This window comes from Paroedura picta, chromosome 4 (genome assembly GCF_049243985.1).
Source record: "Paroedura picta isolate Pp20150507F chromosome 4, Ppicta_v3.0, whole genome shotgun sequence".
NCBI classification, from domain to species: Eukaryota; Metazoa; Chordata; class Lepidosauria; order Squamata; family Gekkonidae; genus Paroedura; species Paroedura picta.
Genome location: NC_135372.1, coordinates 49,410,135 through 50,552,396, shown reverse-complemented (window position 1 = coordinate 50,552,396; position 1,142,262 = coordinate 49,410,135). Strand labels below are relative to the sequence as shown.

At 42.7% G+C, this 1,142,262-nt stretch overlaps 6 protein-coding genes, 2 long non-coding RNA genes and 2 pseudogenes across 25 annotated transcripts; 4 read left to right on the top strand and 6 right to left on the bottom strand.

The window, feature by feature from the left end:
* The first annotated feature begins 21,275 nt into the window (after positions 1-21,275).
* DDX59 (DEAD-box helicase 59) lies at positions 21,276-34,957 on the top strand. Of its 3 annotated transcripts, none has more exons than XM_077332778.1 (8): positions 21,276-21,378; positions 23,134-23,951; positions 25,107-25,274; positions 25,442-25,531; positions 30,104-30,355; positions 31,883-32,035; positions 33,082-33,210; positions 34,594-34,957. In XM_077332778.1, exons 2-8 carry the CDS (start codon positions 23,145-23,147, stop codon positions 34,855-34,857), a joined length of 1,863 nt encoding a protein of 620 aa, XP_077188893.1. In that variant the 5' UTR covers positions 21,276-21,378; positions 23,134-23,144; the 3' UTR covers positions 34,858-34,957. The 3 variants fall into 3 exon arrangements, with proteins under 3 accessions (XP_077188893.1, XP_077188894.1, XP_077188895.1); XM_077332779.1 differs by lacking the exon at positions 21,276-21,378 and adding an exon at positions 21,387-21,716; XM_077332780.1 differs by lacking the exon at positions 21,276-21,378 and adding an exon at positions 21,723-22,284.
* A 3,359-nt stretch (positions 34,958-38,316) lies between these two features.
* Positions 38,317-73,445, top strand: KIF14 (kinesin family member 14). Of its 4 annotated transcripts, none has more exons than XM_077332776.1 (30): positions 38,317-38,432; positions 40,153-41,363; positions 42,950-43,204; positions 44,104-44,194; positions 44,819-44,914; positions 46,348-46,400; positions 46,954-46,984; positions 47,787-47,894; positions 48,401-48,517; positions 48,756-48,874; positions 51,188-51,360; positions 52,260-52,407; positions 52,504-52,567; positions 52,977-53,161; positions 53,857-53,959; positions 54,300-54,460; positions 55,247-55,394; positions 56,963-57,115; positions 58,021-58,138; positions 58,968-59,058; positions 59,627-59,765; positions 61,404-61,504; positions 62,852-62,934; positions 63,446-63,667; positions 64,203-64,387; positions 65,250-65,408; positions 67,668-67,790; positions 69,123-69,197; positions 69,610-69,745; positions 72,662-73,445. In XM_077332776.1, exons 2-30 carry the CDS (start codon positions 40,261-40,263, stop codon positions 73,048-73,050), a joined length of 4,929 nt encoding a protein of 1,642 aa, XP_077188891.1. In that variant the 5' UTR covers positions 38,317-38,432; positions 40,153-40,260; the 3' UTR covers positions 73,051-73,445. The 4 variants fall into 4 exon arrangements, with proteins under 4 accessions (XP_077188891.1, XP_077188889.1, XP_077188890.1 ...); XM_077332774.1 differs by having other exon boundaries at positions 58,965-59,058; XM_077332775.1 differs by lacking the exon at positions 38,317-38,432 and adding an exon at positions 38,475-38,620 and having other exon boundaries at positions 58,965-59,058.
* Positions 73,446-138,939: 65,494 nt separating this feature from the next.
* Positions 138,940-144,440, top strand: ZNF281 (zinc finger protein 281). The gene has a single exon (XM_077332773.1). It carries the CDS (start codon positions 139,381-139,383, stop codon positions 142,105-142,107), a length of 2,727 nt encoding a protein of 908 aa, XP_077188888.1. The 5' UTR covers positions 138,940-139,380; the 3' UTR covers positions 142,108-144,440.
* A 94,935-nt stretch (positions 144,441-239,375) lies between these two features.
* On the bottom strand, positions 239,376-423,990 carry NR5A2 (nuclear receptor subfamily 5 group A member 2). 8 transcript variants are annotated; one of them, XM_077332763.1, is made up of 9 exons: positions 423,856-423,990; positions 419,752-419,905; positions 389,507-389,631; positions 364,133-364,251; positions 362,316-362,457; positions 357,049-357,698; positions 294,443-294,562; positions 285,021-285,168; positions 239,376-244,436 (listed from the first exon to the last, which is right to left on the bottom strand). In XM_077332763.1, the coding sequence occupies exons 4-9, from the start codon at positions 364,235-364,237 to the stop codon at positions 244,189-244,191; spliced, it is 1,413 nt and encodes a 470-aa protein (XP_077188878.1). In that variant the 5' UTR covers positions 364,238-364,251; positions 389,507-389,631; positions 419,752-419,905; positions 423,856-423,990; the 3' UTR covers positions 239,376-244,188. The 8 variants fall into 8 exon arrangements, with proteins under 8 accessions (XP_077188878.1, XP_077188879.1, XP_077188877.1 ...); XM_077332764.1 differs by having other exon boundaries at positions 419,752-419,974; positions 423,856-423,896; XM_077332762.1 differs by lacking the exons at positions 389,507-389,631; positions 419,752-419,905; positions 423,856-423,990 and adding an exon at positions 380,160-380,445.
* A 367-nt stretch (positions 423,991-424,357) lies between these two features.
* On the bottom strand, positions 424,358-450,872 carry LOC143835333 (uncharacterized). The gene is made up of 3 exons (XR_013230100.1): positions 449,337-450,872; positions 443,962-444,107; positions 424,358-427,702 (listed from the first exon to the last, which is right to left on the bottom strand). It is a non-coding gene; the product is annotated as an uncharacterized LOC143835333 (long non-coding RNA).
* A 7-nt stretch (positions 450,873-450,879) lies between these two features.
* LOC143835330 (uncharacterized) lies at positions 450,880-787,966 on the bottom strand. Of its 6 annotated transcripts, none has more exons than XM_077332770.1 (6): positions 787,814-787,966; positions 582,812-582,884; positions 557,760-557,905; positions 479,500-479,582; positions 455,298-455,369; positions 450,880-453,404 (listed from the first exon to the last, which is right to left on the bottom strand). In XM_077332770.1, exons 1-6 carry the CDS (start codon positions 787,847-787,849, stop codon positions 453,365-453,367), a joined length of 450 nt encoding a protein of 149 aa, XP_077188885.1. In that variant the 5' UTR covers positions 787,850-787,966; the 3' UTR covers positions 450,880-453,364. The 6 variants fall into 6 exon arrangements, 3 of the variants coding, with proteins under 3 accessions (XP_077188885.1, XP_077188886.1, XP_077188887.1); XR_013230097.1 differs by lacking the exons at positions 450,880-453,404; positions 787,814-787,966 and adding exons at positions 669,705-669,771; positions 679,935-680,115 and having other exon boundaries at positions 453,442-455,369; positions 582,807-582,884; XR_013230098.1 differs by lacking the exons at positions 450,880-453,404; positions 787,814-787,966 and adding exons at positions 669,705-669,771; positions 679,935-680,115 and having other exon boundaries at positions 453,442-455,369.
* Positions 662,331-662,430, bottom strand: LOC143836941 (U6 spliceosomal RNA; annotated as a pseudogene).
* A 45,715-nt stretch (positions 787,967-833,681) lies between the features above and the next one.
* Positions 833,682-925,538, top strand: LOC143835327 (uncharacterized). Its single transcript, XR_013230095.1, has 3 exons — positions 833,682-834,104; positions 884,379-884,489; positions 913,925-925,538. It is a non-coding gene; the product is annotated as an uncharacterized LOC143835327 (long non-coding RNA).
* Positions 925,539-998,594: 73,056 nt separating this feature from the next.
* On the bottom strand, positions 998,595-1,116,882 carry PTPRC (protein tyrosine phosphatase receptor type C). Its single transcript, XM_077332738.1, has 31 exons — positions 1,116,623-1,116,882; positions 1,058,689-1,058,727; positions 1,057,011-1,057,202; positions 1,053,247-1,053,378; positions 1,050,709-1,050,798; positions 1,048,412-1,048,438; positions 1,046,611-1,046,826; positions 1,045,101-1,045,205; positions 1,044,415-1,044,579; positions 1,041,703-1,041,831; positions 1,040,541-1,040,702; positions 1,038,625-1,038,818; positions 1,029,301-1,029,361; positions 1,028,478-1,028,586; positions 1,028,041-1,028,075; positions 1,025,534-1,025,643; positions 1,022,435-1,022,525; positions 1,020,424-1,020,500; positions 1,020,251-1,020,287; positions 1,017,884-1,017,981; positions 1,015,809-1,015,934; positions 1,014,276-1,014,433; positions 1,013,830-1,013,965; positions 1,011,958-1,012,107; positions 1,010,744-1,010,831; positions 1,009,300-1,009,433; positions 1,007,946-1,008,080; positions 1,004,876-1,004,998; positions 1,004,489-1,004,670; positions 1,002,741-1,002,876; positions 998,595-1,000,476 (listed from the first exon to the last, which is right to left on the bottom strand). Exons 1-31 carry the CDS (start codon positions 1,116,687-1,116,689, stop codon positions 1,000,222-1,000,224), a joined length of 3,759 nt encoding a protein of 1,252 aa, XP_077188853.1. The 5' UTR covers positions 1,116,690-1,116,882; the 3' UTR covers positions 998,595-1,000,221.
* LOC143836780 (large ribosomal subunit protein eL34 pseudogene) lies at positions 1,073,385-1,073,789 on the bottom strand (annotated as a pseudogene).
* Positions 1,116,883-1,142,262: the final 25,380 nt, after the last annotated feature.

Below are 1,142,262 nucleotides of genomic sequence, written 5' to 3'. Positions count from 1 at the left end.
AAGAGAGCCAGAGCCCGGAGGGAGGCGGCTGGGATTTTCCTGCAGCGGCAGAGCGGACGGGGAGATGCCCGAGCAAGCTGGCGCGGCTGGGTGCGGCGCTCGTGGCGAGCCTAGTCCGCCTTGTGCTGCTCCGCGGGCTTTGCCGGCCTCGGCTGCGCCTCTGCCCTCATCGCTGCGCCGCCTTCTGCCCAGCTCGCCTTCCTCCGCCTCCTCCTGCCGCCGCCGCCGCACTAGACGAGAAAACGAAGGGGAAAGCCGCCGCCGCCGCGCGCAAAAACGCATGCGCGCTCCCCTGGTCGCCACAACCCCCTCCTCATTGTGAGCAGGCTCCGGCTTGGGCGGAGCCGCCGAGGGGAAAAACCAAGGGGAGGCGGAGGAGAGGGGAGTCGTCCTTCCCCACCGCCGGGCTCGGAGCGCCGGGGGTCACGTGGCCGCCTGGCTGTACAATGGGCCATTCTTGACGCCGGGCCCAGGCTCCTCATCATCGGCGGCGCGCTCAGCGCCCGGCGCATCCTCCGCTGCCGAGGCCCGGAGGGACCGGCGACGCCCGGGATGGGAAGCCCTGGAAGAGACCGGAGCCCGGCCGCTTGGAAGGCCTGCAGCCGATGCGCGCGCAGGCTGGACAGAGCCTGGTCTGGAAGGGCTTGGAAGCAGCTGGACGTGGAGGAACTTTTAAGGCGGTGGGGGGAGAATCTCTCCGACACAAGGCAGATTTCACGTGTAGTGATAGCTTTGTTTATTCCTACCTATCAACGCATTGGGGACCCAAAGCACCCACCACATTCTCTTCATTTAATTCCCACAACAGCCCTGTGAGGTAGGTTTGGTCTTCCAAATCCTGGCCTGACACTTGAACTGCTACACCACAGTGTCTCTCCCTAAACGGTGTGTGCTTCTGAATCTGTGTGTAGGCCTCTGCTGCTAATTTCAATAGATTTTTAAAATTTGTCCCTCACAGTGTCAGCTGCCGTATATGGTATTAGATTATGTTTATTTCTTTATTTAGGAGATGTTTATCTCATGCTTACTCCTTGGAGCCAGGGTGGCATACATTGTTGCATGCCCCTTCATTATATCTTCACAACATCCCTTTGAGGTAGGTTAGGTTGCTTGAGAATGACTGGCTCCAGGTCATCCAGTAAGCTTCATGGCAGAGCGGAAAATTAAACTTGGAGCTCCCAGATCCTAACCTAATTAGGAAGCTATTGTTTACTCGCAACTGGCACTGGCTGTCCAGGGACTTGGGAAGGAAAAATAATATTTCCCAGCATTTGTTGTCCAAGACTGCGTATCTGGAGGTGTCTGAATCTGGAATATTGTGCAGGTGCTGTTCAACAAGGTGCTGTATAAATGTGAATAAATAAATAAAATAAAACTGGGCATTGACCCGTTCCTCACATTTGTATCCAGTGATCCTAGAGGGGCAGTCCTGAGCATTGTTGCATTTGATCTTATAAAGTTATTCATTTCATTTATTTATTTTTTGGATTTGTAGCCCGCTGCGCTCGAAGCCACGGTGGCTCACAACAATAATCCAACAATAAAACCCAATAGAATACCCATTAAAACCCCAATCAAGAACATTACAACCCCAACAGATAGTGAAACCTCATATGGGAAAAACCCTTACGAGGACGGCATAGGGGGAGACCAACTTGCTCCAAGATGCCAAGGGGGACCCATACCACCTGTTCTAGCACTGACTCCGACCATATACCTGTGTAGGTTAGCAGTGAGAAGTGGCTGGTCCATAGTCATCCAGTGAGTATTATGGTTTGAGTGAAGATTCAAACCCAGGTCTCTGGTCCAACTCTAGCCATTTAACCACTACACAACGCTATAGTTTGAGAACCAGTGTGATGTCGTGGTTAGGGTGCTGGATTGGAATCTGGGAGTCCCGTGTTCAAATCCCTGCTTAGCCTAGCTGGTGTTGCTTCCACGTGGAGCTCTTTGTTTGCACCCCCTCCAGAGTAGGAGTTTTTTAAAAATAGACTTCCACACAACATCACTGTGTGGTCTGCTCTGCACTTTCCTAAACCTGTTTTGGTAGGTTTTTCCTTAAAGCAGCATTGGAAAGAATGTGAATGGGAAGATGTCCCCAAATACAGGGTCTGCACCCCACACCTTCCTGCTTACATCCTCTATTCTTGCTATTTCCCCTCTCCCATCACTGCCAGGCTTTTTACATGGTTTTTTTTTTTCTTTGTTTATATTGTGATGGTGTTAGGACACTGTAATGATGTACCTAGCACCTTTCTTTAAAAGGCAGGATGCAAAGGAGAAGATCCCTGTTGAAAGAAAATCCCCATGTGAAAGCTCCAGTAGTACCTTCGCATTATATATACCTTTGTGACAGCAATCTCTCGACCTGCCCTGGGGATTGTTATAAGAGTAAAATGGAGAAGGGGAATCATGTACACCATCATGAATTCCTTAGAGGGAGTCCAGGATTTTAAAAAATGTACTAAATAAGAATGTGGAGCAGATTCTACTTCAATTCCTAAGGAGTTGACGCATGAGGCAGATCCTCATAAAGTGAAGCCTGGACTGACTGCTCTTTTCAGCTTTTCAAGGTGCCACAAGATCCCTGTTTGTTTTCTTGCAAAGAACTGTTAAAGCGAATTAATAAGTGCATTGTAGTTGAGAGGTATTTTGTTTTTTCCTTTTGGAATGCTTCCATGCCAAATGGAATGTCTCTTCATTAGAGACAATAGATATATCCAGGTTTCATAGACAGTGCCCAAGTCTATGGAAATTGTCCTTGGTGTGGTGGTGAAGATCATCTTGACTGGGAGGAAGACTGTCATCCTCTATCTCATGCAAAATGTCTTTGCTGTAAGGCTGCAGTGCTAATCCTATACACTTGTAAGAAAGTTCTGCTGAAGTTGGTGGGATTAATTTCTGGGCACATATGCTCAAAACCAGTCTGAGGGGGTATTGTGAGAGTGAGGCATGTCACAAGCTAGTGTTTTTGTGCTGCCTTTACTGAGGAAACAAAATTATCCTATCCACACTTGGAAGGGACCTCCAGGCCCATCTAGCTCCCTATACAATACAGGAAACTCACAACTACCTGCCCACCCACAATGACCCCAGTTTCATGCCCAGATGGTGCTCCCCCTAAAAACAAATGGCCTGTCTGCAGGTGACAAGGGGGGAAAAGTTCAGTATTGGAGCATATACTTTACATCCAGAAGAGCCCAAGTTCAGTCCTCAGTATCTCCAGCTAAAAGACATTATAGATAGCACAGCTGGAAAAGCAAAAGTACAGCTGCCTGGAGCAATGGTCTGGTTCAGAATAAGGCAGGTTCCTATGTTAAAGGAAAATTTTATGGACATAAAAAGATGCAGTTTTCTTTATTCTCTGTTAGGGGCAAAGCCCATTGCATTCAGGAATATAGTGGGCACTAGATTGGGAGGGGGGGTAGAAGAACTCTGTAGATGGGTGCTCCCTCCCCCCAGGGCCAGGAAAAGCTGCAGGCTACAGGGAACTCAACAGCAGGGATCTGCAGCCTCTGATCCTCGGAGGGAAGTGGAAGGAGGAGGGGGTGGTCAAGGATGGGGGATGGAAGGTGATTGGCTGGCCGCTGGACAGACAGGCAAGCCGGTTGGAGGAGGAGGCACTCAGGGGTGGGACAGCTGCCGTGAATGGGTGTTAAGCACTGAGTGGCACTTAAGCCATGAGACCAGCTCCTCCAACTCCTTACCAGAAATATTAAGTGGATCAAATAAATTTGAACATATTGAACATATGTGTTTTTGAAGCTTTTAACTAGTAATACAATCCATTTTGGGGGGGAAATGTGTGGCTCTAGAAATTGGGAGGGGGGGAGCGGGTGCAATTGGCTGTAGTATAGAAGAGGAGTGTGCCCACTGGCTTGCTTTTCCTGAGCAGCCTCCAGCCCCTCCCCTACTGCTCCGCCAGATCACTCGCCCGCCTGATAGACTTCCAACCTATCCCCCTCTACTCAGGCAGCCTCAAGACCCTGCCAAACAGCTGATCCAGAGGCTTAGTTACTTGACAGAGTCTTTGTTTTTCCTGCACATGCTTCCCCTGCACATACACCCCTGAGTCCGTGAAGAGGGCTCTCTCCACAGCCCCAAGGAGAGTGCAGAGAAGAAAGACACCTCCAAAGAGCTGATCCTCAGGATCAATTGTTTGACAGGCTCTCACCCCACAGTCCTTCCCCAGGCTGCTAGCCGTGATTGGCCCGGAGTGGGGGGATATTGCATTAATAGGAAATCCCCTACTGAGAGCCAATCACCTCCTCCTCTAAGAAGTGAGTCATTGTCAGCATGGCTTGCGTTTTATATCTATGGAATGATGACGATGATATAAGGAAGCTTTTACTTCTTAACAAGTTTTCATTGTAAGGTCCAAACATCCACAATATAACAGCCCCTGATAAAGCTAAGTAGGTCAGGGTTAGGTTGGCAGAACACCTGGCTGGCAGACCTCCTGGGAGCATCATATCAGCCAGCATGTGTAATCTCTAGAGCAGGGGTAGTCAAACTGCAGCCCTCCAGATGTCCGCTGGCAGGGGCTCATGGGAATTGTAGTCCATGGAGGGCTGCAGTTTGACTACCCCTAGTCTAGAGTGCCAGACTGGGAAGCTTACTACATAGCCTTGAGCCCATTACTCTCTCATAGCCTTAACCTTCCTTAGAAGGTTGTTATGAGGATGACATAAAGGAAGAACCATGTATATTTGCTGTCAGCTTCCTAGAGCCAGCTTAGTGTACTGGGGTTGATTCCTCGCGCCACATGCAGCCAGCTGAGTGACCTTGGGCTTGCCACAGCACTGATAGAGCTGTTCTGACCAAGCAGTAATATCAGGGCCCTATTAGCCTCATCTACCTCACAGGGTGTTTGCTGTTGGGAGAGGAAAGGGAAGGCAATTGTAAACCGCTTTGAGACTCCTGGTAGAGAAAGCAGCATATAAAAACTAACTTCCTTTTCCTCTTCTAGAGGAAATGCAGGGTGAATGTACTAAAGTTACGCTACCTTGAACTCTATGAAGGAAAAAACCTGGGATATAAATTAATGAAATAAACAGAATTCAGTGGAATTTTGTGTATATTTGTTAATGTTGTCATGTCTCTTCTAACTTACAGCGACCTTATGAATTCATGTTCCCCAAAATGTGCTTTCATTAACAGCCTTGCTCATGTCTTGGGCTATGGCATCCTTTATAGAGGCAATCGTCTCATTCTGAGTCTTCCTTTTTCTTTTTCCTGCTGCCTTCAGCTTTTCCTAGCATTAGTATTTTCTGTGGACTCTCAGCGTCTCATAATGTGACCAAAATAATTTCATATTTTCTCATAAATATGTCTAACATGTTGTTGCATATATATGTAAGGCCAAGGCTCTAGTCATTAATTCAATTTGGTTAACTTTTTAAAATTGTATTGTTTTTGAGCTCTCCCTCTCTCAATTTAGAATGATGGCCTTAAAACAGTGGTCCCCAACCTGCGGGCCGCGGCCTGGCGCCGGGCCGCAAAGGCCATGGCGCCGGGCCGCGGCTCCCTCTCCCCGCCCCCCCCTCCCGCAGTAAAAAAACTTCCCAGGCCGCAAGCTTGCGGCCCTGGAAGCTTCTTACTGCGGGAGGGCGGGGAGAGGGAATCAGGGCTGGGCTGGGCTGCGCCCATGCAGTCCGCGCCTGCGCGGCCCGCGGGTGCGGCCCGATCCGCGGTTGTGGCTCGCGGGCGCGGCCCGATCCGCGGGCACGGCTCGCGGGCGCGGGCGGGCGTGGCTCGATGCGCGGGCGCGGCCCGATGCCCGAAGCGTGGGCATGGCCCGCGCGGGCGCGGTCCCTGCGGGCGCGGCCCGATGCCCTGCCGGTCCCCAGCCTAATAAAGGTTGGGGACCACTGCCTTAAAAAATAAATGTTTGCTGTGATATAATGGCAGCATTATTAGACTTACATTCCCCTTATTTTTTCCTGAGATACTTTTCTGCGCATTTGCAGTACACTGTAGCATATTGTGTAAACCCCATATTTTGTTGCATTGGCTAATGCTGAACCCTACTGATGCCTGTGGAACTTTTTAACAAGTGCATTAAGATTAACACTACATCCTTTTAACCAAGATCTTTGGTATGACATATCACATAGAGGATGCCAGTTAGATGGTGAAAGATGCTTTCTGTGTGCATCATCTGAGGTATCCAGGCTGGTAATAATAGATGTATTTATAGCATGCACCTGACTATTAACAATAGCAAATCTTACCAACAGTAATTACACATTAGACAACTGCACATAAGCAGTTGACTCATTGGCTTAGTTCAGACATAACACCAAACCGTGGTTTGGCTCTTAATGAATTAACTTAGAGAAACTTGGGTTGCTGTCACACAATTTTTCTCACTTTTGTTTCCATATAATGTTGTCCTCTATGTATCCACTTCCCAGCTTTTCCCTGTCCTCAGCATGCTGTTTCTCAAACCTCGCTTATGACTTTTTTTTCTGAAGGAACACGGTCGAAACATATCAACACCTTGTTCGAATGGGAAGAGCTGCATTGAAGAAGTCCCTGCCTGTATCAGTCCTGGTTTACAGGGAGAAAACAAGTCATAGTTTTCCAGACTGGATGTAATGTCAAGTCAAAAATGAGAAAGCAAATAATTAGCTCCCAGCATGCGAGATAAAGGAGAGAGAGGACGCAAGCCTGATGTTCCTCCAGGGTTGTTCAGATTTATGTGTTTACTTCATCTGTCCATCATTATTCTCTTTAGCGGGGATCCTAAGTAGCTAACATAATTGTCGTCCATTTTATTCTCATAACGACATGCAAGACAGTTTGGCTGGGAGAGTATGATTGGCTAAAAGTCACCCAGCAAGCTTCCGTGGCAGAGTGGGGATTCAAATTTGGTTCTCTCAAATCTAATCTATCAGAGAACCAAATCTGAATCACCCTAGAGCCAGCTTGGTGTTGTGGTTAGGAGTGCGGACTTCTAATGTGGCAAGCCGGGTTTGATTCTGTGCTCCCCCACGTGCAACCAGCTGGATGACCTTGGGCTCGCCACAGCACTGATAAAGCTGTTCTGACTGAGCAGTAATATCAGGGCTCTCTCAGCCTCACTTACCTCAGAGGGTGTCTGTTGTGGGGAGAGGAATGGGAAGGCGACTGTAAGCTGCTTTGAGACTCCTTCGGGTAGAAAAAAGCGGCATATAAGAACCAACTCTTCTTCTGAACTGCACTGGTAGAACATATTCTACATTTAATGTTTTAGAGTTATATGTGAACTAAGCTTTTATGTTGCAAATGTGAATTGTTTCAGGTTTGCATATACTTTGTTAACAGTACCAGAAGATTTTGGTTGCTACGTCATAATCACTTGGAGAGCCAGCTTAGTGTAGTGGTTAGGAGCGCTGACTTCTATTCTGATGAGCCAGGTTTGATGCCCCCACATGCAGCCAACTGATAAAGCTTTTCTGACTGAGCAGTACTATCAGGGCTCTCTCAGACTCTTCTTCTTCCTCCTCCAATAAATATGAGGATTCATTTGCAGAAATCATTGCCTGTGTGTTCAGTGCCCATAATTAAGGATTAAATGCAACTCTATATATTTACCTGGTTGTAAGTGCCATGATACTTACAAGATTGTTATCCTAATGGGCTTACTAAGACGTAATTAACTGCTGAACTCATTAGAACTTATTTCTGAATAAGCAGGTTTAGGGTCCGTCTGTGTTCAGAACAAGGCACTTATATTTCAATGCGTTCTATATGATTTAATTATTTCCTGAGTTACGTTTCATGTGTATCATATTTTGAGCAGTGGGTGGTTCATGAAACTTTCAGAGCTTTCCCTTATTTTTTAACACTGTACACCTTGTATTTCCATATTTCTTGGGTCAGGTTACCCTGTTCTGGCTCTGTTGTCATGGAGAAGTACAGTTCAGGCATTTCTAAAGCCTTATGGATTGTCAGGGTTGGAAACAAATGTACATCTGTAGCCAGCCTCTGGGCCTCATCCTTCTAATCATATAAATCATTTGATGAAAGCTTCAACCACAAAGGCATTGTATTTCAATGTTATTAACCATCTCTGCTAGGAAAGATATTCCCTCCCCCCCCCCCTTCCACAGCTTCTATGCAGGACACCTATATGGAAATTAAGTTTTCCTTTTTTTACTTAGGCAAGGACACAGTGCCTTACAAGAACAAAGTCATTCACTATTCTGTGCATATAAATTATTTTAGTTGACTGGGTCAAACGTGGACAGCTATTCTTATGGCTGCCATCTAAAAGATTTTGAGAAAATTAGGGTCTCACAATAGATTAATATTGCTACTGCTACTTACAAGTTTTTTATGAAGTTCCTTGAAGTTTGGGCCTCTGAAAAGAGATGGAAGGATCACTATTCCCTTTATCACAAGGTCAGGGGGACAATATAAATAACTGCCCTCAGAGACCAGAGCAGAAATCATAATTATTTCACTGTTGCCATTGAGGGGAGAATGCAGGTAACAAAGCCCAACTTAAAAAGAACCTAAATGCTGCTTTGGGATGCTGCAGTTTCAAGCAGAGGAATGGTGGGAGAGAGAAAACACACTGTCCTTTACCATCAGCCATTTTTCTACTTAAATCCCTCTTTTAGGGGGCGGGGGGGGGGAGAAAGGATGCAGCTTGCAAAGAAATGTCCCTCCTTTCTCAGTCAGAAAAAAGAAAGCACATTTAACCCCAAATAAACTGTCACACTTTTTAAATGTATGTCTGTCCTCCCATTAACTCTTATTCTCTGTAGCAACTGTTTTCATTCTGAATTTTGGGAAGCCCTGTGGTTTCTTGGAAAGTGATTAGGGTTTCTGAGCAGATGTCATTGGCAGCCATGGGAGAATTTCCATCTGTCTTGTAACACATTCTGAGGGCCAGTTTACACATGAGGCAGTAGAAATTTGAGGCGATAAAATGGACTGTTCCATTTCACTTTTTAATGTCGACATGTAAAAATCTCCTCCAAATAAAACCAGCATGTTAGGAAGAAAGGACTTTATACCCTGCATTAGTCTTCTCCTTAGTGTGGAATATTAAGAGAGCTTTAAAGAAATCCAGTTTCACAGCTGCAGAAAGAAGTGGTAAAATCCACTCCACAACTTCAGTTTAAATTAACTGAGTACTTGAACACACCCAGACAATCTGTTAAAATATGCAGGATTATGTGGTGCAGGAGCCCTTGTGGGTAATATTTTCCTAAAGTTATAAACTTAAAATTGCTATTCTATAAAAAAAATAACCAATCACTTCCATGTGGACAAATTGTCCCTGCGTCTGAGAGTTAACTATGTTGGCTATGAAGCGCAAAGGTCCTTTCTTAATACTTTTTAAATATTAGCTGTGCAAGAGTGGCCCATCATTCCTCTGTTAGGTTCAGTGGCCAGTAAGTGTATGCCATGGTAACCATTAAAAGGCAGGAAGACAAGGAAAATAAGGTCACAGTCCACTGTTTCCAATATCAGCCAGTGAAAATGACCTTGGGTAAATTTGAAGGAGTTAAGAACAGGGCAAGATGGTAGTAAACTTCTAGATACTGTTCTTAATACCATATTTAGAACTGGAAAGGAACAGTAATCACTAGAGGTTCAGCATTTCTGGCTTTTGCCTTTTGCAGCCCTAAGAACACTTTCCTGGGAGTAAGACATTAATAAAATGGGGATTACTCCTGAGCGGGCGTGTTTAAGATAGCTTCCTAAGTTGCCATCATTTCAGTGATCGGCAAAAGCAGAAAGCAGGAAAAATGACATGGGCGGGAGGGGACATGGAAACCTATTTGCATTTGCCAAAATAGATCCTTCCTAATGCACACAGTAACTTGACACCTGGAAATTACTCAGAAAAAAATTCATTAGATAATGTCAAGATCCAACTTTCTAATAAAAACTGTGCATTCAAAATACCAAGCTGCAAAAAAACAGCATAACCAAAGAGGCCCCAAGGAAGTACATCTGGCCTCAACCAGGGTCAGGATATTTTCTGGCTTGGTCCTTAGTTGTGGAATGGACTCCCAGAGGAGATTCGAGCCCTGTTGGAGCTGGCACTGTTCCACAGGGCCTATAAGTTCAATAAATAATAATACATCATTATCATAATTGATAGGCAGTCATTTGATCAGCAGATGAGGACCTAAGCCAGATAAAACAGATGAGCATCTTGCAATTGTCATTCATGGTTTAGTCTGGTAGCAAAGTTAGACAGGAGATGACACTTAGTACGGGAAGTTACTCCCAGCTGGGCCTGTCTTTGCAGAAGGACAAGCTAAGCACAATCGCAGCAACAGGTCTCATCATGCCTGTGTTTGAGCAAATTGGCACCCCTGTTTGCTTTGTAAATTTCTTGGTTGACTTTATCTTTGCAACTGCCCAAGACAGCAAAGAAGAACAGCATATTGTGAAGAACATCAGTTACCAAAAATCTCAAGGTCATTTTGGACTTGACCTTTTTTACTATATGGTAAAAATGTTATTCAGAGTAATAATAATAATAATAATAATAATAATATAAGGTTTATTACAGTGGGCATGGGATGAGGATGGACGCCAGTGGTGCCATTGAGACAGAACCCCAGAGCCTTGCCTTATGGGCTCAGGATAGCCCTCCCAAGAAGAACATGCTTTCCATTAGAGGCATACTGTACCACTGGGGGTGGGGGAGGGAAGTAAGGTCATTAATACCAGAATCTACAATGACCAGATAACAACTTTTGGTTAAACAATACCAGGCAGTGGAACTAGGGCGGACTCTGGCAGGTTCTTGGTAACCTCCAGAAGTGTATTTGGCAAAGTCTGGCGTTCACCAGAAATATCTGGTTCATTATGTGCAGAATTTGGCAGAATCTGCCATTTGAGACCTCAGTAGTGATGATCTGACAGAATGCAGCAAAAACGTCAAATTGGTGGCTAGTTGGCATCCAAAAGTAGGCAAAAGGAAAAGTGGGGAAAGCTCTGGCTTTCTTGTCTCCTGCTACATCTAAAGATTTTAAGGTTTGTTGTAAAGTCTTCCTGGTTGTAATCTGACTAGCCCAAACAGAAGAGCATTGGTTCCTTGCATATTGCTCCTTGGGAACAGAACAGCACAACTGCTGAGTAAAGGAATAAAGGAACAGAAGAAGATGGCTGTTTAAACTGATATCTAGAGTGAAGGTCAGGAAGTCATGATATGAAGACACAGGACAAAGTAATTGTCCTAAAGAAGGTTGTATAGTTATTTTAAGAGAAACTATTGTAAGGGCAAAAAACGTAACGCTTCGTGTCCCAAGGATGAAATTGGTGCTGTTTGAAGCCAGTGAGCTGGATCCTTAGGTGTGGTTTGTGGTCACATAGAAAAGTTCCAAGATTTCTGACCGGAGAACCTTAAAGCATACAACTGAACACGACTGAATTAATTATTCTGACAATTGACCAGACAGGCTGACTGGCAAATTATTTGAAAAGACACAGTTCAAGGGGTGCCCACTATGCTTGAAAGCAGTGTGCTCGTCAGGTCTTGCACTGTTTCTAACACTACACATAAATCTATGTGCTGAACAAGATCAGCTACAAGTACATGTAAGATACCCCTCACTCCCTACAACAGAGTTTCTTACCCCAAATATTTGATATATGATATAAGAATGTTAGGGTTCAGAGAATTCATCACCCTTTCACTACCTTTTGCTTCTGCAGTACAAATTGCTCTTTAGCTCTCCCGGAGGTCAAAAAGGTGCTTGGGGGAGCCAAGGAGTGGGAAAGAAAAGAGTTAAGCACTTCTGTTACTTTGCCTCCTTCAGGGGCAGTCCACCCCCCTTTGGTCTGTTTGTGATTTACTAAAGGCGTTTGGAATGTTCTGTTTAGTTCAAAACTGAGGGTGTGCTTCATCAGCAATACCTGCAGTGTTGGAGGCGGCTCTTAGGTTTACTTTTATCCCTACCACAACAGATTGTGCAGATACCCACTCTCTGTGCACAGTGGCTCTTCAGACTGTAGGTATGGAAGGGGCCATACAGGCCATCTAGTCCAACCCCCTGCTCAACGCAGGATCAGCCCAAAGCATCCTAAAGCATCCAAGAAAAGTGCATCCAACCTTTGCTTGAAGACTGCCAGTGAGGGGGAGCTCACCACCTCCTTAGGCAACCTATTCCACTGCTGAACTACTCTGACTGTGAAATTTTCCCCCCTGATATCTAGCCTATATCGTTTAACTTGTAGTTTAAACCCATTACTGCGCATCTGTACCAAAAATTATCTGCTGAGCAGAAAGTAGCATTTAAGGAAGCAGAAAAGGTTGGTGCTTTTTTCCTTGACATGACCCACTCTTATTTTGAAAAATAACACCTGCTTTTTAAATGTTTGTTTTATGTCTGGAGGAGCATATAGCCCTGCAAATTCCCACCACCTTCTGAAGTTGTAGAGTCCAGAAATAAGATGAGTATATTTTCATGCTGTGTGAGAGGAAAAGGCTGTCATTCAAGTTAAACATATTGCTTGTTGTGCTCCAAGCCAAATTTGAGTTGGCTCATCCCCCCCCCCCCCCCCGCAATCCTTTCTTGAGTTTTTGAGGCATGTTTACTCTCACCATGTCTCCTTTCCTCCCTCCTAGGATTCTACCAAACAAAACAAAAACTCTGAGTTGATCTCAACTAGCATAGTGTTGTTCCAATTATCACTGGAACACTGCCAAGGCTGAGGGACAGCAGTAGATGGTATATAGGGAGTCACAGCACTGGTAGGGTTGCCCAATATGCTAGACACCACTACCACTCCTGGAACAGTTCCGTGGGTTGGCCAACCCTACTGATAACAAAGTGACTGGTTGGGAGGACAAAGCCAGGGTTCTGTGATTGTGTCTGTTCTGAAAGTGAACAGAATTCAGCTTCCTGAGATTTTCAGCATTCATTTTCAAAATAGCGTATCTGTTCCTTATGGCTGTGAAGATATGCTTGAAAAACAGCCCTGTAATAACAATCAAGCAAAATAAGCATGTGCTTAGGTACCAAGGATTTGGGAGGGGGGCATACTGCAGAGAGGGTGTTTTTTTCCTCTTATATTGCTTACTGCTCTAGCATTAAATATATGTAGTATAATGCAGGAAAGCGAAGCACAAGCTGCTTAAGAATAAAATTGGTTATTAAAGAATAGAAGAAACTTTAAAGGAAACAGCAGTCAGATATAGAAGGCTGTCTGTCTAACTGGGAGAGCGGAAGAGAGCCAACAGTTTACAAGCCCACTAATGTCAGTGGAGTTAGAAGGGTATCCCTCTGTTTAGGATTACAGTTAAAGAGTGAGAATTCAGTCTATCTTCCTCTCCAGTCAAATCATGATGAAATGCAATGATATTTTATGCTCTGAAGGTTTTCCTGCCTCTTATTTGTCATTACGACAAGAAAATTATCTTTAGCCATCCTTATAAAGAGCTGAATAATGTAAAATCCCTTATTTTGTGCTGCCATGCTAATAAATCATTCCCGTTTCTTTTAAAGCCAGTTTCTAGCTAATGGTGCTGAGATGTGCTAGACATCTTTCCTGATTAATTTAAGTGGTTGCATCAAGCATATGCAGGACTGACCAACTACAGGGCATCTTAAAAACGTACAGGGATTCCTGCCATGGTAGTAACAAGGTGCATATCTGACCTCTTGCATTACTTTTCTATGGCTTGTGCTCTGTGGCATCATAAAGGCCACTGTTGATGTCCCTGTGGGATATTCTTGCCTTGCTCAATTAAGACCATAAAAATCCTGGAGCTGGGAGTATGAAATAGAGCAAAACATTACAACTCAAGTCTCATTGAGTTCAATGGGGCTTGCTTCCAAATTATTTACTTTTGAGCAAGATCAGAGTGCACAGATCCCCCTGCAGCTCTGATTTAAATAAAAATGGGTGCTTTTAATTAATAAAAATGGGTGTTTTTAATTAATTTAAATCAAGATAGAATCCAAAGATCTAAAGTTCACCATCCTACATATACTCACTGAGTAAATCTCAGCAAACTGAGTTTTTATGAGAAAATTATTATAGTGACTGCCTCTCAAAAGGAAGATCTGGAACGCAGGTTGGTTTCATTTATACCCCCAAGCCAGTTTATCAGCTGCTTGAATGGGAATCTAAATGCCATGTTAGCCTGAAGCTCTTAAACTCAGTAAGCTTCTGTATATATTGAGTGAGGAAATGTTTTCAAAATACACATTACTTTCCAAGGTAAAATATTCTACGATGACGTTTTCCCCATTGGTGTCCGTTATTTATGCAGAAGAAACCTCCACGGATCCAGCTATTAAAGGCTCATAAAGTCCTGCCAAAAGGGATGGGCGATGGAAAGGCAATCCTTTGGGGGAGTATGTATATGAAATAAGACTACGGCTATGGCCCTATACACGCAGGATTAAGCTCCATGGAATGACATGGGACTTCTGAGAAAATGCACAGAGGATCAAGTTGCACAGCTGCAATCTTGTGTGTGCATTCTTGCTCCCAAGTGATAGGCTTTTTACCATCTTAGAAGTAGATAGAGTTCAGCTTGTATAATGACTCTGCAAAATTTCAGCCAAATGTACAACTATGATGAAGCCCCTCATGTGCCAAGTTCTGTGGTTTTGGCATGGAAATTGCAGTTGTTTGCACCGCAAATACTGTCACTGTCATATGCATTTCATATACAGGGTTGAGGAACCATCTTATGAAGTCTTTTCAGTTCATTTGCTGCTGTATTGCAGGGACATATCCCCCCCCCCCATTAAACTATATGTAATAGAAAAGGACATCAGTGTAATTTAAACATGTTTTTAATGGTTTTTATTTGCACCTACCACCCAACTGGTTTTAAAAACAATCCACAACTTATATAAATATTGGCAAACTTGACATTAATTTGAGCTGTTGAATGGTTGCTGTATAACTATTTATACCAGAGTTATAGTTGATTTGTGACCCGCCCCCTATCCCAGCATGTGTGTTATGTGGGTCTGGCAAAATGTGGATTCACATTCTTGGAACAAAGATAAGGTCCTGGTTCTTAGCTTTATTGCAGCTTAAGGGGATACATTTTCTCCCATTATGGCAGCTAGTGTGGGCAGACTAAATATCCCTTAACCATGGAAATGGGTAGGTTTGTGCACAAGTATATAATATGTGCTGTTTTTAACTTCCACACCCTGCAATGCATTTGCCCATTCCCATACTTGCCTTAACCTGCTTTTCTATTATCTGCTCTTCCTGACTTCAAAAGCCCTCCCATTTGTTCAGAATGTTGAAATGCCCATACTTGCTGAGATGTGTTAATAGAAAGCTAGGATATTGTTAGAAGATTGACTTATCTCTCCTTCTTAACAGCTGGTTGACAAACAGATAACACAATTTGGACAATGCCCATAGGATGTTAATGTGTCCAGACTTTAAATGGAGTTTCAGTAAGGAGTAGACCAGATGTGATACAACAAAGGAGATACTTGGAGTATCTGATTTTTAAAACAAAACAAAACACCCATCCTGTAATGAAGTGGTAAGGAGTGCGTGGGGGTAGAATGTCTCTGAATTTGATTGGAGCAGTAGCCTGGTGGAGGGGAGACATGCTTTCTTACTTGCATGAGAAAAAACTGCAGGATGTGTGTGTGTACTTTGACAGATAAATGCAGCTAGGGGTATGTGTGTGATTTTAAAAATATAACTGGCTTATGGAGAAAGAATGACACAGTCATCTGTATTACTGTGAACCTGGAGTGCATTAAGGTGTTGTATTTTTTTTTAAGATTGTGGGACCACAGCAGATTTTCTTTGGCCCCTGGGTGCACCAGTCCTGAGACATGCCTTCTGATATTGCATTGTATGTTGTGGTTTTATAATGCAACTGCTTTGGTGTATGGGAGAGTTAATCATCATCAGGGTTTATGTAGTAGTGACCTCATGCAATATAGGATTCTTGACCAAATGTTGTGGATATTAAGCTGTTTACAATTCCCCAGAATGGATTTGCAGAACATAACTTTCCTACCTCACCCTGTTTTCCACAGCTCCTTCCAGTAGCCCCAGCAGCTGCTCCTGTGGAGTGGCGGGGGCTCAAACCCAAACTGCATTGTAGGACTACTGGCTGCAGCTTAAATGGGAAATCTACAGAACTTGCTGCTGGTGGTGGTGGTGATGGGCTTGAATAAGTAGACGGGCATTCTGCACTTGGGTCCAAACTATATAATGTTTTTTTAAAAGATGGACCTGGGTCCCCTGCAGTCCTATAGTAAATGAAGGAAGGAAGGAAGGAAGGAAGGAAATTAAAAAGGGGAGCCCAAATAGGCTTGACCAATGGTGTCAGGGGATAAAGGGTGCCTGTTCCTTCCCCACTCATTTTCCCAGGTGGAACCATCGCTGGGGGGAAATTCCCAGTTTTCCTGCTCCACATAGAGCAGCCTGTGCACGTGGAACAGGATTCATGGGGAAATAACTCTCCTTTTTCAATAATGTTTCCCTATGGGAAAATGATGGGAGCAGCAAGGTACGGAGCCCTTCCTACCCTGGCAGAAGTGGTCTGCTCTCCTTTTTTAAAAAAAGACACCATTCCCTGCAATTGCTATGGGGCTAATGGGAACCTGGCTCCAAGTCTTTAAAATTGCACTAACGTCTGGTTTGGCCCTTGAGGACGAATCCTACTTTAAAACAAACATTTGTATTTTTCAGTTCACGGGCTTCATCCCATAACAGTATGAAAAGATGACAGGTTTCCTACTATATTAATCTCTAAAGAACATTGTTTATTCTGAATAAGTAAACAAGTCAAGAACTTGCAGAGCATTATAGTATCAAATACAGAGATGGCCAAATAGAGATGCCAGTTCCCTGGTGGGATCTTGGGACCCCCTGGAGTTGTAGTACATTTCCAGGCAACAGAGATCAGTTCCCTTGGAGAAAAAGGCTGTTTTGGAGGGTGGGCTTCATAGCATTATACTCCACTTCTTCCCCACTCCAAATCCCGCCCACTCCCAGCCCCACCTCCAAAGGCTCCAGATATTTCCAAACCCAGAGCTGGCACCCTATGGCTGAGGGTCTAGTCTTAGGAATTCAGAATGCCATGCCCCACCCATCAGACCAAAGTCAATAGATACATTTCCTTAAGTAAGATGAGAACACACAGCATGCTTGTAAAATCATGCATGAAGGCAACTATCATGTGTTGTCAAAGAATTTTTGTACAATTAGCTTCAACATATTGGCCGAAGTCCAAAAAGTCTTTTTGCAACCATGCACTTCCACACCAGCATGAATTGCCTTACCGTCAAGAAAGCACATCTTCATTTTGATTATTTTTTTCCTCTCTACATATCCAGCCTCCAAATCATTAACATCTCGCAAATTTCAAAACCCTGTCCATGGTGAGATTAATTTTGAGATAAAACTGTACAGCATGTGCCAGCTTGATAGGTATTTGACAGGTTACATTTAGCTGTAGGCTAAATTCCATGAACAGTGGCATTTGGGTGAGAAAACAGAACTATGCCAATGAAACCAAAACTGCTGGAGGGTGTAAAATTTGAGTCATGACATTTGAACACACCACTGTTCCTTGCCTACTTCTGTTGCATTATGATCGATTCCTTATGTAGTTTACATTCTGCTCTATCTATGAAGCTCTAAACAGTTTACACACTTATTTACATAACAACAACAACAACATTCTTTGCTGCCCTCTCAAACCAGTCTTGGGGCAGTACATACAATGCAATTAATAATAGCACTAGTTGAAATTGACATCAAAATTAACATTAGCCAACATAATATTAAACAATATAAATCATTAACAAATTGGCAGCTTTTAGAACATAGCATATCAGTTTATTGGTTACCACCTGTACATCTTTCCAGGCTGGATGTCTCTTTGGGTGTTTTGTCGGGGAGGGCCTGTTCATAAAAAATATAAAATCTAGAATTTTCTTTTTACTGGGAAGGGAGAGAGTCTACATCCTGTGACCGTAGATGTTTAGTTCTAGAAATCCCTATTCAGAGTTCTCAAGTTCTACACATCTATCCTGCCACACTTCTCCCTATTCAAAGTACTGCAGGATAGATGTGTACCAAAAGGATTGGATCCTGCACGATTGCTCTTTTGGCTGGAGAAATGCCATCAAGGGTGTAATGGCACAGAATGGGATCCATCCAGCAAAGGCTGAATATATGACCTAAAAGTAACATATACAGATAAGACAAAATCAAATCAGCACAAAAAGATTTTAAGCAGGGGCAGGCAGCACCACAGGGTTGCTTGCTTTACTCTACGTTTTACCATCCTAAGGAGTCTCAAAGCAGCTTAAAGGTAAAAGGTAAAGGTATCCCCTGTGCAAGCACCAGAGTCATGTCTGACCCTTGGGGTGACGCCCTCTAGCATTTTCATGGCAGACTCAATACGGGGTGGTTTGCCAGTGCCTTCCCCAGTCATTACCGTTTACCCCCCAGCAAGCTGGGTACTCATTTTACCCACCTCAGAAGGATGGAAGGCTGAGTCAACCCTGAGCCGGCTGCTGGGATCGAACTCCCAGCCTCATGGGCAGAGCTTTCAGACTGCATGACTGCTGCCTTACCACTCTGCGCCACAAGAGGCTCTGTAACATATACAGATAAGACAAAATCAAATCAGCACAAAAAGATTTAAAACAGGGGCAGGCAGCACCACAGGCTTGCTTGCTTGCTTTACTCCACTTTTTATCATCCTAAGGAGTCTCAAAGCAGCTTACAGTCACCTATCCTTCCTCTCCCCATAACAGACACCCTGTGAGGTAGGTGAGACTGATAGAGCTCTGAGAGAACTGTGACTGGTCCAAAGTCCTTCAGCTGGCTGCATGTGGAATCAAACCTGATTCTCCAGATTAGAGGGTACCACTCTTAACAACTACTTCAAGGCTTGAGTGTATATGAATCACCTATATCCGCATTCAGACCTTCCTCTCTGCGTGTTGACTGTACTTGTGGCAAGAAGGCAAAGGGGCACGTGTGCAAATTCTGTGAGAAGTACTGTACCCGTTTCCGCCCTTCAGAAAGAGGTAATGCCCCTTAGAGCTGAAAGGTGGGAGCTAGGTGAGCAGAGAAACACTTAGGTACCTTAACAGTTAAGATATGAAACAGTAAAGTGTATAGAAAGTGCACCAGCACCTTTAATGAACTAAATGCAGGAAGTACATGTTTCCTAGGCAACAACCAGCCTACTTTAGGAGAAGCATGAACTGGGTAGGGTCACGCCTTCAGTTGTACACCCTGCTTTCTATAGGTATAAGAATGAGGCCACCTACACAGATCTTTACAGTAGATAGAATTTTGTGTAGGTGGAATGCTTATATATCACAGTATATATCAAATCCACACAAGGCCAGTTAAGTGGTTCTACTGTTTCAGGGTTCATTGCTTCTAAATAGCAAAGCAGTAAAAAGGAGAATTGGTGTACAGCCTCACTCTGGGGATGGAAAGCTGGTGTCCCAGATAAAAAAAGCAGGTAACTAAAAGCAAAAGGCACATCCTAGACAGACTGGAGCTTGAGGTACAGCGGTATACCTCGGCTGAAAATAGTTTTCTCTTTGGATTGTTTGGGGTTTCCTATATTATAATGCCATTGCCCACACACACACACAAAAGTGGCAGCATAGGAGATAGTGAAAAAATCCAGAATGTCATAAAAATGTGATTGGGCAGTAATCCTTACGTTTTATGTACGGAGTGCCGGAGTGCCGTACATGCGCGTTTGTGGCTGTGCATGCGCATTGCGCATGCGTGGCCCTGCTTCCCTCTCCCCCCCACAAAAAGAAGCTTGCTGGGCTGCAAGCTAATCGGCTGCTTTTGCGGCCGATTTGCTTGCAGCCTGGGACGTTTCTTACTGGGGGGGGGGCGGGGAGAGGGAGCCACAGCCCGGTGCCAGGGGACCACCGCTCTAATGCAGTGGTCCCAAAGCTTTTTATCACCAGGGACTGGTCAACGCTTGATCATTTTAATGAGACCCGGGGGGGGGTAGTCTTTTGCTGAGGGACATTGCTGCGGTCTGAGCCCCTGCTCCACTTGCTTTCTTTCTGGCACTCCTGATTTCCCACTGCCTGCTGGGGGTACCTGCCAGCAGCAGCTGCACAGTGCCACACTGAGCGGGAGCCCCAGCCATGGCGGCCGCCGGTGAACACCAAAGGTGAGCAGGCGGCAGAGTGGCAGGGCAGCCCCCGAGGCAGCAGCCAGGGAGGACGGAGAGGATCTGCAGCCCGGAACCAAATAATCTATGGACCGGTACCGGTCTCCGGACTGGGGGTTGGGGACCACTGCTCTAATGGAATATCAAGATCCAAATTCCTGGTGGTGGAATTCTCCAAAGATGAGGCAAGAGTAGTGGAAGAAATTGTCATCCAATGGAAGAGCTCAGACCAAACATGATTACAAGCTCCTTTTCATTGCAACAGAAAAACTACAGCTGGGGAATTTCTGCTTGTCACCTTTTAAAGGCACAGTAATGCATAATCTATAGTCTTTTTGTTGAACTTTGAATGCATCATTATTTCCTACACCAACGTAGAAAAGAAGTATCAAAATGTATCATGCTCCCCCTCTACCTTTCAAGGTTGTATGCAATTCCAACAGGTTCAGCCCCATCAGGGAGATATAGTTAGTGGCGCTGAAATTTGTCCTGTTAAATAGCATTCTCCTCATTTCAAGCCCGTAAAGTCTTAGCTAGTTGCTTCAGTCCTGATACAGGCACTAAACGTGCACCAATACCTTCTCCTTCCCCATCTTACTGCGAAGTAAACGCTTCTGCTATCCTTTCATTCGCCTTCAGTTGTCTTTGGCTAGGCGGAAAACCGTCCGACGTTCAACAGCATTCCTTGCACTGCAGAGACCAGGGGCGGACCAGGAGAGCGCAGAAACACGACTGCGACTCCTACTAAACAAACCAAATGTACAGTTTCTTTAAAAATAGAATCCAGTTGCCTCTTTAACACCAACAAAGATTTATTCAATATTTAAAGTCTTAACGTTGCTATCGGACTCTATTTTTGTTGTGCTACTTCAGACCAACAAGGCTACCCTCTTGAATCAGTTTCTTAGTTACCTTCTATAGTTGTCTTCCTAACTGGAAGCACCCTTTTGCTTTTCAAGCAAACTCCTCGGTTTTACCCGAGCGGACAATAAGAAGCGAGATCCTATCTCGTTTGTGGTAAGGGTACTGCCAAGAAAGCAGCCTGCAACTTTTCTGCCCGCCTATGAGCGCCATTCTCGCGACCCGTGCCCGCACATGGCGGAGCCTAACAGGAGCCGGAAGTACGGGCTGCGTGACTTTCCTCCGGCTGCTTGGAGCGCTGCGAGGAGGGCAGAGTCATCAGCGGTGCGCGGAGGGCTCAGGGCGGGCGCCGTCCGTGGCCAAGGCTGAGTCAGGGGCCGGCCAAGGTCTGGGTAAGGCGGCGCGCAGAAAGAGATGCGGCGGTTACGTGCCTGGGGTTGCTTTGGCTTAGGACCCCGCTGCAGCTGAGGGAGGGGTGCAGTCGCGACAGAGGCAACGTCATGTTGGGTTTTTAAAGACGTTTTATTTATCATTCTGGCTCCAGAAGGGGCTCGAACTTCGCCTGCCTCTGTTCCTCGTGAAAACTTACTTACTTAGTAATTATTAGTCAAGCCCCTAAGTAAGATTCTAGTTAATCAAAAGCGAGTCTGTACATAGAGGAAACCGATATATATGGTCGTGATCTTAATTGGGACTTCCTGTGTTCTCCCTTGCGAAAACAGCCGGGCAGGTAAGTATAACGCGGACGTTCCTCCACTCTTTTCAGAGTAGGTTCTCCAGAGTGTAAACTTTCGCGACTCAGAGGTCACTTTGTGTCATACCACATTTGGGACTCCCCAAGGATCATATCCTGGGAAACTTGCTGGTTTTAAAGGTGTTGCCGGATTGGAATTTTGTTGTGCTACTGAAGCTTAAGTTTATTTACGAAAGATCTCTTGGTGGTGTGTTTGGATAGGTTGGTTATACACACAAGTAAGAATAAGAACCCTTTAAAGTAATTACCTTGTATGTGTAGTGGTGCCAATGCACCACTCCTTTATAATTTCTTAGTAGAGAAGGAATGCTCATGGTTGTATTGCTTTTTTAAAAAGATGGGGTGGGCGGGCGATGCAGCAGTCTTGTCAAAGCAGGTTACTTCACAAGGGAGGGCAATTACCCCCACATATACACACTTCCTGCTTTGTGGTAATTGCAGACCATGAATGCCACCATATTTTAAGTGACCTCGTTCTTTCTGAAGCAGAATTGTGTGCATTACCTGCATGGTTCCTACTGAGTCAGGTCATCTTGTACAGAAGGTTTGTACAGAATTTTTGGCTTTATATTTATGTGTTTGTGTCTTTTTATTGCTTTAGGTTTAATATCCATTTACTGTGCTGCCTAAGGATGTCATCAGAACTGGGTTTAAGTTTGAGTTCACTAGCAGTGCAGTCCTAAACAGATTTTAGCCCTTCTAAGCCCATTGATTTCCATGAACTCAGAAGGGTGTAACACTGTTGGATTGCAGTGTAAGTGGCCATAGGCTATCCACACTCTCCCAGCTGAAGCCCCTCCCCTTCTACAATATAAATTACTAACACTGATCTACCTTATATTACATTCAGTGGTCTTTAGGCAGGAGCTGGACAGATACTTATCATGGATGTTTTAGGCTGATCCTACATTGAGTAGAGGGTTGAACTAGATTACCTCTTCCAACTCTATGATCTAACAACTGATCTAGGAATTATCAAAGTGTGGGATGGTCTCAGTGCTCTGCTTGTAAAACATCTTGGTGCATTGGAGTAACTGCTGTGAGAAATAGAGTACTTTGACCCAGTGTGATCTGAAGAGCCCTTTGAACTGCAGCAGTAGCCAGACAGAAAGTCCATGAATCCAAAAGTGCTCAAATGAGCTGGTGCTGCATTCAAGAAAGCAGCACTGACCATTCTAAATAATTAACTGTGCACTTTAAAAAAGTTTTATGGGGCTTTAGATTTAAATATCTTTTACTTGTCAGAATTAGAGTTGGGCTTGATCAGCAACTACTAAATATCCCATTAATGTAAGTGGGACCACGTCAGTAAAAATGGTGTACACACTTTTCATGGTTTCCTGATATTATGAGACATGATCAGCTTTTGACTTCTTACACATTTTAACTCCAGGCTATTGAAGAATGTTTGTTCCAAGAGCTGTTAAAGTCAGGAGGGCTGATGATGATGACGGGACCTGTGTGACTAAGAAAAACAAGACTTCTAGCGAATCATCATTTGAAGAGGCCTCAAAATTTAGAGAGGCTGAACTGAATATGAAGGAAACATCTGCCTCAAACATTGAATCCCCTTCAGTAGAAGGATGTACAGAGCCACAGACGTCTCTAGATTCACCTGCAGCAGTTATGGAAGGACCTTTGGCAAACGGAAAAAATGAGAACTTTTCTCCTGCAGAAGAACCCATAAAATCATTCAGTAGAACTCAACGTTGGCCTGAATCTGGTGAGCCGGTCTGTGTGGTCTGTGGTCGTTATGGGGAATACATCTGTGACCAGACTGATGAAGACGTCTGTAGCTTGGAGTGTAAAGCCAAACACCTTTTGCGTGTTCAAGAGCAGAAGAAAGGGTCAAAGCCTGCTGATAGTGACCCTCAGACCAGGTTTGCCTGTTTCAACCGTACTTACACCTATGAAGAAAACGATTTTGTAGGAAACCTGCATGATGGACAGGTGGACAATTTAAGGCTGCAGCTGGGCATCACTGTTGAAGGTCAAGGAGTTGCAAGACCCATCGTGGAATTTGAGCACTGTGGCTTTCCTGACATTTTAAATTGCAATTTAAAAAAATCTGGGTATGAAGTCCCGACTCCTGTCCAGATGCAAATGATTCCAGTCGGATTGCAGGGCAGGGATATCGTGGCCACTGCTGACACAGGCTCAGGCAAAACTGCAGCTTTCCTGCTTCCAGTTATAATTAAAGCTTTGAACGAGGTAAACGTCATACTCATGCATTCAGAAATAGTGCTGAAATTGTACCATTGGATTCTCGGAATATTTACTTGTAAGCAAAGCCCATTGTAGTCACAGGGTTTTGTCCTGGGTAAGTGCACATAAGATTGCAGTCTTAATTTTGCCAGGTTTCTCAATACAATTATTTACTTGTTTTGATTAATTGAAGTTTTTCAGTTGTATTTTACAAACTGTAAGTAATAGGTGCTCAGGGTTGCAGATTTCTCTTGTGTTCTACTTCTACCAATAATCTCTTGGACCCTCCTCCAAAAGTTGAACATGCGGGTTAAGGAAACCTTATGGAGAAAAAGGCATGGGATGTTGAGGAGGGGAAGTTGGGTAAAATTGCCCCTTCCTTCTTATAGCAGAACCTAGAAGGTCTTGGAAGGCCTCTGTCATATGCCATGTCAATCTTTCCCATGGTTCCCTGGGTTTCCTGTGCTGGAGTTGAGTTCCTTCAATCCACCCCTCCCCTCTTGTTTCCATGGTGTTCTCCCTGCCTGGGCTTTGTTCCCTTGAGTCCTGTGAAATGTAGCTCTCTCTCTTTGTCCTTGCTTTGAGGTTTAAGCATCTGAGCTAGCTGCTAGAGGCAGCTGGGGCAATCTGGCCTCACTAGTCCGACTGTTTGTCTCCCAAGTTTCACATGTTTGTTGATCAAACAGTTCTGTCCTGGGAACTGATCTTTCCTGCTAGGAGTTGGAGGCAGGAGCCCAAGTCTATATAAGTTGCAGTTGTCCCTGTGCACCCCGCCCCCAATCTTTGACAAAACCTTGGTTCTGTGAGTGATTACTGATGATATTTGTTCTTGTACAATGCCTTCAATAAAGACTGACTTTAGCCATGTTCCTCCTGCCTGGGACTCTGCTCTGTTGGTTCTCAGGGTGAGCTTCTGGACTGCATTCTGTGGGTTGTGGCAGTTTGCATAATAGTTGCCCCGTCACTTTTATTTCTGTATTCAGAGGTGTATAATGTAAGAGGAGATATCTTTGGTATTCAGTGTGTGATTCTCTGCTATCTTTCTCATTGTCATCTGGATGAAAGGTTGCTACAGTGATCTGCTCCAAAATTACTGTCCTGTTTCACCTGTTTTTAAAACTGAGAATGCCCACTGATTAATATTATTTATATTCTTCGTAGACAGAAGCCCCATCTGCTCTCATTTTGTCGCCAACAAGAGAGCTAGCAATACAGATTGAGAAGCAAGCTAAGGAGCTTATGATTGGTCTGCCAAACATGAGAACCGTTCTTCTCGTTGGAGGATTGCCGTTGCCACCTCAGCTCCATCGCCTAAAACAAAACGTTAAGGTAAGCCACAATGTGGTGATTGTCTTCTGAAGATCTTTGTTTTGGACATAAAGAAGATAAATTGATGTGCAGTGGCATCTAAAATCAGTTTCTTTTGAATGTTTATAGATTCTGTTTTTTTCACTGTTAATAATTTTGAAAACTTACATTTATTTTTCCCCGTTTAGGTTATAATAGCAACACCTGGAAGGCTTCTAGAAATTCTAAAGCAAAGCTCCGTACAACTCCATCATATCACGGTTGTTGTAGTGGATGAAGTAAGTATGACTTGCAGGCCAAAAGAGTATTTGTGTGTTTGTGCATGTGTAGCAGCCTCTTGTGGCACAGAGTGGTAAGTGGCAGAAATGCTGTCTGAAGCTGTCTGTCCATGAGGTTGGGAGTTCGATCCCAGCAGCCAGCTCAAGGTTGACTTGCTTTTACAAGCATTGTGGCGCAGAGTGGTAAGGCAGCCGACATGCTGTCTGAAAGCTCTGCCCATGGGGCTGGGAGTTCAATCCCAGCAGCCGACTTAAGGTTGACTCAGCCTTCCATCCTTCCGAGGTCGGTAAAATGAGTACCCAGCTTGTTGGGGGTAAGCGGTAATGACTGGGGAAGGCACTGGCAAACCACCCCGTATTGAGTCTACCATGAAAATGCTAGAGGGCGTCACCCCAAGGGTCAGACATGACTTGGTGTTTCCACAGGGGATACCTTTACCTTTACCTTTTTAGATTGGAGTTACAGTCTTTCTTTCTTGCTGAAACTCAAGGTATATTATTTATCTCCCACTTTAGACAGCATAAGAATATGTAATCAAATAGTGACGAGTGTAATAGGGCCATCCTTGCAAAAATTAGAAACAGTGGAAAACAAGATTCAGGCAAGTTATGTCATAAATGATGAAAAATGGAACTACAACAGTCGACAGCAATGAAGTAAGAGCAAGGTCATGTAGATACAGTAAACAGCAAAGAAGACTACAGTTCTGTTCCCTTTGTGAAGGTGCCCATTCCATTATACTACAGCCCTTATGCAAAGATGCTTTCCTTGGATTTTACATCATTTCTGCCCAGTGGCCACTTTCACACCGTAGAAACCAAATTCTTGATATTCTGATGTGCCACGGACTTCAAACACATGAAGAGCAATGCTCAGAACTCTAGATTTGTTGGGTTCCTGAAAACTAGTTTATATACTCTGCTTGTTATCAACTCTCCTTTCTTCATCCCCCCCCCCAAAAAAAAAGGCAGAATTAGGAGTACTTGGCATGCACACTCCCTTTTTCTATGCCTGTGCTTCTAGGAAAGGAGGAGTGGCTGCTTTCACACACAGTCCCAGAGGCTAGCAGCTGCAAAGAGGCAGCAGCAAGAAGTCCTGGGAGCATATGGGTGCAGGCAGCTACTCCCTCTTGGCAAGGAGCCTCTGTGTAGCCTTTTCCATCTCTTGTTGTTGTTGTTATGTGCGAAGTCGTGTCCGACCCATCGCGACCCCATGGACAATGATCCTCCAGGCCTTCCTGTCCTCTACCATTCCCCGGAGTCCATTTAAGTTTGCACCGACTGCTTCAGTGACTCCATCCATCCACCTCATTCTCTGTCGTCCCCTTCTTCTTTTGCCCTCGATCTCTCCCAGCATTAGGCTCTTCTCCAGGGAGTCCTTCCTTCTCATGAGGTGGCCAAAATATTTGAGTTTCATCTTCAGGATCTGGCCTTCTAAAGAGCAGTCAGGGGTGATCTCCTCGAGGACTGACCGGTTTGTTCGCCTTGCAGTCCAAGGGACTCGCAAGAGTCTTCTCCAGCACCAGAGTTCAAAAGCCTCAATTCTTTGACGCTCGGCCTTCCTTATGGTCCAACTTTCGCAGCCATACATTGCAACTGGGAAGACCATAGCCTTGACTAAACGCACTTTTGTTGGCAGGGTAATGTCTCTGCTTTTTAGGATGCTGTCTAGATTTGCCATAGCTTTCCTCCCCAGGAGCAAGCGTCTTTTAATTTCTTTGCTGCAGTCCCCATCTGCAGTGATCTTGGAGCCCAGGAAAATAAAATCTGTCACTATCTCCATTTCTTCCCCTTCTATTTTCCAGGAATTGAGAGGGCCGGATGCCATGATCTTTGTTTTCTTGATGTTGAGTTTCAAGCCAACTTTTGCACTCTCCTCCTTCACCCGCATCAACAGGCTCTTTAGTTCCTCTTCACTTTCTGCCATTAGAGTGGTATCATCTGCATATCTGAGGTTGTTGATATTTCTCCCTGCAATCTTGATCCCAATTTGTGACTCCTCTAATCCCGCATTTCTCATGATGTGCTCTGCATACAAGTTAAATAGGCAAGGCGACAGTATACAGCCTTGCCGAACTCCTTTCTCAATTTTGAACCAGTCAGTGATTCCATGTTCAGTTCTCACTGTTGCTTCTTGACCTGCATATAAATTTCTCAAGAGACAAATAAGATGCTCTGGTATTCCCATCTCTTTAAGAACTTGCCACAATTTGTTGTGCTCCACACAATCAAAGGCTTTAGCATAGTCAATGAAGCAGAAGTAGACGTTCTTCTGGTACTCCCTAGCTTTCTCCATGATCCAGCGTATGTTGGCAATTTGATCTCTAGTTCCTCTGCCTCTTCGAAATCCTGCCTGTACTTCTGGAAGTTCTCGGTCCACATATTGCTGGAGCCTAGCTTGTAGGATTTTGAGCATAACTTTGCTAGCATGAGAAATTAGTGCAATGGTGCGGTAGTTTGAACATTCTTTGGCATTGCCCTTCTTTGGGATTGGAATGTAAACTGACCTTTTCCAATCCTGTGGCCATTGTTGAGTTTTCCAAATTTGCTGGCATATTGAGTGTAGCACTTTTACTGCATCGTCCTTTAAGATTTTGAATAGTTCAACTGGAATGTTGTCACTACCACTAGCTTTATTGTTGCTCAGACTTCCTAAGGCCCATTTGACTTCACATTCCAGGATGTCTGGCTCCAGGTCAGTAACTACCCCATTGTGGTCATCAGGGATGTTAAGCTCGCTCTTGTATAGTTCTTCTGTATAATTTTGCCACCTTTGTTTGATCTCTTCTGCTTCTGTGAGGTCCCTACCATTTTGGTCCCTTATCATACCCATCTTTGCATGAAACGTTCTCTTCATATCTCCAATTTTCTTGAAAAGATCTCTGGTCCTCCCCATTCTATTGTTTTCTTCTATTTGCTTGCACTGTTCATTTAAGAAGGCATTCTTATCTCTTCTAGCTTTTCTCTGGAATTCTGCATTCAATTGGGTGTATCTTTCTCTTTCTCCCTTGCCTTTCACTTCCCTTCTCTCCTTAGCTATTTGTAAAGCTTCCTCAGACAGCCATTTTGATTTCTTGCATTTCTTTTTCTTTGGGATGGTTTTAGTTGCTACCTCTTGTACAATGTTGCGAACCTCCGTCCATAGTTCTTCAGGCACTCTGTCTATCAGATCTAATTCCTTAAATCTATTTGTCACCTCCACTGTGTATTCGTCGGGGATATGATTTAGTTCATACCTGAGTGGCCTAGTGCTTTCCCCTACTTTCTTCAATTTAAGCCTAAATTTTGCAACAAGAAGCTCATGATCTGAACCACAATCAGCTCCTGGTCTTGTTTTTATTGACTGGATAGAACTTTTCCATCTTTGGCTGCAGAGCACATAGTCAATCTGATTTCTGTGTTGACCGTCTGGTGATGTCCATGTGTAGAGTCGTCTCTTGGGTTGCTGGAAAAGAGTGTTTGCTATGACCATTGTATTCTCTTGACAAAATTCTACCAGCCTGTGCCCTGCTTCATTTTGTACTCCAAGGCCAAACTTGCCTGTTATCCCGGTTATCTTTTGGCTTCCTACTTTAGCATTCCAATCCCCCATGATGATAAGCACATCATTTTTGGGCGTTGCTTCTAGAAGGTGTTGTAGGGCTTCATAGAACTGATCAACTTCATCCTCTTCAGCAGCAGTGGTTGGGGCGTAGACCTGGATCACTGTGATGTTGAATGGTTTGCCTTGGATTCGAACTGAGATCATTCTGTCATTTTGGGGATTGTATCCCAAGACTGCTTTTCCTACTCTCTTATTGATTATGAAGGCTACTCCATTTCTTCTGCGAGATTCTTGTCCACAGTAGTATACCTGATGGTCATCTGAATTAAATTCACCCATTCCTGTCCATTTTAGTTCACTGATTCCTAAAATGTCGATGTTCAGTCTTCTCATTTCTTGTTTAACCACGTCCAGCTTGCCTTGATTCATGGATCTGACGTTCCAGGTTCCTATGGAATAAAAATCTTTACAGCATCGGACTGTCTTTTCGCCACCAGTTACTTCCACAACTGAGCGTCCTTTCGGCTTTGGCCCAGCCGCTTCATTCATTCTGGCGCTACTCGTACTAGCCGTCTGCTCATCCCCAGTAGCATATTGGACACCTTCCGACCTGAGGGGCTCATCTTCCAGCGTCATATCGTTATGCCTATTGGAACTGTCCATAGAGTTTTCATGGCAAAGATACTGGAGTGGTTTGCCATTTCCTTCTCCAGTGGATCACCTTTTGTCAGAGCTCTCAGCTATGACCTGTCCGTCTTGGGTGGCCCTGCACGGCATAGCTCATAGCTTCACTGAACTACGCAAGCCCCCTTGCCACAACAAGGCAGCGATCCTTGAAGGGGGTTTCCATCTCTTACAGGCCTCTTAATAGTACTGACCTGGTTCTTCAAAGAGGGAGGTCATTCTCTTTATCTCTTTGTTTATATTACTTGAGTAATCAAATATGTTGTCAATGAGTACAACAAGGCAAAAGGCTGCTTCTTAAAAAGACAATCGAGTTCCAGTTTGCTTCCCCCCCCCCCTTACAGGCTGACACTATGCTAAAGATGGGCTTCCAGCAGCAAGTGCTGGACATTTTGGAGAATATCCCAAGGGATCGGCAGACTCTTCTAACATCAGCCACAATGCCTTTTGGCACTGAGCAGCTGGCAGATCGGCTTCTGCAAAATCCAGTAAAGATCACCATTGGAGAAAAGAATTTGCCGTGCTCCAACGTTCGCCAGATCATCTTGTGGGTAGAAGAACCCTCCAAAAAGAAGAAACTTTTTGAAATATTAAATGTTAGTATCAATTTAAAGAGACCCCTTTTTGTTTTGTGAGTTTGGGATATCTGGGGAGAAAGGAAATGGGGAAAGGTTATAGATCAGTTGTTCATTTAGAATGATGCAATGTTGCCCCTGTAAATGTCTCCAAAGTTGGTAGGTCCCCATTAGAGAAGCTTGTATATGGGGATGCAGGTCAGCAGAGTAGCTCACCAGGTGTTTTTCCACCTATGCCAGGCAAAGCTAGTGCCCTACCTGACTGTAGAATGCCTAGCATCAGTGATCCAGTGGTCACCTCCAGGTTAGATTACTGTTGGAAATTACAATTGGTACAAAGGACAGTTGTCTGGGTCCTTAGAAGGATCCCATGGAGAACTCGTATCCGACCTGTTTTTCAGCAGCTGTACTGGTACCCTTACCATCTATATGAGCTCCCTGCCAGACCCACAGGTTGTTGTCCCCATCTGAGCTGGGCCAGATATCTGAATTCCATCAATGGTGCACATGGCTTGCTAGGGAAAATTTGGGATGGAACAAATATGCCAGCTTGGTGTAGTGGTTAGGAGCGCTGACTTCTAATCTGGCAAGCTGGGTTTGATTCCCTGCTCCCCCACATGCAGCCAGCTGGGTGACCTTGGGCTCGCCACAGCACTGATAAAGCTGCTCTGACTGAGCAGTAGTTCCAGGGCTCTCTCAGTGTCTCACCTACCTCACAGGGGGGCTGTTGTGGGGAGAGGAAAAGGAAGGTGAATATAAGCCACTTTGAGACTTCTTTGGGTAGAGAAAAGCAGTATATAAGAACCAACTCTTCTTCTTCAGTAATCTCAGGGCTCTCTCAGCCTCACCTACCTCAGAGGGTGTCTGTTGTGGGGAGAGGAAAAGGAAGGTGAATGTAAGCTGCTTTGAGACTCCTTCGGGTAAAGCAGCATATACAAATCAACTCCTCTTCTAACAGCTAAATGTTTAGGTTTTAAATGTACTTCGTATTTGGATGTATTTTATGAAGCCATTGTAAGCCACCCTTAGACCTTTTTGTAGAGGCGCAGCTTAAGGGATGAATTAATAAAACAAACGGATCACAGTAGAACTACACTTACAGAAGAGTTAGAGAAAGCAGTTTCACTTCTTTCCCCCTCCTCTGTGTAGGTTCTGAAACCACATGACTATTAGTCCACAAGGGCCCAGAAACCCAAGGCTGGAAAGGGCTGCTGGCAGTGAGGAATATGGGGGGAGAAAAGGGCAGCCATTCACACTTTCTGCTGATGAGTCACTGAAATCCTGCTAGTGTTTCCATCTTTGTGTGCCTATTTGATGGTTGGATTGGCTTCAGCAGACATTAAGTAAATATCAGTATTTTATTGCCTGGAAGTTGCCTGACTTAGGTCAGGGATGATTTAAGTTTGCAATTATGAGATCTGTTTGTTAGAATTTTTTTCAAAGATATGACTTTCCAGAGGATGTACGGGAATAAGAAAAAATTAGTAACGATAATTATTTACTGGCAGTCACAAAAGCTTCTTAACCACCTTGTTTTTTCATATTCAGGATAAGAAGCTGTTCAGACCTCCCGTCCTGGTGTTTGTAGAATGCAAACTGGGCACAGATCTTCTGAGTGAGGCTGTTCACAAAATCACAGGCTTACAAACAGTGTCGATGCATGCGGATAAATTGCAGACAGAAAGAACTACCATATTACAGGTAGGTAGACATTTGCGGTGCCCTGATCTGGATAGCTGGATCTTGTCAGACCTCTGAAACGAAGCAGGTTTGGCTCTGGCTGGTATTTGGAAGGGAGACCTCCAAGGAATACCTGGGCTGTGATGCAGAGAGGCAGGCAAGGTCAAAGCACCTCTGAAGGTCTCTTGCCTTGGAAACTCTATGGGGCTGCCATAATTCAGCTGTGCCTTGATGGGGAAAAGATGTCTGTGATGCACTCACTTTTTAAAAAATCTCTTTAAAAGGAATTTCTCACACTAAGAGCTGCAGGGCTGCAATCCTGTCACTGAGATGACCACTGCTCTGTTCTGTAGCCGAAGGGGTTTGAAATAGTCATCAATCAGGAAAGAGTTCTGGAACAATATTGTGGGTTGACAATTTAGTATAGATTATTGGGGTTGGGGGCGTGCGATGCAGTTTGCTCATATTTTTAAACAGATTAGAGCTGAAGGCTAGAAGAGAAATTTGGGGAGTTCAAGTTCAGAGTGCACACCTAAAAGAAAAAGCTTTGGATTTTTCTTGTTTCATCTAGTTTGTTATGTTTTCCTGGAGATGTGAGCAAAACTACTGGTAGCCCTTCTGTGGTCACTTCCATTTTCTTTGCAGAAAATCCTAATGTATAGTCTGAAGGATACATTTTGTAACACAAAGTTCCTCTTACCAGTTTGGTGTAGTGGTTAGAAGTGTGGTTAGAAGTCGGGTTCGATTCTGCACTCCTCCTCTTGTAGCCAGCTGGGTGACTTTGGGCTCGCCATGGCACTGATAAAGCTGTTCTGACCAAGCAGTGATATCAGGGCTCTCTCACCCTCACCCACCTCACAGGGTGTATGTTGTGGGGAGAGGAAAGGGAAGGTGACTGTAAGCCGCTATGAGCCTCCTTTGGGTAGAGAAAAGCGGCATATAAGAGCCAACTCTTCTCCTTCTTATCCCAGGACCTCCAGGAACGAAAGAAATATGAAAATAGTAATGAACTTAGTACTTCTTCTTTGAGCTCTCCCTTGAAATGAATGTTGATATATTTTAACTAGGGATTATTGCAAGAGAAGTATGAAGTGGTTGTAAGCACTGGAGTCCTTGGACGAGGACTTGATCTGGTCAATGTCAAACTAGTTGTCAACTTTGACATGCCGTCTAGTATGGATGAATACGTACATCAGGTAAGTCGGCTTGTTTACGTTGGCTTTTATGCAAGTAAGATCATACTGTTGGGTGAATGAAAGCGCTTGCAAGAGGACTTCCTCGCCTTACAGAGGGGCTGTGGCTCAATGGTAGAACATTGGCTTAAGAGGCAGAAGGTCCCATGTTCAATCCCCAACATCTCCAGATCAAAAGTATCAAGTTGTAGATGGTGTGAAAGATTTCTGCCTAAGACCCTGGAAGGCTGCTGCTGGAATAGACAAATACTGACCTTATTGAACTAACGGTCTAATTCAGTATTAGGTAGCTTTGTAAGCATAATGCACCACTATGTTGACTGGCTATGATGAAAAGGTTGAATTGGTGAAAATCACCTCTGCTGTTAGTACAGCAAGCACAACTCTGAGGCTTACTCTGAGGTATGTCCTCCTCCTCAATTCCCCCATTCTCATGGTAGCTCATCTATGTGACAGCATGTTTTCTTCACTTATTTTATTGTGCCATATAGAATACCTTCCTGGCCTTCTTAAAGAATAAAATTAATCTAACAAATCCTGTAGCTTGTTTGGTTTGATGGTTTCCTGACCGTCAGCAAAGAATTTCCTAGACATGGGAGAAGGAGGAGGTGAGGAAGATCCTCTCCAGGAATCTCCTTCCACTTGGAAAACCATAGGATTTGCTCCCAGGGGTCACTGGAGCAATTTTACAAATTCAGCCTGCCATTTAGACATGTGGCGATGCTGTTTTATGCTCCTAGTTAAGCTAGTTAGGATAGTTCCTGTGTGTGTTGGTGGCATTTTCATTCCTATCAGTCTAGTTGAGTTGGCTTTATAAGGGGCCCCATTACTGGAACAGTGGAGGGCTTCACATTCTAATTGGTTGAGCAGTTTAGTTTATGGGTCCATAGAGGACTTCACATAAGCTGGATTTAGGATAAAATGAAAAATAATATTGAGGGTTACTAAATGCCGAGCTTCTCACAGTAGCTGAAAGGAAACAAAGAATGGAACGTGGATTTCACTGCTACTCTCGAAAGGGCTATGTTATATTCTTATGTGGCCCTTTATAAAAGAATATATTATTTATAAATGAAATATCAGTTTAAAATATTAAAATACACAATAAGCATTTTAAAACATAATGTTTATAGCTTAACAAGTTATAGCTAACTATTTCTATAATGGTGAGCAATCCAGGGTGCTCAATGGCCAGACTTGCATGAGTGGGCTTTGACTGTTCCTTTATAACCTGGGCCAGTGGAATAAAACATAGCATGAGACTTCTTTGCTTTACAAGACACATAATTGAGCCTCCGGGGAGGGCGGTATATAAGTATGATAAATAAATAAATAAAATAAAAATAATTTGGTCAGGCTTTAAATGCTGTTTTGCTTTGCTTTCAGGTTGGAAGAGCTGGACGGTTGGGTCAAAGTGGAACTGCAATTACTTTTATTAATAACAACAGTAAGAAACTTTTCTGGGACGTTGTAAAGCGAGTTAAACCCACCGGCACTATTCTTCCTCCCCAGTTATTAAATTCCCCATATCTCCATGACCAGAAGAGAAAGGAACAGCAAAGAAGCAAGCAGTCACAGGACGGGCTTGTAACGGCCGATAACCTTGTGGACATTATTAGAAAACATGACAGACGCGCTTCACAGAAGTAATGAACTAAGCTTTATTTGTAAATATAATGCATTTGTACATCATGTTAATAAGTGCTGAATTTTAATTTAAATTAAAATCCCTGAAGGCGTTTCCTCTGAAGTGAGTTTCTTTCATTGAGTTTCAGTGAGTTTCTTTCATTGGCTATTGTGACTTCAGAATAACTATAAAGTTTGAGTAGTTAATGTGTTTGTCTATTCTTACCTCTGGGGATTTGACTGAAACCTGTTGGTTCTCCCAGTTATGGTCTTATTCCAAATCCTGATGATTTTTAAAACCCTTTTTTGCTTACACTTAAATGCACTTCTTACTTGACTCAAGTATTCCTTTTGAAGTCTGTATATGCCCAGATGACAGGCAGCTATCAGAAGTGCAAGGAGGCTGCTATCCAGGATCTTCCTGGAGAAGACTGCTAGGTTCTTGGCTGGATCAAAAAAAATGCCCCCCTTTCCTGACTGGTGGCAACTTAAGACTCATTGACCTCTATGGCAGAGGGAATCCTAGTTCCTTTCACCCTTTGCTCCTGATCCGAGGACACAGCCCCTTTTTTTAGCCCACCCACAGAGATGTGATATAGCTGAATAGGTAGATAATCATTAAGTGTGGATGCCAGCAAATAATCTTGGTGTTTCAAAAGAGTTGGGCCCTGCACTGGGGAAGCCTGCGTGTGTATACACTATTCCTCGGCCACTTGTTGATCCATATTGGACCTTCTGTCTTCTAATATAAAAGGGGAAAGAACACCATTTAGTTTCTGTTGTGTAAGGTCAAGGTTCATCTGGATAGAGCCTGGTGAGAAGTAGAAGTGTACTTACTTAACTTAGCTCTGAAGAATGCTAAGAGAGATGCAGACCTGGGTAAGGTGGTCTGAGATCTGGACTTGCATACCTTGAAATGTGCCATAATCTGAAGTTTGTGCTGCAAATTATTAATTCTTAAAATGCCCAAGGTTGCCTTTTCAGTTTTAGGGACTTGGATGTAAAGATTCTAGAAATTTTATTTAGCTATTTAGATTACACCAACTGTTCTTTCCCCTTCCACTTAGCCTTCACAACAACCTTCAGTGTGTGATTAGTGTAAAGTTATCCAGCAAGCTTTGATGGCAGACTAAGGATTTGAACTTGGAGCTCCTAGACCCTGGTCTGACAGTTTTAAGCACTGTACCATGCTAAGTCATGCTGAAGGCATGGCGAATTTTTTCTCCACTTTTGTGGTAGGTGGAAATGCTTGTAAAAACTGATATGTCATACAGGGAAGCTGAATTTTCTTTTTCTGCTTCAAATTTATGGTGCAAAATAGTTTTTTGTATTTTTGTGCAATTTATAACTTTTATTTAAACAACAATTACAAATTGCCCAATCCATATAAACCCTGAGATACCTAAAAATATCTCACTTTTTGAGAGCTGGGAAAACAGGAAAGAAACAGAAGTTTAAAATAGAAGCCATCAGTAGTACAGTAAGAGGAAGTCCTTAATCTGGAGTTTTAAAGTATCTTCTCCATATAGTCAGTGCTACCAGGAAAGAGAACAGCTATTAATAGAATCTTGCAATGGTGGTAGTGAAGTAATTTTATTTTTATAGCCCCCCCTCCCCCCAGTTGGCTTAGGGCAAGTAGCAACAAGGCATATACATGTAATTTACATTGATAAGCAATTATTAAGTGCTTTAAATTAAACTGTTAAATTATATTATTATACCCCCTCCTTAAAAACCTTATAAAGAGGAACCAATTTCTGTTGGGCAAGTTGATATTTTGTAGAAGGTGCGTTGCTGTTTTGTGAGCAGGGAGACCAGTGTTTCCTCAGCATTAATTTCCTGGCCTCAGTCATAGGCCGGGCAGAACAGCTATCTTGCAGGCCCTCTGGAACTGTTGAATGTCCATGAGGGCCCTGATCTCATCAGGGGCAGCATTCTACCAGGATGGGGCCAGGCCCAAAAAAGCCCTGGCTCTGGTCGAGGCCAGTTTTACTTCTTTCAGGACAGAGATCTTGAGCAAGTTCTGATCTTAGTGTTCTTTGTGGGTATAGCAGAAAGGAAAAATCCCTCTCTTTTAAAAGTATAGTTCTGACAATGCAGAAAAATTAATGCTGCCTTAAAAATCAGACAACTGAAGTTCATGCTGATAAAAATGAAAGTTCATAACTGTGATGGTCATGATCCTTGTAATGTAATCCTAAACAACACTAACCTCTTCTAACGCCTTTGAAGTCAGTGGTGTTAGATGAGTATAACTGCGTATAGGATTACATGGTTAAACTGGAAGCAGACATTAGACTAAGTAAAATGTGGGTTAGAATTTTGGTGAGAGAGCCCACACATAAACATCACAAAGGGCTTGAGTATTTAGTTGCCAAGTGAATTGTTTTGTATGAAAAACTGAACACTTGATTTGTGGAAAGACTCAACTTAAATTTGAAGAAAGATGCTTCAGTAAACTCTGGGTGCTGGGTGATGTTATTAGATAGTTTGGCCAGATGAGATGCTGGAAATGCTCTGAAGGGCACATTCCAGTGTATTTTAATATTAAAAAAATTAGCTGCCTGTGCCTGAGAGTTAAACAGAGTTCTTGCCTTGAAATTCCTCATGTTCATTTAAGTGGAAAGTCACTAGGTGGTATAATCTAGTAGCCCCTGAGGGCCAGTTTTGGAATGTTCCAAATATTTAGAAGAAGAGTTGGTAGTTTCTATACTACCTCTTCTCAAAAGGGCTTGGGGAGGTTATGAAACAAAACAGAAAACATCTGCTATATTCTGTGAATACTGTAGTGACACCAGAAACAATTGCCCTACTTTTTAAAAGGAAGTCTGGCTGATTTGACAGGAGAACCCTGTTCTTTTGTGCCCTTTGTCAAAGGACTAATATTTGAGCAGTGCACACTTCCACTCCCATTTTTTATCATCTGAGTTTGGCTGAAGATACTTTATGTGTTCTGCTTTTAAAAAAAAATGAAGAAAAATGTCGGACTGTTATTTGCAGCTGCTTTCTTTTGTACAGAGGTTCCAGAAGCTACAAACTGGGAAAAGAGATTCCAAACACTTCTATCTTTCCTTCTCAGCACTATTATATTAACAACATGAACAAGAACAAGAACATGAATAACAGGCTCAGAACAGTCTCGGTGTGTGTGTGTGTTAGTCTTCAACTGCAACAATAAAGCTGAATTTGCAGGACTCTTACCCTTCCCCGGCAAGATACCAAAATTGTGCATACCTTTATCTCTCCCACCTCTTTTCATTGTCAAGAAGAACAAATGGGGCTACCCTAATGAAGGTAGCAAAAAAAGAAAATATACAAAGACAAGCGCGACACAGAGTTCCTTTGCGAAAAAGGAGTAGCCACGCTACGTGTCCTGTATTATTTTCCAGTCTGGTCGCCCGCATGTATCTGCGTTTGATCAGGAACCGGAAGTGTCAAAATTGCGGCCGCTTCTTGCCTACTGTTTTCTTTTCCTTCTGGGGACGGTGTGTGATGTCATCGGTCCGCTCCAGCCAATGGCAGGCGCCGGCGGAGCATTCGAACAGGGCATTCGAGGCGCCGCTGAAGCGAGCGGCTGTTAGGGGCTTGCTTGAGAGCAGGTAGGTTGGCATGTGGGCGAAGCGCCTCTTCTGGGCAGGTCTCCTTCTTCTGCTTTGTTTTGTTGGAAACTTCAACGTCCTTTTCCTGTGAAATGGATTATTCGGGGTGGGAGAGAATTTTTTAAATCTCCTACCGTGAGGCTTTCCCTCTGTATTCACTGGCACGGGAGCTTCCTGGAGAGGGGGAGGTTAGTGTTGCATGTCTGAAAGGAAACACGGCTAGCTTCGCGTGGATGCTTTTATTGTGTGTGTCCCCGCCCGTAAAGACGCTAATATGTCTCAGCCCCAGGGCTTCCAATGCCTTTATTTCCCCCTCCCTCTTACTCTGTCGCTAAATGCCTAATATGGACATATTATCTAAATGTCATTTCTTGTAATCATTTATCCAAGGCATTTGAGGTGGTTTACAGACAAAAAACATAAAGACAATTTTAAAGGGACAGCATATCTTTAAAAGCATTCTTAAATATCAGATGCTGGAGAGGTTTGTGAGATAGTTGGGTGATTTTTATTGAGCAAAGTATGCTTGGATTTCTGTCTGATCTAGCAACTCCTTTATGTTCTATTTCTAAGCCCTCTGTTAATGTTCTCCCCGGAATAGCTGTTAGCCTTCATCTCTGCTCAGCATCTCTAAGGGATTCATGCCATTGCCTTTAAGTATGTGTTGAAATGGGAAGGAATAAAAATCCCCCTTTTTGCTTTCCCTGTACAAGCCAAAAATTATGTTTAAAGGAGTAAATAATGCACTTAACATCACTGTTAAGTGATGGCGAGTTGGCATGACTCCTAAGAAACTGGAGGAGTGAAAAATAGAAGAGAAAGAGAAGAGAAAAAAAAAGCTTTTAAATAATTGATGTGAATCAGATGTTCTTACTTCTTGTCAGTATATCCCAGAATTTCTGGTGGTTATTATTATGCAGAATTATTATACAGAATTATATATTATTATAATTCTGTATATTATTATACAGAATTATACAGAATTTCTGATGGTTATTATTATACTATACAGCCTGCAAACTTTTTGCCATGCAGTTATTTGTTTACAGGAAGGGAGGGCAACTGTGAAATTAGGGGAGTGCTGATTGATTCAGAACTTGTGGAAATATGTTAATAAGCTCACTTGACAACCATGCAGCCAGCTGGGTGGCCTTGGGTTCACAATATAGCACTGATAAAGCTGTTCCAACCGAGCAGTAGTATCAGGGCTCACTCAGCCCCACCTACCTCACAGGGTGTCAGTTGTGGGGAGAGGAAAGGGAAGGTGAATGTAAGCCGCTTTGGGATGCCTTCAGGTAGAGAAAAGTGGCATATAAGAACCAACTCTTCTTCTTCTACAACGAGGATCATCTTTTAGTACACATTTAGTCATTCCTGGGACGGGCGCGTGCCCTCCTTACCGGAGGGGCCGCAATCCACGTGCTGCCTGGGTGGTGGGGCCGTCCCAATCCGGAAGCACCCAGTTTTGCTGGGCGCGGCCAGATTGGGCCGCACACTCAGCTCCTGGAGGCAGGCGCTCCATGGGCCACGCACTTGGCTCCTGGAGGCGAGCGCTCCAGGGGGCCGGCCCAATCCTGATGTGCCCAGCGGACATTACTCTGACAGGGTGAGTGTCCGGGGCCAGACACTCAGGGTGAGTGTCCGGGGCCTACATGGTCCTTTCCACTTTATTTAAGGGACCAATGGTTAAGATAATGATGAAAATTTATATTTTTTACAGATCCTATGGTGATATATTACAAAGAAAATAAGATTAACAGTCAAGGACGTTCCCCTGGAAGAAGCTTACAGAAGATAGTTTTAATCCTACAATTGCAGCTTGTTGGAAATGCCTATCTATATTGTTCCAAAAAGATGCCATACTGATACTCTTGGTGTTTCCTCACAAAAATATCCCCCAGAGAATGCCACTGTGAAAAGCAACAGGTTTGGGCCACAGGTTACACCACAAAGAACGGAAAAGGAGAGAGAGACTCCATTGCCACAGTTTCTGAGCAAAACAGAAGGGATAAATAGGACATATGTGATTTCTGCTTGCAAGAAACTGGGTGATTCTTCAGTGGCATCTACAAGTGAAGGCAAGAAGCTGAGCCTCCAAAGAAGGACAGTGACAAGCAAAGGATGCTTGGATCAGAATACCACACAAGACAGCGAAACTACACAAACGCAAAGGCACCCAACACTACAAAGGCGCCTGAGGACTGGATCAAATGAGCAGTGTAATATAGACAGCACACCGGCAGATAGGACAGAAAATGAAGGGTCTATTGCACAGAAGAGCAATGATATTTTATTTCCACCAAAATGTAACAGTAAGGATGCTCCACTTGTTAAAAATGGTCTTCAGTGTCTCAAAGGTCACACAGATATAAAGAGAAGTTTGGAAAGGAAAAACAATGGTCCGAATGGTGCTGGAAGCTATACTCCTTTGAAACAAAGGACAATTGGCAGTAATTCACAAAATGAGGTTCTTAGTTCAGTGCTCTCAACAGCTGTGAAACCTGAAAACAGGACCTTAAAAGTGACCGGAAAAGTTAATTTCAGTAAGCAAAACGAGGCTGGCAGTGAGCAAAGCAGATCTATGAAAAATGAAAGTTTGGAAAGACAGAAGACACCGAGGAAAGCTATAACAGCAGGAATTAAATTTACAGCAAAATGTGAACCTCTTCAGGATACCAGAAGTCCTAGTATCTCCACCATGAGGAGCAAGACGGCATGTCTTCATGTAGTCTCGCAGAAGAAATCCAGTATTTCTAACCCTCTCACTTTAAGTAATACAAATGGAAGGGGACAAGAGAACAACATGGGCACTCAAGCCTCTTTGCCAAAAGAAAACGTTCTGATTCAAGATGCATGCAGCAAAGATGACCCTTTCAGAATTGAAAACAGTAAAGTGATTGTGGCAGTAAGAGTACGTCCATTCAGCATGAGGTCTGTCATTTTGTTACCATGTTTTGTCAGTGAAAGATTTCAGACTGCCTCTCTGAAATTACATAGATTTTTATGTCTTTCTGCTAAGAGGTTCTGTGGCATAATATCATTTTCCAGTGGTATTATCTCATGGTTAGCATCTGTAGCAAATTTTTATGAGCCATCTTTTAATATTTCATAGGCATCAGTACTGGGGGAAAATGATAGAGGAAAAGCTTTTTTAATTGATACCCATGGGGAATGAGGCTTTCTGGTTAACCAACTATGGTTTTACTGAGTGGAGACAGCAGCAATGGCAAACAGGCAACCCTGGTACTTTGCCCCCTTGGCACTGCTGCCCTTTCACTACTGCTGGGTTGGATCAGCAATGGGTGTGTGACAGACTTAACCAGATCAAGTGGCCTCTTCTGCCCAAAGGACAATTCATGCTTGGGCAGAGGGTGTGTGTGTGCCCCGGAGAGGCACCTTAGTGCCAGGCAATAAACTTAATTCAGTCCTATAATCTATTGAGTGGCATCTAACAAAGCTTTTACAGCACTACACATTTCCAGGACTGCTGTAAGATTCAAGATTTTAAATTTGTAGTTTGTTCAACCAGGATGCTATAATCCTAGAGCAAGCTTACTCAATCAGGGTTCCGTGAAACCCTGGGATTTCTTGACAGCCCTTGGAAGGGTTTCCTGAATGGGTGATAATTTAAATATATTTCAAAATGTGTTAAACATTTATTGGGTGATATGACCTTTTGTGGTCATGTGGACCTGCCCCCCTCTCCTCCCCATGGCCAATGATGAGCCTGCTTCCTAATGATATTCTGGAAAATCGTGCCACTGCTTGGGTTTCTTGAAGCCTCAAGAATGTTTCAGGGGGTTTCTCGATGGTAAAGTTGAGAAAAGCCATTCTAGACCTAGAGGGTATATCAAGTTCCACTGTTTTGCAGTTATTTATAGCAGCGGTCCGCAAGCTTTCGCCTGCTGCGGACCGCTGCGGCGTAGTGGGGGGAGAGGGCGGCCCGGGGGCCTGCGCACGCGCGGCAGCCCCAGCGCAAACGCGCATGTGCGGACTGCTGCGCACGTGCGTGGCAGTCCGCGCATGCGCATTTGCGCCACCGCCATGCTGGCGGCCGTGGCTCCCCCTCCCGGCCCCTCTGGGTCGCCAGCAAATCGGCTGCTAAAGAGGCAGATTAGCTTGTGGCTTGGCAAGCTTCTCTTCCCTCCCGAAATAAGAAGCTTGCCGGGCCACGAGCTTCTCGCTTCAGGGGGGAGGGAAGAAGGAGCCGCGGCCCGGTGCCAAGGCCTTCGCGGCCCGGCACTGGGCCGCAGCCCGCGGGTTGGGAACCACTGATTTATAGCGTAGCCTAAACTGTTTTGTTGTTGTATACTATCAAATATTTATTAACAATGAATTGTCTATTCAGTAGCTTAAATTTCAGTGTTGTTGGTTACCATGTCTTGATGCTTAATTTTCCATATTGTAATTTTATGTACACTTTTGAAGCTGTTATTTAGGTCTATTTCCGGACTGGACACCATTGTCAGGGAATGTTCAGTTTTTTGATAAATCATTTTATTTTGTGTCTTATTCAGAGACAAAAACGAAGAACAGTTGCAAGTGGTCTCTATGGCTGGGCAAGAGACTGTTGTTCACCATCCAGACACCAAACAAGTATATAGTTTCGTGTTTGACTTTTCATTCTGGTCTTTTGATAAGCATAATCATAACTTTGTGAGCCAGGAGATGGTCTATCGGTCAGTGGCTGTGCCTCTCCTGGAAACAGCCTTTGAAGGATACAACACCTGCCTCTTTGCATATGGACAGACTGGCTCTGGAAAGTCCTATACGTAAGTTGGATGGGCAATGCGGCATGCTTTTTGTGCGTCTCCTTCTGAAGCTCTTACTGAAATGCTGCACTTGAAATGACAGCATGGAGAAAATTCTCAGATTTGTATCTGGACAATACTGCACTCACCGAATGGAAATGCTTTGAGGACTCTGTGGGAACCAATGTAGCCTTAAGGCTACACAATTGAATTCTGAGCTCATATCTAACCCATGCCACACACTCACTCAGTAGCTTTTGGCAGGTTCATATCTCTCTGCCTTAAACTGCCATACAGGAATAATAATCTTGAGCATCCTTTGAAATAATTCCTTACAGGGTTGCAGTATGGATTGTTGAGTATACATGTGAAGTACTTTTGAATGCTGTATGGCTGCCAAGCCTTATTATTTATCACTCAACCTGCCTTATTATTATTAATCTGTCAGCCTGCTTAACAGCACAGGGGGGATTTAGATGAATGGGTCAGAACTTTACCTCTGGCAATCTGCAGCTTCCAGCCTCCTCTCTACCAGTGGCTTCAGTGGATTTAGCCATGAGGGTGGAGCCAACTGATGGCTTCATGGTTTAGAAAGTTATTGTGGTTGCACATTTAAGGAATAACATACTCCATGTATGTCTTGGACATATACTCAAATTTGATGTTTGATGTCTTTAGAGGTTTCCATCAGAGATGCAGACAAATAGTTAATTTTTCCTAATGGATCTATCGGATCAGTCTATTCAATTTTTAATTCACTATTCTGTTAAATGTTATAGCATTCTATGGGGAAGTGCTGCAGAGATAGCTAAAGGTTGTTCAGAGCCTGCTACGCTGTAATGCTAGGTTAGAGAACTGTGAAAGGTTGTTCTACCAATACAGTACGGTGTGTATTTCTGTTTGTGTGCATGTAATTACAGCATGATGGGGTTTGATGATGATGAGCGAGGAATAATTCCAAGATTTTGTGAAGATCTCTTTACTCGGATAGCAGATATGGAATCGCAGCAGGTATTTATTCTGTATGTTCATTTGAACTACTTCTGCTTTCTACCGCTAGCTCAACAAAGATTCTGGAAATAGATTTGGTATTGTTGAATAGAAGCCCTAATCTTGGCATCATGTGCATCTCCTGCTGTGAGCAAAATGTAACACAATTTGAGTACATCCATGAAGCATTCGGTTTTTACAGTTCTTTCACTTTCAAAAAGTTAATGAGGAAAAGTGGAAAGTGGATGAGGTATGTCATTGTGTATACATTCATGGTACATTACTGTACCCTGGCTGTGGTATATGGAGACCTGGGACCACATGTAGACTGCCCTTGAATGTGAACTAGCATCTAGATTTGATTACATCAACATGAATGTTCACATGTTTATTTGATCAGGTAGTTGGCACAATAATCTATTCTATTAGTTCAGATCTTGCTTTTCATATGTTTATGATACTATTGCCTTTTTCTTTCTTCCTACAAAGTGTTTGTGTGCCGGGGAAATCACACTCCACCCACTCAATGAAATACTAGAAAAGGATCCAAGCTATCATAATCTTTCATGAATAAAGGATCAAAATAGTAATGACTTTTAGAAATGTGGCTCCTAACTATCTGTCCAATTGTTTGCGTCTTGTTAGGCTTACCACCTTGAGATGAGCTATTTTGAAGTCTACAATGAAAAAATCCATGATTTACTTGTCTTCAGAACTGAAAATGGACAGAAGAAACAGCCTGTAAGTTACTGTTCTAGAACTGTACGTGTAAGTGTGGAATTAGGTATGTTGCAAGAGATCCATGTTTGGTTTTGTTGGTTTTAACCAATTTGCAACTGCTTTGAAGGCTGGAGAAATGGCATTGGAGAGAGTGTCTGGAAACTGCTCTATTAGCCTGTCTTCTCCTTACTGCAGACCTGGTGTGGGTGTGGGTTTTTTTTAAGTAAGGGGAAATGGAAGAAGGAAAGGATTAAAATGTTGGACATTGTTCTCCACATCCCCTGATATTCAACATGGTCATTTTTTTTTAAGTGGTGGATTCTAATTGCAAAATTCCCACTTAACCCCTAGTTATTAGTGTAGAGCAGCATAGCTCTACCCTATAATTGGTCTAAAAACCCTAAGTTGCTAGATTGTTGCCCTAAGGTGCGAAAAAATCATCATTGCTTTTACAAGCATTGTGGTGCAGAGTGGTATGGCAGCCGACATGCTGTCTGAAAGCTCTGCCCATGAGGCTGGGAGTTCAATCCCAGCAGCCGGCTCAAGGTTGACTCAGCCTTCCATCCTTCCGAGGTCGGTAAAATGAGTACCCAGCTTGCTGGGGGGGGGGGGGTAAACGGTAATGACTGGGGAAGGCACTGGCAAACCACCCCGTATTGAGTCTGCCATGAAAACGCTGGAGGGCGTCACCCCAAGGGTCAGACATGACTCGGTGCTTGCGCAGGGGATACCTTTACCTTTTTACATCTGTAGAGTCATGTGTTTTGCCAATTACCTAGAGAAAAATGTCTTGTCCTTTTCATAGAGGCTTAAGGAGATGTTTATTTATTTTACTTAGTTTATACCCTTCCTTTCTCTCCACTGGGGATCCAAAGCAGCTTACAGCATTCTCTCCTTCATTTTACCTTCACAACAAACCTGTGAGGTAGGTTAGGCTGAGATTGTAACTGGCTAAAGATCGGCCTGCAAGCTTTGGTGGCAGAGTGGGGATTTGAATCTGGCTCTGGCAGATCCTAGTCCTTAACACTCTATCCATGACACTATACTGTTATTGACCTCCATGCCATGAAAAGCTTCAGCTGCCCATTCCCACACATCAAGACTTTATTAAAGGGACAGGACATTTTTTTCAAGGTCTATTAACAACCCCATGGATTAATAGCTTTGATGTGGCTAGAAGACCCTCTGAAACTGTTCTCATTTAATAAGATTTTGGGGAGGGGGTGTTTTTCTCTGCTCAATTATGTGCCAGTATCATGTTCTTGTTACTTATTGTTGCTTTTAAAATTTCTCCTAAAGCTTTCAGTCTTCATTTTGCTTGGCCTGGTATGATTCAACTAATGTTTGATAGACTTCATCTGTTAAAATGAAAGGAAGTCTTATAGTGCAGAAGTGGATTATTTTGAGTATTTTCATATCAGGTCTTTAATATGAACTTTTTGTCTCTCAATTAGCTTCGTGTGAGAGAACATCCAATCTTTGGACCCTATGTGGAAGATCTGACTGTGTAAGTCTTTACGTTCTAGATGTTCATAAATGTTTAGGTACTGATTTCTAGTATGGTTTGCAAATTATAAACACAACAAGAAGCTAACTGCCAGGGAGTGGCCAGTTATTTTCAGTCAATCTGTGGAACCTGGGCATCATCCAAACAAATTATCTCTTGGTTATACAGGTTCTCTTCACAGCATTCTTTCTCAATAAGTTCTTGCCTTCCATATATCCACTTTATTCACAAATTTGTTTTATATATAGTCTTGGACTCCTGTTTCTCAGTTCATTGCCAGCTCTCCTCTATTCCTTCCTTCAGCCTCTCTATCTTCAATTTCTGTGACCATAATCTTCTGTGCCTTTTCGGTCTTATTTTATACATTCCATTAAGCCTGTGAAGAGGAGATGTTGCTTTATGTTTTGGGGATCTGGGCTGTTATACAGACAGAACTATGTGCTTAAGCAAGCTGGGTTCTTATCCACTGACTTCATAGAACATTCTGTAGTATCAGTTCTTTTGCTTGTCTATGTTAACTCCTTCTCAATGAATAACTTTTTATTTATTTTAGGAATGTGGTCAGTTCTTATTCAGACATCCAGGTAAGATGATCCCCCCCCAAATTATGAAACTTCCAAAAGACATATGTAATAATATTCTATTTTCCAAGATAATTTCCAGGTTGGCTGAACTGAACATTATAGAACACCATTATAGAACATCCACCTAACGTTTCACCTCTTTCCGTAGATGTAATATCTAAACATTAGTTTTGTGAAGGAGAACCTCGCTCTGGTAGAAAATTACTTGCAGGATCAAAACCTCTGGTTCTATTGCTTCTCAAGTCTCTATGAGAAATTGTTTGTCTTTGTTCTTATTTATTTGCTTGCTCATGTGATTAATTACTGCTACTAATTATGCTGAAGTTGACAGAATACAAATAAAGTATGAAATCAACTGAAAACCACCCAACACTGTAAGGGGGAATATCCAGTAGGTAAACCTGTAAATTATTTAGGGGCTCTCCTTTCTGCTCTGTACCTCAGGGCCCCAGTAAAGGATGAGATGCAGAGTGCTCTCTGGAGAAGCATGAAGGGTAGGGGGCTAGCCACCATGCTGCCTCGGGTGCGGTGTCAGTCTTGTACAGTAGGGATGTTTGTAGTTGATTTTCTGGCATGACTCAGAAGACTGGTCTATTTGTTCAGCGTTGGAAGGGAGTACATTGCCCTATGAGCTGCTTCAAATGGGACATGCCTTTCTTGTCAAAATTTAGATAAGTAACAGTTACATTTTATTAGCCCGTGCTGTGAAGGTTTTTTTAAAAAATAGATACTTGAAGGCTGCATGGCGTTTAGCTTGCTCTCAAAATCTTTCTATATTATATCTTCTTATTTGCATTATCAGAGTTGGCTCCAGCTAGGAAATAAACAGAGAGCTACTGCCGCCACAGGCATGAATGACAAGAGTTCTCGGTCGCATTCTGTTTTTACCCTTGTAATGACGCAAACAAAGGTACTGTGTGGCTGACTAACTGGTTTTTTAATGGCTGAATAACGCTATAGGAGTTGAGTGGAAATGTAGTTACTTTCGTACAGTCTAGGGAAGAATGTATATTTTAAATAATGTATTGCCTTCCCCCTCCCGTTTTTTTAAGGGGAGGGGAGGGTGTGTGTGGGGTATGTTCTTGGTCTTCAAACATGGAAGTTATCACATCACTGATTCTGAGTGCTGTATCTCACTGTTTGAAATGATCAGATTCTTTTACTTTTGAGACACTAACAATGGCCAGAGAAGAGTTAATCCTTAAAGTTTGTGCATTTTTTCACTTGCTGAAGTTTGTCCTGCTCAGTGTTTATGGGGACACTGAAAAGACTGAAGAGGTCTGCTTTAATTATTGTTTCACCTGCAGTTATTTATTCATATATTATGTTAGATAATTTATGCACTGATTTCTTGTTATGAGCACAGAACTACAAATTCGGTATAGATGTCTAACTATGGCTGTCTCCTTGCTTTAGACCAGTGTCGTGGGGAAGGAGGAATGCGAACAACGAATTATCAGTCGTGTGAATCTAATAGATCTGGCAGGCAGTGAACGCTGCTCAGCATCTCAAACCAGTGGAGAAAGACTGAAGGTAAAATGAGGCACTCGGAAATCCACAGGATCACGTGAAGCTGCCTGATATTTCTAAATTAATATGTGTGTATACAGTATGATGTGCCAAAGTTCTAATCAGCTTGAGGTTCCAGTGGTAATGTGCATATAGAATTATTAGGCTAACAGGCTTTTATTCTGAAGAATGGTCAACGCTACTTGTAAAGAACCTGGATGGCCAATGTCATCAATGCATTTCTGTTTCTTATTTGTTATAGGAAGGTGTGAGTATTAACAAATCCCTGTTGACTTTGGGAAAAGTTATTTCTGCACTGTCTGAGCAATGTCAAAGCCGGAAGAAAGTGTTCATTCCTTACCGTGAATCTGTCCTTACATGGTAGGTGCATATCTTTTGTGCCAGAAGACATTTCTAAAAGTGCTGGATTGTATACCTGTTCTTTCCTTCTCAGCTGGATGTACCGAACTATTTCCAAGACATCCTGGGCACGTTGTCATTGAAATGCTGAGATCCAGCTTTGACTCATTATTGCCAAATTACATTTCCCCCGTCCCTTTCCTCTCTTTTTTACCTTGACTTGATCTTGGCAATGAAGAGGGACGGAGACAAACTGGAGCGTGTCCAGAGGAGGGCAACAAAGATGGTGAGGGGTTTGGAGACCAAGACGTATGAGGAAAGGTTAGGGGAGCTTGGTCTGTTTAGCCTGGAGGAGATGATGAAGAGGGGATCTGATAACCATCTTGTATTTAAAAGGCTGCCATGTAGAGGATGGAGCAGAGTTGTTCTCTCTTGCCCCAGTGGGATGGACCAGAACCAATGGGATGAAATTAATTCAAAAGAAATTCCGTCTAAACATCATGAAGAAGTTCCTGACCGTTAGAGCAGTTTCTCAGTGGAACAGGCTTCCTTGGGAGGTGGTGGGTTCTCCATCTTTGGAAATTTTTAAACTGCATAGCCATCTGACAGAGGCTGCATAGCCATCTGACAGAGAGGCTGATTCTGTGAAGGTTCAAGGGGGTGGCAGGTTAGAGTGGATGAGCAATAGGGTTGTGAGTGTCCTGCCTAGTGCAGGGGGTTGGACTAGATGACCCAGGAAGACTCTTCCAACTCTATTCTATGATTTTAATGGAATTGGGCACACAAAAGTAAGTAAAACCTTAACAGTGACCATGATTCTTCCAAACTTTTAAAGATACAGTGCAATCAAGTGTATTATGCCAGTATAAACCCATTGGACTTAGACTAGAATAAATGCATAGAATAGCCTGTAAGTTTCTTCTATTGAAAGAAATGAGACATACAAATTGGTTGTTACTGACTTCATAATGTACAACTTTACAAGGAGGAAAGGGGTAACACATGTTCATTTCTGTGGGTACTGCAAACTATACAAAAATAAACCTTTACTAAATATGGCTTAGTATAGACCACAATTTCTTCAGCGCTTAGTGCTGAAGGTAATAAGTTTTAGGTATCAAACATACAAACCTAATTTTTTGAGTGATATAAATGAGACCACAAGGTGTGAAACTCCAGGTGGCAAATACACAATTAACGGGTAGCTTTTCTATATTGAAAAGCTCCCATAAAACATTAAGCATGAAACCTAGAAATCAGTGGTTCCACATCAAGTTCAGTGTGACTCCTTCCCCCCATAACTTGAGCCAACCCTTTAATGCAAGGTATTACTTCTAAACTAAAGGAGCAAACTACAAAATACAGAAAAGTACAACATTGCAGATCATATGAAACTCCCAGTGTCCCAGATGGTAGTATTTAAAGTTATGGGACAATGGTGTTAATTGCTAATGATGTAGCAGGGCATCAAAATTCCATGCACAGCAGAAGTAACAATATAATGTCCCAAATACAAGGTTGATATGTATTTTATTTATTTATTTATTATTCAATTTATAGACCGCCACTCCCCGAATGGGCTTGCGGTGGTTTACATCATAAAACATTGAATTTGGGAAGTGGCCATTAATAGTCTTTTAATAGTTTGCTAGCAGAATACTATGTTGGAGTCTATAATGTTCAAACATTCTCTTTCAAATTCCAAAGCTCCAAATCCGGAGTTCTTACTCATCTTCAAGGTTGCATCTGTTGGTCCTGTGGTATAATGACCCTTCCCCCCTCCCCCCCCCCAAGGCACTTTTCAGTGCTGGGATGGTGGGGAAAGGGGCAGTGCACTGTTTCCATTGGGTGTTTTGTTTTCACCTTGAACTGTGTGATTTTCCGAGCAAGTCCATGGGAAGTAGTACCACTTGAACTGAGCATCTGTTTCCCAATCAGTGTTGGAATGAATTTGAAGAGTGGCATGGACCTGTTCTTTTTAAGGAGGAAGAAGCAGCACCCCCCAGTATCTTTGTTATCACACAAGCCTTTGCTTGATCCACTTTTTTGATACCAAGAGGATTCTTCAGTCCAGGATACGGAGCTGTGGTGGAGGAACATATTATCATGGTTGGGAATTTCCACCCCCTGATCTGTTTAGGAAAAAGCTAGACTCTGTGACTAAAGAAACCAGGCAACCCTGTACTAATCCCAGTAAAACATGAATTCTATTTTTTTAAAAAACATTCAGATCAAATATCATCTTAAGAGTTAAAATGAACAAACCAGACTAAATACAGGCTGAATTCAGACTGGGGGAAAGCCACTGTGCCTTTATTTTCTTCCCAAATTAAGGTTGTTAAAGGAGAGCCTTGGTGGAAATTCTAAGACAGCTATGATTGCCACCGTGAGCCCCGCTGCCAGCAACGTGGAGGAAACTCTGAGCACCCTTCGATATGCTAAGCAAGCTTGTTTCATAATCAACACTGCCAAAGTAAACGAGGACATGAATGCGAAGTTAATCCAAGGTGAGCCTGACACACTATGTTTACTATGTAACATTTGGGCTTTTTCACACATTCTGCCAAGAGAAACTTGGGTTTGCCACAGTTTGTGCATTCAAGGGAAGAGGTCAGAAAGAGGAACGCAGCTCATGAACAAACCTGTGCTGTTGAACTCATCAGTGTGATAAAACTGACCTAATGTATTGACATCTTCAAGGGAAAGATTCCAGTGAGGTCATCGCCAGCCTCTACTAGCAAAAGTACCAAAAGTTTGCCAACAGCTTTGAAGCTGACTTGCAGTTCGTAGCAACTGCCTGATAAAAGTGTCTTTGTTACACATCCACATGTGCAACCACATGTTTTTGTATTAATGTTTCTTAATTTTAGCCTACCCTATGAACATCCTAGGTATATGTTCCCAAAAATGTAGTGTAATTCATTATTGTTTTTCTACCTTTCCAAGAACTTGGATTAGCCAATTATCAGGATGGAAATCTTATACTGCAAAGGTTTCTATCCTGCAGACAGGGTTTAAATACATGTTTTGAAGTCAGTGAGATTTAAGTATACATTACTGTGTTCTGGGACTGTGGGCTGGTATGATCCTGTTCTGTAACTTTGCACCCCATTTCTCTATTTTTTTAAACTTGCAAGTAAGTTCCAATGAATTCAAATGGATGTCTACTCTTGCGCTTGCAGCCCTGCAGTAAGAGGGAGATATAAAATAAATATTATTTTATCTCTCAGTTTAGTAATATTGTTCTATGGAAGAAAAATAATAGTTTTTAATTTAATGGGTTTTGTTAATGAGATGAATCTTCAAATGCTTCTTGCAGCTGTTCTTGTTTGTGTGTGTGTGTTTTAAATAAGCCAAAATTGTGGGTATGTTTTGATTAATTGCTGAGCTCTCTTGGTCAATGTAGAATTGAAAGCGGAAATCGAGAAGCTGAAATTGGCTCAGAAGAATGTGCAGAATATTGATCCTCAGAAACACAGACATTATGTGCAAGAAATAACCTCTCTGAGGATGAAGCTACACCAGCAAGAGAGGGAGATGGCCGAGATGCAGAGGTAAGAGTATTTCCCTGCTCTTCTGGACATAACATCCTGCTTGAGTTTAACGTATTTTCATTCCATGAATAACATTTTACTTTCTGATCTCTGAAGGGCCTGGAAAGAAAAACTTGAACAAGCGGAAAAAAAGAAATTTGAAGAAACGATGGAGTTACAGGTGGAGTTACTTCAAGTGGATTAAAATGTTGATGCAAAATAATGGGTTGGATCCAATGAGCTGTCAGTGGAAGGTACCAATAACTGTGGGCATTCCTATATTTTCTTCCTAGTGGTCCTTCCGGACCCTGGTGTTGCTGCAACAGGGATGCAGTCACCCTTTCTGGTGCTTCCGTCAGGGCAGCTCCACTGAAGGAAAAGGGAGGAGGTGATTTTTGCAGGTCCTGACATTAGAAAAGACTGCTGGGTGGAGGGGAACACAGTTAAGATCCTTGGATCCAACTCAAAGAGCCTTGGTTAAACTCTATTCCTTGCATTATGTTCCAACAAACAGGCCATTCAGTTTTCACTGTGAGATTCTCTTTGTAGAATAAAGCAAAGATCCTGATTTTCTGAATCCTTGATTTTAGAAAGCTGGCATTACTTTCAAGGTGGACAACAGTCTACCTAACTTGGTCAATCTGAACGAAGACCCGCAGCTCTCGGAGATGTTGTTATACATGATAAAGGAAGGGCAAACTACAGTTGGGAAATGCAGGCCAAACTCAGGTCATGACATCCCACTCTCGGGAGTCTTGATAGCCGATGACCACTGGTAGGTCTTTAGATGTACTTTACCTTTATGTACTTAAAGATGTACTTTACTTCCACTTTACCTAGATGATAAGTTATTGCTGTAATGCAGTTGTTCTGAAATGCAGTTCCAATGAAAAATGCATGGCAACCTGTGTAGATTTACAACTGAGTCGATTGCGCAGTTGTTTCCATGTCAGTGGAGCAGAGTTCCACACCAGTGCTTTGTCTCTTTGTTGTGTGATGATTTTTAAACTGCCCTAGTCACATTGGTTGCTATGCTGAACTATGTATCCAAAAAACTGTGACAGGCGCCAGGGCATCTATATAGACTTCCTGAATAGTAGCTGCACCTCCACACGGAGTCAAGTTGCCATAGCTGGTTGTTGTGATGTGGAATAGGAGTGAGCTGTCAAACAAACAAACAAGAGACTGCTCAGCTCTGGGTTCTGGTGTCTTCAAAAGAGATCAATGCACATTTCTTATTTGCTTGTAGCTTTGTTCTAACACTTGAAGTTGCCTTCTACAGAATGCGCTGATTAGTCCATCTGGATCATTACGATCTGCTCACACCAGCAGTGGTTCTCTAGGTTCTCAGGCAGGACATCATGTTTTCGGACTCACGTTGTCTGAGATTCTTTAACTGCAGATACTTTCTGCAAACAAAGCATGCACCGTGTCCCTGAGCCCCTCCCAAGAAACGTTTCTTCTTTGCAGTGTTATCAAGCATGCGGAAGGGGCTGTGAGCATTACCCCACTGGGAGAAGCAAAGACGTATGTTAATGGAAAATGCATCTCAGGCTCTACATTTCTGCATCACGTAAGTGGACTAGAATAAGCATAGGTGTTAGAACAGATGGTAGATTTGTGTGTGGGTTTTAAAACATTGACTTTAAACTTTTGTTTTATTTATTTATTGAAGCCATTTCTAATGCTGGCTTTGTACCCAGCACAGGGTCCCCAAGGTGGTAAACATTTCATACATAATTATTATTAATACCTATATAAAACTTGCAATACCTGAAACTTTAAAAACACATGGGCACACAAACTTGTGTGCCATATGCTGGCTTAACATTGTTAGTCATGAGATTGTTGCATTTCAAAGAGTTCTTAAGTTAATTATGGCTAGCTAATGAATAAATGTCTGGTTTTTACAGGGTGATCGCATCATTCTTGGGGGGAACCACTATTTTCGCTTCAATCATCCAGTAGAAGTTCAGAAAATCAAATGCATTTCTCGTGGTGCTTCCCTGCCTGAGGAGGGTCCAAAAGGCTTTGAATTTGCAAAAAATGAACTGCTGGCTGCACAGAGGGCGCAGTGAGTATTTCATTTATTTTGGATTTTTATACTGCCCTTCTGTACAGCTCTGGGGAGGTGTTCTGGCTTCCGTGGAAACTGTCTTGCTTGGGACACCCATATTGCCTTTTGATCTCTGGAACTCTGAGATTAGGGGCATGGAAGCCCAATTCTGTCATCTTTTGACAGCACCATTCTAAATATGTAAAACATGGTCCTGTATCCTAGTGTCAGCTGACACTAGAAGGCTGACTCTAGGAAATTTTATGTTAGGCAGTGATCCTGGGGGGAGGCAGGATATAAATTAAATAATAATAATAATAATAATAATAATAATAATAATAATAATAAAAAGGATTTAGCTCCGATGATTATATACCTAACTAATCTGCAGTTTATTTCTGAAGCACAAAGCAAAAGTAGGTGTTAAATGTCACTGTGGTCCTAATACCAAATGGCCACAAAAGAAGCTTGCTGAAAGAACGGCAGCATCGTTGGATCTGTCGCCTCCTCCTTGGGTGCCTGTCTGCCAGAAAGCAATCTTGTCTAAATTTGAAGAAACTGATTCTGCCCCTGTTAGAAAACTAGTGAGATTTGGAATGAAGGTTCAACTGGCAAGAGGTAAAGATCCTTATCAACGTTTAAAAAGAAGTGTTACGGTTTTGGTGAGCATTTGGGAGTGGGTAAGATCATTTAGTGACTGGACATCACCATATAGGCAGGCTTGGTTCATGTCTGTGTATGTTTTGTAAAAACTGCGGTTAAATCGTGCAGACGGTGAGGTATTTATTTTGCTTGTGAAAACAGGTTGGAATCAGAAATAGAAGAAGCCCGGCTGAGAGCAAAGGAAGAAATGATGCAAGGAATCCAAATTGCCAAAGAAATGGCTCAAGAAGAACTTACTTCTCAGCAAAGAGTTTATGAAAGCCAGATAAAATCACTGGAAGTACAGCTGGTAAGTCACCGCAGCACATTTGAAACAAGTGGCCTTGATCCCAGCCTTCTTGCACTGTCATTACAAGGGAGTCCAAATCTGTCTCCCACATCTCATATAACCATCTGCATATTCATGCAGACTTTAATGTATAACTTGCAGTGTAGATGAAGCAACATATTTAGATGGATCTGCACTGGCTGAGCATGACAAGATATTCCTTGTCTGGGCAAAACCAATATGTCCTCTGCAATCTTTCATGAATTTTTCTTACCTGTCTACCATGTAGTTGGAGTTGAATGGAGGAGAATATGTGTACACTCAAGGACTTTAGTGGAACTGAGCTATGAACTGGGCTGGTAGCAAATACCAATTGTTGTTCTCTTTCTCTTTCTTTCTTTTAAACAAACCATGCTAGGTTCAGAACAAACAAAAACAAACCTGTTATAATGTGCTGTCTTAAAAAACTTTCATTTCCCATTATGTCAGCCAGTCATCCTGTAGACTGCAAGTCTTTTGACTACCAACTATTTTACACTGTGCCTGTTGTACTACTGATCTAAAGCAAATTAAAGACAACAATATACAGTTAATTCTCACAGATAAGTAGAGTTCAGAACCCTACTTGTGTCTGCCATTGTGTTGTATGCCTCTGACTCTGTGTTGCTGCACAATTTGTTATGGCAGAATTGAGGTGGTAGGTATTTCCTTGCTTTTTAATCTATGTTATCTTCAATGCGGAGCCCTAACTTGGCTTCAAAATATATGTATCCGTCACTGAACAATTGCAGTTGGAAACTCTTTAGGAGGAGGAAAACTATCCAAAATGCTGGATTTCTGTTGGGATGGCATAACAATTTGGGGGGAGCCTGTTTGAAGGGCCTCATAGTATCTTGGCCAGGTAATAAGCAGTGTGTGGTGTCATTGGCTGCTCTTGAGGAATATTCATAAAAGGTTCATAATATATTTTGTGACTATCCTCATTTTCTTCACACACACACACACACATACACACACACAGACAAGGAAGCAAAATTTCTACCTGTTCTCCTGTGTTGGTGAAAGCCCTGGGACTGTAATGTTGAGAATAATGGCTTCTGCATCCTCAGCCCATAACAAGAGGCAGCTTCCAATAGGGCTTCTGGTAGTAAAGAAAACAAGGCCTTCTGGCTTTCACAGTTTCAATCATTTGTTGCTCAGTTCCCAAATTCAGTTTCCTCTTTTATTCTGTACCTCTCTACCTCCCAAGCCCTTTCTTATTTTAATAATTCATAGTTCTTTGAAAAGTAGTTGCTGGGAATTAAAATACCTTATGAAGAGCAGAAAAATCTCTTAACATATTTACTTTGTAGAGTTTATTTTGCCTGTTTTGAGCAGAAAATATATGTAGCCTAAACCTTACAACACTTTTTTTAACAATGTGGGGAGAATGAAGAAAACACAGCAAGATCTGATTCTAGTGATGCTTGTGATACATGCTTATGTATTGATAGAGCACAGAATCTAACACACTCTGGGCAATGGCTTGGATGGCTTTTCAAAATAAAAACGGCTGCGTACCAGTCACTGTTGGCTTCTGCTTTTCTTAGGAAAAAGAATCACACAGGAAACAACTGCAGGAGATGAATAATCAGATGGCCGCAAACAAAATCCAAGAGTTGGAGAAGGCTAAGCGAGGCCTTGAGCTGGAGGTACGCTTCAACAAGAAGCGTTTGGAAATGGAGACGTTGGCTGCCAGAGAGGTACATTCTTTTCTTTTTTGTTTACTGTTCTGTTTGATTAATCAGACTATTTTGATACACTATTGCTGTGTTGGGATTAATCAGACAAACTATTCTGATACACTATGGCTATGTTGGATCTATCCATTCTGTCCAAGATGACTTCAATAGCTGCCTTTAGGTTTTTCTTTCCTAAAACCAGCTGCTATATGGGAGAGGGGAGTTTATGTTAACAGGAGTGCTCTGGTGTGCCGCTCAGAACTAGGCCACTGAAAGCCGTATCTTGAGGCTGCATTTGCGCAATGCAGGATACTCAGGAAGGTACCAGAGGGAGATGAGACATCGCTTTAAGCATACTTTAAGAAATGGGAACACTAGAGAAAATAATTCACCTTTCTCCATGTGAATTCAGTTCTGGAATAATAATTGAAAATTTGACCTAAGTTGCGTGTCTGTCTTTGGTAAGAATAGTACAGTTCATCTTAAAAACAGACTCTCTACCTTTCTCCGTCAGACCAAGGTCCATCTAGCTGCTGGTGGTATCAGTGTTCTGTTACTGAAAGCAGCCAATCAGATGGATACCTTTGGGAAGTCATGAGCAGGGCATGAAATTGAGAGCCGTCCCTTGTTTTCAGCATGTGCTAGTCGGAGGTCAGTACTTCTGGCTAATGAAAGTAATAATAATTCTGAGGCTTCCCCCTGTAGCCTAGATTACTGAAGGAGCAGATCATTTCAGGCTTCGCTTAACTACTGAATCTTCCAGCACGTATGGCTTTTAAGGTTCATGAGCCAAGCAAGGGAATTAACGGAATTGATCTCATTTACATAGGACCGTTAGTATAGCAGAAAAATGGACTTAAATGTATGATAGCAGCAGTTTTTCCCCAGCCTTTAATGCAAAGGTTGTAATAACTGTTTTGATCCAGGCACTAGAAGATCATACGATTCGTCATGCCAAGATTCTTGAAGCTCTGGAGGCTGAGAAGCAGAAAATTGCTCAGGAAGTACAAACGCTCCAGCAGAGACGTGGAAACAGAAATAAAGGTGTGGTTATAATATATATTTATATTATGGAGTTACCTGTATGGTGGTTGCATTCAAATATATGTTAAGGGCTTTACAGCAGGGGTAGTCAACCTGTGGTCCTCCAGATGTCCATGGACTACAATTCCCATGAGCCCCTGTCAGCATTTGCTGGCAGGGGGCTCATGGGAATTGTAGTCCATGAACAACTGGAGGACCACAGGTTGACTACCCCTGCTTTACAGAACTAGCCTTAGTTCTTCTTTGCTGGGGAGGAGGCCGGTCTCTTCACCTTCTGCTGATCTGTCTTCCAGCAGATAGAAAGCATGTATGTAATAAGTATGTAATAACTTTTCTTTCCATGTATACTTTATTAGTGTTGCTTGGAGCGCAGCACTTTTGTGTGTGTTTTATTTATTTAAATAATTTAAATCCCTCTGTATTAGTCAGGATAGCCCATGTGGCAAGAATTGCACCATATGCCAAAAGAAAATATTCCGCCTCTTTCACTTCTACAGTTTTTATTAAGAACCCATTTAGCTTGCAAAGGGATGGCACAGGGAGTGCCTTTGTATACACTGAGACTTTTAAGGCAACCGAGAGAAAATTAGCTCCCCAAATGACTTCTTATTCAGTGTCAGGGGAGCTTTAGGGCGCTAAGGGAGACATAGATCTCATTTTGTTTGTCTAACTTTTTGTCTAATTTCTGAACTCTGCTGTACAAATACAATTGACATTTCCCATGGTTCATAATTTCAAGGTTTGTTGGGTCACTGAATTGAATACCTAGTTATCAGCTGGCAATTTAACAAAAGCCTAACCCAAATCTTATTTATTTTATGTTTAGCAGAGCCAAACTGGAGTTGTTTGAAATTATCCATGATGATCAAGGAGGCCAACACTATTAGTAGTAAATTAGATAAACACACTGTTTTTTCTAGGTGAGTTCTTGATTAAAATGTCAGGGGCTATGTTATCACTTATTGTATGTTGTTGCAGTGTCCTTTACATACAGGAATCGTTTAAAACATTTCAGAGAAGAATATGTTGCTAGTCCCACTTTTAAAGTGATTTAAAAAGAAGCAGAGTTTGATGAGAATCAGTCCCGGCGCTCTGAATATTTCTTTTTTTTAAATGACAAGCTGCTATCAAGTTCTTGGCTAGTGAAAACCTCTTTTTTCCAGCAACTAGAGGAGCATCACACACAGAGTAACATAAGAATATCCCTGCTCAGATTGGTCCATCTGAGTATAGTATCCTCTCTCACACAATGACTGAGAAGTTACAATGGAGGACCAACAGAGAGAGTGTAATAGTCAAGGTCTTCACTTACTGTTTCTTCCTAGCACTGGTATTCACGTATTTATTAGGAGGTCTACCTTATTTACCTGTATGCAAAATGTTTGATTCTCCCCCCCCCCCCCCAATATTTTCAGTAGACACGGAACCAGTCTGATAATTATTCACACAAACAGTTAATACTTGTCATTCCCATGTTTCTTTTACTAGGCATGATGAAACAAATGAACGTGATGGCAAGAGTTCTTCTCTTCAAGTGCAGGTCCGTAACATCAGACTGGGAGTTGCAACTTTCTGGAGTCTGGAGAAGTTTGAGTACAAGTTGGCTGCAATGAAGGAACTCTATGAGGTTAGTTTAGGAATGTTTAAAGATCCCTGCCTCCTAACATTGCTTTTATAGAAACTCAACATTTTGCATGTTTGAACTTAAAACTTGGGGGGGGGGGGGACAGGGACGGGATGATCTGTTTAAATTGTATTTTCATTATATATTTTTATTATATATTCAGTATATTTTCAGCCCACCTACTTTGTGTACCTCTACTTGCGTGTGTCAAAAGCTCATTCGCTCATAATAATTCAATGTGTTTAAACCAGGCTTTCTCAACCAGAGTTTTGTGAAAAGATGGGATTTCTTCACTGCCCTGGAGAGGTTTCCCGAATGGGTGAAAGTTAATTCATTTTTAATATATTTTAAAAATTTGTTGAACAATGGGTGCGTAAACAGCTATGCTTCCCAACCATATTCTGCATGATCGTTACACTTCTGGGGTTTCTCGAAGCCAGAAGAATGTTTCAGGGGTTTCTGTATGGTAAAAAATGTTGAGAGAAGCTGGTTTAATCTGTCAAAATTTGATTCTGAGCAGTTAATGCATGATGTGAAAAAGGGCACAGGGGACATCCAAGTGATTCACACTGTTTGCTCTCCATATTTCTGTGGCTGCTTCAAAGAGAGACTGCGTGTGTGTTTACACATTTACAATGTACATTCTATAGTGGGTGATGGATTTATTTATAACATGGGTTATGTCCATAGCCTGAAATTGTTTTAGGGGGGCAAATTTTTTGGTACGCGGGAAGTTTAGCACAGTGGATAGCAGGCTGTTATGGGCCTGTGCAGAACTGCCATGTCTATACTTCTGCTCTCCTGCTGTTCTGCACTCAGCATAAGAGTCTGAGGCATTTAAAGGGATTGAGAGCCCTTTAAATGCCATAGAGTTCACTCTAAGCTGAGAGTTCATGACTTGGAGTGACATCTGAGTTTGAGGCATTTAAAGGTTCTCAATCCCTTTAAATGCCTTATCTTCATTTCTAGTGGTCCTGAAAAATCCAAAATATTTTCTGGTTTGGCTATTTTGGAAGCCAGAAAAATGCCCCCCCCCCCCCCAAATTCCAGCTGAATTAATACTCCCTCAAGTACCGATACGGTATTTTCCAATTTTTTTCCAGCTCGGATTTGCTGAATGCACACCTCTTGTTCCAACCTATCTTGTAAACCCCTCTAGATCCCTTTTATCTCTTTATGTTTCCCACCTACCTATCTATGGCTGTTGTGATTCATCTTTTCCATCTGGTGATTCCAGGCAGACACAGGCAGCTAAGGCACAAGTATGAAGTCTTGTTTCACTCTTCATTCCTGCAAGTCAAATTTTGAAAACAAGTTGCATTTATTGTGGCGTTCAGTGTGCCACCTGCTGATTGTCTGGTATAATAGCAGCTACATTCCAAATGTTGGAGTACAAGGCATTTTTCAGCAGCAAGAGTCTTGCTGTGTATTGTGCAGGCTTTGACAAAATGTTCAATGATATCATGCAACAAAAGTGCCCGAAAAGGTCTTAAACTTAACACTAAATCATTCTGAGAAATTAATCTGAATGTCGCAAGGGTCCTTCTTTTAATATGTAAGGATTAATCTGCAAACAGTGTTAATGGCTGCATTTTTTAAAATTAGGTAACTGTAAGGAAACCAGGTTTTCTTTCTTTACAGACCAATAATAATAACAACACTGATGAAGTTTTTAATGATCCCACGGATGAATGGGAACCTGATCTTTTGAATGCATCCACGACTTCCTTTTCTAGAAGGAGGTAAATTATTTCCTAAATTAATTTTAAAGATGATGTGTGGCTTGGAGCAAAATGTTGTAGATGAATGGAAAATATAAATGTGGCATTTAGGAGACAGCCAGTGTGGTATGGAGTCAATGTGATGTAGCAGAGTCCTAGGCTTGTAAACTCAGGTTCAAATCTCTACTCTGTCAGAGATATTTACTGGATGATCTTGGGCCAGTGACATATTCTCAGCTCAGCCTATCTCATAGGGTTGTTGTGAAGATAAAATGGAGGAGAGGGAAGTGACATAAGCTACTTTGGGTGCTGATTGGGAAGAAAGGCAGGGTATATATGAAGTAAATAAATTTAAATACATAAATACTTGCAGGTTGTTCAGGTAGATAATCTTTGATAGCTAGCAATATTTACATTTTTCCCGATTGGGACAGATAGGTGTGGCAAGTACTGCTTTGTGAAAAAAATCAGGGAATATCAGTGGAGAATGTTTCACTGTGTATCCTATGTACAGGGACAGCCATGTTGGTTACTGGTTGTGGCCCAGATCAGGTTCAAGGTTTTGGTGTTAACTTTTAAGACCCACATATCCGAGGGGCCACCTATCACCTTATGCCCCCTGCAGGGCTTTGAGCTCTGCAGGCAAAAATTTGTTGGTTCCTGGCCCACGGGAAATTTGCCTGTCCTCAACCTGGTCCAGGGCCTTCTTGGTCCTGGCCCTGAGCTGGTGGAATGAGCTCCCAGAAGGTCTGAGAGCCCTGAAGGAGTTTTTGTGGTTCTGCTGGGCCTGTAAGATGGAGCTCTTCTACCTGGTTGAGGCCAGGGCACAGAAGACTTAGGCACTTCTCTATCCCTGAGAATATATTTCAGAACAACTTCATTTGTGATAATTGGCACCCTGGAAGTCTGTCCCTGAGGTGCTGACTGGGGGGAAGGAAGGAGGCTGGATTTTTACTTGTTATTCTCACTGTCTAAATGTTTTATTTTGTGGGGACTTATTTTATGCTGTAACCCACCGCAAGACAACTTCTTTGAAAGCAGCAGGCAATAAATCAAACAAATAAATAAATAAAATAAAATAAAACCTTTTTTTTTGAGCCAATAATTATAATAAGCTTGAAACTACCAGCTTTTCCTTTGACATAAGAGAGAGAAAGGGCCCTTTTTCACCTCCAAAAAGACCATCATGAGGCTCATGGGACTTGAAAGGACAAAGAACTTCATGGGAAAAGCTGGCAGGATCTAGCCCGATATAAATTAATAAATCCTCCTACATAGAAAGATAAATGTAACAAAGTTTGTTGATGAGTTTCAAAAAATGACTAGAAGTCTGTCATGTTTTCTTGTCTGTTCTCACCCAAATTTCAGAAGTAGGAGTTTAAGGAAGAGCAAACGAATTTCTGAATGTTTGTCTGAGGTAAAGCTCAGTCTACACCATCCATATTTACCAGGTATGTGTGGCATATTGCGACATTCTAAACCTTTCTTTAATATTGTGGAATTCTTTGAAATTATCTCTCTCAAATCTGATTACTAACAGCTAGCACTTGATTAAAAGTAAGCATTTGCTTATATTTCATTTTTTAAATTATTAGGCACAGGATCCATTACCACATTGGCTTAATTATTTGTGTGTGTAATTTAACAAAATGTACACTCCACTTTTCTGCCATTGTAAGGGCCAACAAGTAGGCTTGTGAATTAAAATACACATAATAAAATCACATTTTAAAACTATTAAAAACAACAAGAACAATTATAAAAAGAACGCAAGAGCTAAAATATATACAGAACGCTAAAAAAATTGGGGAGGAAGGTGGGATCACTGAAAGAATTTTAAATGAAACAGAATTCTTCACTGCTGACAGGTGATAATGGAAGCGGACAGATGTGCCTGCCTGGGGAAAAAGTTCCACACTTTTGGTGTCACAAGAAGGCCCTCTTTTTATTGTGTTTTCATAGGCACAAGAAATAAATTGGGCAGACCAAGTTTGGAAGCACCAGAATCATTTGTACCTGGTATTTGTAAGGAGCTGATAAGTTCAGCACTGGATGTTTTGGAACAGATCCATGAAGAAGAAGACAGTGTGGCACAAAGCCTTTTAGCAGGACTGTTCACCATTTATGCTGGAGTCACTGCCATGACTCATGCATATGAACAAGCTGAAGAAACTCAAGAGAACTGTAAGCTCCACTTTATTAACAAAGCCTGTTTTGCGCTGCTTGCATTGTTCTATGGGAAATCGCCTGACACAGACCAGTGGCCATATAGGACTATTTAGTCAAACCGGCAACAGCTCTCTGTTGTCTCAGAGCTTCCAGACGCTGCCAAAGAGTGACTGGACAAATGATCATATGTAAGACGTTTGGTTAGAATTCATATGCTGCTAATGCTGTCTTCTGTGGCACCTTCCCTGGTTCTCCCAGGTGACCTCAGGCCTAGAATTTGTGCCTATAGCATTCATCCTCCCCTTCCTGGCTACCCTGTGTCTTCTGTTCCCTGCTTCTTGAGATCTTTTAACTAGAGATGCTGAAGACTGACCTAGAGACATATTCTACTCACCAAAAATGTACTGCGACACTGAGTTATGGCCCTCTTGCATTCCAGTTTTCAGTCTTCTCACTATTATTGACAAATGACTGGAAACATTTATTTCTTCTCCCCAGCCCTTTGACAAGATAACTTGCGTTCTAATTGATTCGTTTTCTCCGTGTTTAGTTTTCGCTGTGGACCAGGCTGCTCAGTCCTGCAGCATCAGAATCGCTTCTTCCTTTGAACAGCTTGTGGTTCTAAGCAAGCAGTGGCTGAGCAGTTTCCAAAAAAGCGAGGAATCTATGCATGCTTACGGTGGACTAAGGGAAGGCCTAAGACATTTGGGAGGATATTTGCAATTGCTTTTGCAGGTGAGGGATTTCATTGCAAATTTATTTATTTATTGTTGTTATTGTTATCATCATTATTTATTGAATTTATAGTCCGCCATCCTCCATTAACTCAAGGCGGATTACAATAATAGTCTAAACCCTATAAAAAAACCAATTCCTTAAAACAAAGTTAAAAGTCTCACAATTATAAATACCAGATGGCTATGAGAACCATCCTACCTCCACACAGTAATTCACCAGGGGGTTTGCTCGTTGATATAGCCCAGCCTGGGGGGGGGGGGGTGATCTTAAGAAGCTGGCCTCAACCAAAGACCTGGAGCTCCATTTTACAGGCCCTGCAAACGTGGGGAGATGCACTTACTGTCCTGCCCTTTTCTGCCTCAGCCACAGGACCTCCATCTAGGACGGGATGAGTTAGTGTTCGGCTCTTGTGGCCCTTTCTTACATGCCCAGGGTAATACTGATTGGCAGTTTAGGGTCCAGAAGAAATTTTCCTCCAGTCATATTGGCCCATGAATCCTGGAGTTATTTTGCCTTCCTCTGGACATAGAGCAGGGAGTAGTAAGGGGGAGTTGAGATTTCCTGTATTGGCATAGGATTGGACTAGATGTCCGTGGATATCCCTTCCAGTTTTATGTTTCTAAGGTCAGTATTATCTGCTCTGACTGGCAATGGATGTCCAGGGTCTCAAGTGGAGACCTTTCACAATCCGTAATCCCTCTCTCCAAATCTTTTCAGTGCTGGAGTTTGAACCGGGGATTTTCTAGGTACAAGGGAGGTGTCCTACCACTGAATCATAGCCACTGGAACCAGCATCTGAAAGTGCACTGGAGCAAAACGTTTTTCTAACCGTTATTAATTCTGTATTTCTATGTCTCAGGGTGGGTGTTCAGATTTGTCTTCGATAGTAACAGAGGCACAGAAGAAAATACTACATGCACTGAAAGAAACAGTAAAATGCATAGGACGCCTGGTAGTACTTACAGGGTCAAACCTACATTTCCTAGAAGGACATAAAGGCGATGCAAGCAATCCAAAGGTAAGATAAATGTGTATTTGAAACATAATATTTGAGATGTTTTTAGTAAATACATCCAAGAAGGAAAATTAGTAAGATGTTAAGCAATAATCACTAGTTTGAGGACAAGATTCCCTCAGCTGTAAGTGGAATCTGCTCAGAACGTATAAGCTTTCTCTGAAAACTCCCAGGGCAGAAAGTTCATTGGTTGTTGATGTTGGCTGCCCCATATCATTTTGCGTTGTCAAGATTAACTCTTCCAGAACTTCATTTGTCTGTTGTACTGTGGGTTTGCCCAAGAAAGCCTTCTAGGAGGAGGGAGTGGCACAATTCTGGAGCTTTTCCCCATCCCAGAATAGCAGCTGCCACTTTAATCTCCTGACAGAGTAAGAAATGTAGCAAGATTGTTCTGTATTCACATTGTCAGGACAGCGTTATATGGCTGCGATGTTGTTGTTGTTGTTGTTATTTAATTTATTACTCCCCACTCCCAAGTAGCTTTGTGGCAGGTTACAGATGTCCAGTTAAAACCCCCATTAAAACCCTATTAAAATGGATAAAAAATACAAATATAGTTGACCAACAATCCAACAACATGGTGGAATCCCCCCCTCTATCCCCAATCCCTACCTGTAGAGGGTGGAGGCAGGAGAGACAAAGTAATCAAGTTGCAGCTTAACACCAGGGGGGGCCCATTGATCTTCCCCCACTGCCCCAGCCTCAACCGTAGACCTGGTGGAAGAGCTCTGTTTTGCAGGCCCTGCGGAACACTGGAAGGTTCCACAGGGCTCGTAGATATAATGCATTAATCAATGGAGAATAGTTTTAACTGGTGATGCTGCAACTTTATTTTGATTTCAGTGTGTGCCCATGATAGGGTACTATCTGGAAAAAAACATTGAGCTATCCTGACTTTTCAACAATAAGAGAGCATTTCAAATTTGAGAAACAACAGCTTCCTTCAAAATCTCAGAAATCTTATGGTAACAATTACTTATACAAAAACGAGAGTCGCCAGGGCTTTCTCCCGCCCTGACTCCCACTTGATGGAATGAGCTCCCAGCGGAGATCAGGGCCCTGCCAGAGCTAAAGCCATTCTGCAGGACCTGCAAAATGGAACTCTCCTACCAGGCTTTCGTGCAAGGCTAATGAAAAACCCCACCACCAACTAGAGCCTCCAGAAGCCCCTCCTACCACTACCAAATTGCGCCCTATCAGAACACAACATATGGTGACTCCTGACCTTGGCAGCCCACTCTCAGAAAAGTCATATTACACTTATACAGTTAATAGTTATATACAATTCAATTCAAGTTATAAGGTTGAAATGCTAGAAATGTTACAAGTTCATAATAATGCATTCTTTGTATTGTCCTATGAAGTCATTGTAAACAGCCCTGAGCTGCAAGGGAGGGCGGTATAAAAATGTAACAAAATAAATAAATGAATAAATAAAATTTAAGCCAGTTAATTAGCAAGGGATTCACTCAGATATCTATGTTTCAGGTAAGTCAACAGACTTGTTCGTCTACAGTAGGAAAGCAAAATTTGAGTCCAGTAGCACCTTAGGGGTCAACAAGATTTTGAAGGTATAAGCTTTTAAAAGTCAATCTCTGATGAAGGATGCTACTGGGATTCAATCTTGCACATTTAAGAGAATAATCCTAAACATGTCCACTTAGATTTAAGTCCAATTACATTCAATGGGGCTTACTCCCTGGAAAATGTTCTTAGTATTGAAGCTTTCCTCCCATAAATAAATCACTGTACAAAATCGAGACTTAATCTAGGTTAGTGCTTATAAAAGAATGTTGCTGCTACATGTTTTGATAGAGCAATTAGCTTTTTCAGATCTACAGCTGTCTTTTAACACAGTGGTCCCCAACCTTTTTATTACCGGGGACCGGTCAACGCTTGACAATTTCTGCTCTCCCTGGGGGGGGGGGTAGTCTTCTGCCGAGGGACATCACCGCTGCTGCCTGAGCCCCTGCTCCACTTGCTTTCCCGCCGGCTTCCCTGTCTTCCTGCTGCCTGCTGGGGGGGCGCTGCCGGCAGCAGCTGCGCAGTGCCACGCCAAGGGGGATCCCGAGCCATGGTGGCCGCTGGAGAGCACCAAAGTTGAGCCGGCAGCAGAGTGGCAGGGCAGCCCCTGAGGCAACAGCCAGGGAGGACGAGGAGCAGCCGCAGCCCGTTACCGACTGATCCACGGATTGGTCCCGGTCTGTGAACCGGTGGTTGGGGACCACTGTTTTAACAGGTTTTTTTCCTTCTGTGGATCAGGAAGAACTGATACCTGACCTCTATGATGGTCTGAGCGCAGGAATGGATCATCTTTTAGACTGCATACAGAAGACACTGAGGGATACACAGGATGAGCTCTTAAAATGGTATCCACAAAATGAGGTGAGAGAGAGAGCTTTTTAATTCATGCAATCTGTTTGGCATGAGGAAGGAATAATAGTTTTAAGCAAACACCAATTTTATCCTTGATTTTATTTGTGAAACATTGCTATATGTTAGTGGTTTTCCTATGTATATTCATACCAAAAACATAGCTGTATAAAGAAGAGAAAGAGAAACCTGTCACTTAATTTGTATACTTTTAATGCCAGAAATAATTTGAATTAATAAAAGTAATTAAGGATTCAATACAAAACAAATTTAGAACATTTTCTCTGATATTGAACAGCTATATTACTTTATTTTTAGAAGTATTTTTAAAGCTTCTGATTGGCCCACTACCACCTTTCCAGGCACACTGGAGCATTAATTGCTCAAAACTCTTCTCTTCATTGCTACCTCACAGCAAGTTAATAACCATTTTTATTGTGACAGCTGTTGAATTTAATTATAGTTTAAAGGTCTTTGCTTTTAAGTACATACTGTATTTCAAAATATATAGGCCAGGATTGGAGAGGAATAAGTCTGGAGTTGAGTAGAACTTGTAATTTCCCCCTTTGAACAGCAGACTCCTCCCTGTCTTGCCATGGCATATGGGATCGTAAACAGCCTGAGAATGTCCTGCTGGTTTTCAGAGCAGCATGCTGTGTGGCACAGGCTACTGGTATGCTTTAAAATGGTGCCAAAAGCACAATTCCAAAATTATTTGAATTAATTATTTGGTTATCAAAAGAAATGGGTTGTGTTTAAAAATGTTAGCTTTAGCATTATCTCTCCCCTTTCTTTGTCTGAATCTAATAAACTGTGTCGGACACAGTGAAGTGGATCCTAAGTACCATCAGCACAGCACTGAACAGAGGCTCAGCCCCAAATGCAGTCCATGAGGACCAATGGACCCTCAGGGCGGGTATGGAGTGCAAGATGGGGATCTGCAATGGGAGAGGGGAATTGACCGAAAATTCCCTCCCTGCTGTCATGCATCACATGTGAAGGGAAAACAAGTTAGGATCCCACCCAATGGAGACTAAAAGATATTTATCATGATCAAGCGCTGTCTGTGATAGTTTTGTCCCCACCAAAGCTATATGGCTTGGTTCATAACACTGGGTAATGTAAATATGCTCTGAATGGAGGTAGAGCAGATCATGTGACAATCTAATGTCTGTGACTGTGACATAATTAGATGTTGTAAGGAGACAGAGAAGTATGGTTTCTCTCCCTGAAATCCAAAGATTAAGTCATCTGGGACATATGAAACGGGAAGATTCAAGCCATTAATTGTGGTGTGTACAGTTGAATATACTTAAAGGCACTCTAAAAATTATTTCTTTTCAGGTTCAGAATCAGCTAAAGAATAAAACTATGGCCTTGGCTAACCTCCTTGAAAAGATCATATCTGATTGTAAAGAGGTAAATGGGAATCTTTTGTAATAACATTTTTCACCGGAGCTTCCCCAGAGCAACATGAGATTTTCATTGGAATGGAATTCCATTAACTGTTACAGGAGCAAATCTAACATTTCCCTTAGTTTCCTTGAGCTGTAGAGCTGCAGTGAACAACAGCCAATCCCTCCTTTCAGGATATATTTTTTTCTAACATTCACATTTATGCTTTGTGTTCTGCATTTACAGTCTTAGGTGTATGCCTGAAAATGTAAATGGGATGAAGATGTTGTTGTAAGCATACTACATTTCTGTAACTCAAGGTATCAGTGCAGCCCCAGAGTATCTGAGGAAAAGCAATTTAGCACTATGATGCCTTAATTTGATGGAAGCAGTGTGCTCTCTCTCATTTTCTGAAAATTTGTATGACTTAATACAGAAAGAAATAGCTTTCTTATGGAGTGACGGATCTGTTGATCAGGAGGTAAATGAAGCGACTGGTAAAGCTGCCAAATTGTTGGAGTTTCATCATTGTGTAGATCAAGTCTCCCAGATGGTCATTTCTTCATTACAAGGTATTGTGCTTTGTTGTCTTACAAAATCGCTTCAAGGCTGTGATTAAAGAGAGGATTGTGATGGGGTCCTGCAGAGTTATGCTTTATGATGATCTTTTCTCAGTGTATTGATGCCTTGATTGACAAGAGGCTCAATTTATGCATTCCTTCTGAGCTGGTTTTGGCTGCCACTGAACATCTTATCCAGAGTCCCCTTGTGGGGATTATATTGGTAACTTGGATAAGTGCCAAATGCTTGGATAACCCAGGATATGTAGATACTTTCTGCACAGTGGCCCAACTGGAGTAATGATGCTGGCATGAGTGGAAGGGCACACTTGAGCAAGGCTTTTACATGTTATGAAGGCACTGTGGAAACCAGCCCCCGGAAAACCGGCCTTCTCTCGGCCCCGGGAGCCGCCTCGCCATGCGAGGCGGCTCCCGGGGCCGAGAGAACGGCGTTGCTGGCTTGGGAGAGGGTGGGGGGCGGGAGCCGGCCTTCTCTTGGCCCCGGGAGCCGCCTCGCTGCGCGAGGTGGCTCCCAGGGCCGAGAAAACGCCGTTGCTGTCTTCAGGGAGGGGGGCGGGTGCCGGTGTTGCTGTCTTCGGGGAGGGTGGGGGGGCGGGAGCCGGTGTTTGTCTCTTCGGGAGGGTGGGGGGCGGGAGCCGGCCTTCTCTCGGCCCTGGGAGCCGCCTCGCCGTGCAAGGCAGCTCCCAGGGCCGAGAGAACGGCGTTTGTGTCTTTGGGGAGGGTGGGGGGGGGCGGGAGCCGCCCTTCTCTCGACCGAGAGAAGACCGGCTCCTAGCGCCCATTTTATTACATAATAAAATGGGCTTTATTTCTAGTTGAGTGTATAATCCCTTAGCTCCTGGAACAGTGCATTCTAGAATACCCGTGGGGAACACATGGTCATTAAATTTTGCCAGGCAGCTCTAAAAATGGGGGTTTGCACACTATTTTAGATCCAACTTTCTAAAGCAGTGGTTGATTTTCATGGTCAGAAGCTTAACTTACCGCTTATCTTCTGTCACTCAGGTCAGTAATACTGGAAACTTTTCTTCAGCCTACAGTGATCTTCCTCCAGCTAAAGTGGCCCTTCTTTAAGTGGGAGGAGAGGTCCTAAAGCATCAGAGTTTGCTCCCAGAGTAGTGTAGGGCAGTGGTCCCCAACCTTTTTATCACTGTGGACCGGTAAATGCTTGACAATTTTACTGAGGCCGGGGGGGGGAGTCTTTTGCCAAGGGATGTCGCTGCTGCCACCTGAGCCCCTGCTCCACTTGCTTTCCTGCCGGCACCCGTGACTTCCCACTTCCTGCTGGGGGGCGCTGCCAGCAGCAGCTGCGCAGTGCCACACCAATGGGGAGCCCCAGCCATGGCAGCCACTGGAGAGCACCAAAGGTGAGCTGGCGGCAGAGTGGCAGGGCAGCCCCCTAGGCAGCAGCTGGGGAGGATGAGAAGGTGCTGCGGCCTGGTACCGACTGGTCCCCGGACCGGGGGTTAGAGACCACTGGTGTAGGGTACTATTGACCTAGTCATGAATTCATCTCAAGAACAAGTACAAGAAGTTTTTAGATCCTTCTTCCTTACCATCACAGAGCCCTTCAGTATTCACAGCCATTTCAGTGCAGAACTACACGTCAATCTGGTGCTTTAAAGCAGGGGTCTTCAACCCCTGGTCCGCGGCCCGGTACCGGGCCGCCAGCGGCCGCACCTACTTCCCTCCCCGCAGCGAGAGGGGGGAAGAGGCAGGCGCGGCCGCTGGCATGCCAGCGACGCAAACGCGCACGCGCTGATCCGCCGTGCATGCGTGTTTGCGCCCCCTGCTGGCGAAAACGCGCACGTGTGGCTGTTCTGCACATGCGCGTTAGCGCCACCTAGTGGCGAAAACGTGCGTGCACTGCAGCTGCATGTGCGCGTTTACGTGCAGCTGCTGTGGCTGGGCCGCCGGCTCTCTCCCACCCTTAGAAGGCGGTCCCCGACTACAAGAAGGTTGGGGACCGCTACTTTAAAGAAATGTGCAGTTTTTGGAGCCAAGCACTATATTTAACACAGCATTAGTATCGATCATTGGCTAAAAGGACCATAAAGTGAAATCTCTTATGCTGCAGTAGAGATAGTATACTCCAGGGGAATGTGTCGTTGAGGTTAAGATTGCCATTCTGTGGAACCGCTGGATCAGGGGTAGTCAAACTGCAGCCCTCCAGATGTCCATGGACTACAATTCCCATGAGCCCCTGCCAGTGAATATGGCAGGGGCTCATGGGAATTGTAGTCCATGGACATCTGGAGGTTCGCAGTTTGACTACTCCTGCGATCATCTGTTCATTAAAAAAGTTGAATTATTTTGAATGGAGGAATACTATAACCCAGGTCAAGAATCACATGTTTTAATTGGCATACACATAGTTTAGCTTTTCTAGCTAGGATTGTATGAATATGTAGGTGTGGACTAAGGACGAATCAAACCTGTTTAGACAGATAGATGTCTTATTTGGTTAATTTAAAATGCAAGCTTGCTCTCTCAAACATATCTAGAAAAAACAGGAAATGATCATATCCTAAATTCTATGTATATAGTGGGCAACAGCCCTCTCCACTTAAACATGTGCATGTCATTCATGTGTGATGTGTGCCCAAATGTGTTATAAACTCTTATACCGTACCATGAAGACAAAAGCAAGCCTTTTAATTTTTGATGGCTTCAGACTTATTGATTCAAGTGATTAGGTAAAGAGTGTTAAAATTTATCTCTCATAGTGGCATTTTTGGGGCCTCTATACTTGCTCCCACACCCCTAGAGATATGCATGTAGCCTTCTCTGCCTCTCCTCATTGTGTGTTTTTGGTAGGGCATCATAGCCCGATAGTAGCTATGGAAGCTGAGGGAACTACAGCACTGCTTTCTTAGACTTTGTTCTTTCTGTCTTTGTTTCCTGCAGGATCATACAGAAACAAAAACCCACTGAGATACTGTATTGAAAAGATTTGCATCTTAGCTGGGGATTTTAATGCTCTCTGCCATGCACCGACTTTACCTGTTGTTTCAGCAGGTGCTCTTTTTTCCAAAATGCCAGATTCTCTTGTGAACAACAGTGAATTGGAATCTGTAGCCAAGTCACTCATTATAAGTTTTGAAGTTGAGCATGGGTGGGAGTCGCTGAAACTTCAAGATGATCGTGTGAGAAATACTGAAGAAACACAACTTGGTAAAGGCGAAGCTACTACAAGAGAAAGGGAGCATAAAAGAATTCCAAAACAAGAGTATAAACTTTGGTCTGTGCCACAGAGATCAGGAGAAGCTTCACCTAGTAGAATTCACTGGGTATGAATGAAATGTTGCTTGATTAGTGAAATAGTTCAGAGTGTAAAAAACAGTGTATTTTATAAATACGTTGCCTGTTACTGCTGCATCCATCCTTGTTTTTATCACAAGGATCTCAGAAGAATATGAGTGTGAAGGCCAAATTCTTGGGATCACCTGATGAAGGGAGTGGGCACTTGTTCTTCTCCCTGCTATGTGTGTAAGGCACTGTGTGAACAAGTCACACCTGAGGTCTATATAAATAGAAGGGTTGCCTTACATAACTTTTCCTCATCTCAGTCAATTGAGAGGAGGGACGGATTGCCCAAACCATCCCATGTGGCACATGATCAGATTAGGGTTGTATGCGGTGGTGTCCGAATCGGCTGTTCCAGGCCAACACAGTCAGTGCACAACGCGGGGGGGGGGGGAAGGCATGGGCACTGGTGCGTAACTCGGTGTAAACACGCAGGCACAGAGCCCCGTGCCTGGGCGTGTGTGCAGAGTTACGCACCAGCGCCCACACCTCCCCTCCCCCCTCCCATGGCATGGCGCTGGCTGCGTCGGCCTGGAACAGCCGATTCGGACACCCCCACACACAACCCTCGTCAGCTCTTACACTGCCTTAGATGTCCAGCTGTGAGGAACGTCTGTACTTGCTCCTTCCACGATGGAAAGACAGCTCTTAGCTAGCTAGATTTATAAACCAACTAAAGTTTCATCGCAACGGTCGGTTCCGGCCACAATAAAATCTAGCCTAAAATGCACATTTTAAGATGGAATCCAAGGAAGAACATTCAACATTCATTCTGCATTAACAGAATATTCTTATTTTAAAGCTTTGGTGCCCCATCTTGGAAGGAATATTTACTAGGAGTATGTCTTGGCTGTTAGCTCTGAATATTCTACTAGGTGGAGCATTTATATCATTTAACAGTACACTGAATAATACAGCAGGATTAATTCATCATGTAAATCCTAAAATTATCTTTACATACTATTTCAGTTGATGGGAATTGTTTTGTGGATTTTTGGAAAAATCTTTAAACAAAATTACAGCATTGCCCTTCATCCTTTGTCAGATTTAACTGCAACGTGAAAACATAACTTTTGTAATCATGGATTATGTATGCACATGTTTGTTCCTGTATACATTGAAGTATGTACAAAAAGTCTGTAAATATTATAATACAATTGTAAAATATGCACAACTTGCCGATGTAAGCACAATACAAATCTGACTTTTTAAAGCTTCAAATTTATATATAAATGTATTTAAATATTTAAAGTTGTTTTTATTTATGTACTTGTATTTTGAAATTCATATGTGCTGATTTTCTTTTAGAATTTCCCCCCTTAGAGTGTTTCAGGGATGTGGGTTTTGTTCTTAACTGGGAGCTGAAGAAGTGTGTATAAAATCTTTTGTACACCATGGGGGCAAGGGGGCTTCCATTTCTCTCTTTGGAGCAGCCCCTCATAGCTCATGGGAGGTTGCTCCAAACAGCTTTTGGGGATGGACACTACATGCCCCCCCACCCAAGGGAAGGCTGAAAGCTGTTGTATGCTGTGCTGCCTGCGTCCCTCGGATCCCCACCATCAACTACTATTACAAGAGAGGAATTTTATTCATACATGCATTCACACATAGAGTTAAATTACCATTATTTTGTTTCAGTTTCAGGTTTTAACTTTTTTCCCCACCTCCTGGACATCTAGTGCTAATAGTACGTCCGTTATTCCTGGAGGTATTTCATACAGTTGTGTTGTCAGAAGATGGGTTACACCCATCAGACATCAATTAATCTTGCGCACTGGTGTCTACTTGGGCAATGGCTCTCCTCAGTATTAAGCAAAGGTCATACTCAGTCCTGTTACCTCTTCCAGGGCCATCAAGAAGCCCCAAGGTTTCATGAAAGCCTGCCTTATGGAATACACCCACCTGGGCCTGTCCATGTTGCAAAAGGAACAAAGGCAGAGTACCAACAGTGAGAAATCCAAGATACCAAGAGTGAGAAAGCTATCAGTAGAATTAAAACAATTTTAAATGTAAAAAGAAAGAACCAACCAATCATGATCTGTGTTCTCAAAATGTGTTTGGGAGTCACGCGTCTGATGGCCAAGAATCTGTCATGTGGCTGAAATAGTCCATCTGAATCAATGTTAAAATTTAACCAATTAAATTGATCAAGATGTGTAGCCATGTTAGTCCGTCTGTTACAACAGAAAAGAGCAAGAGTCTGGTAGCACTTTAAAGACTAACAAAATTTATCGCAGGGGATCAACTTTCATGAATCACAGCAGTGACTCACGGAAGCTCATACTGCCACGCATTTTGTTAGCCTTTAAGGTGCTATTGGACTCTTGTTCTTTTTAACAATTAAATTGACAATTTTTAATATCTGTTCTTCAAAATACTCTGGAGATAGCCTTTTCCACATTGGAAAATTTGCAAAGAATGGGTTATATTTAACCTGTCTTAATTTTGAGGAGTCAACTTGCACAGACCCATCCTGTTCACTTTCTGTTAGCTGGGACAAATATGGTCCTCAGAATCATTCCAAGATCTGGATATGAGTTCACGTCACCCTAAGTGAAGGCCAGTGATAAATTATACTAGAGAAGTTGATCAGCAGTCTTGGTTCTACACTTCTTGCTATTTTGTAGATTCATGCATATTCTTGAATTTATATACAATTTGGATTGTATTTATTTGCATGGTCACTTATAGTCATATCAATCATTGATGCATAAATATTTTTAAAAGCTTACCCAGTAAGGGAAAGTCAACATGAAGCAAAAGAAGGTGGCAAAATTATTACATGTTTAATCTGCATAAGAGAGCCAGTTTGGTGTAGTGGTTAGGAGTGCGGACTTCTAATCTGGCATGCCAGGTTCGATTCCCACATGCAACCAGCTGGGTGACCTTGGGCTCGCCACGGCACTGATAAAATTGTTCTGACCGAGCAGTGATATCAGCGCTCTCTCAGCCTCACCCACCCCACAGGGTGTTTGTTGTGGGGAGAGGAATGGGAAGGCGACTGTAAGCCGCTTTGAGCCTCCTTCGGGTAGGGAAAAGCGGCATATAAGAACCAACTCTTCTTCTTCTTCTTCATAAGAAATTGCACCACACTGGATTTCAGGATATTGGGTTTGATGATATTGTTAATCTGTTCTTTGGATGTGATTTTTGAATTATCTAACTATTTCATTTTTTAGCCTTTGTGTTTTTCAACTGAGAACTGCATTTGATATGTTTGATTATTCATTTTCTATCCAGCCCATGATTTTAGCAGCTAGATGTTAAAAGTTAAAAGGATGAGAACCGGAATGAAAATGTATATGTAATACACAAGTTCCTCTATTTCAAATGCATTTAAACACATCAGCTTGGTGCATTAAAATAAGCCTGTTCTCAAAGCAGCCAGAGTCTTTGCTCCGTTTTGAAAAGAGAAGTGAGCCATACATTGTCCTCTTCAGTTTTCACTTGGTTCCGTAACGTCACCTACAGGTAAGAAGGAGAACTGCAGTCTCTTCATTATTCAGGGCTAGACGTTTTGTTTATAAGCCTACAGCCCCGAGGCTTTACTTTCTAATCATTTCTGACTATAATGCCTATCTATGTATACTTTTCTGTCAGTGAAACTTTATTTTTGTTAAGATGTTCATTTTTATTTATTGTGTAAAACAAGAACCCTACATAAACAGCGGGAAACCACAAGCTTTCATTTGGAAGTAATCTTTTGAATGACAGGTCTGCTGCATGCACACTGCTCTGAACTGGAAAGTTTCAGAGCACCTCTTTCTGTTTAAGCATGTATTTGGGACACCTGAAGTAGGAACAAATGGATCTGCGGAAGTACACAGCCCCGGGAAGGCAATCTGATCACAAAAGAAGGATTCTGTACAGAATGTTTACAAATCACACACAATGGAAGGATTTCTAGACAATGTTAATCAGATAGACGAGTCAGACATTTCTGACTGAAAAATGACCATCCCTTACTGTGTTCATAGTTCACAAAAGAAGCTTGGCTAATTCCAGTTTAGATTACTTTTTGGGCCCTTGTTTGAGAAGTAATTTAGAGACAGGATAAAATGCAGGAGACATTAGCACCAGTAATGTGCAAGGTAAACTAGAGCCACTGCCACCACAAACTGGTGGCTTTTGCAAAAAACAGAACAAGTGCTATAGTGGGATAATTAACTTTCAGTCATTCTACATGCTTTCCTTGTTTCATTATTAGGGTGATCTATATTATAATCTGTAAATTTCTTGCAGCAACAGGGTGTGAACTTTGGCAGGTAAGAGCCATGGCTAGCCTGCTCTGCCCCCCAACCGTGGGGCCTCGGGGAGGCTAGGGGGTAGTGTAATTTTCTAGCTAGCTTGAACTCATCAGATCTCGGGAGCTAGGCAGGGCCGGCCCTGGCCAGTATTTGGAGGGGAGACCTCGAAGGACTATCAAAGTTGTGATGCAGACACAGGCAAGGGCAAAGTACCTCGATGTTTCTTTCCATGTAAACCCCAGTGGACCAGCATAAATCAGCTGTGACTTGACAGCATAAATAAAAAAGGCATTCTAGTCTGTCCATGCCAAGGAGAACCCACCTTCCCCTGCTCGCCCTGTGTTGGCTGCCTAGCCAACATTGTCTCTATTGCTTGGTTCTTTAAATTGGGACAGAAAAGGGGTCTTTTTAAAAACACTTGACCCCAAACTGAGCTGTTGACAGTATAAAAGTAAAGGTACCCCCTGTGCAAGCACCGAGTTGTGTCTGACCCCTGGGGTGACGCCCTCTAGCGTTTTCTTGGCAGACTCAATACAGGGTGGTTTGTCATTCCCTTTCCCAGTCATTACTGTTTTACCCCCCAGCAAGCTGGGTACTCATTTTACCAAACTTGGAAGGATGGAAGGCTGAGTCAACCTCGAGCCGGCTGCTGGGATCGAACTCCCAGTCTCATGGTCAGAGCTTCAGACAACATGTCGGCTGCCTTACCACCCTGCACCACAAGAGGCTCATAATTAACAGTATAGTCCTAAGCAATATAATACCAATTCCATTGAAGTCAATGAGCCTAGAAGGGTGTAATTCTGTTTAGAATTGCACATTGAATCCATTTACTTGATCTGAGGTTTGTTTATTTCTTAAGTGGAAAACCTGCACTTAGGTTTTGGTTGGTTTTGACATTCACTTATACCCAGAAAAGAAGTGTTTTCTCCCCACCCTTCCCTGATGGCAAATTCTTGATATTAGCCACAATAGAGATTTGGTAAAACCAGTCCTTCTCATTACATCAGCAGAAGTATTTGGTGCTCAGGATCCCGAGGGTATCTTTTAAAAAGAAATCCCCAAAATTGAAGTGCAGCTGGTATTCCTTAAAAAATTAAGTTTGCAGCCACAAAAGTTCAATGCTGGAAAAAATTACTGGGAAATGCAAGGAAGATGATGTAATGTATTTGTTTTAATGCTTATATACATTCAAGGGAAAAGCATTCATCTGCTTTTATTTCAAGTCATTTTGAAGTAAAATCCACTTCCTTTTTGGCAAGCCAAGCACGACCATTTTTAAACTTAAAAACTGGTACTTCTAATTAATGTAGAACCACTTTGACGGTTATGTTTCTTTAGCAGTAATTGCCTGGTCTCAACTAGAGCTTACAAGCAGAGCCACCAAATCGAGCATCCTCTACTGAAGCCAGGAAGAGCCTCAAATCCTGGAAAGGGTGGACAATGTTGTGGTTTCAGGAGAGAGCGCCTAGGTGGGAGCTGGGCTTTTGTAAGGCATTTCAATTTGTCTGGCATCAGAGTGTGAAGCACAGTTACATCGGTGTTAGAAGGTCAAATCCTGTCCATGATCCCTTTTTGTAATGGCTGAGGAAACTGTAGAACAGCAAACTGTAGGCAGAGATTATTTTAATCTGTTGTTCAAAATAATAATAATAAAAAACCCTGCATGGTTGAATGTAAAGTTCATCCATTTGTTTGCTTCTACGAGGTGGAAAGAGGCTCTGAACATGAAATCGGCAGCCTTAGTTGATTGGCATAAAATCCTACACAGTGGACTAAGAAAAAAGTATTCTAGGGACAAGGGAGGAATAATTTGCCTGGTTTAAAATGTTTCTTTGCTTTTCATCATTTACGGTTGGACGTAACAACAAGTGCATGGAAATTTTGGAAGAGTTTTCTTTAGGGGTTAAACAACAGGAATTTCCTTTGGCTTGTTAGGCCCTGATACTCCATTTATTATGTAACTTATTTCTGTCTCACTTAGGGTTGCCAGGTCCCACCCTGGCCACTGGCAGGGGATGGGGGGGGGGGGGTAAGGTTGCCAGATCCAGGACAGGAAGTACCTGGAGATTTTGGGACAGAGTCTAGGGAGGGCAGGGACCTCACTGGGGTACAATGCCAAAGAGTCCACCTTCCAAAGCATTTTCTCCAGGCAGATTGATCTCTGTAGTCTGGAAATAAACTGTAATTCTGGGGGACCCCCACGTCCCACCTAGAGGCTGGCATCCCTAGGCTCACTCTATGTACCAAAGTTGGTCAAGACAGCTTGCAAACTATTAAAAAGCAATGTAAATAAATGAAAAATACCTGCACAAATCACATGTTAAAACTGCATCAAAAGCAATCAGGAGGATAATGAACATACCTTTCACATCTGGCATGAGAACCTCAGCATCAGCCAAATAGTTGTGGGCAAGGTGCTCTGTAACAGATACCACTGCATAAAAAGCCCTGTCTTGAGCATGGACCCACCTTATCTAAGATAACAGTGGTATGCATTGCAATGACTGCAACACTCATGTGGGAACAGGTGGTCAAGCAAATGCCTCAATACCAGACTGTGTAGGGCTCTACAGGCCTTTCTTATTTTAAATGAATGAATGTAGTGCTAGGTTGAACAGTAATGAATATTTGATAAGTCTTGCTTGTCAATAATTTCATGTCACCTCAACCAAAGTACCCACTGTTTGACAAGAAAGTATTGGAAAATTAAAACAGGCAAACAGTTAAATTCCAAAGAAGACTTACTCATGAGCTATATACTTATGGCTGTATTGGGATGTTGTGACACAGTTTACTAATTTAACAGGATTAATTTTTGCTTATATATTCCCACTGTCATGATGGTGAGTTCATAGTCTGAGGAAGAGTGCTTGCACTCGAAAGCTCACACCTTGAATAAATCTTTGTTGGTCTTAAAGGTGCTACTGGACTCTGATTTTGTTTTGTTTTTTATGAGCCAAACAGTTTCTGAAAATGCTTATCAAGTCAAAGCAGTTCCCTACCTAAGGTGAGAGAGAGAGAGAGAGAGAGAGAGAGAGAGAGAGAGAGAGAGAGAGAGAGAGAGAGAGAGAGAGAGAGAGGATAAGTGGTCTAAATTCACCGAGACAACAGAAGTCTGAAGAAAAAATGCCTAGTTTTGGGGTGAGTTTTGCAAAACTATAAATAGAATTGTCCAGGTTTGCGTTACTTCATAGTTTGCACTTCCCGTTTCCTCCACTAGATGGAGGTGTTTCATAGAAAAAGTAACCTGCGCTCAGTGAAAACAACCTGAAAAAAAGTTTCTGAGCACAAATAAACCGTATTAAACAGAAATAAAGTCCTATATACCCTATATCCAACAGCAGATACAACCTTTTTGTGTGTATTAAAAATTACATGGAAACTTATATTAGGACAAAATGCTCCAGAAAAAAACATTTAATTGGGAAGCTGGCCTGGTGATAAGTCATGAAGGCTGATTCTTCAAAAATACAAATAAGTTTCAGAGATTTTTATTTCTTTAAAACATTAATCTTTCAAAAAGTGACGGTGAGCATGATTCTGAGGTTGTTTCACTACAAATGGCAGCTAAAGCTGATGTTTGCATTAAAGCTACAATATAAAGATCTTCAATCATTTTTGTTACTTTACTGTTCATGAGGTAAATGGAAACAGACAAATCCAGAAAGGTATTTACTCTCGTTTCAGGTACAGTCCAGTGGGACACTCTCCTGGGTAAAGCCGTTGATAGGAATGGGATCTGTGAGCCAGGTGAATAGTATTGCTCTCTGTCTTCTTGATAAGGTCCATGTAGAAGAACTGGAAAGATGTCCTTGTGTCATTTGCAAAGGGTTCTTGTGGGGATCGCCCATAGTAAGGACAGAAGAATGAGGAGTCTTAAGTATTTCACAGACTGCAGATTCTTTAAATAGTCCCATAACTTAAAGCTGAAGTTGTGTTACATCCAGTCCAGAAAAGCTTATCTGGTAGCTACTTTCATAGTACCATGTTAAAAATTGGTAATTTCTGAGGAGTTGCTGCTGTGTGTGTATTTGGCATTTTTATGTAACCTTTTCCTGGCTATTTTAGGGAAGCAGAGTAGACAACAGGGTTGCTGAGCTCCAGGTTGGGAAACTCCTGGGTATTTTGTGGGTAAGTCCTGGAGAGGGCAGGATTTGGATAAGGGAGAGAGCTCAGCATGGTATAATGCCAGAGAGTCCCTTTAAGAGTCCTTTGGATAGAGAAAGGGGGGGGTATAAAACCCAGATCTTTTTTTCCTTCTTATCTATTCTCACTCTTTTAAAAATAAATATGAGATAATTTATCTCCGTGATTATTCCTTCAAAAATTGGATTTAATTTCCGATCACTCGACTATATATGATACTCATGTAGGGTCATCCTAACCCCTCCTTGCTCTAAGGAAAATCAGTTGATGGTTTATGGCTTTGTGGACTACAGGGAGAAAAACATGAACGTCTTTTTAAAAGAGTGGTTTTAAATTTCTTTATATAATCTCATAATGTAATGGCAATTAGATTTACAATCATCATAAATATTGGAAGCCTTTTTACCTCTTTTCTTTCTTTCATTTCTCTTTCTATTTGGTAATTTATGTTGTATTTTAAAAACTTTATATACAAGTTTTAAATGATAAAAAAGGAACTGCCAATTGGGAATGAAGAAATCTTGAGAAGGGAAGGCAGAGAGGGGTCTAAACTCTTTCCCTGGCACCTGCTTTTCCCCTGCAATTCTGTGCTCACCTTCACCAATGTGGATCTGGAACCCCATCAGAGGGGAGCGGGTCTGGGAAAAAAGAAATTGCCTCAGGAAGAAAAGGTCAAATATCATTTGCCTGTTCATAAATATTCCTGAATAAAGCTGCCTTTCTTTAGAAGATGTGGATGTCAGGGCATCATTGCACGTTTCTATTTTTGCTTAATATGAAAACAAGGTTAGCGCTATTTTTCAGTCTTCTCTAGGACTGCTTGGGAAAAAAGGGTTGTTTTTCAGTGTGTTTTTTTTTAAGAGGACAAATCAGTCATCAAAAGGAAAAGGGGATTCCAGCTGGTTCACAGTGGCTTGCATCATTCTTCTTACCTCCAGTTTGGTGTAGCAGTTAAGAGTGTGGACTTCTAATCTGGTGAGCCAGGTTCGATTCCCTGAACCCTCACATGTAGCCAGCTGGGTAACCTTGGGCTCTTCACAGCGCTGATAAAGCTGTTCTGACCGAGCAGTAACATTAGGGCTCTCTCTGTTGTGTGGAGGGGAAAGTGAAAGTGATTGTAAGCCACTTTGAGACTCCTTCGGGTAGAGAAAAGCGGCATATAAGAAACATTTCTTCTTCTTCTTCTTCTTCTTCTTCTTCTTCTTCTTCTTCTTCTTCTTCTTCTTCTTCTTCTTCTTCTTCTTCTTCTTCTTCTTCTTCTTCTTCTTCTTCTTCTTCTTCTTCTTCTTCTTCTTCTTCTTCTTCTTCTTCTTCTTCTTCTTCTTCTTCTTCTTCTTCTTCTTCTTCTTCTTCTTCTTCTTCTTCTTCTTCTTCATTTTATCTGAACAACAGCCCTGTGAGGTAAATTAGGCTGAGAGGACATGTGGCTAGTCCAAGGTTACCCAGCAACCTTCCATGGCAGCCTCCAGTTCCTAGCACAACCCTCGGACCTCCGCTCTTCAGTGGCTCTCAGGAAAGGAGCTACTGATACAGCATGCTGTAGAGTAACGTGGCAGACAAATAGGAAATTATTTTTCTTGTAACACGTGAAATGGAGTTGTAGTTGAAAGATGGTGGTTTGCCAACCACCAGAAAGTAAATCCTAGGATTGGGGGCAGCAGAATCCAAGGTTCTTAGAACAGTCCCTCTTTTCTGTAATAGGCAGATTGTTTCTATTATATTTTACACATGAGCTTTTATAGGAGAGAATGCACATGTGTAGATCACATATGATTTTCTTCTACATGTGTGACAGGTTTTGGGTGAGCTAAAAGTCATCCCCATGCCCCACTCCATGTTAATTCCGGGGCACTCTCTAATCTGCTAAAACCTCTGTGACCCCTTAATTTCTTATTGTGGCATGAGCTTCTATAGGCAGATCTACTACCATTATGGATGATTTTTTATCTGAGTCAACGATGCTGCTGGTTCCTTTTATTCCTCACACAAGTTTGGGTTTTAGCAGCTCAATGATTTGTACAGAATTTATGGCCACAGCACTGAGGGTGTTTTTCTGCACATTTCAGATTAATCTTTCCAAATTGCAAACTGACTCATGTCCTAGAAAATGTCCTTCTGAGCACTAATGTTTATTGGGATATTTGGTTATATAGTAGAGTTTTTTGCTAGCCATAGAAGCGTGATACTGACTGCAGTAAATAAATCTCCCAAGAAGCATATTGCAAAAAGAGAAAGAGAGAGAGAGAGAGAAGGAAAGAAAAAAAGAAAAGAAAAGAAAAAAAGGAAAGGTAAACACACGTTTCCTTAAATAGATTCAGTTGCAGCTGAGACAAAGAAACCTAATTTAAAGAGTACTTTACCTATCACAAATGGTCAGCTTGTATGGAAGTGTGAGGCCATTGAACCTACAGCAAAGACCTGTAGAGATATGTTTCTCCATAGAAAAGCAAGTGAGATATGAGAGAGAGAGAGAGGGTGGGGTGGGGAGAACTCAGAGGACAGCTCCCAGGACAAGACAAAGGCATCCCATTCAAGGAGATAACTATGCCCACTTAGAGTGATGTAGCACCCTCCAATGTCCGGGCATGCTCAGTCGCTCACTCCAACCCTGTCAGCGCCAAGGCACCAGGTCCTCTTTGCGAGTGAGCCATGAGCCCATCTGTCAGCTGTCTTGCCAAAACATTCCCTGAAGTTTACATTGCTGCAACCAGACTAAGTGACTGGTAGTAAGGAGGCCCATGAAGCCCCATATTGTTGAGGGATGTGTGTGACACACCCTCCTTTCTTTCATTATGCATCTTAAAGCAGCGCACATGGGAGTCTTGGCCAGGTATTCCTTCCAGGAGGCTCAGCACACTTGCTGTTATCATGTGACCTCTACCACAGTACTCTAATAATTTCGTAAGATTTGTTCAAGGGACATCTACTTGCATTAAACTACATTATACCCATTTGGCTGTAGTTACAGACAACTAGTCATCAAGGGTAATAAAACTTTTACTTTGGATCTTGATATGCACCTTCCTTTGCATAAAATGATATATACGAGCTCAACAAGGTCTACATGAATACCATATTAGGAGATGACTGCCACAGCTGGAACATGTATCTGAGCACACAGTTGCAAAATGCCAGGATCTTTCTTGCTGGTTGGAGGCAAATTGCACTTGTGACACACTAAAAAGCAGACCCATAAACAATAGTTCCCACTTGAGGTATCTTGTGAAAATGTTCGACTCATAAAGGAAAACTTAAAAGTTATATTAGATTCATCTGGGATTTATTTACAGACTAGAATGTCAATTATTGGGTCAACCCCTGCCAATTATGAACATACGATGGGGAAGGATCTGTCACTACACAATCTGCTTTTGCAAGTCCCTCCATTTTCAAAAGGCATTTGAGTGAGGCAGTATGCTTTGAGCAAACCTCAAGCTTACTTGGGTACCACAAAAGTGATAATTTGGTCTTGGTCCTAGTGCGATTTCTGTGAACAATACTTTACTGAGAAACCTAATGGGGAAATACAGGACTTTGTCCAAGGAACCTAAATGTGAACTGCACAAGGTGGCAGTTAATCTAAGACCGTTTATGCACTGGGAACTTCCTTGCCCCAGTTCCCGTGCAGGAGCACAAATTGGGGGCAGATGAGGTGCACCAGGCCAAATGCCCCCCTGTGTGGATGCAGGAAGAGGTGGGGCAACCTGCCACGACTAAAACTCCAGCTTGCAGCCTGGCATGAAACCTCCAGTGCGTAAACAGTCTAAGATAGAATCCAGCAAGATACAGATTATGTAGAATGCAAAGCTAATAGATGTGATACAGGTTCTGCTGACCCACAAGTGAGTAGAATGTTGGGACAATTATTCACCCATCTGAGCTGAGTTGGTAGTGTATGAAAAAGAATATAGCGTATAAATTACCAGTAAAGCATGTTACCAAGCACTAAAAACAGCATGAATTTGCAATACTATCTTTACCAAGTGCCTGAACAATTCTAAGGAATGAGTAATGGCCCATAATTACCACTACATGAATCCACCTCTTGAGAGAAGATTGTACTATCCAAACAGATCTGTTTTCCCAATTTAAGAACCTGCAGATATAAGTGCGCAAATATGGAACAGTGTTTGGGCCAATAAACTGGCAGCTAACTGAACATATATCCCAAAATTTATGTTTTTATTCTAGACTAGATGTTTAAATGTAGATGTAAAAACTTTATGAATTTTGAAAGTAAACAATTATATACATACAGTTTATGGTTCTCAGTATTCTATTGGTTATATGGTAGTGTTTTTTTTTTCCAAAGATGGCAGCTGGCTGTTAGAAGCTCTCTATATTTTAATTTGTTATATTTAAGCCTTAAGCCTTTTATCTTGAACAATTTATCACAGAAATCCATAGTAATTGACATCTTCCCTTAAAAAGTATTAGAAAGGACTATTCTCTCTGTTCCAAAATTCACAGCATGTAGTTGATGTCCACCCTAACTCTTGTTAGTGCTATTCAAAGTCAGAACTAGCATGCTTAGTTTCAACAGCATTTAATTGCTCTTGTGTAACTTTAATTGCCTCCTTACAGTCTGCACTTGAGGTGGCTTTGTTTGTTTGTTTGTTTGCTGATATAATCTACCTTCCCCCATTACACCTAAGTGAAATTTTGGGGTAAATTGCTTAGCAAAATAATAATAATCAGTAAAGGCTTCTACTAAGCATCACAGCCCCACAAGTGTTTTGGAGCACCAAACAGCATCATTAGCATAGAGGATATCAGATATTGGGAGATTTGACAGCAAAGGAGTATGTGAATCAACTTTATTCAAAGAGGTCATACCATCAGATGCATATAAATTAAACCACTTAAGTGCCAACAAGCAGCCTTGTCTAACCTCTTTGCTATTTGGGAAAGCTCTTGAAAGGAGATCTTCCTGGGTCTACCTTACCTGAGCTGGAGTAGACCCATATACCTGGTAAATCAGCCAAGGTAATTTAGGGTCCATAGCAAGCTTTCCCCATTTTCCTCACACTTGTCTATGTAGGATTGAATCAAGTACTGCTTGATTATCCATAAAAGTGACATACAAATGACCACTTGGAAGAGATTATTTCTTTGTTAGATTAGACGACAGAGAACTACACAATGATCTATTGTTGATCTCCTGGCTATAAAATCCACATGCTCTGGACCAGGTAATCCTTTATAAAAAAACATTCTTTAAATTTTTGTTGATGCCATGAGGCATATACTTGCCCAGTTTCAGATAGAAGACTAATTGGTCTACTGTTAAATGAGTCCTATTTCCCTTTCTAAAATTGAGATAATTACAGTCTTTCTCCAGCTATCAGGGATTTTACCTGTCTGGTTAACTACGGTGAAAACTTGGACTAATAAACTGCTTCAAAAATTTACCTCAGAATGGAAAAGTTCAGCAGGAACTGTATCAGGGCTTTCCCCACCTTCATTTTCCTAATCAGAGGCCTCATTTCTTCACTGATAACTGGAGGTCAAGGTTATTTTCAATAACAGGAGATACCTTGATTGACATAGGGACATGTCCCTAAAATGGCATACCAATAGCAGGATGGAGGGTACACTACACCCGGGTGCAGCTTGAGGGAAGGCCTTTGAAAGGGGCCATTGAAGCCAGCATAATGTTGCATCCAGCCTAACATCTTTCCTTTTATTTTTAAAATTCAGTTGTGGCTGCAGCCACAAGGGGTGCACAGAAGTCAAAGCGTAGCAAAAAGCACTGTAGGAAATTGATTGGCGAAAATGATGCAAGAGAGCATATATTGTCCCACTGCCCTGCTTATGTAGACATTAGTAGCAACTTGATTGAACCACTCCTTAAAAAGTTGCCAGAACATCATGATATAGATTGAGCAAAGAGGCTGCTAAGTGATGAGTCCCCCCAGGTGACAACTCAGCTGGCTAAGTTTTGTGCCGCCACCATAAAAATATGATGCTCTAAAGTAGCATAATTTTAAGTTCTATTTTATTATCTGTTTTAAATTGTGTTATATTAAATGACCATATTCTTTTGGTCTTTTAAGTATTAACTTCATATAACTTGGTCTGAACGACTGTAATAAAGTTTGAATCACTGTAGGCTCAGCTAGACTTCCCTTTCTCCAAAACAAGCAAACCTGTTGATAGCTGCCACAGTAATTGCCAGCAGCAGCCTGAAGATCATTTTCTCCAACAGTCTAGCCTTTCTCTCTTTCTTTCCTTGCACTCAGCTCAGTTAGATCTTGCAAAGCACTATTTTGCAGCAAGATAAAATAACTTTTCCCTCTCGGATTCTCTCCCTCTTTTCTGTATGTTTCCCATACATTTCTGTTTCCCTTCAGCTAATTTTTCTGTGTCCCCTCCCTCTTTATTTTCACTTTTTGGTCTCAAGGCCTTCTTATCCAACTCTTGCTTGCTGACAGAATGTATTTAATAGTAATATAGTAGCAAACCTTTGTTAGTATTATGAATGGACAATCTGCATAATCGCACAACTTCTGGGTTTTCTTGAAGCCTGAAGAATGTTTCAGGGGTTTATCAGCAATAAAAAAGTTGAGAAAGGCTTCCCTATAAGACTGCTGTAATAACTTATCCAAATTCTTACATTCCTTATTAAACCACCAATTCCTCATCCCAGAATAATTTGTTCCTTGGATTGCATAACAAATGCCAACTTCAACAAACCCAATAATTGAACCAATATCTCTGGCAATTCCCTAAAGTGAAGGAAGTTATCCTGAGCTTCAGAGGAAATGAAAGTTTGCCATAACTTCTCTTCCACAAAGGGAGACCATCATACTATTTTCCAAGGTTCTCCTTCTTGGAAGTTTGACTCTTCTTCACAAGGGAGGAGTCAGCCATAATAGCAACTAACTAAGGAGCTCCAATATGTTGGGGAGCAGATCTGGAGAGACTAGAAAATAATCAGACCAGCCCCTCTCAATTTCTTTTATATTATTGTCATAATCTTGTCCATATTTTGTAGTTTCAGAACACCACAAAACCTTTTTTTCTTGAAGTGGTAACAGAAGGGGATAAGAGGCTGTTCCTGAAAATTACTACCTCCAACACATTGAATACAAATGGATTGTCCTAGGCTGTTATTCTGTACATTCAAGTACGACTGGGCTGACAGTACTTGGCATATAATCACGGGTGCATTTTTGTGATATTATTTTCATAGTTTGATCCCAGAATCGTAATTAATTCCCTTACATGCCACTCGGATGTATTTTTAATGACACACTTCATTCTGGCTAGGGTAAAGGTTAGCTTGCAACGGGGTTACAGTAAACAGATGGGATTTAGGCTGCCTATGTTGAAAAGTCTGTAGTAACACAAACAAGAAAGTCAGACAAGAGCCAGTTGTGTGAAAAATCCAGCAACATGTTGGAGAAAGAAACACTGAGTGGGGTTAAAACTTCTTGCAAGGTAAGAGACCTATAAATATGTCCTTCTTCTTCCAGATCCAAGTATTACTCTAATACTTCTGTTAATAGCGGGTAACAGTTCCTCTGCCATTTCCTCAGATGAACAGTTTTTCAAGTGGATTACAAGGCTGAGCAGACAGATTTTAGAGAACTTGGAGTGTGGTTGACTTGGTGGGCCTGCTGAGATTGGAATTGATTAATGGGTGTTGTGATAAGCAGGGAAACAGATCAGTGGCAGCTTATCCTGTTTTCAGCTGTCACAGCTGTGCCACTTCACTCTTCTTCTAACCCCATCACACACCCCGGCAGCCTTTAAAGTACCTCTTCCCCTCTGGAATATTTTTTTGTGTAAATCATTTAATCAGATGCCATGATACCCCAGAAACAGCTGGTTCTTTGGAAATTTGCTTCAGGCGTACATATTTGGTGTGGGTAAGAATATTGCTTGTGGCAGTTCCTTCCTGGGGAAACACAGAACAGAGGGCTCTAGGGCCCCGAGAAGCAGATTTTGCAAGTGGTTTAGCGCAAAGCAGAGGTCCCAAAGGCAGGTGTGGATCCAATAGACTAGGTGTTATGGGAGAAGTCAAGGTATAGAAATCAAAGTAAGCCCCCTGCAATAATATTATAGACATGTTGCTGATGCTACCACTCAGGAAGACATCATTTGGTGACATGTAGCTGCATGAGTTGGTATGGTATAGTCATTCTTAACCAGGGTTGCTAGTAACCCCACGGTTACTCCAGAACTCCAGTGAGGTTATTCCATTTGGGGTGATTTAATTTTTCAATATCTATCTACCTACCTTTTAAACTAACCTGGGGAGGAGTCAGGAAGACAGAGTGGCTTTCTGCTCATCGGTCTGGTCTGTAGTGGTCTTGTTGAATTCACACACAATAGAAAAGAAGTAGGAGGGAGATCTCCCAAAGTTACAAGTGATCTCTAAATCATACAGATAATTTATGTTGAGGAGAACTGCTGCTTTACATGGTGGTACTTTAGGAGATGAATGCTTCTTTGTTTTGCTCAGGCAAAGGACTACACACACAAAAGTGAAACTAACTTCTTATTTAACAAGCATTTTATTTTATTAATGATGCTATGCACACTGCAAACATGTGACTTCTGGAAGTGTGGCAGGGATTACCAAGTTTACTCGAAGCCTGAATATTTCTGGTGTTGTCAAAAGGTTGAGAAAAGCTGGTACAACAGTTCAGCAATGACTAAACTGTGATTGCTGTTTCACATGTAAAAGCCAATTCTGCAAGAATCCTTGAAGTTACAATGTGAAATGATAATGGCTTAATTCATCTGGTTGCTTAATTGTATTCATAAAAATATTGGGATTATGTCAGTGGATAGGATGCTTTGTTTAGGTGTGGTTGCTGATTTAGACCCATTCTAAAACTCCTGTACATTGGCTGCTGATTGAAATGGTATTACATACATTTAAGATTCAAGGAAGTGGGGGAAGGCAGAAATGTTTTTTACAGAACTGAATATTGGTATCCCAGAGCTTCAATCCACAGTACATGGGCAGTGGATAGGCTCTAAACCAAGGTCATTGAGTGAAATGGCATAGTAGAAATTCAAAGCTGAGTCTTCCAGATCCTAGTCTAAAATTAACTACTGTGCCACACTGGCTTTTTTGCAGTGGCTGATGTTGAACAGTAGCAAGCAGCTAGACCTAGGTGCATCACAGAAGCTGTATAGATGCAGGTTCTGTGGTGGTTGTTGCTTGACCTGGCCATGATGAGTCCTCCTGCAAAGGCCAAAACTGCCCTGTAAAAGGCCCACCCTTCCCCTGCCTTTTAATGACAGAAACCCAGGCTTCAACTGACAGTACTGTTGTAGTTGCTTACCAACAGTTCCTGAGGGAATTTGTTTCTTAAAGCTACAGACACCATTCCTGAAAAGGGTGTGTGTGTGTGTTAACAGCCCTGGGAAACCACTGTTTGCCTCAGATACAGATTCAGATTTATTGATATATGGCTCCAAGCCAAGTACAAAAACACCTAAATACTATTTACCTCAGTGGGCCAAATATATACAGACACTTGTATTTTTTGCTCATCTGTTTCTCAAGTGAAGCAAATAATGACTCCCTTGTCTACTTTAGATAAGAAAAATGGTGGATCTGATAACTGAGTGTGTTTCTCTGTGTGTAGGGGGAACACTGATAGCTCTGAATGTGCAAGTTTCACTGTCTTATCTGGATTTGTCCCAACAAGCTAAAAATTAAAGATATGAGCCAGCTAGTACACTCTTAACTTCCATTGGTCAAAATAGGAAAGTTAAGCACATACTTGAATGTTTCCCAATTAAATCAGTGAAATTTAAAAGTTGGTCATTTTACCTGGAATATATGGTAAGCTCTGACTAAATGACAGTGTCTCAGTTCTGATTATGTAAAGCTTGATGCCTGCTCTGTTGCTAAGGATTTATGTTGCTGTGTAAGGAGCAGTGTGTGTATGTGTATATATACACATGTATTTTGTGTGTGTGATTTCCCCCAAGACAGATTTTGGGTTAGTTATTCCTTAGCGTATGCTAGCACTTATAGATGACAAACCTTACTTTAGTTATTTGTAGCTGAGCAAGACACGTTTGACAGGAAACTATTTCTGCATCAAACATGCGAATATATCTTGGGCTTTAAAAATATAAAAAGGAAAATTACTTTACAAAACATATCTAAGAACCTTTGTGTTTCAAAATCAAGCTATTTATTTATTCAACTGTAATACCATGTGTCAGCCATGTCTTGTAATGTCTTCTGTCATATAAAAGCAAACAAAGTCATGTTACATTAATGACTTGTCTGAGATCATATGACTGACTGGCTATAATTCCATGCCCCTTTGCTATTAAAAACATGACCCTGAATCTTAAACAGCATTTGAATAAAAGCACCTACACGTTGGACATGGTTAAGAAAGTTCATGATATTATTTATGATTTTGCTGTTTCAGTGTCTTTCATTTAGAGGGTCTGCTGTGAATGTTTATTTGAATATTATCTCATGTATCTTGTGAAATTTATAGACGTTGGATGGAATTACATTTGTTCGTTTTACAGATATACAGCACAGTCCTATCTATGTTTACTATGAAATAAGCCCCACTTTCCCCCACATTTATGGCCTTGGGGTTATGGACTCTGGAAGCAATATACCTTTAAGAGAGGTGAAACTATTATGAGTGTACACCCCAGGAACAATGATCCCACTTTTGGACCACCTTCAATGTTCTGGAAAAAAACCCTATTGGTTATTGCCAACCTCAAGGTCAAATTAGGCATTCAGTACGGTTCCCTATAAATTTCCCTTGAAGTAAGAAAAGCAGCTTCTGTGGGGAAATGGCTAATGGGCAAAAGGTTACATAATCCCTTACCACTTACCTTTGTTGACTCCTGCAGTGCTTCCATCCAGATATGATTCTCCATGTAGCTCTTATTGCAAATGCAATGTCTCTGCATTTACAGTGGCAGTAGAATGGTGACATAGATGATTTCCCAGCATATGTCTTGCCTTTCATGGCTACCATTTTCTCCCATGCTACTGAAGGGCTTTTTCAAGCTTTCTTTCTTTCTTTTAAAGAAAGTTGGTAACAGCTGGATCTCTATAGAGTTATAATGCTATACTGACCTATTACAACAATGTTCATGTTCCTAGCTTGGTTTTAAAGAAAAAGTGAATTATTTTTTTGTTGCACAGGTATAAAGGAAAACACAGAGACTTATAACTTCACAATGAAAACAGCTAAAACCTGTGTTTTTAAAAAATAAATGCAAGTTGGGAATAAGTATATTGTAACAACATATTGTTATAATGCTATAGCATTATAGTGATATCTCAATTACCTTTTTAAAGAGTCCTCTGCTCTTTGTGGGATTAGTAGCAGCAGGGACTGAGGCTGCAAATGATGCTATTCTGGGTAGGACTTGCAAGATTTTGAACATTCCCACAAGTAGGGCATCCAGAGATTCTTTGACTATGATAGTCCCCCAAATATCATACAAAACCAGATTTGGGAAAGATCACAGCAAAATGGAAGAAATTGTAGGTGCAGGATGAAAAGATAGTGTCACATTGATTCTACCCAAAACAGCTCTGAAGCAAGGAAACCAAAATGGAATAAAACATCCCCGTGAAACCAAGCCTGTTCGCATTCTCCAGTGGCTGCTGATTTCTAAAATAAAAAGTGGGAAAGTTACACAGGACCCCATGAAACATTTAGTATAAGGCTTTTCTTATGACTATCCTTACTGTCTTTCAAAAGTATATATAAACAATAGCATAACATGTTTCAGAAAAGACAAAATCAGTGTCTTAGATCAGTTAAGATTTCAGAAGTTGAAGTGTCATGAACTAGTATAGAGGAACTTAATATTGTTCATATGTTGGCTGTTGGCTTTTCAGTTTTAAGTTTCCATATTAGGAGAAATATTCTTTTAAGTTTTCTTTTCTGCCCTTCCTCTGATTTCTTCCTTGCTTGATAGAAAAAAATATCCACTTTGGGGATCACTTCCTTCACTGCTAACGGCTTTTATTCCCTTCAACAAGTGTTTATAGAGAAGTGTTGATGCTTATTAATCTGTTTCTTGTCTTACAAGTGTGCTTGTGCATGATTTGTGGCAAAACTGGCATATCTGATAGCTCTCAATGTATTCTGCATGGAGCTACAAGACGGATACATTGAACAGATGTGGTTTGGGATTGTTGTTCTTTGTAATTACCCTCATTAAGTGAAAGCTTGTGTCAATCAACTTCGTACTTTATACAAACCAATCACTTGCAAGAGATTTACATTTATATTTTCATAAATACACACATTTTATTGAACATAGTAATTTTGCAAACATCAAAATACTCCTAAAGAATGATAGAATATTATTATAATTCAGATAATGTTGTGATCTGTTAATAAGTAGCAATATGTGTTCATACGTTCTCCTGCTGAAGTTAAAAATTGGTGCTTATATTTATCATGGCCTGCAATTCCTCCTCATCTGTGCATGAAGAATACAGCATGACTTCTGAGTAGGACAATGATATAAAACATTATGCTTATGCTGTGGATACAACTTCCACAGACATTCCTACAAAGTGAGCAGAACAAAACAGTAAACCTGTGAGACCCATTTTCAAGCAAACCGGTAGGATGTGCCACGTGGAATGGATACAGTCCTAGGTGATGCACAAGGTCCACAATTTGCCATATATTGGTATAAAGTTGATTGCTTAACACTGCCATAGGAAGGAGAGAGATCACAAAATATGTTCACCCACAATCAAAGAGGAAGTAGGGCCTCATGAAGAAAGACTTCCACTCATTACAATGACAACAATTAATACTCTCCGGCCTTTTCAGTTCATAAACTAGGGTTAGGTGCTTCGGCCGCTGAATGGTTGTTCCAGCCCGAAGCAGCCAGCGCCACAGTGGAGGGGGGAGGGGCGGCACCAGTGCCGGAGTGCCAGTCAGTGCACGGATGTAGGCAAAGAGCTCTGTGCCTGTGTGCATGCACTGATTGGCGTGCCGGCATAGGTGCCGTACCTCCCCTCCCCCCCTGCGCCGCATGCTGGCTGCTTCAGGCTGGAATGGCTGTTTCGGCGGCCAAAGCACCCAACCCTATCATAAACCCTACCTCCACAAAATTGAAGCTTCCTAAGGACAGTTCTCCAGCAATATATATGTACTAGGGGCCAAGCCCGTAGCATTCAGGAATATGATGAGTGCTAGATTGGGGACCTAGAAAGGCTGAAGGCTGGAGGCCCCTGGGGCAGGGAACACACCGGCAGGGGCAGCTCTCACGCAGCAGGGATCTGCAGCCTCGGAGACTCAGAGGGAAGTGGAAGGAGGAGGGGGTGGCCAGCAGTGGGCGGTGGAAGGCGATTGGCTGGCCGCTGGACAGACAGGCAAGCCAGTTAAAGGAGGAGGCACTCAGGAGCAGGATAGCTGCCCTGAGTGGGTGTTAAGCAATTAGACACGCTCCTTGTCCAAGGCCTTACCATAAATATTAAGTGGAACAGATTTAACTCAACCACAATGTCTTGAATTTAATCTTGATTTCATTTGTAAGCATTGTAGTCTAACTAAACAGCTAAACAAGAACTGTAAGCATTTGTGGTCTAACTACACATTATATTTGCCCAACAGTCATAATTGGACAGGGACTGTGGCACACAGGGAGGGAGCTAAGACTTTCCTCACGTCATCTTCCATGCCTGAAACAGCTCTGGGAGCTGCTATTTGCCCTGCTGAGGGCTCCACTGATGGGACAAACAGTGGCTCACTGAGGCCATTTTAGGACAGGAAAATGGTGTTTGTGGGTGTGGCCTAAATAATCTCTTCCGTGCACCATGTTTCCAATAAAAACCAGACCTATATGCATGGAACTCCTGGACATATCTCTCAACTCGATCCAGGGACATTCCTGGGGAAAAATATAATGTATAGCTAGGTTTTATTAAGATGTCTTCTAGGTACCAGCATTGTTCAACATTTAATTCAGGGGTCCCCACTATAGTATCCTTCAAGTATCCATCCATCAGAAAGTGGGTGGGGACAGGTGAGGCTTTTGCATAGTATGGCTTTTTATTGGCCCTTGAATATTTGGTGGACTGTGCAGATTTTTTTTTAAATGTTGCTATGGCAGCAGTTGCCACCACAGCACAAGGATCTTCACTGCGTGACTAAAGCTGTGGTTAGCTCCACATACTGCAAAACCCATTTTGTGACAGCCATTTTGTGACTGTGCCTACCACCTTATGTCAGAATTCCAAAGGGGCCCACACAGCCAAAAAGGTTGAGGATCCCTGATTTAGCTTATTGTGGGTCTGACTACAAGCTTATCTTAATTCACAGATTCTTTTTTAATGTCTAGTTCTTTTTATTGGACTTATACTCTTCCCACTTATGTCTCCATGAGAAAAGAAGCTGGAGACTTTTAAATAAACTAATGCTGGGAATTCAGAGGACCTAATAGACAAATTGTTGTAATAGTTTAATGCTATAGTGATATGTAAATTGCCATTGGGGCCTGAAGTGAGGAAAACAGTGCTGTTTCCCATTAACATGGCATACAAAATACACTTTTGAATATAATCTTTCCCAAAATATTATACCAAACCAGTATTACAAAAAAAAAAAAATAGCAGCAAATGATGCAACCCCATAAAATGGACAATTAGGGGATGATATTAATGGATGCTCCTCCCCCCAAAATCCAAACATGGAGCGAAACCTCCATATGGAAATAGCTCTATAGTTGTCAGCTGAGCAGTAGAATTGACTAGGTTCAGCACTACAGCAGGCTTTCCCAGGCCTTAGTTTGTGTCAAAATCCCAGAGCTAACTCTTCCAAACATTCCCCACTGGTCCTTCACCAACTAACTTGTTCCTAGATTGCATGCCTTTCTTTTTTTTTCCCCAGCCTCTCTTCTCTTCAAGGACCAGCAAATTTCTAAGAATAATACAATTATTAGAAATTGGCTCCATTCTATGCTGGAGAAGGAGCGATCTAAGTTTAGCTGTACATGGCCTTGGGTCTATGGTATATCTACATAATCCTAATAATCTGTTCCAGTCTGGCTTCCATCCTGGTCATGGGGTGGAGACAACATTGGCTGCTCTGGTAGCCTATCTCCGAAGGCAGCTAGACTGAGGCGGGTTGGCACTGCTCGTTTTATTCGATCTCATGGCATGGTTTGACTTAGTATACCATGAGCTATTGGCTCACTGCCTTGCCAATGCATGGATATGGGGCCAGCTTTGCAGTGGTTGGCCTTCTTTTTCCAAGGGGGGGGGCAGAGGGCACTTCCGCACATTGAAAAAATAGCATTATGCCAGCGAAATGGCATAATGCTCAAAAATAACATGCCTCTGGCCATTCTTCACCTTCTGGTTCTCTGCTAACTTTTCACGCTTCTTAGCACTCTGCATGCTTGCTTGAAATGGTGGAAGAGAGCAACGTGCTTTACACATGACTTTCCTTCACCTGTCAGTCAAGCCAGGCAGCCAATCACCTTTCTCCTTGTTTTAAAGGGCCTTCAATGTCAGCTAATTATTTTTCAAGTAAAACTTCTTAGTTGAAACATCTATGCATCTCATCATAGATGCATAGTGCTTTTTTAATGCCACCCCTTTTGGAATCATGAGCCCTGAATCTTTTAAAAATTAATCTAATTTCAATTTTTTGGGGGTGCATTTAGAGAGGCATTCTTTGTGTTTTAACTGGGGGGGGTTTGCTTTGCCTAAAGGATTGAATGCCTATTCATTGCTCCAGGCAGTTTGATTTAAAAAAACCAAATCTGTCCCCGGGAGAAGGGAGAGGGAGGCAGAGATAGCACTACTTTTTGCTCCACACATTTACTTAGCATGTGGTTGCTCTCCTCTAGCTCACGCTTTTTAGCTGGGAGAATCCACTTTATGCGATTCCCCAGTTAGTGCTTTAAAATGGAGGATGTACCTACCGGTTTGCTGCTTGGATGCTGGATATTGGCGACATCATGCAAAATGCCAAAAATATGGCATCTGCATAAGGTGAGTATTTCACTATATTTATCCGGTGCAGAATCAGTGAGAGTGTTGCTATTGGAGATGAGCAGCTGTACTGCTGCTAATTCCAATGCAGGTTTCTGCAGGCAATTCTCTCCCCAATATTATTCAACAGCTTTATGTGCCTTCTAGCTCGGCTTGTTTGGGGACTCATGCTAAGTTGTCATCAATATGTGGATGACACCCAGCTCTCCCTGTTAATGAGCGGCCAGCCAAATATTCCACCCGAATCCTTGGCAAGATGTCTGGGAGCCAAAAGGGAGTGGCTCTCACAAAGCCGCCTGAAGCTTAGCCCCTTGAAAATGGAGGTCCTCCGGCTGGGAAGGAAGAGTCTAGAAGAAAAAGTGCATCTCCTCTGCCTGGATGCAAATTCCAATTTGCTGGTTGTCCCCACCCCCAAAGGATCCAGCCTGGTAGAATGAACTGCCAGTTGAGATCTGGGCCCAATCAGAGCTGTCAAAGTTCCAAAAGGCCTAAAATATGTAACTCATCTACCAGGCATAAAGTTGAGGCCAAAATAAGCACAGAATGACATCACAGAAAGGCCCCCCTCTCCCCTCTGAATCTGGATATAAAATCAAATCCAGAACTATACTGACCCATGTGAGCAGTGCTGGACCACTCAATAGATTTTAGTTTTAAAATTTTAACAGTTATCTATAAATGGTTTTATATTTACTTTGTATGTGCTTTACTGATGTTAGCTACCCCAAGTCTACTGCCAGAGAGGGGTGACCAATAAATCAAATTAATAAATAATAAATCAATAATAATAGCTCCCAGGAAGACTTGATGTGGTAATTGAGTTTGTCTGTAGTAGCCACGAAAACAAAGAGGCTGGTGGCACCTTACAGTCTAACACAGGGGTAATCAAACTGCGGCCCTCCAAATGTCCATGGGCTACAATTCCCAGGAGCCCCTGCCAGCAAATGCTGGCAGGGGCTTCTGGGAATTGTAGTCCATGGACATCTGGAGGGCCGCAGTTTGACCACCCCTGGTCTAACACATTTACTATAGCCAGAATCTGCCTAAAGATGTATCTATGGGACTCTCCTTCCATTGGAGGAAGGCTGTTCAATGGATTGTAGTGCAGAAATAGTAGTAGCTGAATAAGAGGTTTTGGGAGAAGACTTTTGTCACAATTGTCCCCACTTACTGCTGCTGGATGGGAGACAAGAAGAGGGCCAGTCTATAGCAGCTATTTTTCAAATATAATATTATTATTGATTTCCATTCTAAGCTCCTTTGTGAGCATATACAGTAAAATAATAAAAAGAATAGAATAATCTGAAATGGGCTGATATTGAAGACTGGTTCACACTGAGGGGGGGAAATCATTAGTGCAGAGAACACAGGTTTGTACATTTCCATAAAGCATGTAAATGAAAATTGGAGCAGTGCATGGTAGTCTTTACTGGCCACTGAAACAGGAAGAAGGGGGGGGGGGGGAGAGAACAGAGATATGTATAGCCTACCTTGTGAAACACTCATTAACTGAATTAAGGTTACAAGTGGTGAAATAAAAATTACTTCCTGCAATTCTGTACCCACCATCACCCAGTGAGCCGAGGGATTTGGACCTTAGACCAAATTATGCAACCCTCTACTTACAACATTATAATGGCTCTCTAATAATAATATCCTGCATTAACACAGCACATTTCATGTGTATAAATCTTTTGATACTTGTATTTACAGCCTATGATACTGGATAGCATTTTAAAATTATCTGTTTATACTTCCACTGATGAGCTGCTTTAGGCAATTGTTTAATTATTGCTCTAGGACCTTTTTAAGGTGGTATTTTAGACAGATGTATTTTAGACTTTATTGAGTTTTTATTGAATTGATATTTGTTTTTAGTCTGTAAACTGTCCTGTTATACATGTGACAAAATAACCGCTATTCCAGTAAACTTGATTAAATTTAACTTTTAAAAACAACATATAGTTGCAGGAATGGAAAAGAAAGTGTACCAATTTCTCCCCCCCCCCCATAAGTCATATGTCAATTTAGAAACAACCACCATGCAATATTGATGTTAGCTATCCCAGATCCTTCTAGGATAACTGACATATTAACTGGTTACAATACTCCCAGTAATTAGACCCTGAACCTTCCCCTACTCATTCTATTTCTTTACTGCAGAGAAACAGATGAATTCATTTGGACTGCTGCATTCAGTTGAATGGAATCAGCTCTAAATGTGTTCCGGATATATTGTGTTGAGAATAGCAAACGTGTTGTAAAAATCAACACAGTGGGACCATTCTCCCCTCCTGGGGTGTATATATAACTCCCATTAATGTTAATGAGAATTATGGAAATATTGCCAAAGGAGGATACAGCCCCGTATATGTTTAACGCACTAGGTTTTAACATGTTCGCCAGACATATGTGCACTCTCGGACACAGTGTAGAATATAAAGATGCACAAAGCACTAACCCAGGGCACCGGCATTTCTTTTGTTGCATCTGACATTATTCTTCCTGGAATATAATTAGTTCCTTTAGACAATCCTTTGTCTCCCTTTTTTCTGTAGCACTTAGATGTGTATCAGCATATAATCAACAGTAATTGCTATAAAATAACAAGAGATCCAAAATAAAACAACAACATTTTACCTACTCTCTGTTAAGTATGTATATTTAAAAGAATGTTTGCTCTAGCCTGGAAATCCATTTAATCTTTTCCCCTAAACTAGAATGTAACCACTTCTTTAACATTTATGTGCAGAATGCTGCAATTATAGCTAGGGATCAATCAAGAACATGTTAGGGTTTGATTTTGTTGCTGTTGTTGAAATTTTGGTTTGGCAAAGGTGATTACTTAGGCAACTTGTTAGTTTAAGATGTGTTTTAAAATTAGAAGGATGCCTTCCCCCCTCCCAATACCTGTCCCTCTCTCCTAAGGATAACAGTACTTGACAATAACAGGACCACAGGAAGAGATAAAATCCTACATTTAGAAAAAAAAAAAAGATTTAGGAAAAAAAACACATTCTGCTTAAATGTGTGCACATCTTGGTGGCTAGAACATCTGTTTCTAACTCGTTGTTCCTCTTGGCTGCTTTTCAATTGGATTTCCTCGAGCAGGTCCAAAGCTTGTCACCTTAGCCAGGGTCTGTTAGCTATCACCACTGGTCCCACATTAAGTAGGAGGTTCAGGGCTAAGCTAATAACTCTTCTGCTTTCTGACTGATCACAGCATTTCTGGCTGTGGCTACTTATCATGCTAGGCTCCTCAGGGAGGTTATCTTCTTTGTCTCTACCTCTGAGTAGAATTGGTTTCCCCTCATCATTCCTAAGGCTGCATGTACAAATATTGAGAGCCCTGCTGCTTGTATGAAGCCGCTGTTTGATCCTTGTCTGCTGCTCTCAGAACGCCACTAGAGTTTAAATAACGCAACCTTTTACATCTAAATTGCTTTGGGTACCTTCTTCCCCCCTTTCCCTCCATGGTCACAGAGATGGTAGCTTATTTTCCGAGGACAGGATATATCCAAAGAAAACGGAGCGGTCTTGCAGTGTAATTTCACACCTTGACATCAGTGTAAACCCAATCGTATCTTAAAATTGATTTTGTTTTACTAAGTTGCATTTGAAAAGCTTTCTCTGCTCCCAACCCCAGTTTTGTTACTTTTCCTAATTAGAAACCACACCGACAAGAGAAATCACAGGACCTTTTCATACTAATATTAGGTTTAACTTGAAACTCCCTTCCAGTCAAAGGCTGGCAATTCCAGTGAAAGAAGTAAAAGGAAATCAATGCTCGGATATATTTAATAGATAGATGTGAGGAAGAGGGAATTTTGTAATTTGTCACACAGAAGCAGGGCAAGTTATACCTGCTGAAATTCACCTGCATAATTATTAGAGGCACAAAAACTGCTTCCAGAGACTTTCCACTTTCTCACACTACTGCCCCTTCCACTCCACAACCTCCTTCAAATTTCCTTCACTCAACAACATTCCCTTATTCTCTCTCAGCGCTGGTTCATACATTGTAGCACTGATTGTTTTGAAGACTGATCTATGTAAGCAGCAGGAAAAAATGGTAGAATCCTGAGGTGGTACATCAGACTATGCCTAGGGTATGGTCTGTCAGTATGGCAGCCTTGCTGAAGAAGGTGATGGTCTGGTCAGTGTCATGAGGGAAGAAAGATGTTTACATAAATTCAGGTAGTGTAGGTTGACCAGCTAGGGGCCATGAATTTGCAATTTTTTTTGATTGCAACAAAAATGACCTGGGTTTGTTACTAGAAAGTAGCATCTATTCCAGCCAGTAACCATAAGTCCTGGAAACTGTAGAAATTGGTAGGATGACCAATGACATTTATCTGCAGAAATGGTTTGTTCTTCCATGGAAAAATGGGCCCCCTGTCATTGTGTTGTAGAATTCTGTATGTGCAATGTTAGCTTGTGTTTTCTTGCTGAGGGCCCTGACGGAGCTATCAAAGTTCTGCAGGGCCTGTAAAGTGGAGCTCTTCCACCAGGTCTTTGGTTGAGGCCGAATATTTTAGGATCACTGGACCCCACTCAGGCTACACTATATCATTGGATGAACCCCTTTGTGGATGACTGTGGGGAGGACTGGAGAATTTGTTTTGTGCCATCTTGAGGTTCTTGGTTTTTAAAGATTGGAGGATTATGTGGTTTTATTAAGTATTATTTTGTAATTCTCCTTGAGTCCAAGAGGAAGGTGGACTAGAAATTTAATAAATAAATAAATAAATAAAGTGACCTCTCAAGTACTCATTTGTTTCCCACTCTAGGCTTTTATAGGAGAGAATTCACTTGAGTCTTGTGTGTTGATGTTAAGGTGTTCAGGTCTTGAGTATGTGTTATTAATGTTTATATGGGTTCTTCCCCAATAAAGCAATTAAGAGACATGTTGAAGCAACCAGAATTTACCATATGTTGCTACTAAGCAGTACTGAAGAATGAACTAGAAGCAGGACAAGTAGCTCACTTCTACCCAAAACACCTCAGAGGATTCCATCCTCTAAATTTTTACTTAATTTTTTAAGTTTTAAAAAGTAGCATATCCTAAGCCAGGCAGCTGATTGGTATAAATACAGCTATTGACACAATCTTCTTTGGTGGCAGTATCTGTGTAATTTTGCTTACTGGAAAATGTCCCTCGGTTATGTGTTTGCTACTAAGTCACTTTCTTCTCACTCTCCCATCTCTTTGTAAACTTCTTGAACTCCAAACCAAAGAGCCAGGTTTAGCAATAACAAGAATATTCAACTATTTCTAAATATTAGTGTTGAGAAATTTCTGGACACTTGACAGTGGAGCCTTGGGAGGGACCCCAGCAGAATACAATGCCAGAGAGTCCACTCTCCAAAGCAGCCATATCCTCCAAGGGAACTGATCTATTTAGTCTCCGTATCCTCCAAGAGAACTGACCTCCTGTAATTCCAGGAGATTTCCAGGCCCCAATTAGAGCTTGACAACCTTATACTCTACCAAGGCTGACCAAAGTGACAAAAAAAGAAAAGGAAAATAAAACACTGCTGTAATTTGTTAGTCTCTTTCCTCAACCTGTTCCAGATTTGAACATTAAGAGTGGTTCTGGATATCAAACACTTATCCCCCCTTCCCTATTCAGATGAAAACTAGATTATTGCTCCTACTCTTACTGTAAGAAGGAGGCTTTACCAATTTTTTTTGGAGGGGCCAAATACATGAGTCATCACAAGAAGTGGTGCAATGCATTCTACCATCTCAGAATGTTTTGGTGTTTTTTGTTTGTTTGTTTGTTTGTTTGCTTTTTTGCCTCATACACCTCAGTTGTTTCATGTGGTAAACTGGCTAATTTGTTTATATTCAGCGACTCAAAACACTGATCAGGAAACTTTCACAGTGGTATCTTTCACACCTTTTTCTGTGGTCACTTTCATGGCATTGTCAAACCACAATCTTGTGTTTTCCTGTGTGGTAATAGATCATGTGGGAGTAACTTGAAAGGAGCCTCTATATAACAAATCAGCCTTCACATATGCTTACCCAAGTTCTCCATTCTATTTTCCCTCCAAAAACCTTTCTAGACTGGTACCAAAATACCACATCATAGTGAAGTAAAGTGTGTTCTGTGGCAAGAAAAATCCCCTACCTCAACTCCTGAAAAAATAATGAAAATACATTAAAAAAAACACCCTAATCTTCCTTTCATTGGATACCATGGGAAGGGTGGAAGCAATCCTAACTGGCAACAAGATCTGTGGAGAAAGCATTATGCCATCACTACTTCAGTCTTTAAAACTGCAGTCTCCTGAAAATGATTTTTTTTGTATGACAAAGAAAAGGAGAACTGTATCATATCACCTAGCAACATTTGAAGGCTTCCTCCAGCCTAAAGACGCTTCCTCCAACTGCAGCAGCTTTTCTGCCAGAAGTAGGTTTCTCAGTTTGATTCCCATACATATCTGAAGAAGTGAGAGGCGAGTCATGAAAGCTCATGTTGAAATAAACATTTGTAGTCTTTAAGGGGCCACTGGATTTTGCTTTATTTTGTTATTGCTGCCTGCACACGTGCAAGTTTTCTCCATAGCTAAAAGAGCTAGAAACGTCCATTTTAAAAGATGAGGACTTCTGGTTATCAAAACTTTGAGTTAAACTTTGGATACCAAAAATTTGAGTTATTGTGTGTATTGCAAACCTACCCATTGCAAACCTACCAAATACTAAGTCTTTTCCTTGTCTGACAGAAATTGTAAATGCATAGAACATACATGTAGACTTATTCTGGCTAATAACCTTGGTGTTCACAGTCCATTTGGAAAGCAAAGAGAGCAGTCTCTGAGTCTACTTTTACCTACATGTGGGCCAGGCGACATCAAGGTGGCCTGAACTGTTGAACAAACATGTTGCCATAGCAATGGCTGAGCCAGAAGTGTTCCAGGTGAGTCAGAACTGAATTATAGAACTGAGTGACCTAATAATGATAATAAATACTAGGCTAAAGCACTTTCAAACAAAGCACTGTGCACAATAAATAAGAGAAGGGACTTGCCCACAGATTCAAAACCTAAAAACTTCTAAGCATATAGTGTTTTTATGTTACTTCCTTGACCCTGGTCACCCTAAACATCATGTATAGATTTATTTACTGCATTTAGGTACCTCTTTTGGACACAAGTTCTCAATAACGATTTGCATAAAAATCCTCCAGTTAAAGCAGGCTTTCTCAAGGTTTTTTGAAACCTTGGGGTTTCTTGACAGCCCTGAAAAGGTTTCCCAAATGGCTGGGAGTTAATTGTTTGCATATTTTTAATTGTTAAACATATTTCATGATATGACTATATATAGTCATGTTGACCTGCCCGTCCTCCAAATGGCCAATGATGGCTCTGGAGGGGGTGGGAAGGGGAGTGCCTTCCAGTGGGTGTGTACACAGCTAAGCTTTCCAACCATATTTTACACAGTTGTGTGGGGTTTCTTGGAGCCTAAAGAATGTTTCAGGGGTTTCTCAACAGTAAAAAAGTTGAGAAAGGCTGAGTTAAAGCATCACAAAACATAAAGAACGTTATTCAGGAATGGCTAGCTCCTGGTGTCTTTCCCTGCCCCCCTCCCAATGACCTCAGCAATGGGACTGAGAAGCAGGATCACATCCCTGTTTGGATGGCACATAGGAGTGCCAGCCTAAGGGGATCCCCTGGTATTACTGCCCATCTGCAGGGTACAGAGATCAGTTCCCCTGGAGAAAATGGAACTTTGGAGGGTGGGCTCTATAGCAGTGTAGCCCACTGAGGTCCCTGTCCTCCCTAGGCTTTTCCCAAATCTCCTGGAGTTTCCTGATCAGGATCTAACAACCCTGTCTGCCCCTTCCCCCCTTTGGCCAGGGAGGGCCTGGCAACCCTAATGGAACTTCCTTTGATTCCATAAATCCTAGTGTGGTCATTTATATTGACTGGATTTACACATGCTTATACTGTTACCAGGCAACTATAGTTTGATCCAGTAAGTGCTGCATTTGAACTAGTATGATGAATGCTGCTGGCTGGGGAATTATACAGTCAATTCATTTTTAAGAAGGTCACAGTACCCTTGGTTGGAAACTGAAGGAGGAGGGTCCCTCTTGGGAGCTGGGTCTGTACACGGATAAAAATATGGAAACATCTTTGAGGTCTACAGGAGATTTTGGTTGTTGGAGCCAGTCCATATAACAGTCTATAGTATTTAAATATGTAAGGGCATTTCTAGATCCACTTATCCTCTGAAAACTGAGCCAGAGCACCGATTATGATTGTCATGGGGACAGTGCTGAAAGTGATGTGAGCTGATAACACCTCCCTGCCGTATCCCCAGGAGTGACATGTCACTGGAAGTGACATCACCTAGACACTCCACTGGATATGACCAGTCACTCTCACTGTAGCTCCACCTGCCACTGGGACCGAAATCCAGGCCACCCATTGCTGGGAACTAAGCTCCTGTTGCCACCCTTCATTCCTAATTCCTGAAGCTGCCCAGCAGCTTCTCCCACCTACTACTAGAACCAAAATCCAGGCCACTGGCATGGGTGGGAGCTAGGTGCCTGTTCCCACCCCTTCCCCTGAATTTGCCCAACAGCTTTCTCTGCTCAGCTGAGCCTGAGGCTGGTGTAGGCCACCTACCTTTCCAGAGTTAAACAAACAACAACAAAAATTCCCTACCCAACCAACCCAAGAGGACTCACCTTGTTGGACTCCAGCCATTACCAACATGTCAATCACATAAGAAGAGCCTCCGTCCCCTTCTCACCCCTTCCAGGCCCATCATTGGCCATTTGGGGAGAGGGGGGGGTCAACCTTCCCAAATAAAGAGAAAACTACCCAAGGTAAAATTAATTTTAAAAATATTAAATCTCCTCCAACTGGCATAACCCCTCTGGGGCTCTGGTGCAACCCTAGATTTACACATAACCCGGGTTGATGTAGAGCAGTGGTCCCCAACCTTTTTATCACCGGGGACCACTCAACGCCTTTTACTGAGGCCTGGTGGGCGGGGGGTAGTTTACTCCTCTACTCTCAACCACTGCCCTAACATTCTCTGATCACTATGGTAATGTTTAAACATCCCTTCAAAATAAGATACAGACACGCCACAACAATGAACATAAGGAACATTTTATTTTCATGGAAATTTTAACTCATGACATTGACAAATCAGTGGGAACCCTGAGCTTGTTTCTCTGCAACTCTGGGAGTGATGGGAGACAATGACACCCGAAGTGTGTTGTAAAGGGCTGGGGGGGGGATGAGGTAAAGGGTCGGGGGGGGGAGAAGGCGTTCTTCAGGGCCCACCTCCAATTAGTCGAAGGCCCACAGGTTGGGGATCGCTAATGTAGAGGATAATTGGGACCAGGGCAGCTTGTTTTTATCAGCTTCTCAATGCTAATCATAATAAATCCAATGACCTGAACTCCAGATTCTTTCTTCCCACTGTCCCTTAACAGTCCAAGACTGATATACATTACTATTATTTTACATGCTGAAGACTTTTAAAATGGATTCAGGCATTAGCATTGTTATTTATCTGAGCATATGTCCAGATACTAACTCATCACATCTTATTACAAATCACATTGTGCTTAATTCATTTAAGTCTAGCTGTATGATAACGGTATATGTGTGCATGGAAAGGATGGATAGAAGGAGAAAAGACAGAAGGGAAAGGTATTAATAGGCCAATAATGATATGAAGTTTATTTGAGGGGCGAAGTAAAACTTAATGGTTCATAAATAGCGAATCCATTATGTTTTTAATACTCAGGTTATATTAACACCATATAACAACTTTATAGTACCATTAGTACCACTTAATCCTGGGCTCATCTTAGAAATACACATTCTAGATCTTTTTTCTAGAATTAAATAGTCAAATATATTTGTTAAGAAGAATAAATATTGCCTATTATTGCATGGCTTCTTAAGACAGAGAAGACCGTTTATCTGTTTCTGAAAGAATCCTTAAATGTTAATAAATTCATTCATTCATTTTAGAGGCCACATGAAGGTGAAAACATCAGTTGTTCAGGCAGTGGGATGGTCCATCATGAAACCATTTCTCACTCAGCCCCACTAATGGTACAAGATATGGTAAGCCATCAAATAGGGCATGGTTTGTTAAATGATCAAGTATAATTTGCATTCATTAACGAATCGTGAATTTTGATTTTTGAAAAATCATAATAGAATTGCCAACTTATGAATTAAAAAATACAATTTCGGGATAGAGTTACAGTAGAGCCAAAAGAGTATAAGGCAGATTTAGGCCTTCAGCTGGTTGGTCATGAAGGGATCCTGGAAGAATCCAGCGAGTTAGATCAAAATCGGGATGGCAGTTTAGAACGGACCTAGTGGGTTTCAATGGAGGCTTGTAGAATATGACATTTAATAGGGCATTACTGTCTTGCATCCTAGCACTCTGTTTGGTCAAAGGAATCTTTTTCTCTGGGACTCTTGTTGGGAGAACATTTCAAACTCTGCTAAATGAATGAGGAGGTTTATGTTGGTAGAGTTTAAATATGCAAAGAGGAACAAAGCACCAGCTGCTTAAAAGAATGAAATACTTTTTATAAGAAGAGAAACAAAGAGACAAGAGAGACCTAACTGTCTAACTTGTCTTTAATCATTCAGTCTGTTATTGTGGCAAGCTGGAAGGAAGTGTGTTCAAAGGAGCAGGAAGTCTCTTGTTGGGCAAATCAAGACTGTGGAGGAGATTCTTTGGAAAACATTGGGAAGTTCCTGTTCTAACTATGCTAAATATACCCTCTGATGCCCCCTGTAGGATATTGTCCATATGGCTTTGAATCATGCACATTGTAGATCTTGCATATTCCAATAGATTGAAGCCACTGATATGTCTGGTAAAATACTGGCAGGCTTAATGCATAAATGAGTACTTCAGCTTAGTTGAAATACACATATGTTCAAGATGACAATAAATATTTGATATGTATTGCTTTGGAAAATGAACTCAGAAGTGCCAAAATGCTTGCCATTAATGCACTTTAATTATTCTAAAGGGTACTGCATTGATATTTGTTTCAATAATTCATTTCTGCCTTCAGGTCATTCTGAAAGAATACGTGCTCAGGGACATAATGTTTTCTGTGATTATTAATGATCACTTAGCTGCCCAACAGGCTGTGATAATTGTCACTTTGTGTCTTAAGCCTTCTCAGAAGTATAACATGCTACCTTTGTGCTATTAATTAACAATGCATCTTGCCTTTCTGAAACCTGACTTTGCAGGGCTTGGGGACAGAGAATCTTTGTTTTAGTATGCGGGCCTTTTGACCAGGGATGGCCAACAATTTCAGCTTGTGTTCTGGACACATAACACACCAACTTGTTTAGTTTGAAATGGTTGGGATTTGTTCATTGTTTCCCCCCAGGCAATGTAGACTATAGCCATTTGGTTTGTTTTCTTATTAAGTTGAATATTTATATCCTGCTTTTTCTTGACTCAAAGCTGCATGCCGGTATTTTTGTGTGAGTTTTATTTTCCCACTATTTTCCAAACATGATTTACAACAAGTTTTCAAACTTAAAATGCAATTGGAGTAGGAGGCTACCCTATAGGGATGCCAGTCCCCAGGTTGGACCTGGAGATCCTCTGGAATTATAGCTCATCTACAGACTAAAGAGATCAATTCCCTTGGAGAAAATGGCTGCTTTGGAGGGTGGACTCGATAGCATTATATTCCACTGAGGCCCCCCTTGCCCTAAATCCTGCCCACTCCTGGCTCCACCCCCAAAGTCTCCAGGTATTTTCCAGCCCAGAGATGGCTACACTTCTATCCTTTGTAGACCATCAAAATTCTCTTTGAGTGGGGTTTTAAGCAGAGTTATATCTTTATAAGGGCCAAACTATTATTATTATTATTATTATTATTATTATTATTATTATTATTATTATTATTATTATTATTATTATTATTATTATTTTTAATATATCGCATTTCCATGCAGCTCCAGGGGTATACAACCTACATTTACATCAATAAAACATGAGTATTAAAACCTTAAAACAATAATTAAATCAAAATATTAAAATCTTATTGCAGCGTATGCAACTCCCCAACAGGGGCACCTAGCCTTAGTGCACATAAACTTATTGGGAATATGGCATGGGGGAGGAGCTCTTTCCTTCCCCTCCCCCATGCTATTTCCTGAACTGAGAGTGCTGGCTGAGGTGGGTGTTATTTGTTCTGCGGGGGGGGGGGGGGGCTGCACATGCAAGCATTCAGTGGTTCCTGTAAATAGAACTCACAGCTGTAAAATAGCTGTGAGTCCCCATGTTGGACTCGCATACATTGTAATGCGAAGATTGGCCTTAAATCAGTGGGTTTAGAAGTGGATGCCCCAGTATCTGTTTAAGATTGTGCTGAAAATCTCTTCCAGGTTAATTAATTACTTCCTGGCCTTTCCAATTCCTAAGCAGTTCCCTCTCTCGGAAGGTATTCTTGAATCAATGGTAAATGATCAGCTTTTGTTTCCTTGGATATTTGTATATATGTATGCATGAACGCATGTGCACATGAGTTAGGTACCTTATGCCTTTCTGTAAGCAAAGCCATTGATCATTTTAGAGAATCAATGTATGATAGTTCATGATTGTGCTAGTACAATAAAAAATGGAAATTATAAATTGTGATTGTGACTTCTACAAATTATAAAACAATATTTGCACAGCCCAATTTATATTTTTTTCATGAATTTGACTTGATAAAGTAATTGATTAGGTTGAAAACAAAGGAATTAATGAAGAAGTGCTAGAAGAAAGACTTTTGCAGAAGGGGGCTTACTTCTGAGGAAACATAACATAGAATTAACCTGAGGGATTGGATATTTTAAAGGAATATTGTGCTATACTATATGCTACATGTAAAGATGGGAAGGCCTGAAAACGCAAACACAAACACACCCGCACACACACACTGACACTCACCCACCCAGAAAAATAAGGAGGGAGGGGAACTTGTGTTTTACAAGGATTAAAAAAAATATTTTTCAGACAAAAAATCTGGAAATTTTGCAGACTACTGAAAAAGAACTTATAAAAGATTTTCTTTTGGAATGTGTGAAATGCTTGATAAACCAAGGTTTTAGTCACTAAGAATAGTATGAGGACTGTAATGGAAGACAGTCTACAGCAATACTTAATGATAATTCCAGCATGTACTATAGTATGTGGCATCTTTTTGAGCATTTATTATGTAAATGTGACCAATTTGTCCACAATTAATATGCTACAGGTTTTAAGATAATAATATTTAAAGTTCCATGTTTCAACATCATAACTGCTTCAATACAGAAAATACACTTTTTCACCACAAAGTCTATGTTTTCTATTTTTAATTTTTCCTGCCTCTGGGATGTCAAAAAATATGTTCTATGAGCTAAAGCAGTTTGTAGCTGTCTCTTTGGTATTGGGTATACCCACACTATTTTCTTGCAGCAAACTAAGGAATTCATACTTATAAATTTCACTAATATGCCAAACAGTACAACTTCACATGCTAACAAGTCTATGAATTATGCATAGTATATTGTTAAAGCACTAAATATGTTCAATAAGGAAGTTCAGAAGTTCAATAAAATTTGATAAGAATTAACCAGGAGTTCAGTGGCAATTTTGAAACGAACAACACTTATTCCAGCACTGCTTTTGTGAATTAGAGTTTACTACATCAGAGGCATGAAGTATATATATATATATGAAAAACTGTAAACAATAGAAAAGTGATGGTGGGGAATGGTGACACAGAAAGGCCAGGGCTGGTTCCACACAGGGATATGAAGCAGCACCCTCACATAGGGGCAAGATCTGCATCCCTCATCCATGCAATGTTGCTGCTGGCAACACCTCTCCAAACTCCCTTTCCTGTTGGAACTCAAGTGTGCTGAACCAATGAGAATACAATAGCCATTGCCCCTGGCTTGGCAATTCCCTCTCCCCTCAACAGCCAATTAAAAAAATAAACAAACCACTGTTAAAGGGACAAAGGAGAAAGAACTGCCTGTAGTCACCACTATACACCTCAGTGAGGATTACGTTAAGTGGACCCCCCCTTCCCATATAAGAATCTTATTAAAAGCAACAGTAGCTGTGTAATTTTAAAATGTGTTAACGTATTGTTTGTGTTTATGTTGTTTTTTGTTCAGTAATGATGTTATTGGTAGATGAATATAAGCATAATAAAATGTTTTTTTAAAAATGCCATTGCCTGAAAGAGATGTAGCTAGAGCACAGGCAGATGGTGTTCCGGGAAGATGGTGTAAATCTTTTTTGACTTGTTCATTGACTGTTATGGGATTAAGGTAAAAGATAAAGGTATCCCGTGTGCAAGCACCGGGTCATGTCTGACCCTTGGGGTGATGCCCTCTAGCGTTTCCATGGCAGACTCAATACGGGGTGGTTTGCCAGTGCCTTCCCCAGTCATTACCATTTACCCCCCAGCAAGCTGGGTACTCATTTTACCGACCTCGGAAGGACGGAAGGCTGAGTCAACCTTGAGCCAGCTGCTGGGATCAAACTCCCAGCCTCATGGGCAAAGCTTTCAGACTGCATGACTGCTGCCTTACCACTCTGCGTCACAAGAGGCCCTTGTCATGGGATGATTTTCCGTTAAATTTGGACCTTCTGGCCAATGGCTTCTTAAAGGAATCCAAGGAGGGAGACATTCAGGTACAACCTACATGGAGAGGTGATTGTGTGATTAATAAGGTTTGAATTTTTAAAAGGAAGGAATTATTTTGTCTTCTGTGTTCTTCCCCCCTCCCCCCATGGATGTGTGTATGTTTATGCGTAGAGGGATGTGCTACACTGGGATCTTCTGAAATGACAGCTCCTCTCCAGACTGCAAAGATCACTTCCCTTGAGGGAAAGAGCTGTTTGGGACAGGGACAAGAGGCTGTGTAGCACATCCCTCTACGCATAAACATGGAGTCCCACCTGGAGGCTGGCATCCCTGATCCTCTCTAGAGCACCATGCCACAGAGACCTCCCCACTCAAACAGCCATTTCCTCCAGGGGATCTGATCTCTGCAGTCTGGAGAGGAGCTTTCATTCTGGGGGTTTTCAAGATCCCACCTGGAGGCTGGCATCTTTGAACAGTGGCAGGAATGCTAGCCTCCAGCTGTGACCTGGAGATCCCACCGCTGGGGATTCTCGAAGCCTGAAGAATATTTCAGGGGTTTCTCAATGGTAAAAAAAAGTTGAGAAAAGCTGATATACAGTCAATAATTAAGAAACCCTCTGTCTTTGCCAACCAGTGTTTTCATGTTTGATTGTAACATACAACTGTTTTTAATTTACTTTGATGTTGAACTGAACTGGAGAATGTACAGACTGAAAGATTTTCAGTTCTTCAAGCAAATTTTGCTATCAATTAAATATTTTAATTGAAGGAAGAAACCATGACAAGTTTATGAATTACTTGATTTGATGTTTATTGTTATTAGCAACTATTGCCACACAGCATTTCTCTTAGTTTCGCACAGGGAGCCTGGAATTCCTGCACCTCCATGGGATCCAAGACCAGAGAGTTCCCCCTCTCAAGTAGCCCATTTCTCAAGGGAGCCTGAACTCTGTTGCCTGGAAATGACCTGCAATTCCAGCAAATCCCCAGGTCCCAATTGGAGATTGACATCCTGCAGCCTCTGTGGGGCAAAGTGCCACAGTTCCCCCCCCCCTTCCCAAGCAGGCCCTTTCATCTCCATGAGCCTGGAGGTGAATTGTCATTGTAGAGTCCCCCTTCCAAAACAGCCATTGTTCCCTGGGGAGCTGATCACTATACTCTGCAGATTCCAGATTTCTCCAATTCCAGATTTCCAGGCCACACCTGGAGACTGGTGACCGCTGGGTCAAGAATGTTCCTTGAGGTTTGGAGGCAGGGCTTCAAGAGTTCACTGTTGGGCAGGAGCTTTTGCCATATAGCCAGCCCCCAGGAAGGCCACAGTGCAGGTGTGCATCCTAGCACCTTGAGGTTGCTTGAAGAGTGTGTCTGATTACTCAGTTTGGAACAGGGCTGGTGAGGAGGAAAAAACGGGGTGGGGTGGGGGAACCATTGAAATGCAGAACGATCCGTGTATGTCGACCATCCCTGCACAAATGATTTGCGACGTGCAGCTGAGGAAAGGTTTGACTGCCCTCCTCCCTAACTTTGGCAGTTGCTGACTTCCATTTGTGCTGCTTGTTCAATTAGCATTTTGTAAACTGAAAAGTAAGCACCCTATGAGAGGACTGAGTGTGACAGAGGAGTGATTTGTATTATAGGAGACTGGGAGCTTTCCAATGAACCGTGTAAAAACAGTTCATTAAAATGTTTATGTGCTTGGCTGGTTAATGCAAAGAAAGCTTTATGAATGCCTTATAAAACCGTGGCAACTTTCAGGCTGAAGTCGGATTTGTGCATAGGTAATATTTATATATTTGTTTAAATCACGTTGTTCTTATTCATTTTTCTAGACACATCTTCACATTTGTCTTCTTTATTATTGCATATCAGGATGCAACTAAACATGGTCACCTGACAGTTAGGAGATGACTGGGGCTGGCAACTGGGGTGTTTGAAACTACAGTTTGAAATCCAGGTGTTTGAAACGGCAAATCTGGTTAAGAGACCTGGCTCTCTTGTTGAAGGAATGTGCTACTCATAAACCTAGATTTGACATTGGAAGATTTCGTGAAGTTTTTTTTTTTTTAAACATGAGACGTATTTTAACATAAGACGTATGAAAAAAGTTTGGGGGAGCTTGGTCTATTTAGCCTGAAAAGGAGACGACTGAGAGGGGATTTGATAACCATCTTCAAATATTTAAAAGGCTGCCATATAGAGGATGGAGCAGAGTTGTTCTCTCTTGCCCCAGAGGGATGGACCAGAACCAATGGGATGAAATTAATTCAAAAGAAATTCCGTCTAAACACCAGGAAGATGTTCCTGACAGTTAGAGCAGTTTCTCGGGAGGTGGTGGGTTCTCCATCTTTAGAAATTTTTAAACAGAGGCTGAATAGCCATCTGACAGAGAGGCTGATTAAGGCCCATTATGCACGGGGGGAATAACGCAATTCGGGGTGGAATGGCGGCGACTAAAATCACTGATAACGCATGGTGCCGGCTGCAACCAGCCGCAGATTTGGTGCATGCCGCCGAAAAAGCCGTGTTTGCGAAATGCGGAAGAAAGAGCAGCTTCCGGGTGACCGGGGCGCAACCAGAAGTGGCGCCAGGATCGCCGTGTGCATAATCGGTTATTCTGGGTTTCGCCGCCGTTGCGCCCCGCCCCGTGCATAACCGGTGTGCGTCGCGTCTTCCACCTCTGCGTTTTCCATGTGACCCGAAATCGCCGTTTCGGCGGCCATGCATAATGGGCCTATGTGAAGGCTCAAGGGGGTGGCAGGTTACAGTGGATGAGCAATAGGTTTGTGAATGTCCTGCATAGTCCAAGGGGTTAGACGAGATGATCCATGACGTCCCTTCCAACTCTGTGATTCTATGATTCTATGTGTGGCATGTCCTCATTTGGATCAAAGCTGGATGATACGCTGCATTTCCACAACTAATTATCCTGGAGTTGCCATTTGTGCAGTGAGGGGAAATCTACAGGCATTTGTATGATATCCTCCTCCCCACAAAGTGACTGTGGGGCAAAAGAGGAAGGGTAAAAGTTCACTACCTTCAGGGCTGCTGCTGCTGCTCATAGATACCCCCCATACCAGGGGATAGGTGAGGACAATGTACCCAACATACTGCTACCTAAAGAAAGCCAATGGTCCATTCATTTCTGTGAGCTCTGACACTGCACTCTTGGGAGTGTTTTTGTGTGTGGGCTAGCTGCTTCTCTACTGGGTAAGCATACAAAGAGCACATAAAGAACATGCTGGAGGGGGTGTTGTATAAAATGATTTGAACCCCTTACTCTGGGGAAGGGATTCCCAACCAGGGATCCGGAGGGGGTCTGCGGCCTTTCCCTTCCTACCTTAATGGACTTGGCCACAAGCTAAGGAACTGGCTGCCTCCACTCAGAGGACTCAATGGAGAGGCTGTAGGTGTAAAATCAAGGGGGGGGGGAGTTGGTTATGGAGTGATCTGGGGGTCCAGGCTGTCTTCTCAGCTCCTGCTTTTATTTCCAGCCTACATGAGGCAGAGCCACTGTAGTAGTAGTAAAGGCATGTGGGGGGGGGGGTAATGTCCAACTTCCATGGCCAGCTGACACCCTGAAAATTAATTGCTAGGGCTCCTGCAATCAAAAGGTTGAAAAGGGGTGCTCTAGGGCTACCTGGCATGATTTAGCTATACTTCTTTTTAGTCTGAAGTTTTGCGTGTATGGTGGGCCATTGCTTTCATCTCTGCTGTTAATGCAGGGATATGCACACTGATGACAGTGCTCCCTCATGTAGAAGTTGTCTGTTTACTTTCCTTTGTCTTTTTGTCCATTACTCTCATGCTCCACAGTGACTCAACATTGGCTCCCTGTGGCACAGTTATTACAACTGCTATGACAATTTGCCAGCTCTCATTTGTTCTTTCTTTCATGCATTCATTATAGCAGTGTAAGTTATATTAAAATCAGAAACAGATAAGTGGCAATAGATTTATAGTGCTGTCTTATAATATTGACATACAAATAATATCCCTACTATCTTCTAGCTTCTCTTTTTCATTCCTTTCCAGGATATTGAGACAAAAATGATCTACAGCTTTCTCTTCTATCCACAATGAAAACATCTGGAGGCTTTAAAACCTAGAGAGAGGACAATTAGAGCACATTGTTGCATGAATGCTCCAGACAGAGCCAAACTCATGGGCTGTGAAAAAACTTGACTTGTTTTACTGAAACAAATTCTACAGTTCTGAAAAATGCCCACTTTTGCTACCTTTGTTTAACAATAACACCTAAAGAGTTTGCTAACTATTTTGTCACTAAAAAGTTACCATCCTCTCAATGTCCTGATTTTTTAAAAAATCCTGATTGTCCAACTTGGATGCAAACATTAGGCCCATTAACTTTAAAGTGTTAGTTTTCTGGCTTTTCTCAGAGGGAAATCATGAAATTCGCCCAAGTAAATTTATTTTGCAAGTTCAGACTTCCTTTCCTCCTCTCAGTTGCCAGACCCTCGTCCCTTCTTCTCCTCACTTTCCCCCAACCCCACTGGTCCACCCACATCTGCTCAGCCATTCTCTTCCACCATCGCCTAGGAATCCTGCCCTCCCTCTCCCTCCCTGAGCACTTCTTAAGCGGGGTGTTGCCTCCATGCTTCTGGCTCCTGTCGCAGCCTACTTGCATCAACCGGGCAGGCATTGAACAGAATGGGAGCATACCCACCCAGGCAAGGTGGGGGTGGGGGCTTTACTCTTCAGTAAAGGAGTATTCCTGAGATTCCTCCACTGACTGCCCCTGAGGTTCCTGCGCCTTTCCAAAGCAAAAGGTGGTGGGCAGGATCCACTGGGAGCTTGGCCTGTGTTGGCTTTCCCCCTGCATGAATGGGAAGTACAACTGCCAGCCCTTCCTCCAAGGAAGCATGTGCAGGATCCCCTTCCCTGTGTTGGCCTCGGGAGATTCAGAGCCTCATTTCCTTCCAATTCCTGAATGGACAGTGGCATGGGCAGCACGGAGGCAGCACAGGTGGCATGGGTAGCATGGAGGCAGCGCCCCACTTAAGAAGTGCACGGGGAGGGAGAGGGAAAGCAGGAGTTCTAGGCCACTGTGAAAGAGAATGGTTGAGTGGCAGGTGGGCGGACCAGTGGGGTGGGGGCGGGAAAGAGAGGAGAAGAAGGGACGGGAGTCTGACAACCAAGAGAAGGAAGGGAAGGAGGCACTTAGTAAAAAAACACAACACAGAGGCTTAATGGAGGTTGAACTGACAGGTGGGGATGTTTCCCTCCCCAGGCAGGAAATGGAGGGTAGGAGAGTGGGAGCGAGGGTGGGATAAAACTGCTGAGTCTATTGTGCCTTTTCCCCTCCATATGTGCTTTGCCCTGGTTGCTCACCAGTGGCTTGCACATTACATGGCAGTAAATCCACTTTTCTGGATTTGCCGCATTGTGAGTTAAAAATGGTAAAATCATGAGCCGGCTGCTGGGCAGCCTCTGGATGTAGGCAATGTCATGTGGAGGGGCCTGAATATGTCATCAACATTCAGAGGCTGTCCAGCTTCATTTTGCATGTACAGAAATTCCCTTGGGCTTGTAGATCTTGATACGCTAGACCAAGTCAAACAGAGAAAACAAATCTTGCGGTCTCCCAGGCACCCTATCATAGTCCTAGGTTAACTGCAGAAGAAGTCTCTCTCTGTTCTAGAGGAGGAAGGATGGACATTTCAGAACATTTTCTGGGATTGCTGCTCTAATACCGCTTCTGATGGTCTCCAGCAAATCTCACAAGAGATCTGGATGACTATAGATACAAGGAAATAAGTTTTTATAAATAGCCTCAGACATGATTTACAGTTTTTCCTCAGGTTTTTAATCTCAAGGTAATGGGGACTACAGGTGCTGAGCTCCAGTAAAATGTACCCTTCCTCAACATACTTCTCAGCAATGGATGGCATGTGTCATTTTTGTGACACATGTTCTGAGGAAGCATGTTTAGGCACTAACTTTTTTTGTAGAGCTTGAACTAACAAGCAAAAATGATCAGACTTCAGCAGCAAAAGTCAAAATACCTTTAGTGGCATCATAAAAACAAAATTAAGAAAGATGGTTCAACACAAATCAGATGCATATAGTTAATTCATACCATAAGGATAAAAAGCTTTACATAAAAAGCAAGCTACAGCTGCTGAAATTTGGGGAGATCTTATCAGCCTGACAGGCACCTGGACTGATATTCTCTGCACTTGGTATATAGTCACAAATGGTATTTATGGGAAAAATAGTGAACTGTGCATAAGGAACAGGATACTTTTGTAGCAGGCTAGTACCACAGTGGGTCATGTGGAAATTGTCTTCATTTTAAAACTCTGTGGTATTTGGAACAATAAAAAGTTCCTAATGCAGGGGAAGATGCTGATATTCAGATGGTGGAGAGTTCACTTCCTCTATCCTGAGGTGGCAGCTAAATCTTACAGTAGTTTCAAAAGGTTGTGAAATAGGGAGCTTTTAAAAGTGCCTGTTGCCAGACCAAGCATCAAGTTTCTAAATGACCACTCTCTTCCCATCCTCCTTGAATGAACATGGGCCATCAATTTCCTCATAAGGTGAAGGGAATGTAAAGCAGTGGTTTAGCATCCTATACATTATCTTGCTTTTATGGTTACAAATAGAGCACTTAAGTGCATTGACCCATGTCTCATACCAGTTATCGGTAGCCAGGTTCAGGACATCGTTCCAATGGTTGTATTAGGGCCTTAAAATGAAATCTGGTCTCAAATCTATCTAATGCAATCAAATGTTTGGGCAACCTTGTTTGCTAGTTATGGACGTTGAAAGACAAGAACTGTGTGCAAGAAATCCAAATGTTGTTTCTGCGAAACACTAAAGAATAAGGTTTTTCATTTTGGAGGTTAATACTGGAAATTTTAGAACTTTTTTTTTAAAAAGGGAAGAAACTCTGTGTCTACCTGTTCTGTGCCTCCTCCAACTCTTGTTGCTCTAATAACAAACTTAAACTGCCCTTGGTCCTGCAGCATATCAACTTGATGTCCGTAATTGACAGGCAAACATTTTTTACAGCCTGCTAAATGGTGAGACTAAAATATAATATATATAAAATGTTGATTAAAGTACTTTAGAACAAAGGAGGTCAGAGACATTAGGAAGTTAAAAGAGAGTACAAGCTCAAGCTCTGCACTTTTAACCTGGGTACTTGCTGTTCCCCTATAATTGATCCCACATGCTGGCTTTTCAGGCACTTCTTGTCAAATTGCAAACTGCAAAAAATCAAATTTATTTAGAAAGCAATGCACTCCTGGATTGCGACACTACACAGAGTGCCCAGCAATGTAGATTGCTAGTATTATAACAGCAGTGATTGTGAAGAGAGCAATTTAAAAGGGCCACGGTAGCTTATAATTGCCTGACCTGATATCAGATCTTTAGGTGTAAAAAGAGAAAAAAAAGGTCCCAGGTTAACAGTAAATCTGAAATGGATTAAAATGGACCCCCAAATGATAATTGCTACATAATTTTGTTTAGGTTGTAATTTGTGGTGTTATTTTTATGGCTGACATAAGACATAATATGTTTTCAGGGTTTTGCAATAGCCAGCCAACAAATGGAATCTGTCACAAAGTATTTGCAGCTTCCCCCTTTTGAAGGTTGTAATGGTCCTGGAGTCTGAGTCCATGCTGCAAATTATTTAGCATACAGATCATTGAAATATTTCCCTAACAAGGTAATAACTAGGGTCACAGGCAGCATAGTGAGTCTCATTCCTGCTTATTTTCAATACCCCAAAGCAGCAGATAACATTCTGCAGGATTTCTTATGGCACTTTATCTATTCTGAAACACTTTATGCCTGATAAATATTAGAGCTGATGTGACTCCTGGACAATAAAAACTCCAAACCAGAGCAGTGAAATCAGTAGGCATTTGAGTCAGTATCAGAGAACTGTGGGTGGCCCACAAGACTGGGGGATATTTGGGCTTGTGTTAACTTAAAAACCATCCCTCTGCAGTGGAAGGCCTACTGGCACTGAGAACTTTACATGTGCTCAGAAGCATAGTTTTCTAGCCTAAACGATGTCTGCATTGGAAATTGCCAATTTAGTCAGAATCCAACAGAATCAAAACATGAAGACTAACTTAAAATTGATTCCATATCAGAAGATTAATTAACAGTGATTGCAAATAAGCATTTAATGTAATTCTTTCAGGCAATGACTGGATCAAACCAAGCATGGTAGGGCGTAACTTGGGTGTACAGTTGTTAGATTAGACCAGCCTTTCTAAACTTTTTGAGAAACCCTTGAAACATTCTTCAGGCTTTGAGAAATCTCAGAAGTAGCACAATCGTGCAAAATACGCTTGAGAAGCATAGCTATGTACATGACCACTAAGGGCCCCTCCCCTTCCAACCCCCTGCAAGCCTATTATTGGCCATTTTGGGAGGGTGGGTCAACATGATCATATATGGTGATATCACCAGATAAATGTTTAACACTTTAAAAATATATTTAAAAATAATTAATTCCCACCCCAGAGTTGATGCTTCTGAGTTCCCTTTCTCCCCTCCATTTTTTAGCCTCTTGTCTATGGGTTTCTTGTTCCTTTCTAGGATCTCTGTTCCCCTGCCAAACTGACTATTTTCTCTTTCTTCACAAGAACTGCTCTGCAAACTATTTTAGTTCTTTGAACAATTTACTGAATCAGCTTAGTTTAGGGTTTATTTTCAGAAGCATACTGCAGTATAGCAGGAGCTGCTGTTTGGTGGCACTTTATTATGATTCCTTTGCATTTGCATTATTCCTTTGCATTTCCTTACATTATTCTTTTAGATCTGTAAAAATGATGTTGGGGGTACATGTACAGGTGTTGCATTGCCAGATGTATTAATGAAATATGACAGGAACTCTGACCAGGAATTTAAAATATAGGACAGCAGCGACTTGAAGTTGCACAAGAAGTGCACAACTAGTAATGGGACCTTCTTCCAATCCAGCAGGTGGATCTTCTGGTTTCACCAACTGTTTTGGACAATTAGTTTTATTATTCAGTGGAGGAAAGTCTTAAATATATTTGTTTTGCTTCATGTGGATTTTGTTGCAGACTGTCTTGAGGGTCTACTATGACCCGGAAGAAGTGAAAATGATATCATCAATATAAAAATATAATAAACACACAACGCTTATAATCTGATAAATATATACTGATTTGTATTAAAACTGGTTTGTTTTAATAGCACTGACAAGATGGGTTGAGGAAATGTGATCAACTAGAAATATAAATAAAAAGGAAGTGTCAACTATGAATATGAAAAACCCCAAATACTGATATTAAAATATTCTTTAATAAAAATATAACTATGACATGTCAAATGCATAAAGCAAGTTCACAGATAGTATAAAGCCTCATAGAACTTATTTTAAGGATGAGGTAACTGTTCTCTATTTATCGACATTGCTTTGTCATATATATTTATTGAAAATTAGTTAGGATTCCAACTGAATAATTTCCAGATCAGAAGTTCATTAATTCAGGCGCAATGGGTTCTGGCAGAAGTTTCATTTAAGGGACAAGAGTGCTGAAGTTAGAAACATGTTTGTGTCTTTTTTTTTTCATGAATAGCCCATGTCTATTCTCTATGAAATTGATGTCAAAAAAGTATTATATATTTTCAGTGGGAAATAGAAGGCTGCCCTCTACTATCCTTGTCAGGTCGTCGTATCCTTTTAATCATACTTTTCATTTCAGTACATTGAAATTTCCGTTGCCAAGGACAACATCATAAATAAAAGTGTTTGTGAAATTTTTACCTGCAGCTTCCTAACTTTGTGCATTAAGCATGAGACTAGCAGAGAGGTGGTCAAATGTGAAAATTTATAATCATTTATTACGTACGGCTGAAGCGAGAAGGGAATAAAAGCGTGAAGGCATACATCTATAAACTGGAGCAGAAAGGCTTAAATGAAAAGTAAAGTGAATTTCTGTGTCTTGTCATAAAGTAATGAGAAGCTAGAGCTTTTATTCATAGCAACCCAAGATGCATTCACTCTCAATCTAGCTTTCGCAGTAAATGCTCCTCTGATGTATTGCTTCGGACTTACAAAGAAATATTTGTGCTCTACATAATCGTATAGTTAGGAGAATTACTGCACGGTTGAGAAGATTCTATAAAGGTTTATAGCTGGTGATGTTACTGTAATTTAATCGCGATGTAGCTAATGTAGTACTTTAATATCACAGGTTACTTTTTTTATTTACCATTTATTAGTAACTGACAGAGTCAATCATTGCTACATCATAAACAAATCACAGAGAATCCTGCTGGAACTCTGCAATCCAGGAATAGATGTACTGTAGCATTTTTACACAAGATGTTCCATAATGAGTTAACCATCAAATTATTATTTAACTGAGTAACCATATAAGTCAGGGTTCTTGTTCTCAGTCCATTAGCCAAAGACAACCCTGGTGCATTTTTTAATGCCATGAATACAATTAGTACAGTCTGTGGCACGAGCACACCAAAACGTGTTGTCAATCCATTATCGGTAATGCCGGGAGATGTCATTTTTGGAATATTAAGTGTACGCTGATAAAAAGGACTTCATAGATTCTTCCCCCTTAGCATGGTCATGTTGATGGGTTTTACTATCATGGCTGATGTTTCTTTTCAGTAAGGATAAGAAAGTGCAGCTTTGATGACAGTGCAATTCTATTTTAGGGCGTTTCCTGTGCCCCAAATCCTGAACGCAGCACATTCTGTTGGGAGCATGACAGTCTAAAAATACAGATGTTGAAAGGCTGGGTGCCCACTGTGATTCTGGCTCATTTTTGAGAATATTTTTCCTCTGCTGGGCACATGTTTGAGGTGGAGAAAGTAATAAAATGTACAGTGCAACCATAAGCAAAGCTATACCCTTCTAGGTTCATTTACTTCAATGGATTTAGAAGGGTGTATGTTTAGGACTGCACTGTTAATTGGCCATCTATGGTGTAAGGCACTACTCAGAAGAGGTGGTCTTGTGGAAGGCTGGGGGACTGGATAAGAAAGGGGAAATGTGTGCAGAGTAGCATGGCTACGTGGGGAACTGAAGAATGTTGGAGGATGTTTGGCTAGAAGTGTTTTCATTTCTCAAAGTTCTATCCAGGAAGAGTAGGAAAGGTGCAAAACGGTATATATTTAAAATAAAGACGTAGTGGAGCCTTTTCTATCACCCCTTCTTTCTCAAAAGCCTTCCTGGGGTGAGATAAAGTAATAATTCTTAAATTTTGAAGTGGGTCATCCTCCTCAGCAGAGGCTGCTCCAACGGCAAGGATTCTCTTTGCAGTTGCAAATGCAGAGATATGCATGTTAGTGATGGGTCTTCTGCACATGGGTGTTTTCTGTACCTTTTGTCTTTTTTCTGACTTTCCCTTTCCATTTGTGATCCTCGGTGACTTCACACTGGCTCTCAGGAATATAATTGTCACATCTGCCATGGTGACTCATTGCTCCTTTTTTGCTTCTGCATGCATGGGCTATAATGCTAGAACAGCTCTATTAAAATTTGAAATGGCAATAAGTGTTGGTGGGTCACTATTAGAGCCTCTGCTACTCCTCACTTCTTCTGGTCTTGTAATATATTTGCATGAATAATGAGCAAATCTGGGACTCAACCCATAGCTGGAGAACCATTGAAGTCAAAGGTATGCTTATTACCTCACAACTGAGTGTATAAGAGTACAGTTTAAATATACTCATGAATCTATACGCATATATTATTTGATACTGTTTTGACTTCACAAGGTCCAGGTTTTGGAATTAAATTTCTGAGCATTTAAGATAAAATTCAATCCTACTTCAGTGAAAAGTATGGAATATTGCAAGCCAATGGAAAGGAAGCTTAAAAATGTAAGGTTCCCTGGGCCTGCAGCATAGAATGGAGTAGAAATTCAAATTAACATATAAAAATGTTTGCAAATATAATTAAGGTAAGTTCTTGAAAAATGTGAAGTATTTAGGGAATTACTAAGATATGATAGGGAGTAAACAAAGAGAGTAGTAAAATTTTACTATATTCTTTACATTAGTACACTCATATTCTCTGAGTTAAGCATATAAAACATGAAGGGGATATGATGACATTTACATGAATGCATATTCCTGGTATGTTCCAAGTGCGGATTAGAAAATTGTGTTTCATGCAGCAAATACTGATCTTAGATGTACATCAAAATATCATCCTAACATTCTTTATAGAGAAGCCTACCTTCATAACAGTGCTATTAATTATCTAATTCTTTTCTAAGTGCTATTAATTACTCATCTAATTAATTACTCATCTAATTCATCAATAGTTCTTGAAGTTATAGAAATACCTTAAAATCCCATTAAAAAAATTAATAAAGAAGTCACATCATGTTTGTACCAGACAGGTTTGATGGGGTTAAGATTGTTGTTTAACTATATAAACTTGCCAACAGATTTTAAATTTTTGATTAAAAATACTGTCCCGCCTTTGAACAGAATGCCCCCTCTGCCATTTTTCCTTGCAGACTGAATACTGTCTAACAGCTTGTAGACCTAGTGAATTTCAACACACTATAGGGTAATGACCCAGGGCTTAAAAAGGCAAATAGTAAGTGAGAGGTCTACAGTTTGCTTCTCTCCTCAACTACAAACCTATGACAGAAAGCGGAAATAAAAATATCTACTGTATTTCTAAGGCATTTGATTTCAGTACAGAATATGTATACTCAGATGAATGCCCTTTAGAAATTCAGACTAAGGACATGGAATGTACATGAGCACAGCCATGTCATCCTGACCTAGTACATTTAGCTTATTCGGTGCCCTTAGATCTCATGTCAGAAAAGGGCTGTCTTACCCTAGGTGGCCTCAGCTCACCATCTGCAACATGGGGATAATGAGGGCTATTATTTATTGAATGTATTACATTTGCAATGAATTAGGCTTTTTACTTATACTTTTCAAAGGACAACTCTCTCTGCCCCGAAGCTCATAATCTAAATAAATATGTAACGCTAATGGAAAGGAAGGAAGAGAGGGAGAATAGAAAATGGGGAGGGGGACCAATATATACTTTCTGTAGTACAGAACCTTGATAATAGCGGGCGATGAAAGTGGGCAATTATAAGCAGTGGATGAAATTTCTCTCTCCCTCCCTGTTCTTAAGAGAAAATAGTATTCTCTCAGGCTGGCTGTTGGAAGAGATGTCAGCCTTCTTCAGCTGATTTGCGGTCTCCTCTGGCTCTGGAAGCTAATGATGATGTCAGGGCCCAAAATGCTACAAGGTATGCAACTTCCATGGTTTCTTTTTTATGTTTTTAAAAAGCTAATAAGCAATCTCAGACAGCTGCTTTGAGGATCAAATAGAAGTCATTGGGAATAGTAGAGTTGGCAACCTTCTGGTAGGACCTGGTGATCTCTTGGAATTACAAGTAATTTCCATACTACAGAGATCAATTCTCCTGGAGGAAATGGTAGCTTTGGAAGGAGGACTGTATGGCATACCATAGAGTCTAGGAGAAGTGGATGTCTTAGAGCAGGGGTAGTCAAACTGCGGCCCTCCAGATGTCCATGGACTACAATTCCCAGAAGCCCCTGCCAGCATTTGCTGGCAGGGGCTTCTGGGAATTGTAGTCCATGGACATCTGGAGGGCCGCAGTTTGACTACCCCTGTCTTAGAGTGTGTCAGGAACACATGTAATTCCCACAGGGTTGTTGTTCTTGGCTCCCACTCCTGGAACCCCTGAACAACTTCCTAAACCAATTTTACTTGTGAGTTCTTGAGGTGGGTTTACATAAAATAAACCAGACCTTGAAAAATGAATTAAATGTCAGGTCTAGATAACAAGAAAATAACAAATCTAACTTTCTAATACACTTCATATCTTTGTTGCGGATGAGAAGTCTTTTCTTGCATAAAAGTCCAAATAGCATAGTAGCATTCTATCCATTACGTTCAGCCATAATGAAACATATTGTAGCATAGAATTGCCTATGCACAGCATAGTATAGTGTATATCTTAATAGCCTATAGCTCCAATTATAGTCCTTTGCTCAACAGAGTCTCTCTCATCCAATCAAAGATCTTCTTCTAAGGAATCTCCAAAAAGCTCTCTGGTCTTTGCTTCTCCCAAAAGATGTTGGCTTCTACTCCGAACTCCTGTCCCCCTTTCCACCAAACTGTCCAGGTAACCACAGGTTCTCATAGAGTTGCCAGCTTCATCCATGCTCCCATGGGGGAGGGTGCTTTCCAGGAGCTTTCCAGTGTGCTGACATCACTTGGAAGTGATGTTGGCACATTGGAGACATCGCGGGGTGTGGTAGGGAGAGTGTTCTGGCTTTTGGCAAAACTCTATGGTACAGTTTGCTTCAAACCATTGAGATTTGCTCCAAAACCAGAGCATTGCCTCCCCACAACCCCAAAGTGCTGACATTGCTTCTGGGTGACGTCAGCATTCTTCTGGGTTGGGGTGAATTCAGGAGGCTGAGGTACATCTGGAAAGCAGGGGAGTCCCGCCCAGATCAGTAGACCTGGCAACCTAGGTTCTCATGATGTATCCAATTACCATATTCCAGTATCTGGCCTTGAATGAGATATGCTGGTGGTAGCAAGAGCTCTGACATCACAGACATCTGTAAATTCAGACCAAGCCTTACAAATATTAACGTTAACCCTTTAGATAAAATGAGGTTGATTAAGCATCCCAGACTCTGGGACCCCGAGTGACGCCACATTCCTTTTGAGCCCCCTTGTCAAATGCCACCCTCCCCAGGCTCCACCCCAAATCCCAGGAATTTGACCTTTCCACCTATTTCTGCACCCATTTTGATGCTGCTTCAGAGGAGATAGTTAAACTGAGGCAGCAGAGAAATAGGAAGAAAGGTTTACATAATTCCAGGTCCCTGATCCTTAATCAACATGGAGATGCTAATTAGCATTAAAAAGGCAACTAGAAAGTATTCTAAGTGCATAGTCTGGTTCCAGGTTGGGGTTTCAGGTACTATTAAATGATGTGTGGGCAGATTGTGTGCAAGTTGTCTTGTGGAAGCAAGTTTACATAGGATTGCAACCTTCCATTTTAAATGCTGAGCATTATTATTACTGAGTTTGGAAGTAAAAAAAAAGTTACACGATTATTCTAAAGATTTAGTGCTGTTTTCTAATGGGATCAATTAATTACTCTCTAGAAAAAATACATTTAAAAGACCAGTCAGGAATAGGTTGATAGAGACTCTGGGCTGGTTGCATTCAAGCTTTATATATCATTAGAAAAGAAAGAAAATTTTGTTGAAGGCCATCAAGAAGATGAAAGTGCATTCTGCATCACTAGTGGAGGTGAAATCCTCCCTGTTTATCACCAAATATAACATTAAAAAAATCAAACACTGATTTAACTTTATTATTTCACAAATGTTAAGAGACAACTTTGTATACACCCCCCACCCCCCAAAAAAAGCAAAGTATTTCTAGAAATCTCTACAATTAAAAAAGCAGTTCCAGCCTTCTGGTATAAAGTCAGCCTGTGGCCCCTGTAATAGACCAGAGGGTGGAGGAAAGGGGTGGAAGAAGTTCTCCTGGAAGGTGCCCTGGGAACCTTATGAATTGAATTCCATGGGCAAGGGTGGGATATAAATGTAGAGAGCCAGCTTGGTGTAGTGGTTAGGAGTGCGGACTTCTAATCTGGCATGCCGGGTTCAATTCTGCACTCCACCACATGCAGCCAGCTGGGTGACTTTGGGCTCGCCACGGCACTGCTAAAACTGTTCTGACCGAGCAGTGATATCAGGGCTCTCTCAGCCTCACCCACCCCACAGGGTGTCTGTTGTGGGGAGAGGAAAGGGAAGGCGACTGTAAGCTGCTTTGAGCCTCCTTCAGGTAGAGAAAAGCGACATATAAGAACCAACTCTTCTTCTTCTAGTGAATAATGTAGTGTCCTTGCCATTCCATTAGAGCAGCCTTTCTCAACTATTTGACCATTGAGAAACCGCTGAAACATTCTTCAGGCTTCAAGAAACCCCAGAAGTGACACAATCCTGTAAAATATGGTTGAGAAGCATAGCTGAGTATTTGCCCACTGGGGGCCCTGCTCCTTCCCACCCACGCACCCCCAAGCCATTTTGGGTGTGGGGTGCAGGTTGACATGACTATATTTACTCATTTATTGTATTCATTTAATTCATATACCACTCACTATGATGTTTGTTCATATAATCTGATAAATGTTTAACAAATTTAAAAACTAAAAATCACTTAACTCCCACCCATTTAGGAAACCCTTCCAGGGTCATCAAGAAACCCCAGGGTTTCCTGAAACCCTGGTTGTGAAAGCCTGCATTAGAGACTGAAGATATTTGAGAGCCAGTGTAGTGTACCAGTTAAGAGTGTTGGAGTACCCAAGTTTGAATCCCCATTCATGGTATGGAAGCTCACTGGGTAACACTGGGCCAGGCATACTCTCTCAGCCTAATCTACCCCACAAGGTTGTTTTGAGATTAAAATGGAAGAGAAGATGATGTTGTAAGTCACTTGGGATCCCAATTGGGGAGAAATTAATTAAGTAAGTAATAAATATTGCAGTTGTGTTGGCGACAACCAGGGGTTAGGATCAGACTTCCTTCTCTTGGCTTGGCGGAGTATGGTGAGTGAGTGCATTGTGTAGAAGCAAAGTAGGGTTGGAGAAAAGACTGTAATATTTTATTCCTCTTCAGAGCTGGAGAAGTGTGTCTAGTTCCCAACTCTGATTGCAGGACAAATCTGTCCAGCCCTCAGCTTTCTTCATAATGTATGTAATGGATCCAGAATACAGTACAATAATGTGGATAAACAGACATAATATATGAGTTACATAAATATATTTAGCATGGATGATGAGTTTGCATGGCCATGGGTTCCATGCACTAATGTTTGGTTGTGTGACTTTTGTTTATGTGACATTGGATTCTAAATAAATCAGCTTCCTGAAAATCCCCATTTATAGCCAACAATGTTGAGTCTGGGGCACTTGTCTGGCAGTTTATTTATTCATATAGCTATTTATACCCTGCTTTCTTCTACATTTTATCCATACTCCAAAATCTCCCCTCCTCAGACCCTACCCCCTGCTCTGCAGGAATTTCCCAACCTTCAGCTGGCAACACTTGGCCTGGCCCCATCTTCTCTCCCTGCCTTTTTACTTTTAGGAACCCAGCCTGGAAGGCTGTGGTTGCCTAGCAATAGCCACTGAGGCCTTCATTTCTTAAAGGTGCAGGTGTACCTGTCATCATTCATTATTTCAGGTAGTTTTTTTGCAAACCTGGGACCCTGTTCAGATTTCTAGAGATATCTGTCTCAAATCACTGGATTTAAATGTCCTTAGCTTTGACCAACTTCACTGTTAGTATATAGATATTTTCATTTCTCAGTTAGTGGACTCGAGGCAGAGTATAGTGATAATATACATAGAGATTAACCTGTGATTCAGAGCTGCTTGTCTGAATTGCATACACTGTGACCAAAGCAGATGAGGAGATGACAACAGCACATCATATGTAACGGTTTTTAAAATCCATTTAAGATATCTGTGACATGTAAGTGGCTTGTCAATACGGAAGCCGCAACCAGGTATGTATGCCGAATTTTGTGTACTGTGCTGTTTGAGATTGAATCTGAAAGAATTGGGGAGGGAGTTCTAATCAGTTTATGGCCATACAATAAGGATCCCAGTATTCAGGTGGGACCTGTGGATCCCCTAGAATCACATCTCATTACCAGCCTAAAGAGATCAGTCCCCTGGTGAAAATGGCTGCTTTGGAGGGTAGACTCCATAGCATTATATTGCACGGAGGTTCCTTGCTGCCCCAAATCCCCCCCACTCCTGGCTCTACCTCCAAAGTCTCCAGGTATTTCCCAACTCATAGCTGGCAATGCTATCATACAATTCTAATAGTTTTGTGAACTGGATCATAGGTTACTATCCCGCATGGCACACTCAATCTCAGCAGATTTCAGCAAAAAGTGTAAAAAGTAACATTAGGATCTAACCTGGAAGATCAATGTGATTTTTTTTTCTAGTAGGAAATGTTTATGGTCAATGTTAATAAATGTTAGAGATAGCCAAAGAAAATTATCCTTTAGCTTGAACAGTAGAAGCTTATATATTAGGAGAGACATTTTATGCCTGCTGCTGCAAAGACAAAGATAGAGAGACGTATAGAACTTGGCCCGGAAATGATAAAATGTTTTATACCTTCATCAAGTACAAGATTTGATATAATTCCAGATGATCTTGGTTGTATTGTTTATATAAATAATGTGGCAAATATTTTCCTAATCTAAGTAGGGTTTTCGTTTTTTTTTTTTTTTAAGATGCCATTTGACAAATGCTGAGGCAAAACATGCTCCCTTTCTTGTTCATGGAATAAATGAGCATAATTAATTCAGTGTGTCTTCATGTAAAGTATGGTCTTTCTTTGTCTATCGCCCCATGTTGTATGTATATAACTGTAAGTATCTTTCAGCGTAGGAACTTATTTCTCTAATAAACAGTTTTATTAGGTTGTTAATATTAGATGCATATGTTAAAGTGGTATTTATATGTTCATATCAATAGTTTATTTACTAAGGGTGAGATCCCGATTTTGTGCATTTCCTTCCTGTTTTATTTTTAGTAATTGAAAAATGCAAGCATTAAGGTTTGAATTGTCAACTACTAAAAGGTTTTCATGTGTCGTAACTGTCTTAATTTTAACTGATTGGTCGTTTAGTTCACCAATTAAAATAAATATTACAGCATCTCTGCCCGATTTAATATTTTGAGGATATCTAATGAAATTCACAATTTCTTCAGACAACCAAATAATTCCTGCTTTGCAATGCCATTTTTAAACATGTCACATCAGTGAAAAGAAGCATGGCAGATGGTTTAGAATCAAGGGCACCATCCAACAGTCAACTTCTTTTGCACAAATTTCCTTGAAATTAATGGCAAAATATCTTGATGATTACTTAAATGAAGCCTCTACAGCAAGGGTGCCTTTTTGAACTCTGTAGCAAGGGTGCTTTTTTCTCACTGTACTTATTTATTTACTTAATTTATAGTCTGTAGAAACTCTTGTGCACCCTCAAGATAAACTTAAGAAAGTTTTGGGGGACACTCTCCTAAACATCCATGAATGCAACTCAAGTAAAAATATGAAATTTGGAGAGACCAGAGATAAGTGCAGAAGAGGCTGAACATACCTTGGGAGTCGCTGATGATTTTCACATTAACATTCCATACTAAATGTTTTTTTGTTGTTGGTCTAATTTCAGGTAAAGTAATTCAGGAATGGGGTTTCATATAGTAAATATCCTTCCATTAATGAGCTGCCTCTGAAGCACTATGGCCATTTCAAAGAGTGCTGCTTTCCCCGGGCAATCTTCCTTAAAGTTTTTTTTAATGTTCTACATTGAGTGCTATAGCAGTAAACCAATATAGTACTTCAGTGCTATAGTGACAGCATTGAGATGCCTTGACTTGAGGGTTAGCACTCAATTTGGAACGTTAAAAAAGAAATCTGTGGAACATTGCATGGCAAAAAGGGCAGGGAAAAAAGAGGCATTGTAGGTAGTGATACATACATCTTGAACAGCACACCATAGCAATTCAGAAATGTAACTGAGGGGTAGAAAACAGAAGAAAGCAGGTTCCCTCAAACGTAGCTCAACCACACTTTGCTAATCCTATGCAACTGGGTTTGTATGAACAGGCAAATAAATTCCACTAGCAGTCAGTTACTAAAATGGATCTATCTGAAATGGCAGGAAAAAAATCCATTAGCAGCCAATTACTAGAAGAAGAAGAAGAAGAAGAAGAAGAAGAAGAAGAAGAAGAAGAAGAAGAAGAAGAAGAAGAAGAAGAAGTAGTAGTGTTGGTTCTTATATGCCGCTTTTCTCTACCCAAAGGAGTCTCAAAGTGGCTTACAGTCTCCTTCCCTTTCCTCTCCCCACAACAGACACCCTGTGAGGTGAGTGAGGCTGAGAGAGCCCTGATATCACTGCTCGGTCAGAACAGCTTTATCAGCGCTGTGGCAAGCCCAAGGTCACCCAGCTGGCTGCATGTGGGGGAGTGCAGAATCAAACCCGGCATGTCAGATTAGAAGTCCAGGCTCCTAACCACTACACCAAACTAAAATGGAATACAATGGCAGTTTGAAAATGGCCAAGATTCTCAGATACTGTAATCTTTGACAAGTGGTAGCCCTAATTAAAATTAAGATTTTATCTGAAGGCAGCCCCGCGCTGAAGGCAGCCTCGCCCCCCACCCCCCACCCCCTCTTCGTCAGTTCTGGGGCCAGTGGCCAATCACCAGCTGCACTATGCGCGGGTGGCGATTGGTCGCTTGTCGCTGGACTGACATGCGGAGGGCCCAATCGGCAGGTGCTTTGCGCCTGCTGATTGGGCACCCCGCTTTTCACCCCAATAGGCATCCTTCCCCATCCCGGACAGGGCCTTCCTCGAGGGCCCTTACTGTTTTATATATACCACTCCCGCAGAGCGGTTACAGATGATATTACAGAGAACATTGACAAGCTCTGGTAAGAAAGCCACATTTACAAAGCCATGGACTTCACATCCTGTGTGCATGCTAAGTGCTTTCAAGTAATTTATGGCAACCCTATGAGTTAATGACCCCTCCCCCCAACCTATCATCAACAACCTTGCTCAGGTCTTGCAAGTTAAGGGGTATGTCTTCCTTGATCAAGTCACTGTTTCTCATGTGGGGTCTTCCTTTTTTTGCAGCTGTCTTTAGCTTTTCATAGGATTATTGTTTTTCCTCAGTAATTCTTGTCATATATGTGACCTAAGTACAATAGCCTTAGTTTGGCCATTTTAGCTTCTAAGGAAAGTCCTAACACCCACTTATCTTTCTTTTTGGAGGTCCACCATGTCCATAAAGCTCTTCTTCAACTGTACATTTTAAAGGAATCAGCTTTCTTGGTAGAGATCAGGGGTCACTGGGGGTGGTGGTGGAATGGTAGTTGTGAATATCCTGTGCAAGGGGTTGGACTACATGACCACTGATATCCCTTCTAGCTTTATTTTCCATGTTTCTTTAGTAATGTGGGTTCTTTAGTATGGGTTGACTTATCTTAGTTGCCAGTAACACATCCTTTCCCTTAAGAATCTTTTCAAGCTCCTTCATGGCTGCTCTTTCCAGCTCAATCTCCTTATTTCTTGGTTGTCCTCTCCCTTTTGGTTGATGATGGCTCCAAGGAATAGAACATCTTGAACAATTTCAATTTATTCATCGTGCTTCATTTATTTCTTTATACTTTGGTTTCTTGACTGCGCCCTCCCCAAAAGTGGGCTCAGCATGGTTCACATCATGTGCTATCAGTTGCTTAAAAGAAATAACTTTTAGTGACGTGAGAAATCCTCTCTTCTGTGCAATCATAGAATTGGAAGAAGCCATACAGGCCATCTAGCCCAACCCCCTGCTCAATGTAGAAGTGTCCAGAGTAAGTATCTGTCCAGCCACTGCTTGAAGACTGCCAGTGAGGGGGAGCTCCCTACCTCCTTAGGCAGCTGATTCCACTGCTGAACTCTGCTGAACACTGCTGAATTTTTGAAGGCACAAGAGTCCATGACACAGATGCAAACCAATCCAGCTCATCTCCAGACTACGGTGACCAGTTCCCCTTGAAGAAATGGCAGCTTTGGAGGGCATCACTGGGCAGAATCTATGATTTCCTCTCCCCAAACTCTACCATCCCCAAACACCTCCCCAAATCTCCAGGAATTTCCCATGGATGTTTGTTCAGAAGCAAGTACTTCTGTTTTTTCCCTCATGGCAGTACATCAAGCTGCATAATGGTGTTTGTCTGTGGCAGTAGAAAGAAGCAAGATTCCAGTAGCACCTTAAAGACTTACAGCATTCGTGGCAGGGTATGAGTTTTGTGAATCACAGCACACTTCTTCAATATCTGAAGAACTGTGACTCATGAAAGCTCACCCCGTCATAAAATGTATTAGGCTTTAAGGTGCTATCGGACATTTGCTCTTTCCCACTAGCTCTGGGGGTTTAATAGTGAATTTTCTTTTCTGTATAAGTATGTATAGGTTTTATTCCATTGATCCACAGATCTGGTCTTATGTCATTAATTTAGTTTTATGAAATGGATGTCCTGATCCTATGCATGCGTATTTGAAAGTTTGTCCCTCTGAATTCTATCAGATATAATATCTTGCAACCATGCAGCCTAAACAATATAGCCAGGCTGACTGATTCACTGAATGAAGCCATTCCATGATTACAGCCTGACTTCCCTGGAAACGCTCATGGATTGCAACAGAATTAGGTCTGCATTGTTATTAAGCTGTAGCAACTTGTTGATTCAGGGTCTAAAATACTGATTGCATTACTGCTTAACCAGAGAAGTTGTAAACCATGTGCAAAGCAAAACCTGGGTATAAAATTTTAGTGTGTAGTATAAGGTATCCTCTCAAAAGTTCAAAGCAGCAATAGCTATTTGAGATGCTGATTGAGTTTTAAAATGCTAAAGAATTTTCCTTTGAAGTCTGACATCATTGCTTAAGTATTGCAGAGCAACTGTAATTTTGTCACCAAAATACTGACAATAGGCATGATTCACTGGGAATTTGGCCTGTGCAATTGTCATTGAAACTTGTGGGTACTGTGAAATAATGTCATCTTCAGCACAGGAGTTAAGTCTTCCTCATATTGATATCAAACACAGTACTAAGACATACTGGGTCCTAGTGAAAGTGATAAAAAAATATTTTTTCAAGTAAGTCTGACTCATATTGGGTGACAGTTTGAAATTCAGTTAACAAGGATTTCCAGGGTGGAACATCTGGCGACAGCTTAAACCAACATTTACCCACTGAAGTGACGTTTTTGTGCTCTGTGTCTATGTGTGGCCATTGTTTTTAAATACTCGCATGCAAGACATCATTTAGAACTTTCTATAATAATGTACACATACATGTAAAGCTTGCAGTTTTTCAGAATCTTCATGTTGATTAAGTAATAGTAAAATTCTGACAACTGCAAAAATGCTGCAATATTTTAAAAAAGACATGCAGATGTGTGAATTCATTTTGTTGGCCGTTTCTTGCATTGTGGTAGAACTATCCCTCTGAAATGAAAAAGGCAGTATAAATGGGAATCTCCCATTTTGGAACAGGACTTTGTTAGTCTACCAAATTGTAATATTTTGCATCTATGATGTATAACAAAATCTATCATCTGTGATTTCTAACAGTGAGGTCTGCTTCATGAAAAACTGAATTGCTCACTTTTAGCTTTTGAAATACTTTCTGTGTGTTATAAAACAGCACACATTTTTCAAGCATCCTTTAATATGTGTTTACATAGTATGTGTTCATGTATCTTACTTTAGAACACATCACTATGGCTTAAGAACCAAACCTTTATGACTGATTTAAAAAATTAAAACGTGTTTTTCCCCCCAAGTCAAAACATTTCTTATACATTTACAATATTTACACTAATGATTATTTAGAATTGACACGCATTTTTTCTAATTAAGGTTTTGGTTTTGGAAGTCTTCATGCCAAATTGTTCCACTGCACAAATATGGTAGGCAATGCACTCCCACGTTATCAAATAAATGTTCAAGGTACAGCTTATAATGTTGAAAAATAGAAAAATAAATTGACCTTGATGAAGTGTGTCTTCTTTTGTCTGTTCCCAGGAAAGTTTATTTCAGGTATTTCTACTGCTGAAATGATTAGAGTTAACAGCTTTTTCCCTCCATTTTATTTTACAGGGTCTCTTCATCTTCCTGATATATGGGGTGTACAACACAGAGGTAAGTCTGCTTAGAGTATCTCAAGGCTGACAGACTGAATGAGAGAAATGACAGGTTTCTTATCTTGATAACTGAGGGACAAAGTTGGCTTTCCATATGAGTGTCCTACTGCCCTTCATGCTTGGACTAGCTTATATGCATCCCAGCTTACCATTAAACACATACACCCTGAATAAAGGGACAGACTCATTTCTCACAGACATTGACTAATATTTTACTGCTGCTTTAAGTTTTTGAATTCCCAGTCTTTCTTTTTAACACTTGGCTACACTTGACAGACTGAAAACTTCCCCAAATCAGGCGGCAGCATATACAGAGAAGATGAACTTTCTCACACTGTTTAAAAGGAGTGAGGTTGCATTTATATTTCATGGCTGCTAAAAAGTAACCATTTGATCTGCATGCAGAGTCTGCAGAACACATTACCTTCCAGTTATACTCCTGTGGCATATGCTAGAGATTTGGATTAAAAAAAAATATTCAGCGCATTCTGAATGTTGCCATACAGCCTGCACAAGTTAATTCAGTCATCTCTGTTTGCTTGTGAGATTGTGATAGATAGAATGTTAAACCTTTCCTTGCTAATCAGCTCAAGAATTTACTTTTTGCATGCTCAAGAGATGCCTATCAGACTTACATGATACAAGATACTAGTTTATCTAGTTTTCTAGGTGCCTTCTGAAGTCAGAACTAGTCCTAATTTTATTAAAATAAACCAGATAGCTTATTCAGCAAGTACTACAAAGCAGAACAGAGGGAAATACCTCTTTTGCAGCCCTATTCTATGCATATTTGTTCAGAAATAAAGTCCCACTAAATTCTGTGTAGATTACAGAACATATAGTATTGCCACCCAATGTAGTCATTTTTGTTATCCAGATTTGATTAAGGAGTTTGTTTTGAGTGTCAGACAGAAATATCAGCTAGATTTGAGTCCAGGAGAACCTTAGAGACCAACAATATTTTTGGGGTGGGGGGTATGAGCTTTTGAGAGTCATAGCTCCCTTCGTCAGATACCAGACTGAAATATGTTAGCATGAATTAAATGTATTTGCGCTCCAAATTTGGGCTCCTCTCATTCAAGAGAAAAAAAGTGTAGACTATAGCATTTCTGGCAACATTAAATACACATTCTCAAATGGACAACTGCAAATTTATTAACCAATGGTTTATCAATGGTTATTTGAGTTTATTTACTGAAGATGGCATACGCATGCATGTCTCAGAGCCAGTGTGAGTATCAGAGTAGGATCTGAGAGATCAAGGAACGAATTCCAACTTTTCTGTGAAACTCTTTTGATAATCTTGGTCTATGCATACTGTTTTATCCTACCACACAGGGTTGCTGTGAGGAGAAAATGGGGAAGGGAGAACTATGTATGTTGCCATGAATTCCTCAAAAGAAAGGCTGGATAAAAATGTACTAGGCTTTGACTTCAGCTTATATGACTGTAGTCAACACACAGAACTCCTCCTATGTAAGACATTAAATATAGATTTCAGGTCTATAGCCAGAAATACGGTGAAAGCAACTACAGTTACTTGAACCAATGCAGAGCAGCAAGGACCAAATACAAATGGCCCTATGATAACAAATTTGATATTTATAAAATTAAATTGAATTTTATACATTAAAAAAAAATCCAGTACCTTAACATTCATTGGCCAGAACACTGGAAGGAAAAATCAGATTTATTGCTCAGTGAGCAGTTGGGAAGTATACTACCCAATTGTTGTTTAAAATACGTCTTCATAATTTGAAGCGGAAGAGGCCTCTGTCTACAATCTTCCTACAGGAACCTGTCCCCCACAGTTTCCCTGCGGTTATGGCACTGAGAGATCCATTTAAACAAATAAAAGTATTTTGTAAGCATAATAAATGGCGAGGTTTAAATAACCACTTTTTTACACATGATGTAATGTGCATATATGCCCCATTATTAATGGGATGGGATGGAGAAGAAAACACAGCTGAAGAGAATGATGTGGAAGAATGGACTGCTTATTTATTTAAAATGTTTGTATCTCACCCCCCCCCCATGGCCCTTCCAGTTGGGTTACAAGAAATAAAAAAACCTCCCCCCCCCCCAATCACAGCATCTCTCAACGATCCTTGATAGATGCGTATCCAGTCTCCCCTGAATAACTGTTTGGGAAGAGATTGTGCAACGTTCATAGTAATTTGTTGTATTACTCAATACCGGCCATTCAGTCAGGAAGTATTTCCTGGCCTCCAGCTGCTTTAATCTGTCTCTGGCAGCCTTTTAGATATTTAAATCACTGTTTGGCAATATACACGCTTGCTCAGTCATGTACCGCAGTGGTTGGCTACAATGCCGGTGAGGTAGCGTCTTTGCAGCTAAAATAAAGAGAAGTCGTAGCGGCATCTCGAAGGCAAAGAAGTTGTTATATTCGCCTTCTCTCTCTCGACCACGCCAAAGTCAAGCTGTGAGACAGGGATGCACCACGACAACTTGCTGTGAGCCCTTGACGAAGACGGAAAAGAAAGCGTAATAGCTCTGAAAGGGAGAACTTAAGTCGCGAAGGTATCACAAGGCATTTGTCGCTTCTCCCAATGGCGTTCTTTAACCAAAAGCCTTCTTCTGAAGCTTATGGCTCTTCCCCCAGTATGCATACATTAACAGGCATCTTAGGGCTGTAACCGTCTTGAGTCGGGAGTCCGTCCCTCTGAAATAAGTAAGACTCCAAAGTCCTTTTTGGCCACAGGAGGGGAACGATTTCTTCTGACTGGAAAACTGCAACTGTGATTTCCCTCCCCGCAAATGCATATTAAACCTTGTGTGAGCCTGAACCCTTTTTGCACCCGGGGGCGGCGGGGTGGGGCGGAATAACTGTATTTATTCTCGTGCGCCACCCAGGGCGATCGAGCGCCAGGAGCGAAAAGGGCCAGACTATGAGGCAACTAGCGAACCAAAAAGGCGAAATACAGAGGAAAGGGGCGGGCAAGGGAAAGGGGAAAAAAAAAAAGGGAACCCGCCAAGGGGGTCCATCCGCGCCTGCGCCCTTTCACTTAACCCCCCCCCCCATGCTGTTGCCCTCCTGCCTGGGCAATCCTCCCCAGCATGCCGTGCGGTGGCGCATGTGCAGTGTGGGCCTCAGGAGAGCGGCGGCGAGCGGGGGGGGCTCTGCTAATTCCATTGTGGAGCGGAGTCGGCGATATTTTTAACTGGAGGCGGCCGTCGAAGAGAACAGCGGCGGAGGCGAAGGCTGGGCCGGGTGGGGCCGAGCGACGACGAAGGATGCGCCCGGCTGGCGGCTGCCGGGCGAGCGGGCGCTGAAGGAGGCGAGAGAGCGAGCGGGCCGGCCAGACAGGCAGCCAGCCAGCCAGCCGGCGGGTGAGTGAAACGCGAGCGGCTGCGGTGTCCGGCAGCCGAGCAGCCACCGCGGAGGGCCGCGCCTCCTCCGCCGCCTCAGCCCTCCCGGCTGCGCCTCCTCTGCTGCCGCCGCCGCTGCTTTCCCCATCCCCCGAGGGAAGAGTATGAAACTGGGCAGCGGCTTCCTGGGCGGCGGCGGCTCCTCCAAGAGGGCGGCGATGGAGCCCACCTTCCCCCCCAGCATGGTCATGTTCAACCACCGCCTGCCGCCCGTCACCAGCTTCACCCGCCCGGCCGCGCCCCCCCAGCATTGCGGGCTGACGCCTGCCTCCTCCTCCTCCTCCTCGTCGTCGTCTTCCTCCTCGGCCGCCGCCGCCTCCTCCTCCTCCGCCTCGTCTTCCTCCTCTTCCTCCACCGTGACCACTGCCACGGCCGCCGCCCCGCCCCCCCACCCTCAGGGCATGACGTTCAAGAAAGAGCCGGCGGGGGGCTTCCCTCTCAGCGCTGCCTCGGCCACCTCCTCCTCGCAGAGGGGTCCTTGGGGCTTCTTCCAGTCCCTGGTGAACATCAAGCAAGAGAAGGCCAGCGACCAGGAGGAAGAGGAGCACCACCACCATCACCACCACCACCACTACGGGGGCCTGTTTGGAATAGCCGGGGAGGAGCGCCACCCGACTCTTGGCGGCACTGCTGTCGGCGGAGGAGTGGAAGGGGCCGGCCAGAGCGTCATCCAGGACCTCAGCCTTTTCCACCACTTGCACCACCATCCCCACAGAGGAGACTTGCTGCTGGGCATCAGGACCGGTGGTGAGGTGGGGCCTGCTGGTTTGGATGAGCCCAAGCACGATGCCCAGGCCAGGAAGATGAAGAGGCCAAAGTCGGAATCTCAGGGAATCAAAGCCAAGCGGAAGCCGAGTGCTTCGTCCAAACCCCTTGTGGCAGGAGATGGAGAAGCTGCCATGCTGTCCCCTAGCCAGAAACCTCATGTCTGTGAACACTGCAATGCTGCTTTTAGGAGCTCTTATCATCTGCGCAGGCATGTGCTCATCCATACCGGCGAGAGGCCTTTCCAGTGTAGTCAGTGCAGCATGGGTTTCATTCAAAAGTATTTGCTACAGAGACACGAAAAGATCCACAGCAGGGAGAAGCCGTTTGGGTGTGACCAGTGCAGTATGAAGTTTATCCAGAAGTATCACATGGAGAGACACAAGAGGACGCACAGCGGAGAAAAGCCATACAAATGTGAAACCTGTCAGCAGTATTTTTCAAGGACTGATAGACTGTTGAAGCACAGACGTACGTGCGGAGAAGCCATAGGGAAAGCAGGTGCTGGATTGGATCCTGGGCCATCAAACCATAGCATGGGCAACTTGTCTGTGTTGTCTCAGGGAAATACAGGTTCATCGAGGAGAAAAAGCAAAGCAAAAAGTATATCTACAGAAAACAAAGAACACAAACCCTGTCATAAAATATCTGAGTCTCAGATAGCATCTAATATGACCTTGCAGAATTATGCCGTGGAGATTCCTATAGTGTCTTCCAGTAGTGGTTTAATTGGCACTGGGATAGAAGAGCTGCAGAAAAAGGTGCCAAAATTAGTGTTTAAAAAAGGAAACAGGAAAGGTGCAGACAAGAGTTATCTTAATTTTGTGTCACCATTACCAGACCTTCTTGGTCAAAAACAGTTGTCTGGAAAACCAGGTGGCTCTCTTGGCCTAGTTGCAAATACCAGTATAGATGCTATTGGTCTTCTCCAAGCTGCAGGTAGTAAACAAGGTCAAATAAGTAGCAATTATGATGATGCCATGCAATTTTCAAAGAAAAGAAGATATTTGCAAACTGCCAGCAGTAACAGTGCCTTTTCTATAAATGTTGGGCATATGGCCTCCCAACCGTCTGTTATTCAGTCTGCAGGTGTCAGTGTTATGGATGGTGAAACCCCATTATCTCTTATTGACTCATCATCTCTAAATGCTGACATTAAATCTTGTCATGACAAATCCGGTATTCCTGATGAAGTCTTGCAAAGTCTTCTAGAGCAGTATGCTCACAAGTCAGAAGGCCAGAAGGAAGACCCCTTCAGCATTACTGAACAGCGAGTGGACTTGCATGCCTCTGGAGAACATTCAGAGATGGTTCAAGAAGAGAATCTGAGTCCTGGCTCTCAGACTTCAAATGACAAGGCAAGCATGTTGCAAGAATACTCAAAATACCTCCAACAGGCTTTTGAAAGAACAACCAATAGCACTGGTTTTGCTTTTGGACCCAGCTTCCAATTTGTAAGTTTGTCTTCAAGCCTTCATAACCATACTTTGTTTCAAGACAAACAGATATACACTACATCTCCACTTGAGTGTGGTTTCAGCCAATCTGTTACCTCAGTGTTACCATCTGCATTGCCAAAGCCTCCTTTCGGGATGTTGCTTGGCTCTCAGCCTGGTTTTTATTTATCTGCTTTGGAGGCAACCCATCAGCAGTTGACTCCCTCGCAAGAACTGGATGATCTGATAGACTCTCAGAAAAACATAGATACTTCATCCGGCTATCAGTCTACACCTCAAAAGTTGAATAGCCAGAAGGAACAAAAAACCTTGGAATCTTCAACAAGCTTTCCAATACCATCTCAGGAGCTAGCTAACCAGATAGATCCTCAGAAAGACCTAGAGCATAGAGCAACATACCAGATAGAGACCTTTGCACAAGCATTTGGTTCTCAGTTTAAGACGGGCAGCAGGGTGCCAATGACTTTTATTGCTAACTCTAATGGAGAAGTGGACCATAGAGTAAGGACTTCAGTATCAGATTTCTCAGGGTATACAAATATAATGTCTGATGTAAGTGAGCCATGTAGTACAAGAGTAAAGACCCCAACTAGCCAAAGTTATCGGTAAGGTTCCAAGGGTGACTAGGCTTTGGGGTAGTCTTAATGTATTTCTTTTGTTTTGATAACACTGCCATTGGAATGTTTCTACGTGATCCTAATACAAAATAATGTAACACGCCCTTTCAATGCAACTTTACATATTTGGTTGGTGTTAATGTAATTTTAGATCAGTTTGTATTATGGTTTTTAATCAGATCACTAGACTTAATAGTTTCCATTTTTTTTGGTGTTCATGTGACAGTGTTTAGCAATCAAACTTACATATTTAGATTGTCAGGGAGTAGCCCAAAAGTTGAAAATGCAAAAACAAAAAACAACAAAAAAACTTTGTTCCTAGGATTAAGGTTTATTTTAACTGCTTTACTCTCAGGAAAATGTAATGAAGAAAGGAGATTCTATGTATGATTAGTGTATTGGAATTTCCAATTTACAAATAAGTGGCAAATCTATTTCACCATTTAAAAAAGGGATCTCTGACATTATAAATTGCTGTCTCATATCTAGGTGATATAAAACTCTGAGAAAATTGCTACCTACAGATTGTTGTTGGTGTACTTTTTTTCTTCCAGATGATGATAACTCATTCCAGACTGGCGGGTAGATATTCTCAGATCCTTGGTATAAGCCTGGAATGATAGCTTTAATTCAGCCAATAATGTCCACCCACATTTTTTTTTCAAATACTGTAATTCTATGGAGAGATTTTAGTAGCAGAATCTACAGAAGGTATTTTAAAGTTGCAATTTAATGTCATTGGACCGCCAACCAAAATTAGTCATAATTTATGTACTTTTTTGATGAATTATTTATTATACATGGTTGATAATAGCCTTCCCTAATTGGTCTCTTGTCCTTTTCTTCCCCGTATCTAAATATTCCGTAGAATTTTAGGAATTTTACCTTTTTATCAGTTGTTATTTTCCCCCCACCAAACTCATCCTTCATACTTTGCAGTCCTTTCCTCTTACCTTTAGCTTAACAGCTGGAATTTTAAAAGATATACATTCCAGAAGGTTATGTAATTTACATGTTTTTTTAATGTCTTGTGGCATCAAAATTGAACAATTAAAAATGGAATGTCTCTTTAGAAGGCCATAAAGGTTTCCATATAATAGATCTTAAAACTGCTATACTCATTTGTACATACAGTCCCTAATCTGCATCAGGATCTACTAACATAGTTGTCTGTGTCCACATTGAGCTTTTTTTTTTTAATGGGTTAAGATTATGTGTGGTTATAAGGATGTGCAGAAAAACACTTTGCAGTCCTGGGCCTAAGCTTCAGTTCCATTCAGAGACTGGATGTGTGAACCATTTGATCTGTACTGTGCGGTTTATTGTCACCAGAACCTTTCCAAGGAATTGTTGCTCAAATTCATGTATATTTTGTGGTACATTATTTATGGTATGTGAATCTGGATTAGAGCCTGTGGAGCAATGGAAATCTACTAGGGAAAAAAATGATGGTTACTTTAAAACTGCTAAAAAGCAGTTGCACTGCCCTGAACCACTTTTTTTTGCAGATATATTTTTCTTAGGTTTTTTTAATGTAATTTTGGTGATGTTTATGCAGATTTTTCTTATTTTTTAATGTACTTTTGGTGATGTTTCCGTCTTGTGTACTTTCTGAAGGCAGACAAGTACCAGTGGTTATTTGCAGTCTTATTGTATAATTGGCCTACTGCAGGCTTCCATGTATAATAAAATAATTAACATTGTATGAGCGTAAAACACTTCTGTTGGAAGATGGTTTTGCAAGAACTATGAAAGTTTTAAAATTGTTACAAATGGTCAACATGCCCATTCTTTTTCTCTTTCTGCTCACTGAATGAACTGTCACCTTTTTTCTAATGCAGGCTTAATTAAATTCAATATCAATTTATCCACTTGATTATGTATTTCCTGTCCAAATTCGTGCTGTGAATTTCCCCTGCCGTTTAGGCATAGAGCACAATTTGTCACCAAGGGATGGAGTGTACCTTAACCACTGTGTAATTCTGGGTTTTTTGTTTGTTTGGGTGAGGGGTGAGTGTGTGTTCCACAGCAGTTATAATTTACTTTCTTTATATTGTGTGTACTGGATAGTGTGTATGTTCTGGGATTGTTTGCTTTAGACTGTGACCAATTTAAAGTTTTTATTCAAAAAAATCTTAAGAGACGATGATGCTGTTGTATTACACTTCTAAAGGTTTTGTCAAAAAGAAAAAATCCCTAAAATGTTTTGAACTACATTGCTGGAACAATAGAACAACAGTAGAGTAACTTGCTTGCTTTTAAAGGTATTTTTATTGTAAAACTTCTTTAGGTGAACAATAAAAATGATTTTTTTCGTTGCTTTGAGATTGAAATACTTTCTCTTACTCTGTGGTATTTTGAAATGACATCTGCTATTTTAATACTGTTTCTGTTATTGAAACTTCCATTCCACTATTAGCATAAAAGAAATAAAGCTGACATATATATATATATATATGACTTTTCAGGATTTAGAATTTTCGATTTAATGGGCGTTCTCCATTTTGATACAATTTAGTGCAGTATTGCCTGCACTGAACTAGGGATCGTACACCCACTGAAGCAAGCCAGTATCCTTGTCTGAATTGGGAACTCTGTCTGCTACTAAGTTGTACCTGTATACCCCCCATCCTGTTCCATTTGTCAATGATCATATTTGAGAGGTGGAGCACAGCACTAGTTTCAGACCCACTGGCTTTCCCTGCCTTATCTAACAGCTGCTCTGTACGTGCTCCGTACTTATTCCACATATCAAAGGCCTGTTCTCAAAAGGTACAACTGGTTGTTTATTTTAAAATTTATTTTCCCATTTGTCTGCTGCTGTTCCCTAGGGGGCTTCAAGTAGCTCACAACAGTTTATCACAAAACAGTAACATATAAAATCCTAAAATTATTGGCATTAAAATTCAATCGCACAATTTTAGACATGCTGCCTGGAGCATAAAGTACATCCATAAATTGTTCATACTAGTAGGTGTTTAAAAATGGGGGTACTGGTATAGCTTTTCCTCTTTCAGGATGGATTTCAAACCTGCCCCTGTACATGTGGGAGGCGGTTTTACTTGTGAAGGGGGGATGGCAATTTCTACCAAATTTCTACTCTTGTTAAATTTTAATGTCACATATGTTGTTTCACAGGAAAAAGAATGTGGGAAAGAAAGAAGCAGTTTATGACTTTTTGGGCAGACTTGCCTTTTCACTTATAAGATGATCATGAATAGCTGTTCCTCCTCCCGCCCCTTCAGAATTTAGAGCTATATACAGCTGTTCCCCTGTTGATGTGGGTGAAGGAGGAGAGTGCAAAAGTTGGCTTGAAACTCAACATCAAGAAAACAAAGATCATGGCATCTGGCCCTCTCAATTCCTGGCAAATAGATGGGGAAGAAATGGAGATAGTGACAGATTTTATTTTCCTGGGCTCCAAGATCACTGCAGATGGGGACTGCAGCAAAGAAATTAAAAGACGCTTGCTCCTGGGGAGGAAAGCTATGGCAAATCTAGACAGCATCCTAAAAAGCAGAGACATCACCCTGCCAACAAAAGTGCGTTTAGTCAAGGCTATGGTCTTCCCAGTTGCAGTGTATGGCTGCGAAAGTTGGACCATAAGGAAGGCCGAGTGTCAAAGAACTGAGGCTTTTGAACTCTGGTGCTGGAGAAGACTCTTGCGAGTCCCTTGGACTGCAAGGCGAACAAACCGGTCAGTCCTAGAGGAGATCAACCCTGACTGCTCTTTAGAAGGCCAGATCCTGAAGATGAAACTCAAATACTTTGGCCACCTCATGAGAAGGAAGGACTCCCTGGAGAAGAGCCTAATGCTGGGAGCGATCGAGGGCAAAAGAAGAAGGGGACGACAGAGAATGAGGTGGCTGGATGGAGTCACTGAAGCAGTAGGTGCAAACTTAAATGGACTCCAGGGAATGGTAGAGGACAGGAAGGCCTGGAGGATCATTGTCCATGGGGTCGCGATGGGTCGGACACGACTTCGCACATAACAACAACAACAACAACAGCTGTTCCTTGCACTTGTAGATGGAACAAATTATTTCTCCAGCCTCACAGCAGTATCAGAATCAAGGGCAAAATTATTTGGATAAATTTTGAGGATGTTATAATGAGAATGGGCTATAGTGTAATGGGCAGCAGGCTACATGGACTAAACATTAAAGGTTAACTGTCTCCATTGTTGCTGATTAATATCCATCAAGAGATCAGGTGACTTAAAAGAGCCAAGTCAAATCTTACATTCTGGAAAATTTAGTATGTAATCCTAGATTCTTTAATCCCAAACATGCCAAGAACAAAATTACAGGTTTGGATTATTAGGAAAAGATCCAGATGACCATTATTGGCATGCATGTTAGAAAAAGTTGCCTTGTGTTGCTATCAGTGTCACTGATTTGTGTTTGAACTAACTGATGCTATACAGGAAGGACCTTGTAATACTGCTTATCAGTACCAGGTGCGGTCAGCCTGTGTTGAACACCACCAGTGGTTTATGATATATCTACAGAAGGGGGGGATGGGCCTGGTTACAGTATAGAGACCAGGCTGTGCTGCTTCATGTCACTTGACTTCTGCCAGAGGCCCTGTGTACAGGCACTTGGGTATGAGAGCGATGCTTGGTCATCCTTTGGATTTGTACACTTGCCAAAATGAGTGGGCACCATTTAAAATAACTAAATTTCACACAGAACAAAATTTGAGTCCAGTGGCACCTTTAAGACCAATAAAGTTCTCAGACCAATGCAGTTATCCACCTGAATCTAAATTTCATACAATAGATTTTTGAAGGGAATGAAGATAAGATGAATATGAATCATAAAGAAGCTTTCCCCTACGAGGGTACTGATGACTCATAGCATCTATCTATAACATAAATAAAGCCAGACTGGGGTTGTGGGAGAAGTTGGGACTCATTGCCTACCTGACTGGCTGTCCATCCAACGAACAACCAGTCAGGTAGGCTGTCCTGCCCCTAGACACATCCCCCCAACTTCTGTGGGGAAGAAGTAGAGTGATCAGCTCATCACTCTACTGGACTGATGGTGACAGGTAAGCCAGCCAGCTAGTGTCAGTTGGGAAGGAGGGAGGGTGAGGTTGGGGACCATAGTCAAGGGGAGGGCAGTGACAGGGGCCTGGGTGGGAGGTAAAGGGGCCAGCCCTGGCCTCACCATGTGGGGGGCCGGGAGCACTACAACCCGAGGTGTCTCCTGCCATGAGGGTGGCCAGCTTGGCAGGCAGGAGTGGGAGGGAGCAACCACAGAACCACTGGGGGTGTGTGCACTATGGGGAGGCAGGGAGGAGGGCCTGGGAGGGAGGGGGACCCTGCAACATGAGGCCATACCTCTTGTCCACCTGCCTATGCATGGCCCAGGGAGCGGTACTGGCACCATGCTGTGGACGTTGCCACCTCCCAGGCTGACATAGTCTGGGCGGCCTCCCCATTTCTTGTGCTTGATGCATTCCTGGGTACATCGGGCTTTGCTGCTAGTTTTAAATAAAACCGGTCTGTTTGACTTAATTTATGCCCTACATTTCTCTCCACTAGAAACACAAGGAGACTTCATGTCATTCTTCTATTCTCCATTTTATTCTTCTAGCAACCCTGTGAGGTAGGTTACGTTCTGTGTGCATGAGTGTCTGAAGTCACATAAGTAAACTGCCATGGTGGAGTGGGGATTTGAACATGTATCCCCCAGGTCCTAATTGGACACTGACTAGTATGCCACAGTGGCTCTGGAAAATGTGACTCCCAACATTTTGTCACAGTCTCTGCTGTGATGCAGAACTGAGTTATGATGATGAAGTGCAAGTGGGACTATAGAAACAGCTCAACGCTTGCTTGTCAGTGATAGGGATTGCCTAGCCTTGTCATAGTTGTGCTTTTTCCTGTGTAAATGAATGGTTGCCACACATTGTTCCTTGGGAAAGGGTGGTAGTGATACAATAACAGGGAGCTTTAGCAGATTAACATTTGGATCTATGAGAAATGAATGATTCTCCCTAGAAAATCCTTGACATTTTTTTGATGTAATAACTTCCCATGGATTTCTTTCGTCCTAATTTAATTAACATGCATTAAGACCAGCCTTTGAATGCATACTTCCTTTTGTTTTACTTCAACATGGACCCAATATTATTCTTGTTCTCCATGTTAGCATTTGTGAAATATTTCCTAATAAATGTAAACTTTGCAAGAGACCAACAATTCCCAAGTGTGCTGTGTAGGGGGTATTGAGTATTCTTTTGGCAAATCAGTGTTCATTGCCTTGGTAGGAATGTTTTGGCTGCGTTTGTGTTCTGTGTGGATTAACTAATACATGTCAAGTCTAAGTCTTGCTTTGTTTTTTTGGTGTTTTGCTGTATCTTCAGACTGTCTAGTTCTTTGTCAGACTCTACCAGATTCCTTTGGCTTAGTGAGTTAATAAATGAATATCAAATTGAATATTTATGAGGCATGAAATAATTGGAGAAATATAACTTGTTAATTGGTTTTCCAAGATAATCTTGTTAAAAGCAATTAGTGAGCAAATGACTCAATCCCCCTCAAGCATATTCTTAGAAAGGGAACTCAGAAATAATCTTAATAAATCCTAAAATCTGGCATCCAACTGCCTGTGTGCCTAAAATGGAAGCAGGTAGGTATTACTAATGGCACATTGCTAAAACACTTATCATGAATGCTACCATATGCTATCTGAAACTACTGGTTCATCTAGGTCAGTCCTGTCTACTCCGATTGAAGGAAGCTCTCCAGGTTATCATACAGAGAAAGGTCTTTCTCAATACCTGTTCCCTGAGGTCCTGCAAATGGAGATGCTAGGGAATCACATTGGGACCTTTCATGTGCAATGCAAGTACTCTGCAATTGAGTGAAGATCTGTCCCCATATTCTTGTCTCTTGCCTGTCATATAATGTGAAAGTTGATACTAGAAGTTTTATATAAAGTGAATGAGGATGTAGAGCTGTGTAGTGGTAGAATGGACTCTCACTTCAGACAGAGAATAATATTTAAAAAAGAACTTTCAAGAAGAAATTGATGGCAAGTAGAAGATTGGGACTAGTTAAATTGTTTTCCCTTGGGGGGCTACATTAACAAAACAATTAGTGCCTTTTGGTTAGTGCCTTCAAAAATACTGTCCCCACCTACCACCTGAAATGGCTTGATCCCATTGTTCCATCTGATTTTGATTCAGGTATAGATCAAGTTTGCTTGCTGGGGGGTAAACGGTAATGACTGGGGAAGGCACTGGCAAACCACCCCGTACTGAGTCTGCCATGAAATCGCTAGAGGGCGTCACCCCAAGGGTCAGACATGACCCGGTGCTTGCACAGGGGAATACCTTTACCTTTTTTATAGATCAAGTTAGAATCACTGGGGTTGGAGCCAGTCACATTCAGCATCACAAAGCGCTTTGAGACTTCAGAACAATTGAGATTGGTGTGATTCAGGCCTATATCAGCCTGTGTCTATCAAAGAGGGATGGATGAGGTTTTCCCACCGTACTTTTTTTCATTTTAAAGTTTACAACATTTACATGCTGTGGAAAGAGGTTACAAGAAGAATTGCTGTGCGGGGTCAAACCAGTGGGTTGACACTGAATCTGTTGAGAATGGTCAGGCAAGTATGTTTGTGAGTTTTTTGAGCACAACCTGATAGCAATATCTATTTCCTATTGTTAAGGTCCAGCATAATTTGGTAGTATATTGTTTCAGAAAATTGTATTGGGTTGGATTTTGGTTGAGCTTTGCCTTTTACCAGCTCTCCTTTTTTGTAAGTGCTTTCTGGTAGTTGGTTTTCCAACATCTGGTAACAGTGAGTTCTTTAGGCTGATTATGCCTATCAGCTTCAGTCAATGGCAATACATTTTCTGCATTTTTGAAAATGTATGAACACTTTCTCCCAATTTACTGTTTCGCCCTCTACTGAATATTCATCCGTTTCTATTAATTTCTAAAAGTTGTTAAAAACATAACAAACTATAACTTTCTTCACAAGGCAGATGTTTAACCACCAGATTTGTATTACTACCACCTGCAAAATATTGAAATGTGGCTGTAATTTAACTGATACAATCCCTTGCGCATCACTTCCTCATTTGTTCTGTACTTTTTACTTGTGAATTTACTGCTCTAAATTAGGAGGCATCAGAAACAATCAAAAGAGAGGAAGTTGAAGATGGTTCTACCTATTGTAGAAAGATATGTCCCAGCGCTGGAGATTAAACTCACAATGCCAGTAGGTCCAATGGGCAGGTCTAATAAGATTTCTTTTTGTTTTCCTTTTTGTATCTCTCTCTCTCTCTTGCTTTCTCTCTCTTTCCCCCAGCCCCATGTTCCAAGTCTCTTGTTATATCGCTGTATAAAAATGCTTCACCAGAGAATTCTTAATTAAACATTTGGCTTTAATATCAGCTCTACATGATATTAGTCTAGGGGGATTTTAACCCAGTTACTCATTTTCTGAAAGGTTAGAACCTCTCATTTTTTATGAGATTGCAATCAATTTCAGAGTTAGAAGAGTTGGAATCTGACTTTTGGAGAGGCTGGGGGAATACCTTCACTTGCTAGCAAGCATATACATATTTCATTCCTGTCTGGAACTACTATTTAAATCAATTTCTTTTTTCTTCTTAAGAAGAAAAACAATAGGTTTTGATTCTCTGTTTTTCCATAAAGTGTCTCAAAGCAGCTTACAAACATCTTCCCTTCCTCTCCCCACAACATACACCTTGTGAGCTAGGTGGGGCTGAGAGAGTTCTGAGAGGCCTGTGACTAGCCCAAGCATTCATGTGGAGAAGGCATGAGGAATCAAACCCGGTTCTCCAGGTTACACTCTGCCACTCTTAACACAATACAATGCTGGCTCTTTAAGATTTTTACAGCATTGTACTAATAGTAGGTAAGACTTTAGGTTGGGAATGGAAAAGGTGCCTCCAAGATGTTCTGACTCATGGCACAGAAATCTTTAGTGGAGAGTATACAGGGTTGGAGAGTACTGACTCCCAGTTGTCAGCCCCCCCCTTTTTTTTACAGGGACCATAATTTGAATTGAACTATGGGCTCTGGTGACTGTCTTATTGACCCTTGAGCCCTAATACAGGCACTTTAACCACTTTCAGCCAAAACCGAAGAATCATAGGGCTGAAAGGGTCCATACAGACCACCTAGTCCAACTCCTTGCTCAATGCAGGATCAGCCTAAAGCATCTATGATAAGTATTTGTCCAGCCACTGCTTGCCAGTGAAGAGGAGCTCACCACTTCCTTAGGCCCCCGATTTCACTGGAAAACTACTCTGACTGTGAAATTTCCCTCCTGATATCTAACCAGTGCTGTTCTAGATGTAATTTAAACCCACTTGGGGGGGGGGTCTGTCCTCTGCTGCCAATAGGAACTGTTCCCTGCTTGGCATGGGAGGAAGTGACTGAGGTGCATTATAAGGTGATTATGGACAAACCCTTGAGCCTCCTGGGGATTACTGGCCACTGAAGAATTTTCTGGTAGGAAGATGGTTAGCCAGTCTTGGACTAGAGGTATTGCACTTGGCCAGAAGAAGCTGGCTCCCCACCCCACCAAGCTACACTCAGTCAAGGGAAGGCAGTGCCTGACCAGGTCAGGCATAGAGGTGGAAAGTGCCCAACCAAGCTGTCCAGGTTGCAGGTCTGACTGCAGGTCTCTCTCTCTCCTTTCCACCTGAGAGTAGTAGGGCCCTTGTCCAAGGCTTTTTCCTGTCCCAGTCTGCCCTTGCCTCGGACTCAGGCAAGGCCAGTGTGGTGGAGTGGTTCAAATGTTGGAGTGATCTGGGTTGAAATCTCCACGTTGCCATGAAACCTGCTGGGTAACCTTGGGCTAGTCACTCGCACTCAGCTGAACCTACCCCGCAGGGTTATGGTCGGGATATATGGGGAAAGGAGTAATGTGTTCTATCCTAAGCTCCTTGGAGTTGGGGCTGTGACATGCTTAGCCATGCCTGTCTGCATGAGCCAAGCAGCTTTCTGGCCATCTTTCTTGAACAGGCTAGACCAGGGGTGGATGGCCATCTTTCTTGAACAGGCTAGACCAGGGGTGGGCAAACTGTGGCCCTCCAGATGTCCATGGACTACAATTCCCATTAGCCACAGTTTGCCTATCCCTGGGCTAGGTGCTTCTTTTGAGGTAGACAAATTGTGATCTGTCTCTAGTGACCCATGCCTGCAGCTAGATCAATGCCACAGCTTATAATGAAATAAAAATCCTATCTCTCTCCTTTTAGTTTTATACATCTGTGTATTTTCCCTATCCAAAAAACATACAAGGGGCAGGAATACATTCCAGTGTAACTTTTATATTTTTAAATATAGAAACGTTAATTTTTATTTTTATGTACCTGACTGTTTTGGTCATTAGTATTCTTTCCTTTGAATCTAAACATAATGGTCCTATGAATGATTGTGCAGTCATGACACAGCTAAGGTGAAGATTTAGCTTCAAATAAATCATTTTTCACATTCTTGCTTAAGAGGCTATTTTGGAGTATAGAAGCACAATTTCTGTTGAGATGTAATACTGCGATCTCCTTGACCTAAGATTTGAACCATGCTTGAGCAATGTAGGTTTTGTAGTTGGTTTGCAACAATCTCCCTCCCTTAAATAAAAATGCCAGAAATTAAATTGGGGAAATTTCAAAGGAAATCAAATTTTCTTTTGACTAGATCTGGATGTTTCACACACAAACATCTTGACCTCTGAATTTTGATAACAACGGGACAATATCCGTTGATCTAAGTGTCACTTCAAGCATTAATAGGGCTTTTTAAATGTCAATATGTAGATTTTGAATCTAACATGTAATAGCCCGAGAATAATAACTGGCTGCAGCTTTCTGTTGAATGCAGACAGCAATGCTGTGACAGGTCAGATTCAACCTAGCCCTTCATTCTGCTGCAAACATGGCCGGCTAGATGTCTCAATGAAGCTCACAATCAGACTCTTCATTTGTCCTCAGCATGTGGAATTCAGGAATGTACTTTCTGAACTTCTCTGAATGAGGAGTATCCATTTAGTTGCCGTGCCCAATAGCCATGATAAAACCAGGTTTTCTTCTTCTGCAGAACATGGGATGTGCCTTATAACATGTGAAGGGGAAGAAAACCTAGCTATGAAGCTGGCATGCAACCTCCTAAGGCTTGTCATATGCTAGTTCATTTGGGAACTGAATGCCAATTCACAGTGTACCTCAAGTTCCCATAGCTGCTGGACTGCTTTATATTTCCTGTGTCTCTCTGCTCTTTGTCTATGGCTAGAAGATTTGAGGGTAGCCCTTTCCACCACCCTCAGGAAGAATCTTTTGCTTGCTGATGCATAGTTAAACTTTTGTTCTTTTACGGTAACACCAAAAATAATGTGGTGTTTGGTTGTGCCTATACAGCACTGGTTGGCCACATGCAGAGATCTCAAGCTGCTGCTGTGAGCCTGCTGGTTATATGAATTGTCTTATCCTTCCTGTGAAAATTGGGGGGGGGGGACATCAGTAGGAGATACTATAGTCTATAATGCCGGTTACATGCATACATGCATACACATGCAAATAAGTAATGCCTTTGCTATGTGTACCCCAGTTTTTCCTGTATGGAGGGGAGGCATGCATTTCAGACTCTTGAGCATGAGCTGGGGAGCTGCAAGTGGTGCAGAAGTTCCCTGTTGTGTGTGCACCATGTGCTCCCAGCTGTTGGAAATGTGCTCAACACCCTCCACACTTCACTATGTTTAATGCTACAACCAGGGGAGTGGAAAGGAAATGCCCTCTTTTCATCTTGCTTAATAGAAAGGAGTAGATGGCGATTAACTGGGATGTAGCCAGCAGAGGAAGCCTATGTTGTTCTGTTTTAAATAAAGGATAACTCTGGTTGCTTGGCTGCTCCCCTGTTCAGCTTGCAGGTTTCTAAACAGATATTCCAAAAACAAACATATTTCTTCACAATGAAATTATTATTCTTGTTGTTGCTGTTGCTGCTACCCATTTATATGCTACCCTTCCCTGACGGCTCAGGGTGGCTCACAGGATTAAAACACACACAGTATGATATAAATAATAATTTTTTTAAAAAAAATACCATTACAATAATTTAAAATAAATAAGACACATACTCTTGAAAATTTCTGGTAAATTGCGAAAAAACCTATGTCAAAATCTCATGGTTGGAGGGCAAAAACAATGTAATTTTTTCCTTTGGCAAATGCTTAACAACGCTTATAATTGTTTAGCAATTCTGTTCATTTGTTCTCATTCACTGGGAAGTCTTTCAAGAGACCTATTCATTCTAAATGCAAAACTTCCAAAATACCTTGACCTTGATGTGCGCTGAGAGAGATGGGAATGGATATATAATCAGAAGGTGGGTTTAAAATGTTTCTACATGTGATATTTTTTTTGCCATTCAAATACAGCATAACAGCCAATTTTTATCAACTAATTAAGATACAATATTGCTCTGTGCAGTCTATTTCCTTTCAGATCATAAAAGCTGTTTTTTTGTGATGGCTAGAGAATGCTGGGCAAAAATGTAAACGTTAAGATACATTTTCCAATTGATTTTGCTGGTGAGGAACAATGTGTTATTGTATGTTTACAATTATATTTTTTATGGCTTTTCTGGATCTGAAATAGTTTTGTTTAAGAAGCGCAACTGGAAGAAATTTCGAAGATCTCTTTATTTCTGTTGTCATTCTTTCTGGTGAAATCTTCATGAAATTACTGCCTGATTCCAGGTATGTTTATGCTGAGTTCAGTGAGTCTTAGTCCCAGCTCAGGCTGGAAGGGCTGTTGCCTTAGTATCACTGTGGCAGTGGAAAACGCTGTCAAGTCACAACTAGCTACTCCAAAGAGCTTTCAAGGCAAGAGACATTTTCCATTGCATAGCAGCCCTAGACATCCTTGGTGGTTTCCTGTCCAAATACTGATCAGGGGTGACTCTGCTTGTCTTCCAAGATCTACAAGACTGGGTGGCCTGGAATATCCAGGTCCAGGCACTATCACTGTTCCTCTGTTATGATTTATCTGCAGTCTGAAAATCTCAAGCCTCGCCCATCCTCTAATGATGCATTTGAATTTTCCTACTTAAATGCAGAACTTTACATTTATCACTATTTATCACTATTGAAATTCATTTTAGCCCAGTTTTCTAGCCTGTCAGGATCATCCTGTATTCTGATTCTGTCTTCTGGTGTGTTCGCTACCCCTCCTAGTTTTGTGCCAAATGCAAATTTAATAAGCACCCCCTCTGTTCCTTCATCCAAATCATTTATAAATATGTTGAACAACACAGGGCTCAGCACAGATCCCTGAGGCACGCCACTCATCACTCCTCTTCAAGAAGATGACCAACCATTTACATTTGGGTGCAATCTGTCGTTAATCCACCTAACAGTGATAGGATCCATACTGCATTTTACAACTTGTCAATAAGAATATCACGTGTTACCTTCAGTGTCTTTGTTGTATAAGATGCCATCTTCATCTTTAATTTATTTTGTAAAATACTGTGGTTCTTTACTGGAGTCTTGCTTTTTGCCAGGATACCATTTTGGGTGTTTGCACACTTATGTTTTGCTCTACTTTCCTAGCTCTCAAAGGGAAGGGTTTTTTTGTTGAGCATCCACACAAAGTCATCAGCGCAGTATAAGTGGTTATAAGAGCAGTGGCCTCTAATCTGGAGAGTCTAGTTTGATTCTCCACTCTTCCTTCACATGCAGCCAGCTGGGTGTCCTTGGGCTAGTCATAGTCCTCAGAGCTCTCTCAGCCTGACTTAAGTTGCCTGTAGTAGGAGAGAAAGGGAAGGTGATTGTTAGCCGCTTTGTGACTTCTTTGGGTAGTAAAAAGTGGAGTATAAAAAACAATTCTTTTTTTCTTAATTCTTCTTTCCTCATATTCCATGGTTTCCCTCAGTTTGCTGTGATATTTTTTTTGAAACCTTTTCTCCATTTTTTGCGGGAGTATCAGAATCAAATGGGGTTGCATCCTGTTTGGGTGGGATGTGCAAAAGGTGGGTACCACCCATATCAGTGCCTTTTCCCTTTCCTAAGTCTTTATACCTACTGTTACCCTCCACTATCACCAACATGCTCCTTCCCAGCTTTCTTGTAAGATCTGTGATTGCAATTACACTACAGTTTTGAAGCTATGGCAGTAAACCTACTACTGATTTCTTTAAAAGCTCCCTTACCGTTTATGCACTGGAGGCTTCATGCCGGGCTGCAGGCTGGAGTTTCAGCCGTGGCAGGTTGCTCCACCTCTTCCTGCACCCACATGGGGGAGCATTTGGCCTGGTGCACCTCATCCACCCCCGATTTGTGCTCCTGCATGGGAGCTGGGGCAGTGAAGTTCCCAGGTCTCTCCCCTGCCAAACCCTAAAAGCCCTCCAGAGGCGGGGGGGGGGGGTGATGGCTGTGGGTGCAACAGTTATGGAGGAAAAACTGAGAATCACTATCTGGATGCTTGATTGCTGCTGTGTTAACGTGGCTGCTTTCCCAGCATCAGTAAGTCCACAACAGAAAATTGTTGTTGTATGGAAGAACCTTTGGTTAGTCTGGAATACAGCTGATATTCTTGATAGTTGTTCCTGGGAATAAATCCTGTTGAAATCAGTGGAATCCCCCCCCCTAAGAACAGGACCAGACTGTACAAATTACTTTGGACTCAAGACACAAGTTTGTAATTATCAGCCTGTGGTGGATTAGAGGTGGAAAAACAGAGAGAGTCACGGTATGGCTCACCTCCTTCTCTATTCACTGCATGAATATTGCATCATTTGCATTGCTGCCAGATTAAGTGTACTTTTAACTGGAAGGGGGGGGGAATTGCAAAAGTGACTGTCTGCTACCAGATATGACTATTTTTGGAGAGAAATTATTAGGATGAATTGTTTTATTTCACATAACAGTTTCCATGGCAAAATGTCTTTTATGCTAGCAGGGGGTGTTGAAAACAGTGTATTGCTGCCATCCCTCTCTCTTTTTGGTATGACAGTCAAATTAGGTCTAACCCTTCCAACAAGAAGAGAAAAAATGTAGGGATCTGAGACCTTCAAGAACAATTTCTTATTTATTGAATCACTTACTTCATTTATACTCTGCCTTTTCTCCTGCCAAGGACCCCAAGAAACATACATTGTTCTCCTCTCTTCCATTCTATCTTTACCACAAAAGTGAGTTGGCTGAGTGGGTGTGCCCTACCTAAGGTCACTCAGAGAACTTGCATAGCAATGTGGGAATTGAAACCTGGATCTCCCATATCCTCGTCTGATACTCTCTAGCTACTACACCAATGGCTTTCTGTGTGGGGTGCAGTATGGAGGTGGAGCAAGAAGAAGTGCCATTCAGTAGAAATTTCCCCCTTGTGCATTCTACTTGCTCTGCTGTTGCAAGAGTGTACTGTGTTGTTTAAAGGTAAAGGTATCCCCTGTGCAAGCACCGGGTCATGCCTGACCCTTGGGGTGATGCCCTCTAGCGTTTTCATGGCAGACTCAAAAAGGGTGGTTTGCCAGAGCCTTCCCCAGTCATTACCGTTTACCCCCCAGCAAGCTGGGTACTCAGTTTACCGACCTGGGAAGGATGGAAGGCTGAGTCAACCTTGAGCCGGCTGCTGGGATTGTTTATCCCCACACAATACGTTGCTGCTCCCTAGAATGCCTTCTTGAGAGTTCACAACTAGCAGGAGCAGCTTTTGGGTGGGAGGGCTGGGACCTGCAGTGGAAAGCAAAAGCAAAATGGCAACTATTGCTTTCTCAGACTCATTCAGTTAGCAAAGAGACTGGATCAAACCCATTTTGTTTGAACATTTATACATATTGGTAATTTTGTGAGGTCTATAGTTCTCAAAAAAGCCAGATATGAGAAGTATGAAGAGAGATGTGACTTTTCCAATTATGTATTTGCTTAGTTTTAATTTCCCTCTTGCCTTTATTAACTTACAAATTGGGAGCTGACACTAGGAGCATCATGTTGGATATTGGGACTGAGACAGAAACGTGTATATATGTGTGTGTATGGAATCCTGAAAAAGATTTAAACCTTTGCTCCTGGATGAATTAACAGTTAAATAATAAGAGCAAGGCATTTTAATGGCAATTACTATGGTTTGGTTTTTGGCCACAAGTTCCCATAATATTTAGAGCAATTATGTCATCACAGATCTAACAGGTAATCCCTGGTTCATAGTTGGGTTGACAACTGCTGAGTGGCCTCATGAAAACTTTTTTTTTTAAAGCAGGTCCCCACCCACCAATATGTGGTGCAACCAAGACCGAGAGCATGGGTCCCAGCGCTAGCATGGGGATGCGTGAATACCATTGCTTGGCTCACAGGGTCTAGCCTGCTAGTGGTGGTTGCAGCTACCCATGCAGGGGGCCCCACTTCTTCTTATTATTGTTTGTTTGTTTGTTTATTTGATTTGTATGACCGTTGCTCTCGGAAACCGGCTCGCACAATATTTCAATACAAATACAGTACATTAAAAACCATTAAAATTCCCCATTAAAACCATGACTCAGTCACAATGATGGTGATTAAGAAAAAACTAAGAAAAAACATCCAGGCCTACTGGATGAGCAGAAGGAACCTTTGGCAGGAACCTCTGAACTGTATATAAGTTGTATTCTCCAGAAGATGTACATAGAAGAATGTTAACATGATATATAAATCAATAGAAGTAGGGTTCTGTGTTTAAAAAGTGTTTCGATCTCAAAATGCAGTTGCACAGAAGTCAGTATGGATTGGGGCCACAGTGCTAGGGCTAGCAGGGCATCACCCTCCCCTCACACATGACATTCATATGATGAAAAGAATATTTCCTGCTGCTCTAAACTCTGCTAGCGAAACAAGAAAGCTATAACATGGAAACCTATCATTTTCCTTGCTGCTGTTTAAAGCAAGCTGAAGAGACAGTTTTAACTGGGAAAGCAGCGCAGCATGGAATTAATCCCCCCACCAGCACTATGACATCACTCCAGATTGAGTTCCACAGCAATTGTTTTTAGGGCAAAATAACACATCTGGAATTCTAATTCTGGAACTCCTATGTCACATTTGGCCCTTATATGGAAATAAGTTCCACAGAACTCATGGTGCTTACTTATGAGTAAAAATGTATGGTATTGTGCTGTTAATAGTCTGCTACGAACCCACAGAAATGATGACTCTTAGAGGAAAAAAGTTAAGTGAAGGACGGAATACAGTCCCTCTATCTGTGGAAAATCCCTCCCCCCCCCCCCCACCTCTCTTCCAGATTCCTGTCTTGTTGGATAACTAAGGGAGCAGTACTAAGCAGGTCTACTCAGAACTAAGTCCCATTTATTCAGTGTGTCTTACTTCCTGGAAAATGTCCTTAGAACTGCAGCCAGCTTGTGAGGGATCCTTTGTAAAGAGATCCGGTCTGATGACATCTACACACTGGTAGCTTTACTGTCTAGTGTCATGAAATATTTCTCAATTAACTTTTTTTTTTTAAGGTTGGATGACGGCAGGGCTTAAAAATGATTCATGCAGTATTCCTGGAAATGCCTCTGGTGGAACTTGCACAATTGTTGTTCCTTTTGTTTGTTTGTTCATGTTTTTTTTTTAAAGAATTGTCTTCTCCCAGTCTGTGTGCTTTATAGCTGAAGTAATTCTTCTGCTATCAGCCTAATTTATCAGCTGAGGAATCCTCCCATTTTTTGTCTCCTGATTGCTTTCGTGAATTCTACCATAAAGGTGATGCCATCGTGACATTGGAGGGCTCACCTCATCACCGGAGTCCAAGTAAAACTGTAGTTTGTTTTTCCAGGCAGCTGCCATGTTAAGAATACTAATTGTGTTACTGAAGGTAGAAAGAGTGGACTGACATTGAAAGTGTGTGTGTGTGTGTGGGGGGGAGGGAACTGAGTTAAAAATGGTTCCGATTCTTTTAAAACATTACTTCTTTTGCAAAACTGCGAAGCAGTTGAAGCCGGTTTGATTCCCTGCTCCTCCACATGCAGCCAGCTGGGTGACCTTGGGCTCATCACAGCCCTGATAGTGCTGTTCTCACAGAGCAGTACTATCTGGGTTCTCTCAGCCCCACCTCTCTCACAGGGTGCCTGCTGGGTTGTAGAAGGAATGGCCGCTTTGAAACTGCTTTGCCCAGTGAAAACTGGGGTATAAAAACCAACTTCTCTCCCTCTTCTTCTTGTCAACCTGCTGTTAAAGAGCCAAGATCAGGATTTGTAAAAGCAAAAGTTGGCAAAATTGGTTAGGATTTTGCCAAGTATGAAATTATATTGTGGATTTATGAAATTATATTGTGGATTTGCTAAGATGCTAGGAATGTAGAGATGTCTCTTCCCAGGAGTGACCTGGGGATCCTCTGGAGTTATAGCTCATCTCCAGGCAATAGAGACCAGTTCCCTTGGAGAAAACAGCTGCTTTGGGGGGGGGAGGACTCCATAGCATTATACTCCACTAAGGTTCCCCCCCCCCGAAGTCTCCAGGGGCCATTCCGCACGGGGATCCATGTAGCAAATTGTTTGCTGAACGAAAAATCGCCATTTTAAATAGTGGAATTCGTCGTTATGCATACCTGCCTTTGTAGTGGAATCCAGTTGTGTTTCTATCGTTTCCCACAGGCTTCCGGTCTCGGCAAAAATCGCTAGAAAGGAAGCGCTATTGCCGAGCTCGTCCCACCCCTGGCCGTCAAGCAGCCAATGGGCAGCCATTAGCATGCTCCCAAACAGCCCCTTTCCCTTTAAGAAAGGTTTAAAAAAAAAACACCCGTTGCAACGAATCTGCGTTGATTCGTTGCAACGGAGAGACCCATCCAGCTGGCAGGTGGTGTTTGAGCTGCCGTTTCATCGTTGCCACGCTCCGCCCGAGTGAAAAAAAAATCCCCCTCCCCTCACGGGTGCGATTTTCGGTCGAAAACAGTGTGAAAAATAAAGGGAAAATAAACCAGCAAACGGGCTTCTGTGTTGCTTGTGCTTAGTGACTTTAAACAGAGGGACTGCAGCCGGGGAAACCTCCCTGGGTAAACGAAGGCTCGCCGGTGCATTGATCTCCGCTCGCTCGGAGAAAAAAAATGGTGATCGCTTCACCGGAAGATCAGAGGAGAGAGCCAGGGGGAGGGACTTTGCAGAAACCACAACAATGGTAACGCACAGAACTTTCCCGCTAGTGTTGCAGATTGGTTGCAGTAGTGTAGCGCTTTCTGGAGGGTGAATCCACTTTTGGGGATTTCCCTGAAAGTGCTACAACGAAGCACTTTTTGCAGATCGGTTTCAGGAGTGTTGCAGATTATCAACGACGTTGTGCATAACGGCAAATCAGTAGCGATTTCAATTGGCAACCATTGTGCAATTTTGAAGGAGCGCGGAAAGCCCCCAGGTATTTCCCAAACCAGAGCCGGAAAAACCCTGTAGGAATGCTTTCCTCCATTTATATTCTACCTTTGGACTCAATGGTTGATGACACAAGTAAAAACAACACAAAGGACTGGTGCTGTTACACACAACCAACAAAGAACACAGTAAAGACAGATAACAAAATTAGTGATCAGTGCTCTAAAATCAGCATGATACACACAGTAAAACAGTACAACACATAGAAGAAATTGCAACAAAACTGGATTACAAACATTAGAGGACGGTCCAAGAGGAACAATACATACAATGAACAAAGCAATGAAAGCTCTCATAAATGTCACAGACATTAACTGCAACCCTCTTCCCTTTATAAAAATGCCCTCCTGGGCACCAAATGATAAAAAGCAAGGGAGGTGCCAGGTATCAGCTCTTCAAAGTGGGGCCTAATCACAGTCATTTTGACTTGCATAATATGAGCAATTGTGCCTCTTTGCCAAGCCCGAAACTCTAAAACTTTTCTCTGTTGAAGACCAGATCTCTAGTGATACTCCAGGCAGGGTAGAGACTACCAGTGGATGAACATCCCACCTACTCAGGCAGTGTCTTTGTTTCCCAAGTACTTAGATGAGCCATCGTTATGACTCATCCACACTTAAGACAAATAACCTGGAGTAGCCAGCATTGATTACAGTCTCTGAGCTTCCAGGGAGACCTGGCTAGCTAGCAGCCCAGGCAAGGCTGTTAGAACAACAAGTTAAAACGAGCTGAGCTTAATTTTCATAGAGAAAGCAAGACATCCACGGAATTGATTGCCTGCAACCTCTAGACACCCATACACAATGCAAACCTATGCAGAGTTACCTTTGCCTAGGACTGCACAGTGAAAGACAGCACAGTTATCTGAACTGTAGGGGGTTTTTTTAAAAAAGAAGAAGAAGAAGAAGAAGCCTCCCCCACTGTAGTCATTGCATGAGCCTCTTGTGGTGCAGAGTGGTAAGGCAGCTGTCTGAAAGCTCTGCCCATGAGGCTGGGAGTTCGATCCCAGCAGCCGGCTCAAGGTTGACTCAGCCTTCCATCCTTCCGAGGCGGGTAAAATGAGTACCCAGCTTGCTGGGGGATAAACAGTAATGACTGGGGAAGGCACTGGCAAACCACCCTGTATTGAGTCTGCCATGAAAACCCTAGAGGGCGTCATCCCAAGGGTAAGACATGACCCGGTGCTTGCACAGGGGATACCTTTACCTTTTTTACTGTAGTCATTAGGCTTATGCACTACTAGTAGGAAGATCTCCCAATTTGCTTTGCAGAAATGCAAAAAGAAACAGGGTTGCTATCTGTTTCTGAGAGTGTCCCTGTGTTTCTAACAAAACACAGCAGGCAGACATTCAAAGGTGAAGTTTGCATCTACCTGCATCACCATCCCTTGCATTTCCAGCTGTCAGGAAGGCCTCCAGGGGGTGGCTGGAGATCTCCTGGGATCCGTTCTGGAGAAAATTGCTGCTTTGGAAGGGGAGACTGTGGGTGCATAATTTTAATGGACTGCTTGTATGCCTTTAACAGCAAGCTGCATACATTCCAAAATCAAACCTATAAAGCTTTTCCTGATGGGTAAAATAATAATAATTATGTACTGGCAAGTCATAGCTGGCTCATGGTGATATCTTGAAGACCATATCTTTAGTGATAATCTGGGCAGGGTAGAGAATACCAATGAATGAACATCCCACCGACTCAGGCAGTATCTTTGTTTGCCATTGCCTTTCTCTGCATGGCAACCTTGGCCTTCCTCAATGGTCTCCCATCCAAGTACTAACCTTGGCTGACCCCCACTTAACTCACAAGTTCTGATAATCTCAGAAGACTACTCTGGGCTATTCAGGTGACTTCAATAATACAGTGATAAGGGAAAACTCCTGCTGCTTAATCTCTTTGCTGTAGAATATATAAGGGCAAGGTCAGTAAATAATGTGGCGATAGTAAAGAACTGAGCTTTTTTACATTCTTGTGTCCTTGTAGTGAAGCATATTTGAATGTTAATCAGCGCTTAAGAGTTTGGATTTGCCTTGGATTTGCCTTTCTTCGTTGGTGATTACAAACAGGTTGCCTCTTAGAACTGGTTCTGCTCTTGTGTGTTTTAACAGCAAGTTAATATGTAGAAAATAATCTCATGCGATCCAAGACCTGAAAAGGGAGCAGCTACTATCCATGACACCCGTCTCTAATTCGAATTACAAATTTGGTTGTGGTTTTTGTAAGAAGTAGGGTTGCTAGGAGGCCTGGATAAAAATGTCCCATTCCTTTAACAGAGGTTTAGTATGTGGAGATGGGCATATGCAGCTTGGCAAGAAGGTAAATAATATCACCTAGTAAATAACAACCTATTAAGGCTCTATTAAAGAGACAGGACATTTTCCCCTCTAGGCAATTGGTAACCCTAGAGAAGCAGCATTTATTGGAGCTGCTGTAGGATGAATCGATGTGTAAGATGAACTCTGAGGTGCAATTTATGTTTGTTATACTTGCGGCTGCTCTTCTTAGAAAGAGTTCAGGTTGGGTTATATAAGGGTCCCTCATCCAGGCATGACCCAGCACTCAGGCTTATATTGTGTTCCTTCAGGCTATTCTCTGGATACTTAAGTAATGTGGGTGAGGCCATGCTGAAAGTCTTTTCAGGTCTGACTTGGAGGAGTGTGGTAAGACTGTGGGAGGTCACAGGACACTGTGATTGCTGATCACAAGTGAGTGTTGAGGCGTTTGGTTGCACCAGCATTGTGTCAGTGCAGTGGGGCTGGTTCACAGTGGGGCTGGTTCACAGTGCAGTGAGGCTGGTCTCTCTTACTTAGGGCGTTTTCACACACACTAAATAATGCACTTTCGATCCACGTTCAGTGCACTTTGCAACTGAATTTTACTGTGTAAAATGGCAAAATCCACTAGCAAACAGTTGCCAGAGTGGATTGAAATGTCATTATTTAGCATGTGTAAAAGACTTAGTGATTGAAGCTTTAAGGCATTACTTAGATGCAATGGAGTCAGCTCACACTTTCAGTTGCCCAACTTACACCGATTATGCACAGGGCAGACTGCCCAAGATGTCAGTGACAGGACTTCAGGGCAAATCCCCAATCATGCCCAATGTCACTGCCATCCCAGGCCCCGCCGAGCACGACCCAGACCCCCCCGAAGGCCTGGATTAAGGGAACACGGAGTCTTCCGTGTTCCTGGGGTTGCTGTGGGTATTGGGGAGGGCTAAGTCAGGCTAGCCTTGTGTGTAATTTGCCTATAATATCCCTGCAAGGATGCCTCTCCCCCCTGCCAGCTCTGCAGCTCCTTGGAGCTGACAGGGGCATCCAGCCACCCCCACCATGGTGGGAGGGAGGCATGCTGCTCCCCGCCTTCATGAAGTGGGGGCCCCATGCCCCACTCCCTCCCCCCCGCTGCCTGCGTGGTCCAGGTCAGCCTCATCAGATCTCAGAAGCTAAGCACGGTCAGCCTTGGTTAGCACTTGGATAGGTGACCCTTCTGTGCCGGACAGCCAGCACAAAAAGATTCTGCTTGTGAAAAGGGTGTGTCCTTGTGGATCAGGGGAAATGGAGTCCACAGTGCATCTCTTACTCCACTGCCCTTTCTATGAAGTGGTTCATTCTGGGACTATTTAATCTATTATTAACAATTTCCCAGTCAGTCCAGATTTGGGATGTGTCAGATTGCTACTTTCCTATAAAGTACCTTGGCATACACTTTTAATGGTGAGATTCTATGCTGTCGCTGGTAGAATATGCCAGAATTCGGTGACTTAACACTTTATTTTAATAATTCTGCTTTTAATGTATGGCACATTCCTTTTATAACTGCTGACTGCCCATGTATATATTTTGTTTTTTACATTTTTTACTTTGCTGGTCTGAGACCATATTAATAAATACGGATGGAGACCAACAAGGAAGTCCAGGGTTGCTGCATGGAGGCAGGCAATGGCAAACCACTTCTGAAAACCCCACCAGGGGTCACCATAAGGCAGCTGTGGCTGGATGGCCCTTTCCACCAGGGCCTTGGATCTGTTCTGGCACTCTGGAGGTATTGGTCAGAAATAGAACCAAACTACCCCCCCCCATCAAACTACATTTTTAAAATGTAAGGGCTGCAAGATTTCCCCCACCCACTCATCAGATGCTATTAATGTTACAGTCAAACTTTTTTTCTTTTTTCTTTGACTGCTCAGGCAAGAGTTGCACTCTTCTGGCTTCCAGATTAATATAGTTGTAAGAGAGTCAAATTTAGTATTCACAAAGAGGTCTTCAGAGATGGTTAGTGAATATAATATTTATAATTATTAATATTTCTGTAGATCAGCATTTGCTTTCTCAGCTTGTAGGAAGCCACTTCCCCCCCCCCCTTTTGCATCTTAATCATGTTTGCCGTATTAGCATCCTGCCTTCCATCATGCTTCTGAACTCGCTAGCTCTCCCTAGTGATCAACCTTGATCATTATTAAAATGGCAACTTTCATGTAACCTTCTTAAACAGAGATTCTTCCTCTGCAGGGCCTGAGGAATTGTGGATGTCCTAAGGCACCCCTTTCACTTTCCATGTTAGCTCATTGTATAACTAGATTAATGCAAAGAAATGGTTCCCTTAGAAACTTCTCAACTGCTCTGAAGATCTCTGCGGATGTTACTCTGGGGCCAGAGGTCTGATTATTATTAGTGCAGAATGCCTTTCTGACTTCAGTTGTTTCACTCAAGAAATCCTTTGCACGTATGTTTTTGCCGAAATGTTCTTTCCAGAGACATGACCCACCAGGCTTTGTCTGTATATAAAACAATGGCAGGTGCATTTGAAACAAAAGTAATGCCTATGTACATTGAAACTTAATGCAGAAGTCGTTAAAAATGCTTTCCAGAATGGAGTGTGTGTGTGTGTGTGTGTAAGCGGCTGTGATTTATCAGAACAAACTTGCTGCTTATATTCCACATGGGAATGGATCACCAGTACCACATAACTCCTAGTAATCAGTTCATCCTTGATTAATAGGCATTAATATCGAGCATCTCCCATGTTCGATTGGCATCTGTGTACTCTGCTATGCCATACTATGAAAAATTAGTTAGAAAATCGTCAGTGATTATAGAATTACTGCTTGTTACCCAAGGCAGAATTCAGATGCCTGTGATCACTTGGTAGCAACTTAAGACCTTAATAGGTGGCACCTGGACTGCATAGGGAAGCATTTTGGCCCGCCTGCAGAGACTTATGGATCCAGGTGGTTTCCTGAATGCTCTGCACTGCAGGACCCAATGCCTCCTAGTGACTTGTTAGATGATTTGGTCAATGACTGGCATAGCTGAATGCTGACCGCCATCAACAAGATCGCTCCATGGTGCCCTCTGTAGCCCTGACTCAAATGGACTCCCTGGTATATCAGGGACCTATGTGAGAGGAAATGGGAACTGAGATGGCTAGAGCGAGTGTGGATGCAAATTCACAACAAAGTTTTGAAAACATCTTGTAGAACAAATATGAAACCTTATGAGATGGTGGTGAAGGTTGCTAAATGTGAGTTTTATGCAACCTCCATCGCATCCACAAGCTCATACCTGGCATGATAATGTAGGGTGGTTCAATCTCTTACTGCTCTCATAGAAGGATACCCAAATAATAGTGAATTGGAAATTAACTGTGAGGCCTTTGTGAGCTAATTTGCAGATAGTATCAATGCTTCACCACGATCTTTCCCCCACCCTTGATATATAGTAAGTGAATTGGAGACCCCTTGGCTGCCTTTGGGGGAGAGTGTTCGGTTCAGATGACTCTTGCTGACCAAAGTGAATAGGTTGCTGAATTCAGTAAGGCCCTATTCTTCTTGGCTGCTCAAATCAAGGGACAGAAGGTTAGGAGGCCCACTCCAGGAGATAAACTTTCCAACATCTAGTCCAGCTGGTTTGGGAGGGTTGGGCTTGGGTGTTACTAGTATGGTGATGATACCCAGCTCTACTTCCTGATGGACATTTGGCCAGACTCTTCCCCAGAAACATCTGGCAGATGTTTGAAAGCATGGATGGTTTAGCCCAAGCAGAGTTGCCTGAAACCCAAACCCTCCAAGAAGGAGGTTCTGTGGATAGAAAGGAAATGACAGGGCAAGGAAGCATGACTGTAAATTGCATGCTGGAATATGTTGGAAACTGCCCCAAGCCATCTATGGGGGGGGGGGGTTGTTAGAATCATAGTGTCATAGAGTTGGAAATTACCTCCAGGGTCATCTAGCCTAACCCCCTGCAAAATACAGGAAATTCAGAACTACCTGCCCACCCACAGTGACCTCAATTCCATGCCCAGATTATGCCCCCCCCCCAAAAAAAACCCAGGGCCATTTCCCACGGCGATCTTTGTTGCAAATTGTTTGCGGAATGAAAAATCGCCATTTAAAATAGTGGAATTCGTCGTTTTGCACACCTGGCTTTGTAGTGGAATCAGTTGCGTTTTTTAGCGTTTCCCACAGGCTTCCGGTCTCGGCAGAAATCGCTAGAAAGGAAGCGCTATTGCCAAGCTTGTCCCGCCCCTGGCCGTCAAGCAGCCAATGGGCAGCCGTTAGCATGCTCCCAAACAGCCCCTTTCCCTTTAAGAAAGCTTTTTTAAAAAAAAAAACAGACCCATAGCAACGAATCTACGTAGATTCCTTGCACTGGAGAGACCCATCCAGCTGCCTAATGTGATCTATCGTTTGATTGTATGATCGTTGGCACGCTGGCTCGAGTGATAAAAAAAAATTCCCCCCCCCCTTCTCACGGGCTCGATTTTCGGCTGAATTTATGTGTAAAAAATAAAGGGACTTTATTTCAGCAAACGGGCTTTTATGTGGTTTGTGCTTAGTGACTAAAGGTGAAGGACTGAAGCCAGGGAAGCCTCTAAACAGAAAGAGGCTCGCCGGTGCGTTTATCCCCGCTCGCTCCGAGAAAAAAAAATGGCGATCGCTTCGCCGGAAGTTTGGAGGAGAGATCCAGGGGGAGGGACTTTGAAGAACCAGCTACAATGGTAACGCACAGGTCTTTAGCGCTACTGTTGCAGATTGGTTGCAGGAGTGTATCGCTATCCGGAGGGTGAATCCAGTTTTCTGGGGCATTTCCCACGGCTTAAAAATAGCACAATGGTTGCCGATTGAAAACGCTACTAATTTGCCATAACGCACGACGTCGTCAACAATCTGCAACAATCCTGAAACCGATCAGCAATAAGCGCTTCGTTGTGGCGCTTTCAGGGGAATCCAGAAAACTGGATTCACCCTCCGGATAGCGATACACTCCTGCAACCAATCTGCAACAGTAGCGCTAAAGACCTGTGCGTTACCATTGTAGCTGGTTCTTCAAAGTCCCTCCCCCTGGATCTCTCCTCCAAACTTCCGGCGAAGCGATCGCCATTTTTTTTTCTCGGAGCGAGCGGGGATAAACGCACCGGCGAGCCTCTTTCTGTTTAGAGGCTTCCCTGGCTTCAGTCCTTCACCTTTAGTCACTAAGCACAAACCACATAAAAGCCCGTTTGCTGAAATAAAGTCCCTTTATTTTTTACACATAAATTCAGCCGAAAATCGAGCCCGTGAGAAGGGGGGGGGGAATTTTTTTTTATCACTCGAGCCAGCGTGCCAACGATCATACAATCAAACGATAGATCACATTAGGCAGCTGGATGGGTCTCTCCAGTGCAAGGAATCTACGTAGATTCGTTGCTATGGGTCTGTTTTTTTTTTTAAAAAAGCTTTCTTAAAGGGAAAGGGGCTGTTTGGGAGCATGCTAACGGCTGCCCATTGGCTGCTTGACGGCCAGGGGCGGGACAAGCTTGGCAATAGCGCTTCCTTTCTAGCGATTTCTGCCGAGACCGGAAGCCTGTGGGAAACGCTAAAAAACGCAACTGATTCCACTACAAAGCCAGGTGTGCAAAACGACGAATTCCACTATTTTAAATGGCGATTTTTCATTCCGCAAACAATTTGCAACAAAGATCGCCGTGGGAAATGGCCCTCTGGATTCCCCTGAAAGCGCCACAACGAAGCGCTTATTGCTGATCGGTTTCAGGATTGTTGCAGATTGTTGACGACGTCGTGCGTTATGGCAAATTAGTAGCGTTTTCAATCGGCAACCATTGTGCTATTTTTAAGCCGTGGGAAATGCCCCCCAGTCTGGCCTGGAGGAAATTCACCTCCCAGCTTTAAAGTGGCTATCAGCATTTCCCTGGTCATACAAGAAAGGGCCACAAGAGCCAAGCATTGAAACAATCCCTTCTGTCTACCCACTTACAATCTGCCTAAATTCACAGAAAAAAAGACTCATGATAAATAAATAATAAAATTTAGCCTGACCTGCGGTTAAGTGCAGAGGCTCATAAGTGTCCTTTTAGTGCTCCTAATGTAAATGATATGGGAATTTCTATAGTGTGGCTCCTTCTTACACCACTTTTATAATGTCCAGAATTCCACATTTGCCCTGATGTTGAAGGCTGTCTTTGCCATGGAAAGACCGCCAAAATTGTAATCATTCACTCTAAACAGAAATATAACATTAAAATTTTCCAAATATGATTTTTATTTTATTTATTATTAGACTTTTATCTTGCAGCTTCTGGCACAGCCAGCTTGCAGTGATTCACAACCATAAAAACCATCAAAATCAATAAAAATAATTCAAATAAAGCATTGATTACAATAAACAAAATAGCATCAGTTGATTATACTAATAAATATATGACATAGTCTCTAGTGGCATATAAGATTCTTTTGTAACAGAGGAGGGCCATTATTTGATAACCACATCTTGGCCTCAACTGAACACCTGGTGGAAGAGCTGCACCCTGCAGGTCCTGGAGAACTGAGATTGTTCTGTCAAGGCTCTTAGCTCTTCCGGGAACTCATTCCACCAGGTAGAGGCCAAGACTGATAAGGCCTCAGCCCTGGTCAAGTCCAGGTGAGCTTCCCTCAGGCTGGGGACCACTAACCTGTTGGTATTTGACGATCAAAGAACTCTCTGGGAGTCATAGGCAGACAGATATGCCTTAAAATTCAAAACCAAAGCCTTGAATTGGATCCAGAATTCAACCAGAATTCATTCAATTATATGGCAGCAACTTCCATTTTGACACGTGGGTGTTGCCGCTCAAATATAGGAAACGAAAAAATATAAAGCTGCCTTACACTGAGTCATGTCATTGGCACACCAACCTATTTTTGTATACTTGGGGTATCCACAGCTTTCCAAGGTCTTTTGGTCCTAATAAATTTCTCTGCTGATTAAAATAGTTATATTCTGCCTTTCCCTAGTGGGAGGGTGTCTATCAATTCAAAGGAATAAAATAATAAACAAAAATATTAAAGGCATTCAAAATACAGAAAAGCTTCAGTTCCTTCCCCCCAAATGCCTTGTACTTAAACCCCCATTCAAAGCGTTCACAAATAAATGGCCTTTCGGAACCTCCTACATTTTTACGAGATTGCATGCCCCTCCTCAGAGAGCCCATTCCACAAGGTAGAAGCCACCATATAAAATGAATGGACTCTAGGAGATACCAATGTCATTTTGACTGGAGATGCCTGGGACTGAACCCAGGACCATGGTCAGGGCCACAGCCTCTGATAGTTTGTTGAAAGATGGTTCATCTAACACAACAAAAGGGTGGTTCTTTTAATCAGTGGCTTGAATGAGAGGGGGGAGGGCAGAATCTCAGAGTAAAACTACTGATCCTTAACTGAATGTCAACAAACAGTTCCATTCACATAAATCAAAGAAATTGGTTTAAGTGAATATGTTGCGATTCATTCAAGGAAAGGTTAGATTTGCCCACAAAGCAAGACTATCTAGAAAAGATCCTCCATATTTGTAGAAGGTCATAGAAAAGCTATCTAGAATAGGGGATGTAACTAGATCAGGGGATTTGGGAGAAGTGAAGGCTTGCTGTAGCCAAGGGTGTACATCATATTGTTACATCCTAATACGAACAAAATTTTAAGCATCTCACAAACTGTACTGTTGCTGCTGGTCTTGACATTGTACAGATGTTGAAAAAATTCTGCTTCTGTTAATGAAGATGCATCATGCTGCCAGCATTGCTTGGTATATTAAACAAAGTTGATATAAATTTCAAACTATTTCTTCTGGGGGGGGACCCCTGTTAACTTTGCTTAGTTATAGGCTCAGCTTGGGCTACATTAATACATTTCCTATTTTTTTTACTAAAAATGCAGACTTTGATTTTAGTGGGCTGGCATATTTAGATGCATTAACTTAACATAAATGAGTGCAATTGTATGAGCACTTATTTTGGGGCATGAGAGCCACTTAACTTTCTGGGGCTTACTTCTGAATAAACATTCTTATGATTGGTTTGTACAGAAGAAAGGTTAGCATGCACCATTAGATTCTTTAACATGATTCTTGCCCCTTGAGCTCTAAAGAAACCTTCATGTGTATGTATGAATGATTTCTTCGTAAGCTATCTGATTTCTGCTTTCCTAAACAATTTTTTGCTGTCATGTATAAATTTAGCATAACCTCTACCTGAAGAGCAGGTATATTTTGATTATATGAATATGTAAGGTCCACAAAAGCTTTTAACTATTTGGAACAATTAATTGCTTCACATATTTGTGAATGTATTTCCTGCTTTCTTGAAGCCTCAAGCTTTTTTCAGACAAACACATTTAAAAAATCAGTCTAAGCACAGTCTTTAAAATCTCCAGATGTGCAAATAAATAAATAAATAAATAAATAAATAAATAAATAAATAAATAAATAATCGACAGCCAGGCGAATGTTCCTCACGGTAATTGTAAAGCTCTCTCTAGACTATACCATGTCAGACTGAAGGCAGGGAATCACTTGACTGAATATTTCTCACAAAAAACAAACCCTGCTAGATGTAGAAAACCAGGATGTAAGGAGAATGAACCTAGCTTGGTGTTCTTCCTGACTGTATATTAGTAATTTTAGGATTGTGTGAGTTCGGTCATGCAGTTCTTACCAATCCCCTGCTGACTGGGGTGTGGCCAATCAACAGTTGTATTATTCACCTCCTGTTTGTTTTAGAGCAGGGGTAGTCAAACTGCGTCCCTCCAGATGTCCATGGACTACAATTCCCATAAGCCCTGGCCAGAGAACGCTGGCAGGGGCTTATGGGAATTGTAGTCCATGAACATCTGGAGGGCCACAGTTTGTTTTAGAGGGTAACAATGTTGGTCTGCAGTAAAACAGTAAAATTCAAGTCCAGGTGCCCCTTAGAGATTTTTGGGTATAAGCTTACAAGAATCAACAATCTCTTTGTCTTAGTATCTGATGAAGACAACTTTGACTTTTGAAAGATTATACCCTGAAGATATTGTTGGTCTCTAATGTGCTACTATGAGCCTCTTGTAGCACAGGGTGGTAAAGCAGCCGGCATGCTGTAGGCCGCTAATACTACAGAGATAGCAAGAGACAGTCTGAACAGCAAGAGAAAACATTCAATAAACTTTAACTACTACGGAATGCACCACAGATCTCACTAGGGTACAAGTGGACTAAACCACTCTTTTATAATACCTAGACTCTTAGAGGGCTGTCACTTAGATAGGTAGCTGCTAGATAGTGAGCTAATGTATCGTTTTTCAATTTTAACTTTAATTCTTAAATATATTGAATTGTTTTATGTGTTTTAAACTAGAGGTCCCCAACCTTCTTCTGGTCGGGGACCGCCTCCGGGGGTGGGGGAGAGCCAGAGGCCCGGCTGCCGCAGTTGCTCATAAACGTGCATGCCCAATTGCTGCGCATGCGTGTTTTGGCCACCAGGGGCGCAAACGTGCATGCACAGCAGTCCCACGCGTGCGCGTTTGCGTAGCTGGTGCGCCGGCTGCCGCGCTGATTGCCGCGCCGGCCTCTTTCCCCCCCTCTCGCTGCAGGGGGGGAGGCAGGCGCGGCCGCTGGCGGCCCGGTATGATGGCCTTTGCGGCCTGGTACCGGGCCGCGGACCGGGGGTTGGGGACCCCTGTTTTAAACCTTCTGACCCCAATATGGGAGGATGGTGATATAAAAATCAAATCAACAACAATAATAATACTAAAGTGAAGACTATACATTTAACAGTGCCTCTATGAGCAGAGTTATACCATTCTAAGCCACTAACTTTAATTGTCTTAGAAAGGTACAACTCTGCTTAGGATTTAAAAAGGTAGAATCCTATAAATCTTATACTAAAGCCCTTGATAAGTGATTTTACTGACTCAGTTTTACATTTGGAATAATTTGTTTGACACAGACCTTGTTATTGTTGTTAGGTGCAAAACTGTGTCTGACCCGTCGCGACCCCATGGACAATGATCCCCCAGGCCTTCCTGTCCTCTACCATTCCCCGGAGTCCATTTAAGTTGGCACCGGCTGCTTCAGTGACTCCATCCAGCCACCTCATTCTTTATCGTCCCCTTCTTCTTTTGCCCTCAGTCGCTCCCAGCATTAGGCTCTTCTCCAGGGAGTCCTTCCCACAGACCTACAACCACATTAAACACAAAACTTGTTTGGAAAGGTTCTATATTGCTACGTCTGACTTTCTTTTAATAGGTGGGATGATTAGGACAAATACCACCCCGCATGTAAATGCAATGATAAGCCATTGCTAGCTCTAATTTATATGTGTGAACGTTTAAAAGTACATCGCCTGAGGATGTTTCCTTGCAGAATAAGAGTTCAAACAAAAGGAGGCTGGAGTTATATTTTATAATGTTGGAGAGTGTCGTGAAGTTTATGGGATTGCATCCTGCTTTTGACATCTGGATACTATGCAAAGCACATGCAAAGACTGGGACTCCAAGAAGCAACCCCAAACTTCCTTAATCCTTCCATCGACAACTGTACTATCGGGTTACACAGTTTTAATCCCAAAGGAGTTGTCTCTTGACATTAAACTGTCCAAATAGTATTTATATCTGCTGCTGCCTTGCAAGATCACTTAACCCTGCACAGCAGTTTAAAAGTAGTTAATGACAGCCCAGCTTGACTTGCCCCTTATGAATGATCACATAAGTTCGACCTGTGCTGTCATGGTTTATGGAGGAAAGCAGTTTGTCCGTTGCCTGCTGCTTCGGCCCCAGCAGGTAATTTGAAATGAAATGAGACAGTTTCTACAAGCAGATTGATTTGGGAATCTTGCCTGTTCTTCCCTTTGACCCTTGACAAGTTGACACTACAAAGATTGTGACTTTAAAAAATGATTGGGTGCAAATACATTTAGGTAGATGATTTACCGCGTGTTAAAGCAAGGACAGTGCGTTCAGAGTGAAGCTGCGAGGGAAGGTAATTGTGAACTTTAACAACTCACGTTTTATGTTTCTGTATTTCATTAATTATCTGACTGATAAAAAGTGTGTGGTTTGCAGTCTCCAGCAGGGTCTACTCGCATGACCTCAAATGCCAAAATCAGGCCATTGGCTAAAACAGGACATCTGTAAACGCCACTTCACAAATATATGCCATGGCTGCAGTCCTAATTCTGTTGAAGGCCATTGCATTTAGTCATATGGAATAGAGAGCAAACATGAAGGCAAAGCATCACAAGTTGTTGTTTGAATATATAACTTAGGCATCCCATGTATGACTCATTTTTATCCTCCTTCTGTAAATATAGTTATGAAGACACTAATATTGAAATTGAGAGATGTAAAATAACTGCATGCAGTGTGCAAAAGAACAATGCATGCAGAGGAGGAAAATGAAATCTCAGTTATGCAGGGATAAAGATTGTCCTCTGTGCGAAGAAAGCTATCTCTTGAAAGAAATCTGTGTAATTCAGCCCCCTGCACTTATATAGCAATAAAGTTACGAGACGAACAGAAGCTTTATTCTCCCACTGAAATCAACAGGACCTTGGTTGGACTGTGCCGTAGTTATTTCAAAATCTTGCGCTTTTCTCAAATTGTTCTGTGATTTTGACTATTATTCTAAAATTAAAAATGACAAATACTTTCCCATTTTAAACCACCATAAAATGATCCAGTTGAGTAACTAAGAATAAAGAATGAAGAAATGTCAAACCTTTTGTCATAATCTGAAATGCAGGATTCCAAAGGGAACATACCTGTAAGTGGAACCTGCCTTCAAGTTCAGGTTTGGCTGATCTAATTAGGAACACAGATTAGTAACTTCTTGTGTGCAGAGGCCTGGGTGCTTCATTCATTCCCTGTGCAGAGTTGCTGACTCCACCCTCTGCACAGGCTTAGGTTTTATGAAGCAGATAGGTTTTATGAAGCAAATGTTTAAAGACAAGGATGAACAAACCAATTTGGGAAGTTTTGGATTGGGAAAAAGAGGCAGAAGGTGTCACTGCAGCACAAAGCTGTGTCTCTTGGTTGTAGAAGACGGGTCTGTATGTCCCCCCCCCCCATGTGAACATTTTAAGGGAAGTTTGTGGTAACTCTTCAGTTCATGAATGTCACTTTATGAACCATGAAATGGCCAACATTCATGACAAATTTTAGTTTATGAGTCAGTTTGTGTTCATCCCTACTCAACATGCCTGGACACTGGGGGGCAGCTTTGATTGACAATCTGTTTTGCAAGTAGAAGAGTTGGTTCTTATATGCTGCTTTTCTTTACCCAAAGAAGTCTCAAACTGGCTTACATTCACCTTCCCTTTCCTCTCCCCACAACAGACACCCTGTGAGGTAGGTGAGGCTGGGAGAGCTCTGATATTACTGCTTGGTCAGAACAGCTTTATCAGTACTGTGGCAAGCCCAAGGTCACCTAGCTGGCTGGGTGTGGGGGAGCGCAAAATCAAACCCGGCTTGCCATATTAGAAGTCTGCACTCCTAACCGCTACACCAAGCTAAATTGCAGTAAACTGCCATCATTGCAGCTTCTCCTGACTGCCTGTAGGGAAGGCTTGAGTCAATTGGCATGCATCTGACCATGTCCCTTATACAGTAATTCTTGTACTTAGCAAGACCATTCTGTTCTGATGTGTGTTGTTACCACATGAATCAATATCATGAGCTGAATTACATACAGTGCATGCGTGAACCAGAAGCAAGCAAGTGGAGTAAAGCAGTACAACAAGAGATGGAAGAACAGCAGAAGAACAAGACATGGATTCTCACTGAATTACCTAAGAGTAAGAATGCCATTGCATCTAAGCCTTAAGACTAAGCAGGATGCAAATGGTGACATTGGGAAATACAAAACCAGACTAATGATTTTCTCAGGCCTATGGATCAGATTATGACCAAACTTTTGCACCAGTTTTAAAATAGTCTACAATTAGAATGCTCTTAAGTATCACAGCTTCAGGAGCCATGCAAAAATAATATTTAGACATTAAGACTACCTTTAGCATGGTAAAACAGAGGAACAATTATACATGGAGCAGCCACCAGGATTTACAGATTAAAAGAATAAACATATATTCTGTAAACTTCAAAAGGGATTGCATGGGTTTAAAGAAGCTGCAAAAGCATGGTTGGGCAAGCTGACCAAGATGTTAGTCAGGGCTTCAGGAAATGCAAAGCTGACCCCTGTCTATAGTAGACAGAAAGAGGGAAGATTGACATTTATTCTGACCTATATTGATGATCTGATTATTTTCCATGAAAGTCAAAATTACTGTGCTGAAATTATATCCCAACTAAACAAGGAAGCAGAAGTCAAACACCTAGACAATGCTAATTTTTTACTTAGGAATTCAGATTGAATGGGAACCAGATGGGCATTATCTTCTTAGTAAAAAAAACTGAAGATACTGGAGCTGTTGCAAAGCGTGGGCCTGGAAAGTATTAATCCAATGCCCAGACCCATGGAATCAGGCTTCTACAAAGAAAACGTACCTGATGAACCACTGTCAGGCAATAATACCGACAGAACTATCAGAGGGAAGCTTCCATACTTAGTGATGGCAGCAAGACATGACATTGCAATAGCTGTTAAGTATATTATCCGGAAAGGTTAGCACATCCACCACACAGGATGGGACTGCAGTTAAATGGGTAGTGATTTACTTAAAGGGTAATGCACACTTTAAACTGAAACTTCTAGAAATTAGTAATCCCACACTTTTGCGATATGATGATTCAGAGTGGGCTGGAGAATAATTTGACCTAAAGTCCGCTAGCGCTTATGTACTTTTCTATGGGGTTTTGCTATATGTTGGTCAAGTCTTAAACAAGAAATTGTTGCTCACTCATCTACTGAAACAGAATTTGTATCCGCTTCTGAAGCATGCAAAGACACAGAGTGGCTTATAATGAAACCCTAGGGTTTCTTGATGGCCCCGGAAAGGTTTCCTGCATGGGTGGGAGTTAATTATTTTTTTGATATTTAAAAAAATGTTAAAAATTTATTGGGTGATATGACCATATATAGTCATGTCGGCCCCCCCAAAATAGCCAATGATGGGCCTGGAGGGGGTGGGAAGGGGAGGGGCCTGGGTGGGCGTGTACACAGCTATGCTACCCAACCACATTCTGCACAATCACACCTAGAATTTCTCAAAGCTTGAAGAATGTTTCTCATCAGTAAAAAGGTTGAGAAAGACTGCTATACACAGTTGAGAGGGGATATTGGAGAATACCTGGGCACTGGGGAGGGGGTGCACTACATCACTCTAAGTGTGTATGGGAGTTATCTCTGTGAGTGGGATGCTCATCTTTGTCTTAACCTGGGAGCTGCCCTCTGATCTCTTCTCTTTCTCTCTGTCTATCCGTTCACTGCATGTGGCTTTCCATGGAGATATGTCCCTGCAGGTTTCTCCTGTAAATACAATGCCCTCCTACTCACGAACACATGAAGCCAGACAAGCTGGCTATTTGGGATTGGGATTCTTCAGACTGGGCTTCGTTCTCTTCTTTACACTGCAACTTGAATGTGAATGGGATCTACTTGAATAAGTATAAGTTTTCCTTTCTCTCTCTCTTGCAATATACCTTGAGAGATTTATTTACTACAATCACATTGCTAGGACTGGGCAAATTGCTATATTAACCAAATATCCTAATAATACAGCTATTTACTACCTACAATTTCCTGCCAACTCTCCCCCCCCCCCCCGCAAAAACAAAACAAAACTGGGACTCAAAACAACCCCAAACCTCTGTATTTTGTATTAGGGGTTTATTAAAAAAAAAAAACATTTCACATATTGGGTTAAATAAGAACTCCATGAGCTTATTAAGAAAACACTTATCCAGGAACCATTTTAATTGACTCTTTCTGATAACTTGGAGAATGTGTACTTCACCAGAGAGAGAGAGAGAGATTCCTGAGGTAGAACAATATTCCAGGATCCACAATTTTGAAATTATTAGTTTTCATGGTTTTCTTTAAAATTAATGAATATTTATGTTAGTTGTCTAATATCTTAGGTTTGAAACACAGTTTTTGTTATTTCAAACAAAACAGTACAGCTTTGTAAAGGAATCATACTTTATGTTATATAAGGTGAATCTATACGAAGAAACAGTCAAGCTCTGGATCTTGGAGTACTGGGAAATACAATGATATTTGCTACAATAATATTTTTTGTAACTAACTCCTTAAAACAGCTTGGTTGCCAGATTTTGGACCAGACCCTTTTTCAAAGGCAGCCCCACATAGAGTGCATCATAGTAATCTAACCTGGATGTAATCAGAGCATTAGACTCTGTGGCCAGATCATGCTTTTCAAAGGAATGGTGATGCTGCAAACAGATGCAACACACAAGTAAATATCTGTATGGACTAAGTTCATCTGTCTGACAGATTCTTTTTTATTCTACATATTTTACTTACAGAATTATTTTTGAAGGTTCTTCAAAAAAATATGCGCCTACGCATAAACATGAAACCTAAGTTTTATATCGGCATCTGTTTAAATTATTTACTACCCTTTCCACTCATATTTTCATTGAACTATGTTAAAAATATTTTGCTGAAATGTTTCTTTATGTTGTCCATTGGGTTTAATAGACGTGCCGTTTAATAAGCTCTCTACCTGTAAGGATAGACTATTTGACCTTTGTGACCTGCCACTGGTAGACATAGTATAAGATTGCTTTGTGAAATAAAGCTGTCGGTAACATCAACAAAATAAAAAATGATCGTATTCCAATACTCTCTGCTGAGTACTATGACAGCACTGAAATATGGAATAAAATTGAAAGTAGATTAGTTTTGGGCCCTAAGTCATGTTTTGACAAGATATAAGAGAGGAGAACATATCTTTGAACTTTTAGTTTTAAAGTTTTTTAATGAAAATATTTATCATTTTGTAAGGTTCCTTCTTTCTTTATCACAGCTGGACTGTATAACCTTAAAACAATCCATTCTGTTATTGTGAAGGATATAAATACTGGGCTATCTTTTATATTAAACATCATAAAGGATACATGCACAGGATGGAATTGTGTGACACTCATATCAGTAAAGGACTGCCATGTTAATAAAAAAAAGCTTATTGGGGAGGCTGGAAAAAAATCAGTCATTAATAAGCCACATATTTTTAAAGTATGTAGAGCATGTAAAATATTCCAGACAAGAGGGCTGTTTTTGCCATATTTTCTGCTCGTAGTCGTCAATGATCTAAAGCAATGGAGGGAAATGTGCTTGACTGGATTCAGTATTTCAGCCGATGTCTTTTTGCCAGCTTTTAAAATGTTTGCAAATACACATGTTGTAATGAATATAATTTTAGACTCTTATGGCTCATATAAAACTCCAGCCATGACTACTCCATAGTGCCCATTCATAATCAATGTGTCAGACCTTGGTGGTGTAACACAGGCTAAGATAACTTACATATGATTCCACATTAAAATTACAATTTGCCAACAAGGTTTTCCTTGAATATGGTAACATATTTACATGGTAAAGGGGAAAAAAACCCAAGCTAGTTGAATAATGTCTTTCTTGACTTCTAGGAAACATACCACTTATAAAAAGTGTTTGGCCTTTATTCACTGACATTTGTGACAATACAATCACCTCTGTAAGTAGTGTTAACATGATATACTTAAGTATTTTGTTTATGTGAATGCTCATGGGGCAAATGTAACAGTGTGTCTATGGCATGGTTAAACAAGTAGGGGGTTCATCCTCATACAATGTGAGTGCAGAACATATGCATGAAGGGTCTCCCCATGGTTTAACAGAACCTCATTTTCCATGAATCTCTTATTATGTACGCAGAGAGCACGACAGGCTGATGTTTGGGAATGAGAAGCTGTGTATCCCTTTTAGATCATTCTCTAGACCAGTGGTCCGCAGCCCAGTGCCAGGCCGTGAGAGCCTCAGCAGTGGGCTGCAGCTCCCTCTCCCCACCCCCTTGCAGCGAGAAGCTTGCCAGGCTGCAAGCAAATTGGCTGCCAAGGCGGCCGATTAGCTCAAAGCCCAGCAAGCTTCTTGCTGCAGGAGGGGGGGAGAGGGAAGCGGCTGCTGGCATGCCGGTGGCGCAAACGTGTATGCGCAGCAGGTCTGCACATGCACGAAACTGCCGCACATGTGTGTTTGCAGCCCTGCCGGGCGCAAATGCGCATGCGCGGCAGGTCCGTGCATGCTCATTTGCATGGGCCCCAGGTCGTTCTCTTCCCCCACCCCTTGGCAGCGGTCCGCAACCGGGAAAAAGTTGTGGACAGCTGCTCTAGACCACTTCTGCTCAGTCAAGGAATGGAAACTCATAAGTTGCATTCTTTGACTGAAGAGCAGGAGAAAGTTATAGACAAGAGAGCTGTATAGGAGCATAGGTTTCCATCCAGGCACGCAGGGTTCATCAAATCTGATGTTATGTATGCATGCATGCATTTACATACACATTTTTTTTTTGTGATGCCAAGTTACATCCAACTTATAGAGAAGCATATGGTTTTCGAGGCAAAAACTGTTCAGAACTGGCTTGCCATTGCCTGCCTCTGGGTATTCCTGGATGGTCCCACTCAAATACTAGCCCTGCTTAACTTCTGAGATAGGACAAGATCGGGCTAACCTGGAATGTCTGGGTCATAATTTAGCAACAGGCAAATCACTATTATAGTGGTAGAAGCGTGCGACATTTTAAATTATCATTGTCTCTCCCAAATACACCCAAAATATAGTTTGATGAAGGTCTTGAGAATTCTTTGGTGGAGATATTTAGTCTATTCACTGAACTGCAAATTCGCAGGGTTCCTTAGCTGACCATCTTGACAATTTGGCAGCAGTGAAACTGGTGTCAATCTTTCATGCGGAACCATGCTTGAAACTTCCAGGAGTTTCAAAATTAATTTTATATGGCATGCTAGATCATGCTGTGAAGGATACAAACACACACAAACCCTTTACAAATGCTGTGAAATGCTATACCATATAAATCACTAAAGTTCCTTCTTCAGGCACGAGGACTAGAAAATTGTTCTTATCAAATTCAAATGGGATATCCCTTTGAAATCCTACCCCCCCCCCAAGTATGGTATGAATGTGCATGGTGGGAGAAGCTCCAAGATGAGTACAATATCACAGTGTGTAGCAACATTTCTATTTTAAAAGTCTTGATTTTAAAAGTCTTGATATTTAAAATATACACCAAACATTTTCCAGGAGGTTTATGAAATTTATTTTTGAGAAAATAATTGTACACTGTAGCATTAGCCACTGTGAATAGAAAAGGGTGAAAGAAATGACCAACAGTCTTCAAGACACTGCAATGATATTACTGAACACAGTCTATTAAACTGCGTTAACTTCTGTAAAATTGGCAGTAAATAATTGCGGTCTTTAATGCTGTTTGTCATCATTTGTGCTCTCTTGGCCAATAATTACAGGGGCCACATCACGAAGTGCCATTCTCATTATCTGCAGACAAGAGGGGATGAAAACCTGCCTGTTCCAGAGATGGGAAGAAGTTGCTTCCCCCCCCCCCCCCGCGTTTTAGCTCTCGGCCTCATTCCTTTCTCCTGCAAGGCATATGTCCTTTCCAAAGGGGAGAAAAAAAGACAATACACTAAAATTCTCACTGGCTTTTCTTGAATACCCATTAGCAAGTGACAATGTGTGTGTTCAAAAATCTTACTTCTGTGGGTGCAGTCTGAAGGGAGTCACCTTGAAATCAACGAGATAGATTCATTTACCAATTGGTTGGTTCCTGTGGTGACAGCACAACTGAGGTGGGGGATAATTTCTGTCATCTGTCATCCCTGGGGTTGGGAAAATGTGATTCCTCCTAGATTTTGGATGTATCATAAAGTTCTCCGCATGCCCTGGGCAGATAAAACACACTGGTTCTTCACCTGGCTGTATGGCCACTTAGTTCAGTCCAGGAGCTAGGAGGAGAAGGCAGCTACCAGTGTGGAGGGCAGAAAGCAATAGATGGACAAGCAGAAATGTTGGTGTCTTGATAGCTCCAAATCAGAATTGTGAGGTGAATAGCTTGCCTCAGTTTAAGATACTGTTTCTTTTTAAACCACATGTGCCAGTTGAGAAAATTTAATTCTCAGCTGCGCTTGGGTTATTAAGTAGCCCTTTACTTCTAAGACATGAGATAATACAAGAACAAAAATACTGTTAATGACAGAATGCAGGTAAGTCAAAGGACAAAGAATGAAACTGGAAGGTAATTGGAAATATCCTCCATTTCAGGCAGGAAGTGAGAAAAGAAAAGAGATTTTCACAAACCAGTCCTGTAAACAACTATAGAATAATCTTTAAATTGTACAAACATTAAAATGTATTCATGGATGAAATATAATGAATTTCTTTAAAGGTATCCCCATGAAAAAAAATTCTTGGATTTTAGGTGAGGTAAGAGTCAGGATTCAAGTACATGGTCATCATTGTTAGTTGCTTCAAGCAGTGTCTTACTTCCCTGTGTGAATGAGATATCAGTACTGACAGAACTTGTACGTTGCTTGCTGTTATTTCAAATGCAAGACTTCCCAGGGGGTCTGGTTTGTACAGTAGCTTGATAAACATTAGGTCTTATCAACTGGTGAGGTCAGCTGGTGTGCAGACACTTGTGAACTGGCCCTGAGCGTGCTTTCCTTTTCTCTCCCAGTTGTCCATTATAAATTTTATGGATGCCTACCTGTCTCTTATGATATCAGTAACCACTGAAAGCCATTTATCTTTGCAACATGGGGTGAACATTGTGTGGATTTCATGACTGAATGGAATTGTTGTTCACTTTGAATATTTTATACCAGTGCAAGAAAATATTACTTGCATTATGCCATTTTCCTTGGTAATACTATTAATGTAGATGACCAAAAGATGGCAGCACTATCTGCATTGTCAATGTCCTGTCTCATTTCATCTGCCTTTCTGAGTGTTTTTCAAACCCTACCTGAATGGTCTCTAGGAAGAGAAGGACAAAACCTGAGTCTTCTGCACTGCAGGTAAACAGACAGTTTAGGACCACGTGGTTTGCTGGATAATTTGTTAAAAACTTAATTAAAAATCACATCTGTTACATTTTAAAGAACATAGAAGCAGTTTGGCTTAATTCTGAAAATAAATAAACTTTATATAAACCAAAGCCATATTTCTGTAAAACAAGCCAGGGAAAAACGTCTAACATTTTTGTTGGCTCTCTTGAATTGTTAACCCTTTTATATTCTTAAGCAATCATTTGGTCAGTGAATAGTTTTTAAAAGTTTTTTTTTAAGCTAGATGTTTCGGGCAACACAACTTACTCTAGAAAATGGGATGGATACAGATGGATAAATGGGACTGATCTGCGATTGTGGAATCATGGATTTGCTGTGAGATCTAATAAAGAAGTAGAATCTTCTAGCTCCTTTTGACATTTTTTAAAAATGCTGCTTTGCCAGCTAGAGTGTAGAACATGGGTACTTTTAGTAGCTATATAAAAGAGGACATGTCAGCAGATGTTCTCACCTTGGCCTGGCAAGCCTCACCGCTATTAAAGATTCTTTCTATCAGGTGTTTATAACTATGGGCCAGTTCTACATATTTCTACACACAATTGTGCATGAATTACCAGGAGTACTTTAAGGATTTGCGTGACCTTTAGTGCTAGAGTCAATTTAAGGATTTGTGGGGCCCTAGCAGAGTACAATTCTGGTGGGAGCAGTCAGACTGGGGCAGGGGGCCCCACAGTGGAAAGGAGTATCACAATGGAAAGGGGAAAGGAGTGTCCTTAAAGAGGAGAAAGGTGGGAGGAGAGAGACTACGGCCATGATCCGAGGGGATAATGTACCATATGGGGCCCCTGGAAGTGAGAGGCCCGTAGTCTGTCCTACATGTGCAACATGGATTATCCGACACTGTGTATTACGTATTAATATACACAGTAATGACTTTATTATCATTATGTTTTTGAACTCAGCATTGGATGTGTACAACTTCCCAACATTATATAATTTGCTTTTTGAAAGGAATGTTGGAAACACTGGGAGAAATGTTGAGCAAGACAGGAAATAGTTCTTATTTCTTTTGTGAAAAAAGAACAAAGCCCTTCTAGCCTACTGAATCAACTTTAAAAGAAAAGAAAGAAAGAGGGAGAGGGGGATGGATGGATAATAAAGCATACTAAACTTGTTGAAAATCCGAGGACACTCTTGAGCAATGTTAAATGTACTGTCCCAGTGGGACTGAATTGTTTCCTTTGTAGCTTCAACCCTACTTGACCTGGGAGCAAAAGCCATGATGATGAATGAATGCTGGTTTCCTAAATAGCAAAGCAACACTCACACCGGAGCTGAACTGCCAGGTTGTTTTGCCATTGGGGTGACACCATGCTAACGGCATCAGAGCTAACCTACATAGGGAGTATCAAAGAACATTTCCAGAAGCTGCTCTCATAGCTTCTTCTGCATTGTCCTCATTGTCCTCATCATTGTCTCCTTTTTTAAAAAGCCAGTTGAAGATTCTGTCTCGAGGTGATGACATCGCTGGATATGTTTTCAGTGCTTCAGCTATTCTCCTGTAATGCGCAAAGCAGCAATGGTGTGTCAGCTCCAAAACCAAGTTTACTATGTTTTTAAAGATTCCAATAGCTTCCGTCAAAGTTAACTTAGACAATGGTAAACTGTGGAGATTTCAGTTTATAGTGCCGTTGTCGTTTGGCAGGATGGCTATGACCCATAACTGGCGAAAAGTGGGGGTGAAGATGGTTTTAAAAGTGGAAAGTGTATGTTTTTTTTTAAGTTTGAAGAGTTGCTGTATTAAGGGTTTTTTTTTTTACTATTAAACTGATTGCACTAATGTCTAAGAAAATAAATGTCAATATACTGAACAATACTAGCTGCCAGAAGTTAAATAAAACATAGTAATAATGTGATTTGGCATTTAGGCCTCTTAATGTTTGTTTAACCACAATACAACTAATGTGCGATCTGTAAAGTTGGCATTTTAAAGACATGTCCAGGCAATATTATAAGACTATAGGTCAGTCTTTCTCAACTATTTTACCATTGAGAAAATGTTGGAAACATTCTTCAGGCTTTAAGAAACCCCAGAAATGGCACGATTGTGCAGAACGTGGGTGGGAAGAAAAGCTGTGTACATGCTCACCTGGGGCCCCTCCCCTCCAGGCCCTTCATTGGCCATTTTTTTGTGGGGTAGGTGGATATGACCATATATGGACATATCCAATAAATGTTTAACCAATTTCTGTTGTTGTTGTTAGGTGTGAAGTCGTGTCCAACCCATCGCGACCCCATGGACAATGATCCTCCAGGCCTTCCTGTCCTCTACTATTCAACCAATTTTTAAAACTATATTAATAATAATTAATTCTCATTAATTTGGGAAACCCTTCCAGTGCCATCAAGACCCACTTGAGGGTCTCGACCTGTGGGCTTGAAGATCAATGCTGTAAATGTTCTGAGGTAGCACAGAATGACAAACACATACAGCCAGCTGGGTGACCTTGGGCCAGTCACAATTCTCTCAGAGCTCTCTGAGCCTCCCGTACTTCACAGGGTGTCTGCTGTGGGGAGAAGAAGAGTAAGCTGTTCTAAGACTCCTTCAAATAGTGAAAAATTAGATACAAAAACCCAGCTCTTCTTCATTTTCTTCTAAATACTATATGAGTAAACAGGACTGCTTAAAGTTCAGGATGTTGTCTGAGGAACATATGCAGTATATCTGTGGTTTGGAAAGGGTTTGCATTGTTTTCTACTGTTGCTACCAAGATTGGGAAAGAACAGTAGTGTGTGTATGCGTTTGTGTGTGAGGGGGCTTTACAGTAGCTGCTATCAGGATCTTGTCATGACAGGTAAAGAGACTGGTTTTATACTGCAGAGAGTATTCCCAAAGGGATCCAAATCTGAAGAGTTCCAGACAAATGAGCATGGCCCATTTGGTTCACTTGGCCAGAATTACTCTACACCGGTAACTGCAATCTACTGTAATGGAAAAAGCTTTAGAACAGATTTCGTGGCTACTGAAACAAAGGGAACTGTACAGAATAGAAAATGGAGCTGACAAAATCTAAAGCAGGTTTTTAAAAGATGGAATTTCTCTCCCTCTCCAAAATTAATTGTTGATTTTCTGTTCTATTGTATTTCTGTTGAAAAAGTAACTTTAGGGTATTTAAAATCATAGCAAAATTTACAAATACAAAAATGGATTTTAGAGGCACATGTAGAAGTCTGAATAGGAAAGGCAACTTTAAAGTTTGTATCATCACTGTGTCCATCAGAATGCATTGCAGAGAGAGCCAAATGCTATGGGGTGTTTAAGAGAATGAGCGATATGACAGGAAGTTCCCCATCAAAAGTCTGCTTCAGCCAGAAAATTGCTGGGTGACCATAGGCAAGCCATTGTCTTTCAGACGCACATGTTGGTTAATGCACCTTCAATGCACTTTAGAAGTAGATTTTCCTGTTTTGCACAGGAAAATTCAGCTGAAAAAGCACATTGAACATGGTTTATCCAACATCTTCCTGCTGTAATGTGGCTGTAATAGTCCTGACATCTTATACCCCAGCTTTGGAAACTCCTCAGTGGTGGTGCCTAGGTAGGGTGGAGTTTGGGGAGGGGAGAGAGTGCAGTGTTGTCATTCTTGGACTTCCATTTCTTCCTAGGTTTGATGGTACACCCTTTCCTGTGTGCTGTTTCTTGGATGTCAGTAGCCCCCTATGAAACAGGTGATACTGAGAATGACTGGTCCAAACTCATCCTGCAAAGCTTCCTGGCAAAGTGAGAATTTGAACTCACCAAGTAATGTTAGTCATTTTTCCATGTCTATATTTGCATCTATATTAAATATCTTAAACACAAATAGCTAAAATGGAAACTGGAAAGATCAAACTGGCTCATTCTATAGGAAAATAATATTGTTCAATAGAAAATTAGGGACAATCCAAATTAGGGATTTCATTCTTCTGCCCCAAGTTCAATACTTTTGGGTAGTGTTCCCCTCACCCCATACTTCCCCATGGTATTGTGGTGCGTTCTTGTTTCTCCAGGGATTTCCCAGGTTTTTATTCAAACAATTGCAGTATAGCTTGGATGACTGCTGGCTGGGTGTTAATATTCAACTTTTCTGGCCCATCTGACAGCCTATTCCCCTGACCCTGTTTCCACATCAGCCATTTACTCCTCCTGTACTAGGGTATTTTTATTATTTTAACCATCAGTACTAGAATATAAATACTATTGTTATGCTGTTGGAGCTGTGAAGTCCTCTCCACATGTTACAGTCTCATTTACTGGGAGCCTACACACCACATATAATGAGAACATTCACTACTCACTGTCCTCCTGACATGCGTAGTTACCATGTTGTTGTTCCATCTTTTCACCAATAAACTAGGAATCTGCAATGCCTTCGTTTTGAAAATCCATTGTTCTAGCACTGAGCAGCTAAAAGTTACAGGAAAACCATCGCCTGTTCAGGTTCTGGCTGGTCTTGTTTGCTTTGTTATTTCTTTTCTATAACCAACATTTAGTCTGTCCAAAGATTCTGGATGGTGTTATGTTGCTATGTTTTAGTTACAGTTCTTCTGGTTATAGTTGTTCTATATCAGATGTTTTATAGATAAAAGTCACAAGTGTAAAACGGCAACAACCAAACCCCACTCAAGTCTTAATCAATGCAATCCTGAATGTAATATGTGCATGCATCTTGTGTTCATGTCTTGTCACGACTTTTGTTGTCTGAGACCATATTCCCTAAATACTCCCTGCACCTGCATAGGCACATAAGTTTTAACTGTTTCAAGCCTAAAAACGTGTGTTGCTGGTTTGATGGAAAAGATTGCCTTTCAGATTTACGGTGGCTCTTTCTGTACAAACACAACGGCAGCTTTGGATTGCATTCTGATTTTCTGCAGCCATCCCAACTGGAATGGCCATCTCTTTCCTCCAAGGGCATCCAAAGTCCATCAGATGCAAATGGCATTCCGTTACAGCCGAGGCAAAGCTGGCCGTGTACCAGCAATCCAGAGGCAAAAAGAAAAAAAAGCGTTTGTAGCCCATCACCAATCTCCCTGAGCCATGCGGCTCCCCCCCCCCACACACAGTTCACTCATCTCTCTGCTCTCATAAGTTAATCTTTCTACCCCTATGTTTAATGTGATAATTTTTCTTCTACTACATATCTGCCTTTGACTTTCCTGACAATAAGGCTGACAAACACCCTCAGCAGTTTTTCCCCTTTTGTTGTATGGAAGTATTAGTCAGGCCTACGGTGTGAAGCAAAGTTGATATATAAAAATAAAAAAAGACAGCAGCTGGGAAACTCCTCTGTGTTAACCTTTTGCACCAGCAAATAGTTCTCCAAGTGTTTTTAAAACACTCGTTCTGATAATGAGAAGGTTTCTGCCAGGGAGGCGGTATGACAAATATTGTAGCCATGGTACAGGGACCAGGAGAAGAAGGTTTTTTAATATTGGATAAATGAGACAGAAATAGGCTGAATTCTGCCTGTGGGACTGCTACTAATAGTAAGTAATGTTTTTTCCATGGAGCCACAATAACCCTGCTGAATCTGCTCATTCATTTTGTTGGTGCATGTGTTTTTGTGGGGGTCCTTTTTGGTCAATTTTCCAGTTTTCTGAAAGCTTAGGCATGCAGTTATTTCTAGTTTAAAAATCAAAGGCAGAGCGTTCTCATATAGGTGGGGTTATTATTATTATTATTATTATTATTATTATTATTATTATTATTATTATTATTATTTGATTTCTAGCCCACCACTCCCAAGAAGCTCATGGCGGGTTACAACATATATGACACCCCCAGAAACATTAAAGGATGCTACCAATATTTATTAGTATTAAAATAATTTTGTATATCATGTTCATTCAGAAAAATTCAGGCAAGCCCACTGCAGAAACTCTTAGAGAGGTATTACAGGCCACCTGTGTTGTGGGCAAGTATTTCTTTTGCAACTCTACAGCAATGCACGGTTTGCAAATCTCTGGTTAGAATATAAAATAAGATAAAGAGCCATATTATGGTGTTTGTTTTATAATAAAATATAGAATACCCACACCATGTCCACACCATAAGAACCACACAACAACTCTTTCTGTCTCAGGGTCTGCAATCAACCTCCAAATCCCATTCCCAGGGCATGGGCTACATAGGGTGATTTACATAGGCTGCCCAGCCTTCCTTGGTTCACCCTTCCAGTCATGTGGGAGATAGTTTCACAACAATCTTTCCTGGGCAGACTGACTGCCTCATAATCACTCCACCACAATGTGCCCCACCAAACTGAGAACCACACAAAAGTCCTCAAATGAGGGGGATGACTTGCACCAGTCTGCCTGTGTGGGCACAAAGCACGTTGATGGTGTCCTGGAAAGGCTTTAGGACATGCTACATTTGGGAGAGGGTCAGCTAATCATTGGAGCTGATGCTGATCTTCTTTCCCTGTGCTGGATGGCCATGGATGAGATAACATTTTTATCAGCCTTTGCCCCAACTAAGCAAACAAACAAAAACCAAATTACAATACAGGAACCCAGGGGAAAGCCAAGCCCCTGGTCCCTGACTGAGTAAGCTAGCTAAGCAATCTTTCCACTATACCCAACAGCAAAGCTATTTCATGAATGCACCCTATTAAATCTGTGGGTTCAGTAAGACAAGACACTCAGCTCCAACAACCAACAGCTTTACTGAAACCAGAAATAATGAACAATAATAACCAGAGCTGGGATACCTTATATACACATCCACAGCTCCCACCAAGATGTGTAATTGGCTCTGAAGAGAGGCCCATAATTGGTCCTTAAGTCCATTTGGCTGGGAACTGGGACAGTTGAATCCCTAACAATGGTTTTTGAGCCCAGTCTCTGTTCCTGAGCTCCCTGTCTCAGAATTTCCACAAACATACCCTCTTCATCCAAAATCACAATGCCAACAAAGGGAATGTGTACTCATCCTTCACTTAGGTAAAGTGGGAACTCTTATTGGCAGGCAGCAGTGCCTGTCAAGCTTTGGAGGGTCCCTATTTGTGTTTCCAAGGCTGGAACCACCCCCCTACCCCATTGTCTAGCATTTTTGTACTAGAATTCTCTTTGGGTGGTTTTTTACCCTCAAGCTGCACCCCAAAACTCAGATGCTGAACATTGTCTCCCGAGCCAGATTTCAGCATGAGTTTTGGCTCACCACGCAGTTTGTGCTCATCCTTAGAATTGAGTTGCATGTTTTACTACATATCAGGCCTATCTTTCTGGACCATCTGGAAATACCATGCTCATTCTGCAGCATTCTTCATCTCCTTCAGTTTGAGGCTAAGGTGGACAAGGTGTCCTCTTGTCTATTATTCCTGTTAATCAAGTCGTCTTGGATTAGGTATGTACCGTATTTTGTACTTCATGTTCATCAACCCTGTTCAAGGCTCTGATGAGTGACTGAATCAATTTTCCGATTATAGTTTTTGGGAAAAGGAATGCAAGGAAGGAGAGAATGTGAATATGCCAGCCATGCCAAACTAGGGATGTTGCATATTCAGTGTGATAGGGCAGTGCCCCCCAACCCCTGGTCCAGGGACCGGTACCGGGCCGTAGATACCAGGCAGCAGTTCCTCCTCATCCTCCTCCCTGGCTGCTACCTCAGGGGCTGCCCTGCCACTCTGCCCTGCCACTTTGGTGCTCTCTGGTGGCCACCATGGCTGGGGCTCCCCCTCGGCATGGCACTGCGCAGCTGCTGCTGGCAGCACCCCCCAGCGGGCGGCGGGAAGACAGGGGTGCCGGTGGGAAAGCAAGTGGAGCAGGGGCTCAGGTGGCAGTGGTGACGTCCCTTGGCAAAGGACTACCCACCCCCCGGACCTCAGTAAAATTGTCAAGTGTTGACCGATCCCCGGTGGGACCACTGTTATAGGGAACACAGAAAGGCGGGGTTCCTGACTGCACAGAGAGTGTTCCAGTGTCTATGGTTACACTTGTGCAGATCTAATAATGAATGCATGGGGGTTGCTCCTGGCCTTCCCCATAAGTGTTGGCCCCATAAGGCTCCTGGCCTTCCCCATAAGATTACAAATATCATCTATAAAGCATCCATAAACAAGAGTGTTGGTGTCAGGCATATTTATACATTTAAACTATAATGTGTCTACCATTCTACGTAATTAGCTAATGCAAGTTGGATACTTCGTTTCTTCCCTTCTCGGCTGTATTAGATGATTTATGTTTTCAGGAACAGTTAGTACTTATCTTTACAGGTTTTTAAAATACTGCCCTGGAGAATAAACATTTTATTTCTGCAAACAATCCCCAGAAATAGATTTTTTCCCCTTGTTGTTACTGAAAGCAGTTTGTTTTTAATAATGCACACTGACTTTTAGAGCCTGATTCCTCGTGGAACCATAAAATGCAAGCCAGTCCCAGCATCTGACTTCCTCTCTTTGTCAACTTTTTCACAGATGTGCTGGATTGTCTATATGTAACTGATCAGCTTCTGAAAACAAAATACAGCTTTCAGAAGGTTAAAAAAAACTGCCGTGCTCAAGCAAACCAATAATCTAACTAGGATAGCCTTTCTCAACATTTTTACCATTGAGAACCCCCTGAAATATTCTTCAGGCTTTGAGAAATCCCAGAAGTGGCTCAGTCCTGCAGAATATGGTTGGGAAGCATAGCTGTGCACCTGCCAACCTGGGCCCCCTTCCCTCCAGGCCCATCATTGGCCACTTTGGGAGGGGGGGGGTAAGTTGACTGCATATGTTTACATAACCTGATAATGTTTAACAAATTAAAATATATATATTGAAAATTAATTAATTCCCACCCATTCCGGAAACCTTTTTGGGTCCATCAAGAAACCTCACCGAGAAACTCTGGTTGAGAAAGCCGGATCTAGGCTGAACACCTTATTTCTTATAATGGATAGGAACATGCCCCAAAAGTTGGATGGAGATAGCCAAAAATGGAAACAGCAGTTGACCTGATTTTCCAAATGTCCAGAATAAGTGTCAAAGTGACCCTTTGAAATGCTATAAACTAACTGTGATCAATAAAGAAATGTATAAGGAGTTGGTTTAACATTTCTGCTGGATGAAGAGGGATTATTTAGTTAATACCACCTCTCCAGTGCACTGCTAGATTTTCCCTCCTCCTGGAGAACTTCAATTCCCTGTTCATGGTGTTCTCAGAGGCAGGAGGGTCTTACCTCTCCCAGTAGAAGCATTTTGGTGCTGCAGCTAGGGGTAGGGGGAGGCAAGAAGGTTGAGTAATTCTGAATAATCCATACCTTTTCATGGGCCACACAGTCAAAAGTTTTGCTATAATCAATGGAACACCACCTGTTTTTCTTCTGAAATTCTCTTGTATGTTTCAGTAACCAACATAAATTTTAATATGATCTCTAGTGTCTGTTGCTCTTATGAATACAGAAAGAATATCTAGCTTTCCTCATTACATATATGGTAACAGTCTTTGTTCTAAGATTTTGAACATCACTTTAATTGTGTTAGAAATTAATGTAATGGTCTTAGTTACTGTAGTCTTTGATGTTTCCTTTTTTGGGGAACCGAAATATAGATTGAGCATTTCCAGTCTGTGGACTATTGTTTTTGTTTTCATATGGTTGGCATAATCTTGTTAAGTTTTTCATTGGCCCTGTTTCCTTCACTTAAAAGAGCGCTGTTGATATTCCATATACTCCTGATGATTTGTTTCTCTTAATTGCCTTGATTACACTTTCTAGAAATACAGGCTCTTCTTCAAAGGATTCTTATTTGAAGGAATCTGTTATCCTTTCACCTTTTTTTCAATAGTTCTTCAGTGCATTTTTCCCATCTTTGTTTTGTCATGTTCAATGAATGTGTTTCCTTATAAACCACAGCATAGAGTAATAGTGGCATAGGTTTTAAAGTAAAGAAGTTTAGCACAAAGCAGCCAATAATCTCATTTTGTATGTAAATTAATTAGTAGAACTTCCCAGTAAATCACAAAGGTCCTTACAGCTGAATGGGTTATAAAATAATCTTTTTAAATATATGCATAGATAACATTATTACAGCTGGAAAGGGATACCAAGTATAAGGAGTGAGAAACACAAATAAATGCTCTTAATTCCAAGAGATGTGCACAAGGCCCACTAAACCTTGGAAATGAAACTCAAATGCATTCCATATCCAAGGTCCCAGCAGTAAACACCTCTAGCAAGGTCATTACATATTCTAAGTGGTACCAATTGATCTTTTTATATAAATCTAGAATAATAATAGTTAGTTGGAATTTATAATACTCTGAACTGAAGAATTGTTATTCATTTACATGCCTCTGCGGCACATCCTTCACTTCTCAACTACTGTATGTGGCTGCAAATCTCAAACATGCATTCATTTGAGTGCTGTATTATCAAGTCTATCTGCAATCAGAACGTATCTGTTGTTGGTTTATTAAGACATCTATATTAGAACAAGACTTTTCATCTAGCCTCCCACAAGGCAGGCAGAAAAGTTGGAATGGAAGAAGACTCAAGGACACACCTATACACAAAGCATTAAGTGAAATGAAGAAGGTGGAAACAAAGAGTACATAACAGAAAACTGACAGCGGCATGATTAGGAATTAGATAAGTGCGTAGGGAGCAAACAACTCAACAAGGAAAGTGGTTTGTAAAATGAGCATAGAGTATAAAGGAGCCTGGGGGGCATAGTGAATTTTTTTGTTACAAGAGGTGGGGGAATGGTTGATCCAGCCATCAAACTATTTGCTAGCAAGGTGATATCTAGTACGGAATTGAAATTTGGGTTCGGGGAGATCAAGTCCTAGACAAACTGGAAAGAAACCAAAGAGGGCTCCTGTAGTCCTGATGAGGGCAGAATTGGGTATTCCTTCCCTGGGAACCTGGGCCAACATACCTGTTTTTAAATACTGACTGAAAAATGTTTTCGGTAGCCAGGGCTCCCTTAGCTGGCTGAGCTTCCTGTCTTTTCTTGGAGATGGGAAACATCTAGAGCAGGGGTAGTCAACCTGTGGTCCTCTAGATGTCCATGGACTACAATTCCCATGAGCCCCTGCAAGTGTTTGCTGACAGAGGCTCATGGGAATTGTAGTCCATGAACATCTGGAGGACCACAGGTTGACTACCCCTGATCTAGAGGACAATCTTAGGTACATTCACTCCGGTATACCTATTCTGTCACTGGCACCAGTGGTTGTTTACATGGTAGTACAATTCTAAGTTTTATCTAGGTCAACATGCATAAGTAGCCAATCTATGCATAATTGATTTTTTATGTTATACCACTGCATGAATGCCTATTGCTTTTGGACATAGAGCAGCCAAACCATGTAGGTATATTGCTAAACCACACTCTTCCTGATCGTTTCCACCCCCTATCATGTGTCATTTCAACAAGCCCAAGATGGTAAAATTGTTAAAGTTTGCTTTGGGAAACCAGGACTCAAAGTCTACTCGAAAGAGTCAGTTTGGTGTGGCAGCCTCTAATCTGGAGAAGCAAGTTTGATTCCCCACTCCTCCACATGCAGCCAGTGGGCCAGTCACAATTTCTCTTAGAGCTATCTCAGCCCTACCCACCTTGCAGGGTATCTGTTGTGGGGAGAGGAAGGGTAGGCTATTGTAAGCCACCTTGAGATTCCTTCTGGAAATAAAAATCAGGGTACAAAAAACCCCAGCTCTTATCTTCTAAAGCTATCTGAGGCAGCATGCTGGGCTGCTGCCTAGCTTCTGGCCTGGGGCAGGTTGCCATACTCAGGTGCAGGTGAAGAAAAACTGGGCCAAGACAGCCCTAGCCTGGCACTGAGGTTGTGCAGAAACAGGAATGAGGTGGCTTGTTGATTTTTGTTGTCTTGACTGGCTCTGCTGGCAGAGTGATCAAGGGAGGGGGTAAGTGGAGGCAGCAGCCTCAGGGAGAACAATGGATGTGTGGCTGGGGAGAAAGAAAATCCTAAAAGGCAAATATCTGCACAAGGATGAATGGGCTTTTGGAGTGCTTTTCTTCAATTAAGCAGATAATATCCACTCTTAAATATCCCAGAAAAATAGTAATGTCACTGTAGAGTGGAGCTGAGAAATAGCAGATGGAATAATAAACCAAATTGAGATCAAACTGGAAATCAGATAAGGTGCAAATTGCTCTTTTCAATAGAGCAGTGGTTCTCAACCTTGGGGTCCTGACCCCAATTGGGGTTGCCTGGACCCTTCCCTGGGATCACCAGATTCGTGGCCGCCACCGTGATGGCAGCAGCAATCGGCGGCAGTGGGTGGAGGCAGCAGTAGCAGGTGGCAGGTGGCAGCAGCCAGCAGCGGGAGGCGGCGGGGAGTGGTGCTGCTGGCTCAGCATGGTGCAGATGTAGCCGCCTTCAGAGACATCCAGCATCACTGCCATGGCCATCCCCTGACCCTTGCCCTGCCGTGAGGCTGCCTGCTTCTGGTATGTCCTGTCTGCCCATGCTGCACCGCTGCCCTACCTTGCCCTTGGGCCGGCCTCTGGGCACCGCAGCCCCTCCCTTGCCCGCCCCACCCTCACTGCCCACCTGCCGGCCACCCCCCACAGTGGCTCCGACTGGTGCACTGTAGCTCTGAAGCGGCGGTGGGTGGCGGCGGCCACAAGTGGCGGTGGCAGGCGGGCAGTGGTGGCAGGCAGTGGCGGCGGGAGGTGACATGGCAATGGCTGCCTCCACCGGGCTGTTGTGTGCCTGCACGCGCACACTCGCACGCACATGCTGCCCGTGTGTGTGTGCATGTTGCCCCCGCCGCCGCTGTAGTTAGGGTTGCCGAGACAGAGCAGTTGAGACCCGCTGTGATAAAGGAAAAGAAGCCCAGTGCAGATAAGATCCAACAACGTTTAATTCTGGATATAAGCTTTGTGTTCTTGCACACTTAACCATCAAACTAACTTCAAACTAACATGGCTGCCCACCCAATATCTTAACTGTAAGTCCTTTTAAAAGCATTCTGGCTGCTTCATTTACTTATTGACTCCTCACTCTTTACTTGAACTGATTTTCACATTAATTTTACTTGGCTTCTTAAAAAGCATTATGCAGGAGAGAAAAGAGGGAAATTAAAAGGGTGGTGGCAGTGGGGGTGTTTTATTTGGCAGGCAGCTTGTAAAGTCTAACCAGAAATGCCCCAATTAATATACATATTTCTTAAAATTCTAAAATGAAGCCATACCAATTATAAGGAAACAAGCAAACAACAACTAGTATAAAAACATTAATCTGGTTGCCTAGAACTTGGAAATCAAACCAATGGTCATTGATCTTATCAGACTGTTAGGGGCTTAAAAACATTTTCAGGAGTCTGAGTTTCCTGCCAATGTTTTCAAACAGACAACTCACAGATGCAGAATGTAGCTATTCAAGTGTGCTTTTTAAAACAACCACCACAATACAACAAAACAAAGTCCAGTGGCATCTTTAAGACCAACAAAGGTTTGTTCAAGGCGTGAGATTTCGAGTGCAAGCACTCTTAGTTGGTCTTAAAGGTGCCACTGGACTCTGATTTTGTTTTCTTGTGCTGCTTCAGACCAACACGGCTACCCACTTGAATCCACCACAACAATAGTTATGATGAAGGCTGAAATTCTTGGGCTGCTGAATTCTGTGTTTTGTAGTTTGTACAATTAAAGAACAAAATTTGCCACAATTCTTCATTCCTTGTGCACCCACTGGAAATAGAACTACAGAAGAAAACCGTTGCAATACAGCACTGCACACCTCAAAAACTTTCAGTAAAATGAGTTAATTCTTCTGTCTCTCATTGGTTGCAATATTTGCTTGAGGAATGCAAATTAATTTATTCACAAAACATGTGTAGATTTTGCCCACAGCACTAAAGCTGATTTTAGCATGATAGTGAATCTGTCCATCTGTCTTTCTTTTGCTAGAACCGGCCATCATATTAATTTATGTGGCCTGATTAGCCAAAAGTAAACAATTCTGGAAACAATGTACAAAATTATGTTTATAAATGTAGGGTAACATTGCACACAGCAGAACATTTTAAACAAAAAGAGGTGTTGTCCATATTTGTTCTTCCGTTGTGAAACACCCTTCCCTTAGAGGTCCAGTAAAGTCCAAGCCTCTATGCCTTACAGAATGCTGAATGACTTCCTAGTTTCAAATAGATTCCAATAGCCAAAGTAAAAGTTATAAAGAAATATTAATGCACACACAGTGAATGTTCACATATGCATGAAGACAATTCTATTTTAGAAGAAGAAGAGTTGGTTCTTATATGCCGCTTTTCCCTACCCGAAGGAGACTCAAAGCGGCCTTCCCTTTCCTCTCCCCACAACAGACACCCTGTTGGGTGGGTGAGGCTGAGAGAGCCCTGATATCACTGCTCGGTCAGAACAATTTTATCAGTGCCGTGGCGGGCCCAAGGTCACCCAGCTGATTGCATGTGGGGGAACGCAGAATCGAACCTGGCATGCCAGATTAGAAGTCCGTACTCCTAACCACTACACCAAACTGGCTTTTAATTGATACTGAAAACAATTTTAAGTACCCTGACAGCATTCCCTTGTATATATTCCCTAAAGTGGACAAATATATATTTCTTTCTGGATGCTCACAAAATTCACCAAGCCTGTCACATTTTCTTGTGAATATAGACATTCAACAAAACTTGGACATTAACTGTAATGTTTTAATTTTTGTCATAGAGTTTCCTTAAAACTGATGTTAATTGCCTTGAACTCTGGAAAGACGTATTGCAAAAAATGCAAATGAATGAATGAGAGAAAAATAGATTTCAAACCACTTTCTAAATAAAATCCTCTCCTAGCTGGCCAGGAATTAATTTGCACAGTATTTGATGTGCAGGTTATTGTCGTCTTTGTTGAATTTACAAGTCTAGCCACTGACGATTCACTTGCTAAGGAATGTTTGGTGGAGTTTTGTTTCTGAAATCCCTTGGCCTGACTCTGGAGTGTCATTCTAGCTCCAGTAAGTAATGCCAGTAGCACAGGTAGATGGATCTGACAGGACTGAGAACTAACAGCGTGTCAGACGCTTTTCTTCAATGAAGGCTATAGATCAGAGCTAGGAATCTGCTGGAGCCGAAGAGGGTGACAAGGGAATAACATCCCTTTCTCTTCCATCGACAGGGGTAATAACTCCTGGCTCTCTAGGGACAGATTGTAAAAGCCAATAGCTAGGAGCTATGAAGCAGGGAGGGCAGAAGAATTGAAAATTAAAGAGGGAGTGAAAATTTGGTGTAAGGCTTTAGCAAGAGGTTGGAATAAAACATCAAATGTCACTCATTTAATTGCCTTATTGTTGATGTAGAAGGGGTTTGAAATTTTAATTTTTATGGCTTTAAACAACCTAGTTAAAATGATTAAATAACATGCTGTATTTGAAGTAGGTTAAAAATATTTTTCCCCTGTGTGTTTTACATGTGTGGCTATCTTACTCAAATTGTAAGATGATGGATCACCAACTGTTTTTTTTTAATGCAATCACAAATGGCATGCAAAGTTCATAAAAGTATTTTTCACCTTATGGACACAGTTGAGTATTCATGCATAGCATACCCGGTACGCGCACCAAACAGTGTGCTAAACGTATGTCATTTATATTATCAAACGTTAATAATATTGGTCAAAGCACATCTATTAGTTTGATTTCAAAAAAGTTGCCAAACTAATTAGAGTTCATTTTGTTTTAAATAGTTAATATTCTTCTTCATGTACTAATTTTTAATATATAGCCTACAATCCTTAAGAGGGTCATTTAATTGATTCAGAATTTTCTGTTTATTTTATAAGTACACCAGACATAAAGTTGAGCTGAGATCTCTCTCAAATCATGTACTTCTGGAACAGTTTCATTGATTCAAATGGGGGCTTCTCTAAAGAAGGCAGGTCAAGATTTACAGCGCCATTCTCTCTAGGGTCCTATCTATATGCTGCAACTCTGAGGACATTAACTGAGGCACATACTAACTGCACTCAATTTGAAGAACACTGGATTCATTTTCAGAATTAGTTTTTCATCCTCAGAGTCAGCATATTTTCAATTGGGTTCCCAGCAAATAAAATACTATAAACAAACATGAAAGCTCACGCCTTGGATAAATCTTTGTTGGTCTTAAAGGTGCTATTGGACTCAATTTTTATTATAAACAAACCCTGTTAGATGATCCTCACTATAGCCACTGAATTCTAGAAAAGGTCTTTTACAGTGTTTTGCTGATCCTGCACAATGAGCAAATTCTGTTTTGGTCTGCAATCCAGAACCTGCAGTCCCCTTTTCTTTCACACCATTATTATTCTAAATAATTGCTGCAGAGTGTTTCTTTGCGTGTCTAAAAAGGCGAAATGAAGCAGTGATGACTTTGGCCACACCCCTAGGCATAAAGTTGCTTTCAAAGAACTGATGCGCTCAGAAGGTTATCTTTGTGATACGAGATGGACTTACTTAGTTTTTTCAAAGCGTGACTGGTGTTTAGTTAAATCTTTTACAGGCTCAGTTCACTGAAGGTGACAGAAGTACTCACTTGAGCTCAATGAGAAGTAGACATGACAGTAAATTTTTCAGTCCCAGACAGGGGATCTTGTTATAGGAGTCAGTATGGGGGTCAGGGAAGAGCCTGTTGATGATTGAGGAAAAGAGAAGTAAATTCATTCTGCTCCAGGCACTTTGTCAAGTGCCAGTAGCTTACCATTGAGAACTAGTCACCCGTTCGAGTCTTACAGCCCTAGAGGTCACTCATTTGATATAAATCATAGCACTGCATAGGCTCAGCAACCCATTGCCATTCGGGATGAAAATAAAAAAGAGGAATGCAGCCTTCTGAATGGAAATGACTGCAAACATCCCACCACATGTTGCTGTTTAATGCAATATGCGGCTCAATATTGATCTCCAGAATCAAGTCATTAAAATGTGCCTTTTGTTTATAGGAATGAAGCAATTAAATGGTTCAGTTATGCCAGACCTTACCTTTTCTGCTGAAAACTATTGATTTCTTGCCACAGCTTTATAAGCGACAATGTTTTTGATTACTCTTGACAAACCTCCTTGGAGTGTTAATTAAAATTGTACCAGATGAGCAGGTGTGGGAGATCATTAGATTGCCCGGATCACACACCACACTTCATATTCTGCAGCCTTGCATAATGAATAGGGCACAAGAGGGGGGAAAACAATATCTTAATCAGCAGAATTAGCATCTTCACTTAAAAAAAAAAAACCCAACTAGGTGGTATTCAGTTTTTACAGTACCAACATCTATCAGCTGGTGGAGAACTTCGGTGCTGCTGAAGACACTTCCTCGGCTATAATAGTAATTTGTTCCAAAGTCACTTTTAGTTTTAATATGTATCACACTATAACATACTGGAAAGACAATAGAACGTGGATAAATTCAAATATTTATACCAAATTTCTCTGTTTCCGGGTGGATATTTTTCAATATGCATTGTATGTATTTCTTCTATCCTCCAGCTGCCTAACAGAATAATTTTTGATAACTTTCTCATGAAAGATATGGATGTTGAGCCATTTTTTTTAGGGGAGAAGAGATCTGCATAATTATTGTATGTTTTATTTACATATTGCCTTGCCACTTTAAGAGCTGCTGAACTTGGTGGGACAGACGAACGTGCACAAGCTCAAGCTTTATCAGGCTATTCATTTCAGCTAAGCATGGGTTGTTGAAATAACATTTGACATTAAAAATCGAGGAGAATATTGTGATTGACATTAAGGAACAGATGACAATGGAAACGTGTGATGACAGGCAGTTTTGTATTCACAATCATACACCGAAAATGAAGTCAGAAGGGGCTTGGAGGAAAAGAGATAAAAAAGAATGAGCTGGGTACCAAGCAGAGGGTTAGAAGCACTGCAGAGAAATCTGTAGAACATCTGCTCACAAAATACCTGCCTTGTAAGTAAATGGAAAGCATCAGTTTCCATTAATTTGATTGGTGCACTCTAGTCAACAGTAACTGAAATCCTGCGTGCTGTGCCTGCAGTGGTCTATACAGCATCTGAACAGACAAACTGGGAAGGTGGGGCTTTATATATATATATATATATATATATATATATATATATATATATATATATATATATATATATATATATATATATATATATTTAAATCCTTACATTTATACAATGAGGAATAGCACTGTGAAAAAACAAAGCAAGAGATTTTTGCAGCTGAATGTCTGTTTGAACCTGTTCAGCACTGAGTTTTAAAATGTTCTCACAATAAGCACATGGAGGCAGGTAACAATTGAAAACATACATGATAAAAATCGTGTTTCAAAAACATTAAGACCATTGGCTGCCAAAGCACACGCACCATTAAAACAAGTAAAAACAGAATTAAAAGAGGTACAAAGATATTTTAAAAAGCAACAATTAAAACATTGGTTAGGAAGGACAGTTCACGGAGGGAAAGTTAAATGAAACAAAAATGCCTTCACTCACTGGCGAAAGATGGCAACAGACGGGGATAGACACATCTCCCTGAGAAGAGAGTTCTAGAGTTTTGGTGCCATGACTGAGAAGGCCCTCTCCTGGGTTGCCACCCACATAATTACAGAAGGTAGAGGCACCTGAATCAGGGCCCCCAAAGACGAATGTAGTGTTTGGTCACAAACCGTATAGGGCTTTGAAACTCAAGACCAACATCTTGAATTGTGCTTGGAAACAAATTGGGAACCAGTGTAGATGGGCCAAGAGTGGAATGATATGCCCCTATGACCAACTCTAGTCAACATCCTGACTGCAGCATTTTACACTAATTAAAGTTTCTACACACTTCTTAAAGGCAACCCCATTTAGAGTGCATTGCAGTTATCTAATATAGATGTTACCAGGGCAGACACCACAGAGAACAGATCTTTTCTGCCCAGGAAAGGCTACAGCTGGCCAAGTGGTCAATGGTGGTAAAAGGCACTCTTGTTCACATCTGCCACCTGCTTATCAAGTAGAAGACCTGGGTCCAAAAGCACCTACAGACTATGGACCTGTTCCTTCAGGGAGAGTATAATCCCATTCAGAATGGGTGATTCCTTAAATTCCAGGGCAGACCTTCCACCCACCAGTAGCACTTCTATCTTCTTGGGACTGAACTTCGGTTTATTAGCCCAGATCCACCCCGATATTCCAACATGCATGGTCCAGATAAATAAAAACACTCACCTTTGGTTAGATGGGTAATTTGAATATCCCTACTTTTCATTGGTAATGTTTTCTGTTTTTTACAGTTTCACTATTATATTGATTTGTTGTACTTCTACTACAAATGCTCTATGTTTATTACATTATTAATCTGCCGTCATTTTCCTAGTAACAAACCAACACCAACTTCTTTCCCACATCAACATAATGTAGGTAAGAAAAGAAAGAAAGGAAAGAAAAGCCACAGATTTAAGAGGGTTTGTGAAACTGACATTGATAATTTTGTGTAAGCATGAAATATCATTATCACAGTCTGTCTGTCTGTCTGTCTGTCTGTCTGTCTCTCTGTCTATCTGTTATGAGATTTATACCCCGCCACTCCTGAAGCTGGCTCATGGCGGGGTTACAATGGTCCTTCATAAAAACCCAATAAAACTCCATTAAAACAGGATATCACAAAAATACATATAACATAATGAACATGGTGGGAATAGCACACAGCACCCATCCCCCACTATACAGCCACGATTCATAAACAGCCACTGTGATATAGAGCTTAAAATACTGGACTGAGACCTGGGAGAGGAAGGTTTGGCTATGAAGCAGAACTTGGACCAGTCATTTCATCAAATGGAGGACTGAAGATTCAGGCAATTCACCATGGGGGGACAAATGAGACAGATAGATGGTTAACCAATAATCCACATATGCAGAGAGGCAACATGGTATAATGGTTAGAGCAGCCTTTCTCAACTTTCTTACAACTGAGAACCCCTGAAGTGATGTGATTGCACAGAGTATTGTTGAGAAGCTGTGTACATGTCCATCAGAGGCCCCTTTCCTTTTCACCCTCTTCAGGTCCTCATTGGCTATTTTTTTGGGGGGGGGGTTGACATGACTATATATGTCACCCAATAAATGTGTCACAAATTTTAAAAATCTATAAAGAATGAATTAACTCCCACCCATTTGGGAAACCCTTCCAAGGCCATCAAGAAACCCCAGGATTTCACAAAACCCTGGTTGAGAAAGCATTAGTTAGAGTGTCAGAGATCTAGCCATAAATTCTCACTCTGTTCTGGAACTTCTCTGGTGACCTTGGGCCAGGCACTTCATCATAGGCTAACCTATCTCACAGGTTTCTTGAGATGAGAATAAAATGGACTAGGGGAGAATTGCACTTCAGGTTCCCATTAGTGAGAAAACCAGGTTTTAAACAAATATGGTATTGCTAAGGCATGATTCAACCCTTGCTTGAGTAATGAAGCTCACCAATGTGGCTTCAGGCATGTCAAGTAACTATTGCAGTCTAAATTAACTCATAAGATTGCTGTGAGGGGGAAAAATGGGACAACTCCCTGTATATCACTCAGAGTCCGTAGAGAAAAGACTGGACACCATTGGATAAACAAAGAGCAAGAGAGATTTAAGAATGAGGAAAGTTTAAAAGGAAGCTTGATTAATTGCTTTAGCTTGAGCTTATTAAAAGGCATCTCTTTATAGAGAATATTTTTTAGTTCAGAGGGCAATTACAGGGTCATCTCTTAGTTATTCACCTTTCACCAATTGTCCCAGTGGCATGTAATGAATTACTGTGATGAATAAAGTAAGCTAAGTGCTGCTTCTTCATTTATTACCATGCTTCTTACTGCATACTGAACCTCAAATACGTTGCATAAAAGACTGTTATCACATTGATAAGGATGCTGACATGTTGCCCAATGTTATTGCTGGTTCTCCCACCTGCCTGAGACACAATGGCAGTTTGGGGGGTTTCCTTAGCACTTGGTGAGCCTGCATATTAGGCCTTGGAAACAGAAATGTAGAACAAAACTAGGGTGATTCTGTGAACTAATTACGTTTCCGTTGAAGTAGGAATGAATGAGTAACTGAATAGCCAGGCCTAGTTCACATTTTATGACTATACATTTGACCTACCTGTATAGTTTTGTCTTGTCTTGTCCTTCTGTTTCTAGGATTTTTTCCAAGACTCTATGGCAGATATTCCCAACCAGGGGCCTATGCCCCCCCCCAGTGTCTGCAGGAGCTCCGGAGGGAGTCTGCAGTCTTTCCCCTCCTGCCTTAACAGACTTGGCCACCAGGTAGGGAACCAACTGCTCCCATTGCTCCCCTCCTCCTGAGCATGAGTGAGTTCTCCCATACTTTCTATGCCCAGGAAGAGGTGGAGGCTGCATGCCTACTCCCACTTAAAATGCCTTCTTTCTCCTGTCCTCAGTCCTCCCTGAGCCTTCCTGTTAATTATTATTATATTTATTTCTCACCTCTCCCTATAAGGCTCAAGGCGAGTAACAATAGTATTAACAAAAATCTTAATGCAAGTGGTGATGCTGCTTCTGGTGACATGTCACTTCCACGTGTGTGTGTGTGGCAGGGAGGCATGGCCAGCTGACCCCACTTTCTGGGCTCCTTGAAACCTGAAAAATTGTTTCTCAGGATCCTTCACATGCCTCCTCCAATCAAGGCTCCAAAACAGTGTATGGCTATTGACAGCGTAATGTACCATGACAATGTCACAAAATATAGTACAGCACATTGTTTTCTGTAGGTGGAACCGTCTATAGGTTTTTAAATGTTAATTTCTTCCTATGGGTAATACTTTATTACTAAATAGTTCCTCTGTTGCTTTCTAACCTATCCAATGAGCAAAAGTCTATTGGAAAGAGGGTCTCTCTTCTTTTATAATTGGAACCCATTCCTATCAGCTAACAGACTTTGTGTTGCTCGGGAGAACTTCTGGCATAGTTTGCCTAACCTTAAATGCTAAAATATCCTTTGATTAAAGAAAAATAAAATAAAGCCAGAGGACATTGGCACAGAGCCATTAAAGATTCAGGCAGTGCTGTAGCAGCCTGACAGAATATTTCACAACACAGTAAAAGGTTCTCCTGAGGGTATCTTGAGTGGGCTGCAGCACTTTCCTTGTACTTAACATACATCAACTGTCACCCAATGGCAGTCAGTGCTGAACTGAGCACAATGGAACATCCAGATGGGCTAAACAAAGTGAACAAATGTTCATTGCTATTAAAAGCTGTTTACATCAACTTCCAGTATTTCATGTGGTGAAGTTTATATTATGTCACCTCTGAGCTGCTTAGCTCCATCCTCTGCCTCCATAACGTTTTTGTAAACTATTGTTGCCTATGTGTTAAAATAGCAGTATGAAAATGCTCTTACAGTACGAGCTGTGGACCATTAAAACAGCAGGAAATGGATTATTGTATGCTAATTGCTTACTCTCTAATATTTTTTACAATTCCTCCCTCTGGTTTCCATATACAAGCCCTCTGGCACAAATGTCCCCCACAGCCCCACCAGTCTTCTACCTCACAACCAGAAGTGGGGATATTGTTGAACTGTTTTATCTTATGGCAAAGTAGTGTTTACGCATGGAACAGAATGCAAATGGGAAAAAATGGGGAACAAAAGGCACTGGGTTTTAATTAAAGGCAGCTAGTAAAGCTAAGACGATAACTGTTTAGAAGAAGAGTTGGTTCTTATTTGTCACTTTCCTCTACCAGAACGAGTGTCAAAGTGACTTATGATCGCCTTCCCTTTCCTCTCCCCACAACAGACAGCCTGTGTGGTAGGTAAGGCTGAGAGAGCCTTGATACTACTGCTTAGTCAGAACAGCTTTATCAGTGCTGTGGCGAGCCCAAGGTCACCCAGTTGGTGGCATGTGGAGCAGGAGGAGAGGGAATCAAACCCAGCTCGCCAGATTAGAAGTCAGTGCTCCTAACCACTACACCAAACTTAGCATTTTTTTGTTTTCTTTTTTAAATTAATGTGTCCACAGCTAAAATGGTAGAACTAGGAATTTGCTAAACAATTCAATGCTGTCTCAGATTATTGAGATTATACTGACAGAAACTTTCCTTGTTTGTTCTTAGGTTTGCATGGGACTGAGTATGCCCAGGAAATATTCTGGTTATCTCTGACCAGGAAGCACTATAAAGATTTTCAAGTCAAGCTGTGAATTTTCCTCTGGGATTGCCTAAAACCCTGCACTGACATTATGAAAGCAAGTATCTCAAACTTCCATACAACTGATCTTTACCCTCATCATCTTTTTTCTTTTTCATTGTAAGAATTATGTTCTTATCTGTGAAGATTAGTAGAGGCAAAACTAAAATGAGGACAAAAGTGTTTCTCATCATGTACTGTATAACAGCCCTCGAGCCTCATCTGTTAACACAATAGATCCACCGTGGATAAAGGAGGCTGTGGATTGTGATCTTTTCCAAACAACTGCTTTCACTTAACTAATTCCAGTTTCCTACTGACCTCTTTTTATATAAGAAGAACTTTTACCTTCCAGGTGTTAGGATGTTCCAAAGCTTTGGTATTCATGTTTGACATGAATCTCATGCTTTTAGATGAGTCCTTTGGAGCCAGGTTGTCAATCCAAACACAAGCTGTTCCACTTCCTGTTTATGCCTGTGCTGAGATACATATCCGGACTCACTTGCCTTCAGCTGCAGGTTTTTCCGTACTCCCCAGGAGATCCCTTCCTTAAAATGGTTCCTTATTATTTAAGCAAGCTATTGGAATTCTGCTAATTCCTGTTTTACTTAACACATGCTAAATATGCTATCATTAGCTAAAAACATGTAAGGTAGTAATACCTGCTGAAAGGGCTAATTAAATAGTGAGTAGCATCAAAGAGGGCCTTAGATGTAGGTTTTGACATTCTTTTTACTAGCTAGCAGAGATACTAATTATAAATGGATCTAGAGTTTTGGGCAGTTAAAACGTGCTGTTCTGGTTTCTTTTGGTTTGAGATCCTTTTCACTGTGAGCAAAATAACTTGAGATTTTAGTGGTATGATTCCCCAATCAGGAAGCCTCAAATTTAGTGAAGCTCAAATACGTGATAGATTTTTGTGAAGGTGTCAAAATAGTTCTTAACATTCAACAGAAACCCTTTGATCTATTTAATACAAATGAACAAATATTTGAATCTATACAAACTTTCTCCCTGGCTTGGAAGGACTTTTGTCAACATGACATGATTTTTCAGGACAAATCCAAAATAGAACCTGCAATTTTTGAGAGCTGCCTATACCTGGAGTGGTGTTTATGGCCAACAGAAATGGAGACTTAGTTGGTACAGAAATGTTTACAAAACCTTTAAAAATTATTAACTCTACAACATCGCTAGATACAGATTCAAATGAGCAGCCATGTTTGTACATTGCTAGGTACAATATGCTTCATTGCATTTATTCATTCACAATCTTCTGTCTGGGAAGCTGGTTAATAGTTCCTGTTACTTTATAGGCACTGTTATGTCACAAGTTAAAAAGCTTAAAAAATCCTAGGGGGGATTGTGCATCCATCAGCCCATTCCTGGTTACAACCTAGTTAAGTTACATGAGCACTTGAAGTTGTCTTTTTCACAGTCAGCATTGTCTGTTCGTTTCACTGGAGATGCCCTGCATTGAGCCTTGGACATTGTGCATGCACAGCAGATGCTCTATTGCCAATTGCTCCTCCTAGTGGCTTCTTCCTTTTGTGAAAAGTTACAGTATATCACCATTAGTGGGCCAGCCAATGCCAAGTTCATGGGCCACTGGAAAATGGAATTAAATAATTTAAAACTGGACTTCTGTTTCTGAATGATGTCCCTTGCCTTGAAAAAACTTTGGGCTCACCATAAGTGAATTGTGAGTTGACAAAACTTTACATAGACGTGCACATTTCCTATATCATGCCCTGAGCCCCCTGGTAGAAGGGGAGGGTATTATTATTATTATTATTATTATTATTATTATTATTATTATTATTATTATTGACAACAAGGTTGACCACTTTTTAAATTATTTTAATTGATCAAAATTATTCCAACAATTTGCCCAATCAACAATTTAAATAACTTCATGTCTTAACCAGCTTTATAAAATAGTTGCCTTTTACAGTTATTGATGGAAATGTGTTCTAACTTACAACTTAATTACAAAACATCATTTAAAAATATTTTACTTTGCATTTTCCAGTTGCCTTAAAAATAAACAGATGAGCTCTTAATGTTCAGCCCCACCAATAAATATTTGCCCTCCTTAGTTAAACAGAATAAATTCTGAAGTTCTATTAAATATGAGATTTCTTCACTGGCATTTCTTATGATATAAAAAGAACTTGTGATGCCGCAATTAAGGGTGAAATCTTTCCAGAACGGCACTTTGATTTATAAAAAGAGAAGAAGATTAAAGTTTGAAGGATTTTATTAGTCCAATGGCAGTATTCCACATAATGTAATTGACACATGGCATCTGCCCAGTAACTGGGTCATAAAATAGCCCAGGTAGCTCGGAGAGTCAGAGATTGAAAAAGTTCTTTAAAAACACACAAACTACAAACTTCATCCTAACATTTGTACATACAAGTGTTATCCCCCCCTTTAAAAACTGGGAATTATTATTATGTTTAAATTGCGATCTTAAATGGACTCCGGGGAATGGTAGAGGACAGGAAGGCCTGGAGGATCATTGTCCATAGAGTCGCGATGGGTCGGATACGATTTTGCAGCTAACAACAACAACAATAACGTTTAAATCATCATTAATAATATTATCAGACTGGGGTTGTCCTGTCTACAGGAGGAACCCAAATGACTGCTGGGGTGGAAGTATGCTGTGGTGGAAGTATTTTCAGGGGTGTGGCTAAAGGGGTGCCAGAGCTGAAAATCATGCTTCCAAATCCCTTCCAATGGTGCTGGACTGTGTGCAGCTCTCTTAGTGCCATCCTAAATTGAGTAACCTTTTAAAGCCCATAGATTTCAATGGACTTTGAAGGGTATCATTCTGTTTCGGATGGCAGTTCTAGTCTGCTCAGGTTGTCCACATCTCCTAGCCCAGGCTAAATCTAATATGACAACATATTACAACGTAATTTTTCCATGTTTACTCTTTGGTAGTATTTATGATATGCAGTGATATTTGACATTTTATTGACAGCTTATGAGATTTTATATTTGAGTTCCCCATTTATTTTTAAAAAGATGGCAAAGAGTTTACAGGATGTCAGGCAAAAAAGAAACTGAAACCCAAATAGGAATTCCAGAATTCAAAAGTATATTCCTATAGGAAAATTTGTGTAAAATTGTAATAAATCTCAGGGCATATCTGCATGTGCAAAATGTAGCTGGGCAGCCTCCGAATGCTGGCAGCATATTCAGGCCCCTCCACCTGACATCGCCAACATCCTGAGGCTGTCCAGTAGGCGGCTCGCAATTTCACCATTTTAAAATCGTTATGCGGTAAATCCAGAAAACTGGATTTTCAGAAAACTGGAAATCCAGAAAACTGGATTTACCACTCTAAACTGTGCAAGCCACCAGTGAGCAACCAGGGAAAAGACTGTATGGAGGGTGATAATGTGTGACAGTGTCAGCAGCTTTGTCCTGCCCTCGCTCCCACCCTCCCCTCTCCATTTCCTGCTTTGAGTAATTTTCCTATTTAAAAATGGCCCAGTCTGTGTTGCAGCAGGACTGCAAACATGCATTTTCCAAGGTGAAATAAAATCTTTAAAGTGTCCACGGTCTTCTTGGGATAAAAAATAAAAAAATAAAAAATAAAATAAAATACAGACCCGTTTCTGTTTTCTGGAGGTGAGAAATGAGCTGGAAGGGGGGGGGGGCGGCGGGTGATCTAGCAGCTTTCTCCTGATCATTCAGACATGTGTGCACTAAAAGGTTTTTTGGGCTTCAGTTATCTTTTCAGCGTTCTCACAACTGGAGCAAGCAAAAAAGTCCTGTTTGCAATTTCTGGAGGTGGGAAATGAGCTTGAAATAAGGGGGGTCCAGGTAATCTCCCAATTCTACAAGAGCAGCTTGTTTTTAAGCCTACCATTAGCTTAAAATGTATTTTTGGCCTTCACCTACCTGTCCAGCCTTATTACAACTGTGGCAGGCAAAAAGAGTCCAGTTACCATCTTCTGGAAGTGGGAAATGAGCTGGAAAAGGGGGGGGGGTGATCTGGTTGCCTTCGGCCGATCCAACAGTGGTCTGAGCAGCTTGTTTTAAAGTTTACAACCAGCACATAATGTCTTTTTTGGGCTCCAGGAACAATGTGCAGCATCTCAGAAATCCACCCAAAAAGAAATAAAGTGTGAAAAAAATACAAATACAAGGGGGTGTGTGTGTGAAAAAGTGTGAAAAAAATACAAATACAAGGGGGGGGGATGCTATATAGTTCTGGTTCTGGTGTTTCTCCACCAGAGGGGAGTGTGGATTCTATTACAAAGGGGCAGTGTGGAGTTCATTAAAAATGCATCTGTATTATGGTACCACCACATAGCAATGCAGAAGTGCCTTTAAAAAAAAAATTTGGGTCGTGGGGGGAGAAAATTTCAGTGCATCAGAAAACTGCTGTCTTGTAGTTGGTGGCTTGCTGTGATTGACAAGCCATGGAGCAGAGGGGGGGAGAAGTTATTCATTCATTCATTCATTCATTCATCCATCCATCCATCCATCCATCCATCCATCCATCCATCCATCCATCCATCCATCCATCCATCCATCCATCCATCCATTCATTCATTCATTCATTATTATATTTATATACTGCCCTCCCCGGAGGCTCAGGGCTGTTTACATTGAAGTTATGAACCATACATGAAGCAATCTGCATTAATAATCATACAAGTTCACCTTGTTTTCCCTTGCAGCCTCGTCAGGAGGCAAAAAGCCTCAACGGAGCAGAGGGAAAACACGGGAGGGGTCTCACCATGAGGAGGGCTGCAAACATGAAATTTACTATCCCGCATTTGCCAGCAAGAAGAGACTTGTGTTTTACCCCTCCATGCGGAAATGACCTCTGTTGCCAAAAGCATTGTGAGCTATTACAGGGTGACTGGAGGGGGCGGGGAGTGAAGTAATCATTTGTGTGAATGCTGTAACCTGCACATAGACAGGGGGTGAGAACAAGATTTTGTGCAACAAAGCATTTGCATGAATAATCATTTTTTTAAAGTCAAAATACCATCCTTACCCCAGTCCCTGCTCTAGTGGTTTGCTTGGATTCACCTTGCATGTTCTTTTATCTGCTTGTATTCTGAAGTACTGCGTGTGTTTTGTAGAATGAATATTAAAAATATACTTTCTGATTTTCAAAAACAGTTAAGGATTCTATATATGATCTTAAAAATTGGTGCTGATGTCACGCATATGTGCCCCCCCCATTTGTCTTATATGCCTCCAATAATGAGGATATATGATTCCTTTCTAAAAGCAGCTGGAATGAAAACAAACACATCTACCAAGTATGGCAAGCAAAGGAGCATAGACAGATTAATTTGCTAGGAGTTTCAAAGGGTTCCCCCGAAAAGCTCTTCTGCACACCATGCCTGTAGCATGAAAAGTCTGAACTGTCTTCTTAACTTAATACAAAGAGGGGAAGTTGATGAACCCTCATGACAATGTTAGTTTTACTTCTGATTTAAAGGTTTTTTTAAAAAAGAAGATGACCCCAGTCATTAATTTGCAATCATTCAGGGGTTTTTTTTAAACGGAATAGTTTTGGATTCAGGGAGGAACAATTCTCAACTACTGTGCTATGTCCCAGCAGACTATTTGGATAAGAAATGGTATGCAATTTACACAGTTGAATATTTCTAGGGAGAAGTTTGATTCCCAGAAGTGCAAGGGAGACTGCTTAGCCAACAGAAAAGCTTTTTTAAATACAGTCAAACCTATTGAGTTTGGTAATTATCCAAACAGACGGGCAATAATCCACAATGATTCTAGCAGTCTTAGGAAAAGAATTTTAGGAAGCTACTTTGCTTTCTGCTGCACCCGTTAATTATTTTTATGTCCATTTTTTGCTAAGAACCAGATATTAAGTTCCTGGACATCACAAAACATGTAGCCACAAGCAGAGCCCTTCATCAGTTCTAACATCTTGCCTTCAGACTTTAGGATAAATAGACTTCTCCGTTTACCACTGACACGTGTGTGAGGAAGAGCCCATAACATGATTGAACTCCATTGATTTTTCATAAAAGTTTAATAAGACGATACAGGTCAAAAGCTTTGCAAAATTTGCAATAAATTTTGGCAGTCATCTGTACTAGACTTGGCTGGGAAGCTGACTTAAGGGGAGTGAAAATACGGGCTGAGATACATGCCAGGCAGTGTACTCTGTGGAACTTTTGGTTAGTCCTTTTAGGTCATCTACAATGACAGCTTTCCCTCACCAAACAACATTCTGTGTTCCTTCATAATTCTTGAATTGTGTGGATAACAGAATCATTTCCTTAGCAGTGAATGAGGCAGAAAATGCAAATGGCACCTTGAGGGGATGAAAATATAACAATATTTGGTTGTTTTTCAGTGGTACCTTCAACATCTGCTACATGAGGAGGTTTGCTTTACTCGTCTTAATGGTAAAATGGGTCCCACCCCTATAACATAGTTACTATTGGCTTCAGTTAGTTTCAACCTATGTTACACCTGAGGTAAAGCATCATTGATTGATTTATGCATGCACTGCCCCATGGGGAGATTCACAAAACTGTTGTCACTGTATTGTGTCACATGTATCAATTTAAAAACATTCTGAATTATCCACTCCGCAGCAGACTCTGTATCTCAAATGTAACGCTAGAAGGCGTCACCCCAAGGGTCAGACATGACTCTTGCACAGGGGATACCTTAACCTTTACCTTATCTCAAATGTATTGAGTGCTACAGTTGATATGTTTATTTTCATCTCATTTTAATATCTGTAGGATATTTTTGATTCAAAGGTAAAGGTGCATGAGACAGAATCAGGAGTCTGTTATAAAATTCCTGTATATTTGTATCCCTGTAGGAGAAAAAATATTCCTTAATACAATTAAATACCTTTAACATTACATTGGAACTATTGACAAACTTGGACTATAATTGGGAGGTTCAAATGGGTAGCCGTGTTGGTCTGAAGTAGCACAATAAAATCGGAGTCCAGATGTGAGCTTTTGAGCGCAAGCACTTTTCCTCAGACTAAGAACTCCCTACATGACTGTGGGAATATATAGCAAGAATGAATTCTGTTAAATTAGTAAACTGTGTCACACATCCAAATACAGCCATATGACAATTCTTTGCCAAAACAGCCAATCAATCCCCTGGAATTCAGTTGTAGTTCACAAAAACATAGGAGAAATAAAACTCTGTCAGTGATCAAAGGCTCCCACCCCACCATTTGCCATTTGCCCCATCTGTCCCCATACATTGGGAGGTCTTTGTCACCCTGAATATCTGATCACCGAAGTGCTTTTTCTTTCTTTTTTGTTGTAAGCCTGGAAGGATCATGCAGATCTCTAGGATGAAGTCACAACTGTGATCTCTAAGGGGACATGCAAATAATATACTTTAAGTCTGAAACTGCTTTAAACAGGCTGCAATGCAAGAACCCTAGGAATAGCAGTTTAGTAAAGATACTGTGGTACTGTGAATTCTTTGCCAGAGAATTTCTCTTTAACAGGTAAGCTTCAGTTAGGAAGACATGAAAGTAGGCTCAGTTTAGATTTGTAGAGTACACGCACTTGTCAGAAGCACCGTTTTTAGATTTCAATGGTTATAATTGGCTGTGTGGTTTTCATTGTGATACCTTAGATATGAATGCTATCTGTCACCCTCTCTTTTCTTTCCAAACTGATCATTTAGCTTCTAAAAATAACAGCAATCTCCACAGTGGATGCTGTTAGCAATAACCAATAACTGGTTTTAAAGTGTGCAGCAGCATCTGTAGCGGTTCCCTCGTCTTTCTAGCCTGCATATTACTCTACTTTTCAGCTTCCTGTGCTGTCTGCCAAACATGCACAGATGGAGATGGTAGGAACTTTTGGCTTACTGATAACAGCGTGCTGGAGTGATGTCCCCTTCCGACATCTACCCAGAAAGCATGTCAGTCATTGTAGAAATCAATGTGCGGCAGAAAACAACCCATAAACAAGAGGAGGATACGGCACCAGCAGGAAGGAAGGCCAAGAACATACAAAAGGGAAACAATTTTTGCTGGTTGGTGTTGATCGTGTTTTTGAGAGTCTGCAAATGTTCTGCAAAAAAATGCAGAAAAATTTGGCCTTGGAAACATCATGCCATTGCACACTAGCTTTGAGGTGTCCATAGAGCGAATGGGTTTGCCTCTCTGGCTTTACCTTGAAGTGGATCTGTGAACCCGAAAGCTGACTAAAGTCGCATGCTCTCTAGATGGCCTCTGCAGCACAGTACAGTCCCTCTTGTGCTAACGCTATTTGCACAAGACCGTGGTTTTCAATGAGCCACAAGGGCTGGCACAAGAAGAAGCATGATCTGTGGGAAAAGGCTATCTAGCACACAAGACACTAGTTCACAGGGTCCAAGCCAATGTTGCTTACTGCCAGTAGATGGCTCACTGGCTGGGCAAGTTGTCAGCAAGATTAGGATCTGAGTCTAAGACAATCAATTAGTCATCAACCAGTCAGTCTTTATTACAGTGCACACTTCCTGGTTCAAAGCAGGAAGTATTTTTAAAGAAGTCTTTCCTACAATGCTCCAGAGGTTTGCCAGCTGTGGGGTGGCATCGCTAGTGTGCATCCTCTCTCCTCACAGAGTTGGCAATCTCCAGGTGGGGACTGGAAATCTCCCATTATTATAATTGATCTTTAGATGATCTAGATCAGTTCCCCTGGATAAAATGTCTGCTTTGGACCGTGGACTCTGTAGTATTGTGCCCTACTGAGGTCCCTTCCCTCCTCAAACTCTGTTCTCATCATGCTATATCCCCAAATCTCCAGGTATTTCTCCACCTAAAACTGGCAATCCTACCTCCTAGCTTTCCTTGTCCCATGACCTCCTGGATTCTGTCTAAGGTGGCCAACTCTGGTTTGGGGAAATTCCTAGGGATTTGATAGTGGTGTGTGATGGCCAGACTTCTGGTGTGGTCTGGAGATCTCCCATATTCACAACTGATCTTCATTGATCAGTTCCTCTTGAGAAAATGGCTACTTTGGAAGGTGTACTCTATGACAATATTCTGCCAAGTTCTCTCTGTATCCAGACTCACCTTCCTCAGACTCCACACCAAATATCCAGGAATTTTCCAACCCAGAGTTAGCATCTCCTAGGGTGGCAGAACTTGGGGGGAAGCCTATGATACCGAACAGGCTGCCCTCCAGAGCTGTCATTTCCCTGTATTGTAATTCTGGGAGAACTCCAAGCTCTGCCTTGAGATTGGGAACTCTAGTTCCATCCTGGGATCCTGTCTTTGAAGGACTGAACACCTTAGTTAAATCATTTAGATCCCTACAGCTGGCATATCTCAAAGGCAGGCCTCCCAGAGTGGGAGAAGTCCAAACTTTTTTTTAGTTAAGAAAGCAAAATAAATCCTTATAATCTGTCCTGTCTGCTTCACTCTGGGATCATTCCTGATTTAAGTGATTTGGATGATGGACAGACAGGTACTTACTGGCAGCAAGACAGAATGAAGTTCAGCAGTGGAATAGGCTGCCTAAGGAGGTGGTGAGCTCCCTCTCACTGGCAGTCTTCAAGCAAAGGTTGGATACACACTTTTCTTGGAAGCTTTAGGATGCTTTGGGCTGATCCTGCGTTGAGCAGGGGGTTGGACTAGATGGCCCCTTCCAACTCTATGATTCTATGATTCTATGAATCAGCCTTTCTGGCCTAGCAGAATATACTATCATATACCTCAGTGGTCCCCAACCTTTTTGAGGCTGGGGACCGGCAGGGCAACTGCTCGCCCGCGCATGCCGTGCATGCGCAATGCGCGGCCGAAATCTCACATGCGCAAAAGTGCTGCGCATGCGTGATTTTGGCCATGCATGCGCGATGCGCAGCGCGGCCCTGATTCCCTCTCCCCCCCTCCTGCAGTAAGAAGCTTTCCGGGCCGCAAGCTTGCAGCCTGGGAAGTTTTTTACTGCAGGGGGGTGGGGAGAGGGAGCCGCGGCCCGGCGCCAAGGCCTTCGCGGTCCGGCAACGGGCCGCACCCCGCGGGTTGGGGACCACTGATATACCTGAAGCAGCTGCAGATATGCCATTTGGACCAAGATAAGATTAACCAGGCAACTCATATGGGTGAAGAAAGGAAGAAAAGAGAGTCCCAACCCGGCACAGAATGATGTTTAGATTTGAACTCTCATTTGATTTTCAAGGAAATGTGGCTGGAGATCCAATGGCAAGTAATCATGAACAGTATAGACAAACAGAAGTACCACTTATCAATGGCAATTTGTATTTTTGTTGTTCAGATGAAATGTTTTAATCACTTTTTTGAAAACGGGGTACAGATATTTGGGGATATTAAAAGTAAGCAGTTGAACACATGGATTTTATCTCATAAATAGGGACGTGCATTCAGAATGAAACTAATAAAAATATAATCCGAACATGCTGTCTTTGTTAACCTTAGACAGTAGACAAATCTGAATTAAATTTTCTCCAGCTCTTAGATCTGTAGCAGCTATAGGCCAAGACTGGTCATTTTCCTGCCCAGATTGAGAAGATCTTTACAAGACTAGGAATTTATCATTTTATTTATTTATTTTATTTATTTATCATACTTCTATACAGCCCTCCCCGGAGGCTCAGGGCGGTTTACATTATAACAGAGAAATTTTTGTTACTGACAGCAGGTCTGTCAGTACAGTTTCCCCTAAAAGTGATGCCTGATTAGGTATGGGATTTTGAATAGAAAGGTGTCTGCTAATTTTCTAGCTGGGAGGGACATAAATGGCTTCAGTCAGTTAGACATTTTCCATGTGCTTGACTTGCTCCTGATTGTCTTAGCAGTTGATCCACAAGCATTGGAATTGGTTTGGTTTGGACACAGTTGTTCTGCATATTCTTGTGCATTTCCACAGCTGCGGAGTCAGTTTACTTTCTTCTGCAGATGCCTTCACTAATGCAAATTTTCAAGGGAGGGTCCTGTCATTATCAATGTTATTACATCACACCAACCCACTCTTTTAAAAATGGCTCTGAAATTACCACCTTTCTTCTTTTTTAAAAGAACTTTTAAAAGTTCAGTGGTTGTCAACCTTCCTAATGCTGCGACCCTTTAATACAGTTCCCCAAGTTGAGGTGACCCCCATCCATAAAATTATGCAAGTGTTCTTTCACAGAAATTAAACCGAAACTGACTAATGGGGTGAAGATCCATTGTCTAGGATTGTATATAAATCGGTTTTTTCCAGGGGGTTCTCAGTCCATTTCTGCCTCTTGTCTCACCATGCTGATCTCACTCTTTTCTATTGCTCTAGACAGATGAACACTCTCTCAATCTACCCCGCAAGGCTGAGGTCCCTTGTCTTCTCCATGCTACACCCTCAAAAATCTCCACGTATTTTCCCATCCAACAACAAGAACAAAACCCAAAGTAAAAACTACAGACAGACAAACGCATGTGGAAACTGAAAGAGAAACGGAAGCTGTGTAAGGTCAGAATCAATTGGAAAAAACCTATGCAGAAAAGCCCTTAGTATAAATGATGTATTTCTGACATTCCCCTCCTCCTCTGTAGAATGTTTTTCTGTTGGGCATGTTTAAAAAATAAAAAATGAAATTCCATGTTACTGATAGACTCGCATCAGCCAATTCTCTGGAGATCTTGTAACCATCCATCAGGTTGTAGATTGGTTTGCTACTGAAAGCAATACAAGGAATCCTCTTGAGGAGGCCTGTGCAGTCTATATGGATTGTGTTTATTTAATAAAATAAACTGTTCGGCAATGTACTTCCAGAAACATTTAACCTCGTAACTCAGTGAACACTGATTATGGGTCCAAATGCCATGCTCCAGAAGGGTTTGATTGAATCTCAGATATACTGTAATTGAAATAAGTTAAGCAGGAATGATCCAGTACGGAGTACAGTAAGCTGCGCATCAGTTTTGGTTTACGTTATTGCTCACGGTATGAATGGCATAATGTTCAAGTGATTATCTCCACAACTGCATGTAATTGGTCAGCTTGACTAAAACCTATTGTCACAGATCCAACCTCTGAGGTACTAGTCATTTCCCAATAATCTGAGGTGAAGGACACGATCACATGAGATGACTGTGTTGTCATAACATGCTCGTCTTGTGTTGAAAAGGCTTATCACATCTCCAAAGCCACTTCCTCTAAAGCACCTTTAGGAAACAGCAAAGCAGTTTGGGGAGCGGAAGAGACTACTGCAAGGATGGTCAGAGAATGGATAAGTACTGCAACTCTCTTGCTGAGGCTAAGCCATCTGGCTTTGTAAGACTGCCTGGGAATTCCATGTGTGCCGCAGGGAACCTTTTGGAGGAAGAGAGTGGTACAATAATAATACATGGAGAAAGAATGTGCTTGTAAGTGCATGATTAGGACCCAGACACAGGGAATGACCCTGACTCTAGAACAGCAACAATGAAATTCTTATAATTCTGATTTTATAACCTCTTGGCATTGCTGAGCAAGCAGATTTACATGAATAGGCTGGGATTGGCTGTGTGGCTTTGTCAAAATCATTAGCTGCTATTTTGCTTTTAAAGAATAACCTTAGAGGATGGACTTGGTTATATGTTTTAGCTAAAAATGTTTTTACTGGTAGCATTAATTTATTGGTTTCACAGGCTTTTCACAAATACTACTAAGAATTTAACAACTCTACTGCTGTTGTTTGCTTTGCTAGTACATTATTTATTAACAAGTATACCATAAAAAGAAGGGGTTGTCCTATATTTGCATACAAGTTCCAGTTATGTCCAATAATAAATTGTGTGTGTGAATGCCATTTTTAAGGGAGTTGTCTTACTTTGAAGGTCATCATCCTTTCATGTAAATATGGGCATATTGGAGCCTCTAGATCAGGTATGTATCCGGTTACTTTGGCACCTAGAGTAAGAGGTGAGGCTTGATGATGCTGCGATCAGGTTTGGTGATGCGGGAGCACCAACCCTATAGCCTGCCCAGGAAACCCACCTGCACCCTGGATCATCCTGTCCCTCAATGGGCAGCAGCAGAGGGCTGTGAGTCCCTTGCCCCGGCCTTGTGATCATGGTGTCTGGGGAGAAGTCCAGTGAGCCCAGCCTGGCCACAGGATGTCCTCAGGTGGGAGCTGGTTGGAGCCAGTGGCATCGAGCACACCACAGTGTATATGTTGGCCCCAATGAGCACTTCCTCGCAGGAGGTTCTAAAGGCCAAGGGAGCTTGGGAGGCCCAGGTGCAGCTCTGGTGGGCCTGGTGCTACATGTGGAGAGAGCCCCCAATAGACGGGCATGATTTGGGAAGAGAGAGCTGTGGTGGCTGGTCTTGTGATGACGTACTCCACCCACATAGGTGGAAGTTGCCATCCATGGCCTGCAGGAGCAGGTATAGGGGATGCTGGTGGCGGGCAGGGCATGGGCCCAACTATTCCTGATCCCACTCACTAATGACCACCCCATATGTAAATAGATGGGAAAAACAAAATCCAATTGAATAATTGCTTGTTAAACATTCCTTAAATTATTTTAAAGGCACACTCTAACAGCTTGCTAGAATGTGGCTGACTGCAAAAGAAGGGGTATTATCCTGTATATGCCATTTTGCGAGTGGCCAACACTGACTTCACTAACTTTGTCGACAAAGGTAAATTAAAATTTTCCCAGTCTTGTTCCAAACCATAGAGTTATTTCTCATACAAATGAAAACCCTATTTGTTAGTTTTCCAAAAATGCACCCCTTTTGCCAACAATTTTGTGCCTTAAAATAAAAAAAGCTCACAACCCAAACATTTATTTAAATTTATTTAACTGAAAGCATACAAAACTTATCTTGATCTTTCTAGGTGTTGCTATGTGTTTGAGTAATATGTTGTCAAACCTACGGCATGCCTAAGATGTATTAAACTAATATTTCATAAGAATGCCAGAGCCCTGATGATGTATTAATGTAATGCATCGTTAAGGCGCCATTGCTCTTGTGACATATAGCTGAGAATATTCCTGTATTGGTTGGAGCACTACACAAGGCATCTAGATATTCTAGACCTAGGAAGGCAGAAGTAGTTTTTTAAAGAGTTCTGGTGTATTTTACAACAATTTTCATAGACAAGTAAACTAGATTTGGTCAGAACCATGAGCATGCAAGTCTTTAATGAAATTAATATAACAAGGAATTTAGCTGTGTTGGATGAGTGTAAAATATCTGCTGCAGAAATACAAACCAAAGATTTAAAGCCTGATCCTACACCTTCCATAAAATGTATTTGGATTTGAACTTGTACAATGTGAAGGGAAAATGCTGAATACTTTATGCAGGAGAATGCTAACCATTTGCTCATATAGCTATCTTCTTCTGTTCTCAGAAAAGGGCTCCAGATAAAATGGAAATCTCAATGATGCAGGATGCAGCTGCTTGGAGTCATAAACAGGCAGTGAAACTGGTTTCCCAATTTGCTCATGAGAAGGAGCTAGTTTGCAAGAGTGGTAAATACCATTAATATTGAATCAAGGATTTTGCTCTATACAGACAAGCAACTTTGTGTAATGGTTAAGAGCAGTGGCCTCTAATTTGGGGAACCGGGTTTGATTCCCCACTCTTCCACATGCATCCAGCTGGGTGACCTTTGGCCAGTCACAGTTCTGTCAGAGCTCTCTCAGCCTCACCCACCTCACAGGGTGTCTGTTGTGGAGAGAGGAAGGGAAGGTGACTATAAACTGCTTTGTGTGATCCCTTCAGGTAGTGAAAAGCAGGATACTAAAAAGCCAGCTCTTCAGTCTATATTATCCTGGCTTTTGGAATTGCCCTTGCATTCATATCAAGGTGCTAGTCTCAATTTATAAAACCCTTCACAGCCTTGGATCCCTGAACCACACAAGCCATCTTTCCCCAGATGAGCCCAAGGGGTCAAATAAAGCAGAACAACAAACCTTGTATCCTCCTGTTCCATTCCTTCCAGTTTAAGGAGCTTCCTCCTGTTGGCAGAGTTTAAATATACAATGAGGGCAAAGTACCAAGCTGCTTAATAGAATAACATTGTTTTATTAAAAGGAGAAATAGAGTCCTGTCCAGCTGTTCTGTTTTATTGTTCTGTTTTCATTCAGTCTAATCTGGAAGCTAGCAGAAAGGAAGTGGACTCACAGGAACAGGAAATCTCCAAACAGCGAATCAGGATACTGGAGGAGATTATTTGAAAAACCAGGAAATTCCTTAGACAACTATGCTAAATCTGCATCTCCTCCAGTGCCACCTGTAGGAATTCTTCTTATATTGTTCATTCATGCACACAACAGATCTTGCACAACACCTTTCTCCAGTTCTAACTTTCTGTTGGCAAAAAAAAAAAAAACCCTTGTGGAAAGGGTTTCTTTGTGGCTGTCCTTGACCAAGTGCCAACTATGAGATTTCTCCTGTAGTTTTGCAAGGGATTTAAAATGTTCTTATAGACATATGGTTAACTGGCAATAGGGTTGGGCGATTCGCCCGTCAAAGCAGCCGTTCTTGCTTGGAGCAGCCAGCGCCGTGGTGCAGGCGGGGGGGCAGCAGGGGGGGCAGTGTGGCAGCGGGTGCACACACACAGGCATGGAGCTCTGTGCCTGCACGTGTGCGTCGATCAGCGCACTGGCGCCTGTACCTCCCCCCCTGCCCTGCCAGCTGGACGTGATGTAGAGACATCAGTGACTGGGGTGAGGAGTGTGATTCTCTGCTTTGTGGGTAAAACTCTATGGTAAGATGAAGAGCTGGTGTTTTGTACCCCTCAAAGCGGCTCACAGCCACCTACCCTTCCTCTCCCCACAAAAGACACCCTCTGAGGTAGGTGAGGTTGAGAGAGCTCTGAGAGAACTGACTGGCCCAAGGTCACCCAGCTTGCTGCATGTGTAGGAGTGGGGATTCAAGCCCAGTTCTCCAGATTAGAGACCACTGCTCTTGACCACTACACCAAGCTGGCTACTTTAACCACTACACTAAGCAGCTAATTCTACCATAGAGCTTTGCCCCAAATCAGAGTGTTGTCCTGACACATCTACATCAGTTTCCCCAGGCTTCTTCCCTCCCTGCCCCTGGTAAGTTCCCTTCCTTCCCCCCCCCCCCCCATCCCTGTTGGCTGGTCTGACACACCTGGCAATCCTGTCTTTGGGTGTGATGCATTTTTGGTCTATAATGTATTCAAAGATTCGAGTATTTGGAGAATTTTTCATTGTTGCCGCGATTTAAGCTTAGGAAACTTTTTTGAAATTGAAATCCATGAAATTTACATCCAGGGCAAAAGTTGCTAGTAGCACTATATATAGTACTGATATAAATAATATATAATCATATCGATATATCTCTGTATGTAGACCCTACTGATAAATATTTACGGCTGTATGTGAATTAAGTGCGAATCTGCAGGGCTGCTATGGATCAGACAGGTGAGCATTTGTGACCCATGCTGAACCATAGGCTGTTTGTACGTTCAGTGTTTGCAGATAAATTGCTCCTGTGACCTACACTGCGTGTGAATGCCATCGTGAGGGCTACAATGGATCTCTCAGTCTCTGCCTTGAGTTGGAAGCCAGCACAGAATCCTGCTATTCATGTGTCGCCTCCATCCAAGCTGGGCCTCTGGGAGCCGAAACTGCAAACATGGCACTCCTTCTCTTCGAAGATGCACCGTTAGTGGAACTTTGCACTGTGAGCAAAATTAAGCTTCTAAATAAGCTTTATAAATTGATGTCTGTAGTCGCCTGTCAGTGATACATGAGATGCTTCCCTCTGGACTATTTAGAAATAAGGGGGGGGGGAACGTTTAATTGGCTTTCTGTTCTCTGGAAATATGGTAGACGGCCCTGCCCTGAATATGCATTATTGCCCCACTTACAGTGTTTGGCTGGTTTGGGTTTGTTCATTCATGACTTGAGGGACAGGAACTGTTCTCTAGTGACTTTCATTAAGGGAGAAGAAGAAGAAGAAGAAAAGAGACATGCCTCCTTTTTAGTTTCCTAAGTTTTGTTTTTTCTCCACAGTACACCTTTGCAGACAACAGAGCAGTTAAAAAAAATCTTTCTGCCAATAACTCTGTGTGTGTGTGTGTGCATATGTGTGTGTGAGAGAGAGACAGTTCCTGAGAGCCTTGTTTGGTTTTGACAGCAATTCGAGTAGGGTGGCGGTGTTACAAGTAGCTGTGAGAGGTCACAGACAGCTTTGACAGCTTGGCATGTTTAGTGACGAGAAGCAGTTCTCCAGCCTAACAGATGCTACTCCACTATTCTCTTTGATCACTACATGGCTGCTTAAGAGGGGCGGGTACTGCGAGCGTGTGCCATTTTTTCCTACAGAGCTGGACTACTTCTGATAGGCAGTGATTGCTGCTGGGACCAAAACATTACATAGGAACGAGGTGTCTCCTTAGGGCATACACTAGACATAATAAAAATCCCCCTCTTCCAAATGATCCAGTTTCTTTTGGATTGTGTATGTTAAAGGAAAATTAAGAGCATTAAGGTTGAGTGGCCAGAACCTGCTTAGACATAAAGAAATAAAATGGGCCTCAACCTGGTGGAATGCTCTGCCCAGCGAAGAAGAGAAGAAACTGAAAGTGGAATGCAGGTGAAAAATAAATGTATTCCTGATACTTCTCAGTTTAGTCCCATTATCAGTTTCAGTTCAATTAACAATGCCCCTATTGTTAATCGAATACACAGATCCTCCAGAATTTTGAGAGCTGGTTGGCTGATTTATATTATGAGGTGACCAATCACAAATGGAAATCCTGTATGAGAATGTAAATGGGAGGGACTAGCCACTGAAAAAATGGTGCTTACCTTGAAAATGTGGAATCTTAATCCGGACCCCATTTTGGATCCCTTATATTAATTTTGGAAAATACAAGAATTGCAGTCATATATTTTTGAACATATTTTTTTTTACTTATATATTTGGAACATATGAATTCACATTGAGAAGTATCAGGAAATTAATGTATTTTTTGCCTGGGTTCGTGGAAAGTGGCTTGTCATTGATTTTTGCTTGGCTGGAATGCTCTGCCCAGCAAGATGAGATCCCTGTGAGACCACAAGCAGTTCTGCAGGGCTTGTAAGAAAGAGCAGTTCTGCCAGGCCTGTGGCTGAGGCCTGATGATAACATCAAATTCTGCTGGCCTCACTGCCCAAAATCACCCAATCAAATTTCACCTAAGACTGTATTCTATGACCTCCCTTCCTCCTGTCCCCTAGAGTGGGAATGGGTTAGCAGACCAGCACTATGTGTTTTAAATAATGATAAATATTAAATTTGATATATTATACAACTTTTTCCTGAACGTTTTAACTCATGCAAGCCATCTTGAGCCTTTGGGGAAGGGTAGCATATAAGTACAAGAATAAAATACATACATGAAAATTAACAGAAGTCATCTTGTTTAGGGAAGCATCAAGGACCCCCTAGAATAAAAAAAAATAAAACTCCACACTTGTTTTGCTAATCCCTTCTCCAAGTCTCCTGATTTGTGGAATTTATGTCTGTAGCAGGTCTTTTCTAACAACTGAGGGGATACAGCCTCCTATGATTTTGGGGAATAAGGTTTGTTTTAGACCATAAGCTTCCCCCTCAGGTGTTCTTAAGGTAGCAATTGTATAGGGATGGGTTCTGTTGTAAGCCCAGGTCCTGTTAGTGAGGACTCCTTGGAGGAAGAACCTTGCCAGGTGCTCCTAGCTTCACCCAAGCCTCAGCTGGATAACAGCTTAGCCCTGCTAGATTTCCAACAGGCAGACAGCTCTGACCAGTAAAAAGGAACAGAACCACAGACAAACCAGGGCTTAGACTTCATAGTTGTTGCAGAAACCCCTCATTCCCCTGCTCAGACTCCAGCTGCAGCTCCCTGTCTTGTCAGCCCACCTGACTCACTCAAGCCAATTAAACAAGGCTGGCTACATGCTCAAAGACAGTTGCTACTGCAGAAGCCTGTAAGTTGTCACAGAGTGAAGTTGTCAGCAGCTTAATATAGGTTGTCAGCAGCTTGAGAGGCTGCTAACAACCTATATTAACTCAAGAGGCCTCTTTTGCAGGTGTGACTTTGCAGCTACCTGTGACTGTTCAGCTGATGGCTCTGGGCTATTTGAATGAGCCCTTGACTCACTGGGTTGTCTGACCTTGGCATTCGTTCTTTGGATACTGACTTTCCCTGTCTTCTAGACAACTTGTCTGTACTTCCTTCCAGCAGAAAGCTGAAAACTGAGACCAGAACATGTTTACTGTGAGGCAGATTTTGTGGTGAGCAAGGAACTTTGGATGTGGTATAAATCGGGAATCATCAACCCCCTGTTTGCGGCCCGTTACCGGGACGGCAAGGCCTCAGTAATGGGATGCCGGCGGCCATGCCTGCCTCTCCCCCCCTGCAGCGAGAAACTCACCAGGCCGCGACAGAAGTGGCCGCCAAAGCAGCTGCTTCGCTCGCAGCCTGGCTAACTTCTTGCTGCGAGAGGGGGGGAAGAGGCAGGCGCGGCTGCCGGCATGCCAGCGGACACAAATGCACATGCGCGGAGCTGCCACGCATGCAAGTTAGCACCCCTTGGTTGTGAAAACGTGCATGCACGGCAGCTCCACGCATGCGTGTTTTCACCACCAGGGGGTGCTAACGCGCATGCGCAGCACCCGGGCCACCGGCTCTTCCCCACCCCCGGAGGTGGTCCTCAACCTTAAAAAGGTTGGGGACCGCTAGTGTAAATCATTGAGACAGGATTTGTATATAAACAATGAAGAAAGTGTGCGTATGTGTACGGGTTATTTTCAAAGGCCAGATCAGCAATGGAGATTTTCCAGGTAGACAAAGGAGAAACCTGATTGAGGCACATACATTTCAGCTAGTTGTGACTTCTTTCACGGAGATAGAGCTGTACCACTCTTCCCTGCTACCAGGCAGAGTTGCCCTTCTAATTGTGTGCAGACATACAATTCTAATTGTATTACTGAGGCAGACCAAGGGTATTACTGCACTCTCACTGAGGCAGATGTCAGCCAAACTATTTCCAAATCTTTTCCCCTCCAACAGCCTTCTGTCTTCTGGAAGATTATTGGATGTTGGATCAACACTCCCATAAACTTAACCAAGTAGCTGTTTCTGCCGTCAGGGCTGGGACAGCCTCCTGTCCACCACAGTATCAAAGAAATTGTCAATGATTCGCCTAAAAACAGACTGTGAGTCCTTAGAGCATAACCGCCTATGATGCATGAGAAACATTCTGGTGTGTATTATATTTCTAGTGCAAGTAATTAACTGCCTGTATAGGATTTGGAGAGGGTTGTGGAATTTTTTAAAAAATTTATTTAACAGCCACGTCAGTTTTTTGGAAGTTCTGTTTCAGAAAGCCTTTAGCCATGTGGCACATGGGGGGGAATTTTCTGTTTAGGGATGCCAATCTCCAGGTGGGACCAGGGGATCCCCTGGAATTATAGCTTATCTCCCAGCAACAGAGATCAGCTCCCCTAGAGCAAATGACTGCTTTTAAGGGTGAAATCCATAGCATTATACTCCCACCCCAAATCCTGCCTATTCCCAACTCCACCCCCAAAGTCTCCAGGTATTTCCCAATCCAGAGTTGGCAACCTTATTCTTGCTTCAAAGAACAACCCCCCCCAACAAACCAATAGGTAAAGGTAACGGTATCCCCTGTGCAAGCACCAGGTCACGTCTGACCCTTGGAGTGACACCCTCTAGTGTTTTCATGGCAGACTCAATATGGGGTGGTTTGCCTTCCCCAGTCATTACTGTTTACCCCCCAGCAAGCTGGGTACTCATTTTACCGACCTCGGAAGGATGGAAGACTGAGTCAACCTTGAGCCGGCTGCTGGGATTGAACTCCCAGCCTCATGGGCAGAGCTTCAGACAGCATGTCTGCTGCCTTACCACTATGTGCCACAAAAGGCTTTTAACCACAAGAGGCCGATACACTAACACAAAAGCTGGAGAAGTTATTGGAGCTGCAGCTTATATTTTAAAATGTCAGGTACAAAGGCATTTATGAATAACAAAATGGAAGCATTTGTGTTGTCGTTGGACATATTACTGATGATTCTGCTAGACTGGATTCAATGTCGCTCAGTTCTGATTCTCAAGGCTTTTTCTTCCATCAACTGGATCCAACTATTTCCTGGCCTAAATTTACAGATATTCCTGTCCCTGAAAACAGCTCATCTCCTCAATACAGTAAGGAAAAGTATCTGCCTTCCAGGCCAGATGTCTTCATCCTGACCAATGACCTTGTCATTGCTGTTGGCTGGATTATGCTTCTGCATGGTCTGACGCCTACTATGGTTTTTCCTGTTTTGACAATGTTGGGGTGATTTCTCTCGTTCTGGTCACAGCAGGTTTCTCCTTTATATTCTTGGAACTGTTGGAGGCATAAAAATGTATTTATTTAAGAAATTTCTTTTAGCAACTTTCTAATGCTCAGGGTAGTTTACAGATATTGATAGCAATTAGCACTAAAATGGTTCGTAAAATGAAGAAATGAATAGTCTATAAAATATTTATTAAAGTGGCACTTAAAGTATAACACAATAGAATGGCAAGCTCAGCTAAAAGTGAGCGTGATAAGGAAAGGTTTTGCACTCACTGTGAGAGCTCGACAATGCCAGCTTTTCTCATTACCTGTGAGAGTTGATGCTAAAGAACAGGCACCACCAATGGAAATAAGGTTGTCAATTGTGATTTGGGAAATTCTAGGATATTTGAGGATGGAGCCTAGGGACAGTGGATATAATACCATGGAGTTCACCTGCCAAAACAGCTATTTTCTCCAGGGGAAGAGATCTCTCTGGTCTGGAGATCATTGGTAACCCTGGAAGATTTTCAGCCCTATCTTGAAGCTGGAAGCCCTAAGTGGGAAGATTCTGTATATGGTCATCTGATATCTTAACTGGCAAATGTACCCACTAATAGTGCTTGAGAGCCAGTGTTAAAGAGCAGCAGCCTCTAATCTGGAGAAACAGGTTTGATTCCCCACTCCTCCACCTGCAGCCAGGTGGGTTACTTTGGGCTAGTCACAGTTCTCTTAGAGCTGTTCTCTCAGAGCAGTTCTCTTAGAGTTCTCTCAGCCCCACCTTTCGCACAAGGTGTATATTGTTGGGAAAGGAAAGGAAAGCTGTTGGCCCAATCTCACCATGTCCTCAGTATATCTGTTTAATATGAGCTCCATTAATGGACTATCAGAGTTTGAGATAATGAATCACAAAATATCAGTTTTAGATTGAGAAACCATTTTTCAATTACAAATTACTGAATGTGTATCAAGTAATGTGTACAATGAATTATAAACCTTCCTCAAGCCAGCTTCCTGGAGAGTCAGTATAAATGTTCTAAATAAGTACCTATGTCACTGAAATAATTCAAACAAAATGAGGGCAGGTATTGACTCAACAATTTGCAAAGCCAGTGTATTCTGTTTGGCAATAATGGTGTAGTGGTAGAGAGAGGCGGCTTCTAATCTGGTGAACCCAGTTTGATTTCCTCACTCCTCCACATGTAGCCAGCTGGGTGACCTTGGACTAGTCACAGATCTGTCAGAGCTGTTCTCATACACCAGGCTCTCTTAGAGTTTTCTCAGCCTCACCTCCCTCACAGGGTGTCTGTTGTATGTAGAGGAAGGGAAGGTTATCATAAACCACTTTGAGACTCCTTTGGGTAGTGAAAAGCCAAGTATAAAAACCAACTCTTCTTGTGATTGGGACTCCATTTTCTGGTGATACATTTAATTGCCCACCAATCAGTCACATGTTATCAGTAGGTTTTCTACTCAATGCCTGCTTCCACATGAAAAATGCTGCAGTGTTCTCCATAATGTTCTGCAGAATAACAAACATTTAACACAAAATTGTGTTCTTAAGGTGCAAATCCAAATGCATTCCCTGTTTGCCATGCGGTTTGAAAATCCCAGGAAAATACAATTTCTCCCTCTCCTCTGGGAGGGACTTCATGGTTATCCAATGAGAAAGCTCGGGAATTGAGTCTGCCTTCCTCCTCTATTCCTGTCTCAAGAGGTGATGCATCAGCTCTGGCCAATAACCTGCCTTTCCTCCCGCCTTCATGTTTTTTTTTAACATGATTGTATTACAATGTAAATCTGCATTAATAATAGCTCCTGTTTTCTGGCATTGCTCCACAAAATTAAAAGTCAAAAATGAGCATTCCATCCCCCCCACCCCCCATTTCCCCTTCCAGGATCTAAATTCACTTTGATTTAAAGTAAAATGGGACACTTTGTAACTATCATGCAGAAAAACATTTGTAGAATGGCAGTCAACATCCTTTGTCTTCATGCATACATGGTGACTGAATGCACATCTATGCAAGACCTTTCTCCTTGCTTGGGTGATTCAAGTACCACGGGAATCAAGGAATGGAGGGGTATACTTAAAAAAAAAAAAACTTTGTGATTATATTACAGCCCAAATATGTTATTGGGCATGCTCAGACAAAAAAAGGGAGGGGCATGGCAGGAGGCGGGACTGCCTGCCAGGCGCAAATTCAGAGCCTATATTTAGAATCTGATGTGGTGAAAATACGCTGGCAAATCATAGTTGTGGAATCATAGTTGTGTTCACCTCAGAAGGAACAGGAAACACCATAAAGAAGGCTGCTAATTCTTCTGGCCAGAAAATTCATTCATTCATTCATTCATTCATTCATTCATTCATTCATTCATTCATTCATTCATTGGATTTCTATACTGCCCTTCCATATGGCTCAGAGCGGTTTACATACAATATGGGGGATACATGGAACAAATTTTTTATGATATATGACCCACCACGAGACTTGTGGGAGTGGCGGGCTATAAGTTGAATAAATAAATAAATAAATAATAAGTTAATCCCACTTCAAACATGTTGAGAATGACCAATATACAGGTATATGCAACTAATATTTGTTAGTATAAAAAAGTGTGTGTTATCATACAGAGTGGTACCAAGTAGGGTGATGTGGTATCAGGTAGGACCTGGGGGTTGAGGAAGCCACCTGAGGGGTGTCCAGGCTGGTCCTGCAAAGAGATAATCTTCATTATCAATGAACCCATTCACAGGATTCAGTAGAGTAGTGGAGCATGCATTTCTGTGCTTGGTAGATCAAAGCCTCGGCAAACTCAGCTATGGTGACATGCTGTTTATAATGAAGGAGGGTAAGAGTTCCAAATTGTTTCCATACTCTGAAACAGATGCACTCGTAACTATAAGCCATCACAGCTAACATCAACTTGGAGTGAAATTATTTTGTTGGTAGTAAAAGACTGCTGTGAAAAATGGGCTGCATTATGTGGATGCTTTCATTAGAGGGGGGGAAATCCACTTTATGTACTGGATAATTTTCACTCCACCAGCTATGGTTATATGTAGGCTTCTTTGCTTTTAAAATAAAATCATTCTATGCCCTAACATCACTAACTGGTTGACAGATCACACCCAAGGAGTGCTTGTTAATGGTTTATCATCCTCTTGGAGAGGAGTGACAAGTGGAGGGCCTCAGGGATCTGTCCTGGGCCCTGTGTTGTTCAACATATTCATAAATACTTTGAATGAAGGAATAGAGGGGGTGCTTATTAAATTTGCAGATAATACTAAACTGGGAGGTGTAGCAAATACAGCAGAAGACAGAATGAGGATACAGGATGATCTAGACAGGCTGGAAAACTGCTGAAACGAATACAATGAATTTCTGTTGTGAAAAATGTAAAAGTTCTGCATTTAGGTAGGAAAAATCAAATGCATCAGTATAGGATGGAGGAGAACTGTTTTGGCAGTAGTATGTGTGAAAAGGATCTAGGGGTCTTAATAGAACATACACTGAACTTGAGTCAGCATTGTGACTGGGTGGGTAAAAAGGCAAATGGGATTTTGGGCTGTATCAAAAGAAGTATAGTGTCCAGATTGCGTCAGGTGATGGTACACAGAATACTGTGTTCAGTTTTGGGCGCCACAATTGAAGAAGGATGTAGACGAACTCAGGCTTGCCCAAAGGAAGGCGATGAAAATGGTGAGGGGTTTGGAGCTCAAGATGTATGAGGAAAGGTTGAGGGAGCTTTGTCTATTTAGCTTGGAGAAAAGACAATGAAGAGGTGATATGATAGCCATCTTCGAGTACTTGAAGGGCTGGCACATAGAGGATGGAGCAGAATTGTTTTCTGTTGCCTCAGAGGGTTTGACCAGAACCAATGAGATGAAATTAATTCAAAAGAATATTCAGCTTAACTTCTGGAAGAAGTTCCTGACAGTTAGAGCGGTTCACCAGTGGGCTTCCTCAGGAGGTGGTGGGTTCTTCTTCTTTAGAAGTTTTTAAGCAGAGGCTAGATAACCACCTCACAGATTCTGTGAATTTAGGCAGATAGTAAATGGCTGGGCAGGGGGGGATTGTGTTCATGCTTGGCTCTTGTGGCCCTTTCTTGCATGCCCAGAGAAATGCCGATTGTCACTTTGGGGTCAGGAGGCAAATTTCCTCGAGGCCAGACTGGCCAGGGATTCTGGGGTTTGTTTTTTTTTTTTTGGTGGGGGGCATCATCTGGGAATGGAAATGGGGTCACTGTGGGGGAGGGCAGATAGTTGTGAATTTCCTGTATTCTGCTGGGGGCTGGACTAGATGACTCTGGAAGTCCCTTCCAACTCTATGATTCTATGATCTTTCCTATTTCTGCAGCAATGGTTGAATGGAATGATTAAACATATTTAATCACTTTTGCAACACTGTGGTGTTTTTAATCTTCAATTTGTACATATTGGATAAAGCAAAGCCTTGTACATCGGATATAAATTAATAACAGTCTCACTTAATGTAGCTGCTCTCTAAAATACATAAACGATAATTTATGCAGGCCTGGTTAAAACTTCAAAGTAATGATAATAATCCAGCACTTCATTACTTAGTATTTATTCTGGGTTGAAAGTGAATCAAGGTTAAATATTAATGAAATCTAATGAGTATCATGGTTATCTACATCAAATTCTCTTTTTATTAGTGTGTCAGGTTATCCTTTTTCTGCCTTTCCGCTCTTCTGCTGAAATGGAGGAGCTGAGTAGGGCGATAACATGGAAAGTGCAAGCATAAGAATGCTACTGGTCTGAAATATTAGTAGCAGTCATACCCCAGTTGCCTGTCACTCTCCAGATTGGCAGTACAATCCTCAAACAAATCAACACTCTTCTAAATCTATTGACTCTGTTTGGTGTTGCTTTCCAAGTCGTCAAACCTTAAAGACTATGAAGTGGACAGTATCTGTGTACATAGTTCAGGCCATTGGCTTTGGACATGTCTGAGAAATCCCTTATAGAATATCCGTGTATTCGGTGGTGTTCGGATCAAGTTCAGGGTTTTGGTTTTAAACTTTAAGTCTTTGCAGTCTGGCCCCTACATGCCTGAAGGACTGCTTAGCTCCCCATGCTCCCCTCAGGGCTCTTCACTCAGCAGGTACTGATAAACTGGTGATTCCAAGCCTGCTTGAAGTATACCTGGCCCTGGCCAGGGCCTCTTTGATTATGGCCCCTACCTAGTGGAATTAGCTCCCAGATGAGCTGAGGGCCCTGTCAGAGCTATCACAGTTCTACAGGACATGCAAGATGGAGCTCTTCCACCAGACGTTTGGTCGAAGCTACGGCCGGAAGATCTTTGGGCCCTCCCCCTTCCTCCTTTGAGTTTTTAACATTTTAGACAATTTACATCTTTTCCCACCCATTTAATGGATGGGGTCTGATGATGAGGCAGCGCCATAGAACCAGAGTCAATTGAGGGGAAGGGAACTGTAGGATTTGTTTAAACTGGGTTTCTGAATTTAGCACTTAGAACATTGTACCTGTTCTTGCAAACAGCCGCAAGCTGGCTTTGGCCAGGAGCCATAAGTAATAAATCCCAATATAAATAAATAAAATATAAAGGTAAATATAAAGGTATCCCCTGTGCAAGCACCGGGTCATGTCTGACCCTTGGGGTGACGCCCTCTAGTGTTTTCATGGCAGACTCAATATGGGGTGGTTTGCCAGTGGTGGTTTGCCCCAGTCATTACCGTTTACCCCCCAGCAAGCTGCTTACTCATTTACCGACCTCGGAAGGATGGAAGGCTGAGTCAACCTTCAGCCGGCTGCTGGGATCGAACTCCCAGCCTCATGGGCAGAGCTTTCAGACTGCATGTCTGTTGCCTTACCACCCTGCACCACAAGAGGCTCAATGTAAAATAAAATATAAGTATTCATTATTTAGTCCACTTTTATCCTGCCGTCAGAGTGGCATACATGGTCCTCCCTTCCTCCACTTTATCCTTACAACCTCCGTGCTAAGAATGGTTATCTTGTGGGTTTCATGGAGGGCAGGGATTTGAACTTGACAGTCCCCAGGCTTATCCCCTATTCTGACCACTCCACAATGCCAGCTGTCAAGGCATTCTGCATCAACTGCAGCTCAGTGCCTGCATTCTGACTGTGTGCCCCTACAAGATGAAGCTTATTCATCAAGGAGCTCCATGTGTTGTAGGAGAGTCCTAGGTGAATAAATGGTGCTTTGAATTACAGTGTTAAGTGTTGATTCAGAGAAGAGGAAAGGCTCTGTCCTCGGGCCTCTGGGCTGTGATCAGATCTGAACAATTAATAAGTAAAACTGGTGAAGCAATTTTGCTTGCAAGCCCTTCAAAATGATGCTGCACCTCGTTTTCCTTTTGCTCCATTTTAAAGTTTTAAGAAGTCTGTCTTTCCCTGAGCCTCGCGGATAGCATAGTCAATGCAGATAAATAAATAAAACACATTGACTCGTTGTGGTTTCCACGTACCGCTAGACGTCAGCTGACACCCAGAGTCAACTTCTCCTGGTATAACACTTCCACCCAATTAAACTCAAGCTATTCTCTTATTTTAATAATGCCAGGAGACTGCAGAAGACACAAATAAGGGTCAGTGCTCGCTGATTATTATGATAGGATCCTTACTGCAACATCTCTGGAGTATGTCACACAATTTTCACTCTCCCATTTCCAAAGCCATGTTAGAATACTTTATATAATTACTATTGACTTGGTGGATTGATGCCATCCCAGGGAGCACATGTTTCTTGAAGAAGCGGTTAGTGTGTGAATGACATGTGCTGTACAGAAAGCTTCTTTACAACCCAGAATTTCACGGAGGGTACTGTGTTCCCGTAACTGTATTGACCATAGGCAGTTGGGACCCCAACTTGCTTGAACTGGCTGCAAAAACAAAATCACTCAAACAACGGCGGGACTGAGAGGTTTATAAATAATATCATGGGCCACAAAGAAAGATCTGGGCTTTTTTTTGTCCTCGCATACAAGTGATTGGGGACTCTTTGTTCATGGAGTTTACTCTGTGGCACTCTAGCTGCCAAATGCTCTCTGGGGCCTTTAGGACCCAGCTTGTATCTCTGCTGTGAGAGCCCCAAGGTAGTAGACTGTTCCACTTCACAGGGTGATGGTGGTTCTGTTTCTCAACACTCCTTCACATTAAAACAGAACCAAAAAACATATGAGTAGACAGCTGACCCTCTTATCCTCTCCCCGCACCTCAGCCTCTCAGAGTGAGGAGCAATGAACACCTCTTATGCACTCTGGGCCCACTTTGTTCCTACCTCATGGCTCTCATGTTTGTCAGCATGGTCGTGCTGGCACCCGTGAGGTGTTGTATATCAGGGGTAGTCAACCTGTGGTCCTCCAGATGTTCATGGACTACAATTCCTATGAGCCCCTGCCAGCATATGCTGGCAGGGGCTCATGGGAATTGTAGTCCATGGACATCTGGAGGACCACAGGTTGACTACCCCTGTTGTATATCACACCCCATGCGGGCCTGGCACCTGGGACATTTTGCCCTATGGTGCCTCAAAGCCAACCTTTCATTTTCAGTGGTCCTTTCCAGGCATCATCCTTGGCATGGTGGATGTCCCATCCCAAGTCAGGGGAGGGAATCCCAGAGCCTGCTCCCAGCATGGTTCTTCACTTGGATGCCTTGCAGGAATGTTTAGAGCAGGAGAAAGAGGTAAGCTAAGGAGCAGCCAAGGACCTTTGCAATGGTAGGAGCAGCTATGACTATATTGGGATGCAGGCTCCCTGTGAACTGGGTTGTCTATTCAGAGCACTGTCCATTTGGGGGATGCAGAGCAGGGGGGGTTTCATTAGGTTTTCTTCTGTGGCTGGTCTGCTTCATTTTCTTATTCATTGGGCTTGTGTAGCTTTTTTGCTATCAGGCAATTCCTACCTTGTTAACTTGGCCTTCATTCCTGCCCTCCAGGAACTAATTCTCTGGGCGACCAGCACTGTGATTGGTCTGTAAGTTGGCACATGAACGAGCATGTTTGCATCATGGTTCCACTTCTAGCACTTGGCATTGGGCTCTAGATATCTCTGCCACTGGGCACTGACCTGTCATGGGGTCCAGGGATAAAGGTGTTTCCATCTGTGAGGGCTGGGTCATCTGGGGGCATATAGCAGTTATGGAGCAGCTCCACCGGGCATATGGCAGTTATGGGGCAGCTCCATGGGAGGTGTTTTTTTCCATAGGAACACCTCCCCCCTTTTTTTGGGGGGGGGTTGTATGCCTCGTTATGTACAATGGTGACCTGGGGTTCCTTACTGGAGACAATGGTTGATGGATAGTCCTCCATGGGTATCATGATAATCTGTCCCCTCCTGAGGGCTAAATGATTAGGTTTCAGACTAAGTATCATTGGAGTGCCCTGGTTGTCAGGCATGGTGTTTTCCTGGGAGGGACAGACTCCAGTGGAATCATGGTGGGGCTCTTGCCTTGGACTTGACAGTCTCTTACATCTCATTGGTGTCCTCCAGATGGTGCTATTCATCAGTGCAGATTCTGGCTGGCAATGTAGTCCATGATGCTGGCAGGGTAAATCATTGTCCAGTGGGCAAGAAGCTATTATCTGGACACAGCTGGGATGTAGTCCTCTGGCTGGGGGACTGCCATAATGTCTTGTGGGCAGGAGGAGTTTTTTTGAAGCTGCTGAGGCTTGAAGTGCCAATCTTGCAAGGAGGAGCTTTACAGCTTTACATGTAGGAGCCCACTGAAACCTACCTGCTATATCGGCTCTGGACATGTCGCTGATGATCATGTGGTACTTGCTTGTCATTCAGCAACACTGCCCCGGACATTCGTATTGTGGTGTGACTTATTGGAGTGTTGCTCTTGGAGGACTGCTGTGAATCCCAGGAAAGTATACCTGGCCTGTCAAAAAAAAAAGTGTGCAAGGCAGTCGCAGTATCAATTGCAACTGATTGCTACACAGCATTGGGTCACCCAAATATCACTTTCTGGGAGGATGCTGTGCCAAATGGCAGGTGCACATGCAGCTCCAAAATGTGGAAATAACAGCAGAAGAAAATGGGATGGGTAGAGGAAGGAAGGAGCCCTCCCATCCCCATGATGTGCCTTCTGGGCTGAATTGGGCCCCTGTGGACTTTCAAAACACAGTTTCCTACAAACCCAGCTCAACAGAAAGCATAGTGTGCAGTTTGGCAGTGTGTCTCATTAATAGCTTCACTTTACTGCCAACCTAAAGGAGAGTTATGTAGAACCTGGAAGCTTGCTGCTTTGTGACATCTTAGTAGTTCTTAATAAAGCTATGTGTATTGCCATTGGATTTTTCCATAAGTTAACATGGTTGGAAGTTTCTTTCTTCAGTGAGAACTGTAGCTGCTGTTTTAAAATGAAGTCCAAATGCAGGAAGACAGTATTTTCTCCTATTAGTGACACCTGTCTCCTTGGCAAATTCTCTTGGCATTTGTTTGGAAAGCTTGGGAGTTGTCCCTGGTGATGTTAGGTATTAAATTACTACAAGGTTATTCCTGTACACCTTGCTGTAAATCAAGGACTGGGGTGATATGGGGTGCTCCAGTGATGCCATATGTGGTGGTGATGCTATAGCAACCCACCAAAGTGTTTTGGGGGACTGCTTGATAGTCACAGAAACACATGACATCACTTCTGTTACATGGTGTCACTGCAATGTCACTTTTGGCCCCACATTTACTTCCACTTTTGCGCCTGAGAGCAGTGGGTTGCAGAGACAGTGGGAGATTTCCTGCTAGGAGAGGGCTGTTTCCCCCTATATCTGCAGAATGAAACCACAAATGAGCCACCATCCATACTGCATCTCAAATGAGGAGAAAATACACATGTAATGTACAGATAAATAAGGGGTCAGAACCAGTATACATGACAGATCGCCTGCTTCCTTACAAACCTACCCAACCACTATGGTCATCTTCTGAGGCCCTGATTTGGATGACCCCAGATTCTGAGGTAAAGTGGGTGGCGACCCAAGAGAGGGCCTTCTTGATTGTGGTACCAAACTCTGATACTTTTCCTAAGAGAGACTTGCCTGTCCCCTTGTATTGCTGTCTTCCACCAGGAGGTAAAGGCTTTTGTTTTGTTTTGTCTGGTGCAATCTGAATGATCCATCCTTTCTGCTTCATTCGGATTGTTTTAATGATATGTTTTTGTTTGGTTTTAACGGTTTTAAAAGACCACACAACATCTTAAAGGTTAACAAGTCTTATGCTAGAATCGATGGTGTTTAAAGGAGTGGCAAGACTGCTTTTGTTATGTAAATTTTAGCTGCAGCAGACTGAAAGAAAACCTAAACTGGTCTATTTACTCCCATGAAAGTGCTTTTAGGACTCCAACGTAACATATATGGTGAATCATTTTTGATAGTATCAAAAAAGTTTGACTGATTCATGACTGAGTCAGCGTGGTGTACTGGTTAAGAGTGGCAGCTTCTGATCTGGTGAGCTGGGCTTGATTCACCTGGCTCCAAATGCAGCCGGGTGACTAAGCTGGGTGACCTTGGGCTTGTCACAGTCCTGTCAGAGCTCTCTCAGTCTCACCTACCTCACAGGGGGGTCTTTTGTGGGTAGAGAAAGTTACTCCCTAGTGGTTCAATCAGTCTGTTGATTGCAGCCTTCTGGGGACTGCCAATCAAATGTAGTTGTTCAGCACATGACTAGTGTATGGCATTTAACTCAGGGAGTCAAAGGTTATGCAGGTTATTTAGGTTAAATATAATGGCGTGTACACAGGTGAGGAGAACAGAACAGTTACAAAAATTCTTGTATGTGAATTCATACAATCCACAGACTGTCTTGTACTGTCAGATCATTGGTCAACTGAGCCCAGTACTTGAATTCTGGCTAGCAGAGGGTCTATAAAAATTCAGTCAGGAATCTTTTCCAGAACTGATGTTTTTCTGAAGAGAGCATGTCAGGAATTGCATCTTAGACCTGCATGAAAGCCATGTGTCCTACTGATGCTTTTTGCAAGTCACCTAGAAAACTTTATTAAATGTCATTGTGATGGTATCACACAAAGTTTTGGGCTTCACCCAACTAAGCAGGCAGTCCCTTCTGCATCTCTTTTGTTTTGTGCTTCTGCTTGTGGAATTAATTTTTATTGAGGTTTCTCACAATGTCCTTTTATAAAGAGGTTGTCATAAAAACAATTTTAAATGATCAGAATGGCCATATCAATATTTATTGAAATACTGGAAATAAAAATCCATTGGTGTTGAGAAATTCCTGGCAAGAAAAGACATGACAACATGAACTTCACATATACAGTAAGAGAACTTTAACAAGTAACTAACTGCACATTCTAAGGGTTGCATGGATTCAAATGCCAGGCAGCTGTGGGAACATCTGTAATACAAATATTCAGACACTACAGATTGTCTGGTTACAAACACTGAACAACTATAAGAAACCAGCCAAAGCCAAAACCTTTGTATTTTAGTCTGCTTTTACTAATATGTAATTGATAAAGTAATCATAGGTAAATGTCTTGTTACAAATTGGTTAATTATTAACATTAGTTTGCAAACTTTGGGGAATCAGAGGGATTCTTGGAACCACAGATATTGGCTAACGTGTGTTCTAGTTTATCTGAAACCATTTCCACTAACTGTTGTTTGCCTTTTAACATCCTTATATTAACAAGCCTGTCTATAGATAATTGTGCTTTGTTTAGTTGGGTTTATTCCCTTTTTGAGTGAAATTTGCTATGGTTATTTCAACAAAAGTTAAAACTGTACGTATCTGGTCACAGGAAATGTAAAAAAATAGTCAACTATGTGCGCATGAGACAGAAACAAATTCAGAATTATTTTTAGTGCTACTGGTTACAATTTGATTTGCAGTTTTTAAAGCAATGTTTCCATTCATAGCGAAAACGTAAGGTGAATTTTTATTAAAGATCTATAAGTCAGCGTTAGTCATGTACTATGTGAGACAAACTTCTAAGAGTTATGTGACCTTATCTAGGTCTGTAAATCTTCTCTTAGGGTGCATATTCATGATGTGGCTGACACCTAGGGCAAGTTCTTCATTTGAACACACTCCTATAAAAAGGATCTTCTGAAACTATAATTTCCAGCTTGCTGGTCACTGACGCTTCTGCTGCCTATTTATTATCCTGTGGGTGGGATGGTAGATTTTGGGGCACCACTAAATGGTAACAGACTGTCAGATTCAATTTCCTATTGGCTGAGGTCTACAGTGATACTTTAGATGTGTTGAAGGACTGAGATATGCTTAGCAAACCTCCCACTCCTCGTTTGTAAACTGCAGTATCCATGTTACATCACAAACACCCTCTGAATTGCTTTTAGCTTCAGAAGAGGTATGACTTACACCATGGAAGTTGACTGCTTGATACTTACAACCCCTTTCTTAGGGTATGTGGAGCTTCTTATACAGTTCTTTGAATCTCAGCCTTTATTTTTTTTGCCACAGTGATGATGGTGGTGGTGTTGATGGAACCCTTTTGAATTTGTCTGCATTGGTTTCCCAGTGCCTTGGATGGAGCCTGTGTCAAGGCAGATTATTTGTGAGGGAAGAGCAGAAGTACTGAGAGCAAAGGGAACACCGCTCGGTTTGAGCAAGGGTTTTCTAGTCACCCTCCCTCCCTCACTGCTTGTTGGTGGCCCTGATCCAAATGTAAACAGAATGTTAGACCAGATTGGCATGTTGATAAAATACTCTGTTTTGTACTAATACCCCCCAAAAAGTTGTCTTTGGTATACAACATACACTGCTTAGAAAGGAATTTGACAGTAAGAATGCACCTCGCTAGGTTCACACAGAACAAAGGGAGATGCAAATTGCAAAATTTACAATAGATTTTAAATAAACTACATTTAGGATTATGAAGATTTACAGACATTGACTCAAGCAAATGATCTTAAATGGTAAAGACCCTTGTATGTCCCTGAACTATGTTCCACTAACTTGAAGACATGCTGTAATAAACACATATATTTGGCTTCTTTATTCTGGCTATATATATTTTTATATTTATATATATAAAGATGAAACCAAGGAACAATAAATTAGCATCATAATTGTCTACAATGAAAACTGTGATATACAATATAAATAAAACTATTTAAAAGCCAGCAATTGTCATGAAAACAAACAAACAAAGCTAAGAGAGGAGAAGTTTTATACAGTTTCTACAAATGATTGTGCAGCCAATAATCTAAAAAAAAATTAAGTATAAATGAGATTCCCTTTTTGATTTTAGTGTCTCACGACATACAGTAATTAAGTACTGGTAAGGTCATTACCAATTATAAAGCAACATTAAGAAAATCATTGCTTTGCAACATCAGCACAGTGTCCCCTCCCCCCGCCCCAGGATCTAACAAATGTAAACACCAGAATCTTTTTTATTTCCCACCCACCCCAATGCAAAGAATGAATACTTTCCCCCTCTAAATGTATGTTGATCTGCATCTATACAGTTACCATTCAGGATTCTGAAATAAGGCAAAGCTCTCATAACTGTGGCACTACGTTTTATAATACTGATATCTTCATTTTGGATAGAACATTTATTTGTACTTCTCTAGTATTTGTTCTGCAGCAGACTTTGGTCTACAGAGACACCGCAATATCATTCTTCTGTCCTCACACAAAAGATTTCAGTCACATTATTCGAATAATCATTTTCTCATTCAAAAGACTGTGCTATAATTGCCGGTTTTCCATACTCCACGTAATACTATTCAACTGCTCGGATTCCTCAGCTTATACATTTTGAGTGTCTTTCCTTGCATAGGTAAAAGCATTGTGTTAATTGGTTTCTATTACCTACCACTTGGTCCAGAAACTGGTCCAAGTACTTGGTTTTAAGCTCTTAGCGGGTGTGGACTTGCGGGGGACTACACCAGTGCAAAATCTCATAATGTGATTGCATTTTCTTCTGGCACAAGTGCAGCAGCAGAGATAGAAATTTGTAAGGCTGACAGCCGTTGCTTTTTTTAAATCCCGTCCTGGGCCATGCTGGAAGTAGGGCAGGCAGAGCTAAGGGCTAGAGGTATGGGAAGAACCTATTGGGTGTGGGCTGAGTGAGTGAAAAAACTGAGTCAGTCTGGTGGTTGAGTCAGAAGAGATGGCAGAATCGGGGTGGAATCTGATGCATCATGAACGGAACTTGGTAGTTTGGGCTCTTGGAACAAGTCTGAGTAACCAATTCGGAGCATGTGGGAAAGCAAGAGAGAGGAGAGGAATTCATGCAGTGCTACCCACCATTCTTCTCTCCCAGTACATACCTAAGTGCCATCAAGACTTATGATCATCCCATCAAGGGACTGTCAAGACAAGTGAGAAGCAGAGGCGGTTTGTCACTGCCTTCTCCTGCAGAATCTTCCTTTTGTAGCCTCCCATCGGCAAGATCTGAGGAGACTGGATTATCCTTTGCCATCTTCCATCCCCTTCGCCCACACGAGATAGCCTGTGACTGTTTATTTAGAAGAGCTTTTTTTTTACTACCCAAAGGGGTCCCAAAGCACCTTACAAAGACTTTTCCTTTCATTTCCCCACATTAGACACTCTGTGAGGTAGGTGGGGCTAAGAGAGCTCTGCGAAAACAGCCCTAAGGGAACTGGGACTAGACTAAGATCTCCCAGCTGACTGCCTCTAAAGGAGGAGTGGGGAATCAAACCTGGTTCTCCAGATTAGAGTCCACCACTCTTTAACCACTACAGCAATGGGGCGCCAAGGCAGCTTATATTCTTCTCCTTTCCTCCATTTTCTCCTCACAAAAGCTCTCTAGGGTATGTTAGGCTGTGAAGTGTGACTGGCCCAAGGTCATCTAACAAACTTCCATCGTAGAGAGGAAACTTGAATCAGGGCCTCCCAGATCCTAGTTCAGTACTCCAAGGACTACACCACCCTGGCAATAAGGGACAAAATTGTTAACCTCTGGATTGTGTTCGCTTCTTAAGCCCAAGTACTTCAGTTATGGACTGACTGTGGCTAGAGATGCTGCCAACTGAAATCCCCAGGAAAGCTCTTGCTTTTCGGAGGACTTCCGAGAGAATCAACAGCATCCACAGACTTATTTTGACCAAAAAGCTCTGGGGAGCCATTCCAGCCATGTTTGAGCCGCTACACTGGAAACCTGGTCCAAAGATGTTTGCCCAGTCTTGATGCTTGTAGCCATTCTTCATTCCATTGGCAGCAGAAGGACATACTGCCTGACCAAACAACATTAAACACAATGACAACCCCCCCCCCCCAACTTTGGAAACATATTAAGAACGCCAAGCTAACATACAAACAGATTTCCTCCCCCCACCACCTTGTATTAACTGTTTGCAGACTTGAGTCACAGACAGTCCAAAAACCAGGCTTTGTTTGTTTCTTTTGTTTTGGTGCTGCTACTATCTATACTGCAGATGTGGCCAACTCCATATCTTTATTACAGACTGGTGCCACATCCTTGCTTGGAGAAGAGAGAATAATTCCGTTCTTGGCAGGCTGGCCCAAGGAGGCTGCAATTTTACATCCTTCAGAGGTGTTTGCAGTCCTGCTAACCACTGAAGGAACTTCATGGTTAAATCCCCTCACCTCTTTTAGCTTAAGAATCACAGATGAATGGCGTTCTGAAATTCCTCTCTGTAGTGTTAACTGACAAAATGTAACTCACAAGAACTGTTCAGTCCTGCTCTGTTTTGTTTGTTTCACGTTGGCAATGGTATCCACTTTCTTTCCATCCAGTGACGAAGTCCTATAGGTGTTCCTTTGGGGAGACGGTGTAGCATTTGATTTCACAGTTTGCAATACAAATACCCTGATACATCACTTATTTACTAGTAAGTATTTGATTATTATACCTTTTGTGTGTGTGTGTATGTGTTTTTTTTTTTTTTTGCAAAGTTCTTTGAAAACCAAGTTCTTTTAATTAGGGTTGCTTGGAGCAGTTCAGAGTATCTTTTCCCTATCTTATCTTTTCTCAAATGCAGAAGCTGAAAAAGGATATAATTTATGCTCTTTTTGCATGCAGCATTTCGATGAGGAGGTTATTACACGGCACGTCCCCATTCAGGTGTTTGTAGTAGAGGTATTCTTCAGCCTGCATACTGATTGCTCGGATTTCCGGGAGCCGCAGGAGAAGCTGCCCAAATTTGTCTGTCTGCTGTGGGTAGTTGCACATTGTGTAGTCCAGCAGAGCAGTATTTACTTGTTCTTGAACACCTTCCACCAGCTGGAAGTTCTCTAGATTTTTGACATCTGCGTGAACAAAAATGTTAAAAAGGATATACAATTACAATGTATAACTTTATTGTAAATATGATAGACTGCCTTTTACTTCCTGTTTACCAAAGTGGTGTTTTGCTCAATGATTGCCTTTTCCTTTTGATAAAAGGATACTTTACACGCTGCTGAATATTCAGTAAAAAACCCTCTGCCAAGTTTCCTGGGAAAATGATCACAGTACAGCTTTAGTGGAACATCTTGTTGAAATTCTGCATATACCTCAGATCAATTAGTCACCAATGGATTTTGAGCAAGGTCAACTTTCCTTCTCTCCCCCCCCCCCCCCCATAATCTTATAAAGGGAAAGGTTGAGGGTTCCTAACATCAAGGACTGTGATATATTGCTAGCAAATGAGTCCCTTGAGGAAGATGTAACTTTAACCCAGTATATTACACAATTCATATAATTCTGTATTAATTTTTTTGACCCAAGGTGAAATCTGTGTCCAGGGTATGATGCAGTTAATTCTAATAAAAATGACAGGTTTCTTGTTTCTCTTTGACATTTGTTAAATTATTCTGAAAGCCTTTGACTTGTCTTACCCTATGCTAATGAACCATCTGGTACATTCCAGTGACTGCCAAAATAACCTGCCTGACCTGAATCCCTCAAAAATATTTTTTCCCAGCTACTAAGGTCCTTCCTCTTTTGGTTTTCTTCTCTTGTCATTTAAGTAGATTGAATAGTGAGTGTGTATATACACACACTAAATTGTATGTGAATATATTTTGATATATTTCCTTTCACCATTTTTGGAAGATTTTGACTATAATCCTAAAATGATGGCTTATAGAAGTAAAATAAATTGCAATTTGTTCTCAAATGTATCAGCCTCAGCCTTCTATTGTGCATCAGTTCTTCTACTGTTTTCCCCTAGTGCAAGAAAACCTCCCTTGAGCCTGACACCTCTTATGCTCCTGTTGCTGGAGGAAAGCATAGCAGATCTGCAGGATCAAACTCACTAGCTCAATTCAGTTTCAGAGCAAAAGCAGGTACTTGCATTTGGTTGAAACAGACATACCCGCTTACCACCTGGAGAATGGACCAAACATCTCAGTCATGGCTCTTTTAGCTCATGTTTAATTGGTGCATTTAAAGGAAAAATACACATTCTCTGGGTTGCAAAAGGACATTTCCTCTGATGGAATTAACTGCTGCCACTTCTTGCTTTTCGTCTTTGGAAGACACTGGACACAGTCTATCTGGAAATACTTGACTCATGAACTGAAAACAAGATATCATAACATGGCAGTGGAGCTCTTGTGCACTCAGTGCTGCTTGTAGAAAAGTTTGGATCAAGTCCAAAGGTTGCAAAGCATATACCCCAGAGAAATGAGTGGGATCTATCTGCAGTTCCATCTGGCCAGGTGAGCTGGACAGGTGGTGTGGCGCATTTCCCCCCCAGTGGCCCCTTCTCCAATGGCCCAGTTCAGGCTCCATCATAGGCCATCCTGGAAGGGGGAGGGCCTAATTCTGGCACTATTGTTGCCTCCTAGCTGGACCTAGCTGGCCATGGCTGTCATCACTCCTGATAGTTCTTCCTTCCTATGCTGGACTGCAAACAGGATCTGTGAGTGAGTCAGGGGCCCAGTTTGGAGGAAGTTAGAATAACTGGAATGCTCCACATCTGATCCACTTTAAACTACTGTTTCTTGGATCAGTGTCCCCCTGTTTTGTTAAGTAATTCTGAGAAGTCCAATGTACATAAATTACACAGTATTAATACTACTATTTTTACTATGTGATAAGCCACTGTTTTTACTGTGCATGGCTCAGGCAACCCTTTAATCAATTCCACTTTGATATGGCTAAATTAAAGCTGTCTGTGGAAGTAAAGTAAGCCTATGCTGATGTATTCTAGCCATGTATGAAAATAAGTAGACACTATTCAATTCCAAAGCAACATCTGAGATTGTGATGTATGGCTGCACAATTTTCTGTGATGCTGATGGTGTTAGTCATTCAGTTGTGTCTGACTCTTGGTGATCCCATGGCTCAGCTGTTGTCATGTCTTTTGATCTTGCACTGCCAGTGTCCATTTTGATTATGTCTAACCATCTTGTTCTTTATTAGACTGGTTTCCTTTTACCACTGACCACTCCTAGCATAACTGCTTCTTCCATAAAGTTTATTTATTGTGTTTATATACTGCTGCATTCCATTCAGACTCATGGCGGTTCACAATAAAACCATAAAAACTGGTATAACCCCATTAAAATTAACATTAACACTAAGCATTAAAAGATGGTGATAAAAGTTGGATCACATGACATGACCAAATTAAGCGAGCCAAAGTTTTGTGATTTTGGGAGATCGGGGGGGGGGGGGGCAAGAAGGTTCTCTTAATGGAAGTTGCCTGGATTTTCATTGAAGTATACAGCATATACTTGTATGTAAGGACTGGTTGTTAGAAGAGATTATGTAGATTAGCTCAAATTTGTGCCTCCAGTTTCATTGATACTTTACAAAAAATAAGTGATTTATTGACAATATTGGGTTGGATTCCAAACATAATGTCCACTAACGTATGATACTTCCATTAGCAGAACAGAACTTGATGCCTCCCCCTCCTGCTGATCTTCCAAAATGCTGCTCTTTGGAAACATGCCAGCCCCCCCTCCCCTCCAGATCATGTGAGGGCCAAATCACAGATCTGTGACAGAAGGATGGAATATTGGCACAAATCATTCACCCTTCCATTAGCAGAAATCAGGGGCTTTTCCTCAGTCTCATTTTTCTCACTTGTAAGTTCTTGTTTCTGTACACATTTTCCTCCCTCTAGTGGTCAATGCAATATAATACATCAGTTTATGTCCAGCATAGGTAAAGGTAAAGGTATCCCCTGTGCAAGCACCGAGTCATGTCTGACCCTTGGGGTGACGCCCTCTAGCGTTTTCCTGGCAGACTCAATACGGGGTGGTTTGCCAGTGCCTTCCCCAGTCATTACTGTTTACCCCCCAGCAAGCTGGGCACTCATTTTACCGACCTCGGAAGGATGGAAGGCTGAGTCAACCTTGAGCCGGCTGCTGGGATTGAACTCCCAGCCTCATGGGCAAAGCTTTCAGACGGCTGCCTTACTACTCTGCGCCACAAGAGGCTCATATGTCCAGCATATCTCCCTGCAAATTTAAAGTCCAGGTTTTTATGTCAAACAGAGGGAGCAAAATGAGAATGCAGAAAAGCACCATCATTGGGATCCAACCAGTTGCTTGATTTTGTTCATGGAAGTGCACAGTTGAATAAAAGCCATGCTGTCCTGTGGACTGAATCAATGGAAGTAATCGGTCTTTTGCAGCATTTTCCTATTAATCTTTACTCAAAAACTGTAATCTGATTCCAAACTATAGCTATATCCACACTTAAGGTTACTATGTGATTAATTTTTATTGGACTATTTGGAATATATGGGAGTATCTGCTCCCTACCTTGCAAAGAAGCCTGCAGAAGCTTTTATTTAATTTTGTAGACTCTTGCTTCTCTGAAGCTCAAAGCAGCAAACAAACTAACTGGAAACTAAATTGTTTCCAGTAAAATCCATTGCAATATTAAAGAAACATATGCCAACCCAATTAAAAATGCAGCAACTAAGACACGCCCCAATATTATCCACCATATTCTAGGTTTCAGATACCCTCCTCAATAGCACTCTTTGTTGATCCAACTAGAAAACAAGGAAGGGTGCATAATATACAGCCCCTGGAAAAACTTTCTTTGTCTTGCTGGAGTATGGTAATCTACCCACACAAAATGGTCTTCATCACAAGTTACCAGGTATAAGTGGGTGTTTGCAAACTGGGCTAATTGGACAGCTGCATCTTCTGCTATTACACAATCAAACTAACTTTGGTATTCTTTTTAATAGCACAGGCATTGATATTTTTAAGTCTCCTCTTTATTAAGGAATAGGTGGCACATCTTCCAAGGGGGTTGTACACATTTGTAGATCTGCCAAACCCTCATCAACAATCTACCATGCCTCAGAATTAAATAAACTCCAAGATAACAGCTTCCAAAATCTTCATTAATTTTTCTTCCTCTTGCCTTTTTTGAATGAAAGTCCTTATACTAGTGGTGCGGATCAAAGTCATGTCATTCTGTTAAGAGCTGAATCTGATTCCAGGATTATTTTTTCTCTTCAATTAATTTAATAAACATTTTTTTCTCCCTCTGCCTCAGAAAAAAGTAGGTTGGATCCTAGCAAAGATTTCTGCTTATGGAAATGACTATTTTTGATGATTTCCTGTTTCCTGTGACCTCTGGCTGCCCCCTCATCCTACAGGGGTCCCTCATTCCATAGAAGCAGCTCTTCTGGGGGCAGTGGGAGGTGAGAACATTGCATTAAATGGATGAAAATACTTTTATCAGCTTTAATTTTGGCCAAGATCCAAACCAAAGATTTCCATCGACATCACTCTCAACCCTTCCATTCTTCCCCAACTGACATTTGACATTTAGATATATGGCTGATTAATTTATTCCACACATTTCTTTATTTTTTAAGAAGTAGTGCCTGTTTCTGTCTGAAGTCATAAGACTGATACCAAAAGCAAAATGACAACCAAGGGTTCATTAGAATTAACTAATGAAATTATGCCTCCTTTTACCAAAGATTTGTATATGAATATGGCTAACATTTCCTTTCAGATGAAGCTCAGGCTTGGACTTTGGTGAACATTTCTTTAAGCTATATTGAAGAGGACATCTAATTAATTACTGTTAAGGTATTTGGAACCATACAATACATTCATTTCAACATTTCCATATAACCCTTCTTCTTGTGGAAATGTTTAATAGTTTACTTGTATGTTGGGCTCAATGCAATGTTATAACACATCAAAAAGCACTGGATTGAAACTTCAATATTATATAATTTTAAATTAAATTTATATTTAAAAATAACTATAATCTAAATTTATATGTGTGTGTGTAATCTTATAACAACTATTACATGGTTTTTCTGTGGTAGGTCCAGTCCCCTGGAAGAGGGGGGGGGTATGGAGGACATTTTAACTGACAGCATTTAGGAAAGCATGCAAATCCGTTTCAGGGAGCTTTTGGTAGGGTTTTGGCAAAGTGGGCTGTATAAAGTCTGAGTATTTTTAATCTGTGCCCTGGGTTTTTTTGGGAGGTGGGAGTTAATGTTGTTTTTGTTTCTTAATAGATTCTTGCGTTTTTGTATCCTTTCTACTTGTTGCTGCATTGTGATCTGCCTTGATCTAAGGAAATAAGGCAGGATATAAATATTGTAACTCAATCTATCAGTCATTGATATCCAAAGGTTTTCTCGCAAACTTTGTGCCTCGGTGTCTCACTTACTTGTGTCTACTCATCCTATAGACCTCACTTAAAGGTTTGTGCTGCTGCTTGTGACTGGTCTAGCCAGGCTTTAGTATCAGGTAGTTTCTAATTTATATTCTGTGGCGTTGAGCATGTTCATATTCAGAATCAAATTACTCTTTCCATTAATCCCCACACCCAAGGTTTCTGTACAGAGCAATATTAGCAGTAATTTAAATGGTATGCCTGAAGAGCCACTGGGGAATACAGGGTATAAATGCAAATATAGATGATCTTGGAATAAGCTGTGGTTGGTCAAGAGGTTTTAGGCATTCATAAAGGAGAACATGCTACTGGACTAGAGGCTAATCCCACTGGTTCGAGAGTCATAGTAAATGATGAAACCAAATCTTCTTTTAAAAGAAGAACAACCCAAAGAACCTCTAGGGAGATGCTAATGAGGGTCTGCATCCATGATGGAGGCTCAGTTGCAATGTCCAGTGGCCCTATTTCATACTGGAATTTATTCATCATACTTCTGTCATGAAATATAGTAGTTTGATGGTGAACGGCCGTTTTCCAGCAACACTAACACCAACTAAAATATATTGGGTAAATAGACACCTGGTGTCTCTTATGAGGACAAAGAAAACAGAGCAAAACTAAAACCATAATTGAGTTTGACTTGTTAAATGCTGCATTTAAAAAATGACATCTCTAATTGGTTGTGCATTAAACAGCATATTAAGCAATCATTTTGATCTCCTTATTGTGTGTGTGTGAAACGCGAGAGGGAGGGAAAAGACCTCCCTGTTGTGGATGCTGAAAGACACGTATCAGTTGTGGCTGTTACAGGACAGGCATTTGATTTATTAATAGGAAGTTACTTACCTTCAGGGGAAGAAAGGCTCTATTACTTAAAATAAAGGGGGGAGGTAGGGAGAAACTAATGGCAAATGTTGGGGAAATACAAATGCATTGCCAGCAGAACTTCACTAATATCAGAAGTGCCATGAAATCACATCTGTAACTTTAACAAGACAATCTTTGCATCTTTAGACCACTGTTCAGTTAATATCCAGGTGCTTTATACATCTAAGTACAGAACTGAGAATCCCTACTCTTAATATAAGAAATCAGCATTTCTGAGGTTTTTAAAAGATTTGTACAATTAAAAAGGATGGAAATGGCCTCTTTCTTTCCATATAGCCTTTCAAACCCTTACAACAAGGAAAAAATATTTTGTGTGTTGCTGCAGTAAGTACCAATCTCTTATCTCTTCCACTTTATTCACTCAGGGACTAATTATCAACTTTTTATATGAAACATTCTTACTGTGTGCTCACAGTGGGGCGCATTTCTTTTCCCATCCATATTGGAGAGTAAACCCTGAGGTCTTGTAGAATACATTATATTTTGTACAAGTACTTGCAATAGCATTTCTGTCAAACACGGAATTTGTCTCCTCTATAGTTTATTTCTGAAGATAAAGTCTAAAAAAAAAACAAAAAACTAGAGGTGCCACTAGCAACTCCGTAGTTACTCTAAAGGTTTGTCAGCACTCCCTTTAAAATTCTGATTTTCAATGGTTTATCCCTCATAAAGCAGCTCAAACTTTGCATACAGAATTCAGCTTGAACAGAGCAAATTCAGTTTGAACAGGGACCGTTTGCATATTTTTAAAAAATGGGTCTGGCCTTTAGAGGGGGAAGAATATAAAAATATTTAGGTTTCAGAGAGACTTCCTTTCCTCATATGCTAAAACATGAAAAACTGCAATTTGGTGCACTATTAATCTTTAGAGAACACACACTGGTTTGGGGATTTTGGAAAGAAAAAATGAAAGGGAATGGGAGATTTCACTTTGAAAAGTGGTTACTATGCAGAAGCTGTGTAAGTACTTTTCAAAGAAAGTTGAATTAATTTTTATTGGGTGCATTTTAACTGGGTGCATGCAATGAAAGTGTAACCTACACAGTTTAGCACCTTCATCTAGATTAGAGTGAAATTCAGCGATAAAGTACCAGTGACCTAAAACAACTTGTCTTCATATATGCCACATGCCCCCCCAGGAACCAGATCTTGAGTAAAGCAGGAATAATATTGTCAGGCTATTTGCCTGCTGATGTTGCTCCTGAGAGATAATTCCAAGAAAAGTGGTTGGTTTTAGAGACATTAGCTAGTCTACTGAAGACTGGAACATCAAGTAAGAAGCTGCATGTGTGAATGGATTATCAGAGAGAGTCAGTGTAGACCTGCAATTTGGGTGTGGGATTAGGGCAGTTTTCCCCAACCTTTTAACCATTGATAATCCCATGAAACATTCTTCTGGCTCTGAGAAACCACAGAAGCTTGGCACTCCAGTTTGTGATGATCCTTGGGTCTTGTCTCCCCAAATAGCTATTGCTTCTGGGGTTGAGTCTTCACAACCTTAGCATCAGTCAGAATATAGTAAAGCAGCCTTTCTCAACCTTTTTACCATTGACTAACCTCTGAAACATTCTTCAGGCTCCGAGAAACCCCAGAAGTGGTGTGATTGTGCAGAATATGGTTGAGAAACAAAGCTGTGTACATGCCCACCCAGGGACCCATCTCTTTGAGTCCCATCACTGGCCATTTTGGGAAGGGGTGTGGGTCAACATGACCATATATGGTCATATCACCCAATAAATGTTTAACACATTTTTTTAAAATTAAAAATTAATTCTCACCCATTTGGGAAAGAAACCCTTCCAAGGCTATCAAGAAACCTCAGGGTTTCATGAAATCCTAGTTGAGAAAGCCTGGACTGCAAACTGGGAAAACCAGTTTCCAGTTCCCATCGTGCCAAGGAAGCTCAGTGAGTGCCTTTGGACTATTGCCTCTCAGACTAGCCTACAATACAGGGTTCTTATAAGGATAAAACAGTGGAAAGGAGAATGATGTAAAGTGCTTTAGGTACCCATTGTGGAGAAAGTTGAGCTATAAATAGAATAAAGGGCTTGTATATTAAGATAGTTAACCTTTCATGTGTGGTCCAGATTTGCTTTAACTAATACACAGATCTGTTTAACTATTCTGGCTATTAATATAGTTTTTTTCCTCCTCTGTCATTTGGGCTGTCAGAATGGACTGGGTTGGAAGGTGATGTAGATTTTTTAAAAAGTCTCTGTTGTTTTCTGGGGATACTGCTGAGATATCAGGGCAAAGGGGATCAAAGCTGTTACTTGTTGGGCTAGATTAAATTATTGTCTTCAGAGCAAAAAAAGTAATTGATTCTACCTTGCTTTGGAGTGGGCATCGGCCAATGTTCTCCTGGACTAAAACACACACCTTGATTTGCCCATTTCTGAAGTAAGGACCACAAAGGTTAGCACAGACATAGTTTAATCATGCTCAAGAAGAGCTTCCAATTAACTCAATACACTATCAGTAAACTGATATAAGGTTTAAAACTTCAGAAAGTAAAAAAAAAAAATGATTTTGGAGATCTCTGTTGCCACATGGTAGGCTTTAACACCTCCCAGAATTTTTCCCTTTGTACACTAGGTGGTGCCTAAGACAACAAGGCAGTGGGCTTTGATGACGGACCTCATATGAGGCATATATTCCTAGTTTCCGATGGCAGCAGAATGTATAAAGGTACCTTACGAGCTGTTTCTAGTCCACTAGGATTTCAGAAGTGTTTCCCCCCATCCCCAATTTACTTGGTATGGAAAAACTATCTCTGTTCCCCTGCAGAATTTCTATGATGGAAACATTTTCTCTCATTCTAAATAGGCAAATTTTTTTGGAGGGGGGGAGTGCTGGGGAAAATGCCCCATCAACCTGGGAAGATGCTGGTGTGCTGGCAAAGAAAAAGGGGGAGGAGTGAGAAGTGTTGCATTTGACTAGACATGCTGGCAACAAGGAAAGCCCCAGTGAGGCTTTATCTTAGAGATTCCCCTTGGATGTGATGGTGGCCATGGTGGTCTGGCATGCAATGATAGGCACAAGCCATGCCTGTTGCCTTTTCCTGCACCACTGTACCCGGCAATTCTACCAGTGCCTCATTTGCTTGGGTCAAAATCTGGGCCATGGTGCCAAGCAAAATGGACTGGTTTGCTGCTGTCACACACATGGCAGGATCTGCCTATCTTTGCCCTGTGTTGGAGGCACCATGGTTTGGATCCCACCTAGTTTTCTGCAAGCTCAAGGGGGGTAATTTTTCCAGTCCCAACTCCCCAACTATGATTCTTCCTAAAACTATTCCTCAGGGTCCAGCAGCATTTTGGAGTGTATTTGGGGGCTTCTGTGGGAGGAAAGAATCAGTGTAAATCCTCCAGAAATCTGGGTGGAATTCAAATCCACATGTGGCCATAAGACCACATTTGCTGTTTCGTTATTTATTTTATTTATAGTTTAATTTGTATGCCACCCCTCTTGGACTGGCTGTCTTGGGATGGTGAACAGCAAGGTGCGTAAAATTTAAACAATAAAATACATAAAACATAAAACCAGTTAATAATTAATTATAAGAAGCTAGAAGTTTCTTGCCTGCTGCTGGCTATTTGATCTCAATAGCTTACTTAATGAACAGGGAGTCAGGATGGGAGGGGAAGGGGGATGAAAGGATGGAGGCCTGTAAGTGTGATTCTGATTCTGATTCTGGTTGGCCTTAGCCATCGGCCCAGCAGATACGGTGGAGACCTACTCTGTATGTCTCGGCTTCTGTTTCCAAATCACTTCATTAGTTCATTGAGCTCCGAGTAGTGTGTGTGTTTGGGGGACACTTTCTTCAATGGGTTGGGCCATTGTTTATTATCCTAGAATGGTTCACTGTCTTTTCCAGTCATAAGGCTGTCCTCATCAACTGGTGCTCAACTGTTGCAACCCTGTTCAGTCAGATGGGGGTAGAGCCTGGGGAGGGGAGGGTTTAGGAAAGAGGGACATGTCAGTGGGGGTTAATACTATAGAGTCCATTCTCTAAAGTAGTAATTTTCTCCAGGCAAACTGATCCCTGTTGTCTAGAAATCAGATGTAATTCCAAGAGATCTCCAGGCCCCACCTGGAGGGTGGCAATTTTAAACGAAGTAGTAGTAGAAGAAGAAAAGTTGGTTATTATATGCCACGTTTCTCTACCAGAAAGCGGTGAAATTGCCTCCCCTTTCCTCTCCCCACAACAGACCCCCTGTGAGGTATGTGAGGCTTAAAGAGCCCTGATATTATGCTTGGTCAGAACCACTTTATCAGTGCTGTGGCAAGCCCAAGGTCACCCAGCTGTCTGCATTTGGGGGAGCGGGGAATCAAACTCAGCTTGCCAGATTAGAAGTCCACACTCCTAATCACTACACCACACTGGCATAGAATCTTGCCTACTGGCCCTGGCCCTCAGACATCCATACATATAAGTTAATGATAATAGCACTGTACACACAAATGTATAGGTTTTGAGTGTGTAATCAGATAACACTGCAAAAAACAGGATTTTATTTACCCATACATAGATTCTTGCATGCACTGCATTCATGTAGGGCTCTCTGCAAATGCTCACATGCATGTGAAAACATCCGAGGGGCAGGGAGAGTGGACAAGATCCTGTTCTCTGCTTTAGGCTACTATTGCAAAGTCCTAGGAGACGGACCTCCCCCTTACAATAATAGCATTTCACAGAGTATTCTTTATACAGGATAGTGGAGAATGGCTGGGGATGGAAAATAATATGGGATCAGGAATATTGCTAGCTGTTGCCAAACTTTCTCAGAGTAAAAGATTAGTGGGGGGGGGGGGCAAAGACAAGGAAACCAGTACACAGCATCTACCAATCATGTGATGACCAGGCACCATTTTCTGTGTAAAGAAATGGTCCATGGTCCTTCATTTCTTGAGGTTACCTTAAGTTTTTAGAAACCACACAAGTGGACCCAAAGTGGTTCTGGTACACAGAACATTTGACACTGGCCTAGGACTAAAAATAACAGAGCCATTTTCTATCCCGGTATCCTTACTGTGGACATAAAATATTTTGAAGTTCATTGGAGTGTCAAAAAATAGATCCATTGTTTTAGAAATCTGGACTTTTCCAAGTGTGTTACAACAAGCAAAGCCTTTCACTCATGCAGAAATAATAGGTTAGGCAAAATGATATTTTCTTTTAAATGCAGGATAAGATGCTTACACAGTAGGAGAATATAGGACTTATTGGTGTGAATCCCATTTCAGCTTCTAACTATTAAGGATATCTGGAACTACAATTTGTTACAGACCAGTTCACAACTGAAATAAAAGCCCCTTTTACAACATTTTATGGCATCAAGCTGCCGAGTGTACTGTTTAAAATTATGTTTCTCTTCTTTTTTTTGAAAGGCATGTAAAATGGTGCCTTTCTATACAACAGATCCTCTATGCCTCTTTCCCTCACTAGATTGGAAACCCTTTGAACAGGGATGCTTCTCTTTTCACATACAGAGATGTGTGTTTTGGGCGGTCTTGTGCAATAAATCACTGCAAATCAGGTTTCATATGTGCTAAGGGATAATGCCAGGGTACTTTTCAATCCCAAGGTGCGGTATTTTGAACATGTGAAGATACGCTAGAAATGAGCATAGCTCTTAGCATATGCAGAGTACAGCAGCCCTCAATGAAGGGGATTCCTTGGTGTGAACTGATGTGTTGTGAATGGAACGTAAGCAAGTTATGGTGAGCAGCGATGCTCTGCACCATCATTAGAGTTTATGCCACCTAAGAGAGTCACAGAACTGGAGCCTTTTTGTTGCATAATGAGGGGTCAATAAGAACTTGGCCCATTTAAAAAATGTTGTTTCCCACAGAGGCTTTAATCTTAATTTTTATTATTTAAATCTCCAAGGAATGCTTTTCAATAAAAAATACCTAAAAATTCAGTTTTCATATGAAACTATATGTTGGAGCCATAGGAGGTGAACATGAAATTTACAAATGGATTCTTTTGGAATTGTTTAGTTTTTGCCATGATTCCAGTACAATTCTTACTGAATTCTTATGTCCATTCATCAACATTCATCTGTTAATGGGGAGTAAAAACCCAAGAATATTTTTTTAAAAACCTTTTCCTGTCATCACTTTACAAAATAGTTATATGACATCTTAAGGTTATAGTTAATTTTAAATTCAGTAACTTCTGTAGCATTCCTGCCCACTAAAGTTTTCTTACATTATTAGAATAAGATAAGATATGTGGTTGAGTTTATTCAGTTGCCAAGCCCCAGACTATGCATAAACCAGTGTCATCATACGAAAGAGAATTAAGGAGGCAGCTCCACGTGGGGACATATTAAGCCAAATTCTAAGCTCCAGTTGTTGAATTCAGCTGGTATTAGATGTCTGCCTCGCCTCAGGATAAATTCAGCTAATCGAATGAGGAAAACAGCCTCAGGTATGATAAAATTTACAAGAGAGCTCAGTCAAATACTTTTTGTTATAAATACTAGCTCAAAGGCATTCTTCTGGTCTCTAGCACCAGGATAGTATTCACATGCAATGATGGCATTTCAAGTTTTTATGAGATTAGTTACAATATTAGTTTTGATAATTATATTGTAACAATGGGCTGGAAACCCAACTATACAATACAATACAGAAGAGATAGATTTGCAGAACTGTGCCTTTTGACTAAAAATGATGTAATTTATACGTAGTAAAACTGCACCTGGTGATCTTTGAATCCAGATCTGCAGAACATCGTCTACCAAGGCAGTACTTTCACAAGACTTGGTGAGCAGGCCAGTTGGGATTAAGTTGATTCAAAGATTATTCTTTGGGTCACTGCATCAGTTGGATATCAGCTGGGCATCAGGAAAAATGCCCACCGGGAACCAGGTGAAGTGAAATGGAGAACACTACTCCAAACTAAGTAGTCAAAGGCTGGTTTGATGCTGGGGTGGCACGTGCCTAAGATCAAAATGTCAAATGGATATGCATCTGTTGTGGTTTAGGATGTGAACTAGCAGCATTTTGCTGTACCAGACAGTATGGATAGTAAGGAATCTCTCAATCCCATCTTGTTGCCTGAGAGTGTATTAAGCCAAGAATGACTAAATTACAAGAGAGTGATGGCTTCCACATGGATTATCAGCCCTTAGTTTAGTGGTTTTGGGAAGCAGGTTCATTTCTTTCTTCCCCACAGCATTATAGTTTCCTTGTTTTTTGCTTGATGTTTCCCAGACTTGCTTTGGGTGGCTGCTTTGTAGATAGGCCAGGTGTACCCTGGGAAGCATGCCTGGCCCAATACCTGAGGGCCCTGTTGGGGCTCTCTGGGTTCCACAGGGGCTGCAAGACAGAGCTCTTCCATCAGGCTTTTGCTTGAGGTTGGGATGAATCCTGGAAGATAAGAGCAGGTCCTTCCCCGTCCTTGTATAATTGTGACCCCCCCCCAGGAGGGGGCTTACTTTTTATGTTTTTACTGCGTTGTAAGCTGCCATGAGCCAGCTTCTCTGAGAGTGGTGGGATAAAAAATCTTATTAATAAATAATAAATAATAGGGAAATTTGGATTTTTTTCTGGCCACACGGCAGCCATTTTCCTGTCCCTGGGGAAGCCATTTTATCCCCCACCATCAGAGACTTTAATTTCTTTAGACAAAGCTATCATATTGTGATATCTATTGGAAATATATCATTATATAATAATGTAATGAAAAATATAGTAGGTTCTCTAAATTCTCAGCTTCCTTTAAATAGTAAGTCTCTAGCCTCTGCCCTTGCAAGGAAAAAGGAAAAAGGAAAAGACATATCTATGCAACTGAAGGTGCTGGCCTTCAAGAGCAGCTTTCGTTGGTGTAGGAGGGAGAAATCTCAGGGTGCATTGAAAATACCACATGCAGCTCTTTGGATCCTGTCCAGTGTAAATTAAAAATGGATCCAGCTGCCTTGGGGGCACATGTCGTTTGTGTCTGAAGGACAGTAAATCCATACTGTGAATTTGTTTTCTGCACTCCAGGGCATGTTGGCAGGTTACAGCAGGAAAACCTGACCACAGAAACTTGTCACAAGACTAATTGTTATAGTAACACTTTGCCTGAAGCACTCTCCTGGTTTTGAAAAAAGCCTTACAAGTCCAGGGAGCTACTTCAGAGGAAGTGGTTTATAGACCACAACCCAAGCATGGTATTTGTTACTGAGATAGTTGGCAGAAGTTACAAAATAAAGTGACAGACTGATCTTTTCTTTTGTGTGTGTGTGTGTTTGTTTTTCAAAATATCGTTTAAATTCTGTATTTTCTCCCCAGATGTGACAGAAGCCTAACCCAGTTGTTTGCATTTTTCAGCTTCCTTCATGTAATCACCGAGACCCACACGTTGAGATCCTAAATTTTCCACCCTCTGTATGTAAAAGCAAACAGTTTCCTTGTACTCTTAAGGACAAGGGGCTAGATGCTATAACTCTCTATGGCAACCTACATCATGGAGAATCCACATCTCCACAGACTTAGCTTTGTGTGCAACATGCACCTGGAACAGTTGTTAGGGTTGCCAGCTCTGGGTTGGGAGGGACATAACACCTAGCAGCGTTGGCCCCTCTGTTCGACCCCACCAAGCTGAAAACCTGCACTGCAGCTTCTGAAGGATTTCCCCCTTAATATTTTATTATTTTAATGAAATATAGAATTGGTTTTAATTGTTGTTAACCTTGAGTTTTTGTACAGGGACTTTATGTATTATGCACAAGTATGTAATCTGCCTTGAGTTTTCAAAGACAGGGCTGAATGAATGAATAGCTGGAGTCTTTGATGGTGAAGCAGAGAGTGAGTGGGCTTTGGCCTGGGGAGGGACCTCTGTAGAGTGTAATGCTACAGAGTCTGCCCTCTATCTCCAGGGGATCTGATCTCTGTCACCTAGAGATGAGCTATAGTTCCGGGGAATCCCTAGGTACCACCTGGAGATTACCATCCCTAGCTGATGTATAGGTGCTTCAATAGAGTGCGGAGAAGATATTCCAATTGGAGTAGTCAGAGCAAATAGCCTAATGGATTGGGGTGACTGAAACAGCAAATTGTATGTAAAAGACATCCTTCATAACTATTGCATACAAAAAAATGCAAGGTGGTAGCTGAAAACAACTTAGTCATTTGTAGTTCTGTGAGTAAAGAATGAGTTGCTTTCACATGATAGGGATGTTTCCAATTTTGCGCCTGTGGGCATTGCAAATGCATAGATCTTTCCAGCGGCAATGGATGTTTCACATGGACCGTTTATGCACTGGGAACTTCACTGCCCCAGCTCCTGTGCAGGAGCACAAATCAGGGGCGGATGAAGTGCACCAGGCCAAATGCTCCCCCATGTGGGTGCAGGAAGAGGTGGGGCAACCCGCCACAACTAAAACTCCAGCCTGCAGCCCAGCATGAAACCTCCAGTGCATAAACGGTCATGGAGAGTATTCCCTGTGGTATCCCATTGCAGCTTCTCCATCATCAGTAGTGGCTGGCTTAAAAACACAACAATACTGTGACAGCCCTGAAAGGTGGGCAAGTGCCATGATGATGTCATGTGGAAACCCCAACAAACCCTGGTGCCACTGCAGGGGGGGGGCAGAGATTGCAGAGCAAAACTTCCTGGTGGAAATAATCCTAATTTATACATTAAGTAATTAACAAGCAAGCTAACCTTTGTGAATTCACTAGTTGTCTCAGTTCTACAGGGCCTGCAAGATGGAGTTCTTCCACCAGGTGGAGGGTTGAGGTCAGGTGGGGCCAGGAACAATTTGGGGCTCCCCTCGCAAAATTGCAGCATCTCCCACGGCAAACAGGACCATCCGAGCTATAGTGGTACTTGGCTTGCTGCTGATTATTAATGGGTTTTATTCTGTATTTTATTATGTTTTAACAGGATTGTGTTTATATTTCATTGCATTTATACTGATGTTGGAAGTTGCCACAAGTCTGTCTTCATGCAAGGGTCCCTGATGGTATTGACCAGTACTTTCCCTAGCAGCTGCCAAGCTTTTCAGAAAGTGCCTTTGTAAGGCAGGGCTTATTACTGGCAGCACTCATTCAACTGCCAGGTTTTTGAATGGATCATGGGACAACAGCAGCTGCTGCTGGAGAAAAGGATCCAGGTTTGTGGTTCCATTCCCCCTTCGGGGGTTCTTTATTTCCCATTCTTTCTTGCTTCCTCCTTGCAGGTCTCCCTCCATTTAATTTAATTCCCCTTCTGCAATTGCTTTGCAAGGTGTAGCAACCAGTTTGGGTTTTGCACCACCCATTGTGGCAGCTGTTTGAGGTGCCCTTCACCATTCCCTCTCAACATTTTGAACCTGGAACCTCAAAGAGGTTGGGGACTCTTGTATGAAAACATAATGGCCTGTGCATCATCATTCCACTCAGTGAAATTTGAAGCCTTCCTGCAACTCAAGTGGCTCTTCCATGGCAGAAAGTTGCACTGAAGAAAGCCAGAGGAAAGGTTAAAACTGTGCTGAGAGAAGAGGTAGGATACAGGATACCAGGTTTACTCAGTTTGTGATGCACCATACTGAATGCAGCCCACCACCCATGTATTGTGACCTACCAGCTGTTTAGCCCTTTCTCCTTTTTGATCCTAGGCAGGCCACCTTGTATGACCACAACATATAATTTTGTGGAAAAACAGAGCAAAATGCTTTCCTTTTTAACTTTGAAATATTAAAATGAAAAGTTAATAGAGAACTTAAATATACCTGGTTATGTCCTAGATCTCATTATTTTCATTGTGTGTAAACACACAGTGGTCACTGGATCAAACCCATTCCATTTGCTTTGGTTTTAAAAATATTTGTAATGATCAATAAGTTAGCCTAAGTTTACTAGCTTCTTTATCTTTCAATATGAGTCATGGGGCAAAGGCTTCTAGGTCAAAGTAGAACTTATAAACTACCTCTTTAGGATTTTCTAAGGGTGTTTGATAAACGTGTTAGGAATGTGCAATTAGATAAATAACCAAAAATTTAACCCAAATAATACCATTTCTTTTTCAATAATTTCCAACATTGAATGGCCAAAAAAATGTCTGAGTCTTGTCTAGTATTCTGATGCCTCACTGTCAAATTACTCAACAAAACAAAATGAGAGTCCAATTGCACCTTTAAGACCAACAAAGATTTATTCAAGGCGTGAGCTTCCGAGTGCAAGCACTCTTCCTCAGACTATGAACTGACCATCATGACAGTGGGAATCAAATTACTGTTCGGGATAGTAGGAGCTGTAGAGAAACAAGAAACTAAATCAGAAGATATTTGTCTAGGAGGAAAATCATCCATGCACAAGATCTAGCAAATAACTCCCAGTGAACAGGATTACATTAATAGGTATTGGTGCCTATAATTTCCACTTTCTATCAGTTTTCACACTAGGTCAGGCTCTGAGAAGCGGGATTTCTGATTGATTGATTGATTGATTGATTATTGCACTTATATACCGCCGTTCCCGACTGGGCTCACGGCAGTTTACGAGATAAAATGATAAAATACAATAAAATCCCATAATTCCCCTTAATAAAACTGTTACTATCGATACCAATATCAGTATCAAAATCAAAATCAGGAGGCAGGTGAACCTCTAGCTGTCGACTAACTTCCCCTCGTTCAGCCAGGGACAACATCCTGCTGTTCTCCTACTGGGAGTGAGGCCTCAGATCTTACAGATCTCGCAGATCAATGGAGGGAGTCCTGGTTGAACATCGGGACTCCACCATATACCTAGAGGAAGAGCTCCGTCTTGCAGGCCCTGGCCTGGGTCGAGGCCAGGCGAACATCCCGAGGGCCCAGGACTACCAGTAGGTTCATACCCAGAGAGCGGAGAGCCCTACGGGGGGCGTAAGCAACCAAGCAGTCCCACAGGTAGACAGGACCCAGTCCGCATATAGCCTTGAAGGTCAGTACCAACACCGTGAACTTGACCCGGAAACAAACTGGTAAGCAGTGCAGATGTCGCAGCTCCGGCTGAATATTGGCCCTCCGTGGTGTCCTAGTGAGGAACCTAGCAGCTGCGTTCTCTACCAGTTGTAACTTCAGAATCAAAGACAAGGGCAGGCCCACGTAGAGCAAGTCTAGTCTGGAAGTGACCGTTGCATGGATCACTGGCCAAGTGGTACGAGGACAGGTAGGGCGATAGTAGCATGGCTTGGCGAAGATGGGAAAAGGCCGTCCGTGCTACCTTTGTGACCTGAGCCTCCATAGAAAGAGAGGCATCGAAGGTCACACCCCAATTCCTGGCAGTTGGGGCAGATGTTAATTGCACCCCGTCCAGGCATGGGAGGTGCGCTTCCTGGTCCGGCCCTCTTTTACCCAGCCACAGGACCTCCGTCTTGGAACAGATCGTTGATAGAAATAAATAAATAAATAAACAAACAAACAAATAAATAAATAAATAAATAAAACCTATCTATTTTCTGGGGTTATGTCCACTAGACAAACTTTGCTTGTATCTGCTATCAGGCAGGCAGGGTTTTTCAAATAACATGTTGGGATAGAGAAAATCCTAAGCTTCGCATGTCATGATCCTCACCAACAGCACTGATACAAAAGATCAAATAGCATAAACTGTTGACTAGGTAACCCATGACGGGAACTCCTGAGCCAGCCCCCCCCCCCCCAATCCTGGTGACCCAGGTGGTCATTTGGATTGTCTAGCCCTAAATACATTTTAATACCTTATTGATATTCACTACATTCTCTTCCATCCTTCTTTTAAGCAGCTCAGAGTGGTGTATATCAATCTCTCATTCTCCATTTTGCCTTCACAACAATTCTGTGAGGTAAGTGAGTCTCAGAGATAGGGATGGGTATGAAATGGTTCATGAACTAAACTTCAGCACAAACTTGGCCTGGTTCATAGCCCCAAAACAGTTGTTCAGAGATGGTGCCTTCCTAAAACATTTACCAGACTTTTGTTTGATTCAGCTGTGCCAATCCCTAGTGACTGACCCCAAATTACACAGCAGAATAGGAATTTGGGTTTGGACTTCCCAGATCCTCATCCAGCACCCTAATGACAGTATGACACTAGTTCTTAAGACTGCCTGGCTAGGCATGCTAATGAAGTGAAGTGAGATCAGAGCCCTGTGGGACCTTAAACAATTCCACAAGGCTCGTAAGACAGAACTCTTCTGCTGGGCCTGTGGGTGAGGCCCTGAAACAACATCAAAAATCTGCTGGCCTCCCTATCCAAATCCATCTAAATAAATCCCACCAGAGGTTTATATTACATGACCCTCTTTTCTCCCTACCACAAAGGAGAAGCCTGGGGCATCCCCGATACTGAGCATCCTTGAGTTAAGCCATTTATAATTACCCCTTGAACCTTTTTCCTCCTGGCAAATATCACGGTTTCTTATCTGTGAGAACAACATAGAGGTTATTGCACCATTTGCCTTAGTCCAAAGGGTGGCTCTGTGATACGGTGAACATTAACACAATTAAAATGCACAGTTCAGCTGAGGTGGACTCATCAGAAGGGTTGCAACACCACACAACACCCAGAATCATTTAGACCAGGGGTAGTCAAACTGTGACCCCCCAGATGTCCATGGACTACAATTCCCATGAAACCCTGCCAGCATTCGCTGACAGGGGCTCATGGGAATTGTAGTCCATGGACATCTGGAGGGTCACAGTTTGACTACCCCTGATTTGGACATTCCTTTTCTTATGGTACCCTTTTGTTTTTTAAATTCGGATGTCATGGTGGAGAAAGACGCCTCCGTCTTACCTGCCTCGGAAAAGAATTGCTAGCTCAGATAACCTGACTTGAAGCCCTGGTTGTGTCCAAAATCTAGGATACTTGATGTTTCAAATTCAGACATCCTTCATTTAGACCAAAATAACAGACATTTATTGTGCACCTTACAGTCAGTGACTATTTAACAGCAAGAAGCTCTCACAGCGTGGTCCTCTTTTACTTTATGTGCTCAGTAATGAAAGTCCACTATTGATTTTTCTGTAGCTGCTTGTAACTATTATAGTTGATACATCAATAGAAAAGGAAAGCACAATGTTTCATAGGAGGCAGAAAATCAGAGGATACACCATGCCGGGACAGTAAATCATGCCATAATCTCAGCAATTGATAGATGGTTACTGCTAACTTGAAACCCATGGCTTTCTCTGAAAAGACTGGCCTATAATCGCCCAATATGTCCTAACAGACTGAGTGCCTGTAATAGCACTAAAGGACACAGCACAATGTTTCATTGTTAAAAAAAAGAGAGAGAGAGAGAAAAGAAAAAGAAAGGAGGTTGCCGAAAGCTGATCTGTTTCAAGCAGGAAGGATTAATTTGCTATTATTGTGAACTTCCAGTCCAAAAGGGGGGAAAGCCAGATAAGGGAAGGCAGAGAAAATGGCCAGATGGGGTCAGATGTGAATTGGGCTGAAATTACTTCATTAGTAGAAACCAATCAGAGCCCTGATTGCTAATTAGATCTGTGGATTTTTAAATACGGATTTGGATCCAAATTGTTCACTACCTATGGAGGTTCATTTCTGAAAGCCTCACTTACAAGTTTTTACTTGGAAGTCAATTCCATTCATTCATGCTGGCAAGGCTCCCATGCTTAGGGTTGCTGACTGCATGGAGGTAAACAAAAAGTCCAGTCCCTTTAATAGGGCCTTAGCAGGTGTTTTTGACCAGCTGATGTTATTTACCTTCAGGGCACAAGAAGCTTCAGCTCCCTCTATTAAAGGGATGGGGCATTTTTCTCTGGTCTTGTTGGCAACCCTATCCAGTAGACATAGACATCCAGTAGAAAGAACAATATGTATATGTTAGATGCCAACTTTGTGAATATGGCTGACAGGAGGAGTGCAGTTCTTATTCTTGAAACAGGAAAGCAGGTGCCCCAGGTTTTAGTTCATATACATTTTTGTGGAAAGGAAGAATTTACCAGTGTAACTGGCCCCAAATCATCAGAGTCCTATCCAGAGCCCTATATGCACGTCGATGCAATCTTGGAGCTCTGGCGCATATAGGTTTCCCCCCCTCCCGGTTTTAATGGAGACGTCAGTTCTTTGTGGGCAAAATAATGCATATTTTATTTGTTTACTTAACACATTTCTATGCCTCTTTTATGATGAAATAGGGTCCATATATGACTTCTGTCTGCTATGCAATTCAGAACTGCAGGTATGCTGTCCCAATCAAACAGAGATGCACAGTCAAGCTAGCATTGCAGGTTCAGTGCTGGAAACTTAATCCCAGGCACATTGAATCTGTGTTGGATCAAGACCATGGCATATGAGGAGACGAGCCTTTAAGCCCCTCCCCTTATCCTGACCTGGAGCCGCCTCAGAAAGTGCTATTGGTCCCATTGGGGAAACCTAGATTATACCTGATCCCAGCATGTGATCTCCGCTGAGCTAATAATGGCTCCTGTGACTATTTCAGTACAGGGGGAAAGCTGGATCCCCGCTCTCCTTTCACACTGTGGTGCTGATCTGAGCTGGGATTAAGTCCCCACTACAGAATCCACAACCTATATTTGATTTCCACCAATGAAGGGAAATGTAATGTTAGGAATAGTTTGTTAAAAGTTACCTAAGAGTTTATGGCAAAAGTCCTGGAGCTCCACATTCTCACTGCCACGCAGTATTGTGGTAAAGGGGAGGGGGTGAAATGGCATTGCATGTTGCCACAATGTCACGGCTGCATTTGCAGAAGTGACATCACTGTGTCATGTGATGCTCTAGGAATTTCCCTGGTCAGTATGGCTTCTACCGCAGAGTTTGGAGAGAGTCCTAAAGTGTAGTGCAGTGTGGTGATTTTACTGCTGTGTAGGCAGCTGGAAGTGCTCGTGCAGCCTTACATGATGTTCTTTTGTCAGATCTCTTTCTCCTCCACCCAAGACTCCCATGACTGCCATCACTGGATTGGCAACCCTACAGAAGAGAAAGTTGAATGAATGGGCTACTGGTTCACATCATCACAGTCTCTTGGGTCAATGATACCCTCTAGTAGACCAATGGATTTAAGAGTCTGGGTCTGGAAAGCTGCTTTCCTTACAAAGGTCAAAGGGAAACTGGCTGGATTTCCTTGCTGTGGTCACCACAATCCTTCATGAACAACAGCAGGTTCCTCTGCATATTTCTTACAATGGGTAGTCATGCAACATGGCAGACATTGATGATGTTGCACCTGCACAGATGTACTAAAATGGAAGGGTGTACTAAAAATGGAGATGCCATACCCTAGCAATAATTGCATTAGCTTGTACATCAGAGAATGTAAATATACCATAAACAACAATTCTAAGCTATGTCAGTGTGAACCTTATCCCTTGGTAACTAACTAGCAGGATGGAATTTCAGACCAATCATGTATCATTTTGTGCTCATGTCACTCAATATGATGGAAATATTTTAATTGGATCTGAACAGTTTGCTTTCGATTTTTACCCAGCTAAGTTTTCAGGATGTCATGGTTTATATGCATATATCATCTATATATTTATAAATACACTGGTTCCTGTGTGTGCATAAAGTGCTGTCAAGTCACAGCTGGCTTATGGCAACCCCAGAAAGGGGCTTTCAAGGCAAGTGAGAAGTTGAAGTGGTTTGTGCCACTGCCTTCCTCTGGAGAGTCTTCCTTGGAGATTTCCCTTGGAGGACTACTGACCCTACTTAGCTTCTGAGATCTGATAAGATCAGGCTGTACATGCCACTTTATCTAGAATGGGTTGGCTTCTAACTCTTTGTTTCATGCAAGAGGGATGGGTGGTTTATGGTTCCTTCTGGAGCACCCTGTCACATCCCATGGCATGATAAAGGACTCCCAACTTTTGAAATGTAGCTTTTCAGGGAAAAAGGGGGGGCAGCAAGAAAGAGCAGACAGAAGAAGCCTGGTTTGGATCCAATTAATTGAAATGCATTTAATATACACAAATTAATTAATTGCAGAAGAGGGGCAAAGTCTTCAGTTATTTATTGATCGGATAGCTCATTTGAAATCTTTTACAAGGGAATTTCTAAATACAAACACAAAACGATTAAATGTACAAAAACTTTCTTTAAGGAAACAGAAGGCGGCCAGTGGTAAAAGACCCCCCCCAACACAAATGAAATGGAAACATTTCAGCTGTACTATATGATAAGTAGAGGCTTAGCTCAATGGTACAGCAAATACTTTTGCATGCAAGAGTATCCCCGTCTCAAAGGTTTTAAGTAGCAGCACTGGAAAAGATCTTCGCTTGAAACTAGGTGGATTCATAGTTGGATCCAACATAAGACAGCTTCATATATTCAAGCTCACAGAAACAGGGTATACCACAACTATTTCCTTTGCTGCGGAGTTCTGACATGCCAAATAGCAATGAGAGCATTTATGCTGAGTCTCTTAAGTGTCTGTGGCTTTGTGCCCCCAATGATTTCAGCACATAAATATCTGGACCCTTTCCCTCCCTCCTTCTGTTAAGGCTATCGTTTGTTGAACTTCCTTTCCCCTCGTCTACCACAAACCAAGCAGCTTTTATTTGTGGTTTTGTCAATGGTTAACATTTAGCCTTCCCCAATTATCATATTTACTCTCCCATAAAGAAAAGCTGTTACTTTGGGAAGTTACTGGCACTGCAAGGATCTATTTCAATTTCTAAATGCCCATTGGACTTCAGAGGAAAACTGTCTAGGTTACCAGATTGAAGGAATATTTCAGAAACCACATGCCAGGGTAATGTTTGTGGATATTCCAAGGTGTTTCAGGCTCTTTTTTGGGGGGGTGGGGGCGCGGGGGTATCTTGATTGGAATAAGATTTTGATAATAGATTTTTCAGAGGTTTGGTAGAACCTTCTATTATTTAATCCCCTTCAGCCATTTGAGTTTGTCATTTTTGACGGTTTGGAAAGTTCTGTACTTTCAATAAATAATTTTCTGGCTAAAAGAAGGCTGGAAGGTGGACTCTTTGAGGCATTTCATCTTCTATGACCTGAGGTCCAATGCTGAATCACATTCTTTAATTCCCATTATCTTTTCTGCCAGCATTCACATTCATAAAGGTGATCTCTCCCTCCTGTTCTCCTCATTCATACCATAAATCTTTGACATTGTCGACAGCATTGTGCTCCTCTGACCTGGCTCCCATCATTCCCCCACAGCATAGCCACCACTCCTCTGTCTTGCAATACTGGAGCGGCCCTTTCTGTGTTGGAGCAACTATGTAATTTTAAAGGGGACTCGTGCTAGAATCCAAAAGGTCACCAAATAACAGTGGGAAACTCCCATATAACCATTCTACAGTTGAGTTTGTTCAGCAAAGTGGTTAATGCAGCTTGGTTTTCTGCAGCACCATAAACCTGACAAGCAATGCCATACATTCACATATGAGGGTTTTTATATGAGAATTGATGTTTGTGGGGAAAGGAAGGTACTTGAATCTTTGACAGTTAGGACTTCATTTTAAAAGTTTGTGAACACTTGCTGCAAAGAAACAAACTGGACCATTTCCGCATGGTGGTGCAAAATGCACACTGCCTCCTGCTTGCTAACGTGTGATAGGAAACTGGGCATTTGCATGTTATCCCATGAACAACCTGTACTTCTCCCTCCGCTCCTCGGGTTGTCAATCAACAAAAGCCACCAATCCCTTCTCAGCAGTTGTTTTGGGGACTCAAACTCCCCCCCAAGTCCCAAAAATTAATATTATTTTTTTAAAAAATACACTTCCACATTGTTATGAGGAAATGCCGCAACAGTAAAACATTAAGAAAAAAAATTCCACGTCCGCATTGCTACGGGATCATGCAACAACAATAAAAAAATTTCCTTAGATCCCTTTTTGGGATACTTTGTATAATGGTCTCTCTTTATGTTTGGGTAGATTTGTGATAGGCTGGCCATGGTAACTGGACCCCAATGATTGAGTGTTCACAATAAAGATTTAAAACACAGAGCACAGAAACCAGGCTAATAGGGAGACAGCTACTTCATCATATGCCCCCCTTCTTTCTCCGTTCATGCCCCACCGCCAGAAAACACAAACATGAATGTGTTTTAGGTGCCCGATGCCAATATTACCATGCACAATTAAGATAACATTTTATTTGTACTGAGGGCACATTGCTTTGCAGTCCTGCAGCAATACAGACTGCACCATTTAATAGTTTTTTGTCCCCGATCTGGAAATGGAGAGGAGAGGGTGGGTGCAGGGCATCCAAAATGCTACCAAGATTGTTATGTGTTTTTCCTGTCAGACGGGCTTATCCCTGTTTGTGTCCCAATTTGCAGCACAAGAAAGGGAAGTAAGTTTTTTGCAGTTTCCCTCATCATGTAGCAAACCGGATCTCAACTCCTGCACAGCTGTGGGTTGCTGCCTATGTCATGTGGAAGCAACACTAAAACCTGCAAGCAATGGGAGGCTATGCAGGAGCAAATTCCTCATGTGGAAATGGTCTTGTTCTCACTTTTCTGAGCAGCCAATAGAAGTCACCGCTTCTTCTTTTTTATCATCAGCATCAACAAGAAAACATCAACATCATCATTTTTGTATGGCGCTTGATGTTGGTCTGGTCTAACTAGGATTGTCAGCTTCTAAGTGAGACCTGAAGATACAACTGTCCTCACACTACAGAGATCAGTTCCCCTGGAGAAAATGGCAGCCTTGGGGGGGTGGACTGCTGATGTCCCTCTCCTCTCCAAACTCTGTCCTGCTAAGTATCTACTCCCCTCCCACCTCCAATCTTCTAGAATTTTTACAGCTTTGTGGTGGCCACCCTAAGTACAGCTGTATTTATTATTATTTGGCATCCTTGTCTATTTAAAAATTCAGTGAAAACTTTCCCCCAAAATAGGGTTGCCGTGAAGCTGCCTGGATGCCATGACTCCACATGGATATCACAAGTGAAACCAGTAGCATAAATCTCTGGCACTCCCAAATAGCAGCATAGTCTTAAGGGCAGTATACTGACTTCTGTGGTTTAGTATGAGAAATTTAATTGGAACATTATTTTATTGCAGATTCATAGGCAGTCTAGGAGAATGCCTTGATCCATATGTACTATTTAGACAATAACACAGTGTAAAGATATGTAAAGTTCCCATATAAGATTTCACTGTAGAGCTAGCAAATCTTTTCTTTTGACCCCGGCAAAGGGATTGTTCTCAAGGAGCGCTTTTGTCTAAGATGAATCACTACAGCCATTTTTCTTTCTAAGGTTTTGTGATATTCTTTATTCTGTTCTGTCCATTTGTGCTAATAAACAGGACTATACCAGGACCAAATATTTCTTACAACACTGGACACTTTAAAATAAACTGAAGTGGAATAGGATCTGTTTGACCTTGTTAGAAGTTCTTATATATTTTTTAATAAGCAGATTTCTGGGTATATCAATAGCAAATCAACCTATTTCTAAAACATTACGTTTCTAAAGACATTAAATCTTTATACTGCTTAGGCTGCCTTTGTGAGAACATGCAAGATCTGTAATGGGCATGATTTAATATCCTATAGGACATCGGAGGAGATATGTGGTTAGCTTATTTAGATTAGGAATTTCCTGACTGCCTCAACTGGAGGCTTCTTTGAGCATACTTCCTGCCAGCTTTCCTTCCATAATGTCAATCAATTAGGCAGTTAGGACTATCTCTCTCCTCCCTTACTTACAAAGTCGTTTCTCTTCTAAATAAAACTATTTTATTCCTTAAGCAACTAGTGCGGTACAACTTTGCGTCTTTAAACCCTGCCAGCAGCCTTAACTCATGCATCATGCTGAATTGTGCCTTGGATTGAGATTAGAATTTCCAGAGAGTAATGCCTGCGAAGTATAACTTTTCTCATTTCCTCCTTCCTGCAAATGTCCCCTGCAATCCTATTCCTTGGGGCGAGGGAATCCCCTGTCTCTGGAAGAGTATTTCAGGAGTTCTTTGCATGTAAAGAAATGCTAGTATGGATCCAGCCTATGTTAACATGCAGATAGTCCATTATTTAACTTTCTGCTTTTGTTTTCTGCCTTCTCAATGTTCAATTTTCTAAGTTTCTAACTTTACTCTCATCTCCATGAGGCAGCCTCTGGAGATGGAATAATGCCCATAATTATGTCAATTCATACATCATACCAAAGGTTGGGGATGACTCCTGGTTTTTGGGAAATCTCTATAGTTTGAAGCAAATTCTATCATAGAATTTTGCCAAAAGCCAGAGTGTAACCTCCCAATGTATCTGACATGCTGATACAACTTCTGGGTGACTTCAGCACCATAGCTAAGCTACTTTCAAGCAGGGGTTTAGAATGATATCTGAAAGTCTTCTTTATTGTTGAAGCATAAAATCGCTGGGTTTGAGGACTGTGGCCAAAGATTACAAGCTAGTTGGATGGAAGTTTGCTTTTGCATTGAACTTACAGTATCTAGAAACCTCAAAGGGATGGTTGAGAAGAAGCTATGTGTCAGAGAGAAACATTCCTTCTACCACAAGAGCAGTCTTGCATGGGCAAGCCAGTTTGTCACACTTTTCATCTCATACATCATCATTTAGCATCTGTAACAACTTTGGGAATCACAGTTCATTTTCCATTATTTGATTCCTGTGGATAGTTATGATATATGGGGCGTAAAGAGGGTGTTTTTGTTTTTTCCTAAGAAAAAAATTTAGAAAGCAAAGAATAGGAAAGGCAATACAGAATCTGTAAATTCATAGAATGATTTGATTTTAAATTCAACAGTCCTCATTTAACCCTACTCCCATATAGACCAATAATACTATGAGCATGTTTAGACACTCCATTAAAAAAATATGCTCACTGTTCTGCAGTTTCCCACTAATTATGGCAAGAGGAAATTCAGGCCACTTAGAAGATGATGACGAAGAAGATATTAGTTTAGATTTAAGATATGAGAAAGTGAAAGACTTCTGACTCTCTTCATTCTATTCCATTTTAAAGCTTGCACAAATTTAATGAAGCTGCTAAAATCATTTTGTTCTTGTATATTCACTAGAACACACCTGTGTTTTTATAAGCTGTTCAGAAACCCTTTGCTTGAACTCTTATGATCTTTCTGGGTGAATTTATAGCTGTAAACTCCGAATATCTGGAAGATCTTGGACAAGTTTTCAATCTATATTGTTCCTAACATGAAAATCATAATCCCAGTCTATCTTACAGGAATTTGTTGCTGCTGCTGCTGTAATAATTTTTCAGTTAATGCTCCACAGATGACTCTATCTAGAATCTTTGTGAAAGCCACAAAGTAAGCGTATTTAGAAGAAAACATATTTTAACCCAATTCATTTTAAAAGGCCATTTTGTTATTTGATGACTACTACCTAACTTGAAAAGAGAATTCTTTCTCCCTGTTCATCAATATTCAAATAGATACTTTATATCAGCAGCTCCCAACACAGGGCATTCCTGTAATACTGGACATTTCTGAGTAAACAACCTTTGATCATTCTTCTTTAAACAGCCGTCTGCATTAGTTCCAGCTTTTTTTGCCTTAGAAATTGTCATTTGACAGTGAAGGGCATTGAAGTCCAGAAGCAAGCAAGCAATTAATATGAGCATTTAGAACCAGAAGATAAATATTTTGTCAAAAGTGATTGTTTGACAAAACCATATTCTTAACTAACTGTACTATCTTCCATTACAGTTAGCTGCCACCCTGTAATAAATGATATTCACTTCTTTCCTTGTTATAAATATATATCGATTAGGTTTAAACCCTTGACTTCAAAATGAGTTATATCTGGTCATTGCTAAACTGCTTTGCTCACTAGGAAAAAAATTCCCACCCAACACCTATTATAACACTTTAATTAAGACAAGCATCAGTTTTATGTACAATTATTTGCTTCTACCAACTCTCTGTGGTATAAATATTGAGTGCTCACCTCCCCTGAATGCTAATCAAGCCATTCTGAATTCCTAGTATTTCCATAAACTTCAGGAAACAGAATTTCTGGCACTATCCACCCATGCATATGTTATGTGGAAATTAGAGCTGAAACGTGTACTTCTATTTGAAGTTGTTGAGTGTTTTCCCCTCCAAAACTGGAATGCCTGATACTGAGTTAGAAGCAATTGTTTGAGTGCTAACCAGAATGGAGATAGTAGGACAGCCTTCCCTATGTTCAACAGATACAATCTGAGTATTAAAGCAGGAGAAGAGAATGGGAAGACTATGTTACAAAGAGTTCTAATGTTTATCACGAAAAGAATCTATTCCCTCAAATATTAATGCACTCTAAAAGATATACACCTATAAATCATTTAAGTTAAAATTTCATTTATAGTAAGTGGCCATCAAATCTGTGAAGGATCTCTTTCCAAGGAGCCGTGGAAATTTGGTAAGGACACTGTGATTTTCACCATTAATATTCTTTCTAATCCTATCTAGCTAAATTGGTCGTCAAACTTCACAGAAAGCAAAGTTTCAAAATTCCTGTCCAGACTCTCTGAAGAATTTTGAGGCAATCTAACAATAAACATATTTTGAGTAGACTGTTATGGAGAGCTTTCATGCCCCTTTTTGAAAGACACACTGTACTGAATTTGGCAGTAACCAAGTTTTCCTTTGCCCGACAGAAGCCAGTTTTGACAAAAGTGGAGTCAGTCCTCTCTAGAAATTGCTGAAATCTCCATGATGTTATCACAGTTATTTGGACAATTTCTGGAGAGGCATGATGCCACTTCTGGGTTTTTTTGGGGGTTGGCTGTTGCCCCCCTCCCTGCCATGTTCCCAGGTTTGACAGCCCTAGCTAAATCATACCATGGCACCTCATGCTATTCTAATCTGTATGATACTTCTCTCTTGACTATGCTAAACACAGATACAAGAAAGAAGTGGTAGAGTTTCACAGAAAGGCCCAGACATTCTTTACCATTTTAAATAAACATACTTAAAATCTTTCATGGAAGTATTTTTGTCCTATTACTTTTACAAGGTATAAATATTCTTCTCATAAGGGCATAACCAACCTTCCCTAGTAATGAAGCAGCTATAGTCCAAAGTTAAAGTTTCAAAGATATGAGCGCAGAATCAGTAGCTTCTTCATAATTAACACACACAAACACCACATGTAATTATATGTGATGGCTTTCCATTTATTTACTTCTTCCCAGAATGTAACTGCTGTAAACTGATAACAGCAACAATTCAGAACAAGATGCCTACTCAGCATCTCACAAAGAATACTGGGAAGGTAAGTTCTAAATATGACCTGAAAAATCTGCTCTGTCCAAGTTTATTTTTCTGTACTTTCCAGTCTCATGAACAGTTCTGATAAGCTTGAAAACTTGCACAATGTTTTGTGTCCTTTTGGTGGTTGCATGACTTGTTATGACTTTTTAATATTGATAAGTCCAGGCGTTTATGTGTGTTTTTGAGTCTCTTAATTGTTAGAGTCAGAAACAGAATAATTGTAGTCCATGGACATATGAAGAGCCACAGTTTGGCCATTGTCTATGCCAACAGGGGCTACACTGGTGCTCCATTCGAATGCCAAGTTTTGAGTCTAATGTTCTTTTTAAAAGCATACCCAATCAAAGCATATGCTAAAGATCAGAATATGAAATACCACTTAGCTTGCTGGGAGTGGCAGGTAATAAATCCAATAATATTAATAATAATATTAATATTAATAATAATAGTAGTAGTAGTAATATAATATAGGAATAGTTCTTTAAAAGAGTAAGTATGTAATTAAAAATAAGAGACTCCTATTTTACAGAATGTTTGGTTTGGCTCTCAAAGTTTGTGTGAACATTTGGTTTTTAAACAAAAATGGTTTGAAACGCTAATGTGTAAAAAGGAAACAAATACAAAGCTGACACTTTTTTAGCTAAGCCAAATTCTCTCCAACCTCCACATCTTCCAGAGACAAAAGCACAAGACTGCTCTCCGTGTACTAGGTAGTGTCATCTCATTGGGTTCCATTCAATGTACTAGTACACCGTACAAGATAAGTTCTGATTTTGAAATATAAAGATAACACTGTTTTTCTGCTACTATCAAACTTACAAATAAAGATGGAGAAGGGAACGATACATTCTACTATTTCATATTCTTAAAGAGACTACATTTTTATCACATTACTGTTGAAACTTTTGGAAATTCAATGGAGGGAACAAGATACTTTCCCTTAAGATTGTATTCTTGGAAACAAATTCTAAGAAGCAGAAAACCCTGGCAAAGCTGTCAGATGTTGCTGCAGGCCTGAGTGGCAAAATGGAAGCAAAGTTTGGCCTTCTCATTTCTAAGGCTGCCATGACTTCCTTCATTGGCTAGAAGGGGCCAGGCTGTTTCTCTGGCCTTAATTAAGCAGAAAATTGTCTGCACATTCTGCCTTCTATCTCTGGGTCTAGATAGCCTAGAGACTTGCTTTAAAGATTAAAACTTGGTATATGGGCTGACTGGCTTGATTGGCCAGATGGGATGAGCAGCCAGGCAATACAACAGCCCTAAACAGTCCTCTGAACAATTGCTAGCTTAATAGTTAATCTAGCACAGTCTACAGAGTTCAGAGAAGCAGTTATTTCTGCCTGTCTCCACATGGATAATATTTATGCGTCTGTGGATTTATAGCTTACTGTGTCATTAACAGATCTGATAGGGCAAATTCCGACTAAATAATATTGCATTAGAGGAGGCTGAATTAGTCCAGGCAGTTCTGCAGTCCTATGCAAGCCCAAAGACTCACAAAAAGAATTTGCCTTTTTGAGAATTTCAGGTTTCTTTTTCTTTTAAAGGAAGCATCTACCTCTGATTAAAGTAATGTTAAGCTTTAAAGTGTCAGAGCATTGCTTGATAAAATCTGAGTCAGCAGAGTAACGGCTGGATGAGCTTGCCAGTGGCAAAGGGCTGATCTTTGGTGCCCCACACCGCCCTTTCTTTCCTCTTGAAGAGCAGGAGCAGAATAAATTATTCAAGCAACACAAAACGTCCGCCTCTGATTCGTTTGCAGGTGGAAGATTTCTGTCTTTCTTGGCATGGAATCTGGATTACGAATATATTTTTTTTGTCATATCAGAGTACACACACTGTTGTCACATTACAAAGGGTGGCATTTTGGCCTCTAAGCCTTTCTTTGCTTTCAAGTCAGAGCCCGCAGTTTGCCATACATAATGATTAAATGTTTACCATTTCTACAAGTCCCAGTTGTCTCTTGTTAAGTGAGACGTGGGATCAATAGTTGCTCTGCAATTATTTGCCCATTGATAAAGCCTTCATTTCTTAAATGAAGTACATTTATCTGTGGTCCTGACAGTGATAAGAGGACTGTGCCCATCAGTCGTTGCCTATTCTAGCATTAAGCTCAGCAGACAGACAAGTGACTGGACATGGGTGAAATGATGTCTAACTTTCTTCCTATTGGCATTTCACTTTACAAACTGTTCAGATGGAAGCTCTGACAAATCATCCTTGCTGAGTCCGCGTCATGAAAGCGAGCAGGACAAATGGAAAGTTTTGGTAAAGGGAAAACAAGGACTGGATTGTAGTCTGTGTGGCGGGGATCACTTGAAACAGGACACAGCCATGCCTGAGAGTATAAGGCCATACAAAAGCAATGTCTCTTAACAAGCTTTCAAAGTTTAAATTAAAGTACCGTGTGAACCTGTGGTTCTAATATGATTAAGTGTCTTTCCCAGGTTCAGCTTAAATCTTCCATACTTTGAATAACTGAGGAGGGTTTTGTTTGGGGCCATATTTGGTGAAGTTCACTAGCAGTCCTGAATTTTGATTTTAAATTTCAGCTTTTATGTTCTTATTTATTCTATAATGTAAGCCCCCTTGAGCCGCATAAGGAAAAAAGGTGGCTAATCAATGTTTTACATAAAAACAACAGCAATTTATTTTAGGCTGCTATTCTGTGTATATTTTCCAGGAAAAAAAACTCATCTGGGATTAACTTCTGAGTAAACCAATTTAGCTTGTGGTGGAGAGGCTCAATCACACCCACCCTGAAAAACATTGCTAGTTCTTCAGGCATCCCACAAGATGCGCTGGTGTCTTTTGCCTGCATATTGTATTCCAGATGAAATTTGGCAATAAACAAAAAAGGGCAGCTAAGCCATTCTGAGACATCACTAATTTTGATATTTGTTTCAATTTTTTCTCCTTGTTGAGATGATCTACCTGGTAAATTCAAATTTGCCTTACATATTACTTTAGATCAGACTTTCTCAACCATGAAGGCCTGGAGTTTCTTGAGGGCCCTGGAAGAGTTTGCTAAATGGGTGGGAGTTAATTAATTTTTATATATTTTTAAAATTTGTTAAACGTTTATTGTGATATGACCATATGTGGTCGTGTAACCCCTCTCCCCTCCCAAATGATCAGTGATGGGCCTGGATGGGGTGGGAAGGGGAGGGCCCCCAGGTGGGCATGTACACAGCTATGATTCCCAACTATATTCTGCATGATCACATCACTTCTGGGGTTTCTTGAAGCCAGAAGAATGTTTCAGGGTTTTCTCAATGGTAAAAAAGTTGAGAAAGGATGTAGCATCTCTAGATCAATCTGTTAAAGAACATATAAACAGTTAACGAGAAGTGCATGAGATCTGAATATAATTTTTTCTTCCTCTCCTAGAATACTAGAACTTGAGTACATCAAATGACCCTAATGGGCAGTAGATTTAGGATAGACAAAAGGAAATACTTAATGCAGAGAGTGATTAAAATATGGAATTTGCTGCCAGAGGATGTAGTGATGGTCACAGGAATAAAAAGCCTTAAAGGGGAATTAGATTCATGTAGGATAAGTATCTATGACTTCTCTACTCTTTGGGCTGGGATCAGGGTTGCCATCCTCCAGGTGCTGACTCAATAGCATTATACCTCATTGAAGTCCCATCCCCCCCCAAATCCTGCCCTTCTCAGACTCCATCCCCCAAATTTCCAGGTATATCCAAACCCATAGCTGGCAACCCTTGGCAGGATCAATGTAGGAGTTCTTATTACCCTACAAGGGTTTCTTCTGACGTATAAGGAGACATGATCCTTCTACCTTTGTGGTGGTACAGAACTTCTTACTTTGGAGAGGGGAAGAAAGCAGATCTTGTGAATTTAGGAAAAGAGTAAAAGAGAAACAATAAACAAAGGTTTGAGAACATGTCAGAGGGAACAGAAAATACCAAGAAAAGAAAGCAGAAACACTTCAATCACCAGCCAGAGAGATACACTGAGAACGTATGAGACACCAACTACAGTGTAAGGTGAACACATAAAGGGTCAAGGGCGTAACTACTTGTTAGGTTTTTCCTCAGGCTGTGTCTGTTCTTTCCACTCTTATTTCCAGCAAGCTGGTAATTCTCCACTAGGAAGTAAGTTCTCAATCATGTAATGGTCCATTTCAAATCAGGACTATGGTATATCCCAAAAGGGGGCTTCAGTCCCATCCTCCGTATTCCCAGTTAAAACAGCACCACCAGTATAAATGCAACCTTCAATAGGACAAAGAGCAAAATCAGAAACAATTTAGTCTGGGAAAGCAGTGCAGGTTGGGAGAGAGTCTAAAACCCCTTCTCCTCATGTGCCATGATGCCCATCAGTGAAAAACAAAATGGGTAGTTAGCAAGATAGTGGCCAAAGCGTTATGTAATTGAAATTCAATCATTGAGCCTAGGGTTTTTAGAAGTCAGCCACATATCTCTTAAAATTTGGATCCAAACCAAAGAAAATTGTGGCTTTAAGGCCCACTGATGTCAATAAAATGCATATAACTTTTTTTTCCTGGAGTGTACCTTATCACCCTTGATTTACAACCTTATATAATTGTTATATAAGAGCCTCTTGTGGTGCAGAGTGGTAAGGCAGTGACATGCTGTTTGAAGCTCTGTCCATGAGGCTGGGAGTTCAATCTCAGCAGCCGGCTGAAGGTTGACTCAGCCTTCCATCCTTCCGAGGTCGGTTAAATGAGTACCCAGCTTGCTGGGGGGTAAATGGTAATGACTGGGGAAGGCACTGGCAAACCACCCCATATTGAGTCGGCCATGAAAACGCTGGAGGGCGTCACCCCAAGGGTCAGACATGACCCGGTGCTTGCACAGGGGATACCTTTACCTTTTACCTTTATAATTGTTAAAGAAAATGGAGCCTTATGGCTTTTCTGTACACACAGCTTACTCTTGATTTTCACTGCATTTAAGCTGGTATAGCTTAATTCAAACGCTGTGTGCGCACTCTACATCTTTCTGTATTCTCCAGTTTTGCTCTGTGGAATTACTGAGTACTGTATATAATCGTGTATAAGCGGTATCCATGTACAAACTTAACATATATTAGATGTAAATGGGGGGAGGGGTTAGATCAAGGGGAGAAAGTCTAGTGAAAAAGTATGTTTATTGTTGAACAGCATGACAGATGGATTGAAAAGCCATTGGCAGGAAAAGTCTGAACTTCTTCCCTCTGCCGAAGTAGCATCCACAAAGTGGCTCCTTGGACAGAGCCTCATGTGCATATACAAAGAAACCCACAAAGATACACATGCACACACTGCAGCTGATTACGGTCATACACACAAGGACTTACTGTTGGCTGCCTGCTGCACTTGCTGAAACCATTTGCAATTTACACAATGAACTGGCCCCCATGGCTCCCTCACCATGCCCTTCCCCCACAGAAAGTGGAAAGTTGCTTATTGATATCAGTGCTCACTTCTGCACAGGTGATCCCAGTCTAGCATTTAGCATGCCTTTGCTAGACAGGGCCCACCTGTCAAAAAAAGAGAAAAATATTTTGAAGCTGGGAAATGGGAACAGATTGAGTTTGTCAACCAAATGGAGGGAGGAGACACAAAAGGTATGGAGCAGGAGGTATGAGTCCAATGTGGGCAGTGCTGGAGGAGCGTCCTCCAAGCGGCAGGGAAATGGTCGGGAGAACATATCGGATGGAACCTTTATGCTTTTGATTTAACTTTGGCTTCTGAATGAAGTGTGAGGGGGAACTGCCCCTAATGCACTCTCAAATAAGCCAAAAATAAAGCAGTCAGAAACTGGGAACTGAAGTGAGAACTGATGTAGAAGATAAAATTAATCCTGATTAAGACGTTTAGTGAAACTGATGAAGAAGCAGAATGAGTGAAAACACACAACAGAAATGCACTTTGAAAGCAAGGGAAACCACCAGAGCAAAACCCCCATAAACCAATTATGATGAGCGACACTGCGCTGGGCTGCTGCTGGTTCCCCTGACAAAATCCCCCGGTGTACACTTCTGCTCCAAAGTTGTGCATGTGGGCATGCACATCTCTGGAGAGGGAAAGGTCTGCTGTGCCTCACAATGGCGGTGGCAGCAGGGGGGGTGGGGGGCAACAGGAATCCCACTGCTGGGTGGATGTAGACCTGCCCCATTTCGCTCCGCAGCACCGTGAAGCTGAACAGGGCATTTTGTGTCTCTGTAGGGACACTGTATGTGTGGGGGAGGAACTGGGCCTCAAAAGCCTGGCTCTTCCCTTACGTACAGGCCTGCCCCAGCTGGGCCTCTGCTAACCACCGCAGTAAGACAGGGAACATGGAAGAATCTGTGTTCTCTTGCCTCAGGCCATCCAACGCCCTAATTTGGGCCAGGGCTTGAAGCCCTTGTGTTGGATGCATGACTCTGTGGACAACAGCACACTGAAGAAGAAAACTGGCTCTTCACTTCTGAGATTTATATATCCTCTCACATTTGGACTTGAAGCCAAGCTCAGCTCTTTACAGGAGAATCTAAAACATCAGAGCGAACGGATAGCAGACTGCCTAAATGCATGCAAAGCACTTGAAGTTGCTGATGAAAGGGATCAAGTGTAAAGACTATTTAAAGTAAACGTGAGCATTTTTCAAATGTAATTCAGTTATTCCGCTAATTTAAAATACCACTGAAATGCAAAAGATCTCTTTAAATATTTCATCACAGAGGCTACATGGCTCCTTAGACATTTTGGCCGTGCTGTTTAATGTCTGTGAAAATATCTCCCATGCAAAATGAAGGTAAGAGATGTCTTGCTGTCCACTCAGTTAATTTAGAAGATACGATTAATTCCTGCAAGAGCAGCTTATCCTTCCCTGATAATCAACATCTCGGAAGACAGATCCTCATTTAGAACCCCAATGTTTTAAGACAAGCTGATGATTCATTTTGCCTTAGCTTTTTTTAACCATTTCTAATGCCTGAGCTTGACTGGTGAGAAGACTTACCCGTGTCTAATAGGCAAAGTCATCAAGACTCTTTGTGTGCCTATCAACACAATGCACAGATAATACCAGAGTAACTTTTATAGCCCAATTATGTGTGATGCCTGAGACGGAAGACTGGAGCAGTCTGCTGGGATAGGAGGTCCTTCATATTCCCCACCCATTTCTTTTCACTGAACTAAATCCTCTGCCTCGTACCTTCAGAGTAAGAAATATTGAAGCAGATTCTGTAACTGTAGTTTTTTTTTTTTAAGCTAGCACTAATAGAAGCTTGGGGAGGGGGCCATTTGGACTGGTGAAATAACAGAAGAAGTATTAAATACTTCAGCCCTAGGAAAACTGCTAGAACAGACTTGAAGAAGTATTTAAAATAAAACTTAAGTTCTAAAAAAAAAAAAGCAGGAGGTCCAGTCATAAATCTCCAGTGCTAAATGGGGACTAAAATGAAGCAAAGCACTATGTAGATTTATATTTTAAAAATAATTGAATTAGGCTGATTCGTCCATGTGTGCTTTTGCCAGGGCACTGGGGAAGTGGTTCTCTCTTGCTGAGCACAATTCTTCTATTGGTGATTGACCACTGTTGTTCAAGGAGCTTCAAAGTCCCTTGCATGAGAGGAACGTGTCTCCCCCTTCAGCAGAGGACCTTTCCTGCAGTGGTCTGACAGAGGTGCATAAACAAAGAGAAGATCTAAGCCAAATCCTCAAAACTTGCTAGCACCGTCCCAAAAAGTGACAAGATCCCTAGTGTGCAAACAGTGGAAGTCGGGTGGACTTGAAATGACTGAAATTAAGATTCTAGAGTTTTGAGTGTGCCGAGCTGAAGCAAAGTGACCATGTTTCAATGTGAAGGTCAAGTCAGGAAGTCGGAATGTTGACAGCTAAGAAGAGCAGTTGCATTCCTGGTATGTTCAGGTGACATGAAGAGCCCAAAGGAACTCACTTAGGCGACTCCCCCACCCCCACCCCCACCCCCAAAAAAGCATAAGCAAATCCCTATGCCTGGACTACTGCGGTCTGCTAGCTATCCATTTTTACAGTACAGGCAATTTACAGCCAGCTGGCATATCTGGTATTTACAAAACCATAATCTGCATCCATGACACAAACACAATTCTGTTTCCTGACATGCACTAGGGCAGAGTTTGCGCCTGCTGGCCTCTATAGGGAACCCTGCATCTATCTAGTCACTACTAGGAAATCCACTTGCATGTGGAAGATTCAGACCCTGGGCCACAGGAAACATGTGTCCCCTAGCCTCCCATATAAGTGTCCACAGTGGCAGGAGCATTCAGCTGACACTCTGTGCCAATCAGCCTTGACAGTTGCCCCTGGAATCTTCTCTACAGAAATATTCCTGTCTGTCCAGGTTTACTCATTCTGCTGTTTGCAGAATTTCTAATCTTTTTTGCTCCAAAGGTTACAACATTGAAATACACTAAATATGAGGCATTCTAATCCATGCGATTCTATGTATGAAAGACCAATATATTCTTTTTCTTTCTTTCTTTTGATCCAACTTTCTTCTGCCGTGCAGGCTTGGAAGTAGAAAGGTGAGATATAAATGTTGCACATAAATAAATTCTTTATTCTACCCTAATGCCTGTAGGGAAGCTGCAGGATTTAGCTCTGTTTATTTTTCTTTGGTACCCCTAGGCAATAAATCCAGTGTGCAAAAGGTAATTTAAGTCATTCTTATTAAGCCATCAGATGACAGAAAAATTTCTCATCTTGGATTCAATAAAAATCCTTCTCCCCAATCCTTTTTTTGTTCCTGAGAAGTGAAGTTTTTCCTTGAGTGATTCACTGGAACTGCGCTGATTTAACTAATTTGTCTTGCACAGATATCTTCCCCATTCTATAGCTCTTTTTCTTCTCATTTTACAGTCCCTGATCTCTAGAAAAGGCTGATATCTCAACAGTAATTGTATAAAAACTATTGATTTACACTTTGACACTTCGTTATTGCTTTTAAAAAAGTATTAACAACAGCAATGATGAATTTGCTACCTTGTCAAAAGGTGCATTGTTAAGAAGTCTTTTAAAATACACTGTATCCTTTTAAAATACAAATATATTTCTACCCTGTGGCCTTTCTATGCCTTTTGAAAAAGCTTGTCTTGTGAAATATACTGACCCAGTACAATAATATTTTATACAAATCGGGAGATTCTGGTACTGTTCATGAATTATCTAAAAAGGTCTGGTCTTTAATACAGAAAAAGCAGCTGAGGGCTTCTGCCTAGAACAGATAATCAAAATACATATACATTTCCCCAGCATCATACCCTTGCATGTCCAAGGATCAAAATCAAAAGACAAAGCAATGCAGGTATGTTCTATGTGATAAACACTATACAATCTGGGATTGTTTGAAAACTCACACCTATTTCTGACCCCAGGCACTCTTGCTGTATCCCACTGCCCCTGTCCTGATGTATCATGGGCTTACAATGTTTAGGAGGAAAGTGATGGTGAGGAGAAAATCTTGCTTCTTCTCTTGACCACTGCCCCCATTGTTCAGACTGATGGTTCTTACTGTAGTTCAGAAAATGATTCCATTGTTCTATCTATATAGTATTAGCCACATGTGACTGTGATCTGTGGATAGCTAAATCCACTGATTGGGGCCACATGGAGTCCAAGGAGATTTTTCTGCAAGTGTGCAGAAAAATCTAAAATTAAAAAAAAAGAAAGAAACAGCACTCTTATAGGATGAGGAGCTGAAGGACTCTGGCAGCCAGGCCCAGGGCTGGCGGAAGATGCCTGCAACTGCACTGGTCCCAGACATGGAAGACACTGGCAACTACTGTAGCAGCAGAAGACACCAGCAGATATGCCGGCCCTGGCAGTGACCACAGAGGACACTTGGCTATAGCAGTGGAAGACATTGGCAGCCATACTGGGCTCAGCAGCAGAGGCAAAGAATGCAAGCAACTGCCTTGGGAGCTGGCAGCAACAGTGGAAGACCCTGAATACCAGGTGACTTTGCTCCCACAAGACTCCCCTTGTGAGTCTCTCCCTCCACTGAACCATGTGAGAAATGACTAGCGATGGGGTTAGAGATCCCCCCATGAGTAACACGGGTCCCCGCTTGTGTACTTTTTATCATCTACATTTTGAAAGGCTTTCAGTGTTAGCAGCAGAAGGAGAACAAAAAATCTGCATGATAAAGGTAATGTTCTTCAACGGGTAAAGAAGGTTAAAGAATCAAAATACCTACCTAAACTGAATAGCACCAAAAATTTGAGACACACGAACTCTCGTAGATCAAACTGCAGAGATCGTAGTTTTGATACTAGCTCTTGTGCATGACTCATAAGGTTGTTGAGCGTGGCTCCAGCTTGTGATGCTATTACTGAGTAATCCACCTGTAAAACAATACATATTTCTGTAACGTCGTTGTAACCAGATACACTGCGGTTATTATTTCACATAGTTGGACAGATAGTTTAAGCCTTCTAATTATGCTCAGAGCCATCAGAACGTCATCTTGTTTATTCCTACAACTGTCTTGGGTCCTAGGTCTGCATGATTCCCATTTTACTAGGCTGGACATGGGAGCAAACCAATCTGCCTATAGCTAATCAATGCCTATTGGGCTGAGCAGGAAATAGAATCCAGCATATTCCAGTTAAGCTGCAAGACCAGACCCTCTGAAATACATTGGCCTTCATAGAACAGATATCCACAAAAAGCATAAAGTATAAATGGGTAAACAGATGTCTAATACAGTTTTCCGAGCACAATATAGCTGCAGAATGGACTCATACCTTCGCCTGCCAGTTATCAATAGTTTGTTAACACACACATGTTCATTACTTGATGACTGACTCACCAGCTGATGACTAGCATTTATGACAGGGCCATCAGAGAACTTTCACCTCTAGCACAGTTCTTTTCAGTGGATCATTTACCCATTGAGTCCTGCTGGACCAGACTCTTGTGACACTGCACACAATGTTTGATTTTAGAAAAAAAATTATTTAAGGAAGAAAATATCCCACTGGACCTCTGTGCAGTCAAGCATTCACACTGTGAATGCTTTTATTATTTTATTATTACCCACACATTGCAGATGGGGAGTGCAAGCTGAGAGAATAGTCCCTTGTCTCAGGACTAAACTAGTGATAGAATAATCCATGTGTACTTATTCAAGTGTCTACTTATTCATGCAGAAAGCAGAGATTGGGTATGTCTGTTTTTACTGCAAAAAATAGAACGTACACGTGAAAGGAACTAAATCCTTAACCTTAGTGTGCACCCTAAGAGACCATCGCAAGTTTCATCCCTGATGAAGGGAGCTCTATACTCTAAAACTCTTGCGGGTCTTTAAGGTGCAGCCAGACCGCATCACCCTGCGGTGGCCAGCAGAGGCCCAGCTAGCCACTGCGGCAAAACAGGGAACGCAGAAGAATCTGCATCAGGGTTCTCCAAGGCCCTGATGTGAGCCAGGGCCGGAAGGGGGCAGGGATGGTGGTGCCATCGTGCGTATGTGGGGATTAGTCCCACTTCCCTGTTTCCGCCAGCCCAGGCTTTATGCCTCATGCATAATCGGTTTACATTTTATATTTAATTTCATACTAGGTAAAATACTGTAAAGTATATATAAAACCCCGAAAGAGAATAATCCACCAATCAGTGTTATAGCTCTAACTATGCCATCCCTTACAACAAGACTTAATGCTAATTTTAACACAGCAAAATATTCATCATTATCATTAAATAAATATAAAGCATAAAGATAAAACTGTCATGTTCCAGGAATACCTTAAATATAGTAGGCCAGTGGTCCCCAATCCCCGGTCCGGGGACCGGGACCAGTCCATTGATCAGTCAGTACCAGGCTGCGGCTCCTCCTTGTCCTCCTCCCCGGCTGCTGCCTCAGGGGCTGCCCTGTCACTCTGCCGCCAGCTCTCCTTTGGTGCTCTCCAGCGGCCACCATGTCTGGGGCTCCCCCTCAGCATGGCACTGCACAGACGCTGCTGGCAGCGCCCCCCAGTGGGCAGTGGGAAGTAAGCGGCGCCGGCGGGAAAGCAAGTGGAGAAGGGGCTCAGGCAGTGGCAACGACGTCCCTCAGCAAAAGACTACCCCCCCCCCCAGAGCTCAGTAAAATTGTCAAGCGTTGACCGGTCCCCGGTGATAAAAAGGTTGGGGACCACTGCAGTAGGCCCAAATGTGTCAGTTTGTCCTGAACAGGGGACCTTGTGGTGTGGTTGTGGCTCTCCTTTTGAAAAACAGGAAACTAGCCATTCTATCCTGCACAAAGTTCCTCCAGTCAAAGCCCATTGAAACCCACAAGTTTAAACCGGAGTAACTCAGGATTGCATTTCATCGTAGGGTTTTAGGTCTGTAGAACGAGGTGCATAACCTTGCGGTACATCCTCGGCTTCCAAAGGATCTCTTATGAATCCACCTCAGATGTAATGAGCTTTCAAATCAATAAAGATGTAACTTAAGCAAATTATCTTTACAACCCTCCCCAGATGGATGGTAGCTTATAGTTAGGAAAAAGTTTGATCATTGTAAAGACATCTTATTCACTGCCAGATTTTCCCTCTGTGATTTGCTGGGGAACTGTGAAGGGAGGGGAGTGTAAAAATCTCTTTTAGTTTGTGCAAGGGAAGGGAGGAAAACCCATGATCCTTGCTTCATAATAATGAGTTAAGATGTTTGGATGAATCTCATGAATATCCCAGTCTCTTCAACTGCAATGATAACCTAATGGGAAACCCCAGTAGATAGATTCTCCCACCCGCCACTACTGAGGGCTCTCAGGCAACCGGCTCTTTTTTCAGATGCGTTTAATATTTGCAGAGCCAGCAAATTTGTCTGGGAGGCAAGTCTTCATCTGCCACTCACCCAGAGCCGACTGTATTAAATTTTTATATTTATTGACATTTCATTACCATAATTGACTGCACTTGGTTCCCTAGTAGAAGGCACGGGGATGCCTCCTAAGCAGGAGAATTGGTCCCTTGAGTCAGATTTGCAATTAAAAACAAGGCGGAATGGATTTTTTTTATTGTGTAAATATGATGAGTTGAATTTTCAGCTTTAACTAGAGAATACCGAGCACTGAGAAAACCTTTTTTTACGGGTGAGCAAAATTATGAGTCAGTGGAAAGACGACCCCCAAAGGTGTCAATCAGTTTATATAAACTCAACTGTGCATGAAAAGGCCCCTGTTAATGTCGCTTCCAGGGGAAAAAAGAGTGTTCTTATTAAAGTGATATTATCTTCTCTACTTAGCCTCTGTGCTACTTACTGGAGGAAAAAGACAGACTTTTGAGGTTACATTTAGAAGGATATGGCTTAAAATCATAAGAAAAAAATATGTATGCTGGGTTTGGATGCTGAGATTGCAATACAAAATATTACCTAGATGTGTACAGGATGTGTACAGGACTACATGTAATTCTTTTTCGAACAATATCAGTGTGACTCTAGGTCAGCCATAGGGATGGGCACAAAGCAGGTCATTGTGGTTCAGTCCATGGTGTATGCAGTTCACAAACTATGGACTGTCACAAACATTTTTTTGCACTAGATGGACTGGTTCTGATTCGGCCGAATCTAAAACGCACTAACTTTGGCCAGCATGTCAATCTGTTATTGGCAGCCGATTGTTCCTGTTAAGCATTGTGGGGCTCCTATTGATGTTTCCAAGACTGAAGAATTCTGCCCCCTGTTGCCTTGGAGCTTTTTAAACAGTTTAATTGAGCTGATACAGTCTGCCTGAAAGTGTAATCATCCACAAACTGCCATGAGCAGCACCAAAATTCATGCCTTTACACGAACATCACGAACCAAAAACCAGTCAACATTTGTGAGCAACTTGTGAGCTGGTTCATGACCATTCCTAGTCAGCCGCACTTGGAACTTCCAAACTCAAGACAGAATGGATAGTAATCCCCCATCCAGAGAGTGGTGTGCTAGAGTTATGGTTCATCATAATTCGTGTTCTCATTTCCTATGTCCCACTTTTGGCTTAAATAAGGTACTGATAACAAGACATGATTTGATAATGTGACAAAAGAGATGAGTATGTTCATAGGCAACTGTGACACAAATGATTGTCTTTCCTTGCTACAACTGTAGCTAATGTAGTTCAAACAGCAGGCTGCATTAGATTCGGTTGCAACCTATGCCTGGCTAACAGTGTAGAGGCACCCCCACGCAGCCGTTTTGACCCTACCCCACTTTGATGTATCACCAACAATGAACTCCTGTATCCTGACCCAAACCTACATGGTTATAGTTTAAATTAGTTATAGAAAGTGCCATCAAGTCACAGCTGACTTATGGTGACTCTATGGGGTTTTCAAGGCAAGAGCCATTCAGAGGTTGTTTATTGTTGCCATGTCATGACCCTGGTATTCTCTGCAGGCCTCCCGTCCAAAGACTTGCCAGGGTTGACTCTGCTTAACCTCCGAGATTTGACAAGACTGGGTTGGCCTGGGCTATCCGGGTCAGAGGTGCAACTTTATTTAGAGATTCCAAATAGCATCAAAACAATGCATTCAAAATTTCTATGTAGATTTTCTAAGCATAAACTGTAGAAAGCAGATTGGGCTGGGGATTTCTCATCCACTTAAGGATGTAAACCAGCACTCTGATCCAGGTAGGACCCATACATATGTAGGAGCATTCTTCTGCACACATATGGCACTTAGCTGGGGTATATGTTTAAACTGAACTATCTTCCCACCCTTTGAGGGTGTAGAACTCTCAGAATGATCCCAGATCCTCCAAATGATCCCAGTGTGATCCTGCCTTACACCTGATCAGTTTCTTTCAAGACCATGGAAGTGCTATTTTCTGCAATTCATAGAAAATGGGGGGGGGTTGGAATTAATTGAGGAGGACAAGTAGGAATATCTGAAAGTTCAACTTATATGAGAAACCTAGAAGGCTGTGTATAAATCAATAACTCCAAATTTGCTAAGAAGCACAGTTCACAAAACTTTACAGATGTTATCTAACACCATTGAAATTAAATGAAATTCAAACAGCTGTAAAATGGTCCAATTAAATACGAAATCTCTTAGATAAAGATTTTTTGCGAATGTGGTTATGCCCGTCAATTAAGAAATAAAGGAAAGCAGTTCTAAAAGTTATTCTTTAAATTAGCGGTCCCCAACCTTTTTAAGGTTGAGGACCATCTCCGGGGGTGGCGAACAGCCTGTGGCCCGGGTGCCGCGCATGAGCGTTAGCGCACCTGGTGGTGAAAACGCGCATGCGCTGAGCTGCTGTGCATGCGTGTTTTCACCACCAGAGGGCACCAACGCGCAAGCACGTTTGTGCCTGCCGGCGTGCCGGGGGTTGACGACCCCCGCTTTAAATGACAGCTATGACATTCCATGTGGATCCTATGGTTCCACTGAATGACTGAGAATACATTAAACATAGTGCTATGATTTTGACTCCTTATGTGGCAACTAAAATCACAACTTGAAACCACTGTAGTCCCCCCCCCCCAAAAAAAAATTTCATCCAGTGTCTGACTGAAAAGGTCATATCAGAAGTAGATCTGGACAAGTTTATTGCATTAGTTCATCTGAGGGCCAAGCTAGACATGACGGCGCCTTCACAGCCACCATGAGGAGCCATTTTTTAAATGGTGTGAGGAACACGGTGTCGTTCATCCCAACACCTTTTCTGGTGCAAAAAGAGCTGTGTGTGTGTGCGCGCGCGTGGGGGGTACTTGATAAAACATGTGGGGGAGGGGAGAAAGCGCACTTCTGACTCCTACGCTGCAGACCAGACCAGGGCCTCATGGCAGCCACAGCTAAAATGGCAGTGGCATCCTCACAGCAGCATTAGTTTGGCCCTGAGCCAGGGGAAAAAGTAATGCTTAGGGATGCTGTAACTTGTTTGGCAGCTAAACATCCCATTTTTGACAGCCACAATCAATTGAGAGCCAAGCCTTCAGTTCTCTGCAAACACAAATTTGCACAAATAACCATGGGCATTTTAAGGAGGAGTTTTAATGACTGCAAATGACTATTTATGAGAAAGTATACAAATATACTTTTGGAAAAAGCGCAGCACATCCTAGAGATGGGGCAGCAGGCATAGTGAAATCAGTTCTCATTAAATTAATTAAAATTATGATGACGATGCCTGTCATTTTAACATGATATGCCAATAATGGAAGATAATGAATTAAGTTGCCAGCAGACCTTTCCCACCGGATGTCGGTATGGAGGTTGCTAATTAGTTCTAATATGCAAATAGTAAAACTGATAACTCTTCAAAGTGCTATAAAACACCTTATATGTTTATTAACCGTCAGTGCATTATGAAAAGGAGATCTGAATCGCAATTTCCTGTGCTTGTTCCTTTTCCTATAGCCCAGTTAGGATATTACATGCATATATAAGGACCTCATACCAGAGAGGCGTGGGATTTTGCCCGCTGATCTTTCCTGAAGATGGAAATTATGGTAAATGTGAATAATGGTACTCTGCAATACTGAACCCCCCTCCCTTTCAAAAATGTATACAGAATAATTAGTGTGAAAATTGACTGCTGACACATGGGGGGGGGAGGGGAGGCAGATCTCTTGCAACTATGAGCATTTTACAAACACCATTCATTGCATTTTTTAAAAATGGGGGTGAAGAAAAATGTACTCACGCAACTTTATTTGGTGTTAAAATAGTAGTTATTATTATTATTGGGGAGTGGTAGAGTATCTGCTTGGCAAGTGGAAGGTCCCAGGTTCAATCCCAGATCTACACTAGGGTGTCTAAATGGATGAAATGTAATGATGGGTCTGTATGGACCTACATCATTCATAATGAGCCTCGCATGGAACACTGTATGTGCCTAGAAGTGGTGATTCTTCTGCAAGCAGGATTGCAATAAAAATCTCCAGACTTCACAGATCAGCTCACCTGAAGAAAATGGCTGCTTTGGAGAGTGGACTCTATGACATTATATCCTGCTGAGGTCCTTCCTGTCCTCAGACCTGTCCTTCCCCAGGTTCCACGTCCAAATCTCTGGACATTTTCTAGCCTGGAGTAACTATCCTATCTGCAAAGTATAGTATGAGTCTCTGATCATTTCCTTCTTACATACAAAATTGATGGAAAATCGGTGAAGGACAGTAGACTTGAAAGCGAGGTCTCCGGTCTGTAACTACTAATGTTAAGCATCCTTCGCACTGCTTCTCTTTGCCATTATGAAGCAAAGAAAGTGGGATGAGATTGTCGCAGGATTTAGATCTGGACGTCCAGCATTGGCATGGAAACAAGGAGGAGGATAAGGGAGAGGGGTAGAACACTGTATGTTAATCCCTGACAGAGTATGATGTGAGGGATGCAAAGATATCATTGTGCACAAGCAGTTGAGAAACTCATTTGTAACTCATACAGGAATATCGTCAAAGAATTGTTCTAGTCTGTTTTGTAAGGGATCAGCTTGTTGCACACATGCCTCAAACAGGAAACAGGAATCTTTGGTACACACAGGTCAAGTTAGGGAGGGCCTGCCCTCTTGGCTGCTTCTCTAGAACTGTACTGCTGACTGGTTCCTGGCTTGCTAGATTCACGGGGCCATAGGTGATATACACAGCATGGAAACATCGTCCATGATGGCTTATTTGATTCTCCTACAGTTAACATCCGTATTTATTGAGGCATCACAATGTGATTGAGGCATCACAATGATTAGCAGTGGTTCATCCCAGGGTGCAGTGGGACCATACCAAATAGGTTGTTTCCTTGATCTCCGTCTGGGAATGTCTTACTCCTTTTATTAATCAAAAATTCCCTCTCTTACTCAAAATTTCTTTGATTACTCATCCCTGCCATTACTGAAAGTTCAACACTGATATGGGAAAAGTCTGCAGAGCATTCCAAGGGTAAGTCTACCAACTATACAGTGGCAAACAGCACCAGAAACTGACCTAGGGCCAGGGCTGGAGAAAGATAACCCACAAGGGCCAGGCACAAGATGAATCTGGCTCTAGTCGGTAGAATCTTTGATAGAATGTGAGACCATATGTCTGCCTGTGTGGGGAGAAAATGGCAATTTCCAAACTCATCCAATGAGTTGCAGTCAGTGTCCTTAAGCCCAGGGCCTCATTGTCCAACTGTGATTAAGTGATCTGTTTTGTCTTTGCAGCTCATGTTCATTGACAGGCAACCATTTGGGGCAGTTTGGAATAGAATGCAATACTGTTTCACTTTGGCTGAATAGTGACCACAGAGAGAGGAGACAACTGAGAGGGATTTGATAACCATCTTCAAGTACTTCAAAGGCTGCCATATAGAAGATGGAGCAGAGTTGTTCTCTTTTGCCCCGATGGGACGGACCAGAACCAATGGGATGAAATTAATTCAAAAGAAATTCCATCTCAACATCTGGAAGAAGTTCCTGACAGTTAGAGCAGTTCCTCAGTAGAACTGGCTTCCTTGGGAGGTGGTGGGTTCTCCATCTTTGGAAATTTTAAAACGGGCTGGATAGCCATCTGACAGAGAGACTGATTCTGTTTAAAGGCTTAAAGGGGTGGCAGGTTACAGTAGATGAGTGATAGGCTTGTGAGTGTCCTGCATAGTGCAGGATGTTGGACTAGACGACCCATGAAGTCCCTTCCAATTCTATTATTCTATGATTCTATGATAATGGTGCTTTGCTTGAAGGGTTGATTTAACTACCTCACACATCAAGCACATTTTTAGTTTGCCTCTTGTACTGCACATACAACAGTTCTTTAAGTACAAAGGGATATCTTACATGGTTTAGATTAGGAAGAAGGCTCCCTATGCAAATTCTATACAGCAACTGCATCACAGAGTTCTGTAGTCCAAACAAGCAACTGTTTCCTCATATGTATATACATCTAGCCGGTTTAGGTTTCAGCTACTTAAATGCCAGTGGACCATCATTTGGTTTCACTTTGAATCAGACATAAAATGTACAAAAAACAAGCTGCCTTCCCATGACACTAGGCGCTCTTTTCCATTAGAGCCTAAATAAGTTTTCAAAGGTTCCAGTTCTCTTTTAATTTGCCTTGTTGCTCTCATTTACTTTCCAGAGGATTTTGGAAATTATAAATAAACATGGGAACAATACATGGGGTAACCCCTACTGAAATTATTCTGAGCTTTGAAAAGCTACCATGGTGGTCATATACAAGTCACAGTCTCTCTTTTTTTTTTTTTTTTTTTTGCTGCTGGTGTCAGAGAACTTCTCAGTTAATTGTGTTCTTTCTATTATGTTAGACTTTTAAAGGGATTTTTGAGTCTCGGTTCTGACTTATACACTCAAAATGTTTCAAGTAGCACATTTTGGCCCATTTTTCAGGTACTTAGCTGAAGGTTCAGAGTGCCTGGGACAATAATGTCTAGGCAGTGTAATGTCTACATCAGCGATAGTCAAACTGCAGCCCTCCAGATGTCCATGGACTACAATTCCCATGAGCCCTTGCCAGCAAACACGACTACCCCTGGTCTACATAGTGGCCATCTGTACTCTGCACTTAAAACGAGCTGAGTTAAATCATAAAACATTAAGTATGGATACCTGGGTTTAAATTCCCACTTAGTATGACTTCTCTCTCTGAGCCTAATTTACCTCACAGGATCATTGTGAAATTAAAATTGGAGAAGGGAGAATCATGTACATGTCACTCACTTGTTGCCCCGTTACGAGAAGGATGGAGCCTTCTTTCCCATGTACCACTTGCCGATAAATGTGATCGAGAATTAAGAGTTCGCTCCAGCAGTTCTGAAGCAGCTTCATTTGGTCATCAACCTGTAGGTGAAGAAACAGAACAGAAATTATGAAAACATGTTGGCAATTTGCTATTTTATCTGGAGTACTCTAATAATAGAACTCTGAGAAGGTTTTGAGATGTTGCTGGAGCATTATGAGATCTTACTGTGGCTTCCTTTCAAAGCATTACTGTATCAACATTTCTGGGGACATCTAGAGTAGGCTCAGATATCTCTCTCTGTGTATTTTAAATTGAAACAACAGCTCCATGGGATGAGCATCTAGTTTAGCCCTTATTGGATTAAAACAACTCCAAATTCCTACAAAATACGCAACAACACAATTTACATTTTGGGTTTTCAGCACTGGAAAGACATTCTGTGGAAGGACCCATTGGATTTTGACCATATCCATTACATGTATTAGAGAAAGCTGACAATTTATGATGAGAATGCTCCAGCACTGCTTGCAAGTGACACACCCATCTGACAATACGGCCGGATGAAAGAAAACAGGAGTGGAATATAGCAGATGGATATATTACTAAGTCAAAGGGAAGCTGCTGTTATCATAGGAGCAGCCTTGCTCTCTCCTCCTCATGCTACAGGTAACCATGATAATTCATTTCTGCTTAGCTCACAGAACAAGGTTGAGCCGATATTAAAGAAGCTCTCTGACTTCTGTCCAGATGTATTTATCTCCTGTGCCATTTCTAACAAAGCCACCGGTTATCTGGAAGAGAAGATTGCAGCCATGCCTTGCTGGAAAAAAGCGCACATCAGCCTCTGTCACACACACAAGTCATGCTGGTTTCAACTACAAAATTGTATTTGTCTTACTGGAAGGGTTGAAATAAATTACAAGATGTTCAAGATGCAATTCTAAAATGTGTTGAGCTCTGCTGGCATTTCTGAGAGCAACATTAGTGCCTTTAAAAAAAATAGTGGGTTTAAAAAAAATGTCCTACTAATAGGTACTTTTTTACTTTGCAATTATCTTCCCAGGAATAAAAGTATCATGAAACTGCATGTCACAATCCAAAGGGGTGTAAGTCTGAAGTGCTTTGCATGGGAGCTCACAGTCTACTCAGGTCCCCCCCCCCCCCCGTAGCCCTACACTTTGAAGAGATTATGAAATCGCCCAGCCGTCAGCCACGTATGCCTGAAAGGGACACCAGGAACTGTGAGTGGGAAGGGTGTGCCTATGCAAATCACTGTGCAGAGTCTTTTGGATTCCCACCCCTGATTTTATGAGTATAATTTTATGATTTGATGATTGCAACTTTATTGCAGTGTCATACTAAACAGAGTTATACCTTCCTGAAGTTAGTGGGTTTAGAAGGGGGGTAAATCTGCTTAGGACAGCACTTTTTAGTCACTTTGCTGGGAAAGACATTAAAGGGATATACAGGGTAAAAAATAAGTCAGCATAAAAACCTCAACCAATGAGGGGTAGTGTTAGTGATTCTCAGCAAACATCTATGCTGGAGCCTACAGTCGCTGCTACTCCTCCTGCCAGGCTTTCCCCCTCTCACTAGGATCCAATAAAGGGGCAATGTGAGGCAGGCAGGAGCTGCTTCTGCCACCAAAATCCAGCTACTCAAAGCCTTGGATGGGATGGGGGTGAATTACTGCCACCAAGCCAGCTGCCCCCTCTGTTGTGGGGGGCAGGGTCATGAGAAGTTGCCCCTCCAGCATAAGGCCTGGGGCAACTGTCCCTAATCCCCAGAGGTTAAGACTGCCCCTGCAACCAGTAAATACCATTAAGCATTCTCAAATGGAATGTCAGGAAATGCGGCAGCAGCCTAAGCAAGTTCAATATGCAACAAAATAAAATAGAACCTTAGTGGTACTTCCAACACTAACAGCCTTCATTCCTGCAAATATACAGCAGCCAGGCAGCGTCCAAATTTATTTTATTATTTTATTTTATTTATCATACTTCTATACCGCCCTCCCCGGAGGCTCAGGGCGGTTTACATTATAACAGAAAACAATACATAAAACAGTCTGTAGAACATGTATAACTGATAACTAATAATTGTAACCAAATAACAACACAGTATAACAGTAAACAATATAGTAATACAAACAGGTCCAGGGCTTATTGATGGGATTCTGAGGGGGGGGAGCAGGGGCCCTTGGTCGCTGATTGATTACGTCTGGTCTCGGCCAAATGCCTGGTGGAGGAGCTCCTTTTTGCAGGCCCTGCGGAACTGTTTAAGCTCCGTCAGGGCCCTGATCTCCTCTGGGAGCTCATTCCACCAGGTGGGGGCCAGAACAGAGAATGCTCTGGCCCTGGTCGAGACCAGGCGGACTTCTTTAGGGCCAGGGATCCTTAGCTGATTGGAGGCAGTAGAGCGCAGAGCTCTTTTGGGGGCATAGGCGGGGAGGCGGTCCCTCAGGTACACTGGGCCCTGACTGCGTATGGCCTTGAAGGTAATTACCAGAACCTTTAGTCTGATCCGGAATTCAACTGGTAACCATTGCAGCTGATGGAGAATAGGCCGGATATGAGACCTCCACGGTGTTGCTGTGAGGATCCTGGCTGCTGCATTTTGAACTAATTGTAGTTTCCGGGTCAGGGCTAAGGGCAGGCCTGCGTAGAGTGAGTTACAAAAGTCCAGTCTAGAGGTGACCGTCGCATGGATCACTGTGGCTAGGTGTTCCGGGGCCAGGTAGGGCGCTAGTAGTTTGGCTTGGCGGAGATGGTAGAATGCCAGCCGTGCTACCTTTGTGATCTGGGTCTCCATTGTGAGGGAGGTGTCCAGAATCACGCCTAGGTTCCTGGCGGAGTGAGCCGTAGAGAGCTGCACGCCATCCAGGGTGGGCAGGCGCGCTTCCTCGCATGGGCCCTTCCTACCTAGCCACAGGACCTCCGTCTTTGAAGGATTGAGCTTCAGGCGACTCTGCTTGATCCATCTCGTCACTGCTTCCAGGCAGCTGGCTAATGCTTCTGGGGGAGAGTCAGGGCGGCCATCCATCAGGAGGAAGACCTGGGTGTCATCTGCATATTGATGGCAACCCAGCCCAAACTTCCGTACCAGTTGTGCGAGAGGGCGCATGAAGATGTTGAATAGGATAGGGGAGAGGACCGCTCCTTGTGGGACTCCACAAGTAAGTTGCCGGCGGTCTGAAGTTTTCTCTCCTATTGCAACCCTCTGTCCACGATCCTGGAGGAAGGAGATCAGCCATTGAAGGGCTGTCCCTCGTATTCCAGCATCGATGAGGCGGCGAGCTAAAAGCTCATGATCAACTGTGTCGAACGCTGCTGAGAGGTCTAATAATATCAGCAGTGCCGACCCGCCTCGATCCAACTGGCGACGGAGGTCGTCCGTCAGGGCGACTAGTGCTGTCTCTACCCCATGGCCAGGCCGGAAGCCTGACTGGGATGGGTCTAGGACCGAAGCTTCTTCCAGGTATTCCGTCAGTTGGTTTGCGACTGCCCTTTCTATCATCTTGCCCAGAAACGCTAAGTGCGAAACGGGCCTGTAGTTGTTAGGCTCTTGTGGGTTTAGAGATGTTTTTTTCAACAGTGGACGTACCACAGCCTCTTTCAAACCCTCCGGGAATTCTCCTGTTGTGAGAGATAGGTTGATTATCTCCCGGAGGGGGCCCTTTATATTTATGCCAGCTGTTTTTAGGAGCCAGGATGGGCAAGGATCTAGTGGGCATGTAGTTGGTCTTGTTGTCGCTAGAATCCTGTCCACTTCGGTCAGCGTGAGTCATCTGAAGTTACTCATAGTTTTCTCCAAAGACGGCCAAGGGGCCTCTAGTTCACTTTTTGTATCTAACGTTGGAGGGAGGTCGTGGTGGAGTGTCGAGATTTTGTCCGCAAAATGACTCGCAAATGCCTCACAGCTGATGTCCAATTGGCTACTGTTTTGTTGCCCTTCGATCAGGGCAGTGAGGGATCGAACTACCTTAAACAATTGAGCTGGGCGTGAGTCTGCGGATGCGATGGTAGCCGAGTAAAAATTGTGTTTTACTGACTTCACCGCCATCTCATAGGCTTTCATCTGCATTCTATAAGATGTTCTCGAGGCTTCGTCACGAGTCTTCCTCCAAACTCGCTCTAGCCGTCTCAGTTCCCGTTTCTTGTCGCGAAGCTCCTCGGTGTACCAGGGGGCTCGCTTGAGACGGGGCCGGAGAGGGCGTCGGGGAGCTATCTCATCAATGGCAGTCAGCAGTCTGTTATGCCAGTCATTGACCAGGCCATTGAGAGAAGTGCCGGGAGGCATTGGTTCCCGCAGAGCATTCAGGAATCCTATTGGATCCATAAGTCTCCACGGGCGAGCTAAAATTTGCTCGGCGCCCAAATGAGGAGGTGGTGGGAGCCTTAGCCGAGCCTTTAGAGCATAGTGGTCTGACCATGGCACGGCTGTTGTTGTGACCAGATCCACATCCAAACCTGCGCCGAAAATAAGATCCAGGGTGTGACCTGCTTGATGGGTGGGGCCAACAACAAATTGCGAGAGCCCTAGTGTTGCCATGGATGACACCAGGTCCTGTCCAGTTCTAGAGGACAGCAGCTCAGCATGGACGTTAAAGTCCCCCAGGACTAATAGACTGGAGAACTGTAGCGTCCAGGCCACCACCGCCTCTAGCAGGGCAGGCAGGGCATCTGGCGGTGCATTGGGCACGCGGTACACTAGCCAGATGGCCACGCTCTCGGTTGATCCCCATCCGAGGCCAACACATTCAATGCCTGGTATTGACGGCGCAGGAAGGGTTCTAAAGGAGAAAGCGGTCCCAAAGCTGGTGCATTCATTTGATCTCTAACATGCTCAAATTAATTTTTCATCTTACATGCTCAATCAAATTGCATCATGGAATGCAAATAAATAGACCTTTTATAAGGCATGTGTTGAGGTCAGACCATCCACAGTTAACAAGATCCAACCTCTACAAACCCTCACAAAATAGGCTTTCAAGAATCATCAACCACAGACAAAAACTCTGGAAAACAAAAAAAAAAAATCACTTTGTATTTTGGGGACTTTTCAAAAGTTTGAGAGTCATCAGCATGTTATCAAAGTTGTCTTAAAGTCTTCAGAGTTCATGGAACTAGCTGGGTGCGCCTCGTGAACAAAAAAATTATTTATATCTATCCTAAGACCTAATAAATCTGGCAAGATCAATTTGTAGACATTTTCCAGATTAATGTAGATTTCAGTTTAAGCGTGTGTGCTTACATTTCTAGTGTAGTACTTTGAATAATTTTTAAAAGCTATTTTCCCTTTGTATTATGTGGTAAGTTATACCAGGTATCCTACTTCTCCTGTAATACTTTGGTGTGAACAGGTATCTTTTGTAGTTTATTTTTATGGCTCTGGTGTAATTCTGAATTGAACTTATTATTACTGCTATCAAAGTCGATCCCTCCCAACGTGGTATCCCCTCATTAGCAAGCCAATGCTCCCCAAACAGTGTGAAACAGAAACAAACAAACCAAGAGTGAATAACCCCTGCTCAAAGTGGCTGTTGTGTGCAAGATGCAGAAAAGCAGAAAAAACAGAACTTCTGTGAACACCATCTTCAGCTCATTTAACATGGATACGGTTTACAGTACAGAACAGGGATAGTCAAACTGTGGCCCTCCAGATGTCCATGGACTACAATTCCCATGAGCCCCTGTGAGCAAATGGAGGGCCGCAGTTTGACTCCCCCTGGTACAGACCATGGAGACTCTGCACATGATATGGATAATCCATATGGTGATTGACAATGTTGTGCACCATAGCTGCCGTGTGGAGTGTCCAAAAGAACAAAAGAAGCTGCGTTCTATTGGAACTGTTAGTGGTATAAGCCTGTGCCTAATTATTACAGTCTAAGCCAGGTTTTCTCCACCAGGGTTTTGTGAAACCCTGGAAGGGTTTTGCCAATTCGGTGGGAGTTAATTTTTCGTATTTAAAAAAAATTAAACACATTATTGGGTGATATGAACATACATGGTCATGTTTACCTGCCCCCTCTACCCAAATGGCCAGTGGTGGGCCTGGAGGGGTGAGAAGGGGAGGGGCCCTGGCCATACAAACCCTTTCTGGCTGAGGCTCATCACATGTGGTAGAAACTGGAGTCCAGAGAGATAAGTATATTTATTTTATATTAACTGTGGGGAAGGGGGGTAATGGAGTGGGATAGATATGCCCTGGCCCTGTTTCTGCAGGCTCCCTTTGACGAAGAAGAGCAACTAGCAGCCAACCCAGAGTGCAGGTAGGTTCTGTTCACGAATCATGTGAAAATATTTATATGCTGTCACTTCATGTGCTGTGGGTGTGGCCTGGTGATGTCACATCTGGTGGGAGTGTCAGGGTGATGGCACTTTGGGTGACATGTAAATTCCAGGGGTGTGGCAGGAATTTAAAATAATACTGTCCAGCCCGATAGTTAAGATCTTAACCTCTGCTCTCTGTGCTCTGCCTGCAGAGGTAGGGTGGGTGATCATCAGAGACGAGGCTTTTTCAGGGGTGATACTTCACATTTGTAAGGTTGTCCTTGTCGAGGCTGGTTCGGCACCTACCTTACTTTCCTTTAGATGCTAGACCAGAACAGTCCATTTTACCTAGGCTTTTATCTAAGAGGTCAATCTCTTTTAGTTGTTTTATGGTCTGTTTCTGGCATGACTATCACTTTAAGCTGCTCAGTGTTTGTTTTATGCTGCTATTGGTTTTGTTTAATTGCCACCTCAAGCAGGTCTTTGGAGAGGCAGCATACAGATCTGAATAAAGTTCTATCCATGGGCCCTGATTGGTGCTAACATGCAAGTTATGATTTGATACTGCAGTCACCAAGGGGATACATTTGAATAGGTGAGCTTAGCTTAAGTAATTAAGGATTGCTCCCCATGTTACTTTTTCAGAGAGGCACTCTTGATTGATCTGTGAATGTGAAACCTCTGGGATTTGGTGGTTAAGCCAAAGTCCATGTTAGCTTTCTGAAAACTGATGCAAATACACATTAAAGGGGGCCTAAAGTACCCTTCCATCACCAATGTAAGGGTTTGCACTGGTTTGAGCTGAGATAAAAAAAAGATGATGTTTGTCTAGATAATAGGATAATAGGATAATAGGATTAAACTCATGAGAAAACAAGAGCTTGGAAGTAAATGCAGAATGAATGTCCCAACTAAATGAAAAAAGGAAGGCCTGTGGATTTGTTCAAACCAAAACCAGTTAGTCCTTGAGCGAAAGCTTCTTGCAAATGAGCATTCCACTAATATGTGCTCATGTAAATTAATAGTTAACTATGATAAGGGGTTTTCTTATGCAATACACAGTTGTGCTCTTCATTTTCCTAATACTCCCAGCCATTTTGTGCTGATCATTATCTTTGAATATATTATTCATTGCTCTTGAAACATCTGCCATTTCTCATGCACTTTCCAAGTGGCAGGAGATGTTTATTGCTGCCATATTAGTTTGGACTTGGGTGTCACCAGTATATAGTTCCAACTGTTAATGAATGCTTGGCCGAATACTCCACCCAATTACTTGGACACGTGTCTGGGAGCCATGACGGAGTGGCTCCAGCAAAGCTGTCTGAAGCTTAATCCACTGAAGATGGAGGCCCTGTGGCTGGGAAGGACAGGACCAGAGGGAGAAGCATGCCTCCCATGACTTGATGGGGTGCAGCTGCAAGCTGCACAGAGTGTCAGGAACTTGGGAGTGATCCTTGATGCCTCCTTAACCAGTTTGGTGCTGTGGATAAGAGCAGTGGCTTCTAATCTGGCGAGCTGGGTTTGATTCGAATCTGGTGAGCAGGGCTTAACTCCTCCTTATGCAGGCAGTTGTGCGACCTTCGGCTTGTCACAGCCCTGATAGTGCTGCTCTCATAGAACAGTAACATCAGGGCTCTCTCAGCCCCATCTACCTCACAGGGTGCCTGTTGTGGGAAGAGGAATGGAAGGTGGTTATAAATTGCTCTGAGACTCATTCTGGTAGAGAAAAGCGGGGTATAAAATCAACTCTTCTTCTACCATGGAGGCACAGGTCAAAACAGTAGCTCTGCAGGCCTTTTTCCACATTCATCAGATGACGCTACTAGCACACTGCCTGGACCCAGGACATGTAGCCACAGTGATCCATGCTAGGGTTGGGTGCTTTGGCGCCCAACACAGCCCACCCCGCACTGTGGGGGTGGGGAGGGGAGGTGCAGGTGTCAGAGCCCCGGCAGGCAAACATGTGCAGGTGTGGATCTCCACACCTGGTGTGCACACCCACTGGTGGGAGCCGAAGCACCCAACCCTAATCTATGCAGTGGTCACCTCCGGGCTAGATTCACTCTAAGCGGGTAACTCACTCTAAGCGGTTCTACTCTTGACCCTGGCCCAGAAATTACAACTGGTCCAGAACGTGGCTGCCTGGGCCCTTACAAGGACCCTGTGGAGAGCCCACATTCAACTGGTTGAGTTCTAGATCAGATTTAAGATGCTGCTCTTAACCTTAAGGCCTCACAGAGACCATTTCTGCATTAGGAGACATACCTTGTTTTTGCCTCAGTTTGGATTTCCTTTGGATACTGTGAGTCGACTCTAGCCTTTACACATTTGGGCTTTCCTCCCCTTATTTTTCAGGTTGAAATTTGTGACATATTTTCTGCATGGAGTCTGATGGAGGCAGCTTCCCATCATGCTTTGCTCCCTTCCACTCTTTCAAAAATGTATTTTTTTGCAAAAACGGTGCCTACTTGCACCTTAGTTTTCGTTGTGCCCCTTAATTCCACCATTCTGCACCACTGATTGCCTCCCCATCCCAAGTGTAATTTAAAAAAAACACCTGGGTTATAATGTTATAACATCATAACACTGCTTTGTCAGACTGCAAGACTGCTTTTTAAAAAACTTAGATACAGCATTTCAATGTGATCACTCCCTTTAAAAAAAAAATGCAGATTTTTCAGGATGGAGGGAGGACAGTGATGAGAAACAGGCATTCCCAAACAACTTACCGTAAAATGGCAGATGCAGGGAAAAACCCGATTACACATATTTCTACATTTGGCAGTTCTGAATTAGACCCTGTTAATCCCCACTTTAAAAAGTGAAAACTGGTTTTCTGGGGATTCCTTTGCTGTGAGGGGACAATTTGCCCGAAGAGGCGAATTTCAGTGCGGAAATGGACAAAACACTAGATCCTTTAATAATGCAAATCCGAATAGTATCCCTAGTACAGAAAAAGTCAGAGTCTGGGACCTGGGTATCTTAGGGACTGCCTCTCCAAGTACATCACCCGAAGAGCTCTCTGCTCTGCAAGCTCCAACCTCTTCGTGATTCCCAGCCCCAGAGCAGTGTGCTTGGCCACAACAAGAGCCAGCCTAGCGGAATGGCTTGCCAGCAGAGTTCTGGGCCCTTTTGGACCGATCAAAGTCCCAAAGGGCCTGTAAAATGGCACTCTTCTACCAGGCATGTGGTGGAGGCTGAGGACAACACTTACTGACATCTGAATGAGCCCCTCCTGCCTCCCCTCTCTTTTTTGATCCATCTTCCCCCAGGTTTTAGTGACGGAGCATGTTTTTTCTTTTAACTGATTTTTTAAAAATGTAAATGGTTAATATTTTACGTATACAGTTTTTAACTGTTGTCAGCTGCCCTGACACTATTGCTAGAGAGGGCCGGCCTAAAACTATCACAAATAAATACAAATAAATGCATGGAAAAGCCTCATGTCACCCAGTTCCCAAGAGATGATGCATACCGTGTGCACTGTGGGGTCACGTGGACTCCCAATATATACAGCTGGCAGACTCCCAGTTTGCTTGAATGAAATGAAAAATCTGCAGAGGGCTCCTGGCAAATAGGAACTGGAAGCTTTACAGATGTGAATTCTTTCTTTTATGTCACAAATAGCTAATCTAGGTAAGTGTACTCTAATAACTTAAAAATAGATTTAGTTCTGAGATTGGACAACAGTGGGTTTCATCTTGTAGTTGTTTGTACGTGGAACTTTCATTGCTGAGTATTCAGTATATAGATTAGCAGTATGAGTAAACCATCTTAGAATATGCTGATAGAATAAAGAGAGTTTTCTCATAAAAGAAAGAAGATCACAAAAAGTATTATTAGTCTGAACCTGATACTGCTGCTGGTATTTACTACTGCTTTGACTATGGCCTGGAATAGACAATAAGCAAAATGTATCATTTCTACTCAGAAGCAAAGGACTTAAAAACAAACTAGTGTATGTCAGGCTGCATCCACATGATGAGGATGCTCCGTTTTGCCTCCACCACCTCTGCACAATATGCAAAAGCATTGAGTGGTAGTTCCTCTAGTAAACACTAGGGGTCATGATGCAGAGGCAAGAAATGGTAAACTACTCCCGAATGTCCCTTGCCTGGCTGCATATGACGTACAATAAATAGTGCCATGCTGTCTCTTCCTGCAGTAAGGAGCCTGGCATTCGTTACAAGCAATCATTTCTGCTGCAGAATCATAGAATCATAGAATCATAGAGTTGGAAGGGGCCATATAGGCCATCTAGTCCAACCCCCTGCTCAACGCAGGACTAGCCCTAAGCATCCTAAAGCATCCAAGAAAAGTGTGTATCCAACCTTTGCTTGAAGACTTCCAGTGAGGGGAAGCTCACCACCTCCTTAGGCAGCCTATTCCACTGCTGAACTACTCTGACTGTGAAAAACTTTTTCCTGATATCTAGCCTATATCGTTGTACTTGAAGTTTAAACCCATTACTGCGTGTCCTCTCCTCTGCAGCCAGCAGAAACAGCATCCTGCCCTCAGAACACTGACTGGTGACTGTCATGCGGAAGGAAAAAAAGGTAAGTTTCTGCTAAATGGATCTGAATCAAAACCAAACGGTGGTTATTTTAATATACCAATAAATAATGCCAACAAGAAGCAACAACATGCTAAACATACTACACATCCTAAAATGTTGAACAACCACAGATATATTGCCTGTAGGTACAGAGTTCTCTGTGCTCATAAGAAAGTTGGAATACAGTAAATGTATATAGAGTTCAGCTGTAGGTATACGGTGTTCTCTGTGCATATCAGACCCCTAAAATAGCAGATAATATGCTTAACATCTGGATTGTTCTCTCTTTGTATTCCAATAATGTTTTCTTAAATTTCTGTAGCACTTTCCCTGAGGTCTAAAGCTTGTTTTTCAACATAGTACACAGAGACAGAAGTACACTAAGATAAATATTTATTATGAACTCTGGTTGTTTCACGAGGTTATTCAAAGCACTATACTTAATCTGTCAATAAAAGTTCATCTTTTTATAGGTAAGGAAGCACATTTGTAACCTGACATCCTGTTCACCTGGTCTGTGCACCAATTATAGACATATCCTTCTGATGTACTATCATAACAGTTCATTTCCATTTTGCACTAGTAAAAATGAATACAGCCAAAAAATCATGCTTTGACACAGCTGCAGTAAGGCAAGAGATATCCAAGAATGTTTTGGGATATGCTTTATGTTTTTCTTGGATTTTTTCAAACCCAGATGTTGGTCCCTTCTCATCTCTCAGTTCCATAAGGGTGCGGATTTTCTCGCTCTGCTGGGTAACACTAAAAAATTTGCTTCTGCACCTTCAGTATTCAGTGGATACTCTTTGCACTTTCACTAAACAATAATTCCCAGAGTTCCTTAGGGACTGGCATGACAGCTAAGCTAAAAGTTTTTAAATGCATGGGCTTATTATACAAATGACGTCTATGGAGAATGCTGGGATAATTTATTAGCTCTCTACGTTAGGGACCAAGTGATTCATCCGTTGGTGCTCTATATACCAGTACTTTAATTTGTTCTATAATGTCAAGAGATGGACTACCAATGTCAAGGAGGACATGTTCTGAGGCCTTCAATTTGTTTTATTTATTTTATTATATTGCATTTACTACCCAAAAGCCCCTTGTATTCCAAAATACAATGGGTGCTAGCCCCCCCTGCCCCCGAGCAGGCCAGTTGAGGCCTGGAAAGAAGCGCTGGCAGGGAATCCACGCCTTGCCCCCCGCTGCGTTGTGATGCAATCCCACCTCCGTGAAAATAACCTCCCCCCCACGCCACTGCAGAGAAGTACAGCAGAACCTTTCAGCCACAGCTGGCGTGTGCACATGCCGAAATCTGGGGCAGACCATGTCCAGAGGGGGAAATGCCGCCGCCATGCATAATTAGGCCCATGTGTGTTTCACTTCCAGAGACCAGGAAAGGAGCAAAACCCCAAATTGTTTCCAAAGGCAACGTGGGGACAAGGATTACCTGCAGAAAACTGAGCCTGTCCACGAAAACAGTTCTAACCAGAAAAGGAAATCTATGGGGTAAGAGAAACATGTGAGAAAAAGGAGTAGGCAGATAGAGTTTCAACTGGTAAACAGGGAGGGAGAGCCCGGCAAACTCCAACAAACACTAAAGCAACACCCCCACCCCCCTCAGTAGAGTCAGCAAGAGCAGCAAGGTGGCATGGTATTTGGAGTGTGGACTCCACCTATCTACCCCCGAAAGGCAGCTTTGGCTTTGACATAGTGGCTGGCTGGATTTGCCACAGTGGCTTGCTCAGGAGTTCTAAAACAGTGAAGAAGGTACAGTCAGTTGAGAAACAACAATTGGGACAGAGTTGCTATATTTATTTATTTACATTTGAACTTCTCCACAGACTCAGGGTAGAGTACAGCATAGAAAAATTACATGTATAAAATTCCAGAATACAAAAATAGAAACTTAGATTAATTTAAAGTAAGGTTTAAAAACACTAAAATTAAGAATGAAATACTAAAATTGCTCTTAATAACTTTGTTTATACCAGGGGTAGTCAACCTGTGGTCCTCCAGATGTTCGTGGACTACAATTCCCAATTCTCATGGGAATTGTAGTCCACGAACAACTGGAGGACCACAGGTTGACTACCCCTGGTTTATACGATAATACTCACTGGTGAGGTTTTGTTTGGTGTCTTCTAACAGAGAGGCCAGCAGATTCAGATGTCACTTCAGGCCTCAGCCGTAGCCCTGGCAGAACAATTCTGCCCGGCAAAACTTTTTTTTTTAAAGAAGGGATCAGAAAAGCCAAGTCCAACGCTCCGTCCTGACATTCTGTGATACATGCACACAGAAAGGAACTCCCAAGCTGGCCTGGTAATATGCAATCTCTATTGCAGATTTGAAACAAATTTGGATGTGGCTATCATCTTCTTATGAAAAAAGATTTGGAAAACTTGGCCTTGAGTTCTACCAAGCCAGCCTGTCTGCCTCTTCCGTCCTTCTAGTATACTAATATTCAACAGGGTTTCTCAACTCCCAAAGAGCAGACAAATGTAAGTTCTCAGCATTTCAAGCAAGCTCACAGTTGGCTTCTAAGTGAAAAAAAATAAGGTCAGATTTTGGTATTAGTATTAAACAAGGCATCAAACGCAATACCTGGCATTTAAAATTTTGCTTTCTGTGGGACTTGGGATTCCACCCCCCTCCCTTTGCTTTGCATACATGTAGGGTTATGCGTGGTTGGCACTTGGCATTATTTCTGATGAATTATAAATGCAATTTCCAGTGTTTCCCTTCATCCCCCCTTTTTTGCTGTTAAAAAGGCAATTTTTGGATTCCTGCTGAAAACTCAGCAGATAACACTGGAGCTTTTCAGCATCAAAGTGATTATAGATGTATTTCAGAAGAAATGCTCTGCAAGCACTTGATCCTGGATTGTTCCTGCTCTGCTGTGTTAGTATAACTATTAAGTTCAGTCATTTTGCTTCAGTCACAGCTATACCAAGACTAAGTACCTTATGTAAAAAACTAGATTCAAAGCCCGTTCGGGAGAATGGACTTTGAAAGCCCCCCCCCCCCCCGCTGTGGCTGCCCAGCAGACACATAGAGGTAGCATTGCCCCCGGGTGCGGTGTTTCTTGTCCCAGTGGGAAGGCCTGCTTCCCCCCTGCAGCTGTGCGGCCTTCCCATCAGGCCTAGAAGCACACCTGGGGCCTCAAAGAGTGTGCTTTTAGGCCCGAGGTGAAGGCCTTTACCTTCACTCTTCACTCTTTACTCACCGTGTCCTGCCGCTTCTCCGTCGCTTTATGGCCTATCCTAGTGAGGGCCTAGAAGCCTTAGCTCTTAACGAATCATGAAGAAGGGTAAGATACATTTCACTGAAGTCCATAACACTCAGGGCTACATGGTCATGCAGTATAGAACTTCAGAATGAAGGTCATACACTGGAACTTCCCATGGCCTTAAAAAAACAACAACCTCCAGATAAAAGAAAGCAAGTATGTAAACTTTGGGGTTTAGTTTTCTCCATGACTTGCTGTTTTCTGTATGCTGAAAGTTCATAGAGGTGGTAAAGTCCTAACAGAGCTCCATCAAATTATTCTACTGTTCTCGTGGTTTCCTTCCACACAATAGGTTTAGAACTCTGGTATAAAATTAACAAATCTGGACTGCTTGGATTTAGGCTGAGCTGATCTAATCGATTTCACGGGGTAAACCACAACCATTTTTTACTTGCCATTTTGCTGCTATTGTGTTTCACTTCTATAGTCCTTCACAATTGTTACCTTCTTGGTTGCCAAAACAGCCTGGGAGGAAGGCTGTTAATGATGCCTAACTTGAAACTGAACAATAGCAACTTGTTCAGTAAGGCACAAATGAACGTCTATTTTCATATTTGTAGAGTGAAACATGCTTCTTTGCTGGGCTATGGTTTGCCAAATGTGATGATAGAAGCAGACTTTTGCCGTGCAGCAAATAAAATATTTCATTCCCATTTAATGCATATTTTGACTTTTGTCTCATTTGCACAAGCAGTTAAAAAGGCTAAAATTCAAGACAAATCTGTAGATTTTAGTATATGTGAAATCAGGATTGATTACAGCAGAATTCCTTGGTCAGGACCAAATTAGGTATGATGGGGTCCTTGTGGGTGTCACAAGGATGCCTCTGCCAGTTTAAGGGCATTTTAAGATGCTGTGATGTCCCAAGATCAGTCCCACAACTCTGCACTTCCTCCACGACCCTTTTCAAAGCCACAGGTGGCAGCCATTTTAGCACTGGATGAGGTATGTGTGTATGTGTTGGGGGGGGGGGGGACAAGAGCACTCCAACCTGCCACACTGTGGGCCTGCCTGTATGGCATTTTTAAATCACTAAAAATGGCAGCAGACTAGTTTGGCCCTCATACTCATAGAAATTTTCTAGTCTGCACAAATCAGAGGCAAGGGAAAATGACAATTTTAAAGTGCAAGTGGTAAATTTAACTTGAATATATTGTTTACCAGTCATTATGGCACAGATTACAAATCCTTTTGATTAAGATTTCTATTGACACCTGAAGATCACCTGTGTTTTTTTTATTGCCAGCATGATTCACGAATCCGTTCTTGTTTGGCAATCTATCAAATGCAATTATTTCATTGTTCCTTGCAGCTATTTTTCATGATGGAATAGATTTGAATAGATTATAATGTAAACTTTGCCCTATGAATTTACTATAAATGTTCTTAGAAAACAACCTAAATCTAACATATCTTCCCAATATTCTAAATAAATAAATTTATTTCTCATGGAGATGTAAGGCAGATGTACATTCTTTAATTGCTATAGATGATTCAAACAGCATTCCCTCACCTGTTGTTAGGAAATAATATTTTCATCTAATCCTGTTACTGAGAAAATGTGAAACTTCTTTTCCAGCAGTGACAATGGTTGTCCTTGCATTTACCATGCACACAGTGGTTGCACAAATATTTATTTATTTAGACATTTGTACCCTGCTTTTCTTCCCAAGGGGTGCTCAAAGTATTTTATAATCCCCCCCTCTCCATTCAATGCTTATAACAGCCATCCTGTCAGGTACATTAGGCTGAGGAAAAGTGACTGGTCCAAGGTCACCCTGTGGGCTTCCATGACAGAAGGAGGGTTTGAACCTAGGTCTCCCATATGGTTGCCATTCCTCAGCTGGCAATCCCAGGGAGACTGTGGGAGGGGTAGAGACTCATCTGTAATTTTCAGTTGTATACCCAGAGGTGACATCAACTTGTTGCCAGTTGCTCTAGTATTTATATGCTAGTCAGGCTGGTGACATGGTGATGTCATTTCCAGTCACACATTCAGAAATGTTGCCAGATGTCTTTCTCCCTCCCATTTTGTCTTGCTGGTCCAGTGGGTACTGGTGAGCAACAGAGGTGCTTCGGTAGTGAGTTGACTGCTTTTGGCATCTTTGTCTGCCTAATCTCACTCAGATACTCCACTATATCACACTGGTGTTGTGGACATGTATTGGCTAGTACCAAGTCAATTGCTGTAGATTCTTCCTCTCACACCACTGCAATTTTGAAAACATTTTAAAACTTCTAGGGGAATTTAGACTATCAGATGCCTTATTGTTTTAGAGATTGAATGCTTCCTTATGTACCTTTCAGCAAGGGTGCTCAAGTGGCTGCCCCCCCAAAAATGAAACAAAACATGGGGAATATCCCGGAAGAGCCTGCCCTAACTCCTCCCCAACAGCCCTTACCCTTTTATTTAATCTGCTCCGCCTGTTTAAGATGGTTTAAGATGGACAGTTGACGCACAAAGACATCACATACATTTAGGGTTGCCAGGTCTTCCCGGGCCTCCAGCAGGGGGTGAGGAGGTGCGATCACAAGATGCAGGTTGGGGAACTCCTGGAGATTTGGGACTGGAGGCTGGGTAGGACAGAGACCTCAGTGAGGTCCAGTGCCAGAGAATCCACCTTCCAAAGCATTTGTTTTTTCCAGGGGAACTGATCTTTGTAATCTGGAGGTGAACTGCAATTCCAGGGTATCCCCAGGTCCCACCTGGAGGCTGGCCTCCCTATATATGTTGGTTGCCAGTCTCCAGTTTGATGAACAGTAGGGAGCTGTTCTCAGAATTACAGCTGATCTCTGCAGGATTCAAAGCTCATGCTGCAGAGCCTGTATTGCCTGGTTATATATATATTTTTTAAACTGTGCACACAGAAGTCTGAGTCACATGACTTTTTTTGGTCTCAGTTGTGTCTATTCTCTTCCCAGCATTATGTTTATATTTGAAAAATAGGGGGGGGGGAGCTTTAAAGCAAAAGGGAAAGCTGCTCTCAGTGGCATTTTAGAACATGATTCACATTGTAGAAAATAACTTTTCATTGTTTTTTAAATAAAATATTTAATTTACACGGATCCCCATAAATAAGCACTAGTGTTGAAACTGTACTGTTTATTTGCTTAATTACAATCAATATATTATATATGAAGCATTATGCCTGGCATATAATGAACGGATGGATATGTTAACAGAGTTGTTTAATTTTTGATCAGCCAGCTCTCTCAGATTTTGCAGTAGGAACAGGGGCTGTGTTGGAAATGAAAGATGGCTTAGCTTTTATACTTGGCTTCTCAGCCTCCCAGTCCCTGCCAGTCCACTGGGGGGAATGTTTCCCCACTATGACTGTCTAGGATATGGATTTGAGGGCACTTGGTGGCAAAAGGCCACCTAAAGCAGGCTATTTCACTTTGGCTTCAGCAATTTGTGCTTTCCATGCTGATGTAGCTTGTAAAACTGAACAATGCAACAATTTGGACAGAATGTAAAGAAGAAGAGCTATCAAAGTCCTGCAGGGCCTGCCAAATGGCATTATTCCAGCAGGGGCATGGCTGAGGCCAGCAGCAAGTAAATAACATCAAGTGCCACCCCCCCCCTCCAGTTTCTTAGCACAAATAACAGATGGAGAGGTAAAGATTAAGGCCATTACATGAAACACAGAGCATTAGGGTACTGTTTTATCAGGTTTATCCTTTTGATAATTTTACTGCTTTTATCAGAAACTTGAATTATAATTGTTGTATACCACCCTGAGCCTGACCAGAGAGGCTGGTCTATAAATTAAATAAATAAATAATATTTTTGAGTACCTTGCTTTTTGCTACTCTAAGAAGTCTGCTTACAACTGCCTACCCTTCCTCTCTCCACAACAGCCACCCTGTGAAGTAGGTGAGGCTGAGAGATCTCTGAGAACTGCGACAGGTACAAGGCTACATATGGGAGAAGAGTGGAGAATCAAACCCAGTTCTCCAGATTAGAGATTGCCACTCTTAACCACTACACTACGCCAGTTCCTGTAAGCCAAAGGTCTACGATAAACTACAATTAGTTGCATGGAACACTGCATTTCTTTAAACAAGGTACTGAAATCTTGAAGGAACTGCAAAATTATTCAAAACCGAAACCATCACATTGCTGGAAGGAAAGGCCAGCTTCAATCTTTGAGAGGCCTACAGCAGCGCACCCAAAGTAAGCGTGATTCAGAAGTAAATGTACCATTGTATTCCTGCCGACTAAAATGTGCCCTCCTTGACTAAAATTTGGCCAAACCAATGAATTAAAAAAACCCTTTTATTCAATCTACTGGTTAAACAGTTTAATGTATGTAGCCCGGATTTGTAGAAATCTCAGCCAAAAGCCTCCCTTAAAGATGGCAATGAGAGAGTGAATTGCATCAAACTGAGCGGCAGAAACACTGGTGTATGATAGGCAAGGATTTATGCTTTTGCAAAGTGAAAATTTCTTGTCTTCTAGGGTCGAAATATAAAGGTAGGTACAGCATGGACCCATGCCCACCACCTTCACTGCTGTCCAAAGCCTTGTCCTTAAACTTTTGTGCAGCAGAAATGAGAGTTTGGTCTGTCTCTCATCTTTACTCATGACTAGACTAGAAATGTTTAAAGCTTGCTAGTACTGGAAAAATGAAAGTCGCATCCCTGCTTTTACACAGGCATTGTACCATCATGTTACAAGCAAGAGGCCTTTAAGAATTCCAAATTGTGCAGCTCTGCGTGTATTTCGTTTGCATTTTTTTCTTATTTTACAATTTTATTTTTCAGTCTGTTTCCTTTTCTCCCCACCCATATTTCTCCACACAACTTTAGGGGTTCTTTTGAAGATGGAAAGCATTTTAATTTTTCCCAATAAATATTGTGCTGGATTAATCTTGAGAGCTGCTGAGGACTCCAATCAGACAGCAGCATACAAACGCAATCCAGTCCAGCAGCGTGCATGCCTGCCCTCAACCCTTCTTATTAATTGGGTAACCTTTTTAAAATCCCTATGTTTAAGAATTAGTTCTTAGCAGAGGTAAAATTTGAATTTCCTGGATCAGTGGTTCCTTCATGCCAGTTAGGCTGCCAACCTCCAGATGGCGCCTGAAATTCTCCTGGAATTACAACTGATCTCTGGACTACAGAGATCGGTATCCCTGATGAAAAGTGCAGGTACAGAAGTCAGGCTGTACGGCAAACCTCCCTGGGCACTCTTCCCAACCCTCCAGGATTCCCCTAAACGAATATTGGAGGGGAATGTGTTTTTCCAATGAAGTTTAAGTGCTGGGGAAAGGTGATATTCCTGCAAAAAAAGAGCTCCGTCATAGAACTAGGGATATTCTGTGCAACAGCTAAGCATTTGTTGTGTGAAATAGAAACTTATAAGAAAGGGCTGGGCGACAGAAGGTACACCTTGTGAAGAAGGTATGTCTGGGAGCAAAAGGTGCCTTAAAACAGCAAATGCTGGCAGAGGCTCATGGGAATTGTAGTCCATGGACATCTGGAGGACCACAGGTTGACTACCCCTGCCTTAAAAGCTCTGAGAAGCCAGCTCAGGAATGGAAAGGCAAGCTCCAGGGGGAGAGCTAACAACCTGGGTGACAGGTTGAGCTGACTGCTGTTGGGAGTCGGCTGGGCAGCCCAGCCATGTGCTTCTTAAGGCAAGGCTTACAAGCTGGGCTCCAACCCACCAGGTAGGACCTAGAGATCCCCTGGAATTGCAGCTCATCCCCCCAGGCTCCATCCTCAAATCTCCAGGAATTTCCTAACCTGGATCTGGCAACCCTCTCTTCCCATCACCTGCTGGTGGCCAGGGGAATCCGGCAACCCAACTTTACAGCAGAAGCAAAAGGCTTGCTGGGGTGGCAGAGGGAGTTGCAAGGGGAATTTGTGAGCCACGAGGCAGGAAGGGTGCTGTTAGCAGCTTCCTTGCAGTGTAGGTATGAAGGTCTGGATAAATGACTGACGGGACTGACTGGACAGTCTGGCATGTATTTGAGAGAACATATGGTTGCCAACCTACAAGTAGGACTGGCGATCTTACGGAATTATGACTCATCTCCAGATAACATAGATTGCTTGTTCATTTGAAAACAAACAAACATGTATTCCTCTTCTCTGGAGAAAATGGTTGCTTTGGAAGGTGGACTGTATTGCATTATACCCTATTGAGGTCCCTCCCCTCCCCAGATCTCACCATCCCAGGCTCCACCCTCAGGGCTCCAGTGCTCCAGGTATTTTTGAACCCAGAGGTAGCAACCCGAGGGGAACAGGGCCACTGGACTCTAAAACCCTACCCATCTGGCTAGGGGCTGCAGTGCTACAGGATGCCCATGAGAAACCCAGTCCTGCCACAGGATGAAAAAGAATTTTCATGACTGAGACCGAAATGTGCTTTTGGATGCTACTTTTTGCCACATGTGACCATTAGTAATACGTGAAAGAATGCAGGAGACAAACTGAACAACTGAGTTTGTAACTATGGATTATGGTATAATAGGGGTTCCAAATCCTTACTGATAGGTGGGAAGATGCAACACAGCTGTGGAACCTGGCCACCTGTGGAACCATTAATATCACTGCCCTGTCTCCCCCTCCACACGTAAAGCTGCCTTATATTTTGTACAGCTGTTTGCAAGAAAGAGCCAACATATGTTCACTTTCTAAAGAAAATCAGGGATACGTTTCTAGATAAATGCATGATTTCACTCAAATGTTTAGCTGTACAGGCACTGAAGGCTACATGAGAATTACTCAATGCAGATATAAAGAAAAATCCGAGTATACCTATATAGAGATTGTATGTGCATTTACTGTTACTTCAGACTTCATTGGTCTGTCATTATTGCCTGCTGTGATTAGCAGGTGGCCTTCCAAGATCTCAAGGAAAGCTCTTTCACATCACCTCCCACTTGATCCTTTTAACAGAAATATTGGGGGGGGGTGTTTCTGCATGCCAAGCAGCTGTTCTGCCACTACGCCATCCTTGGAGTGCTGCTGGTCACTTAGTAGCTGTACACCTCTATGGTGCTGCCTTGACATACCCTTCCTCTAAAGTGCCTGCTTAACCCTGGCTGATAAAAGCTGGCCTGGACCCCTTCAACTGCCAACCAGCAACCATTTACTGCCACTGTCCTAGTTGCCACTGAATGTTAACTTGCTGTGTCACTGCTTCTGGGAATATGTTTACATAGACTATTTCTGATGTTGTATTCGAATGACAGATCTTTTCTGGAAGTTAGTGGGAACTAAGGGGGGGGAACAGGTGACTCGTTTTAAGTATTGCTTTCTCTCTTCCTAGAGCATGCATTAAATGCTGGCAGTGAATTCGATCTAAAATCATTCTTCCAAGAACTCAATATCCCAGAAGCCTCTGCACCAAAGCAAACTGGTGTGAATTCATCCTTCTGCTATCAGAGAGGAACTGGCCAATGATCCTCCCCTGGCAGCAGCTTGCAAATGACACTATAAGAGTCTTTATGGAAGGAGAGAGTGAGATTCAGGTGTATTTTTGCTTATAAAAATCATGACTGCTCAGTAAAGATTTTTTATAAACAAGTTTCGATGCCAACGACATGCTTGAAAATAGGACTTCAAAAATGTTAATGCATATTCTACTGCAAACCACCCTGTCTCACGAGACAGAGCAGTGAAGAATAAGAATAAGAATAAAACAGTGAAGCAATTGAAAAGAGCTTGAGGTTCATTATTTTCCTGCTCATGTGCTTAACTAATATTTCAGTTTTACATCGATCAGTCAGAGATGTCCCCAGACACATGTAGGTACTCACATGCACCATTTACGCACTGGGAACTTCACTGCCCACCTCCCACGCAGGAGAACAAATTGGGGGTGGATGAGGTGCTACGGGCCAAATGCTCCCCCATGTGGGTGCAGAAGAGGTGGGGCAACCTGCCATGACTAAAACTCCAGCCTGCATCCCAGCATGAAACCTCCAGTGCATAAACGGTCATGTAGGTACATCATTAGAACCAGAATAATAGGAATACATCAGGGTTTGCCATCCACCAAAATAATATGCAGTTTTGTCTGAGGGGGGTGGTTATGTATGATATAAGACTAAGAGGAGGGAAACCTGGTTCAAATGGTCATTCTGCCATAGAAGCTTGCTGAGTGATCCTTTCAGCTTACCTTCTCTTGCAGGGTTGTTGTGGTAAGACAGGATATTTATGTACGCTTCTTGAAGGAAGGATAGGATTTTTAAAAACAGGATAGGTAATTTTTTAGAAAACATGGTGACAAGACGGAATGGTTAACATCATCCAACCCACTGCAGAATTAATCAAATTAATGTCAAAATATTCATTTTGAAAAATTCATGTCAAGGCTTATGCCTCAACCCTGATATATAGGCAGGTCATTCCAATGAATAGTAAGTATTCTATTCTGAGCATTGGAAGGGTGGGATATAAATAAACATTATTATTATTATTATTATTATTATTATTATTATTATTATTATTATTATTATTATTATTATTATTATTATTATTATAGCCCTTCTTTGTCTTGTCCCAAACAGAGTCAGAAACCAAACAATCACTTTTAACACTTGAGCTAATCATTCGGAGGAAGGAAGTGCCAATGAGCCGCAGATCAATATGGTGAAGTATGGAGATTGATCTTATTCCAGACTGACTGCATTAATAGATCGGTAAGAGAGTGACCTCTGCCCTGCAGTGCAAATTATGGACAGTACTGCAAACCACATGTCTGAATGAAGACCTTAGTTGCTGCTTTTAATACATTTCCTTTCTGTAAAGGAATTAGAATGATTCCTGATCAGCCTTAAGTGCATCCTAAGTATGAATAACATAAAAATTAATCTGAATGGCCTCATATGGGTTGAAGAAAATAGGTAGTATCCAATTGGGGCAAGAAAAACCTTGGGGCATTTTTGTGCCTGACTAGTGTGGTGTGATTGCTGCTTACCCATGGATGTCTGTTGTCACAGTGGATGCGTTAAGTTGTATTGGAGGGGAGCTGATAAAGGCAATTTCCTATGTCCCACTTCTCCCATGGGAGTTGAGTCATCCAGTTATTACTAGAGTAGCATGAGAAGAGACAGCCAATGGGGCAAGATAACCATATCATTCTGGTAGCGTAAGAATGGGTGCTAAATTAACTTAAGATCACCAACTTATATGACAAATATACTACCCTTTTGCAACTCAATGCCGGTTGATCGATTGAGTAAGGCTGACTTAGCTTATTAATAATTATGCTTATATGTTTCGGGCTTTACCCCCTAAGGTGATATTGTTATGTTGTTAGAAAGGGTTTGTAGTAGAATATGTTTTGGAGATGACTATTTGCTAACCCTCAGAAGCTAAGTATGGCACTTACTGGAAAAAGTAAGAAAACCACCTATAATGGATAGTATCAGAAAATTGGTAACATTATGCTAATGATGAAACTGATGTTTATGTGAGATCTAAGAATATGTTCAGTCACACAGCTGATAGATTTGTACAGAAGTAGTCCATGGTTATCATTACTGGAATAGTATATTTCAATATGCCTTATCATTTCATTGAATATATTCTTATGGGGTATCTTTTCTGCCTTTTGTATCATTTTTTTTTATTTTGTATAAAACAGAATCCAGACACTTCATCCTTTTGGATTTAACATCTATTATCATTGTTGCTAAATTTGCTTATGAATGTTTGAGAGGCTCTATATCACATGCCACTCTTCCTGTTACTGGGTCACTGCAATCAGTTGCCTTGGGCCGCTAAGAAATGAAGGACGTACTTTTGTTAAAGCAATAAAAGAATGAGTCCTTCCTCATTCCCACCATGGTTCTTGAGCGGCTGTTGCTCTGAAACAGCCAGAAAGACAAGAAACCTCCCCAAGGGCCAGCTAAAGCTACCAATTAAGGAAAAGGTAGCTGGCTGGGATCCAGCCAAGCATTCCCACAGACGGAACAATTTCCACCCATGGAGCCAAGTGTTTTCACTCCCCCCTTCGTCCTGCATCTCAAAATGCAGGGAGACCCCAGGAGTAGAATTTGGGGGTATTTGGGGGTGCAATAAGGAGAAGAAAGAAATTTCTGTTCTGTCAATAGAAATAATTCCATCTGTGAAATTGCTCGATTGAATCCAAGTCGATAACTAAAGGGATGATAGAGCCCAAGTCCATTTAATGGAAGTTCACCGCATGCAAACAGAATACAATTGCACCATTTCTCCCTTTGTGGAACACGGAAAGGAGGCTATGACAGGGAACAAGGAAGGTAAGGGGTGCTGGATCTTTTCTCTAGTTGCCATTTTCTTATTCTTAATCACCCTGGGCTCAAGCTGCCTTGCCCCTTAACAGTTTCCCAATACATTTCCTACACACATGCATGCTTTGAGCCAAACGAGAGACATGAGGTACATGGGGTCAATCTGAAGCAGGGGCATAAAAGGTAAAGGTAAAGGTATCCCCTGTGCAAGCACCGAGTCATGTCTGACCCTTGGGGTGACGCCCTCTAGTGTTTTCATGGCAGACTCAATACGGGGTGGTTTGCCAGTGCCTTCCCCAGTCATTACCGTTTACCCCCCAGCAAGCTGGGTACTCATTTTACCGACCTCGGAAGGATGGAAGGCTGAGTCAACCTTGAGCCGGCTGCTGGGATTGAACTCCCAGCCTTATGGGCAAAGCTGTCAGACGGCTGCCTTACCACTCTGCGCCACAAGAGGCTCGAAGCAGGGGCATACCAGCTGGAAAAGCATTAAGACTCATTTGCCCCCACTCTTTCTTTGTTCTATGTTAACCACTGCCAAAGCAAGTTTTCACACACACACACACACACGGCAACTTCCAGTACATGTATTTGCATGTAACAGGCAGTTTGGACTTTAGTCCCTCCATCTGCTTTATGCACTCTGCTTTGGAGGAAATTAAGGCATTACTTTAAAAACAAGACAACAACAACAACAAAAAACACAAGATATTCAGATCTTACTACCAGAACAATTTTCATGCAAACACACCAGTCCTGAAATAGCACGTTGATTATATCACAGGATTCATGCTTCTATTCAATCGCTATTGTAAACCATTGAGTGCATGAAATGCTCCATGAACAGCCAGAAAAGCATGACAGCCAACATCTCTGGAGAATTACAACATTTGGTACATGTCATAATGAGACCAGATCTTAAACCAATTGATAATACTGACATTGGTAAGCACTATGCATGTTGAACAAACAACCCTGAATAATCCCTAAGAAAAGGCTCGTTTTTAAAGGGAAATGGAGCATTTATTTAATGGCCTGTTCCATCAACATCATACACCATGATCCTGTCTAAAATTAAGCACATTCCTCTTAAAACTCAGTGTTGGAAACTTTACTCAGAAGCTTTTATAGACTTGCACCTGATCTCCTTTGGCTTTATGAGTGCATCGGCTGTTGTGACCATTTTCCCTACAGTTCTTGCTATTGTCCAGCCCTGAATGGTGGAACACAGGATGAAAACTTACATATTGTGCTCAGGTTGCTAGTTCAAGACCTTGTGACAGCTTGCCAAAGCTTGATACAAACTTGTGGTTTTCTGGAAGGATTTTAATGTTTTTACATTTTTAAAATATATCTCAAAAACATTTTCTGTTCAAAATATCTAAAGAATACACCTCTGCTGTATAAAACACAGTTTTTAATACTCTATTTTTATTATACCACAATGTCTTTATCCTTCAGATTATAATTGAATCAATGAATTAAGAGGAAGGTTACTAAAACAGGATTAATGCATTTTTAATGACACCAAATGATATAACTTCTGTTATTCACTAAGAATAATGGCAGATCTATCACATTTGTGCAGATAAGAGCTCTGTGAGTTTATCTGAAAGCCTGCATAATGGCTCTCATTTAGCTGGAACCGAGTAAAAAAAGGCTTAGATATCCCATTTAGCTTTACAATTCATTGTTTATTTATACGATCTCCCTTCCACCTTATGACCAGTTCACATGCCTAAGCAGTGAAATGAAAATTTGTTTAACAAATATACATTATTTATTCCCCTTAATAATGTGCATTTTAAGACACGGTTCTTTCAAGACCGAGATGTAAATGCTGAGATGCTCAGACAACACCGTGGGGAATTGGATTTGAACTCTTGGGTTATTACACAAGAGAACATTATGCGGTAACAAGGAAGAATATCTTGGATCTGTATATAACTCTGATACTTCGTTGTTCTCGTATAGTCTGACCAATATATTTTCCCATGGTATCTTTAACCTAGTTGAATGGTCAGCTGCTATTACCATTGGGATGATAATAGCTATATAAATATATAGCACATTAGAGCTTCAACCGGTTAGCCAGCTGCAGCCTTTCCCGGGCAGAAAAGATGTGGCCAATGCACTGCATGCCCAGGTGGCATCTAAATTAGAGTACTTCAATGAGTTCTATGTGGGGCTGCCTTTGAGAAGTGTTTGGAAACTTCAAATGGTACAGAATGCTGCAGCCACTATGTTGCGTTTCGTGGGGTGTAGGAACCGTATCACTCCAGCCTTGGGCCATACACATTGGCTCTGAATTTGTTTCAGGGCACAATCGAGGTGCTTGCTTTGACTTCCAAAGCCCTCTGTGGTTTGGGAACAACGTACTTGAAGGCCCATCTACTCCCTTGTGAATCCACTTGACCTCTTTGGAGGCCCTGCTGTGGGTGCCCTTTCCTTCTGATATTAGATGGGGGGCAACCCAGGAGGGAGCCCTCTCAGTCTTGAGACCAAAGTTTTGGAACTCTCTCCCCAGGGAGATTTGTCTGTCCCCTTCTGTTGTCATCTTCCACAAGTGGTTAAATACCATTTTTGTTTCATTTGTAGGATTGTCAAACCCCAGAAAGTCGCTGGAAATCTCCTGGTATTACAACTGATCTCCAGGTGGCAGAGATATGCTCACATGGAGAAAATGGCCACTTGGCAAAGTGGATTCTGGTATTACATTCCTTTGATATGCCTCTCCTCCCCAACCCTCCTTCCTCAGGCTCCACTCAAAAATTTCCTGGCAACTCAATTCATTTGGCCTTCTTTCAGTGACCCCTCCTTCCTAATGATGCTTTAATTTCTGTTTTTATGTTCTTTATGCATTTTAACTATTAATTGTTATAAAGATATGAGTTTGACAGCATTGGTTTAAATAGTTTTAAAATGCAATTTTAGGATTTTGTAGCTCCTAACTCCTTTTCTTAATGTCTGAAGCAAGATACTACATCAAGTTGTCCTATCAAAATGATCTAGAGAGGAACCAGATCAAGCCTTTCTTTTCTACTTAATCCCTTTAAAGAGCTTTTTAAAATCTAAAATTAATTTTGGGGGAGGGAAGAATATTATGAAGTCTAAAGCTGGGGAAGGGCAGTATATAAATGCAATAATAAATTTAAAAATAAATAATTTCATCACTTCTACTTTCAGACACAATTAGCTAAGGAGACAGAATGCCAGTAAATATCTATGATTTATCTCCCTCTCTTTTGTGGTCAGAATGCCTATTTAAGACTGGGAAAGGGGGGCTCTTATTAGTGTCCAATTCAGTCATTAACAACATAGAGAGAGAGAGAGAGGTCTGTGATGGGCTTTTTGATCTACTGATAACTTCCATTCCTTATGTAAAGTTTGGAAACATCATGTGCTATTTAGATAAGTTCCTACATAGTGTGAGGGAGACTAAGTGAACATGTGGCCCAAGTAGTGTTTGGAAACAGAACTGTGGGTTGCTAGACAAGAAGTTAACACACACATAGCCTCCAAAGTAGCATTTTCAAAAATACTACCTGTTCCATTGGCAGAGCTATCCAGCTGGGTGGAAATATGTTCTATCAGTGCCCATCATGAGCAGTGTCATGATGAAGGGTTTAGAGTTGTTTGGCACTGGAAAAGCTAACCCTGTATAAAAAGAGATAGGCTCCACTTGAACCAAAATAGAGCCATAATGTTGTCACTTAATACCGCAAAGGTCACGGAGCAGCTTTTAAACTAGCTCTTGGGGAAAACTGACAGGAGTTGTGAAGCAACCAATTTGGAATGACTCATTCTAATGAGGAATGAGAGGGTAAATATTCCAGGTCACCTAAATGAGTTGTTGGAGTGAACGGCTCAGCATGCCTGGACATGGGGGGGGGGGTGTTACATTACTTTCTGTATAGGTGTTATTTCCTTGAATGGAATGCCTGTGGGACAACTGAACTTTATGAACCCAACGGCCTACAGAGTTGAAAGGGAGTGTAGCAGTGAGTGACTCGGCATGCCTGGACATTGGAGGGTGCTACATCACTCAGTGTATAAGTGTTATCTCCTTGAATGGGATGCCTGCCTTTGTTTTAACTTTTGGAGCTGCCCTCTGGACCCTCTTCTCTCTGTCTTCTCACTTCTGTCCTCATGACCTTCCATGAAAACACATGTCTCTGCAGGTCTCTCCTGTAGATACAATGCCTTAAACATACATGATGCTGGATTAGCTGGCTATTTGTGATAGGGAATGTACTCTTTAGGTTAGGCTTCTTTCTCTTGTTTTGACCACAACCTGAATATGAACTGGATCTACTTGAATAAATGTAAGTTTCTTCCCTCTCTCTCTCTCTCTCTCTCTCTCTCTCTCTGTGCAATGTACATCATGGAATATGCATTTACTGCTTTCAATATCATGCTTCTTTGATTGTGCAAACTCTGCTATATTAGCCAAGTATGCCAATAGGGTTATGGGCCCAGATTGAATTTTCAAGCTTAAAAGGAATTTTTCTTGTTTGTGTTTCTCTTGCTTGAGCAATTACAAGACTTCACTGCCTGCTGGCAAGAACAAAACATGTTGGGAATTTGCTTGCTAGTCCCAAGCTGTGAGTGCATAAAGAAAACCCTCCTTCCTTTTGTATTAATAATGTGATATAACAATATGCAGTCCAATCGAAACTTATCATAGATAATTTTAATTCATGACTTTTTAGAATTGAGCATCAGCTCACGGAGGAAAAAGCTATTTTTTCATTAACTGGTCCACAACCTTCAGGGTCTGTAAATGAAATCATGAGATGGGAGAGTGCAAATAGTAACACACAAAGCTAATCCCCAACTGGTGTACATAAAAGGGGGGAAAACTGCAAAAAGGATAGTTGAAGCCCTAGAAAAGGTCTATGAAGAGCAAGACCAGGAGAGCAAGATTTCTTTAGAGAACTTTTCTCAATTAAGCTACAAGAAAGTGGAAATACAGAAACCCATATAGAAACATTATTAGATCCAGTTGTCAAGCTTGCAACTGCTGGTAAAGTGCTAGCGGAGGATTTAAAAATTGGACTGTTTCTAAATCCCCTACCAGAATCTTATTCTGCATTAATTTCAATATTTAGAATCATAGTTGGAAGGGATCTCCAGGGTCATCTAGTCCAACCCCCTACACAATGCAGGAACTCACAATTACCTGCCCACCCATGGTGACCCCAATTTCATGCCCAAGTGATCTCTCCACTAAAAATCTCCAGAATCCGATTGGCCCCTCCGAGTTTTTATCACGGACTCGCCCTGCCCCTTTCTCCACCCACAATGCCCTTACTGTTTTATTTTTACCGCTCCACAGGAGCGGTTCACAGATGTAAACTTCCATGAGCCGGCTGGACCAAGAGTGGTGGTCTATAAATTCAACTATAAATAAAAATAACCAAATTACTACAAGCAGAGTAGTGCAGTTCAGTGAATGACAAGAAGATTGCTGTGACAGGTGACTATCCAGAGGGAGATGGCAATGACAACCAGCTGCTACTGTATTGTCCACAACCAGTAGATGCAGTCATTAGGCTATAGATGTTCAACCAGAAGAGGTGGGGAAGGCAGAAATTCCTGAATCAGCAGAGCAGCCAGAGCCTGCTGTGGAGGCAGATGAGAAAGTGGACCTCAAATGCTCATTATGGCCAACAAGGGATTTCCAGTCACAAAAGCTATTTTGAAAGGACATCGCTACCATATGAACCAACACGGGCTGAATTTCAGCACGTTCCTGAACCAAAAGGTAACAAGTAGAAATGGACACACTGCATAAGAACAAGACATGGACTCTCACTGAACCTATTGGGTAAAAATGCCATTGAGTGTGGGTATATAAAGCTAAGCAGGATGCAAATGATGAAGTTGAGAGTAACAAAGCTACATTAGTAGCACAGTGATTCTTTCAAGTTTATGGATCAGACTATGAACAAACGTTTACACCAATATATACTTCATAAACTGAATGCTCCTAAACATCGCAGGTCCCAGAAACATGAACTCTTTCCATTGGTTTAGTGTCAAATCCAGATGATGCCACTTAACAGAAGGGTTCTTAACTACTCCAGTCTTTTAGTCTAGGAGCTTTAATCAAATTAAAGGAAAGAAGAGGAGAAACATGCAAATGGCACACTCATTAAGACTTCCTTCTTACATGGCGAAATAGAGGCGGAATTATACATGAAACAGCCACAGGGTTTACAGATGAAAAGAATAAACATCTAGCCTATAACAAAAGGGGCTTTATGGGTTTAAACAAGCGGCATAAGCATAGTTGGATAATCTGATCAAGATCCTGCTCAATCAGGGCTTCAGACAAGGCAAAGCTGACCCCTGTTTTTACACTATGGTGGAAGATGGACATTTATTCTGACCTCTGTGGAGTATCTGATTATCTGCCATGAAAATAAAAATGACTGTGATGAGATTATGTTCTGGCTAAACAAGGAAGAAATCAAACGCGTAGTTGGGAGTTCAGATTAAGACTGTTTATGCACTGGAGTTTTCATGCCAGGCTGCAGGCTGGAGTTTTAGTCGTGGCAGGTTGCCCCACCTCTTCCTGCACCCACATGGGGGAGCATTTGGCCTGGTGCATCTCATCCGCCCCCGATCTGTGCTCCTGCACAGGGCAGTGAAGTTCTCAGTGCATAAACGGTCTAAATGAGAACCAGATTCAAGTTATCCTCTTAGTCAAAAGCAGAAGATACTGGCATTATTGCAAAACATGAGCCCAGAAGGTTGTAATCCAATGTCCAAACCAATGGAATCAGGCTCCTACAAAGAAAATGTATCTAATGAACCACTGCCAGACCATAACTACAAAGCTGCTCTAGGAAAGCTTCCATATTTAGCAAGACCTGACATTGCAAGAGCTGTAAGTGTATTATCCAGAAAGGTTAGCACACCTGCCACAGAGGACAGGACTGCAGTTAAATGGGTGATGAGTGACTTAAAGGGTACTGCACACTTTAAACGGAACTTCTAGCAATTAGTAATCCCACACTTCTGGGATATGCTGATTCAGATTAGGCTGGAGAAAGATCTGACCTCAAGCCCACTAAGAATTATGTTTTTTTCTGTGTGGGTGATGATGCTATATGTTGGGCAAGTCATAAACAAGAAACTGCTGCCCACTCATTTACTGAAGCAGAATTTGTACCAACTTCTGAAGCATGTAGAGACTTAGAGGAGGATTTGGGCATTAAGGATTTGGGCATTAAGGAACCTTTGCCAGTTCAATTGCTAGTGGATAACCAGAGTTGTATAGCCCTATCCCTTTCAGAAAAGAACAGCATCCGGACAACAAAGCACATTGGAATAAGGCATCAGTATGTAAGAGTCCTGCAGCAACAAAGAGTTGTCAAGCTATACTACTACCTCCTGAGAAAATGACACAGGTTGCCCCGCCTCTTCTTATTCTCACACAAGGGAACATTTGGCCCAGTGCACCTCATCTGCCCTGGATTTGTGTTCCCGCACGGGAGCCAGGGCAGCGAAGTTCCCAGTGTGGAAATGGTCTTTGAGACTCTTTTGGGTAGCAAAAAGCAGGCTTCAAAAACCAGCACCTCTTTTCTATTCATGACCAGGGTATGTTGGTAGAACCTTGCCTTCTGTGCTGCTTTCTCCTGCTTCAAGTGCTCTGAGGAGCCACTATTGGGTCTGTTTGGGAAATCACATTACTTATGCAGCTGTGCATAAGACTGGCAAAGGACTAAGTGGGAGCTCCAAAGGATGCTTTTTGGAGAAGCTGCCTTTCTCTAGTGCAACTCTGCTTGCACTGCTACAGAGCCATTTCCCATTATAACCTTGCATGTGAACAGAGACAACTTGATTTCACAGTTGTTCCCCGATTTCTAAACCGATATCAATTCAATAGTGCAAAAGGACACGTGGGCTACATTTGCATCTGGCTTTAGCTTATAAGGAGCAAAAAGACCCCATTAAATAGTGAATCAATATTTTCCATTCTTACAACAACTTGTTGGTGTGCACATTTGTTCAGGAAATAGAAAACTGGAGTCATAATTTAAAACTTGGCCATTTAAACCATGATTTAATCAATGACTTAAATCTCTTTGGTTTATAACATCCACTCTGCCTACAGACTGCAAATTGCAAAAGGCCTGACTTACTTTATGTTCCTGCTTATTTGCCAGCCAGCCAGTATGACGCTGCTTCACAGCTCAAACCTTGTGATCTACACCAGGGGTAGTCAACCTGTGGTCCTCCAGATGTCCATGGACTACATTTCCCATGAGCCCCTGCAAGCAAACACTGGCAGGGGCTCATGGGAATTGTAGTCCATGGACATCTGGAGGACCACAGGTTGACTACCCCTCTCAAAGTCATCCAGTACACAGCCACGATATGACTTATTCAACCTTGGAGTGTGTCCTGCTATGAAGTTTGTGGCCTTCCTGACTGAATTGGGACTGGAAACCTCGATCTCCTGCAGGCAGTCTGAGTACCATTGTCCTGGAAGCAGCTCCATCCCCATTACTGAAGGCGATCCACCATAAGGAAATGTCACCTTCTAGTGTTACCCAAGGAGCTGCCTTCCGAAGGAAAGGTAAGAAATCCCAGGTTGTGCAACGAGGTATTGTGGTGTCAGTACGAAATATATACTCAGAATTGCTAAATGTTGTTTTAAATTAGTGGACGTTTTATACAGATTCCTGTGCTGTGTTGTCCTTTTCCCACAGAATTTCATGCAACCATTGATAAGTATCTTTTGCATCTGAGTGATCCTTTCAAGGCTGCTTCAATAGCTGCTAGGCTCCATTCAGAAGCTTATTGTTGGTAAAATGTTTTTGCTGAGATCTCAAAACTCAATTTAAATATGCCCAGACTGGCATGCCCCGTGTGATTTGCAGAACAGCACTCTCATAAACTGCTTTTGAAACACTCCCCAACTGAAAAAGAATGTATCCTATAGACACGGCCAGCCCGAACCAGGTATATGGTTGAGGCCGGGGCTGGTAAGATGGATCTAGCCCCCCCCCCCGGGGATCTGGGATCTGAAGTGAACATAATCGAGACCTCCTTCTCCACCCACCAGTAGTGGGGGGGGGGGGGAGTCAGTTTTATAGATTTTCCACCATGTTGGTAATGTTTCATGTCTTTTTATGGGGTTTTAATGGGGATTTTAAGACACTGCAACCCGCCACGAGCTGTAAGGGAGTGGCGGGAAATAAATCGAATAATAATAATAGTAGTATAATAACTACTACTACTACTACTACTACTACTACTACTACTACTACTACCACCAAATGGTATTTGGTCCCTCAGATCTTATTTGTTCCAGGGAGGAGCTCTTCTGGGGTTTTACTGCAAGAGGCCAATAGGATGTTATACCACAGATCATTCATTGGCCTCGACCAAATGCCTGGAGGAAGAGCTCCATTTTGCAGGCACCTTCAGAACTGTGAGAGCTCCCGAGACAGGCATTCAGATGACAGAGATCAGTTCCCCTGGAGAAAATGGCTGCTCTGGAGGGCAGACTGTATGGCATTATACTCTGCTGAAGGCACTCCTCTTTCCAAGCCCCAGATATCTAGGTATTTCCCCATCTGTAGCTGGCAACTGTCTCCTGATTTTGCCCCTGAGCAGTGACCCAGGCAGTTGTCCGAATTACCTGCCCCTAAATCCAGGAATTGTGGAATTGTGGGCTTCCATATGAGAACCAGGAACCAAAACAAGCTTTCAAGGACTGATATGATAGCCTATCCCATACCAGAGCTCTTTTGCTAAGATCCTGTAGTTCTATGATCACGTATTAATACATTAAGAATTGGTTACCCAATGACAGCGTGTCTTGCCAAGGATGTACTGGAAAGCCATCAACTAATTAAGGAACCCTGACTTGACTAAAGACCGACTGGACTAATCAATTATTTAGATGAACATTAGGTACCTCTTCCCATACGTAAATTACCGAAATAAAAACCTTCCAAACAGGTATGCATCAAGTGCACAGAACCACTGTTACCAATATAGCTCAGTTGCAGCAACTCCCCCAAACTCCATCCCATCCATTTTATTTATTTATTTATTTATCATACTTCTATACCGCCCTCCCCATGTGCACAGATTTCTGCATATAGATAAGCCCACATCAACAAGAGCAGGCCTGCAGACTTGGTGCCACAGCAAGCGGAGCTCATCTTGGCAGTTGTGTCTCATGTAGGTTTGCCTGATATTGGGAAGTACCTGGAGACTTTGGAGCCAGGAATTGGCTCGATTTAGGGCAGGGAGGGACCTCAATGGATTATAGTGCTATGGAGTCCACTCTCCAAAGCAGCCATTTTCTCCAGGGGAACTCATCTCAGTCACCTGGAGATGAACTGTAAAATTAGGGGATCAAAATCTAGAGCATCCCCAAAGGGTTATGAACCAGTATGGTGGGGTGTTCAGACTTATGGGCTCTGGACTACTCTGCCTTCTTTGTCCCCATTCATCTCTTGGTTTTCTTGCCCTGACACATCCGGAAGTGATAATAACTCTCAAAATACCAGTGCTAGGAGGCAACATGAGGTGAAGACCTTGACTTCTTCCCCTATTTGTTGGCTCTCCAGGGCAACTGGTTGGCCATGGCATGAAATAGGAAGTTGGATATTGTTCCTGGTCTGATCTAGTAGGGCTATTCTTATCTGTTCTACATAATATATTTCTGGTAAGGCCTTGGAGGAAGAGCATGTCATGGCTTAAGTGCCACTCAGCGCTTAACATCCACTCAGGGCGGCTGTCCTGCCCCTGCCTCCTCCTCCAACCGGCTTGCCTGTCTGTCCAGCAGCCAGCCAATCACTTTCTGTCCCCCACCTCTGACCCCCCCTTCCACTTCCCTCCAAGGCTCAGAGGCTGCAGATCCCTACTGTGTGAGAGCTGACCCTGCTGGTGAGCTCCCTTCCCGGGGGCCTCCAGCCTGCAGCCTTTCCAGGTCCTGGGGGGAGGGAGAGCCAATCCACATTCAACCTGCGCCCCCCCCCCCCATCTAGCACCTGTTGTATTCCTGAATGCAACGGGCATGGCCCTAGTATTTATATAATCAAGGGAACAACAGAGAGATGACCCGACATTGCTGCCTTCTTCCAGATTCCTGTTTTGGAGGTATGTGCATACAGCTGCACATTTGGATCCTTTCAATGTGAAGCCAGTCCCACATTTCCCTGATTTGTTTCAGATCAGAAATATCGTAAATGAAACCAGCCCCTTCCAATATTTTACAATGGCTTGCAAATAATCCCACAACATATTTTTGAAAGCTGGGGGAGATAACATTTCGAAACCCTGCAGTTGAGTTTCAAAATTTATCTTCCCCAGATTTCAAAAATAGTGGGATTATTTCAGAAATATCAGGAAGGCATTTCCTTTGCATCTCTGCCGCTTGGGGTGAATTTGTCTTCTTTCCGTTTTGGGGGGGGGGGAGAAGAGGGGGTGAAAGACAGTTCTCCTACCCAATCTGATTCCAGGAACCAGTGGCCAATGAGGCAATCCTACTTGGCCAAGAGGAGGACAGAGGGGTCTATAAGGTAACTGACTGGACGCTGGTTGACATTTACCAGAGAGTGCTCCTGGCAAACCTGCTGGGAAAGAGTTGGAAGTTGGAGGCATCTTGCTTCAGGACGTTTTCCTTTTGTCTCTTTTTCCGTGGTGGGTTTTAGTTATGAAGGGAACAGGTTAGGGAAATTTCCCTGTGTCCATGCCTTTTGATTTGTCTACCCCCTGTGAGAGAGCAGCTTGGTTTTTTTTATGATATGCTATCATGCTTAGCACAGGGCATAACAATTCAGACCCTCTGGATAACCCAAGGCTACAATTGACCGCCTCTTCATGCGGTTAGAGCTTTTCACATTTTAAGTTGTTAAACAGGTGATGATGGAACACAGGAAAAGCAACAAAACTACCCTTTGGAAGAATAACAAAAAAGAAGCATGTCTTGAAAGGGGTGTAAGAAACCAACTCAGAACTGGCCCTTTTACAGTTTGCAAATACCAGGCTCTTAAACAGACGTCAGCAGCAGGGAGATCAGAAATAGATGTGGCCAGGCACCTGCTGACAAACAGTGACAAATTCCACTGACACGACAGTGACCCCCAGTTTGTCAAGATTTAATTAAGGGTATAATTAAGTCAGTGGAACAGAACACTAATGAGTGGTTTTTTTTAATACGGGTAATTACGCCTAAGAATACAAAGTAAGACAAGGCTCTAAATATATCATTAAAATGAACACTAGAGAACGACAAGCAGAGCGTAAAGCGTTCCCTTTTGGCAGAAGAATGCAAGTTGTAATGGCTCGGCTTTTGTATTCTAATACATCCCTGTTTTTTGTAGCCCTTTCAAATTCTCAATTCATTCACTTTCTCCAGGATGTTGCCAGGATCGTGTCTTGCCAAGCTTAGTTCCTGCTCTAATGCTAATTTGCCTTTATGTCAACAGCATGCTTTGCCTTAAAAACATACACATGGCTGGAAAAAAAATAAGAAATATGATTTCTAAAAGTAAGTCCCCAAGAGCCAGCATGATGTCGTGGTTAAGAACGGCGACCTCTAATCTGGAGAGTTGAGTTTGATTCCCCGCTCCTCCCCCACAATCAGCCGGCTGGGTGACCTTGGGTCAGTCACAGCCCTGTTAGAGCTATTCTTACAGAGCAGTCCTCTCTCCGCCCCACCTACCTCACAGGGTGTCTGTTGTGGGGAGAGGAAGGGAAGGTGCTTTGAGACTTCTTTGGGTAGTGAAAAGGTGGATATTCTTTTTTAAATAGTGGGTGTTGATATTTGCCAGTCATTCCTTAGTTTGGTTTTGTTTTAAAATCCAGTAATACTTTTCATAAATGTTTAGGCATCTTAGTTGTTTTTGACATGTGCACATTTGGTGAGGAATATGTCTTTCACCAGTAAACCATGGCAATCAGGAAGACATTAAGTCAAGCCTGAAAGGCATACGAAAATGTCCAACTTCTCCCATTTCTAGAATTGCCAACCTCCAGGTAGCGGCTGGAGATCTCTGGCTATTACAACTGAACTCCAATTAACAAAGGTAAATTCCTTTGGAGAACAATGACTCCTTGGAAGGTGGACTCTGTGGCATTATACCCCACTGATGTCCCTCCCTTCCCCAGTCCCCCCACCTAAAACCTGCAGGTATTTCCCAACTTGACACTGGCAGCCCTACCCATGGGCTCCTTCCTGTGCCATACCTCCCAGTAACCAGAAATGTGAGCTATGGCCTCATTGCTTTTCACATCTCCTTGCTCCCTGGGTTGCTGCTGTTGGAAAGGGGGAAATGAAAAGATAATGGCATCAGACCACATGTTCCGATTCACTAGTTGCTATGGTTGGGAGGAAGGGGGAAGTGATGCTATTTGGGGGCAGCAGCCATGCATCTTTTGGGAACATCCAGTTCAGACTGAACAGCGTTCTTGTTGACTGGTAAATATCATCTTTGACCAAGTTTGGCATTGTGATTCACACAATTAAAAAGAAAGTTGAAACCATGTGAATGAGAAGGGGGTGTATGTTTTGAAACAAATCATTGGCCACCACACTAAACATAATAGTCCTTGATGCTATAAATATTTAAATGAAGATGGACAAGAGCTGAGAGAGCAAATGATGTGAATATTTATGGGGTTTGTCACATCCCAGTTCCCAGGCTGGGATACATCACATGAATCCCAACTCATCATCACACAAACCTTGTGAGGTTGGCTAAGGGGACAGGTAACAACTTGGCCTAAACCACCCAATGAAAGCAGATTCATGTTTTATACTGCAGCTTTATTCCTATAGGAGTTCAGGTGTTCAATTGTTGGTTGAAATACAGTGCAAGCCTAACTGGAGACACACCATTTAAAGCCCATGGCCCAGGCTAGGCCAATCTCATTAGATCTCAGAGACTAAACACCATCAGCCCTGGCTAATATTCGGATCACCATATGAGTGATCACCTGCAGTGCTACAGTCTAAATCCAGTTTTACTACCTCATCTACTGTTGGTGTGAACTAGAGCCATGTGGCTCAGTGTGTTTTAGGGAGTTCGTCTGTCTATATGTTTACAGCAGAAAACATGGATCAAGCTGGTTCTCAACTAAAGTATGGAGGGTCATGGAGCTTCACAGTCAAAGCTCGGTTTTCTCAATCCAGATCTAACAAAATGACATCATATTAAACCCAAGAGAGCTTCACAGGCCATGATAGTTTGGTATGCAAACCCCGCATTACATCACGGTGAAAGACTGCATAATTTTCAAGTCACAAAAAGCCATAATCTCATCTCCAACCTGGTACATGAATAATTTGTGAGTGGTTTCCCCAAATCCCAACATGACGGTATTCTAAATAAGGTACACAAAGTTCTTGTTCTAACATGACTGTTTTCCCACCAGCATCACCTCTTCCTGAGGGCAAGACTGGGAAGAAATCTCACCACTGGACCAGCCCCTGTAGCTCCTCTCTGGGGATGTGATGCAGGATCACATCAACACATGAAGCTGCCTTATGCTGAATCAGACCATTGGGCCATCCGGATCAGTACTGTCTGCTCAGCCTGGCAGCAGCTCTTCAATGCTCTCAGCTTTTTTACCATTGAGAAACCCTTGAAACTTTCTGCAGGCTTCAAGAATCTCCAGAAGTGATGCAATCATGCAGAATATGGTTGGGAAGCATAGCTGTGTACATGACCCCTTCCTACCTCATCCAGGCCCATCATTGGCCACCCGAGGAGAGATAGCTAGGTCAAAATGATCATGTATGGTTATATCACCTGATAAAATGTTTAACAAATTAAAAAAATATATACAAATTTAACTCCCACCCATTCAGGAAGCCCTTCCAGGGCCATCAAGAAACCCCAGGGTTTCCCAGAGCCCTGGTTCAGAAAGCCTGTGTTAGGCAGATGTTTTGCAAGTTACTTACTGCCTGATCTTTTAACGGGAGATGCCAGGGATTGAACCTGTGACCTTTGGCATGCCAAACAGATGCTCTAACACTGAGCCACCATGCCTCCCCCTGCATGACTTAGGAACCCCATTTGCTCTAGTAATAATATATAAATTGGACCTAAACCCTGCTCAGGCTAAGGGCAGCTTTTTAGGTGTTTTTAATATGCTAAATAATATTTAAACAATAGACACGGGGTGATGGCTCGTATCTCATGCGTTGTTCTGTTGAATCAGACTCACCAATACATCCTACATTACGGTATATTTCACTGGTGCCTTGGAATTATAGGCATCTTCATTCAGTTGAGCGCTTGGTCAAAGAGCAGAGCAAGGTCAATGAAAAATTAATTGAAAGCAACCTGTAAGCCTTCCTACACGGGAAGACGCTTCCCTCACCTCCCCCCATTAGGGAGGATGTCTGTGATATAAACAACTCCTTTGTATTCTCCACAATAGATAAGAGTGATATAAAAGATGGCTTTTATAGTACTGAGAGACCAGCCTTTCTGCTGAGATTATACTACCCACTCCCAGCTGGTAACTTATACTTCATGACAGGCTTTTATCTGTTATCAAAGCAACAAGTAGAAAAGCAGATCCTCCCGATCTCTAACGCTCCCTGTTCAGTTCTCTCTGTAGAATTTCGGAGGCTAAATCTTCCTGTTTAACAAGCCCTCGGATTTCCTCGCCGCTGCTGTTGCCGGCTCTAAGGACGTCTCACAAGTCCTCGGCCTGCCTGCCTGCCTAACCTCAGCTCAGCAGAATTCCACAGGGACGGAGAATCGCTTGTTTTTACAACTGGGCACTTGGAGGCGGGGAGGCCGGGGAATGCAAGCTGCAATCCTGCTCCCATTGCGGGCCATGCGGGGTTCTGCCAGTGGTTGCTGCAGGAACAGGAGCAGGCCTTAAAAAGATATATAAAACCGTACGTAGCAATATTTCTCTTTGAAGTTTATGGCAGCTCCGGCCTCATGTTATCTTGGGTTTTAATGCCTTTAACAACCGGCATAGAACAAAGCAAACACAAATATGTCTGTAGAACACAAAGGGCATCTCCCTCTCAGGAGATTGCTGTGCCAGTGTTAAGAAGCTCTGGCACTCAGCTGGCCCCGCTCCAAGTCATTCGGCACCTCTCAGATGAACACTTGAGTATTTGTAACATACCTGTTCTCATGCCCAGGATCACTGCAACAGACAAACCCAACCCCCCAAAAAAAGCACAAAGGTGGCGGCCTCTAATCTGGAGAACCAGGATTGATTCCCCACTCCTCCTCCACTTGCAGCCGGCTGGGTGACCTGGGCTAGTCCCAGTTCTGTTAGAGCTGTTTTTTTCAGGGCAGTTCTTTCAGAGCTCTCTCAGTCCCACCTACCTCACAGGGTGTTTGTTGTAGAGAGAAGAAGGGAAGGCAATTGCAAGCCACTCTGAGACTCCTTTGGGCAGTGAAGAGCAGGGTACAAAAAGCAACTGTTTTTTCCCCTTCTGTCACCGTTACTTTGTGACAGGAAATAGCCTATCTTGCGCTAGGCTCCTGGGCTAAGGGTGGTAAGCGGTTACTATAAACTTCAGAATGTTTTTCAGGGATTGTTCAGTCTCACAATGGATCTAGTTGTAGCTGCCACAGGGATGCTGCTCAAGCCCATTCAGCAGTATTTTATGAGGGAGGGGGCAGGAACTGAGGAAACAAATTGGCATTTTGAAATGCGGGACTATCGGAGTCAAGATATATGTTCTCCAACACATAAGTTTAATTTCAAGAAATGCAGGGAAGAAATGGAGAGCTGCAGTCCTACCGCTGTTTATAGGCAGGGCTGTTTTGTGATGGCACTTAACACAGTCCTGAGTACTGGCACCTTTTTCAGGGCTAAATACTGAGCAGGGAGACAGTTAAAATCAGCACAGCCTTATATATGAGTACAGACATCTTTGCTTCAAAAAGCCCTGTCCACCACCATTTTTAAGAGGCATCCCTAAAATCTCATTAAAAATGGGCTACTGTTCACCAGGGTCAAGCACAAGAAAACTTGCTCTGTCCCTAGTTGTAGCTGGGAAACGGTCCCATTGGACAAGAAAGAACTTTCTGGCAGGCTGTGATTTTGCCTTTTAAAAAAATCACAATTGAAATCCTATTGCAAACCGGGGTAACCAATTTTGGTTTGCATGCAGTGTTAAAGGAGGGTTTGTGCAAACAAGGAAATGAGGGAAGGAAGGTATGCAAAGGAAGGATGGAAGGGCAGTAGGAAAGGGAGAGCCTGTGAAGCCGAAGCACCAGCATGAACAGCCTAATGGAGGCTTGGGGTGATATTCAGACCATGATGCAGATCAGGGCGGCTTGAGCCCAAGGTAGCATACAACTCCTTGGGAACTCAGGCAAAAGGTTTGAAGGAGAGAATCAGGAAGTGGTCATCACCCTTTTGTTGGCAGAAGTTAGCTATGCAAAAAGGACCACAGCACCAAGCTGATTAAAAGAATAGTTTTGTTAAGAAGAGAAACAAACTTGGCATGAAAAGAGGAGAGGAAGACCTAACTAACTGTATAACTGTTGTTCTGCATTCATTCAGCCTGTTTTGGAGGGAAGCAGGGAGGAAGTATACTCAAAGCTGTTCTGACTGAGCAGTAATCTCAGGGCTCTCCCAGCCTCACCCACCTCACAAGGTGTCTGTTGTGGGGAGAGGAAAGGGAAGGCAGGCCACTTTGAGGCTCCTTCTGGTAGAGAAAAGCGGCATATAAGAACCAAGTCCTCCACTTCTTCTTCTTCAAAAGGGCAGGAAGTCTCCAACTGAGCAATCAGGATACAGAGGGAGCATATATGAAAAACATTAGGCAGTCCCTAATCTAAATATGCTCTCAATGTATCTCCTCCAATACCCCTGTAGGATATTCTTCTCATGCTGCTGACTCATGCACCCTACAGAACTTGCATAGACCTGAAACTTAAGAGATTATCCACAAGCATTTCACTGTGCATTTTACAAGGCGCATGAACAAAAAGGAAGAAAACAAAACTCTGTTCCAAATAGCAAACAATTTAAACTTTGACAATAAGGGATAAGAGAATTGACAATAAGGGACAACAGTAATGGGATAGAAGAAAAGGAAGAGGCAAAAATCACAAGGAGAGGGGGAGAGGATGGCATATAGAAGTAGCAAGAGATGATTCAAATGAGTAGCTCTGTTGATCTGAAGTAGCACAATAAAATCAGAGTCCAGTAGCACCTTTAAGACCAAGAAAGATTTATTCAAGGCGTGAACTTTCGAGTGCAAGCACTCTTCCTCAGACTCGAAAGCTCATGCCTACAGACCCAACTCTTTCCCTGAAGCCACACAGTAGCTGCAGTGAATGCCATTTTTAAAGCCCGTGGAGGCCTCATTTGACTTGCAACTGTGATGTGGGGGAGGATGGAGTCTGCCTACCCCCCTATGATTTTCCCCAAGTCAGAACAGTCCTGTGGGGAGTTATCTGCATGGGCTGGACATACACAGACTACTCCATAGGCAGCTCCAAAGTTGTACAAATAACCCCGGAGTTGCTGCTGTGAGGAAACAAATCAAACTTGGAGAACTTGGACTTGACCTGCTAAAAATACATCATGCACTTTGTAGTTTTGTTTTAAAATATTCACACTGATTGACTAACCTGGCACTGACTCAAATGAAATTCCTCTCGCAATGCGACATTTGTCATGGTGGTTTATCTTTGTGTAATAAGTATTGGGCTGTCGATTTCTACTGTAAGGTGTCCAAAAGTGCAGTCGTAAGAACACAATCTAAGGCTGTCCAGTAGACCCAAGGGAGATTCTAAGTAGATCTGCACCAGATGGATCTTTATCATACCTGAATCTCTTCTAGCGGCTTGTTGGTAGTTGCTTTTAGCTTTGATCATTCAGGTAATAATGTGATAAGCATTTACTAACTTCTCCACAATATTTGTAGCAGTGGAAGCTATATTATTTATTTATTTATTTATTAGATGTCCATACCACCTTCCCAGCAAGCTGGCTCAGGGCAGTGTACATAATGTTAAAAACACCATATTAAGCGTCATAAAACAATAAACCATTAATTAAAATTTCTAAAACTTTAACCTTTAAAATTAAATTTAAGATGACCATGGTCAGGGGGCGACTTTAATAGGATAGAAGCCAGTAGATGTTAACATTTCACTGAGCCCAACCATAAGACTGGCAGAAGAGCTCCATCTCGCAGGCCTTGAAGAACTGTGTCAACTCCATGAGGGCCCAGATCTGCTCTGAGATCTCATTCCACCAGGTAGGGGGCAGAACAGAGAATGTCCTGGCCCTGGTTGAGACCAGATGTATTTCCTTGGGGCCAGGGGCCACCAGCTGGTTGGCACTTACAGAGCGGAGTGCTCTTCGGGGGGTGGGGGGATATAGATAGAAAGGCTATCTCTCAGCGCTGCAAGAGATTCTTGCTTAGCACACAAGAGAGCTATCATAGACCGGATCAACTTTGCAATCTACTGAAACTTACAAATGCAAAACAGCAGCAATGCAAAAATATCAGTCTACATGTTAGATTGAAAATGAGGTTTGTGTGCAAGAACTGGGTTTCTATGATTATAAGTTGGGGGGGGGGGGTTAGTAACTGTCATGGGATTTTATTGTGGGGAAACTCTTGTGAACCGCTACGAGCCATTATGGGAGTGGCGGTATATAAATAAATAAACAAACAAATAAATAAATAAAGTCCCTAGTGGTTTGGGCCCTTATTATACAAAGAAGTGACCGTCAGTCTACAGGGCCCCACTGAATACCTGAACAAGATAAATTGGCTTGATTTTTTTTAAATCTTAGGGGGTTCTAGAGCGTGAGGCGAAAGTTAAGCTTGCATGTTTTGGGCTTTGAAAACATTGCCAGGTCTTGTTTAAGTTTTGACTTATCCCTGCTAAACCTCACAAAAATAAGACAGACAGTGACAAACCGTGCCCTGCGGTAATCTCTTACTGCGCCCTGTGGCCTTTACGCTCATTGTGTTTCCTGTTTGTAAGAGAGACAAGACTGGATTTTAGCAGCCAAAGGGCTTATCAGTAAACATGGCATGTTAGCAGCTTGTTCCTGAAAGTGTGGAGTATATTACAGTGATAGTCGTAGCACACTGCAGAACATGAGTTTTCAGCTGATGAAATGAGTTTCTTATAGTGACTAGCACCAGAGGTGCCCTGATCGTTTTTTGGAAGCGCAAAGGAGGAGGAAAGGAAGACAGTGAAAATAAAAATGACAATGTTTAGACAGGCCCTGGGGTTTGGGGGGGGGGGGGTTAGTTACGTTGTGGGTTCTAAGAGGATTTTTTGAGAAAAGGGGAACTTGGAGCAGCCCCTAAGTGTGTGTCCATAGAGGTGCTTTTGAGGTGCTGATCTGTTTCCAGTTCTTCTGTGTGTGCATATATAGAAGTTGGGATTCATAGCTCAGACAACTCTTAAACTATAATTCTTCTAAAACTGAAATTCATTTGTTGATGTCATCAAAGTACTTGATTTTTGACTGATTTATGACCAGTCACTAGAATGCCAAAGAGGGGCATTGGATGGGATATACAGTCTGCTGAATTAGCACAAAACCCACAAGATGTGGCATTATGTTAGTACTGCTATGATGCAACACTGCACTCACAATCATTGGCATCAGTTTCATAGACCTGTTGTCCACATTTAAACTTGCAGCATTTTCAGTATGGCACATTAAACACGCAACTGGAAGTTCAGAAGGAATCCCTTGAAGGGAAAAATATACAATATAGTATGGTGGTATCTTGGCCCATACCATACTGTTAGTGGAGTAAAAAAGAATCTGTCCAATGCTTTTATCTGAGTAGTAGAAGAATGAGAGTTATGCTATGAGGGCTATCATGACACCAGCCCACCCAAAAACACACCAGACTGCCTTGGACTGAGTTGTGCTATGATGTGTTTAGCTCAGTACTGTGTGTTCTGGTCAGCCACAGGGTCTTCAGGGTCTTTCCTTGCCCTGGTATCTGAGATTCTTTGAACTGGACTTTTCTTCATGCAATGCACAAGTTCTATCACTGCCTGATGTAGAGATTTTTTCCCCCTGTCATGTAAAACTATTTAATAATTGGGAACAATAGAACATTCAAGGAAAGTAATGTTTCCATCCCTGCGGGAAACATTATTAGAGTGCAGTGAGAGGAAGACCAATTGCATCCGACCAGGACTTCAAATGGAGCCTTCAAATGGGGTTTAGCTCAGCACTTCTCCACCTCCCCTTCCCAACACATCCCACAGAGCCTTCCTCCACATTTTGCTCTTAGGGCTGGTGGATCTTCCCTAGGGGAAAAGTGAGGGGCCTATAGTGGAGGGGTGGTGGTGGCAGCAATTGTCCCTCCCCAATGGAAGTGATGTTCCATTGTCATAACAATGCAGTAGGATGGTGGTGGAAAATGCCGTCAAGTTGCAGCTGACTAATGGCAACCTCAGAAGGTTTTCAAGGCAGAAGTTGTTCAGAGTTGGTTTACCATTGCCTGCCTCTGGGTAGCAACTCTGCACTTTCTTAGTGGTCCCCCATCCAAATACTAACCAGGGCTGGCCCAGGGCTTTGCTTCCAAGATCAAGCTAGTCTGGCCATCCAGGTCAGAGCACAGTAGGATACAAAACCTTATTCGTATAGGAATAAAGAAAATAAAGCTTGCACTGGCTCCTTTCTGTGGGGCTAGTCTACAACACAAGCCTGCATAGTACTTGGGGCAGAATTGATTCTTTTGAGAGATGCTTCTCTATAGTGCTCTGTAGGCTTCACAACCTCTTTCCTTTCACACTGAACAAATTTACAGTGAAGCAGCTAGAGGGGGTTCTTTTGAGCATGGGAATGGGGTGCATGAAAGGGGTTAAAAAAGCTACCAGACTTCCCCTTCAGCTTGCGAGCCCCTCCACTGGATTGTCTTAAATAAACAAGCATCTCTTCGTATAATCAAGGAATTACACGTAACAGGCTTGCTAACTCTAGCTTGGCAGTGATGCCTGGGGACAGTGATGTTTGGGGAGGGAGCTCAGTGGGGCTGTGACACCATAAAATCTGGGATGCCATTTCCTCAGGGGTAGTCAAACTGTGGCCCTCCAGATGTCCATGGACTACAATTCCCATGAGCCCCTACCAGTGTTCACTGGCAGGAGCCCATGGGAATTGTAGTCCATGGACATCTGGAGGGCTGCAGTTTGACTACCCCTGCTCTAGGGAGTCTGGTGTCCGTAGTCTGGATTCTGAGAGAACGGCAGGCTCTGCCTAGAAGTTGGCAGACTAAGGTCTGACCTCATTTCTCTCCCATTCAGTTTAGCTTATTTCCAAATGTAGATGTGTAAGGATGAGTCTTGATAAGCTCAGAACAGGAGCACTGGTTTCTGGATCATTCTTCACTGGACAGCCACATTGGGGGGGGGGGATTTTTTTAAAAAACAGAATCTTGCAAACCATCAATAGCAGTTGTCAAAGTTACAGCCAGCGGGATGAAAGGAAAAAACCTCCCGAGCATTATTTGTATGTATATCTTTATGCAGAGAAAGGGTACGATGGAACCCTTTATTAAAAGTCCAACCTCTCCCCCCCCACACACACACACACACAATTGATTCCTAACATTGTTTCTGTTTTCCTTTTGCAAGGCCGCCCCTTATCAAGTTATGTATGAATGAACAGAAGTGCCTTTCATCCCGCTCTCCCTCCTCCCAAACTTGCCTTAGTGGTTCAAAAGGAACGACTAAAATAGCAGCGACAAAAATCCAGCTTGCAGCCTGCCAGAAGACCCGCACACGTCCCATTCTTAAAGGCATGTGAAAGGTTGGAGAGCTCAGCAAAATTTTTATGTACGGGAGCAGGCCCAAGCAAAACTCACACGCCATAACCAATTGTGGACAAAGGATCATCTATCAGCAGACAAATGCAGGATCTCCAGAATGTCTCTCCTCGAATGAAATAATATATCTTTGAAAGCCAATGCCTGTTTTAGGCCCGAGGCCCATATATCAAGCCTGAGAGGCTTGTGGATACGCTCCAGGGCCATTAACCTTCCACCTGTTTCCCCTTGTCCTTCAGGATGAGACCCTGCCCTTGATTTTACTCCCTTCCCTTGTTCATCTTCCGACAGAGTGCAAATGTAAAGCAGAGGGGCCTGCAAAATAATTCAAAGGCAATGGACCAGGGACATGGTTACAAATCTCTGCCACTGGCACTGTGACTTATGCAGGCAGTTTGTCACACATGAGCCAAGTGACCTCTATGACATAACAGAGAAAAATATCGCCAGAGATCAAAAGAGGAGACTCAGAGCTCTGTGGCTAACTTGGAGAGGAGAGGTTTACAAATCCAGGTTGGCCAGGGGCTGAAAATTCCCCTTTCCTAAGCCATTCAAGCAAGAAAGGGCTCTTTCTAGCTAAAAGCTGCTATTGCTTGCATAGAATCTTTTATACTTGGAGAGTAATCCTAAACACAGCTACGCAGAAAGTCTGATTTTATTCAGCAAAGCTTACTCTATGTTCTTAGGATTCCAGCCTTAATATACAAAGTTTTGTGTAGGATTGACAGCTCATATTGGCAACTAGTGGAACGCATGGGTGGATTATGCACAGGTATCACCAGAAGCTGTATGGTTTTACTATAGAGTTTCTGGCAATGCCTAGAGAGTCATGAAATCACTTCTGGGTTTCCTCAGCACTGATATTGTGCCATTGGCCCGATGGCCATTTTGTCCCTCCTGCCAATGCTCAGAATAGCAAGAAGAAAGTGGACAATCCCAGTAACACAACGAGAGAAAAAAAGAATCTGTCCAATGGTTTAATATTTCTAATATGATTTGATTAAGCCACTGGACAGATTTTTTTTCTCTTGTAATGCTCAAAGTAACAGCAGTAAACAATAGGTAGAAGGGTGAGTCTTCTGTAACCTTTTCTTATAAACATATCAATGACTAAGAGTTGACTGGCTATTCTCCCCCCTCATTAAATTAAAATTAGACCACTGTTCTAAGGAGAATTACCCCCTTCTAAGCCCATAAACTTCAGTGGATTTAGATCTTCTTAGGAACGCACTGTTAATGTTTTCACAACTGAAAATAGGAACACTTGTGTATACTTGTAAAATCCATATACTTATTAAAATGTCACCCGACAAGCTTCCAGACCTGGGTCCCCCAGATACTAATCTGACACTGTAACCACAGTGCCATCTGGGCTCTGTCCTACATGCTGCCTAAGCCTCCACTTGCTCTATAACGGCCTCTCCTGCTCTGGGTTCTGGAGCAGAGCATGGTACTGAGCTGTCCCCAATTTTTCTTTAGAAGATTTAATTGCACATTGAGTTTGGTTGTACTTATGGTATGAATGCAGCTCAAGTATGTACTATACTAGGTTATGATTGGACAAAAGGGAAACAAGGAAACTGTACAGTGATACAGTCTCTGTCTCTTTCTCTCTGTCTCTCTCTTTGTGTGTGTGTGTGTGTGTCTGTGTGTGTATGTTCACAGACATTAGGTACATGACTGTTTGTTTGTGTATTTATTATTAGATTTCTATCCTGCCACTTCTCCAAGGACTCGTGATGGGTTTATTTATTTATTATTAGATTTACAGCACATCTCCCACAAGAGACTGGACTTCTATACACTTAGAAGACGATGAAACAGAAATTGGATCAACTGTCCATAAGTTAACAGCAACAAAGATGGAAACTAGATTTGGTGCCAAAGTTCATAAGGGTTTTTTTTTTAATAAATGCTAAATAAATTGCAAACAACGGGCCTTTAATAAAAAGCATCAATACATAGTATTAATGTATGTATTAATTTAGAAGTGTCTCTAAAACCGAAGAATAGATAGATAGATTTGACTTTTGGAATATACAAGTTAAAGAAGGCTATCAATCCAACATACACATAAATATAGTTAATAGCAGACTTGAAAATCCCCCTAAAATGCTACTAGAAACAAATTTGCGGACAAGGAAAATTATAGAAAAATATAATCTGCAATGTAACCATGATTTACACTGGGTATCTAAAGCTAAGAATTAGCTCTTAAGAAGTGGGATTCCCCCCCCCCAAGAACTTAATTGAATGCATTTCTACTTTCAGTTCATCAACTCAACTTGTACCATACCCATGACACTTCCCAGCTGTTTTGTACATTCAGGATCTCTCTGTTGGGGGCAGATGAAAGAAGAAGGTCTAACGCAATTCACCCTCACTGCTGGAGTAACTTAATGGCTTGTCTGGAATGGACATTTAATTTTTGTGTTTTCATAAATTATCATTTGCCATTACAATCCACTTCACGATGAAGAAGTGTGTCTCTTGTTACTGTCATAACTTCATCCTAGGAGTTACCTACAAATAGCAGTGACTGTACTATTTTGGTTTAAAGGCAGAATCACTATTACTCCTTTCTTTGATTTATGCCACATTTTAAAGTAAAAAATGGGCATGCGCCCCTCAAAAGGTATTCTGTCCCCTCGCCTGTCATGGAATCTACATGTACTTGCTGCTTGTGGTTAGTTCAAGACCTGGAAATCTGCCTCACTTTGAATAGGAAAAAAAATCCAGAAACACTGACCAGGTTAGAAAGCAACTGAGTTTCTGTTCTAAGGTGAATTAAAAGGATTTGTTTGTTCAGGGCAGCCGGCTGACTGCTGAATGGGACAGGATGCAGGACAAGACAGATCACTGGTGTGATCCAGGGGGAACTCTTTTTATGTTCTTATGGGCCTCTGATAATAAACCCAATAGTGTGAATATAAGGTAAAACGATTATATTTCAGAGTTTTGTCTCCACATTCTTGAGAAATTAGGTAAGGTGACCAGATTGTCCCACTTTTAGAGGGACATCTGGGGGTACCTGGCAAATTGTACTTATGTTGAAATTAAAAAATATATATTACAATACTATTTTTGCGTTCTATGCATTCTATGAAACTTTTTGTTGCTCCATACAGATCACATTTTAAATCAAGACCCCCCCCCCTCGTCAATGGTGTCCCGCTTTACCATTGTTAAAATTTGGTCACCTTAAATTAGGACATGGTGACGGGCCTACTCATAAGTCTTATTTTATTCAATGAAATCTCTGCAATGAAAGATCCCAAGGCTGCTGAAAAGTCATGTTCTTTCATCTGAGGCTTCACAAATTTATTTCGGACCTGCTTAGATGCCTTGCCTCCTCTGTAATTACTGTAATTCTGTGGCTGATCCCGCACACTCAGTATCTGCACTAGCTGTGTTTCCAGTGAGAAGTGAGGCTGCCCATTTCTTCACATCCATATACTAGGAGCCCTCCACCTCTGTCCCTACTCAGCAGAGAGAAAGGGAAGAGGATGAAGAAAACGATCTGCCATTTGGGTTGCACAGCACCGTCTGGAACAATTCTAACCAAATTCAACACATGTATTTTTTCCCTTCCACCATCTTTGCATTTTACCCACATATTCATTGGCCCAGAGTTTATTAGCTGCCTAAATACAGCAGGAAGGCGGGGAACCACAACAAGAACCCCAAAGGGTGAGCCGAAATGAGAGTAAATCACTGATTTATTAGAAAATAGCCTGTGCCCCAATGCTAGTAAGCAATGGCTAGTAAGGCTAGTAAGACTCCCATGTGTTCAATGGCTTTGGTTCACAAGCTAGACTTCGGGGCTCTTGGGCCCAGCTTGATCCCATTTCAGAGCTGTGTTGTGCAATAGCAGCCCGATAGTGTTTTTTAGAGTAAGGTGACCAGATTGTCCCACTTTTGGAGGGACATCTGGGGGCCCCTGACAAATTGTACTTATGTTGAAATTAAAATATATATATTATAATACTGTTTTTGCGTTCTAATCAAGAAGCCCCCCGGTCAATGGTGTCCTGCTTTACCAATGTTGAAATCTGGTCACCTTAGTTTAGAGTCCATTTTTGTTAACTACAGCATATATAATGACAGGTGGGTACAGGCTCATGAGAACATATCAATTGTAGAAGATTGCAGAATATATTTCGAATCTCTTTTGGGACTTCTAGACGACATCCCACTGCATTAAAGAGTTCTCAGCTGTAAATATGGAACTGAGTTTTCAGTAACTCAAGCTGCTCTTTTTTGACCAGGCCCTGTTATTGAAGGCGTGTTGCCTCAACTTTTATCTAGAAAACACTTTAGGTAACACTGTGGACTTTTTGGTAATACATATGACCCTCTGTCTTCTAGTATTTAACACCCAAAGGTGTCATCTAATCCCTACAAAGCAGGGGAGAGTGAGGACACACTTCTTTTGTGTGAATGTGCCTGCATTTTTAGCAGGAGGAAGACACACATGAGATAAGAGTTTAATTCCCTTCAGACCCTGAATGCTCCTCATATTCCCTTCTTTGTAGGGATTTTGCATATCACGGCTTCAGTTGTTCTACTTTAAATATAGTTAAGCAAAGGCAGATAACTAGTAAAAAAGCATTAGATCCCAATTCAGTTGGCAGTTTCTACTGATTCCCCTTCCTACTATAGATCCCTCCCCCCATGTCATTCCTTGGGGTCCCCTGTTTCCCCAGGATCAGCATTAAATAGAGGTCCCTGAGCTTCAAGGAGAGGGGGAGGAAGGAAATCTGCGCTGCCACTGGAAAATTTTGCCTAGATCCTGGATACAATCCACTTAAAGAAAAAAAATATTCCTGTATACCTAGATTGGTGATCTGCTTTCCCAGTGTTTTAACAAATTCTTTGTTTTCTCCATCAAGGCTCTTCTTTACCCATCAAAAGCCTCTACGTTCTTGAGAACAAGATAATCTTGCTATATCTAAGATGACAGATAATGATATGATTACAAAGTTATCTGACTTAAATGCACCTAGGGCAGGCTTTGCTCTGGCTGTATGGTTCCAAGCAGCCAAACTGGACCAAAGTAAAATCCCAGAACAAAAGCCACATGATAAACTCTTCAGACTGCCTATAACCAAACAGTGAGCCATTTGTGTGATTCAAGGAACCCTTATCCGCCTAGGAGTAAATAGAAAAAAAAAGGCATAGTGTAAGGTCTACCCAGTGTTTGGGTCCAGCTTGAAACATGATTAGCCTACTCTTGAGTCTGAGTGTTGAATAGCCCCAGAGCTGGTCGTGCAATCCTATGCAGAGTTCTACCCTTCTAAATCCATTGAAGTTGGTGAGCTTAGAAGGGTAGGGTTGGCCCCTTAGCCGCTCAGTGGTCTCTATGGAATTGTGACAATGACATCATTATTGAGATGCTACAAGTGGATATGTAGGACTACAAATATTCAGGCCCGGGTTACCAGACAGCCCCAATCCAAATAAGCTTAGATGAGTCCGGGGTATATAGGCATGAGATTTCGTGCAGACATCAGGTAACACTGGCTGCCCTGAAACTCCAGCTTTGAAAATGAATACTTCCTGCAACCTCCTTTTCGTTTTCCAGAATAAATTCCCCTTTTATCTCCTTGACAGGGAAGGGGGGGGGAAATACAAACCCAACAGCTTTAAACAGGTTCATGGTTCCCTTGCCAACCAGAGTATAAAGCCATGCTTGAAAGAGGTTGGCAAAGGGGGATGATCTGCTTATTGCCATTTTTAATTCTTAAATTGATTCCGTGGGTCTCCCCTTCTTTCGTTTGCCTCGTCACAACCCTGTGAAGGTGCTCACTCTGAGGGAAAGTGACTGGCCCAAGGTCATCCAACTGAGCTGCGTGGCTGAATGGGGATCTGAAGGAGGGTTGCCAACTCTGGGCGGGGAAATACCCGGAGAGTTTGGGGATGGAACTGGGAATGGATGGGATTGAGGGTGGAGAGGGAAATATAATGCTATGGAGTCCACCCTCCAAAGCAGCCATTTTCTCCAGGGCAGTTGATCTCTTTAGTCTGGAGATGAGCTGTAATTCCAGGTCCCATCTGGAGACTAGCATAGAATCATAGAGTTGGAAGGGGCCATACAGGCCATCTAGTCCAACCCCCTGCTCAATGCAGGATCAGCCCAAAGCATCCTAAAGCATCCCTAATCTGAACCCAGATTTCCCACCTTCTAGTCTTAGGCCTAGAATCATAGAATCATAGAGTTGGAAGGGGCCATACAGGCCATCTAGTCCAACCCCCTGCTCAATGCAGGATCAGCCCAAAGCATCCTAAAGCATCCCTAATCTGAACCCAGATTTCTCACCTTCTAGTCTTAGGCCTGAAGCACTACACCACCACCTGGGCTCTTGAATATGAGCTGCTGGTTGGTATTGACCATAGTTTACAACCTGTGGCTTGGGGCAGTCAGCCCCAGACAGCCCTCCTGAGTATTCATCAGAGGCTTGCTGTCTTATCTGGCTAGTGAGTTTATTTATTCCCTTCTTACCACAAATGAAAACAGAAAGTGAAGCAAGGAAACTGGCTGTCTAACGGAAATCGTTTAATGAAACCACCGTTTACTGTTAACAATATGCCTTGAGATCATGTCCAACATTATAAAGGTTTCTGGAAACCCAATGAACCCTTCAAAAGGAAGGAGTGATGTGGCTGGGTTGTTTTTGTTGTGTGTGTGGGGTTTTTTTTTTTTTTTGCTTAAGTTACATGCAGAGATCAATTCCGTCTGTTTTCTGACAAAAAGCTTTTCACATATCCTATGCTAAGCATTACTAAAAAGTGATGTCGGTTTGATAGTTTCAGGTGTCTGTCTTAGGGCCCCTTAAGCCATAAAATAAACATTATTGAAACAAGTCTATCTTTTTTATTTAAAAAGAGAGAAATAAATCTAACTGTTAATTACACCCGTTTAAAATTATTGCATCTAGGCTTGAGTTTTGTAGTTGTTGTGAAATGCTTCTTAAGCGTTCATGATTCTCAAGGCATACCTAGGCTAAAGACTCATGCAGTATGTTTGTGAGAACCTTGTAGGATGTTCTTATCTTACAGCCCAATCACTATTCCACTGAGAATTTTGGCTGGAATTTTGGATTTAATCATGTTTTATATCTAAGTCCACTGAAGAGGTTTATGGTGAACAGAATAAAACAAAACAATTATAAATAAGAAATTAGCATGGGATTCTGCTGCTGACTCAGGAATCTTCCCCCCCCCCCCTCCCAAACTTTAATTACTTTAAATTGTGCTTCTGGTGATAAGATCTTTAGGAGCTTTTCTGCACATGCTCTACAGCAGGGGTAGTCAACCTGTGGTCCTCCAGATGTTCGTGGACTACAACTCCCATGAGCCCCTGCCAGCAAACACTGGCAGGGGCTCATGGGAATTGTAGTCCATGAACATCTGGAGGACCACAGGTTGACTACCCCTGCTCTACAGCAACATATTCTAGAAAGTTTCTGGGGTGGTGGGATAGTGCATGAATAATCCATATTTATTTCAGAAATAGTTATTTGAAACCACAAACAAGGCTGGCAGTTTTACATTTGATAAACATCTGAATGGATTCTCCCCCTCTCAAAAAAGAAAAGAAAAAAAAGAATTAGGAATATGTTATTAAAAGGGTGAGTTGTCACCTTCAAAAACATTTTCAAAATCTTTTTCCTGTTTAAACATCTGTTCAGACACCACTTCAGCCCTGTTTCTATAAGACTGTTTTTTTTTAAATAATAACAATATGATTGAGAAAATACTATTAAGTGGACAAAATCACTGCTAACTTCTAATCAAATCTGAACGACAGATGCTTTATGGTCCTTACACCCACTCCCATGCAGTGGTTTTCTCTTCAGAAAGAGTCTTGTGCCTCTCAAAAGAAACATAACCCTTTTGTGACAGAATTCCCCTCCTCCCTGCCCCCACCGCTACATTCTTTTCCATCCACAAACAATTTCCGTTGGGACAAATGCCATGCGATATTATTGACAGTGACAACAAATTGTATAGCCTGGCGAACATCTGTTTCCGACTCTCTCCCTGATGTTGCAGGTTGGCTGCTTAGGAGTGAGTGCGTCTTCACAAGCTGTCCAGTCACAAAGGAACTGGAAATTGCTGGTACGGAATGGACAGGCGTTATTATTGGAACACAGGAAACCTTATCACCCTTCTGGGAAGTTCCGTATCTTTTTGAAAAGATTGGAAGTTGGGGTTATGTTCGCACATATCCCCCGTTAAAATGCCGTTTCAAATGGAAAACCAAACAGAGCTTCTCATTCTGTGTCCTTGCATGGGCACAAAACGGTGGCTCATCTATCATTTCATCTGAGGACGTCACAGGTGACCCGAACAAAAAGCGCAGTTGCAAATGATGTTTCTTAATACGCGTGGCTTGCAGTTGCTTAGTGGAGTGACTGAGGCACTCTGCACATGCTCAGAGGTAGTGTTATCTCATAATCTTCTGTTTTAAATACAGTCCTAGCCCTGGAAAGGAGGGGATGATGCTAATCGGAAGGGGACGTGGGTTAAACCAACAGGGACAACAAGACCAAGGGTAAATCCCTTCTCTCTTTTATTTTTTGCAGCATTTCACCACTTTGTACAAGCTGTCTGTGTTAAACATCACAAGGAATATAATGAATTCCCCTGCAGTCCCGCACACCAGCCTGATTGCGACCAGCCCCAGACTGAAGATAGATGTTTCCATCACATCCAGTGACACCCCAGTAGGGTGATATTTCCTCTGTTTAGCGAACAGGCCTATTAAGGAATTTCCTTGGCAAGTGGACAACGTGGAAACATCCTTCATCCCCATAGAACTCATGAGCTAGCTAAAAACCATTTCCTATGCTATGGCAACAATATCTGCGTAAGGTTAAACAAGACATTTCATACCATCCCTTACTTAGGCCACCGTATCTATTTCGGGACGTCTTCTTTTGTTCAACCTTTGCTAAGAATAGTGACCTAGCTGAGATGATATTTATAGTCTTTAAAAGACTTGTTGCCTACTTTGCAGAACATTTTATTCATGTATATTTCCTGTGTTTATTATTACCTTAAGTCTCTCTCTTTCTCTTTGTGTATGGGGGGAGGAGGTAATTATTAAATGTAGTTGTTCCAAGGTTTTTACTTAGGAATATATTTTCAAAGAAACTTTTCCTTCCACAAATGAGAATCGCCTGGTGCTGAGAGGGATCATCTCCCTCTTATGCAACTTGGTCATTGGTGTGTTTTACCCAGAAGTCTTTGTGAACGACGGCAATCAGTGTCATTCCCATGGAAGTGTGCCGAGGGACCAGGCTAGATCTTACAACATTGCCGAGTATGGCAATAAACCAAATATCTAGTTTGGCTCTTGGTCTTTCACCAATGCAGTGCAATGTGAAACACTGATCTTTAAAAAAAAAATCTTTCTAGTTCTTTCCAGCTACCAGGAGTGATATTGAGACTCGGCTGTGGTAATACAAAATGGGTGCAAAGAGCCACGTTGGTCCATCTTGCCGAACATCTTTCCCTATGACATTTACTCCCACAAACCTTTCTGATGCTACACTACATTTCTTAGACAACTCTACTTTGGTTAAAGTTTTTTCTTTTAAACATTAGGAAGAATTCATAGAAAGAAGGAAAGCTACAAAGTGTTTAAATAGCTGACCCACCAGTCTTGAAATTCTTCTGGTGGTCTCCGATTAACCAAATTAGTCAGTTTGACCATGACAGCCAATTCTCTAATTTTTCCCCACCCATGCGGTGGACTTGATTGGATTCCTTGCATTTAAAATGGTTAGCGGCGCCATCTTAGGTGCTGTGGTAAGGCGAGGGAAGAAGACATCTCATGGTAACAGGGACACCAAACCACCATATTCCTCAGGGGTAATCAACCATTAGTCACATGAAGACAGCTTGCCTCATGTGACTGCTTTTGGGGCTACTGCTCAAAGGCGATAAATAATGAATTGGTTATTATACATTTGAGCTCATGGGAGTATTATTCTGCCTTGGGGCCTCCGGATGTCATTTACCATGTTGTACTTGGAACTTATGAGCAAGTTGTCTGTGGCCTGGTGTGTAAGGCAACATAATGAGACAGTAAAATGCAGAGGCCAAATCCGATTGCAGGGGAGGAAAACCATTTTTAAGGCCTCCTCTCTGTTGAAAACTCCTTACCAACAGCAAACTAACAAGCAGACAAAGTCTGAGCTAGAAGAAACTCTCTCTCAGATGGGATCGTTTTCTGTGCCATCTGTCTGCTGTTTTATCCAGCCATCCAGAGAGTTCGTGGTAACATAGATAGCTCTCTCCTTTTCATTTTATCCCCACAACGACCTGGTGAGATGGGGTAGATTAGGAGAGTACAAAAGTCCCAAAGTCACCCAGCAAGCTTCAGCATAGTGTGGGGCTCTTTAGGAGGGCAATAGAGATGAATGACTTCTCCTTCAGTTACATCCACACTTCTGATAAATTACCACTGGGTAAATCATAATTTGCATTCACCAAAAGTAAGTGGAAGAGAACCCATTTAAAGTCAAATGGGCATTCTAGGCTGGTTGGGCCAATCTTTTGGACAAGTATCTAGGTCTCCAAATGAGCTAGTGCTACACTGGGATGCAAAATGTCCCATATGTAGTCCTTCCCTTCTAGTGCCTCAAGGGTTTCTTGTCTCTGGTTAGAGGACCAGGACACAGGTGCGAGCACAAGATGGGAAGGGCCGTCTGGACTGCACATATCTCTATGTTGTCTCCAGCTCCATGGCCCTCCCATTTCCGGGCAAATACTCTGCCGACCTTTTGCCATAGGTTCCCTGAAATCTAGTTTTTGTCACTTGTATGTACTTATCCACAGGCCAAGCAGAAGCATTTCTTCGAACTCCTGAACTCCCCCCCGCAAAGGCCTCTTGCTCTCTTGTCACGTGTTGCCACTGGATGCCTCTTAAGGCCTTGCTGGATTCCCAGCAGCCCCAGAGGCAATGTCCTGCCCCTTTAATGCATTGAAATAGGTAGTCAGAGCATTTCAAGGCATGGAGGTAAATGGCATCATGTTTTTTCTCCAGACAGTAGCAGGCCTTGTGCCCACAGCTCCCTTCCAAAACTCTTCCATTGTTCTCTCTTCCCTGTTCAAAAGCTTCCTTCAAAATGTTTGTCTCAACCTCTGAGTCATCATCCCTAACCACAAAACAAAGGCTCATTCCACACACATTGGCTAATGCACTTTCAGTGCACTTTAGAAGCAGATTTTCCTGTTTCGTGCAGAGAAATCTAGCTGCAAATGCACACTGAAAATGCATTAGCCAGTGTGGGAGGAATGAGCCAAAGTCTAATTCCATAAAAATGCATTTGCTGGCATCTGCCTCTTCTTACCCTTGCCTCTTCCTAGACCTATCCTCCTTCTGCACTTTCTGTTGTCAAATTTCAGAATGCAATCACCTTGGAAGGACAGTAAGCTCTCCTTTTGACATACTATACATAGTTGGTACAAAGCAAATGAACACATACATTTATAATTCTCACACTACATCCAAATTACAGTGCTTAAGCTGGCACTCATGGGCCAGTAATTACGATGTCACACTGGGATCTGGGAGACCCAGGTTGCAACTCTTCCCCTGCCATGGCAGCTTGGTCGATGACTTTTAGCCAGGCACACACCCTCAGCTTAACCTACCTCATGCAGGTGCTTTAAGGGTAAAACTAAAGAGAGGGGAATGACACGTTTTGGGACTTCTTTGGGGAGAATGACAACATATGAGTAAAGGAAGAAGAAAGAGAATCAAACATAATGAGATGGGAAAGGGGATCCATGTTTGGTACTCACTTTTCCCTTAAAAAAACATGCACACCCTGATGCAAACCTGTTTGACTAGCATTTTATTTATTCATTACTGAAGCAAACCAGCCTGGGCATTGGCTCGTGTCTGAACATCGCAGTCAAACATGGCAAGTTTGACTGTGCAACTCCTTCACCATGAAATTGGCAGCATCCCTGGTTCAAATATGCACCATGCAGGTCAAAGAAAGAACCTGAGTGAAACGTTGGCCTAGAACAACCTCTACAATAGAGCCATTAACCCTATTCTTCAAGAGGTGTCATTCTACCATGTCTCCCTGTCACCCTGTCCCTGGTGGAGGAGGGCAATCTAGTCTCTAGATCTCTCCAGATATGGCCATGTTATGATCCCAGGTAGGGAACATTTCAACCTAGTGGAAAGTGACTCATTAACTTCCCTTCCATTTGGAACAATATCAGGTTCCGAAAGAACACTGGTCCCAAGGGGAACAGAGCGAGGTCTTGAACTACAGCCGGAGAAGGGAGGGGATTCCAACTCAAATAGCCATCAGGAACCCTACAGATAATAGAATATTGCCCACTTGGGGCTGGAAGTCAAAATTTCCTGAAAATCCTCCCCAGGAATTAAGTGTGTGGCCAGGAGGGCATATTCCAGCCCAGAAGATTATGCTTTTACAGTGCAGAGAGGAGGTTTCAAAGGAGATGCAAAGATTTCATTGGCCAAGGACACTTAGTGGGAGGTGCCATCCACATGGTATCTCTGGAGATCGCCCTTCCCTGAAGTGGTCTTTATTGGTTGCACTTGGAACTGTAGCTTAGTTCCTTGTCCAGCAATAATGTGGTCTTCTCTGTCTTACAAGCATAGTGGGGAGAAAGGTGAAACAAAATAATGGCCTTGAGAATGCAGACTTAGTTGTCTCCCTTTAGTTCTATTAAGCAGAGGATTGCTGGGCCTAGTACAGTTCATAATCTGACCAGTCCATTATATTCCCAAGGATTGTTGTAAACGTTCCTTTAGAATCCAGGCTGCTAATTACCCCTGAATTATATAATAATTTGAACATTATCCTGTAGAAGTAGAGTGGAGCTGTGTGACTCATGGGGAACAATGGAAAAGGCAAAAATTAAGAAGAGTGGGACTTGTAGATCTCATCCAGAACTTTCCCCACATAATTGAGCCCTAAGCCATGCAAATTTATTGCACAGACATGATTTGAACCAGGGATCTTCAAGATCACAGTTATATTACAACATCTCTTGGGTAGCACATCAACCATCAAGGGCAGTCATTAAAGTGTGAAGTGAGCAGAAAGAGTTCTTCGCTGCCTTGAGAGTAAAATAGTCTGTGGAGACAACCAAAACCACTCTAAAATAAACTTTCTCACTCTGGAGTGGAATGGCCATGGCACCTTGCCAGAAAAGTTTTGCCACAGATTGTGTTCATACAAGTGACAAAATGGCATTCTGTTTTAGACACTAAGGTAACATTCTCTTTGTGTTCCTAAAAAGTACATAACACTCCCGAGCACAAACTTTTGAGGTATATAATGTATAATTCCATTTGTGATCCATGAAGGCTGCCTTTTTATTGGGATTCTCAAATAAAGATGTTGTGGCTGATAGATCGTCCTTTAACTGATTTATCAAATAATGAAGTACTTTTAGCTAAATCTGTCTTGTACCAAAACCTCCATTCAGGTCTCTGTGGAGATACTGAAGAAAATGTAATTTAACTTACCACTTAATTGTGAGACTTTACTATTTCCTTCCCATTTCTAACATTACAGTTATACACCAGAACCAAAAATAGCATCAAAAATAAACAAGGGAGCCCTTTACTTGCTTCTGCGCCAATTAAAATTTACTCTGATGGACTAATATGAGGGTGGTGTTAATTAAGTATCTGCAGCTTTGGTTAGTGAATGTGCCATTTAAACCAGTGAAAAGTTGCAGCCTTATTTTTCACTGACAAAAAATAGAAACTTTAGAGTAAAACATTAATATATTTCTTCTGTTTTCAAGGAATTGTATCAGTGTAGACATATGGAGCGACATATGATATATATGCTGTGAGAGACTCTCTTGTTGTACAGGGAAAGTAAAAGGAACAGAAAACAACAGGCATGGGGACAGTGCAGAGTAGAAATGAAACAAGAACAGATCTCCATCCATATTCTGAAGCCATATAATTAATCCACTCTAATTTACCATCTTAGTCTCCATAATATGTAAAACAGTGTTGGGGAATTCTGTGACAATCAGGGGAAGCCTGACTCAATATGCCTATTCGTGACAAATAACAATGCACTAAAAATGCATATTTCTTAGGCATTGGCCGTCTAAATGTGCTTAAGAGTGTGTTGCACCATTTAGACAAATGGGCCTCATCCTGCACTCCTCCCCACAAGGAGTGGCTCCTTCCGCTAGTGCAGAGAGTATTTTGCCCCAGCATTAGAGATGTGTTCCGCCTATGGAAGCAGAAGCTTCTCTTGTTAAAGAAACAACTCTCAGGATTCCACTCAACACCTTTTTTCTTCGTTCCTCACTGATGGTCACAACTTTGCTGTCTTCCTCCCCCTTGACAGACGGGGGCCCAAGGATTATTTCTCTGGCCTCAGTACAAACTCTGGACTCCCCCCTCTCCACAATCTTCTCTGATTCATGACTCATAAAACAAAATTTTCCATCTTATTCCTGAAATCACATAAATAGTCGGCACCACAATAACAGACTCTCAGCCCAGGGCAAGTCCTCCAGGACTCCTAGGACTCCCAAAGTCACTGCTATGGTTGGACCTGCTCATGCTAATGTTTTGGAACAGAAGACTTCTGGGATCAAAAGAGCTCTAAAAGTCATTTGATCTGGGACAGGATATGTTGTACCTAAGAAGCCTGACAGATACTTGTCCGCCCTTTCAACACAAGCCTCCAAGGAAGGGAATTTCACAGCTCAAGGCAGTTTCTTGCATTGAAGACCGACTTTTACTGGGCTTGTTTTTCCCCTAATGTGTAAGTGATTTGTTTTCCTGGTATTTAAACCTATTGTTTCTTGTCCTATCATGAGAGAAACTAGGAAAAACAGCTCTGTTTTCCTTTCTTCTTTCTAGTATCCTTTAAAGCTGTCATCACAGCCCATGGTCCATGTTATGCTTCTCTACAGGCTAGAAAATATCCAGTTCCTTCATGTTTTCCTTCACCCCTGAGCTACGGTCATAGAATACTTAGCTTGCCCTAACTAGTCAACAAGTCAAGGCCAGTTGCTGATTTTTGCAGGGTCTTTGGTGGCCTTCGTTCCTAGCATCCTCCAAAGTTTCCAGGAATTTAACTCTAGGTCTCGTGGTACATAAGCAATTTTTAAAAGCACAATAACCCATATGTGATAGGTCCAGCTTCTTCCCTCGGCAAGCCCAAGGCATCTTGCTGAAGGCCTCCTGGAATCTAAGCCAATGATTCAAACCAAAATAAGAAAACTTACTTCAGAACAGTACGGATCCATAGTCAGATACACGCATTTGGACAGCCTGCGACACATAAACATTCTCGCGATGATAAACGGACATGTGACTGAAGAATGATGAATGACTATAAACCATGTTGAACAAAATTATGATTTCTTACTCCCAAACTAGATTGTTACAACCACAGAACGTACCTTAAGTTCTCTGAAGAAAATGCTACTCCTGGCCCACTCGACAATCGAGAAGAGGGTTTGGTCAGCCATTTTGCACATAAGCCCAAAGGTATTGAGCTTTTCGTGTTTGCTTCTGTTGGCTTGCTCTTGCTGCAAGTATGCCATGATCTTAGCCTGGACCTGTGGCTCGTCTGGCTCACACTTCAAGAGTTCCAATATCAGGTGAGGAATACTTGCTGGCGAGCTTGTCTGATGATAACCATCCATGTATGAGTAGCCCATTATTGACTCTGGGGAGCTAGTGTAAGGGTCAGGATACTCAGACTTAATAGCACGGCTTGGAAAGTGACCATAGGTCTGGTACCCTTGTAGGCTACCGTGTGGTGGCATTGTCATGCTAATTGGAGAGGTTACAAAGGGACTTCTGTCATAGTCTGTGGGAGGCAAGGCTGTATGGCTCAGAGGTAGGCCTTTGGAGGCAGAGTGGATATTCTGGATTGCAGAGGATATTGTCAGGTCAGTGGGCATCGCTTGAATCACCTGAGTCATGGCTTCCAACTTGAGTCCATTTGCTCGGATGAGGGCTTTCTTTTGCTGCTTCAGTGCCCGGTCCCGCTTGTACATTGGTCCAAATTTGTTTCGGCCCCCACGCATTCGGTCAGCTCTTACCGCTGTGGAAAGTGGAGGTAAAAACTTCAGTTACAAGGAATATTTACTTGAAAGTAGCTATATAGGTATCATCTTTTGGGTACCATGTGCCATGATGCATCATCAAGTCACAAGTGACTTTTGGGCTTTCTAGATAAGTGGGAAGCAGAAGTGGTTTGCCATTGACTTCCTCCACAAGGTCTTCCTTAGTGGTCTCCCCGCCAAATATCAACTCTGCTGCTTCCAAGATCTGACAAGGTGGGACTATACCACACCATTCCACATCCCCACAGCTGTTGCCTTGAGGCGGGTCCTGCCTTTTTTGCTTATGCTCTTTAAAGCACATTGTGCGGGAGTTGTATAAATCATAATAACTAGCAAATCACCCTATTTGCCTGTGTGGTCAAAACATATTTGGTGTTTCAAAAGGATGGGGGGGGGGGGGAAGGGAAGATGATCTAGCCCAAATGAAGAGCTTTCATTAGTTTCCGAGTATAAGCATATCAGATCCTTTCCTCAAAATCAATGGGACTCAAAAGTGCTTAACTTCAGTGGGTTGATGCCCATCCTTTGGAAGAACAGAATATCAAACGGTTAGTGATCTTGAGCCTATTATGGAACTCAGCCAACTGGATGGATGCCATGGAGAGACACTCCTAAGTTTTCAAAACCTTCGTCACGTATATGGCTCGAAAGCTCAAGTTGGGAAGGGGAAAAAAATAACAGCTGTGGTGCCAGCAGCTCCCTTTTGTTTATTTCAGTCACTACTAGAACTTGAGTTCCCCCCAACCCCTCCTTTAGCTTCTGGAGCTATTTTCCCAGGTTTGGTTGTGCCTGTTTGAAAGAGTCTCTGTTTCCCGATCACTTATGCCACCAGTGAAGGGATCTGGCTACTTGCTGATGCAGTTCTGCCTGGAACGGCACTGGGATTAGAGAGGTGTCAAGCAAGCCCAGCCTAACAGCTATGGGGGGGGGGGTTGTAGAGGCAGTCTCTATCACACAGCACCGTTATCACCGCCACATCCTTGGAATGGGGCAGCCAGTGGGACTCACCAAGCCTGGCCTCCCCAATGGCAATTAGATAGCAAGGAGGGTCTTTGACAGCTTGGTGACATGCTGCGATGGCTGGGGGTGAGATCCCAAAGCTTTTTATCTTGAGGATTAGCGTGCCATTAAAAATGTATTAGGAGTGCTAGGTAGACAGAGGTCCGTACATTATCATAAAGACGTTAACAATTAATGATTCTGGCCTGCGCTCTAATTTATGGACTAGGATTTAAGACCATGTATCACAATCAAGGAAACACGCACATAAACGCCACCGACGTTTACGATTAGGAGAGCATGGGTTTCTTCCCGTTCTGCTGATAACAAAAGGGAAGTCAGGTTATGTGACAATACCATTAGGGGACTAAGATAGCAGCTTTTTAATTTTTTTAAAAAAAGGATTGTTGAAATGTACCAATTATGCCCCATTGCAAAAATGAAAAACATGAGATGGAAGATTTATTAATTTAACTTGGTGAGATACGACTTGTTTCCACCTATCACAACGTTCTCTATCCTTAAACAACCCTCATCAATTGCTGATCACTGCACTATTGGGGAATTGGACTCCTTCATCCTGCCAGTCAGTGAAATTCTTTGTACATGTATGTATTTGCACTTTCCAGGGATATTGGCACTAAGTTTGTGAAGACGGCTCAGCCAAAGATTTGCATGCAATACCTTTTTGGCTTTTGAATCTCACTCCTTGCAAAAACAATCCTAGAAGCTCCCCCAAGCCAGCACGTTTTGTACATGTTCACGGATTCCAGATATTGGCATCTACACCCTCTATCAGCATTCCAAAGAACCAACTATATTCACAAGGATGAACTTGGCTTGTGTTTTATTTTAATGTGGCATTCCATAGATGGCAGGAAGAGGTACATTTGCATGTAAATAGACTACCAGCCCAATCGCTAAACACAGCAGCTGCGCTGAGAGTAGCAGTGGGCTGTCCCACTTGATGCTAATGCCAGAACATTTGCAGTGGAGAATCAGCAGACAAGAGAGGACAGTTTTGCTGTCTGTGGATTTCCCCCCTGCAAATTCCTTCCCCCTGGCTGATTTCAGTTGTGCCCCCCCTCCCCTCCAAGTAGGACTCAGAAATTGAAGCAAATCTGACCAGAGGAGAACAGAGATTAACATGGAAAGACATGCTTGCACTTTCCCCCTGTCCACCAGTCCTTTCTTGCAACTTCCCTGCATTCACATTGCCTTAGAAAACCCAGGTTTTCTACTTCCACCCTGTTATAGCTGGTAGTAGATAGTCTTCAGTTTCTAAAGAAGCTGGAATATCAGATCAGAGGGCTGCCAGTTGCATAAGCTGTGCTGAGGATCAATTTGTAGGAAAATTAAACTCTACCAGTGAAAGAATTTTAATTGGTTATTTGCCATTAGCCGAGTAACTGGTCAGAAAATCATACAATGACAGACTTGGAAGGGGCCACGCGCCATCTAGTCCAACCTCCTGCTTAATGCAGGATCAGCCTAAAACATCCATAAATATCTGTCCAGCCACTGCTTGAAAACTTCCATTGAGGGGGAGCTCACCACCCCCTTAGGCAGCATATTCCACCCCTGAACTACTCTGATTGTGAATTTCCCCCCCTGATATCTAGCCGGTATTGTTCTCTGTGTAGTTTGAACCCATTACTGCATTTTCTATCCTCTTTTGCCAACAAGAACCTTTCCCAGCCCTCCTCCAAGTGACAACCTTTCTAATACTTAAAGAGAGCAAACATGTCTCCTCTCAACATTCCCAAGTTCCTGAGCCTTTCCTCCTCGTTCAACTGCATAGAACTAAGTCTGCCAATATGGCTGTCCTTTTGAGACCTATGAAACCAGCTTCATGTGAGGTGCAACAGTTTCCAATTTGAAACAAGTGCACACACATACCGCCATTCAACATTAGGAACAGAAACACTTCAGACTTATTTTGCATCCCCTTTTGCAGGCACAACCAGAAACTTCATCGCCTCAGCAATTTGCCACTGTACTTTAACTGCTTACAAGAGGACCTCACTAACCGATCAACTAAAGCTTTAGTTTATACATTGGCTGATTAAAGCTTGCAGAGTATTTTGGAGGGGGATCTTCCTCTTACTAGAATGCAATGATTTGTGCCTAATCCACTTTTAAACTCTGCAAAACTAGAGGTAATATAAAAAGCTAGAAGCACTGATACACATTCTACATTTGCAAACGACCCCGGATTCTCCCATCAAATAAATCCAGCCTCATGCATCTAAATTCAAATGTGTGGAGATGGAGATGTCTTTACATCTGAATCCCATCATTGAGATTTGCAAATCTGAAAATGGACAAATAATTGTATTCAACATTACTGAACACAAATGAATGCTCAGGAGAGAACCAAATGCCTCTGGATAGTATAAAGGGCTACCCAAAATATGGGTTAAAAGAAGGTACTGTTAAAAAACTAGGATTAAAAGTCACTGATTTTCTCTTTGCGACCATCGTATAGCTTATAAAATGTTTTCAGATTTTTTTAACAGCAAGATCCTTTGTTGCAGTTTTTAAAGTTATTTTTAAAGATGTTCCTCCTGAATTTTTGTGCTGTGGCAACTTTTGCTTCCCACTGAAATTGACATCTGTTCATGTATTAGAATGGATATTTCTTTGAATAATTGAATGACAGGGCAATTCAATGCACTTATTCTGCATTGGTGACCCTAGCCAAATGACCATTGACCACTGGCACAATCCAGTGTGCCTCTTCATCTTCATCCTCCATACAGGCATCGAGAAGGAGAAAGAAGGTTCTCTCTGTTAGCTAGAAGTTGGAACCCCCTACCCTAGTCCAGTAAATTACTCTAATACGGGAGCCTATACTAAACAGTATAGGTTAGAGAAATCTAAAATGATTACAATACAATGGCCTCTTTAGAATATATTAAAGAGTATAGTAAACAGCATAGTTAAAATTTAAAATGCAATATAATCTACACTATATTAAAATCTAAAATCCAGATTTGTAAACATTTTCTTACATGTGTTTTCAGAAATGTAAATGGGTTGGGAGGGGGGAGAGACTTGCAGTCCCTCTCTGCAAAATGCCAGTCATACTTTCGGTGAGGATTTAGTTAATTATAAGCCCAGCTGCACAATCATGTTGTGCAGGGGTTTCCATTGATAACCAAGAGTGGCCCAATGTCCATGGGAGAAATATCCAGTACGCTAGACTTCTACTGCTGTGTTTTCCTTTTAACGCTTTGAGAGGCACCTTGCTGGTTGCTGGGGTCCAAGCGATCAACACTTCCCTAAAGAATTTATTACTAGTTATCCATTGATTTAATTCTGCTCCTTAATAGAACCCATTGTGTGTATTCAAGTATGGTTAGCTTGCGTGTTCTAGGCTCTTGCAGTGGATACATTTAAGCTGCCTTCCAAAGACAATGACGGCCAAGTTCTGAATGCAAGTTGTATCGCATGGATGGAACCATGATCACCACTGGCTATGGAAAGCCATATGGAGCGCATATGACCTTAACAAACAGGTCACAACAAATGCAAGATCAGCTTATTCACAATGATGCGTTTTCTGGATACGCAAGAGCAAATGCACGTCTTACCTTCCAGCTTCATCCCAACACTTAGACATTTCTGAAATCGACAGTATGGACAACGTTTCCTTTGGGTTTTATCAATCTGGCAGCTTTGATTTTCTATGCATGTGTACCTTTTGTTGTTCTGGACTGTCCGTTTAAAAAAACCCTGCGGAAGAGATGCATCACGTTTACCTCTGATAGCTGGTTCCGGTATTTTATTTCAGCGGCGAAAAACCTGAGCCAACCTCACTCCCCTGCATTCCTGGTGCCAATCGAGCACTTATGAAACGGCCGGGTGGATTTCAGATTTCTTCATGCAGCCCCTTCGAGGAAACCACTAGGCCGCGAGGGGGGAAAGGTCTGCTGGTGCTGGTCTGCATTGATATTGATTTATGTCAAAACCCTCAGCCAGATGTCCTTATTATATCCGGAGCAATCAGAATGTAACCATCTATGAATGGACCTTGGGAGGGGGGGGGGTCTATTCTATAATATTTTTAAAGGGAATGATTTTTTTCTCCCAAGTGACATTTTGAATGATTTGGTGAAGAACTGAAAAAAGATCATTTACAAGATATAGAAGAATTGTCATGTCCACCCACCTGTCTGGTGAGACTTAACCCTTTATTCCCCAATCACAATGGAAATACCCTTTGTTATCATGGCCTGTCCTCAGTCAATTAGTTTCCTACCTTTCTTTTCTTGCTTTCCCTAAACTTCCTCTTGTCCACCCCCCATCTAAACAGAGATTGTAAAGTTATTTGGGCAGGCATCTCTTTTGCTGCTTATATTTCTTTGTAAGGCACGTAAACTGATGGCGCTGTGCAAGCTATTACTATAATAACAACGCTAAAAATCATGTGCCGTATCAGAACAGATATATTTCCAAGTGTCTTTATGGGGCCCATAGAAACATTAAAGTGACCAGCCTTTGGGAGTAAGTCATTGAATTGCATGGTTGATTCTTGAAAGTACATAGGGACAGGCTATTATATAATTAACCCCCTCCCCACAGTCCTCAATTCCTGTGCTTGGGACTCAGTGAAAGTGCTGTAAACTATATTGCTTTGGTGTACAGAACAATCCAGTCTTGTTTGGCAAACTATTTCAGAATTGCTGTAAGAGTCACAAAGATTATTCTTTTACACACCCTTTTACAATTTTCCACTTATTTCTTTGACGCTAAAAGAGATGCCTTCCTTCTATAGCTGTTTATAAGGGACCAACCAATAATTTGGAGGATCCAGAGTGTTCAAGCTAAAATAAAACACGTGCAAATATATTCTTCAAAGTGATATATGATTTTTTTTGTTTAAAAAAAATCATTGAATTGATTTCCATTTGATTGTCCTACAAATAAATAGTGACATAAAATGCCTCGGGGGGGTGGGGGGAAGTGGACGTTCACCACTGAAATTTACATTTTCATCCTGAAAGATGAAAATCTGAAACAGTTCCCTTCCATACTGTAGCCCTGAAATTTATCAGGAACGTGATACAGGAACAATAATACTCAATGTATATAAATCAACTAAAATCAATATTGAGGACAGCTGAGAATGAAAGTCCCTTTACAACTACATCACTTCACGACAACCAAATATTTAAAGGCAGTAAATATAGCCACCCTATCTACCGAACACCCCAGTGAGTTTGACTGGTGAAAAAGACATTTGCTTCTCTCTGAAAAACGCCTTCCTTCCCGGAAGGAATTCCATGCATTCTGTCAATATTCCAACTCCTTAAAAAGAGTCACATTCATACATGCAGAGCATTTGCTTTTTGTAGTTTAGTTTTATATTTTAGATTCTCTCCCTTCAATAAAAGAAATGGTACAAAACCTTGCAGCTTTCACAGGTAAGAAGTCCATAGTGATACCCAGATACTTTATCTCCACATACTGGACACAGCTCCTCAAGATCTTCATCGTAGGAGTAATTCACCATTTTAAACTGAGACACTGCAGAAGAAGAACAAATAAGATGCATTGAGAATTTAGCCAAACTGTTCAGATATCTCCAGGGCTTAAGCTTGCATTCATCATTTGGGCAGGGAAACAATTCTTACTTTCTGGTGCTCTTTAAATTCTCAATGCTGACTTTAAAAAAAAAAGTGACAAATGGATTTTATAAAATTAACAACCCAAATGTAACTTTTCCAAGTTCATCGTAAGAAATATAAAGTAAGCCAGAACTAAAACACTCATGCACTCAGGTTGCTTTTCTAAAAATTTAATTCAACAATTCCATTTACCAATTCTTAGATGCCCAATTCAACGCTATCCAGGTCTAGGAAAGCGCCACTAAAGTTCCATGGAACCCCCAAATTATTAATCAAAAACAAATGTTTTTTGAAACTGTTTGGAAAAGCAAAGACTCCTTTGCTCAAGTGGGAAAGTTCACTTTAGCCTCACTTTCCAAACTTCTCTTCCAGAACTGTTGCTTGTCTACATTGACCTAACCTTCCTTTCAGACCTATAAAATCAGCGGCCGAGTGGGAAAGTAGATGGCTGAAAAAAACAAAACAAAACAAACCCCAAACCGGGGGCTTTAAACGCCGCCGCCACCCGCCTATTCTTCGGCCCACTCGCTTGTTCTGGGCGCCCTAAGAGTCAGCTCAAAACGCGGCAAGACTTTGCAGAGCTGGATTTTGTCTGGGAAGTCCCGCGAACTAAAATCGGGGCTAAAACTGCTGCTGCTGCTGTTGTTGTTGTTGCTTTGTTCCTTGGTGGCGAAGTGAGGGGCCCTTCGGAGGCACCGCTCCGGGCTCCAGGGAGAGGCGCGACTAACCCCAGCAGAAGAGCCCTGGCGGCGGCCGGGCGAGGGTCTCCCCGGGCGAGCCCGTTTCCTGGCACGCGGGGGGGGGGGGGCGCTGTCCCGCTGCTCCGGCCGCGAAGAGACAGGGAGCGAGAGATGCGGGCGGCAGAAGCACGAAGGGCGAAGAGCAGCTGATCTCTGGCCGCGAACTCGGCGCTCGGGGAACAGAAAGCGCGCCGGGGAAGGGGAAGGCGGAGGCGGAGCGGGCGCCGGGCCGGAGGGGGGGGGGGCGAGAGGGATCGCCCCCTCCCAGGAGAGCCCGGGCGGCAGACCGTCTTTGCCACTTCGGGGGCTGCGGGTCTTTCTGCTTGTGGGCCGCCCACCCCGCGCCCACCAGAGCGGCGCTCCCAGTCCCGAGAAACGAGGCCCAAGGCGAGGAAAGGGAAACCCCTTCGCGTCCGACCCGACCGGCCCCCAACCCCCCCCCCCCCGCTCCAAATAAATCCTGCAGGTCTCTCTTGCCATTTCTTTTCCTCCCGGCCCGCGGCACCGGTCGGTGGGCTGCCCAAGAGAGCCACGCGCGAGTATAGGCGCGATCTGCAGGAACCGGGGGTGGGGTGGGGTGGGGTGGGGGGCTTGGCGAGGGTCGCCTGCTGAAGGGAAAGGGGCGAGAGGCGTCTCCTGGAGGAGTTGGCCACAGGCCGGGCCCGGGACCCCGGCATCTCTCTCCAGGGGCATTCCGCGCCCTTCCGACGGTCAGCACAGCCGTTCTCTGCCTCCCCAGTACGCCCTGGTAGGTTGCATGTTGCAAAAGGAAGGGGGCGAAAAATCCCCCCGTTTGAAGGCACTGGTGGGTCCGGTGGGGATCCAAGTGCACAGAGGTGGGGGAATTCCCTCTGTCGTCGTCCCCCCCCCCAGCACCGCACTTTACCTGAGTCCCCAAAACTCCTTAGCAAGGAAACCACCCCCGGGCTAGGAAAGGTGCACGAGGAACCATTCCTCCACCCTCGTTCAGAGAATTCCTTCACCTTCTTTCAGCTCCCGTTCAAACTTTCTCTGCTCCTCAGCCCACGCCGCTCTCTCCTTCCAGCTGGTTCTGAGCTGGAGGAACGGACGGATCTGGGCCTTTCTGTGTCTGAAGGATGTGAAAAGGGACCCCCCCCCCCGAAGTTCAGCCCTGGCCGAGACATAAAAGACCGAACAAGGGGGCTAGGCACGCCACAAAGGGTTTCCCTGGCTCTGCCTTGACCTGGACGGGCCGGGGCCAGGCGCTGGCGTTTCCGACGGCTGCAGCTTGGAGCATCGAAGCAGGCCAAGAGATTCTCGGGAGTCCCCCCACCTTCTAACGGCTCAAGCCACGCGCGACTATGACACCTCCCTCCCACACACACACACACACACACCGGATTCACACCGGAGCGGCCGGACTCGGGATCCGGGGGGCCCCACAATGGAAAAGGGTGTCACTCCGAGTAGGGAGAGGAGAGAGGCGGAGATCCTGATCCATAGGGAGGGAGGCCCCTTGCAGGCCCCGAGCGCCAGCACTCCCCGGACAAACCGGCCATGTCCACCACGGTTGAGGGGCGCCGTGTCCTGAGCCGTTGGCAGCAGCTTGCCATTGACAACCTGCGGGCTTCCTTCCAAGCCCTGAGCTGAAGAAGGCTCCCCAGGGAGGTCCTTGCCATGAAGAGTCGCGCCCTGCAGCCCCAAAGCACACTCACGTGGCAGCTATGGGGGGGAGGGGTTTAAAAAAAATATTATTCCAGACCAGCGAGTTGAGCGTCTGCCCTCATTACTTCATGGACTAAAGTGGATCCTAAATCCGCAGTCCGGGGATTCCACTTATCATTCCCAGGGAAGAATAACAGCCCTTGCCTCCACCACCAGTCACCCCTCCCCTCCCCTCCCCACGCAGGTGGCAAAGGTCTGCCATGGGGCACGTCTACTCCCCCCCCCCTTCTTCTTGGACCCTACACGTGTCGGGTTCGGCCCTGTTCAGGGCATGTAGACGTACAGGCGCCTGTTTTGTGCAGGGAAAGGCCGCTGCAGAAGCACGTGGGATGCGGAGCTGCACGCGGGGAGAACAAGCCGCTCTGGGCTTCCTTGAAAGCCAGCCACGCCGGGAGCGGGAGGGGGCCGGGGCGCTCGTCCGTCGCTCTGCTCCCCGGCCCCTCCGACAGCGGCGCCAAGTTCTCCAGAACTTCCTGGCGGCTCCCGTCGGCCCGCTGCGGAAGTGTCACCCGGCCCGCCCGCCCCCCCCCCCCCGGCCACCCAGCACGACGGGAAGAGAGCGGCCACGGCGGCGGCTGCCGACCCGAGCTCCGGGATGGGGAGAAGCCTGTTCGGGTGTGCCTTGGGGCGCGGACGCTGCGGGACTCCCGGGCAACGCTGAAGCCCCGGGTGCCCTTCGAGTCCGGCCGTCTGGGAGCCCCACAGCGGACCCGCCGCTTCTCTCCCTCCGGCGCCCTGGGCAGCGCCTGGCCTCGGCCCGCAGGCCCAGCAGAAGGGCTCAGGGCGCTCCTCACCCGGCGTCCCCACTCGCTCCCCGCCAAGCCCAGCCAGGCCAAGGCGGCCGCCGCCCACGAACGACGCGCCTCGCTCGCCGCCCGGGCCGGGACCCGCTCGCTTGGAGTGGCCGCCGAAGCCGCCGCTGCCCGCCCCTCCCTCGGCCCCAGCAGCGCCCGCCGGCGCCAAGCCCCACCCCCGCGCCTCCTTTGACTTGGGACAACTTCGGGGTGTGTTGGGGACAGATCGGAGCGGGCGGCCCTCGGAAGCTGCCCCCGCCCCCCCCGCCCCCCCAGGGGTCCCGTTGCTGGGCCAGTGGCGACCCAAAGCCCCTGTTCTAAATCCGGGGGACAAGGTGGGAACAACGCTCCCCCCCCGCCCCTACACACACGCCCCTCTTGCCCTCCCCCCGCCCCGTGCGGCCGCTGCAGACGGAAGCCTCAGGCAAGGAAGCCTCCGGCAAGCGGCCGGGCCGGAGGGAGGTCCCCGGGGGCCGCTCAGGCGCCTGCCGACTGGAAGCCCCCAGCCCGGCTCAGCCCAGCCCAGCCCACCTCGTCCCCGGGCGGGAGCTCCGCTCTGTCCGCCGGGGACAAGTCCTGCCCGTCCACGGGCGCGCTTCCGAAGCAGAGTGCGCTCGGCCCCGCCACTTCCCACCGGGCTGACTCCCGAGTAAGACGCGCAGGATCGGGACTCCCCGCCGGGCGGCCGGGCAGGTGCCGCGCCTCGGCCGGCCCAAGGCAAACCGAAAGCGGCGGGGGTTTGCGGGCGCGGGAAAGTGGCCGGGAGGGCGGGCCCCGCGCCGAGGAGCCCGCCCTCCCTCCGTCCCTCCGTCCCTGCCTGCCCGCCGGGGAGAGGCTGCCGGCCCCGGGGCGCCTCCTTACCTTGCATGTTTTCCGGCCTCTGTCCGCGGTCCCCATTCGCTCGGGCCAGTCCCAGGGCTTCCGTCTCCACTTTGGGCAGCATGACAAGGCGGCCGCGGGCCGCGCCGGGCCAGGCGGGGCGGCGCTCCGGGGCCGTCCGGCCGCCGCAGATCAGCACCTGGACGCGGAGGCGGCGGCGGCAGCGCAAGGGAGCGGAAGGCGGCGGCGGCGCAGGGGGCGCGCTCGGCAGCGCCAGCAACTGCTCTCGGCCAGCCTCCGCGCTCCTTTTCGCGGCTCGCAGCCCGACGCCACGCCGGGGGAGGCTCGGCCACCTCGGGGAGGAGCTTCTGGACAGGCCGAGCGCCCCGATCCCCCCGCAGGGAAGGCCGCGCTCTCTCCGAGGGGGTCGTCCTGCCCAGCCTGGCCCCAGCGCCGGCGCTGGCGCTGGCGCGCTTTCTCTCTCTCTCTCTTTGCCGGGCTCTGCCCCAAGGGCTGGAGAAGAGTTGCGAACTTCGCTGCCTCCCTGCTCTGGATTCGCTCTGATTCTGACGAAACGTCCACTTGGGTGAAGAAAGAGGCACTTCCCAGTTGAGCCAGGAGAAGGAGGGGTGGGGGCTCGCCCGGGAGTGCCAGCGAGTGTAAAGGGGGGAGGGGAGGGCAAGAGGGGGGGCTGACACTGTCTTGGCAGCCAATGAGGAAGAAGCCCAATCAGAGCTTCGTGCCTCCCCCTATCTCCCCCCCCCACTCCGTATGCCGGCTGTTAAACCGGCCTGACGTCCATTCTCTTTCCCTGGTTAAAGGATCGCAAAGGGGTGTGTGTGTATGCGGCGCCCGGCTCTCTCCTGGGGGAGGGGGTGATGCAGGAGCCAATAAAGTGTGCCCCCCCCGCGCAGTTTGAACAAGAGGGAAAGGTTGCCGCGCATCCCCAAGGAGCGTGGAGGGAGTGGGCATCCCTTAATGTTCCACCCCGGGGTGGTTTGACCGGGAGGGAGCTGTACCCGCGCAGCTCTCTGCAGAGTTGCTGACTTGATTGGACCCAAGGAGAGGCCCGGGTTCCCCAGCGGTGGCGGTCCCAGGGACATGCAGCTGCTCAAGGGGAGGAGATCAGAGTCCAGTAGCACCTTTATTCATTCTCCGCGGCTACTCGCCGTGGGGACTGGGGGGGACCTCTGGATCTCAGGGCCAGGGGAAGGCCTCGGCCTCTATGCCCTCTGGTTGGCCCCCTGGGAGACAGGATGCTGGGCTGGAGGAGCCTGATCCAGCAGGGCTCCTCTTCCGTTCCTAGGAGTCAACGCACCACGGCAGACCCAGGCGCGGGAAAGCCCACGGGGCAAACTGGTGCTTGGGTGACAATCAAAGGCGCGGGAGGATCGCGCTCCAGAAATTGTTCTTCGCGAATAAGCAGGGGTCTGAGGGGAGGGGGACAGAAGCCAGGGAGCCTCTCCCCGACAGAAGTCTGGTGATGAAAACAAGGCACCCCGGGGCAAATGACAACCCCACGCCCGGGCGCACCGACCCCTGCGCGCAGCCTTCCCGGTTCCGTCCCCCAAAGCCGCGCGTGCCAACACGAACGACCCCCCCCCCCCATTCTCCACCCGAGGCCGTCCTCGAACTCGGAGCCCGCGTCCACTGAGGCGGTCGGTGGGCAAGCAGGTTTTAATGCTCTTTCCCCCGCCTCCTGTCAAAAAACAATTCTATGAATCAGATCCGGGAAATGGGACAGAAAGCAACCGGCGTGAATCCCCTCCTTGTGGTTTCCTGCCGTTCTGGCAAGACCAACATAAAGGGCCCATTTCTGAAGACGGAGAACAAGAGGAGCAGCCACCGCCACCGCGCAACGTGCAGCCGAAGGCCCCTGTGCTTAATTGGGGAGGGATTGCGCCCTCCCCGGCAACCTCTCCTCGGGAGCACCTCCAGCCGCCAGTGGGGCGGCCTCTAGGGCACAGCTGGACGGACACAAGGTGCCCCGCGGCGGCAGCCTTGGGCCCTGAACCTCGCGTGGGTCTCCACATGCAAGGGGGCCATTCCGATCCCGTGGTTCCAGAACCTGGCCCAATAGACGGCCAGTTCGAAAGAGAAGGGAAGCCTCCGCGGCAACCCCCCTTCCCGCCTCCCCACTGCGCTGAAAAGTCTCCGCGATCGCAGTTCGCGCTTGCCTCTGACGACGGGACACTTCCCCAGACACCGGCGGCAAACGCACGCGGAAGGCGCAGCATCCCTGGCCCCAGCCCGGAAGGCGCTGCTGGCCTAGGACCTTGTCCTCCTGGGGCTCCCCTCCCGGGCGGAGACTTCGCCTGGACCACTTTCCGCCTGCATAGGAAGACGGCATGCACAGAGTTGCATCTCCCCCCCCCCCCCCCTCTTCCGTCCGAACCGCTTTGAAAAGGACATTTCGTATCCAGAATATAAAGGCACTAATAAAAGGTGTGCTCGAGGGGAATTAGACGTCACCAGCTAGGGCTCCGATCCTCCGTACTTTACAGAAGTGTCAGGGCACTGGCTTTTCCGGGAATGCCATTCGTCGATCTGCCTTGCCTTGTCTTGCCTTGCCTTTCCCTCCCTGCGCCAAGCTAGGCCGGAGAGGCCGTCGGGCCAGCCCTGGCTGCGGCTCCGCGCGGTGACCCAAGAGAGCCAATGAGAGGCCGTCCCGCTCGGCGCTTCCCGCAAAGCGCGCCCTGCCAGCATTCGGCCGGAGGCGCGCCTGGGCAGCCCGCTCTGCCGGCGTGCGAGGGGGGGGGGCGGGGGTGGCGACGGCCTGCCCAGATCATCCAGAGGGTCACGCAGCGAGGTTCGCCGGAGTCCCCGGCTGCCTTCCCCTCCTCCAGCCCGGCTCGCTTCCTCAAGTCCTGCTCCGGACAACCCGCGAATCCCGGAGCAGATGGAAAGTGGCACTCTTCCCTGATGGGATCCGGAGCCGATCAGGCCCTTTGGGGAGCGGGAAACGGTTCAAGTCCCCACCCCCACCCCCTCTGATGACTCCCTATTTGCTCGGCATCTCAGCTGCTTGGCTCGGACTGAGCGATTCCTTGCCCTTAAGTGGTTTCTGGAACCCGGGCTGCCGTTCATCTGCATGCCCCCTCCCTCCGACCCCGGCCCCGAGAAAAGAGCAAGGAAAGGCCCCGGGGGCGGTCTCCGAGGCGCCGCCAGTCAACTTGCTCTACGGGCAGGTAATCGTGAGCCCGGCGCGCTCTCCCCTTCTTCCTCCCCCACTCTGGTGCCCAAACGATTCTCCCAAATATCCCTGGGCGCTAAGAAGACGCGACGGGGTTCTCAGGCCAAACCTCCGGGGAAGCGCCCTCGGTCTTCAGACGACAAAACAAGAGGGCGCCTTTCCTTGGCCCAACAAGCAGGATCCCGAACACACGACCGGGCATTTCTCACACCTTGCTTACTGCACGTTCAGTGTGTTTTTACAGCTGGGTTTTCCTATGCGGAGCAGGAAACTCTCCTAAAGTGCATTATCGATCGTGCGGAATGGGAGCTAGCCTGGGCCTATGGGAAGCACATCTATCTGGGCGTGAACCAGCCAGCGGCCGTGTGGCGCTGTACTTTCTGCCGGCCGTGGTCCTTCCTCCAAGGGGAAAGGTGTTTAGCGCCAGGGCCCGGCTTGCCACGTTGCAGTTCTCCCGGATTTGGGAAGAAGCCTCACTTTACTGTGGCATTGGCTTCCGGGTAGTCCTTTCTTCTTTCTCGTCCGGCGTAGGCTAGTCGGGCAAGAGACCTTCGGGGCGTGGTGTGCCGTTGCCTGCCTCCGCGTCATGACCTTCAAGTCCCGTGGGGTCTCCCATTTAAATACTGACCGAGGCTGACCCTGCATATTCCCCCGGTCTGATGCGCTGAGGGCGCCCTGGGCTACCCCGAGGGCTGCTTCCAGCTGAAATATGGTCGGTCTCCAGGGTTGCAGTCTTAATGATCCATCTTTGAAAGCAAGATCCATCGACAGCAAGGAGCCAAGAGGGCCGGGACTAGAAGAGGAAAAGGTCCTGGCCTTAATGGGCAGGGCTGATGGAGCTCCGCACAATAAAGGCAGCACCCATGGAGCGCATCCTAGACCCTGGTTATCACTTGGCTTTTCTGCACTGGATTTACACGACGCTGTGAACACACACAGGTCAGCCACCGTATGACAGTATCGTCTGCGTAGTCATGGCTGGGCTCCCCCCGTCAGACACGCCGATCGTCCCCCGTGATACCCATGCACTTGGGAGCGCAGCCTCTCTTTCTCGCTCCTTTCTCCATAACACCCTAGAAAAAGGCTCCCTGACTCCTGCTCTCCCCTCCTTCCGAGGAGGCTTCGCACGATCCAGGACACGGTCCGCAAATCCAAAGGTGTCAAAGGGGCCCCTCCGTCCTGCGCGAAGGGTCGGGAGAACGGGTGGCTGCGGCAGTGGCTCCGCTGCGCCCAACGGCCTGGTTCCCAAGGGAGCGCTTCGGGGCCGAGCCTTCTGCGGAGTGTCTCCGGGCTGCCTGGAATTGAATCGCGCGCCCTTGAACATTTACGGTGGCCCCGAGTCACCTTCACGACTCGGCAAGCTCGGCAACGCCCCCCCCCCCTCCTTCCTTTGAAATCTCTCCTGGGTCGGCTCAGCTCGCCCCTAACTTTGGGCTGACGCTTTTGAGGACGACTCGGGGAGGCTCCAGAAGTGTCCGGGGCTTGGAGAAGCGGCCGGCCTTTCAAAGACCCGTCGGGTCTCAGCGCAGAGTTGCTTCCCGTGGCCGCCAGGGTCGGTTGGAGGCTCTTTGGGACCTTGGCCTTTGGCGTGTGTGCCTTCGCTCTCCCGCTCGGCTGCCCGGGCTCTCCCTTCCATTGCAGCCTTAGGGACACACGGGACTTGATCAGAACCGGGGTTACGCACAAGTTAAGAGAACTCGAATTTCGGGGCCCAGATCGCTTATGGCCCTAAGAGCCTTGGGGAGGGGATGAAGGGGGGGGGGTCCCTCACACTGGACAAAGCTCAGGGCCTCCGCATGTCTTATTGTGCCCCTGCCTGCAGTGAAGGCTTGTGCCGAGTCGATGGGACTCGGGTCCATTCCACACACATGGGCTAAGGCCCTTTCGGGGTCCGTTTGCAGCTGGATTTCCTCCTTCTAAAGTGCACCGAGGCGCATTATCCAGCGCGCTTCTGCCTAAGGAGTGCCGGCGGTTTCCATCGCGTTCATCCGGGAGCGCGATCTTCTCAGCTACGAAAGAAGCGCCGCTTCACGGAAGTATTCGAAAGATCTTTTAGCCAAGTTTCTGCTGAGAAAGTCGTGGGACGCCGAAGTCCTGCGGCCGGGCTGTGCGCTTGCGAGGGGCTGTCCCCTCTTAGGCAAAGTGCTCTAGATGTGGCCGGGCTTTCTGGTCAGCCAGGGAGGGGTGAGATCGTGGGGGCCGCCGGCGGCAGCAGCAGCAGCAGCGAGGTCCCACGAAGGGGAGAAGAAGGGAAGCTTTGGACCGGAAGGTAGCTGCTGGTCTGGCCTTGGAGGAGAGCCCGCGTGGTGCGGTGGTCAAGAGCAGCAGCCTCTACGCTGGAGAACCAGGTTTAGTTCCCCGCTCCTCCACATGCAGCCAGCTGGGTGACCTTGGGCCAGTCACAGTTCTCTCAGGGCTCTCTCAGACCCACCCACCTCACAGGGTGTCTGTTGTGGGGAGAGGAAGGGAAGGCAATTGTAAGCCCCTTCGAGACCCCTTCGGGTGCACACCGGCTTTCGTTGTGGCCACCCAAACCTGCACTTTCGGGTTTCTTCGGGGGCGTGTGTTTCTCGCCCAAGCCGCCCGCGGGACTAGAGCAGCCAGTGCTCTTGGCAAAACTTGGGCGCCCCGCAGCCAAGAGGCGCCCCCGCGAAGCAACATCCCCGATTAAGAGGCGCTGGAGAGAAGACGCCCACCCAGGGCCGAGCAAGTGGCTTGGGCCGAGCTCATCGGCCGAGCCAGTGGCTTGGGGATCAGTAGCCTTGCAGTTCGCCCCCCCACCCCACCCCCAGGGCCAAGGGCCCGTCTTGTGTTCCAGTCGCAGGATTTCCATCGCAGCCGCTGTCCCTCTAGTTGGCCAAGCAAAGTCGCCTCCCAAACCCACGTGGACGGAGCCGGCGGGGGGGGGGACGGGGGGGACGGCCGAGCATTCCTATGAGCCGCCCCAGCGAATGGCCGGAGCCGATTGACGCAGGGGAGGGGAGGGGCGGGGAGCGGCCTCTCCGGCAACCGCCTCGGCCAGAGTCCACGCCGCACAGGGCAGGGAGCGACGCAGGGAGGGAGCCGCAAGCTGCGCCGGAGGGCCGAGGAGGGACGCCCAGCAACGCCTGTCTCCCCTGCCCCGCTCTCAACACCAAGCGGGCCCCACGCGACCCCTGCCTGCCTGCCTGCCTGCCTGCCTGCCTGCCTTCCTCGCCCCCGGAGACTGGTGTGGTGGAAACTCCGCCTCTTGCTGGCTGCCCACATATTTTAGAAAATGCAGCAGCAGCAGCATCTGCTCTCTGAGCAATGGGGGGTGGGTGGGTGGGGGGGGGATTCAACCAAAAATCTCACCCACTCCAGCGCTCTGGCACAAAAGTCTCCAAAACTTATAGTTGAAGTTGGACTCGGCTTGGGAAGAGACTAGTCCCGCCTCCTTTCAATCATCATTCATTCCACAGGCTGTCAGCTCTGGGTTGGGCAACAAAATAAAATCAGAGTCCAGTGGCTCCTTTAAGGCCAGCAAAGGATTATTCAAGGCGTGAGCCACTCTGATTTTGTTTTGTTGTGCTGCTCCAGACCAACAGGGCTCCCCACAAGAATCCAACTCTGGGTTGGGAAATACCTGGAAATGGGAGTGGGGTGGGGTGGAGCCTGAGGAGGGCAGGCTTTGGGGAGGGGAGGGACTTCACTGCCGCAGCATCTACCCTCCAAAGTGGACGTTTTCTCCAGGTGAAACGATTTCTGTTGCCTGGAGATCTGTTGCAATAGTGGGAGATCTACAGCAGCCACCACCTGGAAGTTGGCAACCCTGTTCATTTGGAGCAAAGGTGACAGTTCTTTGCACAGTGAGCTGCAAAGAAGTCCTACTGGATGCAGGCGGAGGTGTCATGGATTGTCTGTTAAAATGTGCACAGCCTACCTGCGTGCTACATTTAATAGGCTTTTGGAGACCTCTCAGCTGCTTAATGCAATGCAAGAAAACTGGCTGCAGAAGGCCACTCACCCACAGCATGATGGGAAACCCAAGACTGCTGCAAATGTGCCTTGCTCTACATGGAGATGCAGCCAAGTACTGACTGGGCCAGTATATTACTTGTCTTTACAAACACATTTGCCTCTTTACTGTTTTGAGGCACGCACTTCAAAATATTCTCCATAAATACGTAAAATGCAACCAGTAAAGCAGCAGTAAAGCAGTTATGTGGTGACAGACTGAAGTAAAGTAGCAATGTTTAGAAGGTCGTTTTTAATGATGAGTACTCTATCTTGAATGCCAGTGAAATGTTTAAGAAGGTAGCTTTGGTTCTTGTCTTCATTAGTGTATGTTTTATAGTATCCAGGGGTGGCCAAACTGTGGCTCTCCAGATGTCAATGGACTACAATTCCCATGAGCCCCTGCTGGCAGCTGGCAGGGGTTCATGGAAATTGTAGTCTATGGACATCTGGAGAGCCGCAGTTTGGCCACCCCTGTGGCATTTGGGGGGCTGCATTTTCGTCTGATTTTGTGATCCGCCTTGAGTCTCAACAGGAAAGGCAGACTACAAAGAAAACGGCAAAGGAAAAAGTAAAGCAGGTTGGCTTCATAGTGCAGGTTTGGGAGCAAGAATGCAAAGGATTCATGTTTGGATGTCCCATCCCAGTCGTAGAACTTTGGTTCAAAAAAGCAGATGTGAGGGAGGCAATATAGATTAGAATTATTATGCCCTCCTTCCCATACTGAATGTGAACCCTCATCCATATACAGGAATTGATATTTTGCCTGTGTTAGACAGTGCTATGCTTAAGGATATCTGGCACATTTAGGGCCCGGGTAAGGATTTTAAGGCAGGGAATGTGATTATGATACATTCATTATCATTTTATTCAGTGCTATCGGCTGGCCTGGCTCCGGGCCCCTGGGCCTGAGGTGCTTCCTGTGTAGACTCCCCGTTGTGCTCCTAGCTACAGAGCCACACTTGCTCTCACCTCCTCCTGATTGATAAGGACGCAAATGGACCCATTTTATAGCCCTGCCTAGAAGTGGCTGATGCCTCAGGGAAGGCATTAGCCAGCAATAAACATTATATGAGCTGCAGAATCTCACTAGTAGATGCCCTGAGCGGCTTGTTCCCCCTTCCCTCCGAAGCAAGTTTTTCAAGTTAGTTCTCCCCCGAAAGTAAACACATGAAAGCTCCTCAACTTTATATTATCAGGAAATGTGTGATTTTATAAGGCAAGGGTGGAAAAAAAAAGAACTAAGCCAGAAAGTGATTTTTATACTGCTTCTAAATACGACAAAGGAATATTCTGTAAATTGCCCTGAGCCACAAAGGGAGGGTGGTATATAAATATAAGAAGAAGAAAAAAACCAAATAGCTCTAATAGAAAAAAGATGGAATTTCGATATTAACTTTTGCCTGGTCAGCAGTCACCACTGGTCAGTTGAGTTGGGACCAAACAAGCAAGAAAGCAAAAGGAAAAGAAAGGAGAAGGATTGTCAGCAAAATATGAGATTACATTTTCAGCTACTTCAGTAGCCCAGCTCTGCTTTCAGAGACTCACAATGGCAGCAGTGGAGTCTCCATATTCTCCCTTCTCTATCACGTCCAGATTTTAGGGCACCACCATCAAGCACAAATTGACTGATTAGCCTACTGCGACGCAAGCAGGAATCGGGAGAAGCCAAAATGTTCCCTGACACCGAGACTGCGCCTTCAAACTAGCAAAATTTAGTCTTTGAGGTGCATTCGGAATTGTATTTAATTTTGCTGCGAAAGGCTAACACGGATCCTCATTTGGAATTTTTAGGACAAGGAATATTCTGGGCATAAAACCACATAGCCCTTATCTACACATTATGTATTTCAAAGTGGAGAAGATGCCTTCCAGTGGAAACGCTGACTCTAGTGACGTGCGATGGAATTGGGGTGGGGTGGGGGACCTGAAGCTCAAGTGAAGAATTCATAAGACGACACAAAGTCATATACATGGCAGAAAATACCTACCGGCCAAAAGCATCCTTGCTCAATCCCAATAGATTTGGGCATTTGTAAGCAAGCAATGTGAAAGGATCCACAATTCCACAGGTCCTGGTGTGGGTGCCTCTCACATGTAAGCTTTTGGATGGCTGGAATACCTAGCCAGTATCACCTTCAGATGCCAGTCTTTTCCAAGTGAAGATATTTCAGAAATATCACTCTTGGTGCAGGCTGCTTTATTCTAGTAGGTTTTGACCCTGGGAGGAGTTGGGGTCAATTAACTTTAACATTCTGTTACTTGGGCTTATATCTGAGTGGCTCCCTGCTTTTTCAAAACTCGGTTTGGTACAGAAGATTGCATCTCTTCAGAGACTATGTGGTAATTGCTACCAGCTTAGTTGTCCTCCAAAAAGCATTAGTCACATGCATACGCACTTGGACAACAAGCTGTGGCAGCTAAATAGAACCTCCATGTTCAGAGGCAGTAAAGTCCAGATGCTGGCGAGCTTTGGCTTTCTCAGCCTGACAAGGCATGTGTCTGGCTATGATTGGAAACCAAATACTGGGGTAGAGATACTGTTGGTCTGATCCAGCTAAGTTCTTATGATGCTCTCAGCAAAAACTGAACATTTTTTAATGCAACTGCTACAAAATTGAAAATATGCAACACTTTGATCATCCATTAGCACCTATCCCATTACTGAGACTCTGTCCGTGTTAAATAATGACAGTAGTATCAGGGGCTGCATAAACTAGGTCTAATTTGACTTCCAGTTGTGGACATAAAATTTGACCTGAACATGGCTTCCTAATTTCCTTTCCAGTGGACTAATTGCTGGTCACAGCCTGGTTGCTCTTATAGCCGCTAATGTTATTAAAGTTATGTTTGGCTTTTACCTAAGACCAAAATGATCTCCTTTTTTCCTAGAGTTCCCTCCCCCTTTCCATTTTATTTACTGTTATTAGGAAGAATCTAGAATACCAAAAGAAAACCGTTATGATAAGGCAAAACTGGAGCTGGATATGCAGCTATTTGAGAACATGAAAGGTTAGGCATGTATCTAGGCAGACCATATGGGAACATTGCTTACCCAATTAATTTTAATTTTTTCCTTTTCCTTAGGTGATTGAAAAATGCGTTTTTCTTTTTGAATGACTGAAGAATATACACTGCTTAAACTGAACTATCACAGTTTATGTGATAGTTTCTTCTGTGAGAAAATCAAGGGGTAGGATTCAGGTAGATCTTTCACTCAGTCTTGCCTAGTTCCTGTCTTTACAACACCTCTGACATACCTACAAATCCAGTTTAATGGGGATCCTGCATTTTCCTCTGGCAGGAAAACTGGTTGGATCCAACTGGGGGCTAAATTTAATGCCTGTAGAACATCCTCAAAGTGAATTAATGTTGCTTGTAATGAAACACCATCTTCCTTCTTAACCTGAAAAACACTTTCCTGGGAATCAGGCCCATTGAATAAAATGGGTCTTATGAATAAAACAATTTAAGAATACTTTCTGCAACACAGCTTCCTTATTCCCTTTACTCACTGATATCAAAGACAGATTTTGAACACAGTAAAGCTGCTGAATTGCACCTTACAGAAGAAATCATCAAATTTTTCCAACCAATAACCATAATGTGGGAATTCATTAATCCAGGTCAACAAATGCCAGCAGTGAGGGTGTGTCCAGGGATGTGTAGATCAAGGTCTATTTAAAAGTTTCACGATGGACTGAGTTTTCTCCAGTTCTGATAAACTGATTATTGCAGTGGGTGTCGCGCTATACAAAAACTACTAGCAAAACTTCACAAATGAGGACGAAGAAATACTCCTTCCCCTAGAAATAACACATCACTATACTAGATTATACAAACTGACAAATACCTGAAGAAGTCACGACTTGTTAGGCAAAAATACTATGGCATAGCCTTATCTCTGTTCTCATTCCAACCTTATTTGAAATGTGCAGAGAAACTAAATGGAGAATACACTTCAAGATTACCACATTTTTTTAGAGGCCAGTTTACCAAATGCCTCACTGTGTTAAAATTTCCTACCCTTTTAATTTCACAATAAATTAGGCAAATTCATAAAGAGAACCCAACTTAATGTGCCATCTGAGATGCGCATATTCTCTTGGATCATGATGCTGCTTCTTTTTTTTGGGGGGGGAAGGGTATGACCCACAATTTAACATTTTCAAATAGAAAGAGATTTGCAAATAGAAAAAGATCTGTGCACACATTTAATTATCTCTGTGAAAGAATTGCTACTTTGTGCCTAAAACTAAGTTCATACCCCATCATAAACATATTACATTTGCAGCCAATATCTAAACAAAAATATACTATTTTGTCACCCGTGTGTTTACATTTTGCTAATTTTTATTTAGTATTTACATTTCGCTGCTAATTTATTTAGTTCTTATTCTTTTGACACATAGGTCTGTAATCATAAACGCACATACTGAGAAGTAAATGCCATCGAAGTCAACGTCTTCCTTTTGAGCACATGTGCACAAGATGGGGCTTCTTCTTCTCAAGTGATCTTATAAAGAAGATTTCCCCACCCTTAATAGCTGAGGAGGGTAAGGGTTAACCCTATGAGACAGTCAGAAAAAATCCTACTTACCACCTGGAATAAGTCCATGTTTTATAGACTCCTGTGTGTTGCCAGTATCCGAACCAGAAGACATAATTAGGTGCAAATATATAATGCCCTTGAGTTGCAGGTATTCAGCATTGAGCACAGCAAAAGGCAAGGCTTGTAAACTTTTCTGGCCTTGGGACGCAGGCTACAGTAACCTTCAGTGAAAGTTAGGGAGCAGTCCATCAACCTCACACACACACACACACACAAAATCCAATAATTCAGAAAGTAACAGGCGCGTCGTTGAATGGACTCTGCTCTTTTTTCAGCATTAGTGACCCTCTGCAAACCATCCATCCCATTTCATGATGGTCTCTAATCAGGAGAACTGGAGCCCTGGATAGGCTCAGCCGGGTCACATGACTCTGAGCAGGTTGATAAGAGGACCCTGTTATAAAGTGACAGCAAAAAAGAGATAAGAACTCTTGGCAGATAACAGCCAAGAAATGATTAACTCCAGGCTGGAGAGGTGCTATGAAACAGAGAGAGGAAGGCTGTAAACCTCTGGGGGTCAAGAGATCATACGGAATGGACAGCCCCCCTTTTCCAATGTAAAGTGTAACATCTATAAACTCATGTTTGTGACCTGCCCTCTTGATGTCATGATCTCTTTGCAGAGCCCGATAACAATGCCTGAGCATTCGGGGCTTCTGTAAATACTTCTGGATGGCAGAACAAGCAAACATTCATCCCTTCGCTGAGACCTGCAAACGTATTTATTGCTCTGCATCCCAAAGCAATAGTGCAGGGCAGGCCCATGGAGATTTTCTGTCTGACACAAACATTTTATGGTCCTTATTCATTAGACAAGAGACTATCCCCATCTTGTTTGACGGAGAGTTGCCAGTTAAAAGTGTAAACTATTTTTTCCTGAAATCTCTTAAGCCCCTTATTGTGCGGTTAAACACCATTATCCTGGGAAAATAATAGCTCCACTCACAATGCGTTTTTTTCTGGGTGAGGAAATGTTTTCTCTAAGATCTTCCCAAATATTTTTCCCAAAGAGGCAGCAGGATATTGCTTAAATATAGGCAGCCTTAGGCTCCCTGATTTGGAATGGCTACTCCCAGTTCAGCCCTTGTGATGTTACACTCACATTCATGGCTGTCAATCTAGCAACTCACCCCGCTTTTTACTACCCAAAGGTAGAATCATAGAGTTGGAAGGGGGCATACGGGCCATCTAGTCCAACCCCCTCCCTCCAATACAGGATCTGCTTGAAGACTGTCAGTGAGGCAGAGCTCACCACCTCTTTAGGCAGTTGCTAAACTACTCTTGACTGTGAACATTTTTCCCGATATCTAGCAGATATCATTCTCCACGTAGTTTAAACCCATTTCTGTAGGTCCTATTTCCTGTCTCCAAGTGGCTTACAATCTCCTTCCCTTCCTCTCCCCATGACAGATACCCTGTGAGGGAGGTGAGGCTGAGAGAGCTCTAACAGAATTGCTCTGCAAGAACAACCCTAATAGAACTGTGACTAGCCCAGCTGGCTACATACATAGGAGTGAGGAATCAAACCTGGTTGTCCAGGTTAGAGGCTGCTACTCTTAACCGCAACATCAAGCTGGCTCTCCTCCAGATGCCACTAGGGTAAATCTGCCAGTCTCCAGGTGGTAGCTGGAGATCCCCTGGGATTACAACAGGTCTCCAGGCAGTGGGGATCATTTCACTGGGAAAGAAACTGGACACTTTTGAAGTTGGAATCTATGGTTTTATGCTCCATTGAGGTCCCTTCCCACCCGAGTCCTGCCCTTCTCAGGCTTCACCCCCAAATTCTCCAGGCATTTCCCACCTCAGAGCTGGCAACCCTAAATTTGTGAGTTATCATCTCACTCATGGCTCCTTCAAGTATAATGAAGTCAGTAATAGATGTCAATAGTATTATAATGTAGTATGAAAATCATTTCAACTTTCATTTCAATAATTTACTCCTTAGGCCAGGGGTAGTCAAACTGCGGCCCTCCAGATGTCCACGGACTACAATTCCCAGGAGCTCCTGCCAGCGAATTCGCTGGCAGGGGCTCCTGGGAATTGTAGTCCGTGGACATCTGGAGGGCTGCAGTTTGACTATCTCTGCCTTAGACGCATGATTCCAGCATACACTATCCAGTATTAAGGCAGCTGGAGTGCATTTCCCAAAGTTTAGAGCTGTTCTACCCATTATACAGAATGAGATGGGAAACTGAAGGCCAGAGAGATTCCTGGGTGCTCATTTTAAAACCTTGGCATTTTATTTTAGAAATAGGTACACAAAGCCCAATTTAGGTTTGAAGCTGAATCAAGGTGGAAGCTGATTTTCTCTCTACCCCTAGAAATACAACTGATCTCCAAAAAATAGTGATAAGCCCCCCCCCTGCCCCCGAGAAGATGGCTGTTTTGGACGGTGAACCTGAGGGCACCGAGCTCCCTCCCCCAAACCCCACCCCCAGGCTCCACCCCAAATCTCCAGGAATTTTCCTACCTGGAGTTGGTAACCCTATTTCTTGCCATGCCATGTTTCTGACCTGAAGCCAAGTCTAGATTTGCAACAGAATGAGGTGGCAATGAAGCGATATAGTGCTAAGGTGCTAAAGGAGAGTGTACCACTTCAGACTGCTTGAGAGAATCATATTCGTACAAAGTTTGCCTGCATCAACAATTTCCTGCTAATGGGAAATTAGCAAAACACACAAAGGAATTCCAACTTTCCCTACCAATGTGCTAATTTTAAACTTTCAGGAAGCTCATTACATGGAGGAATGATAGAAACAGTAGCCTTTCCCACCCACTGTGGTACAGCTCATTCAGTAACCTCGGGATTCTTCCACTACATTTTGGTGGATCTGTAGACCCATACACACCCATGGAGTTGCTATTTGTCATTCAGGCATTTACTGATATGTTTTTGTCATGGTGCAAAGCAGCTCTGTGGAGTCATATTTGGGGATGGGCACAAAATAGGAAGATATATGTAGGTTTGTGGAACCACGAACTATCACCAGCTTTTAAGAACCAAACCAAGGGGGGTGGAATTTTGCAAACTCTGTTCAGGAAAATGGGAAGTCAACACTAAGGAATGTGGCAAAATGGGAAGAACCCCTTTTGAAACTGAAATGGCTAGTTTGAAACTGATGAGTGTTTCCAATGCTGGAGAATTCTGTCCTCCCATTGCTTTGAATTTTGGTAAACATTTTGCTTGAGCGGAGACAGTGTGTCTGGAAATGTATCCATTCGCATACTGGCATGAACCTCCATGAACTGTTGGAAAGTTCATGGAAAGTTCTTGCCGGTTGACCTTCCATGCAATTGTTTGCAAGCCACAAACCAGCCAAAATTTGTCAGGCACTTTAGTTCATGAACCAATTCATGTCCATCCCTAGTTGTGTCTGGTTAGGAATATTGTACAGGAGGAAAGATTGAGAGAAAGATTATCCCCATGCACTTCACTCCCAATTTGAACAGGAGACCAGCACTCTTGCTATTCAAACAGAAAAATACATGGGATCCTTGACACAGTTTTAATACTCAAGTGTAGCTTGACTCTGCCTGAGGTGATAAAATTCATAACTGCAGCAATTCAGAATCCAGGTGAATGCTCATTTTTGTAAACAACTCCCATATGCAGAAAATGAGCCCAGCAGACAGAAAGAGTTGGTGTCATCCCCTTCCCACACCTAAGTGCTCATTTACTATACCAAACAATTTTTTATGCAGAGGAGAATTTAAATATTTAACTGTCCAGTGGCAGGGTTAAGCAGCATTGCCTAGATTGCTAGTTACTGTTTGCATCTAGCCCTTCATTCTGTCTCATAGATAAGACTGCTGTTAAGTTTGAATGCAATGTTTGATACTTAGGGCACATTCTTTCTTCTGTGCTTAGCAACAATCTCTTTAATTATTATAATTTACTGCTATAAGATATGCCAGTGGTTTTGTTGGTTCACCTGAACATGTTGCACATTATAGACAAGGATTAGTAATTGTGGGCTAATTGTCTTTCAGGAAAATTAGTCTGCTGTTACAAATATTCTCATCAAGGGTCCCTTTTCCTGGAGATGCTTGTGTTATCCAGAATGTTTTGAAATAGATCTTGACATTTCTGTATTGGAAGAAGAGTCTTAGGACATCAAGTCATATAAGAACATCTCCCTGAACTATCTTAGGAAGCAGCAACCCAGAGATGGTGAAGAGAAAGTTCCATCATTGCTTCCGATAAGGCTTCTGTGGAAACATCTTCAGATTCATATGAGTTCTTCCACAGAAACTTTCTCACCTTCCTTGTTTTCCTCCCACATCTCTGACTGATGGGAACAAAGTTAATGGTGCTAAGCGATCTGGACCTCAGGCTTATATTTGTGGTGACAGCGTATGGAAGATCTCAAGAGAAAAGTCCTGCATTTTTTCGTGGATACCCACTGCAACTCTCATAGTGTACTAAAGCCTCAGACTTGGGATATGCGTGGTTGCCAATGAAGATGTGCTCTTATTGTCAGTAACTGGGAATGGCCAATGGCTTTTCCCATAACTGCTCTGTGTCCTGTACATGTTTCCCTTGACATATCTGGTAACTTATTAGTGCTATTTGGCTAGATAGACCATTAGTCTGACCCAGTATTGCTGTTCTTAGGCTTTTTGTTCTTAAAGTCAGGACCTATTGGATAATTAATTAAACAAGTATTGATGGCACTTTGTGAGGGGCATGCTTAATGTTGAATATGAGGGGAAAGGACACTTTGCATGGACAAAGAAGCCCTAACAAGCAATTGTGCGCTTGACTTCTGAACCTTTCCCATGCAACAGCCCACGGGTTCCCTCCCCTTTAACTACCGATTGGTCTAACTTATTGGCACGCTAAGAAAAATGATATTAATGAGGGGCATTAGCTACACCGAAGCTTATCTAGAAAGCTCATTTGCTAGAAGTGATAGCTTCGCCAATCGCACTATGAGAAAATGCCAGATTTTTTTTCTTTACTCAACAGGCAAAGGGGTGGGAAAGAATTTGTATTTGCAGAGCAGGTAGCAGGTGGTCTGCCACCAGTCTTTCCGGATGTTAGCAAACTGCAGGCAATTCACATGATGAATCAGGGTTCTTCCCACGAGGGTGGAGCAGATTTTAAAATGGCCTTTTCTCGTGCTTAAACTTCCTAGAAGCATCTTTGGGAGTATAGAAGATTGCTAGGAGAACTGGATGAGGGGATACAAACCATTGGGACAGATGAGGGAAAAAGACTGCTGAGTTGCAAACATTGTGGGTGAACCTCAAGTCCTTCTCCTCTGGGAGATGTATATGACTTGGAAGCTCTGTTGTTTAGAGTGGAGAGTGTCTTATTTGGAATTATGAGAAACATACCACCTGGTGCCAGAGATAATCGGTCACACCATGTACTGTTATGGTCAGATAAATACTGGAAAGTACAAAGGGCACTAATAATTAATCAGGGACTAGTCTAGTACTCTGCAGCTGATGTGCCACAATGGTGTTTTTCCAGAGCAGTCCAGTGAGTTCAACAATTCATTCACAATTGCTATACAACCAAGTTTGACAATGAATTCTTTGCTCTTAAATAGACCACAAACTTTTTCATCCCCCCCCCCCCCCCCTGTCCATGACAATTGGAACACTAACAATATGTATTCCACCATGAGCTTTCAGGAAACTTACTTTTCCATCTATGTTCTGGAAGAATCCAGGTCTGACTCACAAAAGCTCCTATGTCCCCTCCTTTCAGAGAGACTCAAACGTGAGGTTACGCTGTTAGTTTTTACTAGTTTAAAATGTATTTATGGGTTTTTATGGTTTTATTGTTTATATTGATGTAAGCTGCCCCGATTTGACTGACTCAAGAGTGGCGCACTAAAAATGTAATTATAAAACAAATAAAGATCCCACTGGCCCTCTGTTTTATTTTGCTAAATAGACTGAGGTGGACCCATTGATAGGTATGAATTATGAAGAGATGGTGAACAAATACTGCACATAGATAACGGTGATCAAGTCGACACTATACACTTGGCCTTTTGAAAGGTTTTTTGACAAGGCACCTTACCAAAGACTTCTGAGTAAGTTTGGCATTCAGGAGATTGGGAGATGAGTCTGCATGAGTTAAAGACTGATTACATGAAAGGACACAGAGAGAAGGAGTCCGTGGACAGTTCACTCATTGGAAAGTGAGCAGGCCAACTAAGGCCTGGAGCACCTTTCCTATGAAGAAAGGCTAAAGAGACTGGAGGATGATCTGATAGAGATTAAAACCATTATGAACAGAACAGAGATGGTGGGTAGAAGTAGGGTTTTTTTCCTGCCTTTCCCAGAATACCAGTGCTGGAGAGCATCCCATGAAACTGATGGATGGACAAAAGCAAATACTTCTGTACTCAATGAATGATTAAAATGTGGAATTTATTGCCAAAGGTTGTTCTGATGGCTACAGACATAGATGGCTTTAGAGGGGCATTTGATACATTTATGGAGGGTCGGTCTATCAACAACTACTGGCCACAATGACTAATAGGAATGTCTGTGGTCAGAGGTAGTAAACATCTGAATACCAGTGCCGGGAGGCCTCTATGCTGATGCTGCACTCTAGTATATCTGGTTGGCCACTGTGTGAGACAGGATGCTGGACTAGATGGGCCTGGGGTTTGATCCAGCAAGGCTCTTCCTATGTTTCTCTCTGAATTCCTCATGGAAAGCTTTATACATTTTAATTTTACAAACTTATACCAATACACAACAGGCATCCCATTTGAAGAATGTATAATAAGCAGGACATACAAACTTACAGAGCTGTACATATATTCTAGGACTGAACCACTCTGCCCTGAAGGCATCTCACTGTACCCTTTCTCCTGAAACAATTCATGTGTGTGTGTTACATGCCATCAAGTCACTTCCAACCTATGAATCAACATCCTGCAAAATACCCTAGTGTTAATAGCCTTACTCCCATCTTGCAACCTGACAGCTGTGGCTTCCTTTATTGAGTTAATCTATCTTGTGTTGTGCCTTCCTCTTTTCCTGCTGCCTTTAACTTTTCCTAGCCTTATTGTTTTTTCCACTGACTGATAATGTGACTAAAGTAGGATAGCCTCAGTTTATTCCTTTTAGCTTCTAGGGAGAGTTTAGGCTTGATTTGGTCTAAAACCCACTTAGTTGTCTTGTTGGCTGTCAACAGTATCCATAAAACTCTCCTCCACATTTCGAAGGAATTGACTTTCTTCTTGTCAGCATTCTTCAAGGTCCCGCTTTCCCACCCATATACAGTAATGGAGAACACTATTGCTGAATGCACTTGATCTTGGTGGCCAGCAATGCATCCCTATACTTAAGGATCTTTTCTAGCCCCTTCATAGCCCCTCCCCAGTCTCAATCTCCTTCTGATGTCATGGTTGCAGTCTTCCTTTTGGCTGATGATGGGCCAAGGAACAGAAAATTCTGACCAACTTCAGTTTCTTAATTGTCAACCTTAAAGCTCTGTAATTCCCTAGTATTCATTACTTTTGTCTTCTTAATGTTCAGCTACAATCTTGCTTCAACACTCTTCCGCTTTAACCTTCATCAGTAGTTGTTTCAGGTCTTCACTGTATTCTGCCAGATATGCCTTTAGCATATCTCAAATTGTTAATGTTCCTTCCACCAATTTTCACCTTCATTTAAATCTAATCCAGCTGCATACAAAGATAGAGGGATAAAATGTATTCTTGCCTGCCACCTTTGTGAACTGAAACCCATTCTGTCTCTCCATATTCTTTGACTAACCTAGCAGCAGCCTCTTGTCCGTGGTACAGGAGATCTCTGTACCATCATCAACATAATCAGATGCTGTGGCACACCCATTTGTTTTAAAACCAACTATAGCTTTTTATGCCCCACACAGTTAAAAGCTTTGCTGTATTCTATGAAATACAAGCTGATTTTCTTCTGAAATTCCCTTATATGCTCTAGTAACCAAGGGATATTTTCAATATGATCTCTAGTGCCTCTTCCTTTCTGAATCCAGCTTGAACATTTGCCTTTTCTCATTCCATATTTAGTATTTTAGTCTTGATTGTAAAAAATTTTGAGCATCACTTGTGTGAGAAATAAATGGGATGGTTTGGTAGTTGCTGCAGTCTTTGACGTCTCTTTTGGAGTTGGGATGTAAACTGAGCATTTCCAGTCTGTTCTGTTTTCCATTTTGTTGTCATAATTTTGTTAAGATTTTGATGGACTCTGTGGTTTGACATAGCTCTACTCATATCGTATCCTCAACTGGTAATTTTTTTTCCTCCCAATTATTCTCAGTGAAGTTTTCACTTCACTTTCTAGAACTGTAGGTTCTTCTTCAAACATTTCTTGGAAGGAATCCATTATTCTTTCATCTCTTTTGCATTCCTATCTTTTCTCTCTTTCTTTTCTTTTATTTATTTATGGGATTTATAGTCCACCCTATTTTATCCTCTTCAGGAAGTTTTAGGGAAAGTAGGCTATAGCCATGATCCACAGCCCACCACATTTCTGTTCAATATTTATTGAAACTTCAGTCATTTGTTTCAAGGACAGGAAAATTTTCACTAGGACTGTAGTTCCTTTTGAGAGCTATTATAAAAGGAATACTTGTAACTGAAGAACTTGTTTTCTGAAAGCATTTATAGAATTGTGGAATGCTCTGGTAATTCTTCTACCTGTTTACTAGCATTAAATGACATGAAGTCCTAATAGTGCAGTGTTGTGTTCTAGTTACCTATGATTATCAGCACATCTTATTTAGGCATGTGAACAATTTCTTCCTCAACACTTGCATAAAAGCTTTCAATTTCTTCCTCATCAAAAATTGTAGTTGGGGCCTAAACCTGAATGATAGTTATATTGATAAGCTTTCCATGAAGTCTGATTGATATTGTTCAGTCAGACTTTGTATTATTGCCTCAGACTGCTTGCGCTTCAGCTTGCCTCACTATTTGATCAACTCCATTCCTTCTGTGTTTGTCATTCCCTGAGTAAAATACTTCCTAATTTTCTGACGGAAAATGTCCTAATCCAGTCCCACTTTAATTTGCATATTCTCTAACAATAAGAATTCTCCAAAGAATCATTCTATGAGTCACCAAGGATGATCATCAACAGTGGACATCAGAAAACTCTTTACTTGTGAGTCCACAGAACTGGTTTTCACATGTACAAGGCTCCTTTGATCCTACCTCCATATACACAAATCCATTATACTAAAAATATAATATTAATTGGCAAATTAATCATCTTATCTTGGGCACATATCTTTCAAACACTTCAACTGCATTAGATCAATCCAAGCCAAGATCCCCAAGTGTAAATTCAGGGGGACTTAATCTCATACAACTACTCACATTAGAAGCCTTCACATGGTATTTTGTGGAGTTCCTTGGAATCTTATCAGGAATAGCTTGCTGAGAAGATCCATAACGGCAGGGAAACTTCCAGGAAACTCAGCTTGCCCGTTACCAACCTTCCTCTGTAAACAAGAATGCCAGGATTTTATAATGTTTATGCTTAGTTCAAGTGGAGCAATGACAAGCACCTCCCCTCCAATGCCCTGTGCATTATGTGATCTTAGTGTGTGCCCAGAATCATCTGCAGTGACAGATGTTCTGTGGCACATGCTGTGGAAGGGGGTCCTTAGCAGACAACAGTGAACCCAGCGTTGGCAATAGGGCAGTTCATGACATAAGCAGTATGAGTTAAAGTCTCAAAATGCTGGTCTTACTCCTCTTGTCCATTGCGGCCCACTCAGTTACGGCTTACCTTGCCTCCTCCTCTCCCTCTTCATTGCCCCCCCCTACAACTTCCTAGAGTGAGAATGAGTGAGATGGGTGCATAAGTGAGGAAATACAGCTGCCATTCCTTCTCTTTGCTTCCATTCACTCACTCAGAGCCTCTTGTGGCACAGGGTGGTAAGGCAGCAGAAATGCTGTCTGAAGCTGTCTGCCCATGAGGTTGGGAGTACGATCCCAGCAGCCGGCTCAAGGTCGACTCAGCCTTCCATCCTTCCGAGGTCGGTAAAATGAGTACCCAGCTTGCTGGGGGGTAAACGGTCATGACTGGGGAAGGCACTGGCAAACCACCCCGTATTGAGTCTGCCATGAAAACATTAGAGGGCGTCACCCCAAGGGTCAGACATGACTCGGTGCTTGCACAGGGGATATCTTTACCTTTTACCTTTACTCACTCACTCATCCAGCCTTTCCCCTGTAGCCACCATTCCCCTGCTTACCCACCCACTCTTGGTGCTATAAGAGGTTAGTACACAGTAGTGGCTTGACACCACACTCCTCAACATTTTATAGAACTGAGGTGATACATATGGCAGGACCCTGCCTTATAGTATGGCATACTGTCCCCAACAATCAGTGGCACCCCTCAATAGTCTAGAATTGTGTCCAAGCCAGGCACTGTTAAGTCTACCAAGACCGTGCTGGGACAGACTCCATCTTCTTCTTAGCCACAGGTTCAACACGACAGTTACAGCCTGAGACATGCATCACTCTACTCTGTTTCCCCCACTCCATTGTACTGCTGATTAAGTGACTGGCAGAACTGTGTTTGCCTAGGGGATCCTAGGCAATTTCCTTTGTCTAACACCCATGACCCACTCTTGGCTGACCTCAATAGATAGATCCATTGCCATGATAGTTCCTTTTTTCCATTAAAGACCCATTAACGCCCATCTCCAGATCTGGCCAGGCCATTTTCCTACTTCCTGCCACCTCAAGTCCTGATTCAGACCCATTTGGAACAACATGCACACTGGTCATGTTGCTGATTTCTCTGCCTCTCTGGTCATCGAGAAACGTAATTATACTGAAACCTCTTTTGCCACTCTATTTTTCCCTATCTGCCTGATTACTAGTGTGCTAGATATATTTTTCTCTATTTTGTTATTTTCATTCTAATAAATATTGTTACTATTTTTACTATAGCTATTTGTGCCTGCCTTGAGTTCTTAAGGGTTTAATCACCCCGTAAACATTGGCAAATGATCCATTTTGCTGCATCACCACCTTTTGCCAAGACAATTCCCCACTACTGAATATACAGGTGTCACAGGACATGTGTATAAGTGCATTTCTGGTAACAGATGCTGCCATGCCTGAGGATCTGCAAAAACCGAATGCTGGGGCTGTGCTCACCTCTCTGGCATTGCTTATTTTAGCATCTCCCTCCACTGTTAAAACGTGACTGCAAATGCACCTGGCATCTTTTGAGTGAAATCAATAGTTTTACTTTAATGAAGCCCAGGTACATGCTAAGATGTGTATGAGCTTTTAGGAATAAGTTTACGATTTTCCCAGGAGGATGTTGAATTTCATTCTTGAAATCCTTCCTATTTGGTGTTGTTATCTGACGTTCCATCTTTAACTCAGCCAGAAGGATTTTCTCTTGATGCGCAAATGAAGGAGAAATGACTAGGATTCCAGTAGTTAAAAATAGATCAATTTATTATGAAGCTATCAGATGGAAAATGACTGGGATGTTTTCTTTGGTTAAGAGTTCAAAGTTGCCCACCGGTACACAATATAGTCATGCCCTAGAAAACATTCCAGAAAAACAGCTACTTCTGCTTCATTGATTATGCTAAAGCCTTTGATTGTGTGGAGCACAACAAAGTGTGGCAAGTTCTTAAAGAGATGGGAATACCAGAGCATCTTACCTGTGTCTTGAGAAACCTAAATGCAGGTCAAGATGCAACAGTGAGAACTGGGCATGGAATCACTGATTGATTCAAAATCGAGAAAGGAGTTTGGCAAGGCTGTATACTGTCACCTTGCCTATTTAATTTGTATGCGGAGCACATCATGAGAAAGGCGGGGTTAGATGAGTCACAAATTGGGATCAAGATTGCAGGGAGAAATATCAACAACCTCAGATATGCAGATGATACCACTCTAATGGCAGAAAGCAAAGAGGAACTAAAGAGCCTCTTTATGCGGGTGAAGGAGGACAGTGTAAAAGTTGGCTTGAAACTCAACATCAAGAAAACTAAGATCATGGCATCCGGCAATTCCTGGCAAATAGATGGGGAAGAAATTGAGGTAGTGACAGATTTTATTTTCCTGGGCTCCAAGATCACTGCAGATGGGGACTGCAGAAAGAAATTAAAAGACGCTTGCTCCTGGGGAGGAAAGCTATGACAAATCTGGACAGCATCCTAAAAAGCAGAGACATCACCCTGCGAACTAAAGTGCGTCTAGTCAAGGCTATGGTCTTCCCAGATGCAATATATGGCTGTGAAAGTTGGACCATAAGGAAGGCCGAGCGTCAAAGAATTGAGGCTTTTGAACTCTGGTGCTGGAGAAGACTCTTGCGAGTCCCTTGGACTGCAAGGCAAACAAACCGGTCAGACCTAGAGGACATCAGCCCTGACTGCTCCTTAGAAGGCCAGATCCTGAAGATGAAACTGATGAGAAGGCAGGTCTCTCTGGAGAAGAGCCTAACTCTGGGAGTGATTGAGGGCAAAAGAAGAAGGGGACGACAGAGAATGAGATGGCTGGATGGAGTCACTGAAGCAGTCAGTGCAAACTTAAATGGACTCCGGGGAATGGTAGAGGCCAAGAGGGCCTGGAGGATCATTGTCCATGGGGTCGCGATGGGTCGGACACGACTTCGTACCTAATAACAACAATAAGAAGAAATCATTCATTACCTGTGGTCCATGTTGCTTTATGTTTTGGGGTATTTGATGAGCGATGTGACATAATGCTGGAATGACAAAGAACGGTGTTGATTGTACTGGCTCACCATGTGTAATCTCCCTTGCAAATAAAGAACTCACTCTAATTATTCAGGGGAAAGCTTTGGTCAAAGTTTGTTGAGAACTTGTATCCTCTGCTATGAAAACAAAATTGGAAGCTCATGCAGGAGGAACTGCTTGCTAAATACGGCTGAATCATGACAGGAAGCAGGAGAGGGAGAGTTGCCAGAGGAGGAGGGAAAGAAGTAGTGGGGAAAGCTGGATTCTTGGGCTCTGATCCAGTTACAAGTAGTTGTGACTAAAACCTACTGAAACCAGTGAAACAAGGCAGCTGAAGTATGAGGCTTATTGCTCTCAGTGGGCCTGAGTCACCTTTAACTTTAGCCTGATTGAGGTCCTTTCTACTAAACCAGTCCCTTTTGAAATTGGTGGAAGCTGGCAAGCTTCTGGCATGGGAAACCCATTTCCGTTCCTTTATCCAATGTAAAGTTGACTGCAAGCCATACAAATTATAAAGCAGCCATTGTAGGCATGTTGAGATATCAGAATTGTTTATGAAATATTAGCATGAAAATCATTTACACACTTTTTTTCCTGTTCAAAAGTTCTAAATATCAACATCTAGTCCTGATAAAGTTAAAGTCTGGGGTGGGCGCACTGCACAGTAATGGGTTGTTTTTAGAGGTCTGCTTTAGAGGTCCCCTAATCTTTTATAATAATAATAATAATAATAATAATAATAATAATAATAATGATGATGATGATGATGATGATGATGATGATGATGATGATGATAATAATAATAATTATTATTATTATTATATTTATACCCCGCCTCCCCCCGAAGGCTCGAGGCGGCTTACAAAACCCCGTCCCCTAAAACCATAAAATAACAAAAAGATCCGATAAATTTACAATAATGGCAACAACGATGGCTTAATCTGCTCATTTGGTCTCCACATCCTCAACTACAGGAGGAGGGTGACACTCTCTATCGCCAGTTTGTGAGGGGGGGGGGCTGATCTTCTTTCCGCCCGGCCTCAGTTATAAGCCTGGCGGAAGAGCTCCGTCTTACAGGCCCTGCGGAATGCTGGTAATTCCCGCAGGGCCCTCAGCTCTTCCAGGATCTCATTCCACCAGGTTGGGGCCAGGACCGAAAAGGCCCTGGCCCTGGTTGAGGCCAGGCAGGCTTCCTTGGGGCCAGGAACGACCAATAGGTTAGCCCCCACAGAGCGTAAAGCCCTGCGGGGGACATAGGGCGAAAGGCGGTCCCTCATATATGCTGGGCCTAAACCACAGATGGCCTTGAAGGTCAAAACCAAAACCTTGAACCTGATCCGGAAGGCGACTGGTAACCACTGCAGCTGCCTCAGAACTGGCTGGGTGTGAGCCCTCCACGGTGTAGCTGTGAGGACTCTAGCAGCCACATTTTGGACGAGTTGCAGTTTCCAAATCAAGCCCAGAGGCAGGCCGGTGAAAAAACTATTGTTAAGAATGTTACTTATTCAGGATTAGATGTCTATTATATTGTACTGTTTTCATGATAGTTCCAGTGCAAACTGCCATGAGCTGTAAAGGAGGGTGCTATATACATATAAAAAAACAAACAAAAAACACACACGATGGACTGCATGCTAAAAGAACTGTGTCCCAAACAACTCCTCCTTTCAGTCTGAATTTTGGGGGGGGGGGAATTCCCTCCCTGGGGCTTGTCTCCAAATGTCATTGACTGAGAGTGCTCAGTGCTCCCCTCCCCCCTTGCAGGGATATGATTGTAAGGGAGAAGTGCCATTGACTGGATAATCAGTAAAATCAGCCTGCTGCCTGCTGCATTGCTGATCGTAAGCACATGAATATGAAAAACAACATAGAGGTGGAGGGGTTATGTAATTCCCAAGAATTCCTGACTTTTTTGTATGTTCTGGAAAATCATGGTAACAACTGCAAGTGATTTCCATGAATATTTTTAGCACAGGAATTGTAAGGCATGCCCTCCCTCCTCCCAATTAGTACTTTTTGTTTATCTCCAGAAAGCTCTTAATAGATGTCTGCCAAGGAGTAACAGCCATTCCCTGAACCCTGCCTTCAGAGCAGGAAAGCCAACAGTTTAAGGATGAAGACTTTATTCCAAGTGTGAGAGAAGTTATTTGACAACACATTCTCTGAAAACGAATGCCTTGGTGTGCTGTAAATGACCTTCACTGGAACAACCCTTGGGACATACACCTGGCCTTGACCAGAGCAATGGCCTTTTCAGGCCTGGCCCCACCTGGTGGAATGAGCTCCCGGAAGAGCTAAGGGCCCTTCCGGAATTGTCAGCTTTCCGCAGGGCCTGCAAGACAGAGCTCTTCCACCAGGCATATGGTTGAGGCCAGGGTATAGTCTCGATATTCTATCCGCAGATTCCTCCTATGTTTTTTCAGATATGGCACCTCACTCCCAATGGAAGAAGGCTTGGCCTGGGTTGGACACGAAGGGAAGGCATAGGATTTATTAGATGGTTTATTTATCGCATTTGTTGTTGTAAGGGGGGATTTTATGAGGTTTTACTGTATTTTATTATTTTATTGTTGTAAACCGCCATGAGCCCCATGGGCGAGTGGTGGTATATAAATTGGGGAAAAAAATAATTCCCACCAAATTTAGAATGGGGTGGCTCTTACTCTTCTCCTAATACAACACTGTTTGAGGAGCCTTCTTCCAACTTAAGCGGCTGTCAACGGACAAAGGTTGAATCCAGACCAATATGTCTGCCTGCAGTGTCAACGAGGCCTGCTATAGTAGTCAGTTTAAGGAAAGTGAGGAAAGAGTTAGTGAACCTCCTTTATGGAACAGGACTGCGGGTGATTTGATAAGAAGAACTGGGCTGTTCTCTGTTTTCTCTCTTCTAATCTGATCACTAACAATGTTGACAGTGGCTGATATGTGATGACACTTTGTACTTTTCCTTAAGCCTTTGTTGCTTTGACACCATTGTTTCTGAGCTGCCACAATGACATAATTCAGGCATAATATCACTAAAGAATACATGCCTCTTATTGTTGAAAAACTATGAGGGAGATAACTCCATTTGCAGCTTGCCAAATATTTTATCAGAAACATCAAACAGTGGAAGTTGGCTGTATTCTGTGGCTCTCCTTTGGGGAGCATTGACGTAATTTTTTTTTTGCATTTACCTTCTAGAACTGGTTCATCTCAGAAGAGGATGAGATCCAGGAAGGCACTCAATCACTTTCTGGGTACCTATGGATATATCATTATAGCAGTCTGGTGTTTTAAGCAAACATCACAGTTGATTTTAGCTTTCTTATCCTGACCTAGTGATGTGGGACTGGGGCTACACGGTTCCTTGACAACAGACACCTAGACATTAAGAAATGCTAGGCATGATCTGTCCACCAGCTCTTCAGGGTGTGTCTCCACAGTCTATTTAGAGCATTTTATTCTCCCTTTGCTCCAAGGAGCTCTGGGTAGTGTATATAATATTTCTTCCCCAGGGTATCCTCACATCAACAATGTATGCTAGGTGAGGATGAAAGAGATTGACAAGATGGGACAAGATCACCCAGCAGGCTTCAAGCAGAACTGGAATTTGCACTAGGGTCTCCTAAATCTTATCTGACAATCTAGCTAATATGCCACACTGGTTTAACACCATTTATCACCTCCTTTCCACCATCTGTCCGGATTTTGACTGCATACAGTAACATTGTTTACTGGGTGAGGCCCCTATGTGGCTCATACTGACACACATATATGGAGACCATCAGCTCTGAATAGAGATTAGACAAATGTATGGAGGATCAGCAACTGTTATTCATGATGATGAAATGGAACCTCCACCTTCAGAATCAGGATAACTCTGAATTCCATTTATTGGTGGCAACAGTAGGGGGAGCAATTTGCAACTGTACCCTACTTCTATGGCTAACAGTATGTTGGATTAGATGGATCTTTGGTGTGATCCCTCTTTCCCAGGACCTAATATTCAAGGTTCATGAGGATTCTGCTTCAGAATGTGAATATCACAAAATATCTCATGAAAATATCATACATCAGCCTGCTATCATCAGCCGTGGTTAATGGAACTCACTGTGGAGAGGGGCTATGGTTCAATGGTAGAGCATAGACTTTGAATACAGAAAGTCCAATCCTTGGCATCTTTGGTTAAAAGGATGAGATAGTAGGTGATGTGAAAGATCTTAGTCTGAGACCTTGGAGAGCCATTGTCAGTCAGAGTACATTGACCTTGATAGACCAATGGTTAGATTTCACGTGTCTGTGAGTTCAATAGAAGATGGAAGTCTGCCAGATTTTGATTTCAAACCCAGGGTCAGGAGCTGGAGTCAAGATGGGTAACTGCAAAACTTAGAGGGTCTGGGTTGAGCCTGGAAGAAGGTGACCAGTGATGGAAAGGGTCAGTGTGAAGCTTGGTGGATTATAAGTAGAACATGGAAGAATGGGGCAGGGTGGCAATATTCCTTCAGCCAGTCTGACCTAGGGCTGAGGACCGTACCTTAGAACTGACAGTAAGTCCTTGAATGTGGCAGACCAATTTCTAGACATGCCCTTGATTTTTCCTTGAATGGACCTGTTTAACAGTGATGGTGAAAACAGTGAATGCAGAGATAGTTATTTCTATCCATGACCTCTGCCTACTTGGACAGATTCTGCAGAGTGTGGGATATAAATATTTTACATAGATATATAGTCCTCGTTCCCAGTAGAAGGCAGCTAATCTAGCTACTCGAAGCTGAAGTACGGCTTTTTGCCTTGGGTTGTGTTTTGTCTGCTGCTTTTATGACTGAGAATTTTTCCTTAATGAGATGTTAGCATGACACAATGTTTAAAGCAGATATCAGGCTGAGCTCATTTGATCTTACTGGGAAAGGACCACATTGCAGCCTGGTTTCCTGTACACCTGCACCACAATGAAGACTGCTTTGTCACATCAGCCAGAGAAACTACATGATTAAAAAAAAAAAACTTTCAACAAGCATTCACCCTGTACGATAACAGGGTTTCACCAAAGAAATGCTTCAGCTGTGTCTCATAATGCAGAAGATCCATTTAGAATCCTTGCCCTAGATCCTCCAGATTTCCAGTTTTTATTCAAAACAGGACAGCCCCTCCTAAGACAGCCCCAAATAGTTATGTGTCCCCCCCCTGCCTGGTGCTCCTGGGGAATGGGCAGCCCTCTTGTAATATCTGGTTACATGAAGAAGAAATTGGAAAAAATTACCATCATGCATCCACCAAAATTCTAGGTGGGATCTGATTCAAGCCTAAAACATTAAGCTTACAGAGAAACAAGTCTGAATCAATATGGCTTCTATATAGAAAATCTTGTCCCATCAACCTTTTGGAAATATTTGAGAGGGTTAGGAAATACATGTAGTAAAGTGACTGGTAGACAGTATATACTTTCAAAAAGGTTTTGACAAAATCCCTGACTAAATGTTCTTGGGTAACTTCAGCAGCTTGTCTGGGAGTGATAAAAATCCAATAAATAAATAATAAATTAATACATTGATCACATGATTGGAGTTTCTTGAAACTAAGACTAGATGGAAACCTAGGCAGAATTCCTCAGTATGCCTTCGGCTGGAGCTTTGCAATACATTATCTGCTGAAACCAACTGCACTGGAAAGCATATATGTTTCCGAATAAGGAACCGTTTCAATTTTAATTTTTGAGCCATAAGCCAGAGTCTCCAGGGAATGGCATGTGCTGTCTGCAAGACTTATCTTTTTGATGAATCAGACACCTTGTTTGTATCTCTCCTTTTGATAGACGTGCTTTAATAAGGTCTTGAACTGCTTACTGTGTCTTTATGTACCTTCTCTTCTCTGTATTGGTAATGGTTGTGCTGCTCGTCCCATATTAATGGGACGACAAATAACAAGTTTAACCATTAACTTGTCAGTGAGAGCGGAGCAAATACAGTTAGGACTGCAGGTTTATGGAATAAAAGAAATCCAATGAGGATAAGTTATTTTAAAATGGGAGAAGGGTTACTGAGGTTATGGTTGGAACGCACTGGGATGTGAGTTATTAAACATCAAAATCTCTTACTGAATAAAAATGAAATAGGAGTCCAATAGCATTTTAAAGGAATTACCTTCATTTCAGCATAAAGTATCATATGTAAGAGCTCACTTCCTCAGATGCATTCAAAGAAGCTACATTTATACTTGAGTTCAAAAGACAGGAAAGGGGGAAGGGAATGAGGAGAACTTAATTCAGGTCTGGGAAAGAGGGATGAGACAGTGTTGAACTTCTTCATGATTCAAGACTTTCACATTGGATCCTCCCTTTGATTTTGAGAGAGAATTAAATCAGCAATAGTATAACTTGGAAGACTGAAATGTCCACCAGAGGTTTCTGAACATCGACATTTTAATGCCAAATTTGTATCCAGTTATTTTTGCATAGGGCAGGCTTTCTCAACCAGGCTTTTATGAAATCCTGGGGTTTCTTGACAACCCTGGAAGGGTTTCCCAAATGAGAGGGAGCTAATTAATGTTAAATATATTTTAAAAATTTTATTGGGTGATATGACTATGTATGGTTATATTGACCTGGCCTCCTCCCCCAAATGGACAATGATGGGCCTGGAGGGGGTGAGAAGGGAAGGGGCCCTGGGTGGGCATGTACACAGCTATGTTTCCCATATTCTGCATGATCACACCACTTCTGAGGTTTCTTAAAGCCTTAAGAATGTTTCAGGAATTTCTCAGTGGTGGAAAAGTTGAGAAAGGCTGGTATAGGGACTGTCCCATTACTCTAGTGTAAAGGACAGAAGAGGACTGTTGTCAAATGATGGCATAATTTACATTGGAAGATGAGCAACTGGATGAACCCAATATAGTAGAGCAGATGCTATAATACAGATTATTATTACAGATGCTATAATAATATTGCCCAAGTTTATGTGGGGACAAGTGAAGTCTTAAGTTGGAGTATATGTTTTGGTATAAGCACAACGAGTATTCTGTTTTCTCAAATGGGATCTGAATCTGAGTAAAAAAAAACATTTATTTATTTCATTTATGTCTTATCTTTCTCCTGAATGGTGAGCCAAAGCAGCTTACATAAATCTTCTGTCCTCTATTTTATCCTCACAACAGCCCTGTGAGGTAACATAGGCTGAAGACATGTGACTGGCCACAGGTCACCCTGTGAATTTCCATGGGACAAGTGAGGATTCAAACCTGGATCCTCCAGATACCAGACTAACATAACCACTGCACCACACTGTCTGATTGTCATCATCAAGCCATGATCAAGCATATATTTCCCCCAACTCAAACTCAGATAATTATTTGAAAGTTTCTTTTGAATGTGTGCCAAACCTAAAGCAGCAAGGCTACTAATGACACATTGGTTGTAGAACATCCTGTCCCCTAGCCCTAACCTAGATAGCTCAGGCAAGCCCGATCCCATCTGATCTCAAAAGCTATGTAGGGCCAATCCTGACTAGTATTTGGATGGGAGACCTCCAAAGATCTGGATTGAGTTCCTCCAAGCGAAATCGTGATGCAGAGGCAGGTAATGGCAAATGATCTCCAAACGTCCCATGCCTGGCTGCCAGGCAACCCTCAGTACTCCTGGCTACACTACACATACGCCATACAATAACCAAACAAATAATTCAACCACCTGAACTGGAAGGAGATTCAAATGAGAGTGGTCTTAAATATCACAGCGCACATGTTTGACAACCTTACAATGTTCACTTGTGATGTCAAGAGACAAAACAATTTCCCGGTCTATTCAATTCAGTGCCAAATGACTTGAACATCTGTGGAACACATTTATGTCAGCTTCCCCCCAAAATATGCATGTGCCAAAGTGATGTGAGTGTGTGAGTGGCTAGGGGTCACCCAGCAAGATTCAGTGGTCAAGTGGAGGCTGAAAATTGGGTTACCCAGATCCTAGTCTGTCCACTGTACCAGACTTGCATCCCTTTGTCAATAATGTTAGATACACAGTATCCGCATTTGTTGCATTGCCATCAATAATTTTGACAGTACAAAACATGTGGGTAAGTTCCTGGTTTTCAGGCTTTCCCTTTTGTGGGTTCCTTTTCCACCTTTCCTCATCTGTCAGTGATGAAAAGGGGTGGGCATGCCTTACAGGGATGCCTGCCCTCCATGGCTCATATCTTTGTGGATATCAAAAGCATCAGCTTTCCTCCCAAATAAGGTTTTTGAGGAACTTTTGAAGACATTGAGGGGCTTTGAGGACAAGACTACAGCATTGTATGACATTCTTTGGGCTATTGGACAGATCAGGAAAAGAGACTGTGTTTTGAACTTTGATACCAATGGCCAACTACCAATGAATAATGGTATCTGTGGCCAATGAAGCCTCTGGAATGGCCATCTCACTGAGGGTCAACTGAGACCTACCTTGCTACTTTTCAGGTGCCAAGCTAGTACATTTGCTTTATAGACAGTCTTTTAATTAAGGGGGGCAATCATTATACCATCTGCTTTTAGCTTGAGAAAAATTCTATGAGATTTGTATTAAGGTTCAATACATTTTGAAGCTGTTTTAATGCACTTTTTAATTCTGGGTATTTTATTCTATTTATTTATTTATTATTTGACTTATATTGTATCCTGCCTTTGGAAAGTCAAGGTTTCATGTTTTCCTTTATATGTTCTTGGGTTTCCTTTGGAAGCCACCTCAATCATTCTCTGTAGATTGCAGAATGATCTGAATCAATCAATATTCTGTCATCACTTTTTATTATTAATAATGTCACACCTTCCAGCAGCAAACACTCTACAGAGTTTCCACATTACTAAAAGTGGGTTTTTGTTTTTGTTTTTTAAACTTAAAGTAGCAGCTACCCAATGGATACACAATGGGATGTGCTAGGATCTCTGTCCAATCATTATTACTATATACATTTGCAGAATTATGTGAAAGGGAACTGGCATACAAACTGTTATTTGAATTACTCCTGCCCATGATCAAGTGAACTGTGTGTCGATGTCCATGGGAATAGATTGAAAGCTGCCAGATACATTTTGTGTAAGTTCTGTTTCACATCATGTGAACAAATGGGAGTGCCACCAAACAATGTAGGGCAAGCCAAAATGATTTAGTTTTATGGAAACATTTTCAGCAGGGTTGAACACACTTTTCAACACTTTTTAAAAAGTTTTTTTTACACTCCTTGTGAAAATGTTTATTTAAATTGCTTGCTTGTCTGCTATGACCTTATCACGATGCCGAAAGGATTGGCTGTTTAAAGGTTGTGACATCATCTCATTTGGTACTTGATCCCTGAAAAGGCGATACTGTGCATATGAGTAATCTAGCAAGAGGAAAACAGCATAGAAGAATCAGAGATCAGTAGAAGGAAAATCTTCAAGCAAGATGAGAGGCAGTGACCAATTATGCACAGTTGGGGAAGGGCAGGCTAGTGCCTGCATGACAGCGAGGCTAATCCCTGCTTCCGCACGATGCTGTTGCCATCTGGTCTACCTCCCAGTCCTGGCCTGCTTTAGGGCCTCCGATGGCCCTTTTGGATGTGGTGGCCATCGGAGGCCCGGCTGGGCCAGGCCTGTGCATAAGGTCCAGCGCCTCCCCCACACCTATGGTGCCCCTGTACGGACATAAACTGCCCTGTCAGGCTTTGCAGTGCTGTGCCATGTGTGCTGAGGGTTTTGTCCCCCATGTGTACATGGGAAGCAGCAGGGCATGCTGCCCTGTGACTAAGAACTGCCAGCGACCCAGCATGCCCAGCTTCGTGCATAATTGGTCAGTGGGGTGCAATGGTTAGTGTGTTGCACTAAGACTCTGAGGAGCAAACTGCAACTGGGGAGAACCATGAATGCAGTCCTGCATTCCAGGGAATGAAGGCAAGATAAAATGTCATGGATAGATGGTGTGATTATGCACCCTTTTACAGCCTAAGTATTTTTCAGGCAAAATTTCCATCCCAATGGAACAGCTAATTTCAACCTTAAAGAACAAAGGCAGGGAATACTTGGTACAAATCTACAAATTAATAAATGCCTGTCTTAGAACATGTTGGCTATAAAGTTATCAATTACAGAAAAATATTGGGGGGAAGTTAGAAGTACATATTATCTCCCATACAAACGAAGCAATGAGAATGATCAACAAAAGCTTTTTCAGGATTATAACAAATGAGAAATCTCAATTAACACTTTACAAATGCAAGAAAGCTGCTGAATGCAAAGACTGATTCCAATGAAACACCCAATTTGATGCTAGATTAGGTCTCTCTTGCTTTTCAAAGGAGAAAAACACTATGCAAAATCAACCTACTTTCAAACACAAAATGAGTCAGATATGAGCTCAGGGGGGGAAATATGAAGGAAAAATGCAAAGGAAGGAAACATATTGTTTTCTCAGAGTTTTATTCCTGTGTATAGATAGGTTAGTCTTTATCAAGGCTGTCCACTCATTAAAGATTTTCATCTGACTAAATATCTGATTACTAATTGCTTTATCAGTTAATTAGTGACACATGCCTCATTGCTTATACAATACTTTGCAAGTAGCTCTCAAAAAGGGGGCATTTTCAGATGGAAAGTAACATGCTTTAATTAAAATGCTTCAGTTTGAATGAAAGGCAATCTTGATGAATATTTCCTTTTTCCCCATTTCTAGTTGCATTAAGGTATCAGGATCAAAAGAGCTTCAAAATACAGAGGTATGTCACTCAGGCTCTGCCCTTTTAATAAAAATGATGCTGACTCTCATCCAATATCAATGTGTCAGTTGATCAATTTACTTGGTCAACTCATTAAAACTAGTAGACATAGAACTCAATCTAGAGATATTCACACACACTTTTAAATTCATCATCAGTGTGCAATACACAGTGTGTGTGCATATTTGTGACATGTCTGTGCATAAGTACTGTGCATATTTTTTTTGGCTAACCAGCATCCAGACCCACAGTCAAATAGCATATCTGAACAATGTACATCTCAATTCAGTCTATACTCACATTCCCAGATCTAGCAAGGAAATTCTTTGGGTGAAGGGGCTTCTACAATGATCGTATCTTCTTTGCTGGATCAATGCAAGAACCATTCTTCTTGATGCTCATGTCCCCATATTCTCATTCTTCTTGCTTTACTTTAGCCTTTTAACACTTGAAACAATTATATTCAGAATGAGATCAGGATGTAGTGATCTCACTCCATCCATTAACTTTTGTCCTAGCAGCTGTGTTGGCAAGAGTGCAAAGGAAAGTTTGTGTTTCCCCTGCAATGGTGCGTGTTGTTGTTGTTTTAAAAAAAAACCTGTGCATGTTTGACACATTCTTTCTTGTCTTGAGTGATCAAACAACCCTGCAAAACAAGAGATGTTTGTCTAATGTCTAAGAATCAGTACTCGTATTTTGAAATGCCATCAGGTTGCTCATGCCATCAGAAGTTCTATATTGATTCCAACTTGTCTGGGTTGATTGATTGGTATGATCTTTGTCAGACTAGAACTTCTTTCTTTGCTTTGAAAGAGGAAGCATGAGTATCCTCCGAGCTGAAAGGGAGATTCCATATTTCCACGGAAAAATATTGCCTCCTTTGTTGCGATTCCGGCAAGACCGGAAACCTGTGGAAAATGAATAGACTGCTACTGGGACTGCAATATTCCGCTAGACTTGAAGGTATGTGGAATGATGAAATTCCACTATAAAATATAGCATTTCTGCATACCGCAAACATTTAGCAACATTGGTCATTGTGTGGAATGGCCCTAAGTATTTTACATTCATCTTCTGCCCTTTATTCACAGTTGTCATGATTTCCCCCCAGTTTTATCTTCCCTCAAGCCTTGTGAGACAGTGAAAGAAGTCTGTCTAAGTTTCTGTAGTCCAACTTGAACACTCTACTATGCCTCCCCAAGAGTCAGAATGCAACTAAACTCCCTAATTCACCATCGATGTGGTGCAGTTGGGAATAGTCTTTCTTCAAAACTTCCCAGCTACTGTGTGTTGTGTATTTACTTGTGTGCATGTATGCATTTCCCCCCTTTAGGTGGAGACAGCAGGTGGAGGTGCACTCCTCTTTCCCCTTCTCACACTCTGAATTATTGTGTTGCCTCTTCTCTTAAACCTCCTTTGTTCAGCCAGTGACAGCAGATGACGAATCTTCTGAGGTCCCCTAAACCTGCTACATCTCCAAATAACATGCAAAGTGATATCAGCGTTTAGCATTGTGGCATCAACCTTTCTGTGTTAAAATACTATTTTGGGAAAGCTGGAGATTTTTTGGGGCCTTATTGCTGAGCTGTAAACCTTATCTCAGTAAACAGCATAAAACTGGCTAATGATCACCAATCGTATTTTCTTTTCTAACAAGGGTTAGGCTTGAGGGGTGGGGGAGAGGCTATTCCTTTCAGCAATCCTGAAAGCATCTTAGAGAAAACACATTTCACTACAAATCAATAAAGATAACCAACCTCTTAAGAAACCTAGCCACTCCTAGTCAGGCAGTTCAGTATAAACCATGTCAAGGGTCCGAATTGAGATCCAAAATTCTTTCTCCTTGCAGGAATCCTCTGAATATCAGGGAGAACCAGTCTGGCACTGAGACTGCAGCAGATTCAGGAAGGAGGGGCACCAGAAACAGGTTGTGGCTGTACCAAAATGGAGTGCTGTCAGCTGGAGGCAGCTCTGCACAATGAGTGTGTACAAGATTGCAGCTGTGAGGGCAATTCAAACTCCTTAAAATCAACTTGATGATTTATGAAAGATGTTGAGCAGTACTCAAGTCTGGAGTAGGGGTATCTTGTAGGGTTGCCAGGCCCCCACTTGGAACCTGGAAATCCCCTGGTTTTATAGGTCATCTCCAGGCAACAGAGATCAGTTCTCCTGGGGAAAAGTAATACTGAATACGGTGGTCTTGTGTTGAGTTTCTTCTCTCCTTCTACACTGAGTGATGCAAGTCACCCCATTTTCTCCTGTCATTCTGCTGAACATTTCCATAAGGCAACCAAAAAAATCAGTTGGGGGTGACGAAATGCCAAATATAATGATGTCAAAACACTACCCTGAGCCAGCTTGCTGGGAGGGCAGTATAGAAATACAATACAATACAATATAATATAATTAATTAATAATAAAGTAAAATGAACTGCACATTATGGATGGGAAAGAGGAACAGGACACAGAACTGTCATTTTCAGCGGTAGCCCTGAGTTTCTTAGTATATTCTTCTGTTCTACTATGTAACATTTACTAGTGCTTTAGAGCAGTGGTCCCCAACCTTTTTATAACCGGGAACTGGTCAATGTTTGACAATTTTACTGAGGCCCGGGGGGGGGTAGTCTTTTGCTGAGGGACGTTGCCGCCTGAGCCCCAGCTCTGCTTGCTTTCCTGCCTGTGCCCCTGACTTTCTGCCTCCCGCTGAGGAGCTCTGCCAGCAGCAGTGCCACACCGAGGGGAAGCCCCAGTCATGGCAGCCACCAGAGAGCACCAAAGGTGTGGCCTGTGGCAGAGTGGCAGGGCAGCTCCCAAAGCAACAGCCGGGGAGGAGGACGAGAAGGAGCTGTTGCCCGGTACCGACTGATCTACGGTTGGGGACCACTGCTTTAGAGTGCTTAAGGCACTTCACAGACATTAGCCCCCAATCCCTTTCAATATAAAATAGGCCAATCTGATTATATTCATACTGATATGAAGACTAAGGATGAAAGAGAGTGGCTTGCCTAAATTTAAACAAAACAGAAGTCCATTGGCACCCTCAAGATAACATAATTTATACTAGCATGAGTGAGTTTATGTGAGAATTCAGAGTCCAGATTTGATTCAAGATTTGGGCATCAAGGAAGAGTTGAGTCTTCCTAGCTGACAGTTTTTTTTTTTTTGCTGTACTCACCAGTTCTATTTTACGTATCCATTCTGATAACCTATTAAGTCACGGCTTATGCCTCACCAGTGACTTGCCACAGAAAGCATTTGACAAATCCTTTTTATTTGCACAGATCTGAAATAGCTAAGTTGGGCTTTTAAGAATAATGCTGCCGCACTGGCATACCAATTTTTTTGTAAACAATGGGGATTTTCTCATTTATGGGTTTAATGAAGTTGAGACCCAATTTAATATTTTTGCTTGATCTAATCTGGGGCAATTTGAGGAATTAACCTTTTGAGTAAGCAACGGGGTGTAAAGAAAGGTGAGTAATTGTTATTTACATGGTAGTGAACATCTAGTTAATCTAATCTGTAAATTGTTAAGGAGCCACAAGACTTTTGATTGCTTTAAGTGTATAGTCTGTTAATCAGTGGCTTCTTTTCCTCCCATTCCTTCCAACTTGAGCCAGAGAAAGACTTCTGCTGATGCCAGATTTAGCTTGTTCTCAGTCAGCTGGGTTGCCAGCTCTGGGTTGGGAAATACCTAGAGGCATTTGGGGTGGAGCTGGGAGTGGGTGGGATTTGGGACAGGTACGGACCTCAGTGGAGTATAGTGCTACGGAGTCCACCCTCCAAAGCAGGCATTTTCTCCAGAGGAACTGATCTCTTTAGTATGGAGATGAGCTACAATTCCAGGGGATTCCCAGGTCCCACTTGGGGACTGGTATCCCTACCAGGAAGAGACTTACTGGCAGAGGATGATACCTCTCTGCAGATATAGAGACACTGCTGGTGTCTAGAGTTTCCAATGATTCCCAGAGCTACCTGGTTAAACTTTCCATAAATACACAAGGCTGCTTTTCCACTTGAAGCAATGGCAGCCTGCAATGGCAGGATCTGTGAGTGGAGAATCCCCCCATGCACTGTGAGCCCGGCACACAGTCAATGGTGAAGCAGTGACATCACTTTCTGGTGTAACCGGGAGATGACCTCATTGTGGATGGGTTATACCCTAGCATTTGCCTCAAACTCTATGGTTTAAACATGGACTGCACTGAAAGTGACACAATGCTTTGTTGGTGATGGTGACTCCTTCTATTTCTCCCTGGTGGCCCACAGAGCAGCAGTGGGGGAAGAGGGGTACCAGCAAGATGTTTCTTGTCATTTCAAGAGGCCTTGCAGCCTTAGGCCCATTTCCTGCCAGGATAACAAGGCACAGGTTTTTGAGTCTGATATGGAGAAAAAATGGAGAAAAATCACAGCTGCAGAATAATAATAACAGTAATATCCCATTGGAACAGTGCCTAGTCTCAAGAAGCACCTGAACATTCTGGGTATTGACCAAAGAACACCAGTTCAGCTCTAGAAGACAGTGTTGCTTGGAGCAGCAAGAATCCTATGAAGCTATACCTGCAATTTCCAAGAACTTGGCTAGATCTCCAATTGCAGAATACCATCTATCAGTCAAAATTCAAATGGGTAGCCGTGTTGGTCTGAAGTAGCACAATAAAATCAGAGTCCAGTAGCACCTTTAAGACCAACAAAGACTTATTCAAGGCATGAGCTTTCGAGTGCAAGCACTCTTCCTCACACTATGAACTGACCATCATAACAGTAGGAATATATAAGCAGAATCTATCAGTCAAGTATCTATGTCGATTCATAATAATAATAATAATGTAGAAAATCATCCACCAGGACTTCCACAAATGCATATCAATAGCTGGTACTGTGAGGCTGACCTTGCAGCAGAAAACTCAAGCTAACTCAGAATATACAAGAATATAACTTGAAACTGGGTTTTAGTCATTGATGTTAAGATCTGTTATAATAAACAAAACGAAAACCTTTTCATTGAGTAAAATGCTGCTTCTTAAAAAGTGTAGTAACCTTATTTTATGAGGGCCCTGCCTGCTAGATGTGAGACTGGGAGATATATGAATAAATTTCCAAGTATTTTGAAAACAGAAATAAAAGATCCACAGGAGCACAATTTGTGTCAGGACCATGGTGAAAGGCGAGGTGGGATTTAAACCTCTACCTTGTATAGTTTTGCCAGTTGCAGTGGATATCTCCTCATACTTGTTAGGTGTGAAAGAGAAAAAAAATGCTGACCCCCATTCAATTTTTGTCTGGATTAAGTGAAGATGTCTAGTCTTTCCCCGTCCTAACAGATTGGGAAGGGGATGATTTCTGACTAAGAAAAGCCAAAAAGAAAGAAAGAAAGAAAGAAAGAAAGAAAGAAAGAAAGAAAGAAAGAAAGAAAGAAAGAAAGAAAGAAAGAAAGAAAGAAAGAAAGGTTAATAAACCCAACCCTACCAGCGGTTTTATTAGCCGAAACCTCATCCAAATTAGCCCTTCCCAAATTGCAAAATCTAGGACATCATGAGTCCTTAGATCCTTCTAAGTTACCTATTACATCTGTCCAGTATGCCAGTTTATGAACACAAACATTTAGGTCTGTCCAACTAGCTATACTGCTGCTTATCACTTGGGCAAACATAGCATTTCCCATGTTCCCCACCCCACCCCACCCCACCCCACCCCAGGCTACAGCACAGACAAGCAAAACTGTTACCGCTGTGTCTAGCAGTACCAACACTGTACCAACACTAAGGAAAAAATATAATAGCAAGGAAATAAAGCCACAGTTTTAACACAGCATCAAGTTAAATACATGTCCCCAAGCCACTGAATTAATAATATGATTGGTGCAAACAGCAGAAATAACAGTGTCATTGTCTGGTGGCTAGATCTAAGTGGGGCTTTACTCTCTGGTAAACATCTCTGTGAATGTGATTGTAAATCACTTGGAGACCCCTTAGTGTAGAGAAAAGCGGGGTATAAAAACCTACTCTTCTTCACCTTTACTGACTGGACTCTGATTTTGTTTTGTTGAGTTTTTCTGATGTTTATCACCTCCTTTTGGCATGCCATTTTTCCCTTGGAGAAAACATGCATGCATTTCCCAGTGAGATATATGACATTTTGAGGAGGACAATTTAGATCAGGAAAACAATTTAGCCACTTCTCATTGATGTTTTAACATAAAATTAAAAGACACCAGTAAACTTAACCATGGATCTCCCAAATGTCATCTTCTTGCTCCCTTAGGTGAATGGAAGCCCCTGATCATAATTTCAAATAATATTAAATGCAAGTCTGATCATGAATCTCCTGGACCACATCCAGCTGCACCAAACATTACTTCCACTGAGAAGTAAATTAATCCCAAGTAACCATGTAAAATAGTAAAGATTTATTTTAACTGAATTGTTACGTTCTTAGGAGGAAATAAGGAGGCATTATATTATATATATAAATATTGCACAATCTGAGCATTAAAGGGCTGGTTTTAATATTAATCTTTTATCTTTGTTGGCTATGAAGTCCTTACATTTAGTGAATTTCGAGATGTGGACCCATTTTTTTAAACACATTCGTTGCTATTTCCTCTTTGTGGTAAAGATCCGTTAGGGTGGCCACTTGATCTTTCTTTCTCAAATTAACACAGGAAATCTTACATTGTGCTGATGGCTGGAAATGGCCAAAGTTCTTAGGAGAGCATTGTGTTTTGGGCAATTGTTGGTCATTTGTTTTTTTCACACAGAAGAAAGTAATAAATCTGTCACCCAGAAAAAACCAGGTTGTGACCTAAAGGAAGAAGCAAATTGTGGCTTTAGGTAAAAATGAGTGACTTGTCTATGGGGGTCATTTATCATGATAACAAAATTGCTGGTGCTCTCTCAGCTGACCACAAGGAAAGGCTGTAGTAAGCGAAAATGAGAGAAGCAAGCATCCAAATGGTTTTTTAGCTGATCAATATTTTCAAGATTTGCAAGCAGCCCAAATCCGCCCGATTTTAGAATATATCTAATTGCCTTCAAATCTTCAAACAAAAATTAATTTAGATCCATCCATCTCTTTGATACTGCACATGCTTCCTGTATTGTTACCCGTTTTGGGGCTGACACCCCCACACAACGTAGGGCTTAATACAACTGGAATAAACTCTACTTGTTCATTCTTTAATGAGTGGATACAAGATCTATCTAATTTAGATAATTTCCAAACCTGGAGAAATAACCTGAATACATTAGAGACATTAACTATAGGTCAATATACGTTATCATAGGATGAGGTGGTGATAAAAAGTGGTGGGATAAAACCCAGGTATATCAGGGTTTATTTTTTTCAAACCAGACATTTAGTGCATGCATTTTTAAGGAAATATGCAGGTTTAAGATCTAAAACGGCTTTGGAATTATTGTTTGCTGGCAATGTCAAAAATGCTATTACATTGCTGTATTCTTGGTTCATTAATATAGGTAGTCGTCCACTGAACTATACTAGAAAATGGGGAAAGGATTCACAAGCTACGATCACAGAAATGGAATGGGACTGGCTTTGGGAAAGAGCTGTTCCTAGACTACTGTTGTCTAGTCTTAAAGAAAACATGTAAATTACTTCTCCAATGGTATCTCATTCCCCATAAATTAGCTCTGATATATAGTACAATGGAGGATAAATGCTGGAGATATAATGGATTCTCTGCAAAGGTGTTCCATAATTTCTTATCGTGTCCTACAATCCAAACATTTTGGAAGACTGAGGTAAACTATGCTGATAGGGACACACCTTTTGAAGCAAAATTAATTCCCTGGGTTTTTTGAGAGTACTGAATTTATTTACAGCAAGGATGGTTATTGCAATAAATTGGAGAAAACCAGAATTAACCAGTATCAGTGACTGGTCTAATAAGAATTGACTTATTGCATTATTATCTAAATTAACATATTTACAAAGGGCTAGTAGGAGTAAACAAACAAACAAACAAACAAACTGTTTACTGGCAATGTACTGTCATATTCTCTTCAGCATGCACAGTAATACTGGGAGCAGGCAGCAACCCTATCTAAAACACATTCTTGTTTTTGTTTTCTGGTGGTAGGGTACGAATGAAAGAGGGAGGTGGGCGTGTGATGAAGCTGACCTCTCCCTATTAGCATGGTGTCAGTGTTCTGTATTTTTAATCTTTATTGTAAACACACAATCATCGGGGCCCAATTACCATGGCCAGCCTATCTGAAATCTACCCAAACATACATTCAGACCATTATACAAAGAATCATGTTTTATTGTTGTGGGGTGATCCCGTAGCAACGCAGAAGTGTATTAAAAAAAATTAATTTCAGGACTTGGGGTGGGTGGGAAGAAGAAGAAGAAGAAGAGTTGGTTCTTATATGCCGCTTTTCCCTACCCGAAGGAGGCTCAAAGCGGCTTACATTTGCCTTCCCATTCCTCTCCCCACAACAGACACCCTGTGGGGTGGGTGAGGCTGAGAGAGCCCTGATATCACTGCTCGGTCAGAACAGTTTTATCAGTGCCGTGGCGAGCCCAAGGTCACCCAGCTGGTTGCATGTGGGGGAGAGCAGAATCGAACCCAGCATGCCAGATTAGAAGTCCACACTCCTAACCACTACACCAAACTGGCTACACCAAACTTCTGGAAGGAAGTTTGAGCCCCCCAAACCACTGCTGTGATGGGATTGGTGGCTTGTGTTGATTGACAACCTGAGAAGTGTGTGTGGGGGGGAACCTGTGGGTTGTTCTCACTTCCATATTCTCTGCTGCCTCATTGGGAAGGGGAAAGCCATGACAACACAGCGGGATAATGTGGGAGGGGTCTCCTGTCAAGTGGTTTACAATCACATGTTTGCAAGCAGGTGGTAGTGTGCATTGTCTGCCTCCGTGTGGAAATGGTCTCATACTCAGAGGTGATCAGAGCACAGTTAGGAACCTCCAGTAATGTCTCCAGCCAGGTTTTCCAGAAGAGGAGTTGTTTTTTATATCCTTTTCTTTACCTCAAGGTGTCTCAGACTGGCTTACAATTCCCTTCGTCTTCCTGAAGCAAGAACCTTGCGATGTAGGTGGGGTGGAGAGAATTCTAAAAGATTGGTGACTGGCGCAAGGTCACCCAGATGGCTGCATGTGGAGGAGGGGTAAATCAAAGCTGGTTCCCTTGATTAGCTTGTAGATCAAGAATTGTGATGCATGCAATGTCTACAAATTTGGAAAGTTTGGCCAACGGGGCTTTGTAACTCATGTGCAATCACTTGCATATGCCTGTATCACCCAAAGTGATTTTAACATTGTGATTCTCTCAAATTCATCATCTGTGAAGTGTCCCTAAAGTGTTAATAGGCAATGCCTGAAGAAAAACATTCTCGCACACTGAAGTTTAGGAAAAGTATATGTATTACATGGGAATGATTAAACTTTAAAGTTAAAGCCATTTTCAAGTTAGTATGGGCTGGTGTATCTCTGGCTTGGTTTGTGCATGCCTGAGAATTATAGCAGAAATTGAAACTCATAAAAAAGAGACAATTTATGAAGGAAGAGAACATGCAAGACTATGATGCATAATTCAGGGTCAAAGCTGTTGTCACACCATTAAATTATTGCCAAATGGAAAGCTAATCCTCTTCCTTTTGATATAAATTCATTGGAAGATCTCTGTTAAAACCCCTGATTGAATTGCTGGGAATTGCTGAGCTTTCCATATGTATTAGATACCATAACAAAGTATGCAGTTAAGATCTATACATTCTTAGGAAAGAACTAGACATGACAATAGATTCAAGGCTGCTATTGAGGATGAGAGTTCTGTGTTGAGTTTCCCATCCTATTCAAACTAACATATAAACATTGGGGGTGGGGAGGAGGATATGATGTCGTGATGCGGTTTCCCCATCCCTGCTCCATATTTTTGGCTGCTGTGAAAGGATAGGGAAATTCACAGCAATATGTGAGGTAATTAAAAGGGCCATTCCGCACCAGGATCTATGTGGCAAATTGGTTGCGGAACAAAAAAACGCCATTTTAAATTGTGGAATTCGTCGTTATGCATACCTGGCTTTGTAGTGGAATCCAGTTGCGTTTCTATCGTTACCCACAGGTTTCCGGTGTCGGCAAAAATCTCTAGCCAGGAAGCGATATTGCTGAGCTTTGTCCCGCCCCTGATCGTCAAGCAGCCAATGGGCGGCCATTACCATGATCCCAAAAAGCCTATTTCCCTTTAAGGAAGGTTAAAAAAAAAACACGTTGCAACGAATCTGCATTGATTCATTGCAACAGAGAGACCCATCTAGCTAGAAGGTGGTGTTTGAGCTGCCTTTTCATCATTGCCATGCTCCCCCCGAGTGAAACCCCCCCTCCGCACGGGCGCAATTTTCGGCCGAAAATAAGGGAGAATAAACCAGCAAATGGTTTCGTGCTTGGTGACTTAAAACAGCTCTGGGTAGGGACTGCAGCCAGGGAAGCCTCGCTGGGTAAACGGAGGGATTTTGCAGAAACCGCAACAATGGTAACGCACAGAACTTTCCTGCTAGTGTTGCAGATTGGTTGCAAGAGTGTAGCGCTTTCCGGAGGGTGAATCCACTTTTTGGGATTTCCCTGAAAGCGCTACAATGAAGCACTTTTTGCGGATCGGTTTCAGGAGTGTTGCAGATTGTCAACGACGTTGTACATAACAGCAAAACAGTAGGCGTTCCAGGCCGCGGACCGGGGGTTTACGGGCCCTGCTTTAGAGCACCAAAGCAATTAATCTGGAGATGGGCTTGGGCAGGTGGGGAGGATGGGCAAATAACCAAGTTGGATAGAGTATGATAGAGAGGATTTGTATTTTGTAAAGATGTGGAGAGGAAAGATGTTTTTTCCCCACACCACTGCAATGGAACTCCCAAGTACAGCAAATTAGGCTTCTTCTTTTCTCGGTCATTCATTACTCTAGCAAATTCTTTGGTCCCATAGCATTTAATGGGGGATAAAATAATCATTCCCTATCTGTATTGGCCTCAGGGATCCCCAGCTTGTTGAGTCTGTGGGTAAAATTGCCAGGCATATGCATTCCCAAAATGGCTGCCATAGGGCAAGGCCAATCACAAAATGTGGGAGATCCCAAGTTGATTGTTCTGTGATGGAGACTGCAACTTCTGAGTGGGTGCTTTCTTGCTGGGCTTGAAAAATGTCTTGCACTGAGAAGAAGAGAAGAAGACAGGACTGGCTTTTCACTTTGTGAAAAGGACACTGCTTGGTTTTGAAAGAAATGGAAGGACTTGCTCTTTGCATGGCTATGGGGACAGGTTTCCAAGGCCAGACACAGAAAAAAAATGCATGTTTATGGTCAAGCTGAGGCCATAGAGCCATGATACACCTAACTGGGTTGAGCTCAGCATAGGGTTACCAACTCTGTCTTGGGAAATTTCTGATGATTTAGGGGAGGGGCCTGTGGGAAGTGATGTTGGAGAGGGGGTGACTCCACCCTCCCAAGCAGCAATTTGCTCCAAGAAGACTGATCTCCGTAATCTGGAGATCAATTGTTGTTCCAGGAGATCTTCAGGTTCCACCTCGAGACTGGTATCCATAGGCCCAGCTCTTTGCTATTAGGGAGTGTCCCGAAGCTCCTTGTTTGTTCTGTGCCATTGAAACCTCTTCGATTTTACCCCCAAGGCTCAAGAAACAAATGGATGCCAGGAAACACACAAGTGGGCTCTGTGTTGAGTGTTCAATTTGTAATCATTGTGCTATTTAGAACGAGTGCGGAATGGCCCCAAGTATGCAGAAATGATTTCAATTGTATTTTTGAACTTACGACTTCACATTTTTAGCTCATCCTTCACCCATGAAGAACTCCAGGAGCCCAAATCTCCACAGAAGAGGTGGATTTTGTTACAGAGATTTAAGTAGGGACAGTACAAATTTCACATCAGATGTATTCAGCAGTCAAAATGACCCATCAAACCCATTCACTAGGAGACCAGTGGATCAAGGATGAACCAGTCCTTCTAGGTCTATTCAGTTCAGCACTGAATGCCTGAAAAGCTTGTTGAAGGAGTGTGCATTGGCTGATTTCAAGACTGTACATGTGTGAAAATGCTGCCATTCCAAACACATTGACAGTCAATTACGGAACAATAGAATTAAAACAAAAACACATTTCTTTATGATCCTGTAGACCAGGGGTAGTCAACCTGTGGTCCTCCAGATGTTCATGGACTACAATTCCCATGAGCCCCTGCCAGCGTTTGCAGGTTGACTACCCCTGCTATAGATGCAGCGGTGGCAAATTCCATCCGCGTCCTCTTCCACCCTCCCCCTTTAAGACGATACTGGGGATATTGTTAGGGCTAGGGCAAGTTGCCGCTGTGTCTTATGGGATTTTATGAATGTAATATTGTTTTATGTCTGGTTTTAAGGGGATTTTATTGGGGGTTTTATTCAGAGCCTTTGGGGAGTGGCAAGCAATAAATTGAATAAATAAATAAATAGATCTATGGACAGATTTAACTGTAAGTTTAAATAATGATTTGCCAAGTGCAGGAGAACCTCAACTGGTCTGTGTGAGAACGTGAATACACAAACTGACTGCACTGCACGGCATTATTAGGAAGGAATAGTGTTGAGCAACCTGTTGAGCAGGCACAAATGAGTTGATGAAAAAACAGCCCATTGAAACACCAACTCCCTGCTGGTGCCTTTTAAGACCCCTCGTTTTAAGACAGGCTGACAGTTGCATCTCAATTGATGAGTTTTGGATCCATGTGTGTTTAGCTTTCTTTGAAGTAAATGACACTGAAATTAATGAGTTAGTCATGACTGTCTTATGACAGTGATTTCAATGGGATGTTGTTACAGTAGGAACCAAAAATTCATATATTTGTTAGGAAGTAGTATTGTTTTTTTTCAGGGGGGGGAGATGATTAGAGTCAGGCTGCTACTATTTATTCTACAAATGCCATTCTGTTTCTGATGGGTGTGTTTTTGAAGTACAACTAAGACAACGGGGTCCTGGATTCAGCCTGGTCAAGTGCTTTTCCAGCTATTTATAGAAACAGCCCCGCTTGCATTGTGCATCAGAGATTGGCATTTAGATGAGCTCTGGATAAACGGATAATCAATCATATCAAGATAATAGACATCGGCGTTATTGCTCTGCAAGGTTTACACTCTTTGATTTACACGAGTGGGTTGTTTTTTTTTATGGTGCCTTAAGAATATTTGTGGCCAAATAATGTTTTTACAACCAAGCCACAAAAGCAAAGGCATTATTTCTTTTTAAACCATCGATCAACAGTATGATTAAACCTGTACTTATTTTGAGCTTGTTTGGGATGAGTTCCACCAGGCTTTGACAGTGAGTCAGAAAATGTTATGAAAGCTGTACTGTTATGTGGGCTGTCGCCCCTCCATCAAAGGCTGGCACACCCGTGTCAACCCTTCCTGACACTCCTGAGCAGACCCTGGCACCAGAGAGAGAAAAGCCAGGTCAAGCCTTGCAAAGCATAATGGGAGAGCAACTAAAACCCACTTCTGGCTCTGAAGCAGGACTTGGAGTTAGGCTTCCCCCAACCGACTTGCTTGCAAACAAAAAAAGGAGTTTGTCAAGTACAGAGAGACAAAGGCACCCCACCCAAGACTCCCCTCCAGCCAGCCAAGCACATTGTCTTGTAAAGGGAACTGGCCACTCTTTTTCAACACCAAATCTAATCCAAGATTTGGTCTTTGTCTTTTACCTTACCACTATCCCCAGGCACAAGCAATCATCCAGGATTTGCCAGAAATGGGCCATCAGCCCTTCTAGACAGGAAATATTTCTTCATATTCCCAGCAGCTAGTTTCTTTGTCTCAGCAACCCGTTTCTTTGTTGGGACCCGGCTCCAGCCATCAGACTCTTTGTCCAAGCCCTGGACAAGGTAGGATCAGCCCCCTATCACCTCAGGTCACAAATTTCCTTTAAATATTGGGCTCCCACAGCCACAAAAGGCAGTCAGTTTCCAGGCTACAGAAACTCTGTCCGACGTTCGTCTTGGTCCCTCGTCCGTCGCCCCAAATTGCTTCCCTGGACCTCCGGAACTCCGCTCCACCCAGAAGACAGGTAGATATCACTTCCAATCAACCCTTAGTATAGGTTCTTCCCCTATAAGCCTTTTCCTTGGGTGCTAGTGGCTAGGAATGTACATTTCTTTGCTAGAGTACGCATGTGTTGTCTTTTGTCTAATTAGTGTGTGTTAATAAAATCCTTTCATGTTTAGATCATTGTCTGCCTTGGTTCTATCTCAGTGACATAATTACCCAGTAAACTGTGCAATACAAGGTCCCACGTTACGCCACGCTGCCTCTTGCTGGCTCTACTAGCTGATTCCCCACAACTAAATTTAGACACGTGTCCTTACAGACACGCATTTGGCGTAACAGTACTTGAGACTCCTTTTATTGCCTTCTGCAGGAGAATGGCTCTTAACCTATTGCAAATGAGATTAAAAATCAATGTAAGAACTACATTGGATTTAACTGCCATTGATGAACATGGTGATCAACATTCAGGCAAAAGTTTTTAAAATTTGTTGAAATACCTCTGGGACAGTGTGCCACAGGATTTTGTTGTGTTGATGATAAGTTCTCTGCCAATGATTGGCTGGACTTCAATGATGTCACAGAGGGAATGGGAATATTTGACAGTCCAAGGCTGCTGTGATCCTGAAGAGAGGCAGAGCCGAGAGAAAGTAGAAGTAGACTTGGAATGTAGGACTTACTGGGAGCCTAAAAAGGCTCAAGAAAGAGGCCAAAAGAAAAGGGCTGTGAGTAGTCCAGATAAAGGGAAATGATGAATGTCATAGAGAAACAAGGGGTGGGGGAAAACGTTAGAGAAAATAGGCAAAACAAAAATTAAAAAATTAAAAAAAGGAAAGGTAGACATGATCCAGAACTGCAGAGCAGAAAAATTAGAGTTTGCATACCAGTTTAAAAGTCCAGTCATTGGTTTCAGGAAATAATATTCTAAAAACAGTGCACACAAGCTTCTAGCAACTGTAATTATAAATTAGTATACATTTAAAAAGCATATGGTGGCAACTCAAGCCTAGGCAAAGGGGAGATACCCCGCTGGTTGTGTTATTAGGTATTTTTCCAATTTGTTTGAATGTGTCTATTGTTAATTTTTTTGAATTGGTTTTTTGTGTGTGTTTATATGTGTGTACACAATCAGTCAGTCAGTCAGTCAGTCTGTCTGTCTATCATCTATGAAACAGAGATATAATATAAAGAAAATACAGAAATAAAAAAGAGGGGTTATGTAAAATAATTAGATCTATTCAAATTCTATTCCTTTACTGGTATATATAAAAGAGAAACAATAAAATTTAAAACAAAACTGAGTAAACTATTGAAATTCAGACTCAAGTAGTCAAGAAGAGTTGTTGTGGAGAGTGAATAGGGACAGATACAGAAACCTGGCAATAATTTTGGTCACCCGAGGGTGGCGATCTTTGAGAAAGACCTTGGTGTCATGAAAGCCATCACTTCTCATTAATGGTTTCAGGAGATTTTCTCCATAGAGTTTATGTCGCTTGCAGTAGAAAAGAACATGCTCCAAAGATTCTGGTTGTTTACCTGAGCAGGTGCAGAGTCTCTGTGAGTATGGGACTTTAAAAAAAAAAAACAACGGCCTTTAGTAAACGCTGTTGGTAAAATTAGATATATTAGAGATGAATATATATAACCAAATATAAAAGACAGAGTAATATTTCTCCCATTTCTTACATTGAAAAAAAATAGACTTTGTCTATAACATACTTTGGCCACCTCATGAGAAGGAAGGATTCCCTGGAGAAGAGCCTAATGCTGGGAGCAATTAAGGGCAAAAGAAGAAGGGGACGACAGAGAATGAGGTGGCTGGATGGAGTCACTGAAGCAGCCAGTGCGAGCATAGATGGGCTCTGGGGAATGGTAGAGGACAGGGAAGCCTGGAGGATCATTGTCCATGGGGTCACGATGGGTCGGACACAACTTCACACCTAACAACAACATAACATACAGTGATATACATTGTTTTTAATGCAGAATGATATTTACTTATAAATCTTTTAATATGAAAATTAAGAAAAGATGTTCTCCCCAGTGCTGACTTCCTTACACACATTTATATTCAGGATTTAAATTTTAAAAGATTCTTATTCTGCTACTATTTCATTACCGTATATTTGTATACAATGCTTTAGCTCAGTAGTTCTCAACCTTTGTGGGTTGAATGACCTTTTCACAGGGGTCATGGCAGGGCGAGCGGCTTGGCCAGAGGGGGCGCCATCCACACAACAGCCTTGCAGGGTAGATCGAGATAGAGCATTCGTCTGTTTGGAGCAGCGGAAAAGAGTGAGATCAGCATGGTGGGACAAGAGGCAGAACTGAACCGAGAAACCCTGGGGAAAAAAGCAATTTATATACAATCATGAACAATGGATCTTCTCGCCAAAGGTCAGTTTTGGTTCAATTTCTGTGAAAGAACACTTGCATAATTTTATGGTTGGGGGTCACCAAAACAGGAGGAACTGTATTCAAGGGTTGCGGCATTAGGAAGGTTGAGAACTACTGCTTTAGCCCATGGTGGCTCTTGGCAGCCCTGATTGCAAACAATATATGCATACATCCAAATAAAGCTTCCAGTCCTTACTACCACTTTCTAACACAAGTCTTTCCCCATTTTGAATATAGGTATGTCCTGTGCTCAAGTTAAATGTTAAATAGATAGGGAAAGGACATTCCAGAACTCTGGAGCCACATCTTAGAAGGTCCTGCTATGCCTGTCATCTTTGCAAGGAAGAGCCAAAAGGAGGAACTCACTAGTTGGCTTCCAGGTGTAGTGTCACATCCTCTGAGATATCCGGGTCTAAACCACATATGTCTTTAAAGGCTATATCCAGGAAACACATAGGGAGATAGTGCAGCACTTTTACTCTTGAGAAGCTATGGTCCCTAGAGTTTGTGCCAGGCAGAAATCTGATCACATGCCATAGGGGAGACTTGGGGATCACCTGGAATTACAGCTTATCTCCAGTCTAAAGAGATCAGTTCCCCTGGAGAAAATGGCTGCTTTGGAGGGTAGACCCTATGGCACAGTATGCCAGCAAGGTCCCTCCCTGCCCTAAATCTGGCCCACTCCTGGCTCTACCCTAAAGTCTCCAGGTATTTCCCAACCCAGAGTTGGCAACCCTAACCATACCATTTTGCTCCGGCTTCTAAAGTACACTCCCATGTAGAGAGTGTGATGACAGTTTAGGTTGCTTCCACAGAAGAGTGCAAAAACTTCTTAACTCAAACAGGAATTAGTGAGAACAGCAGGCACTCCCAATCTATTGCCAGGACACCTGCACAGGCCTGACATTCCTCCATTCTCCTCCCTTTTGTGGGTTGGGAAATACCTGGAGAGTTTGGCAGTGGAGCCAAGAGTGGGCAGGGTTTGGGACTGGGAAGGATTTCAATGGGGTGTAATGCTATGAAGTCCACCCGCCAAAGCAGCCACTTTCTCCAGGGGAACTGATCTATAAGGTCTGAAGATGAGCAATAATTCCAAAGGATCCCCAGGTCCCACGTGGGAACTGACATTCCCTAAATGCTGTGTGGATGTTCCCCATTAAGTAGGAGATGCTCAGCTTTCCATGTGGGACACAATCCCCATCTGGAAACAGCCTTAATCTAGAGGTCACTAATGTAAGGATGATAGCAGTGAGATTGCCTTCCCTGCTTGAGAAATGTATTCTTGAAACCTGTGGTTTCTAAAACTCTTTTGAATGCTTTCATGGCAGCAAAATGGCCAACAAAATGAGTCTTTTTATTTGCTACGATTTTGTATGACACAAATGACTGTTCTTCATTTGTGGGCACTCTGACAGAACAATTGTGAAAGCCAACTGCAAATAGCACATATTCCAGGAAAGGGGGCAGACAGATTTGTGTGTGTATGTGTGTGTCTGTGTAACGAATACTCCCTAGGTTATAGGTTGATTTGGTTCAGCTTCCTTGATAAGATAAAAGAGGCAGACAATGTAAATTCAAACACAAATCTTCCTCCATCCACAGGACATGAAACCGGCATGGGATGAGGAATAAAAGTGCCATATTGATGTTATCCTTGAGGAAAGCTGCCCTGTAACACAAAGAGGACTCCATGTTCCTCAATGCAATGCCAGGCGAGTGTATTAGTCAAAAATGTTATCTAACTGGCTCGCCCTTAATCTCAAACAGTGGACATGCTATTCTGATGCCCTTCTCTTGTTTAGATTGGTCACTCTGGTCCTCACAGGCTGTACGGATCTTTCTTCGCTGCCTGAGAAGTGTCCTCTCAAAACATTCAAGGCAAGGACATTCTAGGAAAAGCCAAATCAAACACAATGATGGTATATTGGTAAAAATGTTGGAATCTTATAGTAAAAGAAGTTATATTTTAGAGCAGTGGTCCCCAACCGTTTTGCGGTTGAGGACCGCCTCCAGGGCTGAGGGAGAGCCGGCAGCCCGGGCGCCATGCACGCGCAGCAGCTGCATGCAAATTCACATGCACAGACGTTTGCGTCCGCCGGCGTCCTGGGGGCTGCACCTGCCTCTTCCCCCCCCCTTGCAGCGAGAAGCTAGCCGGGCCGCGAGCGAAGCTTTGGTGGTCGCTTTGGTGGCCGCTTCTCTTGCGGCCTGGCAAGATTTTCACTGTGTGTGTGGGAGGGAGAGACAGGCGCGACTGCCGGCGGCCCGGTACTGAGGCGTTCCAGGCCGCGGACCGGGGGTTGGCGGCCCCTGCTTTAGAGCACCAAAGCAATTAATCTGGAGATGGGCTTGGGCAGGTGGGGAGGATGGGCAAATAACCAAGTTGGATAGAGTATGATAGAGAGGATTTGTATTTTGTAAAGATGTGGAGAGGAAAGATGTTTTTTCCCCACACCACTGCAATGGAACTCCCAAGTACAGCAAATTAGGCTTCTTCTTTTCTCGGTCATTCATTACTCTAGCAAATTCTTTGGTCCCATAGAATTTAATGGGGGATAAAATAATCATTCCCTATCTGTATTGGCCTCAGGGATCCCCAGCTTGTTGAGTCTGTGGGTAAAATTGCCAGGCATATGCATTCGCAAAATGGCTGCCATAGGGCAAGGCCAATCACAAAATGTGGGAGATCCCAAGTTGATTGTTCTGTGATGGAGACTGTAGCTTCTGAGTGGGTGCTTTCTTGCTGGGCTTGAAAAATGTCTTGCACTGAGAAGAAGAAAAGAAGACAGGACTGGCTTTTCACTTTGTGAAAAGGACACTGCTTGGTTTTGAAAGAAATGGAAGGACTTGCTCTTTGCATGGCTATGGGGACAGGTTTCCAAGGCCAGACACAGAAAAAAAATGCATGTTTATGGTCAAGCTGAGGCCATAGAGCCATGATACACCTAACTGGGTTGAGCTCAGCATAGGGTTACCAACTCTGTCTTGGGAAATTTCTGATGATTTAGGGGAGGGGCCTGTGGGAAGTGATGTTGGAGAGGGGGTGACTCCACCCTCCCAAGCAGCAATTTGCTCCAAGAAGACTGATCTCCGTAATCTGGAGATCAATTGTTGTTCCAGGAGATCTTCAGGTTCCACCTCGAGACTGGTATCCATAGGCCCAGCTCTTTGCTATTAGGGAGTGTCCCGAAGCTCCTTGTTTGTTCTGTGCCATTGAAACCTCTTCGATTTTACCCCCAAGGCTCAAGAAACAAATGGATGCCAGGAAACACACAAGTGGGCTCTGTGTTGAGTGTTCACTGGTTCTGTCCCCTCATCTTCATAGCTGTTTTAGTTCATTTACTGTAAGACGTTAAGGTCAATGCCTACAACACTTACTCTTCATAGCTGAATATGCCCCCTGTAATCCATGCTAGAGTACAATTAAACAGTCTTTTAATAATACCTGTCACATGTCTCTTTCTGTCCACCCATCCATCCACTAACTTACACACTGAATAATCTGTACTGGCAGTGCCAACCAACACAGAGATACACCCTTCTAAGCCCACTGACTTCATTGGGTTTAGAAGGGTACAGCTCTGCTCAGGATAGTAGTTAGACTCAGTATTTCTAAGGTAAGTTGACCAGATGTTAACATTGGTAAAGCGGGACACCATTGACCAGGGCGGTTCTTGATTAAAAATTTGGTCTATATGGAGCAACAATTTTTTTCATAGAATGCATAAAATGCAAAAATAGTATTGTAATATATATTTTTAAATTTCAACATAAGTACAATTTGCCAGGTGCCCCCAGAGTTCCTCCAAAAGTGGGACAATCTGCTCACCTTATTCTAAGGAGCACAGTGGACGGCTGCCTGGGGATTGCATACCTCATGAGCTTCTCACGTCCTGTCTCTGATAATGATGGATGACCTGACAATTGACAAAAATGGATGAGCTGCTTTCAGTGTGAATGTCACTTTCTTGGTACTATGGCAGGGACAAATGTGTTCTTTAATTATTCACACTTCCCAGCCAAAGTTCTCCAAGTGGTTAATAATGTATATACAAATATAACACCAAATCCTCATGTAAAACCGCAGCCATTCGACCGCCGTGGCTCAGTGGCAGTGCATCTACTTGTCATGCAGAAAGTCCCAAATTCAACTCCCAGCATTTCCAGTTGAAAGGACCAAGGCAGTTGGTGATGGGCCAACCCAAGGGTGGCCAAACTGTGGCTACCTTGCTGTACATAGACTACAATTACCATGTGCCCCTGCCAGCTGTTTTTCCCAGCTGGCAGGGACTCATGGTAATTGTAGTCCATGAAAGATGAAGATCCACCCTTGGGCTAGACTTCTTCTTGAGACCTTGGAGAGCCACTGCCAGTCTGAGAAGAAAACACTGACCTTCATGGGCCAGTTGTCTGATTCACTAGAAGGCAACTTCATGTCTCCAAATCCAAGGGATGAGATAGCTTCTTTTCCAGGCAAAATCATAAAAGCTGATTCTGTTGAAATCAGGCAATGTTCCATGGCAGCTGGACAAATGAGCCTTCCTTGCCAAGGAATTCCTGAGTTAGATGGCCCACCAGCAAGAAAGATTTTATTACCGTTGACCCAACCTCAGAAAACAGGCACTTTCCACAGGATGTCCTTAGAGGGTCTGAATAGTCAAGAAGGGAAGTAAAGGAGGAGGGTCAAGAATGTATATCTGTGCCTTTTCTAATCATCTGAGCCAATCGTGTCCAAATAAGGTTAAGGAGCAGTGGTGCAAAATTTTTACTGTTATTGGGAGCATATCAACTTCCTGTGTTTCTCTCCTCTGCCCCCAAAAAGATGGATTTGATTTCTAGATTGGATGAGTCATTGCTAATGGATCAAATAGATTATAATGATCAGAAACCATTTGAAGTCTCAGGAGCTGTTAAGTTCTCACATAAATTCCTGTAGACTAATAAATGTCATGGTTCAGATAAGGGCCAAAATTTATCTTTCAAATCTCATCCTGTGTTATGATTTGCAGATTGCTGTAGTTCTGACCCTGAAATTTTAACACTACTTATGCTTCACAATTACATGTGTCCCACCTCACTTTAAAACCACTACTGGGAATTGCATACCTCCTAAAGGCTGGGAGAACTTAACGAGATCCTCCTTGTCATCAAAATGCACATGTTGAGGTTCTGCTTTAGGAAATTGGTTAACCAGAGTGGTGTAAGGATGAGTATGCTGGACTCGGATCTGAAGGACGGAGGTTCCAATTCCCACCGTGCTCTGGAAGCTTGCTGGGCAACTTTGGGCTAGTCCTGCTTTCTCATCTCACCTGAGACTTCAGCAGGCATAATCATATCCTCAGATCTATCTTTATGGTGATGTGGACTAGAAATCTAATTTTCTTAGAAGCAAAGCTGGGTTTTTCAGGGTGCTGGCCTCTGTAGCCAATTCAGGTCTCTTAATTTGCTTAGCCACAATTGTAGGACCACAGAATACATGTGGCCTTGGTCATACTAAATCCAAATATACATTTCTTTTTCATTCCAATATGCAATGGGGGGACAAAATAGAAAATAAGATATATATTTTAAAGTAGGCTAAATTTACGTGGAACTTTAGAATGCTCCAAGCACTTTATACACATTTGCTACTGGTAATCCTCATATTAACCCAGTAAATAAGGTACATTGCAGATCATAGGCTAAAGGTGAGGGAAAGGGGCTTGCCTGAGGCCACCTGGTAAATTCATAGCAGAGATGATAGTCAAGCGTTTTTTCCACATGATTCCTCACTCTGAACCATTTCACTGAACTTCTCTATATAATAATTGCTTTGGTCATGAACATACAGATGGAATACCAAAGAGAAACAGATACCATAAAAGAAAAACAGAAAATTCAGAAGCAAACAGGGAAGGGATGGAAATGATTTTCATTAACCAAATACAGTGCTTTGAAAAGAATTACCTTTACTGAAGAAAGAACTGGGATGTAAGGCATACAAATGGAATCACAATGACACTTTTGCAGAACCCGCAACAGAGCAGAACATCTCCTCTTGCTAGTTCTTACTGTGGCAGCAAAGATGGTTTGTTTAAAAAAATTCCAGCTTGAGGGAGAGCCACAAGAGAGCAGAACTGCTAGAGAAGAGATCCCCCCTTTCAGTTGCAAAGCACAGGGGTGTCATTGCTGTATCTGTAGGAGTACAACCAAACGGTGAGCAGGATTGCAGTCTTTGTGACCTATAGCACACAAACAAGAAGGAAAAAGTCACTCCTGGGACAAAAAAAACCCCAGGCATCTGTGCATTATCTGCAACTTTGCACAGAAATTATAGCAAAGCTTTTTTCATGAGTCAACTGTTGTCCACTCTCTTTTGTTTGGCCTTTTGGAATTCCCCTTTGCTGAATTTTCACTGAGTTTAGATTGTTCCTTCCAAGGTCCTCTCTTTATCAAGTGCTGTCCGGGCTCAGTTTGCGATGATGGGAGGGGGAGGGGCTGAGCCCAAACTCACATTGCAGGAACTGAAGTGGTCTTTTTGCCTGACCAGGAATCACTGGGTTGAACCCTAACAGGCTGTGCTAGGGACCATGGATCACATGTACACACTATGCCACAGGGGAGATGACCATAGTCCGATGGGATGACCCCTTCTTCTTCTTGCCCTAGCGGTAAAGTTGGAAGGATCAAACCAGTACAGCAGTGGATGGAAGCTGCAGGGAAGGGTGGTGCTTCAAATGCTTCTGCTGCTGTGAAGAAAGCTGTTGAGTTTATTGAAACAGAATCAGCGGGTCAGTGACACACCCAGTGCAGCTCATTAAAAAAGTTAGAAATTAATTATTTCAATTTATAGACGGGTCTCTTCCTCACAAAGTAGTGTCCAGAACTGTTCCCAGCAATATAAAAGAGGTAATAAATACAGTTAAACAGTATAAAATACAGAGTATAAAAAGCAAATGATTTACAACTGATGGAGGTGGATCCAGCATTAAGCCCCCCCCCCCATACACATACAGGCCAGAAAAGCTCAGCCTTACAGGGTCCATCTGAGAGGACGCTCTACCAGCATGGGGCTGGACTACATTTGAAAAGCCTCCACCCTGGTGGATGCCAAACACGCAACCTAAGGGTCCTGCATCACCAGTAGGCTGTGAGATTATGATAGCAACCACTGAGCAGGTTGTAAAGGGACAGGCGGAACCTCAGGTGTGACAGTCTCAGACCCAGAAATAAAATAATACAATTTCCCAGGGCAATAGTCTCTCCTTCAAAACCTATCAGAGAAATCATCAGAGAAAAAGAGGGAAAATCATTATAACCCACCATGCAGCATCTAAAAAAAATGGAACAAAACAACTCCATTTTCACCACTAGCTGGCTTCCACTCACTTTCAGTGGCTAAAATGACCCAAATGTATATCCTGGGAAGGGTAAAGTAGTCCTAAAGCCTTGGTGCTACCACCAAGAAGGTTCTGCTATTATTTGCTGCACTTCTGATGGCAGTGGAATGTGGGACTGAGAGTCTTCAGGTGATTTCAGAATGGCGATCAGTTAATGTTCATATCAGCATTCACATATGTAGGCCAGCACTGCTGGCTGTGCACAGAACTACGTGGCCAGAAGTCACCACAAATCAGCCGAGGGCAGCAGATGCCACATGCAGAACAAGCTGCGCACATGGACCATAGTTCACAAGCCTGGTTGAGAAATAGAAAAGAAGCAAATGCCTGAGTGTCATGACATTTAAATTAGTATGAAACCAATATAATATGAAACCTTTTAAGGCACTACAATGATAAGCTGTGGTTCTTCCCCAGCCCCCTGTAATAGGAGTGCATGCGATCAAGAATTCTCTGAGTAAACATAGTTGCCAAGTTCTATGAATAGGGGCAACAGCTTGGATATGTGCAAAATGAGTGCAAAATTCTGAAATTTTCAGAATTTGTGTTCATGTAAACTGCAGCTGTACACACATGGTAAATATGTGAATTGTCCCTGTTCACACTACACTGGGAGAAATGTGGGTAGCATGCACTCCCTTAATGCACAGTTGATAGATTCCCAGTGCAAGGGATTGTGTCCTGACCCGGATTGTCCAGGCTAAACTAATCTCATCAGGTCTCGGAAGCAAAGCAGGGTTGGCTCTGGTTCATATTTGGATGGGATTCCACCAAGGAATTCCAGGGTCACCATGCAGAGAAAGGCAACAACAAACTCACTCTGAACATCTCTTGCCTTGAAAATTCAACAGGGTCCCCAACCAGAAGTCAGCAGCAACTTGACAGCACTTTACACTCACTTTACACGGATGGTGACATTGTGACAAAAGGAGGATTGTTGCATGGCTATGCCTCAAAGCTTCCCTCCAATGGATTCAATGAGGTTTGCAGCGACAGCTCAACTTCATGGATATAGATTTAGCTGTAGAGGTTCCATCTCCTAGGGGGCCGTGCCGTACACCTGGCCCCATGGAAATGCTGCTGTCCCTCAGAAGTTTTCATTTTCTGACCAACAACAGCCTGCAAAATATCAGGAGCACTATACTTCAGCTGGGGAAATTGCCCATATCATGCAAGACATGGGATCCTGCTCGAAGGTCCGGGTTTAAGAATTGTGGTTTAAAGAAAAACCACCCTACCAACCTCATGCCAATCACATCCGATTATACTTGTTTGCACAGCTGGAAATCGAGCCACTTCCACTTTTAATATTTCAGATATATTTACAGGTGTTACCACTTATTCAGATCGGCACACCTTTGAAGTACTGGGCAATTTGAGGGTGCCACGCAGCTACAGGAAGATGTAGGGTTTGTTTTAAAGAACAGAAGAAAAGGAAAATAGAAAAACTGAAGTGCCTCATGACCTATCCTTCAGGGCAGACATTGCCACCCAGTAAGCTTTTCGTTGAATGAAAAATCATCATCAGGCATAACACAACAGAAGGCAGTTGTGGATGAGAGGGGCTTTGGATAACGAACAATGCAAAAAGCATTGAAATCATGATGTGCTCTTTTTGGTTTTGTTCTGATGCAAAAGGCAACACAAATGTTTTGGCCTTCCCATTCCTCCATCTAATGCTTATGAGTGGTCCCTTCAACAGGATTTTAAAAAATTCAGCAGTTGGGGGAATCACCCAGGACATGCTACTTTGAGCCCTCATCAATGAGATTTGCAAATACACTCACACGAGAACCCCCTTACAAGTCCTCTCATTCACAATTGCAATTTTGGGGTCAGGAGGCGAATTTCCTCCAGGCCAGATTGGCCATGGATTCTGGGTTTTTTATAGGGGGGCATCATCTGGGCATGGAATTGGGATCACTGTGAGTGGGCAGATAGTTGTGAATTTCCTGCATTCTGCAGGGGGTTGGACTAGATGACCCTGGAGATCCCTGTCTGTGGGCATGCAGAAAACAAACTGTGCGATCCCTACTCTAACCCCCAGAATCAATCAGGATGGGGGAACAATTGGGTTGGAGGGGAAAAGAGGCAATTAGGCAAAGGAAGAAAGGAGGAACCAGAAAACAAGGAGGAGATGAGATCTTCCTGCCCTCATGAGCTGGTCTCAGGTTTTAGTTCTCTGCTAGAAGGAAGCACAGACAAGTGAACAGGGAGGCAGGAAGAATTAGTATTCAAAACAGAATGCCAAAGGTACAGACAGAATGCAAGGTCAGACAGTTAATTCAGGCAATTCAAAGGCATCATCAGTAGAAACAGGTTGCAAGTAACTACAAAGTTGCATCCACAACCAAGGCCTCCTATCCCCAAGTTAATATAGGTTGTCAGCATCCTGTTCATCCTCACTCTGTGATGATTTACAGGCTTCAGCAGTCAGCAACTGTGTTGCTAACCTAGCATGGTGCCTTTTAGATTGGAGGTCACTTTCAGCAAGTAGCCAATGTTGCTTAATTGGCTCAGGTGAGCCAAGTGTGCTGACAAGACAGGAACCTATAGATGGAGGCTGAGCAGAGTAATGAGGAGCTTCTGCAACAACATTGAGAGTCTAAGCCCTGGTTTGTCTGCAGCTCCATTCCCTTCTTCTGGTGAGAGCTCTCTGCCTGTTGAATATCTGTCTGGGCTAAACTATCATTCAGCTGGGGCTTGGGTGAAACTGGGAGCTCCTGGCAAGTCTCTTCCTCTGAGGAGTCCTCACTAACGGGAACTGGGCTCACAAAATCCCATGATTTATTGTGGGCCTGCTTATTGCATCATTATGATATCCAAATCAGATCCTTTGCATTTTCATTAACAAGCAGATGTATAAGCTACCATCAGTGATGACTCTAAAAGAAGAATTGGAGGAAACAAAGTAATATCACAGACCACTGCTAGGGAAACAAAGCTTTTGTGATTCATATTAACAGTGAAATCCTAAAGAGAGTTACTTCAATCTAAATCCATTCATTTCAAAGGTAATAAAGAGGTCAATAAGATGATAATCCATGTTACGAGACCTTGACAATCTGTGACTAGAAAACAGGGGAGTGAAAGGATTTAAGGACACATTTTGGGAGAGAACCCACTACCCCCTTGCTATCTATTGGAAACATCTCTTGCTCTAAGGAGTTGCTCATCTCACTTTTATAGATATCAAGATCTGTTCTGAACATTATAATGATGTGGAATAATAGGAAGAAAGTGTTGATTTTTCCTGTTTTTTTCTCTCTCATTGGCCTCATGTCCAAAGTGACATTAAGTATCATGCAAAGTTCATAAATCATAGAATCATAGAGTTGGAAGGAACTTCCAAGGTCAGCTAGTCCAACCCCCTGCAGAAAGCAGGAAATTAATAACTACTGTCAAAAGTATTTATAAGACACAATATAAGACAAAATGAAGTGGGCAGGAAAACATATTCTTTTGGAATGTGAGTACTTCACTGGATTCCTGGAAGTTATACTAAAGCCCAAAGCTGTACATCCTAGCTGATGCTCCCGAAAAGATCTTAATGTGCTATCAATTCATTTGTTCCATTTGTTTTATGGTTGCAGTCCAAAGGCCAGAGATTACAAGTGATGTGTAAGACAAGATCAAACACTGGATGAAGTAAGTTGATCAGAAAAACCCATGACTAGCACTGACTGGAGCTGTACGGTTGTCACGCCAGTTACTGCAGTGAGGCAAACTTTGTTCTAGTCAACACAAACAACAATTCATCGATTCTGCATCTTCAGACTGCAAGGGCAGCAATAACATGGCTGACCATTCTGTCACATTGGCCAAATCCTTGCATGCAGGTAACCAGGTGTTTGGGACACATAGTCTGGCCTAGCTGTGTCATGCCAGTGGCCTAGCTGTGTAATTCTAAGCAGAGCTACACCTGTTAAAGCCCATTCAATTTAGACAGTCATAACTCTGCTTCAGATTGTGCTGTATGTCTTTCTTGTTTATAAAGGGGAGTATTCAGACATGCAATAGCACATTTGAAGTCTGAAGCCAGTACGCTGTAGAAGCAGTTCAAACATGGTGTCTGTTGTCTGGATGGCTCCGTCCAAAGCTTGCTGGTATGACATGGATACCTGTGCTTAGCCAACATCTGTTCAGTCTTAAACAGCGTTCCACCCTTCTAAATCCCCTGGAATTAGAGTATGTAATTAGAGTGCTTAGAGTATGTAAATCTATTTAGGATTGCATTGTACAAATATTCAGTTATTGCACAAAGAAGGCTATATGAAATCTCGCTGCCTGGTTTGTCACCATGGTATAATGTTGCTATACTGAAAAAAATTGTGTAGTAACATAATCAACATTACCCTTTAAAAAATGGAATCGCTCAGCCAGAACAGCACTATCAGGGCTGTGATGAGCCCAGGGTCACCCAGCTGGCTGCATGTGGAGGAGCGGAGAATCAAACATGGATTAACCACTACACCATGCAGGTTCAGGATGGTTCACAACAGATAGTCCGCATGCATCATACTATGAATTCCCAATTAAAACTGTAATAATGCTCCTTTCCCCTGCCTGTTAATTGATCAATCCACCTCTTAGTTGCATCATTTCAGTTCAGTGGTGGAAATAACTCCGAGGTGGATGGAGGAAGGTCTGTAGATTTTATTGGCCATGTTAGCTAGTCAGTCATTCATGTCTTGTTCTTCTCCCCAAAGGGGCCCCAAATCAGTTTATATCATGTTTTCCATTTTCTCCTCACAACAACCCGTGAAGTCGGCTGAGCGGACTGTGCAACTGGCCCAATGTCATCCAACAAGCTTCCATGTTAAAGTGCATCTGATAAAGTGGACAGACAAAATAGATCCAGAAAACTGATGCTGGAATAAAACTTTACTATTCTTTATGGTGGCTCTTGATGATCTTTTATTTGCCTTCCATTTTGAGCCTCTGTTGTTTCCTCCTCATCTATCTGCTCTATCAAGCAATGTAGGTTATACCTGACCTTACTTGTTTGTCTAGGCTGCTGTTGGCATTACAATGGAGCTCAGCTTTTGTTGTAGGAAAGGCAGAAAAAAATGACAACTCTAGGAGACCATGACACAGCATGTGTCACTTATCAGGCTGATAAGATTTGCCCCTTGCTCACACGTTACAGTCCGGTGAAGAAAACAATCAGAGGGAACACAGTTAATGTAACTATGAGCCATTCCAAGCTGTGCAATATACAGCCATAAATTTGCTAGGACAGTTATTATAGTTATCTCCTCAACAATTACATACTGGATGGCTCTGAAAATGACTGCTTAGCTGCATGCTCATTTGAAATGGGTTTATAAGTAACAGGAAGGGGGAGGGAAAGTATGAGGAAGTGTGGGCAACTTGTTATGAGGGGAAAAATAGCAAGACTGAATTGGGGACGCAAGAGAGTTTCAGTAGATCTCCACTTGACAAGGGTTCCTTTTTGATTCCACATCCTTTGAAACCCACAACACTTTCCTGACTGTGTAAATCTTGAGTTGTCACTGTAGTATATGACCAGTCTTCAATTTTTTTAAAAATATGCCATGACTCTTTGAATCTGTCTGTGAACATTCTTGGAGAAAAGAATTGTACGCTGTCTAGCGTTCTTGTGCTGAACTGCTTCATGTATGTGGGAGAAGAGGCACACACTGAAAAGTAATAAAGTTGGAAAGGATTGTTTTTGGGGAACTTGCACTACCAGACGGCAGATAACCCACCACAAAACGCCTGTTCCTTCTATGAATTATGTGTTCCCTTACTTTAAGGACACATTTTTAGGACAGCAGCGGCAGTCACCACCATTACACCACCTTCAACTCACACCTGTTGTATGCCTAGCAACCTACTCACCTCACACTACAGGAAAACGCAATGGTTACGAATTCTTCACAGACTGAGAAACAAAGATTCAAAAATGGACTATCAAAGAACAACAATGAGATATTCTGTTGAGTTCAATAGTGGCCCTGTAAGGGTTAGGATATCAGGAAGGCAGTGGGAATTGCAAGAGTAAGAGAGAGAGAGAGACCAGCAGGAGTGACAGGGAGCCTGCTGGAAAGACTCTGGGACTGACTCTCAGCTGTTCAATAAGTTGTTTACATTGACCTTTCTACTCCAATTGTCCTTCTCATCATTTGATATCATGCTGATTAAGTCTTTTGATGACATTTGCTTAGTTTATTCTAAACAGTATTTGACTCCTAAATTAGTGTGTGTGTGTGTGTGCATGGGGTGGGGGTGGGGGTTCTACTTAGATTTATGAGGATTATTTCCCTTTTTTATTATATATATATATATATATATATATATATATATATATATATATATATATATATATATATATATATATATATATATATATATATATATATATATATATATATATATATCCCCACCTTATCTCCTTAGATTCAGGGCGTTAAACAAGCCAGTTGTCTTTTATCATGCTGTAGCCAGCATAACATAGTTGTTAAGAGTGGTGGGCTCTAATCTGGAGAACTGGGATTGATTCCCCACTCCTCCTCCACATGAAGCCTGCTGGGTGACCTTGGACTGGTCAAAGTTACCTCAGAACTCTTTCAGCCATACCTGTCTTACAAGATACATGTTTTGGGGAGAGGGAGGGGAGGCAATGGTAAGCTGCTTTTAGACTCCTTGAAGTAGAGAAAAGCAGCGTATAAAAACCAAATGTTCTTCTTCTGTCTCAGAAATGACAACTAAAATAGGCATACTATGTATGATACCTTTAAGATCTCACACTGGGAAGATGCCACCAGAAAAAAAAACAGCAAAAGGAGATAACCCTGCAACCAAAGAAGTCATCTGGTACAGCTTTTCAAGATTGTACTATGCCAGGCCCATCACATGACTGACCCATTTGCATGCTTTGCTATTATGTGTTTCTCTGTTCTCTGAGGTGAGGCATCCAAGTTGAAGCAAGTTGGCTCTGAGAATCTGTTATTTTCTCCTTTTCATTCAACAAGTATAGACATTGTTTATGAGCTGAATTGTCTCTCAAAGTCTCTGAAGCACTGTTTTTAGGACTGCACCTTTGCACGAAAATTTCTTCCCCAATAAACATATTGTCTGGTTGTTGAAATCTTATCAAAGCAATGTTATTTTAGTTAAGAGAATATTTAGGAGAGGGAAAAGGTTGCAACCAGGCAGCTGATTCCTGGAAAACCTCTGGAGAAACACTTCTTTAAACACAGTTTAAAGACCGATGAGTCACACACTTCCTTGGCTTTTTCTCTTTCCTAAAGGATGCTTTTGTATCCTGAAGATTTGTCCTGTTTTTCATTTCTTGCCATCTTTAAGTCCCTGCATTTGATCTGAACTTGCATGGTTTTGCCCCATAAATGTATTAACTTCTCTGTTTTTGCCCCCAAACATTGTGCACCTGGAGGCACTGGGGAGCATTTGAAATGAGTTTCTACAGTAGTTCCAATAGCAGCACTTTTAAAGTAAAACATTTTCAAAGGAATATTTGGAAGGAAACATTTGGATTCTTAGCTAATCAAAATCCATAATTTTTCTCCTCAAGTTTAAATATTCTGATCGCTAGGAATAACAGCAATATATATATAGGTATCCCCTGTGCAAGCACCGAGTCATGTCTGACCCTTGGGGTGACGCCCTCTAGCGTTTTCATGGCAGACTCAATACGGGGTGGTTTGCCAGTGCCTTCCCCAGTCATTACCGTTTACCCCCCAGCAAGCTGGGTACTCATTTTACCGACCTCGGAAGGATGGAAGGCTGAGTCAGCCTTGAGCCGGCTGCTGGGATTGAACTCCCAACCTCATGGGCAAAGCTTTCAGACGGCTGCCTTACCACTCTGCGCCACAAGAGGCTCAATATATATATACTAGGCTTCAAAGCCCGCTGTGCCTGGGCCGTCCGTCCAAAAGGAAAGAGTCGGGCTGTCCTGGCCCAGCTCTTCCCCATCCGCGGCCATGAGTAAGGCAACCCAGAAGGGACAAAAAAAAAATATCCTGGGTGGCTACACCAGCACGGCAGACCCACCCGGGTCATTTCTTTTTTATTTTTAAGAAAGCGGAATTGTGATCTAACACAATCCCATGTTCTTTAAAATACAAAGACATGCCCCAGGCAACTCCACAGTGTGGCAGAACCTTGCCACCCCGGCTGCCTTGTCCAGAATCACAAATCCAGGGCAGTCCAGATGCAGTGGGCAAAATCATCCCCCGTCTGGAACCCAGAAGGATCAGGCCGACCTGCTCCAGATTGGACTGTAGGCCTTTGGGTATCAAAACCCATGGCATACCCTTAATGCTTTCTCTCAGCTTCAATTTCTACCCACCAAAACAGACAGAATTTGTCATATAGAACTGAGAAAAACACGGCAGTGCTTGCCTGAGGGCATGTTCCATTGAACTTTTTTTCTGATTAACCATTGATAAGATGGGGCTGTAAAGTACATGAGTTTAGATCAGTGTTTCCCAAAGTTCTGATCCTTCAGGCACATTTTCCCCTCAAGTTAAAACTGGAATCATACTCCACAGTTATAGCCACAAAAGTCTATTTATGAATGAACTATGCACCCCCAAGGAGCCCACCTTTTAGTTTTCTGCATGAGTCAGTTTTCTGAACGGACTCCCTGATGGGTAGGATCAAACTCATGAAGAGATTACACATGTACCCTCTTCTGAGGGCAGAAAAGTGTGCTGTGACTTTACATCAGAATGATTAAATAAAGTAACCATAAGAACCCAGAGACATGGGAGAATAACTCTCCCACATCCCCACAAACCCAGACTCAGGGCCAGAACAGTGAATCATGCAGAGATGCATCGAATGGCCTCCTTTGTGGGTTGATATCTCAGTCTTCTGCCTTAGAAATCTGACAACACATTAGGGATGAACATTCCCTGTTGAATTTCTTTATAGTCATATATTTTGTCATTGATTTTAGTTTTCAGCTTTCTGGTGTCAGCTTGTCTGTTGTGAAGATGTGTTGCATATTATATACAGTTGATATAGTATTTGCACATACAATGTGTATTTATTTATATATTTCATATGCTGTTGATTTATCGATAGATAAAAATGTGATAATTAATTAATTTTATGGGGACATTTTGGCAGGAGGAAATACAAAAGGGCCCGAGAATAAAGAATCACCGTTTGAGTTGCACAAAAGGGAGAAGCAAAATCAAAACAGCAGAGAGGAGAAATCCAAAGTCATCCCTGCAAAATGGCAGTAAGTGTCTGTAGATAGCATGGTAATGTCCTTCTGTGTCCTCTTAATTTCCCCCTTTAATCTTGGGTTCTCCTCTAAATCTCTCATGCCCACAGATGGTCTTCAGTTTTGCAAAGAAGCTTCTGTTCCCTGGTGGTTGCTATGCAACATGAGGCATCCTATCTGCATCCTTTCTATGCCGTATCCCGTTTCCGTTCGGCAACTCAAAATAACCACCCTGGTGCTTCAACATGCCTCCTTCCTCTTCTCTTACAGAGCTGAATATCTATCAAGTATCTTCCTGGGTTTCCTATCTCTTCCTGTTTCAACCTTGAAAAAAAATGTGTTTGCTCTGAATTGATTTTCCTCATCATTTCCTATTTACACCAGACCTCTTAGGGCTGAGGCAGGCAAACACTCACACACACACACAACCATTCCCACACATAAATGAGTCATGCAGCTGTTGGCCCATAAAAAGCATCAGCCAAACATGCAGCCTATGAAACCAAGACTCTTCACTGCTGTCAGGTGTGGAGGTTCCTGTTTGTCTTCCCCCCCCCCTCCCGCGGTAATGGTTGTGTTTCCCTGCTGATACCAGAGCAGTGAAAACAAACTTCCCTTTCTCTATATGTATGAGAGGCCTGAAACAGCAAAATGTTTATTTGGAAGAACAATGTGACACATGAGGGATAAGACTGGAAACTTCATTTGCTTGGGTTTCACGGTGGTCCAGATGAAACATCTAGTGCTGGCAAGGAATTAGTTGGAATGTTGGTAACTTTTTGATTCTATTTTCTTCCACAAAGATCAATGAAATAATAATAATAATAATAATAATAATAATAATAATAATAATAATAATAATAATAATAATAATAATAGCAGCAATTGAACTGGTGACAAGTCCAGGCTGATAGAATCCTTGTTTAACCCGTGTCATTTTTGTTTTAATAATTTCCATCAGTTTAGGATTTAGGCCTAGGGAGCCAAAGGTTACTGAGCATGAGCACTAAGTTAAGTTGCTCACATGCCACTCTGGCCCTATAGCAGGAGAGAGAAGAGATTGACTGAGGGAAACTGCTAATTCTTTTGCAGGCCCAAGCTAGGGAGTGAACTTCTGAGTAGCAGCAGCAAGTCAAGTCCTGAAGCAGCAGCCATGCACTTCTATAAGTTCAAGTTTGGACTTTCTTCTTCCGGTGTTCATTAGGATTGGTTCTGTTCTGAGTGCCCTTTTGGAAGGACACTGAAAATTTTGTTCCATTAATAAGGCTATGCTCATAGCCACTGTGATTTTGCTCTGAATCTAGTATTGCAGTTCTGGGGCTGATGATAAATATTGTTATATTTAAAACTATTCAATGTCTGAAATGGTTTCTTTTCCTTTGAAGCAATTTCCCATCTTGTCAAACCATAAAGGTGCTGTCATTTATTGATTTGAACCCTTCCCATTAGGAAGAGTTACACTTGGAACACTTGTGACTTGCTGTAGAACTTACAGACTTGACCAAGCAGAAGGGGAAGGTATGGCAGGGGATGCTGGAAATACGGTTGCCAGCTCTGGGTTTGGAAATAGTGGATACTTTAGAGGTGGAGCCAAGAGTAGGTGGGATTTGAGGCAGGGAGGGCTCCCACTGGAGTATAATGCTAGAGAGTCCACCTTCGAAAACAGCCATTTTCTCCAGGGGAACTGATCTCTTAAGTCTAAAGATGAGCTAGAATTCCAGAGCTTCCCCAAGTCCCACCCATAGACTGGTATCCCTAGTTGAAAGAATGCAAACAAGCTACTTTATACCCAGCCAGATCATGGACTGAGTGGCAGAAGCTCTCCAGGTTTTCAGGTTAGAGGTCTTTCAAATCACCTCCTACCTGATTTTTTAAATCTTGAGATGCAGGGAACTGAACCCAAGCCCTGCATTCAAAGCACATGCTCTACTGTGGCCCTTCTCCTGATCTCCTTTGTCTTGCCTATTCAACCTTTTCCCTTTCACAGATTGAAGGGAAGAGTCTGTGGATGAGTTGTTAGCACATGGGGAAGAAATGATAACCATATAGTTTATTATAACACGGTAAGTTTATTATAAACTCTGTTTTCTTATCATGAGAATTAGCACAGAGCTCCTCTCTCTCTCTCTCTCTCTCTCTCTCTCTGTATTTACAGGCCATGTTACTCACAAGACTCCCAAAGGAACAGAAAATGGCAATACCAGTAAAGTAACATTGGCCTTTTCAAACACAATTCTAAAAGGAGGGAACCATTCGGGCCCCTGTTATCTTCTAGGTACAGCTAAGCTTGTCTTACAGTGTGCTCCTATTGTCCGCAGGATCAAAGAATGTACAAGAGTGCCAAATATTGATAATGTTGCAGGGACCTTGAAAACAAATGGTGCAGTTAGAATTTATTATTTGAGCCATTTTCCTTAAACCAGGCAATCAACAACAATATATCTGCCAATATTTCTAAGGGGGAAGACTAATTTCCAGTTAGGGTTTAGAGATTATATGAAGACAAAATAGATTTGAAAGCATTTTGGTTTTTTGCTGAAATAAGACTTTAAAAATGTATTGGCTCCAACCCAGCTATGTGCATGAAAACCTACACCCACCCTGAAGGAGGCTCCTTCCAATGTTACTGTTCGTTCTGTGACACCTTCCAATATTGCAGACCTAAGAGCAGCTTTTAGCATAATCCCTTTCTCCCCCTAAATTCTGAAGTAGAATGTGTGACTAGCCTAAGGTCATCTAGCATGTTTCCACGCCAGACTGGGGACCTGAATTTGGGCCTGGCCCCTACCTGGTGGAATGAGCTTCCAGGGGAGATGCAGGCCCTGTCAGAGCTCGTTCAGTTCTACAAGGCCTGTAAAATAGAGCTGTTCCATCAGGTGTCTGGTTGAAGCCAGGTCACCAACATCTAAGAACCCCCCTCCCCAAGTTGAAACACTCTCCCTCATAACATCTGGACCTGGCAAATATTATGGGAGAGCAATGTGGGAGAGTGATGTGAAAAGGCCCAGGTGCAAGGGAAATGTTGTTTTAGAAAGGTTAATTGATTTTGGTTTTAATTCATGTTGGTTTTAAACTGCTGTACTCTGCTCCAAGACGGCGGAACTCAAAGGGACAGTTCTATAAATCTAATGTTAAGTAAATAACTATAAATCTAAACTACTGGCCATTTCTTCAACCTGCGGCTGGATGTGGCACCAGCTAATCCTGTCTAGTGTGTGAGGAAGTAGTGCTAACGTTATTTATTTATTTATTTATTTATTTATTTATTTATTTATTCATTCATTTATTTATTTATTTATTTATTTCTATGCCACCCATTTCTTTGCAGCTCTGGGCAGTTTACATTGAACATTAAATAACTTACATTACATCTTAATGAGATTCACCTGTTCACAGAGAAAATTCCTTACATGACATGCCTGCTCCCATGTGTGTATCACTTCACTAGCATGATGGTATAATTCACTTTTGTGTGGATATGTGCTGTCAAATTGTTCCCAACTTATGGCTAGCCTATGAATAAATGACTTTCAAAATGCCACATGGTTAACAGCCTTGCTCAGGTCTTACAGACTGGGGGCTGTGACTGGTTAATTGCGCTGCTGACTCAACTTAGTTGCAAGATTGACATGGCTGGGGAGCTGAGGGTACAGCAGGGATACACCTCTCTCTGTGTGCTGCAGGCATGTAGCAGTGGTGTGGGGGAATGACGCAAAGCATCATTCAGGGTGGGGCAAGGCCAGGCTATAAAAGTCACCACATGTACTAGCCCGGCCTCTTTTCTGGACCCCGCTAGAAAACAGCTACGCAGCCACCCTCCGGCAGTTATGGTTATGACAGTTTGGATGGGCTGGGGTTGAATAATGTTATGGTTTCATGTTATTTTATAATTTGTCACAGCCAGTGGGTCACATGGAAGGGATCCTGGATTTTTGAGGGGGTCTGGCTTGCATGCCAGACTCTCCATCTGAGACGCCTTTCTAAAGAGATGTCAAGTCATGAGCGGCCACCAACCAGCTGGGAAGGTTGAGGCTTGCCTTCCCACTTGGCCTAGGGAAGCACCGGATGAGGTGTGTACCTCACCCTGGTATTCCCGGGAGGACACTTCCCTGGTGGAGGGTCCATATGGTCAGGAGACCCGAGTTCCTGGCTTGGACCTGGTGGGAGGGGAGTTCCTGGTGCCATCTGGGGACCCTGAGGGATGAATGGAGTTCGCCTCTACAGGCTCCCTCTTCCATGCTTGGCCACCACTCCTTTGGGATGGGATGTTGGAATAAATGGCTGTGGCCATGTTTAAAGCCAAAACAGATGTGTGCACGTCCTTATTGGAGCCCCCAAAATGCCCCCATGCTAGTCAATCTCAATCAAACTAATATAGGCAGAAGAAGTATTGTGATCCATAAGCACTGTTATATTAACTAAGATCAGAAGAGCAATATGCTGAAAATCCCTTTATCTGTACCTTGTTTAGTTTTATTCTGAAACAAACAAAATCCACATCCTAAATCTTAATTAGAAACAACCTATATGATCTCAGGATATTAGATCAGACTGTATCAGAGTACATGCTTTGTAAGAGGTTGTATATTTTCAATAAACACCTCTATCCTCTTTATTTATATCTTTTGGAGAATTATAGGAAGTGCTGGAACTGAGGAAGCTGAAACTTTCTTCATAAAAAAGATATTTCCTGTCAGACTCTCTATATTAACTTCCTATTGTTCAGAGGCATAAACACTATATTTACAATAAGGTTGTCTGGGCAAGAAACTATCCTTGTGCTTTACTAGTACTCGTTTGGGAAGTGCAGTGGAAATGTAGGATCATGAATCTACGGCAAATACCCTTAAATCTGAAGAACTAACTCCAGAGCATATAACCAACTACTGAACACAGAACCAGGAAAATATTTACTTATTTATTTTATTCCATTTGTATACCTGAGGGACCGCTTATCTGCTTATGCCCCCCGTAGGGCTCTTCACTCTGTGGGTAGGAATTTGTTGGTTGTCCTGGGCCCCCTGTCTCCCAGCCTGGTGGCATCAGCTCCCGGAAGAGCTAAGGGCCCTAAAATAACTATCTATGTTTTGCAGGACCTGCAAGATGGAGCTCTTCATCTAGGTGTTTGGTTGAGGCCAGGGCAAGGATTGACCTGAGTTACGATATGTGCATCCCATACTGAACGTCCTTGGTTTTGACCAGCTGAATTAGATTGGGAGAAACTGTTTTGCACTGCCATCTTTATGACTGCTGATTTTATGATGAATGTATATATTCTGTTTTAACAGGATTTTATGGGTTATGCTGTTTTATGGATTTTTTTGTAAGCTTCCTTGAGGCGACTGTCGAGAGACGTGATGTATACATTCAAAAATAAATTTAAATTAAAAAAAAAATACCGCCCTCCCCAAAGGCTCAGGGCGGTTCACACAGGGCACTTCCGCACCCTGTTGCCCACTGGCTAAGACTGCCCCTGCCTGGAATAACCTTTTGAGATGGCCAAAAGGGACTCATCTTTTCCACCAGCAGGAAAACCCTGGTGGATCCAACCTTACACATGACTGGGTTAAACAACGTTCAGGGCAAATGAATCTATCTAGGGCCATATATTAACAGGATCAGCTTTTTAGAGAGAGGGGAAATAACAAAATAAATGCCATTTTAAAGGCAAAGGCTGCAAACATTTCACTGAACAATGCTGCAAAGTCCTATTCTCTCTGACGATTTCTTGGTTCACTCTGACACATCTATATCCCGCCTTCTGAAGTACTCGTCGCCATTGAATATCACTTCCCCTTTCTGAAGTCCTTTTCTCCACTTGTGCCATAAATATGGAGTACTTGATAAGAGGCTATTGCAACAGCCAGTGTTTAATACAGATATCAATGATATTGAAGTTTTCCAACAGCAAACACTATCTTTGGTATTGACATAGTAATACAAGACAAGCAAACATCGTGATTAGCAATCAATTTTAGTATCACACAGATTTCCAGAAAGTCAGAAGGGTCTTGATTCTACCTCCTTTCTCAGAAATCAGGCTCCATAGCCCCAAGACCGTAGATAAAGTGATTTTCACCGAATTCAAAAGAACAGTGGCAGGAACATATTGTGAGCCAGTAATAAGAGATATAACTTTCAGTGCTCATGCAAAAATAATTTCACACCCACTCCGATATGATGCATTTCATGGTCACTCACCACTTTTACCCATTACTTATCACAAGCTTAGGGACAATCAGCTCCCATTTTCCGGAGCACAAAATGGGAAGGGGGGAAAGAGATACCAATGGCTCATCGTCAAGAACCTTCCCTCAAGACAGAACTAGACTTAAAACGGCTAGGACTACCCCCTCATTCAACTTGGACAGCCGCCACAGAACTAAAGAAGCTACTCCGATTTTCTTCAGTCTTATCTACTCTACCCCAAAACAACTCCAGTCATCACTTTAGTCAGCAACGCTGATGCCAGGGCATTCTAGACAGTGATCTTCTCCCTCCCCCCTTGCCAGCATGGTATGATGTAGTGTAATGTACAGTGTAATGGAGTGTAATGGAGAACCGGGTTTGATTCCACTCTTCCACATGTACCAGTTGGGCGACCTTGGGCTAGTCACAGTTCTCTTAGGATGGTTCTTGCAGAGCAGTGCTCTTAGAGTTCTCTTGCTCACCTACCTCACAGGGTGTCTCTTGTGGGGAGAGGAAGGAGAGGAAGGGAAAGGTATTTGTAAGCTGCTTTGTCAATCCTTGGGTAGTGAAAAATCGGGTATTTAAAAACAGTTCGTCTCTCACTCCTAGTGACCACTTCAGATGCACAGCCACAGCCTGCCTTGAATTCATGGGTCTGGATACCAGAGTTATTCCCCACAGCCCAGCCCAGACATCACCACTGTGTTTCGGAGTCATCCCTGTCTCAGACAGATCTCTGGAGAAGCAGCATATTTTAAACAAACAAACAAACATGCCTGTACTCTGAAATGTACCTTCCTCTTCCACCTGGGCTAATGCTGTACTTACTTTATTTATTCCGTTGTGGATCCTGCTGAATTCAGATCGATTTGAACTTGGGTCTTCTTCTACCCCCCCCCCCAAATTGAAACAGAAAGTGTTCTGCATGTGATTGGGGAAGCTCAGAACGGGGGGGGGGGGAGGCAAGCACAACAGGAGCCTCTTTCTTTTCTTGAATGAGGAGGGGGAAGAGGATTGGGTGTAGGGTTGAGTGCTTGGGCCACCGAAGCAGCCATTCGCACTCGAAGCAGTCAGCGCAGCGGCGTGGAGGGGAAGGGTGCGCCAGTCGGGGCACACCCGCAGGCACAGAGCTCGTTTATTCACTCACCAGGTATCCCTTCTGCAGGGCACGGCAAATGTGTCTCCAGCAACAAAATGAAGAGAAAATCACATCAGACAAAGAATCAACTAGAATCCTGGAAATTTTGCTGGCCACAAGATGTACAAGTATTGAGTCTCAGTGAGAAAGGCACACTACAAATAAAGGAAATAAAATATATAAAGTAAATGCACAAATAAATACATGTCAGAGGTGGAGGAGACAGAAGGATTCGAGAAAGATTCAGCAGCGGTAAAATAATGCTATCTCTCTCCTTCTGATGTCGGGATACATTTTCTAGTGATTGTAGGAGAAGAAACTTTGTTCCTATGAGAATAGTGAGTGTACCAAATTCCCAGACATTATTGTCCAATCCTATCAGTGTTGGGGATTCAAAAATGAATTCATAATAGAAGAAAACAGACAGTTTGCTTTTGATCTGGTTTTCTGTCCTCAGCAAATGAATGCCTATATCTTGGAGGTGTGTAAGGAGCCCTTCCACTGAGGAGCACCTTAAATTAACACTACGTGGGATTTAATCTTCATGGTTACATCAATACATTATATTAAATTATAACAGTGGATTGATTAATTTTCTCCTTTTCAGGGGTGAAATGAAATGTTCTTTTACTGCTGCCTGAAAACTGATTTTGAGACCAATCTTGTATTAGGTCCATCATAGAATACGGACCTAATCCATTTTGTGATCACCCTTAAATTTATGCCAGTGTTAAATACTGAGCAGAAAGGACACTCCATTTTGCAAATATATTGTTCTAATAGAGTCGCTATAGCTAAAACCCTCCTTTGTTGCTGAATATGTCCCAGAACATTTCTGGTCTCAGTCCTATGCCGAGCACTCATGAGAGACAGATATGTTTGTATTGACATTGCTTTAAATATATTGAAAAGGCATAAATCAGAGTAATGAAATTCAAATACCCGTTAATATTAATAGCTAAATCTTTTGGGAAGCTAGCTGTAAAGAAAATAAATAAATCAAAGAAAAACACGAGTTCTCAATATAAATGATAAGTCTAGTTAAATGAATAAAACCATTCTTTTTATTTATTTATATTTATTAGCAGTATTTATAGCTCACTTTTCCTCTTAGGAGCTCTCATCAGCATTTCTCCCTCCTAACAACCCTGTGAAGAAGGCCAAGGGTGAACTAACCCACTTTGAGTGCAAGAGAAGGTCACAGTAACAGCATAAACTGCCCTTTGGCTTGAATATTATATTTCCTATAGGGGGCATGACTGGGGGAGGAACTGGAAAACCACCCCGTATTGAGTCTGCCATGAAAACGCTAGAGGGCGTCACCCCAAGGGTCCCCTGCTTGCACAGGGGATACCATAGGGGGCATGGATATGCACTGTTTGCATTTTCTGCTCTAGGCTTCCAAATATCTTGGTCTGCATCTGATAGCAGACCAACCAAGAGACCCCTTCTCTCAGTGAGCTGAAATGGTTCCTGAAGTCTATTAATACTAATGAAAAACAAAACCAGTGCTTTCCTGGTATATAATCAATAATTATCTGCTGAATAACATGAACATGGTGCCTGCATGTGAAGAAGTCCTAAAGATCAAAAGAACCAACTATTTTGATGTTTTCCCGTTAGATTCAAGGAGCATCTCAGAGTGTGACAAGATTTTCAGGGTACTTGAATCTCACTGCTCTACCGTAGACCAACATGGCCATCCGCTGAAATGATAGGCTTTACCATTCGGCATGCATCTTCACATAATGCCTCTGTTTTCCTCCTCCTGATGGATGTTTCTCCTAATCCTTTTTCAGATGTTACACTGGAATATATCTAAACACATACATGAGGAGTGAATACTGGTCACAATCCTCCCAATAATCTCAGTCGAAATTAGGCACCCTATTTATTTACTTGATTTTTGATGGTCCACATCTGCATGTACAGAAGCTGGAAAACACACATGGTGCCTTATTCAGATGAACTGGAGAACATGCACTTCAGGAGGACCACAGGCAGCATGCATTCCCAGTATGCATGGTTGGACACCTCCCAATACATATTGTGAAAATGGCTCTAGTGTTGCAGTTTCAGTAAGAAGTGAAGAACTTGAGAGATGTAGTTAGTGCCATCTCTTCATTCAAAATCTTGCTTCCCAGCTATTTCCTCCCTGGTAATGTTCCCAATATGGCAATGTATAGATGGGAAAGCATCTTGAGGATTAACTTGGAATGGAGACCAAATAATCAGGGAAAGTTTAAGTGCCAATCTATGGCTCATTGGTTTCAAATCACGCCCTTATTAAGTTCATTTTTCCTTATAAAAAGTAGCCATTGGACTTTGCAAACAGATATTCATGTAGAACCCTGTAATAAACAGACCCTCCTTTCCACATACAGCCTGCCTGTCTTAATGATGGGCATGTGACTATTCATAAAAGGCAATTCCCCAGTGAGGCAATGTCTTAATATAGACATCTTACATAAATATAGACATCTCAGAACATCTATTCTGATAAATTCCGAAACCTATGACTATTATGTGCTTGGGGAAGTTCTCAAGTTTGCAAAAGACGCTGCATTATCTGAATGATAGATATGTTAATGAGTTGTGTCTCAATGCAACTTCCCAGATCACTGCTGTTCTTATGGGAATTTTAATGTTCGAAGAACCTGAAAGAATGCATACTTTATTTCCAAACTGAGCTGTCCGTTTACATAACAAAAGAAGTCACAAAAATTGTAATATATTTTCTCCTTTAGAATTCCCTGTATAGGTAATTCTAATCCAAGCGTAACTGGCTAGTGTACATCAATAGCGTCTTCAAATCTCAGATCGATAACCTAGACATTTTCAGAGAATACTAATTAGCCTCACATAGGAGTTATCTTGCTTGGTTGAAAAAACAAAGCCGCTAATCTACAGCATTGACTGTATAAGCAATATTTAAAAAAAAATACTCCTAAGAGGTCAATTTAAGGGCTTTGAGCAATATACTCAAAGCAAAGGCACAACCTTTTCTACATGTTCATTTGCAACCCATGATGGTTTTCACATTAGGACTATTGGGTAAACTCCATGAGCTACTGTGATTGATAAACACAGGACATTTCCACACCCTTTAAATGTAGTGAAATGCTTACCTTATATAGTTGTTATATTTTGGCCCTCCATATGACATCACCAACATCCAGCGTCTGGGCAGTAACCGGCCAGCTACATCTTACATTTTAAAGCACTAGTTAGGGAATAAAGTGGATTCCCCAACCAATTTAGGGCAAGCTATAGGAGAGCAACCAGCAGGAAACCAGCAGAGGGAAAGTATGGAGGCTCAAGCGTGCTGAAGGCGCCTGCCTGGTTCCACCCTCACACTCGCCTCTCCCTTGTTCCCAGGGATGGGAATTTCTTTTTTAAAAGGTCTAAAATCCTGGAGCAACGAATAGGCAGACAAGCGTGCAGGTGATACCAGAAATAAATTATCCCCCCCAACAAAAGTTGTAACACAAAGCATGCCTCTCTAAAGTTCCCGTCCCAATCAGGAACAAGATTAATGTTTAAAAGTTATATGCATATAGTTGTTTAAATGGAGAACTATGAATTGAAAAAAAATTAGTGGGCATCGCGGGACCTTTAAAACATGGAGAAAGAAAACATGGAGAAAGGGGATTGGCTGCCTGGCTTGATTAACAGGCAGAAGAGAGACATGTATAAAGCGTGTTTCTCTCTTCCGCTATTTCCAGCAGCACTCATGGAGGGTGAGAAGCGGGAAAAGGTGGCAGATGAAAGCGACATACTAAAAAGGTGAGGAGGGGCTTGGAGGCGCGATAATGGTTAGCACTACACCATTCAGCTGGCGTTACAGTATTTTTTCTGATGTGCGGAAATGCCCCTAGTTATTATTGGACTTCCCTCACCCCCGCTATTCCTCAAGTATAAGCCTGCAATGAAAGACCGCTGAGAAGGAAATGCTGGTCTTGGTTTATTTTATGAAGTTAGATGACAGCATATATCATCGGAAGTCCTTCAAGACTCAGGATCTTGCAAGACTTCAGATGAGAAGAAATGATGCCACAAATTTCTTAGCCAATATGTTCGGCAACTGAACAAACTGTGTTAGGCACTCACGACCAGACATGATCCCAGATATGTTTCTTTGGCACCAAACAACTTGAACAGTTGGGAGAGGACTTACTCTCTAGGTTTTACCATAAAGCTTCCAGGGATTTCTAGAGAGTGACAAGTCTTTTTGGTTTTCCCAGGAAGTCGTATTATGTGGTTGTCCATGGCCACTTGATTTAGCAAAGTCAATGTTGCTGGCTGCCCCCCATGCCCCTGCCTTTCAGTTCTTCCACTGGCAACCCTAGCCTAGAGAGATGGCTAATCTAGTTATTTAATAGGGTCAGCCTGAGAGACACATTTAATGGTTTATTTGTATTGGCTTTGATAGAAATATTGAAAACTGTGTTTTTTTTGAATGTATTTTATGCATACATGAAACAAACCATTGCATAGACTCCAGAATTATTGGCTGTGCCTCGTTTTTAGTGTTTGAATTAGCCTGGATTATGGCCTTCTTTCTGCATTAGAATTCCAGCCCAGGGATTCAGCTCTCTGTAGGCCCAACTTCCACACACACCAAACATCCGTGTGAATAGGCATACCGCACGGTGTGACCTGACATGAGAACGTAATTCATGTGTAGCTATGCTAAAGATGACATTAATTGTCAAAGTGTGGAGAATCTACGAACATTAGGGCTTCATATTATGGTGGCCTGGGTAGCTCAGAGACATGAACAAACTATGTTCTGAGGTTTAAAAAAGATACAGTTTTGTGGACTAAACCTCCCCCTTCCTTCAAAGGCTGGAAACTGCAGTCTGACTAAGACACAAGGCTTTACCTTGAAAGAACCGCAGGAACTATTTGACCTCAGGCCTACTTGATAACTTTGTAACTTGCTGTCTCAGGCATGGGGGGCACTTTCAACTAAATTATTACCGACAGTGGGTTTCTAAATGTATTATTCTATTTAGTGCCAAAAAAAGTTAAAGCATAGCCAGCTAATCAGCTCTGAATGATTGCCCAGTTTGGATTGTTGCTATTATTCTAACCTAAATGACATTGTATGATACAAGACATTGAATTGTGTCTTGCAAGGGCTGAGGGTTGCACTACGAATGAGACAGTATGCTGTCTTTTGAGAAGGGAGCAGAAGCAACTTTATATAAGTCCCAGTATAAAGGTAAAGGTATCCCCTGTGCAAGCACTGAGTCATGTCTGACCCTTGGGGTGACGCCCTCTAGCGTTTTCTTGGCAGACTCAATACGGGGTGGTTTGCCAGTGCCTTCCCTAGTTATTACCGTTTACCCCCCAGCAAGCTGGGTACTCATTTTACTGACCTCGGAAGGATGGAAGGCTGAGTCAACCTTCAGCCGGCTGCTGGGATCGAACTCCCAGCCTCATGGGCAGAGCTTTCAGACTGCATGACTGCTGCCTTACCACTCTGCTCCACAAGAGGCTCTTAAGTCCCAGTATAGACACCGGTAAATATTCTGTTCCAGGTGAGACCTACTGGAAGAATAGACATTAGACAAATAAGAAGTTGCATATTGAACATTTTGGACAATGTACAGATCTGTTAAGCTTGGACACTGGAAAGAGTCCTTACAGTGTTTACATGCTATATGCTTTCCTTAAATAAAACAATAAAGATTAAAATGGAAAAGCTTGTTAATCTATGCCTCATTTACAGAATCAACTGAAATTGGGCAAGGTAAGGTCACACTGTCCATCCTGAGCTCATTAATCCCATGTGAGGCTGTTTCCATTTTATGTAGAGTTTCCATTTTATGTAGGGGCGGAAAGGGCTGCACTCAAAAGTGAATCAACAGGAACCAAAGGCTACTTCAATCATAAGTTAAAGAACCCATTGTGGTGAACAGTGACAGACAAAATTCAGACCACAGACGATTCACACTGAAAAACTTCACGGTGGCCTCTTTGATGTAAACCTCCAGAGCACTGACCACCTGTGTTGTTCTCACACAGTATACGCTGTGTTATTTGTTAGCCAGGTAAACAAGTAACTCAATAGGGACATAAGTCAACCTTGGAGTAATTTTAGATTCAAAGACGTTTTTGATCTTGGTATTATAAACACGTAGGATGCAGAAAAATGATCCAGCTTGGTTAAGTATTTGACATCTCTTCTTCCATACCCAGTAGATTCAGATATCTTATACTACCACTGACAGAGTAAAGGAAAACTGAAGAGCAACAGTAGAGATTCCAGTTGACTCTATTTGTCTCGAAAGCCCTTTATTGTCACCTGATGTCACAATCTATCGAACAACGAGTCACAATAATTTCTAACGGTGCAAGTGAACTTTGTCATAAAGTGTTCTCTGTTTGCTTTGTGGCACTCTTTCTGCATCCAGTTTGCTGGCCAAATACTGATCAATGGAAAAATGATAGATCTCTCCCCCAATGTTCCATTGTCTGTAAATCAAATTGCTTAACACAGAAGGATGATGAACAGCTAATATATCATATTGCACGACACCCCAAGCATTCAGGAACAATAAAGATTTCTTTAACTAGTGTCAGCATGACATTTCTGAAAATTGTAATTTCAGCTACTTAAATAGGCATTTGCAAACATATTGTGTTATTGAAATGCCCACACAAGAGTGGGAATGCGCATGAAATCGCAAAGCCAGTTATTCTCGTGTTCATACTTGCTTTCTAGTTCCAGGCTTGTTCAGTACCTCTTATCTATGGGATGTTTTGGTACTAGAATTGGAAGTAGGTCTGAGATAAATGTGGGGATGGGTGCAATGGCTGATCACATCAAAAAGACAGTGATCCCCTTAAGACAGAGAAGAGCGGTGCATTTCTCTAAACTGCTGGGGGGGGGGAGCATTTGAGTAGTTCTGTCCCAAGTGAAAAATGGAAGCTCTGATCATAAGGGAACAGATTTGACATAAATACTGAGCCAATTAGGAAGCGCTCCACATATCACTCATCGGGCTTTTCTTAGATGTCAGTTAGGGAAATTTCTCACAAAGACTGAAAACATGGACACGGCTATAAGCATTCACTTGAAAATACTCTGCTGCCTCCTGTAGCATTCATGATGTCAAAGAATGAAAATAAACCCATTTTCATGCAAACTTCTATTTTCAAGTGATGGAGGCTTCATACTTTTATTGAGCTTATTTAGAGATTGTCTAGGTCACGTGCTACCCTGATGCACTCGTTCCGTATACCTGATTTCTCAAGGCACCTATTTAGACACGTTAACAGAGATCTCTGATCTATCTCATGACTAGTACTGGGGAACGCTGCCTTTTACAAATAATTATCAAAAACATTTGATATTTTAAATATTTGGGATTGACCCCAGACTTGTTCAGATGTTAAAATTGGGCATAGCAGAAATTAATCAACCATGTGTATTGGGAAGGATGCGCTCTCTGATTCATAAACCTGATGGGTGATGGATCTTACTAGTCTTAATAAAAACTTGTCACAAATAACTGTAAAGCATATAAAACTATGCAAATCCAGCCACTTGCCTTCTGGATAACTTAAAGTATGATAGTAGCCTTCCTTACACAAAATGAAAGAACGAGTCTAACCCATGCACCAGCTGTCTTTAACTTTTGATCTTTCCCTTTCCTGGGCCACAATCATAACAATGACCTAGAGGTCAAAGTCACAGCCTACGTCAAATCCCAGAAGCCATTCTCTCACCAGCACCACATCTTTGCTGATATTTTGAACAGTGACTTCCAGAATCTTGCAATCCTTCCTTCTGTGGCCAAAGCAGCTGTTCAAAGCAGCTTTTTAAAATACTTTGCATATCTCTGGAAAAAATTTAGAGTTTAAACTTGTCTGAATACATCTACGTAGAATGTTGGTTGTAGTTTCACAAATCATCCTCGTGGCATCGTTGCAAGGTCACTTGAATAAGACTGAAAACCACCTATTGAGAAGGACAGAAGATGCCCTGCTTAAATTTATGCAAGTTCCTCCAGAAAGGGCTGTGCCATTGTTAAAAAAAGAGAAGGAAACATAAATTGGGAACACATTAGAATTCAAGAAAAAGACAGATTACAGCTGAATATTTAAAAGCGAATGTTAAGAAGATTAAGCTGAACTGACGACCAGCGTGCTATTCCAGAGGGGACTCCCTAACATGAACGCCATCCCAATCAGTCGTACCCAAAGGCAATCGCTATTTCGATGTCGACCCAACTGGAGCAGGAACTCAGAGACTTTGGCCACGGGTAACAATAAATATTAAAACCCTTTATTATTAATGTTTGATAGAAGTATGAAAAATTTATCCTTGTATACCAATCATGTTTCTTTTCACCATGATGACGCATGAGGTTCTTGCCATGCAATGGTCAAGTTACTATTATTTTTTGTTCGTTTTCTAAAAAGCAGGGTAGAAAAAGATAATTATACTTTCTCAAATATTTGCCAGTATTACCCACATGCAGTCACAATGGATAGTAAGAATGTTGCTGGCAGCTAAATAGTCGATTTCATCTGAAGGTCACTAGAACAGCCTATTATGTTTTGTTTCATTTTTAATTTCTACTCCCCCTGACTCTCAGGGCTCTGTTCTTCAACATTTATTTACCATAGCTTCACTCCTTTAATTTAATGTATTTTCAGTAAAACACAGGTATGTATATAAATGCAATTTGAGATTCCAGCACTTTTATGAATAAGAAGTACTCTTTTAAAGAGTGCCAACCGAACCCCCAGAATTCATGTGTTTGGTAGAGCACAGGGGAGGAGCACGATGAGAAGTGACAGGAACATCTCAATGAATCGAATTTCTACAGCACAGTAGAAAGATGATCTATATCTCTGAAAGGCACCACCTTTTTTCATGAATTCTGCTATTATCAGCAGACTGTTTTTTAGATGATGTAAAGCTATTTCCTCTCATTTTTTTTTGTTTCAATGTTAAACATCAAAATGTTTCCGACCATGTTCAAAGTGCCTTGCTTTGCTTAGGAAATGTTGGCTAGAACGTCACTTCTTCAGTTATATCCCATTTAAGATGCAGTCAAGAGGCTGCTGAAAAGAGTACAAGTTTAGTGAAAAGAGTACAAGTTTATTTAGAACAAATAGCATTTTAAAAAGAAAGCAGAATGAAATCTCGCATTAAGAGCAGCATGTCTTGATCCCGCCTACATAAAGCCATTAGTAAAACCTGGCCTGGAACTGCTCCAGATTCAGTTGTCCTCAAACTCTCATAAAAGATGAGGAAGGGGTATGAGTACTACACCTATGGTAGAAATCATCTCTCTGCTTACCACTATGCTGTTGTGGTTTGGATTCTGGGTTAGGTTTAGAGATACCACTTAGCCATAAAGCTTGCTGGGCAGGGGTGCCAGCTCCAGATTCAGAAATACCTGATGATTTTGGAAGGTCTATTTGTCCTCCTGTGAAGGTACACACACAGTAATTATTGCACATGGAGTGGCACAGCAGGGCAAAAAAGCACACATACCTGGAGATTTGGAAGTAGAGAAGTGTAGAATATAGGGAGGTGAGGGACCTGTGCATGCTATAATGCTACAGTGTCCACTCTCCAAAGCAGCCATTTTCTTCATGAGAACTGATCTGTGCAATCTTCTAATAAATTGTAATTCCAGGAGATCTACAGTGCCCACTGGGGTGGGTGGTGGAACCTGAGGAAGGGGCTACTATGCCACAGAGTCCACCTTCCAAAGCAGCCATTTTCTCTAGGTGAACAATTCTCCATTGCCTGGAGATCAGTTGTAATAGCGGGAGACCTCAAGCTAACACATGGAGGATGGCAAGCAGTTTGAAGAGCCAGATTGGTGTAGTGAGTGGCAAAATTTGATCTGGAAAACTGGGTACTCCTCAACATGAAGTCTGCTGGCTGGAGTTAGGCACTGTTCTCTCAGAACTCTCTCAGCCCCACCTATCTTGCAAGGTGCCTGTTGTGGGGTGAGGAAGGGAATGTGATTGTAAACTGCTTTGAGATTCCTTAAGGGAGAGAAAAACGACATATAAAAACCAACTCTTCTTTTGTTACTGAGTATCCTTGGGTCAGTCCCCATTTCTCAACCTCATCTACCTCACATAACACGGGTTATTGTGAGGATAAAATCTGATAAATTCAAGAGTAATATATATACCATACTACACATATATATGCAGTAAATGAAAAGCTTAAAATCCTTAGGCTTTGCACTTAGTACACTCTAAGGCAGTGTTTCCCACCCAGGGGTCTGGGGACCCCCAGGGGTCTGCAGGGGGGTTGGAATGAGTCCCTGTCATTTCCCCTACTGCCTTAGCTAGGCTTGGGAACTGGCCATTTCCCTCGTTCCTCCTGCCCCTCAAACATGAATGGTGGTTTTCTTGAATGGGAGGAGGTGGAGCCTGCATTCTTATTCTCAACTTAAACTGCTTACTGAAAAGGTTTGCTGTTTAACATACTGCACGCACAAAAATGAAATTAACCTCTTATTTAACAAGCATTTTGTTTTATTAGTGACAGTGGTACTCTCCTATCACAGGAACTGGGGTTCCCAGGCCACTTCCTGTGTCACCAGAATTGACATATCTATTAGACCCACCTCACTCCCGCATACATTTGACTGCCAGTTTAAGATACTGAACCTTTGTTATGCCAAAACTGGTTTTGGAAAAGGCTACAACCTCCTGTCTTCAGAGATAAAGAAAGCATGATTTCAGAAAGTTCTAAGTGATTTTCTGATATCTTGCAGAGTGCTGATGGTGGATGAATTCGATATCTGGGACCAGACCAATTAGGATATTTCTTCTGAGGCATCCACAGCCAGTATACTCACAGATGAGACAGAGTTATCACTTTGGCAGTACAACTAAAAATATAAATGCACCATATAGCTGCCATATTATGACTAAACATGGCAGTTTGCATATCACTGACTTTAAGGTCCAGTTAGGTAAAACCATAGTCATAATTCAATGTTACTTCTGTGTGGCATATTTTGGCCTAGGCTGCCATTGTTTTGCTAGGACTTTCAGAGACCTGTCTTCCAATTTCTTTCATGTACAGGAGCAAAAACTGTTTACAGTTCGTAAACAGAAATATAATCTATAAAATGTGGTTTTTGTAAATTAAAAACTACTTTCCTGTGCGAGAATAAGCATTGTTAAATTTTATCATGCTACTCAACGCAATGTATTACAGAAAGCTCCTTAAATATCAGCAGCTGTAAATGAATGTTTTTGAATAAAATGAGTAATCTAAAGGTAATTAAATGTAGTTTATGTAGGATACAATAAGCAGCTATTGTTGCGTCTACAAAGCATTCGCTTACGGTATTGTGGCTGCAATGTCTTCTCCCCCCTCTTCTGTCTGGTTTGGGAAAATAAACTTGGAGGGCGCTAGTCTGAAAGAAACAAGGACATGATAATAGTGGGAGACAATTAATCTGTGTTTCTGAAGAGGGCAAACTGTTAGCAACAATCATAGGAAAGCTGTGCAGAGGTTATAAGGAGACAAGATAATGCCAGGCAATGGGCGGGGGAGAGATTTTGGCCAAGAACATTAACAAGAGCACAGCAGTAATGAAAAACGATGAGGAAGAAAAAAAAGGAAAGATGTCAATACAGTTATACTTCATGTGAAACGTGCATCCAATGGAGATACAATTATTTCAGTTAACGTTTTCTGAAATTAATTTTCAGCTTTGTAAAATAAACTTCCCTCCATGCAATAAACAGACAGACAGACAGATAGATAAAATTGGGGAGAAGTCTTGCCTGGGCTGGTGACTCCTGATTCATAAGAATGTGCGGTTTTAATGATACCACATTCCTAGAAGTATTGAGCACCAAACAGTCACATGATGAGAGAAATGACCAGGATGTACACTGGCAGGGGCATAGCTAGGTAAGACGGCACTAATGTTGGGCATGGCCAGACCCTTCCGTGGGGGGACATGAGCAGGACCACCTTGCCCAGGAGAATGGGACTGCCCATCCTTTAAACTGCTTTCCTGCTTCAATAAACCCATTAGTCCCTTTAGTTATTCTGCCAAGCTCCCAGCAATCTTAACACAGCCCACGGCGCCGATTCCTGCCCTGCTGACAAGGGAGCAACTGTGAGCCGTGTGGAGCGCGGCTCGCAGTTGCTCCCTTGCCGGCGGCCTGACGCGGTGAGAGGTGTGAAGCGCGCGTGACTGCCGGGGGCTCCCTTACCTAGCGCCCGCTGTATTTTTCGTACAGCGAGCTTGATTACTAGTAGGAAATATTTTAAAAAACACATCAAAAGAATAGGAAAATCTCCTTAACATTCCTTTTCCCAAAAAATATATCTTGAAATGTCACACTAAAAAAAAAATTCTTAGGGTGAGATAAAATGGCACTCTGCACACCCATTGGCACAACTGTTTAGGTTGCAGAAAAGTCATGGCCAGTTTCCAGATAACAGAGAAATGCCATCTGGGGAAGGGAACGACAACTCTCTTCCCCTTATGCTTCAGACCCGGTGTGATTCTTCTTCTAGAGCACTAATATTTCTGGTTATTTTGAAACATGAAAAGGTAATTACCCTATCTTTCACCTGTGAGTAAGGAGATGGGTATGTGTGTGTGTGTGTGTGTGGTATTAGCATACTATTATAAATCAAGCTTCATGTGCATATTCTTCTGAATGTGAGGGGAGCCCACATAATATTGGAAGTGTCACAGGGCCCTATGAGGGTTGTGTGCGGTGGCGGCCGAATCCGCCATTCCAGGCTGACGTGGGGCGGGGGGAGAGAAGGCGCAGGCGCCAGAGAGTAACTCGGCGCACACATGTTACGCACCAGCACTCGTGCCTCCCCTCCCCCCCACGGTGCAGCGCTGGCTGTGTTGGCCTGGAACGGGCAATTCGGATGCTGCCACACACAACCCAACTTAACAGCCATGAAGACACTATAAAGTTTGCTGGGGCACAATTTTTTAAAACAATGGCAATAGAAGTAGAAGAAATACAATATTTTGTTTTGGAAAGTAATTTTGACTTCCATTCTAACTGAAGTCTTATTAATGTGTTTGGGTGTCCAGTGTGTTTGTTTGTGGCCCAGTTTTACTAACTATGTAAGATTCTCCAGATGTACAGAAACGCTAGATGCTAACAGGATGAAAAGTTTCTTTCAGGCACTTCCTCATGCTTTAAATCTCGGAAGAGTTTTCCCTCTGTGTGCTTTATAGGGAGCCATTAAGTATAAAAACAAACTGATGCAGGAGGCAGCTTTGATGTAGGCTTCCTGCAATTTATTTCTGCTGCCTATAGCATGAACTGGATTCCTACCTGATTGTTATTAGTTCCCCAAATATTTATATCACCCAAGATAATCAATGCTTATCATGGTCAATACAGATGTTACAAGTTCCTCCAAGAAAGGCGCTGTCAGCATAATAACGTTTTAATTATTGCAGCATATGTTTTCAAATAGATTGCTTGTAAACAGAGGCACTGCCGATGTAATTAATAGGCAATGGGAAAGGATATTGTACATGTAAATTATAGCTTTTCCTCCAGCGAAGATTCCAAGCAGTAATGCAACCTCTTTTTAAGGTATTAATGCTGCCTTCATTAATTTAAATCGTGCAGCTAGCACTGTGTTTTCTCTTCCCATTCCCTTGAGTGTGCATTCTCTGTAGGGTTCCCCCCCCTTTTTTTTCATATGGACACTGTGGGAAACAAATATGTTCATGGGAGCTCAGAAATATATAAAATAGCCATCCTGCTCCGCTCATCTTTTAATCTCCATGTCTTTGAGAACATAATATTTCTAGAAGAGGAGAAGGCAGGACGGTGTCTGTACATACAGCCAGCTGGGCAACTTTGGGATAGTCACATCCTGTTAGAGCTGTTCTTTCAGAGCAGTTCTATCAGAGCTCTCTCAGCCCCACCTACTTCACAGGGTGTCTGTTGTGGGGAGAGGAAGGGAAGGTGATGGTAAGCCGCTTTGAGACTCCTCCAGGAAGTGAAAAATGGAGTACAAAAACCAACTCTTCTTCCACATGCACGTGTGGATACCTAGAACAATCCATGCTTTCAATCATGATGCAGACTCATCCTCAGTGAAGGGTACGTTTTTAGAAGAAGCCCTGTGATTCTTACAAAAACATGTTTTGAAACTACTGCTATGATTGCAATATAAACTTAGCTTTCTTCCAGCATACATGCAGCTTTGTGTCTGACTAATAAGTGACATGCATCATCTCACTAGGTAGCCAAGCGACTCAGTGCTTTTTGATGCCTGCTCAGAATCATGGGACATTCTGACACACGATGTTTGTAAAGCGTCATGCAGTTCCCTGCATGATGCAGTGCCTTTCTTCACATAGGAAGCACAGTTCTCAAGTGGTGGTGTGAGAATGTGCATACATTCCCGTATTTGCAATTCCATTTAGAATACTCGATAAATACCTTAAATCAGGGGTAGTCAAACTGCGGCCCTCCAGATGTCCATGGACTACAATTCCCAGAAGCCCCTGCCAGCATTTGTTTGACTACCCCTGACTTAAATCCCCCCACACCAGGGGTTGCCAACCTCTGTAGGTGAATGGAGATTTCCCTCCTCGGGCTTCACTGACTTCTGGGAGGAGTCCTGTTGACCTCAAGAGTAAAACAGGGGCATATTATGGACAGGGGTGGAATTCAGGAAGGGCCCAGACTACCTAGTTATTTCAAAGGGTGAGCTTAGTCTATGTAATTATTATCTTGGGCTCTGGTTTAACCTACTTTCTTCTTGAGTCAGAATTCAGCCCTCAGTGACAATAAAATCCACCAATAGTCAGCTAGATTACAACATTTTCAATCATTTGTGAATGGCTATTTGAGTGCCGCCTTATCTGGACTCAACGTTTTACGCAAACGGTTGAACACAGGGATCAGCACTACTAACACACGACAAACAACAGATCCCTGAATGAATGGTATGTTCACAAGCAGGTGATGCTGTCTGCCCTAGTGCCCCCACAAGATAAGGAAAATCACAACTAGTTGACTCCCATTGAGGTCATGCCAGAGGTATTATGGAGACAAAACTGAGTGGCAGCTTTCTAAAGGACAAAGTGTCCTGTCTAAAAATACCCCAGTTGAGCACGGGATGGCCAACTCCCACTTAGAAAAACTGCAAAAGTCAGACATCTTGATAGACTACATCTACCACCATATTTCCTTCAGCCCCCTTCCCAAAAAAGGAGTTACACAGACAGTACCTAGTAACCACTTGTCATGAACTGTCATTCAAGCAACACAATTAGCGAATGCACTAGAGAAAAGTGGAGAAGCGGCTGTCTCATTGCTCCACGCAACCAAATAGACTTCCTTTTCCATTAATCACCAATAAGATGGGTCTCCAAATGACCAGGGTGCCAATAGGCTCCCAGGCAAAAGTTGTCTCTAATAACCTCCCACAATGCTTGCCTCCCTTCCCTGGTAAACACACACACACACACAGAGACAAGATGCTTGATTACAATATATCCACTCATGCTGTTCTTCAACTGCAAGTTGCCCGTCTTTTGCTCCCATGGCAACCAAGGGTCCTGGGATTTGGTACCTCTGTTCTCCCCCTGGGTGAAACCTGCAACTAATTAATAATCTACTAACTACTTTTTCATATCCAGGACAAGCCATCCTCCTGAAACCAAGAGTTATTAGGGGAACATCATGGAAGCTTAGTGAACTTTATTAGTTCTCTTTAAAGATAAGAAGGTGTGTTAAGTTTAAATGACTGCATGATCAAATATTTGTCAGCCAAAAATGTGAAAAGCAAAGAAATGGAGAAGACTGAGAGAACTAGAAGCAGAGTACGATGCCAGTTAGCTTAGGGAGGAAGCTACAAAAGACTTGAATTCCAAGAATGTATGACTTTTCTGCTTTTTTAATTACCTTTGCAAGTAACTGAATACATAAGGCATGTTTGTAAGTAAAGCAGTTGGTGATGTTAGTTACACCTCTGCATTTATTACCTTACTCCGGAGTATTATTAACTTTTACATTCCTCATAAAATATAATTTATCACTTAAATAATTTGCTTTGTGTCAAGGTTTAGTGTGCTTCAGTGCTTTCTTGCTCATTAAATGAGATATTTTTACTTAATGAGCCAAGGATGTCCTTTGCGTTTAACATTAGAATTGATTTCAAACACTCCATTTTCCCAACATTTGGGCGTATAATTTCTCTGTGCTGGCTCTGTCCACAGTCTTAAACAGGGGGAGAAACACTACAAAGAATAATGGCCCATGAATTCTGTAGATTTGCCCCTTCTAATATATACAACATGCATAGTTGGCTATTCTGAAAAATATCAACTTGAACTTTGTTGTGCACTCATGCAGATCAATTTTAATGCCTTAGTTAACCAGAGGCTATTGAAGGTGGTAGCCTGTAAGCCAACTACTTATTCTGACTTGTCCCTGACTTACCCCTGATAGGCACAAAGATAGCTCTCTAAGGAGAAAATAATCAAAGCTCCACCCCCTCTGAAAGCTACACCCAATGCACTACCCCCCAACTGTGCCTAGGAGTACCCCTTTTAAAAACAAACACTCTGGATCTTCTTCCTTTATCAGCCAATATTAACAGATGATAATGCTTCTCTCTGATGCTTACCACACAGAGGTTTCAACCAGGCATTAGGCCATGCTGCCCCCTCATTTTTGGCCCAGGAGTAGATGCCCTGATTTTTCCCACAACCGCATGGGGAGCCTTTGGCCTGCTATTTGCCCCCAGGATTTGCATACACATGGGGTAGCTGAGGGACAGGAAGTCAAAACCTCCCGCTGTTTGTTTTACTTGGCAATCATTGTCATATGGTGTAAACATCCCAATTATATGCCAGTACCATTTGAGTGCTCACCTCCAAGTCCAAACTAATTTTTAAAAAGAAAATTACGATTGTGTTATAATGCAAAACCGTTACAACAAAAACAAGGGGATTTAAAAAGAAAATTATAACGATTGCATTATAACGCAAAACTGATAAAACACAAACAAGGGGATTTTAAAAATGGGCCATTTGATCACACCATCCCCCCCCCCCACACAGTCCCCAATCTTAGTAAAACCAGGAAAAATAAAAAGGTGCCAACCAAACCTGCAGTGGGGGAATTAATTTTTTTTTTGCTATTTCGTTACTTTGGAATTGCATTGTAATGTGATTGGAAATGTTTTCTTTTCTTTTTTTTAAAGGTTGCAAGAGTAGGTGTTGGAAGTGACGCTCAGTGGGGAGGGTGGGAACAATTCCCAATTGGAGACCGCCCAAGATTTCTCCCTTACACAGAGGCCAGGCCCAACGTACACACTAATGGATCCCAGGGCAAAAAAACAGATGTAGATCTCTACTTGTTCCCTTGCTGCAGCCAGGCCTGGGACTGCCCCAGATCAGCCCCATTACCATGCAAAAGCAGAAACTAGCCCACACACAAACATGCAGTGATCACAGCCTAATCTGTCATGCAGAAGACATCTCTATGTAACAAAATCATCACCTGCAGGTTCATATATATCCAGCTGTTGTTAAAAACTGAGAGTCAAGCCAAGCCATATTTGAGTACCCAGATGATAACCCCACCATAAATATTAATGTCAGAGGGCAAAGCAGGACATAGACAACATAGAAAGTTTTTTGGCAGGAATGGGCCCAGAAAAACATACCAGACTGGCATGAAAAGGCAAAGACAATTGAAAAGCATTCAAAGGAGGCTGGCTGGAATGTTGGAATGGAAATAGGCTAAATGGCATGAGCAGAAGAGAAGCAAAAATGGAGAGATGACAGCCAATGAGGACAAATACAGGCTGCAAACTTAACTGGGGTCTTCAGCATGGAGTTTTTGCTCTACCTTCCATCCCCGGCTCCAGTGAGTTTTTGCTTCCATGTGATGTGTGCTCCTTATGAGCAATACATGTGTGGTTTCCAGGGCTTTCATATTTCAACCTGAACATCCTCCCCACTCCACAGGCTCTAAAGGGAGGTGGCCATGGACATGTGTTTATTGGGACACTGGCCACCCTGCCAATCTGGGGAGGGGCCAAAGCCAAGCTCTGCCTTCAAAATGCTAAGCCCAGCTCTTCTCCTTCTCTTCCCTTTAAGGGCCTTTTCAGTTTAACAGCTGAACTGTGAAACAGGGTCCTGAGAGAACTGTTACTGGCCCAAGAACACCAGGTGGCTGCATGTGGAGGATGGGGAAACAAACACAGTTCTCTAAATTACAAACCACCACTCTTAACCACTACACCAAGCTGGCTTTCATGGGAAACATTTTGTGTCCCCACACTTCTTATGGCTGTCACCATCCCCAATGAAGATCTTGCTGAGGACCAGCCATCCCACTTCCCCCATGCTGGCTTAGAATGCTGTTACTCTGTTAATGATGGCATTGTAACACGTTTATACTTTCAAACTGCATAATGATGGCAAATAGTTTTACATGCTAAAAGATATAAATGATGCATTTTAGGTTCTTAAATCAGTAATAAGTTGAAGTCTGATGAGAATGTGAGTACTGCTTATTTAATTCTTCCTCCCAAAATGTCCATTCTCCTCCACCATAAAAGCACATCCCCTGTGACTTGAAAACACAAACACATATTGCATAATGCACAGTCAAAATCTTCAGCCAGAAAATATCACAGGCTGAAAGTGTACCTCTATTTGTAAAAGAGTGGATACTTTAAAGTAAAGTTCGCAAATTCTGCAAAAACATCTTCATACTGTGAAAACTATGCTGACAGAGAGTCCTTTAAATAAAGATCCTTCTAGCACATGGAAGAGTTCAGCTAGGCAAGACTTTGGGGAGGTGAAAAGCCACTAAAAGTTGATGTCCATCTCCTGCGCTACTACAGGGACAGACTTCAAAAACCCTTTATGATGCAATTGATCATTCTCAGCATGGAACATCCACCCAGGGGTCTCCAGCTGTTTCGTCTCATTTGTTGTAGGTCCCGTGAAAACTATAATGACTGGACAGAAATAAAGGCTGCGGATAGTTAAATACTGTGGCATATATGTAAATACATGCCATGAAAATTAATTTGATCTCAGACCAAAGTTTTATTTTTTAAAGCTGGCTGCTTACCCTTTAATGCAGTAGTTCCCAAACTTTTTTGGTTTTCCATCCTCTTGGCTTTCAGGCCACATCCGTAGTGCCCCCCCCCCCCCCAACATATGAACACATACATCTTTCCTGGTGTTCAAAACACAATTGTATTGCTTACACTTCCTTTTCGGTTGTTGTGCAGCAGCCATATTTTGATCTGGAAAAAGCCACTTTTTGTCAAAGCCATTTTGGGTTCTCATTGGGGAGAATGACAGGGAAGAAAGAGAGAGAAGCAAGCAATGGAAAATCCCATGGCTAGCAGCAAGCAGGAGAAGGCTTTTGCAGCCTCCCAAGGATGGAGGCTTTTGGGGAAGGGTTGCCAAGCCTGGGTTAGGAAATTCCTGAAGATCTGGCCTGGAGCCTGGGAAGGACAGAGTCTGAGGAGGGGAAGAAGCTCAGCAGGAATATGATCTTCTCCAGCTGACCTTCTGGAGCAGTCATTTCCTTCAGGAAGCTAAGCATGGTTGGTCCCGGTCAGTACTGGGATGGGAGACCACCAAGGAAGTCCAGGGTCACTACTACCCAGAGGGAGGCAATGTCAAGCCTTCTTGAAATGTCTCAGGCGAGAAAAATGCAGCTGCAGCAGGAGGAGTCAGACTGCTGCCCTCTACTGCCCCCAAATTCCTCACTGCTGGTCCCAAATTCCTCAGTCCTTCCTTGGATTCTTCCACTGCTGGGGGGGGGGGGTACCACCCACTTTGGGAACCCCTACATTAATGTAATATTTAAAACATACCCCATTGGATAATTACCAAATTCATGCCAGAGATTCTTGCTAGAGACCTGACAGCAGGGAAATGCCTAACAAAAATAGCCCCCCAAAATCCCTGTCTTGGTGGGCCCTGAAAACCCTCAGGAAAGCCCTAGTAGTGCTTTGTCCCAAAATATGCAAGTCATGGTATTATGGAGGTGCATGTCCATTTACCATAATTTTTTCCCTATGTCTGTAGCTCTCTTAATGCAGGACAGAGAGTAGAGAAGAGGAAGGGAGTGTTCTTTTTGATTTCTATCACAAACCTCAATGAAGAATCTCAAAATATCTGATTGAAGATTGTGGATCAGATTCCAGAGAGTAAAGAGCCCGTTCAGGGCATCGTTTAGGGAATCTGATCATCCTTAATTATGTGCACCGCTGAAATGGATGGATGCATCTTTTGGTGTGGACTATCCAGGATTAATTCTAGTATTTATTGATAACTAGAGATGGATCAGAGTCAGGTGTTCTGCTCATGTATCAGATTCAGGTGGTAGCTGTGTTGAAGCAGCAGAACAAAGTTTGAGTCCAGCAGCACCTTTAAAACCAACAAAGTTACATTCAAGGTACAAGCTTTTGTTAGTCTTAAAGGTGCCACTGGATTCAGTTTTTTTCCCTATTCATGTACCAGCCATTCTTATTATCTTGCCAACATTAATAAGATATAGGGTGTCTCAACACACAATTCATTATGAGATCGGCAGCCAGTAGACCAATTTGCCTTCTCCCCTACTTACACCTTTAAAACTTCCAAGTTTGCAATATCAGGCGAGGCCATGCTGCAAAATTCTAATATTCCCACCATTTAATGGGCATCCTGCCAGCAATAAGAGAGTTCCTGAAATTAAACCCCATTTAAAGGGGATGCAGTGAAAATTATATCTTCTGGGTCAGAAGGCACCCAATCTGGGGCAGAATTTTCATTAGAAGATAAGAGACTTTTCTTGGGACGCATGACATGACCTGGAATTAGGGAGACTTGCGTCCTACTGTAGCCATATAATTTTAATGTCCTGCTGAGCTGACAAGCTTTGACACTAACAACTGCACAGGGAGTGAACTGATTTACAAGGGGCAGGACCTTTTTGTCGGGGGAAGTGAAGGAGGCTTGATTTGAGTGAAACTGCTGCCCCCACACAGGACATTTAATAAAAATAGAGCCCACATATCATCCGTATATAGCTCAATCCCTATAGTATAGAATGTTATTATTTAATAGTTTTTCCTATAGTTTTACATTGAACTGAAACCATTTTCAAATATATACAGAAGTTGCACATAGCTGGACCAGTCCAAAGCAAAATCCACACAACAGCAACCATATAATACCAATCTAAATAATACAAAACAGTGTGTGACCTTTTGCGTATTGCAGTTCTGCATCAGCCTGGATGCTAAAAAACGAAAGAGAGATGGATAGAAAAAGATGATTCAGGCTGTGATCTTCAGATGTCTTTTATATTTACTAACAGTTTTGATATTTGTAACTCAAGAGTGCCGTTTCCTCATATCACCTGTCCCTTTCCAGAAGGTCAAAAATACGACTTGATACCAGTTCCACTTACCACATTATCTATTCAAACCTTCCTGGTATTCTATGCAGGATGTTGACAGGAGGTTTTAGGAACGTGAAACCATCTACTTTTTTGTTTTTAACCTCTGACATGGGGAGGTCCTGAGACCCCAAAAACACTATTTTGTGTCATGTTAACTGGTTGTAATAAAAGGCAGTACTTGGTTTTACAGCTGTTATATCTCATTCTTTAAAAACAACTAGTATGTGACAGAGAGTAAATGGTTAGTGCTTTAAACCAGTCTGAGAAGCCTGAGTGAGTTAAGAAGGGCAGTTAAGGGAGTGAGGGGATCAAGAAGGATCCCCATTCAAGCCTGAGGGAAATAGCTCGTCATAAAGGGCAGTGATTCTTATATGGTCTGAGGGAAATAGCTCCTAGAAAAGGAAGATGTGTCCTTGAAAGTGGTTAAGAATGGATACTGGAAGATTAAGAAGCTTCTATTTATTAATTGAAGCAGAAACTGCCAAAAATATTTCTCTTTAGTGTTTGAAAGATCTGTCTGTTCCACTAATTAGCTATGTGTTTGTGACAAAATATCCTTTATTTATAGAGAGCTGCCCGTTCACCTCCTAAATCCTAAACCTGATTACTACCTGAACATTTCCCCTCATAAGTAAAATAGTTTGTCAGGGCCATTTCGCACGGCTTCAAAATAGCACAATGGTTGCTAATTGGAAACGCTACTAATTTGCCATAACCCACGACGTCGTAGACAATCTGCAACAATCCTGAAACCGACCCGCAAAAAGCGCTTCGTTGTAGCGCTTTCAGGGGAATCCAGAAAAGTGGATTCACCCTCCGGATAGCGATACACTCCTGCAACCAATCTGCAACAATAGCGCTAAAGACCTGTGCGTTACCATTGTTGCGGGTTCTTCAAAGTCCCTCCTCCTGAGCCTGTCCTCCAAACTTCCGGCGAAGCGATCGCCATTTTTTTTTTCTCCGAGCGAGCGGGGATAAACGCACCAGCGAGCCTCTTTCTGTTTAGAGGCTTCCCTGGCTTCAGTCCTTCACCTTTAGTCACTAAGCACAAACCACATAAAAGCCCGTTTGCTGAAATAAAGTCCCTTTATTTTTTACACATTAATTCAGCCGAAAATCGGGCCCGTGAGAGGGGGGGGGATTTTTTTTTTTATCACTCGAGGCAGCGTGCCAACGATCATACAATCAAACGACAGCTCACATTAGGCAGCTGGATGGGTCTCTCCGTTGCAACGAATCTACCTAGATTCGTTGCTATGGGTCTGTTTTTTTTTTTTAAAAACCTTTCTTAAAGGGAAAGGGGCTGTTTGGGAGCATGCTAACGGCTGCTCATTGGCTGCTTGACGGCCAGGGGCGGGACGAGCTTGGCAATAGCGCTTCCTTTCTAGCGATTTCTGCCGAGACCGGAAGCCTGTGGGAAACGCTAAAAAACGCAACTGATTCCACTACAAAGGCAGTATGCATAACGACGAATTCCACTATTTTAAATGGCGATTTTTCATTCCGCAAACAATTTGCAACAAAGATCCCCGTGCGAAAAGGCCCTCAGTTTTGAATGATCATCAACCTTTTGTCTACCATTCTCAAATAAAGGGGGGGGGGAAAGTATTTTAGTCGTACCTCAGATCCCTAGACTAGGTCAACATATATCAATATTAATTTAAATGACTGGGTGGGACAGAGAAATAAATAAGAAAAGGGGCTGTCCAACCAAGAATATAAAGCTATCCCATAGGTAACTGTCATATACTACAACCAATCAAAACTTACCACAGGGAATTATAGTGCCTTTCCCAATGATAGAAAGGTTAAATATGTTGTGTCGTTATGCAGTGCAATACAGTAGTGGTCCCCAACCCCGGTCTGGGGACTGGTACCAGTCCATGGATCAATCGGTACTGGGCCGTGGCTCCCCCTCGTCCTCCTCCCCAGCTGCTGCCTCGGGGGCTGCCCTGCCACTCTGCTGCTGGCTCCCCTTTGGTGTTCTCCGGCAGCCACCATGGCTGGGGCTCCCTCTCTGCATGGCACTGCGCAGCTGCTGCTGGCAGTGCCCCCCAGCGGGTGGCGGGAAGTCAGGACTGCCAGCAGGAAAGCAAGTAGAGCAGGGGCTCAGGCGGCGGTGATGTCCCTCAGCAAAAAACTACCCCCCGCCCGGACCTCAGTAAAATTGTCAAGCATTGACCGGTCCCCGGTGATAAAAAGATTGGGGACCACTGCAATACAGTGTGTGTCCCCTGTTTGATAAGGATCCACATGCAAAAATGGAGCATTCACAGCTAATTTCTTTGTAACAGTTGTAACAGTTAGACTGCTTGCAGGGTCTCCTCTGGGTTATTCTCAACAAAATGTTTAGTCCAGCTTGGATGCTAATGGGAGGCAATCCCCCTCCCCCCACACACACTTCCGCACAGCACTGTAGTGCTTTTGTACATATTCTGGCTTTCCTGTAGTCACTTCAACAACCAGCTTTATTGTGTTGTTTTGGGAAGATCATAGTAAAGCCAGAGCTCCTTCCTGGTCCCAGTTCTTTCCTAGTCTTATCGACATCAAGTACCATTTTCCCTGCCACATTCCTGCATCAAGGAATTCCACCTTGCACCACTAGGGGGGCTCTTGGGGTTTTAAAAAAGATGCATGGTACTTTTCACAATTTGCCAAATTGCATAGCATTAAAACATCTCCATATAGAAGCCACTTAAAAAAATTACATTAACAAATTACATTAACATTGCAAGCAAGCTCCATGTAGCTAACACCCTCCCTCTTCCCTGGTGTGTCCGGTTAGCAGAGAAAGAAAGAGAGAGGAGGGAATAGATTAGGAAAGTAAGGTGTAACATCGTGGATTCAATTAACCAGGAATACATGTGAGGAGATATCATTGTGCAAATAGGAACAAGAATTCACACCAAATGGAGGTGAGGGTTCTGTAAACTTCCTGTTTATTATCTACTATGCTCTAAAACGGTCTAGCATATCACTGACCCAGAGATCTATAGGGGGAGATTCTTGAAGTTCCCCATGTTATAAAATGATTGGCTTAGCAACTAAAGCTGAACTTTGGATACAAAATATGTGGTATTTTGAGAGCGCCTGTAGAGTTGGCCATTTCTAAACACTGCTTGGCTATTTGGTAGAAGAATCAGATGCCAGAGTCAATTTTTCAACTTCCTGAGAAACAGGTGGTCAGTTTGACTGTATTGTATTTCCAAAGGATTCTGTACCACTTGTACTGTGTTGGATCTGAACTATAGCATTCTGGACAGGAAGGATCATGTCTCACTACCAGTCTTACGAATAGATTTCTGGAACACGGGGACACAAGAGCCACCTGCTTAGTCCTTTGAAATAATATAAGTCCAAACATTTCTCAAGCACTGAATTCACAGTTGAGGATCCCTTCTCCCTATCTGTCATGAAGCCTGAGTCCTTTACCTAAATGGTGCAGCTTGTTTCTTCTGCTAGTTCTCAGATCTAAGCAATATTGTTTTGGGGCAAGCTTGTCTTCACTACCTGGTAACCGTGTTTCTATAGTTACTAATAGCTGAGCCGTTCTGCAAAAAATAACTGAAGTTTCCTCGCCTTTCAAGTTTGTTTTTATTTTTTAAATGGCAACTCGAGAAGTTAGCAAACTCCAAGCTTTCTTTAAAAAAAATCAAAGTACTTATAGGTGACTGTACATCTCTTGTTTGCAGTGATTTTACACATTGTAACACTCCCATGATCATCTATTTCTTCTACTTCAGTAAAACAAATGAAACAGTTTATTTCTCTTGGGTTGGACTGAAATCTGGACAGCCCTCTGACTTCAAAGGATCACGTGTCCTCAGTGGGATGAAGGAGCTCATGTGCGCAAACAACTGCTCCTTGGCAACTTCTGTTCCAAGGTTTGCATCAAAGCTGTGCTAGATAAGGGCCACTGGTAAAGGAGATAGCATGAAATATGCTATCAAAGCATATCAAAGTATCTGGACCCTGTCCCCTCCTCCAACTGAGATTCCCCCTGGTTAGTGGGGTCCCCATCTTATTTTGGACTTAGGATCTAAAAGGGAGGTGCTTATTAAAACAACTAAGTGCCAAGGGAACCTGGAACTTGAGAAATCTCGTAAAAGCACCTGGGTACAACCATGACATTGACCTCCCAGGGATGAGGAAGTCTGTACTGGAATGGTGCAATCTCCCCCAGCTCAAGGAGCATATTCGTTCTCAAGAATAAAAAAAACATTTCAGTGCTAAGCTCCTAATACAATCATATCCCTCGTTTCAAGGGGTACTTCATCAAGGCAACATGAACCATTTCTAGCTGTATACAGTTAGGCAACCCTTAAGCATCGCTAATCCATTCCAGCCACCAGTAAAGGCAGCCTAACATCTGAATCACCCAGGTTGGGCTATCAAGAGGATACTTAAACCCATCATTCATTCTGGTTCCTTGTCAATATGCTAAACCTATTCAACAATCCATCCCACCTTGGAATGTCAAGTATTTCCCTACCAATCTTCTCACCAGACTTTGATAGCAGTTACCTTCAAACTACCCAATCAAATTCAAACTTTGTATCTTGGATCAATCAGGCTCTTGGGCAAGTGAGCTCCCATATCTAGCGGTGTGAACCTTCCTCATACGAAGACCATGTCAACTCAGTGGGAAGTGTGCCAGGTTTCACACTACCTGATCACCCCTGCAACTGCATTGCAGGCACCTCTCCAGACCTCAAGCCAAGGGTTTCAAGTTCTATTGATTGCTTTTGTAATGTATTATTTCTTATTGAATTTATATACCACCACTCCCTGGCAGCCGGCTCGAGGTGGTTGTATGTCCCTTCCCTAAAACCTCCCAATTTCCTTCCTTTTCCTTTTTATCGTGCCCCTTCTTGCTGGTGTGCGCGTGGTGATTACTTACGGAATTCGTTCTCAGGTGCTTAGTGTAGGTTCTTTACATCTCCCCTTTATTTTATTTTGCTCTCTCACACTCTCTTTCTTCAAAATTTTATTGTGGAGTACCCTACTGAGATCCACTCTGGTATACACAGACCAAAGGTCTTGTGTTATTCCTTTCTGGAAACCTTTAAAAACTAATTTCCCCTTCTCTGGGTTCAGAGCATTCATTGCCATATGTAAAGGACTCAATCAGAGACCTGTGAAGGGGTGGGAGGAAAAATAATGCTTCAGCATTACATCTTTATCATTCCAAGGTCTGCTGACCCTGTATTCATTGCAGATAATTAATTTACAACACATTAAGTCTCTGTGTAGAGAAAGATGCCACGGATGAGTTCAGTTGGAATAAAAAGTGCTATTGATTTAAGGGTTTGACTGTATCATATCTTGACAGAATGAAACAATAAAGTTGTATCTCAGAAAATCACTGGTAATCCCTAGTCTGAAAAAAAAAACACGCACTTTGAACCAAGCATAAATTGAAATATGGTGGACCTCTTAAAGTGGGTGGCTGGGGGCTTGCGTAAAATTATAAATACATAGGCTGACTGAAAAATATTGACAGATACTCCAAATGTGAAGGTGATAATGGTGTGTTTTACAGTAAGCATCCAAAATAGCTAAACACATTGACAAGGATTATTTTTAATGAATAAAATATGAGTGAAGAGGTGCCATTAACCACTGTGAAAATTCCAATGCACAGGAGTCAAGCTGCTTCTCTCTACTGACATGAAGCCATTTCTTAGACAAGGAAACCAGCTTTCAGATAGACAAAGTTTAAAGGGAAACAAGCAACTGGATAGCACTAAGGCTGTCAAAAGTTTATTGAGGGAATAGAAGAAGAGTTGTTTTTCAAAACCCTGCTTTTTACTATCCAAGGAGACGCAAAGTGGCTTATAAGTACAGACACCCTGTGAGGTAGGCAGGGCTGAGAAAGCTATAAGAAAACTGATCTGTGGGAACAGCTCAAAAAGAACTGTGACTAGCTCAAGACCTTCCTGCTGGCTGCATGTGGAGAAATGGGGAACCAAACCCAGTTCTCCAGATTAGAGTCTGGTTTTCTTTAAGCACTACACCATGCGGACTCTCTAAACAAACATCTTTCCCCCCAGGAACAGTTCCCAGAAAAAGTCTGCTGTCCACTGGGATGTCTCTCATGCTGAATAATCAAAGGATCCCCAGAAAAGAATCAACAGATCTTGAACAATGAATATGGACATAAGCCGAATGGGGCCAGAATTGATAGCCTGTTTTCTTCATGATTCCATTTCTTAAATGGCCTTTGTCATATTTGTTTTTGATCAATGGAAGTGCTATGCTGTTGAGGCTGCAGTTTTGGGATGAAATGCCAAAGGAACACACAGCATCACAAAAAAGATGTTTGCAAGATAAAAGGAAAATACGATCACAAATATTGTACGTTGATTTTTAAAATTTTAAATGTGACATTACATATTCCATTTGGAATGTTTTTTTTCCATCTTAAAAAGCTCAAATGGGTGTTTTTTCATCACTCGGGAGATGAAGGCTTTGCGTATTTGAAGCACATATACAAAAACTGTACATGAGGATGTGCAGGATCGCAGCATCTAGCATCATCCTGGACTCCGCATATTCATAGCAATGTATATGAAAAGTATATGAAATGGGTATGCCCCCCTTTAGGTGTATAGGCTCTATGGCTATGTAGCCCACGGGAGAATGTGCTGCTGGATCCTGCCTTCCGCTTATTGTTGTGTGTGCTTAGACTGTGTAAAAATGGTACAGGCTTAAATAGGGGATTATTTGGGGACTACCAAACAACTATTTGATATATTGGGGACTACTAAACGACATATCCTTTTTGAAAGGGGAGGGGGAACCCCAGCTTCTAGCGTTCCTCTAAGCTAAAAACGACTGTGTTAAATCCATTAGGGTATCTTGAAGCTTTTGTCTTGACGGCAGGAGAGGACAGCATTTTTTTTAAAAAAGAAGCAGCCCTGCTGGAGAGTAACAGGCCTTCAGTAGTAATTGCCCCCAACGGCTATGAATGGCACCTATTCTTCCATAAATAAATCTGTGGACACCTTTGGACTTTTTTCCTCCCCTCTTTGAAATCAATTTATAGCCCAGTGCTGCAGTTCATACTCCAAAAGAAAATCCTTCATGATTTCACTGGGAATTTTGCCATGTTGACAAATGACAGAGAGGGTTTGGAATACAGTGAATTTCCGCAGAGCCTCCATGGGTGGGGATGTCAGCCAACGTCAAGCTTGAGGTCGTGTTTTCCCCACTAAATATCCCTGGCAGAATGGTGACCTGGCCGAGGAGATTCACATCTCACTTAGGAAGGAGCTGGGCTTTTCAACTTTATAAGCAACAGATTCTGAAAGGATTGTCATGCTGAAAGGCTGGATTCAGGAATGGGTCCAAGAAGGCATGAGTGAAAAGGAAAGGTGCTTAGAACAATTTCACTTGTACAAGCAGTAGCACAACCACTGCAGACACCACAAAGGGCTTTTATACAATTTTTAGCATAACAGCAATGTGCACAGACAACCCCTATAGCTTTTCTGTTTGACCTGCTGCATTTTCTATCTTCCACGTGCCAGCAAATCTACCATTATCTGCCCCAAGTCTTCAGCTTTCCTTTCTTCCCTCTCGTTAGCAGCCTCTCCCGTCCATCATTTTCTATGGTTCCCCCTTCAGCTTCTCCTTCTTCTCTCCCCTTTTCATGCAGACACCTCTCCCTTCCATCTTTTACCATTTTTATCCATCTCATTTTCAAAATTTCAGATTTTTCTGAAAACCAAGGATTTTTCTTGGTTTTTCTTTACCCAGTTCAGAATTAGATTGGATGACATTTTGTGTTGGTTTAATGTTTTTTAAAATTGTACTTTGCCTTCCACTGTAAAATGTTGATACCAATAAACATGTGGTAGGGAGAAGCCTCAGAAATAAATACAAATGACCTAGTATAGTTGAATCTCCATTTCCTTGGGGACACTGTGAGAGAATTAGGGGGCAGAAACAATCCCAAAGGGGCAAAACAGTTTGCCATATAATTTCTTCACATACCAATGTATGAGGGAGACTAAAGCCCTTCAGATTTTGGCAGCAATGCAAGCAGAACACGCACATTTAAAAAAATAGGAAAAGCTACAGGACAGGAAGCACCAACACTCATGAAACCCAGACATATATTTGATCAAAAGGTCCGTCCAGTTCAGTAAACCTTACTGTCTGGTCTGCATGCCTAAAGAACAACTCTGGAGCTGCAGTGTTAACTTGAGAAAAACCAGTTCTTTGAAAGCCCCAGCAGAAACCACTGGAGGCCAACACACACTGAGTGAGTAATCTAGCAAGCAGAGACATATCAGATGTAGTGCCTTAAAGCAGGATTGACTTTATAATGAGAACAGGTGAGATGGTGACTCAGGCAGTAGATTTTGGGGGTACAGTGGTCTCAGCCACTGCTGCCAACTCTGCCTTGCCACCCCACATGCTGCTGCTTCCTGCTTGTTTCTCCCTTCCCCACACCTGAGCTAGAGAGGTTAACATTTTCCCTCAGATTCCTGAAATGTTATCAGAAGAGTTCAGGAATTCCTTACATATACCCAGGTTCGCCTTGCTTTCTGTCAGGCTGCTGTTATTGTCAGGTGACGTGTGGCTGAGAATGTGCCTGAGAACGAGGCCCTCTGCAAAAAGAATTTAGTGCTTAACCAAAGGAAGCTGAGTTGTTCTCTAGATCAGCTGAACGAGCATTAAGAAGAAGAAGAAGAGTTGCTTCTTATATGCCTCTTTTCCCTACCCGAAGGAGGCTCAAAGCAGCTTACAGTCGCCTTCCCAGAACTCTTGACAACACAAAGACATGATAAACAGAAGGCTCTACACTCTGCATTGACTGCTTCATTAAGCAAATATAAGCAGAGACTTCTTTTTTTTTACTCAGGTGGGGAGCCGTGTTCGTCTGAAGCAGCAGAACAAAATCGGAGTCCACTGGCACCTTTAAGACCAACAAAGTTTTAGTCGAGTTATGAGCTTCCGCACTGAACTGTGTGCAACATTTTTGAACAAGAGTGCTCAGCTTCAGTGTTGATGCTGCAAGGAGCTTGTCCTTTGGTGCAACACGAGACCACATTCTGTTCCATGCTCTCAGCAGCGCCTCAATGCCGAGTGGTAACACTATCTCCTAAGAAGCTCAGCACTGCACACTGAAGCACATTTTTTTATGCCAGACACATGGGAGGGCCGCATAGCATAGCCAAGCAGTGTTATTTTTAATGGAGCATGTGTTTGTCTTGTAAGTGTGTCAGAAGACAAGGAACGGGTCTCAGGTTTCCTTTTCGCCCTGCTTAACACCGAAGGCAAACCCTGACTGGCTCTGCCATTGCCAATGGGAGAGCTCTGGCACAAGAGACACCCGGACTGCCCAGACTCCAGATTGAATGAACGACACATTCTCACTTGATGTTTGTGTCTCGTTGTATCCATAGTAAACTATGCTCTGCAGGAAAGGGTGGGGGGGGGGGATGACAAAGGGGTTTTCAGAGCAAGCACAAGGGGTGATGCAGTTCTTGTTAAGGCACAGATTAGCAGGCCTATAAAGAGAACTGGCATACCTCTCTAAAGATGAATGCTACTGACTTGAGAGCTGAGGGACAGAAATTCCCTTCCACTGGAAAAGAGGAAAGGCCACGGCAGAACCGGTGCCTTCAGAACCGCTGCACAGTCCAGAGGGGCAATCGCAGAAACGATATTTTCTCATTTACAGCACAGAAACAAGGAACAATTTAGTCTGAAATGCCAACATTGGAGGTACAATCGGGTATTCTGAACTTCAGCTCTTATATATTTTTCTTCTTCTTCTGAAAATAGGTAACCAAATTCAATTAAAACTGGTAATAGAAATCCTGGGTCAAGATGTTTCATCAAACTGTTCTTCGTGATGCACACAATGCAGGCTCACTCAGTTCCATAATATTGCTATATTACATAGTACAGCCTGACTTCTAGCAGCCAGCTGAGGCTGTCTCTGGTAGCCATTCCTGCTATTCCTAATAAATGAACAAAGGGCAAAAGCCCTACAAACCTTTCTAAGTAGAACCAGCTGTGCAGGGTAAAATTTGTTAGTGGCAGAGGGCACAGGCCTTTGGGAATTCCCCTGCCCAAAAAATATTAGTTCATTCAGAGCTGAGAGCTGGGTTTTTTGTACCCTACTTTTTCCTATTGAAAAGAGTCTCAAACTGGCTTACAATCACCCACACACCCTTGTGAAGGAGGTGAGGCTGAGAGAGCTCTGAGAGAACAGTATCTGGCTACATGTTGAAGAGAAGGAGAAGAAGAGTTGGTTCTTATATGCTGCTTTTCTCTACCGAAGGAGGCTCAAAGCGGCTTACAGTCGCCTTCCCATTCTTCTCCCCACAACAGACACCCTGTGAGTTGGGTGAGGCTGAGAGAGCCCTGATATCACTGCTCGGTCAGAACAGTGTTATCAGTGCCGTGGCGAGCTCAAGGTCACCCAGCTGGTTGTATGTGGGGGAGCGCAGATTCGAACCCGGCATGCCAGATTAGAAGTCCGCACTCCTAACCACTACACCAAATGTGGATGAGGGGGGGAATCAAACCAGGATCTCCAGATAAGAAGCCACTGCTCATAACCACTATACCAAGCTGGCCAAACTGACTGCTGTAAAAGAACTCAAGTTAGCATGATTGAAGCCCTTAGAAAGACCCTCCCATCTAGGCACTGAACAGACCCTGTTTAGCTTCAGCTAGGTTGCCCTCCAGCCACAGCCAGGACATAATACCATTCACTCATCCTATTCTCCAGTCATCCTTACAACAGCCCTTCAATGTTGCATATGGGGCATTTATGGCTAAGAAGTTTGTGAACTGGGGAGGGCTTCATATTAGCCATTAGCTTGCACCAGCAACTGTTGCCATTTTATTGTGTCTAGAGCTGTCTCTCCCTGTGTGTAAAGTGCTGTCCAGTCACAGCTGATGTACCCCAGGAAGGGGCTTTCAAGGCCAGTGATAAGAAGAGGGGGTTTGCCATTGCCTTCCTCTTTCTCTCCCAAGTACCATCACTGCTTAGCTGTTGATGAGGCCAGGAGATACCATGCCGCTTTCCCTCCTCTTGAGAGCCAGTGTGGTGTAGTGGTTAAGAGCAACAGCCTCTAATCCTGAGAACTGGGTCTGATTCCCCGCTCCTCCACAGGCAGCCAGCTGGCTGACCTTGCGCCAGTCACAGTTCTATCAGAGCTCTCTCAGCCCCACCTACCTCACAGGGTGTGTGTTGTAGGGAGAGGAAGGGAAGGCGTTTGTAAGCTGCTTTTCTCCTTAGGGTAGAGAAAAGCGGGGTACAAAATACCTGCTCTTCTCCTCTAGAGTTGCCTAGGTTTTCAAGTGTGTTCATTTAAAAGAGAAGTTTGGAGTTCTTCTTCAGACAAGGGTATCAGTATGGCTATTAAAGCACATTTTGCTGGCTTGACCTTAATGCCCTGTGGGGGGAATACAGGAAGAAGCAGGCCATCCTAGTTTCTGATTCTCTGACAGGTGATTTCAGCTCTTTCAGAGATTGCAGGCAAAACGCTTTGGCAGGTACCTGAAAGCTCCTTGGCTCATAGCTGAACAATGATTGCTTTAAATTAGTAGTTGACACAGGGTTTGGCCATGGCACAGGCAGCATCAGATCTCTTTTCAGCCCTTTTACTGTTCGTAGAGTGCAATCCAAAGCAGAGTTATACACTTCTAAGTCCAAGAGCTTGGATTCACCATAAGATTTCTGCATTTCGTAGGACCCTGGCCCTAGCAGAAGTGTGTGGGTGAGTATGGGGGGGGGGGGAGTCACACCAAACCAGTGAGCTAAGTTAAAAATAAGGTATCCCAAGCTGCTCTTCCATTTTCTCAATACTTTGTATAAGCAATTCCTGGGTATTACAAGATAAAGGGAGAAAAGCACTAGGCATTGCTCGAGATCTTGCATAAGCTGACCTGCACTTATTCTGTTTGCAGGTCCCTTGTATATCGCTGGAATCATCCCACTGACTTTAATGGATTTGCTTAGGATGGCACTGTTAATGTGCACAGAACTGGCTTTGCGATGAGGCCAGCACAGGGAGTGGCTTCAGCCAATGGTTCTGCATCTCCTTCCATGGCTGCTGATGAGTGATGGCCATGCAGGAAGCTTCCTGCAAGGCACTTGTGATTTGGGTTCAAGTTTCTCTCATTTTGTGTCGGTGGTTTTAAATTATAAAACCAAAGAGAGTGCTCTACGGCAGGGGTAGTCAACCTCCAGATGTTCATGGACTAAAATTCCCATGAGCCCCCTGCCAGCATTTGCTGGCATTTGCTGGCAGAGGCTCATGGGAATTCTAGTCCATAGACATCTGGAGGACCACAGGTTGACTACCCCTGCTCTAGTGGAGAGGATGATCAATGATATATAACCCACCCTGTTTACTTGGGACAGAGCGTGGTATCCATTTTGGTAAAAACAAGCAGATTTTCTGCTGGGCTCAAGCGAGGTGAATGCATCATGAGTTTGGGGCATTTAAATAGCTTTTACTTTAAAATACCTCTGCTCAAAGGTGTTTTTTTTAAGGACTAATTATGTGGAGAGGGATCTCCTCAAAAATAAATTATCCCTGCTTCGGCGTGGCATGACAGGATGTAATAGTTAGCATTGCAACACTCTGTGTAGCCTTTGGGGAAAGCTATCCAGTCAGTCGGCCATAGGATCAATTCCTTACATTCTGCAAGCATTAAATTCATCATTAAAACGATGCTCTTCTTTTTCCAGGCCCTCTCTGTAATGAGCACCTTGATAAGATGAAAAGTGTTTGGCACCAAAAAGAGCCTTAAGGAAAGTAGGGTTTAAAAAAAAATGTGGAAAACATATTCAGATTTCTTTTTTCCCTGGGAATATGGGTGCTATTCATAAAACATTGGCCGAGTTCAAGGTCAACTTGTTCTTCTCCTGTATATACTATTCATAACAAGCTGTTGACAACTTAGTGACAGTCCATCCAGAGGTCAGTTTGAAACCACTGGGCATGCCTGTTCAAAGGAAACTCACATTTGCTTAATGGCCCTTGTGACAGACCTGAACTGCAGCAGTGAAAAGTCTGTGTGCTCCAGAGGTATCAATTATAATTGAGCAATACATCTATACAAAGTGAACACAGGCCATATAAATGCAACAGCAGAACCAACCAGCCTCCTTTCGTACAAATGTCAGTAAATGTTAAAGACATGATTCTATATGCAGGTTAGACCCTATGGCAATGTCCCAGGTGCCATGGCAGGCCTCCAGGTCTCTGCGCTGGCTCTTTCTCTGGACCCCTGCCCTCAGGAGAGGTATTCTGGGGATATTTGGGGCTGGAGTGGAAAGGAAATTCCTACTCTTCTCACAGAATTTGTTTGGATTGGTCTGGATTTGCCAAAGAATCCAAACCCATCTCTACAAGGTAGACAGAGGCACTGAGCAGAGACCCTGCTCTAGAAACCCAGTTATCTCCTGAATATCTTATAAGTAACAGGACAAGCATAATTTGGAGAGGGGAAGCATCAGGCAGGGAAGAGGAAGTTAACTATTGCTTTGGGCTGCACACCCTTATTTCCTACATGCATATTCAACAGAGGAGCAATTTCAGGTTTCAGTAGCATTGGCATCTGAATAAATAGAGAGGCTATTCTTGAAAATTACTTGTGGTATGACCACCCCCTCTCCCTGCCTTTCTCTTGGTGTAGTGGTTAGGAGCGGTAGCCTCTAATGGGGAGGGCTGGGTTTGAGTCTCCATTCCTCCACATGTAGCCATCTGGCTGACCTTGAGCTAGTCAGTCCTATTAGAGCTGTTCTCATAGAGCAGTTCTTATGGAGCTGTCTCAGTCCTACCTACCTCAAATGGTTCCTGTTGTGGGGAAAGGAAGGGAAGGCAATTATAAGCCATTTTAAGGTTTCTTCAGGTAGTGAAAAGTCTGCTTCTTCTACTAGTTGCCAACACAATGCAAAAATTGAAGTAAACCTTATTAACCACACAATCACCTCTCCATGTAGGAAATACCTCAGTGTCTCCCTCCGTGGAATGCTTTCAGAAGCCACTGGCCAGAAAGTCCAAGTTTAAAGGAAAAGAATCCCTTAACAGTCAATGAGCAAGTAAACAAACAAACAGACAAAAGACTTACAGCATCCTCCTGCAACAGCTTCTTCTGCCTGGTTTCTTCAGGAGGGGATGAACCGCCACCGCCTTGAGTCTCAGGGAAATCTCCTGAAGAAAGGGAGAGGTTGATAATCTCTCTCATGGGTTCACCTATCAGTTGGTCAGCTGATTTAAGAAGCCACAACGGGAAGGAATCAAGGGGGCAAGTGGTCACTCTCACTGACCCTAGTATTTTGTCCACTTTGGATAAAAAGAACACTACAATCCTGGAAGCACAGATAAAAGGTGGCTAGGAAAGGTATAAAAAATGACTATATGGTTAACAAATAAAGTTATGGAAGCAATAAAAGGTAAGAAGAATTCCTTTAAGTCATGGAAATCTAGTCTGGATGAGATAAATAAAAGGGAGAACAGACTTTGACAAATAAAGTGCAAGTCAGACAAACAGAGAGGAACTTTGAAGAAAATGTTGCAAAAGAAAAGGCTGACAATTTTTCCTCAAAATACATTAGAAACAGAAAACCATCCACCTGGCAGTGGGGCCCTCGGATGATCAAGGAGTAAAAAGATTCCTAAAGGATGACAGGGAAATGGTAGAGAAGCTGAATGCATTTTTGCCCCCATCTTCACTGTGGAACATGGGAGGTGCCCCATTTCAGAACCCACTTCAATGTGTAAGTACAATGAACATTCAGATAACATTCTGCGGGATTTCTTATGGCACTTCATTCTAAAACACTTTATGCCTGAGGTGATTTTATCCTGTACAATAAAAGGTACAAACCAGAATGGGCGGGCTACTGACCTGATCTAGCATGGCTTCTCTTATGTTCTTAGAAAATGACCTTCACTGAGTCAGTGTGAGAAGCCCATTTATGTCCCATATAATAATGGGATGGAACATTAGTGTCTTACATTGCTGGACATAGCAAGATGACTGGGTGGGATATTTTAGACCAACGGCCCCCAATCTTTTTAAGGCTGGGAAACGGCCTGCAGTGGTGGGGGGAGAGCAAGGCCCAGACACTGCGCATGCACAGCAACTCCATGCAAATGTGCATGTGCGGAGCTTCTGCACATGCATGGAGCTGCCGCGCATGCGTGTTTGCACCCTGCCGGTGGGTGCAAACGCACATGCACGGCAGCTCCGTGTACGTGCGTTTGTGCCTGCCGGTGTGCCAGTGGCCGCACTTCCCTCTTTCCCCCCCGCAGTGCGGCGCTCGCCAGGCCACAAGCAAAGCAGCCGCCGAAGTGACCAATTCACTCAAGGCCCAGTGAGCTTCTCACTTCGGGGGAGGGGGGAGAGGGAGGCGCAGCTGCTGGCGGCCCGGTGCCAGGCCACGGCCCGGGAGTTGACGATTCCCGCTTTAGACTGTTCCACAAACTCACAGACCCAGAACTAGCTGGTGAAATGCAGAACCATGGTTCTGTAAGTTACACTTTGTACCTAAAAATGCAGCTGTAGTGAGGCTTGAGTTCAACTGTTATATGACATCCTGTTGCCAGAAACATTGCCTGAGACATCTGATGTACCAAGATTTCATTTCAGTTATCACACTACATCATGTAGAAGTAAGCCAACAATGCCAAATTTGTCCTACCATCCCGATACTCCGGTACATGGAAGATCCCTAAGGCTTACTTGCTCCTATTTCAAAGTCGTACAAACAATGTATTTAGTGTAGTTGTACGAAAGGATCAATGTATTTATGACTGCTACTAAACAAAAAAGAAAGTGGAACAAAGAAGTTTACAGACTTAGGAGGGGCAGAAATTGGCACATGAACTCAAGTTTGTGATTAATTTTGGCCGGTTTGTAGTTCACAACTGGCACAAACTTTTTGGGAACTTTCAAGCTATTCAATGAAGTTCATGCAGGTTGGCAAATTGATATATTTCCAGACAGATTATCTCTACCTAGTCGAAGAGTTTACCAAACTTCAAAGCAACATAGGGGTGGAACTTGGAGAGAATGTGGAGGAGCATCTCAGGGGAGATCCCATGTGACTTTAATATTTCTAGCTTGCACCAGATCTATTATATACACTCCTGAACAACATGAAATGGCACCTGTCAAAATGACCATGGTCATAACTATTAAATGGAAGATGACAATGACAATGTATGTGTATTGCTAATTTGGTCATTTCCTCAGAAAGTACTTTCCTGGGAGGCACCTTCTTTGCGAAGGTGTAACTCGGACCCTATACATCCAGTTCTCATCAAACTTGGAGGGCAGGCAGAGGAGAGTCAGTTGGAGATTCCCTTTGGATTTGGTTTCTCTAGCATGCTGGAGGGTCATGCTACCAAACCAGTTTATTTTGCTCCTCAAAGTTTGTGACGATTGCAAGAATACTTAAAATATTCCAGAAAAATTTCACTCAAATATACTGAACATAGATTTTCTAATGGGTTATTTTGTGCCAGTGGATATAAAAAAAAATTAACAATACACATACAAACGGTGTCATTGTCATCTTCCACCTCATTCTCTGTCGTCCCCTTCTTCTTTTGCCCTTGATTGCTCCCAGCATTAGGCTCTTCTCCAGGGAGTCCTTCCTTCTCATGAGGTGGCCAAAGTATTTGAGTTTCATCTTCAGGATCTGGCCTTCTAAAGAGCAGTCAGGGCTGATCTCCTCTAGGACTGACCGGTTTGTTTGCCTTGCAGTCCAAGGGACTCACAAGAGTCTTCTCCAGCACCAGAGTTCAAAAGCCTCAATTCTTTGATGCTCGGCCTTCCTTATGGTCCAACTTTCGCAGCCATACATTGCAACTGGGAATACCATAGCCTTGACTAAACGTACTTTTGTTGGAAGGGTGATGCCTCTGCTTTTTAGGATGCTGTCTAGATTTGCCATAGCTTTCCCCAGGAGCAAACGTCTTTTAATTTCTTTGCTGCAGTCCCCATCTGCAGTGATCTTGGAGCCCAGGAAAATAAAATCTGTCACTATCTCCATTTCTTCCCCTTCTATTTGCCAGGAATTGAGAGGGCCGGATGCCATGATCTTTGTTTTCTTGATGTTGAGTTTCAAGCCAACTTTTGCACTCTCCTCCTTCACCCGCATCAACAGGCTCTTTAGTTCCTCTTCACTTTCTGCCATTAGAGTGGTATCATCTGCATATCTGAGGTTGTTGATATTTCTCCCTGCAATCTTGATCCCAATTTGTGACTCCTCTAATCCCGCATTTCTCATGATGTGCTCTGCATACAAGTTAAATAGGCAAGGCGACAGTATACAGCCTTGCCGAACTCCTTTCTCAATTTTGAACCAGTCAGTGATTCCATGTTCAGTTCTCACTGTTGCTTCTTGACCTGCATATAAATTTCTCAAGAGACAAATAAGATGCTCTGGTATTCCCATCACTTTAAGAACTTGCCACAATTTGTTGTGCTCCACACAATCAGAGGCTTTAGCATAGTCAATGAAGCAGAAGTAGACGTTCTTCTGGTACTCCCTAGCTTTCTCCATGATCCAGCGTATGTTGGCAATTTGATCTCTAGTTCCTCTGCCTCTTCAAAATCCTGCCTGTACTTCTAGAAGTTCTCGGTCCACATATTGCTGGAGCCTAGCTTGTAGGATTTTGAGCATAACTTTGCTAGCATGAGAAATTAGTGCAATGGTGCGGTAGTTTGAACATTCTTTGGCATTGCCCTTCTTTGGGATTGGAATGTAAACTGACCTTTTCCAATCCTGTGGCCATTGGTGAGTTTTCCAAATTTGCTGGCATATTGAGTGTAGCACTTTTACTGCATCGTCCTTTAAGATTTTGAATAGTTCAACTGGAATGCTGTCACCACCACTAGCTTTATTGTTGCTCAGACTTCCTAAGGCCCATTTGACTTCACATTCCAGGATGTCTGGCTCCAGGTCAGTAACTACCCCACTGTGGTCATCAGGGATGTTAAGCTCGCTCTTGTATAGTTGTTCTGTATAATTTTGCCACCTTTGTTTAATCTCTTCTGCTTCTGTGAGGTCCCTACCATTTTGGTCCCTTATCATACCCAACTTTGCATGAATTTCTTTACATGAAACCAAATCTCTGGGCCAGATGAAATGCAGCCAATGGTAATAAAAGAACTTGCAGATGTAATTTCTGAGCCTCTGTCCATGATTTTTGACAATTCCTGTAGAATGGGTGAAGTGTCAGAAGATTGGAGGTGGGCAAATGTTGTCCCCATCTTCAAGAAAGGGAAAAAGGAGGATCCAGGTAACTACTGACGTATCATGTTGATATCTATAGCTGGCAAAATTTTAGAACACATCATCAAAAGTCAGTCCTTGAGAAGCTAGAGCAGATGGCTGTAATTACTAAGACTCAGTATGGCTTTCTCAAGAAAGTCATTCCAGACTAACTTTATGTCTTTTTTTGATAAAGTTACGTCTTCACTAGATCATAGGAATGCTGTGGACATTGTTTACCTTGATTTCAGGAAGGGTTTTGATAAGGTTCCACATGATATTCTTATTGACAAGTTGGTAAAATGCGGTATGGATCCTATTACTGTTAGGTGGATTGAGAGATGACAGATGACATACAAAGGGTGCTTTTAAATGGTTCATCATCTTGGAGAAGTGATGAGTAGAGGGTCTCAAGGATCTGTCCTCGACCTATGTTATTCAACATATTCATAAATGATTTGAATGAAGGAATAGAGGGAGTGCTTATTAAATTTGCAGAAGACACTGAACTGAGAGGGGTAGCAAACACACCAGAAGACAGAATCAGGATATAGGATGATCTTGATAGGCTGGAAAACTGAGTTAAATTGAATAAAATGAATTGTAATAGTGAAAAATGTAAAGTTCTGCATTTAGGTAGGAAAAATCAAATGCAACCTTATAGGATGGGTGAGACTTGTCTTGGCAGTAGTACATGTGAAGATGATCTGGGGGTCTTAGTAGACTGAGTACGAGTCAGCAGTGGTAGCTAAAAAGGCAAATGGGATTTTGGGCTGTATTAAAAGAAGTATAGTGTCCAGATCATGTGAGATGATGTTGACACTTTACTCCGCTCTCATTAGATCTCACTTGGAGTACTGTGTTCAGTTTTGAGCACCACAACTGAAGAAAGATGTAGAGAAACTGGATTGTGTCCAGAAGAGGGCTACAAAAATGATGAGGGGTTTGGAGACCAAGTCATATGAGGAAAAGTTGAGGAAGCTTGGTCTGTTTAGCCTGGAGAGAAGACAATTAAGAGGTGATACGATAACCATCTTTAAATATATGAAGGGCTGTCATATAGAAGATGGAGCAGATTTGGTTTCTGTTGCCCCTGAGAGTTTAAATTAATTCAAAAGAATTTTTGGCTAAACAGTTAGAGCGGTTCCTCAGTGGAACGGGCTTCCTTGGGAGGCGGTGAATTCTTTGGAAGTTTTAAAGCAGAGGCTGGATAGCCATCTGACAGAAATGCTGATTTTATTAACTTAGGCAGACTGTGAGTGGGTGGGCAGGTAGTTGTGAGTTCCTGCATTGTGCAGGGTGTTGGACTAGATTACCCTGGAGGTTCCTTCCAACTCTATGATATATGATTACATTTCAGTCTGTTCACCCACATTCAGTCTATCACTAATCCAAGGATTATATAATGTCACTTGCCATGGTGGAAAAAATTTAGTCATGTACTTTCTCTTAAGAAAGATTATATATTCAAAAATTTTGAAACACCAACCAGTAGCTCCTTTTTAAAGCACACTTTAAAACAAGATCTTTACAAATGACTAAATATTTAAATGTTATTGAAATTAAATTACAAATTTAAAGTGTAGTTAAATTATATCAGAGCAGGATCACTAGTTAGTGCCTAGTCTGAGGAAGAGTGCATGCACTCAAAAGCTTGCACCTGGAATAAATCTTTGTTGGTCTTAAAGTTGCTACTGGACTCTATTTTTGTTGTGCTACTTCAGACCAACACAGCTACCCACTTGAATCTATTTAGTGCCTGGTTACTTTTCAGCAATGATTTACTTTTAAATGGATATATACATGTTGGATATTATTTATATGGAAAGCATGACTCCAAAGAAACATGAAGTTTATTGCAATAAGCTACATATTGTAGGCTGGGATACCCATTCATCTACAATTTATTGGGAAATATCTACAGATTGATTTTCTTTCTATGTTATGTTTCTTGACACCAGCAGGAGGAGCTCTTCTGACAGTATCAAGCAATGGCTTAATAGAATGAATCTACCCCCCCCCCCTCCAGCATTCTTTTTGTTCTTACATAATCCCCTTATTCCCCACATTTAAAAGAAAAAAAAACTAAATCACTACAATCAATTTCTATATCTAATAAGGAGTCTATGAAAACAGCTCAAACGCTTTGGGGCTGCAACTTTGTATTGTTTTTCTGTTTCCACATAAGAAGAAACAAAGCCATTGTAAACAGTTTCCCTCTTTCTTAAAGATTTTGTGCTGCACATAGCAACACCAAAATCCATGGATGCTGTCCTCAGATTGACAGCACAGTTCAAAGATTCCGCGTGGTTAATTCTCATGCACACTATCAGCCATCGTTCAAGCAGACCTGTGACCTATGATTATTCTCATATTGTGATAGGGTGGGGCATGAGGTGGAGTCCACTGAGTCTATGGCTGAGGGACGACTTCAGACTGGGTCTTGCCAGCTCACAGTTCCCCACCAAAATGGACAGTCACACACTCTACCTTGAGTGTCAGTGAGAAAGGCAGAACATAAACAGAGTCGATAATAAGAAGTGTGTGTGTGTTACTTGTGAACCAGGAGTTACTTGTGAAATATTCTTCCTCTCAGAGGAAAGGGAGAGGATTCCTACCACCAAACTTTGAGGCTCTCAGCAGGATATGGTCACTGCATGTGGGAACAACCTCAGAGAAATTCCACATATGCCCCACCCCCGTTCATGGTTTGATTTGGGAAAACCACCACTATCCACCTGCTCTGCCTCATGGCTGAAGCCAGCCTCCCAGCAGCAAACAACAAAGTACCACAATATGCTGGAAATAGGGATGAAAGCCCTCAGGTGGGACCTGGGGAATCCCCTGGGTTTATAGCTTATCTCCAGGTGACGGAGGTCAGTTCCCCTGGAGAAAATGGCTGCCCTGGAGGTTGGATTCTAGAAGTCCCTCTCTACCCCAGATCCCACCCACTCCTGGCTCCACCCCCAAAGTCTGCAGGCATTTCCCAACCCAGAGCTGGCCTGCATACCCAGTATAAATAAATACATCAAAGAAATAGCCAGAAGTGGAGAAAGGAAACTGCTGGTCAATTATAATAAACAAACATTCAAAGACACAAGACAAAGAACATTCATGCATCCCTAGCTGAGAATGCATTTTAGGATATATGCCCGCTTGTGCATTTCACTGGACGCTCAACTGTGATGGACAAACAAGTTTTCTCTGACATAACTGTTGTTGTTTTGAAAGGGGAACCCTGGATAAACAGGTGGGGTTTTCCCCCAAATACAAGAAACAGAAAATGAAACAAGGACAACAAATGCCACTCTGAGAAAGGGGGCTTTGACTATTGAATGCTTATATCCTGAAAATCCTCTTGTCTATAAGGTGCCATGGAACTTGAACCTAGCTCAACAAATACTACTACTGCTGCTAGTACTAAGGCCGCCATGCTTTCCTCGCTGGGCCACCAAGACTCCACTCGATTCCGGCGACAAGGAGCCATGGCCACCTCCCTGCACCAGCCCACCGCAACCAGCCACCCCGCGTGCCCGTTGCCGTCCCGCCGCCAGCAGCCGCGCTCAAACACATGGCACCTTGCAGCCAGGTCGCATGGCCGGGAGCGGCCTGCGCAGCCACCCGCCGCCACCACGCCATCCTCCCAGGACCACCCAAACTCCACTGGATCCCACCGACAAGGAGCCGCAGCCGTGCCCCTGCAAAAGCCCACCGCGATCAGCCACCCAGCGCGGCCAGAGCACCAACCTCGCCGGCCCGCCTTGGAGCTCCTGACATCGATGCCGCCTACAATACAGCTCCAGGTAGGACACTCATCGGCCGGAACGCTGCTCCAGTCGTCGGGTCCGGCCCCTAAGCCCACAGAACCAAGACAACCAACTGCCCAGCTTCCCTAGCGCCCGCTGTATTCGCACTACAGCGGGCTTATTTTCTAGTCTCTTTATAATCTGTTTAGTCAAAGAAAGGGAAGTTGCAATCTAATTGTACACCCATTTAAATAGAATAGAATTAAGGAACACTGGTTTTCACGGGGTTTCTTTCTAGTAAGGATGCTCAGCACGTAAAAACTAAGCTTGCCAACTCAGGACTGGGAAATTCTCAGAGATTTTGGGTAGATCCTAGAAAGGACAGGGTTTGTAGAAGGGCAGGATCTCAGCAGAGTTAATGCCATAGAATCTACCCTCCAAAGTAGATATTTTCTCTAGGGGTACTGATATCTCCAGGCCCCACCTGGAGCTGGACAGCCCTACTAAAAATGGAATAGATTTTCACACAACACTTAGCAAATGAAATGAAAAATAATTAGCTAACTTCAATATTTTGAAGGCTCTAGGCTAAGAATGTTCATCCTTTCTCCTCAAGGAATCTTTTCTCCCCCAAGTTTATTAATAATTCTGTTGCTTTCTTTTCACCTTTAACCAATATTCAGCATGAGAAGATTTGTGTCAAAAGAAATCAACTACATTTAACACTGAAATCCCCGTAAGGAGACAAAGAATGTGACGTAAGTTCAGTTCATGATAATGGTCTGAGCAGGGCCAAGACAATAATTTCCAAAACCCAGAGCTAGATGCAAGGAAGAAATATTAATCCCCACATCTCGTTTAGGATATAACAAAGAATCAATACATGGGGGGAAATCTATGGCTTTGCCCTGAGGTGAAATGCTAAGGTGATGGGAAAAGCCTTTATTATAAATGAATTATGCAAAAAAATGCTGCCGCTCATAAATGGGGGAAAAAAACCCAGTCAATTCTGGTAAAGTTCAGTTCACTCTGAAACAAACGAAATGTTTCATGATGTTGATTCAGTAGTCACCTGGTACTATGTCTGCCCCTTCCTGCACCACTACCTTCCAGTTGATGTTGAAATGAAGAAAGCACTAAATTTTTCTTCTTTCTTGCCTTTATACTCCTTTCTTGAAGGACAGAACCCAAGAACCACACCGATGTATGTGGACTGGGTTCTCTCATTTCTTTTCTCTCTCAGCAAGTCCAAGAGGTAGAATGAGAGCAACCTGCCAAAACATACCCAGTGAACTTGAGGGCTTGAACTGAAAGCCAAACTATGCATTGCAAAGAGGACACATCTTCTGCATTCAAGCATCCAGTGGAGCCCTGACAGTGAGATAAACAGTGGCCCTGGTGCAGTTTAGCTTGGGGAAATGAGGGGCAGAAGCTCCTCCTTCCCCTTTGCCATGGTGCCAAGCTAAATCCATCCCCTACAGCACTTTTCAATTGCATTCCCACTGGGAACTTGTGAGACCCTGTGGTAGGGTCTCACCTACCCTACATACTTCATAAAGTATAATTTTGCCTAGGTTGATTTCAAGTCCAGGTTGCCTTGGTTCAAGTCTATCAACACAACTATGACCATAATGACTGTTACATAGATTTACACAGAAAAAGACGTCAGCCTCAGAATTCCAACCTGTACCAACCTGTAGTAAGTGGCAGTATTTATTATTATTTTGTTATAACATGTATAACTTACCTTTCTGCCCTTATGATGGCTACCAAGGTGGCTAACAGTTTAAAACAGATGTGATAAAACCACATTTTAAACCCATTAAACAACTTTCCCTCCCAAACACACATTACTAAAATAATTAGAAAACAGAGTTAAAATACATGGAAGCATCAGTTAGTAAGGAGGGATCATTGAGGAAATTCCAAATGAAACAAATATGTCCTCAGCCCACTGGCAGAAGATGACAAGAGAAAGGAACAAGTGGATCTCCCTGGGAAGATAGTCCCAAAACATTGGGGCCATGACTGAAAAGACCCCCTCCCAGGTTGCCAACTGCCTAATCTCAGAAGGTGGGGCCCTGCAACAGGGCCTCTGAAGATGGTTAAGCAGCTTCATAAAGGAGTAAGTGATCCTTCAGGTATGTTGGTCCCAAACCATACAGAGCTGTGAAGCACTTTGAATTGTGCCTGGAAACAAACTGGGAACCAATGTAGACGGGCCAAGACTAGAGCAATGTAGTTCCTATGACCCACTCCAGTCAAGATCCTGACTGCAGCATCATGTACCAACTGAAATTTCTGAGCACTTCTCAGGAGCAGCCTCACATAGAGTTTTATGACAGATTACTCTCCACACCTTTCCCTACACTGAGGAAAATCTTCCTTTCAAAATTAAGCTCACTGTCCCACCCTGTCACTAGAAGAGGCCTTTGGGCTTCACTCAGCCTTGTGAGCTTCTGAGAAGATGTAGAGGCACCTTTTCTGTAAAAACCCTTTGTCAGAGTGGCATTGAAGCACTTTTATAAGCCAACAAATAAAGGATTTTATTTACAAAGAGGGAAGTTGAAATCAAGCCCTTTCTTTATCCAATCTAGTTCTTATGCAGTTAGATGTTACATTTCTTATTTTAACAGACAGGTTTCTTAGATCTCTATCACAGATCTTACAATTGAGCAGTGGTCCTCTTTCTCTTCCTTAAAAAGATTCTCCTTCCAATTTGGCTTAATTTGGGAGCCAACACCTGTCTACCCAAATTCTCTCTGCCAAAACACTGCCCTAGTTGTGGATTAGCTCTGTCAATCAAAAACCCAGTACTCTCACTAGAGTTTCCCCTCAGGTGAGTGTTTCAGCTAAGGATCTGTCAGGCCTTTCTCTGACCAGTCTCAGACTGAATCCAGACAGAACTGTTTTTCCTCTAGGCCACAGCTAGAATTATTCACTCCCACTCAGCTGTGAGACACAGGGCCCAGAGCCTGTTGCCCTGGCTCATACACTCTAGAGAGGATTTTAAACCCTTCACTACCCATTGCTGTTGTTACAGCCCTCTGATCCTCATTTCCTAGGTGCTGCCCATCACAAGACATTATAGTAACCTAATCTGGATGTAACCAGGGCAGGCACCACAGTGGCCAGAGTTATGCAGTGCAGAGAATTATTTATTTTTTCATTTACTAAATATTTATCCAAGCATACATCACTCTCCCTTGCTTCATATCACCCTCACAATACCCCTGTTAGGGTTAGACCAAGCGTAACTGGTTTGAGGTCACACAGAGACCTTCATGGCAGAGTGGATTTACCAGATCCCCTGTTCTCCTAGAGCCAAACCGTAGTTCTGAATCAACAGTACAAGTTCAGTGAAAATAATCAGCCAGTGTGTTGTAGTGGTTAAAAAATGTGCTAATATGTGGAAAATCCAGGTTCAAATGCTACTTATGACATGGAATCTTTGTGCCAGCCACATATTCTCAGCTGGACCTAACTCACAGAGTTGTTGTGAGGATAAGAAGAGGCGTAAGTTTTTATACCCCACTTTCCACTAGGCATCTCAAAGTAGCTTACATTCGCCTTCCCTTCCTCTCCCCACAACAGGACCTTGGGAGGCAGAAGGGGCTGAAAGAGTCCTGACATTACTGCTCTGGGAGAACAGCACTATCTAGACCGTGATGAGCCCAAGGTTACTCAGCTAGCAGCACGTGGAGGAGCAGGGAATAAAAACTCAGTTTGCCAGATTAGAAGCCACTGCTCTTAACCGCTGCACCAAGCTGGCTCTCTAAAATAGAGAAAAGAATGACATAAGTCACTTGAGAAAAGTGAGGGTATAAACAAATTCAATAGATAGTGTAAACTACTAAGTGTTGGATTAATTACAAATAAATAAATTAATAGAGTGTCTTCTGCAGAAGAAGGAAAGAAGCAGGTCAGTCTTGGCTCCAGAAACTTACACTAACTCAGAGATTTCAATGACTAAATGAAGCAGCACTGAGAGGAAGAGGGAGCCATTCAGAAAACCTCCCGTGAATCTTTTTTGACAGAAACACCCACTTGTAAGAGCCAATGGTTCCATATGTGCAAGGTACTCTTCTGAAAAAATTCAAATGAAATAGATCCAGAATAGCTGTCAAAATTGAGACACGAGAAGGGAAAGAAATCTATGCTTTCTTAGTATCTACAGCAATTCTCTGGTTTAGTCTGGTGGTAAAGGGAGCCAGTTTTTATTTTTCTAATTAACAAGGAATACATGTTATGCATTAATCGTGACACAAGAGATATGAATTATGCAGCAAATGCAGCATGTGCTGATCCACACAAAGCCCAAGGCACATTCGGCAGTTTCCGTGAAGATCTGTAATGAGTTTCAAGTACATCATTTCCTGATGGAGAGCAAGAAAACATCCATCAATGCTAATTTTCTCAGATAGTTGTTAGCTTTTATGAATTCTTTACAACTCTGGAAAAAAAGGGGACAGAAGAATCTTCAAAATGCAACTCAAACACATTGCAGATGAGCACATGCCAAAACTGTGATCTATATCTTAGATACAGAAATCTGGCATGTACAACCAGATAGCAGATCTGTCCAACAACATGCCCATCTACAAATGTCTTAAATGCTCAAAATCTGACCAAGATTATCTATTGCATTCAGGAGAGATAAAAAGTCTTCCAGTTTGACAGTTTTGCTGGTACTTTGTTGTTTATTTTAATCTCTCTAGGATGTGGGAGGCAGTAGCAACCAATAAGTTGAGAAATTTTGCAGATATTTGTCTAACAGGGATGTTTTACCAACTAAAACAGTTGGCCCAAATATGATATTCCCAAGTAGGATTTCTGTGCATAGTTCCCACTTTTCCTCAAAACCAAACACCATTTCAGTGTATTTGGGAGAGTTCACAATTATCATTGTTCACAAATTCAGGGTACCATTCAGCCCTTAACAAAAATCACAAGGCCAGAATAAAATCCACAGAACACACCAACCAGTGCCCTTACCAATGAACCTCCTTTATTGGCTTATGAATAATTACTGTTTTTCTTATGCAGAGCTTATTGAAGCCACAAGCTGACAGGTTCAAAATCTGTCAATATGGAATGAATGTTGGAGACCAGCAAACAGCCCTTCAAATTAATAAAAAAGATAAGAGCCCCAATATAATATTTGAATTTATCAGTTAACTGAGACCTTGCAAAGGTTAATTCCATCTTACAGGGTACAAGAGCCTCTTGTGGCACAGGGTGGTAAGGCAGCCGACATGCTGTCTGAAGCTCTGTCCATGAGGCTGGGAGTTTGATCCCAGCAGCTGGCTCAAGGTTGACTCAGCTTTCCATCCTTTCGAGGTCAGTAGAAAATGAGTACCCAGCTTGCTGGGGGGTAAAACGGTAATGACTGAGGAAGGGAATGGCAAACCAGCCTGTATTGAGTCTGCCAATAAAATGCTAGAGGGCATCACCCCAAGGATTGTGCAGCTGGATGGAATCAGCTTGGCGTAGTGGTCAAGAGAAGCGGCTTCTAATCTCGTGAGCTGGGTTTGACTCCCCACTCCTCCACATGGAGCCAGCTGGGTGACCTTGGGCTCCCCATTGACCGAGCAGTAATATAAGGGCTCTCTCAGCCTCACCTACCTCACAGGACGTCTGTTGTGGGGAGAGGAAGGGAAGGTGATTGTAAGCCACTTTGAGACTCCTTTGGGCAGTGAAAAGCTGGGTATAAAAACCAATTCTTATTCTTCACACAAATCCAGGGGATCCAAGATGGCGGTGGTGAGGAGATAACACAATGGGTGACGCTCTCGGGGAAATATTTTATCTTTTATTCGGGCACACAAAGTCAGGTGCAAAGTTAATTGAAAGTGTGTTATTTAGTGGGTGTGGAAGAGCCCACAGAAAGTGTCATGTCAAAAACACTAGGCTAGAAAGCTGCCCTCTGACATCCACGTACAATCTGAAGCAGTACAGACCAGGCCTGGGTTCACCCCCACAGCTCTTGCTGAGAAAGCGAGGACTATTACCCATGCCTTTATTACGCGTGCCTTAAATGTATTCCCAGTGTCAAACTCTGCCGCAGCACCCTAGTCTTAACCGTTCAGCAAACAGATGGGATGCACCTCCTGCAGGATCGGTGTGGATGAATGGAAATGCGAAAGCCATCATTTTAGCAACAGAAATTCAGCCAACTCCAGGGGGAGAAAGTATGCACATTGCAAAACATTATTCAAACCACATCAAGGACCCTCTGGGAGAAATAAGGATTAAAAAAAGAGGAGACAACAGTGTCTAAATTCATTAGCTTGTGAAGCTAAAAAGAAAAAGGGAATGTTCTTTCACCTAATGAATAGTGTTGCAGGGTTAAAAGTATTCATCTCTCCAGCATTCGTTTTGGATCATATTATGCAAAAGAGCTAAAGAGTATGTCAGTGTTACCCTGCTAAATATATTTGCCTTTTGATCATCCAAGGTTCCCCACACCGTGGGTGGCCATAACTAATAAGGAGCTCTGATCTGCTTTTGCTACTTCATTTCACAAACTAGGTTACAAACTGCTCGCAATTAATACTTGCTAATATTGTCCTTTTCAAATCCCCAGACATATGCACATTTGGGGGGGGGGGTTGATGGAGTCTTAAGGAAGAGCAGTAAGCATGATCTATCACTGATGAATTCTGTGCAATTCAAATTGGTGCTGCTGCCGCTGAACAGAGGACTATATGGGTCCTTGAGGGGTTAAATTCAGAGAGGGGTGGCAGGTTAAAATGCATGAGCGATAGGGTTGTGAGTGTCCTGCATAGTGCAGGGGGTTGGACTAGATGACCCATGAGATCCCTTCCAAGTCTATGATTCTATGACAGTTACCAAAAACATTATGTATCATATACAAGAGTGTCTAAATGGGAGAATGCTCCTTTTAAGCAAACACATTTACTCCACCATATTTTGGTACATCTACACTTCCCCCACAGATTCTTCACTTGGAATCTGTGACCCTCACAGCCATGGTCTGTGTAGCATTGATGAGCTGTGTAGCATTGTGATGTCAGTCCATTCAATATGTGATCTCCAGTTGACTGGGCTCACCCACGTGTGACTGGCCCATCCTGGAACCTTTCTCTGGCCATTGTTTGTCCTCATTGACTGTCACCACAGGGTGAAATCTAAAAGCTATGTAAAGTCACTCTGTTGATTAGATTTGAATCTAGGAGCACCTTAGAGAACAAGAGTTTCAGGATGTGCACTTTTGAGAGCCAAAGTCCTCTTCATCAGAGTATCTGACAAAGGGAGCTTTGACTCTCAAAAGCACATACCCTGAGACTCTTCTTTGGTTCTAAGGTAACCAACATGGCTGTCATATGAAAATAGTCTGGTCATTGTATCATTCCCAAGCAGCCAGAATCATTCATATTACCAATCAAGAAGAAAGCAGGAGCCAGAAGAAAAAATGGCAACAAAATAGTAGCAGATAATGTTAGAAGGGAGATCACTTACCTTTTATTCCACTCTTGCTTCAAGGAACTCACCAACATGAGGTAGATAAAGCTAGGAGACAATGTCTGGGGGCCAAGGATACACAGTAAATTTCAATGGTGAATTGTACCTTGATCCCTTTTTTCCCAAATTTAGGCTCAATCCACTATATCACATTGGCTTTCTTGGAATATTTCTATTCCTTAATGTTTGGCCCTCACATTGAAAGGGCAGAATGTTTCATGTTGTCACACTTGTCTCTTAGCCTAACACACTACATGGGAATCTTTCCACAATGTGAGACAATGTGCCACTGCTAGTTCCATTCTTCCCTATGCATGATGCCATTGACGTCTCACTAAAAACCACTGGCTAATCTGTGTACTGTCTCTGCAAATACAAAGCTCCTGAACAGAATAAAACATTAGAACTAAGTCACGAATATTTGATATTTGCCAGAATTTCAAATATTATCATTTACATTTTCAGTACAAAATTTCAAAATTTGGATTGAAACGATGGATGTACATTTTTACTTGCAAATGGACATGTATGGACTTTTGAATGTGACAGGTGTGCAACATCTTAATGGTTACCAAAATGCAATAACCATTGCAGATCAACTATACAACAGACACAATTATCACATACTATTGCCAGCCTATTATTGAATGTTATCAAATACAAAATACCATTATGCATCAGTTTAAAAAAAACTGGTTCAAAGGGAACTGTCAAATATGAAATATTGAAATAAAATGTAATCAGATAACACAGACTTCCCAATTTTCTGTGAATTTCTGACAAATATTCAGAGACTACCTGGGCAGGCACCCATATGTGGATGATCCTGTCACCAGAAAGGCACACATGTGTCCAGAAGATGGAGCCCAGCATGGAGCGCTGTGGATACCCAAATAACAATAGTGCTCTATTTATCATATGGTACATATTTCACCTTAACTTTCAAGGCTGGCAGTAGTACAGTTAAGAGGGTGCAATGCTACAGTTAGATAGGTTTGAACCAGGGTTGCACACCAACCTCCCCCCACCCCCACCCCCACCCCCACCCCATCCTTCAACCTTCCTTACAGTGTATGCAGATTCAGATACATTTCTAAATTTCAAAGCCCCAGAATTCAACTTAGGGTTCCAATGGCAGTCTGGGCAACAGACAGGAGATGGGTGGTAGCATTGCCAGATCAAGGTGGGGAAGCACCTGGAGATTAGCAGGTGGAATCTGGGAAGGACAAGGAACCATATTGGGATACAGAGCCATAGTTCCCCCTCTTAAAAATGGGATAAATGTGCATGCGCCTTTTTGAGACACATTCATATTGGAATTTTGCAATTTTCATCAACCTAGCATTCAGTCAGGCAGCTAGCTCACTGAACTCGCAATAGGGATGTTGTTGAATGAAGGAAAAAATATGCATATCCTGAGATAAAACACAGAACCTTTGGGTCTCCATAATGATATTTTCCACACTGAGCAAATTACATAGGTGGACAACATACATAGGTGGACAACATTCAATCATCAGAAAGGCCAAAGCTGAGAGTGAGCTAAGATTGGCCAGGGAAGCCCATTGTAACAAGAAAAGATTTTTCAGTTATGTGAGGAGCAAACGTAAAGTCAAGGAGGAAATAGGCCCACTGTTGGGTGCAGATGGACAAACTCTAACAAAAGATGCAGAGAAAGCAGAAAGGCTTAGTGCCTATTTTACATCAGTTTTTTTTCCCACAGGTCAAAGTGTTTAGGCACATCTAGAGATGGCTGTAGCCAAAGGATAGTGTCTGGGTGGCAGGTTAACATGGATAGAGAGGTTGTTGAGAGGCATTTAGCTGCACTGGATGAGTTCAAATCCCCTGGTCCAGATGAAATGCACCCGAGAGTACTCAAAGAACTTTCCAGAGAACTTGCACAGCCCTTGTCCATCATCTTCGGAACCTCTTTAAGGACTGGAGATGTCCCGGAGGACTGGAAAAGAGCAAACGTTATTCCGATCTTCAAAAAAGGGAGGAAGGATGACCCAGGAAACTACAGACCAGTGAGTCTGACCTCTGTTGTGGGGAAGATAATGGAGCAGATATTAAAGGGAGCGATCTGCAAACATCTGGAGGACAATTTGGTGATCCAAGGAAGTCAGCATGGATTTGTCTCCAACAGGTCCTGCCAGACCAACCTAGTTTCCTTTTTTGACCAAGTAACAGGTTTGCTGGATCGGGGAAATTCGGTTGATGTCATTTACTTGGATTTTAGTAAAGCTTTTGACAAGGTTCCCCATGATGTTCTGATGGATAAGTTGAAGGACTGCAATCTGGATTTTCAGATAGTTAGGTGGATAGGGAATTGGTTAGAGAACCGCACTCAAAGAGTTGTTGTCAATGGTGTTTCATCAGACTGGAGAGAGGTGAGTAGTGGGGTACCTCAGGGCTCGGTGCTCGGCCCGGTACTTTTTAACATATTTATTAATGATCTAGATGAGGGGGTGGAGGGACTACTCATCAAGTTTGCAGATGACACCAAATACTCTGGAAGATAGAGACAGAGTTCAACGAGATCTGAACACAATGGAAAAATGGGCAAATGAGAACAAGATGCAATTTAATAAAGATAAGTGTAAAGTTCTGCATCTGGGTCAGAAAAATGAAAAGCATGCCTACTGGATGGGGGATACGCTTCTAGGTAGCACTGTGTGTGAACGAGACCTTGGGGTACTTGTGGACTGTAAACTAAACATGAGCAGGCAGTGTGATGCAGCGGTAAAAAAGGCAAATGCCATTTTGGGCTGTATCAACAGGGGCATCACATCAAAATCACAAGATGTCATAGTCCCTGCGTTGAGCAGGGGGTTGGACTAGATGGCCTGTATGGCCCCTTCCAGGTCTATGATTCTATGATTCTATGATTCTAAATGAGATAAAGGCACATTTATTTATTTGTTTATACCCCACTTTTCTCCCCAATAGGGTCCCAAAGCACCTCTGACACCATTCTCCTCTCCTCCACTGCATCCTCAATACAACAACCATGCAAGGTAAGGTCCAAGTTAAACTGAGTAAACATTTGTGGAAGACTAGGGATCTGAACCTGGTACTAAACCCCCTTTTCACTGGCTCTGATGAGGGTCGGCCAGAAGAGTAAATCCCTCTTCACCCAGCTCTGTGGTTCTGAGCTAAACCTGCTAGCAAAGGGACAGCCGATCACAGATTCCTAATATTTTGCTTGTTTTGGCTTTTCCCCCACAACAAACATTTGCAAGATAAGGGCCTTATGCCTTTATAAGCATGTTCTTCAGTTCAGAATCATATATATGATGTTTCCATCTGCCATCAGGGTATCTAAGTGGCACAATTTTTCCTGTGTTATTTGCCCATTTGAGGGATTTAAAAAAATCTAATACCTTCTCTGACATGTTTCTATATAGGCTGATGGCTTTGACGGGAAGAAACTGCTTTTATTCCACCATGTGATATTTTGAACAATTAGGAGTGCATATATCACTGGCCATTTTTAACAAAGATTAACAATGCATTCTGCATAAAGCACTCTAGGTGGGAAAACTCCAGTCATTCATCAGGCATATGAGGGGAAATACCGTGCAATGCTGTTATTCAAACTGGGACAAAAATCTAAGAGCCAGACAATATTTTTTAAAAAGAGTTTAAAGCAGTTTGAGAGAAGCTTTGCTCCCACCGGCGCACGCACACATGTTTCTTTTGCCCCATCTCTGGTCAAAGAGCTTTTGCAAGTTTTGAAGCGATTAAAAAAAAAAAACTTGCAGAATCTGTTTACTAGAGGTGACGGAAGGACAAGCACAGAGACCTGCAGCCAATTCCCATCCTATTTCAAACACTCCAAGTCTGTGAAAAGAAAGGATCACCTGTCCCCAGTCAAACAGACGTCAGAAGTCCGAGCGTGTGGAAGGGGTTTCATTTGATAGCTCTGTCCACTCGGCCTGTCTCTTCCTTTCATTGGACAGGCCAGCGGTATCGCGCTGCTGAAACAATGACTTGCAATCAATAGCTTGTAAAACAGTAAGGGCACTGTGAACATTCCGACGGGCTGCCTCTCGGTGTAATAGGATCAAGAACACGCTGGGCCACTGAAGTGAGTCTGACAGGGCCCGATAGAAAGAGCAAAGGAGAGAGGGAAGAATTACTCGGAAGACGCCGAGTTGTAAGCCGAGCATCAGTCTTCAAATGACCAACGGACAATAGGAACGAAGCTGGAAAGGCTGCCACTTTCTTGCTGAAATTAAAGCCAGATTCCAAAGAGCCGGGTGACCGCTTCCATAGATTGAAGGGGAAGTGTCCCTTGCATAGCAATGCCCTACTTGAAGGATTCTGTGATGTTTGTTTGGCTTGTTCCAAAAATGATTGGTGACACGGAATGTGTATCTGTCATTCATTAAGGTAAACAAGAAATAAAATTTGCTACCGCACCTCATGTGCCTCTTTGGATTTTGACAGATCGTTGGTAAAACAGTAATCGTCCCCAATGAGCATTATTATTCTTAATACAAGAGTTCACACTATATTAGATTTCCTCAACCTGCATGCGGCATGAACTATATAAATATAGTGGTATGATCCTTGCCCAAAGAGTTTGATCAAGAAAATAGTTGCTGTGCTTACAGGAAAGTAGAATGCTAACATATTTTTATCCTTCATACTTACATTTTTAGGCAGGAATTACTGAAGGAACAATATAATATAAGCATATTCTAGAATTATCTCTGGTGGTAGAAAACAGTTCTTGATGGTGTAGATAGTCTGATATTTATATTTCTTGTTCCTGTTTGGCATTGTTCTGCGTCTCCCATTTTGATTTTGGGAGCTTTAAATTTTCCCTCTGCAACATCCATGATTGATCTGTGGTAACCCTACCTTTCCCCCGCGATATCCAGGAGTGGATATAAGTCGCTATATTCAAAGACCCAGCTTTTAATGACCCCAGTATAAATGTAGATGTTCTGCATTTTGCGTTTTAACTTCCTGCCTGTGCAGCAATGCTGACGTAGCAAAGCAGTCTTCCCTCACTGGCCAGGGCATTGCAAAGCTTTCCTCCCAAGACTTATTTTTGCCCTATTTTAAAGTGGCTGTACTCCAGAAGCCCACACTTCTCTCAGCAGTGATTTGCCTCTTGGATTTACTCCCCCCCTCCGCTGTGAGGCTGCTATCTCCAATCCACTCCATCCTTCTCATTCAGGAAAAGAAAGAGCCTCCTACTCCACTTGGCTCCCCTCCCTGCTCTGAGCTCCCCCAATCAAGTGCAGAACATTTTCTGTTTCAGTTCCAAATAGAGGGGGGGGGGGAGAGCTCCTGGACCACCAGTTATCCATATCCCTCCTCCCTCCCACACCAAGCCTATGAGGAGGCAGTTCAATGGTGACCAAGCACCATGTTGTTGGCCTGTGTTTCAGCGACTGACCCTGATCCCTGCCTAAGTACTCATACTGCTTCACAGCATCAGGTTTCAGTCAAGCCATGATCCTATTGGGCCCAGGAACATGTAGGCTCCTCCCTCTTTGGACTACTTAAACTATGGACTAAGCAGGGAATTTTATTGGTTCAACCAGTTCTCATGGCAAGGGTGTACTTCCGTGCTAACTAGAATCCTGGATCTGGTTGAACCTCAACCTCAGTACTCTTTGGATGGCCAGACTACTTCTAGTTACTTTGTTGACCTTTGCTTTGAGCCACCTGCTGTCAAAGACAGATCATCACCTTCCCTGTCCATGTGGAAGTGTTTTCAACTCACGCAAGGGGACCTTTGAATTCAGCACTCAGACATGTGTCACAGGCCTTGTGAACCAAACCCCAGGTAGAGTTGAAGCCCACACTGGAAAATCTGTCTTCTTAGTGCACTCTAGTGTGATTTTGAGGCACCGATTGGGAGTCCTTGGATCTCCCAATTAGCCATATTGTATTCATCTACGTAAAAGAATGGCATTTTCCCATGCACAGTCTTGAGATTCCAACAGGCAGTGCTCAATATCAGCCACTCAGCATGAGTTTCCTTTTTGCTCCCATTTATAGCCGCAGTCTCCAAATACTGTGAAAAAAGGATATGCATTCAAGCAAACAGCTCAATGATAGAAAATCCATAGCATGCCCCAGGGCATGGAGAGCTAAGATGCAGCCCGCGGACAGTGCATATTCCCAGGACAGCTAACAGGCACCTGTTAAAATCCCAAGAATATCATCTTTCGTCGTCTTTTTAAAAAAGAAAATGCACACGCTAGCTCTAATGCTGGGGAGAACACGGAAACAAGACCGCAATCTGCTCAAGATATTTAGAAGCTCACTGCTTAGCCACAAGACCTTCCGAAGCACAAACCCTGTCCTTTTTCCTTTACACGATTCCTCTCCAAATTCTTTATAGATCCTGTCCTCTTGGGATGGAAAGTACATGAAGAAAGACATTGCTGTGCAGCTCCATCAATTTCACCAGTTATCTTTTTAATATCCCTGGAGAGATGTAAACTGTCATGCTGGGGAATGGGAGCGCACTATTCTCAAACATTTGTCAAGAGAAAAGTCTACTGACAGATGGGACAGGGCTCCAGGAAAGGGGCAAGTACAGGAGCACTATAAGCAAAAAAGCAGGCCATACTCAGATGGTAAAGCAACTAATATTATGGGAAGGAGGGAAGTGGCAGGCCAGGCATTCATTTCCAAAATGGGTTTCCTTCAAGTCCCATGGCCACAGCCTTAGCTTCTTTCATATGCTCTGGGATAACAATGGAGGGAAACTGACAGTATTGCTTGGGCCCAGGGTGCAATCCCTACTCTAAAGATTTGAAGAATAAAAGAACAAAGAAACAACACTCGACAAAGATATGAAATGGGAGTCTCTACTGCAGCGCCCAAGAGTGCCGTGGCGCTCACTGACACTTTTCCTGGTGCCTATTGACTGTTTTTAGGAAGTAGAAGGGACCAGGTGGGGCTTTGGTCCAGCAAGGCCTCCAATCAGCCACTGAAGATTTGATCAGCTGTTTCATGTTGCAAACTTTACTCAGGATAGGTTTTCTCCCCTTTTCTTCTTTCATCCTACCAAGCGGGACAGAGAACTTTAACCCATACTAGCTGCCCAAGCATGGCAAAATGGGAGGCAGAAAATATGGTTTCTTGATCACCTTGATAGACTCACACACCTGAAGGAGAATGCCGCTGTAGACATGCATGCTGCAGGGTTGGGCAACATGTGCCAGGGGCAGAGCACTCGTGTCTCATCGGTGGTTCCTTGTTCTGAATCGGGGCCTCGGATGACAACTGTCTACTTTGTTCCAGGGCTGCCTGCAGATGGTCCAGAGTATCAAGTTGCATCATGCCTTGCTGCTAGGAATTGTTGTAACCTAATGATTACACTGAAGCGATGCGAAGCTTTCTTGGGATAACAATTTAGAGGAGTGAGGTCAGATTTACAAAAGAGATCAGTGCCAGGCGTTCTAGAGGGACCAGCACTCAACAGCTCCCACCTTGCCAATTATGGTCTGATATTCAAGGGTTCGAAAAAACTCCCGCAAAAAACAATCCTCATCAGATTTTCAAGCCTCGCAATTTACATGACATCTAAATCAAGGCAGCAGTCATCACGGAAGACGGATGATAAGCTTTTGTTTGCGGCGGACGGGGGAAACAGGCATAAGAAAATATTCTTGTGTTTGCAGAGCTAGGATTATGCAGGCTTGGGTTCATTCGGACAAGGATTCATTTCACTCCTGCAGCCTTCCCAGGCTGAGCTTTTAAAACAATTAGTGCCTCTGGATATGTCCAGGGAAAGTTTTCCTTAATAATCAGTAAATGTCGATTTGATTGTGTTGGGCTTTTCTCAACTATATGTTACGAGGAAGATGCAGAGGGAGGTAAAGGCTAAGGCTGTTCTCATATCTTTGCGTAATATCTGAGCCTGTACTTAGTTTCCTGTCATTGTTCATAAATTCCTGTTAAAACTTCAGTTGCGAACTCTTTAGGGACAGGAGCATACAATCTCCCCTGCATTTGTTTATGCATCTCATAGCCAAGGATAGTCTTGCCATGTGGATCAAACCATCTGCAGAATTTGGCTACAGATGTCTGCAAAACCAGAGGAAACCCCGTCTCTTGAAAAAACGCAAAACGGGTAAAAAAGTGGATAAATGGAATCTACATATGCGGTCGTGAATGTGTGGATCTAGCCCTGCCTTTAACAAGAAGGCAGTAGCTGGTGCACACAAAAAGCCATATGTGCACCTTACAGCACACTCGGAACTTGGAATCAGGGCTACTTCTGTTATCTGTCACATGTTGCAGTGAGGGTGTCGGACTAGGATGTGGGACACCCAGGTCTGAATCCCATTTTCCAGTCACTCAGCCTAAGCGACCTGATAGATTTGTTGTGATGATAAAACAGTCATAGGGAGAATGATGTTGTAAGCTGGGTCCCCCAGCTGCCATTCAGTCACAGTTCACTTATGGAGACCCCAAAGGATTTTCACGGCAAGAGACATTCAGAGGTTGCCCCTCATGTTCCTTGGAAGTCTCCCATCCAAATACTAGCCAAGGTTGACTCAGCTTCCGAGATCTAGCAGGCTAGCCTGGGCTTTCCAGGGCAGAGATAAATTACTTTAGTACGATATCTTTGGACCCGCAGAAGCATGACAACTACTACTCTGTCTCGCACTTAGCGTTTCTGGGGAAGTTGGTTGAAAGGGCTGCTGTGTAGCAAATATCATCATTCCTGGAGGAAACTGCAGCCCTTGACCCATTTCAGTTGGGTTTCTGGCCCGGCCATGGGGTAGAGACAGTGCTAGTTACCCTGACAGACCATATCAGCTGCCAGCTGGACCAAGACAGGTCAGCGCTGCTTGTACTACTAGACCTGTCAGCAGCGTTCAACACAGTCGAACATGAGCTCTTAGATCACTGCCTTGCCAATACTGGAATATAGGGGCAGCCCTCAAATATAGGGGCAGCTGATCTCCTCCCTCCAGGGTTGCAGACAGAGGGTAGCAATAGGAGAGAGAATATTTAAAAGTCACCAACTCACATGTGGAGTCCTACAAGGAGCAGTCCTCTCTCCTATCTTATTTAACATCTTCATTCTTACTCACCTGGTGTGGAGGTTTGGGGTTGCCACTGATACGTAGATGACACCCAGCTCTTCCTCCTGATGGATGACCACCCTGATTCTCCCCCAGAATCCTTAGCCAGATGCCGGGAAGCAGTGATGAGGTCACTGAAACTCAACCCTTCAAAGACAAAGGTCCTGTGACTGGGAAGGAAGGGACCAAAAGAGGAAGCGTGCCTACCCAACCTGGACGGAGTGCAGCTATCGGACGTTCACCAGAAACCTGAGTGTGATTCTTGATGCCAGTTGTTGTCACACTGTAAATTTGTTATAGTATTTTGTTATAATCTATTATGTTCAAATTTGGAACCACTGTTATGTTATTGTCCCTGGATTTCAATGTATATTCATGATATTTTATGGAAACTGCCCTGAGCAGTGGTAGATAAATTTGAGAAATAGATAAATATAATAAAATAAATCAGTATAAACAATAAGGACGGAAAGCCTCAGTGATAGAAGCAACAAGGTTGTTCCCTAATATTAAATGTAATATTATAATTTGTTTATAAATAATGGAACAATTGTAGTGATAATAAACATAGCCATTTTAGGTCTTTATCGCAGACTTTAAAAAAAAATTCCTAAGCACCTTATTTTTCGATTTGTATACAGTATAGCCACTGGATTCTTCCAAAAGAAATTTAACAAGTAACACTAGAGAAAGGCAGATTTAAAGGCTTGCAATTTACTTCAGGAAGCATGAAAATTCCACACCTAAATTTAGGGGTTTCATTTTTTGCACATAGGGTTAGCTTTAGGGTCAAATCTCTTGAACAGCTTTTATGCACTGGTTTTTTTCCCTTTGGTTTCACCGTGCATTCTTGTCAGGTTCCCCTCCCATTTTGCTTTTCACCCTGCTTTCCCCACACATGTACATCGGGTTTATTTTTGTTTCTGCACTGAGTCACCTCTTTTCAGTGCTCAGGTTGCTTTATCTTTGCTATTTCTCTGTGTTGTTTGAGAGTGCTATTGTAGCAGTTTTTCCTCTGGCTTTGCTCACAAGGCAAAAGTAATTCAAAAGCATAACGATTCCTTCAGATGTCCCCTTCCACCCTTTTCCTGCCTCTCAAAGACTGCTCCTCTACCCACTTTGTGCAGCATGGTTGGTCTACCCTTATTGGCCTGTTCCATGCAAAGCATGTTTTTTGAAACTGCAAAGAAATTCTTCCTGCTGCATTTCCAGCTGGTTAGCCATCTTTGTTGAACGTTTAGCAGTCACTCTTCCTTTCTGTACTGCTAGGCATGTAATGGTTTTAATAGAAGCTTGTGTTAAGTCCACTGATCTAACTCATCATCATTATTCCCCCTCCCCAGCAAAAAAGTGGTACAGGAAGGAGACAGGGAGATAGATGCAGCTGAGCTTGCATGGAGAGCACATGGTCAATCAGGGGGGGGGCATTTCTAAAATGTTTCACTGTATATCTTCCTCTCTCACTCGCTTTCTTCTTCATAATTCTGCCTTTAAAAAGTTTTTCTTTGAATGGTGGAAACTAATGTCCTCTGACTCTAATGCAACTCAGGCAGGCGGTATTACCCCTCAAGCTAAGGACCAAAGGAAAACTGTGAACCCTGCCATTACTAGAGCATCCCTTCTAGCCCCTCACAGACACCTACCCCACCACAGAGTCACAAAGTAAGAACAGGGGACGGAAAAGGAAAGGTGCTGCCACACAAGCTCCTGCACACCTTCCAGAACTGGATCCTCTCTCTACCCCAAAGAGAATGACCTGAAGTTTCCCTGTAGCACTTTCTAAAGCCCCGGGGAGAGGGAGCCTCTTTGCAAGCTGTGTGTGGGGGACTGGGCAGGCAGCTCACTCACCGCCTCCCTGTCTCACTCTTGCCAAGAGAAAGAGCGGTCTCTCCACTCCCCCCCCCCTCACTTGCAAAGAGGTTCCATATTCCTGTCTTCTTCCCCCTTGGAACTGCAGCACAGAATGCTCGCTGAGCCCCTCTGCCCTGCTGTCACACCACAGAGGGAGGGGAAGAAAAAACACTGACCACTGTTTTTCTGCAAATGGGCCAGCCAGCCTGCCTCTGGTCGGGGAGGTGGTGCAGGGTCTTATGCAGAGGCCTGCCAGGTGAGCAAGTGAGCTGCCTCCATACACCCCTCCTACCACTTGCAAAGAGTGACACAATTTATCTTTTTTAAATTTGGGGGCAGAAAACATACTCTGTGATTCCCAAGACAAAACTGGCTTTTTAAAAAGGGTGCAGAGTGCAAGCACAGGATTTGAATTAAAGAAATAATAACTCAAATTCAGTGCTAATCAACAGTAAGCTGTGAGTGCAGAAAGAGCCTATGTTCATGGTAATTCACACTTGTATAGGTTTGCCAAACATAAAATATTTACATTTGTAATCTCATGCTTTTAAATTGCTGAAAGGGAAGCCAAAACATTACTGTCTCACTGTCAAGGCACTTTAAGTAAGAATATGAGCCTATTTCCACACTCATATCAGGGAATCAGAAAGAAGGGGCATAGAATCTTACAAATAACTAGATTTGTGAAAGTTTCCCCCTGAGACAAATGTATTTGATCTCACTTAAAGTTTTGACTTCTCCCAAAGTTCCCCAGATGTTTAACTTGAGGAGCAATTTTTACATTTCCTTCAAAAAAAATTCTTGTAGGGTTGTTAAGAAGAGGGGGAAATTACAGAGGGCGGGCCACTCTGGAGGTTGCATGGAAATTACATAGTTAATCATTTAGTATTATCACAGACTGGCAGGATGAAGCCCATAGAACTGGGCAAGTTATATTATTTCTTTTTCCAGTTTCAGGTTAGATGATGTGAAGGATTCAGAGGAAAGCTATGTCTGTCTATGGTACCTGTCTTTTGTCTTATCGTACTTCACAGGAAAGGAACGTACTCACCTGTATTGTGTTCTGCCTCTATCTCTTCTGTTCATGCTGCAAACTTTAAGTATCTCTGCACTAGAGAAACTGGAGAGGGAACATGGGGAGGCACCATTGGCATAACATCACTTCCAGGGAAAACCCAAAGGAGGCTTAGAGTTTCCATTGATCCATAAAACCATAGAGTTAAATCCATACAAACAGAGATTCATAAAACCATAGCATTTCCGGCAATTCCTAGAAATGACATCACACCACTGTTCCAATGGCCATTTTATGTGTATTTCCCCATCACCACTCCAGGGGGCACCAGTGGGGATTTGGCAGCCCTTTCGGGCACATAAAGTCCATTCTCCAAAGCAGCCATTTTATCTGGGGAAATCTATGGGGCTTTTCGCACGCCTTCAAAATCGCACAATGGTTGCCAATTGAAAACGCTACTGATTTGCCATTATGCACAACGTCGTTGACAATCTGCCACACACCTGAAAACGATCTGCAAAAAGCGCTTCCTTGTAGCGCTTTCAGGGAAATCCCCAAAAGTGGATTCACCCTCCGGAAAGCGATACACTCCTGCAACCAATCTGCAACACTAGCGAAAAAGACCTGTGCGTTAACATTGTTGCGGTTTCTACAAAGTCCTTCCCCCTGGTTCTCTCCTCTGATCTTCCGGCGAAGCGATCGCCATTTTTTTTTTCTCCGAGCGAGCGGGGATAAACGCACCAGCGAACCTCTGTTTAGAGGCTTCCCCGGCTTCAGTCCCTCCCCTTCAGTCACTAAGCACAAACAAGAGAAGCCCGTTTGCTGATGTATTTTCCCTTTATTTGTTACACATTCATTCAGCCGAAAATCGGGCCCGTGAGAGGGGGGGGGGTTTCACTCGGAGGGAGCGTGGCAACGAATAAATGACAGCTCAAACACACCAGGCAGCTGGATGGGTCTCTCCGTTGCAGCGAATCAACACAGATTCGTTGCAATGGGTCTGTTTTTTTTTTTTTAAACTTTCTAAAAGGGAAAGGGGCTGTTTGGGAGCATGCTAACGGCTGCCCATTGGCTGCTTGACGGCCAGGGGCGGGACGAGCTTGGCAAGAGCGCTTCCTTTCTAGCGATTTTTGCCGAGACCGGAAGCCTGTGGGAAACGCTACAAAACGCAACTGGATTCCACTACAAAGGCAGGTATGCATAACGACGAATTCCACTATTTTAAATGGCGATTTTTCATTCAGCAACCAATTTGCTACAAAGATCCCAGTGCGAAAAGCCCCTATGTTTTGTCCAAAGAACAGATGTAATTCTGAGACATCACCAGACTCCACCTGGAGGTTGGCAACCCTATTCCATAGACTTTCCCTGTGACCTGTTCCAGATAGATGGCAGTTGAGAATATTTTGTGGAGCCAGGCTCTGTGGATTCTTTGTTATCTTGGAATGGCCAGAACTGAGTCTGACTTTGAAAATGGCTTCTTTTCCTGCTATCGCTTTCGACACAAATCTCCTCACTATTCATCAAACACTATTTCTTTCTGAGAGTTCTATTCTTTGCATTACTGCAGAATATAAAGTATGGGGACAGCTGATTTTTCCAGGTCAATTGCATCTAATAGTAATTTATCTGTGTAGCACATGTAACATGTAACATGTGCTGCGGGCCCTGTAGTGCCTTCATCCCCCCCCTCCACCCCATGGATGAATATGGCCAGGTGCTGTAGCCAGGACCATGAGTTGTGAGCCGTGCCCCCTGGCAGCTGTGACACTCACACCCAAACCGCAAGTAGCAAGGGCCACATCTCCCTGCTGCCCATTGGCACTCCCACTGACTTCCTGCCTGCACTGGCTGTGCAGCACAAGTAACAACACCAGTTGTGCTCTGCTAGGTCCCCGTGAATCCTTAAGCTGGCTCTGGTACTATGGTCCCCACAAATCCTTAATCCACGCTTGATTACATCTACTGTACATTAAGGCAGACAATTTTCAGGGGCGTAGCGGGAAATCCTATTCTTGTGAACAAACTAAAAAACCTGCAATCAACTGTATGTGATACTGCAAGGATCTTTTGCAAGAGGAATGTTGAGGTGGCCCCGTTTGGATGCTTGCAGAATTATGGATGCATTTACCAGGGATTGTTGTTTGTTGTTTTTGCAGATCTAAAAGTGCTGTGTGTCCATTTTTATTACAGATGTAAATTGATGCTGAACTGCATGACTGACATCTAGTGGATGTTTGCCAGAGTTGCTGTTTACAATTATAGGCCCTTTCTCCTAAACTCTCGCCTTTAGCAAAGTACCAACAGATACTAAGATCCAGGAGCTAGAAAGTTCAATTGTGGTCTTCACAAGGGAAAAGAAAACAGTGCAGGTACACTGCACTGTTAGTCCAGCTGTGGGTTTCCTCCCCACACCTTGTCGCATCAATTGCTTGCAGGGAAGGCAAAATGGGACTCTGCAGTAGAAAACACATCAGGCTTTCTCTGAAGTGATTATACAAGAGTGGACTTTTTTTGGTGTAAGTAAATCTCAGGGCACAAAGCAGATACCACCAGCACCACAACTGTCCTCTGATTAATCACAGTTTGGTTGTGAATTGGTCCACAATACAGAGAGGATAGTTTCAGTTGTTTTTGTACTTCATATACCTGAATATATTATATGCAGATATTGAGATGCTCAAAGCCAATAATAGAATTCTGGAAGGAGAGATAGAGATGGGATGAGGTGGATATCTTAGTTTCTTATTCTTCTACAGCCAGTTCCTTACAAGCTTGACTCCATGCCAAAACTGGTGTTGAGTGTCTGGCTTATTTCCACATGGATTATCTGCCCAGGGGTCAATGCTGATGGGGAAGTTGTTCCCCCACATACACATACACTTCTCCACAGTATCATGGTACATGTATACACCTCCAGGGGTTTTCCCAGAATTTTTTTTCTGGGCCTCAAACCTGTTTGCTAAAAAACTTTGGGAAAGACTGCAGTAAAGCCTTAGTGACAGCCATGTAGGTGGAGAAGTTGGGATTTTCTCTCTGGTATGGCAGTCATTTTCACTGAACCTGTCCCATGGCCACCACTTTATCTCCCTATTACCGTGGGGAGATAAAGGGGTTTTAAAAATCAGTAACTGAATACTGTTACATCAATATACTATTATAACAACATGTGTAACAGTTTTTTCTGAATTCCCAATTTTCTTTTTAAGTAAGTTTCTAGCACCTTCTGTTGCCACGATCTAAGGGGAAAGACATATCTGAGCATCTAGGACTAGAGACCTACTTTAAAAAAAGAAAGCAAGCCGGGAATTCAGAGACCCTGATATACGTATTGTTATAATGCAATGTCAATATAATGTAGGATTGCCCGCTCTGGGTTGGGAGCTGGAAGTGGATGGGATTTGGGGCATGGAAGTACCTCTGTGGAATATAATGCTATGGAGTCCACCTTCCAAAGCAGCCATTTTCTCCATGGGACCTCATCTCTGTTGCCTGAAGATGAGCTATAATTCCAGGGGATCCCCAGGTATCTCCTGGCATCCCTATTAGAACGATATTAAATGGTTGATTTTTAAAAATATTGAAAATTCCAGTGGTCCACGGAAATAAGTGGGAGACTGGGGCACTGAAACTGCAAGAAGCCTGCTGTGTGGAAGCCCCGTGGTTGTTGCACCAACAATAGAAAAACCATGCACACTCACCCCTGTGTGAAAACCACCCCATCACTGCCTCATTGAAAGGGGCTAGTTTAGGGTTGTTCATCTCATGGTGAAACCTGGGTTTTGCCTGGAATTATGACCGATTTCCAGACTGCAGGACTCCTGAAGAAAATAGCTTTAGACAGCAGACTCTTTGGCATCACAGCCCTGATCATGTCTCTCCACTCCTCAAGCCTTGGCCTCCCCACGCTCCATCCCCAAATTTCTAGGAAAGCTCTCAACCAAGAGTTGGCCATCTTAGGCCACCTGCAGTTCTTAACATTTTTGCACACTAGGAGGAACACCTGAGGTAGGCAGAGAAATATTCGGTAATTTAAAAAAAGGAATCCCCTCAATGTGGCTTGATGATTACGGCTGCCAACTCTGGGTTGAGAAATACCTGGAGATTTTGAGGGTGGAGCCTGATGTGGATTTTGGGGTGGGGAAGGACTTCAGTGGGGTATCATGCCATAGAGTCCTCATTCTAAAATGGTCATTTTCTACATGTGGAGGTTGATCCGTAGATCTCCAGCCACCACCTGGAGGTTAGCAACCTTAATGAGGACTGAGGATACTTTGTGCCCTGACAATGTTGAAGGCAGCAGAATTCATTAAAAGGACATGGGAGTAAAGTGACATGTAGAAAGTAGCCACTCAAGGTCCTAAGAATGTATAGAATATAGCAAAAGGTCTGGAGACTCCTAACTATGTCTCCTCATGGGTTCCAGGCTTGTCCCCAGTAATAGTAAACTCAGTTGCTAAATGTCTGTTTGTAAAATGGGACCAGGTAGAGGCTTCTGCATCTTGAGGTATATGAGGGAAATGTTATTTTTAAAATGAGGACTCCTCTCTCCCCTGACCCATCTGAGGTCAGCTGATAAAGACAAAACATACTCAGGGGTAGTCAACCTGTGGTCCTCCAGATGTTCATGGACTACAATTCCCATGAGCCCCTGCCAGAGTTTGCTGGCAGGGGCTCATGGGAATTGTAGTCCATGGACATCTGGAGCACCACAGGTTGACTACCCCTGCTCTAGAAGTTATAGAAAGCTGACGGCAACTGGTGTCTACTGAAGTGGGACAGTATTCTGAATTAGGGGATTTGTGGAAGGGAAAAATTTCTAAATTTGTTGTTCTGGGGCAATCCTTTATTACTGCTGTGATATTTCAAAGTGTAAGCTCATCTTTTGAAGGGGACAGTGATTTTAGTTGTATTAGCTATGGAAGTTTTAAAACATCTGTCTACCATGTTCTGCTTTGCAACACAGTGGTCATATGGTGTCAGCCATTAACTATCTAAGTTGTTACATTCAGGCTGATTCTGCACGGATAGAAAAGGCCAGGCAAGCGCTCAAATGACAGTGGAGCTAATCCCCACATCCATACAATATCAGCACCATCCTGACCCTGGCCCAGGACTGGCCTGGATCAGGTTGTCTGATGCCCTGCAGCAAGGGAACACGGAGAAATCTACATTCCCTTTTTTGCGGCTGGGGCCAATGGGGCCTGTCCCAGGGCAAGCCCATGTGGACGTGGAAGGCTCGGCTCCTCCTACGGTGTCCCAGAAGGGACAGAGAGTGTCCCTACTTGGTTCTGCGGTGCTTCATGGTGCTACAGTACCAAATGGGGCACTTTTTTTCTATGCACGAAGGTGGGATTGCATTAGCATGCAATCCCACTATATTGCGCCCCCCCCCAGCGAAACTGTCCTCCCCAGCTGCCTCCATAAAAAGGTACAGGTAAAGGTATCCCCTTTGCAAGCACCAGGTCATGTCTAACCCTTGGGGTGACACCCTCTAGCGTTTTCATGGCAGACTCAAGACGGGGTGGTTTGCCAGTGCCTTCCCCACTCATTACCGTTTACACCCCAGCAAGCTAGGTACTCATTTTACCGACTTCGGAAGGATGGAAGGCTGAGTCAACCTTGAGCCAGCTGCTGGGGTTGAACTCCCAGCCTCATGGGCAGAGCTTCAGACTGCACGTCTGCTGCCTTACCACTCTGCGCCACAAGAGGCTCTGTAGCTGCCTCCATCTGGAGGCAGAAATCCAGGGCAGATCATGTCCATTCAGCAAAACAGCCCCCCATGGGGGCACAGGAAATGGCAGGGAAAATGGCCGCATTGCAACCCCCTTGGTGGCAGCACAGCACAACACAGCTGGCGCCATGTGGAATTGGGCTAGTGTCCCTTTTGACACATTTCCTCATATGTAGATGTGAGTGGCATACTTTGTACTGGTTTTCACTGGCTGTTACATGAATCTATCATGAGTCTATTGGAACTCTAATTAATGCAATTAAATTAAGGCTTCATTTTAATATGGGGTGTTGATGATTTGTCAAGCTAAAATACATACAGGCTTGGGTGGCCATTCTAAATATGTAACTTTCAACTTTACTAATCTCTTGGTACCCCTTTCTATAAATAGTCCTAACAAGGCATTATTCCATGGATCTCAAAATTTGCTTTGAGAATCAGGTCAATGACCGGGAAATATAAATTGCTGCACAAAGAGTATACTGATTTTAAGTAAATTTTGAGCACCTTTATCACACAACTGTGAAACCCAGCTGGCATGGACCCAGGATCAGATTTCCAGGTAGATTCAGTTTACCTATTATTTTAGAAAGGAAATACTGTCCCAAGCTAACTGACCTTTCAGGGTTTTTTGATCAACATTTCACTGTTTTTCATTATTATCTCTTTCCTGTGGTTGGACTGTTTGTGAACATTCCATGACATTACAGCAGCTTAGCCAATGCTCAGGAAGGGAAGGAGGCTGATGTGGTGGTTTTCAGGTGACAGCCAATTTTTCTTTATTATATACATCTGGGAAGACCAAGTTCTTTACTCTCAGGGAACACTTCAGATGTGATACATGCATATTCTAAAATAATAGGAACAGAGGCTGGATTAGAAATATAAAAACAAACAGATTGAGAATGCTCCCCTGCTTCCCTACAAAGAGAAATGAAACAAAAGAAAACCTATTCCCCCATAGAGAGATTTATTTTTTCTAAAACCACTGTCTTTTTATTGGAAAGGCTTCCCCTGCACAGCTGCCAATATTTCCATATTGATTTGAACTGAAAGGAACATATGTTGTTTAACTAGGCTATGGTCCACTGAGGTAGGCCCTCTATTTAAAACATATGTTGAATATCATCCGTGTAAGTAATATAGAAAACATTTCACTGGTTTAGGAAGTAGAATAAATGGGAATGACTTTTTAAGATTTAAAAATTTCTGTACCACACATTACTCTGTCCTATCCAAACACTAAATAAATATGCCTTATGATCACATTTTCAACAATTTAAACTCCCTTCTGCTCAGAGATCACATCTGCAGCTGTTTAAGTTTCCATTGTTCACTGTTGTATCCACTCCGCTTAACTCTCCGACTGACCTTCCGTGCCAAACTAAACTTCTGGACTGACATAGGATTAAAATTCGTGATCACTTTTTCCCTAAACATGTTGTGGTTTTCTGTGCCCCCCCCTCCCTTGTTCACTTCCCAAATCTAATTGGGGCAACGGTTCAGGAATGACAGAGTCCATCACTAGCAATTTCTAGAGTTTTCAAATCTATCATTGCATTTTTAGAAGGAGAAGATCCTGCGTTGAGCAGGGGGTTGGACTAGATGGCCTGTGTGGCCCCTTCAAACTCTGTGATTCTGTGAAGAAGAAGAAGAAGAAGAAGAAGAAGAAGGAGAAGGAGAAGGAGAAGGAGAAGAAGAAGAAGAAGAAGAAGAAGAAGAAGAAGAAGAAGAAGAAGAAGAAGAAGAAGAAGAAGAAGAAGAAGAAGAAGGAGAGTTCGTTCTTATATGCTACTTTTCTCTACCCAAAGGAGTCTCAAAGCGGCTTACAGTTGCCTTCCCTTTCCTCTCCCCACAACAGACTCCCTGTGAGGTAGGTGAGGCTGAGAGAGCCCTGATATCACTGCTCGATCAGAACAGCTTTATCAGTGCTGTGGCGAGCCGAAGGTCACCTAGCTGGCTGCATGTGGGGAGTGCAGAATCGAACCTGGCTCACCAGATTAGAAGTCCTCACTCCTAACCACTACAACTAACTGGCTCTCAAGGGCTGCTACAAGGCTATAAAGCTTCCTCTTTATATATTGAAGTCCTTCTTCTGTACAAAACTGACAATTTTCTGAAGATTGGTGTACCCAAATGCTGGGGTGGGGCTGGGAAACACACCAAGACCACTCAAACAAACTATCAGCACTTGATGTGCATTTACTGCAGTACTCATTTATTTGGAACGCTGATAACAGCCTCCCTTTCTCCCAACACATTCAGAAACAAGGTGGTTGACAATAAGAATTCGTAAAGATAATTAAAATAGGTAATAGGCCCTGGTTGCCCTTTGGAATGAGGAAATGACCCCAAGCAATGACTGCTCTGTGGCACCCTCTCATATCCTGGGCAGCCCTTTGGTTTACTGAGGGGCTCTGGATGACCAGAGATGAGAGAGATGGCTAGAGAGCAACAGTGGGCAAAGACTTGGGACAGATCTGATGAGGCACAGACTACAGCTCATTTTAATGTCTACTCTGTGGGATAATGGCAACAAAGAAAAAATATTTCTCAGATACAGTTACAGTTACATTATCTTCCAAGTGGTCAGGGGCCTTCTGGGTTCTAGCTAGGGTTGCCCGTTCTGGGAAATATCTGGCAACTTTGGGGATGGAGCTCAGAGTGGGTGGGATTTGGGGAAGGGAGGGGCCTCTGTGGAGTATAATGCCATAGAGTCCACCCTCCAAAGCAGCCATTTTCTCCAGGGGGAATGATCTCTGTTGCCTGCAGTTAATTCCAGAGGATCCCCAGGTCCCACCTTGGAACTTGCATCCCTAGAACTTCTGGTTTCCAGAAGGAGAAGGAACACCATGCAGCCTAATATGATCTTTTTCCTGAATACTTTGTGGATAAAATCTCCTGCATGCATTCTGACTTGGTCTTTACATTAGCAGTGGATGGGATAGTCTCAGGGAGCCCCTTGCCAGCTGTGTGGGATTCCTTTCATCTTATTCAGTCTGAGAATATGGGCATGATTCTTGGAATTTTGAGGCCCACCATCTGCTTGTATGATCCTTGCCCCTCCGGACTGCTTAAATCTTCCAGGGCCCATTCCACACACATAGGATAATGCACTTTCAATGCACTTTGGCATCTGGATTTTCCTGTGCAGAACATGAAAATCTACTTCTAAAGTACGTTGAAGTGCATTATCTCTTGTGTGCAGAATAGGCCTAGGAGGGAGATGATCGGGTCTGGGAGACAGTAAATGCTTCCTTGAGAGAGGGGGTAGTCAACCTTGCCTTGAAGCAGGCAGTGGTGTGTCCACTCTGAAGAAGACCTACTTTGGTGAATTGAATAAATGCTATTTATAAATATAAATAAATGCTATTTATATAAATGCTATGATTCTATTTTTTGAGCAAAGTAATTGAATACTGGATGGGCAACTTCAGAAATGCCTAAAAGAACTAGCTTGTTTGCATCCATTCCAGTCTGGTTATGGGACTGCAACAGCCTTGGCTGCATTGATAGATGCCCTGTTCTGGGACATGGGCAGGGAATCTGCAATCCTGTTAATTCTCCTGGACCATTTGACAGCGGTGGGTACCATGGATCATGGTATCCTTATGGATTGCCTTTTGGGGTTGGGAACAGGAAGCCCCATTTTGTGTTTGATATAGCACAGTTATGTTCTTATGTTCTTACATGTTACTGGCTTGTAGCCTCCAGGATGCTGCAAGACTCCATCTTGTCACTGTTAAAAAAAAAAAAAAATCCCTACATGATGCCATTGGGAGAGGTCATCCAAAATTCTGGGCTCAGTTACTTCTAATATGTGGGTGACACTCAGTTATATCTTGCATTTCCAATAGATCCTAAGGAGGCTGCGGAAACCATGAACATGTACCTGGAGGCAGTTTTCAAGTTGATGAGATCTAACAAGCTGAGTCACGACCCTGACAAGATGGAGGTGTTACTGGTGGGAGAGAAGGGTTGATCCAGGGACTGGAAAATCTACAGTTCTTCATGAGGTTTCACCAATTTATGTATTATTTACATTTCTAGAGCATTGCTATCTAACCTGTCATCTTGGGGTGGTTTACAAGATTAATAAAATTCAATCAAAACAGTCAAAAAGTAAAAATCAACAATACACTATTATTAGTAATGCCAAACTGTAGAGCTGGCCCTAGGTGTTTACTGTCCGTCCCTTGTAAAGCAGGGCTAGTGACAGTGGAGAGCTGGTTATGTTGCAGGAGCAGGTTTGTGTCTTAGGGGTGCTCTCGGACCTAGGTCTCACATTGGATAAACATGTAGCAGCAGTGGCCAGGGATGCCTTTCATCAGCTTTGGATGGTGAGCCAGCTGCAGCCCTTCTTGGGAAGGAAAGATATTACCATTATAATGCATGCCCTGGTAATATCCAGATTAGATTACTGCAATGTGCTCTACGTGCAGCTGCCCTTGAAGAATGCTTGGAAGCTACAACTGGAACACAATGCTGTGGCCAGAATACTGACTGGAGTGGGTTGTTGGGACCATATCATTCTAGTTCCATCTACATTGAGTCCCCTATTTCATTCTGGGAACAATTAAAGGTACTGGTATTGACCTTTTAAAGACCTATATGACTTGGGCCAGCATACCTTGCTCATTTATGAACCTACGCCTCACAACATCTGGCTGCAACATCTGAGACATTGAATTCTGTTTTATAGCCTGGCTAAGAGGCCTCAAAGGTAGATGCCTATTTCACTTCTTCCAGCAGGTTGTTCCACAGAAATGGGATAGTGACCAGGGTGTAAACTTCATGGGGCTTTTATTCCAATCCCAGGTCGATTCAGTCCCTGCTGTCTACACAGAATACGATTTCCGTTTTGATTTTTGGCGATTTAAATTTTCCTTCTGCAACATGCAGGACTTATCCGGAGTGACCCTACCTTTATTGTGCGATATCTTAGAGTTCTTTTAAACCTCAATATTTTAAGATTCGGATTGAGAAAGCAGGCTGCTTTGAATCTGGGCTCTCCTCTGTGGTAGAGACCCCCTGATTGGCTAAAGGTGCCCATGTGACAAGCTTGCCTTAAAGGAGAAGTCCCTAATGTCTCTCAACTTCTGTCAGTCTTGAATTTTTTTCTTCCTCCTCTGCCTTCTTTGATCCTCTCTCCCCCTTCTCTCCAAGAAAAGAAAGAGGCTCCCTGCTTGGCTCCTCTCCCCCCCCCCCTTCAAGAAAAGAAAGAGGCTTGGCTCCCCCCCCCCCTGAACTTCCCTAACCACGTGCAGAACACTTTCCTCTTTCAATGGGGGGGGGAGAGGAAGACCCAAGTTCAAATCGATCTGAATTCAACAGGATTGACAATGGAATAAACAAAGTAAGTGCAGACTCTGCCCAGGCCTTCATTGACCATATCCTTGTGAATGTCAGGACTATGAAGACTCCACTTCCATTGCTCTCCGCCACTCTGAGTGTGGGTGTGAGAAAAATAAAAAACTCTGCATTGCCAGCTGTGGCATTATATCACTTTCCATAAAGAGAAACAAACAAAAGCAGGCATGACATGTGGTAACTCTAGGAATTATCAGAAATTTGCCTAGGAATTGCCAGAATATGATTTGACTAGATTTTTGTCAATTCTTAGAGCTACCTATGCTACTTCCCATTTTTTTAAACAGAAGTGACATGATGTGGCAGTTTCAGGATTCCTAATCCTTCACCCTAAACAAAAAAGCGGGGGAGGGGGAAAAGATTGGACAACTGGACAAGTAGTAGATATGGTATTATTAAATTGGGAGACAGGAAAAAGGATTTCCCTCTCTTCTCCGCAGGGTCATTGTAACTGATCCAATAAATGTCTACACCAGGTATAGGATGCAGTTACCTGGGTATATTCTCTTCTCTGCAGATCTTCATGAGGGTCGCAGAGGCCAAGCAGGGATTCATTTCCTGACTGGCAACTGTCTCTTTTTTCATCCATACCATCACCTTTTGTTGGTACTGTACCCCACCCTGGATCTCATACCATTGGCTGCATACTTTCATGGCCCATTCGTGGCAGCTGGGAATTTATGTGTCTGCCCCGATGACTTATGTAGCTTCCTCATGTCTGGTTTCCCCACCCCTACCGCAGAAACAGCTGACCAACAGTGTGTGGTTGATTTGGGGCAGGGAGCAAAAATCCCAGTCTTCCTCATCCAAAACATACCTAACGATATGGGAAGAAGAGACACACCTTTGATTAAAAACCTTATCCTCGCATCCTCTGCATTAGGCGATGACAGGAATTCCAAATGTGCGTATTTTACTTCTAAAACCCATTAGGACTCCCACAAGCCCTGTGCCAAACTGAAATCCTCATCTGGAAACACATGTACAAACAGGTGCACACATGTCATTGAGATGATAGACTTAACTAAATTTATTTGATTTAGTTTGGGGTCCACAGCAATAAACATGAATTGTTAATTTCATATTGCCCATAGCAGACACACTCTGAATGTTTGTGGAGTTTACGGCATATATCAGTTACAAATGTGATTATACCAACCATTCCTCAAGACTGACACTAGTTTCAAATTAGAAACTGATAGGCCCTCACCTGCTCCTGGGTTCACCAACAGGTCACCTTCTTGTCACTTCAGCAAGACCCCCATTAAAATGACATCTGTGTTCATAAAGGGGCTGAGAGGGACTGTGAGCTGTTAAAATGGTTGAGGAATAAGAATAAGGTGTCACCTACTCAGATAATGTATGTTCAACTTTGGCCTTTTGTATGGCTCAGTGTTCATAACATCTGACTATGTTTCCAAAAACAAGAATAGACAAATTGGAGAGGTCACCAGCTGTTCTCCATACACTCTACCAGAGGTTAAGAAGAGAAGCGCTAGCTTTTTATACCCTGCTTTCCATTACCCAAAGGAGTCACAAAGCAGCTTACACATGCCTCTACTCCCCCTATGAGGTAGGTGGGGCTGAGAGAATAACAGAACTGTTTTGTGAGAATAATTCTAAGAGAACTGTTACTAGCCCAAGGTCACCCAGCAGGCTGCATGTGGAGAAGTGGGGAATCAAACCTGGTTCTCCAGCTTAGAGTCTGCTGCTCTTAACCATTACAGCAGGGGTAGTCAACCTGTGGTCCTCCAGATGTTCATGGACTACAATTCCCATGAGCCCCTGCCAACAAATGCTGACAGAGGCTCATGGGAATTGTAGTCCATGGGCATCTGGAGGACCACAGGTTGACTACCCCTGAATTACGCCACACTGGCTCTAACATTTGTATTCAGTGCTTTGTAGCAGAAGCAATACCCAACAGTGAGATTTTGCAGTGAAATTTGACATTAAGCCAGGGATGGCTAGCTAGCAACTCTTCTGCAAGATCTAAATTGGGTTGTTATTGTGCTCCTTGTCCCTCTATGCCAATCATAATTTGTATAGTATCCACAAGGAGCCTGACGATGGAGCACAGGCTTCAGAGAGTTGACCAGGAGTGGAAATAAACACAAAAGCTTATTCCACTAAACTGAACAGTTCAAGGAAGAGAATCCTTGGTTTTAATGCAGCTGGGGTAGGATTGAAAAAACAAACCTACCTAGAAACCGACAGACTGGGTGTCCCCAACACTGCCTCATTTTCCACAGATCTCTAAGGTGAAAATATGTTGGTTCACTTTCCAAGACAACAGGCCTTACATTGCTGGAATCCTCGCTATTTGAAGTAAGGGGACTTTGATGGGCTAATCAGCTCCCTTTAACAACGTTTAACAAAGTTATACAAGATGGTCTTCCAATACTGAAAGTCAGTGCATCACAAACCACAGTCTCTGTCACCACTCACATACTTGCTTGGGGCAGCTATTAACTTGTCCATTTAGACTCACTGAGAATTTGGTTTTTTAAAGTTTCAATACACTTAATCAAAGACTTAATTTTGGTGGAGAAGCTCATACTTGGAGCTGAAAAATCTCCATGCAGTTGGCTTTCTACACTTCAGTTTTTCACTGTGTTTTCAAAAGACCCCTTGAAATCTGTGCAAAACTTGTTTCACAAAATGGTTGCAAAATATGACACAGGGACCAAAAACTCACAGGGACTGGATCTCAGTTTTACTTATCTCTGTTTGCTTTTCTCCCTCCTCTCCCCGCCCCCCACACACCTAAAGGCTGTTCTCATTAGTTTAGGGAACCACTTTTCCTCCATCTCAAGTAAATGTAGAGAAGTCAACACTTTTAAAAATGATTTGGGTATTGATCTCTTTTAATCTTCTGTTCAGAACAACTAGAAGATCTATTATCACTTGAGTCAGTCAAGGGGGAGAAAAAACTGGTCTGTTCTTTAACCTACCCCAATTCACTTGGACATATTTTATATCTCCAGGGATTCAACCACAAAGTCCATTAGTGCATCAGCAGCCGTCAGGTCAAATCAATTGTCCATACTACAGACAAGGTAACCATCATTTACTGTAATTCTCTGCCGTCATGGTAGAGGAGAAGAAAGGTTAAAAGTCGTATTACCATGAGGATGTCTCATCTATCTTTCAGTATGTAGGGAAGACCTAAACAGTGCTTAAAAAAAACCGAACATCTAATCCCACCACCACAATAAACTGGTCACAAGTCCAAAATTGATATTTTGTTATGTTTCCAATTTGAAATTTGCTCCAGTGGAGATTTTTTTTATCCCAATATTTCCAAAGAAGGAACCAAAGAATTTCTCACACTGGAAGAATTTGTGACATACTGAGGGTTGAATTTCTTCCGTGCTTCTTGCGGTTGTGCCAGAACTAGAAAATGTTACAGAACTAGAAAATGGATATAACAGTCATCATTTTTCAGACATCTTCTTTTATGCTGAATTTTTTTTTAAAGAAAGTTTTGATTGGGGGGAAAAAACCCAAATATGCAAGTAACATCTGGAGAAACAACAGATGAAGGATGACTTCTAATGACTGGGGTTGTAGCTGTAGTAGTGACCCCTATAGCCCTTTGCTTCTCCACTTAACCTTACCTATGAAATCAGAACAGAGTATGCAAAATTATTATGATTATTGATAGCCTGCCTCTCAGTATAATGACTCGTGAGGAAGCTTCTACAGTTGACCATCAACACTAGACTAATATACAATAAATACACCCTTAGGATTAGCAATTACAACCCCACTTAAACGCACTGCGTGAGTGAGCAAGACAGCCAGAACAAGGGGCTCTCACCGCAGGCTCAGCTGCCTGAGGAAGCCTAGAGCTGGATTGATGGGGAGGTGCTGCTTTTTGGGTCGACCCCTTTGCTTAGCATAGATGAGGTCAACCCACCCTCTTCTAACTCTAGGAGTCCATGGCAGTGGCCACAACAGCTCCAGCCCTAGCCAGCCATTCAAGGGCATACTACACACAAACTCAGAGTTGAGTTCTTATCTTTGCTCACCCAGGAGAAATAGGGCAGGTCCTAAAAGTGAAAGGGTTTATATGTGTTTGTAGGTCTCCTTGGTTTACATTTATATGTGTTTATAGGTCTCCTTGGTTTACATCGGGATCATCTTTCATTTGCCAAAAAGAGAAAGTGGCTTCCTTAAAATTTTGTTTAAAACTTTTAGAGCTTGCCTTGTCAATTTTTTTCCTCAGTGATCCAAGAGTAACATTGAACTCATAATGCTTGTCTTTTTCTGATTTTGCAAAAAAAAAAACGAGAGAGAAAGAGAAAGACAAAGAGGGAGATTGTGTGTGTATACTGATGAAGAGAGGAGAGCCAAGAGGCTTTGACGGTCTGATGAAATGGCTACAAGAGAAGAGTCAGAAATGCAAACTTGACTCTTTCTAATGGTTGATGTTACACACATGCAGAGCTATTGGAAAATCCATACTAGACTGAAGGCATCATGAGAAGGAATCCATAGCTTGTCCTTGCCTAACCACACAGCATAGAACAACACCTTTAACACCTAGTTGTGAAAAATATATAATACTCTCTGAATGCGTGTTCTGTAAATTTAATGTATTTTTGACCACTGAGAAAGGCTGTGGAAGCCAAAACACATCTGGTTTCATGTGGCTCATTGGACATACTCATCCACTACAAATGCTTTTAAATTGTACAGTCTTGTACTTGGACAACTAATGTTTTTTAAATTTACATATTTGCACACTATATAATAAATATTTAATTTGTTGTTTTATTTGTTGTAGCTTTAGCCGACAGTAAACTCAGATTGAAGAATCTATTGCTTTCCAAAAAGCATGCACATCATAAAACTGACCAATATGGAGAGACCAACCATGCTGCACAATGTGGGCAGTGGGGGAGTGACTGAGGGATGGAAAAAGTGTGGATCAAGGAAATCTGAGTGAATAATTATTTTTCTGAATTAACTTTGCCTTTGGGGCAAAGCAACAGGGGAAAATAGTACAATGGCATTCTTACAAAACCTGTAGAAACAAAAATGCAAAACCTGTAGAAGCAAAAATGAAGTGAGCACTGAAGGCAGGAAAATCCATGCAGAATGGGGGGGGGGGGAGACCAGTGCAGTTGCTGAATTAAAAAGGGGTAAAAAGAAAAAGAGAAAAACTCTGATGGGAATTCCTGATGAATGCAAAGGAAAACACCAGTGCATAAAAGGACAAAGTTGTTTCTTTTGTATCACTTTGTAATACTGGACACAAAGCACAATCAACCAGAAGGTCTCTGAGGGTGGAATGGATTTTTTCCCCCATGAAACTTGGCTTCCCCTCTCCTCTTCGCCTGCTGCCATCCAAAATTCTCCTCTAAATGCTGCTGCTAGGGGATGGGAGACCCCAGGAACAGCATGAGTGGAAAGTGAGGCCTGCCATAGGAGCAGGGAATTGGCAAAAATCCATCCCCCCAAACAGAAATCCTCTGGCCAATATGAGCACTGAAGTGATTTGCTGTAAATGAAATTGCCTCCAATTACACTATAAGCTATTTACACTACAGTGTATATTGCTATAGATATGGATGGACAAGCTTGCTGAGCACAGTGCTTAACATCGGCTTTCATCTTAACATCATCCTGGACTCCGTGTACATCTATAAACTGCCACGGTGAGAAGAAGAGAGAGGGGCAAAGAGGTTCTTTTGCCTGCCCTAAAGATGGTTACAACAAGAAAAGGTCACTTATGTCCTCACAACTCCATCTCTAGAACTCTGAGCCCATCAATGTTGCTATTACTGGGGATGATGCAACTCATGAGTAGTTTGGCCAGATCAGGGGAATTAAGCAGTAATAGTATGCACCCATTAGCTACAATTCAACTATTAAATGGAGAGCAGTTTCAAACTTGCTGAAAAGTCCTGGCTTCCCTCAAGAACTCTAGGAATTATAATTGTGAGAGACAGGGGCTCCAAAACTTTTTTGAAGTTTTAAGGTCAGACAGAAAATTATCAGGGACTTCCCAGCTCCTGGATAATAAAAACCTTTCCAAATGCCTGGGAAATAATAAGGCCATCACAGCCATCCATTGACGTGCTTTATCTCAGATGCATGAACTATTTTCCTGACACTTTGTGATATGACATATCATCATTTGGTCCTAGTTTAGGAATTACCACTAGTAGTTGTGAAAACCTATACAATTATGGGAAATGAATGTGTGCCTAATTAATTAATTTAATTTAAAAGCAGCAAATTTAGAATTTTTTCTGTGATAAGGAAAAAGACATAGGTAAAAATTGATCTGCGAAGCTTAGGAGCTAACTTTTATGGAGGGAAAGATGGAAATTGTTGTAATTGCAATCAGCAAGTAATTTGATGAAGTCAACCCAGAAGGGTTGTTATTAACTTGCTAAGCATCAAAGATGTACTCATGTGCTCACTAGTGACACCAAAAGATGACTACTGAGATTTCAGGGAATTCTAGCCATGTGCTTGGGAATTTCTACTCCTCATGGCTAGAAGTTTCTTTTGTTCGAGGTGGGCTACCAGCCACTTCCTCTTCTTCAGGAGGAGAAGGATGTCTGCTAGCAAGAAGGAAATACCTTCTCCTATAATGACTGGGGAAGGCACTGGCAAACCATCCCGTATTGAGTCTGCCATGAAAACGCTAGAGGGCGTCACCCCAAGGGTCAGACATAACCCGGTGCTTGCACAGGGGATATCTTTACCTTTTTTTATTAAGGTCTCAGCTGGTGTATGGGCCTTCCTGCAGCTTAGCCACAGGGGCTTACAATGTGTTTATTTGTAAGTATTTTCTAAGCTTTTGTGCATTGCTTCAGTAAGGAGACCAAAGCAGATGAATATGATATATCTTCTGTATAATCTTTCTAGTAATCTTTCTATAATCTTTCTAGTAAAGATTATCGCTTTTAAACCTCAAAGCACTGTGAGGCTGGATCTATGCCTAATCCACAAAAGACAATCTATAACTGCAAATGCTCTGCTACTCTGCAGCTCTACTTTTCTGGAGGGACCTATGGCCAAAATTAGTCCAAAAGTCTCAACAGAAATGTCAGATCAAACAGTGAACAGAGGGCTTCCGGTTTTGCTGAGTGTCCTCTTCTCCAAGGCAATGTCAGAGATATTGGCTCAAACTCACCTGGTAATACCTTCTGGGTGCAGCTTGGTATTAGAGATGAAGGAAGTAAAAAGTGGAGGTGTCTGGATCTCTTGCAGAACTGGACACATGGGAAGAAGAGAAACTTTTCTCTTGCTATCCTCAGGAGCCGAGGCAAGTCTCTTAGTAAAACTGTAACATTGGCCCAATAAAAGAAAGGAGCCTTTTAAAGATAACATTATTTAAAAATGAAGAGCTGTATATCTTACATTTAACCTTTGAAAATATTATATTAAGTCTTGGTGTAGTGGTTAAGAGAAGCAGCTTCTAATCTGGAGAACTGGGTTTGATTCCCCACTCCTCCACATGCAGCCAGCTGGGTGACCTTGGGTTAGTCACAGTTCTCTCAGAGCTCTCTCAGCCTCATCTACCTCACAGGGTGTGTGTTGTGGGGAAAGGAAGGGTAGGCTATTGTAAGTCACTTTGCAACTCCTTCAGGTAGTAAAAAGCAGAGTATAAAAAGTCAATTTTTCTTCTTAGGCCAATTCATGTCTCACTGCCCAGTTTTTGTTTGTTATTTGAAGGCCTAGTGGATTCAATGCTCTCAGTTTATCCCCCTTATTTGAATTTTATTTTAAAAATGCAGGACTGGCTGAAGCCACAATCTTTCCTTTTCTTAATTTTCTCTCCTTCTTCTCTACATGCTATTCATTCATTTCTGTCTCCCGTCATCTAATTTTCCGGTTCCCCCTTCAAATTTCACTACTTTGTCTCATCTCTATTTTGCTTGGTTATAGAAGGTATTTAAGAGCAGTATAGTAGCAAACGTTTGTTAATACTATGAACAGAAGGCCCTGGGTTAGTTGGGCACTGTGCATTGCACTGATTCTGCTGGGCTTCCAACCCCCCCCCCCCTGCTTGGACTGTGTTTCTGTGCTTGATATCAATACTGTTGAGCTGACATTACCACAATGGCACTGATTCCACTAGGCACTCTATACATTGCACTGATTCTACTGGGCTTGCAACCCCTCCCCCCCCCCTTCAGTTTCTATTGCAGAGATTCTCTGGTTTGTCTTTAGTCCTCAGGAGACAATGGAGGATGGGGACACCCCTGTGGGGGGGGGGTAGTATGTTTCTCAACATCCATTCTGATGAAGCTTGTGGTCACTATTTTGTGATGCTTTGGCTAGTGTTAGCACTCAAAATGCCTTATAGACATTTGGGGTGGTCACCTCATGAGCTTCCAAGGGCCTATCTGGTGATCCTGTAGGGCTTTTTAGGCAAGAGACATTGGGAGGTGTTTTGCTGTAACCTGCTTCCACCTTGTCCCTGCTTAGTTTCTGAGATCTGGCTGTTTGGGGGCTAAGAGAGTAATGTGACTGGCCCAAGGTCACCCAGCCAGCTTCCATAGCACAAGTCGGGGTTTGAACCTGGATTTCCCCGATCCCCGTGTGACACTTTAACCACTACACCATGCTTGCTCTCATGATGAAATAGTGTGTTGGAATTTGATTTTTTTTTTACTGGCATGATTGTATCTACATTTACAAAGATAAACATTGTCTGCACATCTTTTCTGGTTACTGTTTTTTTTTCATGAATATCATTTTGTTGTATTCACATTGTATTGTATGGCCTGATAGTCCCAGCCTAGCCTGATCTCATGAGATCTCAGAATCTCAGCAGGGTTAATGTAGGTTTCATGCAAAGGCAAATAACCTCCCAAGTCTCTAGCCCTGAAATCCCCATGGGGCCACCCTAAATCAGCTGTGCCCAGATGACAAAGAAATGGAGGAGGACTGTGTTAAAAGATCATCCATGCTGGGGGCCAGATGGGCTAGGTACACCTCTGCAGAGGACTTATGTCTTTCATCTCATTGCATGTTGCTGCAGTCTCAATCTCAATTGCACTTTCATTATTTAAATGTTTCTGTACTGCAAGACTTTCATTTGTGATTACAAAGTACATTAAGAAACTCTTCCTTGATTGCTGCTGGTCTGACACTTTGTACTGTACCCTGCCAAGTTCTTCCTTAGTATTGAACAACTCTTTTTTTTTTTGCTTTTTTTTGGGGGGGGGGTCCGTCTTATGTCTGTGCAATTTTGTTTATATTTCTTTTGTAGAAAAGTCTGACATGTTCCTTTCCACACTCTAATTAAGTCATTCTATAATTAAGCAGGGCCAAGATTCCTGTCTTTTCCTACTTCCTTTTGTTTGAAGTGTCTTCTTAAAAGACTTCTCACACCACGTCCAGCTAACCATGCAACATCTACAGTCCCTACTGCATGAAAAAAGGATTTTTTAAAAAATCTTAATTTTGAACTGTAGTGCACTGTCTGTTTATTATTATCTATTAGATATTAGAAGAAGAAGAAGAGTTGGTTCTTATATGCCACTTTTCTCTACCCGAAGGAGGCTCAAAGCGGCTTACAGTCGCCTTCCCATTCCTCTCCCCACAACAGACACCCTATGAGGTGGGTGAGGCTGAGAGAGCCCTGATATCACTGCTCGGTCAGAACAGCTTTATCAGTGCCATGGCGAGCCCAAGGTCACCCAGTTGGCTGCATGTGGGGGAGGGCAAAATCGAACCTGGCATGCCAGATTAGAAGTCCACACTCTTAACCACTACACCAAACTGACTCTCAGATGTGTTAACTGCTGCTCTCGGGCCAGCTGGCTCAGGGCGGTTTCCAACCAGTTATCAATAAAACATAGTAAAATGATGAAAGCAACCCCATTTAATCTCAGACATATAAAAATCCCAACCCACCACCACAGACCCCATCCCGATCCTTAGTCTCAGGGCAGATGTTTGAATAAATAATTAGACAAATAGATGGTTAGAGGACCTCAAGGATCTTTCCTATCCTGGGCTCAAACAAGTGCCTGGTGGAAGACCTCCATCTTGTAGGCCCTGCAGAACTATGATAGCTCCATCATGGCTCTTAGCTCTTCCAGGAGCTCATCCCACCAGGTCCAGAATAAAAGGGGATAGGTATTCAAAGAACCTGATACACATACACAGATAGTTATAATGATATTGACCTCCCCAGTAATGGGGGAAGGAATGGCCTCCTGAGAACAAAGTAGAAAAAAGGCTCCCCTTTCCCATACACAAAGCAGGATAGAAGTGGGTGACTGCCTACCATCTCCCCCAGTACCCCAGCATACCCCCCAAAATTAAGCTCCCCTGCATTGTTTCTACCCAGATTCAGGAATCCTTGCATTCCTCTGTTGCTTAATGTTCAAACATTTCTGTCATTGATTTCCTGTTTATGCCTTTAAGTACTATAATGTTTTTAGCAACATGCTCTTCAACTTATTTTCTACATAACATTAACTTATTGTTTGTGTCAGTTTGTGCTGGGGGAGCATTCATTTGGACTAGAAGTCAACTTTTCAAACTGGACGAAATATAACTTGCATTTATTCAAGTAAGTTTACATGGTACACAGGCTTTTAGACAAAAAAATATAACTGTTTAAAGTTGTCAGCTTTGGACTAGGAAATTACTATGAACCTTAGGAGGGAACAGTTTGAGAAGGGGAGGGACCTTTGTGATGTATAATGTGGCAAAGTCAACTCTCCAAAGTAGACATTTTCGTCAAGGGAACTGATCACTGGAGATCAGCTGTGATCATGGGCGATCTCCAAGCCCCACCTGGAGGCTGGCAAGCCTAGTAAGAGCTGACAATGTTGGGATGTGGGTGGGCCTAGCCTTGAGCCAGCTTCTTTCAACATCTGTTGTGTAAATCCTGTTCTAGCTTCAAAGCATGCTTGTTCCAGGAAATAATCCACGCCAGCAACTTTAAAGAGGATTTACTCTGTGGTGTCCTTCTTGATGCCGTTCTATTAAAACCTTATCACAACACTATCACAGAAATTTGAAGTATAGCAAGTATCACAGCAACAGAACAGAAAAGCCACTTGAGGAATGAAAATTAGACAAGAGCAGCACTGCTGTGTATTTCAGTTTCTTCTAAAGTTTTAAGCAACATTGCCTTATGTTCCCCACAGAGCTTTTCGCTCTGCAGGCACAAACTTATTGGTAGTTCTTGGCCCACGAGAAGTGTGGCTGGCCCCCACCAGGGCCAGGGCCTTTTTGGTCCTGGCCCCTAGCTGGTGGAATGAACTGCTAGAAGAGCTGAGGGTCCTGTTGGAGCTTACACAGTTGCACAGGGCCTGCAAGATGGAGCTCTTCCACCAGGCACTCAGTTGGGCCAGAACCTAGAAGATCTGTGGGCCCCTCCTTAGCTTAGACAGACCATCAGGATAATCTCTGTTACACCCCCCCCCCAGATGCAGTTGAGGGTTTGTTGAGCTGATGGGAGGAGGGTGGGTTAGGCATTTTAAGTGTTTTGCTGCTGGGTGGATGTAAGGATGGGTTTTAACTGGGATTTTAATTGGGATTTTATTGTGGGGTTTTTACCTTGTAACCTGCCGTGAGACAGCTAGCCTGGGAGTGGTGGGAAACAAATCTAATAAACAAATAAAGTTTAAACTTTTATCTCAAAACATAACTGAAAACCATTGGCCAAGTGTGTCTTCCTGGGGAGAAGTTCCAGATGTGGCATGTTGTTGCAAGTTCTTGGCATTACTAATGCCTTCCAAAATCTGCATCCACATCCTCTTATTTTTAAAGCTTATGTATAAGGAAGCATGTCTTTAAAAACCTGGGGCTCAAGCTATTTAGTAGGGGGAGGGGGGTGCCATAATAAATTCTGAATGACAAAAAAATAAAGCAAAATGCCCAATTCTGTTTACTCAGAAGAAAATCCCATTGAGTTCAATGGGGCAAGTGGGCCTAGGTCAAAGTAAATGTGCTTAGCAGGGGATCCATAAGACTTGCAGGGGGCAGCAGGAGGAGGCTCTTCCTCCACCTGCCCACCTGCCCACAGTCCCACTGCATCTGCCTGCAAAGCCAAGCAGCAGGGGCTCCCACTAATCCTGTCTCTCTGCAGGGATACTGCTTTTCATTGTCTGTAAAGGAGCAGTATTTTTGGGGTTGGGGAAATACTCAATTTTTCTATAAGCCTGCAAGGCCCCCACCACTGTAGAAAAATGCTTTCTGTCTCTATAGCTGAGGCCACATTCAGATTTAGTGATAACAATAAGTCATTTATTATAATAACCATCTCTGTTGGAAGTGCTTCATCATCAGTATAGAATAACCAAGTAACACAATTCAAGTTCAGATGGACTTGTTTGGGGTAGCTTTAGCATGCTTAAAATCATTTAGGCTAGTGGTCCCCAACCTTTTTATCACTGGGGACCGGTCAATACGACAATTTTACTGAGGCCCGGGGGGGGGTAGTCTTTTGCCGAGGGACGTCACCACCGCCGCCTGATCCCTTGATCCACTTGCTTTCCCGCCAGCACCCCTGACTTCCCGCCGCCCACTGGGGGGCGCTGCCAACAGCAACTGCGCAGTGCCATGCCGAGGGGGAGCCCCAGCCATGGTGGCCATAGGAGAGCACCAAAGGTGAGCCAGCAGCAGAGTGGCAGGGCAGCCCCCGAGGCAGCAGCCGGGAAGGAGGATGAGGAGGAGCCGCGGCCCGGTACCGACTGATCTCCGGACCGGAACCGGTCCCCGGATCGGGGGTTGGGGACCACTGATTTAGGCAATATTCCTTTGCATGCACACATCCAACAACTGAGAATCAAAAAGTGGGGTCTGAATTTGATAGCATAAAATCGCAGGGGTGTGTGTGTATGCAACATTCTGGTTGTTAAATTCAGCTCACATAGAAAGTACAGACATCTCCATCAGAACGCCTACCCAAATTTGTTTTGTTAATTTTGTGGTGATTAATTCTTGTGCTAACTTCTACTAGGCTATGTGCTCGTGTCACCATATACCTCCCTACCTCAACCCACGCACTAATTTACAACTTTCTATAATCCTAGAACATCTTAATGAATTTGGCTCAGCACTGTCGTTTTCCAGGATAGAGGGAGTGCCTTAACAGTAATCCAGTCCATCATAAAATTTCATAAGCTGGTCTTTGGAGTTGATATAGCATGCCATGATATTAGCATGCCATCTTCAATAAATCCACATTGAGTCAGTAACTATTTACAGGATTAAATGCTTAAGTACTTCAAGGTTAATAACTAGACTTCACTGAAGTTGTTGAAGGATATGGGAACCTGGAAAGAAGTCAGAAATTTTAAAATAAGAGTCTCTCCTTCAGTGATAATGCCAAGTTTTGGCACAGTGTCTTTGCATGAGCTGATGTTAAAAGACTTCATGGATTATTACTTGATTAAAGCTCATTCTTGTCATAGCGCAGGCAAACAAAGGCTTTGTTTGCCATATGTCTCAGCTCAGTTGTGAAATACATATTGTAAGCTTCCTGGGGCTGGGAGCTCTCAGTTTTTGGTGATGTTCTTCTGTAAAGTCTCATTTATGTACTACAATACAACAATGGCCATCATACAATATGCAACTTTTCTTCCAGCTAAGGAAAATTTGTTTAGGCATCACTGGAATAATGGAGGTAAGGAACATATGGAATCCAATATAATTCAGCAGAAGCCATAACAAAGCTTTTTATTTTATTTATGTATTTATCTATATATTTTTGCCCAATATAGCAAGCCTCCTTTACACTGGTGATACACTTTTCCTAACATCCACTAACATTTTCCGGGCAATCTAATGGCATACCAATATGTCCCAATTCCAGTGGGAACCACTGATGGTGTCCAGAATCTTCATTTGTTCACCTTGTGAGGCCTTTCAGAACATCTGGAAATGCTGAAGAATGATGGGGACAGCTTTGACTTCAGTAACTTTGGAAAGCTAGCACTTGAACTGTGTTTAAAAATGAGCTGAACTTGTTTAAAAAAATATGCCCCACAGTGATTTTGGGGGGGGGGGGAAACTGGTTTATTTCAAAATTCATTGAAGATGAAGAAGAGGGTTCAAATAGCTACTGTGTGTCTGGAATGTATTTTATTCACATTTCCAGAAGAAGCTAAAACTTCGACTGATGCGTTTTTGGATTCTGGAATCCATCCAGGAGTTTTGATACAGAAGAATGAATCCATTCCAGGAGCTTCCCAAATGTTTCAACCTCATCCTCAGCTCAGCATAGGTCACAAAGATTGATGGTAGTAGCCGCCCTTCAAGAAACTGTGGCCTTCAGACAACTAGCTTGCTGCTGCTACCAACAGGGACTCAGAAGCTTGCCTCACCGCCAGGGATGTATGTTGCCATTTCCCTCTCTCCCTTCAAATAAGAAGCAAATCTAACTGCAACAGTCTCTGTTGCATCACACTGGAGTGCCCATTAGCTCTACTTTGTGGCAGTGCAAGACTTCTGTCTACCCATTTATTCACCAGTATTGAGGAATCCTCTGAGGTGTCTGGCTTTCTAGACATCTACAGCCATCTTGGTGTGGTGGTTAGGAGTGTGGACTTCTAATCTGGCATGCCGGGTTTGATTCTGCGCTTCCCCACATGCAGCGAGCTGGGTGACCTTGGGCTCACCACAGCACTGATAAAGCTGTTCTGACCGAGCAGTAATATCAGGGCTCTCTCTGCCTCAGCTACCTCACAGGGTGTCTGTTGTGGGGAGAGGAATGGGAAGGCAACTGTAAGCCGCTTTGCCTTTGGGTAGAGAAAAGTGGCATATAAGAATCAACTCTTCTTCTTCTAATTGGGATCTTCTCATTACTGAACCAAGTAATTCCATTCAGTTGCAGGAGTGGCCACAAATTGTGCCTTGGCAGCTTCTTTTGGCACTTCCAGTAGGCTAGCATCATAAAGTGTTATCTTTACTGAGGTTACTTCTGGCCTCGTACACCCTGTTCTGGAGGGGATACTGAATCAGGAAGATCCTTGCACCCCAGCTGCAAAAACATTAAATTTTCCCAAGATCCCAGTCAGGTTTCCCAAAGCAAATATTTAGGATCAAGGAGTAGTCCCCCAGCACAATTTGGGTAAAGAAAAGCAAATTCCACACTACGAATTATTCTGAAATGGACTAAAAAGAAAACTATATTGCAATACCTAAACAGAGCAGTTGCTCTGAGGGCTGGATTATGACCAGAGGGAATCATGATGCTCAGGCAGGGACAGTTTCTCTCAGCCTAATTTACCTCACATGGTTGTTGTGAAGATACAGTGCAGGAGCAGACAAGATACATCACCCCAGAGACTCCCAGGAAACAATAAATATTTAACAGACATTTACATCTATAGGGAACCTGGCTTTGGAATACTGTATAAAATTCTCAAAAGGAGATGAAACAGCTGGGAAAGAGCAATGAAAATGATCAAGGATGATGAGCCCAATAAGGAAAAATCACATAGCTTAGAAAAAAGATAATTAATAGGTATAGTATACTACCCATAATGCACATCTTCTCGCTCTCTTCCCACAATAATAAAACTCAGCCAAAGAAACTGATCACGACAGAATTGGGACAGACAAAAGTCAGTACGCATAATACATACCGAATTTATGGAATTTGCTGCCCCAAATGTGGCAATGGCTCTAGTTGAGTTAGAGCTCAGTAGGAAATAGACAGATTTATGATGGATAGGTTTCTCAGTGCTGATTATCCATGACAGACAAACGGAACTGTCACTCAGAAGTCAATGTTCAGTGTGTTTTTCTACACGTGTTACTTTATTGGTTCTATGTTCATGCAGCATCTTTTTCTCTTTCTTCCACATATTTTACTCCCTCTAGTGGTCACTTCAGTCCTTCTTAGTATTTCTCTGTTTCTTTTTTTAAGGCCATTTTGAAGTTTTCAAAAAATCAAACAAACAGAAACAGCAATAAAACCTGCAGTTACCACTAGTGGGAATAAAACATGTGTGGAATAGACACACACACACACACACCCCAACACAGTACAGGCACACAACTGACATAAATAACATGTGCAGGAAAAACACAACAGTTATTTCTGGATAATAGCTTCGGCGGGAGGCGGGGGGCCGCCAACATGGCAGATCTTCCTGGCTTGTGCTCTTCTTAGAAACATCTAGCTGGCCTTGTCTGCACACTAGATGAATCTCTGGTCTAGTCCAACAGCACTCTTCTCAATAGGGGGGGGGGGTATGATTTCCCCGTTTGCAACTGTGAGGCTTTTTACTTGGACATTCTCATTGCTAGTGTTCCCAGTTGTTTCTTGCTCACCATTTTATGAAACTAATGCAACAATCCAGTGTCACCTAGTTTCATCCCAAGGAAGAAGAACCCATGTCAGAAACTGGGATATTTGAATGGAAAAAATCTATTCACAAAATATGCTAACAGTTCTAGGTTTTGCATTCTTTTGCTCTTGCGACGGACTGGGCAGAGTGTCCAGCTATCTATTGACTATAGTTTGCAGAAATGAGCTTTCACATGGGGGGGATGGAACATTAGCTTTATAATGCATAGTCAATCTTTTCCTTAAGCCTATCTGTTTCCTCTTCTCAAGCAATTCAATAAAATCCAAACAGTAAAGAGGATGTGTGTATGCTACAGACTGTGCCAGCATTTCTAATTCAGATGAGACCCTTGAAAAACGAGTATTTGATTTTACAATAATTCCAGGCCCGCACAAAAAAACAAATGTATTTTAACGGAAATCTGTTTAAGCAGGGAAATCACTAAGGAATTCCTCAAAGAGCTATATATAGCTCCAAATTGACAGACTTCTCAGAGAGCTCCTTTTTTATGTCTGCAGTAATTAAAATGAAAGTTACCCTTTGACTGTTTGCCGTTGGCAAGATGTATTTAGTTTAATCTTCTCCAAATGCTAAAGAGGTTACTACAGCTATGGGGAAGTAGTTATGTCTGATGAACAAAAAGAAAGTCATCTGTGAACTTGCCATAAGGTAATATATTCAAGCAGGCATTCCTAAGTCATTGAAAAGAGAAGCAGGGAGGCCATCAATGCTGTGATTGTGGGCTGGATAATAAGGAAGCCAACAATGCACTAAATAACAGCAAACTGTGACACAGTAAGTCACAATTGTGGTGCACTAAGTTAGGAAGTGTGATGCAATAGGTAAGAGAATTCTTTTGTAATGAACTAGAGGCAAAGCCCATTGTATGATGAAATACAATGGGCGCTAGCATGCCCCTCGGGTCCTCGCTGCCCTCCTGGATGGGCCCCCACTCCCCGATGGCGGCGGGCCGGCCACCCTCCCCCCGAGTCCCAGGGCCCTTGGAGTGGGTCCCAGGTGGGCCAGACAGCGTCCCCGCAGCGTGGGTTCCCCCCTGCACGGACTTACCGGATCCCTTGGGTTGCTCTTCTCTAACTGCAAACACAGAGTGCAAGAAAGAAAGAAAGAAAGAAAGAAAGAAAGAAAGAAAGAAAGAAAGAAAGAAAGAAAGAAAGAAAGAAAGAAAGAAAGACAACATTTGAGGGAGCTTCAGTTCCACTGTATGTTAAAAGAGAGTTGATAGTGTGTTGATCAGTGGCTAAACAGACATTTCCCCTTATACTTTCCATAGAAACAATATAAGTTGGTATTTCTCTGGCAAGGGGCAGGTGGGATTGTTGTGCAAGGGATTCTCCTTGCTAAATGGTTGTTCTATACATGCATGGCATAAAACTTGCATATGTTTTGCCTGCATTCATAATCTCCCCATCTTTGGAATTAATGAGAAAACATTTCCTGCAGTTACATAAAATAAGAGTTCTCAGTTCTCCTTTATGATTCCAGTTCTCATCTCCAGGCATTACTTGTCTGGCATTATCAACAAGTGAAGATTTGCAGACTTACAGGTTGCCTAATGTAGCCGAAAGTGGGCTTGTTACTAAAGCCATTTGTTTATTGAGAAGACACACCAATACCATGACACAAAGGCCATTTTGATAATATTCGGGACCAACCAGGAAGCCAAGATTGCCCCTTACAATTAACATTGTTACAAACGACAGCAGGAAACAACTATGCCAAAACACAAACTTTCTTTCTTTATGGATAAGAAAGCAAGGCTGGCCTGTTATAGAAAAAAAAGGGAAGGGGGAATTGGGTGGTCCAGTGGTTCTTTAGGCCTCGGAGAGGTTTGGAAGATTGTGTAGAATGCAATCCCACTGTCCAGCATACTACAACACCCCTGCCACACACCCACACACCCACGCAGCAGAACCTAACTGCCGCCTCCACATTTCCCAGAGGGACTCCTTTCAGCGGGTATCCTGCTGAAAAGCGCCCCGTGGGGGACACATTTCCACGCTGGAGATGATCCGATGCTGAAGTGTATCCCTGTGGGGGACTCCAAATGCTGTGGAGCATGCAGCTCTGAAGCACAGCACCATAGGCAGCCCAGAATGGTGCCGCTGGTATGGAATTACCCATATAGAAGTAGTTTGATTTGTTCTAGCTAATTAAGACTTAAAAGCATGATGAGCGGAGAGCCCATGGGATAATTAATATGGAGCAGTGAAAACATTAAGAAAATACGAAGTATCACAATCACTGAGGAAATTTGGGAAAACGGGATATTATTTACCTAGGAACCTGTTTTGGTTGTGATTTATGATTTTGGATGATTTACAAAGTTTTGAATTATTACAAAAAGAAGAAATAAAAAGATCCATTAATGATTTGAAATAGCCTGGACAATTCCTATACATTTTGTTTGGACTGGAATGACTTTATGCAGGTCTGTAACATCATACAACGGCAGCCACCACCAAGTTGCCCTCTTGCTTAGCTCAGAGCAAGGGCATTCTGTCCCTATGCAGCTGGACCAGCACATCCAATTTCATACTTCATGAGGAATTTGGGCCACAAACAACACCAGGCAAACAGAGTGTTACTCCACTGAGATGCAAGGTTGGGACAACTCTACTGTGTGTAATAGCACTACCACTCAAACTTTTGCCTTCAAATGGGCGCAAGAAGTAAGGGGTTGTGTGTTTCTCGTTTCTTTTTCTACGGATAAGAAAGCAAGGCTGGCCTGGACACTTCCATAGGGCTCAAGCCTTACCAGTTGACTAATGCTGGCTTAACATTTCTAGGGGCTTCTCTTCATTGCCCATTCTGAGGCTCCTGGAACTAGGCAGCATTGTGTCACTGAAAGCACAAAAGTCTCAGCACGTTATGTCTTCTCTCACTCTTCTGTGAAGGAACTCAGGGTCCATGCCTTTCTCATCCATTTATTCTCACAACACTCCTGTGAGATAGTAAGTGGAGAGACCGTGACTGGACCAAGATCACCCAATGAGCTTTGTGGCCAAATGGGGGTTTGAACCCAGGTCTCACTGGTCAAACCAGATTTCTTAAGGATAAAAGAGTGACACACATCAATCTGCGAGAAGCCCACTCCTTTCCTTGCATATGCTGGAGGGTGCATGACAACAACACAAGTGTCAGCCTCCTAGAGATCTAACCCAGTTTTATTTATTAAAGACATTTATATCCTGCCTTTCCTTGTCATTCAAGGTGGCCTCCAGTTGAAAGCAGCAGCACAGAAATCAGTTCCGCTTCAGGTGCCCATCAAGCATAGCCATGCACAGCTCTTCAGCTGCTGTACCAGAGACAGGAAGGGGGGAAGATTCTCTCTTAACCAAATAGTGATGGGGAGTTCCAATGGCCATGGTGGACAGCAGAGAGGGCAATACTCTTGCTCACAATACTAGACACTAAGATCTAGTCCACACATCAAAAGTTTGTACCCAGTAAAAGTTCACATTTTCAAAATAAATGAGTGGTGTGCTCTTCACTGAAACTGAAAGTTGCACAAGCCCCACTTGCAAGGTTTTTCATCTCCCTTTCTTTTAAATGGAAGGAATTTCATAAGATCAGTCATCAGCATGGATTACGCTGCTCATATATTACTTGCCACAGGTATTGGCAGCAATTGGGCCAGTGCACATGGGGAAACTGCAAGACATAAATTGAAGTTAAATATATCAATCTGGGATCCTTTCCATCTAAGCTTATTTGCCCAGGTTTTCTTACAAAATACTTCTCCCCCTCCCCTTTGCACCCTCCATGCCAATGTCACAGTGGCTGGGACTCTTTAGTGGTTAAAGCATCAGCAGCAGGTTAAATCATCTGACTTTACCGATAACCTTATAGCACATTAACTCCTGCAATAATGAACAGAGAAATCAGTGGATTCATTACTGGACAAGCTTTAGGATTTATGTCTCTTTAAACTGACACCAAAGTACCTCATTTATAATGGAGATTACGGTAAGAAGAAAATGAAGTTGTCTAAGGGAAAGTGATGTCTCCTGAGTCTTTTCTTCTGGGTTGGCCACAAGTTAATAACATGACCAGCACTTAAAAGCAAAACTCAGGCCTGCATTACCTTTTAGTCCAATGCCAGTCCAATGCAAATCAAAGAGGTCAATTACCAGCAAATCTCAGAAGATTTGCCCTCAAAACCTTACAAGAGTTAGAGATGCCAAGAAAATGTTGAGCCGCGCAAAGACATGAGAGCCAAACCAGGGCACAGGCCAATTTTGCACAAATGGAGCTTAACCCTTTGAGGAGCAAGCATAATTGTTTCAGTTTCATTATTTATGAAGGGAGCATGCATCAAACACGACGTTATGAGCCACATGGACACACACACATCCAGTATTTGCCATAGACCTCAGAATGTGCAGTTCTCCTGGTCCTTACTTTAACACACTAACGGGAGGGAATTCAGGACAAAATGCCACATAGCACAGAAGCAAAAACAAAATCCCTAACACAGCTAGCTGAGTGCCTCCCCACCACCCCAGCATGACTTACTTCAGATTAATAAGACCTTGAAGGTTCATTGGACCAGAGATTCTTCACCCATCCTGGGCAGACACTCCATCACAGTGGTTGTGTCCCACCCCTCTCTGTTCCACAGGACAGAGGCACATAGGAGTTTCAGTGTTCTAGGAATCTGAGGGAGCTGGCAAAATATATAGATCTCAATTGATGGAGGGGGTTATTTTGACAGATAGCTAGAATTTTCCCACTCGAGAAGCCAACTCTACTGAGAGTGGAGGGTAATAAATAATAAGCAGAAGAAGCAGAAGCAGAAGAATAGCCAACTGACAGTAATCAAAGGTGGGTGTTTTTCTCTGGACAAAGAACTGTAATTTCTATTACCTGGGACCAATGTAACTGACAATAAGAGTTAAGCGTATCTGGGGGACTTACTCCACAAAGGAAAATGTGAGGGTAATATGAAAACAAAATGGAGGAAATTAAAGGAAATATAATGGCATATCATGACAGTGTTCTGGACAGGAAGAGGCAGTACTATGTAGATAAGGGATTACTTCTTATTGGCTGGGATCTGTAGGGGGGCAAGGAGCATATTAAGAGGGCATCTAGAATTCCCATTTACTATTATGAAGAAAAAAGTAAAGCTGAGCTCTTGAAGGGCCTATTGTGTTGAGGGTGAAATCTAACTTTTATCCCTGATGCTCACACTCCCATTGGCTGAAATACCAAAGGAAGTGACAACTTATGTGGGGAGTCCTCCCTCCAAACACGCCTTGTGCATCGTAATGATCTGTTTTGCTTATCTAATTAGAGCATTCCGTCCCTCACCTTATTGCCCGTCTTTTCTTAATATCCGCAAGACACACATTTTATCTTGAATGGGGAGACATGACCAATTTAAACAGCATTTCCCCTAACTGAGCTTGTGACTTCACTATCCTCACAACAGGAATGAGGCTCAGCCAAATTCATCTGCAGCTGTTTTATGGCTGTAAAAACTCTGACCTGGAGACTCCGATCCTCAGAGTCACTGTCAATGTTCTATTTGTGTGACCATGAGACTACTTGCCAGGGCAGTCCCATGGCTCTGCTAAGGTCACTGACGCTGGGATGGAAATTAATCACTTGAGGAAAGGAAAATCCATTCATTTCCATAGAGCCAGATAAATAAGGCTTTTATGACAAACAAAAATCTGCCATTTCACAGTAAGGATGTATGAGTTGGACAAAACTTTTTCTTAACAAATCCAAAATTATGCTAGATATAAATACCAACACTATCTATGAATCCAAAATCACTACAATAGAGTTTCATAGAGACATTTTTTTTGTTCATTTTCATCTATAATGCAGAATGCCTTTTTTGTCTGGTGTCAACCAGGGCCAGGGCTTCTTCTGCCCTGGCCCTGAACTGGTGTAATGAGTTCCTGGGAGAGCTAAGAGCCCTGATGGAGCTGTCACAGTTCTTCAGGGCCTGTAGAATGGAGCTCTTCCACCAGGCATTTGGTTGAGGCCAGGGCAAGGAAGACTTGAGTCCCTCCTCCAATGGTCCCTAACGGCTATGCTTAAAGCCAGGTGTGTAAGACTGTGGGCCCCTCCCCAGGCTAAGACAGGACATTGGGCTACTCCTCATACCCCAAAGCGGTATGCTATCTGGATTGTATGAGGGTGTGTTATCACAACTTGGGTATGTTGGATCAATTTTTATGTGCTGGATTTTAATGGGGGTTTGTTGGGGATAAGTGTTTGTTACCCACCATGAGCAACTTGCAGAAGTGGTGGGCTAGAATCAACCAACCAACCAATTTTTGCCCTGTCTATGTTTTTGGCAACATTATTCATTTTTAGGGCATTATAATGCCTTACTGCTTCAGGATAGCCAAGGCTATCCCTATCTTTTTTCTCCCTATCTTGGTAGCTCCAAATACATCTTAAGCTTGAAGAAATTATAAAGGAAACCTGAACTTTCAGGTTGAACAAGAATCATCACAAAATTCTCTTGATTCCAATGAAATCTATGATATATTTTTGTTTGCATACAGTCGAGACATTACAAGGCAGTTAATAATCAATTCAATTCAAAAGCAATAAATTCATTAAAATAATATCTAATGGGGAAGTGCGAAATGAAGAGCTAATGTTCAAGGTCACTCCGTGGGACACACGGAACTAGTTGGATTCTTGGGAGTCTTTGGCACTAGGACAATACGTGAATCTCCATCTACCATCTCAAAGATCTCCCCAAATGTGAAAAATTTGGTAGTCTTCCTCCAAAATATATTTATGTGATACTGGAGGTGTTAATTCAGTAGGAACTTCCACAAGAGGAGCCAACACTGAAAAAACCCTGCTCTCCTAACATGCCAGTATCCTTTCTAATAATCAATACAGTCAGCTCACAGCACTATTTGATGATCTGATTCAAATTTTACATGGGAGAACTGATACAAACTCACCCTAATTTGACCCCATTCCTTGCAAATATCCTGAATCCATAAGAACATTTAAAAAATCACTGATCCATTTAGTTCAGCATACTGTTTCATGGAGATCAACCAGTTGCCCTGGAGAGCCAACTAACAGGGAACAGAGGCCAAGGCCTTTCCCTAATGTTGCCTCTTAGCACTGGTATCCAGAGGATTACTGCCCCTAAATATGGAAGTTCTATTTACACAGTATTGCTATATGTCCCTGATGGACCTATCCTTCATGCATTTATCTCCCCAACTTCAATATTAGCCGCCCACTTGTCCCCTTTCCAGATCATGTAGCTGATAGTTCACTGTGACTATGTAATTATAAGAGCAGTAGTAGTAATAACTGCACAACTGAAACAATTGGTCCACTCCATTTGTGGCTCTTGCTATGATTGTAGAGCACTGTAATGAATGCAGGACTCTACAAATTGACTTTTGCCGCATCTTGGCAAGAAATCTGGTTTCCTTTCTTATTCATCCCTTCTCGAATACAGCCTGAACTCTTTGCTTGTCCAAAGGACTTCAAACAAAACAAACAAAAAAATGAAGGGGAAGAGGAGGAGGAGGAGGAGGAGGAGGAATCACCAAGCATTGTACATAGTCCATTGATGTGAGATCACACAGTTTTCATATGGTTTCCCCTTCATTTTTCTCGGTGGTGTGGAATTTAATGATACATATGCCAGAGCCCAAATACAATAGTTTTGACAGCTGTAGGGGAGGGGTGCTCAGTGCTGGAGCTGAACTCTTCACCTGGTCCCAGGAGGGTGGGGGGAGGAGAACTGCAACTAGACAGATGGCTCCAAAGGAAGGTCAGGAGAAATATGCTGACATTATTGTACATTTCCCCCACAACGTTCATTAATTCTTACTGCTCCTTAGCCTGCAGATTTTTTTTTAAAGGGGAGAATTTTATCAAGTTTCACATCTTTGCAATTTCAATGGGGCTGATTAAATTTCACACCAAGTGGTGTGGGAGCAACAGTTTCGCTTCCCCTAGATAAACAGCGCATGATGTGCTGTTAGCCTTTGACTCTGTCAGCCATGAGCTGCTGAACATGATGCCCTGCTGCGTGAAGCATAACACTAGCACCAGTGAAAGGGACATGTTACATGTGACATAACTGCATATTGAAAATGCATGGATTACCCAGTACTGAAGAATAATATACAATGTTTGTTAACATGCTTCCTCCTTTAGCCCTGAGCTGGCAAATTGGGATGAATTCTACAAAGATGTTCATTGACCAATATGTCACCAGTGTAAATAATATTGTCTAATGGAGAAACACTGGCATTCTTGTGGCAAATTCACACAATTGTCTTCAATGGTTGAATAGTTATCCCATCTTTTCAAAATACCTGAGAACTTTAGCTTTGGGTGACTAGGGATCTCTAGAAGGATTTCAACATACACCTGAAGCTGTCTTACACTAAGATCATTAATCTATCTAGGTATGATTGTTGGTGGCTGTCTAGCATTTCAAGCAGAGATCTTTGACATAACTTATTACTCAAGCCTTTTAACTGGCAATGGCAGGGATTGAATTTGAGACTTTCTGCATATGAAGTGTATGCTCTGCCACTGAACCATGAACTCGCAATATCTCAAAACTCATGACTCAGTTCAGATGTTTGACCAGGTAGCAACAGTCATTGCATAATGGAAGACTGGGAGCCACTACATGGAGAATCCACATAGAAATTATGTGTGATATGGAGGATAAATATTCCATTTTGTTGGAGTGATCCATGTGTGGTGTTTTCCTCTGCAACCAACCATAATTGACGTTAGGTTAGCTGGCACCTACAAGAGGGTTTTCTACTACTGCTTCTGATTTGTTCTCCCCGCCCCCGAGTTGATGTTCGTGCCAACCCTGCAGGTCTTCTGGACTGGCTTCCACACAAGCACACACACAACTGTTTATCTTAACCTCTTATAGAGTCTTCTTAGGCACCTTTGGGTGGAAAGGCAATCTAAAAACATGCTACACAAATCAGTGAATGACAAGGTTATGGCATTGGTCCAACATTATGCACAGATAATTGCATGTGCGTAAAATGATGTCAAGTTGCAGCCGACTTATGGTGACCCTAGAAATCATAGAATCATAGAGTTGGAAGGGGCCATACAGGCCATCTAGTCCAACCCCCTGCTCAACGCAGGATCAGCCCTAAGCATCCTAAAGCATCCAAGAGAAAGGGGCTTTCAAGGCAGGTGAGAAGTTTGTTACTATTGTCTTCTCCACAATGCCTTCTTGGGTAGTTTCCCATCCAAGTACTCAACCTGCTTTGCTTCCTAGATCTCATGAGATCACACTATATTTTGCTGTCCTCCCTTCCACAGTTAATTATGAGATAGATAATTATGAGTTAATAAATCATTATGAGTGGGGGAAAGTAAGTGAAACCTAGCTGATTCTTAGATGTCTTTCTCCTACTTTTTACCATACTGCTAAGAACCTCTACCAATATGGAGTACAGTGGACTTACTTTCTCTCCAATGGAGACTCTCCATCCCTACCAGAAGCATTAACTTTAGAATGAACCCTGCTGAATTGCATTGAAGGGTCATTTAGCCCAGTATTCTTTCTCCAGCAATCACATTCTTCAAGGGGGAGGGATGCTTATAAGAAGATGGCTGCAGATCATGAGGCAAATGCTCACAATAATATTGTAGACTGAAAATTCACTGTAGAAGCACTAGTTTCGGTGAACTATAATTTCATTTATTGCCTTGGACAATAAGAACAAGCAGGGTGTCACAACACAAGGTTTACAGGGGGCATTAAGTTGAACATATGAAGTGGTCTCACAGGAAGTCCATGGCCTGCCAAGGTCAGGATTGTCTACTCTGACTGACAGCAGGGTTCCAAGATCTCAGGTAGAGGTCTTTCACATCACCTACTATTTGAACCCGGAGATGCTGTGGACTGAACCTGAGACATTCTGTATGCAAAGCAGGTGTTCTTCCAGGGTACCACAATCCCTTTCCACAAGTTGGTGGGTCAAAAGCCGTGCAGGATTGGAGCAGTGACTACTGCTCTGATATGAAATCTGCTCTGATATAAAATACTATGTGAACTGCAAAGCAGGGGTGATGCTCTTGTATTTAGAGCTTCTTGATTTTATTTCAACGGACCAGCATGATACACAGGCAGTTCATTCTCCCCCATACCAGGAGATGCACAACTTGAAAAAAGAGTTTCCATGAGATCAAAACAGATGAGGCAAAAATCCAATTCCTACCATGATTTGTTAAGCACCCTTAATAGTGATACCACTGTCCTTTGGAGCTGAACATTTTACAAGCATAACTATGATTCCAGATCAAAGTTCAGGTGGTGTATGTTTGTACAAGGAACCAGCTTCTACGGTGATGTGCCTGTGTCATAGAAACTGATTGTATTTAATTTCACACTCTGTTTTGAACCAGCAAAAAAATCTACGAGTTTCATTTGACTCCGCTCTGCTTTTAATTATAATTTGACAAAAGAAATAACCACATTACCTATTTGATTTGCCAGAACTTTATCCAACCACCACCTGTTGAGCCCTCGGCACTCAGAGCCTGACATATTGCAGAGAAGAAAATTATGCCGCTGGCATGCAGACTAGCAAGGATGCCAACAAAAGCATAATATAGCCTTTGTACTCAAAATGCAAAAAAAATATATTAAGCTACCAACTGCAAAGGTTTAAACAAGCCACATTGAATTATACATGAATAGATCTTGCTAACAGAGAAGGCTGACTGGGGAAAAAAAGAAGTAGTAGGGGACTTTCAGGCTGCCATTTGGGTATGGTTTGCATTGGTAAATATTGCGAGTCTGAAATAAACAAGGTTTCGCATTCTTACAGTTGGATTTACATTGGATATGGCAAGAAGATAGTCAACTTGTTTATGCAAGCTGATGGGTTCAATGCAGCTTGCTTCTCAAAAAGAAAACATAAATAGGATCAAAATGAGACCCACCTAGTGGCTGGATCCCATCTTGTTCTAATAACAGTGAGCGCCCACCAGTGTAAGCAATGGAAGAACAGGGGATCAATCGTTCAAATTAGCTAGAATGAAGGTTGGGGGCGGGAGGGGGGGGGATTGAAACATGTCTACCAACTAGTGAGATCTGGTCTGAGCTTCTGTTTCCCTCCCCAGTGCATGCATTTCAGCCTAGACACAGTGAAAAGTGCAAGCCACAGGGCAAGAAGTAAAGAGCTGTTGGCTCTTGGATGTTAGCCCACCGGTCACACAAGTGGAGCTGTTTCATAGAATCATAGAGTTGGAAGGGGCCATACAGGCCATCTAGTCCAACCCTCTGCTCAACGCAGGATCAGCCCAAAGCATCCTAAAGTTTGTTTCTTTAAATTTTTTAATGTTTTGTTTGTTTGCTTCTTATGTTTGTATTTTGTGGAAAGCAGATCTGAGCCTTCAGAGAGAGGGAAAGTGAGACAGAAATGCTTGAATAAATTATATATGTGGGGTGCCAGGGTAATGCAGCAGTCAGAACGTTGACTGGAACCTCAGAAATCCACGTTCAAATTCCCACTCAGTATGAAACTTAGCCCAGACTGTCTTTCAGATGAACCTATTTCACAGGGTCGTTGTGAAGAGAAAATGCTAGTAATCTACATCTCATTGAAGAATAAGGTTTCACTGGGCCTTAGCTCTTGAACCTGCTTTTAATGTCTCAGTTCTTCAAGGATTTTGTTTTGGAGCAAGTGTGAGTTTGATCTTCTTCCAAGTATTGGTTTATGAGGAGAAATTTCAACATGGAATGACTCTTAGGAGCATCCTGATGAAGCCTCAGTGGTGGTGACAACAAATGAATTGAAAGGACAAAACTGCATTTTTTATTTATTAAAAGTAAAAGAAGAAAAACATCCAGGGAAGTGGCTAGATGAGACATTTGTGACAAATACTTCTGAACTGAGACAGAAAAGCTCTGTTTCTTGTTCTTACTTGACCAAAAACCCAGAGCAGAGCTTCACTTCCAGGCCCTGGAGACCAAGCCCTATAAGGAAGAGTTGAGGGACTTGGGAATGTTTGGCCTGGAGAAGAGGAGGTTGAGAGGGGACATGATTGCTATCTTTATTTGAAAGGTTATCACTCTATGGAGGGCAGGGAAAGATTCCTGTTGGCAACAGAGGATAGGAAATGCAGTAATGGGTTTAAACTACATGGAGAACAATATTGGCTAAATATCAGGAAAAAAATTTCCACAGTTAGAGTAGTTCAGCAGTGGAATCGACTGCCAAAGAGGTGGTGAGCTCCCCCTCACTGACAATCTCCAAGCAGAAGCTGGACTGATACGTATCCTGGATGCTTTAGGTTGATCCTGCACGGGGTAGAGGGTTGGACTAGATGGCCTGTATTGCCCCTTCCAACCTTTTAAAGATTTGAAAGGTAGCATTATAATCTGCCTAAGCCTTTTGCACTGCAATCCTAACAGGTTTACTCCGAATCCTATTAAGTATCTTATATTCAGTAGGGTTCTCTCTGGGGAGGGGGGGTAAATAAATAAATAAAGACAATCTTAAGCAGAGTTATTACAGCCAGTGTAGTATAGTGGTTAGGAGTGGCAGCCTCTAATCTGGAAAACCAGTGGTCCCCAACCTTTTTCGGGCTGGGGACCGGGGGGAGAGGGAGGTGCCGGCGCGCTAGCATGCACAAATCAGCAAGCGCGCCTCCCTGCCTCTCTGCAGCGCCGGTACTGGGCAGCGAGCCCCGCAAATGCCTGCGCTTCCACCCCACAGTGCAGTGCTTGCTGCCCAGTACCGAGGCCTACACAGCCTGGTGGTTGGGGAACACCGCCCTACACCACCGCATGCAGCCTGCTGAGTGACCTTGGGCCAGTCACAATTCTCTCAGCGCTCTCAGCCTCACCTCTCTCACAGGGTGTCTGTTGTGGGGAGAGGAAGGGAAGATGATTGTAAGCCACTTTGGAGAGGTAGCCATGTATCTTGGGCCTCGAATGATAGCTGCAGCTTGGCATCCATGAGGCCCTCTGGGTTTTATTACCAGGGTTTCCATTCAGAGGATCCAAGACACCAGGATGGAGAAAGTCCATTTCCTCCCATCATGGAGAACTCTTGCTTGTCAGAGTAGACAATCCTGAGCTACTTAGACCAATGGCCGTACTTATTGTCAAGCAGCTCTTTCAGTCTGGCAATGGAAGGAAGATGCTCAGTTACAGTTCATTTCAGAAACTTGGAAACTGCACTTGCTGTCTTTGATTCTCATTAGGAGAGTAAAATGATGATTGTGGCTAACAAAGAAAGTTGTAGTGGAGAGCTGTATTAGTTGTGACACCAAAAGATATTCCCTTAATGATATAACACCTCAAGGGAAGCCATATCCAGTGGAATTTCTTCTAAGTGCCTTTTGTGGCTACTTTGTTTTTGAACAGAAAAGCATGAATGAAGGAAACCCATCGGCACAGATCTGCTGTTTCCCACCTCCTTTATTTTTCAGACGTCTGGTGGTCAAGGAAACATTCCAGCATTTTAATTCCCTTTTTAGGTAACTGATCCCTCTTGATGAAGGCTCCTTTGCTGAAATGTTGAGAAAGGTTGTTAAGGATATTAAAGAACTCTCCTCAGACAGAATAAAACATGCCTATTTGAATTCAGCTAAAATTCTATAAATGTCTTGGTGTTCTAATGATGATTTCCGATAATTAAGGAAATCCCTGTAATAGGCATGCTATTTTCTGATGTTCAGAAATATATACTCATTTGTGCTTGGGCTGCTTTTGTGTTATGCTGAAAATAGTAGAAAATGTCCACAGATGTAAAGAACAGGAAGTAGCTTATCGACTGCAGGACAAATTTGAGGGATTACCCTGACATACAAGCTTAAAGGTAAAGTAGTTTCTCTTTCTAAGCAGTTTACGGAGACTAGGAAATATGTGTTGCTTTATCATCTAGGGAAACTGGAAGATCACTGGGCTTTTATATTTGGACAGTGGGCCTCTTTTCACATTATATTAAGGAAGCGGGGGGTGGGGGGGTGGAATCAGGAGATCACCCTTGCAGAGCTTGTGGGAATTTAGGGAACTTTGGGGAAGTGTAGTGGGTGTTCCCTTGAAATGGCTGTCAGGGGAGATGGGATTAATTCTTTGATTTGGGTAAGGAACATGTTTGTTTTCAGTTTCTAGAGAAAGGAGAACATTTGGACAGTTTCTAGAGAAAGGAGAACATTTGTTGCCAGACAAGTAATATAAGGATATCTGTGCCTTGGGCTAAGTCTTTCTTGTCAATCATCTGTGAGAAAGTCTAGGGATGCCAAGCTCCAAGTAGGGGCTAGAGAACTCCTGGGAATGCAAATGATCTTCAGATGGCAGTGGCCAGTTCCCCTTGAGAAAAAAAAAACTGCTTTTGGAGGATGGCATTATCATATCCTACCAACCCCCCCCCCCTCGAATGCAAACCCTACCCTTCCCAGGGTTCACCCACAAAAATTAAAAACTTAAAATGTGGCAAAATAAGAAAACCCTTGCTGGTTCAGACCAATGATCTATCTAATCCACCATTTTGTTTCCTATTGGCCCCCACCTGCTGGAATAAGTTCCTGGAAGAGCTAAGGGCCCTGCTAGTGCTGACTCATTTCCACAGGACCTGTAAGAATGAGCTCTTCTGCCAGGCTTTTGGTTGAGGCCAGGCTGATAGAAGATCTGTGTTATATATTAAAACTGTATTTCATTTAATTTTTATTTATGGAGCTCAAATATATAGAAGTATAGAGAAACAATAAAAACAGCAAGGAGTGACACAGGGTGGTAAACCAGCTTCTATATTCCAGTGCAGGTACCTTGCAAAGTTCACCCTGGTGATTGCAAAATGATATAAAAACATAGGGCATTTCTGCACATTGCTACAAATAGCATTACTCCAGCTGAATGGCATAATGCTAAATATTATTGCACCTCCTGGCCATTCCTCACCTCCTTGCTGTAGTCTGCCACCTTTTTGCGCTTCTCATCCACCACAAGCACTGCTGGAAATGGCAGAAGAGAGCAACATGGTTTATACACGAATCTCTTCTGCCTGTAAATCAAACCAGGCAGCCAATCCCCTTTCTCCTTTTCACCAATTTTTTTTTAAATTAATAGTTCTCTGTTTAAACGCCTTTGCATTTAATCATCGATGCATAGTGCTTTTTGAACGCCAACCCTTATGGAATCACAAGTCTTGAGTCTTTTAAAAATTAATCTCATGTGTGTGTGGGGGGGGAAACTTTAGAGAGGCATGCTTTGTGTTTTAACTTTTGGGAAAAAATTTTTTTGGCTTTGCTTGCATGCTTGTACACCTACTTGTTGCTCCAGGCAGTTCACCTTAAAAAAAATCTGTTCCCAGAAGGAGAGGGAGGTGGGTGCGAGGACGGGACGTTGGAGGTGGAGATGGCGCTTCTTTGCCTCCATACATTTCTTTTGCATGTAGTCTGCTGGTTGTCCAATGGGGGAAAGCACTTTTTAAATTGGTGAATCCACTTTTTGGGATTCACCAACTTGTGCCTTTAAATGGCAGATATCGTGAGTAGTTTGCTTGCTGGACACAGGAGGTTGGCGACATCATGTGGAGTGCCCAGAATATAGCGTCTGCGGTGGATTAGTATGACACTAAATTTATGGTGTGCAGAAACAATGGTGTGTGCTTAATATTGACCTCTGCGGAAGACCTGTATAGGTCGAAACGCGTTAGGTCTTTGGATGTTAGGAGATAACTAACTTAAATATGTGTGCCCTGTGTCACACCTTGCTGTTTGTATTGCTTTTTATACTCTATATATTTGAGCTCCATAAATAAAATGTAAATTTTAAAAAATTAGTATACAAAGCAGCAGTTTTCTCAACCTTCTAAGGTTCTCAACTTCCTTTCATGTTGGGTTTTTCCTCCCCTTTTTGTTTTTTTAATAGAAGATCTTCCCCTGAAGATTTTATGGGTAGAGCCTGGAGAGGGTATTGTTTGGAGGGGAAAGCACCTCAGAGGGTTATAATGCCACAGAGTCTACCTTCCAAGGCAGTCATTTTCTTCTGGGTAACTGATCGCTGTAGTCTGGAGATCAGCTGTAATTCTGGAAAGTCTCCAGCTGCCAGCTGCTGTTTGGCAACCCTATCTTGTAGTGTTCTTCTTCTAGCCAACTGGGATTGCAGATTCTTCTTCTTCTTACTACTAATTATTATTAGTAGAGAGCCAGTTTGGTGTAGTGGTTAGGAGTGCGGACTTCTAATCTGGCATGCCGGGTTCGATTCTGCACTCCCCCACATGCAACCAGCTGGGTGACCTTGGGCGCGCCACGGCACTGATAAAACTGTTCTGACCGGGCAGTGATATCAGTGCTCTCTCAGCCTCACCCACCCCACAGGGTGTCTGTTGTGGGGAGAGGAATGGGAAGGCGACTGTAAGCCGCTTTGAGCCTCCTTCGGGTAGGGAAAAGCGGCATATAAGAACCAACCCCCCCTCCCTCTCCTCCTCCTCCTCCTTATTGCTATTGCTATTGCTATTATTGCTATTATTATTATTGCTATTATTATTATGTTTGTTATCCACTTTTTCTCTTCACACTCAGGTAGGGGTACATTGCAATAAAGCATACATCTGTATAAATATAGCATACAATAAACATTTTAAAATCAAAAACATCTAAAACAACTCTGTTCTTCATTGCCAAATCTGGAATTCCAATGGTAAGTAAAGAGAGGGGCCCGAGAAACTTTATTGGTCCCAGATGATATCTAACTGGGGCTTGGATAGGAAGACCAGTTCTAATTAGTAGTGTTTTTTGGACTCAACCATAGCCCTGGTGGAAATAGCTCCATTGTACAAACCCCATGGAACCATTCAAGGTCCCACAGGACTTGGATCTAATTTTTGAGAGTGTTTCACCAGACTGGAGCCAGGATCAGAAAGGCCTGACATCCTCTTTGGAATCTTGGTGAGTATTCTCTGACATCACAGAATCCTAGCCAATGTCTTGGGAAGTTTTGTAGGTTACAGGGAAACAACCACTATATCTTAACCCATTTGATATGCATATGTCTACAGCCTAGGGATAGTATGAGATGCCTGGCAGCTAATTGTGGATTTATTGTGATATCATAGCAAGGAGGTTTTTGCTGCTCTGATGTCAAAACAGTGGACTGCATTTGTCTAAGAAGGACAACTTTATAATGCAAACTCACTGGTCATGGACAGAAAACACTGGCAGATTTTGTAAGGAGTTGTTACGTTTAACAAGTAGACCTTAAATATATTGGAGGCCTGGAGGGAATCCTGAGTGCAGGAGATAGGCAAAGATGGAGCAAAGAGACTCTTCCTACCTTGTTTTACCCTCCCCTCCCCCCCAGCCCAAATATAGTCCTGCCATATGTCTGTGTGCCTGTGGAAGTATCTTTTAGCTCCAGGCTAACAGTGGTGGTGGGGAAGTGTGGGACTCCACTGGCTAATAGTATTTTCTTGGCTCCTGTTGGGTGCTGGTATTGGCAAAGATATATGAGATTAGGGTCTTGAAATAACTTGCAACTGCTACTATAGTATGCTGCCTGCCTCTCCAATATGTGTGCATACACGGAGAGGTTAAAGAGATCTCAAGACCACGGAAATTCTTCAGAACTGCTCTCCTCACCTAGAACTGGATCCAGGGATTCCTCATCAAGGGCAGCTACCTATTGAAGACGAGGAGGTGTCCCAGGCATCATGAAGTACTTGAGCAATGAGATAGATTACAGAGAACGTGAGGAGAGGAGCTGAGCAGAATGGTCAGGATGGGAAAGGAGTGAGGAAGCAAAGGAAGTTGGGGGAGAAGGGCAGGAGGAAGGGAAAGAAGCGGAGGGAGCTCTCCAGCCCACCTGTGAATCTGATGGTTGTTGTTTGCAAGCTGCTTAACAATTTGCCAAGTGCTTCAGTGCTCCACACATGGACAGACCCACCCTGCTGTATTAAGGCGGGCATAAAATGGAGAATTGCATTTCACTGTCGCTTCCTGAGCTCACAGTCAAGCGGCCCGTTTGTTTGTACAGCAGAGGGTGCCAGATGGAGCAAGCCTGCAATGAATGACAATTTCTTTTGGCAGCTTTGAACACAGACAGTTTGTACTGGCTCATATCCACATAGGAAGCCAGGTCAGGGCAGCTCCACGAATTCAGCAACGGGAGGAAGCCCCCTTTGATGACCATAAATTGCCTTCAAAGCATTGTCTGGGCTTCACAGCATCTTAAAATATACAGCAACCTTCACAGCAATGATTTGATCCACTTTGGAGATTTCCTCCTTGGGCGTTTGGTGAGTGAAATAAAACACCCCTCTTGCCTAAACTCTTCCCATTTGTCTGTGTTTGAGCTGGAAAATCCCTTTCAATGGTAAACACTGCCACCCCTCTGCTTTTTATGGAGTCTTCTGGCTAAAGTTTAGTTTGGGTTTGGTTGCACTAAAACACATGGAGCAAAATATTATCTCTGCCTTGTAAGATCGAGTGTTTCCTGATGGTCCCTTTCCGTTGGAAACCACTGGCTGTTTCTGCTCTGTGGTTCTGAGATCCTGCAGCCCGTGGGGGTTTGGGTTTACCCTGAAGACAAATAGCATTTCCTGCCTTCCAAAATAGATCATTGTAATGATGCTGGTGACAGCAATTTATAGCAAAGATGACAGATTACCTTGGCAAAAAGAGCTAAATAAAGTCCCTACTTTGGTCCAGCAGACAACCATCTCTATTGCATCTAAAGCTGCTTTAGCCCAGGAGTGTCCAACATGCAGTCTGGGGGCCGGAAGCAGCCCACTCTTATTTGGCCTGAAAGCAGTTGATGTGATGCAGGGAAGGCAGGAGGCATCGCAGGGATGGGCAAGTAGGTGCAAACGGTGAGATGTGTGTGGTCAAAGCCGTCAAGAAATAGAAAGGAAATGGCTGAGGGGGTTAAGAGGCTGTGGTAAAAGAGTATGGGGCAATGGAAGTGAAGGTAGAGAAAGAGGAGGCATATTCTCCCCCCTCCTGCGGCCTCTGAATGGATTGGCAAAGCCACCACATGGGGAGGTATGGAGCCAAATGATTGGTGCGGCTATCCGATCTCTTCTTCAGTTCTGTCTACCGTGGCTGGTAGAGACTCTCCAGGGCTTCAATTGGAGATCTTTGACTTCACTTACTACCTGATCCTTTTTAATTGGAGGTATTTGGGATGATACATGGGAATTGCCACTGAGCTAGATGGACCGTTGATCTGCTTAAGCATAAGACAAGTTTATATATGTTCTTTTTATATTAACTTGGAACATCTCAGGTCAGCTGGTGAGGCCAACTTTCTTCTTAATTCAGAACAGCACAAAGTATGAGGCTTCCGACAACAAGTTAAGGAATCATATTTTAGGAATATCCATGGTTGTTTAACTGCTTTCTTCCTTATATTGTTTAGTTGTTTTCCCCTCACCCTGGTTTTAATTTCAATGATCAATTAACTTCTTTCCTGTTTTACAATTTATCATACTGTTTTGTTAATTTCGGGGATGAGATTGTTTGGACCAGGGTTAGTGAAACTGCGGCCCTCCAAATGTCCATGGACTACAATTCCCATGTGCCCCACTAAGTGTTCTTAGTATTGTACTGTTAGCCATCTACGTTGCTATCACTGTGACAATGAGTTCCACAAGTTTCTTATGCTAATACTTTGTTACCAAGGGCAAATCAGGCTCACACCTCAGACTCAAATGCTCCCTTTATTCTCATTACGTTTATTGCATGTGGAAGGTGCTTAGTTAAGTTGGGGATACCCTGTTTGCTTGTTCACACTAGACAGATTCCACAAGTTCAAATACATATGAAGTTTCCCAGTTTACTTGATGCCTTCTACCCATGGTGAGAGAAGCAAAGGGGAAAAAATGTAAGTCCATTTTCCAAACCCAATCTTCCCCCAACGAAGACTCCCCCCCAAAAAAGGTATCATGTGACTGGGCTCCAAGATGCAACAAAATTATTTCTAAAGCAGCAATTAAGTTCCCCCCTTTTAAACTCTACCCTTAAGCCAATTTTTCTTTTCCTCTTTTATCAAGTTGTCCAGAAACAGAGAGGATCCAAAATGAAATTAAGATTTGGGTTTTGGTGTAAAACAGCAAAACATCCCTGTGCCACCACACCTTTTTAAGGCTTTGCTTAGAGAAAGGAGGCTCACATTTAACAATTGTGTTCTGCACCTGCAGAAGTTACAAGGGAAGATCGATTATTGTCCCTTTAGTAGGTCACCAGGCCCATAACTTATCAGACTGGAAGGCTCATTGCCTTTGACCTCTCAGTTACCTCAGTGAATAAATCTCAAACCTGGGCAGGCATGCCATTGGTTCAAATGCTTCCTGGAATATTATTTCTGCTCAAGATATTTCTTCATTACCAAGCATCCCGTATCACTAATGACACGATCTTTTAAACCATTATGTAACTTGGGTTCCTCATGTTCAGCAGAGTGTGAAGTCAGTGCCTGGGCTTGGGAAATATTTGATTCTGAGGCGCAAAGCTTAAAATTCATGTGGAGTTTAAGCCTGAATTTAAAATGAAAGGTGCCAAAGTTCCATGTGAGAAGTCAGAGGAGATTTTAAGGTGGTTAAATCAAGCTTCGTAATTCCTTTCTGTATGTATATCTTTGTGCGCGCCTCATGCAAGCTCACCCACACAGTCTCTGCTTGTCACACAGGTCTTAAAGGCACTGGAGATAACCCGCCAGCAGTCTTAATAATGGAATCCTAAGAGTCATTCTTCCCCGAATACAGTGGGACTTACTTCCAAGTAGACCTGCTAGGCCACAGAGTCAATTGAAAGAGATGAGTCCTGGGAGTAAAGTATTAAAAAAGGGAGGGAAAGAATCAGGCAAGAGTCACCCTCCATAGCTTGCACTTGACTTATTTTGCTTCCGCACAGCCAAAGACCGCTGGTGGGAGCTGGGTTTGCAGCAATTTGCAAGTGAGCTCCACCAGCCATCAGTAATAAGTGCTGCTGAGCTAGCCCAGGAAAGAGGCCGGAAGGGCTGCTATGCTGCAGTAGCAGCAGGCAGCTCCCTCTACTGGGCACCTCCGTTGACATGTGTTTGGAGCAGAGGCAGCCACAGAACAGGGAAAGTGCCACTAAGATAATGTTGGGGTTGTCTTGACTCGCTTGCTGTGATCTTGCAGGAGAGGCTTCTTCTTCTACCCCCCCCCCCGCCATGACAGCTTCTAGTCTTCCTTTGTCTCCCAGAGCTTCAGAGCAGCAGGTGGCAATCCAAAGAGCCACGTGCAGCTCCCAAACTGTGAGATATCACTGAGTATCCTGAAAACAACAATCCCTCATTTAGACACATTGAACTGCTGCCTGTGTGACTCCGGGGGAGAGCCCAACTCTGTTGGATTTCTCTATGATCATCAGAGGCCCTTCGTTCTTTGCCCCTGATATCCTGAGAACGATGGGTGGCCGCAGGAGAGATGGCATTTCCTGTGGTAGTGCCATGGCTTTGGAAGCCTTCTGCACGAGGTTTGCCATCCTTGCAATCGATCCACAGAACGCTCAGGTTCTTACACAGGATTTCGTACATGATTTTGCCATTTCTGTGGGACTAGTACATTTCGGTGGGACTAGTTCCATTTTTAAAGGTGTTGATACTATTTGTTTTTGTTAACATTTAAATGCTGATTTAACCTGACATTGGTTGTAATTTGCTTTTAAATGATGCTTGCTTTTTGAGCTTTTCTTGGAATGGTAGTCTTCGTACTGTGAATGTTCTGTACATCACCTCTACAGGAGTTCGGCTTTGTTAATGGAAGAGGTGGGATACAAATGCTCCACTAAAAATATCCATATGTGGGAGGCATGAAAGGTGAAGACTGGGCACCTGGTAGTGAATGCACAGTATGCATGCTTGGAGGACTGATGGGGGGAAGGCAGGAGGGAAAGGGCTCAGTATGGCACAGAGGGAGGGAAAGATCACGCCAAGGACTTACAAAGCTGGTTAATGAGAGAAACATTGGATGTCAAGGTAATCCTTCTAGCTACACATACTGAACAGGTTAATCGCTACAAATAACCCCCAAGACCAAACTGGTTGTATACAAAGTGCAACAAGTTCAATCTAAAGCACAGCAAATGTCCTCTGAAGTACTGTTGAGGCATGGTTAGAATCATAGAGTTGGAAGGGACCTCCAGGATCATCTAGTCAAAATCCCTGCAGAATGCATGAAATTCACAACTACCTATTCACCCACAGTAACTCCAATTCCATGTCCAGATGATGCCCCTCCCCCCCCCCCAACCAGAATCCCTGAGTCTGGTCTAGAAGAAATTTGCTTCCCAATGCCAAAGTGATGATTGACATTTCCCTGGGCATGCAAGAAAGGCCACAGGAGCCAAGCACTGAGGCAGTCCCTTCTGCTCATTTATTCACAATCTGTCTAAGTTCACAGAATAGCATTTCTGTCAGATGTCTATCTAGCCTCTGCTTTAAAACATCCACCAAAGGAGAATCCACCACTTCACGAGGAAGCCTGTTCCACCGAGGAACCGCTCTGTCAGGAACTTCTTCTGGATGTTTAGCCAAAAATTCTTTTGAATTAATTTCAACCCATTGGTTCTGGTTCGAGCTTCTGAGGCAACAGAAAACAACTCTGTTCCATCCTCTATATGACAGTCATTTAAGTACTTTAAGATGGCTATCATATCTCCTCTTAGTCATCATCTCTCCAGGATAAACAGACCCAGGTCCCTCAACCTTTCCTCATATGTCTTGGACTCCAAATCCCTCACCATTTTCACTGCCCTCCTCTGGACATACTCCAGTTTGTCTACATCTTCCTTCAGTGGTGGTATCCAGATCTGAACACAATACTCCAAGTGAGGTCTAACCAAGTCAGGGTACCATCACCTCGTGCAATCTGGGCACTATACTTCTTTTGATACAGCCCAGCGTTCCATTTACCTTTTGAATGGGTTTGGCTTAACGGGACTGATTGACATTTGAATGGGTTTGGCCTCACAGGACTGAAGCCAGGATCCATGACAAAATAAATGACATCAACGTTCCTTAATGACTGTGGACTTTTCCTCAATGGGAGTTCAATTCCTGATAGCTCTGTTAAGTATTATTATTATTAATAAACTTTTATTCCAGCAAGCTCAGGACAAATCACAATATAATTAAAAGCACATTCCATTCTAAAACACATTATAAAATCCAGTTAGGTAAAAATTCCTAATACAATTTCCACTCCAGTATTGCCAATAAAATCCCCAGTGTGAAGGGGGAGGGGGGCTGATATAAACCTCTCTAAGGAGTATAGTCCTGTGAGTGTAGATGCAGGCAGGGAGGCCTATGAGATTAGTTCTTAATTATTGACCTCAACTGATGGCTTGGTAGAACAGGTCCAACTTACAAGCCTTGTCTGAGGTCCCACAGGACTCTGATCTCATTTGGCAGAGCATTTCACCAGTAAGCAGAAAAGTTGGCAACATGGGTCTTCTCCTAGCTGAAGGCTGGTATGCATGCATGCATGTGAAAATAAAGCACAGCTGGTTTGATTTTTAGGAAAAGGGAAATACCCATGATCATACAAATTCCTTACCGTGAACCCTTGTTTCCTAAGAGGCACATCGGCAGCCATGAATTGACTGAGGCACCTCTGAAATACAGGATCTCTCTCTCTCTGATGCGGGGTAGTGGATCCGGGAAGACTGCGTCTCTGCCTTGAGTTGTGCTCCATTTGTACATCTGTAAATAAAGCAAACATTACAAATGTACCCAAGGACACCTGTGTTTTCTGCTCCCAATGGAATCATCCCAGGAAGCTCTCACCTTAGAACTCCTTGCCAGGGCAGAGAGGGTGACTATATGAATGAAAGTCTTGCTAAAATTGATTTCAGGTCACAGTTCTAATTGGTCCTCTGGATATAGCAACAGGTTTCCAAATAGTCTGTATGATCACTTGACATGTGACAAAGAGCCCATTGGCACAGAATAGGGAAGGGAAATAAATCATCATTGCACAGCTGCCAAGCTGGATGTGGCTGTCCATAAATGGGGAATTATAAGAAATGGTCTAGCATCTATCAGTGCTTTGAATGTGAAATATCAAGGCCTAGAATGCTTTGATACAATATATAAGAAAAACAGCCATTCGATCAATTCTCCCTAGAAAAAAAGATGAGGCATCTGTTTTTGCAAACAAGTATCCTGAACATGCAGTGTTACTTTCCAGCAAAGAAGAAATAAACATAACCAATCCTGAAATAATCAGGAATGACTTGGATATCAGAGACACGCAGTCCCTTACTGATGGCTTTGAGGTATGGTTTGCTTCTGATATTATGCCAGCAGAGGGTGCTCTTAAACAATACAATCCTACACAGCATAGGTGATCCAAGGATTGACTTTGTTGAGAAGATTCAGGTGGGTAACCCCTGCTGGTCTGAATCAACAAAACAGTTTAACGCTTAATTCTGGGTATAAGCATGCACACACAAAAACTTGTACCTAGTATTAAACTTTATTGGTCTTAAAGGTGCCTTTAGACTCAAACTTTGTTTTGTTGAGAAGAGTTCTGAACTATTTTATTTCTGAGAGGGACACCTGATTTTTGAGACTTATGTAAAGAGAAAGTATAAGTCATATATAAACCTTGAATGAAATAATTTCTAAAAAGGACAGTGCTAACAATTTTTGCATTTTCTTTGTTAATGGGATTATCCACTCAATTAAGGGAGGCATGCAAGCCACACAATCTGAGAATTTGAAATTAAAAGCACACAAACAAACTATACATTTATTGAGCAATACATCAGTTCTGTAGACAAATTCTAATGTTGCATAAAATGAAGGTGATTCTTAACCTCCAGATTAGAGGACTGTAGCATGCTCTGCATGGGGATGCCTTTGAAGATACCTTCCGATTGGCACAAAATACAGCAATAAGAATTTTGTCTGGGGTCAGTCTGTATTAACTGCGCTGCCTATTTACTCCCGGGGTTCAACTGAAAGTTGCTGTCTTTAAAACTCTTCATGTCCCAGGGCTTCCCTATCAAACCACTTCTCTAAGGATACACTAACTACATGCCAGCTACATTCTTTTTTTTAAATCACTTTTACTAAAGATTTGAAGATATAACATAAAAGAAAAAGGAAAGATATAGAAAACATGAGGAGAAAAAAAGGAGAAATAAGAAGCTTCTAATTTTATTTATGATGATTATAAATCAAGTCATTATCTGTTATAGTATGATATTTAAAAAAATATAAACCCCTCTTTTTTCTGTATGCTCATATTTTCTCCCCTTCATCCTCAAAACCATACACTACCTTTTCATTTATGTTTGTATCATGCAAAAAGTCTATAAAAGGTTTCCAATTAGCAACAAATACAACAATTTGTCTTTTCTCTGATTAAAGAAGTTAAGTTTGGCCATCTCTACTAGTTGAACCATTTTTATCAACCATTCTTCTATTGTGGGTAATAACAAGCTTTTCCATTTTTGAACATATAACAGTCTCACTGCTGTAATCATATACAGAAACAAAGTTCCATATTCCTCCCCCCCCCCATTCTTTCCCCATTAATCCCAGAGGAAACATCTCTGGTTTCAGCCTTTAGTATCTTCTGGATTAAAACATGCATTTGTATATTTTTTCCCTTTTTTTGCTTCTTACATGTCTAACAAAGATGAAAAATTGTCCCTTAATGATGTTCACATTTCTAACAAATTTAGACTTTTTTGTACACTTTTATAAGCTTCCAAGTGACAAATACCAATGATACATCATTTTGTAAAAGTTCTCCTTGACTAGAGCACAATCTAAACTTAAGACTTTGCCCACATATTTTCCCATTGTTCCATTTGTCCAATGTTTTCCACCCATTTTTACCATACATTCTTTCACAGATTCTTCCTGTCTTAAATTTCAATAAAATTTTATACATCCTGGCAATAATATGCTCATTATTTGTACATAATTGTATTTCAAAAACAGTCTTCACTTGATCAAAACCATGTGTACCAGTTACATTCTTCAGATAGTCTTCTCTAAGGTCTATTTTAGGATTGTCCATCTGGCAATAGGCTTTTTCTGTGGTAAATCCAATTCTCTGGAATAGCTTTTGGGAGAAGATGCAGTGAGAGCACTGACTTTTTGCATTCCGGAAGACGTGTGGAATAGGTTCACTGCAGAGGGCCATTGTAGTAGAAGGGAAACTTTTTGAGTGGATCTGTCCCTCCCCCCTGTATGTTTTTAATCTTGTTGATGAAATGTTATGTTTTTATATATATATTTGCAACTTGTTTCTTTGCTAGCCACTTTGAGGCAAAGGAGGTGAAATAGTATCTAGGAATTTTCTAGCAATACACCCCTTCCTCATCCACCCACACTCATATAAACATCTGGAAAACCATACACATAAATAGGCTACAACATAACTGCCTTTTGTAAACGTACTTGTCTGTTATTCTGTAAGACCACACTGACCAGTAGCACCTTGACTAGTAGCACAATCAAGCCTTCTTTCTCTTGGGACCAGTATATGCTTGTATTAGAATTTGAGGAATTAACCGGGTCCTAGTCCCTACAGAGAAATAGAGCTGCAAAATTTGGAAAATTTTTTAAAAGTTTCAAAAGTATGCAGTTATTCGTCACCTTTGTTGATGAGGCACAGTTCCAGACTTAAAGCGCTTTGAAGTTTAAAAGAGAGAATCTTTACTGCATGGTTATTTATAGAAAAAATATCCCATTCATCTGCTTCAGTATCCTTACTGAAGCAGAGTACAAAAGCTTAAAGTGTAGTTACAAAGAAAACACATTGCAAGCCCCTATGGCTAGCTTTGCAGGCAGGACTACATATAAAGAGAGCAGAGAGCCTAATGGCTGCTCCTTGCTTCAGCACACACGCACATAGATCTTCTTCCCGAAGAAGCAGGAAGTGAATGGGAGACCACCTGAAACAAAGGAATCCCCAGGACATGTGCTCATGGTTTTTCCATTGCAACCTCACCTGTGACCACTCAAAGCTCTAGTGAGCTTATTAACAGCCCTTCAAGGCTGACTTTACCAAATTACTTGCTGATTGCTTGCCAGTGCCCTCTCTATTCAAATATTCAAGACAGCAGTCACTCTAGGTGTACAAGGAACAAGCCCAGTTTAAGGATTCGCAGGATCCACTGAACCAGGGCCCACTGAAGGTTTCGCAGGGCCTTTGCAAAACACAACTGTCACTGTTAATTGTGCTGCACAAATAATAGCAGGGCATCCCTCCCAGGGACAGTTGGGATTTTGGAAGCCAGTGACACCTTCACTTTGCTGAAAACATTTATTGAATTTTGGTAGGATGTGCAAATGCAATGCTCCAATATCTAAGGGGACCTTCACACTTATGCGGCTTGTGGTCCACACACACCTATGCTCATGCTCAGTTACTAGCAGAGCCTGCGAAGGACAAGTACATCAGCAGAATTCAAAGTCATAAAGTCCACCCCCCAAAGCATCCATTTTCAACAGGTGAACTGATCAAGGTAGCGAAATCAGCCTCTAAGGGAAATAAAAGTATAACTGGAAGAAATGGAGCCTTCTCAGCTCATCCTCTCAGGACTGTTTTATCATGTGATTTAATGCTTGAGATTTAGAGAGTGGAACTCAGGTTTTCCCAAACATTTCCATATATATATATATATATATATATATATATATATATATATATATATATATATATATATATATATATATATATATATAATGTGTAATTGTTGGCTTTACTTGCCTAGGCCTTGTCCATAATACATAGCCCCGTTTAGTGCAGCAGATAACAGCCATAAATAGAAAGCAAAGTGAAACTGAAACTTGCCCTCTGGCATGTGGGATCTATACTTCTAGGGCACTGTTTGAACCAGTCCTTTTGTATATTGGATATGATTTTATGGAAGGTCTGCAGACACACACACCCCGTCCCCCGCACAAGATACAGGGATGTTCCCAAATAAGCTGACTTCATACAGGGCTGCTTCACAAATGCCATTTCTTATATCCAAAGATAGCCCTTGTGTAAGGGAAAATGGTATATGAACAACATATTGTATAAAGAAATGTGTGTGTGGGGGGGGGGTTGATAAAAAACAGCCGGGCACTTATCATGGCCGCTGTTGATGTGGTGGGTCAGGGCCAGAAGCCCCCTGAGAGAGGAGCACGCATGCGCTGTATTAGGTGTGCCCCTCCTCCCTTTGTCCATGAGCACCTGAGTGGTTTCCCTCTCTCCTTCCCATGTGTGGTAATGGTGAAGTTATGTGTGTGTATTGTCGCAGCTGGAGTCAGCACGGTAAGAGCCTGTTGTCAGGGGGCCCATTCTGCATACTTGGCCCCCGGGGTTGGGGGTCTCATTAAAGAGACCAGCTGAGATCGGGCGTGGTCTACCTGGCTGGGTGGCCGGGGGCTCATAGCCGAGCGACCCTCGAGGCACCAAAGTGAGGTGGATGCCTGGTGAGCCTCATGAGGGTCACTTCCTGGTGAGGGATTCCGGACGTGGTGGACCTGCTCTCCTGACTGAGATCAAGTGGGTCCCATACTGTCCAAGGACCTCGGGTTGAGCAGCCGAATGGCTGAGGAGTCAGGCTGTGCTAGGCCAACCTTTGGAGGAGAATAAAATGGCCGCGGCCTGATTTATGCCAAAAGCGAGTTGCGTCTTCCTTGGCGGAGATGCCACCCTGTTAATCAACATTTGTTTTGAAGCTCCTGTGTTTGGGGATTTGAAACACTTGTAATCATCACAAAAACATTGGTTTCCCTTTTTTCTCTCTGCAGGGATTATCCTGTTCAGTACCTGCTTTCTCAAGACCAGGGCAGCTTGCCAGTTCATCTTACCTATTTTATGGATTTCAGTTTGATGATATCTTTTCCACTTTCTAAGCAGGGAAAGGCCTCTCACTTCTTTCCTCCCATTCCTTGAACAACTTATAATTTTGTCTTTCACATGCCCACCCATCTCACCCCAGTTTCCTTTCTGTTCTGAAGAAAGCTGCGCTTTAAATATATTTGTTATGCCTGACTCTATCGGTAGTCTGGAGATGACTCCCCAGGTCCCATATGGAGGCTGGAATCCCTGGGTCAGGCCAATTTTGAGGTAGGCTCCTTGGGACATGACATGGCATGGCCAGTCACACCAGCCTTGACAAGTGCCCCTCCTGCCCATCTGCCTGCCTGCCTCCTCCCTTCCCTCCATGGCCAACCCAAGACACATGGTCCCTGCCTTCCCTGGACAATCATCTCACAACCTTGGGCACCTTTCTCCATCGTGGCTCATGCCCCTTGCTGTCCTTGCCTGAGACTAGTCCGCCTAAGAGGGCACACTTACCCATGCTTTGCATTGAGACTTGAGGGGGTTGCTGGTTGGTTGGCAGGTCTGGATGGCACAAACAGGAAATGGGTGGGAGCATCAATGGGTGTCTGGGGACCAAGTGAGCCCCATCACATGTGGTTCGGGTGTGAGAATGGTGGCTGCAAGGAGTACCTGGCCCCAGAAGAAGTCCCCTACTGCAGTGGTCCCCAACCTGCGGGCCGCGGCCCGGTGCCGGGCCGCAAAGGCCATGGCACCGGGCCGCGGCTCCCTCTCCCCGCCCCGCCCCCGCAGTAAAAAACTTCCCAGGCCGCAAGCTTGCGGCCCGGGAAGCTTCTTACTGCAGGAGGCGGGGAGAGGGAATCAGGGCCGGGCCGCGCCTGTGCGGGCCACGCCCGCTCGGCCCGATCCGTGGGCGCGGCGCGGCCCGGGTGCGGCCCGCGGGCGCGGCTCGGGTGCGGCCCGATCCGCGGGCGCGGCATGGGCGCGGCCCGATTCGTGGGCGCGGCCCGCGGGCGTGGCCCGATCAGCGGGCGTGGCCCGCACGGGCGCGGTCCGCGGGGGCGCGGCCCGATGCCCTGCCGGTCCCCAGCCTCGGAAAGGTTGGGGACCACTGCCCTACTGCATGAAAAAAGGATTTTAAAAAATCTTAATTTTTATTATTTTTTATTTTACTTATTAGATATTAGAATTAGAAGAACAACAAGAAGAAGAACAAGAAGAAGAAGAGTTGGTTCTTATATGCTGTTTTTCTCTACCCAAAGGAGGCTCAAAGCGGCTTACAATTGCCTTCCCTTTCCTCTCCACACAACAGACACCCTGTGAGGCTGAGAGAGCCCTGATATCACTGCTCGGTCAGAACAGTTTTATCAGTGCTGTGGCGAGCCTAAGGTCACCCAGGTGGCTGCATGTGGGGAGTGCAGAATCAAACCCGACATGCCAGATTAGAAGTCCACACTCCTAACCACCACACCAAACTGGCACTCATCCATGGGGAGAAAAGGAACCATGTGGGGTCCCTGGTACTGTGGGGGGTCTATAGCATGTGCTACATACGCTGGTGAGGGGTGACTAGAGGCACACAAAATTTAATGCCTTCAACATGGTGGTAGAATTCCCTAGTTCCTCATAGCACAAAGCCTCTCTATGAATGCTAGGATTTCAGAATCCATTCTAGGTTCCACAATTCATCAAAGAAATATTACAGAGCAAACTGAAACCGTTTTGCACTCCATGAAATTGTTGGTCAAACCATTCTGCCCATCTCTAATTAGGGCTACTTTGAGAGGCATTTCAGGACCTGAAACAGGAAAGCAAAGATCACCCTTCAAAGTGGAGAGTTGTTCTGACACCAAACAATTCATGGAGCCACTACTAAAGCTACAAAATGTGCAGCAGATGTCAGAAAATGCCTGAGTATACAAAATGGCTTCCCATCACTTCACAGAATGCGCCTCAAATTCGCCCAAATGTAGAAGAACCTTATGTCCATTCCTGAAACATTTCCACCACACTCCAAGGTCTGGTCCCAATTTACACTTCAGAACACTTCAGAAACTCACCCATTTCTAGCTATATTTCAGTAGATGGTGTTCCTGTGGGTTACAGTGTACAGAGTTACCCATTCTTATCCAATACAAATGGTCCTCTGCTAGTACCAAACAATAGCACTGGCTGAACTAACTGGATTTCTGCTCCTGAGTGACCACAGGCATTAAGCAGAATAATATAACATACATTGCAGGAAGACTCCCCCCTACCTCTATGTGTGCTCTATGGAATCCACGGCATATGGCACTGAGCAGCTCAGAATGTCTGCATTATATATATATATATCAAATAAAACAAGACACCAAAACCTCAGGTTACATGAGTTATTGCTCCATCCTTTGATGCTTTAATGCAAACTAAACTGATCCAACCGACACTCATTTTGGTTTACCTTCCTTGAGTTTAAAGAATAATAGAAGATGACAGTTTATGGTTTTCCGCCTCTGGATGGCAGTAACTCCTGCTTTAGCATTCATGACCCAGAACTGTAATATCCTCTAGCAAGGGATTTCCTTTGCCTTGTCAGCCGGCTGTCCAAAAGAAACACTTAATTTCGTTCACTGCAGTCTTTATAATCCACATCTGAAAGCTAAATACAGGCACAGAATCTGGGTAATGTTAGAATGCTGATAGCATTAAAGCTTCTCTGAGAAATAACTGGAGCAAAGGAAGAAAATGATTGGTGTGGTTATTTCCACTACTCTTATATCGAGTTCAAACATTGTTCACATAAACAAAGGATTGTAGCTGAGCTAATCAGATCCTTTACCTTGAAAACAATGAAAGCACATAATGCATGCAAAATATAATAAAATATATATTGGCATATGGCAAACAGAATAGCAAGGAGATAGAAACCTTTAATACGGTTAGTATTTACTTTGAAAACATAACCATGTCTGGAATTCTTGATTGTGATTTTTATTAGATTATAAGACTTTTAGGCAGTTAGCATGCAGCATGGAACATCAAATGGTTTAAATCTACACTGTATTGATTTTATTCTAGTGCTCGTAAAACGGCAGCAGAGATAGATACAGCAGTTCAACAAAGCATTTGCTCTCGCTACGGCCACTTTGGACTGCAATCCGATGGACCCAATTTTGCTCCCCATTTTCACATTTCAGCAAATGTTAAATGCCAAACATTATCCAGATAGCCTCCAAACACTGACATATGGGCTCAGTATTCTCTGAATGTTTGAAATGTATATTTAACAGCCTATAGCACTGAAATGCAAAGTTTGATAGCCTGCTGACACACACATTTAATAAATAACATGAACTGGAGTTTGTACTTCGGTGGGAAATTTGGGGAACTGAAAACATTTGCAAATATTCATACATACCACCTCTGATCTTTCCCCCTACCTTTCTACATCACATTTTCTAGGTCACATAAACAGGATTATTTGAACATTCCTCAACCACATTTTCATTCCGCAAGAGAAGACTAAGATTTTACACAGTATTTCACGACATTCTTACAGAAAAACCAATGCAATCCTCAATTAATATATGCCTTTTATCCCAGATGTATTAAGTGGGAACTGGATTATTTTGGTGATCATTATGCTGTTTCCCATATCAAACACGAAAAAAAATCCAGACCTCTGTCGGAAGTCATACAATTCCCTATGACAAATTGTCAAAATGTATTTAGAAAAAAAAAGAATCAGGTTAATGAAAGGGTTTTTTTTTAAATCTGTTTTACGATCAAAACAAGATGCACCTTGTTTAATCACATGCCTACATCATGTTCCCTATGGTCCGATGAACTGCTGTAGGCAGGAATTTTAATACTTGTAATCACAATTGATCCCCTTCCCCCTCCCCCAGCTTTTGTCCCGCTTCTGTAAAGGCTCACGTAGGTTTTACAGTCTTCTTTAAACCAGGACAACTGAGGTCTGACACAACCAAACCCACATTAATAAACTAGGCCAGGCCTTTAAGCCAGTGCAAGATCTAGCAGTTCACTTTGTGTTTTATATTTGTTCCCACTGAGTCCCAGTAAGAGTTGACCTGAGGCTCTTGCAATTTCTATTTTCAAATGTTATTTGTTATGATTATGTTAGGTTATTATTGTTATAATGTTATTACTGTTATCACCTGTTACCATATGTTATCTGCCCTGAGCCCTCGAGGAGGGTGGTATATAAGTAAGTAAGTAAGTAAGTAAATAAATAAATAAATAAATAAATAAAGATACTAGAATCTTGATCAGTTCCTGTCCAGGTTTTACTTGTGTGACTGGAGACACTGGCTAGAAGAATTCCTACAAAAGGCTCTGTGCTCTTTCATTTATTTTGCCTGAGCAAAGTTTCTCTATGGGTAAAGAGACTAGCAGCATCTTCCTGGGTGCTTGTATTATCTAACATCCAGAGTGCCATTGGCCCTGCTGCTGCTGCTCTGGTGAAGGAAAATTGACCTTTTTCTCACCCTTGCTAGTAGTGAAGGCCAGCCATTGTTGGGCAGATACCAGACTTGGCTCACTGGCACGTTGATGGCATCCTCTTTCCACACTGGCACTGAGAAGTAAGGGTTAGTGTGGCACAGTCATTAGAGGGGGTTCAAATCCCCACTTCTACCATGAAATCTCACTGGGTCACCTTGGGCTGGTCATGCACTCTCAGCCTCACAGGGTTGTTGTGACGGTAAAATGGTGGCGGGAACCTGTAAACTGCTGTGGGTCCCCACTGGGAAGAAAGTGGAGTATACATGACGTAAGGAAAGAAAGAAAGAAAGAAAGAAAGAAAGAAAGAAAGAAAGAAAGAAAGAAAGAAAGAAAGAAAGAAAGAAAGAAAGAAAGAAGGCCTGTAAATGCTAGATAATATAGTGATTTAAAATATTCAGAATGCTTCAGTATTCTTCTTCTTCATACAAAGAACTAAGGGACAGTGGCTTGCCTAGAGTCCTCTAGCCAGATTGCAGCATTCAAGGTAACATTGAACCAAAGGAGCTCAGATTGCTTTTTCCTAGCCCAGCTGCCAAACAGTAAGTGGTCTATCGATTTCCACACTCAAACACTACAAGTGAAGAGTACATATCTGTCCAAAGAAAGGATCAACTCTTAACTGGTCTTCCAGTCTAAAATCCAAGCCAATGGGTGGAGTACCGAGAAGGATGCAACACACCCCATAATCTAACCCACCTGGAGTCCAAGGAGGAAGGCGGGATATAAATGTAATAATGAATAAATAAAATAAATAAGCTTGCTATGCAGTTCAAGAAGACTGGCCTGAGTGAAATAGTTGCAAGTGATACCATTACACACTTGGTACTGTTTTATATGTAACAAATGGTGAGCTACTCGGGTTGATGGGGTTATCAGTGAGAATTACTGATTGGGACATGGACAATGGACAATCCCACCTATTGTTCTGAGAGGAGGAAAGCAGAGCAGCCTTTACACAACGCTGTAGTATAATATCATAACAGCACTTTTGTCCTTGTGGCTAATGACAGCATTGTACAAGGGCACTCATGAATGCTAGAACTGCTATGGAGTTGAGTTTGGGAGTTTCCGAGGTCATGTTTGTAATCCAAAATGTAACGGAAGATGGCAGTGAGCAAAAGTTCAAGACAATGTATAGAAAACGCGTCCAGGGTAAATTAGCTTTAAAGGAAAGGAGAGCTGTTGGAGGGTTCCTTGAAGCTTGTTCCTCAAAGTGCTCTGTAAAAAGGCAGCTGCCCTGAGAAAGTAAAAGTACTCCAAGACTTCAACATGCTTATGTATGGAGTATTTTTTCAGGCATCTAAGAAAAGTACTAAGTGACTTTTCAATGTCTTTTTCATGTGGATTTGTCTGAATGAGCATCCACATGAAAACTGTCACATCAGAGGAAATTGGATTTTTTGGGTGTGGAAATACATCATGTGAGCAGAGGTGGCACGTGGCAGTCCAATGGTGGTGCAAGAAAACAGAGAGCACTATTGGGCGCAGAGAATCAAAACAGGCTAATATGGGGGGGGGGCACTGTAAAAAGACACAGAAGTTGAAAGAACCCATTAAATGTGAAGAGAGGAGTAAACAGATGAGTTTACTGGAATCCTGAGGCCTGGGAAGCTGACCGGTCAGCTCTCCCCCAGTACCTTTCTATTGGGGCCAACAGCCATGGCCAAAGTAGTCCAAGTAAGAAGCTGTACCTTCTAGACACATAAGCATTCTACTGCCAAACTCATCCTTGGCTACTACTTCTAGGGTGATATTTTCTCCAGAGGCCCACCATTGATTCCAGTAGTATTAAAACAGTAGAAGAAGATAAGCTAATTTTATACCCCACTTTTCACTACCTGAAGGAGTCCTAAAACAACTTACAAACACATTTTCCTTCCTCTCTCCACAACAGACTTCCTGTGAAGTAGATGAGTCTGGGAGAGTGCGGAGAGAACCGTGACTGGTCCAAGGTCACCCAGTAAACTGCCTGTGAAGGAGGAGTGGGGAATTTAACCTGGTTCTCCAGATTAGAGATCACTACACCCACACTGGCTCTTGCCAGTAGCAAGCCCTTCAAGGACTGAGGAAAGAGCTTGCCAGATATCCCTCAGGGCCTGTTGGTCTCCACCGCTGTGCTGACAGCCATAGTCAAAGCATCCTTCATAAAGACACTCACCTAGGTATGTTAATCTGGTTAGCAGGCCTATCTGTGGCAGCCACATCCAGGTTTGTTATGGATTTTATGCTGTAGCTACATTGTTGATGGTATGATGCAGTTTATTTCCTATTATTTATATTGCTGTATTTATTCAATATGTGAAAACTGGTTGGGGGGAGAGTACTGGATTAAACTGCCTTAACAAATAATTAATGCAGATAACCAACATTTATATTATGGCACTGCAAGAAACAAAACTGATCTGCTGTAGAGAGGACAAAAGAAAGATTAAGGCAGGGCCAGCTGTTCCAGGTAGAAAGGTGGCACCCTGAGGCAATGACCATTTCACTTAAATTCCTCAGAACTCCCCCCCCCCCTTTTTTTAACTACTAGGTGTAATGTGTACAGTCAATCTGCAGGAAACCCAATAAACCCTCTATATGTGGGACCATAAAGCTATGGTTTAATTATGCCTTCTGAACTGTGTGGAATTTCTGGAGGCTGGCATCTCAGCGTGCCATGGCATCAGCGTTTGTGTTTCTGCGGTGCCCTTTTGTATAATAGCAAGCAAATAAGTCCTCAAAGGCGCAGAGTGGTAACATTCAGTCACTGAACTACAGACACAACGTCATAGAAAACACATGTTCCAGGGGGATAATACTATGAATACTATGCATGAATTACCATGGAGGACACCTCATTATGGACAAGAGAAGGACTGCAGTGGATATGCAGCAGTGGATATTCAGCCACCCTAAACTTACTGCCAGTGAAACAGGCATTTAAAAAGATTTAGTAGAGGAAGTTCTCAGTTATTAGTAGATGAGGTTCTCAGTTGTGAATGGGGGGCAATCCTTCTGCTATAGGGGGCAGGGAGGGGAGTAGGGAGTGGTTCCTGTTGGCAACACAGGATAGGACCCACAGTAATGGGTTTAAGCTACATGTAAAATGATTATCAGGAGTCAGTCAGAGTAGTTCAGCAGTGGAATAGGCTGCCTAAAGAGGTGATGAGCTCCCCCTCCCTGGCGGTCTTCAAGCAGCAGCTGGACAGATACTAATCATGGGTGCTTTAGGCTGATCCTGCATTGAGTAGGGGTTAGACCACATGGACCCTTCTAACACTAGGATTCTATAATTCTGGAAGTTTTGCACAACAGTTTCCTGTTGTTATAGTGTTAGTGTTGGCTATCATGGTTTTGATGCCCTAGAACAGTGGCCCGCAACCTGCATGTGCGGCAGGTCCATGCATGCGTGTTTGTGCCATACACGGTCGCAAACGCGCATGTGCAGCAATTTCACGCATGTGCAAAACTGTTGTGTATGCACATTTGTGCTCCTGGTGGGGCCGCAAACGCACATGCGTGGCACTTTCGTGCATTCGCGCATGCATGGAACTGCCGCACGTGCGCGTTTGCAGACGAGCATGGCGCAAATGCACATGCATGGAACTGCCACGCATGCGCGTTTGCACCAGCGGTCGCACTTCCCTCTCCCCCACCCTCCCGCAGAAAGAAGCTTGCAGGGCCGCAAGCTAATCGGCCGCTGGGAAGTTTCTCACTGTGGGGGGGGGGCAGGGAGAGAGAGCTGCAGCCTGGTGCCGAGGCCTTCGCGGACCGGCACTGGGCTGCGGCCCGGTGGTTGAGGACCACTGCCCTAGAAAATAGATGGCACGTAAGTCAACAGAGCTCTTATTAGGCATATACAGTTGAACTAATCAAAACGAAGAGACTTGTTCTTTAATGTTGTTACAAGTAATCCAAACTGAAAAATTAACAAGAGTCAGTAATATTTGGATCTGGCTTGATTCAGATACTTGGCTATCCGGTTTAAATTTCACAGATGTCAGATGGAGAAAAAGTAAGGAGAGAATTATTCAAAATTAATCAATAGCGCAAATCTTGCCGCCAAAAGAGATTGTGCAGTTTTTCCCAATGCATTTTTGAAATCTCTACCACATGATTCCGGGAGTACACAAACAAGGGACACTAACCCTTGCCCCCACCCACCCCTTAACCCCTTTCTTCAGCTTACCTCCCAGTCCTGCTCTGCAGTGAGACTGGCTGGGAGATGCTTTAAGTGCCAGAAATGCAGCAAAGTGAGGCACGGAGGGGCAGGATTTCAGGCTCCTTCACCTACACTTTCTGATTCGGTTTCGAAACAATTAAGAAGGGAACTGGTACCCTTATACAAGATGATTTTCTTATTAAAGAACGTTCTTGCCATTCATAGATTTGTGACTTGCAATTTCACATACCGTATTTGCCGGCGTATAAGACGACTGGGCGTATAAGACGACCCCCCCAACATTTCCACTCAAAATATAGAGTTTGTTACATTACATTACAGTACTGAAGTGCACCCGGCGTATAGGACAACCCCCCCCCCCACTTGGAGGCATGTTTTTCAGGGGGGAAAAGTAGTCTTATATGCCAGCAAATACTGTATTCCCGGTCCGTGGCACAAACATGAGATCCAGCATGGCACTTCCCCACACACTTTTAATTATGCACTGAAAAGAAAAGCAAATGATGCAGAGTGAGGTAAAGGGGCAAAGGGAAGATGGAACAGAAGAAGAGGAAGAAGAAGAAGAGTTGGTTTTTATATGCCGCTTTTCCCTACCCAAAGGAGGCTCAAAGCGGCTTACAGACGCCTTCCCATTCCTCTCCCCACAACAGACACCCTGTGGGGTGGGTGAGGCTGAGAGAGCCCTGATATCACTGCTCGGTCAGAACAGTTTTATCAGTGCTGTGGCGAGCCCAAGGTCACCCAGCTGGTTGCATGTGGGGGAGCGCAGAATCGAACCCGGCATGCCAGATTAGAAGTCCGCACTCCTAACCACTACACCAAACAGGAATAAAATGCTAGCTAGTGCTCTAGTAGCATCACTGCACTGTCTCAAGCCTGTTTTTTTACTCTCACCATGCCAACATTATAACCTTTACAATTTGCAGGAAATTTTGATTTGCTGCTGGGAGGCAGCAGACCCGCCCAATAGATTTTGCCATTCACGATGAGATCAGGAATGGGCCCAATGCAAATGACAAGGATTTTAGGGTAGTGTATGTTCTTTTTGCCCACTTATGGCTTTTTTAGGTAGCTAGATGTTTGTCTCTCCTGCTGAGGAAGTCAGACTCTTAGACCCAGCCCCATAGCAATGCAACCTAGCAATGGGCTAGAGCAGGAGTGGCCAAATCATGGCCCTCCAGTTGTCCATGCACTGCAATTATCATGGTGAATTTTCATCCCTACCCCAAATTCCTTTTTTATTCAGAAATAATATTCTGCTGGAGATGAGCAGCTAATGGGAAATTGGGAGAACCCCGCTAGTAGGGCAAGGGCCTCATATTCCTTTTAGCATAACGTTCCAAAAGCCACTCTTGATGTTCACTGTAAGCCTGTGTCACATTGGGCCAAGGGAGCACTCTTCCGTGCAACAGCCAAATAATATTAAGGCGATAAATTGTAGCACAGACAGAGCATTGTTTTCAACTGTATCCTTAGTAAATAACATTAAGGCATTCATTTCTCATTAGGGAATTAGCATCTTGCATGCAATCTTTGCGTACAACATTTCACTGTGCCTCAGGATCAGCTGGGCCAACCAAGAGTTCAAAGAGACAACTGTCTTGTTTTCATTTCACCACATTTGACACGGTCTTTTAATCTGATCTTGTTAGCTCTCTTCTCTTTATGCTCTGGATGTCATCTCTGTAGTACATGGCAGATGTCTGGTTTTCCCAAGGAAGGACTTATTTTCTACAGAGCATACCTACTTGCTCATTCTTGCCTCTGTCCTTATCTGGTCTTTCATTATGCCTCCCCTCAGTTTTCTTTTTCCACAGTACTCTACACACTGTTCTTCCAGCCACCTTACCTCTGAACTTAGAAGACGACATTCAGTTGCTTTGCATGCAGAAGGTACCAGATTCCTTCCCTGAAATCCGTTTAAAGGGCCTCTGGAAACAGGTGATGTGAAAAACCTTGTCTGCTTGAGACCCTGCTGCTGCCGGTCAGAGCAGACAATACTGAGCTTGATGGACCAGTGGTCTCAATCAGAATTAGGCAGTTTCATTTGTTCCAGAGAGCTTTCCTTCTTCCTGACCTCGTCTCAGTCTTCAGCCTATTCTACATATCTACTCTTATTGGTTATGAACCAGCCACTGATTTTGTTAAAAATTATTTCACTGTGTTGCCTCACTGTATTCCTTCTTAGGTATGCAGTGCAGTACACAGGCTTTGTGCTGCCAGCATGTTCTTCCACAGTTCAACTGAGTCCCACTGCTTCCTTCTCCTTGCTGCATGACTGCTCTACTTAGGAGACAACTGTTTAAACAGACAATTAAACCAGTCATAAAGCATAGAGCTCAGTCATAAATAAATAGTGTTTCAATAACATCCTACACTTCAGTGTTCACCTAAGTAGCCCTTATTGATGTGGATAAGTTAGAAATGGCAACATCTTTGCACATACCCAGTTTTGCCAAAAACTGATGCAATCCTCTCCAGCAGGGGTTTGCAGCTGTTCAGCTCGCATGTAACAGACACCTTTGAAGATGGTAAGTCTGATGGTCAAACCTATTCGTGATGAAATCTGAAACATCTGCTGCTTGTGTGAAGCAGGATCTTTTAACATCGCCCCTTCTAGCAACCTGGATGGACCTTTAACCATATTCATACATAACAGTCAGCTTTCAGGTCAATTTCCTTATACTCTTATCTTCACACTGAGAAAAAGAACAGAGGGTGGGGCGGTGCAAATGTGGACATGGAGTTGCAGACAGAGCAACTGATTTGCCAGAATATTTTCACCAAATCAGATTCTAAATGTAGACTCCAAATTTGTGGCTGGCATTCTGCACCTGTGGTTTCTCCCATCGCTGGTCAGGGGTCCAATCATAGCATGTGTTTTGCATTTCTATTTATTTATTATTATTTGATTTCTATCCCGCCCCTCCCGACAAGTTGGATTGGTTCAGCTCACAACAATGATTTAAACAATATTGGGAGAGTAGGTGGTCCCACCTCCTGTCATGCCTTCCCCTTTTTAAATCTGAGTATGTGCAATAATGCTGTGACGCCCCCCTCCAAATTGAACCCCACCATCCCTCAATTCCCATGGCACTCTAATCTCCAACGAAAGGCGGGGTGTGTGTCTTGTGTTGATGTGCACTCCATTGCATGCATGAAGACAAAACATGTTAGCCACCATTACACAACTGTTTATCTGTATGAGAGTTATGTAGTGCCTTACCGCAGGGGTAATCAACCTGTGGTCCTCCAGATGTGCATGGACTACAGTTCCTATGAGCCCCTGCCAGTGTTTGCTGGAGGACCACAGGTTGACTACCCCTGCCTTACGGGACACCCAGGCCCTGACAGAACTTGGACAGTTCCACAGGGCCTGCAAGAGAGAGTTCTTTTGCCAATCTCTTGACAGGGACTAGTGATCCTAGAACATCAGCCTCCCCTACCAAAGCACCCTCCCATGGAAACATCTTAGCCTGGATACAGACCCACTGAAGGGGATTATACTAGAAATATAAACAGATGTGGTTTTAAATGGCTTTAAAATGTTACTCATTTTTAACTTACATTGCTATTACAATAAAATCAGAGTCCAGTAGCACCTTTAAGACCAACAAAGATTTATTCAAGGCGTGAGCTTTCGAGTGCAAGCAGGTTAGTCTGGGGAAGAGTGCTTGCACTCGAAAGCTCACACCTTGAATAAATCTTTGTTGGTCTTAAAGGTGCTACTGGACTCTGATTTTATTGTGCTACTTCAGACCAACCGGCTACTCATTTGAATCTCACATTGCTATTGTTATTGTAAATTGTAGTACACTGCCCTGAGCTGAGAGGGTGGTATATAAATCAAACTTTTTTTTTTAAGTAGTGAAAGGGGTCAGAAGTTAAACCCTGTTCCAGGAATGCCAAGAGCTATCATGGACCCCCCCCCCAAAAGAAAAATTCCCTGAGGGACCACCCTTACACTATTCAGACTAAAGCCCTATATTCTATAAAAACAAATCACATGACTTGCCCAGCTCCTTGGTTCTCCTGAATGAACAAGGCCGCCAACTGTTGTCCCCCTCGCCCCCACCCTGCCAGCCCCAGCTACACATTGGCTCCATTTCCACGCATATCTCATCTTCATAATGATGCCTATTTTTGCTGGTGGTGGAATAATAGTCATTCAGATATGCACATTTGTAACCCAACAGATGAACTAAAAAAAGATAGTAGATCAAATAGGCTTCCAAATTAAGAGGAAGGAGGGAATCCTCCTTGATTTATCATTTTCATTATCAACAATGCATGGGTTTTTGTTGTTGTTATAGGAAGGGTTGTAATCCATTAACAATTTCTTTTATATTTTGATATTTCACCATCCAGATAAAACGTTCAGAATTTTCTGTAGGGGTTATGAATTGTTACTCTCAGATCTTAGCAGGGCTGGAGCTATGGAATCTCCTATAAAAGGGCTGTCTCCTCAAGACAGAGATATGCAGAATATTACAGATTGACTCCTCAAGATTACAGATGTGCAGGATATTTTGATGGTAGAGCATCTGCTTGGCATGCAGAAGGTCCCGAATTCAATCCCTGTTATCTCCAATCTGGTAGTAGGTGATGTGAATGACCTCTGCCTGAGACCCCAGAGAGCTGCTGACAATCAGATGATACTTTGATGGACTAAGAGTCTGATTCAGTATAAGGCATTTTCATAAATTCATGTGTTCATTTATACTGAGTCCACTAAATAATGCAACAATGAGAGATTGCAACATGATAACACCTACAGAATAGTTGTTGTTGTTTAATAATTCTTATGATGTTTGATATAAGCTGTTCCATTTCTGTACTTTTTTCTTCCTACTATGAATCTCAATTACATTATAAGAAAGGATACTCAAAACCCCACTGATTTGGCTTGCATTCTATTTGGCCATCACAAGCTGGAAGATAATTTTCCTTTGGGTTGTTCAACTGTTTGTCAGCAGAGAAACCTTATTCTTCAGGCTACTTTCTGCATAGTCAAATAATACAGTGCAGTAGGCAACATTTCCACATATACCTTCTCACACAGCCCAATGGGACTCCTAGTTGTCGCCCTCCACACAAAAACACATAGATGTGTTGATACTATGCACTTCTTCACAGTCAAAGTTTCCACCCATGAGTGATTAAGGCTGCTGAAAACTGTCTTGCACAAAACAAGAGTTCATTTAAGAAACCGATAGTCATAGCATGACTTTCCAGCATGGTCTCACAATATCCATCCTCTTGTATATACAACCTGCTCTCCACTCAAAATCATGGCATCCAGGTGTTCGTGGGTCCACATCACTTCTATCCTGCTTGGTCATTCTACAGATCTGATGAGAGCTATGGATTGTGGCCCCCTAACAACAGCCATCAGTTCTAAACAGTTTCCATTGGCTTTTTATGGCATAATGAAAGCAAAGAGGAGGAAATGTCTTTTCCTGTTTGTTTTCTCCATTTATGCCTCCTTCAAAGCCTTAAGACTTAAGTCAAAGTGCAGTCAAAGACTTAAGTCAACACCAAGTATGAGTTAGTTGACTTTGAACACAAAACTGGCTATTGTTAATGGAGCAAAGATGCTAGTTTTGAGAAACAAAGGCAAGTTTACATCCTCTCAACAGTCAAAAAAAAGAAAGAAGAAGATGAAGAGTAAGCAACTTGTAGTCAATCCTTAATGGTACAACTTTTGAAATTTCACTGTAAACCATGCTAGCCTGTGCACAGCAGATAAAACTTAGATACATTTCCTTCCATTCTCTTATACCTATCTATTCATTCAAGTTAGGGAACCAACTGACAACTCAAAGAAAGACACAAATTTTGACTGGTTCAGAATCTACGAACCAACGTTTGTGAACTGAAAACCACAGCATACTCCAAAATTTGGGGGACAATTTGTGGTGGTTCATTGCTTCCCATCACTCAGTTGTTTGGCATAAATGGCTCTGAGCCATTTGAACCCTGCTTTGAGCTTCCCACAGGCTTTTAGCAGAGAGCCAAAAGCAGGGTTTAAATGGCTCAGAGCCATTTAAACCAATAGCTAATAGATGGAGAGAACTCTTTCTGCCAATCTCAGTTGCAGGCTCCCTCATGCAGCCTGGTTTAAAGGGCTGGAGTAGAGAGCTCAAGACAGCAGCATCAGCAGAGAGTGCCTTCCCCACCAGCTTTACCCAGTGACAACGGAGTTTTTGCCAGTGAGATTGCGGCTTATTGAAAACTTAAAAATCACCAAAAGTTAGACAGAGCACAGGATCTGGCTTCAATCACGCTGTCCCACCAAGGGTATGCATATAACTCAGTCCCTGAGGCTGTTTTCTTGTTTCAAAGAATCAAAGTATGCATATAGAGCTAAAACCAGCTACCCTTTTTTCTCATTGGCAGGGAATGGAGTGGGGGGGGGCATTGCCTATTGGTGCGTGTCAAGACATGGGAGGAGTTTAATAACACACCTGAAACTCTGCATGACTAATAGAACACCCAAGGCAAGCGGGGAGACAAATAAATCGGTGTAAAGCTTCTTTCAGAAACAATGATGAAAAGACGCTGTAAGCAAAAAGACATGGTTGATCATGCAGAGCAAAATCAGTTTTGCAGAGTAAATTTACTCTCCTGTGCAGAGATCAGAAAAACCATGATGTCTTTAGTGAGTTTTCATCAGCTTTTCCATCGTGCAAAAGAGGCCCTGGTTTAAACTGGCTGCAACAGGCAAACCAAGACTGCAGATCCCTGTTGGTGAGTTCCCTTCCTCTGGGCCTCCAGCCTATAGCCTTTCCTGGGGGGGAGGGAGACTCCATCCACAGAGTTCCCGCCCCCCCAATCTAGCACCTGTTGTATTCCTCAAGGCCACTGGATTGGCCCCTAGTCATCATTTATATATTAACTCTGTTACTTTTGCACAAAATATATTCAATACATGCCCATCCCTAATATAAATATTTCAGCTCTGCTTTTCTTCACAATGGGAGTTTAGAAAGAAGTTTACAAAATGTAGAAGTATACTACAAAGTTAAAAAAAGACAATAATCCAAATCCTGGGCTGGTCCTGCGTCTACACGGCCAGCTAATTCCAGAACTGTAGGTTGTGAGCCAGGGACTAAGAGCTGAGAACAAATACCATCTTGGTCTTTGCCTTGAGCATATACCAAAGGCTCAGATCTCTAGCCACGTGCTGGCAAAGTACCTGTAACAGAGAAGAGAAACTCAGCCCAGATCCCATTCATCTGGCAAACAAAACTATCAACCTCCCTCCCATGCAAGAAATGGCTACCCCCTGACCTACTATATAGGCAGGACAGCCTAGGTAATATTCCTCTGGCAAAGAGATATTCCTGTCCTTCTTTCATATAGAAGGTTACTGAAGGTAATAGAGTTACTGAACTGATGTCTGGTATAGTTTACTGCAATTCTAAGGCCTAGCATTAAAATTACCCAAATCTATCAAAATTAGATCCAAGAAAAAGGTATGAAAGCACTTTGGTATGAAAGCACTAAAGTGAAAGTGCCTGAAAATGTAGAATTCATCCTGAACAGATTCTCAATGAGTGCTGAGATTGGGGCTAAGTGAGAGATGCCATCCCTAAAATAACTTTTCCAAGCAACTGATATTTTGAATTAAATTTTGAATTAAAGGGGGGGTATGAAAAGTTGCTGTTCATAGGAGAACAAAAGGTTTATTCTTGCTAGTTCGCATTCTACCCCCTCCCGTCCCCTAACCCCCCCTCCACAAGTGCTATTTAGGTCTTTTTATGGCACTAATAAGAAGACGGTACTTCAGTGCCAATATGTGTTAATATAAGTGACCGTTGCTTTCAACATATAGGGAGTTTGTTGTTGTTCATGCAGAGAAATCAAATCCCTGTGCAATGTTTACTTAGCTCAGTGCTAGAGTTCAGCAACAGACTTCTTTGCGAGAGTCTTACTAAACTTTTCCTAATGATGCCAGCAAGAATGGTGCCAAGCTTGTAAAGAAAAATACATGCACTGCTAAACGAGACAAATGTAGAATTGTGTCAAAATTAACCATGTAAAAATAAACAGCAGAAAAGAAAAAAAACAGCTCTGTCCATTGATGGACTGAAGTATGTACCAATAGAAAGAAGGCATCACTACTGTGCAGATTCCCAGACCCAATGAGATTCAGTTGCTTTCTGCTTTATCCTGATTGGATTTCTGGTTTTCAAATCCAAATAACTGTATTATATTGGTATAGTATATCAAAGGAAAGATTAAGCTAGATGTCTGGAGGGAAGACATTCCCCAGGGTGCTTGAGTTCTGTGACTCAGAGCTAAGACACTATGATTTTCTGGACTTCTGCTAATGTTGCCAGGGTATTACAGAAAGCATTGTCCCCTGTCTTTCAATAAGTTCTTTCATATTGATTTTAAAAGCTCTTTGAAAAAGAAAGATTGTTTTTTCATATATTGTACATAAGATCTTTTGTTTTCATCAACTTATTTTTTCCGTCTTGTAAATGAGCCCATGTGCCCATGCTTAGCATTTCAAAATTATTTTGAACTTTCTCATTCCAATAGTTACCATCAAAGTTTTGTGCAAAGCAAACTCTGAAACTAATTCAGGTGGCCCTTTTCAGGTGACACATCTGGAGAATTTCAAGGGAAGCAGAATTGATAAGACTACTGATATTTCTTGGAGGGGCTTTGTAGATCCAGACCTGTACTGTCACCAGATTTCATCTTAATCAAAACTCAAAAGTGAATTTTACTTCACAGGTGAAACATCTGAAGAAGCTAAGGTCTATTACGTATGCACAGCTTACTTCCAATTTATACAGAAGTCAACTTGTAGGGTTTGACTTCAAGTGCTGTGTGTGTGCATGCACTACCTTTTTTTTATTCTCCAGTTTTTCTCCTAGGAATCACCAAGTATATGTTCTTCATACCTATGAGAAAAACCAGACATTGTGTCGTGGTGCAGAAATTTCCAATAAAAAAAAATTGTGCTGTCTGGTTGGTCTACCACAGTTGTGCATTTGCATTACGGTAGGGATCACTGTGTTCCTTGCCTCAGTTTAGCACATCAAGTTTAGATATAATCTCCTTATTCGTAAATTTTGTGCTGGCCGTGTTTTTTGAAATAAGACTGAGATTCTTCAAGCTCTGGTAGCCATCTTATCAGAATGTTACTGATGGGACTTCGGCAGTTTCTTATGGTGGTAATAGTTTTCCCCCCCAGCTGTTGGCAACTTGATGTGCTGTTTACTTCATGGTGGTTTCAGGGTTCTGCCAACATAGGCTATCCACAGGAATCCTGCTCTCCTCCTTTTTGTTGCATAAGCTCTCTCTCCAAACCTCCCACAGTTAAAAGCCCAGTTCAAAGAAGGTGAACCTACCCTTTGGAGACCTTTGGAGAATACAGATGTGAACTTCCATCCTGGCTTTTTTATTTTTTGGCACACTCACTTGCAGCATGTATTTCTTATGATGTTGCAAGACCGCTAAACATTACTGTCGCAAAAGCTTACCTGGGTGAGAGGCTTTTGCCAGAACAAGACCTTTGATTTAGAATTTAAATTTGAACCATGGTTATAGTTGCACTCTCAGCCTTACGTTAATGAGTCACGTAAGATTTCATAATGGTGATTCCAAATATGCTGCAGAAAGTAACATTCCAACAAAGCAGAGAAAACTGTTCTTTACGTGCAATGATATCATTGGGTTGGGGGTAGTCATAGCAAAGTGTCTAATTACTGGACTGGCACATCTGGAAATTTGCAGGCAAATAAATGTATGTGCAACCCAAAACCAATAGTGACTGAGAAGCTCAATATAAGTGACATCGGACAAATTCACAGATGAAGAGTACTTCTCATGTTTGCTACAGTAACATGAACCTTTCATAAATTTCTCCTTTTACACTGCAAATGATAAAACAATGTTTAGTCAGAGGAACTCTTGGCATGCTAGCCAGCATGTGTGTCTTGGGACCCCATGGAATTACAGCTCAGTCACACAAACAACAGAGACAAATTCACCTGGAGAACAATGATGCTCATTTGGAATTACAGTTCAGTCACACAAACAACAGAGACAATTTCACCTGGAGAATAATGATGCTCATCTGGGGGTACCCCATGACATTTTACAGCAACAGTGTCCATGCCCTCTCTAAAGTTCTCCCCCCAAAGCTCAGGCTGTTCTCTTGGGTGGGTATGTATGACAACCACAACCCTATCACAAGCTGGAATCCAGAAGTGACCTTTCTTAGCCCAGTCATGATCCCAAGGACATCCCCCCCCCAACAGTGTTCCCTGCAATATCACAACATGGTTAGCCGGTGGTACGTTTCTGCAAATACTGGGGTAACTTTTCCTTTATCTGCTAGTGAAACGGTAGCTTTCTCAAGTAATGTTGATTTTATTGAGAAGTGATTTTAGGTATATGGGGCACTTTCAGAAATGCATAGGCAAGCAAGCAATCAGGAGGACCAACATATTTAGCCTATTAATTTAATACATCCAATGCAGCTATAATGTCTCTCAACACAAAATGTGCACTGTCAACAACTATTGTTGTTCATCTTGTTCTTGTTTATCTCACAATTCGACCTTCTTTTGTCCAATGCATAGACACTTTTTCATCACCTTTCCAGTTTCCCCTTTGTAACCACCCCCTGCAATGTTTACTAGTTCATGGTTGCAGGTTCTGTCCAATCAGCTTCAAATGGTGGGGAAACTATATGCCTTCAAATCTTTGGCACAGCTCCCAGTCCAGGTGAAGAAACGAGTGTGGCAAATGGGAAAACAATGGCACCTACATCCAAATACAGTCTCATTCTGTGTGGGGGCAGTATGGATGAACCTCACAAGATAATTTCTGAAAATGGACAAAGGGATTCCATAGTTAGCAATCCCCCCCCTTTAACTGGCAAAGAGCATGCACTGCAACCAGTCAACCCCCCAATAGTCACAGCTGCTTATTAAGTCTATAAATGCAATATATTCACTGACTGAAGTGAATATATTGACACAATATATTCAACAGCAATATAGGTTAGGATTCTCTATAGTAAACTAAGGGTTTGCTTTAGTGCCTTCTGATGAAATGATAAATATGAATTTAAAAGGGGAGGTGGACAGGGATAGTGATATGAAACGTACCATACCAAAGATCATTGGAGATCCTGGTCTCATCAAGGTCCTCTTCTCCCAGATGTCCATGTACTTCATCAATCCAAGCTGCGTAAGTAAAAGTACAGAGGTGACTCAAAGTGCAGAATAATCAATCCAAATTCCCAGTAAAATGGGAGGGCAGTGTATAAATATAAAAATGTAAATTAAATAAATAAAAATGTAAATGCACTCATTGTAAAATAGACAGGGCATGGGTATAATTTTATTGCAAACTTTGTGGAGCAAAGTTTTTCTACCTATTTTTCTACCACAGATCACTTGTGCCCCCTCTTCCACAGAGATACTTTCAAAAATGTCAGAATTCCTATGGGAAGGCCTTAATGCCTCCTGCACTTTTTGCTTGCTCCATAGACCGTTTATGCACTGGGAACTTCACTACCCCAGCTCTTGTGCAGGAGCAAAAATCAGGGGCAGATGAGGCATACTGGGCCAAATGCTCCCCCGTGTGGGTGCAGGAAGAGGTGGGGCAACTAAAATGCCAGCCTGCAGCCCAGCATAAAACCTCCAGTGCATAAATGGTCATAGGGAAAATAGATCCAGTGTCTTCTGCTCTCACCAGCACACTCCACATCCACCGCTACCAAGCTTGTTACTAGTTGCCATATTGTTCTGCTCTAGTCAGGATGCACCAAACAAGGGAAGGAATTGTCATGGCAAATGCCACAACACCTTCAAAGTTACTGCCCCTTGCTAATGTTGATTCTATTGGATGACAGAACCACAAAAGTAATTGTATCGGCCAGAAGAAGACCACCAGGTAATTCTCTGATGTGTTATTGCCCCAATGTGACCATGAGTGGCGAGTTACTGAGAAAAATTGAGAAGGGGTTAGAAACTCCACCCGCACCCTGAAAAAGGTTTTAATACTCCAGTGGTCTTCTACTTTAAAACATTGGGGAAAACAGTATAAATACATTCCTATCTACATAATAAATTAAAAAATGGAGGCAACATATGCGTGGATGTGCCATCCAATGCGCTTAATGGAACCATTACGAAAGATCAACACAGCAAATCTACTCTTTCCATTAAAATCCTCATGCTTCGGTCCCTTGCATGAAAGGAATGCAATCAAGCAGAAAAATATCCACTGTGAAGCTGACAAAACATTTCTTGAGTCTGAGTATAGCAGCTATGAAACTCTATTTTATATATTTCTAAGTCTTATTCTCTGCCATCAACCCCCTTCATTGCCACAAAGCTCCATCTTGAAATAGCTCTTCCATTATTTCCCCCATACTTTAAATTTTTCAAATATGTAGCACAAGACTAGAAGGAAAACATTAATTAAAATCCATCAATGCCAAGATGATCTGGGGCCAAGGGACCAAGCCCTATGAAGATAGGTTGAGGGACTTGGGAATGTTCAGCCTGGAGAAAAGGAGGTTGAGAGGGGACATGATAGCCCTCTTTAAGTATTTGAAAGGTTGTCACTTGGAGGAGGGCAGGATGCTGTTTCTGCTGGCTGCAGAGGAAAGGACACGCAGTAATGGGTTTAAACTTCAAGTACAACGATATAGGCTAGATATCAGGAAAAAGTTTTTCACAGTCAGAGTAGTTCAGCAGTGGAATAGGCTGCCTAAGGAGGTGGTGAGCGCCCCCTCACTGGAAGTCTTCAAGCAAAGGCTGGATACACACTTTTCTTGGATGCTTTAGGATGCTTAGGGCTAATCCTGCGTTGAGCAGGGGGTTGGACTAGATGGCCTGTATGGCCCCTTCCAACTCTATGATTCTATGATTCTATGAAAGTGCACAGTAACACCAGATCTTAGGTGTGAGGCTGGAGGAAGAGTACAGAGAAGAGGGGACAGTCACCCAACCTAGCTCTAATCCAATTGCAAAGGTTCCAAGGGTGACCCTTGCCTAAATAAGAGAAATAGCCTTTGGAGATAGATGAGCAGTGGAAAGAATAGGGGAGCTGTGGGGTTGCTGAGATTGGAATAGGGTATAATGCCACATTTTGCGGGAAAGTACTTTCTAGCCTGTTCCATGTGTGGGAGCACACACAAACCAGCTGAGGATTGGTAGCTGCTGTACTCGCTTCTGGACTTGATCAGTGACATATAACTTAACCACATCCCTCTACCTTTTTGGAGCTTGTGAAGAGGTTCCTTTGAGAAATTAAGTAAGTGTAGCCAAAGAATTGCACAGTACAGCTAACTCTAGCAAAACATTTAAATCTTTCCCTGTTGATAATTTTTCCAGTGATGCAAGATGAGCGATAGTCTTGTATTGGTAGACTCATCCCTTTTGTCAATCCCCCAAATTTAAATGATGAGGCAATATGTCCTTGGTTCTAGAGAGGTCAAATTAGCTTGTTCCAAACCATTTGGAAAGAGGGGGACGGGGTGAAAAGGGGAGATGTATTTACAGCTGGAAAGGGGGCAGGTGGGAACTTAAAACTAGGGCCTTTTCGCACAGGGATCTTTGTTGCAAATTGTTTGCGGAATGAAAAATCGCCATTTAAAATAGTGGAATTCGTCGTTATGCATACCTGCCTTTGTAGTGAAATCAGTTGCGTTTTTTAGCGTTTCCCACAGGCTTCCGGTCTCGGCAGAAATCGCTAGAAAGGAAGCGCTATTGCCAAGCTCGTCCCGCCCCTGGCCGTCAAGCAGCCAATGGGCAGCCGTTAGCATGCTCCCAAACAGCCCCTTTCCCTTTAAGAAAGGTTTTTTTAAAAAAAAAACGACCCATAGCAACGAATCTAGGTAGATTCGTTGCTACGGAGAGACCCATCCAGCTGCCTAATGTGAGCTGTCGTTTGATTGTATGATCGTTTGCACGCTGCCTCGAGTGATAAAAAAAAAATCCCCCCCCCTCTCACGGGCCCGATTTTCGGCTGAATTTATTTGTAAAAAATAAAGGGACTTTATTTCAGCAAACGGGCTTTTCAGTGGTTTGTGCTTAGTGACTAAAGGTGAAGGACTGAAGCCAGGGAAGCCTCTAAACAGAAAGAGGCTCACCGGTGCGTTTATCCCCGCTCGCTCGGAGAAAAAAAAATGGCGATCGCTTCGCCGGAAGTTTGGAGGAGAGAGCCAGGGGGAGGGACTTTGAAGAACCAGCAACAATGGTAACGCACAGGTCTTTAGCGCTACTGTTGCAGATTGGTTGCAGGAGTGTATCGCTATCCGGAGGGTGAATCCACTTTTCTGGATTCCCCTGAAAGCGCCACAACGAAGCGCTTTTTGCTGATTGGTTTCAGGATTGTTGCAGATTGTCTACGACGTCGTGGGTTATGGCAAATTAGTAGCGTTTCCAAATAGCAACCATTCTGCTACTTTGAAGCCGTGCGAAATGGCCCCTAGTCTTCTCTGTGTGCCTTTCGGGAGCTCCTCCCCACCTACGCGGAGTTGCAGTGCTGGGTCAAGATCCGTGATGGAGGGGGTAGGGGGGGCAGGCTTCTGCCATCAGCCTGCTCGCTTGAGAAGAGCGGACTTAATACCATCCTGCAACAAAAAGTGGGACTTCTGGTAGGAAATTGAGGCGCCAATGATGTCAGAATGTCGGATGCGAAACGAATGGTTGATTGTAAGCCGTGACTATTTTTATTTATTTTAATTCATTCAGAAGGCCTTGAATTCTTTTACATTATTTTTTAAATTATAAATATTAAATGTTTATAATTAATAATATAAATAAATAATACATAATATTTTAATTAAATAATAAATGTCATATTATGGGACTAAGAAATAGATGCAGAAGAGCTGTATGCTCATCTGATTCGATCTAGCAGTACAGCTCTAACAAAGTGTATCTATGTTTTATATAGGGAAACCTCTGGCAGGATTGGCTGATTGGTATGACGGAATTAAATGTTCACCCAAATTCCACCTGCTCAGATGACAATGAAACCATCAGAATTTTGGACTGGGAAAGCCTTTTTCTCTCCAGCATTCTCCTGCCAACTCTCCACTCTACTTTATAGGAGTGTACAAAAATTACAGGGATTGTATTTGGGACTTTTTATACTTCCACTGATATTGGTTATGCTTGCTGTTTGGATTAATTTTAAAATGTTCATTTTCATTTCCATGTTGTCTATGGGAAACACATTTCCAGGTGTTACTTGTTTCCAGTCTCTTTGGGATAAAATAATCTGGGATTGTTCTCCTCATTCTTGCCAAAATTCTAAGCCAGTTCAAGAAAGCATCCATGTGTTATAGGCCTCTAGATGCAAAACATATGTCTATGTATAATTTAATTGTGTGTGATCCAATTGAAGCACACAGAAGATCTTATTATATGTGATTTGTACACACTACAGATAATTGAGCACTACAATATAAATTAATTCACTAATAACTATACTGGAACTACAAGCAGTAAGGGGTTGGAGAAATGGGAAAAGAAAAGAAAACCAAACAACCAGTCTGTCTAAATCTGCTCTCACAAAGATCTATCAGCATTCACGACGACATACATGTATACAATGTTCTGTCAGTAGCTATTATGCCAGTCCAAAAAACCCAGATTCCAGAATCTTTATAGGGAGAGTTTAAAACAAAAGCACTAGTAAATTGCAAGATTAAAGAGTTTCTGTCACCACTGCAGCTCCAATAAAGCAATTCAACTGTCATATACCCTAACTACAGATATGGATCAGTGGAATTATTTAGACCATTTGGTAGGAACATGAGCAAACTCTTTTGGTTGGACAAAGTCCTTAACATGAAAATGCCTAATGATTTACTTTCTCTCCTCACTTCCTTGTACATTGATTGGGAATTGGGACCATAATAAGAAGGACAGTCATAAGATATCTGAATGTTTCTATCCATTCTTGAATTTCAGAAATAATTATTTTAAGGTTTTGATCATCCATGATATTATGTAGATCTGATAAGAAACTCTTGTTTCTTCAGGGTTGGAAGCCACCAGAAAGTGTGGCAACTTTTAATCTGTACTGAAATCCTTTAAAATATTTTATTTATTTAGATTTCTATACTGCCCTTCCATATGGCTCTGGGTGGTTTACAGAAAACGTTGTAGAATGTGAAAACTCCACAGCCATAGAGCAGTAAAGAAACCTCTAGAAAACATTGAGCCTGAGGGACTATTTATATGATAAAAAACGCCACCGAGGAAGAAAACAACTTTGAAAATGGGCTATTGAAAAAGAAAAAAAAATTGTGTTTATCTGGAACCCGTTTTGGTTTATGTTTGCACATCATAGATATGAAAGCAATATCTACAAAATAAATTGGAAGAATTATAACCAAAAAGATTACCTCTCTATTTAACAGCAGTCTGGCACTTTATCTCCTGGCACGTATAAATACTGAATCAGTTTTGTATACAACTATATAACACATGAGACTCTCATAACAGTGAATCTATTAAGTTCAGTACCATCTACTTTGACTGGCCCTGGCTCTCAAGGATTACCATCATCTACTACCTAATGAGAGCCTCTTGTGGTGCAGAGAGCCTCTTGTGGCGCAGAGTGGTAAGGCAGCCGCCTGAAAGCTTTGCCCATGAGGTTGGGAGTTCAATCCCAGCAGCCGGCTCAAGGTTGACTCAGCCTTCCATCCTTCTGAGGTTGGTAAAATGAGTACCCAGCTTGCTGGGGGGTAAACGGTAATGACTGGGGAAGGCACTGGCAAACCACCCCATATTGAGTCTGCCATGAAAACGCTGGAGGGCGTCACCCCAAGGGTCAGACATGACTCGGTGCTTGCACAGGGGATACCTTTACCTTTTTACTACCTAATGCTTTTATACTGGAGATGCCAGGGATTGAACCGGGAACCTTCTGCATGCCAAGTAGGTGCATTGCCAGTAAGCACCACGGCCTCTCCCCGTCTCCTATGTCTAACATGCATCCGCAGAGCAAACAAATCCCCAAAACTAACCAGTAAAAGGCAGTATGAAAATGCAAGCTGAAATAATGTCCAGTGCATAATCTTCTTTGATAACCCTAGCCCTTTAAACTGTTATCTAACTATCAAACATCGAGATATGATTTTAGGTCAAACAGCTGACCCACATATAAATGAGCATTTTGAAAAAATCAAAGAGAGAACATTCATCACCCCTAAATACTTTGGTTGCCTCATGCCCATCTATTGCTCAGGCCGCCATATGGGGGCAGAAAACAGTCACTCAACCGGGTTCCCTGCAGGGTCTGAAAGGTAATGATATACTTGCTGAAGAAATGCTGAGCTGAGAAGGTAGAGATAAGGGAAAGTACCAATTAGGCCTGATATGTTAATAGCCAGATACTTCTTTTAAACACTTAGAAGTATTTACATTCCAAAAGAAATTTTTTAAAAAGATGCTTGGCGGAAGGGGGGGGGAGACTTTGGGGGGGAAATGGAAGATTATCTTTTATGTTTTTCCCCCTCCTGCCACTGCTCACTTAGCAGCTCTGCCATGTGACAACAAGCAACAAAAGGGAACCATTATCATGCAAACCATTCTGGCACAAAGGGACATTACATATCTCATACAAAAGGGGTTTTCTTTAAAAAATACAGCACATTCAGTGTTCCAGGTTCACACTTGAAATTCACAGTCTTGCCTGCCAATGTTTCTGTGCAGCTGGGTGTTATGCTGTTGCTGTGGGTTGCCTCTTCTCTGCCTTTCTTTTTTTCAAGGAGGGGGAAAATAATGCCACAATCAATTGATTCAACTGGTCCTCCTATGATTGTGTTGTGCTCCATTTAACTGCGTTACAATGTCACTTCTTAATCATTGGAGGCCTTTTTATGCTCTCCACAGAAAAGGGCAACAATAAATATTAACCAAAAAGGGGGAGGGGGAACTTGCTGGCCTGCATATGGAATGCGTGATTCTAAAAATTGAGAAGATGATTCTGGGAAAGTGAGAAAGACTCATATAAGAAAGATTCACATGAGGTGGATTTTAAGTGCATTTGAGCGAGCCATTTTTGAGAGAAAGGTGGGGGTGAAAGCAGAACAAATACATGAATAAAGCCACTCCACTACTGACAAGGGGCCAAGAGTATAGGGCAAGCAAACAGAGAGCAAACCTACTCAAGTACTTCTGCCAGAGGCCTCATGCCAGGAAGCCAAGCTATTTAAAAATACTTTTTCAAAAACATTGTCTTCCAGCTCTTGATGGAATAGTTCACGAGCAGCATCTTTAGTACGGTTGTTTAATTACACAGTGCTCGTTACGGCTGATGAGATGCTTTTATTGGAAGGGTATTTTGTGCAACTTTCACTGATCTGCTTGGTGGGAATTACAAATTCTTCATGACTGCTGGAAAGACTTTTAATTAGACATGTGCGGAGAATGCCTCTTTGGGAGCTCCCAGGTCTGCAGAGCTCCACTTTGTATCAAGACCATAGGAAGAGGGGTTTAAGTGTCTTGCCATGACATGAAATGGCTGGAGAATCTGAGACGTAACCTATTGGGAAATGGCTGGCGGGCAAGGCGTCCAATGTGCGGGCGGGGTGAGGTGGGCGGCGGCGACGGCGCGGTCAGGTCCGGGTGGCTGCGCGGGCGCTCCCGCCTTCGCAGGCCTGCGGCGAGGCGTCCTGCTGGCGGTGGGGGCTGCTGCTGGCGCCGGTGCCGGTGCCGCTGGAACGTTATCCTGGGTGGGCAGCTAGGCGGTGACCTGCCCTCTCCCGACAGAGGCAGGTAATGGCGGCGATCGGCCGGATGTGGGTGAAGTAGAAGTGGGATGGTCAGTCCGGCGGCAAGAGACCAATCGGGAGCTGCTTTGCGTCTGCCGATTGGGCCCTCCGATTGTCAGTCCGGGGGAAGGGGCCTATCGGCACCCTTCCTCATCCCGGACAGGGCCCACTCTCGGGGCCTTTACTGCTTTATTTAATCCACTCCGCTAGGAGCAGTTAAAGATAATTGTACTCAATTATATTTTAAGGTTGTATTTATTTATTTTCATATTTTCATTTATTTATTTTCATAGCTATTTGATGCCTCCTCACTCTTTGACTGTTGCCATTTATTTCCCAGAGAACCTCCTATTGCTGGGAAGTACTGTTACCCAGTAACTATGAACATGATTGTACCATGATGTTATAACTTGGCCAGTCAGATTTGGCTACGCAACAACATTGTTAAGTCAATTCAGAGTGAGTGTGATGCATTTAGCCCTAAGAAAATGCTGAAAAGAAAATGCTTTTTTGCAGGTTATAAATGTTTTCTTGAAAAACATCTCCATTTCAGGTCAGCCATAATTACTCTACTGTAATCAACTGTGTGAACATTGTAATTTTGACAAACCTCATTTCTTTCCAAGGATTCCATTACAATTGTGGAGAGATGTTTTCAAATCTTTTTTTTGCAAAATCATAAACATCAGACACAGGCGGCAATCAGATGTAAAGGCAACGTTGCCAGGAATATGACCCAAATACTTTCATTCTCCAGGGGATATTGTGGTACACTTCTCTGAAGTTTCCTCCTCTTAAAAGTGAGACCAGAGGGAATGACTGTCGAGGATCAGTAAATCACCTATTTTAGACAATGTAAGTCAATTCCCCTAAGAACAACATGAAGGAACAAGACATCTGCAAAAAATGTTAATGATGCTTAGCTCAGGAGTTTTCCATCTAAGGCATTCAAACCATTTCAAACACAGGTCAGCCTAGTATTTCACAGATTACAGATAGGGATTACAATATCTCTAGATTTACAAATTGTCTGTAGAACAGATTTAGAGTGAAACCCTAAGAACTGAGTTATACCCATCTAAAATTGGTATACTCTTTTGAGTCCATTGTCTCCAATTAATTTAAATGGTTGTTGATTCTGCTTAGGATGGCACTAGGTTTGTGTGCGGCGGCATACAAATCGGCCTACCCTCAACCTTCTCAGGCGCTACCTGAGAAAGTGGAGGGAATGCATTTAAATGGCCAAATCATGGCTGATTCGCCAAATTGTGAATGCAGGGAATCCGCAGTTCAGCTAGTTTGAGCCAAAGAAGTATCCAAATCAGTATTGATTTGGGTACTTTTCAGCTTATCCGACCCATGCCTTGTCTCAGCCTTTGACACCTTCCACAATCTCAGCCCTACATATTTTAGGGACCACCTCTCACAGTATGTCCCCCAAAGATCACTCTGCTCCACAAATTCCAAGTTGTTAGTAATCAAAGGTATCAAAAGAGGCCCAGGAGAATCAACTCCCTCTGTCCATCTCCGGGCACAAATTGAGTCCACAGTAGATTTCTTTAGTAGCAGACATGCCACTACCTGTTTCAAAACTGCAGTGACCACTCTCTCTCTTAAAAATGCATTAACTGCCTCACTGACCTAGTTAAGCCAGCCCAACCTCTCAGTGGTGATTTCTTGGGTGACTTCAATTAATCCACAATAAAAAACAGCACTAATAATGCAAATAATAAACAGTTATACCTTCTAAATCCACTGAAGTCTTATAACAGTGTAATTCTGCTTATGACTGTACTGTAAACAGTTAATTCCCTATGTGATTCTGTATATTGTTCATGTAATTCATATCAACATACACTTACTACACACAACAAGCTACAAAGTAATTTAAGGAATATCATCTGAATTATTACAATAAAAAATACTCTTCTCAAACAGACATTTCAGCTATCTACAGCTGGACATTAGGGGGGTTTCTATGACTACCAAGAGCAAGATACTTCTTTAATTGGGGTAATATGCTTCACTTAGCTATAGTGATGTAGAATTAAATAAGCCCAATGACCTTAGTAATTCTATTTATTTGGGGGTGGGGAACGGTGGCATAATACAGAACTCTGACTTTGCAGTATCCTCATTCCTTTGCTAGCAGGAAATAGATTGACCATGTTGGAAACACTGTATTTGCTAAAACATGCAGCTATTTTGACAGGAATCTGTTTTGTATTATTAATAGCTCTTCTATTAAGTTAAAAACAACAACAAACCAAAACTAAACAAACTTCTGTTTATTTTATAGCTTTAAGATCAGTAAAAAGATCAAACTAGATGTATCACTAGGAGATCCATGAATGGAGCTTCTCTGTTTTGCTTTGTTTGTTTTTTATGCAGCAGGCTGTGGACTGAAGGCTAATTCAGATTGAGATCCAGGTGCAAGGGAAGAGCAGTTAGGCCTTCCTTCTGAGCAGCTCCCTAGCTTTAAATGCCATCAGAGAACTGGTATTAGCCCCAGAGGGAACAAAAAGATAATGATATGGGCAAAAAATTGCCACTCTGTAGTTATTTTCACGTCTGCTAGGGAGATTTATAAGCACCCAGGGTCTCTATCTTATCACTCCACTCTGTAATGTGTGAAGCCTTCCACCTAAGGAACCTTCATCCAATGGGGCTCTTCCCCAAGAAGAAAGTTCAAGTTGGAAGAACATCCATAAAAACAGAGGAAGGCTTCCAACTTCACTGAGAGTAGGGGATGACTTTGATAGAAAACCAGTTTATAAGCAAGAAAAGAAAGAAGTTAAATGGCTTCTCTCCATCACATGGCACCTGCTGCAGCTGCAATAAAATAAAAGGAAAAAGGGTAGAAAAATAATCACAGAACAGTGAAGGCATATCATTTTGACCTCAGTGACAACTTGGCTAAAGAAATTCTCATAGAACCGTGTTGTCTGAAGGGTCCCAATAGACAATAGACTCTGGCCACCATGCTTGAAAGTACCTATTTGAATACTGTTGGAAATATGATTGTCATAGAGTATGTTATGTACTAGACTATTCTATGAAGCCCCTTTCCCAGGGGATACCTCCACATACACGTGAAACCTACCTTTTCAAGATGGGGAATTCTGAATTCAGCCCCATGTTTGTTTGTTATTCTTCCCCAGCCCTGAACCACCAGAGGCCCATGGCTCAGTGGTAGATCACATGATTCACATGCATTAGGCTCCAGTCCTGATCCCCAGCATTTTCACGTAAAGGACCATATAACAGTTTTGCCTGAGCCTTTGGAGAGATGTCACTACCTGGACTAAATAGCACAGCAGAATGGCCAATGGCCTGAGGCGTGATTCAAATGCAGCACCAGATATATTAAAAAAAAGTCTGGTCACCATGAGAAACATCCCACATGGACCAGCTTTGGTTGTTGAGCTACCTACAGTTCTTTTGGGGCAGAAAATATCTTGCCACTGTGGTGCATGCCTTGGAAACTTCTAGATTGTATTAGGACAATACACTACATGTGGGGCAGTCCTTGAGGACAGTCCAGAAGCAGGTTCAGAATGAAAAAAGCCAGAATGATGACTGGACTAGGTCATAAGGACCATATCACTCCACACTTATTCCGTCTATACTGGCTCTCTGTTTGTTTCTGGGCTTATATTCACCTTGAAAACCCTACACTCAATGGAAATAGGAAATTTGTTACAGTGACAAACCCTGATTCTAACTAAGGGTTCTGTATCTTTTTTAGTTTGTCAAGACAGTAGCAGTGGAGTCAGGGGAAGCCATTCGGGGACACTTCTCAAAGAGAGGATGAGTTGTCTTAGAACAAGGATCCTGCAGTCAAATTGCTGAACACGATTCAGCCTACTCAGCACAAAATGCAAACTGAAAAGTCAGGCGCTGTGTCTCACTGCATGTTCCCCCTTTGAAGATTTATAACTGTGATTGTTGGCAGAAGAAGGAAGGAGCCAGGACAAAACAAGAGAAAGGAAGAAAATGGGTTACCCCCCTCCTCCATCCTGAGTTCTGCTGCCAAGACTATAATTGCAATCTACAAGATAAACATAAATCTAATAGCAAATCATATCAAATTCAATTTGAATCTCTGAAAGGCACCAAATTTTCTGTTGTACACTATGCAACATTTGAAAGGGGGAGGGGGGGATAGGATGGCAGAAGGGAAAATAGGCACCCAAGATTTTGAGCATCAATAGCACATTTCCCTTCTTCTAGGTTTAAAAAAACCCAAATATTTATATTTCACATATTTCAGCAGCATGCCAGATGATTTTTCTTTGAAGTACTTCTTTTAGATCTAGAATATATAGTAAGTGGTTTACTATGTTTATTGCTCTTCTCTTTTACTTGCATTGAGTAGGTATTTACATTGAATATACTTTGGGTGACACCAATTATTAAGTTTACTTCAAATCTTAATGATTGTTAGATTTGCAGATTACCATCCTAAACAGTAAAAAGTGTATCTCACTGAATTCAACATGATTTTCTTTTATGTAAAAATAAACCCTGGCACTTTGCCATTTCATGAATGAGCCCTGGTAATTCTCAGAATTGTATTCATTTTAGAGCACAACCCTAAACTGTTACACCCTCCTCAGCCCATTCCAGAAGGGTGTAGCTTTATTTAGGGCTGCACTGTTAAAAACCCTTGGGCAACCCTGTCCATAGGCTCTATACATCAATGCATATTTGGTGGAGGAGAGTCTTGCTGTTGCCCTGCTTTTCTCTCATATTCATTAATTTTAAACTGTTGTGATATCTGAAAAGGCTCATCTTTCAGCAAAATTCATACAGACCTTCCAATGGATGCTACTTTTTTCCAGCATTTTAGAAGGAAAAAACAAAAAGAGGTCCATGCCTTGAGGACTTTACAATCTATAGAGTACAGTTTGTCTACACATGGGTGACATTTATTTGCAGAGATGTTAAAAGTATTCTAGTGATCCAAATATGTAGATAAAAATATTGTATCTCTGATTTATCATACTGAGGTTTCTTTTTTTAGGGAAAAAAAACAGGTATTAAACGTATGTAACTATTTTCTCTAGTCAGAAAACTTTATTGCCAAATCATCTTGTACAATATGATAATGAACACCATTCAGAATGTTTTCATGTTAACTAAAATCTCTATTTTATCCACTCTGAGAGTGAGTCACTTAGAAATAAATATGTTTTGTTCTCTCTGATATTAGAACCATGCAGAGGGTCAAATGAGGAGCTCACGGAAAATATTTCCTGCCATTGCAGTCCTGACAGATTATTTCACCCCTTGGTTTATTGGGCCTGGTAGGTCATGCATGCCACATATCTCTTGGTGAACTCTATGATCACATGGAGAATCGCTAAAAATTAATTTGAAAATTATTTGGAAGTAAATTATGTTATTCACAAGAACATTTGTTTTGTATCCTGTCCTATCCAGAGTTAGCAATATCTGTACCATAAATAAAGCCAGACATGGATGCTGGGAGGAGTTGGGACTCATCCCAAATCTGATCGGACCCCTGGGGAATCACTCATCCTGGAGCACAATCAGGCAGGGGATGGCCCGCCCATAACTGCCTCCACATCCCTGATGGATCCTCGGGGAGGATACTCACCCCAAAGGACCAATCAGGTAGGGGACACATCATCCCTCACTGCCTTCCCTTCTGCCTTCCAGCCCGAGCAGCCCTGCTGTGGCTGCCTGGGTAGGTGGGTGGATAGGTGGGGAGGGAGGCAAGGAGCACTCGCCTGAAGTCCCCTCACCCCAACTAGCCTCGTTGCCACAGTGGGGCTACCCGGGCGAATGGGGGGGGGAAGCTAGCTAGGCCTAGCTCACCCCTGCTCCAATAGCCTTGCAGCAACCCTGCGAGGCTTCAGAGAGGCTGCCTGGGCAGGTGGTGGGAGAGGCAGGGAGCACCCCCCTCAGTTTGTCCTCACCCCAACCAACCTCACAGCAGTATTGCGAGGCCATGGCAGGGCTGGCCAGGCAGATGGAGAGGGAGGCATAAAACGCCCAGCTGAGCTCATACCTGGCACAACCAGCCTCATGGTAGCCTGGCAAGGCCATGGTGGGACTGCCCAGGCAGGTGGCAGGGGATGTGGGGAGCGCACAGCCGAGCTTGCTCCCTCCCCAAATAGCCCCTAGTGACCTGGTGAGGCCTTGGCAGGCCTGCCTGGGTAAATGGCAGGGGAGGTGGGGAGTTCCTGGGTGAGCTCACCACCACCCCAAAAAGCCTTACAGTGGCCTTAGGAGGCCTCATCAGGGCTCCCTGGGTGGCGTGGATGCTAGAGCCTGTTGTATTTTTTATACAATGGGCTTTCATGCTAGTAACACAATAAAAAACAATTTCCAGGGACAACTTCACTAGGAAAAATCTATTGCTGAAAAATTTACTGTAAAGTTTCTATGAGGTTTTCCTCAGAAGTGATGTCACAATGATTTCTTCAGAACTGGCATCACATCCAGGTTTTCCTCAAATCTGATACCATAGAATCAGGTCTTGGTGTTTGTTCATGATTTTTTTATTGATTTTTTAAAAATATTTTAATTCAGTTCAGATGCTTTGATATTTTTATGTTTACCATAAAACCCTTGGGACCCTTTAGGAAGGACAGCATAAAGGCATTTAATTTTTTTTTTGGGGGGGTGCTTTCGTCCTCTGCCATTCTGGGAGGACAACAGTAATTTATTGCAATGGGTCCACCACCACCATTGTGTACTTGCCCCAATGTGGATACAGCATCCATGAATGAATAAAACTTACACATATAGGAACAATCCCTGTGAGTATTCCCAATCACCAGGACAGAGAATATGTATGCACAGAAGAGCTGTGCCCAGGTGACATCAGTGCATCCTGTGCTCGCTATCATTAACATTTCCGCTGCATTCACTCCATCGGTATTTCCTACCAATGGAAAAACTATGGCTAGGAAAAGCAGATGGGTGATGGCAAACCCCAGTTCGAACCTTGCCTCAGCTTTACATAAACTGCCACCAGCTGGCCTCAACCTCTCATTTTATTTAACAAATGGCAACATGATGGTTGTAGGGAGTTCAAGAAAAAAGGCCTTGATGGGAGTGCCATTATCATAGAATACTCTGAACACAAAAATGTACCGTATTTGCCGGCGTATAAGGCGACTGGGCATATAAGACGACTCCCCAACATTACCAGTCAAAATATAGAGTTTGCCGCCTCTGTGAGCCCAGTGGGGAGGGGAGCTGCCGCCGCCTGCCGCCCGCAGCCCGCAGCCCGCCGTGAGCACAGTGGGGGGGAGCCGCTCGCCACTCGCCGAGTGGGGGGGGAGCTACCGCCGCTCGCCGCCGCCGCTCGCCCAGTGGGGGGGAGCTGCCGCCGCCCGCCGCCCGATCCTGACTGAAGTGCACCCGGCGTATAAGACGGCCCCCCCACTTGGAGGCATGTTTTTGAGAGGGAAAAAGCCGTCTTATACGCCGGCAAATACGGTAACTAGCAGACGGACACTTTAAAAGCCTTTACTTAAAAAAACACAAAATAACTGCCATGAAAACTGGGTGGAAGTTCAAGAGGTGATTTCCCCGCGATATGGACAACAGGATCTCTGACATGCATGCTGCAAATTGGAATGCTACAGAAGAATGTAAAATAACATAGCCAGCATAGGATGGCAATACCATATTCATAGGGTTACAGGCTTAACGATCACTTCCTAGTTTCACATTCACAACCATTAATACCAAGTAGAACTTGCATTTCACCTATGACCATCCATTAAAAGGATGTGGGGAAAATCCAACCATTCACCAGCCTAATGGAGAGCATGATAATACAGATAAAAATGCATTCTTGAGTATTGAGTGTTCTTCATTAGGCACTGTAGCATTCAAACAGCCTGGAATCTGACCGCAGCTGAAACCCTGCTTATTATCAAAAGGTCTACCGAAGAAATGATAAGGAATATCAGCCAGGAAGGAAGTTATTTAATCCTTCCTACCCTCTTCCACAGGACTGCAGAAAATATACAGACAACAGGAAGAAATTTGTTCAACCGTCAATATGAAGTTATTATTTTCGCCCTCATCTAGGGGAAAATTAACCAATAAACAACTTTATTATAAAAATCCACTCTAACAACATGGCTCTGCGAGTATAATGAGACAGAAATATGCCTGTTAATATAAATCGATGTTTCTTTTGTGGTATACTTTAATTCCACCAATCCCAATAGCAGTAATGTCTATATGAATTCTAGAAGCAGGTATCAGTTGACAAATGGTTTCAATTCCAGGCTAACACTCTTAAGACTGATAGAAACAGAATCACAGAGAATCACAGAATCATAGAGTTGGAAGGGGCCATACAGGCCATCTAGTCCAACCCCCTGCTCAACGCAGGATCAGCCCAAAGCATCCTAAAGCAACCAAGAAAAGTGTGCATCCAACCTTTGCTTGAAGACTGCCAGTGAGGGGGAGCTCACCACCTCCTTAGGCAGCCTATTCCACTGCTGAACTACTCTGACTGAGACATTTTTTTTCCTGATATCTAGCCTATATCTAGCCTCATTGTACTTGTAGTTTAAACCCATTACTGCGCGTCCTTTCCTCTGCAGCCAATGGAAACAGCATCCTGCCCTCCTCCAAGTGACAACCTTTCAAGTACTTAAAGAGGGCTATCATGTCCCCTGTCAACCTCCTTTTCTCCAGGCTGATCATTCCCAAGTCCCTCAACCTATCTTCATAGGGCTTGGTCCCTTGGCCCCAGATCGTCCTCGTCGCTCTCCTCTGTACCATTTTAATTTTATCTACGTCCTTCTTGAAGTGAGACCTCCAAACTGCACACAGTACTCGAGGTGTGGTCTGACAAGTGCCGTATACAATGGGACTATGACATCTTGTGATTTTGATGTGATGTCCCTGTTAATACAGCCCAAAATGGCATTTGCCTTTTTTACCGCTGCATCACACTGCCTGCTCATGTTTAGCTTACAATCCACAAGTACCCCAAGGTCTCGTTCACACACAGTGTTACCTAGAAGCATATCCATCATCCAGTAGGCATGCTTTTCATTTTTCTGACGCAGATGCAGAACTTTACGCTTATCTTTATTATGGGCATCTCATTTGCCCATTTTTCCATTGTGTTCAGATCTCGTTGAACTCTGTCTCTATCTTCTGGAGTATTTGCCAGTCCTCCAAATTTGGTGTCATCTGCAAACTTGATGAGTAGTCCCTCCACCCCCTCATCTAGATCATTAATAAATATGTTAAAAAGTACCGGACCGATCACCGAGCCCTGAGGTACCCTGCTACTCACCTCCCTCCAGTCTGATGAAACACCATTGACAACAACTCTTTGAGTGCGGTTCTCTAACCTATCCACCTAACTATCTGAAAATCCAGATTGCAGTCCTTCAATTGATTCATCAGAACATCATGGGGAACCTTATCAAAAGCTTTACTAAAATCCAAGTAAACGTCATCAACCGAATTTCCACGATCCAGCAAACCTGTTACTTGGTCAAAAAAGGAAATCAGGTTGGTCTGACAGGACCTGTTGGAGACAAATCCATGCTGACTTCCTTGGATCACCAAATTGTCCTCCAGATGTTTGCAGATCGCTCCCTTTAAAATCTGCTCCATTATCTTCCCCACAACAGAGGTCAGACTCACTGGTCTGTAGTTTCCCGAGTCATCCTTCTTCCTTTTTTTGAAGATCGGAATAACGTTTGCTCTCTTACAGTCCTCCGGGACATCTCCAGTCCTTAAAGAGGTCCCGAAGATGATGGACAAGGGTTCTGCAAATTCTAAGGAAAGTTCTTTGAGCACTCTCGGGTGCATTTCATCCGGCCCAGAGGATTTGAACTCATCCAGTGCATGCCTAAATACCTCTCGACAACCTCTGTCCATGTCAATCTGCCACCCAGACATTATCCCTTGACTACTGACATCATTAGATGCGCCTAAACCTTTTGACCTGTGGGAAAAAAAACAGATGTAAAATAGGCACTGAGCCTTTCTGCTTTCTCTGCATCCTCTGTTAGAGTTTGTCCATCTGCACCCAACAGTGGGCCTATTGCCTCCTTTACTTTACGTTTGCTCCTCACATAACTGAAATTTTTTTTCTTGTTACAATGGACTTCCCTGGCCAATCTTAGCTCACTCTCAGCTTTGGCCTTTCTGATGATTGATCCACAGTTCCTAGTAACTTGTAGGTACTCTTCTTTAGAGCTCTGTCCTTCCCTCCATTTCCTGAACATTTCCCTTTTCTTTCTTAGTTCCTCTTGAAGTTCTCTGTTCATCCAAATAGGCTTCTTAGAGCTCCTGCAGTGTTTTTGTCTTTCTGGGATAGTCATTGATTGAGCATGCAATAGCTCTTGTTTGAGTGGTGCCCACCCTTCACATGCTCCCTTCCCTTCCAGCATTCTCGTCCATGGTATGACACTCATCATGTCTCTGAGTTTATTAAAGCTTGCCCTACGAAAATCCAACATCCACATCTGGCTACAAGCTTCCTTGCCCCCCCCCCACCATCTCAAAAGGAATTCTATGAGGACATGGTCACTTCCACCTAGGGTCCCACCTCCTTCACCCCATCCACCAACTCTTGCCTGTTGGTCAGTATTAAGTCCAGTATGGCTGAACTGTTTGTGGGTTCATTTACTATTTGATAAATGAAATTGTCAGCCAGGCAGGTCAGAAAGTTGCATGACTGAGGACGCTTTGCAGAGCGTTTGTTTCCCAGCACACATCTGAGAAATTGGAGTCACCCATGATGTCAAGGTCCTGCCGCTTGGATATTTTCCCAAGCTGCTCACAAAGTGCAGCATCCACATCCTTTCGTTGGTCAACCTCCTTATTTACCGTGCTACCACTGATTTCTCACAATGTGGCAGCATGCCCCACCACTTCCCATGTACACACAGGGGATGAAATCCTCCCAGTGCACATGGTTCACCCTGGAGTTGTATGTGCGTATGCACAACGCTGGAACAGGAAGGTTCCTTCATGCCTCGCAGTGGCGGCAGGGGCTTTGGGGATCTTCCTGCTGCTTGTAGGGACAAGGGACCACCAGGAAGACCATGAGTGGTCCATCAGAAATCTGCAGAGGGAGAGTACACTGGTGAACATGCCTCCACTTCCATTAGTGGAAATTTTCTGCAGAACACTTAACAATCTTTGTGGTTTTATTTATACTTTGATGCTGGTCAATGATCGTAAGTAAATAATCAATCTGCAGAACACAAGTCTGATTCTTAAGTAAAAATCTGTGTAAATGTGGAAGTTCCTATCAATTTGGCGTCGAGGTTAATTTTTTTTTTAAAGCTTAGCAACATTTCTCAGGTTCAGACAATAAGATCAAATATTTAAGCTGTCCATGATATGTTTCTGTAGTATCAATAAAATTTAATTGTGGCTTTAATAGCTCAGAAGCATTCACCAAGAAAAGGTAGAATTACTCGCTAGTGTCCATCTGTCAGAAACTGAGAAGCACATTTCCTCAGCAGGCATGAAACAAGTAGCACTGTCCATTCCATCTTGCGAGAAAGAAACGGAACTGTTCATTATTCTGTCTGATCAATATTTCAGGGAGGAAAACAATTTAAAACAGGAGAGGACAGCACAATATACCCCCAAAGAGCCTTTAAATCAACACACATGGCTTGAGAATCCAAATCCAAACGGTGAAACCCTTAAAGAGTAGCAGCAACCTATCAACATTATGAATGAAATATTACCCACATTACAGGCACATGAAACAAACAAGATGAGAAGAGAGGACAGAAGATCTGTCATCAACAATTTAGTCCTTCCTTGAATGTCCCCTTTTTAACAAAATCTTCTGGAGATCATTGCAAACTCACCTCAGGACTGTTTTCTATTCTACTTACAGTTACATTCCCCCTAAGAATGGGTTTTTTAAAAATTTAGTTTGGTTTACTCTTTGGATTTACTAGATTCTTCTTCTATTTATTTAGATTCTTCTTCTATTTATTTATCCATTTCATCCTTCCCTTCCTCTCAGGAACACAGGAGGGTGTATTAGGTCCTCCTCCTCGACATTTTTCATGGCACAATCATCCTGCAAGATGACTGGCCCATATTCAACCAGCAACCTGAGTACAGGTTTCCATCTTGATCTCCTGGACCTGGTACAACCATGTATCTGCTAGTTTGACTTGTTTTTTGTTGTGGTGGTTTGTTTGTCTTTTTAACATACAGTAAAGACCTGGTTTGCTATAGCCCTGTGCCCTCAAGACCCACATGTGTTCACCGAATGGGTGGGGGGAGAACAAGGAAGAAGAAGAAGAAGAAGAAGCAGAAGAAGAAGAAGAAGCAGAAGAAGAAGAAGAAGCAGAAGAAGAAGAAGAATTGGTTCTTATATCCCGCTTTTTTCTACCCGAAGGAGGCTCAAAACGGCTTACAGTCGCCTTCCCTTTCCTCTCCCCACAACAGACACCCTGTGAGGTGGGTGAGGCTGAGAGAGCCCTGATATCACTGCTCGGTCAGAACAGTTTTATCAGTGCCGTGGCGAGCCCAAGGTCACCCAGCTGGCTGCATGTGGGAGAGTGCAGAATTGAACCTGGCATGCCAAATTAGAAGTCTGCACTCCTAACCACTACACCAAACTGGCTCTCGCTTTAAGCACACTGGCCCCACCTCTTTCCCCCACGCATTTACCTGGTCATCTGTAGGGGTAATCTTGTGGGGGAAGCTCTTATTCCCCAGGCCCCAAGTTTATATCAGGAGCCAATCCATTTTATAGGCCATGAAGTATGTTGTAAACTCATCACATAATTCGATTGCAGCTTCTGAAAACCCACTGTAGGTTCCCCCAAAACACTGCCAAGTACTGAAATCTTACGTCAACCTAAAACTGACAAGTAGATTCTGCAGAAAATCCAGTTGGCTGTTCTGAATTTGATCAGTACTCCATTTCTTTTTACAAACCATAGCATATTTATGTAAGAACATAATTAAGTAGAAAGAAGAGTCATTGGCAATCATAAAATCATGGAGCTGGAAGGGACCTTCAGGGTCATCTAGTTCAACCCACTGAATGCAGAAACTCAAAACTACCTGCCCACCCACAGTGACCCCAATTTCATGCACCAGTGATCCCCCCACCAAAAATCTCCAGAATCCAGCCTGGCCTGGAGGAAATATTTAAAATCCGATACATCCCAGAGGCTGAACCATCAATATATCTTTACAGTACTGATTGGAAAATGTACCACTTCAAACAATAGCACTGATGATACACTTGAGGAAAAGGCATATTAGCTCAGGTGAACTTGGATGGTGCCTAATTAGTTCATGTCAAATAAGATGCCAACTCAAAGTGACATGCATGAACGCATCACTCTATTAGCCTGTTTATAAATGTAATGACTTTGCTAGTGACATAATTAGAACCATTATTTAATTTTTATTACATTTATTGGCCCACATGTACAATATTAAGCTGCTATTTGCCTGAAAGATTGTAGCAGAAGCTGATCCCACAGATTGGGGATTTAAGGCAGTAATTTTTTTTTAATTCTTGACTAGGAAACTAACATCAAAGAGAATATTTGCATTTATGTTGCACAGGGATGAACATACCTGGTTTATTTCATTGCTCACTTGAAGGCTTGTGCTTGTCAAAAGCTAAACTTTGATTTCATTTTCTGTGCATTCAAGTGGAAGCTTATGACAATCTGAAGACAGGTTTATTCTAATTAGCTGGCTCTAAATTCAGCCTCCCCCTCCCCTTAGCCCCAGTAGCTCACCAAAGGCTCATACACAGGTTACATGTGTATAGTCTCAATGTGTATGTGAGATCATGACTGCTGGCTCTCCTCATATGTATATTAAGCCTCACTTTTGTACATTTGTACATGAGTTATGCAAAATATAGGCAAAATATATTTTGGCAGTGAGTAGGCCCAGGACGTAAGAGCCTCTTGTGGCGCAGGGTGGTAAGGCAGCCGACATGCTGTCTGAAGCTGGGAGTTCTATCCCAGCAGCTGGCTCAAGCCAGATTTTAATCTTTATTGTTTTATTTAAGGAAAGCATATAGCATGTAAACACTGTAAGGACTCTTTCCAGTGTCCAAGCTTAACAGATTTGTACATTGTCCAAAATGTTCAATATGCAACTTCTTATTTGTCTAATGTCTATTCTTCCAGTAGGTCTCACCTGGAACAGAATATTTACCGGTGTCTATACTGGGACTTAAGAGCCTCTTGTGGCACAGAGTGGTAAGGCAGCAGTCATGCAGTCGGAAAGCTCTGCCCATGAGGCTGGGAGTTCAATCCCAGCAGACGGCTCAAGGTTGACTCAGCCTTCCATCCTTCCGAGGTCGGTAAAATGAGTACCCAGCTTGCTGGGGGGGGTAAACGGTAATGACTGGGGAAGGCACTGGCAAACCACCCCGTATTGAGTCTGCCATGAAAACGCTAGAGGGCGTCACCCCACGGGTCAGACATGACTCGGTGCTTGCACAGGGGATACCTTTACCTTTAGGCCCAGGAAGTATGATCTGTTAAAATATGCAAGTTCTGTAATGTGCATGATTCAACCGTATATATGAAGAATATCCTACAGGGGGCATGGGAGGAGAAGTGTAGTTAGCATATTTAGACCAAGAACTTCTGGGTATTTTTCAAATAATCTCTTCCTATGTCCTGATCGATGCAACTGGAGATTTCCACTCCTTTGAGCTCACTTCCTCCCTGTTTGCCTTAAGATGAAGAACAGCCAGTCAGACGGCCAGTTAGACTCCCTCTCTTTACAAAGTTGTTTCAAATCTCAAGAAAGCTATTTATTCTTTAAGCAGCTAGTATTTTACCCCTTTGCATATTTCAACTCTGCCAGCATGATCTTGCCCTCTCTGTTCAATGTATGCACATATAACATGTACAGGTCTGTATACATAATGATTTTCTTTCTTAGGCTGGACTCTGGCCACATTTCCTGTTGTAATACCAATCAACAAACGGCCCTGGGGGAATAAAAGGAAATTCCGTACTTCCTATCTTTCCTCATATTTAACTTTTGAGACATCAAACAATGTGCATACAAACGATGTGACACATAGGAACCAGTCTTATAAAAGTTCTTTTACACAAGTCACAGGCAGAGATTTTGACACGGGAGAACCAATAATTAGACATGGAGCCTTATGTTTTTACACTGTGAAATCTGCCTAGAGGTGCAGCAAGAAAGGAAGGTTTTAAGTAACAACTTAAAAAATGAAACACCCCACCACTCTGTTCTGTTGGGGATAGCATGTTCCTACAATGCAAGGATTTCCCGGGTGGCACAGGAGGTTGGCAGAGTGCACCAGCACCAGAAGAACGAAGTGGTAGGTTCAACTATTTGAATCGCCCTTGCAATCTAATCCTATGCCTGTTTACGTAATACAGTCAGAGTGAATTCAATTAGTACCTACTAACATTCTGTGCTGAGAGCGCCGACCAAGGAAATGAGGATTATGCACATTCCAGACAAGTGAAGCCTCAGTTTGCCTCAAAGCTGTGCAAAAATGTAGACCTTCAGCCTCCACTCGGTTTCACAATTTAAAACTGGGGTAACTGCGTTGTTATTTGCATTTTAAAAGGAGAGGGAAATGCTGTTAACAAAAAAAACATTTTCTCACTTAAAATGCTAAGCACACGAAACTGACTGGCAGTTCCAGGGTAAATAAATATATAACAAATAAAAATAAAATATTACACACACTCTCACTTTCCTGCAGGACCCTGAAGCAAAGTGAGGCTACACAACCTTGCAGTTCTCACTTTATGCAAATATTACAATCTTTGTCTCCTTGGTCACTTTTGAATGGCTGAAACCTTTAATTTCAGCAAATGGAGAATAGAGTCTATGACAAGCTAGTGGCTGCTCATAAAGCTGTGACACCAGGGAGGGGAAAACACATTTAAGCATGATCTGTAAGCTTTTGCCCGACTAAATATTTTTTTAGAAACCTCAGTGTGCACAGCATGAACCACAGTCTGTTATAGAAACAGCCCTACACCTATCAACAAGATCCAAGACCACATTTTCCAAAGAACCAACCAGTTTGGATGAAAACATAGAATTCCCACAAGGTAGTTTGAAATCATCACTGTGTTAACCACTAAAAAGCAGCAAGGGGAATAAGAAGGCCCAAAATAGAATGGATTCCTCTAGGTGTGGCCCAGCCATACACTGTAAACAGAGCGAGGTTTTTCTATCTGCTGCCCATTAAACTAAACAAATAAGAGCTTCAAAGTTATATTTGAAAAGTGATGGAAAAGGGAACCAGACACAGTGGATGGATTCTGAAAGCAGTCTATAAATACAAACACGCTGGTCAACTCTTCCTGTGAAGACTCAGTTCATTTCATTTACCAGACTGAAGAATCAGACTTGCAAGGCCTACTTCTTTGGGTGTACCACTCTGTAAGTACCACTTTGGGTGTACCACTGGAGTAAGTGGCTGCTTTGGAAGGTAGATTCTGGCACTATATCCTATTGAAATCCCTCCATCCCATCCCCACCTTCCTCAGGTTCTACCCCCAAGATCTTCTGGTATGTCCCTACCTGGTGTTGCAACTCTATTGACTAGCAGGAGGGCAGTGTCCAGTTCCAGAGGCTTGGACAAGGACGGATAATGAGTTTACAGGATTAGGATACCAAACTCAGTATCATCAGTTTGCTCAGTATCATCAGTGAGGCAATCAACGTGTACAGTAGAGTATGCTAGACAGGTATTCTCACCTACTTTACTTACAAACATCCCTGCCTAGTGGTCCACCTAGACCACCATCCTTTCTCACACAGTGGCCAACCAGATACTTTATAGAAGGCTGATGCTTCATCCTTATGTTGCCTCCTGGCATGGGGAGGTAGTGGAAGGTTGTTGTAAAAACAGTAATGGGCAGATAGGACGATCAGGGCGACATCTGCAAAGGATGAGCGGTCACTTCAAGATTCTGCAAGAGCTTAGTGAGGCTGCCCAGTCTGATCACTCCCATCCGGAAAATTTATTTATTTATTAATTACATTTATATACTGCCGTCCCTAAAGGCTCAGAGCGGTTCCCATAAAACAGAAACAATACAGATAACTTAGTTTAACAATAATAAATTGATAACAACGAGCAGCATAGAATTAAAAAATATGGAGAAAATTAAATTAACACATAATGATAGCCCAGTGGGTTGGGCAGAATTGTAGTGGGTGCCATAGGAGGGAGGCTCAGAGGGAGGGCCCATGGGAAGTCATGGGTCAGGTCGACCTCAACCAAATGCCTGGTGGAGGAGCTGCCTTTTGCAGGCCCTGTGGAACTGTTCAAATTCCGTCAGAGATCCAAGGACTTCTGTGTTCAGCTCCTAAGCAAGTAACTCAAGTTTTATTCAGTGGAGCTTACTCCCAGGGAAGGCTCACAACCTACATGCCCTGCTTTCATGACACTCAAGAGTATAGCTTTGTTACAAGTCTATATAATGCTAAAATCAATTTAACTGTTACAGTTTCCCTCAAAGAATCCTGGGAGTTGTAATTTGGTGAGGGTGCCGAACTTCCATTGTTCGAAAGAAGCCCCAGTTCCTCCCACAGAACTGCAGTTTATAGCTTCCTGGAAGAGAGGGGATTACAGCTAAACGAGTTTATGTCTGTGGTATAGATGTGGCTTCAGTTGCTTCCCCTTAACTGTATTCCTCGGCTGCCTATCAATTATCCATACCTCTTTCCCAGTTATAACTCCAAAAATGATTGGATTTTTTTATCCAACCTCGAGGGACCAGAATCAGAAAGAACTCCCTAACCCCCATATAAATGGAAAACATTTAAGACGGGTAATTACATTTGCAAATATGGTTCTGAATTGCATTTTATAATCCATGTTCAAAGGCTTGAGGTTTTTTCCCCCCCTGGCACAGAGTATTTGCTGCTTCAAGGTAAAAGTGTGTGTGAATGTGGCGCTTTGTGACACAGAAGGTTGAGCTTGAAAGTAGTATAATCTCCCACGGTATTCCCCAGGAAGTAGTGAGGCTCTTCACAGTCCCCTTTACAAGCAAGACAAATTAAGAGGTCAAAAATACAGATGCAATCGCAAGGAAATCATGAAAGCGGTCCACCCCCGGAATTCCCAGGGAAGGCTCCGGAAGCAGGGGACAGAGAGCTCGTAAGACTGAATTTTCTCTTGTGTCATGGAAACAGATTTTTCCAAGTTTTGTGCCACCTATTATTACTGAATACTACTCATCAGCACACCTGCAAAGGTAAGGTCGTTTTTCAGGTTGCCTAAGAATTTATTTCCCAGGGCTGTAGGCAAAGTTGCTCTTATTTAAAAGTGGACTCCTAGTAAAAGGTGGCATTTGGGCTGTCATTCAAAGCCTCCTGGCATGTTATGCAGAGCTAACAAGCCTGGCAGTGAAAGTAAAAGTTTTCCTTTTTTCTTGTGTCATGGCATTGCACTGCCAGTGGGCTATATTGGGGGGGGGGGGATGGAATCATCCCATGCAGCAGCCATTGCTGGAACTGGACACATCTTCCACTGGGCTGTTAGCATCCTGCATACCCCTTCATGCCCAGGAGGGGAAAGAGTGCTGCCTTCACCTCACAAACATACAGGACTCCAAGTATGCGTTTTGAAGACAGGTTTTTATACAGCGGAAGCCACTGCTGAAGTGCTAGCACAGAATATGCTCTAATATTCCACAGATGGCAATAGAGTTACTCTTGGGCATGATCGGGTGAGGCTACAGGTAGAATCTTGCCGCAAGAGCTGATGAGGAATGGCAGACCCAGACAAGCTCAGTTCCAATGTACCACAAGTAGGAACCAAACCTGTAGACAAGCCGATAGACCTGGACAAGGGCAGCCAAACAACATTATACACACACACACCTTTTAGAGTGTTGACACCTTTGCTTTGGGAAATACCTGGAGATTTCCAGGGGACGGGAGGAACATCTGCAGAGTAGAATGCCACAGAGCCCACCCTCCAAAGCAGCCATTTCCCCCTGATGAACTGATCTTGGTCATCTGGAGATCAATGTGGAGAGATCCCCAGGTACCACTTGGAAACTGGCAACCCTAATGCTATAAAGTGGATCATATTACATTTGCACACCGCAAATGTAATATGTTTTATAGCTGTTGAGGACATACTGGCCAGGCAAACACCATGCAATAAAAAAAAACAATAAGGTAACCCTGTGCATGTGCAGAGTGATTCCCTTTAGCCACTGAGCAAGTGCCCTTTTCTTGCCCTCTGTAGACTAAGTTTACAGAGTGAAAGCCTGCCTCTAATAGAGACCAAAGCCAAATAGCTCTCACTGTTGAAATAAAGCACCGAGTCTACAAAAGACACAATCATCATGCATTTATTTATTGGGGTGGCAGATCACCAATGGGATAAACAAGTCCACAGCTTTATTATCTCCCCAAGGGAGGGTTGGCATGGCATGGGAGAGGGAGCCTGACCTAGAAGTCAGCAGACTGCATTAACAACTTACGGAGTCCAGAGATGCACCATTCCCAGCCGGGAGAACAGATCCCCTAGCCTGCTGAAGTCTGCCACTAAGGGAAGTGACCTATGCAGGGGAGCAACCAGGTGCCAACCTGAGTTGACTGCCCCCAGGCCACCTGACAAATGAGTCCCTGGCCTCCCAGCTGGGTAAGCCACGCTTGTATACGCGCCACCCCATAGAGAGGCCCTGAGCCCCAGGGAGTCCGATCACACACCAGACTCCCTGGCAACAGGCTCCATCCCATGCAAACCCACAGGTGTGACAATTATTGAACAAAACATCTACCCCGAAACCCTGAACAATGCTGTACAGTGTATACAACAATGTAGGGTAGGTTGGAGGGAAGCAGCTCCTGTGGCATTTCAGGAGCACATGGTGACTTAAAAAGTTGTCACAGGTCCCACCCTGTCCTTAACGCTGTGTGTGCTGTGTTCTGGCAGCACGCACACTAGAGGACCTCTCCCTCCCAGCAAGCCCTCCGCTGCATCAATGTTCAGCCGAGGTAAGTCTCGGCTGGGTTTCTATGCAGAAGCAGGCCATGACAAATCATCACGGAATGCCTCTTGCCTTGAAAACTCTTATGGGGTTGCCATACGTCAACTGCAACTCGATGGCACTTTATACACACCCACAATCTCCCACTTTTCTCCCCAACAGGCCCTAAAAAGTGCTAACATTCTTGTTCTCTCCTCTATTTTATCCCCGCAACCAGTCCCGTGAAATCTGTTAGGTAAGCAATAGAAAAGCCATAAAGGTATCCCCTGTGCAAGCACCAAGTCATGTCTAACCCTTGGGGTGACGCCCTCTAGCGTTTTCATGGCAGACTCAGTACAGGGTGGCCTTGCCAGTGCCCTCCCCGGTCATTACCGTTTTATCCCCCAGCAAGCTGGGTACTCATTTGACCGACCTCAGAAGGATGGAAGGCTGAGTCAACCTTAAGCCGGCTGCTGGGATTTAACTCCCAGCCTCATGGACATTGCTTCAGACAGCATTTCTGCTGCTTACCAATCTGTGTCATAAGAGGCTCTAAGAAATGCCATAAAAATGCCTATTTATTGGGGGGGGGGGTTGTGGGCATTTATATTCAGTTCATTTTCTTTGCAGGTTTCCAACATCCATTAAATAAGCACGATCGAAATGGACAAAAAAATGGCATGTTTGCAGATTCTTAGCAGGTAAGGTCTAATAAGGCTGGAAGAGCTTGTCTTTAAAGTGAACTTGAAAGGAATGGCATGAGGTTTTATAGTCAGTGTCAACAACTATAAATATAGATGTTCCATATTTGTTGACTGTGTAGAATTTCTATTGGATGATCTCTTTTATTGTGTTATAAATGACTTTGAGTGCATTAAAAGGCAGCAATCAAACATTTAATACATTCATAAATAAAAAATAATATACTATGTAAATAAATAGCTCTACATAAGCTAGTCTTCTAATAATCACCCTCATTGTGCCTTACTGAAAACCATCCATTTTTTTCCTTTGAGGAAATTAATTCCACTTAAAATCAGTGGCTAAACCTGTGTGCTGACCAAGATGAGTAGATATATATTGTTTTGATGCACTATGGTTTCCGAGCAGTTATTACAGATCATTTTCACTGGCACTGGCCTATGCTTTTGTTCTTTCTTAAAGCATAGAACATGACTTTCTGCAACAGACTATTTTGTTCAAACTCTATTCTATGAGTGCTATAGTGGGGGGGGGGAGAAGGCTACAAAAATGAATCAAGCAGTGGAGAAGAGCACTGAAAGAGCGAGACATCATGAAATGTGATTAATAACACCAAGGGAAATATAAAATAACATGTTTCCAAGGAAATGGGCTGTAAGTGCACAATGTCGGAACAATATTGTACATCTTCAGTCCTTTGCCTAGCCACCTAATAGCCAAATTGTGTGCCAATGTAAACACAGCTGCTAAATGTCTTGTACAACTGCAAAAAATACCAAGCCGCTACTTTTTCCCAAGCAACTGAAGTCTATATTTTTTACAGAGGCAAATTTCATGTTTACTTTGCTTTGAGAGGGTAAGAAAAAGAATAAAAGAACGTCCACATGTTTCCCTTATTAACACATGCCCAAGTTAATGTACAAGAGAACCAAGAAAATATCATTGACAGTGGCCAAAGAGTGGCCATTCTGAAATGGGCACCTCCCCTAGCTGCATATTAGGCAAAGGCAAAGGCCATGGAAACAATTGTTCAATAATTCAACATTTACATTTTTTTATTTTATTTATTTTCGGATTTGTATACCACACCCTTGTAATTAGGAACGTTTCCAAGGTAGCAGATTGAAAGCCAGCTAGTGGCTTACTGCAAAAGGTACCAACAGGATTAATTGGTCAATGCCACACCAGTGGTGCCACTCTGGGCTGTCCTCTGTGTGTTGATGCGGAGCTGCATGCTCTACAGCTTGCTATGTGTCTCCACAGGGGACATATTTCAGGGCGGGATCTTCTCTGGCACTAAAATGTGTCCCTCTGGGAAACACAGTGATGGCAGGCAGGTTCCACCATGCAGTATTGGTGGCCGGATTTAAACAGTTTTGCAGGAAAGTAGAATGCAATCTCCATGCGATCCACGCAATCTCCCCTTTCTGCAAAATAATTTTTAAAAGCCATGGTCCGCTCTGCAAAGCTGGCCATGGCATTTCTTGCCCCCTGCAGGTCTCCATAGGGTGGGGAGGAACTGGGCCTGGCCAGACTCTTTCTGTCCAGATGGGCCTGCCATGGGACTGGCCCTATTGGCTCTCGCAGCGCCTACAGGGAATGTGAAATAAATGGTGTCCCCTCAGAGCGGGGTTTCTGGGACCTGATCCATACCAGGCCCAGGAGAGCGGCAGCCTGGTGACAACATTATATGAAGATGGGGATTAGCCCTGATCCCATACTGACGCCATCCTGGCCTTTTCTACCAGTGCGGAATCAGACTTAGAGAGGTATCTTATCAGCATAACACTGGCCTTGAGCCTGCCTTTTAATATCATATATATTTGTATAGCATATGCCTTGAGCTTGCCTTTTAACATTCTATATATTTGTATACTGTACATTAAGTCATTGGCTACTACTGATGGAGGAGAAACTTGGAGCCCTGTGACACTGGACATCTGCTGCTGTTTGGATGGTATAAACTACCAGCATTTTGTATGCATGCAGCAGGAGCATTCTAGGTCTAGAACAATACCTAACCTATTCCAGATGTTACCAATCACTTTCCCACATGAGTCAGTCCAGGAATAGCTTTCTGTTCTATTTTTAAATATAGTGCTGTGCCTCTTAGGGATTCTTGAATGTCTCCTTTCAGCAAGGAACTGGAGAACAAGGATATCTGCCCTCTCACATGAAGCTGCTGGCCTATCCAAGTCAGGATTACCTACTCTGACTGGCAGCAGGTCTCCAGGGTCTCCCACAGAAGCTTCAGCACGGAGCCACAGCTTCTCCCCCTTCTCGGATGGGAGGCTTGCTTTTCCTACCATAGCTTTCCTATGGTATCTTCCCCAGGCAGTGTAAGCACTGTGATCTATCTCCTCCTAGGCTGCAGACAAACATCATCCCCAGTTTAGGGTGTGGAAGTTTCCAAGTTAACAATTTTCATGTTATTCTAACTACTAGCCAGTTCTTCAAGCAGCAATTTAATGTCATGTATCAAGTTGCATTCACTGTCGTAATTATTTAAAAAAAGATTACAAAAAAAATGTAAATGGAAAATGACAGAACTTTCAATTAGTCTTCTTGGGAGAGCAAGGGGGCAGGAGGAGGTGAATGAGCTACACAATGTTTTGCAAAGATACTCTTCTATTTATATACTTCCTGAAATCCTCAGGACGTTTCTTGTGCTGTGGCTGCAAGAAACCACTGTTGCTGTGAGAAAGGTTTCACATGTGAACTAGAGTCAATTTCTGTGAATGACTGACTGGAAAAGGAAACAAATTACAGTGCAATTTGGGGAGGTACAACAATCAAATGTGCTATTTTTTTTGGCCAGTTTATCTCTTATTCTGCTATATCCTTGGTTGTTCCATTATATACACAGATCAGCCTGCTTTTAAGCATTAGCCTGCTTAAAAGAATAAAATAGTTTTATTTAGAAAATAAACAACTTCATATAGAAAGAGGACAGGGAGTCCCATTAGTCTAACTATCCTGGTTCTGCATTCAATCTGTATTTTCTAGAGAAAAGTAGGGAGGAATTGTGCTCAAAGGGGCAGGAAGTCTTTAAAAGAGCCAATCAAGACATAGGAGGAGATGATTTTAAAAATTTCAGGAAATTCTTATCCTAACTATGCTAAAGTCATATCTCCTCCAATGGCCTCTGAAGGATATTCCTCACATGTTCTTGAATCATGCACACCAGTGGTCCCCAATCCCCAGGCCAGGGACCGGTCCCACTCCGTGGATCAGTCAGGACCAGGCCGCGGCTCCTCCTCGTCCTCCTTCCCGGCTGCTGCCTCGGGGGCTGACCTGCCACTCTGCCGCCATCTCACCTTTAGTGCTCTCCAGCGGCCGCCATGGCTAGAGCTCCCCCTCAGTGTGGCACTGCACAACTGCTACTGGCAGCACCCCCAGCAGGCAATGGGAAGTCAGGGGTGCTGGCGGGAAAGCAAGCAGAACAGGGGCTCAAGCGGCGGTGACGTCCCTCGGCAAAAGACTACCCCCCCCCTCAGGCCTCAGTTAAATTGTTTAGCGTCGACCGGTCCCCGGTGATAAAAAGGTTGGGGACAACTGATGCACACTACTGATCTTGCATATTCCAATACAATCAAGGAAGGTCTTTACTATTTAGTACTATTTTGAAAATGCAACTATGTTTTGATATAGTATACTGCTACACCTTACCAAGAATGCAAGATAAAGAATGCAGTTTTCCTCATATCTATGCAGTTTCTACCACTCTGTATATTTTTCAAATTATTTCCTATTGCCTTTCTAATTTAGGCTCCAACATGGTTTGCAAAACTAATGAAAGTTGATGTCAACATACATAATTTATTTAAAAATAACAACAAAACGGCAATCAATGCAAACAGTGGTCCCCAACCTTTTTATCACCGGGGACCAGTCAACGGTTGACAATTTTACTGAGGCCCGGGGGAGTAGTCTTTTGCTGAGGGATGTCGCTGCTGCCTAAGCCCCTGCTCCTCTTGCTTTCCCGCTGGAGCCCCTGACTTCCCACCGCCTGCTGGGGGGTGCTGCCAGCAGCAGCTGCACAGTGCCACGCCGAGGGGGGAGTCCCAGACATGGTAGCCACTGGAGAGCACCAAAGGTGAGCCAGCAGCGGAGTGTCAGGGCAGCCCCCGAGACAGCAACCGGGGAGAAGGACGAAGAGGAGCTGCGGCCCAGTGCCGACTGATCTACGGACCGGTTTTAGTCTGCGGACTGGGGGTTGGGGACCACTGAATGCAAACACATATAAACTCATCTAAAGAGCAGTACAAGCCACACCCTGAAAAAGCCAAACTGATCTTTGTTACCATCCTTTAAAAAGGACAATGGGGACGTTATGTTTCTGCGTTCTGACACTGAAACCAAATGAAGAACGAGGAGGAGGAGTTCAAGCCGTTTTTATCTAACGAGTAACTCCAACAAGTTTATGCAAGCAACTAGCTGAACTGGCAACTTGATATGTGAACTTAGCGAAGGTCTTCAAATAACTCACTATAGGAATATAGGGGAATAACTGAAAATTATAACTTTGAACTTCTATGGGAAAAGATATTACAAAGGCCAGTATGAAAAAAAGCCTTGTTGACGTTAGAAAATAAATTTGCCCTTAGAGAAGAAGGAACTAAATCAGAGTTTCATGTGAGATGTCTTCGGCACTACTGATTAGGTTGCAATCACTGTTTGTTTGCACGCAGGTCTAAATCCTGTTTTTGCATGCAATCAGGCCTAGTCTGAGGTAGTCCCAGGCCTGGCCCCTCAGTTGCCCCACAGCCAGGGAACAGAGAGACATCCACATTTCCATTTTTTGCCATGGGATCCAATGGTGTGTATATCAGGGCTTGGCCACATGTAAGGGGGAAAACTCAGGCCATCCCCAGTCGGGTATTGCTCCTCCTTCCCCCTGAGCATCACTTCCTTCATTTAGCCTCACAATCTTAAAAAAACAAACATATCCAGTGATATTATAACTTGCTTCCAAAGCAACAAAATATCAACACCGCCACATTTGGTTGGCACCTTCCTTTCTTTCTCCTTTTTCTTGGTTTTGGTGAGATCAGGGACAGTCTGTGTGTGCGTGGGGTGGGGGGAAATGGCACAAAAAAAGAACACTCTTTTACCCCCTTGCTTGTGTTGTAACAGTTTTGCATTACAACACAATTGGGGTAATTTGTTTTAAAAATATATTATTTTGGACTTAAAGGGACTTGTTGAGTTTTGTCCACATGATAATGATTGACAAGTATAACAAATGGTGGGAATTTTTGAGTTCCCGTCCCTCAGCTATCTTGCGTGTACATAAATCCTGGGGGCAAACCGGGGAGGGGGGGGGAAGTGGGCCAAGGGTTCCCCATACAAAGGGCCATGCAGCATATCAGCTGGGTGAGTCCTCCATGTGGTAAATGTTTGAGTATCTCAATTGTTAAGCAAAACATACAGGAGAAGATGTTTAGGAAGGTTTAAGATTTTAAAACCAGCGCCTTAAAATAAGGCTTGGAAACACAGTAGTAGTAGCCAGAGCAGACATAATTACCAGACTCGCCTGGAGGAGAGCTTATCCCAGCCAGATGTTCAACAGGTAGAGAGCTCTGAACAGCAGGAGAGAATGGGGCTGCGGACAAACTAGAGCTTAGATTCCTAAGTTGTTGCAGGAGCACCTCATTCCTCTGCCCAGCTTCTAGCTGCAGCTCCCTGCCTTGTCAGCCCACCTCACTCACCTGAGCCAATTAAGCAATGCCAGGTATGTGCTAGAAGAGAGCACAAGTCTAAAAGCCACCACACCATGTTAGCAAGACTGTTGCCGACTGCAGAAAACTGAATCATCACAGAGTAAGAACTGAATGACTGCTGACAGCCTATATTAACTTGGGGCTGGGAGGTCTGGGTTGTAAAACTGCTCCTTCTGCTGATGCCCTGGTCCCCAACCTTCTGCTGATGCCTGAACTAGTGGTCCCCAACCTTTTTCAGGCTGTGGACCGGCGTCAGAATGGAGGGCAATTGCCCAGCCGCGCATGCGCAGCCCTGCTTTCCTCTGCCCCCCTCCCACAGTAAGAAGCTTGCGGCCTGGTAAGTTTCTTACTGCGGGGGGGGGGCAGGGAGAGGGAGCCGCGGCCCAGTGCCAGGGCCTTCGTGGCCTGGCACCGGGCCGCAGCCCGGTGGTTGGGGACCACCAACCTGAACAAACCCTTAACTCACTGGACTAAGTTAAGACATTGGCATTCTGTTTTTGAAACACTGATTGTCTTTGCCTTCCTGGCAGCTGGTTTCCCTCTCTTGCCTGGGGGAAATGGATTGTAGGAAGAGGCTGAGGATGGAGAAAATTACATGCAGCAGGGCCTTTTAGAGAAGCCAGTACCTCTTCCACCCAACAAGTAACAAGAAAAGGAAGAAGGTGACAGATCAGCCCTATGGTTGGCCCTCATAGGAGGAGTGCACTCTCCATATTGACTGCACACCCCCAACGAAGGCCAATTAGGTAGAGAGTGAACTGACTGCATGCAATTTGAACTGATTGGCCCTCATTGGCAGAATGCAATTTGAACTGACTAGCCTTCATTGGGAGAATGCTCCTATTTGTGGCACCCATGAAGGAGGGGATGAAGTAGAGCGTTAGCTATCTGCACACAATTTGAACTGATTGGCCCTCACTGGCGGAGTGCTCTCTCCCTATTGGCAAAACACCCCAGGGAAGGCCAATCACATAAGGAGTGTGCAGTCTGCACGCAATTTGAACTGATTGGCCATCTCTTTATCGGAAGCACACCTCCTTGGAGGGCAATCGGGCAGGGAGTAAATTGTCTGAACGCAATGTCAGCTTTATAAAGTTTAGTGATAGTGATACTTCATTCCCATTCATCAATAAACGTATCATTGACAATATGGTAGATGTTGACAGAATACCCAGAATTCCCCTCTCTAATATTTGTAACTTGTCTAACATCAAAATATTTTGACAAATAATTTTGAGGAACAGAACCTTGACTCTAAAAGCATTATTTTCATTTGAAAAGAAAGAAAATTTCACACAGGAGTTGTTTATCAACGCTGCTTCAAAAACAGAAGAAAAAACAAAACAAAAACTTTCCCCCCTGAAATTTTCCATTCCCACCCTTTCCAGGGCTTCTCTTCTCTAAGTCTGAAGTAAAAATTATGATTCATCCCTCATGTTTTCTACCAGCATCTGGTATTAGGTGCTAGAAAGCATGAAATTATTTAAGAATGTGTTTTTTAATTTCATTTTCATATACAGTTACAAGGATCTTTACTCTCACTTATTTTCTTTGACAAATTTACCAGTATTTTGGTTTAAAAAAATAAACAATGTAATTCTTCAGATGCTACTGATGCAAAAGAAACCCCAAACAAAACAAACAAACAAAAAACAGCCCCTGTTCTTTTTAATCTTGTCATTTCTAATTTTGTAAATAAAGAATTGGAAAATGATAACCTTAAGGTCATTCCAAATGTGACAAATCAATTTTAAAAAACACTCAAACATTCAAACTGAGCATTTGCCACAAAAAAACAATAACATCCTTAACTTTTAAAACCTTTTTTTCAGAAAGTCATTTACACTAATCTCCAAGTTCACTCCATTTTGATATGAATTCCACATGAAGTACATGTTTGGTAAATGGTCACCTCCATCACTCTGTCCTTAGCTGTACCAAGTCAGTTTCAGTTCACCTGTAAAGTCCTACTGTCTCCTCTACGCCCTTGGTCCTCCGCCCCCCGCTCTTAGTTGTCTGTGTGGTATAGGGCAGGGGTAGTCAACCTGTGGTCCTCCAGATGTCCATGGAATACAATTCCCATGAGCCCCTGCCAGTGTTTGCTGGCAGGGGCTCATGGGAATTGCAGTCCATTAACATCTGGAGGACCACAGGTTGACTACCCCTGGTATAGGGGTTAGAATGTCAGGTTAGGACCTAGGAGACCCAGAATGACAATCTCCGCTCTGCCATGGAAGTTTACTAAGTAACCCTGAGCCAGTCTTTCTCAGCCTAAATTTCTTCACTGGATTGTTGTGAGGAGGAGAGAATGGCATTGTAAGCTATTTTGGTTCCCCATTGGGGAGGAAAGCATGATATAAATATCAACATATTTACCACCTCTTAGGCCATCATCTTTTAAGGTGGGTTGATCAGAGGGCTATTTATAGTGCCTGTAATCCAGTACATAGTTATGCAGAGGCAAGTCTTACAGAAATCAATGAGGCTTAAAGAACTCACATTATGGCAGCTAATATTATTTCTTACTATGTCACAGACTCTTTCAGCTAAGCATCGCTGCTGAAAACGACCGCTGTGGCTGAGGCCTAGCAGTGTACAATTAACCCCTTTACTTAAAAGAGATGACCTATTTTCTTTTCATAATCATTGAAGGCTGCATATTAACCCTCTCTCACACACACAGGTTTGCAACATTTTCTCCTATTAATTAATGGCACAGTATTTTCTTAATTTCTGTGTATATATTTACAGTGAGCAATTTAACTGGTTCCATTTAATCTGGCAGGAGACTGTTTAATGAACAGAGAGCTTAATCCCGGATCGAGAGCTTAATCCTGACTGTTTCTGTGTGACAGAGACTTAATATAGTGTGTAACAACCGCACAGTAACCTTTCAGTGTACTCATATGTACCATATCACTCCCATATTAATCTCACCCGGCTGCAGAACCACACAAAAGCCAGAGAGCACTGCCCCTTGGTAATGCTTTCTATTTTCTCCTTTCCAGGCGTCTGCTCCGGCACATTTGAATATTTGTAGATGCTACTGAATTGATATCTGAAAGAGGAGGGATGAAGTATTTAAAAAAAAAACCCCACACACAATAAAAGGTCTGTGGCAAGACAGATCTGGGGGCTGCATCAGTGGGGGACAGCAGACAAAGCCTTTGGAAATGGGGCAGCAAGCCCCCTGTGGTGGAGCAGCTGGCCTGTGCAAGTTAGAAGGCATGGCCATGCTCCCTCTCAGCTCTTCCCTCTCCTCCTTCCCCCTCCTATGCCTGCTGCTAAGGGACAGGCAGCCACCACCGTGCTCTCCCCAGCAGAAGTGCTACCACCCAGAGATCAAACTCTGTACTGGCTCTGCCCACATCACCTGCCTTACTGCTTCCTCGTGCATTTCATCCTGGAATCTGACAAGCAGAAAACACGTGCACACACACGCACACACACAGAGAGTGATCCTTCTCGGGTCTATTATGCAGTTAGTGCAGCTGGTTTGACTAGGTTTGCAGGCATCCCTGTCTTACTTCCCTCCATGTTTCCCTCTTTGCCTTGATCTCATCCACAGTCCTTTTAATAAGCCTCCTACGACTTCAAAGTGGGAAGCCTCCGTCTGGGCCATGATTCATAACAACAAAAGCAACAGACAGTACTTTTTTGCGAATTTAGGTCAACGCATCACTCTTAGAGCACATTATAAATTCATCACAATCGCAGCCTGGAGAAAATTTCTATTCCCTGACATGAGCGCCTCCTTAGACACGCTGCAAGTACCCAGCGAAGAGAAAAAAAAAATTGGAACTCCAGATTAAGTATTGATTGAGTTTAATAAATTATAATGTGTTACAGATGTGTAAGAGAGTTTTTGCTGTGAAAGATACATTCAGTTCTGCCAGGCTATTTTTTTTTTAACCTTTTCCCTATTTTGAACAAAATGAACACTTAAAAATACTGTATACTAAAGTGGCTCTTTCTCAGAAATGAGAATGGGACGTGAACAAACATATAATCAGAACAAGGTAAGGTAAGAACGGCCTTGCTAGATCAGACAAAAGTCCACCCAGAAGCGGCAAATAAACATTTCCCTCAAAGAATGCTTTCCCTTCCCTGGAATACTGCAGATGCCTTCCACTACTGTAGACAGATGAAAAGGAAACATTCCATTCAAGGTCTGCTTTTTAATTTGCGAGGGAAAATATGGGGCCCTTCCACAGTGTCATGTTAATCTGGTTGTCCTGATTCCATGTAAAGCAATGCAGGGACAGTTGTTTCAAACAGCATTCACATTTGTTTAAGAAGAAGAATTGATTTTGATACCCATTTCTCTGTACCCCAAGGAGTCTCATGTTTTTGTTGTCAGGCATTCAGCCATGTCTGCTTCTCGGCGATCCCATGGCACAACTATCACCACAATCTCTGATCCCATACCGCCTCCCTCAGCCTTGTGATGTTCTGGACGGTAACCATTCCAACCGCGTCCAACCACCTTGCCCTTTTTCAGCCTGGTTTCCTTTTTCCACTGACAATTCTAGCATAATTGCTTTCTCCATTGAATTGGATCGCATAATACGGCCAAAGTAAGTGACCCGGAGTTTTGTGATTTTGCTTACCAGTGACATATCAGAATTTATGCGCTATAATATTTCTTCGTTTGTGACTTTTGCTGTCCATGGAATCTGCTGAAGCCTTCTCCAAGCCTCCTCCAAGGAATCTCATAGTAGCTTACAATTTTATTTCCTTTCTTCTCCCCAGAACAGGCACCTTGTGAAGTAAGTGGGGTTGAGTGAATTCTGAGTGACCCGTGACCAACTCAAGGTCACCCAGCTGGCTGCATGTGCAGGAGGAATGGGGAATGAAATCTGCTTCTCCATATTAGAGTATATCACTCCTAACCACTACACTATGCTGGTTATCTAAACAGTATTTGAAGCACTCTGTGCCTTTCAAACTGGGCTCCCTTCCCCCTCACCCCTTTCCAGCACATTCTATGTTTTCTTTTAACTGTTCTCACTATTGTGGCATACCAATATACATTGGGAGTACACGGGATTCTTATAACTGTCTGAATGCTGCCCCCATACCAGTGTATTGGTATACTGTTAAAAACCAAATGGAACAGAATGCACTAGAAACAGACGTGAGGCGAAGTTGGCACTTTCAGAAGCGCTATGGACATTTCTAACAGTATACAGTGCAGTGAATCGGAAGCACACAGAACACCTCAGAATAGGAGAAAAGAATATAAAAACAGAACAGCTCAATCCTGCCTTGCAAATGGGGAAACAAGCAGCAACCAGGAGCCAATATGGTTGTTTCTGAAATGGCACACAAAAAAAACATCCATCAGCAACTGGCAGTAAAAATGGTTTATAAAGGGTCTGTGGAAGGTTCCATAGTTATCCTCCCACCTTGGAAGTTGTGCACTTCCTTAGTAGATCCACTACTAGACCTAGTAGCTCTTTTGCTAAAGAGACATTTCTTATTTTGAATAACAAAAGTAATGAAATAATAGAAAGAGAATGATAATAGAAATGACGGCAGACCATGTTGCGTGTTTGAATACATGAGTAATGGAATACGGTGCAAACGTGAAGGCCATGCTATATATTGCCATTTCTGGCAGCATTCTAGTTTCACCATTTCTGTCATTTCTGTATTTGTATTATCTTTATCTTGCAGTGTTTTGTAGAGAGAGCCTTGTTGTGGCCAGTGGCTAAAACAAAGAGAAGTGAACTGAATGCTTTCGAGCAGCAGAGAACCAGATGCCTTGCAAGCCAGGCATGAAGGTAGGTGGCTTTCTCTTTCAATTTGCCCAAAGTACCTGATATCAGGAAGTACACAGATCTTGTTTCCTTAGGGTAGTCCCCTCTCTCCGGAATTTTCTCTGGGGACATTCTTCACAAAGATTCAAGGTGAACTTTTTTTGTGTGTGTGTGGTCTTTCTTTGAAAGGCTTTGGGGGTGGCCACTGGGGACTGTGATCTCTGCTGTTATCATTTTCTTTAAACCTCCTTGCTTTCCTTGTCTATTGAATATGTTTTCTTGTTTGGTAGTTCTTCTTTTCATGTGGTGCAAATCACTAATGTTCATTTCATGAGCCACTGTGGGAGACCCCATGTGGGCCACACGTGATGGAACAGAAATTTTAGAAAACAAACTACTATGCCTGCAGTCCATTTGTTCTCTGAGCAGGCACTGCTAGACCTCTCCTCCTCAATTGTTGTGAATCCTTTTTTCAAAGCCATCTAAGCAAATGACCATCCCTGCCTCTTGCATCCCCATGTCAAAGGCTCACCTTCAAAACTGCAAGGGTGAGGGTGAGGGGATGGACCATATACTTTCACTGGAGAAGCATGAACAGAAGTTTGGACCCCCTAGCTAAAAACAGACAGATTTCTACACATTTTGCTATTGAAAAAAAGAGTCCTAAATTATCTCTAGTACTAAGAATTCTGCAAGCATTCAAGTCAAAGCCAGTGATCAATGTGCAAGGATCGAGTGGGTGAAAAGTTCTGTAGCTCAGGAGGAGAGTACATGATCCAGTCATGGATATCTTCATTTGACAAAATCTAAGGCAGCACTGCTGAATTAGACCTCTTACCAACATAGGTGAGAACAGACACCAGAGTGGATTTTAGGGCCTAGATAGGCCAGTTCTCTGCTTTAGTATACGAGAGCTTTAGTTATGTGCAAAGTGTTTTGGGGGAATTGGCATAAGGCAAGAATGGGGCAAAGCAATTAAAGATAACAAAGTGGTACTTAAAGTTTTGGCAAAACTATTTTCTGTGTTGCTAAAAGAAGACAAAAGGACACGTAAGGACATATAGTTCCGGGTTTGACCTATTTTGCTTGATTTCGTTTTCAGACTTCGTAAGCCAAGCTTCAGTGAGTTCCTGAGGAAAATATTCTGGCATTTTTGCTGTGAGTCAGTCCTTGCACAAAAAAGTGCTTTGTGCATCCAGATAACATTAGGAGCTGTCTGGCGGCACGTACAAGAGAACCAAGTGAGCAAAGCAAAATCAGACTGCAGGAGATTTGGAAATAACAACATCCTAATGAACAGACTGAGAATATCTCCTGTCAAACAATCCCTGAATGCCCAGAAAAAGACCACACACTTTTTATTTTGGATTACTAAACCTAAAATGAACAATCACTTCCCTAATTCACTCAGTCATTAAGAGGCATTAATAAGAATTCAATATTTCGTCCAGTCATAAACTGGACACCCCCCCCCCCCCCGTGTGGATAATGAAAGCCACTCCTGTGGAGCCATTCACAGAAAAGCTAGTGGTCTATTTACTCTTCTGGGGAACTTTCCAGTTATGCAGAAAAACAAGACTATGTCAATTAAACCAAAAGCAAAGGATGTGTTAAAATCTCTCTTGATAAGAACTGAATATGTTCCAGAGTGGATGGAATGTTGAGAGCATTGAATATTATTTAGAGGGAAAAGGGAGATGAGCCTGCACAAGCCCCTGCAAACTCAAACAATTACTGAGGGATTGACTTTAAGGGAGGATGGAAATCCCAAATTGTACCTCCTTCCCACAATTTCTGATGGGCTTTTGTTCTGTCACATCTAAATTTGGAACAATATTCTAAACAATTTTATTCTTATCTTTAAAGCTATCAACAATATTTTATCTTACAGAGATGGAAACAAATGTATAGAACTTGAGTTTCTGGTGAAACATGGCAATTTACACATAGTTTTTAAAGATATTTTGGAGATTGCTAAGGACAAGAATTTGTTGAAAATTAGTTATATTTAATATATAATTAATAGCATGTTTTTAGGGGGGAAAACACACATACTTTTCTGTGTAAATCACACTAGTGAAAGTTTGGAACCAGAAATTACAAAAGATGATGTACCAATTATCTGATTTTAAAATGTGTGTCACACACTACATTTAATGATTTTATATAAGGGCTGAGGTGACAAAATTAGTTTTTCATTTCAGACCTACTAAAAAAATCTGCCTCCATGTGGCACTTAAAATGTTTGCCTGTCATCTTTGGCGTTCACATGTGCCCTTACTAACTTAACTAAATTCTTATACCAGCATGCCGGTAATTTGATTGACATTTCACTACAAGTGAGTTGCATCTCCTGATCATTTGGTATGTTTTTGAATGATGTGTATCATTCAAAAGGCATGTCATACTCAAGATGATGCAGACTCGACATTATCATGTTTGCAACCATGCAGTTCCCTCCAATAAAACAGCATTTCTGTTAGCCGATGAAGGCAATTTCTGCCATTTCTCCTCTCTCACTGCAGACCTCCAGTTTCCTTCCATGTTCTTTCTGCTGACCTCCAGAAACATAGTCAGGGGCTCAATGGACTGCAGCAGTAGAAAAAAATGGGAGAATTCTGCTTTACAGAGTCCATGGATGACTGGACAAACACCATTATTTTCTTTGATCTCACTGGGATGTTTCTATGACTGGGATTATTATAAATAAAAAAGATAAACAGAATTATAGTCAACACCCCACAGGCAATTAAGCTGCTGGAAGGTTTAAGTGTTGAAACCAATTAATCATGGAATGATGCTATTAAAGATATAACTCTAAAACCCATCATTACACATTATATTGCAATATGCAATTAAGGCCACGGTCCAACAAAAGAATCAAACATGCTTAAGTCATTTTCAGTGGGTTTAAAGATGCACAATTCTGTGTTGGACTGTGGCTAATATTAAAATTTGGAAGAACCAAGGCATTGCACCATCTTACCACATAACCTAGATGAAGATATAAGAACAGGGACATAACCAGATCACATAGAATGATCTCTACTATAGGATATATTTGCTAGCAAAGTACATTTTATCAGCATTAGCTAGGTAGGGCAGACAATGGTAACCCTAAGCTTATAGACAGGAGAAACGATCGAAAAAGCATGTGTACATACTTGTTCACGTTTCCACCAGAGAACCCTTTTTGATGTGAGACATATACTGGCACGGTCCCTCCAACGGATGTTTATGGACATGACATCTGTAGTCCCGCCCCCAGAGTAGTGGCGCCAGAGCTCAGTGCTCTGGCATCACCACTGCTGCTGCCAGTCTTCCAAGACCACTCCTGCCCTCTGGAGAGCATGGACAGCTTTATGAGACTGGCGGGGGTGGGGCCAGCACAGCGATGCACAGCACTGTGTCATGCTGGGATGGCCCCACCCCCACCAGCAGGCATGCCAGCAGGTAAGGAGAGGGTGGGGGGAGGCGGGAGGGGCAGGGAGAAGGATTCTCACCCTTTATGTGGATGTTCCACATGAGGGGTGAAAATCCTTGTCAGTTGATTTTTTTATCTGAGAGGCCACAATACCAACTGGAAACTGGCATGCAAATAATGTTCTCAAATGTACTTCAACTGTGCTAGCTCCCAAATTTGAAGGAACTATGGGCAAGATAACTGCCATGGCTCCTGTGAACATGAAAGAAGCAGTGCATACAAACTTGAGAATTCTCTTGCATTTGGGTTGATCTGCTCCACAAAGTTTAAAGCCTCTTCACAATTTTAGGAGGCCGCCTACTTACAAATGGACCTTCTGGGAGAAGTGCAGTACTGCAGAGCTTTATGTTCCACAGCTTTGCAGGGACACATTTCAACAAGGCACCTGGTCCTCTACTGAAATAAGTCCCCCTGGGAAATGCAATGATGGCAGACAGATTCTGCAGTGTGTGTGTGTGTGTGTGGGGGGGGGGGTGGATCAGCAGGGTGTTTTCTTAAATTTTGTAAGAAGGTGGGATTGTGTAGAACAAAAAATAATTAAGCCCTGATCTACCCCGCTGCACAGTGAAGCGTACAAAGACAACCCGGGCATTTTTGCCCCCTCTGAGGCACTGTAGGACAGGAAGGAACCAGGCCTGGAAAGCCCAGCTCTTCCATGTCCACACAGACCTGCCACTGAACAGGCCCTATTGGCCCCAACTTTAAAAAAATGGAATGCAAATTCCCTTTGAGCGGGGCAAACAAGGGCTTGATCCAGGGAAGGTTCGGGAGGGGTCTGGGCTGGCGTCGGCATCACGTGGAAGCAGGGATTAACCCCACTGTCATATGAGCTCCCTCTCGGCCTTTTCAGCCCATGCAGAATCAGCTTTAGAGACCTTATTATTTGTCTAGAAGAAGGCTTCCAACTTTGCTAAATGAAGTGGCTGGATCCACTGCATGACTTTAGACTTTCTTGGGTGATCTAGATAATAGAATTAACAGACAGGCCTTTGCCAATTTCCTGGCGAACACCTGTCAGATTCTGGAATAACCCTTGAACACATGCTCAGCCAATACACATATTTCCCCACTTTTAAGTATGAACTTAAGTGGCTCCCTTTGGAATCAGTTACTTAAAGCAGGTTGAACACTGCCTGGATCATGCTCATAATACAGCAATTCAACAGCCCTACATAAAGCAGAGGCTAGTTTACTTCAAATATACACAAAGTCTGTGTAGTTAAGATCACACAGCCTTAGATACCGATTTATGAATAGTACCACACAGGAACACAGGGTAGATTAATGGCATATAAGCAGCTTATTAAAACAGCTTAAAATGTTGTTGTGTTGTTGTTAGCATTTTCATACTCTCATATGTGTGTTATTTGGTGCAGCCTTAAGATTTTATAACGTAAAATAAGAAAGCTAAATAGGTTTTTTGAAAAGCTCTTCTTGAAGGAGCTTGCAATTTCCATTTATAGGTTACAGATGAGCTGAAGGAAAGTGTTAAAGCAACCTGACAGAAATCCCCTGAAGGAAAGCAGAAGGGTGGGGGAGCCACAAAACAAGGTCAGTGCACTAAAAGGTCTCCAGAAGAATTTTTGTATGATTAAAAAACATTCTGAGGTAATTTTTTAAAAACTGTGGTACATTTCCATAGTCACAAAAATAAATATCAGTGTCTTTGATATTTCAATGCCTAATAAGTAGCAATCTGCATGAACTAAACTTTGTCATGAATTTTGGCCAGTTTGTGGTTAGTGAAACCATGTTCATAAACTGAAGAACTGCCAAAAACTTTCATGAATTTAGATGCTGTTTGTGGTGGTTTGTGAAGAGCAGAATATGGGAATTTAAACAGGGGGCCCTCTGCTAGCTCAGCTGTATGGTTTAAATTGTTTGGAGCCATTTAAATTCCTGGTGTCCGGTCCCCATGTTTTTTCTCAAGGAGCAAAAAGCAGCAGTTTAAATGGCTCGCAGCTCTGAGCTCTTTCACCTTGTTTTCTGCTTGCTTCCACTTTTGGTCATTTTAACAAATGCAGTTTCAGGAGTGTATAGAATGGATCCTGTGCAAGCTAGAGACACCAAACTTGAAGGGCAAATGAAGGAGATTCAGAGCAATGAGTTTAGTGTCTCTAGCATGCTGAGGGCAGGGTGTTCTACTGCCTCATGAACTTACAAACTAAACCAGTTTGTAAGGTGGCTAAAAATCACGACAGTCCATGGTTTGCAAATGGGGCATTCATTGTTTTTATTGATCGATTTGTTTGTCTGTTTATTTATTTATTTGGATTTTTTAATACTGCTGTTCACTAAGGATCTGGGCAATTTACATAGAACGTCGATGAACCCTGAACCAAACCATATTTTCCTGCTTCATACCCATCCCTTGATCTGGTCTTTTAGGAGCTACAGCCAGGCCACAGCTGAGCCTTAAGCCCTGGAGGAGGCAGATTTCTGAATGCTACATAAGACATATGGTATGTCAGTAGTTAAAAGTAATCAGTGTCCTGGAAAGCCAACTTACTCATTAGTTCTAAACAAGGGGGGGGGGGGGAAGAGAGAGAGAATCTATCACCTAAACCAAAAGATCTAGCCGTCTTCCTTGTAAAGACTCTGGGAATGGTAGTTATGTGAGGATGAAGAGAAATCTGCGACAGAAAATGTTCTTTACCATATATTACAAAATTCTTTGGAGGGAAGTAAAACTAGTGTTAAACCAAAACAGGAGTATTTCTTTTGTTTGACAATTTAGCTTTTCTTCATTTTGGTTTACCAAAATGGATCTGACCAGCAAAAAACATAACAAAACAAAATTCCAAAGTAATACTATTCAGAGACCTGGTTTTCTCCTACCTGTTAACTATCTAGAATAAAAAAGGAATTTCTCTTTCATGGGGAGGGGAATAATAAACCCCTAACAATTCTATCAGAGATTAACTACATCCTCTCGTGAATTTAGAGAATGTAGGCCACATTCCTCAAGGCCTTTGAGTCAAATTTCTCTCATGTCAATGGTCTAAAGGAAAATATGCTTCTTGAGGGCTACATTTTAAAGTTCATAACTACTCATCCATATTGGCTGTATCAGGATTCAGCAACTGAAATTAGCAGAACATGTATGGTTTACTATTCTATTTCTGACATACTGGACTTACTAGGATTCAAAATACAAACAGTCTGCCAGTATTCCGAATTCCATCCCAAAGTGACGGTTTAGGCTCTGAATGCCACTTTTCATAAGACTCTAAACAGACTGAATTTGGGTCCAGAAGGCAGGCCCAGATGTTTCATGCAAATTGCCTAGCTCAGATAATTGCATATCATCTAGCAATATGGATGACACTTTATTTTGGAAATTGGAGGCTGAGCTGGCATCTCATCAAAATGAACCAAACCAGCCAACTCTTCTGTAGAACTACCTTGATTAGGGGCTGTTCCTGCATGTGCTGAGCATGCGCTTGAAGCACATCAGCTTTGTTAATGAATGTGCGTGGTCATTTGCTGGAAGGTTTGATATGGCTTTCAGTGAAATCTAGGGAAACAGTAAGTCACTGAATGAGAAACTGGATGAGGATCACAGACGAAAAGGACAATTCTTGTGATGGTGTGGTTGCTGGGGACATGACTGTGGGTGTAGCTAATGCAGCCCAACTGTCGGAGTGTTTGCCTCTGCATGTTCTCTTTATAACCTCAGTAGTGCATTGCTCTTCTACTATATGACTGCGTTAATACAACCTCTCTCCCTCCAGGACATTTTCCCTTAGATCCATGCAAAGCTCTTCTTTGAACTTGTCCCTCCCCACATACCTTTAGGACCACTTGTCCCCACAGGGCAATTTGCTCTGCAGGTGAGAACTTGTTGGTGATCCCTGGTCCACAGGAGGTATTCCTGTCCTCGACCTAGGCCTGGGCCTTTTCAGTCCTGGCCCTGACCCGGTGGAATGAGCTCCCAGGAGAACTGAGGATCCTGTCAGAGCTTTCACTGTTCCACAGGGCTTACAAGATGGAGTTCTTCCACCAGGTCTTTGGTTGAGGCCAGGGCAATTAGATCTCCCCCCTCCTCAAATTGGCTAGACCCTCAATCTACTCCCCTACCATCTGTTCCCCAATGCACGGGATACTGGGAAGCCCACTCAGTGCGGGGGAGGTTTAGTTTCAACGCCAGGGAGGGATAATTTCTTCTCTTATTTTGAAGGGTCATAATTGTGGGGATTTTATTATGTTACCCACCAAGTGCCAGTTTGCTTGGGAGTGGTGGGCTGTTAATTGCATGCATGCATACATGCATGCATACATACATACATATATGAAGAATGAGGATGATCTTGCATTTTATGATAGTTTTAAATCTGAACCTGTTGGATTTGTTCATGCTTTAGGTTCCTATGTGTTTCTGTTAGGAAAAGTTCCTGCTGGATCCCCTCAACTATTATGAGTTGGGTGGGCTTTAGAAGGCTAATCTTGTGAAGAAATAGTCTATGTCAAAGGCCATCTTTTCCCAGGACCTGGCTCATTTTCTGCACAGTGTTGTGCTCAAAGGCCAACTGGAATGTTATTGCCCCACTTCCACTTGGTTCAGATTACTCACCTGCACACACAAAAATGATGTTGGTGGCATGATGGTTTGGCTGAATGATCTCTGGATCATCATGTACATCTCTCAAAAATGCAATAACAACAAAATACTCTAATTGCCATAATATACCATTGTCCAGGTAAAATTAGATGATGGCATTATTATTTTGTACTACCTTGCCTCTTATCATCTACCAAATGGGAATAAATGACTGAAACAAAAACTACATGTTTAAACTAAAAGCATGTGATTCAGACCCTTAATCCATTCAAAGCTCAAGCTGGGATGACACATTCAAGTACTGTTTCAATGGAAAAAAATCTTCTGACAAGGATTCTTGCCCCTTATGTGGAACACATCCACATAAAGGAGGGGGGGCACAGATTCCATCCACCCTTGCCTCTCCTTCAGACTCACACACACACACAGAGACACAGATTCCTTGCCCCCACTTTCCCCTTGCCTATCCCCCTTACCTTTTCTTCCTGGTCCCTCCCCCCGCTTTCTCTGTCTCTCACACACAGACTCCTCCCCTCCCAGGTCTGAGCCTCACAGCTGTGCCACCACTGCTGCCACCTTCTGCCATGCTCCCCAAGGCAGGACAACTGATGTCACATCCGTTATCATTTCCATTTTAGGGAGTGTGACAGTAGATGTGTTTCGCGTCAAAAACTCCAATAGGTCCCTTGGAGGAGATAAGGCTAGATCATGTGTTCATGTTAGAACAGCTTTTCTTAGGGTAACATTCAGCACCTGGAACTGACTTTCTTGGTGTTAGACTTCATCAATGTCCTGTCCCCCCTTCACAGTCAACTCTAAGAGGAGGGAAGCTCTTGCAGACTAACTAGATTAGAACAGTGTCTTGTACAAAAGATCTCTCGTTACACAACAAAGAAGCAAATTTCCTTTGGAAATAAAAAAAATTACCAGTTATCTCAATCTGTTTTTGTGGTTTAAAAAATCCAAAAAAATGTAATACAAAGCATCCCTGAACACAGGGCTGAAGTTTGTTGCACATAACAACCATGAAGCAGACCAGCTCTGGATTTTCAAACTGAACGGTCACCATTAAAGCCAGATACACATTCACCAGTTTTAAATTAACGCGAATGAAATCAGAAATATAGGTCAACTTCAAATTCACAGACCACAAATACGCTTATAGGAAAATGATCACTTACACATTTACCAGATGCATCTCTCAACCTGCCGGTCTTTTTGAACAGTGTTAAATCCCAGGTATATATAAGCTACAGTTTATACTTTGACAAATTGACTTTCATTCCTTCATTTCACAGCCCCCTGTGCAATATGTCTACTGCCATTTCTGCATTCGAAGTTTTTACCCTTTTACAAAGGATTATACTTTGAAAATATAGTCAAGGAATCTCCATGTTCTAATTCTGCTTTCAGAGAGACAGGCAGAGACTATGTATTATTAATAGTGTGCCTGATGCCTTCTGTTCTTGTGAACGACTGCATAATGCATCTAAGATCATTAGTTTCCAAATAAAATCATTACAAATTATCCCTGCATTTATGGTAAGAGAGAAGAAGGCTATTTTTATCTTTGTGAATTGGCTGATGTGTTGATAATTGGTGCTGAATGAGATTCTCTGGGCTTTGCAAAAAAAATGCTGGATGAACAGGCTTTTCTCAATGTACTAAAATGATGAATTGTCACTGGGCACATTAAAGCCATAATGATCTGTTATCCTCCCAACAATTATTGCTTACATGCAGTTGTAAGGCAATCATCCACAATCAGGCAAGCATAATAATTGGAAGTCTAAGGGACATGTAAAACAACAATCTTAATTTGGGTCATGATCTTAAGAGAAATTCTGCTGTGTTATCACACTGAAGTTAGGATTGCACAGACCTGTACCTTTTTAGTTCTTTCAGAAGGAACTGAGCTTCATCACCCCATGACTTTCTCCCAGATACTTGATTTTTTCTTTAATTACTATTACATTTATTGTGAACTTTTTTGCCATTAGTGTTAAGCCTTCTGTCCTTTAGTAGATAAAAATATTCTTCTTGTTTTGAGTGTTCAAATAATCCTTTCTGTGTACAAATGGAACATGTTCTTTTTTAACTTTCCAGACATATGAATATGCTGGCATTATCCTCGGTTGTTTCCCTACCAGTCAGAAACTACACTTTCTCTTCCTGGTATGCACTCTCCTCTTGGTACCACTGGATATCATTTCTGTTATATAGACTGAACCTCTCTTCCTCCACCATAATGAATGTTTCCATGCCATTCTTTCCCTTTGGTATCAACCAATTTCCTTTTCAAAATCACCCCAGTTCAATTAACAATTGATTTGGCTATATTCTTATTAGCAATATCTTAGAGGACCATTATTTCCTTTGAGAGATACCAAAGGCTTTAAACTGATCAACAGAATCTGGTTAGCTATAAACCAGCAGTATAGCCTTTAACACTGAGAACGCTGCAGGATACACAATCCATTTTTGAATCTTAAAATTAAGAAAATATATTTATGTACACATGTATTCCTTCTTTGAATTTTGATTGAGAGTCAAATACTTGATAGCTAGTGATTCATCCTACACCCTAGAATGATATATTTGAAGCAGCATGGTTTGAAATGAATCAACTGTAAAATATTATTTTTCATCCCTACATATATGAGGGCATCTATGCTATAGTGATTCATCTGTTCAATTCACAAAACAAACTTTCAAGTGAACTTTGACCTTAGTGTATATTTGAAAATGTTACCATCTGCTTTGCTGTTTCATCACTGTTTTCAAAGCTTTCCATCCTTTTATTAAATAAAATTAAATCTTAGTGGAAGATACTGTTGTGTTGATAATCTCATTAAGCTAGTAAATTTGGGGAAAGCTGTGTCCATTAAGTACAGGATATTATTATACGCATGACCAAAACAGTTCCTAATATTACTCTCTCACAATATTCTTCTACATTCTAGTATGATCAAGAAACAGATTCTAGGATTAGACAATGCAGAGAAGAGCTAGTGGGTGATTCACAATTAAACAAATTGGCAGGATATCTAGGCACATGGAGCAAGATTCCATGGGATCACCAGAGACATGTGGTTGTATCCTAAGACTCACACATTTCACTTCAAAGGGTATTTCCTGTCATGCTGCCTGGTGTGGGCTCCCAGCATCACCTGACCAGCTGCACCCAAGGATCAGGGGCCCTTGCAAACAACATGGGATGCAATACAGGGACCAGCAATATACAAAATTATATATCTCCCTTTGCCAAGCAGTAGTGCCTAATACAAATAGAAGGACACTTTAAAATTCATTCATTCATTCCTTATAAATGGATCAGTTTCATTTAGCCCCATAGGGAATGGTCTGCACATGGGGATCCTGGAACAGATTCAGCCAGTTAATTACTCATTTAATATTGGGGGGGGGGCAGCTGTTACAGATTTTCTTAAATGTCTGTCCACATCACATACATGTTACTCTCAGCTATCAAATAACAACAAAAGAGAAACTGCTATCACAGTATCACAAAGCAGCACAATCACTCAAAACACATTTTAGGGTCAACTTTTGACAATACAAAAGCAATCTGGGGAATAAAATTTCTGATAGGCCAGCATTTAGCAACCCAATTCCTGCATAGGGGCAAACTATTTTACAAAGTTTGGGGTTTGGGTAATGCAGTTTTTAGGAGTCAATTTTAGAAGGCAAAAATGTTTGTCATGCACACACAAACTGCACACCACACCATCAAAAAATGTCTCCAAAATTCATTGGAGCAAATTCTAAGAAAGAACTACAGAGCTGAAGGAGGTTTTAAAAGTGCTGAGCTCACCAACCAAGAGAAGCTGTTGTGGACCAAACTTGGACACAGCCTTTTACTAGCTGTCTGCAAAGCTGAGTTCATTGTTGTGTCTGACAGGTTTCGCTTTGGAAACGTTATACGTTTGCTGCATCTTATAAATTATTTTTAAAGGGTTAATTAATCACCAGCAGCTGTTGCAAACGTGCTACAGGCATGCACACAAACTTCAGTGAAAGAAGTGCTTGGTGGATTATAGCTGCCATGCCCAAGGATAATTATTCAGAGTCCCAACAAAAGAGGTCCAATTCAGTACTGATAGCCTCCCTCGTCTATTCTGTAATACAGCTTCTGGGATAGAACCTTGACTGACAATTCAAGGGATGTCTATCTGCAATTTATAGAGGCATCAACACATGCTGTCTAAATTAACTTTTCCTATCACTAGTTCATCAGTAGAATAGGCTGCCTAAGGAAGTGGTGAGCTCCCCCTCACTGGCAGTCTTCAAGCAAAGGTTGGATACACACTTTTCTTGGATGCTTAGGGTTGATCCTGCGTTGAGCAGGGGGTTGGACTAGATGGCCTGTATGGCCCTTTCCAACTCAATGATTCTATGATTCTTATGTGATCCACTATTACATCCAGTTAAAATCCAAACTAGATATTATGGCAAAACATGGTTGCTCCAAAATGAGATGTATCTATCTACTTCCCCCCTCCCAGTGATATCTATTAACATTACTTCATGGTTTGACATTGTATTTCCATGCACCCATTTCCATATCACTGGATGGTGACAATCAAGGCCAATGTAGAATATCATGGCATTATGATGCTCTAAAATTAGAGCAGGTATGACAACTTGATGTATCTGCCATTTTCGGTAGCAGTCACATTGTTACTGTAATGTTCAGTTTGGTGTTAAAACATTTTCCCTTCCCTACTTTTTCTGTTCTGTCTAGCGCATGTCTACCCCACCTTTCTTTCAAGGAGATCAAAGTGGTGCGTATGGGTTGGCCTTTCTCATTTTATCCTTATAAAAAACCCATGACAGAGACTGAGATATAGCAAATGGACCATGGTCACACAGCAAGCTTCAATTGCAGGGAGGGGATACTGACATTTGGGACAATATTGGGATACTGTTTCGTATCTGCCTGACATTTGGCAGGAAAGGGACCTTGAACAAGCAGCACAAGCTTTGAAAACCCCATCCAAATTGAACTGAAAACAGATGTTAAAACCATAAATGTGTTTTCCCTTGAAGCCACTGAGAAACAAAGGCAAATGATTCAATAACATAAAATGAAAACAAGCAACGTTTTCAAAACAAAAGACAAATGTTTTTAAAAATGTATACCACCTAATATTGGGGGTCCCCACTCTTGTAGAGCCTGTAGACAACACTAAGAACAGGTGCCACCACAAAATGGTTGCTACTGGGGGCTCAAGTAAAGTGCAAAATGTTGGGAGGTTCCAAGTCAACCTTTCTATTGTGATGGAGGCTTCTGTTTCTGAACGGGGGGCTCCCTATAAACAAAAATATGATGCTCTGGGGGTTCTTCTGAAGATCTTCTCCAAGGACTCTGTTTTTGTGAGAAAGCAAATGGATACCACAAAGCCTAGCAGTGTGTTCCATTGCTGTATTGCTGTATTAATATAAAACTTTAAAATTTTAAAAAAAGTTTTAAAGTTTAAATTTTAAATTTTGGGTATTGCTGTATTAATATAAAGTGCTATACTTGGAGAATCTGTGGGCAGGGGCAAAGCTATCCTTCACCCCATGAACGGCAGAAACTAGGAGGGGTACAGAGTTCACAGAGATAAATGCACTACACAAGCAGGATTCTGACAATATTTGTGCCTCCCCTCATGTCAATAAACATAACCATTACACTAGAAGTAGTTTCATGAAAAGAAATGTGTGTGCACACACAAGATAACAACAAAAAAAACACCTTTTAGATCAATTTCCTATTGAGGATCAAGATAGAAAGAATATTTATTGAATAGACAACAATGATGCTCTGTACGGAACATATGCTTTTAGGCAGAATACAGAAAATGTCAGAAGGCTTTTGTTTGCCTGCTCGGCATTTTATTCTTTGGCCTGAGGTTTATTCCAGGCACTCCCACTGGCACAGGAGATGCCTCCCTGCATGCTGCACTGCCCTTTTCCTCTAGTGTTTTCTCCCCCCCCCCCCGGTTTATTCTTTATCACTCATAGCTTCTAGTGATGACACCCCTGATTTTCCAGGAAAGTTTCTTTGTATAAAACTATAAATAGGAGATTTGCTGCATATTGAGTTGACAGATAAAATGAAGAAGAGAAAAGCTGGGTTTATTATACCCCATTTTTCACTACCCAAAGGAGTCCCTTCCTCTCCCCACAACAAAAACCATGTTCTCAGCCCTGGAGCTGAGAAAACTCCGAGAGAACTGCTCTGTGAGAAAGCTCTAACAGAACTGTGAATAGTCCAAGGTCACCCAGCTGCCTGCATGGGGGGAGTGGAAAATATAACCCAGTTCTAAGGCCTGGAGGATCATTGTCCATGGGGTTGCGATGGGTCGGACACGACTTCGCACCTAACAACAACAACATAGATTATGGTTCACCACTCTTAACCACTATACCACACAGGATGCTTCACAAGTTTTGTATATCAGCATTTCTTTTAAAACATTTGTATTCATTTATGTTATAAAAAACAGTAGGCGCACAAAAAAGAAAAGGGGTGGACGTGTCATACAACATTATTACATTTATCAAATACAATAATGTACCAAATAGCATGGAAAATCATGTCCCTTTAATCTCCTTCATTATAATTTTAATGTATTATCTATAAAGGATACTTTGAGTTTGTATCCTGCTACCATAATACACATAATGCACACTACATCTTTCCTCAGATTTTGTAACAGGTTGTTAATTTTGCCATTAGTGCATGTTCAGCAAGTTTATGTTCACATTCTTCTAAACATGGATCAACATCTAGTTTCCTTTTTGCTGTGTAAATAGTACTAGGCGCTGTCACCATGTATTTAAGTGTTTTTTCTAACATTTTCAGTAATTTATAGGCCGAATGCCTAACGGTATGCACTTTGCTTCCACTGGGAATTTAAACTTTAATAAACTCTGTATTTCTTGGTGCATTTCTTTCCGATATGTTTTTGCTTTTTCACAAGCCCACTGTCAGAACCCAGTTGGGTTCTGTTATCGTCCACCACATATGAAAGAAAGTTATAGCAGATCCTGACATCTATGTCTTGACATTTCCATAATTTGTAGTTGTAATGTATTTGTAGTTGTAATGTATTTTCTCAATTCCCTTTGGGAATTGAGATATATGATCTGAAAAGCATTTTGTGCCAATTTTCTTTTAATGGTTGGCTGCAAATTTGATTTCTTTTTCCCAAAGAGATTCCCATTGTTAAATAGATATCTGTTCTTTAATGTTTTACATGTAATCAAGCATGAACCAAATATGGAAAGATAAGGATATCAGCCTTAATACAAAGTGCCGGCTAGTCAGTGCCGTTGTCTTCCCCATAACAAGCTATGGATGCGAAGGCTGGACCTTGAAGAAAGAAGACAGGAGGAGAAAGATGCTTTCAAATTATGGTGTTGGAGACGAATGCTGCAAACAGCATGGACAGCCAAAGTTACCAACAAGATAATTTTAGAGAGGAGCAAACCAATTATGTCATTAAAAGGCAAGATATTACGGCTAAAGCTTATTTACTTTGCACACATCATGCGATCAAACTCATTGGAGAAATCATTAATGCTCTGCATGGTCAACAGCAAAAGGAAACGTTTGCCAAATTGGGGATATAGCCAAAGGATATAGCCGCTGGCACAACACAATCAAAGCAAATACAAGGGATGACCATGAGGCAAATAAAAGAAGCAGTCATTGAAAGAAACGTATGGCAAAAACTTCCCTATAGAATCACCAAGGGTCAGACACGACTGAATGAATAACATCATCATCATCATCATCATCATTATCATACATTTTTTCACTAATTTATTTTCCATTTCTAGCCACTGAATATTTATACCTTCATCTGTAATATCTGTTGTTCTTGTGTTTAAATATTCATTATAATTTTTCCTGTTAATTTTATAGCCTGATAAGGAACCAAATTCTTCAATATATTCAATAATATATTGTAATGATTTCTGGGGATTAACGACTGTTACAACCATGTCGCCTGCATAACTTTTCATTTTGAACTCTACATCATCCACTTTTATTCCCTCAATTATGTCATCATGTCTAATTTTTATAGATACAATCTCTATTGCTAATATATAAACAACTAGATATTAAAGCCCGCTGTAGACAAAATACAGCGGGCACTAGTGGGGGTTGGAGGAAGGGTGGGGGGAAGGTCCTTTTGGGGGAGGGGGAGGTAATGAAGGGGAGGTAGCGAAGCGTGGGTCGGTGGGCTTGGCAGAAGGGGGGAAAGCCTTTGCTCAGCCCCCCCGAGGTCTGTGGCTCGGCATGGCAAAAAGAGTAGGGCTGGCCTGCTCATTTCGCCACGCTGAAGACATCCCCCCCCACACACAGTCGCCCCTCGGGGACTCACCAGTGTTGAAGGCTCTTCGCTTCTGGCCGCAACTCCCTGGAAGGTTCAGCCGAGGACGAGCCAAGTAGCCAATGGGGAGCCGCGCAGCTACTTGGCCCTGGAGTGACACTTGGCTCCTCCAAGTTTTTATCCTGGACTCGGCCCGCCCCTTTCTCCTCCCCTTTACCCTTTAGCCTTTTATTTAGACCGCTCCTCAGGAGCGGTTTAAAGATAAAGGGGATAAAGAACATCCCTGACATGATCCTTTTTTCAACTGAATTTGTTTCTGTTAGTTTCCCATTAATTAAAATCACTGCTTGTTGGCTTGAATATATTCCATGCATCCAGTTCCAAAATGCTGGACTACAGCCCATATTTGTAAAACATTCAATGAAAGGCAACATTAAACTGTCAAGTACTTTCTCTGCATCTAGAAACATTGTATGTATTATTTTTTATTTTATAGATTGAATTCTACGACCAACCCTCTTAGCATAGCTGTTTTGAGGAGATTAACAAAAATTCGATAAAACAATTCAATACAATAAAACAAAAACAGTAAAAACAATTTAAAGGTTTAAAAAGTTTGAATCCTTAAAAAATGAATCTTCTGACTGTAGCTGCCAAGTATAATAATCACTTTGCTTTCAACCTTTTTGGTTGAAATGTGTTAACTTTGATATGCATTCTCTTAATCTTTCTGCCATTATTGTGGGCGGAAATTGTAGTCTACTTTTAACAGAGAAATAAGTCTATTAGACTGTTGTAGTAATGCGCACCACTACCCTCTTTATTTATTTATTTTTATTGATTGATTGATTACATTTTTATTCTGCCCTCCCTTTTGGCAGTATAATCTGCCGAAATAGATTACATTACAATGTGCGCTACAATATAATTTAATCTCCATCTTCTTGGTTTTTTATTCCACTGGAAAAATATTTCTATGGTCTTCAAATACTGCAAAGTCTCTGCCCATTGCATGTTTGGGCCTGCAGGAATATTCTAATTCCAGCATTTTATTATTTATTTATTATATTTATATTCATACATTGAAGTACATTTTAATATAATTTTCTACCTTTTGGGGTTTACTACTCTGTTCATATTGGTACCTTGCTATTTTCCTGGTTGGCCCCCGGAGGCATTCCTCACAACCCCACAGATATAAAAATTATATTGCAATCTTGCATCTCTGTGCTCAGAAAATGATTTGAACCTGCCCTCCCAAGGTCTTAAGAATGAGATCCCTGAAATATGAGGGCCAAAGCTTCTGAGTAGCCTTAGTGCCACTTGCAAACTGTAGGTTAAAAAAAAGCAAACTAAAAATCATATGAACATCTGTTGTTCAAAGTAGCAGAGTTTCAGCCACATTGATGTGAACAAGAACTACTTCGGGGGTATTGTATCCATTCACCATTAAGCTTTTCCCTGCTGCTGCTGAGGACAGAACTTTACATTTGATCTTGGAAACCTGGATAACGATTTCAAAGCAATGAGATATGGGGGAGAAGTGGGAGATTCTTTCCCACAACTCATTTCCCTTAACCACTAATCCTGGCAATACCAGTGAGGGCAGCAGGTTGAAATGAAACGGTGGGCCAGTGACCCCTGCAACTCAGCTCACCACCACTAGCTTGCAGTCCTGTTACTTTGACAAAGAACCAACTTCCCCAAATGGGTAACTGGTTATGGTTGTGTTCTGTCCAGAACGAGGCTCCTCATTTCCAAAATGTCAGGATTTTTTGTTGTTTTTGCTCTTCTTCAGTCTTCTAGTTTTAAAGATTTCTGGTACAGCTTTTTAAAAAGAAGCAGCAGCCTACATTATCTACATATATGATTTTGGACACTGAAAATAGGCCCTGGTCACTGTATTATTTATGCACATCCACTAACCCCTCTTTTGGAAGTATTTTTCCTTTTAATTTTTTAATTACCTTGGCTTGCCAGTGTCTTGCCTGCTTCAGGTTTTGTAAAATGTCTCCTTGGCAGGATATGAGCATGTTAATCTAAATGTGACCTGACCAGTTATGACAGCCCCCATCCACTTCCCTCCCTCAGAGGCAAGATTTTCCCTCTGTGTTTCTTTCTCTTCTGTGACAGAGATGGCCTAGTTATATGTTTTCTCCTTTCCTGAAGAATTCTGGCTATCCTACTCGGTCACTGTATAATGTTTGGGCTGTTTGCTCAGCCCAAGAACTTGAGGGGAAAGAATGGGAGTCCCCTTTAACTTATATGAGTTGAATGGCACTTGAGAAATTTTTATATTCCAAATTAACAAAATATTTTACTCAACATAGAGGGGAAATGTCAGGTGAACTCAGGGATAAAATTCTGAGGCAACTCAATGCAGATAACTCAGGTAAAATCAGTATAATCACATACTCTAGTTCTTATATTTCAGGTTAATGGGAGTTTCTTAAGCTACTCATGATTATTTTAAATATATTTATGCTGAGAAGTTTTTATTCCTGTATTTTCCAAACACTCCAGTAGTGTAGTATTCCCTGACACTTTTGGTTTCCAGACACTTTTTCCAGTATTCAAACCCCTTCTTTTGAAACACCAGTACTCATCTTGATTTTTAAACTGATTCTTAACATTTCTATAGGCAGTTTCTAACCAGACCAGACCAGGGATCTCTGCACACTTCAGAGCTAACTCCCTGTCAGACTGGATAGAGAATTTTCTTCTCTAGAAGATCAATTTCCTTTCCTTGGCTCAAACAGGAGTCTCCATCTAACAACCCACTTGTCCTTGCCAAGTTCCCCTGTCTGAGTTAAACTGCTTTCTGTCAGGATTGAATTTCAATACTCTCAGTCTTCAATTCTTCTTAGCTAGGGCTAAAACAAGATAGAATTCTCCTTAACACCCAGTTCAGATGTTTTTCTTTGTTCAGCTGATATTAAACAATCAGATCTCTTGGAACAACACTCAAGGCTCTTTGGCTTTGTGGAGAATAAACTCTTCACATTACTTTATCTGTTTACACTGAACTTCTAAGCTCTTAAAAGATCAGTCCATTCCATCAGTGTTGTAGAATACAGACCAAAACTGCATTTGTTAAAATTGACATCAGAGGATAAAATGTTATATCAACTGATAAGGCAAAGCAGGTTATATCAAGGACACAGTTCAGATTCAGTATAGGAGGTTAACTGTGGATTACTATGAAGATTTGGGGGGGGGGTTATAACGTTTTTCTATATTTATTCATTTTACAAACAATTATATTGTATCCAAGTTAAAGCTGAAAAGACACTATTCAGACAAAAATGACAGCCATGGGAGAAATCGTTTTACATTCAATAAGAATAATAAACAAGGGGTCCAATCATAGCTGCAAAGACTAAGAAGAACTCAGAATGTCCCATATACAAAGCAAAAGTTGTAGTGAGGGGGACAATGGCATTGCCCATCCCTTCTTCACACCTCAGACCCAGGTGTGCTTTCCTTCTTGCTTTCCTTCTGTCATTTTAAAATAAATTCAGGCATTGTTCCTGGGAGCTGCTTGTTCTACATTAGAAGAGGAAGAAGAGCTAGTTTTCATACTCTACTTTTCACTATCCAAAGGAGTCACAAAGCAGATTACAAATCCCTTTCCCTTTCTCTCCTGACAACAGACACGCTGTGAGATAAGTGGAACTGAGAAAGCTCAGACAGAACTGCTCTGTGAGAACAGCTCTATAAAAACTGTGATTATCCCAAGGTCACCCAGCTGGCTGCATATGAAGGAGTGGACAATCAAGCCCCATTCTCCAGATTTGAGCCTGATGCTCTCTATCCACTATACCTTACTGGCTCTCTCCATTAGGAGTGAATGAATGATCGAATCAGAATGGATGCAGAGGAGCAACAGAATCGTCAGCTCCCAGCAGACAGAGGGCTGGGTCCTACATTAGTGTCAGAAGAATGAGTCTGCAGAAAGGTATCTTCCATGCCTCTTCACCGGTGCAGTGGTTAGGGTGGTTGACAAGCTGCTAATCCCAACTGTACTGTGATGCTCACTGGGCCAGTCAGGGCTAAGCTCAAACAGAGGATTTCCGTGCACAGGAAGGCCAATTCCAATCAATCCCCACCTTCCACTGCAAACCACTAAATCATCGTAGTATTGTTCCTAGGGACCCCTGACCCCCCCCCTCCCACTGAAAGGGAAGGTCTTTTTTTACTTTCTTTTCTTTGCTGCAGCAGAAAAGGCACAGGAAAAGTCCTGCTCCACCCTTTCACCACTGGAAAACAGCAGCGTATCCTAGACAATGATGCTCGGCCTAACCTGTCTTAAAGGCTTGTTGCAAGGATAAGTTTGGGAAGGGAGAACCATGCATGTCACTCCGAGCTCCTTGCAGAAAGTGCAGGATGCGGAAAATCCATTAGACAGCTACGTGGGGACCTTGGTGTGCTCTTGAAGTGCTCTGCTGAGGTCAGGTGAGCATCAACAACAAACACACAGTGTAGCATGGGGAAAGAGTTACTGTGATGAAGGGAAATCAGGCAAAATCCCTTCCCTTTCTCACAGCAGATGGAAGAGGAGACTCTTCTGTGTTCCACCTCATGCTAAAATGTGTTTTGTTTATGAGCATTCTTTGACCCTCGACAAAGGATTCCAAGTTCTACAGCTGGGTGGAGGGGGGGAGGCAAGGAAAGATCTGCCTCCCCTCTCGTGCTACTGTAGTATTCAAACCAATCATTGGACAGATATAAGTCTGGATCAGTAAATCATTTAGAGAGACAGCAAATAGCTTCCTCTGTAAGTGCTACATCCAAGGAGCTTTGAATAATGCAGTCCTTTTCTCACGGCACGCTGAAAGTTCTTTCGCAAGCGTCTGAGAATCACTGACCGAGGGACAAACCGGCCAACTATCTGTCATCCTGGGTGGCTTTTTTGTTAATTTTAAAATGTCAATGACTTGTAAAATTTGGCACCCCAAGAACCCACATCAGGCCAGTAATGATGCCAGTTCTCTGCAAAAAATGCCGCATGGGAGAAGGCTGTTCACAAACCATTCTTTTCACGGTACACTGCCTATTAGTTTCTTTGGATGTCTCTGGATAATCTCCTATAAAGACAGGAGAAACAGAGAGGGGGGAAGGGGGGGGGAGAAGAGATCAATGCCAGACCTGACCCTTTAATTAATTAAACTAAAGCATAGTGGGGAAAGTGAGGAAAAGTTTTTCCTTCCTGTTTTTTCAGTTTAGAATACTCACAAAAAAGACATCTGGCAGACTTTCTCAACCTGCTGGCTACAGGAAAAGAGGAACTGCCTTCTAGCTGTCACCACATCATAGACACTGATCCCAACTCATTAGTGAAGGTCCACATGGGGCCGAGACCGAAACAGCTTCACCTCTGAATGTGTATGGCCCCAGGATTCACTATGCTCATTTGTGGGTCATGGAAATGACCGGTTGTGAGTTTGGATAAGAGTGTCTCTCAGGGGTAGTCAAACTGCGGCCCTCCAGATGTCCATGGACTACAATTCCCAGGAGACCCTGCCAGTATTCAAGCATTCGCTGGCAGGGGCTCCTGGGAATTGTAGTCCATGGACATCTGGAGGGCCGCAGTTTGACTACCCTTGGTCTAGACGCTCAGGATAGCAGACCTATACATGGGTCTCCCTTCATTCGTACTCAGTGGGGTTAGACGGAAAGGAAGTAATTGGAGATTGGAATACTAGGTCTCCCAGATTACACACTAACCATTGAACAAACTGCCTTCTCTAGCTTCTGAATGTGTCACAACTCCAGTCGGGCACAACTCCAGCTGGAAGTTGCAACCTGATGTGCAGCAAGCAGATAGTCCTCTGCTGATTGGGCAGAGAGCCAGCTTGGTGTAGTGGCTAGGAGCACAGACTTTTAACCTGTGGAGCCGGGTTCGATTCTGCGCTCCCCCACATGCAACCAGCTGGGTGGCCTTGGGCTCCCCACAGCACTGATAAAGCTGTTCTGATTGAGCAGTGATATCAGGGCTCTCTCAGCCTCACAGGGTGTCTGTTGTGGGGAGAGGAAAGGGAAGACAAATGTAAGCCACTTTGTGACTCCGTCAGGTAGAGAAAAGCGGCATATAAGTACCAACTCTTCTTCTGAAGCCCTAGTAGCCCATCTGCAGAGCTGATTTTGCACATGTCTGTTTCAGCCTTTCCAAGCTTGAAAAAGGCTATGAGGTTTGAGCATACCCAGCTCTGCATAGATCACTAGGCGAAAGTCCAGTTTAAGAACATGGGTCAAGTCCTAGAACAACAGGTATGCACTATTAAATATAGATTGGGGCGACTTTATTTATCTATTTTTTTATGGGCACCTCTCTCCCCCATCTTATTTGAATACTGAATTTTCCAAATAATTCAATTCCTTGATTAATTTATCTGCCCAAGGGCACTGATCCCTGCTCAACTTCCCTCATGATATTTTTATGACAGTTTGGGGGATTTGCGTCTTTAAAAAGGAAGCTGCAAGAGCTAGAGATATTTAATCATCTCTCTGTCACAAAACATGACGACGTGAGCATACAGACAGCATCAGAAACTATCAGGATTTTAAAATATTCATCTAGCCATGATTTACTTTTAAAATGAGGAAACAACACTGTGCATTGAACACAAAATAAAACAAGAAAGTGCTTCTACTTTGTTAATTGGTTAATTCAATGCAAGCAGAGATTAAGGGGATCTCTTGCTGAAACAAGAACAAATGCACCCTGAAGCCAAGACATTTTGCTAAGCTTGTCTTTGGGGATTAGCCGTTGTATGACTCGGATGACATTTTGCATAGGCTTAATGCAAATTGTCTCCTTCCCCACCCATATTGATTTTGATACACAGAATTCTTCCTTTCTTTCTCTATGCAACATTTGAAAAAGGCTCTTTAAACTACTCAATAATCTTTTGCTCTAAACGTGTCAAAATTTGCTTTGGTAAAGCATTTTCAGAAAGCAGTGTCAAAAATCAAATATATACACCATAGATTTTATAATCCTAATAAAAGGCATTCAAGGGACATTAATGGTTTGATTTACAAGTAATCAAGGAAAGGATGACATTTTTTTTTTAAAAAAAAGCAAATCTGATCCTGCTGCGTAAATATTTCATGTGCTACATATGGAGAGGGTTTAAAGATCTAGGCTACCTTTTAAGACAGTTTATTGATGGAAAAGGAGAAAAAAAATGTGCCAATCAAGGCTGTTATGAAGTATTCCTTGGAAATGTCAAGATGAACTTGATGATAGGCACATTTTCATTTGTAATTTACCAGGTAGGATGAATGAGATGAAAGTCCATTACCAAACCACCTGTTTCATTAAGTGTACAGTGACCATGCCTAGTACTCAGCAAGAACAGCCAGAGAAGAGAGAAGAAGTAGATGAAAGGAAGGAAATATTTTTACAATCTGTCTCTGTTAGAGGGCTCTATCCAGCCTTTTTTTTTTTTTTTTTTACTTTGAGTCTTTAACATTTCCAGGTATGATCTTAGTGAATTTGTGTAGAAGGGGCAAAGCAGTGATGTTAAAGTCCTGAAGGTTCTGTCTCTAGGGCTTAAGCCAAAGAAATTGGCTAGGCTGGCTTCAAGTTCTGCTTAGGCCCCTCTAAGCCCCCAGCCATACTCGTATTTATAAATGCTATAAACGGTTGAAAGCAACAACATAGGAATCACAATGTTCTGAAGATCCCATCCTTTCAATGGAAGCTTCCATGTAAAAAAAAATCAGGAGCCTGGTAAGACCAAGCAGTCTTCCAGGTGGGACACTACACCCACCAGGGTAGAGACCCACCATGTTAACATCTGACACAAGCCAATGTGTAAGCAGAACAAAGGTATTTGTAATATTTATGAGCACTCAGGCCAATCCAGGTGCTATATGCAAGTAACAAACTCAATGAAAACAATTTCAGGAAGCCTCATCTGTGGAAATAAGTGGAATATAATTGGAGTACTCAACCTACACTCAAAGCAATTGGGAGAAACAAATCACTAGGAGTAGATCGGATATCAACAGAGCTATTTCAAGCCACAGAAATAAGCCTCCACCAAAATCACCAGAATAAGCCTACAAATATGGAAAACAAAACAATGGCTCACAGACTGGAAACACACAAACCACATTCCAGTTCCAAAACAAGGAAACAACAAAGAATGCAGCAACTATCAGACCATAACATTAATGTATCACATAAATAAGGCAATGTTCAAAACCCTACAACAAACAGTTACCATATATGGAAGAAAAATGCTGGAGTCAGAAAAAAAAAAAGAAACTTTAGAATTTATATTGTAAAATTATGTTGCTTACTAGATTTCAGAAACAAATCAGCTTGTCTGTCATAGACTTCAGCAAAGCTTTTGACCACGAGGACAATGAAAAGTTATGCTTGGTTATAAAGCAGCAGTCTGCAACCTTTTACCGGTTGTGGACCACTGCCAAGGGGTGGGGTGAGAGGGTGACCAGGGGCCGCAAATGCATACGCGCGGCAATTTCACACATTCACGGACCTGCCGCGCATGCGCGTTTGTGCTCCTGGCGGAGGCGCAAACGCTCGTGCATGGTGTCTCTGTGCTTGCGCGAAACTACCAGGCATGCGTGTTTGCACCCCGTCAGGCACAAACGTGCATGTGCAGCAGGTCCGCGCACGTGCGTTTGTGCCGCCAGCATGCCAGTGGCCACACTTCCCTCTCCCCTCCCCTCCTGCAGCAAGAAGCTTGCCGGGCCACAAGCTAATCGGCTGCTTCAGCGGCTGATTTGCTCGCGGCCTGGTGAGCTTCTCGCTGCGGGGGGGGGGCGGGGAGAGGGAGCCACGAACCGGGGGTTGGGGACTACTGTTCTAAAGAAATGAATGTGGCACAATTGACTGATTGTTTTGATGTGCAACCTGTCCTCTAGACAGGTTGCTAGAGCAGAATATGGAGAAACAGAATGATTTCCTACGGGCAAATGTATCATACAAGGATATAGTTTATTTCCCTAGCTTTGGTATCTACATTTAGATGAATTAAGATTTAGATGAAAGTGGAATGAAAATTAGGGGAAGAGACATCAACAATCGGAGATATGCAGGTGACATCACATAACAGGAAGAAAACAGTGAAGAACTGAACAACTACTGATTTAGGTTAAAACATAAAATGCTAAAGCAGGATTACAGCTAAACTTCAGGAAGACAAAAGAAATGGCTGCTTGGGAATTACATAACTTTAAGGCTGATAACGAGGAAATGAAAATTCTTCATTATTTTCTATTCCTTTATCCCATAAACAACAAAAAGGGAGAGGGCAACCAAGAAATCAGAAGTAGGTAGAGACTGGGAAGGGCAGCCATTAAGAAGCTTGAAAAGATTCTGAAGTATAGGGCTGTGTCACTGGGGGCCTTGATCAATTCATACCATAGTATTCCCCACTCCCCATTACCATAGCTAGGTGTGAAAGTTGAAGAAAGCTGACAAGAATAAATGTAAAGTTTTAGGGATATTGCAGACCACCAAAAAAAAACCCGAAATAAATTTTCTAGATTAAATCAAGCCTGGTCTGTCCCTGGAAACAAAAATAAACTACCTATAAATTTGTGCTGCAAGGTAGTGAGGAATTGCCCACCAAGAGGTAGATCCATTCTTTAATGTCTTCATGGGACTGCAAGAGTACAGTGGGAAGGGTGTCTAGCACATGCCAGGCTACAATACATGGCTGGTAGGCAGCATTTGTTTGATGCTTCATAGGCTTGCCACAGACAATAAGCTTAGACAGCCAGAGAACAACAAATTCTGGATTCTGGATCAGACTTAGGGTTTTGGCTATCACCTTTAAGGCCACACGTGGTCTGTGCCCAGTATACCTGAGGGATTGCCTCTCCACCTACACCCCTCAAATTGCCTTGTGCTCTACCACCTCCAACCTCCTGGTCCCAAAGAAGCCCACTTGACCTCAACCAGGACCAGAGCTTTCTCTATCCTGGCCCCCACCCAGTGGAATGAGCTCCCAGAGGAGATCAGGGTCCTGACGGAACTTGAACTGTTCCTCAGGGCTTGCAAAAGGGAGTTCCTCCGCCAGGCATTTGGTTGAGGTCGACCTAAACCACTGCTTCCCATTGGCCTCCAAGCCTCCCTTCTACAATGACTACTACAAATCCGCCAAACCCACTGGGCCTCAGTGTCAGCTGAACTGATGCTCTTTGCAGTTTCCACTGTTGTTTAATGTTATTGTTGTTATCACCTTGTTATTACTATAAATGGAAGCCACCCCGAGTCTTTGGGGAGGACGGTAAATAAATAAATAAATAAGTGTCCTTTATAGCAGCTTCCGTTTGAAGTCACACCAAAACCCAAGTCTAAGGAGCTCCTAGAATCACTTTTTGATTGTTTGTGCACTGGGAACTTTGCTGCCTCAGGACTCATGCAGAAGCACAAATCTGGAGTGGACAAGGTGCACCAGACCAAATGCTCCCGCGTGTAGGAGCAGGAAGAGGCAGGACAACCTGCCTCAGCTCCAACTCCAGTTTGCAGACCAGCACAGAGCCTTCAGTGTGGAAAGAATCTTTGAGAGGCTTCTGAGCACATAATTAAATCAGCAGAAGGTAAAGGCTTTAGCTATAGGAAGGAAATTTGTATTTATGAGCTTAATTTTTGTTAACTTTTTGTTAACATTTTTTCAATAAAAATCTCCCTGTAGTATGTTGGGGTCATCACTAGGGAATAGTTTTGTATTAGGAAATACTCAGTCCCAGGCATCACAAAGTAAAGTGTCAAGTAGTAGGCCTTACGAAAACCCTGAGAGCTGTTGTCCAACAACTGTAAACAATACCGACCCTAGCAGACAAATGTTTCGCTTCAGTGTACAACAGCTTGATGTGACACAGTAAAACAATCACAGCCAGGGAGGCACAGAGCTGTAGTCTCAGAAGGGATCTTACAGGCCATCTTGTCCAACTTCCCGCTCTATATAGGAACCCCAAACCTGAGCACTCCTGACAGGGAGGTATCCTTCCTCTGCCTGAAGACCTCTCATGAGGGAGCAGGAGAACAAATTTGTACCAAGTAAGTTGATAAATTATAGATTCAGATATACAAATTATATTATGTAATGTTTATATACAAATAGCAATATTAACTCAATGTAATGCAATATTTCTGGAGAGTTAACAGATTTCAGAGCGTTGCTTTGTCTTAAGTGTCAATTGTATATAATTCAATCCAATAAAAACTTCCTGCTTGTGAAAGCTAAGAGCCATTCCACACCTGGGAACTAAAGTGAAAGGCTTACCTTTTTCAGATGCTTTTTTTGTGCCATTTCAAATGACATCACCAGCCTCCAGTGTCCCAGCAGCAAACTGGCAGCTACATCCTCCATTTTAAAGTGCTAGTTGGGAAATCCACAAAACTGGATTCCCCCAACTATGTAACACAAGCGGGAAGAGAACAACCAGCAACCACAAACAAAATAGATGTCCATAACTAAAGTAGCCAAAGTAGTGTGATCTCCATCTCCAGTGCCCACCCTTGGACCCGCCTTCTTCTCCCAGGAATGGGATTTTTTTGTAGCAAACTGCCTGGAGCAATGAATACGCGTTGCTTCATCCAGGCAGAGCAAAAAAAAAAAATCCCTCCACCAGTTGATGCACAAAGCATGCCTCTCAGACCCCCCCCCCCACACACAAAAAATTATGAAAATATTACTTTTCTTAAGCTTCGAGGCTGGGTGGGGTGGCATTAAAATAAGCACTATCCTTCTATGATTAGATGCATAGGCATACCAACGGAAAGGTTTCACTTAAAAAAAACACTTGCATCACGGTCCCTTTAAAACAGGGGAAAAGGAGATTGGCTGCCTGGCATGGTTGACAGATGGAAGGAATCATAGAATCATAGAATCATAGAGTTGGAAGGGGCAATACAGGCCATCTAGTCCAGCCCCCTGCTCAACGCAGGATTAGCCCTAAGCATCCTAAAGCATCCAAGAAAAGTGTGTATCCAACCTTTGCTTGAAGACTTCCAGTGAGGGGGAGCTCACCACCTCTTTAGGCAGCCTATTCCACTGCTGAACTACTCTGACTGTGAAAAACTTTTTCCTGATATCTAGCCTATATCGTTGTACTTGAAGTTTAAACCCATTACTGCGTGTCCTCTCCTCTGCAGCCAACAGAAACAGCATCCTGCCCTCCTCCAAGTGACAACCTTTCAAATACTTAAAAAGGAGAAACATATGTATAGCGTGTTCCTCTCCTCTACCATTTCAGGCAGCCATTTGGAGTGCCAGGAAACACCAGAAAGCGGCAGAAGAAAGCGGGATAACAAGAAGGTGAGAAATGGTGGGGGCATGATTTTTACAGCATCACGCAAATCCACTGGCGTGATGTGTGTAATGGCCCTAAGTATGCTCTGAACGAAGGTGCCACACATATTAGCTCTCCAAGCCCATGACTGACATCTAGTATCTCTTTATCCAATCTGCACCACCATCTCTATACAGGCAATGGCTGATACAAGTGGGATTACTGTCCTCTTCAAAAGAAAACTGGCTGAGAGCACCAACAATTATTTGTTGGAGTTTGTGTGTGAAAGAGTGTTTTGTTCAAGGCTATGCCTGGTGGCTGTCGCACAGTCTTTGGAACACATGCAGGCAACGATACTCAATCCACTGTTGTATTCAGCCTGATGCTTTTATTCTGCCTGGGAGTTTTACGGAGGACCAGAGGTGATTACACAATAACAAGGTAATAAGCAAAGCAGAATTAGCTAACCAGTCCACAACAGGGCTGGGAGTCAGATGTTTTGTCCAAAGAAGCAGGGAGGACCAGGGTTTAAGGTCCACAGGCAAGGCAAGTAAAAATCTCTCTAAAAATAAACACAATATTAGTAACCAGGCACAGACAATACTCTGTTTCACCAAAGGATTTAGAGGACAGAGCAGAGGTTTCAAAAGTTATTCCCACAAGTGGGTTCTGACCACATCTATGCTTTTATCAGCTTGCTCACTGAAACCCAGGTGTTATTTATTCATTCAGTCTTAGGCCCTACATCAGCTCTGATTTGGAAGCCAAGGCTAAATGGTGCTGTACTAATAGCCTGATAGTCTTCATCTTTCCTGAACTGTAAATTATTTTCTGTCTGCAATGCTCTCCTGGCTCAGGAGACTCCAGAGGTAAGAGATAAACTGATTTCTGTCCCTTTGTCTTCTGCCAGAAAGAACAACTCTCATTCCCTGAGGGTTCTGATTCTGACTCCAAATTCAGCTGCTCAACTGGTTCTGACTGTTAATTCAGCTGCTCAGATGGGCATTCCACTGGTGCAGCTCCTGATTCCTCCAGAGGAAGGCACAACTGCCTGACTCACAACGGTGAGTGTGGATCTTATGCCTTTCCTGGTGACTCATGCACTGTGAGAGAAAAGTTAATTGTGGTTCTCATTCCCTTCAGGAGGAAATGTTAATTCAATATTGCAACACTGGCACTTTGCAAGGATGAAATTCTGAGAGAACAGCTTTGGCCTACTGTTTCCTTCAGTGAGTGGGAGGGTTTCACGGGATCTGGTACCTAGAGTGGCAGCCACAACTTTCCCTGAAAATAGCAGAGTAGGAGGCTACTTTGCCCAGTAAAATAAACTAGAATTGATAATGACATAAGAAAGCAATTATGTGGGAAACACTGAATCAAGCATTCCCAGATGTTATATTTATATTGCGACCAAAGTGTCAAGGGAACCAAGTGGAAGCTTGTAAAAAAAAATCCCCCATTGTAAAATAGATGTTCCCAATGACTTCAGGGTCCAAATACATTTGTTGATTCAAAAAAATATGCTTTGACATATGCGGAATTAAGATTTGTTTTTTAAGTTAGCATAATTATCGTTAAAACATCATTGTGCTAATTTATGGTACTAGTTTAGGAAATTGTGCTAGTGTATGAAATTGGGATCCAGCACACATTCAGAAATAATGTTTTTGCCTTCTTATTCTACTTATATGACAACCTTCACAATCAGTTGAGCAATGATCCACAAATATGGTAATGATGCCATCTCTTTCCCTACCAGATAGGCAGCCAGTATGACACAGGAAGTGGAATGCTAACTGGCGATGAAGGAGAACTGAGTTCAAATCCCTGCTCAGCCATCAAGCTCGCTGGGTGATCCCAGTCCACACACACCTCAGTTCAGATGTAATGCAGAGACATGGTTTAATTAAACTAAACACAGTCAACTGGTCTTCCAAACCATCATCACCACATACTAATTACAGTTTGTTTTAGATCAGGCTCTGAAGCCGCAATCTTAAGCATAGTTTCATATAATTAAATCCATTCCCTACAGTATCCTGGCTTAATCCTGGTTTGCTTTCCTGCCAGTGCTTCACCACATCTATTGAGCCACATGGCTCAGAAACCTAACCATTGTTGCCTTCAGGTGGTTCTCAGTAGTGCCAAACATCTCTTTGCCCTTGTCTCCAAGAGTGTCATCCATCAAACTCCATCCCTGCCTCCACCCCGCCGGGAGCGCAAATACCCTAATAAAGTTACCTTAGGACACAGTGGAATACTAATACACAAAGTATCATTAATAAACTGAATTACATTGTGCCAAAACAAATGGATTGCAGACACACCCAAAACATAAAGATCAATTCTGCATATTGCAAACCACTTCTCCAATATACATCTGACAGACAGTTAATTGTGTAGTCTAAAATACCATTGTGCAAGTTTCTTTCAAAAGATTTGTCTCAAACTGCTTAAAATTAATTTCCCTCAATCATTAATGTTTTCCTATTTCCCTCAATATTCCTGTGGAAGTTTTGTTTTGTTTGGCTTTCTAAATTTGCCTCAGAGATTTAACTATCTGAAATTTGGTGGTAACTGTATAGATACCGGTTGGCAGTAACTCTCGCCAAAATTATTCTCAGGAATTAAATGTCAATAAGAAAAATGGAGTCATTGCTTCACAGTAGGCATCCCAGTAACAGCAGCAGCTGCAGTGGGCAGATTGAGGAAGGTCTCCAGAAAAAATCTTGGGTCTGTTTATTTCATCACCTTGCAACTATTCAGGTATCAAGAGGCCTTTTATAAAAATAGCTCAGTATTTTTTTTGCCTTTTGGTGTGAATTAGAGATTGGTACGATGATCACATCGGTTTGGGAAAGAAGAATTTTAGCTATGAGCGGCATGTATACCTATGTAACCAGATTTCATTTCCCCAAACCAAATCTGCTCACTGGTGACCTTGACACAGTCATCCCCTAACTGTAACCTGTAGCAGGACCCCTCTCTATAGAGAGGCATACTGACCCCAACAACCAGTGGCACCCCTCAATCGTCTAGGCCAGGGGTAGTCAAACTGCAGCACTCCAGATGTCCATGGACTACAATTCCCAGGAGCTTATGCCAAAGCCAGACACTGTTAAAGTCTGCCAAGACCCAGTAGGACCATGATAATTTGTGTATTTATTTATTTATTTTGGATTTTTATGCTGCCCTTCCAATATGGAAAAGAAACTCACACATATGGGCACTGACTATTGTACTGTATTCCAGTGTTTACATAATAAGCCATAATTTGGAACAGAAACTGTATTTGATGAATCGAGTGGAGTTTTCACTTTTCCCTCAGCACAGAAAACTACTTTGGACAGCACGGGTAGTTCAAAAGCAGTCGGGGCTCAGCCATCTGTACGTTTGTCGGTGTCCAGAGGAGAATGGGGCAATTAGCAATCACTGTGTAGCTTTGTATTCTCTACTGTGCCACTGTACTGGACATTTGCCCACAGAATGGAAAAAAAAAAACTCCGACAGAAGGACTACAATCTTGAACTTATTTTCCCTCACCCACCCCATCGCCACAACACTCCGAGAATGCTCAACAGGACTCATGCACACACACAGTTAGAATGTGGTTCTGGCTCTGAGGTGATTCTGTTGGTATTTCTTGGCTAGAGCAGCCGTTAACTAAAGCAGATGCAAGCAAGGCGAGCACAGTTTTGTTACAGAGGCCGAGATGGGAGCACTTGTTGGCTTTATAATTCCAGTATCCTGAAAGTCTGACTAAGGGAAATATCCACGGAGCTAAGCATTAGCTGACAAGGCTGTTTTGGTGTGACCCCATAATATGGTTCCAAGAACAACAAGAAAGCAAACAGCCGTGGTTAGTTCAGGGACAAGGAGAAGAAGGAAAAAAAACAAAATCGTTAAAAGAGTTTAAATAACACTGAACCAGAATTCAGAAGTTCTTATCTATGCATATTTTTAATCTGTTTGCACAGGAATCTCGGGATGACAGATTGCTCTTCCACAGGAACCCCTTTCTTCAGAGATCCCAGGTTACCTGGCTGGTAAATAGGTCTACTAGCCTCCAGTCGATCCTGAAGGTCCCCCGGAATTACTACTGATCTCTGGCTGACAGAGGTCAGTTTCCCTGGAGAAAGGAGCTGCTTTGGATGGTGGACTTTATGATAGTGATCCCCAACCTGTGGGCTGCGGACCACATGTGGTCCTTCGACTAATTGGAGGTGGGCCCCAAAGGACACCTTCTCCCCCCCCCCCGTCATGAGTTAAACTGTCAGTTTAACTGTCATGTGTTAAAATTTCCATGAAAAGAAAATGTTCCTTATGTTCCTTGTTGTGGCGTGTCTGTATCTTATTTTGAAGGGATGTTTAAACATTACCATAGCGATCAGAGAGCGCTAGGGCAGTGGTTGAGAGTAGAGGAGTAAACTACCCCCCCCACCGGGCCTCAGTAAAAGGCGTTGAGTGGGCCCCGGTGATAAAAAGGTTGGGGACCACTGCTTTATGACATTATAATTTCTCACTGGAAGTTGAAAACTCGAGAGATAAATTTTCTTTATATGGATTGCACTCTCAATAATTTGGTGCAGACTTTGACCAAATGTTCTGCCTAGAAGGTATATTGTATGGCATTAGTCCTCACTTAAGTTCCTCCCCTTCCTAAACTCCACCCTCTACAGGCTCCACCCACAAAGTCTTCAGGTGTTTCCCAACCTGGAGCTGTAAACCTTTTAATCAGACCAATTTCCTTTCTGCAAGGGGATTCTGGATTGGGGATCCCTGGGAGATCCAGCTTTCACTGTTGCAAGTCAGAGAGTCAGGCTGCAGGAGCAGAGTGCCCTGTGCCCATGATTGCAAACACAAATCTGAATAGGCATCACTCTGCTGGAGCTGAGAGCCATTCATCTTGCACTGTTAGCCTTTCAAGTGGCAGGTCAGCATGTCCTTGTACGAATGAACACCACCAAAGCATACATAATAGACAGGAGGGCACAAGGCCTCTTCAGCTTTCCAAGGAGGCCTTTACATTCCTGAAGTGATGGATGTCCATTTCAAGTCCCTGACAGTGGGAGATGAACAAGGCCTACTGAATATTAAGATAGGCTGACTCAGTTTACAGATAGCGGCTCAGGGAGAATGGACTTTGCCCATCAGGAGTTTCAGCCTGATTGCACAATGTTCCAGGTTTCCTGAAATGGATCACTTTGCTACCTCAGAATGAAATTGGACCATCACTTTTCCCAACAGGGGGTTTTCTACTTGAATGTGATTCTGCCAAGCAAAACAGATGACTGGAGGTGCCCAGTACAAGATCATTTCTACCACTTAAAAAATGGATACTTATAATGAATACCAGTATTTTCTTTTCCTGTTCTTTGTCCACTGGAAACAGAAAATTGCCTCCTTGATCACTTGGATGGACCATGGCTCAGTGGCACAGCATCTCTTTGCATGCAAAGGACCAAAGGTCCTGGCATCACCATCTAAAAGCAGAAGGCAGCAAGTGATTTGAAAGACTTTTGCCTGATACCCTGGAGAACTGCTTCCAGTCTGATTCTGACAGACCAATGATCTGAGACAGTATAAGAAAGATTCACAGAGACAATCCATACACACCACATGTAAAATGATGTATCTGTTGTTCTGTTGGTGGCATCTGAGGACAGATAACCACTGATTTCCTGCCATAGATCATGAAACCACTTTTTAATTCTCTACAAGGAGTAGATTCATATCGATAGGACTAGATAGGCACAAATCCAACTGGCTTGTAGCTCTAGCCATGAACTATCCTACAATCTGCAACAGCTGGCTCCAGAATAATGCGACCTGAAACTTTTTTCCAGCACAACTGCCAGCAAAAGTCCTCAAAAAACGGAAAAGGACTAGACTAGACTAAACATAGAATGAAAAAGAAGCACACCAAGACGGAGCCTGCGCTAAAAGAAAGATGAAACCCCAGTGGATAAAGAGAATGAACTTGCAGCCCATTCATAGTAGTTATTGGCTCCCGCATGGGCAATAACAAGGAACTTCCACATGGCTTTTGGCAACAGTACAATTCATAACGAGAAGAGCGTGCTGAATTATTTAACCATTAAAAACATCAGTACGACCTGAGCAGAAATCAGTACTGCCCATAATTATGAGAGATCGTTGACCTAGAAAGCTCAGGTTCTAATATCTTCTGGCACAAAAAGTCACTAGAGAGCAAACTAGAAGACAGAGGGAACGAGCCCACCGTTAAGATGCATCCTTGACAGAAATTTCCTTTCAAGAGGTATTAGGTCAGGAAGTTATTATTAGCTGGAACATGTTAAAAGAACACTTGACATAGAAGCTTCATTAGAGCCTGCTTCTCGCTTTACAGTTAGCACTCACTACATATACACAGGTACAAAGTGCTTGCTCTTAGGTCTGTATAAGATAGATGACTAACACAGGCATAATCAAAGTGTGCATGGGGGAAGGGACTGTGGGCAACCAACATGGCTTATTTATCTCGTATAATATTACCTTGTCCTTTCTTCAGTGAGTTGGTATGCAGTTCTCCCTTTGCTATTTTAACTTCCAAGCAACACTATGAAGTAGGTTAGATTGAGAGTATGTGACTGGGCCAAGGTGACTTGGTGAGAGTTATGGTGGTGGGGCAGTTTGAACTCCCGGCTTCCCAGGTCTTGGTTCAATGACACTCAAATCACGACACCACACAGGTACTACATGTTGTTCCGTTGTGCTCACAGCATATAGCCATAGGCATAAAGTTAACAGACAGGGAGCAGTATGATTTGCACATTGGTTTGAAGATGACAAAGGTGGTGAAAAACCATTAAAGCCGCTGATTTAACCTTCAAGCATTACATAATGAGAAGAAATATCAACAGCACATATCTGTCCCCTCACCACAGGGAGAAAGTATTTTTTCCCCTCTTTCTTTCTTTTTTTTTAAATGCAGCTCTTTGACACCATAAGCCAAGCTTTCTCAACCAGGATTTCATGGAACCCTTTCTTGATGGCCCTGGAATGGTTTCCTAATGGGTAGGAGTTAATTATTTTTTCATATATTTTTAAAATCTATCAGTGATATGACCATGTATGTCAACCTCCCTACCCCTCCCCAAATGGCCAATGATGGGCCTGGAGGGGATGGAGAGGGTAGGGGCCCCAGGTGAGTGTGTACACAGCTATGCTTCCCAACCATATTCTGCACAGTCACACCACTTCTGGGATTTCTTTAAGTCTGAAGAATGTTTTAAGGGTTTTCCCAATGGTATAAAAAAAAGTGAGAAAGGCTGCCATAAGCAATACTTCACTTTGAGTAGGGACGAGTGGTGAGGATGGATATGACAGACATTATTAGGTGTTACTTTTTCCCTTTGGTGAAGTTGTATGACAGGGGTGGAGAAGCTCTTGCCTACCAAGGAGAAATTTGAGTCCAAACCCCATTTGCATTGTCAAAATCGCCATCTATTCCTGCAAAGCATTCTATCAAAAACTATGAAAATATAATATTTGAACAGGACATTAAAATTTTCCACATAGTAGAAATTCAACAGGTCCAGAGAGTTTTACCCAGCTGCAAAGGCAAAATCTTCACCTGCTTAGTTGATGCCTGTGGCACATGAAGGAACTTTGCCATAAGACCGGTCATACACAAAATGGTACCTCCATTCTTTTTCTACAGGTATTGAAGAATGTCTCTATTTTTATGACCCATGCTTTCGAATTATGGAGCTGGAGATGAATGCTGCGAATACCATGGACAGCCAAAGTTACCAACAAGATAGTTTTAGAGAGGAGCAAACCAACTGTGTCATTAGAAGAGAAGATATTATGGCTAAAGCTCACTTACTTTGGACACATCATGCGATCAAACTCGCTAGAAAAATCATTAATGCTCGGCATGGTCAGTGGCAAAAGGAACCGTGGTTGCCAAAGGATCTGCTGGCTCAACATGATCAAAGCAATTCAGGGATGACCATGAACCAGCTAAAAGAAGCAGTCAGAGACAGGCGCGCATGGCGAAGACTTTCCTATCGAATTGCTGAGGGTTGGACACGACTGAACGGATAACATCATCATCATCATGCTCCTGACAATACTGTTAACACCTCCATTATACAGGGCTGGATAGCAGTTCTTTCATTATTTTACAGCCTACATTTTCAAGTGAGTTTACTTTTTTATATGACAGGTGCTTTTGGGAGAACAGTGTCCTTTAACAATGATCACACTGAACATTTGGCAAAAGAATTAGCTCTAGGAATTAAAAAATGGGGGGGGGGGAGAAAAAATAACCCGTAAAAGTAAAAAATGTTAGATGAAGCCAGACCACTTTCTAAACATTGGGGTTCCAGCCAAGGCTAAAACTGGACACAAACTGGTCATATTCTACTGGCTGAGAAACACATGAATGAAATACTGTTTTGGAAACTTTTAAACAGATCAGCTTCTAAGCTGTTGAGATTGAAATAGTTCAAGCAAAAATTTGCTCTTCTGCTGGCTAAATACGGGGACAGGAAAAACATCAACAACATAACCAGCCAAGAAGAGGCACTTCAGATAATCTTGTGCAATAAATACATACTTCGATGCGTGGTGATGTGAAGATTCCTTCTGGCGTCTTATCACATCATTGGAATTTTTAGACAAAACCCCTACAGGACACCACTGTGGACTCAACACACATGCATGTGTTTGTGCTGAACATAGTAAACAGTTATACACAGCTGAAGGATTTGTTCTCTTGAAAACAGAAGTTAGGAGGATTGGAAAATTTTAAACTATGGAGCAGGCACTGATGTTGATACTCCTAAGGAATGTTATGAATTAGTGTGCAGTGTGAGCTATTGTTTCCACTGTTGCACATCCTGAAAGCCACAAGGACCATATAAGGGCAAAAACAGACATGATGAAGATCACAGATCTTCTGCAAGATGCAAACTGCTAGTTTTGAAAAGCAGTGGTGTCTGTTTTCTTTAAATGACAAAAGTATTTGTGTTTATTCGTGGATGACACAGAGACTCTGTATTAGACATGTGATGGCCATGTTGTGCCCCTCAGACACATGAATGTGTGCAGGCTCATGAATGTGGCATCCAGGTTCAGGGAAATGCAGTTACAACCTTCAATGATGCTGTTTTCACATCCTCAAACTGCCCCATGAAGTGGCTCTTGGCTCTGTTGTGGAAATTATATCTGACCACGTGAGTAAATTGATTTCACATTAGCGGCTACACAGGGCAGTCTAGGGGTACAAAAATCCCTAGCCAAAAAAATGCAGAAGGGAAGTTGAAGCTGTGGCACCCATCTTTCACACCGTTCTTGTGCCACCCAGCAACAAGCCCACTGTACCTTGTAGAGAATCCAGAAGCACTAATAACAACACTTGGTTTGTTGATACCAAACAGAGGTAGATGAGTTTATGAAATGTTTACCTCACCCTTCCTCCAAGGAGCTTTTCTATTTTACCCCTGCAACCATCTCGTCAGCAGGTCACACAATAAGATTTATAACTAAGCAGAGATTAAAGCCTAGATCTCTCTATATTCATTCTTAAACTCCACCCCACCCCCCAGAGCAGACTTCAATCAAGGTCATGTGATCTTACAAACTGGCTTTTACAGATGAAAGGAGATTTTCCTCACATCTGGCTGTAATGTAGTTCTGAAACAAAGAAGTCATGAGAAAAAGGACCCTTTCCTTCATTGCTTGCATTCAAAAGTGCCCTGATTTGGGTTTGTTGTTGTTACTGCTAGGTGCAAAGTCGTGTCCGACCCATTGTGACCCCATGGACAATGATCCTCCAGGCCTTCCTGTCCTCTACCATTCCCCGGAGTCCATTTAAGTTTGCACCTACTGCTTCAGTGACTCCATCCAGCCACCTCATTCTCTGTTGTCCCCTTCTTCTTTTGCCCTCAATTGCTCCCAGCATTAGGCTCTTCTTCAGGGAGTCCTTCCTTCTCATGAGGTAGCCAAAGTATTTGAGTTTCATCTTCAGGATCTAGCCTTCTAAGGAACAGTCAGGGCTGATCTCCTCTAGGACTGACCAGTTTGTTCCCCTTGCAGTCCAAGGGACTCACAAGAGTCTTCTCCAGCACCAGAGTTCAAAAGCTTCAATTCTTTGACGCTTGGCCTTCCTTATGGTCCAACTTTCACAGCCATACATTGCAACTGGGAATACCATAGCCTTGACTAAATGCACTTTTGTTGGCAGGGTGATGTCTCTGCTTTTTAGGATGCTGTCTAGATTTGCCATAGCTTTCCTCCCCAGGAGCAAGCGTCTTTTAATTTCTTTGCTGCAGTCCCCATCTGCAGTGATCTTGGAGCCCAGGAAAATAAAATCTCTCACTATCTCCATTTCTTCCCCATCTATTTGCCAGGAATTGAGAGGGCCGGATGCCATGATCTTCGTTTTCTTGATGATGAGTTTCAAGTCAACTTTTGCACTCTCCTCCTTCACCCGCATCAACAGGCTCTTTAGTTCCTCTTCGCTTTCTGCCATTATCTTCGTTTTCTGCCATTATTTGGGTTAAAATAATATAATTTGCTTCTTCCTGGTCAGATAGAAAATGCCTCCCTCTATAGCAGACATCTTTGTGACTGGATTTATCAAATGAATGCTGCAACTGATAGTTTTACCATTTCTCAGTCAAAGACAGTTCCATTGTTTAAATTCTTTTTGAAAAGACCATAGAACACCACCTTATTTGGCTAACATTGCTTCCATGCCACTAAGGATGCCGCTTACCTATTTAAGGTTTCAAGCTATTCCACCAGCCCTGTGATTTGGCCAATTCTTGTGTATCCCAAGATCCCTGTGTCTCTATATATGTGGAAACCTGGAAGTTGACGATCGCACCAACTATATGTTAACATATCCAGTATGATGAACCACAGAAGTAGATTATTTTAAGACTAGTTCCAGATGCACCCACAATGTCTGAGCCAGGTAGATTGATATTTTTATTGTCTGATACTGATCCATATATTTCCATCAGATTAGCTCTTTATGCCCTTGCAGTCAGGAAAATTTGAGCCATAATAACTCAAATAAAGAAAAAATGGTATCCTGAGACTTTTAACCCCTAAATATTGTACCTTGCTAATCTTCTCTGTATCGTTCCAATTTTAGTATATGTGCTGCCAAAGCGAGCACAAATATTGAACCTAAATTGCTAATGGAATTTTATCTATTATTATCTTTTTAGCTGAGATAGACAGGCAGGCAGAAGCACAGCAATCTCAACAAGGGTTACTAGTAACCCCAGTGTTACTCCTGGAGGGGTCACTCTGGTTGGGGGCTGGATTTATTTTTTTACACACATAGACACACACATAGACACAGATTTAAAAACCCAGGATGGAGTCAGGAGGACAGGATGGCTTTCTACTCATTTGTCTGGTCTGTGGTTGCCTTGTTGAATTCACACACAATGGAAAAGGAATAGGAGGGAAGAGCTGAACCTGCTGCATTCCCCTCATTGGCTTTCTCCCTCTCAGAATTTCTTCTCAGAGCCCCAGTGGCAGAAAATGTCTGAAGGAAGGCTGTTGCAAGCAAAGGGATTCAGATATTCATGCAGGAGAGGACTGTGTCCAATGCCACAGAGTCTACCCTCCAAAGCAGCCATTTTCTCCAGGAAAACTGATCTCTGTAGTCTGGAGCTGAGTTGTTACAGGGCATCCCCAGGTCTACAGGGCACCCCCAAGCCAGCAACGCCAGCCAAGAGCTGTTATACCTGGATCCAGTGCAAGGACTGTGCACAGCCTGCACAAAGATTCCTGTCTTCCCATGTTTCCTCTTTCAGTGGCAGCCATTTCCAACCCTAGGAAAATGTATTCTCAGATCTTGCTAGGATTGCCAACCTCCTGGTGATGCCTGGAGATCCTCCAAAGTTACAAGTGATCTCCAAATCACACAGATCATTGCCCCAGAGGAGAATTGCTGCTTTGCATGGTGGGATTTATGACAGCTGAGATGAATGCTTCCTTGTTTTGCTCAGGCAAGGCACTGCACACATAAAAATGAAATTAACTTCTTATTTAACAAGCATTTTATTTTATGAGTGATGCCATGTATTCTAAACATCTGGGGCATGGCAGAGTGGTATGGTCAGATGGCATCACCTCTGGGGTTACTTGAATCCTCAAGAATATTTCATGAGTTACTCCATGGTCAAAAGGTTGAAAAAGGATTAGAGTGGCCACTGACTGTTTGCTATAGCATAATCCTAGACATCTCTGAATAGTCCTGCATACAGGCAGGATGTTTTTTCCAGTGATACATAATGGGCAGCAGAAGAGTTCACATGTATGAGTGCTATGAGAAAGAAGACCGATTCTCATGTGCTCACATTGGCTATGGGAACTAGAATTGAAACAGCAGGACACTTTTTAGTCTATTGGCAGCCAGTCACTGGGAGAACTGTCAGAGCAAACAGAAAAAGCCTTCACTCCAAAGCTGGTAACACTAAGCAAAGTGTCATGTGAGTTTGCAGGGATTATAAAGTGACAGTCAACTAAGTTGCCAAACTGGATCCTTATACTTCAATACTCAGAATTGAAGACTTATTTGCATTCTTAGCTGAGTGGGAAGGGGAAAATTTCAGTTATCTTCAGTTACTTCTCCATAAGGTTTCAGGGAATTGCTAATGATTCATTTTCATTAGGGATTATTTAGGGATGTAAGGGACATTCTGGGGGAATTTCAAGTGCTCAGGTCTATTGAGATCAGGGAAGATCAGGGACTTTGAAGGGCTTCAGAACATGGGATTCAAGTTTATTTATTGTTTATCAATCATTTGTTTCCTCAGTAAAAGCTGGATCACTTTTTTGATACAGAGGTTCTCTGTACAACCAGCAATAAGGTAAAGGTAATTGCAGAAACTCCATCATAGGTACCAGTTTCCAGACTTAATGAATACTTAGGCCTTGTTATTACTACCCCTAATGGCAGAAAGTGAAGAGGAACTAAAGAGCCTGTTGATGCGGGTGAAGGAGGAGAGTGCAAAAGTTGGCTTGAAACTCAACATCAAGAAAACAAAGATCATGGCAGCCGGCCCTCTCAATTCCTGGCAAATAGATGGGGAAGAAATGGAGATAGTGACAGATTTTATTTTCCTCGGCTCCAAGATCACTGCAGATGGGGACTGCAGCAAAGAAATTAAAAGACGCTTGCTCCTAGGGAGGAAAGCTATGGCAAATCTAGACAGCATCCTAAAAAGCAGAGACATCACCCTACCAACAAAAGTGCGTTTAGTCAAAGCTATGGTATTCCCAGTTGCAATGTATGGCTGCGAAAGTTGGACCATAAGGAAGGCCGAGCGTCAAAGAATTGAGGCTTTTGAACTCTGGTGCTGGAGAAGACTCTTGCGAGTCCCTTGGACTGCAAGGCGAACAAACCGGTCAGTCCTAGAGGAGATCAGCCCTGACTGCTCTTTAGAAGGCCAGATCCTGAAGATGAAACTCAAATACTTTGGCCACCTCATGAGAAGGAAGGACTCCCTGGAGAAGAGCCTAATGCTGGGAGTGATCGAGGGCAAAAGAAGAAGGGGACGACAGAGAATGAGGTGGATGGATGGAGTCACTGAAGCAGTAGGTGCAAACTTAAAAGGACTCCAGGGAATGGTAGAGGACAGGAAGGCCTGGAGGATCATTGTCCATGGGGTCGCGATGGGTCGGACACGACTTCGCACATAACAACAACAACAATTACTACCCCAAAGTTTTCGTCCAAACTCTCTACAATATTAGCCCTATTGAATGGAGTCCTTGATTATAAGTGCTACATGGAAATGGGAGATAATATCCAAATTCTTGAAGTTAATACTGTTAGAAGATTTCCTTCTCTTAAAAAAAAAAATAAACCAACAGAAGAGGCATGATGACAACTTGATGACTACATATTATGGGACAATCAATGGTACTTTACGCTCCTGGACCACACAGATCGAGAATCCGAAATCTTATGACTGAAAAAGGGCTTCAATCTTTCCTCATTATCCAGTGTAAGAACATGTCACTGTGCAGATTCAAATGCTCACTCCTGGCTGTATTGAATGTGAAATCTGAACAACAATGGGAGAGAAAGAGCCTTCATTTATAGCAACAGCGATAAACAGGATATGAATCCTAAGCAAACAATAGTTGCCGGAAGGGGTTAACTTGCTTTCAAACAAATAGGTTTAACTATATATAAAAGAATATCGCCCACCAAAACTTACACCTCCATAACTCACAAGACAGAACAGTGCTCCCTTCTTAGCCTGCAAATAATTATAGGACTTTTTGTAACCATTCTGACAGCCTTTCCCAGCATGTTAACAGGGGAATCACATCTGAAATGCCACTTCATATTTTAATTTTGCATGGAGAGATGACGTCGGCCCTCCAGTTCTCAAAGGATTTAAACAAGCCTGGAGCTCGATCCAAAGGCCAGTGAAGCAAGGGTAAGGGAGATATTTGTGCATCACGGCACTCTTTTAACTACAATGGCTGCACTTTGTGCAAGCTCCTAGTCAAAAAAATTGAAGTATAAGTTTCTAGCAGATTCTGGTTCTTAAAAAAACCTGTCTATTCTTTCAGGTATGTGCATTTTGAATGTTGGTCTTTGTCCTTTCCAACCGCTCTCGATAACTCAGAACATGGAGCTGAGAGAGTATAACCATTCTACTTCTGTCCACTGAATTTTCCATCATACAGAAGAGGAACAGCTGGCCTGGATTCTAGACCTCACCTAACAGCATTCCCTCTGAGAGCACTGACCAGCAAGGGTAGCCCAGGTCACATAAAACTTTCATTCCCATCTCTTATTCTTCCCAAAGCAAAAGGTTGACAGAATCACAGCAGTAGCATTCGGTAAATGCAGTGTATTAAGACAAAAAACAACAAACTCCTGTTTCATCCATACCCCCCAGCAGCTCAAGGTAAGAAACTAGAGCAAAGTATTATATCAGATAAAATTGTTTTCTCTCACTCTCAAGATAACCCAAAATCTTATTTTTACCTTCTTGACATTTGGACTTCTTAGTTTAAAAAAAAGATTTGGGAGGGGAAGCATCATGGCTCTGTTGTGAAGCCTGGCCCATTGGTAGGGGTGTGCTGTGTAATGCCATAGAGTCCACTTCTGTGGAAAACCCTGACATGATGCCATGCCACTGCATTATATGCCTTTCCCCTCCTCACCCCCCCCCCCCAATTCTCTCTCAACTCCCAGCCAGGAGTTGGTAATCCTATCTCCTTCTCACCCAGTAGCCAATTTACCAACCCCTCCCCCCCTCTACGTTCCACCCTCTAATTCTCTCCCTCAATCCCCAGGCAGGAGTGGGTAATCCTATCTCCTATCTCCTTCTCACCCAATAGCCAGTTTACCAGTATTGGCCCTTCTGTCTGTCTGGGTCTGCCCATGAGCCACCGGGCAATATGCAGACACGGATACCGCACAGGCTACACACCTGTCATGCAGGCTCAGGGAACGCGCCCTTGATGGGTATTACATGGACCTGTACATATTTGTCAGGACTCCGCACAAAGGAGGGTACACAGGCAAGCGTAAAGATAAAAAGAAAAAGCTTTAACAAATGGTTGTGTGGCTACATCGAGTACCTTGCATTGATAGTGGTGGCGTATCCTGAACGTTGTTGGCATATGGCCAGACATTTGTCTCACGTTTTAGAAGCAAAGGAATGTGCTGGGGAAGAGGCTGCCCTAGAACACGATCAAGAGATTAGGGAATTAGCCACATACATTGCCTTGCCCCCCTGGGACTTTAAAAAAACAGGGATTCATGGTGGGTCCCAGCATCAGGTACATGAAGGAGCATGAACACAGGTCCACAGTTCTGTGGTGGGGAACGGGTACCCCCTGCTAGGACTATAACAGAAAATTGTGTAACCAGCCTCAATGCCTCTATAATCACGTTTTCAAGGTTTGTGCAGGCAGCCATGCTGGGCAAACATACAGCAAGGCTGGTGTGTCTCAGTAGCCCTTTTGTGGGGCCTGGTTCCCTGCCTGGAAGGATGGGGGACTGGGAGCAGGTGGACCTTCCTCGGCAACAAAAGCTGATTGAGTGTCCTTAAAATGACTTGCAGGGCTTAGGACTAATGCCAATATGGGTAAGTTTTCTCTGCACGAACAGGGAGATAGGGCTTTTCAGTGGGTTTCTGTAACCCATTCACCTGGGAATGTGTGGCTATGCATTGCGGGAACTTAAGATCAGCCAGGGACATGCCTGACATCCTGGCTGGGAAGATCCAGAAGGAGTGTCAAGCAGGCAGGGTGGCGGGGCACTTCTTGGCCCCACCACTGTCCAATTTGAGGGGTAGTGTCCCCCTGGAGAAAATTGCAATTCCAGAGAGTGGTCTCCATGGCATTATATCCAGTTTCCCCTCCCAACATCCTGCCCTCCTCAGACTCTACCACAAAATCTCCAAGAACTTCCCAATCTGGAGCTGGCCATGCTAGTCAGGCCTAGCCCCAATGCATCCTCCCTCAAATGCTGAAATAGACCTGAAAAGGGCCCTGCCCTCTCTACTTGCCTTTTAGTAGCAGAACCAAGCCTTGGAATGAAACAATTCAGTTTTTCAAGCTACAGGCACTCTTTTATAATTTTGGGGGGGAGGGTGTTGCAAACCCTTTGTGGTATGTGTGACTATCTACACACCAGAGGCTCCATGCCAGGCTGCAGGCTGGAGTTTGAGTTGGTACAGGTTACCCCCTCTTTCTGCATAGGGGAGCATTTGGCTCTGTTTACTTTGTCCATCCTGGTTTTGTGCTTCTGAATGGGAACCAGGGCAGCGAAGTTCCCAGTGCAGAAACGGTCTGTTTTTTGGGGGGGATTTAAAGATTTCACATTTTTATGCAAACCTAGGGTCTTTTTCAGGTTTGTAGTAAGATCTGTTGCAAACTTAAATGGACTCCGGGGAATGGTAGAGGACAGGAAGGCCTGGAGGATCATTGTCCATGGGGTCGCGATGGGTCGGACACGACTTCGCACATAACAACAATAACAAGTAAGATCTGTCCTGCCTATTCACATCTCCAGGCCCCAGATTCAAGTATCATAAGATTTGGCTGACTTTGCTACTAGTATGTAGATAATTGTCTCAAAGGGCACAAGTTTTTTACACAAGCAAACTTTTCACCACTAAATAATGAACTACTGGAATTTTATCATCACTCTTCTCAACTACATATCTACCTTCTTTTTATCCTTTACTAAATCAGGAACCCACCTGCAGTTCTCCATCTCAGACAATTTATCTTTTACCAGACAAGCTCTCTTACTAGGGATGTCAATACTGAAAACCTGGGCAGCAATTTACTCCTATATTTAGTCCAAGTTGCAATTATACAGTTGCACCATCCTACCGATGGCCATCTTTTGCTTTTTTTTAAATCTCTCTGCTTGACTAAGCTGGGGATAGGGGATCCCAATTGATGGATAACTATACAAAATATTTGAATGAGGTCAATTTACACAAATGGTAAAATCCATCCACAAATGTATTCTGATATCTGCCCAAATTCCCCCAAAGTGCCACCATTTTTTGTTTCAGGATCTAGCCACTTTTCCTAGCAGCGAGCATTATATGCATAGTTCTGATCCTACACTAGTTATGTCAGCTCTAGTCAAAAATATTTCTGCTAAGTGCCATGTTATACTGCCTCAGTTTTATTACAGTTTACACAACAGACAGGACTGGAAATGACATTAAATGTTGGAATTGAGAATCAATAAAAACTTTTCTAGATATTTCTTTTTATGCTTGTAAGATAACTGAGAATAGGTTTCTTATACAATGAAACTAAATGCTTTGTGACAGTGTACACTGATGAGAAATAAATACAAAATTGATTAGAAAATCTTTATTTTATGAATATGTAAATTTATAACCTGCTTTAGAACCATGTGGTGCTTATGGAATGTCATATGTAGTAAATGCTGATAAATCAAGCTCTAAAGAAATCAAAGGCCTTTATTTAACATGCCCTTGTTTAAAATGGTAAGTCTTGTTTAATTCAAGGGAACAGCCTCTTCTTTATTACAGTTCCATGTAATACCCCATTTTCTCTCTTTTGAAAAAGCTGAGCAATTAGTATCTTTAGTGGACAATTTACAGTAGTTTCAATGGTATTCTTGTTGGAAATATATTTGAATGCTATCAGGAGTCAGTAGCAAAGATTTTAGGGCAGTTTGGGCTGTAAAACATCTGGCAATATTAGCATTTCGATGTCATCCTTTGACCATGAATGGAGCACAGAATTTTTCCGGCACACAATTTTTGCCTCCTGAAACAGCGAGTTTCACATTGAAAGCTGAACTTCACAAACACATGGCTCAGTGCTGATTGTATCTATAAATACAATATAGTTGAAAATATTTAAAAATGGACTCCTAGTGCTCAGTAAAATCATACGTTCTGAACTTGTTACCTCAAGATCACAAAGGGCCCAGCAATTCAGGTATCAGGAGGGTGAATTCCACAAGTGGGGTTGTTGCCTGAAACAGAAATGGTAACTGGAGCAAGGTCCTATTGGATAACCCAAATTTCTGTAAAGTTCATATAAGGAGAGAAGTTCTCTCAGCTACACTGCCCTCCAATCATGGAGGATTTTGTTAAAACACACTCCTTCTGAATGACTCAAAGATAGAACAACAAACCTGCTGCTTCAGACCAACACGGCTTTCCCACTTGAATCAAAGACAGAAGTTTACATCCTTTTTGAATTTTACCCTTCATGCAGTCTCTTTTCCCTACCTCCTGAGATCAGAAACAGGAATGTATTAGACATTCTCCAATACAGGTGCGTGTATAATTCCTTGGGCAGCCTGCCGTGTTTTATAAGCTTTTGCTCTAGTTCCACTAAATCTTTTGGAAGCATTACTGCATCGAGAGCTCATGCCACATATATTCAGCATCCTCATTTCAAGAACCAAAGAGCACGAGGAAACCAACTGAACTCTCCCATTTTGAAACTAATAACCTCGTTTTGCCTAATCCTCTCTGTTATATTATACATTCAATCCTTTTGAAGGAGAATTTATAAAGCAGGGTTCAAAAAGCCTTAATTTTATACATTCTGATGAAGAGTTCATCCACGTGCCATACCATATCTTCTGAATATACACTTGTGTCCCCCAGTTATCAAACTTTATCTTGCTCTTCCTCCAAGCAGTTCAAGGATATTTTGTTCTGCTGTCATCTCGACTCCCATTTTGTCACCACAACAACCCAGACCATTTACGCACGAGTCATTTTCCTTGGATCACCCTCTCTTTGTTCGCAGGGTTCATCCAGGCTTCCTGATGACGTCACCTCACTCCCGGGGCTTTCCCGGGGTTGGCATGACTCTGTCGGCCGGTTGCCCCACGATAAAGGAACTGTGGATAAATCCACAGCTCCTTTCTTATCATGGGAGACAACAAGCAGCAAGTTGCAGCACGGATGTCAGGAAGGGAAAACTTGGGCTGTCCCTTTCCCCGCTCTCCCAACTACCCAATCATCCCTGAGAGTAACTTCTATCCTCCTCCTTCCACCCTTTCCCATGAGGCTCTGCCAGCTGCATGTGTTGGTCAAATGACATTGCTGCGGACCACAGCCTACCAATGAGCTCCTAGTACAATGGAAGAAGTATCCTTCCCCTTGAGGAACGCTCTCTCAAATGCATAATCCTTTACTTCAGGCTACTATGGATATAAGGGAGCAGTTTTAAAAGGAGCAATTCAACAGCCCGACCGCTTTAGGAGCCACCAGAGCCGCCGAGTCTTCTGCCCGCCCTATGCCTGCCAAAGCGGCTCGGGTGAGTCCCCGCCGCTCATTAATTTTAATTCTTCTGTATTTAATTATTTTGCAAGCCACCCTGAAGCTCTGGGAAAGGGTAGGGTACAAATATAATAAATATGTCATTCAGGAGGAATCACACCTGCAGAGTTCAGTCTAGTAAAATAATTAGCCAAAGGAGGCATGTTGTTAATAATAAATTCTGCTGAGATACCATCAGGGTCTGTGGCCTTTTGAGTATGGAGTTTGCTATCTCTGAACACAGGCCTAGCTGCCATTCTGGAAGATCAAGAGACACTGTGGCATCTAGATTGTCATCAGGATTCAACTTAGAATACAATGATGAAAAACACGATACCAAAGTCTGAGCAGGAATAATATGCAAGATACTATTTCTAGTTTTTAAAGAAGAAGGGGGGGAGGGGAATGACCAGAATCTAGTGAACTCATTGTTCCAAGCAGCCTTGATTAGCATCTGCCAGGATCTCATTTTGGCAGTAGCTTTCTTTTCTTTCACAATTTGCTTATAAGCACCCTTAGCAGCCAGGTGATCTTTCAATGAATTACCAACCCAAAACTGTCTCATAAGCCATGATTTAAAGGATACCAGACATTTAGCGGCCCTACAAGCTATCAAACCTCACACATCTCTACTGTTTCAGTCTGAAAAACCCTGTTGTGATTTTTCTGATCTCTTATGCAAAATGACTTCTGCCTCATTTTCCATTTTCTCAAACCAAATCTTCCCCATAAAATGTATATATATACTTTCAATATTACCGACACATCTACAAGTCAGCATTATATGTACAAAAAGTACATACATTGTAGAACTTCCGCATGCATTGTGTATGAAAATGGTTTGGCAAACATACAAAGTGCAAACAAGTCTACAAAACCATTGGCAAAATTTTGACTATATTACAAAAATAAATTTAGAAACATTTGCTCATCCTCACCCCCAGCCCTGAAATTTTGACCCTTGGGGATCAACAGACCCTGAAGAACAGCACAGGGGAACTGTGTAGTGGGAGGGCAGAATCTGCAGAAATTACTGCCTCCCCCCCATTCCACAAAAAATTACACTGTTCCTTTAGAGGAGCTGCATGGTTGGATGTATGCCACTGAGTTTTCCTCCTATGCATCACTGCAATCATATCAGGTGCATCATTGCAATCATATCAGGATGCTCCATCCATTAAGTTCAGTAGCTAACCTCTGGTTCTACTGTTACCGACATCTATATAGAAGAAAGAAAAGAGGTCTGCACTCTTTGAAACAAAACAGTTAAGGGTAAATATTTGATAGGGAGTCCATTAGCAGTAGCACACTGTGAAGCTTATGTAAGCCCTGGTTTTCACAGGAAACAATATATTGATTAGCATTTATGGGTAGGCGTACTACTAATTGCCTGTACTAATAAGAAGCCATGTTGGAGTCCTGCCACTAGATGGAACATTGCAATGCTACAGAGGTTCTGTGAATCAGTAATTGCAAAGCATCTTTATATCCCCTATAGCTTAGGCATATATTTTGTTTTTAATAAATTAAAATGAAGGGGAAATATTTGTTTTTAAAATTCTTTAAAGAAATACACTAAACAGCTCTAATTCACTCAGTAGGACTAATTTTTGTTGATGGAAACACACCCATTATAGTTCAAACCAAGCAATGCCCCTTGGAAACAAAACTGCATGCCCAAAATGTATTGTAAAATAGCAGTGGGAAGAACTGGAAACACAATCAGACTCTTGAAAATGTTTCGTTTTGTTTTGTTTTTTCAGGATGAGAGCTTCCACCAAGGGCAATTCAGTCATTATATGTGAATGGAAAGAGCCTGTGTTTCAAGACGCCTTTTAAAATTCTATCTCAGCAGCTACACTCAAACTTCGGTCATCAAAAATCAGTCCAGCTATCCTTAGAATTTCTAAACAAAGAGGAATATAACACTAATGTTGTGTAAGGGAAAGAAATACAGGAAATAAGCATATCATTGACTCCATTCTACTGACACTCTAATTTTCATTGAGAGCTCTTGAAAACCCAAAGTGAAAGTTGGCTTAGGATTCAATTATGGGTTTCGGTTAACTGTAATTCCCTTTATATTTTGAGACGGACATTTATTTTCAAGTTGGATGGCTTTTACTGCAGATTAAGGAAACCCACAAAGGAAAGAAGAAAAACTTCTCACAGACTAAAGCAGAAGAGTTCTTTCTCTGCAAGTACATTCTCCGTATGAACACAGCAAACAGCCAAACAGGTAAAACTGCAGCCATCAGCATCACAGAATCACAGAGTTGGAAGGAACCTCCAGGGTCATCTAGTCCAATCCCCTTCAGAACACAGGAAATTCACAACTACCTGCCCACACATATGCCCAGATGATGCCCCCCCCCCGAAAAAAAAAAAACTGAATCCCTGGTCAGTCTGGCCTGGAAGAAATCTCCAGCCATATGTAAGTCAGGCTGCATTCATTCACTCACTCTGATGTCTCCAGCGGGTGTACATAGAACAGTAGGAACAAGAAAGTACACTGAAGCCAACAATAAGAAAGAATCACAACAGTCAATAGTGATCATAAACTTAGGGGCATTGTAAATTGAGGCATTTGCAACAACAACAACAAAAAAGAATTGTAACAGTCAAATAGCAATCATAAACTTAAGGACATATGGAGCATTAGAGTTTCTTGGCAGGGGTGGGTTGAGGGTGGGGGGCTGTTGCTGGCCTAAACCAAAAGCTGACAGAAGTGCTCTGTTTTGCAGGCCCTGTGGAACTACTTGAGTTCCAATATGGCCTTGATTTCATTGGTTACCTCACTTTTTTGGCTGTCAAGTAACTCTATTGAACTCTGAGGTTCTTCCTCTTTTCTGTTGGGGAGGTTGTTGCTCTGGCTCTTGGGTCCTTCAGCATGCCACCTTCTGGTTGTTCCCTCAATAAAGTTGGCCCACCTGGCATCTTTAAGGGTCCTTACTTTTTTTGGTGGTTGTTCTCCTTTATAGAATAGCCTGCCAGAGGGAGAGCACTTGTCCTTGGAAACTTTGAGGAGGCACTGTCTATATATTCAAATCAAAATGTTATACTGTACTACATTATGAAAGTTTCAATGTAAACTGTCCTGAGCCACAAGAGAGTACGGTATATAAATATAATAAAAAATTAAATATATTTTAAAATAACGCTGTGTTAAATCTCAACAGAGTATAGGTCGTAGGCATTTTGTTGGGCTTTAAAAGATTTTATTAGGATCAGGGGTAGGATTTGTTTTTATGTTTTAATGATGTACTGTGAGCTACCTTGAACCATTGGAAAGGTGGGATATACATATTTTAATACGCAGATAAAATAAATGGGTCATGCCCAGCAGGGCATCCTGCATGGGAGGAACAGCACAAGCACAAGTTGGTTGTTTTGGGCCAAGTACAATATTTTTGCCTGCAAGCGAATTGTTTAATATATATTGCTCCGAACTGGCCAGGAGTAAAGGATTTATATTTTTATCTTCTCCAAACTGCCACCTTGGTGAGACTTATACCATCTTAAACCAATGGTAAGTCTTGGGAATAACTCTAATGGACATTAAAATAAGAGTCCAATAGCACCTAAGAACAACATAAATTTATTAAAGGCGTGAGCTTCGAGTGCATGCACTCTTCCTCAGACTAATGAACAACCATCATAACTGTGTAGATATAGGTTAAAAGCATAGTATGGCAAATTAGTAAACTGTGTCATAATATCCAAATTAAGCCATATGAAGCCACATGATAATTCTTTGCTAAAACAGCTAATCAGTCCTTTTGAGTTCAGTTGTAGTTCACAAAAACACTGGAGAAATAAAACTGCCTATGTCAGTAATTAATAGCAGACACTTTCCCAGTTGTCAAAAGAAATAATTAACAGAGACTAGCTGCTGGCCCCTCCATCTCAACCCAAGCGTGGAAGCATCCCTGCAAGGGACAAGCTGTGCTGGCAACTATCTTGTCCTGAGACCTGAGAGTTAGATTCAAAATTACATTACATGTTACTAACATCATATTTACAATCACATTGTCCCAAATAAAAGGAATTAAAGAGAAGAGAGGATTGTAAGGAATGTGAATACCAGAGTTAAACGAGGTTAGCATACATTGCAATGGTTGTGACGGGGACACTGAAAAAAACAGCAAATCAACAGAAAAGGTTGTCTTTGTAGGGCTTGCCCCAGATACCTAGGAACTTCAGGCACACAAAAGAGGGGCCCTGCTTGGGCGGAGGAGTCGGCATCTTACCAGTCCTTCCGTTCACCTTGCAAAGTGAAAACGGCACTTGTTTATTATTGTCCAGACAGCTGCATTCTAAAATCCCCCAGAAGTGTGTATGTTACCAGGAGTTTGATTAAGCAACACAGCAGTTCTTTCAGTAACCTTGTGGGCTTGAGAAGTTAACACTCATATGTCACATGATCCGTGTATCATCTAGGGCCAATTATTTGTGATTGATATTTAGGAATTCTGCTTCAGAGCATTGCTAAGCGTAAGATCCTTTACTAGCCCCACCCCGTTACAAGCACTGAGAATAAAACAGCCACATACAGCCTCCCCTACCCATTATCTAACAAATGATGGCAATTTCTTGACCTAATGCATGTGATGCGCCTTGTAAATTTTTAATGTTTCAAGAGGCATTCAAGTTCATGCTTTCCAATAACAACAGACTGGGTTAATGCACAGGGAAGTTCAAAATGGCTTAGGCTTTTCTCTTATTTAGGAAAGAGAGAATGGGGGAATTCAAATTGTTCACAACATCAACACCAAAATTCCCAAGATGTGTTTGGAAAATGATGAAATGCAAATATGAAAAAATGAATTATGCAACCCTATGGTAATTCCTGTGTTAATGACGAAATGTTTCACACTCGTGTCTGACCACTCCGATAATATAAAGATTAACATCATATGCCATTTTCTGGCTCCTATCCTTAAAAACTGGATCTGAGCAGCGGGAACCATTCCTTCCCATTGTTAAAATGACTGTATCCTTCAATAGTTGGCATAGATGCATAATCATGAAAAAGATTTTGTTAGGATAGGATACCCAAACAACTTTTATTCATGAATCAAGGCTGGATTTCTGGATTCAGAGAACTGCCGAGGCCCATACAAACTAGACATGAAACAATTTTGTCCCTTAAAACTCTCCTCCAAATTTTCCATTGTATATTTTTACCATGAATATTTTTCTGATATACCCTGAATCCTAAGTTATTTGCCAAATAATACGCACTTTGGGTATCTGTAATGGAGATAGTTTCTTTCCATGAGTTGGCTTTACCATCAGTGCCATCAGCCAGAAAAGCCACCATAAAGGAGAGAGGGAAAGATGGAAGGGAGTTTTGTCATTCAGAGCCAGAGATGGAGAATCTAGAGAAAAATTCATACTGGTAATGTTTACCCTCATGCACTGAAGGTAAGCATTACAAGCTGCTGAAGTTTGTACTCCAAAGCGCAATAGTGGCATTATAAAAAAAACAGTATGAAATCTCTAGCGAATGAAACGAAAAATTGCCATTAATGGCAGATGAATTCACTGAAGTTACATTGGCTTGGAGAGCCTGCAAACAGTGTGTGATTTTGGAGATACTCCCTTGAAACATTCTAAAATGTCACTCAAAAACCCAACAAAGTCTGGATTCTATTGTTCCATTAACCCCAACAAAAAATTTAAAGCCTTCAAACTGATTACTTCTATAATGTTTCCCCAACATATTCAGAATCAAAATATCAGTTTATACCATCTTCTTAAACTGACTTTAGAAAGCAATTGAAAATTTAATATTGAGAATCACAGACGCAGAAACTTGTGCTAATATATGTTTGACTTTGAGACAAGAATGGAGGATAGGTTCAAAAGGTTAAAGAAGTCAGAATAAACATTAATAGATGAGACGGATGATATTGAGAATTGAGGATGAAGGTGCAACTTTAGCTTTAGAGGCTTCAAATAAGAAACTAAAATAAAGATTCCGAAGATTTCTTACCACCAGGAGTAGGGGTAGGGGAAATGAGAGGAGAGTAAAATGGTTGGGTTAGAACAAGGATACAAACTAGTCTCCTTCTGAAGAGGGAAATGAAAGAAATAATTGCTAAATATCTGAGTTAGCTATATTTGACCGTTTGCTCACTTGCTAAAAAAAGACAATATAGATGGATACCTCGAGTTAGGCTACAAAGATTTTGCAATGACATCTTGATTTAATTAGAGAAAAGGTGCAGAACAGTACCCATGGGGCTTAGGGTCAAACTGTAAGTGACAGTGGCTACAAATCCATTGTGTGGCTGGTAACACCAACTAAGATAAATTTATAGTGCTTTAAAAATTGTTGTAAGGCCCCTATCTGAACTGGGAATGCAGTGTAGCAGTCCCAGGAGTGCTTGTTCCTCTTTGTCTTTTCAGATACAGAACAGCACTCCCTGGAGATCTTCTCCTCAAACCTCTCTCATACACAGGATTTTCCCTTTTTGTTTCTTCTTTCTTACTGAGCAGCCTCTATAGTTATTTTCTTCTTTTTGTAGGTCTATGTATGCCCCACCCTATCACATTATTATGCATTTTGATGCTGGCCCAGGGAACTGGAGAAAAAGATAAAAACACCTTCCTGCATTTTCCTTCTGAAATGGCATGTGAGATACTTTGGAAAGTTCAAGACAAACAAAATGTTTTAATTAACTAGCAGGGAAAAATATCAGGTGGATTCAGAGATATAATGCATGAGGTGAATAGATAATAGGTAACTTTGTAATCACACTAAATTCAAGATAATTTGTTGCCTAACAAACCTGTGTTTCTCCTTTGTGACATCTTTGAAACTTTGAGGAAAGAGGCCTAATTTTCAGTGTCTGCTTAAAACACTCAAGTATAAGTTCCTGAGTTTCACTGACTGCTATAGTTTTAAAGGCCAGGACACACAACCAAGTTCCCAAAACCCTTCACTATACACCAACCAAGGGATCACACCTCTTTTAAGAGATATCTCCCTTTTCACTCTGCAGGGATTACTCCTCTAAACTAGAAGCTCTGTCCCCTTTTCAGCAAGCATGGGGATCTTCTGTGATCCTCCCACTCCTTTTAGCTTTCTTGCCAGTTCTGTCAATGCTAAAGTTTTCTTTTTTCAAATATCAGTTTTCAGCTCTCATTTCTTAACTGACACTCCCCACAGAATTCCCTTTGAACAGCCTGTCTCTCAAAGGTTTTCTGACTCTGCTAGGCATTAATCCATGACAGTTCACAGTACATCTGAAGCAATACAGACACACATAGCCCTTATCTGCAACCATTAATACAAAATGTCTTATATGGCTCCAGGAACCATATTCAGCATCTCAGAAATCAACCCAGACAGAAATAAAGTCCCAAAGAACAGGGATCCCAAAAGGATTGTTCTGGCATTTCACCATAGCAATGCAGCAGTATTGATCTTTATTTAAAATGCATCTGTGTTGTGGTATTACCACACAGCAACATGGAAGTGCCTTTAAAAAAAAATTGGGACTAGGAGGAGAAAGTTTCAGTCCACAAGAGAACTGTGCTGTGCTGTGCTGTGCTATGACTGGTGGCTTGCTGTGATTGACAAGCCAAGGAGCAAAGGGAGAAGTTCGGCTTGTTTTCCCTTGAAGCCTTGTCAGGAGGCAAAAAACCACAATGGGGCACAGAGGGAAAACACAGGAAGGGTCTGCACGTGAAGAGGCTACAAACCTGAGATTTACCATTATATTTGCAAGCGTTTTACCTCTCCATGAAGAAATAGCTATATTTTTCTGCAAACCTGGGCCCTCTCCAAGTTTGTAGAAAGATCTAACTTGCCCACTGACAGCTCCAGTGCCAAGATTTAAGTATCCAAAGATATCTTCAGTATTAGGATATAAAATTATACATTTATATTGCTCAAAGCTCATGAGAAAATCATTTGGAATTTTCCGGGCCAAAGCTCCATTTTAGAGCTGGTTCTCCTGCAATGGTAAAAAAGCAGCAGCCCACGATGAGAACAAACTCAAAGAATGGCAGCTTTCTGTTACTGAAAAATAAGAAGAAAGGAGGCAAAGACAGAAGCAGAAGGGAGGGGACCACAAGAAATTCATTCTCTAACACAAAGACAATATATTTAGCAGAGAAATGGGAGTAGTTGGGCAATTAAAATGATTGGGAGCTCTAATTATCTAAAGGATTGCACTTCTTGGTATTCTAAGGGGTGCAGAACATCAAGGACAACAATCTCCTGTTTATTTAGTCTCTCAGAGCTGTGGCTGAGCAAGTTATATTAGAACACAAGGAACCATAGTCTGTATTTATTATAGCAGGGAGGCAACAGATGGGAACAGAAGTAAATCTCATTCATCTTCTACACTGGATAGCTTGAAATCTTGATGTTTTAATTTGATGAGATTTTATACTAGAATTATTCACCTAGATAATGCTAGTATTCTTAAAATGATTGACATTCAAGTTTTACCTTTCTGCATTTGTTAACTATAGCTGAAATTAGGTGGGTTACTGAATAAAGCATTGGCAGTCAATGTTTAGTAAATGATATTTTGGGTTCCCACTGAATTTCAAGGAATTCTGAGGCTCCTGAGAAATAAAGAACCACCCCCACTCCTTGACCCTTTATGTTTTCTACTGTGATAATAATGTTTAAATATCACACTAAAGAATTACGACAAAACTGACTGAAACTCAATGAAGCATTGAACATAGTTTTCTGGAGACCAATGAATTTTGAAATGGCAGTTTTAAAAGTATTTGTCCCTAGTATCCAAGCTTAGCAGATCAGGGACAAGCATGCATTTCTTCAGTTCCACTATTCAGAGAAGCATTCCCAAAATTACAAGCTTCCGGCACTTACTGTTGCATACCCAGGTCCTTCTAGTGAGGACTCCGAGGAAGACCCTTGTCAGGACATACCCGCCTGAGCTGGATGAGAGCTTGGCCCCACCAGATGTTCAACAGATAGAGAACTTTTACCAGCAGAAGGGAATGCAGCTGCAGGCAAACCAAGGCTTAGACTCCAAAGTTGTTGAAGACACTCCCATTCCTCCGCCTACCCTCCAGCTGCAGCTCCCTATCTTATCAGCTCAACTTAGCTAATTAAACAACAGGCTAAGAGAGTTCCAATCTAAAAGGCACCACACCAGGTTAGCTGTTGCTGACTGCAGGAGCCTATAAGCCATCACAGAGTGAGGACGGAGAAGCTGCAAGGACTAGTTCAAGTAGCAACATCATCAAATGATGATAAATTTGTATTTATGAACAAGCCACCGCAGACTCAAACATCACACGTATAGTGTTGGACACTAACTCGGATTAACTGTTGTTATAGGCAGTCTAATCGTCACATAATTTTATTTAAAAACATAAAAAGAAGTAGGTTCTTATATGCCGCTTTTCTCTACTCAAAGGGGTCTCAAAGCGGCTTACAATCGCCTTCCCTTTCCTCTCCCCACAACAGACAACCTGTGAGGTGGGTGAGGCTGAGAGAGCCCTGATGTTACTGCTCAGTCAGAACAGCTTTATCAGTTCTGTGGCCAGCCCAAGGTCACCCAGCTGGCTGCATGTGGGGGAGTGGGGAATCAAACCCGGCTTGCCAGATTAGAAGTCCACACTCCTAACCACTACACCAAGCTGGCTGGATCAGGCCACTGGTCAATCTTGTCCAGGATCCCGTCCCTCACAATTACCATTCAGCTGCCTTAAAGATTACTGTCATGAAATAAATATAAAATATAACCATACATCACCACAAGATTTGTTATTTTTCTGCCTCCAGCACTATAAAAGATATCCTAGTGGTAAAATTCACCCTATCTGTGGCTGATAACGGAGGGCTGAGGTAAACTTGACAAAGATTGTTTTTCTTTTAAAATATAGGACAAGAACATACACACATAGTGTGAAATAGTTTTTCTCTTGTATCTGTTACAGAAGCCATTTGAACAAATGATCCCCAAGGTGCCTTCACTGGTGGATTTCCTGAAAGCACCTGGGTTTTGGCCACTGTGTGTTGGACTAGAAGGGGCACTGGTGTGATCAAACATGATTTATCTTGTGTTTTACAAAATTGTCAATAAAATCTAAGTAAAGCCATATTTGAAAACACGGTACATAGAAGGTAATTTTACAGCAGTGACTACATTCAACTTCACAGCTCTATAATGGCATCTAACTCATTAATACAACTCTGTCCTTTGAAAAAGACAGTTCTTTCAGAGCCATGTGGAAGACCTTAAATGTTCTCACCTTCTGAGGGAGGAATATTGTGGCTGAAAATTGTAGCTGAAAAGATCCCCTCCCTGGTCCTTGCCAGATGTGTCCATTAATTATGGCCCCCAGAGGATGAACCCCTGTTTAGACATCATGTATTTGGTGGAAGCGATCTTCAGATACTCTGGGCCTCAGTTGTTTAAGGCTTTCAAGTACTTTGTATGGAGCCTATAAAGAGCCTAAACAAACAGGAAACCAGTGTGGATGGTAATCACACTGTTTTGATCTGACCACACCCTGAATCCATCATAAGGACTCTCAGTTTTGAACCAATGGAAGCTTGTGTATCATATTCAAGTCTCTTGTAGACCACTTTATAGTAATCGTATCTGAATATTACCAAGGCAGATGTGTTATTCAATCACATGTAACTAGTCAGCTTTCTTCAGGAACAGTAGCCATTGCCAAACAAACCTTGGCTGATACAGGTGGTTCTTTCTGATATGTTTGTCCAAAGTCATAAAGTGATGGGAAACTGATACACACACATCTGTTAAGCAACCTATACTCCCAAAGATTGTGGTTTACTGAGCCAAAAGGACCATCTCCTTCCATTCTCTTAAGTTATAACATTCTGGTTCAACTTGTAAGCCTCCAACTCCATTGTCAGGGGCTTGAACTGCCAAAAGCAGCTTTATTGCCAATCAGGAAGCTAAACCAGGGGAATTAATGTGCTGGTATAGAGCCATGACTAGCAGGCTGTGTTTGGCTTTATAGTTACACGTATTCAGGTCTGAATTAAATCAAACCGCTCTCCAAAGGACAGGAGTCACTGGCATGGATATGTTCTTCTGTTTTATCTCTTTCCTTGTTCTGAATGAAGGACAGGGTCTTGTGACATTGGTCTACTTCTTAAGACATTTCTTCCAATGGAAAATGATACAGAATTTGTTTCTGCCTGTTGGTGACTATATCTACTTTGTCAGCACTGCTTGCTATCAAAATTCTGTTTCATTAGGACATGGCCTGCATTCCAGAATTCCACATGCTGTCCTGGCACGTGGCCGTTCTGCAGCTTCCCAAACTAGCCAGCCAATCATTGCCGTGCTCAAAGATTTCACGGACATGTGAACTCTTATCCCTTTGTCTTCAGGCTAGAGCTCCCTTGCCGAAAGAATCCATTTTTAGAACTAAATATACTGTGATACAACAAGTCATGCAGAAAGCTCATGTATTTGATTTGTGCTCATGCAAGATTTCTTCCTAGCATGCCGGTATGCAAATCAATGTGAAAACCAAACAACTAACAATGTTAAAACAAAGAAAAAGCAATGGCACACATACCAAAGGGATTTTCTCAGGATGCTTTTAGAGCAGCATAAGGTATTATTTAGGAAGTCTCTGCAACCACTGCGACCATGACCATGTTTTTGTCTCTTTCAGATAGCCTGATTCTGTTCTTCTCTGGGAGCTTTTGCAACATGAACAAGACCAGCACTGGAGCAGCTGCCAACTCCCCCCCCCCCCTCAAAAATCCTTAGTACTATTTTGCTACATTTATAGACCGTCTCTCCATTAAGAAGAACCACACGGTACAGCTTTGTTGGGAATGTTCTGCTTCAGAATGTAGAGTGTTGCTTCAGGGGCTTTCCGCACCGGGATCTTTGTAGCAAATTGGTTGCTGAATGAAAAATCGCCATTTAAAATAGTGGAATTCGTCGTTATGCATACCTGCCTTTGTAGTGGAATCCAGTTGCGTTTTGTAGCGTTTCCCACAGGCTTCCGGTCTCGGCAAAAATCGCTAGAAAGGAAGCGCTCTTGCCAAGCTCGTCCCGCCCCTGGCCGTCAAGCAGCCAATGGGCAGCCGTTAGCATGCTCCCAAACAGCCCCTTTCCCTTTAAGAAAGTTAAAAAAAAAAAACACCCATTGCAACGAATCTGTGTTGATTCGTTGCAATGGAGAGACCCATCCAGCTGCCCGGTGTGTTTAAGCTGTCATTTGATCGTTGCCACGCTCCCTCCGAGTGAAAAAAAAAAATCCCCCCCCCTCTCACGGGCCCGATTTTCGTGTAAAAAATAAAGGGAAAATACATCAGCAAACGGGCTTCTCTGTTGTTTGTGTCCAAAGTGTTGTTTGTGCTTAGTGATTCTGGGGAGGGACTGAAGCCGGGGAAGCCTCTAAACAGAAAGAGGCTCGCTGGTGCGTTTATCCCCGCTCGCTCGGAGAAAAAAAAATGGTGATCGCTTCGCCGGAAGATCAGAGGAGAGAGCCAGGGGGAGGAACTTTGTAGAAACTGCAACAATGTTAACGCACAGGTCTTTTTCGCTAGTGTTGCAGATTGGTTGCAGGAGTATATCGCTTTCCGGAGGGTGAATCCACTTTTGGGGATTTCCCTGAAAGCGCTACAAGGAAGCGCTTTTTGCGGATCGGTTTCAGGTGTGTGGCAGATTGTCAACGACGTTGTGCATAACGGCAAATCAATAGCGTTTTCAATTGGCAACCATTGTGCGATTTTGAAGGCGTGCGAAAAGCCCCTCAATTCTCCCATGCAACAAATATGGAGTTCACATGTAGAACTGTCCTTGATATGCCAAATGCCTGCATGTATGACATTCCATTCCCCATCCCAAGCATTTAAACATTTCATTTCTTCATTGCAGATGATGAAGTCTCCCCAAAGCTACATCACATCCTTCTTCTGAATATGTACCTCACTTCTAACTTGGCTGATATGTTAGGGACTTAAGGTAAACATTAGAGGCCATTTGCTCTCCCCTTCCTCCAAAATTCTCTAGTACAACATAGAACTGGCCCCTGGGGGTATGAACGGCTCCCACTATGTTAGCTAAACAAAGCTTCCATGCATAGAGGTACTAAACATCTGAATATTAGATGCCAGTGACAGACAAAATGGGCAGGCCATCATTATGATGTCTTTCCTACGAGTTCTTAGTAGGGAAATGGAGTCAAAGTCAACTGAAAGGGCCCATGTATTCCCATTTATTTGGACAGCACAAATAAATAGGAAAAAATGAAGAAATGTCATACATACATTCATTCACTGTCCTAAAGCCTGAGAACTTCCCTCAATACCCCACCTCTCTTCTCTGCTCAGCTTCTGCTTATGCCAGTAGCTGGGTGCAGGATGGGAAGGCTACCCCGGCCTCTCTCAGCGGCACTCTGTATCTTCCTCTCCACACACAGTACAAGGAGGATTTGGTCAGGCATACTGATCCTTGATAGAAATATCCTTTGCCAACTGCTTGTTAGGAGAGAATCCCCTCTCTCCAATGAGAGCATCAAAACCTCCCTTGAACGACTGTGAAAGGCCAGCTGTCCCCAAGAAGCAGGATCACCCAATCCAAATGCAAGGCACACGGCTAACTTTATCATGACGAGCCCAAAACAGACTTCTTTTGCAGCTCATAAGTCTTTCCCGCAGCAGCATTAGCTCATCGAAAAAGTGCCTTTGGGGAGTTCTTGGTTTTCACTCCCCATCTCTGTTTTCATCGCATGCTTTATTTGTTTCCTCTTCAGCATTCTCCCAATCAGTCCCTTGCTACTTTTAACCTTCCCTCCAAGGTTCTGCCACAAGAAAGCTCTCTGCTGGCCATGTACGCAACTCTGAGCCTTCTTGAGTTTATTAGTTCACAGAGGGCCCTAACTTCCAGAAGAATTAGCTCGCTCTTTTGTTTCTTGGTCTGCCGGTACCCTACGAGAACTTAATAAGAAAGCACAGGTTTGTGTCTAAGCTGCTTTTAATGGAACTTGGAGGGGCCACTTGGCGACACTTCATGTCTCCAGTGAATCGCTCATTATAGCTCTAATAAAGACGTGTGTCTGTGTTTCTTTTTTTTTACAGGGCTGGAATGGAATACCAAAAGGAAGTACGCATTTTCGTTTGGAATCATATAGAAACGTCAAACAAACATTTCTTTTCCTGATAGAATGGCAGAATGGAAGTTGCAGAAACTTATTCACCAGTTCCTGCTTGGCCAGTCTTAGTGAAGCTTAAAAATATATGCATCCTTTAATGTCTGGAACATAAATGAGAGGCTTTCTTTAAAATGCAGCAGAGCTCTATCGTTGTTTCCCCCGAAGGAACTCAGGGTGGCAGACATCCTCCTCCTGCATTTTAGCCTGTGAAGTAGGTTAAGCAACAGACTCAAGGTCATTTGGTGAACTTGAAGGGAGAGTGGCTATTTGAGCACCTGGCCTACCCCTTCTACCATGCAGAGTTCTATGTGAAACAGCCTTCTGCTCCAACCCACAGATAGAACTTTAGCTATTTATTTAATTTATTTATACCTCATTCCCCCCCCCCCAAAGGGACCCAAAGCAATTAAAAAAGTTCAGCCATTGTAAACTCACAACAAATCTGTGAGACTGTGAGATTGACTGTGAGATTAGGGTGAGACTGTGAAATTGACTGAAGCTTCCATGGCAGAGTGGGGATTCAAACATGGTTTCCCAGACCCCAGTCCAGGCTTTCTCAACCAGGGTTTCTTAAAATCCTGGGGTTTCCCAAATTGATGGGAGTTAATTAATTTATATATCTATATGTTTTAATTTGTTAAGCATTTATCAGGTGATATGACCATATATGGTCATGAAAACCCCACCCATCCACACAAATGGCCAATGATAGGGAGGGAGTGGGAAAGGGAGGGGGGTCCCAGGTGGGCAGGTATACAGCTATGCCTCCCACCATATTCTCCATGATCGCACCACTTCTGGGGTTTCTCGAAGCGTGAAGAATGTTTCTGGGTTTTCTCAATGGTACAAAAGTTTTTAATGTAAACTGGATTTTAATTTTTAAATGTTTTAACTTTTTTTTATGGTACTGACCTCAAGGAAAGGCATAAAATCCAAAAGTAACTTTACAAATAAAAATAAATAATACATAAATATATACAAAACTGCTTATATCTACTAGCTTTAAGGCTGATCTAGAAGTGTCTTCAATAGGAGGGGCTTGGGTGATATGCCCAATATAAGGGTTCCACAGCCGCGCCCGCGCACTGCGCATGTGCAAATGCACCATGCGCGGCCCGAATCGCGGCCCGACCCTGATTCCCTCTCCCCCCCCTCCCACAGTAAGAAGCTTCCCGGGCCGCAAGCTTGCGGCCTGGGAAGTTTTTTACTGCGGGGGGGCGGGGAGAGGGAGCCGCGGCCCGGCGCCATGGCCTTCGCGGCCTGGCACCGGGCCGCGGCCTGCAGGTTGGGGAACACTGATCTAGACTATATCTTTGCCTTTATAATCCTAGACAAATGCAGAGAGAAAAAATTATGGTGAGTAGCCACATCCACTTGCCTCCGTGCACCTACAGATTAATCCAGCAGTTGCCTTTTGGTAATCAGCACCACACAGTTCCTCATCAATCGAGGAAGCACTATTATCTAACATCCCGGTTTAAATAAGAGCTCAATATCTAAATAAGTCGCTTTATCCCTTTCTGGATACAACAAATATGGACTAGCCTCGTTACCAACATTCCTGTCACTTCAAGGGCACTGCGGCCATCTCTTTTAAATTTAACAGATTTGCACTGGAATGCTAGAACCTTTGAGGAGATTTAATCTCACAGGAAATTTAAAGCCAATCTCTACTTCCTGTGACCTAAGGTTGGCTCTACTTTGTTCAGACGTTGTGCTTCATTACATGGTTGGTTTAAACTCCCAACACTTTCCCTCATTCACTAAGGAGGAACATGGTATTTTTTCAGAACTAATTGTGTCAGTAAACCCTTGACAAAGAATAACAGGTAGCAAAACCTGCCTCTCCCCCTTCCTTCAAATGATAAAAATGGCAGGTAAGGTCACTGCAGTTGGTATGAAATAGAACATGAAACCTTTTGCCGTTCGTGACTAATCTACAAGAGCAGGGAATCAGTCATGTTGTATTTCATTCTAAAGCAGGTGAAGGGAATGGTTTTAAAGCATTGCCAGAACTGGATTATGCTTAAAACAGAATTCCATTGCATTGCTTTCCTAATACAGCCCGCAAATGAAAAAGTGTTCAACAATCAGTTGCATTCCAGCAGAACAGTAAATAACATGAGCATTATTAACAGTGAAATTTTCATTTACCAGCTTCTAAAGCTTCAAGGGTGTGTGTGGAGGGAAATGATAATTAAAGTTGTTACTAATATTGAACCTAAAGCAAAATCAAAAAACAGATTTGGGCATTCGTCTTTATAAGAAACAGTTGAGACACTCAAGGATGGATATAAAAGTACCAGAAAGACAAACAAAAGATGGCTTTCAAATACCCGAGGTTATGTCCCCATATGTGGCTGTTCCTCCTCAGGCTGGAGAAAATTCCTCCTCTGATGAATTTTAAGTAAGGTGACCAGACTTTAAGTGGGACACCATTGACTGGGGGGATTCTTGATTACAAATTGGGTCCATATGGAGCAACAAAAAGTTTCATAGAACGCAAAAATAGTATTGTAACATATATTTTTTAAATTTCAACGTAAGTACAATTTGCCAGGTACCGCCAGATGTCCCTCTAAAAGTTTTAATTTTAAGACAAGTGGGAAGAGAATGCTTTCATGGTAAAGGCAATACCGAATAATCCTAATTCTTTAAAATTTATAATTTTTATGTTCAACTTTCATTGTACTCTTTGTCATTTTGTGAGGGTAAAACTAATGAGACACTGATTTTAATAAATTGCCCAATATTTTTTTCCACACCAAATTACCCCAGCAAGTTTCCACAGCAAGTTTGGGACAATTCAGCAGAGGTTTTGTCATTCCCTTTTGACGCGGCTTCACCGATAAAAACTGCCCTCCCCCCGCCAAAAAAACCCCAGGCTGTTATTAACCCTGGAAGAGCATAACAGGCAAACAGTATGTTTGACTTTTTCTCCTTCCAGTACTGATAACAGCTTGGGAGATGTCAATTTTTGTAGGCAAAATGGCACGTCTAATGGGAAAGGCAAAACCTAATGATACTTTAACTTTCTTATCCTTTGTGGTGCAACCTGAAAATTCCCATTTTCCTTTCATTTCTTCCTCGTATATACCAAATTCTTAAATCTATCTTCTTATGCCATTTGCTGTTACTTCAGACTGATTTTTTTTTGTCCCTGTTAAAATGTATACATTTCCCTTTATTATTTATATGATAGATCCAGTGTAGGGCATTTATTAAACTTTTAAAAGGCATACATTGTATGTATGTAACATATAACGTGCATATAAAAAAACCATGCAGCTTGTGTGTTCACAATACAAAAGAATCTACAGCAACAAAACATGGGGGGCGCAGGAAACAATACTTTAAATGAACATGAAAAGAAATGACACAGGAAAATCCTTCATCCCTCTCTCCCGCTGCACAGCAGACTTGATCCAAATTGTGTCTTTCTTGCTTCCATGCCTGCAATTTACTTTAATATTGCTGGGCAGCTCACATCACAGATATTCCAGAATGTCGTCTGCCTTAGAATACTTGCTAGATGGATGTTTAGCTGTGGGGGTGTTTCAGTAACAAGAGTTGCTTGCCTTTCAATAACAGCTGCCACCATTTTAAAATATAAAATGGTCAAGAGGACTGTTAAATGTTTATTCTGTTATTTTTTTTTAATGAGTTGACCGTGAGATTCCACTAGCTTTGGTTCAATCTTGCTGTCACCTCCTTACTAGTACTTCAAAAAAAATCATCTTCTCATTAGGGAAAGAGTGGAATGTTATTCTTTGCCAGGAGCCTACGGTTAAAGGGGACAGAGCATTTTTTTCAAAGTCAGCGTCTAATCCCATTATAAGGTCCGATACAGCTGCAGCAGAGATAAACTGGAGAGCCATTTAGAAAATTTAGGTTAGTTATAATAGCCTGAGCAAATCTATTTCTAACTTACTATATTTCCTAATTCCTAGTTTAATCCTGTGCCTAGAGAATTTCACGGCGTATTAATGGTTTAAAAAAAAAATACATATACCCCAAGTTACAGACGAGGGGCTGCAAAGGTGTGGGCCTGAGCTTTTGAAATATCCCTAAGAAGCCTAGATACAACATTTGAGTTCAGCAGGATAAGTAGATGCAAAACAGGATAAGGCTCCTGGATTTCTGCAAGTCAAAGAAAAGATCAGCTGTATCTGTGTAAACTCCTTCTCCTAAACCACTCTAGATTCTACAGGAGCTGTTTCCTTCATCATATCTAGTCACTTTATCATAATATTATGACAAAGACTGTATAGAAGGATTAGATGGGACCACACTGCTGTGAGGTTTTGTGGTTTCCCAGTTTTCCACCATGTTTAGTTGTTTTATAAATTCAAGGTATGTATCAGTTTAACTCCAAACTCATTTTGTCTTAGATACCATGGGCCACTGCACATTATTGCATTGATAGTCTCCCCCACCCCATTAATTCCATAACTGGAACGGAAAGTGTTCCTGTTCTACTGCATAATTTCACCCTTGACTTCCCTTGCTACATAGGCTTTTCCTATATGGAGACCTCCATGAGGCAAGCCATCTTCTCCTGGCAAGCCATCTTGGAACTCCAAACTTTCTGGTCTGCATAGATAATGATGGCAATCTGCTTCCTTGTCCTTCCTTCCAAGATAACTTCCCCATTCAGGATAAACAAGCTTCCTGCTTCCGTCTTTCTCCTGAAAAGTATCTCGCTTGAATGGGCACATCACACAGGGAGAGTATTGACATGTATAATTTTGACCTTGTTGCAGCTGAATATTTGAACTGAATATTGTTCTCTTTGTGTATATCTTATTTCCTGCTATAGTAAAACTTTGTTTCAACATCCCTGCTCTATTGCTTAAATGACCCCTTAAAGTTGTTTATGTGTGTCATCCCCACTACACTGGCTGTTAAGGCCGAAAAGTCCCACATCTGGCCCATTCTCCAGCAATTGCACTGGTTACCAGCCAAATTCTGGATCAGGCTTAAGGTCTTGACAATTACCTTCAAATATTCAGTCTGGGCCCAGCATACCTGAGGGACCAACTCTCTGCCTGTGTCCTGCAAAGAGCTCTGTGTTGTGTCACCTCCAACCATGTAGTGATCCCTGGCCCCAAAGAAGTCCGCTTGACCTCAACCAGGGCCAGAGCCTTCTGTGTACTGGCTCCCACAGGAGATCAGGGCCCTAACAGAACTAAAACTGTCCCACAGGGCCTGCAAAAGGGAGCTCCTCCGCCAGGCATTTGGTTGAGATCAGCCAAAGATAAACAATGTCGACTGGGCTCCATATTCTGAACCATCATATGACTGTTAGATTGCTTACTGTTAGAATGTTATTTTCTCTGTTTATTGCTATTAGTATTACTGTTACTGTTATTTGATATAGTCACAGAATTCAATGTACTGTTCTTCGTTTTTGTTCCATGTGAACCACCCTGAGCCTTAGTGGAGGGCGGTATATAAATAGAAGGAAGGAAGGAAGGAAGGAAGGAAGGAAGGAAGGAAGGAAGGAAGGAAGGAAGCTGTAGCGTCCTTTGAACAGGACTAAGCTTTCCTTGTTATGCTTGGCTTCCCCAGAGTGGATTTAGAAGCAATGTAAGAGACTAGCTTTATTCACATAACATACAACTAGTATATGATAAGTACCAGCTCCCTGCTTCTGTCTTGAATGGGCACATCACACAGGGAGCGTGTTGAGATTTAGAATGTTGACGTTATTGCAACTAAACATGGTCCTCACTGTAGTGAGTCCATCACAGTAATGTAGCTGTCTTTGGGTGTGGAATGGTGGGGTATAACTTGATTAATGTCTTCCAAAGCAAAGATAGCATGGGAAAGGTCAATGGTAGAACACACTTCTGCATATAGAAGGCACCTGGTATTCCCAGACAAAAGCATCAGAGAGAATAAGCTTTCAGAAAGATCTGCCTGAGACCCTGAAGTGCATCTTCCAGGCAGAGTAAACAATGCTGAGCATGATGGACCAACATTCCAACTTAAGGGATGGCAACTTCATAAGCATTTGTTCATGTTATACCTGCTTCAGTCAATCGTAGAACCTCTTGGGAAGGCCTGTACAACTTGAGTACTATCAAGCCAAAGGAGGCCTACCAACCACTCTGTTTTAAGTCTTTGGATCCCTTATTCTAATTTCTTATTACAAAAAAAGCCAATAAATTTATTTAGGTCTTGGTGGGCTCCTGGTTGAGGTCCATTCAGCTTGGTGTTTCCACGGTTTGCTTTCATGGTATTCATTTAACAGATTACAGTTTTGTTTCCCATGGAGGGAGCACTTGCATGAATGAAAGCCATCATGGGAGAAGGATTTATATACATTTCTGCTCATGCAACAGACACAAGTACACTAACTCGGGCTTACTTGAGTCTGATTTATGAGTAGAACTGACAGAGGTATAAATCTTGCCTACATTGCAGTTTTCATTGTGGGACTACTTTGTGAAGAAAACAAGTAGGTTTTTAAAAGTCACACACCAGGGACAGCCTATCCAACAAAATGGTGCCCAAGTGATACAGGGAGACTTTAACCTGTATCCTTCTAATACAGGCATGCTGCAAAGTTCAGCTGTTTTTCAATTTTTCCCCCCATAAAGCATGATGTGCCAGCAGGCTCTGGGCACACACTGCAATGATTTATAACAAAACATAAACATTTTCTGACAGTGTCAAAGCAAATAGAGTCTGATAACAAGATATCCTTGATTCCCTTCTATTGAGAGTCCTCAGGCAAAAACTTAGGCACATAGATGAGCACTGCTCTGTCCCTTGAAGGTCAGAGGACCAGCTGTGATGGACCAACAAGAGAAGCAAAGCTGAAAGCACGTCACAGAGAACATTCTGCCTCCAGCACTCGGAAGTGCTAAAACAAGAGTGTCTAGTGGGAGAGGGATATGGCTTATAACAATGGTGCTGCACAGGAAAACAGATAAAGACCACTTACAGATCTTTCTGTATAAAGGCCATTTACCAAGATTTTGCTGGGAGACCAATGAAGCACAATGAGGAGAAGCAGATAAACCCACCCTACTCATTGCTACCAAAAGCAGGAAGCAATTCTAGCTTCCCATGCCAGTTATATCACTAAATGCAACATTTTACTCTTGCTGCATGTTTATATGCAGAATGCTGAATATGGAGATGCTACTGCAGAGAAGACACCCACTCTTAGTGACACATGCTTCCATCCAAACTGGGATGGGTCCAGTGGGATGCAATTCTGTAGAGCGGTGCTCCCCAACCACGGGGCCGCAGCCCAGTACCAGGCTGTGGTGGGGGGGGGAGGCGCGGTCACTGGTGCACCAGTAGGCACACCTCCCTACCCCCCACGGCGTGTACACTGGTAGGCCAGTGGGCATTTGTGGGCACCGGCGCCCGCGCCTCCCCCCCCCCCCCGCACAGCATGCTCCCGGTGCAGCGAGCGCCGTGCTGCGGGGGGGGGGGCAGGGAGGCGCTCCTGCTGGTTTGCTGGTGCCCGTGCCTCCCTCTCCCCCCCTGGTCCCCGGTCCTCCCTCCCCACCCCAGTCTCCAGCCTGAAAAAGGTTGGGGACAGCTGATGTAGAGCATTGCTGTGTATACAAAAAAAGAGCAAGGGTCCAGTAGCACCTTGAAAACATTGTGCAAGGGTTGGACTAAGTGACTCTGGAGGTACCTTCCAACTCCATGTGTCTATGAATCTATAAAACTTGTGGCAGAGTATGAGTTTTGATTCTATTTATCAATATATATGAGTTACAACTCAGAAAATAATAACAGCTAGCTTACTCTAATCAGAAACACTGGAAACTGTTAGCCATCTCTCAGCATTACAGGCAACTTCACCTTACTGTCCTGACCGACCAGTTAAACCACTGCACCAAAATGTAAGCTAATATGAAGTCTAGTCTACAGTATACTTGCTTAGAATTATGTCCCACTGATACGTTTAGTGGAGGGGGGGGAGTTCACTTGGAAAGCTGAGTTTTTCTGAGTTTTTCTGTCCTTATTCTGTCCCACTGAGTTTTTCTGTCCTTATTTCCCTTTCCCCTCCCTTTTCAATTCAGTTACCTGCAGCTGTTCCCGCTTTCCATTTCTTTATGCCTAAAATTCCCTTCTGATGTTCTGTCACCTCCCTCTACTCTTCATATCTGTCCTCTTGGTGTCTGCCCCCTCCCACTCGACTGCACTAAGGCCATCACGATGAAAGGCAGGAGTCTAGTGCACCTGGCCATCGCATCTGGATCTCACTCCAGATGAAAACCCCAAGGCCATTTGAAAATGTAATTGATGTGCATATATTTTTTAAAAATCTCCATAAACTGCTTTTGAAGCCATGTAGTTTTTGCTTTAACAAGAGCATAAACAATACATGATGATGACAATGAGGACAACAATAATGCATAGTGCCCCAGTCCTATGGCAGGGCCATGGCTCTGTGGCAGAACACTTGCTTTCCAGTTATATCACTAAAGGCCCAAGTTCAATCCCTAACACCTCTGCTTGAAAGGATCAGGGAGTGGGTGATCTGAAAGATCTCGGCCTGAAACACTGGGGAATTGCTGCCAATCCAAGCAGACCATACTCACTGTGACAGACAGTGTAAGGCGGCTTCATTTGTACAGTTTGTGTGTGTGCATGTGGAGTCACAGTTTGGAGCAAACCCAATCAGCAGGACTTACTTCTGAGTGAAGGACATGTCACCTAACAATCTGCAATGACCTGAACTGATTAGCTTGACAGAGATCAGGGAGGAACTGCAATAGCATTGGGGGGGGGATGAGACACTTCCCTCCATTGTTGAGGGAGCCTGCACTATAGTTCCTCCATGTTGACATTCAGGACACTGGGCAGAAAGCATATCATATTAATACCCACCATAGGCTTTCAAGAGGAAGACACCCACCAGGTCCTCTGCATGACTGCCCACCTAATCATTATGCAGTTACTTGGTTCATATGATGCAGGAGACTGGGTGCCTTCCTGTCCTTGTCAGACAGGGCATTCCATAAAATGGGAACCATAAACATGTGTACTGGGAGTTGTTAATTTTGCCCATTTGTAGTTTGGCACCTGCAGAAGACCTTGCTCAGAAGAATGAAGCTGTTATGGCAGTGCAAAAAAAAAAAAAAGGTACAGGAGGCCCCACACATAAGAGGGACCAACCCTATGAAGGGTTTTGTACATGACAGACAATACCATAAATTGAACCCACTAACAAATGGACAGCCAAAAGGGTGTCTGCAGAATGTTCTGTTAAACTCCTGATAATAGCCAAGCCATGGCATTGTGTACAGCTGGCATTTACAAATTGATTTTGAGGGATGACCAATGTACAGTGCATTTTAGTAGTCTAGTCTCCATGTTACTGTGGCTTGGATCCAGATGGCCAGATCAGCCTTATGAAGATAAGAGGCCATCTTACAGGCTAGGCTGAGTTGGTAGAAAGACTTCTGTGCAGCTTACTTCTCCAGTACTAAAGTAGAATCTGAACTCCAAGGGTCAGCTAAACTCCATATAAAGTGGGGAGAACAGTGTCCTTCAAGACCTCCACCTTCCTAACCAGCATCACCTCTGCCTTTTCAGGATTTAGTTTCAATTGATTGACTTTTAGTCCATTTACCACAGCAGCCAGGCATCACCAGGAGATTCTGCCTCGACACACTTCAACAAGATGGCATGGTCTATCATATCAAAGGTTGCAGGTACATCCAATAAGAGCATCAAAGAGGCATGTCCATTGCCTACCTTCAGAGATCATCAATTAAAGCCAGTAGAGTAATCTCTGTCCCTTACCCTGGCCTGAAGCCAGACTGAAAAGGGTCTAGAGCAGATCAGTTATGCAGGAAGACTGGGAGCTGATCTACTACTGCTTTCTCAATCACTTTGCTCCTAAAGGACAGATTAGAGCATGGATGATAATTGGTCTGTAGGGTTTTTTTTTTAAGTAGCAGTATATAACTGCCTCTTTGAGTAAACAATGGAAGGTCAGTGACTGATTTATAATAGACACTAAAGATGTGTTGATATGGTCCTTACATGATTTTAGGAGCCAGGGTGGGAAAGGATCCATGGTACAAGTAGTGGCTTCCAATCGCAGCATCTTGCCCACATTCATCACAGAAAGTGGGATAAAATGATCATTAAATAGACAAGGCCTCTCCTCTGATGTACCTGTATTGCAACTGGCATCCAGCTCAGAGAATATTCATGTTATTTTATCAGCTTTTTGCTTGGCAAAAGTATCACAGCAAATTGTCTGTTCAAAAGTAGAGTTTGATTAGCATATGAAGGGCTAAGATCCTGATTGATTCCATCTACAATCTTCTGGCAGTTCCTAAGTACTTGGGACATTTATTCCATTTCCCGCACTCATATGCCTGAACCCTCAGTTGTATCATAAACAGCCGGTTGCATGTTCAGTCTACCTTGCTTTCCTAATACCTCGGGGTAAAACAGATGGTCAGCTGTTGACACACAGGAAGGGTTATCTAGAAAAAATGTAGATGCTGAAGGTTTGAATCTGGATGAAATCTTAAGGAGATGTATAAAAGGACATGCCTACTTTAGCATCCATCTAATCCAGAACCAAGGAACTGAGTATACAAAACCAAAGATCCTTTGCCTTGGGAACAGCTATACCCTTTCACTGGACATGCTGAGTGGCCAGTGTGGCACTGCAAGGTTGCCTCTTCTGAAATAATGTTCTCCATTGGGTGCGTGGCCTCAGAGTTGAGATGCCAGATGGCGGATGTAAGGCAATGCACCATAGCTCAAACAGATGATCACTCAGTGCAAGTTTAGTCAGCTGGTTTAGTTAAGATACGGACAGATGGATCTTCTAGCTTGTATTGCAGAGACACAGAAATTCTCTCTTCATGTATTAAATGTCTCAGGTACAACCAAGATGGTTAAAGACTACATCAGAAAACACAGAGCATGAAAATGACAAGCACGTATTTCGAAGCGGTGTTTTTATCAGAAAGTTGGGTTGGGGTATGGTTCCCTCTGAAGCCTATACTAGGTGGCAGATTTGTTGCTGAATAATGCATGGACGGACTCAAAGCATTTTTTGGACACAGGTTGGAGAGTTCTCTTTAGAAAAAGAATGTAAAATTGTGTTCATTCAGCGTTCTCAGTGCCCAGCCTGGTAGGCAGAATCCCAGCACTGATATTACCCATGCTTTTGGAGGAGTCAATGAATCAACTAATGAATCAACTAACACCAACTAAAAACACACCAGACCATGTCAGGCAAAGCAACTCCAGTCCCTCCTCTCAAGGGTTAATATGCATTATGTCTAGAATCATGGCCATCTAGTCCAACCCCCTGCTCAACACAGGATCAGCCCAAAGCATCCAAGAAAAGTGTTTATCCAACCTTTGTTTGAAGACTGCCAGTGAGGGGGAGCTCACTTAAATTGGTTCCATCTTGCAGGTGTTCCTAGTTGGACCTGACAGCTCACAGGGCTCATCATCTTCAAGGCCAACACATGGAATTGGATAATTGCCTCCATGTGAGAACCAAAGGGCCACAGGATGAATCAGAGTATTGAGGCAATCTTCCAGTAAGTTCTCACTGGGACATGTTCTGATTGGATCATTGTCATCATCTGGCTCAGGGATGCCCAAAACTATAACTGGCCTAAAAATGTGGAGGCTGGAGGCTACTGTATATTTGGAGAGACTGAAGATCTACACCAATGAATTACTGTCAGCATCGTAGAAAGTGCATTTGAACTGAGGCCCACAACTGCGAGAAAATAAGATTGTGCCACCTAATGCAGCCTTCAAAGTGTTAGGTAGTAAATTAGCTGTTATTTTTCCTAAGTTGCTTGGTTTTAGAGAATTATGCTGTGACTAATATATATTGATAAATTAATCTAGTTCTTTTCTAGAACTCCTTGACACCATACAAATATGGCAATCCATATTGCATCATATTCCAATGAATCAGGTGTCTGGCTGATCTAGACCATTTCTAGACCAGCCAGAAGCATTGTGGTCATAGCAGCTCTGTCTCCAAGTTATCTTTAAAAGGCCAGATCTCATTCAAATTGTGGTGATGATCTGTACAATAATGCAAGTATACAGACAGACAACAAGCTGCCTTTCACTTAAAAGACAATATTAGCAACCTCATGAAACGTGTCTGGACTGTACCTTCTCAGGTTGCAAGAATGATTGCCAGATGAAAATGACATGTACATTTGCATATGAATATAGAGGATGCCTTGCTAGATTAGACTAGTGGTCCATCTAGTCAAGCCAATGAACGGGGTCCTAAGACTAAGGTGTTCCACTGATGCTGCCTTCTAGTAATGGTATTCAGAGCTCTACTGCTTTTTGACATGGAAGTTCTCTTTAATTATCATGATAAGTAGACATTGTCAAGGCAGAATGTATGAGAAACTTGTGAGGGAGAAAAACATCCCACCTTCCTCCACTGGTCCTTGCTTCCCCCCCCCCCCCTTTTCTCTCCCTCATTTTTTGCTTCCTCCTCCTCCTCCTCCTCCTTTTTTTACCACTACCATCTTGTTCTTGCTTGTTCCCTGCGGCCATAACTTTTAAATTGATTTAGGCTCAGGATTGTTTTGGATTGTTGGATTTTTCTGCAATACCCTCCCCCATTCATTGCCCCACTGTGCAGAGTTATTGATCCGTACTCTAGGGCCCTATTCAGAATCAGATATATTGACAGAGCAATCCTCCATAAATCTGTCTAATTAAAGCCAACTGGGCTAGCTGCCATCACAAAATACACAATTTAAATTACTTGTCTTTGTCTGGCCTCAACCTGTTGCCCATCAACTTCACTACCCCCCCCCACACACACTTCCACAATTATGGGAGATGAAAACATTCTGTCGCTCCATTCTCTCTATCACATACGTAATTTTATATAGCTGTATGTCCCCTCTTTTTCCTAAATGCAAATATGCCAGACTCTGTTCCTTTCCTTTCCTTCCAGGACAGATGCTCTAACCAGACCATGAAAGACAGTAGCCTTGCAAAAGAGAATGGTTCTAGAAAACATGCCATCTCTCCCCTGTACTGTGCCAGACGATTACTTTCAGGCTGCCTGGCATCATCTCTCCAAAGTCTCAGGGAGACGAGCTCTCTAGGAAGTTTTAACCCGGGTGGGGGGATTGAACTGGAGCCATTAAACATGCTATACCTCTGAGCTGCTAAACAAATACTAGGATGGACATTAGAAGGCACCCTTTGTGTGTCCGTCAGTTGGACCTGATGAATCAGGAAGTGGGAACAACGTTCATCCACCGTGCCTTAACTCCATCACAACTTTAAGCTTTATTCCTTGTACCATTCCTGTTCCCCCCTTTCATTATTAGGTTGTTTTTTTTTATACTGCCTTTAGTTCAAGAAGCTTATTAGCGAGTTCTGTATAGAAAGTCCATGATCATACATGGGAAACCCATTTATCCTAAGCTGTTAACATTTTACGACTCTTTGAGGCATCACCACCAGTGACACATGACTGGAGCTCAACTTAATTCCAGTCATACTGTAGAACATTCTCAGCATATAGAGACCTTCTTACTTTTCTAATAGCTGTCTAGTACAGTACGTTCTCTACCTTCTGGCATTTCCCCAAGAAACTCTGTAAAAATCTGTTTGGACGAGGAGAACAAATTTACAGAACAAGAATGAGACATTTCTCACAGTTACAACAGCTAAGCTATATTTTCATCTGAAACAGGAGGTGAGCGAAAGCAGCAGGCAGTTAAGTAGCAGAGGCTGTGGAGTGTTTCTCACTCCCACACTTGATTGTTAGAACATCTGTGAGATGTCCTATGAATTGAGCTAGGGAAGGTCTCAGGCTGATAAGGTCTCATGGCACTAATGTAGTCATCCATTGTTGTTGTTTCTCTCTATAGACTGGACCATTCACGGCTGCTTCAGCTGTGCAGAGTACTCAGAGGGATCAAAAAGAGGTGCCTACAAGGAAGTCCCGTTGGCTGAGAGACAGGGACACCGTACTCCCACTCTTCAGTGTGACATTCTACTTTGTTAAAAGTGTATCAACCCGTTACCCGCAAAGAAAACAGAGCACACTGGCACTACTGCTTGTGACTTCCTAATCTATTCACTGCTATCGTATTTAGAACAGCCCTTGTCACAGATTACAGAGTTCCTCAATACAATGCTGGTGTCTAGCACTACACAATCTTATGTTGCTTCTAAATGTGGTATCATCAGTGAATAACAAAACAAGACCCTGGCAATTAGTAACCATGATGACAGGAGGTGAAATGATCCTGTGGAAATGTTAGTATTGCCATTGAAAAGACCAGCAACAGCAATAATCAGGCTGGGACAATAAGTAAGGGATGCTTGAAAGATTCGCATCTATTTCCTGCCATACTCCTTGTTACACAGGAGATCCAGGATTGGATGTTTTGCTGAATTTTTATTTTAAAGCAACTGAAGAAAGTTCTAGATGTTATGGATTGGCAGTACTGGGGAAGGTATGTTTAACCCTTTCCAACCAAACTGTTTTCTTACTCTTAAGAGGGCCATCCAAAACAGAGTTATACCTTTCTGAATCTATGTTTCACAGGTAATTGTTTTCCAACTTTGGGACACACTTTATATTAAGAAAACTGTGTGGAGGAAAGGATTACACCCTTCCTACCCCACACCTGCTGCTTTGATCAAATTAAAATGAAGTCATGGATTTCTCACCTATCATGGGGTTTCATTACGGGAACAAGCCTTAGAGACTAAAAGCAACTGAAGCCCAATGCTTTTGAATGTTTACCTACATTGAAGATCTACTTAGGAACTTTATAAACTAAACAGTGAATTCCCCCATTGACCCCCAACTTGTTACAGACACAAGTCAATAATGGTGGTTACAACTAGGATAGGAAAAAAATCTAGTGACAAGTGGATCCTGGCCCAATATGTGGAAACACATCCTTTCCTATCTTATATAATATGCAGGGGGCCACTGGGGCCTCCCACCAACTCCTGGCCGGCTTTTACTGCAGCCTACAAGCTGGCAGCGCACCACCAAAAGGTATGCGGGGAGCCCGGGGTGGAGGGTGCGCCACCAAGGCTCACCTTATTAGGCACCTCGGTCTGAACTTCAACCCTGTTCTTCCATCCACATCTCCCCATGCACCCAGGGTGAGAGCCGCAATCCCCCAGCCCCCAGCCGCATTTAACGAGGTCTTGGAGAAAGCATCTTCGCCCTCTCCAGCCAGTGTCCCTGCCGGTTCTTCCATCCCCATTTACCCCAACAGACGCTGGCAACCCTCCCCCCAGCAGTTCCAAGTGGAGCAGGGCAGAGGTCAGCATGGAGAGCCCCCTTTTAAAGGTGCCCTACAAACCACCATCTGCCCCCCCCCCCCGCTTGCTGCCAGGATACTGGAGTGAGAGCCACTGGGCAAGCACTTGAACCTCCTGAGGCACTTTTAAAATGCTGTTCAACATGCTGCCCTGTGGCCCGCTCTCCCACTGCAACCATTGCTGGGGGGGGGGGCATCTCTAGCCTATTTTTAAAAAGGACTTTGCCTTAGTTCCATATAATAGGCTCAGTGGTGGGCTGGTCAGAGTCAGCACTGAGCCCCACTCAGTCTGCCTCCACTGCTCATCTTCACAGCATGGCCCCGCCTCTGGCCCGCAGCTGTGCTCAGCCTCGATTGCTGCCACCACCCAACTTCAGCACCCGGACCTAGGGCCACTTGCTCTGCCAATGCCTGTCTTTGGTGCCCAGCCCCTGGCTGCAATGAGGGGTGCTCATGCCTCCACCGTTGGCACAGCCTCTGCCACAACTACCCACAACCTCTGCCACAATGACTCACAACTACCTTGCCCCAGGCTCCTTCATCCTGGGCACAGTGATTGTTCGCTCTGCCAGGGGTCTTCTTTGATGCCAGCCCTGGGCCACAATGAGGGACACTCCCACCACTGCAGCTGATGCTGCCTCTGCCACACCCACCCATCTTCTGAGGCTGGGGCTTGCCCTGGCCCCAGTTCCTTCATCCTGGACGCAGTGAGCGCATGCTCTGCCAGTGGCTATCTTCGGTCCCTGGCCCTGGGCTCACAGTAAGGGCTGCTCACACTGACACCAGGGCCCTCACTGCCTCCGCAGCCTCCACTACCACCACCCCTCTTCCTTCTACTGGTTGGTTCCCTGCTTCCCTGTCCCCTAACTGTCTGTTATGCACAGGGGCAGGCCAAAAAAAATGTAATGTCTGTATTTATTTCTGTTACAGGGGCCCACCAGTAGATGTGTTTCCACATAAAAAAGATCTACACCAATAATGCATTTGATGTGGTTGACCGCACATTACTGTCCCACTGTCCCGCCAGAGCCAGGATTCAGAGAACAGCCCTTCAATGGCTATGTTCCTTTTTCCAGGACTGGACACAGAGAGTAGCATTGGGGAAGATGCTATCACATCCTTATGGACTCCCTTGTGTGTACCGGTGGGCACCTTATGGACTCCCTTGTAGGAGAGCCAGTTTGGTGTAGTGGTTAAGAGTACGGACTTCTAATCTGGCATGCCGGGTTCCATTCTGCACTTCCCCGCATGCAGCCAGCTGGGTGACCTTGGGCTTGCCACGGGACTGATAAAAACTGTTTTGACTGAGCAGTGATATCAGGGCTCACTCAGTGATATCAGGGCTCACTCAGCCTCACCTTCCTCATAGGGTGTCTGTTGTGGGGAGAGGAAAGGGAAGGCAACTGTAAGCTGCTTTGAGCCTCCTTTGGGTAGAGAAAAGCAGCATATAAGAACCAACTCTTCTTCTTCTTCTTACTTCTTCTTCCTTCTTCTTTCTTCTTCTACCACCACAGGGAGCAGTACTATCCCCCATGTTATTTAACATCTTCATGCACCCTCTAAGACAGCTGGTATGGAGTTACGGGCTGGGCTATCACTAATAACTGGATGACACCCAGCTCTGTGTCCTCATGTATGGCCACCCAGACTCCCCTCCCCCAGATACATTTGCAGGATGTTTGGAAGCCATTGCTGGATGGTTATAGCAGAGTTGCCTGAAACTCAACCACTGTAGCTAAGCAGGATAGGGGCAGGACAGGAAGTACATTTCCCTACCTTTGCAGGGGCACAGCTTTTGCCCACAGCAAGGAATTTGGGAGTGATTCTGGATGCTTCCCTTATGATGGAGGCACAGGTCACAGGGGTATTGCGCACAGAATTTTATCATCTTCCTCAAGCAAGGCTATTAGTGCCCTACCTGCCCCGAAACTTTCTGGCCACAGTGATTCATGCGATGGTCACATCTAAACTGGACTTCTGTAACTTGTTCTATGCTGGACTGCCCTTGTCCTTGATCCAGAAACTCCAGCTGGTGCAGAATGCAGCTGCTAGGGTCCTCACTGGTTCATCTTGGAGGACATATATCCAGCCAGTGCTGAGGCAGCTGCATTGGTTACCAGTTATGGCCTGGGCCAAGTTCAAGGTTCTGTTTTTGACCTTTAATGCCCTCCGTGGCATGGGCTCACCCTATCTGAGGGACCACTTGTATTCTTATGCCCCCTGCAGGGAGCTCTGCTCTGTGGGTACTAATCTGTTAGTGGTCCCTGGCTCCAGGGAGATACACCTGGCCTCAACTTGGGCCAGGGCCTTTTTGGTCCTGGCCCCAACCTGGTAGAGTGAGCTCCCAGGAGAGCTGAGGGTCCTGATGGAGATAACAGAAAAAAGAGAGAACCTATCCCAGGCTATCAAAATCAGTATACAATATAATATTTATACAATACTCCTCAATAAGAAATTAAATCCAACATCAAAACGTGTCTTGTCTCTATTTTAATAATTCATGAAGCAACCAGAACAGACTCTAGATTTGAATGTTGAACTTTCATCAGTGGTTATTTCCTCCTATGATGTGTAATTTATCCTAACAAGTTTTCAATATTTCAATATTCATCCAACTCAAATTTGTATTATAAACTCTACTGATATAACCTCAGCCTTCAGCTCACAGATATGGGAGAGCTTTGTCAAGAGACCACTCCCCTGATGGAGCTGGCAAGGTTCTGCAGGGCCTGTAAAATGGAGCTTTTCCACAAGGTCTTTGGTTGAGGCCAGGTTAGCAAGATCAGTGGGTCCTCCTCAGGCTTTGCTATAATATCTAGCACACCAGACTGAGGAAGGTAGGAGGGATCTTACCATCTTAGTAATTTTGGATTAATGCTGTTTTAGGTTGGGGTTTATGGGGATATTTTTATATGTAACCCACTTTGAGTCCCAGGAGGAAGGTGGGCTATAAATTTAATAAATAACAATTATAATAATATGAAAAATATAGCAAAAAGCTATTGGAGCTAGAAAGAAAATATTTATTAGACAATTGTGGGTAATACACATCTAATAATAGAAAAGACTCCCACTTGATCAGGAAGGTACAAGACACAATAATATCATTAGAATCCCCTGAGAAAACTAAAGTACAAAGCTAAAGCGAAACAGCTATCTCAAACTATTTTGTGCAGTCCCTTTAAACTTTAAAGACACTGTACAAGGCAGCCAGTAAAGGGCCAAAAAAACAGTTGAGCAGTAGGGGCTGCCTCACTGTTCAGTTTTCTTGTGCAGCCCCTTTAAAATGTAAAGGGAGTGAGAAGAAAGCCTGCAGAACAGCTGAGTGGTGGGGAGCCCTCCTGGTTCTTTTCATGGGTCAGACATGAACTGACAGAAACCACATTTTTCTGGTCCTTGCCTATCCCTAGTTACTAATATATGCACTCTACCCTATGGTGTTCAACTTGTCCCTTTGACACAATGAAAGAATATTCTCTAGAAGTAGCATGCATATTGCCTAAATAATATAACTTTCTCTCAGCTTTTTGGAGGGAAGTCAGGATAAGAATACGAGAGACCAACTGGCTACTGGAAGTGTCGAGCGCATGCAGTTCAGGAAGAGACAAAGTCTTCCTTGTTGGCATCTACTTCCCCAATGAATATTACAGTCACTCCCTCAGGTTATAAAACGGGAAGGATTGTTATCTGCCCTGACAGATCACTGGGCTGAGTTTGTTTTGTTTGGACATCTTTTGGGTCACATTTCATAGATGTTGTTGGGTAGCAACAGCACTTCATTCACAGTTGCTCCTAATATCTTTACAGATAACTGTGTAGCTAAAAGTCTAAAGAAAAGTATTTACTGAAGGTACAAGTTGGTTTATGTCATTAAATGAAGCAGAAAGCCAATTATATTGAAAGATTTTTTTTTCCAGTGCACTGGTTGCCTTCAGTTAACAGTAACAGGAATTAATTGTTAGATGTATGAATCAGGAGAGCTGTCTAGCACACACAAAAGTCAAATGCATTCCAGTTAAGATGTGACTATCAGTGTTGCTTTGATACCAGCAGAGCTTACATGAATTGGTGTGATTAACCTCACTGCTATTGCAGCCCTAAACCAAATTATATACTTCTAAATCCACTGAAGTCAAATCTGTCATTCATCACTGGAAAGTGGATATATGTGTTTACACACCTGGTGAGCTCTCTTGTTGATTTACTAATAATAGTTAGAAGATATTTGTATTTAGTTACATAAATGTGTGGTATATTATTTTTGTCTAATGGCCCAACAAGTTTTCCTATGAGGATCAGAAGCATCTTAAAAAGCTTCTGTAATAACTCAACAGCACCCAGTGCCATAACAGGAAAAAAAACTTTATTAGAACATAAACAAGGCCCAGTCTGGGGCCTGCTAGGCTGTAAACAGCCACAGTCTGCAACCAATATAATATGTGAAAAGTAAAGCAAACACAGTTTCCTTAAGGGATCATGTTAAAATAACCACGCAGTACAATAAGGGGATATCAACAAAATCACAATTGCCCATAATAGGACATATTCTATATTGTTCTACTTATCATTACTTCCCTAATAGATGGTCCCAATACAATATGTCATACTGCAGTGCCCTGGGAACTTTAGGGGCCATTTCGCACGGCTTCAAAATAGCACAATGGTTGCTAATTGGAAACGCTACTAATTTGCCATAACCCACGACGTCGTAGACAATCTGCAACAATCCTGAAACCGACCCGCAAAAAGCGCTTCGTTGTAGCGCTTTCGGGGGAATCCAGAAAAGTGGATTCACCCTCCGGATAGCGATACACTCCTGCAACCAATCTGCAACAGTAGCGCTAAAGACCTGTGCGTTACCATTGTTGCTGGTTCTTCAAAGTCCCTCCCCCTGGCTCTCTCCTCCAAACTTCTGGCGAAGCGATCGCCATTTTTTTTTCTCCGAGCGAGCGGGGATAAACGCACCAGCGAGCCTCTTTCTGTTTAGAGGCTTCCCTGGCTTCAGTCCTTCACCTTTAGTCACTAAGCACAAACCACATAAAAGCCCGTTTGCTGAAATAAAGTCCCTTTATTTTTTACACATAAATTCAGCCGAAAATCGGGCCCGTGAGAGGGGGGGGGATTTTTTTTTTATCACTCGAGGCAGCGTGCAAACGATCATACAATCAAACGACAGCTCACGTTAGGCAGCTGGATGGGTCTCTCCGTAGCAACGAATCTACCTAGATTCGTTGCTATGGGTCGGGAAAGGGGCTGTTTGGGAGCATGCTAACGGCTGCCCATTGGCTGCTTGACGGCCAGGGGCGGGACGAGCTTGGCAATAGCGCTTCCTTTCTAGCGATTTCTGCCGAGACCGGAAGCCTGTGGGAAACGCTAAAAAACGCAACTGATTCCACTACAAAGGCAGGTATGCATAACGACGAATTCCACTATTTTAAATGGCGATTTTTCATTCCGCAAACAATTTGCAACAAAGATCCCCGTGCGAAAAGGCCCTAGAAATTAGTGACAAGACATAAAAGCCTGACACACCAAAGCAGCTGACTAGTTAATATCCAAATATAACACAACTAACGGATCGTTTTTTCAGTGGCATCATAGACAAAACGTAAGTGTAACAAGTTATCACAGAACATGAGGCAGGAGATAAAAATGCACCAGTTTTATTACAAACAGGCTTCCCATCCTTATCCATTGTTCTTCTTAATATTTGGGAAACAGCCTTGGGGGTGGAGAGTGTCCTGACTGTCTGAGATGGAATAGGGCCACACCCTGATTGGCCCTCCCTCTCCAGCTCCTGCCCTCCTTCCCTGGATGCTAGCCACTTTGCTCTCAAACGCCTGAGCGACACACACAGAGAGCCCTGCCAAACTGCAAATGACCCCAGGTTACCTGCTATGGCTCCTGCTGCGAGGGAGAGAGAGAGACAGACAAAACTGCAAGCGACCCTTGCTTCCCTGTTATGAAGGAGCTCTGATTACCTCCTATGGCTCCTGCTGAGAGAGAGAGAGAGAGAGAGAGAGAGAGAGAGAGATCTGCGCCTGCCGGTGTCCCTGCCCATTACATTCATGGTTGGAATGGGCTTTCTTGCTAGTTACTGATAAAGTGATGTTCACATTTATACAAATGTCACATGTTCAATTTATTGTGTGTATATCAAGCAGTATTCTCTGTCACTCATTCAACCTAGAATAGTTCCTGGGGCATTATTGTATATTTTTATACATATTAATGTCCATTTTGTAATTTCATTTTAGTGTAAATGGCTAGAACTTGTTTGTATATTATCTCCAGGTGACAGACATCAGTTCTCCTAAGGAAAATGGCTGCTTTAGAGGGAGGATTGTATAGCATTATATTCCACTGAGGTGTTTTCCCACTCCAAATCCCACCCACTTCTGACTCCACCCCCAAAGTCTCCAAGTTATTTCCCAACACAGAACTGGCAACCCTAGAGTTCAATAATAATAGAATCATAGAATCATAGAATCATAGAGTTGGAAGGGGCCATACAGGCCATCTAGTCCAACCCCCTGCTCAAAGCAGGACTAGCCCTAAGCATCCTAAAGCATCCAAGAAAAGTGTGTATCCAACCTTTGCTTGAAGACTTCCAGTGAGGGGGAGCTCACCACCTCCTTAGGCAGCCTATTCCACTGCTGAACTACTCTGACTGTGAAAAACTTTTTCCTGATATCTAGCCTATATCGTTGTACTTGAAGTTTAAACCCATTACTGCGTGTCTCTCCTCTGCAGCCAGCAGAAACAGCATCCTGCCCTCCTCCAAGTGACAACCTTTCAAATATTTAAAGAGGGCTATCATGTCCCCTCTCAACCTCCTTTTCTCCAGGCTGAACATTCCCAAGTCCCTCAACCTATCTTCATAGGGCTTGGTCCCTTGGCCCCAGATCATCTTCGTCACTCTCCTCTGTACCCTTTCAATTTTATCGACGTCCTTCTTGAAGTGAGGCCTCCAGAACTGCACACAGTACTCCAGGTGTGGTCTGACCAGTGCCGTATACAATGGGACTATGACATCTTGTGATTTTGATGTGATGCCCCTGTTGATACAGCCCAAAATGGCATTTGCCTTTTTTACCGCTGCATCACACTGCCTGCTCATGTTTAGTTTACAGTCCACAAGTACCCCAAGGTCTCGTTCACACACAGTGCTACCTAGAAGCGTATCCCCCATCCAGTAGGCATGCTTTTCATTTTTCTGACCCAGATGCAGAACTTTACACTTATCTTTATTAAATTGCATCTTGTTCTCATTTGCCCATTTTCCATTGTGTTCAGATCTCGTTGAACTCTGTCTCTATCTTCCGGAGTATTTGCCAATCCTCCCAATTTGGTGTCATCTGCAAACTTGATGAGTAGTCCCTCCACCCCCTCATCTAGATCATTAATAAATATGTTAAAAAGTACCGGGCCGAGCACCGAGCCCTGAGGTACCCCGCTACTCACCTCTCTCCAGTCTGATGAAACACCATTGACAACAACTCTTTGAGTGCGGTTCTCTAACCAATTCCCTATCCATCTAACTATCTGAAAATCCAGATTGCAGTCCTTCAACTTATCCATCAGAACATCATGGGGAACCTTGTCAAAAGCTTTACTAAAATCCAAGTAAATGACATCAACCGAATTTCCCCGATCCAGCAAACCTGTTACTTGGTCAAAAAAGGAAACCAGGTTGGTCTGGCAGGACCTGTTGGAGACAAATCCATGCTGACTTCCTTGGATCACCAAATTGTCCTCCAGATGTTTGCAGATCGCTCCCTTTAATATCTGCTCCATTATCTTCCCCACAACAGAGGTCAGACTCACTGGTCTGTAGTTTCCCGGGTCATCCTTCCTCCCTTTTTTGAAGATCGGAATAACATTTGCTCTCTTCCAGTCCTCTGGGACATCTCCAGTCCTTAAAGAGGTTCCGAAGATGATGGACAAAGGCTGTGCAAGTTCTCTGGAAAGTTCTTTGAGTACTCTCGGGTGCATTTCATCCGGACCACGGGATTTGAACTCATCCAGTGCAGCTAAATGCCTCTCGACAACCTCTCTATCCATGTTAACCTGCCACCCAGACACTGTCCTTTGGCTATGGCCATCTCTAGATGTGCCTAAACACTTTGACCTGTGGGAAAAAACAGATGTAAAAAAGGCACTAAGCCTTTCTGCTTTCTCTGCATCTTCCGTTAGAGTTTGTCCATCCGCACCCAACAGTGGGCCTATTGCCTCCTTTACTTTACGTTTGCTCCTCACATAACTGAAAAATCTTTTCTTGTTATAATGGGCTTACCTGGTCAATCTTAGCTCATTCTCAGCTTTGGCCTTTCTTATGATTGATCTACAATGCCTAGTAACCTGTACGTACTCTTCTTTAGAGCTCTGTCCTTGCCTCCATTTCCTGAACATTTTCCTTTTCTTTCTTAGTTCCTCTTGAAGTTCTCTGTTCATCCAAATAGGCTTCTTAGAGCTCCTGCAGTGTTTTCGTCTTTCTGGGATAGTCATTGATTGAGCATGCAATAGCTCCTGTTTGAGTAGCGCCCACCCTTCACATGCTCCCTTCCCTTCCAGCATTCTCGTCCATGGTATGACACTCATCATGTCTCTGAGTTTATTAAAGTTTGCCCTACGAAAATCCAACATCCGCGTCTGGCTACAAGCTTCCTTGGCTCCCCATCTCAAAAGGAATTCTATGAGGACATGGTCACTTCCCCCTAGGGTCCCCACCTCCTTCACCTCATCCACCAACTCTTGCCTGTTGGTCAGTATTAACCAACTCTTGCCTGTTGGTCAGTATTAAATGTTGTATTTATGTAGTGTTTTAGAGTGTTACCATTATTCCCTATACATGGCAGTCATACAGTTCAGTAAGTTTGTACACTTACCCCCCATTTTGCTGAGGACCAAATTACATGCTACACATTCTGGTGAATTGGTCCTGAAAGAGTTGGCTTGCCCAAATGCCACCTTAATGAATTCATAGCACCTATGAAATCTGAATTTCATAGGGGATTTTTTGATTTGTAGCTCATTCATGTATTCACTATCTCCTTCATGTCCATTTCTGTGACCCATTCCGCATGAGGGATCTTCCCCTGGATGGCCTCTTGATGTTGGTGGCTTTTAAAACCCCCTCCACATGACGTCGCCTGCATCCCAAGGCTGTCCAGAAGTTGCCTTGAATTTTGGTCAAATTGAACTTGCAATGAGGGAAATCGCCAAAGCTCAATTTGCCACCCTCAATCACACGTCCCATCAGTGAGCAACCATTTTCTCAAATGGAGGGGGAGATGCACAATAGTCTAGGCAGCATTGTCCTGCCCTCACACTTGCCCCCCTCTCCCTGGTTCCTGACCACAGATAATTTTTTTTTAAGTGCCGCATGTGCAACAACATCTATGCGTACACACACACACGGAATGGCAAACAAAGAAATAATTTTAAAATTACATTGTCATGCAAAGATAACATTAATAAATTCCATAGTAAAATGAATTCACAATAATTTAATCATTTAAGGGCACATGTTTATGTTGGGAGCAGTCGGCAGCAACCACCTAGACACATTTATTTTATATGGGAGACCTCTCACCCATCGCCAGGCATCTGTGTTATGAGGGTATTTCTTCCATGCTTAGAACACACAAACACAAATTTTGTACTTTGCTGGCTGTGGCAATATGTATGCATTGCTCTGCCACTATATGAAATGGTGGTGGCTGCATGCTCCACCGAGGAGAGAAACATTGCCAGGAAGGAAGAAATCCAACTCATGATACTTGTGGTCCAATCAATGTGGCCAGTGAGGCTCTCAACCCAATGAGGAGTCGAGAATCCCCTTGGGCAGCGCAAGGTGGGAAGACAGAATCCTACAAGCTCAGCTTGCTGTCCATGTTCTGCAAGCAGCTGCATAGGCTAGATGGAATCCAGCTAACAGGCACCATCCTTATCCTTGAACTTGCAGGCTACCTCCTTCCCCTCTACCTCACAGACTTCCTCCATGCCATCTACCACTGGTACAAGGGGACCAACATAGAGGGACAGCAAGGTTAGAGACCACCTGGCTATCTTTTCCAATGAGAAGGTCCAGGAGGCTCTCAACACCTCTCATTGGAACTGGGAGGTGTTCTAGGATGTAACACACCATATGAGGGTTCTGGGGCACAACTGGATAGGGCTTGAGTGCTGCACAAAGACAAAGAGCCTCAGGCAGAAGTACTTTCATTGTGTTAACCACAACAAGGTCTCTGAAGCCACACCAGTGCTTACCCCTTAACTCTCATGGCATTCACATCCATTATATTGGTCCCAGCCTTGGCTGTAATTGTCACAGTACAGGTCTCGGCATGGCGATAAGGGCAACATCAAATACAAATCCATCAGAACCAATTAGAGTCAGATAAGTGGTTATGAATGGTACCTTTCAAGGGTTGGCAACGTGGAATGTGAAGTGCCATGTCCTGGATCTTACCCTTTGAGACAGCATGGGATGATGAGTGACCTGATGGAAAAGGTGTTCTTAGAATGGGAATCTGTTCTTTGACTGTGAGATACAAGGTCTTTGTAACAGGGGTACGAAGGAGTGGATGATGACTTTGACTAAGGAGACTTCCCTGTATTCTTAAGCTAGGTCTCCTTCAACAGGGTTCCAAGGCGATCCGATCTGGGGATATAGGGGATGCAGAAAGAACTAAGGGAAGAGTACTCTGTCCCCTCTACATCATGCTAGAAAAAGTAGGAAACAGTCTGGAGTGCCTCTAGATATTTTGAGATTCAGAAAATCCTCTCCATAGCAAGCCTGCGTGAGTGTGCTGTATCCATGTATCTATCAAACATAATCTCACCCAACAGTCCACCCTGCATTTAAAATAAATACCGACATCCCATATGATTAAAGACTAAGCCATTTCTCAGAAACTACCTATTCAAACAATGTATGTTCTGTCTGCCATCAAAGTATTATTTTTCATCAACAGTAAGGGTTTTTAAAAGTCTTCATTGAAGAGGAGTTTTCACCTCCTTTGACCTCTCGGAGGAAAATGATAAGTGAGCATAGTGCTTTGGAAAGAAGTCAGATCCCCCTCTGCGACTACCACGATTTTTGAAAAATCTTAATGCTGTCCAGGAGCAGTGAAAGGCCCAGGCAAAATACCAAGGGTCATGAATGTCAAAACAATACAAACAACACTGAAAAGGAACCTTTGGCATCTGAGATGATGGTTTTAGATAAAGACAAAAGGATTCAGAGGTGGGAGGGGTGTTGAAGGAGAGCATATTCTGGGAAGCCAGTCCCAACTATTTAAATATGAAATACATGCTCTTCGGGAGTATGAAAAAAGAACACATTTTTATATTGAGGGCCATTCCGCACAGTGTTAATGTTGCTGAAGTCTTACCATTGTTTAATGCTATTTTTTAACATTAGTCGTACACAATCTACAACACTCCTGCAACACTTCCGCAAAAATCGCTTTGTTGTAGCGCTTTTCGGGGAATCCACAAAAGTGGATTCTTAAGAACAACCTGCAACACATCTGAAAAAGACATGTGCATTCTCAGTATAATGGTAGCAAGCATGTTCCTCCCTAAGCTTCCGGCGTCACGATCGCAATTTTTTCCCTTAAACTGGCAAAAGCAACAAATAAGCGATGCTTCTTTGGCTGAAATCCCTCCACAAGCAATTGTCTGTAAAGTTTCATGGCACAATACAGCCCCCTATTCGACACTGCGTATAATTTCGGCCAGAAATTGCATGGGGGGGGGGTTTAACTTGAAGAGTGTGTAAACGATTAAGCGCCAGCTCCTACACCAGCGAAAAAGGACTTTCTGATACATCGAATGAACAAATATGCCTTGCTACAAGTGTTTTTGGGTTTTTAAAAAACAATTTTTAAAGGGAAGCAGGAACACAACAGTTAATTGGCTGTTCTGTTTGATTGATGGCCAGGGGCAGGAAGAAGCACGAAAAAATATTGCTTCCTTTGTTGTGATTTCAGCGAGACTGGAAACTTGTGCGTTACGAGAATAGCGATAGTGGGAGAGCCTTTTTTTCAATAGAAACACCTGTGTGCATTACTGAAACTTGCCACTATTGATTGCAGGGCTTTTCAATAGCGCACAGATTTAGCAACATTGCCCGTTGTGCAGAATGGCTCTCAATATTCCTCAGTGGGTCAGCAAAACACATAATTTTGTGGCCTTTTGTGCTGTACATTAGCTAAATTATCCTCAACAGGTAAAGGAGACATACTACAATACGCAAATTTGGCAACTAAAGATGAAGCAGACATATCCAAAAAGTCTTAATAAAGGATAATTATAAATTTCTGATCCCTGATGTTTGACCAAAATATTCCCATTACAATTTTACTACCTCACTTTTTAGCTAAAATCCATGATTCCTTCACATTCCTCCCACACATTTTTTCAGGATTCTGTTTCAACAAAGCAGCAGTATGCATTACATGAATATTATATATATATATATATATATATATATATATATAAATGTTGTGTTTTATACATATAAACACTGTATCCCTTCCACATAAAGCCTGTGCGACATACACATTAGAAACCAATCTGTAAATGCAAAAGCAAAAAAGCAGAGAACTAAATCCACTGACTAGAATATAAATTGCTATAAAAGAAAGGAAAACATTAACTTAAATTTCTTAAAGTTATGCACATCTGCTGAATCAGGCATTGGTATCACGACTGCTTAAGGAGGAATACGGTGGTGAGATTGAGAACAACTTACCTATGAGAGCAGGAAAAAAACCCTGAAAGTTGCACTTCAAGTGAAAAATGACTATTTTAGTAGTTTTATTTGGGGAAAAATATTATAAAGTTTTTTTGAGGCAGGTTTATCAGAGAAGTTTGACAGAAATAAACCAAACCTAAATGCTTCCAATTTTCATGGATTGCCCAATTTAGAGCCAATGCAGCAACTCCACAGGCAGGAGGATTTTGGCCTGCAGAGTGTGACATTCTCACCTCCCCCTTCCCGATATAACCCAAACTAAGTGTGAAATGCAGCTCCTGGGGAACAAGGAAGACTCTCATGAGCAGCACTGGGTGGGGAGACACATTTGGGCTGCAGCAATGTGGAGTAACAAAGAAGTTAAACTGGTAGAAATCCTTCTACCTGGGGACACACTCCATTGGATCAAAGTCTGTGGGTGAAATTTGACCATGGGCTTCCTGAATTGCCCCACATAAAGCCAATGGAACACTTAAATATATATAAATTTTGTCTGGGCAGTGCTCTGTGTTACATTGGCATTTAAATATATCTCTTGTCGATGGCTTGGTGCCACCAGCTCCGATGATTTTCTTCAGTCAGACAAAGCTGGAAACTTTTTAATATGCTGGTTTTCCCTCTCATTTTATAGGTACACAACAAAGCCAACCAGGGAAGCATTTGGGAAGGCATAAACAAAGCACATGCATGCTCTGAAACGGCTCCATGCGGCAACCCTTCTCCGGCTTTCTGTAGTACATTATATCTTCTCCCCACCCTTTCCTCGGTTACTTAATGTCTGCACTGGGAAAGCATGTTCTGAAAAATATAATTCTTATATACTGCTTGCCTGTGAGAAAAGTATCACTGACTTGCAATCAGAACTTGGCCTAATCTACGCGACAAACAAGTGTACAAAACAAGTCACAAGAGGCTAAGCACACAGCTGAGTGGCGACCTACTAAAAAAACACATATCTCTACATCCCATACATACATTTTCTGTATCACAAGGATTCATGTGACATAAAGGGATTGAAGCCAAGCAAAGAAAGGGGGGGGGGGAGAGAGAGAGAATGCAAATGTATTATTCATGAGGAAAAGCTTTCCAACATCCATGGCTTTTTAAAAAAAATGTTGTTGGCTAAAAATAGACCGGCAAAGGAAAACACACAATAATATGCCTTTTTGAACTTCAGCAAACCTTAAAAAAAAACACCCAAGAATATTATTGTTAAAAAGTAATGTATACAAGGTAACGTTAGCATCCAGTATCAAGGGGCATTTTCCCCCCTCCCTATGTCGCAGGATTTGGCTGAAAGCCACAGGCTCTTATTCTTCAAACCTTTGCTTTATGTAAATGAGTCTGGAAAGAATATGCTCCCTAATAGGTTTAAACTCTTCCTTTGATTTGACACTTCCCTTATACTCCAGAAATCTTGCATGGGATCACAAAATGCAGGCAAAGCTCAACTCACTCTGTTGAAGCTTCTAGTTTCTTGGCTGACCGCAGATCATGTGTGGTGCGAGGGGAATAAGCAGGACATTAAAGCCTTCCCGGTAAATTTGCTTAGTTCAAGCATTTTGTATACAGATGCAGTTCAGCCCCTGAAGGCGGGGAATGCCATGTAAACAAAAGAGGACAATGCTGACCCTGTTGTGCTATAACGATAGAAAATTTTTTGGAATTCAACCTTTTTGGAAAATACGTTACTATAGAAAGTTAAAGGAAGCAAGGACCTCTTTGGACCCTCTGATGAAAGGGCAAAAATAATCTCCCTGTTGTAGTTTTTATTTGTGCGTCTGTATGCATGCAGACACACATGTGCATAAATGTGTGTGTGTGTGTGTGTGTGTGTGTGTGGACTTAGGCATCTGAAGAACTGGGCTCCGATCCACAAATATTTATGCCCTGCAAGTCTGTTTCCCTTCAGAGATGCCAAAAGACAAAATTGTTGTTATTATTGTTATTATTGTTATTATTGTTATTATTAAACTTTTATACAGCCATTCCCTTAGGCTCACTGCAGTTTACGCAATAAAAATTACAATAAAACCCACAGGTAAAACCATTAAAACCAATTCACACTATCAATGTTAGGCAACAGGCAAGCACTAACTAACCCGACTAACCCCCCCACACCGCCCCACGTTAGCCGAGGGACATCAGATTGCTAAAAATGCTAAAAATGAGCTATCACAGTTACCTCTTTGATATTTCCATGCCAAACTGATTTTTTTTGGGTGTATCAATCAGATCTTTAAGGAAATTAAATACTGCTAGAAAACACTCAAGATGCAGTACTTGCATTTTAAACCTGAGAGGAAAAAGCACTACAGATTTTGTATGCTAATACCCCAAGTTACAACAATTTACAAAGGGAATCTCTGTGCCTTAACTAGTAATTTCTAAACCTAGGTATTGCATTTCTAATCCCGGGCATCAAAATCTGGCAATGCAGAGTGGGAAAAAAGGATATTTGGGGAATATTGTATTCAATAAATAAATGTTAACCTTTTCTGAATCAATATTCAGGTTGAACCTGAGGCACAGGTTCTTGCTGCACCTCCTTTGAAACTGAAAATTAAATAAACAAAGACAATAAGACTGGTTAGCTGGGCACGCAAATATTAGGCACTACAGGGCACTGGCAGGTGGGCAATGGGAAGAAAGGAACTCTGGTGAATAACAGAAGAGAAAGACGGAGGGATGGAATTTTTGAAGTCTTGGATTTAAGTTTTTTAATGTTGTTAGTTAACACAAGACTTAATGACATGGCATTTCACCAAATGCATGGTCCCAATCCCACATTTGCTGAGATGAAGGGTGAATCTGGCTGAGAATATTTATAGCAGAGTTACCACTAAATGAATACATGTTTTGTATCCTGAAACGGGTGCTGATGGTAGAACAGAGGTGGCCAAATGGTGGCTTTCCAGATATCCACGGACTACGACTCCTATGAGCCCCTGCCATGCTGGGAACTGTAGGACATCTGGAGAGCCACAGCTTGGCCACCCCTGCATAGAGGAATAAAACTTGGGGGAAGGGGAGCTGGCCATGCTGGGACAGGGAACCATGGAGTTGGCAAGTCATGGGACATGTTTCATATGGTTTTGGGACTGGGTGTTGTAAGAGAGAGGCCTAGTGAGAATGTTTACCCGGGGGAAAGCTAGAACTAGAGATAGGGACTGGAATAGAACCAGAGATGCCCTTGTTCAGCTACCTCGGAGCTTACATACTGACCACGGCAGACAACCTTTTCATAATCCCCCTTCTCCACCACCAGTTGCACCTTCTTCTGATTTGAAAGCCCAAATGGGGGCAAGTATCCCCTCTCCCATCCAAATGTTAAAAAATTCTCTCAATCCTTGAAGTAATGTTGTGACCGAACTTCTGGTTTAGAAGAATATTTTTAAAATATTACACTATTTCCCCCTTTTTTTTACCGTTAAACAACACATTCAGAAACTTCAAGACAGAAGAACTACCAAGTTGCCATCCATTTTATAAAAACCACCACCCATGACAAAGATCATGATATATTATGCTTCTGTACATTATGCTTCTTTGGATACAGGCCAATTTTTATTTCTCTACCCCACAGAACACGTACTTTTAAGAAAGGTTTCAGATCGGGATTTGTTTCACCAATCTGAGCACAGACAGCAAAATTAAGATGAACAAAGGAGTTAAAGCTACACAGTTCCTCACCCTGAGTTTCACGTTTTGTTCTTTTTTGCGACAAAACTCTCTTCCACGGATCATCTCTGCAAGGTTTTATCTATGCCCATAACACCAGGTTGTCATATATGTGAACACATGAGCTTTGGTGCGACACCCCCGTGGCCATTCAGCAGATTAAGCTCAACAACTGTCAATCTGTATTATTTTCAGAACTGCAATTATTTCCCTGACCTACTTTCCCTCAATGACCATCAGCCTACTGTAGGCAAGAACAACAGCAGAAAGAATCAAAGTTGAATCTTACAACAGTGGTTTTCTTCATGCTGTATTTTGTTTACGAATATATTCACTCTCAGCAGCACAGTAATCTTGTTAGATGTTATTGTATTTATGGACATCACAGTTTGAACGTCAATTGAAAGCACAGCTACGCTTTTGCAAAATCTGTAATAGTGTCTTTGGCACCACAATGAAAGGCAAAACACAGATGCCCAGGCAATGTATATCACGGCAGCCTATTGATTTTGACAGAGAAATATATATTTGTTCTTTGATGGATCTTTCCCACTTGCTCAACACAAGCTCTACTAGGAAATGACACCTTCAAAAAGGTATTTTCACATTACAGAGGAAAGTGGAGGTACCAATTATATTTTCCACTTCTTTATAACTGCATAACTTGTGATTTGCTAACCTGAATGGAGCTCTTCATTCATATATTGCAAGCTGAACGCACCAGGGGCACACCAAAAGTGAGGGGCTATGGACCTGAGCCCCAAAGGACCAGCTCCTTTTAGCTTTCAGCATGGGTAGATGCTTAAGGAGGCTACTTCTGACATGCAATGGCTCTCCAGCACCGGCTGCTGAAACCACTCTATTTTGTATCTTGGGCAGGGCATATGATCTCCCATGACAGTGCATAGGGCCTAAGAGGTGCCCTTTAAGTGCCCATGTGGGTAGGAATTACACTTAATCTCCTCCCTTAAATAGGAGACCAGCCCAAAGGAGTACGGTACACTGGAAAGTGGAAGAAGAGAAAGATGAAGCAACTAGGGGAGGCCTCTATTAGAGGGCAGACTAAATGGAAAGCCTCCTCCTGCTGGTTGAGGATGATATGCCCCTACCCCCAGGAGAATTAACAAGGGGTTATCATGCATCTGAAAGAAAAATAATAGAGGAAATGTCAAAGGGAACCAATGTGGTGTGGTGCTTACTTTATTGAGCTAAGTTATGGGAGACTGGGGTTTAAATTCTTACCATGCCATGATATTCACTGGGTGACCTTGATTCTCGCAGCTTAGCCTGCCCCACAGAATTTATTTGAGGATAAACCAGAGAGCAGGAGAACATGTACACCATTCTGAACACTTTAGGAAACATATAGTCAACCAACTATCCAGATAAATAATTTAATTATTTATGAACACATTTCAACAATGACATTTTTATCTGGGGTGTCTAAAAAGACAAACACAATGGTGTTTACACACAGTTATATAGTTACATTCAGGTCACAATACATAAACTGGATTCAGGTTGATGGAAAATAAATTATGCATCACTGTTTCATAGGACATGAACACTATCTAAGGTGGCTGGCTGGACAGCCAATTATTTTTCCTGACCCTCCGATGGTGAGTAAGTTCATGTATACCAAATCATCAATTCCCATTTTGTGCTGAAATATTCTCAAGATTGTCCTTGTGGTAAGCAGGCCTCTTATTAATATCTATCAGATCATGCATATACTTAGAGTTTTGTGCTCTGTTTTCATCTCACTGATAAATGCTAAAAAAAAAGATGCAGCTTAAAGTAAGAGCAAGGCAATGCCTACAAACCTGCAGGTTATGTGGATGAGCTGTTGACATCAAAGGGCATAATGGGGACATTCTCTTTTGACTTGCCAGTTTGAATCAAGAGAGAATGTAATAGGACTAGCCAAATAAGGAGAACAACAGGAACAACAGGAAACAGTATTCTGGTACCAGCATGGCAAATGCAACCTTATATTTTAGTGCTGCAAAGACTATGGTTGAGGAGTAGAAATTGCTCCTGGGTGGGGGAGCTTTTGCTCCACTAAATAACTTCCTGTTTGCTGGTAAAATAATTCAGCTCAACTAAATACTGAATTTACATACTCAATGCCAAGAAAGCCAAAGGGCTTGGAGTAGTGGTTAGGAATGCGGACTTTTAATCTGGCGAGCCAGGTTTGATTCTATGCTCCCTCACATACAACCAGCAGCATGACCTTGGGCTCGCCACAGCACTGATAAAACTGTTCTGACCAAGCAGTAATGTCAGGGTTCTCTCAGCCTCACCCACCTCACAGGGTGTCTGTTGTGAGGAGAGGAAAGGGAAGGTTATCGTAAGCCGCTTTGAGACTTCCTCAGGTAGAGAAAACTGGTATGTAAGAACCAACTCTTCTTCTTCTATATATAGATATAGATTTCACCTTGGAATGAGATGGTTGAGAGGGAGGGTAGAATTGGGCAAGTGGAGGAACAAAATTCTTTGGGCCCTGTTCATTAGTCCGTGGATCTGGGCAAGTCATTTGAACTGTTTGTATGTGATTGTATCCAGCTAGTGGTTTCTGAAGGAAACATTTCTGGGGCCTTAGTGGCTCTTGACAGGCCTGGCCTGGAAATAAAAATACAGCCAGTACATGTAGGGTTGCCAGCTCTGGGTTAGGAAACTATGGAAGATTTGGAGGTGAAGACTGATGCTTGGCTTGGGACTGGGATGAGGTGGAGAAAGGCAACTTCAATGGTGAAAAAACCCACCACCACCATTCATACACTTTTTGTAGGCTTGGTTTGTCTTTTTGCTGTCGAAGTCTATCCCAAACCTTCAAGGCCGCTACCGAAGTCTAAGTCTAAGAAATTTGTAAACTAACAGAAGCACCAAGCTAATCGAAACTTCAACTACAGAAGCTGATTTTTGGAGTCAGATGCTGTTTTACACTCACTGTATCACAGCACTGCATGCCCTTTTACAGTATGTGAAATCCTGACACCAATTTTCATGAAATTTAAAAATGCACTACCTGCTCTTCTTTTCCTCCCTTCTGTTGCTAGCCATCTGATTTGCACAACTGTATGTGCACTACGTAATTAAACAATTACAGAATCCAGTATTCAATGCCAAATTCAGCATCCATAGATCTAAGCTGTTCATAATCTGTTTTTGTTCTTCTATTTAAAGGAATTTTCTATTTTATTTGTTAATCTATTGACACATTTATACCCCACCTAGCTACATGGTTCAAGTCCACATGGCTATAAAAGACACACTTGAAAAAGTATGGCCAAGCCCATAAGTATAAATAGGTCTTCCAATGGTTGCAATATTTGCCAGCAGTTTTTTTTCTGAATTTGATATGCTTAAATCATATAAATTTCCTCTTTGTTACTATGCATTCCAGTCCCTTTACCAATTTTGCTATTCTTGAAATAGTCCTCAGTTTGATTGTATCCAGGGTGTAAACTGCACGGAGCTTTTATTCCAAACCCAGGTCAATTCAGTCCCTGCCCTTGACACAGAATGCGATTTCTGTTTGGATATGGGGCGATTTAAATTTTCCTTCTGCAGCAAGAAGGATTGATGACCCTACCTTTATTGTGTGATATCTTAGAGTGCTTTTAAGCCTCAATATTTAAAGGCTGTTTTGAATCTGGGCTCTCCTCCATGGTAGAGGACCCGTGATTGGCCACAGGTGGTCATATGACAAACTTGCCTTAAAGGAGAAGCCCCTAATTTCTCTCAACTGATTCAGGTCTTGGATTTTGTTTTTCTGCCTCCTCCTCCCCTTCTGAACTACCCTAACCACGTGCAGAACACTTTCCTGTTTCAATGGGGGGGGGGAGGAATACCCGAGTTCAAATCAATCCAAATTCAACAGGATTGACAATGGAATAAACAAAGTAAGTGCAGACTCTGCCCTGAAAGCATTGTAACCCATTCTGATGCAATGCAAATGGATCCTTGGAAGTTCAAGGCCTACCATCTGCTTGTATGACCATTGCATTTCCTGTTTACTTAAATCTTCCAGGAAAGCTGGCTGCCTAGATTCAACAGCAATGTTGCCAAGTTCCTCATAGCAACTGACAGGGGATGGGGGAATTTACCAGATATGGTACTTACCAGATAAGATTACAACCTGCTTAAAAGAACAGGTTTGTAATCTGGGGAGGCTCTTAAACCCAGACCAAGTGCTTGATAATCTGGTAGCAGGTGAGGCCAAGCTTTGTTTTGTTAGAAAAGATCCAGTCACTGTCATGCATATCACTGGTTTCATCTTGATTAGATTACTGCAATGCTTTCTACATAGGGCTGCCCTTGATTAGTGTTTAGAAACTTCATTTACTGCAGAATTCTACAGCCAGGATGCTGATTGGAGTGAATCAGTTTTAGCCCATCTTCACTACCTTCCAGTTTGCTTCAAGGCACAATGCAAGGTACTGGTCTTGAACTTCAAAGCTCTATATGGTTTGGGACCGATATACCTGAAGGACTGCCAACTCCCTTATGTAGTGTCCTTTGTGAGGGCAGAAAAGAGGCATATAAATGTCATCTATAAATAAATTATTGATTAATGGTGCCTAATTGATTCAATGACTTATGAGTTGAAGAACTGTGAAGACATAATTGATTGTAGTAGTTACATAAGTGAAAACTGGTAAAATAACATAAACAACAAAATTAGTAACATGACCATACTGGTTTTCAGAATCTTTGGACATATCTAAAACTGTACTGTATATTCATTGTCTCTTTATATTGTCTGCTTATTGGGAGATTAATTTGTCCAAAAGAATGAAGTTGTTTAAATAAGGGAATGATAATCTTCCGTTCCACATCAGTAATCACTTCTCTTTCACCACATGTTCTAAATAATGACTAACGTGCAAGACCTAGCTTGGAAAAATGCATAGGGCCTTCCCCTGAAAAGTGTTAAATAGAGCGTATAAATAGCCAAAGTAGAGCATCTTGGGATATAATTCAAAAACCTAAAATAGGTTAATTAGTTAAGACCATGCAAAGCATTTTGCCTAATTGCACACAGGGAGTATTATTTCCAAAGCCAATTTAGATATAAATCATGATATTTCAATGATTATTTTATATTTATTTGGTTCCTCCTTTTAGAGAAAACTCAGATTGCAAATATATATGCACTGAACTGGATAGCCCAGGCTAGCTTAATGTTGATAGGTTAAGGCTAAGCAAGGTCAGCCCTGGTTGTATGGAAGACCACCAATGAGGACCAGGGCCCCATACAGAGATAGGCAAGGGAAACCATCTTTGAACATCTCTTGCCTTGAAAACCCCTTGGGGTCATACATAAGTCTGCTGTCACTTGACAGCAAAAAAAGAAAAGAAAAAAGCATGATATTTCAATGATTATATATTTTATTTTATATATTGTGTGGAGCACAACAACTTGTGGCAAGTTCTTAAAGAGATGGGAAGACCAGAGGATCTTATTTGTCTCATGAGAAAACTATATGCAGGTCAAGAAGCAACAGTGAGAACCGGGCATGGAATCTTTGATTGGTTCAAAATTGAGAAAGGAGTTCGACAAGGCTGTATACTGTCACCTTGCCTATTTAACTTGTATAAGGAGCACATCATGAGAAAGGCAGGGTTAGATGAGTCACAAATTGGGATCAAAATTGCAGGGACAAATATCAACAACCTTAGATATGCAGATGATACCACTCTAATGATACCACTCTAACGGCAGAAAGCGAAGAGGAACTAAAGAGTCTCTTGATGCAGTTGAAGGAGGAGAGTGCAAAAGTTGGCATGAAACTCAACATCAAGAAAACGAAGATCATGGCATCCGGCCCTTTCAAGTCCTGGCAAATAGATGGGGAAGAAATGGAGGTAGTGACAGATTTTATTTTCCTGGGCTCCAAGATCACTGCAGATGGGGACTGCAGCAAAGAAATTAAAAGACACTTGCTCCTGGGGAGGAAAGCTATGGCAAATCTAGACAGCATCCTAAAAAGCAGAGACATCACACTGCCAACAAAAGTGTGTCTAGTCAAGGCTATGGTATTCCCAGTTGTAATGTATGGCTGTGAAAGTTGGACCATAAGGAAGGCCGAGTGTCAAAGAATTGAGGCTTTTGAACTCTGGTGCTGGAGAAGACTTTTGCGAGTCCCTTGGACTGCAAGGCAAACAAACCAGTCAGTCCTAGAAGAGATCAACCCTGGCTGCTCTTTAGAAGGCCAGATCCTGAAGATGAAACTCAAATACTTTGGCCACCTCATGAGAAGGAAGGACTCCCTGGAGAAGAGCCTAATGCTGGGAGCAATTGAGGGCAAAAGAAGAAGGAGACGACAGAGAATGAGGTGGCTGGATGGAGTCACTGAAGCAGTCGGTGCAAACTTAAATGGACTACGGGGAATAGGAGAGGACAGGAAGGCCTGGAGGCTCATTGTCCATGGGTTCGCGATGGGCCGGACACGGCTTCGCACCTAACAGCAACAACAACAATATTTTATAAATATTTGGTTTCTCCTTTTAGAGAATACATAGCCTGAAATTAGTTTCACTCCCTTGTATTCTAAACAAAGCAGAACTGACAAGTGACCTAGAAATCCCTAATACACCCTAAAGCCATCAGTTTAAAGATGATGGAAATTTTCTTCTGAGGTCAGTTCATGAGATAATGTTTATAGATTCCACTGCTCAAAGAACATAGTCAAAACCAACACTAAAAACAAATAGCTACTCTGGAAGGTGGCCTCTATGGCCTTATATCCCACTGATCTTCTGCTCCCAAATTAGAGCCTCCTCAGGCTCCAACTCCAATCTCTGGGAATTTCCAACCTGGATGTGGATTCAAGTGGGTAACCATGTTGGTTTTAAGCAACATAACAATTTTTTAGTCCAGTGGCACCTTTAAGACCAACAAAGTTTTATTCAAGGTATGAGTTTTCGTATTCACGCATGTTCTCAGATATAATGTCATGGAATGGAAGTAATCCCTTTATTCCTACAGAACCTTTGCTTTCTCAACCAAGGTTTTGTGAAACTGTGGGGCTTCTTGACGGACCTAGAAAGGTGTGTTGAATGGGTGACAGTTAATTAATTTTAAGCTTATATATTTGTTAAACATTTATTGAGTCATATAACGATATATGTTGGTCTGCCCCCCCCTCCAAAAATGGCCAAAAATAGGCCTGGAGGAAATGGGAAGGGGAGGGAGGGCTGAGTGGGCGTATACACAACTAATTTTTCCAACAATATTGTACACGATCCTGCCACAGGGCTGCAAAAGGGAGGTCCTCCACCAGGCATTTGGATGAGGTTGACCTAAACTTCCCATTGGCCCCCAAGCCTCCCTCCTACGATGACCACTACAAATTTGCCCAACCCACTGTTCTTTAATGTTTTCACTGTTTCCACCATTTCTTTAATGTTATTGTTGTTATTATATTAATATTATTGTTGTTATCACCTCGTTATTACTACGAAAGGAGTTACCTGTATCGTTTCTTTATATATATTTCCCCCCCCATAAAGATAGAAATATAGAAACGAGATAGTATAAGTTGATAATACAAAGAACAGTAAAATATAGTCTTCATTTGTTATACTTAAACCCACTCCATTAGGTGTCTCCTTTTAGTTAAGCTTTGAGTTTAAGCAGGGAGGCACTGCGGAGATATATTTAATAATACAGATTCAGCTTACTTAGGAGATCTAAGACCCCACGTTGACACAGTCTAAGAGCCATCCTGACAGATATTCAACACCATATTTTCAGATTTGAATTAAATGCTTAACATTGAACATTTCATGTAAAACAGTATGAACTTTGGCCCTATAACAATACACTAATAAAAAAGAAAAAAATTGTTTCTTGTTTCATGTAAACCGCCTTGACCCTTCGGGGAGGGCAGTAAATAAATAAATAAATAAATAAATAAATAAATAAATAAATACATACATACATACATACATACATACATACATACATACATACATTTCTTGAAGCCTGACGAATGTTTCAGGGGTTTCTCAGTGGTAAAAAAGTTGAGAAAGTCTGCTATAAACAAAGTGGAAAAGTAAATTATCACCTGCATAATGAGAATGGTTGACAGATTCCAGAGGTAAATAGGAAAAATTAGCAAACTAGCATTCATTATTGGGTTCAATAAAGGTGTCTACACAAGGGAGGAAGTAAGTAAATAAGTACATTTATTTGATACAGCACTATGGTGAGTGACATACACAGGAGAGTAATGATGTAGTAACTCTGCTAGCCTAAACTCACCCAGTAAGCTTCCCTGACAGAGCAGGCATTTGCCTCCCTTTCCTAGTCTGACCCTGAAACCACTGTACCACATTGGCTCTTCACATGGAAATTAAATTCCTAAGTTTGTTTCTTAAAAAGAAAAAAACGGAAATAAGATTTCAATCTTATTTAAAGCCAACACTTTCAACTCAGAAAAATCTGGAGAAAACACTTTTGGCTAGTTTTAATACATTCCCTGTACAATTATTAAGCAAGTTTTAATTTGTGACCAATGCAATCTGTTGCAGATCTGCAGATCAGACATAGATTGTTCCTTATTAGTCAATTCATGCTATGCTAAAAAGAAATATGTTCCCTTTTATTAAGTGCTTAAAATGACACAAATGCTAATAAGGCGGCAGGCTGTACAAAGTACTGCTCAATATTAATTTTTAAAAAAACGAGCAACTATGATGTATGGGCATCATAACACTTAGATCTCCACTAAAAAGATAAAGGTAAAGGTATCCCCTGTGCAAGCACCGAGTCATGTCTGACCCTTGGGGTGATGCCCTCTAGCATTTTCATGACAGACTCAATACGGGGTGGTTTGCCAGTGCCTTCCCCAGTCATTACTGTTTACCCCCCCCCCAGCAAGCTGGGTACTCATGTTACCGACCTCGGAAGGATGGAAGGCTGAGTCGACTTTGAGCTGACTGCTGGGATTGAACCAGCCTCATGGGCAGAGCTTTCAGACTGCATGTCTGCTGCCTTACCACTCTGTGCCACAAGAGGCTCTCTATAAGAGATCTCCACTAAGAAACACAATTAAGCCACATCTGTGGTTTTGAACAGTGCCCAATGCTATATATAACATGCAACAACAAAAAAATCATTGGGAAGTATGTGAAAACTGCAGGCAATTCTGCACTTCTCAAAAAATAGTGCTAAGCCAGCACAATGGCTTAACGCAGTGATTCTCAACCTGGGGGTCAGGACCCCTTTGGAGGTCGAACAACCCTTTCCCAGGGGTTGTGGCAGAGTGAGCAGCTTGGCTGGGGGGGGGCACTGCCACTGCTGCCACTCCACCTGCAGGCATCCGCATTTGGCTGCCATTAGCCTCCAGAACAGTGCAGTCTCCCGCCAGGTGCTTCGGGTGGCGGCACAGCTCGGCGGGACCAGAGGCAGAACTGAACTGAGAAACCCTGGGGAAAAAACAATTTATGTACACTCAAGAACAATGGAGCTCCACGCCTTTGGTCAGTTTCAGTTTCTTTTCTGTGAAAGAATACTTGCATAATTTTATGGTTGGGGTCAAAACAACATGAGGAACTGTCTTAAAGGGAAAGTGATCTTTTTTTTAAGTGAAATTTCTCCATTGCTATGCCTATGCATCTACTCATAGATGCATAGTGCTTATTTTAATGCTACCCCCAGCTTTGAAGCTTAGGAGAAATAATTTTTCACCTTTTGGGGGGGGGGATCTGAGAGGCATGCTTGTGCATCAATTATTGGGGAAAATTTTTTTTGTACTTCCTGGCTGGAGCAACAAGTATGTGTTTCTCCAGGCACTTTGCTAAAGAAAAAAAAGCCCCGTTGCTAGGAGAAGGGGGAGAGAGGCGGGGGGTGGGCACAACATGGAGATCTTGCTACTTTGTTTGCTTTGGTTATGCACAGCCATTTTGCAAGTGATTACTGGTTGCTGTTGCTACAAAGCTGGGGGAATCCAGTTTACAGGATTCCTCAGCTAGCGCTTTAAAATGGAGAAAGCAGCTGCCAGTTTTTTGCTGGGAAGCTGGATGCAGACGATATCATTTTAAACGCCTAAAATATGGTGTCTGCAAAAGGTAACTTACTATATTTTCTGGGTGCGGAATGGGCCTGCATATTCACTTTTGAAAATAAAATATTCTCCAAATACACAAGACCAGTGTTCTGAAAGACAGAAAAATAGATACTGCAAATTCCTGGGAAAAGATGTCATTCCAGAATATTCTGGAAATATTTCCTGAATATTTCAGTACTGATTGTTATAAACAGCTTTCCAGACTATGAGGCAGAGCATGGGTTCTCTTCTTAACTATACTTTTGAACTAGTGACATCAGAGATTTCTGCATGCAAAGGAGCTGGTCTATCAGGAAACTGCCATCCTCTTCAAAGGAAGCAATGTTTTGCTACTTGGTCTTCAGTTGTGTTCCCACAACAAATTGTTACTGTTGGCAGGGCTCAATATATTATTGAACTGGGTTAACTGGGAAATCTGCTCCTGTTCCAGTAAAGGGCTGGGGAGGTTTTCCTACCAGGAAAGAAAGACAATATGGGAATCTTATACCATTGCTTGGCCTTGAGGAGCTGCAGAAGTCATCTGCCATTTTTAAAAGCTTTTTGCCATTGTATCCTCCAATACCCTTATGAGTCACTTATCCCTTAAGAAAATCACTCCCATGCCCCAGCTACATTTTGGCACTGCGGTCAGATGCTTTGTACGGTTCCAAGAAGATGCAGAAAACATTCAGCTGGAAGGGACAGATTGTCAAGGAGTCCAAGCCTGAACCCTGTGGGTTCCTAGAGCTAGTGTGCACAAGAAAACAAACCTAGTAATATATAGAGAGAATGTGAATATTTCAGAAATAGTTTCATCTCTGGGCAATGTACACTTCTAAAATCAAACAGAAAGGAAAACAAGAAAATCTAGCTAACACCTTTGAAGTCTGTGTCAGACCTCCAAAGATTACTCTTGTAGTAGGGCAGGTTTCTAAGGGAGTAGGTGGTCCTTTATGTATAATGCTTCCAATACATATGGGGCTTTGAAGGTCAAGTCCAGTACCTTGAACTATGCCTGGAAACAAACTGGGAGCTGGTGTAGATGGGCCAAGACTAAAGTAACACAATCCCTATGATCCACTCCAATCAATATCCTGGCCACAGTATTCTATACCAGCTGAAGTATTCAAATGCTTTTCAAGGGCAGTTCCACATAGAGCTCATTGCACAACATAACTTAGATGTAATCAAGGCATGTACTACAGTGATCTTTTCTGCCCATTTGAGGTGAAGAGTCACAACAATGCATCCTATTTTCTTTGGTAACTAATCACAGCCACAAATGCTAATAGCCCTATCAGTTACTTATACATTCTACCACAAGCATAGAACTGCATATATGCAAATATGCAAATTAAGTAATTCGGTTTCCACTTTGCACACAGTGCCATTATCTGCCACCAGATGACTGCAATTCATGCCAAAATACCACCTGAATATTAACCAAATAGGCTCCTTCTAGAGAAAGTCTGTAAAGCTATTCCACAAAGTGTGCACAGCTACCAAAAAAGTTCAAATCAGAGTAGAGGTGGTTTTAACCTGCCTGCAATGAGGAGACCATAAAGATAGGTTTAAAGATTGCTCCATGACTGGTGATATTAAAAACCACGGTGGAATAAGTAATTGTAACAATGGAACCATAACAAGAAAAGCAAGAACAGTATGTGAAGATACAGCAAAGGCAGTACTTAAGATCTAAAGGATGAAGATCACTTCCTGTTATCATGTTTGAAAAACAAAAATTCTCATGCCGATATATGAGACTTGGTTTGGAAGACTGACAAAGAAGATCAGTCATCACAACTTCAGAGGAATGTCAAGGCTTTGGTGACTCAGGGGATCCAAGAGAGCACCTGGTGGGAGATAAACAGGGGAGTCCCTGAAATCTCAGATCAAAGCTTATTCTCCTTCTCCTTCATCCTTTTTAATCAGCTTCCTCAGGAGGCAGAGATGGGCCTCTTAATCTGCAGTTCCTGTCTTTCCCCACATGACATGCTTCCCCTCAGTCTCTTAGGCTGTGCCATGTCTCAGGACCTGCAAGCATGCCTGCTTGTGTGTGTGGGATTACAGATTCTTCCTTACACTTTTCACCATGCTGGTTTCTGACTGTGCTTGTTAAGAATCAATAGAATCATAGAGTTGGAAGGGGCCATACAGGCCATCTAATCCAACCCCCTGCTCAACGCAGGATCAGCCCTAACCATCCTAAAGCAATGAATGGCAGCCTCTAATCTGAAGAGCCAGGTTTGATTCCCTACTCTTCAACATGCAGACAGTTAGGTGAACTTGGGCCACACATGGTTCTCTCAGAGCTCTCTCAGCCTCACCTAACTCACATGGTGCCTGTTGTGGGTTTTGAGGAACGAAAGGCTATTTTAAGCCACTCTGAGACTCCTCTGGGTGGTAAAAAGGAGGATACAATAAAACAGCTCTTTTTTCAGTCTTAGATTCCATGTTTACAGTTCTTGTGATGAAAAGAAGGTACATGCATCTGGAATACTGGGCAGGTTTTGAAGTGTATATATGTGTAGAGTACATACATGTCTCCTATACTTTCTGTTTTGGAATGGGAGCTGTCAGCTATAATAGACTTTTGGGGTTCAAAGCATTTTTTTCTATAGTCCTTAAAGGCTTAAATTAACACTTTCACACATAGAAAACTCTGGTGATCTAAGATATTACATTATGCCAAGAACTTTCTGCTAAAAATTGTGTGCTTTCGGTTACACAGAACTGGGCATGGTCCACATGCCTACTGTACTAAAGATTCCCAGTTGGCCTTCTGCCAGATCTGAGTTCAGTATTCACATTTAAAATTAGAACATTTAATATGGCTGAATGGATTCCTTAAAATACACACTCCAGAATCCATGTTGATTTTCTGATGATGCCTTTTATTCTCCTTTCTATGCCTTTTATTTCTATGCCTTCCTCACATCCCTCAGCCCATTTGCTCACTCTGCCATTCATTCCTATTGGTTATGGTTACAATAACCCACATGATGTCACCCATACCTGGGACAAGCATGCATCTGAAATAGCAGGGTGATATCTCCTTCAAACTGTACTTACACATTCTCAGACTAACCTACCTCACAGGGGTGATGTGGGAATAAAATATATATGTATCTGTGACTAAGTTGCAGAGAGACATGGACTGTAAGCTGTTAGAGAAAGTGGAAAATGTGTTGTGAGGAATCCCCCCTGTTCCAGTGAAGACTGAAAAGCTGCTAAGCCTGAAATCCAAGCCCAAAGATGCAGGAAACACTGAGCCACAAGGCAGCAAAAATTGCAAATTTGATATTATTGCATGTAAAGAAAAAAATATAGACCCTCAGCACAATGTTACTCATAAGAGAAGGCTAGAAGCAGAAACCTCATGGAAAAGTCATTCATTAATTCATTTTTTAAAAACACCCATTACAATGGACTAAGATTAAAAGGCACTGTTTCAGTTATGCAGGAGTTTCTCTCTCGAAAACAGTGTATAGATGCAGAGTTTTAATTTTGACTTCATTTATACCCTGTCTTCCTTCCCAGTGAGGACTCAAAGCCACTTGCAATATAATTAATTATTATTGTATTTTAATGCTATACTGACTTATATTGTTTTATAAATCTATCTGTATTGTAAATGATGGTTGGAAATTGCCCCAAGCCGGAAACCCGGGGGGGGGGGAATATAAATAACATAAATAACAAATAAATAAGGTTGCTACAGCCAACTGGTAGTGTGTGGGTCACTAAGACTGAGGCATGTGAGAGAAAAAAGGAAAACAAAAGGCTCTGAGACCGTTTACACACTGGAGGTTTCATGCCAGGCTGCAGGCTGGAGTATTAGTCGTGGCAGGTTGCCCCACCTCTTCCTGCACCCACGTGGGGGAGTATTTGGCCTGGTGTACCTCATCCGCCCCCAATCTGTGCTCCTGCATGGGACCTGGGGCAGTGAAGTTCCCAGTGCATAAACAGTCTGAGACTAACCAGTCTGAAACAACTGCTGCAAAACATCACCAATTTGTTTTTACGAGTATCAAAATATACCCCCAAGATGGGAGACACTTTTAGACACACATGGTAAAAATGATAAAGCGAAGTAAATTATACGAGTGACGTACTACATTTGCATTCCATTGTGGAAATGGCCATAGTGTCACATGACTACTTCTTATTCATTTCTAGTCTTGAAAAATCAGAATTCATGGATCAAATATGCAGAAGGCCAGTAGAAAATTAAACATGACTACAGATCCGCAGTTTTGATTCTTCTGCAGACAGAACATATTACTGTAGTGCCCAATCAGCACACTATGTCTCCTGCCACATGGTCCCATGTTCTATTTGCTCTGTGGAAAGGCTTTTAGCAGAGGAAGAAAATTCTTGGGACTCGTGAATTTTATAGCCTAGATGTAAATGAGGAAAGCATTGTTTCAGCAAGGATGGATCTGCAGCATTCGGGAAACAGGCATGTACATGGCCTTTACAAGTGCATTTAAACGCACTGGAGAGTTGTAAAGTGGATACTTTCAACACTTCTCTTCCACACATTTAAAGTCTAGATTTTATACAGCTCATTACAGTGCGATATAAACGTAAATAAGATACATGAAAAAGGCAACCATCAAGAACCAAATGCCCTAGCCTTATATATTAGCTATACATGATGGCTCTTATTCCCAAATACATGGTTTATGCAGATAATCTATAGTTCTTCCTAAAGAAGATGCTTCACTGCAACCACTATCTATATCTCTCTATCTATCCTGCACTCTAGCAGGGCAGCCTCCCAAAGCCTCAGCCTAAATATGTTGGAAAGTAATCAGGCTTGGCTGCCTTGTTGGCAGGTTTTAAGCTCTTGAAGCTGCATGGTACTTTGGTCAAAGAATTATTGCTCTTACTGCCTGGCTCTGAGTTGGGGGTGCATGCAGTTAGTTCTACCGCTGCCATTCCTGAAATGTGAGAGCATCCCCTGGGGAGGGGGGGGGGGAGCTATGCACCCTGTTTGTATCCTGCCTGGTGGAAGCTGGTGGTTATTTTAGGGACCAGTGGCAAAGTCTCCCTTGTGGGTTCTGGGAGGGGGACCTCTGGTCCTGCTGTAATATGACCGGCAGACACATCTACAGTGCTCTGTCCTCCTTGATTGCTCCAGGCTTCCTTGGTATCTTCTCCAAAGGAGCCAATAATCACCAAGTTGGGCAGAGGAGGTTATGAAACTCTCTTATCTAGGCAACTGATGTTGTCAGCTACTTTATATATATACAAGTGCAGGGGACATCTCATTTCCTACCCCTACTATTTCATCTTTTCTTTTCCTGAAAGTCTCCATAACTTCTTCCCTTCTTCTTCCTTCTCTCCTTCCCACCCCCCAGCCAGCCTACCTTATCAGCCAACTTCAGTTTCCCTCCTTCCCTGCCCTGACACCCTCTGTATTGGATAACTGTAATCCAGTTGTGTTGTAATCCAGCTGCGTGAAAGGGAACCCAAAAGGATTTTCAGGGGAAGACCTCACTTTTGCGTGGCAAGGAATCACCTGTGCCACTGGTTGATGTGGCGGAGCTGGAGGCAGGTGCAACTGTGTACAGAGGCAGGCGGGACCCATGTTGCCTATAAAGGCGCCTCGCATGTGGGTCTCGGCCTGTTCGCCCGGCACGTCGCAGAGCAGCTTCCCTCCCACCCTATGTGATATGTAAACAGCCATGTGACTATGTCTGAGGTGGATGTTTCATGGTTAATATTTCATCACAGCTGCGGGTTTCGCATGGGATGGAGCCTGTTGGCAGGGAGTCTGATGGGTGATCCGACTCCCTGGGGTTCAGGGCCTCATGGAGGCAGCATGTAAATGAGTGTGGCTTCCCCTGGGTTTGCTGCCCGTGTTTTTAGTTTACAGGCTGCACTAGTTGAAATGTGCCACTGTTTACAGCAGCACTCATGTCACGAAGAGATTAATGTTCCCTGTTCGGTTGCTTTTTTATATTCATTCTTATAATTGGACCTCTGCCTTTTCCCTATTGGATTTTGTGAGTTCATTTGTGCTATGTATACATGCTGAATGGTTTTCATACACAAGCCATGTGCACTACGTATATGTGCAATGTGCAAGAATGCACATATTTCCCAAAGGATAAAGACTGCATGTGAGGATTAGAAAATGATTGTGGGTTCAATTTACACAGTGTAGATATTTTCAAGCTGAAAGAACAGAGATGGGAAATTCGAAACCGTTCCAAATTTTAGTCGTTTTTATAGCACTTTGAAACATTCCTTTACCAGCCTGAGCACTACTAAGGCATTTTTTGAATGCACATTTTCTTTTTCTACATGACACATATGGAAAGGGTTGAGATACAACCTACCTTTATAGAAACAACCCCCATTGTCAGTTTTAACTTCTACATGAACAACAATGCATAGAAAAGAAAGAAGAAAATATGGAAAGGCAGAAAAGGACGACTGTGTGTCAATTCTACATAACCAGCACATTTCAATACACTGCATATATGTGAAGTCCCACACCTATCAACAAACTCCTATGTGATCAAACACAGTGTTGTGGACTACAGACCCTGCCTGTCCGGTGTTAGCCCGATTATGAAGAATCATGTTTCACTCTCCTTCGTTTGGAATGGGAAACAACAATTATGTGTCACAGTATATACAGGGTGGTCCAAATGTCACGCATCATAAGGTAAATTTAAATGTTTGAACTGTAGCAAGATCCCCAGAGCACATGATGAGTGGACCACCCTGTACTTGCTACCTTACAAAGGGATAATAATCCCACACATGCATGTTGTACTTGATATCTTAGCAGCACATTCTGCTGGTTACATGAGCATGGTTGCAAGTTATAAACTGTTTCTCGAGAAGCCATTGGCAATAGACATAAAGTAAAGATTGCATTTCAGTTTCTTAGAATCAGGAATTTTTCCAATTATTTTCTTAGCTAGACTTTTGAAACAGTGAACAACAAAACCCATTAAATTAAAAATAATGCATACAATTTGATAAAAAGCAGAAGTATAAAATCTAAATATATGTAATTAAAACCACCAGTTAAAGGCTATAAACATCTCTGTAAAATCTAAGTCCGGCTAACCTCCCAAAAGATGTCAGAGAAGTGTTAACTAACCTGCCAATAAAAAAAAACAACAACACTGGGCAGGGGAGCCTCCCAAGCCCAAAATTGCTATAATTGGGCACCACAACCAAGAAGATCCTAGCTCTTATCACTACCCATCATATTTCAGACACAAGAAATATATCCAGAGAGGATTCCTCTGGTCTCAACTAGGCAAAGGAGGAGACATTCCTTCAAGAAATCAGCATCTAGGCTTTTCATGATAGGTATAATGTTCTCTCTGGTTAGGTTCAATAATTTAGTGAGAATTTCCCAGATAAAAAGGCTGCTGCATTTTCAACCAAGTTTCTGGACAGCCTTCAATACTAGCCCTTGTAGTAATTTGGAGGTTACTCACAGAAGTCAGGTCTCTCTAGCTGAGGTGGTATAGGTAGGACACCAAGCAGAGCTCTCTAGGAGACAGATGAGACTCAAATAGTCAAATTGGGTCCAAGTTGCTCTAAAGACAAGCTAATATAGATTGTTTGCTCCTTGACACTGATCATTTGCTTATTTCCACTGATCATTAATGGATAGGATGGAATTTGCAACCAGGTACCCTCTCTCGTTTATAGACTTGGTCAGACATCTGTAGATCATACAGATATATTTGAAGGGAGTCTCTGTAATGGTTTCTCAGGAGAAATATTGTGTACCCCACAGTGGGGCCTGCTGAATCTGATTACTGTTCTTGCCCTGTAAAGTAAGCAAGAACTGATGAGCTATACTTTGGCAAAGACTGGAGCATATCCCAAGGGTTTCTAATTTTGCCCAAGTAATTCCATAATAAACAGTAAGAGTGCCTTTTATCTGTGTGTTTTGTGTGCAGTGAAGTCACATCAAAGGACAGAGCAGCTTATTTTCATCCACTTGGAAGTGGCTTTCTATACTTTTTGGCAATGAGTCTGGTGTGTTGCTAAAAATATGTCATTAAGCTGTAAACTTTCATGCATAAAACAAAAAAACCTCAGGACACTCAGGGTTTTTATTCCTCTCCTTCCCTGCTTCTTAACTGCTGTACATCTATGTAATTCCTGACATTCTTTTATGCAGCATATTTAACAAACAAACAAAAATTGTATAAAAGCGCCCAAATGTTATGAGTTTATTGAAGCACATTAAGGTGTAATCCTGTTCTCTACCTATAGAGGGCAGAGGGCAGAGATTGTCACTTTTCTCATGCAGAGGCTGCTGGTATCTCATCCCACTGCATATCAATACAAGTTGTATCCTACTCAATAGGGAATAAGCCAAGAGATAAAAGAATGAAGAGGTGCTCCTAATAGCCTAAACTGTTTACTGAAGAGTTGAGACTCCAAAAACTGCACAGCTATCAGTGTGGAGGCCAAGAACAGGGAACAGAAGTCTACTCGATCCCCTGAATCCTTCCCTCATAATAACAGTTGTCAACTGTGTGAGTATCACTAATTGGGAATCAGGGTAGGGTGGCTATGTTTCCCCAATTGGGGAGGATCATGCTGAGGAGAAAAATTTTAAAGAAAAATAAGGTCTTGTCTAGATACAGGAAATTCTGACCATAAGAATCCTGGCAATTGCCAGAAGCATCAGAGGCTAACTTAGAGGTCCCTATATTTCCCATTTGGATGAGGCATGCCAGAGATTTAGACTCACTGGGTAACTAATCAATGTATTTGTTAAGACTCTCCCACAAAAAAAGCTGAGTGCCCCTCATAACTGCCTGATAGTTGACAATGTGGAAATGGAGTGCAGGGGAAGAACTGTACTTTTTGCTGGCCAGGGAAATGCCTTTGTTGTATATATTCCATAATAATTGAGGATGGAGGAGATTGGATGGCAAAGCTGGTCCCATTGCCCAAGGTATGGATGTGAAGGAAAATAGGAGGCCTGAGAGGCCAGTCACCAGCAAAGGTGAGCCCCGGGCTTGTGGCTAAGTTCTTTCAATGGGACCTTGGTACAATCCTCTTGAGACAGAATCCCTGGTTGAAGGGAGATGGGATGTTGAGGTACTTGGCTGTGAAATTGGAGTCTTAGACTCCTGCCATGTGAATTAGGAACTTTAGAGTTATCCTTATGTTTTGATTTGTGATGTTTCTTCAGGGGTAGCTCAGAGGATGACCAAGCCTTATCCTGCCTGTCTGTGGCACGAGGCCATTTTGAAATTCAGGCCACAAAAATCACAGGTGGAAGGGGACTATTACTGAGTGTGATGGAACTCCTGAAACCAATTAGAGGGCTGGATGGGCCTGACTTGGGAACCCAATCTGATGATGGACCCAGGACAGGCTCAGATTGGAACTTGGTTGAAACCAAAATCAACAAAGCTTGCTCCCAAAGAGCTGCCTTTAGCTATGAAATATGGTCATATCTTGCCTTCATAGTAAATGGCTGGCAAATGGTGCAGGCACCCAAGTTGTGGGACTTGCCTACACACAGCAAACACCAGTCGTGTTCACCTGAGTGGGGCACCTTGACCTCGCAATTAGACAACTTTTTCAAAATAGCCCTGGACACAATTGGAGGGACGATAGGCTGACAAGACAGAATTGTCCTCCAGAAAAAAAACTTTGGGAATTTCTTCAATGTCCAACTGTGATGTTGAAGGAAAAGAGACGACGAAGAAGAAGAGTTGGTTCTTATATGCCGCTTTTCCCTACCCGAAGGAGGCTCAAAGTGGCTTACAGTCGCCTTCCCATTCCTCTCCCCACAACAAAAATCGTCACTGACTGGGCCATACCAGACCAAACTGTGCAGATACTAGTATATGTATGTTCCTACAGTGACAAAAAAGACATCCCCTTTAGAACTTTTAAGCTGGTAAAAAATTTTTCCACAACTTGCCTGAGCAAGATGAAGATTAGATAAGAGTTTCTGGCAATTTCTATAGCTATCTTTTGTCACTTCTGGGTAGCCAGGGAAGTGCCAGGAACTCTATTGTCAGGATTTCCTGTAAATAGACCAGACCTTATTTTTCTTTTAAAACAAATTCTTCTGGGACACTGCCCCCTCACAACCCTCCTGCCAGTTGCCTGTCAACCCTACTTCTCACCCCTGCCACATCCCATTTATGAGCTGGCATCATAAGCTGGGATGATACCGTTTTCATTGTCCCTGCCTCCCAGCATTTCCCACCAATTTCCATTGCTTGGCCAATGTATTGTGGTGGTTATGATGTTGAACAAGGATCTGAGTTCAAATTCCCACTCTGCCTTGGATGCTTGCTGTGTAATTTTAGGTTAGTCACCCCCTCTCAGCCTACTATGTGGTGAATATAAAAGGAGGGAAGAAGAACCACGTATTGCTGCCCTTGGCTGTTTGGGAGAAAAGCAGGACAAAAATGTACTTACTTAATAGAGCAAGGCAAAGGGATGGGGAGGAATCAGACTAGTCCACTGCATCCTCCCCAGCCTGTAATTTAATGCTCCTTCATGGCCCCTAACAGTAAACTTGAAGTGAAAATCTTATCACAGCAAAACCTGTTACAAATGAACAAATGATTAATTTTTTTTCAAAAAATGATTGAACTCAATATAGAAAGAAATAACACACCAGCAGAGAGGGAAAGACCCTGTAATGGCCAAAAACATGAGTAGCTTTACTGTTAAATAAAACATTGCCATCTCATAAAAATTGAAACAAAATGACATCATCAAAAGAAACTCATTCAATAATTCAAAAAATAACTAGGATTTATGTGGAATTTGTCGATGGTGCCTCTTCCAAATCGAATAGTTTTTGTAAAAAGCCAAACAGCTTAGTGTTAACTTGATTTATGCTGAACTTTAAAAGTCTCGGTTGACACATTTTAGATATTTAACACCGTTCTTTAAATACACCATTCACTGTTGCTACCATGTTTTACAAATTATTTTTTTCAAGTCACAAAGTTGTAGATTCTTCAGCTTTCTGTGCCTTAAAACAGAGCTTAATATTTGCAGGTAAGGTATAGCCCTGCTAAGATCTCATTGTGATTTTTCCCATGATAGTACCGCACATGCCAAAAGAAAAAGAAAACAGCAGTAAAGGGAGGAAACATTCTAACTGAAAAACCCAACCAAAAAAGGCAGTTTAAACTCCATATTTTGCTGCTGCTGCATGTGTAAGGCACAGATCCCAGCTGCAGCAGCAGCAGCCGCAGTCACAGAGTTTTACAATTCTGAAATGCTCTCATCAGCCCAGCTGAAAAACCACATGAAGTGCCGCCTGCACACCAACAGTGACTTTATTGCGCTTGGAATGTATCAACAATGGACTCATTATTTGCAGTGCTGAAAAGAGTGGCTGCTTCACAAAAACAAATCACCACTATTCAAAATTGTCAGAACAAGCATGCTCAAAAAAAAAGGAAAGAAAAGAAAAACGGGATCAGATAATTCAAGCAATTTTGTACATGCAGACAATGGGATTGGAAGTGATGTTATGTACAGATGTGAAACACTGGATGGTACCGCACTGCTTGCGCTAAAAAAAGAAGAGTCCTATTCATATGAAAGGGCCTGGGAACTTTTATAGCTTGCTTGTTTTGCAATATGTAGCTGAGAGAGTGCTTGCTCTGCTTTGGAGAATCAGCCTTCGAATAATAGGTATGTAGCATTCAGAACCTTGAACTGAGCAATTCAGTTCCTACTGATCTGTTCTAATTGATGATTTTTAAGTTATGTACATGTATTACAAAACATCGTACCCTGTGGTTAAACAGGATAGAAAAATAATTGCAGACTGCACTGTAACCCCAAGCAAGAGAATGGCGCACAGTATCAATAATGCATATTTACACATCAGCTGAGAATACAGGCCGGCCGTAAATTGTGTCTAGTTGAAACAGACAGATTATCTCAACTGTCTTTAGAGGACAGTTTTGCTCTAAACTGGGGCACACATAAGCTGTCAATCCTTAAGGCACTAATCCTGCAGCATGCCTAAAACTGGGTTTTCCAGCTCAGGCTAGCTGGCTTCTGTGAAAGACCTGCAATGTCGTCGTCAGGGCAGGGCCACTGCTCACATTATTCACTTATTCGCCACGGTGGCAAATATGTGTTTTTAGTACCAGTGTTAGTAATCATGTATTTGTCTCTTTAACACTCTGGATTAACACTCTGGATTTTAAGAAGCACACCCTAAGTATATATAAGAGATTGATCTTTACCAAAATTTTCAACTCTGCCTCTAGCCATAGCCAACTTTCAAAGTCAGTTTCCTGAAGGTTCACTTCACATTACCATTTGATATATAGTAGTCATGTGCTACTGTCACTGTAGGCCTCCTGGAGGGCCTTGGTATGGTCTAATGGACCATTTCTAAATTCTTCACTGGTAATTTCTAACAGGAACAATTATTCTGAATTTGAGCAAGGGGACAAAAAGTCAGCAATAGTAATTCATAGATAAGCATAGGCAATGTTTCAACCTCACTGTTCCAGAGTCAGCAAGAAAAGAGCCATCTCTTTTTCGATCACTCTACGCAAGCCAAAGACCATTTCTGCATGAGAAATCTGTTCCTGGACAGCCTTCAAATGTTAGTGGCTTTTAGAGCCCCCTCCACATGACATATCCTGCATTCCAAGGTTGTCCAGTAGCTGGGTCGAGGTTGGGCATTTTTAACTCGCAATTTCGGGAATCGCCAAAACTGGATTTACAGCCCTAAATCATGCATCCCATCGGAAAGCAACCAGTGAGCAACCAGGGATAAGCCTGTATGGAGGGGGAAACACACAATAGTCTTGGCAGCTTTGTCCTACCCTTGTACCCACCCTCCCCTCTCCATTTCCTGCTCTGAGTAATTTAAAAAATGGCACGGTTAGCGTTGCAGTGTGACTGCAAACCTACATTGTCAAAGGTGAAATAAAATCTTCTTTGAAGTGTCCATGGTCTTTTTGGGATCAGGCAGGCAAAACACAGCCCCTTTTCTGTTTTCTGGAGGTGAGGAATGAGCTGTCATTTTGGGCTCCAAAGACCATGTTCAGCCTTCTAACAACTCCGGCAGGCAAAACCAACCCCGTTTATGTTTTCTGGAGGCGAGAAATTAGCTGAGAAAGAGGGGGCGGCGTGAACGGGCAGCCTTCTCCAGATCATGCATGGGTCCGACCGCTTTGTTTTAAAGCCAACCATTAACATAAAATGACTTTTTGGGCTCCAGGGACCATGTTCAGCATCTCAGAAATCCAAGTGGAAGATGGCTTAGATGATATCAAGGAGTTACACACCTCAGTCTAACCTACGTTAGTAACCTACATTAGTATATAAGTACGGGGAAGAAACACACAAGTATGTGTTGTGTTTTCATATGTATACAAAGATGTAGCAGATGCAAAGTAAAATGCTTTTAATGTTCACAGCATTTCTTTCAGAGTATCTTTGTGTTTGATTATGACACGTTAAAAAGCAAGAAGTTATGGCTCAGGGTACCCTCCCAGAGTCTTCTTCAGAGTAAGGACATTTATTGTTGAGAAACCCCTGAAACACTCTTCAGACTTCAAGAAGCCCCAGAAGTGGCAAGATCAGGCAGAATTTGATTGAGAAGTATAGCTGTGTACATGTCCACCTCTCCCCTTTACACCCCTTCTCCAGACCCATCATTGACCATTTGGGGAGGGGTCAGGTCAACATGACCATATATGATCATATCACCCAATAAATGTTAACAATTTTAAACCATTCGGGGACTGTCAAGAAACCACAGGGTTTCATGAAAGCCTGGTTGAAAAAGCCTCCATTTTCTCCAGGGAAACTGATCTTTGTAGCCTGGAGATTAAGTGTACTTCTGGGGGATCCTCAGGTCTTCCCTGGAGGCTGGCACATCTAGTCAATTGTCATAACAGAAATTGTTTCTGGTGTAGATACTGTTAATAGTAAATAAATAAATAAAAACACTACCACCTCAATACCGCTCCCTTTCTCAACAAGCCCTTTTCACTGAAACATCCTGTGGTTCTTGGATCCTCTTGTCTTTGTGGCTTTGGTCTCCTATTCCAAAGTCCGTTTGCTTTTGTACGGACAACTGGCTCTCATTGTGGGGATTCAGCAACAGACAGTTAATTCATGAACTAGGCCCTGAATACAGTTTGTGACAGCTGTACACTTGAATCATCCCTTGTGTGAGCAAAAGGCAAATTTCCCAGACATGCATCAAACTCAGTTCAGTCTACATGCAAGTCTGAAGTGAATGTTAAAATGGGAGCTTCTAAGTCACAAGGAAACAAAATTTAATATTTAGGACACTAAGTTTTCTGTGGCTCCTAAACACTCCCTGGCCTACCAGAACAGACTGACTGCACCCTGATATAATTCTACAGGCAGATTGCTGTTTCATGTATGGGGAGGGGGGGCATCTAGAATGAAAGGAAGTCCTTTTCTGCATTCAACCCCTCCCCCCCCCAAACACCATCATTGTCATTCCAGTGACCTCAATTGCTCCTGAAGCTCCCATTTGACCGAGAAAACTTTGTCTTTTCTGGGAAGGAAATATGAACAGGAAACAAGAGAATGGGTGCTGTCCCAGTTTATATAAGAACGGAGTCCAGACAAAGCAACAGACAACTGAGGCCTGGTTTAATTCACAACAAATGCAACCAAAACGACCTTTCTAATCATCAGAAATGTGCACTTCATGAAAACAAGATGACACATTAACACACATAACCATACACACACACACACACAGAGGATGTTTCTAGGTCAGTCCAAGACATTGGGCTGGCTTTGCAGCTAATACCCTAATTCTAAACATTTGCTCTGAAAAATCTGCTTCAAATGCTAATATAATATCATTTGAAAGCCTGTCTAGGCAGTTTTATTTTAAAATTGGGGGATGGGTTGTTTGGGTTGTTTCTCTCCCTAGACTTTTAATTGCTTAGTATACTGTCTCAGTGAAGCGAAAAACAAAAAATTTACACCATTTTTATTGTGTGCAATCTGTTAACCAGAATAAAATGTGGTCAAAGGCAAATTCTTTTACCTCTGCTTGCACAACTTTATCCTTTTAATGCAACATATACATTTTACTTTGGTTTGTTCTTGTTTGCATTTCACCAGAGAAGGTTTTATGGGGTGGTATGGATTTATGTGTCACCTTTCATGACCTTGTTTATTTAAATATTTATACCCCACCTCTCCCTTGTGGCTGAAGGTGGCTTACAATTTTAAGATTAAAAACATATAATATAGAACCCCCAGCCAACTTCAACAAAATGCCTGCAGCTTAAACTCCCTTAAATCCCTTGTGAATAAAAAGTCCAAAGATGGCACACCCTTCACCTTCTCCAGGATCCTGTTCCACAAGGTGGGAACCGCTACACAGAAAGAATTGCCACAAGAAGGGGAACTACCAGAATCCCAAAGCCCCCGAAGTTGGTGCACATATCGACAGTGATGGTCCCTCAGATATGGAGGTCTGAGGTAAAGGTAAAAGGTAAAGGTATCCCCTGTGCAAGCACTGAGTCATGTCTGACCCTTGGGGTGACGCCCTCTAGAGTTTTCATGGCAGACTCAATATGGGGTGGTTTGCAAGTGCCTTCCCCAGTCATTACCATTTACCCCCCAGCAAGCTGGGGGCTCATTTTACCGACCTCGGAAGGATGGAAGGCTGAGTCAACCTTGAGCCGGCTGCTGGGATTGAACTCCCAACCTCATGGGCAAAGCCTTCAGATGGCTGCCTTACCACTCTGCGCCACAATAGGCTCTTATATTCTGAGGCTGTAAAGGGCTTTAAATGTTAATTACCAGCATCTTTAATTACACTTTCATTGAACTGGGCCTTCCTCTCTATGGCCTCCTTTGCCTCACAGGGGTCTTGTGAGGTTAAAAGGGGGAACCATGTATACTACCTGTGGATAAACATTACAATGAAATTCACAGACTGGTTTTAAAAAATTGTACATTTTGGAGTATCATTAAACACTGTCAGTTGTTAAGTTTATAATTATACTCTCAATTTCATGAGAGATGCAATTTGGATTTTATGCTTCAGGCTCTAAATGTCTAGTTGGGCTACGAAGCATATACCTTCCTACATGTGAGGATACATTCATATGGAAGATGACTTTGAGCCATCAAGCTCATTCCAGCTCACTAGCCATACAGTGTGGCAAGCTATGTGATGAATAACCATCTTATTTTTGCCACGCAATTTAATAGATCACAAATCATGTAGACCTAGCCCCCATCAATCCAGTTTAGGTCAATTTAGGATTCCACTGCAGCACAATGGGCTGTGATGTATGCCTTGAACACACAACACTTCTTTATAGGTATCCAACGGGCAGGAGGAAGAGCAAATAATGCTGGCCCTGCCCACTTCCTCTGTGTGTTCACTGGCTTGTCAGGGCAGCGCAGATGCATGGCTCATTACTGGGCATTTTGGGTGGGTAAACATGACCACATATGCTCATATCACCCAATAAATGTTTCACAAACTTTAAAAATATATTAAAAAATCAATTCCCACCCATTCAAGAAAACCCTCAAGAGCAATCAAGGAACCACAGGATTTCACAAAAGCCTGGTGGAGAAAGCCTGTCCTGGAACATCACAGCAACACGATGTCGTCACTGCTGGGTACATGACTGCAAATGACACTGTGGCATTGCAGCTTTGTCCTGTTTTGCCTCAAAGTTTGCTCCCGTTGCTCCACAAAGCAGCAGTTAGAGCCTGAAGCTCCCGGATGGGAGGTCTCTTGCTGTAGCTGGAGACCTGGCACGTGTACCCTTCTCTGCCTGTTGACCAGCTGTGCAGATAGGTCAGGTGCTCTGAGCTAATGTTGACTTTTTGTCACTCTGCACTGCATCCGTATTTGCCGCCACCGTGGGCCCAAGGATGACACTATCAAGCATTCTCTGAGGCTTGTTACAATTTCCCAACCAACAAAGAATAAACGGTTTTCTTTTACTCTCAGCGAATTGTATTTCAATCGCATTTATTAATGTACCCTGTTCAAAATTATGAAGGGGACCAGATTAGAAAGTATCCTCACAGTGTGATGTACATTTCAAACCTAATAGAAAATAAGAAGTAAATGGAATGAAAAGTGTTAGGTTTTAAAAAGCTGTCAGCATACTCTGTTAATTCTCCTTGGGCGCAGCTAATAAAAATGAGGTGATAATTCTGTCTCTCGTTAATGCTCCTCCTCACAGAGATTTTTTAAAAAGAGAGGACAAGATTAAAACCAGGTATGGAATACATACTATAGAACAGTTTCCAGATGAAACACAGTCTGCATTAAAATAAAGAGAGCTCAGCTCAGCTGGGAGCACATGCCTTCCAGGGACTCGTTCAATGTTCAGTGGTAACGGAAGCCAAGTGTATCAGATCAACCAACACAATCAGATAAGAGCTTTCTCAAAACTCTAAATTTCAGGCAAACGCTACTTGGTAATTTTTATAAGCGATCATACACACGCACAATAGCGATGTCCATTTTTAAAACATTGTTGAAAGGGAAGGCTGATACTCAACTGAACCTCCAGGGAGAGCGGTATAGAAATATAATAAGTAAAGAAATAATTTTGTTTATACGTTTTTTAGCTTCTCAAAGCCAGTTATAAACAAAGAAAACTGTGTATTAAAAACTAAGTTGATTAGTCCACACAAAACACTGCAGCTTAAAATTAAACAAGCTAAAATGGAGATTAGAAAGTTGCGCCTCAGCAGTCAGGAAAGTTTGTAAGATGGTCTTCAAGTGACTCTTAAGGAGTGGACCATCTAGCAGCACCCCCACATTCACTGGCATCTGCTATATAAAGGACAGGATTAGGAAGCAGAGAGAGATATACAGGGCAGGCAGGCTGACAGAGCTTCAAGTGGGACTGACAGGGAATCGCCAGTTACTGGGGAATTAGAGGAAATATCCTCCCTGCATACTCTTCCTTGATATCCCAAGTGAAGGCCTGTAGAGGAACTGTTTTCCAACTTCACATTAAGCTTTACTCCAGATTAGAACAGGCTAGAGCTTTAAGAAACAAATCTGACCTGGATAGCCGAAGCAAGCCTGATCCCGTTGGATCTCAAAAGCTAACTAGGGGCTGACCCTGGCTAGTATTTGGATGGCAGACTTTCAAGGATTTGGGTGATAGTTCCTCCAAGGAACACTAGAGGTCACGACACAAAGGTAGGAAATGACAAAACACGTCTGAACATCCCTTGCTGCCAGACAATCCTTGGCTATCCTGGCTACACCACACATACTCCATAGGATAATATTTGAGAAAATCATTACTCTAATGGCCCTCCCAGTTGGGAGGAGAATAATACCTTTAAGACCAAGAAAGATTTATTCAAGGCATGAGCTTTTTAGTGCATGTGCTACTTCAGACCAACACGGCTACCGACTTGAATCTTTCTTTCATTAGTTTTTCTAACTGTACCTGATTTTTTTTAGTAAGAATGAGTGTAGCCCTTTTGCCTTCCACTTTTGTCTGCCTAATCCCCAGCAGTGGACCCTTCAGTTCCCCCCCCCATCTAGAAACACAAAGTTTCACAAGCTTGAACTCAAATCTAAAGAGAGTTGTAAAATTTAGATGCCTGTTCGATATAATCAATTAAAATGCAGCTTAATGTTTTCTGATCACACACAGAGATTTTCATATCATTTTTCTTCTCTAACCCTCATTTCAGAAAAGCAGTAGGAATCAAAGATGGGAGCTATCTGGTGGGTAATTTAATGTAGCCAAGTGACAGTAAGAATTAAAAATGGAACTAACTGTTAAGTTTAATTTAATGTACCCCACTGACAATGCCATTTTCTACAGTGTTCATTTTAAATTGTTTTGCTTATTACTAAATGTCAGAGCCTGTGACATTTTTTTTTACCTAGTACAGATTGTTAATATTTGAAACAGTACATCTTTCTAGCATGATGGTTTTTCGTTTTTGAAGTTTTTATATTCAAGGAACAATTTTGGTACTGCAAATCCTGAAGAATGGGCATGGATCCTCATTTTTAGTGCAAATTATCTAAAACTGTGCCCTAAAAACCGCTCAGCACTTCCCGGTGGAAGGTCAATAGTGAACCAGAAAGCTAATTTTCAAAAAAGCTTACTGGTCTGCTCAATGTGGTAACCTGCATAAGCTCCCAAAGAAACCCAGGGCTACCCAGACCACTGACAAAAAAAGCAGTAGTTTAGCTTAGGGGGTAGAGTTATATATCTGCTGCAACCAGTTCTGAATGAGTCCAACATGATATGGACTATTTGAAAACCCCATTTTTGAAAGGACTGAACAGATCTAGAGATTCTGCTATGTCTTTTAGCTCTTAAGGCAACATAGTTCTATTTGATCTTACTGCACTACATCCCTGTACTGGTGAGGAACCTAGGTAGAAGCCAAGGTGCATACAGGAAGGGAGCGGGAATAGGTATATCAGTAATTCCCCCTGCCTATGCACAGTTCCTGGAATGCAGGCATGGCAGATTTGTGTATACAAAGTGAACATGGGTATCTTGGTCCCCAGGATAATGGAATGTTACTTTTTCAAATGTTCCCAAACATGGCATTATACCACATCCCAACAACTGCACAAGACCAGGAAAAGTCCCAGTGCTTGTTCACAAGGATGAATGAGGCCAGCATGCCTGTTCCCACTCCCTTTCTTTGTGCATTGTCTTCTACCCACATTTGTCCTTTGCACAGGACTTACCACTGCAAACGTCACTCTGAAATAGGAGATCACTTGACTCCCTCCCCATGTTTGCTAAAATCCATTTGAAAAATACTTTCAGCTTTTGCATTTTAAAAGCCATTTACCCAAATCAAGTAACACTGAATTATGGGAAACAGTAAGTGCAAAGGATTCAGCATAGGGAAAGATGAAATTTATGTGCAGTTTCATTGCTTAGAATGTCTGAAATCAGTCTCAGGGACAATTCATTAAAAGAAGTACAATAAGACAAGGAGACTGAACACTTCTACGTATGATTCGTTTATCAGATAGGAATTACAAGATCACTGTCTCCAGCTACAAGATATCAAAATGTGAAAGAGATCACAGGTACTATCTCAGATGGCTTTGGCTTATGGGCCACAAGACGTTTGGAAAGGTTGTGGGTGGGAGCAGCCCTCATTCTCCCCTCCACTGTCCAGTAAGTCTAGAACACTTTTTCTCAACCTTTTTACCCTTGAGAAACCCCTGAAACCTTCTTCAGGCTTCGAGAAACCCCAGAAGTAATGTAAGCAGGCCACACCTTCCTGCCACATCCCTGGAAGTCATGTCAACAAGATGTCATGTCACAGAAATATATGTTCATATCACCTGATAATTTTTAAAATTAAAAATATATAAATAATTTACTCCCACATGATCTGTGAAACCCTTCCAGGGGTGCTGTGAAACCCCGGGCTTTTATAAAACCCTGGTTGAGAAAGCCAGGTCTAGAATAATTCATTCACAAAATGTATATTCTGCCTTTCTGCCCTCAGAAGGGCTGCTAAGGTAGCTAACAACTTAGAACAGTAGTCCCCAACTTTTCTGAGGCTTGGGACTGGCAGGGCAACTGCCCCACCCGCGCATCGCGCATGCGCTGTCTGCGCCCATGCATCGCGCCCGCGCGGCCCGGCATGTGCGCATGCGCCATGCGTGGCCGAAATTGCGCATGCGCAGTACTTTCGCGAATGCGTGCATGCGCAAAAGTGCCATGCACACGCGATTTTGGACGCACATGGCACATGAGCGCATGCGCAGCCCGGCCATGCATACGCAGTGCGCTGCACAGCCCTGATTCCCTCTCCCCACCCTCCCGCAGTAAGAAGCTTCCCGGGCCGCAAGCTTGCAGCCTGGGAAGTTTTTTACTGTGGGGGGGTGGGGAGAGGGAGCCACGGCCCGGCGCCATGGCCTTCGCGGCCCGCCACCGGGCCGCGGCCCGCAGGTTGGGGACCACTGACTTAGAACATACATGATGAAAGCACATTTTAAAACCATTAAAATCACTCCAACATAACATCATTAAAACAGAGTTAAAATAAACACAAGACATAAAAACGGAAATTACAACACCCAATGAGAAAAGAGGCAGGACTGAGGGAATACAAAACAAAACAAGGAAGTTGTCACCCACTGGCCAAAGATGGTAAAAGAAGGGGACAGACAAACCTCCTTGAGGAGAGAGTTCCAGAGCTGTGGTACTGAGATTGAGAAGGGCCTCTCCTGGGCAGCCACCTGCTTAATCTCAGAAGATGGTTTGGTAAGTTCACAAGGGTCCTACTCTTCACTAAGCAGTGGCCAACAAAAAGTGCCATTGTCCCTATTTACTGGAGATGCATTCCCACAGCAGACACTAAACCTTATGCCCCAAAGCAGTAGTTCTTTGAAGCATATTATTCTTCAGTAAGAGAAGGTGTCATGCCTCTTCTAAGAAGATGTTGACTATATCTTAATTTATCAGTACAGCTTCCTTATTTGGCAGGAGCATCCTTGAAGCCAACTCATCTCTTAAGTCCAATTTGCACCCCTCCCAGCTTGGCTGCTCTTCTGGAAGGCACCAACAGTCAGCTCTCTCCCCGCTGTACTATTCCTCTGATCATGGATAAACTTTCAGACATTTCCATTTAATTGGTAAGCAGCCAGATGATTCTCTTGATCTGGCCCTGTAATTCTAACAGCACCCTTGCATCCACATCCATCCCATTAGTCATCCTAGGAATTTAAATATGGGCATTTCTGTCTCAAATAGACAATTTACTTAAATAAAATTCAAGTCTCCGTTCGCTGTCTGACAGAACCATTCACCAAGCGATGAATTCAGCCCGATGAACTCAATTTGTGGAGCACCATTACAAAAGATTAAAGTCACAACTTTGTCCCTGAGCTGTGAAACTTGGTGGAAGGGATGAGGGAATCTCGTAAGAAGCTGCTGCAAGGTTTGACAGCTTGTTGAGAATAGCGTGCACGTATCGCAAAGAATGGCAAGCATGAAAAGCAGCGTCATTCCGTTTCATCGGGAAAAGAATTGTGCCTTAACTAAGTGTCAGATCCAAATAATCTCTCTACCATGCATCACTCAGACAAGGAACACAATCTTCACCCTCCCACATAAGAGTGAGCCTGAGAGGGGGAATCATCAGAGGTATTCAATAAAGCCTTTCCATTCCAATTCCAACCATGGGTTGGGAGGGCAGAGTGGCACACCCGTTACCAAATGTCTTGCCAGCCCTTCGCATTTCTCTATTTGCTCGCTGAATAATTCTCATGAAATGCAAAGATTAACAGTTGTTCAAACCTTGACGACGGAGGAAAGTCACACATTTAGTGTGTGTCAAAAATTTCCGAGAGATTCTTTTCTCACTTGCCATTTGATTGGTGGCTTTGACAGGCATGGTAAAGAGACATCGTAGAGTTCATCCAAATCCACTTTGGCTTAGAGCAGTGGTCCTCAACCGTCCTAATGCCACAACCCTTTAATACAGTTCCTCATGTTGAGGTAACCCCGAACCATAAAATTATGCTAGTGTTCTTTAACAGAAATTAAACCAAAACTGACCAATGGCATGAAGATCCATTGTTCATGATCGTATATAATTTTTTTCCCCGGGGTTTCTCAGCTCAGTTCTGCCTCTTGTCCCACCATACTGATCTCACTCTTTTCCGCTGCTCCAGACAGATGAATGCTCTATCTCAATTCTCAGTTCAGTTCTGCCTCTTGTCCCATCATGTTGATCTTGCTTTTTTCTGCTGCTCCAGATGAACGCTCTATCCCGATCTATCCCGCAAGGTTGTTGTGTAGATGGTGCCCCCCAACCAAGCTGCTTGCCCTGCCGCGACCCCTGTGAAAGGATTGTTCAACCCCCAAAGGGGTCCCGACCCTCCAATTGAGAACCACTGGCTTAAATGATGGGGGAGCTAGGATAGCCCCATTGTCTTCTAGAAAGGGACTCTCCTCCACTTAATTTCACCCCCATCCCTGTTTGGCATTTATGTGTGACAACCATTTGCCATGTCGGTTTTGTAACAAGGTGCAGTTGCAACAATATCAGTTTTACCAACAAGGGTGCTGCCTAATCAGTGCTCAGCTCACACCTAACTTTCCATAGGAAATTTGTTTTGTAAGTCAGTAAGACAGCCTTGGAACAAGATAAGACCCAGCAGACGCCTTCCAGGGGCCCCGCTGCGATCAAGTGGACACCCTTTGCCAGGAAAGACAGTTCCATCACTGGCATCCAGGCTTTTCTGTCAAGAAAGAAAATGTTATTGGACAAACAGTTCTAGCAGAATTGTGCATGTTAGATTGTTTTGACAGAGACTTTTAATTTATTTTGTGTTAAACTTATATGCCTTCTCTCTTTCTCTCTCTCTCTCTCTTGTCTTCCTTCCCAGCATTATAAACTACACCTACTTGGGAGCATACCAAGAAAATGGTATCCATACATGAAAAGCTTCTCAAACTGAAACGATCAAATCTGTATCTTTATCTACATATGATTTCACTTTTATTTGGAACGGGAAAAACAAGCTTTTCATCTGTAGCCTGAAAATGATGACTTGAAATGAAATCCAGACAAACTGGAAGCTAGACAACTCTTTATTCTTTTGATTCAACAGCAAAAAAATAAAAATAAAAAAATTATAGAAGAGCTAAATGTTGTTCACTGGTTCAGCATCTGATTCCTGTGCCAATAGATGGGAATAAAATCATCTTGCAAAATCTCTCTTTCTTCTACTCTATATGGAAGATGAGTAGGAGACACAACTTACAGCTCAGGTCTGGTCATTATGTGGCAGCATAAGGACTTTAAGCATTCACCCCTCTCACTCCTAGCTAGATGCATCCCTCCTATTGGTTCAAGACCTTCTGACTGATTTGCCCCTTCTTTAGAATCACAGCAGTCAAAGGTTCCTTTGATTCCTCAGCTTTTCACTTACAGACAGGTACCTCAGCCACTTTAGAGACCACTTAAACATGAATTGCATTGTATTAAAGGGTTATTTAAAAGATCATATTTTGTTGGGATTTATTAAATGTGTAGATGCTCATTGTTAAGCTACATAGCAACATCTTCCGCAGTTTTATTAAATGTCCATGCTTTAAACAATGGTCCCTGAATGGAATATAAGAAGCATAGCCTTGTCACATTTGTGTAAAAATTAATTTTTTTATTGGAATCAATAAGAAAGATTCATTCTTTTATAGCTTATTGATTTGATAGAAGCAACATATAATACGTGAAAACCTAAAGAAACCAATTAATAAATACAGCATACACTGAACTACTATATTCCATCATCACAAGGAAGTATAAAAATTAAGGTAACCAGATTGTCCCACTTTTGGAAGGACATCGGGGGGCACCTGGCAAATTGTACCTATGTTGAAATTAAAAAATATATATTACAATACTATTTTTGCGTTCTATGCATTCTATGAAAATTGTTGTTGCTCCATATAGACCAAATTTTAATCAAGAATCCCCCAGGTCAATGGTGTCCCACTTTACCAATGTTAAAATCTGGTCACCTTAATCAAAATAAAAGTATCCACTACTTCCTAAGAACAAGATATAATTTTTATAGAACCTACTCAAGAATTTCACTTGGTGTTTTTTTCAAGCAGTAATTTCTCTAAATTACAACAACAACAACTATTACTTTACATTTTCTAAAAGGCTCAATATTAGTGGATTTCAGCCAAAATTGTTCAGAGGCTTGGCTTAGACACTTCCTGGTGTCATCAGTATTGTATACTTAGAGCAGGTTTTCTCAATCAGGGTTTCATGAAAACCTGGAGCCTCCTGACAGTCCTGGAAGGGTTTCCTGAATGGGTGGGAGTTAAATAATTTTTATATGTTTTTAAAATATGATAAGCATTTATTGAGTCATGGTCATGTTAACCCACCTGGCCCTCCAGATGTCCAATGATGGGCCTGAAGGGGGTGGGAAGGGGAGGGGCTCCAGATAGGTTATGTTTCCCACTTCTGGGGTTTCTTGAAATCTGAAAAATGTTTCAGGGGGTTCTCGATGGTTAAAAAAAGTTGAGAAAGGGTGGGTTAGAGTGTCAGACTAAGATCTGGGAAACCAAGGATCAAATTTCAACTCTGCGGTGAAAACTCACTGGGTGATAGGCCAGTCTGCCTCACATGGTTATTATGGCATGGATAAAAAAGAAGAGGAAAGAATGATGTTATAACCCATTTGGGTCCCGATTGGGAGAATAAGAGATGTCAAATAAATAAAATATGAACTTCTGTCTAATGTACCCATGAGACTTAGGCCCGTATGCATGAACCTCCCAGTTGTACAGCTCTTCTTCCAGAGAGGGAAGAAATATTTTTATACCGCCTAGAGCCGTAAAGAATGAGTAGTATAAAAATCCAAATAAGTAAGTAAGCAAGCAAGCAAGCAAATAAATAAATAAATAAATGGGATGTCCATACGCTGGCATCTCCTTACAATAACCAACTGCTGCTTCACTAAGATGGATATTCCAGGACAAGCACATGTGTTATTTCTTAGCTTTTCTTGAGATTGCTACCCACATTTTCCACAGCCCTGTAAGACCAGAAAAAGTCAACAGCTCTGCAGTAGATCACCTAATCCAATCTGTTAGGTGGCTTAATGCCTCTTCAGTAAGTGTTTTTTCTTTGCTATTGACCCATTTATAATGCTGCCACCATTATATAACAAAATGGACTTTAGGGCTTGGACCAAGTTAGAAACACTTCATAGCTGATATCATTCCACATAATAAAGTACTGTATGTATGTGCCCAACACACTCGTTACCTGATTGGCCATTGAAGATGTCACTCACCCCTGGAGGATCAATCACACAGGGTATGCTCCCCCCTGACCACCTCCAATTCCTCCATCCACCCACAGAAAAAGCTGACAGATGAGCCAGCCTCTCTGGGTGTCTGGGAGGCTACTGCTTCCATGGGGCCCGTCGAGGCTGGCAGCAGCCACCCATGTCGGGGTGGGGGTGGGGGGAAAGCCCTGTAGACAAATTATCCCGGTCCCAACAGCCTTGCCGCTGTCTGGATCAGGGGAGGGAAGGAAGGTCCAGCAGACAACTCCTCCTAGCCCCAATGACCCCACCACAGCCTCTCCCTAAATCCCATTGTATTTCTATACACAATGGGCTTTTTTGCTAGTGCTTCCATACATGCCTGTTCTGATGAAGCAATCTGTTTCTCAAACTTTTCCCACTCTTCAGTAGCTTCACTGCTTCCTGAGATCTCCACCTCACTAGCACCTTCCTCTGTCAGGCAAATACCGAGAATCCTTGTTCATAACATGTCCTTTTACAGTCTACTTCTCAATGTTCACTAGGATCTACAGACTGAGGGCCACTAATCCGTCACAAGGGGATAACTAGAACAGGGCACCAGAGACCCCTTCCTAAAATAAGCTAGTCAAAGGAGGCAGCAGGGTCTGCTCAGCCAGGGTTGCATCTTCCAGGCTCATTGAAATCAATGTGGATAGAACAGTGTAACTCTCCTCAGGACTGTCATCTGGTTGAGGACTTTTCTGTGCCTGACCATTTCAAATCTGTGTGAAGACATCTTTTTGTATACAAAACGGACATGCTGAAAGCTTCTCCAAAAAAACTGACTGCCATTTGAATTGACCACAATTTTACCTTTTGTTTATTTACACATCAAGCCCGTCACATGATGTCTTGCTGATAGAGCCCACTGTGGGCTTGCCATCCTGTTTGGGGTAAGACCACTTCCCCAGAGGCCTAGCATTGGCAATTTGGGTTTGGAATATCTGGACAGGGTGGAAAAGTGGGGTTTAGGAAGATGAGGAAATCCAGTTGCATATAACATAATTGACCGCCTAAGGAGATGGTGAGCTCCCCCTCACTGACAGTCTTCAAGCAGTAGAATTCTGGATACTTTAGGCTGATCCTGCTTTGAGCAGTGGGTTAGACTAGATGGCTTGTATGGCCCCTTCCAACTCTATGATTCTATGATCATATAGGCCACCTGCAATAGCAGTGGAAGGCAGGAAGGAATGATCTTCTGTAAGAACTATTATGAACATAAAACTGTGAGCTCTTCATATTGTAAAGTGAATTCCTATGGCTCTTCCTTCAATTTTCATCCTTACTGTTGAATCTTGACATGTTCCGTGAAGCAGCAATGGGGAACCTCAGCGAACACTTGGGCACATTCAGCTTCATGCCCAAAAAATAAGTTCTATAATACGTGGTAATTTTCTTATTGGGACTCAGAGCCCTAACTGCATACAGCCACACATAGGCCTGTCTTTATTCAGAGTGTCTAGAAAACAAGGAAACTTGAAACATTACCAAAAATCCCAAGGTAGTGATATGGGTCATACTGATTGATAAAACTGACTGTTACATTTATTTATAAAATATCAACTTTCAAGTCATCTGTGCCTCCTGGAACCTTTCCCAGGTGCTTGAACTCTGAAGCCCTGAAGTACTACTCAGCAATTAGAAACAGCTGGTATGTGGTGGGACTGTGTATCAGCCTACCTATGAACTATATTGTTTTCCAAACTATTTCTAGCCAACAATAAATACTTGAAATTCACTGGCAATTAGCCTCTTCCAAGCACAGAAATCTTCAGTGTGGGTAAATCTTAATGAGTTTATCCAGTTGAGCAGTTTCTGTGAGTGCCCACACAAGACCATGTGGAAGGAAGCAGGGTCTTAACCCATCAACATGTTGGATATTGTAACTTTGCATGTAAGAGGATATGGAAGGTAAAGGGTTAAGAGCATTTTCTCCCTCAGGTACACTTGGCAGTTATCTCCATCATCTCATCAGTTAGATGGTGAGCCTCTCTGGCTGTCGCTTTCTTTTTGTTTCATCACATATAACAGGGGTGGCCAAACTGTAGCTCTCCAGATGTCCATGGACTACAATTCCCATGAGCCCCTGCTGTAGTCCATGGAAATCTGAAGAGCCACACTTTGGTCAACCCTAATATATAGGATGACCATTTCAAACCTGTGTGAAGACACATTTTTGTATACAAAACCTGGGTTTTGAACTGTCGAAAGTTAACCTTTTTGATGTTAATCTGTTCATAATAAGTTGAATATACCTACATTAATATGTCACGTAAAAGATGCTCCTATTTTTTGTACATAAAATTTCTTTCTCTGGTTACCATTGGAGTTAGACCATCTTTGTAATTTGAACACTATTTCCCCCTTAACTGGGAAATGCGGAGAACTGGAGATACTGTGTAAAAGCTTCTGTGCTTCCAAGACAAATTGTGGGTTTTTTTTTTTACATTTAACCCCATAGATTACAAATCCAGAGTCTATCAGAAACTTAATGTTTAAAAAGAGCTTAAAGGCCTTGATCAGCAGATCCCTGTTTTTGTTCTTTTACACCAGTGGTCCCCAACCTTTTTTCGGCTGGGGACCGGCAGGGCGACGGCCACGCTTGCGCAGCACGCATGCGTGGCCACGCCCGCGCATCGCGCATGCTCGGCCGCGCATGCACACATGCGCGGCGCGGCCCTGATTCCCTCTCCCCCCCTCTCGCAGTAAGAAGCTTCCTGGGCCGCAAGCTTGCGGCCTGGGAAATTTTTTACTGCGGGGGGGGGCGGAGAGAGGGAACTGCGGCCCGGCACCCTGGCCTTCGTGGCCCGGCACCGGGCCGCAGACTGCAGGTTAGGGACCACTGTTTTACACATTGCTGTGATATGTATAAACTGAATCAAGAAGAAGATCTGTTTTTTTGTACCCCCCTTTTACTACTTGAAGAAGTCTCAAGCTAGCTTACAATCACCTACCTTTCCTCTCTCCAAAACAAACACCCTGTGAAGTAGGTGAGGTTGAGAAAATCTGTGAGACCTGTGACTGGCCCAAGGTCACCCAGCTGGCTGCATGTGGAGGATTCAGGAAGCAAACCCAGCTCTCCAGATTAGTAGCTGCCACACTTAATCACTACACCCTGCTGGCTGTCAAGTGCACCAAGATGGCTCTCAAATATCAAGCAGATAGTTGGAGATCCCAATATTACTGCTTGAGAGCCATAGAAGCTAGCTTAAAAGATTTCATTTACTTCTTGAAGCATAAGGAACTGCTGGAATTCTAGAAGAAAAACAACCAACAGAGACTGTTTCTGCACGACTGATAAGGCTCTGTTTTCTATTTGTTTGTTCTGGGTTCCCCCCCCCCCATTTTTGCACAGAATCAGGCCCCTCCAGGCATGGTCCCAACGCTGTCCCAACTTGCCCCCTCAATTGACCTGCATCAAGGGAACACTCAGAAATTAATGTTCCATTTTTTGATGCAGGATCCAACGGGATGTATGTCAGGGCTGGGGAATACAGCCCTGTCTTTGGTTGGCACCTTTCCTTCTTTCTTCTTTGTCTGTGTCTGGGGGGGGGGGGGTGAATGGCACAATAAAACATCCCACCTTTTTCTATCCCCTTGTTTGTGTTGTTACGATTTTGCATTCTAATTCAACTGTGGGTTTTTTTTAAGTGATTCTGGACTTGGAGGGGGATGTTCGAATGTGACTAAATGGAGCTGGAAGATGATTGGGAGTTTCACCATGTGACAGTGATTGACAAGTTAAAAATGGCAGGAAGTTTTGACTTCCTGTTTCTCAGCTACTGCATGCAGAAACAACATGGGGGCAAATGGGGGAGGGGATGGCGGATAAAGGCTCTCCAATGTGGAAGTGGGAGAATTCCAGGGAGCCATCCTGAGCCAAAAAAACAACAGGGGACATGGTGACATAACAGCTGGGTGAGTCCTCCATGTGGAAATGGTCAGAGAAAGGCAAGGAACCGAACCCTTGGATAATCAAAAATAGGATTGCCAAAAATATTTTTTAATTTGTTTGTTTGTTTATTTATTATATTTAGATACCTACTGTCTTCCTCTGTGGCTCAGGGCAGGTAACTGGTATTAAATCACAAGGACTATGGATAAGAAACTTTGCAAAACAAGTTTACATAATAAAGAAAATCATGAAAGCATATCTAAATTGAGGCAGGTATTTGTAAATCTAGCAATTTGTGGCTTTAATCTGATGAACAAAAGAAATGTTTATGCTTGAGACTATGGTGAAGATTATTCTGCATTTGCGAGTGCAGAGTCAAATCCAAAAGAAAAACACAAAAACTTTCAACCAGGCACTAAAGCAATTGTGGGAGGAATGCTCAAAATGGCTTATTGAATTTTGAATCACCAAATGGCTCAATTTAAATTTCTAGAAAGAACTTGAAAGAGCAAGTCCCACAACGAGAGAAGAAGAAAAACCTATCACTGCATTGCTTTAAGTGCAACAAAAGGAGCCACTTTGCAAAGGATTGTAGAGAGCCACCAGCTAAAGGTACTTTTTCTAAAATACACAGGAACAGTACAGAAGCTAAAACAAACAGAGAGACAACTTTAAAAACCAAAAGTATGATGCTCACAATGCAAGATACCAAGGTTAAAAGACTGACCAGAAAAACCTTATTTATGATCAGAATCAGAATCAAAAGAGAAGGTAAGTACACTGCAAACATTTGTTTGATGAACTGAATGAAAGTGAGAAAGGAGAAAGAAAAACTGGTAATGGTGACTGCATACAGATTCAAGGCATAGGTACTGGTATTTTATTCTGGAGCAAGCACACCTCACAAAAATTCCCTAAATGAAGTTGGAGATGTCCAGTATGTACCTGAATCAAGTTGCCATTTATTGAGCATGTCTGCATTAGACAACAAAGGCTTTGACATATGCTTTGGAATTAATAAATGTACTATTAGCAAAGGCAATGGTGCATGTGCACAAGGTAACCAGAAAGGGAAAGTATATGAATTCAGTCTTGCAGGTGAACAGGTAAACCTGGCACATGAAAGGAAAGACAACAAAAGCATAGAACTGTGGTACATTGTAATCCAAAAAATAAACCTAGACCTTAAGAAAAAGAACCTTGCCAAAGGCATTAAGGTAAAGCCATGACATAAGTGTGCATGATGTGCAAGAGCAAAGGAATTAGATTCTCATTTCCACTCAGAAATGAGAAATGAACTTGCAAGCCATTAGAATTCATTCATAATGATGTCCTTGGCCCAGCACATGTAACATCATCAAACAGTAGCAATAAATAGCTTTTAATATTTCTGGATGGTTTCTCAAGGTACTCAGTTGCATATCTGCAGAGGCAAAAGAGTAAAGTTCACAAATTCCTCAAAAGATACATTGTTATGATTTCTAATAAGTTTGGAAGAAAGCATGAGAACAAGACACACAACCTGAGAAGGCTTAACCCTAAAGCAATACTTAACCCGCAAATGTAGAGAACTGGAGATACTGTTTAAAGCTTCCGTGCTTCCAAAGCAAATGGCTGGGGGGGGGGGGGTGTTACACTTAACTCAGTAATACCAGCCGCTGGTCTCCACTGAGAACTCCCTCAAACAGTGCTGCAGGGCTCCAGTTCTGATTGGGATTATGTCATGGTGAGGAAGCGCTCTGGCCAACCTGAAATGACTCCAGGGGGCGTTATGCATCCCATCAGGTGGCTGCATGTACACTGATGAAGTGGTCTGATGGGACAAATCACATACACACCCGGCACCATTTCAGGTAGGAAAAAGCGTAGGGGGATGCAGGTGCTTTTCCTCCCTCTGTGCCACTGTCCTCACCATCATTAGGGACCCACAGCGCTTTAGAGAGAGTTCTCCATAGGGACTACAAGCTGATAAAAATTGCCAGTCTCCATGGAGAAGATGGGACAAATGTAATATCAAGTTCAGTCCTTATGCATCAACAGGCAAGCTTCATTTCTGCGTTAAGAACCCTTCATGGCCTGGGACTGACATATTTGAAGGACTGTCTCCTTCCATAGGCCCCTGTGAGCCCACTGTGGACATGAGGAAGCCGTCTGCGGGTTATCTCACCACTTAGGGTGGCCCATCTGGCACTTACCACAGCCCAGACCTTTTGCATCATGACTTTGGCCCTATAGAATGGACTAGCTAAAGAGGTGAGACAAAGGCCCCCCTTGGAGATCCTGAGAAGCCACTGCAAGGCCTGGCTATTTGCCAGGCTTTTTTTTTGGGGGGGGGGGTAGAATGGCTGGCATCTATGAGGGAGGGGGAGAGATTTGGGGCTTGCCATTTGACTTTTGGTTTTAAATGAAAAACGTTTTCAATTTTAAGACACCTTGAACCATGAGAATAGGTGGGACATAAATGTTCCATTAAATAGTAAAGAAAATAAATATCGAGTCATATGCAGTCTAAGGATATAGCAGAGTTCCTCTCACCTGGTAGAGACCCCTTGGAAAGCCAGAAATCTAAATTATGCAGAGATGCAGCAGGCTGCCTTCTTTGTGGGTGGCTAACTAGTTGTTCTCTGACAGCACATGGTTTGGGAATTATTGGTCTGTTTCAAATTCATAGGATGACTTATGACTTTATCCTTTCCATTGATGTCCTGATTTCGCTATAAATCCTGTTTGTTACTTGCTTTGCTTCCTCCCGCTCCTTGTAATAGGATATCGGCCATGAGTGATAACATCAAAGAGTCTTTATTGGGCATGATCAAGGCACCCTCCAATGTCAATATAAGAGGGTGAGTTCTCTGCAGCTGGTTGGCAGCCAGCCAGTTAACAGACAGTTAATGCCGAAGTGGGTTTTTTAAGGGGATGTGAAACGAAAATTGATGGAATGCCCATTGCTCCAGACTGTGGAGAGAAGAGGCCACTTTGAGATGAAAGGGATGCTGTCCTTCTTGTTGTTCTTTGCTATTTCCTTTTGCCCAGCCCACTTTCTAGTGCAGGGGTAGTCAAACTGCAGCCCTCCAGATGTCCATGGACTACAATTCCCATGAGCCCCTGCCAGCGTTCGCTGGCAGGGGCTCACGGGAATTGTAGTCCATGGACATCTGGAGGGCCGCAGTTTGACTACCCCTGTTCTAGCATATAGTCTTCCTCCATTTTTTTTTCCCATCACCAACCTGGTGTCTCTTGCCTCTTATGGTTAATTAGAAATTAAATTTATTCATGGAGATATTAGGAAAGAATTTGGGATGATGAAAATCCAGACCTTCTATGGAACACAGGGAGAACTCTGAATGGTTTTCCCCCTGAGGAGGGTCTGAGGACAGAGAAATGTGATGCAATAGCAACAGGTGGTGCTTATCGCCAAGCCTCTTGAGTGTCTGGTTTCTAAAGTATCTCTGGCTTGCCATGCTTTCAAGCTATAAGTAGCATTGTCAAACTGAAGGTGTGGAATTTCTGCCTACACTGCAGCTTTTTTTAAAAAAAGAAAAGACACCTACTAGTAGAAAAGGGGGCAAGCCGAGCCAAAATAGAGTTTTGAAAGGTGTTTAAATTTGGAGTCCATATTTTAGTTAATCTCTGAACTGAAAAATAAGTTTTGTCTTTTTAATAAACAACAATATTGTTACAGTTTTTATTAATCACCTGGACTCCAGTTTAGAATATTTTAATGTAAAGAAGACCTAAACTTTATGGCCACTTGTGGTTTGGGCCCAGTGTACCTGAGGGATCACCTTTTTGTCTACACCTCCCAAAAGAGCATTACGGTCCACCAGTTCCAACGTCCTACTGATCCCTGTCCCCAAGGAAGCCCGCTTGACTTCAACCAGGGCCAGAGCTTTCTCCATCCTGGCCCCCACCTGGTGGAACGAGATCCCAGAGGAGATCAGGACCCTGACGGAACCCAAGCAGTTCCTCGGGGCCTGCAAAAGGGAGCTCGTCTGCCAGGCATTTTGTTGAGGTTGACCAAAACCACCGCTTCCAATCGGCCCCCCTCTGAGCCTCCCTCCTACAACCATCACTGCAGACTTGCCCACCCCACTGGGCCATCAGTAAGCACTGACTTATTGTTCTCCCCAAAATTCTATTGTTCACAATGTTGTTTTTGTTATTATAAACTGAGTCTTTTGTATTGTTCCTGTTTGATGGAAACCGCCCAGAGCCTTTTGGGAGGGCAGCATATAAATATAATAAACAAATAAAGATACTGACCGGGCAGTTCCTAAAATAGCAATCATTTTTATGAGTAGTAGAATCTACAGTATTTAATCATTGTATGAAAAATAATATCTGGAATAGTTTTACAAATGACTTGATTCTGTCCTAGTTTCAGTAGCTGGTTCTATTCTATTCTTTCTGTAGATATACCACAAAACCAGACATTGTCTGGCCTTTTAAATTATATTTCTTTTTCAAATCAAAGTACGTGAGTGAATGTCTTAAAATTCTTGCCTAATTCTCTGTGTTGTTGTTATCTGTTGTTTATTTCTAGTGTTCCTTATTGATCCGCTAGTTTCACAGAGTACTCATTTGTTAGAAATAAAGAACCAGAATGCAAAATGTGCACAAACAGTTCACATTGGTGGAAATGTCTAAATGAATCAGCAAAAACTTGACGTGTTGATTTGTTTTTTACTCTCAAAACTGTTCCGAAAGTCTCAGGTGCCATTGGTGTATTATTACAAGAACCTGGACAGTTAGACAAAATAACCCAATCGTGCAGAGATATAAATGGACACAGATTTATGATAAGCACATACCTTGCATGCACTCAAACATCAACACAGTAATCCAAAACATTTGTGCTGGTGTTATCACCAACGATGCTGAGTGACAATCCTGCCGTGATGATTTAGTGCCACTTTTTCCATCTGGAATTTGTGGAGTAAAGAAAATGAGCCCCCAGGAAAGCTTAGTGATTCATACCCAGCAGGCCAAAAAAAGGAGGAACACTGAAGCCCACCCAATGGCCAAATTAACCTGAAATAGTTGTTTTAAGCTAATAAGGTATGTGCGGGGAGGGGGGTTACAGAGAGAAATATATTATATCTAATGAGATTTCCAAAATACAACTCACATTCTTGGAGATGATAGATAGATAGATAGATAGATAGATAGATAGATAGATAGATAGATAGATAGATAGATAGATAGATAGATAGATAGATAGAGAGAGAGAGAGAGAGAGAGAGAGAGAGAGAGAGAGAGAGAGAGAGAGAGAGAGGGGGGGGGGGAGGGGGAGACAGACAGACAGACAGATATGGATTCTAAATGTTATGTAGTAATTGAAAAACCTTTCCTCCCTAGTTTCCCTGTAGTTACACAGGCTTGGAAAACACAGGGTATGTCCAGTAATGGCAAGCACAACTTTCTCACCTGTCCTTTCCCATTGTTTATTTGTTTATTTATTATCAAATTTGTATGCTGACACTCCCAGGAACACTGGCTTGTGGCAGTTTACAGAAATCTAAAAATCCATAAGACAATAAAATCCCAATATGGCAGTAAAAACAAAAACAGGATGAAACCACTAGACCATACCCATCCCCGGCCCCTAAAATTAACAGTCACAAATTCCCCAGAGTGCAGTTGCAGATATGTCCCAGCGGCTATATGAGACCCACATAGGTAGGGAGCAGTTCTTCCTAGCCGAGTCTCAACCAAACGCCTGGTGGAAGAGCTCCATCTTGGAAGCCCTGAGGAACTTTGAAAGCTCTGACAGGGCCCTTAGCTCTTCCAGGAGCCCATTCCACCAGGTTGGGGCGAGGACCGAAAAGGCCCTTGCCCTGGCTAAGGCCAGGCGCACCGCCCGGGGGCTGGGGACAACCAACGAATTCCTACCTGCAAAGAGCCCTGTGGGGGCATAAGAAGACAAGCAGTCCCTCAGTTTGCCATACTGGCCTGAGGATGGACCTCCCCCCCCCCATAAACATTTCCAGGGTCATTATGGCCTACAATAGGCGGTGAGAAAGTTCCACTTTACTGATGGAAATCCTTCCACCAGGAAAATGCACCATGAGACTCTAGCCATTGCTTTTAATGCTTCATATTACACCTCTAGGTACTAACATGATCCACGGTCCTGGACATGATTCGACAAAGTTAAGTCTTGAAATCTCTTCGATTTCACTGAAAGTATGAACTACATGCTGAAATTTCTTCAACGGATGCTATGAAATTAAACGACCTTAACTTTGGCTAGATTGTTCTCAAAGATTTAGATATTATCCTTTTTTCAAAAAGGGAGGGTAGGCTTTCGTTGGTACTTGGTAAGTGAGGGGAAAAAGCTCAGCTTTTGGTCACACCTTCCTACCTGCACATGTTCCAGATCTGTTTTTGTACATCTGAAATTGTAAGCCGCCGAAGATGTTATCTGTGGACTGAACAGGCTGGAAACTAAAATATTCGTAAACCCTCATCCCAATCAAGCATTGTTGAGTCAGGTGGAAGTGGTCAGAAACCGTTAAATTGGTGGTTAGGAAGGTAGGTCTCTGTGGGCATTGATGGGAAAGAGTCGTTGGGGTAAAGCTGCATCACCGCACAGGAAGAAACAACATTCTTGAAAGCCTTTTCTCCAGCTGTGGCGGAAGAGCAATTTGCATAGCAGAGCCTGAGAACCACAGATCCTATGCATTCATCTGAACAGAGGGCCTCCTTCCAGACAAAGCAGCATCGTCGAATTTCAGCTTTTGGAAAACAAATATTCACATTAGTCTGATTGTGAATGCAAAGGCTGAGAACCATTGGGATGACTATGGAAGCAAAAAGACTGGAAAGACCGGTTCATAGTACTTTATAACCCTGGTGCTGCAGAACCTGATTGTGTTTAACAAAGTCCTCCTGAACACAGTGGAAGTTGTTGCCTGTTTGTTTAAGACTGCGGATTTGCGAACTCTTCTCAGTCCTTGTGTTCACACATTCTGTGTCCCTGAGAAGCAGGACTTGCTTGTGTTTGGTTCTAAAGTGGGAGGATTGGAGTTGCTGCTTCTGCAGTGCCATTGCTGAGAACGGTCTTTGGAAGGGTAAGGGAAACCAAGGAAGACTAGCCCTCTCTGTCCTCCCCAAGAAGTTTTCAGTAGCAAAAAACAACCAAAGAAGCAGATGGGGATGCTTATATATTGGCTTCTTTTGGACTGGGAGTGAATACTAAAGGCAGTTTGGGAAAGAAGCCATGCAGAGAGTCTTCGAAATAGGACCTGAATCCTCTGGAACTGCAATGGCATTTGTAGCTTATTATTATTAGCATCCACACAGGTCATAGTCCTTATGTAATTCACATTCTTAAAGATTTTCTGTAAGATTCAGCAGTTATATTCATTGACTGTCTTGCCGCTGTTGCTCGGTAGGCAGCTACCTAGGTTAGTATTAAATTAGAGGCTATATATTTCCCTGGTCCAATTTGGCATGTGCATGTAATCAGACTGGCCAAGGCCAGATGTTATCAGCCAGAAGCCATGCAACATGTGGAGTTGTTTCTGGAGGTAATGAATGAGTATAGAAACATAGAGTGAAAGTTTTTTGGGGAAGGGGGGTTATATGAGAGAAGCAGCAAACTAAGTCTTATACGCTGCACATAAAAAGTGGGATTGGCTGGAGAGTGATGTGACTTCAGATGGGATAGGTAAGGAGCCCGTGGTAGACTTGGAAGCTTCCATATCTGGGATGGTTTAAAGTAGCTTTAAAAATGGGGTTAAAATATTGCCTTAGGACTAAAAAACTTACGATGCCATTCTATGCAGAATCTATGTGACTCCCCCCTCTGCCACAGAAACTTGCAGGGTGACCTTGGTTCAGACTCTCCCTCTCAGCCTAACTTTCTTCACTGGGCAATTGCGGTGAGGTTAAACTAGAAGGCAGAACAATGTTGTGACTGACTTGGGAGCCACCTTGGATATTAAAGTGGAACATAAATATATGTAAATATGGTAACACTCTGCATAGGATTGCACTCTAAGGGCTAAACTAGGCAATGTGTGTGATGGGTTGGGTCAGCCACATGTAAGATCAGCCCTTGGTGTCCCACAGTGATGAAAATGTTTTGGCTTGATAAAACTGTGCAGGAGGGAAGGCAGCAGCACCTCCTTCTACTGTGTTCCCAAGCTAAATTTAGACCTAGAGCACTTGAGAACACTGGTGGGACCCCCCAGCCTGGGTCATATTGTCTAGTTTGGCCCTTAGATTGCTCTATATGAATTGTATAGCTAATAACTATTCCTGTATCTATGCGGGTAGGGGCAATTGGTATGTAATTCATGGCACTCATACTCTCATGCTGTACTGGTCAGTTCTGTAGGAAAGACCCATACTTGTTAACCATGGATGGTTGTACAGTACATGTCTATAGGATGAACCCATGGGAAAACTGTTCCCATGGCTCAGATATGCAGGACACATACCTAGGAAATGTCACTTTTCAGAGCTTTTGTGCTTTTGGCCCAATCTCTCCAATTACCCAAAGTCTGAATTTATTTAAAAAAACATCCCTTCCTGCTGTATAAGTCATGCCACCACCACTCCTCATACAGTTTATTTAAGCTTTAACATGGCTTTTGTTTTAAACAGGGCTAATGTGAATACGACAACAATGTAAGGATGTGTAATGATTGAATGTGAAGGCGGATCTCTCTGTGTGTTCCCAAGATCTCAAAAGCAAGGAATCTTCTGAAACTCTTCCAACAATAACATTTAGCACTAGCCAAACTCTGTTTGGTATGCACTTACCAGATGTAGTTCTATATTCTCTCAATATTAGCAAACCTGATTGAACAAAGTCAGCCATTGCCTCCTGTGTCATTAAAAGAAAATGAAATTGATGGATGGCTCTGATATCGGGGGGAGACAGTAATGGAAAGCCTCGTGAATGTGCTGAGAAAATTTGAACAGGCCACTAGCAGCTTAAGTGCTGAAACAGCATGGCTGTGCCAAGCCAGATTACCAAACCCTACTTTCTGATGATAAATGGATAACAGGGAGCAAAAAGGGAAAAAAAGGAGACATCCCTCCATAAATCTTTTTTTTTTCCAAAAAAGACTTGGCAGAAGAAAAAAATATCTACAGGCTGTTAGGATTGGAAATACGTTTTTGTTCCCCAGGTATCATAGATCAAAATTCCTGTCCTTTTGTATAATAAACGCTTAGATCAGAATTGACCCTTCTTTTTCAGGTGGCCAATGAACTGTGGGCTGGTTGATAGATGAGAAGGTTCTCCTTCAGATACTCTGGTCCTAGACTGTGTGTGAATTTATGGCCATAATGGCCAGCAACTTGAATTCTGTCAGGAGGCAAACTGGCACCTGGTGTGTCTGTATCACTTGTGAGTCTCTTGTGCCCTCAAATTGCTTCTGACTTAGAAAGAACTTATGAATTAATGGCCTTCAGGATGATCTATCATTAACACTCTTGCTCGGGTCTTGCAAACTGGGCCGTGGCTTCCTTTGTTGAGCAAATCCATCTCCTGTTGGACCTCCTGCTTTGCCTACAGTGTTCAATTTTCCCTAGCACTATTATCTTTTCTAGTTAGATTTGTCTTAATATTGTCCTTATAGCTAACACCTGACAGCAGCCTTGTCACTAGCTTTTGAACAAGTTGAAGCTTCCATACAAATTCCACATTGCAGTAATCTGACATGGGTGTGATCAATCATTGTGTTTAAATCATGCTTCTCGAGGGAGGGCAGCTAGCCAGAGAGCCAGCCAAAGCTGCTAGAAGACAGTGTCACAGAAGAGAGCTGAAGTGCTACTTGTTGCCCCAGATTAAACAGCATCCCTAAACTGTTCCCTTTTATGTAGTACTAGTAAATAAGCCCGCTGCAGGCTGAATGCAGTAGGCACTAGCGGGGCGAGGGAATCTTGCGGGACATGGCGGGACAGGGCCGGGAGGTGGGCAAGGGGGGTATGTGAGGGCACGGTGACTCGTCCTGCACTCCCCCGTGGCTCGGTGTGGCGTACCTGGGCGTTGGCGTTGGAGGTGATGGCGGAGATGAGGGGCCCGTTGTGTGGCGTTCGTCGTAGGCCCCGATGGTGCAAGGCGCCATAGTTGCGACGGCCCGAAGCTGGGCGGGCCATGTTTGCGCGGGGGGGGAATGGGAGCGGATTGGGAGGCGCTTCATGCGGCGTGCAATTGGTCCCTTGCCGCCGGACTGACAACCGGAGGGCCCAATCGGCAGGGGGTCCAGGGGAAGGGGCCTATCGGCACCCTTCCTCATCATGGACAGGGCCCACCCACGGGGTCCTTACTGAATTATTTAATCCGCTCCGCAAGGAGCGGGTTAAAGATAGGTTCATATACGTAACAGGGTGGATCTACCAACCCCAATGTGCAGGTGCTACTGTTACTTCTGAAAGCTTTGCCACAGTGGCAGACTCTTGCTCCCAACATTCACATATTCAACTGTTTGCACATTAAGTTCTGCCCAACTGCTAGTTGCTTCTGCCTTTCCAGGGCCCTCAAATGTATGGATAGAGCCACAAAGAGGTCTAAGCATACATTCCTCTGAATGTATGATAGCTGAACTAGGTGGGACACTGAACTAGGTGGGGTCCCATCCCATCCAATCTCCGTGTGTTCCATGATTTATGAACATAGCACTGTTTCTCTCCCAATCAGATGGTGATAAGTCTCTCACTGGTTCGAGATACAATTGTTCAATAGCTGTTTCTCATCCATTTTCATATTGTCTGTCAATCATTCTTTTTCTCTTTTTTCAAAAGATTACTATCGTGATAACTATTTGCATAAAGATACACTTAAATTGTGAGTTGCAATACCCCAGCTGGATCAATGCTGCAATCCAGAAATTAGCGTTTCTACCAGAAATTGATAAGAATATGCCATTATCAGATTATTCCTGTTTTTCCCCCAACATATTAAAGGCAAAATAAAATATATGATAAAAGTTGCAAAAAATTTTTGCACTGATTGTAAATTATAAATAAATAAAATTCCCCATGCTTCAAAGAGTCTCTGTCAGAGAGAAAGCTGTCCCGTCACGATGCCATCTCGATGGAAGAAGGGGGGGGGGGAAACGGCAGCTGAAAAGCGCGCCTAATGCTTTTGGCGCGCTACTAGGCCATGCACACACATACTGGTCTAAACAGCTCTCTAGCCAATGAAGGAAGAGACAGAAAAGGGACAGAGGTTCCAAGACCAGGAAAAAATAGAAGAAAAAGTGGAATAAAGGTAGAAGGGAGGATCTGAGTAGAAGGAGAAATTGAGGGCCATTCCCCACAGATTCATTGTAGCAGGAGTGTGGCAAATTGTAATCGCTACTAAAATGCAGTTATGCACAACGTCGTAGACAATCTGCCACAATCATGAAACCGATCCGCAAAAAGCGCTTAGTTGTAGCGCTTCCAGGAAAATCCCAAAAAGTGGATTCACCCTCTGGAAAGCGCTACACTCTTGCAACCAATTTGCAACACTAGCGGAAACGTTCTGTGCGTTACCATTGTTGTGGTTTCAGCAAAGTCCCTCCCCCTGGCTCTCTCCTCTGATCTTCCGACGAAGTGACTGCCATTTTTTTTTCTCGGAGCAAGCGGAGAGCAACGAACCGGCGAGCCTTCATTCACCCAGCGAGGCTTCCCCGGCTGCAGTCCCTCTGTTTTAAGTCACCAAGCACCACACAGCCCCGTTTGCTGGTTCCCTTTATTTTCGGCTGAAAATCGCGCCCGTGCACGGGGGGGGGGATTTTTTTTTCACTCGGGGGAGCATGGTAACGATGACTTGCCAGCACACACACCAGCTAGATGGGTCTCAACGTTAGGAGGAATCAAGGCATATTCGTTGCAACGTGTGTTTTTCTTTTTTTTTAAACCCTGTTCTTAAAGGGAAAGGGGCTTTTCGGGAGCATGATAACGGCCACCCACTGGCTGCTCATTTGATTGACGGCCAGGGGCAGGACAAAGCTCGGCAAATATCGCTTCCTGGATAGTGATTTTTGCCGAGACCGGAAACTTGTGGGAAACAACTGGATTCCACTACAAAGACAGGTATGCATAACGACGAATTCCACTATTTAAAATGGCGTTTTTTTGTTCCAAAACCAATTTGCAACATTGATCCTAGTGTGGAATGGGCAAGCCTGGAAAAGGTGCGCTCCCATCAAAGGCAGGAAGAGAACTGGTTGTCAGGGGCTATCCCCCTATTTGAGCCAGGAAGTTAAGAAGTTTTTTGTCCTGCCTCCCAAAGAGAATGGTGGGAAAACACATCCAAGATGTCCTCCCCCCAGAAGGAGAACTGTTTCTCATGTCAAGAGAATGATAGCCCTTTAAGTTAGCCATCTTGCAGAAATGTATTTATTACATCACTCAGAACTGTTGCTTCATGTTAATGTGTATTCTTTATAGTGAGGTTTGCATCTAAATTATTAATTAATTAATTCATTCATTCATTCATCGATCCCATCTACCAAATATAATTCAACAAGAGATGGGAAACTTTTAAAAAAGAAAAATTGGCAAGTAGAAGCAAAGTCTTCAGTAAAATATTGAAAACCATGGCTTTATAACAATTTGTATGTACATTATGGGCACACATGCTAGACACACTATCAAACTTTCTTTCTCATTCCTGGTCTACAAAAATAACAGACCCCTCCCCCCTTGTATGATGAGAAGTCCCTTCTGCTCATGGATGAGCATCCAGGATTGAACACAGGACATTTAACAGCAGATAGTTTCATATTCAGGAGCCTGGACAATCACCAGTCAATTGATGTTAACTAGCTCTGCCTTTGAACAGTAAGAGAGAGGAGGAAAGGGGGAAAAGGTGAGAGTATGGATATTTCTATGACACAAAAGCAAGAGACATATGCATACTAACTCAGAGTCATATATATTCTTCTGGTTTGTCACTAGAAGCCTAAGTGGATTCAAGGGCATTTTTACTGAAAAGATCTCTTCAGTTCAAGAACCACTAATGGCAAAACTGATTCAATTGCTAATAGGCTTATTTTGCATGGGTGGGGCCACACCGGGGCCATCGCTGATGCATTGTTACGGAGCTGCATGCTCTGTAGCAGCCCGTGTTCACACATGGGACGCATTTCAGCAGGACACTTGGTGCCCCACTGATATGTGTCCCCCTGGGAACAAAGCAGTGGTGGATTAGTTCCACTATGTGGGGGAAGAATGGGGAGTTATTTTGCAGGAAGGTTTGAGTGCATGGAATGCAATCCCACCTTCCTGCAAAATAAAAATAAATGCTCTGGTCCACCCTGCAGTGTGGCAAAGTGCCGCAAAGTTGACCGGGATATTTTTGGGAGTCCAAGGGCCACGGGATAGGCCCTGTTGGCCCCCCAGTGGTCTAAGGGAACTCAGAAAATTCTGCATTCCCTTAACTCAGGGCTTCTGGGGCCTGATCTGCGTCAGGCCCGGGAGGGTGGCCTCGTGGCAACATCATGTAGAAGCTGGGATTTGCCCTACTTCTGTATCACTGCCCTCTCCGCCTTTTATGCCCGTATGAAATCAGCCATAGAAAGACAAAAAGTGGTAGGAAGGATCTGTGCCACCAGCAGAAATCTACTCATGAATCTTTAGTTTTGACCTAAGGTGATGAAAAATGCTATGGAAATTCTGCTGGCAGCATCATATCTGTGGTATTACTTATTTATCATATTGTTTGTGTGCGTATCCTGGAGATCCAAGGATTGTCTTGCAATGGTTTGCCATTTTTGGGCTCCACTTCATAATCATAGTGTTCCTTGGAAAATTACCATCCAAATCCTTGAAGGTCTCCCATTCAAATACAAACCAGGGCTGGCCCTGATTAGCTTCCGAGATCTGACAGGATCGGGCATATCTGTGATAGTTCATTGACACATACAAAAAGCTTATTAGTGACAAAGTAACCAAATTTGCAGACAATCTTGCTTGTACTGCTCACAAACACCTTATACATGAAATCATAACACAGTGCATCCAACAAAGTTTTGATTCAATGCCACCATTCTATCAGGTTACGTATGTTTTACTGAGGCCCGGGGGGGGGGTAGTCTTTTGCTGAGAGACACTGCCGCCACCTGAGCCCCTGCTCTGCTTTCTTTCTTGCTGGCGCACCGGACTTCCCACCACATGCTGGGGGCCGCTGCCAGCCGCAGCTGTGCAGTGCCACGCTGAGGGGGAGCCCCAGCCATAGTGGCTGCCGGAGAGCACCAAAGGTGAGCCAGCGGCAGAGTGGCAGGACAGCTCCCGAGGCAGCAGCCGGGGAGGACGAGGAGGAGCCGCAGACCGGTACTGGTCCCTGAACCGGTGATTGGGGACCACTGTGATAGGAGAAGCAGTTTTAGCCTTCATCTGCCTTGCTGTTTCTGTATCCACAAACAACCCCCTAGAGCCAGCTCCACTTTAAACATCACATTAGCAATATAGATAACTTTAAGCCAACAGCAGTTCTAGAGGGTTGGTTAAGGACCTGAAGACAGACATTTCTGTCTGGGTGCTGAGGTTGCAAGCAGGAAAGAGCCAGTATGCAGCTAGGAAGCACAAAACTTCCATCATGTGTGATACAAAGTCCTTGTCTTGATCCGCAAGACTAATACACTACACAGCAATGAGTTCTGAAACTGAAAAAGGCAGCACTTGCATTCAGAGGAGAAAAAGGGATTTCCAACTGTAAGTTGAGAGACTATGCCGCGTTATGTATCCACCAAGCGACTAAGTCAACAGAGGATATGAGTGTTGCTATCGTCTAAAGATCTGTCAGTAATTCAGTTCATGAAACAAAATAATCAGCTCAAATGCAGAAATGGAGGCAACTTCAAATAATAAATGGTTGCAGCAAACTATTGATTTGGCATGTAAGCTAACCCTTTCTAAAAGGGGTCCTGTATGCATGTGCTTTATCACTGCTTGGGTTGAAAGGATTATCATACTATATTAAGGGAAAGCTTTCTTGTCATTGTATCCTTGTTCAGAAAAAAGAAGGGAGAGAGCACAGAGAACAAAAGATTGTGCACAGCTTCTTCTGCCTGCAGGCCAGCAAAGGCAAGGAGGAAAGGATAGAAATCTACAAGGGCTTTACATTTTTAAATAACCCTAGTCATCTATAGGATTCATGCATTAAACGTGAAAATGTATTCAACAACAAAGGAAACAAGGTGATCCCCTTTTCTAAATATGGCACATAGGGTGAATGCAGTTTTGTAAAACTGTGCTTGCAAAAGAAATGGGGACTTGTGTCAGATCAGCAGGTTTTAAAGATCAACAGCAATATGTGTGTGCATGTATAAATTAAGAATCTTCAGTTTTGTACCAATAGGCAACAAAGCCCCAATATCCTGCTCCAAACTGGGAGTTTCTTTAGCAAAGGTGATAATTAATTTTCTTTATGTGTTTTCAGAATTGAACTATCTTGAATGATTGTCCTGGAAGAGCGAGGGAAGATGTGACCGTTTTCCTGATGTAAACCACCACCTCCCAACTCGGTTTTCTTAGACATCTTTAAATTAAGAGAAATTTTAATAGAGAGAAAAGTACTGTTGTATAAACCCAGCATCCTGCCTGATTCGGCCCATTATGGTGAATGAACAGTTTAATTTCATAAGAGAAATGACCTCTGCTCTAGTGTAGTGATGGATGGCGATAAGTACACAAGAGTTGAGCTTCCTCCACCAAGAAAATGGTACTGTCTTCTTAACAGGGAGGACAAAAGGGAGGCTATGAGGAATCACAAGGAGGAGGTGAAACAATTACAGAATTGCGTTCTTATTACCAGCTGGATGCTGGGGCTAGATGAGTATCTTCCTGCTCACCTAGGCCTCAACTCTGCAGCGGAGCACTGCAGGGCAATGACTGGTGGCTGAGGTGGAGGTGGGGAGTAGTGAGCAGGAAGCTACTCAAACAGTCCTGAACTTACAGCACAATACATATCTCTTCCTTTTGGTGCTGTATTTGACAGAGGCAGATGAGACATGCTGATTTCAACACTCCCATTTTAAGACAGTCCATACTCACAAAGACTCCACCCACTGCTCCTCTTAAACACTGGGAGAGTAGTTGAGATCAGCTGTGCTGCACTATTCTGAAGAGGCAATTAGGGAGCAATTCTAAGCAAGTCAACTCAGTAGTTAGTCCCATGTTATTGAACAAGGTTTACTCCCAGAATCGTGTCCTTAAGACTGCACTCTTAGTAACTTTGTACCTTTGCCGTTTGGACTGATGCATGTGCATTTCTCTAGATGCATGTCAGGCAAAAGATACCCATCAAGATAACCAACTGCCTTCAATAATCAGAATGTTTCATTTAAAAAACAAATACAGATGTCTAAAATCCTCCATGCATTTCCGCCAACGGAAAAATAATTAAGAACACAGAACTGAAACCTAAGTACGTACAATGCCCACTTATTATTGTTGCTCTGAAAGAAGTAACTGGTTTTTGCAAAATATTTTGAGCACCCCATTTGCTAAGGAACATTGTTGCCTGCTAATTTTTTATGAGGTGTCAAACATGTGCTTGCATAAAACTACTACAGGTCTGAGCTTCGTGAATGAAAAGACGCCCCTTCATCTCACATAATAAAAAGTAACAGCCAAATTACTGTGGCTTTTCTTTTCTAACCTACTGTATATTTTTCTAAATCTTCTAGAGGCATGTATGGCACAAAGGAATTGGTCAATTGAAGGTTTCTCTTTCTGCTTATAGACACATCACTGTATATTTTTAACTGAACAAGGCTGCACCCAGCTATTTTTAAACTCTGATGAGTCGAGAGTTTTAATGCAACCCCTCCTTCCAAATTGAGGGAACTTGTCTAAACTTGATTTTTTGTACTGTCTTAAGTTATCTCTGTCCTTAAGTCAACATCTCAGCCATGAGCCAGTACTGTCACATACACTGGCCAAAGCTATCTCCTAGATCCATTGTGATGGTACTTGCCCTACTGGTTATTATTAAATATTTGTAAACCCATCCTGTATTGTTGTGCATCATTCAATATTAGGCAGGAAGTCACAGAAGTAAACCATATTCACGGAGTTCAAAGGTTATCCACTGAAGAACTTTGAAAATCTTTTTTTTTTTTTTTAATAATGATTTTTTTTATTTTCATAAAGTTAGAAATATAATCATCATTTGAGAATATACGACCCCACATTGACTCCACAGTGATATAAACTTTTGCCCAAAACTCTAAGAGCCATGAGTCTAAGAGCCATCCACATTTCCACTACATTAAAAAAAGGCCTGTTTAGATATACAAAAGAAAAGTTATTATTAATCAACTTACTTGTGAGATCGTAGACCTCACATTAACTGCTTGATACAATCTAAGAGCTATCCTAGCAGATATTTCTAGGTTTGAGTTAGATGCTTAACATTAAACATTTCTTATAGCACAGTATGAGTTTTGGCCCTGTATCAATACCCTGATGAAGGGAGAGGAAAGTAGGGCTTTGCCTTAAAGTTGTACAAAGAAAAAAAATTACAAAAGGATTTCATAATTTCTCCTTATCCTTAATACAGATACATCTACAAACCATTTATACTTGACCCATTCTAAGAGCCATCCTGACAGGTATAAGTTGAGAGCTTTGCATTTTCTACAGATCAATATGAGCTTTGGCCCTATAACAATACACCAATAAAAAAAAATAATAATAAGGGGGGAAAGCCCCATTTTATATTTCCAACGCTAACGATTATATTACCTATATGCCTACTAAGAAAAAGAAACAAGAGAGAAAAAAGGCACTGCTTCCCCTTTTTCATAAAAATAGCAATGTAGGATACAGTATATGTAGTTAATACAGAGAATAATAAGATTTCCAGGTTTAGATTAAATGCTTAACATTAAACATAGAACAATATAAGCTTTCAGTCTTCTATAGCTTCTCCTTATCCTTGGTTCTGATACATCTACAAAACAATTTATGCTTGACCCATTCTAAGAACCATCCTGACAGATATATTTTCAGATTTAAGTTGAAAGCTTAACATTAAACATTTTCTACAAGTCAGTGTAGGCTTTAGTCCTAGGACAATACCCTAATAGAAGAAAGAAAAAATAAGGGGGGGGAACCCCATTTTACATTTTCAGCACTAATGATTATATTACCTATATGCCTACAAAAGAAAAGAGACAAAAAAAAACAAGAGAGAAAGAGACACTGCTTCCCCTTTTTCATAAAAATGGAAATATAGAATACAGTATAACATTAAACATAAAACAATATGAGCTTTCGGTCTTCTTAAGGGGGTCTCATCTCGAGGCTTGCTACATCTTGTCGTTCCCGTAAAATTATATTCTGTCCCATTGGCCTTTGGCGTAGAAAGTGCAGTTGTACTCTTTCCCGCAGAATATGCATCGATAAATCTTGAGGCCGTTGCACCTCCTGGACTCCAGTATCAATACAATTTCCCCCCCAGAGAGATCCTTTAAATCGGTTACTTTCACTGCAGATCCATATTTCTTTTGATTGATTTTTGTACACTGTTGCTTTGAGATGGCTGTATGTCTTTTTAAAAAGGGTGTCCTTATCTGGGCTGCAGAACTCCGGCATCCCATTTTCCGTCTCCAGAATTTCAGATTTCTCTTCTACTGTTGGTTTTCCACCTTGTTTAGAGCTGTCATCAGCCACTGTTATTGATCCATTATTCCTGTTAAAGACGTCTTCCTTGGCATCTTGGATCTCCTTGAAGATATGAATTTCAGATTTCTCTTCTGCTGTTGGTTTTCCACCTTGTTTAAAGCTGTCATCAGTCACTGTTATTGATCCATCATTCCTATTGAAGACTTCTTCCTTGCCATCTTGGATCTCCTTGGAGATATTTTTGATCAATCCATCTAAAAATACTTTGTAATCTTGGGTTTGTATCTCTATTAGATGAGCCAATCTTTTTAACATAGACATGATTTTGACTTTAAAAAAAAAACGGCCCCAAACAATTTTACAAGTGGCCAGTAGAGGTCCTCTGTTTTATCCTCTAATGTTCCGGCACAGGCATGTGGCGTATTGAAGTCAGTTAAGGCAGAGATTCTCGTGCTGGCACAGAGTTCTCGTGAGATTTTCCCATTCACAGCTTATCTTATCTTCGAAAACCAAAACAATTACAATAAGAGCTTTTGCCAATTAATTCGAGTTGATTTGAGTCCTTCTTCTGCTTAGTTAGGAGAATTAGCCTGCCTCTTAACGAGGTGGCTTCGGGCAGAGCAGAGTAAGAGGAGGGGGGAAACAAAGGGATTTGATGCAGGAAGAGAGACAGAGAAAAAAAAAAGCGAGAGATACTTGCAGTAAATGATGTTTTGGAACTCAGCCGATGTCCTCCCCTCAGTTCAAAGCGTTCATTTGGGGTAAATCAACATGTAGGGTTGAAGCAGATACTTTAAGATTAAAGAAAGAAAAGAAAGTCCGAGGTAGAAAATGGCAGTCGTCCTCTGGACCTGGAACGCTGACAGCCTATAATCCAGGGAGATATACTCCCTAAAGGATTGGAGACGGCCCCAAGAACTTCCTGGGTAGAAAGGTGAGGTGGGGTTTGCGTACCCCTCCTCTTTTCTGCCAATTGCTTGCACAATTGACCCCTGTCAGGCTTCAGAGATAGCAGAGCAGATGCCCTGCCACCCTCTCAGGACGACATCTTTAGCCACACCCCCCAAGAACTTTGAAAATCTTAAGTATCAAATGTGCATTGGTTCCACAAAAATAAAATTAAAAGGTTGGTATTTTTTCCACCTGAAGATGCTTTAAATCTATCCTACTGCAATACTTTAATTACAAAGTACTGTGATTTTCATTGGCCATCTGCCTTTCAGTACAATCAGCACTAACATGCTGATGAGACTCACTGCTACTAAAAGCAGTCCTACCCACCTATCCCTACCATGTTCAGTTCATTTTCCTCCTTGGTTATTAAAACAACTGAAGATGTGCCATGGCTTGCTGGCAGATCACTAGCTTCATACACAAAAGGTCCCATATTCTATCCCTGACATCTCTTGCCAAAAAGACCAGGTAGTAGGGAACATTAAAGGCCTCTCTACCTGTGAGGCTTGAGAGCTGCTTCCAGTCAAAGGAGAAAATATTGACCTTGATCAACCAGTGTTCCGACTCAGTATGTAACAGCTTTATGTGATCACATCCTTCTGGTCTTGTGCTGCCTGTCACATCTTTGCCCCTTAATTTCTATCCGGCATGCTAAAGTCACTTGGGCATGCAGTGCTGCTCTTTAAATCTCTATACAAGCTTCCTATCTACTCTTAAAAGGATGATGGGGAAGGAATCACCTTGGGAAAGGTTTGCAAATGGAAATTTATTTGGTTGCCAATGCTGAGACACAACAGGGACCAGGAGTCTAAGCTAGGAATATCCATAGCGGTTCTCTTTCTGTCTTAATTTCAAGCTGACAGTATGCCATGAATGGTTAAAAATGGCATGGCTAGGTGGGAAGGGCTGTTACCTCTGTGGATTTTATTTGCAAAACTGGAAAGTTGTTCTCATGTAGAAGCTCGCACAAATTGGTACACATGAATAACTAATAGCAACATACCCAGACAAGCAGGTTCCAACTGCACCGCGAACATCAGCAGCAACTTTATTTTTCTAACCCGCCCTTCCGTTCCTCTGCAGCATTACTGTAGTCTAAACCCCCTGATTTCAACATATGTACACCAGAGTAACTATCTTGTTAGTTTTAATGTATGGTAGCCAGTGTGGTATAGTGGTTAAGGATGGTGGTCTCTAATCCCCCACCTACCTCACAGGGTGTCTGTTGTGGGGAAAGGAAGGGAAGTTGATTGTAAGCCACTTTGAGATTCCTTCAAGTAGCGAAAAGTGGGGTATAAAAACCAAATTTTTGTTGTCTTCTTTTTTATTTGGATCCAGTGGCTAACTATCACAATTTTTTCATATGTACCAGGGCCATCAACCTTTTCTGTTGTCTCCTGGAAAGCTTCTTCCAAGGGTCCAGGGGTCCTCCATAATAATGTAGCATGAGGGTGGGGGCCACATAAATCAGGCAAATGGCAGTGTCTTGCGCTTCCACAAGTGTGATCTATGGATCTAAGCTAAGGAGCAGCAAAGCAGTCAGTTCTTTTGTCCCTCTCTTTCACCAAAACAGCACAAGCTGCCTCCTAGAAAGCAATTCCATAAACCTGGAAGCCGTAAGAAATACTCCTCTAAAATTAATTTGAAGGAATGAGGAGTGAAATATAGCCAGTCAATACAGTTAAGCTTCTCACAATTAAAAGAACAGCACGATAAAAAAAAATCTTAGCCATTTTTGCTAATGTAATGGCTGATGATTTACAAGCAAATGGTGTAGAAATGGAATCACTTAAGGTGTCAAAGGTGATATAACAGAAAATGTGTACACTTTGATAACATTTACCAAGGATGGTATCCATTTTCTTGTACCTGGCCCTGTTAAACTGTTATGCCAATTCTGGCTTTGGGAGCTGATTGAGAGAACTCTCTTAAAAACTGTGTTCACGTGTGCAGGTATACACTACAATGATCATCCTTGCCTCTTGAACCCAGGTCTCATATGTGAAACCTCTGGATGGGTAGACAAATTCTAGCTAGCACATTTTTGTCCTGCCATCTGTCCATGGCACTCAAGAGTGCTATTCCATTCTCCATTTTACCCTCACAACAACCCTGTGAGGTAAATTTGGCCAGCCTCATTCACCTTGACTTCAGTATGAAAGCACATATGTTCATAGTAAGGAATGGATGAGGGCAATAAATTTGAACTCAATCCAGACAAGAGTGAAGTGTGCTGCTCAGATATGGTGGTGTCACTCCAATATTTTACTTTAACTTAAAGTGCAATGATCTTCTGGGTTGTTAAATCATATGTGCAGACCAAGGTTGCGGATCAATTATTTCTCAGCTGCTTAAACGTAAGACTCTTCACTGCTTCCCTTCCACACAATGGTTATTCAGTCAGAAAGGAACACTTATGAAGTAGGGATGTGCATAGACATTTTCCCCCAAATCATCTCATTCATTCAAATTTAATATTCTTTTAGCAAGAACTTGGAGATGTTCCTCAGGGAATGGGTTCCAACACCATCCCACTTCAAATGTTTTGGCATCAACCAAATGCAATGGCATTCTCAAGGAACATTCCATCTCTCAACTAAGGGGCCTTCCCTCCCCACTTTTGCCCATTTCAGAGGCAATTAAAGTTCTCACTTGACTGGGAGAAAATGCTTTAAAACAGCAACATGTTCAGCAACAGGAAGTAAGGATCCAAAGATTCTCACACGTGAAAATATTGTGTCTTACTTTTGTTCCCATGCTTTCAGCATGTGTCTTTCAGCCCTGCTGAGACAACTGAAAATGAGGTTGACTGGAAGACAAATACAGAAATCACCAGAGTGCAGCAAGATATGAGGGATGGTTTAGCCCTTCTAGTCCAAAAGCCCTTTTCACTTAAAGCAGACCCGTCTCCCATGACTTCTTGACACAGGGGGTTGGTCTGGCTTCCTTCCCTACCAGAGCTAACAGCAGCTGTGTAGGACAAGGCTTAATATGGGGAATACATTTTCTCCTATCATAAATAATATGCTGGCCCATTTGAATGACAATTAGCAATCAAGATAAGGGGGCTCCTTGGAGAGGACACTGAGGGGGGTTCAGAGAATATGTAATTACAAATACAACAATCCTAACAGTGGATTTAAAGAAACTGAATTAATCCCACAGTCCCTACTCATTTTCTCCTGGGTTAAGGAGCCCATATACTTATACTGAAGAGCCTCTTGTGGCGCAGAATGGTAAGGCAGCATACATGCAGTCTGAAAGCTCTGCCCATGAGGCTGGGAGTTCAATCCCATCAGCCAGCTCAAGGTTGACTCAGCCTTCCATCCTTCCGAGGTTGGTAAAATGAGTACCCAGCTTGCTGGGGGGTAAACGGTAATGGGGAAGGCATTGGCAAACCACCCCCGTATTGAGTCTGCCATGAAAACGCTAGAGGGCGTCACTCCAAGGGTCAGACATGACCCGGTGCTTGCACAGGGGATACCTTTACCTTTATACTTATACTGATTATTTGTCCGCAGTGTAAACTCCAAACACATCTACACAGCTGGCAGCAGGACTTTCCATCATGCAGGTAGGCAACAACCCTGACACAGATCGCCCAAGGAAGCTGGATCTTCACTCTCAAAAGCTACGCAGGGTTTGCCCAGGCTACTATTTGGATGGGAGACCTCCAAGGATTGCCAGGGCTGAGATATGAAGGCAGGCAATGGCAAACCACCTCTGAATGTCTCTTGCCTTGAAAACCCCACAGCAGGCTTTCTCAGCCAGGGTTTCTTGAAACAAATGTTTACCGGGTGATAGGGCCATATATGGTTATGTTAACCCACCCCTCCCAAAATGGCCACTGATGGGAGGGGATGGAAAGGGGAGGGGATATGGGTGTGCATATGCACAGCAATGTTTCCCATATTCTGCTGCTAGAACAAAAATTTAATTAGATTCTCAAGATTAATGGAAATAATGTTTATTGATTTGTTTGTATGTTTAATATTTACAATTACTTCCTATCCTGCTAGATTATAAGTGTGTGTGTGTGCATGTGTGTGTGTGTATCTAGAAAAGGTCCTGTCCCTGGTTGAGGCCAGATTAACTTCCTTGGGCCCAGGGATCCTGAGCAGATCTTGCTCACTGCATCTTAATGCTTTTTGAGCGGACATAATGGTCCTTCTGATTCAATTTCTGGGCTCTTGAAATCTACAAACCATTTCAGTACGAGGAATCTGTTCCTGGACAGCCTTTGAATGTTGGCAGATTTTAGAGCCCCCTCCACATGATGTTGCCTGCTTCCTGATTTGGGGAATCACCAAAACTGGATTTACATCCCTAAATCCTGCATCCCATTAGTGAGCAACCAGGGATAAGCCCATATGGAGAAGGAAACACACTATAGCCCTCGCACCCACCCTCCCTTCTCTATTTCCTTCTCCAAGTATTTTTTTAATTGTGCAGTCTACATTGGAGCACGACTGCAAATCTACATTGTCAAAGGTAAAATAAAATCCATGGTCTTTTGGGGATCAGGCAGACAAGAACCAGTTCCTTTCCTGTTTTCTAGAGGTAGGGATGGCCTGGGAAACAGGGGGGGGGGGGGGGCAGGTGATCAAGCATCCTTCTCCTGATCATACAGGGGTCTGAGTGCTTTGTTTTTAAGTCAATAAATTAGTCCAGTGGTTCTCAACCTGGGGATCGGGATCCCTTTGGGGTCAAATGATCCTTTCACAGGGGTCACAGCAGGGCAAGCAGCTTGGCCGGGGGGGGGTGCCATCCACAAAACAGCCTTGTGGGGTAGATCGAGATACAGTGTTCATCTTTCTGGAACAGCAGAAAAGAGCAAGATTGGCATGGTGGGACAAGAGGCAGAACTGAACCGAGAAACCCCGGAAAAAAACCCAATTTATATACAATCATGAACAATGAATATTCATGCCATTGGTCAGTTTCGGTTTAATTTCTGAGAAAGAACACTTGTATAATTTTATGGTTAGGGGTCACCACAATATGAGGAACTGTATTAAAGGGTCGTGACATTAGGAAGGGTGAGAACCACTGTCTTAGTCAGTCATTCTAACCACTACACCACACTGGGCGATACATAAGTTCCAACTGAAACTGCCTGGTGTTTGAAAAGACATCTCCTGCAGCAGATTAATCTCCTACCCTTCAGAATGTGGTGGTTGAGTGCAGAGCTGATATAGATTGCACCCGTGTGTAAACATAGGCACAAATTTTCTGACTGGAAATTTCCACGTCTTGGGACAAACACTTTGGAGCATTTGACAGGAGTGGTCACACAAATGTGGGCCGTGTGGAGCCAAGCACAGGACAGTTCTGTCATCACTAGATGTAACCCACACTTCTCTATTTGTAATTCACATTTCTTCCTCACCCACTCCTCTCAGTATAGAGTGAATGTACCTAAAAAGCTCATGATCTGGGATTTTTAGTTAAAACATTTATAGACTGTCTTTCCACACCTCAAGGCCACTTCCATGTAAAACAACAATATGTACTTACAAATTCCAACAGAAAATACCAAATCATCAAGTAAAGATTTTTTTTTTACTTCTTACCACAAGCAAGAAAGAAAACACAATTTCATGTTTCCTAAGGAAGATATACCCATGAATTTAGGGCCGTTGCTATAAAACACCTGAACCTAGTGTCAACTACAGACTTGTTCTGAAAGAATTGTCATGTTAAATGCCATGTCTGGTAATCAGTGCAAATATTAATGTTCAGAAGAGTCAGTGCCACGGCACACTGAGAAAAGTCTGATAGTTCTCCAGACAGACAGTCTTACAAGTGATTGATCTAGATGTTCCTCTCTAATTTGAGAGTATCCATTGAAGCCAGGGGAAACAGACTGAGAGCAGACAAAATAAACTACTTCTACACACAGTAAAATGAAGCTCTGTCTCCTTGTATGGCTCTATGGCAATCTGTCAAGAAAAAAGAATGCTCAAAAGTAGAATTCCATGAGGCACTTTGATCTACAGAGGGAAAGGGAGGCAAAAAAAGTCACACTCTAAGGGCAGACATCCTTCAGCCCATGGGTAACCATGCATTGGATCTAAGCAAGAAAAAAGCATCTTTCTCTCTCTGGCACTTACCTGAAGTGGCTCTGAGATCAAAAGTGGCTCTGAGATCTTCCATCCAGAAGAAGATCCCAAAGTGTAGTTGGACATTTTATCAGTGCTATCCGTCAAATCTTTAATCCTATTCTTTTGCCAAATTTGTCCCACAAAAAGTAGCTTTGTTTCCAGTCAGAGGTATTAAAAGTTATGTATTAGCTATAAGATAGTTACTAGCTAGAATAAAAGAAAAAATGTCTGAATGGTTATTTGAATGCTAGAAGATGACATCTGATTATCTGCATTTCTGTGACACTCCAAAGTCAATAAGCTCTGTGTATCTACAGGGAACACATTTCATATTACAAACAAACTTTGTGATAATCTATGACCATTTCCGCACGAGGAACCTGCCCCTGGGCAGCCTTTGAATGCTGGTGGCTTTTACAGCCCCCTCCACATTTTGGTGCAGAGTGGTAAGCGGCAGAATTGCTGTCTGAAGCTGTCTGTCCATGAGGTTGGGAGTTCGATCCCAGCACCCAGCTCAAGGTTGACTCAGCCTTCCATTCTTCCTGTGAGCAACCTGGGGCAAGCCCATATAAGCCTCTTGTAGCGCAGAATGGTAAGGCAGCCGATGCTCTGCCCCCATGAGGCTGGGAGTTCAATCCCAGCAGCCGGCTCAAGGTTGACTCAGCCTTCCATTCTTCCGAGGTTGGTAAAATGAGTACCCAGTTTGCTTGGGGGTAAAACGGTAATGACCGGGGAAGGCACTGGCAAGGCCACCCCATATTGAGTCTGCCATGAAAACGCTGGAGGGTGTCACCCCAAGGGTCAGACATGACTCAGTGCTTGCACAGGGGATTCCTTTACTTTTACCTTTACCACATGACATCGCCTGCATCCCAAGGCTGTCAAGAAGCTGGGTCGAGTTTTGGCCATTTTTAACTCGCAATGAAGGAAATTGCCAAAACAGGATTTACCACACTCAATCGTGCATCCCATTGGTGAGCAACCTGTGAGCAACCTGGGGCAAGCCCATATGAAGGAAAGGTGTGATAGTCTCTATAGCATTATCCCACCCTCGCACCCACCCTCCCCTCTCCATTTCCTACTCTGATTATTTTATTTTAATGGTGTGGCCCATGTTGGAGCACGGATGCAAAGCTACATTGTCAAAGGTAAAATAAAATCTTCTTTAGTGTCCACGGTCCTTTTGGGATCATTCAGGCAAAACACCGCCCATTTTCTGTTTTCTGGAGGTAGGGAATGAGCTGGGAAAGAGGGGGAGGGGTGGATGATCAGACATTCTTCCCCTGATCGTACAGGGGTCTAAGCACTTTGCTTTTAAGCCAAACATTTACACAAAATAACTTTTTGAACCATGTTCAGCATTTCAGAAATCCACCCAGATATAAATAAAGTGCAAAAGAACACATATCCCAAAGGGGGGGTGCTGTATTATTCTGGCATTTCTCTGTAGCAACATGGCAATTTTGATTTTTATTAAAAATGCATCTGTATTGTAGCATTACTGAATAGCAACGCAGAAGTGTCTTTAAAAAAATTGTGGCTAGGGGAAGAAAGTTTCAGTCCACGAGAGAACTGCTGTGTTGTGATTGGTGTCTTGCTGTGATTGACAAACCAAGGAGTGGAGAGAGAAGTTCCAATTGTTTTCCCTTGCACTGTCGTCAGGAGGCAAAAAGCCGTGATGGGGCAGAGGGAAAATGCGGGAGGGGTTTCCTCGTGAGGAGGGCTGCAAATGCAAGGTTTACCATCCCGCATTTACAAGCAGGAGACCACTTGCATTTTAGCACTCCATGCGGAAATCCAGTGTTGATAAACTTCCTAAAGTCTTCCATTCAAAAAGACATGTCATAATAATTCAATTGTAAAGAATTTAAAAAATCGATATTCTGATTGCAAGGACACCCTGACTGACTGAATTAATACAACAACTCTGGTACTTTAACATTTCAAAAGCCCAAACATCATTAGTGTTCTCAAGAAGTAAGGTCTGAAAGAAAATACAATGTAGCAAGCAAATGTGACGTTTTTAAAGTTATAATAATTATCTCTTTTAAAAACTGTAAAGTGTTTTCAAGTCCCAGAAAGCTAAACTCTGTAGATTACACAGCCTTCCCTGTCTCTGGACCTTTGTCTGTGGATTTAAACTCTCGGTCATTCCCAGCCTCTCTCCCACTTCAGTCATCTGTCTTTTGCTTTCTCTTGCTTCGTGCACACGTTCCTTGGCTGTCGGGCTTTATTCCTTTATCTGCATGTCACTCTTTGGACCACCTGATCATCTTCTCCCAGAGGCCTGTACTTTTTCAGCAACCTTTTTAACAACCCTCAACATCACTTCTTCACAAGCTCGCTTTTGCAACAGCTACACCCACTACCAGTCAACTGTGCTAATTCCAGACATTCCAGATGCCAGAAATGATTGTCCATTACATTGTTTCCTCTTGGCCCATCTGCTGAAATCAAATTTGCTGGCTCAGGGGCTAAACAAATGGTTACTCAAATTCTTCCTGATCTCAGCCCTGGAGAAGAAAGAAAGAAAGCCCGGTAGGGCTGGGGGGTCACGAAACATAACAGATCACTGAACTCAAACCACTTGCTTCTTTCAGAAGGGATACATTATAGGAACAACTTCACCTTCTCTTATTAAATACAATTAAAGTGATGAAGAGCACTTCTGTAAAAACTACTTGGGAACTATCTGAAAGGCTTCAACAGTCAAGAGCAAATCAAGGCTTGGAAGCAGAGGCTAGCTGAATTCCAGAAACAGCCACACTACTTTTATTAGCTTTGTGGTCAAAATGGCCCTCACTGCTCGGTAGGATGGTATGCTGAAGATTACGCTACCTCCGTGTAGGTTTATCATTTTTAAGTATCTGAGAACATTTCCCTCTCCAACTCGGTTGACTGCTCACCTGCCCACTTTGGGTAATTTTTGTACTTTCCAAAACTTGTAATTTGGCGGCGCGTCTCTCTCTCTGTTTGAGAGGAGGGTTGGGAGAGAAAGAGAGAGAGAGAGAGAGAGAGAGAGAGAGAGAGAAAGAGTGTGTGTGTGTGTGTGTGAGAGAGAGAAAGTGTGTGTGCGTGTGTGTGAGAGAGAGAAAGAGTGTGTGTGTGTGTGTGAGAGAGAGAGAGAGGCTGCCAAGGATTCTCAAGTTCTCAAGGATTCTTTATATCTGCCCTCACAATATCCATACTGAGGCCAACCCAAGCATTATATAAGACAAGTCACTTGCTGTTAGAATTAACAGACTAACAACTGGGCTGTCAACATGCACCACACACCCACACTTTCTTAACTTCCACTTCTTACATTTACATCCTTCTCTTCCACCAAGGAGTTCAGGGGAGGGTATCTGTTGCCTTTTTTATCCTCATGACAAAAATTATGAGACTGATAAAGACTGGCCCAAAGTTAGTCTTACACATTCATTCCCCTTGGTTGAGAGGCTGGGAGGTAAGAGTGGCAGACTTTAATCTGGAGAATCAGGTTTGACTCCCCTCTCTGCTACATGAAGCCTGCTGGGTCACCTTGAGCCAATCACAGTTCTTACACAACTCTCTCAGCCTCCCCTTCCTCACAAAGTGACTGGGGGAGAGGAAGAGAAGGTGACTAGAAGTTGCTTTGAGACTCCTTGGGGTAGATAAAAGAAATGCCAACTCTTCTTTTGCTGCTGCTGCTGCTGAATTAATGCCTAGGCCCATCAAGCACACTTGTAGCTAAGGTGCGGTATTCAACATCTTAGCTGTCACACTGGCAGGGAGGCTGAGGGAGGAGCTGTGTCTCAGTGGCAGAGCACCTGTTTTGTAAGCAGAAGGCTCCGGGTTCAATCCCCAGCATCTACTGGTTCAATGGGCCAGAAGATTATATGCAAAACCTTTGGCCTGAGCACCTGGAGAGCCACTGCTGGCCTGAGCAGGAAATATACTGACCTTGATTGACTCAAGGTCTGATTCAGCATATGGCTGCTTCCTGTGCTCATGTGCTCACAACTAATTCATATACAATGAAGAAACCAGGCAAAAGGTGTATCTAGTGATTTCTTTCAGTACAGAATTATTATAACATTTGTCAGCAGAATGTTTGCTTGGTTGTTTTAAGCAGAGTTTTAATATCATTATTTGTAAGCCACTTTGAGCACTATGAGACACAAATAGTGACCTAGAAAAATCCAAAAATAAACAGCCACGGACAGTTATCAAATGCAATTGCCTTTGAAGTTCACATGCACTACATTCTATTTGATACACAGACACACTGCATACCATCTGCTGATGTTTATTTTCTCCCCCCCCCCCCAGCCTGTAAAAAGCCTTTGTTTAAGGCAAAATTCAAGTGACAGAATCAGAACAAAAGGAAAAAGGGCAGCAGAAGCCACATCTGAATAAATTCCAAATATGACTTCTAAAGGCAGACAATATAAAAGCTATAATCTTAGTTTAACCCCCATACTCCTTAAATACTATAATTACTCGACATCTGCTGCTAACTCCGCTTTGCTATTGGATAACCTTAATTACCCTGTAATATTTCCTGACACTCCCCAAAATATGCCCCACATAATAATTCATTCACACTTCGGCCCCGTTATTAGCTACTAATTCAAACAAGGAGACAAAGACAACGAACAGATGACCTTGAGCAATTACCCACTTGGCAAATGGGATTTATTCTGTGCCTTTCTAACAGCACTAGTGCTTTCCCTGGCTGCACAAAGGACACTCTGACACTAGTTAACAAGGAAAACAGACCAAAGAGATATCTGACTATTGCATAAGGTTTGTTCTCCCCGCGACGCTCATCTTAAAGTACACTGCTAAAATATGTCTTTTTTCCATTTTCTCCTCTGTTTCTACGGTTACAACAGCAAACAGAGTATTCCAAGCACCACCATTCATCAAGGGGAATACACTAAGGCGAAGTGTGTGTTTGTGTGTGTGTAAATGTCAAGTCACAGCTGACTTATGGCAACCCCAGCAAGGGGCTTTTAAGGCAAGTGGGAAGCAGAGGGGGTTTGCCCTGGCCTTCCATTGCAGAGTCTAAGGTGCAATCTGCTGCCAACTAATTTATCCTTAACTATAGTGGGGTTCTGTGAGCTGGATTCCATGGAAACCAGTCTCAGGCCCAGACTATTTCAGACTATCCATATTTCTTCATGTTTAAAATGGGTGGAGCTTTCAGCCATAAGTTTTCACTGCTGTCCATTACATCCATGCTGATGCACTAATGGTTGGGAAATGAAGCTGGTTTTCTTGTGGAATGGGAAGAATACTGAGGTGAAGTCACATGGCTGGCCCCAAGAACCCTGCTAGGACTAGCCAATCTTCCAACAAAAAGGGAAAAATAGGAGGCCTTTCTGATATCACTTCTGCCGTTTCAGACCTCCCATGAAAATGTCTTCCTAGAAAACCCAAAATACACTTTACCTGGAGCAATTTGGCACACAGGAGGAAAGGTGGCATGGTGTAGCCCAATCTTGTCAAATCTCAGACGCTAAGCACGGTCAGTCTTTGGAAAGGAGATCACCGAGGAAGATTGCTGAGGAAGGCAAGGGCCAGCCACCTCTCATTCTCACCATAAGGCGGTTGCAAGCTGACATTACTTACATCTATATTTTGCATTCATTGAGAAACAGCAGTTACTACCAGACCTTTGGTTGATTATTAAGCAAGTATTGCGTAAATTTAACAGTTTAAGGGTCAACCAACATATCACAAAATAATGAGAGGTCTTTAAAGTTGACGAGAGTTTTGCATCAGGCTGGATGATCAGAAAGAGAAACAAAAACCAAACAGTGAATAAGTTTCAGAGCATAGTGTAGAGTTTTAAAATGGATCTCTTGCAGACTTGATGGATTGGTAAGAGATGCAAAAGATGTGTAAAAACATGCATCATTGCAGGCAGTAGCTAGCATGCCAAAAAGAGAACACAACCTTTGAAAAGGGACAACATTGCTATTCGGAGGACAAGATTCACCATCAGTTTCTTTATACTGGTCTTTCTTAATCCTATATCCCCATGCAAACTGATAGATGTTCAGATAAGGGAGTACTCTGCTTGTCTGCAGAAAATTGTGAACTCCACAAATAATCGAGGGAAAGAAAGAGGTGGAGAATCAGCTGAATGGATCTGCTGGAGATTCTGCCGCTGATGCCAGTCCTGTCACTGCTGCCTCTCCTATGTAGTCTGGCAGGAGAGGAGGAGGAGGAGATGCTGCTGTCAACCACTGCTGCTTCTCCTTTGCAGGAGATGAGCTGCTGGGAAAGTCTTTTCTCACATCCTCAAATTTAAATGCTTCCTTTTTCAGTTTCTATTGTCAGAAACCTAGCTTTGTAAAGTCTTAAAACAGAACAGCCCAAGTATCTTTCCCCTATTTATGGGACCAAGAGTCCATCCCATTCCATAGTGTGGGTTGGATCCCATAGACCTTTTCCACTTGTACAAAAGCTCTTGTACAAACAGAAGATTATCAGAAGTCATCATTTTGCTAAGTCAACTTAAGTATATTGTCTCATGTTTCTGCTTGTGCAACACAGTGACAGGTATGCTAAACACCGCCCCCCCCTCCCCAAACAATGACCTTCTTGGGTCAAATTTTGCCATGATGTCTAAATCAAATAGCCTTTTGAATTGATGTAACCTGGTTTGGGGCACCACTGGGAAGGAAAGCAAGTTATCAATGCAGTAAATGAAAATAGGGATCAGAAGAGAAAATTCAGCAGCACTTGGTCTTGTACTATATCTTCTACCTTCATTGTATCATCATCATCATTTTTATTATACCCTACCCTTCTAGTGCTCAGGTATCAACAACATGGGTAACAACATTAAACAAATACAATTAAAAAAAATTCTGCTACTGTCTGGCAGGATCCCAACCGGTAGTGTGCAAAATCAAAACATGGAAAGAAGGGCTAAAAGCAAAATTCTTCTTCTCCTTCTCCTTCTCCTTCTCCTTCTCCTTCTCCTTCTCCTTCTCCTTCTCCTTCTCCTCCTCCTCCTCCTCCTCCTCCTCCTCCTCCTCCTCCTCCTCCTCCTCCTCCTCCTCCTCCTCCTCCTCCTCCTCCTCCTCATTATTATTATTATTATTATTATTATTATTATTATTATTATTATTATTATTATTATTATTATTATTATTATTATTATTATTATTCCTCCATTCCTCCTTCTGTGTGCTACACCAATGTTCATGTTCACTCCTGAAAACCTTTGCATATAGGCTGTAGGTGGGCAGTGCTGATTGTACCAGACTAACAGGCAGTCCAAAGAATCACTTGAAGGCATCTCACTCTACACCAGGGGTAGTCAAAATTGCGGCCCTCCAGATGTCCATGGACTACAATTCCCATGAGCCCCTGCCAGCGAATGCTGGCAGGGGCTCAGGGGAATTGTAGTCCATGGACATCTGGAAGGCTGCAGTTTGACTACCCCTGCTCTACACTGTGGAAGCCCAAAAGATACAATTACTAAACTGTCTGAACAGGAGACCACCATATAGAAATTGTTTTCATCTAAATGGAGGTAATGGTGAGAAGGGTAATAATAATGCTGCAATAGCCCAGTTTTATTCTGCAGTTTTAAAATCTAGCTCTCACAGTTTAGTTGGGGGGGTTTGGTACACATTATACTGTTATACTCTCTATATTATTTTTGTTTTATTTTGGGTGCAGTGTTGTTATTTGTAATCCAGTTTTATTTACTATTTGTTATGCATTTTATTGTATTGTTTTAATTGAGTAATCTGTCTTGAGTCTCAACCAGAAAGGTGGACTGTAAATATTTTTTTAATTGGAGTTTTTTGTGGAGGGAGCAGGGAATCCACTGAAATGAATGAGGCTTCTTCCTAAGTAAACAATGTTAAGACCGGGATATTAATTCTATTAATAGCTTAGCTTTCCTGAATGCAGTTACTTCTTTTAACCTAGATTACAGAAACTCTCAGAAGACCCAGAGAAAAGGCTTTCAAGAATTTACAGCAATTCCTGATAAACAAGAGTCTAGTAGTGACTTATGAGCCTCTTGTAGCGCAGAATGGTAAGGCAGCCAACATACCGTCTGAAGCTCTGCCCATGAGGCTGGGAGTTCAATCCCAGCAGCCGGCTCAAGGTTGATTCAACCTTCTATTCTTCCGAGGTTGGTAAAAAGAGTACCCAGTTTGCTGGGGGGTAAACGGTAATGACTGGGGAAGGCACTGGCAAACCAACCCGTATTGAGTCTGCCATGAAAACGCTGGAGGGCGTCACCCCAAGGGTCAGACATGACTCGGTACTTGCACAGGGGATACCTTTACTTTTCGTAGTGACTTAAAGACTTCCAGTATTTTAATAGAGCATCAGTGGTTGTGGACCAGAGCCCACACTGTCCGATGTAATGCAGCGGGTTGATATAAAGCAATCAACTCAAGATGACCATCATGGCACAATGGAGATTTGAAGGCATGCCTCTCCTCTAGTCTGATAATGCTCACAACTGCATCATGTTGTTATGCTTTACATTTAGAAATGCAAACAGAAATATGTGAAATACAACATAATGTGAAATACAGCATAATGCAATACCTGGGCTTCTGAATACTATGAGTCACTAATAATAATTATCTTCAGTTTCAGGTGTCCAATGGTTCTCAGATCTTCCGCTAGAAAGGAAAACTCTCCGAGAAGATACACAGCAGCCCAACGTTCAGAAAGGGCTGCACAAAAACATCAAGGTTTGCTCACACTACCAAGTTACTCTCTGACTCTTTTATGTGGGACAGACTTGATGCTAGAGAGAAAGGGCTCCTTTGGCAGCCAGTCAGTAGTGCTCAACTGTCTCACAAATGGATTGGATCTGACTTCTGTCTAAGCTATTTGAGTCTGGACGGTGTGATGTGGCTTGTCAGATCAAACTAGGTTAGCGTTTGAGGAAGTGTATAGAGAGGGGGGAAATGGAAGGGAGGTTAATCTAGCAGGAAGCATGGAAGGAAATGGCAACCAAAGAGGACTCGATCTTCTCCTGAGAAATAGTGATAGAAGGGGAGACGGCTTGTCTGTCGAGAGATCTCTTCCTTTCCCCCTTTCTGAATATTAGAGATTAGAGCATCTTCCTGTCTTCCAGTGCTAGAAATAAAGGTGTAGTACTTGCTAGGGAGCCCAAGAGACAAGAAATATCAACTGGCACTAACAAATATAATGTCTCATGCAAGTATTAACATTTCATATATTAGATAAACAGGACTCCGAAATAACAATTCAAATCAAATCGTGCTTTCTTTTTGTCTTATAAATAGCCCTGTTTGTTTTGTTTTTGTTTTCCTAAATCCCAATTAGAATAAGAGATTGTGAAATAATTATTTGGCCAACATTATACACAGTGCCAAGGTTGACTCAGCCTTCCATCCTTCTGAGGTCGGTAAAATGAGTACCCAGCTTGCTGGGGGGTAAAATGGTAATGACTGGGGAAGGCACTGGCAAACCACCCCGTATTGAGTCTGCCATGAAAACGCTAGAGGGCATCACCCCAAGGGTCAGACATGACCCAGTGCTTGCACATGGGGATACCTTTACCTTTACGCCCCTAAAACCAAAGAGTTACACCTTTCTTAAAACCACTAAAGTCAATGGGTTTCAAAGGGTTTAATCCTACTCAGAATGGCACTGCCATTGTGAACAGGCCTTTGTGCTATGATGGAAATTTTGAAATTGTGTTAACATGCTATACAAGAGTACTATGCTAGCATGTAATAAGAAATAAAATGAAAAACTTAAATGACTCACTCAGAGGGGAGGCTGTGTGTTGCATTTCTGTATAATTTAGTGCCTTGGTTTATCCTTCCTCCAATCCCTCTTTACATATTTCTATGTTCTAAATGTCCTTTGATAGTTCAGTTGGTTATTCCCATGGCAAAAAAACAATAGAAGTTGACCTGTGTATCTTCCCAGGGCTTAGAACGCAATTCAACACCTAAAGTGCCAGAACTCTTTCAAAAACACAGTGGCTGAAATCAGAAGCCATGATAAATAGCAATCAGGCATAAACACAAGTTATTATGTTATTCGTGAATTTCCCTTAGTTTTCTCAATGTCATACTCCTCAGATATGCAGAGCTTGATATATTATTTATTTATTAGATTTCTAGTCCACCTTCCTCCTTAGACTCAAGGTGGATTACAGGATAAAACCCCATAAAACCTCATAACAGGACAAGCCAAAAACCTTAGATGGCAGGAAAACCCTCCAGTCCTCTCCACAGTCATCAAGAGGGTCACCTGATGACATAATGTCACCTGAGGGGGGCCCAGTGATCTGGGCCTCAACCAAAGACCTGGTGGAAGAGCTCTGTTTTACAGAGCTGTTTTACAGGCCCTGTGGGACTTTGGTAGCTCCAATGGGGCCCACAGCTCTCCTGGAAGCTCATTCCACCAGGTCAGAGCCAGGGCCAAAAAGACCCATGTTGAGGCCAGGCGTACCTCTCTGGGGCCAGGGACCACTAGCAGATTAGTACCCGCAGAGCGAAGGGCCCTGTGAGGGGCATAAATATCAAGCGGTCCCTCAGGTAGGCAGGGCCTAAGCCATGGATGACCTTGAAGGTCAAAACCAAAACCTTGAACTTGATCTTGGCCAAGATATAACCTATGCAGCTGTCTCAGCACAGGCTGGATGTGGGTCCTCCAAGATGAACCAGAGAGGACCAGCTTGAGTTTTGGGGTCAAGTACAAGGGTAGGCCAGCATAGAACGAGTTACAGAAGTCCAATCTAGAGGTGACCATTGAATGGATCATTGTGGCCGAACAGTCCGATGGCATGTAGGACACTAGTAGCCTTGCCTGGCGAAGGTAGTATAATGCCATGTACTCAACCCATGTGACCTGAGCCTCCATCGATAGGGAGACATCCAGGATCACCCCCAAATTCCTTGATGTGGGTGAGATGATAAGTTGATTCCATGCAAAGATGGGAAGGTGCAATTCCTGTTCTGCTTCTTTCCTGCTCAACCACAGGTCCTCCTGCTCTAACCATCCAGACAAACCTTCCTGATCTGAACAATCTCCTATTTGACATGCAGGCCACTAGGAGAAACAGACTTTGTTTTCACCACACCAAAAACTGGTTGTCAGGCCATTTCCACAACAAAAGGCAGACACTTTAACCATACCAGCTTGTGTGGTATAACAAATTGCAACCCACCCAAGGCCTGTATCCAGACACCGAAGTGAATCAGATATGGGCAACAAGCCTCCACTTGGGTTTGTTTCTCTTTCCATCCTCCACTGTGATGCTGACACCAACTCCTACCTGCTTAGGCCAAAAACTGGTTTCCAGGCCATTTCCACAAGAAAGGTCAGACACAAGAGCCAGTCATGCTAAATGGAGGAGAATAAAGCAGTCTCAAGGAGGAACTTTCCTTGTTAAGTTTCCGGCCATCAGATCATTAATAAGCCATCTTGGTGATTAATCAGCAGCCCTTAGCCATGAAAGAAGCCTGCTGCATTCATCTCTGTCAAAGAATGTATGTCCCTCATACAGCCATTCCCCTCTGGAAGTTTCTTGCTTTGATCTAATTTGGAATATTTGAAATGGCCCCTCAGAGCCAAACTGTCACCAATCAGCCCAATACGGTTAACCACATACCACTGTTCATTCGAATACATCATCCCCTCACCTAATTTTTTGTAAAATCCCTTCTTCCTCTCTGTCCAGTCAGGTTGCATACTGGTTGCACACCAAAATTCCCCCACACCTCTTGCTATAATCATTATATAATCGCAAGATTGCTTTTTTTGCAGTGTTTATCTATGTGCATTGGCAATAACAGAAGAGGAAAAAAGACACAAATGAGCAAAAGAAACTGAAAACTGTGGCCAACTGCATGCCCCAAAATTAATCATGGAAATTCTTCAAGTTCAGGAGGAATGGGTTATAGTGCAAAATAGATTTTTGTAGCAATAAAGGAATGAAATGGGGAGGGGGATCTGCTCATCTCTACCTTATTATTATATATAAAGCAAAGCCACACTGAATATTCCTCCACAATTATTTTTCTCCACACTATGGTACTTTGGAGGGTCTAAAATGTTCCTTATACCCAATCTACTAGCTAAATTTTCTTTTCTGAGTGTAGATTAAGCAATAGAAGAGTAGTGATTACTAAGGATGGGCATTAACTGAAACATTCTTATTCAATTGGGGGCAGCCCTCAAACCAAGCCAAAAATGCCCCAAACTTGGTGCTGAAATGGTGTTTGGGCCATATATCCTAACAGTGTGGGTCTGCAGCTGAAGGCTTGCCAGCCATTTTAGCCTAACAGCCGATGGGTACACTTGCCCTCACTTTCAAGTGGGGAGAAACAAAGCAGACTGGGGAAACGACTTGCAGTAATTTCAGCCTAGCAGCAACGGTGGGTGCACCCTTTAGCTCTGTCTAAATGATGATGTCATGAAGCTTATTCCAATGGAAGAGATACTTTCTGACCTCGCTACAGATGTATCACCAGTAAGACTTGGCTATATAGCAACATCATTACGAAAGGCTTTCTAATGAACAAACCCTTTTGGCCCTGTTTCTAGTTTCCCCCCATTGGGGTGGGTGCTATTCATAAGCAACAAAATTTGCATGGAAAGCCTTCCTGACATCCCAATGCACAAATAGCCAGTACCAAATGTTTTCAAAACACACTATTGTGTACTATGTTTGCCATTCACAATTATTTAAGAGTGTGGTGTTTTGTTTTGTTTTTGCAAATAGGTACAAGGACTTCCATTATTTTAGCTCTCTCTCTTGCCCTGGATTTAACGTTCAAGATCCTGTGTGCACAGTAGTGAATGTAAGTTAATATAAGTGTACAAGGAGATGGGTAGATGCTACAGCCCACCAAGGATATAGGTGTACTTGAGAATTTGAAACTCACTCTAACCCTAATACGTAATCCATGTTCTACTGCATTCCCAGGGCAAGTATTTTGTTATGAACGAAGAAGAAAGCATTTACCATGCATAACTACTTGAATACATCATAGGGTGAGGGGTTGCATGGAAATTGCCACGGCTACCTTGTATAGTATACTCAATAGATGTCCCTTTTCTCCAACTGACAACATTGGCCGATTGTCAAGTTATAGTTCAATTTTCAAGAATTATGGTTATAAAATAAAAGCAAGATACAAGTTTTATAAAATCATTATTCTTTTTGTGAACTCTAAGAAAGGTAGTGACTTAGAATAATTTTAGTTTTAAATAGAACATCTCTTAGATGACTGTTTCCTTAGTGCTGTCTTCGCAGCATCCAAGGGTAGCACAGCCTGTGCTTTAGCAAGATCTGTGAAACCAAAATCTTATCAGCAGAGTCCTGCCTCTTTTTTGGCAGACTGACCACTGTTTTGCATTCTAAAGCCTCGAGCAGGCTTCTCCATACAATATACAATACAAGGGCATCCAAGGGCAGAAAGCCTTATGAATGCCACACATTCATTTCATCAATTTTTCTCATACAACGTTCTTACTTAGGGAATTCAAAAAGCTAAATAAGTACAAGTCGCCACAAGATAATCATCTCTTAATATCAGTACCAAAAAAGAGGAGGGGTGAGTGAGAGAGAGAAACTTCTAGCACAAATTATGATTTTTCAACCCCTCAGTGCTGTTTCAAGAGCTACCCACTGAAACATGTCCAGCCTCTAGGCCCAGGAGCAAAAGGTCTGCTGATTAAGCTCTGAATCTGGCCCCTTGCCATTCTAACAGATGGGCACAAAGAGGAAGTAGCCAAAAGATCATATATGTGCATTAAGTGTGAAAATTTAGGGCACAATTCCCAGCCTGTATTGCCATATGGCTTCAGACCCTCAATTGCCACTGCCTACAATGAAAGTGGTTTTACAGGACCAAAGTATTTTTAAACACAATTAGTGGATTTATATCTATATCTATATACCCAAATTAAATTCTACAAATGGAAAACTATTAATGGGGTAAGTAAGTGGGAAATAGAATAGGTAGATACAGATGGGAAGGGAAAGCCATTATTAATCATCATGCAGGACTCTCTTTAACTGTCCTCTGGAAATTCTTGTGGATTAAAAATTTTCTTTTTATGCCAATAAAGGTAGTAGTAGTAGTAGTAGTAGTAGTAGTAGTAGTAGTAGTAGTAGTCCCTTGGACTGCAAGGTGAACAAACCAGTCAGTCCCAGAGGAGACCAGCATTGACTGCTCCTTAGAAGGCCAGATCCTGAAGATGAAACTCAAATACTTTGGCCACCTCATGAGAAGGAAGGACTCCCTGGAGAGGAGCCTAATGCTGGGAGCGATTGAGGGCAAAAGAAGAAGGGGACGACAGAGAATGAGGTGGCTGGCTGGAGTCACTGAAGCAGTAGGTGCAAATTTAAATGGACTCCGGGGAATGGTAGAGGACAGGAAGGCCTGGAGGATCATTGTCCATGAGGTCGCGATGGGTCGGACACAACTTTGCACCTAACAACAACAAGTAGTAGTAGTAGTAGTAGTAGTAGTAGTAGTAGTAGTAGTAGTAGTAGTATTGCATAGGTCTTAAGGCCAGATTGTGCTTGGAGAGAATCCTTAATATAGCTTAATATAGCTTGGAGAGCATCCTTAATATAGCAACACTGCTACTGAACACATTTTCAGTAGACACTGCCTGGATTTGGGACCTCCTAGGAACCCTGCCTCGAGATTCATGATATCTAGATTTGCCGCATACCTACATATTTGTGCAGAAAGGACCTGTTTCTAATGATCTGAAAATGCTTATCCTTCTTTGCCTCAGCTTTCATGAACCTCTTCCATTTCAGCAAACTGGTGTAGTCACTGCTCTGCTGCTCTACTGCCAGGTAGGATAGTTATGCAGAATGAAACTTCCTTCCCCAAAATGCTGATTTCCTAATTGCTTTCAAGGAGGATTTTCTTTTTTAATTTATCTTTGTTGTTTTCTGTTCCACTTCAATGCACACTTTTATAACTTCAGCCCGCATAGTTTTTTGATGTTATGTCCCACAGAGTAAGACTGCTCTGATAGGAGGGTAGGAAGATTTGAGAGGACATTGCCTTCTGTGATATCACAAGAATTTTTTAAATCAAAAATATAATAAAAATTAACAATTAATTAACTCCCACCCATTTGAGAAACCTTTCCAGAACCATCAAGAAAGCATGGTGCACTGGGCTTCCAGTTTCCTGTAGAGAAAACACTGCTGTTACTGCAGCTTATCTAGCAATGTCATCAAAGAGAGTTGTATGCTGGGTGTTGGACTACCAATCTGGTCAGCTCACAACTGTTAGCAAATGGTTTGCAGCCCACCATATTGCAAGGCCACTCAGAAGATGAGGCCAATGAAAACCTTGAATATCATCTGAAGATAATATTTTAACTGATTCCACCCCCACCCTGGCTGGGTTGTTTTTCTTCCATCCAAGACACAAAGTTTTGCTGTTGTTGTTGCTGCTGCTGCCGCCGCCGCTGCCACCACCTTGATGATCTGAAAGCCTATTTTAAAAAGATGACATGCTTGTTGTCTTTGAACACCATGTGCCAGAACAGAGTTTTGATTCCTGTCTGCAGTCTCTCACATGAAAAACATTTAACTTTGAAAAAAAGAAACACAGCTAAAATTTTATGAATCTAATTCAAGTCTGTATTTGCAACTTTGTCATCTTGCAGCTTTCTTCTCTCTTGGGCTCAAAGATGAAGGAAAACATAATAGGTGCTTTCTTCGGGAAAAAGATACCATCTTCAAATGTTCTCTCTTAAAGACAGATTAATGAATGGATACTTGTTTTAATTCCTCTTACATTTCATTGAACTGTGCTGCTTTGTTAAACAATAATTTTTTTTTCTTTTAAAAAGCCAACACTAGGGTAAAGTGAGCAAGCCAAAAATGGATTTCATGTCTGGCTCTGTTCATTGCGATTAATTTAGCCATTATGGCAGCATAGGTCTATTACTGCTTTTGTAATATTAGCGTTTTATGGACTAGTCCAGGGGTAGTCAAACTGCGGCCCTCCAGATGTCCGTGGACTGCAATTACCATGAGCGAACACTGACAGGGGCTCACGGGAATTGTAGTCCATGGACATCTGGAGGGCCACAGTTTGTTTACCCCTGGATTAGTCAGTTTTCAAGGAGATGCAACTTGTAACTCTCCAACCTGAACTAAACTGTTGGTTATGGAGATCATAGGACAATATAGTAGCAAAGGTATTCTGCTTCAGCTTATTTATATTATCTAAGCCAAAATGTTTTTGTGTTGTTACTAAAAGTTCCCAAGATGTCTTGTAAAAAAGTAATATTAAAAGATTAATAAAACCCAGAAGAAAAAAAGGCTTCAAAACTGCTCATGCATGCCACACTATAAAACAGGGGTAGTCAAACTGCGGCCCTCCAGATGTCCATGGACTACAATTCCTGTCAGTGTTCGCTGGCAGGGGTTCATGGGAATTGTAGTCCATGGACATATGGAGGGCCACAGTTTGACTACCCCTGCTATAAAACAAAGTGAAAGCAATTAACCCATTGTATAGGCACAATAAATTTCTGTTACATTCACCATATGTTTTTATAAACTAATGACATAATACAATACAATTAAAGTATCTGTACAATAATATTACAATCCTCCCATAGTGGTCCCCTGGGAGATGGCCCAGAAACTCCTGATTGTAGTTTGGCCCACCTGTTTCATGGGTGCTTCTTCTAGGGAAACCAGGAAACCACACTTGTCTCTGAATACTGTTTGGATTTTTTCAGTGTAACATCAAATCACCAGAATGCAAAGTTATAAGAAGTTTAAATATCTCTTATATAGGAAAGCTGCTGATAATTGAGTAAAGACCTCAAGGCACGGCAGATCCTTCAATAACACAAAGCGTTAAATACATGAAAATAAAGACAACAGCAAAAAGTAGAAAAGCCACAAAAACAGAGATTGCGCACCGCAAATCAGACTGAAATAAAGCAATCTGAAACCACGGCCGACAAACCACAAATGTTCAGAAAATAAAAAAATGTTTTTAAGTGACACCTGAAACTTGACAAATTTAGCTGCAGAAATATGATTACAGAAAAGACATTCCACAGGCGAAAAGTTTTGCTTCTAATTCTCACCCACCTCAGCCTTGAAACTGGAAGCACTCTAAGGGGCTTTTTGCACGGCTTCAAAATCGCACAATGGTTGCTAATTGGAAACGCTATTGATTTGCCTTAACGCACGACGTCGTAGACAATCTGCAACACTCCTGAAACCGATCAGCAAAAAGCGCTTCGTTGTAGCGCTTTCAGGGGAATCCCAAAAAGTGGATTCACCCTCCGGAAAGCGCTACACTCTTGCAAACAATCTGTAACACTAGCGATAAAGACCTGTGCGTTAACATTGTTGCGGTTTCTTCAAAGTCCCTCCTCCTGAGCCTGTCCTCCAAACTTCCGGTGAAGCGATCGCCATTTTTTTTTCTCCGAGCGAGCGGGGATAAACGCACCAGCGAGCCTCTTTCAGTTTAGAGGCTTCCCTGGCTTCAGTCCCTCCCCTTCAGTCACTAAGCACACACATTTAACACAGTCATTCAGCCGAAAATCGGCCCGTGAGAGGGGGGGGGAGGGGGGATTTTTTTTTCCACTCCGAGGCAACGTGGCCACGATCAAATGACAGCTCAAACAGAGGCTTCCCCGGCTTCAGTCCCTCCCCTTCAGTCACTAAGCACACACATTTAACACAGTCATTCAGCCGAAAATCGGCCCGTGAGAGGGGGGGGAGGGGGGGGGTTTCCACTCCGAGGCAGCATGGCCACGATCAAATGACAGCTCAAACAGAGGCTTCCCCCGCTTCAGTCCGTCCCCTTCAGTCACTAAGCACACACATTTAACACAGTCATTCAGCCGAAAATCGGGCCCGTGAGAGGGGGGGAGGGGGGATTTTTTTCTTTTCACTCGAGGCAGCGTGGCAACGATCATACGATCAAACGACAGCTCAAACACATTAGGCAGCTGGATGGGTCTCTCCGTTGCAACGAATCTACACAGATTCGTTACAATGGGTGTGTGTTTTTTTTTTTAAACCTTTCTTAAAGGGAAAGGGGCTGTTTGGGAGCATGCTAACGGCTGCCCATTGGCTGCTTGACGGCCAGGGGTGGGACGAGCTCGGCAATAGCGCTTCCTTTCTAGCGATTTCTGCCGAGACCGGAAGCCTGTGGGAAACGCTACAAAACGCAACTGGATACCACTACAAAGGCAGGTATGCATAACGACGAATTCCACTATTTTAAATGGCGATTTTTCATTCAGTGACCAATTTGCAACAAAGATCCCGGTGCGTAAAGCCCCTAAGAATCACCTTTGATAGGATGGACTGAGTGCCAACTTAGGTCAACCCAACAGAAACTGCTTGGTGTGCCTTTTCCTGGCCAAATAGGCCGTTTTTCAAAACTGATTTGTGGCAATCTTTTAAAAAGTAAATAGTGGGAAAAATTGTCCCATGTGAATAATCAAAGTAATAGTGGGGCTTCCCAGTGCTTATTCTTACTTTAAAATTCCATCTCTTTCCTTCACCTTCTAGTTTAATTACTCTCTTAATTTCTTCTGAGAGGATTCATGAATCAGTTGTAAATTATCAACTCCTGGCAGGGGGCTGGCACTGTTCTGCACTTTTTAGTCTGTAAAAGACACTGACCATTTTAATATATATTAAAATTATAATTTCATATCTCTGCAAACCCTAAGCTTCAAAAATTAGAGGTGAAAGTACTTTGCCTCATTATAAAATAAAAGTAATAGTTAATCCCCTCCTGACAGAACAAGACACAGACATTTATTCATGAGTACCCTGAGAGAATCAGTCAGCCAAGAGAGAACAGGATGTAATTAATTAGACTGAAAACAAAGGAACAAGAAAGAAAAATGCAGGGAGAAGCAAGAACTTCTGAGTAGACATGTAGTAAAATCTTGCCGATGGACATGGATTTTTATGGGAAATAAGTGCTGTATTAAGAGGCATGTGTGACACTCTGTTTGCAGTTGCAGTGGGAAAAGAGTCTTTTACCAGCCCCAAAAGTTCAAAATGTGAAACTCCTAGGGAATCAGAGAGAAATGGATTAAGTAGTTATACTTACAAATTAGGGTCAGTGAGATACAGATCCAAATTTCCATTTAGCCAGGAAGCTTAGTGCGGGCCCTAGCTACACAAGACACATGATATGAAGTTCAGGGTGGCGGCGGAGGGGGGAAGGGTGTCCCTTGACCTTATTGACACTCACAAATATGATCAGGAGACTCTCCTTAAAAAGTGTTCCATTGCATAATGTGGCATAGGAACAATATGATGTGGAAGGAGCGACTTCTACCCTCCCTCCTATGCTGTTTTCCCACAGGGGCTCTGTTAACTCTGCTGTAAGGCTCCACCTATCCATAATCACATCATTCCAGGATACATGGACCCTGAGAAATGTGAAAATGAGGCCATCCAGTGACCATTTCCTCTAGGGAAAATGGCTTCAGAGGGATGGCAGAAGCCCTTTCAGCACTCCTGAGCTACATTGAGTAACCCAGTGCTTTCAAAGGTTTGTGTTCCCCAATGGTACATGTAGCTGCAAGTCAGATTGGGGGATCACAAAACTGATTTGCATCACATACCTTAAGTAGCTAGGCCTAAGTTTGCCACCCTTCAAATGGCACCTGGAGATCTCCCATTATCGAACTTGATCTCCAGATGACCAAGATCAATCCCCTTGGAGAAAATGGCTGTTTTGGATGGTTGGCTATATGGCAAGATACCTTGATGAGATCCCTCCCTTCCCCAAACCATCCCCTGCCCAGGATTCTTCCTCCCCCAGATCTCCCAGGCCAGTGATTAGCTACACCACAAGTGACATTGGCTGAACACTCTATCACAGCCCCGCCTGTGGTTGTGAATATAAGACAGAGAACAAAAATACCATCCCACAGTCCTGGGAAGAAAGGAGAGTAAAAATTGCTAAATGAACAGAAGTTCACACATTTCATATTAATAACTGCTGTATAGGGAGGGGCGGAGACATGGCACTTGGATAGCTCGAATACTTCGAGCTCCTGTTCCACTGAGGGGTCAATCGCAGCTGCGATTGACAGAAACGGGTTTTGGGTATGCTAACCCACCCACTATCTACCCAGGAATTTCTTGTGAATCTCTGGGGCCGCTCTGATCCGCAGGGATTTCAATATCCAATGGATCAAAAGCTCAGTGTGAACAGGGTCATGAAAGTGCCATCGCCATCTTAAAGCTTTTCTCTTTTCTTTCAACTCTACATTTTAATCTACAAAGCTCTTTATTTTCATCTACAAAACTAATTGGATATCCCCCTGCAAGACTCTTCGACTCACCATAACTCCAGAGTGAAAATAACTGGCAGATATCAAATTGAGCCTACAAACAGTGAGCGGGGGTTTCCCCCGATACTTCTTCCCTTCGGAACAAACTCCTGGCATTGAAAGCTGCTTTTTCCAATTTAAGCAAGCCAAAGTAACAGGAAGACAAGGGAGAGGAGGCAGAAAAGGGGCTAATATAATTAGAGCATCCCCTCGCCACTGTTTATAATCCGGAGATTGGAATGCAGATATAAGGGCCATGCGAGAGCTTCTTGCCAGAACGAGAGCTGGGCTTGGGAAAGCTTCAATACGTCATCAAAGCGACGGGCTGACATCTGGTGAAGAAAATAGTTTCAGTTTCCCACTGACAGCTTCAGTGATCAGAGTAAGAGCCGTGAATGGGAAGATCCCACTTACAAGCCTAAAACATGTCTATGTTAAAAAGAATGGCTCATCTAATAGAGAAACAAACCCAAGATTTGAAAGCATTTACAGAAGGATTGCTTAAGAATATTTTCAAGGAGATCCAAGACGGCGAGGAAGAAGTTTTTAACAGGAATGATGGATCAATAACAGTGGTTGATGATAGCTCTAAACAAGGTGGAAAACCATCAGCAGAAGAGAAATCTGAAATTTTGGAGTTGGAAAAGGAGATGTTGGAGCCTTGCAGCCTAGATAAGGACACCCTTCTTTAAAAGACAAACAGCCATTTCAAAGCAACAGTACACAAGAATCTACAAAAAGATACATGGATCTCCTTTGAAAGTAATAGATTTAAAGGAGCTTTTCGGGGGAAAAAACTGTATTGATATCAGAGTCCAGGAGGTGCAATTGCCCCAAGATTCATCTATGAATACTCTGCGGGAAAGAGTACAACTGGACAGAATATAAGTCTACGGGAACAACAAGATGCAGCAAGCCTCGATATGAGACCCCTTTAAGAAGACCGGGGAAGGGAAAGGAGAAGCAATGTTTGAAGTTTTTTTTTATTTTATTTTTTACTTTTCTTCTGTATAAGGCAATATAATCATAAGTGCTGGAAATGTCATGATAAAACGGGGTTTTCCCCCCTTTCTTTCTTCTTTATTAGTGTATTGTTATAGGGCCAAAGTTCATACTGTTCTGCAAAAATGGTTCAATGTTAAGCATTTAATTCACATCTGAAAATATGGTGTTGAGTATCTGTCAGGATGACTCTTAGAATGTATCAAGTATAAAATGTTTTATAGATGTATGTGACACTAAAAGTGACTGTTAAAATTACTAAAAACTATGTTAACAAACGTTGGAAATGTGGTAACAAAGTAGGCTTCTTTTCTTAAATGTGGCAGAAATGTGAAAAAGCTTATAAGTTTTGGGCAAAAGTTTATACCATTGTGTAGCTAATGTGGGGTCTTAGATTTCTTATGTAAGCTGAACCTGTATTAAGGGAAAGGAGAAGGAATGATTGAAATCTTCTCGTTATTATTTTTTTTTCTTTTGGACACTTTCAAGGCAATATAATTGTAAGTGCTGGAAATGTTATGAAAAAGTGGGGCTTTCCCCCCTTTTTTTTCTTTTTTATTAGTGTATCATTATAGGGCCAAAGCTCATACCGTTTTACAAGAAATGTTCAATGTCAAGCATTTAATTTAAATCTGGAAATAGCTGTCAGGATGGCTCTTAGACTGTGTCAAGCAGTTAACGTGGGGTCTTAGATCTTCTAAGTAAGCTGAATTTGTATTATTAAATATATCTCCGCAGTGCCTCCCAGCCTAAACTTAAAGCTTAACTAAAAGGAGACATCTAATGGAGTGGGTTTAAGTATAACAAATGAAGACCTTATTTTACTGTTCTTTGTAAGTTCATACCATTATGTAGTTAATGTGGGGTCTTAGATTTCCTATGTAAGCTGAATCTGTATTATTCAATATATTTCCGCAGTGCCTCCCAGTCTAAACTTAAAGCATAACTAAAAGGAGGCGCTTAATGGAGGGGGTGTAAATGTAACAAATGAAGACTATATTTTACCATTCTTTGTATCAACAAAGTTGAATCTATGTTACTAAGTATACATCCGCAGTGCCTTCCAACTCATACCCAAAGTTTATTCTTCTATGCGAAGACGGCAGCAAGACTAGTACTGGCCAAGAAATGGAAAACGCAAGAACTACCTTTGATAGAAGACTGATTGAACAAACTAGCGGACCTTGCTAAGATGGCCAAACTGACACTGATAGTTAATGGAAAAACCGAAGAGGCGTTTCAAGAACAATGGGGCCCTTATCTGAATCACTTAAGAAAATAATTTAAAAGGGGGCTGAAACGGGGAATTAAGTGTATCAAATGAAGAGCATAACCTATCTTTCTTGTATTAATAATGTAGACTATTCGTACTGTTTTATCTTTAGCTTTGGAAAATAAAATAAAAATTTTGAGGGGAAAAAATAACTGCTGTATATACTTGGATATAAGCTGACCAGCATATAAACCGAGGCAGCTAATTACAACACAAAATGCTGGAAAAACTTATTGACTCACATATAAGCCAAGGGTGGTGTGTGGAAAGTGGCTTTTTCTCCTTTCCTCCCCTCCCCCTGTTTTGTGCAGGATGTTTTCCCCTTTTCTTCCCACCCTCCTCCTCCCTCCTCTTTTCCTCTGACCCCTCTTGCCTTTATTCCTTCCTCTAGGGGTGTTTCCTCCTTCTGCTCTCTGCTCTCCCTCTCTGAGACAGAGGCTTCAGAGCTTCCTGCAGAGCTTCCTGCAACACGTGCTAGCCTCCTTAAGGCAGGGAGGGGGAAGGCAGAGACTGCTCTTTCCCTCCCAGGCTTGCTGCATCTCTGTTGTTCCTGCCTCTGCTTCTTCAGGCTAGTTTACTTGTCTCCTACCCCCAGCCTCCTGTCTTGTCTGGAAGCTGGTTTTTTTAATACCCACATATAAGCTGAGGGGGACTATTTCAGCTTTAAAAAAAGGCTGGAAAACTCGGCTTATATGCGAGTATATACGGTAAGTTGTTTATTCCTGGTGGACCATGTCAGAAAAAGAAATCAGTCTAATCCCCACAGAGGCCTCCCCCACAGAGGCCTCACTCGCCCTCCCCTTTAGACTCTGTGGTAAATCTGAGAGAAATGTGGAGGAAATGTAATCAAGAAAAGGTATGCAAAGGAGAGAAAGTGTAAAACCAAGGAATAACTTTCTAGTGCAGAGCATATGAACTGTACAAATCATGATGCAGACATGTGTCATCACTACACTGACAGCCACATGTAGGTTTTACCTCTTTGGGGTTTTACCTCTTTTGGGGCGTTCAAAATTTCTCTTTTGATATGGACCTAAAGTGACGGCATTCTTCTGCACGCATTATGGAGAAAGGCGAGAGGTTTATAATTTCGAAAATGCAACATCCAGGTTCCGTTGAAAATTACAAGGATCTATTTCAAACACAACCCATGATGGCTGTCATTTTTAATTAAATGAATTTCCAAAACATTCTTAAAAGAGAGCCTCAAAAGCTTAAGTGCAGACTTGGCAACACACTGTTATAGATCCTGTGATTAATTATATGGTATGTGTGGACAGTATCTGAAGCGGCACGGCAGAGATGAGAGACCCTAAGCCACAGCTTACAATAGGAAGTGTGTGATCTTAACCTTTTAAGTCTTGATTAAAGGGGAAAAAATTAATTGCATAAATTGCATGTTTTCAGCTTGCTTTTGTTATCCAGACCTTCGCAAAATTCTTGGTGCAGCTGAGAAGATTTACAACTAAGGAGTCCTCTGTGTTCTTGTGTGAACAGAAGTCGTTCAGCTTGCCAAGTTTGACAGCAACAGCTAGAGAGAAGTTTCCTTGTAATACCTTACAGACACCAACCAAATGCCACTTAAGCAAAAACAAATATATTAAAATAAATCATTCTATTTAAAAATAAACCTAAAAATAAAACAGCTCCTAAATACAAATACAAACTTTTTTTTTCCTAAAGAAATTCCACTAATGGATCAGAAAGAGCATAATCAGCAGGATCTGATAGCTCGGAATCAGCAAAAGATCCACAGGCAGAAGAAAAAAGTTTTCACAACTGATGTCCTGACAAATATTAGTCATGATGTCCACCCTGGCCCCATCAAACATACTAGGAGCATATTTAAATGCACAACTTAATAGAGGTCATTAAGGACCAAACTAGACATGCTGACATCCCTGGGTCTAAAATAGGGATGCCACCACCATTTTAAAGTCTTAGAAGAAGAAGAACTGGTTTTTGTACCCTGCTTTTTACTACCTAAAAGAGTCTCAAAGCAGCTTCCAATTACCTACCGTTCATCTCCCTATCACAAACACCCTGTGAGGTAGATGGGGCTGAGAGAGTTCTGAAACTGTGACTGGCTCAAGGTCACCGAGCTGGTTGCATGTGGAGGAATAGGGAATCAAACGTCGTTCTCCAGATTAGAGGCCACTGCTCTTAACCCCTATACCAAGCTGGTTCTCTAAATCAAGTTAATTAGAAATGCCATCAGGATTAATCCTAATTGAACCAACAACACAGAAAGAAGAGGTGCTCTTGTTCCCCACCCACACTTTTTTCATGCTGACATGACGGCTGCTTTGACACCTGAAAAAGCCAGTCAGGGACAAGAGTGCCTCCATGTTGCAGGCCCGATCCAGACTGGGCCCTCACAGCATTTTTAAATTACCATGTCAGGCTTTAGAATGGCAGAGCTGTTGAATACCATTGGATACCATTGATAACTGGGTGGATCTAGTCATTCTCTTCAGCTTAATGAGAATTCCTCCAATTGTTGGTTCTAAAGTGACTCTTTCAAGCCACTGAAGTTGGAGAAAGTATTCCAACATTTCTTGGTGAAATGATCTGATAGGAGTACAACCCACACCAGGGAACAGAGCTACATTGGGGCCAATATGCATATCAGAGATGATTCCCACACTAAATTTTCCACAGGGATCAGGACATGTGTGGTAAAGTTCCCATTTCTTCCCCTGCATAATTTGGCATTATGGCTCATGGCATATTAAGTGCCTTCCAACAACATACTCCACCCCTGTATACAAGATATATTGGGGATGTTTAAAAGGGGTACATGACTACAGATATATAGTTTGCATGCACAAATAGCACTGAGCCAATATTTGGTCAAACGTAGAAAGGTGGGAGGCTTAGCCGATTCATTTGGTCTCAAACCAGGGGCAGTGCAAGAATGTTTGTTCCAACTCCCACTTTACATATGTTGACCTGACCACAAGTATGTCATGTTTACAGAGTTGCTGAGTATTTCACAGCAAATCTATCATTTTGGTCAGCTGCAAGCAATTGCGTGCCAAGCCTCAGATCTTCTTGCATCACTGCCTACTAAGAGTGTATTCTTTGCAGCTGCACAGTAATTTAGTGGTAGAATTTCATGTATTTCTACCATTCAGCTGCCTTTGCACCTGCCCACCAGGTGAAATCTATTCTCCATTGGTAGTTCAGTGATAAGGGAGCTGCAGATCCCTTATGAAAAACCACATCTGTAACATAGGCTTAGAGCAACAAGCTAAAATATGACCTTTAAAAAACCTCCATATTTATAAATATTTTGCTCATTCTTTATTTGAAAATTGGCTGTGGAGCAGTGCAAAGCAACCACAGCTCTGGGGGGAAATGTGGACTCCTATCAGGCCACAGAACAACATGTAAGTTTGAAAGATTGTGGATTGTACTGTACTGTTCATGGAAAGTAGTAACTCATCTAACAGGCTTGAGCTGCTTACAGACAGCTGAGTTATACAACAAAAAATTGGTCCCCTGCTTGTGTTTAGTGAGCAGAGGAAGAATTCAAGCAGAAACTGTTCTGAGCATCCCATATTCCATGTTCTTAGCCATCACTGATGGGGCAAGATGGCAATCGTTCTTCAGGATACCATTATCTTCATGGTAAGTGTAATATGTAGTCTAGTCTTTAGTACATCTTGTTATACAGTTTTCCTGATACAAGGTTTATTTCAAAGGGGAAAATATATTATGTTGGTTCATTAAAAAAAACTTTTATAATCGTTAATAGATTATAAGACCCACCAAACTGTCACTTAATTACTAATTGACCGAAACTGGTGATTGAATCCAAAGAAAATTTGGAAAAGGGTGAAAAATGTATCATAAGCTTTTGCATAGTAGTAACGTAAAAATAAATTCGGCTATATAAATTAGGCCATAAAATTTGTTTTCTAAAAACTGATGACCTAAATGGTAAATTTTGACAGCAGTCAAGAAAACAACATAACAAGAAAAAGCTTTGCAGAATATTGATTTAATGCATCGCTTAAGCAACAGAATATCTCAAACTAGCATTATACATGCTCTATTTCCTTGTAACTTGGGCAGTTTATCCATTCACTTCTCTCAAAGGAACACACACATATTTCTACATGAATGGCTTCTATTTGGAGCATAACTCTTCTTCACCGTAGATTCAAAATAGAGTTCCTGCATAACTCATCCTTTACAAGATAACATGCAAATCCAAAAATTCATGATCAGAATTTTATGCTAAAAAAATCACTGGCATTGAAATTTGGACTGGTACAGAATGAACACTACCGAGAGCACCATTTTTCAGTATCAAATACTGCTTGTAAATTGCAACCTGACATGTTCGTAGAAGTTGGGTATGAAATAGTAATCACCACAAATATAACACTTTTCATCCTAGTAAACTACTTTGGTTTTCTATGCTCAGACCATGGGGTCCTCTTCCAGCACCAAATGGAATGGTGGAATGAAAGGTTTCTGCTGGCAGGCAATATAAAACTTTGAGATCATGGAATTGGGGTCACTGTGGGTGGGCAGGTAGTTGTGAAATTTCTGCATTCTGCAGGGGATTGGACTAGATGACCATGTAGGTCCCTTTCGACTCTATGATTCTATGAAATATAACACCATACTCTTGAAATATAAAAACTCCCATGCTTCACCAACTATATTGGTTATTTATTTGCTTTCCGGCCCAATTCAAAGTGCAGGTTATTATCTTTAAAACTATTTTATCTTATCTATCAAACGTATTTCCTAGTATACACACTGACACCAGTTACAATATTCAGATATTCTTCCCCATATGATGCCCACTCTAACAATACTAGGCCACAGATAAGGTGGGTCCAGTTTTTAGGAAAGGTCTACCAGACTGGGTATGGAGGACATCTTCATTAATTACCTTCAAGAGGCATATGGTGACTAAAACTGTTTTTGGCAGATTTGTCAATGTTATCTAAATTCTGTGCATTAATCCATAATCTGAGTGTTTTTAATCTTGTGAATGGACTGTTACATTTTCTGTCAAACCAACTAGTTGTTGTATTGTTACCTGTTTTGAGTCTGATAAAGTAAGGCAGACGTGTTTGAAATAAGCAAACAAATAAATGTCAGAGACAGGCACACCTGCTTGGCCAGTCAGTAATAAAACCAAACCAACAACAGCAACTTAGATTTATTGCCCGCTGCTATCAGACAAGCTGTCTTGTGGCGGGTTACGTACTCCACAAAAAATACATTTAAAACCCTTAATCTCCCATTGAAACAAGTATCCTGGTGGAAAAACTTCCCCCTCCCACTCAACTGACAATTTCCCCTCCCTGTGCCTTAGGGACAACTTGTGGATGCTGAATCCACTACAGATGGTCTAATCTAGAGGGGCCCATGTGATCTCCCATGCCCTAACCTCAGCCAAAGACCTGGCAGAAGAGCTCCAACTTACAGGCCCTGCAGAACACATAAAGTTCTTGCAGAGCCCTCAGCTCTTCCACGAGTCGATTCCACCAGATCAAAAAAGCTCTGGCCCTGGTCAAGACCAGGCGAACCTCCCAGGGTCTGGGAACAACCAGTAAGTTGTAACTTGCAGAGCATAACACTCAGCGGTCAATCAGATCTGTGGGTCCCAAACCACGTCAGGCCTGATCTGGGCCGCAACTGGCAACCAGTGCAGCTGCCTCAGCATTGGCTGGATATGAGCCCTCCAATATGGTACTATGAGGCCTCTAGCAGCTGCATTTTGTACCAGCTGCAATTTTCGGGTCAGGATCAAGGGTAGACCGGCACAGAACAATTTACAGAAGTCAATTCTGGAGGTGACCATCACATGGATCACCATGGCCAGGTACTCTGGGGACAGGTAGAGCTCTAGTAGTCTCACTGGCATAGCTGGTAATATGTCCAGTGGGCTACACTTATGATTTCTGCCTCCATAGAAAGGGATGCATCAATGATTATCACCAATTTCCTGGCAAGGGGCATGATGTTGTATCCCAGCAGATTTGGTAAACACACTTCCTGGCCTCCCCCCTTCCTCCTGAGCCATAGGACCTCTTGTCTTGGAGGGGCTGAGTTTCAGATTACTCTACAAAGCCACCCAGCTATGGCTTCCAAACATTTGGCAAATGGTTCCAGGGCAGAGTCTGAGCAGCCATTCATCAGGAGATAGGGCTGGGTGTCATCTGCATATTGATGACAACCCAGCCCCATACCAGCTGAGCCAGAGGGCACATAAAGGTATTAAAAAGTGTGCGGGAGAGCACCGCCCCCAAGGGAGTCAAAAGGAGCAAGCAGCTCCTCTCCCACTGCAACCATCTTCATCCGGTTCTGCAGGAATGAGAGCAGCCACTGAAGGATCCCTGGCCCAGGAAGGCAGTGGGCCAACAGCTTGTGGTTGACAACGTCAAACACAGCCAAGAGATTTAACATCACAAGAATGGCTGTACCACATCTATCAAGCCTCTTTTGCTTGCTAGATTTTAATTCATGGCATCCCCAGTTTAAAGCCAGAGATCAGAGATGCAGAACACATGTCCAGATGTGGTGTGACTACCCTATCTTGGGCACCAGTGTAAAATTGGGAACCATTTGATATGCCACTGTTTAATGCAAGATTGAACCTTCACAGGGCCTCTGATGCGTCAGCATAAGAGAAGAAGGGAACTGATATATACGATAAACAAAGTGGTCATCTTTATGATAACAAGGGTATGTAAGAAGTTTTTTAAGTGTTTGGACCTGTGAATAAAAAACTCAGTACTTCAAACTACCATACCTTTAGGATCCCTGGCAGTGACAGCCAGGCCATCCGGTGTCAGTGGACAAAAGGATGCATTTTCACGGCTCCAAAACCTCAGTTGTTCCCATTGACAACAGCTCACTTAAGTGGGAGAAAGTAAAGCAGCAGAATTGGTGCTAAATTTAGTCCTTTCCCAATGGCCCTAGGTATTTGGAATTGTCTTGCTCCTATTGGCAGACCCCATCTTTAATGACATAGCTCTTGGTCACCACCAAATGGGACTAGAACTTTGAGACATGGCTTAAGCTCTGGCCTGCGGTGCCTTCATCATATCCTCTCTCCAGCTGTGATACATAGCAGCATAAAGCCCTGAAGAGTGTATGAAAGAATCTATACTTGATTCTGGAATCCCACCTGGTTCCTTCAGGCTTTATCCTAACTCAGCATTGCTATGATTCTGTAACTTATCAAGGACAGTCACTTCAGGCAGAAATGAATCTCCCTCCGTATAAAATGAAGTACATTTTACAAGCAATTCTGAAAGCTTCTGAATTTCAAGATGCATTATCTAGGCAGTTCTCTTAAATTATTGAACCTGTTGATTTACATTTTTATAAGTTTTCAAAACAATGCATTTATGTGGCTATGTAGTGGGCTTGGTGTCTCACAATAAAAGCAAATGATGTGGACAGAAATATATTTAAGGTATTAATATCCTTTCCCCTCTCCCCATTTCAAGCATAAAATAATTTCACAGTAAGCTAAGTGCTAGGGTGTTAAAGAAATGTGCAGGGCAGATGGGATTCAGATGGAAGTTTTAATGAACACCCTCTTGATTTTAGACCACCCAAAAAGTAGAACAGAGCTGAAGGGGGCCTATGACCTAAACGTATTAGCAAAACTAAGTTTTGAGAAATTAAAACTTGGAATCCTGAACATGAAAAGGTCTAAAATCTAGTGACATCAATTCTGTTATACTGAAATGTGATATTAGGAATGAAAAGAAGGCCAATCTACAGCACTGTGAAGTTTAAACTAGCCTTTTAAAATAAGCAATGTCTGGCAATGCCGAAATGTCAAACAGAAACTGTAAAAATGTCAATTATCAAAGTAATTTGCAGTGTCCTGCCTTGTTGCTCCCCAGCAAGGAAAAGGAGAGCCAGAGTGCCTCTACCTTTGAATGTCTGAGACTCGGCATCCATCTGATAATTAGGAATGTGTGTACCACCCTTCCCATACACTGGGCTTAACTCTCTAAGTTGTCTGTGAGATTTTTCCTGGTGGGAGCTATATGAAATCTCAGAAGGTGACACGAGCTCCCCTATATGGAAATGCCAACTCATCGCTTTTATAATTAAAGCAAAGATGATATAAGGTAGGCTGATGTAGTATACATTTAAAAAAAACAGGTTAAATTGAAGGATCTTTCAGGAAGTCCATCAGCTTCATCAGACAGGCCCAATCTGGCCACTAGAGCCTGTGTGCTGTCATGGTAAAGAGAAGCAGATTCTAATCCGGAGAAATGGGTTCAATTCCCCATTCTTCCATAAGAAGCCTGCTGGGCATCCTTAGGCCTGTCACAATTCCCTCAGAAGTGACTTCTCTGGGGAGAGGAAGGAACGGGGATAGTAAGCTGCTTTGAGACCCCTTAGGTTAGAGAAAACTCTTCTTCTTGGAAGGAAAACATCAATTCACAGAGAGTTTACAGAGCAGAGCTGGCTGCTTGCTGATGCTCCACCTGAAGCTCCATTTTCCCCTCCATAGCCGGTTGCCTCTCTTATACCATCCAGAAGGCTGGCATAAACCACTGACTACACCATGGGACCTCCAGCCTGGGCTTACTTTTGGTCAGTCAATGGCTGGCCCTGTCAATGGAAACAAAGCCCCTTTCATTGTCTTTGAAAATCCTGACTCTGAATATGGAGGCCAGTAACCATAGATAGACTCCACGAATATCTACTCCTCCTTGCAAAGTAAGCAACAGTATATTTGCTAAACAAGGTGTTTCTCCTACTGCTCATTATTTACTTCTTTGATTACATGCAATAATAGTAAATACAAGGAAACAATAAAAGTGGGGGGTTTTCTTTTAAAAAGTGGTTAGGGATCAGTTTTATGAAGAGATATGTTACAGAACAGTGTCTTTTATAAAGCGCTATCTCAAGAATAAGCTTACGTGAAGCTCAAACCCATCTCTTCAGATTAAATCCTTGTCTATTTAAAAATAAATTGTATTATTAAATTTCTATATAAATATCAGGCATGGTGAATCCCAGTTGGTTGTGTGTGTGTGTGTGTGTGTGGGAATTTCCTCCATGATGTTAGTTGGCATAGTAACTCACACCACATTGCTGTCTTCATATCCACAATAGCAAGTGTGTTCTATTGTGTAATAATACTGCATCCTGAAGAAGGTCAGGGAAGAGACAATTCATGGTGGGATGGCTCAGGCCTTGAAACAACCAATATCATTTATAACCTTCAAACAGGAAAATGACAAATTCTGGATCCCTTGCTAAGAGAGGTATGGGTTTTACTGGATTTTGAGGACTCCAAGGCACCTGCTAGGAATTAAAGACCCATGAGGTGAACTGGTTTTCCAATTTTATTTGAAGGAACAATGAAACTATTGAAGGGGACAGCATTATGCCTTGGGGAACAGTCTGCATTGGTGGAGGGGTGGGGGGGGGAGAGACGTATGACCAAGCAGAACAACAAAGAATTCAAGTACCTTTGAAACCAGGACTGTTTCAGAAACTGGAGCCAAACTGAAATTGAAGATTTAGCTTTTCTTTTCATTTAAATCAACATCCTGGGATTTTTGAAGTTCAGTTCTAGAGAGACAGGCAACAGCATTATTTCTGTTCTTTTATATATAGCGGTAAACATTAGTTAGAAGTTTGTAATAGGGTTGCTCTGTGGCATTGCAGATGACTAACTGGAGCTGAAATAGGATATGAACCATGCAGGAAAGCTTTAAAATAGCCAGTCCCAAGTATGATTTCCTATGACTGAACTTCCTCTGTTCAGGCTGCCACAAGAACAGACTTTGCTTGGGAAAATGGCTTTAGCAGGTGATTCCTATTTCCTACCCTCACCTTCTTTGTACAGCCTTTTAAACTTTTCCTGACTGCAAGAGCAGCCAAAGTTCCTAAGCCATGCACCAAACTTTTTATATGCACAAGGGGCTTTTCTTTTCCTCACCAGGGTCACAGCAAACTTCCTTCCCAAAGCAAAAAGTTTAAACAACTTGCTGCAAATGTTGAGTTTCACAAGTCTAAAGATGGCCCAAAGCCTTACTTTGCAGAATAACCAGAAGGGTGGCAGTTCGGTAAGACATCTATGCACACCGACCGGAACAAGAGAGAACAGCTAAGTATATAATACTAAAACACCTAAAAGGAAAAAGATGAAATAAATATATGAGAATCATCTGGATTGAGTAAAAAACTATTTGGCATGCAAATCACCAGCTCTGCCATGGATCTACAGCTCTTCTGATGAGAACAGATATCCTGTTCCCAGCGGTGCTTTGCCAGGTTCCGTGGACCCCAGAATTTTGCATTCCCTCCCTCGGTAGTCCTGACAGGATGTCAAATCTCCAAGGATAAAATCCAAGAAGAATTATCTATCAAAACCGGATGTAGGACCTGAAATGGTAACTGAGCCAAAATTTGGCCTCAAAATCATCTTTGGCTCAGACTGATGACGCAGCTGCGGAACATTAAAAGGCCTGAGCCAACAAATGTATGTAACACGACAATTGAGAAAGCAGATGTGACTATCTCAGATACAGGATCAGACAGAGAAAGAATAAATGAACAAATGAAATGGTTACTTATGCCTGTTGGATACAGATATGATTATAATTGTTAAGAAAGAAAGAGCTTTAAATACGGAATAACAATATTTTAAATGATGGGATATGTAATAATAGCAGGAATCAAAGAATACTGGGAACAGATATACCTACTTAGATGCCTCTGTGTGACTTCAGTGTGACTTCAGAGCTTTTGGTTCCTGGGAGATTAACATGTATTTTTGAACTCCTTGCAGGAATTGCGTGTCTGGGTGCTCACAAACGTGCAATTCCTGCACGGAGTTCAAAAATACATGCTAATTTCCCAGGCGCTAAAAGCAGGCAATGTGCCAAATATTAATTATTTATAGGATATGTTGTTGTTGTTGTTGTTGTTGTTGTTAGGTGCGAAGTCATGTCCGACCCACTGTGACCCCATGGACAATGATCCTCCAGGACTTCTTGTCCTCTACCATTCCCCAATTTAAGTTTGCACCTACTGCTTCAGTGACTCCATCCAGCCATCTCATTCTGTCGTCCCCTTCTTCTTTTGCTCTCAATCGCTCCCAGCATTAGGCTCTTCTCCAAGGAGTCCTTCCTTCTCATGAGGTGGCCAAAGTATTTGAGTTTCATCTTCAGGATCTGGGCTTCTAAGGAGCAGTCCGGGCTGATCTCCTCTAGGACTGACTGGTTTGTTCACCATGCAGTCCAAGGGACTTGCAAGAGTCTTCTCCACCACCAGAGTTCAAAAGCCTCAATGCTTTGACGCTCAACCTTCCTTATGGTCCAACTTTCACAGCCATACATGGCAACTGGGAATACCATAGCCTTGACTAAACACACTTTTGTTGGCAGGGTGATGTCTCTGCTTATTAGGGTGCTGTCTAGATTTGCCATAGCTTTCCTCCGCAGGAGCAAGCGTCTTTTAATTTCTTTGCCGCAGTCCCCATCTGCAGTGATTTTGGAGCCCAGGAAAATAAAATCTGTCACTATCTCCATTTCTTCCCCATCTATTTGCCAGGAATTGAGAGGGCTGGATGCCTATGATCTTTGTTTTCTTGATATTGAGTTTCAAGCCAACTTTTGCACTCTCCTCCTTCACCCGCATCAACAGGCTCTTTAGTTCCTCTTCATTTTCTGCCATTACAGTGGTATCATCTGCATATCTGAGGTTGTTGATATTTCTCCCTGCAATCTTGATCCCAATTTGTGACTCCTCTAATCCCGCCTTTCTCATGATGTGCTCTGCATACAAGTTAAATAGGCAAGATGACAGTATACAACCTTGCCGAACTCCTTTCTCAATTTTGAACCAATCAGTGATTCCATGTTCAGTTATCACTGTTGCTTCTTGACCTGCATATAAGTTTCTCAAGAGACAAATAAGATGCTCTGGTATTCTCATCTCTTTAAGCACTTGCCACAATTTGTTGTGCTCCACACAATCAAAGGCTTTAGCATATTCAATGAAACAGAAGTAGATGTTCTTCTGGAACTCCCTAGCTTTCTCCATGATCCAGCGTATGTTGGCAATTTGATCTCTAGTTCCTCTGCCTCTTCGAAATCCTGCCTGTACTTCTGGAAGTTCTTGGTCCACATATTGCTGGAGCCTAGCTTGTAGGATTTTGAGCATAACTTTGCTAGCATGAGAAATGAGTGCAATGGTGCGGTAGTTTGAACATTCTTTGGCATTGCCCTTCTTTGGGATTGGAATGTAAACTGACCTTTTCCAAACCTGTGGCCATTGTTGAGTTTTCCAAATTTGCTGGCAAATTATAGGATATAGCTGCCCGCAAAGTGGGGACAAAACCCAAACTACTCCTTGCCTAACAAGGAGGCCACTTCAGTTACCCAGCCATCATTCCATGAGATACATGCCTGATTTCCTGTAATTGGGAAGGTTTAATCAAATCTGACACTTGTTACTAACGATGAAGGTATGACTAAGGTGAATTCAAGCAAAGACTATTAAAGGGATTCAATATGGAATTTATCTTGGGTGTAATCTGGTAAGGTCAATCATGGCAACTATCGTGGCAAGTATACCTGATGTTTGGCTCAAACTTCTCTGCAGGCTTTAATCTATCATACTGTATACAAATTATGACAGTTTGGGTCCTGAGATGCTTTGGAGAAAGGCATATTTCCTCTCCTGAGACTTTGACCTGAACCACAGGGCCATTTTAATTATTCCATAGAGACCACAAAAAAGTTCCCACATGGCAGTGATCTATAAAGAGTCTGTAATATTTGAAATCTACTTATTACACAGAAGGTCTATGTCACATGGAAAAACTCCACATGATGGCACATGTTCCTGGAGGCTGGAGGACACAGTCATGGGGAACACGGGGGTGGGAAGGAACCACCAGAAATGCTCTAGGGGTGCATATGGCAAGCAGATTTGAAATGTTATCATTCCTGTTTTGAAGTGCTGCCACATAAAAATATATCTATATTGTTCAGCAGCCTCCTCACAGGGATTGGTGATCAACCCCTAGAACACATGGCCTGAGATTTTCCTAACGTTTCATAAATGTAAATGAATTTGGCTTAGAAATCATATAGCAGAAGCAAATACCCCCCCCCCAAAAAAAAATTGTTTAATAGTAGACACAACCGAAATGACATGGAAAAGAGTGAAAGGGGTTTTAAAAAATCAAAATGGAAGCTTATATTTGCAAGAAGAAGATGCTAGGTTCTTTCAAAGTAATGTGGTATCATTCCATACATCAGTCAAAATATCACTTTTTCATACAAGGGAGCCATAGAATGTCATGATTGTCATGATTTGTTTATATAGTCTGCATATGAAAGAACCAGAAGCAAAGCCCTGATGGATCAGACAAGTTGTCTGTCTAGTACAGCATCTTGTTGCCTACAGCAGTCAACTAGGTGCCAACATAAGGCCTACAAGAACAATACAGACCCAAAGCCTCCTGTGTTGAAGCCCTGACATCAAGTTGTATTCGGAAGCAAGCTACCTCTGAACAAATGGTTTCCACCCAGCCATCAGGGAAAGAACATTCAGTAAAGCAATGTGTGTGTGTTAAAACACTGCGCTGTGCACAGTTTTGAACAAATAACAGACTTTCCTAATGGGAATGTGGTTTACCACTATTAAAGGGGGGGTGGGTTAAGCAGAAAGTAGAACTTAAGGAGAAGCTCTTTTTTCCATTCAGTTTGGAGCATTGAGAAAATGTGATCCTATAATTCAAGCATGTATTTGCTTTTGGGTATATGACCGCACACAAACATCCATCTTTCAGCTATACAGGTAAAAGATGTAACACAGCCATTCAATGGAATCATCTGTCCAAGAACTTTAAGAGAGACTAAGACCAGTGATTTGGATCCAATCACTGTTAGTGCTAAATACAAGTGGATACAGATTTTTGCCCTGTTCTCTTTCCTCTAGCAATCCATTCCGACCTTGGTGCTGTGGGACCTACATAGGTTAACAACCACTGCAAATAACTCCTCTTTCCTCTTCTGTCACTGGTGCTCTCCTTGCAGAAGTTGGACCAGTTCTGCCTCAGACCTACTTCTCATTGTAGCTTCTTATCCCATGTAGCTATTAGTCCCATGTGGATCCTACAGATTCAGGAATCAAGTTTCCTGGTTTGGAAGGGGCTGCTGGAAGGAGACAGACAAATAGATTCTCTGAATCCACCTCCATATTTTCCATCATATTTTATTACCAATTACAGAATTAACTAGAGGTGGGGTGAAACATGACGCAAAATTTATCAAAAATGTTGGTTGTTCATGGTTTGTGAACAAGTTTGTGAGGAGTCTACCATCACAAACTTCCATGAACATTTAAAGCTGTTTGTGATGGTTTGCAGAGCAGAAAGCAGGGATCTAGAGGGACCCTGTGTCCCTGTTTTCTGTTCCTGTGAAAGTTGCAAAAATAGGTGTGGGGAGAAGCTGTTTTTGGAAAAGACAAGCCCCTGCTGCTCAAGACAGCCTTTGTATAAGACAGCCCCTGCTGCTCAGCTGTTTTGGGCAGTTTTGCGCTGCTCAGTTATTTTTCAGAATTCTGCAAACCCCATTTAAAGGGAAGTGGTCCCTTTCAATGAGCTTTGCAAGGTTCGCAAACAACTCCTGGTGTGAACTGCATTCTCCTGGTTCATGATCATTTCTAGAACTAGCATCAAGATACAAGCATCCAGCAAGTCTTAAACTTGCATTATGGGTATCAGGAAGAAATTTCACCAGTAAAACCTTATCAAGCTCTAAGAATAACAAGTCCAAAGAAACCTCCTGAGCAGTGAGAGATCTCTGTTGGCCATGCATATAAATCTAATCCCTACAAAATGATCTGTGTTAGTCATTCACCCAAATCAAGGGGATTTCTGGGTTCCTGATACTCCTCACCATAGATCCTTCGCACCTGCTACATTCAGCATCCACACTTCCCTTTACACCAGCTTTGGAACTGCATAACCTGTCATTAATGATAGTGCAACAGTTTGCCATGTTATATATAAATAATTATGATACATTATATAAATAATTAATACATATAAATACATAAATTAATTTATAGAGAAACCCTATTCAGAAGTACCCCACTCTATCCATTAAATCAATAGTCCTGGACTGGACTAATTCGGCACAAAATTGTACTGCTAATCAATTACACGAGCAAACTAAATAACAAAGCTTTGCACTCCGCTTCTCCTAGGTCTGAGGCGGCTTCTAACCATAATTAAAAGAGATCAGCAAAAAGAACTATAAGAAACAATTACCAGAATCCAAGCCCACCTAATTATAGTTCTTCTCACTGTGAACTAGCAAATGTTTTCTGAAAGAGAAAGCATTGATTGCCTTATTGCCTTTCCTAAAAGCCACTGCAGAGGTACTTTGGCAGACCTAGGAGGTACTTCTTAGCCTTGAGATCCCTATCAGAAAAATCCTACTTCTTACAATCTGATTCAGGTTCTCCTCTTCCTTCCACCGCTTTCAGCAATCTTTGCACATAAACTCCGGAATCTGATATTCAATAAAGCTGATGGGCAGTAGGTTCAGGACAGGCAAAAGTAAAAACTACTTTATACAGAGAGTGATTATCACTTCTCGGCCTTTTGGCTAAGATCGTGTGTGTACAGAGAGTGATTAAAATGTAGAATTCACTGCCTGATGATGTACTGATGGCCAGAGGAATAAACTGTTTTAAAGAGAGATCAGGCAAATTCATTAAGAATGTCTATCAAGTGCTATTAGCCATGGTGACTGTGGTGAATTTCACATTCAAAGGCACTAATCTCTAAAGCCAATAGACAAGATCAGGGGAAGGCCTTGGCTTTTATGCTCTGTTGTTGGTCCTCCAGAAGAACTGGTTTGTCACTATGTGATACAGGATGCTGGTGTAGGTGGACTATTGTTCTTATATTGCTCTGTTTTTTTTTTTTCATGTGACCATGAAATATAATTTGAATACAGTTAGTTCAGGGGAAGAAAACAGCAAAAACTTCTAAAGGCGGGGATACATAAATGTATAATACTTATAAAATAATATGCTCCAAATTATTTTCTAACCCTTGGAATGCCAGCATTTACACAGGAGAGGTAGAAATAGACCAGTTTTTTTTAAAGAATCAACAGTTCTAGAGTGAAGTTCCTCTTATTACCACTTCTTTCCACTTTAATTGAAAGAGAAACCAAAAGAAATATGAAGACCACGAGCAATGACTAAAAATGTGGAGGGGAGGCACTTGGACTACATAACTCTGCTGCCTCAGTGCTCTGGAGCCCAGATGTGGAAGACATATTAAGAACAGGATATGCCAACAGGGAGGAGAGAACCAGACTTCTTGCTACTGATTCACCTTTACTCCATATCATTAAACATCTGCCATAACTTCTTGCATAACTTGTCATCATGCTATGGCTAGTTGTCCAGGCTGAGGGAAGCATAACAGAATTGGCAGCTGTATAACAGATTGTGGCACAGGATTGGCTTTCTGGTGATAAAGCGTTTCGCAGGTTGAGATTTTAAGGCCTTTATATGAATATCTCTGCAGTTCTTTGATTGGCAATCTAAGTGATGAATTGCAGGGGTAGTCAACCTGTGGTCCTCCAGATGTTCATGGACTACAATTCCCATGAGCCCCTGTCAGCATTTGCTGGCAGGGGCTCATGCGAATTGTAGTCCATGAACATCTGGAGGACCACAGGTTGACTACCCCTGATGTAATGGATCTGTCCCTAAGCCAAATGCTTCCCAACCTGAGCATTGCAATACCTAACAAGTCTGAGCATTTCTAGAGGATCCACCAATCATTTCTTATCATATATTAGGAGTAACACAATTTCACAGGTGTTTATGTCCATTTCTAAATTGGCCAGTTTTTAATTTGGAATTGATCCTGAGGCAAATGTGAAGTGCCTTCTCAGGCAGAGAAGTTAAAAGAATTTCAGTAGGTTCAGCGACATATCTCAAGTTTCTGGGAGAGGAGATTCATGGACCTCTGTTATTTAGCTACCATATTTCACATTAGTATGAAACACTACAAAATCAAACAGAAGTTTCACATTTCAGTTTGGAAAGTTTTAAGTGCCTAGTGAAATTATTAAGACCCGGCTTGGGAATGAAGGTGCAGCAACCATCTTATCAGATATTCAGCGCAAGAGATAGAGTGTCTCGGTAAGTCTAGAGTATCTAAGACATCTCCCTGAGCCTTATTCCAAAGCAAGAGTTCAACCTAAATGCACAAAAGGGACTCTGTCCTCCAGTGTACTTCAAAAGGGGACACCTACTTTGCTTTAAGTAATTGACTGAAAGGTGTTTATCCCACTTTTCCATCCTAGATTTTCTTCTAGGATGTGGAAGGTTTGTAACAATTCAGAACTGGTGAAATTTCTTTCTTTCTTTTTTTTAAAGGCAGCAGACAGCAGGAGAAACCTGATTCCTGAATCTGTCTCCATTTTTAAAGCAATAGTAGCAATTGGCCACCTGGATTTTTTCACTGTTGTCATCCTGTGCAGTTCCTCGACCAATTAATAGAAGGCACAATTAATCAGCTCTTCCCTCCTCCCCACCTTTCACTACAACAAATCATTCTACCAACTGCATTATCTGTCCACAGCCATCCTTTTTGCCATCACTGTCTTTTTAATTGGTTAGCATAGAAATGATTCATTCCCTGCCTTAAAACATGCATTTTCTTTTCTCCGACTACATTTTTAATCAGGTTGCAAATGTGAAGGGCTGGTTCTCTTTCTTTCATTTTTTGAGTGATGCACTTCACAGGCCCCTCTTCCAAGTTTCCTCCCGTTCCCACCCACACCAAGGGTTCAGGGAAACATATGGCGAGTTGATAGGGCTGCTCTGAGCTGTTTTTCTGGCAAACGGAAGAAAAACAGTGGGAAGGCCAGCTTCATCTTCCATACGGAACTGTGAGGCTGTCACTGAAGTTCCATGTAATGCTACCACCACAAACAGCACACAGGAAAGAAGGAGCTCTCCAAAGGCATGGGGAAGGAGGGGGCACGTTTAAGCTTGGAAGCTTAATTCTCATACTGCAGACTGATATACATGCAGCACATCTTAAATTAAACATCACCTAAACATGAAGGATGGGGAATTTCCAGTCACTTAGTCAAAGTTTATCTGAAGTGCAAAATTCTCCCACTTATAATTCTCAACAGAATTATGAACTGAACACCATTTTCCTGAAGAGTTCTTCTCCATCTTGAAATGTTAGCAAGGTCATCAAAGATCCTTTTCATTTTGTGTAATTTCCAGGAGACCCCAATATACCTACCACATATCCCAGGATTACAGTTATGTTGCCCTTTACAGCCTTTCAAGTACCATGGAAGAATGGAAGCTCCTTGACTGAAATTTTGAGGACAAGGGTGATAAGGACTCAGCAGTAAAAAACTCTGGACAGCTCAAAGAGGGATTTGGGGGAGACACTGTACTCCCACTGATGTTCCTGGGAATATTTCAGATTTCAGAACAGGCTTGGTAAATCTGTTGTTCTATACACTTTTTGTAAAATAATAACCGTCTCTAATAATGTCTCTTTTCGTTCCCCAGTTATGACTCTACATTCTATGCTCAGTGGTTGTGCCATTCTAAACGTACTGTCATGTAAGAACTGTGGGCTAATTTGTAGTTTCCTAGGCCTGTTTCAAAAATTCACAATGCATGGTGGAACAGGGGACACTGGGGTGGGTGACTATTTGTCCCCCACCCCTCTATAAATTGTGTTTCTGTTATAGACAGAAACACAATTTATAGAAGGCTGTACACAAATATTGGCTTCTGTATGGAATTCCCACATTATGTTAGGATTAAGATAGAAGGGTTTGTCTGCCAACACAGCCATCACAGAAGCTGCCCCAGATAAGTTTATGCAACCAGATCCTAGAACCAATAACTCTTGAAGTGGTGACATGCGATGACATATGGTGGCTTCCCAGAGCAAGCACTTGATGCATGTCAACCCTTTCCATGAATGTGCACCTGCATCACATGGTTTGTTTCCATATTGTGCAAGGAATGGTTGGCGGAGTCTATGGCCTATGTGTACAAAAGGGTTAGTATTTTTATTGATTGAGAAAATGAATATGCCACCCTGCCAGAGACACGTTGGATGCAGCTGGCCATTTTATGTAAAACACTGAAATAAATTTGTAAAAAATAACCATCAAAAAATTAGCAATATTATTAAAACAAACCATAAAAAGAAAGAACATAGACAAGAGACCTGCTGGGACACAAAAAGAACATTAAGCACCATAAAAATAACTGGCTGCAACCCTATACAAACTCTGGAATATGCTAGAAACATAGCCCTGCGTAAGCCCAAAGAGTCCACTGCAGCAGGGCAGAACCTGGCCAAGGAGAATATTGCTTTCAACCTTGAAATTCTAAATTTACTTCAATGTTTTACTCGAAATGTGAAGACCAGGGAAATGTAACACTCTACCAGTCAGCAGACAACTGAGATTAAACCTGCTGATACAATTCTTAAACTAGGTAATAGCAGCAGGCCCTGCTGGTTGAAAATACATTTCCCAAGCCTAGAATCTGTGCTCTGGAAGACAGCCTGGGCAAGTTTAGAAAGTTGTGTCTTCATTGTGCCCTAATATGGCTTCTGTTTGATTCCAGTAAATTACAATGATCTGGATACCTAGAGATAAGTGGAATGAAGTTTGCATAAATAGATCCTTAAATACGATGGTCTGCAATTGAGTTCCAATGTTCCTGTCATGGTCATGGGTCTAGTTCCTTTTACAAGGGACCAGTTCTTGACTCCCCTAGACTGTCAATTGAATCCCTGCCTCTCCCTTCCATGGATAGGGGGCCGTGACTCTGGGCCTTCCTCCCTCTACCTTCAAAACAATGGCAAGATGAATACTAGCTAGGGTTGCCAACCTGCAGCTGGAGATAACCAGCTATTACAACAGATCAAGTGCCAGAGATCAGTTTGCCTGAAGAAAATGGCTGCTTTGAAGGGTGGTATTATACTGCATTGTAGTCCTTCCCCCCCAAGCAGGCATCACCCCCAAAATCTCCAAGTATTTCCCAGCTTAGAGCAGGGAAACCCTAGTATCTTGCATGACAATCTACATCCCACCTACTGTATCTCTGGAGCCCAGCTCAGGCAGCAGATAAGTTCTGGGAGTGGAAGGGGAAAGAAAAAGAGTTTTGTATTCAAGGCAGAAGCACAGAACTAGAGAAGCAGCTCAGGTAAGAGAATGGAGGATGAGACCAGCGGAGAAAGGGGCAGCAAGAAGGGCTGGGTAAGGGAGACTCAATCTGTTGCTGAACAATTAATTCCCACCTCCCAATATTGAAAATACCTTTTTGGAATTGTTTTCACATTCAACACAACACTCTGAAAATACTGTGGGCCATTCCGCACAATCGCCAATGTAGCTAATTCTGAGCGCTATCGAAAAGCGCTGCATTTAATAGCGGCAGGTCTCGGTAACGCACACAGCCGTTTTTCTCGTGATAAAAGGCTTTCCCACTAGCGCTGTTCTCATAACGCACAAGTTTCCGGTCTCACCGCAATTGCAACAAAGAAGGAGATATTTTTCTGCGCTTCCTCCCACCCCTGGCCGCCAATCAAACTCAGCAGCCAATTAACTGTTGTGTTTGTGCATCCCTTTAAAAACTGTTTTTTAAAAACCCCAAAACACCTGTAGCAACGCATATTTGTTCATTCAATGTATCAGAAAGACCTTTTTCGCTGGCATAGGAGCTAGCACTTGATCGTTTACATGCTGTTAAAGTTAACCCCCCCGGGTGCAATTTCTGGCCGAAATTACGGGCAGTGTCGAACAGGGGGTTGTATTGTGCTCGGAAACTTTACAGACAATTGTTTGTGGAGGGATTTCAGCCCAAGAAGCATCGCTTATTTGTTGCTTTTGCCAGTTTAAAGGGGGGGAAATGGCGATCGTGATGCCAGAAGCTCAAGTGCGAGAGGTTAGGGAGGGACATTCTTGCTACCGCTATATTGAGAACGCACAAGTCTTTTTCGGATGTGTTGCAGGTTGTTCTCAAGAGTCCAGCGAAAAGCGCTACAATGAAGTGATTTTTGCAGGAGTGTTGCAGGAATGTTGCAGATTGTGTACGACGTCGTGCGTAATGTTATAAAATAGCATTACACAATGGTAAGACTTCAGCAACGTTAACGCTGTGCGGAATGGACTGTAAATAAATTAAAACTGTGTTCCCTTTCCAAAGAAAAACTAGGTCAGCAAACACTATAGTGCTGGCATGGATCCACCAGAAATTTTCTCTAATGGCAGAGAATTCCATCAGCAGAACTTGATTCATCCCCTCCCCTCCTGATACAGCTCAGTGTGATCCCAGAAGTACTGCTCCCGAAGGACAGGAGGGCTCCCAAGGAATTGAGGGTGGGGGGACTTAGACCTCTAAAGGAAGAGAGGGGTATCAACGACTCACTCCTTCTATCTGTAAAATCAGAGTCCAGTAGCACCTTTAAGACCAACAAAGACTTATTCGGGGCGTGAGCTTTCGAGTGCAAGCACTTAAAAGTGCTACTGGACTCTGATTTTATTGTGCTACTTCAGACCAACACGGCTACCCATTTGAATCTATCCTTCTATCTGTGAAAATACTTCGCTGAATCTCACTCATGAGTTATCAGTTTAACTAATGGGGGGGGCATTCAGTAAAGGATCCTCAAATGCCTAAAGGGAGATCTGCACGCTTGACAATTTCAGGCTTCTGGAATTACCTCTTGATAAGTTCTGGGCTTTGGTTGTAAGGTGGAGACAGCTTAGCGCTACAAAAAGCAACTAATGATCCTGTGGAATTAGAATCGGCTGCTTACGGTACCAAGGATTCTGCTTGTCTGAAAAAAAATTATTGAAAAGTGGCCACTGAACTCAACCGTGAAGGCCCGGATAGGTGCTAACTCAAGTAACAAGCATTATGGAGGTGACAGGGATCATTTGGCCAAAGACCATAGGTGAAGAGATTCAGAATACCATTACTAAAGGTGAGGAACCTTCTGGTCAGGTACTGCAGATCTTAAAAAACGAGATCCTGACGAATGCCAAAAGAAATAAGACATTCACAAATGATATCTGTTCAGTGTTGCTTTACCTAGCACATAACACCTACCTGGGTGTCGCATGCAGGCTGGCAACTACTGGCAATCAATCAGAAAGCACATTATACATCCTCTGTTAACTGAGGCGTACTTCCAACAAGCTCCTTGACACAGCCAGACATTCTAACAGGGGACATGGATGAAAAGTTGCATGTGAAATACAGGAACTGTTGAATCTGACTTCTGCTTTATGGACCAAAGCTTTCAAGTGTGTTAGCCTCTTGGAAGCTGACGACTACTACCTTGGACTCTGCATAGAGGTACACAGCATTGCATTGAGCAATTAGTTGAGTAGAGACATGAGATCACAGGCTAAGGATGTAACAGCCCCACCATATGACCCTTGTGCAATCATATCTGGAAAACTACATTCTGCCAGAGTGCAGATGATAAAATCTATAAATAATTTAAGAGGTAAACAGCAAGGAGTGAAGAATTGTTCAAGACAGAAATAAAGAGGACATGGAGGGAGAACATTCAGAATTAATTTCAATATAAGTAACACTAAGAAATCAAGTCTCAATCAGCCTGATTCATATGCGATAAAGCAAAGCAAAAGAAACAATGAAGCGTGTGGCTGACTATGTCTTAGGCGCGCAATGATAAAAGGGTGAGTATAAAGTCTCTTTATTGTGTTTCCTTTAAACAATGATGAAAGTTGTTGTTGAAAGCTGAGCTGCATGCGCTATAAAGGCAGTAAACAGAATTAGCTACCAAACGTTTGCTTGCTTAGGTTCTGGCTTCATGGTGTCTCCCTAACATAGCCTTTCTCCACCTTTTTACCATTGAGAAGCCCCTGAAACATTCTTCAGGCTTTGGGAAACCCCAGAAGTGGCGCAATCCTGCAGAATATGGTTGGGAAGCATAGCTGTGGACACACTCACCTGGGACCCCTCCCCTTCCCAGATCCATCACTCGCCATTTTGGGAGTGTGTCAATATCACTATATATGGTCATATCACCCGATAAATGTTTAACAATTTTTAAAAGGTATAAAAATTTAATTAACTCCCACTCATTTGAGACCCCCTTCCAGGGCTGTCAAGAAACCTCAGGGTTTCATGAAACCCTGGTTGAGAATACCTGCCCTAACGTCTGAAAATTCCAATCAGGATGGATTCCTTAATCAAGTAATTACAGTATTTGCTGGGGTATAAGACTACTTTCCCACCCTGAAAAACATGCCTCCAAGTGGGGGGGTCGTCCTATACGCCGGGTGCACTTCAGTTGGGATAGACATAGCTGCCCATGGTGGCCCATAGTACTGTATTTTGAGTGGAAATGTTGGGGGTCGTCTTATACACCCAGTCGTCTTATACGCTAGCATTTACAGTACTTATTGTACTATCAAAAGTGCTACACTCAATATGCCAGCAAATTTGGAAAACTCAGCAATGGCCACAGGATTGGAAAAGGACAGTTTACATTCCAATCCCAAAGAAGGGCAATGCCAAAGAATGTTCAAACTACCGCACCATAGCACTCATTTCTCATGCTAGCAAAGTTATGCTCAAAATCCTACAAGCTAGGCTCCAGCAATATGTGGACCGAGAACTTCCAGAAGTACAGGCAGGATTTCGAAGAGGTAGAGGAACTAGAGATCAAATTGCCAACATACGCTGGATCATGGAAAAAGCTAGGGAGTTCCAGAAGAACATCTACTTCTGCTTCATTGACTATGCTAAAGCCTTTGATTGTGTGGAGCACAACAAATTGTGGCAAGTTTTTAAAGAGATGGGAATACCAGAGCATCTTATTTGTCTCTTGAGAAATTTATATGCAGGTCAAGAAGCAACAGTGAGAACTGAACATGGAATCACGGATTGGTTCAAAATTGAGAAAGGAGTTCGGCAAGGCTGTATACTGTCGCCTTGCCTATTTAACTTGTATGCGGAGCACATCATGAGAAAGGCGGGATTAGAGGAGTCACGAATTGGGATCAAGATTGCAGGGAGAAATATCAACAACCTCAGATATGCAGATGATACCACGCTAATGGCAGAAAGTGAAGAGGAACTAAAGAGCCTGTTGATGCGGGTGAAGGAGGAGAGTGCAAAAGTTGGCTTGAAACTCAACATCAAGAAAACAAAGATCATGGCAGCCGGCCCTCTCAATTCCTGGCAAATAGATGGGGAAGAAATGGAGGTAGTGACAGATTTTATTTTCCTGGGCTCCAAGATCACTGCAAATGGAGACTGCAGCCAAGAAATTAAAAGACGCTTGCTCCTGGGGAAGAAAGCTATGGCAAATCTAGACAGCATCCTAAAAAGCAGAGACATCACCCTGCCAACAAAAGTGCGTTTAGTCAAGGCTATGGTATTCCCAGTTGCAATGTATGGCTGCGAAAGTTGGACCATAAGGAAGGCCGAGCGTCAAAGAATTGAGGCTTTTGAACTCTGGTGCTGGAGAAGACTCTTGCGAGTCCCTTGGACTGCAAGGCGAACAAACCGGTCAGTCCTAGAGGAGATCAGCCCTGACTGCTCTTTAGAAGATGAAACTCAAATACTTTGGCCACCTCATGAGAAGGAAAGACTCCCTGGAGAAGAGCCTAATGCTGGGAGTGATCGAGGGCAAAAGAAGAAGGGGACGACAGAGAATGAGGTGGATGGATGGAGTCACTGAAGCAGTAGGTGCAAACTTAAAAGGACTCCAGGGAATGGTAGAGGACAGGAAGGCCTGGAGGATCATTGTCCATGGGGTCGCGATGGGTCGGACACGACTTCGCACATAACAACAACAACAATTGTACTATCACCGACTGTCTATCGCAGCTGCAGTCATTGGGACACTGGCATGGGGAGTCAAGATATGTCCTGTGTAATTCACATTACTGGCACTTCCATACGCTGGACCACAAAGAAGCTGCTCCCCAATCCCAATTTCTACACTATCTAACCCCAATAACAAATTCCGCTGCGAAGTAAAGTCATTGGACTCACTCTTCCACTTAAGAATGTGGCGCCACTCAAAACATATGCAGCCAGGGGATTAAATCTTCCAGCAAGAATGACATTGGGTTGCATTCTGTGACCCATCAGCAGAAGAGACTGATGGTCTCTGATTTCCCCAGCTTCTTCCTCTTTCCAGGAATCCTTTCCAACCCCAGGAAACCTTATTCTTGGGGCTGGGCCCTGCATGGAATCACAGTCATGCTAGTCATCTGGGAGGGAGAAAACTGGGCAAAATCACCCCTCCTCTCTCTCCATGTGGAAGAGAGAGGAAAAGGGGTTTTATCTCCTTCTCTCTCTTCCCCACACACTCCTGACAGCATAGCGTATTAGTTCATGCATGCCCTGGGGATAATTCCCAGGGATGGAAAGGGGTGGTGGGGAGAAAGCCAGGATAATCCATAATTCTTGTGCTGGATCCAACCCATTGCTTAAGCAAAAACCTGCTGCATCTTCCAGCTCCTTTTGCTACAGGTCTCAGAATGGCCTATTATGCACGGCTGCTGAAACGGCGGCATGGAGAAAGCGGAGGAGGAAGAAGCGAAGCAAACCACTTATGTACGGGACAGAATGCAACGGTGGCAAACCCCAGAGTATCCGATTATGTACACAGCTACTCCGGAGCCGCTTCTGGTTGCGCCCTGGTCCCGGGAAGCTCCACTTTCTTCCGCATCTCTCTAATGCGGCTTTTTCGGTGGCATACGTTGACCCTGCGCCCGGTTGCCGCCTGCAGCGTGCATAATTGGTGATTTTAGCCACCACCATTCCACCCCGAATGCGGACCTTCCACTCCGTGCATAATGGGTTAATGAGAAGTCCCTTGCATTACAGTCCCCTGTACTGCCACCACCATAACTTTGCCTGCCCAATAGGGTGCAAGGTATATCCTTTATGTCTTCATCAGCTTTTCCACTCATAGACGTTCCATCTGTGACCACAACTTTCTTTCACTCAGTCATTTCAGAACATTTCCTTATGGAGAAATACAAAAAGTTGATTTTTACGTTTAAAATGTTTTAACTTCTGTTTTACTTTGTTGGTCTGAAAAGTACCACTGATATGTTGTAAGCCACCCTGAGGCTTTGGGGGAGGGAAGGATATAAATTGGAGGAGGAGGAGGTAGAAGAAGAAGAAGAAGAAGAAGAAGAAGAAGAAGAAGAAGAAGAAGAAGAATGTTGGTTCTTATATGCCGCTTTTCTCTACCCAAAGGTGTTTCAAAACGGCTTACAATCTCCTTCCCCTTCCTCTCCCCACAACACACACCCTGTGAGGTAGATGAGGCTGAGAGAGCCCTGATATTACTGCTTGGTCAGAACAGCTTTATCACAGCTTTATCACGGTCATAACCAGTCCAAGGTCACTCAGCTGACGGCGTGTGGGGGTGCAGGGAATTAAACCCAGCTTCGCCAGATTAGAAGTCCGCACTCCTAAACACTACAAGACGCCTCTCCACACCATAAAACTCGCCTCCACCCCTGCCCTCGCCTCTACCCTCGCCTCCACCCCTAAAAAAAGGAGGAAAAAATGTTCCTGATACTGAATTTACTGAGAAGTCAATAATCTGATAACCCTATGTTTGTCTCTCTTCTGTAGTCGCTGGATGCCACTGCCCAGAGGAATGCAATCAACGTGTATCATCACAATTCGTATTGCTCCTCCCGGACCAGTGACAGCTAATGACAGCAGATGGGAAAAACTAAGAGACACTGGCCAAGAGCCCCACGGCTCTTGCCCATTGGCTCATGCCTAGGCTTTAATCACCTGCCACAAGAAAAGGGACAAACCGCCTCTATCTTACAGGTTCACTACATAACAAAATTTGAGCCCAGTGGTACCTTTCTGACCAACAAAGCTTTATGCAAGGTATAAGCTTTCATGTGCATGCACACTTGTTCAGATAAAATGAAATGGGAATTGCCAGTATAAGCATATAGGTAGAGGGTGAGCCATAATGAAGCTGTTTAACAGATTCAAGGGGCAAACAAACAGAAATAACAAACTTAATTTATGAGGTTGCCATTTGTTTGGTTGTAATTCCAGAGGGAAACATAGTGAAAGAAAGAACAAATTGGAGATTAATGGGAAGATGTATCCTTAATTGTGGTAATGCTGACAGCAATTATTTGAGGCTCTCCCAGACTTCCTTTTGACTTTCTGCTGGCACATGAAGTGTTTTGAGCAAGAACTGAATACCCTTCTTTGCTCCCAAATAATGTTCTTCATAAATACATGGCAATCAACCCATTTTAATGTCTTACACAGTGTTTGCTCTTCATTAGGGATAACACCATTGACGAGGATCCCTTGTGAACTGAATTGTTTGCTCAACCGGAGGCTTTCGTGTTCAACAGAGCAAGAAGGAAGTTGAATTGGATACACTCCATTTTGCATACCTTGTCAGGCTATGTTTAACTTAACGCAGTTTCCCACCTGACTCTGTGAAAGGGATTGTGTCTAGCTAGCTGATACAAAATCAGGAATGCTGTGGATTTCTTCTCTGGAAGTCATCTAAGACAAGATTTGTTTCTCCTGTATTACACAAGTATGTTGATAAAGCGGATCTAAGGCATGACTCCCTTTCAAGACATGGGAATACCACAGAAAGGCTGGCATATACAAATAATGGGGGGGGGGAGACACTGTTTCAGGTTACTGACAGAAGAGCATACATCCTGCCAACCAATGTGACAAAACTGATAGAAACTACAGTTTAACATATTAAAAAAACATCAACCACAGGTCAAAAACAGCATCATTATGCCAGTTTTACCCATGCACAAAAGAACATTAGGAAACAGTCTTATCTTAATAATGTGTGGATATGGTATAACATATCAGTCATAGCTTTTCCATCTACCAAGGTAAGAATTCTGGCTGGAATTACAATAGTTGAGCCAGTGGTATGAAGCAAAGCAATATTCTAAGAATTACGGTTCTGAATTCTATGGAGATGACAATAATGTTTGAAGATAACAACTGGAATAAAAGAAAATTATTTTTGGTAAAAATCTAACAAAAACAGAGCAGGTTTCTCTAAGAGTTACACTTGAATATGAAGCTGGAAAATGTTTTCCATTTATTTGAAAGTGAATCAGTTTTCTGCAACAAACCCAAACCCAGTTGTTCTGAGGATACTTGAAGAGTAATTTATGAAACTGTATTCCCTTTGCACAACATGCTATCAAATGTACAAAAGATCTTCCCAGAGAAAAAGGCTTGATTCCCGAGAGAGACAAAATCCTCATCCTGCAATATGGTGTTGATCAAAAACCCCAAATCCTTAAGTGAACCCTGAACAGAAGCCTAGAATCTGTCTCTCTCCTTTCTTTAATTTTCCAAAGTCGATTGAAAACAGCCCCAACATATAAAGTACTGGGTGGAAAGCACATGAAGAGTGTAATTGTGTTTATCTATCTACAGATATAGCGTCCCCTTCCCCACACTATATATACACACACACACAAACACACGCACGCACTCATGGGTGGTGGGGGGGGGCAGCTCAGCTTTCAATCTCCACCCACCCATGGCAGTCAAACGAATGACTTCATGCTCAGAGCCTCTCGCTCTCCTAATCCTGCACTGTAAAATCCTACAGTCATTCTTCCATGCAGGGTCTCACTAGGAGGAAGCCGACTCTCTCCCTCCGCATCAACTCTTATCTCATGATGAAAAAGCAAGGATGCCCAAGTTATGCTTCCCCAGCCAATGGAAGCGCTCCCTGAGCCTCACATGACTATGTTTCCCCCTGTCTTTCACATGGGCAGTATTTTAGTTCTTCAGTTCAGGACTGCAGCGAGAACAGCCTGCACGGTGGCAACGGGGAATGGCTGGGCGCAAGTGACTGACTTCCGAGTGACTTTGCGAAGACTTCGCCTTCGTTTCTTCAGGCGTCCCCCCCCCCAAAAAAACCCACCAAACCAAAACCCTCTGGGATTCTGCATCTTTGGTATTCTCACTGCAGACGCAACACAAGCTGGAAAGGAGGACGGAGTGACTTGCTCAGAAACAGCGGCCGGAAAACGGGTGAGTACTTTTGCTCTATTATTCATCAGTGGGAAAGACAGTTTTTGCCTTGTCCATGTGTCAAATGTTTAAAGCCTCCCTCCCTCCCTCCCTCCCGCTGCCCACGCCCTTCCCCCCTCCTCTTGGACAGGTTGGACATTCTTCTGGACACCACTTGAGTCTTGCCAGAATATTTCCTGTGCATTTCAATAAAACACCCAACTAAAAAAAAAACCCAAGAGTTCTCCCTTGGGGCAATGTCTGCAAAGCCACGCTGGCTGCTTTTTATCACAGTCCTGCTTTGTTCATAAGAAAAACGTGGGGGGGGGGGGCTTCCTCGCATGCATGTCATTTGTTTTGTATTTGTATTCTGTGTCTCATCAGGTCTGATCTGTAGTGGGGGGGGGGGAAGAGAATAAAGACAAACTTTGCCAACTCAGCTGTTAAGGACATGCCCCACTTTACAGACATCTGACAGTTATTATAATTAGTTGGGTGGGGGGAGAGCCAGGAAAGACACTTTGGAGTAAACACCTCATCGATCGGGAACAATGTGCTAAGGCAGGATACTGTCCCAGTCGTTGTCATGTCCCCCCCCCTCGCCCCGCCAGTTCCCCTCCCCTTCTTATGAAAAGACGGGTGAGAAATATACATCTATGATGCGTATAGCATTACTGAATAAGTGCTTGGATAATATTGAAGTCCAGAACAATTTCAGCCTGAGGAAAGGGGTTATTTTCAAGATCCTGGAATCCTGCCTTTGATTTCGAATTTGCTCCAATTCCCAACGGCTTTAAGGAAGGGGTGTGGAACTCCTCGTAGCCTAAGATCAGGAGAAGGGAAGGGCAGGAATAATAAGACATTCATAAGGAGCCTCGCAGACGTTTTACATACCCGATCACGAGAGATCCAAGTTGCTTTGCTGTGTTAGATTTATGAGTTCTCCGGCAGAAGCAACAGACAAAGCGCAGGGTGGGTTCCACCCCCCCCCCCCCCGCCTTCACCCCTCCTTGCCTAGAAAAGAAAATGAATTCAAGAGTCTTGAAACACAGTAACACACTTTGATTTACAGCTTATGTTCTCATAAAGAATCCTCGCCAGGCATTAGGGCAGGAAAATGCAATCCTTTATGAGAAAGTTGCATTCTGAAACTAGCTTCACGGGGGAGCGGTTTGGGAGTGAGGGGGGGAGGCGGGAGGGTGGGCGAGGACAATAGAAACCTGATTCAGACTCTGCTAAGGCAGGGTCTGTAAGAAAGTGCAAGATGAAGAACTGTTTCAAGCTTTTGCCTTCCTTAAAAAAAAAAAAACCCTTGAGCAAATATGAATTTTAATAAAAGAAAATGCTCAAGAGACTCCCAGACGGTCCTCATTACAGCTTGAAATAAATCTTTGTGGGCAGAGCTTTGCTTGCCGTGGCTGTCGGGAACTGAACCCGAGGAATGTGCTTTTCAAAAGGAGGATTCGACATAAATTACCTCATAATCTTTTTTTTTAAGGCAATAGTCTTATTTTGTCCTCTTCTTTGTCTGCGGCTCTGTTATCCACACCTCCCCCAACCACCGCCCACTGTGAGTTGAGACACCTGAAGGCCAGACATAATGATCAACAGAGCGCTTACTCCAGCCTGTCTGGAATCCAGCCAGGTCCCCCCCCCCACCCTCTTCTCCAATCAAGGAGCCTGCACGCAAAGCACGGCAAGCTGATTCTTCAACTGCATGTAGATGAAGGGTGGAAGCCTTAACCATACTGTGGCAAGTCCCCGCCAAACAATATACCCTTTCTCTAGCTAGGGAGCGACCTGTTTTAGCACGTGCATTTCTCCCAGAAGCAGGGGCAGAGAGTTCTACTGCATGCTTTTGCTATCAGCATGCACTCACTGCCTCTTCCTCAGAACATTTTTCTTGGCTAATAACTTTGTAAGGTTTCATGCACCGCTGTCTTTTCATACACTATGTCAGATCCCTGCCCAATGTCCACAGAGAACACGTACCACACAGAAAGGCACTGTGGTGCACAAGTTTACACATAGACACATACTTCTGCACAGGCACTATATGCAGAATAGAACTTATTTGTCAGCATAGAGGTGCTGGTGCACAGCTTGGGGAAAGGGCGGCTTAGTGAGGTGCCAACATTTTTGTAAAGTTGGACTTCTGCACACAACGCTTCTTTCTTCGACCCATCGAGTTGCACACCTTATTTTAATGTAGGTGGGCTTAAGGCAAACAACGAAAGGCACAGAGTCTTTACAATAACATTTGTGGAAACCAAAGTTCAAAGCAAATTTGGAAAGGGTCTGCTTCAGTGAGCTATCTATAGCAGCATTTTGCAACTTGTGGGTCCCAACCGCAAAATGGCCATGAAGCCTGTGAAAATAGGTTGCAATTTGATTGATTTGTGCACGCTGGGGTTTTTTAAGTGGGTCGGCATACCAATAAATTTGGACTTGTGGGTCACCATTCCACAAAAAGATTGGGAAGTTTACAGACTAACAACATTTAAGCAGGGTTAGCAAATCTCAACCTTGCCAAATTTCTTGGGAACTTATCAACAATGTTTATACAATTAGAATAATTTCTTAGGGGAAATTCACACCCCTCTTATTCAAAAGATTCATACTCTATAGATCCAGCAACACACAGCAGCTACTGGAGTTGTATAAAAGTAGACCTCTAAATGTGACTATAAGAATGTGTTTACATCTACAGTTATGGAGAAAAAAATGCTATGAAGAAGGGCAAAATATAATTCCAATATTTTTTAACGGCAGAATGGTTATAATTATGCTTGGTATTTTAAGTTGATGTTAATTATGTTCATTTCCTATTTACTGTTTCGCAATAATGGTTCAAACAGCGTGATTCTTAAAACTTGTTTGCCTTCAGGCATTTAAATGAGAGTGAAAGGGAATTGACAATTTCCACTTATTTTGCAAAGGGCCATCTATTTGCATGTTTCCCAATATGTTGTGTGGTCTTTTGGATTGGTATTCGGGTGTTGTCCATCAGTTTTGCAATGCACAATGAGGCACATGTCTGATAATGTTCGCTGTGCCAGTGGAAGGGAAATTCTTTAGTTCCTCCTTTGATATGAATGAAGTTTTTCATTGAAGCTAGCAGCATTAGTGCAAGAGATCAGTACAGAAGCTTATACGGCTGTTCTAAAGTGTGCGCACACATTACAGTTGCCACTGTTGTTTTCATAATCACTGTCATTGGTCCAGTGTAATTGCTTCTTAACCTGCTTTAATTGCTTTTTATTCAAGCAAATAAGGAATTGCTAGCAACCACAGAAGTATTTATCCCTTACAATGACCAACTAGACACATGGTTTCTCACAGATATGTATACGCATTTTTTAAACTTAATGACTTCGCAATCACACCTGGCTTAAAATTCTACCTCTAAAGGATGTCTGTTCAAGGGTAAATTGCATATCGGCAGCCTACCAGACATTCATCGCCAGGCACAGATGAACAAAAGTGGTAACTGAATGGTGGTTAGAGGTCTTGTGATCAAATGTAAGACTTTCAAAACACCCCATAGGAGACTTTGCATTACTAGACAAAATAACCATGTGACCTAACTGGTTTTGAAAATATGCCATCCATGATAGGCACCAAAACACAAAACTGAAAGTCTCTAATCACTCGTTAGCAAGGAAGCCATGCATCAGCCAGCACTTCTGTGATCCAGAAGGGAGGCTGGCATGCAAAAACTATCTAGCACATGTGCAGCGCAAGCAGTGCTTCCTATCTACAGTGGTACCATAGGTCCCTCCAAGCCCTCTATAATTAGCTGGATGCCGTATTTGATACAGATGGGAGATAAGAATTCTTAACGAAAGCCAGTAGTTGTTGCATGTAACTAGTTGAGTACAGCCATAAAATTATCATATTATACAGACTTTTAAGATAATGAGTTGGATCCTAGGACACTCTATTTCTAAAGGCGGTGAAGGAGTTCACCTGCTTCTATCACAGCGAGCCTCAGCAGAAATGAACTAGAAGATCCATCCCAATGAATTTGTTTTGAATAAAGTCATTCTGATGTTTGCAATCCTAAACATACCTTCTTAGGAGAAAGCCTCACTCCTTAGTAAACAGGGATAAAATTGGACTTTTAATTCAGGGGTCCAAGAATGCTAAGAATTTTTAAGGACTTTGAAGCACAGACCTATTCCTGAATCAGTTTAGAAAAGATAATACAACTCTGTGTCACAGTCAGCTTCTGTTGTGGCCACAATCAATTCCTTCTGCTCTGTATCGTCTTCTGAAAAAAAACAGGGACCTCTAATCAATAGTTATTCTGGTGGTGATGGAAAGTGCCATTGAGTCAATCTGGTATATATTTTATCTGAAATATGCCTATTTAAATTTTCCACCAAAAATGCGGTAAACATAGCATATCACAGTAAGTCAGAATTGCTTGTAAATTTCTGGGACAAGATTCTACAGCTGTTCATCTTTGGAAATTCTGCATCCTCTGGCACAGAAATTTGATTCCTTGAAATTCTAGTATGATAAAAGAAAACTTTCTAGCCCTCATTACATGGTAAATAAGTTTTAAAAGGTCCATCCATGATCTGCAAAAGGATCCAGTATATAACATTAGTACTCTTCCGTGGATCTGTATGTGCACATATATCCCAATCACGTTTCCCCTATACAGAAACCTCTACTATCCCTCCCTTAGGACCAAGCAAGCTCATCCGCTGTCTTAACATCAATATTTACAACAGCCATGCTGTAAAGTGTGGAAATGTACTTTTAGAAATATCCGGAGACAAGCAGTGGAAATGTAATGCAGCTGTATCTATCTCCCTTTTGTACGACTCCCTCATATTTATCGAATGTATAATTCTTTATACATTAAAATATTGGCTGCTGCACATACCCATGTGCACGAGGGAAACACAAAGCCTGAATCAGTCTTTGCTTATATTTCTCTTTCTCCAATTATTCTCAGTGGACATTTGGGAGGAGCACATCACCACTGATGTTCCACTTCTATCGCAACTCTTTCCTCTATGTCTCCACACACACACATGCATACACACACACACACACACAGAGGAATCTGCATCCACCATACAGCATCTTCCATGTCTGTGCTTGAAGTAGACAGAAAACCTGCCCCCTCCACCCCATAAAATGGGCACCATCCTGATTGTTTGTGCGATCTTACAAATGGGCCAAGATTCACTATGCAAGAAGCCATGAACTTCTGCTACCCGCCTGCTTTCCCCATCTCCCTCTCCCAGCGCTTCCATCACTAGGGGCCATCTGAAACCACAAATTCAATCAGGTCTCCTTCCCCATAGACCAGGATTTCAAGCGAGTCGGCAGGCATTGACGGACTGGAAAAGCCAACTCTAAAGAAACTGAGTATTAACACCTTTCTTGGAGGGACTTCCTTTTTGCACTTTAGCTAGAAGAGAAATCTTAGGAAGCACATGAAAAGCATTAGAAATGTTTAAAGATACCTCCACGGTGCACTCTGCCAGGGACAGCAGCTAGAAAACAGGAAGTACAACATCATTAGGACAGGAATCCTTAAATATCTGCAGCTAACTGCGAGGCTTTGGTTCTACGAGGATTGTTTGAGTGTGCTTGGAGGTAAATCACCCATGGTGAGCCTGTAACCTTGCTTCTTGCCTAGTGGAAGCCGGAAAAGAGACTGACTCCTTCTTGGTCAAAAATGCTTGCAAACATGAGGCTCCTCACTGATTGCTCACAGATCTGTTGGCATGGCGGAGCAGCAGTATCTGGTGAGCTCTGATTTGACCAGATACTTAATTAGGTACTTAGTTATTTTTACATACTTTTCTACATTAAAAGCTACTGTACAGGGACAAATGACCACAAGAATGTGTGATTCGTAAGCAAGCTGCTAAAGCACATGTGATGTTCAGTTGTATATGATTCATCAGTGACACTTCTTGTGTTTTAAAAAAATGCAGACATGGAGGTTGCAATCTAAAGCAGAAGATTGGTGCAAAAGATGTGGGGAGAAGGGTTTTTAATCTTTTCCTTGCCTTCGCAGTTGTTTCCCGATTATCACAAAGGAAATGACATGGAGTATCCATTTGTTCCCCATAGATGGGGTAAGAAAAAAAAGCTGCTGGGGGGAGTAATGGGAAAATATCTGCAAGGAAAGGGTTAAGAAACCATCTACTCAAAACCAAACTATACAACACGGGGAAATGGATTCACATACTGAATGTACATCTGGACCACTATCATTATCACATTTAATTTCAGTGGATCCACGATCCTTCAGACATTTCCTGTACATCTGTACTTCCTCCTCTGGGAACTAGGGTTTTCACCCCTTATATAACTGCTGACATTTGTGCAGTTGCAGCAACAGTGTACCAGCACCCCCCCCAAAAAAAGCCCGTAAAAACAAAGAGACATGGTAGTGTAAGAGAGCTGAATTCTACTGTCATGAAGGATCTAAGGCTTTCACTTCTGCTCAAAGCAGTTAGCAAACAGGCACACAGGTGAAAAGGAACAAATTTACTTTCAGTGCTTTATAAAGTTCCAGTAAGTTAGAAGGAGAAGGACAATAGCTGGGACGAGAGACAGAGCGCTCTGCACAAACACTTCTCTGTTGATACCAGCTTTTCCTTGACACTAATGGAAGTGGTGTGGATTGGAGTGTAGGCATCTGGTTTCCTGGGAGAACCTACTCACTGTAAATTGTGCTCGGGGCACAGTCAATCAGTTTCCAGGCTGTTTTGCATACAGGCATCTTTGCCATGTTAAAAATTTGTAAGACACCCTTAGCAAGCGTGAGCAGAAATCGCTCAGAACCATTTTTAGACTGTTTAAAGGACTGCTTGTGTTGCCACTGCCTTTACCAAGCCTGCGGTTGGCTCCTGCAAAAGTACAAAATCAAACCCAGCAAGCAACATGGAGAAACAAACTCATGCATATATAGATAGGAAAGGAGCTGCACGCTGCATTTTTCCAGTTAAAAAAAATGTTCAGTGGAATCTGACTGTAAACAGATTCTCTTTAATTCTGGCAAACTGTGCAAAAAAAAATCAAGACTTCTGTCTGAGATTCAATGACTTTCTGTACAGTAGAACTGAACCAGATGGCCACGTGCTCTTTTCTTATTTAGATGAGAGTTTTCCTTTCAATAACATCTTTCTTCCTGACCTGCTTAAAAATTCCAGCGAATGAAATCAGCACAGGATTTTCAATTCTAATTGACCATGTGCAGGGGAAAGGCCGGTGGAGAAATCAGTAGAGCCATTGTGAGACCCACTACATCAATCTCGCCTTTGTCTTACACCCTTGCTTGCCAGAACTGGAATAATTGGGAATATTTGATTTACATGAGTTGGAATGGAACTGCTATGCTAAATGTTTTTAAGAGCAGGATTGTGTGCGTGTGTGTGTGGGGCGGGGAAAAGATGTAGGAGTCTTCCTCCTCTTCCTCCTCCTCTGAGCAATATCAATTGCCATCCCTTGCACAGGAAAGTAGGTTCTTATTGATATCAGCAAGGAAGAGAATAAGTTATAACATGCTTGGTTACTTGCTACTGTTAACCCAAGGGTAAGCATGCTAGTAGGTAAGTGTCCGAGGTAGGCCAGTTGTAACTGTAAGAGTATTGTAGTGAGCCGCCATAACACACCCAGCACTTTCTGGCTGTACCTTGCAATAGCCTAGAGAGGCATTATAGGCGCGACTAATACCTACAGTGCTGCTGGTATTTTGAAAGGGCTGCTGAGCAAAGGCTGCAGCAGAAAAAAAAAAGTCCATGAAAATGAAAGGTGTTAAAACATCAGTATTTAATAACTGCCCCCATATTAAAACCGTGAGCACATTGCAGCCAGATTTAAATATATTTAAATCCCACTGATTTCAACACTCAGGATTTAAATATGTGCTTAACATTCCCATTGAAACTCAGTGGAACTTAATTTTTGGCTGACTTGGCCCCCAAATACTATATCCCTCATCTCTTTAATTTAGAAGCAAGCTGCTGTGATGGGATATTTGTTTCAGGATCAATTCCAATAATTCCAAAAATAGCTTAAATGGGGTATACACTGAACTTCCTTAAAGGATAGGGTTGCCAGCTCTGGGTTTGGAAAAACCTGGAGATTTTGGGGGTGGGTGGGATTTGGGACAGTACAGTATAGTGGAGTCCCCCTTCCAAAGCAGCCATTTCCTCCAGATGAATTGATCTCTGTTGCCTGCAGATGAGTTGTAAAACCCAGGGGCTTCCCAAATCCCACCTGGGTACCGGCATCCCTAAGGAGGAGGTATTCTGATCACTATGAACAAATGTATTTAAGTTTTCATGCCAGAGAGCAGCACTGTGTACATTAAACAAGCTCAGAAGTAACTGAATCACAACATTCCCTTGACTCCAGTTACTCAGGCGTTCTTCAATAGTAATACATGTACGTGTGAACACATTGAACGTGTACCTATGCCAGGAAGTCACAATTAGCTGTGGGTTCCTCACACATGGGCACAGTAAAATGGGTTTAATGGACAAGAATTCTAGCCATCTCTTCTCAGTGTTTCCTAATCAGGTACCTCATAGGCTTATTGGAGACTGCTCAATGATAAGATAAGTCATCAGTGAATGGATCTTTCTCAAAAGGTCAGTGGACCCACCACTCTTAATTTGCAGTACAGAACTGCCTTGGGTATATCTGAAGCTGTGCATGCTGGATGTATGAGGTTCAGAAGATTTGAACAATCAATCCATAAACCCAGTACATACTCTAGAAAATATTCAGAACAATCAGCGAGGCGCCGTTCCTTCAACAGATAAACAAATGGGGAAAGGATCTTAAATCTGAAAGCAAATGACATAACCCAACGTCTCCTATAGTAGACAAATCAGAAGGGTTCCTGAAACACAATAGGCAGAGAAATTTGCTTGTTTGCCATGAGCAATGAGATGCACACATTTTATGAATTGATTCATACAATTTGGAGAACCCTAGTCAAATTCACAGATAAAACCACACCTGGCGGCAAGGGGTCATAAAGATTGTTATTGCACTCTGATATTTTTAAATTCCATGTATCCTCATTAAATTCCATGTATCCTCATCAGCAGCACCAGTAACAATTTGATTCACTTTCTTGCCTTGTAGCCTTCTGAATCTTACAATCTTAAAACAAACACGCATGATGCCAAATGCATTTTATTAATGCTGACCCAAGCTCTTCTAATTGTTGATAGCAGTTGCCTATACTATCTGAAGGACATTCTTGAGCATGTTCTTTGTCACTTACATTATACAGTGCTTCACTTGCACCCTCAAATATACTATGGTCTCAAGTGGCCACTTTGGTGGCATATGCACTTGGCAGTTGGTTTGAAAGACATTGCTCCTGCACTAGCAGAATAGACAATGCTATACTTCTTACATACTTGAAGGTTTGGTAGAGGCATGTGAGCAGAACAAGAAGAATCTTTAAATTGTACAAATACACCATTAGGAGATGATCCATCCACAAAGACATAAAAGAACTAATACACAGGATAAAACTATGAGCGTCTGTGGGCGAGAGTGTAATCAGTCTGGCAATTTTGGTAGCCACATTCCAATTCTTGCACACTAGATAAAGGACCGACCCAACTCACACATTCTAACCCCAACACAACGTTTGGATTCAGAACAGCAATGCCCTGGGATTTTTGAGAGGCATTTCAGAGTGCAGGGTGCTCTATAAGGCAGAAATCCTTGCATCTGCAGAAACACCGTTCTGGATAAAAATAATTGGTTCTATGTCAAGTTGGGCACACTATCCTTACCAAATGTCAGGAAAGCACATCTTACAAATGTCATGTATGTTTCAAGGTCTGTCGTTAATAATTGGGGGTGGGGGAAACATAGTGATTCTGCCTAAACACAGCCGTACCATACAAGTTTGTGTGAAAAGAGTTCTGAATAGAGTTTTGGTCTGTCTCAGTTTTGATTCCTGATCCTTTATACTTTTAGGTTTCATCTATTAACAGAATTGAGATATGTCAGGTTATTTTTTCCCCAAGCCCCAACTGTGGCCACAGTAAACGACAACATGTGATGTCAATTAAAGCAGGGCAGATTTTGTAGATGAGGCGCACGTGCCGCACTCCCCGGAGACTCCCCAGACTGATTTTGTCTTCAAAAGTGCAGCTGAATTAACCCTTGTAAACAAAGAGGGCTAGCGGAAGCCTTGGAAATATAACTGGTATTGATATTGATTCTCAGCAAACAGTGAAGCGAGAATCTCAATGAGCTCTCTCACACAGACTTGAGCTTACTAAGCAGCTCCCCAAAGCTACACGTTTTAAAATGAGTCGGCACAAGAACTGCTTCTCAATTCATTTCTTCATTGCATGGAAAGGAAAGTCCACCTTTCTACGTAATAAAGAATACAGCAAAAACTCACATGAACTCGCCAGGAAAACAAGTTGGTACCTAAGACTTTTCACTTATTGCTCTGATTAAGTTAACTGACGCTGAAGGGCAGGGGGAGTGAGTTGTCTGCTGTTTCTGCTGGGCCCAGTTCTGCATAAAACACTACTTAGTTCAGCTGTATCTTAAAGCCCCTTGGGAATCACCAAGTGTGTCACACTGACTCTTTTATTGAGAAAGGAAGGCAATACTACACCTGATTATGGGAAACTATTTCACTCTCTTCATTTTTGCTTTCTGTAGCCTCCACGTAACACCTCCATCAGCGAGGCAGCGCTCCAGTGTAAACCTTCTTTAAAACATCTCATATGAGAAACCACATTGGCTGCAGCCACACCACCTCTCTCCATTTAGAAGTGAGGCACAATTACCCTATTCAGACTTTCTGCCTCTCCCAACGGAATCCCAGAAGCGCCTGTTGATACAGAATCTCATTTGTTTATAGCGACAATAAATTCAAGAGTTGCCCATTGTCTAGAGCTGTATTTCAGGGCAGCTTCACCTCTTGCAAGGAAGTCCCTTGGCACCGACAGGTGAAAGAAATCTATGTTGCAGTTTGTGTCATGAGCCAGTTAAGTGTGTACTTATTATTTTAAAAGTGTAATACACAGCAGTATTCAGCCGGCAAGTGGAACAGGCAGACAAGTTTAAACTGGCTGAGTCGTAACTTGCAAAAGGAAAAAGGGTCATCATCCCTATCAGTGCCCCACATTCTGCTACAGTCTACAGTCAAAGAGGGACACAAGGACTTTGCAGTATGTGCAATGTGTTCCCAGCCTGCAGGAGAAATGTAACTGTCAGTCAAGCGCCACAAGTCATCTGTCTTAACCTTCCCTAGCTGATCCACTATCCGCACCATGACTTCTTTCTACCCCGTCACCAATTTGTCTTCTTCTAGCTAGGGAACCTAACAAAATACCCCAGATAAAAATGCTTGAGACAGGTGAAAGATGTGCTGAGTCCATCTCAAGTGTCTGGTTACAATGCAGTATTTTACCTTAGAGATGGAAGGAAGAGTAGGAAAAGCAGGTAGAGATATCAAGGAACAAAGAGAAGCACACACTGTTTAGTACTTCCGCCACAATCTGCTCAATTTATTTATTTATACTCGGCTTTTCTCCCAATGGGGACCCCATGCAGTTCACAACATTCTCCTGTTATTCTCACAGCTATCCTGTTAGGTAAGTTAGGCTGAGATGACTGGCCCACAAGTCATCTAGAGCTAGGCCCATTATGTGCACACTGGATAATGGACTTTCAATGTGCTTTTGCAACTGAATTTTCCTGTGTGGAATAGGAATCTACTTCTAAAGTGCATTATCTAACGTGGGCATAACGGGCCCAAGTTTCCGTGGTACAGCAGAGATTCCAACATGGGTCTTCAGATCCTGAACCAGTCTGTCCTCTCTAAGGGCCTTAGTTAAGTTCCATTGTTTAAAATCACTGAAATTGTGTTATTTAGATTATGGTTGTTGCAGTATTTGTTTATGTTATATATTAATTCGTTCCATGTATCTCCCATGTTGTATGTAAACCGCCCTGAGCCATATGGAAGGGCGGTATAGAAATCAATCAATCAATCAATCAATCAATCAACCAACCAACCAACCAACCAACCAACCAACCAACCAACCAACCAACCAACCAACCAACCAACCAACCAACCAACCAACCAAATAAATAAATAAATGAATAAATAGATGAATAAATAGATGAATGAATGAATGAATGAATGAATGAATGAATAAATGAATGAATAAATAAATAAATATATTGACATTTTGACCACTAGAGTAGATCTCCCCTGTTTGGTCTTCACAATGACCCTGAGAAAATGTGACTGGAGCAAGTTTCATGACAGAGCTGCAATTTGAAACCAGATGTCCCAGACAGCAGTCTGACACTTCAACCACTGTATCACACTGGCTGTCCAAGGGGGCTTCTAACAAATAAAACCTACTTTTAAAACACCAGAGACCTGAATGTTTGTTTTTTTGTTTTGGTTTTTTGTGCTCCATCCCACTAACTTATCCAATCCAAATACATCCCTTTATTTCCTATCTTATTTCTGTTTGGAAAAAACAAAGGACAGAGTTGCAATGAGTACCAACCTTTGCCCTCCAGTCTTGATACTGGATGATCAACCCCCTACTGGCAAGGATCCTATAGTTGGTGTAATGTGCCTGTGACTGCAAAATGTACAGAAATATACTGCCTTCCCCATAGTCTTTAAATATATAGGCCCTCTACATACACATGTATATACTATTTATTGTAACAGAAGTAGAGTTTGCTATTTGGGATTCAGACACACACTTTCAACTCTTCTGTGGCCTTTTAAGTTACTTTGGAAAAATAATGGGTACCCTAGACCTAGCTGAAAACATAACTTGGCCTTTTCCCTCTCTCTCTTGCCCAGGACAAATAAAGGAAAGCATCTAGATTCTCAACAGACATTTAGTGGCGGAGCAGAGTCTGAAGTCTAACATTTTGTGTGTCAGCCTGCCATTTTGTGGTGACAGAAAATTGCTTTCTGACTCACATACGTGGGACTAGAATAAAGGGGGGGGGGGCTTTTTCCACTTCTGTGCTAACACAATGGTGCCCTGCATAGGACAAGAAAAGCTTTATTCTCTCCACTGAACAGTTTTCGTCATCCAGTCCTTGCTCACTGCTTAAGACCTCTTTGTTGCCTTTTGAGTTATATAAAAATGTCTTAAGAAAATGGTACCGTAGCCATTTCTCCTTTGTTCCTCCTTACATACTGGCATGTTTGGGGTGGGACGACCACACAATTATAGTGGTATGCTTTGTGGAACCTCAGATGCCAGCAATCCTCAAGAAAACAAGGAGATGCTTACACATCTACTTGTGACGTGGCTCAATTTCACAGCCTCATTTGAATGACAAGGCATCAGACAGCCTTGGAACCAATCCCCTCAGCTTAATGAAAGCATAAAAGAGAGCATGGGAGGCTAAAATATTTGGCCCCAGTCTAGCAAGGTGACCCAAAGGGTACAAATGAAGCTCTACCACTGCTAGCAGTATTGCAGGAAGTATCCCTATGCCTTGCAGCCCTCTATCTGCCTTTGTTGCTTGGCTCTGATTGTGGCCAAAAATGCCATACAATCAGGGTGGAAGTATTGGGTTTCCTCCTCCTCCATGTTTTACTTGTGATTTGTTTTCAGGTTCTGATTGGAACTGCATTGTATATGGTGGGTGGGGAAATAATTTTTGTTTGGACCCTGTGGTGGCTTTGTGCAACCCTGGGGCACTTGATACCCACATGTGTTAAAAGACATAGGAGCCCCCCCCCCAGGGGGGCTGGGGTAGAAACCACAAAAATTGGTTTTTCTCCCTTTAGAAAGTTAAACAATTTGCTCAGATAAAAAGCTAAAAGTAGAATCTACACACTGGCTTTTGAATACAACTATTAAATAAACTCTGATTCTTTTCCACAAACAGATTCCTCCAACCCCAAAAACGTAATGACTAAGGCAAATTTTGGTCATATTCAGGGCTGGGGTGGGGGTGGGTGGGAAATGTACAGACTGTAAATAAATACCAGAAGATAAAGCAATTGTTAAAGGTTTAGTTTGTTTTATTTAGGCAAATGTTCTAATCCTTGTAATGTACGTGAGGGGTAGAGAATTTTCTTTTTTGGAAGGAGAGTTTAAGTGCTGGTGGTGACTTCAGTTGCGTTTATGGATTATTATGTTGTGGAAAGAAAAGACCCTCAGAGCTGTAAGTTGACACGGCAGGGGATGTCTGGACTTTTCACTGAATGCAGTCTGTTTAGCCGGGGCCTTCATGCCAAACACTGACCTTTCCCCTCTTCACTCTTTCCCACTCCAGGTGCAATATCCCACCCCCAACACATGCATGCATACATACACCACTCCTACTAATTGGTTTGTTCAAGTTTTACATGCTTTCTGTAAAATAGTAGTATTTAAAACAACACAGACTCTGCCTCACAAACATGACCTCAAAGTGTAACTTTTGGTGCATAACCAAATTTGTTTGCTTAATCATTCCATTCATGTTTTCATGCCCTTCATCCTGTTAAATCAGCTTGGCATCAGATATTCCCAGCTCTCTGACCTGGGAAGGGGCATTCCTCCTAATGCATATCCACAAGCAGAAGTCCTGCTTATAAACATACACATTTCTTTCGAGATTAAGGCATGTCTTTAACTGAAGTTGATGAATAACAAGGGTTCATTTAGGGAAATTCTTATACATTTGGGAGGAAATTATTGGTTGAAAATTCACTTTCCTTGTGATAGCTACTGATTTCAGGAGGACTGCTATTTCTACAATAGGGAGGGTTAATGGCTATACATCTATGTTCACCTTAAGCAGCAAGCATTCGTCTAAGAGTAGCCATTGTTTGGTTACAACAGCCTTCAATCTGTTTGTGTTTCTTTCATGTTTATGCTACTGTAGTTCAGTGCATATGTCATTTCTTCCAGGTGGTTTGGATTTGCTGTGATGATATCCCGTATATACTCCTTTTCACATTGAAAAAGCCCTCCTTGGCTTATACCCTAGTATATACAGTACTTAATTCTTACAACAATTACACTTCACATTGGGAGCACAAGGCTCACATGTCCTGGTTGTACTCATATACAGATGGAGGGGCCACATGTATAGTCACAGGTAGCATCAGCATTCTACATTATGGGCTCTTCAAGGAGAGGACGGGTGACAAGCCATCCTTCTTTCTCATCCAGTTTCCCACCTAAGCCATTGCTACACCACACAGAACCATCCCAGTCATGATTATCACTCTTATAATCCATCTTTTCATCCAAGGAATAATATTGGGATACTGTTCTGGTCACTGTATCTCAAAAAGGACATCTCAAAGCTGGAAAACTATCAACAAGGGTAACCAAGGTAATCAGTGGGTTGGGACACTTTTCAGTTTAGAAAAGAGATATCTAAGGGGACACATGATAAAGGTTTAGTTATTTATTCACTTTATAGTCCACCTTCCTTCTTAGACAAGGTGGATCACATAATAATACCCTATGAAACGCCATAAGATCCCCTTTAAAATCTTGAAACTTAAAAAAAATCACCAACATGGTAGAAAGCAAAATCCTCCAGCCTCTACACAACTGTCCATGAAGGGGTTCATCAGATGGAAGAGCATAGCCTGAGGGGGCCCATTAGATCTTAACATCCGAAGACCTGGTGGAAGAGCTTCCTTTTACAGGCCCTGTGGAAATTTGACAACTCCATCAGCGCCCTCAGCTCTCCTGGGAGTTCATTCCACCAGGTCGGGGTCAGGACCTAGAAGGCCCTGGCCTGTGTTGAGGCCAGGCATATCTATCTGGGGACAGGGACCACTAACAGATTAGTACCCGCAGAGCAAAGAGCCCTGTGGGAAGCATAAGCAGACAAGCAGTCCCTCAGATAGGCAGGGCCCAAGCCGCATATGGATTTAAAGGTCAGAATCAAAACCTTTAACTTGATCTGGGCCATAGCTGGTAACCAATGCAGCTGCCTCAGTACAGGCTGGATATGGGTCCTCCAAAATAAGCCAGTGAGGACCCTGGAAGTTGCATTCTGCACCAGCTGGGGTTTCCGGGTCAAGGACAAGGGTAGGTCAGCGTAGAGCGAGTTACAGAAGTCCAATCTAGAGGTGACCATCACATAGTTATAAAACTATTCATGAGGTAGAGAAAGTTGACAAAAGGAACTTCTTTCTTCCAGTCCCAAAATACTAGAAATCGAGGGCATCCAATGAATTTGATGGACAGTAGATTCAGGATGGACATACATAAATATTTCTTTACACAGCAAATGATTAAAATGTAGAATTCACTGCCAGAGGATGTAGTGATGGCCACAAGAATATACAGCTTTAAAGGGGGATTAGACAAATTCATGGAGGTGGCTATTAGCCATGGTGATGAAAGAAAACTTTTACATCCAGAGGCAGTGGCTGAAACCCCTTTTCCAGGTGCACCATAGTCTTGATTCTAATTGGGCACCATATAAACAAGAACTGAGCAGAACCCATAATGGTTGGTCTAAGAGTAACAGCTGAATCTGAATGGAGATTTAGATACAGAACTCCCTGCTTTCACATTCTGGCTTGGAAGAGAGTTCTATGAAATGTCTATACTATGGCCCAAGTGGAAAGGTAGGGATTGAGACCATCAAATATGTGATCAGCATCAGCCGCCATTCTTACGATAATTAACAGAGGTTTATTGCAAGAGCAAAAATAGTGCAATAATTGAATAAATCTTTTGTGCAGGGTGATGCCTATGCTAGTCTTCATCCAGTGATACTTCTGGTTTTATGATACTGGGAAAATTCCATGGTTTATTGACCACAGGGTTCCAACTAAGAAGATATTGTCCAGTTTTGGCAACCTTTCAACATCAACAGTGGAATTCACAGTGGCTTTCCCAAAGATCTAGACCACAGTGCTAAAGAATTCTTATCGGTGGGGGGGGGGGGATTTATAAGATACAAAACAAGACATGCCAGCTCATTCAACTGGGAAATTAAAAGACACAAACAAACGTAGTTGATTACTTGCTTATTTGCTAGTAACTTGGCTGCACTATCTTCAGTTACTAGAAAGCAGCCTATGATCTCAATCACATTTAATCACGATTAGCGCAGTTCTCTACAGAGGATGCTCTGAAGACCTTCTTCCCCTAACTGCTAACTCATTAATTCTCAACCTACATGCCAGGGTACATCTGTATGTTGTGAGAAATTTAGGGCTCCTGCATGTCCAAAACGCTCCCAAACAGGAGTGTGGTGGCTGCAACTCTGCAATGATTCACGGCTGAGCCTTAACTCCTAATCAGTGTCTAAAGAGGGCTAGCAGTTCTTCCCCACCCCTGCACTGAATCACTCACGCTGCAGAGATACACACAGAAGGCTGCTTATTGCATCTCTGCATGAGTCTCTATACAAAGCTTATTAGCTTCCAATCAGGAGACATTTACTAGGTCGAATAAAACAAGATTCCAGTGGCGCCTTAAATAATTTTTAAAAATTATTCTAGCGTAAGCATTCATGAGCCAAAGTTTACTTCACAGATGGCCTGTTATTCATTGGAGAAACAACACAGACAGGCTCTGGAAGGGGGGGAAGGGCTAACGCTTATTTTTGAACATGCCAAAAGTAAATAATTTTGGATGTAAGAGTAATGTCATAGCTCTTCTGGAGATATCTTTTACTGTTTCTTGGTGCTCGGGTGAAATTGTGGTCATATTTTCCGTGATTAAAATAAAATAAGAATGATGTTAAAATTCACACTGGGTCTTGTGCAGAGATAAGATTAAAATGGTGCCATATTAAAGAAATAGTAAACTAGCAAAACTAGCCTACAGGATAAAACCACAGAGAAGGAATGTATATTTAAAAAAACTAAAACAAAAAAGGCCATGTTTGCACATCTCTATGTGCTTCCAAATTTAATTCAAGGGAGAAACGATATACTTAGGTTTTGAAAAGTTTGGGAAATACTGTGTCACGTCTTTAGCTTACAAACAGTTGCATGTCACCTTTGAGAAAAGGCAAAAGCTTTTTTTTTTTCTGTGGCAAGCACTGCAATGATTTTGTTCCCCGCGTAGCGGATTATAAGTTTCTTCAAAGCAGAGAGGTATAGTCAGTTATGATAGTGCTTCAGCTCTCAAAGGAAACTAATCCATGGTCTGGTTAAGAAAATGCCACACAAATTCCTCCAATATCCTCGTAAAAAAACTAAATTAATGCTTGGAATAGTAGTGGAACCTGATGGTAGTCCTTCTCCGTCCAATTTCTCTAAGCAGACTGCCACGATAAGACAGAAGAAAATGCCTTAGTAGCACCATCTCCATCAGTCCCCCAGAGACAAATATTGTAGGCGGCTCTAGACGCAGGCTGCCAACCTCCAGAAGAGCTGGAGATCTTTCAGCATCACAAGTGATCTCCAGACAACAGAGATCAGTTCTTTTGGAGAAAATGGCACCTTTGGAGGGTGTGCCCTACGTCATTACACCCTGCTGAGGTCCCTCAACTCCCCTGGCTCCACCTCCCTAAATCTCCCAATCTGGAGTTGGCAACCCTACTGGAGGGGGTATCTGTTAAAGTTAAATCAGTGAGCCTGTGAGTTAAACAGTGCAGAACTCTAGGAAGATAATTCAGTGTGTAAGCCTAAACACTCCCACCTGCTGGCAAAGGTGTGAAGCGTTGGACCTTCCTTAGAAGACAGAAGGAAAGGATCCACTCACCTATCCACTGGATGAAAGGAAACCAATATTTAGCTAGTTAGTTCATGTACATCCTGCCTTTCTGTCCAATGGGGACGAAAATCAGCTTACCTTTTCCTCGTCTCCTGCATTTTATCTTCACAATAACCCTGTGAGGTGTGTTACTCCAGGAGTGTGACTGGGCCAAAGTCATGCAGCATGAGTGGGGCCCAGAGCTCAGTTTTCCAGACTCTAGCCCAGGGGTAGTCAAACCGCAGCCCTCCAGATGTCCATGGACTACAATTCCCATGAGCCCCAGGGGCTCATGGAAATTGTAGTCCATGGACATCTGGAGGGCCGCAGTTTGGCTACCTCTGCTGACACTCCAACCCACCACCCTGCTCTTCTCACAAGTGATTCTCAGTAAGAGATTCCTAGTGAAAGATTTAGCTTTCCCCCTAACTAGACAGGGATGAGCTTGAGGATTTTATCTTAGAATTTAATCACCAAGAGCCATGTATCCTACCTAAGTTGCAGCAGGCTTGTGCAAAAACTCTGTGGGCCATTGTGTCACTTGTAAGGAAGCTCTGATCTTCTGAATGAGGCAAAATCCTCCAGGTCTGTTCGGAATTTCACTTCAGGAAAAATCCGTCAAAAACTTAAGACAGACTCTTCACTGAAGAATTTGTATAATGACTTCATTCTCTTAACTGTTGCATCCACATATGGAAGAGTTAGGGTTAAAATAGCAGTGGTCTGAATTGAAGCATCATAGGCAACATGTAAGTAGTAACTAGGAGTTTTAAACTGATAGTTTAAAAGAAGACATTCACTGCGGGCCCCATAACCATGGAGACTGCAAGTCTGGTCACAAGGTTAAACAACCTGAGACACGTAAGCAGTAAGCACATTGTTCCATCTCATATACTATGTTTGCTCCATATTTTGCCATGATTTTCCAGCTTGACATAGGACTAAAGGAATGTGCCCAGTGATTCTCAGTAAAAGATTCCTAGTGACAGATTTAGCTCTCACCCTAGTTCAAAAGAAATGGCAGTAGACAGGGTTGAGCTTGGACATCTTCCATTTCCATTTGGGGCTGACGGTGCAGTTAAAATGTATGGCTTACCAAGGATGAGTTGTAGAAAAGAGTAAAAGTCATTAGCACCTTAAAGACTAACAAAATTTGTGGCAGGGTATGAGCTTTCGTGAGTCACTGCTCACTCCATCAGATACTTGAGTTGTTACATAAGACAGCAGTACAGCAGTACTTTAATATAAATACAAAATGAGAAAACTTGAAAACTCCTATCCATATTGAGACACAAGCTCACTATCCTGCTCCAGAATAACCCCCTGGAATATGCCTGAATTTTAAACTGGAAAAAGAAAACATAAGTATGTTTGCCATGTGCAAAACCACTTTGTACCCCAGCAACCACAACACAGATTTTCCAATTTCTGTAGCCGAACATTTTAAATCAGATCCTTCTGAAACTGGGCCAGGTTACACCCCTGTCTAGATAGATTATGTTCATGCTTAACAGAATTTTCAAATATTATTAATAGGTATGATATGATATGACGCTATTTTACCAAACACACTTTAAACTTACAGAGCTTTTCCTGTGGCTACATAATTCGTCTGCTCATAAATCTTTTACTCAAAATCTGTTAGCACCATTTAGATAATACTCAGTACAGCCCACAGTGTTCTCAGGATACAGTCAGACTGAAGGATACAGTCAGACTGAAGAACAAAATTGAAAGGGGGACAAGAATGCATAGAATCAAAGAATTAATCTGTACAACCTAGGCAAATTTTATTCAGAAAATATAACCAACAGCAGGGAAAGGTCATGGTAGATATGGCAACTGTCAGAAGGATTACTTAAGTTTAGAGTGCAAAGAAATGATGGTCCTACATTTTAACCCTATCTTTTACAGACATATGGATTATAAAACTGCTCTGGTCTTCCTCTATTCCCCCCCCCCCATTGAAAGAGAAACGTGTTCTGCACGTGCTTAGGGAAGCTCAGAAGGTGGGGGGAGCCAAGCGCAGCAGGAGCCTCTTTCTTTTTTTGAGGGGGAGAGGATTGGAGATAGCAGAGGAGGGGGAATAAATCCAAGAGGAAAACTCTGCCAAAAGAACTTAGGTCTTCTGGAGCTTCTGCTGAGAGAAGTTAGGGCTTCCCCTTTCAGGGAAGCCTTGCAACCTGGGAACCAGGAACTGACACTCTGGCCAATCAGGGCTTTTCTGCAGCATTGGAGGCTCGGCAGCAAGTTATTTTGGGGAAAGCAAACAGCTGCATGTATACTCATGCTGATTTTTCAAATATTGAGGGTTATATCCACTCCAGGATATTGTGGGGGAAAGGTAGGGTCACTCCAAATCAATCATGCGTGTTGCAGACGGAAAATTTAAATCACCCCAAATCAAAATGGAAATCGCATTCAGTGGAGACAGCAGGGATTGAATTGACCTGGGATTGGAATAAAAGCTCCGTGCAGAAGTCTACTCAGAAGTCCCCTACTATTCAGTGTCCATAGGATGGAAGCCTAGCTGTTGAAATTCTACGCTGCATGAAAACCAGGATTTAACCATACTGCAAAAGGGCAGGCAGTGTCTGACCCATTCAGTATAAAATAGCTTCTGAGACATGAAGGGTTAAAGAGAAACTGAAGCTAGCCTACTCTATAAGAAAATTTATATTTTATTTCATGCACCGTAATGCCTGAAGAATGTTATTCCACATTATAAAGACAATGGATCTCCCCTCCCAACCCTCCCCATTGCCCGTTGGTTCATTTTTTAACTAAGACCTTCTCAACTGAATTATGTTTCTTCAAGAAAGCCTCTGACTGTACCAGCTGTCCAAACATATTTTTCAATCATTCTGTGCTCAAACCGAAAGCTGGTGAATTGGAGCCTCACTTTCAGGTCAAAAGTCAGCCTAACTGCAGGATCTACTCAATATAAAAAAGGATACCATTTTGCACCATTTGAGAAGACATTATGTGCCCATTCTATCACTAAATAAATTTCCATTCTGACCTAAATGAGCTAGGATCTATCTGTATCCATCAGCCTTTTATATTTTGAAACAGTCGCTTTTAAAATTCTATTTACTAAACAGTATCACTAAATATTATATAATATACATCGGCACAAAGAGGAACAAGGGTGAGATGTTACTAAGTACTATGAAATTTAATTTGTGTCGGTTTCTGTGTGCTTATACAAATATAGGAATCTTTCCCCCAACCTCAAGAAACCCCAAGAACATATAGCTCTCTAAAACTCATAGCTTTAAAATACCATGTACAACCTCTGACAAACTAAATTTCAGGTAGTTCTGCAACCCACAGCCCAATGGGATGTGGCTCTATCACAATTAGATAAATATCTTGCTCATGAAACACAAGTGACATAAAGAATTAGACTATATAGAACCCATTGCAAAGACATCAGCTTTTGCTTTTGGCATGGTATAGCATGATCTTGTTAGTACTTAGATGAGAGCCCTGGTTAGTACTTGGAAGGGTGACCTCCAGGGAAGACTGCAAAGGAAGGCAAGGGCAAACCTTCTACTTCTCATTTGCCTTAAAAGACCCTGGCTGGGGGCTGCCATAAATCAGCTGTGACTTGACAGAACTTTACACACACACTCATTTATTTTCATATTCGTCTGTAACTAATAAATTGCTAGTTTTGTGCATTCAGCTAATCCAAGCCAAAATAATACCTCCCAAATGCCTTGATGGTATATCGCATTGGTATTTTTGGGGTCATTAATTTAGCTGATTTTTTGTGCTATTTTTGGCTATCCAAAATGGTCAAGCCTAAGGTCACTCCAGTTTGAGACCACTGCTGTACACAGGGCTTGAAGGCTAGAACTGATGAAGAATGTAGTAGTCTAGTTACTGCAGCAAGGCCATGACTGTCCTATTTTAAGACAGTTATACTGGCTACCAGTCTGTTCAGTTCAACTTGTTGGTTATTATTTTTCATAGCTTGAGGCTGATATACTTATATGGCAATTGTGTTCACTGGGCCCTCTTTTTCTCACTAAAGCAGCATCATTCAAACCCACTGGATAGCCTCAGCTGAAGAGTATTTAAGGGCTCTCAGTCCCTTTAAATGCCTTTAGAGTGAACTCTCAGATCGGAGAAGGCATTTAAGGGACTGGAAGACCTTTAACTGTCTTTGGAGTCCACTTAGGCCGCTTGCAAAAGGCATTTATTTATCAAATCTCTATACCACTCTCCTGGCGACCATGTATCCTTCAAAGTTTCCCCCTCCATTTGAAACAATGGAAAATGAGGGCACTGTTTGGGGTCCCATAGAATTAGACCTCCTGGTCCAATCTTATTCAAATTTGAGGAGTTTTTTTGAGAAGCATCAGCCACTATGCCTCTAATTACCCTCCCCCCAAGCCTCATATATATTGATTGGATTGATTCTCCATTAAAGCTGATGAGGACCATGACAATAATGGTTCACATAAGTTATAATGGAGCTGGGAAAAATTCGGCATTCCCTGAATAGTTACCAAATTTGAGTTCCATGCTATTTGGATTTCAGAAAATTGGGATACTATTTTATGGAGGGGGGTTCAGACCCTAATATAGTACTCATTCTTCTTGGCATTCTTTTTGTCCAAGGAGCTCAGGATAGCAAGCATCAGATTGTGACTGATCCAAAGTCACCTAGTGAGCTTCATAGTTCACCTTAGAACTTAGGTCCCTCCACTGCTAGTCCAGCACACTATTACACTGCACAACTGCTCATTATATTGTGGCTATAGTATTTTATTTTTATATTTATGGACATATCATACATTATTTATCCTTCAAATGAACAACACTTCAGGTTTATATTTTTAATAAAGGCACACTTTTTAATAAACAGAAAAGGCAACAGTACATAAGGAAGTACTCTTTATCTGGCACTAGATCTTTCTAACAACCAGAAACTTGCATATTCCCCCTGCTTTCTTCTTATCAAGAGATCTTCTCTGTTAACTCAAAAGAGTAATTTAATACAAATCAGGTAATATTCAACCTTTTGTCCTGCTTGGATTGAAGAAAAATCTAACGTATGCCATTTGAAAACCTAATGCATGGTTTATCAAAGAACAGTCCTCACTGTTGATAGATTCAGGTGGGTAGCCATGTCGGTCCAAAGCAATAATTTGAGTCCTGTGGCATCTTTAAGGCCAACAAAGTTTAATTTTAAGTATAAGTTTTATGTCCATGCAGCAGAATTAAAACATTGTTAAAGTGTCACTGGACTCATACATTGTTCTGCTACTCACTGTTGTAAGTCTGAAATGACCCCCTTCCCTAGACCTACAATACTATCTCATCTCACTAGTTGTACCATGCATATTCAGTTCCTCATCAGTTCAGGGGGACGTCTTCCATGTTTAAGAGAGCTGAGGATAGTAAAAAGGTAGGAAGCAACATCTAATGAATGAATGAATGAATGAATGAATGAATGAATGAATGAATGAATGAATGAATGAATGAATGAATTATTCCACCCATGGACCCCACCTAACCTCACAACAGGCTGTTGCATTGATTTCACCCCCTCATTTGGCCACCAGCCACAAGAATATCCATAGTGTTTCCTTTGTTTCTGACTTCTGAAAGCCAGCCTGGTAGAATAATCACTTAACCTCCAGTTTGATTTATGCTTTATGTGCCCATGCAATTAGAACATAATGACCAGAGAGGGACAGTGAACTCAGAAGGATGCACTTACTGCAATTTTGCATGATGCGTTTATGATTTATGTTCACATTGGAAGGAGGGGCTGCAATTACATTGGACTAAACCAAATGAAGATAAGTGACAGTGGAATGAGTACATTACACACAAATTCATTACAAGAATTGGAATAGCATCGAGATGTTTTCAGTATTCTTTAGAAGTGAGTAAGACAATGAAAGCCAATTTTCCTGCCCCCTCATTTTGCTAAGTAGAACATCTGGATAATACTGAATGAAGTGCCTGAATAGCACATCTGTTTCCAGGAACATTAATACAAAACCTCGAAGAAAAAGTTGATACCATTAAGTAGCAAAATTATAGATAGCTCAATGTGTATTATGCAGCAGTATTTTATGCCCTGAAATCAGCATAGTGTAATGCATAAGAAGATCTGAACTTCTATTAAACAGACACATGCTTTTCAGTCTAATAATACTGGCACAGTATTTTTACAAATCTGTTGACTGTCTCCAGAAGACTGAACACTTCATTTCCAAACTATGCTTACAACATTCATAAATAGAGCTAGTAAAAAAAAAAAAGCTTCTTCATAATAGTCTTGATCATGCAGCACTTTAAGATCGTGCCTCTCTTCCAAGTGATCATACCAGGTTGCACAAATGGTTTTGCTGTAGGATTTGTGTGTTGTTTTTTTGTTGACTATCTGCTGATTTTATAAATTGACTTAGGCTCCCATCTAGAGAATGACAACGTTTTAAAGAATCTAAATAAAAATGTAATACCTCAGACTTAAATATATCATGTATTTACCAAAACTCTTAAATTGCTCTTTATGTGGAATTAAACTAGAAGAAGAAGAGCTGGTTTTTATACCCCACTTTTCAGTGCCCAAAGAATCCTCAAAGCAGCTTACAATCGCCTTCCCTTCCTCTCCCCACCATCAACACCATGGACTTCTTGGTTAAATTTTTCCTCGACCTCCAAGAAAAAGTAGATAATCTGCCTGTTGAAGAGCTCAAATGGAGACCAAAGCTAGTCTTACATCATCTGTTTCGTTTCAATTATTTATTTTTAAAAAATTCCATACAGGCCCTCCAAGCAAGGTAGTTTAGAAATAAAATTGTAATAAAAGCAAAACATAAAAAGTTGCTAATGAAAACTCAGCATTAAAACCCAGGCCAGAGCACAAATCACTCAGCAGCTTAACAATGAATGGCCATGTATCTTTCATTCACTTTTATGGACAATCCATCTGATACTGTGGTCAACATTGCCTTCCAGGGTTTTCTGTGAATTTTTATACCTGGTTTGTCATGATTTTTTACATACTGACAATTGTCATTGTCCACAAGTGCTACTGAACAAAAACACTACTGAGATTTCCCTGGATTACTATTCCAGGTCCCCCGTCCCGCCACCCAAAAGCTTTGTAAATAATTTACTTGAGTATGAAGAGGTAGAGAAAGAATTATACATAGATAAAATGAGTTATTTGTGAGATCAAATCTGCTGGGAAGGAGTGGGAAGTAATTAATTAGTGTAAAGCAAATAAATGAATTCAGGGAGGGCTGACCTTTGCTGAAAGGGATTTACTTCCTAGTAGAATTTTTTAAAATGGTTTTTGTGTGGACTGAAACAGAACAACTGACACTTTTATACATGAACTCTGCCATCATAAGCATGCATGTTTCACCCCTATCATAAGTTGATGGCTGTATTGTAGTGGCACAATAAGCTGCAGTCAGAGTGTAGTCAAACAGAAACACAGCTGGTTGCATGCTTCTGTTGCTCTTCCCGCTTCCCTCATGCTCCCAGCAGCAGGCTGGTTTTCACAGGTTACGAGCCACTGCTATTGAAGACTAAAGGAATGTATTCCATGTGAGCCCAAGGGAATTTTGCTATGCAGAATAGATATCTTCAGATATAGGCTACCTGTGTAATGTTTATGGAGGGTAAGTGCCAAGAAAATATTTGACTGTACATCCTTTTTAAAAATCCTGAAACAATGTGCACATTTTTTTTTGTTCAAATGTTCTGATACTTGCACTGTTTAGGTAGAGTTATTTATTTATTTTTACAAGAAATTTGAGGAGCTAGCCCATTTCAGCCATGACTTGGATGGTCCAGGCTAGACCGATCTAATTAGGTCTCAGAAGCTAAGCAAGGTTGGCCTTGGCTAGTATTTGGATGGAAGAGTACCAAGGAATACGAGGGTCTCTATGCAGAGGCAGGCAATGGCAAACCATTTCTGAATTTTAGCCCAGTGGCACCTTTAAGACCAACAAAGATTTATTCAAGGTGTGTGCTTTCGTTTGCATGCACACTTCCTCAGATTTACATACATAACAGTCTCGTTGTCCGAAATGTAAGTAAGTACGTAATGCTAATTAGAATCTAACTCTCTGTTCTTAGGACAGGATAACATACTCAGCACAGCTTGTCACTTGTGGGAATTCCTCTATGCTTGGGTGGAGATGGATGGGGCTACAACAAGTTGCTTTTAATTACTTCTTTGCACAACTGGGAAAGTGTCTGCCATTAATCACTAACTTTACATTTTTATTGCCCCAATGTTTTTGTAAACGACAATTGAACCTGTAGGACTGATTGGCTTTTCTAGCAAAGAATTATCATACTGCATATTTGGACTTACGATGCTGTTAACTAATTTGCTACTAATTTACTTTCTCTTTATATCTGTACTCTTATGATCCCTGTTCCATTGTCTGAGAAAGTGTGCATGCACATAAATTTCATGCCATGAATAAATCTTTGTTGATCTTAAAGGTGCCATTGGACTTAAATTTTGTTGTACAATTTCTGAATGTCTCTGGCCTTGAAACCCCTATAGGGTTACATAAAGCTGGCTACAAGTTGACAGGAAAAACTTTAAAAAATAGTATTCTGTGATTTCCTAGCATGAAAGCATTGCTGAGGAGCTGCCGTTTCTGGAAATATTTTATGAAACACATTATTTGACTATACACTTTATGAAAGCAGAAATGCCTTTGTGCTCAAAGTACTGGACAACTGTACAAGATGGACAGTTTATGAAAGGCTCATTTCCAAGTTGTAAAAACATTTCTAAGAACTCTATTAGCAATAAAGGTCATTTTAAAGTGTTCTTTTATCACAATATAAATGTGATTGTCCATTAAGCTAATTTAACACAAAGGCAACTTACCTTAATTACAGAATTTTCGCAAAGATAATTGAAAATTTATGGAGTTAAACAGTACACATTTTGTCTTTACTATGTGTTCCCTCACACACACTGCAAAATAACTTATCATAGATGAAAATAATAGCTGGAGAAGTCTAAAGTTCTTTAGACAAGATTTTAAAACTGTTAGGATCCAGCACTGTTTTTCAATCAATTGTTTTCAGTTGTTTTCTGTTCGCTATTCTAGCCATTTTTAAAAAAAATATAAATAAATTACGCTCAAACACCTAGGCTGAATCTGCACAGAGCTTTCATTCGAACCCCAGGTCGATTCAATCCCTGCCGTCTACACTGAAAAAGATTTCCATTTTGATTTTGGGCAATTTAAATTTTTCATATGCAACAAGCATGATTGATCCGGAGTGACCCTACCTTTTCCCCGCGATATTCTGGAGTGGATATAACCCTTGATATTTGAAAAATCGGCATAAGTAAGTGTGCAGCTGTCTGCTTTCCCTGAAATAACTTGCTGCCAAGCCTCCAATGATATTGAAAAGCCCTGATTGGCCAGGGTGTCAGTTCCTGGTTCCCAGGTTGCAAGGCTTCCCTTAAAGGGGAAGCCCTAACTTCTCTCAGCTGAAACTTCAGAAGCCCTAACTTCTCCCAGCAGAGATTTTCCTCTTGGATTTATTCTCCCTCCTCTGCTGTCTCCAATCCTGTCCCCCCTCCCTTCGTTCAAGAAAATAAAGAGGCACCTACTGCACTTGGCTTCCCCCACCTTCTGAGCTTCCCTAATCATGTGCAGAACACTTCCTGTTTCAATGGAGAGGGAAAAGGATAGAGGAAGACCCAAGTTCAAATCGATCTGAATTTAGCAGGATCCACAAGGGAATAAATAAAGTCAGTGTAGAATCTGCCCTATTTATATATAACCAATATCCTATCCAAATTGGTATTCTAGTATTAATTTTAATGAAAATTACATTCAAGAGGAAGCTATGACAGTTGGATAAATCTTTTTCACTTGAGGCTGCTAGGCTGTTCCTTCAAGTTTAGGATTTTCAAATCTGACAGCTATCTAGAGTCTCTAGACGTCTCATACAGACAGGTCTTTCATATTACCTATACATCATCATTCACATGAAGATGCTAGGGATTTTACCTGGGATCATCTTTATGGAAAGCATGCACCTATTTCAAGAGATAGAGCCAACTTCCATTTCCTAATTTCTTATGATTCTAGCCCTCAGAATAATAGCTTCCTAGCAGATTGTACCTCAAACTATATCACCTTGCTTCACTCAGACATCATCATAAACTGTGGTGTGAACCAACCCAACTACTTGTGACATCCAAATGCACATGGTCTGAGAAATTGGGGTTTGTTGACTGATACAACAGGGATTTCAAGCTAGCATCGACAGATGATTTGTTAACATTTGTTTTCAATGACGTCTAAATTCCAGACTGCAGTTTGTTGAATAATGTCACCCCTCAACTGTCTGGGTGCAGAGACAGGAATATAATAAGAATGTCCTCCCTGCTGAGAGGAAAGAGAGGCAGGAAGCCGACAAACTGATGTTCATTCGAGGCACGCTAAAAAAGCCAACTTTAACAAGATCACCAGATGAACTCCCCTTCCTTGAACACCCTCTGAAGCAAACTCCTGATGAGATCACCTTGATGATCTCTGCCAGAGTTCATCTCACACAAGTGAAACAGTTTGCCCTCTGCCCAGTAGCCCTTGTGCTAAAGGTTGTTTTGATGGGGGGCAATGGATTGCTTTTTTCTTTTCTGCATTATTTTGTGTTTGTGTGTGTGTGAAACAGATTTTAATCTTGAACAATGTAAGCCATTTGCAGTCCCACTGATTGAGTGAAAAGCAGGATAGAAATAATTCAAATATAGAAATACAAGGCAGGCTATTGCAGGTCTCAGTTACCAAAGGACAAGGGAACGCTCATTCACTGGAGCAGAAGTGGTGTCCACTATATTTACTGTAGAAGAAGCAGGTTGTGGTTGGTTCGCTAAATAACGTGACTTGACAGTTAAGCAGAGTTGCTTGCAGTTTACCTCCCTTTGCAACTGCGCACAGTTTAACTAGATAGATTGCACTGTCTGCTTTTTGTATCTCCACTGAATAGTCACCAGCTCCTACGCAGGAAAGGATCCCAAGTTATCTCCTACACAGAACCAAAAGGCACACAGAAACTCCTAGTTAACAAGTCCCAGTACAAAAATTCAAAAGTTCTGGTTCTTTTTATGATTCCACCACATTTGGGATGAAAGCGCAGCTGTCCTTTCCCAAACCATATTAATGAAAACAGCACAAATGCTTAGTCATGATGTACTGAAAAGAGCAATATTTGCTTTTTCTTCATACAAACCTTGGCTAAGCCAGTAGCTTTCCCACAATGCCTCTCCGAAAAGCAGTCGAGACATGATGGGCTTCCTTCTACTGATCTACAAGCAAAATCTGTCACCCGGCTAAAGGTGCATGCGCTTGGTGGTTTCCTTTCTCCTGTCATTCCTTTGCCAATGAATGGAGGAAGAACAGATGCACTGGGCTATATCAAGAGCCTGACTCCATATGAGGTAATTATGAAGAAAAATTAGAGACAAGTCAGAGGCAAAGAAAGAAAGCACATCTGAATCCAGCTTCCATTTGCGTCCGAGCAGCTATTTAAGCCCTAGGCAACTATAACAAGGCAACTGCAGTGAATGTATTTGCATTGGCCACTGGCCATAAAAAAGAAAGGAGTGAAAGTATCACTCCTTGACATTCCTGAAAGCAAAGTCAAAACATTTATACAATGCAAAACAAGATACAAGTATACACTTACATTTCAAAATCAGAAATTAGGCAGCTGTTAGAAAATGCAAACTACTAACAAACACATCCTAACTGAAAAACAGGATCTCAACATTTAAGGTCTCTAGGGATCAAAAAAGGTATCCATGTGACACAAAGGACCAAGTTTGCAATCTTTTCAAGTATTTCTGCAACTTTGTCACTCATAAGAGCGCAGGGTCTCCTCCCATGATAATAACTCCCATATCTGCTCTAAGAATTTTTTCCAGCCATTTTGTGTATGGCTGCAGTTTTCCATTACAATTTATTTCTTACTGTTCAACATCACATTACATAACAATGTCTGAACCTGGGGGCTTACTTCTGAACAAGTCCATGGACTTTTGGAAAGCAGCTACGATACATATTTAATTAAATCTTGAGATTAAAACCAGTACTGGAAAGGAAAATATCTAGCTGAACATACTCCCCTTTGTAGATAATAAGCTTACACAATGAAATATTATGGCTTCAGATAACATTGAATACACTTGATTCTGGAAGCACCACACACCACACCTTCCATATGTCTTGGCTGCTTGTTCATTACTCTTTGAATGGCGACTACTGTTCAGGATATCTTGAATAGACTTTCTGTCTTTATCAATAATATATATGTCACGAATTCAGAGTCACCCTTTCTTTTAACCTTCTGATCTATTTCTTAAGGGACAAATATCAGTTTAATCAATGGTTTTCTTTGGTGACATTTGTTTTCGGCTTGCTTTCATCTTGCTCTTAGCAGTAGAATCATGACCCTCGCAGAAAACAACATACTTTATGAGAGAAAGTCTTCCATGCTTTAGCTTCAACAAGTACCTAATTAAGTAAGACTGCCAAAAAGAGCTAGTGGCCAATGAAGAGAATATCCAACAAATAAATGAGTGCAGGAAATTGGCTTGACTTTCCACAGGGTTGACTTTCCACTCTATGCTCCATCTTGTGTTGTTAACCAAGGTTTCCTTAATCCTCAGAAACAATGTTTTGGGTAATACAAGGCTGCAGAAAACTATGGGAACTGGCAACGATCTGTTGCATGAGCAGACGTCCACTCACAGTTCTTTGGATCCAACCTACAGTGATTTAAATCTACTCAATGCACCCAGAGGAATTAAGCTCCACTTTTGATGGGGGAGAGAAGAGTACTGTGATACTTCAAAACCATTATTGGAAGAAGAGCAAAGAGCCCTGTGGCATATTTATCGCTGAAAAATTCAGGAGCCAGACTTCTTCCCCTGTATGATGCATAGTTTAGATATGAAAGCAAAGAGCAGAATCACTAACTGGCTGCATGAAGGATTATATTGTTATTAAAATACATAAACAACATATGTTATTAAATTTAGACTTTAATGCAGCTAGGTTCTTTCAGAACTTTGTTGAAAATCATTGAGAGTGGATGGAGTCTAGCAGAGACGATCTTGCATCTCACTTATCCCATATACGCAAGCTGTATGTACAAAACATTCATTTGTTGATATGGAAACACATCTACTGGTGTACTCCCGGAAACGGAAATGATAATGGTCATGACATCTGTTGTCCTGTACTGTCCCAGGGAGCACACCAGTATATGGTGGTTGGCCAAGTCCGGCACTGAGCCCCACTCACTGTGAGCTTGTTCCCAGATTCTAACCAGTCAGATTGCTGGAAGGAGCAATGCTGGAGTTGTGGGAGCAGGACAAAGGTGCCTCCTCCTTCCTAAAGTCCTGCTTCTCCTTGAAGTCTGAATTATTAGAAGCTGGGGGCGGGATTTTGAAAGGACAGCTGTTGCAGCTCCCATAGTGGGGAGAGAAAAGGAGAGAGAATGTTTTGGGGAAAGGGAGCATTGAGAAGATGGAGCAGATTGCCTGAGAATCGGTGGGGGAGAAAGGGGGGAGAAGATTGCCAGAGAGGGGGTGGTGGGAGAGAGAGAGGTGGTGAGAGAGAGAACAGCTCACCAGCTAATGCCACACCCGTTATGTAAAATGTGTAAAAATCCATTCTCACGTGTTTGTTTTTTAGAGGCTGTCATTCCCTTTATTTAATTTCTGCATACTCAGTTCTTTTGGTATATTTCAGCATTTTCATCCTCCCTGGTTTGCATGATGTAAAGTGGCAGTGGTTTAGCTGTACTTATCCTGCCCTGTAGCTGCCGTAAGAAAACCCTCGCTACCCACAAACACAGAAAAACTTTCAAATTCACTGCTCAAAAAAGAGATATACCCGTCAAAGCCCGCAAACAGTAGTACACTAAAAAGGTTTGCACTGTTGGAATTACAAATGTTATACAGTTAACAGATGTGAAGAAAAGCCCTTTAGAATGAACTGCTTCCTAGAAACGGCAAGTTAGATGATGGCTTTACAATAAAACCCCATTACCTTAATGCATTTTGTTTGTTATTGAGTACATTGGAGTATTCAGATCTTTTAAAATACTAAGAGATTGCAGTAAGGAAAGATATTCGTCAAATCAATGACATTCCTCCAAGACACCTTGTAAAGAGCAAGTGTGTTGTTTAGCATTCATCTCCACATCTGTGTACAGCACAGCTGTTAATCTCACTTGCACAAGAGAGTTCAGGGGAAAAGGGGTGTTGGTTTATTTTTACCTGTCCTGTCAGTGTTGACTCTATCTGCCTCCTCTACAGGAAATACATGTGGGAGAGAGAGATAATTCAGCTCTAGTCATTATTAACTATATATTAACCGGCAGCCAACCTTACAAAGACTTAGGCATTTATGGGTCTTTAAAAATCAGCAAAACCATCTTCCCCACTGTTCTGCTTTCAAGGTCACCGCCAACACAACATAAAGTGGGTAGTATACAATATCACTTGTATATAAGACAAGGGACTAGATGGAACTATAACTCATTAAAGCCCAGACTTACATTCCTGGCTAATCTTAAATGGTGTTATTTGAGTGGCTTGCCTTTGTGCGCTTGACTCCAATTTCCATAAATGCCAGCTTTTCAGAAAGCAGGGTACATAAGGGAGGGAAATTGCTTGACCCCAGGATTGGAACTGAGTTATTCCAGTAGAAAAGCAGGGCAACTCTGTTGGAATTACTGCAGCAGCTAAAAAATAAAAAAATAAAATCAAACATTGTTTGTAAATATTTATCCTTGTGTCAGTCAGATCAGAAGAATGTTGTTCAACATCTCCCCGTCCTGCAAGGTGCAGTGAACACAGTGATTTCTGAACATTCAGTAACTTATGACACTCTGGGGAAGCAGTTGCCAGGTCACTACTAACAAGCAGTTTACACAAGTGGCAGATCACTGTATAAATCTGGATCATTCTGATAAGGCAAGGGAACTGCATGTTTGAATTCTTCCCCAATTAATTAAAAATATATATATTCCATCCATAGAAAACCAGTACAACAGAGGCAAGGCTGCCCACAATTATAAGGATTTCTTTATAAAATTGTTCTAAGCCCACTAATTTCCTGGATACCCGGAAAAAAATACAGTTTTATTTTATGGACCATATTTAGCTGGGGCTGGGAAGAATTCCATGTTAAACTGTTTTAAAGAAAGTAAAAAAGGGAAAACATTTTCCCTTGGATATGTTCCTTATCTTCTTACATATACATTTTCATTGCAGGAAATAGATAAAAGGCATTCTGGTGGCTTTCAACTGAACACTAAACTCTATCTTTTGAATTCAGAGCGTTTAAGATAGTTGCAAAAGCATGCATGTGGTTGAACGGTAACAACTAGGTGTTTGTAAAAGATCAAAAATCGTATGCAGTCATCAGAATGCATTAGAAAAGCAATCCCAAGCAGAATTACATGCCTCCAAATCCACTGAAGTCAAAGGATTTAGAAGGAAGTCACATTGCACAGGATAACACCGCAAGTCTTCCGCTGTCGTGTAACTACACTAGGTATGGGGCAGAGTTCTAACATCTGCAAAATAATCTGTTCTCACATGGTTAACACCAGCAGACCTAAACTACATTGCTGGACTGGGATCTAGCATTCCTCAGTGCACATTACTCTTGTCATTTCATTTGTCAGTAAAACCTAGTTTACTTCCTTCCTGTTATTAATTATGGGAAACAGGATCCTTCCAGACTAGAGAAGAAGCTCTTTTAACTCCTGTCTAGACTTTTGAAGGAAAGCACTGATGAGCTCTTTCATGCCAAAGCAGAGGTTCAGATACCGGGGTTTTTAAACACAAACAATGTAAAGACTCCTTACCAAATGACATCACTGAAACTCCCCCCCCCCCCAATTGCATTAGCCACTGAAGTAATAATTCCCCATTCTTCATATGGCAGACTGTTTAATTAACAGCTCACAGCAGGGGTGCAGATTTCAACTATTTACAGCAACTGTAAAAGATCTACATTACTGGCCCACAAAATATTAGAAAAGAGTTGGGAAGGAGGGGGGTTCCTCTGCTGAGCTATATGCTTGGTTTCTTTTTGAGCTTCATGAAATGTTTTTGTTGTGAGCTCAAATACTACCCACCAAAATCTGTGGGAACAGCATACATTTTTAAGGAATTGTGAAAAGTCTTACTTTATAACTCTCAGTCCACTGAAGTCTTTGAGGGTACAACGCTGTTTGGGATTGCACTGCTAGGGGGATATTTTTCTCAAACCAAGCCCCGTTTCCTCCCTCCTTGAACTGTTACTGTCTGGCAGTTGTTTTAAGAGCTTTTGATTCTCTCCAGCTATAAGAGCTCCCCTCTTCCAAGCCCCTCTAATAGTGCTGAGTGGACAAAAATTACAGATGCGGGGGGGGGGGGGGAGCTGACAAATGACTTTGCGGTCCCTCCCCCTCTTTGCCTTCCCAGTGCCTCGACAGTCAAAGCTCCTGCCAAAACATGCCTGAAAGCTACCGAAGGAGACAAAGACACAAAGATTCCCAGTTGCTCGAGGAAAATAGACTTCATGTGTAAAACACCAGTGAGAAGAATAGAAGCTGGCAAGACATCCGTAGCTTCAGAAGCAAAATGAAGGAGAGAATATTCTTAGGAAGATGGGGAGTATACATGCCAAATTCAACAAAACAGCTGCTAAGAGACAGTTTAGCACTAGAGCATATACAAAAGATGTCTGAAGATGTCTGGGGTTCTGTCGAATACAAGCTAATCCTCTACTACCCGTTATATATGCTTCCTCATCTCCATAGTCCTCCCCCCCCCCCCCAAGCACTCTTAACAAGAAAACTGAAAAATGTGTTCTGGCAACTAAATTAGCATACATTTACTGCGTGTAAATAATTTATTCTCCAATATTTTTAGAATTGGGAATGTTTTCCACAGTTCAGAAGTACATGGGAGATAAATGTGTGAGACAATTAAATAAGGCAAAAGGGATCCGAGAAAGGGAGATTAAGCCATTTGCACCATGAACCATACTTCATCTGATATCTCAAAGCCCTCATAATCGAGCTTCAGAGAATGGTTTGAGGAAAGGCAAAACTTAAGACTTAGAGCAGTGGTTCTCAACCTTCCTAATGCCGCGACCCTTTCCTTCCATGCCCAAAGGAGAAGGACATAAAATTTGGTCTTGCCAAAAACGTCATTAGTCTTGCCGTGCCCAGAGTATATCCTTGCTAGAGGTAAAAGATGGACAGTGCTAGCCAGAATTCATACAAAATGAAGGATTGAGCCAGTTTGGTGTAGTGGTTAGGAGTGTGGACTTCTAATCTGGCATGCCGGGTTCGATTTTGCCCTCCCCCACATACAGCCAGCTGGGTGACCTTGGGCTCACCAGGGCACCGATAAAACTGTTCTGACCGAGCAGTGATATCAGGGCTCTCTCAGCCTCACCTCCCTCACATGGTGTCTGTTGTGGGGAGAGGAAAGGGAAGGTGACTGTAAGCCACTTTGAGACTCGTTCAGGAGAGAAAAGCGGCATATAAGAAACAACTCTTCTTCTTCTTCTTCAACTTGTATTATAGGAAAGTCAGTCACATCGATATGTAACTGCTTTTGCTCAAAGAACTAGTTAACATTTTGCCACAAGAGCCAGTATCTCCCACGGTCATGGTTGGATAACAACCCAACTGGACAATATGAACGGAAAATCACAGCATAATTTAGAATTATCCCCTCCTTTAAAAAACTGAAATTGGATCAAATTTGACTGCTTTTTGCACCTGCACAGTCAGTCATTTATCCAAGAAACAATTGCTAGAAGTGATTAACTAGATCAGGGGTAGTCAAACTGCACCCCTCCAAATGTCCATGGACTACAATTCCCATGAGGCCCCTGTCAGCATTCGCACCTCCGGGATTTACCAGCTGCAAGACGGAGCTCTTCCACCAGGTTTTTGGTTGAGGCCAGGGTCAGCGAGTGAGAGCCATCATTTCTCCACCCCCCTTGGGGCTAGTAGGTTACATCTCCTCCCCATTATTCCCTGCTGCTCTGATAGCAGGGGGTGGGAACAAGAGTGTTTTTTTCCACCATGTTGGGATTGTTTTTAAAGTCTTTTAATGGGTATTTTAGTGCAGGGGTAATCAAACTGCGGCCCTCCAGATGTCCATGGACTACAATTCCCAGAAGCCCCTGACAGCGAATGCTGGCAGGGGATTCTGGGAATTGTAGTCCATGGACATCTGTAGGGCCACAGTTTGACTACCCCTGTTTTAGTGGGTTGAAGACTACTGTTAACTGCCACGAGCCTACGGGGAGTGGCGGGAAATAAATCTAACGATGATGATAATCTGGAGGGTCGCAGCTGGCAGGGGCTCATGGGAATTGTAGTCCATGGACATCTGGAGGGCCACAGTTTGACTACCCCTGAACTAGATTCATGAGTAGACACTGAAGGTGCTCAGAGATGCATAAGTAGTTAAACAAAGTTTAAGACCAAACTTTTATTCAAAGTGTAAGCTTTTGTGTGCACAGCACACTTTCTCTGTTGTTGAACTTAAAAGTGCCCCTGGACTCAAAACTTTGTTCTACTGCTTCAGACCATCTTGACTACCCACCTGAACATAAGTAGTTAAGTCATAAAGAGCAGCTGTGAATTAACGTGGCTGCCATTGAAGCCGCAGCATGTGGGGCAGGACAGGATGAGGCTCTAAGGGAGCATCTGGGCCAGGCAATGCTGGCACGGCACAGACGTGCCACATCAGAAGAACAGGGCGGAGCATGGGTGGCACCTTTATAAAGCGCCACAGGCTCGACAGCAAAATTCTTCTCCCCTAGCCAAGCGAGCTGCTTCCCACCCACCCATCCTTGAAAGGGGTATTTGGAGTGTTGTGCCGATGGGGGTTTCTGTGTTTGCGGAGTTGAAATGTTATACATATTGTTACAGCTGGTGAAAGATAAGGGGAAAGAGCCTAACCAGGGAAGGAGAGTTTAGGAAATAGGAAGACTTCCCAGATATGGGGGGGGCCTCAGAAAGAGGCAGGAATTCTGCGGGAAGCTGACCTGGCTGGGAAGACCCCAAATCACCCACAGATGCAGGTGGCCTGGAATGGGGCTGAGGGAGGTTTTCACCTCCAAAGGCATTTCAGGCCACCTTGGGAGGGCACTCCAGGCAGCAAGGGATCCCATGGCCCAGCAGGGGTCTGGGACGGGATACCCATGGCACTGCCAGGATGAAAAAGGTCAGATGACCTTAGGCTGGTGGGTTAGGCTCCTGTTCCCCTTAGTGGGCCAACACCTTGATGTTGATTTGTTATAAAATAATAGCTGTGGTCAGTTTGCCAAAAGTTGGAAACTGTGAGCGTCATCCTTAAGCCCAACTGCATGCAGGCAAGTCAATTCAAAAATATCAAATGCCTCAAACTTGAAGCTATTCAATGTGTCCACTTTCATCAGACCCTAAAGAAAATTGGTGCTAGAGAACAAGTCATCCAAGTAGTTAAACTTTAACCTCCCTTTAATGTAAGCCTCCCCTCTCCCCCTCCCCAGGACTCTCTCTGCCTTATAGTTAAGTTTCCGAATGCTAGAGGGTTTGCTAGATTTGCAGAATAAAATTCCAGACCTATATTTTATTTGTCACAGGGACTGGCATTCCCCTGAAGAGTTTCCCCACCTCATACATTTAAGTCCTTGCCATCACACAGGGCAGTGGCTGTCAAGTTATATTAGAAATATAACATATATAAAATTACTGTACTTTCCAGGAGCCGCTTGCCAAGTAATGCCAGCATTATTAAGCAACTGGTTACATTTCATGCCCATTTCACCCCACCAGCAGGAGTCATGGCCCCTTTCTGAGTTCTGACCCACAACTGAAGAACCACCTACACAGACTTAAATTTTCACAAAGAGCTTATAGGGTTGCCAAGACATGTCTCAAAAAAAGAAATAGGACTATAAGACACATGCAGGTACAACAAACCAAAAGCTCTACATAATGTGACAGGATCTACCAAGCCTTTGGGAATTTGTTTACTATCCAGGAGCTCCTTCAAAGAGTGCCCTTACAAGAGCTGTAGCAAATCTTTAAAATTCCTGGCACATCAGCCTTTCTAACATGGCACAGTACACTTGCTGCTGTTTGGCTTGTTAAGTTTCCTTTGGCTGCTGTTCAATATTAAGCTGAATCTAGTCTGCTGGTGAGCCAAAATAAAAGAGAGAGAGAACCTGTGTGATTATAGAAGCATGGGTGAAAGATAACGAGAGGAAATTGTGAGATTTCTTGCAAATAAATCAATTTGTGGAGCAAGGAAGCTGGGATGATGAGGTATATGCAAGGATAGAATCACATAACACCTGTTTAAAGCACAAGGGAATGCTTTTTGTCTTCTTGTAACTGATATCGACCACAGTCTAAGTTTCAGGATGATGACTCAAATTTGGAAAGTATATCATCATAAAACTTCTGAGCCAATATTGGCCTCTATATTGTGCGCATAAAGAGGGCTGGGTGATAGTTCTGTGGTCATCAAAGTAAGAGGACAGAACCAGAGAGATGCTATATTTTTTATCAGAGAAGGAGAGACTTCATTTTATTCTGATAGCCTCTGAAAAATGGAAACTGCAACTTCAGATTTTAGGCTATTTTAGAACACACTTTTAGTAACGTGGTACAGCTAGGCAGAGATAGCAGCACACTCTACAGCTCTTTTCAGACATTATTTTGGCAATACTGAGTCTACACTGCCCACCACCTTCCTGATGTGGGCCATCATCATTTTGTGTAAAAATAAGGCAATGTGCATCTTTTTCTAAAGGCATGCTCTCCAAAAGCAAGTGTTCCATTTGCCTATACTGAAGCTGGGACATATGTACATTGTGCTGGTTATACGACACAGTGATGGTGCACCTTGAGATCAGTCTGCCATTAAAAGCTGCCGGTGTGTCAAAATTAAACCTCTGAAAAGGATTTACATGCTGCAGATGAAGTCACGGTACATAAATAAGGTATTCCCCAGAATGTCACTTCCATTTGTTCCAAAGCCATTTTAAGTGGCTCTGGAGAGATCTGTTCTCCTCAACTTCGCTGATCTGTTTGTCACAGTTTACTTTGGTACATCTGACAGGACATATTTCTATCAATCTAACATGATCTGTGAAAGACCTCCAAAAGAAGTCTACAGTAGCGATCCCCAACCTGTGGGCCGCAGACCACATGTGGTCCATCAACTAATTGGAGGTGGGCCCCGAAGGATGCCTTCTCCCCCCCCCCCGGCCCTTTACAACACACTTTGGGTGTCATCGTCTCCCATCACTCATTGCAGAGAAACAAGCTCAGGGTTCCCATTGATTTGTCATTGTCATGAGTTAAAAGTTCCATGAAAATAAAATGTTCCTTATGTTCATTGTTGTGGCGTGTCTGTCTCTTATTTTGAAGGGATGTTTAAACATTACCATAGCGATCAGAGAGCGTTAGGCCAGAGGTTGAGAGTAGAGGAGTAAACTACCTCCCCCCCCACCGGGCCTCAGTAAAATTGTCAAGCGTTGAGTGGTCCCCGGTGATAAAAAGGTTGGGGACCACTGGTCTACAGGACAAAATTCATTGTATTTGCTGAGAGACAGATGGCAACGTGAGTGATCACCTCAGACAGATATGGGAAATATTACTGGAAATATATAGCTTCAAAAGCTTCCTCTGAAGGTCCTTATCCCATATGATTACTGGTGTCTGCTTTTTACATTGTTTCCTCCTTGACTCTACATAATGTTTCATTTTAGGTTACTTTTTGTACTGATATTTTCCTTCTGTACTTGCTGGAGCTGACAGGCAACATGTTCAAGTTTACAAATACACATGATATTCTTCCACCTGCACAAACTTGCAGCCCTGATATTACTGAAGAAGAAGAGTTGGTTCTTATATGCCACTTTTCTCTACGCAAAGGTGTCTCAAAGCGGCTTACAGTCTCCTTCCCTTTCCTCTCCCCACAACAGACACCCTGTGGGGTAGGTGAGAGAGCCCTGATATTACTGCTCGGTCAGAACAGCTTTATCGGTGCTGTGGCGAGCCCAAGGTCACCCAGCTGTTTGTATATGGGGGGACATGAAATCAAACTCTCTGGCACTAGACCCCACTGAGTTTCCTGTCCTCCCCATCTTCTTTCCCCAAATTCCCAAGACTATCCCAACCTGGATCTGGCAACTCTACCCCCTCATTCCCCAACAATGGCCAGGGGGGACCTGACAACCCTACATGTAATTACTACATACTGAGAAGAAGTGTGAAGACTTATGCAAAATAAATGTTGGATGAGAAAATAAATGGGATTTTATAAATAAAGTGTTATAATATTTAACTCGGCAATCCCAGTTAAAGAAAAAAAAAGGACATTACTACCCACTTCAGGAAAAGATCTTCCAACCAGCTTTTGCACAATCTCTTTGATCATGATGCCACTTTTGTTTGGTTCCTAAGCAACAGCCCTTTAATTTAAATATGCTCAAATGTTCCCTTTTAGGAGTTAAGCAAAACTGCCAAAACAGCAACAGGGTTGATCTATGCAGTATCTCTGGAAACCTCCCCCCCATGAGATCTTAATGAGTTTAACCCTGTCAATAAAAAGCTAAAGTACACAACGTATAATTCATCTGCTAAAAGTATCCAGCAGGGACGGCAGTGGTTACCCTGCCTTTCTGCTCTCATCAGGACCACCAAACCAGCTACCACATTAAAACACACATAATAAAAACACATTTTTAAAAAACCAACCCAAAACACATCATTCAAACATGTTACAATACACATACAGTACACATGCATAACAACTACTACTAAAAACAGTAGAAAAGGGCAAGCGTCCAATAGCGCAACCATTTCTCCATGGCGGCATAAACCGCGTGTCACTGCCTGTTTCCAAACACACAGTAGTAAACTGCACACTTGCATGCTTCTGCATTTTCCCGCCGTCTCAGCATGGCTTTTTGCCCCCTGATGAGGCGTTGGAGAAACAGGAAGTGTAGCCAACCCGAAGTTTTCCTCCAGCACCTCGGGTTGTCAATCAACACAAGACTCCAATCCCTTCACAGCAATTGTTCTGGGAACTCAACCCCCCCCCCCAACTCCCGAAATTAATTATAAAAAAATAAACTTGCTAAGGGGAAATGCCACATTAAAACAGTTTGATAAAAGACTTTCACTTCTGTGTTGCTATGGGATCATGCAACAATAACATTTCCTTAGATCCCTTTTTGGGATATTTTTTATAATGGTCTCTCTTAAAGTTTGAGTAGATTTGTGATAGGCTGGCAATGGTAACTGGACCCTGATGATTGTGTGTTCCCAATAATGATTTAAAACACAGAGCATGGTTGCCAAGCTAAGAGGAATGGCTGCTTCATCACACGCCTCCCCCCTTCTTTCCCCATTCATACCCCACCACCAGAACAACTACCATACACACTGTTAGGATTGATAGCCTCCAGGCTGGGCTTGCAGATCTCCCAGAATTACAACTGATATTAGGCTAAAAAGAACAGTTCCCTTGAAGAAAATGGCTGTTTTGGAGGGTGGACTCCATAGCATTATACTCTGATGAGAACCCTCCCCTCTCCACATTCTGCCCTCTCCAGGCTCCACTTCCAAATCTCCAGGAATTCCCCAACTCAGAGTTGGCAACCCTACACACTGCAAATAAATTTACAGTGCAATCCTAGGAAGAATTGTACCATTCTAAGCCAGTTGGCATCTGTGAATTTAGGAACATGCAAGTTGGTATAGTATTACAGTCTGATCGAAAATTCTTTTGCTCTGCTTTTGACCTTCTTACATGGGTTTTGAATGAATGGACTTTTGCATTTATTTAGTTGCAACAGCTCGATGTGCAACCTCCTCTCCCCCAAAATGCTGCCAGTCTCAGCAGATCGCAGGGTAGGAGCAGATGGTACAGGACTACATTGTAGCTCTCAGAATCAACAGTATCTTGGCATCTCTGATTCTTTCCCTTTGCAATGTATAGAGCACAGTTTGTGTGGAAAACTCACAGTGTGGTGGCTATATCACTCTTTTGTATTAATGGACAGTACTGGAGGTCAGAGAAGGGATTGATTCCCTTCTCCACACTAGCTATTTATATCCTCTAATATCTAGTTTCATTTCAGATTCGTTTGAATGATGTGGGGAGATACCTAAAGCAAGGACTTGGAAGATGTTTGGGGTGGTGTTGGTAGAATCATAGAATCACAGAGTTGGAAGGTACATCCATCTAGTCCAACTACCTGCCCACCCACAGTGACCCCAATTTAATCCCCAAGTGATCCCTCCACCAAAAATCTCCATAATCCAGCCTGGCCTGGAGGAAATTCACCTACCATCCCACAGTGGCAATTAGCAATTCCCTGAGTGTGCAAGGAAGGGCCACAAGAGACAAACACTGACACATCCTTTCCTGCTCACCCACTCACAATCTGTCTAAGTTCATAAAATCAACATTTCTGTCAGATGACTATCTAGCCTCTGCTCCAAAGAAGGAGAACCCACCACCTCCAAAGGAAGCCCATTCCACTGAGGAACCACTATGTCAGGAACTTCTTCTGGATATTTAGCTAAACTCGTTGATTCTGGTCCAACCCTCTGGGGCAAGAGTAAACAACTCCATTCCATCTTCAATATGACAGCCCTTCAAGTATTTGAAGATGGTTATCGATCACCTCTTAGTAATCTTCTCTCCAGGCTAAACAGTTCAAGCTCCCTCAATCTTTAATCATATGATTTGGTCTCCAAACCTTTCACCATCTTCGTAGCCTTCCTCTGGGCACATTCCAGTTTCTCTACATCTTTCTTCAGTTGCCCCAAACTGAATACAGTATTCCAAGTGAGGTCTTACCAAAGTGGACTAAGTATAGTGTCCAGATCATGCCATCTGGCATGATCTGGACACTATACTTATTTTAATACAACCCAAAATCCCATTTGCCTTTTTAGCCACCAAGTCACACATCCTACTTCCAAGACAAGTCTCACCCATCCTATATTGATGCATTTGGTATTTCCTACCTAAATGAAGAACTTTATTTATCACTATTTAAGTTCATTTTATTAATCCTAGCCCAGTTTTCTGGCCTGTCAAGATCATCCTGTATTCTGATTCTGTCTTTTGGTATGTTTGCTACCCCTCCCAATTTTGTGTCATCTGCAAATTTAATAAGCACTCCCTCTGTTCCTTCATCCAAATCATTTATAAATATGTTGGACAACACAGGGCCCAGGACAGATGCCTGAGGCACTCCACTCATCACTCCTCTTCAAGAAGATGACAAACCATTTACAAGCACTCTTTGGGTACAATCTGTTAACCAGTTCTTGATCCAACTGACAGTAAAGGATCCATACCGCATTTTACCAACTTACAAAAGGGAATAGGTAGCCCGTCATGTACACTTGTCCCAAATCAAAGGTCAACACAAAAACACTGAATTGTGTCCTTAAACAAATTGGGATCCAGTGTAGATGATCAAGATTGAAGAGAAGATCCCTACAGGGCATGCCAGAGTTGCCAGTTCTTTTCTGCCCCGGAAAGCCTGCAGCTAGCTAATCACCGGACACTGGCGAACGGCATTCCTGGCCACATCTGCCACATGCTTATCCAGCAGTAGGCCAGGTCCAAGAGGACCCCCAAATTAATATGCATCTGTTCCTTCAATAGGAATGCAATCTGCTCCCACCCACTTGAAAAAAAGAAGCATAACTTTCAATGGACATTTTGGAACATATATATTTTCACTTAGTATCTGTACAAATTGGACCACAATAAAAGAAACCACAAAGCCCCACAAAACACAGGTATACGGGACAAGTATGAGATGCATTATTATAACTAGAAATCTATATGGGAGAGTATGCATCATACAAACTAAATGTGACAAGTTAGGCAAAACTTTTGTCAGGATTTCAAGAGGAGGTGAGATTAAACTAGGGGCCATTCCGCACCGGGATCCATGTAGCAAATTGTTTGCTGAACGAAAAATCGCCATTTTAAATAGTGGAATTTGGCGTAACGCATACCAGCCTTTGTAGTGGAATCCAGTTGCATTTCTATCGTTTCCCACAGGATTCCGGTCTCTGCAAAAATCACTAGCCAGGAAGCGCTATTGCTAAGCTGTGTCCCGCCCCTGGCCGTCAAGCAGCCAATGGGCGGCCGTTATCATGCTCCCAAACAGCCCCTTTCCCTTTAAGGAAGGTTTTAAAAAAAACTCACACACACACCCGTTGCAACGAATATGCATTGATTCGTTGCAACGGAGAGACCCATCCAGCTAGCAGGTGGTGTTTGAGCTGCTGTTTCATCGTTGCCACGCTCCCCCCAAGTGAAAAAAAAAATCCCCCCCTCTCACGGGCGCGATTTTCGGCCGAAAACAGTGTGAAAATAAAGTGAAAATAAACCAGCAAATGGGCTTGTGCTTGGTGACTTTAAACGGAGGGACTGCAGCTGGGGAAGCCTCACTGGGTAAACGAAGGCTTGCCGGTGCGTTGATCTCCACTCGCTCAGAGAGAAAAAAATGGCGATCGCTTCGCCGGAAGATCAGAGGAGAGAGCCAGGGGGAGGGACTTTGCAGAAACCGCAACAATGGTAACGCACAGAACTTTCCCGCTAGTGTTGCAGATTGGTTGCAGGAGTGTATCGCTTTCCGGAAGGTGAATCCACTTTTTGGGATTTCCCTGAAAGCGCTACAATGAAGCGCTTTTTGCGGATCGGTTTCAGGAGTGTTGCAGATTGTCAACGACATTGTGCATAACGGCAGAACTGTAGTGATTTCAATTAGTAACCATTGTGCTATTTTGGACGAATGCGGAAAGCCCCTAGATGTTACAGGAGCTGAATGGCTGGTAGAAAGAAAAAAATCATCAATGCATTCTCTCACTTCCAGTAATATTCAGACCATTTCTGCATGAGGAATCTGCCCCTAGACAGCCTTTGAATATGGGCAGCCTTTAGAGGCTCCTCCACATGACGTTGCCTGTCCAGTAACTGGGTCAAGTTTTGGGCATTTTTAAATCACAATTAGGGGATTAGCCAAAACTGGATTTACAGCCCTAAATTGTACATCCCATCGGTGAGCAACTAGTGAGCTACCAGGGGCAAGCCCATATGGAGGGGGAAAGGCATGACAGTCTCTGCAGCATTGTCCTGCCCTCGCAGCCGCTATCCCCTCTCCATTTCCTGCTCCAAGTAAAAAGATTTTAACGGCACGGTCTGCGTTGCAGCACGACCACAAACTTACACTGTCAAAGGCAAAATAAAATATTCTGCAAAGTGTCCACGTTCTTCTTGGGATCAGGCAGGCAAAACACAAGCCCTTTCCTGATTTCTGGAGGTGGGGAATGAGCTGGGAAAGGGGGGGCCAGGCGATTGGGCATCCTTGTCCTGATCATACAGGGGTCTGAACGCTTTGATTTTAAACCAACCATTAAGACAAAATGTCTTTGAGGGCTCCAGGAACCATGTACAGCTTTCTCATAACTCAGGCCGGCAAAAACAGCCCCGTTTCGTGTGAAATGAGCTGGGAAAGAGTGGGGGGGGGAGGGGTGAACAGGCAGGGTGATCGCCCTCCCCGCTGCCGCCAGTCCACAACCTCGAGAAGGTTGCGGACCACTGCCCTAACAAACAGCTGTAGTGGGAAATGTTGTGAGAGTTCCAAATGGATCTGTGTCAAGCCGAGTTTTCTGTTCTTCTGTTCCAAGGACAGTAAACATGAGGGTCAGAAACCTGACCTTAATATATTTAAATTGAGATTTAAAAAAAATCTAATCAAATGCAATAGGGCATAAAGAACATTTCTACAGAAGTCACATGTTTTGGAACCATGCTTGAAAAGCTAGTGACAGATGGGAGGTTTAGTAGAGAGTGTTGGCCCAGCTTCTGAAAGGGAACCACTTGGGGTATAATTTCAAGCAGTTGAAAAAGTAGACTGATTCCTGAAATAAAGTTTTACTAACTATATTGACGGTTGTGCCATTCATCTGCTATCACTGCACCTCCCACAAAATATTTGTTTATCAATGTTCTTACTGCAAGTAACCAACGAAACATTTACAAGATAAGACTTTACAAAGTTATCAATGGACTTTATTTCAATTACTGTGTACTACTCTGATTTCAACTTGACGGATATTAAATCTCAGACATTTACCAAGTGCTGAGAGGGCTGCAACTTGCAGGCTTGTCTTCGGTTGGTTTGTAGGTCAACTGAGAAATAATCAGATAAAATTTCCCAAGTGGATGCAAAAAAATGAATCTAATCCTAACCATTCATGCTTGTATAACTGCTTGCCTAGCATCCCTGTCTGTTCTGCTGCTCGTATCCAGTTATGGATAAGTGTACTACACAGCTCACAGCAGTACAGTACTGAACAGTTGTGAATTCAGCAATTCTTGGGATGGAGATGTTAACTGAATAGGACATGAAATGCTTGTCATTGACGGCAGGCCTACAGTGGGGGTGATGAAATTACATGTATTGCAAGGAACAGTGGACGGGTTTAATGAACTGAAATATTGATATACCTCTTCTCTGCAATACACTCAAAGAGGATTCTGGATATACAGATCATTCCATAAACTTTAAAACCAACAACAGCAATAGATTCAACAGGACATCAATTTCTCTTCAATAATTCATCCTTAAACGTCTTCAGAAAGATGGTCGGAGATTACACTCCTTGTGTGTCTGTAGGTAGGGACTGGGAGTGCCATTAAAAAAAGCTCAAGTATGATTTGAAACTATCCTAGATTCCTTTGCCATTGAGACAGGGAAAAGCTCCTGTCGTACAAACATGGTGCTCTTCAGGATTCCTACCAGGAAAGGCGGTCCAGTTGTTATGAGCTGTGAAACTTACAACCAGCTTTTGGAGTCCATGGCCACTTTAGCACACCTTAGTCTACCATGTTCCTGGTTAACAGGGACAAATCTATGAGCAGCAGGGATGCCAACCTACAGGTGAGACCTGGGGATCCCCTAAATTTACATTTCACCTCCAGACTGCAGAGATATGTTCCCCCGGGGGAAATAGATGTTTTGGAGGGTGAACTTTATGGTACCCACTAAGGTCCCTGTCCTCCCCAGGATTCATCATGAAATCTCCAGGGGGTTTCCAACCAGGATCTGGGAACCATAAGCCTTTAATACTTCTGCCAGTGGCCAGGGATAATCTGGCAACCCAAAAGAGCAGACAAGTTGTTATGGTGGTGGTATCAGTCCACTGAGGTACAAGGTTGAAAAAGCTAATATGACATTAAGATCACATGCTGCAAAAATAAGTCAACTTGATTTCTCAACATACCATTCTAAAATATGTGTGCTGGTTCTTTAAACTGTGTTCTGCAGAGGTCACTATCTCATCTTCTAGTCCTTCAGGCTACAGCAGGGGTGGCCAGATTGTGGAGGCTTTAGGGAATTGTAGTCCAGGGATACCTAGGCACATTCCGCACAAACTGGATAATGCAATTTCAATGTGCTTTTGTATCTGGATTTTCCTGTGCAGAACAGGGAAATCTACTTCTATAGTGCATTGAAAGTGCATTATCTAGTGTATGCAGAATGGGCCCTGGAGAACCACAGTTTGTCCACCCCTGCTCTAGAGTTACCGCATACATTCAATTTGGTTATTCCTGAATAAAGTATTCCCAGCAGTCACAGCCAGGTCACCCTCAAATCTGAATGCATGCACTTGAAAATGAAAACAATTTTCATTCAGAGAATGAATGCGCTCATTAAAAATAGACTCATGTTCTTGAGCATAGAAGCACCCCAAAATAAACACAAAATGAAATGAAAGTGCTTTCCCACACTAGAAATGTTAAGATGAAGTTCCAACATGTTTAATCGAGTGACCCAAAATAGTTTTCCAGTTAATAACAAGTGGTTTCAATGAGTTACTTCCGAGTACTTATGCTTCAGATTGCAGGGTTTGATGATGAACTGTCTGGCTGCCTTCCTTGCAAAACTTTCTAAAAACCTTGAGTTGTTTAGAGCACGTTGTCCCTCCTACATTTCAAAATATGCTTTCTCTCGCAAAATGATGTCTTCAAAACAAAACAAAACCATGTTGGCCTGTTCAAAGCCAGTGGGTTTTGAGTTATAAGGAGGTTTTCAAAACACTGGGCCTGCTTCTGACCAATCCTCTACTTTTCAAAACATTTCCATTGTTTTACTAGAAAGCAATTGAAGTATCTATCAGAGGGTTTCTGCTAAACCCAGCAGACATTTCCCTGAATAGCCATGAAAAAATATTTATCTCCTGTCCAAAAGCAACTTCCTTGATAAAGAAAACCTGAATGTCATATTGGAGCTATCAACTCTCCTTGGATGATAATCCAGAAATGGAAGGATGGAAGAAAAGAAGCATTCAAATGCATCCACCATCCTTTTGTTTGCAAATATTGGGATTTAAAAAAAATAATTCACATTTGTGCACTAAAAGCAAGAGACTCGGAGTCTATCACAGTCTCGCTGTCTCTTGGGGTCTTTTCATAAAAGCAAGCTAAGGGCTTTTATTACAGTCCGCTTGCCTTTACATAATCAGTGCCTATGACATAATGTGGTGACGAGGGGATGGGAGGTCTGAAATGTAAGTAATCCAACAAACTAAAGAAACACAAGAAAAGCTCTCTTCAAAGCAAGGAAATGATATTATAGTACATACAAAATTACGGAACTGTTATACTCTGTTTATGGTGAAACACTGAAGTTTTATTCAGAAGAACTTAAAAAAAAACACAACATAGCTTGCAGTCACATCTCATATAATGCCTAAAGAAAGACACAGATTGAGATGCTCAAGCAGGTAGCCATGTTGGTCTGAGCAACATAACAAAGTGTGAGTCCAGCAGCACCTGGAATAAAGCTTTGTTGGTGTCAAAGGCACCACTGAACTCAAATTTTGTTCTACAGACTGATATGGTGATTCTTTACTAGTGTTTTGTTGATCAGTGCTAGCTGGTCTGTTTAGCATGGTATGCAGGTTATTGTTTTCAACTAGCAAAATGCTCATCGTGGAGAAGCAGATGCCTTGAGTCATAAGGATCTCCACTGGAAGGTAGAGATGAGCACGTCTCATCTCCCATTGTCTTTGAGGGCAGGGACAAACAGTGTTAGAAACAGAGGGAAGATTTTGTTTCTACCACGCTGCTGACCCTAAGTGCTTTTTCTGGAAATGAGAATGGCATTCATTCACAGATAAATGTAGGATGCCCTTTTCTCCTGGTTGACCTTTGCCTTTGTGAATCAAGCCTGTGCATATTTACATAGCTCAGCCTGAGTTCTGTCACACTGGATGCAACAAAATGTTGGAATAGTCTGAGGTGCAGAATTTACTATCTACAATTGTTAGAAGCCACAGGGGGAGCCTGTAGAAAGCTCACATCTTGGGAGGGAGAAGGAGACTATGTTCTTGCTCATGGCACACACCTACATACTGCCATAGTTCTACTACTACTCCCTTTTCAGTGCTTCTGTTTTCATCTAGGTACTTTAACACAATAGTTATATTGTCTCCTTTCCTTTTTGATTCTTTACAGATGAATTGAACAAGAATAAAGTGACTTCTGCTAGCATCTCAAGGGACTTGGACTGGCAACTTCTGCATCAGCTCAAGAGGAGCACATGAGGGATATTATCAGGTCTCCAAGGTACGGTGCCATGCAGACATTGGTCTATTACATCATAATGCTATTAAATCGCCAAAATAAACTATTCCTGTGAACCATATCAAAGTGCTGGAGAACTGGAGAAAAATGTATAGTTGTCTTAGTTCCGCTCCCTAAAATTTTGTTGTCTGACACATAAAGCTAGGACTATTTGTCATTAATGACTCTATACTTATTTATGCTGAACTTGGCACAGCAACAGGATTCCTAAAATGGGTTGATTCTGGGGTTTTTTGTTTGTTTGTTTACAAGTTTCTAGTTCTTGTGCAGATCACTTTGGAGTTGTTTGACGTTGCAGACGTGAGCTGCAAAATGTTTTCATTTTGAGGATAGGTAGAACTGCTGTGACTTACATAGTACCATCTTCTCTTGTGGCCCTGAATTAAGTCCTGACATCCCTCCTAAATAACAAAGAAACATTGTTGTTTCTCCTACTATGACTTCTGACAGCCACTAGAGTAGTTCCATGTCTGGACAAGGACAATTCCTTTTATCAGAGAAGGAAACCAAAATCAATTCCCAGTAGATAATCCAGTTTGACAAGCCAGGAATGGAAAGGAAAGCAGGAGTGGGACTGGCAGGGCCAGAGGTGCATGGCATGAAAAAAGTGATGCTTATGTGCTACACATGGAAATGCCTTGCTGTACAGGGAAAGCCTGTTATCAGGATGGGGAACATGTATACAGTCAGGAAAGGACCAGAACTCATCACAATGGGAAGGGATGGAACAAGGTACTCCATAAAGCTACTTGACCCCAAGGGGCCTTTGTTTTTTCCTGAGAATGGATTCAATCTCATGTAAGATTTGCAGCTAGAATCATTTTGTGACTAATAAATATGACAGATCTTGGCACCAAAATCTGAAATTTTTAAAGGGAAAATAAATTTCAGGAACCACATTGACTAGAAACATAAAATTCCTTGAAAATTTGAAGCCCCAGGTGGGGATGTTTCTATTTTGGGGGGGGGATGGAAATGGGGGGGGGGATTGAAATACATGTGTCAGGGTCCGCCGGGTCTTTGCCACGCTTCGGGTCCGCCACGTTGTTCGGTGAGGGAGACCCGGGACTAGAAGGCTTTATCTGTAGGAAACAGCATCTCAGAATGGAGTCGGTATTCTCTCTCCCGCTCCTGGGTTCAGGGTAGTTCTTTCACTACGCCTCCAACCCCATCTCCTCATTGACGCTTCCTTAAGTAGCCTCTCTAGCCCCTGTCTCCACCCTCCGGGCTTCTCAGGCGGACCTCGCCCTTCCGGGACTCCGCGTCTCTCCGCCACCGCCCCGCCCTGGGTTTCTCCCTTGCTCTCCCCGCTTGTACTGACTGCCCCTGTGCTACCGTTTCCCCCACCCCTGGCGAACTGATTCCCCACATCCCTTTATGTAAGTTTCGTATCCAAAGAGGGTCTGTCGGGATCTCTTCCTCTGTATCTTCCTTTCTTAGGGTTTCCGCTCCTGTCAGCACGCTCCTTCTCCGGACCCCCCGCGCTGCCCAAACTAGTCGTTCTCGACAACATGCAACACTTCATGTTATATAAACCTTGCATTTATTTTATGGCTTTAACAACATTATTTATAACTTATTTAGCATACAAAATTGATATATTTATGGAATTTAAAAGTTAGAAATGACTTCTAATGTTAGAAGTGACTTACAACAAAAGTTAGACATGACTTACAACAATATAGGCTAGATATCAGGGAAAAAATTTCACAGTCAGAGTAGTTCAGCAGTGGAATAGGCTGCCTAAGGAAGTGGTGAGCTCCCCCTCACTGGCAGTCTTCAAGCAAAGGTTGGATACACACTTTTCTTGGATGCTTTGGGCTGATCCTGCGTTGAGCAGGGGGTTGGACTAGATGGCCTGTATGGCCCCTTCCAACTCTATGATTCTATGATTCTATGATTCTATTTCTAGAAGCTAAATTGTAAAATATACCCAATACTTTAGAGAAAACTGCAAGCTGAGGCACCCTATTTTAGCAGATGTCCCTTAATCTTTGCTACCTGGTGAGAGAGAGCTAAGATTTCAATGAAATTGTCAGTTCTCCTCTAATGCTCTGGAATGTTTAAAACCAGTGGAACTTAGTTTTTAAGGTTTCCAAAACATTGAAACTACTTCTGACCAATCCTCTACAGAGACTACACATTTCTCACACTGACTTAGATGTGCAATAGAAATAAGCATGCACAGATATGGAATCTGAAACATTCACATGTTTACAACACTTTAGCCAGCTTTATGAACATTTATATTCTATAATGCCTACATTTACGCAAGATTGACCCGTGCCTGTTACAGCCCCACTTCCCCGGACATTTAGAAACCACAATATTTTTCTCAGAACCCCAGAGAAAAGAACCAGGCTAGGAAGCAGCAGCTGAAGGCTTTCTAATACTGGGGAAGACACCTTTTTGTTTACTTAATACTTACATGAGTACATGATGCAAATGGTCAGAATCTAATTAAAATTAACAACATTAAGATATTAAAGCAATCATTAAAAGCAATACTTCTACATTCTATGGTTGAGGCCAGGGTGATTTAGATTACAACCACATTGAGCCTCCATCCTTTTTTCTCTTCCTAGCTCAATCTCTCCTCCCCCCCCCCCAATTGTAGGCTGCCCCCACCTATCAATTCCCATCAATATGGTTGAAAAATCGCCGGCAAGACAATGGTGATCTGAATAAAATTGAACAGCGGAAGATGGAGCGTTTTTAAGAATTATAATTTTTTAAATAATTTAATTTTATATTTGTAATTTACTGAGGGCTGGTTTTAAATTCTAATATAAGGTGACCAAATTGTCCCATTTTTGGAAGGACATCTGGGGGCACCTGGCAAATTGTACTTATGTAGAAATTAAAAAGTATATATTACAATACTATTTTTGCGTTCTATGAAACTTTTTGTTGTTCCATATAGACCAAATTTTTAATCAAGAACCCCCCCGGTCAATGGTGTCCCGCTTTAGCAATGTTGAAATCTGGTCACCTTATGGTTGTGAACCACCACAAGCTCGCTTGTGGGGAGGACACAGTAAAAAATAAAAACCAAATCATAAACACATTAATTTAGTTAAACACAAAGCACCAAGACAAATGTTAATCCAGCAAACCACAACATCCCTGAACAAAAGAAGGCCCAGCAACATTTAGTCTGATTCACTTCACGGGAAGGGAATTCCAAGGGAAGAGTATACTGTGTTGTAGAAGAACAACATAAACACAGAGTTATATGCTTAGTGGGAAAAGATTTATTTTCAAAAATATTTACTTGGAAAACACTGGGCATCATTTAGAATTTACAAAGAAACAACAAAATATCTATTTAAGTTCTCATTGGGCCTAGTGTTCTTGTCAAGTTCTTGGGATGATGCAGCAACTGACTGTTGATTGAAAAGAAGTACGGCCCTTCCGAAACTCAGCTCTGTAGATATGCTATAGAACAGTGGTCCCCAACCTTTTTATCACCGGGGGACCACTCAACGTTTGACAATTTTACTGAGGCGGGGGGGGGGTAGTTTCCTCCTATACTCTCAACCACTGCCCTAACGCTCTCTGATCGCTATGGTAATGTTTAAACATCCCTTCAAAATAAGATACAGACACACCACAACAATGAACATAAGGAACATTTTATTTTCATGGAAATTTTAACTCATGACAATGACAAATAAATGGGAACCCTGAGCTTGTTTCTCTGCAACAAGATAGTCCCATTTGGGAGTGATGGGAGACAATGACACCCGAAGTGTGTTGTAAAGCAGTGGTCCCCAACCTTTCTGAGGTTGGGGACCGGCAGGGCATCGGGGCGCGGCCCGCGGCCCACGCGGGCTGCGCCCACGTATCGGGCCGCACCCGCACGGGCGCGGCCGGCCCTGCTTCCCTCTCCCCGCCCTCCCCCAGTAAGAAGCTTCCCGGGCCGCAAGCTTGCGGCCTGGGAAGTTTTTTTACTGCGGGGGGGGGGGCGGGGAGAGGGAGCTGCGGCCCGGCGCCATGGCCTTCGCGGCCCAGCAGCGGGCCGCTGCCCGCAGATTGGGGACCACTGTTGTAAAGGGCCGGGTGGGGATGAAGTAAAGGGCCGGGGTGGGGAGAAGGCGTCCTTCGCGGCCCACCTCCAATTAGTCGACGGACCACATGTGGTCTGTGGCCCACAGGTTGGGGATCGCTACTATAGAATTACGTAACTCATTCTACAGAAACATGAAAAATAAGACACAAATGCCTGCATTTGTACCTGTGTTGAAGATTTAAGAGAAAAAGTACTTTGGAGAAAGAGGTTTCTTCAGATACCCTGGATCCAGCCTATTTAGAGATTTAAAGGTCAACGGATGCTTTTTGAATTGGGCCCACAGCATTCATAACCAGCGGCTGTCATCTAAAATGGAAAAAGCAGTGATAGCATGGCCAGGAACTATCAAAGTCCTTGCTATCACAAACCGAAGCAGCTACAGGCTACAAGCCTGCGAACACTTTCCCGGACATAAGTCTCTTTGTATAAAAAGGGACTTATAGCCACACAGACCTACTTAAAATTGCTTCTACGGTTTCTGAACACATTTCAAAGGCAGACTCAAATAGAACAAATTACACTAATATTCATTTTGTGCTATTTTATATATACCAAAGGATATTTTTGTGCGTTCAATGTTATTGTACCTTTCTGCATACACAAAGTCTATTTAAGACACTTCCTCTCCATCCCAGTCTTTTCCGAAGAAGGGGTGGGGGTGGAGATCCACTCATTTAAAAACAAAAATCTTACAGAACGGTCAGACAGACAGACTGGAACTTGAGAATTATAGGTAGAAGCAACAAAATGAAGGCTTGAAAGCTATAATTTTTCTTCTTGTGGTAGAATCAGAAGCAGCTGTTAGTCAGGAAAATTAAAGATTTGGGCTTCTCCAGACAGTTAGCCTAGGAACAGAAAACTACCAAGAAGAACAAATAATTTGTACCCATTTTTAAGAACTTCTGAACATTTGTCCCTGCTATTTTCTTCCCATTTCCGCTACTCTTTGCATCATGTATGCCCACAAGCTGCAACCCTACACTATTCTTCTCTGGGGTTTCTGCCCAGCCTCTGAGAAGCAGAAATTTTGCACAGGCATTTCCCTTTCTTGACAGCCTGCTGAACTACCACTAAATGGTAATAGCCAAATATTTACAACTATATAGGTATGCATAGAGGGAATAAAATGCACGGAATATTATCACTAATATTTGCGATTTATGTTTCAGTTGCTCAGAGTGAAACTAAGTCAAGGCAGCAGACATTAGACGAGGTTTCACGCAGGTACCTTTGCGGCCAGCTGCTCTGTAGAACTTACCACAGAGATCAGGGCCATGTTATGAGCTTCCACATCATGGGGGACACCAACAAGGGTGGAGAAGTTGAGAGGAATAATTCATGCAAGCAGCTGATAGAAACCCCACTAGGGATGCCATCTAGGCCAGCTCTTAGGAAATCTTACAACTTAATATTAGTATCCTCATTCTGTAAATTGGGGACATTGCTTAAAACTGAGGGAGATTTACTTAATTTATACCCCATCCCTCTCACTAAAAGTGGCCCAATAGCTTATGTCAATCTCCTGTTCTCTATTTAACCTCAGAACGACCCTGGGAGAAGGGTTCAGATGAGAGTATGTGAGTAGCAAGCTTCCATAGCGTGATTCAATCCTGGGTCTCCCAGACCCGGGTTTTGGGAAACCCTGGGGTTTCTTGATGGCTCTGGAAAAGTTTCCTGAATGACTGGGAGTTAATAAATTTTATATATATATAATATATAATATATATAAATGTGTTAAACATTTATCGAGTGATATGACTAAATATGGTCATGTCGACCAGCCCTCCCCAAGTGGCCGATGAAAGGCCTGGAGGGGGTGGGAAGTTGAGGAGCACCGGGTGCACATGTACACAGCTATGCATCCCAAACATATTCTGTGTAATTGTGCCACTCCTGGGGTTTCTCAAAGCCTGAAGAATGTTTAAAATGGTTAAAAAGTTGAGAAAGGCTGCCCCAATCTAACATTCTAACCACTACACGACACAGGCCAGGGTTACTGGATTAAGAGTTACACATGTTGGATAGTGCGCTTTCAATGCACTTTAGAAGTAGATTTGCCTGTTCTGCAGAGGCAAATCCAGCTGCACAGGCAAATCCAGCTTCTCCAAAAGACGTCGTATTCAATCTGGCCATGACACAATTGAAGTCACCCTAGCTATGACCTATTAACAAATTATGACAAAAATGAAAGGAAGGGTGGGGGGAATACATGGCTGGAGGTAGGGAAGTTGGTGGTTTGTTTGCCCCGCTTCTGAATGGTAGCTGTTTCAAACCCTGATGGATAAATACCAGCTTTTATGATGAACAATGCTTATCTCATTTGCTGACAAGCAATTCCTTTCTCTCTGTTTAGTTAACCAAGCTTCCAGATAAAAGAAGTATGGAAAGAAGGGGAGGGGGTGTCTTTTCCTGTAGTGAGGAAAGGCAAACTGCCACAGTATGGGTGCATCCTGCTTTGCTTAATGAGTGGGTGAGCTAAATATCCTTATTGCATCTTGATGCAGTTTACAATCTCCTTTTGGGGCATGTCTCAGAGGAAAAGAGAGGTGCTAATGTTAACTCTCTTCTAGTCATCTCAGAGATATTATTCTGGATGAATCCATTAAAGGTGGTATGCTCCATCTTTACAAAAGCAAACAATCTCAATAAAAGGCGACATTTTTGCTCAGACCCCCCCCCCCAGCATGGAACCTTCTATGAATTCCTTCAAACGAAAAAGACAGCCTTCCACCCTGATTAGGTTAGTTTTAAAGTCCCGTCACACTGCTGGGATTTAAACTCTGGCCCAATTTTTATATATATGGACTAGACTCTGATATGAGGGCATGCATCACGAATGTGCATCATACCATCTGTCTGTTCCATTTGTCTGTGTGGTTCTGCAGTCAAAACAAATCCGTCATCCCAGATTTGCTGGTGGTGGGTTGCCTAGGAGCCAGGATTACAGCACTGCTCTTGAATTTTTTTTTTTTTTAGTTTACTTTTCCCCCCCAGTGGTGCTGTCTTTCACGATACTGCTTGCCTCTTCAATTACATTTTTTATCCAAGAAGCTCACAAGTTTTTTTTTTTAATGAAAACTTTTCATTAAACATTCCCAGTTCTCTTAAGGGGGGGAGGGGGGATGTCAGCATTATCCACATTTTAGAGGAGAACTGAAGAATAGTGATTTATGCAATCCATTCTGTGTTGTGAATAAAAATGCCACAGCAAAACCAGACGGTTGTTTTGAGTGGGCCTGGGAAAACGTCTAAATAGCATGCCCCTCATTCCCAATAGAAACTGGCAACGTCATATGACACAGGCTCTGCCTCTAAAAGACTTAAATGTTTACATGGAATTTTGATTTGGAAAAGAACGGAATTCTATAAACTCCACACATAAGCTGAAGACAGATTATAAGGATTATTTCCCCCCCCCTCATGATTGGAGGGGGAGCTATCACTGCCCGTGGTGTACACTCTCATCACTCACTCACTTTTGTCTGCAGGTTTCACAAGTGTTTTATTTATTTCAAAAACTTCCTAAATCTTTTTGGCCACAGATGACAGTGGGACAAAAGAAATTAGTGTGTAAGCCATAAGAAAGTGTATCTTATTACATCACCTTTTAACTAGAAAGTAGTTAACAGTATCAGTTCATTTTTAAAAAATCAAATTATTTACACATATTAACTGAGACAAGTTGACAACAAATAAGGTAAGGGAGAAAAGGTTCATATTGAAGACTGTAACTCCCTGTGCAATCGCTCAGTGTAGCATATGCTATTATTTACTGTAATACTATTACATACTACAAAATAATCAAAAACCTTGCACATTGTTTTATATGACGTAAAGCTTCTTCCCATGCCAAATCAATCTTAGCCACATCATGATTTGTTTGAATGTATGTAAAGCCATCTTGGTGGAGTGGTTAGGAGCATGAGCTTCTAATCTGGTGAGCTCGGTTTGATTCCCTGCTCCTTCTCCACATGCAGCCGGTTGGGTGACCTTGTGCTTGCCACAGCACTGATAAAGCTGTTCTGACTGAGCAGTAACATCAGGGCTCTCTCAGCCTCACCCACCTCATAGGATGTCTGTTGTGGGAAGAGGAAAGGGAAAGTGATTGTAAGCTGCTTTGAGACACCTTCAGGTAGAGAACAGCAGCATATAAGAACCATCTCTTCTTCTAAAAATCTCCATCCTAATCTAAAAAGGTCTCCTCACTGGTATTTTCTTCTGCTTCCATAATTTAGCTAACATTAATCTAGTAGTATACAAATGTATTGTGTGAAGAAATGTCTCATTGCAGTCTTAAAGTTTATACAAATACCTACAGCAGGCTTTCTCAGCCAGGGTTTCATGAAACCCTAGGGTTTCCTGATGGCCATGTAAAGGTTTTCCAAATGGATGAGCAGTTAATTTTATATTTTCATAAAAATTGGGTGCTATGACCCATGTTGCCCTGGGCCCCCCAAGGGCCAATGATGGGCATGGAGGGGGTTGGAAGGGGAAGGGCCTTGGATAGGCATGTACACAGCTATGCTTCCCAACCATATTCTGCATGGTCATGACATTTCTAGGGTTTCTTGGAGCCTGAAGAATGTTTCAGGGGGTTCTCAATGTTAAAAAGTCGAGAAACGCTGGCCTACAGGGATCATTGTATGTTTCAGGGAATGCTTCAGTTTCTCTGTTTTGCAAAATGAAAAACATTTTTCCTTACTCAGACAGGTACACTTCTGTTATATTTCACTCATTAAAATTTCACTGAGAATTACCTTACATACTATCCACCGCCAACTTCATTCTACTCATGATGACTTTCTACCTCACCCTTCACACAGAAATATCTAATGCTGGTTCCTATGGCCATGTTTCTAGTCAAGTGATGTGTTGTTTATCCTGTCAGTGGTTTTCACTGTGGCTGTCATGATTCATCACACTCTTAATCCTCCATTTTCCCCTTCCTAGCATGTGGATTAAAGGGCAAGCCTCAGCCGGGAGAAAGGGGAATCTAAACTGGCTGGTTCAGTTTGGACCATTTTTGGTTTGGTTCGGAGTTCATTTCAGGGGCTGACCTGAACCCCAAACTGAACTGGAATTTTTAGATTCATGCCCCTCCTTAATTGTCACGAATCTGTCAATATAAACTGTGACAAGAGAATTTTTTTGTCCTGCTTTTTTATGTAAAGGATCAAGGGTTTTCAAATATAAATAAAAAAGAGGTTCACATTTTAAAGACAGCAGTGACTTTATGTAGCAAAATCAATCAGGCTACTTACTAACAGATAAGCAAGCAGTCAGTCAAATATACAGTGCAATCCTTAACAGGACTATACCCTTCTAAGTCCACTGACTTCAACAGATTTGGAAGGATATAACTCTATTTTGGATTGCATGTTATGTAGTCATCAAAGTATGCCATTATTACAGGCTTGGGTCATAGGGTATTCAAAGTTAAGCACACTGATTTAAAGGGGAAAAATGTAAGCATGTGCCTCCCATTGAAATCAACTTTGTTTAATGTATACATGTGTGAGAGAGACTGTATAAGATATGTATAACAGGTTTAACCACCCCTACAAAGACTAAATGTAGGCATGATTCTTATTGTAGCCATAGTACTGTTTTAAAAGGTTAAATTTACATCAAATTTCCCAATGCTAGATTTCATCTCAAAGCTTCATTAAGACATAACATAAATATAAAATTATGGTTTAATGAAATTCACCAGGGTTCGCATGATTGTCTGAACACAGCTACTCAATGAACCATAGCTAAGAGCCATCAAATGAGATTCTGGAAGAAATTTCTACCCCATACCATATTTTCAACAATGGTTTGCTTATGTTATTTTCAATAAATGCATTCAGCTTTATAAGTTAAATAAAATATAGGTAGATTATTCTTTTTAGCTGAAAAGAGAGATGGAATACATAGTGGCCATTGTAGTAGGTGCATAAAGTAGTGCTTGCAGGAGGAGGGAACTGAGACAGAGGGAGTTCTGATGGAAGGTGCAAAGAGATTTTAAAATTGATTTCTTTAAGCCACTGGCTTCTTGAAAAACTGGGAAGAATGATACTCAGCCTTTGCCGTTACTGTGCCATATCATATAAATAACTGTCTACTAGTTATGTAGCTTTTCTACAACCACACTTACAGGATGAGTGACTGAGGAGGCAAAATGAAGGTAGATGAAGAGAAGAGAAATCTGCTACAGATTTCAAATGGGTTTATTTAAAGGTATTCACAAAGTTGAGTGAGGAAATATAGCCTCACACAGCTTTTGTTAACAGCACGGAGCTCTACTAAATATATATTAAAAAGAAAAGTTCTTAGCCCTTGTGCATTGAAAGAACATGAGCATCAATGATTGCTTATATTACAGCAAATCATAGAGAAGATAGCCCAAAACATTCTACTCTACTAGTAGTTGACAGTAATAGCAACTGTGATTAAGTCTAGCTGGGAAAATGTTTATGTGTGTGTGTGTTGAGTCATTAAGTCACTCCTGAATTACACTGACCCCTTAAATTATGCCCTCCAAAATGTAATATCCTTAACGGCCTTGCTCAGGGTCCTGCAAACAGAAGGCCTCCTTGATTGAGGCAAGCCATTTCATGTTGAGTTTTCCTTTTTCCCTGCTGACTTCAACCCTTCCCAGCGTCATTGTCTTTCCCAGTGACTCTTGTCCTCATAATAGGACCAAGGACAATTGCCTCAGTTTTAAAATTTTTCGCTTCTAGGGAGAGTTCACAATAATTTAAAGAAACAAAATCAACCCCCTTTAATAGCCTTATTTATTTATTTATTTATTTATTTATTTATTTATTATTTTAATTTATATCCCACCACTCTCTTGTGGCAGGTCACATGAAAACAATTTTAAAAACCCCAATAAATCGACAGCATAATTCCCAATCCTTCCCCAAACTACAGTCACAGGTACAGGATCACAAAGTGGAATAGCGTTGGCCAGAGGTGGGGCCCTAGTTGTCCCTGGAACCTGGACTCAAACAAAGACCTAGCAGAAGAGCTCCATTTTACAGGCTCTGTGGAACTGAGACAGCTCTGTCAGGGTCCTCAGCTATTCCGGGAGCTGATTCCACCAGGTCGGGGCCAGGACCAAAAAAGCCCTGGCCCGGGTCGAGACCAGGTGTGCTTCTCTGGGGCCAGGGACCACAAGGAGATTTACACCTGCAGAGTGAAGAACCCTGCGGGGACATAAGCAGACAAGTGGTCCCTCAGATAGGCAGGGCCCAAGCTGTGGATGGCCTTAAACGTTAATACCAAAACCTTGAATCTGATCTGGGCCACAACTGGCAACCAATGCAGCTGCTTCAGTACAGGCTGAATATGGGCCCTCCAAGATGTACCAGTGAGGACCGTGGCAGCTGCATTCTGTCAAAGACAAGGGTAGACCCATGTAGAGCGAGTTACAGAAATCTAATCTGAAGGTGACCGTTGCATGGATCACTGTAGCCAGACAGTCTGAGGGTAGTTAGAGTGCTAGTAGCCTTGCCTGGCAAAGATAGTGATTGAAAGTAATATATTTAGACAACATAGTGACTAAGGTTATAAGCTTCGGCTGAGTCCATACATTCAGTCCACACATCATGATAGCTGTTTGTAATGCAGCAGCACAAGAACAAAACAAATGTCGGTAAGCACATTAGGTGAAGCCATCCTCCTATACAGTTGATGCCAGTTTCAACTCCATCGCTGTAATTAACCCGTCCCCCTACACAAACACACACTCACTTTTTGTATAGTTGCAAGCATCACAAGCATATAGGGAGTCACTTCATACAAAAGGTTCCCCCCGTTCCACCACATTTCAGGAGACAACCCTAATGCAGATTAACCATATCAATTAGGCCCAATTATCAAGGCTAAAAGGGGTCTGGATATTTTTTTTTAATTCTCTACAGAATGTAAGTGCATTGAAACACTGCAATCATCGTCATGGTAGAGTTTAATATAATAAGCATGGAATGATGAGATCCAGAGACAGACCAGGGTCTCAAAAACACTTTTCGCAGTCTTTCCGCTGCCGTTTTAGAACAGTGACTTTAAAAAAAAATTACTGCCATGATCTCTGGGAGGATTCAGATGCATCGGGCATTTAGGAAGAAATCCTTGTTAAATAGTGGAGATATGTATGTGAGGAATTTGAGCAGGAGTTAATCAAATCATTCAACCGTGACCTATTTCTTTACTAAAATAATACAAAGTCTGACAACAGAAAGGACGTCCAGCGCTAGACCTGCCATTACAATCTCCATTCACTCTGTTGGGCTTCAGCATTGCTGAAATCTCTGCCTGTTGTGTAAGCTTTCCTATGTGCTCCAATACGCTGTAGCAATTAAATAAGGCTCAGAAAGGCAGTTTCTGACCTCATTTTGTTGGTTTTCATCAACTTAAAAAGTTTGACCTTAAAGCGTTTTCTCAACGTTGGGGGCAGGGAGGGCCTATCTGAACAACATACCCTGTGCCACTGCTTATGGAAACAGCTGCTGTGTGACAGATTAAGTACACATATTTTAAGATATGGAACTGTGACTAACAACAACAACAACCCCCAAACAAGTGTGGGGAGGACAGACTGTGGCTTTCATAAAACCTTCACTGACTGAAGGCTGCTTTTTTGCATTAGACTTTAGGTGGGGCGCTCTCCGTTTGTCCTGTGAGAATGTAACACAGGCCCTGAGATGTCACAGTAAGGGCGGTATATGAATTAAATGAATAAATAAATAAGTAGCTTGGTCTGAAAGGAGGTTGGAGGGGGGCACTTGACACCATGCTCACTAATTGACCCTAGAAAGCACTAGATGAGGGATCCCCATCCGTGGATACCTTTGGAATTCTGGCACAGGGTGGTAAGAGCAATCATAAAATGGCTGCCGCAAAAAACAGAGCTGACACACACACAAAGTGAGAGAACAAGAGAGAGCCAAGCCCAAAGGAGAAGAGGGGCAATTTTTTTAATGTCCTGGGAATGAGAAGTGAGAGAGAGAATAAATCCAACACTGCGTTGGCAATTGCCATCAAAGCAGAATCAGAAAAGCCAATCAAATTCCAGTGACTAGTAATAAGCCCTGCTGCTCAACACAGCAGCTGGCCTCACCCACTTTCTAAAATCACTCAGGAGCCGCCAAGAAAAGTGCTGGCACATTGGGGATTCCTGAACTAGATGGACCACTGGCTACCATTGTGGCCTTGTGTGTTAATACCCAACAGAGGATGCTGACAACAATGGCAGCTCTGTTTTTCTCCCCGAAGTTTTGACACTGACATACTAATGTCGTGATATCATCATCTTAGGCATTTTTCCTGCACCCACTCAACACCCCAGGCTGCCGATAGCCAGGAAAAAGAAATTACATCAGTATATGTGCCTAAAAAGAGGTGGAAAAATTCAACACATGCTTTCTTTTAGGTGACAGTTCACTATTAAGGTTAGTTTCACTCTTACACACAGTGCGACTCCAATGCATCTTGATGCCATTCTGTCTAGGTAATCTTCAGCAGGAGGATAAGTTGAGAAGCTGCACCAATGCAAGCTGTGACTTCATATGTAAGAGATTATGTACAGACATGCAATGGAGTCTACTTCCACATCAGTGCAGTAAAATGCTGCGTGTTTGACAACAGCCTCTGATAGCATAATTGTATCCCTTCCTTCCTGAAATTACACCACTATTCCACATAACAGACAGACATCTGGAAAACCTACTGCGTAAGTAGCAGCTGTGGTTCCTATACTAAATCAGGAAGTCAAATGGGTTTCCTTGGCTTTTTGTTAAAAAACATTTGTGCAACTTTAGAGGTATAAGCACTGACTATTCCCATCTATGAAGAAAAAATATAAGAAAAAATATAAGCTGATGTCTCCTTGAACTTCAGCAGATTTTGTGACATCGCCTTTTTAAAAAAAATGTTGCACCACAAACTCAACATTCTTTGAGTAGAGTTACACACATAGTGTTGCCATTCAAATCTTTTCCTAGCTATTCCATTCAAGCAGCTGAAATTTGATGCAGAGTGAGGACATGAAAGGATTTATTCTCATAATGTCCTGTACGCTAAGTTACTCCTTTTTTTGGCATTATTGTGGTCTAGCATGTAAATAGGTGGGTATGAAAATCCACTTCAATTTGCAGGAATCAATTGGCAAGGGTCCTGAAATCACACAACACAGCACGCTTGCGGATAATAAGGTGGTCTAGGTTTGCAAAATGCCTTGATGAGTGACTATGGGCAAAACCCAAGTAATGTTATCATATCATGAAGGTATGTACTTTTCTACATTCCATGTAGCTAAGATTTATGAACTGCACCCTGTAGTATCAGTTGCCATAACCACTTTTTGTACAGGATTGTGGTCCATACCACTTAGCCCTCCTTAAGGGAGTTTAAAGCAAGTCCTATGTGGTGGCAGTTTTGCATGCACAGCCTCCAACTGCTTCAGAGAGATAGATGGCCAAGTTCACGCAGCTGTGAGCTGTCAGCTGGCTTGACAAAGCCACACTGAGCCAATGTGAGGATAGAAGCAAATGTGGCAGAGTGGTTGGGTTGGACTGGAGAGACTTGGCTTCAGACCTTCACACTGCTATAAAGCTCATTAGATGATCTCAGGCCAGTCACCATCTATCTGCCTGGCTTGCTTCACAACGTTGTGAGATGAGAAGAGGGCATGTATGCTCCCATAGACTCCAAAGAAGGAGGGCAAGGAAATAATTGTTGCACATGGTTCAGCTGTGTCTACATGTAAATATCCATGGACAGGTAGGTCCATTGTACAAGCTGAGGAATACCAGGAGAGATTTCAACAGCTATTGCCACAGTACACAAAGTTCACAGAAGTAATCGCTGTAATTTTACAAGTCTGCTTGGATGTTACATTGCTTACATGAATAGGCAACTTCTAAAGAAAAGTGTATAACCAAATTATAACCCAAAGCAGGATGCAGAAGTTTTTCACACAATATAGACGTGTCTTAGAATGTCAAATTCTTTACATATAAAGAGAAGATTCAATTATCTTCTGTTTGATGTGGTTACATAACTGCACAGATTATATATTATTAGTTGTCAACCAATTACAACTGCTTAATCATCCACGACATTAAATTTAAATAAATCTGCGTGTCATGAAACTCTAGATATATTTTGGACGTACTGAGACTAGCAAGAGACAATTAGTGTGTACTGTAGTTGAGTCAGCTCTCATTACTGAAATGTTTAATATGGTTTCATCTTCAGTAACAGTACTATACCAGAATGAAAATCACAGCAAAAATTAAAACTATGCCACAAAAATATTTTAATTCACTAAATCTGACCTATGAGGATTAATAAACTTCAGCTTTAGTCAATTAATCATCTGACTCAAAGTGGCAGCCTAATAGATTAGACCCAAACAAGCCCAAATTAGCTGAGCCTATCTGTCACTGAGAGCACAGACTCATAATTCAGTCACCAGGATCAGAGTAATCATAGACAATATAAAGTAACAACATTCACTTTTTCATTCACAAGGATCTTTTTCCTTTCTTTCTTTTTTTTGGGGGGAGGAGTACAAGAAGATTTAAATCTAAAGCAGCATAAAATATAAAAATATATACATGCAGCCAAGGGTAACGGGAAAAGAATAGCAGCAGCAAGAATTGATCTGGCACAGCAATGACTTATTGCATACAATGAGCTTATGTACAACTCATGAGTAATAACCCTTTCACAATGGCCTCATTTTGTGTTTGAATATACAGAGGACCCAGAAATAACATACCCATTGCAATAATCTCCCAGACACGTTGAAATTCATTACTGCAGTTAGCAAGCATGATATTTCTTTTTCCTGGATAGAAATAGATTTCCCCCCCCCCCCAAATTCATATTGAACTGTACTACATGGCAACGGCATGGTTTTTCAGTAGATAGGGTTTCTATTGGAGGGGCGCAATCTAAATTTGTAGACATTTGCAAGTACAAACTGTTAAAGTTGAAGTATTTTATATTTGTCATTCAATAGGGTTGGGAATCCAATGCAAAATGCCATCAGAAGAATACAAATCAATCGGAATGCTCAAGGTTCTGAAATATAAGACTGTACCTACTCATATAAGGCAGGAGGAGGGATTAGGGTTTGCATTTCAGGGATTTCTTTGTCCAACATCATTATGATGCTCTCCCCTGGCCAGCCCTGAAGCCTGCCATCAAGTGGACATTGACTCTTGAGTTTGCCCGGCCTCAGAATGGGCATAGGAGAAGGTTGCATCACCTGACTTTTCCCTCTCCACTGGGTTTTTGCTCTGACTGACCCAGAGCAGAATCCATTATTTTCTACCTGTTTTCTCCATGACAGATTGCCTGTCAGTCCCTGATTGGCTAACTCAGGATATCTGCCAGAGAGGAACTTCCTACCAGTTGGACTGAGCCAGTTTCCCGTGGTCTTGCCTGGTCCCAGAGACTGCCCATGCCACTTGTTCTCTCTCATCTCCACTATCCCCAATGCTTTGGGAAATGGTAATACAATGCTGCCTCACCTGCTGCTGTCCCCTCTGCTCCTGTTCCAGTCATCTGGGGCCCTTGTTGAGCTGCTGCTGGCTGTAGTGAATTTGGGGTCACCGCTCTTGGGCACAGCTCCTGAGGCTAGGGGAGGTCCATCAGTAAGTCTAGGGATGGTTCCATCAACAGCAACCATCCTACAGAAGAAGAAGAGTTGGTTTTATACCCTGTTTTTCACTACCCAAAGGAGCCTCAAAGCAGCTTAAATCGCCTACTGTCCCCACAGTAGATACTCTGTGAGGTAGGTAGAGCAAAGAGAGCTCTGAGAACTGTGACTACCCCCAAGGTCTCCCAGTTGACTGCATGTGGAGGAGGAATGGGGAATCAAACCCAGATCTCCAGATTAGAGGCCATCACTATTAACCACTATACCATGCTGTCTCTCAGTTTATGTAAGTCATGCATTATATCCAGTACAGCCTTCAGCATTTGTTCCTTTCACTTTTAATCTTAATTTGTATCTCTATGACTCATCTGTATCTTCACTATGTCCACTTCATGCATCTGATAAAAATCTAGGGCCTCTCATACGAAAAACTCATGTCACAATATATTGGATTGTCTTTCAAATGCCACAAAACCCTTGGTTATCTTTCTACCATGCTCCAATAAGCCATAACAAATGAGGGTGGCAGAGAAACATCTGCTAAGATTCTTCACAACTGAATAATTGAAAGGAAGGCACAATGTCTCATCACTGGAGGCCACTCAACTGCATTTTGCCTTTCTCCATTCGCCTGACAGAAGGTCATCTTTGTTACCCCTTCAAGGAATGATGCCAATCCGAGCAGAGTATTGCAAGCTGGACTAGATGCTAAAATTAAAAGTATTTTTTTTTAACTGTGCTCAAATATAGATTAATAATACTTGGAATTTCTGTGTTTTAAAGCATCACTATCGTCGACTTGAAGAACATGTGCATCTGTGCCAAGATTAATAACATCCCCCCCCACACACACACAAAACTCACACAAGTGGGCACACTGCTGCAAGAAGGGGGTTGTGGGGTTACTTCTCTCAAATAGCTTCTCGTGCCACTTTGTACACTTTTGAAAGGACCTGGTATAAATTTCTTCAATTCAAAGAAAAACACTCTAGTTCTTGGTGCCAGAAGTTGCCGCCAAGTCACAGCCAAACCTGTAGTTTCCTTGGTGGTCTCCCATCAAAGAACTAACTAGGGCTAACTCAGCTTAGCTTCCAAGATCTGATGAGAAAGGGACATCCTGAGCTATCCAATTCAGGATAGCTAACATGACAGTGTTATGTAAATCCATGATGCGATAGAAGTCAAACTGCCCATCAGAAGAATAGTATAGTTGAGCTACAAATGATGATAAAATAATCAAGGGGGGTGAAGGGCTTTCCATACGAAAGGGTGATGAATGTATAGATCTTTAGTCAGGGAAAAAGATGACAAACAGTGCAGTCCTATGTGAATGTAGTAAGCTGTTAAGACCTACGGTATTCAGTGAGCAAATGTGGATAGGATTGAACTTAAATAGGAACAGTGCAGTAAGAGAAAGCTTTCTCCCTCTCTTCTAGCAAGAGATCTTGGGAGTCACCCAATAAAAATGTAAGCAGCAGATTCAAGGCTAAAAGAAGAAATTATTTCTTCATACTGTGCCTATTTAATTTACGAAATTTACAACTGAAAGAGATGATGAAGGCCGGTAACTTTATACGATGGTGTTTTTGTTTTTAAATAAAAAGCCTATTAGATAAATTAATGGAAGGTAAGTCTACCATGTTCAACAGTTATTAGCAATTATAGGCAAAAGAAATTTCAGTGCACAGTTCTGTGTACCAGATGCTAAGGAGAGTCCAGAGATCTCTTGCCAGCTGCTGTTGGAATCATATTTCTGGGAATAGGATGGACCTTTGATTTGGTCTAGGCAGGCATTTTTTTAATGTATTTATGAGGATATGAGGATTCCTCAAGGGGCAAAGAATTCAACAGCAGTTTCTGAGGAACATATTGCCCATGACCAAAGTGAACTCCCACAACTGATTTCACATCTGCATTAACAACTCCAAGACGCCACAGATGCCACCCCAATCCCCTTACAATTTTTAAATACTTGTATTTCTATGTGGACCTGACTTGAAAACTAATCTTCAGAGTCTCATTCAGACCAGACTTTTTCCTTTGGTTTTTTATGGGCCTCATGGGATTAAATCTGAGTATCCCATAACTCCCATGAAAAAGCTTGGCCTATATTTTACCCAAATCTTGACATTTGTTTTAAAATGAGTCATTAAAAAAAGGATTACATAGAGTGTAACACCAATGAAGTCTCATTCACCCCCATAAAGAATCTGGTACCTGCCATAAACATTACCTTTGTGATTTCTGAATATACTATCGTTTTTCCAGCTTGACTATAGAGTCAGGGTTCCTAAAAGTTCTTTCATCTTTTCTTTTCTTTTCTGAAGCAGTTACCTAGACCAGCCATTCTCAACTTTTTTACCATTGAGAAATCCCTGAAACATTCTTCAGGCATGGTGCGACCATGCAGAATTTGGTTGGGAAGCATAGGTGTGCACATGCCCAGCTGGGGCCCCTCCCCTTCCTATCCCCTCCAGGCCCATCATTGGCCATTTTGGGAGGGGTGACTGGGCTGACATGACCATGTGTAATCATATCACCCAATTTAACGATCTTTAAAAAAATTAAAAACTAATTATCTCCCATCTATTTGGGAAAAGCTTCCAGGGCCATCAAAAAACACCAGGAATGCCTGTCCTGATCTTTAATGTTAAAAGATACGATATTACCCAGAACAGTCATTCAGCATAATTACAGGAGAGCTTATTTGCTCTTCACAGATTCTAGCCCTTCATTATCAGGCAGGTGCAAAATAAGTTATGTGAAACATTTTATTTTAAAATATACATAATGGAGAAAAAAATCACACAAAATTTTCTTAATTCTCAACATTAATAACAATGACTTCAGCTTGCCTTGTGGCAGAATATTGTCTAATTTGGAGATGAATTGCTAATGAATAGAATAGGTGGCATTGTACAGTCTAATGAACAGTGATGCTCCCTATGATATGTAGAGAAATACAGGTCTCAAATAAACCGCATTGAACTCAGAAGGATATCCTGATGATTGCAGCAGATGACTATTGATTACTACACTTTTATACCATCCTTCATTCCAGAGGGTCAAGGAGGTATATGTGGTTCTGCCCACCTCCATTTTATTCTCACAGAAACCTCATGGGGCAGGTTAGAATAAGAGGGTGTGGACAGCAGCTGGTCACCCATTGAGCTTTATGGATGACTAGGATAGGATTTTGAACCCAGCTGTCTTAAGATCATCTTTGACACTGAAACTACTAACCCATATCAGTTGTCATGTAACAGAAGTTGGGTTCCCATTCCAAGGGTGATATTATGAGTTGCTCCATAATTCCTTTAATCAATGTTTTCTTTTTTTTACAGAATCAACTCATGGGGCTGCAGTTTGAAGGTGGAGGTCAGAGGGGGGAAAGGGAGTATTTATCAGTTTCCTTTACCCAGTTTTCCACTAGGGGGACCCTCCAAGCTATTAGGAAAAATTACAAATTGCTTCTGTATCCCCTGCAGCTTTAGTCTGTAAAAAGAGTCAGTGAATAAGATCTGGGAACTATACATAATGTGTAGTTCTGCCCCAACTTTCAAGCAAGAAACTCAACTTTTAAAAAATCTAGTGCAGTGGATTATGTAGTAAATGTGGACAAGAGAGGATGCAGGTTTAAATCCAACTTCAACTGTGAACATCACTAGGTACCCTTGAGCCAATCATTGTCTCTCAGTCTAACCTACCTCCCACAATTGCTGTGAGAAGAAAATTGGTGGGAAAACCATGTAACGTGATCTTGGAGAGTATATAAGTATGGTAGAAATTTCTCTCAGGACTGAGAAGGGCAAGTACAAGGCCCCTGTGATGTCAAGTGGGGGTGCACTGCCCTCTCAAAATGACCTCATAAATCTTCTAATGGCCTGTCTGTGTAATTAATATCTGTTTATGCAGTCTAACCAATCGACATACTTTTTTAAAAGGAAAATTCCCTGCCCCGGAGGACCTTACAGTACAGGGCTGAATGTATCCCTGCTGACAATCTAGAAAGTACAAAAATTTATCATAGTAATTGTGGAACCTTGTATTCTACACTTCTACACAGATGTCATCAGTGTTTATGCAAACCTTTTGAGAAGCTTAAAAAAATATTTAGGGTGCCTTACACATGCAGTGTAATAACTGGTACTAGCTAGAATTCTGTAGAATAGGGCCCCAACGAAAACAGATGAATTACCCCAGAGAGTGCAGTTCAAGTTCTAAAGATATGCCGTCTCAAAATGCTATTTTCATTACAATATTTATGCTGGAAAGTGCAACTAATGGGACCAATATGCTTGGGATTAAGCATTTTATGCAGCAGAGGACAGAGTTTTCAGTACCTGTGAGAATCTGTTGGAAGATTTGTGGAGACCACTGAAAGAAAAGCTGTATGGATATTCCATAACATTTTTGCTTATGGGGTGGCATAACATAGTTGTGACTTTCACGTGCGACACAGGATGATTGTTTTCCCCATTTATCAAGCAGTATTTTATTACAATCCATAGAAAACTACTTGGTATCATCCAAGTCTTTGCCTTCTGCCCACTGATGGCATCTATGCAATGCTCCTGCTTCCCCAGACAAGGAAGGGAACGATGGTGAAATTTGCCTCTGCATTTTGGCAAGGCATAACAGAAAACTACATTGCAGCAAGTTACCACTTGGGAAACTGTCTTGTACATATGCCAGTGTGCCCTTCTGTGCACTCTGTCATGTTCTTTAGTGCTCACTGTTTGTACATAATCCAAAAATGAGTGCATCCTCTAAATATTAGCTCACCGTTATCACTCAAAGCATGTTTCAGAGACAAGTAAATATAAAGCAAACAGATCAATTATTTCACCTACTTTCTAACTTGAACAAGCTATATCATCCCTTAGAACCAGGATTAGCCATAGGTTTGAGAGGCTCTATGTAAGATGGGGATTTGAGTTGATTCCTGCAAGAGACTGGCCAGGTTCCTTATTGCTATATCTACCACAACTATGTCAATGTAATTTCCAGAATTACTTGTTTCCCATTTGCAAAACCAGAATAACCTATATAGGGCTCCCCAACAACAAATGTGTCTCCTTCACATCTGTTGTATTAGGTGAGCCCTGACTATTTCCTGCGGCAAGAGCATCTCAAGCCCAACCCAGGCATCCATTTGCTAACAGTGAGTGGATCAGACCTTCTCCTCTGCTTTTAGTCTTGCAGCTCAGACAGTGGATTTCTCCACAGGTTGTCAGGTTTTCTGCAGAAATCCACTGCCTGTAGTTAACAGTGACAGTCACTTGACAGAATTTGTTCAGGCAGGTCTCTCCCATCTCCAGTTCTGCAGTGTTAACACTGATCTCAAAACACAATGCAGGTGTCCTGACATCCGGAAACGTTCTTGAGTAGGAAGCTGAAGTGACAAGCTACAACCAAGGGTTTACTCACACAGACATGTGTCCTTGATCTAATTTCTCTGGGTGACTGAAGAAAATATTTATTTATTCATAATTTGATTTTTAGACCTCCCTACCCTGCAAGTGGACTCAGGACTATTGCCATAAAAACATGATTAAACATGGTAAAAAAGATGGGAGGGGAGACTTTACCAATTTCTGTTATCACTATTGTCCAGCTGACAGTTTTCTGGCTACTCTCAATGCTGAGATGTTTCCTAGGGTGAGGGGGAAGCCCAAAGTAGGGAGAGGGATGTGGAGAAAGAAAAGAGAGAGGCCCATAGTTGTTTCAAGTCATCTTGGCCTCAACCATAGGCCTGGTAGAAGAACGCCATTTTATAGGCCCTGTGGAGCTTAGGGTCCAGATTGCTACATACATTCCTGAGGAGAGGTTGTTCTTGTCCACATCTGGGAGATGCCACTTCAAACTTGAAGAAAAGAAACAAGTTCCCTATGAACAAATAAAACGAAATAGTTCCTAGCGACCAGTCTTCTACAACAGTTTTTCTCTATTATGGTACAATGATTATTTACAATGTGAGCCAATTTTCTCTACATACTTGACCAGCAGGCTGGTCAAAATACTGTCAGGTGGGTAGCCATGTCTGAGGCAGCAGAACAGTATGAGCCCAGTGGCACTTTTAGGACCAAAACAGTTTTATTATACCAGAATATTATACCAGACTTCATTGGTCTTAAAGGTTCCACTGGATTCTGTTCTGTAAAAATACTTATATCCATACATGTATTTTACTATTTTACATACGATGGAATTCTCATGCATACACACCACGTGGCAATGCATCTTCTGCTCCGGTGATTTTCAAACTTTTAATCTCTCCACATCAATTTGCCTCACAAAGAATCTCTGCACGCTATTGCTCAAGGACGAACACTCAGTTTGTGTGAGGTTCTGCCAGCTGGCTAGCCTGGTAGGGCTTTCACCATCAGCCCATTTAAACTGAGACACATTAAGCTCAGTGCAAAAGCTTCTGCTTTGCGTGCAGAAGGTCACAAGTTCAATCCCCATCCTCTCCAGACAGAAGGTGATAGGAAAGACCTCATCCTGAGACCCTGGTGAGCTGCTGTCAGTATAATCAGGCAATACTGACTTTGATGGACCAGTGGTCTGATTCAGTATAAGGCAGCTTCAACCCTATAGCTGCAAGAAAATAAAAACTCACAGGAGGTTAAAAAAATACCAAGGTGCAAAATCAGGTTAAATATATTTTTTATTACTCAGTTACCTATCCAAAACACTTCCCTGTGCGTTGGGCTATCTGTTCATCTTTCAATCGTTCTTCAAAAATAGTATAGGATCAGAATCAGTACCCCTAATGAAGCCTATTGGCAAATTGCAAAGGGAATTTGGGGGGGGGGGGATATTTTCCTAAAAATATTCATTTTACATGATTTCACACCATTGGCCTTGGCCTTTTAATATCTCCAGCCCTGTAGCTGCACATTGCAGAACACAAGTAGTCTATTCAGTGACATTTGATGAACCATTACTTTTCTTATCCCTGAGGAATGTCCTGCTATTTAAAACTTTAAAAAGCCCTGTCAGATTTTATTCTTTATTCCCTAAGGAAAATAAATGTTACTTAAAGCAAATCCATTCAAATTCATATTGCATTCTAATTTCAAGTTATTTCTTGCCTGATGAACTCAACACAAACTTTGGTTCATAGTCTCTATATAACTACAGCTTGAAGACTAGTTACGAAGGGAGATTTCAGCAGAACGTCTGAGAAATATGGTGAGAACACTTTGATAAGGGAACCAGTAACCCGAGGAAGGACTCATCCTCACTGAAGGTCTTCAATATAGGCTGGATAGCCTTCTACCAGGGATATTCTAGCTTTGGATTTCCTACACTGACTAAAGAGATGGTGCAGATGGTTCATTTCCACTTTGTCACCTAGGATTGTATTACTTAGAACTGGGTCATGCATTCCAACTCTACTGCATGTGAGCAGAATCAAGTTGGCCTTACTCATAGGGCATATTGACCATTTCCACACTGGGAACTTCGCTACTCTGGCTCCCATTCAGGAGCACAAATCCTGGGCAGATGAGGTGCACGGGGCCAAGTGCTCCCCTGTGTGGGAGCAGGAAGAGGTGCGGCAACCTGCCCCGGCTCAAACTGCAGACTGTAGCCCGGAGTGGAGCCTCTAGTGTGGGACTGGTCATCCACAGTTAAATGGAGAAAACTAGAAAATGTAAATTGATGGTTCCTTGATGCGGCTAATATCGGTTTCCCCATCCACCATAAATACAGTAGGTATCACTAATTTATATGACTTATAAGTTCAGAGTTGTGTAACTTTCCCTATAACTATAGTTCTAAGGATGAAGATGGTTTGCATGTACTCTGTTAATTAGTCCTGAGCATCACAGTGGCCAGGAAGATCTACACGTAACAGTTTGTGTATGTGTGCGTGTGCACATGTGTGTGTGTGTGTATTCCATTGTAACTTTCAGGCAACACTTACAAGCATTTAGAGGCAGGTTGCCTGCTAAGTAGCATCTGACAGCCAGAAGTACCAGAAACTTTGAAGCAATGGAAATGACCAGTGCTGATCAATCCCATTTCCTCATCACTCTTATTTCTTCTGCAGAACATTTAAATAACACATTTAAGCCAAGTGACTAACATCCATTACACATGGCTAGCCTCTCACAGGCTTTCTGGTATTTTTGAAAGCAAATACTTTTTCTGTATCAGGATCCTGCCTGCAATTTTCTCACAGTACTCATATTGTATTGTGGCTTGTTCATGTTCAGTACGTCCTGCTAAGATTACGTGACATTGGTTTCAGCTTTGGGGAGGGAGTTGGGAGCATTTTTAAATCCCATCATAATATAACAACACACACTGAATGTATGGCAACATGCACGGTACTCATACAATTCATGTTTTAGCACACAAAACGAAGAAGCAGCAATTCAGTTTCATGACCCCCTTTAACGAAACAAAAACAAATAGAAAATGGCTTCCTTACATGATCCCTTCACTGGATTATTTTTCTCTTTGTGAAGCAATATCTTCAGAAAGGTTCGTTTTCCCTTCTTTAATTAAAAGAGGGGAATTTGTGCTCATTCCTTTCTTGATCCGTATTGTTTGTGAGACAACTCTTGAGGCAGAATAGATAATGGTTCCATTTCTTTGTTATATAACCAAAATGCCTGTCCAATTTCTTCTAGCTATATATAAATGAATAAAAGAATAAAAGGTACACTGGAAAACTATTTTGATCCTATATGCAAAGAAATGTTTTCACCAGCAAAGCTGAACATTTGAGGGCTTCTCCTCAGGCGACTCGTATGGCAAGTTCTAAGAGAAACCAAAACATTTCCAATCAAGTGTGTGTGTGTGTAGGGGGGGGGGGGGGTTGTCTTCAGTTCTTCATAATTATTTATTGCCGGTTTTTACATAAAAAGAAATTTGAAATAAAGGTTTAGGCTTGTCTTCAGGTGAAAAACTAAAGAATGTAACTAGAAGCCTAAGAGTTTATAAGATAAGCAAAACAAAAAACAAAAAATCCTTATGACATCCACCCCGAAACAACACCTTCAACTGAACTGAGAATTATTTCTAAGCAAACATATGCAGGCAGTTGGGCTAAAAGTTTCCTCTAAAACCTAATTATATTATCTTCCTTCCAGGATCACGGTAAATGTTCAGAATATTATGATACAGATTTCTGCATTGTCGAGATTATTTTTGTTTAATGGTTAAAGGCCCGTATATTACACCAGACAGTGAGGATTTTAAAGAAAATGTGATGCAGCAAGTCCAAGAGCACCAAGGAGCATCTTTAAAAAAAATAGATTTGCATTCAGTAGCACTTTAGAGGCCAACAATATTTTTGGCGTATAAGCTTCCGAGAGTCAAAGCTCCCTTCATCAGGTATAATTTGGACTGGAGATCTCCGAGTCTTTCTCTCCTAGTCATAAGATGAGTGGGAAAGGTGTTGCAAAGAACGCACTCGGGATGCAGAGATACACTGTGCATTGCAATTAGCTTCATTAGAGCAAGAGAGGAAATGCTTGGGGGCCGAAAATTAGCATTTGTAGTGAGATCCTGCAGATCAATACAGCTATCTTCTGCAACTATCCTTTAGAAAAATAAAAGGGTATTCTTGTCTAGATTAATTTATCTCTTTCCAAAGAAGCAAGAAAAAAAATCTGCAAGTTCGTCTCGGACCTATAACATGCGTGTGGACATTTACTTCTTCAGGGTTAATTTTTTTCCAATTAAAAAAAAAACCTAACTCAAAATCTTCTCCACTCATTTCTCTTTCCCACTAGCTGTCACATTAAGATATTCCCCTCATCATGCTGCCTACAAACACAGGCATGGTCTCTTGGCTGCCTACACTTGTAACCATCTGTTACAATGGCAGCATGCCCAGTTCAAAGGAGTTTGCTTCATTTCTCAAAGACAGAGGTGTTAAGAAAGGTTTGGATGGACAGGTGACAGACAGTTTTGACATCTTTTCTCCAACAGGTTTTTTTTGTCCCTTGGGACATTTTTCTTCCTTTGGCCTACTTTGACAAGAGTACATCTGTTGGCAATCAAGGTCCACAATTTCCTTCAGCAGAGTATTACAGTACAGTAGAAGATCTCCAGTGTTTTCTTCTGCCAAAAAAATAAGATTATTTCATAGCCAGAACTCTGCCAAACAGCATATCCGAATAACATAGCTTCCAGACACACTGTTCTAATAATCTCACAGAACCATAAAGGATTCAGTCTGGTGCTAGCAAAACACGAGGAGTTCATTACATCACCAACTGCACATGCCCAATCAGACTTCCATAGTATACTCCCAGCTAACTGCGCCAAATGTTCTTAATGTTAACCTGCACAGCAGCAGAATCCTGAGCATAGCAAGCTTGCAGAATTTGAAAGAGGTAGCTATAGAAGGTAAACCATGATGGCTACAAAGTTCAACAGAAGTGTGTGAAATGTACATATCGATATTTCATTCTCCCTCCTTCCATGAGAAAGTAATCCCAGCGCTCTCTGAAGTTTGGGCTTAGGTCAGCATAATCTCATTGTACCCCTTCTGCTATGAATGCAACCTTTCCATGACCCATAATTGCCTGGGTAAAGCAACTGTTCATGTTTGGATCTTCCATTAGATCCCAGCGTTGCCAGTGACCTGCAGGAACCATGGAAAAATAAGAAGCACTGCAAACTACATTTTGCATGACTTTCTACTGAGGATTGCTGGATATCATAGAAATGACAGCTGTCAGTCCCTGGCAGATGGGTAGCCATATTGGTCTGAAGCAGCAGAACAAAATTTGAGGCCAGAACAAAGTTTGAGGCCCCTTTAAGAACAAAGTTTTTTTTTCCTGGACCTATTATGCATGTATCAGTTTTCAACACAGTCAGTTCACCAACCCTTTTAAATTGTCCTATTCAAAAACGTTTTTAAAACATTCCCATTCATGCACATGCTGTGATATTGCATTTGTTTGTTTTTCCAGTGATTATGCACCTTAAACAGTTCCTACCATAGGGGGATAAGAGTTTGAGGAGGAAATTCCATCGCTAAGCAACGTCAGTAACAAATCTTCTGCAATTAGTATTTTAATTCAAACCAGTATCGTTAAGATAGAGAACCTCGGTCTACAGAAATCAAGCTACGAAGGACTGCTTTCTGGGGGAAATTGCTCTAAACTGGCTGCCAGAAAGCCACCCGGAGTTAAGGCAAAGCCCCTTCCTTCCTAAGAAAAAGCCACATGGAACCCCCAAGGCTGTCCTCGGACAATGGGAGACTGAATCAAATTGTATGTTCACCTGATCACTGACACTGACGAAGAAGAAATCAGCAGCAGGCACCACAAGCCCCCCCCCCAATAGTCACTGATCAGAGGTGGAGCTTTGTAGTCTCAGGAGCAGTTGTGAAAGGAGGAACTGGCATAAATACCACAGGGTAATTTCTACTAATTTATATAGCGGTATAGCTCAGTTGTCAGGGCAAATGGCATGTTCATGTGATCGCTGACAAAGTGGCAGGTGCCTGAGCCCCCTTTGGTAGGTGAAAGACTGTGAGCTGGAAAGGGGAGGAGACAAAAAACATGCTGACATTTATGCATTTAAAAAGACAGTTCTCAGTGTTGTAACACAAGAAAAGTCATTGTAAAGTCTCCAGGTATTTCTCAACCCAGAGTAGCTACCCTAGCTCAGATCCACTCAGTTGAAAAGAAAACCTTTTCCAGTCTGTCAGTGAATAGCACCTCCAGAGTTCATGCGGAAAAGTAGTATATGCTTGGGAATCACTGATCTGGGTCAAGAATGTTCTATTAAATCATACTGGTGCATTGGAGGAGCGAGCTTCCCTGTCAGGAGATACAGAATCCGAGCCTCATGGTCAGGGTTCTCCTACCTGCAACACTTTTGCCATTACATCTTAGGTAATCACTGAAGACTGAGATGAAGCAGGAGCAGGGACACATTTTACAAATGATGTTTCCCCCTACAAATTGTGCTTTCCCTTTCCATCAAGTATTTATTTATTTATTTGTTTGCTTGTTATTTTATTTATATTTTCAATTTATTTCCCGCCACTTCCGAGACTGGCATATGGCGGGTTACAAGTCTCATAAAACCCCCACTAAAAGACATTAAAACCCCAACATGGTGGAAAAATCCCTACCCAAACCCCACTAACCAGAGGGGCAAGGAAGGAGGTCAGAATCGATACACTGCTCATACCCCCAGGGGGGGGGTCGATCTATCTCGCCGACCCTAGCCTCAACCATAGACCTGGTGGAAGACCTCCGTTTTGCAGGCCCTCCAGAATGCCAACAGGTCCCGCAGGGCCCACAGCTCACTATTATTTCAGGCTAGCTTGATCTCCAACATCAGTTGCCCCCCCCTCCCCGCAAAAAAAAGGAATAGCAACTTCTTCCCAGAGCCAATGTGTTTTTGGCAACAGTAGTGGCAACTCTCATCCGCTTCAGTGCTGTTGTCGCTCTTAGGAAAAGTCATTCCGTAGCTTCATTGGGCTGTTGCACTGGTGCCATTTCCCCCCCCCCCTTTTCCTCTCCCTTCTTGCAAACAGCAAAGCTGTCAGGTAGCCAAAAAGATGTGACTATACACCATTGTCACCAAAGGCAAAAGGATATAATGAAAAGGACAGTTCCTTTTCTCTATATAACGTTCATATGTTCACAGTAGTGTCGCTACACAGCCAAATTTCAATGGTGACACGATTGCCTAATTGTTTTTCAGGGAAAGAATGAGACAATTCTGAAAAGAGAAAAAATGGCACCAATGCAACATCTGACTGGGACACTGAGCACCAGCAAAGGGATACAAAAGACATAAAGCTTAAAGGAGGACATTTTCACCTTCCAGCCATTGAACATTTGGCTCAGTTCTAGAGTCAACTCACACAGTCAGTTCTTAGCATTCATGGAATGTCTCTCTCTACTTTAAGCAGCAAACATTTTTCTCTGTCTCTGTGTGTGTGTGGTAAGAAAAAGAGTTCATGCACTGAGGGAGGATGGGAAGAGCAAGAGCAAGAGAGAAATATTTCGATCAGGGAAAGAACAGGGAAAATCAGCAACACCAAGACAACTGCCCTCTAGTGCGAAATGGATTTAATTAATTAATCTCTGCATCAAACATCCCAGGGCTAACCCCTGTGTAGAATCCCCTACCTAATGCTTATGTCAACCTCTGCACATGTTCAGACAGCACCGAACAAAAAACTGAACTAAACCACCAAAGTTACAGCAACATTTGTGATTGTTATAGCAACCCATAATGATGCACAATGTCATGGCAATGATAAGAAAATAATTGGTTCTTATATGCCACTTTTTATACCCAAAGGGAGTCTCAAAGCTGCTGACAAGCACCTTCCCTTCCTTTCCCCACAACAGACACCCTTTGAGGTGGGTGAGGCTAAGAGAGCCCTGATGTTACTGCTTGGTCAGAACAGCTTTATCAGGGCTGTGGCGAGCCCAAAGTCATCCACCTGGCTATATGTAGGGGAGCAGGAAAATCAAACTCAGCTGCCACCGACATGGTATCTCCTCACTTGTGTGCTCATATTGCTTTGTTCCCCCCTTTTCCACATGCATTTTGTTCCCTCTAGTGGTCACTTCAATATTACATCTCTGTATCTCCAGCTTAGTTACATATTGAAGTGACACTAGGAGGGAGCAAAATACTTGTGGAAAAGTGAAAAGAGACCTGATGGGTAATGGGTGCAAACATGCGAAAAATAACATGTGGAATAGGGGGGGTGGACTGGATTCAGCAGTGAGAGAGGGAAAGGCCAGAGTCAAGTTGCTGGGCTCAGCAGAGCCTGAGTGGGTGGTGAAAGAGGGGAGAAGCCACAGGCAAAGGTGGCAAAGGTGGTTTCCCTTCCCCCAGCCATCATTAGGACTCTTGCTCTGACTATACTTGATCTTATCTCAGTACTCATTACACCTCAGTCAGGAACATAATCAGCTTAATCAACCTTCGCACCCCTGCATTAAAGAGTTAATGACTCTCATACACAACTATTGTAAGGATCATTAGGATAGGAGGGCAGGATGCTGTTTCCATTGGCTGCAGAGGAAAGGATGCACAGTAATGGGTTTAAACTTCAAGTACAACGATATAGGCTAGATATCAGGAAAAAAAAATTCACAGTCAAGAGTAGTTCAGCAGTGGAATAGGCTGCTTAAGGAGGTGGTGAGTTCCCCCTCACTGGCGGTCTTCAAGCAAAGGTTGGATACACACTTTTCTTGGAAGCTTTAGGATGCTTAGGGCTGATCCTGCGTTGAGCAGGGGGTTGGACTAGATGGCCTGTGTGGCCCCTTCCAACTCTATGATTCTATGATTCTATTATAGTGAGCAGCTAGATTCAAGGAGCTTGCTAGTGGCCAACAAGATTTTGGAGGTATATGTCTAAGTGCCCTTGATTAGACAGCTGCAAGTTGGTGAGGTTGAGCAGCCTTTCGGTTTGGGGGAAAGACAACTTTACAAATATGCCTCCAGTTTAATTCCTAATTCCTTTATTCAGTCAATACCAATTTCATAGAACACAACACTCTCTACACCACAACACACTGTGTTTTTTGGAGGGATGGAAGTTGTCTCTTACCCTTTGGAGTATAATTTGTGTGAGAATTCTGAGTCCCCCCCCCAAAAAAAGGTATAGAACTAATCCAGAGCATTAGATGAAGCAGAGCAGCATATTATTTGCTCTTTCAGAGGTTCTGAAGACACTTCTAATACACTGACAATTTTATACATGCAAGCCTGAACGCTACGTTATTCTGCAGTTGCCTACATAACAGATGACTGACAACCCCTTTCTCCTTACAAAGCAGCCGGGGGGGGGGGGTGCTGACCACTTCCCCTTATCAGCTGGTTCCCCCACTAAAACCCTTTTCCAGCCCCAGCCACTTTGGCCCATATTAGTATACTGGATCTGCCTCAGAAACCTGAAAGAGGAGAAAAGGGAAAGCAGCTGAAGGAGGAAATTTCAGGGGGAAAGCAGCTGGCACAGAAATATTAAGCACTTTCTTCCCCCTTCACATTCGCCTTTAATACACAACAAAGAAAGATGTCTTTCAGGGTCACAGCACAAAGGCAGCACCAGCAACAGGAAGCGCACTAGCAGCACTCGGTGCAATGCTTTAGTGACATGAGGCATTCCTACCGGCCAACCTTGAAACAGCCAGACTTTAGAAGAGGTAAGGAATGCCAGCATCCTGCTGCTGATCTAGACACATATAGATCTGCTTCTTTCTGATAGTTTACAGTCCATGGAGAAAGCCCACCACTGGCAATTATCACATTTTTAAAATTAAAAACAAAAAGGTATACTAAAACAACAGCAGGAAAGCCATTTAGGCTCTCTGATGCATCCCTGGGTGCCTTAGGTCATTTTCCAAAACATAAATGAAACTGCTGGGGATGTATCTTTTGTCCTAACCAGCAGTAAGTAGCTTTGGGGGCTAATTAGTTGCCTAGGTAAAAACAGCAGTAATTTTCCCCTGTGCTTGGAACGGCTTAGACGGGTTTTTCACCTTCCAGTGTATATTCTTTGAGAGAGGCAGTAAATCAGCAGGGTTATGGAAAGAGCCAGCTTTCGACAGGAACCCATTAGACATATCCATGTGATGTATCTCACAGCTTTTACTGTAATACTTTCCAGACAGTACATTTTAGCTCCTGGTTCATTAAGTGTTATATATCCAGTCCTTGGGCAAGAAAGAGGCAGTGGGAAATGCCTTGCCTGTGTTGGCCCTGATTCAGCTCCATGTACGCACAGCAGCCAGAGCTGCTTGCATGTAGTTAGTGAGAGGGGAGCAGAAGAACAAAATCTGCCCCCAGCTTCTCGGCTTTCCTAAAGTACTAATCAGTGATGTCTACCGCTATCTCAGAGGGGCAAGGAATTGCTCACACAGAGCAGCTATCTGCACATATGATGCCTGCTTCAGCATGCATATGGCTCCCAGGTGGATTGGGGCAGCTGTCTTCCATACGGAACCAACATCATGAGCTGCATTAAATCTCTGGCACTCTCTCTCCCTCCCCCCCCTCTCTCTCTCACACACACACACACACACACTTAGGTGGTATTTGGTGGTATGCCAAAACTGAATCCAGCACATGCACACAACTGCTGGCACTGCACAAGCTAGGCTTTTCCCCAGAGCTACCACACTCTGGAACGGTCATGAGAAAAAAGATGAATCTACATTTCACCTCCTGTTTTTCATTTGATTCTCAATAAAACAATCTATTTTGATGGTAGATTTTCTTTCCTCCGATGCATCGTCTATTTCTTATAGGACTCAAGTGAGTGTTATGGAAAAAAAACCAAAGAAAATACTTGTCAGCTATCCCAAATTTACGTCACTGTATCGCATGCAAGAGTCTGAAGTAAGACAAGCCTATAGGACTAATGACTCACCAGTACAAATGCAGCTCGCCAGCTATGTATGGTGGCCCCTCAGAAGTTTGACAAATCTTTTGGTTTTGCTGCATGCCGACTGCAAGAAGGGACTTGTTTGGCTCCAGAGGGACTCAAGAGTACAGCTGGTGGGCTGCGTCCAGTTTGGTAGGTTGCGACTTATGCAGGCCCACAAAAGAGGGAAAGTCAGAGAGGAAAACAGGTCTCTAATTTAGGAGACTTGTGATGTCCCATAAGTCTCAGGTCAACCAATATAATTCACAACATGGCCCTTCTGTGGATACTTAAATCCACAGACTGCATCCATGTAGAGACAAGAGAAATCTTTCTACAAGCATAAGGGAACATCTAGATTCCCCCCCCCCCACCCCATCCTAAAAGTTAGAAAAATGGAGAGGGATTAATTCCCACAAAATATGACACTCTCTGTGTGAGCACCTCTGTCAGCCTGCCATGAGAGACAGAGGGGTCAGAGCCATGCCTTGTGGACAGATAAGCAAACACCATGATGCTGCAGGTGCTCAAAGAGAGGGGGAGAATAAGAGCTGCTGACATGCAAACACACACTGCTCTGTGGTATGGCATGGAGGCAAGAGGATGGGGCAGGTAGAACAACAGGCTATGAGACAGACAGGAGACAAGTTCAATGGGGAGGGTCTGGAAGATGGGCAGGAGGCCACAGTAGTGGGGAGGGGCAGGCATGATTCTCATGGGTCCCTATGGCAGGGGGAAGTGGAAGTACAAAGGTGGATGGAGGAGAGAGCTAACAGGGGAGGTCAGGATTCTCTTCATGACTCTATAGTTCCCTCCTTATTGTCTCTAATATGCAGGTGTGTCTCATCTACAGCTGAAGACCTATGTCCTGCTCTGAGTTATTTGGAGGAAGGGAACTGGGGGGAAGGTGTGGAACAAGTCGATCAAAATAAACCAACCAACTTGAAAGCCAATATGGTTGGGACACAAGGAAATTATGGAAGAAGCACAATTCAAGTGTAGCCCTACATTTTAACTACAGATTACAAAGGACTGGTTTAAAGCACCTAAATACTGGTTTCGCATTCTGATTTAGGTTTATGGATGGCAGAGAAAAAATAAATGGTATAACAGCCTGTGCTACTGAATATATTCCTTCATATTTTTCCAATATGTAAGAATCCCAATAAATAAGAATAGTAGCATTTCAGGCTGAAAGCCTGTAGCCTTGCTTTTCCTTGTGTAGATTTTCTAGCTGTGGGGAGTTTCTAACATAGACGAGTGATCCAGAATCTGAATCTCCATGATCTAACAGCTACAGTCTTCTCTGCTGCCTTCTATCACCTCTTCCTTCTAGCCATGTAAATCCAGGCTTAAAGAGGACTTTAAGGGGAGAAGCACTGTGTTTTTGAACAGCTTTTTCCCAGCCAGTGCCACAATTAGAATTTTGTCACTTTTCTTGTCTTGGCAGCCACTCTCAGGGCATTGAACTATGCACAAAACTATGTCAAGCATGGAGCCTTTACAGGGGCCTCCATGCAAGCTGATAGCTGGCTTTTCATCTACCATGGTACTTGTGTGTTGTACACCAGAAAGAAAATATGACAGACTATAACTCTCTTATAATCATTATCGATATACAGAAAAACCTTTCATTCACATTATTGTTCCCTCTGTTTGGGCTACATTCAGGACAGGACCCCCCCCATCACCCCACTTCAGTTATATTGCTCCCTTAGGGTCTCATTACATCTTGTGTAATGTCTGATGCAAGCAATGCGATCAAAATCAGATGTGTGACTGAGGACTTACTTTTTAAAGTACCTTTTGATGCCATTCTGTTCTGCAGCCCAGCATGGTAGGAGAGGATTCACTTTTCCCTGCCTGTCTGCAAACTTGTGTTCCCCAAGCCATTTTTTTAGTTCCAGCTATGGCAAAGGGGTGGGGGGAATGCTGAAGCCTTTCCTTCTGCTGTGCCAAGTTGTGGAGCAGAATGGGAGGAGAAAGTACTTCTGAAGGTGAGTAGACAGGTATAAAAACGTTTTCTTCTGGTTTGAAAAGCAAAATCATTTCAGTATTTCTGAAAAATCCAGGTTCTGAATACTGATATGGTATTTGGAACCAGGAACCAGAACCACTGAATTGTTGGGTTAAATAGACAAAGGAAAAAATATTTTTTAAAAGCCAGTCTGACCCTGGGGCTGGCTTGGCTTCTCCTGCAGGAGGGTGGTAAACTCGGCCACAGGAGAAGTTAGCCCCAGGATCTGTGTGAGGAGGTCTCTCCCCAACTCCTGAAGACCCAGCTCAGAGGTTTCTGTTGCCCGATAAAGTCGTCAGGCAACTGGAAATCGGAATTATCATGTCACCAATTGTTGGGTTGTTTTTAACTGTTTCAATTGTTTTAACATTATTATTTGTACTTGCTGACTTTTGTGAGATGGCAGGGGTCATAGGGGTGGGTTATCAATTCAATTCAATTATAAATACTGCAAACCACCTTGAGCCAGCATGGCCAGGAGTGGTAATTAATAAATAAATAAGCAAGCCAGCCATTTGAAGAATATGTAAGCGGGGAGACACATCCCTGCCTCTTACAGACCCATCTCTGAGGCTTCTGCTTCGTTGTGGGGGTTTAAATTGCAGCACAGCAGAGGATGGCTCAGGTCTGTGTGGGGCTGGGAAACATCTCTCTCCACCTGAGAGGATGAACTGGGGCTATGGGAGCAGAGAGTTCCCACCACCCCAGCTGCTCAGCTGATGTTCACAAATAAAAGCTTTTTTAAAAAACGATTTTTATTCAGACTAGCTATATACGTAGTCAAAAAGATTCTCTAATCTGTATTAGGTTTAGAAAATACTGGAAGACACTGACAAGGTATTTTTTCAGTAATTTTTCCAGCTTGGTTTAGTCAAATGGTGAATTCTTAAAGGTGAATTCTCAGTCTCGTTTCTGGCATGACTTGCAACAAACATTTCGTATAATGAGACCCTTAGCTTCTTGTTAACATAAAATTTGGATGCTTTTGACATTTGTTTCAACTAAAATTTCTTCCTGCATTTTGGAGTTTCAAACTATTTTTCCAAATTGTGCTTCATTTTCACAGTGAAACTGGTCATCAGGCATTTTTCACTGTTCTTTTCTAAAGTCTGCTTATTTATTTACATTATTTATATTCCACCTGTCTCATTGAGACTCAAGGAGGATTACAAGGTGTGAATCAGAGAAATCAGCAGGATAAGACATCTGATAAATGACGTAATGACTAAGATCACAGAAATCTGAAAACAGAATTGAAGCACTGGACACAGGAATAGTTTAAGGATTCGTGGGGCCCATAGCACCAGAGCCAGTTTAAGCATTTGCAGAGTACAACTGCAGTGGGGGCAGCCAGACTGGGGAGACAGGGGACCCCCACAGTGGAAAGGGATGTCATTTCAAGTGTTCTTAAAGGGGAGGAGGAGAGAGGCTACAGCACTGATCCATTGTGTATGGGGGGGAGGCACTGTGTGGGGCTCCTGGAAGTGCAGGGCCATAGGATGTGCTACATGGATAAACCAGCCCTGATTGGATGTAATGTGTAAATGCTCAAAACTGGAATTACTTAGGTAGAAAACAGAAAAGGGAGAGGGCAAGGTGAATCCACCAGACAGACCACGTATCACAGACACTTTCTTGGAGTTGAAATGGCCACGAGTTTATTGCTGAGCTGACAGGGCCTTGATGCCACATAGGACAGCAGATCCCAGCATCAGCTGTCCCACCTGCTAGCCAATGAACATACGTCCAACTGTTGGGTGTGTCCCCTCCAAGTCGTCATCCCAAAATTCCTTAAAAGGGTGCCCACAGGTAAGGAAAACAGTCACATCCACCATTCCTCCCCCAAACATGGATCCGATCCATTGCGGATACTGCCAGAAAGCAGTCATGGCAAAAAAACAAGAGATTTAATGTGACAACCCAGCATGTAAAAAGCAACAACCCAAAACAAAAACAAACTCCAAAGGACAGATGGACGGCTGAGTAGCACAAAACATGAGGTCGATTGCACACTGCAGAATGGCAGAGCTTCTTCTTATCCTGGTGGGAGGATCAAAAGATCTCACCATGATCTACCCTGCCTGAGCCCTAACCTCAGCCATGCCAGGCTGTGACTGATGGCCAGGCCAGGAAAGTGAACCTCCAAGTGCCCACGGTAGCAGAAAGCCTCAGGAGAGCAGCATGGCCATGGTAGAGCAGGAAAGGTCCCCCGGCAAAAATCCTTCCTCTTCCCCTGGGCCTGCAAACAGGGCCCCATGTGAGCCTGGGTCCCATGCATGCAGCAAAAAGATGATATATACTGTACACAGTAGTGTAGCTCACAGTCATATTTTCTTTATTAAAACATCTTCTTGAACCACTATGTTATAATATATACCTATTATCTTTATTAAAACACCATCCTAACCATTCTGTTGAATATAGTTTGCAGAATGCCACAAAAGTAAGGGCCTTCCTGATCTTCTCAGGCAGGCAAAGTGATATATATCCCCGTGTCGTTTAATATAGATTTAATTACTTTAGCTCATATGCATTGTTTTTCCTGTCTATGTTCTCGGTATGCATCTGCAAAGGGATAAATGCTGCAAAACAAAACCAAACCAATATTGATGCAATTGAACTTGCAGTTGTCTCATGGTAACTGTTGTGTGATGTTTTAGCAATGCTCCGGAAAGCAAGGGCACCTCAGTAGGGAATCTTCACACTTCACACATATTAAACCATATATTCCTCTCTCTTTTTTGCAATGTTTAATTTGTTCACATGTGAGAGCTGAAAGGAGGAAAAACATGGAAAGGAAAAATTATCAAAGAACATGACTGAACCTTGGAAAAGGTCCTGGCTAAACTAGAATTAAGGAGGATGGAACAGAGTGCAGAAAGACAATCCGTGACAAGCCAGGAACGGAAAAAGAAATCCACTCTTCCCTCCTAAGAAATTAAACCAGCGGCAATGAAGGCATTTCCCCAACGATGTTAACTTGATCTCTCACTTTCAAGGCTACTCACCTTCTACTTCCGTTCCATCTATGCTGCTGGTTAGAAAAATGCTGGAGAAACATAACTGCTCAAAAAGCTTCATGAGTAGCAGTGGAGTCAACTAATCACTCCGAGTAAGGATTGGGAGTGAATTTACATGTGCACAAGGAACTGAACCCTTTTCTTAAATGTTATTGGGGAGGGAAGGCAACAAAGAGTCGAAAAGCAAGTTGACACAAGGCAGTGTCTTTGATTCTCCAGAGTTCTAATTCCAGCAGACATCTGTGGTCCAGTGATCTCTTTCAACTCACTCTTTCCATGGAGGGAGGAGGGGAAAACAAAGTTCAAATTAGAACGCTAAAGAAGCATCAAGAGTTGAAAGTGGCTGCTGATCTGTACTCAAATGTACTCAAGTGTACTCAAAAGGCCAAAGAAATTTACCAGGGACAGTGAGGCTGCAGTTCTATGCCCAGTGGAAGACCCACTGACCAAATGAGCCTGGATCCATAGGGATAACTGTACAGATCAGCAAGTTCAAAACAGGAATGAGAAAGCACATGAATTCAAAGGTCTGGGGATTTGTTTCTCTCAAAATACGGGATTATTCATTTAGGACAATGAGCTCATTGTTTTTCCTCTCTGAACAGACCTGTCACCAAATCTGCCCTATGAAAATATCACTACAAGGATATACAGTGTGTAAGCAAACACAGTATAAGAACAGGATCTCTAGTCCTATGAGCAGTGAGAAAATGCTATTGGATTTGCTTACTTTGCTCTTGCCACTCTTGGACTAATTAAGCTGTGAGATCTGCTCATTTTTTCCTTCCTGGATGGCCCCATGGTGATGGCAAACCTGTATTTCATGAAAGCTTGAACAATCCCAAACTGAGTTGGCATCTTGGGGGTGATTTCCATTAGTTTAGCTCATATTCTGTTTTTCCCCCCCAAAGCACCACTGAGTACAGCATTAATTGGGTGGGGTGCAGCCAATTTCTTTTCAATCAGTTCTGAAAAGTTGCTGCTTTTCTGAGCAAAAGAATCTTGAAGACATCAAGAATTACTGATTGCCACTCTGAGATGGTAGGTGAATTTCCTCTAGGCCAGGCTGGATTCTAGAGATTTTTGGTGGTAGTGGGGGATCACTTGGGCATGAAATTGGGGTTACTGTGGGTGAGCAGGTAATTGTGAGTTCCTGCGTTGTGCAGGGGCTGGACTAGATGACCCTAGAGAGGTACCTTCCAACTCTATGATTCTAAGAGTGTCTAAAGTGAAAAGCAATTCCTGTCCTGTCCAAAACACATGAAGTGAAAGGACAGTGAACTGTCCCTATATGCGTAGCAATTATTTATGCCACATTGGATGCTGCCATAGAAAACGAACAATTCTTCCCACCCCAGAACTGCAGAATACATGTACGATTTGCATGATGGAAACAGAGACACTGTTATAGTCATACCCTGAACAACCTTGGCATTGCATCTCATTCCAATCTAAGAGGAGGGCTATTCCAATCTTATAGGAGGAGGCATCCATGAAAACAGTCGCTGTTTATGCAGTTGCTTGTGATTGATACGCCTGACTGAGAAGTTGAGTCGGACTGTACCCAGAACCATGATCATCTGCTCTGGGGAAAGGACAGAAGGAGCAGAAGGCTATGGTTAGATCTCCTCCTTCAGATTTTTCTCTTAGCAGATGACTGCAGTCATATCTCCTGGAGCAGAGGGAAATATATGCACGCTACACCCATTTGTGAATGTTATTCTCTCTCTCTCGCTCTCTCTCGCTCTCTTAATGGTCTGATCCTGCATTTTTATTGGAATGGGGTCATCACATTTCAGATTAAGCACACCCATATATATGCATATCTCAAATAAGCTAAACTAAAGCCAAGTCTTGCAAGCTTAAATGGACTCCGGGGAATGGTAGAGGACAGGAAGGCCTGGATGATCATTGTCCATGGGGTTGTGATGGGTCGGACATGACTACACAACTAACAACAACAAAGCCAAGTCTATCCTAGCCATGACCATTCACATGAAGACGGAAGAAGCTGTTAAGCAATCTTGCACAAGGTCATTCACGAAACCTACAGTATTGCAGTCCTGTCTCCATTCAAGAAATAGGCCTTTAGCCAATCTCTATCACACAGGAGAAAAAAACACTTTCCCAAGCCAAATCAGGACAGCTATTGTTACAAGAAATTCGAAGATATTCTAAATAAAGGGTGGTAATGCACATGGGAATCTGCTCACAGAACAGAACACACATATACATGTGTGTGTTTTGTCTTAAACTAATCCATCATGAGCTTCGTTCTGTTTCTTACGGTGCTGTTTCCGTTAAGCAGCTTCTGGGTCTTAGCTTATATGGCGGGTGCCAGACTCCGGTTCCCACCGTCTAGAAAGTGAGATTGCCAAAATATTTGCTAAATCATTAGAACCTAAATATGAAGTCATAACGAGGGTATTTGCTTCAAGGATACTGATGAGAAAAGCAGTTGCTATACTACCTGGGCTGATTTACAGAACAGATGGACATGTATGATTTACAAACTTTGAAATATGTTCCTCTCTTCTACAGAAATGTTGTGTGTTTCATTAGTAAAGTTTGTGGAGACTGTGTAGCCCAGAAGTGAAGAGAAAATGTAGTTCAAGTAACACATTACTTGAAATAGGTTTTAAATCTGGTCAGCTTATTCAAGTCACAGAGTTTGTCCCTGGGTGCCAGTGAGTGTCAATCTGTTGGTCATAATTTTCTCACAGGTGAGTTATGAGACCAGGAGGGAGGAGAAAGAGAGGGTGAGCAAAGAGAGGGACATGTGGTAGGGTCACCCTATATATGGTGTATTTCATGAACATTTTGCACTGCTTGTGGCTTAGTAATGTTATATTTCTATAAATTATAAATATAATAAATATGAAAACAAAAAACGTCCATTGAGACCCCTGCATTATATCTGAAGAGCGGGAAAAGAAGAATAGTCACTTTGCAAATGGTTACCTGAATTTACAGTAAGCACAAGAATCCTCACTTCAAAAGGTTTGAGAACAGCTGCTGTAGGCAAATGGGGTTCAGGGTTGCCAGGTTTACTAGTCCAGGCAAGGGACCCCCGCTTTCCATACATTCCCCCTGAATTCGCCCCTAAATTCACCCCAACCAAGAAGAATGTAATTTTTTAATATAATGTGCTAACATCACTCAGAAGTGACATAGGCACATATCAGGGAGTGATGCTCTGGTTTGGGGGCAACACTTTATGGTTTGAAGCAAATTCTATGATAGAGTTTTGCCCCAAAGCCCGAGTGTCACCCACCCACCCTGAAGTCTCTGACATCACTTCTGGGTGACATCAGTACTTCGGAAAGCTCCCAGGAAATGCCCTGGCAGTGCTGCTGCATCTGGCAACCCTAAATTCTAAGTCCCTCTGCTACTTATGCAGCCCTTCTTCTAAGTAGCTCAGATCAGCCAATCTGGTCTTCCCCTTTCCCTTCTATTCTCACAACAATCCTCTGAGATAATTCTGACACAGAGATGATGATTGGTCCAAGGACACTTGACTAAGTTTTGTGGCTGAGGGGAAATTTAAAACAATACAAACATGCTAGACTGGAAGAAATCAGGCCACAACTTTATTGATTACAGATCTCTTAAAGTCTTGGTGCAACATAAGCTGGAGTCACTGGGTATCGCTGACAGCTCCACTGCTGACAGTGATCCATGCTCCCCAACCCACCTGTTGATAGTAAATGAACAAAAAGAACTAGCTTTAAGGCCAAAGCCCATGTCCCAACCTTCTGCCATCCTCCTGGGAGCATGGTCAGCATGCCAGTCCCAAAGCTCATCACCCCTAAAGCCCCTTTAGAGGACTTCCTGTTTTAAGGTCATACAGGGAACCTACACCTAGCTTGCTGGCAGACAACTCCAAATGCTCCAGAACCCTTCTTTTTAAAAACACAGTGCAGATCAAAGTGAAGCCTGACTATCAAACCTGCTGGCCCTGTCCCCACACCGTATTGCTAGCCATGCAGAAAGCAGAATGTGGCTTGGCCCCATGTGGCTTTGTTGGTGCCGGGCACAATTGCTCAGAATCTCCTTGTCCCCTCCCCTTTCTGGACACAGAAAATCCTCCATCTTAAGGCTGCATGCTGGACGTTCCATTCATTTTCAATCAATGGGACTCACACTCAAGTGCTGATAAGCTTGCTGGGTATCCTCCATTGGAATTAACGGGGAAATTTTCGATGCCTAGGAGTTGAGCATGTGCCTGTGGAATCAGCATTATTGAATAGTTCACTAAAACAATCCCTCTAGGAAGCAAGATCTGATCAGACATACTCCCTACACACACGACAATTATGAGTTTCCTGAAGCAGACAGCAGTAGTCTGGGTTCATGCACTGATTCAGAAAACTAGCATGGCTCACCAGCATCCCATCCCTGTACAGTAGTGGTGCATCTTTTCATGAAAGCAATTAATTTGAATGGCACCACCCATTTTCAGAAAGCAAGTACACTCATATAGTTCAAGAGCCACTGGAATAGTTTAGGTCAAGAATGGGTTTCTGGGCTGCAGGAAATGATGATCGTGCATGCTAGTTTGTTAATGCTTCTTGATCATTGTGCATTCAGGTCGAGCACTTTCCCATCTGGCTGTCTTCATTTGGGGATTTTTGTTAATAGAAATTACAATATAAAGTGTCATAATGGTTCTGCTACATAGCTATTATGCACATTTGCATCACTGCTTCTATTATGCAGGCCCCAGAATTTACCAAAGACACTGAGGTTCTGATAGATGTGGTATCTCCTCTATGCCATCCGGCTATTATTTGTTCTACTCCACCAGCAGAACGTTCAGTCTGGATTCAACCACAGGTTTCAAAGTCTTTGTATTAAAATGTATTATTGAATCTTTCCCTCATCTGAACATTAAAAATGCAGTATATTCTATCCTATGTCAAATACAACAGGTTAGTTTCTCCATAAATGGAAAGAAGGCAGTCCCATCAACAGAATGGAAATTTTCTACCTTCCCAATCCTGTCACAGTCCATCGAGCTTCCTGAAATGGTCTCTTGTCCCCTCAGAGCGGCTTGGGGGGGGGGGGGATCAATTCAATGCAAAGTGGGAGAGTAGAAATAATTCTGCAGCCCCAACATTCAAGCTTCCCAACATCAAAAAATATTGTTCATGGAGGACGGGAAAGAGCCACAACCCTTGTGTCCACAGATCCAGTCCCATGCGTATTTGAACTGAACAACTGCCTTGAGCAGAGACAGTGACATTTAAAATTTCATAATCACAGCATAGGATCCATCTAACCACTTTGATTCTTACAGACTGAAGTTCACCTGAAGAGGACTTTCAAGGCCACCAGAACAATACGCCAGGAATATGGGTAAATATTAATTAATAAAGGCATGAGGAAGGTGGAGAAGGTAGGTCTCTATCTGCAACTAAAAGGTGAAATTCTTCCTAATGAGTATATTCTCTACATTTCATAGTATTCCAGGAGCATTTGCAATGTTTTCCATCTTCTTTATACTATTTAAAATTTTTAAAATTTAAATTTTTTAAAATTTAAAATTAAACAGAGCAACAAATATTTATGACTAGTATTTGTGCTAATTCCTTCTCATCCCCATGTCAATTCTTAGTAAAGAGTATGCATGTCTATATGTATATATATTATAATATATTTATATTAAAGCACCAAATCCCACATGTTCAGCCAAGTGGATGACTAGCTGGTTCTGTTTCCAATACACAGAGTAAGATATCAATTTCAAACCAATTCACACAGAATAGTTAGTTGGGATCATTTGAAACAAAGCTGCCCATATTGCCTGAGGCGTATTCTGAAGAGAACGGGAAATAAACCTTTTATACAAATAATAAATATCCTATCACCAACATGAAACTTAACTCTGTTTTTCATCCAGATCAAAACAATTGATTCGCAAAAGCCAGAAGTAAAAAATTAATTCCTAATGATTTCATAACTGTTACATACAAACTGGGCTCCAGAGTACAAGATGACAGTCCCGGCCCCAAAGAACTTACAAATTACTCTGGCATAAGGAAAATGGCAGCGGACATTAAAAAGAGAAGGATATGCTGTCATTCAAGTTACAACCTTCCACAATCTCACCCTTAACAAATGTAATAAGAAACAGAATCGTATCCATGAGCTTTCTGTACTTTATTTATTTGTATGAGTTCACTCTATACCATACTTTGATCAGGGACATTGGCAGTTCTCCAGCCAGGCATTCCAAAATTCTTAGGGCAACATTTCAGGACCCAACCCATCACCCTGCAGTTACAGGGCAATTGCAGCAAAAAGCATTTCTTAGACCCCAGGAGTCAAATTGGGAGGAGAGGGTCCTGCCTCCCCTGCCAGCACCATTCTCCCAAGCCAAAACAGCTAGGGAGAGTAATTTATCCATCTTTGAAGTTTCACGGGCACAGAATATGGTGCTCAGGAAAGTGGAATGAAGGCAAGTAAGATCACTTTCTCCTTCCACACTGTCATATAGGAAGGCCAGCCTCCAAGTGGGACCTGGGGATCCCCTGGAATTGAAGCTCATTTCCAGACTACAGAGATCAGTTCCCCTCGATAAAATGGATGTTTCAGAGAATGGACTCTATAGCATTGTACCCCAGTGAGGTTCCTATCCTCCCTAGGCTCTCTCCTCAAATCTCCATGAATTCCCCAATTTGGATCTGGAAACCCTACCAAGCCCAATCAGCCTCCTACGAACTTAAAAATGCTTTTTCATGCAGTCGCTGTGTAATTGCTGCGAAGGTGAATTGTATACAGGGAATAGTCTGGCTCCAACTCACCAAAAATGTAACCTGTAGTGTGGGCCAAAGTCTTTGGAAAAGATGGCTGTTATTTCCACTCCCCCAACCCCTCTTTACCACGGCTGATGTTTCTGCAAGTCTGCCATTGGCTAGAAACAGTATTTTGAGAATCTCAATAGAACATCCCTCTCAACAACCTAACATGGATGCTTGTATACATCCCATCCCAATGTAAATAGAAACACATACATGCATCCTGTAGATTCATTCTTTTCCAGAGCAGACTGTCTCTCAGCCACAATGAATGACAAGAATGAACTTGTGACAGGGTAACTCAGTGTGGTTTCTGCTTCCTATTATTCTGATTCCAATCCCATGCTGGCAGAGATGGAAGTATTATTTATTTATTTTCAGACTTTTAGCCCATCCTTCCCTGAGGGCTCGGGGCAAGTTAGAAATACAGTCCAAGATTTTAAAATCTAAGCATTGAACTAATTATAAAATAACCTTATAAAATGCAATAAAATCCAACCTAAATATATAACTAATTATACAATTTGCCCTATTCTGACTCCTGTCTACGGAGGGGTACAGTATATTAGTCAGCTCCTATGGATAGAGCCTTGATGGGGATCGGGAAGGGAGGCCAGCTGGAATAATATGTTTCGCAGCCTCAACCATATGCCCAGTGGAACAACTCTGGTTCACAGGCCCTGTGGAACTGCTTAAGTTCCTCATGGGCCCTTACTTCAACAGGCAATGTTCCACTTGGACAGGGCCAAAAAGGTCCAGGCCCTGGCTGGGGCAAGTTTGATTTTGGGAGGGGGCTGGGGAGGCTGAGAAAGTTCTGATCATTAGATCTAGGTGCTCTTGGGGGACCTATTAAGTTAATTCACCGTTGATTATCCCTAAATATGAATTCCTCTGTAGATAATGTCCCCTGCTATAATAAACAATATATTTTATTGAGCTGTTAGTGTTTGGCTGTTAGAGGCCTACCCGAGCTGGGAGTACAAAACACCTTGGGTCTGGATTGTTGTCTATATATGGATCTCAGCCACAGCCATAGAAAGCATGCCTTCAGAAATGTACAGGCCAAAAAACACCTTGATGGTAGATTACCTAACAACATTAAGTTGTTATTATATGCATTATTGATAATGTGTGCAAATAGACATAAGGCATACAAAGAGAGGCATCATCTGGGCATGAAATTGGGGTCACTGTGGGTGGGCAGGTAGTTATGAATTTCCTGCCTTCTGCAGGGGGTTTGACTAGATGACCCTGGAGATTCCTTTCAACCTTATGATTCTATGCCTTGGCTTGAAGCACATGTCTTCTTTCCACACATTTGGTGCCAAGTCATCTGCTGTGGATCATATTCTTCTGGTGCTAAACACTTTCTTACTTTTTGAAATCTATTGGTCTGTCAAGAGCAGAAACACTTAATCACAGCACATTGCTGCCCCTGCAATGATACAAGCAAACAGAAAGAAGTCAAAGGTCCAAGCCATTAGGTCTGCCAGCTCATCGTTTTCATTTTGGGCACCCGCTTTCATGGTTACATAGAATACTGCAACAGAATTCAACTAATGTCCATGGTATTCTGTCTCGTCGTGCTTTCTCTTCTTTATGCAGTGCTATGACTATATTTGCAATAACTGTATTTACAGGGGATGCAAAAGAATGCAGTTCAAAATTCTGTGAAAATGAACTTCTAGAATTCCTGATGAGTGTCACAGCACGTGTCGCTATTATTGCTTTCTCTGCAAGATATAAGACTTTAAATCCATAGTCTTGTTTGCATTCATTCCATCTGACCTCAGTGGCAGGATGCTTTCCTCATATGAAACATGGCCTTAGAGAAACAATCAGGTATCTTTGCAATCCATTTACCTTTGACATGCACACCTTTAAATTTACTTCTAAAATCTTTTAAAGCAGCCTTGTCAGTTGTCAGTAAATGCACTGAGGACTGCTTTTAAGATCCAGCTCTCTGAAACCAGCGGTGCACACATGACCAAGGCTGTAACTTGAAGAGAGAAAGGTCTCTGGACCTTTTGTTTCATGGGCAATCCATACAACACGAATTGAGCATGTGCAGGATCACCTAATGTGCTGTCATGGTGCTAGTTTTCTAAACGTTTAGCTTGGGTCTGCACATCTGTAGAGCACAGAAAAGCCTTTGAGTTGATAAACTGTACCACTCGCAACTCAATCTTGATCCAGGGGCACTTCAAGAACTCTTGTGACTCTCAGCTCCTTCACAAATTCTCACTCAGTGGTAAAGGTTGAACACTGATCCCTTTGTGAGCATCTCACCTTCTTTATTGTTATAGAAAAGAATCCAAGGGTCAAATCAGCCTTTGTCAACTTTTCTTTTTGCCATTGAGAAACTCCTGAAACATTCTTCAGGCTTTGAGAAATCCCAGAACTGGTATGATTGTGCAAGATATGGCTAAGAGGCATACAGACCCACGTGGGGCCTGTCCCCTCCAGGCCCATTATTGGCCAGTTTGGGATGGAGTGGGTGGGTTGACATAACCATACGTGGTCATATCACCTGATAAATGGTTAATGGTTTTTAAAAAACATATAAAAATTAATTAACTCCCACCCATTCAGGAAATACTTCCAGGACCATCAAGAAACCCTGGTTGAGAAAGCTTGGGTCAGATGGTCAAATTGTACTGCAGGTTCTTCGGATTAACGTCCGCTGGACTTGACCAACTACACATTAAGTGTAGACCTGAAATAATAATGCAGACAAACCCCTCTGAATATCCTCTGTATGAGAAGTGCAATTGCCAGAGCTGCTCAGAATTCAAACTGGTATTATGCAGGCAAAAACATGACGTTGAAGCCAAATTCCCATAACCTTTCCTGGATTGCAAATTAGCCTCCATCCTTGATACGCATGCAACGGAAATTGGGCACTCTTGTTACCAAACCAGCACAAACTTACCACTGGAAATGCAGTTATGAATTCACACTTCAGGTCCTCACTGAGCCACACATAATGTTCATGATGTCTAACTATATATTAATGGCATAATATGAAATATAGCCCTCTTTGCCTACAGTTAGTTTGGATAAATCTGGGAAGCAGAAGTGCTCTTAATGGCTGTCTTACTCATATCGAGGGTGGGATATAATTCATTACTGGCATATAAAATGGCAGATGCTCCGTTACACCGCTACGTTTACCCCAGCTTTTGCAAATGGTTCACTTTTCCATCTGGACATTTTCATAGACATGCACAGCCTCATTCTGAATTCTGTTCTGTGTTCTTGCGAGAGTACAAAGGAAGGCAGCAAACTGGCTTTTCAAGAACAGCAAATGAAAGGCAAAACAAGTATGCATGATGCATAACTTGTGGAACCCAGTGCCACATGGAGCGTCATGCTGTAAGTGAAAGGTCTGAGTCCTGGATTGTGGTGAGAAATAACCAAGTAAGACTGGCCACACCCAGAATCAATCTGGGCTTGATTGATTTAATCCATGAAACAAGTCTTATTTTCAGAATGTGCTACCAGATTGCAATAACATAAAACCAGTCCTATTTCCCAATTGCCTCCAAAATAATGAACCGTCAACTAGCCATAAGAAGCCGGAGTCAGACTATCTGTCTTGTGGACAGATCTCATCCCCTCTGGATTTTGACTTGTGAGCAGCTTGGACACATATCAGCATTTCCTCCAGGCCACTCAAAAATTGGAGCTGGTGGTGAATTCTCCATCCCCTCCACTGTTTCATCCCCAGACTCTTTCACTGCAAGGAGTGCAGTCATCAACTGCATGCCTTCTACCCCCACCCCCACCCCTTTTCATAGCCCACAAAAAGTTGGTGCTGAGATGCTCATTTTATTGTCATATAGAAATACTTGAATGTGGCACAGTGGAGAGATGTCTCAGCAAATCTATTTCATCATGTGGCACTATAAAATCAGAGTCCAATAGCACCTTTAAGACCAACAAAGATTTATTTGAGGCTTTCGAGTGCAAGCACTCTTCGTCAGACAAAACTCCCTAAGGCCCATTATGCACGGCCGCCGAAACGGCGATTTCGGGTCACATGGAAAACGCGGAGGGGGAAGACGCGACGCATACCGGTTATACACGGGGCGGGGCGCGACGGCGGCAAAACCCAGAGTAACCGATTATGCATGCGCCGATCCGGGCGCCGCTTCTGGTTGCGCCCCGCTCACCCGGAAGCTGCGCTTTCTTCCGCGTTTCACTGACGCGGCTTTTTCGGTGGCATGCACCGAAGCTGCAGCCGGTTGCAGCCGGCTCCGTGCGTTATCCGTGATTTTAGTCGCCGCCATTCCACCCCGAATGTGTGCTAAAACCCCCGTGCATAATGGGTCTACAAGATGACAGTGGGAATATATAGAAAAAATTAATTCTGTTAAATTAGTAAACTGTGTCACACACCCAAATACAGCCATATGATAATTCTTTGCCAAAACAGCCAAATAAAGCCCAGCTACCCATTTGACTCTATCATGTTGCATTGTCACGGCACAATGTCTGAATGGACAGAGGTAAGAAAGCAAAAGTGGGTGAGACTCCGACCTGTAAACAGTTCTAACTCTCAAGCAGTAACCGAAGACAGAGCTTCCCAGCATGTAAAACCCCTTCAAGCTCTGTTATCGAGCGAAACCCTTTTGCAGGAACTCTGAAACAGCATTGGAGAAATGTGCACTAATTGGCCCTGTCCCTTGAGAAGCCGTGCCACTGCTAATGGCATTAATGTCAACCATCAATGGAACCGTCTCTTAACTAAGTGAGATTAATCTGAAATGGTTCGCTCATTTTATTTTATTTCTGTTTTTTAAAAAAAGGTCACCTGCACCTAACTGGGGTCACTACACCTCCTCAAAAAGCTGGGCCCAATCCACCCAAAGCTAAATATTTTAAACCAATTATTTTGAGGAGGAGGACTCGAGCACGTTCACCATTCCTGTTAAATACCCAACAGGGCTGAGCAGTGATTAACTTTGTGCCTGTTATCCAATGCACATCCTCGTAAATGAATAACAGACCTGCGTTTGCATATCGTGGACCCATCTGATTTATTTATTCACCTCCATTTGATTAACAGAACCTACAATAAATTAAACATAGAAGAGATTTTGACAGGTCAACCTCACATAAAAAGGGGAGGGGGGAAACATACATTGTTTCCTTGTTACAAACAAGCGTCAAGATGTCACTTGGCCTAGAAGCAAAGCAAATGTTCTGCGCAAACACGGCACCCATATCTTCAATTTAGGTCAAGCCATCAAGACGATGCCAAGGCTTGAGGATGGAAGATGAGATGCTCTATTTCACATATACGCCCTCTGGAAGGGCTGGCAAAGGCAGCCACTTACATTAAGCACAGGTCATCAGACAAGATATTTAATCTATTCCTTAAACAGACAACTTCCACAGCTGAAATCCCCATGGCCTTTCAAGCAACACAATGAACCACTTCCTCGTGTACTCCTGTCAAGTCGTGTTAGGTTCCTCCTTTTTCTAGAAGTGATATTTCATGTACGCTTATGACCGTACCGCTCAGAGCAAGGAAAAGTGTTTTGGTTTATTTATGACCTACTAACCTTAAATAAAGAACACACACGCAAAAGTTACCGCAAATCTGAATGTTCTCAGAAGCCTGGAGATATAAAATGAACATAAAATAAATCTGGCATTTCCAGCACAGGCCAAGCACACATGGCCAACCTGCAGGGTTTCTTTAAGAGGACTGAGGGAGAGATGGAAAACAGATGACAGAAAGCAGGAGGAAGGGCGGGAGCGGGTAGACCCAGCTTATAATGTAAAAGGCAGAACCGAAAAGTTTAGGAGAGCACTGGGATTTTCACATTGCACTCAAGGTGAGAAATAACAGAAGAATGAGCAGTGGGGGTGAGCGTTCAAATGTTTTATGGCAGGTGGGGGGGAAGAGATGGAAGTGAGACACTGCCAGCTCCATTGTTTGGAGACTGAATAAAACTGTGTGGCCATAACCAAGGGGACACCCTTGCCTGATTGATATTAAGGAAGTAAGACAGGGAAGGGGGGAGAGGAAGACAGCCACTGAAAAATGAATGCAGAAAAGAATATAATAAGAGGGATGTTAAACAGGGCCGCTCTCTTTATTACGACTATGGTGAGTGCCACGGAGACACATTCAAAAGGTTAGAGAACTCAAGGGCTTGATTTATTAAATGGGCCATAACACAAACACAGAACAGGCAAGGCTGGGATGTAACTGTGCAGCAGCTTTTGAGGTATCAGAATGTGGAAAGGCCACCAGGCCAGTTTCAAGTCTGTTGGCATAAAAATAGCAACACAATTGTCTTTATGGATATAAACGGGTGTACCAAAACAGAACAAAAATCCTATTGAGGTCGTATGCTTTCTAGAACAGAGAACAGTTCCTTAGTCATCAGGTTGCAGCTGCCATCTGAAAAGCTGGCCCTGTGGCTCCAGAAGAGCATCCCAGAAGCAAGTGTAGGGCAATCTAATCATCAAGGGGTTGCTGTGGAAAAAGGCATCCCTGCAGGAAAACTTTCCCCACTCCTGCCATCACGGTCACAATAGCAAGCAGTCGTCCACACACAGAGACACAAGTAGCAGCCAAGGATATGAGTATTACGTTATTCTTGATGCACAGGAGACATCCTGTTAGGGAGAGAGAGAACTAGTTGCATACTATTTTCAGTGCTCCCCATGACAGATATAATAGAAGAGAGAACAGGTGATTTTTACACCCCATTTTTCACTACCTGGAATCCCAAAACAGCTTACAAACACCTTTCCCTATCTCTCCCCACAGTGCACACCTTGACAGGTAGGTGAGGCTGAGAGACTTCTAAGAGAACTGCTATGCAAGAATAGCACTGAGCGAACTGTGACTAGCCCAAGATCTCCCAGCTGCCTGCATGTGAAAGGGTGGGGAATCAAACCCGGCTCTCCAGAATGCAGGCCACCACTCTTAACCACTGCACCAGGCCGGCTGTCAGTGTGGCACAGCCTTTCACTTTAGAGCAGCCTTAACTGTTGACAAACCCCTGAGACATTCTTTAGAAGTGATGTCAGCAGGCCACACCTTTATGCCACGCCCCCCACAAGTCACCAGAAGTACCACCACCCGGTCTTCAAGGATTTATTCGGCCAGGGCCCTTTCCTTTTCTACCCACTCCCCAGCTCATCATTGGCCATTTTGGAAGGGGGGCAGGTAGACACGATCATATCACCTGATAATTTTTTGATTTTAATTAAATTTTAAAAGATATTAAAAATTACTTAACTCCCACCCAGGATAAGTAAATAAATTTAAATATCCATGGGTCCTGCTGCCAACAAGCAAGATCAACAGCTCATGATGAACTGGGCATTCAAGTATGGCAGCTTGGTGTAGTTGTTAGGAGCCTGGACTTCTAATCTGGCAAGCTGGGTTTGATTCTGTGCTCCCCCACAGGCAACCAACTGGGTGACCTTGGGCTCGCCACAGCCCTGATAAAGCTGTTCTGACTGAGCAGTAATATTAGGGCTCTCTCAGCCTCACCCACCTCACAGGGTGTCTGTTGTAGGGAGAGGAAAAGGAAGGCGAATGTAAGACTCCTTCGGGTAGAGAAAAGCAGCATATAAGAACCAACTCTTCCTCCTCCCTCTCCTCTGCTGGATTTGAGAACATGTTTATACAAGCTTACAAAGCAATAGGAGGACAGGATACGTTGTAGTACATCCTTGGGGTATGCTTATGATACAGAGGGTCACAGTATTCCTAACAAAGAACCTGAAGAAACTCCGCCCACTGAGCAGACCAATGAAGAAGACAACCAAAGTAAAAATAGCATCACTCGTTACCACTAAATACTTAAGAGGCAATTAGGACATATGATGTAAAGGCTGCCATCTCTGGGTTGGAAAATCCCTAGAGATTTGTGGGTAGACCCTTGGAAAGGCAGGGTGTGGGGAGGGGTTGGGCCTTATTCAGGTATAGTGTAACCTTCTGAAGGAGCCGCTTTCTTCAGAGGAACTGATTTCTGTTGTCTGGCGTTCACGTGTAATTCTGGGAGATCTCCAGGCCTCACCCGGAGGTTAGCACTCTATGCTATAAGAGCTTGATTCTACTTTTTTAATTTTTTGAAAAGATTCAAGGAACTGAAAGGACTTACAGAAATTAGACATTATGAGTGGGCAAAAGATGATATTTTACCACAGCCCACATACATTTTATATCAACTGGAATACATCTGATCCAAGTTTGGTGGCAGTAGCTTTAAAATCAGCCCCTCCCGTCACCTATAATAGTTCCCCAGGAAATAATGGAGCCGAAAATATAAAAATCTCCCCCGTGCAAATCCCCCACCTCAAAAAAAAAAAAAAGATCGGACTACTAAGCTAGTATTTGGAAACTGAGAATGCCAATACTTTTTGCTACCCTGATAACCAAATCCAAAAAAAACTTTTTTTTAAACTGTACAACTCTAGCAGAGCTTGATGATAGTTAGGAGATATACACAAAGGTAGGGAGGAAAATCAGAAAATATACATAAAAATTATCAATAAATCTAATCTTAACATCTGTAAATAAAATCCAGAGACTGCAACTTTGAAGACACATGAGAAAACAGCCACAAGTCTGCAGAAAAATCTGAAATCTTTTTTAAAAGTGGGGTATTAAAAAGCCGCAAAATAATGCAAAGCAAGATTGCTTGGCAACCACAATGATACTGTCAGCCTTCAAGCTTTGATTTCAGTCAGAAGATGGAAAGCTCATTTCAAGAGCTATTTTAGCTTCTCAGTTAGGGATGGGCATTAATTGCTTTTCTACAGCTTTGTTTAGTTCATGGATAAACCATGAACCAAACCATGAACCCATACAAATCCATGGTTTGCAAGTCGACCTTGTTCATATTGGTTCTTAAGCCATTAAAAGTTTAAACCCGTTTTCTGGTCCCTGTGGCTTCTTGCATGGAGCAGAAAGCAGGGGTTTCTGAACAGTTGAGCTTTTTAAAATTTTTGTGAAGACCAGAAAGAAAGCCACAAACTGCATCAAAATTCATGCAAGTTTATGGTGGTTCTTTGTTTTGCAAACTGCTTTGCGAACCACAAACCAGACAAATTCATGATGAACCTTAGTTTGTCAGCTGGTTCATGTCCCATTCCCAGCCCTCTTCCTCCTTTCTAGTTATCAGGTCCTGAAGCAAGCACTGGACAACTTGCTACTATGTAATTTATATGAATTATCCAGGTTACATGAGTTTGGTGCCACATAACTTACCTATGCCCACAAGCAGACTCCACAGGGGCATGAGCATTGCACATCTGACACACACAAAAAGTGACATCGCTGCACTGAGGCAATGCTCTATGATTTAAGGTAAATAAAGGGCATCTCTCAGAGCAATATTGTCACTTCCATTTTTTTTCTCCAGAAATGATGTTATGTGTTTGTGCAATACCATTATGTTTCCTCCCTCCCAAACTCTCCCAATGAGTTGCTCGCAATTGCTGGTATCCTTACTTAGATCTACATGGAATGCATTTCCATGACTGACTGGAAATTTCAATCCATCCTGTCTGCTTTCTCTCCTGGGTTTTAATTCAATCTCAAATTCTAAAATTAAGTTCCAGAACTGGATCATGTACAGGTTGTGACCGCATTGCCAAGCACTACATAAATGCCAGAGATTCTTATTTTAAGTAACTATGATATTAAAGTATCATTCATTTGTATCCTTACTTCCCCGTTTTGTTTTGTTTTGTTTTTTAAATTATAGGATGAAATAATTTGATTTGACATGGCATTTTCCTCCACGGGCAATTTTTTTTTTTAATATCCTACATTTTCCACACAAGACAATAATTGTTCACAAATTAAACAGATAATAGCGTTCACTGGAAACAGATCTATGTGAGCAAAGAATACATTGATAAGACCATTTAATATGATGGACAAGTTATTATGAGACCAAAAGTGAATGGAATTTAAATTACCTTTTCCCCCATCTCTCTTTTTCCCTCTTCCCCTCCTCCTATTTCAGCCCTTTAAGGATGGATGCTGTGAAGTCAATGGAATTCTTCTTTCTTGTGGTTGCTTCAGTGAACATTCAACGCTGTCGGTGAGTTTGGGATTAAAGTGAAAACCATCGACCGTTGATTGTACCCTCCAGCTAACCATCTTCCTCCTCCTTGCTTCATGCTTTGACGTTTTGCTGAAGACAGTCACAAAACCTTTTTGCTGAAGACAGTCACAAGTTTGTCTGTTTTTCGTCTTCCTTTGCAGAGCTTCACACACACAAAAGGTCACAATCAACATTCATTGCTGTCGGTGGGTTTAACTATGTGGACAAGCTCACTGAACAATGAATGCAACTGTGGCCCCACTTTTTACAATTATAGTCCAAAAGAATGTTGGCTTCGAAATGAGTAGCTTTGGCTGAAAAACTACCTTGATCAAATCAAGAGGCTGCAATATTTTCAAGCTGTCTACCTGGAGGGTAAGGGGGAAGCATAGTGGTGACATATGGCCTTAGTTGACCAGGTATCAGATACAGGGCGTATACTTGGTGTCTGTCTGGATCTTTTGTTGGTCCGGATTCCCAGGTGACATTTTAGAATAAAGTATGTCTCTAGCCCTTGCAAACTGTGCCGGAGTTATCAGCTTTCCGCAGGGCCTGCAAGACAGAGATCTTCCGCCAGGCATATGGTTGAAGCCGGGCTGAGGTCCCGGAGCTACTATCAGTGGATCCTCTAGAATTAGAATCAGTGAGATCAAGACCCTCACTCCTAAGGATAGAGCTCCTGACTGCAGCTGGACAGGGAAGGAGAGATGGGGCGTTAACTCCAAAGAACAGCCATCTTTTAATGTATTGGGGATTTTATGGGTTGGGTTGTTTTATTATTTTATTGTAAACCACCACGAGTCTTTGACAGTGGCAGTATGTAAGTTCAAATATAAATAAATTGACTATTCCTACCCAATACAATAAGCTGCTGGCGAGGAGTAAGTTTGTTTACATCTTCCATTGTGCTACTTGAAGAGGAAAGTCACAGCTATGTTTGACATATTTGTTTACATCTACTCTCAACAAGGTCTGACAGGAATTGTCTGAATTAAAGTTATATATTATGTGGGAAATCCAAGACCAGACTTCCAGCCTTTATCTTAACTTGAAAAGCAACTGCAGAGGAAGCATATTTAGATCAGGACCACAACACTGGGGCTAGACTTTCATTTGTCTGGCAGAAATTGCCTGCCCCCAGAGGTGTCACAATAGGAGAAAAATAGAATGCACCCAATAAATAACTCTTTACCCGAGTGGGGCAAAAAAGGTGGGAAACTGCGTTCTGATTCAGATAGAAACCCTTCCAAGTGGGATTCTGCCACGTTCAGTCCTGGTCCTATGGCCCTGATGGTACTATTGTTAGAAGAATGCATCCAAAATGACTATACAACACTGTCTTCTTAGGACATCATCACCTGTACAATAGTAAACAATGTCACCAAAGCAGAACCAGTTACAATTTGCTTTCTGTAAACTAAGAGGCACCCACAGTAAAAAAAACAAAACAAAACAAAAACCAAAATAAACAGAAATCCATGTAGTTTGCTACTGGAGTACTTTTTTTTTTACACCACAAGTCCATTAACATTTTGAGGGGGGGATATCCTACAGATTTAAGAAAATACTGATTCAGACAACCATTTTAAGTGCCCAGGGGAGATACAGCTCTTTACAATAACCTGATGATACAACCTGATAATATCTTCTGATAACCAGAGAGAGAGAGAGAGAGATGTTCCTTTGGGTAAAAAAAAAAAAAAACATACTCCAAGATCCAAAGATATTACCAATTATTTCCAAATGTTTTTATTTTAAAATGTATTCAAGTATGCCACTTTCCTAATATCTTAGGTTCAAAATACGATTTGTGTTTCAAATTTTAAAAAATTATGCATGTTTTAAAGGCGAGTTATTCAATAAATGAAAATTATTCAAATTGCAGTGTATTTAAAATTGACTTGAAACACAGTGACTTTTGCCATCACAAACAATAGTATCTTAAAGGGAATTGTTCTACCTAAGCTACTATATGAACTTGGTCTGGGGTAGAAATACACCCCCAAATGTAATATAGTGTTTTGTTTTGTTTTTTGGGGGGGCTTACTTGCTTGCTCAAAAGTTTATTGGAAGAGCCAGCCACAGATCTTTCATTCAAAGCATTAATCCACCCAAAGAAACTCATAGCTATTCATGGCATGAGCAAAAAGACCAGTAGGAGCAGACTCAAAATAACTGATCAGGAAGCATTTTGTACAAAACATATAGTAGGCTATGGCAGCCATGAGGAAGACCAGAATTCAATGATACCAATTGATTACATTTCATCAAAACATTTTATCACAGATGTATGAGGAAGAAATAGTTTATGATATGAGTCTTCCCTACCATTTAGGTCTAATTAATTCCAACAAGGCCCCTCACCATGGTTCAATTCTGCCACTAGGCAGGAACAAGAAGAGGAAACCATTCAAATTTTAGTTTCTTTAATGCAAGCATCATAAGAAAGTACAAACCCGAAGAGACAGATGGGTGGCTCAGCTCCTTCTGCAAACAGTCAGGAACAAGGAATTCAATGTCCCAGTCTGTACTGATTAGGCCAAACTGAGACCTACCATGACCAGAAGAGTTGGTTTTCATACCCACCTTTTCACTACCCAAACGGGACTCAAAGTGGCTTACAATTGCATTCCCCTCCCAGTCCCCACAACAAGGTGGGTGGAGCTGAGAAAACTCTGACAGAACTGCTCTTTGAAAATTATACTAGAAGGACTGTAACTGGTCCAGCTGGCTGCACGTGGAGGAGCAGGGACTCAAAACCAGCTCTCTAGATTAGAAGCCGCCACTCTTAACCACTACACCAAGCTGACTCCCAAACAAGACATCACAAGGAAGGAATCTCGGAAAGCGTTTATACCTTCTAGACAGGCCCAATTAGTTTTCAGCATCACTACCCACAAAAAAAAATCACATACTAGACAGATTTTAGACTAACTGGGCAAGTTCTGATTGGATCCTCCCAGCGATTTGTAAAATGGTAATACAAGCTGTGGGGAGGCCTTTCCCAATGGAAGCCATGTAGGGTTAGGCAGTGTATTTAATTCTTTTGTTCTGTAGGTTTTGCAAATCAAAATTGACCCCATTACACTGTCATCAACTCACGAAGTAAAAGAACTTAATCTCTTGCTGGTCTTTCTTCCCATAAGGACTAAGAGCATGGAAAAGGGGTTGGCCTTGTTCAGCAAAACCATACAGAGGCAACCATTTGAACCCCCTCTTTCTCACTTGTTTGGCTCCAATCCATGTGGGGCCCATGTACTTTCTAATAGCAACATCAGGAGGATTCGATCACTGATCTCCCAAGAGTCTCATCCGTTCCAACCCTTTGTCAGAACAGAAGAAAGTATTTGTAGTTCCCTCGCTGGAGTCTCATCCTCAAAGTACTTTTATAATGGTATGAAACTCATGTGTCCTGCTGTGATAACAGCTTATTTTAATTTCATACTGCAATGATACTCATGCTGTGATTATGTGATTATTTTGCAAATATTATGGTTTAGAAGTTCACATCTGGGTGTTTTATTGTCATATTCTAAATAACTCTTTTCCTATACAGACTTCTTTTTAATGATATGCACACCTTGTGTCCTCTTAATTTCCTGTGTGATTCTCTATACAACAGTTATTTGCCAGAAGTACTGAAAGGTACCAAAAACATTCATTCTGTTTTTCAAAGCATGTTTTTCCTAACATGCTTTGTATAAATGCACCTGCCACCGCTCAGAATGGAAAAGAATTAAGAGATAGAACATGGCAAGATAAATTGGTTTTAAAAATTAATATCAAGAAATAATTAGTCACGGGATCCAAACGACAAGCAAACAAGTTTGATTTTGTATGAAAGTGGTATATTCATTCCATATTATCCTAGAATATTTGGTTGACTAATTATTTCATAACGTCAGTGCTTCATTTTAGAGTTGTGCTGAACCAAATATGTCACTGTATAAACAGTTTCTAATAAATAATATTACAGAACCGATGTAGCCCTAGTCAATGGCCAATGTACCAGATGCTTCAGGGGTTTAGCACACATTCATTTCCCAACAAAGGAATGATCAGCCTGGTTCCTCAGCATCTGCTGGAAGCTGGCTTCCTCCTTCATCTTTCCCAAAAAGAACTATCAGTCACTGGCAGCTACTCGAGCAAGAGAGAGGACAACACATTCACAAACAAGAGCGGTGGTCTTCAACTCACAGTTCTGGACCTTCAGGTGGGTTACTGAACTCTATCTGCTGGTTAACAAACCCCTACAAAATCACCTGTATGACCTCCTGCAAACGCACAGGTGTAGGGAGTTAGAGAGCCATACCTCCTGCCCCTCCTTGGATAAATCCTGAGAACAACAACTAGGCAAGGTCACTCAGAAGTGCACAGCATTTCTTTTAAGTACAGGCAGATTCAGAGAATTACCCCCACAAAAAGCACTGTCATGTATTCTTTTTTCTTCCCACAGTCCAATGCAACCTACCCATTCGTGCTCCCACAGGAACTATTACACATGGGTTTGTAGTATGTAACCCCTTCCCAATGGATAAGGCCATGTAGCCGGCTTTGTATATTTCTGCAATATGACAGAAATGTCATGTGGCTTCCTATTAGAAGTTCACATCTGGGTGTTTGGTGTAGTGGTTAGGAGTGCAGACTTCTAATCTGGCATGCCGGGTTCGATTCTGCGCTCCCCCACATGCAGCCAGCTGGGTGACCTTGGGCTCGCCACGGCACTGATAAAACTGTTCTGACTGGGCAGTGATATCAGGGCTCTCTCAGCCTCACCCACCCCACAGGGTGTCTGTTGTGGGGAGAGGAATGGGAAGGTGACTGTAAGCCGCTTTGAGCCTCCTTCGGGTAGGGAAAAGCGGCATGTAAGAACCAACTCTTCTTCTTCTTCTTCTTCTATTATGCGTCCATAGCTCAATGAGTCTCATGCTGCCACCAGGGTGGATCCACGTCTGGAAACACTGAAAGCTACTGAACAAGAACCCCATTGGTTGCACCTTTTTTTCCTATCAAGAACATGTATAATTGCAAGCAGATCTCATGAATTAGTGCTACATGACAACAGGTGTTTCAGAGGTGGATCCATATCTTCGTCCCTTTCCCCCACTTGAGTCTTAAAAGAATATTTTGACATATTTGCATAATGTGTTCAGAGATTAATTAAGAGTATAAATACAAAATCAATTGAAAGATGGTACACATACTATTTTAATTAGAACAGAACACAGGAATTTTAACATATGCAGGAAAAATGCCTGAAGAATTTCAACATAAACTTAGGTAGGTAATCTGCTCCTACCTGAATCAGAAGATTCCAAATATTCTCTCAAGGAAAAAAAAGATAAGAAAAGAGTAATCCAAGTATCTTGTGGGGAGTAGAGAGGAGTTATAGGAGCTTTGGGTATAAAATTGTCAGTGGTAATGACACTGAGGAAATGTGACATTTGTCTAAAGAGCTCTATGGTTCTTGTTCCTTACAAATCTGTTTAAAAACAAAAAGGCACCTTGCTAGATTGGACCAAAGGGCCATTAAGAACTCTTGAACAGGCACCAATTCATCTGAGATCCAATTCCCCAGTTCCAAACAGGTGGTTTGAGTATCTAAGGAGCAGTTCATGGTTATTTGGTCAATTGCTTTCTTTATTGCTTCCTGACCATGCATTATAGTGCAACTTCCTTTTTTTTTTTTTTGCATGTTTCACACAGTCCAGTTTAAGTATCATGCGCCCACCAACCCCATCTTTCTGGCATGAATGCTCTGTTCAGCAGGCAGCTTTTTAAACAGCTACTTCAGTTAAAAAACACAAAATCAGCCATACATAAATGCTGCATTATAATAAAATCCTTCCCTTCATTTTTTGTCCAAATAGTCCCTAGTGATTCTAATAGCTGTCAATCAGTTTGAATTAGCAGTGTTTTAATGTTATGCAGACACTTGTGGCTATTCAGCACAAACCAATCAGACATTTATTGATATCTTGGAACATGGTTCCAAGATATCAATATCATGGTTCCAAGATATTAACTGTTCATGGTGAAATTAACATCTTATCTTTCCAGCAATTTACAACTCTAGCCAATGTCAATGAATACAGTGGTTCTCAACTGCTGTGTCTCTGCGACCCCAACTGCGGCAGGGTCAGTGTGTGCACACGCGTGGGTAGCTCACACATGCGCACATCATTCGGGCAGCAGGGAGGCAGCCATTGCCATGGCTCCTGCGCTGCTGGCCACCGCTTGCGGTCACTTTTCGGCTGCTTCAGAGTGCCCGATGGAGTAGTTGTGGGGGCGGCCGGCAGGCGGGCGGTGAGAGTTGGGGGGGGTGAGGGAGGGGCCATGGCACCCGGAGGAACCTCTAGAGAGGCTGGCCTGATGGCGAGGCTTGGAGGCGGCACAGCGTGGGTAGACGGCATGCACTAGTGACAGGTGGCCGCCTGGCAGGGCAGGACGCGGGGGACGCCAGCAGCACCACTCCCCAGCTGCCTCCCGCTGCTGCCTGCTGCTACCGCTGCCTCCACTCACCACTGCGACCACAGCCACCAATCTGGCGGCCCCAATTGGGGTCAGGACCCCAAGGTTGAGAACCACTGATCTAATGGAACCCAGATTCCATAAATGTTTGCATAAATGATACAATAAAACAGAGTTTGAGTCCAGTGGCACTTTTATGACCAACAGTATTTTATGCAATGTATAAGCTTTTGTGTGCATGCATATTTCTGCAGATACAATGGAAATTACCAGTACATACATATAGGTAGAGGGTGAGCAGTAAATTAACATACAGCATACTTTAGAGGTTTAATGGATTCAAGGTCCAATTGGGTCTCTTAAAGAAAATAGGCGGACATGTGTCCAACACAGCACATTCTATGGAAACACATGTATGTTCAACTTTGTTTACTAGATACAAGTATCCCGTAAGTAATTTCTTTGAATCTTCCGATGGTATATCAGGCTAAAAATCCAATATACATTTATGCACAATTAATTTTGAATACTGGTTTGTTGACCTTTTTCTCCTACTCTGAAAAATTAAGGATGCACTTTTTTCAACCATGAAGCAATTTCAGAAATAATCCATACCAGATTTTGGTGCAAAATGGTACAAGAACTGGCCTTGGCATTCCCCTCCCACTCCCCCTTCACTACAGCAGACTATGCAAAGAAGAGAAAAAAAGAAAGGGAAAACCAAACCACAACAACCTTTATGGGATTTGGGGGGAAATCAGAAAGGGTATGTGTCTCAAGGCGCAGAAATAAGACACTACTTCCTGCTGTATTACCGAACATATGGATGAAGTCTTTAAAACAGTCGTTCAGCTTCCACCATGATTCAGTTTACAAGTGTTACACATTCGACAAGTATTCCCGGACCTTTCTGCGGTAACAGAGTAATCACAGCAAAAATTCCTGCCTTAGAGTTGGAGAAATTTAATCTCTCTCACTTCCCAAATTTGTTAAGTAATGGGACTAAAAGATTTCCCATAGTAAACAACTAGTCACATTCAACACACACACAAACGCATGCCACACATAACATCAAGAGCTCAGGCCTTCAGTGCTGCTAAACTGGGTGAGCTCGATCGCTGCCTCGGAGAATTGGCAAAGGGTCAGTAACAAGAGGATGGTTTCCACGTTTTACTCACTTTCCTTTGCTCCAGAGAGGACGAACCTGGATTAAAAAATTCGTATCCAATAATTTATACTGAAAGCCTTTCAGCGCTGTAGTTTGTAACAGCTGGTACTCATATTCTCCTACAGAGGATGGGTAGGAAACAGCTTATTCAAATATGCAGCAAATATGCCAATGCTTGCAAACAGAGGTGGCCTTTCATTCTGAAGCAGATGAGGTATAAAAGGTGTGAGGCTAGCAGCCCTGGCGTGAGGTTCAAGAACAAACCAGCCACACATACTGCAGTTGCTTTTATCACACAAATGGGATTTGTGGAAGGTTTGCGTGAAAGCGGACCTTGAAAGCTTAGCCTGGAAACCGGTGCTTTGAACAAGGATCTGGGTTTGCTTTGAAGTCAGCCCGCAACCCTAAGTGCCTGCCTACCAGACCAAGTCACGGAAGTCCCTTTTATGTGGCTGCTTCGCACAGAGTTTAAACAGAACAAGATAGCAATGGGGATGAAGGCTGCCCCAACCAGAAATGGGGCTGCAAACCCAGAATCCAGTTGCAGCAACGAGAAATCCAAAAAGGATCTAGGAAATATCATGCTGGGACTAGATGCTTGGAGGCTTCCAAGCGCCCCATGATACCCCAGCTAAGCCCAGTTAAGATGGTGTCCTACAATATTTTAAGAAATCGTCATACTTTTATTGCATGCAGTAGGATTACTGCAAGAGGATAGACACATTGAAACAGGAAATACTACAGCTTCGTTTTACGGAGGGTTTATATGGCAGTTTCCACCTCCACTGGAATGGTACCAATCTTTCACTGATTCCACAGTTGGGTAGGAAGACAAAAGTGTTGCGTTGCATACTTATGGGAGGAGAACGGCTTTTTGTGCCCTGCTTCTTACTACCCAAAGGTGCATCAAAGTGGCTTGCGATCACCAACCCTTCCTCTCCTCACAGCAGACACCCTGTGAGGTAGGTAAGACTGAGAAAGCTCTGAGAGAACTGTGAATGGTCCAAGATCACCCACCTGGGTGCATGTGGAGGACTGAGGAATCAAACCCAGTTCTCCAGAGTAGCATCCACAGCTTTTTAATCACTACCCCAAACTGGTTCTCAGTATAGTGATTGTGACTGCCAGGAAAAGTGCCAACAAAATTTGCGACACACTTTTATCCCCAGTCATATCTCCATTTCCCCATATGACTGTAAAGAGCCAGCATGGTGTAGTGGTTAAGAACAGCGGCCTCTAATCTGGAGCATCAGGTTGGATTCCCCACTCCTCCTTCATATACAGCCAGCTGAGTGACCTTGGTCAAGTCACAGTTCTTTCAGAGCTCTCCCAGCCTCACCTACCTCACAGGGTATCTGTTGTGGGCAGAGGAAGGGAAGGCGATTGTCAGCCACTTTGAGACTCCTTCAGGAAGCAAAAAGCAGGGTACAAAAAAAACAGCTTTTCTCCAAAAATGTGACCTACCAGGGATAGCTCAGCACTGTCGCCATGCAGAGGGCATTGGTCACACTCCTTCCAATCTACTCTCCATGGCGAGCTGCTGCACCTCTAGCACCTGGACAAGCAATTGCACGTAATACTTTATTTCTCTACTTCGGAGGCCAGCCAGTCAAAGTAGCTTCTCAGGAGATTCTTCGTCCCTTGAGGTAGTTCAGTCAATTGACAAGGGACATTTATGCATGACGAAAGGCAGGCATGTAGTAGGATGTATGGGGAACAGCCACCTACATCCAGGTCACCATCATTTACTATGGGTATGGGCATGCTGTGGCCACTCCTCTTTCAGAAGCAGGGCAGCAGTGTGTTAAATGGGTGCCATGCTGAAGCCCAAGCACTCTAATACTGGAAGATCAATGTTCAGAAATTATCAGAGATCAAAATTTAACACTTGAGCTTGAAACTTTCTGTAACGCAACAGATAAAGTGAATGAGAAATTGGTCACCTTTGTTTTGCTCCAACTATAACTCCTCTAAGACGTTCTCTTTTCCATACTTTCTGTATATGTAGCATTTCCTTTGTTTCAACCCTCTCTGTCAACCACACAGAAGGTTGTATATATTTTTTCTTTGTTTGATCAACAGCTGACAGAAAGCTCAAGTCATGCAAGAAGCTTCCAGGGCAACCCTGAGCAGTATTAACACTCTAGATCCACTGAAGTGAATAGTCTATGACTTTGCTTGGGATTGCACAATCAACCTTCATTTACATAATGACAACCTACCTCCAGACTACAGAGATCAGTTTTCCTGGAGGGGGGAAAGATGCTTTGAAGGTTGGATTCTGTGGCATTGTCCTCCCCATAGAGGCTCTATCTCTATATCTCGTGGAGTTTCCCAACCTGGATCTGCCAACCCTACCCCACCATCCCCAGGCTAGAGCCAAGGGGGACCTAGCAACCCTACTCCATTAGCATGAAGAACAGTGTTTTAGTGAGGCACACACATCTGAGTTTTTTTCATTAAAGAATCACTCATTTGTTAAGAAATTCAAAGAATCACAGAGTTGGAAGGGACCTCCAGGGTCACCTAAGTCCAACCCCCTTCAGAAAGCAGGAAGTTCACAACTACCTGCCCACCCACAGTGATCTCAATCCCATGTCCAGATGATGCCCCTCCCCATAAAACAGAATTCCTGGTCAGTCTGGTCTAGAGGAAATTCATCTCCTGTCCCCAAAGTGGCGATTAGCATTTCCCTGGGCATACAAAAAAAGGGCCACAAAAACCAAGCTCAGACACACACTCTTCTGCTAAGTTCACAAAATCAGCATTTCTGTCAGATGGCTATCTAGCCATGGCTTAAAAACTTTCAAAGAAGGAGAACCCACCACCTCCTGAGGAAACCTATCCAACTGATTCAGGAACTGACAGGAACTTCTTCCAAAAATTCGTTTGAATTAATTTGATCTCATTGGTTCTGGTCCGACCCTGTGGGGCAACAGGAAACAACTCTGCTCCATCCTCTGTGATAGTCCTACAAGTACTTGAAGATGGCTATCATATCACATCTCAGCCATCTTCTCTCCAGGCTAAACAAGAATTCAACAGAAATTCTGTTCTCTCTTCCTGTTCCCTCTACAAATAGAAGCACAAACAAGCATAGCTCAGGTAGGTCTGCTTCATAACAGAACCATTTTGGATTTTGTGAAAATATCATGAACTAAAGAAATTTCAGAATATGTCCATTTAGGGAAACTGTGAGAATCTTTTTTTAATGAAGCAGTAAAAAAGGCATCTGCTTAACAAACCTTCCTTTTGCTTTCTGTTTCCTTATAATAAACAACTTGGTTTAAATAAAAGATTCATCCCAAAAAGGATCTCCATTTTGCCTGCACATATTACGATATAGCCTGCCTCAGTTGCTCACGTTCATGGGCCTGCATCCAACCAGGGCCTGCAAGATGGAGCTCTTCTGCCAGATGTATGGTTGAGGCTGGGTAGGGCCAGGAACATCTTGGGGCTCCTCTCACAAAACTGCAGCAGCATCATGGTAAGCTAGCTACAGAGGTACTTGATATGCTGCTGATTAACGGGTTTTTATTATTTTATAATATTTTAATTGTTTTGAATGATATGAGCTGGTAATCCCAGGACTGGTGCATATAAATTCAAATTAAAAAATAACCCTCTACAAACTGTGAAGCACTCCTCCAGCAAGTGGTTCTTCTTCTGCCAGACAAACATTTCAACTTGGAGCAAGGCTCCTTCAGCTGGAGAAGGGCTACAAGCAATGCTGAGTAAGATAGAGGCCATGCTAACCTGAAAACATCTTCATGCCCTGGATTTGGAGGATGATTCTGGCTAGAATGGGTAGGTTTACCTTGGACCTGAAGCAGTTCTTCCAAAGCATGTGGTTATTCGAGGGCATCCTTGGTAATGAATTGGTGGTGGCAGTTATGGAGAAAGAGTGCTTGCTAACGAATTAAATTGATGAATGGGTTTGAACTGGATGTTTTATTCCCAGACAAATTCACATGGGAGTTTCAAGGCATTTTCAAAAAAGAAAAAAGAGAGGGGCACAAAACCCTTACACTGACAATAACAGCCTTGTCAAAATTACAAGCTTGCAGTCATTAATTTCTCCCTACTACTTTTATAATGAAGTCTGAACATTTCTCAGTAGGATTCTATGACTAGAAAGAAAGCTGAGAGCAAGCCAATCTTCTGCTCTTCAGATGCCAAAAATCAGATTTTTTTTTCCAGGACTGAAAGAAAAATATTCATATCAGTATTACCTTCTTCCAAACTGGAAGCACTCCAATAATTAAATGCCTAAACTGACAGAGAGCTCTGTCAAACTGGGGAGGGGGGAGTGACCTTGAAGTATTGCACTGCTTAAGCAAAAAAAGTCAGGTATCTGGAGGCCAAAGAAAATGTTTTGAAATCATTCTTTCCCCATCTTGTTAAAGTAAAAGAAAAAGCTACGGATTGCATCATTTTGGCTACAATGAATGGGCACAGGTGGTTGCCCCAAATGTCAATAACACCATCTGATGTGTAAATCATTTTAATTATCAAGTACAATCAGTGCTAATTGGTGTGCTGGTGATGAAACCAGGAACTTTAGCAAACTCATTGATCCTCCTGAATCGGCTTTCCAGAACAATTTCAAATGAGACTTGCATTTACAGCAAAACGAAGCAGTAAGGCATAGCACTGCAGTGGTCAAATGCCCTGTTCCATTTCCCATCTTTAAACCGCCCGCGGCGCCGCGGACTAAATAAAGCAGTAAGGGCTGGTGGGGAGGAGTTAGGGATAAAAACTCGGAGGAGCCGCTTTGCGGCTCCTGATTCGCTCCTCCCAGTGGCACTCCAGGGCCAAGTGTCCAATTGGGAGGTGCGCCTTTTGGACACTTGGCCCGTCTCGAGGACAGCCTGCCGCTAACTCCACACTCCTCCCGACCAGCCATCCTTGCCAAATGGCTGCCGGGCAGGAGCCTTGCCCCATGGCCCTGCCCTCCGGGAGAAGACCTTCCCCTCCGCCCACCACCTGCCGGAGCTCCAGCCACCACCACAGCCCTTCGCACCCCCATCCCGAGCGTCCACACCCACCCACCATGGCTCCCGCCCTTCCCAACCCGACCCACGACGGACATCCTCGCCACCCCACGCCCTTACCATCCCCATCCCCCACTTCCCACTGCCTGCTTGCCCACCTTTCCCCGGAATTCCCCGCTTCCACCGCCGCGCCAAGCCTTCTGCCCACGATGCCCCGCTTCCAACGGACTTCGCCGCTGCCCCAGCCACTAACTTCGCGCCTCCACAATGGTGCCGCGGCCTACAACAATGGCACCAAGCCACGCCGCTGCATAGCGGCACGCCCCGGAGCCTGCAGCGCCGAGCCAGCGCACGCCGCCCACAGCCCCATGCCCTGCCGCCGCCACACTCACCTCCTCGATGATGCCCCCGATGCCTCGACGAACGCCTTGCTGCCGCCATTAGGCCGGGGACACCCCCGGGGAGCCGCTGCGCCACCTCCGCTGTGCCTGGCCTGCCGCCCCCAGGACCGCTCCTCTCCCGCCGCAGCGCCACGCCACATACCTGCCCGCCTCGAAACCGGCCGCGATCCACCGGCCGTTCACGACCCGCGACAGCAGACACAAGGTAGGCCCACTGGACAAACTCAACCCCCCCTACACTCTGCTATGTAGGTAAACCAGGCCTACGTCCAGCCACAAAATCAACAAAGTACAGGTCTTGCTGTTAGTCATAGTTCACAGACTTGGTGACCATTTTGCTCAGTAGGTGATGTTTGCAGAATGCCAGTTTGACTGACATTTTTAGACTCTTTTTCTTTGATATATATTTTTGTTCTTGGGGTGACTGAACATTTGGAAACTGTACAGTCATGTTTCAAGTTCCAGTACAGTTGTTCTGGAAGGCTCAGTACTGACTGACTTCTATCAAGCTTCCAGATGAATATTCACTGCTGTGTACATTTCAGGTGTCCAATTTCAGACTTGGGCCCGGAGTGATGATCACATGATAGGTACATTAGGGCCATATATAGATAGGGGACTTTTTTGATAGCCTAGATGAATCTCCAAAGTTTGTAAAAACAAAATCTGCAAGCATTAAAGAAAGTTATTTGTGGGTCAACTCCCCCTCCCAAATCATAGAAAAATGAATGCGCAAGTGCAGACACCACAGCTTAAAAAAATATTGACCAAGATTTCATTACACTTACACTGTGAAATCTTTGGGGCCAATCTTTGTAGGGGTCGCTAGGCAGAAGCAAATAACTTTGCTGACTTTTCTATGCCTCAGTAAGTGTCACTAATGCTTGATTTCTGTATTTGTCAGTACTTTTCCCGATACATCCAAATGTGATATTGATCTTTGCAAATAAAACATTCAAAAAACGAACTAACCTTGTTTGTAATGCCTGTTTTCTCCCAAGACAAGCATCTCATAATCGCATTGATGATTTGTTCACAGTTCAAAATGAGTAGTGTTTCAATTAGTTTCTCATCTGCAGTGTGGCAGCATTCAGTATGGCAGCTGGTTGAGTAGTTGCTGTCGGTGCACACTCACAATCTGCTGGCTTGTTTGGATTCATGTGCCTCGAGGCAGGGCATGCATTATTTAAAAAGAGCTACATTTTCAGTGTGCTACTTATATGCTTGCACAGTTGAGCACATTAATCAGTCTGCAGCACTCATCAATATGGCACATGTTCAGAACTTACTAAATCAATCTACAGTTCCCAGGTGGCAGTACAAAAATGAGTAAAGGTATTTTGATCCAGTTTAGAACTCTGAAGTAACAGGAACATGCATGGCTTATGGAGTTAGTCAAAATGGGAAAGGCTGCCATAACATAGCAACAAGTCACACAGCTCTCCCCTACCATCACTACCACTCTAGCCCCAACCAGCTAGAGACAGCCAAGGAATAAAAGCATTTTGTAATCTACTTTATGTCAGTTGAGTCATACAGATGCTAGATGGGGGTGGGGAGGAGAGAGAAGAGGGAAAGTGACAGCCATGAGAAAGCAGAACAAGAATACACATGCAAAAAATATTTGCAGGACAATTTAGATCATATGACAATCCTGTCCACTTCCCTCGCTCCAAGGAAAGATTTCTCATTTGTTTTTTCTCTTCTGTGACTGAGCCACCCTCGTTATCTGTTTTCTTCTTTTCTGAAGAATTCTGGCTGTCCTACCTTGTCACAGTATGACATTTGGACTATTGGCTCAGCCCATGAGGGAAGAATCCAGTGCCCATTTTTAACTTAAAAAATAACACTGAGGTGAAATCAGGGTTTAAATTTCTGTGGTAGAACCATTATATGTGTAGACTTTAGTACTTATGTATCAGGTTAAGGAAAGCTTCTTCAGCTTTTCAGAATTACTTAAATCTTTATATTGAGAGGCTTTTTCCCCAGTGTTTTTCATAAATACTTCAGTACACTTCCTTTGAATATTCTCTCTTTTAATTTCCAGTTCCAAAGACCTTTCTCTAGAAACACCAGTACTTACCTTGAGTTTTTAACAGACTTTAAAGGTCTCTAAAGATAGTTTTAAACCACACCCGACCAAGCATCTCTGCACTATTCAGAGTTATCCCTGTTTGATTGGGTAGGCAATTTTCTTCTACCTACCCCTCTTTCTTGCCTTAATGGAAGTCTTTTCCTACTTCCCAAACTTCCTTGCCAAGTTTCCCTCAGTCCTCTGTGTGTGTTAAACTGCTTTCAGCCAAGGCTAAAATCAGGCTCAATCCTCCTCAGCAGAGACAGAAGTCTCAGAAGTCTGTCTCTGCTCAACTGATGCTAAACAATCAGATCTTCTGGAGCAACCTGTCACTAAAGGGTCTCTTGTTCTGTGAAGAATTAACTCTTCACAGTCCTTTATCTGTTTATATAGCACTTCTAAGCTTTTAAAAGTGTAGTCTGTCAATTCAGAGAATTTGAATTTTTAAAAAAGATGTTCAAAAGCAATGCTCAGAATCTGGAATCGTTTTAAGAGGGTGATGTTCTCCCCATTACTGGTTAAATCACGTTCCTATACAATCCTCATTTTCACCTTTTTCAGGTGTGAAGCCTTATTTAAACACTGCAGTGTAGGCCACTAGATTTTGCATGCTAATTTATTTAAAACTAGAGGAAAAGCCCATTACACCCAGGAATACAACAGGTGTTGGCATGCATGCTGGTACTGCAGCCTTCCTGGATGCCAGCCCTCCTCTCCTTATTTAATCTTGACATGCAGCATGATGTAATGGTTAAAGAATAGCTCTAATCTTCAACTGCCTCCTGAAGATTGACAATGAGGGACAAAGGCAAGCCTTCCTGGGAAGGTTCTCTTGAAACTGTGGGGCTGCTACAGAAAAGGCCCACCAAATAAACAGCATCTTTAAAGGGGGGAGGGACAGTATGGAGAAATCGTCTGGTGATTTTAATTCCCAGGCAAGAAAATTTGGGAGAAGATGGTCCTTCAGACCATGTTGGATCAGGAGAAAGTCTGAAACCAACATGAATCCCCATTGAAGAGAGATGAGAGCGTCTCTTAACTCACAGATTGAGTTCAGGAAGCTACTTTCAAGCTAAATAAATTAAGATACAGCACAGTCTCTGACCTTCAAAAGGAAAGTAGCTTCAGATAGCAGCAGAAGCTCAAATAGAAAGCAAAATGAAATATTACTTGTGGAGTGATGTGGCCAGCATTTCTATATGGTCACCATCTTGAAGCCTGTAGTATTAGAGACATGTTCTTCATAGCTAAAGCATGAATCACTGTGAATAGATCTGAATGACACAGGAATGGAAACACTGTTGAAGCACCAATTGGAGCTAGGTAAACAAACTCCGAGCCACAGCAGCTACTTGATGACTATTGTCTCATTACAGACTCCAAGCACGGGAGGGCCATCTAGAAATTTAATAAATAAGATGGGAACACTGCAGAGCCCCACAGGTCAGCAGCCATGGGGCAGAGCAAAATTCCCCCAACACTCTTCTGAGACTGCCCCCAACCCAGATATGACTCAAACCACTGTAACACAGTGCCCCTTTGTCCCAGTGTTTTTACTGTTGTACACCAATATATTTGAATGTCAATCAAATAAATAAATAAGGAGATCCACCAGGAACATATTCCCCCATCTAATTCTTAATAGAGGTCATCCACCAAGGCAAAGTAGTCTCCTTGTTTGACTGACTTCACAACTTTTAAAACTGAATTTTTTTCACAAGAGATAATGTCTCTTTTTGGAGATAAAATCATTAAAAGACAGGTGAATGAATCGCAAGTGAATACAGCACAGAGTAATCTTGGGCAATAATCCTGGCTATGAGGTTGGGAATGTTACCAATGTTTTCAGCTGAGAAGTGTTTCAAGTGTGTGGCCATTTCCTGACTCTGCATCAGATTGCAGCTGATGATTCCTCCTAAGAAAAAATATCCTGCATCGAGAAAACTAGTCAGAGAGAAAGGTTATGGCACACCTTTCTCCATAAGGAGCCAGCATTTTACATGTCAGGAGTTTTCTTTAATGAATGCATGGCTTCCACATGATTGTCTCCAGTTGTAATCTAAAGTGGTACATTCCAGTACTATCACCACACAATTCTCCAGAAGATGTACTTCTATCATGAGACAACAAATGTATAAGGAGACAGTTAGGCAACCAACCAGTTCACATTATAGAAAGAGCCATTCATCAGCATCTTCCAGACTTTTCTTTTTAATTACCATAACTGTACAGTTAGTTGACATAACTGAGATGAAATGGCTGGTGTTTCCCAGACCGTATTCAAAACACAGATCTATCCTATGGAGTTATGATATGTTGCCCAACTGTGCCTTCCCTTTCCTTAGGCGCAAGGGAATTGTAACCAGCAGGCAGTTTGAAGCCACTGTTTTAGCCATGTGGCTGGCTCCCTGCTCTTGCATGGAGAGTGCAGAAATAGCTTCTGAGGGCTGTATACAAAGCTTTTATTCCCTCAGCACCTCGGAACAGAACATTACATCCTTCCATTCTAGATGTTGTACAGCTACCCACAACCACAGGCGTGTCCTGGCCGTATGGTATGTATGAATATGTGTGTGCGTGTGTGTATATAATTTTATGTTTACCTATCATGCCTCTGTAATTTCTGAAATCATACAAGCAATATGACAAGAGTATATATTTAAAATATGACATATATGAATAATTCTGGCAACAGCCAAATAATGGATTATGCATTATTCATCTCCAGATATAGAATCATAGAGTTGGAAGGGACATCCTGAGTCATCTAGTCTAACCCCCTGCACTATGCAGGTCACTCACAACCCTATCGCTCATCCATGCTAACCTGCCACCCCCAACTACGCTGGTTGTCTTATTGTGACTTTAGAAGTCTGTTTTTTGTACAAATATACTTTCATTTGTTTGCTAAAATATCTTTATTAACTTCAAATTTTACTCTTTCCTACCTCTCAGGTCATGAAAAAATTAAGATACACGTTAGGTAACATTAGGTACAGCAGTTTGCTGCTGTCTTTCATAAGTATTGGGCATATTTGCAGTTCTGTTTATAGAAAAGGAAGGGTTTCATAAATATGCCGATTAATTTAACATGCTAAATTATAAGCAATGCATTCTAGGAAGTTAAGGCAACAAAATAAATCTTATATGATTATTGCATTATATTCCAGTTTTCTCTCAAGCTCCCATTTCCCCCAGAAAAAGACTCCCCCCCCCTCTTGTGGCTTCAAAATTTCACTATGTCTGCCTCTTTCAGTCATTTTCTCAAGCAGGAGGGGGAGGCTGTGCACTCAAACAACTAGTCATGGAGCACAACAAGGTCACACATACAGTCATCCCAAAGAAGAGCCACTGTGCTCCGAACACACAGGGACAACAGAAATTGGATCTGCACATTACTAGAAACTGTGTTATTGTAATGATTCATCTTCTGGATTTTCCTGTCTGTAAAGGAGGTGGTTCTAGTCCTATACAGACAAATAAATTGTTTTGCAACATTTTTGACCTCTGCTTCCTCAGTTCTAGCAGGAGACAGCTCAACAGGGACTCTAGGCAGCTATTTCCTAGTGTTCAAAGCAGCAATTTTAAACTGCTGGTTGATGAGCCTAGTAATGGTTCACAAAACACTACAGTCCCCCCAAAGAAAGTTAACTCAAGTTCATTTCAGTGGAGTATTCCCTCCCCTCTTAACAGAAAACAGAGGCTTTTCTTCTGCTACAACAGAGACATTCCCACTGCTAGGAAAATGTTTGGCAGGCAAAGAGGTAGCATTTCCTACCTGCTAGCAGGGCTTTCTCCAAGTATTAGTGCAGAAACAAGCTAGCTTGGTGTAGTAGTGGTTAAGAGGAGTATCTTTTAATCTGGCGAGCAGGGCTTGATTCCCTGCTCCTCCACATGCAGCCAGTTGGATGACCTTGGCCTCATCACAGCCTGATAAAGCTGTTGTGACTCAGCAGTAATATCAGGGCTTTATCAGCTTCACCTGCCTCACAGTGTTTTTGTTGTGGGGAGGGGAAAGGGAAGACGATAGTAAACCACTTTGAGACTCCTTCTAGAAGAGAAAAACAACATATAAAAACCAATTCCTCTTCTTCTTCTAAAAATACAAGGTATTTGCTGAATATTGCAGTTCCTTGGGCTAAATCCAAACAACCAACAATCAACACAAGTCATAGTCTTAACCTGCACAAGACATAGGCATGGACATGAGCTTAAAGTACTTTGGCTGCTTTCAAAGAGAGGTTTTGCATCTAAATTGGAATGGAGTTTTCCAAAGCATCCACAGAATGCCACCCCCAATTGTCCATTTTCCCAGAGTTCCCCTGCTTTCCTCCCATATTCCCCCAACCTAGTCCAATACCATCTTTTTGGAAATATCCCAGTCAAAATGCCTTTGCATGCTGCATGGACAGGAAGGCGTGCATTTTGGAAAATGCCATTCATTTGGGCTCCACTTCCCCCTTCTTGTACCACCGCAGGGCTTTCTTTCTTAAATAAAAAGGCAATTGCAAGATCACCATAGCAATATATTACAACAATATATTGCCACAGTCTACTAGCTCCTCAGTTTCCAGGCTTCATTCAGAGTGGTTCCTAGATCCTGGCAACAGATTGTTATAAGCATTATCATGCTGTAATTATCTAGCAATTGCCAACTTCAAAATACAAAGCCTGAAAAAGCTCTTTGGTGGGGACAGATGATAGATGGACATCAGCTGCAAAGGGACAAGACAAGCAAAGTACAAGGGAAATTGCCCTGTGACTACTCCATTGCCAATGCAAATGTCTCTGCATTTGCCACAAAAACCATCAGCTACATCATGTATCACTGCTGTGTGGAAGCAGTCTTTGGGGGTGAAAGATAATAATAACTCCTAGGACACTGGGAATTCATTTCAGCAGGATGATACAAGAAGCAAAACTGAACTAGGGAAGCATACCAACAACCCCAACTTATCTGTTCCACATATTTCTGATAAGGCCTTGGAGGAGGAGCGTGTCTCATGACTTAATTGCCACTCGTCACTTAACACCTACTCAGGACAGCTGTCCTGCCCCTTAGTGCCTCCTCCTCCAACCGCCTAACCTGTCTGTCCAGGAGCCTGCCAATCACCTTCCACCCCCACCCCTGACCACCCCTCCTCTTTCCCTCTGAGGATTGGAGGCTGTAGATCCCTGCCGCGTGAGAGCTGCCCCTGCCAGTGAGTTCCTTAACAGCTGCCTGCAGCCTTTCCAGGCCCGGGGGGGGGGGGGGGCCGCCCGCCCGCCCGCCCGCCCGCCCGCAGAGTTCTTCCACCCTACCCCCCAATCTAGTGCTTGTTGTAATCCTGAATGCAGCTGGCCTGGCCCCAGTACACAACACAGCACAACAGCAGCGCAACTCACCTTAGCCACAAAATCAATGTGGCTGGTGGTTAGGGAGTCAGGAAGAAGGTGCACTTGGCTGAGTGAACGGGAGGGCATGCTTGGGTGGTGCGGAATGCTGCAGCATCAGTTAGGGAGGGGCGAGCCCTGGCTATAAAAGGCACCATTTTATAGCCACCCCCTTTCACCAGACAATGCTTGAAACAGCTTCCTGCCTACCCACCCTTGTTTATGGATACGGTGCTGGGTACAGTTATGGAGGGTGTATTGTTGTGGTTTGATTGCTATAATTTCATCACAACCGGGGGGGGGGGGATCTGGCTTACGTGCCAGACTCTCCATGGTAGGGGCCTCAAAGAGGTGGTAAGTTACGAGCGAGTGCCAACCCAGCTGGGTAGGTGGGGGCTTGCTGTTGCCAAGTAGCCTGGGAAGCAACGAACGAGGTGTGCAGCTCTCACTAGGTGTTTCCCAGGCAGACACTTTCGTGGATAAGACCAGGAAACCCAACTTCCTGGCTGGAAACTGGGGTAGGGTTTCTGATGCCGACAGAAGCCTTGTGGGGTAAACAGTTTCACCTATTCAGGCTCCTTTCTTCCATGTTGGCCAACACTCTTGTTGAATGGTTTGTGGCCATGTTTTAAAGCCAAATGTTGATGGAGTGCGCATCCTTATTTTGGACCCCTAAGATGTCCACGTGCTAGTCAATAGATCTTCCCGCTAGTGCCCACTATTGGTCCACTTTGAACTGACTGGATCCAGCAGTTGATATCAAGCCGTGCATTGACTGATAACAGTGCAGTGCTAAGATCCTGCCTTGGATCTCAAGCTCCGCCCTCGGCAGAACTACAGTCACGACAGTTCTATCAGTAGCATGTCATGAAATGGAGCCTCCATATACACAGGTAGTGTACCTCTGAATGTCAGATTCTAGGGTTTTGTTTTTGGGACAAAACTCTATGGTTTGATGGAAATTCTACCATACAGTTTTGTTCAAAAGCCAGAGCATTGCCCCCCAAAGTCTCTGGCATGCTGATGTCACTTCCGAGTGATGTCGGCACATCACAGCACTCCTCCCCACACCCAAAACTTTCATGCCTGTCCTACTGCTTAGCAACCTCCCCAGATGCAGTTAGGGTTGACATCACAGCATGTCAGCTGTGTCTGCTCTCCCAGTCTGGACTCACTGAACTCCAACTCATGGCGTGTTGGTGGAACACCTTTAGTAGACGCTTTGCAAATAAATGTTTCCCAATCATGCCTGGTAAACAAAGGATAAACAAGTAACACAAGCCTGAAAGGACTAAATGCAAGAACTGAAAACAGAAAGCACTGCATCATAGCCACCAGTTCATGTAGTACGGCCATACAATCTGTTCTACTGCGCCTCTCAGTTCTGGTCAAACAAGAGCTTCCCTCCCCCCCCCAAAAAAAAAATCCCACACACTTCTGTGCATGCATAACACTGTTTGAAGAACTGACTTTTTATACCCCTGCTTTTTGCTACCCAAGGGAGCCCCATAGCAGTTTACAAACTCCTTTCCTCTCCCCACAACAGACAACCTGTGAGGTAGGTGGGGCTGAGAGAATTCTGAGAGAACTGCTCTGCAAGAACAGCGCTAAGAGAACAGTGACTAGCACAATGTCAGCCAGCGGGCTGCATGTGGAGGAGCGGGGAATCATACCTTGTTCTCCAGATTAGAGTCTGCTGCTCTTAACCACTACACCATTGTGGCTTGATTTTGTTTCATTTTGATTATGCAGTCCTCTACACATGAAAGGAGGTCATCCTCAGAATTTCAATTTAACCCCCACAGTATCTGCCTTGCTTGAGAAAATGATGGGGAATTCTGATTGGCTGGGCTTTTTTAAAAACAAACAAAAAACAATAGAACTCTGCCAGCTGATAAATTTATTTAGCCTAGTTTACCTACAATGTTTGGCTTTTCAGAGGAAACCTAGGAATGTTGGATACTCTGGCTAGTTTAAATATGATTTTTTTTAAAAAATTGGATGTATGCTAATTGGCTTCCCTGCTTACAGTTCATTTCACAGAAGGGTCTAACTTTCTGAGAGCTCTAAATTAGCTCTTGGGTAGAAGCCACTTTCAAATGTTAGTCTACAAGGACATTAAATAAATCCCTAGGAATTTAATTCACATTTATCTCCAGCAGTAGGGGAGAAAGTAGGCTGTGTGTTCTTTTGCTACAGGAAAATGATGCCAAAAATAAACAACTGACTTTTTCATCTTTCAGAGTTATATGAGAGGGGAAACATAGAGCCATACAATGAGCAATTATGTCTTTGGCTTTCATGTCATTTTACATCATTCCCTGATCAGCTATGCTTGGAAGCCGGAAGGCAACATTCTAGGTCAGTAGCTTTTGTCTCTAGTGTATTAGCTATTTTGATAATTAAATTAGACACATTTAAATAACTTAACAATTCTAAAGCAGAGAACCAAGACACACAACCCACTGCAACTTTACGTTATTGGAACTTGGTGGGGCAAATGATATACTTAAAAGAAGAATTTGGTTTTAATCAATTTCAATATACTAATAATTACACCAAGAGTAGACTGTCAAAAGCTGGTACAATGAATGACCAATGTAGAGAGGGTTTTTAACCCAAGCTTTGGATGCAAAATTAACCCTATCTATCTGGACCAGGAAATAAAGTGTTTCCTGACCCAGTTCCAGTCTCAAATTCATCTCCCTCCTTCCTTGAGTTGCCATAATCTAGTTCTCCAAACCCAGACAGCCCAATTTACATATTATGCAAACTGCTCGTTATTGTGCAAATCAAACACATTGACTGGATCACTTTCCACCCATTGCTTTATGTTTTCTTCTGGCACTTGCTACAAAACATAGGAAGGAAGCAGACTGATGGAAAGATACCAATTGTTCACTCATGCCATGAAAGTATTGCCTTGTTCAAAAATTCTCCCTGTCTGAAAACACAGAAAAGCATGTCTGGAAGCGGCAGGTTTCTGCTTACGTGGACTGGCTATTTAGCTGGACGGCATGTTCACAATGAGACACCAGTGCACTGGAGGAGCCTTTGCAATGACGTTGCTTCTGTAGTTCCTCCTGCTACTGCTTGCGCTCAGCTTTGTCCTGGCTGTCCCAGCAGAAGTATAGGAGGAATGATCTTTAGCACTCCAGCTGGCCAGACCAGAGCTCAGATGTTGGTCCCACAAGGCTGCAGCAGAAATGGTGGGTGCACCACACATTGCTTCCTCAAGCAACCTGAGGCCACCAGGCAACTGTCCTGGAGTATCACTCCTGAGAGGAGGACACATCCACCTACGAAGAGCTGGAGGAGCAGTTTATATTGCTTTGCATTCCAAAAGCAGATTGGAAAGACTGCTGTGTTTTACTGAGAGGTGTTCCCTAGGATGCTCAGGATTCAAATCAAGGCACTCCCTCCATGAGCCTGGGAAATAGCTGTGTAACCCTTTCCCCATCCAAAGCTTTTCATCACCCCTACCCAGGCTCAGCTGATGTGCTCTCCTCTGTGTGTTCCTTCCACACTGACAAGGGGGCAGGAACACTGTACCCATGTGCTGCTCCCAGGGGCTCTAAATCTCACCTTGCTGTCTCTAAGCTCAAAGTAAAAAGAGTGATTCTCTCTTCCTTTTGTGCCATTTTAGCTTCCTATTCTGTTCCTGGCAGCTGGGTATCCTTCCCTCTGTCTGCTGCTCCCCCATTCCACAAAAGTAGACATTCCAGACATTCCAGGATTTACAGCAGAGTATGGGGGAGGAACAAGTGGCTGAGAAAAAGGGGGCCAAGAAAAAAGGGGACAGCTATGCACTGGGTAAGTCCCCAAACTAACAAATAGGTACTACGATTTCCCTAAAAGTCACCTTTACTATACATTAACCCCCATGTTTCATTTAAGGTTCCAATCAGTCAGAATTTCACTGGCCACATCAGAACTGTATCATTTTGGAGGATTGCCGGAATTATAAAATACAATATGGGAAAGAAATCTGATTTTTCCACACAGATTGACTAATGCACTTTCAATGGGCTTTTGCAGCTGGATTTTCCTGTATGAAATAGAACAATCTACTTCTAAAGTACCTTGAAAGTGCCTTATCCAATGTGTGCTGAACTGGAGTTGTACAGTACCGCAATGTCTGCATCTGCACTAGAGCTCGGACAATCAGTTCATCAGTCTCCATATTATCTATCTTGCTCTATAAGAGTAGGAGCTCTCCTAAGAGCAACCATGCTGGCTCAGAACAATGGTCCACCTCATCAAATATCCTGTTTCACACAGAGACCAACAAGATGCTATACACGGGGGACAAAAACACTGCCTGTTTGTTGTCCATCAGCAGCAATACATGGAGAGTAGACACTTAGGGGAAAGGAAAAGAATGAGGGCCATTCCGCACCAGGATCTATGTAGCAAATTGGTTGCGGAACGAAAAAACGCCATTTTAAATATTGGAATTCGTTGGTATGCATACCTGCCTTTGTAGTGGAATCCAGTTGCGTTTCTATCATTTCCCACAGGTTTCCGGTCTCGGCAAAAATTGCTAGCCAGGAAATGATATTGCCGAGCTTTGTCCCGCCCCTGGCTGTCAAGCTCGCCTGGCTATCATGCTCCCAAAAAGCCCCTTTCCCTTTAAGGAAGGTTTAAAAAAAAAAAAACACGTTGCAATGAATCTGCGTTGATTCATTGCAACGGAGAGACCCATCTAGATAGCAGATGGTGTTTGAGCTGCCATTTCATCGTTGCCACGCTCCCCCAAGTGAAATAAAATACCCCCCCCCCGCACGGGCGCGAATTTCGGCCAAAAATACAGTGAAAAATAAAGGGAAAATGAACCAGCAAACGGGGCTGTGTGTTGCTTTGTGCTTGATGACTTAAAACAGCTCTGGGGAGGGACTGCAGCCAGGGAAGCCTTGCTGGGTAAACGAAAGCTTGCCAGTGCGTTGATCTCCACTCGCTCCGAGAGAAAAAAATGGCGATCGCTTCGCCGGAAGATCAGAGGAGAGAGCTAGGGGGAGGGACTTTGTTGGAACTGCAACAATGTTAACGCACAGGTCTTTTTCGCTAGTGTTGCAGATTGGTTGCAAGAGTGTAGTACTTACCGGAGGGTGAATCCACTTTTTGGGATTTCCCTGAAAGCGCTACAACGAAGCGCTTTTTGCGGATCGGTTTCAGGAGTGTTGCAGATTGTCAACGACATTGTGCATAACAGCAAAACAGTAGCGATTTCAATTTGCAACCATTGTGCAATTTTCAACGAGTGCGGAATGGCCCTGAGTTTTCCTCTGGATCTAATATATACTGTGTTTACTTTAAAAGGTCAGTGCCGTGAACACTTAAAGACTTCTGTAGGGCAGGGGTCGTCAACCTGCGGTCCTCCAGATGTCCGTGGACGACAATTCCCATGAGCATTTGCTAGCAGGGGCTCTTGGGAATTGTAGTCCACGGACATCTGGAGGACCGCAGGTTGACTACCCCAGCTGTAGGGTCTACAAAACAGAGCTCGCCCGCCAGACTTTCAGCTGAAGAGCGGCGAGGGCGGGCCTCCTGCAGCCTCAATCCGTCCCTGTCAGTCAGCCTTGCTGCCCAATCTCATGGGCTCTGCCTCCTCAACTGTTGCAGTCACTCATGTTTATAAATTATGTTGCTGTTGTCTTCTGTTTTAATTGTTAAATGTAGTTTAATGTACATCCTGTTTTATTGGTTCTATGAATATCGCCCTCAGACATCACAGGGAAGGTCAGTATATAAATTGACTGACTGAATGAATAGTATTGACCTCCATAAAGAACGTGAGCCATATGGTATAGCGCAGGGGTAGTCAACCTGTGGCCCTCCAGATGTTCATGGGCTACAATTCCTTTGAGCCCCTGCCAGCAAACACTGGCAAGGGCTCATGGGAATTGTAGTCCACGGACATCTGGAGGACCACAGGTTGACTACCCCTGGTATAGCGGCCCCACATGAACCGACTCTTCTTCTGGACCACGTTTAAATGACTTAAGAGAACCTTTTGAAACACGCAGCTTCACAGCAACTCTGCACAGAGTCGTCTCCTCATACAAGTCAATGTGCAAAGGTTTTCCTGAAGCGCTGGAGTTTTAAAAATATGAGAATAGAACAGCAATAATCCCAAAGTACAAAGAATGTTCCACAAAGAACACTGGTTTGCGGGGGGGGGGGGAGGTGTGATGCAGCTCAAGCCCATTCCTTGTACGAAAAGTTATCCTCAACAAAGAAAATATTGTGCCTTTTTCTGTACCACAGGAAAGGGAGGTTTTCTGCAATGATATTCTCAGCTGCCAGCAGGTGCTCTTGTGGGTCTTAATGTAAAGGTTACATTCACGATGCCTTCCCGCTCCCATTACGTACCCTTAGGAGAAGAAAAACAGGAGAAAACAGAGGAGTTGTTATACTGGCCTTAAAAGCCTTCACACCCTGACCTCAGCTATGTATCTCAAGCTGCGCAGATCACAGAAGAGAAGCAAAAGTTATCCAGAGGAGATTTTCTGCTCCAAAAAACCTTGCCTTTGTCAATATTCAACTCAGAGGCGGGGGGGGGGGGGGGAATGTCAAACCACATTTAAAAGTAACACACAGGTGCAGTCCCCCCACTATCAATCTTTTCCCTGTCAGTCTCTGGGGTCCCCATAAGACACACAGAAAAGCATCGGAAATTAGAATTCAGGGACTGGGAAACATTTTGCCATTAAGAAAAACAGGGTGTGATTCTTTCTGCCATTTTAAGCACTGGTTTTCAACTGCTGTGGTTTGGGACTACTGTGATAATGTGTATTATTTTTAAATTTTAAGAAGTTTTATTCTGTTTGTGTAAGCCTCCTCAAGAGCCCATCTGTGGGCTATGAGATGGGGCATAATCTTTTTTTATATATGATGAATGCTTACCCTGTTAGCCTAATTAATAGCATTTCCATGTACAAGGGATTAATGGTACTTTCTCCCTGGCATAACTCTACTGGTAAGACTATGGGTGTTAATACCTATATATTAACACTTCAAGCACAGGTACATAATGATACATAAAGAATCATATAGCTGATTTATTGTGCCTTATACTTCAGCACAAGCAGCTGTGCTCTGCTTTTCCATTATATTTCTATTGGAAAGCATAGCCCTCCTTTGCTCCGATCTGCTTACGTCTGGGTTCATGTGTTTGGTACTTGCCCAGTAAATCATTCCTTCAGAGCAGGTGTCCATCTGCTATTCTGGAATCTACTTCCCAGCCTGATTGAGGCCTGGTCTAGATATAGTAACAAAATAGGCTGAACCACTGCAGACTAGCAGGTCGGTTCAAATGTTGGACTAGGTCTGGGGGGAAACGGGTTCAAGACCTCATGAAGATTCTTTGTGGGTCTTGAGTCAGTACTCTCTCACACAGGATTGTCAGAATAAAGTTAGAGAGCAAGCCATGTAAGCCTTCTTGAGCTTCTTGGAGGAAGGGCAGGGTAAAACTGTGACAAGACAGGGAGAAATTACCAGAACATGCTATAGAAGTATTTAACCCATCAACCGGGACCCTCAAGTGAATCAACTAAACTCCTTATTCTGGGCTGTGGGACCCTAAAGCCATTATTTTAGTAACTTCTAGAAGGACTTGTTGGTAATCTGTATGCCTCCCCACCCCTGCCATGCACTACAAGGAACATCAGAATTATGAAACAAGGGCTGATTCTTCACTTACTGTCTTTTTGTTTTGGTTTTTGCCGTGGATCCTGCTGATTTGAAACTGGGTCTTTCTCCTTCCTCCCACCAACTCCCCACCCTGAATTGAAATAGAAAGCCTTCTACACTTGATTGGGGGAGCTCAGAGTGGGGAGGGGAGCACTGGTCATGAAGCTGAACTACCTTTCCTGAACTCGGGGGGGGGGGGGTTGGGTGACTCCAACTGGCACTAGTACTTTATTCTCTTTTGACTCCTGAGCCAGCAGCAGCCTCTCAGAAAATGAGGCAAATCTCTGCTGAGAGAAGTGTGGGCAAAAGCTCACACCTTTAATAAATCTTTGTTGGTCTTAAAGGTGCTATTGAACTGTATTTTTGTTGTGCTACTTCAGACCAACACGGCTACCCACTTGAATCTATCCTTCTGGAGCGCAGTCACTTTAAAACAGGGAGCCTTGCAACCAACAACCAGGAAGTCACTGACTGCCAGGCCAATCAGGGAAGACTGCTTTGCTACGAGGCACAGAGCAGTACATTAATTCACAAAAAGGAGAAATCTATACTTATACTGACGACGGCTTTTCAAATATTGAGGCTTATATCCACTCCTGGATATCATAGAGGAAAGGAAGGTCACTGTGGATCAATCATGAATGTTGCAGAGGGAAAATTTACCCAAAAATTTACCTAAAATCAAAATGGTAATCTAATTCAGTGTAGACAGGAAGGATTTATTTGGACTGGGAGTGGATAAAAAGCCCCATGCAGACTCGACCAAGGTCACTCAATGGCAAAGATTCTTTCATGGTTCAGACTTCTTTTTTGCCTCACTATGCTACACCTCCAGGTGCTTGGCTTGTGTTTCCTGTCCACAGCTGTCTTAGTCTGCTCCCTACATCCTGACAACAGATGCAAACATGAAAGGGAGGAGGAATGGGGATGAGAATAATAAACACAGCCCTCTAGAATAGCTGGGAAAAGTCTGCTTCAATAAATACCAAGTGGTACACAGGGGTAGTTTATAATATCACAACTTCCTTTCAACAGACAAGTTCTTACTTGGATTAAAACAGCTCAGAGATTTCAAAGAAAGCTAAGACGTTTCCATAAGGCCAACAAAAATATCTCAGGAGGGACTACACATCACTGTGGTGAAAGGATTTATGTGGAGATCTGGTTGACAGTTAGAAAAGACACCCTAAAGGAACTTTCAGAATGTCTTTCTACTGCAGCTTAAGCAAACTCCTTGAGACAAAAAAAGAACAACAACAACACACCCCACAATGGAGTTGCAGCAACATATAAGAACATTGGCTGCCATGCTCAGCTCTCCTGATAACAACAACAAAATGTACTGCCACTGTTATATATCGGACCTCAACCCTCAAAGCAATCTTTCATACATTTCCACCAAATGTACCCACCCACCCACCCCACAAATTGGGGGTGGGGGGGGAAGAAAAAAATCTAGTCCGTCAGTTCCCAGAATGGTGCCTGTGTGTCTCCAGAGCTGATCATAGGTCACACATTTGTAGACAGTATGACTGCTAAAATACAAAGCTGGGGGAAGTTGCTTTATTCCATCACTTTCATCTCTAAACATCTTAGTTACTCACCAACCCGTGTATCTTTATGAATTACTTGAACACAGCAGGAAATACTATTAAAGGCATGCATTCCAGGCCATAAATCAGAAACTGCCTGCTTGTTAGTAATAACTGTACAAAGTATATATTTTATAAGGAATGCAATTAAATACACAAACATATGTCTAAGATTACCACGGATTTTACTACAAAACCTATCAACAGTCTCAACTCTCCATCAGAATACATTTCCTTAAGGAGTCAGCATGGCTCTGTGTGTGTGTGTGTGTGTGTGTGTGTGTGTGTGTGTGTACATGCACAGCTAAAACCATGCTCAAAACAAAGCGGCAAAACTGCTATCACTGTAGCCTTAATAGACATCTAGGAAAAGATGCTCTAATCTCCTTATCCCGTAAATCCCTTTGGTTTCATGCACATCAGTTTGAAATGCTTCTGAAATATGTCTGGAGCAGCATCCAATTGTGATCTTTATATTACATTATACTAGAATTTTAGAGGGACTGAGACAACAGTTCAGATTTTTCTGTAAAATATTTTACAGTGGTTGGGGGGGGGGACCTATACAGAACTGCAATACTACAAGGAAACCTTCAAACAGTAGTAGCTTTCAACATTTTGTGCTGCAGTTTCTCACCCAGCCTGCTCTCCAGTTTCAACCACGGGTGCCACGGGGCCTCAACACTGAGTTAAAACACAAATGTGTCTAACAGAATATGGATGGTCCCTTTTATTTTAAAAAGAATAAAAAGAGCCAGCATAATGTGGTAGTTAATGTTTTGGAGTAAGATCTGGGAGTCCTAGGTTTAAATCCCTACTCTGCCATGGAAGCTCACTGGGTGACCTTGCACCACCCAGCTTAACCTACCTCCTAGGATGGTTGTAAGAAGAAACTGGAGGCAGGGCGAACAGTGTGCACCATAAGATGAAATGACTTAAAGAAACTACAGATACATAAAATAATGGTAAAGGTAAAGGTAAAGGTATCCCCTGTGCAAGCACCGAGTCATGTCTGACCCTTGGGGTGACGCCCTCTAGCGTTTTCATGGCAGACTCAATACGGGGTGGTTTGCCAGTGCCTTCCCCAGTCATTACCGTTTACCCCCCAGCAAGCTGGGTACTCATTTTACCGACCTCGGAAGGATGGAAGGCTGAGTCGACCTTGAGCCGGCTGCTGGGATTGAACTCCCAGCCTTATGGACAGACAGCTTCAGACAGCATATCGCTGCCTTACCACTCTGCGCCACAAGAGGCTCATAAAATAATGGTAGCCAGTAGGATATGGGAAAGAGAGATATACCAATTAAAAGAATCTACTATCCTTCTTCCCAAAATAATCATCCTTGACTAGTCAAGCAGACTTCCCTGAATTGTCACATCTGACCAAGAGGCTACCTTGCCAACAACAACCACAAAGTTAACTGCCTTCTGTTCGGTTGTGTATGAGATCTACAGTTTTTATTTTGTTTCAGAGTTCAGCATATATTTTAAACCGCCAGATCAGGCATCTGATAAAGCAAGACTGAGAAAACTCATTGCTCTATCGCCCAGTCAGCACCCATGGTGCCAGCACCCTTCATTATTCTGTTTACTGTGAGAGTTTCTGAGGTACTAACATAAAGCTGGAGATCTTACATGTGCAATTTGTAAAGCAAAACCTCTTCTTATTCCTTTTTAGGGCTGGCCCCGACCTGGTGGAATGAGCATCTGGGAGGGGAGCTGCCTCAGTTATGAAGGGCCTGCAAAACAGGCCTCTTTTGCTAGGCATCCAGTTGAGGCCAGTGAGCTGATAGATTAATATCAAAATGACCCTCCTCCATAGCTCTCTCTCATCCTGGCCAAGATGAACCCTGGCAGCTACAATGATCTGTTATATTTTAATGGTTTTAATGTTAATTAATTTTACCAACTATTGTACGTTATATTTTGTTGTAAACCGAAATGAGATGGCTGTGCCAAGAACGGCAATTATAGAAATCAAATCTAATAAAATAAACATTTGTTCATCATTCAGTTTCTACCCAGGGGGTAAAAAAGTGGAGGCATACTATTTTTCTCAAAGGGAAAAGTCGGAAATTTGGAGGAGTACTGAAAAAGACTCCTAGGAAACTTTAGAGCAGGGGTAGTCAAACTGCGCCCCTCCAGATGTCCATGGACTACAATTCGCAGGAGCCCCTGCCAGCGTTTATCTAATATAAGCATTAATGTAAGCATTATATTCTGGATGTTCCCCATAACATTGCCCACATCCAGTGTCTGGCCAGCTGACAGCTCACTACATCCTCCATTTTAAATCATGAGTTCAGGAATCACATAAAGTATATTCACCAACCTAAAAAGCGCAATCCACCGGCAGACAACCAGCAGGCAACCACAGAAGGAAAGTATGGAAGCTCAAATGCACTAAAGTTGCCTGCTTCGTCCCACCTTTGCACCCACCTCCCTTTTCCCTTGTTCCCAGGGACAGGAATTTCATAATGATGCCATAAATAAAAGAATCTGTTTTTCAGTGTTGTAACACAAAGCGTGCCTCTTGAAATCCCCCCCAAATCAGGAATGATTTTAATATTTTTATTTATCAAAGGGGTGGTGTTCAAAAAGCACTATGCATCTATAATTCCATGCATAGGTATTTCAACAGAGAAGTAGGAATTAAAAAAAATAGCCGGCATCACGGGGCCTTTAACCTGCATCAAAATATGGAGGAAGGGGATTGGTTGCCTGAATTGATTGACAGGCAGAAGCATAATGCATATAAAGCGTGTTGCTCTCTTCCGCCATTTCCAGCAGCAGATGTGGAGTGTGAGACATGTGAAAAGTTGGCAGACAAAAGTGAGACAGCAAACAGGTGAGGAGGGGCTGGGAAGCACGATAAAATTTAGCACTTTAGAATTCCACTGGCGTAATGCTATTTTTTACTAATGTGCGGAAATAGCCTCAATGTTTTGGGAGGAGGATGCAACTATGCTGCCAGAAAGTTGGAACTGCCCTGTTGCGACCAACTGAAACCAGAGAGGGGGGAGAGAAGTAAAGGAGTGAATAGACTTCCATATGTGCACCTGTAAATGGACATCTTTCCATGTAGAATCAAGGTAGTAAGCAGATGACTTTCTCTTTAATTGCTAGCTAAATCCCTCTTTTCAAAGCAATTATTCTGCATTTTCTTCATGACTAACCAAGTTCAACCAGTAAATTATTTTGACACAAACCCACTCTTCACACAATTTTTCACATCGCATTCATTCTTAGTACAGTCCTGAGAAGCTGTCCTTCCAGATGGAGAACTGAAACAGCATACGCAGCCAGATGCATTTATACTCTTAATCTGGAACAAATTTTTTTTGTTGTGCTTTCAACAACCTCCCACCATCCCTCTTGTCCAACTACATGGATCTGGATTGATCATCTTCCAGGCTACACTTCACCATAATATTCAAATAAAGGTGCTACAGTGAATTGGCCCATGTTTATTCCACATAATGCCAGTACTCTAGAGCAACGGTAGTCAACCTGTGGTCCTCCAGATGTCCATGGACTACAATTCCATGGAATTGTAGTCCATGGACATCTGGAAGACCACAGGTTGATTACCCCTGCTCTAGAGGATAAAAGCCAGAATGACCTTGAACAGGCTGGAATGATCATTAAACAAGCAAGAGTGCCACAAAAAACAGTGGGATGCATGTTTTAGAAATGAAAAGGTGGAAATCCTGCACCTTTATTAACCCTTATCAGGTTAAGCCTCTGGAATGCCCCAGAACAGGCCGAAATGGGCATTATACGAACAAGAGTTCTGCAAAAAACAGAGGGATTGATTACACTCTCTATATAAATCTCTCTATAACAATATATATAACTCTCACCCTTTTGCTAACCTGTTCCAGGCCAAAATGCCTCTGGAACACCCCAGAACGGGCATTAAACAAACAAGAGTATTGCAAACAACAGTGGGATGCCTTCCAGAAACTCGAGAAAAGTATTTTAGAAATGTAACTCTCATCCCTTTATACACCCCTTCTGGGCCAAAGTACCTCTGGAACATCCTGGAACAGGGTGGAATGGACATTAAACAAATAACAGTACCTCAAACAACAGTGGAACATGTTTAAGGCACTTCAGAACAATATTTTGGAAATCCAAACATATAAATATTGTGCACATATTACATAACCTGTTCGGGGCTAAAATATCTCAGGAATACCCCAGAACAGGCTAGAATGGCATCAAACAAAACATAGTACCTTAAAAAAAAAACCCAAATCCGGAAAACATTAAAGGTACTCCAAAACAATATTTTGGAAATCAAAACAGAAATACTGTCCCCAGATTAACCCTTTCCAGGTCAAAATGCCTCCAGAAGGGGGGAAAGGAAAGGAAAGGAAGTATTCCCCACTTAACCTGAGTAGAGTTTCCAGAGAGGTGCTGGGGAGCTCTTGCTCATGGGTTCAGGAATGGAGAGAACAAGCCTGGGCCAACTAGAGGCTTCAAATTTACAGAGCCTCTTTCTAAAACTCAAAGCCTCACGAACCTTTCTGGCATGTAGATGGCCATTCTGGGAGAGGTGCAACAAGTAAGCATATACTGTGTCTGCATTTAGAGTTCCAAAATATTGTTCTGAAGTGCCTTTAACATGCCCCATTGTTTATTGCGGTAATGTTATTTGTTTAAAGCCTGTTTCGGACTGTTCTAGGGTGTTCCAGAGGCATTCTGGCCTGGAAAGGGTTAATAAAGGGGTGGGAGCTTCACTTTTTCATTTCTAAAATGTTGTTCTTGGATCTCGGTAATGCATCTCACTGTTTTTTGCAGTTCTGTTGTTTGTTTAATGCCCACTCTAGGGTATTCTGGAGGCATTTTGCCCTGGAACAGGTTAATATAAGGGTAACTTACACTTCTTCATTTCTAAAATATTGTTCTAAAATATTGTAATGCAGTGGTCCCCAACCTTTTTATCACCAGGGACCGGTCAACGCTTGACAATTTTACTGTGGCTTGGGGGGGGGGGGTAGTCTACTAGAGGGCCTGTCATTGGATGGCGCCGGAGGGGCGGGCTTAGCTGGCGGCTGCTACGGCTCCTCTGATTGGGCAAACGGATGAGAATGACAGGGGAGCAAGGTGGCCTCTGTTTCTTTTCGCCGTGGTCGCTGAAGGCAGCGGACAGGAACGTCGTTGCCATGGAGTTGTGTGGGCTGCCCTAGGAATAAGGCGCTCCTGGATGTGAGATGAGGGAGTCCTGGTCAGAGCAGGAATGGAGAAGGGGAGCTTTGTGACCTGGACTTCTGCAAAGTAGGGTCGATGTTAGTGGGCTGAAGTACCTAATTTCTTAGACAGAGCCGTGGCCTGGTACCAACTGATTCACGGACTGGGACCAGTCTCCGAACCAGGGGTTGGGGATCACTGTTGTAATGCATCCCAGTGTTTTTTGTGGTATTCTTGTTTGTTTAAATCCCGTTCCAGGCCATTCTGGCTTTTACCCTCTCCCGTATAAATATATCAGGTTGTAAAACACAACCTTTAACACACACACAATATAGAAAAAAATTGCAGAAAAAGTGGCAGATTGACTTATTCAATATAGTTCGGTGTTTCAGAGCCTTCAACTATGGCTGACATGATACACTTTACCCGCTGATACAACAGCAACTTTATCATTTATTTACTTTATTCTCAGTGAGATTATCTTCCTAAGACTCAAGGCGATTTACAAAATATAGAAAACAAATCAGAAATCATAGGATATCCAATAACCAATGCAATACAACTAGGATTACAGAACAGGAAAGCAATGCAAACAAGCAAGTTAGCAAACAAATAAAATTCCCTAAGACATAACATACCATAATACAGAAAAGGAGTCATGAAGACACAAGACTTACCTCACTATGGTTTTAGAAAAGCAGTATATTGCAGACATTAACAACTGCCACCTTTGCTACACAACTGGAACTTATCATATAAATCGTTATTTGTACTGATGCTAAGAAACTCAGTTTCACAGTCCTAAAGGACCGCTTTTCTATAATATTTGCAAATTGGAAAATGTTGCATTCATCAAAGAAAGCCAAAGGACAAAACCCTGACTGTTTCTATTGTGTTGTGAGCACACGACTGCAATTAAGTCTCCTCTGCTTAATTTTACAGATTATCTGTACAATCCAGGCCAAACTCCGAATGTGAAAAGCAAGCTCTCACTCACCTATCTTCACATGGATTTGAGACCTAACTCCCTCCTGAATGCCGAAAAGGGCTGTAGCAAATTGACAGCATCTAAGTGTAGACAGTTTCTGCTGACTCGCCACCATGTAAAAGCTGCCATCAAGAACTGCTGAAAACAGAGAAAGAACAATTTCAATTCTTTATTTAGACTTACTTTAGCACCCGTTCAGCTCCCATATGGAGTGCTACAAGGGGCGGTCCTCTCCCCCATGCTTTTTAACATCTTTATGTGTCCTATGGCGGTTGTCCCCAAACTTCCCAGGCCGCAATCAAATCGGCCGCAAAAGCAACCAATTAACTTGCGGCCCGGCAAGCTTCGTTTTGTGGGCGGGGGGGGGGGAGGAGAGGGAAGCAGGGACACGCGTGCGTGTTTGCGACAGGCGCAGTCCCTCCCCACCACCGCTGGTCCGCAGCCCTAGAAAGGTTGCGGACTGCTGTCCTATGGCACACCTAGTCTGGAATTTTGCACTGGGTTGTCACCAGTATGCAGATGACACCCAGCTCTATCTCCTTATGGACAGCCACCCAGACTTCCCTTCAGAACTGTTCGCCATGCAACGGTCACCTCCAGAATTGACTTCTGTAACTCACTCTACGCAGGCCTTCCCTTGTGCTTGACCTGGAAATTGCAACTGGTACAAAATGCAGCAGATAGAGTCCTCAAACTCCTTGGAGGGCCCACATCCAGCCAGTGCTGAGGCAGCTGTATTAGCTGCCAGTTGCAGCCCAGATCAAGTTCAAGATTTTGAGGCTAGAAAACAGGGTGAGGTGGGGCTCATTTTTCACTGCTAGATTCTATTTTTGTAATGGGGATACATGGATGGTTTAAACTTTTATGTGGGGTTTTATCCTTTTATGTAACCCACTGTGAGCCAGCTTGCCGAGAGGGGCTGGGAATGAATTTAACAACAAAATGACAGAACTAAATACATATTGTAAAGAACACAAAATTAGCAGGTTTTTAAATTAATACAGAACATGCAGATTCTTAAAGGAATGTTTTGAATCCATTTCTACAAACTATTTCTACAGACTACAATGTGATAAACTAGAGTTACCATTTTTTGAAAAGCAAATGAGAGGATGAGTTTCCTAACTGACTACCATATATACTCACATATAAGCCAACCTGGATATAAGCCAAGGCACCTAATTTTACCACAAAACCTGGGCAAACTTATCGACTTGCATACAAGTCAAGGGTGGGAAATGCAGCAGTTACTGGTAAGTTTACATTAATTGAGGCACCAGTAGGTTAAATGTTTTTGAGTATTTATTTCAAAGAAAAACAGTAAACTAGCTCTGTCAGTGCAAAAGAGGGCCAGCAAACCAGAGCAGAACAACAGTACCTGAATCATAGAATCATAGAATCATAGAGTTGGAAGGGGCCATACAGGCCATCTAGTCCAACCCCCTGCTCAAGGCAGGATCAGCCCTAAGCATCCTAAAGCATCCAAGAAAAGTGTGTATCCAACCTTTGCTTGAAGACTGCCAGTGAGGGGGAGCTCACCACCTCCTTAGGCAGCCTATTCCACTGCTGAACTACTCTGACTGTGAAAAACTTTTTCCTGATATCTAGCCTATATCATTGTACTTGAAGTTTAAACCCATTACTGCGTGTCCTCTCCTCTGCAGCCAGCAGAAACAGCATCCTGCCCTCCTCCAAGTGACAACCTTTCAAATACTTAAAGAGGGCCATCATGTCCCCTCTCAACCCCCTGAAGTTGGCAACCTCCTACAACAAGTACAACAGCTGCCAAACTGGGAGAATGGACTACTGTAACTATAGCTACAGTGCCCCCCCCGAACAAAACACTGAAAGAAAGAACTATAAAAATCAACTTTTAAAAGAAACACAACCCCAAGAAGAAAAGGCAAACAATGCTGCCCCTCAGAAAAAAGAAGAAATAAAAATTAGGAAAAACAGTAAATCCCAAAGCACCCCCAAAACCCACCTCACCTCACCCCATCCACAGAAACCAAAAGAATGGTTCGTAAGAAGTAAAGGAAAAAGGAAAAAAAAGATCAGAGTCCCTCACTCAAACCATTGCTGTCCTACAAGCAGCCAGAGCAAGCAAGCTTCAGCTTGCAGGAGGTTTGCAGAAGCAATGTAATGATTGGCTGACTGGGAGCAGGCTGTTAGTTTAATTACCGTATATACCTGCGTATAAGCTGAGGACTTTTTCAATGTGAATACTGTGCTGAAAAACTCAGCTTATACACGAGTATATACAGTACTTCAAACAAGCCATCACTATGACAAATCTCATCACTGCTATTTAAGTAGTGATAATTGCTCCTAACTAGGAATGTTCATAATTTTCCAACCAAAAAGCAGGTGTTTTTATTAGGTTGTTTTAGAGTCCAAAAGACACCAAAAAAGCAGATATCTGGTAACCCTAGATAAAATAAGGTTTTCACGACACCATTCAGAATGTGATGGCAGCTATTTAATTAATAATAGCAGTTATTTAATTTATTGTTATATTTTTACTGCTAAAAGTGCTGTGGGGAGCAATCCTTAGCATTTTAGTTAGGATTAAATCCCATTTTATTCCATGTGGTTTACTTACAGGAAAATGTTTTTAAGATTGTACCCAAAATGTTTTAAGCTAGCATTAAATGAAACCTATTTTTTCTTGTGGTAAAAATAATTCTGTGTGAGAACTTCCTTATATGTACAGCTTGCTAGGATCCTTGCAAGTAAGCAGTTGGTTTGTCTATAACCTTGCCTGGCATTTCTAATATCTTTAAGCAAGAGTTTACCCAATCACTTACCAGAGATTATAATTATAGCTCAACTGCCACAAGATCCAGAATATGCCATATGGCTTTATTAAGTCAAATACAACAGTGGACCTTTTAAAAGGAAAAAAAATAAAATGCTTAGGCCAAAAAAGACTGACACCTAGGAGGAAGACTAGGAAATAAAACCAAAGTCTTTCCAGAAATTCTGAATTAACAACTTCATCTCATCACTCAACATAGGTAACATTTCCACTTTTCTTTATGTGGCCAGTTATCCAGAGACAACAGCGGGAAAGTTGCCCTTCATTTGTTTAGGAGCTAGATTCTAAATTCACTTTAATGACTGGATCTTTACTTTAATAAAGTAAACTCCTGTGAAGCTGAGGTGACTTTCTGTACCTAGTCCAAGCTCAAAAAAGGATGGAAAACACCATTTTGACTCCCACACACACACACACACTAACCCCAGAAATGCCACACAATAATATTCATTAAACTTAATTACTTCTAGTGTATGATATCAAGCTAAACAACTTTTTCTAGCCACTTTGGATGTGTAATGTACACAAGTCTATTAAAGCAAAATATCTTTTCTCACGTCCTCCTTCTTATCTTCTTTTCTTGAATTTGCAAGCCCACAGGCAGGATCTGTCTGTTTTTATCTTGGGCGGGGGCTTACAGTACAGTTCTGAGAGGGAGGCATGACATAAATTATTTAAATTTTATTATCATGTGCATGGCTTTTAATAGGATTGTAGGTAGGATTCACCACACTGAGGAGACCTTTGCAGCCATTGTTAGAGATACTATTTTTCCTCTGGAAAGGATTTCCCTCCAAACGCCCTCTCTATTAATTTTCCCCCCTCTTGTTTTCCTGTGTTTTGTCCACCCCGCAATATTTTCTTCTCTCGTTCCCCCTTTTTGCCTTTATTCTGTACCTCCATTCACACCTTCCCCCTCTCACAGCCTCTGCCTCCTTAAAAGAACCATGAAATTATGCAAAGCTTTCCCCCTTCGGGTCCTCTCCCATTTCCCTCCTGCAGACAAACCCTCACACTCCTAATGAGGGTAGCCAGTGAAACTCAGCAGCTGCCTTCCCTCACCCCAGATAAGCTCATAATGAGAAAGCAGTGGCTTCGTGGAACATTAGTCTTCCATTGTGCGTGCATGAAGGGTAAAGCGAGTCAGCTACAAGCAAATTCCCTCATGAGTTTCCAAGATTACAGACAAAACATCGCCCCAGTCATGCTTCACACCAGGAAATTTGTGAAAGGGAAAGAGAAGTGAGCATTTTTTTTAAGGAGTGAAGGATAAAAGTGTTTGGCCAGGGCGCTCTCTCTCTCTCTCTCTCTCTCTCTCTCTCTCTCTCTCTCTCTCTCTCTCTCTCTGTGTATATTTGCTACCCCTAAAATTCTCCACAGCTCAAAGCTGTAAAAACCTATGACTTTATGTAACAGTTTGGAGTGCTGAGATTCTGGTGGGACTACTTGTGTGCAGCCTTCCATTCTGGCGTAAACCCTTGCCCTTTCTAGATCTCAAAAAAAAACCAGTTGAACTCAAGAGAAAGTTAGAAACATTTGGTATTCACAATTTTATTTTCAATTCTTCAAACAGGGAACTTTAAAGTATTGCTGGAATCATAGAGATTTACAGCTCTGTCAATGAAAAACAGAGTAAGGAGCTACAAGGGTGTGATTCCGTGTCTAGTACAAAAATACGATCAGTTTATGGCTGATAGTGGCAACTAATTTACAGCGGGTGATTGAGAGACAATCTAGCTTGCGGGGAGGACCAGGAAAATCTCCACAAGCTGCATCCAGATGACCAGGATCCAAGACTTGCAACAAGAACAAACAACCCCTCTGGGGTATCTTGAAGAATCCTCATCCCTGAAAGCTAGAGGAAGTTCCAGCCTTAACTCTGGGACTAAAACCATTCTGAACTGGCTGCTAGAAGACTGGTTTTCCTGGGAATCTGACACACTTCACTACAGCTACCCATGTCTCAACTAAAGATGCAATCAGGCCTGCCAATGAACTCTGCCATATGGTCATCACCAGCTTAGATTCAGCTGCCATCCTGCATGTGATTGCAGAAACCTAGGTGTAAACTGCACGGAGCTTTTATTCCAACCCCAGATCGATTCGGTCCCTGCCTTCTACACAGAATGCGATTTCTGTTTGGATTTGGGGCAATTTAAATGATCCTTAGAGCCTCTTTTGGCGCAGAGTGGTAAGGCAGCCGTCTGAAAGCTTTGCCCATGAGGCTGGGAGTTCAATCCCAGCAGCCGGCTCAAGGTTGGCTCAGCCTTCCATCCTTCCGAGGTCGGTAAAATGAGTACCCAGCTTGCTGGGGGGTAAACGGTAATGACTGGGGAAGGCACTGGCAAACCACCCCGTATTGAGTCTGCCATGAAAACGCTGGAGGGCGTCACCCCAAGGGTCATACATGACTCGGTGCTTGCACAGGGGATACCTTTACCTTTACCTTTTAAATTTTCCTTCTGCAGCAAGAAGGATTGATCTGGAGTGACCCTACCTTTATTGTGCGATATCTTAGAGTGCTTTTTTAATCCCCAATATCTGGATTGGGAAAGAAAGCTCCGTGGTAGAGGACCCGTGATTGGCCACAGGTGGTCATGTGACAAATTTGCCTTAAAGGAGAAGCCCCTAATTTCTCTCAACTTCTGTCGATCCTGGATTTTTCTTCCCTCCTCTGCCTTTTTTGATCTTCTCCCCCACCCCTCCAAGAAAAGAAAGAAGCTCTCTGCCTGGCTCCTCTCCCTACCCCCTTCAAGAAAAGAAAGAAAGAGGCTTGGCTCCCCCACCCCTTCTGAACTACCTTAACCACATGCAGAAGACTTTCCTGTTTCAATGGGGGGGGGGAGAAGAGCCAAGTTCAAAGTGATCTGAATTCAACAGGATTGACAATGGAATAAAGAAAGTAAGTACAGACTCTACCCTTGTGTAGCTGCCCTGTTTATACTCAGGATAAAACAGAAATATCTGCCAGACCATCTTTCCTGAGTCCTTCTCCCCAGATATTATTTGGGGAGATATTATCTGAATGCTGGAATATTTCCATTCTATTTATATTTGTTGGCTATATTTGATCTCTAATTACATTTAATTTCAGTGATTAGATCGACAGTTCTTGATATTTGACCTGTTATGGTATTTAGCAATCTGAGCAAAGCTGATTGGAGTTGACGTTTCGTGCCTTCCAAAACCAAAGCAAATAAGAAATGGCAACAAATAACATTTCACATTCAAAATGGTTTCAGAGTGTAATCTTATTGATCTGTAGTAGAACAACTAGATTCTAGTCCAGTAGCACCAGAGAGTCCAAGAAGATTTTGAGAGTCAGCGCTTAGCTTCTAAGGTGCTAATGGATTTGAGTCTAGACACTCAGGACGCAAATCCAAATGGAAAATGCTTATTCATTTTTCCCTCTTTTACCACACGTTGACTCTCTTTAAATGTATTTTATTTCATCCTGCCCTTTTACATAAAAGTCTGCAGTGACTTGCATGGTTCTCCCTTCCTCCATTTGCCCCCAACAACAACCATGGGAGGTACATTACAGAACAACACTATACAGGGATATTCCAGTCTAAGATTATTGTTTTAGACTGAAGTAACTCTTCATAGGGTTGCACAGCCGGTCTGAAAGACATTGGCTGGCCCATAGTCACCCCTAGACTCTTGTAGCAAGTAGGAATTTGAGTCTGGGTCTCCTTAGTTCTGTTCCAACACACTAACGTGGTCATATGTTCTGCTTGGTTGGACTCCTCCAAAATCCCCACAGAGATAGCCACAACAAAGAGGACAAAAAGCTGTGAAAAATGTCCTTCCCATTTTTAGCAGTTCAACATTTTCCCCTCATTATTTAATCTTAAATATACCATCTCTGTTGTGCTGATTTTTCTAATTTCTTTATTTTCGGCCCCTTTATCAGCATGTTCCTTTATCAGCATAGTTTTGAATACTGCTAGACAGCTGACGTTTTGTGATACAAGCCTTGCTAGTTGTACCATGTGCATTAAAAAACCCCACTGTCTTTAGTAACTGCTTCCCCAAGCCTTTTTTTCAAGCTATGCAGTATCGTCCTTGCTTATAGCAAGAATGAGATCCCTGCACTGGTAAACAGCAATTAATAACAACATTAATGATAAAGAAACTGTACAGGTCAGCAAATAGCCAATATTCTGTTACACGGGGCCAACTTTGAACATTTCTACATCTGCTGGAAAGCCATATCAATCACATGATCACTAACAGCTGCTGAATTAGGCTTTCTAATGAGTCTCCATATTCCAAGTATGTGTGGGGAGAGGGGGGAGCATTGCAGCAGATGAGGGAAAGTAATTTTCACAGGATGCCCCAAACAGGCAACAGCAAACAGATTCCAGTTTCAGGAAGGGAGAACTTTACTAAGTCTTGTAAAAATGGCTCATGTGTTAAGGACTGTTACAAACATCATAAAGAAATCTCAAACATACCAGAAGTCTGAATACAAAACAGGCCTCTACAGTAGACCTGCAGTGCTGTGTTAAAATATTATTTGTTGGCCTGGGCAGCCATACCAGCCTGAGTTCAGACATCAGATTCTTCAATCCCATCAGTTTACGGGAGAGAAAAAGAAAAAAGAAACAGCTGGTAGGAACGCAAGTGGGAGGTAGTTATGAACTCATAACTGAAAGAATTTGTAAATACATTTCAGCCATTGAGAAACTGTTTTAGAATTTGGGGGGATGCTGACAACTCTGTTCCTCTGGCTGGATCCACTTGTTTCTTCCCCATTTTCCTTCTGTTATACCAGAGGAATGTAAGGGAGCAGCAGGCAGAGCAAAGGACAGAACTGGGGTTGTTGGGAAATTTTGCCAGGGGCAGCTAAAAAAGAATGTCTTTCTGTCAAATGTAAATGGTGTATCTAAACGGTAGCCAGCCTTACTGAAATCTGTGATGCTTGAAGGACAACACAGATACACTGGAATAGAGGAAATCAGGCCACAACATTATTAATTAGAGATTCCTCAGGTCTTGGTGTTTCATGGGTTGGGAATACCAGAAACCACTGAGGGTCTACTGCTGGCCCTGAATTACCCCCCCCCCCCAAATTGGGAACTAACTAAGCAAGAAAACCATCTATAAAGTAAGAAGAAGTGAAAGCCACTATTCTTATTGTTTAGGGTGTGGTCAACATGCCAACTCCCAAGGTTGTCATCATGCCCAGTGCCCCTTAAGAAGCCCTGCGTTCTTCAGGGAGCCCACCCTTCAAAACCCTGTACAATGTTTCCCAGTCTGATACCTAAAAACCCACCATTCAGTTGTGTCAGCAAATATACACATGTAACAAGACACCTCATAATCATAGATCATTTTGCATTTAGGTTCCAGCCAACTCTAGCTGGTTTCTTCTTTCCAATTTAAGAATTTCTGCTTGGAAACAACACCCTGAGAAATAACACTAACTCTTAATGGTGTTATATGGCCACTATCATTAAGGGGGTGGGGAGAGTTTAAGCAACATCACTGTACTTGGAGATAACAAGGCAGAAAGTTTCAATGAGCAGAAAACATCAGCTACTAAAATAGCTCAAGGCCCACCCACAAAACTGAACTTCCATGACACCATAATAGGAAACAGATCGCAACAAATGAGCTCTAGAAAAATTGGGAGTATAATGAAGAACGGAAATGAGATAGCTACTGAGGCCATTTGGATCCACCAGTGTAACGTGTGAATCATGGCCATTGTGCCACAAGTGACTGGTGTAGAACTAGCTGATAGTTGAATAAAAGCATAGCACTGATTAAAAAAACAGAGTTGTGGTTCAGGTGTGGTGCTGTCTTCTACATGGGAGAACTGGGCAGAGTCTGCACTTACTTTCTTTATTCCATTGTCAATCCTGTTGAATTCAGATCGCTTTGAACTCGGGTCTTCCTCTCCCCCCCTCCCCATTGAAACAGGAAAGTCTTCTGCACGTGGTTAGGGTAGTTCAGAAGGGGGAGGGAGCCAAGCCTCTTTCTTTCTTTTCTTGAAGGGAGAGGAGCCAGGCAGGGAGCCTCTTTCTTTTCTTGGAGGGGGTGGGGAGAAGATTGAAAAAGGCAGAGGAGGGAGGAAAAATCCAGGACCGACAGAAGTTGAGAGAAATTAGGGGCTTTTCCTTTAAGGCAAGCTTGTCACATGACCAGGTGTGGCCTATCAGAGGTTCTCTACCATGGAGCTTGGTTTCCCAATCCGGATTTGAAAAATATTGAGCATTAAAAGCACTCTAAGATATAGTACAATAAAGGTAGGGTAACTCCGGATCAATCCTTCTTGCTGCAGAAGGAAAATTTAAATCGCCCAAAATCCAAACGGAAGTCGCATTTTGTGTAGAGGGCAGGGACTGAATCGACCTGGGGTTGGAATAAAAGCTCTGTGCAGTTTACACCCAGGTACCTTCCTCTCCTGCACAGAAACTGTAATGAGGCAGGATTCTACAGAGGAACACTATAGGCTGGTCATTTTGTCCTTTCTCCTCCAAATGAGGAAGGGGAGTAGAGAACACATAATCATCAGTCACATGACTACCATAATACCTTACATTAGCTATCCCCAACCAGTGGGCTGCAGACCACATGTGGTCCGTCGACTAACTGGAGGTGGGCCACGAAGGACGCCTCCCCCCCCCCCCGGCCCTTTACTTCATCCACGATACAGCAGGCGCACATGGGACTATCTCGTTGCAGGGAAACAAGCTCAGGGTTCCCATAGATTTGTCATTGTCATGAGTTAAAATTTCCATGAAAATAAAATGTTCCTTATGTTCATTGTTGTGGCGTGTCTGTATCTTATTTTGAAGGGATGTTTAAACATTACCATAGCGACCAGAGTCAGAGAGCGTTAGGGCAGTGGGCCTCAGTAAAATTGTCAAGCGTTGAGTGGTCCCCGGTGATAAAAAGGTTGGGGACCACTGCCTTACATGATATGTGTGGTGGGGAGGGCAGAGGACCACATCACAGCTGGGGCTTTGTTCTGTTCTAGTGATTTCGTCCACTGGGGCAAGAACACAGCAGTATAATCTGCTTTCACTGAATCTGAGGCTGTGCAAAAGCGAAGTTTTCCCCCACACCAGTGTAGGACTTATAGATCCAAAGCCTTTGTCACCAAAGCAGCCGATTTCAGCAACGGTATGGTGTTCCAGTGAGCAAGTCCAGTTCCTGCGATGTAAAATCAAAGGTGTAATATCATTTGGTGTTTCTTTGAATTGATAAGGAAGAAAAAGCAACCTTGGCTACTTTTAATAATGCAGGGTTTTTTTAAGGGGGGAATTAAATGGCAGGGTAGTTCAGTGCCCAGATAAGTAAGAAATTCATCCCGATTACAGGGATCTGAAGGGCCTGTATAAACTCCCACACATGCATCTTTGTCAATGCACCTCAGTCCTGAGCAGTGAGGACTCGTGGCTAACTTCCCAAGACTGGCCCTCAGTCAAGTAGAGTATGCCAAGCCTATTGAAATGTGCATTGTGTGTTAGTGTATGGAGCTAGATTTTTAAGCCCACGAAAATGGAACATCCAGTTAGAAGCTTGCCAAGTCTCAGGGTTCTCATGGAATTTCAGGATTCTGGCCTTCTCTAGATCTCCCAGGGTGAAGAACCAGAAGCAAGGAGACAGAACATATTTTCCACAGGAACTGTGTCCAGCCTTATTGTCTGTACTGGATTCCAACCCCCCTCTTTTCCCAGCATGTTTTCATATCGTTTTCTGAGTGGTACTCAAAAGGGCAGAGCAACAGCATCAACACAGCCCAGTATGCCCCCTTGTGGGTAAAAATAAAACTGCAAAAATCTGCAAGGAAGAGCCACAGAGGGATAAAGCCTGCCTGTTTGCCAGGGCTTCTGAGGGAGTCTGAACTGACAGGTATCTTTTACGTTGTGGAGTGGGGCTTGTTATTTTATTTTGGGGTTTTAAACAGAAAATGTTTTTAAATATCATTGTAAGCCACTTTGAACCACGAAGTAAGGTGGGATGTAAATGTTTGAACATAAGAAGAGTTGTTTCTTATATGCGGCTTTTCTCCACGCGAAGGAGTCTCAAAGTGGCTTACATTCACCTTCCCTTTCCTCTCCCCACAACAGACACCCTGTGGTGTGGGTGAGGCTGAGAGAGCCCTGATATCACTTGGTCAGAACAGTTTTATTAGTGCCGTGGCGAGCCCAAGGTCACCCAGCTGGTTGCATGTGGGGGAGTGTAGAATCGAACTTGGCTTGCTAGATTAGAAGTCCGTACTCCTAACTACTACACCAAACTGGCTCTCAAGGAGGGAGCTCACTAGGAGGGAGCAAAATACGTGTGGAAAAAGGAAAAAAGACCTGATGGAGAATGGGTACACACATGACAAAAATAACATGTGTGGAAACACCCGAAATAGGAGGGTGAACTGGACTCAGCAGTGGGAGAGGGAAAGGCCAGAGTCAAGTCAGTGGACTCAGCAGAGCCGGAGTGGGTGATGAAAGAGGGGAGGAGCCACGGTTGCCTGCCTGTGGGGGAGTGTAGAATCGAACCCGGCTTGCCAAATTAGAAGTCCGCACTCCTAACCACTACAGCAAGACTCAGGTCACCTTTATTGGCATAACAAACATCCAAATCAGAGGGAAATCGTAACTAAATACCAAAAGATAAATTATACTATACAATCTAAGCTTGTCCCTTCCGCATTGACAAATAGCAACTTTTTAATAAAAATTAAATCAAGAGGTATGTTTTTCTACAAGCGTGTGAGGGAAGGACAAATTTGCACAAGAACTTCAGTTGGCTGGAATTTGAATGGTTCTAGTAACCATAAATGGTGTCAAACAATAAAAGGGGTGTGTGTACAAGGGATAGAAGCTCAGAAAGGAGAAATTACAAAAGTTGCAAATGGGGTGAAGAGCCAGTTAAGAGGGAAAGGGATGACTTCCCAGGGTAACCCAACTAGAAGAGTTGGGTTTTATACCATTTTTCACTGCCCGAAAGAGCATTTTCATTGCTCATAACAGACACCCTGCGAGGTAAGTGGATCTGAGAGAGCTCTGACAGGATTGCTCCATCAGAACAGCACTATCAGGGCTGTGATGAGCCCAAGGTCACCGAGCTGGCTACATGTGGAGGAGCAGGGAATCAGAGAATCGAACCCGACTTGCCAGATTAACCACTGCTCTTATCCACTACATGAAGGTGGAGGAAGACTAAGAGGGCAGCTGAGTGAGAAGACACAGATCAAAACAAAGGATCAGAAAGTTGAGTCAAAGCCAGGAGGCAAGTGTGGTGGGTGGGGAGACAGAGAGGAAGGAAACTAGCCAAATGGAATTGGAAGCAACTGGAATTTGAACAAGACAGGAAGCAGATATCAGTTAGAAGGAATTTCCACTCCACCATGGATTCATGGGTTCTCCTTAGGGTTACCAACTTCTAGGTGGGACCTGGAGAATTACAACTTATTGTAATAACAACTCTCAATTACAACTCTCAAGTAGAGAGATCAGAGTCCCCAGAGAAAAGTTGCCGCTTTGGAGAGTGGACTGTATGGTAATATATCTTGATGGAAGTCCCATCCCAAACACTGCATTCCACATTCTCCATCCCCAAATCTCCAGGAATTTCCCAGCTGGAAGATGGCAGTCCTCCATTTGGAACCACATGGAACGAGGGGCAAGAGCTCTTAACTGGATGTTTTATAGCCCACCCAGACATCACTAAACAAAATAAACAAGTAAACAAATATCCACGCTTCCTGCCAAGGTCTTCCTATGGCAATCCCCCCGCAACTGAATTTCAGAGTATCAGTCCCTAATATTCATTTTACACCCCTCCTAGTTCCATTGTCTTCATTCACTTTCATGCCAATGAACTAATTCCCATATTGAAAAGGAGGCGTTAACTGTAAAGGTGCGTAAAGACTTACTGCAGGTCTTTCTCTGCTTTTCATTTTGTCTGGTGGGAAGATGCCCGAGAGCTGTCCAGTTGAATTGTGAACTGGTTTAAGAGCCATTGAGAGAACAGGGATTCTTACTATAAATTAGTTCTCCCATCTAGATTTGCATCACTTGATTTCCCCATACTTGATGATTGCACCTTGGCTAGCAGCTGTATCAGTCAGCACTTGAGGCCAGATTCAAGTCTTACCCATGATGTAAAAAGACTCGTTTGCACATGCTGGAATCTGTGACTGAGCATGGAAAGTCAGGGCTATGTTTGTGAAGGGGGTGGGAAACATAACTGGCTGAACTGGGTGTAGAAAGTACCTGTGACACTTATTGCCATAACTCTCTCCTTTGCCCTTCTGACAGCCAATGAACTCTGGCTTTATATAAGGCTTTTCTGAAATGAGGCTACAAAAACATGCAGCTGGCAGCAACATCTGGTGTTTAATCTGGCATGCCCACTTCCCCTGAAGACGTCCAGCAGGCTAACAGATGAACACCTGCACAGACTTTTCTTCTTTGCCTAGCTAGAACTATATCCTGTTCTTTTGCTTGGGTCCTAGTTAACCCAAGTTCCTTATTTAGCAATTGTCGGTTGTACAGTCTTCATCCTGAAACTACTTGAGAGAAGCCTTCAGTGCATGACTTTGAATGCTCCACTCATTCTAATGGTTGCAGGTCCTTGTTTTCTCTTCGGAAGACCTCTCTGGGCCTCAAAAAGGTCACAAATCTATCAGTGTGACTAATGGTTGAACAACAAAATTTGGCCAATACATTCTCTTAAATACTTTTAAAAAAACCCTCTTTGGGGTGGGGGTAAAACCTTCTGAAGCAATTGCTTTAGTCTCCAGTTTGATTCATTGCAGCTGTTTACCTTGGGCTCTTTTGTATTTGAGCTTCTATTTGAGCAAAGAAGTGCCTGCAGAATTCCCCTTCCACATCTTAGGACTTTTTGGATGCAGTTCGGAGAGGCAAACACACTGTGGTTATTGAGCACACACACAGGAACAAAGTGCGTATTCTCTTATAGACTCCCAACCCTATTTTGGCATATTCACATTTTACATGTCTAGATGTATATTTAATGCTTCTTAAGTGTGCACCTAAGAATGTGATGTCTAAAGAGACCCTGAGGGCCAAAAAAGATGTGGCAAAGTCAGTAAAAAGAGAATGTGCAGGAACAACCATGATTTAGATTTGGGTCACATGGGAAGGAAAGAGCAGATTTAACCCTTTAAGTATCACTCAGCTTTGCTATAGGAAACTGGTCTTCCAGAGGTGTTTTAACAGGAGGAGGGAATGTATCCTTTAAAAGCCTGTCTTTCCTATTTAAAACTGGACTGATCACAGAATCACAGAGGAGTAGTCTGTACGGGGCTTTTTACCCACTCCCAGCTTGAATGAATCCCTGCAGTTTACACTGAATTAGATTTCTATTCTGATTTTGGACACAATAAATTTTCCTTCTACAACATGCATGATTGATTCATGGCGACCCTACCTTTCCCACGGAATATCCTGGAGTGGACATAAGCCTTAATATTTGAAAAACTGGCATCAGGAAGAGTGCAGCTTCCTGCTTTTTGCAATTTCATTCCTCTCTTCTTGCCTGGTAACAAAGCAGTCTTTCCTGATTGGCCAGGGCGTCAGTTCAAAGTTCCCTGTTGCAAGGCTTCCCTTAAAGTGACTGCGCTCCAGAAGCCCAAACTTCTCTGAATAGAGATTTCCCTCTTGTTATTTCCCTCTCCTCTGTTGTCTCCAGTCCTCTCCCCCCACGTCCTTCAAGAAAAGAGAGAGAGAGACTCCTGTGCTTGGCTCCCCTCCCTATTCTGAGATTTCCCAACCAAACATTGTGTGATTCCTTCTTTCTTCTCCTGTACTACTTCTATGCCTCTGGACCCGCAACCAGCCCCAGTCTTGCTGATCATACTAAAAGTTTCAGTTACCCTGATTTTTCAGTATGATGTCAGTTTATTTCTGACAAACCAGTATGAACCTTTTGTGTATTAAGAAATCTATAAAGCAGGGCCATGCTGAATTAAGGAATATGTTCCTGCAACACTGGTTTGTGGAGAAATGTGATAAATAACATTCATTGTAAATTTATCTGATGTGGTTGAAGCAATTAGCTAGATATGACATGCAGAGACTTCAACCATCTGCTTGATGCAGTGATACCATTAGGATGAGATTAGAGCCTGCAGCCCAAATTAGGGTTCCCAATCCCCAGGTGGCACCTGGAGATACCCCCCTATTGCAATTGATTTCCAGACAACCAAGGTCGGTTTTCCTGGAGAAAACAGCAGCTTAGAAGGGTGGATTCTAATTTTTCTACCCCATTTTTCACTACCTGAAGGAGTCTCAGAGCGGCTGACAATTGTCTTCCCTTCCTCTCCCAACAACAGACCCCTTGTGAGGTAGGTGGAGTTGAGAGAGCTCTGATAGGACTGCTCTATGAGAACAGCTCTGACAGGATAGACTGGCCCAAAGTCACCCAGCTGGCTGAAGGCAGAAGAGTGGGAAATCAAATCCGGTCCTCCAGATTAGAGACTGCTACTCTTAACCAATACACCATGTGGGTTCCAATAGCATTATATCCTGGCCTGCTCTTCAGCCTATTACTAAAATTGTGCCATGATCACAATCTAAGAAGAGTTATTTTTATACCCTGCTTTTCATTACGCAAAGGAGTCTCAAAGCAGCTTACAACTGCCTTCTCTTCCTCTCTTCACAACAGACTCCCTTTGAGGTAGGTGGGACTGAGAGAGCTCTTAGAAAACTGCTCTGTGAGAACAGAACTATCAGGGCTGTAACTAGCCCAATGTCACACAGCTTGCTGCATGTGGAGGAACAGGGAATCAAATCCAGCACTCCAGATTAGAGGCTGCCACTCTTAACCACTACAACGTGCTAGCTCTGACCGTGGGCACTGGATTGGACAGTTTATTTTCTGAACTTTTTAAAAATTAATAGTTTTTCTATAATTAAAAAGGAGGGGAAAGTACCCAAAAAAGGAGAGAAAAAGGAAAAAAGAGCAAAGTACAGGCATTAATTCTTTATGTCTCCAGCCAATCAGTTGATAAACTATAGTAGGAACTTCTTAAAGGTAAAGGTATCCCCTGTGCAAGCACTGGGTCATGTCTGACCCTTGGGGTGACGCCCTGTAGTGTTTTCATGGCAGACTCAATATGGGGTGGTTTGCCAGTGCCTTCCTCAGTCATTACCGTTTACCCCCCAGCAAGCTGGGTACTCATTTTACCGACCTCGGAAGGATGGAAGGCTGAGTCAACCTTGAGCTGGCTGCTGGGATCGAACTCCCAACCTCATGGTCAGAGCTTCAGACAGCATGTCGCTGCCTTACCACTCTGCGCCACAAGAGGCTCTAGTGACTTCTTACTTATCATATTATCAAACTTACTTCTTAAAATTAAAATTCTTTAATCACTAAAGCTACAAGTCATCCAATCATTTTTACTCTTTCCTGCAAGGAGTCAACAAGAGGTTTCCAATTAATCTTAATGGGAGTTATTGTGTTCTCTCTAACCAGTGAGTTTCAGCATTTCAACAAAAACAAAGTTCCTTGACTGTTTTCTGACATACTTTCTTGATCTCTGCTGCAGTGCCTTTCTGCCTCTCACATGTCTGCCCTTATAGTTTGGGTTTTTATTGTAATTGTAGTTTGGATTATGAATTGTATCTTGGTGAAATGGGAAAGTACCTATGTGAAGGAGTGGCAGTATATTTGTAGCCAGCACTGTGCTGCCCCCATCTCCTAAAACATCCTATAATTTTATTGTAGGCTCCTTGGAACATGGAATCTATTATTCTTTCTTTCCACAAGGAACTCAGAGACACACGCATGTCCATGGATGCTTCAGGCTGATCCTGCACTGAGCAGGGGGTTGGACTAGATGGCCTGCATGGCTCCTTCCAACTTTATGGTTCTATGATTTAATACTGTATCCTCATCACAGCCCTGGTATGCAGATCAGAATGAGATCTAATGACTTTCCTCTTAGCCTAGGCAGTTCTGCTATAATATATTAATGATTATGATGATGACTACACTTACATCATCACCTCATTAATGCAGTTTTTAGACAAACAGCATTATTGAGATGTTGATGGAAGTGTAGTTGAGATACAAATATACTATGTTTTCATGTCTCTTGGTTTAAATTTGTCTCTTAGTTTAAATGTGTTATGAGTGTCTTTATCCAACCTCATTCTCTTTGCAAATTTCCTTTTCATTTTTTTCTTTTTATGCTATTTGTTAGTTATATGCCATATGTTTTCCATTTATTCAGCTTTTACACTATTCTTACACAATTAAGAAATAATATATAGGATTTCATTAGTATAGCCAGGGGAAAAGACAATTGTAATCCTGGTCCAAGTGGCAGGAACCCATGTCAGAAACAAATAAGGCAATGGGATAGAACAGGCATGCCATGAAACTAACAATCGTTAATGGAGCCTCTAAACTCATGCCACCACAGGAATTTTGGTTAGTTCAGGTATTTTGAAACAGGAACTTAAAAATGGGTTTCATTCTACAGAAGAACAAAGTGACTTGGTTTCATCTTGGTTTGTTTCCTGCTGAAACCCATCGACCGTTTATGCACTGGAGGTTTCATGTCAGGCTGCAGGCTGGAGTTTTAGTTATGGCAGGTTGCCCCACCTCTTCCCCCACACGGGGGAGCATTTGGCCCGGTGCACCTCATCCACCCCCGATTTGTACCCCTGCATGGGAGCTGGGGTATTGAAGTTCCCAGTACATAAATGGCCATCCTGCCTACAAGATCTCCTGGTAAGAGCAGCTCAAAACCAAAATGGCAGTAGTTCCGCAGGGCTTACAAGACAGAGCTCCTCCACCAGGCATTTGAGGCCAGAGCAGAGAAGATCGATTGGTCTCTCCTTGGGATAGCAAGTCCATCAGGCTTACTCCACATTAACATCCTCCCGAGGCACAGTTTGGGGGTCTTGTCATGCTGATGTGAAAGGGAGGAGGCTTGGAGTTCTAGTTATTTCTCTGCTGTGGATTGTAAGGGTGGGTTTTTAATTGGGGTTTTATCATGGGGTTTTTATTCTGTAACCCACCACAAGCCAGCTAGTCTGGGAGTCATAGGAAATAAATTCAATACATAAATAAAATAAATACATGGTACTGAATGTGCCCACTTGAATTATTGTAAAGAAATACGAGTGTTGAGAATGACAGTGAGGAACATAGAAAAATGCAAAAAAGCAATGGGATGGCTAAGGGTAAGGTCAAGGGCATGAGGAGCCCATCTCTGGAGAGGGTCATGACCTCATGTATAGGAATAAAATCACCATCATTGGACCTAATTGAACTGGGTGGGAGGAGTCTATATATCCCTTGACTGCAGGGAGACAATCAAAGAGTACAAATCCATATTCCAACCACGTTGGACAATGCATTTCCAATGCACTTTAGACATTTCACACAGGAAAATCCAGCTGCAAAAGGGCATTAGCCCACATGTGTAGAATAGTTCAAAGTTCAAAGACTATGAACAAGCGCTTGGCCACTGAATGAAAAGTGAGTGGGTTAGGTTCCTAGCATCCTTCTCACACTCCTTGTAAAAGTTATATCCCAGACAGACAGGCAGCTCGAAACTGTTTGTCTCATTTCCCATCTTGTACTGACACAAAGCCGATGACCCCCAACCGTGCCATATACGTAATCCTTGTACTTTATGTACATATAAACATGCCTAGACAACATGAAGGGCCCCTGCTCCCCCCCTGCCCCCCCCCACAGAATTCCACCAATGCTCTGGGCCTGTTTGCATTGTTGCACTGTTGTACTGTTTATATTGTTTATACTGTTATATTGTTATATGGTTACAACTATTAGTATTATTATTGTAAGGTATTTATAGACTGTTTTATGTATTGTTCTTTGTTCCTATGTAAACCGCCCTGAGCCTCCGGGGAGGGTGATAAATAAATAAATAAACAAACAAACAAACAAACACATTAAGCATGGAGGAACAGAAACTATTTTGGACAGCCTATATGAAAAATGAATAGTGGGCAAGGAAGTCTAAAATTTGTGTGACTGGCTCTCACAATCTTCCTACCTTGACCAAATAATATAAACTGGGCTCAGGCTTGAGATGGCTCTGATACAAGCAATGGCAACTGTTCTGAAGATCTGAAGTCTTATGATCCTGTACTAGAGGTCACGAAGGGTCATGTCTCAGCAGGTTAGAGATGGCTGTAGATTCCGGTAGTACTAAGTTAGAAGCAGGTGTAAAATGCTGTCTTTCTAGTTCAGCAAAATCCTTAGGAGGAGAGAAATAAAGTATAAGATAATAGGCTAGAACCTGCCCTTCTCTGCCCTAATGATTGTTCTGATGGCTCTGAGTTATAAACGACTTTATCCTCCTTCTGAATTTGTTTTCATGCACTTCGAACACTTAACTTCTATTTGAAATGTTTTAGCACAGCCTGGTGGACAAAAATACATAGTTCTACAAAAACCAGTTCTGATGTGCCCAACAGTAGTGACAAGAGTATAAAAGAAAAGGGCCGTTATTACTTTCAAAATCTCACTGGTACAATCTTCTCCCATTTCCTTCGTCTACTTCTTTTTTTAAGTTGCAAAGTCATAAAACAGTCTTTCATCTACTGGCCTCCGTTCATATAGACACACACAGAACTAATTTCAAACTTTAGGCAGTATCCATGCAAACCTGCCATTAAAGTCCTTCATGCCTAGAAGTATGTACCTACACAGGAAAAAATTAACAGCACTGCTGAGGGATGTATCATTACCTGGGTCTCACAGAAAACACAAGAACAGATAGACACTCCAAGTATGTTGTCATGTATCATCTGCCTTTTTCTGTGTTCTTGGATAATCCTTCAGGAATCTGTGGCTGGTAAAAAATCTCTCTACATTAACTTTGCATAAGTTAATAAAATTTGAGACCAAAAATGCCACAAAATATCACCCAGACTTTGAAGTTTCTAAATGTGCAATGCTACTGATTTTCTTAACTTTTCTGACTTCAGACATCCTGTTTTAAATTTCTCCATTGTGCGAATCGAACAAACAAGCTATTTCCATGCTGTTTTCTTCTTCTTTGCAGCAAATATTTCCTATTAGAAGAAGAAGAAGAGTTGGTTCTTATATGCCACTTTTCCCTACCCGAAGGAGGCTCAAAGCGGCTTACAGTCGCCTTCCCATTCCTCTCCCCACAACAGACACCCTGTGGGGTGGGTGAGGCTGAGAGAGCCCTGATATCACTGCCCGGTCAGAACAGTTTTATCAGCACCGTGGCGAGCCCAAGGTCACCCAGCTGGTTGCATGTGGGGGAGCGCAGAATCGAACCTGGCATGCCAGATTAGAAGTCCGCATTCCTAACCACTACACCAAACTGGCTCATTTATGCAGGTTAAATTTATGCAGGTTTTAAATCTCATTCTCCTATCATTGGGTATAACTGGCAAACAATGTATGTAGCATAAAACAGGTGTCAAAACAACATAAAACAAACACATTGGTGATACCTGGAAATAAAATAGATGGAACAAAAAAATAGGAACACTCAAAGTAAAAACCAGGGAACATGGTTGTTAGTATATCTAACTCTCAAGCTGGTCAAGTCTATGGATACTCTAATCTGGAAAAGGGAGCCAAGAACAGACAAAACAAACCTTATTTCTAATTTGAAAAATTCCTTAGGATTACAAAAAAAAATCTCGAATATAAAGAAAGTATACTGAAATAATTGACGCTGTGCCTACAACTTAAAAAAAATACCCTCAGTGTCAGTTGCTAGGCAGCCATAAAAGTATTACCATCTGTGACGCTGTACTTTTAAAAGCTTGGAAATGCTATATAAACAGCTAAATGATTGTCAAGGGTTAATTTTTCACAGAAATTGAGGGCCTTGAGTGGCATGTTGCTCCAAGCAATCTGATTGGTTAGTATCAGCTATGCAGAGATATATTTTAGATCTGAATGCTGAGGAGGAGAATTCATTTTGAATTCAGCCCGGACTGAGATTAGTTTTAACGCAGACAGGAAAACTGGGGGAAGTTGATAAGGATGAGTGGGTAGTTAAGCAGAGACAAAAGAGAAGGAATAGATTTTCTAGTGAGGGAAGGATTCCGCTCCCCAGTCAAACAGGGAATTAGCTCTGAAGAGTGAAGAAATTCCTCGTCTGATGGTTTGAAAGTATACACTCAAATAAAGTGTACTTGAGTGTTTGGGAAAACATTGGAATAAAAGCCTTTCAAGGTTAGTATTTAAAGTTATTGTGAACAACGTAAGAAACTCTAATTAGGCTGAAATATAAGAACTAAAATATATGCATGAACTGATTTTATCTCAAAGTCATCTATATTTTACTCCTGATTTCACCTGACCTTTCCACTCTATCTTGAATCAATTATCTTGTTAATTGGAAATATAAAAACTTGTCAAATGTCATTTAAGTCATATAAGTTAAAGGGGGATCTCCCATACCTTCTCTCAAGTTCCTGAGCTATGCAAAGAGACAAAATATCATACTGTGACTGATTATGCATGGTGGTGGCCACATCGGGCTGCCACCCTTTTCTGGCAGTGGGGCAGCATGCTGCACCGCTTCCTGTGCATCAACAGGGGAAAGTTTTCCCAGCCAGACACGGTCCACCCCAGCTTTTCATGTGCACACATGAAACCAGTGCAGAAAGGTTCTTTTATACCTTGCTGCAGCAGTGGCTGGGGGGGGGGGGGGTTCACTTCACAAAGGTGGGATAGTATCACAGCACTATTCCATCGCAGGAGTGAAGAAAAAAACACCCCATTCTGCTCCATGGCTTTGTGAAGCACCGTGGAGCCAAACGGGGCATTGTGTGTCCCTGCTGGAATACAGTAGGTCGGGGAGGAGCTGGGCTTAGAAGGCCTGACTCTTTCCTGTATGCATGGGCCCAGCCTGGCATGGCTGCTGATGGCACCTGTGTTACAAAAAGGAATGCTGAAAAATCAGCATTTCGGTAATGTGGGGCATCAGAGGCCTTAAAGCAGGCCAGGGCTGGGAGGGGGCTGGGTTGACAATGACATTGTGCATCAGCAGGAATTTGCCTCACTGCCATGTGAGCTCTGGCCTGGCTTATCCCTCCCATGCATAATCAGTCTGTGTGCATAATGGAACATCCAGAACTATTCAGGAAAGAAGAAAACAGATAACTAGGGTGGCTTATAGGAAACAACTATAGGAATTAAAAGCATATGTCCAGCCCATAGGCTATTGCAAAACAATATGCTATGCGCCATGTGAGCTAACAGACCGACGCGTTTCGGCCCTTCTCCAAAGATCTGGTTTTAACACACACCAGTTCTTAACACATATAAAATATCTACAGCAGCCAATAAAACTAGGCTGAAAACTAAATATCTTCATTCATTAAGTGACTCTGATACTTTACAGCTCTTCCTTCGAAGCCTTTATTGGCTATAGGAGCTTTTAATTTCTATGAGTTCTTTTAAAAAAATTGTGCACAATAAAAGTAATATAATGTTAACAACAATACAGACATTCAACCTTTGTGGGTCCTAACTGTTACCAGTTGGGTTTCTGTTGTTGTTGTTCCAGTTCTAGTCTCCCCCCCCCCCCCGCCCCCACTTTTGTTTTTAGCAAAGGGAAAAAGCCTAAAGGCAGTGTGGCAGCTAAAAACAGGTTGGCTGGTGGCTTGGAAGCAGGCAGGGAAAGGAACAATGAACTATTGGGGAGGAAGAAATGAGATCCCCCCCCCCAAAAAAGAAAGTCATTGTGAGTCCTCTATTTACACACCCCTAATTTCAAACGGAAACTGCAGGGTTCTGCTTGGTTGAAAAACCCCAGAGTAATTTTGCAGAAACCAAAATCACTTTTCATAGAAATTCCATAAAGCTCACATTGAAATGTACAGAATGGCAAAAGTTTTATGCAAAGACAGGAAGTTTTATGCAAAGACCTTAGGGGGCCTAACACTGGTCGCTCTGTTTGTGAGGCCACAGGGACAGCCTAAATCGTGGGCAGTACAAGAGAGAGCCAAGCTTGAATCCTGCAACTAGCTACACAAAAACACCCTTGAGATGTAAGGATATATACTCATTTTTGTGGCAGGTCTTTCAAGACGAATGGCACCTCTTTTGGTATTTTGTTCAGCATGTGAACAGACATTGCCAAAAATACAGCAATTCACCAATACTGTTACTTCGTAAGGACAGTGAGCCTCTAAGTGGCTGTCCTGTAACTTCTTCTCATCAGTTGAAATGGAGACTGATAGATATTATTTGGCAACCCACAAGAACTAGACAATACAACAAACACTTTGGATCAATTCACAATAAACAATTTGATCATCTTGACTGAAAAAAATATGTTCACAATGCCTTATCTTTATATTTAAACATCTTATATGCACACTTCTCATGCTTCAGAAATTTGTTAATTAAAAGAAAAACACCCAAATGCATTTTTCTTTTGCTTGAAAATAAAATTAAACCAAATGCCATCGAATTAGTAATGTAGCTGACACAAACCTAATGTATGAAACTATTTTTTCCTAAAATTTGCAAAAACAGTAGCATATACAATGATAAAACAATGGAGGAAAACACCTACGGTATATATAAAAAAGCGGAGATAACATGTGAAATACAAATGTCAACTGAGTAATATTTCATCCTGCTTCTTGATGATACAGTACTTGATGATCCAGGATGAAACCACTGGGTGAATTTCTGGGAAGATAGTGACATCTCAAGGACAGTTTGAGAAATGCAGATCTTAAATTTTGGCTTGATTTTGTAGCTCTGCTGTCCATTGCTTGATTTCATTGATTCCTGTCCATCTGATACCTGTCTTTGCTTAAGGAATGCTTGCTGAATACGGCTGATTTTTACAGGCTTTTCCTGGGACCTGTGCGGGTTCCAAAATATTTGTAATCCTCTGCAAGCTGTTCAATTCACCAGTGTCCAGGGATGCATCTGTAATTACAGTAGCGCTACTATGCGTACATTGAAACTGTTCAATGGGGGATAATTCTTGTATTTTTTTCCTCTTGGAAACATGTAAATAACTGTGGTGGGGAACCAGTTTTCGGCATGTCCAAAGACTTGGGCACGTCTACTGGGAGTTCTGCCTCTAAAAAAACGAATAGTTAACTTCATGCAACATCATCCCTTATTCCCTCCATTTTTAAAATAGTTAGTTATGGCACCGAGTTGCACAATATCAAAAATGCCCTCTTAGGTTCCAGAATTAGCTGTTCTATGTTTCAGATCCCAATACATAGACTCCTAGCGCTACAGGCCATCTAGTCCAACCCACTGTTCAATGCAGGATCAGCCTAAAGCATCCAGGATAAGTATCTGTCCAGCTGCTGCTTGAATACTCTCAGTGATGAGGAGTTCACCACCTCCTTAAGCAGCCAATTCCACTCCTCAACTGCTCTGATTGTGAATTCCTCCCCCCCCCCCGATATCTAGCCGATATCATTTTTCCACATAGTTTAAACTCATTACTGTGGGTCCTATCCTCTGCTGCCAGGTCTAGATGAGCTGTACTTGGGATCTCGGTTTTCTATACTATGATCAAATAATGGATGAAATGCATCCAATCCATGCTAGTGATACTATTTCTTATTTTTAAAAAATCACAAGGAAACCTCTGATTCCTCCCCTCTGTTTCTCAGTTAAACACTGAGAAGCTATTTTTAATATCTCTGTGTTCTCCTTTTTTGTAAAGAAGACACATTTTTCCGACTGTAAAACAGCATTCTACACACACAAACACACATAATTCACAGTGTGCTATAACTATCAACAAGTAACCTATTCCATGAAACTTTAGGATTTGTACAAAACCTTTTGACAAAAGGAGGGGAAAACAGATTAGAAATGGAAAGGAAATATCCCTCATGTTCTTCATTTACTCTCGATCTTAATTTATAATGCAGATGTTTTAACTGGAAAGTTTCAAAGTGTTTCTACGGTGCTTCAGTTCAAACTGGAGTGGTTGGTCCATTCAGAGCACTTTCTGCTTCCCTAGAATTGGCTGTGACGCTGGAATCTTCCTCCAACCTCACATCCTTCTCATCCTCTTGAACCAGGATGCAGACATCCTTCGTAGTAGAGTTTGCATCCTCTTCTTCATTGTGAATATTAACCTTTTGTTCTTGGAATTTGTTTTTTAGCAGTTGTCCGTTCTGGGCAGGATACACACTAACAATTGTATCGTAAAGAAACTGGTAATCTTCCTAAACAGAGAGAAAGAAAGCATGACTTTAAAGGGTTATATACCTCTCATACAAGAGTGAATTTTGCATAAGGAAATAGGGAAAGGGGAGAACCAGAAAAGATGAAAATTTTAAAGAACACAGAAATGGGTGAGAAGATAGCAAGAACTGGTGGGCTGGCCTTGTCAGGCGACTTCTACCAGTTGTTTATTTAGATAACTCAACTGGGACACCAGAGGAGCTTCCTGCTGAGTTCTAGATCAGGGGTAGAAACTGCGGCCCTCCAGATGTCCATGGACTATAATTCCCATGAGCTCATGGGAATTGTAGTTCATGGACATCTGGAGGGCCGCAGTTTGACTACCCCTGTTCTAGATGATTGCTGGATTCTTTGGAGAGTCATCAGACACTCCTCTGTAGGAATATTGCCAATAACAATAGCATACAAAAACAATTTATAAGAATTTCTGTCCAGACTGTATCTGGGCATGCCATCAAATCCCAACCGACTTTTGGCGACCCCAGCAAGGGGCTTTCAAGATGTGAGAAGCAGTGGTGGCTTGCCATTGCTTTCCTCTGCAGAGTCTTCCTCAGCAGACTCCTTTCAAAGCACTGATCCTGCTTAGCTTCCAAGATCTGATGAGAACTGGCTGCCAGAGGAGTCAAACTATGGCCCTCCAGATGTCCATGGACTACAATGCTGGAAGGGGCTCATGGGAATTGTAGTCTATGGACATCTGGAGGGCTGCAGTTTGACTACCCCTGGCTATGCAATACTGTCTTCCCCTCCCCATGCGATATCTGCTATTCATACAATTAACAAAAGGATATAAAAAGTGCTGAAAAGATTCACTGGAATTTCCAGAAGTCTCTGGCTGCACTGAATCAAGAAGTGTAGACATTTGTATTGGTTGAGCATTTTTTGAATACTATGATTTTTACTGCTTAATAAAAATTGTCTAAAGAAAGAATGATCAAGAATGGCAGGCAAGCTTTGGTTTTGCAGCTTGTTCCATACAGTAGCCAACTAGATTGCCTGCATAAGGCCTAAAGCCAGAATCCAGAGGTCAAATCCTCCACCGTTGTTGGCTCCAGCACAAGTATTCAGAGTATTATTGCCTCAGAAGATGGAGTTTTATAGGAACATAGGGTTGGAAGGGGCCATACAGGCCATCTAGCTCAATCCCCTACTCAATGAAAGACCAGCCTAAAGTATCCATGATAAATATCTGTCCAGATGCTGTTTGAAAATGCCAATAAGGGGGAGCTCACCACCTCCTTCAGCAGCCAATTCTACTGCTGAACTACTTTGACTGTGAATTTTTTGTATATGATATCTAGCTGATATTGTTCTACATGTAATTTAAGCCTATTACTGTTGATCCTATCCTCTGGAGTCAACAGGAACCATTCTCTGTCTTCTTCCAAGTGAAAACCTTTGAAATATATTAATGAGAGCGATCATGTCCCCTCTTGACCTCCTCTTCTCTAGGCTGAACATTCCCAAGTCCGTCAGCCTTTCCTTATAGATCTTGGTTCCCAGGTCATCTTCGTCACTCTCCTTGGCACCGTCTCAATTTTGTCCACATCGTTTTTGAAGTGAAACCTCCAGAACTGCACACAGTACTCCAAATGTGGTCTGACCAATGCGGTATCCAGTGGGACTATGACATCTTGCGATTAAAATGTGATACCTTTGGTGACAAAGCCCAAGACAGCATTCGCCTTCTTTACTGCTGCACCCCACTGTCTGCTTATATTTGGCTTACAGTCTACAAAGACCTCAAAATCTCATTCACACACGCTGCTACTCAGAGCTAGTTGAGTGGTGCTTTGGGTCCCAATCTATTTATGTTCTATCAAGTTATCAAAGCTAATAGCCATTAATAGTTCTATTCTTCATTAATTTATCTAATCTCCCTTTAAACTGATTCAATTACTTTATTTTGATTTGATTGCTGCATTGTCAGTGTTTTAAGTTATTGGAAGGAACTATAGTGAGACTCTCAGGCCAGGAAGATCGGGTCCTTTCCGATATAGGCCCATAGGCCAGGTATCCCCAGTAGTTCCCCCCTCCGCCCCCGGGTGTGTGTGGCGATGGCTTCTATTATAGGGTGGGGGAGGTTTTTTAGATTGTTTTAAAATGTTGTTGTGGGTTTTAATTTGTTGTACACTGCCATCAGCCATCTGGGTCTGGGAATGGCAGTTAACAAATTTAAATATAAATAAATATACATGATCACTACAGAACAAGTGTTCCAAAGGAAGTATCAGGGTTTACTTACAAAAGTGGACACCATTCCGGGCCTGGCTTTACGAAGAGATTTCACAACTTGGAAAACATCTATTACATCTTCTGTTTCTGCACTGTCCAAGAGATTCAGCAAGGCACACACTATTCCTGTTCGTTGGGAGCCATCACTACAAAAAAACATTCCAGGATCAGCAGTTCTAGTTGATAGCATCACTATGACAGCGAGTCTCAATGACCCATCGGATTTTCTATAGGTTTGATTTTTTATAGGTTTATTCCAGGTTCTGCCCTTGATGTACAAACCTACTCTGGCAACCTTCTGGGTGTAGAAACTATACACCAGAATGTGACGCCAATATTGTTGCAAGAGTGGGACGGTAGAGGCACTCTCCCCTGGACAGAAAGGGTCACAAAATGAACATCAATAGTCATAAAATATATTGACAGATGTAAAGTACTGTTAGATTTCATCATTTTTTAATTTTTGGTACAAAATAAATAATCATGTTTTCAAGATGCTAGAAAGAATTCAAGATATCAACTAGCTCAGAAGCTTAGTGAGGGCACTGGCCCAGATATAGTTACATGCCCCTAAGAGAAGCCATATTAGATCAGGCCAATAGCCCAACGAGTCCAACACTCTGTCACAAAGTGGCCAAAACCCAGGTGTCATCAGGAGGCCAGAACTCCCAAAACCCTCATGGTGTTCTCCCCGAACACCAAGAATATAAAGCATCAGTGCCTGAGTCAGAGTGTTCTAACTGTAACTTGTGGTTAATAACCACTGATGCAACTTCCGTTCCATATATTTATCTAATCTGTTCTTGAATCTGCCTATGCTTGTAGCTCCCTCCACTTCCTGTGGAAGTGAATTCCATGTGCTAATTACTCTTTAGGTCTTCAGGCATCCTCTAATTACTCTTTACGTCTTCAAGTGCCTCTGGCTCAGTTGGTCTTGAGATATGGGCTTGGATGCCATCAATATGCTGATGACACCTAGCTCTACATCCTAATGGACAGCTGCCCAGACTCACTGCCGGAGACATTTGCCAGTTGCTTAGAAGCAGCAGTGGTCTGGATCAAGCAGAGCCGTCTGAAATTCAATCCCTCCAAGATGGAGATCCTGTGGCTAGGTTGGAAAGGACCAGGAAAGGAAGCATGTTTGCCTTGCCTAGATGATGAACAGCTAACAGCTGCACTAACCACTAGGAATTTAGAGGCGATTCTTGATTCTGCCTCTACTGAGGCTCAGGTCACTAAAGTACCTCAGTTGGCATATTACCATCTTCACCAGGCTAAGCTACTAGCACCCTACCTGGTTCCAAAACACCTTGCCACAGTGATCCATGCAACGGTCACTGCCAGGTTAGATTTCTGTAACTCACTCTGACCTATAATGCTCGGGGGGGGGGGGCTTCCAATGCCCCATGGCAAGGGAACGCTGATTTTTTTGTCGGGACTTCCAGGTCCAGATCCTTCCCCAACTACAGTGTCCCAGCAGGGACAGAAAATGCCCCAATCGGCTTCATGGAGCTGAAGAGCCGATTTATCTGACAAGTGAAAATGACAACAGAAATACTGTTAACTGCCCACCATTTGTTTACTTGGCCTTGGTACAGAATGGGGAAAGTTCAAAGCACAAAAGAATGAAGTTGTCTCAGTTCTACAAATGTCTGTTTATGGAGCAACACAATGGGAGGCACCTCATAGCAATGATGCCAGTTTTGGTGGGGAAAACCAGTTCAGATCAAATGAAGCCTAAAACACATTGGTACTTACTGGCAGTGAACAACGAGTGGGACATTCTTGTTGTACACATTTGCTTCCGTTGATATAAGTGGTTTTGGAAGCTTCTGTCTGAGACTCTGAATCATGGAAATTAAGTCTTGAGGAGATTCTGGGTGACCAAAGGCTTTCCATTTGTGATACTGATACTGAAACACTTCTCGGGTTTCTTTCCTCTGCAAGAAACAGAGGATTATAGAGCCCTTCAATCAAAATTCCACAACTCATATTAAAAGTTAATAGAATGAATAAACATTTAAAAAGTAGCAAAAGACTGTCCCAAAGCTTGACAACTTTAAGTGCTTCTCAGTCATCACTTTCCCCTTTATGTAACATTGATAAGTAAAATACCCAACCCAAAAAGTAGAAATACCTTTTTACCTTCACATGTGTTACATCAAAGAGATTAATGGTATAGCCAGAAGAACAGTTGGTTTCTTTCAGTTCAACAGTGATATTATCATAGGTCTGTTTTCCTTCTCCCCAGTACTGTGCACATAGTTCCTAATAGTGAATAAAGACTAAATTAGTGATTTCACACACAAACACACAGAGACCCCGCCTCAAAAGGCAAATGCAAAATCAACCATGAGTTTAACAATAATATAATAAAAATAGCAACCGACCAGTGCAGTTTATTAACACTTCCCCTCTTCCCTAAAGACTGCTCTATGAGAAGCTTCATAGGATGACATCTAATGGACCCATTATGCACGGGGGTTTTAGCGCACATTCGGGGTGGAATGGCGGCGACTAAAATCACGGATAACGCACGGAGCCGGCTGCAACCGGCTGCAGCTTCGGTGCATGCCGCCGAAAAAGCCGCGTCAGTGAAACGCGGAAGAAAGCGCAGCTTCCGGGTGAGCGGGGCGCAACCAGAAGCGGCGCCCGGATCGGCGCGTGCATAATCGGTTACTCTGGGTTTTGCCGCCGTCGCGCCCCGCCCCGTGCATAACCGGTATGCGTCGCGTCTTCCCCCTCCGCGTTTTCCACGTGACCCGAAATCGCCGTTTCGGCGGCCGTGCATAATGGGCCATGCTGAGGCAGTTTTCTTTTCAGGCTCAGTCAATCTCAGGCTTATCTGCACTGGGCTTTTAAAGCTCGTTGGGCTCTGTTAACAAAAAGCCATCTGGACTTGACTCCAATTTCCACTTAGATCCTGGTCGGGGTTTTCTCCCATCTTCACAGCTGTAGCTATTCGCCGGCATATCCAAGAATGGATTTTCTCTGATTCAAAGTGGAAATGTGGGCCCACAGCAGCCTCTTTGAGGCGCAGATACCTTTGCCCATTTTGGACTCACTTCCCCACCCACACATCCACCACAGACACTGTGCTTTGGTCTCTGCAGCAACAGAGACCTTTCCTTTCTGGTGCTGCCTAAAAGTCCTCTTTAAGAAATGTGAGAAGCGCTCATGCAAGAAACAGGTAAACATCAGCCCAAACATGCTTCATGGGGCGGGGGGGGGGGGAGAAAGAGAATTGGTTTGCTTGGCAATTTGTTTCTTAAAGTGAGGATGAGACATTGGGGGGGGGGAGTGAAAGAAAACACCAGTAAAGTGTTTCCCTCTCCCCCTGCCACTTCCCTCTCCCCCTGCCACATTTTTAAAATAAAGAGTTAAGTATTATGTGTCCCCTTAGCTTTATACAAGCATTGAAGTGCAAAAGGCAAACCCTGGAATTGAAAGCCCTGCTCCTGCTGGAAATCAACCAGCATACCAATTAACAGCTCAAACAATGTTGTCTGGAGCTTCAAGCAACCCCCGCCCTCCCTCACATACACTCTTGCTAAAAGGTACCTACAGATTCTGGTATGTGGGCCCAGGTTCAGATCAATCAGAATTTGGCAGGATCAAGAGCGGGGAAAAATTGTGATTGTAGACAGTACCCTGAAATGTCTGCTTTGGAGACTTTCTGATCCACTATCCTTAGATGCCCCAGGATGATCACTAATCTATTTTAATTTGAAGCAACAATCCTATCTCAGAATACCCCTTTCCTTTTCTTTGAATAGAAGAAGAAGAGTTGGTTCTTATATGCTGCTTTTCTCTACCTGAAGGAGTCTCAAAGCGGTTTACATCCTCCTTCCCTTCCTTCTCCCCACAACAGACACCTACGCGGTAGGTGAGTCTGAGAGAGCCCTGATATCACTGCTCGGTCAGAACAGGTTTATCAGTGCTGTGGCGAGCCCAAGGTCACCCAGCTGGCTGCATGTGGGGGAGCACGGAATCAAACCCAGCTCACCACATTAGAAGTCCGCACTCCTAACCACTACACCAAGCTGTGAAGCAGGCATTTTAACATCTTGTTTTTACATATTTTATTAGTATTTACATTGCTGGCTGCCGTGAGTTCCCCTAAGGCAGAAAGATGACTAATAAATATTTGAAATCAAGAACCAAACAAACAAACAATAGAAAGTGCCTGATGGCTTGATAGATTACTGTAAAGGAACTCAGTACTGAAGGCAGGAAGGCTCAGGCAGGATTGTTCAGGAGTGCTGAATCAGCATCAGCATCAGGAAGGACAAGCTAAAGAGTTGTGTGTGGATTTCAGATGCCATATAGGTGAGGAACAGTAATGATTATTCTCCACATATTTTATAATATTCTATAAAATTGAGACTTTATTATATTCGGTGGGCCGACTGACCCATAACATCTACAGGTGCCCCCCCAGACTGAGGGACCGAACCTACTGAGGGATTGTCAAGTTATTGTTGAAGTGCCATTCTAATTGTTCCAGTTGATGTGTTGTTGTTATTGTTATACTGTTATATTGATTTTGATAGTGTTCTATATGAATGTTCAAAATGTTTTATGTAAACTGCCCAGAGCCATAGGGAAGGGCGGTATAAAAATATTAATTAATTAATTAATATACCACTAGTTTATATATAATATGCATTCTATTATACATATACTCTTGGCACACAGCACAATGGTCTTGTGAAGGCACCATATACCACCTAGTGATTTGAGGTCTATTAACAATTGGTGTTTCTCCACTGTTGGATAACAACAGTAACACTTCGAGTTTTATTATGCATACAATATCTGAGTCTGATATCCAGAAAAGATAGTGAGGCCTCTGGCTTAAGAAATTACTGAGAAAATGTCGGAGCTATGCTCCTAACAAAAGAGGTACATATTTCACTGAATTATCTGCAGACACTGACTAATCTGTAGGAAATACCTTCTTCTACTTAAATGGCACTCAAAAGCTGCAATCATGTGTATCCTTACATGTAAGCATTACCCACTGGACAAAGTAAAATTTACTTAATACACATACACGTAGGGGAATCACATTTCTAACAGTTTTATGGCAGAAATAAGTTTCATGGTTGGAAATGAGACCAACCATGGAAATTTTTTAGAATCTAAATTTTAATATTTTCCTGCAGAATACACCACATAACAATAGAAACAGAGAGCCATCATGGAGACTCACGTGAGCGCCGTCTTTCAGTTCAGTCAACATAACAATAACTTTCACTTTTCTCTGGTAGATCACAGACCAGAAGTCACTAATAGTTTCCTGCAATGGCCCTTGTGTCGCTATCATTGCATTTTGAAGCCAGTAGCCCTAGGGGAAAAAATCTGAAATCATTCCAAGGAATTCATTCCTCTAGACTTCATGAATATGGAAACAATGACTTTATATGGCTGATGTTTCTCCTACAATACATAATCTAAGAATACAAAAATCCCATCAAACACAGTGGACTGACCTTTGGCTCCCCAAAATCAGCACAAGGAGTGGGCATAGAGTTGGCATAATGAGCTATTGCATGAAAGCCTCAACCAGGGCTTTTACAGCCTTGGCCCTGGCCTGGTAGAATGTTGTACCAAATGAGACCAGAGCCCTGCAGGACTTTAATCTTTTCCACTGGGCTTGCAAGATGGAGATGCTCCTCCAAGCCCATGGTTAAGGCATGAAACAACATCTGAAATTGATGGCCTCCCGGCCAGAAATCCACCAAAACCATACTCTCTCTAAAGTGCTTTATATTACCCACAACTACCTACTCCCATGAAAGATAGAGTATTTTTTGTTTTAATGTTTAATAATTGATCAATTCAACTTAAATGCCTGTTTTTGAATTTTAACTTTATTAATGTAATTTTATCTTGATGTAATCCACCCTGAGTCCACAGAGAGAGGGCAGAAAACAAATCCAAATATAAATAAATAAATAAATAAATAAATAAATAAATAAATACATACATACATACATACATACATACATACATACATACATACATACATACATATAAACAGCAACAGTAGGATTACCATATTTGGAAAGCAAAAAGGCAGATGTATTTCCCAACAGACTACTTCAAAGAAGTGATCTCTATGACAAATCTCATTTTAAATAAGTATCCTTACTATTTAAGTTTTGATAACTGCCACTAACTAGGAATATTCCTAGTTTTCCAACACCAAAAGAGGACATTTCCATCTGTTTTTTTAAAGAGCCCCAAAGAAAACAGGCACACACACAAAGACATGTCTTCTAAAAGGAGGCTATCTGGTAACTCTAAGCAACACATATGCCTTTAGCTAACAGTACTTCTCAAAAGAAAAGGTGACATTCATAGAGATAGTGAAAAAAACTTTCAGATGGCATATGCAGAAGACGATGCTTTTATTGATCTAAAAATCTACAGTCTCCTTGTTCTATGAATATAAAAAATTGTGCAAATAACGATCCTCCTTCCACCAATAAGGATCTATTGGAAATGTGGGAGAAGAATACAACCTGTTACTCAAAAGACAGATAAGTTATCCAGACACCTACACTTATATAGGAAGCATTGATATACTTGTCGGACTCCTCACAGTCACTGTCCTCATCTGAAGAGACATTGGATTCAAGTTCACTCTCCCTCTTCCCCTCCTCTTCATGTTTGAATAATACTCTGTTATAGTCATCTGCACAGAAAAAATAAACAAATCATGTCTTAACACAGTGATTCCTAATGGGGGCTATATGGCACACCTGGGGGGGGGTGATCTCAAAGTCTGGGGGGGGGGGAATCAATTCTCCCTCCGCCCATTCCCAATATATCTATCCATCCCTATGACCTTCACTCTAGGATTAAATTAATTATCCTGGCTCTAATTCATCATCACTTCTACAATCACCTAAATGCAAGCATTCTGTTCCTCTAGACTTCCCTCCCTCCCACTCTATTGGATGTGTGTTTGGTTGGATGAATGCTAAAATCATATACAGTCCCTGAGGTTGCCTGTGTAGGTTCGGCTTCATTTGGCATGGGCAAGATGAGAGGCAGAAAATCTCAGCCTCAGAGATCCGTGCCATAGTCCAGTGGTCCCCAATCCCCGGGCCGCGGCCCAGTGCTGGGCCGAGAAGGCCTCGGCACTGGGCTGTGGCTCTCTCCCCCTGCCCCCCGCAGCAAGAAGCTCACCAGGCTGCAAGCAAATCGGCCACCGAAGCAGCCGATTAGCTTGCGGCCTGGCAAGCTTCTTACTGCGGTGGGGGAGAGGGAAGCGCAGCAGGGCCGCAAACGTGCACATGAGGCAGTTTCGCGCATGCGTACATGCAAGAGCGGCAGCACATGCGAGCTTGCACCCCCGCCGGGAGCGCAAATGCTCATGCATGGCAGTTTCACGCATGTGCAGAGCTGCCATGCATGTGCGTTTGCGCCCCCACCGGGAGCGCAAACACGCATACACAAAACTGCTGAACGTGCACGTTTGCGGCCCCGCCAAGTCTGCACATGCGCGTTTGCACGGGGGCTGCCACACATGCGTGGGCCCCCGGATCGTTCTCTCTCCACACCGCTTGGCAGCGGTCCGCAACAAAAAAGGTTGCGGACCGCTGCCGTAGGCGGCACACTCTCTGGTCTTCTGGCATCCCATTAAGGGACAGATAAATCAATCAAAATTAAATAATAATTTCCTAAGCATTGAAATAAAGGGCAGTTGAGTCATTCTAATGTGTTGTGCTGGTGAACTAAGAGAACAAGTTTGGTGGAGAAATTCAATGGCAGAGCATGTCACAAGTATTCTCTAATGTCAGTTTGCAAAATATACATGAAAATATGCACAAAATATACATGAACTTTCCAAAATATACACAAAAAGCCCTTTCTACAAAAGCATACTCTTATCTGCACATCTCAGACAGATTAGTACTTTTCTTGAATCCTCAGAAAAAAATCAGTATATGCTGCTTGCAGCGGGTTGTGTGTGTTTATGTGCGTTTCTCAAATACTCACATGGAATAACTGTGCTTCGGTTTTTACTTTTATTTTCCTCTCTGTTGCCAGCTCTCTGTGTCTGCCAGTTCTTATATGAAGGCATCCTCTAAAGAATGACAGACATGGGAATACTTTGCAAATAAAGTGTCCTTATTAAGAGCAGGGATGCTATCAAATTTCTCATCCCAGCGAACTTCAACTCAAACCTCCCTCATTCAGTTTTGCAAAACAAATCTGTCTTTATTTCCATGCCCTTTTCTGTTTACCTCTCCTGATGGTTTTTCTTGTTAAAATTGACACACTTAAAATTATTCCATTTTAAAAAGATCTGTTCCACTTAATTTTTCTGGTAAGGGTTTGGAGGAGGAGCTCGTCTCATGGTTTAAGTGCCACTCAGCGCTTAACACCCACTCAGGGCGGATGTCCTGCCCCTGAGTGCCTCCTCCTCCAACCAGCTTGCCTGTCTGTCCAGTGGCCACCCAATCACCTTCCACCCCCACTCCTTCTACTTCTCTCCAAAGCTCAGAGGCTGCAGATCCCTGCCATATGAGAGCTGCCCCTGCTGGTGAGTTCCCTGCAGTCTGCAGCCTTTCCAGGTCCTGGGGAGAGTGAGAGGCCATCTGCAGAGTTTTTCCACCACCCCAATCTAACACCCGTTGTATTCCTGAATGCAAAGGGCTTTGTCCCTAGTACATATAAAACATACAAAACAGGTATATAACATACAAGGAGCACCAAGGACAAAAAGGGGTCAGCTCATAATGACATCATAAAAATGAAGGAAAAGCAAAAGGGCAGATTTGTAAAATGCTAATCAAGCAAAGCCCTGAAGCCCAATCTCAACAGATCTTGGAAACTATGCAGACTGGATGTGAGACCACCAAGGAATATTTGGATGGAAGATCCCCCCCCCAAGGAATACCAGGGTGGTGACAAGCAGTGGCAAATCACCTCTGCACACCTCTTGCTTTGACAGCCCTAAGGGATTGCCATAAGTTGACTAACAAAAGCGAAAAAAGAGGATGTACTAATACATCCTTTATTTTACACAGGGCTCTTAAAATGCTGCATGTTGCTTCTGGTCTAGCTAATTTCTCCTTGGCAAATCTAAACACTGGGGCAAGTCAATTAAATAAATGTACCTAGTTAAGAGGCTAGGAATGTCTAGTCTTAAACCTAAACAAGGAATATTAGATATCCTTTAAAGTCATGCCAAAAAACAAGGAATCTACCTGGAATTCTGCTTCCAAAAGAGAAGGTTCATTGAGAGTATAATTTGTCTTCAAGTTATTAAGGTAGTTGTGCAGTTCTGGGATGCTGACTTCTGTCTCCCCATACTGGACATACTCAACCAAAGCTTGATGGATCAAGATGTACTGTGTCTAATGTTCCCCAACATTCCAGATTGTATGGATTATAAAAGAAAATGTTCAGTTAGAGTACTATATATAATATAAAGGACTACAACATATGAATTGACATACATACATATTTACATCCTGGGTAAGATTACTGTCACAAACATGTTTACTCAGACAAAAGGCCCAAAGAGTTCAGTGGGATTTATTGGCAAGTCAGTATGTACATAACTGTTTATTTTAAGTCACTTGGGAGTAAATACTACTGAACTCAGTGGGACTTACTTTTGAGTAAATGGGCATAGGATCTCACTGCACATCAAGAAATCTTCCCTAAGTTCATGAAACATAAGGGCTGTTTATCTCTATACAATTTGGTCTATACATTTTTCACTGTTTCACAGCTAAATAGCTGGGTGATCAAAGAATCAAAGAAAAATGTGGAGAACCTGGGAATGTGATTTTTTAAACAGCTCTCAGAGCCTCCAAGGACAGAAAGAACTAATTAATATAATGCATTTAGCTGCTGAATGCCTAAACAGATCAAATAAAGGGCATCAATGTGAGAGTGAGTTTAGATCCATTTCCACAAACAAGATATTCACTGAAGACGAGAACACCCTTCTCGTTTATACCACTCACGTAAACAGACAACATGCATGAGCTCTTAAAATCACAGGCTTAGGTCACAGGGATAGTCCGCACGCTGTTTTACCATCTTCACCAAGCAAGGTTTCTAGTGCCCCCAGGCTGTCTGGCCACAGTGATCCATGCAACGGTCACCTCTAGACTGGACTTCTGTAACTCGGTCTACGCTGGCCTACCCTTGTCCTTGTCCTGGAAACTCCAGCTAGTGCAGAATGCAGCTGTTAGGGTCCTCATCGGGACACCTTGGAGTGTCCATATCCAGCCTGTGCTAAGTTGGTTACCAGTTTCAGCCTGGATCAGATTCAACTGGATCAGATTCTGACCGTTAAGGCCATCCACAGCTTGGGCTCTACCTATCTAAGGGACCGCGTGTCTACTTATGCCCCCTGTAGGGCACTTCCCTGTGTGGTGCTAATCTCTTGGGGTCCCTGGCCCTAAGGAAGTATGCCTTGCCTCAACCCGGGCCAGGGATTTTTCAGTCATGGCCCTGACCTGGTGGAATGAGGTTCCAGGAAAGCTGAGGGTTCTGATGGAGCTATCATAGTTCTAAAGGGCCTGTAATATGGAGTTCTTCTGCCAGGTCTTTGGTTGAGGCCAGGATTAAGATCATGACCTATGGTCATGTCAACCCCTTCAAATGGCCAATGATGTGCCTGGACAGGTTTTAATGGGCTTATACGGAGTGTAAACACCTTGAGTCCATGGACAATGGCAGGCTAAAATATAATAAACAAACAAATAAACAGTAGAAATGTAATGAAAATGATTTTAACTATTATTGTAAACCACCTTGAACCATGAGGAAAGGTGAGAGCTCCATATTTTTAAATAACCCAGATCAACAAAAACGAGGGTGCTTATCTGCCTTAGCATATTATAGATCATTATGCAATAGGGGGGGGTGGAGGTTCAAAGTCCGAGTGCTTTTCTCTATTTTCTGGGTTAAATTTCCCGGTGCTTTACCAGATGAAGCACTAGCAAAGCTCTTGCAATCATGTATCATGAGGGTGAATGACATCTTTCATAAGTGCCTTTTAGAAATCCTGTATGACATTATTATCACTTCACTAGTCTATAAATAAAGCTCTGGGAATATACCTCCACTTGAACCATGAGACATCGCTGCCGCCGTAACTTTGCAACATAACCATAAACATCCACTCTTCCTTCAGTCTCCAATCCCTCCAGCATGGCATCAATTCCAATGTATGTTCCAGTGCGTCCAACACCAGCGCTGACAAGATGGTAAAAACAGACAACCGTCAGTCAAATCACATGTGTTCAAGATAGTTGATAGGTTCAATTAACAACACTACATTTCAGGCAATTCAAGTCAAAGGAACCTCAGTCTTTCCATGATATGTCTACAGGTAAGACCATGACCTCTCAATGCATTTGAAAATAGTTGGCTTTTCTTTGTGTGCATTCATTTAACTAGCAAGAGAAACAAATGTCATGAAAATCAACAGACTCTGCTTTCAGTTTGTAAGCAGCTCTCAGTTAGAAGAGATTAGGGGAAGAATTTGCTTCCATTATAATCTTACCTGCAATGAACCACTATTGGGCCACTAAAAAAATTGCTCAAAGCATTAACTCGGCGGCGTAGCTTGAGAAGAAGATGTGGGTCATCAGGGACACCGTGATCAGGCCAGCTGGTAAACTGAATGTGGGTCACATCTCTTGTAGCTGATTTTTCTCTTCTCTGGATGAAGAAGATATACAGGTATGTGTATGTGAATGTTTATTATTCTGCATTGTCAAGGGGCAATGGTTTGTTTCCAGTAAGGGATTCAAAGGCAATAAGTAAACAAATGGCAAAGGAAAAGACAGCTTTTAATGCAATCTCTCTAGAAATCCAGAAAAAGGAAAAAATAGAAGATGGTTAGTGGAAGATATATGCTTACACCCCATCAGTTTGTTGGGATTCTGGAAACAACTATGGGCTGGCTAGCCCCAATTCATCGGATCCCAAAAGTTAAGCAGTAGCAGCCCTATTAATTTGGATGGAAGACCACCAAGGAAGACCAGGGCAGCTATGAAGAGGCAGGCAATGGCAAACCCCCTTTGAATGTCTCTTGCCTTGAAAACCCTACAAAGCTTCAACTTACTGGCAAAAAAAGATCCCTGGGACCGGGCAAGTGGTCCAGTGCTGGTCTGTGGTTCAACCTGGACAAGGTCCATTGTCAGGGTCAGTCCCTGGAGTCTTTATTCATTTTAGGGTACATGATTTCACCTGGTTATGTGTTTACCCATAAATCACTTGCAAAGGGAATCACCAAGGGCCACCAAGGTCTTGTTGAGTATCCAATATGGATCGTAATGCTAACCTCTCTTTGATCTTGTACCAGGTGCATGAGGTCAACATATAAGTTGCTCACTCCCAAGTGCAATAACATAGTCATAATAATGATAAGTATCAGAGAAAAAACCTCTTCAACTTGTGAGGGGTATTCAGGAATGGCATACAAGGCACAGGATGCAGACTCTGTGGTACATCAAATCTAAGTCCTTACGGTTTCATCTTCTTCAGTGAAATTACCTATTGCCATTCCAAAATGAAAGTCAAAATAGGCTACCTATCAGAAGATGATTCACATGGCAGAACCAACAGTGTTGACAAGAAGAACAGAAAGAATGAAGGATGCCTTCCACACCTCCGTTTTTTAATTGCTTCTGTTATATGGACACCACATTAGATGATATCAGCCTATGTCCTATCACTCCACAAGCAAAGTCTGATGCCTTCCTCTAACTTTAATGACTCTTCCTCCACAAGAAAAGTCACTAAATTTGGTGCGAGTCTCCTTAGGTTGGAGAATAGCTCCTTTGACTGAATAGCTCCTTTGACTGGAAGGAGGTTGGATACCACCTTCTCTCGATATTTCTTTAATCTCTATGACTCATTGTATTCCCTTAGCAGGACTTCTGTTTATTTGATGTTAAGAGAGCCAGTTGTGAGCTAAGAAATCCATGGTTCAAGTCTCAAGTCATCTATGAACGTACTAACTTTCCATAACTGTTGCAAGGATTACTTAGAAAATATATGGGAAATCTAAGAAAATGATATTTTTACTTACATTCATGATATGCAGCTTCCGAATGATGTAGTCAGGACACACTTTGCAGTCACTTATCTTCACAACGATGTCGCCATATGAGGCAGTCTCATCCTCCATGGAAGGCCAGTATTTGGCACATTTGTTCTGTAGAAATACAAAGGTCATCATACCAAGCAGAGAACAAATAAAGCCAATAGAGTGGATGGGGTTACCAACAGGTAGCTACAGGTTGGTTTCTGGCATTCATCTTAGTTCTTCATCTTCAAATCCCTGCTCTGCAATGAAGCTCACAGGGTGAATTTGGGCTAGTCACCCTGTCTCAGTCTAACCTCTCTCACAGTGCTGTTGTAAGGATAAAAATGGGAAAGATGGAAAAGTTCTCCATCTAGGTCAGCCTTTCTCAACCTTTTTACCATTAAGAAACCCCTGAAACATTCTTCAAGATTTGAGAAACCTCAGAAGTGGTCCAATTGTGCAGAATATGGTTGGAAAATATAGCTGTGTATACAGGCACCAGGGCCCCTCTAGTTCCTACCCTCTCCTAGTACATCATTGACCATTTGATGGGGTCAACATGACCATATATTGTCATATCACCTGATAGATGTTTAACAATTTTTTAAAAATATATGAAAAATTAATTAACTCCTACCCATTTGGGAAACCCTTCCAGGGCCTTTAAGAAACTTCAGGGTTTCATGAAACCCTGGTTGGAAAAACCTGATCTAGGTAGAAACAAGAGTTGGTTTTCATACCTCACTTTTCACTACCCTAAGGAGTCTCGAAGCAGCTTACAATGGCCTTCCCTTCCTCTTCCCACAATAGACACCCTATGAGGTAGGTGGGGATGAGAGAACCCTAACATAACTGCTCTGCAACAACAGTCCTAATAGAACTGTGACTAGCCGAAGATTTTCCATCTGGCTGCATGTGGAGAAGTGGGGAATCAAACCAGATTCTCAAGATTAGAAGCCACCACTTTAATTATATGATGGAGGGAACTTGTCTTGGCAGTAGCCAAGTAGTACTTGCAAGTAGTACTTACAAAAAGGATCTAGAGATCTTAGGAGACCATATATGGAATATATATGTCAGCAGCATGATACAGTAGCTAAAAAAGGCAAATGCAGATTTGGGATGAATCAACAGTAGTTGAACAAAAGGAATTCCATCTAAACATCTGGAAGAAGTTCCTGACAGTTAGATCGGTTTCTTAGTGGAACAGGCTTCCTCGGGAGGTACTGGGTTCTCCTTCTTTGGAGTTTACTTGACCACTGATGAAGACCCTCTGGATTGAAACATGTTTGGTCTATGGCAATACCATGTTCAAATGCTGAGACTGCATGTGCAATATTTTGCAGTCATTCTTATGTTTTAAGATTTTATTATTTTTATTTGCTTAATGTGCACTTAATAATAAATCTTTGTATAGTAATCCTTAACACTATTTTGCTCCCTTATATTTGGGAAACAGCCTCCTGAGAGGAGACTGTCCGAGGCCCTGTCCGTCCAAGTCCACCCTGATTGGCCCTCCCCCTCCAGCTCCCACCCTCCCTCCTTGCCTGCTAGAAGCCTTGTGTCTGCGGCCACCATTGTTGCCCACGAGGAGAGAGGCAGCGACAGGGCTTTGCAGCCCACAGGTATGCTCCTGCTAGGAGGGAGCCGGGGGCGGGGGAGTTTGCAGCCTCCTTGCGGGCTGCAAAGCCCTATTGCTGCTGGCTGGGAGGGGGCTTTCCACTCCCTTTAGCCTGCTTTGTGGGCCAAAGAAAGCTACAGCCACCCTCTCATGCCCTCCTGCCTGCTGCCCCTTTCAAAGCCCATTTTTAAAATGGGCTTTGATACTAGTCTTTATATATTTGTGTATGTGTGTGTGTTGCAAGACCAACTGCAGGACCAGGAAATAGCTACAAGCTAAACCATGGCATATTGCTGACCTCTTCCTTGATAAGAGCAAAAAACTACATTCCCTATAGCTCCAATGGAATTCTAGGTAACTGCCTGGAAGAACTAGTTGAAAAGAGGTATGTAAAATCATGAGGCCTAAGGAAAGTACTTTACAGTCACCACGCCAATATGCTCTGCTTTTATCTCACCCTGTTTCCTTCTTCACAGCGAGTCACCATGACAATAATTGTTGCCTTTTGCTCCCAGATCATTCTCCAGAAATCATCTGTTGTCTCTTCTTTGGGACCTAGTGGAAGTAATGAAAGAAGAGCCCTGCTAGATAAGACCAGTGATCCTTTGTGATGGATAGTTTCAAGTTTTGCCTTCTAGAACCCTTAGACATTCACCTATAAACAGTGGATTAGAATTTTAAAAGAAAAAAAAAGAGAGGAATTTGGCAGTTTAACTGATTTTATTTATTTTTATTTATTCATTTAACTTATATACTGCAGCTCCCAGACCTGCTGTCTTGTGGCAGCTCACAATGCACAAAACATCATCTTAGGGTTGCCAGCTTCCAAGTGAGGCACAAAACCTACACCAAAACATGAGCTAGCACCCATTGCATTACATTTTCAACGGGCTTTTTTACTTGTACAATAATAATAATGCAAATACAGAGAAGTCCATATAAACATTGACCAGAAACCTGTACTTGTACTGGATAGCCATATTGGTCTGAAGCAACAGAACAAAAATTGGACCCAGTGGCACCTTTAAAACTATCAAAGTTTTATTCCAGGCTTTTGTGTGCACACATACTTCTTTAGAAATGGAAGTTACCAGACCGTATATAGGGTGAGGAGCAAATTGGCATATAACATAATGAAGATATTTAACTCATATAAGGCCCACACAGGAATAACAAGCACAATTTATATGGTCACCATTAATTTGGATTTAATTCTGGAAGGCAACATAGTAAAACAAATAAATATATCAATACTGGAGTTTGAGGTGTAAATATACCCTCCATAACTGTGGGATGCTGGGAGTAATTAACTGAGATCTTGTTGTTACACTTCATCTATCTCCTCTCAAGCTCCTCTCAACCTCCATGCTTGGTCTTAAAGGTGCAAGTGGGTGCAAATTTTGTTCTGATAGAGTCTGTGGTTGTTGGGTTATGGTGGCAGAAGGGTTAGGAGATCTGCTGGTTAGGTAGGGAGTTCATTAGGTGCTATTCTTGTCAAAACCACTTAAAAGGGGGAGAGTCTATTTGCTCTGTGTTATAAAGTTTTGGTTTCTGGTGCCTGCAGAACAGTAAAAGTCTTTCTGTTTCATGTTGTAAGTCTGAATCAGACAAATAAGACACATGTTTTGTACTGTTACATTTCCTCAGGCCCCAGCTCTCCGACGTTACTGTGTCACTGAGGGGCTGGAGAAAAGCAAAACAAAGAAACAGCCAAGACACACCCACCACTGAAATAAACCTGTTTCTTAGTTGCTTTCTTCAAGACTAGTGTGTCTTCAAGCCTATAACTCCCCCATAACCCACCATGTGAATGTTGGGTGGTACCCTGTGTCCAAGCTTTGTCCTTATTGAAATTAAGATGTGCAAAAACATCAATTACAAAAACAAAAGTATAGACCAAAAAAAGTTTGTAGAATGTGAAATTTAAGTCCCTAGTTTGTAGGCCTGGAGACAGGGTGTCTTTATACCCTTCTCACCCAGCATTCCATTTCCCACAATAGCCAATCACATGCTCCAGAAGGCCTGAGAGCAAGGCATAGATGTCAAAGCTCCTCACAGCAACTGTGTTCAGAAACACGCTGTCCACAGAGAGGTTCATTTAGTAAGGATAAACACACTTGTTCTCTGCTAACATTCAAAGAGCCTTGTTTTGTTCCTTTTGGGGTTCCTTTCAAAAGCACCTGACAGGGTAATGTTATGTTAATGCTACAATTGTTTTTAAGGTTTGTTTTTGAAATTGATTTATTTTAGTGATGGTCTCCAGCCTCTAGCTCATTTTGGCTGCATTTTACTGCACCTTTTGCAGTGTTATGACATTCTTCTTGAGAGGGGGCAATTTCTTAAATTATTTCAAGTTTTAAAGTCTGGATTATCATTGATGTGCTCCATTCAAGGTAAGAATTTTTGATAGAGCAATCTTGTATAGAATTACTCCAATTTAACTTCATTAGTTCAATAGAGAGCTCTGCAAAAGGTTGCATACTAAGGCACTGATTTCAATATTAAAGAGTTAAGCATGTCATTAACTCTCTCCAACTAAAATTACTGGTACCCCAAACTGCAGAACTCTGGCTGGACCATGCCTTCACTGTTTCGCCCAATAACAATTTGGAATAGACAAGAAAGGGCATCACCTATGCAAACAGAGTAAAAATATATAACTGGACATAATTAGATTTTTCCCAAGTATAGCTTATTGCTTGGTGTCATTATCATCATTAATTTGTTCCCATATGATGTCGAAACCACACAAGGTAAGTACACAAGTTTTATATTCCTGCAAGATTTCAGATAGGTAGAACAAGAAAAATAAATAATATAGTACCTTGGGCAGCAATGTATTTTCTCAGTTCTTTGAAACCCTATGACAGAAAGTAATACATTGTCACTCTGTATTTTAACTGCCAAGAGATACTAACATTAGCATGCACTTGTGAAGATAAATGAACAACAGTTCCATTTTGGACATTAAGAATATAGTCAACAAAAACCACTCACATCAATATGGCTGGCATTTATGTAGTCAGATCCTGGAACACTGATGACTGTAGAGAGCTCCACGCGGTTATGGTCATCTTTTCATGCAGATAGTCACAAAGACAGAGGGGTAAAGGAAGATAATCTCAGAACTCAGTTTGGTATTGTATGAGGAAGAATGCAGGGCATAAATAATTGGCATGAAAAACTTACTTACTTCTTTGTTTTATTTTTATACCACCCTCCCGTAAGGCTTAGTGCAGTTTACATAAAATAGGGATATACATTGTAATCATAATAACCATAACAGTAAGAACAAGAATTGAGTAACAATATTATAACAGTTAACAATATAATAGAACTTTCTAAACAGAACCCATAGGGAGGTCAGTTGGGTTCAGGATGTGGAAGGGATGTCTGGGGGGGCCAGTAGATGGTGTCAGCCTCAACCGAATGCTTGGTGGAGGAGCTCCCTTTTACAGGCCCTGTGGAACTGAGGGAATTCAGGAAGAGCCCTGATCTCTTGAGGGAACTCATTCCACCAGTTGGGGGCCAGGACAGAGAAGGCTCTGGCGCAATGCAGTTCTTTGGAGCCATGGATCACAAGCCAGTTGGAGGTGGCTCTTTAGGGGGTGTAGGCAGAGAGATGGTCTCTCAGATACACTTGGCCCTGAACGCATATGGTCTTGAAGGTGATTACCAGAACCTTAAGCCTGATCTGGAATTCAACTGGGAGCCAGTGCAGTTGTTGGAGGCTGGATGTGGGACCTCCACAGTGTTTGTGTGGATCCTGGCTGCAGCATTCTGGACCAGTTGCAGTTTTTGGGTCAAGGCTAAGGGAAGGCCTGCATAGAGCAAGTTACAGAAGTCTAGCCTAGAGGTGACCGTTGTGTGAGTCACTGTGGCTAGATGTTCTGGGGTCAAGGAGTGCACTAGTAGGTACACTAGATGCAGATGGTAGAAGGCCTGCCGCACTACTCTCATGACCTGTGCCTTCACGGAAAGGAAGGCATCATGGATCACACAGGTTTCTGGCAGAGTGAGCTACTGATAGTCGCCCTCCATCAAGGTTGGGTAGGCATGCTTCCTCACTTGGACTCTTTCTGCCCAGCCACAGGACCTCTGTCTTTGAAGTGTTGAGCTTCAGACGACTCTGCTTGAGCCACCTCATCACTACTTCCAGGCATCTGGCTAAGGATTCAGGGGGAGAATCAGGGTGGTCATCCATCAGGAGGAAGAGCTGGATGTCATCTGTGCATTGATGACATCCCAGCCCAAACTTCCACACCAGCTGAGCAGGAAGGTGCATGATGATAATTGGGTTGGAGAGAGGTCTGTTCCCTGTGGGACTCCACATGTGAACTGGTGATGGCTCAATATTCTCTCTCCTATAGCTACCTTCTGTCCGCGACCCCGAAGAAAGGAGATCAGCCACTGAAGGACTGTCACCCATATACTGGCATCGGTGAGGCAGTGAGCTAAGAGCTCATAGTCGACTGTGTTAAATACTGCTGAAAGATCTAATAGTACAAGCAGCGCTAACCCGCCTAAGTCTAGCTGGCAGAGGAGGTCATTCGTCAGGATGACTAGCGCTGTTTCTAGCCCATGGCCAGATTGGAAACCCAACTGGAATGGGTCAAGGGTTGAAGTTTCCTCCAGTATATATTTAATCCACAGCAGCCCTTTCAACCAGCTTCCCCAGAAATGCTAAGTGCGATACAGGTCAGTAGTTGTCAAGCTCCGGCAGGTCCAAAGATTTTTTTTTCAGCAACAGGCACACCACTGCCTCTTTTAATCCTTCCAGGAATTCTCCCATTGAGAGGGAGAGGTGAATTATTTCCTGGAGGTGGACCCCTATTCTTATGTTGGTTGTTTTTAGGAGCCATGACAGGCGTGGGTCTAGTGGGCAAGTGGTTCGCCTCGTTGATGTTAGCATCCTGTCCACTTCAGTGTTGTCTCCGGAGACAGTCAAGGGGCCTCTTGTTCACTTAATTTATTTATTAATTAAACTTAATTTGGAATGTCTACTTACAAGGGAGGATATCAACATAGCGGTTCTTGTTCTGATTGTAAGGTTTGCGTGCATCTCGTATAGAAAATTTACTGAAAACTCTGGGAATGCTCTGCAAAACAAACAAGAACATTCCACTTGAGTTTATTTAATTTCTAGCCCAAATTTCTTGCTAGGATTCAAAGCATATCACAAGATTAGAAACAATTCAATCGTGACAGTGTATAAATAATCTAATATGACTGGATTACCAACGCAATAAACAGCAGTGTAAGATATGACAAACAAAATGTAATTTCTGGATTGCAGATATTAGAAAATGATGCCATGAAAGCAGAGGATGCTGCCTAAACACTGCCACAAACAACACCCCTGTCCCTTTGAAAAAGCATCCTTCTGAACAATTCAATTTTTCCTTCACCAGTATTGCCATCATAATAATGACAATGCACTCCAGAACAACTTCATTACACTCATTCTATGGAACAGTACAAGCATGGGAGACTTCCTGCCTTCCTCAGGCAGGCCATTCCATAAGGTGATGGCCCCAGCCAAGAATGCACAAGTACTGGCGGTTGTTGACTGTGCTCATTTGCAGGATGTCACCTTTCTAAGGCTTTGCTCAGTGAGGCATATCAGGAGAGGTAATCTTGTGGGTATGTGGGTCCAAGGCCCAGGCATACAAAAAAGTGTTGTTTCCTGTTGTTATCATGATAAATGCAGACATACGGATAGTAATAATTTTTAGATCACTGACATAATTGTTATTTTAAGGAATGGCTGGCAATTGCTGTAATAAAATTTGATTTGATTATTTTAAGGCGTTTATTTCTGTTGATGCCCTGCAGACAGTTAAGCACCAATAAGTCCCTTGGGTAAGTATGAAAATAGTTGCACAACTTTTTTTCACTTCCAAAGTTGTATTCACAAACCCAACCTAACTCCCAACATTTCATGGAATCACCCACCCAAAAAAAGACTGTGGTGGAAGAAGTCAATATGTTTCACAATATCCAGAACCTGTTACAAACATATGGCATTATTATCACTAATCTTTTGGGCATTTGAGAGTTATTTTTCTTCTCCAAATACATATCTGTCTATGATAATAAATAATTTCCTGTGAAGCCCATTATGTGAATTACCTGTTTTTTTCTTTTGCTGTAATTATGCACCAGATAAATTTTGGAATATATCCATGGAATATTATATGATACTAGAATTAAAGCCTGTTGTTGCTGATACAACAGGTGCTAGCATGGGGGGAGGTGGAATAATAGAAAAGAGAGAGAGGTGGAAAAGAGAGAGAGGTGGAAAAGAGAGTAATAGCAAGTCATATAGGTAGAAGGAAAGAAAGTAAGAAAGATGGAGACAGAATGAAGAACAGAGAAACAAATATAGAGAAAAGACGGAGAAAAAGACAGAGAGAATTACAGAGAAAGAGAAGAATGAAAGACCTAGAAATTAAGAGAGGGAGAGAAGTAAATGAAGAAAGGGGAAGAAAGAGGAAAAAAAACAGAGATCAAGAGAAAAAGAAAAAGAGGAATAGAAAAAGAGAGGAAGGAAGGAAGGAAGGAAGGAAGGAAGGAAGGAAGGAAGGAAGGAAGGAAGGAAGGAAGGAAGGAAGGAAGGAAGGAAGGAAGGAAGGAAGGAAGGAAGGAAGGAAGGAAGGGGGAATGGCAGTCACAGCATCTCCTAGGCTGGCTGGGGCTTTTCGCGCCGGGCGAGCCTGGGAAAGACAGCCCTTCCAGGCACACTCTCCAATGGGCTGGGAAGCCCTCCTGTGGCTTCCCAGCCCAGGGGGGAGCGCAACCAGCCCTTTCCCCTGCACTCACCATGAGGCCAGGAAGCTCTCCCATGGCCTGGCTTCCTGGTCCAGGGGGGAGTGCAGCCATCCAGTCCCCCCCCCCCACAGTCACCAGTCCTCCAGCGGGCTCTCTGCATGGTGAGTTTGCCAGAGCTCTACTGGCTGGGGCTGTTGGGGGTGAGCAGTAGTGGGGCTGGGCCAATCAGGAGTCTGGACAGGCACTCTGCCCAGCAGGGCTCAGAGCTTTTATATATGGTTACAGATAATTAAATTCCAAGGATGGCATAGTTGAAAGCCTACATACAATTCAAATGGGCTAGCATTAACTAATCAATAAAGAAGAGTTTGTTTTATATCCTACTTTTTACTTCCCTGAAGGAGTCTAAAAGTGGCTTACAGTTACCTTCCCTTCCTCTCCCTGCTATAGACACCGTGTGAGGTAGATGTGGCTGAGAGAGTTCTGAGAGAACTGTGTCTGACCCAAGGTCTCCCAGCTGAATTCATGTGGACAAGTAAGGAATTAAACCCAGATCTCCAGATTAGAGTCCACTGCTTTTAAACACTACACCACACTAACTTTTGAAAGAAAAACAGCTTTTTAGAAAGGAACGCTTCTTTTGTTAGGACTGAGTCATAGTATACACATTACATGGCCATTTGGACAAAGAAAGAAACAGCAATGAGACCATATTTCTTTTCTCCACAAAATAATACCATCAAATTAATCCATTAATACATATTTTTGATTGGAAAAATACCTCTCAGTTCATTGATAATGTTGCTCTTCTAATTAAACTTTTATTCTTCTGGACAACCAGGAATCTCTTGTCATCTGCCTCTCTATATGACTATTTCTATGAAGGTTGTGTTGGGTAGGTGAGTCTGCCGAGGGCCAAATTTGAGGTCCGAGGCAGGATCTAAGCAGACATGTAACTGACCAATGTGCAGCAAGGATCCAGTCTGCCAGATTCAGTTTACATCAATCAATGCGAACCTAGCCAATTGATTTAAACTAATCAATGGTAATATAGCCAATCACATGCATGGGCAGGGAGATTTATTGTCTGCTTTGTGCATATAAATTGGGGTTTTGCGTGGGGTTTCTCAGTGCAGTTGTGGTACTAATTGTATCATGTTCTGGCACTAATAAAGAGCTGCAACAATTCCAGTATTTGTGTTCTTCCTGATCCATGGATTTCACAGATTGCATCTTAAGTATCTTGGATCTGAAGATACATCTTCCCAATGCCAAAGGAAATCAACACCTGCAGTTTCAACCTACATTTGGCTTATATATTTAACAAGGTACCGACCTGAAATTCATCCAGGAAAAGTCTTCCTTCATCTGCAATCTTTCTCTTATAGGTTTCCCATAACAACTCTGCAGGAATTGGCTCAATATTCATGAGCTGCTTTTCATCATCTTTTAAAAAAATGCAAAAAAATAAAATAAATCCCAATAAACTTTTATTCTATTAAACCTTTTAATTCATTAAACCTTTGTTATGTTTAATATGAACAATATTAAGATCTGTTTAAATGCATATTGCATGGAGATAATATGTTTGCAGCAGTATCATTACATACACAAAGTTAAACTTGAATCCATTAAGTAATGCATTCAAATAATGTGATGCAGTCTCTTAAATTATGTGCATTTATCCCGATATGCTGATGCTGCAATGAATAAATAACAGAGCTCCTAAAATTGATATGTCCTGTGCAATCATATAACTCTCCAGCAGTGGTTCTCAAACTTCCTGCTGTCAGAGAGCCAAATTACTTGTATACAGAAGAACTTCTATTTGCAGCACAAACCAATTTGAGTATGCTCAAATATGCCAAATCAATTCATATATACCCCTGGCTGTGCTCACTAGGCCTCGCTGGTACCCAGAAGTAACTGAGAATGCAAGGCAGAATATGCCAAACGCACGGAAAGATATAAGTAATTATTCCTCCCCAGGAAAGTTTATTTGATATTTCTGGTTCCTCACAAGGTAAAATCCTTCATGAAGAATCCACTCATGAGCTTCCATTGAATGCTAGGGATAGACAGATCCCTCTGTGAAAAAAGCAATGCTTTCTATGAAAGGTGAATTAAAGAAATAATGGATTGACTTCTGAGGACGGGACAACCCTGTTTAATCCATAACAAAAGTAGCAATGATTGTGGTTTGTTTGTTTATATTTCATATATATACAACCTGCAAGAAACTTGTGTGGTCTAGTATATATATAAGCTCAAAGGAGGGTGTGACAGATAAGGTTTGAAGTACTGAAACAACAGCAACAGTTAATGAAGGGCTAAAAAGCCTCACTAGGTGGACAGAACCAGAGCCATCGGCTGCTCTGAGCCCTCTGATTGTCCAGCAACATGTAAGCAGGAGTTGATATTCCAGCTGTATCCTGGAGGGAAGACATTCTGAATCTATTCTGAGTTTGATTCTGACAGAGCCTTAGCTGATCACCTACTCTGAGAAGAAACCCTACTGAGAGAGCTGAGTTTACTACTGATAGCTAGTCCGTATTATGTCTGGACAATCAAGGCACTTATTTGGCAGTGCAAATTTGGACAGTGAGGTGTTAACTCCCAAATTAGGCCAAATTGGAAGAAGAATCCTTCTAAGGAAGAGAAGGATATTTCCTTAGATTTTATCAGGTGAGTAGCCGTGTTGGCCTCAAGTGGCAGGACAAAATTTGCCATTGAACAAAATTTGCCATTTTTATTCCTCAGATTTGTGTGTGCGAAAAAGTATTTCAATTACTTCAGCAGGCAATGGGACATCTAAGAAGGGGGAAAGTGGTGGTACAAACTAAAAATACCCACTTTCTAAGAAGAGGGGAGTTCAGAGGGGGGAAATATAAATAAATAAAAACAAAATGGGATAAACACAGTCACAGAACCTCTCAGTTTAAAAGAAGTCTTAACATCTGCAAGGAAAGCCTATGAAAATCTTTTTAAAGCCTGTAACTAAGATCTAGAATGTATAAAATATATTGTATAAATAAACTTGATTTTGAACTAACCTTTCCCCCCTTGTAAAATAAAATCTTTAATTCATTTGTTGATAAAAATGCCCCAGTGCCATTCTGCCCAGCAGCAGAATGAATGAATCTCACTGCCCCACCTTCCCCAAAGGTTCTTGGGCTGAGTAAAGCCAAAAAGATCTAAAAGTGACAGGTTGGACAGTGAGATTCATTTTATTTTTTTTAACAAAGTACCCCATGCTACTAGGGTAGCCCAGTATCTGATGGAACATTTCATTTTCGAGGGAAAATTTACCTCAGAGTGGGGAAGTGGGTAGAGGTGACAGTCAGAGGTCTCCCTGGTATGATTTCATTCAGGCACTGTTTAAGGCAGGGGTAGTCAAACTGTGGCCCTCCAGATGTCCATGGATGACAATTCCCAGGAGCCCCTGCCAGCACTTGCTGGCAGGGGCTCCTGGGAATTGTCGTCCATGGTCATCTGGAGGGCCGCAGTTTGACTACCCCTGGTTTAAGGCTTAAGCCCCTGACAAGCAGAACCTAAGAATGTGCCCTCAAATATTCTTTGGGCAACCTAAAACTGATATGACTTTATGTGAGCCTAGTTGTTTCATGTCTTGTGAGGTGAAAGCTTAAGGATTTTGTGGTAAATCTGAAAGCAGAGCTCAACACAACAACAGTGTACTTTAAAGTAGTATCACAGAGGAGAAAAGACTTTGCCAACTGCCATAGGAAGGGGCGGGGGGGGGGGAGGAAGCTACTTTTCTTCTTGTCCTTACAATGAGCCAGGTAAAAATCCATTTAGTGCATTCACTTGCCAAAATATGCCTACCTTGAACAACAAGCATCACAGATTCATCTGAATCTCTGTAAGAAAGATAATCATTGATTAATGCTAAGAACAACATTCCATATAACTGAATCCTTCAGCAATCAAGTTTTTGGTTATTGAGTTACTTTAAAATACAATTTGATCCTATTCCAGCACAGTAGCAGTAATTAAGATGATAGTGTACGGAAGGTAGAATGAGACCACTTATTACCATGCTAATCTCACTCTGTAGGTTATCACCAGCATGATAAGGAACCATATGGTTTATTTCACCAATGTGCATCCTTTATCTATAATTCCCCCCAATGGGGTCGCACTAGGATATGGAGAAGAAATTTCCATACTACTGCTGTGATACCAAATCTAAGCCTGTCTATGAATGAGAAAGTTGCAACATTCATATCTTATTACATATAGCAAAGAAAAAAGAGCATTACCTTGATTTCTCTTTGTTAAGATCATAGATTTTATATAGAACGATGATTAAGGCCAACGTTGTCACAATAATAAAAAATGCCAAAAATATAATCAGGGCATCAGAATCATCTGTAAAATTAAAAACCACAGAACAGCAGCTAAATAGGTATGTTTTAAGACATGTCAACCAAAGTTAAGAATGCTACAAATTCCACCATAAATGTGTTCAGCTGTTGAACTTACTGGGATCAAAGGCAGCAGTCAGAAAGCAGCTGCTCATACTGTCTGTTCACTTTGTACCAAGCAACCATGAATGCTTGCCAAACTGGCTTGCATCAGGTTTGCACAAACTGTGCATGTGCATGGATGCTGCCAAATCAAACTGAATGGAAATGATTAGTATCACTAAGAACTACTTAGATAATCACTGAATGGGTTTATTGAACCATATCATCTATTAATCACAGGTTTATATGATTTGCAAATTATCTGACTGCCAACTTAAACAACTGCCTGCTGAGCAGAGCAGTCAGCAGCAAAGCTGGGAGTAATACAACAAGTGTTTGTGCTGGACTGCATAGTCAGGCAAAAATACAGTGAAGCAACCGGCAAAGAACAGATCGATGAGTTACTGAACTAATGGTGAAAAAAAAATCAGATCTCATCTTGTGGTCAACGAACAGGATGCAATACCAATTGGGAGAGAGGTTCAACCTAATCAAAGTTATTTCTTTACTATTATAAATCTTTTTTTCTTTTTTTTGCTTTGCAGGCTGCTCACACTATCTGAACAGGTAAATGAAATTCAGCACATTTAGAAGAATGAGTTAAGCTTTGACTTACATTTAGTTGTTATTCCAATATACTGTGGATTGGACTCAAAGTATCCATTGAAAACAGTAATCTAAAATAAACAGAAAAGAAGAGTAAGTGAAGAGTAAGTCTTCCTACTAAAGATTGTATCACCGAAGAGTAGTAATTTTGTACACTTTTTGACATGTCTGTTCTACTTAAACCAGAGCTGTATTTCATGAACTTGAAACTTAAGACAACAACAACAATAATAATAACTTTATTTTTGTATCTTGCCCTTCCTAGATATGTTGGCTAACAACATTGTTTAAAACAATTAATATAATAAAATTAATTAACATTAAAACACCCTTATAATTCACAGTAGCCCCCACCTAATGTGAGCAGGGGGGATATGAGATCCATGGAGGGCAGATTTTCTTAAGTTTTATCCATGAGGCCAGTTCTTCTTGTCTACTTGGGCCTCAATCATAGGCCTGCTAAAATAGCTCTGTTTTGTTTCCTGCAGAACTGGTTAATGGGAAGGCGACTGTAAGCTGCTTTGAGCCTCCTTCAGGTAGGGAAAAGCAGCATATATGAACCAACTCTTCTTCTTCAAAGGGTTCTGATCTAATATGGCAGAGTGTTCCACCAGGCTGAGGGCAAGGCTGAAAAGGCCCTGGTCAAGACCAGTCTCACATCCTTTGGGCCAGGGGTCTTAAGCAGGTTTTGGTCAGATGGCCTTACCACTCTTCAGGGTGACACAGTGGAAGAGGTACTCCTGTAGATATGCCAGTTCCATACCATCTAGGGCAGGGATAGTCAACCTGTGGTCCTCCAGGTGTCCATGGACTACAATTCCCATGAGCCCCTGCCAGCAATCACTGACAGAGACTCATGGGAATTGTAGTCCATGGACATCTGGAGGACCACAGGTTGTCTACCCCTGATCTAAGGGCTCTGAAGGTTAGTACCAAAACCCTAATCCAGTATCCAATCTAGAGCTAATGCAGCTGGGCAAGCACTGGTATCATATACACTCTCCACTGGGTTCCTGTGAGTACCCGTTCCGCTACATTTCGGACCGGTTGGAGTTTCCAGAGCAGTCTTAATGGAAGCCTTGTGTAGAGTGAATTGCTGAAGTCTAATCTAAAGGTGACCATTGTATGGATCTCCCTAGTGAATTCCAATGTCAAGAGATGCAAGTTGTCATGCCTGGCATAGCTGCTTCCCTTCCTTTTCTTAGTTTTTATCAAATGCTTAGGCCCTAAGGAGTTCTGTTTCTGTTGCTCTTTAGTAGCCATCATTTAACTGTCATCTTATTTATTGTTTTATTAATTATGCATCTATTTTATTTAGGCATTTATATGCTGCCTTTTCATATGGTAGCATATGGTAAACATATACAAAATTTATTAAAAATAAGATTTGGGCATCAAAAACGCAGCAAAAGCTTGTAACAGGCATTCACTAAATGCAGTGGTGATCATGGGAACTGAACATTCAACAGACTGGCTGCACCTGAACTGCTCAAGTGTGTCCAAACAATTAGAAAAGACAACTGTGCATGGATGCTCACATTCTGTTTGCTATAGCTGCTATCCAATTTCCCTCATTACTTATGGGGTTCCTAAATACCACATAGCAGATACCTGGTATCTGTAATGCATATTATGTCAGTGCAGTTTCACACCCATTAATGGCTACTGAGCTATCTGGATCCAGATGAATTCTTGTTTGCAATTTATCAAATGGACTCATGGTAGGCCTCTACTGTCTTTCTTGGCAGCTGGGCTCAAGTCACTGGGAAGAAGATGGGTGGGTCAAGAGAACCTACCAGTCCATAAATACCAGAAAAGGCAAGTAATAGCTGGTGCCAGCTGGCCCTTCCTGCTGTTCTGAATGTTTTGATGCATGCATTCATTTCTTCTCTCCCTCATAGGATACATACATGGCCACTACATGCATGCAACAATAAATCCATAATCCACCAATACACTATTTCCTGTTACCTCCATAATAAGGAATATACCCTTATTTTGGTGTAGTGGTTAGGAGTGCGGACTTCTAATCTGGCGTGCCGGGTTTGATTCTGCACTCCCCCACATGTATCCAGCTGGGTGACCTTGGGCTCGCCATGGCACTGATAAAACTGTTTTGACCGGGCAGTGATAACAGGGCTCTCTCAGCCTCACCCAACTCACAGGGTGTCTGTTGTGGGGAGAGGAATGGGAAGGCGACTGTAAGCTGCTTTGAGCCTCCTTCGGGTAGGGAAAAGTGGCATATAAGAACCAACTCTTCTTCTTCTTCATCTTCTTACATCTGGTGACAGGCCAGAAAGGGGAAACAACCAGTTGTGCCAGCCCTTTAACAATTCTAACTGCAGACACTCCACAGTCCTGGCAACTGGTAGTGGTTTCTCAGCATGCTTTGGTCACAAAGCATGCACAAAAGTATGTTTATAGTCCACTATGAAGACAGTAAATTATAATGTTTTGCTGCCTTTAAAAACAACAAAATCCAAATTACCCTTAGGTTCACAGAGTTCATTTTTCAGTTATTCGGACCTGGACGCTACCTTTAAAACTGTATTCCTTTGCTTGTGGTGCTTTCTAAAACATACACAGTGTCTTTCTCTAGACTGTAGCTGCACAACTCTTTGTGTACAGCAAGGAATGAACACTTTTCAAGCAAAGTAAAGAAAGCCTTCCACTCCTCATCATGAACAATTGATAGCAGGGCCAATTCTCTATCCAAGCTCCAAACCAACAAAGGGCAGAAAATGAGGAGGCAGCACCTGTGAAGTGCCTGTTGTTGGCACCTATGCTATTGTTACTGCTGCCTGAGGCAACATGGAAGGAGGGCATCTGGGGCAATTCAATAGCTTAAGATGAACCTGAATGACATACTGTTATTGTTTAAAAGAGTAATTCATGAGTGAAGTTCTGGCTGCCAGAACTGAAAACGGTAGTCCACATGCAAGCGCACATGGAAGTCTACATGTGGGAGTCCATATGAAATGCCTATTGGGGATAGGTGATCATAATATTTCTGAACTGCACACAGAACTGTAAAATAGGTCATCCATTGTTCCTCTTAATTTTTGTGAAACAGCCCTGGAGGTGGAGAGTGTCTTGGCTGTCCGAGTTGGAATAGGGCCAATGAGGGTCCTGCACCTGATTGGCCCTGCACCTACAGCTCCCTCTCTCCCTCCCTGGATGCTAGCCACTTTGCTCTCAGACACTTCAGGAGCCAGTGTGAGTGAGAGAGACACACAGAGAGCCCTGTCAAACCGCAAACCAGCTCTGATTACCTGCTATGGCTCCTGCTGCAAGGGAGAGAGAGAAAGGGAGAGCCGCTCAAACAAGCCCTCATTCCTGCTACAAACACTCCTGATTACCTGCTATGGCTCCTGAGAGAGATCTGTGCCTGCTGGTGTCCCCTAGGTCCTAGCACCCATTGCATTCCTGGTTGCAATGGGCTTTCTTGCTAGTTATGATTTATTTTATTTTATTTATTTATTTATTTATCATACTTCTATACCGTCCTCCCCGGAGGCTCAGGGCGGTTTACATTATAACAGAGAACCATACATAAAACAGTCTGTAGAACATGTACATCGATAACCAACAATTGCAACCAAACATAACACAGTATAACAGTAAACAATCGTAATACAAACAGGTCCAGGGCTTGTTGATGGGATTCTGAGGGGGGTGGCTTATTGATTGAATTCTGAGGGGGGGTGGGGGGGAGCAGGGGCCCTTGGTCGCTGTAGATTACGTCTGGTCTCGGCCAAATGCCTGGTGGAGGAGCTCCTTTTTGCAGGCCCTGCGGAACTGTTTAAGCTCCGTCAGGGCCCTGATCTCCTCTGGGAGCTCGTTCCACCAGGTAGGGGCCAGAACAGAGAATGCTCTGGCCCTGGTTGAGACCAGACGGACTTCTTTAGGGCCAGGGATCCTTAGCTGATTGGAGGCAGTAGAGCGTAGAGCTCTTTTGGGGGCATAGGCGGGGAGGCGGTCCCTCAGGTACACTGGGCCCTGACCGCGTATGGACTTGAAGATAATTACCAGAACCTTTAGTCTGATCCAGAATTCAACTGGTAACCATTGCAGCTGATGGAGAATAGGCCGGATATGGGACCTCCACGGTGTTGCCGTGAGGATCCTGGCTGCTGCATTTTGAACTAGTTGTAGTTTCCAGGTCAGGGCTAAGGGCAGGCCTGCGTAGAGCGAGTTACAAAAGTCCAGTCTAGAGGTGACCGTTGCATGGATCACTGTGGCTAGGTGTTCCGGGGCCAGGTAGGGCGCTAGTAGTTTGGCTTGGCGGAGATGGTAGAATGCCAGCTACGCTACCTTTGTGATCTGGGCCTCCATTGTGAGGGAGGCGTCCAGAATCACGCCTAGGTTCCTGGCGGAGTGAGCCGTAGAGAGCTGCACGCCATCCAGGGTAGGCAGGCGCGCTTCCTCGCATGGGCCCTTCCTACCTAGCCACAGGACCTCCGTCTTTGAAGGATTGAGCTTCAGACGACTCTGCTTGAGCAATCTCGTCACTGCCTCCAGGCAGCTGGCTAATGCTTCTGGGGGAGAGTCAGGGCGGCCATCCATCAGGAGGAAGAGCTGGGTGTCATCTGCATATTGATGGCAACCCAGCCCAAACTTCCGTACCAGCTGTGCGAGAGGGCGCATGAAGATGTTGAATAGGAGAGGAAAGAGAACCGCTCCATGTGGGACTCCACAAATAAGTTCCCGGCGGCCTGATGTTTTCTCTCCTATTGCAACCCTCTGTCCACAATCCTGGAGGAAGGAGATCAGCCATTGAAGGCTGTCCCTTGTATTCCAGCATCGATGTGGCGGCGAGCTAGAAGCTCGTGATCGACTGTGTCGAACGCTGCTGAGAGGTCTAATAATATCAGCAGTGCCGACCCGCCTCGATCCAACTGGTGAGGGAGGTCGTCCGTCAGGGCGACTAGCGCTGTCTCTACCCCATGGCCAGGCCGGAAGCCCGACTGGGATGGGTCTAGGACCGAAGCTTCTTCCAGGTATTCTGTTAGTTGGTTTGCGACTGCCCTTTCTATCATCTTGCCCAGAAACGCTAAGTGCGAGATGGGCCTGTAGTTGTTAGGCTCTTGTGGGTTTAGAGATGTTTTTTTCAACAGTGGACATACCACAGCCTCTTTCAAACCCTCCGGGAATTCTCCTGTTGTTAGAGATAGGTTGATTATCTCCCGGAGGGGGCCCATTATCTTTATGCCAGCTGTTTTCAAGAGCCAGGATGGGCAAGGATCTAGTGGGCATGTAGTTGGTCTTGTTGTCGCTAGAATCCTGTCCACTTCGGTCAGCGTGAGTCGTCTGAAGTTACTCATAGTTTTCTCCAAAGACGGCCAAGGGGCCTCTAGTTCACTTTTTGTATCTAAGGTTGGAGGGAGGTCATGGCGGAGTGTCGAGATTTTGTCCGCAAAATGACTCGCAAATGCCTCACAGCTGATGTCCAATTGGCTACTGTTTTGTTGCCCTTCAATCAGGGCAGTGAGGGATCGAACTACCTTAAACAATTGACCTGGGCGTGAGTCTGCAGATGCGATGGTAGCCGAGTAAAAATTGCGTTTTACTGACTTCACCGCCATCTCATAGGCTTTCATCTGCATTCTATAAGATGTTCTCAAGGCTTCATCACGAGTCTTCCTCCAAACTTGCTCTAGCCGTCTCAGTTCCCGTTTCTTGTCGCGAAGCTCCTCGGTGTACCAGGGAGCTCGCTTGAGACGGGGCTGGAGAGGGCGTCGGGGAGCTATCTCATCAATGGCAGTCAGCAATCTGTTATGCCAGTCACTGACCAGGCCATTGAGAGAAGTGCCGGGAGGCATTGGTTCCCGTAGAGCCTTCCGGAATCCTATTGGATATACTTTATACTAACGCCCGAAGCATGGGCAATAAAAAGGAAGAGCTGGAACTTCTCATGCTGATGGAAAGGTATGATCTAGTAGGCATCACAGAAACTTGGTGGAATGATTCTCATGACTGGAATGTAATGGTGGATGGATATGAACTGTTCAGAAAAAACAGAATAGATCGAAGAGGTGGAGGAGTGGCACTGTATGTGAGGAAAGGGCTTACCTGTCAGGAAATTCTAGTGAAGGAGAGTATATCTACAGTGGAAAGCATCTGGGTGAAAATAAGTGAGGGGAAAACAAACAGTGTGGTGGTTGGTGTCTGCTACCGACCGCCTGACCAACGAGAGGATGTGGATGCTGCACTTTGTGAGCAGCTTGAGAAAATATCCAAACGGCAGGACCTTGTCATCATGGGTGACTTCAATTTCCCAGATGTGTGCTGGGAAACAAACTCTGCGAAGCGTCCTCAGTCATGCAAGTTTCTGACCTGCCTGGCTGACAATTTCATTTATCAAATGGTAGATGAACCCACAAGAGGTTCAGCCATACTGGACTTAATACTGACCAACAGGCAAGAGTTGGTGGATGAGGTGAAGGAGGTGGGGACCCTAGGGGGAAGTGACCATGTCCTCATAGAATTCCTTTTGAGATTGGGAGCCAAGGAAGCTTGTAGCCAGACGCGGATGTTGGATTTTCGTAGGGCAAACTTTAATAAACTCAGAGACATGATGAGTGTCATACCATGGACGAGAATGCTGGAAGGGAAGGGAGCATGTGAAGGGTGGGCGTTACTCAAACAAGAGCTATTGCATGCTCAATCAATGACTATTCCAGAAATACGAAAACACTGCAGGAGCTCTAAGAAGCCTATTTGGATGAACAGAGAACTTCAAGAGGAACTAAGAAAGAAAAGGAAAATGTTCAGGAAATGGAGGGAAGGACAGAGCTCTAAAGAAGAGTACCTACAGGTTACTAGGCACTGTAGATCAATCATCAGAAAGGCCAAAGCTGAGAGTGAGCTAAGATTGGCCAGGGAAGCCCATTGTAACAAGAAAAGATTTTTCAGTTACGTGAGGAGCAAACGTAAAGTAAAGGAGGCAATAGGCCCGCTGTTGGGTGCGGATGGACAAACTCTAACGAAAGATGCAGAGAAAGCAGAAAGGCTTAGTGCCTATTTTACATCTGTTTTTTCCCACAGGTCAAAGTGTTTAGGCACATCTAGAGATGGCTGTAGCCAAAGGATAGTGTCTGGGTGGCAGGTTAACATGGATAGAGAGGTGGTCGAGAGGCATTTAGCTGCACTGGATGAGTTCAAATCCCCTGGTCCAGATGAAATGCACCCGAGAGTACTCAAAGAACTTTCCAGAGAACTTGCACAGCCCTTGTCCATCATCTTCGGAACCTCTTTAAGGACTGGAGATGTCCCGGAGGACTGGAAAAGAGCAAACGTTATTCCGATCTTCAAAAAAGGGAGGAAGGATGACCCGGGAAACTACAGACCAGTGAGTCTGACCTCTGTTGTGGGGAAGATAATGGAGCAGATATTAAAGGTAGCGATCTGCAAACATCTGGAGGACAATTTGGTGATCCAAGGAAGTCAGCATGGATTTGTCTCCAACAGGTCCTGCCAGACCAACCTAGTTTCCTTTTTTGACCAAGTAACAGGTTTGCTGGATCGGGGAAATTTGGTTGATGTCATTTACTTGGATTTTAGTAAAGCTTTTGACAAGGTTCCCCATGATGTTCTGATGGATAAGTTGAAGGACTGCAATCTGGATTTTCAGATCGTTAGGTGGATAGGGAATTGGTTAGAGAACCGCACTCAAAGAGTTGTTGTCAATGGTGTTTCATCAGACTGGAGAGAGGTGAGTAGCGGGGTACCTCAGGGTTTGGTGCTCGGCCCGGTACTTTTTAACATATTTATTAATGATCTAGATGAGGGGGTGGAGGGACTACTCATCAAGTTTGCAGATGACACCAAATTGGGAGGACTGGCAAATACTCCGGAAGATAGAGACAGAGTTCAACGAGATCTGAACACAATGGAAAAATGGGCAAATGAGAACAAGATGCAATTTAATAAAGATAAGTGTAAAGTTCTGCATCTGGGTCAGAAAAATGAAAAGCATGCCTACTGGATGGGGGATACGCTTCTAGGTAGCACTGTGTGTGAACGAGACCTTGGGGTACTTGTGGATTGTAAACTAAACATGAGCAGGCAGTGTGATGCAGCGGTAAAAAAGGCAAATGCCATTTTGGGCTGTATCAACAGAGGCATCACATCAAAATCACAAGATGTCATAGTCCCATTGTATACGGCACTGGTCAGACCACACCTGGAGTACTGTGTGCAGTTCTGGAGGCCTCACTTCAAGAAGGACATCGATAAAATTGAAAGGGTACAGAGGAGAGCGACGAAGATGATCTGGGGCCAAGGGACCAAGCCCTATGAAGATAGGTTGAGGGACTTGGGAATGTTCAGCCTGGAGAAAAGGAGGTTGAGAGGGGACATGATAGCCCTCTTTAAGTATTTGAAAGGTTGTCACTTGGAGGAGGGCAGGATGCTGTTTCTGCTGGCTGCAGAGGAAAGGACACGCAGTAATGGGTTTAAACTTCAAGTACAACGATATAGGCTAGATATCAGGAAAAAGTTTTTCTCAGTCAGAGTAGTTCAGCAGTGGAATAGGCTGCCTAAGGAGGTGGTGAGCTCCCCCTCACTGGCAGTCTTCAAGCAAAGGTTGGATACACACTTTTCTTGGATGCTTTAGGATGCTTAGGGCTAATCCTGCGTTGAGCAGGGGGTTGGACTAGATGGCCTGTATGGCCCCTTCCGATTCTATGATTCTATGATTCTATGATTCTATGGATCCATAAGTCTCTGTGGGCGACTAAAATTTGCTCGGCGCCCAACTGAGGAGGTGGTGGGAGCCTTAGCCGAGCCTTTAGAGCATATTGGTCTGACCATGGCACGGCTGTTATTGTGACCAGATCCACATCCAAACCTGCACCGAAAATAAGATCCAGGGTGTGACCTGCTTGATGGGTGGGGCCAACAACAAATTGCGAGAGCCCTAGTGTTGCCATGGATGACACTAGGTCCTGTCCAGTTCTAGAGGACAGTAGCTCAGCATGGACGTTAAAGTCCCCCAGGACTAGTAGACTGGAGAACTATAGCGTCCAGGCCGCCACCGCCTCTAGCAGGGCAGGCAGGGCATCTGGCGGTGCATTGGGCACGCGGTACACTAGCCAGATGGCCACGCTCTCGGTTGATCCCCATCCGAGGCCAACACATTCAATGCCTGGTATTGACGGCGCAGGAAGGGTTCTAAAGGAGAAAGCCTCTCGGGGTTAGGATTGCCACCCCTCCTCCCCGCCGGGCCGTCCGGGACTGATGGAGGACAGAAAACCCAGCAGGGGCTAGATCTTTGAGGGCAACCATTTCCCCGTCCCTGTTAAAAGGTTATCAGTAGCTTTCAGATACTTACTGTAAAGTTATATGTTGTCAGGAAGGAAAGGTTTAAATCAAAGTGGCATGAGTAATTTACCATCATCCTATCATCCCATTGCACTTTGTAAACTTGGCTAGGTCCATTGATATGTTTTGGTTCTGAACATAGAATCCGAACCTCATTGTTTTTGCCTTGTATGAAAACATTTGGATTTTCTGGAACTGATGGTTCTGTATAAAATAAAAATAGGTTATTTTAAAAGAAATCAATAGTAGCTTGCATTATAGTATAATGGTATATGATGACTCTAATATTTACTTTACATTTCCTTTGAACTACCAATTTCAGGTGAGAGCTGGCATCTGCTCTCTAGTGTTCAAGCATAGGTGTTTGACTGTCTGTCATTGGCTGGCTGGGGATGTGTTTGGAGGAACAGAATGGGGCCAGGGATAGTGCCACAGTCAATACAGTGTGGACCTCTCACTGCTGTAGTAGAACAAGGTGCCTGTGGCTTTCTTCACCCACTCCAGATGCCAGCAATAATGGTAACTAATTAAAGTTTGCTGTATGTTTTGGAGAAAAGTTTGCAGAATTCTCAAAGAAAGTCAATCAGTATGATTGGTGGAAGTGTCAACTCCAAAATATTAATGACTAGCAATTCTCAAATGCAATGGGTGCTAGGTAGCTTTCTCACTGCTCCCTGACAGGGCAGGGGGAGGTTTAAGGGGCTTGCCGCCCATTCTGCTGCTTCAGGGTGCAGAGAGCCTTCTCTCACTGCCCTAACTGGGGAACAAAGGGGGGGGGGCTTAAAGAGTGGGCTTAGAGTGAAGAGGAGTCTTTAAAGAGTGGGCCAGCATCTCTCCCCATTGGGAGAGGCACTTGCAGTCTCCTGGCTTCCCTCACTGCCCCTCCAGGGAGCAGAGAGCTTTCTCCCTAAGCCCGGACTGGGCAGAGAAGGGGGGGGGAGGCTTTAAAGAGCTGGCCAACATCTCTCTGTCTTCTCCCTGCACCCTGACCTGGTGGCAAAGTGGAGCTGGGCTTTAAAGAGCCAGCCACCCTGCCTATCTCCCAACTGGGAGAGGTGCTTGCCAACTCCTTACCTCCTATGGGTGGCCCTGATCCTTTTAAAGGCTCCAACACGGCCTACCATGGCAGGGCATGGGGGAAAGCAATTTGAGGCAGTAGAGTCACCCACACTAGAGCTGGCAGTGACAGCTTAGCTAAGCTGTGAGAGTCAGCTGTAAAGTGCTTGGCTGGTCCCTTTAAAATCTCCAAACCCTTCCCTGCTGCCAAGGCAGGAAAGGGGGGAGTAGTACTTGATGGCAGCAGGGCTGCCCGCCTTAGAGCTGATGTTGAGAGCCACAAGACAGCAGCCCCTTACTTTCTCCCTCACTCCTTCTGGGAGTCTTGAATGTTCTAACGCTCCTGGTGAGCAAGGCTAGATCTGGAGGCTTTCAGATGTTCAACACATTGTCAGAAGGATGGTCATGATTTTATATGGTATTATTCCAGTATGCTTTTAAAAATATAACAATTCTGTACAATGTGGTGACTATAGCAAAGACCCTGTTAATACACATGCCCCTCAGCTTGGAGGTATTAACTCACATATGTGAATAGGGTGACAATGAGTGTGTGGTGATAGTTTAGGTCTTTCCAGGGGAAACTGACACTACAACATTGTGCTACACTGAAGCTTTCATGCTGTACAAATGATCCCAAGAGCCATCAAATATAGAAGAGGCTCTGGTGTTTTCGTAGAAACTGTCAACATAACTCTGCTTTCAGCAATATCATCCCAACAAAACAAAACTACAGTTAAAGCAAGAAAATCTGCTCACATGTATCTTTACATGAATATGATAAATATAATGTAACAAACATAGTAGATTTCTATGGGGGGGAAGTTATTTTTTCTAAAGTTAGCACAGCATTAAGGAAACACAACTTACTGTCTGGATCAGTTTGAATGTGTATGAGACATTGTTCCCCATCAATTTTGTCATTACGTCTGTTGAAAATATACGCCCATACAGATACAGTATAATTTGTGAAAGGCATTAATTCATCCCAGGACTGATTGGTATTTAACTTAACATCATTTTCCCATGAAGCTAGAAAGGATAAGAATATTAAAAGCATTGATATACACACCAAAAATGTTAAAACCATCTATTTATCTGTCATTATGTTTATTTATGAAAGAAATTTTTGTGTATGTGTGTGTGTTATATCAGGTAATAGAACCGGGGCAAGGTTATGCAGAATACTGATGGTTCTATTCTCCAGGTTATGGATTTATTCTCTATGTGGATGTAGCTCACCTATGGTTGATCCGGTAGTGTTTTAAAGTCAGGAAATAGAAAGAGGTGTTTTTTTCATTACCTGCTTCTGTGTAGTAACCCGGGCCCTCCTTGGGTGGCTCCCATCAAAATCCTAACTAGGGATGACCCTGCTTCTAAGACCTGATGAGATCAGACTAGCCTGGGCTATCCAGGTCAATATTATTCTCCAAGCCTCCCTCTGAATAGCATTGGGCAACACAAACAGGCTGCAATCTGAGCATGACTGACAGTGGACCAAAACTGACATGAAAAGCTATGCTGCAGGGGTGGGTCTTCTCTCTAGTGAAGTTCCCATATCTATGTGAATCCTTCAACCTCCAATGTCATTTCTGGGAGGCTCAAAGATGGATGCTTGGGGGAGGGAAAGGAAAAGCCCATTTCCAACAACTTGCATTGATGTTATACATGGAACAAATCAATTTTTCAAACATTCCCATCCACTTATTGGCGGGATCCCATAGAGGAAGTTTCTATGGTCTCCGGGCTCTAGCAATGTACAGGTTCTTCCTCAAACACAATTTCCATACAACTATTAAAATAACTAGCATTTTTCAAGTTTCTAATAAATACCATGTCTTATTTGAAACACTGCAGTAAACTGTTGGATTAGGAGTTCAGGGGAGGACATTAGATTTTTGCTTAGTGATTCTTTCATGCTTTTAAAACCTGAAGGTGCTATATGGGACTGCACTGGAGAGAGACAAGAGTAGCAATAAAACGGAAAAATATTCATGCAAATTTACAGCAGGTTCAGGGAAAATATACTTACTTTCACCTTGAGAAAAACTGAGGCGGACAATGTAGCCATTAATAGGACTGTTCCATTCATTCTGCCAGTGGACTGAAATAGTTCTTGAAGATTTTGTGATTAAATTACAAACACTAAGGATGTCTGGCTCTGTTAAGAGAAAATTAGGACAACATGCACTTTTACAAAGCACTGTATGTTTACCAGGTTGACAAGTCAACAGTCTTGTTGACACTAGCAACAATTTTCCCAAATTGCATCCTCCTTCAAGAAAGGGAAAAAGGAGCATCTGGAAAACTATCGACCCATCAGCTTGATATCTGTAGGTGGCAAAATTTTGGAACAAATAATCAAACACTCGGTCCTTGAGCAGCTGGAACAGAGAGCTGTGATTTCTAAGACTCAGCATGGGTTTCTCAAGAACAAGTCATGTCAAACCAACCTTAACTCTTTTTTTGAGAAAGTGACTACCTTGCTGGACCAGGGGAATGCCGTGGACATAATTTATCTGGATTTCAGTAAAGTGTTTGATAAGATTCAACATGATATTCTTGTTGACAAATTGGTAAAATGTGGTATGGATCCTAATTCTGTCAGGTGGATCAATAACTGGGTGGCAAATCGTATCCAGAGGGTACTTCTTAATGGTTCAGCATCTTCTTGGAAAAGAGTGCCAAGTGGAGTATCCAAGGGATCTGTCCGGGGGCCTGTATTGTTCAACATATTTATAGATGATTTGGATGAGGGATTAGAGGGGATACTTATTAAATTTGAAGACAATACTAAACTGGGAGGGGTAGGAAACACAACAGAAGACAGAATCAGAATACAGGATGATCTTGATAAGCTCGAGAAGTGGGCTAAACTGAATAAAATGTTCAATAGGGATAAATGTAAAGTTCTGCATTTAGGTAGGAAAAACCAAATACATCAATATAGGATGGGGGAGACTTGTCTTGGCAGTAGCATGTGTGAAAAGGATCTAGGAGTCTTAGTAGACCTTACATTGAACATGAGTCAGCAGTGTGACTTGGTGGCTAAAAAGGCAAATGGGATTTTGGACTGTATTAAATAAAGTATAGTGTCTAGATCACGATATACTCTGCTCTGTTTTGCTCTGAGTCAGCCTCATGTGGAATACTGTGTTCAGTTTTGGGCACCCCAGTTGAAGAAGGATATTGACAAACTGGAGCATGTCCAGAGGAGGGCAACAAAGATGGTGAGGGGTTTGGAGACCAAGACGTATGAAGAAAGGTGGGGGGAGCCTAGTCTGTTTAGCCTGGAGAGGAGACGACTGAGAGGGGATTTGATAACCATCTTTAAGTATTTAAAAGGGTGCCATATAGAGCAGGGGTAGTCAACCTGTGGTCCTCCAGATGTGCATGGACTACAATTCCCATGAGCCCATGCCAGCATTTGCTGGCAGGTGCTCATGGGTATTGTAGTCTGTGAACATCTGGAAAACCACAGGTTGACTACCCCTGATATAGAGGATGGAGCAGAGTTGTTTTCTCTTGCCCCATAGGGACGGAAGAGAACCAATGGGATGAAATTAATTTTTTTTAAATTCCATATAAACATCCGGAAGAAGTTCCTGACAGAGAGGTTTCTCAGTGGAACAGGCTTCCTCGGGAGGTGGTGGGTTCCCCATCTTTGGAAAATTTTAAACAGAGGCTAGATAATCATCTGATGGAGAGGCTGATTCTATGAAGGCTCAAGAGGGTGGCAGGTAACAGTGGATGAGTGAAAGGGTTCTGAGTGTCCTGCATAATGCAGGGGGTTGGACTAGATGACCCAGGAGATCCCTTCGAACTCTAATATTCTATGGTTCTATTATTCTCCTTGGTGTTCAGTGCAGCACGTATAATCAGGGCGAAGAGAGAATCTGTGATCTGTCTGGATTCCATCACTCTCCCCAAACTGCCTGTCTGGGAGATTTCCATGCAAGAGTGTTTGTACTTGGAACTGGACTCCCAGAGCAAATTTACTAACCACAGCAAAGAATTTGTTTTTAAAGGCCTCAAGACTTTTAATTCTGGGGCAATTCAGTATCCTTTAAGAGTGTATGCTGTAACAGATGGTTCAAAATATACAGTATTTGCTGGCGTATAAGACTACTTTTCCCCCCTGAAAAACATGCCTCCATATGGGGGGAGTCGTCCTATATGCCAGGTGCACTTCAGTTGGGATAGACATAGCTGCTCATAGTGGCCCATAGTAGCCCATAGTACTGTATTTTGAGTGGAAATGTTTGAGGAAATGTTGTCTTATACGCCCAGTCGTCTTATACGCCGGCAAATACGGGTATATCACAAAATATAACTGGTTCTACACATACTGCATATCATAGCTAGGATCTGACATTCAAAATGACAAGGCAAACAGACGACTAAGGGTGTAGGAATTTTGAATAGTTATCATAAATGTACCTGTTCCTGAAAAGGTTTAGATTTAAATGGACCAGACTCTGCAGAATTTGTTAGTCTAATCCCAAAGCAGTATTCATACAATGCAATCCTGTGCAAATTTACATGGCAGTAAGCCCCACTGAACTATGCAGGACTTACTTTTGAGTAAACAATGCATGGGATTACATTATTAATTTCTTCTGGGAGGTACATGACATCCAAACCAACTCTATCCTTGATACGAAAGTTGCTTTCTGAGAAAAGTCAATTAGTAGAAAAGCACAAGAAATAACTGAGATACTCAAAACAACTTTGAAATACTCACTTCCAAAATCTGTCGTTATAGCAATGGTTTTGTTCACTTTTTCATTTTGAAGAAATATTTCTGATTTGCAACTATAGTTTTTGTTGGGTGATAAATTCTGGATTTCACAGTGAGGTTTAGAAGTACAGCTTTCAGGGCAATTCTGTGCATCTTGGGAACCAGAAGCTACATGTGAAGAACAAACAAACAAACAAACAAAAATCATTTATCTCTTAATTTATAAAGCTAGCATATTCCAATGATTGTTCAATGAATTAATAATGGTAATTCATTAAATTCATATTTACTGTTAGAATTATTACTGATCGTTGTGTTATGAGTGTTATTTAATATATGATGGTCTATGTATTCCATGACATTCCATGTAAACCGCCCTAGGCCGTATGGGAGGGCAGCATAAAAATCTAAGTAAATCAATAAATACATGATGATAAATGTTCTTTGTGTTGCACGGTGAATTTCACTGTAAACTGACCTGAGCCACAAGGTGTATAAGTATAATGAGGTGTATAAGTATAATAAAATAAAATAAAGCTAGCAAAGTCTTTGAAAATATTTTTCTCTCCTTGCTAATTACATATATTGTGATATATCCATACACAAGATTAAAAAAAAAACAGCTCCCCAACAAAGTCCTTTTAATTTGGGCATTATCAAACAAACGCAAGAACTACTGAAAATCCTACCAGGTCGACAGCAGTATGAATAGGTCACATCACAATGCTGAGGAGTATCCCATATTAAGGTGATACTGGTATCAGTGACATTAATTCCTTTTAAGTTGCTTCTAACTGAAAAAAGAAAAAAGGAACACATTGTTATGATAATCTTTTCAGTATTAAGTTCCATGTTTTAGGAAAATTCTAGATAACATTTTACAGTTATAAAAAAAAGATGTGGCTGGCACATCTCTGGTTCTAATGAGACACATTTTCTACTGAAATCAGAAGGAGTGGTTAATCTTGACAGGATTCTGTCCACTGCTTTTGCCACAGTTATCCTTACAGTATTATCTAAGAGATATAAACAGAGGTTTGAATCACACCATACATCAGCAGAAGGCACAAATGTTAACCAGTCTTCATAGCTTTCCCTTTCCTTCCTGGACCATTTATGCACTGGGAACTTCACTGCCCCAGCTCTCGTGCAAGAGCACAAATAGGGGGCAGATAAGATGCACTGGGCCAAATGCTCCCCCGTGTGGGTGCAGGAAGAGGTGGGGCAACCTGCCACAACTAAAACTCCAGCCTGCAGCCTGGTATGAAACCTCCAGTGCGTAAATGGTCCTGGGCAAACTTTTCCTGTGTGTTAGGTGCTGTCGAGTTGCTTCCAACTTATGGCAAACCTATGAATTAGTGACCATCAGAATTCCCCACAGGTGACACCCTTGCTACCTCCAGAACATTTATTTGTAGTATTATGACCTGAACGGAGAATCTGCCTCTCAACTGTTTGGTTTCAATAGCTTGGAACCATTGAAACCCTGCTTTCCTCTTCCAGTGGCTTTTCATTAGGATCAGAAGGCAGAATATAGATAGCTCTAGGGCATTTAAACCACCATTGCTTTCTGTTCCTGATAGCTTTTAGCAAGAAGAATAAATGGCTCTGAGCCATATAAACCTCTGCTGCTTTTTGCTCCTGGTGGTTTTTCACAGACAGCAGAAAGCAGAGAACCCTTTAACCACTGCTTTCAGCTCACCTGTGGCATTTCACCCCTTCTTTCCTGCTGGCAACAGCTCTCCACAGCCAGCAGAAAGGAAGGAGTACATTGTCTCCCACTGAGTATTTCAACCACCTGTCTACCAGCTGTGGCTTGGAGCAATTTAAACCCCCTTTTTTGCCCCCCATCATTTTCTCAAGGAGCAGAAAGCAAGGGGTAAAACTTTAAATACCTCTCAAATTGATACAAACTAGCTGTGACCCAGAAAGGTTTCAAGATCACATGACAATGCATCAGGTCAGTAGTGGATGAATGCCTTCCTGCAGTATGGGAAACCCCCCCCCCCCCCAAAAAAAATATATATATTTCTTTGTAGCTTCACCATTCAAATGCTTAGAAAGTCTGACTTGGGATACAATCTTCCAGCCCTGCATATATTCTTCTAACCATTCAAGGTTTAGCTCCCTACAACAGGTCAACAAACTGGAAAACCAACAGTCCTAACTTTTCTTCCATTGATTTACAGTTAGTCTTACCAGGGGGAACTGTAATTGGTACTGGGTTTTGACACTGAGGCAAATTTGCACATATGTTGTAAGTTCTGCACTCTTGAAGCCCAGAAACAATTTCATCATCCTTATTCCATTGACAGCCGTCACAGTAAACGTCCTTGCACTTAGAAAGGTTTTCCCCAGCAAGTTTTGCATGGACAGAGACATTATCAAATGTATAATAGGTCACTGAAAGATTAACTAAGAGAAGAAGACAGGAAATGTTAAAACATTTGGTCTAAAACATTCTCTTGCATTCTTGCATAAGAATCCTTGCATGTACATCTGAACAAAGTTTGAGTCCAGTGGCAGCTGAATAACTAAGTTTTATTCTGGGTATAAGTTTTCATGTGCAATCGCACTTCTTCAAGAGACTTCTTCAAACTGCTTCAGACCAACACGGCTACCCTCCTGAATCTAGCTTGCATGAGCATTGCAGTGTCAGTTGTACATTGCGATTCGGCTGCCGAAGCGGCCATTCTCGCCCGTAACAGCCATCGCAGCGCCACGGGGCAGGGGGGAGGAAGGCGGGGCGGCATCGCGATGGTGGGTGCACTCACGCAGGCACAGAGCTCCACACCTGTGTGAGTGCTCTCACCATCGCACAGCTGCCCGTGCCTTCCCCCCCCCGAAGTGCAACGCTGGTTGCTACAGGTGGGAACGGCTGCTTCGGCAGCCGAATCGCACAACCATATAGCTATGCTAGTGCTGACATAGATCTTTGGAGAGTTCCACCCCCACCCCAAAATTATTTTTTACAGTTTCATTTATGTAAGTAGGAGGACAAACCTTATATCCACCAAGATGAAGAAGAAGAAGAGTTGGTTTTTATATGCCGCTTTTCCCTACCCGAAGGAGGCTCAAAGCGGCTTACAGTCGCCTCCCCTTTCCTCTCCCCACAACAGACACCCTGTGGGGTGGCTGAGAGAGCCCTGATATCACTGCTCGGTCAGAACAGTTTTATCAGTGCCGTGGCGAGCCCAAGGTCACCCAGCTGGTTGCATGTGGGGGAGCGCAGAATCGAACCTGGCATGCCAGATTAGAAGTCCAGGCTCCTAACCACTACACCAAACTGGCTCTCACATTCCAGGATGTCTGGCTCCAGGTCAGTGACTACCCCCTCGTGGTTATCAGGGATGTTAAGCTCACTCTTTTATAGTTCTTCTGTATAATGTAACTCATCAGCCAGTTATGGTGGCCTCCTAAAATCCTTGCTGCTGTAAATAAACTCAGTACTTATTCCTAATCTGAATCTTCTACAAACCCTCTTAAAATATTCAGAAGGGTTAATTTTGGTACAAAGCGTATTTCCCTAGCCAGCATTTCATTAACATCATTTGCCAGAGTCTTCCCCAATGTTTGAATCTTACGTCAAGACCGTAAAACAGGGGTAGTCAAACTGCGGACCTCCAGATGTCAGCGAATGCTGCCAGGGGCTCATGGGAATTGTAGTCCATGGATCTGGAGAGCCGCAGTTTGACTACCTCTGCCGTAAAATATGGAACACATCTACAAAGGAGCTGTTACTTCTAGTTCTCCAGTGGTACCTAACTCCCCATAAATAAGCCCTTATACATAGTAGAACAGAGGATAAATGCTCAAATTATTTTTAATATACTCATGCCAAAAAGGGGGATAATTCTGTGCGACTGGCATAGGATGTATCTGTATTCAAATCATTCTCAAGAATCAACAAGTGCCTCCAAATAGGAAATCACACTTTAATTAAAGGAATCATTCTTATTCTAAAAGTTGCATCGCCTCTTCGAAAAAACATAAAACTTACTGCAGTCCTTAGGAATAGTAGCAGTTTCTGTAAAAACAACAACAAAAAAGACAAATTGTTAGAAGGTAATTTTCTGCCAGCTTCTTAAAGTTAAAAGAAAGATTAACTGTGATCATATGACATATTTTGACATTGTGTACTATTTGGTCCTATAGTGATTGCGCTCGTTTTCTTTGCTATTAAAATTTAACATTGTGTTAATATGGATATTTCAACATGAACTATGAAACAGTTACAGAGGATGTTCCACATACTCCGCCAGACTACGTAAACTTCTTCCTTGGTCCAGTGAGGACCGATAATCTTCAGCACACCCAGGCCCATAGATTGGAGACGTGCTACATTCCAGTTGGTTGTGACAAGTCTCAGCAGCTGTAAGAAGTTCCCAAAGGGGGTACTCTCAGCCAATTGCTCCAGATTAGAAGCTGTTGCAACCACTCCAAAGGTCTCCACCACAAGTTGCAAAAGGGTCTAATTTGGATTAGGACTTCAGCACAGAGGCAGAGGAGACTGATGTCTCTCCAGCACACTGCTTTCAAAACCTGAAATAGCCACAGCAGCCTTCTGTTTGCTCGGATGTGGAAAGCACCATTCGCTTGCTGCCTTCCATTATTCAAAATATCTAAGCATCATTTAAAACTGAGGGCCGTTCCGCATTCGTCCAAAATAGCACAATGGTTACTAACTGAAATCGCTACAGTTTTGCCATTATGCACAACGTCGTTGACAATCTGCAACACTCCTGAAACCGATCCGCAAAAAGCGCTTCGTTGTAGCGCTTTCAGGGAAATCCCAAAAAGTGGATTCACCCTCCGGAAAGCGTTACACTCCTGCAACCAATCTGCAACATTAGCGGGAAAGTTCTGTGCGTTACCATTGTTGTAGTTTCTGCAAAGTCCCTCCCCCTGGCTCTCTCCTCTGATCTTCCGGCGAAGCGATCGCCATTTTTTTTTCTCCGAGCGAGCAGAGATCAACGCACCGGCAAGCCTTCGTTTACCCAGTGAGGCTTCCCCGGCTGCAGACCCTCTGTTTAAAGTCACCAAGCACAAGCATCATAGAGGCCCGTTTGCTAGTTTATTTTCACTTTATTTTTCACACTGTTTTTGGCCGAAAATCGCGCCCGATTTGGCCGAAAATCGCGTCCGGTGGCCTTTTGGATTGTTGGGCCAGTCAAAATGCTCCCCCAAGCATGTACAGATGTCCCTCTTACTGGCTGGGGCTGCCTTTAGGGTTGCCAGGCTGCAGCCAGTAACCCCAGATGGTATTGAGGAGGCAGGGCCTGCTGATGCCACTTCTGCTTTTCACTGGAAGTGATGTCATTGGATGTGTTGGGATTTGCCAAACTCTGCATTTTGCAAATCCTAATGTGCCCCATGACCTCACTTCTGGTTTCCACTGGAAGTAGCATAATGCCAGCACAGTGCTACCACGTGCTCCCTCCTGTCAGCACTCCAGGCACAGGCAGGCAGGCAACCAAGCAGATTGCCAAGAAGTCTCCTGCTATAGCTGTAAGCAAGAAGACCTTGCAACCCCACTTCTAGGGACAAACTCAAACTCAAAATCCTTGCACCAATCAAATTTCTTTGGATTCAGCTTGCAGGGGAAATGTTTCCTATCTAAAACAAATCTGGGTGTAAACTGCACGGAGCTTTTATTCCAACCCCAGATCAATTCAGTCATGCCCTCTACACAGAATGCAATTTCCATTTGGATTTTAGGCGATTTAAATTTTCCTTCTGCAGCAAGAAGGATTGATCCGGAGTGACCCTACCTTTATTGTGGGATATCTCAGACTGCTGCTAATCCTGAATATATTCAAAAAATCACATTGTTTTGAATCTGGGTTCTCCTCCGTGGTAGAGGAGCCGTGATTGGCTACAAGTGGTCATGTGACAAGCCTGCCTCAAAGGAGAAGCCCCTAATTTCTCTCAATTTCTGTCGGCCTTGGATATTTTTTTTTGTGCCTTCTTCGTTCCCCCCCCCTTCAAGAAAAGAAAGCATTTTTTTCCTCCCTCCTCTGACTTCTTGGATCCTCTCCCCCCCCCCCACTCAAGAAAGCAAAGACAGAGTCTCCATTTGCCTCCCCCCCCCTCTTCTGAGCGTCCCTAACCACGTGCAGAAGACTTTCCTGTTTCAATGGGGGGGGGAGAGGAAGACCCGAGTTCAAAGCGATCTGAATTCAACAGGATTGACAATGGAATAAAAAAAGTAAGCGCAGACTCTGCCCTGGATTGCATTCAAAGCAGTGCATGCAGGCTGTGTTAAGATTGCTTTTAAAATGTGTGCAAGTTTGTCACCTATTGTGGTTGTGGGAGACTGAGAGATGCTTGCTGAAATGCCAGTGGATGGTATGGTGGGTTGCATGGAGGAAGCATTTTGCAGCTCATCTGCCAGGGAATAAAGAGAAGTTAGCGTTAAATCTGGTTAACAACTACTGCTATAACTCTTCACACTGCAACAGTCTTCAAGCAGCAGTGGTAATGTATGATTTCTTTAAAAAAATAGTAGAACTGAATTAACACACCAAATATATATAGAAGTATCTGAAAACAGTTTACTGAAATCCATGAACAATGAAGCAGAGAATGATCCTTCATACCATTTTCCTTTCTTTTTCTACACAGAACCCTTCTAATTCTAAAGATGCTCTGGGGAAACACTATAAACCAGACTATGGATGAGAAGGATTTGGTAATTCCATATGGTTTTCATAGAAATCTTGTCAACTTGTTTTAAACGAGGTTTACATCTTTTATTTTTAAAATCTATTTATTTTTAATGGCCTGATGGTAAACCATTGTAAAATATTTGAAGCCAAACCAATCTTAAAGGTAAAGGTAAAGGTATCCCCTGTGCAAGCACCGAGTCATGTCTGACCCTTGGGGTGACGCCCTCTAGCGTTTTCATGGCAGACTCAATCTGGGGTGGTTTGCCAGTGCCTTCCCCAGTCATTACCGTTAAACTAATTAAACTAATCTTACCGTTGCTTTAAAAATCAACATAGCCATTAATATTAATCCAAGCTTTCCATTAAGCAGAAATGTCCCTAGCCTCTGGTAGGAACAAGAATAAGTTCAGCAAATACTCCAAAGGACGTGTTCCTAAACACGTTGCCTCCTTTATTTAAAATATGCAACTATAAGCTGGCATCTTTAAAATCCTGATCTTCTTTAGATTAGAATTTGGATATATCTTTTGGATGCAGGGATGTTTCAGCTAACACATTCACACCTTCAAAAATAGTTTATGAATATACAGTTTGCCTATTCTGTTCCTGGGACTTCTACAACAGGTAAAAAAACAAGCTAGTCTTGCTTGTCTTGTCACAGAGATAAAAGTGACCCCAAGAATCACAAGCTGAGAGACAGCAAAAAGTCAGTAACCTGCAGGCAAGAAACTAGTTTCCTGATTAAGTCAGATATAGAACCACTTGGAATCTAGCTCTCAATACATGTAAATAGTTAAAGCAAGTGACTCCTAAGGCCATTTATACAATACCTCATCATTAATATCAGTTAACAAGAATGATTTATGAGAATTATCCTATGACTTGAAAATGTGAATGCACCTTAGGTGGTCCGTAAGGTTTTAGGACTTATTATTTGAAAAGATGGGGGGAGGAGGTTTTCCCTGACCTGTTTCCCTGACATTCTGAAAACAAAAGACAGCAATATCTCCTGCACCAGCTTCATAGCATTCGAAGTTTATTTATTTAGTTATATATAATTTAATTTCTAGACTGCCCTCCCTGCAAGTGAGCTCGGGATGGTTTACAGCAATAAGTAAAACATTTAAAACCATAACTCAAACATTTAAAACCATAACTGGTGCGGAGTTACGGCTTAGGTTGTGATCAATATGTGGATGGCACCCAGCTGTATCTCCTGATGGACAGCCACCGAACTATCCGCCGGAACCATTCACCAGATGTTTAGAAGCCGTGGCTGGGTGGCTTGAGCAGAATCACCTGAAACCCAACCCCTCCAAGACGGAGGTCCTCTGGTTGTATGGTAGAGGGGCAGTTCTGGAAGCACGCCTACCCACCCTGGCAGGGATGCAACTAGTCATCACATCCCAGGCCAGGAATTTGGATTTGACCTTTGATGCCTCATTAACAATGAAGGCTCAGGTCAGAAAGGTAGCCAGCCAGGCTTTTTTCCATCTTCGCCAGGCTAGGCTACTAGCGCCCCATCTGTCCCCTGAACATTTGGCCACAGTGATCCATGTGATGGTCACCTCCAGAATAGATTTCTGTAACTTGCTCTACGTGGGCCTACCCTTGGGCCTGATCCGGAAGTTACAACTGGTACAGAATGCGGCTGCTAGGGTCCTCACAGGAACACCTTGGAGGGCCCATATCCAGCCTGTGCTGAGGCAGCTGCACTGGCTTCCGGTTGCTGCCTGGATCCAGTTCAAGGTTTTGGTTCTTACCTTCAAGGCCCTATGCAGTCTGGGCACCACATACACCTTTCACCCTATGCCCCTCGCAGAGCTTTATGCTGTGTGATATCTTGAATATGGAATAAGATATTTTGAATTGTATATTTTTAGGGGTATTTTATCTGAATTTTTTAGCTGTTATAATTCGCCACAAGCCTTTGTGGGAGTGGTGGGCTAAAAATCAAATCAATCAATCAATCAATAAATAAATATCAACAAATCATGATAAAACACTGCACAATTATATTGCTCCATCATTTTGCCAGTCCATCAATCATCGTTGGCGTAGTAAAGACTGGGCACCTGCAGTCTTGGTCATACTTAACCCTCTTATGGAATGCACTTGAACTTCCAAGCAGTTGCCTACTGAGATCATGGAAAAGACTACAGCAAACCTGATGGTGCGTGGGTGACGGTGGCGGGAGAATGTGAGGGAAGGGCAGCAGGGCTGCTGAGTGTCTGGTTGCTGGACTCAGTATGGAGGACTGCGTGGGGGAGAAGGGAGGAATTGCTGGGTAGATAGGTCTCTGCAGTAACAAAAGTACAATGGTCTTATTACTAGCAGTAGGATACAACATTCAAGGTTGAACAAAGGCAGATTTAAGAGCCAGGAGGAGAGGCAAAGACTTCACTCAAGGCAGTGATCGACCACGCTGACTCAAACAAAAGTTTGCATGCAGCAAAGACATTTTGCCCATTTATTTATTTAAACATATGTAACCTGCCGTTCTGCCCAATGAGGCCCCTTCAGGCAGTCACAGTAACACAGACAATCCAAACAACTTTCAGATCAGTATATGAATGTAAAGCCTAGGGCCACCAGGTTGCCTGCTCTGGTTTGTGGAGCTACTGTTCCTGGCCTGCCAGCTCCCACAGAAAGCTGTGACATCACATTATCTCCCTAGGTTTTACTCGTTACTTTTAACACAATTTGCTCGGCAACCAGTCTCAATTAGCAAAGGCACCCAGGACAGTCAGAATATGCTAAATTTGTCATTCAAAAAGATTTAATATAGATAATAACATGGCTATCCCTTAGAGATGCCAGCCTCCAAGTGGAACCTGGGGATCCCCTGGAATTACAGTTCATCTCCAGATTACAGAGACCGGTTCCCTTGGAGCAAATGGATTCTTTAGAAGGTGGAATTTAAGGCACTTTACCCCATAGAGCAGTGGTCCCCAACCTTTCCGAGGCTGGGGACCGGCAGGGCATTGGGCCGCGCCCCCGCGGACCGCGCCCGTGCGGGCCACGCCCGCGGATCGGGCCGCGCCCGCGGGCCGCGCCCGCGGATCGGGCCGCACCCGAGCCGCGCCCGCGAGCCGCGCCCGGGCCGCGCCCACGGATTGGGCCGCGCCCGCGGATCAGGCCGAGCGGGCGTGGCCCGCACAGGCGCGGCCCGGCCCTGATTCCCTCTCCCCGCCTCCCGCAGTAAGAAGCTTCCCGGGCCGCAAACTTGCGGCCTGGGAAGTTTTTTACTGCGGGGGCGGGGCGGGGAGAGGGAGCCGCGGCCCGGTGCCATGGCCTTTGCGGCCCGGCACCGGGCCGCGGCCCGCAGGTTGGGGACCACTGCCATAGAGGACTCTATTCTCTCCTGGCTCTATGCTCAAATTTCCAGGAATTTTCCCACCTGAATCTGGCAACCCTGTCTGGATCCACTATTCCCCCACCGGTGACCAAGAGGAAATTAGCAATCCTGTTAGCCATGATATAGATAAAACACCTTGAGCCTTCACTGGCTCCAGAAAAAGGTGGTTTGGACATTTTTTTGAATCTGTGGAAATGTTGCTTCTATACACCATATCATTAACTCATATCATTAACTATACACCATATCATTAACAGAGTTTAGAGTAATAAGATTTGATGAATTCAGGCAGCTCTCTAACTGAAGTGGACAAGTTGCTGCGCTCAATGAGGGCAACCACGTCTCCTGGATCCCTGTCCGTCATGGTTGCTCAAATCGGGCGACCAATGGATAGGAGACTCTTTGAGGGATATTGTCAACCTCTCCTTGTCATTCGGAGAGTTCCCCAAAGGGCTTAAGGAGGCAGTGGCTTGCCCTCTTCTGGAAAAAAAAAACATTGCTAGATCCGTGGGACCCCTCCAGCTATGACCCGATCTCACACTTAGCATTTCTGGGTAAGGGGGTTTGAGAGGGCCACTGTGGACCAGCTCCTGGCATTTTTGGAGGAAGCTTTGGCCTTTGATCCATACCAGTTGGGCTCCTGTCCTGGAAATGGGATGGAGACTGCGCTGGTCGCCTTGATGGATATTCTCCAGTGCTTTTAGATCTGTTGGCTGCATTTGACGTGGTTGATCATGAGTTGTTAGCCCACTGCCTCACCAGAACAGGAATTAAAGGGACAGCCTTACAGTGACTAGTCTCCTTCCTCGAGAACAAGACACAGAGGGTGGTAGTGGGTGAGGAGTTGTCATGACCCTTTGTGCTCCCCTGTGGGGTACTGCAGGGGGCAATACTCTCCCCTACATAATTTAACATCTATATGCACCCTCTGGCACAGCTGGTCTGGAGCTTTGGGCTGCGTTATCACCAGTATGCGGATAACACCCAGCTCTATCTCCTGATGGATGGCCAGCCAGACTCCCCTTGGAAACATTCACCATATCTTTGGAAGTGGTATCTGGATGGCTCAGGCAGAGACACCTGAAACTCAACTCCTCTAAGACAGAGGACCAGGAAGCACATTTACTCACCCAGGATGGGGTGCAGCATAGGGCTGTACCTACTACGAGGAATCTGGAGGTGATCTTTGATGCTTCCCTATCTATGGAGGTTCAGGTCACTAGAGCAGCCCAAGTGGTGTTTTATCATCTGTGCCAAGTGGGGCTACTAGCGCCCTACCTGTCCCCAGATCACTTGGCCACTTTGATGCATGCAATGGTCACTTCTAAACTTCTGTAACTCACTCTACATGGGCCTTCCCTTATCTCTGATCTGGAAATTGCAACTGGTCCAAAATGCAGCTCCTAGGGTCCTCATAAAGTCATCCTAGAGGGCTCATATCCAATCTGTGCTGAGGCAACTGCATTGGCTATGGGTTAGCTTCCAGATCGAGTTTAAGGTCTTGGTTCTAACCTTTAAGGCCATCCGCAGCCTGGGCCCTGCTTATCTGAGGGACTGCTTGTCTCCTTATGCTACCTGCAGGTCTCTGCGGGTTTCAATCTGTTGGTTCTTCCCAGTCCCCACAAAGCATGCCTGGCATCAACCAGGGCCAGGGCCTTTTCAGTCCTGGCCCCAACCTGGTGGAATGAGCTCCCAGAAGAGCTGAATGCCCTTGTAGGAGTGCTGACACAGATGGAGCTATCACAGTTCTGCAGGCCTGCAAAACGGAGCTCTTCTGCTAGGCCTTTGGTTGAGGCCAGGCCAGGAAGATCGGGTCCCTCTCTGTATAGGCCCTAGGTGCTGAACATTTGGGCATGTTACCCACTCAGGGTAGTGGCTGAGGTGGTGATAGGGGTTTCTTGCCAGGTACGGATAGGGAGGAGAAGGGTTTAAATGGGATCTGCTTCCAGTATTTGTATTTTAATTTTATTGTATTTTGTTGGTTTTTATGACCATATGTTAACCGTCACAAGCCAGCAGGGCCCGGGAGTGACAATTAACAAGTAGTTAGGTTATTAGAACAAACAACATCACAAGGATGAAGTAGGCCACAATCCCTTTGTAGTATGTTGCTGCATTCTGTCCTTAGGAGTTACTCATAGGAATGCTTATGTTTTAAGCCTCATAAATGGCTATCTCTTCATTCTTATTTCATGCTTCAGAACATAGAACCTTTCCACCACAGTGTCTGCATTACTGAGTTGGTCATTACATGTGGACTGCTACATTGCACAACATCATCCCTTTGTTTTGTCACCTAAACGAGGGGTAGTCAACCTGTGGTCCTCCAGATGTCCATGGACTACAGTTCCCATGAGCCCCTGTCAGTGTTTGCTGGCAGGGACTCATGGGAATTGTAGTCCATGAACATCTGGAGAACCACAGGTTGACTACCCCTGACCTAAACAACACCTAACACAAGCAGGCATTCAACACTTGGCCATGAGTGTCCATAACTGACTGAGGACATACATGTTCTAAGAGAAAACATTGGAGAGCATATAATCTGTACTGGAAGTATTTCCCCAGCAAACCTGTGATGTTGCTGATAGAACTAATGCTGGTTATAGAAACAGACTTTTCAGTAGAATTAGAGGTCTGTCCAGGAACCACTGCTGGAGTTGTGGTAGAGCCATATTGTTCTTCAGCGATGCTTGCAGGTGAGCGTGGAGTAGAGTGTGTAGGTATGAAGAAAGGGCCAGGAGCTGGAACAAAACTTGTTTTTTCTATGGTAAGTAATCGAGGTGGGGGAAAAAACCAACAAATTAGCCATGTGAAAGCATCTGCTAAGCATTAAACAGAGCACAGAAGTGATGTGAAGCTTCCTAGAGGCATTAACATTTAACATCCTTGAACCAGGCTGCATCTCTGCACTCCTTGTTAGTTAGTCCAGAACCCTTACTACTCTTTAACCTTTTTTAGAAATTAAGAAATAGTAGATAAACGGAAGGTTAAGTGGGATTGTGACTGTAGCTAGCACTCCCATATTGATCCATAAGTTTGAACATAACCCGAATGCTTGCAAGTTGTATGCATGCAGAATCCCTTCACATAGTGGTATGCCACATGCAGAACCTATGGATAGGAAATGTTATACATGCACAGGATTTTCAGATGACAGCAAGAAGGTGAGTAGCTATGAGAGTAACATGATCTAGAAATTTTAAACATTAAACAAGCAAGGTTAAGTGATCTAGAAATTTTAAACATAAAATAAAATAAATAAAACATAAAACAAAATCCATGACTTTTAAACATCTGAACAGTTTTGTTCCACTAACTCAATAACATGAAAGAGATAAAAACAATGGGACATTTACTCTCCTGATAAAATCCTTATTTCATATATACAAAATTGTATACTTTTAATTTGGAGATTTCTTTTTATTATGCTATTTTATCTGAAGGCCAAACTGTATTTTCAAAATAAGGTCAAATTGAGAACCATAGACACTTAAATTGCAATCTAAATATAAAATGATGCTAAAATGATTAATTAATCCAGGTTAAGGCCCTAAAAGGTAAAGGCAGGTCAAAGATTAAGAGAGGGAAAGCAGGGCAAAGAAACTGAATGATGGGAACAGAGAATGATTAATGGTTAGAAAACAGAGGACACAGGTAGTTCAAAAAAATCTTAAGAGTGACAAAAACAAATTAACTCTGAATCAACTGAAATGTTGTTATTCAAATTCTGAAAAAGAAACAGCTTTAACTTATTCTTAAACATATACAAGTTCTTGTACATAAAATTATACTCCTTTTAAAATTAACTAAACCCTCCATGACCGTTTACACACTGGAGGTTTCATGCTGGGCTGCAAGCTGGAGTTTTAGTCATGGCAGGTTGCCCCACCTCTTCCTGCACCCACATGGGGGAGTATTTGGCCCGGTGTACCTCATCCGTCTCCAATTTGTGCTCCTGCACGGGAGCTGGGACAGTGAAGTTCCCAGTGCATAAACGGTCCATGAGTACATCTTCTATTCCCTTAACAAATCAAGAGATCAGTTCAGTCTTTCCCCAGTTTCTTTCCTTCCTAGAGTGCAGCCCATATTGGGTTTTCTCTACCACTGACTGCCCTCCCCTCCAGCCCTATCTTGTACCTAGCGAGCTCTGCTTCCATGGGATATTTGCAAGCTCATTGTCCAAGTCCAAATCATGACTACTGTATATCAAATATTTCCCAGAAGAAGAATTTAAAAGTATCATCTTACCAGAATTTGGAGGATATGTTGCTTCTGGTGTTGCTGACACTGGAAAAGAGAGGGAGGGGGAAAATCAAGAATGAGAACAGTATAGTCAAAATGACAATTTCTACATTCATCCATGGGATAGAGAGCATCTGATACCCTTAAGTATGCTTTGAAGAACCAGGAAAGACCTACTCATATTTTATTTACTTTAAAATGTCTACCCTATGAGTCTGGCTTTATAATGCCTGTGGGGCAGCTACAAATCTATTAAAGACAAGGCAAAATCCAGGGCACCAGAACTTTCTTAACACTTTTCAAAGGCAGCCACATAATATCTGAAGCTAAGATATGTTTCATAGTTGCAGCTGGTGAACTAACTTCAACTGGTCAAATGCCCCCCTCCAGCTAAGTTTAATAGCTGCGTTTCCAGAAGCAGGCGCCTCCTATACTGTGTGCCTGATCATTCATTAGAAGAGTAATCCCATCTAGAAGATGAGATTTAATAGCTCCTAGATCAATGTCTCCTCTTAACCTGTCAACATCTGGTTCCCATATTGCTATGCATTGTTATGATATATCTGATGCTTTATGTTGGATGAACGGTAGATTGGCGAGGGGCTGTGGCACAGTGTGGCCCAGTAGTAGCACATCTACTTGGCATGCAGAAGACCACAGATTCAGTCCTTGGCTGCTCCAGTTAAAATTGTGTGTGTGGGGGGGGACTTTTAACTAAGACCCTGGAGAGCTGCTGCCAGTCAGAGCAGACAATACAGACCTTGGTGGATCGATGGTCTGATTCACTATGACAGCTTCTTGTGTTCAGTAGATTTCTATACACCCTTCTTTCAACATCAAAGAATCAAAGGCTATTGGGCAATAAAGGAAACAAACTGGTAGAATATTCCAACATCACAGTGGTAGGCTTGTGCTCTCACCCTTAGTCCGTCCTGGTTTAATAATGCAGGACTGACTCATTCCTCAAGCAGTGTTTCACTTTCACTTTCCATCTTTATGTAAAGCACAGAAGAACATTCTCCCCCAAACTCAATTCCCAACGTGCCTGAGCAAACTTTCAAAAATAAAACACAAAAGCCAAAATAGAAGTTGCCCAGTATATCATGTGACTATGTGGTGTGCATGGGAGGTAATTAGAATAATAAATACCAACCTAATACTTGGCCATAGCATTATCAAATACCAACAAAATAGATCTATGGGTAGTTTAGAATGTCTGATGGCTTCTGCAGCAAAAGCCCCATAACTGTATTGTTCCGAGATTTTGACTCTAAAGCAGAATGTATAAATATTAATACTACACAACAGTAGTCCTCACTCAGGAGTCCTCAGTGAGGTAGATCAATGCCCCCCCCCCCGGGGTATGAGTAGTACATCGTCGACCTCTTTCCTCAGCCCTCCTGTAGTAAGGTATGGGTGGAGATTTTTTCCCGCCATGTAGTAATTTTTTTGTCTTTTAATGGAGGTTTTTATAAGACTTTGTAACCTGCCACGAGCCAATTCAGAAGTGGTGGAGAATAAATCAAAATAAAAATAAAAATAAAAATACATTAATATCTGTTGCATTCATGCAACAAGATTTCATAGCATATTTGACAACAATGATTCAATTTTTAATGCATGTGGAATAAAGTCCTGACCCTTCTGGAATTTCAGCGATGCTTGCAGGTGAACAAGTGGCTATCCTTAATTTAGGGATGAATTTCTTAAACTGTCTTGGACCATAAGCAACATTGAAATGAAATGTGTGGTGATATACCAGTGCATGAAAATGGATATTTGTTTCAGTAAACCACCGTACACCTATAAATTCCACTCCAAGAAAGGAGAAAAGTGCTAGTACCTACTTCAGGGGAAGTGTTCTAATCCCTAGTTCAATTCTGATCTAAAGGAAACCTGCCAATCGGATTCAGTTTAGGTCCCTGCCCCTAAATTTTAATTTTAAAAGGAAATATCTAGCATTTATTATTAGATATGACAAAACCTCCATGGTCTGAGACAGACCAGTATTTATAGATAGATGTTTAGGGGAGAAAACTCAATAGATGGCACCATAACACTAAAAACTGTAACCAACTGCATGCAGCGGATATTTATTTCCTACAGCTCATGATAGCAGTAAGTCACCAAGCCAACAAAAGCAGCCTCCTTTGAAAGAACGAATTAAAAGTCAGAAGACAGCTGATAATTTGTCTGGTAATTATTTTAGTCTAGTTCTGCAATTGTTGCCCCTTTAGAACAATATTAAAAATAATAAAACATACTCTTCCCCAACACCAAACTCCACTTTCTTCCTACCTACAAGGCACCAGAAATTACTACCACTCAACAAAGACCTGGATGGAACACGGGTGCCAATCTCCAGGTGGGATCCAGAGTTCTGTCAGAATAAGGACTGATTTACAGATCACATAGCAGCTTGAGAAAATAGCAGCTTCAGAGGGCAGATTCTATGGCGCTGCTGAGTTTTCTCTCTCCAAAACTTGTCTTTACAGCAGTGGTCCCCAACCTTTTTATCACCGGGGACCGGTCAACGCTTAACAATTTTACTGAGGCCGGGGGGGGGGGGGGAGATAGTCTTTTGCCGAGGAACATTGCCGCTGCCACCTGAGCCCCTGCTCCGCTTGCTTTCCTGCTGGCGCCCGTGACTTCCCGCCGCCCACTGGGGGGCACTGCCAGCAGCAGCTGTGCAGTGCCATGCCAAGGGGGAGCCCCAGCCATGGTGGCCACTGGAGAGCACCAAAGGTGAGCCGGTGGCAGAGTGGCAGAGCAGCCCCCGAGGCAGCAGTCAGGGAGGAGGATGAGGAGGAGCTGCGGCCCAGTACCGACTGATCCATGGACTGGTACTGGTCCCCGGACCAGGGGTTGAGGACCACTGCTTTACAGTGTCCACTACCAAATATCTAGGAACATCCCTACACAGCATTGCTAACCGTTTGATTAGGGGAAATTTTGCAGAGAGATGTCCCCAACCCCAGGTCTGTAAATGTGGAAGGGGATTTGGGGCCACTCATTGTCTCTCAGCATCCTATTTCTAAAGACCATTTGAGTAATTCAATTATCATCAGTTCAGTTAGTTTTATTATGGTCATAGACCAGCAGAGCATCATCCTGAAGGAACCCACACTGATAATTCCCATAGAGATTTTTACTATCACAGGAGACTATTCTGTTCCTCACAAGACAAGTGAAGGATGCTCTGCCTTCTAGAAGGGGGGGGGGGGTGGCTCTTAGAGTTTGTCACGTGCCTGACTTTTCTGTTTGTTGTGGTATTCGTAATGTATGGCTAAAGGATTGCTGTTTCTTAAAGTACTGTTTCCCTTGTTGTTCCAACAGAGTTGGATACAGTCTATACACTAAGAAGGCTGTTAGAAGAACTGTCAACTGGATGATTTTCCACCAGCATGACTGGTTCTACATATTTCTGGCTGGGTACCAGAACAAGGGAGGTATATAATGGAGAGAACAGGAAAGAGGCTGTCTTTGTACAGTATAGTGTCTTTCAAAGCAGTGGAATTCTTTATGATGTACTTTTAAGGTCACTGCAGCATTATGTTTGCAGTTTAACTTTCACTTTCAACCCAGGTTTTCCCATGCCTCAAAAATAGCCTCTCTAAAAACTATAGCTGTCTTCTACTGCCTCTTCTGCTTCCCTTTGCCAACTGATATTTCCTCAACCAGAAAGAGAGAAATGAGGAGCTGTGCATTTTAGATGAATCAGAGCCAGATGATTTCCTGCCAGCTCTTCCAGTGAAGATCAAGTCATTTACTTACCCTTTGAACCCTCTGTCAGTTCTGGGCCCAAAGACTCTGCCTGTTTATCCTATTGAGCTCCACCTCTGCACTCCATCGTTCTTGCCCCTGTGTGGATATCCTTACCTATTTTGTGTCTTCCAAGAGTTAGGAAGTCCTAGCTGTGAACCGAGGCCTTCAGGTGCTATACTACATGCATGAATCTGTCCTTTTTTTCTCCTGTTCTTAGGGTTTTTTTATATCCCTTACTGCAAATGCAGTTTTGTGGGAGTTCATGATGCTTCTTGTGCAAAGCTTAAATATGACATTCTTCTGCTTTATTGCTGTCAGATTCCCAGATCTCAATATTTTCTCCCACTCTGCGTAGGCTTCTAAATGTCATGGAATGTGACTCCAAGCAATAAAGCATATGCACAGGTGTATTGTAGCAGTGCACTCAATGCATATGTATTACTATCACATATTGTTGTTCAGTTCCAAATACGTCTTTTTAAAAACGCTGTTTCTGTTTCTCAGGAACAGTCCCTTTTTTTCTAGTAACTTTCCCTAGAATACCACTTTGCCCATTTTACCATTCAGGGAGATGTTGGGTTTGACTTTTGAAATATTTGTTATTTTGCACACACTTGTCCTCAAGTTCTTCAGATTTTCTTCATCCTCTCAGTATGCTGGGGGAGAGACTGGGGACCTATATGTCAGTCCTCTGGTACACACATGTAAATGCATGAGCATGAATGCCAAATGCCAGTGCGCTATGTCTCTTCTGCTTCCTCTCCCACAACAATATATCCAGATAACATATGTGGCTGTAGGTGTTTGAATTGCAGCTGCTCTATAGTAACCAGATCCTTTGTGAGATAAAAACATTCTGACATTTCATTTCTACACATTTGTGGCTACAAAACAGCCTACACAAGCCATTGCAGTTCAAATTATGATGGCAAATAGGAAGGTGAGGAAAAAAAACTCTCTATGGGAAAACCAGGTTGCTAAATCTGGCAATGACTTCTTGTGACCCCTCAAGAGGACCAGGGAAAAGCACCACATAACATCTCTGGAGAAGAAAAGATCTGTCTGACACAGGTAGACAATAAAAACCTGTCTAGAAACAGATCTGTGTTTAAAGGTATGGGCAGTTATGTCCATGAAGAGATCTCTGTACATGCATTGCTTTTCACCGCATAACTAAAGAATTGCTACACAGAAAAAGAAGGTCCACTACATCCTGCAACTGAAGTTGACAAGGAGTTGCTACATCGCACACGCACAGAAACACACCCACGCATGCACGTGCACTCATGCACACCCCTGCCAACTACATTCATTGATTTTCTAATCTACTTTCTTTTTTAAAATTAAGACACCATTCTCTGGCTCTGGAAGGCTCAAGCTTCTGAAGGCAAAAGCAATTTATAGCCATAAAAAGAAATGTAAAGAACAAGAGTACAAACAATCCAATGCAGCCAACAGTCGCAGCAGACACACGGAGGACTCAGCATCCCCTCCTGTTGAAGAGTGGAGCAGCAACAAGCCCCTTCAGAGAGGTAATCCCACAAATCCTGAGCAATTGAAGCTAAGGCTCTACCACAAATGTTCTTTCCCCTCAGCCAGCTGTGGGAACATGAGACAGGCAATCTCTGAGACAGAAGTACTTCACATGGAGCCCCAAGCTTCCTTCTAACGTGTAGGCAAATGAGCCAAGCCATCAGTCCGTTCAGCTCAGTACTGTCAACTCAGGCGAATGAGATTTCCTCCCCCCAAATTTTGGGGGTCCTTTAAGTAAAGCTAAAAGACCTGGCAAAATCTGGGTCTCTCAGCTCAGTGCTGGGAGGGGGGAAGGAGGGATTGGATGTGGATAAAGCTTGATCCTCAGGGAAATGCCTACAAATGCACAAGCATGCGTGCCAAACGACACGGCATAGTCTGTCACAGAATCAAACATCCCCTGTACAATGTGCAATTGCCACAGAATACATAGAATGCTTGTACATTCCTGTCTCTTATAAGAATAATAAGAGTTGCTTTGCTGGATCAGACAAGGGCCATCCAGCCATTCGGTTTCCAGCAGCAACCAGGTTCTGGATGCTCTCAAGCATGGTCTGAAAATGATGCCCTCCTCCTGTTTGTCTCCAGCATCTTATCTACTGCTCCTTTATTTACCTATTTATTTGTTTGTTTGTTTATTGTATCTGTATGCCGCCCTTCTCTGTGTGCTCAGGGCAGTATACATTGTTTGGAATATAATGCAATTATATAATGTTGTAAGTTTAAAGTTTCAAATCAATCTGTCCATAATGTATCATAATATAAACCATTAAAACCAAACCAAATAAAGGATCCCGATCTGCTTAAAATGGTGTCCTATTCCAGGGAATGGAGAGGAGGTGATAGAAGGAGTCAGGCAGGGAGGCCAGGAGTATTTTGATTTTCTCTCTAGGTTCCATGTGGCCATGAGCCATGGCTTGTCACTCTATATAACATTGCCTTTATTTAATCCTGCTTTTATTTTTTTTAAATGCCTAAAATAGTTAAAATTACTTCATATTGTGAAAGCGTATTTTGCAAGGCAGAGTTCAAGTAAATGAATCAAAAAGTTAATTATGTATTTTGTTTCATGTGTTCTGAACCTACCAAAACATCAAGCTAATCCTAAATCCCAGCATTTTTGCTAAAGAGATTAACTGGGGGGAACAGCAAACACAGACAAACCTTTAGAAAAACAAGGAATTACTAGTTTAAAAAAAGGTAAAGGCACCGGGTCATGTCTGACCGTTGGGGTGACGCCCTCTAGCGTTTTCATGGCAGACTCAATACGGGGTGGTTTGCCAGTGCCTTCCCCAGTCATTACCGTTTAACCCCCAGCAAGCTGGGTACTCATTTTGCCGATCTCGGAAGGATGGAAGGCTGAATCAACTTGAGCCGGCTGCTGGGATCGAACTCCCAGCTTCATGGGCAGAGCTTTCAGACTGCATGTCTGCTGCCTTACCACTCTGCGCCACAAGAGGCTCTTTTTTACTAGTTTATAGATTCATTTTCAAATTCAAAGCTGGTAAGTTTCCACCCACCCCCCTTAAATATTGCTCAAGTTGTGCTCAGTTAGGTTCAGATGCAAGCAACAAGAGCCAAATCATTAACTGTCTTAAATCATCAAAGGACTTTTAAAATTATATGATGATTGCTGGATGAAGGTGGCTGGGTGGAAGATGCAAAGCCAGCATTTAACTGTGGTCACCTTTAAAGCTTTCCGCCCACAGGCCAAAATGCCCCTGCAGCATTTGCTTGCCAGAAATACAGTGGCCATGTTGCCATGCAGACACAGCATACCCTGGAAAAATGCAAGCCTTGATTGTTAAACTCTTGCCCAACTCTTGCCTTTGATGCCACCTCCTTGTTGAAATGCCGGTGACTCCGCCTAGCCGAAGTCAACGCAGGCAGCGAAAACACAACACAACCAGCCAAAGGTGATGGGCTTTGTTTGGCTGGAGGGGTCACAAGTTGAAGAGACCTGCCTCATGTGCTTCTATGCTGGCACAGGGAAGCGTCATACCAGGTCTTTAGGCAAACGCTGCTATGTAAGGAATGGAAAGCCTATGCGTGTTGGAAGCCTTTGTGCCTTGTCAACTCTCCGTTATCTGATCTTGAGCTGCTCAGGGCTGGTACACCAAGCCATCGTGGAGGTGCTGCTTTGCTGCTACATTTGTGGTTCCGTTTTGTTTGCTTCTGTTGTTTTTTTACTTTGTTAGAAGCCTACTTTCAAAAAAGGAAGAGGGTACAGCACGCTGTGGTTTCGAGCTTAAGCATTTTTCCTCTCCCCTAAACGGTGAAACTCAGTTACCATAGCACCAGCCTGCTCAAGGCTTCGGCCCACTCGCAGGGCTAAACCACAACTTCTCCAGTGCAGTTGTGAAGCTTCCCCATCAAAATCTTTTCTACAAATGTGCATTTGTAATCATGCTTGGCTCTCCAAGAGACTACAGGAACCAGCCCCTCCAAAATAAAAATGGATCTCTACATTGTGGATCAGATCTGACTTGTGTACGCCAGTGGTTCAGGGGGTAAGACTGCAATGACTGCTTCTTAGGAAAAAAAATGGATTTCTGCTTTCAGGAACACTCTGCTCAAGGAGAGAGCTGCTGCAGTCTGGGACAAGCAGCCTTCTCATATGCAACATCCAGTCCAAAGTTACCAAGAAGGAGAGAGTAAGACAACATTCCAGGTTACTCTGGGGGCTCCTGGAGGCAGGCAAATCAAACAATTAGCTTTCACATTATGTTTGGACTAGCTTCAAAGCCCGTTCTTAAGAACAGGTCTTGAAAAGGTCCCCTCCCCTGGCCCCTTGCCAGGCAGCTTAAGGTGGCCTTGGGTCGTAGCTCGCAGCCAGATCAAGTGAGGTGGGAGGGGGTTGGGCAGCTCGAGACAAAGCTGCTTAGCAGGCAGTCAGCAGGCCGGGAGGCCCTCATCAGTAGGCCCAGCCTAGCAAGCCAAGAGGCCCTCATTAGCAAGCCCTCCACCACGACCCTTTGCCCAGGGCCCTCTCCCCTTGCCTGCTGCTGGCTCCAGGCACTGAGGCGTCTGAAAGCAAAGAGGCTAGAGTCCAGGGACGGAGGGCGGGAGCTGCAGGGGCAGGGCCAATCAGGGCAAAGCTGGCTGCACCCTGATTGGCCCTACAGCCGGACACGTCCCACCGCCTAGGCTGTTTCAGAAATATATAGAGGAACAACAATGGATAAGGATTGGAATGATGGGGATAGGATCTGAAGAAGGTATCTTTTTTCAGGTGCATATGCTAACTCCTTGCTGCCCTTAAAGTTCTGATGGCTGAAGTATCCTTTTTCCTGAATTAAATTTCACCAACTCTCCTCACACCGCCTCCTCCACATGAGTATGCAGGAATAAGAATCATCCACCTCCAGAACAGCCCACCTCCTGCCTTTCGGCATGAATCATGATCTGGAGGTGCTTCCTGCTTGGCAAGAGACTAGTCCGGAACAATAAGTCATACAGAAACACAAGCAGACTCCTCCGTGGGTAGGTTGTCTTGCTACATTTTTTGAATTGGGAGTCATTGCATCATCAATACTATCACCCTATGCAGAGATACTGAAATTATCCACCCTTAGGAATGCTGTTTGAAGAAGACAAGAGCAGAGCAAAGTAGAGGTGAAAGAGAGGATTGATGCTATTGAAGTTATCAAAGTGAGAGCTCCTCAGGGCCTTTCCCAGAAGTTCGTATGGCAGCTGACATCACTAGACATCACTGGAGCCGATTTCTCCTGTTGCTTTACAGGCTCATCTCTTTCTCCACAATGGAAATAGTAACCGATTGATTGATTGGCTGGTTCCCGCATCTGACTTCCACACCCACTTCTCCTAAGGTGCATGTCACCCAGGGTTCCTTGACGCCTGAAAAATATTTCAATGTCTCCTCCAAAGTCAAAAGGTTGAAAAAAGGCTGAACTAAGGACAACTTCATATTAAGTATTACATGTAGTCAGACTTCAGCTACTCAAATCAGCTATTGCCTATATCACAGATCACTGGTATCAAAAGACACAAAAGGGAATCTGAGGGAAAACTCAATTTCAGCTGTGTAGATTCTGTAGGGTTTCATTAGCTATGACCTTTTTCACTGAGAAACAAATGTGGGTACTCTGAAGAATTAATTAATATATTGCTTATGACACACTAGCAGACTTCTTGCAAAACACTAGCCTGGCCCAGCATGTACATTGGGGATTACTGGGCAAAACCCTAAAATGCTCTAATGGTTTTAATGTAGCTCATCCCAACTGTGATCACAAGAGCATTTTTCTGGTGACCTTTTGCCCATTTTTCTGCCAGCTCGATTGGTCACACTGAGTTCTTTCTGCCTGGTCTTAAATTACCTTTGCTACCTAAACCGCCAGTTCCATAAAATCAGGTCCTAAACTGCACCTTGGATTTTGCAAAAGGGGAGGCCATGGACAAAAAGCAGCTGAAATGGGTCCTTTTATAGCAGCACCATTGATCCCCTTGGGAAGCGTCACCTGACATGAACTCTCTTTTTTTTGTTCCTGTAACTATTGGAACTAAATATATGAAAGCAGGAACTAAACAGCAAAGATAACATGAGAATTGTTTCTCCAGTTTTGATGTCCTCAGACCGGCCCAGATATGATTCTGGATTCCCCCCGCCTCAGAACTTTAAGATAAGCCACCACAGTATGCATGGAGTCTGAATGAGTCCAGAAGCCTTAGCCACTCAAAGCCATTTCATATATAATGCTGGGATGAACCAGATTATCATGTCACATTTCAATAAATAAGGTGCTGCAGCCGATCACAATGAATATACTTGTATGACACATAAGTATAGCGTTCAGTTTTTATAAACACCACTTCTCATTTTAAAGTGGTATGTGGGGGGTGACTAAAAATTGCACTCCTGAAATCGCACTTCTTCGTGCATTTTATGACTTTATTATTCCTTGTATCCTAGGAAAAAAGAAAGGTACTAGCTTGTTCATGCAAAACACAATGAACACAGTTTTCACACTGAGAAAAATAAAAGAGCTTTCAGTGCATAGTATAAGATCGAACTAAACACATTTGAAGTCAATGGCTGCTGACTTCAAAGAGTTCTGACTACGCTGCTTAAAAAAAATTCTCAGAGCTGGTGGGAGCAAGGATTACAAGACATGGATCTTGGGCAATGTTGTTAAGTGAAAATTCGGCCAATATCAAAATGAGTTTAAAGTAATCGAATAATGTTTCCAAATCCTACAGTTTATTGTTATGCACTAGAACAGGGGTCCCCAACCCTTTGGCACATGGGGGCTGCAATAGTGTGTCTAGTGCCTAAAGAGGGCCACATCTTAAACCAAAATGTAACAAAATTATTAACCTACTTATTTAGTTCAAAAGTAAACATTTAAAAGTGAATGAAGAAATGTTAACTTTAATGCAATCCATTTTGGAACAATACTTTATTGTGGACTTCTTTTATTTAGCTACACATGATTACGTAGTCAGTGTGATATTTGTGGGCGATTTCTGATAGCCAAAGGCATTGATGTCCAAGTCAAGGTTTCTGACAGACACTCTTAAAATGTCATGTAAATGTTCATCTGTAAGCCTTGACCTACACTTTGATTTCAAAATTTTCAACTTAGAAAAGGTTTGTTCACATATGCATGTGCTGCCAAAGACTGTGAACATGCCTGCGGCAAATTTCTTTAGCTTGATAAATATAGCAGATAGACCAGATTAGAAATCTAACAGACTATTTTATTTGTCTCTGAGATGATCACTGGCTTGCAAATCAATTTGTTCCATCTGTTCCAACAGTTACTTGCATCTTCTGGTGCTACTTCAAATGGATTCTGAAACACTGTTATTTCTTTTCCAAGCTTATGGCAATCAGTGAATCTGTTCTGACATTCCATCTGCAATAGGTTCTGTGTTTTGAAGTGTCTTTCAACACTGAATTGTAAATCCCATCCTTCTTAAATTTTAGTCCACTGCAGCATGAGAAGTCTGAAAAGTTACCTTCGCTAACTTGCTTCACAAAAATGTTTAGTTTTGCTTCAAAACCAATTCAGTATACCTATCACAAGCTTTCCTTTCCCTGCAACCTTAGATTCAATGTGTTCAGATGCTCTATGATTTCCATTAAGTAAGCCAAATCAAAAATCCATTCAGAGTCAGAAAGTACTTCCTTACCCTTTCTCAAGAAAAACATCAATTTCATGATAAAGACTGAAAAAACATTTGAGGACTTTGCCACTGCCAAGCCACCTGACTTCTGCATGGTACAATACATCCACATATTCTGCATCTATCTCTGAGAGAAAATTTTGAAATTGATGAAGAGCAACACCATGATGCCTGATGTTATTAATGCTGGATACAACAATACACATCAGGCTTTCCCACTAAAGAATCCTACTACACAAGGTTTGCTGATGGATGATACGGTGAAATTGCACAGGAAGTGTAAGATTTAATTTCAATATCTCTTCATTGATTTTTGCAACTACACCAGTTTTACTTCCCACCACATTGTGATGCTTTTCAGTTTATCTCAACTCAGACCAAGATTTTCTACTGATTTATATACCTTCAAGAATATGTTTTCTCAGTTGTGGTGCCTTTCAAACTTTGAAGTGCACACAACATTTCTGTAATTCTGAAGTTGGAATCTATCCCCATGATAAAAATTAGTATTTGAGTAGTGTCCATAATGTCATTGCTCTCATCTAATGGCAAAGAAAAAAATAAAAATTTTTGCTCTGATAACCAGTGACATATGCAGCTCTTCTCCTAATTCGTCAACACACCTAGTGATTGTATAGGGCACATTTCCTCCATTACTTTAACCATGCAGTTTTAAACAAATTCAGAATCAGAAAATGGTCTACCACTCTCAGCAATGTATTTAGCAGCATGATAGCTGGCCCTCACAGTAGACAGGTTCTCTTCAACATGCTTACTAAAATATGCTTGATTCAAAGTGCCTTTTAATATTGTACTTTAATACTGTGACAGTTTCAAGACATATTAGGCAAACTGCTTTATCCTTGTTTAAAACAAATTAGTACCCAGTAGTTCATTGTCATTAAAGACAAATTAAATCTCATCTGCAATTTTTTGTTTCCTTGAAATAGACATAGGCTTTTGTAGACATCTTACAGGGTTTTTAGCAGAATAGCAGAGAGGAGAGGCAGAAGCTAGCAAAGCCAGAAGTCAGAGCAACCAGCTCTTGTAGAAGGAAGACTACTTTTGCTTGCAGCAGCAACCTTACCAGCATCATTGGAAGCCACTTGCTTTGATGGGTGGAATCTCTAGAAATGTTCAGTATGCAAAAAACTTTCTATTCTTTTTTTGCAAAAATACCAGGCCTTTTACTGTCTTTTTCCCACCATTTATTTTTGCAAAAGCAGACCTGACATCTCCTGAACCCATTCACACAGCAACGTATGGGTCTGAGAGAAAATGCCCTGAGGGTGATAGCGGCAGACAAGCAGATTGGGGGGGGGGGCTGCACAAAAAGAGGTTGGGGGCCACATGCAGCCTGTGGACCTCAGGTTGGGGACCCCTGCACTAGAAGAACACCTAGCATTCTATAGATGAAGCATTAGATCCATGGGTTCAGCAAGACATGGGCACTCAGCTCCAAACATCCAGCAACTTTATTGTAATAAGAAAACATTGAGCATTGATAGCCAGGATTGTTGAAGTTATATAGATTCTTGAGCTTCCTGCCAAGACATGCCATTGGCTGTAATTGCAGGCCCATGATTGGGCCATAAATCTATCCAGTGATTGGCAAAAACCGCAGGATTGATGAATCCCAAGCAAGGGTTCAGAATCCCAGTCTTAGTTCCGACACTTAAAGTCTCTTTGTGTCCACAGACAAAACATGAGGTATGCATGGATGGAGGGCTTGTACATTGTAGTCCCCACCCCCGCAACACACTCCAGTTGATATGTCATTCAGACTAGTTGGTGGGCGGGTGTTTAACTATGGTGAGGCTCACTCTTTGGAGAAATATTTTCTCACTGGCCAGACTTTTGTCATAGCTGTCACCAGCACACTGTCAGCATAACTTTTGCCACCCACCAGCTCATCTTATTACTCATGTAGTTTGGTCATTATAGCTCATCTAGCTTTAAGAAGTCTACATATCCTATATGCTGATAAGCAGTAGTCCTCAACATTTCTTGCACTGAGAGCCAGTGTATTGTCATGGCTAAAAGCAGCAAACACTAATCTGGAGAACCGGATTTAATTCCCCACTCCTCCCCATGCAGCCAGCCGAGCGACCTTGGGCTGTCACAATTCTCTCAGGACTCTCTCAGACTCACCTACCTCACAAGGTGTCCGTTGTGGGGAGAGGAAGGGAAGGCATTCACTTTGAAACTCCCTTAAGGTAGAGAAAAGTGGTGATAAAAAAAAAAACAGTTCTTCTCTTTTTGTAATGGGACCCACTTAGGGACAAGTCTTTTGGGGTCCCCACAGTGATTCCATACTATTTTCCTACTTCTATATACATAACACTGTACAAGCCTGCATTTCTATATATCCCCTATCTATAAATATACAGCACTACTGAGCAACAGGCTGAATTTCAAGGCCATTTCATGCTGAGGTAAACCCACTTTCTGTTTTTCCTCCTTTTTCCTGGCTTCTGTTAGGGGCCCTTACCCATATTTTGAGAAGCACTACAATACCAGAGCTAATGTATCTTCCAGACCAGAACACCTAAAGCTGCCTAAATAGCTAAACCCACCTAGCCCTGGATTTGCTGTGACGGGCCACAGTTCTTTGGAGAAGAGACTGAACCTGGGACTTTCTAAACACAAAGCAAATGTTCCCTCACTGAGCCACAGCAGAAAACAGCTATATAATAATGGGAAATGGTTTTAGGCTTGTTGTTAGGTTATCAGGTCTATGCAATAGAATATACAATCATATGACTGTAAAATCCAGCTCATTTTATATGCAGAGATTTAAATCTGTTTCATATAATTAGAGATTAATTAAATGTGGACCATGGAATGCCTTGGGGGGGGAGGGTTTCTCCTAACATGGCATGTGATTGCCATACCATGAATTTTGACTTAGAGGTGACTAAATTCAACGAAATTGCATGAATTGACAATGAAGGTATAATTCTGTTTAGTGATCAAAGATGCCAAAAATTGTAAAGCATGCATAGGAATTATCTACCTATTTTTTACCCATTACTTACATTTTGTTTGTAGCCACATCAAATCACTATATTATTTCTCAGTGAAAAATTCAGAGCCAACGAAACCCTAGTCTTTGTTGTACAATAAAGAGCTAAGTGTTTGTTGTAGACTGCCCCAAGACAACGTATCGTTTGGGGTGGAATAGAAGTTCCAAAAATAAACATATAAATCTACGGAGCTGAAGCTGAGTTTTCCTTTAAATTCCCTTTTCTGGCTTTTGTTTTTTACACAAGCAAAAGTTCACTTTTTATTTATTAGGCATACACAGATATTCACTTTGATTTCTGACTCTGTGCTTCTGCCTTCAACACCTTGACAACAGCCTTCTGTTCCTCAATAAGGGATGCCCATTTGATTCTTTCCCAAACACATTTAGCACACATGGAACCACCATAGGCTCTGCTAACATGCTTCTTTGTTTTGGACAGTCTCATAACTTTAGGGCAAACAGCATGAACACCTCGAAGTCTTCCTGGGCACACACCACATGCAGATTTTGGTGCTTTGCCAACCTGTTTGGTATAAAGGTAAACAATCTTGTAACCTGGTGTTTGAGACAGTCTAGTCTTGTTAAAAGCTGTTTTGTACTGTCTATGGCAGTATGTCAAGTGCTGGACCATGATTCAGTCCCCCAGGCTCTCCCGGTCCCTCCACGTAGCGGATGGAAACGGATTCAAACCCACTCTACCCAGGAGAGAGAGGAAGAAGCCCTTACCTTGAGTCCCTTTTGTATTTTTTGATACCAGCAATATGTGACAGGGACAATACCTGAATTGAGTAACTGGAGTGCTATTTAGCACTAAGGGTTGATGCTATTATTAAGAGTTAACATGTTCTAGGATTGGGCTGGGGTTTTCTAAAGCAGTTACAACAGTTAAACCCTCATTAAAATAAGTTCTGCTAGTTGATCTTAGTCTTCATCTGATAATCAAAATCAAGGTGACAGCAAACTGTTAATGTCACAGCCTATATTTAAATTTAGAATTAACCCCCACCCCCCAAAAAAATTAGAACTCAGAATAATATTCCACCCTCACACACTGACCTGATGGATGCTTGATTTCAACATAGGTGAAGTGTTCTGAACACCAAGAAGTAAATAAATAATATTAGTAGCTACAGTAACAGTAGTTGTAGTAGCAGAAATAGTATATGGCCTCTGGATGGGTGCTCAAATAAAGCACCATCAAACATAAAAATTCACATTTAAAATGTGGATAAAACTTGAATTGTTTCTAATGTGTTGTTCTAATGTGTCTGATAAGTTGTCAAGGGTCTGCTTCTTTCTTCTAATAGTGTTAAAAAAAATCGTATTCAACCAAGATCCTGACAAATGCCCAGCTGAGAACTAACAACCACCACTATCCTACATAATTAAAGAGCATATGCAATTTCCGTACCTCATATATAGCCATTATACTACCTAAAGTTGCTCAGCCTAAAGAAACATCATGCCATCAATTGTACTATAAAGCCAGTTATAGATGATCTGCAATATCAGATTGGGACTGCATGCAAGTCCCATGATGCTACTTATGCCCAGTTTCAAAGTCATGGTCACCGTTGACCAGGATGTTCTTCTGCACAATTCCCACTGCACAATAGCAGAGTTTCTTGTGAAGCTCCCCTACACAAGAACTTTCTAGTAGAAATGAGGCTCTTGGACTTCACTCTCCCTTAGCCATTTAAGACCGAATAGGCAGAACTGTTGAGAGGGGCTTAATGTAAGAACAACTGCAAAAACAGTCAAGCATATGCATCTGTCTTAGATCACAGTCCTACAACTGAGATCTGGGACATCTGGGTTCAAATCCATACTATTTCATGAGGCTCACAGGCAATGTCCTCCTACATCCCTCTAAGTCTATTGATATTAATAAGTACAGAACTTTGCTTTAGATTGCCATGTAAGCAACCTTTGGCCAGTCACACTTTCTTAGCTTAACTTCAAAACTCCCCAAAATTCTTAGAAAACAGATAAAGGGGTTGTTGTTTTTTTAAGTACAAACTAGCTAGCTAGCTAGAACCTTGGTCCAACCTGATGTAGGTAATGATGGCCTACAAAAACCACACATTCATTAACCACAAGTATATTTACAATTAAGAATTGATCTGTTCTCTTCATCTCACCATTTAGCATTCAGATATGATCCATAAAGATTTATAGATAGAACAACGGCAGATAGATATTTTAAAAAAACACTATTACCGGGGGGAAAAAAGAAAAAAAATTATGCCCAACGTGATCAAAAGATGATGAAGAAGAATAGCTGGGAGGACCTTGGGATTGTCACAGCCCTGATAGGGCGGATTGACCAAACAGTAATATCAGGGCTCTCTCCGTCTCACCTACCTCACAGAATGTCTGCTGTGGGGAGAGGAAAGGGAAGGTGATTGTAAACCACTTTGAGATTCCTGGTAGAGAAAAGCGGCATATAAAAACCAACTCTTCTTCTTCTTATACCCGCTTTTAGTACCCAAAGGAGTCTCAAAATGGCTTGTCTACCCTTCCTCTCCCCACAACAGATACCCTGTGAGGTAGGTTAGGCTGAGAGTACTCTAAGAGAACTGTGATTAGCCCAAGGTGTCCCAGCAGGCTGCCTGTGAAGGAGTGGGGAATCAAACCCAATTCTCAAGACTAGATGCCACCATACTTAACCACCACAGTAAGCTGAACCGTGCTGCAGGTGCTTATTTATCAGAAGGATCAGAACCACCTGAGCTTCAGGGGAGGGCAGTAGATAAACAAACAAACAAACAAGTGTGTTTTATAGAAGCAACCAGACCCCTTCAGTCATGGCCTCACGCGATAAGTTAGTAAAATCAACCTGCTAAGCTTTATTTGTTTTATGGAACACACTGAGTTTGGCATGCTCAAAACATTACAACCTAATAGTCTCTCTACAGAAGATGAAAGCCCTACAACAGGGTCATCCAAAGACAAGGTAGGTCTTTCTATACAGAAAATTCTCACTTAATCAAACAAGCAAACAAACCAAACCTGTGAATATTAACCACACGCACATAGACAAAATTTCTCAAAAAACAGGAAATGATGAAGACTGAAAATGTTCCAGGCGGGATGGGAAACTAAGCAGCAGCTGAGAATCCTAGGGTGGGGGAAGGGGAATTAGCTTGGTTAAGTGTCTTGAGAGCTCAAAGAAAGCTTCAGAGGGGGATCTGGGGAGAGGGATTTGCAAACTGTGTCTTTACTCCTCACTTGTTATATACAACATTTAAAGAGAGACGTTAGCATTAAAGCACACACTGTACTTCTTACGTAACTTGAGGATTCAATATTCTTCTCTATTCACACAAACTTCAGAAAATATTCTTTTACCACACCTGAGTTAAAGCTTGGTGGGTCTACTGAACGTCAACGAAAAAGCTTTCTAGGCTAGATATAGGCCTTATTTTTGTTACTTTGGGTTTCTTTAATCGTCCCCCATCTGTGGAGTGCAAAAAATAATTTTTTTAAGGGAGAGGAAGTGACTGAGGGAAACACAGCTGTTTTCTTTCTGAATGAACAAATCAGAATGTCACTGTTCCGTGCTAATGCCCTGCATTATATTTTATAATGTGACTGCTTTGCCTGTTGTAATCCGGGGGGGGGGGGGGCTGTGAAATGGCTACAGCAACCATCACGAGAAAGATTTGGTTTGAGAACTTTGTTTCGCAAGGAACTGTCACTTAGCATTCTGCTATTTCTTGCTTCATGCTTAATGGAACCTTCAGCAGTTCTTGTCTCTGCATCTGAGTGCCAGCTACCGTGTCATCAAGCTACCATATCATCTCAAAACCACATGGCTAGTATTATTCATCTACTGTGACCCAGATTTCTTAAGAAAGTACCTAACCATTGCTGGCTGATAGAAATCTAGCACCTGCTCCTTCAGAGATATAAAGATACACACACATACAGAGGCAGAAATGTGGGATCTGTTCAGCCTCCTATATTCAAACAACATAACAGGTCAGCATCACATTAACCGCGGTAGATTCCCATGAGCCCCTGCCAGCATTCACTGGCATGGGAATTGTAGTCCATGGACATCTGGAGGGCTGCAGTTTGACTACCTCTGGGCTAAACCCTGGAACATTCTTCTTCTTCTACATGTGGTATAGTGATTAAGAGCAGTGGACTATAATCTGGAGAACTGGTTTGGGTTCCTCACTCCTCCATATGTGGTCAGCTGGATGACCGTGGGCTAGTCACAGTTCTCAGGGCTCTCTCAGCCTCACCTACCTCATGGGGTGTCTGTTGTGAGGCAATCGTAAGCTGCTTGGAGACTCCTTCAGGCAGTGAAAAATAAGGTATTAAAAAAACTCTTCTTCTCCCTCCCCTTCTTCTTATAGGTTGTGGGAATAGTAGAAAAATCAGCAATCTATTTTATTGTTGTTTTCATTTTTTAATATCGTGAAGCTTTCATGCCAACCAAATGGCCTTCATAGTAACGTGCAGTGTTTTGCCCTTCCTGGCAACCCTAGGATTGCTTTCAGGAGGGAAAGAAGGTCTTCTTCTCCCTCCGCTCATGGGGTCACACAATACTAAGGGCATATGCAGGGGCCATTCCGCACCAGCATCTATGTAGCAAATTGGTTGCGGAACGAAAAAACGCCATTTTAAATAGTGGAATTCGTCGTTATGCATACCTGCCTTTGTAGTGGAATCCAGTTGCGTTTCTATCGTTTCCCACAGGTTTCCGGTCTCGGCAAAAATCGCTAGCCAGGAAGCGATATTGCCGAGCTTTGTCCCGCCCCTGGCCGTCAAGCAGCCAATGGGCGGCCGTTATCATGCTCCCAAAAAGCTCCTTTCCCTTTAAGGAAGGTTTAAAAAACACACACACACACACACGTTGCAATGAATCTGCGTTGATTCGTTGCAACAGAGAGACCCATCTAGCTAGCAGGTGGAGTTTGAGCTGCCGTTTCATCATTGCCACGCTCCCCCCGAGTGAACCCCCCCCCACACACATGGGCGTGATTTTCGGCCGAAAATAGAGTGAAAAATAAAGGGAAAATAAACCAGCAAACGGGGCTGTGTGTTGCTTGGTGCTTGGTGACTTAAAACAGCTCTGGGGAGGGACTGCAGCCAGGGAAGCCTCGCTGGGTAAACGAAGGCTCGCTGGTGCGTTGATTTCCACTCGCTCCGAGAAAAAGAAATGGCGATCGCTTCGCCGGAAGATCAGAGGAGAGAGGTAGGGGGAGGGACTTTGCAGAAACCGCAACAATGGTAACGCACAGAACTTTCCCGCTAGTGTTGCAGATTGGTTGCAAGAGTGTAGCGCTTTCCAGAGGGTGAATCCACTTTTGGGGATTTCCCTGAAAGCGCTACAACGAAGTGCTTTTTGTGGATTGGTTTCAGGAGTGTTGCAGATTGTCAACAACGTTGTGCATAACAGCAAAACATTAGCGATTTCACTTTGCAACCATTGAGCAATTTTGAATGAGTGCGGAATGGCCCCAGGTTTTGTGCCTGCCCTGTTGTGACACTTGACCAGAACACAGAAAAATCTACCACTCGTTTATGAAAAGAACTCCAATCAGTTGCCCCGCAGGGCCAACCAAACATGGAGATCAAGAACCTCATCTGCTGCTTCTTTCCAGCCCTGCTATCCAGAGGTTTGCTGCCACTATAGATAAAATCTCCCATCAGTCACCACGAATTGAGTCCAATAGCACTTTTAAGACCAATAAAGATTTATTCAAGGTGTTCTTAAAGGTGCTCAGTTTTTGTTGTGCTACTTCAGACCAGCACTGCTGCCCGATTGCTTCAGTCACCATGATTAGAAGCCACTGATGGATCTGGAGAGTCCATCTTGACTGAGCTGCAACCCATCTAGTCTGTCCAATGCTTTTCAACAGATGCCACCCAAAACCATGTTTTTGCATAATCCTTCATATAGATTGCAGTTCCCAGTTTCTAAGGGCATTTTCACATATGAAATGTAAATTATTTTTAAGTGTATACAGACTTTTGGTTTGCAGCTAATTATTCCAGTCATCTAATATAATAAAATGTGCCGTGTACTTCTGACAACATGCTGAAAGTTCCAAAGCCATCTGTTGGTGGAACCTCCCCCCCTCAGGCCCAATTGCTGCTCTTGCAATTCCGCACCCCCCCCCCTTTCAGGCCTGCTGTAAAGGAAGCCTCTAACACCCCCTGACTGAGGCGAGGGATGCGTTTCCAAGAACAATTCAGAGGAGTCTGTGGGCATTCCTTTTGAGAGGGGGATATTTCCCCTTTTGACTAATGGGTGGCTGACAGAGGAGCCACAGAAAAGCCCCTTCTCACTTAAAATACTGTTGTGGCTGGCTTTGCTGCTGGAGTGAAGACACCGCCAAGCCGTACATATTTCTTCTCCTCAACTCTCTGAACATTTGAAGCCTAGCACACAGGGTTGTTGTGCAGATGATGTTGTGGGGGTTCTTGCCTCCTGTTTCATCTGCACAACAGTCCTGTGCAGTAGGCTGGCATCCCTAAACCTCAGTGGAGTACAATGCTACAGAGTCCACCCTCCAAAGCAGCCATTTTTGCTTGGGGAACTGATCTTTATAAGTTTGGAGATGAGCAGTAATTCCAGGAAATCTCCAGGCCCCACATGGAGGGTATAATGCCCCCACATAGTGCCCCCTGGCCTATTCCAGGTCAAGAAAACATTGTAGAGAGGAGGTAAGGTTGCCTGATAGGTGTATGTTCATGTTCTGGAATTCCACATTTCCTAGGTGTGTTTGAACCTGATTTGGATCAGGACCGCTATGCACAGATAGACAGCTTCCAAGTAAGGCACTAAACCCACACCAACCCATAAGCTGGCATCTATTACATTATAGCACACAATGGGCTTTACAACTAGTTAACAATAAAGTTCATGTCTACCTGGAGCAAATAAAGGATGTTGGGAGTTCTTGGATCAGAGGTCTCAAATGTTTTTCCCCCTTCTAAAAAAATTGGAACCACAGAACAGGGCAAAGTATTTCAGTCCTCCTCTCCCCCTACATCTTGCCTGCTCTGAAACAGTTCTACAGACTTGCTAGTCACCCTGTCAGGATAAAGACGCAGGTCACACATAGAGATCTCAGAGGCTATTTTAGGTCAAGAGAAACAGTGCCGCTTCCCTTTTCCCCAACCACACAGCTATTACTCAGGATCCAGCTACATATTAAAACTCTTCATGCTGTAAGAGAAAAATACAAAAACTTTGCATGCAGTGGAAGTTTTGTACCCCCCAGATGGAACGCCAGATTTTTTTGTTTTGTGATTTCCACAGATAGGAAGAAGCAGCTTTAGCTCCCAACCACACTGGTTTTATGTCCTCAAATTGCCCCCTTGAGCTTCTACTACCTCCACTGTAAAAATCACATTCATAACTACATTTAAGTTTCTGATAGCGGCACCAAGGGGCAATTTGAGGATGTGAAAACATCATGGGGTAAAGACCACTTCTCCCTCTGTATACTAGTTGACGGGAAAACAGTCATGGTCTGCATCAGGGAGGCACAGAATTCTTATCACACATGTGACACAAGTCCTTCGGCTGTTCCCCAACAAACATGAGAACTTTGTAATTTATAGCTAGAACCTGAGAAAGAAAAAGTGCTTGAAAGCTATATTAACAGTAAATATAATTTGACTCTTTGAAAACTTTGACTGTATCTCTGCGTTTTATACAGGGTGGATATTAAAAAAAATTCTTTAGGGAGGCCTGTTCTAATAAAATTTAAGAACCTGTATTAATGCTTAGAATGACAATGAGTCATATTTTGTGTTAGAAATACACCTACTATTGAGGGCTTAGACATTTTAGGTACTGGTTTAATAATCTGAAATATCTTGGTAGGACTCAATGCCTAAAATTTTGATACCTATTCCTAAAATATTTATGCTACTACCTAGGAACTGGAAATATTTTCCAGCTCTGGCTACCTTAATAAATAACACAGCAGGCTTATACCTTGAGGTTGTTTTATCTCAGTATAATTATCATTTTCAGTGTTATAATGCCTATCATTTGATTAGTGCATAATACAAGTTATCAGCTTTAAGGTAGATAAAATATATGTAACACAATGAGTTTAATGTAGACAATGATCTTGCCCACAGACTTACAATCTGGAACCATTTTGTGAAAAATACTGCTTAGCAGCTTAACTTGAATTCTCTGAATTATTATATTAACTAGGAAAAGAGCCCATTGTAACCCAAATACAATGGGCGCTAGAATGGGAAGGACAGGGCAGCAGGGAGGAAGGAAGCAAACCTTAAAGGAGCTGTTGTAGAGGGCGGGCGGCGGCAGCGAGCGGCAAGGGACTCAGATTGTCATTCCGGCGGCAAGGGACCAATCGCGAGCCCCCCCCATCGCTGCAGCCTCGCCGCCGCCATTCCTTCGTACGCTGGCACCAGGAAGATCGCCGCCGCCCTCCGACTTGAGCTGGCCCAGCACCAGCGCCTGTCGCATCGCGCCCTTCACTGATTAACGGCTGCTGCCGCCACCCACCACAACTGCGCGCGGCTGCCTTCCTGCTCCCGCCCACTGCACAGCGAGAATACTTTCGCTGACCTGTCCTGGAGCACCTACGATGCCCACCCCGCCCACACGCCGCCCAAACCTCGGCCGCACGCACTGAAGGACCTGCGCCGAGGCCGCTGCCTGCCTCCTGCCCTCCGAGCCCGCAAGCTCCTTACCGGCCGCTGCGCGTTCCTTCCTGGCGTTCAGACAACAGGTACGCCGCGGTCCGCTGCTGCGACCACTTCACGGGCCGCTCACTGTCCCGGCTCCGATCCATCTCCGTGGCGCCACAAGACTCCAACGCTCCGCTAGTGCGGGCGGCGGCGGGCGGCCATTTTTGAAGCGTCTTGCCAGGAAGCGTCTTCGTCCTGCGGGCGGCTGCCGGGAACTCCGTAGCCGGCGGCCTGACGCCTTGGGAGGCGCGAAGCGCCTCCCGAGGCGTCAGGCCGCCGGCCAAGGAGCAACTGCGAGCCACGCAGTTCCTCCGGCAAGGAATCGAAGGGACCAATCGGCAGGCGCTTCGCGCCTGCCGATTGGTCCCTCCGATAGTCTCTCCGGGGGAAGGGGCCAATCGGCACCCTTCCTCATCCTGGACACAGCCCGCCTTCCATGGGCTTACAGCTTTATTTAGTCCGTGGCGCCCGCGGCGCCACGGGCGGTGTACAGATTAGTCCGTGGCGCCCGCGGCGCCACGGGCGGTGTACAGATAATAATAACAATATATTAAACATTACAAAAATTAGCATGATCCATCCAAAACAGCACACTTGTCTTTTCCATTGATTTCAGTAGTAGAAATAGGATTGCCAATTCATTCTTGGGAAATTTCTGCACATTTGGGGTAAAAGCCTGGGCAAGGGGAGAGATCTCAGCAGGTATGTAACGCCATAAGGTCCAGCCTCCAAAGCTGTCATTCCCTGGAGATAAGCTGAAGTTCCAAGAGAACACTTGGCCCAAACTGGAGATTGGCAGCCTTACTGAAAAGTCTGTGCATAACTCTTTCTGTCTTATGAAAAAATGATGGGAAACAAAAATGCTTGACTTCAGATGGTACATATCTTTAAAGCAGGCTTCTCAACCAAGGTTTCATGAAACCCTGGGGTTTCTTGATGGCTCTGGAAGGGGTTCCTCAATGGGTGAGGATCAATAATTTTTAATAGATATTTTAAATTTGTTAAACTATTATTGGACAGGTGACCAAATATGATTATGTCAACCTGCCCCCCCTCAACATGGCCAATGTTGGGCCTGGAGGAAATAGGAAGGGGAGGGGCCCTGGGTTGGCGTGTACACAGTTATGTATCCTAACCATATTCTACATGATCATGTCACTTCTGAGGTTTCTTAAAGCCCGAAGAATGTTTCAAGGGTTTCTCAATAGTAAAAACGTTGAGACAGGCTACCTTAGAGGTATATAATATCAAGGCAGTATCCAGAATCAGGGTACAAAGGGTCAGTACATTGGTTGTTGGACCATGTTACTGGGATGACTTTCCTCTATTGCAGATACTTAGTGTAGTGTAACCACAGGTTTGAGACTTTGGCTCTTATTTATGGCTTAAATACTAAGGCCCTAGTCGATCCAAAACCAGCGTCAGCGTTGGAGCTATGGTCTGTGTATAATGTTGGTCTAAATTATATTTCTGTTTTTATCTGTTTCTTTGTAAATAACTTCCAGTGCCCAGGAAATTGGGATAAAATAAATAATGTGAAATAATAAAATTCTACACAAGTCACAAAACAATTCCACAATTGCTTTCTAAAAGCTCACTATCAGTTCTTGACTTCTAGCACAATGATACGCATTCAGTCATACCAACAGTTAAAGAAACAAAAAAAATTGCATTCTATTTCTTCAGAATCTTAGCCATAGCTTTGTATTTTCAAATAAAATTTTACGTCATAGAAGAGAGATGGAAGGCAGGAGAAGTGAAAAGAACAAAGAATCTTAGAATAGGTGGGAGAGACGGATGCTTTCAAAGTCTGTGGTAGACTTTTAAAAGTATAGGCCTCAGATAAAGCCTTCAGGCAATAGCTGTGAGAACATGTGATTATATGCTCCAGTTACCCTCCAACTGCATCTCCTTTCACAAAGACAGCAGTAAGGTACATGAGCTGGGGAATTCAAGATACCTGTAAACATGTTTCCTAACCTTGACAACAAGATATGTCTGAGGTAGACTGTGGCATTTCAGTTATTACCAGACAGTTAACAAACTATTACAACAGAGAGGACAACAGTACTATTTGTTTTATCAACAAAACAAACCTTGATTTGCAGCCACAAAAAATAAATGTTTGGCAGGAGGATATGTGTAATACTGCCAGCAAGACTGCCAGACAAGGGGGAAAAACACCTTGAGAAGAAAACTCTGCTGTGGAACAGCAAAGGAACATCTGTGCTGAGCAAAAAGTGCAGCATTATCATACATGTTCAATCAGAGAATTCAAACAGCTAAATTTAAAACAAAATTGTGTCACTCTCTTTGTAAATTCTATTTGAACTGACTTGCACAGCTCAATTAAAAGATTTCTTGAACATAGCTACGGCTTAGTAGACTAACCCAGGGTCTTACAAAGTACATTTTTCTCATTTTTGTTGCCAAGTGTAATGCAAGAGAAGTTTTCAGGCTCAGGTTTTGGGGTAGGGGTGGTACTCCTATTGTTCTGGCAGGTGGATCACCAGATAACTAAAATGAGCTCTCCTTGAAAAAACAACTACCTTGAAGGGTGAGATCTATGGCATTATACCCTGCCAGGGCCCCTCCCTAAACCCTCTCGTTCCCAGGATCCTTCCCCCCCCCCCAAAAAAAAAAATCTCCAGGTATTTCCGAATCCAAAGCTGTTAGCCATATCCTACCTAGCCATTTTTCATCCAAACAAAATCCTCACCTACCCCTGAGCTTACATTAGCAACAGGAGGAGCTGAATTGTGCAGATAGGCACCTAACTGTACCTAATTCAAATCCCCACCTCTAGTCACTTATTTAAAGGAAAGGCATGAAGATCTGATCATCTCAACCAGGGTTTTGTGAAACCCTGAGGTTCCTTAACGGTTCTGGGTTTCACAAATGGGCAGGAGTTAATTTTTTAATACATTTTAAAAATAGGTTAGGCATTTATTGGGTGATATGACCATATGTGGTCATGCTGAACTGACTTATTTCCCCCAATGACCAATGATGGGCCTGGAGGGTGTAAGAAGGGGAGGGGCCCCAGGTGGATGTATACACAGCTATGCTTCCCAACCATATCCTGCACAATCATCCCACTTCTGGGGATTTTTGAAGCCTGAAGGATATTTTAGGGGTTTCTCGATGATAAAAATTTTGAGAAAGGCTGAGCTAATGAGTAATTTCACCCAGAAAGCAGCTCAACAGCCATGTACACAGGGTACACCCAATACATTGCAGAAAAAGAATGATCAAACGCAATGTCAAACATAATTATCAAACACAAACACAGTTGGCATTGGGGTGTATCTAGGGTCGCTGACCTTCAAATGGGCCTTGGAGATCTTCAGGAATTACACCTGAAGATGATCAAGATCAGTTCCACTGGAGAAAATAGTGTAGACTCTATGGCATTATGCCCTGCTGAGATCCCTTCCCTCCCCAAGCTCCTCCCTAAAATCTCTGGGAATTTTCCAAGGCAGGGTTGTGCTAGCCTGTTTAAACAAAACAGAGAAAACCTCTTGCTCTACCTAATTACCTAGTTTCCCCGGAACCCTCCCAATTGCCCCTTTTCCTCATCCCCTCTTCGTAGTATAATCAGCTGGTTTTCCTGTCACCTTCCCTTTGTGGAGTTTGGATCTGCACACATGGACCAACTGTCATTATATATATACAAGCAGAGATGCCCAGTGTAGTGTGCAATGCAGTGAATGCTAGCAGGGATGGTTGTTTAGGGAGGCGGGGTTGGGGGAGGCGTCAAGCGGCGGGAGTGGGCTCCATTCCAGGGTTGTGGGCTCTCACTGGGGAAGGTAGTGGGACAGTCGCGGGGCTTTGAGGGGGGTAGGATCTGTGTGTCGCAGGGACAGCTGGCAATTTTGGTGGCAGAGCGGCTTGGACGGCCGGGTGGCGCATAGTTGGGAGTGGTGGAACGGTGTCAGTGGGTTTTGTGAGGGTTGGGGCAGGCAGCGGGTGTGTGGAGTGGTCTCCATTCCGCAGCTGTCTTTGTGCATCGGCGAAGGTGGCAGGGCAGTTGTGGAGCCGTAGGGGAGTGTACCCCTGTGTCGTGTGGGTGGCGGCGGGTAGGCGGTGTACCTTCTGGTCTGGGGGCTGTGTGGTATGGTGGCTCAGAAGGCAGAGTGGAACCCATTTGGGGTCGGCTGAATGGCCACATGCAGCAGGTTCTGCCCTCAGGCATCGCTGGCTGAGGGGAGCAGCGGGCTGACGGATAAGCGTTATGCTCGGCAGCCAGGGTTGTCTGAAGGCTGGCTGTCGGGGCAGGCGAGCGGCCAGCCAGGGAGGGTGTTAGTTTAGGAGCCAGCCCAGTTTCTGTGGTGCCGGACACACTCCACCCACAGTGCCATTTTATAAATATATAAGGGAACCATGGATAAGGATATAGTGCACAAGGCACTTTACATTGATTCATAAGATTCCTGCCACCCAGACAGTAATTTATCATCTAAAATCAATCTGAGGAGGACAACAGATGGTGTAGACATTCCAAGGCAGAAGACAGCCTTTTGTGTCACTAGTTTACTCCCAGGAAAGACCATTGGTAGTTCTATATTTTCAAAGTCTTGAAATCACCAAAACCTACTAATGAGATGTGCCATAAAGTGCCTGGCATCATGTGGCAGCCACCCTTATTGCTTGGCACCTTAGCTGGCTGCTATTTCCAGTGATGCCAAAAGGTGGTAATGCTGAATTTAGTTTCATGGCCAAAAACTACAGATGGCCACTTTCTCAAGTGGATATAGCGTTTAGAGGCCGCACTGATAGTGGTCAGTGTTAGATTTTGATTGTCACTTGGCAGTAGAGGCCAGCCCATTCTCCTTCCCAGGTACAAACAGGTTTTCTGAATAGGACTTGTGAAAACTCAGGTACAAATACCATCTCATCCATAAAGTACATCCATGTATTGATACAGGGAATCCTATGTACAACGCCTGGGATCTTTGAAAAGGAGAGCAGAACAGAGGTGGTCATATTTATAATGCAGTGCAGTATAGCGGTTGGAGGTCTGTGCATCCTATGCTGAAACATTTCTTTGACTCCATGCTACTAATAGGGTGACCTTGGCTAATTCACTATTTTAACTTCTTCCACAGAGACGATGTGGAGTCAAAGTGGCATATTCCCATTAAACAAGCTTAAAGAAGGTCTAGCTAGAACTGTCATACCACCCTAAAAAGCAACTACTGCATGGCTGCTGGACATTAAAGTCACCCTATGAGGCAGGATTACATATACACATACACATACACATACACATACACATACACATACACATACACATACACATACACATACACATAATCCTGCCTCATAGGGTGACTTTAAAAAACAAATACCAACAGCAAAACATCACAAAGCAAAACCATCTGATAATATCATATCCAATATAAGAGATGATACCATCATGTTATGGTGAAGTTTCAACAACAAAAACAAAGAAATATTTAGACTAATATGAGAAACATCATGAATACATGAAAATGAAGAAAGGGGAATAGGGAAATGGGTGGAGGGTGCTTCCATCCAAGTTGGCTGAGATTTTACATAATTTTCATTAATTCCATTTCTCAGAAACAACACCCTCTAATATAACTATGCACTGCCCTACTTTAATTTTCAAGTAAGGGTCTCCATCCATTAAAGTAAGTTCTTTAACACACTATAGTCTGGACCTTCCATTAAATTATATTTAAAATTATCTTAAAATTATTTTAATTAATTTCACAAATACCACTATAGTCCTTAATTCACTGCACCACTTATCCAAGGAAATCCCTTCAGCAAACCAGCTCTGCTTCTCACTTGCCTTGAAAGCCCCTTGCTGAAATCATGACTTCACAGCCCTGATGTGACGTACATATAAGTAAAATGGCTATTGGCAGCAGGCACAATACAGACAACCTTAAAACTGCATATGTTAAAAGCATTAAGCAAGTCTTTTGCTTAATGTCTTTTGTTTAGACATTAATGTGACTTCCAAACTTCAACATTTAATTTTTTTTAAAATAGCACTCCCAGAAAGAAAGAAAGAAAGAAAGAAAGAAAGAAAGAAAGAAAGAAAGAAAGAAAGAAAGAAAGAAAGAAAGAAAGAAAGAAAGAAAGAAAATCTCCCAGTCTCCCAAGAAGTCACATGAAGCCTTCCTTTTTTTAAGTGCCCAATGTATCAGAAATTGCCTCTCTTATTAAGCTTCTTAGAGAAGCGAAGCAAGTACTGTTTCAAGTTTCAGTCTGTAGAGAGATGTTGCAGATCTTCAAGTTCTCTGCTCTGCCAGGCTCTTGTTTTTCACAAGCATCGGTGCTTGCTTAGAAATTCTATTTTTAAACAAGCTTCCTTAGGTATCAGCTCACATACTCCAGTGTGTGCCACTCTTCAGAGACAACTACAATTGCAAATCTATTGCTTCCAACCACTGTAGAAGGAGGTGCTGCCCCACTGCCCAGATGTAGCTCAACTTTGAGGGTGTATGCATGTCCAGGAGAGAGAATAGTTAATCTGCAGAGAGGTTCTGTAGCCATTATGGCGAAGGCAGGTGCTCTTTGCTTCTGACTTCTCTAACAGAATAGGCATGCCAGTTAATGGAAATCATGTTTAGGTAGAACTAGAGAACTTTTTAAAAACTGGGGCAATGAATAAAGTCTATTTCATTGCCAACACATATAGTGCTGGGGCAATAAATGCTTAGAGTTCTACATTTAGCTCTGAACGCTTACACTTCGTCTTATTTCCTGATCCACTTGAAGACTAAGTGTTGCCGGATGTGGCTGTGTTAATTTTATCTCCAGTGTTCAGAGCACACCCGGCTGCAATAGCAGCTCTGCATAACCCTGTAGCCCTTTCCAAGCAACCATTCTCACACTGTGCTGCTAGTAAACCCACAAATGAATCAACATCCTTCAGTGAATCTTAGAGGCACTTCAGGGTCACTTCATCACAGTGTGTCTTTATTTGCCATAGCTTTTGTTGTCATTGCTATAGTTCTTTTTTACTTTATTAAAACATTTGCGCCCTGCTGTAGTGGTCGAATTTAGAATTTAGAAATGCATTTAATAGTGCCAGGGAACTTTCCCTAAGATCACATTATTTTAGCTCATTCTACAGCAAGGCTTGGAGACTGCTGCAAGATGTTTCTGTGGCTCTTCATATTATTATTTTTAAGTTATTCCTCATTCTGGTAGTCTTGTGAACCCAGGAATATTATATTTGCATTTGGCCAAGAACTCATGAATGCTTAAATACTTAAATAATCTGGACAGCCTCAGATATGTAATAATGAGACACTGAATGCTAGATAATCTGCTTGGATAATCTGCAGAAGGTCCCAGATTTAATACCTGGCATCTCCAGTTTAGGATCAGGTATGAGATGATGTGCAAGACCTCTGCCTGAAACCACTGCATGCAAAGCTAGCCTGGATAAAATGGACCTCAAAGCAAAACAGGTGGGGGTCTTTCTGTTTCAGAGCTCTGCAAAAATATACTCACTAAGATATTTGAGTTTGCAAATGGCAGCCAACTAACATGGCTGTTAACACTGCTTGAAATCAAATGTCAGTCAAAGCTTCTCTAAGTTTAAAAAGCAGAGACATCACCCTGCCAACAAAAGTATGTCTAGTCAGGGCTATGGTCTTCCCAGTTGCAATGTATGGCTGTGAAAGTTGGCCCATAAGGAAGGCTGAGCATCAAAGAATTGAGGCTATTGAACTCTGGTGCTGGAGAAGACTCTTGCGAGTCCCTTGGACTGCAAGGCGAACAAACCGGTCAGTCCTAGAGGAGATCAGCCCTGACTGCTCCTTAGAAGGCCAGATCCTGAAGATGAAACTCAAATACTTTGGCCACCTCATGAGAAGGAAGGACTCCCTGGAGAAAAGCCTAATGATGGGAGCGATTGAGGGCAAAAGAAGAAGGGGACGACAGAGAATGAGGTGGCTGGATGGAGTCACTGAAGCAGTAGGTGCAAACTTAAATGGACTCCTGGGAATGGTAAAGGACAGGAAGGCCGGGAGGATCATTGTCCATGAAGTCACAATGGGTTGGACACAACTTCACACCTAACAACAACAACAAAGTTTATGGTGATGGTCGACAGGTTAAAAGTTCTAGTGTGATTCTGTTTCAGCAGTTTAAACCAAGGAAAAAGTCTTGAGCTGATAATCATTCACCTGTGATCACTGCCATCGATGTTAACTATCCAGACACAAGTTTTAGGGCTGGGACCTGGGGATCCCCTGGGGATCACCTGATGGCAACAACAACAAAAAAATACCATGATAAGCAGCAACCTAGGCAGTATCTTTTGGCATCTAGGTAAAACACAGCCTTGACAGATGACTGTCAATCTACTCCAGTTGTAAATTAAAGCAACATGATTCTGTGCCCAGATGGAGGTCAAGATAACTTCAGCCTGCAGCAAGACAGCTGGTGAATTGTGAGGCAGAGTCACAAGTCTCCTTAAAAAAAAAAGTTCTCTGTTATACCTCCAAACTCACAACTTCTGTCATCATAGCCCCAAATTTTAACCTCATGCAAAAGCTAGGCTATAACTTTACTGTGAAACAGTTTCAAGGCAAGAGCTATCAGGAAGCTCCTTTGAACAACAGAATTTAAGAATTGTCATATAAATATAAATATAAATATAATAATTGTTCTTGTAACAAGAGTGGGGGTGCCGGTACTAATCTCCATACTAATGACAGCCCACTCCAGAGTAGTGAACATCTCACTTAATGGATTGATACAAATATTTGAAAATATAGAGACCACAGTGGAGTTTGTGGGATTCCATAAATTGAGCTCCAACTTGCTGACTCCTCACATAGAAAGTACTTTCATGTACAAAGTAACATGAAACCCTTAATTGATACAACAAAGCCAAAGCTATAGTGTGACATTCAACTCCTCTAAAATGTATTGGGTAATCAACAACACAAGGCATGGCAAAAATGCCTTTCCCAGTATTATGAGTGTTGCCCATTGCCTGTCTTAATTGTGGATGTTCTAGCTTTGGATTTCTTACAATTGGTTGGATCTAGAGTACATGGGCCATTTCTACCAGTTCCCCCATCCTTTTCAGGCCTCCCTCATGTCATTCCTCAAGGGCCCTAATTCCCCAGGGGCAGCATCTTATACAGAACAGTGTGCTGCAGTGGGAGAAATAAAAGTCCCATTCAGTCATCAGAAAAGTTAGTCTGAATCCAACCCATTGTGTAGGAGGGTTGGAACAGATGACATGTAAGTCCCCTTTCAACCCCAGAACTCTCAATGCAACTCTGAACAATTAAACCCTTCTAAAGCCACTGAATTGAATGGTCTTAACCCTGCTTAGGACTTCACTGCAATATATATGATATTAAATTATCAAGGGGCAGCATTTCTACTCCACTTCATCAAATGCCATTTGTGCATTCGGCATAACACACGTTTCATGCTTTACCCAGAGGGGATCAGGGCCCTGATGGAACTAAAACAGTTCCGCAGGACCTGCAAAAGGGAGCTCTTCCACCAGGCATTTGGCTGAGGCCAGACCAACCAACCAACATCTGCAGCCCCCCCCCCAAAAAAAAGAAACCCACTAAGACTCCTGGACCTGTTTGAGTTACTACTGTTTATGTTATACTGTTATAAAGTTATACTGTCACCCGGTTTATCAATTAATAATATGAAAATGAATGAATGAATGAATGAATGAATGAATGAATGAATGAATGAATGAATGAATGAATGAATGAATGAATGATGCAACTAACAAGAGGAGACTGACTTGTGATTTAATCTTAAGGGGTTCATCAGGATTTGATGCAAGGCACACATATTGCTGAACCGCCAGGAAATCAGCACTTTAACTTCAACATATATGCAAATGAACGTCCACCACACTCATATTCATAGTCAAAAGAGGAAATTGCTCAAAAAGATTAGTTAAAAGGAAATGGGTAGCTGCAGTATGCTTTACACTACATTTTCAACAAGAAGCATATTGGTTTGATTTTAGAAATAGTTTTGGAACACGACAGAAGTTAGGGTTTTGAGGCAGGGCAGGAAGCAAAGTGATAAGACTGATGTACCACTTCAGATCTCAGGAGAGATTTCTGTGCCACACAAACTATTCCCTGCTCGTAAAAACTATCAGAAATACAGGCTTAGCCAGTCTGTCTCTTTGACTCACTAGTACATCTATTTTGGGACAGGGGTTGCATGAAATAGTTAATAATTATCTAAGGCAGTTCAGTGAGTGCCGGTATAGCATAACGGCCATTATATGAAGTCCTGAATACAATTTTGCATCTTAGTACTATGAACTTAGTACTATGAATTAAGAGCCTCTTGTGGCGCAGAGTGGTAAGGCAGCTGTCTGAAAGCTTTGCCCATAAGGCTGGGAGTTCGATCCCAGCAGCCGGCTCAAGGTTGACTCAGCCTTCCATCCTTCCGAGGTCGGTAAAATGAGTACCCAGCTTGATTGCTGGGGGGTAAACGGTCATGACTGGGGAAGGCACTGGCAAACCACCCCGTATTGAGTCTGCCATGAAAACGCTAGAGGGCGTCACCCCAAGGGTCAGACATGACTTGGTGCTTGCACAGGGGATACCTTTACCTTTACCTTTACTATGAACTCATGAAGTGACCAATGTAAAGCTGATCTCTCCTAATCTCTGTCCCCCATCAGGAAATAACAATACATATAGGCTTTACAGGTTTGTCGTGATTAAAGACCATGTATGTGAAACACAGTGTGTAAATTCTAAATCAGGGGTAGTCAACCTGTGGTCCTCCAGATGTGCATGGACTACAATTCCCATGAGCCCCTCCCAGCAAACTCTGGCAGGGGCTCATGGGAATTGTAGTCCATGGATATCTGGAGGACCACAGGTTGACTACCCCTGTTCTAAATGATACAGTGGTTACCCAAACTGTGTGAACATGGCTGATGTGATGTCCTATAACTACACCTGCGAATTCCCAGATGGGACCTGGGGAACCCCCTGGTTTTACAGCTCATCTGCAGAAGAGAGAGATCGGTTTTCTTGGAGAAAATGGCTGCTTTGGAGGGTGGACTCCGTAGCATCATATACTGATGTCCCTCCCTGACCAAAAACCCATCCACTCCTGAGTCTATGCCCAAAGTCCCCAACTATTTCCCAACCTAGAGCTGGCACCCTATCTATAATGGTTGTCAGACTTTGGTCCTGAGACTCAGCTTTTGGGCCCCAGTCTTAAAGCATCCAGTTGAAATTTAAGGGGCACTAGTTGCCCTTCACATTTGAAACTGCTCTGCATAACAGCTTGTAAATACTGCTTAACGGTCCATCTCCTCAAACATTTAAAGCTACAGGACTAACACTATACAGATTTACTAATACCATATGGTACCCTATCTAGTGGGGCACTGGTATCATGCTACTCTTGTGACATCACCAGTTAATTTTCCCACAGAGTTGTCAGGCCCCTCTTGTCAAACTGTGGGGGGTGGAAGGGGGCCTGCTGAAAGCGAGATGGAGGCCCAGCAACATGCCTACATCACTTCCGATGTGACCTGGAAGTGACATCATCACACAGTGATTTTGCGGCAACACTGGCATTTGGGGGAAAGAGTCTTCTAACAGAGTTTTGCTCAAATTTGAGAGTGTCACCCCAACATTGTCAAAGTGATGACATCACTTCTAGATCAGGTCAGAAGTGACATACATGTTTCTGCAGCATCAGCTGGGTATCGCTCTTTTTTCCGGACTGGCAGCTTCCACCAAGGGGTCTGGCAACCCTATTGCCCCACAAGCCTCAGGGGTTCAGAAATGCTGGAAATGTAAGAGCACATAGTTTCCATAGGCCTAACTGAGCCAGCTACTTCACTACCGTTCACCTTTATTAGTAAAAGCTCTCCAGGGCATTAGGCACAGAAGGGTTTTCCCTATTGCTTGCTACTTGAGATCTTTTACTTGGAAATCATCAGAACTGAACCTGAGACCTTCTGCATACAAAACATTTGATCTTTCAACAAGCTGTGGCCCTCAACAGTCCCACCTGTAACTGGACCCATGTTATCTCTTCTTGATTAGGTTAACTGCATTCTCGAGTGCAAGATTAAGGACTTGCAATGTACTGAAAACATTTAATCCTCACTAACCTTGCCTCTCATGTGGACATTCTGACATTCATTGTATACCAGGGTTTCCAGGTTCCCCCCTTGCCACTTGCTGAGGGGTAAGGTAGGGTTACCATCTCCAAGTTGGGAAACTCCTGGACATTTAGGGGGGAGGGAGCTTGGGGAAGACAGGGTCTTCAGTGGGTTACAATGCCATAGTCATAGTGGGGTACAATGCCATAGACCCTTCAAAGCATCCATTTTGTCCAGGGGAATTGATCTTGATCATCTGTAATTCCAAGAGCAGCCAGGGGTGACGGCCAAAGAGATGGCAATGCATAGCAAACGGGACAGGGGCACAGTGTGGGGCTTCCTGGACCTGGCCCGTCAAGCAGGCTACTGCACTGGAAGCGCCCGACAGCCAGGCCGAGGACGCACGCATGCACAGACAATGCGTATGGCGGGTTCAATCGGTGTGTCCAGGCTGCTGGAAATGGAAGGGGGGTGAGCCAGCAGACACAGAGGGCAACGGAGGGCACAGCGGCCTGCAGCAGTTGAGAGGCTGGAGACCGCAGGATGGAGCTGAGGGCAGCCACAGTGGCAGCGGCCCTCCCCAATTATGCACACGCTTTCTCTGGCGCTGCATCTGGTTGTGCCCTGGCTGGGCGGCAGGCTTTGCTTTCTTCCACATTTCCCTAACGCAGATTTTCAACGGCCTGCATCGAACCAGCGCTCAGGCTCTGCCGGCGGCATACATTATCGGGGATTTCCGCTGCTGTCGTTCCAGCTCTGAGGCGGACCTTCCCCTCCGTGCATAATGGGTCTATATGAATAACGTTCAACCCCAATATTTCTTCCATACATCCTTACACATATACACACACAGAGAGAAAGAGAGAGAGAGAGAGAGAGAGAGAGAGAGAGAGAGAGAGAGAGAGAGAGAGAGAGAGAGAGAGAGAGAGAGAGAGCAATTTGAAGAGAGTTTGAAAAGTCCAGGAACAGCTGTATTTCATGACTGTGCAGATCAGGTATTCATCTCCATATTTAATAGTATTTGCAGCCCAAAAATCTTCATGTCTGACCAGATGATCTGAGTCTGGCCATTCCTCATTCAAGAGGAAACATTAATTTTGCCTTGCTTGGCAATGATCCCACCTCAAATGCCCACTAACTCCTCAAGCTTTTTTCCTTGCCAGACTGTTTGGCAGAATTATATCCTTGTAAAAATCACAGTTACTTGTTGCTTACCGTTATGCGTGATTATCAGATGATTTCATTAACAGACACAGCTACTAGCAACTGCATAGACAGACCGCTGCTAAAAAGCTCTTATATTCTTAGACTTGCCTTTCAGTGGCACCAGCTGCTAGATCTCTCTCCGCCATCTTTAATAAGAGTAAAACTAGCATGGAGTAACTGAGTTGGCCACCTAAACAGAAGCAATGATGTCTTTTGAGACATTTTCAGGAACATTGGATGAAAAACAGACTTTTTATTTATTATATTTATATACTGCCCTCCCCTGGGGCTTAAAACAGCAGTGTATGTGTGAAGCCTAGAGTAAGTAACAGAGCAATCACTAAGAGATCAATTTGGGCGTGATCTTTGATGCCTTCCTTACAGTGGAGGCACAGATCATGAATATAGTTCACCTGGCATTCTACCATCTTCACCAGGCCTTGGAAGACCTAGCCACCATGATCCATATGATCATCACCTCCAGACTAGATTTCTGTAACTCGCTCCGCACAGGTCTACCCTTGGCCTTGGCCTGGAACTTACCATTAGTACAGAGAGCAGCTGCACTGGTCCTTACAAGGACCCCTTGGAGGGCCCATATTTGATCTGCCTACCCAACAGTTGCATTGGTTACCAAGAGAGTTCTGGATCAAGTTCAAGATGCTGGTATTAACCTTCAAGGCCATAAGCGGTTTGGGCCCTGCATAACATGGCAGAATGACAGGACATTTTAGAAACGATTTTAAAAATAATTTTATGGTATTTTTCAGAGTGCTGGTTTTAAATGTTAATGTGAACTGCCTCAAGCTCACTTGCAGGGAGCATGCAGTCAAGAAATCAAATAATGAAAAATAAAGTAGGATGCATTCCCCACCCCCCCTACTCTTCTTTCTTCTCTTTCAAAGCCCTGCAACCTCTTCCCTTTTCTCACTTCCTTCTGTCCTTTCCCTGAAACTCATCTCCAGGGGACAAAGGTTAGTTCCCTGGAGAAAAATAACTTCTTTGCAGGGTTGCCATGTCCTCCTGGCAAACAGTGGGGGATGGGGTGGATTTAATAGGACAGGCAACGTTGCAGGCAAAATAGGTAGCAACCTGGAAAGTACAAAATTGTGAGATGGAGACAGAGGGAAAACAAGAAAATCAAAGAATTGGTGCAGGTTCCTCCCCATCCCCCCAGACAATAGAAGGAAGAGCTATATATCTGAGAGAAGAGGGTAACCAGAGAGGGTAATGATTCCTGCTATAGAGTTTTTGTCATTGCAACATCACAGTGCAATCATATCACTTCTGGTGTGCAGCAGAAGTGAGTCCCCAGCAACATCTCCTGGGCCTTCTTTCTCCTGGTAAGTACCCCCACTAACCAGCTGTTCAGCAGCAATGATGTAGGTATACTATTGCTGAGGTGTGCAGTGTTGGACATTGGATTGGGCCCACTTGCATTATGCTGACTGCCAGACTCAGTTGGGCGATGGGGACTCACAGAGAGCATCTTATTTTTTCTTTTATCTCCCTCCCCACACAATTTCTTCTTTCCCTTCTCTTGGTGACCACAATATTGTTATCTTTCCCTGCTTCCTTCTCTCCTTCCACTCACCAATCAGCCTATTTTTTGCCTGACTCCTGTCTTCAGCTATATTATTTATTAGCATTCATTAGCATTATATTTATCATGTAATTTATGGCTCACTTTCTCCACAACGAAGAGCCAAAGCAGCTATTTATTTTATTTGTGTTTTATTTATATTTAAATTTATTAACCGCCACTCCCGGCCATGCCAGCTCAAGGTGGTTTACAGATAAAACCACCATAAAACAATATAAAATGATAGTATTGGCAGCACAGTCCCATCTGTTCTCTCCCACAGTCCAGTCCCCATTCAGACCACCTACTAGCCTTGAGAGAGGTCATCTGCCCAGACAGACGGGCATCCAAGGGGCTCCTAATGGAGTGACACAGATCTTCCTTCACCCAGCCTCAACCAGATACCTGGTGGAAGAGCTCCATCTTGCAGGTCCTGCAGAACTGTCGTAGCTCTGTCAGCACCCTCAGCTCTTAGAATCATAGAATCATAGAATCATAGAATCATAGAGTTGGAAGGGGCCATACAGGCCATCTAGTCCAACCCCCTGCTCAACACAGGATTAGCCCTAAGCATCCTAAAGCATCCAAGAAAAGTATATATCCAACTCTTCTGGGAGCTCATTCTACCAGGCTGGGACCAGGACCGATGAGGCCCTGGCCGAGGCCATACTTCCTAGGGAGTGGGAACCACCAGCAGATTCAAACCGACTGAGCGAAGTATCCTGTGAGGGGCATAAGGAGACAAGCGGTCCTTCAGGTATGCATGGCCCAGACCACTAATGGCCTTAAAGGTAAGTGCCAGAACCTTGACTTTGATCTGGTATACAATTGGCAACCAATGCAGCTGCCTCAGAGCAGGCTGGATGTGGACCCTCCAAGATTATCTCATTTGGACTCTAGCAGCTGCATTTTGTACCAACTATAATTTCCGGGTCATTATGATCCTCTCGGACATTTTATCTTCATAGCAACTCGAGGTATGTCAGATTCTATGACTGGCCCTCCAATCTCTGCATCGCGGGATGTCAGCCTCCAGGTGGAACTGCAGATCTCCTGTATAGCAGTTCATCTCCAGTCTAAAGTGATCAATTCCCCCAGCGACAATGGATGTTTTGGATGGATTTTACCACACTAAAACTCATGTCCTCCCCAGACTCCATTCCCAAATCTCTAGGAGTTTCCCAACTTGGATCTGGTATCCCCTCATCCTTTGGGGGAGTGGGGAGGATCTGGCAGCCCTACGTGCATCACACTGACTTTGGTGAGTTGACTGCTGTTGAACAGCAGAAAGCAGCCAGTTCTGGTGAATTATGACAGTTTAGAGGCACCATGATGTCCTTTGTTTCTGGCCTTGATGACTCCTACTTCAAAGCTATCTCAAAATTTCTTTTTGATAAAACCCACCTTCATTTATTCACTCTGATTTATTTGAGAGTTTCTAAAAGGGAATGCCAGGTGGAGATTCTGTTGTTACCCCTCTCACTGTCTAAATTTCCCATCCCAGTGTATAATTTGGGTCAAAGAGGTGCAGTAAAGTGGGGAAAGGAGACGGTTTGGGGCAAATGACATCATGGAGGCAGTCTGGATGGACCTTGGCAAACAATGTGGCAACCATTAGTAATTTCACTGTTACCGACAGTTTGAAAGCAAGCATTTTTTAATAAACCAAAATTATTTATGTATTGTGGGATCAATTAATCAGGACAAAGCTATAATATTAGTAGACCTGCTGATCCAACTTTGTGTGACAGTTCATACTTTTCTATGAACCGACTGCAGAAAGAATAAGTTTTAACAACACCAGGAGCTTGAAGTGTGCATGCAAACAGCAAAATATTTTGCACAATTCTTGATGCAATACATTTCCTGTGTAAAAAAAAAAATCCACACCATCAGCCATGAATGAGTCATGCTTTTGCAGCCAGAACAAACTCTTAAAATGAGAACCTTTGCAAACAACAAAGTTTCAAATATGCAGGCTATTCGACTGGCTACTGTGTTAAATTGTTAGATATTTTAATTAGAACAGCTTTGCCACTGTATGCTCCTTGGCAAAACTTTAAAACAGAACTTTTCAACATACACTAGTTTTTGCACTAAGTTTGGGAAGAACTGCCCACATATACCTCCAAGGGAACAACAGGAACATGAAGCTTATGTCAACTTGTATCTGGAAGGGTCAATGACTGAATTCTTCATATTTACACAAGCAATGGGCCTGCATACAGGAAAACTGGTTGCTGCTAATAACTTCTGTTGTGGCCAGATTTGCTTGGATAGCTATCAAAACAAGAAAGAGCTGGGTAGATTCAGAGCAACTTAGGTAGAGATAGTCTCAATTGCTTGAAATAATGCTTGTGAGTTTTAAAACTGGAATGTTTTATATTTTATAACATTTTAGTTATCAATTATTCTTTTATCTTGTTAATGCCAGATGTTTTAATGTATCTTGTAATTTGACTACTGGTCTAGTACCGTAATAATAAAGAATTCTGAATTCTGGTTGCTGCTAATAAGTGTTCCAGTAAGCATTCATGCAAATCTGGAATGATAAGTATCAGGGAGAACAAAGAAGGGCAAAAAGATTGACTATGAACTAGGCAAAATGATAATAGCAGCTCAGGCTTACCTGGGGCCACCGGTTGACACAGTGGGCAAGGGGAAGATGTGTGGGGGAAAGGCGCATTCAGCAGCATGTTGGCGGGCGTGGCATGAGGAGATGGCACACCTGGAAAGGGAGGGGGAGGTGCAGGCCTCTGGGGTCTTAAGGCTACAATACTGCCACTGCGCAAAGCTGTAGGTCTTAAGTAGGTGTCACATGCATGGGCCCAGCCTCTTTTGTCCAGCAGCCACCTGGAGAACAGATTTCCTCCCACCAACCCTGTTATGTAGGTTGAAAACATTATGTTAATTTCTGGCCTGGGTTACAGGCATTTGGGTGTCAAATCTGTCATAGCTGGCAGTTAGGATGGGATCAAGCCGTGTGAGGGGAGTTCAGCCAGCACATGAGACTCCCCAGCTTAGGGACCTCCAGGAGAGATGGCAAACCTGTGAGTGGGTGGCAACCCAGCAGGAAAGGCATGGGGATCTCAGTGCCAGGTGGCCTGGGGTGGTACCAAAGGTCTGTGCCCCCTTTGGCACCCCAGGGGGACACTGCCGGTGGGAGCCCAGCAGCAAGGGAATCAGCATTCCTGACAGAGAACTGGTGCAGACTCCCCAAGGTGCCTCTGCAGTCTCTGGGTTCTTGTGGTCGCCAGACTACAAGTTCATACTCCCTCTCCCACGTTGTGCCAAGACTCCTGTTGGAGTTAACAAAATCGTGGCCTTATTTAAGCCAAATCAACGTGTGTGAGTCCTCTTTAAAGCCCAAAATGCCCCCCTTCCATTGAATAAGAATTATTTGTGAAATTTACACCCAGTGTATGGAAGAATATTTAATCAAAAATATATTCTATAAAGCAATAGCAATTGTGATAGCAATTAAGAAAGAATCAAACGATGACCTAGGTCCATTCCAATTAATAACAGCATTCAGAGACTAGCCCTATTTTTAAAATGCCATCAAGTTGCAACTGACTTATGAAGACCCTGTACAGTTTTAAAGGCAAGTGGTCTTACAGAAGTGATTTGCTATTGTCTGCCTCGGCATAGCATCCCTGGGATTTCTTGCTGGTCTCCCATCCAACCACTAACCAGGACTGGCTATAGTTAACTTCCAAGATCTAATGAGACTGAGGTAGCATAAGTTTTTTTTTATATTCAGACCCACATTTCAGACATGTCAGCTCTGTGTGTTCTTCACATAAGAGGAGCCATACTTGATCAGGTACATGGTCCATTTGGTCCAGCATCCTATCTCATATGGAAATTTAATTTGGAGAGTTTGCTAAGCACTAAGACTGAATGATTTCTATAGCAAGGTCATGACCATAAAGAACACATTCTTGTTCCTTCTCTTATAAGGCACAACTGATGCAGGTAGAGAGTCTAGAGACTCAGTGGGGACCCCAACAGGCCTTTCAATAAAGGGTTGACAGATGCAGGAAATGCACTGATGACAATTGAGTTCTGATTTCATATCTATCTGAAGTCAAGAAAGACATGATGGCTCTTCCACCACTGAAAGTGTAAAAATCAACTCATCAATAGTTTGGTATTAAAATTAAATGTATACTGAAAATGAGACTTAATATAATTGATGTGGACCATGCCAACTTGAATCTATGTTGATCAAGAGCTATCAGGAGGGCATCCTGGATGGTTTACCCATAGAATGATAAAGAAAGATGAAGTCTGGGCCTTGACGTAGTGTGGACATCAAGAGTATGAAGCAGTGTTATCCCACGAATCCATCTAACCTATTCATTGATGTCTTAAGTAGAGTATACCAGCAGTCTAGGATCCTTTGTCTAGAGATGATAGGAATTAAAACTTGGGACTGTATATATCTTATTTATTTATTTATTTATTTATTTTTGTTTATATACCGCCCTCCCCCGAAGGCTCAGGGAGCAAAACACAGTTCATTATATTCTTGCAGCTATTGTGTTTTTATTGCTCTTAATGTTTCTTTTATTACAACTTCTCTGCTACTGTAGCCTTATTAAGTACTTGCAATAAAGCCCATTGTGCAAAAAAAAAAAAAAACGGGCCCTAGAAAACTGTTGATGCTCAGGAGAAAGGTGGACATAAACAGTATACACATAAAAGCAAAGAAATTAAATAAATCCTTGCCTTAATATGTAGCACAATTCTATCTTAACCTTCCTCCAAGGATCTCAGAATAGGATACGTAGTTCAACCTTCCCTCATAACACGCCTCCCCCCGCCCAGTGTGTTAGGCTGAAAGAGGGAAGGAGAAAGAGAGAACAACTGGCCCAGCTTTGGAACAAAGGATCTGAACCTACTTCTCTGGAAAAGGCTTGCTCATCCATGAAGCAGAAAAGCAAAGAAAAGGTCCAGTGTTGTGGCTGAAGAATAAAAACATCTCAATTCCACATTCTCTTTTCTCTCTTTATTATGTGAATAGTGCTCAAATAAAGGAAGCCAGAACAAGGTTCCAGATTAAACTCTCATTTTCAATGTTAACACCTTCTACAGTTGCACTCTACCACAGAGCATAGGCACTTTCTTTGAATATTGATGTATGTTGTCCAGGTGTGGTTGCTTTGGTTCAGGCATTCTCAACCAAGGTTTTGTGAAGTTCTAGGATTTCTTGATGGCCTGGAAGAGTTTCCTGAGTGGGTGGGAATTATTTTTTATACACACACACACATATACATGCACATACACACAAATTAAGCATTTATCCAGTGTTATGACCATATATGGTCATGTTGACACCTCCCACTCCCCCCAATAGCCAATGATGGGACTGGAGAGAGTGGGAAGAGGAGGGGAGGGCCTCCCCAGGTGGGTATATATATAGCTATGCTTCCCAACCATATTCTGCACAACTGCAACCTTTTGTGGGTTTCTCAAAGCCTGAATAACATTTCAGGGGTTTCTCAGTGGTAAAAAAAAGTTGAGAAAGGCTGCTCTAGTTGTTGAGACTTGTAGCTACCATTTGGAAAATATCAAGAGAACTGAGTTATATTGAAAAATTTGATCTTCTCTCAGTACCAAAGATATTCCTGCTCAAAAACACTGAAGTGAGTATATCTCTGGAGTTCTTATCTTACAGTCCTTCTGACTCACTGAATCAATCAGAATCCAACCCTCTTACAGGCAATCACCACAGCTAAACTTAAATCTCTGGGATTCTGCTTTATACTGTAGTCTGGTTCACAATACAATCCCTGTACTTTGTTATGATCAGGAGAGATCACATGGAGGCTATGCGTTGCTGCCCAGTGGCCTTTGAATAATTATAGCTGTCACAATAATTATATAGTACCATTATATTTTCTGTCAGCAATGAAGTTAATTCAATAACATAACAGCATTTGTTAGATATGCAGAACTGAAAGGAAAGTTACTCCCTGACTTGTCCATGTGTATAGTACCAACAAAAGGAGGCAGAGACGAATCACTACCAAAAATTCTGGGAATTATAATAATGAGAAGACAATAAACAGACTGTCACTATTTGTATTCCTTGTCTTTGTTTTTGTTCAAGAATAAAGATCTCTTAGTTCTTGTAATGCTTTCTGTGGGGATGGAAAAAAAATTCCAGAATTCTATCATGAAGTTCCAGGAGTTGATATTTCCTATGTTGCCATCAGAATGGATATCTGAGCCATTTTTCATTGTTCAATAAAAATGCCATCTTCCTCTTACACTTGACAATCATAGATTATACATACTTCATGAAAATTCATGAAGCTCCAGCCATTCCTCATTAGACTGGGTGCCTGGTTTACATGAATGTCCAAAAGAGCTGATTGCTAGAGTAACCCTTGCCATTTCGCACTAGATTGGAATATTTTATTAGAAACTGTAATGTTTATGATCCCTCATGGCCCACACTGCTCTGTACCTTATCATTAAGAGGAGGCTCATGATTACCTGGTGTTGGCATAGTTACCTGCCTATGTTTGTATAACAAGCCACTTTCCCACTCCCAGGATGTTTTTATTCCTTTGCTGTAAGGCAGAGGCTCAATCCACGACTGCCTGCATTACAGCCAGGGCAAAGCTCCTATTTATAGTGTGAAAAATACATGTTTTGTTAAGTTTTGTACTTTTTATCGGATGTTAAACAGCAGCAAAAAGGAAGCTCATTTCTAATTGACAAATTGAAGGCTAATATTTTGGCACATATAAGCCCACTGGGTTCGATCCAGACGAACACTTTCATGGATGCAAGGACTTCTACTCAGGGAGCGTGATTTTCCTGCTTCCCTGCCATGCATTTGTGCCCCTTCCTTCCTCCAGGCTGCTCAGGTGGCCTTCATAATTCTGCCCCATGTTTAAGATGTGAGATATACATCAAATGACGAAAATAAAGAAATGCATTCTGTTCTATTCTTCACAAAACCAAGTAGACTCCAGATATAAAGAAACACTAGGAAGAAGTACTGGGAGGCCATCACATGTGCTGATTGACTACCTAGAACAGAATCATGGAGTCGAGAGGGCTCATAGAGGCCATCTAGTCTAGCCTCCTGCTCAATGCAGGATCAGCCTAAATGCAGCATCAACCTGTTGAAAGCAGGACTGGTACCTACTGCTACTCATGACATTCACAAACATATTCACAAACACAATGGCTGGCCACCCTTAGTTTATTTGCTTATTTAAAATATTTGCCACCTATGTCATTGTCTTCCTGGCTCAATGCCAGTTAAAGCTCTAAAATACAAAAATTATCACACATTCAAAAGAGGAAACAGCAGCACTGCCAAAGCAATTCAGCCACTAAAATAACACTTTGTCTCTACCAAATGAAGCAGTCCACTGGTACAACTCTAAGACTACTTTATATGGATTAAGATTAATGGGCATTCAGGATAGGGGTGTTGGTTTTTGAGAAGGGGGGGAATATTATCTCCAGACTATGGAATTATCTCTCTTCCTCCTGATGACATGTTTTGAAATGTCGTTCAAGCATGAGACAAAATGTTGACTGGACTGATTTCAAATACTACTTCTTTTGGTTTTGTGATTGCTGACAATCATTGCAATTTTATTGATTTTTTTTACTGATGCCATACTGTGAAGTGAAAGTGATATGGTATCTCATCAGATTTCAAAAGCTAAGCAGGGTTGGTCATTGGATGACCATGGAAGACTCCATAAGCTGGTCATGAGTTGATGGCCTATACATAAATATCCTGCTGTGTATTTTGTATTCTGGCTTTACTATTATATGTTGATGCTTAGTATTTTAAGCTTTCAGCAAAGGATTGTAATCGCCATTGTAAATCATAAACAGAATGTGGGATAGGACTAGGCTAAATAAATAAAATTTTAGTACCACGTGAATATGCCTAGAAAGAATTCTATAAATTGGGTACCATCATCAAGAAGCACAGGACCTGCATATATGATGCCTGCTGAGATCCCTGCCAGCCACATAATGTTTGCTAAACCTGCTGTTTTTTCCTGTCTATCTTGGCCAAAAATGTCTTCTAGCAGCTGACAGACCACATCAATAGAGCTTGTGTTCATCTCGCCAGGTTGTTACTTATTACATGGTCCCTTTTGTCTAATTTACCCTTCATTTGCTTATTCTGTTCCTCCCTGGCATGATATGAAGTAAAATATGCAGCTATACTTTTCTTATATGCACAGGTTTGCAGGATTTCTTGGCATGGAATTTTAATGTTTGTGCATGTATGTGTTTATATGGGGGCTGCATGCCATGCATACATGTTACACATAGCTAAAATCTCAAGTAGTTCTAATGTTAGGCTGTTAAATCTACTGTGCACTGACTTCTGATGGGGGCTGGCCACAGACACCTCATTTTGTAGCATTAGGCTTTAACACCCTGAGAGTGTTACAGAACAGGCACTGAAAGATCGGAAAGGTAAGACACCTACAAGATGACCTCATTCACTTGACACACACCCTTAGCTGCAAACTGTGAGCAGACTGAGCTGAAATGCTGGATACTCTACTTCAGTTCATGTTCAAAGCAAATCAACAGGCAGCCAGAAAAAAAAGGAAGCACAAAAACTGAAGGGAAGAAAACACTAAGCACAGCTTACGGAAGCTACAAGTCCCCCATGATGTCATAACCCACATGATGTCGTAACTCTGCCTTGAGAAACACTTGATCACACCAAACATTACCTTAATGTCCAGGAGGAAGAATAGTCCCACTGTTGTGGGAATCGTGGACATACCTCTCTATCAAATCCTGCCTATGTGGCCTAAAAGGGATAATCCTATTTCATTACATTTTTTCTGGAAATATAAAGAGTAACGAGACCTTGCAAAACCAACCTGCTAAAATTATAGAGATGTGGGATTAACTCCCCAATAAATTCTTTCAGCAGTACAGCTGTAGACATAATCCAAGCATCTGCTTTAAAGCAGACACGAAGCCAGCTCTATATACTTCTAGTTTCCCCTCTTCTTCCAAAAACCTCTGTAACCTGAGCAATAGGAACACATGTTAAATTCATGTTAGAATAACCACTCAAGGAGGATTATGCACTCACCAGAATGAAAAATGTAAATCAGGGGTCCAGCAATGTAAATCAGGGGTCCAGGGGTCCAGTTTTCTTTACGAGAAAAACAGGACAGCAAGTCCCTAAAACCTGAACTTTCAAGACACATCTGACCAAAGTGGAATACTTTGAGACTGGAACGAAGGAACAGATATGACCTGATTCACTTGTATGGCTTTAGTACAGGCTGAAGGCACCCCAGCCTAACAAAACCCGGTTATATGTTTTAATAAACAGTGCCAATGTCATAAGGAACAGATGTTTAAAAAAACATAATATCCTGGTCCTGATATACTTTGTTGCCAAGAGGAGAGGTGCTCGTGGGACGAAACTCCAGGGACCTTGGTCACCTGAGGAGGTCCATAGAGCTGGGGCTGGGTGGTGTGGGGCAGGCAGAAAATATCATGATATGAAGCAACTTGGTGACTCTCAGGTCTGTATCCATGCTACATCCTTTTGGGTGGGGACTGGGAACATAGTATTTGCTGGCTACAGATTTCAAGCCAGCCTCTACCATTAACTATTATCCCAAGGTGTCAGCCTAGTCTTTTCAACTACAGGTTGGTTTTATTTTAACAATAAGGAGTACTACAAACCTCCCCCCCCCTCACACACAGATACTTACATATATACACTATGATGCCTGCACAGCAGGCCCAAGCAGCGGATTGTTTAAAGTAAGGGGTGGGGGTTACAATACATTCCAGAAGCTTTGTGAAACTTCTTTCTCACTTTCTTTAATTTTAAAACACTTTTCCCATCACTTTTCTATCTTGTGCCATTGTTAATAAGTATTTATTGATTCCGTGAGTAACTTTTTGAATTATTTCTTTTATTAGATTTTGGGGGATTTAACCAGCCCCCCCCCCCAAAAAAAGCCCCTCTTGTTCACAGCCTTGCTGCACAGTAACAAAAAAGCTACTAGTTCATCTTTCTAACCTCCTCATCTGGCTAGTTTAAAATTTGGGGAGGTACATGGATCTGAGAGTGGGTTGTGACTTACATGGCTAGGCAACCATCTCAAGCCTTGGTTTCAGGACAGACCTGACTGATCTAGATTTGGCAAACTCTAGAACAAAAAAACACAGCATCAAATTCTCTAGGGACACAACATCATTCATCCCCCCCTTCCTTTTATTTTACTTCTATTGTTAATTTAAAAACATTCATTCGTGGCTATAGCTTCGACCTAAAGCCATATTCTTAAGATGTGCACCTTCCTTGGTGATAGTAAGTTACATTTCTATCAAACATCTGCTGCTATATCTAGTTCATTTAATTAATACAACTTGCCATGAATAATACAAAACGTGGCTTTGGCTGGCCTCCTTTTTCTCCTCTCTTACCTACGGTTCCGATGCTAGTCGTCTAAAGAACATTTCAAAGGCTATTTATAAAAATTGCTCCACATAGTCCATCTTTTTATGATAAAAAAGCGGGAGGGGGGGAAGAACCATGGCCTCCTATGTGCAATAAAAGATTCGGTTGACGCTAATAACTTTCTCTATAGAGTTGTGGGACTGTGAATGGGGAGCAAAAGGATTATAAGCCTTTGAATCTATAAAATAGAAGCCAAGCAAGCTTAGCAGCTGAGGACATGTTGACACAGAGGGAATAATGACAACCACCATACAGCGAAAGGGGAAGCATAAAGACAGAAGCTAGAAAATAGCTTCTATTCAGGATAACGCCATGTACATTGTAAATGGTACTCCTACTGAAACACTCACAGCCAGTTTTAAAATTCCTGAGGCCCAGGGCCACAAACGGCTTTTATTTCACAGAGCGGAGAAAATGCCTGAAAATAGATAAATGGTTTTGCAGTACTTGAAAGACCAGCAAGCATGACCTGTATGCAAGGGCCCTCATTTATCGATATATGCAGTTGGAACTCAGCAGAGGGCACCTTGTGCCCAAAATTTACTATCCTGCTGCGCTTTATATGACAGCCTTTTCCCCCGACCCTGAAAAACCCTTTAACAGTAATAAACATAATCATTTTAAAGATACAGAAATGTACGCAGAAGCCCATAAGGCTCCCATATATGCAGGAAAGCCAACTTAGCCACAATGGTGGCTGATGATGATCACTGATGATGATATTCAGAGAAACAGTTCAATATTTGATTGTTTGAAGAGGTGGCTCCTTTGTGCAAATCTATCTACATGGGACTTCGGTGGTACAAACTGTTGAAGTGAGCAACGTCTAGCATACAAAAAAAGAGAAGAACAGGCAGGGCAGGGGGCAGCAAGAGGAAAGACCTGTTAGGGAGGATAGTGGGGTCAGCACCTTCTTTCCTGGTGAGTGCCAATCCTTGTCTGTCTCCAGATTTATACAGTTAGAACACCGCCTGGAGACTTCACAGTGAGGGGAAGAATAGAAACCAAATAAATAACAAAATTTAAAAACATGTCCTCCTCCTTCTCAGAAGATCCACAATTCTCTCTATCTCCACACTTTACTCTCAAGTATTTTAGTTCTTTAATAAAGCTTTCTTACACTTTAATCAGTTTCACAGCTCTATTGTGTAATCACTCAGACAACACAAAGTATATGTCTTTTAAAAGATGGAAAACTAACATAACCTTGTAGTGCAAGGCTTCTGCATGGCTCTTGGCTGGACAGAGCATCTTCCTTTCCAGTTGCTTGATTTTGTATGGTCATTGCTGCAGTTCTCAATGCTATTTAATTTTATTGTTCACAGGTTTTATAGGCCTCTTTCATAATTGAGCCAATAAAGAAATGAAAAAAGACTGGAAACTAACATCACGTAGCTTCGCACCCAAGATGAAAGCAACAAATAGTATAGCCTTTCCTTCTAGATCAGGCTTTCTTAACCAGGGTATTGTAAAACCCTGGGGTTTCCTGACGGCCCTGGAAGGGTTTCTCCTATTGGGTGGGAGTTAATTCATGTTTACATTGTTTAAATTAAAAATTATCAGGTGATATGATCATGTCTACCTGCCCTACCTCCAAAAATGGCCAACAATGACCCTGGGGAGTGGGTAAGAAAGAACCCTGGCCAAACAAATCCTTGCTGACCTGGTAATGTCTGTTGGGAGAGTCTGGGTGATGTCACTTATGGTGACATGTGACTTCTGGGGGTGTGGCATGAAGGTGTGGCCTGCTGACATCACTTCTGGAAGCCTGAAGAATGTTTTAGGGGTTTCTCAGCAGTAAAAAGGTTGAGAAAGGCTGTTCTAGATGATCATCACCTAAGATTCATCCATAACATTTAATACAGACTAACACCCAACCCTTTGTTGGCTACCCTGATTGGCAGTAACTCTTAAAAGAACAGACATTGCCAGCTGTCCTAGTTAAGACCTTACCCTTCCGCATCAGAGAAACCAGAAACCAAGTTTCCCATCCAGAGAATAACTCCATACTTATGTATATGTATTAGTAGACTCAGTACTCAGCTGAGTACTCAGCTTGCTGGGGGGTAAACGGTAATGACTGGGGAAGGCACTGGCAAACCACCCCGTATTGAGTCTGCCATGAAAACGCTGGAGGGCGTCACCCCAAGGGTCAGACATGACTCAGTGCTTGCACAGGGGATACCTTTACCTTTACCTTATTAGTAGACTGCATATCTTCATGTACAATCCATCACTCGATAAAGAGCAGATCAGAAAGAGTGCCTGTACACTGCTGAGAGCTGATGAAAAACAATGGAGTCCTTTAAGTAATCCCCCTCCTTGGAGGCTGGGCCATACAGTTAAAGGGACAAGAGGATAGTATGGCTCTCAGCAATCTTGCAGATTGCTAACCACTTCTCTTATTCTTGTACTGGTTTCTAATTTCCCTGCTCATTGTCCCCAATCTCTGTGGAGAAAAGCATGTGGAATGCCTGCCACCTAGCTATCTCACACCCCATCCCCAAAATGCACTTTAAATTCGCTGCAGCTGGCAAATATTATTGCATATGACACTAAAGCTGCTTGTCAAATGCTCAAATAAACAAAGAAGGAAATTCTGCCTACTTCCCTTTCCTCTCCCCTAGCCTGACTCCCTTTTCCCTGCCAAATAACCACCAATCTGCCCTTGGAACCACTCCACTCATTACTGACTCCGTACAACAGTTTTCAAAAATAAATTTAGCTTTACTGCTCTGAAATCAGCTGTTGCACCCAATCTCCCAGCTCAGTTTAGGACCACTTCACCTGAGCTCCATGAAACTCTGAACAAAAATCAGAACAAAACTACATTTTAGAACTGTAATCGCAAATATGTGCAGTTTAAGAGTTTTTGCAAGGATTTTTTTAAAATTTCTTCTAAAAAGAGAGTGACAGAAAAATAACTCAGAGCAGAATGACTCCAGACACAGAGCAAGAATTTTTGGTTTAATATGATTCTCTGTAACTTCAAAAAGAGATGGCTAATTTGGAACAACAGCCTTTGGTAGTGCCCAAAATATCTTTGATCGCGTATGTAAACAGGCTCAGGCTGCTGGGCGGTTTAGTTTTATTTCAAGCCAAATAAACACCCATCAAATTTGCTAGGCGAGCAGGGAGTAAATCAGAAATATCAAACATTATACCTCCTTTCCTCCACTGGACAGTGTTGACAGGTGCCCAGATTTGAACTAGGCAGTCTGGCATTTTCCTTTTCTGTCTGGTAAAGAAACTGAGAAAATACTGGACATAAAAATGCCTTCTAATTAAGATTCAGGTGGGTAATCATGTTGGTCTGAAGAGGCAGAACAAAGTCTGAGTCCAGTGGCACCTTTAAGACCAACAATGTCTTCAGAAGAAGTGTGTTTGCACATGAAAGCTTATGTCTTGAATAAAGCTTTGTTGGTCTTAAAGGTGCCGCTGGATTCAGACTTTGTACTGCCTTCTAAATAAGCAAGCCTCCAAGTTCCATGAATGTGCCCTTTCTTTCCCTATAACTTGATGGCGATATCCCCATCTTGTTCTTCACTGCAGCCAGCCAGGTTTAAAAAGAATCGAATCTTCCATTCAGCAGCCAGGAGAGACTGGAGAAATATTAATGGCTCTAGCAGAGAAAGGCTGGAAAGGAAGAGCCTAAGGCTCTGGAAGACTGAGGAGCCAATCTCCATTCTGCCACAGAAGCTGGCTACGTGACCTGGGCCAGACACACACTTTCAGCCTAACCTACCCCACAGGGTGGTTGTGAGGATAAAATGGAGGAGCAGATAATGATGTGAACTTTTTGGTCCCCATTGGGGGGAAAAGTGGAGTATAAATGAAGTAATTAAAAAAACAGCATAAAGAAAACTAGACGTGAAGAAGAAGAGCTGCAGTTTAGTTTTTCCCTAGCGTGCTAAATTTATTGTTTATTTATTATATTTATATATTGCCCTCCCTGAAGTCTCAGGGCAGTTTACATAAAACAGGAACAATACAGATAGCATTATAAAGAAAACTGAACTTATCACTGGCTTGGTTGAATTCTGGTATGCTGCACAATCATTTAAACACCCAGTAATCCTTGTATATATTTGTATGTATTAAATGGACTATGGTAGCGCTTATTTTGTCAGACTAGGGCTGATTAAGTCTTAGATAGAGTTGCCAACTCCCTGGAGAAAATGTCTTATCCCTTTAATAGACACTTAATAGAGAGCCAGTTTGGGGTAGTGGCTAGGAGCGTGGACCTCTAATCTGGCATGCCGGGTTCAATTTTGCCCTCCCCCACATACAGCCAGCTGGGTGACCTTGGGCTTGCTACAGCACTGATAAAGCTGTTCTGACCGAGCAGTGATATCAGGGCTCTCTCAGCCTCACTCACCTCACAGGGTGTCTGTTGTGGGGAGAGGAAAGGGAAGGAGACTGTAAGCCGCTTTGAGACTCCTTCGAGTAGAGAAAAGCGGCATATAAGAACCAATTCTTCTTCTTCTTCTTAATAGGAACTCATTTACCTCGATCCCATTAAAAGCATCACTGATTCATTTCTACACATAAGGCTGTATTCAAGAGACAAGGCATTTTTTAAAAATCATGTGTGTTTATGTATGTATTGTCAAAATATTATATTAGGTATGTCCAATATTTTGGTTGAAACCACGTGGCAATCCTACTGCCAGAAGTTTCAGCTCTTTTCACTTACTTTGTATAAGTGGAAAGAGGCATCACTAGCTTGCAGCCCGATGGCCCTTGGGAACTCAATTGGAAAATGCCACAGAGACCCAATTTGGATCATGACCAAGGGATGGCAAGTTTCAGTCTCTCCTACCCCTCCCCCCATGTCATTTTTCTGACCGGATTTGGCCACAAAGCCTACTGGACAGGGCTATGCATCTCAGCAGCCCCCACATAGGTAATAATATCCCCCGGGCTGTTGGGATGCGTGTCTAAAAATGATACAGGAAACAAGACTCCCCCAGTGTGGACTTCTTTTCATACTCTATGGATCTCTTTGGAAGTGATGTCAGTGCCTGGGTGCATTGCCTGTGCTCACCCCCCATTCCCCCCCTCCACCACACACACAGACTTGGCTTGGGACCTCTAAGCATTCTGGGAGACTTCTCAGCCACCTTTAGCCTAGAGAAAAGGTGGAGATATAAAAGAATTAATAAGTAAAATAAAATAAAGTATTTTATGACTAGCCCTACCAGCATGATAGCCATTTACGATGGCACCTTTCACAGATTTCCAAAAGTGTCTTAAGGCGTACCGAGATTGAGGGTCCCTGATCTAGAAAGACTGATCCAGTCTTTTCCATGGGCTTTGGATTTCTTTTTCTTGTTGAAATTGCAGATTGATTAGTCAGTCATCTGGCAGAGAATCACTTGAAGCTCCCTGATTTTTGTTTTATTTCTGTTCCATTTTGGTTTTTACTGGCATTTGGCTGGTGACAAGCAACATGTCAGAGGCTTCTTATCTTTTGCAGATTTCCCCCCCAAAGAAAACTGATCTTCCTTCCTAGAGTGATTTTTACCCACACCATTGAATGCATTTCTAAGCCCCTCATTGTAGATGTGCATGCAGAAATGATATTCAGGTGCAGCTCATGTCAGGTTCATTAGAATCCCAAGGTGCACCTGAAACACTGGTAGAGTTCGCTATACCTTCGCTGTGTTTATCCGTGGCCACCAATGGCCCTCTAAGTCAGTGGCCCACTGGGAAATTTCATGGGAAATTAAATAGTCAGCCCTCCCCAATAACCACATATTCTATCCTTGGAGGAAAGAAGAGATAAAAATGTATAGATGAAAATATCTGGGGAAATATCCGCTTAAAAACACGTGCACACAATGTAAAAGATTCTCTTAAAAGATGGAAAGCAGTAGAAGCTATCTTCTTACCTACCTCACAGCTACAAAAGAATATCATGCTATTTCAACACTGGGACATTTCCTCAATCTTTGTCCCTTATAGGATTTCTATAGCAACAATTAGTTAGGATAGCACATGCCTTAGGCGGCTGCCTCATGCAGACAAAGGGAATGAAAATCTGTCTTTTGAAGAAAACTATTGTCGTACACCCTCCCTTCCAACCCCTTTCCATGCCTTCTCTGTTAGAGATTGCATAAAGTAACAATAGAAGTAGGCTGCAGAGACAGACATTGGCCTACTCTTGCTAAAGAAAAGAGAACAGCAGGTAACTGGAGAAAGTCAGTTATAAAGATGGGAGGAAAACAGGCAAAGAAATGTGCAAAACACAATTCTGTTCTCCAACCTTTACATTTCAAGATCTGATCATGTTCATTGGCTGCAACCAATGGCTACCTACCATCTGCTCTCAAAAGCTATTTTGATGAGAAATTTGACTTTTGCATATATATAATATAAATGCTAAATAATAAATCTAGAAAACAGCCAGAGAGACAGAGGCCAGATTTGTGTGCCTCTCTTTGAAGCTCATTTCTACAATGCACAGACAGCAGTTGCGTTTAGTTCAGATATCCAGGGCTAACAAAAAAACAAAGAACAAAGAAATCTAAAAGCTACTGAAAACAAGAAGTTCAGAAAACAAACAATAATGACTGTAAACTTTGTTGGTGCAGGTAGTTTCCACACTATGAGACTTTCACACTATCAAAAGATTCTTTCTACAATGTGCTATAAGTCGAATTAAAGTGAGGACTCCATGATGCATTTGATATATTGTTACATTCCCAATTTTAAAAACTCTAGCAATATCTGTCCCCATAGGCATGGTCCAAGGCCATGAACAAGGGGGGAGGAGGGTTAGGGGATTTAATCCCCCCCAAAAAAATTAAATAGAAGAAATAATACAAAAACCTACTCATTGAATCAACGACAACCTATTAACAGTGGTGCAAGATAATTTTCTTTTTTCATGTTTGAATTTTGCTGTTTTGATAAAAAGAACAAAAGAAATAAACTATTGAGAGAGAGGAATTAAAGCATCTTCTTTTCCCTCCCCTGCTGCAACAAAATGTGTTCACATTTAAGAAGCCCTGGATTAGCAGAAAGCAGCATCCGTGGCTTTAAAACAATGAAGAGTAGGAAGCAAATGTAAAGGGACTATAATCCTAATAATGGCATTTTGCACTGCTATTACATTTTAAATGAAGAAACCTCACAAATACACTTTTAAAACAAAACTACAAAAGAAAAACACAGAAAATGTAGGTACAATTTCACAAGAGCAACATTGTGTTCTCGGTCAACATCAAATCTCCTCTCCTGTCTAAACAGATAGAGTAGAAGCAACACAGACGCTGTTATTTATTTAATAAACATTAATGGCGGAATCAGTTCTTCTTTCCTCATTAAGCATTTTTAGGTTTTTAAATAAAAGTGTCTAAATGAGGTCAACTCAATTACTTTTGGCAGTAGCCCAGACCAGTATGGGCTCTTCAAGGAATCACTAAATGTTCCCAGACAAACCTGGGTTCCCAAGTCCTTGCTTTATTTACTTGCAGAAGGGGGAGGGGGGTGACTTGCCTAGGAGTGTTGTGCTTCACCTTTCATGGGTTTCATCCTCACCCCACCCCTCTGCTTCCCAGGTGGGCTCTTAAATCACAAGTTAATTCTGCTAGGTTAAAAATAGTCCCCTGGGAGCACTTTCAGGAAAGAACAAGCAGGTGCAGGGCAAATGAAGCATATCTCCATTCTGCCCATAAATGCTCTCTTGAAAGTTCTCTTCTGCAGCCCTTGAATTCCTGTTAGCTGGACCATATGTGCTCACCTGCATGCTGATCTTAGTTCTGCTCTTAGATATTTCATTCTCGAGGATAATTGGGAACTGGATTTGTGGAGGTCTTTCATCATCACCCCACATCATGAGGGATGCACTTAAAATTTCAGTACAGGTATTGTAGGAGTTGAACAGGTGACAAGAACGATCCGGGGCCTGGTGACCAAGCCCTATGAGGAAAGGTTGGGAGACTTGGGAACGTTCTACTTGGAGAAGAGGAGGTGGAGGGGGGACATGATTGCTGTCTACGTATTTGAAAAGTTGGATGGTAATACAAAAGGCAGTAAGGCTTTATCTTCTGAAGTAGAAATACTGTGTCATTAATTATAACGCCGATGATCAAGTTTTCTCTTGACAGCGACAATTATATTCTGTATTATCAAATTATTTGATAATATCAGATTCGGTATTTAAAAGACAATCTGTGGTGCAGTGGAGCTTGAAATTTGAGGAACTAAATAAAAGATGCGAGATCAGGGAGTGGCTCAGAAGTTAATGGAGAAGTCCTTTTTTACAGTTGGCTGTAATAGTATTAAGCAAGCCTCAGGATGGGTTATTAAACATAAATATGCAACTAGTCTTCGGGGTAATAAATACATAGAATCACCAAAGAGGAGTTATTTAGCCTGCCTTCTTCATAAGGAACCAAGTTGCAATTCTGTTACCATTTCTTTGAAAAATTCTAATGTAATGAAATTTGTGATTCAAAGCTAGTAAGTTTTGACACATGCAAGATAATGGATGGTAGGGAAAGCCTAACTGCATAATCATTTGACCAAGTTATACCGAGATGAGAGTGCTCCCCATGAAATTGTCTGTACCTGTTTGGAACTATCATTTTTAAGCGTCCTAACTTCTGGAAAATATCTTGGCTGCTCAGGAAGGTTCTGCATAAGATTCTGAGCCGTGCCCAAACAGCAGACATTCAAATGGTAAGCATGGCTTAAAATGCTCCCAAAGCACTTGCAGTGATGATCAAACTGTTTTTCGGAGTATCTAATTGGCCCTCATTGATGTGCCTATCAAAGAAATTATTTTATGCTTCCGAAAATCCTCAGGCTTCTTGGGAACACATTGTAAAATGTTATTTATTTAAAAACGTATATCTAACCTATCACACCATCAATGGCAGCTGAAGGACTGATGTAATTCAATAAGCCTTTTAATGATTCAACATGATTTTGATTTTGAGAAGTAGTTACTGAGGTGCTGGAGAAATATCCTATTATCTGTGTTTATATATTCTTCAGGTAAGTATGCCTTTTCCGGCATACCAGTAGTTTCTGATGTACCTCAAAAAACTCTTATGTACCAACATCACTTAATCCAATTAAGTTTCCGCCACACCTTCTACTACATTTTAAAAGCTACAAACAAAGTAGTTCACATTCTCCATTATGTCCTGAAACTCCTTTCCCCCCCTCTCTCCCTCACTTGGTTTTTAAATTATTGTTTCTGTACCAAAAATCCAACCTGATGAAGAGTTCTGGCAAACTCAAAAGTTTGCTCACTTTTCTGTGGTACTTTTGTGGGCCTGAATCTAAAGTTATTAGATGGAACGCCTCGCTTGTGGTACCAAAAGGAACAAATGAGCAGCGGTTACCTACCATTATTGACAGCATCCGTGTCCACAAAAGCCAAGCCAAGCGCCAAGACTTTAAACCACAAAAACATGGTTATATCCAGGTATTGGAAGTATCCTTACAAAACTGCATGTGTGTCTGTCTCTGGAAAGCAAAATAATTGTTATCTCTGTGTCAATGTCTTGCCGACATCCAAATCAAACGTCGAATATGCTCTGCACATACATTGCAAAGTTCCCTTATCAGCCAGGGAGCAGCTTCCTCTGACACCCAAGACTAACCACTTGCTGTCACACTGTAGAGCAAAGTGATGTCACAGACAATTTTATCCACTTCTCTAAAAAACACCACTTTTTTTTTCTGTTTCCAGGAAGCCGAGAGGGTTTTTCTTAAGTTGCTGCAGAGTTGTTCTGACTTCCTACTTGAAATAGATAACTCCAGCCTGGAGGAATTGAGAAGCGTTCACTTTCAAAAGGTAAAAGAGATAGAAGGCCTTATTGCTGTGGGGGGAGGCAGGGAAACTAAACTAAAATTTAAAAACAATTCACCACCAGAAGATAATGCAATTGTCTTCGCAGCATTGAATCAAGTGTGTCATCATGTTTAACCATCTTGTCACTAACTTGGCTACAACACAGATGAACAAATCACAATTCCCTATAAATAAGGTGCTAATGCAGGGACGTGCAACAAGATCGCAACAGAGGCCTGGCCCTCCTCTCTGTGCTGTTCATTATGAGAACCAGAAGGGTTCTGTAACCCTTTCATTATTTTCATCCACGATCACTGCTCACCTGGATTACAGGTTACCTGTGCTGAACATTGTGCCCTGTTCAATGCCTCTTGCCTCAGCCTGCAGCAGGGGAAGGCTCCTAACCACAGTCAGTGGGATAGATAGGAACACTGACCACTCATCTTTCTGATCCCTCTGATGCTGTCCCATTAAGGCTAGACCAGGATTTCTCAACCAGGGTTTTGTGAAACCCTGGGGTTTCCTGAAGGCCCTGGAAGGGTTTCCTGAATGGGTTGGAGTTAATTAATTTTATATATTTCCTAAACTCATATATGGTCATGTTGATCTGCTCCCCCTCTCCCAAAATGGCCAATGATGGGCCTGGAGAGGATGGGAAGGGGTGGGGTCAAGGGTGGGTATATACACAACTATGCTTCCCAATCATATTCTGCACAATTGCACCACTCCTGGGGTTTCTCAAAGTCTGAAGAATGTTTCAGGAGGTTCTCAATGGTAAAACAGTTGAGAAAGGCTGAGCTAGACTGAGGCAACTTGTGCCCTATTTGCCAGCATCCAACCTCAGCACTGTGATCCATGCAATAGCCACTTCCAGATTACGTTACTGTAACTCACTCTACACAGGGTTTCCCTTGGATCTGTTCCCGAAGCTCCAACTAGTCCAGAATGCAGTTGTTGAGGTTCTGACTGGGACCCAATGGAGACCACATATTCAACCTGTGCTGTCTCAACCACATTGGCTCCAGATTGGAGACCAGATCAAGTTCAAGGTTCTGGTGCTAACCTTTAAAGTCATAGATGATATGGGACTATCGTATCTTCAGTATCATCTCTCCCAGAATGCCCCTAAAAGAGCGCTAAGATCTAGAGACTGACATTTGCCCAACCCTGAAGAGGTGAAATTGGCCTCAACCAGAACCAGGGTGTTTTCAGCCCTGGCTCTGGCTCTGGCCTGGTGGAACACTCTGGCAGATGACACCAGGGCCCTGTGGGACCCGGATTAGGTCTGCTGGGCTTGCAAGGCAGAGCTGTTACACAAAGCCTATGGCTGAGGCCAGTATTAATATCAACATGCTGGCCTCCCTGCTCAGAGGTCCATTAGTAGGTAATATCTTAAACAATCCATATGGCCTCTCAGGCAGAAATCTTTCGTAATATTTTGCAAGAAGAGGCAGCGATAGGTTTTTGTAATTAGAAAACAAAATTTTGGGCTTTAAACTATTATTTAATTATTTGTATTTTAAGCAATGTTGGAAGTCACCCTGAGTCCTTTTGGGGAATGGCGAGGTAGTAGCCTAAAAATAAATGAAATAAAAAGTCTTAGTGATAACTTCCTTTTTCCTGCTTCTTCAGAAATCCTGCCTGCCTGCCTGCAGCATAGACTCATGGAAGCCATACAGGCCATATAGTCCAACCCCCTGCTCAATGCAGGATCAGTTTAAATAATCCAGGATAACTCTGAATCACTCTGACTGTGAAAACATTTTACCCTGATATCTAACCGATATTGTTCACCACATAGTTTAAACCCATTACTGTGGGTCCTAAGCTCCCAACAGGAACTTTACCCTGCCCTCCTCTGACAACCTTTCAAATACTTAAAGACAGCAATCATGTCCCCCTCTCCACCTCTTCTTCTCCAGGCTGAACATTCCCAAGTCTCCCAACCTTGCCTCATAGGGCTTGGTCACCCGGCCCCGGATCATTCTTGTCCCTTTCCTCTGAACCCTCTCAATTTTGTCCATGTCCTTTTTGAAGTGAGGCCTCCCGAAATGCACACAGTACTCCAGGTGGGATCTGACCAACACGGTATACAGTGGGACTATGACATCTTGTGATTTTGATGTGATGCCTCTGTTGATACAGCCCAAGACTGCATTTGCCTTCTTTAGCGCCACATCACACTGACGGCTCATATGTAAGCATATTTAGCTTACATTCTACAAGTACCCCAAGATCATGTTCATACACACTGCTACCCAGAAGTGTATCTCGTATCCAGTAGTCATGCTTTTCATTTCTGTGACCCAGATGTAGAACTCTACACTTCTCCTTATTGAATTGCATCTGTTCTCATTTGCTTACTTTATCAGCATGCTCAGATCTCACTGAACTCTATCTTCTGGGGGTGTTCACTACCCCTCCCAATTTGGTGTCATCTGAAAATTTAATGAGTAGTCACCCTACCCTCTCATATAATTGATAAAAATCTAGAAAAGTACCAGCCCTGTGGGACTCCACTGCTCACCTCCCTCCACTCTGATAAAATACCATTTACAACCATTGTTTGGGTGTGGTTTTCTAGCCAGTTCCTTATCCACCTAACCATCCAAAAATCCAGCCTACAGTCCTCCAGTTTGCCTATCAGAACATCATGAGGAACCTTGTCAAAAGTCTTTTGACAAGAGAGCCAGCTTGGTGTAGTGGTTAGGAGTGCAGACTTCTAGTCTAGCATGCCGGGTTCGATTCTGCACTCCCCCACATGCAGCCAACTGTGTGACTCTGGGCTCGCCATGGCACTGATAAAACTGTTCTGACCGGGCAGTGATAACAGGGCTCTCTCAGCCTCACCTACCTCACAGGGTGTCTGTTGTGGGAGGAGGAAAGGGAAGGAGATTGTAAGCCATTTTGAGACACCTTCAGGTATAGAAAAGCAGCATATAAGAACCAACTCTTCTTCTTACTGAAAAAACATCCCCTGCGTTTCCACAATTTAATAAGCCCATCACTCAGTCAAAGAAGGAAACTAGCTTGGTCTGGCAGGGCCTGTAGTAGACAAATCCATGCTGACTTCCCTGGATCAACAAATTGTTCTCCAGATGATTGTAGATCACCCTTTTGCTCCACTGTCTTCCCTGCAACTGAGGTCAGACTCACTGGCCTGTAGTTTCATCGCTCTTCCCTTTTTTGAAGATTGGAATAATATTCACTCCCCTCCAGGACCTCTCCAGCCTTCCAAGAGGTCCTAAAGATGAAGGACAAGGGTTCCGCAAGCTTTCCAGAAAGTTCTTTGAGCTCTCTGCCCCAGGAGATCTGAACTCATCCAGTGCAACCAGGTGCCTCTTGACAAGCTCTTTGTCCACCCAAGCACTATACCTTACCTACTACTATCCCTGGATGTGCCCATATGCTTCTGGGAAAACACAGAGACAAAATAGGTACCGAGCCTTTTTGCTTTCTCTCTGTCCTCTGTCAGAGTTTCTCCATCTTCATCTAATAGCAGGCCTGTTGCCTTATTTACCTTGTGTTTGCTCTATACATAACTGAAAAAACTTTTATTGTGGATGCATGGTGGGTGCAGTGACTGCATCTCTCCCCATCCAATTAGCTAGATTTGGAACTATCTTCTTATCTTTTCTGTCTAGTATTGAATTCTCCAATAAATAGTTATGTTAGTTTAGTACCACAACCAGAGTCTGTGCTTTCTTTGTTGGTTTTTGCCTACATGCATGTAGTAGTTGGCAATGCCATGCTGCACACACCAGCTTGATGAGATGGCTAAGAGTGGCAGCTTCTAATCTGGCGAGCCAGAGCTCTCTCAGCCCCGCCTACTCACAGGGTGTCTGTTATGGGGAGAGGAAGGGAAGGCTGTTGTAAACCACTTTGAGATTCCTTTGGGTAGTGCAAAGGGGGGGTATAAAAACAACTCTTTGCCATCTTCTTCTTTTGTAGGTGACAGGTCACAGAGCAGTCAGCATTTCTTCACATAAAAGAAATGTTCCCTGCAACTCTCTTTAGACTAGATGCTGGCTCCTAAAAATTTCTTTCTAGTACCAAGGTATTTTAAAGATATTATCCGAGTTAGAAAAGAGGATGCACACAAACTATTTTGTACATGTAACATAATAAAACCATCCTTTGCAGTAAATTAGGGGCTATGTGTACATTGAGATTTGCGGGAGCCCTGAGGAGAGAATTACTGGGGGGGGGGGAGGCTTCTTGCCTGCTCATTCCTGCGTCTCACTATTTGGCCTGTCAATTCTTCTGTTTTGCTTGCAAGCCCTTCCACTGCCCACACTCAAAGCTGCAGCAGGAGTGGTGGAGCACTTGCAAGTGAGCAGGCAGGGAAAGGACGCGGGGACCTGGCAGCAGTGGGCCCTGCCAGAAGTCCTCGGCCCTGGCCCAACCTGAATATAACCCTGGCCCTTATGTAAATCCTTGGGCACACTTGCAAGAGAAAGATGAGTGACATCTGACTGGAAACTTCTGCTGGTTTGCAGTTTCTCCATTGTCACTGCATGTGGTAGAGTTCTCCGGGTGAAGTGACACCTTCAACGTCTAACTTGCCCACGCAACAAGATTTCCATTAACTGTGCTCCCACACAGTAGTCTGCAGAGCGACTTGAGAGCTGAAGGAGCTTTGTTTGTTTTCAGGGGAGCTCACAGGCTGAACCTCTCTACTGGGATATACATATTCTCAGTAGAGAGTCTGATGGGGAAATTCAGTCATCACACATCTGACCATAGTGACACTCAGCGTGGCAATATCCAGGGCAGATTAATATGTCCTGCATGGTGTAAAAACCAAGTCTTCTTTTTCTATTGTAGGTGAAAGGACATATAACAAAGCAGTCAGCATTTCTTCATACAGGAGGGAGAGAGATTTCATACCAATGTAGAACTAAGACCAATTTCCAGTAACCAAATGATCATTTAGAAGTTTGTAATCATTTCCTTCACCACCATCCCATCAATAGTGCAAAGTTGAGACACATTCTCAGTAAATAAAATTAATTAAGATGTATTTATTCTCCCTTTGTTTTATGTAAACCACCTCAAGCCTTAATGGGAGGGCATTATAGAGATATAAGAAATGAATAATAAATAATAAAATAAATAGTAAAATAAACACAAAGCCTTCTCCTGAGGATTAAGCACAAGCTGACCTTTTCAGGCAATTAGATACTTCAGAGGTGATCTGTAAAATTAGTGCACTTTCAATAAAGTTTTTATTACAGTTTTTGTAAGATTTTGAGCACATTGCTATACCTCGTGATTGTTGGAATTTGCTTTGCAGATAAGAAAAGCTAAAGTGCTGTGTTGAACCCATTATTGTTTGAGTTGAGGTAAATAGAAATTGTGTAAGGTTTTTAATTATAGAATTATGTATGACTAGGAACCAAGCACGTTGTACTTGTAAATACAGCGGGCGCTAGGTGTGCACGCCCTTTCCTCCAGGCCCAGAAGCACACCCGCGGCCTCCTTGAAGACTAGACTCTTAGGCATTGTACGATTTTGAAGTCCCACCTACAAAACTCGAGGAATATTTCCAACCCAAGGGTAGCCAACCTCCAGGTGGGGCCTGGAGAGCTCCTGGAATTACAGCTCATCTTCATAGTATAAAAATCAGCCCCCAGGCAGAAAGGGCTACTTTGGACAGGGTTGTGGAAGAGAAGAAACATTTAAGGCCTCCCACACAGCATATTGTTGAATTGAAAGACTTGAGGCCTACTGCACAGGGTTGTTGTGCAGATGAAACAGGATACCAAAGAACCTCCGCAACAGCATCCAGTTTCGTCTGCAGAATAATGCTGTGCAGTGGCCTCAAATCTGCAGAGAGTTGCAAAGAAGAAATACACATGGCTTGGCTGTGTCTAACCCCCGGCCAGAGCAGTATTTTAAGTGAGAAGGGGCTTTTCTGTGGCCCCCCTATCAGCTGTTTGGCAGAAGGAGAAATCCCCCCTTCAAAAGGAATTTCCTCCCCCATGCCCTGAGGCTTCCCTGCGTTGGTCTCGGAAACGCCTTCCTCCCCTCAGTCAGGGGCTGACAGAGGCTCCTTTGCAGCAGGCCTGAAGGGTGGGGGAGGGAGAGCACTTGCCAGCCTCCTGCCAGCTCTGTCAGTGTTCTGAGGCAATTTACAGTTGGACTTGACAGTTAGGACAGCTTTGGGAAGAAAAGGGCTGGCACAGCCTGTCCAAGCCTCTCTTCTCATCCTCCTTGGCAGCCCTACTGACTTTCTCTCCCTGCGGTAGTCAGGAGCAGATTGCCCCTGGCTGGGCTGGCTGGCTGGAACTCCGGTCTGTCCTGGTGAGGGGCCAATCGGAAGGCGCTTCATGCCTTCTGATTGGCCCCTCCGCTTGTCAGTCCGGGGCCAAGGGGCCAATGGCCTGTTTCCTATCCTGGACTCAGCCTACCCCCCTTAGCCTTAGTGAATTATTTATACCACTCCTTGAGTGGTTTACAGATTTTGTATATATTACTGTACCTTTTGACTGTTGGAATTTGTTTTATAGATAAGACAAAAATAAGGTGTTGAGTTGGAACAATTACTGTTGGAAACACTAAGGTAAAGAGAATGTATGCCATTGTTGGCTTGTTCTTCCGTTCCTTTAACCAAATATCAGGACATAAGCTCTCAATGGCACCTGGTTCAGTGGCTTGTGTCTCATCATTTAACTGAGCAATTGCAGGCAGTATTTTTCCAGTATCTACTGATAAAGTGATGTTAATTTGTCAAAGGGATGGCATGTTTTCACTCCAGGCTGTAGAACCTAACCTATCTGGCCAAGCAGGGCTTTCCCAACTTAAGTGACTAGGCTGGTTAATCATCTTAAGTGTTATGCCCCCATCTATCCCATTGGCCGCTCCTTCAGCCACAACTCTCTCTCATCCTGTGGCAAACCTGGAGAAGCAGCAGCCATGGCCACTCTGGTCCATTCCTTCCAAGGTTCTGTCCCTGCCTCACATCCTGTGACCAGCTATGTAATACAGCAGGGACAAGGGGGGAGGAATCATCAAGATGCAGGGGATGTAGCATTGTGGTGAGAGCAACCACTGCTTTCTCTGCCCCCACTTCAGCAAGAGATTTAAAGGACAACATCCAGCATCCAGGGTAAGCAGCAACAACACACCTTCTGCAATATTTCCCCCGTACAAGGTCATGCAGAGAAATCTCACTGTGAACCAGTCTCTTCACAGGAACAGCCTGCAGCAGTTTTTCCGCTGCCATGTTTTCATTATAAAGGATCCCGTGGAGAAGATGTGGCTGGCTCGCCTACGTGAACAACTCAGAGATATGTAACTTGGCTGGGAAAACCTGGGCATCGCCTCCTCAGCAGAGGGATCAATAGGAGTCTGTAAGTAATTGCAGGCTCCAGGTCTTGAGAAAGCAGTTTCCTTTTACAAAGTTGAAACCCCAAGGAAGACAGGGTTACCAGTGGATCTGTGGCAGAGGTGTCCAGGCTCATGCTGATGAGCAGACAGTTCAAGAAAATGAGTATATGCCAGAGGCACCTGCATGCACTACACCGTCAAGGAGTTAAGCATGGAAGGAACGTAGATGCTCTCAAGTTCAATTCGGAAGTCCACACAACGAGGCAAGCCCACAAGAAACAGAAATCCTTTCAACCTGCATCCAAAATGAACAGCAGCAATCCAGATCTCACACCTCCTGCTGACTGCTCCTCTCTGTTGGTCTAGCTGTATTGGCCCAGTTGTTTTCCTAGTGTAATGTCTGCTGCAGGCAGCTGGGCAGGCAGGAGGGCATGCCCCTTTGGCTGGGCTGGTGACAGTGGCGGACTCAAGCAAGCAGAACAAACCAGCTAGCTTCTCTGGGATGCTTCTCAGCAGCACCTGCCCCCCTTCTGTTCTTCTGCTGCTGGGGTGTTTCTTTGACTACTTTTGAAAACATGCAAACTGCCAGTCCACCAAGGAAGAAAATCAAGCCCTTTCTCCCCAGCATCCCTTGCTTGTTTGCCTTGGTCATAAGAGGTTCCATAAACAAGGGCTGGTTCCATAAACACATACTTCCAGGCCTCCCCTTGCAAAACTCAACACAGACATGTCAAACCAAACTGGAGACTGTTTACACTTTCAAAGAACCAAGAAAAAACAATTGGGGGATAGGCTTTTAATTCTATTGATCAGCGTCCCTTGTTCCACATTCTGTCCCACCTACCTGGAGCTCCCTATTGGCAAAGCCGTACACTTCTAACCATGTTTAGTGTGGAGTAATGAACAGGCATAACAGTTTGCATGACACAGAAGAGTTGTTTTGTAAGGACACAGTGCACAAGGATATATCTGCCACATCACGGAAACCGCCATCTTGGTAATCCATTAGGATTATTAGTCATCGCTGATCGACCTGGTTTCTAGCCCTATATAGAAATAATTAACACGATGCAACAGAATGTCTGTGCTTATTAAATGTTCCACTGACCTATCAGTTCATTGAATGGATACTGGAATATTGATGCTTTGCCAAACTAAGTGATGGCAGGTCTAGAAGTAAGGAGAACAACAATAACCAAGCATAACATTATGCTGTTCTGAACCAAACCAAATCCAAAATTGTGAAGGGCTGTATACATTAGTTTCTAGTAATGCATGGAAATGTGTACATCTTACATCAGTAGGTTTACACAAGTAAGTCTACTGCTCTTATCCTTTGTATCTCTGGTGAATTTAATCTAAGAATGAGGGAAACCAGAAGAATAAGAGGAATAACTATATAGGTGAGGCACAGGTCTGACTAGAGCTATCATGGGCCACCAAATGAAGATCTTCTCTAGGCTCTTCTCATACAATCATAACATCGTTTGAAAACAAATCAGAACTTGCCTTACTCCATGGATCTTCTGGATGACCAAGCCCCCTGGGATCTCATCTTCTCCCACCATATCTGGGATTTTGTCCTCTCCATCTGAGCTACACAAAAATAATGATTTTGCACATTTGTAGAAAACTGTCTTCAGGCGCTCTCCAAGCGCTTCCATAAAACTTACCTCATCTAAACCCTTTCTTGACCTCCCTGTCTTATCCATCCTGAAGCACAATGCAGCTACAAGGATGATGTATCTTAATGGCCCTCTCCCTATCACCTTAGCACTTACAACGAGTCTTAACAAGCACCCACACTCCTTCTGCTTATTGATATGTTGAGCTAAGAGCTGTTCAGAAAATGCTGCCCTTCTTTGGCCTTCTCTAGGCAGTTCTCACAAATGCACCTTATTAGGCCTTTGGTCTCAGCTTCTGGGTGAGGGAGTGCTTCTGGTCTTGGATCAGCTGTTGGGAATATATGATTTCCTGTCAGACCACCTGCCTTCTCTGGCGTAGACCTTTCTGTGTCCTGTGTCCTTGGAGGTACAACAGAGGCAGCCCTGAGATTCAACATGCACTTTCTTATGTTCATCTTTGACAGTTACTGTGTACAGCAATGTGGGCTGACTCTCCTGATGGTCTCAGCCATTCAAATAAATGAATGTTGTTTTAATCATAGAATCATAGAGTTGGGAGGGACCTCATGGGTCATCTACTCTAACCCCCTGCACTATGCAGGACACTCACATCCCTATCGCTCATCCACTGTAACCTGCCACCCCCTTAAGCCTTCACAGAATCAGCCTCTCTGTCCAGCCTCTGTTTAAAAATTTTCAAATATGGAGAACCCACCACCTCCCGAGGAAGCCTTATGAATTTACATTCATAATTAGAATATATTCCTCCAGATGAAATTCTACAGCTACTAAAACACCGTCTTAACATTTGATGACTGCTCAAGAATAAACAGCATGAACAATAATTTATTTCCAACCTTTCCAATGCTAACAGCGAATTATTTTGACTTGAATGGGATTGTCTCTTACCACCACCCTTCTATAAGCCATTGCCTTAACCATGTGGTACTCCATGCATCCAAAGTGGGGTTTGCTAGGTAATTAAACAGGAAGCAGGGTTATCAGGCTCAGGATGGAGTCCTCTGGGATTGATGACTGATCTCCCAACTATAGGGATCACTTTCCATAGAGGAAATGGCGGCTTTAGAAGGCAGACTCTACATCATGGCATCAGATCCCCATTGAGTTTCCTACCGTTCCCCAGACTTTGCCTCACAAGGATCACCCTCAAATCTCTAAGAATTTCCCAAGAGGCAACCCTCTTCCTTGAATGTGCCCTGCGACACTGAAAGATGTTTGTTTTACATAGGCAAATGATGAATGGCAAACAGTCTTCTTTCTGGCAAACAGAAACAAAAGTAAAGTGCATAGCACTTGTAGGTGAGAGTGGGAATGTATTTTAAAAAGGAGATAAGGCAAGGTGATTGGAATTTAAGACAGAAAGAGCAAAAAGGAAAGCTCGTCACCAGGTGTATTTCTTGACGGACATGACATCTTGGGTATCAGTGCTTTCTGTAAGCTCCCCCCAAAATGTCACATTTTTACTACCTATAAGTTGTACAGATGCTTGTTCAAGGGCAGAGCTGACGAGGAAAGTTGGGAAGCAAAGACATTGCCACCAATATTTTCCTTGAGCAGAAATCTTCCCCGTGACACTGTTTCAACACTAACCCTGCCTTACTTCTTGCATGAGGTGGGGGGGGGGAGGGGGGAAGACTGTTGATACATTCAGGGAACGGAAGGCTTGTTTTGAACAGTAAAGAACCTGAAGATGCCAAGTTTATGCCCCCCTCACTGTCAATTACATTCTTGTTCTCAATCATTGCCAAGGCAACCTATTATACAATGGAATAGAGTTACAGTTGTATATTAAATATCCCTCATCATGCCTCCTCCACAATGTTGACAGCATGTCCATGGAGAAAACAAAGGTTATGGGAGAAATCTGAAGAGACAAAAACACTCTGAGACTTGGTGGAGTGGGGAATAAAGCAGCTGGCAAAGCTGTCTTGAAGATATAATAAACAAGTATGCAATTGTTAAAAAGGATCACACCGGAAGGAGAAAGAAGGGACTGAGTAGAGGATCAAGGTAGCAGTCAAACTACCGGGGAGGAAGGAGACGGCATCCTCTTCTTTTTGCTACAGTCCTATTGGCTTCTGAGTTTAGGCTACAGGAGACAAGAAGTCCCTCTTTGTCTGGATCTGTTGGTGTCAACCTTCTTTCTCCTTCCCTGCCAATATGCCTGGCTAGGAAGGGGAGATTTGTTAGTATTCCTGCCTTGCTTTGAAGGGCAGTTTGCCAGTGAACTTCCTCCACCTCACTATTATAGTGCTTTACATTTGCATCTTGGTGCTAAAAATATACAAACATATGTCAATTTCACTGACGACTGATGAACAACGTCCACACTCAGGCAGAAACAAGAAAGTGTATAATCTGTCCTTCTGCCATGCTTTTCAGGAGCTGCCTGGGATCCTCAGCCTATCCCAAGGCTACTACAAATGTAACTAAAATGATTACAAAATAAATGAAGTAAAGGGTTCTTCGTTCTTGTTTGTGTATTCTTGTATAGGATCCAACCAGAACGGTTGGATATGTCCCATTTTCACATTTTTCCTCAATGGTTGTCCTAAACATAAATGCTCAAAATTAATATCTTACAAAATTGAAAGCGATTATACACATAGAAGTAAACCCATACTCTACCTCACCTTTGAATGTAAGTTTCATGAATATCCAAATTGTGAAATTCAACTTAAAAAGGATATAATCCTAAAATCATTAAAAGTTCAATTTCTGTTTTCAAAATGTATAGAAATGCTCCCTAATCGAATACTGTTCTTACCTCTATTGAATAATATAGCATATATATCGGCCTTTGGCTCTTCAATATGGGGATGCTAGTAATACCAGCTGCTATAAGTTCCACTTTGAAAGAAAAACAAGGTAGTTCAAAATTCAATATCTGGGGAGAAATCTGAATGAGAATTCTGAAGCCTCTGTAATACACTAGCCATCTCTGCCTTGGTAGAGTTTTAAACATCCTTAAATAATCACAGCAGGAGTTTCTTTGGTTCATTTAGCGTCCTCCCCAGAGTCTTAGCTTAAGCATCGCAAAAGGGGATCTGAACATAACACACTTGCATTTGAGTTAATGTCATAGGAGAGCTGCCTGTGGTCATGGCCTTTAGGAGGGTCCCCTGCTAATTCCCTCTTCTGAACAGCAGCCACTGCAAATGTAATTTCACTTCTCCTTTCTTGAGTGGGAGCAAAAGAGGGATTTGGCCTCTTTGGGATCTGTGCTCCACCCCACTCGGTACTATAGCTGGAGGGTTAAGCACAGCCAGTTCTTCCTCTTCCAATCTCTCAGTTATAAACTGGAGGGTAAAAACAAGCAGTGCTGTTACTTAGATGCCAGCTTCTCACTCAGCTGGACTGGTGATGCCAGCTATAAGCAGCTGTAGCTACTGCTGCCTCTCACTTGTCTGTCCTTGCCCTTGGGTGGTAGCAGCAAAAGCAAGATTAGGTCTCTAGGAAGCTAGGAACCCCTGTCCCCAGTCTTCTACACACTCTGCTGCTGCCTTCAGTGACTACAGTGGTTCTCCTGGCATCCCCTCTGCCAGGTGGAAGCAGAGGGCAGGCAGTAGCTACTTCTTACCATTAGAAAGGCTGTAAGCTCGCGCACCCACCTGAATGATGAAGCCGGCACTGTAGCAAGGACAGCTCAGAGGAAGCACCTGTCTTTTCTGATTCATTTCTTCAAAATACCCTTCCTGGGATCCTAAGAGGCACGAGAGCAGAACATGCACATAAAGATTTTTAATTAATAAATATGCTCAAGGCGGTATAGTCATACACTCAAAGCACTGTCCACATAAAGCCATAAATATTAAAACTAGCAATAGTGATTTCAAACCATCAGCACAACTGCAGATCCATTTCCAAAGGCCTTTTCACTCACTCACTCACTCACTGAAGGGCTAGTGATTAAGGCCTGGGTTCAGTTCTTGCCTGGTGTTCCCTGGAATGGTCTTTGCCCGCTTTCCCCTTCATGGAACACTTTGATTTTTAGTGGCATTCCAAAAGGGACCTAGAGACCACAAACTGGGTGACCATGGCGGTACCGCCTCAAAATGCAGACTTTTCCAGCTAATCACAAACCTTAACCTTATGAGCAGCTTAACTCGTTGATTTTTCATATTACCTTCAAGATAATTTGAGTGCAAAACTGGCTTGAAGATATGTTTGGTTGTGGTTGTTTTTTGTTTGTTTTTGCTTTCCTTGAGCTCAGAGTGGACATGGCCATTCTGCAGAAGAAACTGCTTCAAGGCACTCACATACAGTGAGCCAAGCCGACACTTGTAGGAGAAGTGAAACTGAAAATACGCCCTCGTGTCACCCAGTATCTTGCCTTGCCTGTTAACTGTGGCAGTCCCTAAAACCTCAGTAGGCAAATGAAAGTGTTTGTAAATTGGTGATGGCTCCAGTGTCTGGATTTCTGGCAATGAGTAAATTCACAGCGCTGTATTTAAAGCTGTGCAGTGCCGGAGAGCGATACTGCTCTTTGTCTTTAATCCGGCTAAATGAATAATGTACTCCATAATCCAATGCATCTATCTATACTTGGAAATAATTCCCATTGCATCCATCAGGGTTAAACGAGACATAATATTTTTTAATAAATTGGGTCAAGATATTCCTGACTCATTCCCTTTAGTCAGATGACAGCTGCTGGGGAAACTAGTTTCCCAAGTGCTGTATGGGATTTTATGTTACTTGGATTCATGGAAGGATTACTCAGTGGTGAATGGGAGAAGGGGTTTTGGTCTTCCCTCTATGCCATTTCCTTGACAGTGTTATTTCTCCCACTGGGGGACTGCACATTTAGCCCTTTAAAAAGTGCAAGGACTACTGTTCTAGAGCAATGCAGGAGGAAGCGGCAGACCAAGGGCCTTTCTGCACGCCATAAATTTAGCATAATACTTACCCCTGAAGGCACTATATTCTGGGAGCACCACATAACGTCACCAACCTCCCACATCCCACCAGCAAACTTCACACAAAATCCACCATTTTAAAGTACAAGTTGGTGAATCCCAAAAAGTGGATTCACCAACCTAAAAAGCGCTTTCCCTCAGCAGACAACCAGCACACTATCCGCCAAAGAAATGCATGGAGGCGAAAAAGTGCTATCTCCGCCTCCAATGCCCCACCGTCACACCTGCCTCCCTCTCCCTTCTCTTGGGGACAGGATTTTTTTTAAGTAAACTGCCTGGAACAATGAATAGGCATACAAGCAAAGCCCCAAATATTTTTTCCCATAGCTGTCACACAAAGCATGCCTCTTTAAAGCCCCCCCCCCCAAAATCAGGAACAAGATTTATTTTTTAAAGATTCAAGACTTAGAATTCCATAACGGGTAGCGTTATAACGCATCTATGATTGGGATCAGAATGTGGCTGGATGGAGCCTCATTAAATCATCATGAAGGACCCATGTCCAGCCGTTGCTGAATCATCTGCACTGGTTGCCCATCTGTTTCTGGATCAAGTTCAAGATTTTGGTTTTGACCTGTAAGGCTATACTCAACTTGGGTCCTACCTACCTGCAGGACTGCTTACCTCCCTATGCCCCCTGCAGGGCACTCTGTCTTGCAAGCCCTGCAGAATGCCAAAAGCTACTACAGGGTCCGTAGCTCCTCTGGGAACTCATTCCACCAAGTGGGGGCCAGGACCAAAAAGTCCCTAGCCCATGTCAGGCCAGACAGGCCTCTCTGGGGCCAGTCATATCCTCTCAGCCTCACCTACATCACAGGGTTATTATGAGGATAATCTCTGCCAGGCAAGACTACTAGCAATCTATCTGTCCCTGAGACTCCTGGCTACAGTGATCCATGCAATGATCACCTCCAGGATTGATTTCTATGCCTCACTCTTTGCGAGCCTTCCCTTGTCCTTTCCCCAGAAATTGCAGTTGGTGCAAAACGCAGCTGTTACGATCCTCACTGGAACATCCTGGAGGGCCCACAGCCAGCCAGTGCTGAGGCAGCTGCATTGGTTGCCAGTTGCAGCCTGGATCAATAGGACTTTTCCAATCCTGGCCCTGACCTGGGGAAATGAGCTCCCAGGAGAGCTTTCATAGTTCCGCAGGGCCTGTAAAATGGAGCTCTTCCACTAAGTCTTTGGCTGAGGCCAAGACGTGGGAAATTGAATAGTCCCCTCCACAATTCCATAACTAACAACTAAGAATAATATCAAGAATCATGCTAAGTTCAATTGGCACCCCTGGAAATCTGAGCCCTGAGGCGCTGGACCGAGGAGGTGGAGTTACATTCTCACTACTGGAGTCTGTTGTTAACTATTTTTATAGTTTTAATGTTTATGTATTGAGAGCGGCAGGTTAAAAAATCTAATTATTTAATAGCAGTTGAGGCTGAAGACAATACTAGAAACCTGAGCTCCCTGCCCAAAACATCAGTCTACTTAGAACATCCGTCCTCTTACTACCCCTTTATATTTACATCACCCCTCTCATCAGAAAGAGAGGATGTGGCTTTAGAGGCATCTATTTAATCTAATCTATGAACTATTCATGATTTTAATGTTTATAATGAAATATTATTGCTTATGCATAAGTTTTTACTGGACCTAAGCCCTTAGGGAAGGGTGGATTATAAATACATTTTTATTATTATCGTTATAAAACTAAAGAAAGAAAAACAGTGTAAGCATCTATGGTAACCAATTGGGTATAAATGAAGAAAATAAATAAATGAATAAATATCGAGAGAGAGAGAGAGAGAGAGAGAGAGAGAGAGAGAGAGAGAGAGAGAGAGAGAGAGAGCGCATTATTTTGCATCTGTAATTCTTCAGGTGCTTTTAATGTTGCCATATGTTTGTGTGTATGTTTCTAGTGCTACCTGGCATGGCTTCATATAGCTGGCTCACAAACTGTAACCTATGAGCAAAAATATGTTCCCTGTTGCAGCTTGTAGCCTTTGCAGAATGAAGACATGAAATGCCTTTTAGCAAGAGTACTTGTAAGCATAAATCACAGCATTTACATGGAAGGCTGATCTGCTTGCAGGGATGCTTCCTGGCTGGCATCTGATATCCTTTCTACGTCTGTTGATATGATTATTCTCTCTGGGGATATCCATTCGAGTTAGACAGATGTCAGTAAAGTTAGGCATGTGGAAGGCATTACTTCTTGCTCAATGCTTTGTCAACCATGTGTCATTGGAGGATGACAATTCAGCACGGAGGTTGCCTGGGAACGTGTAAGGATCTGAGTCCCAAAAGCTGAATTCATGAGACCACAACAAATCTCTGCGAAATATATTTCAGGCCTGGGTCAGACATGCATGTTTATCACTTGATAATTGCCGCATCCAGTGCAAGAGAAAGTGGATTATCACACAACCAACAAGACAAGGAAAGCTTTCATGTAAAATCAAATGCAATATTGTTCAAAATTACCTGCTATTGCCAAGCATCAAATGATATACTAAACGGTTAAGGATCGCTTGAACAAGCATCTTCTAATGAAGGGAAGCTTTGACTCTCAAAAGCTTCTACCCCAAAATTCTTGTTGGCTTCTAAGGTGCTACTGGGCTCGAATCTAGCTAAACATCTTTGAGTGGTGGGTGAGAGCCGATTCACACATTACAAAGTCCACATGGTGGGAATATGGTTATCACACGGATCCTGAATGGGGCCACACCTGGAGTTCTGTGCTGCAAATCCAGTTCCCAGATATGTGGGGGGCCTGATTCAGACTGAGACTGTGGCAGAAAAGTGCCTTAAGACTCCCAACCACCATTTTCCTAACCCAAAATGGCCCTAGGAGCAGCTATCTGTCCTCTTGGGAAAATTGATGTCGCAATCATTACATGAAAAAGCCACTTTACACATTACAAAGTTGTTCTGTTTGGTGGACAATGACACAAGTCCTTTGAATTAGATGTTCAGTGGAAGTTTTGAGCTTACCAGAATTGGATCTGATCTTTCTTCCTGAGACCAGGCAAGATCAGCAGAAGCTCCTTTAGCATTCCCTTCCATGCTGCTTCTTCCTCCTTAAACATCTCCATGGAGCTGTATTTGGCTCTGTTTACGAAATCAGACTCCTTATGTGGCTGCATGGAAATTTTGCAACAGTACTGAAGAGCAGGTTCCTGGAATGGTTTAAGGAGGAGAAAACAGCATGGATCCTCTTCGGGCTGCATGCCCAAGTTACAAGGAGAAAAGGGAACATGTGAGTCAGAGTCCAAAACCTCATGTCATTGCTCAACAAACACAAAGGTTTGTAATTGTAAAGTGGTTCTGTGTTTTCCAAGCAGGACAAACAGCAACTTCCCAGTGCTGTAACTGGGTATGAAAACCATGCATGTGGGAGTGATACGCCCACACTAGGGAGTTCAGGTTCATTTTTACTAACTGTGCAGAAAAGTCCAATTACCCATCTTCAGGTACATGGTCTTCCCTATCTGGGCCAGCTTCCAGGGACTTTCCCCCTGCATCAGACGAGCTGCCAAGGCACCTTGCAAATATCTTAGTCTGTACAAAGTTGACTGTCTATTTCTATTTGTTTGTTTGTTTGTTTGTTTATAGTTAGATTTATATACCGCCGTTCGCCAAAAAGTCTCATGGCGGTTCACAATAAAATATTGTTGTTGTTGTTATGTGCGAAGTCGTGTCCGACCCATCGCGACCCCATGGACAATGACCCTCCAGGCCTTCCTGTCCTCTACCATTCCCCGGAGTCCATTTAAGTTTGCACCTACTGCTTCAGTGACTCCATCCAGCCACCTCATTCTCTGTCATCCCCTTCTTCTTTTGCCCTCGATCGCTCCCAGCATTAGGCTCTTCTCGAGGGAGTCCTTCCTTCTCATGAGGTGGCCAAAGTATTTGAGTTTCATATTCAGGATCTGGCCTTCTAAAGAGCAGTCAGGGTTGATCTCCTCTAGGACTGACCGGTTTGTTCGCCTTGCAGTCCAAGGGACTCGCAAGAGTCTTCTCCAGCACCAGAGTTCAAAAGCCTCAATTCTTTGACGCTCGGCCTTCCTTATGGTCCAACTTTCGCAGCCATACATTGCAACTGGGAAGACCATAGCCTTGACTAAACGCACTTTTGTTGGCAGGGTGATGTTTCTGCTTTTTAGGATGCTGTCTAGATTTGCCATAGCTTTCCTCCCCAGGAGCAAGCATCTTTTAATTTGTTTGCTGCAGTCCCCATCTTCAGTGATCTTGGAGCCCAGGAAAATAAAATCTGTCACTATCTCCATTTCTTCCCCATCTATTTGCCAGGAATTGAGAGGGCCGGATGCCATGATCTTTGTTTTCTTGATGTTGAGTTTCAAGCCAACCTTTGCACTCTCCTCCTTCACCCGCATCAACAGGCTCTTTAGTTCCTCTTCACTTTCTGCCATTAGAGTGGTATCATCTGCATATCTGAGGTTGTTGATATTTCTCCCTGCAATCTTGATCCCAATTTGTGACTCCTCTAATCCCGCATTTCTCGTGATGTGCTCTGCATACAAGTTAAATAGGCAAGGCGACAGTATACAGCCTTGCCGAACTCCTTTCTCAATTTTGAACCAGTCAGTGATTCCATGTTCAGTTCTCACTGTTGCTTCTTGACCTGCATATAAATTTCTCAAGAGAGAAATAAGATGCTCTGGTATTCCCATCTCTTTAAGAACTTGCCACAATTTGTTGTGCTCCACACAATTAAAGGCTTTAGCATAGTCAATGAAGCAGAAGTAGACGTTCTTCTGGTACTCCCTAGCTTTCTCCATGATCCAGCGTATGTTGGCAATTTGATCTCTAGTTCCTCTGCCTCTTCGAAATCCTGCCTGTACTTCTGGAAGTTCTCGGTCCACATATTTCTGGAGCCTAGCTTGTAGGATTTTGAGTATAACTTTGCTAGCATGAGAAATTAGTGCAATGGTGCGGTAGTTTGAACATTCTTTGGCATTGCCCTTCTTTGGGATTGGAATGTATACTGACCTTTTCCAATCCTGTGGCCATTGTTGAGTTTTCCAAATTTGCTGGCATATTGAGTGTAGCACTTTTACTGCATCGTCCTTTAAGATTTTGAATAGTTCAACTGGAATACTGTCACCACCACTAGCTTTATTGTTGCTCAGACTTCCTAAGGCCCATTTGACTTCACATTCCAGGATGTCTGGCTCCAGGTCAGTAACTACCCCACTGTGGTCATCAGGGATGTTAAGATCGCTCTTGTATAGTTGTTCTGTATAATTTTGCCACCTTTGTTTAATCTCTTCTGCTTCTGTGAGGTCCCTACCATTTTGGTCCTTTATCATACCCAACTTTGCATGAAACGTTCTCTTCATATCTCCAATTTTCTTGAAAAGATTTCTGGTCCTCCCCATTCTATTGTTTTCTTCTATTTGTTTGCACTGTTCATTTAAGAAGGCATTCTTATCTCTTCTAGCTTTTCTCTGGAATTCTGCATTCAATTGGGTGAATCTTTCTCTTTCTCCCTTGCCTTTTACTTCCCTTCTCTCCTTAGCTATTTGTAAAGCTTCCTCAGACAGCCATTTTGATTTCTTGCATTTCTTTTTCTTTGTGATGGTTTTAGTTGCTAGCTCTTGTACAATGTTGCGAACCTCCATCCATAGTTCTTCAGGCACTCTGTCTATCAGATCTAATTCCTTAAATCTATTTGTCACCTCTACTGTGTATTCGTCGGGGATATGATTTAGTTCATACCTGAGTGGCCTAGTGCTTTTCCCTACTTTCTTCAATTTAAGCCTAAATTTTGCAACAAGAAGCTCTTGATCTGAACCACAATCAGCTCCTGGTCTTGTTTTTATTGACTGGATAGAACTTTTCCATCTTTGGCTGCAGAGCACATAGTCATTCTGATTTCTGTGTTGACCGTCTGGTGATGTCCATGTGTAGAGTTGTCTCTTGGGTTGTTGGGAAAGAGTGTTTGCTATGACCATTGTATTCTCTTGACAAAATTCAACCAGCCTGTGCCCTGCTTCATTTTGTACTCCAAGGCCAAACTTGCCTGTTATCCCGGTTATCTTTTGGCTTCCTACTTTAGCATTCCAATCCCCCATGATGATAAGCACATCATTTTTTGGCGTTGCTTCTAGAAGGTGTTGTAGGGCTTCATAGAACTGATCAACTTCATCCTCTTCAGCAGCAGTGGTTGGGGCATAGACCTGGATCACTGTGATGTTGAATGGTTTGCCTTGGATTCGAACTGAGATCATTCTGTCATTTTGGGGATTGTATCCCAAGACTGCTTTTCCTACTCTCTTATTGATTATGAAGGCTACTCCATTTCTTCTGCGAGATTCTTGTCCACAGTAATATACCTGATGGTCATCTGAATTAAATTCACCCATTCCTGTCCATTTTAGTTCACTGATTCCTAAAATGTTGATGTTCAGTCTTGTCATTTCTTGTTTGACCACGTCCAGCTTGCCTTGATTCATGGATCTGACGTTCCAGGTTCCTATGGAATAAAAATCTTTACAGCATCGGACTGTCTTTTCGCCACCAGTTACTTCCACAACTGAGCGTCCTTTCGGCTTTGGCCCAGTCGCTTCATTCATTCTGGCGCTACTCATACTAGCCGTCTGCTCATCCCCAGTAGAATATTGGACACCTTCCGACCTGAGGGGCTCATCTTCCGGCGTCATATCGTTATGCCTATTGGAACTGTCCATAGAGTTTTCATGGCAAAGATACTGGAGTGGTTTGCCATTTCCTTCTCCAGTGGATCACCTTTTGTCAGAGCTCTCAGCTATGACCTGTCCGTCTTGGGTGACCCTGCACGGTATAGCTCATAGCTTCACTGAACTACGCAAGCCCCCTTGCCACAACAAGGCAGCGATCCTTGAAGGGGGACAATAAAATATACAATCGCGGTAAAATCGCATAAAACCCCATAAGTACCCATTCTTACAATAAAAAGTTGGCATTCTATTCTGTGACTCTCCCCGTTTGTTCAGTGAGAGGTCAGACGTTAGTTCTGTAAGAGAGAGAAAAACTGGCCGATGGATTAGGGATCTTGGATGGAACCTGGGCTCTACCCTGGCCTCAACCATACACCTGGCGGAAGACCTCCGTCTTACTGGCCCTGTGGAAAGATGGTAGTTCCAACAGGGCCCTTAGCTCCTCCGGGAGCTCATTCCACCAGGTTGGGGCCAGGGCCAAAAAGACCCTGGCCCTGGTCGAGGCCAGGTGAACATCCTGGGGGCCCGGGACAGTCAGTAGATTCATACCTGCAGAGCGGAGAGCCCTGCAGGGGGCATAAGCAACCAAGCGGTCCCACAGGTAAATAGGACCCAAGCCGCGTATGGCAAAGGTTAATACCTATGATGGCAGGACGCTCTACAAAATGGAAAACTGTAATGGTCATTTCATCAGGGGGGGAGCATAAGACCCTTGAGCATTGTCCCAAACTGAATCAGGGCCATGCACAAAGGCAAATTAAGTTCCTGAAGGAGAACTCCCAGAACACATCTATCAGAAGCCCATTCAGGAACATGTGGGCTTTGTGGTGTGTTAATCAGTTTGTGTTAGTGGGTGTTTCCTTTTCAATCTGGTGATAAATGAATGTGTGATTTGAACACTCTTCACACAAGATCATGTCGGAACAGGCTTCTTTGCTTAATTGTGGATACAATTGGAGGGGAGGAAGAATCAGTCCTACAGCTCTATGAGCAGAGAACATACATTAGTAGTAGAGGGGGAGAGCATGCCTGCTGCTCTCTGGCCAAAAGAGCGTGAACACAACTTATGTTTGCTGTCTCTACCAAGGAATGTCATTAGCCCCACAACACTTTCTCCACCCACACCTATCAAGAAGGAGGTTCATACCATAGCCACACTAGGTGCATTGTGGGTGGCCACAGCCCGACCACATGTTTCAGATGGTGCTGAGACTGATCTGTAACATAACAGACATTGTAGATGGGAAGAATGGGCATTTTTGCTGGCATCTTAGGGGTGGAAGCCTTGTGGGCAGCAACTTTGATAAGCTATACAAACAAAAGCACTTTGGTCTAGACTCAAGGCTTTCCATCCCATCCACCAGGTGTACTTTGATATCAACTGCTCTACTCTCCTCCTGAAACAGAAACATACCTAGATTTGTCTGGAATGCCATAAAGTTACGAGTAGCTGTTGTAATAATAACCATGTGTAAGTCTCTGTTCTGTTTTTGTTTTCTAAAACTTTAAATGATATAGGCTGTTGTAATTTGGTAATGTCTTAGTAATATACTAGATTCCTGTTATAATAATTGGAATGTGTTATTTCTGTCCTAGATACTTTGTTTAAGAGACATATATTTGCTAAATTGAAGTTGGTCTGAAAACAATAAGTATGTATTCCTGACATTTATCTTTTATATGTATTATATTCATTTACTAATTAATGTTGTACAACCACTAATTGCATCTTTGTATTTTCTAAGATTTAATGTGCCTTGACAAAGCTAGTGGGCAAAATGCGTTGGGACTGCTTTGAATATCCTTATCCATTGTTGTTCCTCTATATATTTATGAAACAGCCTAGGGGGTAGGATGTGTCCGGCTGTCCAAGTTGGAATAGGGCCAATCAGGGTGCAGCCAGCTTTACCCTGATTGGCTCTACCCCTGCAGCTCTCACCCTCTGTCCCTGGACTCTAGCCTCTTTGCTCTCATGCTCTCAGATGCCTCAGTGCCTGGAGCCAGCAGAAAGTAAGGGGAAAGGGCCCTGGGCAAAGGGTCATGGTGGAAGGCTTGCTAACGAGGGCCTCTTGACCTGCTAAGCAGGCCTGCTGACGAGGGCCTCCCAGTCTGCTGACTGCCTGAGGAGCTCTGTCTCGCCCTGCTAACGAGCTGCCCAGCCCCTGCCCGCCCCAATTGATCTGGCTGCGAGTTGCAGCCCAAAGCCACCTTAAGCTGCCTGGCTGGGGGCCAGGGGAGGGAGCCCTTTCAAGTCCCGTTCTTAGGAACGGGCTTTGCAGCTAGTAAAAGAATAAAGAAATAACAGAAGACTGAAGACTCTACAGAAGTCTATTTTATTTTCCACCTTGGTATCCCAGTGCCTCAATACTTGATTCAAATACATAGAAGACATATGTCCTGTTGCAACCCCGCAATGCACATCCAAGGAACCCAAAGACAGGCAAAAGCAATTCCTTAGAAAAGTCAATATGCCATTTATTTGGTTCACAGAGAGCAGAATAGACTTTCGACAACAACAGGAGAACAGGGCTAAAGTCAAGGCTTAAAAGCTATGTCAGGATACATTTAGGCTCTACCCCATGCCACCTTCTACTTGGCATTTTTTGCGCACTAAAAAGTACTTCCAGGGAAAACCCCTTTTATCGCCAAAGCAGAAGCAAAGTGAAAGGAACTCAGATGTTTGACACCTGGGTGTTACAAAGCAACAAGGCCATTTGCTTTTCAGACACTATGCAGGCATAAACATAACAAAAACAATAATACCAGGTGGAAGGAAGACTTCTGGAGAGATACCAGGAGATCCATTTCAGGCAGGACCCCTGATTGATGGCATGGGGCCAGCGATGAGGCAATATGATATCTCCTTGGGTCAGGTACAGGCCCCAAAAGATCTACCAGTTGTTCTTGGCAGTATAATGGTGATGATTAATTTGTCATATCATGCCACTCTGTGCCAGCTCTGCAAGAACTTTAATTACTTGTGAAATAAGAATTCTTTCTAGGGTTTCCAAGTCTGGGTTGGGAAATACCTGGAGACTTTGGGAGTACCACCAGGAATGGGAGGATTTGGGGTGGGGAGGAACCTCAATGGAATATAATGCTGTGGAATCCACCCTCCAAAGCTGCCATTTTCTCCAGGGCAACTGATCTGTCACCAGGAGAAGAGCTGTAAAACTCTGAGATCCCCAAGTCCTAATTTTTCCCCCCTATGTTCCTGAAATGTGCCAGAAAGGACCTTTACATGCAATCCCTGAGAACTTTAGTTCAACCCTCAAAATGTATTATAAAAATATTAATGGTTATTCTGGCATCGTGGCGTCTGAAATAAAAACACTGAAAAAGATCAAATACAAATTAAAAAATGATAATTCAATACTATGCAATTCAGTTCAGTAGGTCTTAGATCTGATTTACAGGAGAGGCCTGTAAGTCTAAGTTACTTTAAAGTTCTGGGTAGGAAAAAACGAACCTTTAAAAGGAGGCCTTAAAAACCTGTTTTCATGTCTGGTAGACATGCTTTGTCCAGAATGTCTGGGTATAAATGCATGAAGTGATAAAGAATTTCACAGGACTCATGTAGAAATTTTATCTTCTCTCAACACAGAAGAAAATATATTGGACAATTATAAGAAACATTATTCACTACTGTTGGTTGTTTAACACTGGAAAAACATCACAAACTTCTTATTACAGCAAAATAAACAAGGATCCAATGGCAATTAAAGACCAACAGACTTTATTCCAGCCTAACCTTTTTGAGTTAAGAGCCCCCTTTCAACAGATGAATGAAGTGTTCCTCCATTTCACAGTTATATTCACCTTCAAAGCTGTAGACAGCAGGGAGGCTGGGGGAACTGGAGGTAGATGGCACAAAATTCTAATGAATCTGCATGTCATGCCTCTGATGAAGCACGTTTTGCCTCAAGAATAAGTTTTGTTCACCTACAAACATGTCTAAAGATACTGGACTCCTGATTTATTTACTATTATTACCAATACCAAGTACAAATAACAACAATATCTATATCCCATTATTCTACACCAAAACAAGTACCTCAAGCAATTTACATTACAGAGAGAAAACACAATTTCTTTGAAAAACATCAAAATAAATTATAACTAGAAGCAGTGCCGCGCGCGTACTCACGCCCTCCGCCGCCGACCCACGCCGCTGACCACAGGTCCAGGAGCAGCGGAGCCAGCCGGCGCCTGCCAGCCGGGCCTGCTCCCCTGCCACCACTCCCGCCTGCCGCACACACGGGAGCGGCCCGCACCGCCACCCGTGACAAGACACGCCCGCGGCCGCGCCACCAACCACCCTGCCCGCTCCAAGGACGCACAACCTCGGCAGCAGGCGGCCGCAGCGCTGGCACCTGCTGCGATGCCACGCCCGCCGCCTGCACAAGACAAGCCGTCGACTTGCTCCTGGCCTCCTGACCGCCGCCATCTCATGCCTCCCACCACAGCCACAGGTAGGCCGCCGGACAGGGAGGGGGCATAGTACGAGCCGCCCGCGCCTCACAGGCCGCCCCACGGAGCCCCTAAACCCCTCATCGCGACCCCACTAGCGCCTGCT

Coding starts and splice junctions, on each gene's coding strand:
- DDX59 (XM_077332778.1), top strand. CDS start 23,145: ATGTTTGTTCCAAGAGCTGTTAAAGTCAGGAGGGCTGATGATGATGAC. Junction 25,532..30,103: donor CGGTTGTTGTAGTGGATGAA/GTAAGTATGACT, acceptor CCCCCCTTACAG/GCTGACACTATGCTAAAGAT. Junction 32,036..33,081: donor AAAGAACTACCATATTACAG/GTAGGTAGACAT, acceptor TATTTTAACTAG/GGATTATTGCAAGAGAAGTA.
- KIF14 (XM_077332774.1), top strand. CDS start 40,261: ATGCCTATCTATATTGTTCCAAAAAGATGCCATACTGATACTCTTGGT. Junction 48,518..48,755: donor CCAGTGGAGAAAGACTGAAG/GTAAAATGAGGC, acceptor TATTTGTTATAG/GAAGGTGTGAGTATTAACAA. Junction 52,568..52,976: donor AAGAAACGATGGAGTTACAG/GTGGAGTTACTT, acceptor CCTTGATTTTAG/AAAGCTGGCATTACTTTCAA.
- ZNF281 (XM_077332773.1), top strand. CDS start 139,381: ATGAAACTGGGCAGCGGCTTCCTGGGCGGCGGCGGCTCCTCCAAGAGG.
- NR5A2 (XM_077332768.1), bottom strand. CDS start 368,515: ATGCTGCCCAAAGTGGAGACGGAAGCCCTGGGACTGGCCCGAGCGAAT. Junction 362,458..364,132: donor TTACCTGTGAAAGCTGCAAG/GTTTTGTACCAT, acceptor TCTCTTCCGCAG/GGTTTTTTTAAACGGACAGT. Junction 294,563..357,048: donor TTTTCTTCAGAGAACTTAAG/GTACGTTCTGTG, acceptor CTTCACCTACAG/GTTGATGACCAAATGAAGCT.
- LOC143835330 (XM_077332770.1), bottom strand. CDS start 787,849: ATGCCACCTTTCCTCCTGTGTGCCAAATTGCTCCAG. Junction 557,906..582,811: donor AGGATCTCCAATGATCTTTG/GTATGGTACGTT, acceptor CTTTATTTACAG/ATGTACAAATGGAGCACAAC. Junction 455,370..479,499: donor AGCTGTTGCAGGAGGATGCT/GTAAGTCTTTTG, acceptor TGTTTCTTTCAG/ACTAGCGCCCTCCAAGTTTA.
- PTPRC (XM_077332738.1), bottom strand. CDS start 1,116,689: ATGTTTTTGTGGTTTAAAGTCTTGGCGCTTGGCTTGGCTTTTGTGGAC. Junction 1,025,644..1,028,040: donor TGTGATGCTTGTTGTTCAAG/GTAGGCATATTT, acceptor TTTTTTTAAAAG/ATGATGAAAAGCAGCTCATG. Junction 1,012,108..1,013,829: donor GTCTCATGGTTCAAGTGGAG/GTATATTCCCAG, acceptor GGGGAACATTAG/ACACAGTACATCTTGATCCA.